General features: G+C 43.2%; 2 protein-coding genes across 3 annotated transcripts in view; both read right to left on the reverse strand.

Annotated features, from left to right (window-relative positions):
- Positions 1-150092: 150092 nt before the first annotated feature.
- ITGA8 (integrin subunit alpha 8) lies at positions 150093-671574 on the reverse strand. 2 transcript variants are annotated; one of them, XR_003941853.1, is made up of 32 exons: positions 671274-671574; positions 670240-670373; positions 645672-645772; positions 636545-636668; positions 604362-604423; positions 591696-591741; positions 568501-568626; positions 551653-551697; positions 522110-522153; positions 507567-507623; positions 490636-490688; positions 440645-440850; positions 436631-436822; positions 374401-374446; positions 359280-359387; positions 341357-341412; positions 338594-338748; positions 324448-324585; positions 323762-323829; positions 323087-323234; positions 311202-311294; positions 303098-303177; positions 282351-282431; positions 274711-274816; positions 270905-271063; positions 248579-248704; positions 226113-226226; positions 197444-197545; positions 174627-174749; positions 165355-167457; positions 164227-164228; positions 150093-150105 (listed from the first exon to the last, which is right to left on the reverse strand). XR_003941853.1 is itself a non-coding variant. In XM_030199982.1 (30 exons), exons 1-30 carry the CDS (start codon positions 671444-671446, stop codon positions 167371-167373), a joined length of 3153 nt encoding a protein of 1050 aa, XP_030055842.1. In that variant the 5' UTR covers positions 671447-671574; the 3' UTR covers positions 164700-167370. The 2 variants fall into 2 exon arrangements, 1 of the variants encoding a protein (XP_030055842.1); XM_030199982.1 differs by lacking the exons at positions 150093-150105; positions 164227-164228 and having other exon boundaries at positions 164700-167457.
- Positions 671575-752285: 80711 nt separating this feature from the next.
- The window catches only part of MINDY3 (MINDY lysine 48 deubiquitinase 3), a 468791-nt gene continuing 67643 nt past the window's right edge, over positions 752286-1153433 (reverse strand). Inside the window, exons 5-16 of the mRNA XM_030199997.1 lie at positions 1122385-1122436; positions 1086325-1086439; positions 1065178-1065251; positions 1048968-1049047; positions 1045317-1045326; positions 980659-980719; positions 963761-963841; positions 870849-870921; positions 833343-833415; positions 805673-805760; positions 782539-782610; positions 752286-752564 (exon numbers count right to left, since the gene is read on the reverse strand). Of these exons, the coding sequence (XP_030055857.1) occupies positions 752418-752564; positions 782539-782610; positions 805673-805760; positions 833343-833415; positions 870849-870921; positions 963761-963841; positions 980659-980719; positions 1045317-1045326; positions 1048968-1049047; positions 1065178-1065251; positions 1086325-1086439; positions 1122385-1122436 (926 nt within the window). The 3' untranslated portion in view covers positions 752286-752417. The remainder of the gene's footprint in view (positions 752565-782538; positions 782611-805672; positions 805761-833342; positions 833416-870848; positions 870922-963760; positions 963842-980658; positions 980720-1045316; positions 1045327-1048967; positions 1049048-1065177; positions 1065252-1086324; positions 1086440-1122384; positions 1122437-1153433) is intronic.

The following is a 1153433-nucleotide window of genomic DNA, read 5'->3' on the forward strand; positions in this document are numbered from 1 at the left end:
ATTTAGAGGATGCGGAAAGGTCAGACCAACCTGTTGTCAGACGCTCATCCAGGGAAAACAAAGGTGTTCCACCCCCAAGACTGTCTTACCTAACAAAGTCAGCAGAAGCTCAAGAGCCCTTAACATGGGATGAGATTGAGAAAATGCCAGCAGAAGAAGCTGCTGAATGGCATAAAGCTGCACAGGAAGAAATTGATGCATTGGATAAAAATAATACTTGGATTCTTACAAAATTACCTCCTGGCAAGAAAGCTATAGGATGCAAATGGGTATTCAAGTTAAAAAGGAATGCACAAGGAAAAGTGGAAAGGTATAAAGCCAGATTAGTGGCAAAGGGATATCTTCAAAAATATGGAGAAGATTTTGATGAAGTGTTTGCACCTGTAGTGAAACACACGACAATAAGAACACTTCTGAGCATTGCAGTCTCAAAAGGCATGCAAGTCAACCACATTGATGTGAAAACAGCGTTTCTTCACGGAGATATAACTGAAGACTTGTACATGGAACAACCAACAGGTTTCATAAATACAAAACAAAGACAGCTAGTGTGTAAATTAAACAAAGGTCTTTATGGATTAAAGCAAAGTGCAAAATGTTGGAATGACAAATTGCATGAAATATTGACAAATTTAGGATTTAAGCAAGGTGAAGCAGATAAATGCTTGTACACTAGGTGCAGAAATGGACAATATGCATACATTTTAGCTTTTGTTGATGATCTGCTCATTGCAAGCAAAAGTGAGCAAGAGTACAAGGACATTGTAAAGTGTTTAAACCTCAATGTTGAGATAAAAGAACTGGGTAATGTGTCATACTATCTTGGTATAGAAATTGAGAAACAAAATGATGGTTCTTATCTTCTAAGCCAGAAGCAGAAAATAAATGAGCTTATTGAAAGTTTAGGTATGCAAGATGCCCAAGTTGTAAGCACTCCCATGATCACTGATTTTCTGAAGGATGAAACAGTAAGAGAACCTTTACCAGATAACATCCAATATAGATCAGCCATAGGTAAGCTTTTATATCTAGCTACCACGTACAGGGCTGATATAGCAAATGCAGTAGGAATTTTGAGCAGAAGGGTCAGCTCACCTACCAAATCAGATTGGACTGCAGTTAAAAGGATGGTAAGGTATTTAAAGGGTACCATTGATTGTAAATTAAAGATTTCAGCCAATAGTAATCCAAAACTAATATGTTACTGTGATTCAGATTGGGCAGGGGATCATTCTGATTATAAATCCACAAGTGGATATGTGTTTATGTATGGAAATGTACAAATTTCATGGGCCAGTCATAAACAAAGTATTGTGAGTTTGTCTTCTACAGAAGCTGAATATGTGGCCGTATCGGAAGCGTGCAGAGAACTGATGTGGATTGAAAAACTTTTGCTGGATTTCGGAATAGCTGAAAAGAGACCAATCCAGATAATGGAAGATAATCAGAGCTGCATCCGACTGTCACAGAATGACAAGGTTCAGTCACGCACCAAGCACATCGCAACGAAATACCACAACGTGCGAGAGTTGGTGAAAGAAGGGGTCATCAGTCTACACTATTGTCACACCAGTGAGATGACAGCTGACATCATGACCAAACCGTTACCCAGAGAACATTTTGTGAATCTGCGTATAAAGCTTGGACTTTGTATGAATAAATAATTGCATGACAGTTATGCATGAGAAGGGGTTTGTTGGAATGTAATTGTATTTTACATGCATTGCCTGTCACCTATTATTTCTCTGTGATTACTCTGTGACCTCTGATGTGAATTACTTAGAGAGGTCACATAGCTATGCAACTTCCTGTGGGGGTTAGACACAGCACATGCAGCACATGGAGCACATGGAGCTCATGATCTCTCCTAACCTGAGAGGATCTATGGTGGTGTGAGCATCCATTACCATCTAAGCACATGGAAAGAGCTGATAAGACAAATGTATAGTAATATGTATATATAAGCCTGTCTGATTATAATCTAACTACAAACTGTGAGTAAACAGATGTTTTGTTACTTCAACTTTAAAGTGACTCAGCAGTGAATTATTCAGGGGTGAATGAGAGAGAGATGAAGAAAGAAATTAACATTTCTAAAGCTGAAGCTGTGTGTACTAAAATCTGCTAATTATTTACTACAAATAATCCAACAGGATTGTCATCAGGCCTTCCCTCACGCTGTCTGTCCCGCCCTCCGCTGACACAACTTCCTATTTCCGCAAGGGTGGGACAGACAGCGTGAGGGAAGGCCCGATGAGACGATCCACGCTTCTTTTACATGCAGGCACGAGGCGCTGCGCCTCGCCTCTCCACAGCTTCCGAAATTTCTTTAAAGGTAGGGTGTAGGAGCTGGTTGGAGCCGGAGGGAGCTGAGGAGGGTAGGCACTGGGTCGGGGGGGGGGGGGTGATGCGCCGAGGGGGGGGGTGTCATCATGCTGCACCCGGGGGGGGGGGGGAGTGCAATGGCGAACCGCCCCGGGTGGCAGTCCTCCTTGCCAAGCCACTGCTTAGCATGCACTAGTAAATGACCCCCTAGGTGTACTGAACTGCACTGCATTATCTGCAATATGTTTAACAAACAATAAAGACTATTCTACAACTGGGTGGCCTTAGTGTGCCATTACAAAGATTTTTCCCATATGCTAAGGCATTCTTACTGCAGCTGGAAATTGGCCATGCACTAATGTTATGCAGTCATTGATTGGAAAACATAATCTAGGAGCACTTATCAACACCTATTTTGTAACTGGTAAGGGCTCCTGCAGTAATACTGCACTACTCAGTACATGGTAATGTGGACACGCTATATGATTAGTGCTGGAATGCCCACTATCTGCCCCCAGACATGCCCCCTCTGTGCAAAAATAAAAAATATATTTTTTAGCATGCAGGCAGCATGAGCTGATTGGGAACTGACTTCAGGATGTCTTAGCATATCTCACAGTAAACTCTTTTAAGCTGCGGTAAGAGTGTGCTAGTGCTTACCTCAACTTAGTAAAAGGACCCCAACGTTTGTAAAGAGCCACTAGATGTATGCAGTGCTGTACAGATCACATAATCACTTCGAGCTTCTACCAAAAGGCAGGGCCGTGCCTAGGGTCTCTGGCGCCCCCCTGCAGACTATCAGTTGGCGGCAGCCCTCCCCCCCCCCCCCCCCCCGTGAAAATGATCGCTCACCACTTGCCACACTGACAGGAATTGTCAGCAATATTCTTAGAAACAAATTGCTATACATTGCAAAATAAGATAGCAGATGTAAATTCTCAAAGTGGACATATTCCAAACACTAAAATGAAAATAAAATGATTTTTTTTCTACCTTTGTTGTCTGGTGACTTTCTTTTTCTGATCATGCTGGCCCAGTATCTGATTCTGCTGCTATCTGTCCTCAACTCCGTTTCCAGGGCTTCCTTTCCATTTATTTCTTTCCTTTCCTCCTTTCTTCTTAATTTCTGGTCCTCAGCTTCTGCCTATTTTCTTCATCCATGTGCAGTTTTTCTCCTCTCTTCCTTTTCCCTCATTTCATCTCCTTCATCTCTCTTCCCTCCCCTCTATGTCCAGCAATTTCTCCTCTCTCCCTGAGCTCTGCCCTCCTATCCATGCTCCTCTGTCCCCTGCCCCCTCCATTCATCCTTTTCCAGCAATTCCCCTCTCTCCCTGAGCCCTGCCCTCCCAATCCATGCCCATCCATGCTCCTCTGTCCCCTGCCCCCTCCATTCATCCCTTTCCAGCAATTCCCCTCTCTCCCTGAGCCCTGCCCTCCCAATCCATGCCCATCCATGCTCCTCTGTCCCCTGCCCCCTCCATTAATCCCTATCCAGCAATTCCCCTCTCTCCCTTCCATGACCCCCCTCACATCCATGCTCCTCTCTCTCCTCTCTCTCCCATGTCCCAGCCTGGCCCGCCCTCTTCTCCCCCTCCCTTCGCATCCATGCTCTCATCTCTTCCCTGCCCTCCCGCTTCCATTGTTCAACTGCCCGCCCTCTTCTCTCCCCCCAACATCCCTTTTCTTTTTTTTTCTTTTTAAATTTACCTCCGTGGCGGTTTCGGCAGCGCAGCGTCAGGGAAGGAGGCGGTGCTCCCGACGTCTAGCCTTCCCTTCACTGTGTTCCGCCTTCTTCTGACGTCATTTCCTTGACGTCAGAAGAAGGCGGAACACAGCGAAGGGAAGGCTAGAGACGTCGGGAGCGCTGCCTCCTTCCCTGAAGCTGCGCTGCCGGAACCGCCACCATGGAGGTAAATTTAAAAAGAAAAAAAAAGAAAAGGGATGTTGCGGGAGGGCGAGTGAGGTGAGCATGGTACAGCGGCGCCCCCCAGAGGGAAGCGCCCCCTGCCATGCTTACCTCGCTTACCGTGTTAGCACGGCCCTGCCAAAAGGGCAAAAGCTAATTGTAAAATAAATAGAGGCAGTTCCTCCTCCATGGAGCCCACAATCTAGTCAAGTCAAACATGCAGAACTTGACAAACAAGAGAGTCTATGAGAATGTATTGTAACATCATGAGAATTATAACAGATGTTTATGGTGTTTTACATCCTCTATACTGTGCACAGTTCTTCCATTGCTGGCCTATGGCAGCCCTAATAGCCAATAGGAAGGAAGGAAGGAAGGAAGAAGCTGCCTGCATTTATTTCCTGCTCTCATCTCTAGGCTTCTATACCTGATTTGATAGACATCTTGGAGCCAGCTTCATTTGTGGCCTTTCTGTGAACCTGTTGTTTTTCCTGTTCCCTTGTATTAACTTCTGTGGGATTGTTTGTTTTTTCTTCTTTTTTTGTAGGAAGTTACATGTTCATACTAGAAGTTTCTAGAGAGGATAGAAGCCTCTAGAAATTGATGGAACAATAGGAGGGTTTATGATGATTTGTTTGGGGAAGGATCTGGGGGGGCTGCAGTTACCTCTGTCCTATGTGTTATAAATTCCCTTCTTGCCTATCAAATTTGTCCTGGGTTCCATCTCCTGCCTTTCATGCATTCCAAGAAGGAGATCCCTCCTATTCAGACTGATGCAGTAATCTGGAATGCAGAATCAGCCTGTCATACTTTCATGAGTTGGACATTACAAGGCACTTGCTAAAAGAGCAAGGATTGAAGGACCAAGGGAGAAGCAACAGACCATTACCCAGTTGCTGGCTTGTTTTAGTGGGAAAGTATGGGGAACCTTTCCAACTCTGTGCAGTCCAGGGAAGGAGGGGAAAGGATTCATTCAGGGTACCTGCTCTGACATCCAGGCAGCCTGTACTTTTAACCATAGCAGGCAGGAAGAGAAAAGATCGGAAACAGCTTTGTTGCAGAGTCACAGTGTGTATCACCTAGATACCAAGGAGCCTGTAAGCAGTGGTGTGCTGCTAAATTTTTAACAAAAGGCTCTCTCTCTGGGCTTAGCCAGCCCTGACCATGCGGGCACACTAGGCATACTTTTTCTGGCAGGGATGCTGAGCCCCACCCAGGGCCGGTCCTAGGGTTTCTGGTGCCCTTCTGCAGCCTATTAGTCAGCGCCCCTACCCATCCAGTGGTGGGATCACTATGGCTCCGCCCCTACAGTAGTCACACCCCTTTTACCAGCCATGGCATCATTGAAAATATTACACCAGTATAGAAGAAAAATAACTTGTGTTTTTTTTTGTTTTCATTATAAATAATTTCTGTAAGCTGTTACAGCTCCATTATACTCAAAATGACACAAACCATTAGCATACAGACCAGGAATTATGAGGACAGACAGTCTTGCCAACTCTGAAAAACAATGTGTTAGCAAAATCTCAGAATCTAACAAACAGATCCCTATTCAGACACTTGCAACCTTGCAGTCACATATGCAGAACAGAGATAGCCCCTCTTCAAATTTTTCAAAACTTAACTAGAAATCCTAAGAAGTTAGACTCTGCATGCAGCACAATACCAGAAAAATAGAAAGAAACACATTGTTATACATTGCAAAATAAGATAGCAGATGTAAATTCTCAAAGTGGACATATTCCAAACACTAAAATGAAAATAAAATGATTTTTTTCTACTTATGTTGTCTGGTGACTTTGATTTTCTGATCATGCTGGCCCAGTATCTGATTCTGCTGCTATCTGTCCTCTTAACTCTGTTTCCAGGGCTTCCTTTCCATTTATTTCTTTACTTTTCTCCTTTCTTCTTCATTTCTTGCTCTATATCCATAAGTAAAAGCTGGGTCCTCCACAGACTTGACTGTCCAGTGGATCCAGCTTCTGCCTATTTTCTCCATACATGTGCAGTTTTTCTCCTCTCTTCCTTTTCCCTCATCTCATCTCCTTCCTCTCTCTTCCCTCCCCTCAGGGCCGTGCCAACATGGTAAGCGCGGTAAGCACCGCAGGGGGGCGCCGACCTCTGGAGGGCGCCGCCGCGCCATGCTTACCCTCGCCGCTCTTCTTGTAGCTTTCAAAATTGCCTGAGATATAACTTTTTTTTAACACTGGTTAATTTTCCCCTAATACCTTTCTAACATCTCCCTTGAAAACAAGACCCCAAGAACTCGATTCTGACTAAAATCCACATAACTTCCTTTCTCCCAGCACTTTCGCATTAACAAAGCTCTGTAAAGCGGCCAACTTTCAATTTACTCCCTCGGAGGACTAATGGCGACACCTTGTCCTCCAATGATGACAGAGGGCGCAGGGCGGTGCTTCTCTTAAAGGACCCGTGCTGTCTTTTTTTAAAGTCTGAATGAAGGCTCTCTGGGATATTTCCATTTTATGGTAATTCTTTTTTCTAGTCGGTGAGAGTCGCTTTTTAGTGTGCTTCGGCAGCATGAGTTATCTAGACCCTCCTCGGGAGCTGGGGGGGGGGGGGCGGATGAGGCTTCTGTTTTTTTGTCAGAGAGAGTTTCTCATTTCTTTCTGGTGCATACTTGTTGGCTGAAGGTGTATGGGGTTTTACCACAGGAGAGGCCTAGGGCTATGTTTAACATACATGTCGTCTTGACGACTTCTAGTAGGAAAAGGTAATTTAGTTTTGTTTTGACGCCGTGTTGGCTGTCATCAGGGATGGGGGACCGCATCAGATGTTGTTTTTTGTTATTTCTTACGTTTCCAACTAGGGTCATAAATGCTTATAATATATACATTAATAGGCATATCTTTTGCAGCCATACTTAACATGATGCATCTTTTATCATTTTTAACAGTAATACAGTCCCACCAGCCAATTCCTCTCTAATTCTACCCCGGTTGCTGCCATCTCCCAAAAAGAGTTCATTTTTCTTGCCTTGTTCTGATGAAGTGCAGTTAATTTTAATATCAGGTAAATCTGATCTAATCTCTTCACCTTCCTACTGATTGAGGGTGTTTCTAATTTCTTCCACTATCCTGTCACTGCTATGCAGGCTATTATCATCATATAAGTTACAAATTGCACCTTCTCTACTTCCTTCCTGGGGACAGTCCGTTTAGCAAGACTACTCCAGTCTGCTTCCCGACCTTAATCTTCAGTACATCTCCCACAGCTCCCATTATCTTATTCAAATAGGCAAGATCACCAATATGCTTAAAAATCCCCCTTTCTCTCCTTCCTCTCTCTTCCTTCCCCTCCATCCATGCCCAGCAAGAAAGTCACCAGACAACAAAGGTAGAAAAAAATCATTTTATTTTCATTTTAGTGTTTGGAATATGTCCACTTTGAGAATTTACATCTGCTAGCTTATTTTGCAATGTATAGCAATTTGTTTTCTAAGAATATTGCTGACAATTCCTGTCAGTGTGGCAAGTGGTGAGCGATCATTTTCATCTTGTGCCACAAGTGGGGTGGGGCAACCGATAGTCTGCAGGGGGGCACCAGAGACCCTCCATCCATGTCCAGCATTTCTTCTCTCTCCCTTCCCCTCCAACCATGTGCATCTCCTTCCTCTGTCTTTCCTCCCCTCCATCCATGTCCAGAATTTCTTCTCTCCCCTCCATCCATATGCATCTCCTTCCTGTCTTCCCTTCCTACCCCTCCATCCATGTCTAACAATTCTCTCCCTGCCCTCCCCTCCATCCACCCATGTCCAGCAACCCTCCTCTATCCACTGCCTCCCTCCATCCATGTCCAGCAACTCCCCTGCCCTCCATCCATCTATCCATCCATATCCAGCAATTCTCCTCTCTCCCCCCTGCTGCCCCCTCCATCCATCCAAATCCAGCAATTCTCCTCTCCCCTCTGCCCTCCCCTCCATGTCCAGCAATTTCTCCTCTCTCCCTGGGCCCTGTCCTCCCATCCATGTCCATTGATGCTCCTCTCTCCCCTGTCCCCCTCCATCCATCCATATCCAGCAATTCTCCTCTCTCCCCTGCCCTCCCCTCCATGTCCAGCAATTTCTCCTCTCTCCCTGGGCTCTGTTCTACTACTACTACTACTTATCATTTATATAGTGCTACACTCATCCATGTCCATCGATGCTCCTCTCTCCCCTGCCTCCCTCCATCCATCCATATTCAGCAATTCTCCTCTCTCCCCTGCCCTTCCCTCCATGTCCAGCAATTTCTCCTCTCTCCCTGGGCCCTGCCTTCCCATCCATGTCCATCGTTCAATGCTCCTCTCTCCCCTGCCCTCCCGCTCCCATGTCCACCTACCCACTCTCTTCTCTGGTTTAAATCTTGTATTTAAATTTACCTCCATTGCAGCAGCTGCACAGCATCAGTGAAAGCGGTGCCAGGCGCCTTTAGCCTTCCTTTCGCTCGTTCGTTCCCTCTCAGTGTCCCGCCCTGGCAAGGAAATGTCAGAAGAAGGCGGGACACTGAGAGGGAACAAACGAGCGAAAGGAAGGCTAGAGACGTCGGGCAGCGCTTTCACTGATGCTGCGCAGCTGCTGGGACGTCGGTGGTAAATATAAATACAAGATTTAAATCCCCCAGGGCGGCGTGGGTACTGGCGAAGGAAACTGAGGGCTGGGCTGCTGTCGGGGTCCGGGAGCTGAGGTAAGCGGCGGTGGTAAGCATGGCGCGGCGGCACCCTCCAGAGGACGGCACCCCCTGCCATGCTTACCTCGCTTACCGGGTTGGGCCGGCCCTGGCCCCACCAGCCAAATAAATGGACTACCGCTGCTCCTCGCTGCTTGTTTCTGGCTCTGAGCAGCATGCCAGGAATTCTTATGCATACTTGCACGAGAAGTCCTGGCATTCTGCTCAGAGCCAGAAACAAGCAGTGAGGAGCAGTAGCAATCCATTTATTTGGCTGACAATGCTTGGTATCCCTGCCAGAAAAGGTAAAGGAGTTCAGATACGCCAAGGGTGGCCCATCTCAAAGCTGGATATTTACCACCGCTATTCTAGAGATTGAAGGCCAATGAGTGAGGTTTTTCTTGTTGGCATCCATATACATATTGCAAAAGTAAACAACAACTTCTACAGAGTACATCTAAAACTTAATTATTTTCTCATTTCCATCTTCCAAAATTCCAGATAGCAGATGTACAGATCAGCATGACCCAAAGCAGTCCAAAACAAGTAAAGTCAGAAGCCATCATTAACATTCTCCTTTGGGTTTAAAAAGCAAAACCATGAGCATGTAAGGACTAGATAAACAAATTAAAATAAAGTTTAAAGCAAATGCCCTTAATATGAATATTCACATAGAAAGCAGCCTGAGCCAACAGATTTATATTCCGTTGAACATAATCAACTTTGTATGAACTTGGCGGCTAATGTGTGCTGAACTGGACAATGTTGGCACATTTAGACTGACTCTGTACAGAACTTCTGCATGAAAGAAGCCCTTCCCTCATTATTCAATACCTCTTGTGAAATAGTAGTAATAAAAAAAAGGCAAGTGCATTTTTTATAGTATACCATTGCAATCCACAAAACTAAAGGAGCAAATTCCCACATGCCATCTTTTTCTTTTAATGTAGGCACAGGAAAACAAGATGTTAAATGCTCCCAGATGTCAACCTAATTAATGTTTTGTTTTTTTTAAATTATACTTATAAATAGTAAGTAAGTCTGAATGTTAGGCACCTGATTGTTATAACATGTCTGTTTTGGTGGCCCTTTACTAGGTGAAAAAATCTCAGCATGAATACAGGGAGTCCCTGTAACCAGCTCCTCCCAATGACACAATGATTTAAAATTTAGAACAAATTGGTACTCTAACCGATGAAACCACTAGTTCCTCTGTGTACATCCCTATGCTGCACAAACCGGCATATTTTTATTTATTTATTTATTTAACATTTAAATTTTTTACATGCAGAACATGCAATATGAAATACATTGTACAACTTGATCATTAAAGTAAAAATAATTACTGTATTAAGATTACAATACTTTCAATGAAAGAAAAGAGCAAGTTATACAATTGATTAGACCACAAATACAAACCGGTATGTTTAAAAATGTGAGATCAAATAAAAATGCTACCAACAATAAAGAACTATGACATAGATAGATCAGCTCACCTGATCTGCAATGATTAATCTTTAAGCAGTGCTGCTACACATCAGCAAGAGCAGGCTGCTTCAGCGCTGACAACATGTACCAGCACTACTTAAAAAGATTAATTGCAGCAGAACAAGAAGCGTCAAGGAGGTGCGGGGGGGGGGGGGGGGGGGGGGGAGGACAAAAAATGAGTGCAAAGACCCAAATTTTGGGAGCCGGTTGTTAAAGTAACTTACTAACAACTGGCTCCCAAAATTCTTAAAAATCTAAAAAATGACTCTTGCAAGCAGGTGCAAGCCGGCTCCAGCACACCACTGCCTGTATGTGATTACTAACTAACTGACTTTTGATAACAGTTAACATCTGTTTAAGTGTAACAGCGAGTGAACTGTGCAAGTCATACCATCACCAAACTGGTGTGTGGTTTGAGTAACAAGTGCCCCGATGCTCAAAAGTAACACGGGTGCTAGAGGCCATTAGCACCGGACTAGCGCCTGCGTTTACTATCACACAATGCTCAAAAGGCACTACTGAGGGAAACAACAAGCTCGGGAGACAACAATACAAAGTGCATGCAAACGAGGCTATTTCCAATTCTCCTCCCGCCCTCCCCCGATGCTTGGAGTTGGCATTAGGGTATGTAGTGGTCCCTATTCAATTAAAAAAAAAACCCTGGTGGTTCAGTGGGCCCCATGGTTGGGACCCCCCAATGAATATCTCGGTGGCCTAGTGGTGGCCCCCCCCCAAACCTTTGGTGGTTTTCTTTGACTGACGGCATTCTACAGGAGCCTCTGCATTTTCCTTGGTGGGGAGTTGCATATTCACTTAAAAATGGGCTCTTATCTTGATTCTGTTAAATAAGTAAAAGAGTTATTTCTCAGTGCAGCTGCTTCCTGTAGATTTGTAGACATACTTCTCAGAACTAACTTTAATTACCACACGAAATGGTCAGTTGATTTGCTTTTTGGAGTTGCTTAATACTAAGGAATTCCAAAGTGTCTATTTGTGTTTGCTAACTTCTCTGTTTCTTTAATGTCTTTGTGTTCATGCCTGCATTCAGCTGTATGTCCCTGAAATCAAATTATTGTCTTAATGGTAAACTGTCAGAAATTGACATACTGTTAGTATTCTTACAATGGTTCAAGTGCATATAGTAATTTGGGGAACTGTAATGAAATTGGTAACATGCCTGAGGTATTGTAATGTTGAATGTTATCACACTTACTGGGGAATGAAATATACCAAGTCGAGGCTCTTTGTTTTCCCTCAGCAATCCTATTCTTTTAAGGTATGTGAAATATTTGTATTGATCAGCATTGCCATCTTGTGGGTGAAGTAAATATTGCATGAGATAATTTATATATATCACATATAGGACTTGACTACTTTATTTCTTGACTTAAAGGGCATGCGTGGGAAACAAAAATTATGTGAGGGAACAAAATTTTGTATTGTTTATTGATTGGGATAATTTTTATATTTGAAGAGTGACTAATTAAAATTGCTTAGGCCAGGGCATGGGATGTCCAAGTATAGGACTCTCAAGGACCCTAGTAGGTCTAAGCTAATCTGTTTGGGAACCAGATTATAGGCCCTGTAGGTCAGAATCTAACAGATTTGAGCAGAAGAGTCTTGGTCTGACTGATTCTCAAAGGAGGGAGAATCGGAACTACACCCCTGACATGGGGTCAGGAAAAGTTTCCCCAGGGGAGGGAAACAGTTGCCCAGGATTTTTGAGGCTCCACTTAGCAGATTAATTATGGGGTTTTAGAAAATGAATTATGGGGCCCCACTTTCAGGCCCTGCAGTTTACATGAGCACTAATTATAGTGTTGCATTATATCAATAGTAAGACAAATGGAATTGTTTTATTAGAAATAATCCCACTGTGTGTTTCCCATTAGAAAGATCCTTTTGATTTGAAAGTACTTGTGCAATTGAGAGAAGTTTTAGAAAAACAAATGGATGGAAATCCTGATTTCAAATATCTGGCAATGTGGTATTTCTTTACTAAGTTCCTTTCTAATAATACATTGAAGGGACACATTTATTTCGTGGCTATATGCAGGAAGCTTTTAATGTTTGTGTTAAGTGTTTAGAAAAATAAAGGTATATGTGCTCAATACTAAGACTTATGAATGAGAACAATTTTTGTAAAAGACCTCACCAAATAGCTATTAATAACAGAAGAAATAAAATATAATGTTAACTGAATGGTATGCAAGACTTTGTGTTTAAGAACCTGTGAAGGGATCAAAGTGAAGTTTAGTGTCAGAAGAAACAAGAAAAAAAAACTGACACTTTATATGGTGCAGCAATGTTATACTGAGAGTGACTGCAGTATCCACAGCTACACTGGTTATTTTTAGTGTGTGTTGCTATAAAATTGAAGTCTCCTACAAAATGCTCTCCCCAGGCATACATAAAAGAGGTTCTTTATAGCTGGCAAACAAAACTCACACTGGAAAAATAACTGAAGGAGGCTGGTCAAGATTACAATAAAAATACCCATGTATTGGGCTACCCTAAGCACACAGAAGTATATAAATGTACAGCTATGAAAACAGTAAGGCACTGACCAGTGGATATTCAGCTGATGGCAGTGAACATTTTTTTAAACTCATGATCACCAGCTAAGTTAACCTGGATATTCAATGTTGGGTCATGTCCATGTACAGGCATTGAATATCCTGGCAATGAAGCAGTCACCGGTACTTAGGCGAGTCCTGGCTAATATTCAGCTTGGATACATATAAACACTCAGTTTATAGTTTATTCAGTATTTAATATACTACTGTTACAAAAACATCTGGTCATATCGGTTAACAATAAAAGCTAATGAGCAAAACAAAATAATAATAGAAGAATACCAATTGTAGACAGGAAAGTCACACATTTAAACAGGAAAAGAGAGGGGAATCTGAGGAGTCTGTCAGCTAAAACAACAAGGTCAGGAGTCACCAAGTTCAATGCCAAAAACCATGCAAAAAAAGGGTCTTCAAAAGCAACTTCAATTTAGAAAAGACTGGTTTAGATCAAATTTGTGTGTGGGGGGGGGGGGGGAGTCATTCCACAGTTTTGGGGCAAGAATATAGAAAGCTGAGGAATGAGTAGCCTCATATTTGACCGTTCGAGGTAGTGATTGGTATCTAATGACTGGAGGTTACGATTTGGAGTGTAGGGGACTTGCCTGGAGGTGCTTCCTGGTATCTAGTAGGATGGGGCTGGAGCTGCCCCTTTCTGCTCCTGCTCTATTGCTTTGGGTCTCAAAAGGGTGGCACTGACTCCTAGTGGTAGTCTCGCAGTACTACCAATACTTAAACCATGCTGTATATTGACCCCATAGTCCATAACAACAACAAAGAAAGGTATAGTGATGGCAAAAAATGTATCAAACATGTTTAAAGTATTTAGAGTCTTTGATCTCCTCTGAGGTTTGCTTTCTCCTTTGCAAGTGTCTTTTTACTCTTGGGACTTTCAGCAGTCCCCAATCTCCTCCTTTGAGATACTCTCAGGTTTAGTCAGTTTTTAGTGTATGGAATATACTCTAGTCTCTAGTCTCTTATTTCTCTCTTCTTTTATTTCTCATAAATTGTGCTGTCTTTCATTGTTTAAGAATGACCTTTCTCTACTCTTTTCTCCTGCATCTCCTGTGTTCATTCAGTGGTGGGTGGGTTCTAAACCATCTCTGTTCCTTGATAAGTGCCTTTTCACTTTAGCAACCCCAATCTCCTCCTTTGAGTGGGGTACAAGAAGTAGCTAAAAAAAACCCTGTGATTCTACTGTGCAGACAAAAAGAAGTTTGAAATAAACATAGCTTTAAAGTCTGCCAACATGGCTCATACAAGATAATCTACTAGTTGTCATAGTAGATCACTTAAAGAGAACTTATCATACAGCCAGTTGTTAAGGTTAAAATGGCTATGTTCTACTAATGGTGATGAATTTTTTGAAAAAAGTTTAGACATGAAGAGACGGTTTTTAGATATGAGCTATCCAGAAAACTATGTTTCAAAATGTTTTGCAAGTACATTGAATTTGGAGAGAAAAGATTTGTTACAGAAGAAAGAAAAGAGAAAGGGAAGATAGAATTGTGTGCACACAATTTTAATCAAAATCAAGCAGAGTGGCGTGGAGGAGTGGCCTAGTGGTTAGAGCACAAGTCTTGACATCCAGAGGTGGCTGGTTCAAATCCTACTGCTGTTCCTTGTGATCTTGGGCAAGTTACTTAACCCTCCATTGCCTTAGGTACAAGCCTAGATTATGAGCTCTCCTGGGACAGAGAAATATCCAGAATACCTGAATGTAACTCACCTTGAGCTACTACTGAAAAAGGTGTGAGCAAAATCCAAGTAAATAAAATTGTTGAATTATAGAAAGTATTGATGCATTTAACTACTACTACTTAACATTTCTAGAGCACTACTAGGGTTACGCAGCGCTGTACAAATTAACAAAGAAGGACGGTCCCTGCTAACTGTAAGAATATTTTAATTGCTAATATAAGGAATCCCAAAAATGTCTCTGGGAATCACAATTGAAGAACCTGTCGGCGGCTCCTTCTGCACTCACATGATAAAAGCCATTATTTAGAAACAGTGTTTGGGGACACTTCCCTTGTGGGGGTTGCTCAGTTTGTAGTGTAAATCTTCAAAATAAAATGTTTTTGTCATCCAAAAAATTAACGCTACAAACGGAGACACTTCTTGAATTGTAAGACAGAGAAGGTAGTGTACCTAGCTTTTTGTCCTTGTAAAATGATTTACATTGGAAAACATAGGAAACCTTTAAATAAGAGGTTAATTGAGCATAGAACTGTGAACCATCGAATGGTGATGGATAAACCATTAGTTGAATACTCAGTTCAAGCACATAATTGTTTTGAAGAATATTGGTTTGTAGTTATTTCGAGAATATCTATTTCATGGCGGGGTGGAGATATTGACAAGCTTTGAACAAAGATTTATTTTTAAATTTGGTACATTGACACCCCCCCTCCATGGACTTAATCAAGGGATGGATCTGTCTGTATTTATGTTAATATATGTTTTATAATTTATTGTCTAATTAGTGTGTATGTTTATAATTATAAACTTTATAATTTTGTTGTATCTGCCTACCAGCAGGTGGAGATAGAGAACACTGAAAGCACATGGTGTTCCTGGACACCCAGCCCCCTCTGCCTTCAGTATATGAAATTTCCAAAGCAGAGTGAATAAGAAAGGCAAAATAACATAAACTTTCCTCACAGAGAACAAACACCCCTGAACCGGAGCAATAACCAAACAAAGGAGGGACGTTATCAACCTCCTGCAATAAAAACAGCATGTAGTAACTCTGATAGCTTATCTTCAAGTACTCCTGTTGAGACACAATGTCTGTATGCAACACCTGTACAAAACTAAGGTCAGACAGGGAGGGATGGTAAGAACTTCATTTTCCCTTACTTGTCATCAACAGCAGATGAATTCATTAACTGATGGGATGTACCAAAGCACTCCTTAAATAGGGTGGGAACAGGCAACTTCGCGAGCAAGCACTTGCGCTCCAAAATGTGCATCCTGCCGCGCTGCCACATCCAGCATGTAATGCCGCACAAAAGAGAGCTGAGAAGCCCAAGTAGCCGCATGACAGATCTCTTGAGAAAAGACACCCATTTCAGCCCACGAAGAGGGCATTGCCCTCGTAGAGTGCGCCTTAAACGCTTCAGGCGGCAACCGCCCTGAAAGCAGGTAAGCAGAAAAAATGAGTTCCTTAAGTTTATAATTTAGCACGTAAATGCTAAACCCCTAAGAGAAAAGGTACACTGGCTTCCTCTTAAAGAACGCATTACGTTCAAAGTATGCACTCCGGTTCATAAAATCATTCATGGAGATGGCCCGGTCTACATGCTAGACCTTATTGACTTGCCACCCAGGAATGCTAAAAGATCATCAAGCACTTTCCTGAATCTTCACTTCCCCAGCTGTAAAGGACTAAAATACAGATTAATACATGTGTCCAGCTTCTCATACTTGAGTTCGCAGCTGTGGAATGCATTGCCATTTGACCTGAAAACAGTTCACAACCTAATTAACTTTCGTAAATCATTGAAGACTCACCTCTTTAACAAGACATACCACAATGATCCATAATAAAAACTGTAACGCATCACCACTTAACTGATATTCTGAATGCTCTCTCTTTTTACTGATCGTTTAATTTTATTATGTCACCCATGTTTTATATGTAATATCAATTGAATGTTTTCTCTTCTCACCTAATTGTTTATTTTTATTATGTCATCCATGTTCTCCATGTAATACCAATTGTATCTTTTACTCTGGAATGGCAAAAGCCATGACGGAAAATTGTAAGCCACATTCAGCCTGCAAATAGGTGGGAAAATGTGGGATACAAATGCAACAAATAAAATAAATAAATAAATAAATAAATACATAAATAAATAAATAAATAAATAAATAAATAATTTGTATGCATTTGTTCACCATTTTCATCTGTGACTACATTATTATTAAATGTGCTTGTAATCAACTTTTATTTAGTAATATTATTCTCTGTTTATTGTTATTACTGCTGTTGCTTCTGTTAATTGTTTATCCCCTTTTTTGCTGTTTTTTATGATTTTGAATGTATGCTTGTCACTGTTTTAAATTAGCATTATTATTGAAATCTTTTGTAGTACTTTTATGCTTTTGTAATTTTTTATTTCCTCTTTTAGTTGGTTTTCAATTTTTCTGATTATATACTTCAAGAATGCTAATTGGAGCTCTCTCATATAGTACTATTGTGTGTGACTGGAAAGCATATGCATTCCAGCATGGAACGCATAGCACTTCAAAATGTAAATCAATGCGTTTTTAAAATATCTTATATGAGCCATGTTGGAAGACTTTAGTGCAGTGTTTGTTTTGAACTTCTACAAGTTTTTCTCTGGTGGATTGCTGCGTGGCAGCTGCTTGTGCGGATTAGTAAACAGAGGGGTTTGCGTTCTTAATCAAAAGGTTTTGCTCTCTGATCCTAAAAGAGGAAGTATACAAAAAGCACGTTCTTAGAGGCTTTCTTTAAGACTTTGTGGGCTCCTTTTACAAAGCCACTCTAGCAATTAGCAACACTTCAGATATGACAAACTTCATTCAATTCCTATGGGCTTCATCACATTCAGCGTGTGGTAGTTACCACAGTTTTGTAAAAGGAGCCCTGTGTTTGCTGAGGGGAAGCTGCCACCTTCATGCAGATCTGAATTACTGCTTCGTGAGTCATCAATCTGCCCATTTTAAATGATGGGCCTCTCTTACTAAACTGCACTAGTGATTCCTGGTGTAGCAATGTCTTATCTCCCACCCCTGAACATCCATCTCATAGGGAGAGCTCCTATTTTCCTGCCATGCCTGTACTGGTATTCTGAACTGCAAGGAATCAGCTTGCCTATACTCCCAGGGAAGGCATCACAGGCACTTGTTTTAAACAAGGATTCAGGATTTCCTGGGACCAGAACCAGAATTGGAAAAGTTGCTGATTGGCACTGTGTAATGGTGTGGGGAACCACTGCACCCCAGTGAAATCCAGGTGAAGGGGAAGGAGATCATTGGGAGCCATGTATACCATCCAGGCAAAAACCCTGTACCAGCTAAGGGATTGGTTACATCTGAGACAGAGGAAGATTTCAATTAACTTGTCCAGCAAACCATGTGCAAGTTGCAGAGCATTAAAGCCTGACTGCTGTGAACTGTCATCAAGCTGGCTGTTATTATTCCATCAAGGTACTGAAGCAGAATTATAACATCTGTAAAGAGGGGAACAGTAATCTACTTTATAATACACATTTCTGTACTGGAGAGGAGAAACAGAGGACTGATGCACATAAGTTGGCCACCTGTACATGAACTGTTATAATATGTTTTGGTTTCATCAATTGGAATTAAAGTAAAGTTTTGTTTGTGGTTCAGATTAACAACTGGTGTGGACTAGGTCGTTCATTGAGGTTTAAGTCTGGTGCTGTGCTTGCCTGGCCTGCCAGGATTTTCCTGAGCCCGGCTCTGGTCTCGAACTAATACATTCTTTGTGTGCTCTTCCTTCTCACTATCCTGGGCAGTGAATAGGCAGCTGCCTAGACCATGTCAACAGTTGGAGGGGTTACACTTGTTTATACATCCAATTTTTCAAGAGCTTTATGAAACCAATCCACAATTCCAAAGTCTTATGAGAATACAGGAATTGCAAGCTGATTGATAGCTTATATCATATTTGTCCAATAATAAAAAAAGAAGGGATGAAAGTGTCAGATTAACACATTAATTCTCAAATATATTCTCCTATATGTTTAGTTAAAGTACTTCCCAAGCTCCAGGAAAGAGCAGATCAAGCTTATTTATTTATTTCCTCTTGAAATACCGTCCTAGATGATGGATACAAGTTCATTTATTGAAGATAAAATACCACATAAAAAGCCCATCATGGCCATGTTTTGCCCTAAAAAGGGCTGGGGCGTAGCCAGACACCCAAATTCGGGTGGGCCTGGGCCCAAGATGGGTGGGCAGAAGAACTCTGCCTTGTCCCACAAGTGATTTGGTCTCTCCCTCTTTTGCCTGCATCCATATGGTCTCTCAAATATCCGCCCTTCCCTGAATACCTTTTAAATAGCAGATTTTCACCAACAGCGAGCAGCAACTAATACACACTGCTCATGCTGACCCCACAGCCTTTCCTCAGATGCAACTTCCTGTTTCCGCATAGGTGGGAATACATCAGAGGGAAGGCTGCGGGGCCGGTGTGAACAGTATGTATCAGTCGCTGCTTGCTGCAGGCAAATATCTGCTACTTAAAAGGTATGCAGGAGGGACAGTTGGGAGTTTTCGGCTGGTGGGGCTTGGGAATCTCTGCCAGCCACATTATAGATGTGTTGCTACTGGGTGGGCCTGAACCCAAAGTGGATGGGCCTTGGCCCACCCGAGCCCAACCTTGGCTACGCCACTGCTACAATAGTGAGTAAAAGCTCACACAAATTCCCTTCTTAAAAGGTTAAATTTAAATAGGTTTTTAAGGAACTGCTTTAATACTTTTGATTGTCTTGTAGTGCTATTTAAAGGCACTAGTGAGAGTTTTTATCTAGCATCACATTCCTTGTCATCCTGTTGTATCCCCTGACGTAGTACTTCTTTTTTGGCAAAACCTGACTACAATTAGGCTTTTTATGTGGTATTTTATTTTCAATAAATGAACTTTTACCTATTGTCTGAGCTTGATCTGCTCTGTTCCCTGTACTTTTGCCTACTGCAGATTGTTTGCGCCTCTCTTCTTCTGCTTCTATCATATTTGGTCAGTCAAAGAAAGTAACCCCCCTGTTTACTAAGGCGCGCTAGCAGCTGCCATGTGGCAGTGCCGACACAGCCCATTCAGGGGCCCCTTTTACTAAGTTGTGTAGGTGCGTATGTGCATCCTACATGCATCAATTTGGAGTTACCACCCAGCTACTGCGTGGCCCGGGCAGTAATTTCATTTTTTACGCGCTTCCACTAGGTGCGCCGGAAAATAATTTTTATTTTCTTGTGTGCAGCGGAAACTGGGCAGTAATTGTCATTCTACATGCATAGATGATTACCGCATGAGACCTTACCACTACGTGAATGGGTGATGGTAAGGCCTCAGACCCAAAATGGACACACACCAATTTTTATTTTGCCGCACGCCCATTTTTGGCAAAAATGTAAAAAAGGCCTTTTTTACAGGCGCGCTGAAAAATGAATCTGCGCATGGACAAAACACGCACCTAAACTAGTGCAGCCCATTTTTCAGAGCACCTTAGTAAAAGGACCCCTCAAAGGGCCCTTTTTTTACTCATGTGTAAAATCCAATTAAACCTAATTAGTGCTTGTTAAAAAGCCAAATATTAGTGCCAATTAGGTCGTTATTCAATTAAATTACACGCCTAAATATGCACATGCAATTTTTGGCAACTTTCATAGATTTAGGGGGTTAGCATGCAGCATCTTAGCACCTAGATTTCAACAACCTTTTCAGAATTACCCCTTTATATGATCTGAGATCTAGAGCAGCACATGAGAGCACTGGTGAAAAGAATGCTGTAATAACTGTCTGTAACTGTAATAACTAGTTAGAGTATTCTAGAGACTTTTAAAAAATTCTCCTTTGGAGACTGGAAAACAGCTGGGGCTATCTCCTTCTGAGCCAACTAACTGCTTTTCTAACCACAGTCCCAGAAATTGTATAATGTGAATCACAGAATTAACATACAGTGTTTCTGAGATGAAGTCTGAAGTGAATTTGTGTACTATCGATCTGTGATTAAGGAAAAAAAAAGTGAATTTGTACATAGTATTGATTCCTGATTTGTAGAAATGTTGGTAGTAAATATAATGTAAATATCATGCTTTATATTTAAAAAAAAAAACCAACCCTTATTCTGTGGATAAAAATCTATTACTAACAACTATCAGTTCTAATTGTAGAAACCAACTAATCCAAACCTCATCACTAACCCCCTCTTTTACAAAGCCATTCGGCAATGCCGACACAGCCCATTCAAAGTGAATGGCTTGTGTCGGCATTACCGCACCACCAGCTGTTAGCGTGGCTTTGTAAAAGGGGGGGGGGGGGGGCTAAGGGAAGAAGTTATCAAGCTGCATTAGAGCACTAACTCCTAACCCTTGTTCACTTGTTCAGAACCCTTATTTTATCATCCTCACTTTAATATTCCCTTATCTCTTGTTTGTCCTGTTTATCTGTCCTAATTAGATTGTAAGCTCTGTCGAGCAGGGACTGTCTCTTCATGTTCATGTGTACAGCGCTGTGTACGTCTAGTAGCGCTATACAAATGATAAGTAGTAGTAGTAGTAGTAGTTATTTGCCCCTTAATACATGTTAAAGGGCTCTAATGTTGGTTTTGATGCCCTAACACAGTGTAATATAGGCTACCCCACGTTACATAGTAGTGATCAGCAATACACATATATGTTTACAAAGCAGATCATTACCATGCTTATGGTGAACACTGCAAGCCATGTTATAGCTGGTAAAATAACCTCAGCAAAAAGCTAGAGTTATTTTACTGCTGCTGGGCCACATCTTAAAGGGGCTGCCATATTGAATGTAAGATGCTCCTTGAGTGCCCCCCCCAGTCACACCCCCCCTTTCCAGATCCCCTTTAGCTGTTAGCTCCCTCCTGAAGTAGCCCCCCACATCAATGTCCTCTAAATAGAAGACTCCCCACCAGTTTAAGACACCCTTTGAAGTTCCCCCCACCCTTAAAGGGTCCTCTGGAAATGCTTCTCCTCAGAGTTGACCCTCACCCAGAAATGACCTCCTATGCTAAAGCCCCCCCTCACCATCTGGACTTAATACCTCAACTTAAAGGACCCTCCCTGGTAGGCCGCCCCAATGCAATGAAAGGCCACCACCTTTAATCTTCTCTGGCACTACTTGAAATTTCCCTTAGTGTCTAGTAGGTTTCAGGCAGGAGCATTCCCTCACCTGCGCTGGGTTCAAAATGACACCTGCAATCCCTAGCAGTTCTACCACAAGGGATCAGATTTAATTACAAGGCCTGGGGAGGGGTATCTTCCACTAAGGGGCATTGAAGTGTGTGTGTGTGTGTGTTGGGGGGGGGGGGGTTGTGGAGCTGCTAAGGGAGGGGGGTGACAGCTGGGGGGTTACTTTGGAAGGGAATGTGTGAGTTGAAGGTTATTGTGAAAGCAGAATTGAGAAGGAGCCAGGAGCTACGAGGGTGAGGCAATATTCAGTGCCATTGCCCACATAGCTAAATGACCAATTAGGACTACAGAAATAGTAGTCCTAACTTTGGTCACTTAGATATGTGGGTGCTGGCACTGAATATCAGTTGGCACCTGTGTAGCTTCTGGGTAGCAGCCAATGTTGTTGCACGTGATCCCTTCCTTCCTTCCCACCCACCCCTCATCTCATTGCGACTTGATCCCAAATGTCCCCTCAAGATCGTTCCCTAGTGAGTCCCTGGAGATGGCCTCCTCAAGATCTTTCTCTGCCTTGAGATGCCTCTCTCAAAATGAGCCCACCCCCAAGATCCCCCCCACCGAGATTGCTTCCTCAAGATCTGCTGTTAAACTTCTTTGTGGGGCTTACCACTACGGTCATACATCCTCTGTCCTCAATTTACAACACTAGCTCCTGGCTATTGCTCAAACCAAATTTTAAATCCAGACATTGGTCCATCATCTCTTGCATTCTGATTCATCTTCTTATCTTGCTTGCTTGCTTGCTCACTCCATCAACTGCTTCTCATGTTCTCTGTTCTTTGCAGACATCTGTCCTCTCCCTTCCCCCACTTCAGTCCCATCTAGATGTTTTTCATGCTTCAGCCTTCTACTACTTAGCTCCTTTCTGAAACTTTCTCCCCCTATCTATAATAGATATTTGAAAACTTTATTAGTAGCAGGGCTTTTTTTGAGGGAGTACTTGGGGGTACTGAGTACCGGCACCTTTTCCACTGTCTGCTAAACTTTACACATGGTTCTCATCAGTGACGTAGCCACAGGTGGGCTTGGGTGGGCCAGGGCCCACCCATTTATGGCTCAGGCCCACCCAACAGTAGCACGTTTAGTGGTAACTGGTGGGAATCCCAAGCTCTGCCAGCTGAAGAATTCCCCCTGGTAGTAACGAAAACGCTACTCTCCACAACACCGGCACCTGTGCATGTTCAGTTTTCAATGCATTCCTGCTGCCAAGGTGAAAAGAACCGTTTTCCCACCAGCTGAGATTTATTTTTTTTTTTGGGGGGGGGGGGGGGAACACTTGGTGCCCACCCAATTCTTGCCTAGGCCCACCCAAAATCTGTTGTCTGGCTACGCCCCTGGTTCTCATATTTTAATGAAAGAGCTCGGGTTCTACATACAAATTCTGCCTTGTCATAGATTCTATGACTGGTTGCAGGGGTCCTGGCTGTTGTGGGGTGAGTCCCTCAATGATCACTCCACCCCTGAAGAGTTGCCTGGCATTTGAGTACCGGTACCTTTTTTGCTAGACAAAATGCACTGATTAGTAGTACCATATACCAGAGTATTGGGCAATACTCTGGTATATGGTACTACTAATAAAGTTTTCAAATATCTAGTACTGATCTGCTGTTTTGTTTTCCATGTTGGAGTTTGCGGATCGCTTGCCTTGTTGTTTCTTGGGTCCCCCTATCTATATACATCTGGAGCCTCCACTGTAGGGCGTGGGAATTGGCATTATGCACTTTTCTATAAAAGGTGCTCAGTCCACAGCAAGGAGGTTTGATAACAGGAGATGGCATGATGTCACAAGGCTGAAGATGGCCTCCACCCATTCCACCCAAGGAGGTTTTAATTCTCCCCATGCAGCTGCCGCCATCTTGCTACACCCAAACAAAGGAAATTGATAGGGCAACAAGCTCCGCCTACTGGCTTCAGCCCACATACTGGGCCAGATAGGCTCATGCTGTCTCCTGTTATCAAACCTCCTTTTCCTGGAGCATCCTTTATAGAATAGCGCTGAGAGCCGATTTCCTCTGTTGCTGATTTTTGAGCACCATTTACTGAATTTGGCTCTTTATGTGTAAATATACACATCTTTGAAAGTGTCAAAGACGTTACCCTCTTCTGCATCTGAAGGTTGTAAAACCACACTGTTATGGCTCTTTAAGCAGAGGGATATGTCATAAAAATACATCAAGAAACCTATGTTAAAAGCTAACTGCAAATTTACAATTCCGCGCAACTGTGCTACGTAGAATTTGTGCAGAATTCCCCTCCTGCCCACTGCATGCAGAATCCAGCGCTTTCAGCACAGAGTTCTGCACAGGACCCAAAGTAGTGCAGTGAGTGGCATGATTAAGCCTCTCCTTGAACTCATTTCCTGAGCTTCCCCTGTCCCCGATGCACACTATCCAATCTGTCCTGATCATTTCCTTAGGCCCCCTCCCTCCCTAGTGCTCAACATAAGCAGAGGAACATGAGGAGAGCAACTGCATATCAGGCTGCATCCTGCTCATCGGCCACGCTTATTCTCACTGTAGAATTCTGAACTGTGTTGCTCTACAGTGTCCTGCACAGTTCGAATTCAGCAGTGAGAACCAGCGTGGCAGAAGAGCAGGACACGGCCCGACATGCAGCAGCTCTCCTACTGCTCCTCCACTTGTGTGAAGTGCTGAGAAGGGAGGGAGCCTAAGGAAATGATCAGGACAAACTGGGCTATGCATGCCGGGAGCAGGGGAGAACTTAAGGAACTAAGGGGAAGAGGACATAAAAGAGGCAAGCTAAAGAGGCCCCCTTTTACCGCAGCTTAGTAAAATGGTCCCTAAGATAGTGAGACTGCTGGGAGAGGAGGGAATAAAGCCTGAGGAGCCCTTTTACTAAGACATGTAGGTGCCTATGTGTGTCAATTTGGAATTACTACCCGGCTACCGAGTGACCCAGGTGGTAATTTCACTTTTTATACACATCCATTAGGCGCGCTAGAAAATAATTGGGCGGTAAAAGGCATTGTATGCACTTAGACCATTGCTGCCTGGTTAATGTGCGAGACCTTATCGCTAAGTCAATGGGTGGCAGTAAGGTCTCTGACCCAAAATGGACACGTGCAAATTTTCATTTTGCCGCATGACCATTTTCGGCCAAAATAAAAAAAAGGTATTTTTTACAGGTGCGCTGAAAAATGGATCTGTGCATCCAAAACACACGCCTACACTAGCGCAGGCCATTTTCAGTGAACCTTAATAAAAGAACCCCTGAGTTTGTAAACAGCTTAAGTGGTGTCAGTCCTGGAGCATGGAAAAGCCAGGCATTTTTGCTGGAGGAATTCTATGCACAAAAATAAGTACAAATAAAAATGCAGAATTTTGCAGAATTTTAAAATACTGTGTGCAGCATTTTGAAAATTTTTGCACTGAAATTTTTATTTTTGTGTAGAATTCTCCCAGGAATAAAAAAGTATACTTATGAGACTGAAACCCAAAATACATGAGAAAATTATTATTTTTTTTCTTTTCCCACACTTGTTCAGAGAACCTGTACTGCTTTGCATATTGGCCATCATAGCTGTGTCCCAAGACTGAAGAGAAACTTGGAAGAAACTCATACATATGGCTATAAATAATAAAACATGAAATGTAACATTTCCTTTTATGAGAATCTATTTTGAGGCATAGATTACATGGTTTTGAGCACACAGAGCAGTACATTTTCTTCTTTATTGTGAGTGACTTCAGATTCCTCATAATATTGACCTTGGGAGTTAACGGCTTTTGTGCTAAATCACATATGCCAAAAAGGGTTTGAATCTAACTTTTTGGTATTACAAAAGCATAGAAGGATTACTCATGTTTAGTTGAAGAATGCTCTACATATTTATAACATCTCTGACTTTATGTGTGTATTGTATCCAAGGAAATAAAACAGACCTTACCATCACCTTATATATTTTGTATGTACTGAGGTTGTCTTGCACTTTTTAACACAAAAAAGCTGTATGAGTGTCAAGAAGTTCAGTTGCCAAAGGCTATAACTTTACATTTTGTTTTTATTCATTTCTTTTTTTTTGGTTTCTTCTTTGCTTCATGTCCTAGAATTCCTCAAGCTGTGGTAGCAATTCCCAGTCACGTCTGCTCCATCAGACATATGAGTTCAAAATGATGCTTCCGACACCTTATGATATTCTTGCAAAAATACCTCTAGAGATCAAACAGCCAAATAAGGGCTGTTGTTGATGATGGAGGAGTCCAGAGGTTGGGGAGAAAGGGCTTCCTTCAAGCTGACACTTTTTATGTATATTATTTTATGATCACTATGTTCATACCTGAAAGGGGAAAGGGGACTTGACATATTGCCTTTCTGAGGTTTTTGCAACTAAATTCAAAGTGGTTTACATATATTCAGGTACTTATTTTGTACCAGGGGCAATGGAGGGTTAAGTGACTTGCCCAGAGTCACAAGGAGCTGCAGTGGGAATTGAACTCAGTTCCCCAGGATCAAAGTCCATTGCACTAACCACTAGGCTAGTCCTCCACTCCTAAAACTATAATGCACCCACAATTCTTATTTTGAGGACATAGGTATGGCCTATCAGTGGTGAGCTTCCCTTATACAAATAAGAGAAGCATGTATTCATCTTATATCATCATCAGTCCCATTACATTCAAGTCTTTAATCTTCAATCTTAAATGTGTCTTTTTAATTTTTTTCTACTTTTATGATTATACTTAAAAATATTCTTAATATCTTGATTTCTTCTATATAGTTACTTATCTTAGAGTGATTGAGTTGTAGGGGAATCAGTGCTGACACAAATTCATGTTTAGTCAAACAGCTTTTTCAAGGCTTTCCCCTCCCCCATTTACCACCAACCTACCAAATGTTTTCTGATAAATTTATTTACCATAACCTCACACTTCTGCTTGGTGGTAAATGGGGGAGGGGAAATGCCTTGTATTACCTGGGTCCCAGTCCCAGTTTTAATCCAGTTCCGAGTCTTGCCTTGTCCTGTCTGGGTTGCAGTTCTAGCCCCTTTGCCTTGCTTTCCTTGCCTCGTCTGGATCCAGTCCTTGTCTATTGTACTTTGCTACATCTGCCTTGCTTTGTCTAGTCTCCTGGTTTATTCTAGTCCTGTCTTGTCTAGTCCAGTCTTGCCTAGTCCTGTCTTGTTTTGACTCCTGTCTAGTGCCAGCCCAGTTGACTTGTCTGCCTCAGCTCTGGCTGCGGTCCAAGGGCTCACTATTCCTGAATCTGTGACAGATTGCAAAGGCCATGAGCCCAATGAGTTGTCTGATGTTGGTGTTCCTGCTTTGACCTTGATTTAATCCATGTGAACTGATGTCTTCAACCTTGTTTTTCCTGTACCGTGCCCGAAGAACTGGACCATTGGGCGGTGGTCTAGGACCCCATATTTTTTATTTTCAGATGGGCCTGCAGTTAAAGGGACAGCCCATGGAAGTTTGCTGGCTACTGTTTTGATCCACTCCGGTCGTGCGGTCAGTGATCCAGTTACTGGATCTGTTACCATTGCAGCTATCTATGGAAGCCCAGATCTCCCATGGGGACCACGGGAGCCTTGAGGGGGAGGTACTATCACGGATGTGGCCATGCCCCTGCATCCAGACTCACCTTTTTTTCCAGTGATCTGGCTCTGTAGCTTCTCCGGACTGCTTTGTTCCTGCATTGATGCATCTGCTATCCAAACCTCGCTTCGGTGTTCCTGCTATTGTATATAATTTGCGTGTTCCCACCACCTATTCTGATCTCATACTCTCCCAGACTGCTCTTACACAGTCCAGGAATTAACGAACTCCATAATCAGAAGGACTCGCTGGGATATAAGAAGATAGTTTATTTCAATCTTACCAATAGCAATACAGGCAAATCAGGTATTCGTATGGTTTGAACAGCAGTTCACAACACGTCCTCTCTCTCTCTGACCTTCTGGAGTCTTCTGCTCTCTTCTTCTTCTGATCTAATACCCTTCTGACTCCCATTTTTATACTATTTTCACCCTATTCATTTCAATGGACCCCAGTTTTGTCACCAGGGTTGTTGGTTCTTATCAGTTGATCAAAATGACTTCACATACTATCAAGCTCTAAGTATAAACATGATATGCTCAAAGCGCATCTTATTAGATGACTTTGCATTTTCCCCAAACTTTCCCTAGCCCCCTCCTTTGGATGTTCTCACCCGGGGTGCAGCTGACCCAGTACTATCTCTACACAACCATAGCAACTCTTGCTCATGACGTCTTGTAGGTGCCAGTCCTAGGATTGTAGAAAAGAGCAAATGCCCCCTCCCTTGCCAGTTCAGCACTTGCTACAGTGAAATGTAACTGTGTCAAAGGTGATCTCTGATTTCTACAAGCTAGCTCTCTTTTGCATCAGAGATGATTTTGATTTTAAGAAGCCTAGCTCTTATTATGAGCCATTGGCCTATATTTTACTGAGAGCAATGGCTAGCATATTTCTTCACTATCCAAGCCACGCTTTGGTGTTCCTACTGTTCAAGCCTCATTCCAAGTTGTGACATCACCAATAAAGTCCTTTATAAAGCACCTTGAAACTCTCATGCCTTTGCCTTTGCAACAGGTCTTTTAACCTTGTTTTTGTATTCCCTGTTTAGATCCAGTCCCTGCTTGGCTTTGTTCCTGCATGCTTTGATTCCCGCCTGGCTTTGCTCCTGTGAGTCTTGTCCCTGAAGGTTTGTTCCTGTGTTTCTGAGTCTTGTTCCTGAAAGCCTTGTTTCTGAATGTCTTGTTTCTGAACCATGTTCCTGAAAGCCTTGCTTTTGTAAATCTTGTTCCTGAAGCTTTACTCCTGAGTAGTCTTGTCCCTACTTGTGTTTCTCTGAGTCTTGTACCTGAAAGCCTGGCTTCTGTAAACCTTGCTCTTGAAGCTTTACTTTTGTTCCTGTTTAACTGTATTTCTATGAGTCTTGTACTTGAAAGCTTTGTTTTTGTGTGTCTTGCTTTTGAATCTTGTTCCTGAAAGTCTGGCTCTATAGCCACACCCTGCTCTTGGTGTCTGTTTCAGTTTAACTCTATCTCTGGCTCCTGCTTTAGTCTAGCCCTGGTCTTGATTCTTGCTTCAGTTGTGCTCTGTTCCTGCTTTCTGCTAAATCCAAAGCTCTGTTCCTGCTTACTGCCAAGCCAAATCTGATCCTGAATCCTGTTCCTGCCAAGCCAAGTCTGTTCCTGAATCCTGTCCCTGCCAAGCTAAATCTGTTCCTGAATCCTGTCCCTGCCTAGCCAAGTCTGTTCCTGAATCCTGTCCCTGCCAAGTCAAGTCTGTGTCACGGTTGTGGCCGTGCCCTTATGTTCAGACCTACTGTTTCTCTGTATCTAGCTCTGTGACCTCTCCAGCCTGCCTTTTTTCCTGTTGTTGTTCTTCCTGTTAGCCAAGCCTCACTTTGGTGTCCCTGAAGCCAAGCCTCGCTTTGGTCTCCCTGCTTCTGCTTCATTTCCTACTTGTGACATCATCAGCCTACTCCTTTATAAGGACCCAGGGACCTTTCCTGGGTTGCCTTTGCAACAGGTCTATTTTCCTTTTCTAGTTGTACTGTTGTTTGATTCTGAGGGAACTGGTCTTCTTGTTATGCTGTGTCTCTGTGGCATAGCTCTTAGCCCTGTGTGAGTGGTTTTGGTATGAATCTGTATGGATTACTTTCCTGTTAGGTTTGCTCTCAAACACAGCCCTCTTTTGTTTCTGTGTGTGTGTTGATCTGCTTTAAACCTGTATGGATTACTAGCTTGTTAACTTTACTTCCAAACAAAGCCCTGTTCTGTTTTTCTGTGTGTGGTTCTGGTTTCAACCTGAATAGATTCCTTCCTTGTTATCTAGGCTCTCTAGCATAAGCCTGTTCTGTTTCCTTGTGTGGTTTTCCTTGTTTCCTTTCACTGTTCAGAGAGCCGGTTGTTGCCAGCCCAGCTGCTTTCCTTGATTACTTTGCTTCCACAGCCTAGCTGCTTTCTTTGATTACCTTGCTCCCATGCAGCTGGGTGTACTCTGTCTCTGCCTGCCTTTCCTTTCTCTTCCTGGCTGAGTTCTGGTAAGAACATTGCTTGTTTATCCCTTTGTTTGCTTTAAACTTTTGACTGCAGTATAAGCCCTGCTTCTTTCTGATGTGTTTTAGAAACAACCCTTCCCTTTAGCCTGCTGTAACTCTTTGTTTGCTGTGTCTGTCTCCTGATTCTTGTGAGCATTGCTCCTTATCTGATTTGTGTATGTAAAGGCAGCTTTCCCTGTTTGCTTACTTTTCCCTTTGTCTCTAGTGTCTGTTATTTGACTTTGTGGCAAGGCCTTGTGTATTCCTATAAGCGGCTTTCCTTTACCCTTGTGTGTTGTATGGCCAGCCTTGTGTATTCTTGTGAGTGGATTCCCTTGACTCTTGAGTGCTGTATAGTACAGCCTAGAGTGTATTCCTATAGTTGGCTCCCCTTTTCCCTTGAGTGCTGTGTGGCACAGCCTAGTGTATTCCTATGAGTGGCTTCCCTTTTCCCTTGAGTGCTGTATGGTACAGCCTAGAGTGTATTCCTATAATTGGCTCCCCTTTTCCCTTGAGTGCTGTGTGGCACAGCCTAGTGTATTCCTATGAGTGGCTTCCCTTTTTTCCTTGAGTGCCTAGTGGCACACCCTTGAGTATTCCTTTAAGTGGCTTCCCTTTTCCCTGAGTGCTGTATGGTACAGCTTAGAGTGTTCCCTCATGAGTGACTTCCCTTATCCTTGAGTTCTGTATGGCATAGCCGTGAGTGTTCCTCTGTGTGGCCTTATCTTGAGTTTTTCCCGTGTGCTTTCTGTTTGAGTTCACTTTGTGAGGTTTCTGGTTGTGTTTTTTGTTTAGCTGTGACTACTAGCGCAGCCTTGAGCGGTGTCTCTGTGTGGCACGAGTGGGCCGTTCTTCCATTTAGCTGTCTACTAGCACAGTCTTGTGCATCCTCTGATTTTGTTTGAGTGGGTGGTTCTTCTGTTTGCTGTGACTACTAGCTCAGCCTTGAGCTGCCTCTCTGTGTGGCACGAGTGGACAGCTGTTCCACTGGGTTCTGCTGAATTTTAATGCACTTGAAGGCTGCTATTCAGTTTTAGCAAAGATGATTAAGTGGAGAACAGCTTTTCAATTATTTATGTGACTCATAGGCGCCGACTCCGTGGGTGCTGTGGGTGCTCGAGCACCCCCAATATTGCACCCACCGGAAGTTCATTCCCTCTCTCCCTACCTTCTCCCTTTGAGTTCCAGGCCCCCTCCCTCCACATTTTAAAAGTCATCTATTTTACCTCATCGGGGTTAGGGCGGCAGCAGCAGTAAAAAGCATGCAGGCTCGGCTCAGTGCTTAGTTCAGTTTTCCCTTCTGTCTCTCTCAGCTCTGGTATCACCCTCATTTCCTGTTTCCGCAAAACTTTTGCAAATAATTTGGCTTCATAATTGAGCAACAAGATCAGTCTATATGACTCCGGTTTCTGTGAGTCTTGACCCAGCTTTGGCAAAACGATTATCTGGGCTAGCCATAAGGATTCCAGCAACTGTCCTTCCCCTACTATAGAATTAAACATAGATGTCAGCGGGGAAACAACCTCCTTCCTCAGCATCTTATAGAATTCCCCTCTATAACCATCAGGTCCAGGAGCCTTAACAAAGGGTCCCCTCTGTATTGCCCAAGAAACCTCCTTTGCTTCAAAAGGGGGAATTAAGTATAGCCAAACTGTCTGGATCCAATCGTGAAAGATCCAAACCAGAAAGATTCATAGAAATTTCCAATAGGGGGAGGATTAGGGGATGAATACATTTGAGCATAATAATCTCTTATAATTAATTTGAGTATCCCTATTTTCCAGAACCCTGTTGGAGGTGTACAGAGCATCAATCTTGAAAGGACCCTGACGAAGATGAGCCAAACGGGCTAACAATCTACCATTCTTATTTGCATGGTTGTATAGCTGATATTTGTGATTTTTGGGTGGTGTAATACATCAATTTGTTTAGGGTATGTTGCAACTCTAAAAGCTGAGTTTTAACCTGTGCATTATGGTGGATCCCATAAAGACATCTCAAACATGTGACCTCTCTTTCCAAATGGAGTAGATCCCTGTCCCTGACTTTCTTTTGATGACTAACTTTGGGATGATCTCTCCCCTGAGCACTACTTTAGCAGTATCCCAATATAAGATAGGAGTAGCCACATGAGCAACATTTGCTTCTTTAAATATCTGGTATTTCTGCAAGATAACGTCTAGAAATCTCCCATCCCCATAAAGATGAACAGGGAACTTGCACTGATAGGATCGTGGACACACCCCAGGGAACTGTAAATGAGCGAACACCATAGCATGGTCCGATACTTTAATGGGTCCAATCTCTGCTGCCTGTATTATTGTAAACAAACAGCAAGAGATGAAAATGTAGTCAATTCTGGACATGGTGGCGTGTGCACAGGACAAGTGACTGTAGTCCCAATCTACCGGTAGTAAAGTGTGCTAGACATCCACCAAATCAAGGATCTCACTCAGCAGCAGAATACACCGGGACTCATGGTAGGATCAACTCACTTTCCCATGTGAGCTATCTAATCTCTGATCCCCCACCTCATTAAATCCCTTCCCACCAAAAAAGGAACCCCATCAAAGCTTTGAAGATGATGAAGAATCTGCTTATAGAAGACTACAGTAATTGTTTGCTGCATAAACATTACAAAGGAGCAATGGCTGGTGTTCAATAGTTAAATGAACCATCAGAAATCTACCAGTATCATCATTAATAATTTTATGGGTAGCGAGCTGAATCCCTTTCCTAATTAGTACAAAGACACCCGCCTTTTAGACCCATGCCGGAGATTCAAAATAAGAACCAACCCACCAGTGACAAAGCTTCTGATGCTCCTTAGCATCTGGGTGTGTTTCCTGAACGAGGGCAATGGACATCTTCTGTTGATTTAGTGCTTGAAGTATTTTCTGTTGTTTAACTGGTAAGGAAATACCACCCACATTCCAGGTCACTATGTTGAAGGGCATTATGTGATAGCATTGAAAAGTGGTACAGAAAGCTGAAAACCACTCTAACAGAGCGATAAGGGTATACCAGTCAGAACCCCCACCACCCCAACCAGACTACCAACCTTTGCAAATATTCCCGTATAACAGTCCAGGATTCCCTGCTTACCTCCACCCTGGTACAAAATAAGTACCAGATTATATGTAAACAGCTTTGAATGTAGTTGCAAAAACCTCAGAAAGGCGGTATATCAAGTCCCATTTCCCTCCTATCCCTCACAATAAGGTCCCCTCCCTTCCCTACCCCTCCCCCTCCTTTCCCCATCCCCTCTCCTAAAGGGTACCATAAGGTGCATGACTTCCATACCCCCAACTGCAGACCCCAACCTGTAAAGTGAGAAAGAAAAAAAAATATAGGCTTCGAAACCCCCCTCCCCCCAGCCAAATACAACATCCGGAATAGTAAAAACTCAGCTCATGAAAACTTAAAGCAAAAAAAAAAGCACCTTTACAAACAAATATGTAGGTTTACCTACACACTCAGAATTCTGCTAAACTGGAAAATACAAACACTGAAATAACGCAGAATATACTCCCCTCATCTCCACAACCATAGAGGCCAGTCTCAATACTGAAAATCTCAAGCATCATTTGGATGTGCTCGGTCTGTCTCATTCCAGTTGATCCACAAAGGCTTGGATCGCTGCTACAGTGTCATAATATTGTAAAGCTCCATTGTAATGGATCCGCAGTTTAGCTGGATATAACAGACTAAAATGTATTTGAAATTTGTATAAATGGCCACAAAGCAGAGAAAACTGTTTATGTTGAAAAGAGATTTTGGTGGAGTAGTCCTGAAGCACAAAATCTTATGGCCTTCATAATCCAGTGTTTTACCACTTCGGAGAGCAGACAATATCTCCATCTTATGATGATAATGGAGCAGACTAAAAATGACTACCCTGGGATGTTCCGTGGGTGATCTTTTGGGATTCAAGCGATCTGCGTGTTCTATATGCAAAGGGCCAGCAGTACTTTGATGTTGCAAGAACCTAGGGAACTATGCTTTCAGAAATCCCCGTAATTCTGTGTCTTGTACCGACTCTGGCAATCCAACCAGTCTCAGATTGCTCCTGCAAGAACGATTTTCTAGGTCATTAACCTTATCTTCCAAGGAAGCAACGTTATTCTGAAGACGCTTGATTTCCAGTGAAGATTCTTGAGTCAAAGTCTCAACCTCTCCTACCCTCTGTTGAAATTCCTGAAAATCTTTGGTTAAAGTAGTGAATCAGTGTTCCATGTCGTCCAATTTATCAATAATGTTTTGTAATTGCATACTCATGGCCTGTTCCATGGCCAGGCGGACCTCTGTAATAATTTCAGAAGCCCAGGTGGATCCCACTGTAGACGATGGAGGGGTACTTTTCTCCACCATCTTTGAACCTCCTCCGTGAGTCTTCTCCATGTCTTTTCTGGAACCACGGGCTGCCATACGGAAACACTCCTCCCCCTAGGCAGCAACAATAGGCCAGTGCCTCAGTCGGTATTCAAAATATCGCACAAGCACCACCAGAGAGGGAGAGAGAGAGCGAGAGGGGGAGAGAGAGAGAGAGAGAAAGAGAGAAACGAAACATCTCTCCCTCTCACCAATGCCCAAGATCAAAGCAGAAATCATCCAAAGAAGCAGCCTGGTTGAAAACTTGGGTTACCTATACTAAGCAGAAGGCCCAATGAGCTACAGTCCACACCACTGATGCTCTGTGAAGTGCACCCAGTCCAGTTCCAAGAAGCAGCACAAGGGAGGGTTCGATGCAAGGTGTGTCAGCCTATCTCTCTCTCCGCTAGTAATCGTTGTTCCTGGGCCCAGACTAGTTCCCAGTTTGTGTAACCCGCCTCACTATCTGCCACCCCGATGCTTCAACACTGGCTCTCCCCTCACCACAAGCTGCCTTCAGTCAGTGCCTCCACACCTCTGCCACCCTCCAATCTCAATGCTACACCTCAGGCCAGCCGTCTCACCCAGCTGTGCTCTTCCGCCGATCTCTCAGCCCAGATTGCCGCTCCAACCCCAAGGGAAGGGGTACAATTACATGCTGCTAGCAGATCCAATCTGTGCTCCAAAGCTGGAAACAGGAGCGCTCCCGATGGAAGCAAAGTAGATGCTGAGGGTGAGGCTAGAGATAAGGCTGTGGGAGAGTGTCTGGGCCCCCAAAATTAGGGTTCTGCAATCGGGGGCTTCAGGAGCTCAACTTGTAGCGGCTATCTTGGCCGACAGCTCCACTGGAAGTCCCCATAGAAATAATTTTAAAACAAGTAAGAGAAAATATTTTTTCACTCAAAGAATAGTTAAGCTCTGGAACTCGCTGCTGGAGAATGTGGTAACAGTGGTTAGCATATCTGGGTCTAAAAAATGTTTGGACAAATTCCTGGAGGAAAAGTCCATAGTCTGTTATTGAGATGGACATGGGGGAAGCCATTGCTTGCCCAGGGTTTGATAGCATGGAATGTTGCTACTAATTGGGTTTCTACCAGGTAATTTTGACTTGGATTGGCAACTGTTGAAAACAGAATACTAGGCTAGATGGACCATTGGTCTGATCCAGTATGGGTATGGCTATAGGTTATGGGGAAACGAAGTGAGGGCAGCTCATCCTGTTCCTCCAGTGGAAGACAGCTGAGTTTAGCTTTCTTAATTATTATCCATCTTGGAGTAATGGCTGAGGAGCCTTGTCATGTATAGAACTGGTGAGGGGAGCCAGATACGATCTTTCCTACATCACTCAAAATGTTCTATTGAGCATCGATCATTTGGTCCAACATTTATTTATTTATTAGGATTTATGTACCACTTTTTTGAAGGAATTCACTCAAGGCGGTATACAGTAAGAATAGATCAAACACAAGCAATAGGCAATTTCAGCAGTAATAATATTCAAATAACAGTACAGGAAGTATGGCATAGTACTTACAATGTCAACATAATACATAATAGAACATTTTAATTGATAGTGAAGGGTAAAGCAAAGATGTAACATATAGATAGGTAAGAGAGTAAGAAGGGTTAGAAAGTAAGGTGACTGATTTAAAGAAAGTTGCACATGAGGTCAGAGAGATGGTTAAATATTATTTCAGCTAGGGTAGGAGTGGATAAACATGTCCAGCTGCAGTATATGCAGCCCAAGTCACTCCTTGTGTGTGTGTGTGAGTGAGTCTAACAAGTTGTTGTTACTTCTTCCATTAAAGGCCTGGTTGAAGAGCCAAGCTTTCACCTGCTTCCTGAAGTAGAGATAGTCATGTGTTAAGTGGAGCCTTTCAGGCAGTGCATTCCAGAGTGTGGGCGCTACTCCAGAGAAGGCTTGCTTGCGGATAACACATCGTGTAATGTCTTTTGGATAGGGTATGGTTAGTGATAGTCTTTGAGAGGACCTTAGTGTCATTGGTGGTATGTGGAGGATCATCCTATTATTCAGGTACTCAGGGCCATTTCCTTTCAGGGCCTTGAAGATCAAACATAGAGTTTTAAATTTAGCCCTGTATTGTACTGGTAGCCAATGAAGTTTTTGCAAAAATGGTGTGATGTGGTCACGTCGCTTGCAACCTTCTATAAGTTTTGCTGCTGCATTCTGAATCAACTGTAGCTGGTGCAGGCCCTTTGTAGTCAAACCATTGTATAGTGCATTGCAATAATCCAGACTTGATGTATGGAGAGAGGCAGCGTAGCTGTTGCAAATAGTAGAAGCAGCTTTTGAAGGTTGCTTGGTTTGGGGAATCAAAGTAAGTGTTGAATCTAATTGTATTCCAAGGTTCCTGACTTGTGATTTGAGGGGGAGTTTGTACTTCCCAAAAGGAATTTTGATGTCAGGTATGGATCCACTTGTGTTAGGGACCCAGAGAAGCTTGGTTTTACTTGGGTTCAGGCAAGGTTTGTTGTGTTTAGCCCATTCTTGAATTGATGTTAGACAGATGGTCAGTTTATTCAGGTTCAATGGGTATGAGTAGCTGCACATCATTCATATAGATGTAGAACTGAATGTCAATTGACTGAATCAGTTCAGCTAGTGGCTTGAGGTAGATATTGAACAGAATAGGTGACAGTATCGATCCTTGTGGTACCCCGCAGGTCAGTGTCCATGGTGGTGATGAGTTGCTGCCAAACATTATGGATTGTTGCCTGTCTGATAGATATGATCTGAACTAGGCAAGTACTGTTCCATTGATACCTGTTTCTGTCAGTCATGCTTGCATGATATCATGATCCACAGTGTGAAAAGCTGCTGAGAAATCTAGCAGTACTAACATCGAGGCAAATCCCTTGTCTCAGTTTCTGTGAAGATCATCTAGTAGGGATACGAGGACCGTTTCTGTTCCATAACCGGGTCTGAATCAAGATTGACATGGATCTAGCCAGTTTCTCTCTTCTAGCCATTCATTAAGTTGAACACAGACTGTTTGTTCTATGAGTTTCCCTAGAAACGAGATGTTGGATATTGGCCTGTAACTTTCAAGTTTGTCCTGGTCAAGGCTGTTTTTCTTTAGCAAAGGGCGAACCACTACCCTTTTTAATGCTGTTGGTAGTTGCCCATTAAAAAGAGAGGTGCTCACAATTTTTGTGGCGCCTTCTAAAAAGGCCCATACTTGGCTGCTTCACTATCTTTGATGGACAGGGGTCGAGGGAGCAGGTAGTTGGTCAAAGGTCTCTTAGGATTTTGTCAATGCTCTCCTATCATTGGGTTAAAAGTGTCCCATCTGTCTCTGTCAGGAGGGGGCGAGTTTGTGCACCCCTGGTTAACTGGTTGGGGACTGGGTGGGATTGCCTGTAAATTCTAGCAGAGATTTTTAATTTTGTTGGCAAAGTATGCAGCAAAATCATTGCAGTTCAGTTTAGACTCGGCAGGCTTGTTCTGTTGTGGGGATTGCAGTAGGCTGTTTACTATACTGAACAACTGCTTGGTTGAACTGAAAGCCTGTGCAATGCATTGAAAGAAATACTGTTTTTTGGTTGCTGTTAAGGCTTGGTGATACTTTGCCGTGTGCTTCCTACAGTTTAGCTTGTCTTCATCCAGGCGAGATTTACTCCATCTCCTTTCCAGTTTCCGTCCTTCGTGTTTAAGGATCCAAAGTTCTGGAGAAAACCAAGGTGAGCATTTGTGAGTGGAACATAACACCTTTTTTAGAGGTGCTGTTTTCTCTAACATCTTGGCTAAGTGTGTATTCCAGATGTCAACTTGTTCTGACACTGTAGTTGTCTTTTCATCCACCTGTGGATAGTCCAAGGCCTCTAGGAAATTCTCAGCAGTGATTTTTTTTTTTGTCTCTGATCTCCTTCCAAACTCTGGGAGATGCCATTTATTTCAGGTGGTCACTTAGGGAAAATTTAATTAGAAAATGATCTGACCATGATAGGGGTATTATTTCAGTACTGTTATCCCAGAATTCTGATATCCAACCCTTTGTAGAATACCAGGTCTAGTATGTGACCCTTTTCGTGGGTTGGAGAATTGATTACCTGTGTAAATCCTAGTGCTGTGATCGTGTCCAGAAAGGCAGCTGTGGTGGTATCTGGGGTTTCGATGTGTAGATTGAAGTCTCCCATGATCACCAGACTAGGGTAATTCAGGGTCACTTCAGATCAGGTCTAGGAGTTCTTGCACAGATAATTATTCAGGGTCGTCAAGTCGCAGGAGGAATGTGAACGATTACAGGAGGACCTTGCGAGACTGGGAGAATGGGCGTGCAAGTGGCAGATGAAGTTCAATGTTGACAAGTGCAAAGTGATGCATGTGGGTAAGAGGAACCCGAATTATAGCTACGTCTTGCAAGGTTCCGCGTTAGGAGTTACGGATCAAGAAAGGGATCTGGGTGTCGTCGTCGATGATACGCTGAAACCTTCTGCTCAGTGTGCTGCTGCGGCTAGGAAAGCGAATAGAATGTTGGGTGTTATTAAGAAGGGTATGGAGTCCAGGTGTGCGGATGTTATAATGCCGTTGTATCGCTCCATGGTGCGACCGCACCTGGAGTATTGTGTTCAGTACTGGTCTCCGTATCTCAAAAAAGATATAGTAGAATTGGAAAAGGTACAGCGAAGGGCGACGAAAATGATAGTGGGGATGGGACGACTTTCCTATGAAGAGAGGCTGAGAAGGCTAGGGCTTTTCAGCTTGGAGAAGAGACGGCTGAGGGGAGATATGATAGAAGTGTATAAAATAATGAGTGGAATGGATCGGGTGGATGTGAAGCGACTGTTCACGCTATCCAAAAATACTAGGACTAGAGGGCATGAGTTGAAGCTACAGTGTGGTAAATTTAAAACGAATCGGAGAAAATTTTTCTTCACCCAACGTGTAATTAGACTCTGGAATTCATTGCCGGAGAACGTGGTACGGGCGGTTAGCTTGACGGAGTTTAAAAAGGGGTTAGATAGATTCCTAAAGGACAAGTCCATAGACCGCTATTAAATGGACTGGAAAAATTCCTCATTTTTAGGTATAACTTGTCTGGAATGTTTTTACGTTTGGGGAGCGTGCCAGGTGCCCTTGACCTGGATTGGCCACTGTCGGTGACAGGATGCTGGGCTAGATGGACCTTTGGTCTTTCCCAGTATGGCACTACTTATGTACTTATGTACTAATGTGTTGTTATGAGGTGCTCGGTATACCATGAGCAGCCAGATTGGTTTCTCCTCTTCAAGTTGGATTAAAAGAGATTCTGATTCATGTAGCTGGGGGATGGATATTCTGCACAGTTTGATTGTATCCCAAAAAGACTGCTACCCCGCCACCCTGTCTTCCTGGTCTCATTGTTTCTCATCTGTGCGACAGGTAACAGAAGATAAAGGGATGGGGAAATAAGAAGGTGAACAAGCAAACTGCAAGCTAAATAACCCTGTGTGTGTGTGTGTGTGTGGGTGTTATACAGGTATTGCATCCCTGGTGTGCTGTTCTAGACAAAGTATAGTGAAACTTCTACAGCCAGCTAAACCATCCATAAGTAGAAGCTTTACCAGTAGACTCTCAACTCTTAATCCAAAGCTTCTTTATTGTAGTAACCATAGCAAAGAAAATCAACTCACAGTTCAGTTGCTTGGAAGAGAATTGTTGCCTTCTGCACATAGAGTACGTATCTAGCCACCTCAGAGGCAAAGAGATGGCCAGAACCTCAAACAAACTGAGAGGAAAAGCTGTAATATTCAAAGGGGGAATAAGCGGGAGTAACTTGGGGGAAAATTAATGGGGTGATGGTGAAAAATCTTGATGGAACCACAGATTAAGGAGGGATCAGCCCCTAGAATGGCTACTGATCACAAAGGTATACTAGGAAGACTAGGACTCTTTCAGAGGGAGGATTGGTCTTAAATCAGACCTGAGAGCCAAAAGGGAAAGCTCACAAGGAGTCAATCACAGGATACTGCAAACTATCCAACTTATAATCGGGAGATGGGCGTTTTTCTCGCAAAGGCACCCAAATCGGTATAATTGAAAGCCGATTTTGGGTGTTTCCAACTGCACTCCGTCGCGGAAATGAATAAAGTTGATGGGGGCGTGTTGGAGGCGGGACTGGGGCGTGGTTATCAGCCAAGGAGAAATGGACGTCTGTAGCTGATAATCGAAAAAAAGGCGTTTTTACCGCGATTTTGGGTCACTTTTTTTGGACCCTTTTTTCACGAACAAGTCCCAAAAAAGTGCCCCAACTGCCCAGATGACCACTGGAGGGAATCGGGGATGACGTCCCCGGACTCCCCCAGTGGTCACTAACCCCCTCCCACCAAAAAAACCCCCACTTTAAAAACTTTTTTCCCAGCCTGTATGCCAGCCTCAAATGCCGTACCCACCTCCATGACAGCAGAATGTGTTCGATCCTCTCACAGCTTTTCCCTGGGTCAGATGTGGCTCTCGGGTGCACTACAGGATCACATCAGCATTGCATTGTGGTGGGTGTAGGGTATTGTGCTCCGTGATTTCATTAGCTTGTGTTACAGTCTCATGATGTTGGTAGTTGGTAGGCTCTTTTCCCATGGTGCTTTTCCCCCAGCCTACTGGGTCAGAGTGTGCCCTGTTGTGTTTCCTGTTGTAGTCCATGCGGTAGTGGCCATTTTTGTAAGCCAGTTTGGGTTCCCTTTCCTGTGTTAGCCACGTTATAGAACTTAGTTCTTACCTTGAATGTGGCTGAAAGAGGGCATTGTACAGCATTCTGCCAGCTCTGACCTACTGCTAATCTCAGTACCAGGGAGACTCGTTGCCAGTGGGGCACAACCTCTGCAGATAACTGTGAGTAAACGTGCTTATTCCAATAAAGGACTTTTTCGGAGAGATTAGTCTTCAAGTGTCAACTGGTGTGCCAATGTTATACAGCAGCAACAAGTCCTAGAGGCCTGCATGTATGCAGGTCCCTGGAGCACTTTTAGTGGGTACCGCAGTACACTTCAGCCAGGTGGACCCAGGCCCATCCCCCCCTACCTGTAACAATTGTGCTGGTAAATGGGAGGCCTCCAAAACCCACTGTACCCACATGTAGGTGCCCCCTTCACCCCTAAGAGCTATGGTAGCGTTGTACATTTGTGGGTAGTGGGTTTTGGGGGAGGGGGGTTGGGAGCTCAGCACCTGTGGTAAGGGAGCTATGCATGTGGGAGCTTTTTCTGAAGTCCACCGCACTGACCTAGGGTGCCCAGTTGGTGTCCTGGCATATCAGGGGGGCCAGTGTACTACCAATCCTGGCCCCTCCCACGACCAAATGGCTCAGATTAGGACGTTTTTGAGCTGGGCGTTTTTAGTTTCCATTATCGCTAAAAAAAACAAACGCCCAGCTCAAAAACATCCATTTTTTAAAAAATACGGTTCGGCCTGCCCCTTCACGGACCCGTTCTCAGAGATAAATGCCCATGGAGATAGGCGTTTGCGTTCGATTATGCCCCTCTATAGGGAAAGCAGTCCTGATACACAGTGCTGTCTATACACAGACAATACAATTGGACACACATAATTCTCATAGTAAATATACATAACAATGCACCCTGCCACCATGAATATGGGGCAGAACATCTGGGAAGATGAATATTGTACAGGATTTCTCTGTAAGGATCGGGTGCATTTGTCTGATTTTGGAAATAATGCAACTACCTGAGACTGGTAGTGGGAGTCCTGAGACTTGGAATTGACGTCAGTGTAAATGCACTGCGTAAAGGAGTAGCTTGCCTGGGTTGAACTCCTTGCTATATGGCAAGGCTTCCTGTGGGCAGTTCTCTTTGTGCTAAACACCCTTGCTGATTGGTGGTAGGCAGGGTATTAAATATAGCTCGGGTTCTCTGATAATTTGATCTGTGATGTCAATCACCTCTGTATTCAATAAAGGTCCAGCCAAGTTGTTTCCATAAAGAAAATCAAGTGTGTGGAGTCTTTACTATGTAGTATAGTGGTTTTGGGGTTGGGTCAGGCCAGGGTGTCATGCTTGCCTTTGTTATGAATGAGAACCCCACTCTGTGATCTACAGTTTTGGCTCCCTGCTCTAGGGGATAAGAAAAGGAGAAAATACAGGGGTTGCCAGTCTGTCCACAGTTGTTTCCACTGCTGCTATTTGGAAAAAGAGAGGACTGTTTCCAAGATGGCCTGAACTAACCAGGGTTTGCCAGCCTGACCCACAGTTGTCCCCTGAGACACAGAATGTTATAAAGGAGGAGGGCTTGGTCATTGAGGATACCTGATCCTGATCTTCTAAAAGAGTAATAGAGTGAAGTTGCTGCCACAAACCAGAACTTATAGGGAAAGGAAAGTTGGGAGTAGTGGAGCTGGTGGGTGCTGATACTTTCAAAAGACACAAAATAGAGCACATCCAGGTTCTTTTCAATTTACCTATTCTAAAGGGAAATTAAGCACTGGAGAACATAGACATGAAGGAGTAAGAGTGGACATAAGGGTGATTGGAGCACAGAGGAACTGTTTGCCATAAAGGAAGGAAAGAGAGAGAGAGAGAGAGAGAGAGAGAGAGAGAGAGAGAGAGAGAGAGTCCCATACTGGGCTTAAACCACTGCTTAAAGTAACTGATAAAGAGGAGAGAGATCCTACAGACCCACTTAAAGGAGGGAAAAGGCACCATATGGGTGAATATAAATTATTAGAACTATCTAGTCTACAAGGAAGTGTGAAAGATACATGATTTTGAGTAGATTATTGCTCAGAGGAAACCTAGAATTACCAGTCACTGAGACTTTTTGATTATTTTTGTAACTACTGTACTTTCTCACCAATATTCAGTTGGTGACGGTGAGCATTTTTTTAAAGCACGGATGGCCGCTGGCTGAATCATACTTGGATATTGAAAGCTGGACCATGTTTAGGCATGGGCACTAAACATCCGGGTATGACTGCATGTTGATGCCTGGATGCAGGGGCAGCCCAAGGCAATCTGCTGCCTGAGGCGAGGGATGAGATACTGCCCTGGCCCCCCTGCCACCCCTCCAATTCCAACATCTCTCTGTTCACACTCTCTTTCTCTCCCAACTCCTCCCACCCCCGGCCACAGTCTGGCATTTCCTGCCTTCCTCGCTCAACTTTCTTCCCTAAATCTACGTTCTTTTCTTGTTTTTCCAAAAATCAGTGGCCTCTGAGGAAACAGGAAGTTACATCAGAGAGGTGGGCCACAGTAGAGAGAAGAGGCCAGTGCCAGTGACAGAGCAACCTATGGGAATTGCTGCTGCCTCTGACATTTTAAAAACAAGAAGATTCCAGGGAAGGGGGTTGAGGAAGGAAGGGCAGAGGGGAGATGCCAGACAGCAGCTAGTGTGGAGGGATGCTGCTCTACAAAGAGTGCCGCCTGAGGCCTCCACCTAATGGTAGAGCCACCATTACCTGGATGCTTTCCTGTCTGGCATGCACTTGCTATGTTTAAGACTTAAGTCCAAAGTAAAAAAAAAAAAATAACTTTCACAGCTAGTTCAACACTAATTACAGCACAAGCTCTAACCCTTTCATTCTATAACAAGTCACCTAAATGTAGGTGCCATTTGTGTGCTTAAATTTATAGAATATTGCCATTCATGCAGCATGCAGGTAAGTGTACACTTGTGTGCTTAAATGGCAGTAGTGTGTAATTGTTGTGGAGGGTTCATAGGGGAGTAACAAGTGTGGAAAATAGGCAGGCCTGAAAATTACACATGTAATTTAAAGAATACTATAAATTATGTGGGTAAATATCAGCCTTGCCTATGCTCCACCAATGCCCCTCCCCTGTGAATGCCCCCTTACATACATAGTAACATAGTAGATGACGACAGAAAAAGACCTGCATGGTCCATCCAGTCTGCCCAACAAGATAAACTCATATGTGTATACCTTACCTTGATTTGTACCTGCCTTTTTCAGGGCACAGACCGTACAAGTCTGCCCAGCAGTATTTCCCGCCTCCCAACCACCAGTCCCGCCTCCCATCACTGGCTCTGGCACAGACCGTATAAGTCTGCCCTCCACTATCCTCGCCTCTCAACCACCAACCTCTCTTCCCCCCACCTGCTCCGCCACTCAATTTCGGCTAAGCTTCTGAGGATCCATTCCTACTGCACAGGATTCCTTTATGCATATCCCACGCATGTTTGAATTCTGTTACCGTTTTTATCTCCACCACCTCCCTTAACAATGTTGGTACCCTATTTTAGAATTGTTTCATAAATGGGGCAGGAAGTAGTGCTTAGAATTTTGGTTTTCATTCCTAGTCATCAAGGCCTAACAACAGGTCAGGTTTTCAGGCTATCCCTAATGAGAGAAATTTATATGCCTACTACTTCCATTTGTATGCAAATCTCTTTCATGCATATTCATTAGGGATAGCCTGAAAACCTGACCTATTGGAGGCCCTCAAAGACTGACGTGGTTAGAGCAATGAACTAAGAAACAGGAAAGCCAGGCCTTGAATCCACTGTTGCCACTGATACTCCTTATGACTAGGAGAATTCACTTTATCTCCTGTTGCCTTGGTACTTGCTTATAAACTTCTTGGTGTAAAGACATATAGTACCTGAATATCTATGGCCTCTGGTCAACACTGCATAAGTCCAGTGGTGCTAAAAGGCTACAGGGGGAAAGAACCTGCATTTTGTGAGGCCTTTAATACAATTTTGCATGTGTCAACTAAAAATTACTTAACTTTTGTATACAGTAAGAAATGACACAAATGTCTCACAATGGAAACTGAAAGAAGGTTTAAAAGAGTTGGAAAAATGCCCACAGAAATGAATGGGCCTAAATCATTTTGCATATATTTTATCTAGATAAAGAAAAAACAATAGAAAGTTTGCAAATAATGTAATTCTACAGCCTTTATCTGCTTCCACACATTTAAACACATCCTAACAAAATCTTTATCTTAAATGTGCTTCTTTGCAAAACATCTATTAAATAGATGCTCTGCTTCAATCTATTTTTTCAACATATATTTGCCAATAGACAATCCACTGGGTGCAGGAAGCATAGTATTTTTTTAAAAGGATCTATCAGATCAGTGCACCTTCCCCTAATAAGGCTAAATGAGCCTAGCATATGTCTGAAAAGGGGCGTAGCGCAATCCTCATCGATCCTTAGATATGTTTTTTCAATTTTTTCTTTTTTAGTTTTAAACAACTTATATCTTCTTTCAATTATTACATTCAGCATTTCCTCAATATACTGAAATATATATTAAAGTACTTAGCTTTCCAATTTTTCAATGTTAGCGATTTTAGCTGTTCATTAAGTTCATAGACTGGAGACCAGATGTCAACCGACACAGATCCATGTTTCGCGTTACAAAACGCTGTTTCAAGGCAGTCTCCTTGGCCAGGGCAGAAGTGTTCATGGGCTCTATTTCAGTCTCTGCAGGGGATTGAAATTGAAAAAAACATATCTAAGGATCGATGAGGATTGCACGAAGCCCCTTTTCAGACATATGCTAGGCTCATTTAGCCTTATTAGGGGAAGGTGCGCTGATCTGATAGATCCTTTTTTTAAAAATACTATGCTTCCTGCACCCAGTGGATTGTCTATTGGCAAATATATGTTGAAAAATAGATTGAAGCAGAGCGTCTATTTAATAGGTGTACTGTAAGCTCCCTTCTAGACAAATAATTTGGTGCTTATTGATTCTTTGCAAAACATGTCACTTCTAATATAACATATTCCCCAAAATATATAATATACACAGAGAATCCCCAATTCATAAGTTTTGACATCAAATAGAATCTGTTTCAGGTGGTATTGCTCATTTGTCTCCTTGCCATCTTGTAATGTAAGCTGTTTTTCCTTTACAGCACATATCTGAAAGGGAATCTGGCATCTGCAGCATTTTACCTCAGCCTCCAAAGCTGCCAGCTTCCCTTCTTAAAAAGGAAGCAACACCTCATTACTGGAGACAGCTGGACTTGTTCTGACAAATTAGGGAGGGGAAGATGGAGCGCTGCCTGGCTCTGAACACATTTCTTTAGCAAGCTTCCTGTTGGCTAAGACTGGTCTTTCTCATTGAGGTCTCTACTGACTCCCAGTAATCCAGCCCCTGACTGGGTAAACTGCACACTTCCTGCATTCAGCCTAAGATCTTGTTGGTTCATCAGTGGAGGATGCATTGTCCTTAGCATGTTTGTCTCCAGCTGTTGATTTCCTGCTCATCCTGAAACTTTCTTCCTGTCTGTTCCTACTTTAGCCCAGACTTCCTTTGTCTGTTCCCTGTGCATTGACCTGGTTTGATGAGCCTGGTTTTCATCTCTCTGTCTCGACTTTGGTGATTGCTTCTACAGCTACTGACTCTTAGAATTGTGTGCTATTATGCTAACCACTTTTGCTCTGTGTTAAATATAGCATTTATCTATTCACAAAGTGTACCATTTTCTACTTTCTCCTGTGCTTTTATATGACAGATTGTCACTTCATGCTGTTTCTTCATAATTCACTCTTCTAAGAGATTGGTATGTGTACTTCTCCGTTTTGTCTGAAGTCTGAAGTTCCCATGCAACATTTTGGCTTGGCAGTTGCAAAACGTAGTTGGTTTTAAAATGCAGGCAAATGTTGATAACTGTATTAATCCGTGCATACCAAACCCCAGCCATTTTAGAGAGGCTACCACAATGAGCAGGGTGAGTAGGCATCTCTCACTCACTCACTTCTGCCCTCCTGCCTCACTGGACCAACAGGGCAACAGGCAGGATGAGGGAGGATGTGACAGATGGAGGGGATGAAAATATGGGAGACGTGAAAGCTGAGTAGATTGGTGGCAATGGCATCAGAGGAACAGGTAGTGAGTTTGGAGGAGGAAGGGGGTAGAGTTGGGGGGAGGCGGGATCCTGCAGGGGGGGCTTTGTTGGTTTCCTGAGGGTAAGAGGGGGAGTGGGCATTTTGAGGGGGGGGGGGGTTGCCAACTATTCAGGGGTGGGTGGGAAGGAGAGTGGTCTTGGTGTGCTTTGAGGTGATGGGAGGGGGTCAGGAGGTGTACCGGTTGTGCTGGAGGGGGAGAAATCCCATACATGGAGGAGGACGATAGGACATCAGGGGCCAGATCTAGAAGTTAACCAGGCATGGGCCAATATTCAGACCATTGCCTGGTTCATTTTACCACATAAAGTTAGGACGGTCTTTTTTCTGTCCTAACTTTATGCACTTTCTAAGCCAGTTAGCAGATTGAATATCTCTGCTAACCTGCTAGGTTAGGTAGCCCCACCACCCTCAGATTGCCCACAAACTGGCCAGTTTCAGAATGGGCGGTTAGAGAGGATATTCAGCAGCACTGTCTGTTTAGTGCCTCTGAATATCCTTGGTTAGGCCCAGACATAAGATTTAAACAGCCAGGAGCCTTTCCTGGCTTTTAAAATCAGTGTGAATATTGACCCCTATGTTTCTATCTATACAGTAGAGGAGTGGAATTAGGGCAGAACCTGTCTTTTTGAGCAAAGCTTCAGTATTTCAGCTGATTAGCTGTTTCTATTAGTATGATGTGTTTTATTATTTTTGATTATTGCATTTTTAATTATGTAGTTTTTTGGAATGTGCATATTTTTGTTTTGTTTATTGAATTTTGTTATTGGTTATTGTAAACCATTTTAAAATTCTGTTGTATACAACGGAATATCAAGTAAATAAATCAAAACAAATCAACTATGGTGGCATTCTATAAATAGATGTCCACATTTGGGCGCCCTGATGCAGTGTGTTTTGTGCCAATTCTATAACTGCATCAGGGCGCCCAGATTCCATTATAGAATGAGCGCACACTGGCATTGGTAAGCCAAAATGTGCATGCACCCTCTTACAGCAGGTCAATGGCTTGTGTAAATGGATGCACGTAACTGTGGCATGCTATGCATGTATCTTATAGTATTCTGTAAGCTGTGTGCATCAATGGTAGACACACCCATGTCCCGTCAAAGCTCTGCCAACATGTAAACCTTCCTTGCAGATATAGGCAATGCCACTTATACTTCCTTTTATAGATTATTGGCGCATAGTTAAACAATTGCCCTTCACATGTTCAGCAGCAATATTCAGCCACTAATCCCCAGATTCTATATAAGGCACGGTGAGTAATGTGTGTTAAATTGTGTGCACTGCCAATTTACACATGTTACTCGATTGAGTAACAAACCAATCAGTGATGATAATTTGTCAATAACAACCAATTACCATCACTAATTGGCAATAGTTGGAATTTACATGTGCTTTTTAACTATACTACTAGTACTATAAATCATTTCTATAGCGCTACCAGTCGTACGCAGCGCTTCTCAATTGAACATGAAGAAAGAAAAGACAGTGCCTGCTCAAAAGAGCTTACAATCTAAATCAGGACAGACAGAAAGGACCAATAAGGATAAGGGTAGGACAGACAGAAGGACACATAGGGAAAGGGACTATTGAAGAGAGGAAGACAAGATAAAGGTTATGAGCAAGTGACAAGTTAGTAGTCAAAAGCAGCATCAAACAGGTAGGCCTTTAGACCGGATTTGAAGGCAGCCAGGGATGGAGTTAGACGTAACAGCTTAGGAAGCCCATAAGGTGTGGCGAGACAAAAGGAACGAAGTCTGGAGTTAGCGATGGAGGAGAAGGGTGCAATTAGGAGAGATTTGCCTAGTGAACGGAGTTCCTGGGAAGGAGTGTAGGGAGATTCTAAAAAGGGGCATATGTAAATTCTAACTTGCGTAGCTGAAAATTGAGCACGGTCATGGGAGGAGTATAGATGTGTCGGGGATTTGAAGGCGGCCAGGGATGGAGTTAGACGTAACGGCTTAGGAAGCCCATTCCAGGCATAAGGTGTGGCGAGACAAAAGGAACGAAGTCTGGAGTTAGCGATGGAGGAGAAGGGTGCAATTAGGAGAGATTTGCCTAGTGAACGGAGTTCCTGGGAAGGAGTGTAGGGAGAGATGAGGGTGGAGAGGTAGTGAGGGGCTGCAGAGTGAATGCACTCTTTTAAGGCATATTCTAAAAAGGGGCATATGTAAATTCTAACTTGCGTAGCTGAAAATTGAGCACGGTCATGGGAGGAGTATAGATGTGTCGGGGATATTACTCAAATTTACACACGTTGTTGTAGAATTTGGGGGAATGCGCCTACATTTAGATGTGGATATTTACATCGGTTTTCATAAAAACAGGGAAAAATGATGGCAGATAAAGGTCAAATGGCCCATCCAGTCTGCTTATCCTCTGTAACTACTAACTCTTCCTTTCCCTAAAGGATCCCACGTGCTTGTCCCATACTTTCTTAAATTCTGACACAGTCCTCGTCTCTACGACCTCCATCTGGCAGAATTCTTTGGGAAATTCCACTTGAAGGTACATTTCCACAATAAAGAAATTCCCAACAGACTGAACTACAATTTTAAACTTAAGAACACATATTTCACCCCACAGGATGGACAAAACAACAAACTGGACAACTACATAGAAAGTTTCAGGCATAGGGTAAGATCACAACTTTCCAGCAAACAAAAGAAAATTCTGTACAACCTTACTCCACCAGAAAGAGTGGCCATAAAAATCCTACAAAACAACCAATGCATTGCCATCAAACCTGCAGACAAAGGAGGCTTGGTGGTGGTTATGGACACACAAAAATACATCGAAGTAGGACACAGACAGCTCTCACATACTACAGGAAACTAACTGAGGAACCCATGCAGGATTATACAAAACAGCTGAAAGACCTTATCAAAACACTTCCAAAACAAGTACAGCCACATTTGAAGAAACTCATACCAAACCATCCTTCTGTGGGCACATTCTACATGCTACCTAAAATCCACAAACCTGGAAACTCTGGCAGATCAATCATATTGGCACACTCATGGAGGAAATATCTGGACTTATAGAGGGCATTGTGAAACCTTTCTGCACAACACAAACAGCTTCATGCAAGACACCACAGACTTTCTGAATAAATTAAAAAATATCAAGCAGTTACCACTGAGTACCCTTCTGGTCACAATGGATGTAGAATCACTATACAGCAACATTCCCCATGCAGATGGCATAGCTGCATGTGAGAAACGCCTAGAAATATCCTCCCTAAACCACCAATACTCACTGGAAACTTACAAAATTAATCAAATTTATTCTAACTCACAACTATTTCCACTTTAGCAATAATATCTATCTACAAATCATGGGCACTGCGATGGGCACCAGGATGGCACCCCAATATGCTAATCTCTTTATGGCAGAACTGTAAAAGACATTTTTGAATACATATCAGACAAAAACCCCTAAAATACTACCGGTATATTGATGACATTTTTATGATATGGACTGAGGGGGGGGGGGGGGGGAAAGAAACTCTAAAACAATTTTATAGTTCTTTCAATACATACCATCCTACAATCAAATTCAAAATTGACTACTCCCTAGAAAAGGTCAATTTTTTGGACACTACAGTTTCAATCAGTAATGGCTATATACAAACATCTATATACAAGAAACCTACAGACAAATGCAGTTACCTCAACAACTCCAGCTTCCACCCTTCACATACAAAAAAAAATCCATTATTCTCAGCCAAGCCACAAGATACCACCATGTGTGCTCTGACCCAGGGGACAGAGATAAACACCTCAAAATCCTGACTGAATCCTTCAAACAAAAAAGCTACAACCCCAAAATAATCTCCAAGAATATTGCCTCCTCCCTTAAAACACTCATGGAGAACTTAATACAGTACAAGGAAAAGAAAGCCAGAGACAGAATCCCTCTTGTAGTGACATACTCAGAGCTAGAAACATTGAGAAAAATCATAAAAGATCTACAGCCACTACTCCAGGAGGATGAACTACTGGAAGAGATATTTCCATCACCACCAGTTCTGGCCTTCCGACAGCCACCCAACTTAAAACACAAACTAGTGAAAAGCAAGATCCCGATAGAAACTCAAAAACAAGAAAGTGGCACACATCCTTGCAATATATCCAGCTGCAAACTATGCCAAAACATTTCACAGGATCCCACAGTCGTTCACAAAGAAAAAATATTCAGCATAAATGAATCCTTCACATGCTCATCTTCCAATGTGGTATATATCATTCAATGTAAAAAGTATGAAGAAGGGTGCTATATTGGAGAAACAAGCCAGATGCTAAAGAGAAGATTTAATTTACATGGAGAGGCATAATCGAACGTCGCCGGCCAAATAGATCGCCGGCGATTTATGTTGGCGGCAGCGCTACAGCTGGCCAGAACCGTATTATCGAAAAAGACGGCCGGCCATCTTTTTTGTCGATAATATGGTTTAGCCCGGCCAAATGCCGTGGAGTTCGCCGGGTTTAAGATGGCCGGGTTTGCTCCCACGTGCATAGCTCCCTTACTTTGGGAGCTGAGCCCCCCAACCCCCCCCCCCAACCCACTACCCACAAATGTACTGCACCCACTAAAATTGCTCCAGGGACCTGCATAAAGCCTCTATGACTTATTGCTGCTGTATAACTTTGGCACACCAGTTCACACCTGAAGACTAATCTCTCTGAAAAAGTCCTTTCTTGAAATAACCACGTTTACTCACAGTTAACTGCAGATCAGAGGTTGTGCCCCACTGGCAAAGAGTCCCCTGGTACTAAGATTAGCAGTAGGTCAGAGCTGGCACAATGGTGTACAATGCCCTCTTTCAGCACCATTCAAGGTAAGAACTACATTCTCTAACGTGGGTAACACAGGAAAGGGAACTAAAACTGGCTTACAAAAATGGCCACTACTGCATGGACTACAACAGGAAACAAAACAGGGCACACTCTGACCCAGTTAGCAGGGGGGAAAAGCACCATGAGAGTAGAGCCCAGTACCCTACACTCACCACAATGCATTGCTAATGTGACTCTGCAGGGCACCTAGCAAAAAAGGTGTCACACTCACCCGAGAGCCACATCGCAACCAGGGAAAGGCTGTCGGAGGATACAACACATTCTGCTGTCATGGAGGTGGGTATGGCATTTGAGGCTGGCATACAGGCTGGCAAAAAAGGTTTTTAGTTTTATTTTTTTAGTATGGGAGAGGGTTGGTGACCACTGGGGGAGTATGGGGAGGTCATCCCCCATTCCCTCCAGTGGTCATCTGGTCAGTTGGGGCACCTTTTTGAGGCTTGGTCATGAAAATAAAAGGACCAAGTAAACCCGTCGAAATACTGCTTAATGCCGCTTTTTTTTTCCATTATCGGCGAAGGCCGGCCATCTGGTAGCCACGTCCATGCCCGCCCATGTCCCGCTTTTGCTAATCTACCAATACACCCCCTTGAACTTTCGCCGGCGAAGCGACGGGAAAGCGGCGATGCTGTCAAAAATGTCGCTTTCGATTATACCTATTTCGCCGCTTTTAAGAAATCGCCGGCCATCTCCCGATTTGTGTCGGAAGATGGCCGGCGATCACTTTTGATTATAAGCTGGATAGACATGATATGAAAAATCCCAGAACACTGTATCAATGATTTTATGGTGAGAATACTAAAAGGAGGAAACTTTAAGACAATCCAAACACATTATACCTTTGAAGTTAGAATGATTTAATATTTTGACACCCACCAGACAGGACATAATGAAGATCTGGGTTTTCTAACCCATTACAAACCATAAAATTCTATCGCTTTGTCACCCTCTTATCACCATGTATTTCTCTTTTTCTCTCATCCACCCAGCTCTCCCTGTCTCTCACCTAACATACCCCACCCTCTTCCTGTGAGACTGTCACTGGAATGCTTTGATGCTTTACTTATATATGCTGTTATTTATCAACATTTGCTTATTTCTGATCTGATGAAGAAGGGTTACCTTCGAAAGCTAATCAAAACTGAATTGTTAGTCCAATAAAAAAGATATTATCTTATTTTCTTTTCTATGTTTTATTTAATTTTATTTCTATTGATTACCTTTAAAAGTGGACTAACACGGCTACCACATCACTCCACTCAAGATGGAAGATGCCGCATATAGCTGCATGAAAAAAGCAAATGAACAAAGTTATGGAAAAAGAAACAAAAGTGAACAGCCCTTTATTTTCTGACAATCTGCAAGAAGAATTACATCATTCCCAAAGGACTGAAGATCAAAAATCCTTTGGCTACTTACAGTTCTGACTATGCAGACAAACTCTGCAAACGCACTAGTCAGAAACTAAGAAATTAACTTATACATCAACTCTACAAGAAGAACAAAACGATAAAAACCCAAAGAGATGAAATCATAAGGAACATGGAGAAACTACATCCATACCATATGAGCCAACTAAAGGAAGACCTGCAGAATATCCAAGAGGAAAAACAACAGATTGCTATCTGCAAAAAAGAAATAAAACTGTCTTCTCTCTGCAGAACCACAGAGCGAAAAACATCTCATCTCGGTGCACAGACAGTGTTGCAAAACAAGCAACTCAAACAACTTGGATACATTTCCAATCCATCTGAGGTATGTGAGAATCAGAACCCTAACAAACCAGGAGATCAAGAAAGTTTGCAGATGCCCTGCAGGCAAACCTCCACTGAACCTATTACTATTGGAAATGCAAATCAAATGGGGATAGTAAACCTCTCAAACTATCAATTATCACAGCATGAAGTCTCTGTACCCTCCAAAGGACTATCATTTTGCCCAATTCAACTATACTCAGACCTGGAAGAATTCTTTAGGAAACTCCACTTGATGGTACATTTCCACAATAAAGAAACTCCCAACAGACTGGACTACAATTTTAAACACAAGAACATATATTTCACCCCACAGGATGGACAAAACAACAAACTGGACAACTACATAGAAAGTTTCAGGCATAGGATAAAACCATAACTTTCCAGCAAACAGAAAAATATTCTGTACAACCTTACTCCACCAGAAAAAGCGGCTGATATAAAGAAACCAATTGTTTAGCTTTCTCCTGATGTCCCATACCTAATTTTCTTCAGCCAACTCAAGTCCTTCATTTCCACAATGTCCATTTCCCATAACCCCATTAATATCCCTACTCCCTTCTTTCAAACTCCTCTTTGCCCCTTCAGCCAGCACATCCTTAAAAATCAGCCAAACACAACTGCCTCATAAACTAACAAAAACAAAATCAGACCACCATCAGTCTTGCATGAAGGGATGCACAAAGGGGCAAACCCTTTGGTGAGGACTTTTGGCAGTAGGCCAGAAAGGTGTCAGCCCTAGGTGACACCTGCAAAGGAATGGGGTCAAGTTGCAAAATAAATCATTAATGGGGTGGGAGGGGGGGAGCTCACTGGATATCAGAAATCTTCTGGCCCTCAAGCTCAACCAAAGTCTGTATATACATATTTCAGCTCCCTGCAAATGCAGAGCCCTCAGCTTCTTGTGACTGTCCCTTTATACAGGTGGTGTCAGCCCTGAATGAAATCACCTATAAGGGGACAGGATTGAAGTTCAGTGACCTTGAAGGAAGATTAAATGTCTATGAAGGAGGCTTACTGGATAACGGGTAGTAGTGAATCGCTTGTTTACTCTTTCCAAAAATACTAGGACTAGGGGGCATGCAATGAAGCTACAAAGTAGTAAATTTAAAATGAAACGGAGAAAATATTAACTTTGGAATTCATTGTCAGAGAACGTGGTAAAAGCAGTTAGCTTAGTGGGGTTTAAAAAAGGTTTGGATAACTTCCAAAAAGAAAAGTCCATATGCCATTATTAAGATGGACTTGGGGAAAATCCACTGCTTAATGCTAGGATAAGCAGCATAAAATGTATTATACTGTTGGGATTTTGCCAGGTGCTTGTAACCTGGATTGCCCACTGTTGGAAACAGGATGCTGGGCTTGATGGACCTTCAGTCTGTCCCAGTATGGCAAAGTTTAAGTTCTTACGTTATGTTGGAGCAGCTTGGTTCAAAGAATTAACTACCTTGGCAACATGTGTACTAGGCTGCGTTTTTATTATGCTATTTTTAGAAAGAAAGGAAAAGTCAGATTAAGTTAGAAAGAAAGGTAACTTTATTACTCACCAGCAACAGCACAAGAAATACTATTGGCTCTTGGCATTAGTAGTTTTACAGAACAGAGTCTAACAATAGGAAGGAAAGTTTATTCCTCACTGTCATACAAAGGTCACAGAACAGAGAGAAAGAAAGAAGAAAGAAAGAAAGAAAGAAAGAAAGAAAGAAAGAAAGAAAGAAAGATAGATTCTTAGCTGTAAAGAATTAGTTCTTACAAGGAGGGGGGAGGACACCCCCACTGGAATAGGCTGTGGCAAGGATATGAAACTGTCCTGCCAGACGGACTATTTTCAGAGTCTCTTTAGATGAGCAGTTACTTATATACCCTTCCCATCACAAAGGACCACCTCATATATCACCCAATCAGCAATCCTGAAAGTACATAGGAGACCTGTGATAGGGCCTTAGTGTCCTTGCCACACCTCTGCTCAGTAACAACCAATTGGGATGTCATGACAACGGGGGATCTTGTCAGTTTGTTTGTAACAAGACAGTTGGTTGGGATGTCATGGAAATGGTCTTTCTCAGTTTGTGGTCAGCCAGCAATTTCTGTCTTGCAAACTATCAGTGGGAACTCACAGAATCAGCCAGAAATAAGCAGACACAAAAGAAAATGCCACAAAATTCCAGAACACATGGTACAAAAAAAGGGAACAAAGGTTGATAAGGATGTTGAAAGAGGATGGTCTGTACTAGAAAACTGATCTAGTGGTAGAGAGGGAGGGGATGAAACAGTAGGAAATGACTTCCTGACCTCAATGCCATCAAAGGAAGAGTGATTTATATGGAGTTATTAAGCCTCATTGATGACAATATTTGGATTATGTAAAATGGAGGATACTGCAGCCATTTCATAAACTTGGAGAGCAGGCAGTATGATGACCTGGGGGAATAGCTTAGGACTCAAACTTCATTTAAAGTCTGTGAATCAGTATTCCCCTCAAGGTAAAACAATGGACAATATGATGACATAGAAGAACAGAACTCTGGACAGTTACTTTACTTACAAAGTCTGCAAGGCTTGTTGTCTTGGATCCCACAGCTTGCTGGATCCTAGACAATGTTGTTCAAAGTACTTGGTCAAAGTACATAAATAAAAGTGAAATAAATGTATATTTTAATACTTAAGTAAAGGTACAGTGAAGAACACATAAAAAAATTTACTTAAGTGAAAGCAAAAAAGTTATCGCCTAGTATAATACTTTTTGAGTAAAAAGTGAAAGTGCCACAACTACAATGAAGGTGACTATTGCTAATGTTTTTATCCCAACAACTTTATTGCTCTACAGTTCAATCCACTTCACTTTTAGTAAAACTAAATTTTGAAAGTGTCACTGATGTGAGTGTGTTTGTGTGTCATTAATCTAACACAGCTAAAAAGGTGTTAAACAACAGCACTAGCAGGAAGTGGATTGTTCAGTCTGATAAAAAGTTCCCTTCAATCAAATCAGGCCAGGCTGCAATATTACTGGTCTTCTGACTGGATCTGCAGGTATTGATCAAGGGAATCTCTGTCTGAAATACTTGGCATCCTTACATCAAAGAATGCTTTATCATCATCATTGTTATCATCTGCATTAGAAGTAGTGCTGTCTAGTTCATCACTTGCATCTTCATTATCATCGCCATGCTGTCCAATTACAGAGAAGGCTCTCACAAAGTAGGAATCATGGTCTGTTGTTATTCTAACAATTTTTCTCTGATGGCAAACTCTGTTTGAATATCTTCCAGAACTGATGCAAGAATGTCAAATGTGCAGAAACCCTTCAGTCTTAAGGCCAGTCAAACAGACTTCCTCTATAATTATCCCCTTGATATTCAGCCAGTAGCAGTCAGCTTTTATTTAAACACTTACCGTCGCTGGCTGAATTAGCCCCCACTATATAATAACAGGTCATGTCCAAGAATTGGCACTGAATATTGGGAACTAAAGGGTCTTTTTACTAAGGTGTGCTGAAAAATGGCTTGTGGTAGTGTAGGCATGGGTTTTGGCCGTGTGCCAATCCATTTTTTAGCACACCTGTGAAAAAGGCCTATACTTTTTGCAGAAAATGCCATGACGTGTGGCAAAATCAAAATTGCTGCTCATCCATTTTAGGTCTGAAACCTTACCGCCAGCCATTGACCTAGAGGTAAAGAATCCGGGCGGTAATGACCTAAGTGTCAAATGCCACTTGGTGTGACAGCCATTTTGAAAGGCAGCTGCAAAGCGGCAAGAGCAATGGGGCTGCAACCCTTCCCCCCAAACCCCCCACTGAACCACCATTGGGAAGGGTGGGGGAGGGAAAGGACTTAGCAAATTGCAGTGTGGGGGGAGGTAGGGGGGTAATAGAGAGACTGGGTGGGTTTTAAAAAAATGTATGCAGGGGGTAGTCCGATATTAAGTGCCGTCACCCGCATAGCTAAGCGGCCTAATTTAGGACAGCTTTTGCACTGTCCTAATTTAGGCCACTTAGCTATGCAGGTGCCAACACTGAATATTGCCGGCACCCGCATAACCTCACGCTTCTCCACAGTGCCACCCCCAATGCCGTCCCTGGCCCTGACCACTTTTTAGTTTGACAGTCTGGGGATATTCAGTAGCACTGTCTGGTTAAGTGCCGCTGAATATCACCACTTAGGCAGCAGGAAGGGATTTAAGTGCACAGGAAAGGCTCCAGCCTGCTTAAATCACTTTGAATATCGGCCCATTATCAATCCAGTGGGCAGTCAATATAAATTTTTCCATGCAAAGTCCAGCAGTCTGTTGTGGGAGAGACATATGTCTGTTCAACAAGAACTGAAACCAGCTCCAGCTTCTTCTCTACTTGAAAGTGACCAAATCATTGCTGTTCTGTTTGGGCGGAGACCGCTGAGCTTGCTGCCAAAGAGGGGTGGCGTTTTAGTAGTGTGCTTTCAGTCACTAGGGACAGGCAGGTTTCCTGGAGTTCTGCACAGCTTGCCTGTCCCTCACTACTGGCAGGACCATGGGTGGAGGATTCCCACTCAGTTTAGAGGGAACAGTGTGGAGACCAGTAACCATTTCAGCAAACATAATCAACTCCACTGTTCTCATAGGCTGTATTCCCTGAACAGCAAAATTTTAAGATGAGATGATCCACTGTTTGCATGACGAGGTTTGCAATAGCAAAATCCTGTTCTAGGTTTTGCTGTTTCATCTGGTTTAATGAGGAATCATAATTTTTTTTTTACATTTGTACCCCGCGTTTTCCCACTCATGGCAGGCTCAATGCGGCTTTTCAGTCTCTATTTGGCTTTTACTTTTTACTTTTAACTGCAAGCATCAGAAGTAACTAGGCAAAAGCAGGGGTGTAGCCAGACCTTGATGGGGGGGGGGGGGGGGGGGGGGAGCAGAGCTCAAAGTGTATGTGGGGCACATTTAGACTGCCTCCAAGTGATGGTACCTTGTCTGGCGCAGGTCCCCAACCCATGCCAGCTGAAGCGTTTGTCCTGTGAAGGTCTTGCATTGCCTGCCTTGCTCTGTTCTCAGTCGCGCCATGCACACTCATTTTAATGATGCTCAGTTTCACTAAAATGAGCATGCATGGCGTGACTGAGAACAGCAGGGCAGGCAATACGGCGACACCAGTGTGGGACAAACGCTGCACCTTTTTTTTTCCTCCTTTTATTTTTGTTTAAATATCAAGTGCTTTTTACATTGAAACTTAGCTACCAAGTGATCACTCCTCAGGCTTTCTTAGATTCCTCCACATTCTATCTACTCCCTGAGGGGTCCACTCTGTTTCAGATCATTCTAACTTCTTTGAATGATCTCTGAATGATCGAAGAAGGATGCTTATTACTACTTAGAAGAACATTTAACCTGATCATTTCTTGGTACAATTTTAGATGGCATGTGTCATAGTAACTGAGTCAGCCATGTCAAAATTGAAATGTGATCTAGGAGTAAAATAGATGCTGAGCAGTTTCTTGATCAGACTCAGTATAACTTTTCTAGATTTACTTGGCACTCTCCTTATGCATAAGTGAGGCATTGGAATACAGTTCTGTTCCAATCACTTATTATTTATTGCATTTGTATCCCACATTTCCCCACCTATTTGCAGGCTCAATGTGGCTTACATAGACCTGTTATGGTATCACCATACCAGGTTAGATGATACAATTGGTGTTATAAGAAGTTAATGAAGACAGGAGGATTTGTTCAAGCAGTTGTAGAAAGATAGATTCTGAATAAAGTTGGATAGGTGTTTTGTTATAGTTAGTAAAGGGTTCTTGTGGTATGCTTTGTTAAAGAGATAAGTCTTCAGGGATTTGCAGAAGTTAGTTCATTGATCGTTATCAGGTGAGTTGGAAGTGAATTCCATAGCTGCGTACCCATATACGAAAAGCTGGTTGTGTGTGTTAGTTTATATTTTAGTCCTTTACAGCTAGGGAAGTGCAGATTAAGAAAGGTGCGGGAAGATCTCTTGGCATTTCTAGGTGGTAGGTCCACGAGGTCTAGCATGTAGGTCGGGGCATCTCCGTAAATGATTTTATGAACGATTGTGCAGATCTTGAATGTGATACGTTCCTTGAGTGGGAGCCAGTGCAATTTCTTTCTTAGGGGTTTTGCACTTTCATATTTTGTTTTCCCAAATATGAGTCTGGCTGCGGTATTTTGGGCTGTTTGAAGTTTTTTGATGGTCTGTTCTTTACAGCCGGCATATAGTGCATTGCAATAGTCCAGGTGACTTAGTACCATTGACTGTACCAGGTTACGAAAAATGGCTCTTGGGAAGAAAGGTTTTACTCTTTTGAGTTTCCACATAGAATGGAACATTTTCTTAGTTGTATTCTTCACGTGATTTTCAAGTGTTAGTTTTCGATCAATGGTGACTCCCAGGATTTTCAGGTTGTTTGAAATGGGGAGGGAAAAGTTTGGGGTGGTTATGGTGGTGAATTTATTTGTATTGGTGATTATAAGACATTGTGTTTTTTCTGCGTTGAGTTTTAGTTGAAATGCATCCGCCCAGGAGTGCATGATTTGGAAGCTTTGGTTGATTTCATTGGTGATTTCCTTTAGGTCATGTTTGAATGGGATATAAATCATGACATCGTCTGCATATATGTATGGGTTGAGTTTTTGATTGTCTAATAACTTGGCTAGGGGTGTCATCATTAGGTTAAAGAGGGTTGGTTAACAAGTTGTATTACAGCTAAACCACATGCTATTTGCCTGTTACTGCATGTTAAAGGCCTCTAATATAAGTTTGCATGCCATAATGCAGTTTTTTTAGTTCATTGTGGGATACATAGTTATAAGATGCAAAGCGTTCAAATACTTGCAAAATTTCCTCATTACAATGTAAAATGCATAACAAAAGACAGGTACAAATCAAGGTAAGATATACACAAAAAATGGCACATGTGAGTTTATCTTGTTGGGTAGACTGGGTGGACTGTGCAGGTCTTTTTCTGCTGTCGTCTACTATGTTAGTATGTTATGGCTTTTGTCATAGCCAAATATTAGGGTTATTTTATCTTTCTCGGAGCATTGGGGCTGCAAAGCTGCAGCCCAATGCTTCCAAGCCACATCTTAAAGTGATCAGCCACAGTGAAAGTAACATATCCCCTGAGGCCTTCTCCAATCACAAACCCCCTTTCCAAAGGGCCCTCCATATGTAAGTACTCATCTAAAGCCCCCCCCCAATGCAAGCACCCCAAATCAAAGCCTCCTCCAATGCAAGATTCTTCCAGTGCCAAAACCTCTACCCGGAAGTTCCCCCACCTAGAAGTTCCCTAGGAAGTCAGTACTCCCAGAAATGCCCCCTCAATGTGAAGTGTCCTCCCCAGTAGGCCCTCTCACCCACATTTAGCTGCCTCTACTCCCAGCCAGCTTTAAGTTTCCCTGAGGTTTATGTTCATGTTGATTATTGTTTGCTTTACAACTGGTTTGCGTTGAAAAGTTTAATAAGGGAAACTATATTCTGGATCCTTGCCCGATTGCGCTTCTTAAAAAGATTCCTAATTCAGTGGTTGCTTAGTTAACTCAGTTTGTAAATGTTACCAAGTGAGTTAGTTTTATAAATAACTACAAAAAAAAAAAAAAACGATGTGAAGCAAAAAGGAGCTATCCAAAATAAACATAATTCCTCACAAAACAATTACCTAGAAAATCAGTGGCACTCACAACTTCAAATAACAAAAAAGAGGAGAACAAAGAAACTTCAGATACAGATACCAGGTAATCTTTTATAATTCATTATCTAAAAGTCCTCTAATAATATATGGAAAACATCCATATCAAAAACAACATCTTCACATAGATCAACTCTTTATCTTTCTATACACAAACTGTTTTCACAGTCCAAAGAATTCTGTATATCCATTTATCTTAATGTTCACACTTGATAAACTGTTTTTCTGATTAAGGGTCATGGTGAGTAGGAGATATTGGAGGACTGTCTGTGATTGGAGCACATTGAGGAAGTCATCAATGATTGGCTGATTCAAGTTGATAGTTTGCATTTAATGCTGTACACCATCTTGTATCCCGAATATAAGCACAGTTACTCAACTGTTGGAGAATCTGAAGCAAAGGAGCAGTGGGAGCAAGGGGGACAGGCATCCCTTAGTTGCACAGAATTTCTCTCTCCTTTCACTCCCCTGCCCCCAAACATTAAAGAGCATTAATGTTCTCATAGCCATGTAGTTATGAGAAAATGTAATGCTACCTCAACAAGATGCTGGAGGGAAAAGATTCATATGCCAACCCTGCACTACAAGATCACTACTGACCTTTTAGCAACCACTGCAGCACAAAAAAGCTTTCTAGGTGTTGATTGCTTACTAAGGGCCTCTTTTACAAAGCCACGCTGCTGATTCTTGGTGCGGCAAATGAGAGGAAGCCCATTCAATTCCATGCCATAAGGATGTGTATTCAAGAGCACACATTCTGCTCATGCGAGTGCCTAAAACTTTAAGTGCACACAAATCTCTTGTACGCATATGTACTTATAAATTGACACACAATCAATTTGCATGCTTAAAATGTTTTTGCAAACAATTTCACACCTAAAAAATGAATTGATAAACCCAACGCCCTAAAAGAAATGCCTGATATATGTGAAAATTAATTTTAAACAAAGACAAACCTTTTTTTTGGGGGGGGGGGGGTATGCACACACCTATGACTAATGTAGTCCCAGGTTAGGTTGGAATTACTGAAAGGAATAAGCCCTGGTAGAGTAAAACTGGAGTGAGTAACTGGGAGGTGCTTGCATAGGAGGTAGCCCAGCCCATGGGAAGGTTTATGGAATAAAATGCAGAAAGATAGTGCCCATGTTGGGGTAAGCAACAGCTCTGAGAGGAGTTAGGAGTTAATAAACATAGTTGCATGCAAGAGCACATGATTTTTTTTTCTTTTAGATCTTTTGGCTGTCTGAAAATCCCCTGCCAATAGATCAGGAGGAGAGAGGGGAGTCCTGACGAAAGGAGTGAACCTTTGGCTGGTAAGAAGAGGGCTACTCCACAAAGTGGCAACTGGTGAATTACAAGTGCTACAGATGGGCAGGAAAGGGTCCCATCCCAGGAGCAGCGGGATTGGAGCCAGGGAGAGCTCAGTCTCAGGTCCAGGGTGGATCTAGAGGGATCACCACTGGAGAAGGGTCAGACAGTGAGGGATCTGAGCCCACTGGAGATCAAAGGAGTGAGAGAGAACAGCCAATGGGATTTAGCACTGCCTCCCAGGGTGGGCATGTACAGGAGCATTTGTCTATATATAAATAGTCCTGATGTATCCCTGTACATATACCTGTGTAGAAAGTGGTAAAGTGTTCCCCATGGAGTGACAGAAGCCAGATTTATATGAGAGTTATTCCATTGACTGTGTTGAAGATCAATTCACGTTTTTATCTGCTTGTTGTGGAAGTCAAATAAAAGTTGAGTTTATTATTAAACCTTTGGAGTGCTGTGTGGTTCCTGGACTGAAAAGCTGAGTGGAACCCAGAACTGGTAAAGTGTCTCCCAAACCCCTGGATCGCTATTCTGGACCACTGACTCACTCCCAGCTTGACTGCGAGTGGACTGGAATTGAGGTGTGATAAGAGTAGCCCATATGTAAGAGAAGACTGTGAGATTTGAAGTGAATGTGATAGTGAACATTCTTTTGTGGCCCAGGTCTAGAGTTAGAACTGGGTGAGACCTGGGGTGCACAAAATGGTGCCTGAAGTGGGGCATTTGGGAGACTAAGGGAGAGAATAATTTGGCTGCATAACCCTAAATTTGGCCTTTGGGATGTTGAAGAGGAAAGCTGTGGACTGTTCACTAAAGGATCACATTTTTTGACCTTTTGTCTTGCAGATTATAAATACTTGAAGGCCTATCATATAGACCTGAGATTACAAATTTGATATCGGAGAGGCTGCAGAAACCAGCCAGGTAAAAATTCAAATTTCCCGCCCAGTAAAAGTCCGCACTACCAGACAGAGCGAAGCACGCCAAAACTTCAAGTACCTGGGTAAAGGGTGGGAGGAGCTTGCTGAGTCACCATGGCAGTGGTTCCCACGTCAGCCTTGGAGGAGGAGGAGGTTAGAGTACTCACACTAATAGCACATTGCAGAGGCTTTTGGGAGTGGATTTCTATTGAACAACTGGGACGTATGACATCACCTATGCTCTCCGAGGGCAGAGAGCATTCACAGGAGTTGGACACAGGTTTCTGTCCCATAAAAGAGAAAGAGACACTGCCCTGCCATGTGGGAGATTCGGAGAATGAAGTGGACGAGGTGGAGGTACATTTAGAGAGAATGGTGCACTGGCTTCAGGCACTGGTGGATTTGGAGGTGAAAGAAAGTATGGTGGTAGTCCGTGTGGTGTGCCCATGCTGCCCATAGCAGGGTGAGCTGGCTCTGGTTCACTTGAGATGCCTAGACTGTAGGACTAGGTTTCACAAGAAAGAGGGGGGGCAGTCGGTCATCTGGCAGAAAGAAGGGCACGCATAGATACTTGTAACTATATATTGCCTTCTTTATAAGTCTTCTGAGTGGGGTAGCATCAAAATACTTTGCTGAAATCTAAGTCTACCAGTGACATATATCTGTGGTCTAATTCTCTGGTTACTCATTCAAAGAAATTGATCAGATTTATTTCACATGATTTCCCTCTAGTAGAAATCATGCTATCTTGAATCCTACCTCTTGCTGGATATGAGATACTCCTCTTTTCTAAAGCCACCACTCCTTTCTTCACCATCATGTTCAGACTAACTAGACTGTGGTTTCCTGTCCTTTCATTTTTTCACTGTGATCTATTCCTAGCTTGAATTAGTGGAATGGAACAGAGATTGAACCCCCCCCCCCCCAAACAAGCAAACTACAAACTAATGATTTTTTTTGAGCTATGCATTTTTCATCAGTTCAGTGGAGAACCAGCAGACCGTGGCATACCAAGCAAATTTGCCACCCGGAGCAGATAATTTTTTAACATCCCCCTCTCTTTATATAGACTGCCTGTGCTGGCTGTATAGGATTCTCTCTGATGCATCCAGCCAGTGAGGAAGCAGGAAGTGATGTCAGAGAGGATGGGAAGTGGGCCAGCAAAGCCTGTGGTGCCAGTGCAAGCAGTCTATATGAATGGCTGCTGCTGCTGGTGATGGCTCTGAGGTACAACGGGGGAGGGAAGAAGGGGGTTCAGACATAGGGAGAGTTGATGGGCTTTGGGCAGGAGAGGGGCAGATGCCAGATCCAAGAGAGGGAGGGAGGCGAGGCGGTGAGGTCCTTTGGGAGCTTGAGACCCACCCATAACTATGGCACTATTGCCTACAGGGATATTAGGCCCTATACTCTGCAGAAACAGGGAAAAAAGCATGGCAGTCTACTAAAATACAAGCAAAAGGTAATATATTTCTTCTGAGTGTGGGGAAGGACACTTAAATAACATCTATATGTGTGTGTTTCTGGGAGGTACTGCTGCTTTAAATAAAAAAATACACATCAGCCAGGAGGACCATTGATCAAACTTACAAGTAATAAAATAAAAATATGAGCCCTCTTAATTAAATCTGCTTTTAAAATGGGACAAGCTCCTGCAAAGACCTTAGAGACATTTTAGTGCAGAAAGACTCAAGAGATATTACGCATGTCTGACACATTGAGAGAAGGACAACTGGTGAATTATATTTAAGGGCTGAAATAACATCGGGCTCTATTGACACAGGTTATGGATATTTAGTTCTTAATGAGGAGTGAATAACATTTTTCTTATTAAAAAAGAAACTTGACTTCCTTGGGAGTCTAGAAGGACCCTCAAAGCAGTTTCTGATCCTAGTTTGAAAAGTTGTTTAAGAGGTTGGAATAATGCCACATAGTGACTTTTATTACCTCAGTTTATGATATCAGAAACTTTGCTACAGTTTGGCCATCACAACAGGCAGCAGCAGTCCAACTTCAGCTTAAATACTTATTCTAGAATGGAAGACCTTATAGTCAAAACCTGAACTTATTATGGAAATCCTCTGGTGATTTTATTGTGGTAGGAGGACATTTTTCATATTCTGTCAGTTGATGCAACCCCCCCCCCCCCCCATGTGAACAACAGCCTTTCTTTTCCCATTTCCATTCCATGATGTCCCAATTGATCCTTAATACCATAGAGTCTGGCCACAGCAACAACATAAGACCCAAAAAAGAGGGAACTAGGATGCTGTACTATGGCCAGCAAGAGGATTGACCATTAACTGTATCTGCTATACAATATAATTTACACTTTTATATTCTGCCAAACCCCCAGCCCCCCCCCTACCCCCCGAAGGGCCCAAAAAGTAGATTACAGGAATATAATCTGAACAGATACAGGCATTACAAATTTCTCAATAAAGTTATACAGTCGCAGAAAAAAAAACCCAGAAGCAAAATTACAACAGAAATTTACAAAATAAATTTTTTATATTGTGGCAAAAACAAACAAACAAGCAAGATGGTTAAGAACAAAGAGTGCTAGGTAAGTTATTCCAGATAACAGAGACTTGATGTGGGGGGGGGGGGGGGGATATAGAGCTACGCAAATCTTTGTCCTTAAACATTTAAAGGACCTAGAGAAGGACAAGAAGTGAGTGAAGCTTTTACCTTCAAATGCCCCTGTATATACCAGACAAGCTACCTTGAATATAATTTGCACTTGAAAAGGTAGCCGGAGAAGCATAACACGGTCATACTAACAAGGCTTTGGCTGTATTCTGGAATAGTTGAAGCCTAGATAAAATCAGTGCTTGAACTAACAGCTGAAAGAATTTCTCCTCAAAGAATGAATGTATTGGGCTTAATAAAACTTTTTTAACAACTGAATTTATTTGCAGTTCCAATGTAATCATAATACATTGATAGATTTTTTTTTTTCTGGAAAAGGTATTCCTGATGGCAGGCTGACAGAATTAGGAACGGAACTTATAGAATTGCTTAACCACAGTAATTTGGTTTTCTCTTTATTCTGTTTCAATTTGTAATGAAACTCCAGTTTTACACAGGCCTAATGCATTTGTTGATTTTATAGACTTTTTGTGTAAAATCATTAACTGAAGGAATAAGAATTGATATAATCTGTGTAAGAATGAAAGTAAATCTCTAAATACGGGAAACATATTTCAAAACTACTCAAGTAGGGGTCCGTTTACTAAAGCTTAGCATGTGTTAATGTAATTAACGCTAAGAAGCCCATAGGTATAAAATGGGCTTTTAGCATTTAGTGTACACTAATTCTGTTAATGCATGCGAAGATTTAGTAAAAAGGTCCTGTAAACATTAAAAAGAATGGGGGAGACACAGCAAGGGGATCTGTGAGATATTCCTTACAGTAGCTTCTAACTGCAAGATACTGTATTTCTCATTTTAACCTTATATGATTTATTGTTCAAAAATTCTCAGGACCATTTAAGAACCATTTCAGAAACGCCAAGCTTACTAAGTTTGGTTAGCAGAAAAGTGTGATCTACAGTATTAAAAGCCATGATTAGATTAAATCGAGTAAGCTATGCATTGATGCTACAAAATCTCTTAGCATCAGCAACTAAAGTAATAAACAAGATTCTGTACTGTGCATACTGAAAAAACTAAACTAAGAATGGTGCAGACAATTGTTGTCCACCAAGTAGGTGGTCAACTGAGTGGCTACAATGGCTTCCATCAACTTAGTCAACAAAGATATACAGACAACTGGTCTATAGCTAGATGGTAGAGTCAAATTTGAACTTTCATTCTTAGGAATGGGAAACTGCCCAATGATTCACAAAATATGCCTAGTTCAAGTAATCTGTCAATAAATATAGTGCACCATCAAAACTCCATCGGCAGTGGATTAGCTAGTAAGAATGAAGGGCAGATATCTAAAGAGCAGTATGAAGCAGAAAACCTATTTAGGAAAGTATTCACTTGCTTTGGACATGGAGGCAAAACTTTATCCTATATCTATCAGACCTTATCATTTATTATGACCTTGATCATCTATTCTTAACAGAAACCTGAATAAGACCAAGCGATACTGTGACTGTCTTGGACTTCTTTCTATCCGGATATTTCTCAACTCACATTTCTCGTCCAGCCTGCAGAGGAGGGGTTGCTTGTTTCTTTTGATCTTCCCTTCAGAGCACTGTCTGTCGCATCAGACCACTCGCTATCTCAGAAGCTCTCCTGCTTCATATCTCTTTCAGCTCCATTCGTTATTTTCCTGCACTACTCTATCATCCCCCTTCTCCATCCTCCTCCTCCATGGACAAACTTTCAACATTTGTGTCAGAGTTCTCCACTCTGTTCCACCCACTGCTACTTCTTGGGGCCTTTAACCTCCTCCCTCAGTCCTGAATGCCTCTTTCCTTGCTCTCGCTACTTCCCTTGGACTCTCTCAATACATTTCCTTCCCCTCCCACAAAGCTTGGTAACACATTGGACCTGATAGTTACCTCTGCTCCTTCATCAGTCTTTCCCAGTACCCTGGTTGGATCATGTGCTTATTACATTCTATTTACCCTTTGCCCTCCTGTCTGTTATCCACCTCACGTCCTCTTAATGATACCATTTTGTCCCATATTTCTTCTGCTGTCGCTGCTGTGCCTCCTTCCTCCCCCTCCTCCTCTATTGACTCCAGGTTAGCTCTACTTGACACCTCCCTTGCAACCATTCTTGATCAGCACACACCCCTTACCCTAACCTGGTCCTCCCGTTCTTGCCATTCCCCTTGGTATACACCCTCCCTATGCCTCTTACGTTCTCACCTCCATGCAGCAGAACACAGGTGGTGTTGCTCCCCATTTCTTCTCATATGGATCCAATTGGTAGAATCGACAGCTGTTAAGTTACTGCACAATGCTCACTACTTTGACTATGTCACCCCCTTCCTCCGCTCTGAACACTGGCTTCCCATCTCTATTTGCATCATTTTAAAAACTTTGCTTTTCATTTTCAAATCTAGGTCTCCCTCAGCATTTGCCTACATCGACTCTTTGTTCCCTATGCTTCCCCTTCACTGCGATCCACTCCACTGATAACAACCTTTTGACATTACCCTCTCCTATCCAGCTTCACCTGTCCAGTACCCGCCATTCAGCATTCATTATTAATCAGAAATCAATCCTCCACTCCCGCTTTCAAGCAAACCTTCAAAGTGCACCTTTTTTCTGTTTTCCTTCCTAACATGACTTGACTGCAGTCTCTAATTTCTCTCTTACCTCTTTCTCTCCTAGTCTTTCAACTTTATTGTATATTTTCTTTTGTAACCACTTATTTGTTGTTACTTTTATTATTGCGTAAACTGCATAGATGCCTATGCGCAGGCCTTGCAGTGGTATATGAAGAAGTCAAAATAAATAAATAAACTTCCAAGCGCATCTGGATAAGTTGCCTGTACATATTTTATCTTATGAACTCCAGAGAGAAGCTGTCTTTGGCACAATCCAAGTATTATGGTGAGCATTAGCAGTAAATTTGAGAGACTGAACTCACACTCTACATACCCTGGCATAGGTGTGAGGTTCAATCCAATTATGGTATACACAAAACTAGCCCATTTGAAGAAATTGCCCCGAGATAACACAGTATTGAAAATCTGTCCCACCAAATGTAAAATCATTACTGTTTGATTTATTATTGCTGTACACTGCCTTGAGTGATTTCTTTCAAAAAGGCTGTAAATAAATCCTAATAAATAAATGAATAACTACTGATAGGATCTAGATAAAATCAGAGCCAGAGATTAAAGGAGGAAGAGATGTTGAGACAGAGGAGTGTGCTAGAGCAAGAATACAACATAGGAACTCTAATCACCTGGCTGGCACATTAATACTCATGAAGTATGTGGACCCCAGCTAGTGAGTATAAATACTTTGGGGGGTATAAGAAGTAGAATGGAAATCAACCAAGTTAGTGGCACTAGTTTGGGGATAAGTACAACTTTCCTAAGAGGAACAACTCCTACAATTCTTGATAGGAGATAAAAGAGTGGAGTGTTACAGATCTGTTTGAAAAAAATTGTCATGATGTGTCATAGTTCAGCTGCTCTAGCCAGAATTGGGAACTAAAACTGAGACAGGTTTGGAATCACATCCTGAGTACATCAAGGAAACAAGGGACAGGATGTGCCAGGGCCGTAGCAAGCTATGTGCGGCCATTGCGGCTGTACAGGGCACAAGGGAAGCCGTCCATTAGCGTTCCTTGCGCTGACATCACCAACGCGGGCAGGGCAGGAGTGCACCATGTCAGTTGGGGGTGTGTCTCATAGGGTGCACTTGTTGCTTGTGACACTCCTGGGATGTGCATCTGCATCCACAGAGAGGAAAATGTCCTTTAGTATGAGTTCAATTCACCCATCGTCCATTTCACCATCTCACAAACTTCTAAATAAAGAACCCTATAATGATTAGAATATTCCCCTGGTACAATGGATGTATTGCCATTCAAGGTTTCTGTCAACCAATCTTTGAGTGTTTTATTGGCGCTGGTGTTACACCAAAAGGTGAGGGATCATCCAAGAAACATAAATCTTTGTTTTCAGAAAAAAAGAACAAAGCAGCCTGCTATGTTATCCAAAATGGAAATAATAATAATTTACTATGGCCTATGAATGGCTGATATTCATTTGGGATATTAAGTTTAAAAGATGCAGGATCTGATTTATATAAGGCTTTGCTCCATGTGGACCCTTGGGATAAACATTTTACAAATTAGAAAAGATCTAGCAGTCCCCAGGTACATTAACATATTTTCTTTCAGACCAGCAAAAACATGAAGAAATTATATGCTAGACCCTGTTTTCTAAGTTTTTCTGTTATTGCATGCCTAACAGCAAAATTATGGACTTGGGAATTTGGAAAGAGTCACTCAACGAAAAATGGAAACAGATGCATGGAAAAAGAAGTCAAAATTGAGCCTAAGGGCCACTAACATTAATTGCATTTTATTCAACTTTACAATATAATACAAGACACAAGGAACATCTCAATACATTTTCCAATAAATAGAAGCAATTCCGGTAATAACCTATTTTGGAAAAGTAAATCTTAGACCATCAGGTAGAAGGATCCAAGAATAAACAATGAGAGATATGTTAAACTAGGAAATAAATATTAAAGAAAAGAGCTACTCCATAACCTCAGTTTATAAAGATTATTAACCTAATTACAATAACAAAAATGATTTTAAATAATACATTAGTTTGTCAAGGTTCTACTTTGAAAAGAAGTTTTAAGTTGAGACAGTTCAAAGAAAACAAAGGAAGCTTTTCTGTGCTGAATAAATGTATTTGCAGGGAAATTGCAACCCCCCCCCCCAAAAAAAAAAACAAACAAACCCGTTAGCTCCCAAGGAGGTTATTTCTTGCCACATGGCAAGGAATTGTTTACTCCTTTCCTGTGTTTTCCTATGCAAATTGAGATAAATTTGAATTTTTCCATCACAAAATTCAAGATTCTGAAATCAAAAATACAAATGCCTTACTGAGCCCTTGTCCTAGGCAAATATAAAACAAACCACCATAGTTGATCTTTTAGAGATCATTTCCCCAGATGATTTCAGAAGATCAGTTATATCCAGAAAGGTCTCAGCCAGTTCCCTAGGTCTAGATTGTAGCTTAGATGCAGGCACACAGTAAATACTATTTGAAGGAAGTGTGGAGGAGCATGTGTGATAAAACATCTAAGCCCGATTTTGGAGGTTTTGCTAGAAGCGGCCAAAAATTGAGTGGTGAACATAGCCATTTTGAAAACTGAAAAGTGTTTATCTTTTTGTTTGAAAATTGCCTATTTTTATATGTTTTGTGCTCAATGTGTTTTTCTTTTAGGGCCGTTTTGGAAAATAAAATACCCAAGGAAAATAGCCCCCAAACCAGCCTTTGGGAGGCTGGGGGCCATCATTCTTAGCAGACTGGTCACACAGATATTCCAGCAGAGTAGTGGGGCAGCCTGGGGGCACTGAAGTGGACACATCACATAAAAGGTCCCATTAGTGCATTGGTAGCCGGTAGCACGGCTTTATAAACAGGGGGATTAATTAGTTAACAAGCTAATTATTAACAAGCACTGATATTTGGATGTTAACAAGCAATTATTAGCACTAGTTGGCATTAATTAGAATTTATACGCACTACCCACTAAGCATATTCTGCAAAGCGGTGTGCGTAAATTCTAATGTGAATTACCGAAAAGGGGGCATGGCTATGGGCATAGAATGGGTGGGTCTTGAGCATTCCAGAAAACTAGATGCAGGGTTACAGAATACACTTGCTGTATGCCTAACTTAGGTGCTGGTACTTATACCAAGTTTTACTTGGCGTAAATGGCCGCGCCTAGAGTTAGGCGGTGTCATGGCCGCTTGGCATATTCTATATACCATGCAGAAATTTAGGCTTATTCTATAAAGCATGCCTAAATTAAGGTATACTGTATAGGATACATTTAGGCAAATTTCATTTTGGTGCTGAATTTTTAGGTGTCATATATATAATCTAGTCCAATGTGTCTGGAAGGGTGTGAAAGTTTGAAAGTACAAACCAAATTCTCCTCATCAACTCTGTCTGTAATAGGTCATCCCTGTTTGTTCAGATTCAGGATTAGTTATTAGATAAATTGCCTATATCAGTGGTTCCCAAACCTGGTCCTGGAGGCACCTCAGCCAGTCAGGTTTGCAGTATATTCACAATGAATATTTATGAGATAGATTTGCATGTAGTGGAGACAGTGCATGCGAATCTCTCTCATGAATATTCATTGTGGGTATCCTAAAATCCTGAGTGGCTGGGGTGCCTCCAGGACCAGGATTGGGACCCACTGGCCTATATAATAAAAGTCTAAGGGGCCCTTTTACTAAGCTGCGGTAAGCACTAATGTGTGCTTACCACAGGTTAAAAACCACTACTACGGGGCACACAAGTTAGTTACTTCTTCCATTAAAGGTTTGGTTGAAGAGCCAAGCTTTCACCTGCTTCCTGAAGTAGAGGTAGTCTTGTGTTAAGCGGAGCCTTTCAGGCAATGCATTCCAGAGTGTGGGAGCTACTCTTGAGAAGTTTCAGGATGAGGGAGGACCAAATCAGCTGTCTGGACAAGTTTCAGACACAAACCTTTGCAAACCATTTTTATATTTCTGTATCCAGCATAATCAATAAAAATTCATCATATCATGCTACAGTGGGAAAGAGGAACCCAAACTATAGCAATGTGATGCAAGGTTCCACATTAGGAATCACTGCCCACTCTATGTGAGTGGTGGCTAAGAAAGCAAATAGAATGTTAGGAATTATTAGGAAGGGAATGGAAAACAAGAATGAGAATACTATAATGCCTTTGTATCACTCCATGGTGCGACCCCATCCTTGAATACTGTGTGCAATTCTAGTCACCACATCTCAAAAAAGATACAGCAGAATTAGAAAAGGTACAGAGAAGGGCGATGAAAGTGATAAAGGGGATGCAATGATTTCCCTATGAGGAAAGGCTAGAGCAGCTAGGGCTCTTCAGCTTGGAGAAGAGACGGTTGAGGGGAGATATGATAGAGATCTATAAAATACTGAGTGGAGTGGAATGGGTAAAAGTAAATTGCTTGTTTACTCTTTCCAAAAATTCTAGCACTAGGGGACACGCAATGAAGTTACTAAGTAGTAAATGTAAAAGAAACTGGAGAAAATATTTATTCACTCAATGTGTAATTAAATTCTGGAATTTGTTGCCAGAGAATGTGGTAAAAGCAGTTAGCTTAGCAGGGTTTAAATAGGTTTGGATAATTTCCTAAAAGAAGAGTCCATACGCCATTATTAAGATGGACTTGGGAAAATTCACTACTTATTTCTAGGATAAGCAGCATTTTTGTATTTTTTTTTGTACCCCGTGCTTTCCCACTCATGGCAGGCTCAATGCGGCAGGCAATGGAGGGTTAAGTGACTTACCCAGAGTCACAAGGAGCTGCCTGTGCCAAGAATTGAACTCAGTTCCCCAAGTCCAAAGTCCACCACCCTAACCACTAGGCCACTCCTCCACATTTAATCTGTTCTACTGTTCTGGGATCTTGCCAGGTACTTGTGACCTGGATTGGCCACATTTGGAAACAGGATACTGGGCTTGATGGATCTTTGGTCTGTCCCAGTATGGCAACACTTTATGTTTTCATAAATGCACAAACCCCTCAGCAAATCCATGTTTGCCTAACAGCTGATGTCCCTCCAGGGACAGGGAAATATTTATTGTATCTGAATGTAACTTGTGGTGAGCTACATCTGAAGAAGGCATGAGCCAATTAAGTTTTGGGCAATACCTATTTATTGGAGTAACATCAATAATCATTCATTTATGATTAAGTATTAATAGCCATACTTCCTTCATCAAGTCAAAGTGGGGTCAAATATATTTAAGTGGATTTTGAAGGGAACCAAGTTAGTAAATCATGAAACAGGTTATCCAATGTGTTAAAATACAGATGGTGCAATTTTATAAGCAGGTGCCTCCTTTTAGGTACCTCAGTGCTATGCAATGAAAACCTGTTCTATAATGGTGACTGGGTGCCCAGGTTCCATCATAGAATATTAATGTAGCCTGGCATAAGTGCACCTTACATTTACGTGCCCACAGTTACATATGGATCTGGTGTAACTGTGGGCACATAAATGTTGCAAGGGCACAGAAGCTATATAGGGTGCCTACAAAATCTGCATGGTAAACATTTCTGGCTAAGTGTATTCTATAAGCAGCACCTATTGAGCTGGGGAATTTTTATTTATTTAGATTTTGCTCACAACTTTTTCAGAAGTAGCTCAAGGTGAGTTATATTCAGGTACACTTGATATTTCTCTGTCCCAGGAGGGCTCACAATCTAAGTTTGTACCTGAGGCAATGGAGAGTTAGTTGACTTGCCCAAGATCAAAAGGAGCAGCAGTGGGATTTGAACTGGCCACCTCTGGATTACAAGACCGGTGCTTCACTGCACATAGAATATGCTTAGTTGATATCCCAGTGCCTAAAACTACATGCCTTCATTAACACCAACGGATATGTGGTGTAAATCCCTGCGTGTAAATTTACACGCACTGGGCCATATTCTACAATTATGCATGTAAATTTTGGAATGCCCATGAAATGCCCATTTCCCTGCCCATAACCACACCCCTTTTGAACTATGCATATTAGAATTTAGGCTCAGTTCATTACAAAATATGCTTAGCGAGTTCTGTGTGTAAATTTTAATTATTGTCAATTACTGCTCATTATTGCTTGTTAGGTGCTGTTATCAATGCTGATTAGCTTGTTAAGCCAATTAAGTTATGCATGTTATTATGGAATACACTTAGATTTCAGTGCCAAACGCTAGGCGTGCTATATAGAACCTGGCAGATAAGACCAAATTCTATAAATGGTGCTCAAATTTGGCACTGATAAAATCTGGCGCTCAACACTATTCTATAAAGGTCATTTCGGGATGAGCACACTTTATAGAAAAGCGTGGGTGTGAGGACTTACATCAGCTGAAATCTGGTGTAAATCCTGGCGTGCAAATTTGGCGTGGATCCCCACTATTCTGTAACATCACACACATCTTTTGTGAATACCCCTGACTAGCCCATACCCCTCTCATAGCCATGCTTACTGTCAAGTTGCAAACCTTCCAATTTAGGCGCCTACTGTTACATAATAGTGTATAGTCAGATTGGCACCCAAATCATAATTAGTGCCAATTAAGTGCTTGTTAGTGCCAATAATTAAATCATTGGCCACTTTTTGCCATGGCTTAGTAAAAGGACCCCACAGTACTTTATCCTCCAGATTCTATAAAGGTTGCCCCAAATTAGGCATGGATCCCAGATCGGTGCCCAAAATAATTAAAGTACTGTGGGGTCCTTTTACTAAGCCATGGCAAAAAGTGGCCTTCGGTAGTGTAGGCGCGGGTTTTGAGCGTGCGTAGAATTATTTTTCAGTGCGCCTGTAAACAAGGCCTATTTTTTTCCACCGAAAATGGACGTGCAGCAAAATCAAAATTACTGTGCATCCATTTTGGGTCTCAGACCTGACTGCCAGCCATAGACCTAATGGTAAAGAATTTGTGCAGTAATGACCTACGCGTATCAGATGCCACTTGGCGTGCATCCGCTATGAGTGCCAGAAAATAAAAGATATTTTTCAGATGCGTGTAGCGGACGCGCACCAAAAATGAAATTACCGCAAGAGCCACAGGGTAGTTAGGTGGTAAGTCCATTTTGGCGCGCATTGGGGCCCTGCATTCTATAAATTGTGTGTGTAAGTGGCAGCCCTGTTCATGCCCCTCCTGTGCTCCATCCATGTACACACTCCTTACATTTAAATGTTATGTCATTTCCCGCAGTCTTATAGTTCTCAGTCGCTTTGCTGAAAGCGCTGATATTCTGTACATTTACCTGTGCCTATGGTGTTTAAATGTTATAGAATTGGCCTTAGAATGTCTCTCTTTTTAAAAGAGATTAGAAATAAAGCATTTTCTGACTGGTTATATTTTTATACCATTCAGATGAGGCACTCACATTTCCTTGGTTTATGATAAGGTCAGAGAATTATCAGGCTGATCAATATACAACAAAAGCTGGAGGTCACCAGGTCAGATATGTGCCCTTCCTACAGGGCCCAGGGCCACTTTGAATAACAACCCCCCTCTGTTTTTTAAGTCAAGGTATTAAACCCTTCCCACCCCTGCTACAAGGAGACAGTGGAATTAATGATGTCTGAATGGCAGATCACACACATTATTATTCTCTGTTTCATATAAAACACAAGAGTTTTCTACATTTCCTATATACTAGTTTCACTAGGAAAATTTTTAATGTGAAAATAGTTAACTATTTGTGAAACTGTTGGTACTAAAAGAAAGACATAGGGTTATTTAATTTTCTCGAAGCCTCTGTATCTCATACTTGAATCTCTACTTGTTTTTTGCTTACTTGTGCTGCATGCCACACATTGCTTGCCCTTAGTCATGTAAGCAGGAAATGAGAGACATATGCAGTATCTGGTTAGATCGCCTCACTGATTTTTATCCACACATAATTTGTATTTGTCTTATTAAGAGATAACTGTGAGAAAGAACATACACTCTGTGACTCCACTTATGTGACAGGAGAACTTGACATTGAATAATAGCCTTACAGTTAAGACACTGAATATTTGCAATTTCCTGTTCATGCAGCCCAGCTGTGTAAGTGTTTCTTGTAGCAGAATAGCTATGCTAAATTGAGATTTTTTTTTCTGCACATTGATTTTACGAAGAAGTCTATTTTTCCTGGAAAAAAGCACACTCTTTGTCTGTGAACGGACCATGTGTCAGTCTCAGTTGTTTTTGAGATAAACAAGAGAGGAAAAAAAAAATTGAAAAAAAACTGAACCAGAACATTTTTCAGACTTCTCGTTGCCTTCTTTACGTTCAAAAACTCAGTAGTGAATTTTAAAGCAAAAATGTTGCACTCTTATTTAAGCTAAATGAAAAGTAGGTACAGTTTTTACATTTTCTGGGTTTTGAGAAATCTAGGACAGTAAACTAGATTTTGCTAGGTGTAGTATAAAAATCAGGTAGAGAAATATGACATTTGGGATACTGTATTTCAGAACATGGACCAATGGAGAGAGAAGTTTATTGGCACTCAAGCATATTGTTGCCTAAAAGATGGTTATTTATGATACAGTGTGGTATTGGCTTTTGGCCTTTCAATTTCTTGAGTCAATGTAGAATTATTTTACACTTACAAATGTTTGAATTTAAACAATAATGACATCAACATACATTCAAACATATTAGTAGTACTGAAGGCATGATAAGGAGGGCAAAAAAGGACTTTGAGAAGAAATTAGCGTTGGAAGCAAAAATACATAGTAAAAATTTTTTTAGATACATTAAAAGCAGGAAACCGGCCAAAGAGTCGGTTGGGCCGCTGGACGAAAATGGTGTTAAAGGGGCGATCAAGGAGGACAAAGCCGTAGCGGAGAAATTAAATGAATTCTTTGCTTCGGTCTTCACCGAGGAGGATTTGGGGGGGACACCGGTGCCGGAAAGAATATTTGAAGCGGGGGAGTCGGAGAAACTAAACAAATTCTCTGTAACCTTGGAGGATGTAATGGGTCAGTTCAGCAAGCTGAAGAGTAGTAAATCACCGGGACCTGATGGTATTCATCCCAGAGTATTAATAGAACTAAAAAATGAACTTGCGGAGCTACTGTTAGAAATATGCAATCTGTCCCTAAAATCGAGTGTAGTACCGGAAGACTGGAGGGTAGCCAATGTTACTCCGATTTTAAGAAGGGTTCCAGAGGAGATCCGGGAAATTATAGACCGGTGAGTCTGACGTCGGTGCCGGGCAAGATGGTGGAGGCTATTATTAAGAATAAAATTGCAGAGCATATACAAAAACATGGACTGATGAGACAAAGTCAGCACGGATTTAGTGAAGGGAAGTCTTGCCTCACCAATCTAATGCATTTTTTTGAGGGGGTAAGCAAACATGTGGACAATGGGGAGCCGGTTGATATTGTATATCTGGATTTTCAGAAGGCGTTTGACAAAGTGCCGCATGAAAGACTCCTGAAGAAATTGCAGAGTCATGGAATCGGAGGTAGGGTATTATTATGGATTAAGAACTGGTTGAAAGATAGGAAGCAGAGAGTAGGATTGCGTGGCCAGTATTCTCAGTGGAGGAGGGTAGTTAGTGGGGTCCCGCAGGGGTCTGTGCTGGGTCCGTTGCTTTTTAATGTATTTATAAATGACCTAGAGATGGGAATAACTAGTGAGGTAATTAAATTCGCCGATGACACAAAATTATTCAGGGTCGTCAAGTCGCAGGAGGAATGTGAACGATTACAGGAGGACCTTGCGAGACTGGGAGAATGGGCGTGCAAGTGGCAGATGAAGTTCAATGTTGACAAGTGCAAAGTGATGCATGTGGGTAAGAGGAACCCGAATTATAGCTACGTCTTGCAAGGTTCCGCGTTAGGAGTTACGGATCAAGAAAGGGATCTGGGTGTCGTCGTCGATGATACGCTGAAACCTTCTGCTCAGTGTGCTGCTGCGGCTAGGAAAGCGAATAGAATGTTGGGTGTTATTAGGAAGGGTATGGAGTCCAGGTGTGCGGATGTTATAATGCCGTTGTATCGCTCCATGGTGCGACCACACCTGGAGTATTGTGTTCAGTACTGGTCTCCGTATCTCAAAAAAGATATAGTAGAATTGGAAAAGGTACAGCGAAGGGCGACGAAAATGATAGTGGGGATGGGACGACTTTCCTATGAAGAGAGGCTGAGAAGGCTAGGGCTTTTCAGCTTGGAGAAGAGACGGCTGAGGGGAGATATGATAGAAGTGTATAAAATAATGAGTGGAATGGATCGGGTGGATGTGAAGCGACTGTTCACGCTATCCAAAAATACTAGGACTAGAGGGCATGAGTTGAAGCTACAGTGTGGTAAATTTAAAACGAATCGGAGAAAATTTTTCTTCACCCAACGTGTAATTAGACTCTGGAATTCGTTGCCGGAGAACGTGGTACGGGCGGTTAGCTTGACGGAGTTTAAAAAGGGGTTAGATAGATTCCTAAAGGACAAGTCCATAGACCGCTATTAAATGGACTTGGAAAAATTCCTCATTTTTAGGTATAACTTGTCTGGAATGTTTTTACGTTTGGGGAGCGTGCCAGGTGCCCTTGACCTGGATTGGCCACTGTCGGTGACAGGATGCTGGGCTAGATGGACCTTTGGTCTTTCCCAGTATGGCACTACTTATGTACTTATATGATATCACCTTTCAGAGAATTTCCATATTGACATTAAATTTTATACATATACAGAACTCCATACTACTGCATATTGCAGTAGAGGGATATTGTCAAGGATATCAAAATGAAAGTAATATGAATCCATTTATCAAGAATGACAAGGACTTTATCTAGTCCAGTGTTGCCAAACTTTTCCTGTCAGGTTTTTTCTAGGTCTCCAAGGTGAGCAAAAGTATCTCATACATATGCACTACAGTTGTCCTGGAAACCCAGATGGTTATATGTGTCTCCAGGAAAGGGCTAGAAACTGCTGATCAAGCTTTTCCTGTCTTGGACAGCAGGATTTGAAAGGTTGAGGATCCCCTTAAACCTCATCAGTCAAGGCTCCAAAACAAATTCTAGATTAAAAGGATGGCTATGTTAAATAACAGACTACAATATTCTATGTTCACTTTTAAAGTATGTTTGAGGATCTTCAAGTAGGAAGAAAAGGTCTCATAAATCACAGGGATATATCACTGCATAGTGATTTAAGTATCGGCAAATCTCTTTTGTGATTGAAGATAATCACAGACCAATAAACCCCCTCCTTCCTCAATTTATGCTATCACTAGTAAAAAAGCCCCGTTTCTGATGCAAATGAAACGGGAGCTAGCAAGGTTTTCTTCAGAGTGTGCATGGGGGAGTGTGTGTCCCTGCCCTCTGCCCTCTGTCCCTCCCCCTCCCCACTTGGAGTCCAGTCCTTCAGTGTTAAGTTTCCTGTTGTTCTGTGTTACAGAGAGAGTGAGGGCATCTCTCTCCCCTCCCCCTCTGAGTCCTTCACTGTTACAGAGAGAGGGATTTTGTGCTATGCTGTTTTCCTTCACTCATGGGGAAACCGGATATCTCTGGCGCTTCACACTTCCGGCTGGAGGCTTCAGAACGTTGGTCTTGCCTTTTATATATATAGATAGATGTGTGCAAGACTAATATATATGGAAAAAAACTTCTCTTTTTTTCTTTTCTCTTTTTAATCCAAATGACCAACAGTTCAGCAAGAACAAATATCATTCCACTTATCTTTGAGCTCAAACCGGTCCCAACAGGCACCCATTTCACTGCTGCTTTTTCAAGGGGCTTGAGCTGGGGAATGTCTATAAGAAATCATAATAATTGACATTCAATGCAGACATTCGTGAACTTGAATAACAGAAAATATGTATATCTTGGCTGAAACTTACTACTGGTCGTTTTACTGCTGTCGTCTGTTGGTACTACTGAGTAAATATGGCAGCGGAATCTTTTAAGCTATGCCCACGGAAATCGAGATTGGCTGGTGTTATGGTTCATCATTTGCAGTTCATTTACATGAAACAGCCCCACTGCATGCTCATGCTTATGTTGAAAAAGCAGCCTGTTGGGACCGGTTGAGCTCAAAGATAAGTGGAATGGGACATTATTGGAAGTACAGCAGAATACTAAGAATAACCAAAAAGAAGTTGAGGTAGTGAAAGCTGAGGTTAATGAGATTTCAGTTTGTCAAGCAACCTTTGTTCAGGATAACTTGGCAATTCAACATACGATGGAAAATCTGGAGAACTCTTTGTGCTGGAGAACTTTGAGGTTTGTGAATTTTCCTAAAGATTTGCTAAGCCTGAAACAATGATATTTTTTTTTAAATATTGAAAATTCCTGAGCAGCCTTGCCCTCCTGTAGTAAAAGCTTATTACATATCTCAAATTTCAAAGAAACCATCAGATCAGGACTTGGCTCTAGGGACATATGTTTCCTTTGATGAGTTGAACGTTACTCAGATAATAACTGGAGAAGATCAAGTTGTAGCCACATCAACATTAATTGTGAACTTCGTTCTAGAATCAGATTGAGATTGGGTCCCGAGACTTTTTTTTCATAATAGAGATAAAAAATGTCTTAATTGCCAGTTTTGGATATTCCCAGATGTGGCAAGAGTGACTTAGAAAAGGAGGAAACAATTTTTGGAGTTGAGATCTAAAGTCCAACAGCTGGGTGGCCTGTTTTGGTTGAATTTCCCATGTAAGTATATAATTAAATTTGAATCAGTTTAGATATATTTTCTCTGAGTCAGCTCATTTAAGTGCTTTCTTGTTTTCTAAGAGTTGCAGACCTTTGGGGACTTTCTTTTTACCATTTGTGACTTCTACACCCTGAGGTATAGCTATTATGCTTTTTAAGTAATGCCTCTTTTTTTGTTAGTAAGTACTAAATATTTCTTGATATAGTGCCCTGGATCCCTCTATTTGTGGACTGATTAGGGTTAAATTTTGAATTCAGATTGTATATTTGAATTTGTATTTCTTTCTAGTGTCTTTGTATGCAATATTTTGCTTTATGTATAACCCGGTTTCTGACCAAGTTGATTCTTGGTGTTATCTTTGAAATATTAATAAATAAAATACATAAAAAAGCTTACCTTACAAAAAATAATGTCTGGTTCAATTGTCATCTCAGTAACAGCAACATAAATTCTGTCAGTATCAGGCATATTGTGATGTAATATAAAACTCTCAAAAATTCACGCAGGACTTGGAGCAAATGTACCGTTTTATCACTGACTTCAAAAACTCAAATAACAAGGATCCTACCTAGGAAAGGCAGCACCATAAATATGCAGTGGGCCATAAAACAATTACTGCATCTATTGGGAAAATTTAAAAAGCCAAGTAATTACAAATCCTTCCATAAAGACTCCATGCTAACAGAATACCAAATAAAAATTCATGGGCCCTTCTACTAAAATGTGTTAAGTTATGGGTTTAATTTGCTGTAATGCAAAATTTTAACATGTGGCAAGTCCAAAACTAATGCTGCACGAAGAAGGGGGTTTTCCCAGTACTTTTTCTTGCAGGTTGTTGTGGTACCTGCTTCAGGTTAATGTGGAAGCACTTAGCACTTCCTATTTAGGAGGGAGTAAATGGCACTGTGTTAGCCAGTTAGCGCATGGGAAGTGTAATGCACTGGCTGGATAACACTTCCATTTGAGTACTGAGTTCAGTTCTGGTTGCCATATCTCAAAAAAGATTTAGCAGAATTAGAAAAGGTTCAAAGAAGAGCGACCACAACGATAAAGGGGATGGAACTCCTTCCATATGAGGAAAAGCTAAAGAGGTTAGGGCTCTTCAGCTTGGAAAACAGATAGTTGAGGGGAGATAAAATTGAGGTCTACAAAATCCTGAGTGGTGTAGAATGAGTGGAAGTAAATTGATTTTGTATTCATTCCAAAAATACAAAGACTAGGGGACACTCAAGGAAGTTACATGGAAATACTTTTAAAACAAATAGGAGGAAATATTTTTTCACTCAATGAATAGTTAAGCTCTAAAACTCTTTGCCAGTAGATGCAGTAAAAGTGGTTAGCATATCTGGGTTTAAAAAAGGGTTGAACAAGTTTCTGGAGGAAAAGTCCAGAGTCTACTATTGAGAAAGACATGGGGAAGCAACTGGGATTGGTAGCATGGAGTGTTGCCATGATCTGGGTTTCTGCCAGGTGCTTGGCCACTGTTGGAAACAGAATACTGGGCTAGGCGTACCATAGGTCTGACCCAGTATGGCTGCTCTTATGTTCTTATGTACCCATTCTCTGCCCTTGGTATGTCCCCTAAGAGAAAAATTTGGAAACTTTTGGCAACATGTAGTTTAAAGCACATAAATGGGCAAACTACTGCAAAACTTCTTAATGTAGTCATGCGGTAGTATGTTTCTGCATGTTAACTGTGCTTTAAGGGGTCCTTTCACAAAGCTGTGGTAAAAGTGGCCTGTGGTGCATGGGATTGCCATGCACGGAGGCTATGTTTTACTGTGGCCATGAAAAGCCTCTTTTTCCATTGGCAATCTTAATGGTCATGCTCTGATTTCACAATTAGCGTGCAGCCATTACTGCACACATTAATCTGGCAGTGAGCGGCAATTGACATGCACTGCCTGATTAATGTCGGAGAAGTCTACTCTCTGCCCACCATGCAAAAAAATAATTTCAATTTTCTAGTGTTGGAAATGGCATGCGATGAAGCCAAAACTTCCGCAGGATGTCTAGCCATGCCCCATGGTAGTGCTGTTTTACCGCACGGTATCTCTATCACCCTTTAGCAAAAGGGCCCCCAAGTGACCATAAGTTAAAAATAGAAATATATGGACAAAAATTAAAGTGAAACCCCAAGAAGCCAGACCGCTGCAAGAAATACAACACAGAAAATTACTGTGCAAAATATAAAGATAGCAGATATACATTGCAAAAATTGACATTCCAGTCACAAAACTAAAATTAACCTTTGTTTTCTGGTCACTTCAGTTTTCTGATTGTTTTAGTCCCGAGCTCTGGTTTCTGCTTTTCTTTGTCCATCTTTTCTTAACTCTGTTTCTAGGGTTTCCTGTCCTGTCCATTTTCCATTTCTTCTCTCTGCTCCTGTCTTCATTTTCTCCTCTACATCCTTTGCTAAAATTGATAACTTTCTTCTAGTTTTCTTTCACTTAATTTTCTGCTTCACTATCTAGATTTCATTTCTAACCACTCCTTAATTTCCCTCTTTTTTTACACCACCTACCTACATCTTTCTCTTCCCCTCACCACAGCCCTTCCATTCCTAATCACTCACTCCCATTCCATAGCATTATTCTCCAGTCTTTCACAAACTCTAACCTCTCTCTCACCCACCTCCCTATTTAGCATCTCCCTATTTCCAGCAGCTCCTTTCTATCTCCCTGTTCCCTCTCCTATGTCAAGTATCCTATCCTCCTGTGTCCAGCATATTTCCCCCCATGGCCAGCATCCCTTTTCTCTCCCTATGCTGTTGCCATTTCTTGCATCTCTATTGTATCCCTATCCTCCTGTTTCCTGCATCTCCTCTCTCTCTCTCCCTTTCAACCCATGCCCAGCATCTCTTTCATATCCATTTCCCCCTTGCCCACTATCTCCTCCATCTTCCTATTCTCCCTCATGCCCACAATCTCCCTATGCTTCCCAATATACCCTCCATCTTCTCCATCTTCTTATTCTTCTCCCACGCCTACCATCTCCCCCATCACCCTATTCTGTTTCCTGTGTCTATCTCCTCCATCTCCCTATAGCCCTCTGTGTCCAGCATCACTCCAGCTTTCTATTGTCTCCGACCACCCATGCCCAAGTTAATGTCTTGATCTCCCTTCCACAACCGCCCTGCTAATCCTACTGTTGTGATGTTGCAGTCACATTACCCTTGCCAGGAACTGCAGCAGTGCTAGCATTAATAACTGAAAAGAAATGCATGGCTTTGAGTAAGCACATGAAAGGAAAGTTTCTGCTGCCACCTGCCCTCTCCAATGCAGACTTCCTCTTTCTGTGTGGGCAGAATGCAAGCAGAAACTTTCCTTCTGCATGCTGGCATGCTCAATGAGACCCTGCATTTCTTTTCTGCTGTTAACACTGGTGCTGCTGCAGGTCCAAACAGGGGTGATGTAGTCATGACAATGCAGTTGTAGGATCAGCTGGTGGGTAGGGCAGGAGAAGCGGACAGAACAGCCCCTGAGGTTAGCGTTTGGCAGAAAACCGGCACTTAAATTGACCATTTTTTGTCCTGCCAGCTACTCTCTTCCCTTATGTAAAATCCTCCACGCTGGTTAAATACCAACTGGTTGACAACAATATGGACAAGGCCTACCTGGCCATGTAAAGAGGCAGCTTCTTACTGCTCCTTAGCAACCTGGATCCCCAAGGAGCTCCCTCAGCACCGGTACATTGTGGGCAACTTATCCTGTTGAAAAGCCTATAGCTTCCTAGGTACAGGGCCCTTTATAGTTCTCCCCAAAACACGAGAATACCCAGTGGTACTGAAGGACAAGAAGACCCATTCTCTGTTAACTTACTTTAAACATACCTCACCAGCTAGCTGCAGGCTCCATAATTTTTGTTATTTTCTTTTTACTAACGTAATAGGACAACTGGGGAGTCCTATTAATTATGTATATCAAACCAATAAGATCACATACAAGCACATGCCAACACATGCTTCCACTGATCCTTGAACATCCACATTTCATGCTAGTATTCCCTAGAATCACACATCAGAACCTGCCAGTCTCTCACTTGAGGACCTTCATGGCCTTTCCTATTACCTGGAGTTATTCCAGAACCAAAAGTTTCCAATGTGCTTCTTCATTTTGAAGGAGGGCCAGATTTCTTTTCCTCATGCAACCACAGTAATAGTTTTGTCCTCATCCAGCCACAGTGAAATTATAATTGCTACCCTTTCCCACAAGTTTTAATAAAATGCTAGTTAAGCTGTATAATGAGTTAGCAACCAAAGTAATTGACTCTATAGTACACCACAGGCGGTTTTAGGAACAGATTAAACAAACATGTATTTAGGATATTTTAGGTATGGGGGTAGATTAGAGAAAGTCTTCAAGTCCCTTCCAGATTTATTGTTCTATGAATCCACTAAGTCTAACTAACACATAAGCTCTCTCCTAGCACTTACTTGACAACTGCTCCATAAAGACATCTCGTGCACAGATATAGCACGCATTAATCCCAAATAAATCAAGCTATACCTTCCTCACTATATTCAGCATCATCCCCAAAGACCAATGAATCTGAAACAATAACTTTATCCAAGTCCATACATGACCCCCCCCCCCCCCAAAAAGCCCATATTGCTCAGGAAAGTAATAGAATGCTTACCTAGGTCACCTGAATTTAATGTTCCCTGTTTCAAAGTTCAAACTGGTAACAGCGATTAGCGTATCTGGGTTTAAAAAAGGTTTGGACAAATTCCAGGAGGAAAAGTCCATAGTCTGTTATTGAGATGGACATGGGAAGCAACTGCTTGCCCTGGGATTTGTAGTATGGAGTGTTGCCGTGATTTGAGTTTCTGCCAGGAACTTCTGACCTGACTTGGCCATTGTTAGAAACAGGATACTGGGCTAGATGGACTACTGGTCCGACCCAGTATGGCTACTCTTATGTTCTGTTGGATCAGGACCATACCGAGGTATAGTTGTGTCCTGTGTGACTTGCCCACTGGCCTCCCACCCCACCTGACCCACTTCACCATCACTGAGAGGACCGGCAGCAAAACTTTGCACCCCCTCCATATATACACCCTGTAGAGCAGCCACACTAGTACCACAGCCCTTTGTATGATGTTGTGTTGGATAAATGAGCAGATTGGAGAGTAGAGTATAACTTTGCTTTCTTTAGATGTGCCAACTGATTGGCACAGGGAAAACTTGGAATTACAGTTTGCACAGATCTATGTGAGGCTTGTTGTTTGACAAGGATCTCTTTCCTAATCTTTGAATAGCGTATCCTTTCTCACCAGATTGCTCTTTTTTGCTTGTGACTATCATAAATAGAAAAATATAAAGGATTCAGGAAGACTAAAAGACAGAGTAAACATTTCAGTGCACTTGAGCCAGAAGCCTTGGTCATACGAAGCCACAGAAATATTTTTCCCTACTGAGAATTTCTGTGCCAGTAGTGGTACTGCTGGGTCCAAAATCCAAATAAAAAAAAGAATATATTTCTAAAACATTGTTCCTTACAGTTCATAAATGCTTTGTTGAATAGGGAAGAAAGAAAGAGTATGGCAAGGAAAGAAAAAAGGAATCCCACTAGGGGGCAGAGATGCCATTTTGGATTCAGGCAGCGAATTGATGGCAGTGAAGGGGAATCGATGCTGCCCATTAATGTTGACCTGACAACTGATGAGCCCTCAGATAGATTCCAGAAGGGAGAAGGCAGGGATTGGGGGATGGGCTATGATTTCCGAGGGGGGGAGGGAGAGTGATGTATCTGAGAGTCAGGGACTAGATAGGGAGGATTGGATGGGGGGTTGGCAGTATGATCTGACAGGAATGGGGATCAAAAGGGAGAGCGGTAGTTGGGGAAGGGTGCGCAAGAGAGAGTTGATGCTGGAGAAGGGTGCAGGACAGAGAGCTAAAGTCAGGGAAGGGTGCAGAAGGGAGAGCTGATGCTGAGGAAGAGTGCAGGAGCTGATGTTGAAAGGATTAAAATGCCAGAGGGGTGCACTGAATGAAAGTGCACCACTTCCTTATAAACAGGACAGAGGCAGGAAATACACTGAAGCCAAAGTGAGGCTTGAAACACGCAGGAAGTGGAGATCCTACAGGACAGAGGCAGAAAACACACTGAACAACAAAGTGAGGCTTGGAACACACAGGAAGTGGAACACTACAGGACAGAGACAGGAAATACACTGAACCCAAACTGAGGCTTGAAACACATAGGAAAGAAACAATGCAGACAGTAGCCAGCTCAGCAGCTGACTATCAGGACATAAGATGAGTCAGAGAGGGATCATGACCACAGTCATGACAGTAGGTGCTCTCCTTCACCCCTTAGGGCTATGGTAGTGGTGTACAGTTGTGGGGAGTGGGTTTTGGGGGGCTCAGCACCCAAGGTAAGGGAGCTATGCACCTGGGAGCAATTTGTAAAGTCCACTGCAGTGCCCTCTAGGGCTCCCGGTTGGTGTCCTGGCATTTGAGGGGGACCAGTGCACTACGAATGCTGGCTCCTCCCATGACCAAATGCCTTGGATTTGGTCATTTTTGATATGGGCGTCCTCGGTTTCCATTATCACCGAAAACCGGGGACGACCATCTCTAAGGACCACCTAAGGATGACCATCTCTAAGGTCGACCTAAATGTTGAGATTTGGGCGTCCCCGACTGTATTATCAAAATGAAAGATGGACCCCCATCTTGTTTTGATAATAGCGGTTTCTCCGCCCCTTCGCCAGGATGTCCTTAGAGATGGGTGCCCTTAGAGATGGTCGTCCTCGTTCGATTATGCCCCTCCACGGTACTTTGTATGTCTAAGTGCTTTGAAAATTGGCCCCCTTATGTTTTAAAAAAATTGACCCCACGTGGGGTTACGCTGTCATTTTTATGTGACTTTGATGCAAAAGTGGTGCCTGTCAAAAGTTTTGCTAAATGAGTGATTTGTAATGTTATTTTTGGAGGTAAGGTATATTCTTTTTATTAGTTTCAAGCCGGTTTTAATTTCAGGTTTTTTTTTTACTAAGCTGCAAAAAAAAAAAAGGGTCTTAATGTACCCTTATGTGGGTCTTTCCCGTGTGCTAAGGTCATTTTTACTGCAGCTGTAAAAGCGCCTATTTTCTATTTTTTGTATAATGGCCATGAACTAATGTTGCCATTAGTACGCAGAAGAGAGCAGCCACAAAATGTGGAGGAACGCTCTATCCCTTCAACTGTAGTGTGCACAAATCAAAGAGTAGGGTGGCTGAGCTCTTTTAAAGGACACAAGGACGGTACAATGAGTCTTGTACGTAAGAACTTATTGCATACGAGACTCATTGTGTCTCCCTTGTGTCCTTTGGAAGAGCCCATCCACCCTACTCTTTGATTTGTGTGCCATTAACATGCTGCCATTTAAAAAAAATTACTGTGTGAGAACTTACTGCCATCCGCTTTGTAGGTGGTAAGGGCTTATGTGGTAAGTTAGTGTGTGGTAATGTAGATGCACTAATTGGTTAGTTCAGGAATGTCTTTGATAAGGTTCAGGAATGTCTTTGATAAGTTTATAGTGACCTCCTATGTCCCCCTACTTTGAAGATATGCAGCTGTATATGTTCTAAAGCCCCCCTTTTTTCATGTCTACCAAGGTCTGTACTTTATGACTCTATGATATGTGGAGGCAGAGGCGTAGCCAGATTTTGATCTCAGGGGGAGCAGACTTTTATAAAATAGGCGCCGGTTGGTGTCAGCTAGACAGCAGTGTCTGTGTTGTTGCTCAAGGGCTGTGGTGGGCACTGATTAATACAGGCTGTCTCTGTTGCGTCCTGCCTACAAGGAAACAGTAAGTTACATCAGGAGGCAGGACACATAAGAGGTCTCTGGACTGGCCAGAGCAGGCAACCTGTCTTCTTAACTATAAAGTAAAAATATTCAAATCGTGACCATCACCTCAGGAATAGAACACACATTCCTTCCACTGCTAGACACCTTGTTTAAATCAAATGGGCTTTTGTTTGTGAGATGACTCTATAGGATGAGGAGACCACCAGTCTTCAGGATTTTTATTTTGGGTGACAAGGGTCACCAAAGACCAGAGTGGCTGAGCCTACTTTCAAATAGGGCTAGACACTTTGCCATTCAGGTTTTCAGGCTATCCACAATGAATCTGCATGAAAAAGATTTGCATGTAATGGAGGCAGTATATGCAAATCAATTTCACGCATATTTAATGTGGATATCCTGAAAAACCTGACTGGCAAGGGGGTACTCCAGAACCAACTTGGGAAACACTGCCCAAGAACACAAAACGTACCACCCCATAACAGCCCTAACCCACCTATGAAAAGACAGTGCTATATATATTACACTGGGTTCTGGAGCACCAATATACCTACTATTGGGAAACTGGAACAAGCTGCACTGTTACACATTCCTACACAGACACTACATGCTAGCAGAATTCTTCACCTCAGTTGCACATGCAGAACATGGACAGAACCTCATCTATATAACATGAGTAGCCATACTGGATCAGACCAAAGGTCCATCTAGCCCAGTATCCTGTTTCCAACAGTGGCCAACCCAGGTCACAAGCACCTGGCAGAAACCCAAATTGTGACAACATTCCATCCTACCAATCTAATACAGAATAGGGAGCCACAAAAACAACAACAAAAGTTGAAATAGAGACCCCCCTCCTCTCTGCCCAAGAAAACCAGACTCTATAAACAGCGCAATACTGGTAAAAAGAAACAGAAAAGCATTTTCTCCTATACTTTGCAAAATAAAAATAGAAAAAATATACATTTTACAAAGCAGGTACATCTCAGTCCTTACAAAGTATTAAATAAAAACAATGTTTTTTTACCTTTGTTGTTTGGGAATTTGGCTGGTCCCAGTCTTTTTTTCCATGTTCCATGAGTCAGCCTTACAAATTATTTTCCAGGCTAGACTTTCCATTTCTTCTCTCTCCTCATCTTCTTCCTTTCCTTCTATCTATTTGGCACTGATCTTTCATTTTATGTCCCCACTATCAAATAGCTGAGTATAGAGCTGCCAAGTGATCCAGTTCCAGAAGGGAGATTTTTCAACTAGTCCTAGTGTGAACTAGCATTCTCCCTGTTATCTCTTTAATCTACTATCTACTAATAACGACACATTGTAAGCCACATTGAGCCTGCAAAGAGGTGGGAAAATGTGGGATACAAATGCAATAAATAAATAAAAATAAATAAATAAATAAAACTGCTTAGTGCATATGAACTCATGTGCATTGTGGTAGATATAAAGTAGGGGGAAGATCCCCTAAATGACATCTCATACTGTCTGATCCCAACCTTAGTTCTTATTTATTTTTGTTACATTTGTACCCCGTGCTTTCCCACTCATGGCAGGCTCAATGCGGCTTACAGGGGGCAATGGAGGGTTAAGTGACTTGCCCAGAGTCATAAGGAGCTGCCTGTGCCTGAAGTGGGAATCAAACTCAGTGCCTCAGTTCCCCAGGACCAAAGTCCACCCCCCTAACCACTAGGTCATTCCTCTTGAGCTTTAAGGGCAAGAAGCAGGAATCAAATCAGGCAAAGAATCACACAAATAAACTGAGCATCCTCCAGATATACATAAATACATCCGAGTCTTAAATAATCCAGATCAAGTCACAGCCTTCTTTTCCTAGTTCGTGGAGCTTGAACCTGACCTGAATTGATTCATTCATATCTAATAGACAGTGACCAAAATGCAATTATAATTGTGTATGTAAAGTACCTACAGGAAGCCTTCCTAGCAGAAAGGACATGCCAGAATAGTTTAGAGCAGTGCAGCATGTTGCTAAAGCACAACCTACGGGCCTGCTGCAATGGTATTTTCCTGATTGTAAATGCCAGATATCTTTCTCATGGCAATTAACTCGCCAGGAAGTAATACCATGCAACTGCTGTGGAATCCTTCAGCCATTCCATTCCCTCCCAATCCCATCTCTGGCTATGTTTTGCTTTTATAAATTGTTTTAGGGGTAGAGACCTAACCTCTTGCAGCTTTATCCCATTAGTTTAATTCAGATTGTGAAACAAGAAATCTAGGTGGTTTACAAAGAAAATAGGAAACTACTGAGGATAGGATAACAAGACAAGGGGGAAAGAATATCAACATGACAAATGAGACATAGGGATAAGAGAGGATAGGGACAAAACTTAAAATTTTTTAAAGCAGAGGTAAGCAAGAGAAGGGAGGTAATAAACAGGTAACAATGATGACTGACACCAGAAACACAAAGTGCAAAACACAAGTTGGAGAGTACAGAATAATTAAAGATCGAGAGCTGGAGAAAAATGACAACGAAAAATAATATTTCAAGCTGAGATCTGAACCTAAGTGAGCCTTCAAGTCTCAGATAAAGAGGGAGAACATTCCAAAAGTTTGAGCCAGCAACAGTGAAACAAGAGTTTCTGGAAGTATCCAAAAAGACTTTACGAAAGGACGGGACAAAACAAGAGGCTCTGGGCAGCAGATTGCAAAAATGTTGTGGGAGAGCAGGGGACCAGGAGGCTAGACAAAAAACAAGACAAGCCTGAGGACTGAATAGGGTGACAGAGAATATTAATTTTAAAGGGAATTCTATAAGATACCGGGAGCATGTTCTCCTCTGCCCATCTTCTCCCTCCTGCGCAGCACCGGCGATTCAGAGTGAGCCTTACTTCTGCCGGCGTTGGGGCCTCTTCTCAGGCGCGTCCCACCTCTGCAGAAAACAGGAAGTTGCAATAGAGTAGGCGGGACGCGCCTGAGAAGAGGCTCCGACGCCGGCAGAAGTAAGGCTCACTCTGAATCGCCGGTGCTGCGCAGGAGGGAGAAGACGGGCAGAAGCGATAGGACTCAGGAGGGAGCAGAAAAAAAATTATTGGCACAGGGCGCAAAGGCGCCTTTTTTCGGAACAGCTGTTTGGGGGAGTTTGGGGGAGTAATATCGGTCCTTGAAGGGTATTCAGTTGGACGCGCCTTTATTCAAAAACACTCTACCTTTAAAAAGGCTGTGTGCACGATTTGACAATAATCGTTATAGAAGACTCTGGTTCAAGAAATATATATATATTTCACTCGAATAGCTGCACACCAGCGTTAGCGTTCACTAGTTCACTATAACGATTATTGTCAAATCGTGCACACAGCCTTTTTAAAGGTAGAGTGTTTTTGAATAAAGGCGCGTCCAACTGAATACCCTTCAAGGACCGATATTACCAGATAATACATACATGGTGTAACAGACTCCTGACGCAGGCCAGTTGGGCCGAAACACAGCTGTGTCGAGTCATATCACCTCAATAAATCCATTTAGTATTTTTTCATTTTGCTTGTGTCGTCTCCTTTTTGATTTTTATATTTTATTTATAATTTTGTTTTTTTTATATATTTTTTCTCCCTTCAGTATATTTTGCATTCTTTACTTTTTAGAATTTTCCTGTTTCTACTGTTTTTTTTGTTCATTTTTGGTTTTTCTTTATTGGTTCCTTTTTTCTTTTTTTGCGTCATCTTCGCTGTTTTTGACTGTCATTGTCTTTTGCGAAGACAGGTTTCTTCTGTATTTTTGATAACATTGATATTGTAGCCAGCAATGTATGGATTTTTAATTTTTCTCTTTTTAGCAGTTCATACTGGGCTCTGGGAGCTCAGTACAGGTAACTTTTGACATACTGAGTGTGCTCTTTTAAGGTAATATCGCCCCTTCTTATGGTTTGAGTTTTTAATTTTTTATATATTTTTCACATGGGGCTCCTTTTACAAAGCAGTGCTACCGATTAGCGGCATGCTGAATGTAAAGAAGCCCATTCAATTCCCATGGGCTTGGTAAAAGGAGCCTATGGTGTGTTTTAAATATTCTTTTTACTGTTTCACTTTTTTATTTTTATTCTTTCCTTTTGGTCTTTGGTTTCATACGTTTTATTAAATGATTATGTGCAATTTTTTTAAATGTATATATGTCCTTATAATGTTTGATAACTGCTTCTTATGTTAATTTCTTATTCCTGGTTTGTTATCTTGGTTAGTATGGAAAATTTCAATAAACAGATTTAAACATACGTATTTTTAAAACCTGTATGTCCTTATAAATGTTATATAATTGTAGGTGTGATTATGGGGCTCATTTTTGAAAGAGAAAAACGTCTAAAAAGTGATATAAAGCAGCATTTGGATGTTGTTCTCACAAAAAAGTCCAAATCAGCATTTTGAAAACCTATTTTTCACACATACTTTTCATCTACAGTGTGTCAAAATATCAAGGGGATGTGTCAGGTGTAGTAAGGGTGGGATTTGGGCGTTTTTAATATTTAGACGCTTTTTCAGCCACAGTGCAACAAAACAAAACTAAAACTAAGATGTTTTGAGCTAGACCTGTTTTTATAATGAATAAGGCACAAAAAGGTGCCCTAAATCAGTGTTTCTCAAGCTTGGTCCTTGAGTACCCCCTGCCAGTCAGGTTTTCAGGATATCCACAATGAATATGCATGAAACACTTGTGGTGGAAACTGTGACCCCTCCCAAAGTCACCAAAATCCTACTGTACCTTCATATCAGTGCCCCCTTCACCCATAAGGGCTATTGTAATGGGGGTACACTGGGGAGAAGTAGGTTTTGGGTGGGTTTTGGAGGGCTCAGGGGACAAGATAAGGGAGTAAAAGTGAGGTGTATACCTGGGAGCATTTTTATTTTAAGTGCATAGAAGTGCCCCCTAGGGTGCCCCATTGCTCTCCTGTTCTGTCTGGGGAACCAGTCTGCTAAAAATGCTGGTTTCTCCAACATCCCAATGGCTTAATTTTCTACGTTTTGCACTTATTTGTTTTTGTTTTCTGAAAATGGACCAAAAAACAAAATGTCCAAAGCATAAAACCTTGTTAGAAACAGTGTTTTTGAAAAAAAAAAAAGATAGACATATTTCTTTTTCGAAAATGACCTTCTTTCCTGTTTGGATTTTGGATGTTTTGTGCGAATCGTCCAAAGTTGGACTTACTCGTCATTTTGAAAATGCCCCGCCATGTGTCCTAACAGTAGTGTTTAGCTGTGCTCCTGATGCAGGCTTTTTACTGCTGAAACATATTGGGCATTGATTGTACCAACTAAATGGTATGACAACATTGATACACACCAATATCAGAGAGTGCTCTTCTAATGAAGTTGCATACATCTACGGCCACTGGTTGGTTTGTGTTGCTGCTTCCATTTTTGAACCAAATTCTGAACCATGTTATCAAAAATACTCTTTTTAACCGAGAATCTGTTGACTCTTTTCTCCCAGGACAAATGACTTCATTACATTTCTGATTGTTTTTAATCCAGTCTTTGCAGGGTACAATCAACTTCCTCTTAATACAGAAGAAAGAGATCTGGTGTTGGGGTTAGGGTGGCAACATTTTTACATTATCCTTGCTTTGTCCAAAATGACCCTATGCACCCAGAACTGCAGACTCCTTTTTAACACGAGGGTCTTCCAGACTGCTTAGCATATACTCTGTCACAAAAAACAAATTCATAGCCTGCTATTCAAACTGTGATATGCACACACCACAGCACAACAGATGTCATGACTGTATTTGCTACAGATAATCTTTGTGATTCCCCCTTGAGAATGAAAGAAAGTTAACCTCTCTCAGCTTTCCAAAGAATCCCATGCTCTGACAGGTAAAATCTGAACAGAGACAAAGATCAGTAAATCAAAAACGCAGGTGTCAATTCCACTGGGAGGTTCATCTTAAAACCCTTCCAAACTCTTTCCCTCTTGAGAAAGTTCTTTTGTATGCTGTGCTTTGATGTAGTCAGACCATGTTTGCTGTACTGAACACTGTATTGTACTGTTTACTCCTTAAGCTCTGCAATTCCCAAGCACCATTAATATATTTTGTTTTTAAGCACTTTCATATGCTTCGATTTGTGCTAATGGGGTAAGAGCTGCAGGAAAAGTCCCACATCTATAAAAAGTAAAATAAAATATATACAGCTACAGCTTACAGTGCCAACAGTAAATGAATAGCTGGAAACACAGTATAATTCAATTACTTAAAATCTAAATTCAGGAATAATGGAATCATTGACAAAAATGGGGCTTGAGGCTATTGAAGTCTGGACCTCCACTAGCCAAAGAGTGACTTAAAATTCTGTTTTCTGTGAGCGCGTACCTCTGTAAGGGGGGGCTATTTGCTTGCATGAAAAATATAGTACGGGAATCATTAGTGCAGGTGGCAGAGCCTTCCTTTATTCTTTATTACTGGGCTTCCATATGAACTCCAGTCCTGCCACTACCTATATCTGCAGCTTTCATTTGTCCCCCTGAGGAGTCTAGCATGAATAGATTTACTCCTTTTGCCCAGGTACCTCTCATTCTTTCCTACCGGAGGACAATGTATTTGAATTGTTCTTTTCTTTCATGGAAAGTCACAGGAATTGGACAGTGCTCTCCTCTATCCTTACTCTACTCAGTGCCATTGAAATTACCAGCTAAAAGAATTGAAGACCCTGTTTAGGGCCATCTTGGAGCATCAACTTGAGGCAAGGCATGGACCCATGGCATAATTGAAAGACATCATATGCTTATTTCTCACAATTGACAGCAGGTTGTATTAAGGAGGTACAAAGAAAGCAGTACTCTCCCTTCCACTTGGCTTAAAAAATGCATTTGAGGCAACGATACATATCTACTTACCATTTCCACAACCCCTGTGCTCTTTCCTGCGGGTTGCAGGAATCTCAAGACTCCCAAAGAAGTGAATTCTTTCTTAGGACAGATTGAGAGAGAGAGAGAGAGAGAGAGAGAGAGAGAGAGAGAGAGAGTCTGACTATTTCAGTCTGACTAGTGATCTCATCTCTGTAAAATGAGTGGACATCTGGGCTTCTGTATAAGCCACCCCACTGAAGTAAAAGTGATGAATACATTATCTTGTATTTTACAAGATAAATATGTCGAAAAGCATTGCATGAAGATATGCATCCTGTTTCTTCTTTCCCTCCCTTTTCAATCTATTACTTCCTCTTCTCCTCCAGATGGAAGAAAATGTTTGAACTAACCCCTATAGAGAAGGGAGATGGAGGGCTCAGGCTCTCTTAGTTATCAGACTGTCCCCAATCAAAGACTGATGTGTAATCGAGGTGCATCACAGTGGTAATAATGCATCAGTGGTGGCTTGGAGATCACAGAAAATCCTTTGCTCAAGGTCTTTCATCCACAGGCATTTCTGTTTCCTCCTTTCACATTTTTCCTTGTATTAGGAGCTCTCTCCCATCTCTTTTTAACACTCTCTCAAGGAAGGCTATGGAAGGTGGGATATGATTCCACCCTCTCAGCCTATGATGGCAAGTCTGACAACACTACAGCTACATACACTTCTTTGAATTGTACATGACTTGCCATGCTTGCTCCTGGCAGGCAATGTAGATAAATGTGACCTCCTTTAAAGCCTGGCCTCTTGTTTTTGAAAGTCAGTGGAGTAACTTCTCTGCTGGCTTCCAAAGGATCTCTCAACTGCTTCCTACTCCATTGTTAAGGCTCTGGAGCATGTAGGCTCTACAGTTGGGTGGTGGGATTTCAGGATCCATTTATGGCCTCTCTACTGTTGACCTTACTTCTGTGGTGCTCGGTTTCTCCACAGCTAATTTGCTAGAGCTTCCTGAGAGCAACTCAAGCAGAGTAGACACTTGTAGCTCAGGTGCTTCAGCTCTCAACAAATCCTGAATACTATTCCCAGCCAACAACTGGGCACTTGAGCAGTTAGGAGGTGTTGTTAAGCCCCTGCTCCCATTTTCAGACTTTGTCACTTTGGATGGTCTCAATGTGCTTTCTTGGCTAATGTCCTCAGACAGTAAGGAGTTAGTTACATTGTGTAAGCAGGAGGTTTTATAGATGTTTTTCTGCCATAAGGGAACAAAACAAAAATGTCCAGGTCTAAAACAAAGATGTTTTGAGGCAGACCTGTTTTAATAAGAACTAAGCCACAAAAAGTGCCCTAAATGACAACTAGAGGAATAAAGGAATGCCCCCCTCTTTACTCCCCCAGTGGTCACTGGCCCCCTCCCATCACCCAAAGATATGAAAGAAACAGTACATACCAGCCTCTATAACAGCCTCAGATGTTATGGCCAATCCTATTAGAGTTTCAAGCAGGTCCCTGGAGTAGCCTAGATGGTGATGCAGTGCACTGTAGAGGAGGGGACCCAAGCCCATATCCCATTCTAACTGTGGTGGAAAGTGTCAGTCCCCCAAACCCACCAGAAACCCACTGTACCCACTTATAGGTGACACCTGTAGCTATAAGATCTATTGCAGTGGTGTATAGTTGGGTACAGTAGGTTTTTGGTAGGTTTTGGTGGGTTCACTGTACAATATAATGGAGCAATGATGAGATGTGTACCTGGGAGCTTTTATGTGAAGTCCACTGCAGTACCCCTAGGGTGCCCTACTGCTCTGCTGGGATGCCTGTGTTTACATAAGAGTAGCCATACTGGGTCAGACCAATGGTCCATCTGGCCCAGTATCCTGTTTTCCAAACAGTGGTCAAGCCAGGTCACAAGTACCTGGCAGAAACCCAAATCGTGGCAAAACTCCATACTACAAATCCCAGGTCAAGCAGTTGCTTCCCATGTCCATCTTAATAACAGACTATGGACTTTTCCTCCTGGAATTTGTCCAAACCTTTTTTAAACCCAGATACGCTAACCGCTGTTACCGCCACCTCTGGCAAAGAGTTCCAGACCTTAACTAGTCGTTGAGTGAAAAAATATTTCCTCCTATTTGTTTTAAAAATATTTCTATGTAACTTCCCCGAGTGTCCCCTAGTCTTTGTACTTTTGGAAAGAGTAAAAAATTGATTTACTTCTACTTGTTCTACACCATTTAGGATTTTGTAGACCTCAATCATATCTCCCCTCACCCATCTTTTTTCCAAGCTGAAGAGCCATAACCTCTTTAGCTTTCCTTATATGAGAGGAGCTCCATCCCCTTTATCATTTTAGTCGCTCTTCTTTGAACCTTTTCTAATTCAGTTATATCTTTCTTAAGATACGTCGACCAGAACTGAACGCAATACTCAAGGTGCGGATGCACCATGGAGCAAATACAAAGGCATTATAGTATTTTTGGTTTTATTCACCATCCCTTTCCTAATAATTTCTAGCATCCTGTTTGCTTTTTTGGCCACCGCTGCATACTGAGCAGAAGATTTCAGCGTATTATCTACAACTACACCCAAATCTTTTTCTTGAGCGCTGACCCCCAAGGTGGACCCTAGCATCAGGTAACTGTGATTCGGATTATTCTTTCCAATGTGCATTACCTTGCATTTGTCCACATTAAATGTCATCTGCCATTTGGATGTCCAGCCTTCCAGTTTTCTAAGGTCTTCCTGCAATTTTTCACAGTCCGCATCTGTTTTAACAACCTTGAATAGTTTTGTATCACCTGCAAATTTGATCATCTCACTCGTCGTTCCAATTTACATATCATTTATAAATATGTTAAATAGTACCGGTCCCAGTAGAGATCCCTGTGGCACTCCACTGTTCACTCTCCTCCATTGAGATAAATGACCATTTAACCCTACCCTCTGTTTTCTGTCCAATAGCCAATTCCTAATCCACACCAGAACCTTGTCTCGTATCCCATGACTCTTTCATTTTCTCAGGAGTCTCTCATGAGAAACTTTATCAAAAGCTTTCTGAAAATTTAGATACTAAGAATGCTGGCTCCTCCTACAGTATATCCTAATGGCTTGATTTTGTGTGTTTTTCACTTGGACAACTTTTTTTTTTAATGGTCCTAAAAGATGCACTGAGTACAGCAATGTTTAACAAATGGCTATTTTTGAAACAAAAAGATGAACATTTTGCAGTTTCGAAAATTGCTATATTCACTACTTGAATTTTGAATAGTTTGAGCAAAACATCCAAAGTCAGATTTAAACGTCATATCGAAAATGCCCCTCCACTTTTATTCTAGCTCTAATTTTGTCTACATTATTATTTTCTTATGTTTGAAATTATAATTTCTAAATTCTGAAATTAAAAAACTGGCAGACTAGATTAAAGCTGCTGACATTTGCAGGAGAAGGAACATGTTCAAGTGTCAATGTATAAAGTACACGTGAAAGTGCATATTTTATAAAGAGCACAGATAACTTGCACCTTCACCTGCAATTGATCAAAACTCTACCCCAGAGCACACCTACATGTGGGTCACATAGGGGCCCTTTTACAAAGGCGCAGTAGGCTGTCCACATGTGCAGTGTGCGCCAAAATGAGGCTATTGCCAGGCTCGCATGTACCCTTGGTGGTAATTTCGGATTTGGCGTGAGCCCATAATGCCTGGACAAATTATTTTTTAATTTCCTACCACATGTAGCATCTCCGGCATTAATTGGCAGTTGGTGCGTGCCATTCAGTCACCGCATGTGTAGCGCGTGATCCCTTACTGCTAGATCAATAGGTGGCATTAAGGGCTCAGGCTGTAAATAGGCACATGCTGGCTTAAATTTTACCAGAGTCCCTTTTCCCAGCCCATTGAAAAAAAAGCCCTTTTCCCAGATGCGGTAAAAACTGGCCCAGCGCATGCCCATAAGACATGCTCGCACTACCACAGGCCACTTTTTACTGCAGCTTAGTAAAAGGACCCCATAAGTACATGGGTACCAAGAAGGTGCCTACTTTTGCACGTGCAACCCCTGGTGTAATTTTGTGAAATCCTTTTTCCTGCAGATTCTATATATAGCGCTTTGAGTTGCATGTGTATTGTAAGCCACATTGAGCCTGCAAAGAGGTGGGAAAATGTGGGATACAAATGCAATAAATAAATAAATAAATAAATAAATGTGCAAATATGTGTGCACAACTTAATTGAATAATGAGCCAATTAATGCTGATAATTGGCTTCCTAAAGAGCAATTATTATTGATAATTGGATTTAATTAGCAGTTGCATGTGTAAATTTAGACGCTGGATCCGTGCCTAAATTTTACATGTGAGTCTGAAAAGAGGGCATGGTAATGGGAGGGTCATGGGCAGATCAGGGCCATTCCTAGAATTTACATGCGTAATTATAGAATAAGGGAGATACACACCTAATTTAGGCAAGAGTACTTGCACCACATTTCAGTTGGTGCAAATGGCGCACCTAAAGTTAGGTGCGATTCCCAGGCATAAACGCTATTCTATAAAACATGTCTAACTTTAAGTGTGGTTTATAGACTAGCACTGAGTTTTTCTTTTTGGCACCACATATAGAATCTAGCCCTTTAAGCATTATTAAAGGGCTAGATTCTACATATGGTGCCTAAAAAATTGGCGCCAAAAAGAAAAACTCATTACTTCCAAAATGTGCAGTATTGATTAGTATCATGTGTTAACTGGGTATTAGCATGCATTATTACTCTAATGTAGCTTAGTAAACAGAACCTTTTGTGTACAAGTCTCCTGAGGCAAGGAAGTACCTACTCTACCTTAAGCTCACCTTGAGCCTGGTTTGGGAAGGCAACTAATTAAATGAAATCTGAAGCATTGGTTAGACCAAGCACGGCATGTCTTATATTTTAAGAGGAGAAAGAAGGGATGGTGTAAGGCAGATGGCTATTCATGGATGCAATGATGTAGGACAGAAAGGCTGGAAATATGAGCTCGAGGGATAGATATTAGGGTAGGAATATGAAGAATGGTAATGAAAGTGGAGACAGAAAGGAATTGTTGAAGGAAGAAACTGAGAACAAACTAGGGAGGAAAGTTCCATACTGGGTCAGGTCAAAGGTTCATCTAGCCCAGCATCTTTTGCCAATATTGGCCAATCCAGGTCATACATACCTGGCAGCATATTGATTTGGGGAAGGAGAGAGGAGGAAGAGAGAGAGAGAGAGAGAGAGAGAGAGAGATGGCAGAAAATAACAAATGAAGTAGTAGGAGTTGGAAGAGAAAAGTATGAAAGAAGTCATTAAAATATTGGCAAAGGCTGTAGTTCCCAAACCTGTCCTGGGGGAACCCCAGACTAGCATAGGGTCAAGTGCTGTTGCATTCTCGAGGACCTTGGCATTCTGTCAGGCTTCTTCCCAGGGAACCCTCGGTACGTGAGTCCTTGGACCACGGCCGAGGAGCGGCAGTGGCAGGCAAGATCACCTTTGGAGCAGAGAAGAGACAAGGCTGGACTGGAACCCCGGACTGGAGTCCTGCACTGGAACACTCGGGACTGGAACGCACTGGACCGGAACACACTGGAGTAGGCTTCACCTATGCTTAGCTGCCTTTCCCCGAGGGTTGAGCCCTCAGGTTCGAGCAGCCGGTAGGGCCTACAGGAAAACCAGAACTGGAACCAGCAACAGGAACAACTGGAGTCAGGATCCAGCAGTGCTCCCAGGTACCTAGGCTAACGTGAGACAGGCAGGCAGGGAATGTCCGGGTTCTGGCAAAAGTCCGAGACAGGTGGCTGGCAGAGAAGATCTGAGTACAGGCAATAGGCAGAGACAGGTGTGGTCAGGTTCAAAGCAGGAGTCTCTGGGCAGGCGGCTAGCAGAGCAGTAGATAGGTACAGGCAAAGGTCAGAACCAATAGCAAGACTAGGGCTGGAGCTCCAGTAACAAGGAGAACTGGCAAAGGACAAGACTAGGGCTGAAGCTCCAGAAACCAAGGAAACCCCACCATGGAAAACCAGAGGCTAAACTCAGGAGACCTAGAAGCTGTACACAAGCTAACAAGCAGAGCAGTGCCCAAGCTAACTAGGCAAACACTAGGAACTCACACAGAGCAAACACAGAAGAACTAGTAAAGCTATACACAGGCTACCAAGCAAGGCTGTGCCCAAGCTAACTAGTCAAACACTAGGCAATCACACAGAACTGGACAATGTAGCAGTGCACAGAGCACTCTAGCAAACCAGGGACCTTATACGATGCAAAGACAAAGGCTGCAGTCTCTAAGTGATTAATAAAGCCCTTCAACACCAGAAACACAGCTGCAGCAATCTCTAAGTAACTACGGAGGCTATTCAGGCACAAACCACAGAGCAGGCAGAAAGCACAGAGAAACACAGAGAGGCTTCCCACACCCAGGTGTAGTGTAGTGAAGCAATTAGAGTCATGCTGGAAGCAGCCAGCACACAGAGAGAGAGAGAGAGCGCTAACCCAGGCAACACCCACAGGTGCAGTATAGTGAGGCAATTAGTGTCATGCTGCTGGATGCAGCCAGCACAGAGAGCCAGAGCTAGCTCAGAAAGGACAGACAGAAGAAACAGGAGCCAGCTAGGAAGCTGACCCCCAGGAACAAGGTAAGTCTGAGGGTGGTCACGGCCACAGACGTGACAAGTGCAGACCAGATAAAAAACCAGACAGTCTAATATACAAATCCAAAGAGCTTTTATTGGCAACAGACGAGGAGGGGTAAGAACTGTGCCCGACTTGGCCATTTCACCTGACTAAGGGCTGCCTCAGAGGCTCTAAATACTGTAGAACAACCAATAAAAACTTCACATAAAATGATAATAAATAATAAGTAATAAATAGTAAATAACAGCAACAAAACTAATAACATGCATAAAAATAAAACCATAAAAACATTGTCCGTTGTAAATAGAAATAATTATTAATATCTTATAAACACTTATTCCATATCCAAGGCATCTAAAAACATAGAAGGGTGTAAATGGTCTAACCAAGTACCCATGTGAATAAGAGTCTTCTAATACAGTTCATAGAAAATACATGCATTTAATATATGTATATATAACATTACCCATATTTCCAAATTATAAATGTTAAAAAAATGTGTGCTTTTCACTTAAAAACTATTCATAAAAGACAAATTGTATCATGTGCTACAGTTGTGAAATACAAGGACAGTGTGCTTAAAACTTACATGCCCAGTAAGGTGTAAAGAATAAACTTGCATCACATCTGGCAACAACTATGGGTAAAAAGCATGAAATAACACAAGGATATTACAAAACACACAGCATAAACTTCGAGCGTCAAACACGAGCATGCACATGGCGTGTGGGGAAGAGCAGGGCAGGCAATGCGGCAGAGACTAGCACTGGGCAAATGCTTCAACTGGTGGGGGTTTGGGACCCCCATCAGCCAAGGTATGTGAGGTGGTGGCTGCAGTGGCGGTGGGGAGGTGGGCCAAAATGTGCCCCCCCCACACTTTGGGCTCTGGACCCCCCCCCCACGTTGAGGTCTGGCTACGCCACTGGAATGTGGATACCTAAATGCGCCACTTTAGTGCATAACTTACAGTGTTCAAGATACATGAGTAAATGTTGGTCCCACCCAGACTCTGCCCAGGCTCCTCTCCTGTGACCCTCCTTGCATTTGCACACATATCATTTAAAGAATAGGCTGAGTGCTCAAGTAGCATTTACATACACACGTGTACACTTACCCACATAAGTGCTAGTATTCGATTCATTTAAGCACACAAATACTGCTTAAACTTAGGTGTCAAGTTCTAGGAAGAAGGAGATAGTATTTACAACATTTCCAATGCTTGAAATGTGCCATCTTTTTGTGTCTTTCTGTATAGAAATTTCCTCCCATTAGTGCACATTAACTGCAGCTCTCTTCCAGACACAGAAATTCACTTTTGCAGTTGTGTGCATGATTCCTTTTCCCTTCTAATTATTCAGGATTTTAAAGTTTCTCATCTTCTAAGAAAACCTAATCCCTAGAAGTGAACATCCATATTTACTCTCACAGGGGTGCTCTCTTGTCATACTTGTCATATGCTTGGAACAAACTTCCTGAGCCCTTACGCCAAGCCCTCTCCCTGCCCATCTTCAAGTCTTTGCTTAAAGCCCACCTCTTCAATGCTGCTTTCAGCACCTAACTCTTACCTTTCAGGAAATCTAGACTGCCCCAATTTGACTGCTCCTATCGGACTGACTGTTCACTTGTCCTTTAGATTGTAAGCTCTTTGAGCAGGGACTGTCCTATGTTAAATTGTACAGCGCTGCATAACCCTAGTAGCGCTTTAGAAATGTTAAGTAGTAGTAGTAGTATACTGGGATCCTCTTCAGCATTCAAATTGCACATATGTCCTCACAACACAGTAACTCTCTCCTTCTGATTTTTTCTGATTTGTGAAATCAGAATAATATTCTCTTTTTCTCTTCCTGTACAAACTCTGTATTGAGCCTACCAAGTACAAGACTTCAGACTCATAGCTGTCTTCTTGCCCAAAGAACACATGGCTGAGACCAAGTCCTCCGACTTACACAAGGGTATATACTTGATATTCCACTCTTACAGAGATATCAGAGTAGTTCACAACCACCATAGGAATAACAGTAAGAGAGAAAGAAAACAGAAAGAACAGCTAAGCACAATGGCAGGAATCCAAATCGGGAAATCTCTTTAGGCCAAGGAAAAGTAATAAGCTTTAAGATCTGCTTTGAATCAGGTAAGGACTGTTCGATATGGAGGTGCCTGATCAACAAATTCCAAAGCAGTTGAACTAAAACATCTAGAATGCAGAACTGTGAACATTACCCCACTTTTTCCGAAGTTACATAGGTAACTCAGTTCATTATCGTATTTAGTCTTATATTTCACTCACAAGGCCTACTCTGTAGACACTCCTTATTATCTTTCCTCTTTAACTGTTCCTTACACTCCTTTCTGCTTGCTCAGATCCTTCAACACCCATTACCTTATTCTCTTATGAATCTACAAGGTATTCAGTATTTTTTTGTTTTTGGTCCCAAAACTTTGGAATGACTTCCCCCCTGCCCTTCCACTCCAAGCAATCATTTAAAACATTTAAGATTCTCCTCAAAACTCACTTTTTTGAGCTGGCATTCAGTAGTTAGCTATCAGACACTAGTATGTAGTTATGGCATTTGCTTACATTATACAGTCTATACTTGTCACATTTTAATTGAGTGCATGTGGCCTGTCCTATCTAATTGACAGCACTGCTTTCAAGCTCTTTTATTAGTTTTAAATTGTAAATTGCCTTGATCTGTGTGCCAGATAAGGAAGTATTGCAAATATCAATAAACACACAGTTAACCTAATGATGGGCCTTTGCAGGAGGGGGTGGGGGTGGATAATAGATTGTTTTGGAACAAAGAGCACCGTAATGGGCATGTGGGATAAGTGAATTGAATAGAGCAGTGAGTTGCCTACTTTTCAGGGCTTTGAAGGTCAACAACAGCACTTTGAAATTTATTCTGAATGATACATGACAATATGCCTCCCTGAGAGATGGGAGTCATATGGTCTGTGGGTTTAAGATTGAGCAGGAGTTGTATGGCTATCACGTTTTGCACACACTGAATATCAAAGAGCAGATATTGACAGTCCATTGTTATAATAATCAAGGCAAGAGAGAATGAAAGAATGGAACAGCAAAACGAGGGCCTATCTGTCTATCAGAGATTTGATTGATCTGATCTACCTAAAGGCTGAAAATGAAGATTTGATGACTGAGGAGATTTGAGGATAGAAAGGGATCTGAGGGTCAAGGGTGACCTTCATTATCTGCTGGAATGCCTGAACAGGAACTGTGGTACCATTATAAATGGCTAATCAACAAAAGGATGAGAGAGTCTTAATATATAAACACAAGAAAAACCTCTCTTAGTATAAATTGCAAAGTACTTGATCTACTATTGTATTCCTGTGAAGTGCAAAAAGAATATTTATGAGAAAGGGAAAAAGCCTCTGAACCCAGACCTCCACCCAATGTTAGTTTTTAATTAGGTATACAGTAAATAACTTGGGTCACCTTGAGGGGCATAATCGAAAGGGACGCCCAAGTTTTGCTGAGGACGTCCTCGCAAAATGTCCCGGTGGAGGGGCGGGGAAACCTGTATTATCGAAACAAGATGGACGTCCATCTTTCGTTTCAATAATACGGTCAGGGACGCCCAAATCTTGACATTCAGGTCATCCTTAGAGATAGTTGTCCCTAGACTTGGTCATTTCTGATTTTTGGCGATAATGGAAACCAAGAACGCCCATCTCAGAAACGACCAAATGCAAACCCTTTGGTCGTGGGAGGAGCCAGCATTCGTAGTGCACTGGTCCCCCTGACATGCCAGGACACCAACCGGGCACCCAAGGGGGCACTGCAGTGGACTTCATAAATTGCTCCCAGGTACATAGCTCCCTTACCTTGTGTGCTGAGCCCCCAACCCTCCCCCCAAAACCCACTACCCACAACTGTACACCACTACCATAGCCCTTACGGGTGAAGGGGGGCACCTAGATGTGGTTACAGTGGGTTTCTTGTGGGTTTTGGAGGGCTCACATTTACCACCACAAGTGTAACAGGTGGGGGGGGGGGATGGGCCTGGGTCCGCCTGCCTGAAGTGCACTGCACCCACTAAAACTGCTCCAGGGACCTGCACACTGCTGTCATGGACCTGAGTATGACATTTGAGGCTGGCATAGAGGCTGGCAATCAATATTTTTAAAGATTTTTTTTGAGGATGGGAGGGGGTTAGTGACCACTGGGGGAGTAAGGTGAGGTCATCCACAATTCTCTCTGGTGGTCATCAGGTCAGTTCGGGCACCTTCTTATGCCTTGGTCATAAGAAAAACAGGACCAGGTAAAGTCATCCAAGTGCTCGTCAGGGATGCCCTTTTTTTTCCATTATGGGTCGAGGACGTCCATGTGTTAGCAACGCCCAAGTCCCGCCTTCGCTATGCCTCCGGTACGTCCTGTGAACTTTGGCCGTCCCTGCGACGGAAAGCAGTTGGGGACGTCCAAAATTGGCTTTTGATTATACCGATTTAGACGACCCTGTGAGAAGGACGCCCATCTTCCGATTTGTGTTGAAAGATGGGCGTCCTTCTTTTTTGAAAATGAGCCTGCTTGTCTTCATCGGCATAAAAAACCCTATTCTCTTTTACTCCATATTGCTAAAAACTTCACAGGAAAAAGCAAACTTGTGGATCCAAAAATATGAAAATGAAAAAAATTACTTAACTTAGACTTTTAGATCATAGTAGACACAAATGTGTAAAATAAGTCAAACACACCGACTGTGGCCAGAGTTTCGCTATGTGAGCTGTCTCAAGGTGTGCGTGACATCGGTAGTCTTCAGCACAACATGGCGACACAGGAGGTGTGAAGATATGTTCTGTAACTCACATGGCAGAATATTGATCAGGACTGAGCTTAAGGTGTTGGGGATCAAGTCAGTGGGCCATGGAAGAAAGGCAGGAATCGAGAGATTGTAGATTGATTGCAGCAGGGCCATCAGAGTAGAACAGCTAGATGCCTGTTTGAAAAGATAAGGACTTACACACAGGGACTGGATTAAAGTCATTAGACGATCAACTTCACACCTGACAAAACTTGAGTACCAAAAGAGAATCTTCCACAGAACAGAAAGAACACACAAAAGCACTGATACACATACACACAAGTGCTACAGAAGAACAAGACCACAGAAAATGACTACACTCTGCTCTAGGGGCTCTAGTTTATTTAGATTCAGTCACAACCATCAGAGCCGTCCTAGCTAGAGATACTGTACCAGAATAATTTATACCTCCTCAGTATGCTAGATGATATGGCCCACTGTCATGGTTTCTCTCCAAATAAATGTATTTAGCACCAAGTGGTATTTGTGAAAGAAATAACAGACCTGTAAAGGCATTGCTGGAATACCATCTCAAGTCCAAGTTGCTGTTGGCCTCTGTGTCATCGTTTGATAGAAACCAAGGCCATCATTTGATCCTGAGAATCAGTGTTAGAAATATATTTTTCATTTTAAATGAAAAATCAAAAATCACCTAGATAGAGAAATATTAAAACTCCCATTGAATACTGTTGAAGAAAGTTATAAATCTCAAATCTGAAATGGGGTTTATAAGTTTGCAGCTTCAGAAACAGAAAGAGGTTCTGCAATCTGTGCTGTGTATTTCAGTATCTTCAGTACAACTTCTTATTCTTCCTTAGCTGTTTCAGTGATGAGTTCACTAGGCCTGTTTATTGTACAAACATGTGCATCTTACCTCATATGAAAGCAATGCGTCTCATCTTTCCAAAGAAATAAATTGTTTGCATGTATGACAAATGGGTCCTGAGGTATCACAACACAACTTGATGCAGGAGGAAAACATCTCCGCATAGCAGTTTGATCAGAGGGACAGAGAAGCTTTCACCAGCCCTTCATGAGCCCTAAATTAGGTAATATGATAAAATATGGGGAAATAGAACAAAGTTGAAGGCTTTCTTTTTTATTCAGGCAGCTACTCTGACAAGACAGCTGTTAAAATTATGCGATGGAATATGGCTAATTGTCAGGTTCTTTAAGCAATTCTTTTTTTTTTTTCTTTCTTGGATGTATGAGAGATGGTGATGAATCATAGCAATACTTTAACAGCAGATAAAAACCAACTGGTCCGTTTGGTCTGTCCAATCAAAGCTCAAACCAGAATTGTGATTGGATTATACAGTTATAAAGATGTAACCACCTGATGAGAAAATGGCTATACAGTTATAAAGATGTAACCCCTGGCAAGAAAATGGTATGCCTCAAGAACCCCTTGTGGCTGGGTTCAGAGGATAACTGAGCATGTGTGGAAAGGTCTATAGTCTCTTTCTAGAAAGAGAGAGAGAGCCTGCCAAAGAAGTGGGAGTGAGGTAATTCAGCATGAAGTGGGTTGCTGATGATTAAATGTTGCTGACATGGGCTCCAAGAGAGGATCATAACATCCCAGTGCAAGTATGTCAGCATCTGGGTCCTGGGAAGAGATCTCACATTTCCAGAACAGGGATCTTGAGTAAGGGGATTCTTTGGAACTTTGTGAATATGCAAATAGCCCACACCTGTTTGTGATCAGAATAGGAGCTACGAATCCAAAAAGGGTCAGGGCAGTTCATCAGTCTGAGAAGTGAAGAGTAGCAGCCAGATGCCGAAACAAGCCCCTGGACATCTCTATTGGTACGTGTATTGTGAGGGATGGGAAGCATGTCAGTATCCTTGAATTCCCTTTTAAGCAGTGAACTATCAGATCACTCTTAGAGGATGGGAGGGGGGGGCTGTTATTTTTGTATATTGTACCATAGTTTTAAGTGCTACTCTGGAAAAACATGGGAAGTACCTTTCATGGAGCTGAATTCTTTTATGAACTGTCCTTAAGATAAAAACAAACAACCCATGACGAGAGACATCTACCTTAGTGTAAAAATCCTATAGATCCCAGATCTTCATATCTCCTAAACAGAATGCACTTCCTTTCAGCACCTAACCACCATACCTCTATTCAGGAAATCTGACTGCCCCAACTTGACATTTCGTCCTTTAGATTGTAAGCTCCTTCGAGCAGGAACTGTCCTTCTTTGTTAAACTGTACAGCGCTGCGTAACCCTAGTAGCGCTCTAGAAATGCTAAGTAGTAGTAGTAGTAGGTCTGCTCCAAGGGCTTTTTTTGAGGGAGGCACCTTTTCCATCATCTGCTAACATTGACCCATGGACCCCAAGTTTTAATGAAAGAGCTCAGGTGTTACACACCAGTTCAGCCTTGTCATAGATTCTGTGACTGGTTGCAGAGGGCCTGTTTATTATGCGGTGGGCCCCTCAGTGATCACCCCACTCCTGAAGGGTGGCCTAGCATTTGAGTACCGGCACCTTTTTTTGCTAGAAAAGACACATTGGCTCCAATACTTGTTAGAACTCTTTTCTAGTGTCAGCCCATTAGCTCTGTGGCAATACTGTATTCTGCAAAATAGAAGAATCTTTGATTTGTGGCTCGGTTTTGCTGGGGGGGGGGGGGGGGGGAGGAGGAGGAAGGGAGGTCATAGTCATTATAGAACAGTAATGTCTATGGAAAGAGCCCTGATGTCTGGTTCGAAGTTAAAGATTGTCACTGCAATGACTAGACTAAGGAAAGTTGAAAGGAGATATTATATAGGGAAAAAATCCCTGGGTGGTTGCAAATGAAGGCCCAGGGAGTCAGATCCCAGCTCTGGTTCCAATTCAGCTGGAAATTCAAAGGAAAAGGAAACTGCTGGGTCAGAAAAAAATCTGTAACCCTTAAAGAGCTGACTTAGCCTTGTAAAGACTCTATACCTCAATACCAGCTACAATGACATAAAACATTACCAGGGAATGTTCTCAGGACCAGATGTACTAAAGACATTTTTCCCATTTCATGCCTGTGGGAAGCATGCGTAGGTCATTCGTGAATCAAAAAGGCTCACCGAGTCCCACTGATTTTACAAAATTTATTTCTACATTCATCTTTCAATGCCAAGCAAATGATCTTTTTTAAAAAAATGTATTATTAAAAATGTTTACACACTAGTACTCAAAATATGAATAGGGTGATCCAAAAGGCATTTAAAATACCAAATTGTTGTGAAGAGTTTACCAGAAATGTAAGTCCCTGTCTTAGAAAGAGTAGCAGTGGATGATTATTGCTCTTGAACTCAGAAGTACACCTGAAAAAGGGTACTTTGCAAAACTTCCTGGGCTTAACATTAGGCAGGAAAAGTGGATAGTTCAGATGTTTTCAGAGGCTTTGTACGAACAAAGAACACCTGAATTTGAGGAAACTTGGGCTTCATGCTTTTTATTAGAAAATCCACCCACTGTGTTTGCTGTACGATATGTTAGATTTTCCAGACAGTACTGTACTCTCTCAAGCAGACAGCACCGAGTGCCAGAGGACCTGAATGTTTATTTTAATGTGTGAGCTATGAAACATGTGTAAATTTGATTGATTTGGGAATTAAGGCACTACAGACCGATGAGATAGCCCTAAACCAGTGTGACTTAAGTAAAAGTGGAATACTTTTAAAGCTCTGATTACCAGTGGGGAAAAAAAATCCCAGCGTCTTGTCATTCTACATCTGGCTACATTTAAAACAACATTTATCATATTCTGTGTAATACTGTACAATGGACAATTGGGGACATATTAAAAGACAAAATATCTCTATTTCTGTTTCTATCTCTGTTTCTAAGTCTATCTATGGATATAGATAGATAGATAGATAGATAGATAGATAGATAGATAGATAGATATAAAATCCAAGAACTATTTCAAACACACCCTTTTTATAACCACTGTAATCATTGTGGTTTCTAAGAGTCAACCGATTAATTCATTAAGGGGTATAGTTATCAACGTGGGCTACTTATAAGGCATGTTATTGCATGGATCCCATTTTATGCCATGAGACCTAGTTACTAATAACTGGGGTTCACAATAAAATAGCACATCTTAACGGTAGCCCATATTGATAACGTCCCCACTAAGTATTAAACAGTGTCCCTATACATCATTTGTAGGCTGTAAAAGTTTCTGTTTATTTGTTTTCCTTTTCTTCATTTTGCTCTGTACAATCTCTGATTGGATCCCTCTCCTCAGCCTCAGCAAGCAATCTGGTTAGTACAGCATAACTTACCTTCTACAGCAGGATCTGTCAAGCAAAAAGAGGCTTCCTGGAACATTATATTGAATGCTGAGAATGTGTGAGTAGGGCAGGAGGAATGTATGAAGATAGAGTTTGAGTCCTGCTTTCATCTCATACAATTCTAATCCCACTCACTCTCGAAGCAAATATGGTTCTGTAGAACTCCCTTATGACTAACACATTAAAGGAGTCATTTACTGTATGCAGGGAAGTGGGAACAGAGGAAGGCTAAACAAACCCCAGGAACAATGAAATAAAAGTTTATTACCATGGTGTATATAAAAAATACTATTAAAATAACATAAAATCAATGTTCAACAATTCAATATATAAAAAACAATACACAGTAATATAAATGTGCTTAAAAAAATCAATGGTATACAATGAGTGTAATGTCAGTGCACAGAACTCATGTCAGTGCTTAAGACTCGACACGGCACTGTGTTTCGGCACGTAACGTGCCTGCTTCAGGAGTCTTGCAATTGGTAAATGGAGTCAAAAATATGCTGCTAAGTAGAAAAAGTGAGAAGGTCTTTAAAAGGACCATGCATATATAAGACAATGCACTGTGTGAGAAAAAACGATGGCATGAACCAACACAATTCAAATGCACCAAAGGCATGGGGCAAAGCGTCAGTGCTCATTCAACTAACTTAGGTGCCTTTTTACTAAGCTGCAGTAAAAAGTGGCCTTAGCGCGTGTAATTCCCACATGCTAAGGCCATTTTTAGTGTATGGGTAAAATGGCTGATTTTTCTATGCCCAGCATTAATGGCCCTGTGCTAATTTTCCCATAGCATGTGACCAGTACCGCTTGAGCACTTACCAATACCTATTTTGTAGGCAGTAAGAGCTCATGAGCTAGCCATGCGCTAATTGGTTAGCTCATAGCGATGTAGCTGTATTAACCAATTAGGACTAGATTCTATATATCGTGCTGAGATTTCTGCGTGGAAATCAAAGCGTATTCTATAAGGTATGCTTTAATTTAGTCATACTTTATAGAATAAGCCTAAATTTCCACGCAGTCCACATGACTAAATTTGGTTGTGGTCAATTACACCAAGTAAAACCTAGCATAAATCCCTAAGCCTAAATTAGGCATGGAGTAGGTGTATTCTATAACAATGCGCATAGATTTTAGAAATGCCCACAGACCCACCCATTCTATGCCTATAACCATGCCCACTTTTCAACTATGTAACTTATATTTATGCACACCACGTTACAGAATATACTTAGCAAGTAGTGTGGGCAAATTCTAATTAATGCGACCTCTCATGGCAGCTCATAGTACTTTCTATAGCACCATGAGCTGCCATGATAGGTCATGGCAGCCAATATGAAAGGCAGCCGCGAGGGGGCAGGAGCGAGGGGACTGCACTCCTGACCCCAAAGACACCCACTAAGGCACCAGGGAGAGAGGTATGCCAAGGGAAAGGGGTGAGACCTAAGAAATTGCAGTGGTGGGTAGGATGGAGGGGGTATTAGAGAGGCTGGGAAGGGGATCGGGAGGTTTTTTAATTGAAAAAAAAATAATGTGGGTGTCAGCCCAATATTCAACACTGGCACCCACATAGGTAAGTGGTCTAATATAGGAGAGCTCAAATAACCCTAGGCTTCTCCCCAGTGCCATCCCCAGTGCCATCTCTGACCTGCCCACTTTTTGATTGAGCAGTCTGTGGGGATATTCAGTGGCACTCTCCGGTTAAGTGTCAGTGAATAGCCCCACTTAGGTGGCGGCAGCAATTTAAGAGGGCAGGAGAGGCTCCTGCCTGCTTAAATCATTTTAAATATTGACCCAACTATATTGAATAAAAACATTTGTTGGTTTACTTGAATTACTTAATAGCCTATTCCTTCATGTTTTAAAAATGTTTATTTTGAGCGATCCAGCTCTTGAATTTTCGACCAGAGGAGTTTGTTGCTAGGAGTTTTTCCCCATCTGAGGATGGGGAAAAGAAAGGGGAAAGCTAAGACACTTACCTCCTCGAGTCTGGCTGGGGTCCCCCCCTTGGCGCCAAACAACAATGGAGAATTTCGAGCTGAAGACACTGGGAGAGCGGACCAGGGGCGTATCTGGACTCCGGCGGTAGGGGGGGGCCTGAGCCAGAGGGAGGGGGTACATTTTAGCCCCCCTCCCCGCCATTGCCGGACACCCCCTCCCTTCCCGCTGCCAACCCTCCCTCCCCCGCCGTCGCTTACTTTTGCTGGCGGGGGACCCCAACCCCCGCCAGCCGAGATCCGCTTCCTCCTCCTACCTTTAAAAATATTTCTTCAGCTGGCGGAGGACTCCAACCCCTGCCAGCCGACCCAAGATCTTCTTTAACTTTCTTCTATCTTTGTCCTCCGCGTGGCCGACGTGTTGCTGCTGTTGTGCAAAGCTGAAATCCAGTTTCGGAGTCTGACGTCGCAGCCATTTTACCCACACACTAAAAATGGCCTTAGCATGTGGGAATTACACGCGCTAAGGCCACTTTTTACTGCAGCTTAGTAAAAAGGCACCTAAGTTAGTTGAATGAGCACTGACGCTTTGCCCCATGCCTTTGGTGCATTTGAATTGTGTTGGTTCATGCCATTGTTTTTTCTCACACAGTGCATTGTCTTATATATGCATGGCCCCTGTGGCCCCACGCAGATACGCCCCTGGAGCAGACACTCGCCTCGATGGGTTCTGCGTCTTCTGATGTGGAATGCAGCATTGAGGGAGTGTCATTGAGCCCTCCCTCAATCACAGCTCCTCTGCGACCTGGAAGCAGTACGGGGCGGCCGGCTCACAACAAACGGGTATGCCCGGAATGGGTCAGCTCTCGCTTGTAGAGAGAGGAGATCCTGCCTGCCCTTTACTCCCTGGGAGTATATCAGCAGAGGAAATGCAGATGGTTCAGCTTTCCTCGTCTCCCATTCAGGACTCTGCATCCAGGACCGAAGGTTTGATAAGACCAGCAGTGGTAACGATGGAATTGATCTGGGATGCACTCCAAGGTCTGAACTTAACTCTCTACATTATCTAGCTCCCTTAAGGTAGAAATTACAGAACTTAAGCAAATGAATCAGAATCTGTCTGACAATGTTTATGACCAAGGGAAAAAACCTGAGGAATTAGAAAGAGAAGTGCTACAATTGAAAAGTGTTGCCTCTATGCTTATAAAAGAGAGAGATATTCAAACTCGTAAGATGGAATATCTGGAAAACCCACCCAAAACCCACTGCACCCACATGTAGGTGCCCCCTTCACCCCTTAGGGCTATGGTAGTGGTGTACAGTTGTGGGTAGTGGGTTTTGGGGGGCTCAGCACACAAGGTAAGGGAGCTATGCATCTAGGAGCAATTTGTGAAGTCCACTGCAGTGCACCCTAGAATGCCTGGTAGGTGTCCTGGCACGTGAGGGGGACCAGTGCACTACGAATGCTGGCTCCTCCCATGACCAAATGGCTTGCATTTGGTCGTTTTTGAGATGGACGTCCTCGGTTTTCATTATTGCCAAAAACCGGGGACGACCATCTCTAAGGTTGACCTAAATGGTGAGATTTGGGCATCCCCGACTGTATTATCGAAATGAAAGATGGACGCCCATCTTGTTTCGATAATAGCGGTTTCCTTGCCTCTTCGCCGGGTTGTCCTTAGAGATGGTCGTCCCCGTTCGATTATGCCCCTCCATGTCACCTAAATTCAGGACAATGGGTAGGGCTTAGTAGCACTCAGGCAGCTCAGACAGGACCAGCACAATCAGGCTCTGAAGGAGAGAAACAGAGAACATAAAGCGCAAAACAGCACAATGTAGAAGCAAGTACAAACTAACAGCACCACTTAGTTTGAACTTAAAGAAAAAAATCCCAGAATGTCACCTACCTGTAGGGCAATGGGCGCGGCTTAGCGGCACACAGGCAGCTCAGATGGGACCAGCACAATCAGGCTCTGCAGGGCAATGGGCGGGGCTTAGTGACAGGCAGCTCAGATGGGACCAGCACAATTGGGCTCTGAGAAACAGAGAGTATATAGCACAAAACAGAACAAAGTACAAGCAAGTAGCTACCTGATCAATCAAATTTGTTTGACACAATCTCTTGCTAGTTAACTTTGCTGCCTTGGATCCTGCAACAAACTGGATTCTATAGATTTGTCTATACTTCATTAAAGTCTTCATTTATTTTTCGAGCACCAAGGAAAGACTCAGAAGCTGATAGTTTCCAACTTTCTCTCTTACTGTATGTCTGAATAGGGATGTCTTCTGTCCTTTTTCAGTCCCACTGATCCCTGTGTCCAAGGACTTAGTGAATAAGTTCTTCAGTGGATCAATTAGGACCTCTCTGACTTCCCTTAGTATCCTAGATGTATCTCATCTGGCCCTATAGCTGTGTTCAGTGTTACTAGTTCTATACAAACATTTTTTTCTGTAGATGATGGGGCTTCTAGCACACTTCCTTACATGACCTTTCTGGTCACCTTTCTCCAATCCCTTCTTAGAAATATAGGGACGCAGATACTTTTGGCAAATAATGACCATAAAGCTCTAGTCTGTCCTGTCATTTCTGTTACATAGTCAGAGATACCAGTTGATCTTTGGATTTCACTTCACTTTTTTGCATCTTGGGATCCTTTCTGCTTATCTCATGCTTTCTCTCTTGAATACCATTTCTGCCTCCATTACTACTACAGGAGGCCATTCTGTGGTGCCCACCACCCTTTCTGTGAAGAAACATTTTTGATGTTATGCCTGAGTCTATCTCTTTTTTCCCCTTTGCTTCTTGTGCACTATTTTTCTTTTGATGTATTTGAATGTCTCTAAGACATCACCCCTGTGTCTTCTTTCATCTTGGGTACCAGTTTTGCTGTTTTGATTGCTTTTTCTGCTTCTTTTGTTTTAACCAGATATTCTCCTCTGTGTTCTCTCTGGGATATTTTGTATGTTTTGAATGCTATTAAAAAAATTTTTACCATTACATTTTCAGCAACATATTATGAAAACCATAGTTTCTGTAACTTAGTTTTATTTTCATTCTTAGCATAAATGTTGCTTATTTCGTTTAATATAGATTACCGTTCTTCCACTTTGTTTGTAACCCCCCCCCCCCATCTTTCCAACACATGTATAGGCTGCTTTCTCTAAGTCCGGGGTATTAAACTTTGTATGAGCTCCCCTCCCCCTCATTATTCTGGCTCGTGCATAAAACCATACTTAAGGTACCTCCCAGTACCACCGACTATGCTACACTCCTTGACTGTCTTGACCCAGACCTTGGCAGTTACCCAGCAGACAGAACCTGGACCAACTTCGAGACACTATCAGTGGATATCATTTCCCAAACACTCAAAAGATTTGCCAAATCTCACTGCAAACTAGACATATGTCCAAACAACCTCATGACATCTGCTCCTCAACAATTTATAACAGACATTACGAAACACTTGAACTATATGTTACAAAATGGCCTCTTCCCGAAGGAGAAAGGAAACATCCTACTCACCCCAATACCCAAAGACGTACAGAAAAGCGCCAGTGAACTAACCAACTACAGACCAGTAGCATCTATTCCCTTAATAACCAAACTAATGGAAGGATTAGTGACCAAACAAATCACAAACTATCTAGATAAATTCTCAATACTCCACGAATCCCAGTCAGGATTCCGGTCTAACCACAGTACTGAAACAGTACTAGTTACTCTTATGACCAAATTCAAACAAATGATTGCAATTGGAAAGAACATACTACTTCTACAATTTGACATGTCAAGTGCCTTCGACATGGTTGATCATGGAATACTATTACATATCCTAGAGTACTTCGGAATTGGAGGTAATATTCTCAATTGGTTCAAGGGATTCCTAACCACACGATCATACCAAGTGACATCTAATTCGACTACCTCGGCCACATGGCTACCTGAATGCGGAGTCCCACAAGGATCCCCCCTTTTGCTGACTCTATTCAACCTAATGATGATACCATTAGCCAAACTATTATCAAACCAAAATTTCAACCCATACATTTACGCAGACGACGTAACGATCTACATCCCATTTAATCAAGATTTAAAATAAATCTCCAATGAAATCAACCAAGGTCTTCATATCATGCATTCATGGGCAGATGCATTTCGGCTGAAACTTAATGCCGAAAAAACCCAGTGCCTAATACTCACCTCCTAACATAACAAGAACAAATTCACCGCCATTAACACACCAAATCTGAACCTTCCAATTTCGAATACCCTAAAAATTCTGGGAGTTACCATCGAGAACCACATGAAAAACACAACCAAGAAGATGTTCCACTCAATGTGGAAACTAAAAAGAGCAAGACCTTTCTTCCCTAGAACTGTCTTCCGCAACCTAGTACAATCAATGGTGCTCAGCCATCTAGACTACTGTAACGCACTCTACGCCGGCTGTAAAGAACAAATAATCAAGAAACTTCAGACAGCCCAAAACACAGCAACCAGACTCATATTCGGTAAAACAAAATATGAAAGTGCTAAACCCTTACGAGAAAAACTGCACTGGCTCCCACTTAAAGAACACATCACATTCAAAATATGCTCACTAGTCCACAAAATCATTCACGGAGATGCACCAGCCTACATGTCAGACCTGATTGACTTACCACCCAGGAATGCCAAAAGATCATCCCGCACATTCCTTAATCTACACTACCCTAACTGCAAAGGTCTAAAATACAAATTAATACACGCGTCAAACTTTACCTACTTGAACACACAGTTATGGAACGCACTGCCAAGCAAATTAAAAACGATCTACAAACTAATGGACTTCCGCAAACTGCTCAAGACCCATCTGTTCAACAAGGCATACAACAAAGATCAACCAATGTGAACACACACAACTACTCCACATATATTCTGAACTATCTCACAATTCCTGATCTTTATACCATGATTTTGTTGTTTTTTTTGTTACATTTGTACCCCACACTTTCCCACTCATGGCAGGCTCAATGTGGCTTACATGGGGGCAATGGAGGATTAAGTGACTTGACCAGAGTCACAAGGAGCTGCCTGTGCTGGGAATCGAACTCAGTTCTCCAGGACAAAAATCTACCACCCTAACCACTAGGCCACTCCTCAGTGCCAAAGATCCCTCTTTTACAATAAATGTCTATCTTCTAGCATCTTTCCACTATTCAAAATGTATTGTAAGCCACACTGAGCCTGCAAAGAGGTGGGATAATGTGGGATACAAATGCAATAAATAAAATAAAATAAATAAATAAATAAATAAATAAATAAATAAATAATATTGCTCAAATGACTGCCTATCTAGACATTAGAAACATTTTTTCCATTTAGGGTATCAGGTCCAGTATTTCTAATTCCCTCATGGATTTCAATATCATTTTCTGAAGGGAACCCTATAAAGGAAGTCCAGGATCACTCTACTTTTGACTGATTCGACTGACAAGATATCCCAGCTCACATCCAGATGGTTAAATTTCATACCATCACCTTCAAATCATTGAATGAATCACAAAAACAGAAACACATATAAAAAGAGTACCTTTTTTTTTTTTTTAATATATTTTTATTAAAAGTATGAAAGGCATATAACAAAAACCAGTCAAAATTTTAATTCAGAAAAAAATGATCTACAACTTGCTTCCTCAAAGAGGATTGAAATAGTAGTTCTATAACCATAAAGAAAATGTCCTTGAGCTATGATTTCTGTGATGCTGGGTGGCCTATGCTAATACATTTTAATGACATTCTCTGTGCAACTGAAGTTTTAAAGCTGATTTTTCCTCCCCCCCCCATCATTGTGGGCCCAGGAGAAAATTAAATAAACATCATTATGAGCATTAAATGTTCCCTAAAGTGTTTGTCAGACAAGATTATCTATTCAAAAAAGCTAAGCATTTAAAATATGAGATCCTGCGGGGATTGCTTTTAATATCCCTGGGAATCATTATGGCACATCTCAGTGGTATATTCTAAGTACCATATGATAAGAACTGGTCTAGTGAACGGTAATGTTAAAGAAAGAGGAGTAGTTTGAAGCATATAAACTCCAAATCCTCTTGTGCAGGATTTTTCCAATCTAATGTCAATAAGCTCTGTGTTGTAGGCCTCACGGTCTCAGACTGCTCTGTGGTCTTGCAGTTCTGTTTGTTTTGGAAAACCAACAATAAACAAGAGGATATTACAAGATGTTATGGATGACTTTACTTGAGGAAGGGTTACAATCCAAGGAGAACAAAGACCTTGTACAAGAGGGGCTTTGAATAAGAGAAAGGACTCTATTCATAATATTTGTTTTTTCTTTCCCTGAGGAATATATCAAAACAGGATGAAGATGTTATACAAATAAAATATTTGGTTACTAAAGAGAGTCTACCAGTGCTATCAGTTGATGTTAATTTTGCTGAGCCAAGTAAGAAAAGGAGACCTGAATTTTTTCCAATTAAGGGACTTGAAAGATGTATTTTCTTTTTTTAATGACTGAGTATTTTTTTTTAATGACTATGAGTATTAGCTGGGGACAGAAGACTAACAATTTGATATCAACATTTTTTCTATCTTACAGTTCATTTAAGAGTAATTTGAAGACATGCATTTCTTAAGCTGTAGAGTCATAAAGTGAAGGGGGAGGGGAGGAAAGGAAAGGCTTCTTGAGACATACAGGCTTATTTTCAAAAGAGAAGGGCGCCCATCTTTTGACACAAATTGGGAGACGGACATCCTTATGGAATCGGGAATGACTTCCCCCTACTCCTCCAGTGGTCACTAACCCCCTCCCACCCTAAAAAAGAAAAATTTTAAATATTTTTTTCCAGCCTCTATGCCAGCCTCAAATATCATACCCAGCTCCATGACAGCAGTATGCAGGTCCCTGGAGCAGTTTTAGTGGGTACTGCAGTGCACTTCAGTCAGGCGGACCCAGGCCCACCCCCCCCCCCCATGTTAAACTTTTGTTGGTAAATGTGAGCCCTCCAAAACTCACCACAAACTCAGTGTACCCACATCTAGGTGCCCCCCTTCATCCCTGGCTATGGTAGTGGTGTACAGTTGTGGGGAGTGGGTTTTTTGGGGGGACTTGGGGAGCTTAGCATACAAGGAAAGGGAGCTATGCACCTGGGATCAATTTCTGAAGTCCACTGCAATGCCCCCTAGGGTGCCCAGTTGGTGTCCTAGCATGTGAGGGGACCAGTGCATTAAGAATGCTGGCTCCTCCCAAGACCAAATTGCTTGCATTTGGTTGTTTCTGAGATGGGCATCCTTGGTTTCCATTATCACCAAAAATCGGGGACAACCATCTCTAGGGTCAACCACCTCTAAGGTTGACCTAAATGTTGAGATTTGGGAGTCTCTGACCGTATTATCGAAACAAAAGATGGCGGCCCATCTTCTTTCAATAAGACGGGGTTCCCCGCCCCTTTGTGGGACGTCCTGCGAGTACGCCCTCAGGAAAACTTGGGCGCCCCGTTCGATTATGCCCCTCATAGGTATGTTGATACTCAATGTCAGGGACTGGGAGGCAAATTTTAGTGCATTTGAAAGGCTGGTCTGTTATTTTGTTGAATTTAGTTCATGTTTTTGCCTAGCCCAATGTGTTTCAAAGGTACTTTATGAAATTTCCACAAGTCCTAAACTGTTTTTGAAAGTTGCTAGGTGCTTATAAAATTGTCTGTGGGTATATACATGTAACCCTGGGCTCACCACACACACACACAGTCTGGACACCAGCTAGCTCGTTGTGGGTTAGGGGACCTGAGACCAGGGCCACAAAAACACCACTTTTATCACCTGTTCACTCCACTCCCACATAGGACTTGATCTCTTTTCTCACTCGAGTTTGGGCACAGGCTGGCCTTATGATGTTAAGTTGGGCTATACCCGAATATTCTTGATTAGTCTGGGAGCAAGCACTTCACTCTCACACCAAGGATTGTATTTTATGCCACAACATCTTTACTGAACTCTGTGACAGGCAGTGTAGATCTTCTTTTGAAACAGTCAATTTATAATACCACATGTTAGCAGATGCAAACATAAATCCAGACCCAAGCTTGGGGATACGGTTTATCTTCTGAAATGCAGTTTATCATCCTACAGTATGTACATATTTATAGCTCCTCCTATCCATACCCAGCTCTTCGGGCAGAATAATCCAAGGCTGTGCTTGTAGCATTGGTTGTCACAAGCAAACTTCTAAAGGATCAGACCTCCCTGTCTGTCCTCACTTCCAGAGACGCACTTCTCAGAGCTGCACCCTTGCACAGGCTCTTTCCTGCTCCTGCTCTTGGGCTGGGCTCCCCTTTACCTACACAGAACACTCCACTCTTCCAGTTACTGCCTTTGGCCGACAATAACTCCCCCTCAGATCAGCCTTAGGTTATTTTGGCCTTTCCAGGGCACCCCCTGTCCTCATGGGTCTTGGCAGGGGTAGAGGCAACCAAAGACCTTATACAAACCACAACACCAACATTTATTAACTCCTAATTCCTCCCACACTGCCATTCAACAACCAGAAACATTTCTCTCTGCAACTTACCTGGGAACCCACCCCCTTGGGCTGGATCATTTACCACCCACAACCTCAGAGCCTTCCCCTGAGAGATTCTAGAGAGTTCTCTCAGGTTCTTTAGTAATCCTTATATAATGGGGGATTACACACACATTAAAGTAGATGTTATGGAGACATAGCAAGTATGCGCATAGGCATTCCCGGGAGCAGAGTTACGCATGTATGATATAAAACATGTATGTATCCATGTAAACTTAGGCAGAAGCGTTATGCCTGCCTCAGAGCAAGTATAATTTTGTGTAGATACTTTCAGGGAGATGACTTTATAAAAGTAGGAATATGTGTAGCCTTTGTAAAAGAGATGCAACATATGTACTTAAGTGCCTTCTCAACCTGGGATCCCTGTTTTAAAATTGCCAAATTCCAAAAGCCATAGCCTTGGCATGACAGATATAAAATCAGCTGACTGTAAAAAAAAGGCTCATTCAGTTTCTTGAAATCCATGTGTAGAGAAATCTTCAGTGAGCAGAGTGAGCAATATTTCCAACTCACAAACACCAGGCCCTGATGTATGTGAGAGTCAACAACTTCACAGTAATATCATCCTCTGTCCAATTTCAATGTTTAGTTCACCAAATTTAGTAAATGCAAATATCCATGTTCCTTTTACAAATTCAATAGTACAAACTTTTCAAGAAACATTAAACTTATCTTTCAAAGAATTATCCTTGCAGAAGCTATAGTATATCCGCTATGATGCCATGTTTCAAGAGATTCTGCTTCAGGGATATCACTGCCAAAAGATTCATTCATTGCTCATTTCTACAACTTAGATTCCTATGTTCCTCTTCAAATAGGCACTGTAAATCAGCACAAATCTACTTATGGTCTGAAGGCATTGGTGCGTGCATGTACCTATGTATTTTTAAAAATACACACTCAAGATATCCAACATTACACTGTATGCACTGACTTGTTATAATCTTTCTAATTAAAAAAAAAAATATATATATATATATAAAGAATATATACTCCTCGTCTCTATCAACATATGTTCCGTTGGGAGCACCTACACATATCCCCTGATTCTATAAAGGTTACCAAAAATTGCGCGCTGACGTTTAGGTGCACCCCTGATTTGCGTGCACAAGTTAATAGAATAATGAGCCAATTAATGCCAATAATTGACTTTTTAACATGTAATTATTTGCACTAATTAGATTTAATTGGGGCTTATGCTCATAAAGTTAGGCGCAGGATCCATGCCTAAAACTTACATGTGACTCAAAAAAGGGGGCATGGAAATGGAAGGGTCATGAGCATGACGTGATTTTGAGTTATGTGCATAATTATAGAGTAATGATGCTCCACACATAAATTTAGGTGTGGGCTTTGCACCACATTTTCATTGGTGACCACATCACACCATTTTTGCAAAAACTTCATTGGCTACCAGTACAATACAGGACTAAATTTAAAACTCTTTGGCTGATCTTCAAGGCCCTTAAAGGAAATGGCCCTGAGTACCCAAAGAATAGGATGATCCTCTACACACCTCCGAGGACACTAAAGTCCTCTCAAGAACTATCACTAACCACTCCCTCTCCAAAAGACATTACACGATGTGATACCCACAAGCGAGCCTTCTCCGGAGTAACCCCCACACTCTGGAATGCACTGCCTGAAAGGCTCCGCTTAACACAAGACTATCTCTATGTCAGGAAGTAGCTGAAAGCTTAGCTCTTCAACCGGGCCTTTAATGGAAGAAGTAAATAACTTGTTAGTCTCACTCACACACACACAATGAGTGACACAGGCTGCACATACTGCAGCAGGACATGTTTATTCACTCCTACACTAGCTGATATAATATTTAACCATCTTTCTGCCCTTATGTGCAACTTTCTTTAAATTAGTCACCTTACTTTCTAACGCTTCTTATTATCTTACCTATCTACATGTTCCACAATTAAAATGTTCTATTACGTATTGTGTTGACATTGTAAGTAGTATACCACGCCATACTTTATTTGAATATTTTTACTGCTGTATTTTTACTGCTGTAATTGCCTATTGCTCATATTTGATCTATTCTTACTGTATACCGCCTTGAATGAATGCCTTCAAAAAGGTGGTAAATAAATCCTAATAAATAAATAAATAAATTGGTGCAAATGGCAGTGCCTAAATTTATACGTGACTTGTCCACTTAAGCGTTTATTCTATAAACCATGCTGAACTTTAGGTGCGGCTTACAGAATACCACATAAGTGGGTTTTTTTGGTGCAAGTTTATTTTAGGTGCCACATATAGAATCTAGCCTATAGTGTGCACACAAGTACTCATAATAGTTTCTACAGTGTGCCTACTTTTACATGCATATACAGACACATCTAATATAATAAAACGCACCGTGAACGTTCTGAAGACAACCTTCTGAAGTCACTCAAACACTTCCTGAAGGGTTCGTGGATTCGTGGTGTGAAGCCACCCAGCCGTCTCTGCCCCGCCCTCGCGTCAAACGTCATGACGTCGAGGGCGGGAAAAAAAAACGGATCGCGAGGGCGGAAAAACAAACAAACAAACTGATCGCACCCACGCACGGTGTGTTTTAGTATATTAGATTTACCTCCGTGTTGGCGGTTCCGGCAGCGCAGCGTCAGGGAAGGAGGCGGCGCTCCCGACGTCTCTAGCCTTCCCTTCGCTGTGTTCCGCCTTCTTCTGACGTCAAGGATGACGTCAGAAGAAGGCAGAACAAAGCGAAGGGAAGGCTAGACATCGGGAGTGCCGCCTCCTTCCCTGACGCTGCGCTGCCGGAACCGCCACCACGGAGGTAAATTTAAAAAGAAAAAAAAAAGGGATGTTGGGGGGAGAGAAGAGGGTGGGCAGTAAAGTTGAACAATGGGAGCAGGAGGGCAGGGGAGAAACGACAGCATGGATGCGAAGGGGGGGGGCAGGGATGCGAAGGGGGGGGGGGAAGAAGAGGGCGGGCCAGGCGGGGACAGGGGAGAGAGAGGAGCATGGATGCGAGGGGGGGGTCATGGAAGGAAGATAGGGGAATTGCTGGAAAAGGAAGAGTGGAGGGCGCAGGGGACAGAGGAGCATGGATGGGCATGGTTTGGGAGGGCAGGCCTCAGGGAGAGAGGGAAATTGCTGGAAAGGGATGAATGGAGGGGGCAGGGGACAGAGGAGCATGGATGGGCATGGATTGGGAGGGCAGGGCTCAGGGAGAGAGGGGAATTGCTGGAAAGGGATGAATGGAGGGGGCAGGGGACAGAGGAGCATGGATGGGCATGGATTGGGAGGGCAGGGCTCAGGGAGAGAGGGGAATTGCTGGATAGGGATGAATGGAGGGGACAGATGGGCATGGATAGATATGGATTGCAGGGCAGGGCTCAGGGAGAGAGGGGAATTGCTGAATAGGGAAGAATGGAGGGGGCAGGTGACAGAGGAGCATGGATGGGCATGGATTGGGAGGGCAGGGCTCAGGGAGAGAGGGGAATTGCTGGATAGGGATGAATGGAGGAGACAGATGGGCATGGATGGATATGGATTGCAGGGCAGGGCTCAGGGAGAGAGGAGAATTGCTGGATAGGGATGAATGGAGGGGGCAGGTGACAGAGGAGCATGGATGGGCATGGATTGGGAGGGCAGGGCTCAGGGAGAGAGGGGAATTACTGGAAAAGGATGAATGGAGGGGGCAGGGGACAGATGGGCATGGATTGGGAGGGCAGGGCTCACACTCTCTCTCTCATATACAATGTGTTTCTGACTCTCACTCTCACACACTCTGTCTCATACTGTATCACATTCACTCTCTATGTGCCACACAGTCACTCACACACTCGCTTGGTCTCATACACTCACTCTCACAGAGAATCTGTGTCTCACACACACTCTCTCTCTCGCACACACACACACACACACACTCTCTCTCACACTGTGTCTCACATACACACTTGCACACACTCTCATTCTCACACACACACTCTCTCACAAACACACTCACACCCAGACTCACTCTCTCTCTCTCACACACACACACTCACACTTTCACTCTGTCTCTCACACAGTCACTCTCACATACACTCTCCCAAACATACACACTCTGAGGAAAACCTTGCTAGCACCCGTTTCATTTGTGTCAGAAACGGGCCTTTTTTACTAGTAATTTTATAAAAGTTGTTTCCTGTATATAAAACAGGCTTTACATATGGAAAGTGCTTTATAAAAGTACTCCCGTAGTGGATACATTTTTGTTTTTCTACTTAACACTTAAGCTTTCCAATGATAACAAAAAGAAAAAGCCTTCTTCAAACCAAACTGGCAAAACTGTACACACAGCAAAGGCTGTGTTTTACTCAGATAGCAAAAACTGAAAGAAACACACAAATTGCAACATAATCCCGAGGAGGGTGCATGTGGGTTTTACATTTACTGAATTTTATTTTGGGATTCCAGAGTTGCACTGGAGGGAACTTTCCTCATATTTTGACTGCCACTTCAGACCACAGACACATAGCCAAGTACTCTGCTAAATTCTGTTACATCCTGAGCTCTCAGATTCAGTCCCTATCCACAGAGCCAGCCAAAATGAAATGCAGACTTACACAGGATGGAATAAAACTTAATTTCTGCTATTTTTTATGATTAGAAAAACAGAAAGATAACACGACAGATCCTTCCTGATCGGACTATATAACAAACTTAGCTGAAAGCTCTCTGATCTAGGATGCGAGGACAAAGAGAAAGAAAGCGCTGTTGCTCACAGGTAACGGGTGTTGCAGGATTGAAAAGGTACACAACTGGGTGATATATCTGAAGGCAAAAGGACAGAACCACTCTCTCAGTGCTCAGATCTTTGTGCAAATCTGAGTAAACGTGGCTCCTCCTGCACACAGTGGTCTCCTCAGTTCCTCAGATGGTTTCAAAGTTCAGTGCAAGCAACTCTTGGGAGGTAGGAGGGAATATGTGCCTTATCAATCCTACAGTTTGTAGAAAATAACTTTTACAGGTTAACATTGTTTTTTCTGTTAACAAACAAGATTGAGTCAGGCACACAAGTGGATGCCTCCCAAATTTAGACTCATTTTGATATTATCTTAGTCTTTAGAGTAGCCTATAGTGAAATATAACAGTTGCAAACTCATAGGGACATATTTTCCAGCACTGCTTGACCAAAGGCATTGTCCTGTGCTGAGGCTTGGTCCAAACAATAATGTCCAATAAGATGGTAATTTTATAATGGGGCACCATGGGTAGGTGCCCACAGAGGTGCCTATGTTGGCGCTATTTTATAAAGACAAGTCGGCACCTACTTATTTTTATAAAATGCTAGCATGTATGACAGAGAACACAACCTCAAATGTACACATGATCATAGATTAAGGGGCCCTGTTAAGCTGTGTTAAGTACCTAAATCAGGGTTTACTGTAAGGTAGACATTAGTGCAGGCCCAGGGCATTAAGAAACCCGTGTTAACTGCCTAATGTAGAAGTGAGCTGGCTCTGGATGTGATATGGGCGGGCGGGCGGAGATGTGGCCAGTTGTGACATCACATGAATGCAAACTGTAGTCTAGCAATTCTGACTGCTCATAGAACAGCTGAATTTACTGCTACCTCGAGCATAGTGCACTGTCACTGGCCATGAGGCAGCACTACCCCAAACCTCTGCATCCCCCCAATCAGGCACCTGAACAACTTTCTGATTGCCTGATCACACTAACAACCCCCCCCCCAAGCACATCTCCCTGAACCCCAATCACATTAGCAACCTTCCTCATATAGCTCCCCGACTCCCGAGTATTAATAGTACCACAAGGCTACTGCTAAGGGTTATTGGTGCCATTTCAGATTTTGGCACTGACCCAGTGACACCAGAGAAGGACTGCTATCACCTGGAACCAGGTAAGTCTTGGGGGGGGATCAAGGGTGGAGGGAAGGTAGGGTTATTGAGGCAAGGTTTTAAGGTCTTAGGGGATGGGGCTTCTTGAAAGAGGCAGGGATCTTTGCTGGGGGGGGGGGGGTCCCGAGAGCTGTGCAGGAGGTTGTTGATGTGATCAGGGAGCTGTATATTTGTGTGTGTATATATGTGTAGGGGGGAAGGGGGTGGTGGTGTTGGTTTTGTGATTGGGGTTCAGGGTGCTGTTCAGGTGTGTGGGAGCCTGATTGGGGGTGCAGGGTATGATAGGGAGGGTGATACATGAACCAGTTGTGTTGCCCCAGCCATCTGTCATTGTGGCAGTTACCACTCAGTGCTATGTTACATGTCTGGGCTAATAGCGTGAGAGGGGTCCATAGGTCACAGCCATAGGATGGATCAGGTTGGGAATGCCAGGGCATAGCCTCCTAAGTAAAGAGTTAGAAATGAATTGTAAAGGACAGGATTTCATATAAGGGGATCTTTTGATATTGCAAAAGTTTTACAGAGCACCTTTTGGCTTGGTTTTACATAAGAATTTCTAACACCATATTGGAGTTTACAGATACATGCCCATGTTGGGTCCTTGACTATTTTAATAAAGAACTTTTTAATCTGGTTGTGTGTGGTTTTTTCTCTCCACTCTGTGGTCTTCCAGTCGTTATTTTATAATAGGTTATATATGGATGAATATTGCCACATATATGTTATGGTTATGGTTTATGCAGATGATATTCATCAAGGCAGACTTTAAGAGGGCCACTTTCACTGCAGTGGCATGTCAGGTCTACCTGGAGAGAAAGATGAAAAGTGGTGTAGATGTTCTAAATGACTGAGTTCTTTTCAAGTAGTGGATAAGAGCCTGTTTACATTCTAGGTATGGAAGGCTATCTTGTGAGGATTTGAATGGAACTTTGGATAAAATGTAAGAAGCACTATTTCTTCATTTAGGTGAAAAGAACTTGGGAAGTGTCTGAAGAACAACCTTGTGATAATGGAATTGAGTGTGGGGTTCGTGTATTACCAATGCCTAATGTACTCTCTGAGCTGAAGTAATCACTACTAGGAACAGAACTTTCCAGGTTAGGAACTTAAGAGATGCAACATGATCCAAAGGTTTCAAGGAAGACTTCATAAGAAAAATGAGCACCAAATTTAGGTCCTATAGTTTAGAGGACTTTCATAGTGGAGGCTTTACATGAAGCAGATCTTTCATGAAACAAGCACTCATATGCAATTGTGATGCTGGAAGATTATCCACGAGTGAATGATAGGCTGACAGTGCATTGAGGTGTACTCTGATAGATTTGAAGGCCAAGGTGATATAATTGCTATAAATACAATGCAAATACAAATATACTTATATTCTGTAATTTACCAAACAGCTTGATGCAGGTTACAAAAGAGTATACTAGCCATTTCTAGGAATTACAAATAACACATTATAAAATCAGTAATAAAAATAAGTAAATGTTCAACAGTTTGTATAAGGACATATGGTTTTTTCTAAAGATCTTAAATCTAAAGACAGTGAATTCCACAGCAAAGGCACCTGAAATGTAAATGATTGTTTCAGTTTTTTTTGACTGTATAGTCTCTACATCAGGAATATGAAACTTCAGTTGATATTTTGGCCTGAAAGATCTCAAATAATTTGGAATTACTATCAATGATGTCATATAAGCAGGAGCTTGATCATGTATAATTCAAAAGATTAAACTACAAAGCTTAAATGTTATACAGGCCTCTATTGGTAACCAATGTAATCTAAATAGCAAAGACATAGTCCTGTTACATTGTTTTCACTCCACTGATCAATCTAGCCACTGTATTCTGAAGTGCCTGTACTTTGGTTGCAATTTATAAGTACAGCTTGCTAACAGTTACAAAAGTCCAACTGAGATAATGCATAGGTTAGTATTATAATCCTAAATTGGTTTAGTAAGAAATTACTTTTAATTTGTTGAAGTTGTTTTAATCTCCAAAAACACCCTTTGAACCAAGATGCTAGTTTGAAGTTCCATGGTCAGCTCTGGATCCAACCATACTCCCAGTATTATTAGAGAGGTCACAAAAGAACATTTAACATCATTAAAACTGTAATACAGTAGCAGGAGGACACATGACAGAGTCATGTACCTTTGTTAAACACCAGATTGAAAATCTCTTCCATTTGAAAGCATATATTTGTCTCATGGAAGGTTTCTGAGTGGTTATAAGAATGTCCTGGATAGGCTGCAGAAATTAATGACTGCTCAATTACCAGGTTGTAAGAGCTAAGAGACTTTGTTTGAAGAAATGGCCATTTTATTGAGTTATCAGTGCTGGGAACTGGAGTAGCTTGCAAGAAAGTAGAACTACTAGATTTTTGAGAAGAGGGAGCTAGTTCTGTTGAGGCCAATGAGAATCATGGTACTTCAGCTTGCTGGATCTTTTGGAGAATTCATAGTATGAGAGGAATTGGAAGTAAAGCACAAAGAGCTGACAAAGTCCATGGAATTGCTATGACATCTGAATTCCATGGACTCGGGGAAAGGAAAAATCACATAATAGAGAGGAAGCTTTGGGTTCTCTTCACTTTCCAAAATGTCAGTTTGAGGCATTCCCCATTTCTGAAACAAGGAACTTGATTACATCCAGGAACCATTCGTGAGGTCAAAGCACTCTATGGACCAGAGTTGTGAGTAGCCTTTATCTGATTCTGACTGCCTCTCAGCAGACGTGAGAACCTGTATCCCCATGTTTGTTCACATAAAACATAGGTAATCAGACATCTGTATGAATAAGTACAGAATAATTGAAAACATGGTGAAGAAAAACTCACAGGGCATAGAAGATTTCTCAAAGTGGTTGATGTGAGAGAGTTGTTGTACAGTCATCGTTGCTGACGTCAGTGCCTTGCTTATCTGTGCTGTGTTCCTCCTTCTTACCTACTAAAATTACCTGGAGTTCCTGTCAGTGATCTGTGGGGTCACTGTTGAGTGGTGGAAGCCAAGCTGGTAATGTCATCAGCACTGAGCACTTCTTAAGCTGGCTTCTGAGAGTGCTCAGGGTTCTGGCAATTTCATAGTAAATGATGGCAGATAAAGACCTGTATGGTCCATCCAGTCTGCCCAACAAGATAAACTCATTTTACATGATATGTGATACTTTATATGTATACCCGAGCTTGATTTGTCCTTGCCTTTTTCAGGGCACAGACCGTAGAAGTCGGCCCAGTACTGTTCTTGTACTAAGTTCTGAAGTTAACATCGATGCCCCTTAAAATTTACACTCCAGCTCATCCCCTTCTATTCAGAAGTCTTCCCAGCTCCCGTTTTGTTTCCCAATTACCGACACCATCACCCAATCTCCGCTAAGATTCCACAGAACCATTCCTTCTAAACAGGATTCCTTTGTGTTTACTCCAATCCTGCTGGCTCATGCACTAGTACAGTGTCAGTGGATCGAATTTGGAATTCATTCTCATGTGTAGACATTGATAGTGTTAAGAGTTTTCTGAAAAAATATTCTTCATCTCAATGCCAGCAGGCAAGGGAGGAGTAATCCAGGAACAGGCAATGTCAACAGGTAGGCAGCAGGCAGGGGAGTGATCCAGGTATAGGCAATGTCAATAAGCAAACAACAAGCAAGAGAGTAATCCAGGCACAGGTAAAGTCAATAGGTAGGCAGCAGGTCAAGAGAGTAAACCAGGTACGGGTGAAGTCAGTAAGCAGGCAGCAGGTCAAGAGAGTAATCCAGGTACAGGCAATGTCAATAGGCAAACAACAGGCAAGAGAGTAATCCAGGCACAGGAAAAGTCAATAGGCAGGCAGTAGGTCAAGAGAGTAATCCAGGTACAGGCAAAGTCAATAGGCAGGCAGCTGGTCAAGAGAGTAATCCAGGTACAGGCAAAGTCAGTAGGCAGGCAGCAGGCAAGAGATTAATCCAGGCACAGGTGAAGTCGATAGGCAAGCAGCAGGCAAGAGAGTAATCCAGGTACAGGCAAAGTCAGTAGGCAGGCAGCAGGCAAGAGAGTAATCGAGGTACAGGCAAAGTCAGCAATGAGGGACAAAGTAGAGAAGAAGCAAACTACTGAGCATGTAACACCTACCAAAGTAGAAGCCGAAGCATGGAGTCCAGGAAGAGCTCAGCTGATAAAGTGCTGGGGTCTGACATCAGCAGGGACCAGCAGGGAGAAGGAGCACAGCCACAGGACAAGAGCAGGGGAAGGAGGAACCAGAAGACCAATAGGAGAGAAGCAAGGGAAGCCAGGCAGAGAGAGAGAGAGAGAGAGAGAGAGAGAGAGAGAGAGAGAGAGAGAGAGCAGACTCAGGTGCGTGGAAGCAAAGCAATCAAGGAGCCTGGAAGCCAGGCAGAAAGAGAGCAGAGCCAGGTGCATGGAAACAAAGCAATCAAGGAGCCGGCAGCCAGAAAAGAACTACACACACATGGCTCAGGGCTGTGCCAGTCAGGTGTGCGTGTTGACGGGACCCTACACAGCCCGAGGACGCTGCTTGCATTGAGGTAGGGGACATGACAGATGCCAAGTATCTGGAAACTTCTGATTTGAACTACCTGAGTCCTTTGGACATTTTGCTTTGACATCATCTTTGGTGTCACCTTCGCTGTGTGTTGCCTGCTTGTTTCAACCTGTGCGAGGGTCTTTTGTTCTCAGTTTGTGGAGTTCCACTGACCCATCAAACTGCAGTGGTATAATTGTGGGATCAGGCCGCTAAATTGCTGCCTGTCCAATCCACATAAATACTTCAAATAAACTAAACTAACCCTTTCTGTTCCTTTTCTCAGGGCAAGCATGCTAGCCTTGAACAGAGCAGCCTTAGAGAGATGCGAGAAAAGTGATAGAACCTAGAAAGGATATGGTTATGCTAGAGCAAGTATAAAAACCCTTAGTGCCCAATATGGGAGCTTATTATGGGAACATTGGGCACTAATGGGTTAATTCCCCCATTATCTCTTCATTTCTTATCCTATGTGTGTGTGTGGGGTTGGGGGAGGGGGGATTACCTCTTAAACCCATCAGTTTCAAATACCATTTCAAAATCTTATGCATGCATTCAAAAATTTGTTATTATATCCACAAATTGTGGAAACAGATCTGTCATTCTAAATAATGTATATACACATATACCTCCTAAACACAGAAGGACCTATGATAGTGGTTTACTTTCTACACTCCTTATCTATATACCTATTATCATAACAGGTTTAGCCATAAACCTTCATTAGGTATTACACAGACTCCTTCATTATACATATGTCTTTATCTATGATCTTCACACTTAGTTTCTCCTAAAATAAAAAGGTTTTTTTTTCTGGTGTTATATTATGCCATATACATACTTAGTTGGCATTAGGTTGTAGAAAGATTCAATTTACTTTTATCACATTTGAGGGGCCCTTTTACAGAACAGTGAAATTTCTTCTTATTATTATTATTTGTGTATGCCTTGTAATATTACTGTTTAACTGTATACCATGTTGAACCCTATTCCGGGGAAACAGCGGTTTAGAAATGTTGATTGACATTGACATATTCCCCAACAATGAAGCTACCCCCTTACAACTGGCTGCACAAAAAATATTCAAATTATGACAATCAACTCAGGAACAGCACACACTCCTTCCACTTCCAGATACTTTGTTTAAAGTACATGGGTTTTTGTTTGTGTGGTGACTGTACTGCAGTGCTTCTCAACCCAGTCCTTGGAGCACACCCAGTCAGTCGAGATTTTGGGATATCTACAATGAAGTTGCAAGAGATAGGTCTATATACTAAAAAGGCATTATATGAAAATCTCTCTCATGTATCCTCATTGTGGGTATCCCAAAAATCTGACTGGTTGGGTGTGCCCAGAACGGTTGTACCAGAAGTGGAGAACCCACTAGTCAAAAGTATTTTTATTTTTCAAACATGACAGTTTGATAAATAACACAAACCCTGCAAAAAGACACTCAAAACCTATATAGGAAACTTACCAAACCATAATAGACTTAACCCACCTATGAAGACAAGCCCTAGAGCACCAAAATAACCTGCTATAGGTAAACTGGAACAAGATGGACTGTTTCAGATTCCTACACAGACACCACATACCAGCAGAGTCCTTCACCTCAGTTGCAGATGCAGAACATGATGCTCACCTAATACAAAATAGGGAAGAGCAAAAAACATGCAGACAAAAACTGAAATGGAGATAAAAACTGAAAACAGAGATACCAAACTCTGCATGTCATGCAATACCAGAGAAATGAAAAGAAATGCATGTCCTCCTGTACAATGATGCAAAATAAAGCAGACAGATGTAAACATCTACATAATTCAATCACTAAACTGAAAATAAAATCGTTTTTCCTACCTTTAAGTCTAGTGATTTTATTATTCTAATCATCTTGTTCCCGATCTCTGGTTCTCCTTCCTCTGTCTGTGCTCTTAACTTTGTTTTCACGGCCTCCTTTCCATTTGTTATTTCTTTTATGTCCTTTCTTCTTCAGTTCCTGCCTTATGTTTGTTTGTGCAGCCTTTCCTCCTCTCCCTGCTCTACTATCCAAGTGCAGTCTATTCCCCTCCCTCATTCCCTTCCACCTATGTGCATTTTTCCCTTCTCCCTTCCTTTCATATGCACCTCTCTCCCTTCCCTCCAGCAGCCTCCCATGGGTCCATCACCTCTTTCTCTTCCCTCCAGCTCCAGTCCCCCCACAGTCCAGCACCTCTCTCCCTTCCCTCCACTCCAGCCGCTGCCCCTCCCCTCCTGATCTTCCCCTCCCACTCCAGTCCCCCATGGGTTCAGCACCTTTGTCCCTCCCCTTGCAGTCCAGCACCTCCTCCCTTCCCTCCAGCCCAGCCTCTCCCCCTTCCTTTCAGCAGCCCCCCATGTGCCCAGCACCTCTCTCCCTTTCTTCTCTCCACTTCCAGATCCAGCCCCCCCATGGGTCCAGCACCTCTCTCCCTTCCCTTCAGCTCCTGCATCCCCTCCTACGAGGACTTCTCTTCATTCTCTCCAACACCTCCCTCCCCCAGTCCAGCACTGTCTTCTTCTCCCTGCCACTGCCACAATATCTTACTTATGCAGCCAGCAGGGACTGACAGGATCCCCACTACAATCTGCTCCGGGGCCTTCTGGTTGCCAGGTCCTGCCTTCTGATGCAACTTCCTGTTTTCACAGAACAGAAAGTTGCATTTGAAGGCGGGACCCGGCAGAGGGAAGGCCCAGCAGCAGACCTGCAGTGAGGATCCTGCTGCTGGCTGCATAAGTAAGACCGTGGTGGGGTGGGGGGGGGGGGGGGGGAGAGGGAGGAAGACACCAGAGGCAATTGTGGTTTTGTTTTAATTTTTTTTATTTTTTATCTTGCTCCCACACCAGCTCTAATAACTAGCTCTTGCACACCACAACACTGGAGGTGCAACTAAGATTTTTGGGGATGCATTTGCCCTCCCCCCTTGTACCCCCATATGCCTATGCACAGTAGGTATTTTCTCTCCCCAGAAGACTAACATCTATGCTTTGTACATGAGGCAATGGAGGGCTAAGTGATTTGCCCGTGGTCATAAGGAGGCACAGTGGGATATGAACTGGGTTTCCTTGATTCTCAGCCCATTGCTCTAACATAGTAACATAGTAAATGACGGCAGAAAAAGACCTGCATGGTCCATCCAGTCTGCCCTACAAGATAAACTCATATGTGCTACTTTTTGTGTATACCTTACCTTGATTTGTACCTGTCCTTTTCAGGGCACAGACCGTGTAAGTCTGCCCAGCACTATCCCCGCCTCCCAACCACCAGCCCCGCCTCCCACCACCGGCTCTGGCACAGACCGTATAAGTCTGCCCAGCACTATCCCCGCCTCCCGCCACCAGCTCTGCCACCCAATCTAACCATTAGTTTACTTCTCTACTCCTGTTGCTATAGAAATATAAAGCTAATTATTTTGCGATTAGGTGTGCTTTCAATCAATTGTATGATTTGCATTGGTTTGCATAAATCCACCTATGTAATATTTAATGAGAAATAATATTTATGCATGAAAACTGAACAAAAAGAAAACCGAAAAAAGAAGCAATCTTAGTTTCATTGTTTAGAATGTTTTGACTTCAACATCTGGAAGAAATTAGTACTTAAATCACTTCAAAGAAGGAAACTCCACCATAATAACAATGCAAATATTTTATTTTAGAAAAATGTCTTAAAAAAAATATGAGACAGGCCACCCCCATAATACAGAGAATGGTTAAAAGTGACATATTCTGTGCATGAGCAGTTTCTCAAGGGGAGCGAACAGATGTTTCCTCTAGCAATCTAAATGCTAGTTCATACATATGAAGAAAATATTCCCAGGTAACAAATCAGTACGGGGCAATTTTATAACACTTTTTCCTCCTGAAAAACATATTTCACATGCGGAAACTGACTTTTCCAAAATTGCAGATGGGCTTACAAGCCAAAAATCAAGCCTGATGATAGCAGCTACTTTTACACAATCTGCACATAAGCATTCCGAGGGCTGTACTTTGGACAAAGTTGTGATATACTCTCTTTTTAAAAAAAATATAAAATATGCATTGTACACAGGTGGAGAGTAATTTTAAAACAGGTCACCAAATAGGTGCCTATTTTTAGCCTACTTTATAAAGACACATCGAGGACATAAAAGTAGCTGAAATCACAGCTATAAGGAACTTGCATGTATATTTTACACTTGGTGCTCAGGAGCATGTTTCTGTGTATTTTATAAACTTCATGTATAGATTAAGACTCTGCCCACACTGTGTTCAAATTCCACCCCTGTACATGCTTACACCTGAATCACATAAAAATATGCTTGCTCTTGTCATCACCTGTATTTTTATAAAGGGATAATTTTATGAGAGACATTTTGGGGGGAGTTCTGTGAATAGCGTTAGGCATCAAAAAAACTGGACGCTAAGCTAGAATTCTCTAAAGACAGAGTTATACACCAAATTTGTTCTAGAATAACTAGCTTAAGTCCACATTTATACTCCGAACTTTAGGTGTGACCACTTACGCCATGTCTATGGCTGGCGTAAAAGCTGGTGCCTAAAAGCAACAGCTGGGCACGTAAATGCATCTATTCTATAAAGTGCGCACAGGAATAGCTGGAACGCCCCTGACATGCCCACGCCTCTCCCACATTAATGCCCCCTTTGCAGTTGCACACGAGAGAACTGAGGCGCTCAGTAAATAAAACAGGGGTATAAGTTAGTTATGCACACATCTGCTAATTAGTGCCAACTAGTGCTTCTTAACACTAATTATTGATACTTATCATCAATGTCGTGCCAATTTAGCAGTAATTAACTAATTATGTTACGCATATAACTGATCCTATTCTATATCTGAACACCCAATTGCATGTCTAATTTTATGCACCACTTATAGAATTTGCGGATGTATACATATGCTGTATTATAGGCACAGAGGGGCCCTTTTAAAAAGCGGCGATAAGCCCACCACGGGCTTACAGCATGCCAATCCGGAGCTACTGCTGGCCCAACAAGGCTGTTTCTCTTGATGCTGAAAAAGCCTTTGACCGGGTGGAGTGGAAATTCCTATTTGTTGTGCTCAGGCATTTTGGTTTTCCTGACTTCTTTATACGTATGCTACATCTTTTGTATTCCTCACCGACTGCGCGAGTTGCTGCCAATGGTGAGCTCTCTGCCCCATTTACACTACGCAGAGGCACCAGGCAAGGCTGCCCGATATCTCCTTTGCTATTTAATTTAGCGCTTGAGCCCCTTTTGGCAGCTATTCGAAACTCAAACGAGATTGCTGGTGTTCTCATAGGTAGGGAGGAGTTCAAGCTTTCAGATGTTGTATCTTGCTAATCCACTGGCCTCTATGAATGCTCTCAACAAACTGATCTCCCTTTTCTCACAGTTATCTGGGTATAGAGTTAATTGGGACAAAACTGAATTGATGCCTTTAAATGATGCTTGTATTCCTTTTACTATTCCAGGCTACCCCCTCAAATGGATAGTTTCCTCCATCAAATATTTGGGTGTTTTGTTTGATAGGGATCTCCCTACTACCATTAAAATTAATTCTGACAAAATTATAGCTAAGGTTGAACACTCTCTTTCCTCTTGGTCCCCACTTAGCCTATCCTGGTGGGGTAGACTCGACACTATTAAAATGATGATTGTGCCTAAAATCACATACTCTTTGAGTATGATTTCTCTCCTCTTTTCTAGTGTCTTTTACAAAAAGCTGGAAAAATTGCTCTCTAATGTCCTGTGGAACTCTAATAGGCTTATTTTCGAAAGTGATCGCCGGCGATCTTCCGACATAAATTGGGAGATGGCCGGCGATCTTGCAAAAGCGGCGAAATTGGTATAATAGAAAGCGGCATTTTTGACACCATCGCTGCTTTCCTGTCGCCGTGCCGGTGAAAGTTCAAGGGAGCGTGTTGGCGGCGAAGCGAAGGCGGGACATGGGTGGGCATGGGTGTGGCTACCAGATGGCTGGCTTTTGCGGATAATGGGGAAAAAAAGTGGCATTAATCAGTATTTCGCCAGGTTTACTTGGTCCTTTAATTTTTATGACCAAGCCTCAAAAAGGTGCCCCAATTGACCAGATGACCACCGGAGGGAATGGGGGAATGACCTCTCCATACTCCCCCAGTGGTCACCAACCCCCTCCCACACTAAAAAAAATAAAAATAAAACACTTTATTGCCAGCCTCTATGCCAGCCTCAAATGTCATACCCAGCTCCCTGACAGCAGTATGCAAGTCCCTGGAGCAGTTTTTAATGGGTGCAGTGCACTTCAGGCAGGCAGACCCAGGTCCATCCCCCCCCTACCTGTTACACTTGTGGTGCTAAGTGTTGAGCCCTCCAAACCCCCCCAAAACCTACTCTGCCCACAGGTAGGTGCCCCCCTTCACCCATAAGGGCTATGGTAATGGTGTAGAGTTGTGGGGAGTGGTTTTGGGGGGGATTTGGGGGGCTCAGCACCCAAGGTAAGGGAGCTATGCACCTGGGAACTATTTGTGTATTTTTTAAACATTTTTAGAAGTGCCCCCTAGGGTGCCCGGTTGGTGTCCTGGCATGTCAGGGGGACCAGTGCACTACAAATGCTGGCTCCTCCCATGACCAAATGCCTTGGATTTCGCCGGGTTTGAGATGGCCGGCATTTTTTTCCATTATCGCTGAAAAACAAAACCAGTGATCTCAAACCCGGTGAACTCTGGCATTTGGCCGGGCTAAACCGTATTATCGAAAAAAAGATGGCCGGCCATCTTTTTCAAAAATACGGTTCTGACCAGCAGTTGCGCTGCAGCAAAAATAGATCGCCGGTGACCTATTTTGCCGGCGACGTTCGATTATGCCCCTCAAAGTCACCTAGAATTTCCTTAGGCAAGCTAAAGCTTAGTGCACTCTTACTTAATTGGTATGCGCGTTCCTAAGTATGTTGCCTCTAACCCCATTATCAACACTACTCAAAAAGTATTATCTTCTTTTGATAAACAACTAATTTTCCCTTAGTCTTCTACTGCTTATATGCCTATATGGAATAATTCTCTTATTTTAGTTAACAAAAAACAAGCTTCTTGGTCACATTGGCAGCGCATAGGCATATGGGACCTTAGTCATTTTATTGATATGGATAACTGCATCTGGAAACCTTTTTCTGCCATGAAAGTCGAATTTTCTCTACTGGATTCTTAGTTTTTGCAGTGGTTACAGCTTAGCTCAATGTTAAAAAACATGCAAAATACATATTCATAAGCTGCATCACACTCCTGATATTCTTGATTTAGCTAAGAAGCTTTATTCTGCTAGACATGTCGCATCCCACATTTATACTTTCTTCATAGGTAAGTCTCTCATCAAATGCACGGGTTTGTGCAGATGTTGGGAAGAAGATATCCAACAACCTATTACAGATAAAAATTGGGAGCAAATATGGCGTTCGATAGTTGAGTGCTTCAAATCTTCTTCGATAGCAGTCTCTTTATTTCTTTACGCATATATCCCTCTAGACGCCTCTCAGGTCTCACCTAATTGATCCACAGATTTCCAGCATATGTTGGTCTTGTCATTTCCAACAAGGTACCTTTGAACATCTTATTTTTGACTATAGGTGTATCCAAGAATTCTGGAGTGACATTTGGCTTACTCTGACAGATGTGTTTCACTTTACTGGTCCAATATTATATAAGTATCTGCTCCTTAAGGACCAGTGTTTTCGTAACATGTTAAGTTCTGATGCATGCATGCTTGTTCACACCATGCTTACCTTAGCCTTGAAAGTAGTTTTTGTGCACTGGAAAGCTTTGCATCAAGCTACTCATCAAGAATAGTGGAATTTACTATATCAAACTTATAAATTTGAATTGTATCTTGCTAAAAAAATCACCATTTTGTTTCCTGTAAGGATAAATGGTCTTTGCTTCTGTCCTACTTTCCAGAAGCAAAATGAATAGAGTTTCTATTGCTAGTTGGCTAGTGTTGTGTCATATGCATGAATTTTTGCTCTGTGTGAATCCTCACCCCCCTTCCTTTTTTTTTGTTCTCCAATTGCTGGTAATAATGATTTGTATTCATTGCACTGTTTTGCACTGTATTACCATGTTTATTCGTTTCTGTTAATTTTTTCTCTTTTATCACAAAATTTAATAAAAATACTAAGACAAAGAAAAAAAATACCATTTATTGCCAAGACCCTAAACTTCAATAAAACAAAAAGCCTTCCTTCAAGCCTGTGTCACACAAGATATATCAGGGAACAACTGTATTTTAGCACAACAAAAACTTTGCGTTCGAAAATACCTTGGATGCCCTTGGATTTGGATGTCTTTGATTTTCAACCATTTTCAAAACCAAAGACATCCAAGTCTAAAATGTCCAAATTCAAGCCATTTGGACATGGGCAGAGCCAGCATTTTTAGTACTCTGGTCCCCCTGATATGCCAGGACAGCAATCGGGCATCCTAGGGGGCACTGCAGTGGACTTCATAAACTGCTCCCAGGTACGCAGCTCTCTTACCTTGTCTGTAGAGCCCCCCAACCCCCCCAAAACCCACTACCCCTAACTGTACACCACTACCATAGCCCTTATGGGTGAAGGGGGGCACCTACATGTGGGTACAGAGGGTTTCTGGTGGGTTTTGGAGGGTTCGCTGTTTCCTCCACAAATTTAACAGGTGGGGGGGGGGGGGTGTGGGCCTGGGTCCACCTGTCTGAAGTGCACTGCACCTACTACTAAACTACTCCAGGGACCTGCATGCGCTGTCATGGACCTGAGTATGACATCTGAGGCTGGCATAGATGCTGGCAAGTAATATTTTTAATCATGTTTTTTGAGGGTGGGAGGGGGTTAGTGACCATTGGGGGAGTAATGGGAGGTCATCCCTAATTCCCTCCAGTGGGCATCCAGTCATTTGGGGCACCTTTTTGTGCCTTATTCGTAATAAAAACAGGTCTGGGTGAAAACGTCCAAGTTTTAGTCCTGGACGTCTTTGCTTTTTTCCATTATGGCTCAAAGACGTCCAAGTCTTAGGAACGCCCAAGTCCCACCTCAAATACACCTCCAATATGCCCCCTTGAGATTTGGACGTCCTTGCGTCGGACTTCTGAGAAAGACGTCCAAAATTGGGTTTCGATTATACCGATTTGAACGTCTCTGTGAGATGGACGTCCAGGTGCCGATTTATGTCACTTTTGGGACGTCCATCTCTTTCGAAAATGAGCCTGCCATAAGTCTTGTAAGGTAACATTCTGCTTCCCCACTTCCAAAACAGCTGACCCATCCAAAACTGTTATAGGTTTCAAAGGAGGTGTAAATGTCAAGGAGTCAGAACAGTTAGATGCCTCCAGCCCTGCTTCAGCTTTCAGCGATGAAGCAGCTGCGGGAAGGTTATGGGAGTCTGATAAAGAAATGTGGGGAAGGAGAGGAGTTCTGGCTGATGGACTAATAGAGGCCCCCTCTAAAGATGGAAGTCCACCAGGGGGATTTGATGGAGCCCCCCCCCCCCCCCCCCGGTAATAGGACCCACAGTAAGAACAGAAGAAACAGTACCTTTCTTCTTGATTTTACATTTCCTCATGGACATTTTCAAACATCCAAAGTCCTCCAACCAGGGAAAACAGTAGCAAGCCGCTTCTGCTGTGCTCCTGTGGTGCTCCTAAGGGGATCCCAAGGGGCATAGCATGGAGCACAGCATTGCTAGATATTTAAAGGGCACCAAGCCTGAATCAGGCAGAGGTGACCACAGCGATGCCTGCACTGGCTTCTGGAGTTGGCCTCAATGACAATAGCTGCTCACACAAGGATTCCTCCATACTCTCTTAATTTACACATATTTCATTGGAACTTAGGCACACACACTTATGCCAGCTCCTTGGCGGATGTAAGTGCTCAGACCTAAGCATACGTGCACATATTTACCGGATACACTAGTATTGTATAAAGGACAGTAGGTACCTATATATAGGCACACTGTTATAGAATTATTCCCTAATTTGTTAATTCTATAAGTGGGCATTTCTTTTGGGTGTCCTGAAGCTGCATGGTTTTACTCTATAAAGGCCTGTAGGCACTCAGATTTCATATAGAACACTAGTGTAACCCAGTATTGATGCTCCTTACATTTAGGCGCCTGCAGTTACAGCAGTCATATACCTTGCATAACTGCGGGCATCTACATGCAGCATGGTCACAGGTAACTTACTGTATTCTTTAAGTTGTGCATTTAACGGGCAGCCCCACCCATGTCCCTCCCACGCTCTGCCCATGTGACTGACCCCTTGCATTTACATACTATGCCAATTATGCCTCCCTTTCAGAATAATGCTTAGATGTTTTGCTGCCAGTTTTGCACATAAGTGCACCCATGATAGTGCCAGTTCTTTGTACACTTATGTTCTTATGTGATGTGTAATGTAGATGCCCTGTTATACATTTGCCCTTTTAGAATGCAATTCTAGAAGACAGCGCCTATTCTTAGGCCCCATGAATGCTTAATAGAATCTATCCCATTAAGAGAGTGGGGATAAAAATAGGGGAGGGTTTAGGTCTGGCTGTGTTTAAGCAATATACATAAGAGCACAGATTGCAAGATTTAAATGTCTTTTGTATCACTTGTATTATACGTTACAAATCAGTCATATTAAAATGTTAAATTAATGATAGCACTGTATTACACCTGACATTTATTTATTGGCATTGACTTTAAAGTTGCAATTGTTTGCTGAAAGACAATAAAGTTGAAAAAAAAAAGGAGAGAAAATTAGGTAAGAGTGGGAAAATGTGGGATAGAAATCAATCAATAAATAAATAACAAAGTGTTGCTGTACTGGGACAGACTGAAGGTCTGTTTCCAACAGTGGCTAACCCAGGTCAAAAGTACCTGGCAAGATCCCAAAAGAATAAAAATCCCAGTGATAAGCATGGATTTTTCCTAAGTCTATCATAATAATGGCTTATAAACTTTTCTTTTAGAAATTGTCCAAACCTTTCTTTAACTGTGCTAAGCTAACTGCTTTTACCACATTCTCTGGCATCGAATTCCAGAGTTTAATTACACATTGAGGGGTATGTTTACTAAGGTGCGTTAACGTTTTTAATGTACCTGTAAATTTAAGGCACGTTAAATGCTAACGAGCCTATACATTTCTATGGGTGCATTGGTATTTAACATTCATATACTATTTACACGTGTTAAAAATGCTAACACACCCATAGCGCCGCTTAGTAAACATAGGTGTGAGTGAAGAATATTTTCTCCAATTTGTTTTAAATTTATTACTCATGTAACCCTGGGCTCACCATATAGTTCCAGGCACCAGCTAGTTCTTTGGGTCAGTACTCGAACCAAGGCCACAAATAAAAGTTTTATTTCACTTAAGCTGGGCGCAGCCCTGGGCCGGGCTTGATTGCAGTGGGCTGTAGGAGTGTAAGCAGCACTTTATTATTTCTATTTATCAGTCTGGGAATACAATAACTTCACTCACTCTCCAAAGAAGCTCTCCACTCCATATTTTTAATAACAAAAATGCAATAACTTTATTGGAACACTGAAACAGGCAGATATCCAAACTTCAACTTTGCTAAAAGAGGTTTTTCTGCCAACCCAAGACTTTTGGTGTAAAGTTCCAGCTAATAAATTAATAGTCTCTTAATAAATCCTAGGGAATTTACATATTTACACGTCTAACCAGTCCTCAAATACCAATCCTTTCTGGCAGAACAATCCAAGGCTCTGGCTTCCTGTTTCTTCTGTGGCAATCTGTCCCGATGGGCTTTTACCCAGCCGCTGGACCCACACAGGCAGGACAAGACCTTCCTGACTGTCATTCCTCCAGAGGTAAACTTCCACAAGCTGCTGACTCTGGCACAGAACAGGCTATTCTTGATCTGCTCCTGGGGAGTTAACCCTTTCTACCCACCCAGAGCACTCCTCACAGTTACTGCTTTTATTAACACCAACTACCTCTTTGGTCAGCCTTAGGTTATTGGGTCTGATCAGGATACCCCTTCTCCTTACGGGTCCTGGCAGGGGTGAAGGCAACCAAAACCATATGCTCACTAATCCTATCACTTTTATAAACTGCCAACTCCATCCCAACTATGACACCCATTGTCAGTTACTCATTGCTAATCCTCCTTCTGGGCTGGGCTCTTCACCCTCCCACTCATGTTGTTCTCCCTCCTCCCAGTGAACCTGGAGAGTTCTACACTAGTCTAGTAATCTGAGGAAATTTCCAAACTCAATTTATTAGGGGATTACACTTAGTAGCTTCATTGCATGCCCCCTAGTCCTTGCATTTTTGGAAAGAGCAAACAAGCGATTCGTATCTATCCATTTCCACTCCGTATTTTATAGACCTCTATCATATCTCCATTCAGATAACAAGTCCTAGCCTTTTTAGCCTTTCCTCATAAAGGAAGTAATCCCATCCCCGTTATCATTTTCATCGCCATTCTCTGTGCCTTTTCAAATTCAGTTATATCTTTTTTGAGATATAGGGGGTCTTTTACTAAGGCGCGCTCACATTTTTTAACGCGCGCTAAAATTGGGTGCGCGCTAAATATTAGATTTGCCCATTGAAATGCATAGGGGAAGATTTTTTCCTTCTTTTTGAATTCTTAAGAATCATTCTGTCAGTTAACAATTAGTCCTTTTCTGCCACATGACTTTTTGCAAGCTCCTTTTTGCTCTAGTGGGAAAAGATCATTTTCTTTCAGACAGACATACATTTGGTTAGCTACAGTTCCAGCAAACAGCTTGAATGTTGTTGGCAAACAAATAATTTGCCTGTGGTTATCAGCATCAATGCCCTTTTTTTTAAAAAATGTATTAAAACAAGTTCTTGTTTGTCATCCATTCTTCATTTCTTGCTGTTTGCAGGAAGTTGTTCAGATGTTTTGCTAGCCTGGAGTGTAGCTTTGTCAAATGTTTGATTCAAAGGCCATGGATTTCTTCTTTTCTATGAGCACTCCAATTTTTAATCATCTTGAATTTGAACCATTTTATTGTTATTACAAAATTTGTGATTTCTTTTACCTTCAAATTCTTATACTGTTTTGTTGATCCATTGCATATTTTTTTTATTATGGTCTTCTAACAATTTTCTTATATTGTTTTCCAGAATTCAATGCTTTTTTCCTTAACAGGTCTTTCCAATGCTTAATATTTTGCATGGCCAGGTTCAAGATTTTTGCAGAACAAGTGTTGATTTGTTCTAAACATGGTGTTTTGTTTAAACTGGTGTACTCTATTTTCATAATGATTAATTTTTTTTTTTTAATTCTTTATTTATAATTTTTCACATTTACATCTCGTGACATAAACCAGGAAATATCAGAAATAGAACTTAACAAGCAAAACAAAATTACTTATTACCAAATTAGGTTCTAAGTTAAAATTATCAGATTATTATTAGTCCACAATAGGTTGAGACAAGATACTAGGAAAATGAAAGGAAAAACAAACCTATAAAAATAAGCCAATTATTATAACGGTAAGGGCATAGCTGATATCCACAGCCGACGTATCAGCACTTTAATTAGGGAGGCAACACATTAGGTACCTGAACATTTTCCTTAGATGAAATAAATTGTAACAATTTTTGAGGGGTAAAGAATATATAATTATTTAAACCAAACGTTATATGACATTTGCATGGGAACTTCAAGAGAAAAGTAGCACCCAATTTTAAAGCTCTAGATTTATAAAGTAAAAATTCCTTTCTTCTCTTTTGTATGTTCCTAGCTAAGTCGGGGAAAATCTGTATTTTTTGCCCCAAAAAGATATCATTTAAATGGCGAAAATATAGTCTGAGGATATTATGTCTATCAAGTTCAAGAGCAAAAGTCACAAGCAATGTTGTTCTCTCTGTAATACATTCCAGAGAGTTCTCCAGAAGTGATGAATTTTCTTTGCTACTACTACAGGCAGTGGCATAGCCAGACCTGACATTTTGGCTGGGCCTAGAGCTAATATGGGTGGGCAATACACTTTTTTTTTTTTAAATTATTTTTACCTAGGCACTGCAGATATCATCCCCACCCAAAAACCCACCAAAATAGCTGGGCACTATTAAAATTTATTGTTGGGGAATTTCTGGGTGGGGATGGGCTCCTCATTGCCCTAGGCAATCAAAGCACTGGCTGGTCATGGTGGTGGGATTCTGGGTGGGGGTGGGCTCTTCATTGCCTAGGGCAAAAAAAGGTATATTTTAATCATTAAATAAATAAATACATTTTTTGCCCTAGGCAGTGAAATTCTTAGTACCCCACCCAGAAATCCCCCAACAATAAATTTTAATAGTAACATAGTAACATAGTAGATGACGGCAGAAAAAGACCTGCACAGTGCCCACCAGCTAACAATTTAAAAAAATAACACGATGTTAAATTATGTTAAAAAAATAAGTATTTAAAATTTTCTTACCTGCAGTGCACTGCTGGGGGCTCAGCTGGCAGCTGCTTGCACTTGCAGTAAAGCACGTTTGTTTCTCGAAGAAGAACCTTTTCTCGTTGCACTAGTTCAATGCAGTTCAACCCCTGAGGCCTGGCAGTAAGCGTACGTGCGTGCGGGATGAGCAGAGCCGGAGCGAGAATGAGGCTGAGGCTGAGCATGCTGCACGTAGGATGGAACATCATCACAGATGTCAGCAGCAGCACGCAGCGGCCTCCCACTCTCAGCGCAGAAGGACGTCACAGGTGACAGGTCAAGAGCACTGCGACCGGCTGCTGCACTGAAATTCAGTCACAGTCACTGTGACTGCGTGCCGCTGAGTCAGTCCTGCTGTGTCTATGCTCAAGCCCGAAAGCTGGTAGGTGGTGGGACGGGAGCCGCCGGGTGGTACGCGATACTATAGAAACGCATGCTGCAGGCAGTCAGTGTGTGCTTTTCAACCGAACTGCACTTGGGTGGGTGGGCGGGCCTGGGCCAAGATTAGATAGGCCTGGGCCCATCCAGGCTCGCCTGTAGCTACACCCCTGACTACAGGTTTCATTGCCGCAGCTCCTCTGAAACTTCTGTAATAGTCTTAGATCCCATATTATGGTGATCATTTTAGAAGCTCTATTTTCAGTTTGGGCATGCAGATATGGCATTTAGATGCATATATACAGTGGGGGAAATAAGTATTTGATCCCTTGCTGATTTTGTAAGTTTGCCCACTGACAAAGACATGAGCAGCCCATAATTGAAGGGTAGGTTATTGGTAACAGTGAGAGATAGCACATCACAAATTAAATCCGGAAAATCACATTGTGGAAAGTATATGAATTTATTTGCATTCTGCAGAGGGAAATAAGTATTTAATCCCTCTGGCAAACAAGACCTAATACTTGGGGCAAAACCCTTGTTGGCAAGCACAGCGGTCAGACGTCTTCTGTAGTTGATGATGAGGTTTGCACACATGTCAGGAGGAATTTTGGTCCACTCCTCTTTGCAGATCATCTCTAAATCATTAAGAGTTCTGGGCTGTCGCTTGGCAACTCGCAGCAGCTCCCTCCATAAGTTTTCAATGGGATTAAGGTCTGGTGACTAGCTAGGCCACTCCATGACCCTAATGTGCTTCTTCCTGAGCCACTCCTTTGTTTGCCTTGGCTGTATGTTTGGGTCATTGTCGTGCTGGAAGACCCAGCCACGACCCATTTTTAAGGCCCTGGCGGAGGGAAGGAGGTTGTCACTCAGAATTGTACGGTACATGGCCCCATCCATTCTCCCATTGATGCGGTGAAGTAGTCCTGTGCCCTTAGCAGAGAAACACCCCCAAAACATAACATTTCCACCTCCATGGCTTGACAGTGGGGACGGTGTTCTTTGGGTCATAGGCAGCATTTCTCTTCCTCCAAACACGGCGAGTTGAGTTCATGCCAAAGAGCTCAATTTTTGTCTCATCTGACCACAGCACCTTCTCCCAATCACTCTCGGCATCATCCAGGTGTTCACTGGCAAACTTCAGACGGGCCGTCACATGTGCCTTCCGGAGCAGGGGGACCTTGCGGGCACTGCAGGATTGCAATCCGTTATGTCGTAATGTGTTACCAATGGTTTTCGTGGTGACAGTGGTCCCAGCTGCCTTGAGATCATTGACAAGTTCCCCCCTTGTAGTTGTAGGCTGATTTCTAACCTTCCTCATGATCAAGGATACCCCACGAGGTGAGATTTTGCGTGGAGCCCCAGATCTTTGTCGATTGACAGTCATTTTGTACTTCTTCCATTTTCTTACTATGGCACCAACAGTTGTCTCCTTCTCGCCCAGCGTCTTACTGATGGTTTGTAGCCCATTCCAGCCTTGTGCAGGTGTATGATCTTGTCCCTGACATCCTTAGACAGCTCCTTGCTCTTGGCCATTTTGTAGAGGTTAGAGTCTGACTGATTCACTGAGTCTGTGGACAGGTGTCTTTCATACAGGTGACCATTGCCGACAGCTGTCTGTCATGCAGGTAACGAGTTGATTTGGAGCATCTACCTGGTCTGTAGGGGCCAGATCTCTTACTGGTTGGTGGGGGATCAAATACTTATTTCCCTCTGCAGAATGCAAATAAATTCATATACTTTCCACAATGTGATTTTACGGATTTAATTTGTGATGTGCTATCTCTCACTGTTACCAATAACCTACCCTTCAATTATGGGCTGCTCATGTCTTTGTCAGTGGGCAAACTTACAAAATCAGCAAGGGATCAAATACTTATTTCCCCCACTGTATTTACACATCCAAAACTCAAATATGTGCATATAATAAGAGGATGTGGTCTGGGCATGTTATGAGTGGGACTAGGGTGAAGTGAAAAGATACACATGCATTCCCCATTTCAGGAAGGGAATGCATGTGTAATCCCCTGGTAAATTGAATTTGGAAATTTCCTCAGGGGATTATTAGACTGCTGTAGAGCTCTCCAGATTCACTGGGGGAGGGAGATCAGCACAGGTGGGAGGGTGGACAGCCCAGCCCAGAAGAAGGATTAGCAGAGATTACCTGACAATAGGTGTCATAGTCAGGGTGGAGTTGGAAGATGATAAAAGTGATAGGATTAGTGAGCATATGGTCTTTGGTTGCCTTCACCCCCACCAGAACCCCGTGAGGAGAGGGGGTATCTTGGTCAGGACCAATAACCTAAGGCTGATTAAAGAGGAAGTTCTTGCCAACAAAAGCATTAACTGTGAGGAGTGCACTGGGTGGGTAGAGGCAGCAGCTTGTAGAAGTGCCCCTCTGGAAAGAAAGAACAGACTGGGAAGTCTGGACCTGAGAGAGTCCGGTAGCTGGGTAAAAGCCCAGCGGGACAGCTTGCCACAGAAAGCGCAGGAAGATACAGCCTTGGATTGTTCTCCCAGAAAGGATGGATTTTGGAGGACTGGTTGAAAATGTAAATATGTAAATGCGGATTGGCACAAAAACCTCTAACTGTTTTGATATTAAGTGAACTGTTTTGTTACAAGAAAAATATGACGTTTGGACAGCTGCCTGATGCAGCATTCCAGTAAAGTTATTGCATGTGGAGGAGTGGAGAGTTTCTTTGGAATGCGAGTCAAGTTATTTTGCTCCCAGACCGAGTAAAAGTGTGGCTTAACCCTACCGGGATCAAACCCGCCCTCAGCATGCACCCAGCTCAGTAAAATAAAACTTGTTTGTGGCCCTGGTTTGGGTACTGACCTGAAGAGCTAGCTGGTGCCTGGAACTGTGTAGTGAGACCAGGGTTACACATGTTTATGTTCGCTGACCTCAACGTTTTGATTTATACCTGCTCCTGAGGACATTTAGATTTGAGAGAGATGCTCATTTTGTACAGTGCTTCACTGGGTGGGGGGTGGGGGGGGGGGGAGATTAGGGATGACTGCCCTCTTAACCTCCAGTGTTTATTTCCTCCCCCCAAAAGTAATACTGGTAAAGTATATAAGGCTCTGTGACCATTTTGAAACAAATATTGACCCAGACTCTATCTCCCACTTTACCTTCCTCTCTCTATCACCTGTCTCTATCTACCCATCCATCCTTCTATTATGTTATACTTAATTTCCTACTTTACATAACAAAATTCTGTGTTACCTATTACTATGTAAGCCGCATTGAGCCTGCTTTTAGTGGGAAAGTGCAGGATACAAATATAATAAATAAATAATAAATAACTAAATAGACAGGTATGTTTCAAAAATGGCTGATGTGGAGGGGTATTTTAGAAAGGACGTCCAACTCAGAATATGGACCTCCAAGTAAGAAAGTCACAAATGGACGTCCATCTCACATATATTTTAGAACAGGATACAGCCTGTTCTAAAATACATGTGAAATGGAAACCCATATACTGAAAACGTCCTGTATGAGCATCCATTTTACAAACTGAATGTCCAAATTTTGAATGGGGAAAACAAGGGACATGGACATCTGTATGGCAGCACAGGAAGGTGCATCTTATAAAATGGCTACACAGAGCTCTATGCGAAGCGGAGGTGTAACCTAATGGTTAGAGTAGTAGATTGCAAATGAGGTGACCCAGGTTCAAATGGCTGTTTGAACCTGAGTCGCTTGTTCAAAAAATACCTACTGTACCTCTGAATCGTTCGATAGCCTTTAGACTTGAGGTGTCTTATATATTCAGGTACAGTAGGTGTTTTTCTGAGCTGAAGAGAGATGTGAATATGGATCCCTTGGTTCTCAACCCACTACTTTAACCGTTAGGCTGCTCCTCAGAGCTGCATGTTGTTTTGTTAAGAACGTCCATAATACTTGAAAGCTATCACAGAGCCTGGAATCCCTTGCTGGTTTCACATTCAGGGGATAGAGAGGGGGACAGCAACCAATGGTGGATTAAGGAAGTATCATGCCTTAGTCCCTCCAGTGGACAGTTACTCAAACAGAGCACCTTCCTGTAACCTGGTCTTGATAAGTACCAGGTCTAAATTCAGACGTCCGTCTGTTTATACTTGGGCATCCTTTCCCCTTCTGTGATCAGAGCTGGATGTCCATATTTTGGGCCCTTCATAGTCCCACTCAAAACATGGCCAGATGCCCCCTTGGCATATGTACATACTGCAGTTAGATGTCCATATCCTGCCTTTGTAAAATTGGGATTTGGATGTCCATGCAATAAGGACCACTAAAAGCCAGTTTTCAAATGACAAGAATAGAGCTGCTAAAATAACCACCATAATGTCTATGTTGCAGCACATATACTTGCAAGTTCTGAAATACCAACATACACATATATGTGCTGGCACATACACATTTATGTTGCCATGGTCACCCCACTGATAGTTTAGACTTTGATGTTTATGCTCCCGTCACACAGAACTTGGATGTATTTTAAAGCAGGCTGTACACTGGCGGATCCTGTTCTAAAATACTAGCTTGACCATCTCCATTTAAGATTCGTACATCCTTTCTAAAATCCACCTCCACATTGTTTTCTAAGACAAAGGGGGTCTTTTACTAAGGTGCGCTAGTGTTTTTAGCTCACACTAGAAATCAGCTGGTGCTAAATGCTGAGATGCCCGTAGCAGGGCCGCCGAGGGGGGGGCAAAATTCCCCTGGCCCAGGCCTCCAAGGGGGGCCTGGCGCTGCAGTCTCCGGTCTCACCTGCCTGCCTCCTCGGCTCCGGGCCCCATGCATTTGAAGTGGCAGTCACAGATTGCCTCCCTTCAGGCCTTCCCTCCCGCCCTCGCAGAAACCGGATGTTACATCAAACAAGGGCGGGACACAGGGAGGGAAGGCCAGAAGAGAGGCAATCTGTGACTGCCGCTTTGAATGCAGGGGGCCCGGAGCCGTGGAGGCAGGCAGGTGAGACTGGGAACTGCAGCAGCAGGGGGAGCGACGGGGGCGGCAGAGATGGGGGGAACGACAGGGGGCGGCAGCCGGCAGGGGAAGCGATGGGGGGGGGGGGGGGGGGAAGCAGGGTGGCCTTGCCCCAGGCCCGGCCTAGTCTCTTGCCATGTTAATGTCATGTAAAATATTGGTCCAGAACACCAATCTTGACTGTATGAAAATATTTATTACAATCATTAATCAAATATAATACAAATAAGTAACTTCACTCTTACTCACTCGTACCAATCACTCATCACATTCATTAAATCATTTTGCTGGACATACTTATCTAATCAAAAGAGTCAGATCAAAATCCAGAATCGACATATCACAACTCAGCAAAGTGCTTGTGAATTAATTGAAGCAAAACCCCATGTCTATATATATGTCCCCACACGAGATGAATATAGTCGATCACAGATTTCAGTCAGTTGAAACTTCCGATACCAAATACTTCATGTAGACCATGGGGTGTAACACTGAAGATCCCTTTCAAAACACTGGACTGGAAAATATCTTCATAGAAATGTCAATTCAGATCAGATTTTCATAGCCACCACATTTGTTTTGGTCTCATGTTGCGTGAAGTTCCTCAATTAGACAAACCAGCAAATTCATCACTCAATTGTTCCCCTATGCAGGACAATCTTCTTCAGGAGGAACAATAAAATCCATGTGAAAAAGAATTACATACATAACACTCCCATATACCCAAATATTACTAAAAAATATTGACTCAAACTTAATAACACACAATACTAATTTAAAGCTGCTTACTGGAGGGAGAGCATCCAAATCTCATCCACAACAAACGCTGACCCACGGCTGGAGTACACTGACAAACTACTTTCGAGATTATATAGAAAGCCATAATACTCCAGCATGTGAATGCAATTGGGATTTTAATGATTACCATTCTACCTCTAAGTTTAGACCCACAGGCTATACTGTTTACCAATAAAAAATAAACCTTTGGTCTTGGGTAAGCAAAGCCTCTCTAACATCACCACCTCTCCTTAAAATGATCTGTGCTATAGTACTGATGAGTGGGATGTTCCATTACCACCAGAATTCAACAAAAATGGGAGAAGTGGAAACATTCTCTAAAGACTCTTGAACTGCACATCCCACACACTTACAACCCTGTAGCACTCAGTAATGTCCATCACAAAGAGATTTGAATCTTCTTTGAAAAGGCCATAGCGTTAGTCCAGAGATGACTATTCTTGCCACCAACATTGCATCTTCATCTCATCAACCATCTGATGAAAGAGTAGACACTCATCAACTGGCCATCAAAGATGCAGAACTACACATCATCAATGACAACTTGGCACCACTTGGGAACGTTGACACAAGACTTCCCTGGAAGATAAGGAACTTCTTCAGCAGAGCCATCACTGAGCCAGATGAGGACACTGTGGACTGCTGTCCACTCCAAAGAAATTTCTCTCTCTCTTGTGTTGTTTTATCCAAAACGACCTGTAATCCTTGGTCCCATCAAACTACACATAGCATATTTTTCTCCAATGTTACTTACTCCACATTTACAGACATCTACCCCAAAACCCTAAAAAACCAGGGATGTCCACTCTAGAAATACTCTGCATTGCCCCATGCACACCCTTGAGTGACACCTATTTGAAAAAACAGATTTAAAACCCAGAACTGGCTGAAACTAACACCTTCACATTTTACTACAAAATAATTTTTTCTAAAAATTTTAGAGGCCCTTTTATTAAGCTATGTTAAAAAGGGTCCTGCACTAGTGGCAGGGGCTGTTTTTGCCATGAGCTGATGGCCTTTTTACCGCAGCTTAGTAAAAGGGCCCCTTAAAACACTAATCCACCTAAAGAGGTTCTCAGTAACCCATAACTTCCATTAGATTTTATCAAAAATTAACCATCTAAGCCCTGGCCCAACAAGACCAAAAAGCACATTTTAAAAAATAAACAAAACAATTTCTTGGGCCACCAGACCTCTTATCTGGTCCCTTGAAGGGCCAAGACATGACCTTCACCTTCACTTTGGGTCCTGGAGGACCCTCCACAGTTGTGGGAAAACACCATGATTTACTGTGGTGCCTCTCTGGGGTGCATCTTAAATTTAGCCCCTGGCTTCAAATTGAGCCTAGTGCTAGTTCAGGAGAGCTACTGTGCATGTATGAAAAATCATGCATACTTGGAGCTCCCCTTCACAGGCCAAAACCAGACATTCTCCTATTCGTGCCCAGCCTGGAAACAGCACAACTCGGCCTGGCAGCGCTGAGATAAGCTGCGGACAGTGCGGCTCCTGCCTGGAGACCCCAGAAGTGCCTCTGGACCTCAAATGGACCTTCCTGCTGGCCACCAATGAAGCAGATGGGCCACCAGAATGGCCCAATAACCCGGACCCAGGTAAAAAAAACCACCCCATTTTATTATCTAACCCACAGGTTACAGATCCAAAGAAGCTTAATGGTGATAAGATGACAATACCAGTAATTAAGAGGAAAAGCCAGAGCTGGGCAGACTTCTATGGTCTGTACTCTAATTGTGGCTGGACAGATTCAGCTTAAGAAGTTGGAGAGCAAGGCCAGTGCTAGGCAGACTTTTATGGTCTGTGCCTTGATCATGGCTGGACAGATTTGGATGGGCTGGAGTGGTGCTTTGATGACTGACAACTTCAGAAGTTTTAGAACAAGGACAGTGTTGGGAAGACTTCTACGGTCTATGCCGTGAAAATGGCAAGAACAATTCAAGATCAGGTATACATATGAAGTGTCACATCATACCTTATGCTATGAGCTTATCTTGTTGGGCAGACTAGATGGACCAAACAGGTCTTTATCTGTAGTCATCGACTATGTTACTATGAAAGGACTAGGATAGGGAATGTATAAAATTTAAAGGAATATAGGATACAGAGAGACAGGGGACAATGGAAGCTCTGGAGAAGGGGTGAGAGATGAAAAGCTAGAAAGTGAGTAAAAAATGAAAAGGTTATGATGAGAGTGAAAAACAAGAAAATGAGGTAAAATAGCTATGAGTGAGTAGCGAGGGAGATAAGAGAAAAATGGAGAAAAAAGGAAACTGTGTCAGAGACATGTAGAGGAGGAATGCAAGACAACAGGTAGGAGAGAAGAAATGACAAGGAGACCCTGAAAAAGATCATAGAAGGCAGAGAAAAGAACAGAGAAATATGATGACAAGATAGCAAAGGTAGAAAAGAAAAGCATTTTTCATTTTTAGAGACTGTCAGCTTGGGATTTGTTCACATCTGTTTTTTTTTTAAATGTTTGCAAAATACAGGATGAAATGCATTTGAGTTTTTCTTTTCCCAGTACTGCATTTCTCAGTCTAGCTTTTTGGAGAGTTAACCAGCCTGTAGTTCCCAACCTTCCTCTTACTTTTACATTTGTGGAGAGGGACCACATCCACTCTTCTCTAGTTCTCTGAGCCACTCCTGTTTCTAAAAATGCTTTGAGACGGTCATACAGTGGATCCGCCAGAACGTTTTTCTTCAGGGCCCTCAGATGTAACCCATTCAGCCCCATTGCTTTGTTTACCTTTAGTTTAGCTAGCTCCTCATAAACACAGTTTTCTGAAAATTACTATTTCTGTTTGTCTTTTGCAGTCCTCCTCCTAGCCCTTCATCTGTGAACACTGAACAGAAATATTTGTTAAACAATTCTGCTTACATAAGAACATAAGGCTAGCCATACTGGGTCAGACCAATGGTTTATCTAGAACAGCATCCTGCTTCCAACAGTAGACAATTCAGGTCACAAATACCTAACAGAATCCCAAATAGTAGCAAGATTTATGCTACTGATCCCAGGGACAAGATGTGTCTATCCCCATGTCTACTTCAATAACAGACTATGGACTTTTCCTCCAGGAACTTATCCAAACCTTTTTTTAAATCCAGATACCTCATTGGTTACCTATTAATTGCCCTGTGCTCCTCAAAGTGCTCATGTTGATTCATCAAGGAGTTGATGCTATAGTACCAAAGTATTTTTCAGATGCTTTGATCGGTTGCAGGGGCGATTCTTTGGAATCAATTACCTGGTTATTTGAGATTGTGTTGTGAGATACTTTGGGGATGACTAATCTCAAACTCAATATGGACTTTTTTCAAGACTAGCAGAGAAATATTAGATTTTAAATTTAATGGTTTTATGTTATTGTATTGTTATATAAGTTTTTGAATTATGTTTGTTCACATTGTAACCCACTTTGGGATAAAGCGGGATATAAATAAAATTTTTTAAAAAAATCACCCCGGTTCCCTTTTTAAAAATAGGTGTTACATTATCCACTCTGCAATCTTCAGGTACTAAGATGATTTTAACAACAAGTTACAGATCACTAATAGCAGATCTGCATTTTCATATTTGTGTTCTTTCAGTACTCTGAGGTGTATGCTATCCGGTCCAGGTGATTTATCATTCTTTAATTTGTCAATTTGGTTCAGTTCATCGTCCAGGTTCACTGAGATTTCTTTCAGTTCCTCTGCATCGTCACCCTTGAAAACCATCTCTGGTACAAGTAGATCTCTTACATCTTCTTCAGTAAACACCAAGACAAAGAATTAATTCAGCCTCTCTGCTATGACCCTGTCCTCCCTGAGTTCCCATTTTACTCCTTGATGAGCTAATGGTATCATGGATTCCCTCACAAGATTTCTGCTTCTGATATACCTGAAAAAGTTATTACTGTAAGTTTTTGCCTCTGAGGCAAGTTTTTCTTCATATTCTCTTATGGGCTTCTTTATTAATGCTTTGCATCTAACTTGCCAGTGCTTTTGTTGCTTCTTGTTTTCTTCATTCAGATCTTTTTTCCATATTCTGAAATATGTTCTTTTGGCTCTAATAGTCTTTCACTTCTCCCTTTAACATGTTGGCTGTAGTTTACTCTTCTTTCCACCTTTATGAATACATGGAATACATCTGGTCTGAGCTCCCAAAATATGATATTTTTAATCAAAGTCCTAACCTTTGCATCTGAGCCTTTCTGCTTTAAAAAAAAAACAAAAAACTTTTTTCCTCATTTTATCATAGTTATCCTTTATCCTTATCAGCTTCTACATATTCCTTCCCTTGCACTCTTGAGCCTTGCAGTGTCACTTTTGCACTTCCTCCTATCACTACCATATCTAAGAAATATATCCCCCCCCACCAAAAAAGCGCTGCCCTTTCTTAAAAAAAAAAAAAGTCTGCCCCGGAACTGCCACATTCTCTAAGGTGTCCTTTTACTAAGCTGTGTTAAGCCATGGGCTCAGTGCTCCTTTATGCAGGCCTTACCTACAAGTCAAGCCCATCTCTAGCATGACCATCCAAAAAGTCTTTCTCCATTTGTTCATTTTAGGTCGTACACTAAATGTTAGCATTAGCGTGTGGTCATTAAAAAAAAGTGGGAGCATTTATTACCTCCTAATTGGGAGACGCTAAGGGCTCCCATGTTATGGATGTGCTAACCAGTTAGCATGGTGGTAATATACATGTGTTAGCTGATTAGCACTTCCATGCCCATTCTCTGCTCCTGCACACCTCCTCCCAAAAAAATTACAAAAAAAAATGATTACTGCACATTAACACAGATACCAAAACTAACACAGAATTAGAGCATCCTCCATTAGGCTATTTTTGCTGTGTTAAGCATGTGTTAGTACTTAATGCAGCTTAGTAAAAGGGCCCCTTACTCTTTCAACACCCAAAATGTCTAATTCCCAAAATGTCTAATTAAAAAGGATCTTCACTCACTTCTGGCCCAACAGTAGCAGATTGAAAAATGACGTTGCCCTAACCCTTAGCAATATATTTCCGCAATTTTCATTTTCAAGAAACATATCTTGAGTCGTAACTATTCTTATTAGCAATAATCATGATCAAATATCTTATTTGCAGCTTAACATACAGGACTGATTCATGCCTTGTTCAACTTTACAGTGGAGTTTTCCTCCTATTCACAAGTTTCTTGTTTTCTGTTTCCCTTGTTATAAATCTTTCTTCATTATGTTGTTAGTGTTTGCTTTTGTTTCTTGCCCTTTTGAGAAGGCGGCTGTATAATGTAGGAAACAGTGAAAAATGAGTCTAACTAGATTTTAGAAAGCCTTATGATTTATAGTTTATGTTTTACTTCATTTGATATATCACCTTTCCTTTGACAATAGCATGTGTCATATTCAAAAGTTGTAAAGTACAATAGTTAACAGAGGAACACTGGATCGTGTTTTCCTTAAAATCCCAAATTTGATCAATCTGGCTTTTTCATTATAAGTTTGTCTCTCATGTTAACAGGCGATTGAGAGAGAAAAATCCGATTAGGAACAGTCAGTGCTTCACTGAGAGAACCACAAAGTCAATTAGACTGCATAGGAAAAGAAGCTAGAAGAAAAAAGACAGCTTAGAAGCATTTGGGCCACTTCATAATGTGGCAATTAATTATAATCATGAAGTGTTAAAAGCATAAGCAAAACTCTTGGGGTTATTCATGCATGGAAGAAAAGGGTTTTTTTTTTTTTTTTACCTAAAATGTTTTCCTGTGTTCGTTAAAGAAAGTACTTAGAAATCACTCAATGTATTTCTTTGTTCAGCACTTAAAATATTTTGGGCCCTGTTTTTTGCATTTTTTTGCCAGCCTCTATGCCAGCCTCAAATGTCATACCCAGGTCCCTGACAGCAGTATGCAAGTCCCTGGAGCAGTTTTTAATGGGTGCAGTGCACTTCAGGCAGGCAGACCCAGGTCCATCCCCCCCCTACCTGTTACACTTGTGGTGCTAAGTGTTGAGCCCTCCAAACCCCCCCAAAACCCACTGTACCCACATGTAAGTGCCCATGGAGTAGAGGTGTGGGGAGTGGGTTTGGCGAGGATTTGGGGGGCTCAGTACCCAAAGTAAGGGAGCTATGCACCTGGGAGCTTTTTTTGTATTTTTTAAACATTTTTAGAAGTGTCCCCTAGGGTGCCCTGGTATGTGAGGGGGACCAGTGCACTAAAAATGCTGGCTCCTCCCATGACCAAATGCCTTGGATTTCGCCGGGTTTGAGATGGCCGGCATTTTTTTCCATTATCGCTGAAAATAAAACCGGTGATCTCAAACCTGGCGAACTCTGGCATTTGGCCGGGCTAAACTGTATTATCGAAAAAAAAGATAGCCGGCCATTTTTTTCGATAATACGGTTCTGGCCAGCTGATGCGCCACCACCAAAATAGATCACCGGCGATCTATTTCACCGGCGACGTTCGATTATGCCCCTCCACATGTCATCAGCAAATTTAATTACCTCACTAGTTACTCTCATCTCTAAATCATTTAAAATATATATTAAAAAGCAGCGGTCCTAGCACAGACCCCTGAGGAACCCCACTAACTACCCTTCTCCATTGTGAATACTGCCCATTTAACCCCACTCTCTGTTTCCTATCCTTCAACCAGTTTTTAATCCACAATAGGACATTTCCTCCTATCCCCTGACCCTCCAATTTCCTCTGTAGCCTTTCATGAGGTACCTTATCAAACGCCTTTTGAAAATCCAGATACACGATATCAACCGGCTCCCCTTTGTCCACATGTTTGTTTACTCCTTCAAAGAATTGAAGTAAATTGGTCAGGCTAATAAAGCACAATAAATAAATAGTTTGTCTGGCTATCCTCGTAAACTTGTCAAGTATTTGTGTCAGAAACCATGCAATTCATTTCACTTGGCTTTGAACCATTTCATTTGTTATACTTACATTCCCCATAATTTGTCTGTAAGTTCATCTTCAATTATTTTATATATTCTGCCTGCTCATTATCTTTCTAGGGTTATCCAGTAGTTTCTTCCAGATTTCTAATATTTTGTCCTTATCAGGATTTGCAGTATCCTCAGAAATTTAATCAAGATTTTTGAAAAACTGATAATTTATTTAAAATTGATAGCTTATATTGGTTAATTTGAGCATCACTTATGCACATGTGTACATATGCTATCAGTGTTATTTTCCTGTTATTGCTACTAGCTTTTGCTTTAATTCTTCAGAGACTTTGGCAATAGTTTTGCTTTCTGTTTTGCACTGAGATTAAGTCAGACATTTTAATTTTTCAGATTACACATATCAGGTTGTAATTAAAACATCTTTCCTTTTAGGCATATCTTCCATGTTGGTTGTGCTCATTTGCTTTGAGGCTCATTTTTTAAACAGAAAAATGTCCAAAAAGCAGCGCAAAGCTTTTCTACCATGGGTTTTCAGCTTGCACCAAACTTGGAAGTACCATCAGGCACACACGCTAGCCAGGCGGTAATGCTGATTTGAAGCATGCTGCACACACGTAGGTCCTTACATGCCTTTGTAAAAGGGCCCCCTAGATAAATAAAGGAGATAGATCTGATGAGATTCAAGAGGTCATAGACTGTATGGAAGAGGATTGACGAGGAGGTGATAGAGAACCACAATTAAATTACTGAGAGCAATTCTGGAACTTGTTGGTTTAAACTCTGCATGTGGAATGGATGGTATTGTTGTGAGGAAGTGATGTCACCCGACTGAATGGCTGCATAATTGTTGAGCTTCCTTCAGCCCCATGATACTTTGCTACAATAAGCACATCCAGCAGTACTGAATTGGGGACAAATAAGCTTCATAGCCCGCTGAGTTGCGGTGAGTCTCGATGGTGGGCAAAAATCCTAGAAGGAAAACAAAAAGGAGGAGAACCCTCATGTGCAACAAAAGCAATGGACAAAAAAAGTGAGGACAGCTGTGGTTGCTTTTAAGCTGTTTATATTAAAGACTTCCTGATACCCTCTTTGAGCTGTCCTCACTTTTTTTGTCCAGGGCAATAAACCTAGACATGACCTTCAGTTGAATGTGTTTTGGACAGCTGGGTTGACAGGCCACAAAGCAATGAAGAAGGCAGCAGTAAATGAAGGATCCTGGCATGATGAGCAGCAAGAGGGTAAGGGTAATGGAGATTTGGTATACTGCCTTTCTGTGGTACAATCAAACTTGTTTAACATTTATTGTATGCAGGCAATTTCTGTGTCCTTAGTGGGCTCACAATTTATTTATAGATCATTTATATCCTACATTTTCCCACTCATGCAGGCGCAATGTGGCTTACAGAGAATTAAGCAAAAACTACAAAGTTGAAAACTTAGGGAAGTAGACAAGAAGCAAATAGGGGGAGTAGTATCTAACAGTGTAAACTAGGCAGGGTAAGGGTCAGGGAGGGTGCATCAATCAGCGGCGTAAAGTGAAGAGTAAGTCTTAGCAAAGAAGTAGGTCTTTAACAACTTCTTGAAGAGGACATGGTCTGCTTGAGTTTTAAGGTGGTGAGGTAGAGCATTCCAGTGTTTGGGACTCCAGTAGCGGAAGGACGAGGTGAAGATTCTCTTGTACTTGACACCCTTACAATTCAGGAAGTGGAGGCGGAGATAGGACCTAGCAGCAGGGTTGGCATTTCTAGGAGGAAGGTCGATTAAGGGGAGCATGTAATCCAGGGCAGCCCCATAGATGATTTTATGGGTTAGGGAGCAAAGCTTAAAGGCAATGCGCTAATGTACAGGCAGCCAATGGAGTTTAAAGTGCAAAGGTTCGGCTTGGGCAAAGCGTCGTTCTCTAAGGATGAATCTTGCAGCAGTGTTCTGAACTGTTTGGAACTTTTTCAACAATCTCAGTATTGTACCTGAGGCAATGAAGGGTTAAGTAACTTGCCCAGTAAAAGACTCCCATAGTACTTAGGAAGTTATTGCTTAAAAATAGGGGTAGTGTCAGTTTTCCATGTTTCAAACCATTATGTTTATTTGACAGCCGCTGCTGCAGCTTGGTTACAAGATAAAGGAGCTGGTGTGATTTCTAGGTGGTTGCAATTGGAAAGGGCATTAGTGAGTCTTTTTCCTTTATGCAGTTTATGTACAGCTCAGGTCCAAAGGATGATAACTTACTCTCCAGTGATAAGTGAAACACTGGAAAAAGTTTAAAGTATACGGCTTAAGAAAGGACTTAACAAGGATTTGGGGTTCCTAGCCCATTATAAACCATAAAGCTGTATTTCTCTGTTGATCACCCCACCCCTCACCTATCCACACCCATCCTGTTAGAATATCAATGATATGCTTTGATGTCCCCATGCATACCTCCTACCCACCCCCATCCTCCCACCCTATCAGACTGTCATAGTAATGCTTGAATATACACTGTCAGCTAGCACATTTGCTTATTTCCGATCTGACGAAGAAGGGCAACCTTTGAAAGCTAATCAAGAAATGTATTAAGTTATGTCCAATAAAAAAGGTATCATCTTATTTTCTTTTACATGTTTTATTTTGTTTGATTTCTATTGATAACCTTAAGAGTGGACTAACACGGCTACCACACTCCACGGCTTAATATTTGAAATTGCCATGGCCTGGGTCAGAGAATATCTCACTTTGGTTTAACCCTGAATTGAAATTACAAGATAAATCATTTAGTTGGCCTGAGTGGCAGAGATGAGATATCTGGTTTGTGTATCAGCCTCTACTGGATGGTGAATTTAAAACTTTTGAGGAATTTAGTAGAGAGCATAATATGCAACCCAAACACTATTATTGATGGCTACAGGTGAAACACTGTTTGCAGTTCTCTACAGTAGTTGTACAGTCAGTGGATGAGACTTTTGAACTGAAAGATGTCTGCATTAAGAGGGTCTTTTACAAAGCCATGGTAAGTCCGACGAGGGCTTACCATTTGCTAAAACAGAAGTACCTCCAGGTGGTAATTCCCACCCACAGCGAGTGGCATTTTTGGCGCTACAAAAATATTTTGTAGCAACAGTGTGTACCTGGCAGTAATCAGCGCTGCCCGATTACTGCTAGGTTAGTGCAGGAGCCCTTACCACCACCTCAACAAATGGACAATATTTAATGCCTATTTCCCTAAAGATCAGAAATGTCTTAAACTGAAATTGGAAACAGTTGTATTTCCATTCAAATTTTGTACAGCATATCATCATTTATAGTCCAGACTATTTGACTTGTCCCTAAAAAGCAGTGCACAATACAAATAAGCTAGACTGCTTAGGAATTAAATACATTCGTGCTGTGTCACATCACGGCACCGGCATGAGTCTAATTCATGACTTCTTATTTTTAGGAGGCAAGTCAGTAAGAAGTAACATAGGACTGCATTTCAGTATGGATGCTTGCCAGGAGTCATAAATATCTAAGTACTCACTCAAACAACTCCTGAAGGAAGAGCTGTCATGCATTTCACAAGAAGTTAGTTACAATAGTACTGTCTGTTATGCAATACAATAGTCATGAAAGATCCTACCCCTGACTTCTGCATTCCAGACTATATATAGATTTTGGTCAGTCCTCAAATGACTCTTCACATAACATGCCCTCTAACACTTTCAAATGTTTCACACTGGTAAATTCAAACAAATCAAATGCATAGAAAAAAAATGGGTGACTGTTTTTATGCAAACACCAAATAGAGGAAAGTTGCAAAACTCTTATGGTCACTGCACTACTTAAAGCACAGCAAAAAGTTATAAAGTGAATCTACTGTGAAATGCTGCGTGTCCTTACATTTAGTACTTTATTAATTGCAAAATTACAGGGCAATGGTATCAGATATACATATAACTTTACATAAAAATAAGAAAAATTAAATCTAACTCTAAACAAGAGTCCACCTAACAAACACATACATATGCTGCTCTATAAACACCTAGTAAATGTTTATGCTAGTTCTCTTTTCACAAAAATTACAAAACTTCTTTTGCTTTTGAATAAGATCTATAGAGAGGCAAATAATACTAAAAAAAAAACCAAACTAAAAATCTCTCTCAAACCCTTATTTGAAAACAAATGCATATACAGTACAGTGTATACCTGATGAAAAATCAAGGAAAGGAAGCATGGTGAGACCTACTCACCAACATTTATTCATTTGAATGTAAAGTGCTGCATATATTTAACTGTGCAACACAACTTCGGAGAGTTTACTGTGAAATAAACATAGGAAGATGAATAGGCAGCTATGCCAAGAAAAGGTAGGTACGTGTTAATTAAGAGATAGAAATTCAGCTTAGGCTCCTGGTGTTCAACTTCAGTGCTCTAAGCAGTAGGTTACATTAGGATTCTGGTTTACATTCTGAAATATGCTAAAAGTCTAAGGAACCTGTTTACTAAGGTGTGCTAGCATTTTTAGCGTGCACTAAATGCTAGAGACACCCATATATTCCTATGGGTTTCTCTAGCATTTAGCGCATGCTAAAAACACTAGCACACCTATAACATGGCTTAGTAAGCAGGGCCCTAAAAATAGTCCTTAAAATATACCTACCTATACTTTATCAAACACTGAAGATTTTAAACAATAATTCATTGTAAATCATGATGCCTTCCTTTTCTATACTGGCATAATACTGTCTTGCTAATTAAAATGCCCTTTTACAACACTGTGGTAGAGCTACCACAGTGTTGGTGTGTGCCAATCCAGCACTACTGCCAGCCCATGGCAGGAGCTGGTGGTAGGGCCGCCCCCGCCGCACACCATTTCTGACACAAATCGGAAATATTTTTTATTTTAACTGACGGGTTCATGCAGGAGCCCTTACCAACACCACTGCAGGGCTCCTTTTACTGCAGCTTGGTAAAAGGGCCCCTAAGAGGGAATTGAGAAGCAGGGCATGCTATATTTGTATCACCTCTGTAATGATTGTACCATTTTAGAACTTTCAATTGTCTCTGTGCCTTGAGGGAAAGAGGTTTCCTGCACAATGCTGTACCAAAGCTGTCAAGAATCAGTGGGACCAAATGATTACCCTTTCCCTGCTCCTTTATCATGGGGAAGCTGACAACAAAAAAGTAGAAATAATAAATATTAAGCAGGCAAAAACCGATTGCTATTGCATTAATTTGTTTTCTAAATTATGATTTATATATTGGATTGAGCACTTTTCCCCAAACGTTACAATATGATTGTCTCAAAGTTTTATGTTTGCTCATTAGTTCATAAAGCTTACATTTTCCTATTTTTAACTGTACTCATTCTAACCTGTATATGCTATGTAATAAAAAGAATTTCAGTGTAAACATGCCTCAGATGTTCAGATGCATAACATATTGCATGACAAAACTTCATATACTCTGCTTTCCCTAAAAGTGATGCCTGGTTTTGATGTGAAAAGAGACATCTCTTTAGATAATGTGATGAAACGCTGTAATGAAATGTTTTGCAAACTGTTATCTGCAACCATTTACAGAAATGGTGAAACAATCCTTTTTTTGCTTTCAACCGTAAATAATGTAAAATTATGTGATCTCAAATGTATTTGTGAAACCAGTTCAAATAAGGGGTGTATATGTTTTTAGCATGATATAAATAATAAGTGGTAAGCTAAGAATGTTATTGTTTAATTTATTCAATATATGAAAACTATAATGAATGTCTGCTGCATTTACTAGAAGAAAAAGCTTTCTGTTTTTATTTCAAGTTTGGATGCTTTATCTCCTCCTTTCATAGTGCAGAATTTGAGTAGCCATATTGGTCCTGGAGGAAAACTGAATCTATATTGGACCAATAAAAAAGAACTTTCAAGAGCATTTGGGTCCTTTTTTTCAAATATGACTCCATGACAGAAAGAAGCATTTCCAAGCAGGAGAAAGAATAGAATAGAATAGAAATTCCTGCCTCCCAAAAGGTTTCTACTAATACAACTCTCAAGCTTCTCAAGCACACTTCTTTCCTCCCTGCAGTCACAACTGAAGAAGGAACCTAAATTGAAGTACAACCACATCTTTTCATTGGTCCACTAAGTTATCACAACTTATATAGATTACAGTTTACTTATGTCTGCAAATACACTGTAGAGTACCTTCCCAGTTCCATGTAATATAATTAACCCAACATGGATACTATATTTAAAAGAGCAACTATGCATTAATATTTAGATTTCATTCTCTATGCTTAAGGTGGCATGTGTGATTGTTTTTGTGCTTAAAATACACAAGAATAAACTCTCCAGGTCACTGTAGTGCTGTAAACTAAAGTATGTCAGTGTAAAAAACTATAGCTTGCCACAAGTTGAGCACCATAGTGAAGACTGTTCTACTGCAGTGCCTACAGGTAGAAGGCAGTGCCGGATGAAATCATCTCCCTATTGCTGTACAGTTGCTTGCTCCATGAAAAACTCTGCAGTGACAATGAACACAGTGTAACGGATTACATAGCATACTACAGATCTTTTTCTTACAGGTAGGATAAAAAACAATTATTTCTACTGTGTACAAGAAACATAATCCAGAATTCCAGATCAGTATCTTGTTCAAAACCCACCTTGAAGCCGTGGGAAAATAAATACATGTGAATTTGTTTTAAAAACAGCATGCTGAAGCCTATCTTATTTTTGCTCAAGTGTACTTTCACAGTACCAGCAGTATATTGCTCGTCTCCCTGAGCCTTGACTCTGCTCACGCTCTCTTTCCTTAGGGAGGCGCTAACATTATTTTGCATTGTACAACAGTACTGAAGGCTTGTTCTGTTCCATCTTCTTCATAATTTTAGCAGAATGGGCACTTCATTTTGGCAAAGCTGGGATTTATTCTGATCACATCTGAAGGCACAGACCGTGTATGCTCTGATGTGTTGTATTAAAGCTGGAAGGACTCAAGTAAAATTCCCTTCTGAATTACCTGAGGCAGGTATTTTAAGGCTGCAATAAAATTGCTTCCTGCCAATAAATCAACATTGTCCAGCAAATCTTTGGAATGTTCTCGAGTTCAGATCATAGAATTGTGGCACTTGAAAAAGTCTAAAGAAGACTGTTTGCAGAAGAAATCCTTCATTTCATTTCTTTCTTTTTTTTTTCTTGCCACTGGCTAGGACTGTATTGGGGCTTTTCCGGTATCTTCCTTCAAGCTTCTGCAGCTTTATCATTTGTCAGATGTTCCTTGTCTGCCATATCATCCTGGGGAGGCCTAGCTCGATCAAAGAATCCACACTAAAAACAATATATACATATATTAAATTACAGGCCCATGATTTATGTAATGTAATTCTATGAATATAGCAACCATTCCTTAAATACTATCAAGTGTAAAAAGATCTTAAGTACATGGAAATATATTGTTATATGACATCCCCTTTAGTCGATCAACCTTTTAAAAGGACCATAGCAATGCTCAGTGACATGTCCTAAACCACATCAGTTTATTTGTCAGTTAAAAAGATAAGAACATAAGGGGCCTTTTTACTAAAGTGTATTAAGCACTTACCCCCAGATTCTATACAGTGGTGGAAATAAGTATTTGATCCCTTGCTGATTTTGTAAGTTTGCCCACTGACAAAGACATGAGCAGCCCATAATTGAAGGGTAGGTTATTGGTAACAGTGAGAGATAGCACATCACAAATTAAATCCGGAAAATCACATTGTGGAAAGTATATGAATTTATTTGCATTCTGCAGAGGGAAATAAGTATTTGATCCCCCACCAACCAGTAAGAGATCTGGCCCCTACAGACCAGGTAGATGCTCCAAATCAACTCGTTACCTGCATGACAGACAGCTGTCGGCAATGGTCACCTCTATGAAAGACACCTGTCCACAGACTCAGTGAATCAGTCAGACTCTAACCTCTACAAAATGGCCAAGAGCAAGGAGCTGTCTAAGGATGTCAGGGACAAGATCATACACCTGCACAAGGCTGGAATGGGCTACAAAACCATCAGTAAGACGCTGGGCGAGAAGGAGACAACTGTTGGTGCCATAGTAAGAAAATGGAAGAAGTACAAAATGACTGTCAATCGACAAAGATCTGGGGCTCCACGCAAAATCTCACCTCGTGGGGTATCCTTGATCATGAGGAAGGTTAGAAATCAGCCTACAACTACAAGGGGGGAACTTGTCAATGATCTCAAGGCAGCTGGGACCACTGTCACCACGAAAACCATTGGTAACACATTACAACATAACGGATTGCAATCCTGCAGTGCCCGCAAGGTCCCCCTGCTCCGGAAGGCACATGTGACGGCCCGTCTGAAGTTTGCCAGTGAACACCTGGATGATGCCGAGAGTGATTGGGAGAAGGTGCTGTGGTCAGATGAGACAAAAATTGAGCTCTTTGGCATGAACTCAACTCGCCGTGTTTGGAGGAAGAGAAATGCTGCCTATGACCCAAAGAACACCGTCCCCACTGTCAAGCATGGAGGTGGAAATGTTATGTTTTGGGGGTGTTTCTCTGCTAAGGGCACAGGACTACTTCACCGCATCAATGGGAGAATGGATGGGGCCATGTACCGTACAATTCTGAGTGACAACCTCCTTCCCTCCGCCAGGGCCTTAAAAATGGGTCGTGGCTGGGTCTTCCAGCACGACAATGACCCAAAACATACAGCCAAGGCAACAAAGGAGTGGCTCAGGAAGAAGCACATTAGGGTCATGGAGTGGCCTAGCCAGTCACCAGACCTTAATCCCATTGAAAACTTATGGAGGGAGCTGAAGCTGCGAGTTGCCAAGCGACAGCCCAGAACTCTTAATGATTTAGAGATGATCTGCAAAGAGGAGTGGACCAAAATTCCTCCTGACATGTGTGCAAACCTCATCATCAACTACAGAAGACGTCTGACCGCTGTGCTTGCCAACAAGGGTTTTGCCACCAAGTATTAGGTCTTGTTTGCCAGAGGGATTAAATACTTATTTCCCTCTGCAGAATGCAAATAAATTCATATACTTTCCACAATGTGATTTTCCGGATTTAATTTGTGATGTGCTATCTCTCACTGTTACCAATAACCTACCCTTCAATTATGGGCTGCTCATGTCTTTGTCAGTGGGCAAACTTACAAAATCAGCAAGGGATCAAATACTTATTTCCACCACTGTATGTGGTAACTAAATTTGCATGCGTAAATCAGCAAGCATTGACAATTTGTGTGTGCAAATTAATTGATTAATGGGCCAATCGGTGCCAATAATTGGCTAACAACCAATTATTGGTGTTAATTGGTCTTAATTGTGATTTATGCATGCACTGTATTTTATAATAATGCATGTGGAAATCCTATAGTGTGTAAATTCAAGTGAGTGGGGGACATTGTTACAGAATAGACCCAATCAGCACCTAACTTAGACACCGCTTTTTAAGCAGGCGTAATTGCTGGTGCCGTTTATGTGCTTAGCCGCTATTCTATAAAGGGCATGGATCCTTTATAGAATAGCACTCAGTGCTTAAATTCTTAGGTGACAATTTCTCAGTGCCATTTATAGAATCTAGTCCATAATGTGCAGGTTGCAACATGGTAACTGCTAGCGCCAACCATGTTATGGGTTTTTTAGTAGTTTGGTAGGTACCACATGTGACATGTGCATTAATGGGCAATGCTGTAAGCTGGTGCCTAGAGGTAGGTGCCACTTATGTGCATCAAAGGTGTCATTAATTAACAGGTGCCTATGTGCATAGGTTCTGTTCTATAAGGGGGATACATACGGGTGCAACATGGGCAGGCCATGGGGCACATCTCCCAGTTACAGGCAGAGTTTATAGAATACTATAAATTATAGGCACACTAACTTACTCCTGCCATTGACAAAGCATATGATGGCATGCCTAAATGTGGGTGCACCAACGCCAACTTAAGCAACTGTTCTATACATAGAAATCTTGGTGCCAAGATGCTGTTATGGAATTGGTGCTAAGCGCATGACACTGGGGCACCAAGACTGAAGTGCCAATTTACAGACTTTTCATGTTAGGGGGCATAGCATGGGCAGAGAATGGGCATGGAAGTGTTAGCCAAGTAGGGCACTGCACTTACCATGCACTAACTGGCTAACGTACAATTAACATGGGACCACTTACCACTTCCTAAATAAGGGGTGTCAACTGCATCCAGGTACCATGTGCTACTTGGTACTTTAATGCAAGACCTGCTGGTTCTGCTGGTTCTGCTCCCACTGGTTGCTGCGTAAAATCTGCAGCTATTATGTGGTTATGTCCCGTGTTAAGCTATGATAACTGCAACTTTTACTGAACTTTAGTAAAAGATCCAGCAAGATGTGCTATGCTGGTTCAGACCAAAGGTCCATTGAGCCCACATCTAGTGGCCAATCTGAATCTCAAGGAAGTACATGGCAAGATCCCAAAGAGCAGATCTGTTCTGGTTGCTGGTTCTCAGGGACAAACAGTGGCTTTCCCCAATTCTTGTGTATAAAACAAGTGGCTAATAATACAACTATAACTGCCAAATATGCAATGGAAGTGTTAGCATGATTCGTTAAAATTTCAAAATCTTTCACTTTAAACAGCAAATTCATTGAATTTTTGTTAAACACAAAAGTAAACAATGCACTCATTCATGTGATATATATATACACATCATACTGCCAACTCTTTTCTAAAATACAGTAACTTTCAATAGTGTTTTTTAAAAACTAAATAATAGAATTTTTTTTTATCCTGGGGAAAACAGAAGAGAGATAAATGGTAAATGCAGTAACAGGCAGCACAAGCGTTAATATGATAGTGAATAAGATCTCCCAAAAACATTCCCATTCTGTTTCTACGGAAAAAAGATGAATCACACAGAAATGTAAAGTAAGAAAAGCACTCCCAAACTTACTCACAGAGGGATCAGTTTTCAAAGTGATTTAACTGGGCACGAAAGACTCTTGCCCAATTCAATCCTCAGTGAGTGACTATCTGCTGATATTCAGTGACACTTAGCTGAAGCATCACAAGTTGGCTCACTTATGATATGCAATAATGAGAGAACAGCTAAGATCACTTAATACTATAACAAAAACTGTTGTCTAGCAATCTAGCATCATACTATATTATTTTTATTTTTAAGAATGAATCTTCAGAGGTGAACTTCCACTTAAGCCTTCGGCTTTGAACATATGGAAGTAGGTATTCCACCTTATGTCATCCATCCGTGTCAATTTTCTGTTTTTTTATATATAAACTTTAAATGTATAAATTCTGAAATACTTGTAATCACTCATATGTCATGCTTTTCATTTCTTTAAGAAACAGTACTTATCTCAAATATCTTCCATGATTATCATAAAGGTATATATGTATGTATGTATGTATGCACATACCTGTATAAATGCCAGCATTCTCTTAATCGCTATTTAGCAAATATGTGCATATCTTACATAGCAATCCACGAGTAGAGGTGAACCAAAATGACACTTCCAGCCAAACGAATAATATGTGGATCTTTATTGTGCACCACTCATTCATGAGACCTGACATGGGGCCGTGTTTTGACGAGAAACACCCATCTGCCTCAGAGGTTGCTCACTCAAGGAGGATATCTTATATAAGTTGGTGCAACATCAACTCCATAGAACACTGGACTGTTCAACTCTGCAGTGTGCAGCAAAGATGCTGTCAGAACCACCAAATAGTGATTAGGAGAATGTTGGCATTTACAGATATGTGCACACATACGTCTTTGCTACACACTGCAAAGTTTAACAGTCCAGTTTTAAACCAACTTATATGTATGCTGTATGTACATATGGCAAGGGGAGTGCAGTCTGGGTGTGTTTTGGCCAGGACTATGGAGGGGCCAAAAGATGGATGTCCAACTCCAATTGCAGAAGGGGAAGGGACATCCGTGTTCAAAAAGAGGAACATCTATATTTTGACCTGGTACTTGGCCCATCCATGTTACAGAAAGGTACTCTGAGCAGTTCTCCACTGAATGAAGTGAGGAAAGTCACAGTAGGTATTTTCCCAACCCTGGAGAGCTCGCAATTTAAAAAAAAGAAACAACAACAAACAAACTGCTGCAAGACTTGAACCAGCAACCTGATGTTCTCTACCCTAGTTCTCCACAAGCTTCTCTAACCATTAGGATACTCTCTCATATAATTAGCTATCTGGCCATTTTATAATATAGACATTCCTCTGCTGCTACACAGACATCAATGACCCTTGTTTTACCGTGTTCACAATTTACATATTTCAGTTTGCAAAATGGATGTTCATGCTAGATGTAGCCAGCACTTGGACATTCATTTCTCATGTATTTTAGGACAGGCTGTATGTCAGCAGATCCTGCTCTAAAATGCATAAGAAATCGACATCTATATCTGATGTAGAGACTTGGACGTCCATATTATGAGTTTGACATCCAGTCTAAGATGCCCTTCTATGTCTAGGTGGGCTACACAGCTAGCTGGAATAACTTGAAATGTCTTACTTAGGGGGGAAATTATCAATGTGGGCTTCCTGTTAAGATGTGTTATTTTAGTGTTAATCCCAGTTATTAGTAACTAGCAGTTAAGCCCGTTAAAACGGACAAGTTTTTTGTTGTTCTAAATTTAATAATTCTCACCTCCATCCATCCATATCCAGCAACCCGCCTGTGTCCCCTGCCCTCCCCTCCATCGATCCATGTCCAGCAACCCTGCAGTTTCCCTTGCCCTCTCCCCATGTCCAGCAGCCCTCCTCTCTCCCCTGGCCTCCCCCCCCTGTCCACCAACCCTCCTCTCTCCCCTGCCCTCCCCCATATCCAGCAAACCTCCTCTCCCCTGCCCTTCCCCCATGTTCAGCAACCCTCCTCTCTCCCCTGCCCTCCCCCTATGTCCAGCAACCCTCCTCTTTCCCTTGGCCTCCCCCCGTCCACTAACCCTGTCTCCCCTGCCCTCCCCCATGTCCAGCAACCGTCCTCTCTCCCCTGCCCTCCCCCCATGTCCAGCAACCCTCCTCTTTCCCTTAGCTTCCCCCCATCCACCAACCCTGCTCTCTCCCCTGCCCTCCCCCCATGTCCAGCAACCCTGCTCTCTCCCCTGCCCTCCCCCCATGTTCAGCAGCCCTCCTCTCTCCCCTGGCCTCCCCCCCTGTCCACCAACCCTCCTCTCTCCCCTGCCCTCCCCCCATATCCAGCAAACCTCCTCTCCCCTGCCCTCCCCCCATGTTCAGCAACCCTCCTCTCTCCCCTGCCCTCCCCCTATGTCCAGCGACCCTCCTCTCCCCCTTGCCCTCCCCCCATGTCCAGCAACCCTCCTCTTTCCCTTGGCCTCCCCCCGTCCACTAACCCTGTCTCCCCTGCCCTCCCCCATGTCCAGCAACCGTCCTCTCTCCCCTGCACTCCCCCCATATTCAGCAACCCTCCTCTTTCCCTTAGCTTCCCCCCATCCACCAACCCTGCTCTCTCCCCTGCCCTCCTCCCATCCACCAACCCTGCTCTCTCCCCTGCCCTCCCCCCATGTCCAGCTACCCTCCTTGCTGCTGCTCCCTCACCCCTCCGTGCCGGGCCCCCTGCACTGACATGACAGCACCTCTCACCACCGTGTGAAAGCGCTGCAGACAGCAGAAGATCGACTTTCTGCTGCCTGCAGCGCTTTCATACGGAGGTGAGAGGCCCTGTCATGTCAGTGCAGGGAGCCCGGCATGGAGGGGGTGGGAGCAGCGGTGGCAACGTCGGGGAGGGGGGTGGAGGTTGGTGCTTCGGCGATCTCGGCGACCGCCATTAAGTTCGGTCTGTTCTGTACTCTCTGCCCCTCATCCCGCCTCTTGATCTCGGCGACCTCTATTACGTTTGGCCTGTTCTGTACTCTCCGCCCCTCGCCCCACCTCTGACTCCTCCTCCTTTCTGGTTCTGGAGCTGGTGGAGGCGGGGCTTGGACTTTTCCTCTCTCAACGTTCGGGCTCTACTGCGTATTTGCGGGTGAGTCGGTCACTTGTCATTTATATAGTTAGACTAGATCTCATTGCAATAAAATGGGACCTGTGCTAGAACAGCACAAGTTAGTGGAAAAATAACACATCTTAACAATAGTCCACACTGATAACTATATCCATTTGATGTTCAAAGTTTAACATGGATATTCAGTTGCACTCAACGTGTACACAATTTAATATGTCTAGATGTACTACATGACTGAATATTGACCTCCCAAAGTTGAGGATCACAGCTCCTTGAAATCTGGGCCAAGCCTCATGATCATTTCTAATATGTTATTAAAACTAGAAATAAACAGGATAAATTACTGTTAAAATATTGTTATTTCTTCTCAAAATTGGGAAGCAAAATAATAGTCTTAACATGGTTTCTTTCCTTATTTTTTGGAAAAGCTTGCCTGTGCCTGTGTGTGGCTCTTATCACATCAAGAGAGGCAAAGAAGCAAAAAGTGAAATAAAACAAAAACATACCTTCCACATTGCTAATGTTAAAATAGCCAGAACTAACAGTCCAAGGAGTATAGCCAGTATAATGACCCATAAAGGAATGGCAAATGACATATTTGGAGTAGCCCAAATAACTGATGTTCTAATCTGCAGGGGGAAAAAACAGAAATAAAACACATAAGAAAGCAAGTATAACCATTGGAAGCCTGAAATCAAAACATTTTGGTATGTGAGGAAGATGACTTCAGCTTTTTCTGTGATGCTAAACTTGAGACAAAATACTAAAGCCCTACGTCCTGGATTGTGGCATCCTCCAAAATACTGCAAAGTTTATTACTTTGAGGTCCTTTTACTAAAGTGCACTAATGGATTTAGAACACGCTAAATCCGTTAGCGCACCTTAGTAAAAGCCCCCCTTAGTATCCATTCAATATGATATTCTAAAATATGATGACTGTCTGGTCCCATATGCTCCTGATAGGTCTCCTGCTGAACCAGTTTTCTCCACTGCAATCCCTTTGAGGAAACGAGATGCATTTAGGCATAGGAACCATAGCTAATACACCATAGTGAAACTGAGTATGTGTTTAGTGGGGGAGGGGATCGGCAGCTTCCCTACATAAAATGTAATATTTTGGACTGCCACAGAACAAAGGTTCTCAGCACAGGTTGCATACAGGTCTGGTTTTAAGGCTATCTACAATGCATATTGTTAAAGTAGTTCAAGAACAAGGTTAATTTGCATACATTTGGTTACCATAAAAACTATACCAGTTTTTTTTTCTGTTGGTATTTTTTTTTAGAGCCTTTCCCACAGAAGATTTGTTTTCCATAATTAAATCACTATGGGACTTTTTACTAAAGCTTTGTGTGTACTAATAAACATTATCATGAGTTAAGTGCCATGTGACCCATAGGTATAAAATAGGATGCACAGCATGTAATATGCAATAATGTCCGTTACCACATATTAGCAAAAGGGTCCCTTTGTTCTCTGCGGTATATCACAACCTACAGCCCAAAAAGAAGCAAATGATCTTCAAAATCTGGTACATAGATTTAATACAGAGTATTTTCCAAGTTTATTTATCATTTGCTATACTACTCACTGGGTGCGTTCTGAGTGGTATATAATCTCTATATTATCTAATAACGATTAATATAAAAGGAAAAAGAAGCAGTACATATGGCCTTCATAAAAGGCATACTAGCTTTCTCTTACAGTGGTCCCATCACATTGCCACAAAATAGATTTCTTGTTTTATGAAGATAAATTGCATTTATTTATTTAAAGGGATTTATGAACTGCCTTTAAGAAGAGATTCATAGAAGGTGATGTACAGCAGGTATAGTTTAATATAAAACTTACAGTTTTGTTCACAGCATAACAATAGTCAAATGACCAAACATAAATATAATAAATGAAGTAAACTTGAAAACAGCAAATTGAAACCTAATAACAAGACTAATATGAAATAGGATCAGAAATATATACATTTAACAGCACTGCAGAGCAATCATATAACAGAAATATGATAAATGTCAGTACAATACAAACAGTACCATAATACACAGCATGGAAGAACCAGGGGCATAGCCAGACAGCCAATTTTGGGTGGGCCTGAGCCCCAAATCGATGGGCACAGATTTCAGCCCCCCACTCTGCTCTCCGCATTCTGCCTCTCCCCCTACCCTCAAATACAAAATATTAAATACCTGAGCTGGTGGGGATTCCCAAACTGCACCAGATGAAGATTTCCTCCTCCTCGGGCAGTCAGGTAGCACACGCCCAATCAACACTACTGCCGGGGTAGCATGTGCACCCACTGATAATTTTGATTATGGCGTGCGCTGAATCCCACGGTAGAAAATAATTTTCTATCGCAGGGGGCATTCCCAGTAGTAACTGGCAGCATGCCCACTTTGGCACATGCTGCATGGTTACCATGTGGGTAGTGACTGAACCCTTACCACAAGTCAATGGGTGGCAGTAAGGACTCCCATAAATAGGTGTGTGCTGGTTATAATATTAGCGCAGGTCCATTTCCAAGCCCAATATAAATCGCTTTTTTTCCCAGCCACGGTAAAAAATGGCCCAGCATGCGCATAAACAACTTACTGATTATATAAACAAATTCACAATATTACATGAATCACAATCAGGATTTCGCCCTCTCCATAGCACTGAAACAGTACTAATTACCCTCCTAGCCAAATTCAAGCAGGAAATAGCAACAGGCAAAGCATACTTCTCCTCCAATTCGACATGTCCAGTGCGTTCGCCATGGTAAACCATAAAATACTAGATTACTTCGGGATTGGCGGACACATACTTAGTTGGATCAAGGTTTCCTAACCACTAGAATATATCAAGTGAAATCAAGCTCAAACATATCACCACCGTGGAAAGCAGAATGCGGGGTACCTCAAGGATCACCACTATCACTGATCCTTTTCAACCTAATGATGACCTCACTAGCCAAATCCTTATCCAACCAAGGCCTTAACCGTTTCATCTATGCAGACGATGTCACAATATACATTCCTTAAAAACGTGATCTGACAGAAATCACCAACGAAATCAAGCTCAGCTTGAATATCATGGACTCATGGGCAAACGCATTTCAACTAAAACTCAACACAGAAAAAACACTGTCTCATCCTCTCATCCCAATACAATACGAACAAACCCACACACATAAATACCCCAGATTATACCCTCCCCATCTCAGACAGCCTGAAAATTCTTGGTGTTACAATCGACCGTAACCCCACACTAGAGAACCAAGTGAAATCTACAACAAAGAAAATGTCCCACTCAATGTGGAAACTCAAACGTGTGAAACCATTTTTCCCGAGGGAAACATTTTGCAACTTGATACAATCAATGGTACTAAGCCATGTAGACTACTGCAACAGAATTTATGCGGGATGCAAAGAACAAATTATAAAGAAACTTCAAACCACTCAAAACACGGCAGCTAGGCTTATATTTGGAAAAACGCGATTCAAAAGCGCCAAACCCCTCCGAGAAAAACTGCACTGGCTCCCAATCAAAGAACGTATTGCTTTCAAAATCTGCACCCTGGTTCATAAAATTATCTACGGCGAATCCTCGGGATACATGACAGACCTCATAGACCTACCAACCAGAAACACAACAGGATCAACACGAACATACCTAAATCTCCACTACCCAAGCTGCAAAGGACTCAAATACAAATCAACTTATGCATCCAGCTTTTCCTACATAAGCACACAACTATGGAACGCATGACCAAAAGCCGTGAAAACAACTTATGATCACCTAAACTTCCGGAAATCATTAAAAACTAACCTGTTCAAAAAGGCATACCCTACCGACCCAACTTAAATGCCTGTACCCTGCAACACAACGAAACCAAAGCTCATAATGGACATATAATAACTCTTCCTCTCTACGATTCCCTAATGTGTCTGTACACATGAACCTTATTCTACCACAACATTACTGTATTTGTTCATACCGGAATTGGTGAACACCTTTACGGTACTATGTAAGCCACATTGAGCCTGCAAATAGGTAGGAAAATGTGGGATACAAATGTAACAAATAAACAAATAAATAAAATAAAATAAATAAATAAATAAATAAATAAATAAATAAATAAATAAATAAGTAAATAAAAGATGCGCCTATACTACCACAGGCCACTTTTTACTACAGCTTTGTAAAAGGGTCCCTTAGTGATTTTTTGTTGTTGTTTTGTTTTTACATTTTCTTGTAACAATGGACAATGGAACCAATAAACTTTATTTGACAGGACATCTACTAGTGAATTACAAAGTCTACATTTGCCTTTTCAATACAGTAGCAGATTTACATTTTAGGTTACGCAACTATTTACTTCCTGTGTAGCTGAGCTTTTTCTGTAAAAATATGATGAAATATGCAAAATAACTTCTATTTTACAGTTTAGTGTTCAATAAATGTACAGTCGATATTTTTGTGCCTTTTGTAGCAATACCCAGAATAGCAAGAAAATGCTTTCCTGGCTGTCCTGCTATAATTAACATGGCCATTAGGATTTGTATATATTACATAATTATTCTGTAAACCTATCAGAAAGAGATTATATGACTGCTTAGAATAAAAATAATAAATCGTGTTAATACCATTTGAAAAAATGATAATATAAATATATGTATGTATACGTATATATGTAATGTTAATCCCTATGTGTTTCAGCAGTCATGTTTTACAGCCAGCTTTATAGTCTTTACTTGTCAGAATAACTTTTCTAGCCACAGTGGAAGGGAAGGAAACTACTTTAATTCACATTGATCTCAAATATGTATGAGCCATATATCAGGATGTATATATTTCCTTCAATAGATGAACTGGATAAGTTATATATTCAGATTTAGATGTTGGCATACTAAGCTTCACACATTAAAAAAGCAAAAAAAAATTCAGGAAACACCCAAAAAATGCTGGAAATCTTTCATGATTTAATGGATTTATTTAACCGTTTCTAAAAACGTTTTGGCAAAAATAGCCATGTTTGCAATAAACTTTTGTGCATAAGCGGAGGTGCACAAAAGTTTATATAAATCAAGAAATTGTGAACCACCGTGATGCAAAATCATGCAAACCAGTTCATTATTGTCAAAAGTTATGATACTAGAGCATTCGAAAAAGGTTCTGCGGACTTATTTTTACACAGCTCTAACCTCTACATTGGAGGGAGATAGACAAAAGGGGCCCAATAAAAGAACCTCCTAACCCTCAAACTGAGGCTGTAAGTGTAAATACCTTAGGCCCCCTTACCCGCTGAGAATGTGTAAAGTTCCTGGCCATGGCAATGCATTAAACATTTGATGCACAATCTTGTTAAAGATTCAAATGACCTGAGCTTATTTAAATCAATAGCATAATTTCATCCAAAATAGCTGCTAACCTGAATTTTTTTTTAATGAATTAGTACATAGCCTCTTAGGAAGGCACAACAGTGTCTTACAGGTTCTAGTACTCTTTTGATGGTACCTGAATACCAGATACATATTGAATCCTGCTCAGGTACAGTAAATATTCCCCTCTCCCCAGAGGGCTTATCACTGAGGCAGGACCACCAAGAGGGTGGGGCAAGATTCCCTGGCCCGGCCTCCAAGGGGGGCTCGGCACCAGAAGGTTCTGCTCCATTGATCGGGAGCTGGGCGATCACGTTAACTCAATAACCGGGTCTCAGAACACAGAAAAGCAGGAGACTGACAGACCGAGGGAGGAGCAGTTGCAGGAAGAAGTGGGGTGGGGAGCGGCGGCAGCCTGAGTGTGTGTGGGGGGGGGGGGGGGGGGGGGGGAAGTTGGTGTGCGGCGGTGGTGGCTCTGCCCCAGGTCCGGCTCTAACTAAGGTAGTGGAGGGTGGAAGTGAGTTGCATAAGGTCACAAGGAGGTCAGTGTGACTAAACCCTTATTTTCTTGGTTGTCAGATTGCTGCCCTAACCACTTTGCTATATGCTGAGCCTTTTATAAAATGTTGATCTGCTTTCCAGTGAACTGATTAAGGTGGTTTTTTTTTGGCACTCAGCCTACTTGTATATAATTATTCTGTAAATTTCATTCTTTTTAAAATTTCATTTTAATCATCTGCGGTTACCAAACTTTTGCAGAAAGAGGCCAATAAAGAAAAAAAATCATAGTAAAAAAAATTTTCACAGTGAAAATAAGCAATATTACCATGTTAATAGACAAAATTAAGGGGAGTATAGCAACATTTCCTTTTGAAATGATCATAATATGGCATGCCAGATGTACATGAAATTTCTTTCTTTTTAACAAAAAACATCTTGTTCTTAATTTTGGGACAGCATTTTTGCTTCAAGCTACTTTCTAACCTTCCGTCACCTCCCTATTGTGACCTCAGTATTTTGTTTCTAAGGGAACACCATGCATATTCTTCTAAGGTCATGAGTGCCACTCCATGAATCATCTGGCAGAAGTTGAAGGGAAAAAAGATTAATATTCTTTCTTTACAAACGAAAATCTTTTTCTTATCTGCAGGGCTTGTTTCCTAGTGGACCAAGACACAGAAGTAAATGTAACAGCACGTCATTATTGTAATGAGACAAGAGTGGTTTAATATAGTTTAAATAGCAAAACAGGTACTATGAAACATTTGAAGCCCCAGTGGAAATGTAAGCAGCCACAGCTGGGTTTGTCTGGCAGGATGTAATACAGTAATAACTAGGATAACTGAGGAAAACACAGGCATTTACATATCCAGGTCTGTCTGGCAACCACACAGGAGGCATAGTAGGCTGGATGTTCAGACAAGAGTCGCAGTAGTATTAGTAGCTATTTAGAATAGATTATTACAAAGCCTTACACTTGGGGATGGAAAGGTGCTGAATGTGTACTAATGCAGTATGCTCATCTGACAGAATAGTAGAGTACCACCAAAGAAAATAACAACTTTTCTCAATGAAGAGAGATATCTTAAAAGTGGTCAGGAGATCCAGCTAGGATATATTCTTATAAGTGTCAGCAATAATAACTGGGGTCGAAAGGAGCAGAACAGACATCAAGAGAGTACAAAAAATGTATTCAGCACAGGAGATCTTACGCAGTAAAGAGTCCAACGTGGACCACATTTTGCCTAGGTAAAGGGCAATGTCAGGGCAACTGTTGATACACTAATATTAAGTCATAAATTACAAACACATAAAAATACATCTTAAGTAAAACTAGTCCAAATAAGGTATTTCATAAAATGCATATAAAAGATACATACTCAAAGGAGACCAAACTAAGCACATAAAAATCTCTGAAGCATTTACGTTAGCTAAAATAAAATATATAAACAAATATTGAATCAGTATAACCAATAAACATAATGAATAGAGCAACTTAACAAGCACATACAAAATTGTCTTAAAAGCTAAGAGATAGCAACTCACCCAGCAGTATTTGAAAATCGCATATAGATGGCAGCATCCACTTAGAATAAGTAGAATCTGACAAGTTTGCTCAGTCATTATTTTATGCATGTGGTGCGCCATTTTCAATATGATGTTCAAATGGCAAAATAATCATTTATTGGAAATTGTCTAAATGTGCAAGTCCATAATGGAAGAAAGAACTCCTTTTATCACATGGCAATAAAAGGGGCTCTGTAGTGATGTCAGTGCGCAGGTTTGCCACACGCTGAGGCCACCTTTATTGTCAGGAAGGAAATGGCCATGTGGTAAGTTAAACACTTGCTACGCAGCAATTTCCTGGGGGGACCCTTACTGCCTTCTAACATGAGAACCACCAATTTAGGAGGTAGTATGGGTTCTGGCAGTAACCGGGCAGCATGTGGCACTACCTGAATACCACCGGGCACGCCCGTGGCGATAGAAAATGAAAAAATATTTTCTAGTGCTGGAATTGGCACGCAGTGGAAGTCGGAATTACTGCTGGACGCCCCAGGGAGCCCAGCAGTAGGCTGAGTCACTGCATGCCACGCCAGTGCTACCCCTACTGCCCTTTTGTAAAAGGGCCCTCAGTGTTTTCCAATATTCATAAATACTGATATAAGACATTAGAAAGAGAATGCACTGCAAATGTCATAGACATTCGGAGATAAACATTTTCACCAATCAAAAATACACTATGCAAAACGTGCGACTGCAGAACTGGTCCCCGTTTTGAGAAAATGTCCTCAGCAATGGCAGGATGTTCACTCCATGTGCAAAACGTGCATATACCCACCTCTGCATGTGGAGGAATGTTCCTCAGTGTGTACAGGTATGCCACTGTGCAGGGAGCCCAATTTCTCCATGCAGGATCTCCATGCCCCCACACAACTCGATCAGGGCATGGAGATCCATAAGGAGCAGCTTGGAAAGGTGAGTGCAAAACACTGCCCCTCGGGATCACATCACCACTAATGTGCAAGCACCTTGCGTAGGCAGGGCCACATACAGTGAGGTCCCTTTGTTGTTATAATACATGGTGTTGATTTTTTTATAAGAAAGAATAACAAAACATTGCAGAAATCAGAATGTACAGAATATCCAATGACAAGTACTTTGGGACCCCCCTCCACTAATCATGAAATGCTAAAAGGAGGGTGTGCACATATCTGGACTCCCCCCCCCCCCCCCCGTATCCGGCCCCATGCGCTGGGCAGGGCATGGCACCAACATTTTGCAGGCGACACTGGAAGGAGGAGAGAGTGCTACTCCCTCCTCCATCTTCAAGGTATACGGTGTTTCAGGGGTGCTAGACCACCAGGAGGGGGGCTGGGGGGGCCTGTGTCTGGGGTGGGATGGGGGCCTGCAAGCATGCAGAAGCATGCTGGACAGAGAACCCCATTCCTCCCCAATGCTCTGGAAACCCTAACACCAGCTCTGAGCTGGCATAGGGTTATCTGTGGCAGCAGCACCGTTTTTTGGCGAACTGAGCATTGGGAAGGAATAGTTAATGAACTGTTTAGCATGCATGTGCATGCTACTTGCGGTTAGAGCTGGTGAGCTCGTTTCATGCGCTTGCTGCCTCTGATCATGGGGTGGGAGCAAATGTGGATTGAAGTATGGCACTAATAGCCTCTAGCCCTTGCATTTGTTTTTGATCATCGGGGCCAGAGGTAGAAAGACAAGAAATGTAAGGTCAAAATGTTCAGACTGGGGCAAGCACAGAAATGTAACAAAGCACTCAGCAACTTTCCACTAATCTCACAAATGACCACTTCCACCTCTCCACTCCCCAACTCAGGAAAATCACAAATGAATCTAAAGACAGGTTTAGCCTTACCCTAAATGCCTTTAAAGCAGGTTAATTCCAGGCATTTTTCTTTGTACCCCTAGGAAGTCATTTCGATATAAATTATTGGCAATAAATATTCATCACGTAACACCGCCCACATCATGTCCATGAAACGCCCCCCTCTGGGAACATCTCATTTTGACAGCTAGCAGACTTGTGTGGTTTTTTAACTTTTGGTTTGATTATTTATTTATTTATTACATTTGTACCCCACGCTTTCCTGCTTATCGCAGGCTCAATGCGGCTTACATAGTAACAAGAGAATACAATCTGTAGTATCAGAATCAACAAAGGAGGTATGTGATAGGACAAATGAACAAGGAGTAAATGGAATAGAAGAGATGTGACAGAAAGGATAGGGATACGTAAGGAGGTGGGGCAATAAAGGAGAAGTTGGGAAGAGCATGAAGGGTAAGAAGGTTGGTAGGAGATGTTTTCTGAGTCATTGTTGTTAATAATTAGTTGAACCGGTAAATAGATGGATTGCTTATGATTCCTTATGGTATGTCAGGTCAGATTATAAGCTTTAGACGTTTTTCTGCGATAAATACATTTATCTGCCCATTATGCCATTTTCTGAACATTTTTCTGTTTCAAAAATGAACCCTTTTTGTCTCTCAAGGTCAAGGTTCTCCAATTAGAAAGTAAAAAATGAACTTCCATAGGTAAAAGTAATAAATAATGATAAAGACAACATTTAAAATACTTTCTTAGTAACCAATAATAACTGGGCAGACTAGATGGGCTGATTGGTTTTTTTTTTTTGCCCTTTTCTACTGTAATGGATGGATCTAAGGCCTACAGTGTGTGTGTAGGAAGAGACTAGTCTCCTGGGCCCTGAGGGGCACAGAAGAAGACAAAATTCAAGGCCCTACGTTCATTGAACATTTGGAGGGTAATTCTGTAACTAAGATGCTAACATTTATGTGCTAAAATACATATATATAAGTGATTAGAATGCTGTCATATGCATATGGAACTGGTTAAAAAAAAAAAGGTGACAGAGAGTAGTGGAGCGGAACGTGGGTGTGATCATATGTGATGATTTTAAGGTGGCCAAACAGGTAGAAAAGGTGACGGTGAAAACTAGAAGGATGCTTGGGTGCATAGAGAGAGGAAAAAGCAGGTGATGATGCCCCTGTAATAAGACTCTGGTGAGACCTCATTTAGAACATTGTGCACAATTCAGGAGACTGCACATTCAAATAGATATAAACAGGATGCAGTCGGTCCAGATGGTGGCTACTAAAATAGTCAGTGGTCTTCATCATAAAGCGTATGGGGACAGACTTAATGATCTCAATATGTATACTGTAATGGATCAAAAGAGAAACCATGATATAGGGCTGGTTAGGTGATTTAGCTAATAAGCTAATAACTGTTAAGAGTTTGTGGCTTGTCTTATCTGGAGCTCTGGAGTACGACTTTGCCCTAAACTGGCCCCCAAACAAAGAAAAGGGCTCTGATGATGGTTTTGCTGGCAATATGACAGAAGAATGCCACACTTTGGACATATATTACAATTTATTGTGTGTGTGTGTGTGTGTGTGTGTGTGTATATATATATATATATATGTGTGTGTGTGTGTGTAATAGAGAAAGATAGATGATAGATATATTAGTATGGCAAAGCAATAAGCAAAACTTAGCAGTAAGACTTATCAGTACATGGCAGAACAGTGAGCTGCTCCCCAGTATCTCTCCACACTCGTCCTTCCCTACACCCCTTCCTGTGCACTCCGCTCCATGGATAAATCCTTCTTATCTGTTCCCTTCTCCACTACTGCCAACTCCAGACTTCGCGCCTTCTATCTCGCTGCACCCTACGCCTGGAATAAACTTCCTGAGCCCCTACGTCTTGCCCCATCCTTGGCCACCTTTAAATCTAGACTGAAAACCCACCTCTTTAACATTGCTTTTGACTCGTAACCACTTGTAACCACTCGCCTCCACCTACCCTCCTCTCTTCCTTCCCGTTCACATTAATTGATTTGATTTGCTTACTTTATTTATTTTTTGTCTATTAGATTGTAAGCTCTTTGAGCAGGGACTGTCTTTCTTCTATGTTTGTACAGCGCTGCGTATGCCTTGTAGCGCTATAGAAATGCTAAATAGTAGTAGTAGTAGTAGTGAGCAATATCAGTGCAGCTAATAATTATTCCGGAGACATAACTGATGGTGCTAAGCTAACCTATGAAACCATATGCCAAAAGGTCCTGACTCACTTGGACCTTGGCAATGTTTCCTATCTCACCCCTGGACCATAGGAAGGATAACTGACCTCATCCTGTAGGCTCCCTGGAAAAGTCCTTTGGCTCACTCTGTGTAGCAGATCTCTCCTTTCCCTCTTGGACTCTGAGCTGAAGTTTCACAGCTGGCTCCTGGACAAAGCTGTGTAGATAGGCTGCCTGCTGCACTGTCAGTCTGTGTTCGTTGTGGAAGACTATCAGCAATGAAGATGGAATGCACACCACTTTTCTCTGGAATTATCTTAGTTGAAGCTAAGATGCTATCCAGTACTGGTTCTTAATCAGTATAGTACATATTCATAGTTCAGTTCCTTTAGGCACACTGAGGGCTTTAGCCCCTCAGTGATACTCAGAGGAGCTATATCTTGGATTGCAAAGTAACAGACATCAGACATAGGTGTCTATCTCTGTCTCAGTCTAATAGGCTAACTGCCTGTGTAGCTAGCTGCCTCTCAGTGTCCCTCATAAAGTGCATATCCCATCATGTGGGGAACAGTTCTCTGATTGGACAAGCTGGGCAGATAAAGACTGCTGGCATGAAGGGAGCAAATGGACAGTAGATGGTAAAGCTTTGATCCACTAGGATCACTGAGCTAACCACTTGGTAACTGTCATTAGCTTGGCACAGGAATGCCTGTAGAAATGATATAATGAGGCCTCTGGCCTTGGTGATGGCCCTCTTTATCAAAGCTGACTGTCTGGAGCATTACACGATGGTACTAGACTAGATGGATCTTTAATCTGATCCAGTACTGCAATTCTTATGCAAACAACTTCTAGTAGAAAAAACTTTCTTGATAAGCCCAGTGGAATCTTTTCTCAAACTATGGGGTATGTCTACTAAAGGGTGCTAGGAAATGGGTCTTACCATATGCTAATGCAGAACTTTCCCACATGCCCATGTCTAGTACTCCCAGGATATAGGGCATTTTCAAATGATTATTCCTTCAGGTTGTGCACTGTTTGCATTACCACGTGTTACCTGAAATAAATTAATGAGGGAGCACTTACTGACTCCTATTTAGGAGTGTTTTAAATGTTTTAAACTATCATTAACCAGATAGCACACGCTAGTGTGGATGCGCTATCTGGTTAATTCCTGGCCCAAGTCATACCCCAGCAAAAAATAAATCAGACATTTATTTTTTGCTGGGGCATGACATGGGCCAGGAATAATAAATCATGCATGCTTAGTGTGTGCTAAAAGGTTACCTACTGCAAAATGCTTTAATGCCTCTTGCAGTAAGTGTTTTCACATGTGCTATCCTTGCATTAGGGCTCAATGCCGTTTAGTAGACATACCTCTTTGTATAGTAAAAAAGCTAACTTTTATCCTTAAAAGAATGTTAGTTTAACGAAAGAAACATTTCTATCATTCAGAGTCAGTATTTTAGTGTTAAATTAAAATGTCTGTAAAATACCCAGTCAATTTATTGCCTTCTGTGAACAAAAAATATTCCTGAACCTTGAACTCTGTGTTCCTCGAATATGCTTTAAGTAAAAGTGATTCAAAATTAAAACCTTACAGTGGAAGACACCACCAGTATTTCAGAAATAAACTGCAAACTAATGCCACTTGATAGATCTCAAAGGGTATGCACACCAGAACCATTACTCACATTTTACAGGTGCAACATCAAAAGATTTGGAGTTATGTGTGGAAACATGGCCTGCTCATATTATAAATGTGCAATGCACAGTTCCGACAGGCCCTGAATATTTTGAGCCTGACTGTATTTTTAGTGCTACAGGCATGTGTGTCCTGATAAAACTTATTGAATGTTTTCTTACATGCTCAGTAAAATACCAGGAAAAAAAACATATATGCATGTGTGTGAGTATGTATATATATATCCACCTGATCTTCAACCTGCGGTGGGCAGCGTTTTTTTAAACGCTGATTGTCGCCAGCTAAAGTATCCCCTGATATTAAATGCTGGGTCTGTTGAAGCACCGGCACTGAATATCGGGGGATAATTTTGGGTGAGATCAGCAACCATCAATTATGTGGGCCTGGACGATATTGAATATACTGAATATTGGGTCAGCCAGTCCATATAACTTTTTTCCTTTTTTTTAAAGCCCCTGAGCCCCCTCAAGTCTCCCCCTCCAATATCCCCTCTTTCCCTCCCCCTCCCAGACCGCGTCCCGGACCCTGAAGACCCCCTGCCCCCCCCCCCCCGCCATGCAGGCAGGCACTCCCCCCAGACCTAATGGTTCAGCGGGGTCATTGGGGGAAGAAGCGCAGCCCCCTTGCTTACTGGTCTAAAATGGCTGCCATGAGTTCTCGCAGTAACCATTTTAGAGAAGCGCCATTAGAGGCAGAAGCAACGGGGCTACGATCCTGTCCCCAATGACCCCGCTAGATCACCAGGAATACAGGTAAGCCCAGGGGGAGGGCCTGCCTGCATGGTTAGGGGGGGCAGGGGGTCTTCTGGGGACAGTGTCCTGAAGAGGCCTGGGAGGGGGAAGAGAAAGAGGGGACATAGGCGCTCGGAGCTTTAAAAAAAATTAAAAAAAGTTATGCTGGTGCTGGCCTGATTATGCAGCAGGAAGCTATTTAAGCGGGCAGAAGCCTCTCCTGCCTGCTTAAATCTCTTTGAATATCGGCCCGATATTATATAATTTTAAGAAATTGCAACAAAAGTTATAACAATTACCAAGACTATAAGCTTGTACAGAAAACTGACATGGCATGAACACATAGGGCCCTGTTTACTAACCCACACTAGCATTTTTAGCACACGCTAAATGCCAGAGTTGCCCATAAGTTCCTATAGGAGACTTTGCATTTAGCGAATCCTATTCATTAGCATTTGCTAAAAATGCTAACAGACCCTTAGCGCTGCTTACTAAACAGGACCCTTAATATACTACAAATTATTTATGCAAGTAAACCCATGAAACATCACCCACGAAAGTCCACAAAATGGAGGGCTTAGCCTAGGGATAACAAACAAGCAATTTTTGAGTTCAGAAGGCTCCTTTTGATTGCCTGTACCAATTTTACAATATTTTCATTAACAAAAAAATCTAGGCAGAGTACTTTTTCTATAGCAGGTTCTATGATGTGGAATTCATTACCAGAAAACTTTAGAATGCTTACAGATACAGTGTGTTTTAAAAAAATTGCTGAAATGTCATTTGGTTGTTAGGGCATACCATTGAATGTACATATTGATACAGTGTGCAGGTGTTTAGACATTAAGGGCCTGATATTCAGCCAGTGGTGATCAGTGTTTTGTTGATTGCAACCGGCGCTAAACTCAGAAATTCAATGCTGGGACATGTCCGGGCACCAACACAGAATTTTCGGGTTTTCAGAGCTGGCTAACAGACAACTGGTTAAGTGTAATATTCAGCTCTTAACCAGCTATGGGGCACCTCATTAGAACATAAGAGTAGCCATACTGGGTCAGACCAATGGTCCATCTAGCCCAGTATCCTGTTTTCCAAACAGTGGCCAAGCCAGGTCACAAGTACCTGGCAGAAACTCAAATCAGGGCAACACTCCATACTACAAATCCCAAGGCAAGCAGTTGCTTCCCATGTCTGTCTGTGGAGTGGGAGGTGAGCTGCCAGCCCTTCTAAAGTGGGAAGGGCACACTGCTGGGAGCAGAGTGTTTTGAATCTTGTAACTTTTGAACTAGATACCCTTTTGGGGCTTAGCACAAGGCCCCACAGTCTCTGAGCAATGATTTAGAATTACTGGACTGTGCATTTTTATTTTCTTGTGTTTGCTGAATTTACTGTAATACTGTGCTGGGGAAAACCCTGGACCAGATCACTTTATTGCCTTGACGTGGACTTGGGGAAAATACAAGGCTGTGAGCGTGGAGCTACCACCCGGAGGGCTGAAAGAGCCTGGGACCAGGGTTATCACAATATATACAGTGGTGGAAATAAGTATTTGATCCCTTGCTGATTTTGTAAGTTTGCCCACTGACAAAGACATGAGCAGCCCATAATTGAAGGGTAGGTTATTAGTAACAGTGAGAGATAGCACATCACAAATTAAATCCGGAAAATCACATTGTGGAAAGTATATGAATTTATTTGCATTCTGCAGAGGGAAATAAGTATTTAATCCCTCTGGCAAACAAGACCTAATACTTGGTGGCAAAACCCTTGTTGGCAAGCACAGCGGTCAGACGTCTTCTGTAGTTGATGATGAGGTTTGCACACATGTCAGGAGGAATTTTGGTCCACTCCTCTTTGCAGATCATCTCTAAATCATTAAGAGTTCTGGGCTGTCGCTTGGCAACTCGCAGCTTCAGCTCCCTCCATAAGTTTTCAATGGGATTAAGGTCTGGTGACTGGCTAGGCCACTCCATGACCCCAATGTGCTTCTTCCTGAGCCACTCCTTTGTTGCCTTGGCTGTATGTTTTGGGTCATTGTCGTGCTGGAAGACCCAGCCACGACCCATTTTTAAGGCCCTGGCGGAGGGAAGGAGGTTGTCACTCAGAATTGTACGGTACATGGCCCCATCCATTCTCCCATTGATGCGGTGAAGTAGTCCTGTGCCCTTAGCAGAGAAACACCCCCAAAACATAACATTTCCACCTCCATGCTTGACAGTGGGGACGGTGTTCTTTGGGTCATAGGCAGCATTTCTCTTCCTCCAAACACGGCGAGTTGAGTTCATGCCAAAGAGCTCAATTTTTGTCTCATCTGACCACAGCACCTTCTCCCAATCACTCTCGGCATCATCCAGGTGTTCACTGGCAAACTTCAGACGGGCCGTCACATGTGCCTTCCGGAGCAGGGGGACCTTGCGGGCACTGCAGGATTGCAATCCGTTATGTCGTAATGTGTTACCAATGGTTTTCGTGGTGACAGTGGTCCCAGCTGCCTTGAGATCATTGACAAGTTCCCCCCTTGTAGTTGTAGGCTGATTTCTAACCTTCCTCATGATCAAGGATACCCCACGAGGTGAGATTTTGCGTGGAGACCCAGATCTTTGTCGATTGACAGTCATTTTGTACTTCTTCCATTTTCTTACTATGGCACCAACAGTTGTCTCCTTCTCGCCCAGCGTCTTACTGATGGTTTTGTAGCCCATTCCAGCCTTGTGCAGGTGTATGATCTTGTCCCTGACATCCTTAGACAGCTCCTTGCTCTTGGCCATTTTGTAGAGGTTAGAGTCTGACTGATTCACTGAGTCTGTGGACAGGTGTCTTTCATACAGGTGACCATTGCCGACAGCTGTCTGTCATGCAGGTAACGAGTTGATTTGGAGCATCTACCTGGTCTGTAGGGGCCAGATCTCTTACTGGTTGGTGGGGGATCAAATACTTATTTCCCTCTGCAGAATGCAAATAAATTCATATACTTTCCACAATGTGATTTTCCGGATTTAATTTGTGATGTGCTATCTCTCACTGTTACCAATAACCTACCCTTCAATTATGGGCTGCTCATGTCTTTGTCAGTGGGCAAACTTACAAAATCAGCAAGGGATCAAATACTTATTTCCACCACTGTATTTTAAACCAGGCCCAAACCACATCTCTTTGACATCTCTGCATGGTGTAGATCTCCATGAGTAAATAGTAGCTTTCTAAATTCTCTATTTGCATGTGTAGCTGATCTACACATGTACATACTGCTATTTATATGTGGAGATAAGTCTAAAACAACCCCCAAATCTAAGTTTAATGAGACAAAATCAAGTGTTTTACTAGATCTTACTTTCAGATCTATAACATTAATTATCTTTTTGACAGAGCCTAAATATAAAACATTTTCCAATTTCAGTTTAAAATGAAAAATTATAATATGCTTTGATCAGGCTGTAAAATCACAATGCTTCACTTCAGTAAAATAGGTATTTTCATACCCATCAACTGCATAATTTGTGAACAATTTCTAGTAATTATATAGGAACTGTATAAGAGTTTGTCTGCATTTAAGCTTAAACTCCTTTTTATTAGGAAAAACAAACCTTATCTTGCTTGGTTATTTAGTAGAATATTTGTAGCTATGCTGACATGAACAGCAGCCCATCACCTGCATTCAAAAACTTCCAGACAGAGGGTCCCACTACTGCCAGACACTGCACTATACAACATATGTTACTGTTATGGAACACATGCTGCCAGGAAGCAGAAGGAGAACATGCATTTATCTTTCAGCTTAGAGTCTTTGAACCTCTTGGGATGGACCAAATCAAAACATTCCATGTTTCCCAGAATAACTGTATATATAAAATATACACTTGTGGAAACCCCCTCCCCTCCACCTCCACAGCACCAAAACTTTTTTATTTCCATTTTATACAACTTTAAACTCCATGTTCTCATTTTAATTAATCGCTGCCCTATTTGAAAGGGGTGGAGAAGGAGATGGTAAATGACATAGTAGGGTTGAACATTTTTATTGACTCAATTTATAACAAACTAAGGGGTCCTTTTACTAGTGCATGCAAAAAATAAGCATGCACTAAATGTTAGAGATGAACATATATTCCTATGGGCATATCTAGCATTTAGCACATGCTAAAAATGCCACCCCTCCTTTGTAAAAGACTCCCTAAGCCATGGCCCAACTTCTAATAGAGTTAGGAGATGAGATAAATTTAGTGTTTTTGGTCTGAACTTTTCTTTAAAAGGCTTTAAATGCACTAATACTTTTTAAAGAATCGAGATGTGGAAGTTCAATAAATATATTGGATGCTGAATCTCTCATGCAAAGTCCAAGGTAAGTTTCTACAGATGTTTGGTGCAATCTGCTCTTGACAGAGTTGACTGCACATTAGTGGTAGTAATAGCTTAGGTTCCTAATGGCTACCTCAGAATTCCATTTGTACCATTTTTCAATTAGAATTATGAATATGAGGTCTGAAGGAAAGGGGGTAATAAAAACATCAAAGCAATCTGCAAGAAGATTTCTGTTGGCCAAAAACCTTCTATGAAGCAGGGACGCTGTACATCTTGCTTTAAGCACATGAAAGTCTTGGCATTAAATTTCACTATGTACTTTCCTGTGCTAATATATCTATCACATACTGAATGTCTCAGCAGTTTTCAGAATGTGTTCCATAATCAGTGGCATCTATTTCTATCCAGTCCAGCATCTCCCCTCTGTGACCCTCTTCTTATGTTCAGCATCTGCCCTCTCCAAGTCCCTATCATCCCCCTGTGTCCAGCATTGCCCCCTCTGTGTCACCGTCCGTATACTCGCTCCTTATCCAGCATCTCCCCTTGCTCTTCCTTTCAACTTGCACTCTTTTCTCTGGTGCCAGCATTCTTCCCTCTCTTTGCGCTGCCCTCCCTCTGCTGTTTGGCATATCTCCCTACCTCTGTAGTTCCATCAATTCTTCTCCTTCCCTCCCAGCCCAGTTTCTCTCTTCCTGTTCTGCCCTCCTCCTCCCCCCCCCCCGGTGGGTCTGGAATCTCTCCCTTTTCTTCCTTCATAGCGGTTCTTAAAACTTTAATGCCTTTGCTAGCAGCAACAGTGATTACGCTATTAAGCTAGGCTGCCTCTGACTGGCCACGGGGCCTTTGCCCGTGTGCCATGTGCCACCCACACAGTAATAGGAAGTTGAATTAAAGGAGGCCGGATGCAGCAGAGGGAAGACCCATGTGCAGGCTGGAGTCTGCCTGGCTTAACTGCTGCTACTGCCAGTGAAGATATACAAGTTTGGAGGAACATAGGGAGTAGGGAAGGGAGCAAGAAAGAGAAATGTTGACCATGGGAATGGGAAAGCAGGAGCAGGGACAGAATGCATGAAATAAAGAAAGACCCTTCATCTTGTGAGCTGGTAGAGGGAGCCAAATGTGTGTGTCACATACCTGCTTGTGACTTGGAATGTCTGGAGAAGCCCTAGGGCAGGTTCTGGTAGAAAAAGAGCCATGAATTTAAGTTGGCAAGTCACTTTTTGTGGAGGCATTTATCAACCCATTGCAATGCCTATGTAAAAATGAATGAGCTGTTTCAAGGGCTCCCCAGAAACTTTTGATAGATAATCAGACTTGCAATATAAAATCTTACAACCCATATTCAGTTTGGTGAATGGTAGATTCTGATATCATTGCACACTGAACAGGTGAGTAATCTTGGATTTAGCTCTTTCCTTGCACTTGAAGCTGAAAGCAGTTGTTAATGCCTTCTTTAAGCTCTACATAATTCACCCTTCAAAACCATTCTGAACTTTAAAGATTATAGGACAGTATCCAGCCATTCATAATCCCTGGTCACGACTACTGCAATTCAATTTCTATGGAAAACAGCAACATAGGTTCCAGCTGGGACATGGTGACAAGATTCTCTCCAACACTGTACTCTTTTATTGGCTACCTATTCAATGCTGGATTAAAAATCTTCGGCCCATTAAGGAGAGAAGTTATCAATGTAGACCACCGTTAAGATGGATTACTTTACTACAGTTCATGCTATTTTACCACAGGTCCCATTTTATGCAATGAGTCCCAGTTACTAATAACCCAGGTTAACAGTAAAATAACCTGTCTTAACAGTAGCCCACATTGATAACTTCCCTACCATAATTTCAATGGAAAACCACCTTTTTGCACTACTACCTTCTTAAAAAAAAAAAAAAAAAAAAAATATATATATATATATATATATATATATATATTATACACGTTACATTCCACAGGGCAAAATTTATTAGATGTCCCATCAAGGCAACTATTATGTTTGATGAGGGAATTTCTTACCTGCACTTTCTGTGTTTATATCTTGTTTGGGTTTGCTCTGTGATGCCTACGTCCTGTGTTCATAGAACTAAATTATCTAATTTTCTTGGACTTTGCGATACCCAACATTCCTTGTCTCTTTTTTTCCTTAAAGTGACTACAGTGTGGTGTGGTGATAAACAAACTAATTTTGTTCAGTTTCCATTTCTGGTTCTCAGTTTGTTTGTAGCAGGCCTATACAAGTACTTAGCGTTGGGACCAACAACTGGCTACTATATTCTGAATTCCTTACTGTTTTCCAATCCAACCAATAAAGAATTACAATAGCTGTTAGTTATCAGTGAATGCACGGGAGTGGCTAAAATCATTCCTAAGAGAGAGAGCGCAATCAGCAGAAGTAAAAAAAAAAAAAAAAAAAATCTGTTTTAGCAAATGCAACTATTTGAAAGACCATAGTGAATTCTGAGTCCACTAGAACCCCCAAAATATGGGCTTGCTCATTCCTCTTATGAGGGACAACTTCTAAAATATAGGTACAGTGGGGGAAATAAGTATTTGATCCCTTGCTGATTTTGTAAGTTTGCCCACTGACAAAGACATGAGCAGCCCATAATTGAAGGGTAGGTTATTGGTAACAGTGAGAGATAGCACATCACTAATTAAATCCGGAAAATCACATTGTGGAAAGTATATGAATTTATTTGCATTCTGCAGAGGGAAATAAGTATTTAATCCCTCTGGCAAACAAGACCTAATACTTGGTGGCAAAACCCTTGTTGGCAAGCACAGCGGTCAGACGTCTTCTGTAGTTGATGATGAGGTTTGCACACATGTCAGGAGGAATTTTGGTCCACTCCTCTTTGCAGATCATCTCTAAATCATTAAGAGTTCTGGGCTGTCGCTTGGCAACTCACAGCTTCAGCTCCCTCCATAAGTTTTCAATGGGATTAAGGTCTGGTGACTGGCTAGGCCACTCCATGACCCTAATGTGCTTCTTCCTGAGCCACTCCTTTGTTGCCTTGGCTGTATGTTTTGGGTCATTGTCGTGCTGGAAGACCCAGCCACGACCCATTTTTAAGGCCCTTGCGGAGGGAAGGAGGTTGTCACTCAGAATTGTACGGTACATGGCCCCATCCATTCTCCCATTGATGCGGTGAAGTAGTCCTGTGCCCTTAGCAGAGAAACACCCCCAAAACATAACATTTCCACCTCCATGCTTGACAGTGGGGACGGTGTTCTTTGGGTCATAGGCAGCATTTCTCTTCCTCCAAACACGGCGAGTTGAGTTCATGCCAAAGAGCTCAATTTTTGTCTCATCTGACCACAGCACCTTCTCCCAATCACTCTCGGCATCATCCAGGTGTTCACTGGCAAACTTCAGACGGGCCGTCACATGTGCCTTCCGGAGCAGGGGGACCTTGCGGGCACTGCAGGATTGCAATCCGTTATGTCGTAATGTGTTACCAATGGTTTTCGTGGTGACAGTGGTCCCAGCTGCCTTGAGATCATTGACAAGTTCCCCCCTTGTAGTTGTAGGCTGATTTCTAACCTTCCTCATGATCAAGGATACCCCACGAGGTGAGATTTTGCGTGGAGCCCCAGATCTTTGTCGATTGACAGTCATTTTGTACTTCTTCCATTTTCTTACTATGGCACCAACAGTTGTCTCCTTCTCGCCCAGCGTCTTACTGATGGTTTTGTAGCCCATTCCAGCCTTGTGCAGGTGTATGATCTTGTCCCTGACATCCTTAGACAGCTCCTTGCTCTTGGCCATTTTGTAGAGGTTAGAGTCTGACTGATTCACTGAGTCTGTGGACAGGTGTCTTTCATACAGGTGACCATTGCCGACAGCTGTCTGTCATGCAGGTAACGAGTTGATTTGGAGCATCTACCTGGTCTGTAGGGGCCAGATCTCTTACTGGTTGGTGGGGGATCAAATACTTATTTCCCTCTGCAGAATGCAAATAAATTCATATACTTTCCACAATGTGATTTTCCGGATTTAATTTGTGATGTGCTATCTCTCACTGTTACCAATAACCTACCCTTCAATTATGGGCTGCTCATGTCTTTGTCAGTGGGCAAACTTACAAAATCAGCAAGGGATCAAATACTTATTTCCCCCACTGTATATGAGTACTATGTTATAATGTGTGTCAGTGGACCCTTGAGATTTTTGTAATAGATTTTTTTTACTTTGTTAGAACCCCTTGCAAATCTGGTCTTAATTCCTTTTTCTTTTCTCCTTTTAAAGATTTTACTTTCCAGTATTGTCTAGAATTGTTATTTTACTTTGTATTGACTTTATCTAACATTTGGAGGGCAGATATGTACAGCAGTAAAGTACATGTCCACTTTGGAGTATTTGAGCCATTAGCGTCCGAATGTATCCATATATGCACAAAAATTACTTCTTAAAAATACCAAACTGTGCAAAAGTATTTACCTTGAAATAATAGTACAAATGGCAAACATAGTGGTGGAGTTTTGGTAGAGAGTGCAAGAACACGTGTATAATTTAAGAGCTGCATTTTGTAAAGACTAGTAGACACCTACTTGTCTTTATAAAATAGTCTTCACATAGGCACCTTAAATGGTGCTTTAACTAGGCATTACCCTCTCGATGTACACCCTTGATGCAGGCATTATGCCAAAATATGGCGATGGTGTGTTTTAAATTTTGGTCATTTTGTGTATGTTTTTATAATTGATTGGTTTATTTATTGTTTTATGGGTGTTTAATGTACTGAGCATTTGACATTGTTATTGTATTGAAAGTTAATCTATTGATTATCATCTGTTGTTTGGAGGTTCTCTTTTTGAGGGATTCCCTGTTTTCTGTATTTTTGGTTTATTGTTCTCCTTCCAGTGATTATGTTAAATTTTATTGTGTTGTAATTACTATTATCCAGCAGTTCCACCACCATTACCATGTTGAGGCTCACATAAGAGAAAGTCCCTGATTTGTAGCTTACAGTCTAATAAAGAGACACTGTGCTTCTGTGTTGCAGATGTCCTCTTCTATGACAGGAAATTCTGTCTTTGTTATATCACCCTCCCACCCCCATAAAAAGAGAAAACAGAACACATTAATAATAAGTAAAACTCAGCAAAATAATTCTCGTCTACATTTTCCAACTTACGGTTGTGTTTCCCTTCGGGAGCTTTACTGGCTGAAGTTTATATGGCAGCTTCTTCACTTCAAAGGACGCAGTGGAGGTAAGAGAATAGTGTTGATTTTTCCTCTAAAAAAGATATGACAGTTCAGTATGTGCAGGTATTTAGGTAGCTTAATTTAAACTGACACCCATTTATACAACATAAGAATTATTGTTTATGAATTCTACTGATGGCATATGCACCGGTGCCTCATCTTTTTACAAATTAAACTCTTGTCCATCAAAGTTATTAGGAGCGGTTTGTATTGCTGAAACTGAACAGATGTACTATTGGTAAAAGGAACAAACCTAGGCAACATTTTTCACCTTCAATTAACTCTGACAGCAACAATAAAAATTCTGAGACTTTTGTGCAATTGAATTATTTCTTTTTCTGTCAAGGTCTTTTTTTAAATAGTTTCTCTATCACAGTTATAATTTTCCTGTCACTGTTGAGACTTAGCTTCATTATAATATGTAACACAGATTAAACAGAGGATAGCAGCTTTTTTTTAATTTTGGAGGAAACTTTTGCACAAATATTTGGTACATGTTATGCCTGCTCCTGTTGACTATTTATAGGTTTTACAATCCTCCCAGCAAGTCCCACTCAGCTTACAAACACTTATCACTTGTGATAAGTTTCTTGTGGATGAACTATTATTCATCTTTAGAAATGTAGTACTGACTCCCCTACAAAACCCCAAGTAAATCTGACAGGAAAACTCCCCCAGATCACAACCATATTTTTTACTTTTTAACTTATGCAGTATGTTTATAGAACAAGTTTCTTTAAAGAGAAGCCTGTACTAATGGAAGGTATGATCCTGCAGTCCTTTAGCTGTCTACACACTTGTGACAGCTGTGTATACTTTCCCCTACTGTTCTGCATACAGTTCCCAGCTTGGCAGAACATATAGCGTTCCAATGTAATCAGCAACATGCTCCTTGTTTAGATAATCACAGTCTAGTGGACAGAATGATATTGGTAGTTTGAAGCCAAAACACAGTAACTGCTCTTAAAAAATGTTGCAGGCGGCTTTATAAGTAGAAATAAGATAAACAATAGAGAGGCAATGCCATTTTATTAAACTAACAATAACATTTTGGCTGGCTTTCTGGAGCTATGCTCCCTTCACGTGTGGTTCCTGAGACCTTGAGAAAGTGATGTCACTCTCCAATGCCTCAGGTACAACTTAGAACATATGCACCCTTTCTTGGGATGGGACAGTAAGAGGGGCATTTTCGAAATGACGCTTAAATCCGACTTTGAACGTTTTGCTGAAATCCAAAAATCAAGTGGTGAACATGGCCATTTTCGAACCTGAAAAAAATTTTTTTTATTTCAAAAATGGCCATTTCCTAGATGATTTCTAGACATTTTCTGCTTAGTGTGCCCATTTTTTTGGACCATTTTTGAAAAAAAAAAAAAACAAAAACCCCCACCCAAGTGAAAAATGCACAAAATCAAGTCATTGGAACGTAGGAGGAACCAGCATTCTTAGTAGACTGGCCACAAAGACATCCCAGCAGAGCAGTGGGGTACCCTACGAGGCACTGCAATGGACTTCACATAACAGGTCCCAGGTACACATCTCACCCTTACCCCCTTGTATTGTACGGTGAGCCCTCCAAAACCCACAAAAAACTTAATATACCCACCTATATACCATTACAATAGCCCTTATGGATGCAGGTGTCCCCTATACATGGGTACAGTAGTTTTTTTTTTTTTTGGGGGGGGGGGGCTAACACTTTTCACCAGAAGTGTAACAGGCTAGATTATGGGCCTGGGTCCCCTTTTCCACAGTGCACAGCACCAACCACTAGGCTACTCCAGAGGCCTGCTTGCTGCTCCAATAGGACTGGCCAAAACATCTGAAGCTATCATAGAGGCTGGTATTTACTGTTTCATTCACATCTTTGGTAGATGGGGGTGCGGGGTGGGGGTCAGTGTCCACTGGGGGGGGGGTGAGGAGGTGTCATTCCTTTATTCCTCCAGTGGTCATCTGGTCATTTAGGGTACTTTTTTGTAGCTTAGTCATTATTAAATCGTCCTTATGACCAATACTTCACTTAAGCTTACAGTAAATCGATACTGAAATTAAAAAACACAGTTTCACACTCCCTCTGTAAATTATATATTGAAATACAGAGCTTAATGATCTGCTGCTTGATTGTAACAGAGACACTAAATAATGTGGAGAAAAACGGGGGACTTCAGTAATGCCACCCAGTAAACCCAAAACAACAACGGGTTATAAGGCTCGAGCTCGGCAAATCATCATACAACCCCCGAAAAAAAACTCCACACATAAAAAAGTTAAGTAATATCGACTCCACACAGATCAATGTCCAACATTTTTTTTTAAATATCTGCAAAAAACAGAATTTCAGTATATATAATCCAAATGGACAGACAGCTCAGAGAGGTTCTGGCGGGTCCTCTTAAAGATTTGTTTAATAAATCCTTGGCGACGGAAGAGGTTCCGAGGGATTGGAGATTGGCGGATGTGGTCCCTCTTCACAAAAGTGGTGATAGGGAAGAAGCTGGAAACTATAGGCCGGTAAGCCTCACTTCGGTTATTGGAAAAGTAATGGAAGCGTTGCTGAAGGAAAGGATAGTGAATTTCCTGGAAGCCAATAAGTTGCAAGATCCAAGACAACATGGTTTTACCAAAGGGAAATCGTGCCAAACGAACCTCATTGAATTCTTTGATTGGGTGACAGGAGAATTGAATCAGGGACGAGCTATGGACGTAATCTACTTAGATTTCAGCAAAGCTTTTGACACGGTTCCCCACAGGAGGCTCTTAAATAAACTGGAGGGGCTGAAGATAGGACCCGAAGTGGTGAACTGGATTAGGAACTGGTTGACGGACAGACGCCAGAGGGTGGTGGTGAATGGAATTCGCTCGGAGGAGCGAAAGGTGAGTAGTGGAGTGCCTCAAGGATCGGTGCTGGGGCCGATTCTGTTCAATATATTTGTGAGTGACATTGCCGAAGAGTTAGAAGGTAAAGTTTGCCTATTTGTGGATGATACTAAGATCTGTAACAGAGTGGACACCCCGGAGGGAGTGGAAAACATGAAAAAGGACCTACGGAAGCTAGAAGAATGGTCTAAGGTTTGGCAATTAAAATTCAATGCGAAGAAATGCAAAGTGATGCACTTAGGGAGTAGAAATCCACGGGAGACGTATGTGTTAGGCGGGGAGAGTCTGATAGGTACGGATGGGGAGAGGGATCTTGGGGTGATAGTATCTGAGGATTTGAAGACGACGAAACAATGTGACAAGGCGGTGGCCCTAGCTAGAAGGTTGTTAGGCTGTATAGAGAGAGGTGTGACCAGCAGAAGAAAGGGGGTGTTGATGCCCCTGTATAAGTCGTTGGTGAGGCCCCACCTGGAGTATTGTGTTCAGTTCTGGAGGCCGTATCTTGTTAAGGATGTAAAAAGAATTGAAGTGGTGCAAAGAAAAGCTACGAGAATGGTATGGGATTTGCGTTACAAGACGTATGAGAGACTTGCGGACCTGAACATGTACACTCTGGAGGAAAGGAGAAACAGGGGTGATATGATACAGACGTTCAAATATTTGAAAGGTATTAATCTGCAAACAAACCTTTTCCGGAGATGCGAAGGCAGTAGAACGAGCGGACATGAAATTAGATTGAAGGGGGGCAGACTCAAGAAAAATGTCAGGAAGCATTTTTTCACGGAGAGAGTAGTGGATGCTTGGAATGCCCTCCCGCGGGAGGTGGTGGAAACGAAAACGGTAACGGAATTCAAACAAGCGTGGGATAAACATAAAGGAATTCTGCTCAGAAGGAATGGATCCTAAGGAGCTTAGACAAGATTGGGTGGCAAAGCCGGTGGTGAGAGACGGAGATGGTGCTGGGCAGACTTATACGGTCTGTGCCAGAGCCGATGGTGGGAGGCGGGACTGGTGGTTTGGAGGCGGGGATAGTGCTGGGCAGACTTATACGGTCTGTGCCAGAACCGTTGGTGGGAGGCGGGGCTGGTGGTTGGGAGGTGGGGATAGTGCTGGGCAGACTTATACGGTCTGTGCCCGGAAAAGGACGGGTACAAATCAAGGTAAGGTATACACAAAAAGTAGCACATGTGAGTTTATCTTGTTGGGCAGACTGGATGGACCACGCAGGTCTTTTTCTGCCGTCATCTACTATGTTACTATCTTTTTAATGTATTTATAAATGACCTAGAGATGGGAATAACTAGTGAGGTAATTAAATTCGCCGATGACACAAAATTATTCAGGGTCGTCAAGTCGCAGGAGGAATGTGAACGATTACAGGAGGACCTTGCGAGACTGGGAGAATGGGCGTGCAAGTGGCAGATGAAGTTCAATGTTGACAAGTGCAAAGTGATGCATGTGGGTAAGAGGAACCCGAATTATAGCTACGTCTTGCAAGGTTCCACGTTAGGAGTTACGGATCAAGAAAGGGATCTGGGTGTCGTCGTCGATGATACGCTGAAACCTTCTGCTCAGTGTGCTGCTGCGGCTAGGAAAGCGAATAGAATGTTGGGTGTTATTAGGAAGGGTATGGAGTCCAGGTGTGCGGATGTTATAATGCCGTTGTATCGCTCCATGGTGCGACCGCACCTGGAGTATTGTGTTCAGTACTGGTCTCCGTATCTCAAAAAAGATATACAGTGGGGGAAATAAGTATTTGATCCCTTGCTGATTTTGTAAGTTTGCCCACTGACAAAGACATGAGCAGCCCATAATTGAAGGGTAGGTTATTGGTAACAGTGAGAGATAGCACATCACAAATTAAATCCGGAAAATCACATTGTGGAAAGTATATGAATTTATTTGCATTCTGCAGAGGGAAATAAGTATTTGATCCCCCACCAACCAGTAAGAGATCTGGCCCCTACAGACCAGGTAGATGCTCCAAATCAACTCGTTACCTGCATGACAGACAGCTGTCGGCAATGGTCACCTGTATGAAAGACACCTGTCCACAGACTCAGTGAATCAGTCAGACTCTAACCTCTACAAAATGGCCAAGAGCAAGGAGCTGTCTAAGGATGTCAGGGACAAGATCATACACCTGCACAAGGCTGGAATGGGCTACAAAACCATCAGTAAGACGCTGGGCGAGAAGGAGACAACTGTTGGTGCCATAGTAAGAAAATGGAAGAAGTACAAAATGACTGTCAATCGACAAAGATCTGGGGCTCCACGCAAAATCTCACCTCGTGGGGTATCCTTGATCATGAGGAAGGTTAGAAATCAGCCTACAACTACAAGGGGGGAACTTGTCAATGATCTCAAGGCAGCTGGGACCACTGTCACCACGAAAACCATTGGTAACACATTACGACATAACGGATTGCAATCCTGCAGTGCCCGCAAGGTCCCCCTGCTCCGGAAGGCACATGTGACGGCCCGTCTGAAGTTTGCCAGTGAACACCTGGATGATGCCGAGAGTGATTGGGAGAAGGTGCTGTGGTCAGATGAGACAAAAATTGAGCTCTTTGGCATGAACTCAACTCGCCGTGTTTGGAGGAAGAGAAATGCTGCCTATGACCCAAAGAACACCGTCCCCACTGTCAAGCATGGAGGTGGAAATGTTATGTTTTGGGGGTGTTTCTCTGCTAAGGGCACAGGACTACTTCACCGCATCAATGGGAGAATGGATGGGGCCATGTACCGTACAATTCTGAGTGACAACCTCCTTCCCTCCGCCAGGGCCTTAAAAATGGGTCGTGGCTGGGTCTTCCAGCACGACAATGACCCAAAACATACAGCCAAGGCAACAAAGGAGTGGCTCAGGAAGAAGCACATTAGGGTCATGGAGTGGCCTAGCCAGTCACCAGACCTTAATCCCATTGAAAACTTATGGAGGGAGCTGAAGATGCGAGTTGCCAAGCGACAGCCCAGAACTCTTAATGATTTAGAGATGATCTGCAAAGAGGAGTGGACCAAAATTCCTCCTGACATGTGTGCAAACCTCATCATCAACTACAGAAGACGTCTGACCGCTGTGCTTGCCAACAAGGGTTTTGCCACCAAGTATTAGGTCTTGTTTGCCAGAGGGATTAAATACTTATTTCCCTCTGCAGAATGCAAATAAATTCATATACTTTCCACAATGTGATTTTCCGGATTTAATTTGTGATGTGCTATCTCTCACTGTTACCAATAACCTACCCTTCAATTATGGGCTGCTCATGTCTTTGTCAGTGGGCAAACTTACAAAATCAGCAAGGGATCAAATACTTATTTCCCCCACTGTAGTAGAATTGGAAAAGGTACAGCGAAGGGCGACGAAAATGATAGTGGGGATGGGACGACTTTCCTATGAAGAGAGGCTGAGAAGGCTAGGGCTTTTCAGCTTGGAGAAGAGACGGCTGAGGGGAGATATGATAGAAGTGTATAAAACAATGAGTGGAATGGATCGGGTGGATGTGAAGCGACTGTTCACGCTATCCAAAAATACTAGGACTAGAGGGCATGAGTTGAAGCTACAGTGTGGTAAATTTAAAACGAATCGGAGAAAATTTTTCTTCACCCAACGTGTAATTAGACTCTGGAATTCATTGCTGGAGAACGTGGTACGGGCGGTTAGCTTGACGGAGTTTAAAAAGGGGTTAGATAGATTCCTAAAGGACAAGTCCATAGACCGCTATTAAATGGACTTGGAAAAATTCCGCATTTTTAGGTATAACTTGTCTGGAATGTTTTTACGTTTGGGGAGCGTGCCAGGTGCCCTTGACCTGGATTGGCCACTGTCGGTGACAGGATGCTGGGCTAGATGGACCTTTGGTCTTTCCCAGTATGGCACTACTTATGTACTTATGTACTTATGTACATCTACTATACAAAAAGGAGATACAGAGAATATCTATCTCCAAAAAGTATACTACTTTACAAAATGTTATTATGCACTGTAGGGTTACTGGCTACTTATCTTGACTCCCGCCACACTGGTGTCTCTTACTCAATCAGTAACTCCAACAGTAGCTTGATCAAAACCCAACAGGGAAGTCCCCGTTTCGCTGTCGCTGCTTCAGGGGTTTAAACACATTTGCAAAGTCTCCACATGCATTCTCATCTGCTCATCCTCAAGATTCTCCGAACGTTCTCACATCTCAAGTGTTGCACTCCAAACGACGAGCTAGTAACTGCCCCACAAGTGCCTTCAATTTATCAATTCATGACGTCCCGCTCCTCAGTGGCAGGGAGCCAATCAGAGGCTGATAAAGCAAAATCACGTCATCTTTTAAATGAACCAATGGAATCTGGCCAATTTCGATTCAAACATTCTTCCAAAATATGTCAAAAAAATCAAAACAGTAACAAAAAAACAGATCAAAGAACTAATGACATGAAGGTCCTAGGTCTTTGACCAATGAATATCGACTGAGCCAGTTAACTTTTTAATGGCCAAAATAAACCTGGATATTTTTTTTGTTTGTTACATTTGTACCCCACATTTCCCCACCTATTTGCAGGCTCAATGTGGCTTAATCCTGATCACTGGAAACGGCCTGGCATTGAATATCTGGGTTTAACGCTGGAGGCAGATAACAAACACACTGCCTACCACTGGCTGAATATAGGTCCTAACCTATTTAAAAGTCTCCCAGTAGTTTCAAGAGAAAATTCAACTTCAAGTTTTCCATTTCCATGATAACTTTAATGATTCTGAGACATGTGCTAACTAGCTAGCATAGGTAGTGCTAATAGCTACCACACATTAAAACAAGCCAGCACAGTAACAATCCCACAATAGCAGTTTAAATTAGGAGGGGTGGGTCATGGACAAAAAAGAGGTGTGGCTGGAAGAAGGAGATCTGTGACTGGGGGATTGGAAAGTGGGATTTGCTATCAATGAGGACTTTGAGCTGAGAGGAGATCGCATCAAGGGGAATTGGTGATGTAATGTGCTGCAGAAGGTCAGAGTGGAGAGAGTAGGGCTCTGTGATTAGGGGGAATTCCCTTGCTGTGATAGTTTTTGTTTTGGTTTGTTTTACTATAGTATGGGGAAGTGCTGGGAGCCACATTAAATGTATTGACAGCTAATACAGGTGCAGCTGTGCCATCTGCCGATGCGTGTAATGCAAACCCATGCAGTAATCTCTGGATTCTATATATGGTGTGATCCCAAGATGCGTGTGCAACTTAATTGGCTAACAAACCTTTAACGAGCAATAATTGGCTGCTAACACCAATTATTGCCATTACTTGGCACCAATTAGTATTTGCACGCGCATCTGGCTGTGCGGTATTCTAAAATGTTTGGCGCTCAAACCCCATAGCATGCGGCTAGGGGCATGGGTGTGTCAGGGGCATTCTGAAAATCTGAACAAGTTACAAAATAATGATCAGCACCAAACCTGGGCACCAGCATTTACACCAGGCTTCAGAGGGGTAAGTCTTGTACCCAAGGTTAGGGCACGAGAATCGCCAGTAAGTAGGATTCTACAGAAGGCATGGAATTTTATAGAATCCCACTTAGTGCCAATCTTTTCCAGCACCCGTGTGCCTACCCTGTGTTACAAAAGTAGGGCAGATGCTTGCCACACCCCTGGCACTCTGGCACTTAGCGCACTGACTTTGCACATACCGCACACAACTCGGGCATTCGGCACACACTCAGACATATCAACCCCCACCCCCTTCAATACCACACTACAAGCCGTATCTTCGATAGAATTGGATTTATTTTGGCCGCAGCCAGGAACATTAAAATTGTTACAACTTAAACAAATCACATTACATCTTCTAATAATAATAATCATTATGCCAGCATTTGCATTTCTACCCGGGTACACAGCTTCTATACGTAGTTGCATATTCTGGGCCACAGGCCAAGCCGTACCAAGCCCCTGTGGCCCCCTGTGTGTGTTCCAAGCACCCGACGTCACTTGGTGTCTCCCGTTGAAGGAGGCACCTACCACATTTCTAAAATGACGTTCTAGGCCTCCCGGCCGTCGAAGCCAGGAGACAAGCTGTATACATGTTGTTTTCTTATAACAAGGCTGCTCACATGCAAGCCTACCATTTGCATCAACTTGATAACTTTCCATACAACTCTTTCTGCAGCAGTAGTTACCCCAAACTTGTAATTGTTATGTGTCAAGCTGCTGTGTACCCATTGCTGGCTGTGCGTAAACATTGTAGTCTAACGCCTTGCTGCGACAAACCTTGCCTCTCAAGTGGGTGGGCGGGTGGGCGTTGCTCTTCTCCTGCCTCCAAATTCAAAAGGACTTCCTGTGCAGTTTGAATTCCTCTCTCCTCCTCCCTTGCTCCTCCCCTTCTTTCTTGCCCCCTCCCCTTGCTACCCCTTGTTTCCCTCCCACTACTACCTCTGCTCTCTAGCTGGTCCTCCCTGTACCCTCCCTCACACTTCTGTCTTCACTGGCCTTCAGCCCGGTTGTGGTCGGCCCCCCTTTAACGGGTGTGCCTGGTTCTTTATCTTTTGCAGTAAAAGAGCGGTAACTGTGAAATCTTACTGCACTTTAGTAAACAGCCCCTCTGTATGCTATAAGATAAAAATGTACAAAACAGACGTCCATCTCACATGTATTTTCCAACAGGAAAGATGTCAGGATTTCCTGTTTGAAAATATGTGAGATGGATGTCCGCGTGCTGAGGATGTCCATCATGAATGGTTTGTTTACAAACGCCAACATATGAACAGCAAAAAAGCAAGGACAAGGACATCTGTCTAGCAGCATTCTTAAAAGAATGACCACACAGACATCCCTGCAGAGCAGAGGGGCAGCATATTGGTTAGTGAAGTGGACTTTAAACCAAGGGTCCCAGGTTTAAATTCCACTTTAATTATTTTATTTTATAATTGTGAGCCCTCCAGGAACAGAAAATTACCTACTGTACACCATTTCAATAGCCTTTAGGATTGCAGTAGGTATTTTTATGTTTTGTGGAGGGCACATAAAAAAAGAGTTAAAGTGGGATTGAACTTGGGTCCCTTGGTTTATAGTCCCCTGCACTAACCACTAAGGTACTCCTCAGATCTGTATGCTACTCTGTTTATAATGCCCATAATACCTGGAGCTGTCACAAAGCCTGGTACTCCTTTCCAATTTCACTTTCCGGTGAGAAGGACAGGGACAGCAACCACTGGGGGATTAAGGAGTTGTCATGCCTTAATCCCTCCAGTGGCCAGTTGCTCAATCAGAACACCTTTTAGTACCCTTTCAGGCTTATTTTCAAAAGGGATCGCCGGCGATCTTCCGACATAAATCGGGAGATGGCTGGCGATCTCTCAAAAGCGGCGAAATCGGTATAATCGAAAGCGGCTTTTTTGACACCATTGCCGCTTTCCCGTCGCCGCGCTGGCGAAAGTTCAAGGGGGTGTGTCGGCGGCATAGCGAAGGCGGGACATGGGCGGGCATGGGCGTGGCTACCAGATGGCCGGCTTTCGCGGATAATGGAAAAAAAAAGCGGCGTTAAGCAGTATTTCGCCGGGTTTACTTGGTCCTTTTATTTTCATGACAAAGCCTCAAAAAGGTGACCCAACCCACCAGATGACCACCGAAGGGAATGGGGGATATACCTCCCCGTAGCCCCCAGTGGACACCAACCCCCCTCCCACACTAAAAAATAAAAATAAAAACCTTTTTTTACCAGCCTGTATGCCAGCCTCAAATGTCATACCCAGCTCCCTAGCAGCAGTATGCAGGTCCCTGGAGCAGTTTTTAATGGGTGCAGTGCACTTCAGGTAGGCAGACCCAGGTCCATCCCCCCCCTACCTGTTACACTTGTGGTGCTAAGTGTTGAGCTCTCCAACCCCCCCCCCCAAAATCCACTGTACCCACATGTAGGTGCCCCCCCTCACCCATAAGGGCTATGGTAATGGTGTAGAGTTGTGGGGAGTGGGTTTGGGGGGATTTGGGGGGCTCAGCACCCAAGGTAAGGGAGCTATGCACCTGGGAGCTATTTGTGTATTTTAAAAACTTTTTTAGAAGTGCCCCCTAGGGTTCCCGGTTGGTGTCCTGACATGTCAGGGGGACCAGTGAAGTACAAATGCTGGCTCCTCCCATGACCAAATGCCTTGGATTTCGCCGGGTTTGAGATGGCCGGCATTTTTTTCCATTATCGCTGAAAAACAAAACCGGCGATCTGAAACCCAGCAAACTCTGGCATTTTGCTGGGCTAAACCGTATTATCGAAAAAAACGATGTCAGGCTATCTTTTTCGATAATACGGTTCCGGCCAGCTGTTGCGCCGACGCCAAAATAGATCGCCGGCAATCTATTTCGCTGGTGACGTTCGATTATGCCCCTGTTTGTTACTTAGCATGGTAAAAATTGGGGACTTTGCCATTATTGTGTGACTTTATAATTCACTAATTCTCCATTTCCGTGTAAACAATGACTTCCAAAAAAAGAGCACATAAAAGATGTAATGTCTGTTACTTTTGTCTTTGGACTACAGTAAATTAATTTAAGTGCTATCAAGTTCTGAAGGTATCATAGCTGCAACCAATTAGTCTGTCTAATTTATTTTCAGTCTACTAAGGCAATCATAATACCCGAGAGTCCTATTGCATGGATTTATGTGTGAGAAGATGTGTTTCTACAAACACACACAACATCTTCTGTTGATTAAATGTAAGAGGTTTCTATTTTCATATTTATGAAAAAATGTAGTAGACCTAGCCCAATGTTCCTTATAATGCCTTGCTACTATGCTAATGTTCAAGAAGAAAATAAAACCTAAAATTATTTACATATATTTTCATATCAGAGCTCTTAGTTTAACATTAGTGATAAAACAGTGCTGCCTATACACCCAACCCCTTATCATTATATATAGAAGATAAAAACAGGGCAAGTGTAGGAGTTTCCTGGGAATATATAAAGTATGATGTGGATTTCACAGGAGGCCACTGCTGTAGCCAAGAATGTCAACCCAGATCACCTTGACACAGCAGCTAACCCAGGGTCTGTTGAACCCACAATAACCCTAGAAAGTTGTTGGTGGATATAAACTATTAAACATAAAACAAAGAAGTGCAAATTGATAGATCATGATGGGCTATAAAAATGACTATGAAATAGGAAACTGGTTTCAGGAATTGCAACAATACATATCTCAGGAATGAAATAAAGCAGAAGACTTTGAGGCCATGGAAAAACTAAGCATTAGAATACAGTGTCAGACAAATATAAAATAAAGGGTATGGGAATAGAAATAAATCCTATAAAAATGCACAGATGGACATCACCTTTTTATACTTTAAACTTTCTTATAAGTAATAAGAACAATTTCCAAAATACTATTTACCTGGGTAAATGACTATTTACTTATTTCACTAACCCAGGGAAATAGCCTTCTCTTGGCAGGTTGCATATACACATAAAATATTCTTTAAACAAATAAAACTAATAATATAATACATAAAATATAAATCAATATTATAAAACAAAAAATATTTCCTAAACTAGGAACCAAAGGCTTCTAAAAATAAATATGCCTTAAGCTTCTTCCAAAATCTAAAGTACTCTTGTTAATCTTATAATGCTTGAGTCTTTCAGTGGTTTCCTCATATCTAACAGATTGGAGTTTACAGTCTTATAGAACAGATATTACTCAGAACATTACAACTTCAATGTGAGGTGCCTCAGGACTCTGTATTGGCACCATAATTATTTAACATATTCATGATTCTACCACTCATATTGATCCAATCACTTGAATCATCATCTTTGGTTTGTGCAGATGACATCCAGACATTGACTACACTTGATCCTATAAATTCCCAGGAAATTGCCATCTTAAACTTTAAACTTGCATGAATTACTGCCTGGCTCTTTTCACATAAAGTGCAATTAAATCCTGAGAAAACCAAAGGCATTGTATCTCATAGAAACATCTCAGAATTTGGTTTTTCCTTTGCAAATAGGCTCACTAATTAAATATGGTTTCCACTTTGACATTTTAGGAGTATCTCTGGATGATGATTTATCTTTTAAATCACATTTCTCTTACATATCCAAATTCTTTTTTCCGAATTACAGATGATATGTTCAGTTAAGTTCTCATCCTCCCAGAAAGGTATGTGTATATTTGTGCTTTCAATGTTAATTAGCAGCATTCACTACTGTAACTTGTTTCTCAAGGGTCACCAACTAATGGACATTTCTCATCTTCAAATAATTCAAAACACAGCAGTTAAACTCAAAGGAGCCAAGAAATGGGATCATATCTGTCTATTATTAAAGGAAGAACACTGGCTTCCAGTTCCTTATAGGATTACATTTATATTATTAATCCTCATCTTGTACAATCATCATACAAACAAAAACCTGTCTGCTTTAAACAAACTGTCTAGCAGTGGAAGGAGCACATGCTGTTCCCGAGGTGACTATCACAATTTGAATATTTTTGTATGGTGAGTTGTAATGGGGATAAAGCTCTATTGTTAGGGAATATGAAGTTTGTTATACAGAACTGGCTTCGGGGTTTATATTGAGATTCTGACCAAACCTGTAGAGCAGTTGTTCTTAAACCTGTCCTGGAGAAACCTGCTAGTTGAGTTTGGAGAATATCCACAACGAAAACGCATCAGAGAGACTTTCATGCCTCTACCTCCTTTACATGCTAGAGATATCCAGAAAACTCAGTTGGCTGGTGGTTCCCTAGGATAGGTTTGAAAACCACTGCTGTAGAGAATCCAGACTTCACTACTACACAGAAAAATGTGTTGAATGATTTATCGAGTACCTGAAATTGGCTGGAGGGGGGATGGTTTCTTTATGCATAGAAGGCCCTGGGGTCTTATACTGCCAATTTAACAGTGTGTGTGTGTGGGGGGGGGGGGGGCTTTGATGTGCAGAAATGCAATTTTGGCTTGTTAGCTTGCCATTCTTCCTCCCCCACTCCTTTGCCACCCCAAATATTTCTGTCTAGAGACGCTACTGGTTGGATAGCAGCTTATTGTAATTTCCTAGTAACAGGGGTTACATAGCCAATATGCCTTAGTTATAAAGGATATGAGGGAGCAGACTGATACTTTGGTCTCAGCGTTTTATTTCGTAAGTCGGTATTTAGCATCTGAATGACAATAGGTCTCTGCACCTGAACTGCTACAAAGAAATAAAGTTTATATTATTGTAAGGGGTCCTTTTACAAAGGCGTGCTAGCATTTTTAGTGCGTGCTAATGATTAGCACATGTTAAAAGCTAGAGTTGCCCACAGAACTATATGGACATCTCTAATGTCTAGCACATGCTTATTTTTAGTGTGCGCTAAAAACACTAGCATGCCTTTGAAAAGGACCCCTAAGTTTGCTATTTGGTCTTTTTTTTTCTTTCTTTTCATAATGACTCCATACATGGAATTGTTAACTCAGTTTCCTTTTTACTAGTGGAGATTGAGAATTCAGGTGGTGGGAGGTGTATTTGTTCTCCTAGCACAGTCAAAACCTCATTATCCCTCACAAGATGATGGATGTGGGGTGGTATAGGGGTAGGGAAGGGGAGCTGAGATGCTGGCCAACTGAGGGGGGAGAGACAGGGAAGAGGGAAAGGAAAGATGTTGGCTACGTTGGGGGGGGGGAGTAAAGAGGGGAAAAGGAGATGATGGCCTTGAGCCTACTGAGAGGAGTGGAGAGTGGACACGTACAGCTGAACATTCACACCTGGGCCAGCACTGTCTTGCTTAGTCATGAGGAGAGGTAAAGATCAACATCTGGTAGTTTAGATGGATACTGGAAAGTACTATCTTGGAAGAAGCCAACAGAACCATCTTGTTGGCTTCATTTCTTTTCAGTTAGGACTTGCTCATGGTTATGAAGCTGTACTTTTGTAAGACTCAGATCTTGCTTCTGAGGCACAGCTTGTTATTAGAATGACTCAAGGGCTTTGGAAGAGTTTTCTCTCTAGACACTAGGTGATTGGTACCCTTGTAAATAATAATTTTGCATTCTGTCCCAGGGGAACTAAGGGCTTTTCTTGATACTAAAAAGTTTACTGGATCTAGGCATCTGGATATTGGGGATGATTTAAAGTACACAGACATGGGATACTCCAGTAACATTCATGTTAAGCTTAGATTGTTATTGTTTCAATTATTGTTTTGGGGTAATCTTCTTTGTTTCCTTTGTTTTCTTTATTTGTGGTCTAAAGTGAATGTGTTATTCTTGATTTGCTTTCCCCTTACTTCTTTGTTTCTTCTATTTTACTATTAGAATATTATTATCCATATTATTACTACACGTATATTTCTAGTCTGAACTTTCTGCATTTTGTAAATAAAAAGTAAATGTATAAAAGCCATTGTTACTCTTGAGATATGTGAGGCAAAGTTGGCTCCATATTTTTTATTCAGATTTAAGCCATAGCTCCATCTTCTTTAGACTATCTTAATTCCAGTTACATTGGATTGCCTAAGAAATCACTATAGGGACTTTAGATAATGCTGAATAGAGCTGCTGAGATTTCTCCATAAACTAAAAGAGGTGTGATACTGCAGTGAATGGTTTCAAATGTGCCAATTTGTTCTGGTTTGGTTTTGTCAAGATGTTTGCTTTAAGGCTCCCAGCTCTGGAATAATTTTCCATCAGATACTACATTTACTTAGGGCCTCTTTTATCAAGCCACACTAATGGTTCCTACGTGCCAATGTTGACAGAGCCCATTCAAAGTGAATGGGCTTTGTAGGCATTACTGCACCGGGAGCAAGTAGCGCAACTTGGTAAGAGGCCCTTAATTTTCCATAAAATATTGACAACATGGCTTTTCTCTCAAATTACATGCTTTAGGCCTGGCTGTACTTTCATTGCACATTTGCTATTTGGCTAGCGACAATAGGTTTGCTTGGAGGATCTGAATGCTTTGTATTGAGATTTAATTATTTCATTCCTGTTATTCTGTAACATTATGATATATACATGTTCTTAGTTTTACTATCTTTTAGTGTACTTCTGATGCATGACATGCAATCTACTTTGAACCCATTCAATGTGTAATATACGTATTGTTTTAAAATTAGACTAAATTAATATATTCATCATGAAAGTTCCCTTGCGGATAATTATAACTTAAGCTAAACATTACCAAAGAAAACATCACTTGCCCTCCAAACTAGTCTTATACTGATTGCCAAAGGACATACCATGTGGAGTTTTCAAAAGACATGGTGTCAAGTACACAGGAGCAAGCTGTTATGTTTAGCTGTGTTTTAAAAAAAGGCATTCCTATGGGAAGTAAACAGCATGTACATATTTTGATTTTCAAATCTATGCATGCTATCTTCCCTTACCCTTGCTGTCAACACGTATAGTAGATGCATATATGTGGATGCTTTTAGGAGGTAATTTTGAAATGAGGTGCCTACTTTTCTTTACAAATTACTAGCCTGTGTAGGATAACTTGCACCTACAGTGTAGACACGGACATTTACAACAGCCCTACAGCTACATTTCTAAAGAATGTGTATAATTGTATGCTTCAAACCATACTTTACCTGAATTCTGCTGATATATACACTAGAGAATGACATGGGGACAAAGTTTGTCTCCGTCCCCGCAGGCCCTATCTCAGTCCCTGCCCTGTCCTCATGGGCTCTGTCCTCATCTGCAGAAGCCTCGAACACTTATGATTTTATATTTAAATCTTTTTATTAAAGTATAAAAAGAAACAATATGCTGCGCAACTGTTGTGTATAAATTACAAATAAAAAAAAATAATAACAATGAGAAGCTATAATAATCCTCCCCCCACTATCACCCTCTATCCTTCCAACCCCAACAACAGTTGATTTCTACTACCCCAAGAAATCCTAATCCACCCTGTTAAAATGTCCAGAGGCACAAAATACAACCCATTCTGAATGATCAAGAGCGGAGAAATATGCCCTATGAAGCACTGTTATGATTTTTTAACTCCGTGGATGAATAATGTGCTCATTTTCAAAAGAGAAGGACGCCCATCTTTCGACATAAATCGGAAGATGGATGTCCTTCTCACAGGGTCGTCCAAATCGGTATAATCGAAAGCCAATTTTGGACGTCCCTAACTGCTTTCCATCGCAAGTATGGCCAAAGTTCAAGGGGGCGTGTCAGAGGCGTAGCGAAGGTGGGACTTGGGTGTGCCTAACACTTTGACGTCCTCGACCCATTATCGAAAGAAACAAGGATGTTCCTGATGAACACTTGGACGATTTTACCTGGTCGTGTTTTTCTTACGACCAAGGCAAAAAAAGATGCCCAAAATGACCAGATGACCAACACAGAGAATCGGGGATGACCTCCCCTTACTCCCCCAGTGGTCACTAACCCCCTCCCACCCTCAAAAAACATCTTTAAAAATATTGATTGCCAGTTTCTATGCCAGCCTCAGATGTCATACTCAGGTCCACCACAGCAGTATGCAGGTCCCTGGAGCAGTTTTAGTGGGTGCAGTGCACTTCAGGCAGGCTGTCCCAGTCCCATCCCCCCCACCTGTTACGTTTGTGGAGGAAACAGCGAGCCCTCCAAAACCCACTAGAAACCTACTGTACCCACATCTAGGCGCCCCCCTTCACCCATAAGGTCTATGGTAGTGGTGTACATTTATGGGTAGTGGGTTTTGGGGGCTCAGCACACAAGGTAAGGGAGCTATGAACCTGAGAGCAATTTATGAAGTCCACTGCAGTGCCCCCTAGGGTGCCTGGTTGGTGTCCTGGCATGTCGGGGGGACCAGTGCACTAGAAATGCTGGTTCCTCCCACCAAATGGCTTGCATTTTGTAGTTTCTGAAATGGACGTCCTTGGTTTTGATTATCGCCGAAAATCAGAAACGACCAAGTCTAGAGACAACCAAATCTAGGCACGACCTAAATTTAAGGATTTGGATGTGCCTGACCGTATTATTGAAACAAAAGATGGATGTCCATTTTGTTTCGAAAATACGGGTTTCCCTGCCCCTGGATTGAGATTTTCTGCGAGGACATCCAAATGGAAACGAGGACGTCCCTTTTGATTATGCCCCTCCACGTTATCACCAATCTCAGGATTCAGTCTAGCTCTCCTGTCTTCCGGAGTCCTTCCTCTAATCTGTCTTCCTACAATTGAATATGTCTTCTTAGGAGATATGCTGAGTAGCAGGATGTACAGGAACCCTATGCAAATTTTCCTAGTTGGGGCCAGCATGTTTGCTTATTTTTCCCAAAAAAAATCAAAATATCATTGTCTGCATCACTGAAATATAAATAACAGTCCAGTTCATCAACAGGTTTCAAAGTAGAAAATAACATGGGAACAAAGTTTGTCCCCATCCCCGTGGGCTCTCCCCATCCTCGTGGGCTCTGTCTCCATCCCCGCCCCCTTCGGCTCTGTCCCTGTCCCCATGGTTACCGCAGGTCCCCATCCCCATGTCATTCCCACCAGCAGCATAACACCATTAATTTTATGGACATACTTATAAAATCATGCTCAGGATAAAAGAGCCCATTTATATTCACATGTGACCACACACACAGCTACATATCTAAAATGCTGCTGTTTATGTAACTTCTTAGTGCCTATAGCAAGGCATCTCCTTACAAAATTAACTTCTTAGGGGGCCATTATATAAGTGGGTGCCTCCATTTAGGTACCCCAGTGATTGTGTACATTCCTTGTAAGCCACCCAGAATTGCAAAGGGTGTAGGATAGAAGATTTTTTTAAAATAAAATAAAATAAAATAAATAGAGGGAGCCTATAATAGATCTGGGTGCCCCATTTCTGTTATAGTAACATAGTAAATGATGGCAGATAAAGACCTGTACGGTCCATCCAGTCTGCCCAATAAGATAAACTCATTTTACATGGTATGCGATATTTTGTATGTATACCTGAGTTTGATTGTCCTTGCCATTTTCAGGGCACAGACCGTAGAAGTCTGACCAGCACTGTTCTTGTACTAGAAATAATGAAGCTAATGTCGAAGCCCCTTAAATTTTACACTCCAGCCCATCCATATCTATTCAGTCATGATCAGGGTACAGATTGTTATAGAATACTAATGTGACCCAGTATCAGCGTTCTTTACAGTTATGCGCCCACAGTTATACCAGCCATAGATCTGGAGTAAATCTGGTTGTATAAAAGTAGCAGAGACATATGTAACTTACACTGTTCTTTAAGGGGCCCTTTAACTAAGCTGCAATAAGCATTAACTCATGCTTACCACAGGTAAAATGAACTACTGCTGGAAATGCTGAGGCATCCTGTGGTAGTTTTTGCATGTGTATGCACTACCCATGTGCAAAAAAATAAAATTTATTTTTAAATGCTGGGGGCATGTTTGGGGGTAGAGAACGGGCATGGCTATGTTAATTAGTTAGCCCATGGGTATTGCCATGTGCTAACTGATTAGAGCAGGATTAGTGCATGAGCCCTTACTGCTTACAAAATAGGTGTCTGTAAGTGCTCACGCACTAATAGCTGCAGGCTAAAGGGAAAATGGTCATGTGACCATTATTGCAAAAATGGAAAAATCAGTCATTTACTGGCAGCGCTGTAAGTAGTCTTAGTATATGAGAGAGACCCACGATGGTGCTAGTGCAGGCCACTTTTTAGTGCTGCTTAGTACAAGGACCCCTAAGTTATTTGTGTATCTTAGAGACATGCCTATGTCCTGCCCATGTCCATCCCTGTGTACACGCCCTTGCATTTATAATTTAGGCCACTTACACGCATAGTTACAGAATAGCACTTGGGCGCCCTGCTGGCAATCTTATGGGTAATTATACAGTTATGCACACGAGTGCTAGTAGTCTAAACATTTACACATGCAAGGGGTGAGTAAATGCGAGTGCCCTGTTATAGGATTGCCCTTTACATGTGCATACTTTTGGTAACATCTGTTTTGAAATTTGTGCAACTACATGCATTAAACCACTTGAATAATCTGCAATAGTGAAGGCGGTTTGAATATTTCTCTTATCATGCCTTAGCAGCCTATAGGTTTGATAGAGACGTGTATTCAAGTATAACAGAATGGACTCAATCTAACCATACAGATCTCTACAATGCAGGCCATCAGTGGATCTGCTTGCTCAGCAAATTTGAATACAAGAGATAATTCATGTGACTCATGTTTACAATTTAACCTTTGAAGCAGAAGCACAATTATTTCTTGGCCAATATGCAAACTTTTTTTTCCCACTATCTTTTGGTTGGTGACAAGTCTTAAGGCTGTCATGTTTACTGAATCATGTCCAGTCATTGCAGTTAATAAAACAGTGATTCATAGCAACAGTTTTTTATTTTAAAGTGGCAGATGAAGAATTGTCCCGAGGCATAAATGTTTCAGTGTTGTCAGCATTATATATGCAAAAGAGAACCAGAGCAAGCAAGTCAAACATCATCACATTCACCAAACATAGGACTGAAAATTCAGAGACATCAAGGCCCTCATTTTATAAGCCTTATTCCATTAGATATGTGCACAAACCAGCACTTAAATGTGCACGAACCAGCAATTAAATGTTTATTTTGCATAAACATCCAAGCCCCCACTTTGCAAAGCTGGGATATGCACATATCAAACCCAAGTGCGTGCAAATGGAAAGGGAATATGATCTTGGGATGTTTTGTGCAGGACAAGGGTGTGGCAAGTTCATAGAAGCTTGGTCCCTATTTCAAAGTGGGACTGAGGGCCAGATGCACAAAGGCACCCATTAAATACAGGTGCAGTGGGAGAACTTACCGAGTTGCAAACAGCGACCGATGCACAAAGGGGGTGGGGCTTGCAGATGAAATGCATGTATCCTCTTTTGTGCATTGGTCGCAGTTTGCAACTGGAAGCTGTCAAATGCATTTAACAGTAGACCACCATGGAGTTTTTTGAGTTGTGCAGGACGGGGCTCGAGACAGAGAGTCCACTGAAGTTATCGGACTCCCAACCCTCCCCTGTGCAACCCAAAAAATCTCCATAGTGGTCTACTGACTCCCTCCCCTTCCAGAAAATGTATGGTGGTCCAGTGGATCCCTCAACCTCTCCCAAATTTGAAAAGTTCCCAGGGGTGTGGGTTCCAGTGGACCCCCTGACCTTCCCCTCCAAACAAATACATTGGGGGTCCAGTTTAGCCCTCCTACCTCCCCCACCCCTAGGGGCATGATTACTGGTTCAATCCCGCCACACAACACAACCCGACCTGTCGAGCTGGGCCAGCCAGACCCCCCCCCCCTGGTGGCAAATAATAGCCCTGGTGATCTAGTGGGATCCTACCCACTGACCTGTATTCCTATGTTGTCATAGGAGGCAGGAGGACTGCCTCCTGCCTCAAGTCCACCCACTTTCAAAATCCTGGGATGCACTGGGAGAGGTCTAAGCACCATATGTATCCCAGGATGCACCAGGCAGGCAGGTGCTTGGTGCCACCAATTTGGAAGTGGGTGGGCCTAAGACAGGAGGTGGTCCTCCTGTTTCCTACATAAAGGTAGTAGTAAGGGTTGGGGGGGGGGGGGTAAGATCCTGCTAGACCACCATGGCCATTAGTGGCCATCAAGGAGTCTGGTCCAGCTCAGGGCCCACTGGGTTTGATCAGTCATGCCCCTAGGGGGTGGGGAGGTCAGGGATCCAATGGACCTCCCTGGAACTTTTCAAGATGGAGGGTTCAAAAGGGGTCCACTGGACTACCAGGGATGTCGAGTAATGGTGGTAAGAGGGGGTCAGGAAGGCCACTGGACCACCTGACCACCAAGGTCTTGGGGATGGTCAGGTTGGGGGTCCATGAAAGGAGTGCCTACCTTACACAGTGCCAACAGACTGCTCCCCATAAGGATAGTTCCAGACCTGCCATAAAATTTACACGTTAAAGATAGGCGTTCTGTGCATGGAAATTTCTGTGCATTACTCAGAATGCTCATTTTGGTACTAATGAGCTCATTATAATGCATTTGCATGGGGTTCTGGGTAGCTGCTGTGGGAAACAGTAAAAGGGACCCAGAATCCCTTTGTGCATTACACACTAAATAACATTTGCTTTAGACAGGCTACAAATGTTGCAAGCACAGTAAGCTTTGTGCATCGGGCCCTGAATGTCTATTTCCTATAAGATCGATGTCGGGAGTTACACCTGCTGCCAAGCACGTGTAGGAATTGGTAAATAGCAGCACTCCACTGAGGGAGTGGGGGGGGGGGGGGGGGGGCTGCCCCCTTAATCCTCAAGTGGTTTTTGTGTCCCCCCAAAAGCCAAACTGGCAAGGGAAATTAGTCACTGTGACAATATTGGGATAATACCTGGCTATTTTTCTAAGGTCTCAACCAGTCTCAACCAGTTATATGCCAGGGTATTCAACAATGGAGTTCAGAACAATATCTTATATGCACAGAGATCCATATTGAAAGAGCTTGAATGGCTAACTTTTGGGGGTCAACCAAACAATGGAAATATCTTCACTTACACTCAGTGGATACATTTTGTCCTGGAAATATTCTGCTCATACAAAGTCTAACTAACCCAAAAAAGGTGGTGCTGATGGCATTCCTGGGGTGTAGTTTCATTCTGACCAATCAAAGCTGACATTTAGCATCAGCCAGTCAAAATAAGCCAGACAATGTAAGCTGCCCAAATAACAAGTCTAGAGTTAATTGGACAGCTTTGCCTGCTAATTTAGACCAGACAGTCAGTCTGAGAAGGTCATCCAGGCAGTCAATTGGAAAACGTTGTCCAGTTAACTTTACTGGATACAGTCAGCTAAATATGACAACTGTGAATAAATTGGCACTGATTCAATTACAGTTTCAAATAATGTAAATTTTTGATTAATGTGTATAGTTCAATTTCTTACTGAAAGGCAATTTTGTATTTATTTATTTATTTGTTACATTTGTATCCCACATTTTCCCACCTATTTGCAAGCTCAATGTGGCTTACATAATACCGTAAAGGCGTTTGCCAAGTCCGGTAGAGAAACAAACACTTGCTAATGTTGTGGTCGATTAAGGTTCAGGCACAATGGGGATCAAAGAGAAGAGAGGTTATATAGTGTCCATTATGAGCTTTGGTTTTGCTGTGTTCAAGAGTGTAGGCATTTATGTTGGGTCGGTAGGGTATGCCTTTTTGAAGAGGTTGGTTTTTAGTGATTTCCTGATGTTTAGATGGTCATAGGTTGTTTTCACAGCTTTTGGCAGTGAGTTCCATAGTTGTGTGCTTATATAGGAGTTATTTCCATGTAACTTCCTCGAGTGTCCCCTAGACTTTGTACTTTGTACTTATTGTATTCACTCAGCTGCTCTGAATGTAAAAAAAAAAAAAAAAAGCAGCTAGCCTCTTTTATGTGAGATCTAACCCTTTGTTCTGATTCCCCATGTATAGTCCTTGCTTCCTCATCTGTGACTGGAGTATACAGTGGTCTAAAGTTTTTAATTAGCGCAGCAATATCAAATACACATTCAAATAACACAATATAGATAATTCTATTTAATAACATAAGAAAATCCATACTGAGTGAGACTAAGACCCATTGAGCCCAGCCTCACGTCTCTGACAGTGGACTGCCTGGGTTACAATACCTGGCACACCAAAATGCAGATCTATTTCCCATAGCTCATTTAGATGGAGTGATCAATGGTTCTCCTGGATAATAATGTTTTTATGGACTTTCCTCCAAGAACATGTCCAAACAAATCCTGCTGTTAAGTAACCTTGACCTCATCCCCAGGCAACAAATTCCACAGCATAATTACATGCAGCATGAAAAAAAATCTTTCTATTTGATTTCAATCTGCTTGTCATTAGTTTCATGGATTGCCCTTTTATTTTTGTGCTGTTGAAAAGTTAAACAACTGTTTCTATTTAATCATTCCATCTCACTCATGGTTTTATCAATGTCTGTCTTATCTCCTCTCAGTCATCTCTTCCCTGAGCTGAAGATCACTAACCTATTTAGCCTTTCTTCATAAAGGATGTGCTCTATCCCCTTTATCATTTCTGTCTCACTTCTTTGAACCTCTTCTAGTTCTGCTATATCCATTTTGAGATGGGATGACCAGACCTGCACATAATACTCAAGGTGCAGTTGTACCAGGTCCTGTACAGAGGCATAATGATATTCTCAGTATGTTCTCCATTCTTTTTATAATAATTACTAACATTCTATTTGCTTCTTAGCCATGGCAACATTTGGCTGAAAATTTCAACATATTCTCCCGAATTCTACATAGGGTGCCCAAATTTAGGTAAATTAATGAGTTAACAAGGTGTCAACAATCACTTATTGACATTAATTGGCAGTAATTTGTATTTGGATGTGCATCTGCCTGTGCACTATGATATAAGGCTGTGTGCCTAATTTGTCTCACATGCAACCCAAAAGGGGTGTGGGGCCATGGGCGGGCTGATCAGGGGCACTCCCAAAATTTAGGCACAGTGTTATAGAATACCAGGGTTCCGTGCTCAACTTGTGCACCAGGATTTACAGCAGGTTTCAGCATGCGTTAATGGATTTACACAAGGTTGCAGTATGCGTTAATCCTCGTGCCCAAACTTGGGCATGGTAAAGCACACTAAGCACTATTCTATAAAGGGCACTCAGCTCGGAACACCCTTTATGCAATAGCACTTAGCGCTGATGTTTCCCGGTTCCTAAATTTGAGTGCCATTTACTGAATATGGCCCATTGTCTATAATGATGCGAAGATTGTTTTCTTGGATAGTGACACCATAGTCAGAACTCATAATTTTGTACCTGTAGTTGGGATTATTTCTTGCTAAGTACACTGTATACTAAAAAGCATTGGGAGGTGAAATAGTCTAATATGCAGTAGAGAACATCTGAGTAGGCAATCACATTTTGTACATTTTAAATTCCATTTTATCCTTCAAGCTTTGTTGTTTGGTTTTGTTTAGCTTGCTATTCTTGCATCAAAATTTAAGCAAAAACTATCTTGACTAGGAATGTACTATGCAGCAAGTCAGAAAGCAAGAATTAAGAAGGAATACAACAATATAATAAAATATCTTCATTAAACTGTTAAAGAAGTGACAAAATGGAATCGGTGTCATTAGTATCCAATTGCCTCAGATGCCATAATAATTCTACTGGGACATCACCACAGCTCATTCAAAATACATTTTTTAAAACAAATTATACTGTAAAAAGGGCTTCCAATTCTGTCCATGAGGACTCCACAGCCAATCAGGTTTTCTGGATATCCATAATGAATAAACAAAAAAAGTTGCATATACTGAGTCTTCAATTGAGTTCATTCATACTTGAAGATATCCAGAAAACCTGACTGGTTAGGAAGTCCCCATGACAGGCTTGCTGTACATTTAATTAAGAACATTTGATTTGTCCTTTCAATCACAGCTTGCTAGTGATGCAGCTCATGGACTGATTGAGATTTGGTAAGTGCACAAACAGCCTAAAATTTATACTGGCCTCTTGCTTTATTTAAAAACATTAAAAATTTTAACTTTAAAAGTCTATAATTACTGCACATTTTATTATTATGTGGAAAAGCTACATTATTTATATGAAGGTGAACTGACATGAAAGAAACATTCTGATCAATAGTGGTTTACACTGTATACAGAATATTAAGATGGTAATACAAAGGATGTCTATCAGGACTGCATTTCAATTAACATTTTTAATCATTGTAATCACACAATTAAAGGTATTACATTTATTTATTTCCCACTGCAGATCCTTGTGACTCTCTCTCTCTTTCCTTCCCCTCCACCTCCATGAGCAGCAACACAAACTTGGAGGTGAGCAGCACCAAGCTCTTCTCTTGGCTGCTGACTTCATGTTTATCCTACAGAGCCGCCTTGGTATGAAATTTACTCCATACCATAATTAAATCACTAAGGCACGCTGAAAAATGGCTTGCGGTAGATGTTTGGAGGAGACAGGAGACGCTGCAACTTGGTTAATTTTTTTAAATCATGATTAATAATTAATGTATTAATTGCAGATTAACTTGCAGTCCTAATTTCTAGACTGCCCTTGCACAAAAAAAAGACTAAAAATATTCCTGTAGTTATGTAAGCAAAGGTAAGTTCAAGTTTGATATACCACCTATTAAATATTTGTCTTGGTGGTAAGGGAATGGCATAGCAAAACAAGCTGTTCAGGTACTTGAAAATAATCAGAAATTGGCAAAAACTGCTCAAAGCACTATCTATTACTTCTTTTTCTGGCAAAAATCACCAAATTAAATTTCTAGTGTTTCAAGGAAAACAGGAAATAATAGACAAACACAATCCCCTCCTCCCCCACCCGACATTCAAAACCATTTAAACGTCCAGGAACAGCACCTGGCTGGTTAAATAGTACTTGGCTAGCTAAGTGCTAATATTCAGCGTGAGATAGCCAGATATGTTAGCTGAATATTAGTGCTTAGCGGCTAGCCAGATGACCGATTATGTTGCATGAAATAGCCGGTCAGAACCAATATTCAATGTCTAGTCATTATCTTTGGCAGCCAAGTATGGCTGCATCAATAGGTGGAATATCTTTGGCTGGTTCCAACTTAACTGGCCAGTGCTGAACATCGGCTTGGCTGGTTAAGTTCAAACCAGTCAAAAATAAACAAACGGGCCAGCACTGAATATTCAGGCTCAGTGCAGACCATGGGAGGCAGCCTGGCTATCTCCCGCAGCCTGAATATCAAGCCCATTAGCCTTTATGAAGTCATAAGTGGAGTCAAAGTGGAGGATTGGCCTAGTGGTTAGAGCACTGGTCTTGCAATCCAGAGGTGGCTGGTTCAAATCCCACTGCAGCTCCTTGTGGTCTTGGGCAAGTCACTTAACCCTCCATTGCCTCAGGTACAAACTTAGATTGTGAGCCCTCCTGGGACAGAGAAATATCCAGAGTACCTGAATGTAACTCACCTTGAGCTACTACTGAAAAAGGTGTGAGCAAAATCTAAATAAATAAATATTCCCATGATTTGTCTGGGTAAACTCCTGAGACTTTCTTGGACAAATTGTGACTGCAAATTCCCACTACACAGATGAGATAACTGTTACCCAGACTAAAAGAGGAAGGAAGAAAAGCTTGTCATGGGCACAGTTACATTTCATATCGCTAAAGCAGGACATTGTCACTATCCAGTTAAAGTTAACTGAATAAATCTGGATGAAAAATACTTGATCGGAAGGGGAATGGGACTTATATACTACCTTTCTGTGGTTTTTCCAACTACATTCAAAGCAGTTTACATATTATATACAGGCACTTATTTGTACCTAGGACAATGGAGGGGTTAAGTGACTTGCCCAGAGTCAGAAGGAGCTGCAGTGGGAATCGAACCCAGTTCCCCAGGATCAGCGTCCACTGCACTAATCACTAGGCTACTCCTCCACTAGATACATTATCTGTTTAACTTTAACCAGTTATATTCAGCTATGCCAATTTAATGGTTAGGTGTTAACTGTAACCAGATATGTCAAGACTGATTTTATTGCCTTGTGCTTCCTTTATTTAATTCACACCAAATATAAACTTAGCTCAACTCAGTGCAGTGCATGTGTATTGGCTACTGTGAATAGACTGGGATGGAAGTACGTTCTCAAATATCATATTCCTCAATGCCCCTAATATTAAGGTGCCTGAAAAGACAGTCATTCAATCTGCATGCTACCTTAAAAAGTGCTTTTTAAACATCAAGAAAGAACTGCCAAAGACAATTTTTCGACCTTCAAAGTACTTTTTCTGAAACATGCTTAAAGTGGTTAACAACTGGCAGTTAGATACCCTATGAAATATCAGACACCTATATGGGAAACTGGACACACAAGCTGGGACACTCACATTTTCCTCATGTATTTTACAAAAGACTCTGCGGAATGTACAGCCTTTTGTAAAATATATGTAAAGATAATGGATATACATGTACAAATGCTGGCATGTCCACTGGGAACAGCCATTTCAGTAAAACAAAACAACAAAACAAAACAAAACAAAACAAAACAACAACAAACACACACACACACACACACACTAATATATATATATACACACACACTCTAAAAAAAAGAGTGACATCTCTTGAGGTTTTACTAGTCTAAATATCAATTTTAGAACCTACATATGTAAACATCAAATTTTACAAAAAAAGTAGGATCAGCCAATTGAAGAGTGAATTGAAATTTTTGAAGCATGTTTAAACACCAGAGAGGTAGGCATAATTTCCCCCTCATTCACTAGTACAAATAAGCATTCAGGTGATACTTATGGCTGCCTGTCTCAAAGCAAAAGTAAATGCCAACATCCATATTTATTAAAATATATTTATATTGCCTTTGCAAAATTGGAAATATTGTTCTGACCCACCCACAAAACACCCCCTTCTAAAAAGTGTATGCTGTAGTTTTTACAAGTGTAAATTCTAGCATTCTAAAATTACTATTTACACATGTATGGTTTTTATACCTGTAAATATACTACTGTACTTACATGATTAAAAGCCACACAAGCTTTGTAAAATTACCTCTTTTATCACTAAAGGCCTCTTTTACTAAACTGTGTTAGCAATTACTGGCATGGCAAATGTGCCACACCCTATTCATTTTGAATGGGTTGCATCAAATTTGTTGCACAGGAATCGCTAGCACGGTTTAGTAATAGAGGCCCAAAGAAAGATATGCACTACCAGAATTCAAGTTTAATGAACATGTTAAACACAAAATTATAAAACATTTTCAAATGTAGTTTTGCAGCACTTTACCTGGAGAAATGTTTGGGCCCATAAGCGAGATCTGACTTTCAATACTGCACGCTGACCTCCTTCTAAAAGTCCCACGTTGCAGGAAATATTTAAACATTTAATATTTGTGCAGTTCTATAAAATACAAAGATAAAACAATAAGAATACAATATATGATTCTGAAAAGGGAATCATAGCATTTTCCTTACTAGTCATTAGTAACTATAGGGTAAATTTTCAAAAAAACCATTGAACTGTAAAGTTAGATACACAATTTCAAATAAGTACATAAGTATTGCCATACTGGGACATGTGATTTTCAAACACAAGTTATGCAGATAAGTTGATGTTAACTATCATCATTTTCAAAGTACTTAGATTTAAAAAGTTCCATATGTTACTATTGGGCTCATTTTTGAAAGAGAAGGACGTCCATCTTTCGACATAAATCGGAAGATGGACGTCCTTCTCCCAGGGACGTCCAAATCGCTATAATCAAAATCCGATTTAGGACATCTCCAACTGCACTCCGTTGTAAGGATGGCCAAAGTTCAAGGGGGTGTATCAGAGGCGTAGCGAAGGCAGGACTTGGGCGTCCCTAACACTTGGACGTCCTCAACCCATAATCGAAAGAAACAAGGATGTTCCTGATGAACACTTGGACGACTTTACCTGGTCGTGTTTTTCTTACGACCAAGGCACAAAAAAGTGGCCAAAATGACCACCGGAGAGAATCAGGGATAACCTCCCCTTACTCTCCCGGTGGTCACTAACCACCTCCCACCCTCAAAAAATATCTTTCAAAATATTGATTGCCAGCCTCTATGCTAAGCCTCAGATGTCATATTCAGGTCCATCACAGCAGTATGCAGGTCCTTGGAGCAGTTTTAGAGGGTGCATTGCACTTAAGGCAGGCGTACCTAGGCCCATACCCCCCTACCTGTTACGTTTGTGGAGGAAACAGCGAGCCCTCCAAAACCCACCACAAACCCACTATACCCACATCTAGGTGCCCCTTCACCCGTAAGGACTATTGTAGTGGTGTACAGTTGTGGGTAGTGGGTTTTGGGGGGCTCTGCACACAAGGTAAGGGAGCTAAGTACCTGGGAGCAATTTATGAAGTCCACTGCAGTGCCCCCTAGGGTGCCTGATTGGTGTTCTGGCATGTCAGGGGGACCAGTGCACTTCAAATGCTGGCTCTTCCCATGACCAAATGGCTTGCATTTGGTCATTTCTGAGATGGACATCCTTGGATTCGATTATTGCCGAAAATCAGAAATGACCAAGTCTATGGACGACCAAATTTCAGGATTTAGACGTCCCTGACTGTATTATCGAAACGAAAGATGGACGTCAATCTTGTTTTGAAAATACAGGCTTCCCCGCCCCTGGATCGTGACTTTTTGCGAGGACATCCAAATCGAAACGAGGACGTCCCTTTCGAAAATGCCCCTCCACGTCAGTCAGGTTTTTAGGATACCCACAATGAATATGCTTGAGATAGATTTGCATACAATGGAAGTAGTGCATGCAAACTCATCTCATGCATATTCATTGTGGTATCCTGAAAACCTGACTGGCTAGGTGTGTCTCAAGGATGGGTTGAAAACCCCTGGTGTAATAGCACCATAGAAATTTTAAGTAGTAGTAGCTGTACTTTATCCATTTGAGTTGGAAATTCTCTGTCCAGTTCATCCATTGGAATTATGAATAGGAGGCTTTTTATGAAGAAAACCATTCATAAATTTGGAAATTTGAGATATAATTATTCAGCTTTACTGCCCATCTAGCACCTAGAGAGTCTCTCTCCTTAGTAGGCTGAAATGGTGCTAAGGTGTTCTCAGACAAATGAAGTTTGAAGTCCTCTTTGAGAAAAGTGATATTGATAGAGGAGCATTTTCGATATGACATCCAAGTTCAATTGTAGATGTTTTACTGAAAACATCTAAAATTCTCATTCTGAACATAGCAATTTTTGAACCAGAAAAACATCTATTCGCTATTTTCCAAACATTTTTGTGCTTAATTTGCATTGCTTTAAGTACCATTAAATAATAAAAGTTATAAAGAAAAACAAACTACAGCAAGTCGTATGGATGGCTGTGTGGCAGCATTCCTAGTAAACTGGCCACACAGATATGCCAGCAGAGCAGAGGGGCAGCCTAGTGATCAGTGCAGTGGATTTCACATAAAGGGACCCAAGTACAAATCCCATCTTAACACTCTTATTTTGTATTGTGAGCCCTCCAGGAACACCAAAAAACCTACTGCACACCACTACAAAATCCCTCAGGTCTGCAGATGTCTCCTATCTAAAGGTACAGTTGGTATTTTGTGGGTTTTGGAAAGCTTACAATTTCCACCACCAGTGTACTAGTTAGAGTAGGATATGGACCTGGGTCCCTTTCTCTACAGTCCACTGCTCTGACCACCAGCCTACTCTTGGAACCAGCTTGCTAATAGGTATGGCCATAATATATTAAGTTGTCACAGAGTATCGCATGTCACTGTCACATCTTTGGGGGATGGGAGGGGGGGGGGGTCAGTGACCATTGGGGGATTAAGGGGGTCATGCCTTATTCCTGCCAGCGGTCAGTTAGGCCATATTTTAATCATGATTGAAGCATGTCCAGATAAAACATCCCAATTTTAGCCCTAGACATTAAAACGTCCAAATTCTGGGCCTTCCAAAATCCTTCCCAAAGCATGCCCCAACAAGGGGAGGGACAATGGGAGGGTGAGGTGGGGGTGGTTTGGTAGAGAATTCAAGGTTTATCTTCTGAACCTTGTTGTGGAAGAACTCAGCTAGGGTCTAGGGAGATAGTGAGGGGGGAGTTGGGGGTGGAGGCACCTTGAGGAGAGAGTTTAGTGTGGCAAAGAGAAGTTGAGGGTTTGAGCTGAGAGAATTAGTCAGCTGGATGTAGTAGTCCTGTTTGGAAAGCAAGAGAGCAGATTGGAAGGAGGTCAACATGAACTTGAAGTGTGTGAAGTGAGCAAGGGCACGAGATTTCAGCCAGAGGCATTCGGTGGAATGGGTACAGGAACGTAGGTAGTGGATTTTAGGGGTAAGCCAGGGCTGGGGTTTGGTACGTCTTATAGGACGGGGCATGAGAGGTGCAAGAGTGTCTAAGGCAGAGGATAGAATAGTATTGTAGGAAGAGACGGCATCATTGACAGATTTGGATGGTGCAGTGTTAGAGAAGCAGTTCAAGACTTTGGAGGATAGGGTAGTAGGGTCAATGGCCTGGAGATTCCTAGATAAATTGGTTAAGATTGGACGGGATTGGGCGGGAGGAAGTTTAAGTGTGAAGTTTATTAGATGATGGTCAGAGAGGGGAAGATCTGAGGTAAAGGAATTGGAGGGAGAGCAGTTGTAGGAGAAGATAAGATCAAGACAGTGACCATTTTGGTGGGTAGGGGAAGTGGAGCATAGTTGAAGATTGAAGGAGGATGTTAAGGTGAGGAACTGGAAGACGTAAGAGTTGGACGGATCATCAGCATGAATGTTAAAGTCACCAAGGATGAGGGAGGGGGAGGAAGGATCATGAAAGAAGGAAAGCCAAGCGTCAAAGTCGCTGAGAAAGGATGAAAGGGATTTATCAGGGGGACAATAAATAACTGCTATTCGAAGAGGCAAAGGAGTGAATAGGCGGACGGAGTGGACTTCAAAGGAAGAAAAACAGAGAGACTCAGGTGGCAGGAGAGATTGAAATTTGGAAGCGGGTGAGAGTAATAGATCAACGTCACCACCGTGGCCAATAGGGCGAGGAGTATGGGAGAAGAGATAACCACCATGGCAGAGGGCTGCGACTGAAGCAGGCAGAGCCAAGGTTCAGTTATCACGAGCAGATGGAGGCTACGAGTGATAAAAAGGTCATGGATAAAGGAAAGTTTGTTGCAGATGGAGCGGGCATTCCATAGGGCGCATGAGAAGGGCAGAGAAGAGGGGGGAAGGAGAGCAATAGAGATGAGATTGGAGAGGTCACGGTGCAACCTGCACAAATAGGATGAGGGTTGGTGAGGGGGACCAGGATTGGAATTGATGTCTCCAGCAGAGAGAAGAAGAAGGAGTAAGACAGTACGGAGAAGAGTAGGAGAAGAGTGGTGATGAAGGCGACGAAGGCGAGATGAGTTCAGATAGAATGGGGAAGGTACAATGGAAGGGATGAAGTGTTGAAGGCAGAAAGCAAGGAGGCAGAAAGACGACAAGAGAGATGGTGAGGTAAAAAAATGAACGAAAGGGCAATGTATGACTGTAGTGCATAGTGGTTTCGGGTGGAGGAGTAGATTGGGGAGGGACAGTACTAGGAGGAGAATGTGAAATGGAGCCATATGTATAGACTCAGGCAGTCTAGGCGTTAGCTAACAGTCACAAACAAGGTGAGGCAGCTGGAGCTGAGGCTGAAGGCTGGAACAAGGAGTCAAGGTTGCAGGACTGGAGTTTAAGCTTCAGGCTGGGGCAGAGGATGCAGGCAGGAACAGGTGATGCAGGCTGGGGCAGAGGATGCAGGCAGGAACAGATGATGCAGGCTGGGGCAGAGAATGCAGGCAGGAACAGATGATGCAGGCTGGGGCAGACAATGCAAGTTGGAGCAGGTAATGCAGGCTGGAGCAGAGGCAGGTAGGCAGGAACAGATGATGCAGGCTGGAGCAGACGATGCAAGTTGACCATAACAGTATGAGCTGTTTTTGCTTTTTAATACCGCAAGCACCAGGTCTCTCGAGTCTCCCTGGCCGTCGACAGCAACAGATTCACTGGGCCAACTTCCGTCGACTCAGGCTCAGGGCATTCTCAGGTTAGGGCACTCTGCCTAAGCATGATGGAGTTCAGATGCAGAGTAGGCAGCACCTGGGTCCGATGAAAGTCAAAACTGATCATGCAGCGATAGCAGGTGTGAGGCAGGAGGGAGATCGGATAGGCAGCGTTCCTGGGTCAGTGAAAATCTGGGCCGTGCAGGCAACGTTGCAGTCATGAGGCAGGAGGGAACCTCATGAGGCCTCTGGTGCCGATTCGCTCTGGAAAGCCGCTGATGTATCGGGTGTCCCAGACCTAGCGATGGTTATGTAGTTCAGGTCTGATGGTTGAGTTGATTTGTTTCTTCCGAGATCCAATAGGGTCTTTGGATTAGTAGTGGTTCCAGTCGGTCAACAACTAGGTATTGTGGGAGTTCGGCCGTACAAGCAAGTGTTGCAGCCACAAGGCAGGGGGGAATCTTGGGAGGCGTCTGGTGCCGATGCGCTGGGAAAACTCACTGATGTATCACGTGTTCCAGTCCTAGTGGTGGTTTTATGGTTTGAGTTTGACAGTTGGAAGGACCTGATTCTTTCGAGATCCAGAAGGTTCTCTGGATCTGTAGAAATACCAGTCTGGCAGTGTCTAGGTTTTGAGGGAGTAAGGACCGCCGGCAGCGTTGTAGCCACGAGGCAGGAGGAAACTTCGGTCAAACTCTGATGCCAGTTCACTCTGGGAAGTTAGCTGGTACCTTAGGGATGCTCCGGGTCCAAAGTCGGTCTGCAAGTTAGGGCTTAGTGGAATTAAACGATCAATGGTCCCATTCTAAAACGATTCCAGCAAGGTCTCTGGAGAGGTGTTGGTTTCGTGACCGTCTAGTTAGCCGCCATCTTAGTAGCTTATATGCATGGTTTAAGACCGCTCCTCTGCAGGAAAGACTCTGCATAAGCTTGCACATGGAATATGGAAGCTGATTGGCGCATGACAACCAATGAGATTTCAAATTTACAGCCCCTTTAACTGCCACAGGCAGAATAAGCGAATGTTGTTAGAGTGTGCACTGGGGTCATCGTCGTCGTCATTGCAGCGGAACTGTAAGACTTTAACACTGGCTGAGCGAATAAAAGTTCTTAAAATATTAGAAAACAAGCAAAGTCAAGCATCTATTGCTAAGAATATGGTGTCAATTTCACGTATCTTGAAGCAGAAAGAACAGCTTCTGGAAGACTGGCAAAACAATACAAATCCACACCGGAAACAAAAACGGGTGGGAAAAGCTGAGGAGGTAGAAGATGCTCTTCTTCAGTGGTTTTCTCAAGTCAGGAGCAGACAGTTTCCTGTCAGTGGTCCACTGCTTATGGAGAAAGCTAATCAACTAGCTGAAAGTCTTGAACTAACTGAATTCAAAGCCACTGTTGGATGTTTAGAAAGATGGAAGGAGAGGAACAACCAGGGGCATAGCCAGACTTCAGTGGGAGGGGAGGCCAGAGCCCGAGGTGAGGGGGCACATTTTAGGCCCCCCTGCTACTGCCGACCCCCCTGCCATTACAGACCCCCCACCCGCTATTGCCGATCCCTCCTGCCACCGCCAACTTTGATGACCCCTGCCAACGACCCTCTTGACCCCCCTCCCGCCACCAACCCTCCCCCGACATTGTCGTGGGCTACCTTTCCTGGCGGGGGACCCCAATGCCCGCCAGCAGAGGAGGTCCTCTTCTTCCTCCGAAGGCTTCGTTCTGTTTTAGAGGAAGAAGAGGACCTCCTCGGCTGGCAGGGATTGGGGTCCCCCGCCAGGAAAGGTAGCCCAAAGCAACGGCAGGGGAGGGTTGGCGACGGGAGGGGGGTCGAGAGGGTCGTCGGCAGGGGGTCCAGGGCCAAATCTACGGGGGCCCAGGCCCCCCATGGCCCCATGTAGCTATGCCACTGGGAACATAAAATTCAACGCCTTCAGAAAATGGAAGAAGAAACCGTCTGAAAATAACAAGAAACAGCATAAGGAGTGTCAAAGCAAATGCAAGGCGCAGATTAAGAAGGCCAAGAGGGAGTATGAAAAAAAGATAGCATTAGAGGCAAAAAAACATAGTAAAAATTTTTTTCGGTATATTAAAAGCAGGAAGCCGGCAAAAGAATCGGTTGGGCCGCTGGATGACCGAGGGGTAAAAGGGGCGATCAAGGAAGACAAAGACGTAGCGGAGAGACTGAACGAATTCTTTGCTTCGGTCTTCACTGAGGAAGATTTGGGTGGGATACCGGTGTCGGAAATGGTATTTCAAGCGGACGAGTCGGAGAAACTTACTGACTTCACGGTAAACCTGGAGGACGTAATGGGGCAGTTCGGCAAACTGAAGAGTAGCAAATCTCCTGGACCGGATGGTATTCATCCTAGAGTACTGATAGAACTGAAAAACGAGCTTGCGGAGCTACTGCTAGTGATATGCAACTTATCCTTAAAATCGAGCGTGGTACCGGAAGATTGGAGGGTGGCCAATGTAACGGCCATTTTAAAAAAAGGCTCCAGGGGAGATCCGGGAAATTATAGACCGGTGAGTCTGACATCGGTGCCTGGGAAAATGGTAGAGGCTATTATTAAAAACAAAATTACAGAGCACATCCGAGAACATGGATTACTGAGACCAAGTCAGCATGGCTTTTGTGTGGGGAAATCTTGCCTGACCAATTTACTTCAATTCTTTGAAGGAGTGAACAAACATGTGGACAAAGGGGAGTCGGTTGATATTGTGTATCTGGATTTTCAAAAGGCGTTTGACAAGGTACCTCATGAAAGGCTACAGAGGAAATTGGAGGGTCATGGGATAGGAGGAAATGTCCTATTGTGGATTAAAAACTGGTTGAAGGATAGGAAACAGAGAGTGGGGTTAAATGGGCAGTATTCACAATGGAGAAGGGTAGTTAGTGGGGTTCCTCAGGGATCCGTGCTAGGACCGCTGCTTTTTAATATATTTATAAATGATTTAGAGATGGGAGTAACTAGCGAGGTAATTAAATTTGCTGATGACACAAAGTTATTCAAAGTCGTTAAATTACGACAGGATTGTGAAAAATTACAAGAGGACCTTACGAGACTGGGAGACTGGGCGGCTAAATGGCAGATGATGTTTAATGTGAGCAAGTGCAAGGTGATGCATGTGGGAAAAAAGAACCCGAATTATAGCTACGTCATGCAAGGTTCCACGTTAGGAGTTACGGACCAAGAAAGGGATCTGGGTGTCGTCGTCGATAACACACTGAAACCTTCTGCTCAGTGTGCTGCTGCGGCTAAGAAAGCAAATAGAATGTTGGGTATTATTAGGAAAGGTATGGAAAACAGGTGTGAGGATGTTATAATGCCGTTGTATCACTCCATGGTGCGACCGCACCTTGAGTATTGTGTTCAATTCTGGTCGCCGCATCTCAAGAAAGATATAGTAGAATTGGAAAAGGTGCAGCGAAGGGCGACTAAAATGATAGCGGGGATGGGACGACTTCCCTATGAAGAAAGACTAAGGAGGCTAGGGCTATACAGCTTGGAGAAGAGACGGCTGAGGGGAGACATGATAGAGGTATATAAAATAATGAGTGGAGTGGAACAGGTGGATGTGAAGCGTCTGTTCATGCTTTCCAAAAATACTAGGACTAGGGGGCATGCGATGAAACTACAGTGTAGTAAATTTAAAACAAATCGGAGAAAATTTTTCTTCACCCAACGTGTAATTAAACTCTGGAATTCGTTGCCGGAGAAAGTGGTGAAGGCGGTTAGCTTAGCAGAGTTTAAAAAGGGGTTGGACGGTTTCCTAAAGGACAAGTCCATAAACCGCTACTAAACGGACTTGGAAAAATCCAAAATTCCAGGAATAACATGTATAGAATGTTTGTACGTTTGGGAAGCTTGCCAGGTGCCCTTGGCCTGGATTGGCCGCTGTCGTGGACAGGATGCTGGGCTCGATGGACCCTTGGTCTTTTCCCAGTATGGCATTACTTATGTACTTATGTACTTATGTACTTATAACAGCATGGTGAAAAACAAGACGCTGATGACTTTGGTGCTGAAAATTGGGTTGTTTCAGTTCTTCCTACCATCTTGAATGAGTTTGCACCTCGTGACATTTTCAATGCTGATGAAAACGGTCTCTACTGGCGAGCGATTCCTGATGGAACACTTGCATTCAAACAAGCCAAAACTACAGGAGGTAAAACGTCGAAGGACCGACTGACGATCCTCCTTTGCTGCAATATGGATGGGAGTGAGAAGTTGGAACCACTCGTCAATGGAAAGAGCAAACAGCCCCGTTGCTTCAAGAATGTTAAGTGACTTCCTGTGTCATACGAGGCTAACACAAATTCATGGATGACTGGGGAAATTTGGAAGCAGTGGCTAAAGAAGATAGACACTAAAATGCGGGCACAAAAGCGTCAGATTTTGCTGCTTTGTGATAATTGTGCTGCACACAGTGATGATGTCAGACTGTCTAACGTCAAGGTGGTCTTCCTGCCACCAAACACTACCTCTCTGATCCAACCTATGGATCAGGGCATAATAGCCAATTTCAAATAACATTATCGGGCTCTTGTGCTATGTCGTCTGATGAGCGTTATGGATGACCAGACTGGCAAGGATAAACGTGCTGTTGAACTGGCTCGTAATCTATCACTGTTGGATTCCCTACATATGCAGAAAGAAGCCTGGAATCATGTTACACAGGCAACCATTGTGAACTGCTACAAGCGGGCAAGCTTTGTTAGGGATGTGGAGAGGGACGAAACAGATGCAGCTCTTGCAAACGAGTCAGATGAACAGGCTATTGACATCCCAGCCGGTGTTACTGAAGAGGAGTTTCATCACTATGTAGCTGTTGATTACGATCTACAAACAGCTGACGACAGCACTGATGTCCAGATACATGCCTACATGCAGGCAACGGCTGATGATGAAACAGATGATGATGAAATGAGCAGAGAGGCATATGCTTACGAAATTCAACAACCTCCCGTCACTTTTGCAAGAACACAGGAGAGTCTCAACACCGTGCGGGCCTATCTGGAGGCCACTGGATGCCAGTGCTATGACAGTTTTTACCGTCTGGAAGATGTAGTCTATGGAACTCACAGACACAAGAGTGTACAGAGGACTATGACTGATTACTTCAAATAAGCCTAACGCCAGTTAACGGAGACTGTATAATGTCAGTTAATGGAGACTGTATATTGTACGTATAATAAACAGTACTGTACGTATGTTTATCAGATGTCAAGCTTCTTTGGGTCACAATGGTTAAGTGCACGCTCTAGTTAACTGCATGTATTTCTTTGGTCTGAGACCCTTGCACTTAAGCGGATTGCACTGTATATATATATATATATAATACTACTACTACTACTATTTGGCATTTCTATAGCTCTACATATCTATATATATATAAAACTCACCCTCAACGTTCTATTTGCACTGACGTCACTGAAGCCAGGTTCGTAAGTTCGAAGCTCTGAAGCCACACAAAATCACAGTCTGTGGGCCCCGCCCTCGCGTCAAATGTTATGACGTTGAGGGCGGAGCACATTCTCAGCTCCAACGTTGTACTGCACTGTACCTCTGGCACGGAGGCTGCAGGGGGGCCGGCGACACACGGAAGGGTTCGTTACTTCGTGGTGGTGAAGCCTCTTCACTGACCATGTCTCTCTGTCATGCCCTTGTGTCGAGCGTGATGACGTCACGGCCAATCTGCGTAGATTGTTACAGGTTCGTCATCACCAATACTTTCCACCGAAGCACACACCCGTCCACTAATAGCTACGTCAGCAACATTCTAGCGAATCAACGCAAGGAAAAATAGTAAGAACTAAACAAGCGGCAAATGCAACCTGTCAACGGCCACCGCTTTCCACACGGTCTCCACCCTCCCGAGGTTCGTCACCCCTTCCCATCTCTACCCTCCCCCCCCTCAAAGATCGCCGCTAATCTTAAAAAAAAACCACAGGCAGCCTTCAGCCATTGGCTGTCTGCTCTGCAGCCACTCATCTCTCCTCTCACTGGCCCTGGAGCGCAGGAACAGGAAGTTCAAAAAAACTTCCTGGTAGCTGCGCTCCTACGGGGACACAAAGAGGAGAGAGGAGCAGCAGCAGCACAGCACACAATCAATGCCTGAATGCTGGATGCACTGGGAGCACAGAACAGGGAGGGAGGAGGGGGATTTGGAACTCAGAGGGAGGGGGCAAGGGGGAGGAAAGGGGCAAGGGGGAGGAAGGGGGCTTGGGGGAGGCCGGGATGGTGAGGGGGTGGTGAGGGGAGGGGGAGGAAGAGGAGCACAGAAGGGGAAGGGGAATGCACCACCTGCTTAAAACACTCACACATACACACAAACACAGTCTTTCAAACACATACACTCACTCTGAGGGGGGGGGGGGGGAGGGTGCCCTGTAACTTGGAGGGTGAAGGGGGTGGTGAGAAGAGGGGGAAGAAGAGTGGCACAGTAGGGGGAGGGGAATGCACCACCTGCTTAAAACACTCACACATACGCAGAATCACACACTCACTCTTTCAAGCACACACACTCTGTCTGACACACTCTCTCCCTCAATCAATCACTCACTCACACACAAAGTCTATATATATCAATCTCTCTCTCTCACGCACACACACACACAGTCTATATATCTCAAAAACAGTCTCTCACTCACACACACACACACACACACACAGACACACAGACACACACACACACACACTCTATATATGTCAAACACAGTCTCTCATTAGGATCAGATCACATTTATTTATAATAACACTCTTTCATTACAAACATTAATGGAAGAAAGTTATCCCTTTGCTAGCGCCCGTTTCATTTTTCCAAGAAACACGCAGCCAGAGAGACTCAACGTCGGACGGTGCGAGGGAGGGACTTACACTCATGCCGTCCCACAAACACCTCAACGACAATGTGGATGCAGCACCTCACAGGTTTGCTTTCATTTGACTGTATGGCGATGACGGCTGCACGGGGCAGGGGAAACACAGATTAACCAGATTGCCTTCCTTGCTTACACTGCACTACATAGCCTTAACTCCACTCCTGTCTACAGAGGGGAGGGAGGACCGCATGCAACTCGGAGGGGACATAGGGAGAGACCAGGGGAGGGGGGGGGGAACCTTGCTAGCGCCCGTTTCATTTCATACAGAAACGGGCCTTTTTTACTAGTATATATATATAAAAAGCCATTTCCATGGTATGGCAAATGCATCATGGGCTATTCACTTTTTTGTTTGTACTTTGGAACAAAATAGAGAAAGTTTGTTGTTCAGACTAGAGCAGTGCTTCCCAATCTTTTTGTGTCTGTGACCCAATGATCACTTCCAAATAAAACTATGTGAACTCCCTCGAAGGTGCAGAATAATCATGTACCTATGGAGAGCTCAAAAAGCAGGTTTGGGAAGCTCTTGGCTAGAGACAAATAGATCCACTTGAGGTCCACTTTTAGGACAAGTTGGTTAAAAGCACTTCTGTTCAGGGACTAATTCTGAGGACCAATTGATTCTGATTCTATGGTGTATAGACAATTCATAAAGATCCTCAATGTTTGCACCTAAGGCAATGGAGGGTGAAGTGTCTTTCTTGGGGTCAAAATTTGTGTCAGCAGAACTTGAACCCTGACTTTCCAGGTTATCATCCCACTACTCTGACCATTAGGCTACATCTCCACTGGATGCATTCTAATAGATCTTCCACAGTGTTTAGCTGAGCTTCTATGCAAATTCAGTGAAGGAAGTGAGATTGGGTATTTGATAGTTTATCAGAAAACTCAGGTCTTAAATAACATGGCATCTGGTCTGGTGTGTGCAGCTACTAAATCAGTGATGCAAGTATGAGAAAATGTCCTGTTTGCAGAGATATGATGTGGAGGCGACTAAAACAACAGAACCATGTGGCTAGATTCCATATATGGCGCCTGAAAATTCTAGGTGGAACAAAAAAGAATACATCTAGGCGTATTCTCTATAGTATGGCTACATTTTATAGAATAGGCTTAAATTTCCGTGCGCTATATAGAATTATGCCAAGCATCTCTCAAATCTAGTCGCAGCCATTTACTGGTGTAAATACTGATGCTTAAATTTATTTGTTTATTTATTTGTTACATTTGTACCCCACATTTTTCCACCTATTTGCAGGCTCAATGTGGCTTACATATTACCGTAAAGGTGTTCGCCAAGTCTGGTTGAGAAACAAATACAAGGTTATGTTGTGGTCTAATGAGATGGGAGGGAGTAAGGATTGTAAGTTGTCCAGTATGATCATTGGTATTGCTATGTTGCCTGGTGTGGGGGTTTACGTTGGATCGGTGGGGTATGCCTTTTTAAAAAGGTTGGTTTTTAGTGATTTCCTGAAGTTTATGTGATCATGCAATGTTTTTACAGTTTTGGGGAGCGCATTCCATAGTTGTACGCTTATGTAGGAGAAGTTAGATGCATAAGTTGTTTTGTATTTGAGTCCTTTGCAATTTAGGTGGTGTAGATTTTGGTATGTTCTTGATGATCCGGTTCTGTTCCTGGTTGGTAGGTCTATAAGGTCTATCATGTATCCTGGGACTACGCCATAGATAATTTTGTGGATCAGGGTGCAGATTTTGAAGATGATCCTTCTTTGATTGGGAGCCAATGCATCTTTTCTCGGAGGGGTTTAGCGCTTTCGAATCGTGTTTTGCTGACTATCAGTCTGGCTGCTGTGTTTTGGGCGGTTTGGAGTTTTTTAGTGAGTCATTCTTTACAATCCGTATAGATTCCATTGCAATAGTCTGCATGGCTTAGGACCATTGATTGTATTAGGTTTCGAAAGATTTCCTTCGGGAAGAAAGGTTTTATGCATTTAAGTTTCCACATTCAGTAGAACATTTTCTTTACTACGGAGTTTACTTGGCTCTCAAGAGTAAGGTTGTGGTCGATTGTGACGCCGAGTATTTTCAAGCTGTCTGAAATGGGGAGGATGTGATCTGGAGTGTTTATGGTTGTGGGTTTGTACTTGTTATGTTGAGATGTGAGGATGAGGCAATGTGTTTTTATTAGGCACAGATCCCCTCAGGCAGGACCAAAATGCTTCATTATACAGTTTGCTTTCAATTTGCCTCTCGCTGGCTACTGAAACGGTCCCTTTTCTGGCTTTGAATAAAAATATTTTCATTCAATTTTATTAAGTTACCAATAAAAAGCCATGAGCTAAAGTCACATTAAGGTACAATGGGTGTTTCCCTGTTCTCATAGCCCTGCCTGGAATAGCTGATTCTCTCTGAATCTTTCCCAGTTTCAAAAAGGATGAATTGGCTTCAGTCTTATTAATGTAGTTTAAGAGAGTCTTTCAGCACCACTGGTAATCATCTAACACCATAAAGATGATGTTCTGTCATGTTTACACAGCCCATCTCTATTACAATGCAACTGAACTACATGTTTATTACTTCCAAGTTTCCTAGTAAAAATAATTCAGTATTTCCTCATTTAGTCAAACGCTAGTACGACTCTTTTATAACTTTTAACATGATTCATTTTATAATGATACTTATATAATCTTTAAATTTATAGGCGTAAGGAATGATCTGCTTTGGTATGTTTAGGCTTCATAACTTGAGTAGATAAACAAGACACTAAATTAAAATCAGAAAAAAAAACTTGCATGTGAAAAATCACGGTTGGTGGAAGATCTACACTCCAACTGCTATTTTTCTTTATTGCTGTACTAAATTAGAATTTTTCCTACATAAACTTTGGCACACTACTTCAAGTTCAGCCCATCAGAGCCTACAGCTGGAACAAAAAAAATGAAATGTTTAGTAAACAAGACAAATATGTCATGATTTTTGGCAACGCAGATTTATGACCAGAGAGCATAGCCAGAAATGACCCTGTTTAAAAGCCACAGTATCTGACTGCAGAGACACTCAGTAGTAGCATAACATCATTGCAGAGGAAGAAATCCGTGCCATCAGCCTGGAGCAAGAATCCACAAATCTGTTCTTAATTATTTAAAGTAGGCAACAAAATGCAGATACGGTGCATATTTAGTAATCTGGTTAACCAGCCACTATGACTAAGAGCGACTGCATTTTGGCAATCAATAAAAATAAATCCTCAAAAACATAACCAATAATTTGGGCGGTACTGTATATTAGAATGGACTGTTAGTCCTGACCAGTTCTGGTTTATTGAGAATGTATGTGGTACACATACTTTTTCAGGGCCTGCTAGCCTCATAGTTCTTACTGAAATGGATAAAGTTTCTTACAGGAATTTGATTAAAACTGAAGCATAGTGTAGCTCTTTGGAATGCATTCACTAGTAATATTTTCTGAATCAAAATTATGTATTTACCTGGATATAAAATGAGGTTTGTTTTTTTTAAAGAAACATGTTTCAAAAAAAATCTCTCTTTCCTTATTTTCACAGGTAAGCCCGATACACACTACGGGGGGCTCTTTTACTAAGGCATGGTAATAGAGCACTACCGTGGGATGCGCTGAGGCATACAATGGTAGTTTTCTACATAGCATGGGCTAATCCCGCACTGGAAAATATTTTTTTTATTTTCCAGCATGGGAAGTGTGCCCATAGACACAAAATAAGCATGCTTGCACTAATAGGGTATCGATAAACAACAGAGGACATAAAAATAGAACACAATCTGGGGAAGAAAACCAAATGAATACCAGATAATGATCTTGACAGACTTTACACCAAACACAATTGTTAGTTTTAAAATGAACAGATGTAAAATGAGCTCATAAATGACAATGGACCATTGCAACCAAACAAGTCAATTATTGGTCCAAGCTTATAACGTAATCATCGCACAGTCAAAAAAAGACACACCCACGTGAGTCCGGACCTCCTGCTGTTCACAGCTACTGGTTGTTAATTACTAACTAACTAACTACTAACATTTCTAAAGCGCTACTAGGGTTACGCAGCGCTGTACAATTTAAACATAGAAGGACAGTCCCTGCTCAAAGAGCTTACAATCTAAAAGACAAGAGAACAATCTAAAGACAAGTGAACAGTTAATCTGATAGGGTGGATAGATTGGGTCATTCTATATTTCACAAGCGGTTAGGCGCCGAAGGCAGCATTGAAGAGGTGAGTTTTAAGCAGAGATTTGAAGATGGGTAGGGAGGGGGCATGGCGTATGGGTAAAGGAAGATTGTTCCAGGCATAGGGTGAGGCAAGGCAGAATGAGCGGAGCCTGGAGTTGGCAGTGGTGGAGAAGGGTACTGAGAGAAGGGCTTTGTCCTGTGAGCGGAGGTTACGGGCGGGAACATAGGGGGAGATGAGGGTGGAGAGGTAGTGAGGAGCCGCAGACTGAGTGCATTTGTAGGTAAGGAGGAGGAGCTTGAATTGTATGCGATATCTGATCGGAAGCCAATGAAGTGATTTGAGGAGAGGGGTGATATGAGTATATCGGTTCTGGCGGAATATAAGACGTGCGGCAGCGTTCTGAACGGATTGAAGGGGGGATAGATGGCTGAGTGGGAGGCCGGTGAGGAGTAAGTTGCAGTAATCAAGGCGAGAGGTAATGAGAGCGTGAACGAGAGTTCTGGTGGTGTGCTCAGAGAGGAAAGGTCAAATTTTGCTGATGTTGAAGAGGAAGAAGCGACAGGTCTTGGCAGTCTGTTGGATATGCGCAGAGAAGGAGAGGGAGGAGTCGAAGATGACTCCGAGGTTGCGGGCAGATGGGACGGGGAGGATGAGGGTGTTATCAACTGAGATAGAGAGTGGAGGAAGAGGAGAAGTGGGTTTAGGAGGAAAGACGAGGAGCTCGGTCTTGGACATGTTAAGTTTAAGGTGACGGTTGGACATCCATGCCGCAATGTCGGATAAACAGGTCGATACCTTGGCCTGGGTCTCCGCGGTGATGTCAGGTGTGGAGAGGTATAGCTGGGTGTCATCAGCATAAAGATGATACTGAAAACCATGAGACAAGATCAGCGAGCCCAGGGAAGAGGTGTAGATTGAGAAAAGAAGGGGTCCAAGGACAGATCCCTGGGGAACTCCAACAGATAGTGGGATGGGAGTGGAGGAAGATCCATGGGAGTGTACCCTGAAGGTGCGGTGGGAGAGATAAGAGGAGAACCAGGAGAGGACAGAGCCTTGGAACCCAAAGAGGACAGCGTGGGAAGAAGTAAATCATGATTGACAGTGTCAAACGCGGCGGAAAGATCGAGGAGGATGAGGATTGGGTAGTGACCTCTGGATTTGGCCAGGAGCAGATCATTGCAAACTTTAGAGAGTGCCATTTCTGTCGAGTGCAGAGGGCGAAAACCGGATTGAAGTGGATCGAGGATGGCATGAGAGGAGAGAAAATCAAGGCAGCGGCTGTGAATGGCGCGCTCAAGTATTTTGGAGAGGAAGGGTAAAAGAGAGATGGGGCGGTAGTTGGAGGGGCAGGTAGGGTCAAGTGAAGGTTTTTTGAGGAGAGGTGTGACAACGGCATGCTTGAAGGTGTCAGGGACAGTTGCAGTGGAGAGAGAGAGAGGTTAAGGATGCGACAGATGGAGGGGGTGACAGTATGGGAGATGGTGTTGAGTAGGTTGGTGGGGATGGGATCAGAGGAACAGGTGGTGCATTTTGAGGAGGAAAGAAGGCGGGAAGTTTCATCCTCAGTGATCTCAGGAAAGGAGGAGAAATAGGCCTGGGTAGGTTGGTTGAGGGAGAGGGTTAAAGGGTGAAGAGGAGGTGGTGGCTTGGTCGTGAACTCAAGGGTGATCTTTTGCACTTTGTCGCGGAAGTAGTCGGCCAGTGATTGAGGAGAGAGAGAAGGGGGAGTAGGAGCAGGGGGCACTTTTAGGAGGGAGTTAAGGGTGGTGAAGAGACGACGAGGGTTGGAGCTGAGAGAATTGGTCAATTGGGTGTAATAGTCCTGTTTTGCACGGAATAGGGAGGAGTGGAAGGAGGATAGCATGAATTTGTAGTGGAGGAAGTCTGAAAGGGTACGAGATTTCCTCCAGAGGCGCTCAGCGGATCGGGTGCAGGAGCGAAGGTAACGGATGCAAGGAGTCAGCCAGGGCTGGGGATTGGTGCGCTTTGTGGGACGGGAGATGGATGGTGCGAGGGTGTCCAAAGCAGAGGAGAGAGCGGTATTGTAAGCAGAGACCGCTTTGTCGACAGTTTCGGAGGACATGATGGAGGGGAGGAGATTAGAGATAGTAGATGATAAGGTGGAGGGGTCAATAGCCTGGAGGTTCCTGGAGGTGGTGGTTAAAGTTGGATGGGGTGGAGGGGGGGTGAAGAAGTGTGAATGTGATCAGGTGATGATCGGAGAGAGGAAGAGCTGAGGCGTGGAAATTGGAGGGTGAGCCGGAGGAGGAGAGGACGAGGTCAAGACAATGGCCGTCACGGTGAGTAGGGGTGATGGAGCACAGCTGGAGGTTGAAGGAGGATGTTAGGGTGAGGAACTTAGAAGCGTGGGGGTCGGATAGGTGATCAGCGTGTACGTTAAAGTCTCCGAGAATGAGGGACGGAGATGAAGGGTCAAGAAAGACGGAGAGCCAAGCATCAAAGTCGGTGAGGAAGGAAGGGAAGGATTTATCAGGGGGGTGGGAAATGACTGCCACTCTGAGTGGTAGCGGGTAGAATAGCTGGATGGAATGAGCTTCAAAGGATGAGAAGCAGTGAGACTGCGGTAGGTGGAGGGGTTGGAAACTACAGGAGGGTGAGAGTAGTAGCCCAACGCCTCCGCCGCGGCCAACTGGGCGGGGCATGTGGGAGAAGAGATAGCCTCCATGGCAGATGGCTGCAACTGAGGCAGAGTCTTCCGGGGAGATCCAGGTTTCGGTTAGGGCGAGCAGTTGAAGGGAGCGAGAGATAAAGAGATCGTGGGTGAGAGACAGTTTGTTGCAGACTGAGTGGGCATTCCACAAGGCGCATGAGAAGGGGAGGGAGGAGGGGGGAAGGAGGGGAATAGAGACGAGATTGGAGACATCCTGGAATCGTTTGCAAGGATAGGACGGGGACAGGTGAGGGGGACCTGGATTAGGGTTAATGTGGTCCTAGCTTACGTACATAGGCGGGCCCTGCCTTGCTTCCAGTAGCATTTTGGAGAAGCAATGAGAAGTATGTCACAATGTATTTCCCATTGTTTGCTTATAAGATTGTTTGGTAAAGATGAATAAGATATTAATATATTTCTGTTTATTTTATAGAAGAAATTATATATCAAACAAACAGTCATTGATCTTAGGGTTCCTTAAAAAAGCTGTTGTGAAACATGGTCCATGTTGGAACCCTTGTAGGAAGCTACTGCTTGTCCTGGGATTGGTAGCATGGAATGTTGTTACTATTTCTGCCAGGTACTTGTGACCTGGATTGGGCACTGCTGGAAATAGGATACTGGGCTAGATGGACCATTGGTCTACCCAGTATGGCTATTCTTATGTTCTTAGCATGGGAGCCCTTACTGCCTCCTAACTAGGTATCGGTAAGGCCTTCAGCGGTAATGGCCACACGCTAGTGGGGAAATTTGCACGTGGCCATTATACTATCATGCTAAAAGTAGCCATAATACATGGAAAACCCAATCATTGACATCAGCGTCAGCCACATTTTAGCTTGGCTTGGTAAAACAGTATTCTTTAAATTATGCTTGTAAGTGGGAGCTCTGCCTATGCCCCATCCATGCTCTGCCATGTGTCTGAATCCCCTCTTATTTCTCTTTGCAGGTCAGTAGCAACTGAAATCAGGAAACCTACTAGTCTCAGGTAAGTATGTTTTCAGTGTTTAAACAGAAGTGATAAGTAGTAGTAGTAAACATCCAACAAAAAGAATACAAACTGCAACTTTAGCTGGAGTACTCCACTTTGCAATGCTAACACTGTTTAAGCCTGTAAAATGTATTGGATATTTTCCTGTTTAATTATGTCTAAAGTGTATTTCTCCTGTTTAGCCAGCAGATGGTGCATGTTTAAGCTTAAAGCTGTTACAGAGGACTGACTTCTCTTTCTTTTATTTGGCACACAGATAATAGGAAGTGCCTTGCAGTGATGTAACTAGTTTTTATTTGAAACTTGACTGTTCTGGGCTCTGATTGGCCTGGAGTTTTGAAATTACCCAGCAGTTGTGGCTGGCTGTTGTTTCAGTCTTAGCCTGGAAGAAGAGGGAGACAGATCTCTTTGCTAAGGCTCTGTGAACAATTATATGTCCTGATCTTCCCAGGTACTGTTTAGACAGTATATAGATATTTAGTTAGTTTTCTAATTGATCCATTTTTCAGTTACATGCTATTATTTGCTATTTGCACATTTTTGTCTACTGTTCCAAGTTCTGAGAATAAACACAATTGTTTGTTGCGTTTATTCATTCTGCCTGTCTGGACTGATAAAGAATCCTGGTGGTTTGTGTGTTGGGTCTGTAAGTGCTTTCTGGGAGTGTGGCTCCAGCAACCTAGAAATCACTGAGGATAATTGGAGAGCGGGAGACTTACCCAGAGGCAGTTGTGACCCAGTCGGTGGGAGGAGGGTGCTAGTGTTGAGCACAAGCAGCAGGTGCAGGTAGACCTGAGCTGTGTTGGGGACAGACCCTCTAAGTGGCTGCAGGGTAACTCCAGGCATGTGGCTAGATGTTTCATCACACTTGGCTTTAGCTTAAATCACTTATGTGGTAGGCTTGCAGGCTTCCACTCCCAGGCTCAGCTCTGGTATGCTGCTACTTAAGGCAATCTTGGAACCATCAGGGGTCCCTTTCGATGTAAAGGCCCAACTCAGCTGACCACTTTTCCCCAACACAGGGAACTCTGCTGGCTATAAAGCCCAGGCTTTTAACTAAAACCAGAGAATGTGGTAACAACGGTTTATCTGGGTTTAAAAAAGGTTTGGTCAAATTCCTGGAGGAAAAGTCCATAGTCTGCTATTGAGACAGACATAGGAAGCAACTGCTTGCCCTGGGATTTATAGTGTGTAGTGTTGCCATGATTTGGGTTTCTGCCAGGCACTTGTGACCTGGCTTGGCCACTGTTTGGAAAACAGGATACTGGGCTAGATGGACCATTGGTCTGACCCAGTTTGGCTACTCTTATGTTCTTATGTAAAATTGGGCCTCCTCAGACCCTCTCAGAAAATCAGTCTGTTTTATGAAAAACGCCTTCAAAACTCTCCCAAGGCTCTGGCAAATTACCTCAGGCACTATCAGTTTAAGCCAAACTATTTTTCTAAAGTTCAGCCACTTTAAATGTTTCTTAGGCTGCCTAAACATTTTAAACCACTAGCCCCTCTGAAACAACCTTCTCTTACCAGAGTCAGTCCCCAACTGCCTCTAACTGCCTATGAAGCTGATGTTATGAGAACAGGCTTTCATCATCTGACCCACACTGGCCAATCAGCAGCTGTTACACAAAAACTGCAGTTTTCTCTAGGCGCGTGGAACTTAGGGCCCTGTTTACTAAGATGCTCTAGCGTTTTAGTGTGCGCTAACGCTAGAGACACCCATAGGAATATATGGGTGTCTCTAGTGTTAGCACACGCTAAATTTTAGCATGCACTAAAAGTGCTAGCGCTCCTACGAAGGCAAAGAACACAGCTGGAATGGGTATGTTCAGGCCCCAAACACTAAAGACAACAAGAATAAGTGTCTTTGACAGAGATGGTATTATTGCACTGGCTACAGCACTTAAATCCACTGGGAACCTTTGATGACGTGAAAGGGAAAACAGCCATTGCTATATGGTTTGATGGCGGCTGAAAAAGGGGCAAGCACCAGAAAAAGCGAGGGACAAACACTGGAGCTCAGCCCTAAGAGGGCCTACCGAGCGTGTCAAAAATAAAAACTTAAACATGGGTAAAATCGAGCTAAAACACTACAGGAAAGGAGAGAAACTTTTCCGAAGAAAAGAAAACCAAAAATCAGGAAAAAAAATTCCCGAAGGGATCGCACAAAAACAAAAAAAAACAATGCTCATGCACCAGACGCTGTGAGAAGCGTCGGACAATCACGTTCTCTCCTCATTTCGGATGAGAAGAGACTGATGATCCTGTGCTCTCATAGCAGGTGGGAAGGCACTTGTGCATGTGCAATAGTTACACTGTGCATGCTCTTAAAGCTGTATTAGCTTGTTTAAGCTTCGCACTAGGCGATGTGGATGATGCCACCCACATGTGTGAGTATGGCCTGCTTGTCCTTGGAGAATAAATGTTTGGTCTTTAAAGCCTGTTAAAGTAAATAACAAAACAAACAATTCATCCCTAGAGGATACTCGTTTACACATGAACGGAGAAATGTTCATAACTATGTAAGTAGTTGCAAAGTCTGTGAATATTTTTATCCCACATACTATTTCTTTAAAAACTGCCTATGAAAAAATACATGCAGAAAATTTTCCCAATGTTTTCACATAAATTTTTGCCCTGGAAAAAATAATGTACAACTACAAGCCTTGTTGCTTTCTCAAAAATAGCTCCACCTCTAATCACATCTATTTTTTCCTTGGATGTACTTTTTACCTGGATAGGGGTTAGACGGTTTCCTAAAGGACAAGTCCATAAACCGCTACTAAATGGACTTGGGAAAAATCCACAATTCCAGGAATAACATGTATAGAATGTTTGTACGTTTGGGAAGCTTGCCAGGTGCCCTTGGCCTGGATTGGCCGCTGTCGTGGACAGGATGCTGGGCTCGATGGACCCTTGGTCTTTTCCCAGTGTGGCATTACTTATATACTTATGTAAGTAGTTTATTTTCCTGGTTAATTGGCTTTTGAAGCATTGATGTTTGCATGCATTTCAATTGACTTACCAGTATTTTTGCAGGGTTATGCCTGTGATGCTGTGCCATCGTGACATCCCTCCGACTGATAGCATGAGGTATGGTGGCATTGTGAAAGACTGCAGAAGGCTCAGTAGTATCCTGTGGTACAGTAGACTGCAAATAAACAAGAACAAATATAAGAACCTAGAGCGTAATTGCTGCTAACAGGTTTACCTTATTTCCTTCAGCCCTGATATCTACATTACCTTTACTTTTTCAGTGCAATGAATAAATAAGTTTCACATTACTAATATCATCATCAGTTGACTAGCACAAACATGCTCATTCATATGAACTGAACAGGCATAGAAAATAGATTTTACTAATATACAGGCCAAAAGCCCATCTTGTTACTCTACATATGAACCTCATTTACTAATGTGCAATTAAGTGACGCAGCCACCATTAAATTCAATGGGGTTTATAAGCTATGGGCCGGATATTTTCAAAAGCACTTATCAATATAGGGGCAGCTGCAATGGGGGCAATTCTATGAAATAGGCGCTACATTTACAGGTGCATTACCCCCCAAATTCTAGATAGTGTGACTAGAGCTATGCGCACAAATCTGAGCATATTCTGATTTGCATGTGCAAGTCAGTTGGATAACAAGCCAATCACCACTGATAATTGGATGTTAACAAGCAATTATCGGCACTAATTGGAAATAATTTTAATTTATACGCACTACTAAGTGAATTATATAACGTAGTTTGCATAAAATCTACCGTGCAGATCCCAAAATGGGGTGTGGCTATGGGAGGAGCATGGGCGGGTTGTGGGCATTCCAAAAATTTACACTGTGTTATAGAATAACGTGCTCCGTGCCTAAAGTTAGGTGTGGGCAGAACTATCAGGACAGTAACATTGAATATTCTAACAGACTACCTTGGCACGATCAAATAGCACTGGGACCGAGCAAGGACATTCCACCTAACTCTATAACAGGGGCGGCCTGACCATTGGAACAATAGGGCAGTGCCCACAGCAGTAAGGGGCCCACTCTCCCCTAGCTTCCATCTAATTTAATCACTCTTGATAGGTGGTTATCGGCCCATGATCCTTAGTGCCCGGAGGCCCAGATCGCTGTCATAGTAACATAGTAGATGATGGCAGAAAAAGACCTGCCCGGTCCATCCAGTCTGCCCAACAAGATAAACTCATATGTGCTACTTTTTGTGTATACCTTACCTTGATTTGTATCTGCCATTTTCAGGGCACAGACCGTAGAAGTCTTGCCCAGCACTAGCCCCGCCTCCCACCACCGGCTCTGCCACCCAATCTCGGCTAAGCTTCTGAGGACCCATTCCTTCTGAACAGGATTCCTTTATGTTTATCCCACACATGTTTGAATTCGGTTACCGTTTTCATCTCCACCACCTCCTGTGGGAGGGCATTCCAAGTATCCACCACTCTCTCTGTGAAAAAATACTTCCTGACATTTTTCTTGAGTCTGCCCCCCTTCAATCTCGTTTCATGTCCTCTCGTTCTACCGCCTTCCCATCTCCAGAAAAGGTTCATTTGCGGATTAACTGCTCTATGGATAGTTGGTGACATTCAGCTACTATCCATATAGCTGTGTAGATAAATTTAGGCAAACAAAAAGGTTGTTCTAAATTAAGCTGCATATCTATATACATTAGGCCTTATTCTATAAATGTTATGCTCCTAAATTTATGATCCTAATTTATGAGCATAATTTATTCTCCTGAATTGTGAGCATAATCTGTTTTGGAGCACAGAGTATAATTTATGAGCATAAATTGTGCCCATAAATTTAGGAGCATAGTTGCAGCTACCTGCAGAGCCAGCAGCAGTCACTACTGCAGAATACATGGAATAGATTTAAACCAACAGCTGGCATTTAGAGAACATTCTGATCACATTTGAATACTGATGTACTGTGGGGTAAATTCAACATAGGTTGCTAAAAGTAAGGCGCCAAAATAATTGTGCGCTGTTAGCAGGGGCGTATCTGCGTGGGCCACGGGGGCCTGGGCCCCTGCAGATTTCGCCCTGGACCCCCTACAGCTGTCACCTACCTTTGCTGGAGGGGGACCCCAACCCCCGCCAGCCGAGGTCCGCTTCCTCCTGCTGCTGCCTTTAAAAATATTCCTTCAGCTGGCGGGGGACCCCAATCCCCGCCAGCCGAGACGAGGTCTTTTAAAGTTATTTTTCGTCCTCCAGAGTCTGTGGAATATTTTTAAAGGCAGTGGCAGGAGGAAGCGGACCTCGGCTGGCGGGGGTTGGGGGTCCCCCGCCAGCAAAGGTAGGTGACAGCGGCGGCGGCGGCAGCGGGGGGTGTCTAAGTGCTTTGAAAATACGCCTCTATATCTACTAAGCTGTGCTATTTTTAACGAGAGTGAAACATACATTTGTTGTACTGAAAACAGCCCTTTGTAGGAAGAAGTTTGGAGGGCAATTTTCAAAAGGTCTAGGCACTGTACTTGAAGATTTAAGTAACTAGATTTTTGAATTTAAACAAGAGATGCCAATTTAGGAGCCAAGTGCAAATAACTCTTTTGAATGAATATTTGAGGTGGTGTTAGACATCAGAAAGGTAAACTCAATTGTTCCCTAATTTAAAGTTGGAGATCACAAGTCCAAACGAGCAAGTAGCTGGCACCTGTGCATGCCTTGGAGCAGATGCAAATGTTGGTATGGACTTTTTAAAAATATATGCATTCCCATTGTATAATGAGAAATGAACATACAAATTTTGTTCTGCTGAAAGCATGTCCAAAGCAGAAATGTGTGCTCCAGTAAATCTATATGGGGAAATAGTGACATTCTGAAATTGCAAATCTACATAATTCTCATGTGCAGATGCTTCTAAAATGGCCTCCTAAATGTAAGAAAAAAAAAAAAAGAGAGGAAGGGGCAAGGATTGAGATCAGGGCAGAAAAGTAAAATTAGGGGTGTAGTGCTCATTTCCTGAATGTCTGAGGCATCTAAAGTTGAATGAATCAACTTCAAGCCTAAGTTCACGCACCTCAATGAAAGTTTCCTAAATTAAATTTATCTACAACTAGTCCCTAATTTCAGCTCCTAACTACAGTTCCTGTACTGGTCTAGGCAAAGTATAGTGTAGCTGAAACTGCCAGCTTAAACCATTCCCCAAGTAAAAACTTTATCAGTAGACTCTCAATTCTTAAGCAAATCTTATTTATTGAAGTACTTAGAATAAGCAAAGAAAATCCAATTTACAGTTCAGTTGCTTAGACAGAATTGTTGCCTTCTGCACATAGAGTCTTTATCTAGCCACCCCAGAAGCAAGGAGGTGGCCAGAACCTCAGAACAGCTGAGAGGAAAAGTTGTAACTCTCAAAGGAAATAAGGGGGAGAAACTCAGGGTAAATAAAAGGGGAATGATTTGGGGAGATGGTGAAAAATCTTGATGGAATTATAGTAGATTAGGGCGGGATCAGCTGCTGATCACAAAAGCATGCTAGCAAGATTGGGCTCTCTCACACAGCCCACAGAGGCAGAGAAGGAGGGCTGGCCCTAGATCAGAGCTAATAGCCAATAGAGAAAGCTCACGAGTCAATCACAGGATACTGCAAGCTACATGAAAAGCAGTCCTAATACACAGTGCTGTCTATTACACAGACAATACAATTGAATACAGATAATACTCATATTAAATATACGTAACAATACACCCTGCCTCCATGAATATAGGAGAAGAACAGTTCCTACATCTCTTTACATACTGGGTTGTTCATAACAGTAACTTATAGTGCTTGATACTGTGCAGGAAGATGGATTTAAATGCATTTCCAATGGCTGAGCTAAATTCTTTACCCTATCACTTTTCTCCAACTGTACCTAACACACTTTATTTAGGGCATGCAATAGAAAAACATTTGCACAGGTTAATTGAAAACCCTGAACCAACTAACTTTAATTATGAACTAATCTGTAGGAGAGAAGAAAAGAATAAGTTCATATATTCTCAATAACTGTATAGAGATATTTCTCTAAAATAATGGTGGACAGATCTGAGCCAGGAAAATTGTCTACAGTAGATGTTATTTATTGCAAAGGAAACAGACCAGTTAGAAACAGAAAGATTTTGATTAAATAACAGGTTATTGTCTTGGCAATGTAAATGTACTTTGTGGTTAGTAGATCATGTTTATTTCCCCAGAATATGCTCCAAAACCTCATTTTTCATGACTTAAAAGTTAGATGGCTCCTTAAAGAGCCACTCTAAAGAAAAAGTATGTTACATTTACAGTTTATGGCTTCATAAAGACACAATTTGGAAGGCTTTGATCTTTGGTAATTTGTAGGAATGTTCTGCTCTATGTTGCGGTGTGTCTGTACACCTGTACACATGAGCTTTTGGTTTCAGAAGTGAATGTGCATTTGGAACTAAATGTTATGCCACTGAAGAGGGAGATGAGGCTTACACAATTATAAAAATGGAACCTGGTGCTGAAGACCCGCAGTAGTGGCAGTGAAGTGACTAGAAGTGTTGGTGAGGTGGTTGGGGAAGGAAAAGGCAGACCAGGATTTAGATATAATAAACATAAAAACTGCCTAGAGTGCCAAATTTTGAAGGCACCAAATACCCAGGTCAAAAAGGAGACAATTCTCATGTGGATGCTCCTGTTTACTTTTGGGTCAGTTATATGCACTGCATCAAAGGAGAGGTGAAGGGAAGAAAGGGGGAGAGGAGAGCTCCTCGTGCATACAACACTCCAAGTACATAATTATTCTGTGAAAATATGCCATCCTGCAACTCACATACACACCCCTAACCACTCACTACCTACACAATCACACATTCATTCAGCAAAACATAGTAACATGGAGGGCCATAATCGAACGTGGCCGGCCATGTATAAGGGCAGCCATCTCTAATGACAGCCCCGTAAAGTGGCATACCCGGCTATATAATCGAAACAAGATGGCCGGCCATGTTTCGTTTCAATAATATGGTCAGGGCTGGCCAAATCTCAACATTTGGGCTGCCCTTAGAGATGGCCGGTGTTAGAGATGGCCGCCATTGGTTTTCGCAGATAATGGAAAGTAATGGCGGCGATCTCAAACCCGGCCAAATCCAAGCCATTTGGTCATGGGAGGAGCCAGCATTTGTAGTGCACTGGTCCCCCTGACTTGCCAGGACACCAACCGGGCACCCTAGGGGCACTGCAGTGGACTTCACAAATCGCTCCCAGGTACATAGCTCCTTTACCTTGGGTGCTGAGCCCTCCAAAACCCACTACCCACAACTGTACACCACTACCAAAGCCCTTAGGGATGAATGGGGGGCACCTACATGTGGGTACAGTGGGTTTTGTGGGGGGTTTGGAGGGCTCCCATTTACCACCACAAGTGTAACAGGTAGGAGGGGATGGGCCTTAGTCCACCTGTCTGAAGTGCACTGCACCCACTACAAACTGCTCCAGGAACCTGCATACTGCTGTCATGGAGCTGGGTATGTCATTTGAGGCTGGCATAGAGGCTGGCAAAAAAATGTTTTTAAATTTTTTTTTTGGGTGGGAGGGGGTTGGTGACCACTGGGGGAGTAAAGGGAGGTCATCCCCGGTTCCCTCCAGTGCTCATCTGGTCAGTTCGGGCATCTTTTCAAGGCTTGATCGTGAACAAAAAGGGACCAAGTAAAGTCGGCCAAATGCTCATCAGGGCTGGCTTTCTTTTTTCCATTATTGGCCAAAGCCGGCCATCTCTTAACCACGCCTCCATCCCGCCTTCGGTACACTGCCAACACGCCCCCTTGAACTTTCGTTGGCTCCGCAACAGAAAGTAGTTGAAGCTGGCCAAAATCGGCTTTCGATTATACTGATTTGGCCGGCTTTTGGAGAAGGCCGGCCGTCTCCCGATTTGTGTCGGAAGATGGCCGGCCTTCTCGTTCGAAAATAAGCAGGATGGCAACATAGTAGATGATGGCAGAAAAAGACCTGCACGGTCCATCCAGTCTTCAATGTTCAGGCCACACAATTTTCAACTTGCTAAGCATTTTTGGGATAAAAGAAATAATTTTGAACTGTATTCCATACAGTAATAATAAAGAATAATTGATGTCTACAGATCTGAATTTTTGCTATGGCATCCTACAATGTTCTTGACTCAGAAGAGATGAGTTGCACAATGCTTTCCACCACTCTCTCCATGTTGTAGTTAATTCTTATAGTTATATTTCCTAACACAGAGTCTAGCAAGTTTGGAAATAACTTCAGTTGTCTCAACACGTGCATTGGACTGCATCTCCAGAGGCTAAAAATTGGTCTGTTCATGTTTCTTGGCAACTGTCTTTTTAGCTTTCCACTGGAATTTTATAGTTTTCTCTGCCCTCAAAGCTGGATGTGATTTCTTTCCCAGCTCTTTAGCTGACATGGGTTCAATAAATTCTTGGTAAATATGTAATTTTAGAATAAATTAAATGAGGTTTGGCAGAAGCAGATTACAATTTGCACTTGAGCACAATTAGGACACCATGAGGGGCATAATCGAAAGGGGCGCCCAAGATTTCCTGAGGACATCCTTGCAGGACATCCTGGAAAAGGGGTGAGGAAACCCGTATTATCAAAACAAGATGGGCGTCTATCTTTCGTTTCGATAATACGGTCGGGGACGCCCAAATCTTGACATTTAGGTCTTCCCTAGAGATGGTCGTCCTTAGATTTGGTTGTTTCTGATTTTCGGCGATAATGGAAACTAAAGACGCCCATCTCAGAAACGACCAAATGCAAGCCCTTTGGTCATGGAAGGAGCCAGCATTCATAGAGCACTGGTCCCCCCAACATGCCAGGACCAGCCGGGCACCCTAGGGGGCACTGCAGTGCACATCAGAAAAAGCTCCCAGGTACATAGCTCCCTTACCTTGTGTGCTGAGCCCCCCAAAACCCACTACCCACAACTGTACACCACTACCATAGCCCTTACGGGTGAAGGGGGCACCTAGATGTGGGTACAGTGGGTTTCTGGTGGGTTTTGGAGGGTTCACATTTACTACCACAAGTGTAACAGGTAGGGGGGATGGGCCAGGGTCACCTGCCTGAAGTGCACTGCACCCACTAAAACTGCTCCTGTGACCTGCATACTGCGGCGATGTACCTGAATATGACATTTGAGGCTGGCATAGAGGCTGGCAAAAAATATTTTGAAAATTATTTTGAGGGTGGGAGGGGGTTAGTGACCACTGGGGGAGTAAGGGGAGGTCATCCCCAATTCCCTCCGGTGGTCATCTGGTCAGTTCAGGCACCTTTTCGTGGCTTGGTCGTAACAAAAAAATGACCAAGTAAAGTCGTCCAAGAATTCGTCAGGGACGCCCTTCTTTTTTCAATTATGGGTCGAGGACGTCCATGTGTTAGGCACGCCCAAGTTCCGCCTTCGCTACGCCTCCAACACGCCCCCGGGAACTTTGGTTGTCCCCACGATGGAAAGAAGGAAAGAAGATGGGGACGCCCAAAATCGGCTTTGGATTATGCCGATTTGGGCGACCCTGGGAGAAGAATGCCTATCTTATGATTTGTGTCGAAAGATGGGTGTCCTTCTCTTTCGAAAATAAGCCTGCATGTGATCACCCTCCCCTTCGTTCACCTTTGATAGACCAGATGAAGCCTGCTGCATTCAATATCAGTACTTAAAAGTGTAGAAAAGAAATATTTGACAGTTTATTTAATTCTTCCAGAAAGATTATTTATGGTGTGAAAGAAAATTTAGCCAGTAACTATTATGCTTACATATACAATCAAAGTTCATCTAAGTTTAAGAAAAAATATATAAGTTAGGGAATTTTTGCATTTTTACCACTAAAGGAATTTTCTACTTTCTTTCTGCAAAAGGAAACTTAAATAAGTAGTTCTTATTTAAGTTTTCTTTTGCAGAAAGAAAGTGGAAAATTCCTTTAGTGGTAATTCATTCATGCTAATGATCTCCCAGTTTTCTGTGATGCTACAGCTATGAATTGCTACACAGTCACAGAAAATTGATTGTCAGCAAATTCTCTCTGCGAAATGTTCCACGTATTCTGCCATGTTGCCCATCACCCTATTTTCTTTTCTACTACATGCCCTGAACCTTCTTTCTCTGTTATTATCTAACTCACTGGTCCCATTATTTCTTTACTGTAACTACCTACTACTACAAATATTTTCTATAGCACTACTAGATATATGCAGTGCTGTATACATTATGGGCCTTATTCTATAAAGGTTATGCTCCTAAATGTCTGAGCATAATTTATGCTCCTAAATTTATGCTCTTAAATTACAAGCATAATCTATTTTGGTGCATAGAATATGCTCCTAATTTAGGCGCATAAACAGATTAGCAAACAAGAAAAAAAAAAGGCCTTTAAATACTTGGATTAGCAATCCAAGAAAAAAAAGTTACACATGCATAAATAAAGTGGGAAAAAAAGTTTTATTTCAGAAGTCTTATATGGATCATAGCTGACATGAATGGCTAAGTGCAGCATAAGATGGTGGACTGTGGATGATATGATCCACAGTGAGTTTAGAGAAAATTGGTAAAGCAGACAAATGCAAATTCTGTAAGGACAAGCTGGAAAGGTTATTTATCTCACAGATGGCTACAAAATTCTCATGGGATATAATTTCTTTACAGAGAATGTACAGTAAGGTGACAGATCTCATCCACTGGTAAGTTTCTAAACACTATACCATTGCTGAATTGGAAAAGCACTGGGGTCATGATCCTGAAAGAAACTTGAAAAATGAAGTGATTATGATCACCTGGGACATTCCCAATCATAGTGATGAAAGAGATAAACAGGAGAACAACACTGAAAATGGAAGTGTTATTGCCAAGTGATTTTTCTGTACATCATGTGGAGAGGAAGAAGCTCTGGAAGTACAAAGAAATACAGTTATAGGCCAAGAAAAAGTGGCAGAAAGATACAGATTTCCCATCATGCTGAAAGTCACATGTCTGATTAAATATGATTTCTAATCACACTTTGAAAAGTTCTCTCTATATATTATATATTCTATGAACTCCAGAAGGAAGAATTTGGAATTATGCAAGTACTACAGCAAGTGTTAGCAGTAAATTTGACAAATGATATGCCTGCAACATTAAAGCTGCAGGCACATAACCAGGCCGAGCTAACTTCTAGTGGGGATTTGGCAAGAATCCCCAGAAAAAAGGGCTGGGTGGGGATTGCTTGATATGGTAATGGGGGAAGTGGTTTTATGCAGGGCACAAACAGAAGTGTTTGGGTACGAAGCGCAGTTTTGGGATCATGTGGGTGATGTGGAGGGCGGGAGGGTGAGCTTACTGGGGGTTCTCTGGGGGTCATTTGGTTCATTGGGTGCTTTTGTTGCATCCTCTCGGTGCTTTTCAAGAGTGCGCTGTTGGGCCATATGGGTTGGTTTTGGTATGTTGCAGGAGACTGCCAATGTTGGATTACCTGTGAAAGGCTTAGTTCATGACATAGCATCCTTTGGCAATGTGGTGCTAGAGGCTTCTTTTGCTGTTGCGAGTGTGGGCCACAGCTACCAGTGGCTTGTCTCTAGTGGGTGTTCACTTTGGTCAACGTAGACTGGAGGTCCCCATTAGGTGAGTGGCGCTCTGAAGGGGGTGATGCGAGGAACTAGTACGGGTAAAGGTAGAGGTGTGAGGAGAGCTGGCCTGGTGGAATTGTTGGCGGTGGTGGTGCCGGCTGTTTTGCCTACTCAGACTGAAGAGGTGTTTGTTGCTTTCTCAGCTGCTTGGAGTGATGCAGTGTAATCTTCTGGGTCGGGGTCTGCAGGTGAGTCTGTTTTGGAGCATGGGGTTGGTTTGCTTACAACTTAGTGGTCGGGGGTAGATTCACAGGTTTTTGGAGGGTTCAGGGTGGGTGGTTACATCTGGTGCTGGGACAGAAATCTGTGGGCAAGCATTTGAAGGATAAAAAATTCTCAAATCATTGAAATATTTCATGCACCATTTAGGGTCGTCAAGTCGCAGGAGGAATGTGAACGATTACAGGAGGACCTTGTGAGACTGGGAGAATGGGCGTGCAAGTGGCAGATGAAGTTCAATGTTGACAAGTGCAAAGTGATGCATGTGGGTAAGAGGAACCCGAATTATAGCTACGTCTTGCAAGGTTCCGCGTTAGGAGTTACGGATCAAGAAAGGGATCTGGGTGTCGTCGTCGATGATACGCTGAAACCTTCTGCTCAGTGTGCTGCTGCGGCTAGGAAAGCGAATAGAATGTTGGGTGTTATTAGGAAGGGTATGGAGTCCAGGTGTGCGGATGTTATAATGCCGTTGTATCGCTCCATGGTGCGACCGCACCTGGAGTATTGTGTTCAGTACTGGTCTCCGTATCTCAAAAAAGATATAGTAGAATTGGAAAAGGTACAGCGAAGGGCGACGAAAATGATAGTGGGGATGGGACGACTTTCCTATGAAGAGAGGCTGAGAAGGCTAGGGCTTTTCAGCTTGGAGAAGAGACGGCTGAGGGGAGATATGATAGAAGTGTATAAAATAATGAGTGGAATGGATCGGGTGGATGTGAAGCGACTGTTCACGCTATCCAAAAATACTAGGACTAGAGGGCATGAGTTGAAGCTACAGTGTGGTAAATTTACAACGAATCGGAGAAAATTTTTCTTCACCCAACGTGTAATTAGACTCTGGAATTCGTTGCCGGAGAACGTGGTACGGGCGGTTAGCTTGACGGAGTTTAAAAAGGGGTTAGATAGATTCCTAAAGGACAAGTCCATAGACCGCTATTAAATGGACTTGGAAAAATTCCGCATTTTTAGGTATAACTTGTCTGGAATGTTTTTACGTTTGGGGAGCGTGCCAGGTGCCCTTGACCTGGATTGGCCACTGTCGGTGACAGGATGCTGGGCTAGATGGACCTTTGGTCTTTCCCAGTATGGCACTACTTATGTACTTATGTACTTATGTAGATCAGGATAAGCATCAGCGTAGGAGTTTGCATGAGGTTGGGAATCCGATGCAAGTGCAAGCTTCATCCAATTCCTGGGACTTGTCAGATTGTTTCTCTGTGGAAGAAGATGAAGTTGGCAGTGTGCAGAGCATGTTGGATTGCTTGCCAGGGTTTCTGGTGGGGCACCGGGTGTGTTGAATCATTTGTTGGGGATTTCTTGGGGGGGGGGGGGGGCAGCACCAGTTTCTCAGATTGCGCCTTTGGACTGCCAGATTTCTCAGAAGTTGCAGCAGAAAATTTTGCGTGGCTGTTGTATGGATGTTTTTTCTTTATTGGAACAAGGTAGTGGTGAGTGGCGGAAAAGGGGATGAGGGTAAGGATGATAGCAAGAGGAAGAGGGTGCGGGTGTCATGGATTATTTTTATTTGGCTGCTTGTTTTTCATGTTTATGCTAGAGTGTTGAGAGAGGCGAAGTCTGTCCTTTACCTGTCACTGTTGCACTGTTGTGATCTTATTTTACTGGCTTATAAAATGTACAGTGGGTGGGCTGGCTGAATTATAATGAGAGGCACTGTTCCCTCTAAGCTGAGGAGGAGACCTCCAGCTGCATTGCAGCCAATAGAAGGTGGTGCTTCAATATTGTGTTTTCAGTCACTAGGAACAGGTAGGATCCCTGGAGAACTACAGAGCTTGCCTGTCTCTCACTATTGAAAATGTGACAGTGAAACAGCACACCCCACTGGCAGGACTGTAGATGGAGGACTCCCGCTCAGCTTAGAGGGAACAGTGATGAGCGGTTCAGGAAAAGTTGTCCTAGGAATAGGTGTGATGCTTGGGGGGTGCTATGATGTTGATCTATGATTGGCTGAATTGGCTTCTATGCATCAGCAACCCTTTCGACTGGAGTCCTCCTCTGGGTCAGTTTTTCCCATGGGGAGACCTCGCAATTGGCAACAGGATCTGGTTTTTGAAAGGGATTTTGGGGTACTTCCATTCCTCTTGGGGGCAGTCTGTCTTGGCTGGAAACCAGGTTGGTGTCTCAGTTGGATCCCAAAGAGGGATTCTAGGGAATTTCTGTTTTCACTTGAATGCGGGGCAGTGTGAGTGGGTTGCCGCTATAGGCACTGGTGCAGTAACTATAACGGGGTACATTCCGTACTGCATTGTGTTTCTACTGGGTAGGGTAGGGGTGCATTTGGGGGAGCAGAAGGCTCTTCTGAGGGACTATCTGAGCAAGGCATCTTCCCCCGTTAATGTGGATGTGCTGGGTAAGTGATTGCCGGATTAACCTTGTAGTGTGGATGCGCAGCTATTGTGGGGCGGGTTTTTCCAAGGATTTCCTTACTCCTTTTTTCTAGCCATTCGTTGTTGCATTCCTGTGCTAATGCTCCTTCAGTAGCTTTGCATAAAGATGCTGTGTGTACCAAGCTTGAGAAGAAGTTGCATTTGGGCCAGATTATGGGTCCCTTTCCATGCCACATTTGCCTGATTTTGTATTGTCCCTGTTAGGGGTGGTGCCCAAAAGAGAACCTGGGCAGTTTCGCTTGAAACACAACTTGTCTTATCTTGAAGGGTGTAGTGTCAACTCATTTATTGACTGGACTTTATTCATTTCAATACATTTCTTTTGATGAGGTGATGCTAAAGTTGCGTGGCTTGGGTCCTGGGGCACTTATGGCCAAGGCAGACATCGAGGGCAGCTTTTTGTTTGTTACTGGTACATCCCCATTCCTTCCATTGTTATAGGAGGGATTACCTCTTTGGTTCTGTCTTGTATGGAATCCGCATTAAGCCACCTTGGGTGGAATAAAAATGTTAATATTAGATTAGATTAGATTTTATTTTGATAAGTGCATGCCTATGAGGTGCTTGGTTTCCTGTGCATATTTTGAAGCTTTTTCATCCGTTGTGCATTGGATTATACAACAGATTTCTGGTTCAGATGCCCTGATACACTATCTTGATGATTTTCTGCTTAGGGGCAGGGTTGATCCATAGGAATGTGAGCATCTTATTTTGTTTCTTCTTGGGTTGCCCAGACGCTGGGCATTCCTTTAGCTGAGGGAAAATATGAGGGCCCTTATATGACATTGACCCTTTTGGGGATTGAGCTGGATTCTGACCACATGGAGTCTCAGCTCCTGTGTGGTAAGGTGCAGGCGTTAAAGAATGCTATTGCTGTGACTGCTGCTAAGCAGAAAATCACACTGCAGCAGATCTAGTCCTTGGTAGGCATAGGCGCCCAGTATAAGAGGCTTGGAGAGGCTAAGCCTCCCCCCTGCTGCAGCAGAATGGATCAGCTGTGGAGTCCAGCTGCTCTGAGGGGATTAAATTGTTGATTTATCTCCATCCTCACAGCAGGAGCTGCAGTGAAAGCCCTCTAGCAGTTGTAGAAATTGGTTTATGGTTTGTTTACCTTACTGCTGGGAAAGCAGGGGGAGTTAACTGGAGGTGTCCTGGGTTGCCAGGGAGATACAGTGGTGGAAATAAGTATTTGATCCCTTGCTGATTTTGTAAGTTTGCCCACTGACAAAGACATGAGCAGCCCATAATTGAAGGGTAGGTTATTAGTAACAGTGAGAGATAGCACATCACAAATTAAATCCGGAAAATCACATTGTGGAAAGTATATGAATTTATTTGCATTCTGCAGAGGGAAATAAGTATTTAATCCCTCTGGCAAACAAGACCTAATACTTGGTGGCAAAACCCTTGTTGGCAAGCACAGCGGTCAGACGTCTTCTGTAGTTGATGATGAGGTTTGCACACATGTCAGGAGGAATTTTGGTCCACTCCTCTTTGCAGATCATCTCTAAATCATTAAGAGTTCTGGGCTGTCGCTTGGCAACTCGCAGCTTCAGCTCCCTCCATAAGTTTTCAATGGGATTAAGGTCTGGTGACTGGCTAGGCCACTCCATGACCCTAATGTGCTTCTTCCTGAGCCACTCCTTTGTTGCCTTGGCTGTATGTTTTGGGTCATTGTCGTGCTGGAAGACCCAGCCACGACCCATTTTTAAGGCCCTGGCGGAGGGAAGGAGGTTGTCACTCAGAATTGTACGGTACATGGCCCCATCCATTCTCCCATTGATGCGGTGAAGTAGTCCTGTGCCCTTAGCAGAGAAACACCCCCAAAACATAACATTTCCACCTCCATGCTTGACAGTGGGGACGGTGTTCTTTGGGTCATAGGCAGCATTTCTCTTCCTCCAAACACGGCGAGTTGAGTTCATGCCAAAGAGCTCAATTTTTGTCTCATCTGACCACAGCACCTTCTCCCAATCACTCTCGGCATCATCCAGGTGTTCACTGGCAAACTTCAGACGGGCCGTCACATGTGCCTTCCGGAGCAGGGGGACCTTGCGGGCACTGCAGGATTGCAATCCGTTATGTCGTAATGTGTTACCAATGGTTTTCGTGGTGACAGTGGTCCCAGCTGCCTTGAGATCATTGACAAGTTCCCCCCTTGTAGTTGTAGGCTGATTTCTAACCTTCCTCATGATCAAGGATACCCCACGAGGTGAGATTTTGCGTGGAGCCCCAGATCTTTGTCGATTGACAGTCATTTTGTACTTCTTCCATTTTCTTACTATGGCACCAACAGTTGTCTCCTTCTCGCCCAGCGTCTTACTGATGGTTTTGTAGCCCATTCCAGCCTTGTGCAGGTGTATGATCTTGTCCCTGACATCCTTAGACAGCTCCTTGCTCTTGGCCATTTTGTAGAGGTTAGAGTCTGACTGATTCACTGAGTCTGTGGACAGGTGTCTTTCATACAGGTGACCATTGCCGACAGCTGTCTGTCATGCAGGTAACGAGTTGATTTGGAGCATCTACCTGGTCTGTAGGGGCCAGATCTCTTACTGGTTGGTGGGGGATCAAATACTTATTTCCCTCTGCAGAATGCAAATAAATTCATATACTTTCCACAATGTGATTTTCCGGATTTAATTTGTGATGTGCTATCTCTCACTGTTACCAATAACCTACCCTTCAATTATGGGCTGCTCATGTCTTTGTCAGTGGGCAAACTTACAAAATCAGCAAGGGATCAAATACTTATTTCCACCACTGTATTTAAGGAGGATGACTTCCTGACCTGCACTGAGGACAGATAGCAGCAGAACGGATACTGGGCCAGCATGATCAGAAAAAGTCACCAGACAACAAAGGTAGAAAAGATCATTTTATTTTTATTATAGTGTTTGGAATATGTCCACTTTGAGAATCAGGTGCGCAACATTAAAAGTTTATATTAATTTACTTATTTATGGCATTTTATCCCACATTAAACATGAATTAGGGTGTTTTGTGGTTCTACATGAGAATTGTGATGATATGATCCCTTGTTTCATATTGTTGACGGTCTGCATTTTCCGTTTGGGTGGTATATTGGTGTATTAGGTCTGCCCAGTGTAATATTTATGGTACAGTAAGGTTCCGAGTGTGTTTTTGGACAAAGTTGTGCATAGTGTTTTGCAGTTGAGCAATTGTGGTTAGAATATGCTTTGAGCAACCACTTTATTCTTTGACATATGATACATATCTAATATCTAAATTTAATAAAAGGTATTAATTGTGACTTTTATTTTTATTTATTTATTTTTTCTGCGTGTTATCAGATAATTATGGATTTAAGATACACCCCTGTGTGAGGATAAACTTGGGAAGCTGTTAGGTGCCCAGCCTTTCTGGGGTCCTATTTTATTTCTTGATTTGATGGGTTAGAGTCAGCCTTGCCACATATTTGTTGTTCTGCTTTTGAGGCGCTTTTGTTTCAGTTAGCTTTTTCTATGGCATTCTTTGGAGCTTTGAGGGTGGGAGAGTTGGTAGCCCCGTCTAAGCATGATTTTGGTGCTACGGGGCTGTTATGGGCAGATGTAATTTTGCAGTCTGCACAGCTTCGTTTTTGCATTTGTTGTTCTGTGACAGACTCTGTGGTGCATTTGGCTCAGGCCTTTAATGAGTTGAGGCCTTGTGGGGGGCTCTAGTGGTTAGTGCATGTAAATAGAGTACCTCCCACGTGGAATGCTGCTTATTGTGGACTGGGTATGATCCATCTCAATTTAGCAAACACCCACAGAAGGTGATCTCTCCACAGGAGAACCAAAGACAAACGAACAACAGTGGATCCAATAAAAACCTCTCACAGTTGGAGTCCTTCTAAACAAGGTCTTTATTCAAAATCAATAAAACAACCCGACACGTGATGTGTTTCGGCCGAGAAGGCCTGCGTCAGGGGTCTATTAGTCTTTCATGTAAAATACCTTGGGAATCAGATGACTCTCAAAAAATGTTAACAGAGATATCATATGCGATGGGTCGCTACACTTGTCTCTGCCAAACGCTGCATACCGGTCTGAACACAAACCGGAAGGAAGACAAGTGCAGCGACCCATCGCATATGATATCTCTGTTAACATTTTTTGAGAGTCATCTGATTCCCAAGGTATTTTACATGAAAGACTAATAGACCCCTGACTGCACTTTTCTGAACCCACCTTTAGCGTTATGTACTCAATAAGATTATAATTGAGTAAGAATTTATTTTATTTTTTTCAAACATAATTTGGAGTTGATATGCTGGTTTTATTGTGGGCCTGATGGTCATGTATGTCATAAGTTTATCTGTAATTATGCTTTTGATTGTTATCAGCTGAAAGCAAGGTTTTAGGTTTGATGGATTTGAAGTTTTTGAAATAAATAAACAAACATGCTACTGAATAAATAAAACTGTGCAAAATAGTACTTTTACGGTTACTGAAAATTTATCTTTGAACAGTTGCAAAATATAGGCCATGACTATAGAAGGGAACATAAGACCAATGATGGGTATCTAAAAACAACAGCTCAGTGCTTGAAATATATTGCTAACACATGCGTGGTTGATGTACAACTGAGATCTTTAAAATAAAGAATGTGAAGAGCAAAATTAGCAATACTTCTACTGAACCCCTCTACTACAGAAACATGTTAAAATTCTGTGGATTCCCTTGATCTTCTCAGTCAGGAGAAGCCACTATTTCAGCATACAGTGATTCAGTGAATAAGCTGCATTCCATATGTGCATGCAGTAGCTCATATTTTTTATGGTTCAATTGAGAGTTGAGGCAGATTGTAGTGCAAACATTAACCTTTCTACAGTATTCTTATTACAATGTCCTTTTTTGTTTAAAAGAATGCTCAATATAATGGGGAAGTTGTTCACCATACACAGTACAACAACAACGACAACAAACAAGAGATGAACCTCTGCAGAATCAACAGGTATACAAACAGCAGCAAAGGTGGTCCAAGCAAGGAGGAACAACTAATAATGCTTAAAAAGGTTTATTTAAAGAAAGACTCAACTGCCTGCATCAGGGGTCATCAGATTCTTCAAAATGAAATAAATTAATCACATGAACAGGAAAAAGTCCTCCAGTGTATGACTGAGCAATTTCTCTATCTCCTGACTCCTTTAGATCCCAGATATATGGCTCTTTCTCTTGTTTAATCCTTGATAATACTTCAGGATTGATGCTTTCATGATCTGCCTAGTGAGATTAGGGTCTCGTAATTCTCTTTCATCACCTCCCTGTAAAGCTCTTCTGCCTCTCATTTCAATAGTCCCACTTGTGGTGTAGCCAAGGGTAGGCCCGCCCACTTTGGGCTCAGGCCCATCCAGTAGTAGCACACCTATGATGTGGCTGGCAGGGATTCCCAAGCCCCACCAGCTGAAAACTCCCCAAAACTGTCCCTTCTGCATACATTGTAAATAGCAGATCTTCAACTGCAGCAAGAAGCGACTAATACATACTGCTCACACCGGCCCCACAGCTTTCCCTCAGACGTATTCCCGCCTATGCAGAAACAGGAAGTTGCATCAGTGGGAAGGCTGTGGGGTCAACATGTGTATTAGTTGCTGCTCACTGCTGGTGAAAATCTGCTATTTAAAAGGTAAGCGGGAGAGGGGGAATGCTTGAGAGACCATATGGCATGCAGGTGCGAGAAGAAGAGACCAAAACACCTGTAGAATGGGGTGGGGTTCTTCTGCTCACCCATCTTGGGTGTCTGGCTATGCCCTTGAGTCCCACTGCTTCTCGGAGGAATAGACAGTGACATCCTCAAATGTCCTGATGCTGGAGAGGTTAGTGGAGCAATGGTCAGCCCTACATCAGATGTCACTTAAGATTGGTGCTTCTCTGAAAACTTCTGCTGTGTATTTTTCTGAGATATAGGGTTCAAAGCACTGCAGCTAGCAAAAAAACTCATCAGGTTGTCAAAGGATAGCGATCACCACAAACTGCTCTAAAACGCAATACAGGAAGAAGTGGGGACCACATTATATGCAGTGTAAGACAGCCTGTGCTACTAGCATGGCAGATAACATGGTGTGGCCCTTGCAGAAATAACTAAGAAACATAGGGCTCCTTTTACTAAGTGGCGGTAAGCCCAACGCAGGCTTACCACTTGCTATACAGTGTATCTATTTTTGTAGCACTGGAGTGTACCTAGCGGTAATTGGGCAGTACCGCACACTGCTCGGTTACAGCTAGGTTAATGCTGAAGCCCTTACTGCCACCTAAGGGCTTCACCCCAAAATGGCCGCACGGCAAGTGCTTTACTTGTTGCCTGGCCATTTCATGTAGAAAAGCGAGACTTCCCTTTTACCATCTGTGCTAAAAGGGGGCCTTGGTGCTTATGTGAAAAACACACACCAATGTTAGTGCTGGTCCCCTTTTACCTCAGCTTGGAAAAAGGGGCCCATAATGAGATATACTGTGGCACCACTCTCACCACAAACTTCCTCTCCTATATTAGACCCTCTTCTTACCTTCCATCACCATCCAGTGCTATCATTAGTGGTCAGCCTTCCATGTAAGGATATTGTCTCCTTAGATAGGAGGCTGACTCCTAGGGAAGGTGGAAAAGAGTCCAGTGCTCATATGTGGGCAGGCCTTTGAGTTTTTGGGAGGAGTCTATAGCGTTTTGCAGTTCAGAGTGGGTATTAGAGAGATTGGAGGGGTATGCCATTAAGGGGGTTAGGAAATATGAATGGAAGGTGAGGGGGGGGGGGGTGGTTTAGGAACTTAGATCTGGGGAGTACTAGGGTGGAGATGTGGATGGTGGGGGCAGCACCACTGTACCTACTGCCTCCTCTTGAGGTGCTATCAGCAGTAGTGACAGCTAGCACAAGGTACCAAGCCACACGCTAGATACCAATGACTGCCACACCTCTGCTCTGCCCTTGTCACACTCACTAAGCAGTGCTAAGCTGTTAGTGTGGATGTTTGCTATGCTAGCTGTTTTAACTTATGTTCGAGATTAGTTTAAAAAAAACTGCTTACTGTCCTGGCTGAATATCGAGCAGATAGTTTCTACTCTTATGTGATATAGCCATAGGCATTCCAGGTAGCAGAGAATGTGTGGAATGGGTGCAGTGACACTTAAGAACATAAGTATTGCCATACTGGGACAGACTGAAGGTCCATCAAGCCCAATATCCTGTTTCCAACAGTGGCCAATCCAGGTTACAAATACCTGGCAAGATCCCAAAACAGAAAAACAGATTTTATGCTGCTTATCCTAGAAATAAACAGTGGATTTTCCCAAATCCATCTTAATAATGGTTTATGAACTTTTCTTTTAGGAAGTTATCCAAACCTTTTTTAAACCTTGCTAAACTAACTGCTCTTACCACATTCTCTGGCAATGAATTCCACAGTTTAATTACGCATTAAGTGAAGACATATTTGCAACTCTTCAATTTGTCAAATTGTCCCATTACATCTTCCAGGTTTACGGAGATTTGAGTCAGCATTGAATACCATTTCTGGCATTAGTATCTCTTCCACATCTTCCTCGGTGAAGACCGAAGCAAACAATTCATTTAATCTCTCCACTATGGCCTTGTTTTCCCTGCATTGTCCCTATCCCTCTGTCATCTAGTGGTTCAACTGATTCTTTTGCTGGCTTATTGCTTCTAATATATCTAAAGTTTTTACTATGTGTTTTTGCTTCCAATGCAATCTTTTCAAAGTCTCTCTTTGCCTTCCTTATCAGTGCTTTGCATATGACTTGCCATTCCTTGTGCTGTTTTCTATTATTTTCAGTCAGATCCTTCTTCCATCTTCTGAAGGATTTTCTTTTAGCTCTAATAGCTTCCTTCACCTCACATTTTGACCATGCCTGTCGTTTGGCCTTCCCTCCTCCTTTTTTAATACATGGAATATATTTGGTCTGGGCTTCCAGAATGGTATTTTTGAACATTATCCATGCCTGATATACATTTTTGACCTTTGCAGCTGCTTCCATAAGTTTTTTTTTAAATTAAAAAAAACAAAACATTGCTCTTATTTTATCATAGTCTCCTCGTTGAAAGTTAAATGCTAACGTATTGGATTTCCTGTGTGTACTTACGCCAGAGCTTATATCAAATCTTATCATGTTATGATCACTGTTGTCAAGAGACCCGAGCACCATTACGTCTTGAACAAGATCATGCGCTCCACTAAGGACTAGGTCTAGAATGGTTTCCCCTCTTATTGGTTCCTAAACCAGCTGCTCTATAAAGCAGTCCTTGATTTCATCAAGGAACTTTACTTCCCTGGCATGCCCTGATGTTACATTTTCCCAATCAATAGGGTAATTTTTATTGTGTTCCCAAGTTTGTTAGCCTCCCTAATTTCTGATAACATTTCTACATCTCTCTGCTTATCCTGGCCAGGTGGACAGTAGTACCCACCTATCACTATTCTTTTCCCCTTTACATATGGAATTTCTATCCATAGGAATTCCAAGATGTGTTTTAGTCTATTCAATTCAAGGCCCTTCTTAACATATAATGCTACCCCTCTACCAAATCGATCCATCCTATCACTGCAATATAATTTATACTCTGGTATGACAGTGTCACACTGGTCATCCTCCTTCCACCAGGTTTCAGAGATGCCTATTATATCTCTCTTTTCATTTAGTGCAATCTAACTATATAAATGACAAGTGACCGACTCACCTGCAAATGCGCAGTAGAGACTTCCCTCTCTGTCCTGCCCTCGCGTCAAGACGTGATGATGTCAGGGGGCGGAACAGAGAGGGAAATGGACGCTGCCGCTGGAGGCTGGAGATGAAGCAACATCGCCGGCGCACCAACCTCCACCCCCCATCCCTGACGTTGCCGCCGCTCCCACCCCCCTCCGTATCAGGCCCCCTGCACTGACATGACAGCACCTCTCACCTCCGTGTGAAAGCACTGCAGGCAGCAGCAGAGTGATCTGCTGCTGCCTGCAGCGCTTTCATGTCAGTGCAGTGGGCCAGGCACGGAGGGGGGAGGGAGCGGCGGCGAGGAGGATAGCTGGACATGGGGGGAGGGCAGGGGGAGAGAGGAGGGTTGTTGGACATGGGGAGAGAGCAGGGCAGAGAGGAGAGTTGCTGGACATGGGGGGAGGGCAGGGGGAGAGAGCAGGGTTGGTGGACGGAGGGCGGCCAACGGAAAGAGGAGGGTTGCTGGATAAGGGGGGAGGGCAGGGGAGAGAGGAGGGTCAGAGGCAGGTGAGAGAGGAGGGTCGATGGACAGGGTGAGGTCAGGGGAGAGAGAAGGGCTGCTGGACATGGGGGGGAGGGCAGGGGAGACAGCAGGGTTGTTGGACATGGATCAATGGAGGGGAGGACAGGGGAGAGAGGAGGGTTGTTGGATGGGGGGACAAGGGAAAGAGGAGGGTTGCTGGATATGGGGGGAGGGCTGCTGGACATGGGGGGGAGGGCAGGTGAGAGAGCAGGGTTGCTGGACATGGATCAGGGGAGGGGAGGGCAGGGGAGAGAGGAGGTTTGCTAGACATGGATGGATGGAGGTGAGAATTATTACATTTTAATGGGCTTAACGGCTAGTATATATATAATATACATATGCTCTGATTTCTACCAGTGCATACATGCACAAAGTTATTCCCGCATCTGAGGAGGTGTAATTTTGTATGAGAGATTTTGGGTAGGCTGTTTCATAAAAGTGCAAGCTGCCTTTATAAAACAGGTGCAACAGATGTGCCTATGTGCTCTTCCTACCTAGCTGGTGTTTATTTAACTTCCGGGTGACCACACTTGACACTTCCCTAGATATTCAATGCCAAAGGGCACTGAACCTCCAAGCTTAATTCAGCCAGGTCTTAAAAACTGTTGACTGCTGTGTGTTGAATATCAGGCCTTACCAAAGACTCATTTCTATACGTTACTTTCAGTGTGAAACCTATCCTACCACCATTCTACTAAGCTCTTCAGAGCAACCTCAGTCTTCTACCTATCTTTCCTCTGAGCAAAATCCACTTTAAACTTTCTTTTTGCATCTTTATATTTACTCTGCAACACTTCATCTTCCCTCCTGTAAGTGCACAAATAAAAGACCAGTCAGTTTGTTGGTGTCTTGCTCTGCAGAAACACAAAAGAGGCAACCAATATGAAGTGCCTTACCTTTATTTGCAATGTGTTGATGGCAGTACTTGTTTGGCATTGCAAAGGTCCAGATGTCTGGATATAAAAAATATAAAGAAGAAACTCATCTCGACTAGAAAATGGCCATCCAACATGGAGGACAGAATCACTGATGGCACTTGGACCTATATTATGTAGCTGCCAAATAAATAAAGAAGAATGTTAATGTACTTCTAAAATTAAAAAAGAAAAATACTGGAGCATTCTCTTATGAAATACGAGCCAAATTACTCAAAAAGCTATTTTATGGTTTTCTTTTCTCACATATACTGCTTTCCATCAAAACTTTACTGAAAGCAATCAACTCCTAAATGACTTCTGTCACTTCAGAGCTCTCTGCTTTTTAATCAAATGTTAATCACTGATTTCTGCTGTAGCCTTTGTTCTACAACTCCACAATGCAATTTTCTCTAGTACACAATGGTGCTCATTTTCAAAGCACACAGACTTACAAAGTTACGTGAAGACACATTTTCAAAGCACTTAAACTTACAAAGTGCTTGGAGGGGCAATTTCAATATGACGTCTAAGTCCAGCTTTCAACATTTTGCTCAAAATGTCCAAAATTCAAGTAGGGGAATATAGTCATTTTCAAAACAGAAAAATGTCTATATTTTTTCGAAAATGGCTATTTGCTAGATGTTTTTGTGTTCTGTGTGTTTATCTTTTTGGTCCATTAAAAAAAAAAAAAACCATGTCCAAGTAAAAAATGCACAAAATCAAGCCATTGGGATGTAGGAGGAACCAGTATTCTTAGTAGACTGGCCACACAGACATCCTAGGAGAGCAATGGGGCACACTAGGGGCACTGCAGTGGACTTCAACTAAATGCTCCAAGTTACACATTTCACCGTTGTTCCCTTATCTTGTCTGCTGAGCCAATCAAAACCCACTACCTCTAACTGTACACCAGTACAATAGCCCTTATGGGTGAAGGGAGCACCTCTATGTGAGTACAGTGGGTTTCTGGTGAGTTTTGGAGGGCTCAAAGTTTCCACCACAAGTGTAACAGGTAGGAAGAGGTATGGGCCTGAGTCCACCTGTCTGCAGTGAATTGCACCCACCACTAGAATACTCCAGGGACCTCCATACTGCTCCAATGGACCTGAGTATTACAACTGAGGCTGGCATAGAGGCTCATATATAATGTTTTTAATCACATTTTGGGGGTGGGTGGGAGGGGGTTATTGGCCACTGGGGGAATAAGGGGAGATCATCCCTGATTTCCTCCAGTGGTCATCTGGTCATTTAGGGCACCTTTTTGTGCCTTATTCATTATAAAAATAGGTGTAGCTCAAAACGTCTTAGTTTTAGTCCTGGACGGTTTTGTTTTGTTCCATTATGGCTGAAAAACATCCAACGCTGAAATCTTGCCCCTTAACACACCCCTGACTCACCCCCTTGTGATTTGAATGCATTTCTGATAGACCATATAGAATAACGTCAATCACGTGCTAATGGGTTAGAGGCAGAGTGTTGCAATGCCCACACGCTAGCCCATTAGCACTGAACATGCCCATTTTCCGCCCTCAAACACGCTCCCAGTGATAAACATTTAAAATTATTATTTAGTGTGTGGGAAGCGTGCGTACATGTAACTACCATGGGATGCCTTAGCAGGCCCCGCAGTAGGCATTTTTAACTTGTGCTAAGCACACATCAGTGCTTACCTCAGCATTGTAAAAGTGCCCCTAAATGTGTGCTCTAGTTTTAGCTGAATTTAGGACCCTTAGTTTCAGCTGAATATTCATCTTAACTGAGGAGTTTAAAAGTTATTGTTACAAATTTAGCCTACCATTCAATTGCTTAGATTTATAATCCTAGAACTGAAAATCAGTGCTAAGCTCCTATCTTTTTTTTTTTTTAATAGCTTTACCATGCTGGGACAGAAGCCCAGTATCCTGTTTCCAATAGTGGTCAATCCAGGTCACAAGTACCTGGCAAGATCTTAGCACAATAAAACAGATTTTATGCTACTTATCCTAGAAATAAGCATTGGATTTCCCCAAGTCCATCTTAATAATGGCTTATGGACTTTTCTTTTATGAAACTATTCAAATCTTTTTTAAAACCCTGCAAATCTAACTGCTTTTACCAATTTCTTTGGCAACAAATTACAGAGTTTAATTACATATTGAGTGAAGAAATATTTTCTCCGGTTTGTTTCTGCCAGGTACTTGTGACCTTGATTGGCCACTGTTGGATGCAGGATACTGGGCTAGAAAGACCACTGGTCTGACCCAGTATGGCCATTCTTATGTTTTAAATTTACTACTTTGAAGCTTCATTGCATGCCCCTTAATCCTAGTATTTTTGGAAAGAGACTAAACAAGCAATTCACGTCTACTCGTTCCACTCCACTCAGTATTTTATAGACCTCTATCATATCTCCCCTCAGCCATTTCTTCTCTAAGCTGAAGAGCCCTACCCACTTTAGCCTTTCCTATTAGAGAAGTCATCCCATCACTTTTATCATTTTTGTCACCTTTCTCTGTACCTTTTCTAATTTTGCTATATCTTTTTTGAGATGAGGTGACCAGAGTTGCACATAGCATTTGAGATGCAGTCACATCATGGAGCTCTAAATTCATTCTTGCTTCCACCCACTTTTTATGATTTTAAATTTAGAGTTTAGTGAAATTTTGAGGGTAAATTTAGGCATTTAATCCTTGTAAATTTTCAAAAATGCCAATTTAGGACTATTACTCTCAAAGTTAGGAGCATAAATCCTTTGAATACTGGGCCTGATGGTGGTAATAAAGATCACTGTAGACTGATGACTGACCTTAAGAGCAAAGTGTACAGCGGTAATAGTGTTGCTGCCATTCAGGTCCGGTTCTGATAATCCCTTTATTTTACATAAGTTGTTCTTTAAATATATGTGAAGTGCTTTGAAGCAACAACATTTTGAATAGGACTGGATGTTGAGTAGGTCAATCACAGGTCAATCAATTTGCATTCAAAATAATTTGCAATGCGTTTCTGAAAATGGCTATTCCCAAATGAACACAGGAATTGCAGTGGCTTTTTATGAAAATGAAAATAAAACCAAGTCAAATTAAAACCTTTACATTGATTCAAAGTGGAAAGAAGAACTTCATATCCATCTTGTTGAAATGTTCCACAATGCATGATAGGTACATTTTTCTTTTAAATAAGGGAACGGACTAACACTGGTACGACTCAGGGAGACACTTACGGGCCCTTTTACTAAGGCGCACCTAAAAGTGGCCTGCGCTGGTGTAGGCGTCTGTTTTGGACATGCGCGGGCCATTTTTTCAGCATGCCTGGAAAAAAGGCGCTTTTTTTGTGGCCGAAATGGATGTATGGCAAAATTAAAACCAGTACGCATCCATTTTTGGCCTGAGACCTTACCACCCATTGACTTAGTGGTAAGGTCTCATGCACTAACTAGGTGGTAAGTGGCCAGTGCTCATAAACTGCCGAATACTGCTGCGTGTTTTGGACGCGCATCAAAAATGGAATTACCGCTCGGGGCATGCAGTAGCCTGGTGGCAGTTCCAATTTGGTGCACGTTGGACGCGCATAAGTTCCTATGCACCTTAGTAAAAGGGCCCCTAAATTGGCAAGCTCCGCTGCTGTGTGTTAACTATATTTTATTTAAAATACAATAATTAGCTTCATGTGATAATTTTAAATTCTGTAAAATATGAGTAACACAGAGGGTGCTAAAGAGCTGTATATGGCTCCATGACTCCAGATTAACAGTGAAAGAAAGACATAAAGCACTATGGGAAATACAATAATTTTTTTAAAATAGATACCTCATAAGTATGTTGTACCAGTGGTCCAAGATCCCCTTCTTCAGTAGGCTTTTCTTTAGGTTCCCAATTTTGAAATGGCAAAACAATCTTTGTAGGATGGGATATACTATGAAAAACACGCAAAAAAAGATTTTAAAAATATACCTCAAGCACTAGGATACTGTTAAAAATAAAGATAAAGCAGGTGGCAACATTGCTCATATACAGTAGTTCTAGACTTAATTCACATCTTAGCAGTATCTTCTCTGCAGATGGGGAAAAGTACATTGGGAAGAACATAATAGCCATACTGGTCAGACCAATGGTCCACTTAGCCCAGTATCCTGCTAACAGTGACCAATCAAGGTCACAAGTACCTGGCAGAAACCCAAATAGTAGCAACATTCCATTCTACCAACCCAAGGCAAGCAGTGGCTTCCCCACGTCTGTCTCAATAGTAGACTAAAGACTTTTCCTCCAGGAACTTGCCAAACCTGTTGGTTTGTAAGTGGCCACGACACAGGATTGGGATTGAGATTCCTAGTGCGATACCCCTGATGCAGCTCTTAGCGAAACAGGGGCTCCCTGTCAGGCATCTGAGAGTGTTATAGTTTGGCGGAGGGCCGGATCGGAAGATTGAGAAGAACACAAAGGTCTGAAGTATTACCACAGAGTGTTCGATTGTGCTGCCCTGCCCATACCACCTTTGGACTTTCCTGAGAACGTTAGTGGTCTTCAAAGACATTGGAAGCAAGAGTGATAATGTTCCTACACTGCGGTAAGTGGAGGTTTTTCCTATAATGGTGAGCTGTGCCCATACCTTAGAAGCATTGCAGGTGGGATCGCTTTACTGAGGATTTTTCTTCACAGATAGGCGCGTAGTGAATTGTTGTGGTGTACTGGTGCCTTGAAACCCATCAATATAATTTTGAGAATTTTTGAGATTTTCTTGTATTTAAACCTTTTTTAAACCCAGATACGCTAACTGCTATAACTACATCCTCCAGCAAAGAGTTCCAGAGCTCAACTATTCATTGAGTGAAAAAATATTTTTATTTGTTTTAAAACCAGATTATTTTTTCTGGTGTATATCTCCCTTCCATGTGACAGACAGGCACCTATAGCAGAAGACTGAATCAAAATTGGATTAAAAGTATTAAAGATTTTCATTACTGGTAAGTAGACTGCTGGACTGTCCAGAAAGTGTGTGTTCCTTTAATTGAGTCCCTGTGATTGGTTGCCATGTTCTGAGAGCGTCTGACGTCAACCCTTTATAGGGTAGCTATTTTTCTGATCCTTTGTCTTCCTCCTTTGTGAAGATACGGACAGAGGTTCCATGCTGTGTATTTGAAATTGTTATGAGCAGTGCTTTTTTTGTGCTGGTACGCCATGGTATGGCGTACCGGCACCTTTTTTCCCCCCGGTGAGTCCTGCACCCTTCCTCTCACTCCCCTACTTACTACTACGTTGGACTCAGCAGCGTGAATGGTGCAGGCAGCGATTGAGAGAGGCTGGCAGTGTAGAAACTTCCCTCTGCGAGTTCCACCTACGTTGTTTCAACTTCCTGTTTCCACAATTGCTGCACCATTTGCGCTGCTGAGTCCAATGCTGGCAGCCTTTCTATCGCTTCGCTGGCAGACAGTGGAGAAGGAGGATGGGCTGGGGGAAGAAGAATCGCTGGACATGGGAGAGGGGAGGGCAGGGCAGGGGAGAGAGAGGAGAATCACTGGACATCATGGGAGGGGAGGGCATGGAAGAAAGAATTGCTGGACATTGATGGGATGGGAGTGGAGAGGAGGGCAAGAGAGAATTGCTGGACATTGATGGGAGGGGAAGGCAGGGATGAGAGAATTGCTGGACATGGAGGGGAGAGAGAAGAATCGCTGGACATGGATGGGAGGGGAGCGCAGGGAAGAGAGAATTGCTGGACATGGAGGGGAGAGAGGAGAATTGCTGGACATGGATGGGAGGGCAAGGAAGAGAGAATTGCTAGACATGGATGGGAGGGGAGGGCAGGGGAGAGAGGAGAATTGCTGGACATGGATGGCAGGGGAGGACAGGGGGCAGAGAAGAATCACTGGACATGGATGGGAGGAGAGGGCAGCGGAAGGAGGAGACATACTGGACATGGATGGGAGGGGAGGTTAGGGAAGAGAGATTCAATGGACATGGATGGAAGGACAGGGGAGAGAGGAGAATCGTTGGACAAGGATGAGAGGGGAGGGAAGGGGAGGGGAGAGGAGAGAGAGGAGAATCACTGGACATGGATGGCAGGGGAGGACAGGAGACAGAGGAGATTCACTGGACAAGGGAGGGGAGGGCAGGGGAGAGAGGAGACATTCTGGACGTGGATGGAGTGGAGGGAAGAGAGAAAAGAGATGCACATGGATGGGAGGGCAGGGAAGAGAGTAGAAATGCTGGAAATGGATGGAGAGGAGAGCAGGAGATAGAGGAGAATTGTTGGACATGGATGGATGGATGGAGGGGTTGGTGGGGAGAGAGGAGAAATGCTGGACTTGGATGGAGGAGAGGGGAGAGAGAATTATTGCTTTATATGGATACAGGGGAGGGAAGAGAGGAGAAATGCTGGACATGGATGGAGGGGAGGAGAGAGGAGAAGTGCTGGACATGGATGGAGGGGAGGAAAGAAAAAAAGAAGAAGATGCACATGGATGGAGATGAGGGAAAGGGAAGAGAGGAGAAAAACTTAACATGGATGGAGAAAATAGGCAAAAGCTGGATCCACATTATACCTCCTCCAGTCAATTCCATGGAGGAGGACCCAGCTTTTACTTATGGCTATATGGCAAGAAATGAAGAAGAAAGGAGGAAAGTAAAGAAATAAATGGAAAGGAAGCCCTGGAAATGGAGTTAAGGGAACAGATAGAGAGCAGCAGAATCAGAGACTGGGACCAATATGGATAGAAAAACAAAGTCACCAGACAACAATGGTAGAAAAAAATCATTTTATTTTCATTTTAGTGTTTGAAATATGTCCAATTTGAGAATTTGCATCTGCTGTCTTATTTTGCACTGGTTATACTGGAGCTGTAACAGCTTACAGAAATGATTTATAATGAAAAAAATCACGTTATTTTTTTCTCCTATACTACTATAATATTTTCAATGATGTCTGTTTATATGCGCCATGGCTGGTATAAGGGGTGTGGCCAATGTGGGTGTGGCTATCATAGGGGTGGAGCCATATGTGGTGACCCCGCCCATGAGTACTGGTACCTTTTTTTTCCTACAAAAAAAGCACTGGTTGCTAGTTAAGACTTTTTGAAACGCAGTGTGTGCTCGTTATGTGCTGATCTTTATCCCCTTTTTTTCAACAGATTTTTTGACCGACGGACCTTGAAGCAGGTGGACAAAACACTGGCCATCGTAGATCACGGTCTTGACTTTTGGATAGGGAATCACCATACAAAGCTAAGTACAAGTTCTATCTATTATCTCTCTGTATTTGGTGATATTGCAGGAATCAGAAATATTTAAAACTTTTTTTTGGCTATATCATCAAGGAGTTGTTGGAAGACAATAGGAGGTTTTTTGGGCCAATGATGAAGCAGTCCTGCTCCCGTTGCTCAACAGCGCCGGGAGCTTTTTGAGGCTTTTCCTCCATGTAAATTCACACTACTCCTGAGCTTTTTTCAGTCAGGCCCCATACGAGCATCCCTACTGCATACATTTGCATATTCTAAGTTGGACATCCCCTCTAAAATTCAGTTCAATGTTAATGGGATTTGGAAGGGATATGTAAACAAAATAAAAACAGTGGTGCAGCTTTATTCTATTATGGGGTCCATTTATAAGGTGCACTATTGTTTTGCACCTAAAGGGTGTTAGCTACCAAAAGTTAAGTCATGTTAAGTGCAAAACCTCTTTGATAATTTTGGGGGGTGTTCCCAGCATTTTTGACTGGTCTGCTCTAAGGCAGGGGTGGGCAACCACAGTCACTGAGAACCACAATCCAGTTAGGTTTCAAGATTTCCACAATGCACATGCATGAGATTGATTTGCTTGTACTGCTTCTATTGATTGCAAAAGATCTCATAAATATTCATTGTGGTTGCCCACCCCTTTCTCAAGGTACAGCTAAGTGTACTGTGCTGTCCTGTAAGCTATTAACACACAGTAACTACAAGACACAATCCTTGCTTATTCCTTACCCTCAAAAGGTGATTTTCAATTGAACATGCTGTTAGTGTACACTAACAGTTAATAAAGTGCTGCACTGTTATTGCTTGTTACTTCCCACATTAAGCAGCTAATGCAGCTTGGTAAATGGGGCCCTATATGGGAAATATAGACTATGAGAACAGAAAGAATTGAGAAGCCAACCACACAGTTAAATTGCCATGGGCATTTTAATAAGAACAGTGAATGAACTTGGTGAGTATTTCTGAAAAAAAAGTAACTTAAGACAGGATATCTTTAAAAATCTTGAATTCCAAACCATTTAAAGTGGCAGATGGTAGCTATCCAGGAAAGGGACAAAAAGGAACAGTTAAAAATAGCACAAAGGAAAAAAAAATCTCTAGATAACAGCCAGGTAGCATTAAAGAAATGCTGCTTTTGAAAGCAAACCGAGTAACGATAATTAATTGGGGCTATTTCCAGATAAAAGGTATCTATGACCACTTAAGTCAAAAGAAATTGTCAGAAGAGAACATGCTTTCTCAATACATAAACAAACAAACAAACAAACAAACAAACAAAAAGAAAACCCTCAAAGCTGTAAAATGAAAAAATAATAGCACAAACTTTGTAGACCAGGCATTTTGACTAATCCAGTATGGTTCATTTCGATAAACAGCCTTCCTCCCAGTGCATGTTTCCAGTTTTATGCTTCACCAGAGACTAAGAAAACAATTTCATTTTATGATATGTAATGCTAAGTAGGACAGGCAGTACTATGAAAGGGTCATAGAAGTCCATAGTACTGACAGCATTACCAACTATATATAGGAAAAGAAGGCAATAATTCTTAAAGAAAAATAAATGAGCACCCTGCCCTACAAGAAGACAAGCATTGCTTTTCTCAGCAACAGAAATGTGATGACCAATGTGAAAATCTTTGGTAATGAAACAGAATCACTATTGTCAAGTAACAGCTGACTGGCAGTGCATCTTTTTAAAACTGATTCAACATTTGACATATTAACCACTTGATATTCATGTCAAGGACAGCATGGGGGCAGGGTTGGGGAGGAGCTGGCACTTACGTGGGTGCTGATAACATTCAGTGCAGGCATTCACAGATTTGTGGACAAATTTAACATGCATTAGATGTTAGTATGGGCCATCGCTGGGAAGGGAATGGTGGACAATGCTGGTTGAAATAAGCACTATTTAAAATTCTGTGCTTGTCTTTAAAGTGGTATAAAACCCGACAGGAACATTTTTTTTCCATATATGTGCATTCCTTTTGTACAGTGGTATGCAAAAGTCTGAAATAAGTACCTCTTAATGCTGTTTGGAAGCTTCACTATGAAATTTTTCCTATAACTGTAGATATTACTTTGGAACATCGTACATGTGTTTAAGTGTTCATGCCTCTTTCACTATACACTTTGTTTCATTACTTTATTAGCTCTCCTCTTGACTACTGTAACATGGTCTATGTAAGAATCTCTACATTTGAATTTAAGAGGCTTCAGACTCTTCAGAATATTGCGGCCTGCGCTCATTGTAAGACAAAGTGACAGGATATCACATCATTCCCTTCTTAGACAACTCCACTGGCTTCCAATAAATCAGAGGATTCAATATAAGATTTTAACTTTGACTTATACGGCTCTTTATACTGACCTTCCAGAATATTTAGCTAGATTAACCATTCCCTATTCCCCTGTTTGCCTATTATGTTCATTGAATGATCACAGACTGATTCTTCCTAATCCATTTCAAGCACATTGGGAATCGATGCAAAGAGTGCTTTTTATTTTTTGGCTCCTTTTTTTCTGAAACAATTTACCACTCTTGTTAACATCAAAGCTTTCTTTTAATAATTTTAAAAACATTTTTGAAAACTCATCTTTTTTCACTAGCTTTTGTTTTTAAAAATGTTGTAGAGTTTTTCAATCAGCCGGCATGGTTGATAGATGGGTCCATAACTTAACCTGCACCTTCCCAATTGCAAAGGACTAAAGTATGAAACATATCATGCATCTAACGTCCCCTACCTGGGATCCCAACTCTGCTCTACCCAGATACATTCGATCAACTAGTGAATACCTTCCCTTTAGGAAACTATTGAAAACCCATCTAATTCAAACAGATTTACCCAAATGACTTGACCTACCATAAGCAAACATAAGCAACCCATCCATTTTACCGGTTCATCTAATCATTAACAACAATGGCTCAGAAATTACCTCCTACCAATCTTCTTACCCTCCATGCTCTTCCCCTACCTCTTCTTCATCGCTCCACTTCCTTACCTATCCCTATCCTTTCTCTCATACCTCTTTTATCCCACTTACCCTTGTTCATTTGTCCTACCACATACCTCCTTTGTTGATTCAGATACTACAGATTGTATTTTCTTCTTACTATGTAAGCCGCATTGAGCCTACGATGAGCGGGAAAGCGCGGGATACAAATGTAATAAATAAATATAACCCTTTGGATGGTACTGTTGAATGAGTGTTGATTTCTGTTCTATATCTTGATGGAGTTCTTTTCTGCTTTTATTTGTTATTATTTGTATTGTTCATCATCTTGATTTATGTTGCAATTAGGGTGGTTTTATCAAATCTAAATAAACATAAACATACATTGGATATGCATTCATATTGTTCACTGCATAGCAAATAATAAAATTAAGCAGAACTGGATCTTGCAGCATAAGTGGATCCAATTTTAGCCAATCACAGCCACATAATTCTGACCACAAGCTCACCCTATCTCAGCTACTTAGGCAGTGGTTTGACAACTGTGGAGAAGCAGTTTCATCTACAGTGGGAACAAGATGGCTTGAGGGGATGTAAAGTAAGAAGAAGCTGTAGTTGACATTGACAGAGGCACAGAGGAAATACAAAATTAAGCAACTAAAGTACTCAAAATGAATATGTGAGATGTGGGTAAAGGTACTTTTCAGTGTTTGAATTTTGTTTGATTGAAGTTCGGTTCACACTCATTGAGAATTTTTGAAAGGGAGGTTTTTTGACCGCTGATTAGTAATTTTAACTGGGTGTTTAATTGCATCGCTAAACGTGCAGATTTTGCCACAAGTTTATATGAGGTCTTTTTCCTCCTTCTTTTTTGTATAAAGCAATGTATTAAGAAAAGTTGGAAATGTTCATGCTATGATACACTTTGGTTGGGGTTGCTCAAACTTGGGTGCCAAAAATAGCACTCAATGGTTGCTCATCTTTGCGAGTCCATTATTGAATAGCATTGAATGCTGATTTTTTTTCAGCATCGATTTTTGAGTACCATTCACTGAATGTAGCCCTTAGGGTAAAGTTTAATGCACGTGCTTAGAGAATTTGGGGTTTACTGCCTGCCAGTTAACATACAAGTTCATTTAAATATTGACTCCAATAGGGCACATAAATACTTACAAGTGGTACGTAGCACTGCTTCAGTACGATGCACCATAAAACACATTTAAAACAGGAAGACCTGAGTTTGCAATTTTAAAAAATACTTACCCTGTTATTTCTACTTGAGCCAGAGCACTGATGTTTATATTCAGGCTAATAAAATTACTGTTTGGATTATCCTTGTTGGAGCTAAAACAAAGTTGAGATAAATTTAGTTAGCATTCCAAGAAAAATAATTTTAAAATGCAGTGTGCAAAAGGACATTAATAAAAGCTCTTTCTGCCATAAAACATCATTTTAGCTGCAGAAATAAGCATTTTGATTATTGCCCTCCATAAGTATATGTGTCAACATACAGTATATACTTTTAGGACCACCAATAAAATAAGCTTTCTTTACCCCTTTCAGTTGCTGAATCTGTGCAGGTGCTTTTTTATGGGAAATAATCAGGGCCTGTGCAAGAGTATTAGGCACCCAAGGCAAACCTTTAGCTTTGCATCCTCATTCATTTTCAGGCCTTTACTGCCCTCTTACAAATTTTTGATAATTAAACTCAAAGATTATGATTACTTCCATAACACACCTCTCAGAACAATCCTGGATACTTTTTTAAATGTTGATATATATATATATATATATATATATATACACAGTGGGGGAAATAAGTATTTGATCCCTTGCTGATTTTGTAAGTTTGCCCACTGACAAAGACATGAGCAGCCCATAATTGAAGGGTAGGTTATTGGTAACAGTGAGAGATAGCACATCACAAATTAAATCCGGAAAATCACATTGTGGAAAGTATATGAATTTATTTGCATTCTGCAGAGGGAAATAAGTATTTGATCCCCCACCAACCAGTAAGAGATCTGGCCCCTACAGACCAGGTAGATGCTCCAAATCAACTCGTTACCTGCATGACAGACAGCTGTCGGCAATGGTCACCTGTATGAAAGACACCTGTCCACAGACTCAGTGAATCAGTCAGACTCTAACCTCTACAAAATGGCCAAGAGCAAGGAGCTGTCTAAGGATGTCAGGGACAAGATCATACACCTGCACAAGGCTGGAATGGGCTACAAAACCATCAGTAAGACGCTGGGCGAGAAGGAGACAACTGTTGGTGCCATAGTAAGAAAATGGAAGAAGTACAAAATGACTGTCAATCGACAAAGATCTGGGGCTCCACGCAAAATCTCACCTCGTGGGGTATCCTTGAGGAAGGTTAGAAATCAGCCTACAACTACAAGGGGGGAACTTGTCAATGATCTCAAGGCAGCTGGGACCACTGTCACCACGAAAACCATTGGTAACACATTACGACATAACGGATTGCAATCCTGCAGTGCCCGCCAAGGTCCCCCTGCTCCGGAAGGCACATGTGACGGCCCGTCTGAAGTTGCCAGTGAACACCTGGATGATGCCGAGAGTGATTGGGAGAAAGGTGCTGTGGTCAGATGAGACAAAAATTGAGCTCTTTGGCATGAACTCAACTCGCCGTGTTTGGAGGAAGAGAAATGCTGCCTATGACCCAAAGAACACCGTCCCCACTGTCAAGCATGGAGGTGGAAATGTTATGTTTTGGGGGTGTTTCTCTGCTAAGGGCACAGGACTACTTCACCGCATCAATGGGAGAATGGATGGGGCCATGTACCGTACAATTCTGAGTGACAACCTCCTTCCCTCCACCAGGGCCTTAAAAATGGGTCGTGGCTGGGTCTTCCAGCACGACAATGACCCAAAACATACAGCCAAGGCAACAAAGGAGTGGCTCAGGAAGAAGCACATTAGGGTCATGGAGTGGCCTAGCCAGTCACCAGACCTTAATCCCATTGAAAACTTATGGAGGGAGCTGAAGCTGCGAGTTGCCAAGCGACAGCCCAGAACTCTTAATGATTTAGAGATGATCTGCAAAGAGGAGTGGACCAAAATTCCTCCTGACATGTGTGCAAACCTCATCATCAACTACAGAAGACGTCTGACCGCTGTGCTTGCCAACAAGGGTTTTGCCACCAAGTATTAGGTCTTGTTTGCCAGAGGGATCAAATACTTATTTCCCTCTGCAGAATGCAAATAAATTCATATACTTTCCACAATGTGATTTTCCGGATTTAATTTGTGATGTGCTATCTCTCACTGTTACCAATAACCTACCCTTCAATTATGGGCTGCTCATGTCTTTGTCAGTGGGCAAACTTACAAAATCAGCAAGGGATCAAATACTTATTTCCCCCACTGTATATATTATATATATATATATATATATATATATATATATATATATATATATATATATATATATATATATATATATATATATATAACATACATACACATATGTACAAAATGAGGGCAACTTCCAATAGTCATTTATCTACTGTAGGTAAATTGCTATTTGAAATTGCCCATGTTTACTACAGTTAAATGTGTAGGTTGATGACTTTTTGAGGTTTGAGGGTGATCAGGACTCATGGTGCTACTCTGAAAGCAGTTGTGCTTTGCATCATCCTCCTGCTCCCCAAACTGTCACCATAAGCAACTGCTTAGTCTGCCTAATATTTAAGCCAGCCTTGGCAATAGTCAAAACAAAATTACCCACAAAGTATTTAGTTTGATTATTCTAGCAATCCCTGTGGGAAAAAAAATACCCATGGAGTTAGCAGAATTGTGGCCAGTTTGTTTATTTATTTTACAATGTCTTGACCACAATAAATGGCCTAGAAAATTGATCTCCATAAGAAGTAGGCACTGTGAAAATACCACATTTCAAGAGAAGTGTTTTTTTTCTGAACAGCCTTAATTGGGAGACAGAAGCCCTCCATGCATGAAGGCGATAACAACATGGTGGAGGATGGCTACCTCCCCTCCACCTCTGGAGCCTCCATTATCCCCTGGCATGGGTTCATCCAGATAATATAAAAATTTGCTATTGAGGAGAGCCAAGTCAGCGCTCTTTTGTTTTACAAAATGTTAGAATCTGGAACGATATCACAATCCAACTTCGGCAAATTACATCTAATATTCTATTCAGAAAGGCTCTTAAAACCTACCTGTTTTCAAAGCAAAGACTGCGATATACTTCAATTGAATTATATAATTATTTTATTTATTTGTTGCATTTGTACCCCACATTTTCCCACCTATTTGCAGGCTCAATGTGGCTTACATATTACCGTGAGGCATAAGCCGCCTCCGGTGATGAAACAAATACAGAGTGATGTGGTAGAGAATGAGATGTATGTGTTACAGACACATAATAGAATTATGCTTTTATCTCTTAGATTGTGATGATATTGTATTAGTTTTATTTAAATTGATAATTTTATTATTGTTTTTGTTGTAAATTCCAAGTCATTCTTGTATGTAATCTGCTTTGTAGCCTTTTGGTTAAGTGCGGAATAGAAATCCATTAATAGAATACAAGAATGAACATGGGGCCCTTTTACTAAGCTGCACTAAAAGGTGGCCTGTGCAGTTTCCCAAGCACTGTAAAATGGCCGCAATTTATTTTTTCACATTAATGGCCACATACTAATTTCCCAATTAGCGTGTGGCCCTTAGTATGTGAGCCCGTAGCACTACCAATTTACTAGGCAATAAGGGTTCCCATGCTAATCAGCAACATACAGCAATGCCTACTCTCTGCCCCTAAACACGCTCCTGTGCTTAATGCAGGACTGGCACATACTGATCCCAGAACTACCGCAGGATGCCTGGGCACATCCTGCAGTAGTAGCTGTTAGCGTGCAGTTAGCATGTATTAGTGCTTACCGCTGCTTAGTAAAAGGGCTCCCAAGTGCCACTACAAGCATGGAGCCTTGTAGCAACCTATACTAAAGGCAGTTGCAACTCCAAGAGCCTTGACTTCCTGCATGGAATAGCAGTTATGACCCTAGCTGCAATGGTATAGGTACATTCATACTTCCAAGAAGGCATGGGGTAACCTGCATAGAGTAACTGTGGTTGAAAACCCTAATTAAGTGGCTCTTTTACTAAAATGTGCTAAGAAATGTGCTTAGCATATGCTAATACGGGAATTTCCCATGCACTTGTATTGTTTTGTTTATTTATTTTATGTTTCATTATTGTGTATGTTTCATTTGTACCCCACCTACAATTTTTAGATTGTGTGGATTATATATTTTTACAATAACATAAATAAATAACATTTCTAGCGTGTCCCTAAAATTGGGCATTTAATGTGATCAAGTGCAAACTGATGCATTGGGAAAAAGGAACCCAAACTATAGCTACGTGAAGCAAGGTTCAACATTAGAAGTCACCACCAAGGAAAAGGATCTAAGTGTTATCATTGACTATTCGTTGAAACCCTTTGCTCAGTGTGCAGCGGCAGCTAAGAAAGCAAATAGAAAGTTAGGAATTATTAGGAAAGGAATGGAAAACAAAACTGAGAATATTATAAACCTTTGTATCCCTCCATGGTGCGACTGCACCTCAAATACTGTGTGCAATTGTGGTCACAGCATCTCAAAAACGATTTAGCGGAATTAGAAAACTACAGGGAAGGGTGATGAAAATGATAAAGTGGATGGGACAACTTTCTTATGAGGAAAGGCTAAAGTGACTGGGACACTTCAGCATGGAGAAGAGGCAGCTGAGGGGAGATATGATACAGGTCTATAAAATACTCAGTGGAGTGTAACAGGTAGACATGAATCACTTGTTTACTTTTTCCAAAAATACTAGGATTAGGGGATACACAATGAAACTACTAAGTAGTAAATTTAAAACAAACCGGAGAAAATATTTCTTCACTCAACGTGTAATTAAACTCTGGAATTTGTTGCCAGAGAATGTAGTAAAAGCAGTTAGCTTAACAGGGTTTAAAAAAAGGTTTGGATAATTTCTTACAAGAAAAGTCCATAAGCTATTATTAAGTTGGACTGCTTATTTCTAGGATAGGCAGCATAAAATCTGATGTACTGTTTTGTAATCTTGCCAAGTACTTGTGACTTGGATTGGATACCGTTGGGAAGAGGATACTGGCCTTGATGGACTTTCAGTCTGTCCAAGTATGGCAACGCTTATGTTCCTATGTTCTTTTTTATTTTTGCAGGTCTTGCACTAATTCTACCATTTGTGTGTGGGACGCGTATGCCTTGTAGCGCTATAGAAATGATAAATAGTAGTAGTAGTAGGTGCTCTCACATTAACTCGATGTTAGCCAGTTAGCATGTGCTAATGTGAATGACACTAACTGGTTAACACTTCCACTCTCATTCTCCGTCCATTACACGTCCCCTCCAGAAAAAAATACAAAAACCCCCAAAAGACACTATGCGCAAACAGGCAAATTACCACAAAACACATTAATGTGTTTTGCGGTAAGCCTTTCTGGGCGCGCTACGTGCGTAATAGGGCTTAACACTCATTAGTAAAAGGGCCCCTAAATGAGCATAAGAAGATCTTATATTTTGGACAATGATTTCACTAGTTTTGGTGCCTGTGTAGATGAGCAAATTTCTGAATAAGATACGGAAGGGAGCTTGGATGATGAATTTTGTTTTGGTTATGTCAGAATCACAGTGGAAGACAACATAGTATGGGGTAAAATAGTGTGATTTCATGTTTGTCTGCTTTAAAGGTAATACATACAAATAAAACAAAACAAAAAAATGAAGAAAATATGATATCTTTTTTATTGGATTAAACACATATTTAACTAGCTTTCGAAGGAAGAACCATCTTCAGGTCAGACATGAGCAGAAGATAATATCAAAAGATGAAACATAATGAACTCCAGTGACAATCTCTGACTCACACTTCCAGTCAGCTGTTTTTGACGAACATTATGAGTGTGTGGATGGTTGAAGAGAGCTGAATCGCTACCATACTCAGTCACGAGTCAACACCTTCACACCACCAAATGAAAGGACCATTTTGGACTCCTTTAACTTTTTTTCCCTTTATCTCCCCTCTATTTATCTGTTTAAATATTGTATTTGTATTTTCACTGGTTTGGCGTTTGCCTTTCCAGTCTCTTGTAAGCCACTTTGAGCCTGCATCCTGTGGAAAAAGGTGGGGTATAAATGCAATAAATAAAATAAATAAATATAGGTGACACCTGCAGGCATAAGGGCTATTGTAGTGGTGTACAGTTGGGTGCAGTACATTTTTTGCTGTTCCTGGAGGAAATGAAATACAATATAATGGGGGTAATGGTGAGATGTGTACCTGGGGCCTTTTATGTGAAGTTCACTATAGTGCCCCTTAGGCTGCCCCACTACTCTGCTGGAATGTCTGTGTGGCCAGTCTCTACTAGGAATGCTGGCCCCAGACATCTCAATGGCTTATATTTTATGTTTTTCCCTTGGACCTTTTTTGTTTGAAAAGAGCCCTTAAAGAAAGACACACTAAGCACAAAAACATCTAAAATAGGGTGATTTTCCAACCAAAAAGACAGATGTTTTTCTGGTTTGAAAATGACCATGTTAAGCACTGGATTTTTGGATGTTTTTTGTAAAATGTTCAAAATTGGATTTTAATGTCATACTGAAAATGCCCCTCCACATATTTTTCTCTACCCCCAATGGAAGAATCCCAGCTGTGCAGACTGAATGGACCATTTTCACTTTTTCTGTCATCATTTATGTTACTATAAAATCACACCTGGTCACCATCAGCTGAATGGAAATGAATAGAAAACATAAAACTACTCCCCTGCCCACATACACACCCCTCCATCATTCTATACCATAAACCACAAAAACCTCTTGGGCATTTTCACTGAGAGACAGACTTTCTGATTCCAAATATCTATGTTAGTGGCAATTCCTCCTCTTTTATCTCTTAAGTGTAATCCATCAAAATCATAACCAAATTAGCTTCAGCTGAATAACATTTCCTCTCCGATGACAGATATTTGTAAACTTTATTGAGCCACTACATGAAAGCTCATAATTTTGCCAAAACTCTCTGCACTGAAGAAAATTTAACTGCAATACTTACATATTAAAATATATACCACAGCTTCAGCCTGAATTCTTCATATACATCACGCTTAAAAAATCGGCACCAAAATGAAATATGCCTAGGCGTATTCTATAAAGTATGTCTAAATCTAGGCGTACTTTATAAAATAAGCCAAAATTTCCATGCGGTTTATAGAATACGCCAAGCGTACATCTGCATGACTAAATTTAATTGTAGGAAGTTACGCCAAGCAAAACTTAGTGCAAATGCTGACATCTAAATTACGCGCAGACTGGGTATAGTCAATAACGCATATAGATTTTAGAAATGACAAGACCCACCCATTCCATGCCCACACTCCCTTTTCAACTATGCATCTTAGAATTTACGCACATCATGTTACACAATATGTTTAGATAGTTCTGCGCATAAATTCTAATTAACAGGGGCGGAATGAACATTTGAGCAACTGGCCAGTGCCCGAGGGCCCACAGGATCCAGGGGGCCCAGAGGCTCTACCTGGTTACCCTTGCCCGCTACTGCTGCTGTCTCCACAGACCGCTGCTGCCTGTGTTCTGTGTCGGCTCCGCCAGTGGTGTACCAAGGACGAGGTGGTGGGGTGGTCCACCCCAGATGTAAATACAAAGGGGGGTGCTCTTCTCCTGACCCATCCTTTTATTTAGGCCGCCGGCACCGCTTTTGCATCTTCTCCGCAGTCCCGTCCCCACCTGCCTACCCTCAGCTCCCTCGACAGCCCCCTTCTCTCTGCCACCCGGCCCCCTACATTTTTAAAATCTCTGAATTGGCAGTGCATAGCCTTGCGTCTTTGAAAGAAGCAGATCGCCTTGGGTCTTCCCACACAGAAATAGGAAGTTATATCAGAGGAGGGCAGGACACAGTGAGGGAAGGCCCGAGGTGATCTTCTTCTTTCACAAACGTGAGGTGCTGCATGCTGGCACTGCACTGCCGATTCAGAGATTTTTAAAATGCAGGGGCCTTGCCAGGGGCAGTTGGAAGAATGAGTCTAGGGCTGAAAAGGGGGGCAGATGAGAGAATGGGGCTGGGGCTGAAAATGGGGGCCATAATGCAAGGCAGGTGGATGAAAGGGACTGGAACTGAGGGCTGAAAAGAGGGTAGGTGGGATAAGAGGGCTAGTACTATGGGGGTTGAAAAGGGGTAGGGGCTATACTGTGGGGATTGGGGGCTGAAACTGGGACAGGGAGAAAGTGGCTGGGACTGAAGCTTGGGAGAAAGTGGCTGGGGCTGAAACTAGGAGCTGAAACCGGGGACTGGTGCGATAAAGGGGCTGGAACTACGGGCAGGTGGGATAATGGGGCTGAAACTGGGGACTGAAAAGAGGGGGCAGAGAGAGAGGGAGAGGCAGACCCTGGATGGATGGAAGAGGGAGGGCAAATGGTGGATGGAAGGGGCAGAGAGAGAGAGAGGGTAAACCCTGGATGGAAGGGAGAGAAAGGGCAGACAGTGGATGGAAGGGAGAGAGAAAAAGCAGTGGTTGGAAGGGGGGGGGGGAGAGGGGAGACGGGGCAGATGGTGGATGGAAGGGGCAGAGATAGAGGGCAGACGCTAGATGGAAGGGAGAGAGAAGGCAGATAGTGGTTGGAAGGGGCAGAGGGAAAGTGGGCAGATGGTGGATGGGAGGAGTTCCATTCCTTTTATCATTTTAGTCGCTCTTCTTTGAACCTTTCTAATTCTGCTACATCTTTTTTGAGATACGGCAACCAGAATTGCACACAATACTCAAGGTGAGGTCACACTAGGAGTAATGCAAAAGCATTATAATATTCTTGTTCTTATTTTCCATCCCTTTCCTAATAATTCCTAGCATCCTGTTTGTTTTTTTGGTTGCCACCACATACTGGGAAGAATATTTCAGCATATTGTCTACACCACAATCTTTTTCTTTTGTGCTGTCTCCTTAGATAGACTCCAGCATCAGGTGCCTATGATTTGGATTATTCTTCCCATTGTGCATCACTTTGCATTTGTCCACATTAAATTTAATCTGCCATTTGGATGTCCAATCTTCTAATTTCCTAAGGTCTTCCTGAAGTTTTTCACAATCTGAATGTGTTTTAACAACTTTGAATAGTTTTGTGTCATCTGCAAATTTAATGACCTCACTTATCATTCCAATTTCCAGATAATTTATAAATATGTTAAATAGTACCAATCCTAGTACAGATCCCTGCAACACTCCACTGTTCATCCTCCTCCATTGAGAACATAGTAACATATAGTAACATAGTAAATGACGGCAGATAAAGACCTGAACGGTCCATCCAGTCTGCCCAACAAGATAAACTCATTTTTCATGGTATGTAATTTATGTAAAAATGGCCATTTAACTCTACCCTATTGTAAGCTCTTTGAGCAGGGACTGTCTTTTTTTGTGTATGGTGTACAGCGCTGCGTATGCCTTGTAGCGCTATAGAAATGATAAGTAGTAGTAGTAGTAGTTTCTGTACAATAACCAATTCCTAATCCACAGCAGAACATTGCCTCCTATCCCATGACTTATAATTTTCTCAGGAGTCTCTTATGGGGAACAAAAGCTTTCTGGAAATCTAGATACACTACATTAACCAGCTCATCTTTATCCACACCTTCAAAGAAATGAGGCAAATTGGTGAGGCAATACTACCCTTGGCTGAACCTATGCTGACTCTATCCCATTAAATCATATATATATTTTTTAAATTTGTACCCCGTGCTTTCCCACTCATGGCAGGCTCAATGCGGCTTACATGGGGCAATGGAGGGTTAAGTGACTTGCCCAGAGTCACAAGGAGCTGCCTGTGCCTGAAGTGGGAATTGAACTCAGTTCCTCAGTTCCCCAGGACCAAAGTCCACCACCCTAACCACTAGGCCACTCCTCCACTTGCCTATGTGTTTCATAATTTTATTCTTTATAATAGTTTCCACTATTTTGCCCGGCATTGAAGTCAGGTTTACTGGTCTGTAATTTTCCAGATCGCCTCTGTAACGCTGATTTCTGAAAAGGTTCCATTGGCCATCCTCCAATCTTCAGGTACTATAGGTGATATTAATGACGGGTTACAGATCTGCTATCGTGCAGATTTCATTTGTCATTTTTTTTTTTACCAATGGTGTTCTGCACGATAGTGTGGACGCTTGTTTTTATTTTTCTTTGGGCAATATACCCTGACCGCTTGGTTTTTCCATTTTTATATCTAGAAGAACAATCTGGACCCCTGAGGCTGGCATTTTCATACCGAAACACGGCCCGAGTCGGGTCTTTTTCAGAAATAAAGGATTCCATTTATCTCAATCCTGAAGGCTCAGCTGTGTTTTTTTTTTTCTATTGCTTGCATTTGTATGCTGTTCTACCCTCTCTTTTGTTACTTTGGGTTTACAGATCACTAACAGCAGATCAGCAATTTCATGTTCGATTTGATTTAATTACTTAATAATCACTTTTATACAGTTAAGTTTTAAAGCAGTTTACAATAAAACAGAAACAAGTAGAATGAATGTGCAAACAAGTTAAACCAAACAATATAATTGGTTAACTAAAATCAAAGTAAACAATCAGCTGTCATCACAGTCAGAAACGGACACTCTCGAGAATCCATGTTTTGAGATTCTTACGAAACCCAATGTAGCTTGTTAAACTGCTCACTTCTGCAGATAAAGAGTTCCTTAAGAGAGGACCAATGTATTAAAAAGTTCTGTTTCTTATGAAAGTTAATTTCACAATTTGGAGCAATGGAAGCTGTAATAAACAACACTGAGATGAATGCAGCAATTGAAAGTACTGTTGCTTGGACAATTTGTCCCTTAAATACACTGGTGCTTCTAGATAAAAAGTCTTAAACACTAAACACAGCATCTTAAATATAATCCTGGATGAAATTGGTAGCCAAAGCAATCCTTTCAAAGCAGGTGTTATATGATCAAACTACTTGCCCTCTGTCATCAAACAAGCTGCTGTGTTCTGAATCAGTTGAAGTCTCTTAAGACCCGTTTTTGTAAGACCCTGATATAATGAATCACAACAATCAAGCCTGATGGTAACAAAAGCATATACCAACTTGACCAGATTAGTTTGGGACAAAAAAAAAAGGCTTCAACTGGCAAATATTTCTTAACTGACACTTTTATGACATGCCCAATCTGTTTATCAAATTTCAAGGAGCTTTCAAGAAGAAAGCCTAAAGTAATAATGTCATATTTCAAAAAGATGTCTGCCCTGCAACACTGGTTGAATAGACAGTGGCTTGCTATTGTGAGACAACCAAAATGCTGCAGATTTTTCTACATTAAGCATTAAATCATGCTCAGCTAGCCATTCATTCAACAGGTATAGTTTATGATTGAAATCAGACATCACTTGGTGCTGATTCTCTTTCATAAAAACCAGTAATTGAACATCATCTGCAAAAATTTCAAATTTACATACCCAGCTTTCTAAGAAGAACGCTAAGGGTATTAAATATACATTGAAAAGCACTGGAGACAGCAATGAGCCTTCTGGGAGTTCTTTCAGTACCCTAGGGCAGTATTTCCCAAGTCCAGTCCTGGAGTACCACTTACCAGTAAGGTTTTTAGGATATCTACAATGAATATGCATGAACTTGATTTACATACAATGCCTCCATTATATACACATCTTTTTCATGCATATTCATTGTGGATATCTTGAAAACCTGACTGGAAAGGGGTAATCCAGGACTGAACTTGGGGAAACACTGTCCTAGGGTGCATACCATATGGTCCAGGTGATTTACTACTCTTTAATTTGTCAGTTTGGCTCAGTATATCTTCCAGGTTCACTGAGATTTCTTTCAGTACCCTCCAACAAATTGGCAACCACTGTTATTATATTAATAATGGAATAGCCCTGTCTCATCTCTTACCAACCCCAACTCACTTTGGGGTCTTTTTACTAAACTGCGCTAGTAAATGGGCTTCGAATACCCTTATGTAGGTCTTACATGTGTGCTAAGCCCATTTCTAGTGTGGCTGTAAAAAGCCTTCACTTACCACTTAATGTTTTGGAGGCAGTAAGGGCTCATGCATTAAAAGTCTTTAGTATATGCTAATGTCAGTGTGCTAGCTGATTAGCTGATCATTATCTGCCCCTGACATACCCCCTTATAAAATAATTTACAAAAATATTTACTGTGCACTTAGAGCATACAGATTGCAAAACTGACAAGGAACAGTTTAGAGTGTCTCATGTTAGCCCTGTTTTACTTTATTAAGCATAAGTTAGCAGCTGAATTTAAAATGAACTATAACTCAGTAAATGTAGTTCTGTTAGTATAAACCAGTGTAAATACATTTGTATATTCATCAATATTATTTACAAATAGACATAAAATATACAGAAAGCTTATGCATTCTGTGTTTCCCCAGAGATGGACGCACAGGTGGGCGTTTTTGCTCCAGTGTTGTTGCTGGTGATGTGTGTTCTGGATCTCCGGTAGACGCCGGAAAACTGAATAACCCTTGAAGATGCCGTTTTATGGGTGAAACATGATCATGTCAGGTTTTCGACCACTTGAATTACTGTGATCTTTTGAGAGGGAGAGCTGATAAGAGGGGATCTTCAAGAACGTCACGGCGGGTGCAAGTATTTCCCTGGTGTCAGCAAAGTTAAAGGCAGTGTCCAGTGTATGGAAGCATTTGAAGATTCTAGTCCTGGTTTAGTGGACTATAAGCTCTGATGGAATGTCAGTGTTGATGGACATTAACTGCAGACTAAGATAGTTGACACCTAGGGTTAGTTTACGCTCTGATATTGATATTGAAGGTCCCTCGTGTAAGGCTTATAATGAAGACAAAGAAGATTTGTATTTTGTATTTTGAATGAAATTTTAAAGTTGTATAAGATGGTTGAAATTGTATGAGTGTATGGAATGGATGAGTGTGTATGGTAGGGAGTGAGTCTGAAATTCAAGTATTTTGATATATTTATATTTACTATTGTGATATTAATAAAGATTTGTTAATTGATTTGTGGCAACGATTGTCTGAAATATCTAATGTGAATAAAATACAACCAATTACATTATTAAACCTAGATAGTTATAGTATAGAATCTATACCTATCTATATATAGATATATATTTTTGAAAAGCAGATTTGAAGAAAGAGGAAGGGCTTGATAGGGTCTGTTGTTTATTATAGCAATCATTATATTATCTTGTATATTAATAGAAAAACAGATACTGTTGGTATAAAGATAAATTAAGCATATTGCATGCATGTAAGTGATGTTTAGCATAATTTTACATGAAGGCAAAATAACAAAGAGATGTGGAATGTATGTGTCCTTCTGACCCCAAGCCCACCAGTCAAAGTTTCTTTTCTGAAATCACTCAGCTATACAGCTAATAGGTCACTGTCCTGCTTACAGAATTTTCTTGGCAAATTAATGATGCTTTTCCTCTACATAAACAGCCTGTGACATGCTGTATGAAGGTCACACATTGTGCTTATCCTTCCCCCCAGGTTTAGTTTCATCCCACGATGCCTCCCTAAGATTTCCTGCTTCATTATCTTTTATGGTTAAAAAATGTTTTGTAAATTGTTCTTTGTTTTATTTTTATAAGGAAGTAAAAGTGTGTAATTTTAGAATAAGATGGATTGTACTATTGCTGTGAGCCTAAATTAAAACTTAAAACAGCAAACAATATCGTACTACTTAATGCCAACTTTTCATTCAAAAATATTTATGCTGAGCATCTTAAGTAAAGTACAGAAACTATTTAAAGCTGACAGTACTATTACTGAAGAAACTGGTAACGGAAAATAAGAAACTTTTGAGTTGGTCATAGCTGGAAAAAATGGAAGCAGGTAGAATATCTACCCCTAAACACCCATACGGTCATCCCAGAGGGGAGGCAGTCAACTAAAGTATAGTGTAAAAACCTTACCTAAAATATCAGGTGTTAGATTCCTGGGAAGCCCCTTGTGGAAGAACAGCTAAGAACCTCAGTGGAAGAGCAGCTGCAGGAAAATATAGAGAAGGTGGCAGGTTCAGCCCTGATAGAAGTGGTCTAAGGATGCTAGGAAATGCAGTCCCTGGCCCTATTCCCCTCTTTAGAGCTACGTCAAGGAGTGGTGCTGAGAATCTGCAGGAGTCCAGATGAAAAAAAGCAAGCAGGAAGGAGGGTAGGAGCTCCCATCAGATATGAATATTCCCTCAGAGCCTAAGTTGGAAGAGATGGAACTTGCTTATGAGCCTCCTGAAGCAACCTTTGTAAAGGAGATGGATGTTAAAGTCACTGAGGGGCCCTTTTACAACGCCGCGGTAGAACTACCATGGCACCGTCACATGCCAAATGAGGACTACTGCCAGGCTACCGCAGTATTTCCCACCAACTGGGGTGGGGGGGGGGGAGGGAGGCATCTTTGCAGACGAGAGGAGGGAGGGGGAAATCCCTCCCCCAGAGTGTGATTTTTTTTGACAGTGTCAGCCCTTTAAAAGATGCTCATGGGGTGCAAAATAACACAGTTTATGAGGTTGATTGTGTATTTTTCCTTTACCATAAGAACCAACAACCTGCAGCACAAGCTGTTTTAAAATGCCTTATTTTACTGCAGCTTAGTAACTCCCCCTCCATCCACCACCTGGCCTTTAGCTTGAGTGACAAGACTTCATTTGGCTAAGCCAATATTTCATATAAAGAACTGCATTACACAGAGGGAACAGTATTCATATTAGATATATGTAATTTCAGATTAAATGCCTGATTAAGCCTCTTTTGTTATAGAAAAAGAATGGAATTAAAGTCTTAATGAATCTGGCCTGATTCAGGAGAACTTGAGGTTCTCATTCTGGTAATTGCATTGGACTGTAAAGGTCTGATGAATCAACAGAAAAATACGCCTCCTTTGAACTATGTAGCATTTCCCAAGTATATAGGGCATGAAGTGAAACTCATCCTCTTTCAATTAAAAAGGTTACTGTTGTCTGATTTTGAAATGTCTTTAATCAGCTCTGTGGCAATTTTCCATGCAAACAAACAAGATTATAGTGACCTCTGTAAGAAAGCATTTTTCCCATAGACACAAAAATAATTAAAAAGAAAAAAACCCTAATATAACAGGACTATAAGTTAGACAGAAATGCAGTAAGAAGTCCTTAAAGCTAATTTCTCCCAGTTGTCTAACAGCTGTCACTTTATAGCGATCCAGGAGAAATCAAGGGAAAATCTTGTGCATCTGGAGCCAATACTACAATTGTGTGATAAAAAAGAAAGAACGAAATCATTCCTATCTACAAATATAGTAATCAGCTTAAGTCTCTGTATGAACACCCTAGTATCGTTTTCCTCCAAATTTGTCCATATTTTTCCCTATAGAGAAGCAGAATAGATGGCAGGCAGGTCAAGTGTGGTGGTGGGGGGGGGGGGGGGGGGGGGGGGGAGGAGGGAGGAGGTGCATTACATAAATAATATATGTTATTTAACCCTTAATGAGCATTAAGCAGGAAAGTTATCATTGTGGGCTACTGTTATTTTACCACAGGTCAGAACGACTTGCGGTAAATAACTCATCTTAACCATAGCGCACACAAATAACTTTTCCTCTAAATGGCAACAGAATGTGTTAATATTGCTGTAATGCATGTTAATACAAGTTCCTGTGGGATATATAATGAGATGCAAAGATTGCACATGATTGCAAAGCACCCCAGTATTATGTATATCAAACACTGCATGCTGCATTATCTCTGGAAAAATAATACCAACTCAAAGCTTGCATCATTTTTCATGCCTGGGGCACTGGGCTGCTAAACAGAGGCCCTATGCTCTCTGGCCACACCTTAAAGGGGCCGGGGCCGGGGCTTGAAAAATCTATGTGATCCCCCTCCTCCCAAAATCCCAACCCCCGCCAGTGAAATTCTTCTTCAGTGCCAGGCGACTCCGGCGCCTTCACTGATGATCTGTTTCTGTCTCCTGACGTCCTGCATGCACGTCCTGCATGGGGCTACATACAGGACGTGCACACAGGACGTCAGGAGTTAGAAACATATCATCAGCAAAGGCGCCAGAGTTGACCGGCGCTGAAGAAGACTTTGGCTGGTGGGGGTTGGGGATCCCCGTCAGCAAAGGTACCTCGCGGCAGTGGAGGGGTCCAAAGTGGTGGGGGGTTTGGTGGCTGGGGGAGGCAGGCTAAACTGTGCCCCCCCTACCTTGGACTCTGGACCCTTCTCCCGCCGAGGTCTGGCTATGCCCCTGCTCTCAATACTCTAATGCTGCCTTTGTGAGCTAAGTGCAGGAACTATTAGATGTGTGAAGCAGCCTGAATAAAACACATTTTTTGGGAAATCAAATGAATTCTTTCACATTTTGAGGGAAATTCTATATATAATGCTGAACGTTAGGTGCTACTTCCACGCTGAATTTTCAGTATGACAATAACATTCTAACAGCTGTAAGGTGCCAAAATGAGGCAGAAATGGTAGATCCGCATGAAAACACACATATGTGCCCATTTATAGAGTAGCGCATAAGTGTTCCTATGATCTGCAAAGGGGCATGGTCATGGGAGGGGAAGGGAGGGCCAGGGGCGCTTTTTAAAAATGTGTGCAGTGTTATTACACCTGGATTCAGTTGGTGTAACTCCTTGTGCCCAAACTTGAGCGCAAATCTCAACACTATGTGCTATTCTGTAAAGAGCATCGATCCCAGGACACCCGTTATAGAATACCACTCATTGCTGAATTTTTTCAGCACTGAATTTTGAGTGCCATTTATGGAATTTCCATCATTTTGGGCTCCTTTTACCAAGCTGCAGTAGTGATTCCTGGCGCGGCAAATGCAACAAAGCCCATTCAATCCATTTGGGCTTGGTGGAGGCGTAGCCTAGTGGTTAGTGCAGCGGACTTTGATCCTGGGGAGCTGGGTTTGATTACCACTACAGATCCTTGTGACTCTAGGCAAGTCACCTGCCCCAGGTACAAAATAACTGCCTGTATATAATACGTAAACCACTTTGACTGTAACCACAGAAAGACAGTATATCAAGTCCCTTTCCCTCTGTCACATTTGCTGCATGGGAATCACTACTATGGCTTGATAAAAGGAGCCCTTTGTGTGATTTCTTCATTTTTATTGACAAATCTAATTTTGCACTGTACTTTTGAAAGACATATAACTGAAGAGTAACAAGCATAGAATTCAACCAGCTTCTTATGAATATTTCTAATCTGTTTAATTGCAACAGTTAAGGCGCATAGGGAATATTTTAAAGTTATTGTTGTAAAGAGAGTCCATCCACTGAATTATACACAGTTGAATGGCTGATAAGCATTTGGCTATATCTTTGCAAGTAAATACAACTCAAATGTCTCCTGACGTCCTGCATGCACGTCCTGCATGGGGCTACATACAGGACGTGCACACAGGACGTCAGGAGTTAGAAACATATCATCAGCAAAGGCGCCAGAGTTGACCGGCGCTGAAGAAGACTTTGGCTGGTGGGGGTTGGGGATCCCCGTCAGCAAAGGTACCTCGCGGCAGTGGAGGGGTCCAAAGTGGTGGGGGGTTTGGTGGCTGGGGGAGGCAGGCTAAACTGTGCCCCCCCTACCTTGGACTCTGGACCCTTCTCCCGCCGAGGTCTGGCTATGCCCCTGCTCTCAATACTCTAATGCTGCCTTTGTGAGCTAAGTGCAGGAACTATTAGATGTGTGAAGCAGCCTGAATAAAACACATTTTTTGGGAAATCAAATGAATTCTTTCACATTTTGAGGGAAATTCTATATATAATGCTGAACGTTAGGTGCTACTTCCACGCTGAATTTTCAGTATGACAATAACATTCTAACAGCTGTAAGGTGCCAAAATGAGGCAGAAATGGTAGATCCGCATGAAAACACACATATGTGCCCATTTATAGAGTAGCGCATAAGTGTTCCTATGATCTGCAAAGGGGCATGGTCATGGGAGGGGAAGGGAGGGCCAGGGGCGCTTTTTAAAAATGTGTGCAGTGTTATTACACCTGGTTTCAGTTGGTGTAACTCCTTGTGCCCAAACTTGAGCGCAAATCTCAACACTATGTGCTATTCTGTAAAGAGCATCGATCCCAGGACACCCGTTATAGAATACCACTCATTGCTGAATTTTTTCAGCACTGAATTTTGAGTGCCATTTATGGAATTTCCATCATTTTGGGCTCCTTTTACCAAGCTGCAGTAGTGATTCCTGGCACGGCAAATGCAACAACGCCCATTCAATCCATTTGGGCTTGGTGGAGGCGTAGCCTAGTGGTTAGTGCAGCGGACTTTGATCCTGGGGAGCTGGGTTTGATTACCACTACAGATCCTTGTGACTCTAGGCAAGTCACCTGCCCCAGGTACAAAATAACTGCCTGTATATAATACGTAAACCACTTTGACTGTAACCACAGAAAGACAGTATATCAAGTCCCTTTCCCTCTGTCACATTTGCTGCATGGGAATCACTACTATGGCTTGATAAAAGGAGCCCTTTGTGTGATTTCTTCATTTTTATTGACAAATCTAATTTTGCACTGTACTTTTGAAAGACATATAACTGAAGAGTAACAAGCATAGAATTCAACCAGCTTCTTATGAATATTTCTAATCTGTTTAATTGCAACAGTTAAGGCGCATAGGGAATATTTTAAAGTTATTGTTGTAAAGAGAGTCCATCCACTGAATTATACACAGTTGAATGGCTGATAAGCATTTGGCTATATCTTTGCAAGTAAATACAACTCAAATGTTTTTTTTTTAATGTATAGATTGCCTCACCAGTCAAACTGACTGTTCAAAATGGTATAGAATCAATAAAAATCCAATAACAATAGATAAAATTTATAAAATATTAAACAAGACTCTACTAACCATTTGTGATAGACAATTACCATAACAGAGGGGTATACCCTCAATTCTAATTATCACATGAAGAGCAAGGTCTTCAAAACCCTTATGAAAGATCTTATAATCTACTTCATGTCTCAACCCTTCAGGTGGCAGTGATGAAGATTTGTTAAAAGTTGGTGTTTTATGGCACCTTAGTTCACCACAGGAGTCACTAGCCTGCGATATCTCAGTACCATATTACATGAATAACAACTTGTGATTAAACTTGCATTATTCATCCTCCCTGGGAGCATCAGGCTTCCTTCTTGCAGGGGCTAGAGCTTCTCAAAGATGGAGTGCTAATCCCTTTCCCCTGTCTTAGACCCTTCCCTCTAAGACCCCCACCCTGCCATAGCCCTCCCCCAGGCCTACCTCTTTGAATCCCCAGTGGTCTAGATCAGGCATTCTCAACCCAGTCCTCAGGGCACACCAAGTCCCATCAAGTTTTCTGGATATCCACAATGAATATGCATGAGATAGATTTGCAAGCAAAGGAGGATGTGCGTGCCAATTTATTTCATGCATATTCATTGTGAATATCCTAAAAACCCAATGGGACTTGGTGTGTCCCAAAGACGAGGTTGAGAAGGTCTGATGTAGGTGTTCTGGGCAACCCCCAGCTGTTTTTGCCAGTGCCAGGTTCAAAATGGTTCCTTCAACTCCTAGCAGTAGTCTCATGGTACAACTGCTCAGGGTCAAACCACCATATAAGGAGGGTATAGAATGAACATCTCTGTAGATTATCTACGGCGGAGTGTCTTTGGGGAAGAATTATCTATAGAGTCAGTTTTCGGGGGAGAAGGTAGGGGAAACACTCCATATTTGAGAAGCTTTAGCCCCTTTAAGATGGCATCTAGGAGTACTGGGATAATTTGTGAAAAAATTGTACAATGAATGACTATCTTCTAGAAAAAATATTTAAGCAGGAAATAACAGGGGTAGGATTATTATAAAAGGATTTAACTAAGCAATGGGTCCTTTTACTAAGGTGTGCCGAAAAATGGACTGCACTGTTGTAGGTGCGTGTATTTGTCGCGCGCAGGTCCATTTTTCAGTGCACCTGCAAAAAAGGTCTTTTTGGGGGGGCTGAAAATGGACATACAGCAAAATAAAAATTGGCTCACCCATTTTGGACCTGAGACCTTACCACCACCCACTGACTTAGCGGCAAGGTCTCACACGTTAACCAGGTGGTAATCGTCAGCGCACGTACCTTGCCGATTACCACCTGGTTAGCACCACATGGTAGAAAATAAAAATATTTTCTGCTGCGCATATTGTACACGCGTAAAAAATGGAATTACCACCCAAGGCATGCTGTAGCCGGGCAGTAGTTCCAAATTGACGCATGTTGGATGCGTGTAGGTATGTAGGCACCTACATGCCTTAGTAAAAGGGTCTCCATATTTCAAAAGGCAGAAATATCAACAAATATACCCCCCTGTTTACTAAGTTATGCTAGCAGCTCTGGTACGGCTTAGTAAACAGAGGGGGGGGGGGGGTAGATTTGATATGAATAGATTGAAGTTTAAGTAAAATACAGGAAGGAAACAACATAGGGAGTCTTTTACTAAAGATTAGCTTGAGTTATCTGCAGCAGGGCCCACAGGAATAAAATGGGCCCTGCTGCAGATAACTCAAGCTAATCTTCCCCTCAATAAGCAAATAAATAAACAAAACTGTGGAATTATTGTTGAAAATAGAGAACAATTATTTGAAAAGCAATTCAGAACAGACAAGGCATAGAAAAATACATAAGTAACTGTGAAACAATGCAATTTTGAACTATAAAATGAGATGGAAATTTATAAAGAACTAAATAGCAAAACAATGACATTTCCCTCATTCTCTTTAATAGTGTCAATTAAGGCCTCTCCATGTCATACACAATTTCAAAAGGCCGAAAGGTGAAATATTCAAGGGTAATCTGAAAAGTATGATAAATGGGGTGTTCTTCAAAAATGTTCTAAAAAAGCTGTGCTGAGTATTATTTGTGATATATGGGTGCATTTTTAAATCATTCTACTCTAAGTAAACTAACCTCTTGATATGCAGGTCAAAGTTGATGCTGGAGTTGGCATTTTCTAACCGCTGCACTGCAAATCGTAGGCCAGCAGAGAACTAGAAATGAATTAGATGAAATATCATTAAGCTATCAACAGCTGCAAGCACTCAAAACAAATAATTCCTGGAGGGGAAATGGTGTTATCCATTGGGATTTCTGGATTTGTATAAGAAGCTGTCTGCTGATGCTTTGCTACAGGTGATTGCTGTAAATTAAAATGATGTATATTGTGATACTGTGCTCAACATGCTTGTATTTTTATGTGGAAAGTGCTGTACTGCTGACACACGGTTGTAATTATATTTGCTTTGTAGCTGGTATGATTATTAGTAGAAACTCCATTGCCCTTTGGGTAAATGCTAACAAACTCATTTTGAGTTCAGCGTTTTTTTAAAACCAAGTAGGTTTGCATGGATCCTCTTAATACATACATTCTTTCTTTATTAGCTGTCTGAGGGCTCCTTTTACAAAGCTGTACTAGCAATTATAGGATCACCAAATGTAACAAAGCCCATTCAATTCTTATGGGCTTCGATGTATTCAGCGAACAGTAATCATTACCGCAGCTTTGTAAAAGTAGCCCTGAATTTGTAGAAATCCAAGAAAACTGTGCATACTCAATTTTTTTTCCACAAAAGCAGAGTATGTAAAGAAGCTGACTGGGCATGAACTCACACTATGGGCTCCTTTTACTCGCTATAATGGAAGTACCACCAGGCTACCGCACCAGCTCGGCTGTACTTCCCACCTCTACTGCATCGTCATTTCCGGCGCTATTAAAATTATTTTTGTAGCGCTGGACTGTACCCGGCGGTAATCAGGCAGTGCTGCACGCTGCCCAGTTACCACCAGGTTAACGTGGGAGCTCTTACAGCAACCTCAATGGGTGGCGGTAAGGGCTCCCCCCCCAAATGGCTGCACGGCAAGTGCTTTACTTGACGCCCAGCCATTTTCTGCAGGAAAGCAAGACCTTCCCTTTTACCAGCTGTGGTAAAAGGGGGCCTCACCGTGCATATAAAACACGCACCAACACCAGCGCTGCCCCCCCTTTACCACAGCTTGGTAAAAGAGGCCCTATATTGTTTAGTAAACACAGAAAGTGATTTTACTGCACAATGTCAACAGAACAATCATTTATAAAGGTGTTTTATTTATTTACTATTCTTCATATCTGGCTCACCAAGCTGTGGTAAAAACCACATGCTGAGGCCCCTTTTACCGAAGCGGGTAAAAAGCCAAAATATTTAGGTGATGATAAGGGCTCCCATGTTAACCCAGTAGTAACTCCAAGCAGTAAAAAAAAAGAAATTTCCAGTCACGCTGAAAATGGCGTGCGCTGGGGGTGGCACTACTGTCAGCTTCTGCATTAGGTCAGCAGTAGTGCTGGATTGGCATGAAACAAAGTGGCAGTAGCTTTACCGCCACTTTGTAAAAGGGCCCCATAGATGGCAATTTTCAAATGGTCCACATTAAGATAAAGATTACATATAGTTTTTACCCATGGTCTTATCACCAGTTTTCAAAATGAATCCACACATATACTTTTCATTTGAAACTTGCCAAACAAAGTGCACACAGTCACTTTAACCTGCTTTTTCTCCAGCTGGAATATTTGCAGAAAAGGTACATACAAAAATTTGAAAATGCAATCTACATAGTATTTTTCCTCCCTGGAAGTAAACGTACCTCTGAGAAGGCCTCCTCTCCACATGACAAAGTGTGTGCATTGGTTTGTCTAAAATTTGCCCTCCTTTGACCAGATAAAAGTATGTATAGCCTTCCACAGTGCCCACATTTTATTTTTTTACCTGGCAACTTCTTCCTGCTCCTTTAGGCTTCTAGTTCAATCACAACTAGGGCTGGGATCTGGCACCATAAGCCTTTGTTCATAATCATCTGGGAATTTTCTAGAGATGTGAATTCATTTGAAATGACAACAATATTCCCCATGTCATTGTGTGTTGTTTTCAAATGAAAATGACATGAAAAGAACATGAAATTTCACGTTTTCATGTGTTGCTAATAGTGAACATACTTTTGAAATAACTGGCACTATTGCAAAGATGGCACACTCTTTCCCGCTAGTGCATGCATACGTGAACAATCACATATGCATGAGCATTCACTATCAGGAAAGAGCACAATTCTTTCCAAGACTGTGTGCCCTCTTTGCAAATAGTTTGATATATTGAGTTAATGTACACTGCTTTGCTATTTGCAAATTGCTTTTGAAAGGCAGTATATTAAATGCTAATAAACCATACCCATAACTATTTAAGAATAGTGCACACTCTTTGCAAACTGGACACTCTTTCCAAAGAGTGTGCCCTCTTAACGACATTGCTCTTGTAAAAATCTCCAAACAAAACATTCCCATAAATAACATGGGAAATGGCACAACATAAACATTTTAAAGCTGCACAGCCCTAGATTTTTTTCCTCCTATTTTATATCCCCTTCCAACTTGTTTTGGTCCAGTCACTGAGTAACAGTCCTTGGTAGATGGCCATTCACCAAGTCTCATTCTGGAAATCTGCAATCATGGGACCTAAATACAGCCACTAGGTGTCAACACTCTACAATAGCTTTGAGTACTGCCTCTGAATTCTCCAGCTGACCCAGGGACTGACAGACCTGAAACAGGAATTAAGCCTTAGTCTATCTGTACACAAGAGTCCAGACTGTCAATGAACCACTGGGTTGTCTCAATGCACATATATTTAGCCAGGCTATGAGGTAGCTTTCTTAAGACATGTGTTTAGATCAGTGGAGGAGCATGTACATGTGACAATTTTATAACTGTGAAAATTATTTTCCCTCATTTGGCATTTATTAAAAAGAACAAATGAAAGGTATTTAAATTATGTGCAACTACATGGCTTATCCCTCGGATTCTATATAAGACCTGGCGAGTGGCGCACAATAAATTGTGCATTTGGTCAATTTACACACGCTATTCAATTGTGCAACAAGCCAATTATTGATAATTGGCCGATACCAACCAATTATCATCACTAATTGGCAATAATTAGAATTTATGTATGCTTCTTTTTAGGCATATTCTAAAAGGAAGCACATGTAAATTCCAAAGCATGTAGCTGAAAAGCGGGAGAGTGTGGGCATGTCAGGGATATCAATCACATTTCCACACATTGTTCTAGAATTCAGGGAAATGCACATACGTTTAGGTGCAGACCTTTACAACAGTGGTGCAAATGGCCACGCCCAAATGCACGCACATCCCCCCGGCCTATGCGCTATTCTGTAAAGTGCATCTTACTATAGACATGGTTTATAAAATAGCACCAGGAGGCATATTTTCAAAGCACTTTGGGAGGCTAAGTTCCATAGGTTTCTATGGAACTTTGGGAGGCTAAGTGCTTTGAAAATGAGCCCGTTTGTGTGTTATTCCAACACATCTACATTTTGGATACCATATATAGAATCTGATCCTATATCCAGGACCTCTTTATCTCGCGTCACCTCCATCTGCTCGCCATAACAGAAACCTGGCTCTGCCCTGATGACTCTGCTTCAGTCGCAGCCCTCTGCCATGGCGGTTATCTTTTTTCACATACTCCTCGCCCTGCTGGTCGCGGGGGCAGTGTTGGACTACTTCTCTCTCCCTCCTCCAGATTTCAACCCCTTCTTCCACCTCAGTCTCACTGTTTTTCCTCCTTTGAAGTCCACTCTATCCGCCTTTTCTCTCCTCTGCCTCTTCAAATAGCGGTCATTTATCGTCCCCCTGATAAGTCCCTTTCATCCTTTCTCAGTGACTTTGATGCCTGGCTTGCCTTCTTCCATGATCCTTCCTCCCCCTCTCTCATCCTTGGTGACTTTAATATTCCTGCTAATGATCCTTCCAACTCTTATATTTCCAAGTTACTCGCTTTAACATCCTCCTTTAATCTCCAACTATGCTCCACCTCCCCCACTCATCAAAATGGTCACTGTCTTGATCTCATCTTCTCCTCCAACTGTTCACTCTCTAGTTTCCTTGCCTCTGATCTTCCCCTCTCTGATCGCCATCTTATAACTTTCATATTTAAATCTCCTCCCTCCCAGTCCCGTCCTATCTTATCTAATTTATCTAGGAATCTTCACGATATTGACCCTTCATCTCTATCCTCCCATGTTTCAAACCTCCTCTCTACTGTGGCACCATCCACGTCTGTCAACGAGGCTGTTTCTTCTTACAACAATACTCTATCCTCTGCCTTAGACACACTTGCACCTTTGATGACCCGCCCTATAAGGCGTACAAAACCCCAACCTTGGCTGACTTCTAATATCCACTACCTACATTCCTGTACCCGCTCCGCCGATCGCCTCTGGCGGAAATCTCCGGTCCTTGCTGATTTCTTACAATTTAAGTTCATGCTGACCTCCTTCCAATCTGCTCTTTTACGCGCCAAACAGGATTATTATATCCAACTGACCCACTCTCTTGGCTCTAACACTTGACTTCTCTTCACCACATTGAACTCTCTCCTCAAGGTGCCCCCTCCCCCAACTCCCCCTTCATTATCTCCTCAGACCCTTGCTGAATTCTTTCACGACAAGGTTCGAAAGATGAACCTTGAATTCTCTACCTCGCCACCTCTCCCTCCACTAGTCTGTTCCCCTCTCGCTCCTTCCCCTCATTCCTTTTCCTCCTTTCCTGAAGTTACTATAGAGGAAACTACACTTCTCCTTTCTTCCTCAAAATGTACCACCAGTTCCTCTGATCCCATTCCCACCCACCTTCTTAATGCCATCTCACCTGCTCTTATTCCTTTTATCTGTCACATTCTCAACCTCTCACTTTCCACTGCAACTGTCCCTACTGCCTTTAAACATGCTGTGGTCACACCTCTCCTTAAGAAGCCTTCACTCGACCCTACTTGTCCCTCTAATTACCGACCCATCTCCCTCCTCCCTTTTCTCTCCAAATTACTTGAGCTTGCTGTTCACCACCGCTGCCTTGATTTTCTCTCCTCACATGTTATTCTTGACCCACTACAATCTGGTTTTCGCCCTCTCCACTCAACCGAAACTGCGCTTACTAAAGTCTCCAATGACCTATTACTTGCTAAATCCAGAGGTCAATATTCCATCCTCATTCTTCTTGATCTTTCCACTGCTTTTGACACTGTCGATCACAGCATACTCCTCGATACCCTGTCCTCACTTGGATTCCAGGGCTCTGTCCTTTCCTGGTTCTCTTCCTACCTCTCCCTCCGCACCTTTAGTGTTCACTCTGGTGGATCCTCTTCTACTTCTATCCCTCTGCCTGTCGGCGTACCTCAGGGTTCTGTTCTTGGTCCCCTCCTCTTTTCTATCTACACTTTCCTTGGTTCATTAATCTCATCCCATGGCTTTTCCTATCATCTCTATGCTGATGGCTCCCAAATCTACCTTTCTACCCCTGATATCTCACCTTGCATCCAAAACAAAGTTTCAGCGTGCTTGTCTGACATTGCTGTCTGGATGTCTCAACACCACCTGAAATTAAACATGACCAAAACCGAGCTTCTCATTTTTCCCCCCAAACCCACCTTCCCACTCCCCCCGTTTTCTATTTCTGTTGATGGCTCTCTCATTCTCCCTGTCTCCTCAGCTCGAAACCTTGGGGTCATCTTTGACTCTTCTCTCTCCTTCTCTGCTCATATCCAGCAGATTGCCAAGACCTGTCGTTTCTTTCTTTACAACATCCGTAAAATCCACCCCTTTCTTTCTGAGCACTCTACCAAAACCCTCATCCACACCCTTGTCACCTCTCGTTTAGACTACTGCAATCTGCTTCTTGCTGGCCTCCCACTTAGTCACCTCTCCCCTCTCCAATCGGTTCAAAACTCTGCTGCCCGTCTTGTCTTCCACCAGGGTCGCTTTACTCATACTACCCCTCTCCTCAAGTCGCTTCACTGGCTCCCTATCCATTTTCGCATCCTGTTCAAACTTCTACTAACCTATAAATGTACTCACTCTGCTGCTCCCCAGTATCTCTCCACACTCGTCCTTCCCTACACCCCTTCCCGTGCACTCCGCTCCATGGATAAATCCTTCTTATCTGTTCCCTTCTCCACTACTGCCAACTCCAGACTTCGCGCCTTCTGTCTCGCTGCACCCTACGCCTGGAATAAACTTCCTGAGCCCCTATGTCTTGCCCCATCCTTGGCCACCTTTAAATCTAGACTGAAAGCCCACCTCTTTAACATTGCTTTTGACTCGTAACCACTTGTAACCACTTGCCTCCACCTACCCTCCCTACTCTCCTCTCCTCCTTCCTGTACACATTAATTGATTTGATTTACTTGCTTTTTTTTTGTCTATTAGATTGTAAGCTCTTTGAGCAGGGACTGTCTTTCTTCTATGTTTGTGCAGCGCTGCGTACGCCTTGTAGTGCTATAGAAATGCTAAATAGTAGTAGTAGTTAAGTGTTTCTCAATTCTGCATTTAAGAAAAAATGTTAACAAATAATTGGCTCTGATTGACACTTAAATGCTTAATTGCCCTTAGTCGGCATTCTTCAAAATGTGTGTGCAATTTCCACAGCCTGCAACTACAAGGGGAGCATGGATGTGGGAGGGGCATGGGTGTGTCTTATAAAATACTTGCAATTAGTGAGCATTTACATCAAACATTTAGCTAACATAAGTGCTTGTGACTACAGTTAGGTGTGTAACTGTGGACGTAGCTAGCATCTATTCAGCTACATCATCCCAGTGCTCATCTACATCATCCCAGTGCTCAACTTTAGGTAAGCTATAGAGAATTACCCCAACACATACAAATTATAAGATGGTGGGTTTAGGAAAGACAAAAGTCTATACATGTATTCCCTAATTTTACAAAGTGAAAATATGTGTATGGGGAAAAAGCCCCATGTCTGGATTTACATCTGATCAAAGGCATAGGTTTTTAAAAAGTGCTCATTTTGACCAGGGTTTTATACTAGGGATTAAGGTAGTCATCCCCCTTAATCCTGTCCAAACTGAAACTAAGCTAAAAAGCAGACTCAGTAATTAATCTGCGGCACTTACTTGGTGTAGGTTTATAAAATGGGACAGCTACACATGGATATGAAGCTGGTTACATGTGAAAGCGGTGAAAATGCCACCTCTATATGGAAGCTGCTGGGTTCATGCTGTTCATTTTTTGAACACGGATATCTGAAAAATGGATGCTCCTACTCCAAATGCTGGCACATACATGTACGTTCTGCATGTATTATAAAAATGCTCTATGTCAGCAGATCCTTTTCTAAATTACCATCAGAATTATTAATTATTATGGACCACTGCACTACCCCAGCTGTAAAGGTCTCAAGTACAAAACTTATTATGGATCCAATTTCTCCTTCCTGGGCAGCCGCCTATGGAACGCTCTCCCTAGACCTATCTGAGCAATCCATGACCACCTACCATTCAGAAAAGCACTAAAAACCCATCTATTCAAACAAGCCTACCCAAAAGACCCAGATTAATCTCATGAACCCATCTACCTTACATATACTGAAGAGAAAACGACATTGACCCAGAATCTATCTCTCACCTTACCCTCCTCTCTCTATCACCTGTCTCTACCTACCTACCTACCCATCCATTTACTACCCATCCATCCTTCTATTATGTTATACTTAATTTCCTACTTTACATAACAAAATTCTGTGTTACCTATTACTATGTAAGCCGCATTGAGCCTGCTTTTAATGGGAAAGTGCTGGATACAAATATAATAAATAAATAAATTACTTGTGCAAGAAGAATGTGGAATGGTAAAAAAAAAAGAAAGAGGGAAGGACATTTGAATACCACAATCAGAGGCATTAATCTTTAGGGATAGATTTCTTACAGGATTCTTTCCCAGGCACAGAATGAATGAATTAATACGTGAATGAATGAAGACCTTAACTTTTATGTATAGTAATTATTTGCCAAGCAATACATTACTTTATCTTATAACACAGATTTCCTGCTTACACAAAGCTTTGGTTTTAACTACTGCTCCTTTAGGCACACAATCCTAATAGGGTTCTCTATTAGCTGCCCTTTAAATTCAATTAGATAAAAATCAGTAAATCCATCTAGGTTTCGCTTACATTTGTTCCAGCCACCATGGGGTTTCCAAGGTCACACACCACCACCCTTGTTACATTTTCTATTATGTAATCACAACTCAGGCTTCGCAGACCCTGCAAGACAAGAATGCCAACATGAAGCTGAAAGGTCAGAGTAAATTACATTTAAATCATTTTTATTGGGAAGAAAAGTGAGTACAACAGACAAGAAAACAACTAAGTATAAGGACTGTATAAATACTAAACAATCCCCAACTCCCCCCTCCCACCAAACCCACCCAGTGCAGCACTCCCAGAAATAAACAAATCACAAAAGCAATTCACTCAGAAAGGCAACTTAAGGATACAGCTACAAATCTGAGGCATAAAGGTCTGCGAAAACTGTTCCAAAATTCGCTGAAAGTGAATGCCCCGTGACAAGTCAATATCATGAATGGCCAGACGCTGCATCTGTAAAAGAGCAATCATTTGCTGTCTCCACATCACCAGAGAAGGCAAATTCAGCAACAACCAGAGCAGTAGTATGGCCTTTTTTGCCATTAATATGGCCACAATAAAAAACTTGTGTAGCCAGGGAGAGTGGGCTTCGACGGGCCAACATGGCCAAACAAGAGAGTTGGATCACAAGATAAAGGCTGTGCCAAATTTGCACTATATACCGTATTTTTCGGACTGTAAGACGCACCGGACCATAAGACGCACCTAGGTTTTCCTCCCAAATTTGGAGGGAAAAAAAGTGCATCTTATAGTCCGAAAAATAGTTACAGGCCCCCCCTCCCTGTTCCAGGCACCCTCCCTCCGTTACAGGCACCCCCCTTCCTCCCTCCGTTACAGGCACCCTCCCTCCCTCCCTCCGTTACAGGCACACCCCCCTCTCTCCCTCTGTCGGAATTTTAAAACTCCTCACCTCGTCGGTGTGACTCGCGGTAGCAGCAGCGCTTCAGTGTGCATGTTGCTCGGCGATCTTCACTCAGCCTTCTCTCTCTCACGAGGTGATATAAGACGCACCAACATTTTCCTCCCAAATTTGGGAGGAAAAAAGTGCGTCTTATAGTCCGAAAAATACGGTAGTTAATAACTTGGGTCCAAAAACTCACTATTCCTGGGCAGAGCCAAAACATGTGACCCAAAGTGGTGTCCACTCCTGAACACTTGGGGCAGGAGTCCCTGGGCAGAAGATGGGCTTGAAAGGCCCGTCGAGGAGGTACAAACAATTAAAAAATAAACTTGTAGTTCAGTTTCCATAGCAGTACATTGGAGTAATCGAGCAACAGAGAATAAACAAGACCTCACAAAGTGGTCGTCCAATCCAATGCCCAAATCTTTGTCCACTGAGCAGTGAGATAGGTATAGTTAATATCAGGGGTAGTGTCCAAAAGGAATCTGTCAGCCCAACGTACAAGCAGTGGATAATAAAAAATTAATTCTTACCTGATCATTTTCTTTCCATTAGTCCCAACAGATCAATCCAGAAGCTTGAGTTTTGTGTCCCTCTACCAGCAGGTGGAGAAAAAGAGAACCTCTGAGGTTTGCTATATATGGACCTGTGCAGCCAACTGAACCTCAGTATGAACGATACCAAAGCAGTGGAATGGAAACAACAGAAAACTCTCCTGACATTGTCAGACCAATTGCCCAACATACTTTTACCACTTCTATATTTATTTATTTTATTTTTTTAATCAAACGAAGGAACATTCAGAACAACGGAACCCAAAAAGAAACTAACCAACCAACCGCAATAAAACCACAGACAGTAAACCTCGGGGGGGGGGGGGGGGGGGGGGGGGGGGGGGCTCTGGATTGATCTGTTGAGAGTAATGAAAAGAAAATTATCAGGTAAGAATTAATTTTTTCTTCCATGGTGTCCCACAGATCAATCCAGAGACTTGTGGGATGTACCCAAGCAGTCCTTAAGTAGGGCGGGACACTCCCAACCCGGCAGAAATAACCAATGAGCCAAACACCGCATCTTGACGAGCTGCCACATCCACCCGATAATGATGAGTGAATGTATGGACTGAAGCCCATTTAGCTGCCCTGCAGATATCTTCCAGAGAAACCAAATGGGACCCTGCATAGGAGGAAGCTTGAGTTCGCGTAGAATGAGCACAAACTCGCAAAGAGGCTTGCTTGCCCAATGCCACGTATGCCGAAGAGAAGGCCTCCCGCAACCAATGGGCTATGGTGTCTTTGGACGCCATATGACCCTTCTTACTGCCTCCAAAAAGGACGAAGAGATGGTCAGAAAAACAAAATTCATTCGTCACCTCCAAATACCAGACGCCTGAGGGGAACCCCCGTCTCGCTGAACACCCGCTACGGGCTGACAGCAGCGGGACTCACACTCCCCTGATGCTGCTCTCCGGCCCCCACACCGGGAGCAGCGCTTAGGCGCCTCAGAAGGCGCTGACATGCTCCACAAACGCCTGCCCCAAAACTGACTTGGCAGAACGTCTAGTTCTTCCGTATAATTAAACAAAAACAAAGTCTCTTACCTTTTTTTTTAGTCAGGAGAGAAAGGAAACACCCGGTCAGGTCAACAGCCCCGGGCGATGGAGGAAAGGTAGGGGGAGACTGGGAGGGACCTGGCACAGCCACTCAACCCCTGTCTGTGCTAAACTAGGCCCAAACGACACTAGTAGCCAGATCAAACCAGAGCTGCACAGAGATGTCCCTCCACCTGCTAGATAGAGAGAATACTGAGGTTCAGTTGGCTGCACAGGTCCCCATATAGCAAACCTCGGAAGTTCTCTCTATCTCCACCCGATGGTAGAGGGACAAAACCCACAAGTCTCTGGATTGATCTGTAGGACGCCATGGAATGTATCTTGAACATCTTCACATAAGTGTTACCAAGGAAAAGATTGCACATAATGCTTAAGCTGCAGATAAGCAAAATGGTCTAAGGCAGGCAGATGACACTCCGTTTGCAAATCTGAAAAGGGCTTCAATTTACTGTCCTCTGTAAGAACCTGGTATAAGTACTTGATGCCTTTAGATTCCCAGGCTTGGGAAGTTTTTTTTTTTTTTTGAGTCCACTCCAGAAGGAAAATCAGGATTACAATGGATCGCCAGAAAAGTGTAACAGCTGCAGAAAAAATGATGCCGACAGCAAAGCCACCTCCAAATAGCACGCAGAGGGTGATATCCAAGTTCAAACAAGAAATCTCAATTGGAAACAACATACTTCTTCTGCAATTCGACCTATCCAGCGCATTTGACATGGTAAACCACGATATTCTTACAAGACTACTAGACAAACTAGGGATCGGCGGAAACATCATTAAATGGATAAAAAGTTTCATCACCACTAGATCCTACCAAGTCAAATCAACCACATCAATCTCGTCTGCGTGGTCATAAAAATGCAGAGTTCCCCAAGCAACTCAACCCCTGTCTGTCGCCTCTATCCCCGATCCTCTTCAATCTTATAATGATTCCTCTGGTCAAATCCCTATCCAAATCTGGTCTAAACCCCTTCATCTATGCAGATGATGTAACCATATTCATCCCTTTCCAATCCAACCTAGCAGAAATCTCTGAAAAAATAATCACTGGCATGAACATCTTAGCCTCCTGGGCTAACGCCTTCAAGATGAAAATGAATAAAGAAAAAAACTCAATGCTTAATCCTCTCATCACAACACTCTACTCCCAACTACCCTGATCACCCCTGACATCACAATCCCAATATCCGACAATCTAAAAATCCTAGGAGTAACCTTAGACAACCACCTAACTCTAAAAATTCACACAAAAGCCATAACGAAGAAGATGTTCAACATGATGTGGGTACTGAAAAGAGTGGAACCATTCCTCCCCCTAAACACTTTCCGCAATTTGGTTCAATCCACTGTACTCACCCACGCTAACTACTGCAACAGCATCTTCATTGGATGTAAAGCCCAAATTCTGAAAAAACTCCAAACCGCCCAAAATACGGCAGTCAGACTCATTTTCGGTAAATCACGATTCGAAAGCGCAACACCACTCCGTGAAAAACTCCACTGGCTCCCTATCAAAGAACGAATAAACTTCAAAGTCCACACACTGATCCACAAGATCATCCATGGAGAATCTCCAAGTTACATGAACAATCTGATCGACCTTGCAGCCAGGAACGGGTCCAAATCTTCTCGAACATATCTCAATCTTCACCTTCCCAATTGCAAAGGTCTCAAATACAAAACCTACTACGCATCCAACTTCTCCGTTATAGGCAGCCAACTCTGGAATGCCATACCAAGATCCATCCGAACAACCAATGAACATCTACCCTTCCGAAAGCTGCTGAAAACTTACCTCTTTAAACAAGCCTACCCAAACGACCCAACCTAATTTATGAACCTAATCCACACCACTAATATTACCTATACCTCAATCCTCCCCCCATATCTCTTCCTCTTGTCCTACTCTATACATCCACACCATAATTCTACTATCCTACAACTGTGTTATCTCTACGATATTCTGTAACCCATACTATGTAAGCCGCACTGAACCTGCTATCGAGCGGGAAAGAGCAGGGTACAAATGCAACAAATAAATAAATAAATAATAAAAACCAAAATATTTAAAAGTGCTAGACAGCGCTGTCTCAGTGGTATGCAGTAAACAGTTGAAATGAACGGGAGGGTACAAGTGAAGTTTCTCAGCTGGAGTAAATTATAATCCATGGGAAAAATGATTCTTGCCTTGAGGCTATATATCTGTTGCTTCCCATCACCTGCACATGCATGTATCATAAAGTGTGCATGAAGAATTACACTGTGACAAGTAACCAGTCTAAAAGCATGTATATGTGGAACTGACAGAAAAGCAGGGTGAATGCACAAAAAATTGAATGACTACATATTTAGAGTATCTTTGCTTCTTCTTTTATTCTTTTAAAGGTGTTTGGATATTCAAAGCATAAAGCACTACAAAAATTGGTTTTATATGGGCCAATATTCAGCCAGTCGGAGGCAGGCTACATAAGTGCCGTGGTCGGCACTGACCCCGGATATTCAATGCAAAGTAATCAAACAAAAGAGGAAAGCAACCAAGAAAGGGAATGGCAGAGATATCTTGGATTGTATTTGGACTTTACAACATACTGCATCATGACAGTCAAATAAAAAGAGCAGAGAATTCACAGCAATGTTTTATCTTCTCTGTCATATTTAGATCCAGATCTTTTAAAAGTGTGCCTTCACTTCCATTATTGTCAGTACTTTTCAACCAAAACTTTCAATATGCATCCCTGCCTCTGTCCAAACTGTAAAAAAAAGATTCATAGAACATTACTGAAAGAAAGAAAGAAAGAAAGAAAGAAAGAAAGAAAGAAAGAAAGAAAGAAAGAAAGAAAGAAAGAAAGAAAGAAAGAACTGCAGTATTTTTTTTCAACTCAATTAAAAACAATTGCCTCTGGGAATGGAAACCAAGGTCGAGCCCTCTTAGATATCATATCGAAAATGCCCCTTCACATATCCTTGGTTTCACTGGAGAGAATTTAATGCATAAATGAAGGAAAGCAATTACAGAAGAGAATAAGGGCCCTGTTTACAAAGCAGCATTATAGGCGCGTAAAGCGAATGCTACATACCTGTAGAAGGTATTCTCCGAGAACAGCAGGCTGATTGTTCTCACTGATGGGTGACGTCCACGGCAGCCCCTCCAATCGGAACACTTTCTAGCAAAGTCCTTTGCTAGTCCTCGCGCGCAGATGCGCACCGCGCATTCGCGCGGCCGTCTTCCCGCCCGAACCGGCTCGTGCTGGCCAGTCTCATATGTAGCAAGACAAAGAGAAGGGAAGACACAACTCCAAAGGGGAGGCGGGCGGGTTTGTGAGAACAATCAGCCTGCTGTCCTCGGAGAATACCTTCTACAGGTATGTAGCATTCGCTTTCTCCGAGGACAAGCAGGCTGCTTGTTCTCACTGATGGGGTATCCCTAGCGCCCAGGCTCACTCAAAACAACAACCATGGTCAATTGGGCCTTGCAACGGCGAGGACATAACTGAGATTGACCTAAAAAATTTACCAACTAACTGAGAGTGCAGCCTGGAACAGAACAAACATGGGCCTAGGGGGGTGGAGTTGGATTCTAAACCCCGAACAGATTCTGAAGCACTGACTGCCCAAACCGACTGTCGCGTCGGGTATCCTGCTGCAGGCAGTAATGAGATGTGAATGTGTGGACAGATGACCACGTCGCAGCTTTGCAAATCTCTTCAATAGTGGCTGACTTCAAGTGGGCTACCGACGCTGCCATGGCTCTAACATTATGAGCCGTGACATGACCCTCAAGAGCCAGCCCAGCCTGGGCGTAAGTGAAGGAAATGCAATCTGCTAGCCAATTGGATATGGTGCGTTTTCCCACAGCCACTCCCCTCCTGTTGGGATCAAAAGAAACAAACAATTGGGCGGACTGTCTGTTGGGCTGTGTCCGCTCCAGATAGAAGGCCAATGCTCTCTTGCAGTCCAATGTGTGCAGCTGACGTTCAGCAGGGCAGGAATGAGGACGGGGAAAGAATGTTGGCAAGACAATTGACTGGTTCAGATGGAACTCCGACACAACCTTCGGCAAGAACTTAGGGTGAGTGTGGAGGACTACTCTGTTATGATGAAATTTGGTGTAAGGGGCCTGGGCTACCAGGGCCTGAAGCTCACTGACTCTACGAGCTGAAGTAACTGCCACCAAGAAAATGACCTTCCAGGTCAAGTACTTCAGATGGCAGGAATCCAGTGGCTCAAAAGGAGGTTTCATCAGCTGGGTGAGAACGACATTGAGATCCCATGACACTGTAGGAGGCTTGACAGGGGGCTTTGACAAAAGCAAACCTCTCATGAAGCGAACAACTAAAGGCTGTCCCGAGATCGGCTTACCTTCCACACGGTAATGGTATGCACTGATTGCACTAAGGTGAACCCTTACAGAGTTGGTCTTGAGACCAGACTCAGACAAGTGCAGAAGGTATTCAAGCAGGGTCTGTGTAGGACAAGAGCGAGGATCTAGGGCCTTGCTGTCACACCAGACGGCAAACTTCCTCCATAGAAAGAAGTAACTCCTCTTAGTGGAATCTTTCCTGGAAGCAAGCAAGATGCGGGAGACACCCTCTGACAGACCCAAAGAGGCAAAGTCTACGCTCTCAACATCCAGGCCGTGAGAGCCAGGGACCGGAGGTTGGGATGCAGAAGCGCCCCTTCGTCCTGCGTGATGAAAGTCGGAAAACACTCCAATCTCCACGGTTCTTCGGAGGACAACTCCAGAAGAAGAGGGAACCAGATCTGACGCGGCCAAAAAGGAGCAATCAGAATCATGGTGTCTCGGTCTTGCTTGAGTTTCAACAAAGTCTTCCCCACCAGAGGTATGGGAGGATAAGCATACAGCAGACCCTCCCCCCAGTCCAGGAGGAAGGCATCCGATGCCAGTCTGCCGTGGGCCTGAAGCCTGGAACAGAACTGAGGGACTTTGTGGTTGGCTCGAGATGCGAAGAGATCTACCAAGGGGGTGCCCCACACCTGGAAGATCTGTCGCACTACGCGGGAATTGAGCGACCACTCGTGAGGTTGCATAATCCTGCTCAACCTGTCGGCCAGACTGTTGTTTACGCCTGCCAGATATGTGGCTTGGAGCACCATGCCGTGACGGCAAGCCCAGAGCCACATGCTGACGGCTTCCTGACACAGGGGGCGAGATCCGGTGCCCCCCTGCTTGTTGACGTAGTACATGGCAACCTGGTTGTCTGTCTGAATTTGGATAATTTGGTGGGACAGCCAATCTCTGAAAGCCTTCAGAGCGTTCCAGATCGCTCGTAACTCCAGAAGATTGATCTGCAGATCGCGCTCCTGGAGGGACCAGCTTCCTTGGGTGTGAAGCCCATCGACATGAGATCCCCATCCCAGGAGAGACGCATCCGTGGTCAGCACTTTTTGTGGCTGAGGAATTTGGAAAGGACGTCCCAGAGTCAAATTGGACCAAATTGTCCACCAATACAGGGATTCGAGAAAACTCGTGGACAGGTGGATCACGTCTTCTAGATCCCCAGCAGCCTGAAACCACTGGGAAGCTAGGGTCCATTGAGCAGATCTCATGTGAAGGCGGGCCATGGGAGTCACATGAACTGTGGAGGCCATGTGGTCCAGCAATCTCAAAATCTGCCAAGCTGTGATCTGCTGGGGCGCTCGCACCCGCGAGACGAGGGACAACAAGTTGTTGGCTCTCTTCTCTGGGAGATAGGCGCGAGCCATCCGAGAATCCAGCAGAGCTCCTATGAATTCGAGTTTCTGCACTGGGAGAAGATGGGACTTTGGGTAATTTATCACAAACCCCAATAGCTCCAGGAGGCGAATAGTCATCTGCATGGACTGCATGGCTCCTGCCTCGGATGTGTTCTTCACCAGCCAATCGTCGCAATATGGGAACACGTGTACCCCCAGTCTGCGAAGTGCCGCTGCTACTACAGCCAAGCACTTCGTGAACACTCTGGGCGCAGAGGCGAGCCCAAAGGGTAGCACACAGTACTGGAAGTGACGTGTGCCCAGCTGAAATCGCAGATACTGTCTGTGAGCTGGCAGTATCAGGATGTGCGTGTAGGCGTCCTTCAAGTCCAGAGAGCATAGCCAATCGTTTTCCTGAATCATGGGGAGAAGGGTGCCCAGGGAAAGCATCCTGAACTTTTCTTTGACCAGATATTTGTTCAGGGCCCTTAGGTCTAGGATTGGACGCATCCCCCCTGTTTTCTTTTCCACAAGGAAGTACCTGGAATAGAATCCCAGCCCTTCTTGCCCGGATGGCACGGGCTCGACCGCATTGGCGCTGAGAAGGGCGGAGAGTTCCTCTGCAAGTACCTGCTTGTGCTGGAAGCTGTAAGACTGAGCTCCCGGTGGACAATTTGGAGGTTTTGAGGTCAAATTGAGGGTGTATCCTTGCCTGACTATTTGGAGAACCCACTGATCGGAGGTTATGAGAGGCCACCTTTGGTGAAAAGCTTTCAACCGCCCTCCGACTGGCAGGTCGCCCGGCACTGACACTTGGATGTCGGCTATGCTCTGCTGGAGCCAGTCAAAAGCTCGTCCCTTGCTTTTGCTGGGGAGCCGAGGGGCCTTGCTGAGGCGCACGCTGCTGACGAGAGCGAGCGCGCTGGGGCTTAGCCTGGGCCGCAGGCTGTCGAGAAGGAGGATTGTACCTATGCTTGCCAGAAGAGTAGGGAACAGTCTTCCTTCCCCAAAAAAATCTTCTACCTGTAGAGGTAGAGGCTGAAGGCTGCCGGCGGGAGAACTTGTCGAATGCGGTGTCCCGCTGGTGGCGAAAATGGCACCGCAAAAATAGGGGGAAGAAAAACTTCGACCGAGGCCTAAATAGGGCCTACCCCGACGATGAAAGAAAACTTACCGGGGCAAAGACTGGAAGTACGGGAAGGGAGAAAACCATAAAGGTCTCCTTCCGACACCCTTTTTTTTTTTTTAGAACGAAGTCGATAAACGACGCGCGAGGTCAACTTTGGGGCGCGAACGGCGAAACACGACCGTACCGAGCGCGGACAAAAGAAGACTGGCCGGCACGAGCCGGTTCGGGCGGGAAGACGGCCGCGCATGCGTGGTGCGCATCGGCGCGCGAGGACTAGCAAAGGACTTTGCTAGAAAGTGTTCCGATTGGAGGGGCAGCCTGCTTGTCCTCGGAGAAAAATTATTAATGCACGTTAACCTTGTATGTGCCTACATGTGCCTCTATAGGCGCCTACATGGCTAGCATGTGCACTAAGTATAGGTGCACTAAAAACACTAATGTACCTTAGTAAACCTGTCCTTAAGTGATTTTAAATTTCATTTTTACTTTTATTACATAACAACTGAATTGCAACAGGATTAGATTTAGGGGCCCTTTTATCAAGCAGCAGTAGGTGACAAAACAGCACTACCACCAGGCATGCCCAGGTGCCCTGCGGTAGTTCTGAGTTTTCCACGCGCCATTTCCTGCACTACAAAATAATTTTTATTTTGTAGTGCAGAGTGAGGGGAGTAGGCATTCCTGAATGTAATCGGGCAGCATGAGTACATTTCCGCATACTACCCAATTACCAGTGGGTTAGTGCATGAGCCCTTACTGCCTTCTAAATTGGTAGCGGTAAGTGCTCAGGCAGTAAATGGCTGCACGCTAATTTTGATATTAGCGCACGGCCATTAACGACTCAAAAATGCCTTTTTCTCGCCACGGAAAAAGTGGCCTTGAGCACAGCAATCCCACGTTCCAACACTACCATAGGCCACATTTTACTGCTGCTTGATAAAAAGGCCCCTTAGATTTTAAAATCATTTGTCAGATAGTTATAAAACACAGTAGCATTTTAATAAGTTGCAGCAGTTGGAGAAATATGTGCTGCTGCCGCCACATTTTAACCTGCTAAACCAATGCCATATAAATGAAAACTATATGAACATGAGACACTAACAAGAGGGCAATCAGTGCATCAGTAGCCTACAATATTCATCTTGGGTATTATTAGGAAAGGTATGGAAAACAGGTGTGAGGATGTTATAATGCCGTTGTATCGCTCCATGGTGCGACAGCACCTTGAGTATTGTGTTCAATTCTGGTCGCCACATCTCAAGAAAGATATAGTAGAATTGGAAAAGGTGCAGCGAAGGGCGACTAAAATGATAGCGGGGATGGGACGACTTCCCTATGAAGAAAGACTAAGGAGGCTAGGGCTATACAGCTTGGAGATGAGACGGCTGAGGGGAGACATGATAGAGGTATATAAAATAATGAGTGGAGTGGAACAGGTGGATGTGAAGCGTCTGTTCACGATTTCCAAAAATACTAGGACTAGGGGGCATGCGATGAAACTACACTGTAGTAAATTTAAAACAAATCGGAGAACATTTTTCTTCACCCAACGTGTAATTAAACTCTGGAATTCGTTGCCGGAGAAAGTGGTGAAGGCAGTTAGCTTAGCAGAGTTTAAAAAGGGGTTGGACGGTTTCCTAAAGGACAAGTCCATAAACCGCTACTAAACGGACTTGGAAAACTCCAAAATTCCAGGAATAACATGTATAGAATGTTTGTACGTTTGGGAAGCTTGTCAGGTGCCCTTGGCCTGGATTGGCCGCTGTCGTGGACAGGATGCTGGGCTCGATGGACCCTTGGTCTTTTCCCAGTATGGCATTACTTATGTACTTATGTACTTGAGATGCTTGATGAAGTTGGTGCTTGAAGTTTGCTACAAAAGTTTCTCATTCGGTTTATCACTTGTCAATCTCAGTTTCTTTTCTTTTTTTAATTTTATTTTAAAGAATTTTACAATAATTTCCAAGAATAAATGTTGATACAGAAAAATGAATAATGAAACAAACTTTTGCAATTAAAAAATTGTAACAAGGAAATTATATATTATCCAATCATAGTCAAGCATTAAAGAAGAGAACAAGGCACAATACCAGGAAAAAAAGAATCAATTATCAAAATTAGAGACAAGGCGGGAGAAACACAGGAATATATCAAAACTGATTATGTAGTGGATGCGAAAGTGGAGTTACTACTATCTTAGATTCCAAAAAGGAATTCAAATGCGAAGGATCACAGAAAACAGTTTCTCATTTTGTCCAATCACTTGCTCCAGAACCAAAGACATATCATAAGAGAACTGCACTAGCTGGGGTTTTAGTAAGTCAGAAAGCAAGCAGTGCAAAATAACTTAAGAACAAAACTGAGATTTTTTTTTGTTGTTAACTACTTAAAATGTTGTTAAACTACGTGAGTAATTTAACTACTGGGCAACTACCAACTATTTTTAAATAGTAAAACTTTTTGGATTAACTATGTAGTTAACTACCAAGTAATTAACTACTGCCCAGCATTGTACAGTTCTGCCTTTTTGAAACTGCTCAAGCTTGTTAATTAAAGTACTTTGGTATTATTACCTCAGTGTTGCGCTCATCACCCACATAATCTGCTTCCTGGGGCATCTGTATATGCAGTTCAGCTTCATAGGCTCCTTCTCCTTCATTCCTTGCATTTACTATTATCATGACATGGTCGTCTTCTCCAATAATTAACTGGTGCTTATCTCTACAAATAGCATTTTTATAATTAACACAAAAGGGAATAGAATAATATTTGCAAATTGTCTGTCTGAAAATTATTACTCTGGGGCCCTTATACTAAGCCACGTAAGTGCCTATGCATGCCCAATGCATGCCAAAATAGAGTTACAGCCCAGCTACTACATGGCTCTGCGGTAATTTCATTTTTGGCACGCATCCCAAAAAATTAAAATTTTATTTTCAGACACACATATTGGCCGCGTGCCAAGTGGCATTTGACATGCTTAGGTCATTACCGCCCGGTTACCACATGAGACTTTACCGCTAGGTCAATGGCTGGCGGTAAGGTCTTAGACTCAAAATGGATGAATGGCAATTTTCATTTTCGGCAAAAATTTTAAAAGGCATTTTTTTTACAGGTGCACTGAAAAATGACTCTGCGTGCACCCAAAAGACACGTCTACACTACCTCAGGCCATTTTTCAGTGCACCTTTGTAAAAGGGCCCTTCTATCAGGTACAATACATTATACGTTTATGTGTTTAAACTTACGATTTAGCTGAAAGTTCCAAGTCAGGAATGCACATGTTGTCATCACCACAATCTACCAGAATATGTGCCTGCATTGTGAAAAAAAAAAACCAAATAAACAAAACTGAAGTTTTTTATACATAAATATGACTCATATCCTTTTGACATATTATAAACAATCTGGAAATGGCACAGATTATTAAAATATATTGTAAATATCTCAGATATCTCCAAAGCAAGGAGTTATATGAAAAAATGTAGAGGCCCTTTTACAAAAGTTCAGCCTGCATTAATTGCTGCACATCCTATTTTACACCTATGGGCCGCATGACAGCATATGCTAATGTCCATTAGCGCATGCTAAGCTTTAGTAAAAGGGCACCATAGCTCTAGAAATGCTTTATACGTTACAAAATGCTGCATTTTATTTCCGTTAAAAAAATCATTGTTTTTGTTACATGAAAGGAATGGTATATGTTAACATTAGGATGTTACTCTTCGGGCCCTGTTTACTAAGGTGCACTAGCATTTTTAGTGCGTGCTTTAACCATGTAGATACCCATAGGAATATTATGGGCATCTACATGGTTAGCATGCACTAATGCTTAGCGCAAGCTAAAAATGATAAAGCACCTCTAACATGGCTTAGTAAACAGGGCTCTCAATGTTTCACTCATTAAAATAAATAAATACACCTGCATCTATACCTGCTTCCGAATAATGGTTTCTCCATAGCGGTTAAGTATTGGTTTCAAAGCCAGTTCACCTGAAGAAGCCAATTCATCCAGGCTGTAATTCAAGCTAACACTGATTGGTGTTAACTTATCTCGAAATTCTGTTTCATCCTGTGGTAAATGAGTACAGTAAAAAGGAAAGACAATGAGAATGTGCTGCAGGAAAAGGAATAAGAAAACATAAGAGAACATCACTTATCCCCTTGACTCATCAACAAAAATATTAGGAATCATGATTGATCAATTCCTTGCCCTTGAAACTCAAGTTTCTAAGGTGATTTCAAGTGTCTTTAAATCACTAAAGAGATTAAGACCTTTTTCACTAAATCAGTCTTTCGTACTTTGGTTCAATCCCTAGTACTAACAAAATTCGACTACTGCAACTCCATTTATGCAGGAATTAAAGGCGGCCTTATCAAAAAATTACAAACCGCTCAAAATACCAATGCATGCCTCATATGTGGATCACCTCACTTCACCAAAGCAACTCCTCCTCTATATAACCTACACTGGTTACCAATAAAAGTTCTGTGTTTTTATTCACCAAAATTCTATATGGTTCTGTTCCATCATATATGAACAATCTCATTGAATTATCCCCACGTAATGCCGTATCATCATCCAGAGAATATCTCATTCTGCATTTCCCTATTTGTAGGAATATAATCTGTAAAACAATTCACAATGCCAGTTTCTCATATCAAGGTACTAAAATTTGGAATTCTCTACCAAAAACAATTAAACGCACAGATGATTACTGTCCTTCAGAAACCTACTGAAAACTAATTTTTTTCCAATTTAGTCTTTCAGAAAACAAAGAATTCTATTTGAACATTATCCATTCATACAATTAATTTCACCTCTTCTTTCCTCCCTAATTCTATCTAGCCCTAATTGTACCCGTATTTATTCATCTTCACGTCTGTGTTTAAAAACTTAATTTTGATTTAATTTTCTTCTCTATCCATTTACCCTTAAGAACAGTTGCCCCAGGTTAATTCACCACATATGTTATATTTGTTTTACAAAGCCAATGTTATAACATTATTTATTGTACTTTAAAATCTGTTTATATAATTTTTAATATGTATCATTCAATTGTTTGTTATATAAGCCACATTGAATCTGAGTCACTCTCAGGCTAATGTGGGGTAAAAATGTCATAAATAAATAAAATGACTTTAAGTAACTGATCTTCTGCCATTTAAAATAATTACTCTAGAAACATTATACGACTGTGGTTCTGAGGTAAGAACATTCAGGGGCCCTTTTACTAAGCCACGCAGGTGCCTATGTGTGCCCAATGCATGTCAATTTTGAGTTACTGCCCTGCTACCATGTGGCCCTTGTGGTAATTTCATTTTTGACATGTGTCCGTTACGTGCACCAGAAAATAATTTTTATTTTCCAGCGTGCAGCAGAAACTGGGCAGTAATCATCATTTTATGTGCGTAGATGATTACTGCACGGTTAACGTGTGAGACCTTACCGCTAAATCAATGGCTGGCGGTAAGGTCTCAGACCCAAAATGGACGTGTGCCAATTTTTATTTTGCCGCAGGTCCATTTTCTGCAAAAATTTTAAAAAGGCATTTTTTACAGGTGCACTGAAAAATGCATCTGCGCACACACAAAATACATGCCTACATTAGCGCAGCTCATTTTTCGGTGCACCTTAGTAAAAGGGCTCCTCAACTATTAATCAGAAGAAATTTTAGAACTTGAGTTTTAATCTAATCCTGATTATGGGGCCCTTTTACTAAGATGCAGTAAGCACTAGTGTGTGCTTACTGAAGGTTAAAATCCACTACCATTGGGTGTTCTCACGCATCCCGCAGTAGTTTTCGGATCTGCACGCACTTCCCACAGGCTAAAAAATGCTTTTTATTTTTTTTAGCGCTGGGGGTGTATTTGGGGGTGGAGAGTAGGGATGCCCAATGCTAATTATTTAGTGCAGCTACATTGTTCCATTTAGCAAATGACTAGCACTGGAGCCTTTACCACCTAGAAAATAAGTATCAGTAAGGGGTTCCATGCTAATGGCCACATGTTAATTTAGGAAATTAGAGCATGGCTATTAGTTGAGGAAATGGAAACTGTGTCCATTTTACAACCACACTAAGGGGTCCTTTTACTAAGGCATGCTGAAAAATGGCTTGCGGTAGTGTAGGCACGGGTTTTGGGAGCACACCGATCCATTTTTAGCACGCCTATAAAAAAGGCCTTTTTTTTGCTGAAAATGAACATGCGGCAAAATAAAAATTGCCGCGTGTCCATTTTGGATCTGAGACCTTACTAACAGCCATTGACCTAGTGGTAAATAATCATGCGGTAACTGGGTGGTAATGGCCTACGCATGCCTAATTCCACTTGGCGTGCGCCTGTTATGCCCGCCCGATAATAAAACATATTTTTCAGATGTGCGTATCGGACGCGCACCAAAAATGAAATTACTGCAAAAGCCACACGGTAGTCGGGCGGTAACTCCATTTTGCCGCATATTGGGTGCATGTACACGCTTACATGGCTTAATAAATGGGCCCCTATAAGTGGCCTCCGCATGTGGGAAACCCACACGCTAGTCATAGTGCAGACCACATTTTAGCACAGCTTAGTAAAAGAGCCCCTTTATGAATTTTATAAAATGGTCAACCAGGGCTAGAAAAAGCCTTGATTTTCAGGGTACCCACAATAAATATTCATGAATTAAACATTGTGTTAATTTGGTTTAAGAACCTGATTAATTTCTTTATTTTAGATGTCATGAAAATAGATCTGTATTTTTTAAAAGTATTAAACTATGCATTCATAATTTGTGATTCTTTTATTTATGAATGTAATTCACTTAGGACTCCTTTTATCAAACAGCTGTAAAAAGTGGCCTTAGCGCAAGTAAGTAGGTCCTGCCCATGCGCTAAGGCCAATTTTACCACTGTGATAAAATGGCCAATTTTTTGAATTTTTCAATAATGGCCACACATTAACATTCACATTAGTGAGTGGCCACTAGCGTGTGAGCCCCCTACTAATTCCTTCAAAAAGGTGGTAAATAAATCCTAATCTCTCTATATAAAAGGCACCACCAATGTTCTATGAAGCCTCCAGCCGGAAGTGTGAAGGGGGAGAGATATCCGGTTTCCCCATGAGTGTCTGCCCCGCCCTCTCTGTAACACAAACAGTCAGTGAAGGAAAACACAGCAAAGCAAGAAATCAAATCGCGCTCTCTGTAACAGTGAAGGACTCAGAGGGGGGAGGGGAGAGAGGGCAGAAGGCAGGGACACACACACTCCCACATGCACACAGAAGAAAACCTTGCTAGCCCCCGTTTCATTTGCATCAGAAACGGGGCTTTTTTACTAGTAAATAAATAAATACCACTTATTTTATAGGTGGTAAGGATTCACGTGCTAAACTTGTGCTAATCAGTTAGCATGTGGCAATGTAGCTGTGCTAACCGATTAGTGCAAAACACGCCCACTCTCCACCCCTCAGACACACCCCCTGTACCAAAAACTGAAACATATTTTTTAGCATGTAAGTAGCATATACACATGGCAAAATTACCATGGTAAAATGCCATTTTTTGGTGCGGTAAGCATGCATTAGTGCTTACCACAGCTTTTAAAAATGGCTTCATAGATACAAATTTGTCAGGCAGACAAATAAGAACAAAGAAGTAAATATCGTCATGTTACATTTTACTGAGCCATAACTGTCATGGTATGGAAACATGCTGCTTGGCAATCCACCTAAAAGATTACTTCATTTGCTTAATTAAACTTTACGAGATAATTTTATTACTGCCTGGATTAGCAAGACATGCACATGTATTTTCACTATTAAAATTATCCCAGGAAAAATACTTGCACACTTGAGCAAACATTTCTCAGAGGTGAATATATGCATACATTTGAAAAGTCAAAAGTATGCATGCATAAACCTTTACCCTCCATTTCTTCTAGAAAGCCTCTTCAAAATGTGGTTAAACCTACACATATTTATGCATTAGGCCTGTAATATTACCAGAATACAGGGCAGGGAACTTTGTGAAACTTATTTCTGTGGGTAAACCACTACTTTGACCCAAGGAAATGGCTTTTAAAATTGCTCTCTATATTACTAAGTGCTCTCAAAATGTGTGGATTAGAAGACCTCCCAAGAAATCAAAGAGTGAAATAAATATTATTGTACAATAAAATTTGTTCAGATATTGGCTGTCAGTTGTAATTTGGTTTCCTAAGATATGATTGCTCCTTTTAGTTCATGGCAGTCTTTAAAGCCTGTGAAATTAAATCCTACTCACTTCTAATTTAACTAGTCTATTTAAGTGTTGCTCAGATGTTGACATCTGGTTTCAAGAATTATACAGAGGCTTTGTTTCTAGAAAAAAGATCCCTTTTCTGTTCAGGGTTCATTAATTTCACACACAGGCCACAACAGATTCAAGAACTGTTCAGGTCATATAATGTTAAATGACTGACAAAAAGCACTGTAAGTTAAGTTTAATTTATATTCATGCAGAATTAATCTATATGTTGGATAAGTGACAAACAGCTTGTGTCTGTTGATACAAGAAAGAGCAACATCTACAATTTAAGTCAAGCTGTTTGTTCATAAGCAGTAAGTTCTACATGCTGCACAGAGAAAATGAAATGGGGCAAAAAAGACAGCTGCATAACCACTCAGTAGTCAAAATGACTAATATCCATGGTTGCCCACGGGGCTCTTGCAAGGGATAGACAAGGAAGTCAATTGCCCAGGGCAACAGTCTGTAAGCCTCTGCGCCCCAAAGTGCTGAAAACAATACTTCCTGTGGTTTTGTTTGGTACAGCAACTGCCCTGGCTACCCATTATATATATAATCATGCTTCTGGCACACTGATTTTTATTATACATTTTTCCAAAACAATGGTTAAGTCAGTAAATATTGGTATGCTGAAACTATCTTTGGATACTAGAAAGGAACTAAAGGTTTGATTGATTTATTTATTGAGCAGGCTTATGTCACTTCCCCCATCTTACAGAAGCCATCCCCCAACTCCTGATCTCACTCCCCACACTGTTGATCACTTCCCCCCCCCCACTCTCTGATCTCACTTCCCAACCCCTGATCACATCCCCCCCATCTCCCCTGATCTTACTCTCCAACCCCAAAAAGATCCTCCCTCCACCACTGAGGGCCTACTAACCCTGTAACTGGTGGTCTAGTATTGGGCCATAGAGCAGGAACAATCCCCAGTTGCCCTTGCCCTGCTAGCACTGTCTCCAACAATGGCACCCCAAGCAGTAGTCTCGTGCTACTTATTTAACACTATTACAGCAAGAAACCCAGGGGTCCTTTTACTAAGGTGTGCCTAAAAGTGGCCTGCACTGGTGTAGGCATGTGTTTTGCAATTGTGCAGGTCAATTTTTCAGCGTGCCTGGAGAAAAGGCATTTTTTTGTGTCCGAAAATGGACGTGCGGCAAAATTAAAACCAGCGCACATCCATTTTCGGCCTGAGACCTTACAGCCATCCACTGACTTAGTGTTAAGGTCTGACATGTTAACTGGGCGGTATGCAGCCAGCGCTAATAAACTTCCAATTACTGACAGGTAAGAACCACGTGGCAGAAAATAGAAAATATTTTCTATTGCGTGTTTTCAGTGCACGTAAAAAATGGAATTACCACCTGGGGCACACGGTAGCGGGGCGGTAGTTCCAATTTGGCACTACGCACCTTAGTAAAAGGGTTCCCCAATGTTAGAACCCTTTATGTCATATTAAGGGGCTAATAAAGTGTGTAACTGCCCAAACACAGCTTGATAACAACCCCACCACCACCACCAGTCTACAATTTATAACTACATTAGAACAGAAGTCCTAATTATTAATAATACTTTATTCACTTGCTAAGGGATACAATTATTTTTTTAAGTACAATAAGGACAGAAAATGCAAAAGTTAGCAAATCATTTTCATTATATAGTTTAAGAGTAAGACTTTAATTTCTAGCAATTTAAGACGCAGAATACATGCCACAGAAAATATAGTGCAAGCAAAAACTGAATGGAACTTTCAACTGAAAATGTTAATTTAAGAATTAGGCAGAAGTCCCTATGTGCTGATTTTTCTGTGCTGAATGAGATCATAAGAAGCATGCAATTATATGGCTTGCAAACTATAACGGAAGCACTGATGAGAAGAAGAAATGGCTCACTGGAAATGTCTCTGGAAATCTTAAGGCTCCACTCAGCCTGCTTCTCTGAGGTATAATGCCAAATGGTTACACTAGTCAACCTCATGCTACATAACCCTTAATATTATCTTCTCAAGAACAGAACTGTCTAAATTTGAATTGCATGCACAATTCCTTCCTACCCCTCTAATGTTTTCTTCCTCCAGCAGACTATTCTAAGGACTCATCGTTCTGCATGAAAATAGTGGTTCCTTTATGCAACTATGGCTGGGTGTCAGTTAATGCTGTTGGCACAATTTTACATCTAATAAGGTCCTTTACAGATTTTATACACATTTGTATCTTTGTATCTTGAAATGACAGGGTCCTGGGGAAAGGAAGAAGTGATATGGATCACCTTAAAAAGAGATGATAGAACCTCTGTCCACGTGGGTGTTGTCTACACACCTCTGACACAATCGGAGGAACTAGCTAAAGATCTGATCACAGATATTCAAAAGTTGGGAAAGAAGAGAGAGGTGCTGTTGCTGGGAGATTTCAATCTGCCAGATGTAGATTGGAAGATTCTATCTGCGGAATCGGAAAGGAGTAGAGAGATCGCTTTTCAAAGTGCTCTGCTCAGACAAATGGTGACAGAACCAATGAGGGAGGGAGCGAAGCTGGATCTGGTGCTCACAAATGGGGGTAGTGTGTCAAATGTCCGAGTGGGTGCCCACCTGGGCAGCAGTGACCATCAAACAGTTTGGTTTGATATGACAGCTGAAGTGGAGGGTGGCCACTCAAAACTCAAAGTCCTGGATTTCAAGCATGCTGACTTTAATAAAATGGGGGAATACCTGAGGAAGGAGCTGATGGGCTGGGAGGACATACGAGAAGTGGAAGGACAGTGGTCCAGGCTGAAAGAAGCTATAAATATGGCCACAGACCTTTATGTAAGTAGAGTAAAAGAAAGAAAGAAAGAAAGAAAGAAAGAAAGAAAGAAAGAAAGAAAGAAAGAAAGAAAGAAAGAAAGAAAGAGAAAAAGGAAACTGATATGGTTCTCCCAGCAAGTGGCTGAAAAAATAAAGGCTAAAGAGTTGGCGTTCCTGAAATACAGAAAAACTCAAGAAAAGGAACACGGAGAGGAATACCGGATGAAACTGAAAGAAGCCAAGAGAGAGATATGTCTGGCAAAATGCAAGCAGAAATGTAAGGAGGGGTGACAAAAATTTCTTCAGGTATATTAGTGAAAGGAGGAAGACTAAAAAGGGAATTGTGAGACTGAAAGATGCTACGAACTGCTATATAGATAATGATGAAGAAAAAGAAAATTTGCTAAACAGATACTTTTTTTCTGTTTTCACAGAAGAAAATCCTGGAGAAGGACCACGATTGACTGGCAAAAGTACATATGAGAATGGAGTGGATATAGCACCGTTCACAGAAGAGAGTGTGTATGAACAACTTGAAAATCTAAAGGTGGACAAAGCCATGGGACCGGACAGGATCCACCCCAGGATACTGAGGGAGCTCAGAGAGGTTCTGGTGGGTCCTCTTAAAGATTTGTTTAATAAATCCTTAGAGACGGGAGAGGCTCCGTGGGATTGGAGAAGAGCGGATGTGGTTCCACTTCACAAAAGTGGTGATAGGAAAGAAGCTGGAAACTACAGGCCGGTAAGCCTCACTTCGGTTATTGGAAAAGTAATGGAAGTGATGCTAAAGGAAAGGATAGTGAATTTCCTGGAAGCCAATAAGTTGCAAGATCCGAGACAACATGGTTTTACCACAGGTAAATCGTGCCAAATGAATCTAATTGAATTCTTTGACTGGGTGACCGAAGAATTAAATCATGGACGTGCTATAGACGTAATCTACTTAGATTTCAGCAAAGCTTTTGACAGGGTTCCCCATAGGAGGCTCTTGAATAAACTTGACAGGCTGAAGATAGGACCCGACGTGGTGAACTGGATTAGGAACTGGTTGACAGACAGACGCCAGAGAGTGGTGGTTAATGGAATTCGCTCAGAGGGAAAGGTTCGTAGTGGAGTGACTCAGAGATCGGTGCTGGGGCCGATTCTATTCAATATATTTGTGAGTGACATTGCCGAAGGGTTAGAAGGTAAAGTTTGCCTTTTTGCAGATGATACCAAGATTTGTAACAGAGTGGACACCCAGGAGGGAGTGGAAAACATGAAAAAGGATCTGCAGAAGCTAGAAGAATGGTCTAAGGTTTGACAATTAAAATTCAATGCGAAGAAATGCAAAGTGATGCACTTAGGGAGTAGAAATCCACGGGAGACGTATGTTTTTAGGCGGTGAGAGTCTGATATGTACATATGGGGAGAGGGATCTTGGGGTGATAGTATCTGAGGATCTGAAGGCGACAAAACAGTGTGACAAGGCGGTGGCCTTAGCCAGAAGGTTGCTAGGCTGTATAGACAAAGGTGTGACCAGCAGAAGAAAGGAGGTGTTGATGCCTCTGTACAGGTCGCTGGTGAGGCCCCACCTGGAGTATTGTGTTCAGTTTTGGAGGCCGTATCTTGCTAAGGATGTAAAAAGAATTGAAGCAGTGCAAAGAAAAGCTAAAAAATGGTATGGGATTTGCGTTACAAGACGTATGAGGAGAGACTTGCTGACCTGAACATGTATACCCTGGAGGAAAGGAGAAACAGGGGTGATATGATACAGACGTTCAAATATTTAAAAGGTATTAATCTGCAAATGAACCTTTTCCGGAGATGGGAAGGCGGTAGAACTAGAGGACATGAAATGAGATTGAAGGGGGGCAGACTCAAAAAAAATGTCAGGAAGTATTTTTTCACGGAGAGAGTGGTGGATACTTGGAATGCCCTCCTGCGGGAGATGGTGAAGATGAAAACGGTAACAAAATGCGTGGGATAAACATAAAGGAATCCTGTTCAGAAGGAATGGATCCTCAGAAGCTTAGCAGAGATTTGGTGGCAACACCGGTGGTGGGAGGCGGGGCTAGTGCTGGGCAGACTTCTACGGTCTGTGCCCTGAATATGGCAGATACAAATCAAGGTCAGGTATATACATAAAGTAGCACATATGAGTTTATCTTTATTGGGTAGACTGGATGGACTGTACAGGTCTTTCTCTGCCGTCATCTACTATGTTACTATGCTTATGTCATTCTTTTTAATCCCAGAGTGAACGTGCTTGCGAGATGACTGTTTTTTTTTTTATTTTCACAGCTGAAAATAACATTCTAGCTATGACCCAACCAAAGCCCTAAGGGCTCCTTTTACTAAGCGGCAATAAGCCCAACGTGGGCTTACTGCTCGCTATACAGGAAGTACCGCTGGACTACCGAAGCAGCCCAGCAATACTTACCACCCCTAGCACGCCATCATTTCTGGCGCGACAAAAATTTATTTATTTTTATAGCATCGGAGTGCACCCGGTGGTAATCGGGCAGTGCTGTGCGCTTTACATGTCGCACGGTCATTTCCTGCAGGATGGTGAGGCTTCCCTTTTACCAGCTATGGTAACAGGAGGCCTATGCGCGTGTGTAAAACACACGCTGACGCCAGTGTTGGCCCCCTTTTACCGCAGCTTGGTAAAAGGGTCCCTAAATGAGTTAAGAAAGTAGCTGTCTGACTCCTATATGAGGAGGAAAGGTCATAACTGGGCAGTGTTGGGCACCCGTTCAGTAGCAGGTTCAAAAGGCCCAATTTGGTGCTACCCAGTCAACCAGACCCCACTCATATTACCTTGCTGAGTGGGAACTGAGGGAGGGGTGAGTGGCAGCTGTTACTGCAACTAAGGATGACTTTTTCACGCACCCATTCTCCCTACTCAGAGGTGACTCACTGACAATCCTAGTGCCAGCTGTGATGAATGGGGAGAAAACCACTGAGAAAGGAGGAATAAGGGGTGCTGGCTGCAAGCAAAGCAGCTCTTTTGCTCCCCCTGGAGCCTGTTCATTGGGCATGGGCAGGGCAGGGAACTAAGGGGGTCTTTTACTAAAAGCGCTAAAATTGGGCGAGCATTAAACATTATAAATGCCCATAGGAATGTATTGGTGTCTCTAAAGTTTAGCACGTGCCTATTTTTAGTGTGCGCTGAAAACATGAGCGCGCCTTAGTAAAAGACCCCCTATCTGGCTACCTGATCGGGAAACAGCTCCGTCCTCTGTCTAGTAACAGCCCAGTAAGGAAGAGGCACTCTGGGTCTACCGAATGCCCCGGGCAGTAATTCAAATTTTGATGCGTGCCCAAAACACACAGTAAAGAATATTTTCTATTTTCTACCGTGTGGCACTTACCCGGTGGTAATCGGCAGTTTACACACGCTGGCCGCTTACTGCCAGGTTAGTGCGTGAGACCTTACTGCACAGTCATTGGGTGGCAGTAAGGTCTCAGCCTGAAAATGGAAGCGTGCTGGTTTTAATTTTTCTGCACGTCCATTTTCTGCCACAAAAAAAGCGCCTTTTTTCCAGGCACACTGAGCAAATGGACCTACGCATGTCCAAAACACGCATCTACAACAGTGCAGGCCACTTTTAGGTGCGCCTTAGTAAAAGGGCCCCTATGTTTCCATAAGCTCGGGGGGGGGGGGGGGGGGGGAGGTCCCTGCCAGTGGGCTGGAGAGTGAGAGATTTGAAGGCCTGCCCAGGGCAGGGGTTGGCAGAGAAGTTGCAGAGATAAAGTTGTTCCCTGGGTGCATGACAGCTGAGGTGGAGTTGGAAAATAATAAAGGAGATTGAGGTCTTTGGTTGCCTGTACCCCAACCAGGACCCTTGGGAACACTGGGGGATCCTGGAGTAAAAGATATAAATGCAGGCTGAGAAAAGGAGTAGTTGCTGCACCTATAAGTGGCAACTGAGAAGGAGACAGAGCTTCAGGTGGACAAGTGGAATCCAGCCTGGAAGCAAGAACCAGAGCAGAGGAATCTTGCTCAAAGCCGCGATGCAGCCCTGCAAGGTGCATCGCTGGAAGAAGGATAACCTAAAGGGGTATGTGCCTAAATGAACTGGATATGTATCAGGACAGGAGTGTATCTAAATATATACAGCATTGATATACTCAGTGGTGTGCTGGAGCCGGCTCGCTCCGGCTCGCAAGATCCGGTTGTTAAATTACTACTACTACTACTACTATTTAGCATTTCTATAGCGCTACAAGGCATACGCAGCGCTGCACAAACATAGAAGAAAGACAGTCCCTGCTCAAAGAGCAAATTTTGGACGGACTTGCGAGCCGGTTGTTGGAAAGGGCGAGCCGGCTCTCCCTCCCTCCGCCCTCCGGATCCGGTCCCTCACAGATCCTACTTTGACTATCGAATTCTTCGGGGCAGGCAGTGTTGCCTGCCCACTGCTATCGCTGACTTTCCTCCGCCGCCTGTTTGCGCTTTAAAAATGGCCGCCGAGACTTCCAGAGGCGGCCTCGCGAGACTTCTGTAAGTCTCGGTGGCCATTTTGAAGTGTGATCGGGCGGCGGAGGAAAGTCAGCGATGGCAGCGGGCAGGCAACACTGCCTGCCCCGAAGAATTTGATGCCAAGGTAGGGTCGGTGAGGGACCGGATCGGGAGGGAGGGAGGAAGCAGGAGAATTTGTGAAACAAGTCGGGAGGCGGTGGCAGGGGAGAGGAGGGAGCTGCTGGACATGGGTGGATGGAGGGCAGGGGAGAGAAGGGTCACTGCTGGGCATGGGTGGATGGAGGGCAGGGGAGAGGAGAGTCACTGCTGGGCATGGGTGGATGGAGGGCAGGGGAGAGAAGGGTCGCTGGCCATGGGTGGATGGAGGGCAGGGGAGAGAAGGGTCGCTGGCCATGGGTGGACAGAGGGCAGGGGAGAGAAGGGTCGCTGGCCATGGGTGGACGGAGGGCAGGGGAGAGAAGGGTCACTGGCCATGGGTGGATGGAGGGCAGGGGAGAGAAGGGTCGCTGGCCATGGGTGGATGGAGGGCAGGGGAAAAGAGGGTCACTGCTGGGCATGGGTGGATGGAGGGCAGGGGAGAGGAGGGTCACTGCTGGGCATGGGTGGATGGAGGACAGGGGAAAGGAGAGTCACTGCTGGGCATGTGTGGATGGAGGGCAGGGGAGAGGAGGGTCGCTGGCCATGGGTGGATGGAGGGCAGGGGAGAGAAGGGTCGCTGGGTATGGGTGCATGCTGGGCAGGGGAGAGGAGGGTCACTGCTGGCCATGGGTGGATGGAGGGCAGGGGGAAAGGAGAGGAGAGAATAAATGCTGGACATGGATGGAGGGGAGGGAAGAGTGAGGAAGGAGATAAGATAAGGGAAAAGGAAGAGAGGAGAAAAACTGCACATGGATGAAGAAAATAGGCAGAAGCTGAGGACCAGAAATGAAAAAGAAAGGAGGAAAGGAAAGAAACTAATGGAAAGGAAGCCCTGGAAATGGAGTTAAGAGGACAGATAGCAGCAGAATCGGATACTGGGCCAGCATGATCAGAAAAATAGTCACCAGACAACAAAGGTAGAAAAAATCATTTTATTTTCATTATAGTGTTTGGAATATGTTCCCTTTGAGAATCAGGTGCTCAACATTAAACGTTTATATTTATTTACTTATTTATGGCATTTTATCCCACATTAAACATGAATTAGGTTGGAACCTGGGATCATTTAATTTTTTTTTCCTGGAGAGAGTAATGCATTGCCCCCCCCCCCCCACCCACTGGCTATAGCCAGCTCTGCAATTTTGGGGGGCGCAGAGGTGGATGGGGGGGGGGGGCGCAGAGGTGGACAGGGGGGCGCAGAGGTGGACCGGGGAGAAAGCCTGTTGTTAAAAATTTACCAGCGCACCACTGGATATACTCAAAGAGAGAAGTGAGGTGGCTGAGATTATAACTGATGGTCTTGGGTGTACAGTATACATAAGGAGTTCAGAAATGTTTAACTGCTGGTTAAACATGATTGTTTTTGACTATATATATATATATATATATATATATATATATATATATATATATATATATATATATATGTTAAGTGCGCTAGATAGGGCTTCCCAAATCTGCCTTGACCACCCTATGGCTTCTAACATATGCAAATTTGTCTCATATATAGTAACTGTGGATACTTTGAAAATCCAAATGGTAGTGGGGATCATCAGTACATTGTTTTGGGGGTTTATAACTAGACTGTATCTTATGTATAGTTGTTTTTTGCAATGTCTGTATTATGAGTGAATTATCTATGTTAGATTGTAAATGACACGGAATTTGGGGGAAATTAGTGCATGGCCATTAATGGAGAAACACAAATTGTTGCCATTTTACAGCCTCACTAAAAGTGGCCTCAGCCCATCAGACACCCACATGCTAAAAATAGCACAGGCCACTTTTTAGTGCAAGTTAGTAAAAGGGCCCCTTTATAATGTGCATTAGAGAATAATTTTTAAAGGTTAAATATTAAACAGATTTGAAGCATCTTGACTTTATTTACACTGTTCAAAATTATTTTTGGAATTTACATATACTTCCAGTATTATATATATCAAACATATAAACGGCAAGTGACCGACTCACCTGCAACTGCGCAGTACAGACTTCCCTCTCTGTCCCGCCCTCGCGTCAAGACATCATGACGTCAGAGGGCGGAGCAGAGAGGGAAACAGAGTCGGACTGTCGGCCGCCGCCGCTGCCGCCTGGAAACGAACATCGCACAACATACACACACACACACACACACACATAGATACTTTTTATCCACATATAGACGGTGGAATGAGGGGTACCACTGGGGCCATGTCCAACCAATATTTTGCCCAACACAGCATCAGCAATTAGAGAGCTTAGGGGTAGGGCTGGAGATTAGTTTGTTTGGCCTCTCCAACCACAAAGATTTCCCACTGTCCCTGCACACATATACACACACATTGGGGTTTTTATAACATATATTATTTTCTGTCACTTTGGATGCTAAATATAAGTGATTATTTAGAAAAAAAACCCTAGCAAATTTTTATTTTACAAATACTTACTATGAGATACACAACAAAGTTCTGGCACCGAGTATGTTCCTGTTTTGTAATCACAATTGAGAAAGTATGCTGTGATTGATGATTATCAAGAAACAGAGTCCTCTTAATTGCTCCTTTCTGTTTCAACCAATCTAATTCCAGTTCAGCTGCCAACACTGTAGACAAATTCAGAAAAATATGTAACATTCCAAAGTTCTGCACCCTAACCTGTGTACCATTTTAGTGGTTCGTTACTAGCCTATTGATTGGCTGCTGTACAAGGGCATCTATCCACAACTCAGCTATGCAGGAGTAAACGGTATTTATTCAAACAGAGAAGTACAATACATTGGTAGCAAACACTTATACCCTATTGAGTACTGACACCTCAGATTTTAGTGTAAATTAATAGCAACTTTTATATTGGGCAGTACTATGTATTGAAACATTAGCTAAAGGCTCTGAACGCTTTTTCACTTCACCATATACAGGTGAATTCCTCCTCAAGAGTATAGTCCTCAACCAACTTTCCCTTATATGAATGTTACAGTAGTTGGGGTTAAACAGGAGTGCTCAAACATATTAGACTGGCTGAGAATTATAGTGTTTTATTTAGAAAACATTTGAAGACACTTTTTCTCACAAGCATTTAATATATAAGAGGTATGCTACTATTTTTAAGTGTATCGTGGAGAAATTCTACTGTGATTTGTGGTTTTGTAACGTTACGTCTGTCTAATATTGCGTATGCAATTCTGCATTCTCACCTAGGACAGTGAATACTGCAAGTAATAGATATTTTAATAAATAAATAAACAAATAAACATATGGCCTATAGTTTGTTCCAAGCCTTCAGTGCCCCATTATCTGACCTGCAGTTATTTTTTCATCATGGATTCTGGGGCTGTGTTTTTCCTTCATCAGTGGCGTAGCCACCACTAAGCAAGACTGGCAAAGAGTTGGGAGCCACTGAAAATACTGCACTTGTGGGATAAACATTTCAAGGGCAGTGTGGGTGTGCTGGGAGGTCAATGCAGCACGTACTGTAGTTAATCCTGTATTTTAATTTTCAAATGCACACAGGCAGCAAGGGAAGTACTCAAGAGCATCCTCTCCTGCTGCTGTCCATTCAAGTTTCACAGTATGAGTTGTGAAATCTTGTGGCTTTTACTGTGAGAACTGGCTCCATGGCAGCAGCAGAGAAGATGCTTAAGTGTTTCTCCTGCTGCTCAGATGCATCGGGGAATCTGAAAGATGGGATCAGATGTGTGCAGTAATACTGAGCAAGTGCACTGCTTGCCACACCACTGACCTCCTCCCAAGCTCAAAAGTGCCCCAGGCTCAAGTTTTATCTGCTAATGAGGGACAAGGAGATGGAGTTATCATGGAGGACTGGCCTAGTGGTTAGGGTGGTGGACTTTGGTCCTGGGGAACTGAGGAACTGAGATCCATTCCCATTTCAGGCACAGGCAGCTCCTTGTGACTCTGGGCAAGTCACTTAAAGCTCCATTGCCCCAGGTACAAATAAGTACCTGTATACAATATGTAAGCTGCATTGAGCCTGCCATGATGGGAAAGCGCGGGGTACAAATGTAACAAAAATAAAAAAATAAACTCAGTAAATCATTGATCTTCTGATGTCAAATTTTGAAAGATTTCATTAAGACAAATGGATGTTGTTTTGTGGCTTCACTTTTAATGCCTGTACTTGTAAAGAGCACTAGGAAGTACTGTTGTTGCTGGAAATGTTTTATATCAGTGTGACATTTTGAGAAACGGCTCTTCATAGCTCTGCATATTGGAATCCTACAAAACGTTTCCAGGGCTCCTCCCTTGAAATGCCTACCCTCAGTACTAGCAAGGTTACTGAGGCATTCTCACTATGGCCCACATACACATGCCCCCTCTCAAAATCTAATCCACAACAGACACTCCTCTCTCAGGGGCCCTAAAGGAGCGCTAGTGTTTTTAGCATGTACTAAAAATAAGCACACGCTAAAGACGCCCATATATTCTTATGGGCATCTCTAGCGTTTAGCATGCACTAATCATTAGCGCACACTAAAAATGCTAGTGTGCCTTTGTAAAAGGACCCCTCACACTCTTACTGTCCAAAGTACCCCTTTAGATAACCCAACGGTTCCCATGTGCCCTACACACCATACCTCCAACCCACTACATACCATTGTAAAATACGAATTCGGGTGGCAGCAGAGAAGGATCACTGCCACTGCATCACCAATTCTGACCCCCCCCCCCCCCCCCCCCCCGTGTAAGTTCAGTATGAGTTGGTCATGGATCTCGATCCTTGTCCATTCGAGTTGTTGACTATATGGGTAGAATAGGATTGGTCCGCCACATGGTTAGGTTGGCTCAACAGGGATATGTTTGTTAAAGGGATCATTGGTGAAAATAAGTTGGAGACATCACTGGGCTCTTTCTAATATTGCAGAATATTTATGGTTCTTGAAAAACTTCTTTGTAAATTATAAACAGTTTGCTGCAGTGTAGTAGAGCTTGGTAAAATCAGCAGGGCATTAGATGATTTAAATAAAGAGAAAACTGTTTCAAAACCATTTTTGTGGTGCATATTTTAAAATGTTTTGTACTTTTTATTTCTATTTTGTAAAACAAGTGGAAAGATTATTATGTTTGCCTTTTTGTTACTCTTAGTATAAAAGTTGTGATTAACCCTAAATCAAAAGGAATCCTTCAACTGATTTGGGAAATAAAATGCATGTTCTTCATCAAATATGTAACAATGAATCATCAAATATTGCTTACCTATGATATTTGGAATACCCTGGCCTGAAACAGCTGTGCAGACTCTTACAGTAAAACTGTAGAATAAAAAAAAAAGAAAGAAAGAAAGAAAAAGAAAAAGATACTAGTTCAATAACTACCAAAAGGATTAGTTGAATCATTTGTATTCTGCAAACAGGTACAATACTACTGTACATTTTATTTTATTTCTGATATTTTCCTTGTTAGTTCAGAGGTTCATGGATGCAAAGGAGTTAATAAAATCAAGTATTCTGATGCTTTTACTCAAAGGTAACACCTATTGCTTGAAACTAGTACAAATGCATACTGTGGTCTAGAGGAAATCAAGGTCTGTTGCTCCTGGCCAAAGCACCATCATGGCAATGTTTCGACTAGGAAAGGTTATAAGAATAGGGGCAATATCCTCAAAAGCTGAGAACGAGGCCAGGTCACACTGGGCTAGACACTCAAAGGAGCAGAAGGAAATCATTGACCAATGGAAACAAATAATTTAGGGGCCCTTATACTCAAGGGCATTAAGCACCTAGGGCCAGATTCTATATAAGGCGACTAAAAAATCCGTGCGCTAAACATTTCCACCTAAGCATACTCTATAAGTGGCGCCTAGATTTAGGTGCATTATATAGAATATACTTAGTTGACATCTCAGCATCTAAAACTACGTGCCTCCATTTACACCAACAAAAATGTGGTGTAAATCCCTGTGAGTAGATTTATACGCATTGGGCCATATTCTATAACAATGTGCGTACATTTTGGAATGCCTATGAAATACCCATACAAAGTCACAAAAGAGAGGGTAAAACAGCATACAAGCATAAACAGAAACAGAAAAAAGCAAAACTGGGCCTTCAGGATGGAGATAAATATAGTCCTTTTCATTCCGATGATGACCCGACACGGGCCGTGTTTCAGCGTACAAACGCCTACCTCAGGGGTCAAAATGTTCTTATAGGTATAGTCATAGAGAATTTGACAAAACCAAACAATTAGAGTATACTAGTAAAAAAGGCCCGTTTCTGACACAAATGAAACGGGCGCTAGCAAGGTTTTCCTCGGAGTATGTATGTTTGGGAGAGTGTATGTGAGAGTGACTGTTTGAGAGTCAGAGTGAAAGTGTGAGTGTGTGAGAGAGAGAGTGAGTCTGGGTGTGAGTGTGTTTGTGAGAGAGTGTGTGCAAGTGTGTATGTGAGACACAGTGTGATAGAGAGTGTGTGTGTGTGGCCATCCATGCTCCTCTGTCCCCCTGTGTATGTGAGACACAGTGTGATAGAGAGTGTGTGTGTGTGGCCATCCATGCTCCTCTGTCCCCTGCCCCCTCCATTCATCCCTTTCCAGCATTTCCCCTCTTTGCCTGAGGCCTGCCCTGCAATCCATATCCATCCATGCCCATCTGTCCCCTCCATTCATCCCTATCCAGCAATTCCCCTTTCCCTGAGCTCTGCCGTCCCAATCCATGGCCATCCATGTTACTCTGTCACCTGCCCCCTCCATTCATCCCTATCCAGCATTTCCCCTCTCTGGCTGAGGCCTGCCCTGCAATCCATGCTCCTCTGTCCCCTGCCCCCTCCATTCATCCCTTTCCAGCATTTCCCCTTTCTGCCTGAGGCCTGTCCTGCAATCCATATCCATCCATGCCCATCTGTCCCCTTCATTCATCCCTATCCAGCAATTCCCCTTTCCCTGAGCCCTGCCCTCCCAATCCATGGCCATCCATGTTACTCTGTCTCCTGCCCCCTCCATTCATCCCTTTCCAGCATTTCCCCTCTCTGCCTGAGGCCTGCCCTGCAATCCATATCCATCCATGCCCATCTGTCCCCTCCATTCATCCCTATCCAGCAATTCCCCTTTCCCTGAGCCCTGCCGTCCCAATCCATGGCCATCCATGTTACTCTGTCACCTGCCCCCTCCATTCATCCCTATCCAGCATTTCCCCTCTCTGCCTGAGGCCTGCCCTGCAATCCATATCCATCCATGCCCATCTGTCCCCTCCATTCATCCCTATCCAGCAATTCCCCTTTCCCTGAGCCCTGCCGTGCCAATCCATGGCCATCCATGTTACTCTGTCACCTGCCCCCTCCATTCATCCCTATCCAGCATTTCCCCTCTCTGCCTGAGGCCTGCCCTGCAATCCATGCTCCTCTGTCCCCTGCCGCCTCCATTCATCCTTTTCCAGCAAGTCCCCTCTCTCCCTTCCATGACCCCCCCTCGCATCCATGCTCCTCTCTCTCCCATGTCCCAGCCTGGGCCGCCCTCTTCTCCTCCCCCCTTCGCATCCATGCCCCCCCCCTTCGCATCCATGCATCGTTTTTTTTTTTTTTTTCTTCTTCTTTTAAAATTTACCCCCGTGGCGGTTCTGGCAGCGAAGCGTCAGAGAAGGAGGCGGCGCTCTCGATGTCTAGCCTTCCCTTCGCTGTGTTCCGCCTTCTTTTGACGTCATCCTTGACGTCAGAAGAAGGCGGAACACAGCGAAGGGAAGGCTAGACGTCGAGAGCGCCGCCTCCTTCCCTGACGCTTCGCTGCCGAGCGATGCGATTGGTTGAGTGTCATTGCTCCGCCCTCGACGTCATCACGTTTGACGCGTGGGCGGGGCAGACACAATGGGATCTCACCCCCTTCACTTTTGGCTAAAAGAGGCTTCATAGAACGTTGGAGGTGCGTTTTATATAGAGAGATTACCCAAAGCATAGTAACTATCCATGTACTGGTGAACAAACGCTGTTGATTAAAAAAAGCGCCAATCAACCCTGATTTGGTTTTGTCAAATTCTCTATGACTATACCTATAAGAACATTTTGACCCCCGAGGCAGGCGTTTGTAAGCTGAAACACGGCCCGTGTCGAGTCATCTTCAGAATAAAAAGGACTATATTTATCTCCATCCTGAAGGCCCAGTTTTGCTTTTTTCTGTTTCTTTCTATGAAATGCCCATAGCCATGCCCCTTTTGAACTGTGCACATTAGAATTTAGGCACAGTTCATTACAGAATACGCTTAGAGAGTTGTACACGTAAATTCCAGTTTTTGCCATTTAGTGCTTATTATTGCTTAAGTGCTGTTATCAATGCTGACTAGCTTGTTAAGCCAATTAAGTTACACGCGTTGTTATAGAATTCGTCTGGATTTCAGCGCAGATCTCCAGGTTCACTAAATAGAATCCAGCAGTTAATGCGCAGTTAACACATAGAAGCAAGCTACCGTGTGAACACATTAAGGGGTTTTGCAGTAGTTTCAGTGCATTAAATTGCACGTTACATAATTCTTCTATCAGGTGGTGTGACGTGGGCAGAGAGTGGGCATGAAAGAGTTAGTCAGCTAGCACGTTACACTTACTGCGCACTAACTGGCTAATGAAGAGTTAATGTGGGACCACTTACTGCCTCCTAAATAGGAGGTACTAAGGCCCTCCTATTTAGGCTATGCTCCTAAATTTATGCTCCTAAATCCTAATCTGTGCTCCAAAATAGATTATGCTCATAATTTAGGAGCATAAGTTTAGCAGCATAAATTTTAGGAGCGTAAATTCAGGAGCATAACCTTTATAGATTAAAATCCTAAGTGCTTCCATGTTAACTGGGACCATGTATTAATCTGAACTTCCAAAATAAAACACTGGAAATACCCCTTACTGATGCAGCATTAGTTTTTGGGCTTGCCGCACATTAAAAATTTTGTGTGATAGTGCACTTTAGTAAACGGGCCTCTTAATTCAAGAAACGTATGTCAACATGGAGTTTAAAATACTGAAGTCATATGTTTCTATAGAGTAAATACTGTGAATAGCTCCGACAGCCGAAGACCTCAATGACCCTGCACCTGAACCTGCCAAGAATAATATTTGTAATAAATTCAAATCTTCAGCTGTTCTGATTACAGTTAATACGAAAATGGGTGCATTTTAAGAAGAATATGCATGAGATCCTTCATTTGTATTAATTTGATTGATCTAATGATTTCATCACTTCTTATATAATGGATAGATGCTACAACGATTTTATCAAAATCATAAAGATATCATTTGACTAGAGATGATATTTTCCCTAGGACTATACTTTAAAGATGTTCATTTTCCTGTGTTTATATGGTATCATTTTTTGTAAAAACAACAAATTCAGGTATGGTACTTGACCTGTTCTCCTATGGTAATCAAATGCCTATAACTTTTTTCCCCTCTTGTCTGTAATAGGTTCACCAATTCTGTCTTAACTAGTTGGTCTTCCCATATAAACTGCTTGATTTTGACTTGGCTGGTTAGTGCAGATATTCAATGGCACTGCTAGATTAAGTGGCACTGAATATCGGCAGCTGGCCAGCTGAGCGTGATCTAAGCGGGCAGGAGCCTCTCTTGCCTGCTTAAATAGCTTTGAATATCACGCCCTAACTATCATTTAAAATATATGTCACTGTTTTGTTTATACATTTTCAACAACGTATGCTGTCTATTCTATGTTTTACTAAAACTCAATTTCATCACATCTCCATTGTTTTCTCATTTTATTATGTTTTCTATATTCCCAAATATGAATCTGCAACAGAGGTTCCCTTAGAGTGTTATTTGTTAAGAACGCTGAACTATCTAATACCGCATCACTACATCCTCTGTTTGAACCCGCTATGCATTTCCAAAGCTACAGTATCTGACTCATTAGAATAAATTCTTCTAAGATTCAAGTACTGCTGTTGTAAGATCTTTTTTTTTTTTTGGAGGACAATCATATCTGCCTGAGGCACTGATTTGGTAGCTGTTTCCTCCCTAATTCAGTGTACTTAGGACAAAGGACATCCTAAGGTCAGACAGTGCTATTTCTAGCTTTGATGCCAGTAGGTCAGAAAGGAGTGGAGATTCATCACACACTCATCTGCCTTAAGCATCAACAGATGGAAACATAGAAACATAGAAAAATGTAAGCAGATAAAGACCATGTGGTCTACCCAGTCTCCCTATCCATGCCATCTACTCTCCCTATCACTCCCTAAGAGATACTATATACTTGTCCCAAGCTCTCTTGAATTCAGATACTGTTTTCGTCTCCACCACTTCCATCAGGAGGCCTTTCTATCAATTCACTATCCTTTCTGTGAAGAAGTATTTCCTCAGGTTACTTCTGAGGAAATACTTCTTCAGGTGTACTAGGTGGGGGGTTGAGGGCAGGAGGTATTGGGGCTCAGAATCCTTCAGCAACTATTCAGAGAGGAGGAACGAATGTTTTACCAGCCATATGACAGCCTATCAGCCCACAGAAGATGATAATTCACTCGGAGAAGGGGAGAATTTGAGCCAGATTGGGGATGGGGTTAGGAGGCACATTAGCCTGTTTTCTATACAAAAAATGTTAAGAGTTTGAATTAGCTGTTCAGTTACTACAAATTGAGGCCCTTTTATTAAGTGTAGCAAACACTTAGCATATGAATTAGAGTGCACTGTTAGCACAGGGCTGCCATAAAAGATGCAGCATGATATGACATTGTAGCACTTACTAATTCATATGCTAACTGTTTAGTATGAAATGGGGTAGGGACTACTACTACTTATCAGTTCTATAGTGCTACAAGACGTACACAGCGCTGTACATTTGAACATGAAGAGACAGTCCCTGCTCAACAGAGCTTACAACCTAATTAGGACAGACAAACAGGACAAATAAGAGAAGGGAATAACTAAGGTTGGAATGATAAAATACGGGTACTGGACAGGTGAGTAAGGGTTAGGAGTTAAAAGCAGCATCAAAAAGGTGGGCCTTTAGCCTAGATTTGAAGAGGGCCAGAGATGGAGCTTGATGTACCGGCTCAAGGAGTCTAGTCCAGGCGTATGATACAGCAAGATAAAAGGATCGGAGTCTGGAGTTAGCGGTAGAGGAGAAGGGTGCAGATAAGAGAGATTTACCCAATGAATGGAGTTCCTGGGGAGGAGTGTAGGGAGAGGTAAGCGTGGAGAGGTACTGAGGAGCTACAGAGTGAATGCACTTGTAAGTCAACAAGAGGAGTTTGAACTGTATGTGGAAACGGATAGGGAGCCAGTGAAGTGGCTTGAGGAGAGGGCTAATATGAGCATAGTGACACTGGCAGAATATTTTTTTCCAAGATTTTTTATTGGTTTTAATATAATGCAAATAGTACATAACAGTAACCAAAATGGTAAAATATACTAATACATAGTAGTGGAAAGTGTGCCAGTGAATTATACAAATATAATTATATTTTCAAGATAGATATTTATATTCATCTATGTGGTTTCATAAGTAATGGAAGCAAGGTAGGAAGCAATTGGAGACCATACAATGTTTGTTTTAATTATTGATCCAGTTAAACTGGCTGAGGCCAATTCAAGCTTGTGGTACATTAAAACAGATTGCCACCAAAAATGTTCATTAAGCATTGAAGAGGTTTTCCAGTTAGCTAGAATCATACACTGCGCTATTGTAATTAATATATCAAATAGTTTGTAATTGTTAGGAGAGAAAGCGTAATCTGGAGAACAGACACTGGCAGAATATAAGTCGTGCAGCAGAATTTTGAACAGATTGAAGAGGAGAGAGATGGCTAAGTGGGAGACCTGTGAGAAGCAAGTTGCAACAGTCTAAGCGAGAGGTGATAAGAGTGTGGATAAGGGTTCTGGTAGTGTGCTCAGAAAGGAAAGGGCAAATTTTGGTGATATTATAGAGGAAGAAATGGCAGGTTTTCGCAGTCTGCTAAATATGTGCAGAGAAGGAGAGAGAGAAGTTGAAGATGACCCCAAGGTTATGAGCTGATGAGACAGGAAGGATGAGAGTGTTTCCCACATAAATAGAGAATGGGGGAAGAGGAGAGGTTGGTTTAGGGGGGAAGATAAGAAGCTTAGTCTTGGTCATGTTTAGTTTCAGATGGCGGTGAGACATCCAGGCAGCAATGTCAGACAGGCAGGCTGATACTTTGGTCTGGATTCCTGCTGAGATTTCTGGTGTGGAGAGGTAGATCTGGGAGTCATCAGTGTAAACATGATACTGAAAACCATGGGATGAGATCAGAGTATGAAGGGAATAAGTGTAGATGGAGAAAAGAAGAGGTCACAGGACAGATCCCTGAGGTACACCAACTGATAGTGCAGTAAGTGCAGGCTGACTTAAATTTCACTTCTGGTATTCAGATAAGTTTTTGACTTTACAATGGATGCTTGACAAGCAACTTTGTTGGGCCCCTGAATTCTCATAATCACCAAGTAATGGGGGTGGGGGTGGGGGGGTGGGGACAGGTGAGCTGAATGTTAGGAAAGAGAGGCTTGACAATTAATAAAGGTGCAAGAATTATACCCAATTCAAGTATGTGGTATGTTGTTATTGCTGCTTCTTTTGGAGATGGTCAGCAGTGTACTGTTAAAGTAAGTCTCTCCACGTACCTAGCAAGCATGTATACCCTGGAGGAAATGAGAAACAGGGGTGATATGATACAGACGTTTAAATATTTGAAAGGTATTAATCCACAAACAAACCTTTTCCAGAGATGGGAAGGTGGTAGAACCAGAGGGCATGAACTGAGATTGAAAGGGGGCTGACTCAGGAATAATGTCAGTAAGTATTTTTTCACTGAGAGGGTGGTAGATACCTGGAATGGCCTCCCATGGGAGGTGGTACAGATGAAAACAGTAACAGAATTCAACATGTGTGAGACAAACACAAAGGAATCCTGATTAGAAGGATCAGATCCAAAGAAGCTTAGCGGAGAATAGATAGGAAAGTTGGTGCTGGGCAAACTTCTACAGTCTGTGCCCTGATTGAGGCTAAATAGATTTGGATGGGCTGGAGTGGAGCTATTCAGGGGCTTTGACAACAACTTCAGGAATTTTAGAACAAGGCCAGTGCCCGGCAGACTTCTACGGTCTATGCCCTAAAAATGACAAGGATCAATCAAGATCAGGTATATATATGATGTATCACTTCATACCATATATAATGAGTTTGTTTTATTGGGCAGATTGGATGAACCATACAGGTCTTTATCTGCCATCATCTACTATGTTACTATTGGGCTCATTTTCAAAAGAGAAAAATGTCCAAAAAGTGGCATGTCTGCATTTGGATGTTTTTCTCACAAAACGTCCAAATCAGCATTTTCAAAACCTATTTTTAGATGTTTTTCTCTGAAGTCTACCAGAAGTGCATCCAAATCTCAAAGGGGAGTGCCAGGGACGTGTTAGGGTGGAACTTGGGTGTTCCTAAGACTTAGACGTTTTTCAGCCATAATGGAACAAAACAAAACCGTCCAGTACTAAAACTTAGACGTTTTGAGCTAGACCTGTTTTTATAATGAATAAGATCCCCTAAATAACCAGATGACCACTGGAGGGAATCAGGAATGACCTCCCCTTATTCCCCCAGTGGGGGGCTTAGCAGACAAGGTAAGGGAGCAATGGTGAGATGTGTACATGGGAGCATTTTACGAAGTCCACTGCAGTGCCCTCTAGGGTGCCCTATTGCTTTCCTGGGATGTCACTTTTCCATTATTCTACCTGATGCCAAGCTTTCTATTTTTATAACATCTGAGCCTTGTGTCTATTGTTTATCAGTAGATCTGGGCTTTGAATTCAGATCTATAGATAAAAAGGAGCTGTCATTACATATATCTAAATACTAGAGTGCTATTTTTCCATACTTCATAGCAAGAGTGTACATTCCCTAATTATCTGTCCAATGCAACTGAAGCTTTTACCTCCTCAGTGCATGTAAATGGTTTCATCCCCATGTGGATTCTCGGATGCCTTGTGAGACTTTCTTTCCAACCAAAGCTTTTATTACACTCCATACATGTAAATGGTTTTACTTCTGTGTGTATTCTCTGGTGCATTGTGAGGTTTCCCTTCCAGCAGAAGCTTCTACCACTCTCTGCACATATATATGGTTTCACTCCTGTGTGGATTCTCTGATGCACTGCAAGCAATGCCTTCTTTCTGAAGCTTTGACCATACTCTGATCATGTAAATGGTTATACACCTGTGTGAATTCTCTGGTGAACTATGAGGTATGTCTTGCATGTGAATCTTTTACCACACTGAATATTTTGATATTTTGAAATATTAGTCTTCCTACAAAATAAATTTTCAGATGTAATAGAACTGACTGATTCTACAGCAGTTTGAACTTTGTTATCCTCTATGAATGCTTTCCTGTGACTGAAACTTTTCTTATGGTCTGTATCCTAATGGCTTGATTTTGTACGTTTTGCATTTGGACGTTTTTTGTTTGAAAATGGACCGAAAAACAAAACGTCCAAATCACAAAACATTTTTCAAAACAGTATTTTCAAAAGAAAAAGAAAGATTTTTTTTTTGTTGAACATGACCTCCTTTCCTGTTCAGAATTTGGACGTTTTGTGTAAAACATCCAAATTCAGATTTAGACGTCATATCGAAAATGCCCCTCTATGCATGTTACTATGATTTTATATATTGATATTGGAAGGGTCTTGGATTTGGTTTAGTTGCTTTTCTATTATATTACTGACATTTTTTCCTATAATGTATTTATATCTACTATAATAAAACTCACCCTCAACGTTCTGAAGACAACGTTCTGAAGTCACTCAGTCACTCCCTGAAGGGTTCATGGATTTATGGTGGTGAAGCCACAACACTGACCATGTCTCTCTGCCCCGCCCTCGTGTGACGGACCAATCAGAAAAAACACCCTCAACATTCTGAAACACAAAGGACCATCACAACACCGTTCCCAGGCAACATTAGGCAACGTAAGACGGACCAATCAGAGGAAACTATGTGACAATAAGGGAGGAGCATTCCCCAGTAGAATGTCTCACTATCTGTGCAGCACGGAGAGCACACAACCACCGCTGGAATGAGAGAAGAATATTCCTGCTGTGGGTATGTGCAAAAATAGACCGGGGGGGGGGGGGGGAGAAATTTTTAAATGCCTAATGCCAGTACTGAAGAGTGCCAGAGGGCCTATAGCAAAGACTATATATTTGGGATCGCTTGACATGGAGTCGGAGGAGCCGGAAAACAACGTGCCCGTCACCATCTGGGACGTGGGCGAACAGGACAAGCTGCGGCCCAGCTGGAAGGATTACCCGTGACCCAGCCAGCAGCAAACAGCGACCAAGGAAGGGAGGAATCGCTGGAGACTGGCTGCCAAACTAACGAAACAACCGCACACCGACGCACCACCTCCATCATTCGAAAGGCATCCACTCTTTCTTCAACAGAAATGCAAACTAATAATACAAAACAAACAAAGAATACATGGTTTCTCAGGCGGCTGCAGGTAACTCCCCACCCCCTTCCTCTTCCCCTTTTGCCGAAGCGGCCAAGGACGTGCCCAACCATCCCCAGCCTCAGGCAAGCTGTCTCCCACCTCGGGGATTCCCCGAGCACCCGGAAAAAGACGGCGCTGATTCCTGCTGCGCATAAATGTTCCAATGACATATACACACAAACCAGGACTTGTAGCCACCAACTCAAAGAGAGTGCTTGAAACAGTTCACACCAGTATAATATAATAGAAATTTTTACGTATGTAGAGTACCCTCAGATATTTACCACTATTACTGCAGTCAATAATGCTGCTACAAGGTGGCATAGCACTTCTTTCATCGGGTAACTCTAACAAATGTTCCAGCATTTCCCTTGCAGCCGGCCTGAAATGGACCAAACATACCGGATCACCCCCTGACGGCCCGAGACCGTGCTCTTCTCCCTTCCGCCAACTTAAAACAACCATCCCCATCCTCAGGCAAGCCGTCACCCACCTCCAGGATGCCCAAAACCCCAGCCCAATGGAAAAAGATGGCGCTGCTTCCAACAGCACATTTCTCTTCCAGCGTTCCCCTACAGCAGCCATGAAATGGCAAAAAATACCAACAGACAAAGAACGTGCTCCTCTACCTTCCGCCCATCTAAAACAACACTGCTGCCTCAGCACAACACAAAAAAAAAAACCTGAAAAAAACAACAACACTCAGCAAAGGCTGACCCCCCTACAACCACATTTACATTTCACCAACAGAAAGACCCCCCTCCACAAACCTCCATGACAGACAAAACCACACACACACAATACAACAGAAAAACACCCTCAAAGCCACACACCAATCCAACCCACTTTGCCAGCACAGCACATCCCACAACCCCCAAGCAAAAAACAAAACAAAAAAAGACACACATCAACAACCTGCACACACACCACACCCTCACACACTCACACACACAAAATAACTCTGTGACACATACACACACACACATAAAAAAAGCCACATGCTAGCGCCCGTTTTATTGGTTTCGGAAACGGGCCTTTTTTTTACTAGTTCTTCTATAAGCCTGGCCCACACAGGTTGGATATAGCCCAGAAAAAGTCTGCCTAAGCCACTCAGACCCAACAGAATTATGGTCCTAGAACAATGGCTCCTCAGGATCCCTTGCCATAGAACCAACTTCCTGTGACAAAGGAGGAGGCAGTCCTCAATCTCATAGAGGGTAGAACATGATCCTCAACTAGGCCCAAGGAAATAATTGTGATCTGCTGACCAAATGGCGGCCATTTTTGATATGACGTCTAAGTTGGATTTGGGATGTTTTGCGCTAAATGTTCCAAATCCAAATAGGAATTTTTGAAAGAGCAAAAATTATCTTTTTTTCAAAAATGGTAATTTCTTTGATGTTTTTGTGCTCAGTACATTTATATTTTTGTTTTTTTGAAAAAAAAATAAACATCTAAATAATGTGAGCAAGTGCAAAGTGATGCAGGTGGGAAAGAGGAACCTGAACTACAGCCACGTCATGCAAGGTTCTATGTTAGGAGTCAGCGACCAAGAAAGGGATCTTACCGAATGGCCATGTCTTTTTTAGGGGCTTTTTAACCACAGCAGTAAAAAGGGCACTGGAACAAGGCAATAATGTCCTCTGCTGCTGCCTCAGGGCCCTTTTTACCGCAGATTAGTAAAAGGACCCCAAGATAGGCATATAGGAGAGTGGGAAAGGAGAGCAAATTGCAGGTAGCACAGCACATATTGTGCAATGACTGGCACTTGTGCAGTTAGCATGGGATCACTTTGTGCCTCCTCAATATAAGGTTCTAAGTATATTCACACTAATTGCAACAGAGTACCGTCACTAATGGACATTTTAACATGGAAACCAAATAAGCACATGCTGGGAATGTCCTCTAATAGTTGCCACATTAGATTTGCACTTACCACATGTTATGTTTTTGCATTAAGGCATGGTCACTGCAAAATCTAAGGCATTTTAGTAAAATGGCCCCATAGAGTTTTTTTTTCCTATTTAGATTTTCATTCTACCTTGCTTAATTACACAATTTTGCTTATCAGCATTGCAACTCTCAAACCTTCAATTCACTTTTTTTGTAGCCTTCCAAGTAGTAGATTGTTCGATACCTTCCTTTCATTCCTTTTACACAGAAATATCAATCAGCAGGCATTTTGCACAAGCTGCACATCTGGCTGAAAGATACAGAAATCTATCCCATGGGACTGACAAATGATTTGCCTGCTGGACTTTCCTGCTAATTGTTTTCATATGTAGAATGCAAGGTTATATAGACTACAAAGAAAAATTACAACCAAGATAAACACAAGGAAGGAAGGAATATCAGCTGCTGAAATGTCACTCTCCAATCTTTTTGGGACTACTCTGAAGTAAAGATTTGACATGTAACCCCCCCCCCCCAAAAAAAAAAAAAAAAAACAACGAAAAACCTACAAGTAAGGTTTAACTCACAACAGGCAGGATAGTAATGGCCTCATTATGTAATTTCCAAATATTCTGCAAAATTATCTCCATGACCAAACTGTATTGTCCTTTTTTTTTTTTAGTGAAGAGCATTAGCATGTATTTAGTTCATTTATTATTATTATTATTATTATTATTTGTAGTATTTGTATCCCACATTTTCCCATCAATTTGCAGGCTCAATGTGGCTTACACTATGCCGTAATGGCGATCGCCATTTCCAGGTTGAGAATTACAAATGTTATTGCATTAAGACACATACATACATGGTAACGTAGAGTACATTATGGTATTGCATAGAGGTTCCTGAGTGATAGAGTGAGTTATAACATAAGTTAGATAATCGACTATAAGGTAAAAACAAATTAAAAAAAAGGACGTATGAAAGTAATATAGGGGTCCTTTTACTAAGGCACACTAACGTATTTAGCGAGTGCTAACAATTAGTGCACACTAGGGGCTCTGTTTACTAAGCTATGCTACAGGCAAGCTAGTGTTTTTAGTGTGTGATAAAAATTATTGTGTGCTAATGCTAAAGACACCCATAGGAATATATGGGTGATTCTAGCACTAGCACGTGCTAATTTTTAGCGCATGCTAAAAACACTAGCATACCTTAGTAAATAGGGCCCTAAATGCTAACAAGTCCATTTGATACCTATGGGGTTCTTAGTATTTAGCACGTTCTAATCATTAGTACACACTAACAGCATGCCTTAGTAAAAGTACCCCATAATGCATGAAAACTTCCTTTTTTGTGTGTTAACAAGTACTAAATATTTTTTAAAATTAGCAAACAAGTTTTAAGTAAACCATAAAAATTGGGAAAAAAGCACTCACACAAAAAAAAAATGAACCAATAGATTTTCCATTTGGATAATTTTGCTTTTACTCTTCAGTTGGAATGCTCTTCCACAAGAGGTGGTGGAGAGGAAAACGGTAATGGAATTCAAACATGCGTGGGATAAACATAAAGGAATCCTGTTCTGAGGGAATGGATCCTCAGAAGCTTAGCTGAGCTTAGGTGGCAGAGTCGGTGGTGGGAGGCGGGGCTGGTGGTTGGGAGGCGAGGATATTGCTGGGCAGACTTATACGGTCTGTCCCAGAGCCGGTGGTTGGGAGGCAGGGATAGTGCTGGGCAGACTTATACGGTCTGTGCCCTGAAAATGACAGATACAAATCAAGGTAAGGTATACACAAAAAGTAGCACATATGAGTTTATCTTGTTGGGCAGACTGGATGGACCATGCAGGTCTTTTTCTGCCGTCATCTACTATGTTAGTACATAGTTTGCATGATGACACTTAGGGGTGCTTTAGTAAAACATGGTAAAAAATGGCCTGCTGTTGTGTGGGAGCGTGTTTTTGGCACATGCTGGGCCATTTTTTACAGTGGCTGGGAAAAAAAGGCTTTTTTTAATGGAGCAGTAAATGGCTATGTGCTAAAATGAAAAGTAGCATGCGTCTATTTACTGCCTGAGCCCTTAACGCCACCCATTGACCTAGCGGCAAGGGCTCACAAGCTATACACGTGGTACTCAGCCAACGTGAGCCAATGTGGGTGTGCTGCCGATTACCACTGGGAATGCCCTCCACAATAGAAAATAGAAAAATATTTTCTACAGCGGTAAACAACATGCACCAACTTCAAAATTACTGCTGGATGGGCACGCTAATGGGGGTAATGTCGATTTGGCGCGTGCTATATGTGCAGTAGCTCTACTTCCTAGGAGCCCTTTTACAAAGCTGTGACAAAAAGTGGCCCTTAGCATGTCCTTACTTGGGTCTTTCCCGCATACTACGGCAACTTCTTGCCACAGCCAGGAAATGGACGACTTTCCATTTTCCAATCTAATGGCCATGTGTCAAGGTTGTCATTAGCACACAGCCATAGACATAAATTAGTGTGTGAGCCTTTACCACCAACTATTTTTATAGGTGGTAAGGGCTCACACGCTAATCAAGCATTAATCAGTTAGTGTGCTTACTGCAGCTTAATAAAAGGACCCCTAAGTTTTAATGTTTTCTACTGTCCTCTCAGATCCTATTGTGCTGTTTTACTAAAGTGTGTTAAATTTTGCAGTTACCATTGCATAACACAGGAATTTAACACACTGTAGCTATAAAACTAATGCAGCAAATATTGGGTGAGTGGCCAACATTTTTTTATACAGGAGCCATGTTAACATTGACATTAGCTCTTGGTACTCTGGTTGAAAGCACAGAGGAACTTACCCCGGGATTCTATGTATTGTGCTGAGATTTCCTCACAGATATAACTTGATTAGTTAACAAGCTACACTGATAATTGGATGTTAACAAGCAATTATCAGCACTAATTGGCATTAATTTGAATTTACGTACACTACTTGCTAAGCGTATTCTGTAATGTGGTACGCATAAATTCTAAGTCGTAAAGTTGAAAAGTGTGCATGGTTATGGGCGTGGAATGGGCGGGTCATGGGTGTTTTTAAAATCTATGAGCATTGTTATAGAATACACCCTCCTCGTGCCTAATTTAGGTGTCAGGATTTACACAAGAATTTAGTTGTCATAATTGACCGTGACTACATTTATTTATTTATTTGTAACATTTTTATCCCACATTTTCCCACCTATTTGTAGGCTCAATGTGGCTTACAAAGTGCCGGAGAGATGTTTGCAGACTCCGGAGTAAACAAATACAAGGTGATGTTGTGATAGGATAAGGTTCATGTGGTAGGACCACATAAAGGAATCATACAACAGGAGAGTTGTGTGATGACCATTACGAACTTTAGTGTTGTTGTGTCGCAGAGATCAGGCATTTACGTTGGGTCGGTAGGGTATGTCTTTTTAAACAGGTGGGTCTTAAGTGTTTTTCTGATGTGTAAGTGGTCGTATGTATTTGGAAATGCATTCCACAGTTGTGCGCTGATGTAGGAAAAATTGGATGCGTAAGTTGATTTGTATTTGAGTCCTTTGCAGCTTGGGTAATGGAGATTTAGGTACGTTCATGTTGATTCGGATTTGTTTCTAGTTCGTAGGTCGATCAAGTCTGTCATGTATCCCGGTGCTTCACCATAGATAATTTTGTGAACCATAGTGCAGATTTTGAAGGTAATGTGTTCTTTGATTGGGAGTCAGTGTAGTTTTTTGCGAAGGGGTTTTGCGCTTTCAAATCGTGTTTTTCCGAAGATGAGTCTTGCTGCCGTGTTTTGAGCAGTCTGAAGTTTCTTTGCATCCCACATAAATTCCATTGCAGTAGTCTACATGGCTTAGTACCAATGATTGTATCAGGTTGCGAAATGTTTCCCTCGGGAACAATTGTTTCATGCATTTGAGTTTCCACATTGAGTAGAACATTTTCTTTGTTGTGGATTTTACTTGGCTCTCTAGTGTTATGTTGTGGTCCAATGTAACACCGAGGATTTTCAGGTTGTCTGAGACAGGGAGGGTGTGGTCTGGGGTGTTGATAGTTGTGGGATTGTCCGTGGCGCGTTGGGATGAAAGGATGAGACAGTGAGTTTTTTCTTTGTTGAGTTTTAATTGAAATGCATTTGCCCAAGAGTCCATGGTATTCAAGCCGATCTTGACTTCGTTAGCGATTTCTGTCAGTGTGGATCTGTAAGGGATGTATATAGTGCATCATCTGCATAGATGAAAGGGTTAAGGCCTTGGTTGGATAAGGTCTTGGTTAGTGGGGTCATCATTAGATTGAAGAGGATCGGCGATAGCGGTGATCCTTGAGGTACTCCGCAGTCTGTGGACCAATGTTCGGCATATTCTATACTAGCCGTTAAGCCCGTTAAAACGGGCGAGTATTGGTCTGTTCTATTTTCACATCTAATTCCCTCCCTCCCTCCCAGGATCCTTCTTCTCTCCATTGGTTAGCCTTGCCCAGCTCGCTGCAGCGGCTCCGCCCAGGGATATCACGCTTCTCTCTGATGTTTAGCTTCGCCCAGCTTGCCGCAGTGGCTCCGCCCAGTAACATCAGGCATGTTGTGGCGCGCACTCGCGCCACCACCTTGGACCCCCCCGGTGTCAATCCCCCCTCTTTCCGCCATCAACGTGTTACCTCCCATGAGTCCTGTCGTCAGTTTGCCTCCATCGCTCCGTCCGTTTCTCTCTCAGTTCCGCCCCCTCCTTCCCTCCCTCCTCTTCTGATTTCCATGCCCATGTCCAAGACCTGCTCCCTATTGGGCTGTATTGCTGGTGGAGGCGGGGCTTGGACTCTATCAACGTTCGGTCTCTACTGCGCATTTGCAGGTGAGTCGGTCATGTCTCATTTATATAGATTGATACCATGTAGAAATTTAAAACTATGTTATAAAATTTAGGTGTATTTTAGAGAATTTTTTACATGCAGAATTGTCTGGTGCCAAATATAGAATCCAACCCTTACTGCATTCCATTTAGGAGGCAGTGAGTGGTCCCATGTTAACAGCATGTTAGTCGATTAGCTTGCAGTAAGTGCAGTGTATTAAGGGGCCCTTTTACAAAGTGGCGATAAGCCCAACGCGGGTTTACCACTCGCTAAAAGGGAAGTACCGCTGGGCTACTGCAGCAGCCCGGCAGTAGTTCCCACCCCCCGTGCATGCCATTTCCGGGGTAGCATGGGAGCCCTTACCTCCAACTCAATGGCTGGCAGTAAGTGCTCCCCCTCAAAATGGACACACGGCAAGTGCTTCACTTCCCACATGGCCAGTTCTTCAAAAAAAAAAAAAGACCTGCCTTTTACCTGCGGCGGTAAAACAGGTCCTCAGCACGCGTCAAAAACCCGCACCGATGCCAGCGTAGGCCTCCTTTTGCTGCAGCTTCATAAAAGGACCACTAATTGAACTAAAACTAAACTCTTCATGCCCTTTCTCCACCCATGCCCTGCCTAGTTACACCTTTTACACAAAATGCCATTAATGTGCACCTCAGAACACAGTAATCACAAAACTACTGCAAAAGTTACCATGTTAGCTGTCACCATGTGCTAAACTGCCTATTAACAGTCATGCACTTTAGTAAAAGGGCCCCTATATGTGAACTTAGTCATCATACTCTGGTCCTTTTTAACTAAATGAGTTTTGCACAAGTACAACCTGTAAATCAGATGCATTTAGCAAGATAAATCATTAAAAAAAAAGAAAAAAATATTACAGATTATCCACAGTAAGGAAAACACAGTTTAATAGCACTCTCTTTACCCAATCACTGACTTACCAAGCAACTAATGTCCTTGAGCTAGAAAGCTGACAAGTTTTATTTTCTGGATTTATAATCATGGGATGCAGCAGGAGTTGAGCATCGACTGTCACTACTGGTCTTGCTCTGTACGTAAAAATAAAATAGATTCTTAAAACTCACAGCAGACGTTTGACAGTTGAATTAAAAGACATGGACATCTTTTATTTTAAGTTCTAATATTTTATTGTATTTTAACATAAGACACATGCATGTAGTACAGTAACCACACAATAAAGGTGACTGCATAAGACAAAGAAAGAAATCTTGGGTCACAAGAATAGTTATATAGAACAGAAACTGTTCACAAGTGCATATATGTCAGTAATCGCTTACATATTGTTAAGAGTCTTATTTATAGAACTGCCTCCTGGATACACAGGCACTGAAAAAATGTGGGCAAATGATTTTAAAGTAAAATTGCCACAATGACACGGTTTTCATACTTTGTTTTACACAAACAGTATGGGCTTCCTCGGCATAGCTAGAATTCTCATCATAAGCCTTTAACAAATGCTGGTTATGTAATACTAAAACAGGTACTCTATTCCATATGATATTTTATTCAAAAGATATATCCCAGTTCTGTCCACAAATATAGGAACATATGTGTGCCCTCCTATACCTCAAGGCTCCAATTACCTTTGAAGATGTAATTTGGAAACTGATGGCTCTCCTGAGGGGGTTAACCAACAAGGAGGCCAAATTAGTGGATATTCTAATAGTGGTGGCTACTAAGGAAATAATAAATAATGCCAACTTATACTTATGGTGGGGTCAAATCTGCCATACTTACAAATACGGGACTGTCGCAGTTGGGAAAAAAGGTTGGCTCCCTCAACATCATAAAGTGTAGGCAATTCTATAAATGGGTGCTTATAAATGATCTAGAGACAGGAATAACTTAGTGAGGTAATTAAATTTGCTGATGACACATATTTATTCAAAGTTATTAAATTGCAAGAGGACTGTGAAAAATTACAAGAGGACCTTATGAGACTGGGAGACTGGGCAACTGGGCATCCAAATGGCAGATGACGTTTAATGTGAGCAAATGCAAAGTGATGCATGTGGGAAAGAGGAACCTGAACTATAGCTACATGATGCAAGGCTCCACATAAGGAGTCAGCGACCAGGAAAGGGATCTAGATGTCATCATTGATGATATATTGAAACCCTCTGCTCAGTGTGCAGTGGCAGCAGTTAAGAAAGCAAATAGAATGTTAGGTATTATTAGGAAAAGAATGGAAAACAAAAATTAGGACGTTATAATACCTTTGTATCGCTTCATAATATTGTGTGCAATTCTGGTCACTGTATCTCAAAAAAGATATAGTGGAATTAGAAAAGGTACAGAGAAGGGCGACAAAAATTATAAAGGGGATGGGATGACTTCTCAATGAGGAAAGGCTGAAATGGTTAGGGCTCTTCAGCTTGGAGAAAAGATGGCTGAGGGGACATATGATAGAGGTCTATAAAATAATGAGTGGAGTGGAATGGGTAGAGGTGAATCGTTTGTTTACTCTTCTCAAAAATACTACGACTAGGGGGCATGCGATGAAGCTACAAAGTAGTAAATTTAAAATGAATCAGAGAAAATATTTCTTCACTCAACGTGTAATTAAACTCTGGAATTTGTTGCCTGAGAATGTAGTAAAAGAAGTTAGCTTAGCGGAGTTTTAAAAAGGTTTGGATAGTTTCTGAACGCAAAGTACAATGGACAGATCAAATTCCCTCTACAGCTGCTAGAATGGTCATGTACATTTTCAGTGTATTTTAAACAATATGAGTTCTATTTACTAAGCTTTATTATGGCCAGAGTATGAGTGAAAAAACCCTGTTGCTACAAGATGGCAAGGGAAGCAAGTGCCACCCCATATAATTGCCATGCTACCCCTTTGCCACCCCAACCAGAACCAGAACCTCTAGGCTGGTCTGATTAGGGTTGTAGCTCTGATGTCAGTAATGGTATCACCGAGTCACACAGCAGCTCCTTCAACATTACAGAGATGAGGAGGCCAATTCAAAACTGCACTTTGAACCATGGGACACCATCTAAGAAGTCCTATGCAGTTCAAACTGTGCAGTTTGGCTCCATACAGGAGCCCCATGATCCATAGAACAGGTCTGATTTGCACGTTTTTGCCCATATAAGATGGAAGAAGCTGCTGTGTGGTTCCAGAGGAGGGGAAGGGCAGCAGAAACCAGATGAGAATTGAGAGAGGGGAGCAGATGGTTCATGAAACCTGGTAAGGCGAAGGGGGAGGAGAACAGAACAGGATGGGACTCAGGGAAGGGAAGCAGAATCTTGGGAGGGAAAGCAGAAACTGGATGGGACCTAGGGGAGGGAGGAAGGGGAACAGAGCAGAAGAATTGGAAAAACTGAGACTTGGAGGGGCATAATCGAACAGGGCGCCCAAGTTTTCCTGAGGGCATCCTCACAGGACGTCCTCGTGAAGGGGCGGGGAAACCCATATTATCGAAACAAGATGGGCGTCCATCTTTTGTTTCGATAATACGGTCGAGGACACCCAAATCTTAACATTTAGGTCGACCTTAGACATGGTTGTCCTTAGAGATGGTCATCCCCAGTTTTCAGCGATAATGGAAACTGAGGACGCCCATCTCAGAAATGACCAAATCCAAGCCATTTGGTCGTGGGAGGAGCCAGCATTCGTAGTCCACTGGTCCCCCTGACATACCAGGACACCAACCGGGCACCCAAGGGGGCACTGCAGTGGACTTCAGAAAAAGGTCCCAGGTGCATAGCTCCCTTATCTTGGGTGGTGAGCCCCCCAAACCCCCAACTGTACACCACTACCATAGCCCTAAGGGGTGAAGGGGGGCACCTAAATGTTGGTACAGTGGGTTTGTGGTGGGTTTTGAAGGGCTCATATTTACCACCACAAGTGTAACAGGTAGAGGGGATGGGCCTGGGTCCGCCTGACTGAAGTGCACTGCACCCACTAAAACTGCTCCAGGGAGCTGCACACTGCTGTCAGGGAGCTGGGTATGACATTTGAGGCTGGCATAGAGGCTGGCAAAATATGTTTAAAGTTTTTTTTGAGGGTGGGAGGGGGTTAGTGACCACTTGGTGAGTAAGGAGAGGTCATTCCTGATTCCCTCTGGTGGTCATCTGGTCAGTTCGGCCACCTTTTTGAGGCTTGGTCATAAGAAAAAATGGACCAAGTAAAGTCGGCCAAGTGCTCGTCAGGGACGCCCTTCTTTTTTCCATTATCGACTGAGGACACCCATGTGTTAAGCACGTCCCAGTTCCGCCTTCGCTATGCTTCCGACATGCCCCTGGGAACTTTGGTCATCCCTGCGATGGCAAGCAGTTGAGGACGCCCAAAATCGGCTTTCGATTATGCTGATTTGGGCAAACCTGGGAGAAGGACGCCCATCTTCCGATTTGTGTCGAAAGATGGGCGCCCTTCTCTTTCGAAAATAAGCCTGTTGGTGATTCAGAGGGAGGAGAGTGTGTGCTGCTTCTGAGGTGATGATCATAATTTGAATATTTTTGAATGGTGAGTTGAAGGGGGCACAAGCTTCATAGTTAAAGAATATGGAGTTTGTCATACAAACTGGAGCTTTAGGGTTTATATTGAGATTCTGACCAATCCTGTAGAATCTAGACTCCACTTTCACATAGAGGCTTAGGCAGAAGTGCATTTTTGAGGGGGGGGGGGGGGGGTAGGATCCAAGAGGTGGACTTGGGGGGACCACACTGTTCTTCTCTCTTCTCACCCACATATTGGCAGCACTAAATCCTACCTTTGCTGGCGGGGATGCCTAAGCCTTTGAACTGAAGTGGTCTACTACTTGACCCCATCCTGTGCTGCCTGAGCAACAAAGAAATCATTAACGTACTTGAACCACCAATGCTGGCACTTCCAAGAATGATCAGATCAACTGAGCATGCGCAGAAGTGCTGGCGTTGGCAGCTGAAGCACGCCCTGACTTTCTCTACTGAGGTAGCAAGGGAGGGGGCTTGGGCAGTAGACCACTCCAGTTGGCAGGGCTTGAGCATCCCCATTAGCCATTCCATGGGTGCTACAATTTTGGAGGGAGCCTGAGCCCAAAGTGAGGGGGTTCCAGGCTCCCGAAGCAACATAGGCATTCTCTGGGGTGTTTCTTTATGTATAGAAGACCATGGTGTCCATAAGGGAAAGAGGGGTATGAAGTATAGAAATGTTGTTTTAGCTTGCTCCCCCATATCTAGCTTGCCCCCCTGTTGGTACCCCAAATATTCTGTCTAGAGACCCCACTGTATATAGATATATTAACCGTAACTAGCACACATTATTTCATTATAATGCATGAAAATTTGGCCTTGAGTGCATTAAAAAATGAACTCAGAAAATACATACAAAGCAGCTCATTTTTATGCAAAATGAATAATGCAATTAGTATTATCTTTCCATGAACAATACAGCTTGTGAAGTTTAACCTCACCTACAGAGGCGGTGTTAATTACTCTTCCTGGGAACCCTATACTCACAGAAAGTAACAAAGGAGATGATGTTTAGGGAACCCACCATACCTCCCAATCCATTTGCAATGTAAAGCTCCCACTCCTGATCCATTAGTAATGTACCCTACCCCTAGATCCATTAGTAGTGAAGCACCACTCAGTCCTCTCCTGCAACCACAATTCATAGTTCCCCCCCCCCCCCCCCCCCGCACCCATCAAACCCTGATTCGTCACTTATTTGGCAGCCTGACTGCCCAGGGGTAGTAAAAAAATACTAAAGCTAGAGGCTGAGGCCATCTTTTTCAGTGAGGGAGCCACCAGGGCCAGAGCACTGTGTGATCATTGCCACCACAGTACCTACCAAGAAGGCTCCTGGCTAGGTGCTGGTAGATAACTCTTACCATGTGGCCATGCAGCGGGGAGCACGTCCTTAAAAGGACAGACTAAAGAGGCTAGGGCTCTTCAGCTTGGTGAAGAGATGGCTAAGGGGAGATATGATAGAGGTCTATAAAATACTGAGTGGCATGGAGCAAGTAGACATGAATCGCTTGTTTACTCTTTCCAAAAATACTAGAACTAGGGGGCACGCAATGAAACTACTAAGTAATAAATTTAAAACAAATCAGAGAAAATATTTCTTTGTTTAATGTTAAATTAAACTCTGGAATTTGTTGCCAGAGAATGTGGTAAAAGCAGTTAGCTTAGCAGGGTTTAAAAAAGGTTTGGATCATTTCCTAAAAGAAAAGTCCATAAGCCATTATTATGGACTTGGGAAAATCCACTGCTTAGGAAAAGCAGCATAAAATCTGTTTTACTGTTTTGGGATTGCCAGGTACTTGTGATCTGGATTGGCCACTGTTGGAACAGGACATGGGGCTTGACGGATCTTCAGTCTTATGTTCTTACCTAAGGAGTGGCAGCAGCCAGGGCTGGAAGTTGAGGGTATACATAAGCCCAGAGGGTTAGCCAGTGAATCTGACAGAATCAGATCTCTGCAAGAATATCAAGCTGGCTATATGTCTTGTAGCTATGCAGATGACATTACAGTATTATTACCAGCTTTATAGTATTATTACAGCTTTACAGAAACTAATGAAATAGTTTCTAAACAGATTTCTGTTTGTATTGATTTATTGGAGAATTGATTTATTGGAGAATTGATATGTTCTCACCATTTAAAATTGAATAAAGAAAAAACTAAGGGGCCCTTTTACAAAGTGGCAGTAGAACTACCGCTGCTTTGATGAACACCGATCTGGCACTACCGTTGGCTCACTACAGGAGCTGGCGTTAATGCTGCCCACAGTGCGCACCATTTCCGGTGAGGTTACCCGGTGGTAATCGGGCAATGCTGCCTGCTTCCCAGTTACCGCCAGGATAGCACAGGAGCCCCTATCGCCTCCTAAATCATGGCTACAAGTCAAGTGTTTACTTAATGCACAGCCATTTCCTTTTTTTGGCTTTTTACCCGTTGCAGTAAAAGGGGCCTCAGCATGTGGCAAATCTACGTGCTGATGCTACTGCAGGGCACCTACGTTTTTAATGACTGGTAAAATCTCTAACATTTGAAACGACATAAGTACATAAGTAATGCCACACTGGGAAAAGACCAAGGGTCCATCGAGCCCAGCATCCTGTCCACGACAGCAGCCGATCCAGGCCAAGGGCACCTGGCAAGCTTCCCAAATGTACAAACATTCTATACATCTTATTCCTGGAATTGTGGATTTTTCCCAAGTCCATTTAGTAGTGGTTTATGGAAACCGTCTAACCCCTTTTTAAACTCTGCTAAGCTAACCTTCTTCACCATGTTCTCTGGCAATGAATTCCAGAGTTTAATTATGCGTTGGGTGAAGAAACATTTTCTTTGATTTGTTTTAAATTTACTACACTGTAGTTTCATCGCAAGCCCCCAAGTCCTAGTATTTTTGGAAAGCGTGAACAGACGCTTCACATCCTCCTGTTCCATTCCACTCATTATTTTATATATCTCTATCATGTCTCTCCTCAGCCGTCTTTTCTCCAAGCTGAAAAGCCCTAACCTCCTTAGTCTTTCTTCATAGGGAAGTCATCCCATCCCCGCTATCATTTTTGTCGCCCTTTGCTGCACCTTTTTCAATTCTACTATATGTTTCTTGAGATGCGGCGACCAGAATTGAACACAATACTCAAGGTGCAGTCGCACCATGGAGCGATATAACAGCATTATAACATCTTCACACCTGCTTTCCATACCTTTCCTAATAATACCCAACATTCTATTCGCTTTCCTAGCCGCAGCAGCACACTGAGCAGAAGGTTTCAGTGTATTATTGGCGACGACACCCAGATCCCTTTCTTGGTCCGTAACTCCTAACGTGGAACCTTGCATGACATAGCTATAATTCGGGTTCTTTTTTCCCACATGCATCACCTTGCACTTGCTCACATTAAACGTCATCTGCCATTTAGCCGCCCAGTCTCCCAGATTCGTAAGGTTCTTTTGTAATTTTTCACAATCCTGTCGCGAGTTAACGTCTTTGAATAACTTTGTGTTATCAGCAAATGTAATTACCTCGCTAGTTACTCCCATCTCTAAATCATTTATAAATATATTAAAAAGCAGCGGTCCTAGCACAGACCCCAGAGGAACCCCACTAACTACCCTTCTCCATTGTGAAAACTTCCCATTTAACCCCACTCTCTGTTTCCTATCCTTCAACCAGTTTTTAATCCACAATAGGACATTTGTTCCTATCCCATGACCCTCCAATTTCCTCTTTAGCCTTTCATGAGGTATCTTGTCAAACGCCTTTTGAAAATCCAGATACACAACATCTTAAAGTTGAGTAATCCTAATTTTAAATTTGAAATGAATTTGAAGATCTTAGGAGTTATGATTTCTACTTCGTTTCCTAAGATGTATACAAATGCATTAATAAAGAAAAGTTCTTTCTCATGAAGAAATTGCAGAAAGTCAGAAATACACTGACATCTTCAGTATTAAAACTTGTAGTTGAAAGCCTAATCCTAATACTGTAACATTAATTTACTAGGCTGCCTGAAATTCTTGCTAATAAAAAAACTGCAGACAGTACAAAATATGGCAGCCAGATTAATATTTTCAGTACACGCAAATGAGCAGGCCACTCCTTTGTTAACAAAATTACACTGGCTAGCTGTGTGATGATTTTTAAAATTTTATACAGGAATGCTCCTTCTTATATTTTGGAATTGATAGGTTTCCCTAATCCAGACAGGCTAGGGATATCTAGGAATCCTTTATTGTTACAATATCCAAGTGGGAAGAATGTATGTTTGAAATCTGTATTTTCTACTTTTTTTTTTTAACTGCTAAGGTTTAGAATATGCTACCTGTTCAACTAAGAACTATGACAAGTTCAGGAAATCTTTATCATGTTGATATAAGATTTACTGTATTTTGTAACTCTCCAAGAATTGTTGGATTGTTGTTTGGATATCTTAGTACTGTAATCTGTGTAGAACTTGATGGTTATTGTGAACTGTAAGAATAAATTGTAACTGTAATTGTATGATCACATTATTCCAAAAACCTCTGTTTCAAGACAGACATGAGGCCGAGCTTTGCTAACCAGTCTATTGAGGTAAATACTTCCCCTACTCCTCTGTTTTTAAAGAGGCACCTGAAAACTGTAACCCCGGAGAGAAGGGGGCAAATTGAATCTTGTTTACTAGAAAAAACCTAGAGTGGAGAAATAGCCCAGCAGTTAGAGTACCAGGGTTGACAGCTAGGGAAGTCTGGTTCAAATTCTGCTGCTGCTCCTTGTGATCTTGGGCAAGTCACTTACTGCTGGATTTTATACACTGCGCCTTAATTTCTGAGCAGAAATCAAAGCATACTCTATAACAGTGTGCATAACTTAGGGTTCCTTTTACTAAGCTGTGTAGGCGCCTACATGCGCTCAACAAGCGCCAATTCAGAACTACTGCCCAGCTACCACATGGCCTGGGTGGTAATTTCATTTTATATATATATTTTATTTTATGGTGTGCGGCGATAACTGGGTGGTAATTGGCATTGTACGAGCGCTGATGATTACTGCCCAGTTAACGCGTGAGACCTCACCACTAAGTGAATGGGTGGCGGTAATGTCTCAGGCCCAAAATGGACGTGTGCCAATTTTCATTTTGACGCATGTCCATTTTCAGCCAAAATAAGGCTCTAATTACTGACCCATCTCCCTCCTTTCTTTTCTCTCCAAATTACTTGAGCATGCTGTTCACCGCCGCTGCCTTGATTTTCTCTCCTCACATGCTATTCTTGACCCACTACAATCTGGTTTTCGCCCTCTCCACTCAACCGAAACTGCGCTTACTAAAGTCTCCAATGACCTATTACTGGCTAAATCCAGAGGTCAATATTCCATCCTCATTCTTCTTGATCTTTCCGCTGCTTTTGACACTGTCGATCACAGCATACTTCTCGATACCCTGTCCTCACTTGGATTCCAGGGCTCTGTCCTTTCCTGGTTCTCTTCCTACCTCTCCCTCCGCACCTTTAGTGTTCACTCTGGTGGATCCTCTTCTACTTCTATCCCTCTGCCTGTCGGCGTACCTCAGGGTTCTGTTCTTGGTCCCCTCCTCTTTTCTATCTACACTTCTTCCCTTGGTTCATTAATCTCATCCCATGGCTTTTCCTACCACCTCTATGCTGATGACTCCCAAATCTACCTTTCTACCCCTGATATCTCAGCTTGCATCCAAACCAAAGTTTCAGCGTGCTTGTCTGACATTGCTGTCTGGATGTCTCAACGCCACCTGAAATTAAATATGACCAAAACCGAGCTTCTCATTTCCCCCCCCAAACCCACCTCCCCGCTCCCCCCGTTTTCTATTTCTGTTGATGGCTCTCTCATTCTCCCTGTCTCCTCAGCTCGAAACCTTGGGGTCATCTTTGACTCTTCTCTCTCCTTCTCTGCTCATATCCAGCAGATTGCCAAGACCTGTCGTTTCTTTCTTTACAACATCCGTAAAATCCGCCCCTTTCTTTCCGAGCACTCTACCAAAACCCTCATCCACACCCTTGTCACCTCTCGCTTAGACTACTGCAATCTGCTTCTTGCTGGCCTCCCACTTAGTCACCTCTCCCCTCTCCAATCGGTTCAAAACTCTGCTGCCCGTCTCATCTTCCGCCAGGGTCGCTTTACTCATACTACCCCTCTCCTCAAGACCCTTCACTGGCTCCCTATCCGTTTTCGCATCCTGTTCAAACTTCTTCTACTAACCTATAAATGTACTCACTCTGCTGCTCCCCAGTATCTCTCCACACTCGTCCTTCCCTACACCCCTTCCCGTGCACTCCGCTCCATGGATAAATCCTTCTTAGCTGTTCCCTTCTCCACTACTGCCAACTCCAGACTTCGCGTCTTCTGTCTCGCTGCACCCTATGCCTGGAATAAACTTCCTGAGCCCCTACGTCTTGCCCCATCCTTGGCCACCTTTAAATCTAGACTAAAAGCCCACCTCTTTAACATTGCTTTTGACTCGTAACCACTTGTAACCACTCGCCTCCACCTAACCTCCTCTCTTCCTTCCCGTTCACATTAATTGATTTGATTTGCTTACTTTATTTATTTTTTGTCTATTAGATTGTAAGCTCTTTGAGCAGGGACTGTCTTTCTTCTATGTTTGTGCAGCGCTGCGTATGCCTTGTGGCGCTATAGAAATGCTAAATAGTAGTAGTAGTAGTAGTAGTAAAAATAGACCTGTGCGCATCCGATACACGTATCTACACAAGTGGAGGCCGCTTTTCGGTGCACCCTAGCAAAAGGACCCCTAAGTTGGTTAACTAGGTAATCAAAGCGATCAGATAGATGTTAACAAGCAATTATCAGCACTAATTGACATTAATTAAGATTTACGTGAACTCACTAAGCGTATTCTGTAACATGATGCGTGTAAATTCTAAGTCATGTGGAGGATGCATAATCGAACTGGGCGCCCAAGTTTTCATGAGGCTGGCATTTGAGGCTGGCATAGAGGCTGGCAAAAAAGTATATTTAAAGATTTTTTTTGAGGGTGGGAGGGGGTTAGTGACCAGTGGGGGAGTAAGGTGAGGTGATCCCCGATTCCCTTCCATGGTCATCTGGTCAGTTCGGGCACCTTTTTGATTCTTGGTCGTGAAAACAAATGGACCAAGTAAAGTCGCCCAAGTGTTCATCAGGGACGCCCTTCTTTTTTCCTTTATCGGCCGAGGACGCCCATCTCTTAAGCACGCCTCAGTCCCACCTTCGCTACACTGCCGACATGCCCCCGTGAATTTTGGTCATCCCCGTGACAGAAAGCAGTTGAGGGCACCCAAAATCGGCTTTTGATTATGCCAATTTGGGCAACTCTGGGGGAAGGACGCCCATCTCCCGATTTGTGGCGGAAGATGGGTGCCCTTCTTTTTCGAAAATGCCCCTGTTAGTTGAAAAGGGGCATGGGAGTCTCTAAAATATATGTGTGCTGTTATAGAATACATCTGCCCTGCATCTAATTTAGGCATTGGGATTTACGCCATGTAAAATGTGGCATAAATGGCCACGACTAAATTTGGTCATGTGGAGAGGCACGCAGCATACCATATGGAAATTTAAGCCTATTCTATAAAATTTGGGTGTAATTTATAGAATACGCCTAGGCATATTTTTTCCGTGTTGAATTTTCAGGTGCCATATATAGAATTTAGCCCTTAATTCTTTATTGCCTCAGGTAAAAGCTTAGATTATAAACTCTCTGAGGACAGGGAAATACCTAGTGTACCTGAATATAACTCACCTTGAGCTACTACTGAAAAGGGTGTGAGCTAAATATAAATAAATCCCATGAGAGGAATTTATATTGCTGTGCCCAGACAGATCAGCAGTAATCTACTCTCTCCTTAAGGAGCTATATCCACTGTTCAAGAGGGGAATGCGACCCAAATGTCCCTACAGATGTACGTTTGACAGACTGAGCCCTGGTTCCCTTATTCTGATATAACGTGTGCCCAGTTGACCTGAATATTTTGGGGCAGAGACCTGATCCCATACCCCTTATAGAAGATAAGTTGGAACACAGAACTGTTGCTAAAACCTATATGCAGTGTAATTTACAGTGTCTCCTATACCCCATAGCCCAACTAGAATGGTTAAAGGACTATATAAGTGCTAAATGCTGAAGCCCAGTTTGTGAGTGATTTCCTGTTTTTTTCCCATTGATTTAAGAGGTGTGTCCACTGGAAACGAGCGTATTGTTTATTTGATGCCCCTGTGATTGAACCAATCTGGCATATCTGGACTGCTGCTCATCCACCCTAGTCTTCCACAAACACTGTAACATACTTCATTGAATATCAGCAATTGAAATTAGTATTTATGTATTCCCTGTATGAGACAAACAGAATAAAATCTCTCTGCCTGTTTGGTCACTTATATAGCTCCTGAATTTTACAGAATAAAAACCAAAAGCAACAGTAAATTTGACACAAATCGCAAGATGTGCGTCCTTCTCCTAGGGTCACCCAAATCGGCATAATTGAAAGTCGATTTTGGGCGTCCTCAACTGCGGGGATGACCAAAGTTCCCGGGGGCATGTCGGAAGCATAGCTAAGGAGGGACTGGGGCATGCTTAACACATGGGCATCCTCGGCCGATAATGGAAAAAAGAAGGGCGTCCCTGACGAGCACTTGGTCGACTTTACTTGGTCCATTTTTTCTTGCGGCAAAGCCTCAAAAAGGTGCCCGAACTGACCAGATGACCACCAGAAGGAATTGGGGATCACCTCCCCTTACTCCCCCAGTGGTCACTAACCCCCTCCCACCCTCAAACAAAAACCTTTTAAAATATTTTTTGCCAGCCTCTATGCCAGACTCAAATGTCATACCCAGCTCCCTGACAGCAGTATGTAGGTCTCTAGAGCAGTTTTAGTGGGTGCAGTGCACTTCAGGCAGGTGGACCCAGGCCCACCCCCCCCCACCTGTTACACTTGTGGTGGTAAATGTGAGCCCTTCAAAACCCACCACAAACCCATTGTACCCACATGCAGGTGCCCCCTTCACCCCTTAGGCCTATGCTAGTGTTGTACAGTTGTGGGGAGTGGGTTTGGGGGGGGGGTTGGGGGGCTCAGCACCCAAGGTAAGGGAACTATGCACCTGGGAGCAATTTGTGAAGTCCACTGCAGTGCCCCCTTGGGTGCCCAGTTGGTGTCCTGGTATGTCAGGGGGACCAGTGCACTATGAATGCTGGCTCCTCTCACGACCAAATGGCTTGGATTTGGTCATTTCTGAGATGGGCATCCTTGGTTTCCATTATCGCTGAAAACCAGGGACGACCATCTCTAAGGCTGACCATCTCTAAGGTCAACCTAAATGTTGAGATTTGGGCGTCCCCGCCCATATTATTGAAACGAAAGATGGCCGCCCATCTTGTTTCGATACTACGGGTTTCCCCGCCCCTTTGCGAGGACGTCCTGCGAGGATGCCCTCAGGAAAACTTGGGCACCCCGTTCGATTATGCCCCTCTTTGTGTTTCTTAAAAATTATTTTTATGCAGATGGTATTATGTAGTATGTTCCTTATGCAGTATCATCTAGTTATTATGCTACAGACTTGGCCCCTTGTTTCTAAGCAGTTACTGCTTGGTTGGCTAGTCATGACTTGGCACTTAATGTGGCTAAATTTGAGACACTGTTTGCAGGGACTCTGAAAAGGTATGGTCAGAGGCTACAGTGATGTATTTAGATATCAAAATGGATTGAGTATGAGGCCTGACTATGTTAACTCTGTTGTATGGTCTGCATTCTTTAAGATGTGTACCTTGTAGCAGTTGACTCTTCTTCTAGATCAGAGTTCCATACTGTTTTATAGTCTATTTTCTCACATTTGGATTATTGTGATATTGTACTGATAGGTTTACAATCAATGACTTTGAAGACTCCACAAATGATTCAAAATTTAGTTGCAGAATAACTTTGAGCAAAAATAGGTTAGTTCATATTATTCAGTGTCTTTTTGAGTTATATTGGTTACTCTGGTCTAAGGTAATTCTATTTAAATTGTTGCATAGGTTGCTAACCTTGCTTTTGCAACATAATGGGCTTATTTTTCTTTTTAAATAGGTATTTGACATAACAATACAGGTATATCAATTACGTAGAAAATCACATCCCAATCTCCAGCAAAAAAATTAAAAAGAAAATCTCAAAGTTTACAAATAAACAGAAAGAGGAAAAACTGGAAATTTTAAAACTAAAATTAGACTCAATCTATATCAGGAGGCATAGAGCAGGGCTGCCGAGAGGGAAGCGGGGGGGGGGGGGGGGGGGGGAGCAAAATTCCCCAGGCCCAGGCCTCCAAGGGGGGCCCAGCGCTGGGGTCTCTCTCTCTCTCCTGCTCCTGAAGGGACCGGGTCCTGATAGGAGCAGGAGAGAGAAAGCTCCGGCACCGGGCCACCCTTGAAGGCTTGGGAGGACCTGGAGCTTCCTCCAGCTCTGCTCTTCTGCCCATTGCTGACCGACTGCTTTTCCTCTCAGGCGCGCATGCTCGGTTTTGAAATCAAGCATGCCCTGAGAGGAAAAGCAGCCGCAGGGGCAGGCAGTCAGCACTGGAGGAAGACTTCTTCTAGTAGGGCTTTGGGATGCCCCCCAGCCAAGGTATTTCAATTTGATCCTGTTGCGGCAGCGATCGGTGTGTGTGTGAGTGGGGAGGGCGCAGCGATCAGGGGACGGCAACGATCTGAGGGGGTGTGGCAGCAGACGATGACTGGGGGGGGGGGGGCGGTAGCGGCCCTGCCCCGGGTCCGGTTCAGTCTCTCAGCGGCCCTGGCATAGAGAAGAAATACACAGTTATGCTAGTTCCTAAAAACAAGATAAAAGATGGCAAATGCTTTGGTACTCAGGAGCACTGGTAGGCTTCTTATTATTAAGGGTTTAATTGCTCTGGGTCAAAGACACTATATCGGGTGCCTCAATAATTAACTACACATTTACATGACTAACATGAGAGGCCCCAAGAAAGCAGCCTTATAGTTCTACTCAATCTATTTCAATACCATCTACAAAACAGGCAGTTAAACATATTATCTGTCCTAGAACCTTCTTAGTCCTTGCTCCTGGGATCTGGAATTCTTTATTAGATGATTTAAGGTCTATGTCAGATTTGCCTTTTTGCAAACAGGTTAAGGCTTTTTTTTCGTTTCTGGTGTGTTTCGTTCTACTAATTTTAATTGAATTCTGTTGTGATTATTGTGGGCTTTTGTGTATTTTGGGGGGATGAATATTATGGGCTTGTTTTACAAAGGTGCGGTAGTGATTACCACGTCCTGAATGCGATGAAGCCCATTCAATTCCTATGGGCTTCATTGCATTCGGCATGCCGCTAATTGCTAACATGGCTTTGTAAAAGGCAACCTATTTGCTTGTGGATTTTGGTGTTAAAATTATTTTTATTTTTACTTATCAAGATGCACAGAACCTTGGGGTGTGCATAGTTAATTCTCTAAAATGAATAATTAAACAAACATAAACAATCTCTCATTAACATAGAAGAGTTTTCAATAACTTGTTTGAGAATATATATGAAAATTAGTTGCAAAATGTAACAGATGTGAACAAATCTTAAAAAGATATTTTTCATAGCTGCCTACCTGTAGACTACTGCTTTGCCAGCTCCAAATGCACCTACTATTAAATCTGGAAGGAAAACAACATTAAAAGCATTTAGCTTTTCAGCAGAGATAAAAATAAGCGTTTCTTAATTTAGGTACTGTAGGACATGAATAAACTTGCAAGTCTGCTTCATCTGTTGAACAAGCAATAATATATGACAGGGTATGAGCTGAAAACTTCTGATGCATGTACAAAGTATATTAGGCACCTGGGAATTGTGCTGAAATCCTGTAGCACTGTTACAGAAAGTGCAATAACACTGCAGAATCAAATATATGGATTTTATTTTCAACCACTTCTTTTTAAGACTGTTGCAGTCAAATTCAGTGGCAGAGAACAGTGGCGCACACAGAGGTTGGTCCTAGATGCAATGCTGCTTAATTTTTTAAATATAACGCTACATAAACCAGGGGCTACAAAGCAACTAAATATGTCTCTCAAAAATGTGTGTGAAAGGATAGGCCCTTAGAGAAATAACTCACTTGTATAGAAGTCAGTTTTATGTAAACCATTTGTGTGGGTGGATACATTTATCATTCATTGAGCACCCTCCAACTATAAATGTGACAAACCATTATCCCCCGGATTCTATATAGCGTGACTGAAATTGCATATGCAAATCTGGTCATATTTTGGATTTGTGCATGCAAGTTAATTACTTAACAAGCCGATCAGCACCGACAACTGACAAGCAATTTTGATGCTAATTGGCATTAAATAGAATTTACACACAAAATTTCCTAGGCATATTCTGTAAAGTGGTGCATGTAAATTCTAATGTGCGCTGCCAAAAAGGGGGCATGGCCATGGGCATGGAATGGGCGGACCGTGGGCATTCTGAAAATCTATGCAGAAGGTTATAGAATGCACTTGCTGCATGCCTAACTTAGGTGCCATTATTTACACCAAGTTTTACGTGGCGTAAATCAATGGACCTAGAATTAGGCACAAGCATAGCCACTAGGTGTATTCTATAAACTGGCTAGGCATATTATATAAACCATATCTAAATCTAGGAGCGGTTTACAGAATTTGCCTGGGCAGAAATCTTTTCAGGCACCATATATAGAATCTAGTCCTATATAGGTAAGTTATTTCTCTGAGGGCCTTTCCTACTTTCACAGATATTTTTGAGAGACATATTTAGTGACTTTTTAGTCCCTGGTTTTCGTGGAATTATATTACAATTTTACCGGAGGTGTTGGGATTATTTTGCATACTCTATTTTTTAATAAGTCATATGCATATTGCATACTGTAAGATCTGCAAAACGATTGTCCTTTCCTACTAAGAACTACAGTAAGGTAAACCCACCATATGGAATAGAAAAATTGAGAAACTGAGGAGTAACCTAAAAGTTTGAGGAATGGTCAAGTGTTTGGCAACTAAAATTGAATGCATGCATTTAGAGTGCTGACATCCAAAATAGCTATCTATACATTACAGACAGCAGATAAAGACCAGTATGGTCCAACCAGTTGTGAGGATCACCTCCTCTATGCCTTTGTTTAGGGTTATACTTTCTGCTTTGTGCAGGTTACTCCCCTCTGTGCCTTTCTGCCCTTTTCATTTGTAAAGTGTTATCAGGCATGCACAGTGCTGTACAGTCGCACTAAAGACACATTCCGAGCTACAAAGAATTTATAATCTATTCATGACAAACATACATAGCAAACATGAGATTCAAGAATGTGTTACAGAAAAGGGGTCAAGATTAAAAAAATAAAAAGCATGCTCCAAAAAGTGAGTTTTTATTTTGAATTTGAATAAAACCAGAGAGGGAACATGACACAACTTAGAAAGTACTCTCTAGGCAAAGGGCACAGCAAGGTTGATAGAGCAGAGGCAGAAGTTAACAATGGAGAAAAACAGCAAAAATAAGAGAGACCAGATGAACGGAATTCAGAAGGAAGAGTGTGGCGGAGAGAAGTAATGAAGAGCTGCAGAGTGAATGCTTTTGTAGGCAATAGACATTAGAGCTGTTCATAATGAACAATGAGGGAAATATCAGTATACTAATTTTAGGGTGATCATAGCAGATGATCTCAAACCAGCAAGGCAGTACAACACAGCTGTGACGACAGCCCAAAGAATGCTAACAAGATTCCATAGGACTGGAATGGATGTGGTCCCTCTTCACATAAATAGGAACAGAGTAGAAGTGGGGAGCTTCAGGCCAATACGCCTCACTTTGGTGTGTGGAAAAGTAATGGAGATGCTGCTGAAGGAAAGGAATAGTGAACTTCTTGAAATCCAGTGACTTGCAAGATCCAAGACAACATGGTTTTACCAATGGAAAATTGTGCCAAATAAACTGATTGATTTCTTTGATTGCATAACTGCTGAACTGGATCGAGGATGTAGATGTTGAGTACTTGGATTTCAACAGAAAAAGGAGAAGAAAAACCCACACGTGCAACAAAAGCAATGGATATGAAAGCGAGGACTGTGCAAAAAAGTATCTCAGGAAGCCTTTAATATCAACAGCTAAAAAATGACCCGACACAGCCGTGTTTCAGCACAAAGGACTGCATCAGGGGTCTATCTGATCTACATACAAAAGCAAGATAACTGTAAACAATTTTTATTGAACAAGGAAATAAAGTACAAAATTCAAACAGAAACACGTGTTGTTCAATGTTTTACAATTCCACGTGTAACCCAAACTTCCCACCGCCCACCCCACCCTGCACATTCAACATATTTCAAAATTGTAAAGATTATAAATCTTTGACTGGATCAAAAAAAAAACCAGCAAACAATTAAACGCTAGTTTAAGTAAAAATATCAAACGGTTATATAATGATGAACATGCAGCAATACTCCATTTATATCTGCTTTACTGAATCACACCCCATCCCACCCTACCGTAACCATAACTATAAGTTATTACAGAGATGACCTGTTGTTTGGATGCTTATAACTCCAAGTCATTATTGGACTGGTAACATCTACTTTCCTAACCCCTTCTCCACCCCACCCTGACAGAGAATCCCCAAACAACCCTTGTGTCTGACTATTTGTCTTAAGAAACACCTGGGAACCTATTTAATACAGCACTTCTTGCATTATGGGAAATATTTTGCAGATAACTATTCCAGATAGAGATGAAGGCCCTTCTTCTCTTTGGGGAAGTCTGAGCTGTCCGTGCTTCCCAGAGAATTAATGGAATCTGTTTCTCCAATACCAAAAAGAGGGAGGTTCTTCTTGCATCCAATACTTAAGTATACATTTTTCCCCAATGCATAAGCTTTACAAAGTAGGAGACGAGTTTTTGTCAGATATCCCATAAGCCTCCCATTTATTTAATAAGACCAAAAGCAAGATAAATAACAAATTAAATGAATTGAATAAACAATAGTGACATACATAAAAAATTTGCATTGTAAACATTCATAAGTTTAAAACAATTGTAACATTAATCTAATTGTATAAAAAGAAATAAAATAACAAGCAGATGAAAATGAGATGAGAATAAAATAAACACATGATGATGGATGAATGATAGTCATAAAAAATGCGTTATCGATTAAAAAAAATAAATCATGTGCTTACAAATTTATGATATAAACTATATTAGAAAAGTTTTGTAAAAATGTAATAATTGTATGCAAACACTAATACACACTGAGGGGCATAATCGAACAAAAACGTCTATCTCCATGGGCGTTTATCTCCGAGAACGGGTCCGTGAAGGGGCGGACCGAACCGTATTTTGGAAAAAAATAGACGTCCATGTTTTATTCGACAATTTGTGAGCTGGGCGTTTTTGCTTTTCAGCGATAATGGCATTTGTTCGTGGGAGGGGCCAGGATTTGTTGTGCACTGGTCCCCCTCACATGCCAGGACACCAACCGGGCACCCTAGGGGGCACTTTTACAAAAACAAAAAAAAAGGTAAAAGAGCTCCCAGGTGCATAGCACCCTTACCTTGTGTGTTGAGCCCCCCAAATCCCCCTCAAAACCCACTGCCCACACGTCTACACCATTACTATAGCCCTAAGGGGTGAAGGGGGACACCTACATGTGGGTACAGTGGGTTTGGGGGGGTTGGACGACTAAGCATTAAGCAGCACAATTGTAACAGGTAGGGGGGATGGGCCTGGGTCCACCTGCCTGAAGTCCACTGCACCCCCTAACAACTGCTCCAGGGACCTGCATACTGCTGCCAGGGAGGTGGGTATGACATTTGAGGGTGAAAATAAAAAGTTGTGAAACATCATTTTTTGTGGTGGGAGGGGGTTAGTGACCACTGGGGGAGTCAGGGGAGGTCATCCCTGATTCCCTCTGGTGGTAATCTGGTCATTTAGGGCACTTTTTGGGGCCTTATTTGTGAAAAAACAGGGTCCAGAAAAAGTGCCCTAAATTCTAGCTACAAACGCATACTTTTTTTCCATTATCGGCGAAAGGCGCCCATCTCTGTTCGGGTGATAGCCATGCCCCAGTCCCGCCTTCACCACACCTCCGACACGCCCCCGTCAACTTTGTACACTTCCGCGATGGAGTGCAGTTGAAAACGTCCAAGTTCAGCTTTCGATTATACCGTGTTATTCGTTTTTGTGAGATAAACGTCCATCTCCCGATTTAGGTCGGAACTTGGGCGTTTTGTCTCGTTCGATTATAAGCAGGACTGTATCATTACCTTAATTAAATCTGTATTTAAAATATATGTACCTCTTGTGTTGTGGCTAATAGCTTAACAAAGAGTGTGTCTCTTCTCAAAAAAAAAGATAAAACTGAACGTTTAAAAATATGTCATAACTTAGCAAATTTTGAAAAATTAAAGTGCAATCTTGTGCGATAGGTTGTTATGAACACAATGTGTTTTACACAATATTCTATGATGAAATGAATGAATAAGTCTAGATGTTACGCTTTAAAATTGGTCAACTATGAAACATATGTGACAGTGCATCGATGAAGGAATTCATAATGGAGTGCTCTGTAAAAAACTATTATAGAAAACTATAAAATAATTGTAGGAAGCTAAAAAATGAAAACAAATAATATGTGCAAAACAGTGTGTTTAGTGAAAAAACACTGGCAATAATCCTCTCCCCGCGGTATTGCATATCAGATAATATCACCGACTTCTAAATGACATAGCGCTAAACTAATAAGGTTTAAATAAAAACAAACCGATGATGTCATTCTCATGGTAAGGACGTCCAGAATCCTCTGGCTTGTGCACCAGAGATTTGTAATCATTCATGCCAAGGGAAACACTACCGAGAGCATCTTGAAAGAATGGCGCCAAAAATTAATATCTAAGTACAGTCAAAAAACATATCAAAGATGATGAAAAGGATGTCGTCAGTGAAGTACCAAAGGGATTGGTCCTAGGGCCGGCTCTTTTTAACGTCTTTGTGAGCAATATTGCGGAAGGGCTGTCTGGTAAGGTTTGTCTCTTTGTGGAAGACACTAAACTCTGCAAAAGGGTGAATGACATGAGGAAGGACCTAGCGAAGCTAGAGGAATGGACCGATATTTGGCAACTAAGGTTTAATCCCAAAAAATGCATGGTCATGCACTTGGGTCGCAAAACTCCGAGGCAACAGTACAGTATAGGGGGTGAAGTGCTTCAGTGTACGAAGGAAGATTGGGACTTGGGGGTGATTGTGTCTGATGACCTTAAAACATTCAAACAGGTAGAAAAAGCAATGGCCAAAGCCAGAAGGATGCTTGGGTGCATAAAGAGAGGCATGACCAGCAGGGAAAAGGAGGTGATAGTGTCATTGTATAAGTCTCTGGTGAGGCCTCATTTGGAGTCGGTCCAGAGGGCGGCTATGAAATTAGTAAGTGGTCTTGAATGCAAAAATTATAGGGAAAAGCTTATGAACCTCAACATGTATACGCTGGAAGAGAGGAGGGAGAGAGGAGACATGATAGAAACGTTTAAATATCTCAAGGGCATTTATGTACAGGAAGAGAGCCTTTTTCAAATGAAGGAGAGCTCTGGAATAAGGGGGCATATGACAAAGTTAAGAGGGAATAGGCTTAGGAGTAACCTAAAGAAGTATTATTTCACAGAAAGGGTGGTGGAGGCGTGGAATGGCCTCCCGGTGGAGGTGGTGGAGTCGAGGACTGTTCCAGAATTTAAAAAGGCATGGGATAAGCATGTGGGATCACTTAGGAACAGGAAGAATTAGGGGTTACAGAGGAAGGGCAGACTGGATGGGTCATATGGCCTTTATCTGCCATCATGTTTCTATGTTTCTATGTCTATTGAGCGCATTGTAAATTTTAAATCATAGTGCCGGTTTTTCTAAAAGAAATGAATTGATTTACTTACCTGTAGGTTAAAACAGCTCTGTGCTGCAGAACGCCATGGTGAAACTCATCTGTGACATTAATGAAGTAAACAGAAAGCTTGTGAATGGCACCAGTTTAAAAAGCCAATAGGCGGGAAATGACGTTTGAATTATTATGCAAAATAAATGACGTAGAAGCACACGATGAAATTTGTTGAATGTGAAAAAGGTTAGAACTGCAAAAAACATACCTGCTTTTTTTGTGATTGTATAAAAATTATATATCTACTGTTGGAACTAATGTACATTATTATCTAATAATAAACTTAGTGACGTGATGACTGATTTATATACCTAAGGTAAGCAGAAGGAGAACAAATATAATAAAAATAAAACTGGAAATCTATTCCTATGAATAAAAAGTGAGAATCAAGGATTGATAAGGCAAGAAGGAACACAGGAGGTCATTTAGTCTAGTGTTTCTTAAGTTGGTCTTGGACCATTCTCTAGCCACTCTGGTTTTCAGAACATTCACAATGATTATGCAAGAAAGAAATGTTCATGCACTACATGGAAACTTATCTCATGAATATACATTCTGAAAACAGACTAGCTAGAGATGTGTTTCATGACTGGCTTAATAAACATTGATATAGTCCCTCCAGATTAGATTAATTATACCCAAACTATTCTATACAATTGTTTATTTTAATCCACTCTTAAAAGTCCAACGTTGTTGAGCTCTCCAGCTTGATTGAACCCTGATGGAACAGGATTGGTTATAGACATGCTGAGTATGTCAGTGGCTTTAAAAGCAGAGCTATAAACTTCAAATTAACTGTTTGCTCATTCTTGTGTTCAGTGTAATGAATTTCTCAAGCCAGAGTACTGGCTTAAGACCTATTTATAGCTTGAAGATCTGGTGTGTTGACTGTTGAATTACATACAGTTGTTGTCAACTAAATATTTTATGGTCTCCAACCATAAGGATAACATTTTGTCTAGCTGCCAAAAAGCTAGATATGTTTTACTGTTTCTAGCATATAATTTTTATTTGAAGGAACTCTCCTTCTCTGCTGCCTTTCTTCATTTAAATGAGTAACAAAACAAAAATGCCTCTACAGTCCAATTATATCATGGAATGAAAAAAAAAACTGACTCAAAACATAAAAGGAAAACAGACTCTTGGTTAATGAGCAAATATTAAGATGCAGTTTGCATAGGAATATTCAGCTCTGTTATTTCATTGATTTCTAAAGGAAAAAAAGCAATTGGAAAAGAAAGGGGAACCATGTTTTTCTAGCCCAGTAGTTTTGTTTTGCTCATTCCCTTACCAATCAGAAATGATCTCTACATGGATTATAGTGACATTGGCCTTTCCTTTCCCTCCCCTTGCACTATGTTTCAGCCTTTCCCTGCACCAGCTAATCCTGCAAGCATTGGGATCCTCTTACTAATGTGTGCTAATGGATTTTGAATGCGCTAATGATTAGGCCATGATGAATTTATTTCTTTATTTATTTGGATTTATTTACTGCCTTTTTGCAGGAATTCGAATAGATCAAACATTATAATACAAAGTATGGCATGGTATACTGCTTACAATATACATTATAATGGCTCCATGGTGCAATCTCACCTTTAATACTGCATTCAATTCTGGTCGCCGTATCTCAAAAAATAAATAGCGGAATTAGAAAAGGTTCAAAGAAGAGCAACCAAAATGATAAAGGACATGGAACTCCTCTCATATGAGAAAAAGCTAAAGATGTTAGGGCTCTTCAGCTTGGAAAAGAGGTGGCTGAGGAGGGATATAATTGAGGTCTATAAAATCCTGAGTGGTGTGGAACGGGTAGAAATGAATCCATTTTTCACTCTTTCAAAAAGAACAAAGACCAGGGGAAACTCAATGAAATTGCATGGAAACACTTTTAAAACAAATAGGAGAAAATGTTTTTTCACTCAAAGGATAGTTAAACTCTGGAACTTGCTGCCATAGGATGTGGTAACAGCGGTTAGTGTATCTAGGTTTAAAAAAGGTGACAAGTTCCTGGATGAAAAGTCCATAGTCTGTTATTGAGATGGACATGGGGAAGCCACTGCTTGCCCTGCGATTGGTAGCATGGAATGTTGGTACTAATTGGGTATCTGCCAGGTACTTGTGACCTGGATTGGCCACTGTTGGAAGTAGGATACTGGGCTAGAAGGACCATTGATCTGACCTAGTATGGCTATTCTTATGTTCTTAATATATTCCTATAAACATGTTATCATTTAGCGTGCATTAAATCTGTTAGTGCACCTAGACAAAGAATATTATCATGACTCTGTATCACTCCATGGTATGACTCACCTTGAGTATTGTGTGCAATTCTGGTCACCGTATCTCAAAAACGATATAGCAGAATTAGAAAAGGTTCAAAAAAGGGGTGACCAAAATGATTAAGGAGATGGAACTCCTCTCATCTGAGGAATGGCTTAAGAGGTTAAGACTATTCAGTTTGGAAAACAGACAGCAGAAGGGGGATATGATAGAGGGCTACAAAATCCTGAGTGGAGCAGAACAGGTAAACGTGAATCGATTGTTTATTGTTTCAAAAAGTAATAAGACTAGGAGACACCAATGAAGCTACATGGTAATACTTTTAAAATAGAAGGAAATATTTTTTCACTCAACAAATAGTTAAGCTCTGGAACTCATTACCAGAGGATACAGTAATAGCAGTTATTGTAACTGGGTTTAAAAACGGTTTGGACAAGTTCCTGGAGAAAAAGTTCACAGTCTGCTATTGAGATAGAAATGGGAAAACCATTGCTGTCCCTGAGATTGGTAGCATGAAATCTTACTACTATTTGGGATCTCCCAGGTACATATGACTTGGATTAGCCACTGTTGGAAGCAGGGTACTGGGCTAGATGGACCATTGGTCTGCCCTAGAATAACTATTCTTACATTCTTATGTAAGTACAGGGAACACCTCAACCCGCTCATGCTCCTCTCATTGCCACACCCCTTTGTAGTTGTGTAAAAGAGAAGCTGGGTGCTCAGTTTACAGAATAGGGGCATAAGTCAGTTAGGTGCACATCTGCTAATTAGTGCCAATTAGTGGTTAAGGCCAATTATTTGTATTTAACTCCCAGTAAGTCAGATGGATTACATGCACTACCTGCAATTAAGACATTATATACAGAGCCTACCTTGGGAATGCTTAACAGAAGACGTACAGGAGGAATTATCCTCAGCATACTCCCTTCAATCACAAACTAAAGTCTCGCTATCCATACATCATAGACATTTACGAGACACAACTGAAGAACCAGATTTTCGGGGTCTGGCGCACGCTTGGAGTACTGAATTGGAAAGATCAGTGACCCCCCAAATATTTCGAGAGTACATTGTGTCAATACACAAACTGTCCAAGATGACCTCTTATACTGAAATGGAATACAAATTTGCCATGAGATCTCACATTCTACCCCGCAAAGCATTTCATATGGGGATCTCGCCTGATGGCGCTTGCCCCAAATGCCATACAGAAGGAGCGCGACTGGGAAACATGTTCTGGGGATGCCCTGCTACCCAGAAATTTTGGAAGATGGTAACTCAAGCCACTTCACTGCTGTGGGGCGCGACCTGGAAGAGGGATCCACTTATGCTGTTTGGACATTTCACTTTGTTAAGACCCATTCCGACTGGATTCAGGGGATTTATACGCAGAGCAGTGATGATAGCTACAAAACTGATCCTCCTGGAATGGATTACAAATAAGCCACCCTCAGTCCAGCAATGGCATAGCTATATGATGGAGTATATGAGATTCGAGTACAGAATGGCGGTTAACCAGCAAGACTCGAGATTCAAGGAAAAAGAATTTTATCGTGTATGGACCCCGTTTTGGCAGACTATACCCCCTGGAGGCAGAGACCGTATTCTCAACATGTAACTGATTTCCACAACCAGACCATCCACCGACAGATACCGAGAAGAAGGGAAAAGGGGTGGAGGGGCTAAGGGGGGGGGGGGGGGAGGAATAGATAAAAGGGAAATATAGAGGTAGGCAAGGGGAGGAGGAATAAGGGAGTTTGAAGTTTTAGGAATGGTTTAAATGATAGACTTAGAATGTTTAACTAGATCCAAGCTTACAATTTGTAAACTAATGCCTTTCTCTGTCTGAATGTTTACCTGCCCAATAAACAAAATATTAAAATAAAAATAACTCCCAGTAAGTGCCAATATAGCACCAATTAACTAATTAAGTTACACATGTAACTGATCCTGTTCTATAACTGGGCACGTAACTGGGAAACTAACTTTAGGTGCCATTTATAGAATTTGGGGGTGTATGCATAAGTCATGTCTGGCCAGAAGTGGAATTTGAGAGATGGTTGGGGGTCTTCACCCTAGAGACCATGCATGCTGCCTCCACAACATCCTAAGCACAGGTTCACTCAAGCAGTATAATTCTTTTAGGGTGATTAAAAGAAAGTAAGGAAATAAAGGAGTAGATATCAAGTTGTGTTACGGCTATAATGCGCATTATTTACCAATTTAACATGTGTTAAAGGGCACTAACACAATTTATATCATAATAACATAAGAGTATTTAAGGTTACTGCAAGTTACATAGAAATGACATGCAAAAACATCATCACTACATAAATTCTATACCACAGGTTGTGATGAACACAACAACCCACGTTATTGCTGGAAAAATAACCCCAGCAAAAAGATAGGGCTATTTTTCCAACCCGGGAGCATTGTGCCACAAAGTCGCAGCCTGATGCTCCCAGGCCACATCTTAAGGGGGAGTGACAATTGATGAAGGGATATGTACATGTGCTACAATGTTGTGTCTAACAAGTAAACATAAGGCCATTTTTCAATTTGGCAGAAATGGAAAAGTATACATTACAAAAAATGTGAAGGAGCTTCAAACCATGAAAAACTTTGAAAAAGTCTGAAGCTCCTTCACATTTTTTGTAATTTATAATTACATGCAGACAATATCAGGTTTTTTTTGTTTCTATATTGTTATTGTTCTGTTTTATATTGTTAATAGATAAAGACATTTGCAACAGAAAATACTCTTAGACGGTTCAGTATCAATATAAGACTTGCATACTGCTATATACCTTTCCGGTTCAATATGGTTGACATGTTTTCTAAATAACAATAACAAAAATAAGTCAATACAGTAAGTTGGTACAATTCCCATACCTACCGAAATCTATCTCATTTATCATGTTTTCCAAAAATACTAGGACTAGGGGGCATGTGATGAAGCTACAATGTATTAAATTTAAAATGAATCAGAGAAAATGTTTCTTCACTCAACGTGTAATTAAACTCTGGAATTCGTTGCCTGAGAATGTGGTAAAGGCGGTTAGCTTTGCGGAGTTTAAAAAAGGTTTGGATGGCTTCCTAATGGAAAAGTTCATAGACCGTTATTAAATGGACTTGGGGAAAATCCACTATTTCTGGGATAAGCAGTATAAAATGTTTTGTACATTTTTGGGATCTTGCCAGGTATTTGTGACCTGGATTGGCCACTGTAAGAAACAGGATGCTGGGCTCGATGGACCTTTAGTCTTCCCCAGTATGGCAATACTTATCAAATAAATAGGTTTTTAGCTTCTTTGGAAAAATCTAATTAGTAGGCTCCAATCAAATCGATACCAGTAACAAATTCCATGAAGAGATTATAGAAAAGGAGTACAACGTATTAAAAATTTGAAGACGGAGACAAGATGACATTGGGGAAAATGCAAAATCAGACACCTCGTTTCTTGTGTCATCCAGAACTAAGAGGCCTAAGCATATAACTTACAACAGTGGTTCCCAAACCTGGTCCTGGAGGCACCCCAACTGGTCAGGTTTTCAGGATATCCACACTGAATATTCATGACAGAGATTTGCATGCAGTGGAGGCAGTGGATATCCTAAAACCTGACCGGCTGGGGTGCCTCCAGGATCAGGTTTGGGAACCACTGACTCACAGTATTCTGTAAGTTATGTGTATAAGTGGCAGCCTCACCAATACTCCGCCCCTGTGTATGTCCCTCTTGCAAATATGTGCTATATAAGCTAAGTGGGTATTTGCAGAATAGCACTTAAATGGCATAGTAGCATTTATGCATCTAACACACATATAAATGTGAGCATCTAGGTTATAGAATTGCCCTTTAAGGACCAGATTCAGTAAATGGTATCTAAAATTGCCTAATGCTATTCTATATAATGCACCTAAAGTTAGGCACGGTGTGTAGAATAATGCATTGGACCGGGAAACACATCTACTTTTAGGTGCAGCCATTTACGCCACTGAAAAACTGGTGTAAATACCTGCACCTAAATGTAGGCACATTCCCCCAAATTCTATAATAATGTACGTATATTCGAATAATGCCCCCAACACGTCCACACTCCTTCAATGACTGTGTTTTCTTTTCAGCTATGCACGTTGGAATTTACATGCACCTCCTTTTAGAATATGCCTAAAAAGAAGCACACATAAATTCCATTTATTGCTAATTAGTGATAATTTGTTGTTATTGGTCAATTGAGTAATGAGCCAATCAGTGATAATTGGCCAATAACAACAAATTATCATCACTAATTGGCAATAATTGCTATGTCCACAATTTAACACGCCCTACTCACCACGCCTTATATAGAATCCAGCCCTAAGTGTAAAAGTAAAATAAAAAAGAAATCAGTGGCAGGAGCTGGAGGGCAGAGTTTGGTTGATTTGTTTGTCTCATGTTTTGATTATCTTCTATTTATAAAAAAAACCTGCATGAGTATTAAGATTGATCAAACTCAAACTATCAGTTAATGCTTTTTACCTTTGAATGCAAACTGGTGGAAATGTCTCATTCCATTTAATCACTGCCTTCCTGCATCTTTAAAGTATACAGACAAACATATGCGGAATCTAGCCTAAAGTAAATGAGCAATCCAGTAAATGAATCACAACACTATCTGTTTACCATCTGTTAGATTTCCTGTGATGCTATTATACCTACAAATAAAACTCACACAAATCTATTCACAATACCTCATGCAACAAATATTTTTCATAGCCACAGAATGGGAAAATGTCTTTCTGAAAAAGGCACTTCATTTCTAGCGTGATGATCTGGTCATTGACAGTATAATAATGCTTTTTTTTTTCAGTTTATGAACTATTTAAGTACTAACCAGAATCTTAGTTTTTATACGTATATCAGGTAAACAATTATTTTACATGTCCCTCAATTGAACTCATGCTTTTTAAATTGCAAAGGAAAATTCAAAATAAAAATACATTAAAGAAGTTTTAACTGCTCCTTATTCATTAGCTTGCAAAGGACTTTTACAATCCACTTCTTTCTTCTAACAGTCAATACAATTTCCCTCTGGCAAAAACCATGCTGACTCAGATCCAACAAACTGCCAGATTTAAGATGCTTTACTATCTTTTCTTTCTGAACTATAACCATTAACTTTTCTCATCACTGAAGTCAGACTAGACAGCCTGTAATTTCCCACCTTCTCCCTATCACCAGTTTTATAAAGGACAACATACGCCATCCTTTGGTTACATGGAGCCACTTATCTTCCATGATCAACTGAACAGGACCTTTAGTAGACAAGACAAAATGGCCTGGGATTACCCCATCTGGCAGTGTGGATTTTCCAGCTCTAAACAAATCCTCTTTTCCGAAAATGGTATTAAATCTAATCCAATACCATATGTTTTCTTACCAACATGTGCTGGTCCATCTCTAGACCATCCTTATCACCAAACAGAAGTATTTGTTCACCATCCCTCTCCTCTAGGATCATTCCCCTCTCACAAAACAAAGCAGGCCACCACTAGATTGCAGCCTTTTATTGTTCCATACATTGTCCCATTCTCCAATATGTCTACAACCCAGGAGTATAACCAAGGGTTGGGCCAGGATGGGCTATGCCCTCTTCCCTCTTTGGGATCAGGTATATTCATTTAGTGGCAGCAGCATAGGTCAATAAAATGAGAACTGGAGATGTGTCAATACCTGCACTGCCTTGTGCCCACTCATTGCCCCATCCTCCAATATGTCTACATCCCAGGGGTATAACCAAGGGTTGGACCTGGGATCAGGTCCATTCAGGGGCGTAGCTAGGTAGGGCCACGGGGGCATGGGCCCCCACAGATAAGCCTTGGCCCCCTCTACTTTGGACCCCCCTCCCACTGCCAGCCCTCCCCTGCTGCCACCGCCGCCAGGTACCTTTGCTGGCAGGGGTCCCCAACCCCCGCCAGCCGAAGTCTTCTTCAGCGCCGGTCGACTCCGGCACCTTCGCTGATGATCTGTTTCCGACTCTTGACGTCCTGCGTACACGTCCTGCATGGGGCTACATACAGGACGTGCACAGAGGACGTCAGGAGTCAGAAACTGATCAACAGCGAAGGCGCCGGAGTCGACTGGCACTGAAAATGACTTCGGCTGGTGGGGGTTGGGGACCCCCGCCAGCAAAAATACCTGGTGGTGGAGGCAACGGGGGGGGGGGGGGGGTCAGCAGTAGGAGGGGGGGGTCCAAAGTGGTGGGGGGGGGGGGAGGTTGGTGGCTGGGGGAGGTGGCCTAAACTGTGCCCCCCCCCCACCTCGGGCTCTGGACCCCCCTCCCACTGAGGTCTGGCTACGCCCCTGGGTCCATTCATTTAGTGGCAGCAGCATAGGCATAGGCAAATGAAAAAAGAACTGGAGGTGTGTCAATACCTGCACTGCCATGTGCTCACTCATGTTAACCTCAAACCCTTCCAAAAAGTCAATGCTGGTCAACCACTGACTCAGTCCTCTGCTTTGCATCAGATTTGAACAACAAATTGAAGTTGGTGATGTGACATAGCCTTTCATCCCCCTTAACATGAGAAGATAATCTTACCAAATGGCTCAGGGTTTGCCAGGTGCCTACACCTCTTTCCTCAATTTTTACACTCCCACCCCCCATTCTTATGTCCTTCCCCCTTTGCCCCCAGAATACCTAGTCTGGTCATTGGAATGGCAGTCAAGGCTGAAATCACTGGCCCTAATTCCACTTGTTGTTACCCTTAACCAATAATCAAGACTCCTTCACTCTCCCCCCCCTCCCCCATTCCCAGACTATGAACGTGGCCTCCACAGCATTCCAATCTCCTGTTAACTTGGAGAAAGCGAATGATACATACTTGTAGCAGGAGTTCTCCGAGGACAGCAGGCTGATTGTTCTCACGACTGGGTTGACGTCCACGGCAGCCCCCACCAACCGAAAGAAAACTTCGCGGGCGGTCCCGCACGCAGCCGCGCATGCGCGGCCGTCTTCCCGCCTGTGCGTGACCGTTCCCGCTCAGTTGAATGACAAGCAAAGGAATGAGGAAAAACACAACTCCAAAGGGGAGGAGGGAGGGTAAGTGAGAACAATCAGCCTGCTGTCCTCAGAGAACACCTGCTACAGGTATGTATCATTCTCTTTCTCCGAGGACAAGCAGGCTGCTTGTTCTCACGACTGGGGTATCCCTAGCGCTCAGGCTCACTCAAAACAAGAACCCAGGTCAATTGAACCTCGCAACGACGATGGCATAACTGAAATTGACCTACGAAGAACAACTAACTGAGAGTGCAGCCTGACCAGAATAAAATCGGGTCCTGGAGGGTGGAGTTGGATTCAAACCCCAAACAGATTCTGCAGCACCAACTGCCCGAACCGACTGTCGCGTCGGGTATCCTGCTGGAGGCAGTAATGTGATGTGAATGTATGGACAGATGACCACGTCGCAGCCTTGCAAATCTCTTCAATAGTGACATGACCCTCAAGAGTCAGCCCAGCCTGGGCGTAAGTGAAGGAAATGCAATCTGCTAGCCAATTGGAGATGGTGCGTTTCCTGACAGCGACCCCCTTCCTATTGGGGTTGAAAGAAATAAACAATTGGGCGGATTGTCTGTGGGGCTGAGTCCGCTCCAGATAGAAGGCCAACGCTCGCTTGCAGTCCAATGTGTGCAACTGATGTTCAGCAGGGCGGGTATGCACTGCCACTTCCTGGGCGTTGAGTCATCCCTCGATGTCCCGGAACTGCCAGTCCCGTGCGTCGTGGGCGACCGATGACGGTGCTTCTTGGCTTTCTTTCGATGCCCGTCATCAGCGCTCCGCGGAAGGGACGAGGAGGTGGAGCCCCCCCCTCGGCCTCGAGGTATCGGATCCGACAGGGTTTGGTCTCGATGGCCCTGAGCAGCGGGAGTGGCTGGGGAAGACTGCCCGCGCGGCCGCTCACCGCCGGCGGGCCAAAGGTACCTGTGCTCCTGGGGTCGATGCCATAGTCGGCGCCGGCGCCGTCGACATCGGTACCGGCACCGAAGACCCGGCCGTCGACACCGATGTCGTCGAGGTCGACGTCGAAGGGCCGGTGCAAGTTCCAAAAAGACGGTCCCAGAGAACTTGCCTCGCCACCTGCGTCCGCTTTCTTAAGCCGAGACACAAGGTGCACATCTTGGAATTATGCTCCGGGCCGAGGCACTGGAGACACCAAGCGTCAGTATCGGTCTGCGAGATCTGCCGGCCGCACCGACTACACTTTTTGAATCCGCTCGGGACCTTCGAGGTCATCGACGAAAAAATCGCGTCAGCGAAGTCAAAATCGTCGATGGTGGCGGTGAAAAGCACACCCGAAAAAGAAAGAAATGACCGCACGGCCACAAGGCCACGACGATGCGCCTTCGCGACTAGGAATGATGAGGAAGACTCTTTCTTTTTTTTTTTAAAGAAAAAAATAACGCGAACGCGTACACTAATAAAGAAAAAACGCGGGCTAGGCCACAATCCGGTTTCCGGGGCTGACTAAGAGAGGGACGTGAAGACGTCTCTCTCCAGCGTGAAAAGGAAAAAAACTGAGCGGGAACGGTCGCGCAAGGTTGGGAAGATGGCTGCGCATTCGCGGTGGGTGTGCCCTGCATGTGGGACCGCCCGTGAAGTTTTCTTCCGGTTGGTGGGGGCTGCCGTGGACGTCAACCCAGTCATGAGAACAAGCAGCCTGCTTGTCCTCGGAGAAAGGAAGGTACATTTCAGGTATTGAACCAGTGGCCTTCTACTTGCTAGTGTACAGCATCTGCCACCTGAACCACAAGGGTGGACCACCAACTGTTTCTAACCAGTTTCTTGGTCATCATGTGGAGTACGACAGCAATTTCAGAATTCCTAACTTGTAAATAACCATTTTTGAAAAATCTTTTTAAGCAAATAACTAACATACATGTAAAATGGCTCAGCTTTGGAAAACAATTATAATTTTTAACAGAAACCAAGAGAATGTTAACACAATCAGTTCTGAAAGCCAACAAATTCTAATTTTAAAAACATTTAGTTGTCCTTGTCACTTCCATTTAAGTATTCACTTAAATGCAAGTTATTGCATGCTCCTTTCTTAACTGTTCCATTTCCAGTTACTGCATTGTGGAATTGCCCCGATCTAAAATCCCTCATTGAGTCTTTGTGCTCTGTTGAAAGACAGGGGGTACATACTGTACTTCATGGGAGGTAACTCTCTTTTGACTAGTGCAGGAGTGAGCAAACTGCAGCCTGCAGGTCGAATGCGGTCCACCACTGAATTTTATGTGACACCCAAGATCATGGGAAGTATACACAGAAAAGTCATTAACCAGAGTTTCACAAATATTTTCAGAACAGCCACTCTAGCAGTTTGTTTCCATCTTTTTACATAATTTTATTTATTTATTTATTTATCCCAGAAGGTCAATGGATCTCTGTGCATTTCTGGTTCTGACATTATGCAATGCTGCAGCCCGATAGGGTTAGTACTGTGTATAAAGGTTGCCCTCCTCTGGACTAGAGTCATCACCCTTGTACTTCCTTTGCAATGAGTGATATATTGCAATAAAAGGTCATATAAGTTATTCAGTAAAATTGGGCAAAATGAAGCCTTATTTCCTCATTTTATTGGATCATTTTCAACTGATCTAGGGTCCTGACTCTCTAAACCGTGCCCAAAAGAAATACTTGGCGGAATTCACTAAAGCATGGGATAACTACAGAGGATCTTTGATGAGGGAGAAGAAGGAATAATAGAGATTAATATGACTAGGCAGATGGGATAGGCCAACTGATCTTTATCTGCTGTCATTTTCTATGTTTCTATGAGCAAGGCCTGGGCGCTCTCTCAAGCTAAAATCTTGTTTAGTTTTCCTGTTTCTAATTTTCATTATAACCACTACCACTATTCAGATCAGTATTACTTTATAAATATCACTATTCAGATTGGTATTACTCTATCACTGCCACTATGAAGAATGCTTGATACTCCCCATCCCCTCTAACCCCAAAGAAAAGGTACACTGGCTCCCAGAACATTTGTCACAAATAATTATATTAATTAACATTTTGAGTGGCTCAAAGAACTTTTAAAATAGTGAGGGAATTATTAAAAGGACAAATATAATGGTGTGTTAGGTGCAGATACAGAGTTTTATAAAATTGTCTTTATAACAGCATGAGCAAGGGTGGGCCTGGAGCCTTCAAAAACACAGCCACACAGAGGTTTAAATGTGAAATGAAACAATTTATGTATGTGCAGAAAATGGGTGACCTGTACCTCTCATAGGTAGAGTTACCATATGGCTCCAGAAAAAAGAGGACGGATTGAGCCCGGCTGGCTCAATCCGTCCTCCTTTTTCTGGAGCCATATGGTAACCCTACTCATAGGTCAGGAGAAAATAAACACATCAAAAATCAGTTCTTATGTTCAAAAGGTTCTCTTCTGTGGCCTGCTCCCGCAAGGACACAGCGTGCACTAATTTGTCTCTCAAAAGGCAGCAGAAACAACTTGCCTCTGGCCTGGAGTCCAAGAGTTAAAGTTCTGTCCCAACTGGGCCAAGTTTGGCCCTGAATTCTAAAGTTACAATTTCAACAGGATACCAACAAACTTGGCTTACCCGAGTAGAGCTTCTGCTGCTTATACTTCTGTGGTGGAGGCATTAGGGTTACCAAATGGCTCCAGAAAAAGGAGGACAGATTGATCCAATCTGGGTTTTACTTCCATTGCTGTCAATAGAAGCAAAACCCGGACTGGATCAATGTGTCCTTTTTCTGGGGCCATATGGTAAACCTAGGAGGCATAGGGTGGAAGGCTTCTCTTCTCTCCTCTGAGCCTGCCTGACTGATCTGTGCTGAAGGTTTTTATCTTGCCTTGATCGGCCATGCCCAAGGAGGTTTAATAGACAGGAGTGGAAGTGAGCCTATCTAGCCCACTGTAAGCAAGGAAGCCAATTTGGTTAATTTCTGTTTCCACTCCCCTGTGCAGCCATCGTTGCAATACACTTGAAAAAATAGCAAGCAAACCTATGAGCTGCTGCATCCATGTTGTCGTTTTTTTTTATTGTTGGTCCATCTGTAACAAGTCTAAAGCTGTTCCAGTTGGATAGGCAGTGCCTTAAAAGTGGAGGAGAAAAGAATATCACTAAAAGAGCTTCAAAAATTATTGTAGCTGGTAGAAACAGCAATTATAAACTCTGTAGTTGGTGCTAATTTTCTTCACTGTTCTTCTATACAATACAGATGGCCAGATTTTAGTGAAGATATCCTGTTTCCTAATGGGTTCATCTTAACTGTTGTTGTAATCTGCCTTGGGCAGCCTGATGTTATAAAGATGATGGAATATATTGAAATTAAATGCAAGTAGTATTAAACTCTCCTTTTATTGGGGCACATGGTATCACATCTTCATCGAAGTTTACCTTTTAGATACACAAATGGATTATTCTGTTTTGAACATGTTTCAGGGGCAAGTGGCTTTATAAATCAAAATCAAAATAAATATTTTGTTTCATGCAGATCTCTTATGTTTAAACATAAATAGGCTATAAGCCCCTAATGCAGTCCATTGGTTTTCATATATTTTGTACTTGTGATGACTTATACTATGCCAAAACTGAAACCTCTTATCTCTATCTGGTCAATAATAAAAGGAAAACTATCCACCTTAAAAAGGTTGTTTTGTGGCTGTACATGAGAAATTGTGATATTGAATAAATAAGTGTATGTTTGTGTCCCTAGTCATGCATCCTATGTTTATAAAATCCTTTCAAGAAATCCAGTTAATCGCTTAACTTATTAGTGGAACATAACCACAGAGGCATAGTATGTTCGTTTTTTCAATATGCCCATGGTAATACTAGGGCACAGCTAAGGAACAGGTTATTTTCAGTTAGTCTTCAGTGGACCAAAAACTTGCTTTCCTTGTGCCATCACTATCCAGCAGGCAGGCAGTGTCTTAAAAGGTGGGGGATAAAGGATTTTTTCTTTTACATTTATATCACATATTATCCCAAGCAAAGTCGGGTTCAATGTGGTTTGCGTTTGAAAATACAGTGAGACAGAATAATAGAATTCAGTTATATCATGGGAACAAATAGATGGATATGTCTGAAACATTTAACAAAGTTGAGATTAGAATATATACCCAACTGGGCATTTAAAAGTTTGTCCTTTAATGATACCACATGTTCAGAAATCATAGCCGTAAGTGTAGGCAGCTATTCAAAGATTATCACATGCACACATCAGAACAGGTATCCATCACATTGCAAAAGTAAACAACAACTTCTACAGAGTACATCCAAAAATTTAATTTTTATTTCCTTATTTCTATCTTCCAAAATTCCAGACAGCAGATGTACAGATCAGCAGGACCCAAAGCACTCCAAACCAACTAAAGTCAGAAACAACACAGTTTATACCTAACTGTTCAACCACCTTTTAGGATTCACCTTTGGGTTTAAAAAGCAAACCATGTATATGTGAGGTCTAGATAAACAAATGAAAACAATCAAAGTTTAAAACAAGTGCCCATATGTAATACATGGTAGCAATAATGAAACAATGATGAAACATTCACATAGCAGGCAGCCTGAGCCAACAAATTTATTTTCCACTGAACATAATAAACTTTGTATGAACTTGATAGCTAATAGTGTGCTGAACTGGACAATGTTGGCACATCTAGACTGACTCTGGACTTCTGTATGAAGGTAGCTCTGCTTTCATTATTCAATATCTGTCTTTTAAATAATAGTAATAAAAATATTAAGTGTATTTTTTCACGGAGAGAGTAGTGGATGCTTGGAATGCCCTCCCGTGGGAGGTGGTGGAAATGAAAATGGTAACGGAATTCAAACATGCGTGGGATAAGCATAAAGGAATCCTGTGCCGAAGGAATGGATCCTCAGGAGCTTAGTCAAGATCGGGAGGCAGGGCTGGTGGTTGGGAGGCGGGGATAGTGCTGGGCAGACTTATACGGTCTGTGCCAGAGCCGGTGGTGGGAAGCGGGACTGGTGGTTGGGAGGCGGGGATAGTGCTGGACAGACTTGTACGGTCTATGCCAGAGCTGGTGGTTGGGAGGCAGGGCTGGTGGTTGGGAGGTGAGGATAGTGCTGGGCAGACTTATACGGTCTGTGCCCTGAAGAGCACAGGTACAAATCAAAGTAGGGTATACACAAAAAGCAGCAAATATGAGTTATCTTGTTGGGCAGACTGGAAAACTCTTTTTATTGGAAAAAACTAAAAACAAATAACATACAAATCAAAAACAAGCCCCTAGCTATACACAGTCCTCCTATCTATGTACACACCCTCCCCTCCTCAATACTACAGTGGAAACTGTGTATTAGAAAAACCCAAGAAAAAAAACCGGACATGCAAATCAAACCCCAGGCTCCTAGCTAGACATGGTCTGCCTATCTATGTACACCCCCTCCTCAATAATACAATGGATCAACCCCCCCCCCCCGACCCCCCACAACCCCTTCAGACAACTGGCACACAATCCCCTGGGAAGCATGTCCCCTCATGGTGGCTTAAGCCTCACGTGTCTCCACCACCTCGAAGCCACCCCCACCCCTTTTTCCACCCTTTCCCACTTTGCCGCTTCCTGCACCGCCCTTACCACATCCCAGCTGACTACCTCCGCCGGCCGGACCTCCTGGTACAGGGACACCCTGCAGCACGCCATCCAGAGGCAGTACCGCAATATCACCGAAATCAGAAAGCGTGTTACCGGGTCCCCGCGTCCCCCTCCACCCTCTGGGCCGTACACCCAGTCCGCATAGCTGTAGTTGCGGAAACTGGGGATCTGCAGCAACGAGGAAACCCGGTCAGAGACCTGGACTGTAAATGGGCACCTCACCAGGAAATGCTCCATCGTCTCTTCAGTTCCAGCACATTCCTCCCGTGGGCACCCTCTATCCCGCACATTGCGATATTTCAAATTTCCTCGGACGTACAGTCTACCGTGAAAGGACAGCCACGCCAGGTCTTTATACTTCACCGGGATGCGGTTCGAAGCAATCAACCGTAACCCCTGCTGCATCCGTGGGGCCGGCGCGTCCCTCAGCGCCAGAGGAGCTGAGAACACCTGCGCCCGTACTCTGTCCATCCAGACCCCCCGTTGTCCTGCCTTCACCTCCCCCACCGTCAGCCCCCACACCCTCACCAATTTCACTAGGGTCTTGCAATAACTCACCCCCCCCGGGGCCCCCCTTCGCAGTGCCACTACCCTCCCCCCCCTCCCGCCATAGGTCCCAATATCTTGGCCACCACTGCAGGACACTCCTAGCCCACCCCGGTGGCTCCCGCCCTACCGCCCTCCCAGATTGAACTGCAGGAACAAAGCGCTGAAAAACAGGACTGGGTTTATCATGCCCACCCCCCCCCTCCCTCCTAGGCAGATAGGTAACATTCCGTTTTACCGGATTCGTCCTGTTGCCCCAGAGCAGCCGGAAGAACACCCCATACAAGGCCGCGTACTGGCTCTCCGGCAGCAAGCAGATGTAACTGACGAACAGAAACAAAGGAACTAAGTGTGCCTTGATGAGCTGTACCCGCTCCCCCATGGTCATTTTCCACCCCTTCCATCTATCCACCCTCCCCTTCACTTCTTGGAGACACCTATCCCAGTTGTAGAGCCTATAATCCCCCTTCTCGAAATATATTCCCAAGACCCGTATACGTTCCACAGCTGTAGGAAACCTACCTCCCAACTCAAATTGCAGCCCCTGATCCCCAACCCACAGGCTATTGGACTTTTGAAAATTGACCTGCGACGCTGTTGCCTGCGAGTATTCCTGGATCAGGTTCTGCAATCTACCTCCCTCCCTCTGGTCCGCTACCCACACTGTAACGTCATCTGCATACGCCACGACCCTTAACTGGTTATTGTCCCCCACCTCCACCCCTTCCAGCCCCTCCGCCCCCCCCTTCTCCAGCCGTCTTATAAAAGGGTCGATGGCGTATGCATACAACAGCGGGCTGAGTGGGCACCCCTGTCGGACCCCTGCCCCTACCTCAAACCCCTGCCCTCTCCACCCGTTAACCAGGGGGAAACACCCCGCATGCCGATAAAGTAGCTGTAATTGCTCTATCCAGCCCTTCGGAAACCCATAGCGCTCCAAAATGCTCCATAGGACACCCCACTGCACTCTATCAAACGCTTTTTCCTGGTCGAGTGTTACCAACAGCCTACCATGCCCTCCCACTCTACTGCGTTCTACCCCCTCCCGCACCCACGCTGCCGCTTCCAAGACCCCTCTCCCTTTAACCCCACATGCTTGTGAGGCTGCCAGCAAATCCCCAGACACCTGCCTCATTCTCTGGAATAGCATTCGCGCAAAAATTTTCCGATCTGTATTAAGCAGTGCTATAGGCCGCCAGTTGGCCAGCATCGCCGGGTCCTTCCCCTTACTTAGTAGGATAAGAGCCGCCTCCGTCAGGGACCTAGGCAAGGAACCCTCCAACTGGGCTGCCCCCCATACCCTCACCAGGATCGGCACCAGCTGCTCCTTAAAGGCCTGGTAGAACTCAGTTGTTAGCCCATCCGGCCCCGGCGAAGTCTTCCTGTGGAGCGCCCCGATGGCTTCCTCCACCTCCTGTTCTGTCCACGGGTTCAAGAGGGCCTGAAGCTGGGGTCCCCCGTGACCTATCCCCGGGGTTTCTTCCACATAACACTCCATCTGCTCTATATCAATCTGCTGGGCTGAAAGGAACGCCGCAAAGTGGTCCCTCACTGCCCCCAGAATCCCCTCCCTGGTGTCCTGCAGGACCCCCTGTGCGTCCCGTACCCCCTCCATCACCCTGCGCGCCCTCCGCTCCCGGCAGCATGCGAAGGGGTCCGGGCTACACATTTTTCCGAAGTCCCGCTCGTACACCAAGGAGGTGTAGCGGTTGTACTGTACCTGTTCCAGGAGTGCTTGGAGATCATGTATTTCTTCCTCCCTCCCCCCTTGTGAAATCAGTGTGTCCCTCTTTTTCTTTATCGCCATGCCCAACTTTGTCCTTTCCCTCCCCTCCCTTCTCGCCTGTCTGAGAAAGAATCCCCGCGTTTGTCTTTTCACTGTATCCCACCACTCCCCCAATGACTGAAATGCCCCCTGCACTGACACCTGATCTTCCAAAAACCGGCGGTACTCCTCCCGCACCTGCTCGCTACCTAACCACTTTAAATTTAGTCGCCATAGCCCCCTCCCTGGCCTCTGCGCTGCCGCCCCCCCCACCTGAAGGAGGACCATGTGGTGGTCTGAAAAGTCCACGTCCACGGTTCGTGGACCCCCCAGACAAACCCCCTTCTTTACCAGGAATCTATCGATTCTACTTTTACACTGCCCTCGAAAGAACGTGAACCCCTCCTGTTCCTCACAGAAGGCCACATGCGCGTCTACCAGCTCCGCCTCCCGCATGATCCCTGCCAGCCTCACCCCGTCATAGCCCACCTGTACCGATCGTCCCCCACTATCCTTTTTCCGCAATATGGTGTTAAAATCTCCCCCCAGACTACTTGGCGCGAAGTGTATAGGTAGGGCTTGATCTTCCCAAAGAGGAGCACCCTTTCCTTCTTGCTTTGGGGCCCATACACATTCACCACCCTCAGTGCTCTATCCTCCCAAATCGCATCCACAACAAGACATCTCCCCACCCCCAGCTCCACCACTCGCTGAATATTCACCCGGTGGGACTTAAATAAGATCCCCACCCCACCATACCTCTCCCCCGCCAACCCCCACACCGAGGGACCCCACTTCCAGGCCCGCCTTGCCCGCCTGATCACCTCAATGGACCGCAGCCGAGTCTCCTGGAGCAGGAAGCAATCTGCTTGGACCCTCGCGAACCAGTCATACGCTAAACCCTGCTTCTTCGGAGAGGCGATGCTGGCCACATTCAGCGTGGCAAATGTCAACACTAAGCCTGCCATCCTCATTGCGAGTCACGGGTCTGCTCACTCCCAACTTCTTTCCTTATCTCCTGGGATACCCCCTTCTTACCCTGAAGCAGGTCCTCTGCTATGCGGTCTACATCATCCCCTGCCACATCCCCCTCCCCCCCCCTGCAGCCGTCCTGTCTGCACCTTACCCCCACCTCCCCCTTTCTTCCTTCCTTTCTTCTTTGCTCTATCCGGACCCACCCCCTGATCCCTCCCTCTCCCCTCTTCACCCCCCCCCCCTACCTCCTCCACCGAGTCCTCCACCTCCCCCAAGTCCTCCAAGTCCTCCAGATCCTCCTCTAGCTCCACTCTGTCCCCCCAAGCCTGCACTTGGGCCTTCACCACCTGCCCAGCCCCCTCAGCTTTCCTCTTACTCCCCTTTCCCCTCCCTCCCTCCCTTCCCTCTTCCTCCTCCCTCCCCCCCTCCCCCTTCCCCCAGAGCCTTCCCGCCCTTCTTCCTACCACCAGTACCCTCCTCCAGTGCTTCCTCATATTTCCGTTTGCCCTCTCCAATCCCCCCTGCCGCCCCCTCTTCCTCCATTAACTCCACCTCTTCTCCTTCCCCCTGTTCTTCCTCCTCCCTCCCAACCTCCCTATCCTCCTCCTCCTCCTCCAACACCTGAAATCTGTTCCCCCCCCTCTTCCCCTGCAGCGACCCCTCCCTGCCCACCCCTAGTTTCCCCCCCCCTCCGAAACTTCCCTTTCCTCTGTGGCACTTGTACCCACTCCCCCTCTCCCCCCTGCTCCACTCCTGACCCAGCCCCCTGCCGCCCCCCCTCCTGCATCCCCTCCTTCTCCCCCCCTTGCCCCTCCCTGCCTATCACCCCCTGCCCTATCCCCTCCTCCATTACCCCCCCTCCCCGTCCCTTCCCCCACATATCCCACTCGTTATGGGCCGCCCTAGGGCAGTTCCGATATGCATGGCCTAACCCGCCGCAGAGGTTGCACCTGATCGCGGTGCAGTCCTCTGTGGCATGCTGATCCCCGCATCTTCCACACTTTACCACTGGGCATGACATGCTGAAGTGCCTAAACGAACCACATCTGAAGCACTGCCGCGGCTGCCCCTTGTAAAAGCACAGTATCCTGTCACGACCGATAAAGGCAGCCGAAGGAATGTGCTGGACCACATGGCTCTCCTGTCTCAATTTGACCAGGGCTCCCCAACCTCCTGCCCAAACCCTGCTTGGATCCGGTAACTTTGTAAGTGGGGATCTCAGCTCCGCGTACCTCTGTAGCCAGTAGGCTAAATCTGCCCCAGAGATAGACTCATTTCTCACGAGCAGGGTGATCTGCACCAGGTCCGGCTTGCTGACTGGAATGGCCCTGAGGTCCCGCCACTCCCCCTTTCCCCTCACCCCCTCGTACCTTTCCCAGAATATTTCCATCCCCCTCTGGGTCATGAAGCTCAAGTCATATTCTGGGATGTTGATGGGGTGTATACACGCGTAAAAGTCCTCGGGTATAAACCCCATCCCCATCACCAGCCTCAAGACCCGATCCCTGGAGGGCATTGCCCCCTCCCCTATCCATTTGAGCTGTACCACATTTCGCCGCTTAGGCAGCTGTCCACCCCCTGTCCCCGCTCCCCCCCAACCCCTCCCTGGGCCCTCAAAACCACCCGATCTCCCCCCCTCCCTCCTTCCCCCTCCCTGGACTACTGCCGCAAAGGACTTGGACCCCAGCCCCCACCGCCCCCCCTCCACACTTGTTCCAGCCCTTCCCTCTGCCTCCCCCCCCTTCTGTCCCTCTGCCCCTCCCCTCATCCCTCTCCCTTCCTCAATATCCACCGCCCCCTCCCCCTCCCGTTGTCCCCCGTCCCCTTCCCTCTCAGACAAACATCCAGCAACGTCCATAGTCAGTTCTGCGGCTTGGGCTGCCTCCAACTGATTGTCCTGCCCATCTCCACTTCCTGGAACGTCCCTGCTCGTCCCTGCCACTGCAGGCTCCAGCCTCTGGGCTAATCGCCTCCTCTCCTCTGTCTCCTGGCGATACTCTGGCACCTGCCCAGTCAGGTCTGCAGCTGGCGATACCAGACTCCCTGCTCGCTCTGCCCCCGAACTCCCTCCAACCTCCGGCACCAGGGGCGAAGCCTCCGGAACTCCGCCGCTCCCCTTGGCTCCTCGCTCCCAGCCGTCCTGCTGGCAGGTCTGCTCCACCACCCGCTGCACATCTGTTAGACTTGCCATGTCCACTTCTGTAGTCAACGAAAGTCTCTCAACAATCGGGTTACTTCCCCCTTGCTTCTGGTGCAGTCCCTCCTGCGTTCTCCCAATGGCTGGCGCTTCCCGGGGGCATGGCTTGTCTGTTCCTGATTCCGCCACAGGCTGGCTGTTAGCACCCCCCGATTTCACCTCTTGTAATGGACAGCTGGTCAAATGAGCTCCCAGCTGCTGCCCGCTCCTATTCCTCTCTCTCCGACCCCTCTCCTGTAAACCGCCAGCTACTCCATGCTCAGGGAAGACCTCCCCTGCTCCCGGACTTCGTGGGCGGGGCTTCTCCAGATGCCATGCTGCTTCGGTTTCCACTTCAGTCATTGCAGACCCGGCCAAAAATACCGGAGTCTGCCTCTGCTGACCCTTTTCCAACAGGGCCTCCTTCACGGCAACTGTCTCTGCTGTTTGCACAACTGCAGGTAAGCCCTCTGAGACTTCGACCACCACCTCTGTAGAAAACAGGCTGCTACCTGCGTCTCCCTCTGCTGCCTCCATTATCTGGAGTTTTGAAAAGTTACTGAGTTCTGTCCTCCCCTCCACAGGTAGGATCTCTACTCCAGCCCCCACCTCAGAGCCATGTCCTGCCGCTGCCTCCTTATCCTCTGGCTGCTGGGTAAGTGCTCTGGACTGTGTTGCCAACTGTCTCATGTATTTTAAAGTGGGGTCACCTCTGAACCCAGACAACTCTTTTGAGTCTAATGCTGCTGAAGACACTGAAGCTTGCTGCAACTGTAGTGTTCCTGAACCCCCAGACTGTGGTATTGAAGCCATCCTTTCTCGGTTAACATAGAGCTCCCTCAAAGGATTCACAGAGCCCTTTTTTAAACAGTTCAACAAGTGTTCTTTTTTCCCCAACAACTTTGATATCCGGGCTTCCTCTTTAACATACATTTGTCTGTGCTCCGCTGGGGCAAATTTACACATAGTTCTTGCCATTTTCAGACGTTTTCCTAGCTCCACTACTTCTTTTTCCACCAGCTTAATTCGTCTTACAATATTTACCACACTACTTGCTGGATCATCAGGGTCATAGCTCACTTCAAGGAACTCCTCATCTGACGATCCACTCTCCTCACTCTCACTCTCAGCTGCCTCCAGCAAAGGCTTCTGGCAAACTTCCATCGCCTCTTCCTTCTCCCTTCCTTGGAAGCGCCCTTCTGGGGCCTGTACTATCTTCCTCCCCCCTCCACTGTCTTCTCGCTTACCTTCCGCAAGCTGGGCCATGGAGGGGGAAATGCTCTGATGGCCTCCACTGGGCTGCTTCTCCCTTCGGTCCACTGGACTCCTTTCCCTTCTCCCGGTAGTCAAACCAGGGAGAGAGCCACTCCTTTCGGCCTTCTGGTCCCGGGCCCCAGGAGGCCCCATAGCCTGGGACTTTCCTGAGGCCTTCTCCCCAGGGACCCTCCTCATCTTTGGGGAGGGAGCTAGGTCTCACTCCCTTTCCACTGGAAGTCAGCAGAGCTCTCTAAAACACCTCCTTCCTCCTCAGCAGACTGGATGGACCGTGCAGGTCTTTTTCTGCCGTCATCTACTATGTTACTATGTTATTTTTATAATATACCTCTGCAATCAACAAAAGTTCCCACAAACCATCTTTTTCTTTTGATCTAGACACAGGGAAAAAATATTTAAAATGCTCCCAGGTTTCAACCTAATTCATGTTTAATGTGGGATATGTATGTCATAAATAAGTAAACAGATAGAAACTCTCTGAATGTTGAGCATCTGATTCTCATAACATAACGTGATTTGTGTTTTAGTAGCCCTTTACAAGGAGAAAAAAATCTCTGCATGAATATAACATGTGCTAAGGTGTCTCTTTAACTAGCCCCTCCAAATGACACACTGATAACGATTTATAACAAATTACTACTCTACCTATGAAAAGTTATTCCGTTATTATACATCCTCTGTGTACATCTGTATGCTGCACAAGCCAAAATGTTTGAAAAAATAAGTGAGATTAAATACAAATGCTACCAACAATAAAGAACGACAACGTGGATGCAGCAGCTCGTAGGTTTGCTTGCTTTATTTTGAGAGTATGGCAATGACAACTGCGTGGGGAAGGGGAAACTGTGACTGACCTAATTGGTTTCAACATTTTGATGTCACAAGCACGGTTGCCAGATGGGCGGTTTTCCCGCCCAATTGGCGGTTTTCCGCAACCCGCCGCAGGAAACTTTTGCCCGCGGCGGGTTGCGGTTTTTTGGGCTCGTTTTCTTTTTTCTGTGCGGGTTTTGGGGCGTTTTTTCAGCCGGCGAGGGGTGGGGCTAATGGCGACAGAGCCGGGGTTTGTGACTTTTGGGCGGGGTTTGCCGACGTATTGGGCGGGGCGATGACGGCGTGGGCGGGGCTGATGATGGCGGGGCGGGGTGATGACGGAAGGGGTGGGGCTGATGACAGTGGGGGCGGGGGTGATGACGGCGGGGATGGGGGTGATGACGGAAGGGGCGGGGTTGATGATGGCGGGGGTGGGGTGTGTGCAGTTTTTGGGCGGGTTTTGGGCGTTTTTGTGTGGGAATTTTTTTTTTTATTTGGCAGCCCTGGACACATGGAAAACAGAGATTAAACCTCCTTGACCATGCCCTACCTGCTCTGCTCTTGCTAAGACATCTATTCCCTGCTCTGTAGCCTGCCTTTTAAGGTGGCTCTGTGACTGTGAGAGAGTGCTGTTAAGGGGCAGCAGTAGCTTCCTATAAACTCCCTCACAGTCTTCCTGATACACAGGTCAACTTAAACACATACAACCTGCATGTGTATAAACTTTAGCAAGACTGAAAGGAAGCTTCACTGAGGATGGCCAAGATGAAAGGTTGTTTTCAGCACATACTTGAGAATATATGCATGTAAATTAACACTAGAAACTGGTGTGTGCCAAAAAGTGGGTATATATATATATATGTGATATATGTATTGTAATAAAAGAAATTAAATATTTTAAAGGAAGAACGTTTTTTTGTGATATAGTTTTGGGATCTGTTCTTCTAGTTTAAATATTTATCCCCAGTAATATATATACTGTGCAGGAGGAGGGGATTATGGCAACTGCCAGATGGGAGTCCAAAACAGGCCTCTCAGAGGGGCGTATCTCAGAATTACTTTAAGAAGGAGATAGAGCAGCTTTTAAACTAGAAATGGGGGGAAGGCCGACAGTCGCTCAAAAGAGCATGGTTCGGGATAAGGTATCTTTCAAAGATATCACCATAACAGGGAAGATAGAGTATCCTGATAGTGAGGTTGCAAAAGAGATTGTAGTAGATCGGGTATCTTTAAATAACAATAAAAATCAGACAAAAGATTGCCAATTAATACTGTCAAGTACTAAGCATGATGTACTTAGGAACAACAAACATAGTTTGAAATGTCTATATGCGAATGCCAGGAGCCTAAGAAATAAGATGGGGGAGTTGGAATATATTGCACTAAATGAAAAATTAGATATAATAGGCATCTCTGAGACCTGGTGGAAGGAGGATAACCAGTGGGACACTGTCATACCGGGGTACAAATTATATCGTAGTGATAGGGTGAATCGGATTGGTGGAGGGGTAGCATTGTATATTAACGAGAGCCTTGAATCAAATAGATTGAAAATTCTGCAGGAAACAAAACACTCCTTGGAATCACTGTGGATTGAAATTCCATGTGCAAAGGGGAAAAGGATAGTGATAGGAGTGTACTACCGTCCGCCTGGCCAGGACGAACAGACGGATGCGGAAATGTTAAAGGAAATCAGGGACGCAAACAAACTGGGCAACACAATAATAATGGGGGATTTCAATTACCCGCATATAGACTGGGTTAATGTAACATCTGTACACGCAAGGGACATAAGATTTCTTGATGAAATCAAGGACAGCTTCATGGAACAGCTAGTTCAGGAGCCGACAAGAGAAGGAAAAATACTAGACTTAGTCCTTAGTGGTGCTCATGATCTAGTGCAGGGGGTAACGATACGAGGGCCGCTTGATAACAGTGATCATAATATGATCGGTTTTGATATTGGCATTGAAGGAAGTGAAACTAGGAAATCAAGTACGCTAGCGTTTAACTATAGAAAAGGTGATTACGACAAAATGAGAAAAATGGTGAAAAAAAGACTGAAGGAGCAGCTCGCAGAGTAAAAAACTTGCATCAGGCGTGGATGCTGTTTAAAAACACCATCCTGGAGGTTCAGGACAAATATATTCCACGTATTAGAAAAAAGGGAAAAAAGACTAAACGTCAGCCGGCGTGGCTAAACAGTAAGATAAAGGAAATCATTAGAGCCAAAAAACAATCCTTCAGAAAGTGGAGAAGAGAACCAACTGAAAGTAACAGGATAGATCATAAGGAATGCCAAGCCAAATGCAAAGCGGAGATAAGGAGGGCAAAAAAGGACTTTGAGAAGAAATTAGCGTTGGAAGCAAAAATACATAGTAAAAATTTTTTTTGATACATTAAAAGCAGGAAACCGGCCAAAGAGTCGGTTGGGCCGCTGGACGAAAATGGTGTTAAAGGGGCGATCAAGGAGGACAAAGCCGTAGCGGAGAAATTAAATGAATTCTTTGCTTCGGTCTTCACCGAGGAGGATTTGGGGGGGACACCGGTGCCGGAAAGAATATTTGAAGCGGGGGAGTCGGAGAAACTAAACAAATTCTCTGTAACCTTGGAGGATGTAATGGGTCAGTTCAGCAAGCTGAAGAGTAGTAAATCACCGGGACCTGATGGTATTCATCCCAGAGTATTAATAGAACTAAAAAATGAACTTGCGGAGCTACTGTTAGAAATATGCAATCTGTCCCTAAAATCGAGTGTAGTACCGGAAGACTGGAGGGTAGCCAATGTTACTCCGATTTTTAAGAAGGGTTCCAGAGGAGATCCGGGAAATTATTGATTATTATTTTATTAAGTTTTCAAATTTTACAAGCTTAATACTTGCAACAGGAAAAAACAGATTAAATAATAGCAGGAAACAACAAGTAATATTGAACTACAATATACATAGGAAAAACTTTTGCCCTCTTGTATTAGACCACCATACAGAGAAGGCTAATCCATAAATCTTAGGAGATAATTTTAAACAAAGAAATATATAAAAGCAATTGCTTAACACTAAATCCACTTAAATTCCTATTTTATAAACCCATAGTCAAGTTGCTTTTCCCAACTGGGTTTATAATACTTGTTTCTGTTCGATAAATTGTTTTAAATGTTCAGGCTTAAAGAAAAGATATTTTATCCCCATATATTTAACATTGCATTTGCAAGGATAATTTAAATTAAACGTTGCACCCAAAGCTACTGTGGCAGTTCTTAAAGCTAAAAATTCTTTCCTCCTGAGTTGGGTCTGTTTAGTCACATCTGGGAATACCCAGATCTTCCCACCATAAAATGGTACTTGTAAGTTCTTTAACGCCATTTTTCTAACTGCTTCTAAATCCTGATGGAAAATAAATGATATTAGGAGTGTTTGTCTTTCCATTATAGCTGTTGATAGGGAAGTTTCTAGTAATTCTGATACATTCAGTTCTCCTTGTGGTTGTGCAATCTGTTGTTCTTCCTCTTTATTCTTTTTCGTTGGTAAATAATATATCTTGTTCAGGGGTGGTATATTTTCAGGCAAAAATTTTAAGTTTTCAACCAAATATCTTTTAAAAATTTCTTGAGGCGAATAAACTAATGTTCTTGGAAAATTTAACAACCGGAGATTCAATCTACGATTATAGTTTTCAAAAGTTTCCAATCTATTATGTATCAGAGTATTATCTTTAATAAGTTTCAATGAGATTTCTCTCAGTTTTATATTCTCTTCCGTTATAGAATTTACTTTCTCATTTATTTCTATTTTCATCCCTGCAAGTGCATCAGTCAATTCTTGAACATTTTTCGATAAAGTTTCTACTTTACCCGTGGAAGTTTTCACAGCTTGATCTACACTCTGGAGCGTTTCCCAAATAGCTTCCAGAGAAACCTTCGTCAGAGAAGCCTTAGTTGTTCCTGTTCTCGACGCCATTACGGCGGTTACAGCCTCAGTTGGAGTTGAGGTGTCAGCTGTTAACCCAGTGGTAGAGCCCCGACACGGCGCTCCTAATTCCGACTTGCGGTTCAGGAAAGCTTCGTCCCCACTGAGTACAGCTGGTTGCGGAGGTGGGGGTCTAACCGGAGGGGACAACGACGTGTCCTGACCCTGAATCTCGGCGTCTCCTTGCGCCGTCGAGTCAACGGGATCTCCGGTTCCTAAAGAAGTGGATTGCCTCGTTATGAAGCCCTCAAGAGTTTGCTGGATCGGCGTTGATGTTAGTGCCGGCGGGGCTCCGACTCTAACGGCTCCCTTCCTCTTATGCGGCATATCGCCAAGAAAACCAAAACAGGTAAAACTTTTCGCTTCTATAGCAAGAAAAAAGAGGATATCTCCAGCAGACTGAGGTGGGTCATTCACGAGGGATCGTTCGTGCCGCCATCTTGATCAGCCCCCAAGGACCAGATCCGGGAAATTATAGACCGGTGAGTCTGACGTCGGTGCCGGGCAAGATGGTGGAGGCTATTATTAAGAATAAAATTGCAGAGCATATACAAAAACATGGACTGATGAGACAAAGTCAGCACGGATTTAGTGAAGGGAAGTCTTGCCTCACCAATCTAATGCATTTTTTTGAGGGGGTAAGCAAACATGTGGACAATGGGGAGCCGGTTGATATTGTATATCTGGATTTTCAGAAGGCGTTTGACAAAGTGCCGCACGAAAGACTCCTGAAGAAATTGCAGAGTCATGGAATCGGAGGTAGGGTATTATTATGCATTAAGAACTGGTTGAAAGATAGGAAGCAGAGAGTAGGATTGCGTGGCCAGTATTCTCAGTGGAGGAGGGTAGTTAGTGGGGTCCCGCAGGGGTCTGTGCTGGGTCCGTTGCTTTTTAATGTATTTATAAATGACCTAGAGATGGGAATAACTAGTGAGGTAATTAAATTCGCCGATGACACAAAATTATTCAGGGTCGTCAAGTCGCAGGAGGAATGTGAACGATTACAGGAGGACCTTGCGAGACTGGGAGAATGGGCGTGCAAGTGGCAGATGAAGTTCAATGTTGACAAGTGCAAAGTGATGCATGTGGGTAAGAGGAACCCGAATTATAGCTACGTCTTGCAAGGTTCCGCGTTAGGAGTTACGGATCAAGAAAGGGATCTGGGTGTCGTCGTCGATGATACGCTGAAACCTTCTGCTCAGTGTGCTGCTGCGGCTAGGAAAGCGAATAGAATGTTGGGTGTTATTAGGAAGGGTATGGAGTCCAGGTGTGCGGATGTTATAATGCCGTTGTATCGCTCCATGGTGCGACCGCACCTGGAGTATTGTGTTCAGTACTGGTCTCCATATCTCAAAAAAGATATAGTAGAATTGGAAAAGGTACAGCGAAGGGCGACGAAAATGATAGTGGGGATGGGACGACTTTCCTACGAAGAGAGGCTGAGAAGGCTAGGGCTTTTCAGCTTGGAGAAGAGACGGCTGAGGGGAGATATGATAGAAGTGTATAAAATAATGAGTGGAATGGATCGGGTGGATGTGAAGCGACTGTTCACGCTATCCAAAAATACTAGGACTAGAGGGCATGAGTTGAAGCTACAGTGTGGTAAATTTAAAACGAATCGGAGAAAATTTTTCTTCACCCAACGTGTAATTAGACTCTGGAATTCGTTGCCGGAGAACGTGGTACGGGCGGTTAGCTTGACGGAGTTTAAAAAGGGGTTAGATAGATTCCTAAAGGACAAGTCCATAGACCGCTATTAAATGGACTTGGAAAAATTCCGCATTTTTAGGTATAACTTGTCTGGAATGTTTTTACGTTTGGGGAGCGTGCCAGGTGCCCTTGACCTGGATTGGCCACTGTCGGTGACAGGATGCTGGGCTAGATGGACCTTTGGTCTTTCCCAGTATGGCACTACTTATGTACTTATGTACTTATGTACTTACTAGGAGGGGATAGATTGTTTGCAAATGCTCAGCAATCACAGATATGTCATTGGGATGAAGTTTTGAGAGCCCATAAATCATTAGTTCGGTCAGAGCTACATTCGGCAGCTCTAGTGGAATATTGCCACGTACAAAGGGTACCACATGGTTTACGAATGAATAAAGAGCCGAGATTTTTGGGCAATGAGCAGTATGTGTCTAAATGGAACGCAGTGATTACACAATGTTCCTTGGATTTAATGTTACTTACAATAGAGGCTTTGCAGGAAGAGATTAAAGTACAAAAAGAAGATGTATGTAAGAAACAGGAGTGTATTAAACAAGTGTCAGATAGAGTGACATATGAACAGCAATTACAGGAACATAATGATAAAATGAAAAAATATAGAATGGAACAAAGAGCATTAAAAATTACTAAGTATAAGCGTGATGAGTACGACTATACTAAAGGTTACGTATATGGGTGGATGGATAGACGGACCCGGGGACGAAAAAATAGAGCTGCAGGACGGAGAGTGAACTTTAAGCTCTCCTCCAGTGACTCTTCAGGGGATGATGAAGGCATAAAGGAAAGAAATCAAGGGGAAACAAATTTAAGATCAGGAAGATTGCAGGAATCTGGGACTACATTATCTAATTCTTTTTTAAGGTTACCCGAACAGATTCAAGAAATACAAATAGAAACCAAGGAGGCAGGCAAAACGTCGGGAAAAGTAAGGAAGGGGGCCAAGAAAGCAATATAATCAATACATCACAGGTTAATTTATCTATAGAGGAACAGCATGTTTTAAGTAAAGGGCTTTCATTTGTACCATCTAATACTTACGATGCTTTTGCTACGCGTCGGGCACTATATAGGTTTTTTAGGGAGCTCCGATTACGACTATTTTTTGGGGCACAAGAATCTGTAGTAGGACCAGATTCCTATCTTCCCCGTACTGGGTATAAATCTAGATGGGTACCTCCGGGACCCATCGATCCGTCAATTGTTACTTTTCAGAGACTGGTTCTGGCGGAACTTTCTTCTATAGAGAGTCAGGAGGGGAGAGCAGGTGGTAATCTCTCTTACTCTCAAAGGCAGAGTATTGATAGACTAGCAAGAAATAAGGAAATTATTATACAGAGGGCGGACAAGGGGGGCTCCACGGTTATTATGGACTCTGAGAAATATGTTAGAGAAGCCCTTAATCAATTGAATCAACAACAGTTTTATAACAAAATTGGAAGAGATCCCACTCTAGAGTTAAAACAGCAAATAGATGAGTGGGTGGACACTGCAGTATTAAATGGTATACTTACGATTAAGGAGCAAAGATTTTTATGTCATCCGTGTCCGAAGATTCCGTATATATATTTTGTACCCAAGGTTCATAAAACCTTGGAGAATCCCCCCTGCCACCCTATAGTATCGACACGTGACTCTGTCTTTGAACCTATATCTCAATTCATGGACAGGTTTTTAAAACCTTACGTGAGCCAGGCAGAGTCATATGTCAGAGATTCCTTACATTTTATTCAATTGCTAGAAGAGATTGATTTAACACACATACGGGATGGTGAATTTCACATGATTGGGCTAGGTATGGTAGCATTATATACCAACCTTCCTCAGGATCAACTCATTAAGATGGCATCAGAATATTTGATACGTTCTGCCATGCCTATGGCTAAAGTTAAGGTGTTGAGCCAATTGCTCACCTTGGTGGTCTGCCAGAATTATTTCAGTTTCCAGAATGAGTTTTATGTGCAGAGGGGAGGGGTGGCCATGGGGGCCACGGTCGCTCCCTCGCTGGCGTGTCTGTACATGACTCAGTTTGAGGAGAAATATGTATATCCCTCACCATGGCAGGAACATATCCTGCTATGGAAGAGATACATAGACGATGTGATCTTATTCTGGCAGGGCACTAGGGAAGAGGCCCTTAAATTTGTTGAGTATTTGAACACATTGGACACTCATGTGCACTTCACCTTTCGTATGGATAGTGAGAAAATGGAGTTTTTGGATATATTGGTCAAGAGAATGGATAATAATGAGTTCAGCACCACTATATATAGAAAACAGACAGACCGTAATTCCATACTCCATTACACTAGCTTTCACCATCCTGCTCTCAAGAGAGGGGTTCCCATAAGCCAGTTTTTGAGACTTAGACGTATATGTTCAACCACAAGTGAATTTAGAAAACAAGCTAAGCCTATGACTCAAAGATTTCTGCAAAGAGGGTACCCTATGGGGGTGATTAAAAAAGCATACAAGAGAGCGTTGTATGCTCAACGTCCCTGGTTACTTCTCCCCACCCCAAGATCCATAGATCGCACTTTATCTTGTGTTCTGCCTTTTTCTGTTAAAGCCTCTAAAATAGGACATATTATACATAAGAACTGGCACATCCTAAGAACTCATCTGGTGTTTGCTGAGCATCCAAAAATAGCCTATTCCCGCATGTCTAATCTAGGGGAGTTGTTACATAAACCTAGAGATAATGGTAACAACCAGGGGCAACATTCACCGTGTGGGAAGTGCGCATTTTGTACATTTTCCATGTCCACTCAATGGGTTTGGATCCCTGGTACCACCAAGAAATATTATTTGCGCAGCATTACTGATTGCACCAGTGTAGGAGTAGTTTACTGTATAGTGTGCCCTTGTCAAATGTACTATATAGGTCACACGAAACGCCAGTTAAAAAAACGTCTGGCTGAGCATGCTAGTAACATTAGAATTGGTAAACAAGAGGCTCCTTTGGTCAGCCACTGGATAGCACATGCTCATGAAGTAGCTGATTTAAAATGCACGGTGCTTAGACAGATCACTCCATGCAGAGGAGGGGGTGACGTCACAGCACAGCTGCTGTATATTGAACAGAGATTTATCTTCGAGTGGGATACGGTGGCTCCCAGGGGTCTGAACCTGGAGGTAGAATGGACATAGTAGGTTTTGCCCCCCAGGTGAAAATGATTCAGTGAAATTTGATATAAGGAAGCAGTGTGATTTCCTGCTTTAGTCATTTAAGTTGCTGAGACGCTCACAGAGGGTCCTGTGCTGGACTCATGATTCCTAAGGTAGGCTGCCTTAAAATTTAAAGGTTAAAGATTTCATTATTGAATTTGATTTAGATTGAATAAGCTTGTATAGGGGGGTTAAAAGAGATAGATAGGAATGAAAGTAGGGAAATGTCATAGATAAACTATGTACTGTTTTTGGTATAGGGAAATGTTCCTCCTGAAGAAGGAGTGTTCGAAATGCAGTCTCGCATCGAGGAACAAAAGAGAGAAGGTGTGAAGAGTTAGAAGGTGCTTAAAGTCTGGAAACAGTATGTAAATTCCAGGAAGCCCTTGACACACTGCATTGATTCACTCTGCTGAACTAACACCACTCCAAGAAGAGTGCTGGAGAGACTTTGTCCTGAACACTGTGCTCCTGCTTGATGTGATTTAGAAGATTTTTATGATTTATAAGGACTATAATTTGAACCTTTAAGGACGATATCTAAGACACAAGTGGAAGATTTGAAATTGAGGAAACAACAATTGGGGAGCATGTACACAGATTATGGATATATAGAAATGTGCCCACACAAGGTTTATGTGAATGGGTGGTGAAGTGAAGGGTGTGACTGGGCAAGTTCCGGAACTTACACAGCATAAGTGGTTTTATGTGATATATGTATTGTAATAAAAGAAATTAAATATTTTAAAGGAAGAACGTTTTTTGTGATATAGTTTTGGGATCTGTTCTTCTAGTTTAAATATTTATCCCCAGTAATATATATATATGACCATAAATTTCCTGAGGTAATTTTCAAGATGTAATGATCTGCAAAAAAAATTGCTAGTACCTGCACAAGGAAAAAATATGTGCAAACTATTTATACATCTAGGATGGAATAGAATAAATGCAGTTGCTGCCCCTCCAATACATAGTGCTACTCATCTTTTAGATAGGGAAAAAAACACCTTTTTTTTTTCTTCACTAATCTTGAAATAATGTAACAGGGTAACATAGTAAGTGATGGCAGATAAAGACTTGAACAGTCCATCCAGTCTGTCCAACAGTCACACTCATTGTCAATTCATGATTAAATCAACAATGAATTTGATATTATATACTTGATCATGGTCTTCTTTGCTGTTTCTGGGGATATAGACTGCAGAAGTCTGCCCAGCTCTGACATTATATCCATCAAAGCCCACTCCAGCCTATCCGAATCCATCTTGTTTTTTGCGGTACCCAGACCATAAAACTGCCTAGCACTGTCCTCAGTTCCAGGTACTTGCCATTGATGCCCTTTCCAGCCCATCCTAAACTGGATTGCCATATACCCTCTCCAAAAGACATTACATGATGTGATACCAGCAAGCCAGCCTTCTCCAAAGAAGCCCCCACACTCTGGAATGCTCTCCTTGAAAGGCTCCACTTAACACAAGACTATCTGTTCAAGAAGCAGGTGAAAGCTTGACTCTTCAACCAGGCCTTTAATGGAAGAAGTAACTACTGTAACTTCTTAGTCTCACACACACACACATACACAACACACACATGGAGTGACACAGGCTGCACATACTGCAGCAGGACACGTTTATCTATTCCTACCCTAGCTGAGATAACTCTTAATCATCTCTCTGACCTCATGTGCAACTTTCTTTAAATTTGTCCCCTTATTTTCTAATTCCTCTTAATCTCTTACCTATCTATATATTCCATCTTTGCTTATACCCTCGCTGTCTATTAAAATGTTCTATTGCATATTGTGTTGACATTGTAAGTAGTATACTATCCAGCTTATAATCGAAAGACAAAAACGCCTATATTGCGACCTAAATCAGGAGATAGGCGTTTATCTCACAAAAACGAATAACGCGGTATAATCGAAAGCCGAACTTGGACGTTTTCAACTGCACTCCATCGCGGAAGCGTACAAAGTTGACGGGGGCGTGTTGAAGGCGTGGTGAAGGCGGAACTGGGGCGTGGTTATCGGCCGATCAGAGATGGTCGCCTTTCGCCGATAATGGGAAAAAAATATGCGTTTTTTGCGAGAATTTAGGGCACTTTTCCTGGACCCTGTTTTTCCACGAATAAGGCCCCAAAAAGTGCCCTAAATGACCAGATAACCACTGGAGGGAATCGGGGATGACCTCCCCTAACTCCCCCAGTGGTCACAAACCCCCTCCCACCACAAAATATGCCGTTTCACAACTGTTTATTTTCATCCTCAAATGTCATACCCACCTCCCTGGCAGCAGTATGCAGGTCACTGGAGCAGTTATTAGGGGGAGCAGTGGACTTCAAACAGGTGGACCCAGGCCCATCCCTCCCCTACCTGTTACAATTGTGCTGCTTAATGCTTATTAGTCATCCAACCCCCCAAACCCACTGTACCCACATGTAGGTGCCCCCCTTCACCCCTTAGGGCTATAGTAATGGTGTAGACTTGTGGGCAGTGGGTTTTGAGGGGGATTTGGGGGGGCTCAACACACAAAGGAAGGGTGCTATGCACCTGGGAGCTCTTTTACCTTTTTTTTTGTTTTTGTAAAAGTGTCCCCTAGGGTGCCCGGTTGATGTCCTGGCATGTGAGGGGGGACAGTGCACTACGAATCCTGGCCCCTCCCACGAACAGATGCCTTGGATTTATTCATTTTTGAGCTGGGCGCTTTCATTTTCCATTATCGCTGAAAAACAAAAACGCCCAGCTCACAAATTGTCGAATAAAACATGGACGTCTATTTTTTTTTCGAAAATATGGTTCGGTCCGCCCCTTCACGGACCCGTTCTCGGAGATAAACGCCCATGGAGATAGACGTTTTCGTTCAATTATGCCCCTCCACGCCATACTTTGTATTGTTATTAGAATATTTTTTCTGCTGTAATTGTCTATTGCTTATGCTTGATTTATTCTTACTGTACATGGCATTCAGTGAATTATTTCATAAAAGTGGTAAATAAATCCCAATAAATATACAGAACACAGAGCTACAAAGTCTGCCCTGCTCCAGCCTTACTTTTTCACAGCTGGAGTCGCCATCTAAGCGTCATTCACACATCAACACACCTGCAGCAATTTAAGGGATTTTTAAATACCATCCATTTTCTAATTAGAGATCATCTGTGTTCATCCCACGCCTTTTTGAATTCCGTCAATGTTTTGATTGTTGAATTGTCTTATATATGACTAGAAAACCCAGGGGTTGGGAGGGTGGGACTATAAGTCTCACAGTGATTCAGCCAGTACCATAATTAAAATGTTCTTTAGGAAGGGCAAGCAGTGAGCCAATTTGAAACAAAATCCAGATTTTGCTAAAATCTGACTTTTCTCTTTTAAAACCAAATATTCCCAATAAATATTGCAGTTTCTTTAATATAATCTCTAGCTGCAAATTAAACCAACTGTAAGACTAAAGCTACTCTCTTTACCTAGGACTAGCAATGGCAAGTAAACTTTGCAGAACCAAAGTTAGGAAACTTCAGCAAGAGTTAATAAAGTGATAGACCAGAGACAGTTTGAAATGCCTATCCTCTCTAGTAGAGCTAGGCAAAGGGAGAGAAAGATGTTTAGTTTTGTTTGTTTGTTTTTTGTCTAAGTTAGAAGACAGAGCAGTACACCACAATATAGACAGCTACATAGTCAGCGAAATTTAAGCAATTAAAGATCAGATAATAGATAGGTAGCTAAATCTATAGCCATTTTCTCCCTAACTCTCCATTTCCAGTGAGCTCCATTCTGTGTTGGGGCTTACCGTCAAAACATTTCTCCCTGATAAAGCAGTGCAGCACTGGCACAAAAAAAGGAGTCTGCAAAAACATAAGGGTGCAATAACATATAGGAGCCCTTTTACCAAACTGTGGTAAAAAGTGACCTTATCATGTCCTTACGACGGTCATTTCCACGTACTAAGGCAATTTTTACCTGCGGGGCTAAAATGGCCGATTTGTCTATTTTCAATATTAATGGCCACATGCTAATTTCCCCACTAGCACATGGCCATTAGTCCATGAGCCCATACTGCCACCTATTTTGTAGGCAGTAAAGGCTCACACGCTAACCATGCACAATGTAGCCGCGCTGATTAGCACACTCGCTGTCCCCAGACCTATCCACATGCTAAAAAATGTAATTTAATTTTTAGCAGATGGGTAGCATGCACATATGCAAAACTTACCTCAGGATGCTTCAGCATATCTCTCACTAAGGCAGTTTTTGCTGCAGTAAGCATATATTAGTGTTTACCGCAGTTTAGTAAAATGACCCCATAGAATTTTTAAAAATAACTGCTTGCATAACACAACATTCCAGTGCCCTTAATGACATGGAGGGGCATAATCGAACGCGAACGCCTATGTCCATGGGTGTCTATGTCCGAAAATGGGTACGTGAAGAGGCGGGACAGACAGTATTTTCGAAAAAATTGACGTTTTTCAGCTGGGCGTTTGTTTTTTTAAGCGATAATAGAAACTAAAAATGCCCAGCTCAAAAACGTCCAAATCCGAGAAAATTTGGTTGTGGGAGGCGCCATGATTCGTAGTACACTCGCCCCCCTGACATGCCAGGACACCAACTGGGCACCCTAGAGGTCAGTGCGGTGGACTTCAGACAATGCTCCCACATGCATAGCTCCCTTAACACGGTTCCTGAGCACCCAACCCCCCTCCCCCAAAACCCACTACCTACAAATGTACAACACTAGGGGTGAAGGGGCACCTACATGTGGGTACAGTGGGTTTTGGAGGCCTCCCATTTACCAGCACAAGTGTTACAGGTGGGGGGGGGGATGGGCCTGGGTCCACCTGGCTGAAGTGTACTGCGGTACCCACTAAAATTGCTCCAGGGTCCTGCATACACGCAGGCCTCTAGGACTTGTTGCTGCTATATAACATTGGCACACCAGTTGACATCTGAAGACTAATCTCTCCGAAAACGTCCTTTATTGGAATAAGCACGCTTACTCACAGTTAACTGCAGATCAGAGGTTGTGCCCCACTGGCAACGAGTCTCCCTGGTACTGAGATGAGCAGTAGGTCCGAGCTGGCAGAATGGTGTACAATGCCCTCTTTCAGCCACATTCAAGGTAAGAACTAAGTTCTGTAATGTGGCTAACACGTGAAAGGGATCTAAAACTGGCTTACAAAAATGGCCACTACCTCATGGGCTACCGGAAACAAAACAGGGCACACTCTGACCCAGTCAGCAGGGGGAAAAGCACCATGGGAGTAGAGCCTACCAACTACCAACATCGTGAGCATTTGCCACAAGCTAGTGGAATCACGGAGCCCAATACCCTACACCCACCACAATGTATTGCTGATGTGACTCTGCAGTGCGCATAACAAAAAAGGTGTCACACTCACCTGAGAGCCACATCAGAACCAGGATAGAACACATTCTGCTGTCATGGAGGTGGGTACGGCATTTGAGGCTGGCATACAGCCTGGAAAAAAAGCTTTTAAAGTGGGGTCTTTTTGGTGGGAGGGGGTTAGTGACCACTGGGGGAGTCCGGGGAGGTCATCCCCGATTCCCTCCAGTGGTCATCTGGTCAGTTGGGGCACTTTTTTGGGACCTGCTCGTGAAAAAAAAGGGTCCAAAAAAAGTGACCCAAAATTGCGGTAAAAACGGCTTTTTTCCCGATTATCAGCTAAAGACGCCCATCTCTCCTCGACCGATAACCATGCCCCAGTTCTGTCTTCACCACGCCTCCAACACACCCCAGTCAACTTTACCCGTTTCCGCGACAGATTGCTGTTGGAAACGCCCAAAATCGGCTTTCAATTATACCGATTCGGGCGCCCACAGGAGAAAGACGCCCATCTCCCAATTTGGGTCACAATATAGGTGTTTTTCACTTTCGATTATAAGCAGGATAGTTATTCAAAGTCGTTAACTCGCGAGAGGATTGTGAAAAATTACAGAAGGACCTTACGAGACTTGCCTGACCAATTTACTTCAATTCTTTGAAGGAGTAAACAAACATGTGGACAAAGGGGAGCCGGTTGATATTGTGTATCTGGATTTTCAAAAGGCGTTTGACAAGGTACCTCATGAAAGGTTACAGAGGAAATTGGAGGGTCATGGGATAGGGGGAAATTTCCTATTGTGGATTAAAAACTGGTTGAAGGATAGGAAACAGAAAGTGGAGTTAAATGGACAGTATTCACAATGGAGAAGGGTAGTTAGTGGGGTTCCTCAGGGGTCTGTGCTAGGACCGCTGCTTTTTAATATATTTATAAATGATTTAGAGATGGGAGTAACTAGTGAGGTAATTAAATTTGCTGATGACACAAAGTTATTCAAAGTCGTTAAATCGCAACAGGATTGTGGAAAAATTACAAGAGGACCTTACGAGACTGGGAAACTGGGCGGCTAAATGGGAGATGACGTTTATGTCAGCAAGTGCAAGGTGATGCATGTGGGAAAAAAGAACCCGAATTATAGCTACGTCATGCAAGGTTCCACGTTAGGAGTTACGGACCAAGAAAGGGATCTGGGTGTCGTCGTCGATAATACACTGAAACCTTCTGCTCAGTGTGCTGCTGTGGCTAGGAAAGTGAATAGAATGTTGGGTATTATTAGGAAAGGTATGGAAAACAGGTGTGAGGATGTTATAATGCCGTTGTATCGCTCCATGGTGCGACCGCACCTTGAGTATTGTGTTCAATTCTGGTCACCGCATCTCAAGAAAGATATAGTAGAATTGGAAAAGGTGCAGCGAAGGGCGACAAAAATGATAGCGGGGATGGGATGACTTCCCTATGAAGAAAGACTAAGGAGGCTAGGGCTATTCAGCTTGGAGAAGAGATGGCTGAGGGGAGACATGATAGAGGTATATAAAATAATGAGTGGAGTGGAACAGGTGGATGTGAAGCATCTGTTCACGCTTTCCAAAAATACTAGGACTAGGGGGCATGTGATGAAACTACAGTGTAGTAAATTTAAAACAAATCGGAGAAAATTTTTCTTCACCCAACGTGTAACTAAACTCTGGAATTTGTTGCCGGAGAAAGTGGTGAAGGCTGTTAGCTTGGCAGAGTTTAAAAAGGGGTTGGACGGTTTCCTAAAGGACAAGTCCATAAACTGCTACTAAACGGACTCGGAAAAATCCACAATTCCAGGAATAACATGTATAGAATGTTTGTACGTTTGGGAAGCTTCCAGGTGCCCTTGGCCTAGATTGGCTGCTGTCGTGGACAGGATGCTGGGCTCGATGGACCCTTGGTCTTTTCCCAGTATGGCATTACTTATGTACTTATGACTGGGAGACTGGCAGCTAAATGGCAGATGACGTTTAATGTGAACAAGTGCAAGGTGATGCATGTGGGTAAAAAGAACCCGAATTATAGCTACGTCATGCAAGGTTCCACTTTAGGAGTTACGGACCAAGAAAGGAATCTGGGTGTCGTCGTCGATAATACACTGAAACCTTCTGCTCAGTGTGCTGCTGCGGCTAGGAAAGTGAATAGAATGTTGGGTATTATTAGGAAAGGTATGGAGAACAGATGTGAGGATGTTATAATGCCGTTGTATCGCTCCATGGTGCGACTGCACCTTGAGTATTGTGTTCAATTCTGGTCGCCGCATCTCAAGAAAGATATAGTAGACTGTAAAAGGTGCAGCGAAGGGCGACAAAAATGATAGCGGGGATGGGATGACTTCCCTATGAGGAAAGACTAAGGAGGCTAGGGCTTTTCAGCTTGCAGAAGAGATGGCTGAGGGGAGACATGATAGAGGTATATAAAATAATGAGTGGAGTGGAACAGGTGGATGTGAAGCGTCTGTTCACACTTTCCAAAAATACTAGGACTAGGGGGCATGCGATGAAACTACAGTGTAGTAAATTTAAAACAAATAGTAGAAAATATTTCTTCACCCAACGCATAATTAAACTCTGGAATTCGCTGCAGGAAAACGTACTGAAGGCGGTTAGCTTGGCAGAGTTTAGAAAGGGGTTGGACGGTTTCCTAAAGGACAAGTCCATAGACCGCTACTAAATGGACTTAGGAAAAATCCACAATTTCGGGAATAACTTTTATAAAATGTTTGTACGTTTGGGAAGCTTGCCTGGTGCCCTTGACCTGGATTGGCCGCTGTCGGGGACAGGATGCTGGGCTCGATGGACCTTTGGTCTTTTTCCAGTGTGGCATTACTTATGTACTTATGAATGTTCACCTTAAAAGTAAGAATGTGGAACACTGAAGCAACATTGGTACAATGTAAGATCAATACTGATACTTTTTGTTCATAGATGATAAAAATATAGATTGTCCCTGAAGTAGCAATTTATTTTAGTGGCACTGAAGAGCTTATCTTTCCGGTTCTTTTCTGACCTCCCCGAAGCAGGTTGAGATGACTGAAATGCCTTTACCTGCTGTGTGAGGCGTCGGGAGCTTTTTGAGATGTATCATCACGATTACCGCGTTTTGCGGTTTTAAGTTAAGTAGCCACCAGCATTCTATTATGCTTACTTATGTTTGTTGTTTTTACAGCACAGGATATAGTTTGCTTTTTGACTTTTTGGCATATTTTGTATGAAATAAAATTTACAAACATTGAAAACAGATGCTGAGGACTTTGAGGCAAGTGATTAATGCATTAAAAGAGGAGCTAGGATCTGAAATAGCTGGGGCTATAAGATATCTGATAGCCCATTACATACTCATCTGATGCCTCTTCATCCTCTAGCATCTGTTTTGTAAGAACATTTCATTGCACTTACGTTTGTTGTACTACCACTTGTACTTGTTTTCCCCTTCCCCTTTTTTCTGCCTGAAGTAGCAATGGCAAATGCTGGTAGCATTGGACCTTGTTGGTTGCATTTGCATAAGAGATGCTATTGATGCATGCCATCATTTGAAGTTGTTAAACTTCTTGGACTCTTTTTCTGATTTTGATAAAATCTGGAATTGATGCATAATATTGCTTGAACCAAGTTAAACCTGTCAACCCAAGCTTGAATTTAGTGATTGCATGAAAATTAATATTTGACAATAAAAAACTAACCCTCCGATACTCAAAAGTTTTTAACTGGCCAGGATGTTGTTGTACTTAGTACGTTTATCTTTTTGGACCATTAAAAAAAAAAAGTCCAAGTGAAAAATGCACAAAATCAAGCCACTGGGATGTAGGAGGTACCAGATTTCCCAGTAGTAGACTGGCCTCACAGGGATCCCATCAGAGCAGTAGGGCACCCTAGGGGGCACTGCAGTGGACTTCACATAAAAGGTCCTCGGTATACATCTCACCATTACCCATTATACTGTATGGTGAGCCCTTCAAATCCCATGAAAAACCTACTGTACCCAACTATACACCAGTACAATAGTCCTTATGGCTGCAGGTGTCACCTATATGTGGGTACAGTAGATTTGAGGGTGGGGGGTGGGGGGCTGACACTTTCCACCACAAGTGTAATCTCTGGCCACCTTCAAATCTAGGCTAAAAACCCACCTCTTCGATGCTGCTTTTAACTCCTAAACCTAAACCTTTAACTGTCCCCTATCCCTGATATGTCCTGTCTGTCCTAACCCTTATCTCTTACTTGTCCTGTCTGTCTGTCATAATTATATTGTAAGCTCTATTGAGCAGGGACTGTCTCTCTATGTTCAAGTGTGAAGCGCTGCGTATGTCCGGTAGCGCTATAGAAATGATAAGTAGTAGTAGTAGAGTGGATTATGGTTCTGGGTCACCTTTTCTACAGTGCATTGCACCAACCACTAGGCTATTCCAGGAACCTGCTTGCTGCTCTGATAGGACTGGCCATAACATCTGAAGCTGTCATAGAGGCTGGTATATACTTTTTCATTTATTTCTTTGCGGGGTGGAATGGTGACCACTGAAGGAGTCAGGGGGTGTCATTCCATTATTCCTGCAGTGGTCATCTGGTCATTTAGGGCCAACTAATCCCCCTGAATGTTTTTGTTTTGTTCCATTATGGCAGAAAGATTTCTAAGTGTAGGAATGCCCAGATCCCACCCTTAACATGCCCCTGGAATGCCCCCTTGTGATTTGAACACACTTCTGATGAACTTCACAGAAAAATGTCTAAAAATTGGTTTTGAAAATACCAATTTGGACTTTATGAGAAAAACTTCCAAATGCAGATTTATGCCACTTTTTGGATGTTTTTCTCTTTTGAAAATTAGCCCCATAGTTACTGGTACAAAACATCATGCACTAGTACTAAAACTAGAAATATATAATTGTCATTCAGCATTCCAGCCTCATCCTGCTAAAAAGCATCATCCTTCTTCATGTTTAATTTGAGAGATATAATTTAAAACAGGGGCATGTCACATTACTTTCTCTGGTTTAAGTTTAAGTTCAATAAACTTATTTTCAGGTTTATATAACCTTCACATCAGGGCTTGATTCTGGATGTTTCATTTGACTTGCTGGAAAAACGGATTATCCTTTTTAAAAAAAATCTATATAGAAATTTCACCGCTCATTTATTCCTACTAGTAAGAATACAAAAGACCATTAAGAAATGGATTATGAGAGGAAAATTCACTCACTTCAGCATTGCCCATTTCCTATAACTGCAAAACACCTCAGGGAGAACAGAACATAACTAAAGTAGTTAAACCAGACAAAAGCTGGTTCAAGGTAATTTCTCAAGTCCATCATCACATCCAACAAATGTTTAAAGTTCTACTGCTCAACAAAAAAAGTACAAGTTCCATGAAGTTAATGATTTCTGACTGGACTGAGAACCTGTGAAGGGTTTTTGTGTTAACGTACTAAAGTCATGGTCAATATCACAGTTGGTTCACATAACATTTGGCATTTAATTCTAGAAGAAAGATATTAATTTATTGGAGTGAATAGCATAAATGTGTACGTATTCATCTACTTTAAACAAAGCTAAGAGAGGAGAAGATATATATCTCTCAATTTTCAAATAAATTGAATTTATATTGAGTTTCAGGACACTCCATATTAGGAGCCATGAAATACATTAACAGCCTCATTTCACTCTCATCACCTCTCTTTCCTTTTCAAATGTTCATGGTATCCAGCTGGCAGAATGCAGGAGCATAGGCATAAGATGTACAAAAGCACTTTTTTGGAGGTTGCAGATGATACAGAATACTGAAGCATGACTCATTTTTGGAGCCTGTTGTTCCAGAACTTCTCCTTTACTTTTGAGGCTCCACTGGTTACCGATAGATGCAAGGATTAAATTTAAAATATACATATTTATTTTGAACATCTTATATGGTCAAGTTCCATTTTAACTGGTAGTTGTAATTACATTTTCAATGAGTAGACAATCTTATGCTTTAAGCAATCAAATGCAAATCAGTTTTCCAACTATGAATGCAATTAAACGGTATAGTTGTTTCAACTTCATTATTTTCACATCAAGCTCCTTCTGTTTGGAATTTATTGCCAATTTACAATCTGATTTTAATTATTTTTTTTATTTAGAAAGGGTTTGAAGACATTTTTGTTTCAACAATTTGTGTTTGTGAAAGGTCTTTTATGACTGATTATTGTTATTGTTTATTTTCCGTTTTATGTTTATTCTGGCATTTGGTTAGAAGATTAAGGACCATGTTCTAAGTGCGCTAGCATTTTCAGTGCACACTAAAAATTATCACGTGCTAAACGCTACAGATGCCCATAGAAATATATGGACATCTCTAGCATTTAGTGCATGCTAAAAAAACTAGTGCACCCTTAGCGCAGCTTAGTAAACACCAGCGTAAATGTGATCCGCACAGAACTCGAAAGGTACATGCAGAATACAAGTCGTGTAATGTAATGTAACAATACATATTTGAGAGAGAGAGATTGGGCATACTCATTCTGATATAAGTAGGGTAAAGACATGGAGCCAAAAACTAATACATTTACCCGCAATTCCATAAAATTATTTGCACATACAAATTTGGGTGTGCACCCAATTTGTGCATACAATTTAACTGAATAACAAGCTAATTAATGTCAATAACTGGCTTTTTAACAAGAAATTATTGGCACTAATTTAATTAGAATTTATGTACATAAATTTAGGCACAGGATCTGCATCTAAATTTTACACACAAGTAAAAAAAAAGGGCCATAGAAATGGAAGGGTCATGGGCAGAACAGGGACATTCCTACAATTACCCGTGTTGTTATAGAATAAGGGGAACATGCATCCACTTTAGGCATGTACATTTCCACCATGTTTCAGCTGGTGCAAATAGGTGCGCCTAAAGGTAGGTATCAGTCCAGGGCATAAGTGCTATTCAATAACTGTACCCAAATTTTAGTACAGCTTAAAGAATAATGCTGATTTTTTTCAGCACTATATATATATATATATATATATATATATATATATATATATATATATATATATATATATATATATATAGGGTCTTATTTAAAAAAAAAATGTCCAAACAAATTACAAGGTGGCAGAAGGACGTTTTTCTCTCAGATACGTCCAAGTTGCAATTTTTGACATCCTGATTATAGATGTTTTGCTCCACAGTTCATCCAAATTTCAAAGGGGCATGTTAAGGCCTGTTTTGGGCGCGATATGAGCAGCACCAAAAGACAGATATTTTTCTGCAATAATGGAATAAAATGAAAATGTCTTGGGCCAAAATTAAGAGGTTTTTGGCTAGACCTGTTTCAATCATGACTAAATGACCAAAAGGTGCCCTAAATGACCAAATGACCACTGGAGGGATTAAGGCATAACCTCCCCCCCTTACTCCACCAGTGGTCACTGACCCTCTCCCCCATAGATGTGAAAGAAATACTACATACCAGCCTCTATGACAGCGTCAGATGTTATGGCCACTCCTATTAGAGCAGCAAGCATGTCCCTGGAGTGGCTTAGAAGTTGGTTCAGTGGACTGTAGAGAAAGGGACCCAGGCCCATATCCCACTCTAACTGGTACACTTGAGGTGGAAAGTATGAGTTGATACACTTATGGTGGAAAGTGTGAGCCCTCCAAAACCCACCAAAAACCTGTTGTACCTATATGTAGGTGACACCTGAAGGCATAAGGGCTATTGTAGTGGTGTACAGTTAGGTACAGTAGATTTTTGATGGGTTTTGGAGGGCTCAACATATAAATATAAGGGGGTAACAGCAAGATGTGTACCTGGGACCTATTATGTGATGTCCACTGCAGTACCCCCTATGGTGCCCCACTGCTCTGCTGGTCTGTGTGGCTAGTCTACTAAGAATGCTGGCCAGCCCATACACAGTGGTACTGCACACACTCATCAGACACAGCCATATATTACTACTACTACTACTTATCACTTCAATAGCGCTACAAGGCATACGCAGCGCTGTACACCATACATGAAAAGACAGTCCCTGCTCAAAGAGCTCACAATCTAAGTAGGACAGACAAACAGACAGAACAACTAAGGGAATTAAAGAGGTGGGGATAAAAGGGTACAGGGCAAGTGAGTAGTGGTTAGGAGTCAAAAGCAGCGTTAAAGAGGTGGGCTTTTAGCCTGGATTTGAAAACGGCCAAAGACGGGGCTAGACGTACAGGCTCGGGAAGTCTATTCCAGGTGTGAGGTGCAGCAAGATAAAAGGAACGGAGTCTGGAATTAGCAGTAGAGGAGTAGGGGGCAGACAAGAGAGATTTATCCACAGAACGGAGTACCCGAGGGGGGGGGGGCGTAGGGAGAGACAAGAGTGGAGAGGTACTGGGGAGCGGTAGAGTGAATGCACTTACAGTATAGGTCAGTAAGAGAAGTTTGAATTGAATGCGGAAACGGATAGGGAGCCAGTGAAGTGACTTGACGAGAGGGCTAATGTGAGCATAGCGACTCTGGCGGAAAATGAGTCATGCAGCAGAGTTTTGGACTGATTGAAGAGGAGAGAGATGGCTACGTGGGAGGCCGGTGAGAAGCAGGCTGCAATAATCTAGGCGAGAAGTGATAAGAGTGTGAATAAGGGTTCAGGTAGAGTGCTCAGAGAGGAAGGGACGCATTTTGCTGATGTTATAGAGAAAGAAATGACAGGTTTTGGCAATCTGCTGAATGTGAGCAGAGAAGGAGAGAGAGGAGTCAAAGATGACCCCAAGGTTACGAGCTGATGAGACAGGGAGAATGAGAGTGCCATCCACAGAAATAGAGAAAGGGGGGAGAAGAGAGGTGGGTTTAGGGGGAAAGATGAGAAGCTCGGTTTTGGCCATGTTAAGTTTCAGATGACGTTGATACATCCAGGCAGTGATATTAGATAGGCAGGCTGATACATTGGTCTGGATGCTGGTTGAGATTTCGGGGGTATAGAGGTAGATCTGGGAGTCGTCAGCGTAGAGATGGTATTGAAAGCCATTGGATGATATCAGAGAGCCAAGGGGAAGAAGTGTAGATGGAGAACAGGAGAGGACCGAGAACAGAACCCTGAGGTACACTGATTGGTAGTGGGATAGAAGTGAAAGAGGATCCACCAGGGTGTACACTAAAGGTGTGAAGCAAGAGGTAGGAGGAGAACCAGGAAAGAACAGAGCCCTGAAATCCAAGTGAAGACAATGTATCAAGGAGTAAGCTGTGATCAACAGTGTCAAAAGCGGCAGATAGATCGAGAAGGATGAGGATAGAATAGAGACCTTTGGATCTGGCCAGGAACAGGTCGTTGGAAACTTTAGTAAGTGCAGTTTCAGTTGAATGAAGAGGGCGAAAGCCAGATTGGAGTGGGTCAAGAACAGCTTGAGATGAAAGAAAGTTAAGACAGCGGCAGTGAACGGCACATTCAAGTATCTTGGAGAGGAAGGGGAGGAGGGAGATGGGTCGATAGTTGGAAGGAGGTAGGGTCAAGTGAAGGCTTCTTAAGGAGTGGTGTGACCACGGCATGTTTGAAGGCATCAGGAACGGTCACAGTGGAAAGTGAAAGACTGAGGATATAACAGATAAAAGGGGTGACAGTAGGAGGGAGGAAAAGGACAAGAGAGATGGTGAGGTAATAAAATCAACGAAAGGGCAATGTATAACTGTAGTGCACAGTGGCTTCGGGTGGAGGAGTATATTGGGAAGCGACAGTACTAGGAGGAGAATGTGAAATGGAGCCATATGTAGTGACTCAGGCAGTCTCAAGCACTAGGTAACAGTCATGAACAAAGGTGAGGCAGTAGGCTGGAGCTGAGGCTGAAGGCTGGAACAGAGGAGCAGAGGTTGCAGGACTGGAGCTGAAGCTGCAGGCTGGAGCAGAGGATGCAGGACAGTAGCAGTGTTCAAGTGGTCATAAAACTCTTCTCATAGCATTGGCAACGTTTTCCAGGTTGATATGATAATTCTCCGGTGTATGTTTTCTTAAACTTTGAGGGCAGAATGCCGCTCAGGTCCCGATATTTGGAGACACAACGCAGATAATGATGCAATCCTTACACTACCTCACGATGTCGCCGGTTGATCACAGACTCTCTCGTCGGCTTCACGGGCCTCCTTCACATGCTGACCATTGACCTCCACATGGTGTGCGAAAAATAGGCCTTCTGATCTTGAGCCATTCCTATATTGGCCCCAATCTAATATGGGTTGCTCCCTCTTGTTGACATTGGTGCTACTCTCCGGCTGATCCGGTGTTCAGGTCTCACGCCTATTAAACCCCGTTTACCTCTCCTCTTTTCTTTGCGCAATCTGCGCGTTGTTCTTTCACACTTCCCTGCCGGTCAGTGCACCTCCTACGGATCAGTGTTGATAGCTTAGCTGGCAATGTTCGGGCTAATTCAAATGGACAACCATCCACTCAAAGGTGGACTTGTAGGCAGTGCCATAGTAGAATCACGGCAAATGGCACACTGGTGGCAATGGGGTTAATCGCAGGTGGACGATTTGTTGATAACACTGGAGGTGGCTAGTGGTCAGTAATGCCGGGATTGAAATCACAGCGGACGGCTGGTAGTGGGGTTGATGGCGGGCTGATGACCCGCCAACGGTAAAAGGAGGTAGGTATCGCCGAACAACAGTATGGCCAGGACCATAGATAGATAGATAGATGGAGATAGAGACAGAGACCAACACGATGGCAAGAAGCACAGAATTGGTGTTTGAGGGGAGTCTGGTGGGGGAATGGGTGGTGGGGAGAAGGGGGACAAACAGTGGGGCCCTTTTACAAAGCTGTGGCAAAAAGCAGTCCTAACTTTGCCAAGTTAGATATGCAGGTGCCAGCACTGAATATCAGTTGGCACCCACATAACGTCCGGGTTACTGGCCTGCAATGTACACTGTCCTGCCCTCCCTCCACTTTGGTGAGCTCCACTCCCACTTCCACCCCCACCCCTGTACAAAGGCCAGCCCCCTCCCTTCAAGTTAGAGGAGATCCCTCTGGGTCTACATACTCCCTAGTGGTCTAGTGGTGTGATGGGGGCAGGAGTGAACATCACTCGCTCCTTCCTCTACTGGCTCCATAGTACAAATAGCCGCCACAACCTCTACTCACAAGAGTCTCATGGTATCACTGCTAGAAGTCACGGTGACTATTTTACTATGGAGTTGCTAGGGGCAGAAGCATGTGGAGTTCACTCTTGCCCCATCACTCTGCTGGCCCACCAGGGAATAAGGTAGACTTCTCCAAATTGTGTGTGTGTGTGTGTGAGGGGGTGGGGGGGGGGGGCTGGTCCCTCTGCTGGGGGTGAGTGGGAGGAGGATTGGAGTTGGTGTTGGATGGGGAGACATGCACACTCCACTGCTGTGGGTCCCAGCCAATATTCAGCTGGGAATCACATATGTGATATGTGTCTTATGAATTCTCTGGCTGAATATTGACTGGGACCTGCATAACAGCTGGTAGTCTGACCACATCTGGTCAAATGCTGATATTCAATATCAGTGCCTGGAAATGGCCTGTCATTGAATATTGGGGCCTAATTCTTCCCACTACAGTCAGCGTTTAAAAAAACTGTTGACTACCGTTGATGTGCACCTTGATTACTGCAACTCCAAATCTATTTATTCAGAAGTCACTCTTGGGACTTTAATAAACTTCATTCTTTCCTTCTTTCACTTAATCATCTCAAATAATAATTGCCTAAGTGGGAATACTCATGAACACCTTATATTGCCTGCCTGTCAAAACGGGTAGGAATCTAACACTATGGTCAAATACTGATACATCACTAGAAGATCAAAGGAACACTATGGCAGCAGTAAATATATGCATGGTTGAGGCCTCCATAAGTCACATGAAAGGTACCCAAATTCCAAATGAATTACTGTGTATTTTGTACAAGATGCTTGCCCAAGAGCTCAGAATTGCAGATGAATATTTTTAGGGAAGCTGCTATTAGGCAAAGACATCACACTTCCTATTTGCATCCTTTGACAAAAACAAACAAACAAGAAAATAAATAAATTGGAAGAATCAAACCTTCCAATTTAGCACTCAGCATCTCTGAATATAAGCCACAGAAGCCTGCAAAACCAAGGAACTGAACAGCTTTTTACACGTCAATTTAACTTCCTCCCTTTTGGAATTATAACTTACTGAATACAATTCCATATGTGTATTGAATATTTTAGTATAACTTGAGACATCTATGGGACTGAAAAATGAATTGTACAGTCAAAACATGTGTAGTTCTTTTCTCATGCTATAAATAGAACTTGTGTCAGATTATTTAACAGTTCCTTTTATGTTTAAATGTTCTCCGAGGCCTATTTCTTTTATTGGTTTCATGCATATATATGTTTGTGTGTTGACTTATAAGCTCTTAATTAGAAAAACAGCAGCAAAACTGTGATGCATACAATACACATAGTGAAAAACAAAAGCCCAAGAAAGAGTGAATGAACGATGATCAGAGAAAACTGTAAAGCAAAAGCAGAACTCTTCAAAAATGAATGCAAGTGTAATACCATATGCTGTGTAGCATGGAGCTCCGAGTTTCCCATGTAAGTAGCATACTATGCCATAATATGTACTATTATTTGAATATTTTTTCTCTATTGTCATTTGCATTTATCCAGAATGATCATGTTGTACACCATCTTGAGTGAATTTCTTCAAAAAACAACTCCAGCTTCCACCCTTCACATACAAAAAGATCCATTATTTACAGCCAAGCCACAAGATACCACCGTATCTGCTCAGACCCAGAGGATAGAGACAGACACCTTGAAACCCTGACTGCATCCTTCAAACAGAAAGGCTACAACCCCAAAATAATCTCCAAGAATATTGCCTCCTCCCTCAAAACACCCAGGGAAAATCTGCTACAGTACAAAGAAAAAAAAAGCCACAGACAGAATTCCCCTTGTAGTGACATACAACCCAGAGCTGGAGAAACTGAGGAAAATCATAAGAGACCTACAGCCACTACTTCAGGAAGATGAATTATTGAAAGAGTTATTCCCATCCCCACCAGTGCTGGCCTTCCGACAGCCACCAAATTTAAAACACAAGCTGATCAGAAGTAAACTTCCAACACAGACGGAAAAAGAAAAGGGCACGTTTCCGTGTAACACAGCCAGCTGCAAACTATGCCAAAACATTTCACAAGACCCCACAGTCATTCACAAAGGAAAAATATTCAACATAAAGGACTTTTTTACATGCTCATCTTCCAATGTGGTATATATCATTCAGTGTAAAAAATGTAACGAAGGATGCTATATTGGAGAAACAGGCCAGATGCTTAAGACAAGATTCAATCTGCACAGACATCACATGAAAATAGCCAGTGCCAGTCAGGCCCCCACCCCTGTGGGCCAACACTTCACAAGACCAGAACACTGCACCAGTGATTTCACAGTAAGAATACTGAAAGGTAATTTTAAAACAATACAGGAACGTAAGACCTTTGAAATAAGAATGATTGAATATTTTGACACCCAACAAACAGGACTTAATAAGGATCTGGGTTTTCTAACTCATTATAAAACATAAAGCTGTATTTCTCTGTGTTGGCTGATCTCTGCTGTGCCCATGGTCAATCAGTGGAGGATTTATATGATTTATCAAGCTAACCTGGAGTGAAGACCCTTTACTGACTTGAACTCTGGGCAGGGTCGAGCCTTTTGCCACATTTGTGAACCTTTTTGGAACTCCCTCACTCACATTGCCCATGTAGACTGCTTAATATGCAAAGGTTATGCTTTTGTTTTTTGTTTGTTTTTTTCTTGGGGGGGGGGGGGGGGGGGGATTGTTTTTGTTGTTAATATTTGGGATAAAAAGGAAACCAGGCTCCTTATGTTTAATGTTTTGTTATTGCTAGTTCTATTTGATGTTACTATGTTGTATTCATATTCATGTGACTTTGATTATTGTTCTTCTGATGTTTCATTGGCATTGTTTCCTATGTAGTGCTTATGGAGTCCCAATAAAACTTATTTAAAAAAAATAACATAACTTCATGACTCCACATATTAGAAATGACATACTAAGCAAAGGAAATTTGTGGTGTGGCAGTGTAGGAACTCAGTACACTCAGAAGCATATGAAGCAGTCAGCTTATCCGAGAGACAAACAGCACCCCAATAGTGGCATAACCAGGAATTTTGAACAGGGGGTGCGTCTAATGCCACATCTCCCTTTTGCTGCTTCTCCCTCCCCCCCCCCTTGTACCTTAAAATCACCTTTAGTCTTTGTCCAGGTAGCACCAGCAGCACTCATTGACTGCCTGTGGCCTGCACCGGAGCTTTCTCTCTGAACCGTCCCGCCCTTCAGGAAACAGAAAGCTGTGTCAGAAGGGGTGGGAAGGTTCAGAGACAAAGCCCCAGTGCAGGCGACAAGCAGCCTATGAGTGCCACTGCGGCTGCCCAGGTGAAGGTGATTTTATGGCATGGGGCGCAGAAGAAGAAGGGAATTGCGAGAGCTTTGCGGAGATGGGAAGGGCAGACAGAGATGTGGTGGGAGGGAGAAGGGAGGGGCTGACACAGGGTGCGTACCCAACACACACACCTTGAATGGATATGCCACTGCATCCCAGGGAGGGAAAAGAAAAACAGGTAATACTGCCTCAAGGAAAAAGAAACTGGGTAATGTAGCCTTAGAGGGACAGATCAGTTGGCCAGTTGAAGCAGCAGGGAAGAGAGGAGCTTGAAAGGAAAAAGGTTGATTAAAGCAAAGGCCACTGAGCAATGTAATTAAAAAAGGACACTACCTAAGAAACCAGGTGAGACTAATTAGGAGAAGATATCAGAGGTCTGTTAAGTGAAGCAGTTTGCCTGAATAAACCAAGAAATATCACCTAGTAGAGATGCGCATATAATTTGGGCAAGCCTGCTACTGGAATTAGCATCAGAGAACAGCAGCAATGGGAGCTTGGTTGCAACATAGAGCTTAAATCAACCTGTATGACAGAAACCTGTTGTACTGTCTGTAAGATCCTGCTGTTACAAGGAAATGAAACTTCAGAAATGGTTTCAGTAATTCCCCCCACCCCCACCCCATGACCAACATGCTGTTTCTGTTTATATGACCACATCTGTGTTCTTTAGATGAAGGTACAACATGTGACACTTATGCAGCAGGCTTGTATAGTTGGAAAGCAATCTGTAATACAATTAAAAGGAAAGATAAAAAGATGTTTGATCCACTACAGCAAAAGTTTTTATACTTATAAATGCAAACCCTTCTGTAATTCCAACAGGAAACAAAAATGATTCAAAAATGGAGGAAATTCTGCACTGAAGTAAAACTGTGGAACAGAACTTTGATCAAGACCCCCACAGTGTCATATGTAGAGAGAATTCCTAAAATTCAAAAAAGCTGTTTGTTTCCCCATGCACTGTGATGTGTGGTTGGTCCCAGAGGAGGCATGAAAGGAACTGAATTAAAACAATGTTGTACATCTACAGCAGGCAGCCTGGTTATGCTATTGGGAAACTGTCTGCAGCAAGCTAACATCACTTCAAGGAATTCTTGCAACTGTGGCATAGCCCTGATTCATAGCATTAGATGTCAGTTGTGAATAAAAAAAAGTTCAAAGCTCAACCAGGAAGTGCTGTATAAGACAAAAAGATGAATTTACACAACAGAAGCCAAATGAGATGCATGTTTCTCTCTGTACATACAGTGGAAGAAAAAGAAGTTAAGAGGAAGGTCGGGAAACAAGAGGCCAAAGATTAAAAATGGTGGACTAATTCTGTTAGGGGCCCTTTTACAAAGAAGTGTGCTACCCCCAATACACATCTTTTACATCCCCTCAGACCCTGCTTACGTAACTTCCCTCCAGGGCCGGTCCAACCCAGTAAGCGAGGTAAGCATGGCAGGAGGGCGCCGCCGAGCCATGTTGACCCTCGCCGCTTACCTCAGCTCCCGGACCCCGACAGAAGTCCTGCCTTCGGTTTCCTGCTCCGGTACCCGCGCCGCCCTAGGGCATTTAAATCTTATATTTAAATTTACCTCTGACGTCGCAGCAGCTGCGCAGCATCAGTGAAAGCGCTGCTGCCCGACGTCTCTAGCTTTCCCTTCGCTCGTTCATTCCCTTCTCAGTGTCCCACCCTCGCAAGGAAATGAAGTCAGAAGAGGGAACGAACGAGCAAAGGGAAGGCTGGGAGACATCGGCAGCAGCGCTTTCACTGACGCTGCGCAGCTGCTGCGACGTCGGAGGTGAATTTAAACACAAGATTTAAACCAGAGAAGAGGGCGGGCAGGTGGACATGGGAGCGGGAGGGCAGGGGAGAGAGGAGCATTGATCGATGGACATGGATGGGAGGGCAGGGCCCTGGGAGAGACGAGAAATTGCTGGACATGGAGGGGAGGGGAGGGAGGAGAATTGCTGGATATGGATGGATGGATGGAGGGAAGGGGAGAGAGGAGCATCGATGGACAAGGATGGACAAGGATGGGAGGGCAGGGCCCAGGGAGAGAGGAGAAATTGCTGGACATGGAGGAGAGGGCAGGGGAGAAAGAGGAGAATTGCTGGATTAGGATGGATGGATGGAGGGGGGCAGCCGGGGAGAGGAGAATTGCTGGATATGGATGGACAGATGGATGGAGGGCAGGGGAGTTGTTGGACATGGGTGGATGGAGGGGAGGGCAGGGAGAGAATAGTTGGACATAGATGGAGGGGAGGGAAGGGAAGAGAAGACAGGTGTAATATTTTAATGATGCCATGGCTAGTAAAAGGGGTGTGACTACTGTAGGGGCGGAGCCATAGTGATCCCGCCCTTGGATGGGTAGGGGCGCCAACTAATAGGCTGCAGGAGGGCACCAGAAACCCTAGGACCGGCCCTGCTTCCCTCCCCAGTTCTCTTTTTGCCCAGCCTACCCCACTCACCCTAGTGTGCTGAACAGGCCAGCAGGAGGAGAACAGTGACTAGACCTTGGACCACTGCTGCCTGGAGACCACATATGAACTGTGCAACTGTCAGGACTCAGCTTCGGAGGTAAAAGATTCAGCATAAGCTGCTGCCAGTCCCTTCTCCTTCCTCCTCCTTCAACTGGACCACTCAGGAGGTGGTAGAGAGGATAAACTGGGAGAGGGATTTACAAACATGCCACTGGATAGCCTCTGCCTCTCCAACCTGGCTCAAAATCATTCTCCTCCTGTGACAATGCCACAGGGACTGGCAAATTCTATAAGTGCAGTCATATTATAGCTCTGCTCTGGCATCTCAGCAGGGCAGTCAGGATCCATTTTTAACCCAGATATTTCCACATTGAACTTGTTAGCAAGTAAGGACCATTTCAGTCACCCATCCTGCCTATTTATGCAGGCCTACTGTAATGCCATATAGCTTACTTAAGTGTTTTTTTTTTTCTTCAAAGCAACTAATGTTCCTTTGTGTTAGCCCCAAGCATGCTTGGAATCTACAACTGTTTTTTTCACCTACCTCCTCTGGTGGAAGTTTGTTCCAAGTGTCCACCCACTCTCTCACTGAAGTATATCCTTGCATTTTCCCTTCCTTCAGTTTCATATGACGACCCCCATATCCTGGTGCTTCTTATTCTATGAAAAATACTATTTTCTAGTATTCTATTGAAATGTGCTAAACAGTCTGGCTGTTTTCCTAGGATCTACTACATTTCTATTTAAATGTTAGTATTTTCATTCTACCTTTCATTCTTTTGTCTAGAAAGTCCACCTTTAAATAATTAAGTATCTCTACAGTACAAGATATGTACCATTTTGGTGGCCCTATTTTGAACTGCCTCTTTGATTTATACATGAAATTTACAATACCCTAGAACATTAAGACCATAAACCATTCTGGAAACAGGGCCCTTAAAAAGCTCCAGGACAAAAATATTTCCAACTCTTTTTGCAAATCTTTCATGTTGTTACACACAGGTATTAATAATCATAACCAAACTGCCTACAAATACTAACTGTGTTGTGATTTTTATTTCTTTTAACAGTTTTAAATCTCCATTGAATTTCACATGTTGTATCTTAATGTAACATTATACATTTTAGTTCTTGCCTTTTTGATGTTGTCTTATGCCAGGAAGGGGAGTATTTATTTTGTCTGACTTTAAATTCTCAGGAAAGCAATTCTAGAACTTGAAAAAGTTGAGCCTATTCTTAAGTTTGACCTCTGGCTTCAAAATGAAAATTTTAGGGCTTGATGCTTTTAACAGAAGTTGAAGGTATGAAATTCCCTAATACAACTCCTAATGCAGAAAAATTACATACCTGGGTAATCATTCTTGTCTATGTCTGAATCTCCTCTCAGAGTGAAGCCAAATCCCGCAGGCATAGACTGCGAGGCCCACAGTCCATTCAGGACCTGTGACGGGTTGGCATTTAACCCATGAACATTTCCATTGTAAATATATACTTTGCCTCTTCTCTCTTCTCCTGCAAAGGGTGAACCAACTGCAATATCTGAAACATGGCAGAAAGGGAAGAAAGAAGCAGAAAAAGTCCTTATTTTTTATTATTACTTTTGCTCTTTGGGGAGTTTTCATTTTAAATAGTTGGAAGCAGATTATTTTTCAACTTTCTAGTACTGAAACAACAAACCCTGTAAGTTATTCAAATCCTCACATTTCTCTACATATTATATTTCACTGTGGCAAAAAATATCCACATTTTATTATTCATCTGACATTTTACTTTTGCCATGTTTTCGAGTCAGTGGAGAGTGAAGGCTATACTAGTCTACATAGACATGCAAAATAAGCAGTTAATAAACTGATGCAGAACACTTATTAGAGAATTATCTTACTGTTCTGTTTTATAACATGTGTTTCTACCATCAAATAATTCAGTTCTGAAAAACAGATGTTACTGAACATTTAGTTTTATAGCACCATCTTGCAGAAAGAAATTAAATGACCTGCATGACTAATTTAAGGCTGGCTTTCTTTGCATGAAAACAAAACAAAAAAAAAAAAAACATTGCTCCTGTTGCACCTTGTGGTATGAAGCAAGGTCCATTCCACCTCACCTCCCCTATCTCACCACCACCACCTAATTTTAAAACAAGTTACTAAAGACATTTAAGAGAGAATAAGTCAGGAGAAATATAACATGAGACAGAATGCAGGTCAAAATAGTACTCTGCATATACTAAAACAATATAAGTAGTGGCACTCAGGAAAAGCATAAATGAAAAACAAAATCTCCTATATATGAGGAGGAATCAACACATAAAGTGAATTTTTAAGTTTACAATCAAGGCAGTTAAAATTTGCTCTATTTAATGACTTTCCCTTGTATTTTTCTGTCATGTAGTTAAATCAGTGGCTCCCAAACCTGTCCTGAGGGTTCCCCAGCCAGTCAGGTTTACAAGAATATCCACAGTGACTTCACATGAAAGATTTGCATACCTATCTCTCTCATGAATATTCATTGTAGATATCCTGAAAATCTGACTGGCTGGGGAACCCCAAGACAGATTTAGGAACCATTGGGCTACATACCCAATGATTCCCATGAATGGGATGCGACCATACCAGGCTATAATCTTTTTAGAAAGGATAGGGAGAAATGAAGAGGTGGAGGAGTGGTGCTGTATGTGAAAATCAATATCAGGGAGGCTGAAATACAGGGAACCTGGGGAAAAGAAGAAGCTATATGGATCATTCTGGAAAGAGAAGATGGATCCTGTATCCACACAAGTGTTATCTACAGAGCTCTGGCACAAATGGAAAAGCTGGACAAGGATCTGATAGAAATTATTCATAAGCTTAGTATGAAAGGGAAGGTGCTATTGTTGGGAAATTTCAACTTTCCCCATATGGATTGGAACATCCCGCAGGCAGAATCGGAAAGAAGTAGAGAGATCATGGATACCTGTCAAAGTGCCTTGCTCAGACAAATGGTGATGGAACCAATGAGGGAAGTGTCAACGTTGGATCTAGTTCTCATAAATGGAGGAAGTGTTTCCAACGTCCGTGTGGGTGCCCACCTAGTTAATAGTAATCATCAACCATATGGTTTGATATAAAAGCAAAAGCAGCGTGCAGACGCACAAAACTCAAAGCACTGGATTTCGAACATACTGATTTTGGTAGAAGGAGCTGACGGCATGGGTAGGCATACATGAAGTGGAAGTGCAGAGATCTTTACACAAGGAAGGTAAACAAAAACAAGAGAAACAGGAAGCCTATATGGTTCTCCAAACAAGTGGCTGAAAAAATAAGGGCAAAAAAGGCTTTGTTCAAGAAATACAGAAGAACGTAACAAGAGGATAACGGAAAAGGTTACTGGATTAAACTCAAAGAAGCAAAAAGAGAAATATGGCTAGCAAAAGCGCAGGTGGAAGAAAAAATGGCTAAAGAAGTAAAAAGAGGAGACATGACCTTTTTCAGATATACTGGAGAAAGGAGAAAAAATAGGAATGGAACTGTAAGACCGAAAGATGCCGAGGATAGCTATGTGGAGAATGATGAGGATAAAGTGAACATGCTAAAGAAATATTTCTCTTTGGTGTTCACAGAAGAAAATCCTGGAGAAGGACTGTGGTCAGCAGGAAAGGGAATATCTGGGAATGGAATGGATATTGAGCTAGCGCCTGTTTCATTTGTGTCAGAAATGGGCCTTTTTTTTACTAGTAATAATAATAAAAACTTTAAAAGGGATAGCCATGTTAGTCTAGTGTAACAAAATTGACAGAGGCAGGTAGCAGCTTATAGACTAATTGATTTATTAAGGTATGAGCTTTCAAAGATCAGAGCACATGCATCTGGTGAAGCGGATTCTGGTCCTTGAAGGCTCATTCCTTAATAAATTGGTTAGTCTATAAGGTGCCACCTGCCTTTGCCAATATCATTTACTATACAGCCGTTTTACAGAGGTGCGGCAGGGCTCCCATGCAGGTAGCTCACCCCATATAGGCCCTACTGCTGGGTAGTCCAGGAGTCCCACAGTAGTTTCAAAGTTGGAGAACACAGTTTCTACCAGGGGGCATTTTTCCTGGTGGTAATCAGCAGCACAGACACATTGCCATGCGCCTGCCCAATTACCATGGAGTTCGCACATGAGCCCTTACTGCCTTCTAAATAGGTGGTGGTAAGGGCTGTGCAGTAAATAGCCAAACGCTAATTTTAATATTAGTGCACAGCCATTTACTACCCCATTCTTAAAAAGGCCTTTTTCCCACTGCGGTAAAAAGTGGTCGGTCCAGTGCATGCCAAAACTAGCGTGGACCACTTTTTACTGTAGCTTAGTAAAAGGGCCCCTATGTTAGGGAAAGGGAAATGAGACATGATATATTGCCTTTCTGTGTGGTTTTTGCAACTGCATTCAAAGCGGTTTACATAGTATATATAGGTACTTATTTGTACCTGGGGCAATGGAGGGTTAAGTGTCTTGCCCAGAGTCACAAGGAGCTGCAGTGGGAATTGAACCCAGTCCCCCAGGATCAAAGTCTGCTGCACTAACCACTAGTTAGATTTACAGACCCACTTTAGATAGGACATATAAGTCAGAATTGAAAGATGTCCATGTCAGAACGTCTCACGTTTCACTAGTATTTTAAAACAGAATCTGCTGATGTAGAGACAGTTCTGAAACACAGGAGAAATGGATGTTTATGCACCAAGTGCAAATGGCATAAACATGTATTTTAGAAACAAAATGTCCACACACACATTTATCTTTGCCATCTTAGAAATATAAATATAAATAATTGCTTATATGACATGTTTCATATAATTTTATTATGTATATTCTTTTGTAAACCACTTAGTTGGTCACGTTTTACGTAAGTTTTTAAAATAAATAAATAAAGTGTATTTTCCCAGTGATGTCACATTGACTGGTATCCCTTGCCAGTTTGGCTTTAGGGTGAGGGGGGGGGGGCAAAAATCACTGAGGGATTTAGGGGCAACCTCCTCTAGTGGAGAGCTGCTCAATAGGAGCAGTTTGCCAAAACCTAAAAGTGCTTGGTAGTAGGTATAACTCCTGAAATCGATCTTTTTGGACACAGACATTTAGTCCCCTTCTAAAACTGGAGATAAACATCTATTAACTTGTCATATCCTTATCCCACTCACTCAAATCATGCCCACTTGCTATTTGTGTGTACTTGGATTTCAGATGTGCATAACCTGGCCTTCTAAAATGACTGGATGTAGAAATGGATGTGGACATTTTCGACACCCTTGTGATTTCTTTTTTTTCCCCCTAAGTGTTTTAAAAATATATGCAAAATCTTTATTACCTCCGCTATGCATATTTAATATTTAGTTTAAAAATTACCATTATATCCATCTTGGTTTAGATCACCAAGGTGAGCGATGGAACTACCAAATCTGCCAAACACTTCAGTACCTTTGAATACCTGTGCATCTGTAAAATAGAATGCACTTTCTTGCAAATATAGGTACACTTGTCCTACTTCTTTTGGCTTGCTCTCAAATTCACGGTCCATAAAGAGAGGGGCTCCAACCAGGATATCATCTAAACTGCAGAAACAAAGTGCACAGGCAATTTAGAGAGATCCAACAAGCTGAAATCTGAGAAAATGCAAACAATAATAAAGTCGGAATAGCTCCTTTCACACAAATTGAATTTCAAATATGTGGCTGTCAATTTCAAGTCACTGAATTGCATAACTAATTCCAAATGAATAGAAAAGGAATCATGTGTTTTTATTACTCCTGCCCAACTACAGTTGAGTACATAGACAAGTAGATATAAAGCATCTTTTCCAAGATCAAACAAAATATCTGTAAGAATGCAACATTTTTCCAGACTCATGTTACAGTGTTCTTAGCATCAGACTCTTACTGTCAACATTAATGTAATTTGAACACAGAAAATGTAATACTGAATATAAATTATTGAAATGGAAGTATGACTAATTCAATTCATGATATATAGTAATGTTTTGTCACCAGTTTCTCAAGTTACTAAGAAGTCTAGTACTGGACATTTTTGGGGTAATTTAGAGACATTTTACCTCTTGAGGATGAAAGCTCTTTCTTGTTACCATAGTATACCTTCCTTTCTCACACAGTAAGAGTTTAATTTTATAAAGCTATTTTTGCACCTAAAACATTGTTTAACGTGAATATGTTTGTGCAGCGCTGCGTATGCCTTATAGCGCTATAGAAATGCTAAATAGTAGTAGTAGTAGTAGTAACTGTGCTCTTTAATTAGATCAAGCCTAAAGTATATGTAACCCCATATATGTAGTTAGGCATGTGCCTAAGGTAAACCCAGTGGAGTACGGACAGGAGCACATAATCACACTTATTGGTTGAGGGTCAGAACCAGGAGTGGTTTGCACCAGAAGGCTGAAAAAGCAGATGAGACTTTTACCTCACTTCATACAAATAACTCAGTCAACTCCAAGTCTTTTATATGAGCCAGAACTCTTGACTGTATTCCTCAATTGATAAGTAACAGTTGCACAATATCCCCCTGATATTATAAAAGTCGTCAAAAACTGTGTGTGCTAATTGCATACGCAGTTTTATAGAACAAGCCAATTAGTGCCAATAATTGGCTTTTTAACAAGCAATTATTGGATTTAATTGGGACATCCGTGCCTACAATTTACAAGTGGCCCAAAAAGGGAGCATGGAAATGGGAGGGTCATGGGCATTTTGGAGCGGATTGGGGGCGTGGTTTTGAGTTATACATGCAATTATAGTGGAGGAGGGAGTGGCCTAGTGGTTAGGGTGGTGGAATTTGGTCCTGGGGAACTGAGTTCAATTCCCACTTCAGGCACAGGCAGCTCCTTGTGACTCTGGGCAAGTCACTTGCCCCATGTAAGCCACATTGAGCCTGCCATGAGTGGGAAAGCACGGGGTACAAATGTAATAAAAATAAAAAAAATAAAAATAAATTATAGAATAAGGGTGCTCCGCTTAAGCATTCTTTTCGGCACTGATTTTTTCGATGCCATGTATAAAATCTAGCCCCACATAAAACCAGTGGCCAGCTGGTTACACAATCTCTCCTTCATACCGCCAACTGCAACGTGAATGTTTAATTCAAATCTCCCACCACAGGGTGGCAGGGGTCAGTATAGTTCTCAAAATACTCCTTTAAAATTATCAGTACTGTTTGCATACACTTCACACTTACAGTTAGCAGGCAGTTGATTACAGACACAATAACCCTGCTTATCTTATCTTGTAGACATCCTGTGCTTTTTACAGGGTAGTCTTTGGAAATCCTGCTGATGACAAATATCTTTTTCCTTCTGCTCTAGATGGTTCCTGTGCCATAGGAGTTATGGATAGAGTGCCTGGTTGGTATATCAAATAGTTTCAAGTAACTCCTTCTCCTTTTCTGTGACTCAAGGTTTACAGGGGCTTCCCTTATTCCCCCAATATACAAGCCAGTAACTTTCTAAGTTCTGAAGCTTGTACTCAATTTCTTTAGTCCTTCTTTGTGGTAACCAGAGATGGTATAGGAAGGCTAATATACTTTCCTGAGGCCTCCCTTACAAAACATGGATCAGAGGCAGTAGAGGTAACAAGATACGGTTAAGAGACAAATGAGGGGCATTTTCGAAAGGGATGTCAAAGTTTTGTTTTGGACATCCTTGCAAATGGTCCCAATCCAGGGGCGGGGAAACCTATATTTTCAAAACAAGATGGACGTCCATCTTTCTTTTTGAAAATACCGTCAGGGACATCCAAATCCTTAAATTTCGCCATCCCTAGATTTGGACGTCCCTAGACATGGACATTTCTGATTTTCGGCGATTATCGAAACCAAAGACGTCCATCTCAGAAACTACCAAATGCAAGCCCTTTGGTCATGGGAGGAGCCAGCATTTGTAGTGCACTGGTCCCCCTGACATGCAAGGACACCAACCGGGCACCCTAGGGGGCACTGCAGTGGACTTCATAAAATGTTCCCAAGAACATAGCTCCTTTACCTTGTGTGCTGAGCCCCCCAAAACCCACTACCCAACTGTGCACCACTACCATAGCCCTTACAGGTGAAGGGGGGCACCTAGATGTGGGTACAGTGGGTTTCTAGTGGGTTTTGGAGGGCTCGCTATTTCCTCCACAAACGTAACAGGTAGGGGGGGATGGTGCTGGGTCCGCCTGTCTGAAGTGCACTCACCCACTAAAACTGCTCCAGGGACCTGCATACTGCTGTGATGGAGCTGAGTATGACATCTGAGGCTGGCATGACATATTTTTACAGATGTTTTTTTGAGGGTGGGAGGGGGTTAGTGACCACTGGGGGAGTAACGGGAGGTCACCCCTGATTCTCTCCGGTGGTCATCTGGTCATTTCAGGCACCTTTTTGTGCCTTAGTCGTAAGAAAAACAGGTCCGGGTGAAAATGTCCAAGTGCTCATCAGGGACATCCTTCTTTTTTTCGATTATGGGTCAAGGACGTCCAAGTGTTAGGCATGCCCAAGTCCCGCCTTTGCTATGCCTCCAACACACCCCCTTGAACTTTGGCCATCCCTGCGATGGAGTGCAGTTGGGAACGTCCAAAATCGGCTTTCGATTATACTGATTCCATCTTCCAATTTATGTTGAAAGATGGACGTCCTTTTCTTTCGAAAATAAGCGCAATAGAGATCCATTTTATAACCACAGGAGGGTCTCTGCAGCCACCAGGACCATCCTACTAAATTTAATGGGCACTCCCTATGTTCTATCAGTTTCCAAAAGCTTCTACCCTTTTCTATAAGCTTCTGCCTTCTTCTGGAAAGGTCCTGTGATTTCCTGGCTGGTGTCAGGAAGCACAGAGTTCACACAAAGGCCACTGCTTACCTGAGATGATGATGTCAGACAGATTTCTGTTATTGATAGATTATCCTAGCAGCACTGATAGTCACAGCAGTGAAAATGCTGACACACAAATAAAACTGGAAACAGCACTGAGGAGTCAGACAGTCTCATTGCTGCTGAATTCCTCATGGTGTTACATATGCGTAGTATAAGTCAGCATGTACTTTTATAGTAGGAATAATCAGGGTGGCAGTTACAATGGAGTATCAACAGAATCATGATTTACAATGTTTGATTGGTTTTTTAAATAAAAATATGCATGTGAAATATGTGCTCACATTTAAACCAGTTCTCTGGCATGCATAATGTCCACACTTTCAATCTTGGCACGATTTCTGCAGGATTTGTTCTAGTATTTTGTAAAGACAAGTAGAGGGGCATTTTCGATACGATCTCTAAATCCGACTTTGGATATTTTGCAAAATACGTCCAAAAATCAATTAGTGGATGTGGAGGAGCATAATCGAACGGGGCGCTCATGTTTTCCTGAGGGCAAACTCGCAGGACGTCCCCCGCAAAGGGGCGTGGAAACCCATATTATTGAAACAAGATGGGCGGCCATCTTTCGTTTCAAAAATACAGTCAGGGACACCCAAATCTCCACGTTTAGGTCGACCTTAGAGATGGTCATCCCTAGAGATGGTCAATCTCGATTTGCTGAGCCCCCCAAAACCCACTCCCCACAGTGGGTTTCTGGTGAGTTTTGGAGGGCTCACTGTTTCCTCCACAAACATAACAGGTAAGGAGGGGGATGGGCCTGCCTGAAGTGCACTGCACCCACTAAAACGTAGTATGACATCTGAGGCTGGCAATCAATATTTTTACAGATGTTTTTTGAGGGTAGGAGGGGGTTAGTGACCACTGGGGGAGTAAGGGGAGGTCATCCCCGATTCTCTCCAGTGGTAATCTGGTCATTTTGGGCACCTTTTTGTGCCTTGGTCATAAGAAACACACGACCAGGTAAAGTCGTCCAAGTGTTCGTCAGAGACGTCCTTGTTTCTTTCGATTACGGGTCAAGGAAGTCCTAGGGTTAGGCACACCCAAGTCCCAACTTTCGCTATGCCTCCAATACGCCCCCGTGAACTTTGGCTGTCCCCGCGACGGAAAATAGTTGGGGACGCCCAAAATCGGCTTTCGATTATACCGATTTGGACGACCCTAGGAGAAGGACGCCCATCTACCAATTTATGTCGAAAGATGGACGTCCTTCTCTTTCGAAAATGAGCCCATTAGTGTGTGGGTCAATGCCACATACTATCACTACTGTTGATAATGCCTCAAAAGGTGGTAGACTGGGAACATGGCCACTGCCCAAAGTTTATAAAGTGAAAGAGTTGCAGTGGTGGTTCCCCTTCCCCCTTTTGATCCCACCTGGCATTTTCCCTTTGGCACTTGAGGAAGACCCCTATTTCAGTCTGCACCCAAAGAAGAATGAGAAGAAGAATGAGAGGGGAAGAAGAATGAGAGGTGGTCATACTACATATGAGAGAAGTCTTCTCTCATACCATGTGTAGTATGACCACCTCTCATTCTTCTTCCCCCCAGGAACACACTCTCACCTCTCATTCTTTCTCATCCTCTCTCCAGCTATCAATGTTTCTTTCTCCATCCTCTCCATGGCACACCCTCAAACTTGATCTCTCTCCCCCCCCCGGCTAAAAAATCCCCATGGCACACTCTCAGCTTTTTGCTGCCCCCAAACCCCAGGGCACACCTCTCACCTTGCACTGCCCCCCCTGCTTCCATCCTCTCCATGGCACATTTCAACTTGCTCTGTCTCACTTCTCCAACCCTCTCCATGGCACATTCACCTTGATCTGCCCCCACACCCTCCCCATGGCATACTTACCTTGCTTTGCCCCCCCTACCCTCCCCAAGGCATACTGTCACCGTGCTGTGCCCCCTCCCCTTGGCACAGTCTCACCTTACTCTGCCTCCACCCTCCCATTGGCACACTATTAGCGTTATTTTCAAAAGTGATGGGCGCCCAGATTTCGCCCCAAATCAGGAGATAGGCCCCCATTGTACAAAGGCGCCCAAATCGGTATAATCGAAAGCCAATTGTGAGCGTCTTCAACTGCAATCTGTCACAGAAACGGGCAAAGTTGACGGGGGCATGTTGGAGGCGTGGTGAAGGTGGGACTGGGGCGTGTTTATCGGCCGAGGAGAGATGGGCGCCTTTGACCGGTAATCGAAAAAAGAAAGGCGTTTTTAGCACAAATTTGTATCATTTTTTTACCCTTTTTTTCACGAACAAGTCCCAAAAAAGTGCCCTAAATGACCAGATGACCACCAGAAGGAATCGGGGATGACCACCCCTGACTCTCCCAGTGGTCACTAACCCCCTCCCACCATAAAAAAAACAACTTTAACAACAGGTGGATGTGAAGCGTCTGTTCACGCTTTCCAAAAATACTAGGACTAGGGGGCATGCGATGAAACTACAGTGTAGTAAATTTAAAACAAATCGGAGAAAATTTTTCTTCACCCAACGTGTAATTAAACTCTGGAATTCGTTGCCGGAGAAAGTGGTGAAGGCGGTTAGCTTAGCAGAGTTTAAAAAGGGGTTGGACGGTTTCCTAAAGGACAAGTCCATAAACCGCTACTAAACGGACTTGGAAAAATCCAAAATTCCAGGAATAACATGTATAGAATGTTTGTACGTTTGGGAAGCTTGCCAGGTGCCCTTGGCCTGGATTGGCCGCTGTCGTGGACAGGATGCTGGGCTCGATGGACCCTTGGTCTTTTCCCAGTATGGCATTACTTATGTACTTAACTTTTTTTTTTCCAGCCTGTATGCCAGCCTCAAATGCCATACCCAGTTCCATCACAGCAGTATGTAGGTCCCTGGAGCAGTTGTTAGTGGGCGCAGTGGACTTCACCCAGGTGGACCCAGGCCCATCCCCCCCTACCTGTTACACTTGTGGTGGTAAATGGGAGCGCTCCAAACCACTCCCCCAAACCCACTGTACCCACATGTACTACTACTACTACTACTACTATTTAGCATTTTTATAGCGCTACAAGGTGTACGCAGCGCTGCACAAACATAGAAGAAAGACAGTCCCTGCTCAAAGAGCTTACAATCTAATAGACAAAAAATAAAGTAAGCAAATCAAATCAATTAATGTGTACAGGAAGGAGGAGAGGAGGGTAGGTGGAGGCGAATGGTTACAAGTGGTTACGAGTCAAAAGCAATGTTAAAGAGTGGGCTTTCAGTCTAGATTTAAAGGTGGCCAAGGATGGGGCAAGATGTAGGGGCTCAGGAAGTTTATTCCAAGCGTAGGGTGCAGTGAGACAGAAGGCGTGAAGTCTGGAGTTGGCAGTAGTGGAGAAGGGAACAGATAAGAAGGATTTATCCATGGAGCGGAGTGCACGGGAAGGGGTGTAGGGAAGGACGAGTGTGGAGAGATACTGGAGAGCAGCAGAGTGAGTACATTTATAGGTTAGTAGAAGAAGTTTGAACAGGATACAAAAATGGATAGGGAGCCAGTGAAGCGACTTGAGGAGAGGGGTAATATGAGTAAAGCGACCCTGGCGGAAGACGAGACGGGCAGCAGAGTTTTGAACCGATTGGAGAGGGGAGAGGTGACTAAGTGGGAGGCCACTTAGTAGGTACCCCCTTCAGCCATAAGGGCTATGGTCATGGTGTACAGTTGTGGGCAGTGGGTTTTGGGGGGGATTTGAGGAGCTCAGCACCCAAGGGATGGGAGCTATGGACTTGGGAGGTATTTAACTTTTTTTTTAATTGTTACAAGTGCCCCCTATGGTGCCCGGTTGGTGTCCTGGCATGTGAGGGGGCCCAGTGCACTACGAATCCTGGCCCCTCCCATGACCCAATGCCTTGGATTTGTTCGTTTTTGAGCTGGGCGCCTTCGGTTTCCATTATCGCTGAAAAACGAAACTGCCCAGCTCAAATCCGCACAAACCCAATGCATTTGCTGGGCACAACCTGTATTATCGAAAAAAAAGGCGCCCATTTTTTTTGAAAATACTGTCTGTCCCGCTCCTTCATGTACCTGTTCTCGGACAGTTCACGTTCAATTATGCCCCTCCACCTCTCCTTGCTTTGCTCCCCTCTCCCCCTGACACATTCATCTTGCTCTGATACCCGCCCCCCCATGACACACTCAGCATCAACTACTCTCTCCTCTTCCCCCACAGAGAGGAGGAGAAAGTCAACCGTTGCACATCAGGTCACTTCCTCCTCCTCTGTCGGCTTAGACCCGTCTATTTAGGTGAAACATGGGGCTGTAGGGAGGCTGAGGCAGTTCACAGAAATTCTATTTCATGTATTTACACTCTGCTTCCATCAATGAAGAATCTAAGCGGGTTACAATAAGATTACTAAACAAAATATAGAATAGAAAAATCCTTATATTACCTAACCACTCAAATATCTTTCAAAAACAAAAGTTTTTAATGCTTTACGAAACAATTGAGTTCCACATTTTACTAGTCTGATACATAAACGAAATATCAAAGATTATTTTATAGCGAACACTTTTAAATGACGGAAAACCCAGTAATAAAATTGAGTGAAAGTGGATAAAATACTAATTGAGTAAGGAAGACAGGGCAGTTTCCTTGCAAAATTCTAAAAATAACAAAAGGAATTTTGAATTCCACCCATGTACTCAGTGGCAGCCAGTGTAACTTTCTAAACAAAGGTGTTACATGATCAAATCAAGAGCAACCATAGATCATTTTTGTTGCAGTGTTCTGTTGAAGCCGTGTTCTGCTTGCCAAACCTGTTCTAACACCAGCATACAGAGCATTACAGTAAGTTGTGACAGTATAATGGCCTGCACTATCATTCGAAAATGATCTGGAAAAAAGACTGATCTAATTGCTCTTAAATGCCCATAATTTTAAAAATATCTTCTTGCTCAGGCAGTTTATTTGAGGTTCCATTAATAGTTGGGTGTCAAGAACAACCCCCCCCCCCCCCAACACCTTAGAGGATCTTTCAAAGGAAATCTGTTCTGAATAAATTGTGATATTAGAAGGGACCCTAGACACATCATTACTGAAATCCAAAAGTTTAGTCTTTGCCACATTAAATTTTAATAAATGCTGATTTGCTCAAGTATGGATCAGGGAAAAACAATCTGAGATCAATATTTGTAATGTCAAAAGGTCTGAAGTCATAGGTACCAAAACAAATATATCATCCGCACATGGACATCCAAAATAACCCAAAGAGTACAGCACTGAACCAAAGAACTCATGAATACATTAAACAAGATCAGAAACAATGGTGACTCCTGTGGAACCCCAAACTCTGGATTCCAACTAAACGAGAAAGTGTCATTCTTCTTAACACAATAAGATCTGTTTTTCAAGAAGTCCTCCATCCATTCCATCCACCGTATCGAACACTCACGAAATATCAAATTGGAGCAAAACTGAATGTACTCCAAGAGCAAGATACTATTTAAATTTAGATACCAAAATCAAAAATAAAGACTCAGTGCCATGCATTGCCCTGAATCCAAATTGAAAATTGTGCAGACATTGAAAATATTCCAGATGTGTTGTAAGCTGGGTAACCACTATTGACTCTAATAGTTTTGACATCCAAGGGATGCTAGCCACTGCTCAAAAGTTTGATACAACTGTCAAACCTTCCCCCTGAGACTTTGGGATTGGTATTAATATAATTTGTCCTAGTGCAGATGAAAAATATCCTTCAGCTAAAAAATTATTAATTAAAACTGTAAGCCATATAACCAGTTCTGATGGTATATCCTTCAACAGATATGAAGGACACCAATGTATGAACTGTACTCTCATTTTTACTTGCAAAAGAGGACCAGATCCTATCAACCAGCAAATTATTTTCCACACCACCTGTCAATTGCCCAATTTTGACAGGATGATCAATAAAATGTAAACCCCCCTGGTGGCAGAGCAAGGTATTAAAATGATGGTACCAAATATGTCACAGTGTTTCCCCAAAATGACTCAACACCAACCAGGGAGTTTAACAATTACAGGTTTGCAACACAAATCAGTTTAGAAACATTGGGAGCATTTTCAGATAAGTATAAATATTAGGTACATAATTCATTTAAGCAAGTTCAATTTTACAAAACACTAGATTCTTTAAACTTTCTTTTCTCCTGTCTTTCAGATTTCCAGAGACCTTCAAGGATCTCAACATGTAAGTTTTCCTCTACTCTTTTTTTTCTTCTTCTTTTAGTTATCTCTCACTTATTGTTCAGGTTTCCTCAGGGCTTTTTTGAGGGGGTACTTGGGGGTACTGAGTACCGGCACCTTTTCCATTGTCTGCTAAAATTAACCCATAAACACCAAGTTTTAATGAAAGAACTCAGGCTTTACACACCGATTCTGCCTTGTCATAGATTCTGTGACTGGTTGCAGGGGGCCTGGCTATTGTGAAGTGTGTCCCTCAGTGATCACCCCACCCTTGAAGGGTGGCCTAACATTTGAGTACCGGCACCTTTTTTTGCTAAAAACAATACACTGGGTTTCCTTTACTATTTTCTCTTGTGCACTTTTTAAAATAGTTTCAGTCACTTAGCTGCTCTCTTTGTTTTCTCTCTCTGGCTCTCTTGAACGGTGGGTGCCTTTTCTTTCAGGTGATGATCTTCAGCATCAACTTTCTTCCAGACTTTTCCTAGTAACATCTTCTCACAAATACAGCTCCTTCCCAACTGCCAGCCTGAGCTGTTTGTCACTCTCCTGAGAGTTCCATCAGCATGAGGAACACTCAACGCATGCACACAGACTACTCAGTTTCACTGCACTGCTCACTGTCCCTACACCAGATCTAGAAGGAGCCAGGTAATCTTTTCAAATTTAACCCATAGGGTACAAAAAGCTAAAAGTGACTGTTTTATAAGTCCCACCTTCTCAATAAAATATCTTGCATATTCATCTGGTGACGGTTGTATTGACACTGGAATATCTGAAACTTTAGAGACTTGTGTACACTTCTTAAAAATATTAAAAAGTCATTTCTGATCCAGTGTTTCTTTACCAATTAGTTTTCCAAAACAAGTTTCTTTTATATACTTGTATTGCATTCTTACAGGAGCCCTTTTACAAAGCGGCAGTAAGCCTAACGTGGGCTACTGCTCACTATTCTGGGACTACCATTGGCCCAATGCAGCCACTGGCGGTAATTCTGGGTCAAGCGCATGCCATTTCCAGAGGGGAAAAAACACCAGAAATGGTTAGTGTGGTGGCAACCCAGCAGTAATCAGGCATTGCTTTGTGCTGTGTGGTTACTGCTGGGTTACCGTGGGAGCTCTTACTGCCACCCAAGGGCTCCCCACTACATGGCCATATGGTAAGAGTTATCTTACCACGTGGCCATTTTGTTTTGGGGACTTTTTACCACATTGCAGTAAAAAGGGGCCTGGTGTGCATGAAAAATGGCTCCTGTTGCTGCCCCAGGGCCCTTTTTCCTGCAGCTTGGTAAAAGGACCCATAGATCTTTACTAAGGTCTAAACTGAGAGAAGAGGAGGAATAAAATAGAATACAATAAAAATATTTACAGTGGTGGAAATAAGTATTTGATCCCTTGCTGATTTTGTAAGTTTGCCCACTGACAAAGACATGAGCAGCCCATAATTGAAGGGTAGGTTATTGGTAACAGTGAGAGATACTGTAGCACATCACAAATTAAATCCGGAAAATCACATTGTGGAAAGTATATGAATTTATTTGCATTCTGCAGAGGGAAATAAGTATTTAATCCCTCTGGCAAACAAGACCTAATACTTGGTGGCAAAACCCTTGTTGGCAAGCACAGCGGTCAGACATCTTCTGTAGTTGATGATGAGGTTTGCACACATGTCAGGAGGAATTTTGGTCCACTCCTCTTTGCAGATCATCTCTAAATCATTAAGAGTTCTGGGCTGTCGCTTGGCAACTCGCAGCTTCAGCTCCCTCCATAAGTTTTCAATGGGATTAAGGTCTGGTGACTGGCTAGGCCACTCCATGACCCTAATGTGCTTCTTCCTGAGCCACTCCTTTGTTGCCTTGGCTGTATGTTTTGGGTCATTGTCGTGCTGGAAGACCCAGCCACGACCCATTTTTAAGGCCCTGGCGGAGGGAAGGAGGTTGTCACTCAGAATTGTACGGTACATGGCCCCATCCATTCTCCCATTGATGCGGTGAAGTAGTCCTGTGCCCTTAGCAGAGAAACACCCCCAAAACATAACATTTCCACCTCCATGCTTGACAGTGGGGACGGTGTTCTTTGGGTCATAGGCAGCATTTCTCTTCCTCCAAACACGGCGAGTTGAGTTCATGCCAAAGAGCTCAATTTTTGTCTCATCTGACCACAGCACCTTCTCCCAATCACTCTCGGCATCATCCAGGTGTTCACTGGCAAACTTCAGACGGGCCGTCACATGTGCCTTCCGGAGCAGGGGGACCTTGCGGGCACTGCAGGATTGCAATCCGTTATGTCGTAATGTGTTACCAATGGTTTTCATGGTGACAGTGGACCCAGCTGCCTTGAGATCATTGACAAGTTCCCCCCCTTGTAGTTGTAGGCTGATTTCTAACCTTCCTCATGATCAAGGATACCCCACGAGGTGAGATTTTGCGTGGAGACCCAGATCTTTGTCGATTGACAGTCATTTTGTACTTCTTCCATTTTCTTACTATGGCACCAACAGTTGTCTCCTTCTCGCCCAGCGTCTTACTGATGGTTTTGTAGCCCATTCCAGCCTTGTGCAGGTGTATGATCTTGTCCCTGACATCCTTAGACAGCTCCTTGCTCTTGGCCATTTTGTAGAGGTTAGAGTCTGACTGATTCACTGAGTCTGTGCATAAGTACATAAGTACATAAGTAGTGCCATACTCGGAAAGACCAAAGGTCCATCTAGCCCAGCATCCTGTCACCGACAGTGGCCAATCCAGGTCAAGGGCACCTGGCACGCTCCCCAAACGTAAAAACATTCCAGACAAGTTATACCTAAAAATGCGGAATTTTTCCAAGTCCATTTAATAGCGGTCTATGGACTTGTCCTTTAGGAATCTATCTAACCCCTTTTTAAACTCCGTCAAGCTAACCGCCCGTACCACGTTCTCCGGAAACGAATTCCAGAGTCTAATTACACGTTGGGTGAAGAAAAATTTTCTCCGATTCGTTTTAAATTTACCACACTGTAGCTTCAACTCATGCCCTCTAGTCCTAGTATTTTTGGATAGCGTGAACAGTCGCTTCACATCCACCCGATCCATTCCACTCATTATTTTATACACTTCTATCATATCTCCCCTCAGCCGTCTCTTCTCCAAGCTGAAAAGCCCTAGCCTTCTCAGCCTCTCTTCATAGGAAAGTCGTCCCATCCCCACTATCATTTTCGTCGCCCTTCGCTGTACCTTTTCCAATTCTACTATATCTTTTTTGAGATACGGAGACCAGTACTGAACACAATACTCCAGGTGTCTTTCATACAGGTGACCATTGCCGACAGCTGTCTGTCATGCAGGTAACGAGTTGATTTGGAGCATCTACCTGGTCTGTAGGGGCCAGATCTCTTACTGGTTGGTGGGGGATCAAATACTTATTTCCCTCTGCAGAATGCAAATAAATTCATATACTTTCCACAATGTGATTTTACGGATTTAATTTGTGATGTGCTATCTCTCACTGTTACCAATAACCTACCCTTCAATTATGGGCTGCTCATGTCTTTGTCAGTGGGCAAACTTACAAAATCAGCAAGGGATCAAATACTTATTTCCACCACTGTATATTCTGCTACAAACAAAAAAGGCTCAGTGCAAATCACAATTAATAAAAGAAGCTAGCCAACTTACACAAGAAAATTCAGACTCGCTCAATTTAAAAACTTACCAAATAAAAAAAGCCCTCAGTAATTTTCTAAATTTCAACTAACATGTCTCTGATCTAATAAATAGAGGAACAGTATTTCAACAGCTCACAGCTTGGAATGCAAAAATGGCTTCTTAATATTTTTTGTATTTAAAAAATCTCACTGAAGGGTATTGGACAGTTAAAGAATCAGATACCTTGATGCTTGACCAGATATGCAGTGATTCACTTCCTTCTCCTCCTGCTGTGCAATCCTCTGAGGAGGAGGGGGAGGAGGAGGGGGAGAGAGACCAAGGACAGACAGGATAGCAGCACTTTTGCAGAATTCTGCACAAGAAATGGAGAATTCTGCTCCTTTTGTGGGGGCGGGGGATTCTGTGCAAATTCTGTGCTGTGCAGTTGTGCAGAATTCCCCTAAGAGTAAAATACTTATCACACTTTACCAAAAGGGCTCTCAAATGAGTAAAAACATGCAGCCTGTAGATTTTATTGCATGCTTCAAAAATATTCAGGCTGGTTGATACTGGAGAGATTTATTCTTCTGTATATAAGGCCTCTTTTACCAAACCGTGCTAGCGAATCCTGAGCGGCAATCGCTATTGCGGTTTAGTAAAAGAGGCTCTTAGTCTTTCTGCTTTTTCCCCTATACACATTGTGTAGGACCATGGCTTGTAATTTTTAGTGTTTGTCTTCATGCAGATCATATTTTGATTTAAATCTGGTTTTCTCATTATTATTATTACAGAAAGAGGAAAAAATGTTGAATGCTGTAATAACATCACAGCTATCTAGTTGATCAACAATTCTGGTTTTTACTCCTGCAAATAGGCTGGAGATAGGAACCCAAGAATGAACTTAAACCTCATGATGACAGGAAAATTAAATTGGAATTTAAGCAATACCTAGTGGCAGCTATATTACAGCACAATGAACACTTTCAACACTTTCTGCGGCGCACGTTAATCCTTATCTGTAACACCTTGGCAATTCTATTTCTGGATTTTGCCCAAGCAGCAACTGCAGGAAATAGTTCCAAACTACCTAGCATCTCCAGAAGGCTTTGGGGGAAAATACCCATTTCTAATAGAGATTGTGGCACCAAGCTCATTTTAATATCTGATGCAAGACAAATGCAAACACAAGTGTTCAGTTCTGAAATCTCAGTGCCTTAAACCACTGAACTTCCTAGTTCCTGTCTCCTAACAATGTTCCCAAATGCTTTCTTTAATTTTGCAGGAAACTAGCCTTCATAGAGGGGTCCTTTTACTGAGCCATTGTGAAAAGTTGCCTGCGGTAGTGCAAGCGTATCTTTTGGGCGTGCGCTGGGCAATTTTTTTACCACGTCTAGGAAAAAGGGTCCTTCCAACTCAAGGTAGGGGGTGGTGGGGGTAGGTGGATTGACACTGGACTACCAGGGACCCCTTGTTAATGCTAGGGAGTTGGGGGGGGCTGGAGACCTACCGGATCTCCAGCCCTCCCTGATCTGTGTTGGGGGGGGATGTCGGGGGGACCTCCAACCCCCCTGTCCCTGGGGGGGGGGGATTCGGTCTCCCTCTGGGTCACCAGGGACCTTTTAGAAATGCTGAGGGGAGTTAGGGGGGGCTGGATCTCCAGCCCTCCTTGAACCTGGGGGGGGGGTCATCAGGGGCACCGGTGGTCTGCTGGACCTCCAGCCCCCTTTCGCTGGGGGGGGGTGTCATTGGTTCCTGGGGAGGGGGGTTGCTTTGTTGGGGGGAATGGGGGCCTGCTAGCATGCAAATGCATGCTGGACAGGGATCACCATTCCTCCCCAATGGTCTGCAAACCCTAACGCCAACTCGGAGCTGGCATAGGGTTTGCCACGGCCAGCGACCCAATCTTTGGCGTGCTGGTCACTGATCATTGGGGAGGAATAGGGTTTGCATGCATTTGCATGCTATTTGCGCTAAGATCCCTGTTTTGCATGCATTTGCATGCTAGTTGCGTTCAGAGCCCGCGAGCATGTTGTTTCATGCGCTCAGGGACTCTGATCATGGGGCGTTAGCAAATGCAGGCACTAGTATGGCGCTAACAGCCTTTAGTGCTGGCGTTTGCTTCTGATCATCCCCCTGTCAGTACTCTGTAGTTCCTTCTCCTCGTTGGAAAACATTTAAAACTCTTCCTGAGACATCTGTGTAATTTCCAAGTGAATGCAAACAAAGGAAATCCACTTATCTCCAACTTCTAAAGTATTGCATAGACTCCTTATCATTCAGAGGCTGACTTTGAATCTTATGAAGTACCATAGGAAGCAGCCAGTGCACATACACTAAGGCATCGTTCTAATAATTAATTCTTCAGTAATAGAACCAGTATCCAGCTTATTTTCGAAAGAGAAAGACACCCATATTTCGACCCAAATCGGGAGATGGGCGCCTTTCTCTCATGACTTGCCCAGGGTCACAAACAGCTACAATGGGAATTAAACCCAGTTCCCCAGGATCTTGGCCCACTGCACCAGTCAATAGTCTACTCCTCCACTCAAGGGCAATGGAGGGTTAAATGACCTGCCCAAGGTCACAAGGAGCTGCGGTGGGAATCAAACCCAGTTCCCCAGGATTTTAACCAACTGCCTGACTGTTAGGCAGTAGTGGGAATTGAACCCAGTTCCCCAGGTCCAAAACTCACTAAACTAACCATTAGATCACTCCCCCACCGCACACAGAAGTATGCCCTGATGCAGGGCATAGCATGGCATGTGTGACAGGTGCACAAAGTGCAACGGAGGCAAGGGGGGCACCAAATTTGTACCCCTTCCATTGCATCCCTTGCTTCTCTGCAACGTAGGGGGCAGGGCAAGAATCCTAGTAGGCGAATCACACAGAGCACATTTCCGGCTCAGGATGCTCCTGCACAGATGGATATTCTATTTAGGAGGGAAGTTATGAATGTGGGCTACCAAGACAGGTTAGTTTACAGTTACCATAAGTCATGCTGTTTTAGCACAAGATCTCATTAGATAAAAAAAGGGCCTTGTGCTAAAATAGCACAACTTGTGGTAAAATAATCTAACAACGATAAACCATATTTATAACTTCAATCCTTAGTGTGAAATTGTGAGTGTCAGGAAAGTTTCTTTTGCTTTGATTGCAGCAGCTTGTTGCTGCTTCCAACAACTGCCTACTGTACCTAATAATAAAGCTGGCCCTAGATTTAGAGTCCAGGAAGGGTTCAGATGATGTGGGGCTTCAGGCCTCAGGACAGTCCTTGCAATGTCTGAAGTAGGAATAGAAGGAAGGTGGGTCTATTAAAAATAGTGACGAAAGGCTCATTGTGCCAGGATCCCAGTACTCGCTCCAAATGAGATGGAAGAAATAGGAAGAAGTAAAAATATCAGTCCCCTACCCTCCCTCAAAATAAAAGCCCTAAGAAAAAAAGCACAACAGCAGTAAAAATAATATGCAGCATAAATATGCAAATACTTCATTTTATGACAGGGGTTCTCAACCCAGTCCTCAGGACACCTGGCTAGTCAGATTTTCAGGATACCTACAATGAATATGCATGAGATAAATTTGAATGCAAATCTATCTCATTAATATTCCTTGTGGGTATCCTGAAAGCCTGACTAGTTAGGTTTGTCCTGAGGACTGGGTTGAGAACCCTTGCTTTAGGAGGATCAACAGCACCAAAGCTCTCTCTTCTGACCAGCAAACATTAGCAATAGTGATAAAGTACCTATTTTGAGGAAGTGCTCCCTTTATTCTGAATGCCATTCTTGGACCATGCTGATTAGTTCTTTCCTGCTGGTTTAATAAACAATTATCCCGTAGCACTACCACAGTGCTCCTTTTTTAAAATGTATTTTTTTACATGCCATATGGTCAGATAACACAATTGATTCTGCAGAGGGGAACCATTTGGCATGTGTTTTGCAGCAAGAAGCTACTTTGCAGCCTGTTCTGTGGCATCACAGGACACCTGGAACTATAGGTGAAAGCTGGTTAAACATTTTAAAAATATGACAGGGTCTGCGCAAGTCAAATGAGAAAATCATTTCTGTTTATATTGTAACTAATTTTCTTCACTATGATTAAAATATAATGAAGACAGTCCGGCCAGTTTCACCTTTTCCAGCTCAGAGACAGAGAACCTCAGTGGTTTCTTTAAAGTTTTTAATTTATTTCCCTGATGTGACATGAATTTAAGAGAAGAAAATACAGGAAGCTAGGCAGGATCTTCCAAAGCTTGAGAAATAATTATACAGTTACATCCTTGGCCATGATTACTAAAAGAGTCATTGGTAAATATTAGCCACAGTTATTTTCCAGTAGAAAAAAATGAACAGATTTATAAGATAAAAAAGCAAGGATGAGAAATTTTTTCTTTGTGCAACAGTTGTGTTCTATAAAATGGTGGTTTTGCAGCTTGACAACTGTGGTTTCTCAAATACTAATACAAGAGACCAACTGAATTTTGGTATCGGTTTTGGTGCCACAACCGAACTGAAATCCTAATCTGGTCCTATTTCGGTTTTGCCCCAAAATACAAGTGTACATTCAGCTGAAACAGAAATTCTGCTCCCTTCCTCCCCCTCCCCCCCAGGAGCAGCTCCTGTGTAAGGTCCAACCCCCCCACCCCGACACCCCCACCCCGAGCTTACCTTGAAAGCATTGGTGGTGCAGTGGGCACAGAAGCAATCCACACTCACCCCTACCCCTGCCTCTGCCAACTCCACTGTGTAGTATCTGCTCCATGCTTAACGCCTGTATAGATATTTTCAGTCACATTTTTCTTTGCAACTTCATCATTTGGAAGGAGTCAGTCAAATTATATCACTTTTGAAAAAGTTTTGGGGAAAGTAACCTTAAAAGGTTACTCTCAAAATTATATTACTCTTTGTATTTATCACTCCCATTAGGAACCAATGGAAGAGAGATCTAGGACCTTTAGACAGTTAAAGGATTTGGATCTCTTTTTGGGAATCTTTGTTTATATATTTAGTCTACACTGCTTTGTTAACTACACAGGTACGACTTATTTAGGGATTATATCACCCCTAAATGCCTATTGGGACTTAGAAGATTCTGACCTTTGCTGGAAGAACTGTGGACAAGTTGGATCTTGTGGTGGCAATGTCCTTCTATTCAAAAGTTTTGGAACCAAATTCAATCATTCTTACAACAAATTACAGGTATCCCTGTACCATTTAGTTTGAGCCTTATGACATGGAACTGATGTTCAATCTACTGTCCCCTTCTATATACAGACGTGTGATAAATGGACAATTGTTAGCTGCTGGATCTGTTATAGCTATGACAAAGAGACGTTCTTCCCCACCATCTATCACAGAGTGGCTTGACAGAGGTTGACCGAATTTCGGTTTTGGATTCAGCACCGCAATTAGACTGAAATCCGGGCTCAGGTTTCGGCTGAAAATACCTGTACATTTTTTGCTTAAACCCGAAAATCACTCCCCCCCCCACCTCAAACATTTCTCCTCCCATGATCACTATCTTCCTCCCCTCCCATCCCACCTAACCACCTGTAGGCCCTCCCCGAGCCTACCTTAGGAAGCCCTGGTGGTCTGGGATCCATTTTAGTAAAATAGTAACATAGTAAGTGTCGGCAGATAAAGACCTGAATGGTCCATCCAGTCTGCCAACAGTCACATTCATCATCAATTCAAGAGTTAAATCAACAATGAACATGATATTATATACTTGATCATGGTCTTTCTTTAGCGTTTCTGGGACATAGACCATAGAACACCACCCAACTCTGTCCTTATGTTTATGTTCCCACAACTGGAGTTGCTGCCAAACCCCACTCCAGGCTATCAAAATTCATCTTGTCATTTGCGGGACAAAGACCATAAAAGTCTGTCCATCTTAAACCGGATCGCCATATGCAGCACTCAGACCATACAAGCCAGCCCAGCACCGGCCTTAGTTAATGCAGCTAGAGTTGCCATCTAAGCACCACTTGAAATACAAACACACATGCAACACTTTAAGTTTTGTTTTTTATATCATTAATATCATTATATCATTAATTTTCTAATTAGAGATCCTCTGTGTTCATCCCATGCTTTTCTGAATTCCATCAGGTTTTTTTTCTACCACCTCTCTCGGGAGGTCATTCCAGGCATCCACCATCCTCTCCATGAAAAAGAATTTTCTGACATTACTCCTAAGTCTACCACCCCACAACCTCAATTCTTGTTGCCTTCCTCTGGACCGTTTCAAGTCTTCTTACATCTTTAGCAAGATACAGCCTCCAAAACTGAACACAATACTCCAGGTGGGGCCTCACCAAAGACATGTACAGAGGCATCAACATCTCTTTTCTACTGGTTACACCTCTCTCTATACAGCCTAGCATCCTTCTGGCTATGGCCACCATCTTGTCACACTGTTTTGTTGCCTTCACTTACTATCACCATAAGATCCCTCTCTTGTCTGTGCATATCAGCCTCTCACCACCTAGCACATGTCTCCCTTGGATTTCTACTTACTAAGTGCATCACTTTGCACTTCTTAGCACTGAATTTTAATTGCCAAACATTAGACGATTCTTCTAACTTTTGCAGATCCTTTTTCATGTTTTCCAATCCCTCTGGAGTGTCCACTCTGTTACAAATCTTGGTATCGTCCGCAAAAAGGCAGACCTTACCTTCTAAACCTTTGGCAATGTTGCTCACAAAGAATCGGCTCCAGCACTAATCCTTGAGGCACTCCACTACTCACCTTTCCTTCCTCCGAGTGAATTCCATTAACCACCATCCTCTGGCATCTGTTAACCAATTCCTAATCCAGTTCACTGCTTAGGGTCTTAACTTCAGCCTATCAAGAGCTTCCTAAGAGGAACCGTGCCCAAAGCTTTGCTGAAATCTAAGTAGATAACATCTAGTGCACATTCTTGATCCAATTTTTGGTCACCCAGTCAAAGAATTCAATCAGATTCATTTGGCACGAAATACCTTTGGTAAAACCAAGTTGTCTCGGATCGTGTAACCTATTGGATTCTAGGAAATTCACTAGCCTTTCTTTCAGCATCGCTTTCATTACTTTTCCAATCACTGAAGTGAGGCTTACCGGCCTATAGTTTCCAGCTTCTTTTCTGTCACCACTTTTGTGAAGAGGGACCACAATTCCATTTTTAGTCTTCCTCCTTTCACTAATATACCTGAAAAAATTCTTGTTGCCCCCACCATACATTTCTAGCCATTTGTTCTTCCATTTGTGCTTTTGCCAGACATCGCTCTCTCTTGGCTTCTCTCAGTTTTATCCAGTATTCCTCTCTATGTTCCTCTTCTTCTTGAGTTTTTCTGTATTTCTTGCATGCCAACTCTTTAGCCTTTATTTTCTCAGCCACTTGCTTGAAGAACCGTAATGATTTCCTTTTTCTCTTGCTTTTATTTACTCTCCTTACATAAAGGTTAGTAGCCATATTTATAGCCCCTTTCAGCCTGGACCTCTGCCTGTCCACTTCTCATATGTCCTCCCAGCCTGTTAGCTCTTTCTTCAGATATTCCCTCATTTTGCTAGTCAGCATGTTTGAAATCCAGGACTTTTGAGTTTTGAGTGGCTGCCCTCCACTTTAGCTGTTATATCAAACCAAACTGTTTGATGATCACTGCTATCCAGGTGGGCACCCATTCGGACATTAGACACACTTTCCCCATTTGTGAGCACCAGATCCAGCATCACTCCTTCCTCATGAGTTCTGTCACCATTTGTCTGAGCAGAAAACTTTGTGAGGTATCTATGATCTCTCTGCTTCTTTCTGATTCTGCAGATGGAACTTTCCAATCTGCATCCGGCAGGTTAAAATCTCCCAGCAATAGCACCTCTCATTTCTTTCCCAACTTTTGGATATCTGTGACCAGATCTTTATCTAGTTACTACTACTACTACTACTATTTAGCATTTCTATAGCGCTACAAGGCATACGCAGCGCTGCACAAACATAGAAGAAAGACAGTCCCTGCTCAAAGAGCTTACAATCTAATAGACAAGAAATAAATAAAGTAAGCAAATCAAATCAATTAATGTGGACGGGAAGGAAGAGAGGAGGGTAGGTGGAGGCGAGTGGTTACAAGTGGTTACGAGTCAAAAGCAATGTTAAAGAGGTGGGCTTTCAGTCTAGATTTAAAGGTGGCCAAGGATGGGGCAAGACGTAGGGGCTCAGGAACTTTATTCCAGGCGTAGGGTGCAGCGAGACAGAAGGCGCGAAGTCTGGAGTTGGCAGTAGTGGAGAAGGGAACAGATAAGAAGGATTTATCCATGGAGCGGAGTGCACGGGAAGGGGTGTAGGGAAGGACGAGTGTGGAGAGATACTGGGGAGCAGCAGAGTGAATACATTTATAGGTTAGTAGAAGAAGTTTGAACAGGATGCGAAAACGGATAGGGAGCCCGTGAAGGGTCTTGAGGAGAGGGGTAGTATGAGTAAAGCGACCTGGCGGAAGATGAGACGGGCAGCAGAGTTTTGAACCGATTGGAGAGGGGAGAGGTGACTAAGTGGGAGGCCAGCAAGAAGCAGATTGCAGTAGTCTAAACGAGAGGTGACAAGGGTTTGGATGAGGGTTTTGGTAGAGTGCTCGGAAAGAAAGGGGTGGATTTTACGGATGTTGTAAAGAAAGAAACGACAGGTCTTGGCAATCTGCTGGATATGAGCAGAGAAGGAGAGAGAAGAGTCAAAGATGACCCCAAGGTTTCGAGCTGAGGAGACAGGGAGAATGAGAGAGCCATCAACAGAAATAGAAAACGGGGGGAGCGGGGAGGTGGGTTTGGGGGGGAAAATGAGAAGCTCGGTTTTGGTCATATTTAATTTCAGGTGGCGTTGAGACATCCAGACAGCAATGTCAGACAAGCACGCTGAAACTTTGGTTTGGATGCAAGGTGAGATATCAGGGGTAGAAAGGTAGATTTGGGAGTCATCAGCATAGAGATGGTAGGAAAAGCCATGGGATGAGATTAATGAGCCAAGGGAAGAAGTGTAGATAGAAAAGAGGAGGGGACCAAGAACAGAACCCTGAGGTACGCCGACAGGCAGAGGGATAGAAGTAGAAGAGGATCCACCAGAGTGAACACTAAAGGTGCGGAGGGAGAGGTAGGAAGAGAACCAGGAAAGGACAGAGCCCTGGAATCCAAGTGAGGACAGGGTATCGAGAAGTATGCTGTGATCGACAGTGTCAAACGCAGCGGAAAGATCAAGAAGAATGAGAATGGAATATTGACCTCTGGATTTAGCCAGTAATAGGTCATTGGAGACTTTAGTAAGCGCAGTTTCGGTTGAGTGGAGAGGGCGAAAACCAGATTGTAGTGGGTCAAGAATAGCATGTGAGGAGAGAAAATCAAGGCAGCGGCGGTGCACAGCACGCTCAAGTAATTTGGAGAGAAAAGGAAGGAGGGAGATGGGTCGGTAATTAGAGGGACAAGTAGGGTCGAGTGAAGGCTTCTTAAGGAGAGGTGTGACCACAGCATGTTTAAAGGCAGCAGGGACAGTCGCAGTGGAAAGTGAGAGGTTGAGAATGTGACAGATAAAAGGAATAAGAGTAGGAGAGATGGCATTAAGAAGGTGGGTGGGAATGGGATCAGAGGAACAGGTGGTACATTTTGAGGAAGAAAGGAGAAGTGTAGTTTCCTCAATAGTAACTTCAGGAAAGGAGGAAAGGGAATGAGGGGAAGGAGAGAGAGGGGAACGGACTAGTGGAGGGAGAGGTGGTGAGGTAGAGAAAGCAAGGTTTATCTTTTGAACCTTGTGAAAGAATTCAGCAAGGGTCTGAGGAGATAATGAAGGGGGAGTTGGGGGAGGGGGCACCTTGAGGAGAGAGTTCAATGTGGTGAAGAGAAGTCGAGGATTAGAGCCAAGAGAGTTGGTCAGTTGGATATAATAATCCTGTTCCATTTCTTGTTTGCGATTGGAACCAGCACATCGCAAAATGCCTGCTAGGACCTCCCACAGCAGTCTAGAAAGATTGCCGTAGGAAGTCTTGGCAGCCAGTCCATTGGAACAGGGCATGGGGCAGGAAAGAGTGGGGTTCATTCCTGCTCTTGAAGAGGCCACTAGATCACAGAGCTTCCTAAGATAGGCCAAGGGAGGGCCTAAGAGTGGTTGGGTGGGATAGGAGGGCAGAGATTGATCACAGGGAGGAGGGGCAGAGAGAGAGGGTGGCCGCCACCACGGGGTAGAATCAGGAAGGGGGCTTTTTTGGTCAGGTGTGGGGGTGGGCAGTTTAATTTATGGTTTGGGTTTCTACTGAAACCGAGTGGCCAATTTTGGTCGTAGATTTGGTTTCAGTGGAAACCGAAGATCCTTGGTTTGGTCGGGCTCTATGGCTCGATAACATTGGGAGGATTAACAAGATGGAAAAATTAACATCTGAATTGAAAAATTATGAGGCAAAATTTGATGATGGCTGGAATCCCTTTCTACTTTGAATAACAAATATGTAACTCTTGTTTACATTTGATATGTGGTTATGGTTATGGTTAATTTTATTTGATATACTGCTCTTCCATTAAAACAATAACAAAGCAGTACCTTCTTTCCTTTTAGATATGATCTCATTTTCTGTTGTATTTATTGTTAATTACTATGGAATGTTCTTGACTCAGAGAGATGTACCTGATAAAAACTAAAAAAAAAAAAACAATAAAAAATTTTCAAAACAAAAGATTGCCTAGTGGATTTTTTAAATGTGGCACTGTGCCACAGTGTATCAGCATCACCAGTTTCTTGGTGTTTGTGTATATTGGCTATCATCACACTCACTAGGATGTAAGGAGGAATGACTAAAGGATTTCTGCTCCTCCCTGTCAGGCAGTATGAACAATGCTGCTGGGATCCAGAAATGATCATGAGCCTCCTGAGCGGGAGCATAGGCGCCGACTCCGTGGGTGCTGTGGGTGCTCGAGCACCCCCAATATTGTACCCACCGGAAGTTCGTTCACCCACAGGAAGCTCATTCCCTCTCTCCTTCCTCCCTCCCTCCGAATTTTAAAAGTCATCTATTTTACCTCGTCGGGGTTAGGGAGGCAGCAGCGGTAAAAAGTATGCCGACTCGGCTCGGTGCTTAGTTCAGTTTTCCTTTCGCTCTCTCTCAGCTCTGGTCCTGCCCTCATTTCCTGTTTCCGCAAGGGCGGGGACCAGAGCTGAGAGAGAGTGAAGGGAAAACTGAACTAAGCACCGAGCCGAGCCTGCATGCTTTTTACCGCTGCTGCCACCCTAACCCCAACGAGGTAAGATAGATGACTTTTAAAATTTGGAGAAAGGGGGCCTGGAACTCGAAGGGAGGGAGGGAAGAAGGGAGGGAGGGACGATGACCCTGGAACTGGGAGGGAGGGAGGAAGGGAGGGACAACGACCCTGGAACTGGGAGAGATGACCCTGAAACTGGGAGGGAGGATCCTGGAACTGGGAGAGTGGGAGGGGGACCCTGGAGGGAGTGGGGAGGACCCTGGAACTTGGAGGGAGGGGGGACCCTAGAACTCGGAGGGAGGGGGGAGGGAAAGGAGAGAGAGAGGGGAGGGAGGGGGCCTGGAACTCGGAGGGAGGTGGAGGGGGGACGAGGGAGGGGGGACAGGAGAGAGGGAGGGGGGATGAGGGGGAGAGGGAGGGGACAGGGGTAGAGGGAGGGGTAGTGGGAAATGCACCACCTGTAAAAAAAAAAAAAAATCAGCACTCCCAATCATTTTGAAAAGTTGGCTCCTATGAGCCATAGCTCTGCCCCAGCCCACCCATAGCTCCGCCCAGCCAGCCCATACTTCCCCTGTGTATATCTCTATGATGCAAAGGTGGCACATTTGAAAATATAAGCGAGATCAAATTAAAATATTACCAATAATAAAGGATGACAACGTAGATAGAGCAGCTTATAGGCTTGTTTTGTTTTGGGTGAACTGGGATGATCAACAGCTGCATGGAGGAGAGGGAAAGGGAGGCCAATCTAAATGGCTTCAGCTTTTCGATGTCTCCTCTTCCAGCTCCCTGTACCACTGTCCTTCTTCAATTTTCTGAGCTGGTGGCAGCATCAGTGATGTAAATATACTGTTTTTGGCAGCTCCAGAAGCTCTCCCTCTGTTGAAGCATCCCGCCAAGGCAAGACAGGAATTTGTAGCAGAGGAAAAGCTTCTGGGCGAACAAAGTCTGTGTGTTTACCTCACTGATGCTGCCAGTGGCACGGAAAATTGAAGGACAGGGGTGCAGGGAGCAGTGAAGGACAGCAGTGCAGTGAGCGGGCAGCGATGCAGGGAGTAGGCAGCGGTGCAGGGAGCAGTGAAGGACAGTGGTGCTGGGAACGGGAGGGCAGCCAGTAGTGCCTAAAACACAGGCACTTGACTGGCCATCAGGGTTGAGGGGTCTGAGGCTGGAATGGAGGGGCTTGGGCCTCCCCATAGCTACCCAACTGCTACACAAATGCTCAAGGCCTCCTGGCTATTACCTCTCCAAACTTCCTGTTTCAAAGGGGGATGGAAGCCAGCAGGCCTTGAGCATACACAGATGCTCGAGACCCTGCACCTGCTGGCCATGAGGCTATTTTATTAAGCAGATTGCAACATTGCTGCCTGATAGAGATAAATGCATATTTAGCACAGGAGGATGACAAAAGATGCTAGAGTCCAAGGAGAGGGTGGGGGGAGGGAGGAAAATGGCACCCATGGCTCCCCCATTCCGATGCCTATGATGCTCGTGTAAGTCAAAATAGTTTTTATTTTCTCACAGTCATGTCTAAGGTTTACTTTTATTGAAGAAATGCAAAAATATCACAGGCTGACTGTATAAACAGCATAGGAATATATTAGGGCTACATTTCATTTAAAATTTTTAAAAGCAATTAATCTCACAATCATATTTTATTTATTTATTTCCCACTGCAGCTCCTTGTGATGCTGGGCAAGTCACTTAATCCTCTATTGCCCCAGGTGCAAAATAAATACCTGTATATAATATGTAAACCGCTTTGATTGTAACCACAGAAAGGCAGTATATCAAATCCCTCCCACTTCCCACATCTCTCCCTTTCTCAACCTTCCTTTCCTCTTCTCTTTCCCCAGGTCAATTATCTCTCTTTCCGCCCTCCCATTTTCCTTCCTTCCCTATCACCCACATGAGCAGCAACACAAACTTGGTGGTGAGCAGCACCAAGCTCTTCTTGTGGCTTCTGGAGCTCACTGCCTCGGTCATAACTTCTATCAGTGACCCCTCCAGTTCTGCTTGTAGGTCTGCAGCTCACACTTCTTTCCCCACCCACGGTTCAGTATCTGTCCCCACACTCAATACCTCCGCCGGTCTACCTTAAAGGTGGTCTTCTGCTGGTCCTCGGAGTGGCAGCATTGCACATAAGCTATCTGTGGCTTACTCCAAACCTTTTCCTGTGGCCTGTCCAGTCTCCACTGACATCACTTCCTGCTTCTGCCTAGGTGTGACAGGTCAGAGGGAAAGCTTCAGACCAGGCAACAGGCAACATTTGTGTAATGCTGCCACTGGAGAGGATCAACAGAAGACCGCCGTTAAGGTACATTGTGCAGCCGGGGGGGGGGGGGGGGGGGGGGAGTTGCACCAAGGACAGGGGTTTCAAGTGGAACAGAGCAGAAGAGATGCTTGGAGACAGGAGACATGATTAATGATTTAGGGGCCCTTTTTCAAAGGCACAGCAAGCCTACCATGGGCTTGCCGCATGCCAATTACCAGGCTACCGCAGGAGGCTGGCAGTAGTTCCTGCCCCCAATGCACACCATTTCCGGTGCTGAAAAAAATGCTGCTGCTTTTTTTTTTTTTTGGTGCCAGGGGCTTACCTGGCAGCCCTGGTGCCTCCAGGTTAGTGTGGGAGTCCTTGCCATTTACTTAATAGGTGGTGGTAAGGGCTCCCCCAGGAAATGGCCGCATAGCAAGTGGTTCATTTACCACAAGGCCATTTCCTTTTTGAAAAATGCCTTTTACCTGCTGCGGTAAAAGGGAGCCTCAGCATACGGCAAACCAGCGAGCCAACGCCACCGTAGGGGTCCTTCTACTGCAGTTTGGTAAAAGAACCCCATAATGAATTAATCACAGAATTAACTGAAATGAAAGTGCAGCTATAAAATATATTATAGTAGAGATATTTTCCATAAAGACACTAAGATCAGAACACCGGGGCTTTATCACTATCGAATAATTTTAATGAGACATATCCATTCTGTGTTCATTGAAAAATAAAATAATTCTGGCTGTAATATGTTAGCAGCTGGCAGAAAAACAGTTGAATTTTTTGTTTGTTTTTTGTTATTGCTTTTCTTCATGATCTCTTCCATAATGAAGTCATAAACACAGAATTTAGTGAATGTTCTGCAAAGGACAATAATTGCTTTGTTTACACTGTATTTTTAAGCAGGAAAAATCCCTTTGGAAAGACACAATCATGTACCAAACAGTTATGCTGGCACAGTAGCCCTTAATCTCTGTATTGTATAACCATGAACGTATTTTAAATCAGATGACAGTTCCCTACAGCACTTGCAAAACACATATAAACACTACAGTAGCGATACTACAGTAACAGAATATGTATTCTCTGATTTTTATGGGAGGAAAGATGATGTTTTAAAAGACAATTATAGTTATCAGAAATCAAGAAAGCATGGGACAAGCACAGAGGATCTGTGAGGGCAAAGAAGGGGTTATAAATACCAGGCAGTTGCTTTGGATGACGAGGGTCCTTTTACTAACCCATGGTAAAAAGTGTCCTGTGGTAGTGTAGGTGAGTGTTTTAGGCGCGCACCTGGCCAGTTTTTACTGTGTCTTTAAAACGGTCTTTTTTTTAATGGGACAGGAAAAGAGCATGTGGTAAAACTGTAACCAGTGTGAGTCTAAAACTGGCCTGAGCCCTTAACACTACCCATTGATCTACTCAGGTGTATGATGCAAAGGAGAGATTAATAGGGTGACAAAGAAATGGGTGGTAATTTTCTCAGTTTCTTGTTATTGAAAATGCCAACCACATTTTATTTTGTTGAAAGTTTTTTTTCCCTTGAACAGGAGTGGATTAGAAAAGGGGATACCTAATATTCTTCTCCCATCCTGCCCCTCAGCCCACCCACCCCAAGGGTGACACTTGCTAGATAGTGTGCCTAATCCACTGTTTATCTCCAGTAATTAATTATATCCTATTTTTTGAAAGCATATCATTTCTGACTGCAGTAACTCTCCAGCCTTCTGCTTTAGATCAGGTGCCTTTCCTGTTTATATTAAAAAGATCTCATTTAACATATACACCAGTTTTGTTATTCAATTATATATCTCTACTAGCAGGATTTTAATTTACTTTCGCCTTCCCTTAAAACTATTCCCATTAATATGCAAGGAAGTACACTGAACTACACCCACAGAGTAAATCTGAACAAGTTCCTAGATATCTCCAATAAATCTGTCTGCTTCCTGTATTCCTCAGAACAGGTGTATAAAAAGAAATAATAGAGATTTAGGACTTAGGCCTTTCATTTCCTTTGATCCACATGCACAAAAAGTTCCTACACTTGAAATATGGCAAGGCAACATTGTGCCCCTGAAGCTGCAGCTCCCATTACAGCTATTGCCTCTGTCCAGACTCATGGCCAGTATTAGGCAGGGGCGACAGGGGTATTCGCGCAGGTGCGACAGGGGTATTTGCACAGGGCCTCATACTCCTAGGGGCTCCGCATCTCTGGCACATCTGTCCTCATGTCTCAGAACAACTCCCTGCTCTGAATCTTAATGTGCATCCACATTTCAGTAGAGAGAATCAGGCAGCGGCAGCGATTTTCATATCCTGTCAGCTGCCAAGCCCACAGCCTCCTTGTTGCTGTGTCCCGGCCCCTTTTGATGTCACTTTTTACTTCCACTGAATTGGTCTGCACAGGGCCCTGCAATTTCTAAGACCGGCCCTATCCGGTTCAAGGCAAGATTCTGGTTTTATGTGATAAATGTATGCATACTGAATCCCTCATGAAAGAAGTACAAGAACTAAGAGAGGAGGTGGCCAAACTAAGAAGCATCTATGACTACTGGAAATTCATTCCAGAGATACATGTTGAAACATTGAGGATCTCCAGCAAAGGGAGGGAAGATCTTGTGCAGAAAGATGACAGCTAGACACAAGTCACCAGATGCTGCAAAATCACCCCCCCCCCCCCCCCCCCCACCAACTCCATCTTCTGCTGAACTGAAGAATTGGTTCGTAGCACTGCAAGCAGAAGAGCTAAAAACATCTCAAGAACAAGAGGAGAAGATGATCAATAATCCCAAAGCCGCTGGATCAGTGGCCAATAAGAAACGAAAGGTAGTGGTTGTTGGTGATTCTCTTCTGAGGGGTACTGAAGCGCCAATTTGCCGACCAGACATGATGTCCAGGGAGGTGTGCTGTCTGCCTGGTGCCAAGATTCGAGATGTAGTGGAAAGATTGCCTAGACTTATCAAGCATACTGACCACTATCCTATGCTGCTCATCCATGTTGGCATAAATGATACTGCTAGATATTCTACTGAACATATCAAACGTGTCTTCATGGCTCTGGGTCAGACGGTAAAGCACTTAGGTGCACAGGCGGTGTTCTCATCGATCCTTCCTGTTGAAGGTAAAAGCCAAATGAAGGAAGCTCACATCCTGGAGCTAAATGTGTGGCTGTGTGGATGGTGCCAACAACGCTTCGGTTTCCTAGACCATGGGATGATTTTCCATGAGCTACTGAGCAATGATGGTGTCCATCTTTCAAGGAAGGGATGATCTTCAGTAACAGACTGGCTAAAGTCCTAAAGAGGGCTTTAAACTAAATCTGCTGGGGAAGGCTGAGAAAAGGCTCAAAGTAATTAAACCCCCCCAGGGAGGTAAGACATCAAATACCATTATAGAAAAGGGGAAAAAAGTAACATCTGGAAAGCCTTGTATAGCAATGCCCCTAGTATGGGAAACACATTTCTAGATCTAAAGGCTGCAATGATAGAAGCCGACTTGGATTTAGTGGCGGTCACAGAGACGTGGTTCAAGGAGAGTCACGACTGGGATGTACATATACCTGGCTATAATCTATTCAGGAAGGAAAAAAAGTGGCACTATATTTTAAGAATGGTATTAAAGTGATAGAACTGCAGGACGTATGAAGTAAGGAAGAAGCACTGTGGGTTAAACTGGTAGAAGGGAAGGAACATTTATTTATATTGGTGTAATATACAGGTAACCTTCACAGTCAAAAGAAATGGACAGAGACTTAATTGAAGGCATCCACAATAGCTAGGAAAGGGAAAGTACTACTGATAGGTGAGTTCAACAGGCCGGACGTTGATTAGGGCGTCCCTGCTGCACAGTCATCTAGAAGCAAAGAGATCTTGGATTCTCTACAGGAAGAACTGTTTCAGCAGTGGGTAACAGAACCAACGCGGGATGGAGCTATCCTAGACTTGGTGCTCACAAATGGGGAAATTGTTTCTGATGTTATGGTGGGAGATCAACTGACATCTAGTGACCACCGAATGGTGTGATTCAATATTAAGACAGGGGAGGAGAGGGCTTATTCAAGATTGAAGGTCCTACATTTCAAAAGAACTAACTTTGGCAAGATGGGGGAATTTCTCAGGAAAGAGTTAGCTGTATGGGAACAACTGAAGGAAGTAGAACAGAAGTGGGCAAAACTGAAAGGGGCTTTTCTAAAGACAACAAGCCTTTATGTTAGAAAACTACATAAAAGTAAGAAGAAAAGAAAGCCGCTCTGGTTCTCAAACATAGTAAGGAAAGAAGGTTAGCCTTCGTACATGACAAGAAGATTCAGAAAGAGGAGGTCAGGCAAAAATACCTAGAAAAGCTAAGAGAAGCTGGAAAAGCTGTCAGGAATACATCGCTACGCCCAAGTGCTAATCATGCTTTAACTAATTAATGGCTTATTACACACTCATATAAACTCCATATGACCCCTTGCAGCAGACCCCCACATGCCAATCAATGCTAGATATAAAATTGAACAAAAGGTGAGACAACAGTCTTGAATATCCATGTAATTGATAATATTTTTTTTATTTAGATTTTTGCTCACACCTTTTTCAGTAGTAGCTCAAGGTGAGTTACATTCATGTACTCTGGATATTTCTCTGACTCAGGAGGGCTCACAATCTAAGTTTGTACCTGAGGCAATGGAGGGTTAAGTGACTTGCCCAAAACCACAAGGAGCAGCAGTGGGATTTGAACTGGCCACCTCTGGATTGCAAGACCAGTGCTCTAACCACTAGGCTGCTCCTCCACTCCAATACAATGTAGATTGTATTAAGGCTTACTTCCCTTAGAGATGTTTCCCTTGAATTGTGATCCTGTGAACATTTTTCTTATACTCTCACTCATCATCTTTACTCCATGACAAACAATCCCCTTCAAGGGGATGAGTGAGAGTATAAGGAGAGTGTTCACAGGATCACAATTCACGGGAAACATCTCTAAGGGAAGTAAGCCTTAATATATGTGGGGGTCTGCTGCAAGGGGTCATATGGGGTTTATATGAGTGTGAAATAAGCCATTAATTGGTTAAAGCGTGATTAGCACTTAGGCATAGCAATATATATGAGTAGGTACTGGAAAAACAATGTATAATTGCAATTCACTGTGTATATATTGTGGTATGGAAAATATCAAGAAAATCTTTTGTTATGTACTGCATAAGAATGTTGTAAAGTATTAGTGGGATGGGAGAGTGAATGCAAACACAGTTGGTATACTATTCTGCCATAGGTGGCAACAGTGTATGTACATACCTGGTAAGGGATTTGGAACACCTAATATGCGATGATGGTTCCATCTATGACTCTGCCACATGCTCTATTGGGGATGTAATGGTAGGAATGGGTATGAACTGAGCACATTATTATTAATATTTATGTAGTACATGTTTATAGATTTAATACTGAAAATTGTTTGGTGGTCATTTTGAAATTGACTCAGTAATATTATAGTAGATATTCTTCCAGAGTGGATATATTTGATTAAACATTAACTGCCAGACCCTCAACCATTCTTTTAATGTTTGGAGATCCCTTCTCATTGTTTCTACTCCCTCCAGGGTATCCACTCTATTGGCTATGTCATCTGCAAAAAGGCAAATGGAATGGCATCCCAGTGGAGGTTGTGGAGACAAGGACTGTCAGAAATAAGAAAGCATGGGGCAGGCATGTGGGATCCCTTAGGAAAGGAACAGTTAGTGGTTACTGAGGATGGGCAGACTGGATGGGCCATTTGGCTCTTATCTGCTGTCATTTTTCTCTGTTTCGTACTTCAATCAGAGCAGTCCTAAATCACAGCAATGAGCAGATGGATTTACTGAATTCATGTTTTACCACTACTATGACAAGCTCCCCACTTTACAATTATTGGAGATACTGTCAGTATCAAAGCAGGATAGAAAGGGAAGGAGCACACATTATTTTCAAGCAATCTCTGGTGACTAAATTATAATTAAACTGGTATGAGTGGTCATATTCTGATAATAAAATTAAAGTATGTGTAGGGCAGCTACTAATCTAGCTTACTGTAGGTTCACAGTGTCAGTACCTAAACCAATATAGTTTCATCTTTTGTCTGACCTCAGCAATAGGCAGAACTACATCTGACCAGCTGGGCATTCTGGCCTCTTCTAGAGAGAGAGAAGACAGGAGGAACATATTATAATCAAAGGGAGGGACAGATGGTTAAAAAAAAAACCTCTCCATTGACTATAAAAGCTTTAATGACTGGTGAAACCCTGTCTTTGGTTCTGCCTCCCACTTGCTAGCCACGCATGTAATGGGACAGCCCTCCAGTCTAAAGCCCTAGCCAATTAAGTCCATACAGTTCTACAGATAGAGATACTTGGTTACCCTAGTCATGACAGTCTGTAATTAAGTCTAGGAGCAGATACAGTAATCAGTAGCTGCTTAAGCTCCTGTGCTATACTTGGGCCAATGAGAATAGGGATCCTACTGCACCTACTCAGAGCTCAGGAGTAAAGGAAAAGTTGGGCTTCTTGTATAATTCTAGCTGGGTGCCTAGGCCCTTCTAAACCTGCATTTAAAGTTTCCAGAGGCTGAAGAAGATAAATGAACCACTCATATAGCAACCAGTCTCCTGGAATACCACCTCTACCCAGGAGGAGCTTGTCATCAACCCTGTTGCAGAGACTCAGAAACGTCTCTCAGCTCTGCAATCTCAAATACCGTACCCATACTCTTTAAGGTTTACCTGATACTAATTGATCAAGTATTCTGGAAGGGAGTGAATAGAGAGTGTCCACATAATCTCACAAGGAGGAACAAATAAGAGGAGAATATTTCTACCTATTGCCTCTGCTAAAGTGACTGCTGCTGCTGTTATTATAGTCCAGCTATTTGATTACAAAAGACTTTTAATAAACAAGTTGATTCAGAAAATATCTATTGGCATGATGTTGTGGGGCATAAGCAGCCACAGCATTCTTATGTGCAGCACAGAACCAACATTTTTTTTTTGTTATGAAGCCAAGAATGGATTTCTGCCTGTAATTTCACTGAAGCAGTGTCAGTTTGTGGGACAGAGGTGGAAAGAAACACTGTTCTCCTATGTTTATTCCTTGCCATGGACTGAATCAATCCAGCTTAGGACTTGGTGCTTTCAGGCCAGTGGTGTGCTGGAGCCAGCTCGCACTGGCTCACCACAGCCGGTTGTTACATTTTTCAGAATTTTGCAAGTCATTTGTTGAATGGAGCCAGAATACAAACATTAGTTTTTTTCTCCTCTGCTTCTCCCTCGCCCGCCCGTGAGTCCAGCATACCTCTCTCAGTTTCCCACCTCATATCCTCCCTCAGGTCCATCCCCTTCACTGCCGTCTGTCAAACATCAATACTCTTCCAGCAGCACTAGTGGTAACACGCTGCCTGGCCAACCTAGAACCCTTTCTCTGCCAGATCCCACCCACACGTAAGCAGGAAGTTGCATCAGCAGGGCAGGACACAAAGCAGAGAAATGGCTCCTGGTTAGCCAGTCAGTGTACTACTGCTAGCATTGCTGGGAGAGTAGTGATATTTGAAGGATGGCCGGTGAGGAGAATACACCTAAAGGAGGATATGAGGTAGGAAACTGAGAAATGTATGCTGGACTCGCGGGCGGGCAGGGGAGATGATGATGATGATGATGCTGTTAGCTCTAGGGGAGGAGAAAAAAAACAGATGTTTGTGTGCTGGCTCCATTCAAATGAGGACATGAGGAAGGATAAGGGAAAGATACTGACCATGTAAAGAAGGAAGGGGACACTGAGTGAGAGGTCCTGAACTTGGGTGGGGGGCTGAGAGATAGGTGCTGGAAGCCTGATGGTGCTGCGGGAGAGGTGGAGGAATCACAGGGAGGAGTCTGAGGGAGGACTCATGGGGGAGGGGACTGAAGGAGAGTTAATGGAATCACTGGGGTCTAAGGAAGAGGTAATGGATTTGTTGGGGGGTGGAGGATAGGTGTTGGATTTGCAGATGAGGGGGACAGGAGAGATGCTGGATTTGGGGAGTGCACTGGGGCAGGAAAAATGCCAGACCATAGGTGAAGAAACCAGGAAAAGAGGGGGGTGATGTTGGGTTATGGGGGGGGGGGGGGGGCTGGAGAGAAGGGGAGATACTGGACTATGGGGAGGGGGGAGTTTGTGTAGCCACCGCTCCTGCAGATGAACTGAGCCACAGCCTTGAAGAACACCGAAGCTGCAGTTTTTTTCAGGGGAAGGGAGGTAGAAGAGAGAGGGGTGACAGGGAGCTGTGGGGAAGGAAAGAAAGAAGAGGCAGGGTTGCTGCTGGACCGCAGAGGAAGAAGGGAGAGAGGGGACTGGGAACTGCTAGACCATAGGGGGAAAGGAAAAGGAGATATGCTGAGCTACATGTGTGGGTGGAGAAAACAAAAGGAGAGGCTGGGCTACAGTGATGCAAGAAAGAAGAGGGAGGGGAGATACTGGACATGGAGGAACCTTGCGTAAGAGACCATGGTGGTTTTCAAAGAGAGAAGTGGAGGAGTGGCCTAGTGGTTAGGGTAGTGGACTTTGGTCCTGGGGAACTGAGGAACTGAGTTCGATTCCCGGCACAGGCAGCTCCTTGTGACTCTGGGCAAGTCACTTAACCCTCCATTGCCCCATGTAAGTCGCATTGAGCCTGCCATGAGTGGGAAAGCACGGGGTACAAATGTAACAAAAAAAAAAAAAGAAGTAAGAAGAGGATGGTGAGTACAAGAGTAATGGGGAATGGGTGAACGAGGAGAGTAGGAGACCAGGGAAGAAGTGAGATAGGAGAGCTAGGGGGAGAGATGAGGCATTGGAAAGTTGATAAGTAAGTGAAATATAGGTGGATGACTGAAAGTGAGAGGGTAAAATTTGAGTGGGCAGATAGAATAGAGAGAAAGAAAGAAAGAGGAAATATGTCAAGAGATGAATGTAGTGAGGAAATGAAAGAAGATAGAAGGAAAGTGGAGAAAGGACAAATGAATAGCACACACTGGAAAGAGAAAAGAAGGCAGATAGGAAAGCAGAAGAGAGAAACTGGGGCCACCATGTTTGGAAATATAAAATGCCCAGACAACAAAGGTAGACAAATATTTTATATTTTGAATACATTAACTGGACTATGTTAGCTTTGGGAAATGTGCACCACTGATGTATTATAATTTGTTCAGTACAGGAAGAAATGCATTTCTGTTTTAGTTTCTCCCATGTTGTGGAACCTGCCCAGTTTGACTTCTTGGGGTTCCCAGTTCAATTTTTGTTTTTACATTTATATTTCTAATTTGTGATCACTTGCTCTGTATTTGGTGAGGGTTTGCTTTGTATGTGACTAAGGTGTGGTATTCTGTTTGCTTGTAGCTTCTGTGTAGAACTGTATAGCAGTCCCACTTGTTCTGTTTTACTCATAGTAGTTGTATTGATATTTTAGAGCCCCATGAAATATTTGTAGCTCTGCCTATTGTTAAGTAGGGTTCATGTTGTTAGAATCACAGGGATTAGTGCTAATTCAGTTTGCTACATCTATGTTGAGTTATTTTTCCAGGTTTTGTGTTATTTCACAGTGTGCCTGGTAGTGGAGAGATTTATGTTGCTATATAAACGTAAGTGCAAACATCAAGTCGGAGACTAAAAATCCGACATGTTTTGCATGTTTTGCACTGTAAAATAATTTTATTTCAGAATACCAAACTATTTCAGACAGATTTGCTCACACAGGGGTGAGTTTTGAGAGGTTGCATGGCCATGTGGAATTTACAGTAAAGAATAGTGTATATTTTAATATTATTTGTAAAATGGTTGCTACACTGTACCTTGTACCAATAAAATGTATAATAAAGTTTTCTTTTTTTGAGAGAGAGAGAGAGCCCATTGTAAAACATTTACCAGCACACCACTGTTTCAGGCAGTCATTATCTGAGCAGAACTACCAATCACGCGCAAACATGACATTCCTAGAAAACGTTTGTCATGAGGATATCAGAGACATTGTCCCATGTTGAGAAGCACTTATCCAGTTGGCTGTATTGGTGTGATGGAAGTACATGCCACCAATCACAGGCATTCTTTACAGAGACCATGCAAACAGCCAGGCAACTGAAAGATAACAATGGCTGGTTGGAAATGGAAGAGACAACTAAGTAACTTTCTAAAAAAACTCGATCTCATGCTTTCAACCTTGCTTGCTCACCCTATGGACTCCTTCAGCTTGCCACCTCTTGTCAGCTGGAGCAGAAAGAACAACATCGCTTCATGAGGGATTGCAGCTGCATCTGGGACAAGGTTTCCTCTAGCAAAAGCCACCACTGCACAAGATTGTAAGGTGTTTATAATTCTTCTGCTACTCTGGGATAGATAAGAAGTGTTTTGTTTTTCTTATTAATGTGAGCTGAGCCAATTGGTATCCTATATAATCTTGTTAGTGAACAGTTGCTATTCAATTTTTTTTTCTTAAGTGTTTATCTAGAATATGGACATTAGCAATAGGAATTATAACTGAACCATTATTAGGAATTTGTAATGTATTAGCATTTATTGGTCAAGATAAATAAACCTCTATATTTTTCCAGATACTGGGTGTCGGTCTCTGTTGAAAGCATATCAGAGAGGGCTAAATGGCCTAGGGCTGGGGGTAGGTGTAAGAGTACCTCTGGACCTCTTGGGAGCTACAATCTGACCTACCTGCCCCACAGTCTGGTTTATTGACCGAATGAAGAAAATAGTTTGTGTGGTATTTGCTTCCAACCTCCAGCCCCAGCCCTGGTCCCAACTACTTAATGTACAGAGATTACTCTGATCCCAGGAACATACTAGGCAGCTACCTAGGTGAAATATAAAAGCCCAACTACAAGTCTATTGGGAGTGGGAGGTCAGCTGAAAGAGTGTGGATACTTAAAATATCATGTCTCAAATTAGTTTTTTGGTATGTTTAAGAGGGGTTCAATTATCCAGGGGCCTATTTATTAACTTGCAGTGAGATTTTGCAGTCACCACATAGCAAGACAAAATTAATGCACAGTAACGGCAAAGCCTCTGCATAAACTGTTGGGGGCATTCTCAACAACCTCATTCAGTTAATGCAATAGAAATAAAAGGCAGATATCACGATGAGGTTAGCTACATATCATGAATTAGAGTTAACTGTATTATCTGCCATGGTAACAGATATTAAGGCATTTTTCAAAGCACTAAGACTTAAATTACATAGAGGGGCATTTTTGATAGTGCATCTAAGTCAGACTTTGGATGTTTTGCACTAAATGTACCAAATTCAAATAGGAAATATACCCATTTCTGAAAAAAGAAAAACATCTTTTTTTTTTTTAAATACTGTTTTGAACAACGTTTTGTCTCTGTGCATTTTCACTTTTTAGGCCATTAAAAAAAAAAAACACACACACAAGTTAAAAACACACAAAATCAATCCATTGGGATGTAGGAGGAGCCAGCATGTTTAGCAGACTGACCACCCCCCCCCCTCCCGACATCCCAGGAGAGCAAAGGGGGTACCCTAGGGTGCACTGCTGTGGACTTCATATAAATGCTCCCAGTTACACATCTCACCATTGCACCCTTATCTTGTCTGCTCAGCCCTCCAAAACCCACCACCCCCAACTGTACACCACTACAGTAGCCCTTATGGGTGAAGGGAACACCTATATGTGGATACAGTGGGTTTCTGGTGAGTTTTGGAGGGCTCACAGTTTCCACCACAAGTGTAACAGGTTGGGGGAGGTATGGGCCTAGGTCACCTGTTTACAGTGCCCTGCATCCACCATTACACTACTCCGGGGATATGCATGCTGTTCTAATAGACCTGGCTATAACATCTGAGGCTGTCATACAGGCTGGTGAGTACTATTTTTAGTTACATATTTTGGGGTGGGAGGAGGTCAGTGACCACTGGGGAAGTAAGGGGGGTTCATCCCTGAATCCCTCCAGTGGTCATCTCGTCATTTAGGGCATCTCTTTATGTCTTATTTGTTAGAAAAACAGGTCTAGACCAAAATTATGATGTTTTCACCTAGACGTTTTGATTTTCTTCCATTATGGCTGCAAAATGTCCACATGTTAGGCATGTCCTAATCCCACTGCAGACAAAATGCATATTTAGATTTCTACACAACAGGTTTTGAAAACACCGATTTGGGTGTTTTGAGAAGAAATCCATCCAAATGGTACTTTATGACACTTTTTAGACATTTTTATCTTTCAAAAATGAGCCCCATGGAGCGGCATAATCGACCAGAAACGCCTATCTCCATGGGCGTTTATCTCCGAGAACGGGTCCGTGAAGGGGCGGAGTGAACCGTATTTAAAAAAAAAAATAGACGCCCATGTGTTATTCGCCAAGGTGTGAGCTGGGCGTTTTTGCTTCTCAGCGATAATGGAAAATGAAATCGCCCAGCTCAAAAACGAATAAATCCAAGGCATTTGTTCGTGGGAGGGGCCAGGATTCATAGTGCACTGGTCCCCCTCACATGCCAGGACACCAACCGGGCACCCTAGGGGGCACTTTTACAAAAACAAAAAAAAAAGGTAAAAGAGCTCCCAGGTGCATAGCACCCTTCTCTTGGGTGTTGAGCCCCCCAAATCCCCCTCAAAACCTACTGCCCACAAGTCTACACCATTACTATAGCCCTAAGAGGTGAAGGGGGGCACCTACATGTGGGTACAGTGAGTTTGGGGGGGTTGGACGACTAAGCATTAAGCAGCACAATTGTAACAGGTAGGGGGGGGATGGGCCTGGGTCCACCTGCCTGACGTCCACTGCACCCCCTAACAACTGCTCCAGGGACCTGCATACTGCTGCTTGGGAGGAGGGTATGACATTTGAGGGTGAAAGTAAAAAGTTGTGAAACATCATGTTTTTGTGGTGGGAGGGGGTTAGTGACCACTGGGGGAGTCAGGGGAGGTCATCCCCGACTCCCTCTGGGGGTCATCTGGTCATTTAGGGCACTTTTTGGGGCCTTATTCGTGAAAAAACAGGGTCCAGGAAAAGTGCCCTAAATTCTAGCTACAAACGTATCCATTATCGGCGAAAGGCGCCCATCTCTGTTCGGGTGATAACCACGCCCCAGTTCCGCCTTCACCACGCCTCCGACATGCCCCCGTCAACTTTGTCCGCATCCGCGACGGAGTGCAGTTGAAAGCGTCCAAAGTTCGGCTTTCGATTATACCGCTTTATTTGTTTTTGTGAGAAAAACGCCCATCTCCCGATTTAGGTCGGAACTTGGGCGTTTTTCTCGTTCGATTATAAGCAGGATAGTAACCTATGGAACTTTGCAAGTCTAAGTGCTTTGAAAATGAACCCTAAAATGCAGTAACTTTTCACCTTAACTGTGAGGTGCAGTCATTACCTTTGCCACACCCTCTTCTGTGTTAGATTGCTAACAAGAAAATTAATACCTACTAACTGCAAAGGCACCCTGTTAGCTGTGTCCTAATCCAAACAGTAATGGGATGTGAATGTGTGGACTAAAGACCATGTTGCAGCCTTGCAAATCTCCTCTATGGAGGTTGATCTGAGATGGGCAATTGACGCAGCCATGGCTCTGGCATTGTGAGCCGTGACATGTCCTTCAAGAGTCAGCCCAGCCTAGGCATAAACAATTTGAAAGTGTGTGTTTGCTGATGGCCACCTCCAACCTGTTGGGGTCATAAGAAATGAAAAACTGGGTGGAGTGTCTATGGACTTTAGTCCGCTCTAGAAAAAAGGCTAAGGCTTGCTTGCAGTCTAAAATATGTAGTACACTTTCGCCAGGATAGGCCCAAGGTCTGGGGAAAAATGTTGGAAGAACAATTGACTGGTTAAGATGGTACTCTAACATGACCTTAAGAAGGAACTTGGGATGTGTGTGGAGGACTACTCTGTTATGTTGAAATTTAATATATGGTTGGTGAGCTACTAGGGCTTGGAGCTCACTGACTCTGCAAGCTGAAATGACCGCCACTGTCACAACTGTCAGGAATGATGAGCCCTTGTACTAAAGCCGGAGCTTTGGCAGACAAATCACTGGGCCTGGCACAGGCAGGAATCAGAACAGACTGGACTAGGATAAACAGAATCAACAAGGCAGGACAGAGGGAACTAAACACAATGGACAACACAAGAACTGGATCCAGGCGAGGCAAGGAAAAGAAGGCAAAGGGCCAGAACTGGAACCCAGACAGGACAAGGCACGACTCGGAACTGGATTAAAACTGGGACTGGGACCCAGAAATGCAAGACAAGGCAAAACACGGAAGTAGATTAAAACTGGGTCCAGAAAAGGGCAAGACAAGGACAAGGCAAGGACTAGATCCGGACAGGACTAGACTGAAAGAGACAAGACAAAGCACACCTAGACAGGCAAGACAGGGTAGGAGCTAGGCAACAAGAATAACAGAAGCAAGACAATAAACAAGGCAGGAACAGGATTCAGGATTCTCAAACAGGCTTGGCTGGAACAGGATTCTCAAACAGGATTCAGGATTCTCAAACAGGCTTGGCTGGAACAGGTTTCTGGAATGGACTTGGCTTGGCTGAAACCGGATTCTGGAATGGGCTTGGCTTCACTGGAACAGGATCTGAAAGGGACTTGGCTTCACTGGAACAGGAGTCTGAAATGGACATGGCTTGACAGAGAGCAGGGACAGAAACTAGATCAAACACATAGCAGGGGCAGAACCTGGCTCAAACACACAACAGGAACAGAACTTAGCAGAAACAGAGCTCAAGAGCCAGGAAGCAAACATAGCAGGCAAAGGATTAAGCAGACTAAGGGAAGACAAACAAACAACGAATCAATGTGCTTACCAGCATCCACAGCTGGAAGGGAATGGCCAGGCAGATTGAGAGGCAGCATAGCAGTGAGGTAATTAGGGCCAATGCTGGCTTCTACAAATTCTCTGAATTAACAGACAAGAACTACACAAGCAGGAAACAGAACAGGGTAAACAGAAAACAGGGACAGAGCTTGGCTAAACACAGAGATTGGCTTAAACATGGAGCTTAACTATAGCAAGAGTCAAAATCAGGGCTAGACTAAAAGCAGAAGTCAAGGGAAGTCAAACCGATACAGACACCAAGGGCAGGGTGTGGCTCTAGAGCCAGGCCTTCAGGATCAAGGTTCAAAAGCAAACTCACAGAAACAAAATAAAGCATTGAAACACAAGACTCAGGGAAACACAGAACAGACCTTCAGGAGCAAGACTCAGGAACAAAGCCAAGCAGGGATATGACCTATACAGAGGCAAATTAAGAGACCCCTTGCAAAGGCAATGTAGGAAAGCTCCCTGGGTCCTTATAAAGGAGTAGGCTGCTGATGTCACAAGTAGGAAATGAAGCGTAGTAGTAGTAGACCAAAGTGAGGCTTGGCTTACAGGAAGAAGAACAATAGGGAAAAAGGCAGACTGGAGAGGTCACAGAGCTAGATACCGAGAAACAGTAGGTCTGCACACAAGGGCACGGCCACAACTGTGACAGCCACAACTTTCCAGGTCAAAAACTTCATATGGCAGGCATCCAGAGGCTCAAAAGGAGCTTTCATCAGCTGGGTGAGGACTATGTTGAGATCTCATGACACAACTGGAGGTTTGGTAGGCGGCTTTGTCAAAAACAAACTTTTCATGAAGCGAACATCTAAAGGCTGTACAGAGATGGACTCACCTCCTATACACTGATAAGCACTAATTGCAGTAAGATGAACCCTTACAGAGTTGGTTTTTAAACCAGACTGAGAAAGGTGCAGGAGGTGCTCAAGCAGATTTTGTGTAGGGCAAGAGAAGGGATCTAAGGCCCTTCCCTCACATCCATTTAAAAGAGTAACACATCCTAGTGGAGTCTTTCCTGGAAGACTGCAAGAGCACAGTTCTAGCTTGGGTGTTGCCCATCACTTGTATATTTATTTATTTAGATTTTGCTCACACCTTTTTCATTAATAACTCAAGGTGAGTTACATTCAGGTACACTGGATATTTCTCTGTTGCAGGAGGATTCACAATCAAACTTAAGTGACTTGCCCAAGATCACAAGAAGCAGCAGTGGGATTTGAACTAACCACCTCTGGATTTCATGACTGGTGCTCTAACCACTAGGCCACTACTCCACTCCATTATTTGAACTGATGTTTGTGGCTTCCAGCCTGCTCTTTACACAAAAAGGTCAATGGACCTTTTCTTTGCACTGTGTATTTTAAACACTTTTTAAAGTGTTTAAATCATGAGATTATTATACTTACTAACTGTGTGATTGGTATTCCAAAGATATTTTTGTCTTTAGTTTCATTTTAAGTGTGTACTGATATTCCCAATTTTTAGTGTGATCATTCCGATCATTATGGCAATCCAAGCGATTCAAGTTCTACGCTCTCAACATCCAAGCATGAGGGCCAGGGATTTGAGGCTGGGATGCAGAATGGACCCCTCATTCTGTGTGATGAGGTCAGAAAACAGTGCAATCTCCACGGATCTTGTGAAAACAAGTCCAGAAGAAGAGGGAAGCATATCTGTCACGGCCAATGATGAGCGATCAATATCATGGTGCCCCAGTCTTGTCCAAGTTTCAGCAATTTCTTCTCTATCAGAGGTATAGGAGGATACACATACAGAAGTCCTCTTCCCCAATATAGGAGAATGGCATCTGACGCTAGTCTGCCATGTGATCCAAGCCTGGAGCAGAACTGAGGGGCCTTGCTGTTGAAATGAGTGGCAAGAAGATCCACTGATGGAGTGCCCCACTCTCGGAAGATCTTACAGGCTACACCCATGTTAAGAGACCACTTATAGGGACAAAAGAAGGCCCTACATAGAGCATTACCATGAAGCACTATTCTACATTGTGAGCCTATTTCAGACTTGACCATTGTCAGCTCTCATGCAGAGGCTTCATACTGAAGGCCTCAAGGACAATGCGGAGACATCCAGACTGACAAAGGAAAAACAACTGTTCACAACTTTTATTTACTGTACTTGGGACAGAACAATAACATACAGAATGGTGAAGGCCTGGTTCCTAGGCCCAGGGACACAAAAATGGAGAACACCATGTCAACATGTTCCTGTCAACCTGGCACCAAGACCCAAGGAGAGGGTACATGATCCCCTTCCTTGAAGCTGTTATCAGCTAGCTAGTATCAGCTGGCTCCAAGCCATCCACAGGATAAATGCTCATTAATCTGTGGCATCACTTTCCTGCTTACTCTTGCCCAGCTGGGAAGAGTTCACTTGCTGTCTGAGTTCCTGATCTTGGACCATAATCAGTTCCTGACTACTGCGGATCTAGAGGTCATGAGTGTTATCATCTTGTCAGGTTCAATTGCTCCGCAGTGCCTGGTAGTACTTGGCAGTTAGGTATCCTAATAACTTCAGGATTAGGTAGTAGTGTGTGTTATCATTAACTCCCCTGACAGATACTTAAATTACCTTACCATCATATTGGGAGATTTTGCATAATCTATTGTCTCTGAATATATCTGCCATTGCTGCCAGTACTGTCTAATAAACAGCTCTCTGTTTTTATAATAAGGTTTGAACCTTGTGTCTATTACTCTTAGTATTTATACTTTAGGACTGTTTTCATGAACTGGATTGTGAGTAAGAGGTCCTGATCTAATATCCCAGAGTGCTAATTTGTTTCTTCAGGCTTCTCACTCTTTGCTAGATATCTCCTGAGGCCTGGTAAAATGTGATTTGATCCCACACACTCGTGCGGTTGCAATACCCTGCTCAGTCTATCCACCGGGCAATTGCTTTTGCCGGGAAGATAAACAGCATGGAGACTCATCCTGTGAAGGAGAGCCCATTGCCACATACCTACCGCATCCTGACAGCCCGAGCCTGCGCTGTGTCTAGCCAGGCTCCTATGTACTCCAATTGTCGTACTAGAATGAGATGGGATTTGGGATAATTTATGACAAACCCCAGTAGCCCTAGTACCTGAACAGTCAACTGCATTGACTCATTTGCCCCCTCCTGAGATGTGTTCTTGACCAGCCAATCGTCCAGGTTAGGAAACACATACACTCCCAGTCTGCGTAGATATGCTATGACTACTGCCAGGCACCTGGTGAAAACTCTAGGGGCAGGCACTTTGCCAATTGGCAGAGCGTGATACTGGAAGAGGTGTTTCCCCACTCAAAATCTGAGATACTCCATGTGACTGGAAAGTATCAAAATATGGATATAGGCATCCTTTAAGTCCAGAGAGCATAGCCAATCGTTTTCCTGAATGAGAGGAAGTAGGGTGCCTAGGTGAATCATTCTAAACTTTTCATTCATCAGACATTTGTTCAGAGCCCTTCGGTTTAGGATGGGCCAGAATCCCCCCCCCCCCCCCCATTTTCTTGATCACAAAAAAATACCTGGAATAGAATCCCTGCCCCTCCTTCCCTTGTGGTACGGGTTCGACCACTTGGGCCTGCAGAAGGGCGAAGATTTCCTGTGCAAGTACTTGCTTGTGCTGAGAGCTGAAGTAAGATGCTCTCGGTGAGCAATTTGGAGGTTGTTGATGTCAATTTAGAGTGTACCATGATGGACTATTTGAAGCACCCACTGGTCGAACATTATAAAGGGCCATCTGTGGTGGTAAAAAGTGAGTCTCCCTCCGACCAGTTGGTCATCTGGATAGAAACTATTTGTGCGGCTATGCTCTTCTGGAGCCAGTCAAAAGCCCATGCCCTGCTTTGACTGGGGAGCCATCTGGGACTTCTGAGGCTGGGGCTGGTGAGGCCTAGGATGGGGGCCCTGAGCTACCTGAATAGAATGAGCAGAAGGCTGGTACCTACTGCTTTGAAAGTAGTAGGATCTGCACCTCTGCCCAGTCAAAAATCTTCTTGTTGAAGAAAATGCAGATGGAGGTTGCCGAGAGAGAGTGTGGATAGTATCTGTGTGTCTTTTGATGAGGTCCGCGACCTCTTCCACTTTCTCTCCAAATAAGTTGTCCCCTTGGCAGGGCACATCTGCCAACCTCTCCTGAACAGTCAAGGTCAGAGACACGAAACCATGAGAGTCTGTGCATCCCCACACCCATTCCAGACAGTCTGGATGCAATATCAAAGGTGTTGTTAGCACCCCTGGTCAAATAATGCCAACACTCCATCTTCTTATTGACCAACTGGCAAAGCTCGGTGGCCTGCTCTGTAGGGAGAGAATCCGCCAAACTAAGTGTACTAGTAACCAAAGACTCCAAGTAAAGGCTCGTGTAGAGCTGGTAGGACTGGAAGCGGGCAACGAGCATCGAGGACTGAAAGGGTTTCGTCTCAAATGAGTCTAAGATTCTGGTCTCTCATCCCGGGGTGCTAAGGTGTGAGACAAAGAGCTCTTAGCTCATTTAAAAGCGTATTCGATTACCAGAGAGTGATGAGGCAACTGGGCCTTCTCAAATCCGGAAGCCTTCTGTATGCAATACTGCATACCCACCTTCTTGGGTGCTACCTGCACTAAGAGGGGAGATTCCCAATTCCTCATCAGTACATCCTTAAGGATAGGGTGCAATGGTACAGTGACCCCTTCCTTAGGAGGAGACATAGCCCAAGACAGATAACATCTTTACCATGGGCTAATCCTCTGTCTCCAATTTAAATGAGATGACTGCAGCCATCTCCCTGACAAAACCAGTGAAAGAGAGTGCCTCTGGAGAAGATTTCCACCTATCTTGAAGAGGTGAGGGATCAGATGGTATTCCATATGACTCCTCCGAGAAGTAATATGGATCTGTGTCTGATTCCCATGAGCAGTCCCAGTCAGACTCCTCTTCCTCTTGAGGATCAGAAGATTGGGCCTGCACTGGCCTCGATCTAGTGGAACAATGTCCACACTTTGAGGAGCGTTGAGGTGCAGCCTTTCTCTCAGACTCCAGGGAAGCTTCCTCCCCCAATGTCAGAGGGGGTATTGCCTGCTCAGGTCTTGGCTGGAGCACCGAGAGGTACCGCTGTCAATGATTTGAGCACCGGTATCGGTAGAGCTTTGGAGAGGGACTGGGGTTGCTTCACTGAGGTCACAAGCACCCTTGATGCCAAAGTGGAAGCACCTTCATCAACTGTGCCAACTCTTCTCAGAGCATACTCCAGAACCACTCATCGAGGGTGGGCATTGGCAAAGGCATGGAAGCCAGTGCGGAGGCAGCCTGCAAAGTTATTGGTGCCAAACCAGTGACAGTGACCTGGCCATTTGATTACTAGTGCACTGGCCCCTCTTCCAAAGAGGGGGTGCACTCCTCTTGATCCTGGCAGTTCTCAGGTATTGGAGAGTCCGATTCCATGGTGTTCCTAGAACCATGTGTCAAGGAGGACCAACACTTATGCATCTGGGGCTTCCCCCTGATGAACTGCCGAATCTAAGCGTCTCCCCAGTGTCAGGTCTGAGGCTGACCAGTCCCGGGGCCTGCTAACAGTGCCCAGTATTGAGACAGATAGACCCACTTGATGATGTTGCACTCTCAGTAGTTACTGATGTCGGAGCAGCCATGGAGGTCGATGTCGCCGGTACCAAAGGCGATGGTCCGGCCTTTAAAGAGCCAAAAAGCTTCTCCTGTTGATCCAATTGCGCTCTCCGTGTCCTGGCCTGTAAAGGAAGACAAAGATCACAGATTGAGGGATCATGAATTGACCCAATGCACCAGTTGTGTGGGTCCATGAAAGAAAAAAACACGGTAGCGCCATTTAGTGCACCACTTAAAGCCACTGGGAGCCTTCTGGGACATTGAAAAAAATAATAATTTTGGCTAAATTAAACTCCTCAATCTTGAACAAATAAAAAAGAGGAGTGTTCAAAAAAAAAGATCGGGGCTGTGGATCGCCGAGCCTCTCGTGAAAAAGAAAGGAAACCAAAAAAAGATATAGTGGAATTAGAAAAGGTACAGGGAAAGGCGACGAAAATGATAAAGGGGATGAGACGACTTCCCTAAGATGAAAGGCTGAAGTGTCTAGGGCTCGTCAGCTTGGAGAAAAGATGGCTGAGGGGAGATATGATAGAGGTCTATAAAATAATGAGTGGAGTGGAACGGACAGACGTGAATCATTTGTTTACTCTTTCCAAAAATACTAGGGGCATGCAATGAAGCTACAAAGTAGTAAATTTAATACAAATCAGAGAAAATATTTCTTCACTCAACGTGTAATTAAACTGGAATTCGTTGCCAGGGAATGTGGTAAAGGCAGTTAGCTTAGCGGGGTTTAAAAAAAATGTTTCCATGACTTCCTAAAGGAAAAGTCCACAGACCATTATTAAATTGACTTGGGGAAAATCCACTGCTTATTTCTGGGATAAGCAGCATAAAATGTACTGAACTTTTTCGGGATCTTGCCAGGTACTTGTAATCTGGAATGGTCACTTTGGGAAACAGGATGCTGGACTTGATGGACCATTGGTCTGTCCCAGTGTGGCAATACTTATGTACTTAACTGGGAAAATAAAAAGAAGGGAAAACAGAAGACATTAAATAAAACAAGATGATTACCTGCAAGGGAAGGTACTCGAGATAGCAAAAAATTATTTCAAAAATAGCAGCATGAGAAGACTATGCAAACTCATCCGCTCAGCTTCGAGGAAAAGAACAGACTGAGGAACCCACACTTGAGCATCGGGTGGGAAGGTACCAGTGCATGCATGGTGGTACACTGCTAGAACTTATAGTACTAGCGATTCAGTGTCCGCATAGTGGTTCTATCAGATGATGTCACCCACATGTGGGTATAGAGCAGCCTGCTTGTCCTCGGAGAACACTATTTTCTTCTAAATTCTGCCCCTATGGAAAAAAATTGCTTTTAAATAATAAATTGTGTTTTTGGTACAGAACTCTCTTACATCATGTCTGGACATTTCTGTATTGAAATTGGTTTTCTGCGTAGTTTTGATTTCCCTTTTTATCTGCGTTTTATTTATTAAAGGCAATTTTATAAATTTTTGCAACTGTGTGGAAACATGGCTAAAACAGACAGAACAGATTTTGCTGTGGGGCCAATGATAAAACAACTTGTTAAAAAAGTAGGAGTCAATATTCAAAATTATTTAAATGCGCAGGAAACCTTCATGCCCGTGTGAATTGCTGGTGCCTACCTGCCTGTTCTAACTGGGGAGGGGGCGCTTTGTCATTATTTTGGGGGGGTGGGAAAGGGGTCAGTGATTGTGTCAGAAGGGTGAATGGGGGGACATGCACACTCTGCTCATTAGGGACATAGCCAGACACCCAGTTTTGGGTGAGCCTGAGACCAAAATGGGGTGGGGGGGGGGCATGAGAACCCCGCCCTCTGACCAGCAACTTTCCCTCCCCTCCCTGTCCCAGGCTATCGGGGATCTCTTAACTCTACTCCTCCATACCCCCAGTATTTTTTAAGTTCTTCATCAGCACTGAGCAGTGACTCATATCTGCTGCTTACACCGGGCCCGATCCTTCCCTCTGATGAAACTTCCTGGTCCCGCAAACAGGAAGTTGCATCAGAGGGAAGGCTCAGGGCCAGCGAAAGCAGTGGATATGAGTCACTTCTTGCTGCTGGCAAAGAACTGGAGGATTTAAAAGGTACCAGGGGTTGGGAGAGTTGATTTAAGAGACCCCTGATCACCAGAAGCGGAGGGAGATATGCCAGGAGTCTTCAGGTGGTGGGGCTTGGGGATCCCTGTCAGCCACATCATAGCTGTGCTGCTAGATGGGCCTGAGTTCAAAGTTGGTGGGCCTGGGCCCACCCGTGGCTACACCACTTGCTACGTCACTACAGATCCTGGTCGACATTCAGCTGAGACCTGCATAAGTGTCTTATGTGGAGTTCTTGCTGAATATTGGCTGGGACCCACATAAGAGCTGGCAGCCTGACCAAGTCCAGTCAGAAACCAATATTCAATGCCAATGCCCAGACACAGCCTTGGCACTAAATATCAGAGACTAATTCTGCCCACAGCGGTCAGTGTTTAAAAAACTACTGACCACCATCAGCTGAATACTGACCGGATAATCTTTAAATTATTCAGATAACACAGCAGAGTTATTAACCTATGCCAAAGAAACAGCAGACAAAATAAATGTCAAAAATCAGTTCTCAAAAAAAATATAGCAAAAAAAAATTATGTGAAGTGAATCATAAAAAGTGTGTACATTGGTATGTAGACATAACATTACATGGTCTAATTCAAGGCTTCAAAGAGCACAGATTTATCATTTAAATAAAATATTAACAAGTAATACACATACAAAACAATGACTTATCTGAAATTGAAGGAATCCAAGTGTGTAGGAATATAGTTATTAACCTACCCATTGTTGTTGACATCCGATACTGCAACAGTGTACCCAAAGTAGGATGCCATCTGCAAATCAATCCAAATCATCAAGTGTTAATAAATTAAAGGTTCCTGATCAGAGTTCTGGCTCACTGAGACTTTGGTGCAGTAAGCTGTGTATTAGAATAGTACACTAAGAGGGGAAATTATCAAGGTGCGGTAAAAGATTGCCTTTTACCACACCTTGTTATACATACCATAAGATTCAGCAACCTGTAGTATCTCAGTCTCGAGGGATTGCTGAATCCTGTGGTAAAAGAATAATGCTACTTGTGAGTCACCTCACAAGCAGCGGTATTCCAGTGGTCCAAGAGCATTGGGTCGTAAAGCTGCTGCACGATGCTCCAAGGCCACATTATAGAGGGCCGTCAATGCCTGATCCCCTGATCTAACGTCCATCCCCTTCCCGATCCAATCCAACTCCCCAAAAGGTACTCCATCCCTCAAAAGGATCTATCAGTTGTATCCCTGGTTGTCCAGTGGAAATCAGGCAAGAGCGATCCCCAGTCGCTCCCGCCCTGGCCAGTGCTGGATCCAAAATGGCACCCCTAGTAGTAGTCTTGCCCTAATTCCATGAGGTGATCATTTCCCCTTAAACAGAAACATGACCACTAGTGGTAGTAGCACAAGAATACCGCTAGGGGTGCCATTTTGGATACGGCATCGTCCAGGGCAGGAGCAACTGGGGATCACTGCTGCTCGATTTCTACTGGACCACCAGTGACAGAACTGGTAGGTCCTTTTGAGGAGTGGACTGGATTGGTGTGTTGAATGATACATCAGGGGGACTGGGGGACTTGATCAGAGGGTTGGGTAAACCTGTGATAGAAACATGATGGCAGATAAGGGCCAAATGGCCCATCCAGTCTGCCCTTCCTCAGTAACCACTAACTCCTCCTTTTCCTAAGGGAACTCACATGCCTGTCCCATGCTTCCTTAAATTCTGACACAGTTTTCGTCTCCAGTACCTCCACTCGGGAGTCCATTCCACACATTCACCACCCTTTCCGTGAAAGAGTAATTTCTTAGATTCCTCCTAAGCCTATTTCCTCTTAACTTCATCCTATGCCCTCTCATTCCAGAGTTTTCTTTCATTTGAAAAAAAGATCACCTCTTGTACATTAATGCCACTGAGGTATTTAAATGTCTATCATATCTCCTCTCTCTCTCTCGCCTCTCTTCCAGCATATACATGTTGAGGTTCACGAGCCTGTCCCTATATGTTTTATGACAGAGACCTTTTACCAATTTAGTAGCCACCCTCTGGACCAACTCCATCCTGTTTATATCTTTCTGTAGGTGCAGTCTCCAAACTTGCATGCAGTACTCTATATGGGGTCTCACCAGAGACTTATACAAGGTCATTATCACCTCTTTTTTCCTGCTGGCCATCCCTCTCCTTTTGCATCCAAGTATCCTTCTGGCTTTGACCATCATCTTTCTACTTGTTTGGCCACCTTAAAGTCATCAGACACAATTACCCCCAAGTCCCACTCTTCTTTCATACACAGAAGCACTTCAACCCCTATATTGTACCATTCCCTTGGATTCTTGTAGCCCAAGTGCATGGCCCTGCATTTCTTAGCATTAAATCTTAGTTGCAAATTATTGGACCATTCTTCAAGCTTCGCTAGATCCTTCTTCATGCCGTCCACACCCTCCGGGGTGTCTACCCTATTATCATCCTTAAAGAGACAAACCTTACCAGACAGCCCTTCCACAATATCACTCACAAAGGTGTTAAAATGAGCCAGCCTGAGAACCGATCCCTGTGGTCATCCTTGGCCTGGCATTCCTTTTTGGGAAGCGCTGCTTAATTTGGCAGCCTGACCCCTAGTGGTGCATCCCTATGCACTTCTAGAAGATTGTGCTAGTGAGAGGCTGCTGCTGGACATATTCCTGGACCAGGTAAGTATTATTGTTATTGGTCGGGGTGGGGAGGTGGGGAGTGAAGCAGAACGGAAGATCTCTGGTCAAAGGCCTCCCTGTAGTATTGAGTGTCTGGGCCCAGGTGCCCTAGACTAGATAATGTCAACATGGGAGTTGCTATCAGGCCCGACTGCCACAAATCATCTGAGGTAAGGTGCCATACTTTACCACAGATGACTCTGTTGCTCCCGCATAGAATCTTTATTGAGCCCCAAGCAGAAGTAAAGATTGTATGCTAAACGGAAAGTTTAAAAAAAAAAAAACACACACACACAAAATTCTGGGTTATTTTTTATATTGGCTGCAATTCCCAATTTGGTGGAATTTGAATGGTGGCAAAACAACCTTTTAGTGTGATGGGTTTTTCTGCAAATTTTCAAGTATTAAAACTCTTACTGCATTGGAAGTAAGGTTACTGTGGTGTGGAAAAATCGAAACCTGTAACACTGCACTTAATGACAGTGAAGCTTATTATACTGTGCCTTAGGTCCCTCCTATCCTGCCTCACATCAATCCATGCTACTGGTTGCTCCTAAGAGGCTTCTTTCCTTGCTGCTTTAGGAGAGGTAGTTACTGATGTTCGTTATGGGAATTACTCATTATTTCTTCCAAATAGTGTTTAATAAATGGCAAAAACCATGTAATATTTGTACTTAATGCATGTGTTTGTAGTGCAATGGGATCTAAATAATAATGAGATGGAAGGCATGATAGTTCAATAGTGCAGCTTGCATGTAATCTCACAAACAGTGTTATTCACATAAAGATAACACCAGCTTTAAGCTGATGTTATCTTTCCTTCCTGGAAGCATCAGGCCACTGGGGAGCTTCTTAACAGGAGTTTGATGCCTGAATTGGAACCCACCAGCATCCAATCACCCTTCATCGCTCCATCCCCCTCCCCCACCAGCATTAATAACCCTTCTACCCAGCACCTACTGAGTAGCTCTCCTGATGGCTAGTGTCCTCACTCACTCCTGCCCCATTTGCTGCTGGCTTCAAAACACAGAGATCCCAAGTTACCCAGTTCCAGGCTGGAGATTTTGGGACAATCCTGGATTTTTGACCATACCATGCTGGTGCATTCTGGGACTTGAAGAACTAACTTAAATGGCAGGATCAGGCACTACAAATCTCACACTGCTTTGGGAAGTAAGTTCAAAACCAAGACTGTCCCAAAATCTCCAGCCTGGAACTGGGTAACTTGGCATCTCTGAAAAACAGTGCTTCTCAACACCTAGCAGCAATCTTGCAGTACTACTACTAGGGATCAAGATGTCAAATAATGGGGTGAAGGGGCATCATTTTGAAACCAGCGGCTAATGGAGCAGGAGTGACTAGAGATTGTTCCTGCCCAGCCACTAGCCACCAGGTAACCCTTAGTAGATGCTTGGGAATGGTGGGAATTGAGGAGAGGGGATCAAGGGAATGGGTTATTTGATGCTAGAGGGAAGGAAGGTGGGGGGTGGATTATTTGATGCCAGTGGGGAGCTGGGAATTTGATGACTGGAGGTGTTGAGTTTAATTTATTCTACCACTGGCCCCTTTATAAGCCAGCTAACATGAAGCTTGATATCTTTGTGTTACTGAGTCCAGGAATATGCGATATTTATATTCACTGAACAAGTTATTAACCTGCAATATTGAGGTACCACAGGTTAGTGTCTTGTGCTGTTAATAGAGCTGCAGCAAATTCTGTTTTACAACATTAATCACTACTTGCCTTAATCAATTAAACTTTCCCCTTCCTTAATTAATCTCACCTGGTTTTGTTTTGTTTTTTGGCAGACATCACTTCACTGCTTTAAATCAAAGTCCTTTATTTGTCTTGTCTGTCTTTAATTGCTGGATTGTAAGCTCTTAAGAGCAGAAACTGTCTTATATATGGCATGCACTGTACAAATCATGGTAACAATGCTGATAATAATTTTATTTCTTTTCTTTTTTTCTAACTCACTCTGACAGAATGCTGGACAAACACATTTTTTTTTTTTTTGCAACCCTAGGTCTAGAAAGAAAGCTGTCATCTGTTTGCTCAATCACATCTGCAGACTTGGGCCTGATGACATAATGAGCCAATTTTCAGCCTGATCTCCTACAGAAGAACTGACCTTATAATCGTGTCTAGCTCCCCCAATCAGCTTTGAACTATTTATCCAATTTCATTCAAAGTTTTTGCCACAGATTGTATGGAACCCAGTGAAGGTTTACATTTGTCAATTGCTCTCAGTGCTGCCCCTGCCATTCACAAACCTGGATGAGAAAGGAAGAGGGCTGGGAGTTGACCTAGCAACCTGACCCTATAAAATTCACTGCTACCAGAGAAACAAGAAATGAAATCCAGCATGACCAGTGCAAGAATGACAGCTCACTCCCTTGAGTGATGGGGCAGAGTGAAAGCCAAAAGGAAATTCAGTTCCTGAAAACCCATCTCGATTATGAGTGCCAAAATTGGAACTCAGATGTACGACCACTGTACATCTGGAAATTTGGCACAAGTGTTGAGAGAGTTTGACAACTACAGGATAGCAAAATGAGATGGACAGGAAACTGGAAAGTGTATAGCAAGGGGACGACCATCCTGTCTGAACAAGAGCACCAGCACATTTGTGAGGCTGGTATGACACTGAACAAGGAAGCAAAAAAGTGCTAGATGGATGGAAGCCAGTAAACTAATAAAAGAACTAACACAGGACGGTTTCGATCAAGACATGCCAAAACTATTCTTATCCAATTGTATGCCCACCACCAAAAATGCAAATGCAGCAGTAAAAGGTTCTTTCAATGACACCATTAACAAAATTCCTAACCATGATGTCATACTACTCAATAGCTACATTAATGCATTAACTGACAAGAAAGCAAGAGAAATTAATGAAAACTGAGAACATTTAACAACTTGTGCATTGATAATACATATTTTATCCATAAAAATACTCACAAGAAGGCATGGCAGTCACCAGATGGGAACAACAGTGACAAAGTGCTCATTTTCAAAGCACATAAACTTACAAAGTTCCATGGTGACACATGTAACTTTGTAGGTCTATGTACTTTGAAAATGAGACTCCAAATCAATTACATTAGTGTGAACAAGCAGTGCAGAACATTCAGAGACACTGAAGAAAGCACAAACCATTACATGGTGAGACTATCATTGAAGCTCTATCTAAAGAGAGAGAAAGAGAGGAAAAGGAAGACCTGCATGTTCATATGAAAGGGCGAAAATGAAGGACCATGCCAGTGTTGAACAGTTCAGTCTTAAACTGAGTGACAAATTCTTTATTTTACAACATGCAACTGATGTTGAAGAATAATGGATGTTATTTAAGCAAGTAGTTAATGAATTTACAGAGGAGACCATTGGGCATAGAAGGGAGAGACAGAGGGAATGCTGGATACTGGATAGAACATGGCAGCTGAGAGACAAAAGAAAAACTGCCAAAATGCAATGGGAGCCACCAAAAACATCACATGGATGGGAAACAGCTGCAGCCAAATAACAATTACTGGCTCAGCAAGCTAAGAGGAATTGCCAAAAAGCCTGGTTGGAGAGAAAGGGAGAAAACAGCTAACCAAAATGATATAGAGATTCTGTATCAAAGTTGTAAAGAATGGACAGGCAAGAAGTAACTCCAACATTCCAATCAAAGATAAAAATGAAAATATTTTGCTAACAAAAAAACAAGTTGCATATTGGGTAGAGCACTTCAGGGAAACACTGAATGAGCCAAACCCAGCTACAATATTTAATTTTAAAGCTTTCACTCCCTTCGAAAGCTAATCAAAAAATGTATTAAGCTAGTCCAATAAAAAAGGTATCATCTTATTTTCTTTTCTCTGTTTTGATTTATTTCTTTTTATTAACTCCCAAAGATGAATCAAGGGTAAAACACGAGGAAATCATGGAAGAAGTTGATATGGCAATAAAAGCATTGAAAAGAAACAAGGCCACCAGACCAGATTCCAGTGGAACTGCTGAAGTATGATGGTATTGGGTTGGTAAAAAGACTAGCAAGACTATTGAATGCATATAAGCACACAGAATACATCCCAGAAGAATGGAAGTGAGGTGTGATTGTCAAGATAACAAACAGGGTGACGGCGAAGTGTGGCAACTAGAGAGGCATTACTCTTCTATTGGTCCCCAGCAAGGGGACTGTGCTGCTTAAGGAGTTGCAACTTCCTGTTGATGTGATCCTGTGAGATGAGCAAACAGCTTTTCACAGAAGGGCGATCAGGCAATGAGCAAAGTTTTACACTGTGGAACATCAGTGAAGTTTCAAAAGCCACTGTCAATAAATGTTACTATGTATTTGACAGCATGCACAGGAAATCAATCTGGAGCACTTCAAAAAAATCAACAAATTCAAGAACATTTATCTGAACCCTAGTTACTGTGTAAAAACAGATATGGACACCCTAGAGTTTTTCATTTTTGTCACTGGTGTATGACAAGGCTGTGTACTCTTGCCACTGTTGTTTCTTCTGGGTAGTAACTTTGTTATGCAGAACATATTGAACAGGCCACATAATCAGAACTGACTCAAAGACATTGCTAGTGATATAGCACCGCTAGAAGAAAACATAAGAGAGCCTGCAGGAACAGACCACCAGCTCTGGAGAAGTCTGCTGGGAAGACTGGCCTGAGAATCAGTGATGAAAATATCAAGGTCATGCAAGTTGGTGGTCAAGCCTGTGCATGAATAACCATTAACCAACAATCTGTCTAAGATGTGGAAAACTTCACTTATCTTAACAGCAATGACCCTTACTCTAGAAGCATCCCCGCATCTAAATGATAGCATTTAAACATCTGAAGAGGCCCAAACATATAAATGCCATTTCAGAACAGGGGCCATTCAAACATGGAGAAACAAAGTACATCTAGATAGCAAGGGGGTGTGATGAGAGTGGAAAGAGTGAGTGGTCTGGGCAGGACAACAATACAGACATGCATTCCCTATTTCACGTAGGGAATGTGTGTCTGCACTGTGAAGCTTGGATGTTGGAATTTACATCTGCTCAAAGGCATGTCTCAATGCCTGCTGTAGGGGCAGATGTAAATTCTGACATGTTTGGTTTTCATGTGCTAGCCCCCTTGCCCCAACCTGATCACATCCCCCACCCCTGATGTCAGCTTTCCCAACCCTCTTGACATCACACCCAAGATTCCACAATTTGTCAGAGCCTATTGCAAACAGTATGGGAATTCCACAATCCCTACTTGGATGTTTGAATTCCACTCTATATGTCCTTTCTAAAATCTGTCTCATTTCATCCAATGATGGTAGTATTAAGAGGGATGTCAATTATAGGCTTGGTAAGGCGGCATCAGTATTTCAGCAGATGCATTGAATATAGGTAACAACAACAATCAACACTATGATAAAAATTAAATCCTATAAAGCTATGCTAACTGTAATTATGCCTGTTAAACATGGAATTATAAAATTATCCCTTTATAGAAAGTTATTTCTCATGCAAAAAAGGGCTTTTATATAATTACCCCAGGAATTATGCAAGTGAAAGTAAGAAAAGTGGCAACAAGAACTTCAGAATTGTCATACTGAGTCAGACAAACGTCCATGAAGCACAGTATCTATTCTCAACAATGGTCAATCCAGGTCACAAATACCAAGCAGGACCCTAAAAAGCAGTAAGGTTCCATTCTGCTTAACCTGAGGGATACGTGCTGGGTTTCCTCACATGTAGGTATGTTCTGCAGCAGAGCATGGGCAAAGACATGATTATATAAATGCTTCATAAATTACAGGTATATACATACACTTTATGAGGGTAATTTTATAACAGGGTGCCTAAATTAATAGGGCAGGAAGGCATTTATTTCTTGCCTACTTTTTAAACACTAGGAAACAAACAATTTATAAAATTTCACACATTACTCTAAATAGTTTTAAAAAGAAAGCAAAAGGAAAAAAGCATTTGCTCAGAACATCGCACTGACCACATCATAGGACAACAGACTCCCTATAATCACTGCACATAGAAAAACATCTTACCAAAAAAATTCAGTGGCTGTCCACAAATATAAATTAATGGAACAAAAACAGTTCTGTTTTTTTTAACTTCTCTTAATCCATGTGAAACTTGTTCCAACCATTGAAGCATGTTCTATGCAATAAAGTGCACAGAGTTATGGCGATATACAAATCCAGGAGCATTAAGACCACTTAAGGGACAAGTGACTTTATTTATTGGACATCCCATAGGTGGTCTTAATGCTTCTGGCTTTGCGTATCACCCTAACTCTGTTCACTTTATTACTTGGAACAAGTTAGAATAAACTTCACATGGATTAAGATAAGAAAAATACTGTTTCTGTTCAATTGCTTTATATTTGTGGATAGCCACTGATAATTATTTGTACGGCTTTTATCCATGAGCAATGATTATAGGGAGTCTGTTGTCCTATAATGTGAATGGTCAGTGCAGAAATATGAACACATGTTTTTTTACCTTTTGCTATATGTAAAAATATTTAGAGAAATTGTTTATTTTTCCTAGTCTTCATCTCTCTCTCTCTCTCCATATATATATATACACACACACACACACATACATACATAGACATAAATTGTATTTAGGCTTTGGAATTTGAATTATTTTCCTTGAACATTTCTAAAGACACTTTACTGAGCTATGGTAAAAGCTGCAGTTATCATGGCATAAAACAGGACTTTACACGCAGTAGCTGCAAATTTAGGGGTCCTTTTACAAAGTGACGGTAAACCCAACGCGGATTTACCGCATGCTAATCTGGAGCTACAGCCGGCCCAACGCATGTAGTTCCAGCCCTGGCGAGCGTCATTTCCGCACTAGGAAAAATTGGCCTGTATTTTTTAGTGCAGCGGTAATCGGGCACTGCCACACGCTACCTGGTTACTGCCAGATTATTGCGGGAGCCCTTACTGCTACCTCAATGGGTGGTGTTAATTGCTCTCCCTCACTGGCCATATAGTGAGAGCAATCTTACTGCATGGCCATGGTTATTTTCAGCATTTTTTTTACCTGCTGTGGTAAAAAGGGCCATAGCAAGTGGCAAAAACAGCCCCCACCGCTAGCACAGGGCCATTATTAGATTGTAAGCTCTCTATTAGATTGTAAGCTCTTTGAGCAGGGACTGTCTTTCTTCTATGTTTGTGCAGCGTTGCGTATGCCTTGTAGCGCTATAGAAATGCTAAATAGTAGTAGTAGTAGTAGTAATTTTTACCGCTGTTTACTAAAAGGACCCCTTAATGCAGCACCTATTGGGGGCATTTCCACTACTATGTAAAATGAGTTTATCTTGTTGGGCAGACTGGATGGACCGTACAGGTCTTTATCTGCTGTCATTTACTATGTTATGTGCTATGTTATTTTTGAATGCAGGTCATGTGTTAACATTCAGATTAATGCACAGTACCTGCTCCTGGTTAACATTGAAGTACTTAATGTCTCCTATTTAGGAGGCAATAAGTGGTCCTGCATTAACTCCACATTAATCAGCACATGGTAAGTGCAGTACATTAACTACCAAATGCCTTCCATGCCCACTCTCCACCTATGCCATGCCCCTTGACACAAAAAGCACTTAACGCATGGTTTAACATGCAGTAACTGCTAAATTACCACAAAGCCCATTAAAGGCCCTTTTACTACACAATGGTAAAGTTTGCAGTTACCATAGTTTAATGTGAAATGTTACCATGTAGTAGCTGCAAATGTAACATGACAACTATTGGAGGTGTTCCCAGGATTTGCTGTTAAAGGTGCTGCGTTGATTTTGCAGCAACTGCAGAGTACTGTGCTTGGAGTTAGCGCAGAAGCACTTAGAACCTCCTATTTAGGAGGAAGTAAACGGTCCTGTGCTAACTGAAAAAGTGCCAAATACTGCACTGTATTTGCAGTGCACTAGTCAGAAAATGTCTTCCATGTCCATTCTCCGCCCATGACACACCCCCTAACTCAAAAAGGACTTAATGCGCCACTTATGGCATGGTAATTGCAAAAATACTGCAAAGCCCTTAGTAAAAGGGCTCCTGGAGCAGAGGAAGGCTAAAAGGTTGATCTGTTAGTAGTTGTTGAACCAGATCTGAATACCAAGGCTTTCTGGGCCAATCTGGTGCCTCAAGGATCACTCTTCCTGGGTGAAGCAGGATTCTGTGAAGTACTCTGCCGATCACAGGTCAGGGTGGGAGCACAGAAAGCAAGTCTGTCTCCGGCTATGAAAGATGCAACGCATCCAGGCATTCCAAACTACTTTTTTTCTGCTGAAGCACTGAACTTTCACATTGTGCCTGGAAGCCATGAGATCCAGAACAGGAGTCCCCCATTTCTTTGTGATTAAGGCAAAGACTTAGTTAGATAGTTCCCACTCTCCTGGGTCCAGTGAGTTCCTGCTGAAATAGTCTGCTGGGACATTTAATGCTCCTCCAATTTGGGCTGCTGAAATCGATGGAATGTGCTTCTCCTCCCATTGAAACAGCAGGCAAGCTTCACAAGACAGCAAAGTGTCCTCTGTTTGTTTATGAACGCTATGCTAGTACACTGTTCAAGAGGATTCTGACTGGACTGTCTTGGACTTTTGAGTGAAACAATGTCAGGGCCCAATGAATCGTTCTGAATTCCAGACAGCTGATAGGCCATAAAGGTTCCATCTTGGACCTAATATCACGGGCACTTTGGTAGAGGCAGCAAGCTCCCCACTCATTCAGGCTGAGATCCGTTGTGACTACAATGCAGGATGGAGTAGTTAGGAAGGTCCCTTTGTGAAGGTTGCTCAACTGCTACTACTACTACTACTACTTAGCATTTCTATAGCGCTGCCAGGGTTACGCAGCGCTGTACAAGTTTAAACATGGGGAAGGACAGTCCCTGCTCAAGAGAGCTTACAATCTAAAGGTAAAAACTATGTAGTCAGTGTAGGTATCAGGAATGGGAAGGTGGTTAGGCACCAAAAGCAAGGGAGAAGAGATGGGCCTTGAGTAAGGACTTGAAAATGGGCAGGGAGGGCGCATGGCGTATGGGCTCAGGAAGTCTGTTCCAGGCATAAGGTGATGCGAGGCAGAAGGGGCGGAGTCTGGAGTTAGCGGTGGTGGAGAAGGGTACAGAAAGGAGTGATTTGTCCTGGGAGCGGAGGTTACGGGTGGGAACATATGGGGAGAGGAGGGTAGAGAGGTAATGGGGGGCTGCAGATTGAGTGCACTTGAAGGTCAATAGGAGAAGCTTGAACTGTATATGGTAGCGGATCGGGAGCCAGTGAAGCGACTTGAGGAGAGGGGTGATATGAGAGTATTGGTTCACACGGTAGATAAGACGTGCGGCGGAATTTTGGACAGATTGAAGGGGGGATAGGTGGCTAAGCGGGAGGCCAGCGAGGAGAAGGTTGCAATAGTCAAGACGAGAGGTAACGAGCGAGTGGACGAGGGTTTGGGTGGTCTGTTCAGAGAGGAATGGGCGAATTTTGCTAATATTATAGAGGAAGAAGCGACAGGTCTTAGCTGTCTGCTGGATATTGGCAGAGAAGGAGAGGGAGGAGTCAAAAATGACTCCGAGATTGTGGGCTGAAGAGACGGGGAGGATGAGGGTGTTGTCAACAGAGACAGAAAATGGGGGAAGAGGAGAAGAGGGTTTGGGTGGAAAGACAAGGAGCCCAGTCTTTGCCATGTTCAGTTTCAGATGCCGGTTGGACATCCAGGCAGCGATGTCTGAAAGGCAGGCCGAAACTTTGACCTGGGTTTCAACTGTGATGTCGGGAGTGGAGAGGTAAAGCTGGATATCATCAGCATAGAGATGGTACTGGAAACCATGTGATGAGATCAACGAGCCCAGGGAAGAGGTGTATATCGAGAAAAGAAGCGGTCCAAGGACAGATCCTTGAGGAACCCCAACAGAGAGCGGGACGGGGGTGGAAGAAGAGCCATTAGAAAATACTCTGAAGGTGCGTTGGGAAAGATACGAGGAGAACCAGGAGAGGACGGAGCCCTGGAACCCAAATGAGGACAGTGTGTCAAGAAGTAAATTATGATTGACGGTGTCAAAGGCGGCAGATAGGTCGAGGAGGATGAGGATGGAATAGTGACCTTTGGATTTGGCAAGGAACAGGTCATTGCAGACTTTAGAGAGTGCTGTTTCTGTTGAGTGTAGTGGGCGAAAGCCGGATTGAAGCGGGTCGAGGATGGCCTGAGAGGAGAGGAAGTCAAGGCAGCGGCTGTGGACAGCACGTTCAAGTAATTTGGAGAGGAAGGGTAGAAGAGAGATGGGGCGATAGTTGGAGGGACAGGTGGGGTCAAGTGATGGTTTTTTGAGAAGTGGTGTGACTACAGCGTGCTTGAAGGTGTCAGGCACAGTGGCAGTGGAGAGAGAGAGGTTGAGGATGTGACAGATTGAGGGGTTAACTGTAGGAGAGATGTTGGAAGCAGATTGGTGGGAATGGGATCAGAGGAACAGGTGGTGCACTTAGAGGAAGAAAAAAGGCGAGCAGGCGAGCAGCCACTAAGACATGCTGAGTCTCACCTGAGGAGGCCAGAGGAGCCGAATGTTGTAATCCTGAGACACTGGAGACCAATGGGCCAATAGTGATTAAAGAGGATGCATGTGGGCCCATGCCCAAGTAACAACTTTCAGGGTGGCAGCCATTGAGCCCAAGATCTGAACATAATCCCAGGCTCACAGATTTGGGATTTGCAATAAGAGACAAATCTGTGTTTGGATCTTCTCCCTCCTGGGATCTGGAAGAAAAACTTTCACTTGTAGGGTATCAAAGGGTCCAAAGCACTCAGCATCTGAGAAAGCACAAGATGAATTTTGATCAAGTTAATGACTCAACCCAGGATCTGAAAAAGTGCAATTATTCAAGAAGTAATCTGATTACTTGCTTGACAGGAGGAAGCCCTGATCAACCAACTATCCAGATGCGGATGAACTCTGATTACCTCTCAATGAAGGAAGGCTGCTACAACTACCATAACCTTGGAAAAGGATCTGAGGGCTATGGATAGCCCAAAGGGCATCATCTGGAATGGGAAGTGATGGTCCAAGGCTGCAAAACATAAGAAGTGCTGATGAAGGGGCCAAATGGGAATGTGAAAGTAGACCTCCTTGAGATCCAAGGAAATGAAAAGCTCTCCTAGATGACCTGCTGCTATGACAGAACACAAGGTATCCATTTGAAAATGCTTGACTTGAAGAGATCTGTTGACTAGCTTGAGATCCAGAGCTGGATGAAAGGAACCATCTTTCTTTGGAACCATGAAATAGATGGAATACCAGTCCTTACCTTGCTTGAGAGAAGGAACCAGGATCACCACTCCCAAATTTCTCAGGTTTTTTTAATGTGGAAAGAACTGCTCTTCTTTTGTGTAATGCCTTGCAGGAGGATACCAAGAAAAAATCTGTGATTGGAGAGGAAAACTCTAAATTGTAACCATCTCTGATTAGTTCTAAAATCTACTGATCTGAGGTAATCTTGGTTCACTCTTCTAAAATGTTGACCAGATACCCTCCTATTACATCCTGAGAAGAGTGGGCCAGGACACCATCATTGTGATGGGCAAGAAGCATCAGAAGTCCTAGAGAATTGGGTAGAGTTCCTCTGTTGGTATCTAGGCCTTTAAAAGGAAGGAGCCCTTCCCAGTATGTACCTCTTCACATTTTTAAGGAGGGAGTGTGATTGGTTCAATCTAAAAGATTTGGGGTTTTCTTCTGGTAAACGCTGAGTCTTTGAGTCACCCAAGTCTTTAGCTTCTCCAAATCTTCTCCAAAGAGAAGCTTACCACAAAAAGAAAGTTTGGTAAGTCGTTACTTGGAGGTAGCATCTGCTACCCAATGTTGAAGCACCAAACATCTAGCTGTTACAGCTAAAGCCATCTGTTAGGCTGAAACATGCAGAAGGTCTTACAGGGAATCTGCCAGATAAGCCAGACCAGTCTCAATAAATGGCAATTAGAAAGAGATATTATTGGGATTTATTAACCGCCTTTATGAAGAGATTCACCCAAGGCAGAATTGTCTGTGTCAGCTAGGGAGTCAGACTTTTGCTGAACCTAGCTAAGGCACACTCTGGCCACAGATGAGCTACAAATAGCTGCTTGAAGGGATAAGGTAGCAACTTCAAAGGAAAGCTTAAGAGAGGATTCCAATTTCCTACCCTGAATATCCTTGAGAGCAATGTCACCTTTAATTGGAAGTGTCTTCTTAGTGACTTCAGCTACTAAGGCATCCACTTTAGGCAGCTGCAATTTTTCCATTTATCTAATCTAATCTAAAATGAAACGTTTAACCCATGTATTCCCTACAAAGGTCCAAAGCAAGATATCCTATATCCTCAAGAGATATAGGATATAAGCGAAATATAGCCCTAGCCACTCTCAGACTATAATCAGGAGTGGACCATTGCACTTTAATGACTTCCTGTATAGTCTCATGAACAAGAAAAGATTAGGAGCTTTTTAGTATTTGCCATCATCGGGTTAGAAGAAGCAGATGGCTGAGAAACAGGGATGAAATAATAGGGACCTCAAAGGTTTTAGTGATGAAGTCAGATAACCCCTGCTAATGAGCTATTCTGATGGCTGTGGGATCATCATCCTCATTCACAGGAAGTTTCCCTTCTTCTAAAGACTCTAGAGCTACAGGTTAAAAAGAAGTGACAGAATAATCCCCCTCAGACCATGGTAGGGAGGAGACTCAGAGTTTATTTCTGCCCATGGCCGCTGAGAGACAGAACTAGGCCCAGGGCAGGGCCATCACTGCAATCACGCCCCTCCCACTGCCGCCTTACACCTGCCTTCACCGCCCCCCCCCCCCCACTTGGGTGCTGCCATCCCCACCCTATTCAGGCCACCACCATCCACCGCCACCCCCCAACTTGGGCCTCCCTGCCTCTTCCTCAGTCTGTAACTCTCCTGCTCCTGTGTGCCGGGACCCAGGTTATTGTGTTAACGCAATCACCCAGGTCCTGACACACAGGAGCAGGAGACAGACCAAGGAAGCAGAATTTTCTGCCTGCCTCCAGAAGCCTTGCCGGCGTTGAGCCCCCCTTGGAGGCTGGGCCCAGGAAATCTTGCCCCCTCTGCCCCCCTCTTGATGGCCCAGTTTCTGCCAGGCTATCCACATCTCTCTTTTCAGCTGCTGTCTGTAAGTAAATTCTGAGGCTTAGTTGCTGTTTGAGCAAATAAGCCTGGAGGAGCAATAAAATGAATTCAGGAGAAAAGGGCTGCTGAGAATCATAGGCAGAATAAGTAGTATAGGCTGTAGACAGGCTTACCGTTGAGGAGTAGGGGAGCTGAGATCCAGGATCTGAAAATACTGCGTGGGAATCTGAGTGTGCCACCATTAATTCTGGAGAACAGGATGACCCTGGAGCTGACAAACAAGCAGAATAGTGCCCCGAAGCTGCTCTCTGCACTGCACAGTAGGAACAGTGCTTAAGTGCTTCTGCTGCCATAGTAATTAAAAAAAAATGAGACTGCAGCTCAGCCACTAAAGGCAGCCTTACTGCTCTGAAGAAATTTTGGCAATCGTTTCTCTGGAAGATTGTATCCTAGCAGACACTAGAGAAAACCAGTGATAATCCCCTCTTAAGCAGCAGGCAGTTGCAGCACAGATAAAATCTGTTCTTTGCTTCTCTAATGACTTTTTTCTGTGAGGAAGAAGAAAGAAGCAGTAGTAGGAGGGAAGAGGGAGGAGGGGCTTGGCACTACCAGATGTACCCCAAATTAAGCATTTCTAGCAGCCTAAACACCTTCAGTGTCAACTGAACCAGGCGACCCAGAACAGGAACTAAACCACAAATGAGACCAGGAACTGCTGGGAAACTGTCTACCACCTGCTGGAGATAGAGGAATACTGACTGGCTTAGCTGATAACCATCCTATATGACAAGAGTTCAGCTTCTTGCTGGTAGACGAACATAACCCACAATTTACAGACTTATCTGCTGTTGATGACAGGGAAGTTATATTGTCATGGGAGCAATGTCATTCAAGAATGAGTGATATTTTAGAAAGAGTATGCACTCTTTGCAAACAGTACCCACTCTTTCAGAAGAGTGTGCTCTCTTTCCCAATAGTGCATGCACATGCATCTTCATGCACATGTGCAGTATTAGGAAAGAGTGCATGCTCTTCAGAAGTAGCATGTATTCTTTGCAAAAAGTGCATACTATCAATGGTACATGGAAAAACATAAAGGAATCAATATGCAAAACAATTTAAGCAGGCAGGAGAAGCTTCTGCCTGCTTAAATCACTTGAGGCTGCCTACCCACCCATATTCAGCAGCATTTAACCAGCAGTATCATTGAATATTGGTACTAACTGGCCATTTGAGAACAGGGCTACATAGGGGAATTATGGGGATAGATTCAATGACCTGCTGGCAGTTATGTGGGTGCTGGCAATATTCATTGCTGGTGCCCACATAGCTAAGCGGACATATAGGGCCGCACAAAAAGCAACTATGCCCGCTTAGCTTTGCAGGTGTTTACACTGAATAACGATCAGCACCCATATAACTTCCAGGTAGTGACCTGAAACATTCCAATCACCCCTCCCCTCCCTTCCACCCCCCTGAAAGTGCAATAGACCCACCTTTCTGATCCCCATCCCCCCTGGAACAGCAACTGTCCCCCCCCAAGGATCCCTCTACCCTGTAGCCCCCCCCCCCCCCCCGACTTACCCTCTCGATTCCTGGTAGGCTAGTGGGAGAAAGGGCAGAGGTTATGCCCACTCACTCCTGGCCATCACAACATTACCTTCAAAATGGCTGCCTCAACCTCTAGCAACATAGGGTAGGTTGTTTCAAACAAATACACATCCTTAGCGCCTATGTGACTTTATAAAATAGGTGCCTGCTTGTCTAGACCTAGGTAATCTGTTATAAAATTATGCTGTACAATAGTAGAAGCTATGGATCCCTCATCTTTTTGTAGATCTAGCAATACAGTTAACCAATAATGCATTTTTAACCTTACCTGTTCACCAGTAAAATTCTGAATAAAGGTTAAATCCGTAGAATTAAGGATAGACACCTGATGACAGAAACACAAGTATACAGTTATTCTGCTGAAAGAAAAGACAATGAACAGTTGGGCAATGTTTGTATTGTTGAATTCAAAGTAATGTGACTTGTTATACTTCCATGCATACAATATAGTTGGACAATTATTGTTCCTAAGTCATAGAACAGGCTACTGGAAAATATCCTTGATGCTCCTGTATATATATATATATATATATGTGTGTTATATATATATATATAACACACACCACATTTCTACTTTTCATATCAATCGTGCCTGTGTTTATATGCTCTGTAAATAGAACTATAATATAAATTATTAAATAAAATGTTGAAAATTTATACATTATTCTCGGGGTTTCATTACTTAAAGTGCTATCAGTTTTGCACTTACTGTATTTTAACAGCACAAATGTACATGTAGTACGTGCAAAGCCTGCACAGTAAATGCAAAGGATATACCTTGCATCTGCCCTGCATTTACCACACAAGAAAAACAATTAATGCATAGGCACCAAGGCCCTCATGATCCAAAGCCCCACGCTGTTCCAAACAGCGCTCTAAAAATAGCGCTGGAACAGCACAGGGCTTTTCTGCATCGATGATCAGAGATAATGCATGCAAATTTAAGCAGCGCAATTATCTCTGATCAAGGGGTAGAAGTGCGGGAGAATTGTACCTGAGCATGCGCTCAGCACAATTCTCCTGCACTTGTTTGACAGGTCTGTGCTGTCAAAAGCCCAAACCTGTCAAACACAGGGGCTGGAGGTCCATGGGACCACCAAGCCCTGACTAACCCTGCCCCGAGCAAGGCAAAACGGGGGCTGGAGGTCCGGCAGACCTCCAGTCCCCCCGACGATCTCAACCCCCCAAGTTCAGGGAGGGCTGGAGATCCGGTGGGTCTCCAGCCCCACAAACCCCCCAGAAAATATCAAGTGGCCGCCGCCAGCCAAACCCTCTCCCACCCTGCCACCCAGCGAGCGACGGGGGTGGGGGCTGGAGGTCCACCCCAACCCCCCCCCCCCCCGCATTGTTGTACCAATCCCTGGTGGTCCAGCATGAGTAGGAGTAGTGACAACCCCCCTCCCGGCCCCCCTACCCTCTCCCACCCTCCCACCCTGCGAGCAAAGCCACCCCAACTTCCCCCCCCCCAGCGTTATCATACGAATCCCTGGTGGTCCAGCGTGAGTCGAAGTAGTGACAACCCCCCTCCCGGCCCCCCCTACCTTTAGTTGGAGGAGGGACGCAGCCTGCCTCCCTCCTCTTCCAGTGGACGACACCGCAAAATGGCAGTGCCCAGCCCTGCCCATTGCATCCTGGGATATGCTGGGTGGGGCTACAAACCATGTAAGGGAATCGGGCCCAGGAGTGAAGGAGAAACGCGAAGACTGGAAGAGGCATCAGCTGTGCTGTTCTTCTTGCCCGTGCAGCACCTTCACAGAGAGGTGAGAGGCGCTGCGCGGGCCCAGTAGGAAGGAGGGGGGGCCCGGTGGAGGGGGGGGAGCGAGGCGACGATCTCAGCGGGGCGGCGCACGGGGGCGGAGAAAGGCGGAGGCAGAGCTGGGAAACAGAGGAAGGGAGGGGTGCCGGGGCAGCATTACAAGTTTCTAAAATGTGGGCTTAAAAGTTTTTTATTTTTATTTTGAAGCAGGGGGGAAGCGGGGAGCAGTGGCAAACTTGGGTGAAGTGGGGCGGGGGCAAGGACGTCCATGAAGGACGCTCCTGATGAGCACCTTTGCCCCCTCCCGAAACACACGTGTTTGTGTTTTGGGGTTTTTTTTGGGTAGTGTTGACATTTGTGACATGCGCAGAGCAGCCAGCATGCTTGGCTGCTCTGTGCATGCTTTAGGGGACGATTACGGATGGGGATTACACAGGTTTGATGCATTGTACTTTACAGTACCGCACCGAACTTGTGAGACTTGTTTTTTTGGTGCATTCTTCGTTTTTTAAAATTCGTTAGGGACTAATGTTTTAGATTTTTTAACGTTTGGTTGATGCATCTGGGCCTAAGTAATCTGTAAGACTATATATTTATTTATTTACTACATTTATATCCCGCCTTTATCCAAGGTGGCTAACAATAGTCACATACATAGTCTTAAACAATAGTCACATACATGGTCCTAGAAACGTTATACTCATTAAGAACATGAAGAATAAACATGATCAATAAGATGGCTGTAACCACACACACACACAAAAAAGGCAAAGCAAACAGATGTCTTTTTTTTTATTATTTAAATTTTTTCATTTACAAGTTACACTTATAAAACAGAAAACTGGCAGATAATACATTTGCATATTAATTTTGAAAAAGAAAAACAATAAAGCTTTCATATACATTCTTAGACCACTTAGACTCGTAACCACTTGCCTCCACCTACCCTCCTCTCCTCCTTCCTGTACACATTAATTGATTTGATTTGCTTACTTTATTTCTTGTCTATTAGATTGTAAGCTCTTTGAGCAGGGACTGTCTTTCTTCTATGTTTGTGCAGCGCTGCGTACGCCTCGTAGCGCTATAGAAATGCTAAATAGTAGTAGTAGTAGTAGTAGTAGTAGTAGTAATATAAAGTGGGGGGCGAAGAACACTTAATAGGAGTATATTAAGGAAACATAAACAGAAATCAAATAGCAAATGGCCTGACCTTAACCTGAAAATATTAAACACTGTCATCAGTGGCGTACTTAGGGTAGTTGACACCCGGGCCGGTCATTTTTAACACGAGGAGGAGAAGGAAGGAGATTTGATTTTTTTTTTTTACAAGCAGGGCGCGAGGCGCTGCCTGCGATGCTGCTTCGCCGGATTTTTTAATGTGCAGCGCCGCGGGAACGGCCACGGGAGGCGGCGGGAGCGGAGCACCCCCACCCACTGGCACCCGGGGCGGACCGCCCCCACCGCCCCCCCCTTGGTACGCCACTGACTGTCATTAATATGCAGTCTATTTAATGATTTTCTTAGCTTCTATAAATGATCGCAAATGACTAGGATAAAAAAAAATTTATTTGTTGCCCTGGTATTTCACACAACATTTACAAGGGTAAGCCAGTAAAAATGAGGCTCCCATTGCCTTAATCTCCTCTCTAAAAGCCAAAAAGGCTTTACGTCGTTCTTGAGTAGTCTTTGCAACATCTGGAAATACCCAGATCTTTTGTCCACAAAAAGTTTTTAAGGAATTTTTAAAGTATACTTTCATCAAGGAGTTTAAATCCTGTTCGAAAACAAAAGAAATAAACAATGTTCGACGTTCTTTCACCTCTGATAAAGAATCTTCAAGGAGCTCTGATATATTCAAAGTGTCCATTTCTAAGTTTTGATCTTGAGGAGCTCTATTATCTGAGGCTTTTGAAACAGGAAGATAATATATTTTATTGACCGGTGGAATTGCAGCTTGTGGCTATTTAAGAATTTCTACCAGATATTTTTTAAAGAAATCAAGCGCTGATATCCCTCTGGCCAACGGAAAATTTAACATTCTTAAATTTAGTCTCCTGTTAAAGTTTTCAAATTGTTCTATTTTGCGAGCAATCATAGTTTTGTCCTTAATCAGCATCTCCGTAGTAGTTTTTAAAGTTTGATGTTCAGCCTGAATTTGTGTTACTCGTGTCAACATATCTTGCTTAACATCTTCAAGAGCTAAGGTTAAAGAATCTACTTTATTCATTAACATTGTAGTTTCTTGTGAGGCTTTGGTAACTGTAGCCGTTAAATTTTGTAATATAGTCCAAATAGACTGCAAAGTTACCTCCCTGGGAGCTTCCACGTCTGCTTCCATGTTTGTATCCTCTGTGTTCCGAGATGTGAAGCTGCCGAATAAGGCTAAGCCGCTGCCGACTTCCGTTGTAACTCATCTCGACGAAGCGCAGGACAGGGTGGTATGGCGGATTCTGGCGGAGAGAGTGATATTTCATTCCCAGGTGAGGCTGTCGCTCCTCTGACAGCCTGAACAGCGAGACTCAACGTTCCGGTATTAGTCCGGGAGTCAGAGGCGTAACGAAGGATAATCTGTTGGACTGGTGAAGAGGTTCTTGCCAGCAGCAGCGCGGCTTTCACCACTGCCTTCCTTTTAGTATGTGGCATTGAGCTTTCTTAGAATAAAACAGTTCACTGTGGCAAAATGAAGGCTCCAGTCCTCACAACCCACTCGCACGCTCTCCAACTCAGGTCGCCATCTTAACTCCGCCCCACAGATAAGTCTTTATGTAGCTACAAAGGCTTTATGAACAGATGTGTTTTTAGCAGCTGCTTGAATTGTTGGATATCTTCACATGATCTCAGTTAACCAGGTAGAGAATTCCACAATGATGGAGCAGCAATAGAGAAGGTTCGTAGTTTTGTCTCTACGTAGTTGTATAACTCTACGGAAGATAAACAGAGCTGACAGGACTTCCCAGATCTCATTGCTCAGTTTGTATGATTGCAGGGCATTTTGAAAGTAGGCTGGAACAGTCCTTAACATGCGTTGATGGGTCAATACAAGAGTCTTGAATTGAACTCTGTATGTTACAGGAAGCCAATGTAATTTTTTTTTAATGTTGGGGCGATATTGTTCCTGTCTTGTGTATTTATTCACATGGTGTGTTGGGTTTGGGTTGGGTTGTTGGTATTATATCAGTGTTCAAAGCAATAAAAAGATATTACAAAAAAATTACACCATTAGAATTATCTGTTAACAATAAACATGGTAATAACAATCGTATTTCAAATTATCTGAATATATTAGCACATCCCTGCTGTTAGTACTGTAGTTGGTGAATAATTTAGGGAGCATTTTACTAAACTATGGCAAAAAGTGGCTATAGTGCATGCTTACGCAGGTCATTCCGCACTAAGGTCATATTTCTGCATTAGTAAAATGGGTGCTTTTTATTTTAAATTAATGGCCATGTGCCAATTTTACTAATATGTAAAAAAACAGTATGGGCTGTTAATCCCAATCGTGTAATCTAATACTGCAGAAACTGATAAACAGCCAAACACAATCCTAAAGGGTTGTGTAGAGTGGACATACAACAATAAAGCAAGGGGGGGAATACCCTCAGAAACCAAGGTATCCACCAAGGTCTGACCAACAAGGCATCAGTATCTAAATAAGATTTTATGCCCATGGTCTCATCTCTTTCATAGGGTAAACCTTACCACCTCCTTTTAGACAAAACTGCCCATAATAAGGACTAAATGTCAAATCAATTCTGAGTAAACAAACTTATCCAAGCCACAGCATAACATAAATTAACTTAGCTTATATCTTTGATGGCTTGGTAACCCCACAAATCAACTGTTCATTTTCTTTCAACGGGTCCCAAAACGTTTCACCCACTTCAGGGCTTCATCAGGAACCACCAGTTTTAATCATAATGTAGGGGTTTTGATTTCCAGCTAATTGAACTTCACATGGAAACCAGCAACAATTGTGACCAACGCTCACTTTTGGGCCCCGTTGAAAGAAAATGAACAGTTGATTTGTGGGGTTACCAAACCATCAAAGATATAAGCTAAATTAATTTATGCTATGCTGTGGCTTGGATAAGTTTGTTTACTCAGAATTGATTTGACATTTAGTCCTTATTACGGGCAGTTTTGTCTAAAAGGAGGTGGTAAGGTTTACCCTATGAAAGAGATGAGACCACTGGCATAAAATCTTATATAGATACTGATGCCTTGTTGGTCAGACCTTGGTGGATACCTTGGTTTCTGAGGGTATTTCCCCCTTTCTTTATTGTTGTATGTCCACTCTACACAACCCCTTAGGATTGTGTTTGGCTGTTTATCAGTTTTTTTTTGTTACATTTGTACCCTGCACTTTCCCACTCATGGCAGGCTCAATGTGGCTTACATGGGGCAATGGAGGGTTAAGTGACTTGCCCAGAGTCACAAGGAGCTGCCTGTGCCAGGAATTGAACTCAGTTCCTCAGGACCAAAGTCCACCACCCTAACCACTAGGCCACTAGTGTTTCTGCACCATGTGCTAATTTTCCCATTAGTGTGAAGTCATTAGCATGTGACTACTTACCAACACCTATTTTGTACATAGTGAGGGCTCATGCACTAATCAAGAGCTAACCAATTGGTACAGGACACCCATATTGGGTGTCTCTAGTGTTAGCACGCACTAATTTTTAGTGCATGCTAAAAACACTAGCATGCCTATAGCACAGCTTAGTAAACAGGGCTCTTAATTAGGGGGTCTTTTACTAAACATTAGCTCGAGTTATCTGCAGCAGGGCCCATAGGAATAAAATGGGACCTGCTGCAGATAACTCAAGTTAACCTTTAGTAAAAGACCCCCTTAGTTAACAAGCTATTATCAGCATTAATTGCCACTAATTAGAATTTAAGCACACTGCCTGCTAAGCATATTCTGCAAAGTGGTGCGCGTAAATTGTAATGCATGCTGCTGAAAAGGGGGTATGGCTATTGGCGTGGAATAAGAATAAGGTTGTGGGCATTCCGAAAACTACGTGTCGGGTTACAGAATACAACTGCTGTGAGTGTAACGTAGGCGTTGATATTTATGCTCTGTAAATAGAACTATAATATAAATTATTAAATAAAATGTTGAAAATTTATACATTATTCTCGGGGTTTCATTACTTAAAGTGCTATCAGTTTTGCACTTACTGTATTTTAACAGCACAAATGTACATGTAGTACGTGCAAAGCCTGCACAGTAAATGCAAAGGATATACCTTGCATCTGCCCTGCATTTACCACACAAGAAAAACAATTAATGCATAGGCACCAAGGCCCTCATGATCCAAAGCCCCACGCTGTTCCAAACAGCGCTCTAAAAATAGCGCTGGAACAGCACAGGGCTTTTCTGCATCGATGATCAGAGATAATGCATGCAAATTTAAGCAGCGCAATTATCTCTGATCAAGGGGTAGAAGTGCGGGAGAATTGTACCTGAGCATGCGCTCAGCACAATTCTCCTGCACTTGTTTGACAGGTCTGTGCTGTCAAAAGCCCAAACCTGTCAAACACAGGGGCTGGAGGTCCATGGGACCACCAAGCCCTGACTAACCCTGCCCCGAGCAAGGCAAAACGGGGGCTGGAGGTCCGGCAGACCTCCAGTCCCCCCGACGATCTCAACCCCCCAAGTTCAGGGAGGGCTGGAGATCCGGTGGGTCTCCAGCCCCACAAACCCCCCAGAAAATATCAAGTGGCCGCCGCCAGCCAAACCCTCTCCCACCCTGCCACCCAGCGAGCGACGGGGGTGGGGGCTGGAGGTCCACCCCAACTCCCCCCCCCCCCCGCATTGTTGTACCAATCCCTGGTGGTCCAGCATGAGTAGGAGTAGTGACAACCCCCCTCCCGGCCCCCCTACCCTCTCCCACCCTCCCACCCTGCGAGCAAAGCCACCCCAACTTCCCCCCCCCCAGCGTTATCATACGAATCCCTGGTGGTCCAGCGTGAGTCGAAGTAGTGACAACCCCCCTCCCGGCCCCCCCTACCTTTAGTTGGAGGAGGGACGCAGCCTGCCTCCCTCCTCTTCCAGTGGACGACACCGCAAAATGGCAGTGCCCAGCCCTGCCCATTGCATCCTGGGATATGCTGGGTGGGGCTACAAACCATGTAAGGGAATCGGGCCCAGGAGTGAAGGAGAAACGCGAAGACTGGAAGAGGCATCAGCTGTGCTGTTCTTCTTGCCCGTGCAGCACCTTCACAGAGAGGTGAGAGGCGCTGCGCGGGCCCAGTAGGAAGGAGGGGGGGCCCGGTGGAGGGGGGGGAGCGAGGCGACGATCTCAGCGGGGCGGCGCACGGGGGCGGAGAAAGGCGGGAGGCAGAGCTGGGAAACAGAGGAAGGGAGGGGTGCCGGGGCAGCATTACAAGTTTCTAAAATGTGGGCTTAAAAGTTTTTTATTTTTATTTTGAAGCAGGGGGGAAGCGGGGAGCAGTGGCAAACTTGGGTGAAGTGGGGCGGGGGCAAGGACGTCCATGAAGGACGCTCCTGATGAGCACCTTTGCCCCCTCCCGAAACACACGTGTTTGTGTTTTGGGGTTTTTTTTGGGTAGTGTTGACATTTGTGACATGCGCAGAGCAGCCAGCATGCTTGGCTGCTCTGTGCATGCTTTAGGGGACGATTACGGATGGGGATTACACAGGTTTGATGCATTGTACTTTACAGTACCGCACCGAACTTGTGAGACTTGTTTTTTTGGTGCATTCTTCGTTTTTTAAAATTCGTTAGGGACTAATGTTTTAGATTTTTTAACGTTTGGTTGATGCATCTGGGCCTAAGTAATCTGTAAGACTATATATTTATTTATTTACTACATTTATATCCCGCCTTTATCCAAGGTGGCTAACAATAGTCACATACATAGTCTTAAACAATAGTCACATACATGGTCCTAGAAACGTTATACTCATTAAGAACATGAAGAATAAACATGATCAATAAGATGGCTGTAACCACACACACACACAAAAAAGGCAAAGCAAACAGATGTCTTTTTTTTTATTATTTAAATTTTTTCATTTACAAGTTACACTTATAAAACAGAAAACTGGCAGATAATACATTTGCATATTAATTTTGAAAAAGAAAAACAATAAAGCTTTCATATACATTCTTAGACCACTTAGACTCGTAACCACTTGCCTCCACCTACCCTCCTCTCCTCCTTCCTGTACACATTAATTGATTTGATTTGCTTACTTTATTTCTTGTCTATTAGATTGTAAGCTCTTTGAGCAGGGACTGTCTTTCTTCTATGTTTGTGCAGCGCTGCGTACGCCTCGTAGCGCTATAGAAATGCTAAATAGTAGTAGTAGTAGTAGTAGTAGTAGTAGTAGTAATATAAAGTGGGGGGCGAAGAACACTTAATAGGAGTATATTAAGGAAACATAAACAGAAATCAAATAGCAAATGGCCTGACCTTAACCTGAAAATATTAAACACTGTCATCAGTGGCGTACTTAGGGTAGTTGACACCCGGGCCGGTCATTTTTTAACACGAGGAGGAGAAGGAAGGAGATTTGATTTTTTTTTTTTACAAGCAGGGCGCGAGGCGCTGCCTGCGATGCTGCTTCGCCGGATTTTTTAATGTGCAGCGCCGCGGGAACGGCCACGGGAGGCGGCGGGAGCGGAGCACCCCCACCCACTGGCACCCGGGGCGGACCGCCCCCACCGCCCCCCCCTTGGTACGCCACTGACTGTCATTAATATGCAGTCTATTTAATGATTTTCTTAGCTTCTATAAATGATCGCAAATGACTAGGATAAAAAAAAATTTATTTGTTGCCCTGGTATTTCACACAACATTTACAAGGGTAAGCCAGTAAAAATGAGGCTCCCATTGCCTTAATCTCCTCTCTAAAAGCCAAAAAGGCTTTACGTCGTTCTTGAGTAGTCTTTGCAACATCTGGAAATACCCAGATCTTTTGTCCACAAAAAGTTTTTAAGGAATTTTTAAAGTATACTTTCATCAAGGAGTTTAAATCCTGTTCGAAAACAAAAGAAATAAACAATGTTCGACGTTCTTTCACCTCTGATAAAGAATCTTCAAGGAGCTCTGATATATTCAAAGTGTCCATTTCTAAGTTTTGATCTTGAGGAGCTCTATTATCTGAGGCTTTTGAAACAGGAAGATAATATATTTTATTGACCGGTGGAATTGCAGCTTGTGGCTATTTAAGAATTTCTACCAGATATTTTTTAAAGAAATCAAGCGCTGATATCCCTCTGGCCAACGGAAAATTTAACATTCTTAAATTTAGTCTCCTGTTAAAGTTTTCAAATTGTTCTATTTTGCGAGCAATCATAGTTTTGTCCTTAATCAGCATCTCCGTAGTAGTTTTTAAAGTTTGATGTTCAGCCTGAATTTGTGTTACTCGTGTCAACATATCTTGCTTAACATCTTCAAGAGCTAAGGTTAAAGAATCTACTTTATTCATTAACATTGTAGTTTCTTGTGAGGCTTTGGTAACTGTAGCCGTTAAATTTTGTAATATAGTCCAAATAGACTGCAAAGTTACCTCCCTGGGAGCTTCCACGTCTGCTTCCATGTTTGTATCCTCTGTGTTCCGAGATGTGAAGCTGCCGAATAAGGCTAAGCCGCTGCCGACTTCCGTTGTAACTCATCTCGACGAAGCGCAGGACAGGGTGGTATGGCGGATTCTGGCGGAGAGAGTGATATTTCATTCCCAGGTGAGGCTGTCGCTCCTCTGACAGCCTGAACAGCGAGACTCAACGTTCCGATATTAGTCCGGGAGTCAGAGGCGTAACGAAGGATAATCTGTTGGACTGGTGAAGAGGTTCTTGCCAGCAGCAGCGCGGCTTTCACCACTGCCTTCCTTTTAGTATGTGGCATTGAGCTTTCTTAGAATAAAACAGTTCACTGTGGCAAAATGAAGGCTCCAGTCCTCACAACCCACTCGCACGCTCTCCAACTCAGGTCGCCATCTTAACTCCGCCCCACAGATAAGTCTTTATGTAGCTACAAAGGCTTTTATGAACAGATGTGTTTTTAGCAGCTGCTTGAATTGTTGGATATCTTCACATGATCTCAGTTAACCAGGTAGAGAATTCCACAATGATGGAGCAGCAATAGAGAAGGTTCGTAGTTTTGTCTCTACGTAGTTGTATAACTCTACGGAAGATAAACAGAGCTGACAGGACTTCCCAGATCTCATTGCTCAGTTTGTATGATTGCAGGGCATTTTGAAAGTAGGCTGGAACAGTCCTTAACATGCGTTGATGGGTCAATACAAGAGTCTTGAATTGAACTCTGTATGTTACAGGAAGCCAATGTAATTTTTTTTTAATGTTGGGGCGATATTGTTCCTGTCTTGTGTATTTATTCACATGGTGTGTTGGGTTTGGGTTGGGTTGTTGGTATTATATCAGTGTTCAAAGCAATAAAAAGATATTACAAAAAAATTACACCATTAGAATTATCTGTTAACAATAAACATGGTAATAACAATCGTATTTCAAATTATCTGAATATATTAGCACATCCCTGCTGTTAGTACTGTAGTTGGTGAATAATTTAGGGAGCATTTTACTAAACTATGGCAAAAAGTGGCTATAGTGCATGCTTACGCAGGTCATTCCGCACTAAGGTCATATTTCTGCATTAGTAAAATGGGTGCTTTTTATTTTAAATTAATGGCCATGTGCCAATTTTACTAATATGTAAAAAAACAGTATGGGCTGTTAATCCCAATCGTGTAATCTAATACTGCAGAAACTGATAAACAGCCAAACACAATCCTAAAGGGTTGTGTAGAGTGGACATACAACAATAAAGCAAGGGGGGGAATACCCTCAGAAACCAAGGTATCCACCAAGGTCTGACCAACAAGGCATCAGTATCTAAATAAGATTTTATGCCCATGGTCTCATCTCTTTCATAGGGTAAACCTTACCACCTCCTTTTAGACAAAACTGCCCATAATAAGGACTAAATGTCAAATCAATTCTGAGTAAACAAACTTATCCAAGCCACAGCATAACATAAATTAACTTAGCTTATATCTTTGATGGCTTGGTAACCCCACAAATCAACTGTTCATTTTCTTTCAACGGGTCCCAAAACGTTTCACCCACTTCAGGGCTTCATCAGGAACCACCAGTTTTAATCATAATGTAGGGGTTTTGATTTCCAGCTAATTGAACTTCACATGGAAACCAGCAACAATTGTGACCAACGCTCACTTTTGGGCCCCGTTGAAAGAAAATGAACAGTTGATTTGTGGGGTTACCAAACCATCAAAGATATAAGCTAAATTAATTTATGCTATGCTGTGGCTTGGATAAGTTTGTTTACTCAGAATTGATTTGACATTTAGTCCTTATTACGGGCAGTTTTGTCTAAAAGGAGGTGGTAAGGTTTACCCTATGAAAGAGATGAGACCACTGGCATAAAATCTTATATAGATACTGATGCCTTGTTGGTCAGACCTTGGTGGATACCTTGGTTTCTGAGGGTATTTCCCCCTTTCTTTATTGTTGTATGTCCACTCTACACAACCCCTTAGGATTGTGTTTGGCTGTTTATCAGTTTTTTTTTGTTACATTTGTACCCTGCACTTTCCCACTCATGGCAGGCTCAATGTGGCTTACATGGGGCAATGGAGGGTTAAGTGACTTGCCCAGAGTCACAAGGAGCTGCCTGTGCCAGGAATTGAACTCAGTTCCTCAGGACCAAAGTCCACCACCCTAACCACTAGGCCACTAGTGTTTCTGCACCATGTACTAATTTTCCCATTAGTGTGAAGTCATTAGCATGTGACTACTTACCAACACCTATTTTGTACATAGTGAGGGCTCATGCACTAATCAAGAGCTAACCAATTGGTACAGGACACCCATATTGGGTGTCTCTAGTGTTAGCACGCACTAATTTTTAGTGCATGCTAAAAACACTAGCATGCCTATAGCACAGCTTAGTAAACAGGGCTCTTAATTAGGGGGTCTTTTACTAAACATTAGCTCGAGTTATCTGCAGCAGGGCCCATAGGAATAAAATGGGACCTGCTGCAGATAACTCAAGTTAACCTTTAGTAAAAGACCCCCTTAGTTAACAAGCTATTATCAGCATTAATTGCCACTAATTAGAATTTAAGCACACTGCCTGCTAAGCATATTCTGCAAAGTGGTGCGCGTAAATTGTAATGCATGCTGCTGAAAAGGGGGTATGGCTATTGGCGTGGAATAAGAATAAGGTTGTGGGCATTCCGAAAACTACGTGTCGGGTTACAGAATACAACTGCTGTGAGTGTAACGTAGGCGTTGATATTTATATCAAGTTTTAGTTGGCATAAATGGCCACGCCTAATCCAGGGGTTTTCAACCCTGTCCTCGGGGCACTCTCAGCCAGTAAGGGTTTTCAGGATATCCTCATGGGTGTACCTCGAGAACTGGGTTGATGACCTCTGGCCTGATTATTCTGTTCTATTTCTTTATTTGCCTTAGTATGCCCTCACATGGGTCTTTCCTGCGTGTTAAGGCCATTTTTACCACAGCCATAAAACCTCTGATCTTCAATTTTTTGCATTAATGGCCATGTGCTAAAGTTGCTATTAGCATGTGGCCATTTTAAAAAATTACAGAAGGAGCTGTTATTGACACTTCTTTTGTAGGAGGTAAGGGCTCCTGCATTATCTGTACGCTAACTAGTTAGTGTGCGGAAATTGATTAGCGCAGGAGCGCTCACTCTGCCCCTGACACACTACTGTCAGCAACTACTTTAAAAAAATTTAATTATTTAGCGCGTGCACATTCTCAAATTACCATGTGACTCTGTAGTGCATCCCTTGTACTCCATCTTTTGTGCATTAGGCATAATTAGCACCGAATGCAGCTTAGTAAAAGGGCCCCTATGTAATTCAAAAATTAGATGAAATTGCAAAGGTGACTAAAATAGCCACCTATCGAATGTATTTGCTGAACTAGTATAGGAATTAGTGCTAATTAGCTTGCTATCCAATTAAATTGTGCACGCAAATTGGGCGTGCAACCTAATTTGCACATGCAATGTTTAACAACTTTTATAGAATTAGGGGGTATATGTACACTTACCCATGAAAGTACAAGTATTTTGTAATTTTATATGCACACATGGTGTGTAAGTAAGCACCCTGTTATAGAATTGTCCTTTACCTGTATATACGTAGGGGGTAATAGTCAGTCTGGGGTGGTAAGCAGCTTGTAAGATGCTCACAGCCACAGGCTGAACTAACCTTGGATATTTTTATTTATTTGGATTTTGCTCACCGCTTATTCAGTAGCAGCTCAAGGTTAGTTACATTCAGGTACACTGGGTATTTCCCTGTCCTTGGAGGGCTCACAGTCTAATTTTGTACCTGTGGCAATAGAGGGTTAAATAACTTGATCAAGATCACAAGGAGCAGCAGTGGGATTTAAACCGGCCACCTCTGGATGTCAAGACTGGTGCTCTAACCACTATGCCACTCCTCCAATGCTGGAGCATGTGCAACTACTACTACTATTTACCACTATTTAGCGCTACAAGGTGTACGCAGCGCTGCACAAACATAACTCCTGGCATTCAATATCTGAGTATTTGAGCTGACCCAGAAGTTAACCGCGCACTAGTGGATATTGAGATTGATGCCCAGTTAAGTCAACATATAAAGTTAGGACAGTCATTTTGCTGTCTTAACTTTATATACTTAGCTGGTTAGCAGACCAAATATTACCACTAACAAGCTAAGTTGTGGCTCCAGTCAAACTCTGCCCCAGGATTGCCCCTAACCTAGCTGGTTACCAAATGAGTGCTTAGCAGAGACATTCGGCAGCACCACCCGGTTAAGTGCTGTTGAATATCTGGCCAGCTTAACAGGGAATAACTGTGCAGGAGACTCTTCTGCCCAGTTAGACTCCTTTGAATATTGGTCCTGTAATTGAGTTTTAGGCAGAGATCAATGAATTCCCTGCAATTAATGATGCATCTGTTGTACTGTAGATGAAATTTCCATTATTTGACACAACATATGTAATGGCAATATGAATACTTACATATCCAAAGTTCTGTGCTCCTCTAGGAACACCTGCAACTAACTCTGAAAATAAAAATACAAATAAAAATAAATCTTTATAGATAAGAGAAGATTTCACAATTCTTATATATCTAAGGAAAGAAACAACCTAGCAATAATATAAATAATAAAGATAAAATTAATGATGCTCAGTCTGAAATTAACAACAAATAGCTGTGAAAACATAGTTTCTTGCCTGTAACAGGGGTTCTCCATATAAAACAGGAGAATACAGCTACACTTCCTGTTGATGTCACACTCTCGTCATGTAAAAAAAACAAGTGAAACTTGTGTAAGCATGCATGGAGGATTCCCACTCAGTAATCATGACTCCTCCAGACTTCAGTCTATTGCCAAGTGAAGCAGAAAGACAATCTGTAATGTAAGTAGGGAAGTGGGAGGGGTAAGTGTGGCTACATTCCTGTGCTCTCTATGGAGAACCTCTGTTACAGGTAAGCAACTATGCTTTCTCTAAAGACAACTATTCAATTAAATGGCTCAGTTTTGTCTCAGAAGGGTACGGTTACTGAACTATTTAATTTTCAGTCTTGGCTGAACAATTGCCATCCACAGATTCAATTCACAGTATCCTTCTCAGACACTAACATTCATTTTCTTGACGTAGAAATTTCTCTAAAAGCATTCAGCTTTTCAACAAAGGTATATACTAAATCTACCGACAGGAATTCGCTCTTAGAGTATGGAAGTTGTCACCCAAAAACTCTGCGACAAAGCCTGCCTTTTTCACAATTTTTGCGTTACAAAAGGATCTGTACAAATGAACAGGATTTTCGCCAACAAGCCAATATATTTGGCTCTAAGTTATTACAGCGTAATTATCCAAAGGCAATTTTGAACAAAGCATATATACGAGCTAAACATCTGAACCGTGATTTACTCTTACAGAATAAGATACCAGATATACAAGAGGATCCGGTGATGACTTTTATTATGAGATATACCCAGGGCGGAGAAGCCGCTGCGCATATCATTAAACAAAATTGGGATATTATGCGAGTACATCCACTGTTTGAAGGACATCGTTTAAGGATGGCGTTCTCTCGAGCTCGTAATTTGAGTGAGCTTTTGAGTCCAGCTGATCTACCAGATCCCACAACCAATAGATCCATCATACCTGGTGGTCACAAAAAATGTAACAAACAGGGATGCAAAACCTGTCCTTTGACCATCGAGTCAGATAAATTTCATTATAATGGACAAACAATTTATCTCAAACATCAAACAACTTGTCGTACTAAGTACATTATTTATCTTATCAAATGTCCTTGTGATAAAATTTATATTGGCAAATCCAATAGATCTTTGAACGCAAGAATGGTCGAACATAGATCAAGAATATCTGCCAAAACAATTGGAGCCCCTTTGGTTCAACATTGCCTCATGAAACAACATTCCAGTGAGTCGCTGAAGTGCATGGTGATTGATTGCATTATACCAAATGCACGTGGGGGCAATATCAGTAGACTGTTGCTTCAAAGGGAAACAAGATGGATTTTTCGGCTGAATACGGTGGAGCCTTTAGGTTTAAATGCCCAACTCCACTGGAACTGTTTTTTTTGAACCAACCTCTGTGTACTAATCAGCTGATTGTGACGTCGTTAGAATGGGAGGAGTTTACTATTGTTATAACTTGAACGCCGCCGCCATTTTAAACCGGCGTACCTTAGGGATGAAGTACTGTTGCTGTAGGTCCAGTCGCCAGCATTACCTGATATACAATAAGTAAGTCTGTCAATTCGTTGTTGGTAAATTGAGTTTTCTCCGTTTTTACAGAGATTGATGCCCTTGACAAAGCATGAGACCGCGAAACAGGGTCCTGTCGGGCTAATCACAGTATCGGTGTTGCCAATGAGGTTTCACTAGAATTTTGATGGAACCAGCTAAGTCCCAGCCACGGAAGACAATATACCAAGGCGGGAGCATTTAAGCTAAGTTATATCTGTGCATTATTTGCTTTTACATTGCAATAATGTTGATTTTTTGAACGGTAGGATGTTTGAAGCTATTTACAGCTGAAACGCAATTAGAGTATCAGTATAAAACACTACCGGTTGGCTGGAGGTATTCGATGATTAGAAATTTGCATTGACCTGGGAGCCACTGTATAGGTTGATATGCAATGTCCTAAAATGATATGAGATTACCTCTACAGCCTATATAAGTTATTCTCGATGTTATTTGCAATATAACAGTTTTTGTCTAAATTGACGTTGTGTATATTCTCTAAAGACAAGCAGGGAAATGCAGGCACACTTCCTGGTGAATCCCAAGCTACAGGTCACTAACTTTACAAATTGTGACCAGGCAATTCCACTGATCAGAGTTAAACAGCAAACAGGTTGTGTAGGACTATTTATTCAAAAAGCATGTCCTGGGAAAATGCTGGGTCTAGACAATAATGCTTCGTAAAATTATGAACCAAGGACTAAGTTGCTGCTCTGCAGAGATTAGCCAATGACGTGGCTCAAAGGTTGGCTACAAATCTTGCCTTTACACAGAGATGAGCACCAATCTTAGGAGGGGAAAATCTTTCCTACTTGAAGATAACATAAGTTAATGCATTCAGAAATCTAGGTGGAGATGGTGTGCTTTGTGGCTGGTAAGCCTAGGTTGTTGGGGTTGAATGCAACAAAAACTGACATAAATGTCAAATTGACTCAGTTCTTTTGAAATAATATAAAAATGATCTTCTGCAACTGAGTGCATGCAAAATCTGCTCAACAGTATGTGAGTATGAACTAGGTAAAAAACAAGGCAATATGTTACCCCTCCGAAGGGACACCACCTTGTAGTGGTGGAGGGGCTTCTGTGTTTCAATGACTCAGAGGGCTATGCTGAAGGGTTACCCATATCAGACAGGCCTCTGAGGAGAAACCAAAGAGTGTCCCAAACTGGGAGAGTGGTAAGATGGTGACCTGAAGTTGGTATGCCCAATGGCCCAGCTGCCCTCTGAAGTTTCGTCTTTTTTACGTAAATTTCCTCTCTAGAATTGCAGTTACCTTAACTGAGAGGAAAGGGACAACCGGTGGTCAGCCGCCGATGGCCAGCGTTTTGTCCCCTGAGCAGCAAGTGCAGGACCACTGCGCGACGAAGTGCCCACAGATGAAAGGGTTGGCGAGTCCTTTGATTAGTGCCGGCGAAGGAGCGTCGACGCTTTTGGACCTGGAAAAAACAACTCCATCGCTCCCGAATTATTCAACCACTATGTCCAAAGGAGTGGAAGAGTGAGTTAGAGGCATATGTTGAAACGGAGGATGTTTACAGCAGAACCCGAATCGGTGGAACCACTCCTAAACACCTAAGAGAAATCAACTTGGAGTTTTTGGCTCCCGTGGAGGTTACATTGAATACCATCTGGAAGGCGCTTCGGGATCTAACAGTGGCAGTAAATCATTTTGTTTCAGATATAATTTTATTAGAGAGTTACATGGACAATTTAACTGAACCCTTTCAGAGTGAAAAATTGATATAACAAATGATTCTACATGAGGAAGAAGTGGTTATGATTTTGAAAATGATAATAGACCAGAAACTTTGAATAATAAAATGAATATTATTATAGATGATTAATATCGAGATTATTGTTTTTCCCAGAGTTCCGGGTATGACTCCTAAAGTTTTCCTCAGAAATATTTCCTCAATTACTACTTTAAAAGGAGTGAAGCCTGTGAAAACTGGGATTACTTTAATCTGTGGGATATGAATTAGAGACTTAAGTATATGTATTGTTAAATAACTTCTGATTTTTAAAAGAGAAAGAATGTAATCAGATCTATTATTTCTAACTAATATTGGACATTAAGTATGTTTTCAATGAAATGATTTGACTATACATTGTATTGGCCTTGAAGAAGCCAACCAGATGATCAATGTGGAATAATGAATTAGACGAGTAATATCTGGGGATAATCAGGTTAATACCACGTTATTTTTTCTGTTTACTGTTTAATTGATCTTGTTGTCTTGTTTCACTCTCCCTATTTAGTGGTCTAAGGAAGAAAATAGAATTACCTGACTGAAATAATTCCTATATATTATTTTCTCTGTATTTCCGACAAGTTGTTTTATCGCCTGTAAAACTTTAAATGGTTATAAATAAAGTGTGCTGTTTGAAGTACTTGGTTTCACTGCTATCAGTAAGGAAACCTGGTGCGTAGCCACGGGCGGGCCTAGATGGGCCCAGGCCCAGCCACCTTTGCTCCAGGCCCACCCGCCCTAACTAGCCCCAACCCAACAACATCCCTCGCTGCTTTTGGGTCTGGTCCGAGAGTATTGCCTGCCTGAAATTCTTCTCCTCCCCACTGCTGCCTCGGTCCCTGCAACATTCTTTTTTTCGCCCGTCGCCGGCAGTGCTGCGATTCACAGAGGCCACTCCGCTCCCCCCTGCAGCATCCATCTGGCCCTACGAAAACAGGAAGTGCATCAGAGAGGGCCAGATGGACGTGACAAGGGGGAGCGGAGCAGCCTGTGTGAATCGCAGCGCTGCCAGCGACGGGCAAAAAAAAGAATGCTGCAGGGACCGAGCAGTGAAAGACGCTGAAGCAGAAGTTCTTCAATGAGTGGGAGGACAAGCTGATGTGATACCTTTTTGTGAAGGGAGAGGGGAGATTCAGACAAAGGATCACAAAGGTAAAGAACTGCATGGAGGGGAGGGGATGAAAGAGGTGCTGCACATGGGGGAGGGAAGAGAGAGGGCTAAATTTTTGAGGTGAGGGAGGAAGAAATGCTGCATGGGGTGTAGGTAAGAAAAAATAATTATTTAGGATGGGAGGGAGAGTTGCTGCACAGGGGGGTAAGGAGTGAGGGAGAAAGTTGGACATGGGATGGGAGGGAGAGATGATACATGGGTTGGGGGAGACAACTGTTGGAGGTGGGGGTGGGAGGAAGAGCTGCTACATGGGATGGAGAGAGAGGAAGAGATGCTGCACAGGGGGGTAGAGGTGAAAGTGGGAGAAATGTTGGACGTGAGGATGGAGGGGGAGGGAGAGATGCATGGGGAGAGAGAGGGAGAAATGCTGGATGTGGACTGGGAGGAAGGAAGAGATGCAGAAGAAGAGAGAGGGAGAGAGAGAGAGAGAGAGAGAGAGAGAGAGAGAGAGAAATGTTGGACATAGAAGTAGGAGAGAGGGAGAGATGCTGTATGGGGAAGAAGAAGGAAGAACAAGAGAGATGTTGGACCAAGGGCACAAGGAAGGGAGACAGTGAGAGTGATGTGCACAGTAGGAGAGAGGGAGGAAGAAAGAGAGGTTGAACATGGGGGTGGATGAGAGGGAGGGAGAGATATGCACTGGAGGGGGAAGAGAAAAAGAGGGAGACTGTGGATCCAGGGACAGAAAGGAGTGAGGGAGAGATGCTAGACAGTAGGAAGGAGGGAAAAGAGGAAGAAATGCTGGACCACAAGGGAAGGGGGCCGGAAGATGCTTGAGATATGTAGAGGGGACAGGGAGATATCAGGCTACAAGGATGGGGAGGGGAGAAAGAGGGAGCAGGCACTAGGCTAGAAGGTTTGAGGGAGAAAGATGTTGCAAATGGTGAAACTATTTGGCAGAGGCCAAGGGGGTGGGGGTGACAAGGAAACAAATGAGAAGAGGAAAGTGATTATGGGGGGTTAGAAAAGTGGTAATGGAGAGTTGATTAAAGATGAAAGGAAATGAAAGGCTGGGGGAAGGAGTGAGATGAAGAATGGGACAGCTAGTGGGTGAGAGAAGGAGATGGAAATTAATAGGTAGCTGAAAAGTAAAAAAGGAGAAGGATGAGAGGGTGAAATTTGAGTGAACAGAGAGGCAATAAAGAAACAAAAGAGAGAGGAAAAAGCTAAAAAGGAAATATCAATATGTCAAAGGTAGGTGTAGTGAAGGAACGGAATAAGACAGGAGAGAGGAGAAAAAACAAATGGACAGCAGCCGCTTGAAGGAAAATTAGCAGAAGACAGACAGGAAAAGAGATACTGGAACCAACATAATGGAAAAGTAAAATGTCCAGACAACAAAGGTACAAAAAAGCATTTTATTTTGAATCTATTAAATGTAGTATGTTAGCTTTGGGAAATGTGCATAGTGCATATATGTTTTTGTTTCTCCAGTGTTGCAGAACATGCCAAGTTTAACTTCTTGGGGTTCCCAGTTCTATTTTTGTGATCCCTTGTTTTGTATTTGGTGAGGGTCTGTTGGTATGATAGTAATGGCAGGTGGGGAGATTAGAGGGCAGGCAGGGATCGGGAGGGCCCCCTCTTTTATTTTCTGACCCTTGTTATAGCTGGAGGGGATATCCTAGCATGGCCAGTTGAGGACCTCCTTCAAAGGCAGTCAGAATTCCCTTCTACCAAGCTCTATAGAGTGCAGCACCATCCTTGAGTCATTGACAACTACGCATGCGTAGGGTGCCGACATCAGTGGCTCAGGAATGTTGCTGCTGCCTGCCAAACTTGGTAAAATGGAATTCTGGCCACCTTCAGAGGAAGTCTTCCGCCAGCAGAGCTTGGGGATCCTCACGAGCTAAAGTACTTATATTTTGAGTTGTGAAGTGCTGGGGGAGAGGTGACATGTGGGAGTAGGGCAGGGGCAGAAAAAATGTTGTGCCCATCCAATTTGGGCTCAGGCCCACCCAAAATTGACTGTCTGGCTACGCCACTGGAGGAAACTGCAACTAGGTGGGCAGGAAGGGTGACACTGAAAGCCATTTGTTTGGTCTTCTCTCCAGTAGTCTGAAGCTGGTCCGAAGTTGAGGTATATTTTAAGGCTGAAGGAACCCACATGATGATGAAGTGAAAGGATCCAAATCTGGATCGTTGCTTCTTAAACAGAGATATCCTAAATGCTCTTTCCTCTGCTTTGACTGAAAATATGTAAAAATTAGTTTACAAAGAGAGCTGAGGGAGAGCATGACTGGCCAGGTCTCATGAATGAAAGACTGAGGAATCCCAGTTACTGAGCAGGAATCCCCCACGCATGCTTACACAAGTTTCACTTGTTTTTTTTTTGTTTGTTTGTTTGTTTTACTTGGGAAGAGCTCCGGCAGATGACATCACTAGGAAGTGTGTCTGCATTGCCCCGCTTGTCTTTGAAGAAGTGATGTTCCCACTGGGTGAATAAAAGTGATCAAATCATGTTCTGCTTGGCCTGTAACTCAAAGATATGCAAAAATGCAACTGACTATGGTTCACAATTTACCTTACAGTAAATGCCAGATAGATTTATATAGAGTATATTTTTAAAACACCTCAAAACAGTCCTAAAATCTGTTAGATTCAATATTTAATGTGGAAAATTGTATTTGTTGTGGAAGAAAATATTTTCCATGAAATAAAAGCACATATGCTTTTAATTTCTGTCCATCCATCTGACACCTTCACAGGCAGAGAACAGTGGCTTGAAAGCAGACCAGCTGAAATAATTTGGGATGGAAGACCAACACATTAGTGGTAAGGGAAAAAAGGTAATGGATTTACCCAATGACACAAACTCACCCAGTCACCAACACACACATCCTACACCTTCATTCCATACACATCTCTTATCCTTCAGAGCAACTGCAAGACATACACTAACACATACATGCAAGTCTTAGATCATTTGAAAAACATCTCCACATATAAATAACAGCATTTGCACATGCAGATCATATACACGTGTAAACAGTGATTTTAGAAAGCTGCTACTTACATTGGAAATTGCCAGGTCACAGCCCACCCGATATTTAGTGCTATTTAACCAGCCAGGAACGACTCCTGACTGGTTAAATAGCTTAACTGGCAATCTGTGAATATTCAGCTGGGGACAGCTGGTTATCTCCCATTGAATATTTCCGGTCAGCACATAGCGGATAACCAGCTTTATCATGTCATATAGCTGGCTATCCGCAAATATTCAGCATATTGCCAACTAAGTTTGGCTGTCAAATTGGGCTGCCAAAATAACAGGCCTATCTTTGGTCGGTTTAAACTTAATATCGATTTCGCTACCACACTCCGCTAGTTAAGCTTAAATCGGCCAAAAATAAACCAGATATTCAATGACGGTCACCAGAAATGGCCCAGCATTGAATATCTGGGCTGAGCACCGACCGCGGGAGGAAGTCCAGCTATCTCCCGTGGTCTGAATATCAGCCCCAGAGATCTTAAGGGTGCATGGTATGGTATGGTTTGAGAGGGCTGATAATGTATATGCATATTTGTGTATACCCTATCTTATAATGGGCATACACTTATAGGCAAACAAATTTAACCATCGTGTTTTGAATCAGTTTAAAGGCATGCACAGATCTTTAAAACATGTTTGTTCCAGCTATGGCTTTACATGAATTATCCATAATCCCTGTATTTAAAAGAAAAAAAAACCTATTGCCATCTCACTTGTTAATTGGTAGCATTTACAGGTATAGTTTTGTAAAGTGGCCATACCACAGGGGTAATTCTGCAATGGGTACTTCCATTTAGGTACCTCAAATGCACACAGTAGGAGCCTATTCTATTACAGCATCAGGGTACCCAGGTTCCACTAGAGAATAGTAGTACAACCTGATATCTGCACCTAACATTTAGAAGTCCACGTAACAGTGGGCACCTAAATGCAGCAGTAATCTTTGTAACATAGTATTCTGTAAATTACACATGTAACTGGGAGTTCTGCTCATGCTCTGCCCATATGTACACCCCCTCCCTTGCATTTACACACTATCAGCGGCATAATCGAAAGAGGACACCCATCTTCTGACACAAATCGGGAGATGGGCATCCTTCTCTCAGGGTCACCCAAATCGGCATAATCGAAAGCCGATTTTGGGCGTCCTCAACTGCTTTCCGTCGCGGGGATGACCAAAGTTCACGGGGGCGTGTCGGCAGTGTACCGAAGGCGGGACGGGGGCATAGGTAAGAGATGGGTGTCCTCGGCTGATAATGGAAAAAAGAAGGGAGTCCCTGACGAGCATTTGGCCGACTTTACTTGGTCCAATTGTTTTCACAACCAAGCCTCGAAAAGGTGCCCGAACTGACCAGATGACCACCGGAGGGAATCGGGGATGACCTCCCTTTACTCCCCAGTGGTCACCAACCTCCTCCCACCCAAAAAAATTTAAAAACATTTTTCCAGCCTCTATGCCAGCTTCAAACGTCATTTCCAGCTCCATCACAGCAGTATACAGGTTCCTGGAGCAGTTTTTAGTCGGTGCAGTGCACTTCAGGCAGGCAGACCCAGGCCCATCCCCCCCCTACCTGTTACACTTGTGGTGGTAAATGTGAGCCCTCCAAAACCCACCCAAAACCCACTGTACCCATATGTAGGTGCCCCCCTTCACCCCTTAGGGCTATGGTAGTGGTGTACAGTTGTGGGGAGTAGGTTTGGAGGGGGGTTGGGGGGCTCAGCACCAAAGGTAAGGGAGCTATGCACCTAGGAGCAATTTCTGAAGTCCACTGCAGTGCCCCCTAGGATGCTCGGTTGGTGTCCTGGCATGTGAGGGGGTCCAGTGCACTACGAACGCTGGCTCCTCCCACGACCAAAGGGCTTGCATTTGGTTGTTTTTGAGATGGGCTTCCTCGGTTTCCATTACCGGCGAAAACCAAGGTCGTCCATCTCTAAAGTCGACCATCTCAACATTTAGGTCGACCATCTCTTAGGTTGACCTAAATGTTGAGATTTGGGCGTCCCCAACCATATTATCAAAATGAAAGATGGACATCCATCTTGTTTCGATAATACGGGATGCCCCGCCCCTTCGTGGGGACGTCCTCAGAGCTGTGGCGTAGCCAGAAAGCAATTTTTGGGTGGGCCAACAAGTCAGATGGGTGGGCACCAGGGTTGCCAACTTTTTTGAAATTGAAAAACTTGCCACCTGATACCCCACCCCATGCTCCAGCTCTACTCCACTCCCAATAACTTCAATAAGGGTAGCAGTGCAGGCTTCAGGGGGAAGTACAAGAGATTGCACTCTTCCGCCTCCATTGAGCCTCGGGTCCCTAACACACATACTTAGCCTGTATAGCAAGACCAAACACTTTTCAACATATCTTTCCAGTTACACGCTATAGAAATGATCCCAGAAAGTATAGTCTAGTATTAAAGGCAAATAAATTCTGCATCCACAGAACCCCCTGTCCCTCCCCCAATGGGTACAGAGCAGAGTTAGGACATTTCCCCATAAAACTGACCGTAATCTCAACAGCCGCCATATAGTAAATTAAACAATCTTTAAAACAAAATGTCACGCATAACCTAATGCAAATCTACAATGCCAGCACTAACTTCCAAAAGAAGGATCCTACCTATGAAAAATTCATTGCCCTACATATTACAGTGGGGCCGTAAAATATCAATACATCTATTGGGAAAACTAAACAAACCAAACTTACTACAGAAGGCTACATAGAAAATTCATGCTAACAGAATACCTCGATCACACACATGGAATAAAAATGCCAAATATAGAATAATTGACTAAAATGTATAAACATCAATATAACCAAAACCCCAAAAAGCCAAACCTTGCATGCAATACAATACCAGAGATACAGTAAGAAATGCATTTCCTCCTGTGCAAAATATAAACATAGTACGTGCCAGGGATGGTGTTGGAGTGCAACTAGAGCAATTGCTCTTGGTCCCCTGGCCAGAGAGAGCCACAAGCATGATGGAAGCTGAAGGCAGTGCAGTCTGGTGATGGGCTTTGGGGTTCCCTCCCAAATTTATGGCCTGGGCTCCAGCCATGTCTAACACCAGCTCTGGCAAGATGTACATTCCAAATGTGACACATTTTAATCACAAAATTGAAAAAAACGATTTTTTTTTCTACCTTTTGATGTCTGGTTATTTTATTTTTCAAATCAGCTTGGTTCTAGTCTCTGGTTTCTGCTTTCTTCTGTCTTAATTCACTTACCAGGGTCTCCTGTCTATTTGTCATTTCTTCACTCTCCATGTCCACCATCCATCTCCCATCTCTGTGTCCCTATAGTTCCTTGTCCAGTATCTCCAGTATGTTCAAATTCCTGCATCCATCACCACCCTTCTATCCCCTACCCCTGTGTCCAGCATCACCCCTTGTGTCCCTATGCCCTCACATGCCCAGTATCTCCCTTTTGAGTTCCTATTGTCCCCTATGTCTAGTATCTCTCCCCTGTGACAATATACCCCTCCCTCCAAGTGTCCAGCATAGCCTCTCTATTCTCACATTCCCCCCTCTCTGTCAGGCATTACCCCTCTGTGTTCATATGTTATTCCAATACAGCATCTCACGTCTGTTTCTGTATCTCCCCTTTCTTCCTCACTCACACCAATGTCTCTCTCTGCTCTCTGATCCCACCTATCCAGCTACTCTGCTTCTCTCTTCCAGCTTTTGGCTCTTTCTCCCACTGTGGGTTAAACAATTTGTCTCCCTCTTCCTTCATCCCCTTGATCTGCCATCTCTCTCCCTTCCCTCTAATCTCTCCTCCTGGTACAGCACCTCTCTCCCTTCCCTCAAGCCTCCCCTGCAGGCCTTCCCTCCATCCTCTAGCCCCCTCCCCACAGGTCCAGCACCTCTCTCCCTTCCTTCCAGCCTGCCCCCCTTGCAGGTCTAACAACTCTCTTCCTTTCCTCCAGCCCCCAGCCTCTCTCCCTTGCAGGTCCAGCATCTCTCTCCCTTGCCTCCAGCCAGCCAGCCACCCCCCATTGCAGGTCCAGACCTTTCCTTCCTTCCAGCTAGCCACCACCCCCCTTTGCAAATCCAAAACTCTCTCCCTACCCTCCAAGCAGCAACCTCTCCCCTTGCAGGTCCCAAACCTCTCTCCCTTGCCTTCAGCCAGCCATCTCCCCCTTTTGCAGGTCCAGAATATCTCTCCCTTTTCTCCAGCCAACCCCCCCCCCCCACACTTTTGAAGGTCCAGAACCTCTCTCCAATCCCTTCCCTATGGCCTCAAGCCCCCCCCCCCACCTCCCACGCAGGTGAAGCCACTGTCTTCCAGCCTGTCCCTCTCCCACCCTACAGGTACAGCCACTCACTCCGTTTTCCTCCCTCACTATCACTGATCACAGATGAAGAGACCTGTTCCAGAGCCTTCCCTGCCACGATCAGCTCTCTTCAGCGGAACTTCCTGTTTCCCATAGGGCAGATCGTGGCAGAGGGAAGGCTCTGGAGTGCTCAGCGAATCACTGCTGGCCCCGCCCTTAATTTAAACGGATGCTTACGGCAGGGGTGAGGGAGGGGAAAGAGAAAAGAAGACTCAAGTGAAGCTGCGGTTGTGATCGCGATCGCGGTTGCGGTTTTGATCCATTATTTTTTTGGGGGGGGCTTGGGTGGAAATGGGTGGGCCTGGGCCCACCCAGGCCCACCCGTGGCTACGCCCCTGCCTCAGAGATGGGCTCCCTTAGAGATAGGAATCCCCATTCACGTAAGTTAAGTGCCCCTCCACATAAGTTAAGTGCACCGTTACAGAATAGCCCTCAGATGTCCTGTTGGCATTTTCATGGGTAAGTGCATGCTCAAGCATCTAAGTGCTAATATTTTAGACATTTATGTGTGCAAGGTGCACATAAATGTGGGCATCTAAATTATAGAGCTGCCTTTCACACATGTATGCCCTAGCATTTCTACATGGAAGCTGCCAAGTTGAGGCCTCTCTTTCTGTATATATATATATATATATATATTTTTTTTTTTTTTGCAAAATGGCTTTATGCTGGCAAATATATATATGCACTCCTACATTACCTTACACATACATTACAAAACCTCCATTGGCATTTGGCAGAGCCTTTTGTAAAGTACATGGGAAATTGAGAAAGCAACCTATTTGAAATGGGCATTTTAGAGTTGTAGAGACCCCTAAGGTTTTATCATGTGTAGATGGTAGAGACCTCTAGTGGCTCTACTAGATTATTGGACTGTGACCTTTTATGTCACCCAGGTGCCCTTTTACTAAGCCGCATAAGCGTCTACGCGTGCCCAACGCATGCCAAAATGCAGTTACCACCCAGCTATCGCGTGGCTCTTGCGGTAATTTCATTTTAGGCGCACGTCCAATATGCACATCCGAAAAATAATTTCAGATGCGCGCCAAGTGGCATTTGACACGCATAGTTCATTACCGCCCAGTTACTACATGAGACTTTACCACTAGGTCAATGGCTGGTGCTAAGGTCTCAAACCCAAAATGGACGCGCGCCAATTTTGATTTTACCGCACGTTCATTTTCGGCAAAAATTTTAAAAAGGCATTTTTTGCAGGTGTGCTGAAAACTAGATCTACACGCGCCCAAAACACAAGCCTACACTACTGCAGGTCATTTTTCAGTGCACCTTAGTAAAAGGACCCCCCATTCTTTCTAGAATTTGAGAGAGTTCTCCTTATCAGTGAATAAATGGTAGGATGCAGACTTCATATTGGAGGTAAAAGTGACTGGTATAAATACCAAGCACACAGGTGACTCCATGTCTTTGACTGCCTAAATCTTTATATCATACAGGCTGGCTAAACCATTGCACCTGGACCTGAGGAGTGACAAGGGCTGCTTAGGCAACTGCACTTCACACGGTTTGTTTCTAAGTTGACTAAACCAATCAAAACCAGTACTGCTTAAGTACAATAAAGAGTCAAGGCTTATGAAAGAAGGAGAATAAAAGTTTCTCACTGATCCTGGAAACGAAGAGAAGGATTCAACCTTAGGAACTGAGACAAGGAGGGTCCAGATTTCAACAGGAAGAAATATCTGCTTCTATATCTGAGTCCAGTATCCAAAAAGACAAGGAATCTGACAAGAGTTCCATCCAGAGGTACGTCAAGCTCCATCTCTGACTGTCTTCAAATCTAAGCTAAAAGCCCACCTTTTTGATGCTGCTTTTAACTCCTAACCCTTGTTCACTTGTTCAGAACCCTTATTTTATCATCCTCACTTTAATATTCCCTTATCTCTTGTTTGACCTGTTTGTCTGTCCTAATTAGATTGTAAGCTCTGTCGCGCAGGGACTGTCTCTTCATGTTCAAGTGTACAGCGCTGCGTACGTCTAGTAGCGCTATAGAAATGATAAGTAGTAGTAGGGGCCCAGGTTTCAAGGGAAAGTATGCCTGCAGCCAGTATCTCTGACCAGCCTCCAAGGAGAAAAAAGGGAAGAAAGTGGAGAAAATTGAAATCTTCAGCTTACAAGGAGAAGAGGAGTTTACCTGTGCCCCAGGATAGAAGGGAAAAACAATGTGTTCTCTATTTGTACTATTTTTATACTCTGCATGATTATTGCTTTCTATTGATTTTGAACACCAAAAGACTTCAGTAAACTTTATGGGTTCAGAACAAATCCTGAACTGATCTGTGCATTTTTGTGAGCGGAAGTAAGTGTTGGAGTGAGTAATCCCAGGGGCCAATGCCCTCCCAACCTCAGCTGATCCTGCTCCAGAACCCTGTACAACCAGTGTGGCAAATCTACGCAGCAGAGTACTGCCTCTCCATAGAGAAATCATTGCTCATTGAGGATCCCCAGATCTTGAGGTTAGAGAGTCATAAAATGCACTCTAAAGATGTCATGCAATACTAAACTGACTTTTTTTTTTTTGGTGGGGGGGGGAGAGAATCCTTGGATAAAAACCAATACAACATAAAGAGACTCATTTTCAAAGCACATAGACTTACAAAGTTACGGTTACTATGGAACTTTGTAAGTCTATGTGCTTTCAAAATGAGCAACAAAATCAATTATATTGCTGAAATGTTTGACAGAAAAAGTATGAGAATGGGCTTCATAAATTCCCTTAGCCGAGAAAGCAAAATCCTCCTGTTGCATAAGAAATGCCAGAGGACCGTAATCTGAAAAAGTAAGTATCTTTCCTAAAGACTGAGAAGTCATAAATCTCAGCCAGATGCTATTGTACAGGCATATCTGGAATCCTTCATGTATCCTGAATGTACATTTAAGCCTTCCTTGCAGATGGCCTTTATTGCTTGAAAATCAACCTAAACTATGGAAGGGATCTGGGTTTGATTCATACACTGGGATTTTCCTTCCTTGGACAGCTAGGATTGGCCCTTATGAGTAGGGATTCTTGACCACATTCAAATGTGGCACTTACCCCCTCATTCTATAATCTTGCACATACATTTTTACAGATAGCACACAAAACTGAGTACGCAGGTTATAGTACAGTGCATTATATGTGTAAATTAATTGGCAAATTAGTCTTTAATTGGCACTACCAACCAATAATTGTTGATAGTTGGTGTTAATTGGTGCTCATTAGCACTGATATGCAGTTACATACATAACTGTACTTAGTCACTATTTTAGAAAATTAGGGGCCCGTTTACTAAGCAGCAGTAAGCCCACTGTGGGCTTACTGCATGGCAATCCGGAACTACCACTGGCCTAGCTTCATAAAGGTCCCCTTTTCGCAGAAAATCTATAGCGAGTAACTTCAAGGAAGGTGTGGATGTGGGAGGAGCATGGGCAGGTGAGGAGTGTGCCCAGCACTTACACAGTAAGGTTCTAGAATAATGACAATTAAAACTGCAACAATTATTCGAACACCTTTATATCAGCCAAATGTTGGCTCATAAATCCCCACTTACGCTATCATGGCAATTACACGCATAATTGCTGATACAGAATTTGTGCTTAGCACACAGTATCCTATTACCTAAATTTCAGCGACCTTTTCAGAATTACCCTTTTACTGGTCCAACATAGGGTCCACATGAGCCCAGATAAAAAAAGGAGCCACTCTTGGTGGTCTTCTGGCCAGGGACTGTTATTGCAATGGTTGGGAAACATGGGGAGGGGACTGTAAGGAAAATGTCAAGTATTTTCAAATGAAACTCCCTTGCTTCATAGCCAAACAAAAGGTTAGTTCTGATTGTGCTGGAAGACCAATGAAGTAAGAATTTACAGCCAGGCCCAACAAAAGCTGTTGGTCATTATTATTAACAAAATATCGGTGTGTGTGTGTGTGTGTGTGTGTGTGTGTGTGTGTGTTTGGGTGCAATTCTCAGATGCGTGCATAAACTGTCAATTAGGTTCTAACATAGGAGCCAACTTTTCAAAATTATTAGGGGTGCTAAGCCCAATGGAAATATCCCCGCCCTGGACACATACAAGGAATTTTCTCAATATTGGGGGTGCTCAAGCACCCACAGAACCCACAGAGCCGGGTGCTAAGAACAGTTAATTTGAGTTGATTGCCAATTGACTAGAAGTAATTAGGAGTTACACATATACCTTATGACCTATCCTATAACATGCATGCCTAAATTTCATGGTGTGCAACTTGTGGTCATGGGATGGTCAGGAGCATTCCGTAAAATTAGGCACAATATTATAGAATTTTTGGATGTATGTGCCCAACTGCCATCAGATAGACATGAGGATTTACACCAGGTTTCAGCAGGCATAACTCCTTAAATCCAAGGTTAGGCGTGGGAATCTGTGCTAAGTGCTATTCTATAAAGGTTGCTTAGCACTAAGTGATCTTTATAGGATTGGTACTTAGAATGACTCCTAACTTTGGGAAGTATTTACTATATTCTGGACCTTAGTGTTGATTTAGTCCATTACAAGGGTAACTATTCGGATAAAGGGGCCCCTTTACTAAAATGCACTAACAAATGGCTTTAGCATGATCTAACATGGGACTTCCCCTGTAATAAGCCAACCTGTAATGCAGCCCTAAAATAGGGCTTTTTCTTTTTTTCTTTTTGTAGATCAATTTTACCATCAGCACGTGGAACCTGCAAAAAATAAATGAAGGAGTACTTACCACCTCCTATTTAGGAGGCACTACGTGATCCTGCGTTAAGTCTGCCTCATCCAGTTAGCCCAAGCTAATCATAGTGTGCTAGGTGAATACCACTTCCATAACCTTTCTCCGTCCATGCCACACCCCATCCCAAAAAATATTTAAAAATAAATAACGTGTGATTAGCACATGCAAAGAGGCAAACTACTGCAAAATTCTTTAACACATTTTATATTAAGCCTTTTTTCCCCCAAGTTAAGTGCATGTGATAGTGAGGACTAATGGCCAGTCATGGACTCTTCACAGATACAGGTGGCAGACAAGTGGGCTCATTTTCGAAAGAGGACGTCCATCTTTCGACATAAATCGGAAGATGGACGTCCTTCTCCCAGGGACGTCCAAATCAGTATAATCGAAACCCGATTTAGGACGTCTCCAACTGCACTCCGTCGCAAGGAAGGCCAAAGTTCAAGGGGGCATGTCGGAGGCGTAGTGAAGGTGGGACTTGGGCGTGCCTAACACTTGGACGTCTTTGACCCATAATCAAAAAAAACCCCAAGGACGTCCCTGACGAGCACTTGGACGTTTTCACCCAGCCCTGTTTTTCTTACGACTAAGGCACAAAAAGGTGCCCGAAATGACAAGATGACCAAACTGTATGATGCGGCACCCTGGTGCGCCACAACAAACTCTCAGGGATGCTGCGGCACATCTTGACCTCCCTCCCACCATTCACAATCCAACATCAATCCCTTGTTTCTCCTCCCGCAGGTCGGGATTCTTTTGCTTCCTGCTTCTTCCCCTGCCACCACTGTAGTGCTTGCAGCTTACATTTTCAGGCCGCCTGTGATTCACACAGGCACTGCAGGGACTTCCCTCTTCCGCGTTCGGCCCTCACAACAGGAAGTTGCATCAGAGAGGGCCAGATGCGGTACACTGGGAAGGACCCAGGGTACCTGCCTGTGTCAATTGCGGACGGCCCAAAAATGTAAGCTTCAAGCACTGCAGCGGCGGCGGGGAAAGGAGAAGGAAGCGGCAGTGATCCTGGACCTGCAGGAAGGAAGGTAGCTAGCGATGCTGGATTTGGGGAAGGCAGAGGTGGGCTTGATTTATGGGAGGAAAGGGGCTGCAGGGAATGGTGTGCTGGACTTTATGGGAAAGGGGGCTGCAGGGAAAAGGAGTGGAAGAGTGGCCTAGTGGTTAGAGCACTGGTCTTGCAATCCAGAGGTGGCCAGTTCAAATCCCACTGCTACTCCTTGCGATCTTGGGCAAGTCACTTAACCCTCCATTGCCTCAGGTACAAACTTAAATTGTGAGCCCTCCTGGGACAGAGAAATATCCAGAGTACCTGAATGTAACTCACCTTGGGCTACTACTGAAAAAGGTGTGAGCAAAATCTAAGTAAATAAAATAATGTGGCCAGGTGTGTGTGCAGAGACCCATGTGGCAGGAGGGGTGCAAAGACCCATGTGGCCAGGTTGGTGGGGGTGCCATGAAAAATTGCTCAGACTCTAAGGGTGCCATGAACTGAAAAAGTTTGGGAACCCCTGGGCTAGAACCTTCTTCCTCAGGTCAGGAATGAGCAAAAGATGACAATGTCAGAATATATATGTGAAACATAAAAGCATTCCAATGGCAGTCTCATGAGGAAAGGTAGATGAGGGCTGAGAAACAGGGAGAGATTGATAGGTGATCAGAGGGTGACAAATCTGTACTATGCTTTTTTAATGTGGTAGGAAACCCAGGTATCTCTTAAGACTTGTAGTTATTAAAAATATTTCATCATCTTAACTTCAAAGGTCTTACATTGCTGGTATATTTTAAAATTTTCTCGTAGTATTCTGATCACTGGATCAGTGCTCTGCATGCAGGAAGAGTCATGCATGCTCAGAATTTTACAATTAATTCTGAGCTCTAGAAGAGTTGTTCCATCCTGTCAATGTGGAATGACATCACTCACTTGTGTGCCTGAATGTATCCTGCATGTTGACAGAACACTCTATTAGTCACCTTTCCCCACTGGGAAAACTGACCTTTTAAACCTACACTTTTAACCAGTTACCAATCCATAATAAGACATTGCCTCCTATCATAAATTTCCTGAAGAACAGATGATTCATGATGGCATGCTGACACGCTGTGTTAGAGCTCCTAACGAAAGCAGAGGGGAAAGGTTAAGGTTTCCCCACCTATCTTAATGCCAAATTCAGCCTATGTTGAATGTTTGATCCGGGACTTTGAAGTCTCCAACAGGCAAGCAATTCTCCTTTGGGCAGTAATGTGTCACTGAGCTCTGTTTCTCCTAACTTACTGCCTGCAATCCGAGCCTCGGGACCAGATCAACCTCAGGTGGCATGACATGGTAGATCTAAGCATGGTCATGAAGTCTCTGCAGAGTAACACTCGGGCCAGTTGAAAGTGCTGTCTTGTGTATTTCTTCAGGTGCTGAACAGTTAATCCTGGATGTTGGGGAAGTGGTAGAGATTGGTACAGTGGCGACTAAGGAACTATTGGTACCAAAAATAACTTCAGTTTTGCTTGCTGTTCCTCCATTGTTAAGGCCTGTAGAGATCACTTTGAATAAGATCTAGGTCACGGTCGCATCTATGCACAAGGTGTGCTTGCTGTTTGCTCAGTTTGTTTCTCAGTTAACTGTTGTTAAATTTCAAGAGCTGAAGCTCAGTCTAGCTTTTTGGTACAAAGAATGCATAAATTGGAACATGAATTCAAGACATTTTAAAAAGTTCAAACATCTTCAGTAGTGGACAAAACTGTGATACATAGGAAAATTAAGAAAAGAGAAAACGCTATAAGGCATTTGAATATTAGGATTCGGAATTTCCCGCAAGTATATTCAGTTCCACCAAAAGATTTGTTTTATAGATACTTGAAGGAGATAGATATTGAAATTCTCAGATAATACTTTACCACCTTTGAACAGTGTATATTATGTTTCAATGATGACTCAAGACACTTCCAAATGTCTAGAATTATTAGAGACATCTGTGGACTTATAATCAAATTATCTACTTTGGTGGTATCCTTTGTCTTTGTTAAAAATACTCTGTCATATATTTCCTGATGTCTGTAAGAAAATCCAAGTGAGAATGAAACAATTCCTTGCTATGCAACAGGAAGCCCCCTCCCTGCCCATCTTCAAGTCTCTGCTTAAAGCCTACCTCTTCAATGCTGCCTTCGGCACCTAACTCTTACCTTCAGGATATCCGGACTGCCCAAAATTGACTGCCCCCATCGTATCGTCTACTCACTTGTCCTTTAGATTGTAAGCTCTTTGAGCAGGGCCTGTCCTTTTATGTTAAATTGTACAGCGCTGCGTAACCCTAGTAGCGCTTTAGAAATGTTAAGTAGTAGTAGTAAGTCCTCTCTTTGGGTGCAAGAATTTTTCTTCATTTTCCAACTGTGTGAGGTTTCATTTATTTTTTATGAACATCTCAGCTGCACACCTTTATTCAGATCTGCTAATACCTCAGGGGTAGTTCCCGAGAATCAGGTTAAGAAGTGTAAATATTTCCTCCCTTCTGCTCGCATGTCCCCCCCCCCCCCCCCCCCCCCCCCCTTACACTGGTCTATTTTATTGATAACTTTAATCTATTCCATTACCTATTGCATGGTTCTCTTATTCACGGCTCTGCGGCTGATTGCATCCTGACCATAAAAAGAGTATAAATATGCCTGACCAATGATATGTACATGAGAGTCTGAAGCTGGAGGTCCTATTGCTTATCACTCCGTGAAGATATCTCCCCTAAGAATATATCTGTATATTCTTATAATTGATGCTTTCTGTGTAACCTGGCTTGGGTATGTATTAAACACTTTAGAATACTTTATCTCTCACTCTCTTTATTTCTCCTGACAAAGATCCTCTTGCAAGAAAAGAATGAAATTGGGTTTAAGAAAGAACATAGGGACATTTACTAATTAAAGGTTCATGGCCATGATCTGTAACCATAGACAGAAGTGCACATCTGTCTAGGAGTCAGATAGGTCACTGCAGCAGCCTTAAGGTTTCCCTCAGCACTTGGGGACATGACCGGTCCACAGTCCCTGAGAGTTGGGTGGAACCCAGGGTAGGATACCAGAGATGCTGCCCAAGGTATAACTGCACAGCTAGATGCCACTAGCAGGATGACGCTCGAGAACCGAATGGTTCTTGACCAAATGTTGGCCGCAGACGGTGGGATGTGCCGTAAGATAGGTACCCAGTGTTGTACCTTTATCCCCAACAACACGGCACCAGATGGGTCAATCACCAGAGCTTTGGATGGCCTCATCTCGTTTTCTGAGGAACTTGCTACTAACTCTGAAGTTGATACCTCTTGGACAGGTTGGATGGATAAAGCATTTGGGAAATGGAAGTCATTTATCATTTCAGCAGCTACCACCTTCTACCTAAATGCAAAAGAATCTTTCCACTGAGGACATTCCCTTGCAAGAGGTCATCTGCTTAGTACCACCACCCGCTGTCCTTAAACGAGAACCTACTATTGCTGATTTGTCTGCCCTTGAAAACATCAAAGAGCCAGACCCTGGCCACTTTAACAGTGTAATCCTCTTTTGACCCCAGCAGAGCAACATTCCGAAACCCTAACCCAGTGGTCTGACGCTTCTTCTGAGCGCACAGAAAGTTCTGCAACACCAGAGTATTCCCTGGTGCAGCAATTCTCCATTGTCATTTGCTCCTCTGCACGACTGTTCATCCTCGGACTTATATGTTTGATTGTGTTGTGTTTAAGTATAACCTTTTTCTTGATTACACTGGTTGGTAGTGCCTCTACTGAGCTTAACACATCAGTGGTTGACAATCACACAGACAGTGATACTTTTTCAACTGATAACTTCATCTTGTCGGCTGAAAATCTCACTGTTTCCAGTAATTTCACAGTTACCCTAACTGTTGAAATTCCTAAAGAAACTAGTACATACTTTACACTGTTAGAAGGAAACTCCACATTTGACACCGCACTCCCTGACGGTCTTACAGGGTCCACTATCACCTTGTTAGCTGTGAACTCTACGTTGGAAAACTTTTTCCATGGATAATTCCACATTACCCGTTGAAAATTCCACGTTCAGTTCTTCCCCCATTGACAGTTGCACTCTATTGCGTACTAACACTTCTTATCCTGGTAATAGCACAGCAACAGCTATCCTTCCTACTGAGAATTTTATCTCGACTGAACACTTGCCTACCCATCCTAAGTCTTCTACTTTGGATGGTACTGTTCCCATTCCTTTGACTGATACTGTGCCCAGACTCCGCCCTACCCCACTTGTACCAACTCCGGCTGTACTCAGTTCCAGCCCCTCAAACCATTCTGCTTCCTCTGAAATCTCTCTTCACAATTCCACTCTCGCCAATTCTACCTTTTTTGAAGGTTAAAGGTTAACCCGGAACGGGTTGCTCCCGAATTGACGGTCTGGGAAATTGTGGCTGAATTCCTTCTTTCTCTATTTTACTTTACAATCTCCATAATCCTTGCTCTTATTTGGTTTCTTTCCTTTCATCAAAAGATCCAATATTACCTGAGTCACCTAACTTGACTTATCTCTCCCCTGCATGAGTCGAAGTAGCCCTGATATAGACCTATCTACCTTCTGGGACCCAGCGCCAAGTGATAATTCCTCCTGGCACCCCAACGACAGGTACCATATTCTGTGTCAACCCTTGCTTGAAACATTAAGCTTTGTCCCTGAAAGAATCATAGAAGATATATTCCCCATATTCAACGGGTGTGGGATAGTTAAAGTAGAACGGGGTGACCTACCCTTGATAAGACCAGTAACAGGAGAACCAGTCTATTTCTGGTTGGTCACTTACAAGCTCTATTGTACTGGGTGGCGTCCTTAGCTTTTCCTTAGGAAAATAGGGATTAGACACCTTGAAATTTACAACATTTCACCTGATGGTAGAGGGTCATTTGCGGTTACTCGCCTTAGCCCAAACTACACAGTTGCCTAACTTTTGACTTATATGACAGAAACAGATGCAAACAGTATCCAGTGCTACGTAGGCAGTAGCCAGTACTCTCCACCATACTTACCACCCCCCCTCACTTTCTCTCCATCTCCCCCTTGGGAGTTTGGAGAACTCGATTCTGAGGGTAGTTTAGAGTGAGAATTTGGGGACCTTGATACTGAAAGTACCGAGGATTGGACCCATTGGGACCCCGTGCCCGAAGACAATCCTGACTGGGATCCCATAACCAGATTCCAGACTTTGTGTGCACCCCTGCTTGACCCCTTGACCATTGGTCCCAGCAGACATATAATCGACATATTTTCTATATTTGACGGGAGCATAGCACTGAGAATAGAGCAGACGGATATACCATTGATCAGACCCAAGACAGAGGAATCAGTGGACTTTTGGCTACTCACAACCTGTTAGGCACCGGATGGAGACCCTGGTTATTCTTTAGGATAGTTGGAGATAATCCCATAGAGGTATACACTATTTCCCCTGCTGGAACTGTTAGAGTCTTTCCAGCATACCCTCTCGCCTGATGCTTTACCCATATTTGTTTTATATGGGAATAGTTCTCTTTGTGACCTCTGTCATTGCTGAAACCCTTAGTTTAGTTCTCTTACTTATAATATTCACTATTCGTCAGCTACCACTTACTTTGCCCTGAGTCAATAAGCTATTTTGCTAACACTCCTGTCTTTTAACACCTCAAAGCCAATCTCAGTAACTTCTACATTGCACTATTCTTGCTTGATTGTCCCCAACCGGCTCAGCCATGACGATTCTTTTCTTCCTATTGTATTACCTGACTATCATTCTGGTACCTTCCATACCACAGATAATAGGACCAGAGCATTTGATTCCTTACAAGGTGGTACTGGCCCCTACCAATGAGACAATTACCGTGACTCTTGATGTGTGTGCCTACACCAGATATGGCGAGTTGCCTTACCAAAGATACTATGCTGCCTATAACAATTACATGTGCCCATTTTCCACCTGTGGAAGTTGGTTAGAAGTTTGGTGGTATACGGGTTCATGGGTTCCTTATTCAGGACAAGCGATCCCTTCTCTTAAGAACGGTATTTCAATTATGAAGATACGAACAGATACTAACTGTCAAATGACTAAATGCAACCAGGTAGCCATCACTTTCAGAGGTGTAAAGAAATGTGTTTTGAGATCTATTACAACCTGTGAATCAGCAGGGGTGGTATACTTAATTAAATGCCTCTGTGACTTACTGTATATCGGACAGACCACGAGAAGTTTAAAAACTAGATTGATGGAGCACTGCTCGTGTCTCAAACTTTTGAAGCGGGAGGCTCCGCTAGTGACTCATTGTGAAGCCCAACACCATCAGTTTGACAATCTATTATGCACAGTATTGGAACAAATAAGACCGTCCCAAAGGAGAGGAGATATGGGTCGTGCGTTGTGGCAATTAGAACAGAAGTGGATATTTTTCTTCAACTTGACCGAACCAGACGGTTTGAATGTTTGGGTCGAGTGGTCTGCGTTCTTCTAAAGATTTCTGGTATGAGACACATTTTTCCTTCGAATGATATTGGTTCCACTGATTGCGTGAAGACAGAGCTAGCGAAGGCTGATTGGCTGGCTTGAATGAGAATGAGAGGAGCATTATCCTCCTTAAAATGGCGTTGGTGTCTCTCTGACAGTTACCTGCTTGTTTTTTTATGCAGCACATGAGACACGGGATTAATTTCTCAGATGTAATACAAAAAAAAAACCCTGACGCAGCAGAAGCAAAACGGGGACTCCCTGTTGGGTCGATCAGCTGGTGATATTGAGGACAGCAGAACACTGAAGCGATTGGACTATGAGCTAAGTTGTTTATGGTTGGATCACCTTGGCTGAGATGATAGAGATTAAATGAATTCAACTGAAAAGAACTGATTTAAATTATATTCTGTGATCTGTTTAGACATATACATGCTTGTCACCCTAGCAATAAAGGTGAGAGAGGTATTCTACATCCATTTTAGACACACTAAGTGGAGTTTTTTTTAAGCCAGATGATGGTACACCGGGCTCACGCCTTATAGTCCGAAGTATTAGGCTGGCTGGGTGGTGTTACTGAAGCTTTTTATCTCCACCATTTAATGCATAGTGTGAGGCTTGGGAGTGACAGCAGTAATAAACAGTTTTCGAGTTACACAGTGGGTGTGAAGCTGTGGTTGGAGTTTCATTTATTTCTTTAAGCTTGAGTGGATTATAAGTCTATTTGTTGCATGCCAAATCTGATTGATTAGCCTTATGTCATTGTACCCGTGTTCTGTGGTCATATATGCACCAAGTGTGGTGCAGTTTCTGCACTTTCCTGGGCATAAATTGTGAAATGTCTCCTTTCCTTCCTTTGGGAGGTAACTTACATTTCCTACCTGGAATGGATAACAGAGTGACAGACATATGGAGTGAAACAAGTAGGTGATGTTCTTAATGATTTATACTCAACTGCTATCTCCTGAAGAGCTGCAATCCTTATATAGTTTGTCTAAGGTGGATGTCTTTGCCTATGGCCAGTTGCGGCATTATATAGGTGCTTTACCCTCTGTACACCTAGGTAGAGCTGGAGTTGTGAAAGTACAGACCTGTTTACAATAATTTGAGGCTCAACTTCCTCGTTTGGGGCATTGCAAACTATTTTCGTTTTCTTTATCATTTTCTCCACAATAGCAGTTGTCTCGGGCATGAGACACTGATCTTGAGTGTGTGTTGACCATAGACCAGTTAGCTACAGTGTTCTCTGGTCTACCCCAATTATCATGTAGCATGCTACACAGAGAGCAAGAGTTTGTTATTGCATAGGATTTACGTATCCCCGTGGATGGCTCATAGAGCAGGTTTAGATTCTGAAGGGGTGTGTCCCAAATGTGGTGCTACTCGGGCTACTGTTGGTTGTATGCTTTGGCAGAGCCCTAGAGTGCAGAGTTTTCTCTGTAGGGTGTGGGCTATACTCAGCCATTGCCTGCATATCACGCTTCCCTACTCCCTTGAGTATGTCCTGTTCGGGCAGCTGAAATGTCCGTTTGGCCTGTCGGACACTACTTCCCTCCTTGTGGCCAAGACTATGATGCTGGTGCAGAAAGCTATTTTGATTGTGTGGTGTGCTCCCACTACTCCACAGTTTTCTTCATGGCACACTTAAATGTTTGCTTTGGTGCATATGGAACGCACCTGAGCTGGGAATGCTGATTTTCAGTGGTGGGCTAAATTTCAAGATATTTGGGAGCCCTATTGGACTGATTTACCCCATTTAGAGCATAGTTTGCTATTGAATAAATAATCTTTGTACCTAGGGGAATCTAGTGGGCTTATCTCATTATCGAGCATTTCTGCTTGGTCATATATGTTTAGAGTATCCTTGTAGGTGTTTATTCACTATCATGGTCTTTGGGATCTATTATTGCTTTGTTTCTATTGATCTATTGTTCTAAGCCTTAATATTTTGAAAAGACCTCCCCCCCCCCCCCCCCCCCCAGAATTTTCAGCACGTTACACGCCTGACAGATACAGAAAGTATTTTTCCTCAATATTTGATAACCTTAGAAAATGGCTCTTGTAGCTTTGGCCACATGGTGCCCATATGATACAGTGCAGAGCCTTGCCAGCAGCCATCTTGACAGCCTCAAGCAACAGGAAATTGCGAGTGCTTGCTTGTTAGTTGCATGATTTTGTACTTATTATCCATTGGCCATAAAAAAGAGACTGCTGCAGGGCAGACAATATAGTCACATTCATACATCAAACCTAGAGACAAACCCGACCATTGCATCGAGAGGGAGGACAGCATCTGAACCAAGTGACAGCTGCTAATCACCCCTACTTTTCAAAGAAATGCCCTTTGCAGTGTGGAGAGTTGCTACAACAAAAAAGTAAGCCGTTATGTTTTGAAAAGAAATGGATTTTTTGCAACCTAATGTTTCAAATTCGTGGTTACCTCAAGGCACTCACAGCAGCTGTAAAGTTAAAACACATAAAATTGTTACAAGAAGCCAAAATCTACATGCGGAACTAGGATGGTCAGAAAACAAAAAAGCAATGTTGAGTGACATAGTAGTATCTGAACAGAACTTGGATGTAAACATATGAGTCCTATACTGTATAGACAGTGACGACTGGTGTCTTTTTAAAACACGCGACCGTCAGCCATTTCCCAAGACTGTGCATCTTTACTTTATCATGATCATTTTTTTTTGGCGCCTTAGATATATCAAAGACTGAGCTTTCAACCTCTCCTGAGTAGCAGAGTTTGCTTCCCCCTTCTGGCCCTCTGTATGTTAGGGGTTTTGTAGGAATTCACGTTTAGCCGATCCATTTTTCTGGCCCCCCCTGGTAGATGGAAAATAGCTGGTTCATAGGTGTTTAAAGCTCCAAGAACTGTTATCGTTCTTATATCTGTTTGTCATGTGTTATCACAAGTTGGCCTTTTATGGGCAGAGTAGAAGTGCTGCAGTGGATGGTTATGGCAACTGGTCTTTGGCAGGAAGGAGGGGGGTCAGCTTGCCCAGACATGTCTTAAATGAGCTGCAAGAGGATAGAGAGAGGGGTTGCAATTCAGTTTTCTCTCTGAAACAGATACAATGTTAGTCTTTCTCACATTCACTTAAAACTCTTTTAAAACACCAAAAAGAGAGAAAGTAATATGAAACCTCTGTACTGTAATGAGGGGTTTTCAGACTTACAATGTAAAATATTTTTGTTTGTTTGTTTGTTTCAGAAAAAAGGAGGGGCAAATGGGCAAAACGTTGCTTTTTTAATATCTTTTTTTGCTTAGCGATTTGCGTACTGGCAGAACTTCCCAAATCAGCTGCACTACACAGACCGTACACAGGGGAGGAGAGAAAAGCAGGCTATGCACACACTCGGTCTGGGACAAGAAATTTGCTACAAAGCTTTGAAACAGGAGACGCAGCATTTGCTTAAATAAAAGCTTTTTAAGATAGCTTCTCTCTTAGTGGGAAGCCTGAAACATCATTTTCCTGAGAGAAAGCAGACAGACATAACACACAGAAAAGAAAAAATAACATGATTTTTATTTTGCAGCTTATTCCACACTGCCTGCTTTTTTCACAAGGAGCGTGGAGATGGGTAGAGGACTATGCTTTTGACAGAGAGGCAATCACTGAGAAAAAGACAGTTTGGTTAAACAAAAAGCTTTTAAAAGACAGCATATGTCCTTTCACTCCTAAGATAATGCACTGTGAAGTTCTCAAAGCACTGCTTTAAAAAGCTGTTTGAGAAGGTCACACAAACTTTTTGCTGGCATAAGTACGGCCATTCTGCTTCTCTCGCAAGGACAGAACATCCCTTTCAGCAACTGTTCGCCCTTGTCGAGTCCTTCCAATGAACAATTGGGTCTTTTACCATTGACCTTAAGGAGCAGGTCAATGGTAAAAGACCCAATTGTTCATTGGAAGGACTCAATAAGGACAAACAGCCTGTGCTGAGTCCTTCCAATAAAGAATTGGGTCTTTTCACACTGACCTGCTCCTGAAGGTCTTCCTGAGAGAAAAGCAGACAGCCAATCACAAACAGAAAAAATAAAATAAGTGTCCTGTGTTTGAAAAAATACATTTAAAAAACAGCTTAAGGGTTGGGAAAAATAATCTGCGCACATTCCTCCCAGGCTGCAGAGGGTGGTGTCTAGTGAGTGATGTAACGATTGATGTCACTTCCCATCATATGACCCATCCAAGATGGCAATGAGTAGTATGAAACAGAAAGTGCCATGGGATGTCCTCTAATCACTACCATCTTGAAAAAGGGGTGTGGGCTGGGTAGAGTTATGATGTCACAAAATGGGTGGGGTTATTCAAAAAGGGTGGGGTTTTTGATATGTATGCAAATAAGCTGCTTAGGGGAGGGATATATAAAAGGGGTGGGGTATAGGCAGGGCTGTGACCTCATGTCCAGTGACATCAAGAGGGGCAGAGTGGGTTGTGGGCGTGGTTTGGGCAGATCCTCGATTCTGATTCACTGACACAACTGAAAGTGGGCACAGCCATTTCTCAATATCTGCAAATTTGCTTTGGGAAATGGTATGTAAATTAGCTTTAACACATGGTATGTAAGTTATACTGATTCCAGTATGCATGCTTTACCAAATCAAAGATTGTATATTACTGCCAAAATAAACAGATCACCACAAGCTATCTAAAATATTTATTTTATCATCATACACAATACATTCATAGTTATGGTGCTCTAGTTTTGTTTCTCTGTGCTATAGGAGCAATACTGCACTATGTTGACTCCAGAACGATTAATGCAAGTACCTCTAATGTCTTTCCACCTTGTCACATTGTCAGACTTGATTCATTCATCTTTAACAAGGTCTGTTTCTAGCTACCCCATTATCCCTATCTCAAAAGCAGAGTTTAATATTTAATGAACATATTTAATGTAAACAATGCATTAAGTCTCTCCTAAATATTTTAAGAAGTTCCTGTAAAGAGCACTGAAAATGTGTAAGACATATATCTCATTATCTTCTTATTCTATATCAAAAGACTCCTGCCTTCTTTATTTTCTATAGATTTGTCATTTCCTTATCAGGCTAAGATGTGGTCCTCTCTCCCTACATCATTGAGAAACTTGAGTTTTCATAAGACTGACTTACTTCAAAAGTATTACTGTTAATTACTTCTGTTCTTCATCTTTTATAGTAACCTGCTCTGAACCACTTCGGTGGAAGTTGGTCGGATATAAGACCTATATCACATCATATCATATCATATCATATCATATCATATCATAACATATATTCACTACACAGGTCTAAAGTTGAAACAAAGCCAGCTTATTACCTTGTTCAGAATCTCCAGTGAATTCTCCCACAGCCACTGAATATCCTATAAAGGCAAGCGATTATAAGTTCAGTGCATCTAAGTTAAAACCTGCTCTTCCAACCCAAGAAGCATATAATAAGACATTTGCATCTCAATTCAATATGTATGACAAGATTCATAAAATATCTGCACGGCAAAACAGAACCACAAGCAAAAATAAATTTATCATGTGTTGGTTTTTCTCACAAAATAATCTGCTAACCAGCTTAAGAGTGGGGGCTTTCTGCACAACTGTGCAATGCAGAATCTACGCAGAATTCCACTCCAGTGCAGAATTCAGCATAAGGACCAGGAAGTGTTGGTGGCTGGCAGTGAAGAAGATTGCAGGGTTGCTGAAATACAAAAGGAGGCTGCTGCTGCTGCAGCAGCAGCAGTGAACTCTTGCCCTAAACCCTTTCCTGGTTCCATCCAACTCCAACCCCCAGGATGGGCAGGAAAGATGAGGAGGAAGAAACTAATTGCATGTGGGGCGTAGCCAGACAACAGATTTTGGGTGGGCCTAAGGAAGAACTGGGTGGTCACCAATTGTTCTCCCCCCCCCCCCCCCCAACCACCACCCAAAAAATATCTCAGTTGGTGGGAAAACGCTTCTTTCGACCTTGGCAGTCTGCAGCAGGCATGCTCTGAAAACTGAACAGACGCAGGTGTTGGTATCATGGAGAGTAGCATTTTCGTTACCATCAGGAGGAAAGTCTTCAGCTGGCCGAGCTTGGGATCCCACCAGCTATCACTAAACGTGTGCTACTGTTGGGTGGGCCTGAGCCCTAAGTGGGTGGGCCCCGGCCCACCCAGGCCCACCTGTGGCTACGCCACTGGTCAGACAGGATCCTCCTCCTCTTCCACCCAGGTCCTGACTGCTGATTTGAACCACATGGGCCACTATAGAGCCTCACAGTTCAAAAGAACAGGCAGGGTAGCATAGGAGGAGGATGCAGCCGCTCTCCCTCCTCCTCTTGCCATATGATTGGCATCAATTTGGGAAAGACCAGGTAGGATATTGTGAGGCATGTGGCTACAGGGACAAGAATAGAAAGTGAGAGGGAGCTGAGGTAAATACCTGGGGGGAGGAGGAGAGAAGGAGCTAGGGGTTATGATGGGGAGTGGAGAGAAAGAAATGGGGGAGGGGAACAGAGAGACAGAGAGAGATGGGGAACAGAGAACTGGGGATCTTTGGGGAGAGTGACAACAATAGAACAGGGAGTAATGTTGGGTGGACAGAATGAGCTGGTGATTTGCTGGTAGTCAGAGAAAGAGAAAGGGGATAGGATTTGATATATGCCTTTCTGTGGATACAATCAGAGTTACAAAAGAGAGAAAGCTGAAGAAAGGGTAAGAAAGAAAGAGAACAAAGAAATCTGGAGGTTGAAACTACAGGGGAGGTAGATCAATGGGAAGTTCAAGATGCGCTGGGGAGGGAGAAAGCTAGGGGGATGTCAGCCAGGGAGGAGCCACACATTATGAAAGGGGAATTCTGCAAAGAAAAAAGCTTACAAATTAGATAACTTTTAAAGTGTGAACAGAATTTTTATAAATTATTCATAGTGCTTTCTATTGCACAGAATTTCTCCGGGAGTATATTGCATCCCAGATCAGCCATAATATGTTACATATAGAATAAGACATGGTAACATGGAGAGGCATTTTTGATACAAAGTCTAAATCTGATTTTGGATGTTTTGGATGTTTTGCAAAAATAAAATGTCCTAAAAACAGTGCCAAATATGGTAATTTTCAAACCAGAAAAAACATCTTATCGTTTTGGTTCGAAAATCACACTACTTTAGACAGTTTTGTGCTCAATGTGTCTTTTTTAAAGGTCATTTTCAAACAAAACATACACGGGAAAAACGCACAAAAACAAGCCATTGGGATGTCTGGAGGCCAGCAATCTTACTAGACTGGCCACACAGACATCCCAGTAAAACTCTGCACCATTACCATAGCACTTATAGCTGAAGGGGGGGGGGCACCTAGATGTGGGTACAGTGGGTTTTGGGGGCGGTTTAGAGCGCTCCCATTTAGCAGCACAAGTGTAACAGGTAGGGGGAGATGGGCCTAGGTCTACCTGCCTAAAGTCCACTGCACCCACTAACAACTGCTCCAGGGACCTGCATACTGCTGTGATGGAGCTGGGTATGACATTTGAGGCTGGCATACAGGCTGGAAAAAAAAGTTTTTAAAGTTCTTTTTTTTGGTGGGAGGGGGTTAGTGACCACTGGAGAAGTCAGGGGAGGTCATTCCCGAATCCCTCTGGTGGTCATCTGGGCAGTTGTGGCACTTTTTGGGGACTTGTTTGTGAAAAAAAAGGGTCCTAAAAGAGAGACCCAAATTCTCGCTTTTGGCGCCCTTCTTTTTTCCATTATCGGCCGAGCGCGCCCATCTCTGCTTGGCCGATAAACACACCCCAGTCCCGCCTTCACCACGCCTCTGACACGCCCCCGTCAACTTTGTCCTTTCCTGTGACAGACTGTAGTTGGAGGCACCCAAAATCAGCTTTTTTGATTATATTGATTTGGGCGCCCACGAGAGAAAGGCGCCCATCTCCCGATTTGGGTTGAAATATGGGCGTCTTTCTCTTTCGAAAATAAGCAGGATACTGTACTCAACTGTACACTGATACAATAGTCCATATGCCTGCAGGTGTCACCTATCTGTGGGTTCAGTAGCTTTTTGTGGTTTTTGTGGCACTCACACTTTCCACCATGTGTACCAGTTAGAGTAGGATATGGGCCTAGAACCCCTTCTCTACACTGCACCAACCACTAAGCTACTCCAGGGAACTGCTTGCTCCTCTAAGAGTGGAGGGAGTAGCCTAGTAGTTAGAGCACCAGTCTTAACCCTCCATTACCTTAGGTACAAAATTAGATTGTGAGCGCTCCAGGGACAAAGTCAACATGGATTTAGTGAAGGGAAATCTTGCCTCACCAATCTACTACATTTCTTTGAAAGGGTGAACAAACATGTGGATAAAGGTGAGCCGGTTGATATTGTGTATCTGGATTTTCAGAAGGCGTTTGACAAAGTACCTCATAAAAGACTCCAGAGGAAATTGGAGAGTCATGGGATAGGAGGTAGTGTTCTATTGTGGATTAAAAACTGGTTAAAAGATAGAAAACAGAGAGTAGGGTTAAATGGTCAGTATTCTCAATGGAGAAGGGTATTTAGTGGGGTTCTCCAGGGCTCTGTGCTTGGACCGCTGCTTTTTAACATATTTATAAATGACCTAGAGATGGGACTAACTAGTGAGGTAATTAAATTTGCTGATGGCACAAAGTTATTCAAAATCGTTAAATCGCGGTAGGATTGTGAAAAATTACAAGAGGACCTTACGAGACTGGGAGACTGGGCGTCTAAATGGCAGATGATGTTTAATGTGAGCAAGTGCAAAGTGATGCATATGGGAAAGAGGAACCCGAATTATAGCTACGTTATGCAAGGTTCCACGTTAGGAGTCACCGACCAAGAAAGCGATTTAGGGGTCATCGTTGATGATACGTTGAAACCTTCTGCTCAGTGTGCTGCGGCGGCTAAGAAAGCAAATAGAATGTTAGTTATTATTAGGAAAGGAATGGAAAACAAAAATGAGGATGTTATAATGCCTTTGTATCGCTCCATGGTGCGACCGCACCTCGAATATTGTGTTCAATTCTGGTCGCGGCATCTCAAAAAAGATATAGTGGAATTAGAAAAGGTGCAGAGAAGGGCGACAAAAATGATAAAGGGGATAGGACGACTTCCCTATGAGGAAAGGTTAAAGCGGCTAGGCCCTTGAGCTTGGAGAAAAGGCGGCTGAGGGGAGATATGATAGAGGTCTATAAAATAATGAGTGGAGCTGAACGGGTAGATGTGAAGCGTCTGTTTATGTTTTCCAAAAATACTAGGACTAGGGGGCATGCGATGAAGCTACAATGTAGTAAATTTCAAACAAATCGGAGAAAATGTTTCTTCACTCATTGTGTAATTAAACTCTGGAATTCGTTGCCAGAGAATGTGGTAAAGGCGGTTAGCTTAGCGGAGTTATAAAAATGTTTGGACACCTTCCTAAAGAAAAAGTCCATAGACCGGTATTGAATGGACTAGGGGAAAATCGCTATTTGTGGGACAAGCAGTATAAAATGTGTTGTACTTTTTGGGGATTTTGCCAGGTATATTGTGACCTGAATTGGCCACTGTTGGGCTTATGTAGAGAAATACCCTGTGAATGTACTATCACGTTCACCTCTTAGGGGGTGAGAGGGGGGGCAGTGACCACTGGGGGATTAAAGTACGTCATCTGGTCAGTTTAGGCACCTCTTTGCATTTAATCATTTCTGAAACAGGTCTAAGCAAAAACATCTTATTTTTTGCCCTGGGCATTTTTACAATGTTCCATTATTGTTTAAAAATGTCCAATTCGCAAGCTAGCCACAATACACCTCCAAGACACCCCCTTGAGATTTAGACTGCATAGAAAAACATCTTTAAAAAGAGTTTCAAAAATATCAATCTGGAAGTTTTTGCAAACAAAATATCCATCTGCCACTTTGTGCCATTTTTTGGACGTTTTTCTGTTTCAAAAATGAGCCCCATAGTAAATAGGCCCCTTAATGATCTATGCTGTTAGCTAACGCGACAATGAAGTCTGCATTAACAGGTGTAAATGCTCTGACAATGTGTATCCCCCTATGAACTCCCATAAAACAGACATTTATTCATTTCCAAGTTCAAATGGGGAATGAGCAACTATGCCCAAAAAAGATGGATGGCGGGAGTTGGAACTACTACCGATATGTTCAGGTTTCAGAAAAATGCTTCTATTAAGCAGAGCTGAACTGAAGAGATAAAGAGAGGTCACCTCTTTCATCCTCCCAATGGTTGGTATCCCATCTCCCCCCCCCCCCTAAACAAACAAACAAAAAAAAGTGAAACCACTGGGCTCTGTGACAGCTTCAGAACAGAGATGTCTGTGGGCGTTTTGAGGCCCAGGGTAGAAATTAAGGAAGGAATCACCTTGCCTCTCTGCCCTTCCCCCATTCTCCCCACCCACCATCCACCATTGCCAACACACATAAAAGAACTTTAAATGACTTCTTCACAGACAAAATACAGTCAGACCTTCACCAACTGCAGAACAAGGGATTACAAATTAGAAAAGAAATATGATAACCAAAATTGAACAAGGAACCCCATTATACTTAGTAAGTACTACAACAGTAGAGAAATAAAAACAGAAATGCACTTCCTTTTGTACCGAACATAATAGAAAGACATAAACAATGCACATATCCCATTTAAAAAAAACTATGTGCACTATTATGGAATACACCCAATCTACGCCTAAGTTAGGTGCAGGTATTTAGGCCTGGTTTTAGGTGGCCTAAATGGGTGTGCCTAAATTTTAGTTGCAAATATGGCACGTCAGCGTATTCTATAAACTACACCTAACTTTAGGCTTAGTTTATAGAGTCATGCTAAGTGCATTGTTTTTCAGCACCAATTTTTAAAGGCACCATTTATAGAATTTGGTCCTTTGGCAGCTAATACTTTTAATGTGCCGGGATTGGGGAAATGGGACTTGATATATCGCCTTTCTGTGGTATTTTGCAACTACATTCAAAGTGGTTTACATATATACAGGTAATTATTTTGTGCCTGGGGCAATGGAAGGTTAAGTGACTTGCCCACTGTCACAAGGAGCTGCAGTAGGAATCGAACCCAGTTCCCCAGGATCAAAATCCGCTACACTAACCACTAGGCTACTCCTCCACTTATAAAATGACCACTTTAAGGAACAGAGGAGTCACGTCAAATTGTTTTGCAAAGAACACAAATCTAAAAGCTGTATTCTGTAATGTTTGCAATTTCTTAATCATTTTCTCTGAACCACCCAAATATATCTGATTGCAATAATCCAACTGGGACAGGATAAGGGTTTGGACAAATAATTTAAATTGATCTATCACAAAAAAAAGTTCTAATCCGAGGTAAGCATCTCATGCTCAGAAAGACTTTCCTAATTAATGTATTTACTTGTGTCTGTAGAGATAAACTGCTATGTATAATAACACCCAAAATTTTATAGATGTTTCTACTGTAAAGGTTGCCCCTTTGATGGTTACATTTTGATATAAAGATTCTTGCTGAGTTGGATGTACCAATAAAAACATTGTTTTATCTATATTCAGCTTTAATAAATTTTCAGATGCCCAATTCTCCACTATCACCAGATAAATGTGTACATTGGATAGTAATATACTTGTATTTGATACAATAGGGATTGATAGAGTTATATCAACCACATATAGGAATGTATTCAACTCTTCCTTATGAAGTTCAGAACCCAAAGAGGACATTAATACATTGAATAAAATGGGAGATACAGGAGATCCCTGCAAGACTCCACAAGTTATAGCCCATGAATCTGAGAGCTCGACCTTCATCTTAACTTTATAAAATCTATAATCATTGTTTCAGCTTTGAATGGCAATTTTTCACATTTGCCTTCCTCCAGCCTCAAGTTCGATTAACTAATCCTTTTGACTTCTTACAATTTTCATTCAGTGATACATCCAAAGAAGAATGAATTTCTACAAAAACATGACATGCATTACTGAAATTGAAATGCTAACTTTAAAAGGATTTTCTTGAGACAAGAGCTCTAAAACACAGAAACAAAAACAACCTAAACAACTACTTGTATGAATAAAGTAACACAGTAAGCTATAAACAAAATGGTCATGTAGATTAAAATTATTCTAAACAATTCTAGCAGCACTGGCTTGGGAAGGGATTGTCTAAACTGAATCCATTCTGTTGAAGCATGCTTAAGATTTTAAGATCCTTGCAGTACCTTGGTTTTATAAATGTGACAGCATTTTCTCAAATTGTATAACAAACAGAAAATATATTTTTAAAAAAGGCAAGTGAAAAACATCAATATTCAAGAGGGCCTCTTTTATGAACCTGTGCTAGCAGTTCCCACGCAGCAATGCCAATGAAGCGAATGGGTTTTCTCGGCATTACCGCACCAGGGGGATCTCTAGAGCATTTTGATAAGAGAGGCCCTGAGGTTGTCAACTGAACAATAATTCTGATTTAAATACAATGTCCAAGAATACCACAGAGATAAAGCTACCTTTCTATTTCATTAACATTATAAAGCCCTGTTTTCTGTATTTTATAAATCCTGCCATTTCCCTATATATTATATCTATCACTGCTATTAGTTTGCAGTGTGGAAGGGTGAACTTGTTCAAATTAAATCCAGACACCCTTTCTCCTACTTTTCATTCCTTCCCCTGGGTCAACTTGTTTCTTAGCACCACAAAGGCTTCATAAAGCTTGATGGCATTTATGAGGTGGAAGGTCAAATTCTGACCTACTGAAGTTCATGAACTACACAGGAAATGTTGTGACATTTCTATAGGAGGAAGTCAATATTTGTCCATACAGATTTCCTTTTCCCCAACCTCAGCTATGAACTGGATGGAGAGTAGTTTTGCTCACAAACTCACATATTCCTGTTTCCTACCCTTCTCACAATTTATCTAAGGCAAATCTGAGACTCTGGTGGCTTTCTATTCATATTTATATAGAATAAATTACAGCAAAATCAGACAACAGTCAATCTTACTATAAAGTCAACACCGATACCTACTGAAAATCTGTTCTCTCTACTTTAACTCAGGTCTACATAAATTGAAGAACTACTTTCTATCTGGAGAGCAATCATGTGAGTTGTCAAATATATTAATAGGCACTCTACACAATAGCTTTCTGTTTTTCTTATTGTTATTTTATTGTAAAATCTAGCTGATATGGTACATACATTTTATTTCTAGTGATGTTATTAATAAGTCAGTACTTATTAATAACATCACTAGAAATAAAATGTATGTACTTTTTCCATGAAAAACTGTCAAATTTATGGTCATATTATAGCACCTTTCATGATTCCATAAACAAATAATACAGTCCAGCAAATGCTCTTCAGTACTCAGCTGAAGAAAGCAACAAAGAATGTTCACTTTGCTTACAGGTCCAATTTAAAGTCAAAGCATAGGAGTTCATTTTCAAAACAGAAAAACATCCAATGATGGCACAAAGTGGAAGATGGATGTTTTTAGGCAAAAATGTCCAAATCACTATTTTCGAATCTAATTTTTAAGACATTTTTCTATACAGTTCATCTAAATCTCAAGGGGGCATTTGGAGGTCTGCTTTGGGTGGGACTAGGCAAACTTACGATTGGACATTTTTCTACAATTATGGAACATTGTAAAAACATCCTGGGCAAAAATCAGGACTCTTTGGACAGACCACTATATATGGTCTATATATATATATATAGACCGCTATATATGGTGCCCAAAAAACTGGTATGGAAATCAATGCTGATTAAGCTGTTGTAGTTGGTGATTCGATCATTAGGCATATAGATAGCTGGGTGGCTGGTAGACATGAGAATCGCCTGGTGACTTACCTTTCTGGTGCGAAGGTGGCAGACCTCACGCGTCACCTAGATAGGATTTTAGATAGTGCTGGGGAGGAGCTGCCTGTCTTGGTACATGTGGGTACCAATGACATAGGAAAATGTGGGAGAGAGGTTCTGGAAGCCAAATTTAGGCTCTTAGGTAGAAAGCTCAAATCCAGAACCTCTAGGGTAGCATTTTCTGAAATGCTACCCATTCCACACACAGGGCCCAAGAGATAGGAAGAGCTCCAGAGTCTCAATGCGTGGATGAGACAATGGTGCAGGGAGGAGGGTTTTAGATTTGTTAGGAACTGGGCAACATTCTGGGGAAGGGAGAGCGTATTCCAAAAGGATGAGCTCCACCTTAACCAGGGTGGGACTGGGCTGCTGGCATCAGCATTTAAAAAGGAGATAGAACAGCTTTTAAACTAGAAACGGGGAGAAGGCTGACAGTCGTTCAAAAGCGCATGTTTCGGGATAAGGCATCTTTCAAAGATATTACCAAAACAGGGAAGATATTGTATCCTGATAGTGAGGTTGCAAAAGAGACCATAATAGATCAGGTATCCTTAAATAAAAATAAAAAGCAGACAAAAGATTGCAAATTAATACTGTCAAGTACTGAGCATGAAGTAAATAGGAACAACAAACATAGTTTGAAATGTCTATATGTGAATGCCAGGAGCCTAAGAAATAAGATGGGAGAGTTAGAATATATTGCACTAAATGGAAAAATTAAATATAATAGGCATCTCTGAGACCTGGTGGAAGGAGGATAACTAGTGGGACACTGTCATACCGGGGTACAAATTATATCATAGTGATAGGATGTATCGAATTGGTGGAGGGGTAGCATTGTATATTAAGGAGAGCCTTGAATCAAATAGATTGAAAATTCTGCAGGAAACAAAACACTTCTTGGAATCACTGTGGATTGAAATTCTAAGTGTAAAGGGGTTAGATGGTTTTCTAAAGGGCAAGTCCATAAACCACTACTAAATGGACTTGAGAAAAATCCACAATTCCAGGAATAACATGTATAGAATGTTTGTACGTTTGGGAAGCTTGCCAGGTGCCCTTGGTCTGGATTGGCCGCTGTCGTGGACAGGATGCTGGGCTTGATGGACCCTTGGTCTTTTCCCAGTGTGGCATTACTTATGTACTTAAGGGGGAAAGGATAGTGATAAGGATTGTACTACCGACCGCCTGGCCAGGATGAACAGACGGATGCAGAAATGTTAAAGGAAATTAGGGATGCAAACAAACTGGGCAACACAATAATAATGGGTGATTTCAATTACCCTGATATTGACTGGGTAAATGTAACATTGGGGCATGCTAGGGAGGTAAAATTCCTTAATGAAATCAAGGACAGCTTTATGGATGAGCTGGTACAGGAGCTGACTAGAGAAGGAAAAATTCTAGACCTAGTCCTTAGTGGAGCGCATGATCTGGTGCGGGAGGTAATGGTCCTGGGGCCGCTCGATAACAGTGGAAACCTGGTTATCAAAGAAAAGGGCGCCCAAATATTTAAATGAGTCCAGCACAGGAATTGCTTTATCAAGTAGCCGTGGAACCAAGGGTGGCTGATCTGCCTTGCCACAAATACAACAGACCGTGGTTTTATCAATATTCAAAACAAGATGATTCACAGTTAGCCAAGAAACCACGTCATCTATACATAATGGAAACTTGCAATAGCAGTATCTTTACATCTAATTGCAGCATTTAATCTTATTGATCCCACTCTCTTGCTTCAAAGACTTACAAATATTGGTATTTCATGGACAGTACATCATTGGTTCACATCTTTCTTGATAAATTGATGGTTCTCAGTTTTTTCTCTGGACCTACCTCTGCAGTCCAATGATTCGCTTTGTTCCCCCTTCTTTTTAATATATTTGTCAGCCCTCAAGCAGTTCTAATCAGGGGCGTAGCCACGGGTGGGCCTGGATGGGCCCAGGCCCACCCATTTTGCCTCCAGGCCCGCCCATCCACCTTCTTCTTCGCTGGCTGCCTTTTCTCCCCAGCTCCGCTTCGCTGCATCGCTCTGCATTCTTCTTCTCGCCTGTCATGCTGCACGCAGCGCTGCCATTCACACAGGCAGCTGCGCTCCCCCCTACCGCGTCTATCCGGTCCTAACAGGAAGTGCAACAGAGGACCGGATGGACGCGGCAAAGGAAAGCGCAGCTGCCTGTGTGAATGGCAGCGCTGCGTGCAGCATGACTTGTGAGAAGAAGAATGCAGGGAGCGACAATCGTGCAGCGAATCAGAGCCCGGGAAGAAGTGCGCATAGCTAAAAGTTTGGGCTCAGCCAAGGTACCGGGCAGGCAGCGGAGGAGAGGGAGAAATGCTGCCTGGAGGGAGAGGGGGATAGGAACAAGAGATAATGGGGTGGATGGAGAAGGAGAAATGTTGCACGGAGGGGGAGGGAGAACACAGGGAGAAATGTTGGACAGAGGTGAAGGGGAGGGATAGATGGTGCATGAGGGTGGAGGGGAGGAAGAGAGAGAGAGACAAAGGGGTAGAGGGGGGCAATAAAGGGAGAAATCTTGTATATGGGGGTAGAGGGGAGGGAGAGATGGTGCCCAGAGAAGAGAGGGAGAAATGATGGGCATGACAGTGGATGGGAGGAAGAGAGAGATGCTGTATGGGAGGAGGAGAAAGAGATATTGACCTCTGGGGCACAAGGGAGAGGGGAGACAGAGATGGTGGACAGTGGGAGAGAGGCAGAAATGTTGGACATGGTGGAGGAAGGAAGAGAATGCTGCATGGGATGGAGGAGGAAGACAGATATTGGATCTGGGGTACAAGGGAGGGGGAAAGAAGGATGTGGACAATCGGGGAGATGTAGGACATGGGGTTGGATGAGAGGCAGGGGAGATTCATAGGAGAGGGGAGAGAGGGAGATATTGGATCCAGGAGCAAATGAGAATGATGGAGAGATGCCAGACAATGGGAGTGAAGGAAGAGAGAGGGAGAAATGCTGGACCATGGGGGACAGGGGAGGAGAGAAGAGAAAGGACAGGGAGATGTTGGGCTACGAGAGCAGGGAGGGAAGAAAGAGGGAGTAGATATTGAGCTAGAAGGGTGGATGGAGGAAGATGCTGGGAATGGTGGAACCATGTGGAAGAGGGTGGCAAGAAAATGGATGAGAGGATAGTGATTACAGAGGATAGAAATATAGTAATGGGGAGTAGATTAAAGATGAAAGGGAATGGCTGGAGAAGGAGTGAGTTGGGTAATGGGAGAGGTAGTGGGTGAGAGAAGAAGATGACAATCTGATAGGCAGCTGTAAAGTAAAAAGGAGAAAGAGAGTAAAATTTGAGTTGACATGCAAAAAATAAAAAAAAGAGGAAAGAGCTAAAAAGGAATGATCAGTATGTCAGAGGTAGATGTAGTGAGGGAATAGACAGTAGAGAGGAGAAAAGACAAATGGACAACAGTCACTTGAAGGAGAATTAGTAGACGACAGACAGGAAATTAGAAGCAACATAATGGAAAAATAAAATGTCCAGACATCAAAGGTAGAAAAAAGCATTTTATTTTGAATGTTTAAATGGAATATGTTAGCTTTGTGAAAAGTGCATAGCAAATGTCTTTGCATTGTGTTCAGTAGAAAGGAAATGCACTTTTGGTTTTTATTTCTCCAGGATTGTAGTACATGTTAAGTTTAACTTCTTAGGGTTCTCACGTCAATTTTTGTGTAAATATTTTTATTTCTAACTTGTGATCCCTTGTTCTGTTTTTGGTGAGGGTCTGTCAGTGTGATAGTAATGGCAGGTACAGAAATCGGAAGGGAGGCAGGGAAGAGAGGGGATTGGAGAGAGTCCCTCCTTTATTTTCTGACCTGGGCCAGAGCATGTCTAACACTGGCCCTTACCCTTGCTTTATAGCTGGTGGGGCTCCCCAAGCATCCCAGCTGAGGACCTCCTCCAAAGGCAGTCAGAACTTGCTTCTACCAAGCTCTGCAGTTGGCAACAGCATCTTTGAGTTACTGACAACTAAGGATGCAAGGGGTGCCAGCTTCGGTCACTTAGGGATGTTGCTACTGCCTGCTAAGCTTGGTAAAAGGAAGTTCTGGCCACTTTCAGAGGAAGTCTTCAGCTGACAGAGTTTGAGGATCCTCATCAGCTAAAGTATTTATATTTTGAGGTGAAGGTAGGGCGAGGAAGAGAAACGTTTGTGCCACCCACTTTGGGCTCAGGCCCACCCAAAATTGGTTTTCTGGCTACGTCACTGGTTCTAATACAGAGTTTTGGTATCACGGCAATTTATACTGATGATATTCTTCTCATTCTTTTTACTGATTCTTTCTCCCCATACCTAAATCTGTATAACTGTCTCAATTCAGTCTTACAGTACTGACAATCCAGACCTTGTCCTTAGCTTATCTAAAACCATGGTCTAATGGCTGACTGGCCATCCTGTTCAAATCTGTTTGACCCCAACAGTCCAAGTTACTTCAATTACTTTAGTTGATCAGTTTAGATATTTGGGTATCATAAATCCCAGCTTGCTTTTGACCATGAAGTCAGTGCACTGCTCAAAACCTGTTTTCTCGCACTATATCAGTTTCAGGTGGTATGTTACTATCTTGACAGCCCTTCTCAATTGACCCTTCTTTATGCTCTTATTGCTTCAAGAATTAAGTTTAAGTTTAATTAAAATTGAATATACCATAATATTGTTTATTCTGGTATCTGGAAGGCATTACTTAAATGTATGCAAACAGTGCAGAATACTGCAACATGTCTTCTCTGTTTTGCCTAATGATATGACCACATCATTCTTCTACTTATTCACCACCATTGGCTTCTGGTAGCTTCCCGTATTCAATTGAAATCCTTGTACTAGATCATAAATTCTTTTATTTGTCTTCCCCACTGTACTTTTCCTCACTCATAACACCATATACCTTCCCTCATGTTTTGTGAAGCATCCATGATCATTGTCTCATAATTTCACTTATATCTAATGCCCAATTAAAATCTACTCATAAATCTGCCTTTTTCTGCTCTGCCCCACTCCTTTGGAATACCCTTACTTTGTCCCTCTGTGCTGAATCATCTTTTCCCAAATACAAGCCAGCATTGAAGACATCTTTTTCAGCAAGCATCTGGTGACTTACCTTTTTTAGTGAGTATCTGTGGATCAGTTGATGCAGTAGTCTGCAATCTCATTGTTTTAATATGACTGCTATAAACTGTTTAATCTCTTCTTTCCAATTAATTGATGTTCTTTTTCCTTATTCAGTAATTATTAAATTGTAAATAGCTCTGTTCAGATTTTGAAGCGGGATATATCAAGCTCAATAAACATACACATAATAGTACTCTGCAACTCTGCAACCAGTCACCCCCATTTGAAGGGCCTCTCACTATGATGTGACCCCCCCCCCCCACTCAGAAACCCTGCTTCCAAGTTAATAATGACCCCTAAAACCCCACTAACCCCCCTGAAGGCTCCCCCAAACCCTACCTTAACAATTCCTTAGAGTCTAGCAGGCAAGCAGGAAATAATCCCCAGTCACTCCTACCTTCGCCCGGACCAGGATCCAAAATGGTGCCAGCAATCCCTAGTAGTAGTCTCACAGTACTACCCCGGGGGTCATCTTTCCATGCCCTTACATGAAAAGATGACCCCTAATGGTAGTACTGCGAGACTACCACTAGGCATCACTAGTGACATTTTGGATCCCAGCACTAGCGAGGGCAGGAACAACTGAGGATCACTCCTGCCCTCCCCCTAGACCCCAGGGAATTTTTAAGGTATGAGTGGGGGGAGTCTTTGGGGGCCTGGGGGGCCACTGACATGGGAGTTGGAGTCATACCTTGGGGGGCCCTCAAGTTGAGGATCGCTGGTTTGGGGTACTATTGGGGGGGATTTGATTGGGGAAGCACCACAGGGGCTTTCTGTGAGGGAGGGGGCATACAGAAGTCTACAATTTTACATGTTATTAGCCCCTTTAAGAGGTGGCCTGGAACACTGGAATATGAGATACCGCAGGTTAGTGACTCCTGTGGTAAGTCACAGTGTGGTAAAGCTAATTTTTTACCACAACTTGATGAATTCCCCCCTAAATTATCAATTTGGTTGCACAATAAAATCCCAAAGAAAATCTTCAAAATTATTGTAATTGTATATACCCTGTACATATGTAGGATTTACACAACTCCACATACAGATTATATAGCCCAATTACATGAAAGTTCTCAAGTAATGGAAACAAAGTAGTTACAGTGTAAATCTTTTGAATCATGCAATTAGATAATTATTAAATAACTAAGGGATCCTTTTAATAAGCTGCAGTAAGCATTAGCTTGTGCTTACCACAGATTGAAAAGATGCAATCCTGGGACATGCTGAGGTGTCCCAAGGTAGTTTTGGAATTGACTTGCACTTCCCACATGCTAAAAAATATATTTTATTTTTTAGCGAGGCAGAGAATAGGCATACCCTGTGCTAATCAGTTAGCACAGGGCCACTAGCTTGCACTGAACGATTAGCACAAGATTAGGGGCGGAGCCCCTAATGCCTACAAAATAGGTGGCAGTAAGGGCTCCCGTGTTAATGGCCACACACTAATTAGGAAATTAGCACATGGCCATTAATGGAAAAAAAGAAATTGCAGCCATTTTACAGCCACATTAAAAGTGGCCTCAACGCATGGGAAACCCACACAGTAAAAATTGCACAGGGCACTTTTTGCACAGCTTACTAAAAGGGCCCCTAAATGTGAACATTTTCAGGGGTATTTCAGATTTTAATTTGTTTATTCTATGTGTACTGAGGATTATTTTCAATGTATTGTTTCATTACACCTGGACTGAATACCGTATGAAGAGTTAGAATCAAGTTAGGAGCTGTGCTATATACATATACAAAAGCTGAATTCCTCAAATGAGCACAAGGAGATAATTCTATAAAGGAGTACCTATTTTTATGTACCAAGAAGGTGCTTATTTGGAACCTATTCTATATAGAAAAGTAAGTATCTACTTACCTTTATAGAATACCAGTGTAGCAGGGGAAATATGCACCTATATTTTAGGTACAACCACTTACACCAGCCATAGAGTTGGTATACATGCTGGCTATTAGACTGCCCAAAACTGCATAACTTATAGCATGCTATAATTTACACATGTTTATTTGTTTATTTTATTTAATACATTTATAACCCACCTATCCAACCATCTAGGTGAGGTGCAATAAAACATTCATAAAATGCACAAATACAAATAACACACAAGCAACAAAGACCCAGAAAACTTCAAAACCCACCCACCAAACGCCCTATAAAACAACCAGGTTTTTAACTGCTTCTTGAACCAGGATATAGATGCAAGCTGGCGCATGGCCAAAGGTAAAGAATTCCACCAACAGGGGCCAGTAACAACAAAAACCCGGCTAGGAATTTCTTCCAAATGCACCTGATGAAATGAAAGAACAACCAGCAAATTCAGGTCTTGAGACCACAATGTCCTAGGAGGACAGTAGGACATGTAACTGTGTGCCAGCCCAGACTCCTCCCAAGTGTATTCCACCTTCAAACCACACACCGTCACATTTAGGTGCTAGTTTATAGAATAGCATGAGAGCAGACTATTGGAATTTAAGCAAGTATTGCACACACATGTGCACATATACCAGTACTCTGATCATTTATGCATGTTCTTGGTGCTTAAACTAGGCATACTGTTGTAAAATTGCACCACAAGTGGCCTATATACTAACCAGCATCACTATTCATCATAGCCTATTTATGTGTTAGGAGTGGCCTAAGGCTAGTTTTTGTTAGCATACATTAACACAGTTCGCTGGAATCCATACCTCCAGATACATGCTCCTCCAGCATGTATTAATCCTGGATAGTAGTTCAAGGAGAGAGTGTTTTGAACTAGGGAAGCCAGTGAGGTTCAAATCCCACCTCTCCCACTGACACTTGGTGACTTTGTGTAAGTCATTTCACCCTCTATTATTTAGGTAAAGCTAGATTGTAAGCCAGTTTTAGCAGGGAAATAACTCATGTACCTGAATATGTAACTTCCCTTCAGCTTTTGAAAATGCATCTAAAATCCAAATCCAATGGAAATGTATTCATTACATTCTGCTTATTTGCATGTATAAGAACGTTCTCATTGAAGAACTGTCAGTAACACTGACATGCATGTGATTATAGTAAATTAACATGCTTAGTACATAGACATTAACTATCATATACTGGCACCCATTAATACATAGGTATAGATACAATTCTATTTTACATGATTAGTAAATAGATTACTATCAATGTTTTTATTGTCTTTCTGATACGGATAGAAAGGCAAATAATTTTGAAAAGTTCTTACCAAGGTAATTGTCATCAAAGTTCGAAGGTGCTACTCCAGTTTGTTTTTCTCCTTTCAATTGCCTAAGCATATTCTTGAAGGAGTAGTTAGTAATAATTTCTGCAATGCTGGTGGTGATCACTTGACCTGCATGTAAATATATAGAAAAACATGAAAAATAAAACAAAACAAAATACACACACACACACACTTAAACATCACTGCATTATTCAACAACAACAAAATATTTCATTTTCTATAGCAAAATGAAAATGAAGGAAGGGAACTCTACAATCTAAAATATTCAAGAAAGGCAACTGTACGTTGAGTCAATAAAGTTACATTACATTACAAACTGTGCTATCATCAGGTACTAAGCAGTTTAAATCTTAAGAAGCCAAGTCAGTCTCTTGGGAAACTACATTTTACAAATCTTCTGAAAAGCATAGTCTTTAGATTTCTCTTAAATAAGAGAAAATTCAACTGAAAATTAAGACAAGAATACAGATTCTTCCATAATTTTGATGCTTGCACAGCTAAACGTCTATTGTATAATTTAAATATTTTCATTCCCTTAATAGAGGATGAAATAAAAAATGATCTGTGATAGGGCCTTCTAACCCTATTATTGGGCAAAAATTCTAAATGGGCTAACAGATAAACTGGGCACTCACAATTAAGAATCTTGTAAATTTACTGTTACCTGATAATTTCCTTTCCTTGAATCTGCTAGACCAGTGCAAACTAGTGAGTTTACAAAAGCTTATCACTCAGGGTAGGAGGAAAGCAAAGCTCTCTCATGAGGGTTCTGCCAAAGTTACTGTCACTTCTTGACCAGATATGATCCTTACACTGCCTAATGATCAAATGCAATGACAAAGTTGCTGTCCTACAAAAATCTTCTGGAGATATTGCTCTGACTTCTGCCAAAGAAGCAGAGTTTGTGGAGTTACTTTCAGGTTAAGAATGCATACCACTTCAATTGCCCCCTTGATCCAATGCATCAAAGATGACTTAAGAGATCATTTGCACCTTACGTGGGCCACTATAAAGTACAAATAGATGATCTGATTGGTGAAAAGAATTAGTGACCTTCTGATAATGAATGAGTGCCCAATGAACATCCAGTTTATGTAGCGTGATACCTAATCATCTTTTGGAAAACTTCTGGAAAGAAAGAAAAACTACATGATTCACAGAGTTTTGATTCTCTCTCTCCCTCCCCCTACCCCAAATTTCTTGTTGTATTGTATATTGCCTCCTCTCTTTCCCTTCTTTCTTTCATTATATAGCTACAGTACTTAAAATAATATAAAATGCTTAGGCAGTATCTCTAATAGGCAGTATATCAAAACACTAATAAACTTGAAATTTAACACATGTAATGGAGACATATTTTAGGTAGAAAAGAGGGAAACATGCGAATTGTAATTGAGTCCACCAAAAAAAAAAAAAAAGGATCCCTACAGTACATCTTCCAGGTACTGAGCCAAATTGACAAATTAAAAGTAGTAAATCACCTGGACCAGATGGTATACATCCAAGGGTACTCAAAGAACTCAAGCATGAAATTGCTGATCTGCTGTTACTAATGTGTAACCTGTCCTTAAACTTGTTCATAGTACCTGAAGATTAGAGGGTGGCCAATGTGACACCAGTGGCGTAGCCAGACCTGACATTTTGGGTGGGCCCAGAGCTAATATGGGTGGGCACTGTGTATATAGGTATGAGTAGTGTTTCTTGGGATACTACAAAATAATGCCGTACAATGCCGTAGTCTGCCCAACAGCTGCCCTGGATTAACATAAACCACAGACATACTTAATGGAAAAACTGATATTTTTAAATACTACTACTACTAATAGCATTTGTATAGTGCTACCAGACACTTAACATAGAGAGACAGTCCCTAATGTAAATATAGTTACATTATGCCATGTCAAATTTGACCAGGCATAAGTCTACTATAATGGCAAACATCTCAATGCACATGACAGGATCCTGCAATATAATTACAGCAATGACATATAACAATGTATTCAAATTCTGGTAGCACCTCAATAATAGCAACAAAATCCCTTCACTGCCAGGTACTTTGTAAAGTAGCACTAAATCCTGCATAGAGGCTTCTCAGATCCTATGTTGCAAACCTTAACATCAATTCCAATAACAGTACCTTTACAAAGGCAGCAGTGAATATACACAACAGCACTACGCATCCCATTGAAAAAGCCAGACAAGTCAGACTCATAGATCCCCACACAAACCACATGCCAGCAGAATCTCTCACCTACTCAGTCACATGCAGAACACAGACCAACCCTCAACAATTACAGAATAAAGGACCAAAAATTAGAAATTGTCATCAGCCCTTCCCTTCCCTACCCCCCATCTATCCCCATAGACCGGAATCAGCTTTTCCTTTCCCTACCATCCATCTCCCTATCCCTGTCCTACCCCCTACCCATCCCTCCATGGTCTGGTATCTCCCCCCCCCCCCCCCCTGAAGGCCAGCAGCATTAAATATGACCCTTTTGTAATGTCCTGGGCACTGCAAAGCCCACCTTGACCTAGAAACCCACCTCCATTAAAACTTTTTTTTTTTTTTTTTATATTTTACCAAGGTACTGCACTTCAAAGACCAACCCCACCCAAAAACCCACCAAGGCACCAACATGACAAATATACTACCTGGGCACTATTAACAATTATTGTCGTTGGGTTTCTGGGTGGGGCAAAATGAAGAGCCCAACCCTACTCAGAACCCTACCATCAGCCAGCATTAGACTGTACACGTTAAAAATTTTAAAAAATATTTACTTTACCTGGGCTGGGAAGCTGGGCTTCGGTGGTGGCAGGCATTGTTGCAGACTCGAAGAGCACTCTGTGCTGTTGTAGGGCCGCAGGGGGAGTGTTAAGGCTGAGGCCGTGGGGGGGGGGGGGGGGGGGGGAGATCAACAAAAAAAGCTGATTGATCCAGCGAGGGGACAGTGAGGAACGCAACATCAATGGCAGCCAGCAGGGGCAGCGGAACACCTTTATGGCTGGAGGGGCCAAACATCTACAGCTCAAACCCCAAGCTCTCTGCTTGAAGATGCTTTCTCGGGTATAATATTGGTCAGGCCATTTCTCTAGTGTTCCTACCCCATTGTGCTGCCTATGAGGGAAAGGGGGGGGGGGATCCCATTTCTGCACTCCCAAAAGTTTTTAGCAAACAAAGCAGAAGAGTCATTGTTTACATTTATATTGCTGGGAGCAAGAGGCAATGCCACATAATTCGGTACAGCTGTATGCAAACGTGCCCCAGGATAACAAAACTGCTGTTAGTGCCTCTAGGATAGAAATGCCCTTTTTCTGCATAGACTATGAAGTCTGGCTCTCAGTAAAAACTCCCTGTGACACAGGACACCCCTGGGAGGCTGAACTGGGCTGTAGCAGTGATCAAGCCCGAACGGTGCCAGGCTAGGGCTGAAGGGGCAATGAACTGATTGTAGTAGGGTGGGGGAGGGCTGGCGGCTGCTTCAAGCGTCAGAGTTACGTTGCCAGAGCCGAGAGCTCAGACCAAGCGCCGACCGAGATGGGGCTCATGCAGATTTTCCTATTGAGCACTGTGGCACCATTGTGTGCACCGTGGGAGGAGCAAAAAGCTGCAGAGTGAAACCGGATGGGAAGTAAACACCGACGGAGGAGTAGTGGTGCCGGCGTGCAGTGCTACAATGGCCGCTGCCTACATCTGATCAGGACCCGGCCTGCATTACAAAAAAAAAATGGGTAGGTAGGAGGGGGAGGAACGGACGGTTGCCGTACCGGCTGCCTGGGTGGGCCTGAGTCGAACTTGGGTGGGCCGGGGCCCACCCAAGCCCACCCGTAGCTACGCCCCTGTGTGACACCAATTTTTAAAAAGGGTTCCAGGGGTGATACGGGAAATTACAGACCAGTAAGCCTGACATCAGTGCCGGGCAAAACAGTGGAAACCATTCTAAAGAATAAAATTACAGAACACGTAGACAAACATGGTTTAATGAGACAGAGTCATCATGGGTTCAGCCAAAAGAAGTTTTGCCTCAACAATTTGCTTCATTTCTTTGAAGGTGTGAATAAACATGTGGATAAAGGTGAGCCAGTTGATTTAGTGTATCTAGATTTTCATAAAGCTTTTGATGAAGTTCCTCATGAAAGACTCCTGAGAAAATTAAAGTCATGGGATAGGAGGCAAAGTCCTGGTATGGATTAGGAATTTGTTATTAGACAGAAAACAGAGAATAGGGTTAAATGGTCATTTCTCTCAATGGAAGAGGGTGAACACTGGAGCACCGCAGGCATCACTACTGGGACAGATGCTATTTAACATATTTATAAATGATATGGAAATCAAAACAAAATTATTCAAGGTTGTTAAAACGTGCGGACTGTGAAATATCGCAGGAATACCTTAGGAAATTGGAAGACTGGGCATCCAAATGGCAGATGAAATTAATGTGGACAAATGCAAGGTGATGCTCATTAGGAAAAAATAATCCAAATTATAGTTACCTGATGCAAGAGTCCACCTTTTGGTCAGCACTCAAGAAAAAGATCTAGGTGTCATTGTAGAAAATACGCTGAAATTCTATGTTCAGTGTGCGGCGGCAGCCAAAAAAGCAAACAGGATGCTAGGAATATTAGGAAAGGGATTGTGAATAAGACCAAAAATACTATAATGCCTCTGTATCACTCCATGATGTGACTGACCAGACCTTGAGTACTATGGTCAGTTCTGGTCACCATAGCTCAAAAAAGATATAGCGGAATTTGAAAAGGTTAAAAGAAGAGCAACCAAAATGATAAACGGGATGGAACTCCTCTCGTATGAGGAAAGGCTAAAGAGGTTAGGGCTCTTCAGCCTGGAAAAGAGATGGATGAGGGGAGAAATGATTGATGTCTACAAAATCTCAAGTGGTGTAGAACAAGTAGAAGTAAATTGATTTTTTATTCGTTCCAAAAGTTCAAAGACTAGGGAACCCTAAAGGAAGTTACATGGAAATACTTTTAAGACAAATAAGAGGAAATATTTTTTTCACTCAACGAATAGTTAAGCTCTAGAACTCTTTGCTGAGGATGTGGTAACAGCAGTTAGCTTATCTAGGTTTAAAAAAGGTTTGGACAATTTCTTGGAGGAAAAGTCCATAGTCTGTTATTGAGATGGACATGGGGAAGCAACTGCTTGCCCTAGGATTTGTAGCATGGAATGTTGCCACAATTTGGGTTTCTGCCAGGTATTTGTGACCTGGCTCGGCCACTGTTGTAAACAGGATACTGGGTCAGATGGACCATTAGTCTGACCAATATGGCATCTCTTATGTTCTTAAGTTATGCTCTTAAGTGCCTTCAACTCTGAAATCCTCCTAGCTGAATATATAGCAACTAAAAAAAATCTTTCAAGTCTGACAGAAAGGCTCATAAGGAGGCCTAGCCAATGATGACAGCCCCAAATTAAGATCCTAATGTAACATAACCTTTCTGACGGGCAGACAAATGTGCTTAACTACCTGCAAAAAATTAACAACATGTGGTTGAGCTGCAATAGAGAATCTACCATTTTTGCGCCTGAAAGAAGAGGGTGCCACCACCTGTACCTTAAGGGAATTATACAAACCTCATTCTATCCCCTTCTGCAAAAATGAGAGAATCAAAGGGATATCCACTTTCCAAGGCGATACGTCCACCCTGCAAACCCTCATATAAGCTAAGCCAGTAGACAATCTGTGGGCCTTCAGCAAAGTAGCAATGGCAGAGGCTGATATTCCCTTTTTTTTCAGGCGTAAGCCAAAAGAGATCTGGATATTCCATAAACACAAGACCCTGAAATGAAGGCCAAAGGGGAAAGACATACAGTGGCTGATGCTCCAGCCAGGGTGACCCCGGCACATCCAGCTTGAATGCCCTGGCTCCTTTCTATGACTGAAGAAATGTGGACACTTTGCATTGTGTTGCATTGACATGAGATAAAAAACAAGAGTTCCCCTCCATTCTACCACCAAGTGAAAAGCTTCTAGACAGAGTTCACCTTCTCCTGGGTCCAACTGATGTCTTTCAGAAAGTCTGTCTAAATATTGTCTACTACTACAATATGCATAGATGAGATTGCCCATCCAAGATTCCACATTCACTGGGGGGAGGGAGGGGAGGAAGAGAAACAGAGATGGAAGGAAGGATTGTAATCTGACTCATGGGAGGCTACACTGGCCAGCCTCAATCAATGGATACAGTACAGGCCATGGCATGTGACCAGGGGAGTCAAGCCTATTACCACAAAATTCCTGGTGCACCAGTCGAACCTGCAGCATCTGCTAAAGGCAAAGAAATACTGATAGGATCCTGGCTGCACTACCTGTTATACCCATGTCGTCATTACAATCTTCTTTTCTCTCTCTCTCTCTCTCTCTGCCTCCATTTGCTGGTAAGGGGATATAAACTGCTAATCTGGACTGGTCTAACTGGATGATAAGGAACCCATTTTGGGATAAAGGAATAATATTTGAGGCCTTGATCTGCAGCATTTTCATACATACATACAAACAGAGGGGAGAAGCTAGACATGAGGAGGGACAGAGGGCTGATGCTGGACCCAGGGGTATGGAAAGAAAGAGGACAGGTTTTGAACATGGCGGAGGATTGGGACAAGAACCCAGAAGAGAGATGTTAAGACAGATAGGGGCACAGAGGGAATGATGGTGGACATGGAGAGAGAAGAAATGTCAAATTGACCAAAAACCTTGAAAACAGCATAAAATGTATGGGACACAGGGGTGGGGGAATAGAGTAGAAGATGGACGAGGCTCAAAGGTTAGGGGAACAGAGTAGAAGATGGATGGGACTTGGCTATTGTGAAGGAGAATTTCTTTTGGTGGGGGGGGGGGGGGGAGGAGCAGGGAATTATTGATGGGAGAGATAGAGAGGCAATTTTGAGAGGATAGGGAGGACCTGGCAATTGGTATGAATGGCTGGGAACATGTGTGAAATGGGAGAGTGTGAAATGGGAGGTAAAAGAGAAGAGATGAAGTGTGGTGAAGGATTGAAATATAATGTGAATGCCCTGGAAGACAGGGGACAATATGAGAGGCATTGAAAAGGGATGAGAGTATTGGGGATGGGTATGAGAGGAAGAGGATAGGTCTCTGAAGGGGTTGAATGAGGGGGAAATGAGGTTAAAATGATGGTGAGAGGCAGGGGCGTATCTGAGGTTCAGCGGTAGGGGGGCAGGGGCTAGAGTGAGGGGGCACATTATAGCCCCCCCCGGCCGCCAACCCCCCCCCCCCCACACCGCCGTCAACCCTCCCCCACCGTCACCGTCACCTACCCCTGCCAAAGTCCGCTTCCTCCTGCCGCCGGTGCCTTTTACTTCAGCTGGCGGGGGACCCAACCCCTGCCAGCCCAGCCGAGGTCTTGTTTAAGTTTTCTTCCTCGTGCTGTGCTGTGCTGTTAAAAGCTGCATCCCTTCCCTTCCAGTTTCGGACGGAGTCTGACGTCGCAGCACGTTGTACGTGCAGGACGTCAACGTGCTGCGATGTCAGACTCCGTCCAAAACTGGAAGGGAAGGGATGCAGCTTTTAACAGCACAGCACAAGGAAGAAAACTTAAGCAAGACCTCGGCTGGGCTGGTGGGGGTTGGGGTCCCCTGCCAGCTGAAGTAAAAGGCACCGGCAGGCAGGAGGAAGTGGACCTCGGCAGGGGTAGGTGACAGCTGGGGAGGGTTGACGGCGGTAGGGGGGTCCAGGGCGAAATCTGTGGGGGCCCAGGCCCCTGTGGCCCCATGCAGATACGCCCCTGGTGAGAGGCAATAAGAGATGGGGTAGAGGATAAGAGATAGAAGAATGGCCTGGAGGCAAGGGAAAGAAAGAGAAACCAGGATTAAGCTGGACTACTGAGGGGATGAGAGGCAGTAGAGGATAGATGAAAGTTTAGAGAGTGAGAATAGATTATGGAAATGGAGAACTAGGGTGTGAGTGAAAGACGGAGAGGATAGGAGACTCAGGAAGGAGAGAAACAGAGGGGGCAATAAGAGTATTGGAAAGGGATGAGAGGGAGATGAGAAAAGCTGGTAGGCAGATATGAAGTGAAAAAGAGGAGACTAAGAAGAGGTTAAGAGAAAGGGAGAATTAGGGTAAAATCAAACGGGAGGATATAAACGCAGAAAAGAGGAAAGTGGGAAAAAGCATGAAAAGAAAAATCAGAGATGTAAAGAAGGAAAATAAGAAGAAAGAGGAGAGCAAAGAAATGGAAAAATAAACCTGGAAAATAATTTGGTAGAAGACTGACATTTGAGCTGTTTTACCCACTCCTTGGAGCCTGCTATTGAAAACGCACATGCACATGTCTCCTCAAAGTTTACTTCTCTTACTGAAGAGATAATCAAATATAAAGCACTTTCAGATCTTAATGATCTGGTTTGGTCTATAAGTTACATATGTGAGTCCTGCTCAGGCTCCACCTATGTGTACACCTATCTGTTAATTAGTCAGTTAGGTGCTAACAATCAATTATTGGAATTAGCGAGCACTTAATTGGCAGTAATTAGGAGTTACACGCAGATCTGCCCTATGTCCTATTCTATAACATGAATGTCTACATCTCATAGCATACAACTCCAAAGGGGGCATGGCCATGGGAGGGGCATGGGCAGGTTTCCACACTTGATATACACCTTTCTGTAAATACAGGGATGTTCTGAGAAATTAGGTTCAAACACACAAACAGGTAGAAGCCTCTACGTATAGTCCAAGGAACAAAGCAAAAGTAGAGGAAGCCACAAACCACAACCAGCCAACGGTTAGGTGCAATGTTATAGAATACCTGCATTTGCGTGCCTAGCTGCAATCAATTTGATGGCAGCATTTACACCAGCCTTTGGCAGGTATAAGTGCTCATGCCTAAAGTTAGGCATGAAATGCACGCTAAGCTAGTATCCTCTGCACAGAGCGCCCTTTAAAGAATACTAGCTTAGCAGTGATCATCCCAGCACCTAATTTTGCACAACATTTATTGAATCTAGCATATTTATAGCATAGCATTTAGGCGGATTTTCAGGATTTACTCATGTATGTGCACATATATACATATATATGCTGGTATTCTAAACATTTACTCACATAATTGACATGTAAATGTCAGAGCGCACTTTACAGAACTACCCAATAATGGCTCAATATGTTTAGATTCTTGCCAGTAAATTACCTATTGTCTTATGACTTCGTGATCATTCAGTCCTGCTAATGAACTAAAACTAGTATAGCAATTAGCCTTAAGCTTGGGTAAGGAGAAAGTTCTCATGCTTTTCAGAGGGAAAGGAGGGTTGTGGGATTTAAGCCCATTTCCTATGATAAGCTGCAAAGAAAATAGAAAACAACGGCAGAGGAAGTGCAGGCTGATCCTACTGGAGATATGTCTTGATTTATTTTCACTTGAAAGTTTTAAAAATATAAATAGGAAACAGAGTTGACCTCTAAGAAATTTGAAATGGTGACATGTTTACTAAGCTGACTCACAATGAATGATCCACATTTGTACATTTTAAGTTTTGAGCAGGTGATCAAGTTATGCTATTTATGCATTTGTATTTAAATGCATAACTTATTCACTCAGGAGGGAATTCAATAAATGGCACTGAAATTTAAGCACCGAAAAATTGAGAGGCCTTTTTACTAAAGGGTTGCTGCGTGGCAACTTGGAACTACCGCCAGCCCAACGCAGCCGGCAAAGGTAGTTCAATTTTGAGCATGCACCATTTCTGGTGCTAAGGAAAATAATTCTGTACTTTCTAGTGCAGCGCTAACCCAGCTGTAACTGGGCAGCACCACACGCCGCCCAGTTACCAATGGGTTACTGCAGGAGTCCTTACCACCACCTCAGTGGGTAGTGGTAGTGCTCCAACCCACATGGTCATGTCTTTTTTAGAGACTTTTTACCTGCTGTGGTAAAAAGGGTCCTGCCATATGGCAGAAAGAGCCCCCGCTGTTACCACAGGCCCCTTTTTACCACAGCTTGGTAAAAGGACCCCTGTGCACTAAGCAGTATTCTATAAACAGAATACAGAACAGCATTTGGCACAGATCCGTTCCTAACTTTTGGTGTAAATGCTGGTGCCCACATTAGCTGCACTTCAAGTGAATTCTGTAATTATGTACAGAACTTTTTGAAACACCCCTGGCCACGCCCCTGAGAGTTAGGCACCAAGCCTTATAGACTAGCATGCCGCCAGTTGCGCATGCAGTTTCTAATTGATGCCAATTAACTGCAATAATTGGTTGTTAGTAACTGATTATTGCTAGATAAGGGCTTGTTGATCAATTAGGTTGGAAGCACAACTTGGGTGCACACTTGTGCCATATATAGAATCTGGGTGGGGGGCATTTCAGTACTAAACAAATAACTTTCCATACTGCCTCACTTACTCCCCCAAACCAAGCTCCATTTTAAAATGGATAAATTTAGCTGTTTAGTGATTAAAATGGCCAAAAATATCCAAGTAAGTGCCCTAAATATTTTTAAAACAGCACTTATGTGGTCAGTGCCACCACTGATCAGTGTTTCAGAATATTAACTTGAATATAATCATGACAGCAGATAAAGACCATAAAGTTCTTCCAAAATGCCCAATTGTCTTTTTCTCTCACTACCCCAGACCACAGTTTAGATCTGGTTTTCCTATTAGTTCTTGCAACTAAGGGATCCTATGCTTATCCCTGGCTTCCCAATGAGATTTAAGAAAGCCAATAAAAGTATAGAGTTATTGGTTTAAAAAACGTGAAGTAAAAAGTCAGGGATCAACTGTCGTCAAGACATCTAGGACAATGCAAAAGACAGCCAATTGTGCAGGCATATATATAGACAACTGTTCACATGAACAGCAGCTAAGGTTAAAGCCCTTATTTGGAAGCTTGATCCCCTACTGGTAGTACCACAACACTACCACTAGGGGTCAACCAGTGCCATTATGAACCTGGCACTCACAGCCAGATAATTGAAGATAAATGCGGGTGCTAGAGGCCATTAGTGCCACACTAGCACCCACATTTACCTGCACAGAATGATCAATGGGCTTTAGCATGGCAACCAACAAGAATATCAGGAAGCACTGCAGAGCTCATTTAAATTACATTTAAATGAACTTATTGACATTTCCTCCTCTTCATTAGATAACTGTGCTCTGATCCTCCTGCGCTCCTACTATCTTAACCCTATGCCAGCTATAAGCTTGTTCCCTTATATGGAAATTAAACCCTACCCCATGCATTCTAGGTTGCACCAGGCAGGACAGGGCACCACCATTTTGAGGTAGCACCCGCTGAGGAGGAGGGAGTGCTAGTCCCTTCTCCAGCTTTCAAGGTACTGGGGAGGGGGTGGGTTTGGGAGACCCCTCCACCATTAGCCTACAGGGAACGCTTTCGGGGGGGCAGGTCAGGCCAGACCCCCTGTCGCGGGTCACACTGCATCTGCGATGGTGGCTGGGGACAGTGAGGACAGGGGTCCCACTGGCCCAACAGTGTGGTTGTTTTTATTTGTGTGTGGGGGTCTGGGGGTCCACCAGACCCTCGGAGCCTTCCAGATGAGAATTTCTCCATTATATGGAAGTTAAGCCCCACCTTGTTCATCCCAGGATACACCTGGCAGTGAGGACACAGGTCCCACTGGACCACCAGTGTGGTTGTTTTTATTTGCATGCGGTGGTCAGACCCCGGGACCTTACCGATGGGAATTTATCCCTTATATGGAAGTTAAGCCCCACCCCATGCATTCTAGCATGCACCAGGCAGGACAAGGCACTGCCATTTTGAGGTGGCTCCTACTGAGGAGAAGGGAGTGCTAGTTCCTCCTCCTCCAACTTTCAAGGTACTGAGGGAGTTGGGTTGCAAAGAGCCCTGCACCACTAGCCCACCAGGGAAAGTTTTCAGCGGGCGGGGCGGGTCAGGTCAGACCTTCTGTCGTGGGTCACACTGGACCCATGGTGGTGGCTGGAGGGGGAGTGAGAACAGAGGTCCCACTGGATCACAAGTGTGGTTGTTTTTATTTGTGTGTGGGGGTTCAGGGGTCCATGGACCCCCATGGCCTTACCGATTGGGGGGAAGGTGGTCATTTGCATACTAAGCTTCGATCATAAGGGAGTTAGGTCAGGGCGCTGCTGTGGTGGTAAACTCTGGTGCTGTTCCATGCAGCACCGGAGTTTTAATCATCGGGCCCTCAGTGAAACACTAGTGACTAGGGATCCTTTCATACCCACTAGACAGCAGAGAAACCCAGTAGGTGCTGGGAGGAGTCCTGTCGGGTGGGTGTCTCATCTAGGGTGGAGACTTGCTGGGTGGTCAGAAATGTCCTTCTGTGGGGTGAGGTGGAGGCTGTTCACGGATAGGGGTCTGGGTAATGCCTTTGGAGGGGGGTCTTATTTGATGGATTGTCCCCTTTAAGAAGGCTCCCTTGAACATTGGGCTGTGCATTAGAACATCAGTACATCTGTGGAGAAATATAACGCTGCTTGTGAGGTTGGTGGCAAGTTGCATAATTCATTTACTGTGGGAGTTACCAACATGTGATAATGAGTTACTACAGGTAAGCGACCCTCACAGTATATTAAGCTGTTGTAAAATGCAATATTTTACTACAGTTTAGTAATTTTCCCTCTAAATGATACAGGCAACCAGCAAAGACTAGATAGTATCAGAGAAATAAGTTGTTGAAAGCAATGCCTAAAACCGACCTAGCTGCTGCATTCAGAATTGAATGTAAATGATGGTGACATTTCACAGGCTGATCTCAGAAAATAGAATCACAGTATTCAAATCTAATAAGGAATACAACTTGTAAAACCATTTAAAATTATGTTTAGTTATTTAAGGCCTGAGATGGTAAATTGTACTAGACCAAATCTGTTTTTCAGGAACATGACTGAATATGAACTCCAAGATGAAAGCCTGAATTTAGCCACAGTCCTAAACTGAGTAGTATAGACAGAGCCAAAAGAGGAGTCCCATCTAGTACAGGTTGGACATGTGGAGGTAACATTATCTGTCACTTTATCTAGCTGCCCCCTTGCCTGAAATCCCATCTTTTTCTTTCTTTAGATATCTTTTCTTGCTTCCCATTTTGCAGGTCCCTTCCCATTCCTTTCCCTCTTCATCTGCTGCCTGTCTCCTCCTTACCTTCCTAGTACCAATCATTAAAATCCCTAATCCCCAAAATACGAGCCAAATAGACTGCACATTCATGAGAAATCAGTGAATGACTTTAGTTATAAAGTAAACTAAAATCTGCATAGTTTGATATGTAGATATGCAATTTATGCTAAATGTGTCACATAAGGGCTAAAATACAAAACAACTTATGCATCTAGCTTCTCTTACATAAGCGCACAACTATGGAATGGACTCCCGTATGCAGTAAAAACAATACATGACCACCTAAACTTCAGGAAATTATTAAAAACCCACCTCTTCAAAAAAGCTTATCCCACCGATCCAACATAAATCCCCACACCCAGCAACACAACATAATCAATGATCGTACTGGACAATTTACTATCCTCTTTCCCCTCAACCCCATGATGCCTGATTCACTTCTACCTCATTTGACCACAACACAATCTTGTATTTGTTATCAACTGAAATGGCAAACGCCTTTACGGTACTTTGTAAGCCACATTGAGCCTGCAAATAGGTGGGAAAATGTGGGGTATAAGTGTAACAAATAAACAAATAAATAAATTACTTCTTGCTGCAGTATCTTTAAAAATCTGTCACAGGAAACCGAGAGTGGAAATTGTAGTATTGCATTAAGAGAGAAATTTTTAAAGACATTTCTGTGGGTAAAACAGTGCTTTACCAGTGGATGGACTTTTTTGAAAACTGCTGACCCTATATGTGAGTAATATTATCTATATAGTGCCACAATAGAGGGAAGCAGTACTGGTGGCTGGGTTTGGAAATATGCATATATTTAAAATCTCCAAATCTGTCAATGGTTTTCCACTTGGAGAAAGTGCCACACAAAAGAGAAGTACAAATGTGTGAGGGGGCCTTTTCTTTAAGCAATTTCCCAAGTGAAACTACTTGTATACTTTCATTTTGAAAATTGGTACAAACTCTAAGGGTAAAAACTGCCCATGGATGTTGCAGATTATATGGAGAGTTGGAAAACTGCCCTCCGAATGTCAGAAAATGAATAATACTGTAAGCCTTTAATCTGACATTTAATTACAGTATGTACTTGGCCATCATTTTCCATTCACTCTCTTTTTTAAAAAAATGTCCTTAGTTCATAATACCTAAGGGATAGTTTAGATTATGAGTCCACAAGGGTCAGAGAAAGTAATTTGAATATAATATGTAAACTGGTTTAGTTGCACCACTGAAATGCAGTATATCAAATGCATGACCCATACCCATAGCCATAAAAGATTTTTCGCACATAAGGGGTTTTTTATACATGTAAAAATGCATTTAAAAATTATCCCAGCTTAACACATGTAAAATATGTGCAGTGACAAGAAAATGCATACCTGTACACGATCTGCATATACGCTTAAGAAGATAAGCGTTGCTGTACTAGGACAGACTGAAGGTCAGTCAAGCCCAGTATCCTGTTTTTAACAGTGGTCAATCCATCACAAGTATCTGGCAAGATCCCAAAACAGTAAAACAGATTTTATGCTTCTTATCCTAGGAATGAGCAGTGGATTTTCCCAAGTCCATCTTAACAATGGCTTATGCAATTTGTTTATAAAATATGTGAGTACTCTAACATTTAAATAAGAACATAAAAATTGCCATACTGGATCACACCAAAAGGTCCATCTGTCCCAATATCCTGCTTCCAACAGTGGCAAAGTCAGGTGGCTTTCCCTGGTTCTACCTTAATAATGGATTATGGACTTTGCCTCCAGGAATTTTTGTGGATTTGTAGCCGGCAGCATGTGTTACATGCTACCAACAATTTCAATGACAATTTTGAAAACCCCTGATATGGGCGCTGTGATGCTGAAACACGGCCCATGTCGGCTCTTCGAATAAAGAACCTATTGTCTACTCCAGTCTTGAAGGCCCTTTGTGCTGTTTTCTTCATGGTTTGTGCTGTGTACTTTGACCTTCTCCTTTTGTACTGTTGCAAATCTTTTTTCAGCCCATTCTACTCGTCTCAGGATTCTGTAGGCCTTTATCATACTCCCCTACCCCCACTGCCATGTCTTCTTCAAACTGAATGTGCCTAACTTCTTCAGCCTTTCCTCCATGACAGTAGTTCTATTCCCTTAATCATTTTGGTTGCCCTTATTTGTACTGTTTCTAATTCCACTATATGTTTTTGTGAGATGCAGCGGCCAGAATTGCACATAGTACTCAAGGTGTGGTCACACCATGGAGCGATACAGAGGCATTATAATAGTCTTCGTTTTATTCTCTATTCCTTTCCTAATAATTTCTAAAATTCTGTTGTTGTTTTGTTTTTTTTTTGGGGGGGGGGGTTGGCTACCTCTGCATACTGAGCAAATAATATATCGTTCACGATGACTCCTAAAACCTTTTCTTCGGAGGTGACTTCTAATGTGGATCCTAGCATCACGTAGCTATAATTTGGGTCTCTTTGCCCTTGTCCACATTAACCTTTATTTGCCATTTGGATGCCCAGTCCTCCAGCCTGCCAAGTTCCTCTACAATTTTTCTCAGTCCTCATGTAATTTAACATCTTTGAATAGTTTTGTCATCTGCAAATTTTATAACCTCATTAGTAATTTCTATTTCCATATCATTTATAAATATGTTAAAAAGTATTGGTCCCAGTACAGTTCCCTTGGCATTCTACTATTCACCTTCTTCCATTGAAAGAATTGTCCATTTAACCCTACCCTCTGTTTTCTATCTTTTAACCAGCTCACAATCCACAACAGAACATAGCCTTCTACCCAATGGATTTTTGATTTCCTCAGGAGTTTCTCATGAGGGACTTTGTCAAAACATTTTTGAAAATCTGGATACACTACATCAACTGACTCCCATTTATCTGCATGTTTATTCATGTCTTCAAGAAAATGTTACAAACTAGTGAGGCAAGACTTCCTTTGGCTAAATTTGTGTTTATTATTTATTTATTTAGATTTTGCTCACACCTTTTTCAGTAGTAGCTCAAAGTGAGTTACATTCAGGTACTCTGGATATTTCTCTGTCCCAGGAGGGCTCACAATCTAAGTTTGTACCTGAGGCAATGGAGGGTTAAGTGACTTGTCCAAGATCACAAGGAGCAGCAATGTAATTTGAATTGGCCACCTTGGGATTGCAAGACCGGTGCTCTAACCACTAGGCCACTCCTCCACTCTGTTGACTCAGTGTTTACTCTGCCCCATTAAAACATGGTTTTCTATGCGTTCAGTGATTTTATTCTTTCTAGTAGCTTTTTCCATTTTGCCTAGCAGTGACATCAGGCATACTAGTCTGTTGTTTCCCAGATCACCCCCGGAACCCTGGCCAACATGAGTATCCCAAGCCAGATATGCGCCTTGTACGACATGCCTCCTTAGCTCCCACACTGCCCAGCACATTGCATCAAAGCAGGGAAGACAATGGATGGGTTGCAATTTTGGCTCCCCTGCCTCCCTTGTGCATTGTGATGTGACATCGGCTGCACATACCTTGCTATGGTACTGTTGGCCACTTTCTATATTTCCTTATATGGGAATCTGATCCCTAGCGGTAGTCACACTATTGGACTAGGCAGGAGCGACTGAGAGTTGCTTCTTCTCGAAGACTTCCCCATACTCCTGGAAAAACCCTGGACTCCAAGGACTTCTTGGTCCCCCAAACCATCAATGCTATTTCTCGGGTAGCCCCTGGGTGGGGTGGGCAGGACTTGTGCAGGGAGGATTTAGTGAGGGCATGCAGGGAGGACTGGGGAGAACCCTCTTCTTGTGGCCCGGGAGCATTGGGCCATGGGGAATAGCGCTGTTTGTGAGATGGCTTGCAAGTAGTGTTAGTCCTGTTGGCAGAATTCTGCAACCTGTGGTACTGGGATCCCGCAAATTAATGAATCCCGCAGGCAATCAAGGTGCAGTAAAAGGGAAACTTTTTCTGCACCTTGATGAATCTCCCCCTTAGTATCTTGACACCAGTTATTAACTCAAATTTAATCATGTTTTGATCATTATTGCTAAGTAGACTCAACACTGTTAACTCTTGCACCAAGTCCTGCATTGCAATAAGGACTAAATCTAAAATACCTGCAGCTCCTCTTCTTATTGGTTCCTGAACCAGCTGCTTCATGAAGCAGTCTTTTATTTCACCTAGGAACTTTACCTCCTGAGCATTTCCTGATATGACATTTATCTAGTCAATATTGCAGTAAATGCTATATGTGCTTATATTCGATAATGGTTGATCTATCTAATTCTTATGACTGATGTCCAATCTTGTTATCATGAGAAACTTATAATTTCTAATTCGCAGCTGATATACCACATTGTTCCAACCAGAGGTTCCAGACAGTTCATAATTCAAGAGCCCACACAAAAGTAAGGAATAACAAATTAATCAAAAAATAAACCATAAAATCTGTCAAATAAAAAAGTTTTCAGTTTCTTACATAAACACCTGTAGTCTAGTTCTGAATGAACTAGACCAGGTAAATCATTCTACACAGTGATGGCTTGAAAATAAAACACAGAACCCAATTTACGTTTAAACCATATGTTCTTAAAAACTGGATACTTCCATCCAAGATGGCCGCTTGAGATGTTAACTGCACCAGAAACGCTGGTTTGCCCGGAATACGGCAGGAGAGAAGGAACTGATTTCCCATTATGGGAAAGCGGAGAGGGAAAACCCGAGAGACTCCCTCTACCTCGAGTGGGACCCACCTTTTGACCCAGCCGACTCTGGAGCAATTTGGGCTGCTTCTGGGTCCAAATCGTGTCTCTTCCCCTGCTATCGAGGCCGGCGCTAATGGGCTGGCCAGCAGTGATGACGGAGTCTCGTTTAGCCCCGTCGAGCGCGCGGCGCCCCCGCAGCCAAGTGGTTTGGAAGGCGAGGGGAGATCTGCTTTGCTCTCTCCGGAGGGGGAAGGGCAAACCCAGTGAGGGAACTTGCTAGCGCCGTTGGAAGGCTCAGGAATGACCGCGGTGGAAGAAGGTGCTGTGAGTACCCTGAGCAAGATTATTAACACCCCCCCTATGGCTTTAGAAGCGGGTACAATCCCAAAATCTCCCGTGGTGACATTGGAAGCACTTTGGGACTTAAATGCCACTATACATGCCTCTTTACAACAACAAATTTTGAAAAACTTGTCTGATATAAAGATTTTATCAAGCGTAACCCTCCAGCAGGCTCAAACAATCATTAATAATGTTTCCCAAGTGGAGAAAATTGGAGAAAAAGTACAATCTTTGGAGGTCTTTAGTCACTCTATGATTAAAGACAGGAGTTATATGGCACGGCGTTTGGAATACTTAGAGAATAAATCAAGAAGCCTGAATTTAAGATTTACTAACTTTCCTAGATCTCCTCTGATCTCCTCCATTGATATGGTAAAAAGATATCTGACTGAGATATTGGGTATGTCTAGTGAATCACTACCCCCTATCGTGCGGGCCCAATATTTGCCAAATAAAAATCGTGTGGAGAATTCTTCTTCTCAACACAATGGAGGGGATGGTATGAACTTGACATCATTTCTAGAATCCTCGTTGGAGGTAGTAACTCAAAGATCAACATTACTGGTTGTTTTTGCACTAGAAATGGACCGGGATGCGGTTTTGAGACTTTTATTTAGGCATTTACAAACAACTTTTTTTGGATCAAAAGTAAGAATATACCCAGACCTGGCGAGAGAAACTCAGAAAAGGCGAGGTGCCTTTTTGGCACTACGCCAGAGAACTCTCGCCATAGGAGCTGACTATATTCTAAACTTTCCCTGTATATGTAGAATTGTGTATCAAACAAAAATGTTTCAGTTTTTTGATCCAAAACAGTTGATAGATTTTTTGGTTTCTAAAGAGGATGTTAATGTGACAATTGAAGTACCAGACTACACTGCAAGATAGGCTAAGAGGCGAGACACTTTTTGATAGCAGTAACAATAGTGTGACACTTAATTACTTGTAAAAATTTTATTTTTACTTTCTTTTTCCTAATCTTGGATCATTTTACCTTAAATGTTTATTGGTCGATAGACTGAAGAATTGATTTGATTATATAATGATATTGGAGTGTTATTATTTCTTGTATTTCTGATACTCTTGTTGAGTCTGTTATATTAAAACTGATAAATAAATTAAATTTAAAAAAACTGGATACTTCAATAGCAAGCTTTCACTAATTCTGACAGAATTATAAAAACAATGAGAAAAAAATTGAATTAACAATTCAGAAGTATTTCCATATAAAACCTGAAAAAACAAACAAGCAGTTTTAAAAACAATTCTTGCCTGAACACAGAGCCAATGTAATTCTTTAAGATGACCAGAGACCCTATCGTACTTTCTTAAACAAAATATCAATCGTACCAATCCATACAAATGTGTTCTGTAAAAGTTGTAACAGCTAACAATTTACTACTCAATCCAACATACAGGGCTTCTTTTCCAAAGTTGCAATAGCGATTCCCGTGCAGTAAATGAGAGGAAGCCCAAAGGAATTGAATGGGTTTCCTCTCATTTGCAGCACTGAGAATCGGTAGTGCGGCTTTGTAAAAGAGGCCCACAATGAATTACAATAATCCAGATTAGTTACAACCAACATCTGAACTCTTCCAAGAGTTCTCTGACTTGTTCTACTTTATCTGACCTCCCTGCATCAAGAGGAACATTAAATCAAGCAAACATTTATTAAGAATGCTATTCCACTTCTCATCCTGGGCCCTTTAGTCATTTGAAATCCCCTGGAAATAATCTTCTGTTTACAGTAGTCAACTAGTGTAGCACTTGTAGATCAAGACAAACTATTCTCGATGAATCTCCAATATCCCTGTCATATCAGATTACATCTGTAGAGCCCAGTTGCCAAGGAGAAGGATAGAAAATCAGGATTGGTTTTCTATTGTAATTTGCAGTCTAACTCAGACACATATATTTATTTATTTATTGCATGTGTATCCCACATTTTCCCACCTATTTGCGGGCTCAGTGTGGCTTACAATACATTGTGAATGATGGAAATACAATTTGTTACAGTACGATTATGGGTTACATTGTGAAGAGTTATGGAAAGACAAAGTCAAAGTCAAAACATCATTTGGGGAATAGAACAATGGAATGTAACAATGGGGAAATGATAGGGCGATAAACAATAGCAAGAGAACATTAGGGTATAACAATTTTATCTGTGGGTAGAGTTTTAAGTGTGGTGAAAATACGGGGGAAGAGAATTCAGAAGAGAGTGTATTGATGCATTTCTATTAGTGTGTATGGACTTCATGTGTTTTAATCCTTGCAATACATTTTCTCAAAGAGATAAGTTTTCAATAGTTTGCGGAAGTCGGTTAGTTCGTAGATCGTTTTCAGGTTGCGTGGTAATGTATTCCAGAATTGCGTGCTCATATAAGAGAAGGTTGAAGCATGCAGTACTTTGTATTTTATGCCTTTGCACTTAGGGAAGTGGAGATTGAGGAAAGTTCGGGATGATCTTTTAGTGTTTCTGGGTGGCAGGTCTATTAAATCAGACATGTATGCAGGGGCTTTACCGTGAATGATTTTGTGAACTAAGGTGCATACTTTAAAGGTGATACGTTCCTTGAGTGGGAGCCAGTGTAGTTTCTCACGTAAGGGTTTTGCACTTTCGTATTTTGGTTTTCCGAAGATGAGTCTGGCTGCTGTATTCTGGGCTGTTTGAAATCCTCAAATGTTTGTTTAAAAAAAATGTAAAAATATCCAAACCAAAGAAGAAAATCACTATACTCTTAGGCAGCAGTATAGATAATAATACTACTTATTTGTGACCATTACATGTGTTAGGGTTGGCAGCACAGAAAGAAAGAATATGACAGTAGATGAGGACCATAGGTGGCAAAATTTGGGAGGTTGGCATAGGTCCAGCATGGGATAGAGCTTCTCCCTATTCCCTTTCTCCTGTCAGGCCTGCTCCCATCACCGCTGCTGCCACCCTTCCTCCTCCCAGGCCAAAGATGTATAAAGACTGAACACTGGGTAGGGTCTCAAGTACAGCCAGCTATGTCCTGCTATGTCCTGCCCCCTTCCAATTTATAGTCTGAATCTGATGGTAGTGGAACATGGCATCCCTTGAGCACTGGCCTGCTTAGGGCATCAAATATCCTTGGAACAAACCTGATGCACATAAGTTTCTGTATATTTATCTAAGAAACAGACTGAAATGCCTCCAGTACCACTACAAACAGGTATCTAACTCTGGGTCAGCAAAGCAGATTAAATTAAAGCTGCTTTGTATGTCAGCGCATAATCCTAGAAGATTTATATAAAAAGTGACTCCTTTGGTTTGGGGGTTAAGAAGCAGTGCAGGGACAGAATGAGACGCTGTTTCTGAGATTCTTCTGCACAGAAGCCACTGTGGAAAAGAAGCAGATCCCAAACCATGAGTGGCTGTAAGCATCCGGCTATGCCAGAAAGAGTGATATTTCAGAATTAATGGGTTCCTCCCAAATGGTGTGACTATTTCACAGTCAGTCAACAACTTGGACTGTTCCTTCAGTCCTCTTCCATTTCCTTGAACCACCATTTCATCCACTCCTTCATCACCTCATTCCCTCTCCAAGTTGCCATTAATGCTTCTGTCACCCCTTTTCCCTCTCATTTGGAGAGTAGGTCCTGATGTTTCATCCTCCCCTGCAGCTCTCCAAACAGGAACCATCAATTCTCTCCTCCTTACCATTAGCATCTACTGCTGCAACTCTCCCTCCCCACCACAGATACTTGGGATGAGAACAGGAGGCAGGGTGAAAAGGATGAGATTTCAGAGGTGAGGAGGTTGCATAAGATAGAGTGCCATTTTTCTGAATAACATAAATGGTCACCTTGAACAAACTGCAGCTCTCTGTTAATTTAGCCAACCTAATTACTCAAATATATTGTGCCACCTATATGGTATATTCTGCAATGTTTGCCAGTGCACCACTCATTATCACATGTTGGCAACTGCCACAGTAAATGAATTATGCAACTTGCCATCAACCTTACAAGCAGGGCTATTTTTCTCCACAGAAGCACTGATCTTCTAATGCACAGACCAGTGCTCAAGGAAGCCTTCTTAAAGGGGACAGTCCATCAAATAAGACTCCCCTCCAAAGGCATTACCCAGACCCCTATCTGTTGAACAGCCCCCCCACCTCACCCCACAGAAAGATGTCTAACCACCCAGCAAGTCCCCACCCTAGAAAAGATACCCCACCCCAGAGGACTCCTCCCAGCACTTACTGGATTCCTCTGGTGTCTAGTGGGTGGGGAAGGCTAGATTCTATATATGACGCCTGAAAATTCCATGTAGAAAAAAAACACACCTAGGCATATTCTCTAAAGTACGCCTACATTTTATAGAATAGGCTTAAATTTCAGCGTGGTATTTAGAATACGATGAGCGCTAGAATACGATGAGCGCTTCTGTGCCTAATTCTCCTAAATTAGGCACAGAGCGGGTGTATTCTATAACAACGCGCACAGATTTTAGAAATGCCCACACCCCACCCATGGCCATGCCCCCTTTTCAACTATGCGACTTGGAATTTATGCGTACTATGTTATAGAATACGCTTAGCAAGTTCTGCGTGTAAATGCCAATTAGTGCTAATTGCTTGTTAACAACCAATTGACAGTGCTGATTAGCTAGCTAACCAATTAATGGGCATTGATATAGAATACACTTTGATTTCCACGCAGAAATTAAGGTGCTATTTTTAGAATCCGGTAGAAAGTGCATTCCTAAACACACCTTGAAAACAGATGGAGCCAGTGCTGATATCTTCTCAGCCGAATATTAAACTATGAAGGGAAAGGGAAATGGGACTTGATTTACCGCCTTTCTGTGGTATTTTGCAACTACATTCAAAGCAGTTTACATATATACAGGTACTTATTTTGTACCTGGGGCAATGGAGGGTTAAGTGACTTGCCCAGAGTCACAAGAAGCTGCAGTGGAAATCGAACTCAGTTCCCGAGGATCAAAGTAAACTGCACTAACCACTAGGCTACTCCTGCCACTGTTTACTACTAATAAAGTCAGTTATAAACAGAATGTGCTTACCTTGCCAATAGAAACTGCCAGGTCCTCCTACTACAAGATCACCATTCTATAGCAAGGACAACATAAAAACAATATTTTACTATTATTATTTGGATTCAAAATAATTAATATAACAAAAAAAAGTGAAATATTGTCATCAGAAATACAACAGTGCCTCGTTAATATTTACACATGTAATCTTTACAGAATAAACCATATGAAAATTATTTCATAAACAGAGAAAAAGACCTCAGTGACATATTGCTAAAAGTGCATATGTACTTTGAAACCAGTCAGCTTCAACATGATATAGATTATAAAATTTTATTTTAAAATTCATACAACTAAAGATAAAGATAAAAAAAATAAATATTTACACATACAACTTTTAAAAGACAGATTTTTTATGATCCAAGTTGTATTGATTGTGTTAAAAGTGCCTATGTGCTTTGGCAAAATATATAAGTATTGCCATACTGGGACAAACCAAGGGTCCATCAGGACCAGCATCCTGTTTCCAACAGTGGCCAATCCAGGTCACAAATACCTGGCAAAATCCCCCAAAAAGTACAAAACATTTTATACTGCTTATCCCAGAAATAGTGGATTTTCCCCAGTCCAATTTAATAATGGTCTATGGACCTTTCCTTTAGGAAGCCGTCCAAACCTTTTTGAAACTCCGCTAAGCTAACCGCCTTCACCACATTCTCTGGCAACGAATTCCAGAGTTTAATTACACGTTGCGTGAAGAAAACTTTTCTCCGATACGTTTTAAATTTACTACATTTTAGCTTCATCATTGTAGCTCTAGTCTTAGTATTTCTGGAAAGCGAAAACAGACGCTTCACTCTACCCGTTCAACTCCACTCATTATTTTATAGACCTCTCTCATATCTCCCCTCAGCCGCCTTTTCTCCAAGCTGAAGAGCCCTAGCCACTTTAGCCTTTCCTCATAGGGAAGTCGTCCCATCCCCTTTATCATTTTCATTGCCCTTCTCTGTACCTTTTCTAATTACACTATCCACCTTATAATTGAAAGAGAAAAACGCCTAGATTTCGACCCAAATCGGGAGATAGACGTTTATCTCACAAAAACGAATAAATCGGTATAATGGAAGCCGATTTTGGACGTTTTCAACTGCACTCCATCGCGGAAGCGTACAAAGTTGACGGGGGCGTGTTGGAGGCGTGGCGAAGGTGGAACTGGGGCGTGGTTATCGGCCGAGGAGAGATGGGCGCCTTTCGCCGATAATGGAAAAAAAGTATGCGTTTGTAGCTAGAATTTAGGGCACTTTTCCTGGACCCTGTTTTTTCACGAATAAGGCCCCAAAAAGTTCCCTAAATGACCAGATTACCACCAGAGGGAATCGGGGATGACCTCCCCTGACTCCCCCAGTGGTCAATAACCCCCTCCCACCACAAAAAATGATGTTTCACAACTTTTTATGTTCACCCTCAAATGTCATACCCACCTCCCTGGCAGCAGTATGCAGGTCCCTGGAGCAGTTGTTAGGGGGTGCAGTGGACTTCAGGCAGGTGGACCCAGGCCCATCCCCCCCCCTACCTGTTACAATTGTGCTGCTTAATGCTTAGTCGTCCAACCCCCCCAAACCCACTGTACCCACATGTAGGTGCCCCCTTCACCCCTTAGGGCTATAGTAATGGTGTAGACTTGTGGGCAGTGGGTTTTGAGGGGGATTTGGGGGGCTCAACACACAAGGGAAGGGTGCTATGCACCTGGGAGCTCTTTTACCTTTTTTTTTGTTTTTGTAAAAGTGCCCCCTAGGGTGCCCCGTTGGTGTCCTGGCATGTGAGGGGGACCAGTGCACTACGACTCCTGGCCCCTCCCACGAACAAATGCCTTGGATTTATTCGTTTTTGAGCTGGGCGCTTTCATTTTCCATTATCATTGAAAAACAAAAACGCCCAGCTCACAAATTGTCGAATAAAACATGGACGTCTATTTTTTTCGAAAATACGGTTCAGTCCGCCCCTTCACGGACCCATTCTTGGAGATAAACGCCCATGGAGATAGACGTTTTCGTTCAATTATGCCCCTCTATATCTTTTTAGAGATGCGGCAACCAGAATTGAACACAATATTTGAGGTGCAGTCGCACAATGGAGCAATACAAAGGTATTATAATATCCTCATTTTTGTTTTCCATTCCTTTCCTAATAATACCTAACATTCTATTTGCTTTCTTAGCCGCAGCAGCACACTGAGCAGAAGGTTTCAACGTACCATCGACGACAACACCTAGATCCCTTTCTTGGTCTGTGACTCCTTATGTGGAACCTTCCATGACATAGCTATAATTCGGGTTCCTCTTTCCCACATGCATCACTTTGCACTTACTCACATTAAATGTCATCTGTCATTTAGATGCCCAGTCTCCCAGTCTCATAAGATCCTCTTTTAATTTTTCACAATGACTTTGAATAACTTTGTGTCGTCAGCAAATTTAATTACCTCACTAGTTACTCCCATCTCTAGGTCATTTATAAATATGTTAAAAAGCAGCGGTCCCAGCACAGACCCCTGGGGAACCCCACTAACTACCCTTCTCCATTGAGAATACTGACCATCAGTGATGTAGCAAGGGTGGGGCGGTGGGGGTGGTCTGCCCCGGGTGCACGCTGCTGGAGGGTGCAGAGAGCAGTCACGTGCCTGTCGGCTCCGTTGGTTCCCTGCTCTCTCTGCCCCGGAACAGGCTACTTCCTGTTCCGGGACAGAGGGAGCAGGGAGCCAGTGGAGCCGACAGGCGCACGGCTGCTCTCTGCACCCTCCAGCAGCCAAGAATGCACCGGGGGGGGGGGGGGGCGCTTGATGTGCCAGGGAGGGGGTGTCATTGCACAGGGGGGAGCTTGATGCGCCAGGGAGAGGGGTGTCATTGCACTGGGGGGGGGGTGTTGTGCTGCACCCTGGGGGAACAGACGCCGCTGCACCCCGGGGGGGGGGGTTCACAGCGGCGATCCACCCCTGGTGGCAGCCGACCTAGGAACGCCACTGCTGACCATTTAACCCTACTCTCTGTTTTCTATCTTTTAACCAGTTTTTAATCCACAATAGAACACTATATCCTATCCCTTGACTCTCCAATTTTCTCTAGGGTCTTTCATGAGGTACTTTGTCAAACACCTTCTGAAAATCCAGATACACAATATCTACCGGCTCACCTTTATCCACATGTTTGTTCGCCCCTTCAAACAAATGTAATAGATTGGTGAGGCAAGATTTCTCTTCACTAAATCCATGTTGGCTTTGTCCCATTAATCCATGCTTTTGAATATGCTCTGTAATTTTGTTCTTTATAATAGTCTCTACCATTTTGCCCTGCACCGATGTCAGACTCACTGGTCTATAATTTCTCGGATCTCCTCTGGAACCTTTTTTAAAAATCGGCGTTACATTGGACACCCTCCAAACTTTGGTACCACGCTCGATTTTAAGGATAAATTACATATTACTAACAATAGCAGCGGTTCCCAAACCAGGTCCTGGAGACATCCCAGTCAGGTTTTCAGGATATCCACAATGAATATTCATGAGAGAGATATGCATGCACTGTCTCCACTGCATGCAAATATCTCTCATGAATATTTTATGTGGATATCCTAGAAACCTGACTGGCTGGGGTGTCTCCAGGTTTGGAAATCACTGCACTATAGTCTTTTTTTCTCAATTTATGACATTTTCACATGATTGGAGCACAAATACAAATATTGGTGAGGTGTTTTTGTCTTTCAGGTTTCAAAATAATTCATTCAAGAATACAAATGGAGGATCCAATTTTCTGTATTATATATTATACAAAACAAGTTGATATGTTTATTAGGTATTTTTAAAATTAATAGTTGCAGATGTTCTTTACTCCTCCAGTGAACAGTTTAAAGAGGCATATCTAACATTAACAGGCCCTTTTACTAAAAAGTGTTACGGTCTGGGCTTAACCACATGTCAAGTCCAGGTCTTCTGTGACAGTATTTAGGAAATTTTAAATAATTATTTCTGCAGGTCCCATAATAATTTTTTAATTAGTGTGCAGACTTGCAAAAAATTAATGCAGAAGCACTTACCACCTCATATTTAGGAGGCACTATGGGGCCCTTTAACAAAGCCATGGGGGGGGCAAATGCGCAGGTAGAGTGCGCCAAATTGGCACTACCGCTGGGGTAGCACAAGCACCGGCGTTAACTCTGAGTTTGGCCCATGCCAAATCCCACAGTAGAAAATATTTTTTTATTTTCTACGCTGTTGGCGTTCCTGGCGGTAACTGGCAGTGTGGCCATGTTAGCGCACACTGCATGGGTAGTTTACTGCTAAGTCAATGGATGGCAGGAAGGGCTCAGGTTGTAAATAGGCACACGATAGTTTTAGTTTTTGTGCTCACCCATTTCCTGGCCCATTAAAAAATGGCCCTTTCCCCAGCTGCAGTAAAAAGTGACCCAGCGCATGCCAAAAAGACACGTCCACACTACCTCAGGCCACTTTTTACCCTGCTTTGTAAAAGGCCCCCACAGTGATCATGAGCTAAGTTCACCTTATCCAGTTAGTATGCACTAATCCGAATATGGTAGATGAAAGTCACTTCCATGCCCATTTCCCACCTATGGCATGCCCCCTCCCAAAAAAAATAACAAATAATGGGGTCATTTTACCAAGCTGCACTAAAAAGGACCCTGCATTACAAAGCTGCGTTACCGATTCCCGGTGCAGCAAATGAGAGGAAGCCCATTCAATTCCTATGGTCTTCCTCTCATTTGCCATGTGGGAATCCTTAGCAAAGCTTAAAAGAGGCCCTTAATGATGCTGATTTGTTTGGAGTACATCAACTGTGGAGGAAGAAATGAAACTAACAATTGAACCTACTGAGACTTCTTTTGTATTTCCTAAATCTAATTGGGACCCTCCAGAAGTTATTGATCCCTATATATAAATTTTGGGGAACTTGTACTATATGATTTGGTATGTTATGCACATAAAAGTGTATTTCAAAGTTATTTTGATGAGTGTATAACAGAGCTGCACTTACTCAATTCAGCCTAGACTTGATTATTAAGAGGGCTCATAATGGGAGTAGCATGGTTGTTTGTTCAAAATTACAATACCATACAGAGATGCTTCAGACATCGTTGGATACTAAATATTATACTGAATTGGAAGAAGAACCTGCAACTATTTTGCAGTTAAAGGTATGAGAACTAGTATTTTTGACACAGCAGTTTACTAAAAAAGAAGCAGACTTTCTGACATCTGAACATCTGAGAGTTCCCATTATTTTCTTAGGCTGTCTTTTACCAAGCTGCAGGGAAAAGGGTCCTGTGCTAGCGGCAGGGGGCATTTTTCCTGTGCACCAGTGCCCTTTTTACTACAGCAGGTAAAAAAAAAACCCAAACAAACATGGCCATGTGGTAAGAAAACTTTTTCTATGTGTCCATGCGGCGGGGAGCCCTTACTGCCATGCACTGAGGTGGTGATAACAGCTCCCATAGTAACCTGGCGGTAACCGGGCAGTGTGCGGCGATACCCGATTACCACTGGATTACTGCCATGCAAGTCATTTCCAGGGGTTTTCTTTTTCCCCCAGAAATGGAGAGCACTCGAGGCAGAACTACCGCTGGTGGCCGCATTGGGCCGGCGGTAGTCCCAATTTAGCGCTCAGTAAGCCTGCATTGTAAAAGACCCCCTTACTTCCCGAGTTGCATAAAGATTTATGTAACCCACCAGGTAGACAGATTATGACTACGGAGGATTTAGTTCTTTTTTTTTTATTCAAACAAAAATTTTACATGTTAAACACTTGAACAAAAAATACGGAAAGGAAATACAATTTAAGGCATAATAGAAAAAAGAAAACAATCGTCAATCCTAATTAGACCACAAACATAGGGTGGTGTGTACAGCATAAGCTCAGGAGAAGAGCACATAAGGAATACATATAACCAAAAATGCTTAACACATTTTCTAACCCCACCCTTTATATAATATTCTCAACATACTAGTTGTTACCTGTGACCACTTTTTTAATATCTATAAAGGCACACAACTGTCGGCTAAACCGGCTCCCTGCTCCCTTTGTCCCAGAACAGGAAGTAAAAGGGCTGTATTACTGTACAGTCATCACTGTATTACTGTTTGCAAATGACCCTTGTAAAATGAAAAATTATAAATAAATGATTAAAAATATATATATATACTAAAAGGAATCATTTCAGAGGAAAAAACTTTAGGAGTCATACCCGGAACTCTGGGAAAACAACAATCTTGATATTAATCATCTGTAATAATATTCATTTTGTTCAAAATTTTCTGGTCTATTATCATTTTCAAAATCTTAACCGTTTCCTACTCCTGTAGAACTTCATTTACTGTATCAATTTTTCATTCTCAAAGGATTCGATTCGATTATCCATGTGGCTCACTAATAAGATTATATCTGAAGCAAAATTATTTACTACCACCATTAGGTCCTGGAGCGCCTTCCAGATGATATTCAATGTAACCTCCACGGGAGCCAAAAACTCCAAGCTGATAGCTCTTACTGGTTTAGGAATGGCACCGCCGACATGAGTTCAGCTATAAATGACTTCAGTTTCAGCATACACTCCTAACTCACTCCTCCACTCCTTTGGACATGGTGGTTAAATGACTTGGGAGCGATGAAGTTGTTTCCAGGTCCAAGAGCACTGATGCTCCTTCGCCGGCGCTAATCAAAGGACTCATCAACCCAGTCATCTGTGGACAGCTCGTCACGGAGCGGTCCCACACTTGCTGCACAGGGGACAAAACACTGGTCATCGGTGGCTGACCCCCCATTGTCCCCTTCATTTCATCATCCTCACTTTAATATTCCTTTATCTCTTGTTTGTCCTGTTTGTCTGTCCTAATTAGATTGTACGCTCTGTTCAGCAGGGACTGTCTCTTCATGTTCAAGTGTACAGCGCTGCATACGTCTAGTAGTACTACAGAAATGATAAGTAGTAGTAGTAGTAGTAGTAGTAGTACTATGTCCTAAAAGATCAAGTTTAGGATTTGTTATAAAGCTATTGAGCAGCACTCCACTGCTGGGATATGGGGAGGTTGCCCCTTTAATCTCCCACTGAGTTTTGTGCTAAAGTGAATTTTGTGCTAAATTGGCTAGAGAAAGCAATCTCTTTGACAGCGTCAGGATAATATATGGTTATATTTCCCAAATCACAAAGATAAACGGCTATGTGCCAGCATATCAATTTATCTGCTTTCTTTGAACACGTCCCTCTTTTCAATGTTTATTTTACTAAGGTAGCTGCTTATGCTACATGCATCTTGTGCCTAAATGTCTGTCTTTCGCGTTCATCTTAGAACAGGCTCTACGTTGGCACATTCTTTTCTAAAATACTCATGAAACTGGAGACATACTAAGCCATACATCTCAATTCCAACTTCTACGACCTGTCTGAAATTTTGACTGAATATCAATTTTTCCCCACCTCCAACTACGAAACATTTTGGATCTATTATTTTTAAACATACCTGCTTCAAAAAATATATATATTAAAATGGCCTGAGCAGATCAACATGCTGTTTTGAAATTGGTATTGAAGGAAGTGAACTTAGGAAATCAAATACACTAGCGTTTAACTTTAGAAAAGGTGATTACGATAAAATGAGAAACATGGTGAAAAAAAGACTAAAAGGAGCAGCTTGCAGGGTAAAAAACTTGCATCAGGCATGGATGCTGTTCAAAAACACCATCCTAGAGGTACAGGACAAATATATTCCGCGTGTTAGAAAAAAAGAGGAAAAAACCTAAACGTCAGCTGGCGTGGCTAAACAGTAAGGTAAAGGAAGCCAACAATCCTTCAGAAAATGGAGAAGAGACCCGACTGAAAATAATAAGATAAAACATAAGGAATGCCAAGCAAAATGCAAAGCGGAGATAAGGAGGGCTAAAAAGGACTTTGAAAAAAGTTAGCGTTAGAAGCGAAAATACATAGTAAAATTTTTTTAGATACATTAAAAGCAGGAAGCTGGCTAAAGAATCATTTGGGCCGCTGGATGAAAGTGGTGTTAAAGGGGCGATAAGGGAAGACAAAGCCATAGCGGAGAAATTAAATGAATTCTTTGCTTCGGTCTTCACCGAGAAGGATTTGGGAGGAATACCGGTGCCGGAAAGGGTATTTGAAACAGGCAAGTCGGAGAAACTAAACGAATTCACTGTAAACTTGGAGGATGTAATGGGTCAGTTCTGCAAACTGAAGAGTAGTAAATCACCAGGACTGGATGGTATTCATCCCAGAGTACTAATAGAACTGAAGAATTAACTTGTAGAGCTACTGTTAGTAATATGCAATCTATCCCTAAAATCAGGTGTGGTACCGGAAGACTGGAGGGTAGCCAATGTTACGCTGATTTTTAAAAAGGGTTCCAGAGGAGATCCGGGAAATTATAGACAGGTGAGTCTGACGTCATTACCGGGCAAAATGGTAGAGGCTATTATTAAGAATAAAATTACAGAGCACATACGAAAACATGGGCTGATGAGACAAAGTCAGCACGGATTTAGTGAAGAGAAGTCTTGCCTCACCAATCTACTGCATTTTTTGAGGGGGTGAACAAACATGTGGACAATGGGGAGCTGGTGGATATTGTGTATCTGGATTTTCAGAAGGCATTTGACAAAATGCCTCATGAAAGACTCCAGAGGAAACTGTGGAGTCATGGGATCGGAGGTAGGGTATTACTATGGATTAAGAGCTGGTTGAAAGATAGGAAGTAGAGAGTAGGATTGAATGGTCAGTATTCTCAATGGAGAAGGGTAGTTAGTGGGGTCCCTCAGGGGTCTGTGCTGGGACCACTGCTTTTTAACATATTTATAAATGACCTAGAGATGGGAGTAACTAGTGAGGCAATTAAATTCGCAGATGACACAAAGTTATTCAGGGTCGTCAAGTCGCAGGAGTGTGATAGATTACAGGAGGACCTCGCAAGACTTGAGGATTGGGCGTCCAAGTGGCAGATGAAGTTCAATGTTGACAAGTGCAAAGTGATGCATGTGGGTAAGAGGAACCCGAATTACAGCTATGTCATGCAAGGTTCCGCGTTAGGAGTCACAGACCTAGAAAGGGATCTGGGAGTCATTGTTGACAAGACGTTGAAAACTTCTGCTCAGTGTGCTGCGGCGGCCAAGAAAGCGCGGGATCTGGGAGTCATCGTTGACAAGATGTTGAAAACTTCTGCTTAGTGTGCTGTGGCAGCCAAGAAAGCGCACAGAATGTTGAGTATAATCAGGAAAGGGATGGAAAACAAACACGAGAATGTTATAATGCCATTGTATTGGAATTGGAGAAGGTGCAGAGAAGGGCGACGAAAATGATAAAAGGGATGGAACGACTTCCCTATGAGGAAAGGCTGAGAAGGTTAGGGCTCTTCAGCTTGGAGAAAAGGCGGCTGAGGGGTGATATGATAGAAGTCTACAAAATAATGAGTGGAGTAGAGCGGACAGATGTGAAGCATTTGTTTACACTTTCAAACAATAATAGAACCAGGGGACACAAGATGAAGCTAGAATATGGTAGATTTAAAACAAATAGGAGAAAGTTTTTCTTTACTCAGCGTGTAGTTGGACTCTGGAACTCGTTGCTGGAGAATGTGGTGGCAGAGGCTGGCCTTACGGAGTTTAAGGGGGCTTTGGACAGATTCCTGAAGGAAAAGTCCATTGAACATTATTAATTGGGGGGGGGGGGGGGCTGCCAGGTTCTTGAAGCCTGGATTGGCTGCTGTCAGAGACAGGATGCTGGGCTTGATGGACCTTTGGTCTTTTTTCCCAGTATGGCAGTGCTTATGTGCTTCACTAATCCCTTTTCTTTTTTTTATTGAATTTTCAAATATATATCTCAACAATATTAGAGATAATCAGAAAACATTGAAAAATAAGAATTCACATAAACATTATAGGAAAATATACATCAATCTTTCATCCACTAAACAGGAAATCAAAAACCCAAGATATAAGAAATAATTATTCTAAAGAAAAGAAAAATTATACAGGTAGATGCTCCCTTCAATTATTGTCTCTAGCCTGCCATTCATATTCAAGAATTAGTTATGACATTCAATTCCTCCTTAGCTTCTATAAATTCAATTAGCTCCTTTGGGTCAAAAAATTGAAATTGTTTACCTTCATAAAATATAAAACATAAACAAGGAAAACGTACTACAAAATTGGCTACTAAGGCTAACACTCTAGGCTGTAAGGCCAGGAAAGCCTTACGCCCTCATCTGTGTTTCTCTTGAAAGATCAGGAAATATGCGCACTTTTGAACCCAAAAAAAGTGTCTCCAAGCGTCTAAAGGAAAGTTTCAAAACTGCATTTTGATCAGGTTCCAAGGCAAAAGTAAACAACGTGGAGGGGCATAATCGAATGTCACCGGCGATCTATGTTGGCGGCGGCGCTACAGCTGGCTGGAACCGTATTATCGAAAAAGATGGCCGGCCATCTTTTTTTTCGATAATACGGTTTAGCCCGGCCAAAAGCCTTGGAGTTCGCCGGGTATGAGATGGCCGGGTTTGTTTTTCAGCGATAATGGAAAAAAAATGCCGGCGATCTCCAACCCAGCGAAATCCAAGGCATTTGGTCATGGGAGGAGCCAGCATTTGTAGTGCACTGGTCCCCCTGACATGCCAGGACACCAGCTGGGCACCATAGGGGTCAGTGCAGTGGACTTCAGAAAAACCTCCCGCATGCATAGCTCCCTTACTTTGGGTGCTGAGCCCCCCAACCCCCCCCCCCAAAACCTACTACCCACAAATGTACAACACTACCAAAGCTCTTAGGGGTGAAGGGGGCAACTACATGTGGGTACAGTGAGTTTTGGAGGGCTTCCATTACCAGCACAAGTGTTACAGGTAGGGGGGGATAGGCCTGGGTCCGCCTGCCTTAAGTGCACTGCTGTACCCAGGGACCTGCATACACGCAGGCCTCTAGGACTTGTTGCTGCTGTATAACCTTGGCACATCAGTTGACACCTGAAGACTAATCTCTTTGAAAAAGTCCTTTATTTGAATAAGCATGTTTACTCACAGTTAACTGCAGATCAGAGGTTGTGCCCCACTGGCAAAGAGTCTCCCTGGTACTGAGATTAGCAATAGGTCAGAGCTGGCAGAATGGTGTACAATGTCCTCTTTTCAGCCACATTCAAGGTAATAACGTTCTCTAATGTGGGTGACACATGAAAGGGATCCAAAACTGGCTTACAAAAATGGCCACTACCTCATGGACTACCGGAAACAAAACAGGGCACACTCTGAACCCAGTTAGCAGGGGGGAAAAGCACCATGGGAGTAGAGCCCAGTACCCTACACCCACCACAATGCATTGCTGATGTGACTCTGCAGGGCACCTAACAGAAAAGGTGTTACACTCACCCGAAAGCCACATCGCAACCAGGGAAGGGCTGTCGGAGGATACAACACATTCTGCTGTCGTGGAGGTGGGTACGGCATTTGAGGCTGGCATACAGGCTGGCAAAAAAGGTTTTTTGTTTTATTTTTTTAGTATGGGAGGGGGTTGATGACCACTGGGGGAGTATGGGGAGGTCATCCCCCATTCCCTCCAGTGGTCATCTGGTCATTTGGAGCTTGGTCGTGAACATAAAAGGACCAAGTAAACCCAGCGATATACTGCTTATCGCGGGTTTTTTTTTTTCAATTATCGCCGAAAGCCGGCCATCTGGTAGCCACACCCATGCCCGCCCATGTCCCGCCTTCACTTTGCCGCCAACACGCCCCTTTGAACGTTGGCTGGCGACGCGACGGGAAAGCGGTGATGTTGGCAAAAAAGCAGCTTTCGATTATACCGATTTGGCCGCTTTTCCGAGATCGCCGGCCATCTCCCGATTTATGTCAGAAAATGGCCGGCGATCACTTTTGAAAATGAGCTGGATAGTTGTTCTCTGTGTAATCACATCCAAAGAGGTTTCCAAAAAGAAGGTAAGATTCATATTTTCCACTTCTCTCTTATGGATGTTCTGATCTTCCTGAGCTCCAAATATATTGAGCTCATGTAATAGGAGGTAATGACACTCCAAATATATTGAGCTCATGTAATAGGAGGTAATGACTCTCCAGCCATCCCCAGGACCTCAATTAAATATTTCTTTACCATGTCTATAGAAGAAATCAAAAGTGATCTTGGAAAGTTGAGGAATCTCAAATTAAGTCTTCTAACCTGGTTTTCTAAACGTTGATGTAAAACATTCTTGTCCTTAATTGAGGCAACCTCTACATTCTCCAAGGTCTGTATTCTAGTTTCCAAACATTCAACCTTGTTCACCTTGGAGCGTCTCCCAGCCCGTGGTGTTCGATGGGCAAGCAGAGGGGGAAGGTTAGGGAGTTTCCCTCGACTCCTAATACAGTTCCAGCGATGAGGCAGACAACGCTGGACTCTTTTGGAGCTTCTGTGGCCCTTCCGAAGACTTTGTCTCCTTCTGCCCAAACGGACGCTTTGGCGTCAGTAGCATGAACAGGGCGGCCTTGAGCCCCATTGAGCGCATGGCCCCACCGCAGCTGGGGCGAGAGAGTGCTGCCGATACTCTTGCAGCCTGGGAAGCTAAGGCCTCAATACACCACTATATACATTGTCACCATTACTGAAACAAATTAACAATAACATCTATAGAAAATATTCATTGGTATAAACCCACCTTGTAAAAATCCAAACTGAAACCAGCCTGACAAAAACCTTGGCCTTCAGGATCTGGATTGCCTGCAGTAAGCATAGAATAATCATTTTATTATTATTGAGAGACATTATAATGCTTACATCTCATAAGTAGGTTTACAAAAAGTTACTGGTTTATCTAAATATTTGCTTTTAGTACTAAAAATGGTCTACTTTTAGATTTTCATTCTGTTACAACAAACCTACTCTTCCTTCATCCGTATGCCAAATCCTACTGCAAATGCAGATAACATAAACAAAAGTAAAAATGCAATATAAAAAAAAGCATTAAGGCTTACACAAGATTAATTATCTACTTCCTCTCAAAGGGCTTCCTAGTAGAAACTGACAAAAATCATCTAGCATTATCAATGTGGTTGATTCACTTACTGTATTTTGAGTCTTCACTTGACAAATAGTAGCAAATATTTAAACTTTGGCAAATAACTGTCATAAAAGGGTTTATTTCAGAAGGGGTTGTGAAATATATGGGGCAAGTAAACACCTAAGTAGCAAGATTTAAAAAAAGAAATTCATGGCATGAAAGAGGCAGGGAGTTACCATGACACTCCATTAACACAGTCTGTCCTGCTCCAAACACATCCCACTTGGCACTTTTGTGCATTTTTTAAAAACCTCCCAGAACCCTCTACTTTATATTTTTTTAATTAACATTTTTGATAATACAACCACAGCAACCAGTTGTGACACATGGAATAAGAAAAGGAAAATATGTTTCCAAAGGCCCTGTTTACTAAGACGCACTAGCGATTTTAGCCTGTGCTAAAAATTAGCACACGCTAATGCTAGAGGCACCCATATATTCCTATGGGTGTCTCTAGTGGTAACGAATGCTAATTTTTAGCATGCGCTAAACATTAGTGCGCCTACAGCGTGGCTTAGTAAACAAGGCCCCAAGTTTCCAAGTTTATTTAAAATTTGATATACTGCCCAATCAATAATATAGGCAGTATATAAGAAAAAAACATTACATAAAAAAGAGTAAAGAGAAATGGAATGCCAATTTCAATAGTAAATTTTAAAAACACACACACACACATATAACAAAAGGAAAATAAAATTTGCCCACATAATCCCAAAGAAATCACCTCAAGCCTGCCTTACAGCGTACCAGGACATCATACTTTAATAGTCAATTCTTCTTTAGCAGAAATCAATTCCAACAATTGTTTGGAGTCAAATAACATATATATTTTATCCTCGCAAGTTATCACACAAAAACAAAGAAAACATAGCAGAAAATTAATATCCGGGGCCAATGCCCTAGTTCTAAGCACCAGGAATTCCTGGCAATTTTTCTTAGTCATTCTAGCCAAATCAGGAAACATTTGGACATATTATCCAAAAACAATTTACCCATGTTTCAGTAATACAATGCAAAACTATGTTACAGTCCAGTTCCAATGTGAAGGTCACTACTACGGTAGTCCATTGAGTTATCACCTCCAATGATGACACTAGGAAGTCCATTAAGGGCTAGATTCTGTATATGGCACCTGAAAAATCTGCATGGCACGGTATATAGAATACGCTTAATTGATATCTCAGCACATAAAACTGCATGCATCCATTTTCACCAAGGGAAACATGGCATAAATACCGGCATGTAGATTTAGGAGCAGAGGGGCATATTCTGTAACAGTGCGCATAAATTTTGGAAAACCCATTTCTCCACCCATAACCATGCCCCTTTTTGGCTCCATGCATTACAATTTAGGCACTGCATGCTACAGAATATGCTTAGCAAATTATGCGCATAAATTCTAATTATTGCCAATTTGAGATCATTATTGCTTAAGCGCTATTAAAAACGCTGATTGGCTTGTTAAGCCAATTAAGTTACACGTGTTGTTATAGAATTCGCTTGGATTTTGGAACAGAACTCTAGGCATGATATATAGAATCCAGCTGGTAAGTTCATATCAGGCGAGAAAAAATATTTGTCTATGAATTTCCAAGCTGGGAAGGCTTAACCAGAGATAAATAATAAGCCCTCACTATAGGTGGTAAAGACTCTGAGGGCATTTTCAAAACCTCTAGTAAGTATTTCCATACCATATCCACAGGTACAATTAGAGGAGATATGGGAAAATTCAAACATCTCAATGTATTCCTCATTGGTTGGTTTTCTAAATATTCAAGTCTCCTGAATGTAAAATTTTTATCTTTAATCAAAGCTTCATTCAACCATTGAAGCTCTGAGATCTTACTTTCATGAGCCTGCAACTTAGTAGTATGTTGGTCAACCACTTGGGTCTGGACTTCCACAGTTTTAAAAATAACAGTTAAGTCACCAACAAATTAAACAGATAAATTCAGCATGGAAGAATTAAGTAACTGGATGGCATCCCAGAGTGACTCCATGTCATATTTTAGGCATTTGTAGCTCCTGCAGCACAATAACTGGTGGGACATCTCCTTGAATACATGCCACCTCATTCAATAAGTGCTGCATCTGATTTCTGGTGGCATAGGTAGCTCCCAAAACTGGGGAGGAAGCTGCAGAAGGGGGATCCTCCAATGCCTCTAGCATGGGCAGACCAACCACTTCTGCAAGTTTATAGTTTATTTCAATTTGCTAGATCGCTCTAGCTGCTAAAGCAGTACAGAGCAGTGTGCAGGCTAAAAAAATTTGAAACAGGAAAGGAACTCCAATTAAAAATAGTAAAGGTCAGCATTCGCACCACACAGTTTAGACAGACAAGCAAGGAGGACAGTAAAGGAAGATCTCTAGCTGGTGAAGCTCATGCCATCTAATCAGTCTCACCCTCCGAAAGCTTGCCTAAAAAGCCAGGCCTTCAGGTTAGCCTTTAAGGTTTTAAAGGAAGATTCAGTAAGAAGAGGAAGCAAGAGATTGTTTCATATATGTGATGATAGAAAGAAGAAAGAACTGTGCCTAGCAGATTCTTAGTGGGCAGTCTTGGGGCCGGGAAGGACAAGGCAATGGTCATTGAGAGAGCGAAGGGTGCAAGCTGGTGAGTAAGAGATGGTGAGGCAGGTTAGATAATCAGGAAGGTCAAAGTGAAGCACTTTAAAGGTTAAGGTTGCTACCATATCAGGGTTGTGGTAGGTTAGACCTCTGTTCAGGAGTAAGGGAAACCCCTTCAACACTGCTGCCGGAGGTCAGGTTCAGCAAGGCAGAAGGAAGTGGAACTCTAGGTCTGACTGAGACTCCAAAACTCAAGCATAGTCTGCTTAGCTATCGGGATCGCCACAGGAACTGGAGGGAATTGCTGAGAAGCTTCCTTTCTCTTCTTCCCCATATTGAAATGGGGTTTGAGCCAGTAAAACATCACAAGAGAGAGGTACAGAACAATGATCAGAGCGTCCTTCCTGCCACCATCTTGGGCCCCTCCAGAACCTTCTACGTTAAATGTACTTAATACTGCCTATTTCTGAAATAAGTTTTTTGGACATTTCTTTTTTCTGCTACCTTCTAGTATCTTATATGGAAAAGAAAAATGACATTTATTTCCTCCAGCAAAAGCCATGCCATGCCATGTTCTTCCCTTTTATTCTTATGTATTCCTTGGAAATGGAATACAAAAAAAGTGTCAGGACAGAGATCTACAAAGATCCCATTTTGGGATCTTTTCTTGCTACCTTTAAATATATGGTTACACAGCTGGATGGAAGAGGAGGGGTAAGTATAGCTATCCTGGTACTAAGACATCTTTTCTCAAGAAGCAGCAGTATACCTGCTGCCAGAAGTTTGACAATGTGCAGAGCCATTACAAAGTTGGCTCATTTGAGTTAAACAAACCATTTGTAACAGCTGCAATACCTCTTGAGTTAATGTTTCACAATTACTTGCAGCCTTTATAACATAGCCATGAAATAGGTATATTCTTTCTTTTCTACTTGGCTAATAATGAACATGCTTTTGAACATAATTTCAGATGTGCTATTCTTTCATAGATATTGCAGAAGATACTAGGGGGTTGATAGTCAGCCACTGGCATTATGCCCAGAAATCCAATATCGGGCCATGTCCAAGCTCTGGCATTGAATTTCTGGGTTTACAAAACTGGCTAAACCATAGCCAGCTAAGTGCACATTCAGCACTTAATTGGCTATGGAGAACTGAATAAAGATAAGAAAGATTTTTATGCGACCATATTTATGCAGTAAACTTGGCCAGTTTTGCGTTAGGCGCTAACCATTTTCAGTAGCACTAACCGATTATGTGCCACTGAAAATGAGTGGTTAGCCCAAACAAGTGATTTAACTGCCAATAGCCATTTCTGGCCAGTTAAATTGCTTTGAAGATTTTCCTATCACATAATTTTTCCCCATGGTGAAGACTAAGGCTAAAGTAGAGCTTTCATCTGCCAGCTCAGTAATAAGACACAGTAGTGCCTAGCCTCCCATATCTTTGACCTCCAGGTTGTCTGTTGAGACAATAGCTCTGCATTATTGGGATCTAAGCTCCATCCAGAGAAAGGCAGACAACATATCTGTCATTAGTCAATTTCCAAATGTGTCCTTTCTGAAGGCCATGCTTGCCAACATGCCTGGCTATATACAGAAAAGGAATCACATTATTAATTGTTTTCTATGACAGGCTTTACTTCAGTATCATTGGGAGTACTGATTATATTGGGCCTGGTTCTTCCAGAGAGTCAGGAATCCATATACCAGGACTGTAAGCATTACAATAGTATAGACATTCAGGTGAGTGGTGACCACATTTGCTAATAACAGAAGTGGAAGACAATTTTCTGGTTCCTACCATGAAATTCAAAATATGTATGAGTATCTATGCTTGAGATCCTGCAGAGTACTACCAGGTATGTGCTGAAATCAAAGAAAACTGTAATAGGCTAATGAAGTTTTCATCTCTTCTACAACTGGACGAGGTGTCACTGTGTTGCTATGCTAGAAGGTGATAATAAACAGGACCCTTAGGTTGCTGAAAACCTGGTTTCTCTGGACTATATCAGAGGCTTTCTGCTCCTTATTCCTGCCAAAGTCATCAAAATTTCTGTTGTGTGATGCATGCTGTAAAAAATGGGGGTAATTCTATAAGGAAGGCATAGGATTAACCTGTCCGGTTTTACCAGAAATGTCCTCTTTTTTAGGACATGGGGAGACATCTGGGTGGGTTTTTCCAGCCTACCCATTTGTTCAAGTTTGCAGACAAATGGGCAGGCTGGAATCTCCTGCCAAAACGTCCCACAGTGCCCTTAAAAAGAGGACAAGTAAGTCTCCCGCTTGCTACCATTGCCGCTTCAAAATGGCTGCTGAGACTTCAAGTGGCAGTCTCGCGAGACTTCCAGAGTCTTGAGAGGTCACCACTTGAAGTGTTGGCAGCCATTTTGAAGTAACGCCAGCAGCACGCGGGCAGTGGCATCACCGGGCAGGAAAGAGTGAGGTCCTTTCCTGCCCCGAAGAGGCCACTAGACTACCAGGGCACAATAAGGTAGGGGATGGGATGTGGAATGTGGGTAGAGGGTAGTGGGATGGGGGAGCTGTAAAAAAAGGTGGGTGGAGGGAGGTTGGAAAAAGATTTAGAGGGGGGTGGGAAATATATAGAAGGGGATGGTTTTTTTTTGGGGGGGGGTCAAGTCAAGGTGACTGTGTTGCATAGGGGGGGTAGAGGATAGGGGTAGGGGATAGGGCATGGCGGGGTGAGGTGGGGAGGGGGCTTGGCTATTGGTGTCCTCTTTTTTTGTCAGGGCAAATATGGCAACCCTAGGAAGGCAGCAATATTTAGGCAGCAATAATGTGAATAAATGACCAGAATACTATCATACACGTGTGTATGTGTGCATACATGTGTGTGCAAATGTCAATTTTCTGTCTATGCACTCTTCTATAAAATGCAAGGGCACATGGTTTGAGGAGGACATTTACATAGGCTGAGTCTGGGCTCAGCATGGGCAGGACACAAATTTCCATGTTTAGATTATAGAACAGTATAATCTACATAACGTCCATTTGCAATTTAGGCATGATCACTTACATCAGCCTTAGTGATCATCCCTTAAACCTAGGTACATGTTTGACGTTACATTGGCATTTTGTAAAGAAAAGTATGTGCACCCCTTTCTTTATAGAATAGGCCTCAATTTGGCATGTTATAAGCACCAAAATGTAGGCGTCCCATTATAGAATTGCCCTTCATATATAACCAGCACCATCTTCCCTCACTAGAAGTCACAACTGTGGAGGCAGAGGTAAGGGATGAGAAAATGAAGTGTGACCCAGGAGTCAGTAGCTGTTCTAGCAACAAGAAATTATTTTTTTCATCTGTGCTAGCTATTCCATGGTAACACATGCTCTAGTAGCAGCTTAGATGTATGTAATCTCAATAATTTTTGGATGATTTTAAAAGAAGAAACTAAGAGAGGAGACAGACGGTCCCAGCAGTCATATAAGCTAGAATTTAAGAGGGCAAAATGTTAATAGTTGAGAGAACAAGCTTCAGGTCAGAGGGTGTGGAGCACCTAACAGGGACTGCACCAAAGGAAAAGGGAGGGATATTAAGTGCTGGCTTTAGTGTCAGCATAACCAGTAGAAGGAAAAAGAAATCATTTTTGTATTTGCCTCTTTTATGTTGCTCAAGAACAAGGGAAGCATCAGTCACAGTTCTCTAATGATCTTAGCTCAAGGATTCACCACCAGAATGGAGATTTGCTGATTTGCTGAGGGTCACACTAAAAAGGAGGGTGAAAGTTCCCAGAGCAGTACTACTACTACTTATCATTTCTATAGAGCTACAAGGCATACGCAGCGCTGTACACCATACACAAAAAAGACAGTCCCTGCTCAAAGCGCTTACAATCTAGCAGTATCCCAGAAAGCTTGAAAAGCATGCCAACACTTCAATGAACAACTACCTGATAGGTAAGAAAGTTTATGAGGTCATGACAGGGTCCAACAAAACAAAGTACACCAATCTTAGCCATGTATCTTTACTCATGATTTAGCAAGCATTTTCATGCAAATTTTACTCCTGCATTATAAAAAATGCATGCTTAAAAAAATCACAATAAATTTAATTTGTATAGAATCTAGCAGGAGCATTTTTTAAAACCATTCTTTCACTGAAGAACACCTCAAGTTACATTTTGGTTTTTACACAGTAATGAGTTGCTTTACATGTATTTGCATGTTTTGCATCTCACTACTATCAGGGGCATTTTCAAAAGAGAAGGGCGCCCACCTTTCGACACAAATCGGGAGTTGTGCGTCCTTCTCTCAGGGTCGCCCAAATCGTCATAATCGAAAGCCGATTTTGGGTGCCCTCAACTGGAGTCCGTCACGGGGACGACCAAAGTTCACAGGGGCATTCGGAGGCGTAGCGAAGGCGGGATTGGGGCGTGTTTAAGAGATGGGCGTCCTCAGCCGATAATGGAAAAAAGAAGGGCGTCCCTGATGAGCATTTGGTCGACTTTACTTGGTCCATTTTTTTTTCATGATCAAGCCTCAAAAAGGTGCCCAAACTGACCAGATGACCACCGGAGGGAATCAGGAATGACCTCCCCTTACTCCCCCAGTGGTCACTAACCCCCTCCCACCCAAAAAAAAAATTTTAAAATTTTTTGCCAGCCTATATGCCAGCCTCAAATGTCATACCCAGCTCCATGACAGCAGTATGCAGGTCCCTGGAGCAGTTTTAGTGGGTGCAGTGCACTTCAGGCAGGCGGACCCAGGCCCATCCCCCCTCTACCTGTTACACTTGTGCTGGTAAATGTGAGCCCTTCAAAACCCAACCAAAACCCACTGTACCCACATGTAGGTGCCCCCCTTCACCTCTTAGGGCTATGGTAGTGGTGTACAGTTGTGGGGAGTGGGGTTTGGGGGGCTCAACACCGAAGGTAAGAGAGCTATGCACCTGGGAGCAATTTGTGAAGTCCACTAGGGTGCCTGGCTGGTGTCCTGGCATGTCAGGGGGACCAGTGCACTACGAATGCTGGCTCCTCCCATGACCAAATGCTTTGGATTTGGTCATTTTTGAGATGGGTGTCCTCGGTTTCCATTAACGCAGAAAACCGGGGACGACCATCTCTAAGGTTGACCATCTCAACATTTAGGTCAACCATCTCTAAGGTCGACCTAAATGTTGAGATTTCTGTGTCCCCAACCGTATTATCGAAATGAAAGATGGACGCCCATCTTGTTTCGATAATAGCGGTTTCCCCGCCCCTTCACGGGACCATCCTGCAGGGATACCCTCAGGAAAACTTGGGCACCCCGTTCGATTATGCCCCTCCACGTAACCCATACTGACCTAAATATCACCATGGTAGGGCATGACAAGCCGCATTAGAGCCCTTTAAGTTGCATTAAGGGACAATTACTTTCCCTCAAAATGGCACCGGTTCAACTGAATTCAGTAACATCATCTGAAATGGAGTCCTTTTAAAAACAGTGGTTGGCAGTGAGAAACAAAAAAAGGAAGCAGCATTCAAATAGATAAGTGAGTACTTAGCAGCTTACATGTCAGACCTGATAGACCTACCACCCAGGAATGCCAAAAGATCATCCTGCACATTCCTTGATCTGCACTTCCCTAACTGCAAAGGTCTAAAATACAAACTAATGCACGCGTCAAACTTTACCTACTTGAGCACACAGTTATGGAACGCACTACCGCGCAACCTAAAAACGATCTACGAATTAAAGAACTTCCGCAAACTATTGAAGACCCATCTCTTTGACAAAACCTACCACAAAGATCAACCAATGTGAATATACAAAACTCCTCCACATATATTTAGAACTGTCTCATAATATCTGCTTGTTAAACTATTATTATGTATTACTATTATCATATTGCCCAAGATCCTTCTGTACACCAAATGCCTATTTTCTAATATATTTCCACTATTCTTGATGTATTGTAAGCCACATTGAGCCTGCAAAGAGGTGGGAAAATGTGGGATACAAATGCAATAAATAAATAAATATTTTTACTCTGATTTTAATGCAGATATATTTTTTAACACCCAATGCATAATTATATCAAGTTTATTGCAAACGGTGTTAGGATGATTTGTTTTACTGCCTGAGGAGTGTAAAATGTGTGCTAAAAATTAATACATATTTTAACTCTCACTTTATTACATCGAGCCTATAGTACATGAGGCCATTAGATGCTAAGTGAGTTTGTGTTTATGGCCTAAATTGTCACCATGCTTTCTTTTCTACTTTTTAAAAATAATATGCTGTTAATGGCATGGCAAGTATGGGCAGACAGGATACCTTTTCTCACTACCCAAACATTTATAAAACATCATTAATCTATATTTATTTGGGTTTTAGTGATCATCTTTGCAAACCCAAAACTCAAAGAGAGCTACAATTCAGGTGCAGTGGGTAATTTCCTTGTCACAAATTGATTACAATCCAAGAACGTCACCATCCAAACATGGGTTAACCAGTTAATGTGTTTATATATACTAACACATATTAATACATATTAACACATATAAATGCAAATTAAGTGCATAGTAAGTAAACACCATTGAGAATAATAGGGCTTATGTTATTTATTGTGGGTTAAACTGAATTAAAGCATGTTAGAAAATGAGATCCTAAATCAGTATGAAGCAATGGAAGAAGAAATGACTTACCCAAAAGGTCACAAAAAGCATGAACAGGAGAAACAGAATTTAAACCATGGCTTCCCTCTTTCCCAGCCCACCACTTCTAACCTATTAGACTATTCCTTCACCCTGGGCCGGGCTGGCCCTACCACTGGGTGGACAAGGCATCTGCCTGGGGTGGCAGAATGTGGAGGAGGACAGTGTGGCTCTGGTGTGCAAGAGAGTCTTCTCCCTTCTGGTGCTGCCACTGTTGGCACCCCAACTGTTACCTAGGGCCGTAGCAAGCTAAAATTTCACCCTGTGTGACTTTGTCCACCATGACTCCCCTCCCCCCCCCCCCCCCCCCCCCGAGAGGAATGTGGATGCTTTTTGGGTTGGGGAGGTTCTTTGGGGTGGAGGAAGAGCTTTAAGGAAGGAGATTCAATGTGCTTGGGGTGGACAGGGGTGGAGAGCAGGCCATTTACAATTTTTTATTAACTCTAAGGTCCAACCCAAAAAAACAGAGAACCAACCTCTGAGATCTCTCTCTGAATTCCCCTTTGCCGCACCAACATTGTCCCCAGTGAATTTAGGGAGGCAGGGTGGGAATGGTGAAAATCGCCTCCCCTCCCAGATCAGCAGTAGCTCTTTCAGAGGCTGATTTACTAAGGTTCTTTCCCTATTCTGTGTCTGTGGGAAAGCAAGTTTAGTAAATCAGTCCCTTAAGGTACCTCTGCAAATCACTGGCAGAAGTCAGCAGTCTTCCTTCCCAAAGCAGACTATCAACTGTGTAACAGCACCCCCAATTGCCTCTTTGTTTCACATTAACATCATGGCCTGGTTCCCCTTTGGTCTCTGTCTCTCATACCCCCATCCCCAGCCTTTACCCAGTCATCCTCTCTCTCTCTCTTATGCTCCCCCTCCCCCCAGTCTCTTTCTCTCTTAAACTCCACCCGCCTTCCCTCAGTCTCTCTGTTTCTCTTTCACACCCTCTTGGAAATCTGGCACCTCCTACCTAAACTACCTAACAAACAGCGCAGTGGGTCTCCCATGTGTGCATTGCAAATTGGCTCTTTCTAATCTTGAGCAGTGCAGTGCACAAAGTTCAGGATGGTCTCACAGTTTCAACAAGACTTCTCAAACTTCTTGCTCCATGAATGGCTCAAGCTTAGAGAAAACCCGATCACAGAGCACATGTGGGAGATTCACTGTTTGTTAGGCAGCGCAACAAGAAACATCTGGACACCTCAGTGAGCAAGGGAGGCAATGGATGGGGCGCAATTTTAACACATTCATCTCTCTTGCATCCTCGCTATGGCCCTGTCCTAACCTCCTCCATGCTGTTGGAGGGGGTGGGTCCCAGCAGTGCATCAGCACAGACCTGTGCTTACAGGGCCCTTGCAGCGCTACCTCTTCTTTAAGGTCAGGCTAGCACAGCAGGAAGAAGTAAGTGATTGGGATAGCAGTGGTCCAGAAGCAGGTATGGTTAGAAAGAGGGTTGATGCTGGACATGGGGTGGACGTAAGAAAGGGCAAATAAGGTGCTGATTATGGGGAGGGGTATAGAGGGGGGAGGGGAGATGCTGGCAACCTTGTGGGGGAAGGTATATGGGAAGGGGAGATGCTGGCAACTCTGGGGTGAGAGATGAGAGGGAAAGGGGAAATGTTGGCAACCAAATGGGGAGTGGGAGGTTAGGGAGAAGGTGAAATGCTGGTAAACCTTTGGGCAAGGAATAGAGAAGGAAATAGGAATGCTGCTTGACCACCTCTGTGGAGGTGGGGGATGGAGTGCAGGGCTCATGTTTTGCCTAGGATGTCCCATACCCTACAGTTGGCCCTGCCTCCACCCTTAGTTGCTTTAGGCCTATCTGATCTTTAAGGCCATCCTTGCATTTAGATATGAAGTGCAGTTTCTTCATCAAAAGAAAAGGGCATTCTTTTGATATCTGAAGTAAGATTTCACCTTTATGTACAGAAATGTGACTCATCTATTAACAAGAAGGTGGACTGACGAAATGGAATAAGTTGTATTTTCTGGGAATAGATATATGTTTCCAATTCAAAACAGTTCATAATGTTTTGAAGCTTGAGCATTTGCAGAAGTATTTTTGGATTGAGAAATGCCTTTCCCCCTTCATAATTGTGTCTTATATTGTTTCTGCTGCTTTTAATATCCTAGCCTAGGGAACTGAGCCAATGAAGTTTGAGTATGTTCAAATAAGGTAGTGTAGAAATTTGAGTTTGGGCAGGTGTTTTTGGCATCTAACATTGTGCTAATGTCATTTATAGAGCATACTCTGTGTCTTTGCTCTATTTTTTTTAAAAATTGGACAGGGGCCAATATAGTGAATGTCTGTAAAAAGCACAGCAAGACTTATATACATTTTAATGAGGCCAATCTGTGACTCGGAGTTGGATTTGCCTCAAATGCCTCAGTATACACTCATTAAAAGCTTATTTGCTGCTGTTTGGCCTCCAGAAGACAACTTTGTCATTGTCAGGCAGTATTTAAAATATCTTTACTTCCTTCTCAAACAACTATTTCCTACAGTCTCTTTGAGTGAATATAAGGAATATGCACTGCAAATATTTTTGCATCATCCATCTATTTGGTTCATTTTCAAAATCCAAATTATACATTCTATTTGTTTTCATTAATGTCAATCAGGCGGATTCTAAGATAGCATCATTGTGGTAGCTTACTGTCAGACGCTCTGCTTCTCCTCTTGCTGTTGGCGTTGTGTTCTTATGTTCTTATGTGTTTTGGCTTCCTATTATGGGGAAGAGGAAGGGTGCATCTCAGGTGGCTCCCAGTAAGCCTGGGTTTCCACCGCATCTCCACCAAAAACCTTTGGGGAAGTTTTGAGCACTGACAGAATCCAAAACCACAACTTCTTCAGTTCAGCCTGGCCTTGTATGCTCAAGCAGCAGTGAGAAAAGGTTTTCACCAAGCCTTGAGCAACAGACTGTATCCCTTCAATCCAGACATGCAATCGCAGAGGTAGAGCAGCGACCCAAGACTGAAGCAGTATGCAGTGACTCGGTGTCTTCCCTGATTAGGTGGCTTTTGGAAGTATCTACCCCAAGAGAAAGAGCTATTCCCAAGGGAGTGGAGTGTTCTACTCTATTGAAATCTGCCTCGGAGGAAACTGTCCAAGTTGGGGAATAAGAGCCTTCCAGAGGAATGTTGAAGGAATTGGAGAGATCTTGGAGGTACTTTGGGAGTCTCTGCATGACTTGGTTAAAAAACATGAAGAATTTAGAGTTATTTCTCAGTCTGTTGTGGAAGATGGATGCCCATCTTGTTTCGATAATATGGGTTTCCCTGCCCCTTCGCCAGGACGTCCTACGAGGACGTCCTCAGGAAAACATGGGCGCCCCGTTCAATTATGCCCCTCAAAGGGACCTAACAGCAAAGAAGCAAAAACAGGGTTGAGTTAGAGTCAGTTTGGTGAGAAAATAAGCTCATTTGAAGGGAGCAAGGTTAGCAGTGAGGATTACTTAGTCACTTGTTTGCCTGGTGCAAAGGTGGCAAACCTGACACATCACTCAAATAACATTTTAGTCCGTGCTGGTTTGGAACCAGCTGTATTGGTACATGTGGGTACCAACAAGATATAAAAATGCATATGTGTGTGTGGGGGGAGGGGAGGGGGGAGATTCTGGAAGCCAAATTTACCTCCATGTTTACTAAGCCATGCTAGCAGTTGCTGTGCGCTAATGCAGACACAGCCCATTCACTTTAATTGGGCTGTGTCAGCAATTGTCGCTTGGCTTAGTAAACAGGGGGTTAGGCTGTTAGGTACAAAACTGAAATTCCAAATTTCCAGGGTAGTATTCTTAGAAATGCTCCCAATTCTACATGCAGGACCCAAGATGCAAGTAGAGCTTCAGTGTCTCAGTGCATGGATGAGACAGTGGTGCAGGAGAGACGGAATTACATTAGTTAGAAAATGGGCAAAATTCTAGGGGGGGGAGCCTATTCTGAAAAAATGAGCTCCAATTAACCAGGATAAATCCAGGCTGCTAGTGCTAAAATGTAAAAATGAGATAGAGTATTTATTACTCTAGAATCCAGGGTAAAGTTGACAGTCACTCAGTAGCGCATGGTTTGGAGTGAGGCATCTTTGAAGGATACTATCAAAACAGGAAAGTTAGGCTATCCCAATAGCGAGGTTGCAATGAAGGTATAGTAAGACAGGTGCGTTTAAAGGAAGAGCAGACAAAGTAAAGATTACAGATTATCCCTATCAACTGCTAAGCAAGTTGTGGATACAAACAGAAGACACATTTTGAAATTTCTGTATACTGTGAGAAGGTATGAGGCTGTCCTATCCAGGGAGGCCACTAGAGGGCGCTAGCAGCAGAAGTGGAGGGTGCTAGGACCGGGGAGAGCCCTGGGAGGTCCACAGGTGTAGGATATTATGGGCTGGGTCCTGAGTAGCTAATTAACCACTTTATACCCCACCTGAGTGTGAAAGGAAGGGAGGTGAGCTAGCAGCAGAAGAAGAGAGAGCCCCTGAAAGAAGTGGCTAACCTTATGGACTTGGGGGTGGACTGGGTGTCCAAAGGAGATCAGCAGGCTGAAAGTCCTGGGGTAAGAAGTCCCTAAAGCATTAGTGTTTGACTGTGTGTCCTCAGTAGTTATAGGAACTGTGTGTTCCGTGGAGGGACTGTGTGTCCGAAGAAGAAAAGACTGTGTGTCTAGAACTGTGTGTTCAATGAGGGACTGTGTGTCCAAAGAAGAAAAGACTGTGTGTCTAGAACTGTGTGTTCAAAGAGGGGACTGTATGTCCAAAGTACTGAGAGACGCAGGCTGCAAAGCCTGGGGTTGAGAGTCCCCAAAGTATTGGTATAGTACTGAGCCCATGTATCTGTGGGGGGAGGCTCAATGTGAAGATCTATGAAAGCATAAAGTGTTAGGCTAGAAGAAGTGTGCCCAAGGGCTGGAATAAAGAGTTGCCTGGGAAATATGCAGTTGGTGAGACCTGCTTAATGTGCTGAGTGGAAACCAGGTCACCCTGAGTGAGAAGGGGTAGCACACTAATCTGCATATGATTTGCATATTGAGAACCAGGTCACCCTGAGTGATAAGGGGGATATCACAATACATATGCTAGATTTAAAAAGTAAGATGGGAGATTTAAGACTATAAAGCACTAAATGAAGAGGTAGATATATAATAGGCATCTCAGAGACCTGGTAGCAGTGGTGTGCTGGAGCAGGGTCTCACAGGCTCGCAAGAGCCGATTGTTAAGTTTTTAAGAATTTTGGGAGCCGGTTGTTAAAGTAGGGCCCTCCATGGCTACTTTAACAACTGGCTCCCAAAATGTGGGCTTGGGCCCCCTGCTGAATTCTCTTTTACTTTGCTGGTAGGGATGCTGAGCCCTGCCAGCCAAGTAAATAGACTGCTGCTGCTCCCCACTTCTTGTTTCCAGCTCTGAGCAGCAGGCTGGGACTTCTCCAGCATGTGTGAAAAGTTTCAGCATGCTGCTCAGAGCAAGACGTTGGGAGTGGTGGCAGTCCATTTATTGGCTGCCAGCAAAAGTATGCCTAGCATGCCCGCACGAAGGGAGGGAGGAGAGAGAGGCAAGTGTTGCTCCCCCCCCCCCCCCGGCCACCCCTGGCCCTTCCAAATGCAGAGCTGGCTACGTCCGTAGAAAGAGCCTGTTGTTAAAAATTTACCAGCACACCCCTGCTTGGTAGAAAGAAAATAACCAATGAGACACTGTGATACCAGGATACAAATTGTACTGCAGTGATAGGGTAGATCAAATTGAAAGGGGAGATGTGATACATCTTAAGAGGGAATTGAGTTAGGGGTGTCACGACTGTGGCCGTAACTTCTCTTTGACTCAACTTATTTCCAATGGTCAGCTTCTGAGCTGGCTCCTGTCTGCATTATTGTTTTTTCCTATGTGTTTCAAGCCTCACTTTGGTGTTCAGTGTGTTTCTTGCCTCTGTCCTGTAGGGTATCCACTTCCTGCATGTTTCAAGCCTCACTTTGGTGTTCAGTGTATTTCCTGCCTCTGTCTTGTTTATAAGGAAGTGGTGGACTTTCATTCGGGGCCTTTGCAATGCCAAAGGTCTCCAGGTTAGTCCGTGTGCAGTGTAGCACTTCTGCCTTGTTCTAGTCTGTGTGCCCGTGGGCACTTCTGTCTTGATTTCTTGTTTAGGGTGCCTGTGTGCACTTCTGCTTCTGTTCTTCTCTGTTTGTCTATGTGGGTCAGTTTTGTGTTCTGCCTAGTCTGCCTTGCTTGTTCTAGTCCCCTCTACCTTCAGCTTCAGCCTTAGTTCTGTTGTTTGTCTGTGTGGGTCAGCTTTGTGTCTGTCCTGATTGTCTTTAGCTTCAGTTCCCATCCTGCTTGTGTCTGCCCTGCAAGCCTTCAGCTTTAGTTCTGACCCAGCTTGTGTCCGCCCAGTTTGAGAATCCTGAATCCTGTTCCAGCCAAGCTTCTGTGAGAGTCCTGAGTCCTGTTTCTTTGAGAGTCCTGAATCCTGTTCCAGCCAAGCTTGTGTGAGAATCCTGAATCCTACTCGAGTATCCTGAATCCTCTTGTTCCAGCATTGTCTGCCTACAGCTTCAGCTCCAGTCCTGTCTGTTCCAGCACTGCCTGCCAAGCCAAGCCCGTTCCAGCCTCCAGTCAAGCCAAGGCAAGACCATTCCAGAATCCAGTGGCTGCCAAGCCAAGTCCATTCCAGAATCCAGCTCCAGCCAAGCCAAGTCCGTTCCAGAATCCAGTTCCATACTTGCTTGTTAGTCCAGTCCTGGTTGGGGGGTTTTGCCTCCTGCTGCCGCTCGATGACAGTAGGCCTAGGGCTCACGTTGTTCCAGTGTCCGTGACTGTTAGTTTAAAGCCTGGGATCATGTCAAGGGGGATGTTCCCTTGTCGCATTTCCTTGGCAGCTCAGAGGCAGTTACCCTGGGGAGGGCTGAGGGGGACCTGTTTGGGCACTAATGATGAAGCTTTGGTGAGATATGCAGGGTGTACTGCTAGAGGGCTGTCATTATTCCTGGTACACCCCACTGAAATATAACATTGAATTTTCCCCAGGAAGGGACCAAGCCTTACTTCGTCAATGGGAGAAGGGGGGGGGGGGCTAGTTTGTATAGGTAATCCAGAGCGGGAGGAGGTGTGGGCTGTTGAGGACTTATAGCAACACTATAATTTAGAGCCTTGGGATCTCTTCCCTATCTACAAGTTAAACATTATTTAGGACAAGAATGGCTTATGGGGGATTTGCATTGGAGTAGAAGCCCATCTGAAAACCTGTTCAGACCTGTGGTGCAGAAGGGGGCTATTTCCCAAATATATAGATGTCTGAATAATAATAGTGGAAGGAAGCTTCCATATATACTTCAGTGAAGGACTTAGGGAGAGCTTTGACTGATTTGGAATGGGAGGAGATCTGGCAGCAAACTCAATCCCTGGGCCTGTCCACTCTTGTTGCAGAGAATGCTTATAAGGTCCTTTTGTGATGGTATTATACCCCTCTCCAATTCACAAAAATGTATACTCAGGCTACTGACTGGTATTGGAGGGGCTGTGGGGAGTAGGGTACATGTTGTCATATGTGATGGCATTATCCTGTTTTACAGCCATTTTGGCAGCAAGTTTTTGTGATGTTTTCTCAGATGCTCTGGCAAGACCTGCAACCAGACTTGGGCACTGCTTTATTAAACAGTCCATTCCTGGACTTAGATATGGAAGAAGATGTTCTCCTCCACTTGGGTATGACAGTAGTTCGGACAGTGCTAGCCACTGTCTGGAAATAGCACTGGAGGCCTGAGTTGGACTCAGTAGTGCTAAAAACTAGACCAGTGGTATGATATGTATCGCTTGTCCTGGTGTGAAGTATAACCTCTGACACAGCATACTGTGAAACAAGGAGTCCTTGTTGGGATATAACAGACCAGATTACATATAAGTGATTTTTTTAAAACTTTATGTTTATTGAGAAAATTTTTTAATACAAAACACCCTCAATTATTAGGAATTATCACTGGACAACAGGCAGGGAGGGATTCAGAGAGGGGAGGAGCAGTAGAGGGAAGGTGTGGATGGGGTGTGGTATTTCTTGTTTCATATGTGATATTTTAAAAGTTTTTCTTTGAAGAATCTATTTTGACTATATTGTTTTGTTTTGATATGTTTTGTGATACAATTTTCTCATGCATGTCTAGTGAATGACAAGTTAATATATGTAACACTGTGGACGAAAAGCTATGGGGTCCTATTAGTTAGGTGCACTACAAGATTTAGCGCGTGCTAAATGATAATACACCCATAGGAATATAATGGGCATCTTATCATTTAGCGCACACTAATAAGGACCCATAAGAGGGTCTTTTACTAAGCCACAGAAGCGATTTTAGGAATATAATGGACGTTTTGGCTTGTACCACCAGCTGATTTCTATCGCGAGCTAAAAACACTACTGGAGCTTAGTAAAATACCCCCTAAGTGTGGTGTCTATGTAAAAAAACATTTTTTGAAAAGGAATTTTTTGTCCACCTTTTGGGTGGTCTTTTTCTCCTACTTCTATATAAATTATTTTCTTGGAGGCAAGACCAATGATTGGTTTGTTCCTCCTTTGTCAAGGTATTTCACTTGTACTGTTAAGGAATATGGAACACTTAGGTCTCTCTATGTTTTTTTAGCAGTTATTTTTTTAATGAGAGAGTACTTATCTTTTTACCCACATTTTGACAGAAAATGTTTTTGTTTTGACATTGTTTTCTGCTACCCTTGTCCTGTTTTGTGATTTCGATTACACCAATATTAACCAGGATAAATGCCACATCAGGTTGGGAAGTGAAATTCTTATACGAAATAAATGAATGCTTCATAGAGAGGCTGGGTCAGGAAATGACAAGAAGGGGAACCTTTTTAGATCTAGTCATTAGTAGAATGTGGGACTTGGTGCAAGAGGTAATGTTGTTGGGGCTGCTTAGAAATAGTGGTCATAAAATGACCAAATGTGAGATAATAACTGGAGTGAATGCACGAAGGAAATCTGTGTCATGGCAACTATGATAAAATGAGGGAAACAGTTTTAAAAAGCTAAAAGGAGTAGCTGCAAAGGTTAGGAGTTTAACTCAGGGATGGATGTTGTTAAAAATGTGGAGCAGAATTTTAGAAAGGACGTCCAACTCAGAATATAAACATCCAAGTCTGTACATCAGATATGGACATTCATTTCTCATGTATTTTAGGTGTGTGTGACAGTCGGTTGCATCCTCCGGCGTTGTTGGCGTCCTGGCACACAGGAGTTTTACCCCGATTGTTTCACTTACCTCTTGCGCCACAGTTTGCAAGTTGACCGATAGGAGTTTATTGACCCCTGATGCAGGCAGTTGTACGCCGAAACACGGCCCGTGTCGGGTATTTGTGATATTAAAGGACTACATTTTTCTCAATCCTGAAGGCCCAGTGTTTGCTTTTTTTGTTTGCCTTCATGTATTTTAGGAACAGGATCTGCAGACATACAGCCTGTTTTAAAATACATGAGAAATGGATGTCCATATGCTAGTGACTTCTAGAATGAACATCCATTGAAACATCCAAATTTTAAACCGGGCAAAACAAGGGGCATGGACATCTTTGTGGCAGCATAGGAAAGTCCATGTTACAAAATGGCCACAAAGACATCCATACAGAGAACAGGAGTAGTCTAATGGTTAGAACAGTGGGCTGCAACCCAGGGCACCCAGATTCAAATCCCACATCAGCTCCTTGTTATTTTTTTCTTTTAAACTGTAAACCCTCCAGGAAAGAAAAATATCTACTGCACCTAAATGTACACCATTTCAATATTCTTCAGACTTGCAGTACAGTCGGTATTTTTCTGTCCCTGAAGGGCTTAATGAAAAAAAATAGTAAAGAACTGAAGTGAGATTTGAAACCTGGGTCCTTTGGATCTAAGGTGGCTGCACTAACCATTAGGCTGCTCCACAACTCTGCATAGAAGTCTATTAAGAAGTTAATGTTTAAAAAATTAGTACCATGAAGTTCCATAGCTCCTGAAGCTGTCATAGAGCATTCCCTGCTAGTTTCACACTTGGGAAAGAAAAGGGAACAGCAGCAACTGGGAAATTAAGGCGGTAACTTGCCTGGGCCAGAAAACATATACATTAATTCTTTGCTTCAGTCTTTAATGAGGACGATGAAAGAAAGATACCATGCTAGAAATGGTATTTAAATGTGATGATATGGAGGAAATGAGACAAATCTCAGTGAACCTGGAAGATTTAATAAACCAAATTAACAAGCCAAAGAGTAGTAAGTTCCTTGGACAGGATGTTATAAACCTCAGAGTACTGAAAGAACTCAAAAAAGAAATTGCAGATCTACTATTAGTAATCTTTGCACTGCATTGAAATCATCCAAGGTAGCTGAAGACTGGAATATAGCGAATGCAATGCCAGATTTTTTTTTTTAATTGCAGTTTATAAACAGGTTCCAGGGGTGATCCAGAAAACAATAGAACAGTTAGCCTGATGTCAGTGTTGGACAAAATGATAGAAACTATTATAAAGAAGAAAATGATTGAAAACATTCTGAAACATGATCAACATGGAGTTAGCCAAGGAATTTTTGAAGGTGTGAATAAACACATGGATAAAAGGGAGCCAACTGATGTGGTTTATTTAGATTTTCAGAAAGCTTTACACAAAGTTCCTCATGAGAGATTCCTGAGGAAATTATAAAAGGCAAAGTCCTGTTTGGAACTGGTTAAAAGATAGAAAACAGAGCAGGGTTAATAGACAATTCTCTCCATGGAGGAGGGTGAATAGTGAAATGCCTCAACGTTCTGTTTCTGGAATTGGTGCTTTTCAACATATTTATAACTGATCTGGAAATGGAAATAATGAGTGAGGTGGATCAGATTTGCAGATGACACAAAATTATACATTATTAAATCACATGCAGTCTGTGAGAAACTGAGAGGCTCCTGCCTGGTTAAATCATTTGTGCTCAACTATCCACTGACTGTCCAGTTCAAAGGTAGAATTTGGGTACAGCTGTCACTTATCCAGACACTGGCGAGATTCAGTGCCAGAGACCAGATAGCTAACTGAGCAGATAAGGCCATATAAGATGCAGTCCTAATCTTGCCCAGTCAACTATTCCGGCACTGGCACTGAATATTGGCTGGTGCCTGGATAACCACTCTAAAGAGTCCTATTGGCAAACCCCAAGAGCACTGCCCCCCATTGTGATCCCCTCTCTCCCCCTCCCCAACTCCCCAAGAGCACTGCCCCTATCGTGATCCTCCTTTCTGCCTCCTTCTTCTCCCCTTCCCCCCTCCCAAAAGTATTGCTCCCCATTTCTGATCTCTTCCCTGCCATTACCCTTACCCTCATTGTGATCCCTCTTCCTCCCTCCCCCCCCTTTTCCCCAAAAGCATTGTTTCTCCCAATAGGGATACCCCACCCGCACAAGCACCCCTAGGTTACAATGAGCAGGAGCAATCCCCACTCACGCCTGCCAATCATGGCTCCAGATTCAAATGGCTGCCACAACATCTAGCCATTTTGTCTTCCACCTTCTCTTCAGCTCTTGAACTTCAACATTTTGTTCCTATTATATCGCATAGCTACTTTTGTTTGCAGCGCTCACATTTTTCATGGATTGACACACTTGTCTTTAACTCTGCGACTTTTTCAAGACAGCGTGTGTTTCAACTTCACCAGCTTAAGACATTGACAACCTGTACCAAGACCCCTGAGGCAGGCAGTTAGATGAAACACAGTGCCATGTCAGACACTTTAAAGAATAAAGCATTTTTCATCTTGCTTTCTGTCATCCTATTGTTTTTTTGGAAGAGTCCTGCTGGCCATACTACTCCTTCTGTGTGTGTTGTTACCATTCAGCCACCTCCATTATGTCTTTTCACATCTCATCTTCATCACTATCATCATGCCTTTCCTGCTCTTCTCTTTACCCTCTTGCTCCTTCTTCTCTTCTCCACTAGGGATATCAGTCCCAAGCTTGGCCCTTCAAATCAACTTTCACCCCCACCTGTACAGGTCAAACCACAACCTCTCCAATTTTATTGCAGTTCATTTCCTTCCTCCTTCTTCTCTCCCTGTGGAATGTCTGCTCCGTCTCCAACAAGCTTACCTTCATTCACAACCTCTTTTTCTCTCATACTCTGCATCTTCTTGCTCTGACTGAGACTTGGCTTTTCCCTGTAGACTCTGCTTATGTTGCTGCCCATTGTCATAGAGGTTACCTTTTTTTCCCCATACATGTCACCCCACTGGCTGCAGTGGTGGTGTTGAGTTACTACTCTCCCCTTATAGTAGATTTCAACCTATTTTCCCACCTCAGTACCACTCCCTTTCTTCCTCTGAAGAGCATTCCATCCATCTATTCACTTCAGTTAGCTGTCATTTATCACCCCCCCCCCCCCCCCCCCCCCCCCCCCACCCCCCCCCAGATAAGTCCCTCTCTTCCTGTCTCAGCAACCTGAATTTCCTTCTTTTTCAATACATCCTTTCCTTCCATCATTCCCGGGGACTTTAACATTCATGCAATATACAGACTTCAACAGAAGTCACAGCCAAGGCAGACTTACAGATGTTAGGTCATCTGGCCACTGAAAAGCATGTTGTTCCTTTCACTTGTCTCAAAGGAAACAACTTCAGTGGGATCTCAAGTCCTTTCACTCTGGCTATAAAATATGTGGCAAACATTCAACAGCTAACTCACACAAGATGTCCCCTTTGCTCTTCTGGAACACCATTTCATCCTAAAATGGAAACTTCAAACATGGTGGGATGGCAAGCCTACTTACTCTCCTCATGCAAAGGATGTGGGTGACATCCAAACACCTCTTCCATGTTGATCCCATGGAGCTCTGAGCCATATTTTATGCCCTTCAAGTCTTTTTCCATTTTCTTCAAGGCCACTCAGTTACTTCATGTTTTGTGTCAACAGGCAGGAGAACACAGAATCTCTATGCCTATGCATGAGAGCAGCAAGAATTTGGGATTTTGTCACAGCAAATCACATTCAAACACAAGCACCTATTTCTCTAGTGCCTAGAACCAGTTGGCCGACAGACTTAGCAGAGTCCTCCAACTATACAAGTGGTCTCTCCATGGCATGACGCTGAAATCTATCCTCCAAGAGTAGGGGTCCCCTTAATTAGGACTATTTGCCAGTGTCAAAAATGGAAAGCTGCTGCTTCACTGCTCAGCTGCCCATCGCTAGATCATCTGGCAAGTTTTGCTTTAGCAATTTCCTGGAATTGGCCTCTGCTCTGTGCTAATCCCCCAATGCCAAAGAACCTACACAAGTTTCAACAGAGGTCAGGCATAATGATTTTCATAATACCCCACTGGCCTTGTCAAAACTGATTCCTTTGCTAAAACACTTAATGATCCATTCCAAACTCAAAGCCCCAGCACTCACAGAATGGAAACTGTACAGTGCTTAGTCATGACACTATATATTCCAATGTATATTCAAGAAATTTTAATTGCCACAAAGAAACAATTGACCAGACACACCTATGCCTTCAAGCAAAATAGGTTTTCTATCTGGTGCTTCATGAATGGCAATGACCTAATTCATTGTTCTCTTCAAGTTATTCAACTTTTGCACCATTTCTGTTGTCTGGCATGTCATTAATTCTTCCAACAGAGTGTATCTCAGTGCTACTTTGACCTTCCATACCCAGATTCACAGAAAACCATCTTTCCAGTATCCACTCATATTTTCAAGCCTTGAAGAAACTTCGTCATTTCAAACAACCACTGGAGAAACCTCCTGTCTTATAGAATCATAATACTGCCCTTACATCCATTATGAAGATGCCAATTAAGCCAATAAAGTCTTCTTTCTAGTGGCAGTCACCTTACCTAGAAGACTGAGTTTCAAGCTTTAGTTATCCACAAGTCATGCAACTCTATTTTATTATAATTAGGGCTTTTGATTTCAGGTTTTATCCCAAATGGAATGAGGTGACTCTTGCTCTGATTAATGACCCAGCCTAGGGTCTCTAAATGAAAGATGATTAAGAAGTGGCCAGGCTGGCCTCCACTGCTGAGTATGCTTGTATCAGCCAGTCATCGAGATAAGGATGCACCCTGATTCCCTGGTGGAGCAGTTAAGCAGCAGCAACCACCACCAGTATAACCTTGGAAAAGACGCCGTGGCCAGTCCAAAGGGTAAGACCCAAAACTGGTAATAACACTCAAGAACACACAGAGGGGGCAATAATTGGAACGGAGCGCCCACGTTTTCCTGAGGACGTCCTCACAGGACGTCCCCGCGAAGGGGAGGGGAAACCCGTATTATCGAAACAAGATGGGCGGCCATCTTTTGTTTCAATAATACAGTCTGGGATGTCCAAATCTCAACATTTAGGTCGACTTTAGAGATGGTCATCCCTAGAGATGGTCATCCCCGATTTTCGGCAATAATGGAAACCGAATACGCCTATCTCAGAAATGACCAAATCCAAGCCCTTTGGTCGAGGGAGGAGCCAGCATTCGTAGTCCACTGGTCCCCCTGACATGCCAGGACACCAACCGGGCACCCTAGGGGGCACTGCAGTGGACTTCAGAAAAAGCTCCCAAGTGTATAGCTCCCTTACCTTGTGTGCTGAGCACCCCAACCCCCCCCCCCAAAAAAAAAAACCACTACCCACAACTGTACACCACTACTATAGCCCTTAGGGATGAAGGGGGCACCTAGATGTGGGTACTGTGGATTTGTGGTGGGTTTTGGAGGGCTCACATTTACCACCACAAGTGTAACAGGTAAGGGGGGATGGGCCTGGGTCCACCTGCCTGAAGTGCACTGCACCCACTAAAACTGCTCCAGGGACCTGCATACTGCTGTCATGGAGCTGAGTATATTTGAGGCTGGCATAGAGGTTGGAAAAATATTTCAAAATGTATTTTTTTAGGGTGGGAGGGGGTTAGTGACCACTGGGGGAGTAAGGGGAGGTCATTCCCGATTCCCTCCGGTGGTCATCTGGTCATTTAGAGCACATTTTTGTGGCTTGGTTGTAAAAAAATAAAGGACCAAGTAAAGTCGGCGAAGTGTTCTTCAGGGACGCCCTTCTTTTTTCATTTATTGGCTGAAGACGCCTATGTGTTAAGCATGCCCTAGTCCCGCCTTCACTATGCTTCCAACATGCCCCCGGGAACTTTGGTTGTCCCCGCGATGGAAAGCAGTTGAGGACACCTAAAATCGGCTTTCGATTATGCCGATTTGGGCGACCCTGGGAGAAGGACATCCATCTCCCGATTTGTGTCAAAAGATGGGTGCCCTTCTCTTTTTAAAATAAGCCTGAAAGTGAACAGGATGCTAGGGATTATTAGGAAAGGGTTGAGAAATAAGACCAAGAATATTATAATGCCTCTGTATCACTCTATAGTGCAACCTCACCTTGAGTAGTGCATTCAATTCTGGTCGCCGTATCTCAAAAAAGATATAGCGGAATTAGGAAAGGTTCAAAGAAGAGCAACCAAAATGATAAAGGGGATCGAACTGCTTCCATATGATGAAAGGTTAAAGCGGTTAGGGCTCTTCAGCTTGGAAAAGAGACAGCTGAGGGGGTGGGGGTATGATTGAGGTCTACAAAATCCTGAGTGGTATAAAAATGGGTAAAAGTGAATTGATTTTCTGATCTTTCAAAAAGTACAAAGACCAGGGACACTCAATGAAATTACATGGAAATGTTTTTAAAACAAATAGGAGGAAATACTTTTTAAGCTCTGGAACCCATTGCCAAAGGATGTGGTAACAATGGTTAGCGTATCTGGGTTTAACATAAGTTTGGGCAAGTTTCTGGAGGAAAAGTCCATAGTCTGTTATTAATATGGACATGGGGGAAACCACTGCTTGCTCCAAGATTTGTAGCATGGGATGTTGCTACAAATTGGGTTTCTGTCAGATACTTGTGGCCTGAATTGGCCACTGTTGAAAGCAGGATACTGGGCTAGATGGACAATTGGTCTGACCCAGTATGGCTATTCTTATATTCTTATAATAAAACACCCCAATATGGATGGATGAATGGATGGATAAATAAATAGATAATAAAATAAATAGGTGTTTAATGGATATATACCGGAAAATACCACTTCCCTTACAGCTCTCTCACCATTCCATTGGCTTGTCTCATATACTCCGATCAGTTTTTGTGTCTTTTCTGCACTGATAACTATTAAGTTATCATAGATATTCTATCCTAACAAAAAAAGTACCCAGCAATAGCATATGTTGCATGAAAACACCAATAAACACATTGAGGATGACATTCAGCATGGTTTAGCTGGGCAGGAGAGGCTCCTGCCCAGCTAAACCATGCTGACAGAGCTACTCATTTCTATAGCACTACTAGATGTACACAGCACTGTACACATTAGGGTGCTCACAATCTAAGTTTTTTGACCTGGGGCAATGGAGGGTTAAGTGACTAGCTGACAGTCACAAGGAGCTGCAGTGGGAATTGAACCCAGGTTGCCAGGGCCAAAGCCTGCTGCACTAACCATTAGGCTAGTCCTCCACTAACTGCAAATATTCAATGACACTTAACCAGACAAAGCCACTAAGGGCACTATTTACTAAGCCACGCTAGCGTTTTTAGCATGCACTAAATGCTAAGTCACTCATAGGAACATATGCGTGACTCTAGCGTCTTGCGTGCGATAATTTTAGCATATGTTAAAAATGCTAGTTCACCTTAGTAAACAGGGCCCTAAATATCAATGGTACCCAGTAACTCCCAGTAGCCACCCCAGATCCGCATATTCAGTGCCGGTACCTGGATAGGGGCAGGCACTGACTATCCAGATCTAAATTCAGCTGGCAGTGGGAAGCATTTAAAAAAATCTTTTAAAAACCCACTGGTCGCCATTTACTGAATTTTGTGCCCATTATTTTTTGTAACCTCAAAGAAACCTAATTAGATGAAAATAAACACCTAAATTTATAGTTTATGAATACCTATAAATGTAGGTATGAAAGTCCTAATCATAACAAACGTATTTTTTCCAAACCCATCATTTTTTTTCCAGAAGCTGTAACACCTTTCCAGTACTCTTTACTTTCTGCCCAAAGGCTCATAACAATCCATGCAAGTTCTCCATACTCTTGACTGAAAAGGGGTAATTTTAAAATAGGGTGCCTAGATTTAAAGGGCAGGAAAGCACTTAGGGGTCCTTTACTAAGGTGAGCTGAAAAATGGCCTGCGCTAGTGTAGGCGCGTTTTGGACGCGCACAGATCCATTTTTCAGTGTACCTGTAAAAAAGGCCTTTTGGGGGGGGGGGGGAATGGACGAGTGGCTAAATGAAAATTGGCGTGTGTCCATTATGGGCCTGAGACCCATTCACTTAGTGGTAAGGTCTCACGCGTTAACTGGACGGTAATTGTCAGTGCACGTACAATGCTGATTACCACCCGGTTAGTGCCGAGCGCCGGAAAATAAAATATATTTGAAAGCACTGAAAAAAGAGAAGGACAAAAGCTTTAAAATAGAGAAAAACCAACTGCTCCAAAAAACAGTGCACAAAATACTATTCCAAAACCATACGGTACCAGCCACAATCAGGCTCATTTTCGAAACAGAAGGACGCCCATCTTTCAACACAAATCGGAAGATGGGTGTCCTTCTCACAGGGTCGCCCAAATTGGCACAATCGAAAGCCGATTTTGGGCGTCCACGACCAAAGTTCACGGGGGCGTGTCAGAGGCATAGTGAAGGCGGGACTTGGGTGTGCCTAACACATGGGCGTCCTTGACCCATAATGGAAAAAAAGGGCGTCCCTGATGAGCACTTTGACAACTTTACCTGGTCCTGTTTTTCTTACGACCAAGCCTCAAAAAGGTGTCCAAACTGATCAGATGACCACCGGAGGGAATCGGGAATGACCTCCCCTTACTCCCCCAGTGGTCACTAACCCCCTCCCACCCTCAAAAAACATCTTTAAAATATTTATGCCAGCTTCAAATGTCATACTCAGGTCCATCACAGCAGTATTCAGGTCCCTGAAGCAGTTTTAGTGGGTGCAGTGCACTTCAAGCAGGCGGACCCAGGCCCATCCCCCTCTACCTGTTACAGTTGTGCTGGTAAATGTGAGCCCTCCAAAACCCACCACAAACCACTGTACCCACATCTAGGTGCCCCCTTCACCTGTACGGGCTATGGTAGTGCTGTACAGTTGTGGGTAGTGGGTTTTGGGGGGGTTTGGGGGGCTCAGCACACAAAGTAAGGGAGCTATGTACCTGTAAGCAATTTATGAAGTCCACTGCAGTGCCCCCAAGGGTGCCCAGTTGGTGCCCTGGCATGTCAGGGGGACCAGTGCACTACGAATGCTGGCTCCTCCCTCGACCAAAGGGCTTGCATTTGGTTGTTTCTGAGATGGGCGTCCTTGGTTTCCATTATCGCCGAAAATCAGGAACAACCAAGTCTAGGAATGACCATCTCTATGGACGACCTAAATGTCAAGATCTGGGCATTCCCGACCATATTATCAAAATGAGAACATTGCACATTGCACATGAGAATATATATTTATGTAAATATATTTATGTCTTCAAAAAATGTCAGCACACTATATATATTATAGGATATCTTTTTAATACAAAAGTTTATTCACATGTCCTGTATGCCTAGTCCCTATTTCATTTATTTATTTATGTGTTTATATAGATTTTACTGTACTGATGTTTCATGCAACATTAGCATTCTATCGGAATATTGTACATGTGAATATGTAATTATGTAAAAATCTTTTCAGTTTTCATTATAAGCTTACTGCTCGTAATTTCTACTAACCTATAAATGTACTCACTCTGCTGCTCCCCAGTATCTCTCCACACTTGTCCTTCCCTACACCCCTTCCCGTGCACTCTGCTCCATGGATAAATCCTTCTTATCTGTTCCCTTCTCCACTACTGCCAACTCCAGACTTCGCGCCTTCTGTCTCGCTGCACCCTACGCCTGGAATAAACTTCCTGAGCCCCTACGTCTTGCCCCCATCCTTGGCCACCTTTAAATCTAGACTGAAAGCCCACCTCTTTAACATTGCTTTTGACTCGTAACCACTTGTAACCACTTGCCTCCACCTACCCTCCTCTCTTCCTTCCCGTTCACATTAATTGATTTGATTTGCTTACTTAATTTATTTTTTTTGTCTATTAGATTGTAAGCTCTTTGAGCAGGGACTGTCTTTCTTCTATGTTTGTGCAGCGCTGCGTACGCCTTGTAGCACTATAGAAATGCTAAATAGTAGTAGTAGTAGTAACTATACACATTATAGCATATCCTTCCAATATACTATTTCATTCATATGCTCTGTATGTTTAGTCCCTATTCTATTCATTATTTATATGCATTCTATTGTACGCATTGTTCTTGCAATATTAGCACTTTATGAGAGCATTGTATATGTGAACACATTTTTTGACGTTTAGCAAATGATGTTATTCCCACATTTTATCTTTTCATTTTATTTGTTTTTTACCATATGTTATTGCTTACTGTGGTTTTTTATTATATATGTTTTATATTTTTTTACTTAATTTTTCTTTAGTTGCATATGTATGTTTTATAGACCCCTGATGCAGGCTTGACGGCCGAAACACAACAGCTGTGTCGAGTCTTTTCATCAATAAACAAGCTTTTTAAGATTCTTGTCTCCAGGATTTGTATTTCCGTGGTCAAACATCCCACTCTCACTTATATTAGCATAGTGTAGAAAGCATTATGAATTACTGACAACCCCTTCAAGCCAAGGGCAGTAATCCTGCCTGTGATGGGTGAGTTGCAGGGAAAGGCAGTGTTTCACATGTTCAAAGGTCCTGCTAATGTATTACTGCTGCTGTTCCACAGAGCTTGAACAAACACTAAGGGGTCCTTTTACTCAGGTGCGCTAATGGATTTAGCACATGCTAATGATCAGTGTGCACTAAATGGTAAGGCACCCATTATATTCCTATGGGCATCTTATCTTTTATTTAGCGTGCGTTAATCATTAGCAAGCGCTACATCTGTTAGCACAACTTAGTAAAAGACCCCTTCGAAAGTAAGAAAAAGGAATGAGGAAGGAAGAGGGAGGGTCTGATGGAGAAAAAGTGAGGAGGAGAGACTAGGAGGAAAGTGTGGAGGAGAGATGTTTGATATGTCAAAGTAAAAGATTTAAAGATGATTGTATTTTGGGAGGTAATAAAGGGGTCCTTTTACGAAGCTGCGGTACAAAGTGGCCTTACCATACCCTTACATGGGTCTTTCCCACAGCCTAAGGTCATTTTTACCATAGCCATAAAAACCCTGATTTTGTAATTTTTTAACTAATGGCCATGCACTAATGTTGTCAGACTTGTGTTTTGAGATATACCACCAAGGCTTTGAATGTTGCACATATACTTTAAAAACATTGGAGTATATTGACAACTTTACCAGTTTTCTCTCAGACTAGAGTGCGGTTTGATTACAGCAGGGGAAATAATTTGAAAGAGCTTTTATGCCCCACTATTTTATCCGCTTTAAGCTCTGACTTGAGAGTTTTAGAGGGATATAAATGCAATGAATGTGCAATGTGTCCTAACATGCTTGTAACAAAAATATTTAAAGATCCTTCCACTAATAGAGAATATAATCTTTTTATCAATATCACTTGTAAATCTGAATATGTCATCTATTGTATCATGTGCCCGTGTGATAAACTGTATGTGGGACAGACATCCCATCGCTTATATACACGACTGAAAGAGTATAAGAGTGCTGTGAAGACCCAGAAGATCACTTCACCGTTGGTGATGCATTGTGTTGCTAATCAACATACGTTTGGCATATTACGTTGTCTGGTATTGGAACAGATATCACTGTCGGTGAGAGGCGGTGATAGACGCCACCTACTGCTTCAAAAAGAGCAACAGTGGATTTTTAGACTGAACTCACTAACAACGTGGGGTTTAAATGCCACTCGAATGGTGTTATTTTTTTTCTAATCCTTTTTATGTTTTTTCTTCTTTTTTTGATTTGATCAGTCCCGCTCTTTAGCCAGCGCCTTTATTATTAGCTTATACCTCTCTAGGCGTCTGGTGTCATCTAAGGGTTATAAGTAGGGACCACAATTTTTTTCAAGATTGTGTCTCCACAGTTCCATCCATTTTTGAATGGAGTCTAAGTAAGCAAATTTGAAGGGATGTTAATATTGAGAAATTTCAGATTGCATGGTGTTGTTTCTTTTTCTTTTTTCCTGCACATTTTCTGACCGCCTGACCCTGATGCAGCTCAACAAAATGCTGGCCACTGTTGGTCATGGTCCGATTTTTGGTATAGCTGGAAGAAAGAGATTCTACAGCTAAGTATTCAGAGCTGTCATTTTTGCAATGTTTGTCTGTTTAAACCTTAGAATTTGCAACCACACTTTTTAGGGAAGTGTTTTGCCAATGATTATGAAGCCCTGCTCTTTCAGCTGTTAGCTGAGAGCTTCTTGAGGCTTTTCCCTCCCTTTTTATTATTATTGCTTTCACTACATTAAAGAGAAGACTATAAAGAATCTTTATATTTTTATGGTCATGCACTAAATGTTGCCATTAAAAATTATCATGGGAGCTTACCGCCACCTATTTTGTAGGCAGTAAGAGCTCCCACATTATCACCTGGATTCTATATATATAGTGCCCACAATTGGGTGCTGCTATTTCGATGCCAATCCAAAATGTGTGCCCAACTAAATTAGCTAATGAGCCAATTAGTGCCAATAATTGGCTGCTAATTGGCACCAATTAGGATTTACGCACACATCTTGCTGCATGCTATTCTAGAACAATGTGCACCCAAATCTCATAGTGCGCAACCCAAAAGGGGATGTGACCATGGGAAATCCATGGACGGGTCAGGAGCATTCCTAAAATTTGTATGCAGTATTATACAATGCTGGGGATGTGCGGTCAAATTGGGCACCAGGAATTACAACTAGTTTCAACTGATGTAAATCAGCACAGTGCCATTCTATAATGAGTGCTCATCTTTGAGTGCCCATTATAGAATAGCACTGAGTGCTATTTTTTTGGGCACTGATTTTTGTGTGCCATTTGCTGAAATTAGCTGTATCCATAGTGCAGGAATGCCCACTCTCTGCCTTGACACGCCCCTCAAACAAATATTTAGCACACACACATGGCAAACCTAACAAAATACTTTAGCGTATTACACGTATTAGTACCTAATGCAGCTTAGTAAAAGGGCCCCTATGTGTACTGGACACATAAATTGGGGGGGGGGGGGGGGGGGGGGAGGGTAAACTAGAAAAAAATCAAAGGGGGTCCATCCGGTAAAATTTGTCCAAGGCCCCTTAAATAATTAAAGTAGCTCTAATTTTAATACCATTTCTTGTAAGCTAGAAATTTACATGAAAATAAATTTTCATTTAAAAAATAAATCTTTACATCCAAGATAAATAGTTGAATTATGTAGTTGCTATATTAAAACAAATATTTTATTCTTTGTGTAGTCTCCAATGAGAAAATTATCTTCTAGCCTCATCCACATCAGTATTGAACTTTTAATGAGATTGACCAGCATTCACTAATCACCACTTCTACATTTACAACATAAAATAATAAAAACAACTTACTGTTGCGACAAGGAGAGTACTCAGCATATGCACTGAAGTTCTGAATTGCTACATAACAAGTACCAACAGGATCCTTTTCCTGTGCAGCCTTAAGGGTCCTCCAGTGATATAGTGGAGCACAAGCCTATTAAAGTAAGAACAGTCAACATGTTTAAATATATTTATCACAAAAATGGAATACCATATCTGCTAAACTCTGAACAAAAAGTATTATTCTCTTTCCCTCTCATGCTTAGGAGAGGATTTACTGCAGTAAAATATGGCAGGTTAATGACATCTATGGTATAGGAATAATGCAACTTGCGATCAACTTTGCAAATTGTGTAATTGTTCCCATTAATCTGGCATGGTATTACAGAAGACCAGTCCATTGTTTCTCAGTCCTACCTCTCCCAGCAAAGATGTCCCCAACCCCAATTTACCCCCTAACCCACCCATCCTTCCTTATACGGCAGCCTAACCCTCCCCCCCCCCCCCCCCCCCCCCCCCCATGGTAATACTGCTGGTAGGGGCCATAGGCACCATTTTAAACCTCACACCAGAAGGGATAGGAGTGACGGGGGATCGTTTCTGCCCCAAACCCTGGTTTGCTTAATACCTGATATGTCTTCAGAGAGTGGGATGTTGGGAGAGATTTTCCTGGTAGGGGGGGGGGCAAACACCCCAGACTGAGCTTCCATTTTACTTTGCTGGCCCCTTTAAGAGAGGCTCCCCTGCAGTTGTGGGCTCTTTGTTAGCAGCCCAATGCTTCTGGTCAGGAAAAAATGCCAGCTATGAGCTGGCATTACTTTCCTGCAATAAATGCAACTTGTCAAATTCATTACAAGTTGTGTTATTCAGCTGGCATAATAGGTATTTTGCATGTATTTGAATGCTAGCATTTCATTATTATGCAGCTCACGGTACATTAAATTAACGTTCATTACAGTAAAATAATGCCTGATTTTGACATTTTAACGTGCATTAAGGGCCTTGGGGGCCCTTTTATGAAGGGCATTAAGCCATCAATGCAGGTTTAATGCATAAAAACAGGTTACCAATTGACCCCGTTAAGGGTCTCTGCAGTAGTTTGCCTGTTTCCACACATTAAACTGCACATTACCAAATATTTCAAAATTTTTCATTCAGGTATAACAGGTATTTTTAAGCAACAAAATAATTTTGGCCTTCTTTTCCAGATAAGGGACAGCACTGAATTACAAATGTATTACAAATCTATCTATCTACAAATCTATCTATATTACAGTATCCAAAGAAAGCTGTGCTGAGCAGGGCAAAAGGTTACCCAATCAAAAAGCACATTAGAGCCAGGGCTTAATTTCTAGGGGAACATCAAGGAACACAGTTCTGCTACTTCCAGAGCAGCAAGGATATTCTGCTCCAGCCCCCTCCCTTCTAGACAGCCTCCAAGGAATAGCAGAGAAAGGGGTGAGCCTGATCAAAATCCTCTTCTGTTGTGTCTGCCCTTGGCCCACTCATCCCCTCCCCAGGCTCTGCAGTTCCACTTTTTTTTGTTCACAAATTAAGCTCTGCACATAGCACACATAAAAACTTTGAAGACTGAAGAATATTTCCAGTTAAAATGTTTTACCATTTTGTTCATTCATAAGGCAATACTACATTGAGTGCTAAAAGTTTAACATAGCTTTCAACACCATGTAATGGATGCAAAGATCAGTTAAAATGATCATTCTAAGGTTGAAAATAGCAGACAAATACAAGTAACATCAAAATATTCCCAATAAGAGGTAAAACCATTTATTTATATATGATCTTATCTGTTTTTTTTCCAGCACAAACACTTGAGAATAATAAATCCTCTGACCACAGTCCTTCCCGTAAGTGTAGTTTGCCTTTTTATTTTGGTGGAACAAAGGGTAAGGCAGATATATTAGGAGTAGGGGGATGAAGACCAACAGCATTTGCACTCACATCATTTTGAGGGAAGGTGCTGCCTTCCTCCATGCCCACCACAAATTATACTTATGGTCCCTTCAGGACTACAACTAAATTATTTTACCATATAAAATATTAGATCACTGACATAACTAGTAAAGTTTTCATTAGGATATCAAGATTTTTTTTCCATCCTCAGCTGCCTCCAAGTAAATCTGTTTTTAGGATCGTTTGCAGAAATACACATTTGTAACAAGTATAATATATCATTACATTACCTCCGTTTTCTCATATTCTGCACAAATAAATTATATGATCGCCAGATTCTATTGTTCTAAGCCTTCCCTTATGGCTAAAAATATCATTCTTTATGTCTGATGCTTTCACACAGCCTCTCAAAAACTATTTCATTCATATTTATTTATAGTGTGGTTTAACTGGAGAATGAGAATTCCGAGTTTGCACAGCCATCAAAGGACCCTGGTGACATCACAAACCATTGAAATAAAAGCCAAATGGTTCAATGCACCAGAACTTCTGGATGGAATTACAACACTTGGCAAGTCACATCTAGGTTATTAGATAGATAGATAGCTATACTGTATAAAAACAAAACTATACAAAGCATCAAGAAAGTAGGATATCAGTGATACAATAACAGCATAAGGATGGTTAATCATAATACAATTGTAATAGACAGTAGAAATAAAGAACAACTGAATATCAAGTAAAGTATACAGGGACCCTTTTACTAAAGGATTGGCATGCAGCAAAAGGCTTGCTGTGTGCCAATCCAAAACTACCGCCTGACTATCACAGTTCCCACACCCAGCAAGCACTATTTCTGACACTACAAATAAATTTCTATTTTTGTAGTGCCGTTGCTTATCCGGCGGTAATCGGATAGCGTGGGATCCCTTAATGCCACCTCAATGGGTGGTGGTAAATGCTCCCCCAAAAATGGCCTGCTGTGCACATCAAAAATATGCTCTGATGCTAGCGCAGGCCCCATTTCACCGCAGCTTAGTAAAAGGACCCCACACAGAATTAAAGACTGGGGCTAGGAGGAGCATTATAAACCAAAATTAACACCAGAACTAGTTAATTCGGGAGTTGGGAGTTCATTTTCTGTTAATAGAAATTTTTTAAAGAGGAAAGCTGCACAAACCTGTCAAAACTCGATCAATTTCAATAAAATTTGAGATGTATAACTCACACTGACCACCTCAACTAAATAACGCCACCACCACGCACAGGCACCATTTTGCTTTAAAGTAGTTACTATGGTTCAGTCAAGAGGATCTGGAGAAAGATTATGGTACTCATTGACTGGTGCAAGAATTTCCAGAAAAGAGGTGGAAGAGGGAAAGCATTGAATATGTTTTGAAGAAATTGTGAGAAATGAGCTCAACTGATCGCCAGTCAGGAAGTGACAGGGGCCAATCAGTTCACACTGAAAGAAACATCACATCACAACAGTTGAAGAAGTATATCATTTAGGTAAGGTGGACAGTGTGAGTGTAGGCTTATTGTAAATTTATTCAGGATGAAATTGGTCAAGTTTTGACATTTATGCAGAAAACAAGCTTTGTATAGATTTTTTTTAAACACTGTGTGTGTGTGGAGCAGGGGCGTATCTGCGTGGGGCCACAGGGGCCTGGGCCCCCGCAGATTTCGCCCTGGCCCCCCTCCCCGCCGTCAACCCTCCCCCGCTGCTTACTTTTGCTGGCGGGGTCCGACCCGCAATCTTCATATTTCGGCTTCCTCCGTGGCCATGTGCTTCCAGGAAGTAACGCTGCAGCGCTGATTCGTTGAATCTAGTTCGGCGTCTGACGTCCCAGCACGTCAGACGCCGAACTAGATTCAATGAATCAGCGCTGCAGCGTTACTTCCTGGAAGCACATGGCCACGGAGGAAGCCGAAATATGAAGATTGCGGGTCGGACCCCGCCAGCAAAAGTAAGCAGCGGGGGAGGGTTGACGGCGGGGAGGGGGTGGAGAGCGGCGGCGGCGGCGGCGGCGGGGGGGGGGGGGGAGGCAAAAATGTGCCCCCCCTCTCTGGCTCTGGCCCCCCCTACCGCCGGATTCCAGATACGCCCCTGGTGTGGAGTGTGTATGTTTGAGAGAGTGTATGTGTGAGAGAGAGAGAGAGAGAGACAGAGAGAGAGAGAGTGAATGTGCGAATGTGTGTGTGTGACAGAGAGAGAGAGAGTGAGACTGGGTGCGAGTGTGTCTGTGAGAGTGTGTGTGATTCTCCTCTCTCCCCTGCCCCCCCTCCAGCCACCCAGCAATTCTCCTCTCTTCCCTGCCTCCCCCTCCAACCACCCAGCGATTCTCCTCTCTCCCCTGCCCCCCCTCCAGTCACCCAGCGATTCTCCTCGCTCCCCTGATTATCTCCTTCGAAGTGGCTGCGTTATTGAAAGCCCTGCCCGTCTCTAGCCTTCCCTTCGAGTTCGTTCCCTCAGAGTCCTGCCCTTGTCGAAAGAGGAAATGAAGTCAGAAGGCGCGACTCTGAGGGAACGAACTCGAAGCGAAGGCTGGAGACGGGCAGGGCTTTCAATGACGCAGCCGCTTCGAGGGGAGTGAGGAGAATCGCTGGGTGGCTGGAGGGGGGGCAGGGGAGAGAGGAGAATCGCTGGGTGGCTCGGGAGAGACCTGTAAAGTGACGCATGCGCAGAAGGTCGGTCACAGCTCATTTATATAGTAGGATATATATATATATACACATACACACACACACACACACACACACACACACAGGGTAAGGCAAAAAAAAGGTAACCCTCTTCAGCAACCACTTGGAATTTCAACGTGAAATTTTACAGTGCTATTTGTTGTTACTCTCTACGTTTATGTGGTAAGTGGAATGAGATTATCTTTAAACATGGCAAAGTTACAGACTTTTGAGCATGACCACCCAGCAATTTTCATGCATTCAAAAATGTTTGCACTGTAAAACTACCATTATTTGAAAAAAAAAAAATGGGGTACTAGTTTACTGACAGTGATATAGAATTTTGTCTGGGGAGCAATGTTGGAGGCCTACCATAAGCTTCACCCAAAGCTGCAAACAATTGCCAAATTCAAGGAAGTGCTGCAGATTATCTGGGACAACCTGCCACAGGGATCAATCGTCAAGGCTGTTAAGAACTTCCCAAAAGGACTGAAGGCCTGTGTTAAATCTGTACACAACCTTCACCCTCACTGACAGCTGATGTTTTCTCTGGACAGACAATCTTGTTGGAGGCTAATGGCCACCCTCATACATTATTAACTATGGGGGTCTTTTACGTAGGCACGCTGGTATTTTTAGTGCGCGTTAAAAAATAGGCACGCGCTAAACATGCCAATGTATTCCTATGAAGTCAGCAAACGGCACTCTTCTAATTTTAAATAGTGAAGGGAGCATTCAGTTACTCTTTCTAGGTACGCTCAACTTCTCTGCTAGTTTATCTTTAATATACACAGGTCTATATGATCAGACAGTCAAAATAGGATCATCAGATCAACGTATCCACCTCCTAATTGGCCCATATATTTCTTCATGAGCCAAGCATACTTATAGAGGCAATACCGTAATCCTCATTAATCCCATCCATATTTTTTATATATTTAATCTTTTTTTATTTATAATTTTAATCCATTAACTGCCTTCATAAGCATTTCCAAACTTCTTCTTAATCACAATTCATTCTATTCCGTATACATCAAACTTGTTCAAGAGGTAATACTTAGCTTATCAGCTTCCTCAGCTTTTTCAGCTATATTCCATAATATGCGGTGGAGACTAAAAATCACCACAGATCCATGTTTCGCTATATACTGTTTCAAGGTAGTCTCCCACAATAGTTTAGGCAACCGGCTTCTATGGGCATCTTTAATGTTTAGCATGCAACTATTTTTAACGCGTACTAAAAACGCCAGTGCACCTACTTAAAAGACCCTCTTTATCATTTGAATGATGTTATTTTACTGTATTTTAGCTTGAACACTCTTAACGCTCAAAAATTGCTTGGTAGTAACACTAAAATGTCAGTAACATCTACATAGTGTAAGATAATTAAGGGCCTCTTTTATCAAGTCACGCTAATGGCCCCCAGTGCAGTAATACTGACAAAGCTCATTCACTTTGAATGAGCTCCATTGGCATTGAAGCGTGGAAACTGCTAGCACAGCTTGATAAAAGAGGCCCTAAATGTTGTTTAATAGTAACATGTACGTATGATGACTAAGGGGCCCTTTTACTAAGTCATGGCAAAAAGTGATCTGCAGCAGTGTAAGCGCGTCTTTTAGGTGCGCGTCAGACTAGTTTTTACCATGTCCTGGAAAAAGGGCCTTTTTTAAGGGGATGGAAAATGGACATGTGGCAAAATAAAAACCAGCACACATCCATTTTCGGCCTCAGACCTTAACACCACCCACTGACTAAGCGGTAAGGTCTCATGCACTTCCCGGGCGACACGCATGCAATGCACACCCACTGCCGTGTACTGCCGGGTAAGCGCCACGTGGTAGAAAATAGAAAATAATTTCTACCGCATGTTTTTGGCGCACGCCAAATTCAGAATTACTGCCTGGGGCACACAGTAGCCGGGCGGTAATGCTGATTTGGCACCCCCCCCCCCCCCGGATGCTCGTAGGCCCTTACAAAGCCTTTGTAAAAGAGCCCTTAGACAAGTTCGCAAAATTTTGTGTTGAAAGTCAAAGCGGTTATTGAAAAATGGCAAAAAACTCTGGGGAGTTACTTTTTATGCTTCACCCTGTACAAATATCATAGTTAATTTGCTTCTGTAAGGCACATTTTCTTCCACTACACATGTAGATAAATTTAAAAGCTAATCAGACTGGGCACTGGGGCACCACCCTGCTCCTCTTCCACTTTCCTGTTCTCAAACAGGTCATATTGAAATGTTTAAAAATGTGAAGAGAGGAAATAAATGGCATACAGCAAAGGCTTGAGAATCAGGGAAGCCAGGGTTCAAATCTGGCTTCTGTCACCGACACTCCTTATGACCTTGTGGGTAAGTCACTTTATCTCCCCTTTGCTTCAGGTACTCCCTTAAATTGCAAGCTCTTTGGGAGGAATTTATTTCACCTGAATATTTATCACCACTGTACTGCACAGTGTACATCCAATTGCAATATAAACATGATATATATCATTGTTATTTGGCTGCTAGACAAACTTTTACTACAATATATTGAAGACAAAAGCACAATGAATTCAATTCTAGGCACCAAAAAATGTGCACTAAGTGCTATTTTATAAACAGCACTCAAAGTTGGGTGCCAATTACAGATCAGCATTTAAGGCCTTATTCAATAAAGTTTATGCTCCTATATTTATGCTCTTAACATTTGCACTCCTAAATTTATGAGCATAATTTATGCTCCTAAATGTATGTAGGAACAGAGATTTTGTTCATAATTTAGGAGCATAAATTTAGGAGTGTAAATTTTAAAAGGATAAATATAGGAGAATAAACATTGTAGAATAAGGCCCTTAGTACTTGGATCTGCATCCAATTTTGGGCATGAGGATTTACACCAACTGAACTGTGACGTAAAGCCCTGTGCCTAAATTAGGCGTGGATCCTCTAAATTCTATCATTGTGCGCAAATCCTAGAAATGCCCTGACTTGTCCATGCCCCTCCTATAGCCACACCCCTCTTCGAATCCACGCAGAAAAAATTATGCACACATCTTTATAGAATAGCAACTATAAAGATGCATGCTTAAATTCCTATTATTGCCAATTGGCACCAGTAATTGATTAATGCCCAATTATCAGAGCTAATTGGCTCATTAAGCAAATAAATTGCACGCACAGTTTGAGCCTGTGCCCAAATTTATGCATGTAATTTTGAGTGCAATATTATAGAGGGCTCCTTTCACAAAGCCGTGCTATCAACTCCAGCTTTACAAATGCGACAAAACCCTTAGGAATTGAATGGGCTTTGTTGCATTTGCTATGCCAGAATTGTTAGTGCGGATTTGTAAAAGGAGCCCAGAATTAGGGGGAAGATCTGTAATATACTATGAACAAAAAAACTTTGGCGTACAACTTCCAGCAGCATTCGGAAATTAGTTCTGCATCAAGGAGGCAGGGCTGCTGAGAGACTGAACTGGGCCCACAATCATCGCTGCTGGGCCCCCCCCCCCCCCCAGATCGCTGCCAAAATACCCGTTGGCTGGCGGGGAACCTGAGGCCCCGCCAACAGAAGACGTCTTCCTCCAGCGCTGCTCTTCTGCTGATTGGCTGCCCCTGCATCTGCTTTTTCCTCATGACATGCTCGGTTTCAAAACCGAGCATGCACCCTGAGAGGAAAAGCCGCTGCTCAGCTGGGCAGAAGAGCAGCGCTGGAGTTGCTCCTCTGGGTCCTCCCCAACCGTCAAGGGGAGCCTGGCCGCCGCACCTGAGTTTTCTCCCTCCTGCTCCTGTTGAGATGCGATCACTTGGGTCCCAGCAGAAGCAGGGGAGAGAGAGACCCCGGCACTGGGCCCCCCTTGAAGGCCCAGGCCCGAGGAATTTTTCTCCTCCTGCCCCCCCCCCCCCCTTGGCAGCCCTGCAGGGAGGAAGTCAGCATATAACACCTCTTCTGTCTAGTGCAGTACTTCTCAACCCAGTCCTTGGGGCACACCTGGTTTTCAGGATACCCACAATGAATATGCTTGAGATACATTTTGCATGCACTACCTCCAATGAATAAAAATCTATCTCATGCATATTCATTGTGGATATCCTGAAAACCTGATTAGCTAGGTGTGCCCTAAGGATGGGGTTGAAAACCCCTGTTCTATTGGGAAGGGGGAGGCCTAGAGTAGAAGAAAAAATGGTGGGGTCCCATGGAGAGAAAGGTACTCAAGTTTGGGGTCGGAGTCAGGTGGAGGGGGGAGTTTGAAAAATATTCAGGGATTGGGAGGGAAAGCTAGCTAGTGAAAATATAATTTTATATGTTCTAGCCAGCTAGGCTGTGGCTAAAAAACATCTCAAATCTAAACTAGAACATATGTGGCTAAGTTAAAGGCTGCCTGCCCTGCTGCAAATTACCCCATTGTGACTTCCATAAGGTCATACAGATGATCACCAATAGAAAAGATTTCAGCTGGTACCTCAGGACTTGCCCCGACTTGTAGTTCAGTGAAATAAACACCAAAAGTTATTGTAGCATGTTATTATATTTAATTTTATAATGTTATGGTAAACAGATATACAAAGTCTGAAACTTACCACAACCTTTCCTTTATGAGCTTTAACTGTTGCCCCAAACCACTGATTTGACTTAAACTCAATAGGTTCCCTCGTGCCATTGATTTTGATTTTTCTGTTGTCTGAAAAAGGAAGGCAATCAGTTGTATTTCTTTTAAAACACTGCAAAAAATACTGTTTAATTTACAGAAGCCAAACTACAGCACACTAGTAAATCAGATATTCTACTGCACCACGTCTTACTCAATGATTTGTTTTTCACAGGCACAGATCTCCAGATTCTATATATGGCACCTGAAAATCCATATAGAAATTGAAGAATAATCTATAACAATGAGCATAACTTAATTGGTTAACTAGCTAATCAGAATTGTTAACTGGATGTTAACAAGCAATTATCAGCACTAATTGGCATTAATAATATTTACACGCACAACTCGCTAAGGGCCCTGTTTACTAAGCCGTGCTGGATATCTCTATTGTTAGCACATGCTAAAAGGTTTGTGTGCCTACAGCATGGCTTAGTAAACAGGGCCCTAAGTGTATTCTATAACGTGATGCACCTAAATTCTAAGCAGCATAGGGTTGTGGCTATAGGCAGGGCATAGGTGTTTCTGAAATCTATGTGCATTATTATAGAATACACCCAATCTGCATCTAATTTAGTGCATCAGGATTTACACCAAGTAAATCATGGCCTAAATGGATGCAACCAAATTTGGTCACATTGCGAGCTGCTTGTGTATTCTATATACCACATGGAAATTTAAGTCTATTCTATAAAATTTAGGCATACTTTAGAGAATATGCCTAGGTGTAATATTTTTCCACATGGATTTTTCAGGCGCCATATATAGAATCTAGCCCAGAATGGGGAAAACAAGCGTATTTGGGGAAGGCCCTAATGGGCATGCTTACTAAACACTAGTGTGCACTATTACGCCCATAAGAATATTGCAACATAGGAATGGCAGTAGTTAGCATGTACTAATTTGCATTACTGTGCACTGACATTTATTAAACATGCCTCTTATGTCTATCTATAAATATTTCATTATTATTGATTCTAGACAGAACTCAGCAGCAAACAACACTCATCTAAATTTCCCATGGAAAATTAATAAGTCTCTGCAAAGCATTAGCAGCAGAATTCCTTGCATTATGGAATATTTTTTTTAATGTTGCTGCATCGCAGATCTGAACACGCCTTTCCTCTACAGGATTACAAATAAAAATTTGGGAAACTTAGGGATCCTTTTACTAAGCTGTTGTAAGCACCAATGCATGCTTACTGCGGGTTAAAATGCACTACCATGGAGCAAGCTCTGGTGTCCCACAGCAATGTCGGGATTAGTGAACACTACACACATGTTAAAAAAAAATTGGGGGGGGAGGGGTTTTTTTGTGTTTACTTTTGTATTCTCTGTATGACAAAACCTTTAATAAAAATATAATAAAAAAAAAATTGGTCCACTTGACACTGAAAAAAAAAATTACTTTTAGCACTGGAGGTGTGTTTGGGGGCAGAGAGTGGATGCCATTATGCTAATTGGTTAGCACATGGGCATTGCCATGAACTAACTGATTAGCACATGAGCCCTTACCAACTACAAAATAGGTGGCGGTAAAAGCTCACGAGCTAATGGCCATGCAATAATAGAGAAATTAGCGAGTGGCCATTATTGGAAAAATAGAAAAACCTGCCTTTTACCAGCAGCACTAAAAGTGGCCTCAGCATGTGAGAAAGACCCAAAATAGAAATGCCATTTTGGAAGCAGTTGGTTCCTATTCTGCTAGTAACCCCTGAAGAAGCTTGTATTGTAAAACCTGGATCCAAATCGGGGTTATTGGAGATTATAAGGCACTGAGTCTATTGCATCGCAGGTGATATACAGCCTGAATACATCAGATAAGTGTTCTCTTTTTTTATTTATAAGCGCTTATTGGGGGAAAGAACTCTTTACTCATTTGAACATTATGAACACTTTTGGACTGATATGGACTGACATTAAATTATGAGGAAGTGCGGTGATAGACCACAGTGACTTTAAGATGTAAGAGTTTGTTCACTAATAGGTCACAAGGGTTTTCTGAGCACATTCATCTTTTATTAAAAAAAAATGTATGTATAAAACATTTTTTTTATCCTTGCACAAGCGGCAATCTTGGGAAATTGGGAAATATAAAGAATATGAATGAGATAAGATTTGCATGCAATGGAGCATGCAGGCAAATCTTAACTCATGCATAGCGAGGGTGACAAATGATTGAACAGCAGATGATGTTCTATGTATTGTAGCTTTATTTCAACATCCAAGACTCGACACCAGTTGTGTTTCGGCCAAAAGGGGCCTTCCTCAGGAGTCTTCTATTGGATGTATGGAATTCTTAGCTAGCCTCTGCAAAAATACATATGATGTCTAATACCTTGCTGTTCACATCACACAGAGAAATCATGAATGATTGAACACTCCGAAGACCATATTTGACTTGTTTGAGTTACTGCAAGGGTTGCTGTTCTTCTGTTTCTTTGCCGTATTCATTAGGGATATCATGAAAACCTGACTCGTTTGTTGCCTCTGGAGACTGGACTTGTGTATGCCTGCTGAACAGCACATGGAGAGCAATGTTCAATCTATTCCATTGGGTAAAATAGTGTTTTACCTTTGGAAAAGGACTACTTGAAAAATACCTACCCAATCTGCAGGAAAGACTACACGCATAATTTTACCTTGTTTTAGTAAAGACACTCCCAGGAAACTAAGGGGTCCTTTTATTAAGCTGTGGCAAAAAGTGGCCTTAGTGTGCCTTTGTGTGGGTTTTTACCATGCACTGAGGCCATTTTTCTGCAGCCGTACAATGGTCGACTTTCTATTTGTTGTATCAATGGTCATGCGCTAATGTTGCCATTAACATGCAGCCATTAAAAAAATGATCTCATGAGAACTTACCACTATCCATTTTGTACACAGTAAGGGCTCATACATTATTGCTGCACTAATGTGATAGCCCGACACGCCCCCTCAAGAGAAAAAAATAAAACATAATTTTTAGCGCCTGGATTAGCATGTGCTAATTTGACACATCGCAGTACACTTGAATGTGTCCTGAAGTATGCCATTTTAAGCTGCATTAGGCATGCAGTAACACCTAATGCAGCTGAGTAAAAGGGCCCTTAAATTAGGCTAGGGATTAAAACAACATACCTGCTTTTGTATTTTCAAAATTATACACATTGTTTTGGTTAGCAAAGGTACATACAAAAAAAAACAAGGTGAACTATCTTTGGGTACTAATTGGGCAATTTTCAGAAGTGAAAGTAAGCATGTTATCTTCACTTTAAAAACTGTAGCAAAGTCCACAAGTAAAAAGTACCTATGAAATATGAAAACTGCCGCTTGATAAAAATAAATGAAGAGAATACTTTGTGATAATTTTATATTCATTTTGCATGCTTTTATTTCCTATGACAAACCACATGAAATCTATTCTGGTATGGTAAATACAAATGTTTTCAACATGTATTATTCAGCGATTATCACTTCATACAGCAGAGGATCAATGTACCTAAAGTGAATTACATGTGTACACATACAACCACTGGAGACAGATCTTTAATGTTACTTGTACACTCTGCAGATGTCAGCATAAAGAGGAACCATCTGGGTAAAAGCTCAGTCCAATTATGATGCATCTCAGGTTTTAATAAAAAGCAGACATCCCAGTTCTTTCACCCTTAGCTCCCTGAAGTAAACCGATTTCCCACATGTTCCAAAACAAAGTTATGTTGCATTCTCACTAGTCACTACTAATGAACTTCCAGACATTCACAAACAGAAAACCTGTTACTGTGGTACATGCCTTTATGTATGTGTAATTTCTGACTTTACTTCTGAGAAATATGGAGACATACTATAACAACCTTTACCTATATTTAAGGCAGAACAAATGGACAAAATTGTAGGGCTTAATAACAAGTGAAAACAATCATCAATTTGATACATTTCTTCTTTGGATATATTAAAAATAAGTCATGCATAGAAGGTGAATAGCAAAGAAAAACTTAGGAGCCCAAAGCAGTCACTGTTTTATTATTATTTTATTTTTAATGCCAGTAGCTGCAAGTTTTTTAATACCTGGAAATTCCATTCTGGTTCATACACTGATATCACCGCTGAATATCTGGGTATAAAGGGGGGAATTCATCAAGGTGCAGTAAAAGTTCACCTTTTATCAGACTTTGATTTTCCACCAGATTCAGCAACCTGTAAGATCCTGGTAGCGTTACTGAATCTGGTGTTAATGAATAATGCTGCTTCAAGTGACCTTGCAAGCAGCATTATTCTATGTGACTGGAAGCATTGAGCCGCAAAGCCACATCCAATACTCCCGGGACACAATAGCAGGGTCCCCCCCCCCCCCCCGTCACGGCTGCCGGGCCCTCCCCTATGGGTTAAGGCCCCCTGACTCAAGCTACACCTACTCCTCACAAGATCAAGCAACCCACTCCCATTCCCCCACATTAAAAGGTAGTCCTTGCCTCCTCAAAGGGTTACCTCAACATCATTGGTGGTCCAGTGGGGCTCTCTGGAGGTCTTCGGGCAAATGTGATGCCCAGTTACTCCTGCCCAGTTCAGTACGACATCCAAAATGGTGACTACCACTAGAGGGCCATATTTCCATATAAAGAAATGCTTCTTTATATGGCAATATGACACCTAGAGGTATTCACGCGAGACTACCGCTAGAGGCACAATTTTGGATGTGACACCAGACATCACTCCTGCTTGAAGACTCCAACTGATGTTGAGGTAGCCCTTTGAAGGGGCAAGGTTTACCTTTAAGGTGGGAGGAGGGGAGTGGGGACTTGATCTTATGGGAGGTGGGCGAGGCTTTGGTCAGGGGGGAGCCTTAAACCGGGGAGGGGCCCAGAAGTCAAGTTAATAGCTATGGTGCACCTGACAGAAATTGACTCCTTAAATCTAATCTATTAGGATTGGCTCTATAGGTACACACTTCTTCTCTGTGGGTCGCTTGGTGGGGGTTTGTAGTTATTCCAACCTTAGACAACAAAGGACAGCCTTCCCTCTCAAGGCTTCTCTGTTTATTTACTACTAAAACCCTGTCCCAGGTCCTCCTAGTCACTCTCCCAGTGACTCTCTGCCTGGGGCTCACTCTATCTCCTCTCTGATCCAGAGTTACATTTGCATAACCAAAAGTAGTCTGGAAATGCAGGGAATTACCCTGCCAGAGATAGACACTAAGGGGACAATTTTAGAAGCATTTCCATGTATAAACAGAAACATTTACACTAGGAGTGGCCTAGTGGTTAGGGTGGTGGACTTTGGTCCTGGGGAACTGAGGAACTGAGTTTTCAGGGCCGGTCTTAGCAAGTGCGGGGCCCTGTGCAGACCAATTTGGTGGGGCCCCATACTAGCCCCGCCCCCACCCTAGCTCCGCCCAACCCTACCTCCACCCCATTGAAAGGATTATTCCATTTTTATAAATTTTTTTTATTTATGAAATTTCAAGTAAAGACAAATGAAGCTAAACTTGTACAAAAAAACTGATTGAAATAATAAGCACAATGCTATCATCATGAAACCTCCCCTCCCCAGAAATTATTCAGTTCAAGTCCACTACAATTAGTAGTTCCAATTCTCACAACAAAGGAGAAAATAAGGAAAAATATTAAGAAAAGATCCAGCACAGTGCTACAGTGTACAAGGTATGCTAGGAATGCTTTATCTGCCTATGGTTGGAGAGAGGTTGAGTGACTCGATGCGGTCCCGGTCCAGGTCACAGCGGAGGCACGAGGCAGAATTGAGGCACACTGAGTGGGGCCCCCTTAGGCGCGGGGCCCTATGCGGCCGCCTTGGTCGCCTCTGCCTAAGACCGGCCCTGTGAGTTTGATTCCCACTTCAGGCACAGGTGGCTCCTTGTGACTCTGGGCAAGTCACTTAACCCTCCATTGCCCCAGGTACAAATAAGTACCTGTATACAATATGTAAGCCGCATTGAGCCTGCCATGAGTGGGAAAGCGCGGTGTACAAATGTAACAAAAATAAAAAATACACATGTAAATGAGAATTTTAGAAAGTCACTATTTACACATGGAGATCCCCAGAATGCATAGATTTCAAGATGGTGTGCTATGGCCACGGTTCAGGAGAACTGAAAATGTATATAGTATGAGGCGCATTTTCGAAAGAACATAAGAACATAATAGCCATACTGGGTCAGACCAATGGTCCATCTAGCCCAGAATCCTGCTTTCAAAAGTGGCCAATCCAGGTCACAAATACCTGGCAGAAACCTAGTTAGTAGCAGCATTCTATACTACCAATCCCTGGACAAACAGTGGCCTCACCCATGTCCATCTCAATAACAGACTATGGACTTTTCCTCCAAGAACATGTCGAAACCTTTTTTAAAACCCAGATATGCTAACCACTGTTACCACATCCTCCAGCAGTGAGTTCCAGAGCTTAGCTATTCAAAGTATTTCTTCTTTTAAAAGTATTTCCATGTAATTTCGTTGAATGTCTTTGTATTTTTTGAAAGAATGAAAATTGATTCACTTCTACCTGTTCGACACCACTCTGGTTTTTATAGACTACGATCATATCCCCCCTCAGCCATCTCTTTTCCAAGCTGAAGAGCCCTAACCTCTTGAGTCTTTCATCATATGGGAGGAGTTCCATCCCCTTTATCATTTTGGTCACTCTTCTTTGAACCCTTTCTAATTCCGTTATATCTTTTTTGAGATATGGCGAACAGAACTGAATACAATACTCAAGGTAAGGTTGCACCATGGAGCAATACAGAGGCATTATAATATTCTTTGGTCTTATTATGCATTCCTTTTTTAATAATTCTTAGCATCCCGTTTGCTTTTTTGGCCACTGAGGCACAGTGGGCAGAAGATTTGAGCATATTGTCTACGATAACATCTAGATCTTTTTCTTGCGTGCTGACTCCTAAGGCGGCCCCTAGCGTCAGGTAACTATGATTCAGATTATTCTTCCCAATGTGCATCACTTTGCATTTGTCCATATTAAATTTCATCTGCCATTTGGATCTCAGTGTTCCAGTTTCCTAAGGTCTTCCTTCAATTTTTCACAATCTGCATGTGTTTAGACAGCCTTGAATAGTTTTGTGTCATCTGCAAATTTAATCACCTCATTCGTTGTACTATTTTCTAGATCATTTATAAATATGTTAAATAGCACCGATCTAAGTACAGATCCCTGTGGCACTCAACTATTCACCCTCCTCCATTGAGAAAAATGGCCATTTAAACCTATCCTCTGTTTTCTGTCCAATAACTAATTCCTAATCCACAGAAGGACATTGCCTCCCATTCCCTGACTTTTTAATTTTCTCAGGAGTCTCTCATGAGGAACCTTTGTCAAAAGCTTGCTGAAAATCTAGATACATCAACCAGTTCACCTTTAGCCACATGTTTATTTATGCCTTCAAAGAAATGAAGCAAATTAGTGAGGCAAGACTTCCCTTGTCTGAATCCATGCTGACTCTGTCCCAGAAAAGGGATATCCTGCTCATAACATTCAAAATAAAAATCCATCTCGTAGCCACTTTTGAACAGGAGGTACATTGGGATTTCCTGTTCAAACATACATGAGAAGGACGTTATTGCACTGAAAACATCCAAAATTGTAATTGTTTGATAATTTATTTGGTTCTTTTTTTACATTTGTTTGTTTGTTTTTTACATTCTTGTAGAAGTGATTGTGTGAGGGATGAAGATGGTAGTGTTAGATATTTAAATTACAATTGTAGCCATGACTTTGCTTTTATTTGTTTGATAATTTGTATTTTTGTGTGCATTGATGTTTTGTATTGTTTTTAAAATTTAAACAAAAGAGTATACTAGTGATTATATTTATTTATTCTGCATTTTGATGTTTTTCTACCTTTAACCTCTCATTATATTTGTGACTTACAGTAGAAGGTGTGATACTATTTCAAAGTTCATTAATCTGGATGGCCTTGAAACTGCTCACACTTTTCCCATAGAACATGTACCTGTGAAAAAAAAACAGGGAGTCTCTAGGCAGGGTTAGGTTGGCGATAACAATGTGACTATGCATTTTAAAACCTATCCTCTGGATTCTATATAGTGCAACTAAAGTTGCACATGCAAATACAGTCATCTTCTGTATTTGCGTGCGCAACTTAGGGGCCCTTTTACTAAGTGGTAGTAAGCCCATCGCAGGCTTACTGCGCACCAATATGGAGCTACCGCTAGCCCAACGCAGGCGCCGGAAGTAGTTCCACCCCCCGCGCGTGGCATTTCCGGCTCTAGCAGAAATATTCAAAAAATACTTCCGCAGGCAGTTACCCGGCAGTAATCAGGCAGCATCACACGTTATCCGGTTACCACCTGGTTAGTGCGGAAGCCCTTACCACCACCTCAATAGGTTGTGGTAAGTGCTCCCCCTAGCATGGCCACACGATAAGAGCAATCTTACTGCATGGGCATGTCTTTTTTCACTCGTGCCTTTATTTAATTTGGCTTCATTGATGCAGAAGCATGGCGGCCACTGTCCTCTAGGACCTAACCCTGCTGTGGTAAAAAGAGCCAAAGCGCACAGCAAAAACAGTCCCCACTGCTAGCGCAGGGCCCTTTTTACTTCAGCTTAGTATAAGGGCCCCTTAATTAGTTAACAAGCCAATCAGTGTGGATATTTGCCACTTAACAAGCAATTGACACTAATTGGCATCAAAATCTTTACACAAAACTGTCTAAGCATATTCTGTAAAGCATAGCTGAAAAGGGGGCATGACCATGGCAGTATCGTGGGTGATTCTAAAATCTAGGCGCATTGTTATAGAATATGCTCGATCCACGCATAATTTGGGCATCAACATTTACACCACATTTTACATGGCATAACTAGACGCAACCAAATTTAGTCATGCGGATGGATACTGGTTGTATTCTATAAACCACGAGGAAGTTTAGGCATGTTCTATAAAACGTAGGTATACTTTACCGAATACACCTAGGCATATTATTTTTCCCTGCTTGTTGACATTAGCAACAGTAGTGTCACTGTCAAACAGTAAGCTAAATACTTTAGGCCAGTGTTTCCCAAGTCTGGTCCTGGAGTACCCCTTGCCAGTCAGGTTTTCAGAATATTCACAATGAACATGCATGAAAGAGATTTACATATAATGGAGGCAGTATATACAAATCAAGTTCATGTATATTCATTGTGGATACCCTAAAGTACTCCAGGAATGGACTTTGGAAACACTGGCCTAAAGTATTTAGCTTACTGTTTGACAGTGATACTACTGTTGCTTTAGGCAATGAAGTTCATAACTTCAGCAAGGGAACAATAACATGCCATTCAATTCACCTTTCCTCTGCAAAATAATACCGTAAATGGATAGTAGACACTCCATTTCTAAATAGAATATTTTTAAGGTTTTAAAGTTTTTTTGAGGACCATCAGAAGGCTTGCTCCAATCACCATATATATTTATGAGCATCTGCCATAATTCTTCATAGGCCCTTCTTATATTTTTTATGTCTTCAAGGTATATTCAAAAGGAGTATTTTAGATATCTAGAGAGTATGTACATACCTAAAAAAAAAAAAAAAAAGACAGTATCTCTCAGGACCACCTGATATGATCATGTTTTGCTTAAAGCTGTCTGAAAAGTACATAAGTATTGCCATACTGGGAAAGACCAAAGGTCCATCGAGCCCAGCATCCTGTTTCCAACAGTGGCCAATCCAGGTCATAGATACCCAGCAAGATCCCAAAAATGTACAAAACATTTTATACTGCTTATCCCAGAAATAGTGGATTTTCCCCAAGTCCATTTAATAACAGTCTATGGACTTTTTGTTTAGGAAGTCGTCCAAACCTTTTTTAAACTCTGCTAAGCTAACCGCCTTCACCACATTCTCTGACAACAAATTCCAGAGTTTAATTACACATTGAGTGAAGAAAAGTTTTCTCCGATTCGTTTTAAATTTACTACATTGTAGCTTCATTGCATGCCCCCTAGTCCTAGTATTTTTGGAAAGCGTGAACAGACGCTTCACATCTACCCGTTCAACTCCACTCATTATTTTATAGACCTCTATCATATCTCCCCTCAGCTGCCTTTTCTCCAAGCTGAAGAGCCCTAGCCGTTTTAGCCTTTCCCCATAGGGAAGTCGTCCTATCCCCTTTATCATTTTCATCGCCCTTCTCTGCATCTTTTCTAATTCCACTATATCTTTTTTGAGATGCCGCGACCAGAACTGAACACAATATTCGAAGTGCGGTCGCACCATGGAGCAATACAAAGGCATTATAACATCCTCATTTTTGTTTTCCATTCATTTCCTAATAATATCTAACATTCTATTTGCTTTCTTAGCTGCAGCAGCACACTGAGAAGAAGGTTTCAACATATCATCAACGATGACACCTAGATCCCTTTCTTGGTCCGTGACTCCTAACATGGAACCTTGCATGACATAGCTATAATTTGGGTTCCTCTTTCCCATATGCATCACTTTGCATTTGCTCACATTAAACGTCATCTGCCATTTAGATGCCCAGTCTCCCAGTCTCATAAGGTCCGCTTGTAATTTTTCACAATCCTCCCGCGATTTAACGACTTTGAATAACTTTGTGTCATCAGCAAATTTAATTACCTCACTAGTTACTCCCATCTCTAGGTCATTTATAAATATGTTGAAAAGCAGCAGTCCGAGCACAGACCCCTGGGGAACCCCACTAACTACCCTTCTCCATTGAGAATACTGACCATTTAACCCTACTCTCTGTTTTCTATCTTTTAACCAGTTTTTAATCCACAATAGAACACTACCTCCTATCCCATGACTCTCCAATTTCCTCTGGAGTCTTTCATGAGGTACTTTGACAAATGCCTTCTGAAAATCCAGATACACAATATCAACCGGCTCCCCTTTATCCACATGTTTGTTCACCCCTTCAAAAAATGTAGTAGATTGGTGAGGCAAGATTTCCCTTCACTAAATCCATGTCAGGGTAGTAGTAACTAGAGAACACAGACCATTTCCACAATCTTGGCCCAGTATTGAATTTGCAGGTATAATGCTGGCTGTGGCCAGGGCCACCAGCTGAATATCAACCCCTCTGTTTTTTGTTTGAGCTTTCAGAGAGGGAGAGGGCTTATGGTAAAAATGAAACCAGCATGTGCCCAAAACCAGCCTGAGCCCTTAACACCACCCATTGATCTAGCGGTAAAGGCTCATGACTACACGCAGGATGACCAGTTGGAGCACGCCAAGTGCCACGTAGAAGGTAATAAATAAATAATTCATCCACACGTTATGGGCGTGTGCCAAATCTGAAATTACCACCAGGAGGGGGCAGCATGTAGAGCCCACTGTGGCTTAATAAAAGGGCATCTTATTTGGGAAAATGCAAAATCGGCCCTTTTCCGGCTGTGGTAAAAAATGGCCCATGCGTGGGAAAGACTTGCGTAAGGGCATGCTATGGTCATGTTTTACTGCAACTTAGTAAAACGAGCCCTAAGTCATGAAGTTCTGTATGGACTGTGCATGTTGGCTAGAATTTGGTTTGATGGATGCTTGTGAGTGTGAAAAAAAATACCTTAGAACACATTTTGTAAGATCTTTGGACTAGATAGCAATATTAATTTTTACTTCTAATACCAAAACTTGTCAACGAAGAGTTAGATTTTCAGTGCTGATCACTCCCTTGTTCTAATTCATATACACAAAACCACAATGGAGAGGGAAAGAAAATGAGTATCACCTTTTCCTCTCCATTCATCTTCTGAGACGTGTCAGAGAGAAGCAAGGGCTACATATCACTTACTGCTGAATTTAGAGACAACATTGCATCTTATCTGCCCCGTTCACCTCTGTTCCTAATTATGTTATGCCTCTTTTTTGCACACTTGGAAGGTGCACAAATTAGAATACTGAGATATGAATATTAATGGGGTAGAGGCAATCATATAGGGTGAAAAATGTAGCCATTTAGCCTGGTGAAGATTATTTGGTAATTTACATGAATTTTGCAGAACTGAGGCATTATGCTGAATTCTGTCATGAAGGTTTTGGTCTTTACTGGATATAGAATGATCAAATATTGGACCTTCCTGAATATTTGTCATAAAAGGATATTTGACCGCTATTGTATTGTGCAATAAAAGTTATTTGGTAGGGCCTGAAAGAAATATTCAAATGTGCAGAAGGCAGTACCCATACATACTCTCTATTATCAGGCTCTGCCCTGCCTCACCTCCAGCTCCACCCACAAAGAGTTATGTCAACTGAATATTTTACTTTTTATTTAGCTCCCATGCCCTTTATTCTGACAATATTTACTCCTGCTTAGAGCAGGAATAAGTCCAAGAATACTTTTTTAATTTTTTGCCCATATAAAGGGGGATTCTGTATATGGTGCCTACAAAACCCACACGGAAAATGTTTTCGCCTAAGCGTATTCTATAAGCGGCACCTAGATTTAGACGCAATTGATATCCCAGTGCCTAAAACTATGCATGTCCATACACCAGCAAAAACATGGTGTAAATCCTGGCCTGTAGATTTAGGCGCAGAGGGCCATATTCTATAACTACGTGCGTAAATTTTGGAATGCCCATGAAATGCCCATTTCCCCGCCTATAACCACGCCCCTTTGTGTCTGCACATGTTAGAAGACAGGTGCAGTGTGTTACAGAATATGCTTAGAGAGTTATGTGTGTAAATTCTAATTATTGCTCATTATTGCTTAAATGCTGTTATCACTGCTAACTAGCTTGTTAAGCCAATTAAGTTATGCGCATTGTTATAGAATCCTAAGGATAGGGCCTTATTCTATGTTCCCGGTTAGGAGGAAAAATATTCATGAGTCAATATTCAGCTGGCAGCAGTGACCACTGCCAGCTACAGTGAACCCAGATATTTAATTCTGGGCTATGTCCGGACGCCAGCACTGAATATCCAGGTAAATAGCAATTCCCAGAAATTATGTGGGTATGGCCTATATTGTGTGCCACACCTGCATTGCTATCTGGGCAAAGTTAGAACTGCTATTTAAGTGGGTCTACTTGCCTGGTTAGCTAAATATTGCCAATGCTCACATAACTTCTGTGACCACTCCAACTCCACCCCCCCCCCCCCCCCGTACCACAGTGGCAATAAGAAGAAATATTCAATGGAACTTATTATTATTATTAGCATTTGTATAGCGCTACCAGATGCACGCAGCGCTGAACACCTGATACAAAGAGACAGTCCCTGCTCAAAAGAGCTTACAATCTAAATAATACAGACAGACAAGACAGTTATGGGTGAGGGAAGTAATGGGTGAGAAGGGAGGAAGGGACAAGGGGAGGGCAACTGTGGCTAGGAGCTAAAAGCAGCAGTGAAAAGGTGGGTTTTCAGCATAGATTTGAAAACAGAGATGGAGCTAGACGTATAGGTCCAGGAAGTCTATTCCAGGCATAAGGTGCCGCGAGAGAAAAGGAGCGAAGCCTGGAGTTAGCAGTGGAGGAGAAGGAGGACCACAAGAGAGACTTTTCCAGTGAACGGAGTTCACGGGGAGGAATGTAGGGAGAGATGAGAGCGGAGAGGTAATGGGGGGCTGCAGAGTGGATGCATTTAAAGGTCAGTACGAGAAGTTTAAACTGAATGCGGAAGCGGACAGGGAGCCAGTGAAGTGACTTGAGGAGTGGGCTAGTGTGGGTATCTGGCGGAAAACAAGTCGTGCCGCAGAATTTTGGACAGATTGGAGAGGAGAGAGATGGCTGATCGGAAGACCAGTGAGAAGTAACTGACCAGTTAAGTATCATTGTATATCCCCTCCTAAGGTCCTCAGCATGATTTAACCAGGCAGGAACCTCTCCTGCCCAGTTACATTCTTTTGAATATCAGGCCCTGAAATTGTCTTTCCTCCTATAGAAAATCATGGAAGCTGGCCTGTGCCACTCTCTTTCCTTTTATACTATCCCACCCCATAGGAATGAATTCACATGATCGTATCAGGAAAAAGTTCTGTTTCATATTTTTCTCACTACTTTGAAGAGAACACTATTATGATCACTGAGAGGACCAGCTGGAAGAAGTAGGATTTCTCACAATTAACAGCAATCTGTACAGAAGGGGTGTAAATGTGGTAAACTGTATGGAGCTCCGGCCAATTTGCCATGACCTCACTTTGAGGGGTTTGGAGGGGCACGGAAGGAGGGAGTAAGATGGAAGTCAGGAGGGGTGGTATTTTTCAGCTGAGGGAAAGTAGGAATTTGGTAATCAGCAGAGTGGGTACATTCTCATTTTTATAGCTGAAGCCAGGCAGGAGAGAGGATGCAAGAAATGGAGAAAGCATAATGGCAAATTTATCTTTGACTTTGGTTTCAGGAAGGTTCAGATGAACAGATTTAGGGCTGTTATCGTAACTCCTACATTTGTCTGGTCATATTTATCCTGTTAGCGCTAAATATAGTGATACCCATCCAAATAGTGGAGCCTGTTCCTGGTATTCCTCCATTCTGATCTCCCTTATGATCACTTACATCTGTAGGCAGTGATTTTGTGCACACATATTTAGCTGGACAGAAGGGGGAGATTTCAAACAGGACAAATATAACTGGAGAACTGCCACAATTAGCCTGTTAAATATTTTCAAAACTGGCTTCCCTGTTGCTAACTCCCTTTCCTTCCTCCTTTGCCAAGTGCTACAGCCATGCTCATCACTCCACCAGATCCCTGACATAGCCCACCTGCGGGCTGCTCAAAAGCTGACTTTTCAGTAGAGCACACCGGAAGTTTCCTTGCCCTTACAGCACTGAAATCATCAAGGCATTCCTTGTGTGCTTCATGTTATATCTTCCTTGGCTAAAGGGAATACTTATGGGGGGAGAAAAGACAGATACAAAGGAGGAAGAAAGGGCCACTTAACATCCCAAAAATCTGGCATGTCCCACTCTTTCAGCTAACAGCTCTCTGGAAGGTATATGGTGTGCAGTTATAAAACAGATCAGGAGTTTTGGATGTTGAGAGCCTGTGTGCTGCTGCCCTGCTGTGATAGTACAGTACTTACTTATGTAATCCCCCATTATAATGGGGATAAGGATGTGCATTCATTTGAAACAACATAGGGAATGGTGACATTTCCCATGTCATCCTGTGCTGTTTATTGTGTGTGTGTGTGTGTGTGTGTGTGTGTGTGTGTCAGTGTTATTAATAGTGCACTCTCTTCTGAAAGAGGGTGCACTTTTCTCAAAGAAGGCAAATTCTTTCCCAATAGTGCACGTATGCACAAACCATGGCACATGTGCACATTGTCAAAAAAGAGTTTGCTCTCTTAACAATATTGTTCTCCTATAATGAAAAAAAATACAAAATAAAACCTGAACGCAATGAAAATTCCCATGAATGCAGAAATGATATGAAACAAAAAAAAATTCAGGCTGTACACACCTACTTATTTGTGCTCTCTTACAGGAGCTTCTTTACTGAACCATGGCATGTAGGGTACATAGGATACATTTTCACCCTCTTCTACTGTTCCTGTCTCCAGTGTAAGCACATCTAAGCTGTCACACCATCGTATCATTAGGAAAGTGGAGTGGCAGTCCCTCATAACCACAGAAAAGATGTGTTTAGCCATCTGAGGAAGGAGAGTTACTCCTTCCTGGCCAGCATCGCTCTTCACTAAAGATGGAGCCTACGTAAAGTTTGCTTATAAAAGCTGCAGCACATGATTCTTTATATCTTCCAGCACCACTGATGGTAAAAGCTGCCCTACACTACTCTTTTTTGGGTGGGTGGATGTGTCTCAGAGAGAGAGAGAAAGATATGGGGGTACTATAGAAACTGAAATGTGGGCAAGCGGTTTTTGTTGTTGTTGTTTCATGCCCCTAGGCTTCCCCAGCTTTAATCATTAAGCAGATTAGTCGGTTGCCTATGGTAGCTGCTGTAGTCAAATCAAAAACAACAGATCTTGAGAGTCACACAATCTCAAGGAACTATCAGCTTGTACTTTAACCCACAGAAATAGTAGGCAATGTTCAAATAGCCCATTTACCCAAGGAAAAGACTTTTGGAAATTGTGATAGATAGATAGATAGATAGATAGATAGATAGATAGATAGATAGATAGATAGATAGATAGATAGATAGATAGATAGATAGATAGATAGATAGATTTAATATTTAAGAGTATGTTGTCTAAATAAAGGGGGGAGGTGATCATGTTTGTTGACTTTACGAAAATCTTGGGAAGGTAAAGGGAGGAAGGAAAACCTAGGGAGGGCCTGAAGATTAAGAGGGGTGAAAGGCTGGAAGTTTGCCAAGGCATTGTGCTAGTCCTATTGATTTCTTGTCTTTAGCTCACATTTTCATGTTCATGTATACTGTGGTTTCACTGCCTTTTCCTAGGGGACTGATTTCACTTGAGTGACTCTCCTGCTTATAATCGAACGAGAAAAACGCCCAAGTTCCGACCTAAATCGGGAGATGGACGTTTATCTCACAAAAACGAATAACGTGGTATAATCGAAAGCCGAACTTGGACGTTTTCAACTGCACTCCATCGCGGAAGCGTACAAAGTTGACAGGGGCGTGTCGGAGGCGTGGTGAAGGCGGGACTGGGGCATGGTTATCACCCGAACAGAGAAGGGCGCCTTTCGCCGATAATGGAAAAAAAGTATGCGTTTGTAGCTAGAATTTAGGGCACTTTTCCTGGACCCTGTTTTTTCACGAATAAGGCCCCAAAAAGTGCCCTAAATGACCAGATTACCACCAGAGGGAATCGGGGATGACCTCCCCTGACTCCCCCAGTGGTCACAAACCACCTCCCACCACAAAATATGCCGTTTCACAACTTTTTATTTTCACCATCAAATGTCATACCCACCTCCCTGGCAGCAGTATGCAGGTCCCTGGAGCAGTTGTTAGGGGGTGCAGTGGACTTCAGGCAGGTGGACCCAGGCCCATCCCCCCTACCTGTTACAATTGTGCTGCTTAATGCTTATTAGTCGTCCAACCCCCCAAACCCACTGTACCCACATGTAGGTGCCCCCTTCACCCCTTAGGGCTATAGTAATGGTGTAGACTTGTGGGCAGTGGGTTTTGAGGGGGATTTGGGGGGCTCAACACACAAGGGAAGGGTGCTATGCACCTGGGAGCTCTTTTACCTTTTTTTTTTTTTTTGTAAAAGTGCCCCCTAGGGTGGCCGGTTGGTGTCCTGGTATGTGAGGGGGACCAGTGCACTACGAATCCTGGCCCCTCCCATGAACAAATGCCTTGGATGTATTCGTTTCTGAGCTGGGCACTTTCATTTTCCATTATCGCTGAAAAACAAAAACGCCCAGCTCACAAATTGTCGAATAAAACATGGACATCTATTTTTTGCAAAAATACGGTTCGGTCCGCCCCTTCAGGGACCCGTTCTCGGAGATAAACGCCCATGGAGATAGACGTTTTCGTTCGATTATGCCCCTCTCTATGTGTCAGAAATGGGATAATGAGGTTTATGTGTTGAAAGTAGGAAAGCCGATAATGTATTGCAGAGCTCGGATTCTGGCAAGTCCCAAACACCTAATCTAACAATTTGATACCACTCAGCCTACCACACAGCCTTTGCTCAAACTTTCAGTACCATCTGTTTTTAAATTACCAATGTCCCTGCATAGATATTCTCTTCAGCCTGCTTCTAGGTCCCAAACTGAGTAAGCTGAGCCCATTGCAAATAGCCTCACTTGCTGTCTTATACAGTTAGGAGGCAATTCTATGAGTGTGTGCCTCCTTTTAAGCGCCTCCATGCCACAGTGAGAGCTTATTCCACAACTACATCTTGACACCCAAATTCTGTTCTAGAATACTAGCATACTAGTGCACCTTACATTTAAACACACACAGTTATACCACCCATAGACCTGGTGTAGGTACTGGCACCCAAAAATGCAGCAAGGACGTGTAACTTAACTGTATTTTGGAAGACAGCAGTTTTCTGCCAGTGTGCTGTGGTCTAGAGAGCTACATGGGAACAGAGTCAGCGGAGATCCCACAGGAATCCCCTCCAGGTCTGCAGGGATCCCGTGGGGATGAAAATAGTTCTGTGGGGTTCCTGTGGGAGGGTACAAGCTTCTCAGTGGCCACCTACCTTCCCAGAGTCCTCCAAGACATCCAAGTACTACCTCCTCCTCCCTTTAATAATTCAGCACAGCCGCACTTGAGCTGAGGTTAGCAAGGATCATGTTACTGACACACACACATGGGCCAGCAGTATCAGTGGTCACCTGATCTACTGGGGCACATGTGTGGCGACCTCCATGTGCAACCAGTGACTGCAAATGGAAGATCGCTGCACAAGGAAGTCACCAACATATGAATCAGTAAATCAGGTGATGAACTCTGATGCTGCTGGTCCGTGCATGTGTCAGTGTGAGCCTTGCTAACCTCAGCCCGGGCAGAGAGCAAGTGCGGCTGCACAGTTAATGAAGCGAGGACTAAGAGGACTTGCTGCACAGTGCCAGTTAACTGTGATTTGTCACCAAAGTGATAAGTGTAAAATAATGCACAGGGAGTTATAAGATTGGCACCAAAGCTGATCATATAAGTCTTCTTTTTCTTTTTTTTAATTTGTGCCAGTTCTACAAATAATTTTATGCATAAAACGTGTGCATAGACTTGGAGACAGAATTAAGGGCCAGCACAAGTTATAGGTAGTGCATCTAATAATTAGATGCACAGAGGTGGAAGAGAACAGGTAGGCAAATGTAAAGAAAGAAATTGGGAGAGAAAGAGGAAAGTGGGGCAGATGGAGGAACTGAGGTGAAGAGGAAAGCTAGGGGGACAAATGGAGAAGGTATCTTGAGCAACCACTTATGGCTTGCTCAGTTTTCAGCTCCTGAATTCATTGATTGGCCCTCGCTTCTTTTCTGTGTGCACACTGGACTAGATTCCATATAATCACACCTAAAAATTAAGCGCCAAAATGAAATTTGCTTAAGTGTATTCTATAAAGTACGCCTTAACTTAGGCGTACTTTATAAAATAAGCCTAAATTTCTATGCAGTTTATAGAATAAGCAGAGTGCCGGTCCACGCGACTAAATTTAGTCACAGCCGATTACTCCAAGTAACACCTGGTGTAAATTCCGACGCTTAAATTAGGCATGGAGCAGATGTATTCTATAACAACGTGCACAGATTTTAGATACTCCTATGACTCACCCATGGCCATGCTCTCTTTTCAACTATGCGACTTAGAATTTACACACACGACGTTACAAAATACGATTAGCAAGTAGTATGCATAAATTTTAATTAATGTCCAATTAGTGCTGTGGTTGTTAGCATCCAAGTATCAGTGCTGATTAGCTTAACCAATTAGCTTATGCGCAATGTTATGGAACACACTTCAATTTCCACACAGAAATCTCGGTGCAATAAATAGAATACCGGGAATAGCATGTATGTTTTTTTGCCAGAATAGGTTTGGATTTTGTATACTGTTGTATTTTTTAATGAATAGCTAGACTCGGTTCCTGATTTTCTAGAATGTGTGTACAATGCTGTAACAGCTGCTCCTAACTTTTCTTTGAGTTAGCCACAGAAGTATCCACTTGACACACTGTGCAATAATACCCACCAGCACTACTTCTGCTTTTGTTTTTGAATGCATTTTATTTGTGGCTATAAAGATAACACTATTTTAATTATTGAACTTTAAATGCAATCTAAATACTCGTTTGTTAAATGATAAAATATATTCTTAAAAAACTGATGGTGTGCGTTGACAATGTTTGCACCTTGTAAGTGTGCCACAAGATGAAAAAGGTTGAAAATCACTATATTAGACACTTATTTCCCATACATAACCTCTTGAGTTCAGTGCGGTTACTACTACTACTACTTAACATTTCTAGAGCGCTACTAGGGTTACGCAGCGCTGTACAAATTAATAACTAAGGATGGTCCCTGCTCAGAAGAGCTTACAATCTAAAGGTTAACAAAGCAAGAAGCTGGAAATTCCCAGGATTCTAAGACATTAAGGGGGTTGTTTACTAAAGCATAGCTCGAGTTATTTGTAGCAAGGCCCATAGGAAAAAAGTGGGCCCTGCTGCAGATAACTCGAACTAAGCTTTAGTAAACAACCCCCTTAATTACTTAATTCATAACAAATTTACAAAACATGAAGGCTTTCAGCTTTTAACGGAATTCTTTATAATTAAGCATCTTAAAGATATCAGTACAGAATTCCATCATGTTGCCCATTGATAAGAAAACAATGTCATGAATACTGATTTATACACAATAGGGTACTATGATATCTTTATGCAAAGCTATGCTTTGTAATTGGTCATACAGTTGCCATGGAATATCGCAGAACATTACTTTCATTAAATATACATATGGCCCTAACTGCATTGTGTAACATGTTCATGTATGTGTTCTACTGAAAGCTTTAAACAAGAAACTTATTTGAAACTTTCTAAGCATGTGTAAAAATATGCATCTCTCTAAAAACGCTATCACAACATTTATTGTAAAAATGCATAGGGCCAAACTTAAGTTAAGGCACAACAGAGACAAGAAATGCTATTTCAAAACTGTGTAAACTGCTGAGCATTTTCCCCCACAGATCTGGATTTCCTACATGTTCAAGAAAGGAAAACAATTCACTGGAAATAGACTTTCACTGGAAAAAAATGTACAAACAAAAACTTCAGCAGAAAGATCTGTGGAACTTTTGCCCAGAAATGCTGAATTTAAGACTTGGACAGAAGATCTACTTTTTGCTTATTTGAAATTAAACCACAGACCAAAAGATACCATTTCAGTTCTCTGCAAGCAAGCTAACTTTCAAGGTTTCCATACCTTGCCTGCACCAGAAGTTTAAGTTTGGTCCACAGTGCTCGATAATCAAAAGTGACTGTGCAAATGTGCCCCTTCTCTTGGGTATGTTTTGGGAACATTATCATCATCTGATTTTCAAAAGTCAAAGTTTTGAAAAAGCATGAAAATATAATCATTCACAATAGTTTAAAATGTAATTTTTCCTTTAATGAAATAAGAAACATCTGTCACGGGGTTTCAAAAATGAATTCAATTCGTTCCCACCATGCTTACATTAGTTTTTGATCAAGCATCTATTGTTCTGAAAGAGAATTTTCTCTCATGCTCTGTAAAGAATTACTTACGGTAGCATGCAGAGACCTTTTCAAGTATGAATAGTTTGAGTGCGACCCTCTGTATTTATATTGCAAAACATTATGGAATCATTTCACATTCATATTACATATTATTTACTTATGCATAGATGAAACTAATAAACAATATGATGAACCATGATGATATCAGACTGGTAGCAGGGAAAACGCAACTTCTAATTGTCCCATTTCTCCAAGATTGCAAAACTACCACTTTTTTACTCAGCATTGCAGTTTTAGATAGAAGCTACTGTACATCCTCATGCAGAGCCATTACTGCTGAATTCCTCGGGTTAAGGGATACTACCATTACCATAAGACCTGTGACTACCAAGAAATGTCTTATTTCTTGTCCTATAATACCCTGAATATTTCAATGTATAAGCATTCAGATTCCCCCTTTTTCATTCATTCCTGAAAAAATATTGAGGTATGTGAAGTTTTTAATAGATTCATAAGGATAGAGGTAGGCACACACTATTATTACTACAACTTACCATTTCTAGAGTGCAATATGCATGAAGTGCTATACACACACATGAGTCAAACCCTGCTCCACAGAGCAACAATCTATTCAAGAGAAACAGGGCAAATATGAGAGTTAGGGTGTTTCTATTATTATGGAAATGGTCAAAAACTACATGGGCATGAACAGAATTAAGATTTAAAAGCAACCTCAAAAAAGTGGGCTTTTAGGCTGGATTTGAATTGGGCCAGAGGGTAAGCATAAAGGCATTTGGATTTAACTCATGCCTTTTCAGTAGTAGATCAAAGTGAGTTATACTCAGGTACAGTATGGATGGGATTTAATACACTGCCTTCCTGTAGTTACAATCAAAGCAGTTTACATATTATATACAGGTACTTATTTTGTACCTGGAGCATTGGAGGATTAAGTGACTTGTTCAGGGTCACAAGGAGATGCAGCGGGTATCGAGCCCAGTTCCCCAGGTTCTCAGGCCACCCTTTTATTAAAGCTTAGTGCATGCTAAATGCTGCACACCCTATTTTATATCTATGAACTGCATGGCATGGCACTAAGCTTTAGTACAAGGCCCTCCCAGTTTGTACCTGAGGCAATGGAGGGTTAAGTAACTTGCCCAAGAAGTGCCAATGGGATCTGAACTCTGGCTTCCCTGGTTCTTAGCCCACTGCACTGACTCAGGAAATTCATTCTAAGTGTTCGGACCGGCAAGATGGAAAGAATGGACTGTGGAGTTGTGAGTGAAGAAGAAGAGCACAGATAAGAGTACTGCAGCAGGACATGTTTATCCACTCCTACCCTAGCTGAGATAACATTTTAACCATCTCTCTGACCTCGTGTGCACCTTTCTTTAAATTAGTCAGCTTATTTTCTAACTCCTCTTACTCCCTTACCTATCTAGGGGTCCTTTTACTAAGGTAAACCGAAAAATGGCCTGCGCTGGTGTAGACACATGTACTGGACGCGAACAGGTCCATTTTTCCAGTGCACATGCAAAAAAGGCCTTATTTTGGGGGGCTGAAAATGGACATGCAGCAAAATGAAAATTGGCACGTGTTCATTTTGGGCCTGAGACCTTACCGCCACCCACTGACTTAGCGGTAAGGTCTCATGCATTAACTGGGCGGTAATCGGCAGTGCGCGTACAATGCCGATTACCATCCGGTTAACGCCACACGCTGGAAAAATTTCTGGCGCGCATAGCGGGTGCACGTAAAAAACAAGATTACTGCCTGGGCCACGGGATAGCCGGGTCGTAGTTCAAAATTGACGCACGTGGAATATGCATACGTGCCTACATGGCTTAGTAAAAGGGCCCCTATATGTTAACCATCTCTCTGACCTCATGTGCAACTTTCTTTAAATTAGTCACCTTATTTTCTAACTATCCTTACTCTCTTACTATATTTTCCATCTTTGCTTATACCCTACATAGTCTATTAAAATGTTCTATTAGGTATTATGTTGACATTGTAAGTAGTATACTATATCATGCCATACTTTGTATTGTTATTTGAATATTTTTACTGCGGTAATTGTCTATTGCTCATGTTTGATTTATTCTTACTGTAACCGCCTTGAGTGAATTCCTTCAAAAAAGCAGTAAATAAATCCTAATAAATAAATAAACGTACTCAATAAGCACAGTTCCCAATGACAGGAACTGCAGAATGAAAGCTAAATTCATGTCACTTCTGTTACAAACCTATAAGCACTTATAGGTTTGTAACAGAAGTGACATGAATTTAGCAAAACACTGGCAGAATGCAAGTGGTGCAGCTGAGTTTTGTATACATTGAAGGCAACAGAGATGGTTCAGTAGAAGACCTATGAGGAGCTGGATGCAACAGTAGTACTGTAGGTGATAAGAGTGTGGATAAGGGTTTTGATGGTGTGTTCAGAAACGAAGGGATGAGTTTTGGTGATGTTACAGAGGGGAAAATGGCTATGAGCTGAGGGAGCTAGCTGGATGTCAGTGACATCCACAAAAAGAGAGAAAGGGGGAAGGGAGGATGAAGTTTAGAGAAAGAGATAAGAAGATCTGTCTTAGCCATGCTATTGGAACATCCAAGCTGACTGAGTTCTGGGGCTGGATTCCTGGTAAGATTTCTGGTGTATGGAAGTAGATATGGGAGTCAGCAGCATAAAGATGATACCAAAAGCCAGGGAAGGAGATCAGGTCACCAAGGGAATATGCATAGATCAAGAGGAGAAGAGGTCCCAAAGGATGAACATAGTACAGCTAAATTCTGGATTTAGGAAAATGTTTTCTAAAATAGGGCTGAAACAACTACATTTTTTACATAAAAAAAAGTATTTTTCAGAATTGTGAACCACTTTGTTCTGTATGTCAGTTAAGGCAGTATAGTAAGTGTGAATAAAGCATAAATACATAAGAAACTGGATATAAAGAAAAGAGAACAAGGAAATAACACTAACCCCCTATTTATGGCAGACACAGCCCAACACAACCCATTCACTTAGCGCGTGGCTTAGCAAACAGGGGAGTAAGGCAGCAAAAAACAAAAATGTAGTAAATGTATTTTCACACTAAGCAGTGTTGCTATTTTAAATGTGTTTTAAAATCTTATATACATGTACGTTAATATACTTTTTTCTACCTCCCAAAACTGCATGAGAACAACATAGATGGAGATTAATCTAGGTGGGAATGGCAATGACCTTGTTTTATTCTGCAGATCACTATGATTATAAAAATATTGCACAGAAGACTGTAGCCACTCCTGACAAGATTAACTCACAGTAAAAAAAAAAAAAAAGCTGACATTTGCTAAAAAGAGAATGCTTATTACCAGAAAAGAACTTTAAACAAATAACAGAGATGTGGTACTGTTATCAGCAGTGTCTATAGTACTTCAGTATTTGATTTATCACTTACTGGTTGTATCAAAAGGGATCTGCTTGCACTCAGCAGTGTGTGCATCTGTCCAAGGACAGTAATACACAGCTCCTCCCTCCATTATCTCTGGCTGAGTGGTATTGGCTTTGGGTGCTCCAACCAGGACACTTACTCTACAAAACAAAAAATAATGAAAATTCATTGATATGAGAGTAACAGACAGCAACAAATTATTAAGCCAATCCAAAGTTGAATGGTGGTTTGAGCAAGCAGCAACGTATCCAGCAAATGATGAATGCTGACATTAAAATGTTCAGGAATCAATTTTAAAATGTTACATACTACTGCCTGCTGGAACTCTGAGTGCACAACTAGTTTGAGAAGGCTACACCACAAAAGAGCTGTACAGCAATACTAATAAACCTGTATGATCAACACAGATTTAGCAATATCTGTCCTTCAAACCCTTTTCTTTTATTGCATACCAAACCTTAAAAGTACTTTAATGGTCTGAGAGAGTGGATTCAGCCTTACTTTGCTTAGCTTAGGAGGCACTACCATCCATTCTTCAAACTCAACTTGTTTCCATGCTGGAGAAGTAATTATTGGATGGGGAAACCACAGAATGCATTATCAGTCAATGGGCAAAACATACATTTAGGAATAGCAGGAGCCAAAGAAAAGCTGCTTCTTGGTATGCACTGTTATTCTTACGCACATCATTTTTCTCTCTTTTTTTAATGTGTGGTACAGCACAAATTTGAAAAAAATTCAATGGTAACATGCAATAAATGACAAACCATATACAGTATGTATAGGAGTCTCATTTCCAAAGAGCTTCCTATACTCAGTGACAGGACCAGGAAACATTGTATTTGAATTGAAGTCACTAGAGAACAGAGGTGGGGATACATTTTCTTATTTGTGGTCCTTTATTCATCTCGTTAACAATAGGTTCTCGCACTTTTGACAAGTTCTAAGGCAATCCATAACTTCCACTGGCTTCTACCACTCACCGCACCAGCCGAGAAAGGATTCAAGGAAAACTGGCAGCTGAAGTCTGGGCTACTTACGTGCTCCTGTCAGCAACGTGGAAGTCCACCGAGTAGCCGAAGTAGCTGCCCTCCGGCCCGCTGTACACCGTCAGCTCCTCCACCTCCAGATTGAACGCCAGAAAGCCGGGAGCAAGCAGCGCCAGCAGCGCCGGCAAGCAGGAGCCGCAGCGCGGGCAGGACGCAGAGGACATCTCACGTCTTTTTTTCAGGATGCCGACCGCAGAGAGGAAAAAAGCAGGAAGGGGCAGAGAGCGATGCCGCCAGACTCTGGAACCGGACGCTGTGGGGAGCTGCGCCCGTGTGTGTGTGTGTGTGTGTATGTGTTTGTGTCTGTGCCGAGCGCGAGGGGGCGGCGCGCGCGGGCTCTAGGGAACCGGGGCAGCGGTGGCCGCGCGGGCATTCCCCTCTGCTCAGCTGTGCCCCCAATCAGCGCTGCGGCACGTGCAGCCTGAGAGCCGCGCGCCAGCACGTTCTCACTGTAGTGGCCCCCCACAATCTGTCCTAACCTGAAGTGCAGTTCCACCTAGGGGTTAAGGGACCGGCTTTTCTGAGATGCTTGACACGGCTGGAAAGGAGTGGGCTTTGGACATCAGAGAAGAGATACAAGGGCTGCTACGAGGGGGGCATAGGTGCCAGCTCTGTGGGTGCTTGAGCAACCCCAATATTGTGCAAACACCAGTACTCTCAAAGTAGCGAGCATTTACTTTTGTTCAGTTTAGCACCCCCAATTATTTTGAAAGCTGGAGCCTATGACGAGGGATGGGGGATGCTCAGGTATTTACCGACCTGGGAAAATAGGAACCACTAGTTAATAATCCCTTTTTGTAACAGGGGACAGAAGGGCTCTGCTCTACCACCCTGAAGTTCGACAAAGCTCCACCTGTTTGATGTCCTACCGGGCTTTCCTCGGGCTAGTTCACGTGCAAGGCAAAATGTAAGTTTCTCACAGCGAAGACGAAGAGTCCGGCTGAGCCCCCTGCTGTGGATCTAGTAACGCATCGGTGCCTCTGTCCTGTACCTACAGAATCGCCTAATCAACGGACGAATGAGCAATACAAGATGAGCTTTATCTTTAATGCTTTCCACTGGATCAAGAGAAATTAATAGATTACATTCCAGCATGAATAAGTGCACCAGCAGCGAGATGTAATATTACATCTTAGCAATCTGACTGTGGCTTTCTTTCATTACCTCTGTATTACAAAAGATTCTGTGTAATTCTTTAGCAGTGGAGGAATAGCCTAATGGTTAGTGCAGTGGCCTGAGAGCCGGGTTCAATTTCCACTGCAGTTCCTTGTGACTCTTGGCAAGTCACTTAACCCTCCATTGCCCCAGGTACAAAATAAGTACCCGTATATAATATGTAAACCACTTTGTAACCACAGAAAGGTGGTACATCAAAATCCCATCCCCTTTTGAGTTATCCAGTGATGTGTATAACCAGTTATTAAGAGTACTCTTTTTCCCTTGGTGAGGCACTCAAAACCTCTCTTTCACATCCCCAGAGTAATCTGGTAAGGACCATAGCACAATGGAATGCAAAACTGTGCCTGGTCTGTGTATCCATGCGCCCAATGTCCTCTAAAGAACATTTTAGCACTAGACAATTTACAGATTTTTCCGACTTTTGCTCTGCTTCCGTTTTAATTATAGGACAGGGAAGACAGCAGTGTGCTGTTTCTTTGCTCCCCCTACAGTTTAAAGCAGCTGTACTTGCAAGAAACGAGTCCAGTAATGGCTAAAATGAAATTAACAGCAAGAAAAGGTTTTTTTTCTCAGTACAATTTTTCAGGCTATTCCCACTGGTCTGAGTCCATTATCATAAATGACTACTGTTTTGAAACACTATTCTTCATTACATTGATTTCCAAGGCTAGTATTAGAGGGAGCAAATAGGACAATTATCCTGGGCCCCTGTGCTGCAGGAGGTCCCAAGCCTGCCTGAAGTTGATGGGCTTTAGAGCCCCCTCCCACATTTGTGCCCAAAGTAACTATATGCTTAACACCAGCCCTGCTGATTTCCCTTTATATCATTTACTACTTTGTATTTCTGGTGGCTGTGTCTTAAAGTCCAAAATACATATTTTCAGGAAGATGTAATGATTTCATTTCTTTAAGGTCTGTTCTCAGTATCCCACCAAAACTTGTCCTGTAACAATCTTAACACAAAATACAATTAAAAACTAGGTCCTATGGGGCATTTCCCACAAATCAGTACATTTATGTACAATGGATTCTGGTTGGAGGCGAGGATAGTGCTGGGCAGGCTTATATGGTCTGTGCCATGAAAAAGACAGGTACAAATCAAGGTAAGGTATACACAAAAAGTGGCACATATGAGTTTATCTTGTTGGGCAGACTGGATGGACCGTGGAGGTCTTTTTCTGCCGTTATCTGCTATGTATTAGGACTTCAGTATTTTGTCACAACTAAGCGGCTGCCCCAGATAAAGTTCTCAGGGTACCATGAAAAAAGAATACAGTACAAGCATAAAAGTAAAAAGGTTTCATTTATCCTGAAACAAAAATTGAACAAAAGAAAACCAAAGTTGCAAAGCACCAATAAATACACAGTAACAGTAAAAATGTTTTATTTATGAGTTGCACATTGAAAACAGTAAAGTATTAACATTAGAGGTACCGATGGAGCTACCTTAACTAGCTCTCTTAATTGACTGCAGCTGAACAAAATCAGCACAGATTTCTAGAGCAGTTAAAGGACTGCCTTCATTGCCTTCCTGTATGAAATAAAGGTTTAATCCAGAAATAAAGCTCCTGGCATCCTGGTTGTATGCAAATGCAGCTGCTCAATTATACACGATGGGAAAGTAATGCATCAATGACCTTCTGTGGACGCTTCTGGCCCAATTAAATGGTGTGGTGTTCCAAATAACCAAAACTTTTTCCCCTTATAAATGTACTTTGTTTTTGTTCTTGCGGTTTTGGACCAAATATATGGCTGTCCCAATTAACAGGTGTCCTGATTATCCGGAATCTACTATATTTGTAAAACAAATCTCCAAATATGACCTCTCTACATTTAAGTGTGCATGCTTTCTATAGGTTATTAAGAAAAGAGACAGGTCAAGTGGCAGGAGGAGGCAGGAGAGTGACAGTAATACATAATAAAAAGTAACAAATAAAAAACTGTGTATGTAAAGAGAGCTATATATAGACATAGAGAAATACAAATTTGTATATGGGGAAATGGCAAATAGTGCATGTTAAAATTCACAAATGTAATTATTTGCTATTTTTGTGCATATTCATTTTTGTGAAGTCCTTTGCACTTGAGTGCATTGATCTCTAAGTATGTTTCCAAAGTATTACTGAAACCCAGATAATAACATGAGAGGCATCCAACTCCATATATTAAAATTGGTAGTTCCTTGATCCACTGATCTTTTGAAGTAAAAAAAAAAAAAAGAGAGAGAGATAAAGTTGGAATCATTTACTGCTTGCTTTTTTGCCTTTTAAATTTATTTATTTAAATTTTATTGATATAATACCATTGTAGCCCACTCCCATATCCTTGCCAGCAAGAAGGACTGCAGAGTCTAGGCATAACTCATTACAAGAGGGCTTCCCAAAACTGTTCTAAGGATATCACAGCCAGTTGGATTTCCAGGACATCAACAATGAATCTGCATATAATGAGCTTCCTATGTATGCACATGTATCTCAGGTATACTCAGTGTGGATATTCTGAAAACCTGACTGGCTGTGGGATCCCCAGAACAGGTGTGGAGGCCTTGCACTCCACAAGGTTTGATTGAAACAGGAGAGAAGCATCCCTTTAGAGTTCTTGGGTATGCTTCTTCCTGAGCAATCATTCCTAATAAACACTTTTCATTCAAGCAGTGGCATTTCAACACAAATTTAAAAAATTCATTTCACATTCCACTTCTTCAGTTCAGACGATTTGGCATAATACATTCTTCTTAAAGAGATGAATCCTTGTTATTACACTGCAAATACATAAGCATACTTTTTCAGGGCCTCCTTTTCGTTCTGAATCCTGGCTCTCCTTATGAAATAGTTCTGGGTTTCTCTGGAGGGGCATTATCTACCTTCAAATCAGTTCATTTTGCACACACCATGACAGTAATGTACCTCATTCCCAAACCAAATTTATTGGTAATGGTTACCATAGTACTTGCATTTTGACAAAGAGTTTCCTTCTAGAGTTCACAGGATGTGTAGACAGCCTATGAAAATGTGCATGGAAATTGCTATAATCAGGCCCTTGGTACATGCCACAGCTGGAAATATTTATGTATCTTTCTGCCACATTTTCTTGGACTCTACATTTTTGAAAGTAGGTACCTACTGTATTTGAGCAACAATTGAAAAAGGGGTGAGCCAAATCCAAATAAATAAGTGAACATTGCTTTTCTAGGAAATTGGTGACTTAAAGCTAGGGATAGAAGAATTGTGTGTTTATGGATTAATTCTATTTTAATTTTATTTTTTTAAACACCTCTTTCACTACAATTGCACTGGCTACCAACTGAGGCCAGACTCCAATTCAAAGTATCTACTATGGTTTTTAAAGCTTTTTATGGGGACTATCTGGTTTATCTAGCTGATCTTTTCTCTTTCCTGATGGGCAGGCATTTTAGATCCACCCAAAATCATTATCTATTAGGTTTTCCTTCTGCTAATACCTCTAGATTCTATATACTGCGACTTAAGTTGCACGCACAAATCTGGTTGTATTACAGATTTGCACACGAAACTTATTAAGTTAACTAGCCAATCACTGCCATTAATTGCCACTTATTGCCACTAATTGGCATTGATTAGAATTTACATGAACAACTGTCTAAGCATATTTTGCAACATGATGTGTGTAAATTCTAAGCTGCAACAATGAAAAGGCATGGCCATAAGCTGGGCAGGCCATGGACATTTCTCAAATCTATGCACGTTGTTATAGAACACAAGGTCCATGCCTAATTAAGGCATCAGGATTTACACCAAGTTTTACCTGGCATATCTGCCTGCAACTAAATTTAATAGAGAAAGGGAAATGGGATTTGATATACCACCTTTCTGTGGTATTTTGCAACTACATTCAAAGTGGTTTACATATATACAGGTACTTATTTTGTACCTGGGGCAATGGAGGGTTAAGTGACTTGCCCATAGTCACAAGGGGCTGCAGTGGGAATTGAACCCAGTTCCCCAGGATCAAAGTCCACTACAGAAACCACGAGGCTACTCTGACAGGCACTTGGCATATTCTATAATCCACATGGAAATTTAGGCTTATTCTATAAAGCACACCTAAATTTAGGCGTACTTTTTAGAATACACCTAGGTGTATTTTTTTCAGCTTGGATTTTTCAGACACCCTATATAGAATCTAGCCCAAAATGTGAAAGCTATTTGACTTTTTAAAGTCTCTTTATCTTATCTGACAGCATCATATTGGAAGTCTTTATCTTCCCCACTTAAGCAAATTGGAGATTATTATCAATTTCACAAGCTGCTGAAGTTTTTAGAAAGTATCTTTTAAGTCCTAACTGACTGCTGCTATAGTTCCTGGGACTCCTATGTTTTGGAGTTATTTTGTGTAAATTGTTCTCATAACTTTCTGTATCACAGACTCTCTGGTTTACTTTTAGTTTTATAAGTTTCTTGTTCATGCCATGCTATGTCATGCACCTTTTGAACTCATCCACTATAGGGGGGGGGGGGGGTGGGGGCTCATCTTTTGTCTTTATAAAATAATATCAACATTATCCTCATGATTCTATAAACTTGTGTGCACAATTTAAGGCTTAACGCACCATGTTGGGCATGCAAGGTTGAGACCCCAGGCACAGGTTACTTAGTTAGTTAGTTAGTTAGTTAGTTAGTTAGTTAGTTAGTTAGTTAGTTATTATGGGGTGGCCCTGGGAATAACTCAGCCAGACAAGGTGTATAAATGTGAAAATAAATGTTTTATTCACCTGAGCCCTGGGACCTGTTACCTCACAAGCCAGGAACCTCATATGCAACAGTTTTTCCTGAATTAGTAACAGTCTTGAGTAGGCCTCTCTGTCTAGCAGGCCAAGCAGTGTGTGGCTGGTGGGGCTGCCCCACCCCAAACACAGTCTGTAAATTCCCTAGTCTTCTGAGACTCAGGTCTGGCCCCAGCCAGACCTCGGCAAGGTTTGCAAGTCTTAACAAGAAGCAAAAGTTGGCTTTCCTCAGCTAGGTTACAGCAGCTAAACATATTCTATAAAGGCATAGACTTGGGCTTCAGTTCTTCTTTTCCTGGGCCTCCTTAACCTCAGCCTGGCCCTGTCTTTTTAAACTCCCAGGTATTGACTCTGCCCCTTCCAGCTCACTTCCTCCTGGGGCAGGATCAGTGCTTTTAAGGTGGCCAAGGCTAGTTAGAGAAGGACTTTTCTTAGGGTGAAAGGTAGTGTTCTATAAACCCCATCACAAAGATATAGAACGTCAGTTTTGTGGATGAGTTCATTCTTCAATTAGTTGCTAATTAGCATTAATAGCCAATAATTGGTTATAATTGGCACTAATTTGCAGTTACATATGTGCTCTTAGTTAGTATTCTACAAATTGAGTGTGCAAAATCCATAGCATACCACTGCAAAGGGATGGACCTGGCTGGGGCATGGATAGATCAGGGGTGTGCCTAGCATTTACACTTGCAGGTTATAGAATGCAATCAGCTATGCACCTAAGTGACAGCAGTTAGGAGCAAGCATTAGTAGTAAGGTTCACTAGTTATTGTCAAACCTAATTTGCATATTTTTGACAGGTGACCATTTCCACTTAAGATTGTGTCAGCCAATCAAAATCAAAGATCCACCTTAACTCTGCCACTCCCTGCCCAAGTCATGCCCCTCTCATCCCACCCATTTGATGACATCACTGGAAGTGATATCATATCTCCTCCCTGATCCCTGCCTCTTTTAGTGATGTCACTGGAAGTGATGTAACCACCCAGACCCTGCCCCTTTTCCAAGATGGCAGCGCCAATGCATCGCACAAATCCAAGATTTTGGAGGTTATAGTGTCACTTCCTATGACATCAAAAATCCAAGATAGCAGTGACTATAGTAAACAACATGATGGGAAGGGACATCAGTCATCAGATACCGCCCTCTACAGGCACTGAGCATGCACTGTTTGTTCCTTTTATTTTCTTAGCTTTTAAAGTGTGTTTTTATGGTTGACTAAGATTGAATGACTCCGAATAGCATGCTGATTCCCCATGTTCCCTCCTGTAAAAAACAAGAAACCCATACATTCACCGCTCCATCTCCTCTGCCTCTTACAAGCACCTTTCTTTTATGTGTTCTTCTCACACTGTGCAGAAAAAAAATACATTTTACATTAATTCTTAAGGTTTGCAAACTGAAACTGGTCGATTTTTAAAAGAATTCAATCCTCTCACCGTGTGACCATTTTTATTTAAAACAGACCTTCATTTGTCTGTGTTTTTAACTCCAGTCTGTTGAATCATGCATGATCTCTATTCACACTGCATGCGCACACACGTACACACACACACTTCATTTTGCAAAGCCTACCTGTGCAGGCAAAACAAACACATTTTACATTATTTCTTTGATTTTTAATTGCCTGAACAGTACTTCAAATTATTTTAAAGAATGCAAAACATACTGACAACTCGTGCCCACAGAAACTTGAAATGCTAAGAGGAAAAGGCTTCCTCTGCCCCACCCCCTAATAATGATCCTATCATGAGCCATAGCAGGAAGGGCAGACCTTCCCCAACTCCCTATGCAAATCCCTCGTTTATGATGAGGGCATGCCCGTCTGGAATAAGGAGCAAAATAAACATGTTTTGTAGAACTCTGTAAAACTACAGTTATGCTTTCGCTGTAGGAAAAAAAATTACTTATTTTGTGAGTTTGTATGCGGCAGTATGAAGCTATCATGAGAAAATAATGTGACTGGGTAGTTTAAAAGAAAAGCAAATCTCTGTTTTAAAGTGAAAGCATGTGTGTTGGTAGAGAACCTGTCTGGGCATGTCTCACCACCCTCCCTCCTGACAAAAGGGGCATAAAAGGAAAACACTTGATAATAAGTGACAATCGGATATAAATGGCAGTATGCTGTCAGCGCTCTAAACATACACAATCCATCTACTTTCAATCTATCAGGACCAGAAAACTGCACATGGGTTCCTCCAAAACCCCTCAAACAGCCCCCCCTCAGAGAAAGCAACCCCTGTTGCTAAAGAAAGGATGACAGCTCAGTCTTTTTCTGAAGGGTCTTGATGCACAGGCAGAGGGATACCCACCAATAACTGATCTGGCAGAATCACAAAGTATCGTTAAGGACCAGAACAGCCAGGGTGTATGCATGAAATGGTAACAGATGACCTGTAGCAGCCCCAGAAAATGAGTGCATCACTGCTGGATGAACTTTCTTCAGGGCAAAAGCTGTTTGACTCGCAATAAGTCAACGGTTCTCTAACAGAAGGCCTAGACGGTGGTCAAAATATAACCGTGACTGATAACGCTGTAGATATGACAGGCGCTGTAATGTACAAAGCAGATGAGATGGCCAAAGATGTTGAAATGTATAAAGTGATGAAGGATGCTAAAATAATGGATCTGCTAAACCAAACAGAGGAGTGGTCTCCAGCAGTTTCAGAGGTAAGCAAATACTTTTGTTTCTTTCTAACAAAATGAATTGGGTGATATATGCCATGGTTGTTTTTCTTGAACCATGATTAATAGATTCTTCATATACAATAGAATATTGACAATGAGGAGCATAGAGATGAAGCAGAGTCAAAATGTCCTGCGCATGCTGCTTGTACTGCTGGTAATATGTACCCGATATTGCCCAAGGTTTACAGAAAGTTTGTAAATGGGCCTCTAGGCTGGAGGATGTCTGGGACATGAGATGATGGCACAATATCAGTCTTATTAAAGAACCAAGCATCCACACTCCATACTGGAAAAGCATCTTCAATTCACTCATATGAGTACCGGTACATTGTATTATACAGTATAACACTGCTGGTCCCTGGCTGTGGCTAAAGACTGCTATGGTTGTACATTAGATATGTAGCGACTAAATCAATATGCATGCCTGAAATGGGATCCTGTTGTAAAAGTGCAGAAACTATAGGCAGTTTGCAAGAGACTGTGTTTGGAGCACGTTCCAGACGTCATTCTGATCACTGGATATAAAATGAAAATATTGGTGGTTTGTAATGAAACTATTAATACCATCATTGATCTTACTGAAAGTGTAAAAATAGCACCTAATACTTTTGAAAAGCTAGATAGTATAGTGAACTGCATGAAGGACCATGATTATATCAATTATATTAATTGTATTGCCCTTGAAAAAACTTGAATCATTTTACAAAAGTCTTTGACGTACTTTTTGAATGTGTTTGTATTTGTTTTAGAATTTTGGAAAATATTGCACAGCAGTGACAAATAGAAGTATAGTCCATAGCCATTGAATAAACGTAAAATTTGCCTAAGCGTATTCTATAAAGTATGCCTTAAATTAGGCATACTTTAAAGAATAAGCATAAATTTCCACGTGGTATATAGAATACACTGAGCGCTGATCCACATGACAAAATTTAGTCGCTTGCTGTTAGGCCACGTAAAATTTGGTGTACACCTCAACGCCTAAATCAGGCATAAACCATGTGTATTCTATATCAACGTGCATAGATTTTAGAAATGCCCATGTCCTGCCCATTCCACGTCCATGGCCATGCCCACATTTTGACTATGCGACTTAGAATTTATGCGCAACACCTTATGGAATATGCTTAGAAAGTTCTGTATGTAAATAGAAACCAAAATGAATACCTTCAAACTACTCCTAATAATCTACTCCTTAACACTGATCCACCCAACACTAACCACCCCTCTTGCAGAAAGCAACACTATATGCATACTATACAATCATCAACGATTAATCAGATACACCATACCTCAACAAACTGACAACAACTTAAACAAAGGAAGACCACCAACATGCGGACAACCACCACAGAATGCAAAGAAGGGTCCAAACAAACCCACCTCAACAAAGAAATGACAACTAATAAAAGTCCACACAACACCAAACGTAGAAGACCCATTCCAAACAATCCAAGTGGGCTACATCAATGCCAGATCCGCAGTAAAAAAACAGCAATACTAACAGGGCGGGACCACAGGAACAGCTGAAACAGAAGCGAAAGAAAAGGCTGACGGAAGAAGCGGCCTTGCTTGCAGAAGGTAAAAACTTTTAAGCAGCCAGCTCTTACGAAGGGGAGGGCCAGAGAGGGGTGGAGTGGGAGGGGGTCCTGAAACGACAGAAGGGGGGAGGGGGTGTTTGCGGCGCCATTATTGTCGACGGAGCTCCTTCAGCAGCACTACCAGTAATTCTCACCTCCAATGTGCTTTCTTGCCTGGGACCATGGCTCCCTCGGAGTTGGTCTGCTAGGGTCACGTCATAATGCAGCCAGTGACGTCAGTCTGATTTATGGAGCCTTCCTGACCAACTCCGAGGGAGCCACGGTCCCAGGCAGGTCAGAACGTTGGAGGTGAGAATTATTATATAGGATAGGTTAAAACATTAACACCCAATGAACTGGATACTAAAGTCCAGTCTTGTTCCAGAAGAAATGCTGAAAGAGTATAAGGTCTGCATGATCATTTTAGTTGTTAAATTAAAAAAAACACAGCACTGCAGAAATGGATTCTACAAAGAGCAGTGGCAGTGATATGGTAAAATTAAAAAAAAAAGCATAACATTGTTTCTTCATGCAGACTAAATTGATCCTTAAGTTATCAAAGGCATACATGTTCTATGCACGAAGAACATTATCATTCTATGTATCAAGTGCCAAAGAATAAGAACAACAACAAAAAAAACAGCTCAAAAGGCATCTGTGTACATATCGCATGAACATTTTTACATCAAAAGAAAAGACTCTGCTGCTAAGAAACAGCTGTATAATTGTTCAAAGGTCCTCAATCTAGTGTATTAAATAAACCAAACTAGTTAGGTACAAATGATTAATGTGTTTGTATGTCGTGTATTTTTGACAGTGCAGAATATGAACCATGCAACGGTTGCCAATCACCCCTGCTGCTGAAACACCTCACGCACTGCAGGGATTCGCTATGACTAAAGGTGAACATTTATGTTTAAAAACTTGTGCAGCATGTTGGTTTTAAGGAAAATGTGGTTCTAACTCAGTGTTATTTACATGTAGATGCAGAACATTTTATCTCAGTGCTTGATATCCTTAGAAAATATTATTTGTAGTTGTGGCCACATGATGTTCATATGTTGCATTGCTGGTCTTCATTGCCAGCCATCTTGATGGAGTTCCACAACAGGAACCATCAAGCAAAGGGAGCATGTTCGATAATTTTATGATTTTGTATTTTATATCAACAGTTTAAGAAAAACGTCTGTGGGAGAACCTGTGACATCAGGGCAAGAAGAAAACAGACATATACGTACATCAAACCTAGGGCCCTTTTACTAAGCCACATAAGCTTCTATGTGCGCCCAACACCCCAAAATGGAGTTACCACCCGGCTACCGTGTGGCTCTTGCGGTAATTTCATTTTTGGTGCACATCCAATACGTGTGGCCAAAAAGTATTTTTTTATTTTTGGATGCATGTATCGAATGTGCGCCAAGTGGCATTTGATGCGCATAGGTCATTACCACCCGGTTACCGCGTGAGACTTTACCGCTAGGTCAATGGCTGGTGGTAAGGTCTCAGATCCAAAATGGATGCACCCAAAACATGTGCCTACACTACCTCAGGCTATTTTTCAGCACACCTTAGTAAAAGGACCCCCTAGAGACAAAAGCAAACACTCATTAAGAAAGAGGACATACTGCAGTTGCTGATCATCAATACTGCTCAAAGAAAATTCTCATACAGTGCAGGAATTTGCTATGACAAAAAATAAAGTATTTATGCTTTGAAAAGAGCTGATTTTGGAGCATGTTGGTTGTAAGGAAATTTGGTTCCAACTTGAGGTTACTTATGTATAGATGCAGAAAGTTTTTTCACAGAGATATATATACCCATGTTGATCTTATTTGGTGCCATTGTGATATGCGGGGTCAAGTGAGAGATGCTAATATTGGGTGTACTCAAATATCCAATCGTGCCCCTGCTTGGGTAGACCTGGGTGGTTTACAGGATGACACCAAAAATGTGTTTTTGGAAGCTTAATGAAAATTAATTAGGAGATAAGTTAATATGTAAGGATATTTAAAAAGTGATACAGCAGTAGCTACTAACTCATGAAAATTGGGAAGTTAATGACAGCTTTCTTTGAGATGCTTTAAAAGCAGTGGTATGGGGTCATTGAATTAAGTGGGGAGCACATTCAAGGAGAGGGAGGCACCAGTAAACTCTCTTTTTGACTGAAAAATTATGTCAGAACTTCAGCATAAGCAGCGTTCTAGTGGCATTTTACTGAAAGAACTTCAGCAAAACTATAGATTTACAGAAGTTGAAGATGGATAGATATTTACAGAGGCAGCTGAAGCGAAAATTCTTTGAATTTGGCAATAAATCTGATACAATGTTGGCCAGATATTTGCGAGTTAAGAGAGCTAATCAAGTGATTAGGAAAATTAAAGATAGAGGTGACACTTTATATTATATGGATGCAGAGACAGGTTCTCAATTTAAGGTCTTTTATCAGTGGCTTGTGAAGTGGATTCGAATACAGGAGCAATTGAGCGGTACTTAGATAGACTCCCTACATTGTCTCAGGACTGGTTCATAGAGCAGCTGGTACAGGAGCCGACGAGAGAAGAAACAATTCTAGATCTAGTAATTTGTGGAGCACATGATCTGGTACGGGAGGTAACAGTGCGGGGGCCACTTGATAACAGTGATCATAATATGATCAGCTTTGAAATCTGCTTTCAAAAAAGTAGACAACGGAAGTCAAATATGTTGGTGTTTAACTTCAAAAAAGCTATGATAAAATGAGGAGAATGGTAAAAAAAAAAGAACTTAGAGGAGTGAAGGATAGGGTAAAAAACCTACAACAGGCATGGATGCTGTTCAAAAACACCGTCCTGGAGGCCCAGGCCAAATATATTCCATGTATCAGTCAGTGGCATAGCCAAGGGTGGGCCTGGATGGGCCCAGGTCCACCCACCTTGGGCTCAGGTCCACCCAGTAGAAGCACACCTATGATGTGGCTGGCAGGGATCCCTAAGCCTCACCAGCCAAAAACTCCCAACAACTGTCCCTCCTGCATACCTTGTAAATAGCAGATCTTCGCTTGCAGCAACTGATACATACTGCTCACACTGACCCCAAAGCCTTCCCTTGATGTATTCCCACCTATGCGGAAACAGGAAGTTGCATCAGAGGGAAGGCTGTGGGGCCAACATGAGCAGTGTGTATTAGTTGCTGCATGCGAGTGAGGGAGGGAGGATGTTTGAGAGACCAAATGGCATGCAGGCGAGAGAGGGAGAGACCAAATCACTTGTGGAACAGGGCAAAGTTCTTCTGCCCACCCATCCTGGACCCAGGCCCACTCAAAATTGGGTGTCTGGCTACGCCCCTGGTATCAGTAAAGGAGGGCAGAAGACCAAACGACAACTGGTGTGGTTAAAAAGAGAGATGAAGGAGGCTATTGGAACAAAAAGAGAATCCTTCAGTAAATGGAAGAAAGAACCAACTGAAGATAATAAAAAGTGGCATAAGGAATGTCAAATCAGATGCAAAGCGCTGATAAGAAAGGTTAAGAAGGACTTTGAAAGGAAGATAGCGGTAGAGGCAAAAACACATAGTAAAAATTTTTCAAGTATATAAAAAGCAGAAAACCAGCAAAAGAATCAGTTGGGCCACTGGATGACCGGGGAATAAAAGGGGCACTTAGGGAAGATAAAGAAATAGCGGAAAGATTAAATGAGTTCTTTGCCTCGGTCTTCACCGAGGAAGATTTGATTGGGATACCAGTGCCGGATAGGGTATTCGAGGCTGACGAGTTGGACAAACTTAATGAAATCTCTGTAAACCTGGAGGATGTAATGGGGCAGGTCTGCAAACTAAAGAGTAGCAAATCTCACACAGCTATGGAACATGCTCCCAAAGACCATAAAGACAACGCAAGATCTAACCATCTTTCATAAACTACTGAAAATGGACCTATGCAAAAAAGCATACAACAAACAATTGACCTAACTTCTAAACAACAACAACGAAGAATAAGACCGAAACGACATAACCACCGCCCAACACTATTACTCTCACCATAATACCATCACCTGAGCAACTACATAGAGCAGACACCTTCACAAGACCACAATTTTCTCTTCTACCGCATATATACGCACTTGATTGTAAAACCATGTGTTAACAAGTATGCAAGTACACAATGCATTCTTCTACCATGTATGTACGCACTTGATTGCAAAATCATGTGCATATCTAAAGTCCAGAAATGGCAATCGCCATAACGGCAAATGTAAGCCACATTGAGCCTACAAATAGGTGGGAAAATGTGGGATACAAATGCTACAATAATAATAATAATAATATGGCATTCATCCCAGGGTACTGATGGAACTAAAAAATGAGCTTGCGGAGCTACTGTTGTTGATATGTAATTTATCCTTAAAATTGAGTGTGGTACCAGAAGATTGGAGGGTCGCTAATGTAACGCCGATTTTTAAGAAAGGTTCCAGAGGAATTCCGGGGAATTTTAGACCAGTGAGTCTGACGTCAGTGCCGGGCAAAATGGTAGAGACTATCATTAAGAACAAAATAACAGAGCACATTCTAAAGCATGGACTGATGAGACAAAGTCAGCATAGATTTAGTGAAGGGAAGTCTTGCCTCACCAATCTACTGCATTTCTTTGAAATGGTAAACAAACATATCGACAAAGGTGATCCGGTGGATATTGTGTATCTGGATTTTCAGAAAGCGTTTGACAAAGTCCCTCATGAAAGGCTCCAGAGGAAATTAGAGAGTCATAGGATCGGAGGTAGTGTATTGTTATGGATTAAAAACTGGTTGAAAGATAGGAAACAGAGAGTAGGGTTAAATGGTCACTATTCACAATGGAGAAGGGTAGTTAGTGGGGTCCCTCAGGGATTTGTGCTGGGACTGTTGCTTTTTAACATTTTCATAAATGACCTGGAGGTGGGGGTAACTAGCGAGGTTATCAAATTTGCTGATGACACAAAGTTGTTTAAGGTCGTCAAATCGCGGGAAGATTGTGAAAAGTTGCAAGAAGATATTGCGAGACTAGGAGACTGGGCGTCTAAATGGCAGATGACGTTCAATGTAAGCAAGTGCAAAGTGATGCATGTGGGAAAGAGGAACCCAAAACTATAGCTACGTCATGCAAGGTTCAGCGTTAGGAGTCACGGAACAAAAAAGGGACCTGGGAGTCATCATTGATGATACATTGAAATCTTCTGCTCAGTGTGCTGCTGCGGCTAAGAAAGCAAATAGAATGTTAGGTATTATTAGGAAAAGGATGGAAAACAAAAATGAGGATATTATAATGCCACTGTATCAGTCTATGGTGCAACCGCACCTAGAGTATTGTGTTCAATTCTGGTTGCCACACCTCAAAAAAGATATAGTGGAATTAGAAAAGGTGCAGAGAAGGGCGACAAAAATGATTAAGGGGATGGGACGACTTTCCTATGAGGAAAGGCTAAAGCGGCTGGGGCTCTTCAGCTTGGAGAAAAGGCAGCTGAGGGGTGATATGATAGAGGTATATAAAATAATGAGTGGAGTGGAAAAGATAGATATGGAGCGTCTGTTTACACTTTCCAAAAATACTAGGACAAGGGTGCATGTGATGAAGCTGGAGTGCAGTAAGTTTAAAACAAATAAGAGAACATTTTTCTTTACTCAGCGCTTAATTCAACTCTGGAATTCGTTGCTGGAGAATGCGGTTAAGGCGGTTAGCTTAGCAGAGTTTAAGAAAGGTTTGGCCAGCTTCCTGAAGGAAAAGGCCATAGACCGTTATTAAAGGAACGTAGAGAAAAATCCACTATTCCTGGGACAAGCAGTACAAAATGCTTTGCTCTGTGGATCTTGTCGGGTGATTGTGACCTGGATTGGCCACTGTCCGAGACAGGGTGCTGGGCTAGATGGACCTTTGGTCTGTCCCAGTGTGGCGATGCTTATGTCTTATGTCTTATGCTTTGGGGGCTTCTCTTAATCTTCAGGAAATGGAGTGGGCAGTTACAAATTTGAAAAATGGAAAAGCAGTAGGTTTAGAAACAAGGCAGACCAAAAGTCCAAAGAACACTTTATTGAAAAGACCCAAATGAACATATTAAAACATATGCATACTGATATACGTACAAATCTAAAACATGTAAACAATTAATAATTGTAAATCAACATCTTATATGTCAGAATGAACTCTAAAAGCAAATTACATGCATATAATATTAGATCGTGAACTTTAAGTATCAGTAAACAACATTAAATAGATAAATAATGACCAATAACAAATAAATAATGTAAGGGGTAAAACATTGTGTATATATTGAAACCCCCCCCCCCCCCCCACCACACACAGAATATAGTGAAAGCAATTCATCAACCATAATCCCTAGGATTCTATATAGCACGCCTAGAGATCAGTGCCAAAATCCAGGCTTATTTTATAACAGTGCACGTAACTTAATTGGCATAACAAGCTAATCAGCGTTGATAACAGCACTTAACAAGCAATAATAAGCACTAATTGGTAATAATTAGAATTTAGGCACACAACTCACTAAGCATATTCTGTAATGAACTGTACCTAAATTCTAATGCGTACAGTTCAAAAGGGGCATGGCTATAGGTGGGGGAAATGAGCATTTCATGGGCATGTCAAAACTTTCTGTGCGTAGTTCTAGAATATGGCCCAGTGTGCAGGGATTTATGCCACATTTTTGTTGGTGTAAATGGAGGCAAGTAGTTTTAGGCGCTGGGATATCAAGTAAGCACATTCTATATACCGTGCCTAAATTTATGTGCCGCTTATAGGGTACGCTTAGGTGGAAATGTTTACCATGTAGTTTTTTAGGTGTCTTATATAGAATCTGGCCCAATATGTGCAAGTATAAATACATCATAAAAAACCTACCCATCAAAGAGGAAGAAACATAGGGGGGCTTTTACTTAGCAGCAGTAAGTCCAATGTGGGCTTACCACTCGCTAAATCAGAAGTACCCTGGCGATAGTTTCCACCCCCAGCACACACCATTTCCAGAGCTACAAAAGTATTTTTATTTTTGTAGTGCCACTGTTTACCCGACAGTAATCGGGCAGTACCGTGTGCTGCCCGATTACCACCAGGTTAGCATGGGAGCCCTTACCGCCACCTCAGTGAATGCCAGTAAGTGCTCCCCTCTGAAATGGCCGCACTACAAGTGCTTCACTTGCCGCTTGGCCATTTCTTTTTTTTTTAAAACAGCTTTTTACCTGCTGCAGTAAAAAGGGACCTCAGCACGTGTCAAAAACACGCTGACACCAGTGCAGGCCCCCCTTTTGCCACAGCTTATTAAAAGGACCTCTATTATTTGTTCTTTCTCTAGAGCCATTGGCATATAGGATCAGGGAAATTCAGAATGTTAAGGGTTTTCAATTGGGGGCACATCATCATAAAATAGTACTTTTTGCTGATGACATCCTGCTATACATGATAGGCCCACCTTTAACGCTTCCAATAATTTTGGGTGAATTGAGAGCGTACAATAAAGTGGAAGGTTTTAAAGTTAACTATGACACAGCAGAACTTTGGGGGGTGATTGTGGATCCTGAGGAGGATATGTAATTACAGCATGATTTCCCTTTAAATTGGTGACCAAGATCTCCAGGAATTTGATGGATTTGAATTAAGAGAATTATGAAAAAAATTCCCAACAAATTCATGCGGATTTACCCCCCTGTTTACTAAGCTATGCTAGTGGCTGCCGCGTGGCAATGCCGATACAGCTCATTCAAAGTGAATGATCTGTGTTGGCATTACCGCACAGCAACCACTAGCATGGCTTAGTAAACAGGGGGATTAGATAATGGAAAGGCTTATGGCTATCTTGGTGGGGGTGTATTGCCACCATCAAAATTACTGTTTTACCCCAGTTATTGCTTTTATTTCAAATCTTGCCTGTGGTGGTACTGATGTCTGTGCTCTCGGGTATTTAGAGGACAATATCCAAATTTATTTGGAATGGGGTGTCTTCACAATTGTCCAAATCACTATTATGGCAGACTGTTAACTTTGGGGATAGATCTGTCCCTAATTTACTCTGATACTGTTGGGCAGCTCAGTTGAGGTTGCTTTTAGATTGGGAAATTAATTCGGAAAACTGTGGAATTCAATTATACCAGGCTAATTTCACACATGATCCTCTCCAGCATTTATTATGGATTTCTGATTTGCAAATGAAGTTTATTGGAAAAATGTTGAATCCTTTCATCACACATTTATTGAAACTGTGGGTTAAAATTCAGGGTAAGTATGAGGGAGGGATTAGAGTTTCATCTCTGGCTCTTATCCGGCATGACCCTTGCTTCCAAGCTGGTCGAGAGAGTAGAGTTTTTTGTTGGTGGAGAAGAATAGTTTAACTAGATTTAGACACTTGTCAGATGTGTGTGTGTTGGGGGGGAGGGGATATATTATTTTGCTGAGCTGCAAGAAAAGTATCACCTTCCCTCCTGTGATCTGTTCCCATATTTACAGGTCAAACACTTTGTTAGTGGGTAGGGATGGTTGTGAGATGACCCAGAAAATAGGGAACACCTGGAAAATCTGTGGGAGGCTCTGGAAAAGTTGAAAGGCCCTATTTCTATCTTGTATAAATTTCTGAGGAGGAGGGAATTTCAAAAATATAACTTTATGCTGCAGTGGGAAATGGACCTAGGGAGGAAATTAACACCGAGTGAATGGAAGAGAGTTTTCTATTAAGTTAAAAAAAAAGCTTCTATCTATACTTCAATTAAAGAAAATGCATATGAAATTGTAACACGTTGGAATTATACCCCTATAAAACTGAAGGCCATGTTCCCTAATAGTGTTTCAGATATATGCTGGAGATGCAATATGGAAAGGGGCACTTTCTATCATGACCAAACTAATTGACCTCCCAGACAGGAAAAGGACCAAATCCTCTCGAACATATCTTAATCTTCACCTTCCTAATTGCAAAGGCCTCAAATACAAACCAGCTTATAATCGAACGAGAAAAACGCCCAAGTTCCGACCTAAATCGGGAGATGGGCGTTTATCTCACAAAAACGAATAAAGCGGTATAATCGAAAGCCGATTTTGGACGTTTTCAACTGCACTCCATCGCGGATGCGGACAAAGTTGATGGGGGCGAGTCAGAGGTGTGGCGAAGGCGGAACTGGGGCGTGGTTATCTGCCGAACAGAGATGGGCGCATTTCACAGATAATGGGACAAAAGTATGCGTTTTTAGCTAGAATTTAGGGCACTTTTCCTGGACCCTGTTTTTTCACGAATAAGGCCCCAAAAAGTGCCCTAAATGACCAGATGACCACTGGAGGGAATCGGGGATGACCTCCCCTGACTCCCCCAGTGGTCATAAACCCCCTCCCACCACAAAAAATGATGTTTCACAACTTTTTATTTTCACCCTCAAATGTCATACCCACCTCCCTGGCAGCAGTATGCAGGTCCCTGGAGCAGTTGTTAGGGGGTGCAGTGGACTTCAGGCAGGTGGACCCAGGCCCATCCCCCCCCTACCTGTTACAATTGTGCTGCTTAATGCTTAGTCGTCCAACCCCCCCCCCGAACCCACTGTACCCACATGTAGGTGCCCCCCTTCACTCCTTAGGCTATAGTAATGGTGTAGACTTGTGGGCAGTGGGTTTTGAGGGGGATTTGGGGGGCTCTACACACAAGGGAAGGGTGCTATGCACCTGGGAGCTCTTTTACCTTTTGTTCTGTTTTTGTAAAAGTGCCCCCTAGGGTGCCTGGTTGGTGTCCTGGCATGTTAGGGGGACCAGTGCACTACGACTCCTGGCCCCTCCCACGAACAAATGCCTTGGATTTATTCGTTTTTGAGCTGGGCGATTTCATTGTCCATTATCGCTGAAAAGCAAAAACGCCCAGCTCACAACTTGGCGAATAAAACATGGACGTCTAATTTTTTCGAAAATACGCTTGGGTCCGCCCCTTCACGGACCCGTTCTCGGAGATAAACGCCCATGGAGATAGGCGTTTCTGTTCAATTATGCCCCTCAATACCTACTATGCTTCCAACTTTTCTGTGATAGGCAGTCAACTCTGGAACACCACACCAAGACACATTAGAACAACCAACGAACTTCTACCCTTCCGAAAGTTGCTGAAAACATACCTCTTCAAACGAGCTTATTCGAATGACCCAACTTAATCTAAGTACCCAAACCACATCACTAATCTAAACCACTAACATTAACCACACCTTATCCTACCCCCATATCCCTTCATCTTCTCATTCTCTATACAACTTGTTATCTCTGTAAAATGATGTATCCATACATTGTGATATTTCTGTTACACATTGTTCCCATTTATTGTAAGCCGCACTGAACCTGCTATCGAGTGGGAAAGAGCGGGGTATAAATGCTACAAATAAATAAATAAATATCTGGTGGTCTTGTATGAAGACACAATTATTCTAGTGTACAGTAATGTATCTAATGTCACAAGTTTTGGGCACCCCCCTTTGGAATCCACTGTGTTTTTTGTTGGGAAGTTCTGTGAACAGAATGGAGATGTTAATGAAGTTATCTTCAAGCATTTGACAAACACTGTGTTTTAGGCAGTGATGAATATTTTCCTTTTTTACATGAATAATATTGTGGAAGTCCCCTGTTATAGCCTGTGCTGTTCAGCAAATCCCAAATATTTCCACTGTTCACTCTCTAGTGTCCAAACCAGTCCTGGTTTTACAACTGCAATAGTGATGCATTTTGAAGGACAAAACAAAAAAAAAGCATCAGCCTGCATGCCCCGTAAAAGCAGAATTTGATGGGTAGGTCAACCCTACTTGACCAGTTTGGTTCAAAAAGACTAATTTTTATATCTAGTGTTCCCTTTGCCCTTTAAGGTTACACTCAGATGTATTTGCTAATGTTAGAGGGTTTCTCTCCATGCTGAAATGAGACAGCACACTGTGAACTGGAAAAATTCAACAAACACACACACATTTTCTCTGAAGATTCTCCTTTTAAATGTAGATGTTATAAAATTGGCTGGGTATGAAAAATGTGTTTAAAGTTGTTCAAACAGAGCTGGGCTTACTAACACAATGTTCTCTGTTACATAAAGAAAATGTGAATAGATGACATTCCTTGATGCTTAATATATACCTCTAATGGGGAAAAAACAACAACAACATTTTCTCTGAAATGTTCATGTGTATATATTAGAACCACAGCTTGACATTCCAGAAGACGATGACTATCTGTTTATTTTGTAAATCATGCTTTTTGTGAGGGTTTGTAAATTCTTTTTTTGTGACATATGAGACTTTGTTAAGATCATGTTGCTTATTCTGTGTGCTTTTGTATTTGAAGGGATTTGGCACTAGGACAATGCCCCCCCCCCCCCCCCACCACCAACCCCATCCCCCCACCACCATCGCAGAACATACAACCACTCGAGGTGACAAGGAAGATGAATCCATCAATGTTATCACAGAAACACTGGGCTATACTGATCTTTTTCCCCAGGCCTCAGTATCTGTAAATAACTGACTGGATGTAGTTGCCCAATAACTAGCCTAGAGCACCATAAGATGAAATTTAACCCCCAGAGAAGACACTTCATAAGGCCTAATTTTATAACAGAGCACTTAGTTGAGAAATCCAAAAAGGCACATATGCAAGGCCTACTTTATAATGGCAAATCAAGCACCAGTGTGCCCATACAAAATAAGGACCCCTAACTAGCCTGTAGTACACAGATGCCAATGTAGTCCTTTATACTTATTCTTAAGTAGGTATAAATGTGTGTGTGTACAGTCTATGCATGTAATTACATCACAACTCCACCTCTGCTCCAACCAAACTACATACCTGGGAATTCCTATATACAATCCCCCCTAATTCTATTAAATGGCGCTCAAAATTGCACAAACAATTTAAATATGTAATTAGCCAATTAGCACTGTTAATTGGGCACTAACAATCAATTATTGGCAGTAATTGACAATAATTTGAATTTACATGAGCATCTTTATAGTCACTATTCTATAAAGATGTGCGCATAACTTTTTACGGGCAGATCCTAAAAGGGGGCATGACCATGGGGCATGGACAGGTCAGGGATGTTCCTGGAATTTGCACGCAGTGTTATAGAATAAGGCAGATCCATGCCTAATTTAGGCATGAGGATTTAACTTTGTAAGTCTATGTGCTTTGAAAAAGAGCCTCCAAATCTCTCCAATATTACACCTTCATTGATGTGCTGCAAGCAGAAAATCTGTTAGCACTGGATGATAGGCCAAATTTGGCCAAATAGTTTTAAAAGTCATCAACCAAAGCCTAAAAAACTTAAGAGATGAATAAGAGTGTAGATGGGGTGATGTGTATATTTGGATGAATCGTGAGAAAGGAAGATCTGGTGATAAAACTTAACCGATGGTCTTCTTTTTAATACTTGAAGTGATTCAGACTCTAGTGGGAGTGATTCAGATAGAACTGCATTGACTGGTTGAGGGACTTTTTTTTATCCAACCCCTGCCATGGATGCAGAACCCAAAGAGGACTCCCTCAGCATGGAATGAGAGAAGATTGGAACTGAGAAGGGTCCCAAACCAGACAGCAAAGGAGACAGCATCCATGGTAATAAATATTTCTTCAATTCCCCTGTTGGAGGAAGCTGTAATTAAGCAAGGTTTGGGTTTTGTTCCTATAGTTAAGAATGATCCTTTTAAGACATGCTTGGCTCTTGAAAGATTTTTTCAAAAACTTCAATATTTATTTCTTCCCATTCTATTGTGTTGGATGACTCTTTAGTCGCCCCTAAATCAAGATGGATTCCTCTACAAGTTCTGGATTCTCATATAGCTGTATTTAACAATATGGTCCTTTCAGAGTTGCAAAATGTAGAACAACATGGTACATTTAGGACTCATAGCTCCATCCTAGATAGAATACAGGGGCTAGGTTCTATATATGGTACCAAAAAATCAGTACAGAAAAAAGTGCTATTCTATAAGCCGCGTTTTAAGTTGCGCATGGTTTATAGAATGGCTCTTACACTCGGGAGTTGTGTTTAACATTAAGTGTGGCCATTTGCACCAACTGAAATGTAGTGCAAATGTACACACTTACATTAGGAGTGTATCCCAGTTATTCCATAACAACGTGCATTAATTTTAGGAACGCTCCCATTACACCCATAACCTTCCCATTTCCGCTCCCCTTTTTCAGATTGTGCCTAAATTTATGCGTGTAAATGCCAAACAATTATAATTAGTGCCAATAATTGCTTGTTAAAAAAACAAGTATTGGCACTAATTAGCTTATTATTCAATTAAACTGCGCATGCAAATAGGACATGTGGACAAATTTACATGTACAATTTTTGGCGAGTTTTATAGAATTATTGGGACTATGTGGAATTGGATATGGGCCCTACATTTCAACTTTGCCATGAGATTTGGTCTACCATTCAAAGTGCTTTTGATGATGGTTTGCTTACCAGAAGAGATAAGGAATTTCTTGCTGAGAAACATCCTCGTATTCCATATATTATTATTATTATTAACATTTGTATAGCGCTACCAGACACACGCAGCGCTGAACACCTGACACAGAGAGACAGTCCCTGCTTGATAGAGCTTACAATCTAAAAATACAGACAGACAAGACAATTAAGGGTGAGGAGAGAGATATGAGAGATATGAAATTGAAATTATTATATATAAAAATTAAGGGGTCCTTTTACTAAGCTGTGATAGGCACTAACGTGTGCTTCCTGCAGCAAACAAATGGCTTCCTGCAGGGCACACTGAGGTGTCCTGCAGTAATTTTTGGATGTGTGTGCTATGGAAGGGTCTGGGGGCGGAGAGTGGGCATATTGTGTGCTAATCAGTTAGAACAACTACATTACTGTGCTTCCCGATTAACGCATGCTTAGCACATGAGCCCTTACCACCTACATAATGGGTGGTGGTAGGGGCTCATGCACTAATGGTCACATGTTGGTCATTACTATGGAAAATAGAAAAATTGGCCATTTTACCCCTATGATAAAAATTGCCTTAGTATGCGGGAATGATCCACATAAGAATGCGCTAAGGCCACTTTTTACTGCAGTTTGGTAAAAGGGCCCCTTAGAATTTTCAGTATAGATTTAAAAAGTCTTTTTGATTTGTGGAGTGATGATTATGTTTTGAAGCACTTCTTCATTTGTTTCATGTATGATGGTCCTTTAAATTCATATGGTTGAAAAAAAACTATTGTTGGATTTGTTGGGATTATCTGTGACTTTATAAAATATGCATAAAATTATAAAATTACCCCATCTTTCTAATATAGTGTGATAGAGCTGCTGACCATGTATAATATCAGGTATGGCACATAGCACAAATTTTATATTTATGGAAATAAGGTCAGCAAATAAGTTTTTTTTTATTGGACTGTGTCTTCTATCCATCCCTTACTCCTTTTTAATGAGTTCTAATGGCATAAGCAGATGCCTATGTGTACTACAACTTCACTTATCTGCTGAAGAGAGACTAACTAGTGAAAGCTTACCGCAGATGTATTAAGTTAGTCCAAGAAAAATGTATCACCTACATTTTTCACATATCCAGCTGGACTGACACAGCAACCACAGTTCCTTGCTGTATGCATTGACAAATGCACAGAGCAGAAAGAAGAACACCCAGGTCATAGGTTTGTCCCCAATGTGTATGCCTCTTTAATAGGATCTTTCCCAGAACCTTGTATTTACCTGAGAGTGTGCATGCCTCACAGTCCTGTCCTTAAGATTTCAGTGATAGTTAATTACTTCAGATCCTGCTCCCGTGCCACTTAGCTCCTGTTTGATGTGGTAGCCTTTATCATGCCCAGAAGCAGCTTGGCCTATTGGAGGTTCAGATTTTCCCTACTGGGCTGTCAGGAGGGAGAAGGCAGCCCTGAGGCCAAAGACTGAAGCTGCTAGTGTCACTTATACTCTTTATGTGGTCTATAGTATTGAAGAACTGATCTCATGCTGTAAAAGACCATAGACTTGATATAATTCCATGTGCATAGTTGTGGAATTTGTAGATTCCACCCCTCTCCTTGTTCCCTGTTTCATAGGCGCTAACTATTCAAAATGATAGGAGTGCCCAACTTGACACATATTACCATGGCTGTAAAAAGAAGCACAAAAGCACAGTGGGTCATAGACATAACTGGCTATGTTGTAGTTAAATGTAGAGTGGTGCATACAAGGGGGGAGGAGTGGGAGGACTCAAGTGGCCAAAAGAAGAGTTAAGGAGGCACTGAAAGGTCCCTAGTCTCTTCTTTCCCAACCCCAATTCACCTCCACCAATTTTTCCCCACCTCTTTACACACACACACACACACACACACACAGCCAGTTCTCAAGGGTCTCTATTCCATGTCCAGGCTGCCTACACACTTTTTCCTTCCCCCAGACCTTCTTATTCTATTTTCCCCTTACTTCTTACTCCCTCTGCATAGTTTGGGGTAGGATATTTAATACCCCTACCTAATACCTCTGCTCTCTGATTTCTCCTGACCTGACTTGCTATGTCCACCCACCTGTTCTACTCCATATTGGGTTCCGTCTCATCCCTCCCCTTGCCAGTCCCCTCCCCTGCTATCTAGGCTGCTGACTCATCTCTCACACTTCTTCAACAGATTCATCTCATGTCTCAATTTATTATTCCCCCTTTATGGATCACCTTTCTGCTCCCCTTCCCAGACTCCCAGCTCATCTCAGTTGCTTATGGCCATCCTTTTCTTTCCATCCCCTGCAGCATTTCATCATGAACTCATGGATTGCAGGACAGTGGCAGTTACACATCCAAAAACTCTCTACAAACCAGTCTACCATCTACATGTCCAAGCCTCAGAAGATCAGCAGTCAGTAGCTCTATACCCCCAGGGCCACAACTGCACATGATGTTTCCTGCCCTAAGCCTGGAAATTCAAGAGATCAAATGCTAATGATATGATCTATAAGCCCTGGACACATAAAGATACATTCATATCAACCCGCTCAATGCCAGCTCACCAAATAAAGCTATAATGGCTATAGAGAAAGTAGCTGTCTTGGGGAGCTGAATTAGGGCTGTCTCTAGGCTAACCTACACTCTGTACAAAAATGGATATCAGCACACATCCTTTAGTGATGGCAGTTTTGACACAGTGCACCCTTCTTTAGTACTGGTTGTGACTCCAGTGCAACATCCCTCTTCTTATTTCCCCACCCTCTACCCAGCATTATTATCCGCCCAACCCCCTACTTTCCCCTGCATATCTCATGTGGAAGGACATGGGGGTACCAGTATTGCAGTACCTCCTCATTCATGGTATCATCCTCAGGTCACTACCCTAAAAGCTGGCCCTGAACTCAGTTAAGAATTGATCACTGGAGTTGTACTGGGAATGAGCAGGGAAACCTGTATCAAGAAATATACAGAGTTAGAGGATAGCAGTGACTCCTTGACACTTTCCAAACTCTACTCATTCTCCTGTCACCACTTCCTTCTGTGCTATCTCTTTGGGCCGATGCAGCACACTAAGCTCATTTGGTGTGCCACTTGCTGCCTCCCATGGGATGTACTGTAACAAGGTCAATGTTGATTTTATTTTTGTGAAAAAGGGAGATGGTATAGACTTCTATTCTTATTTAAGTTTAAAACTTGATCATGGGTCCTATCCATAGCATAGCTGGCAAAAAGCAACAGTTCTTAAGAGATTTTTCATACACACTGTCACAATCCCTTCCTACTCCCCCATGTCCTTCTAGTAAAATATATTATTTATCTTGGTCACTGCAGGGCAGAATACCAGGCACTCCCCACTCTTGACACTGCTTAGATATTTTGATGTGTTGGGCGGTATATCAAATAAAGGTGAACTATGAACTATGACAAAACCCAGCTAACAGACAAAACCCAGCTAACAGAAATCTTTACTAAGCTTAAACTACAGACACAAAAGTTGGAAAATTCTTAACAATCCTCTGTCTCAAATTGCTCTTGGTTTTCTTTTAAGTCTCCTCTCTGCCCTCACATCCCTTCTCTTTATCATTTCTCTTTTTTGCATATGTGTATCTCTCTCTCTCTTGAGACAAGTACATAGGATCTCTGAGGGTGATAAGGAGAATAGATGGCATGGATGGGCAGACTGGATAGACCATATGGTCTTTATCTGCCTACATTTTTCTCTGTTTCATTGCCTGTACTCCCACAGTTTGGACTAAATTCAATAAATGGCGCAAGTATTTTGGTGTTGAAAACCTCTGTGCAAAATGCTGTTCTATAAATGGCACACTGTCTAATAACGCTATAGAAATGGTAAGTAGTAGTAGTAGTTGTAGAGTGCCATTTATATAATAGTACTTAGAGCCAATTTCTGCATCATACTTTGGGCAGGAGGATTCACACCAACTGAAACCTGGTGTAAATCCTGGCAAGTAAGTTGGGTATGGATCCCTGCACTAATCTTTAGTGAATGTCTCTGACCTGCCCATGCCTCTCCCATGGTCACACCCCCTTTTGAGCTGCGTGCTAAAAGATTTGAGCATGGATCTTTACAGAATAGCAAAATGCAAGTGTAGGAGCAAAGCTACCGAAGCACTACTGTAGCACTATGCCCAGCCATCCATGAGACTATGAGGCTCATTTTCAAAGCACTTAGCCTCCCAAAGTGCCATAGAAACCTATGGAACTTAGCCTCCCAAAGTGCTTTGAAAATATGCCTCTATATGGACCTGCATGACATACACAGTCTTATATATATGGCACTATTCAGAATTCAAAATGCAATTATGATGTGCAAATTATGATGTGCAAATTCAAACTTATGATCACCTAAACTTCTGGAAATCACTACAAACTAACCTGTTCAAAAAGGCATACCCTTCCGACCCAACTTAAATGCCTGTACCCTGCAACACAACAAAACCAAAGCTCGTAATGGACATATAATAACTCTTCCTCCCTACGATTCCCTAATGTGTCTGTACACACAAACCTTATTCTATCACAACATTACTGTATTTGTTCATACCGGAATTGGCGAACGCCCTTATTGTACTATGTAAGCCACATTGAGCCTGCAAATAGGTGGGAAAATTTGGGATACAAATGTAACAAATAACTAAATAAAAGACTGTAAGACATTGTGGAGACATCCAGTCTCACAGAAGAATAACAACCCTTGCTTACTGTACTTGGCACCTGATGATAAGGTCATGGTGTTCCAGGACAAGCAAGCTGTTACTAGCACTGATGCGAGTTGTTACTGGAAACTGACATCAATGCTGCAGCTTAGTCTCTTGGTCTGAGTGATGCCACTGCCCTTAAGACGAGTTTAAGACTGTCAAAAATGGAGATTAACATAGTAAGTGACAGCAGATGAAGACCTGAACGGTCCATCCAGTCTGCCCAATAGTCACACTCATGATCAATTCATGATTAAATCAACAATGAATGTGATGATTACCCATGTGTCATCTTTTCATTGCTTCTTAAATATTAAATCGTTTGTTGTTCATCAGAAAATTATGAAAATGCCCAAGACACCCAAAATGGACTGTGGGTAAAACGGATGTATAAAACTTAGATTGTGAGCCCACTAGGGACAAAGGTACCTGCATATAATATGGAAACTGACTGATTGACTGTTTTTATGCTTTACAGTTTACACTTTTCCTGCAAGATGAAAGATGTTTTGTACTATGGGCCAAATATCCTAAGCTTTCCTTCCCATAGACATAGAATGGGAAAACCTCATAAATCTTGGATACAGATGACTGTATGTCATTGGCATAAATGTCATTTTAATTAATGTACCTAGTATTAGGTGCCTAGATGGGAGATAGGGTGGGGGTTTAGCTCAGTTTCAGAATTTTATTAGTGATCTTTGGAAGAACTACTGCAATATCATAATGTGATTCCCTTGGTTTATTTCAAAAGTTCTCCTTTCACAAATGCACACTAAAAACTGTAGCAATTCTTTCCAGATTTTTTGAAAGTTTATCTGCTGCTCTAGGATCTTAAAAAAAGAAAGGGAAAAAAATGCATTTTGACCTTTCCAAGAGAAAGGCCTTACTGCAGTTAAATCCCACTAATCTGATGAGAAAGAAGAGGGGGAGGGAAAGGATTGGAAGGGAGAAGAGGAAGTTAGAAGCCTCCCTGAATGACTGGGAGTGCCATTAACTAGTTAATTGCTCCAGAAGCCTCTGTATATGAAGGGTTTCTCCTCCGGGATTTCAACCCTTAAAATAACTGCCTTTCACTTGACACATCAAAGCCCGGAAATGTGCTATCGCTCATCGTTTTGACTAGTGGAGAGCCAAACCACAAACTCCCTTTAAAAGACAGTTAAAGCAACAGGGTCAGAAAAGGAAAAACTAAGAATTAATTTGTCACTTAAAATCATGAAGACCATATTTTTCTCTTTTGATTTTCATCAAGTCTTCAAGTGGTCCTGGTCTTGAAATTTTGATCTACTTTGCTTTACAATAGCAGGAATGGGTGAGAAAATGCGGATGCTTCTCTGCTGAAACTTGCAACGTACGCTGTCATTGTACTGATACATTTATAACAGCAGAACAGGAGAAGCAGTTTGAGTGGAACTTAGGGAATGAAGCTTTTAAAAGCGGTTGATGTGGCTATTGTAAAAAGCTTAGCAGGAGGAAATCCAGAAAGAAAACATTGCGAGGCTGGTACTAAGAACGGCTAAGGGGAAGCCCTTGACACAGCCTTTTAGGGCGAAACATGCATGTCGGGCATTGTTGAACCCCTGGTCTGACCGTTCAGTGCAAGTTAAGTATTGCTTATAAGTAACTTAGAGATTAAAAATTAAAAAGTAAAATGAACAGTTAAATAAGTAAATGAAGAAACAGTTTAATAAAATATTATCGCCAGTGAGGATTTGGGTGCTGTTGAATGTCCAATAAAAGAGTGAAGTTGGTCATGTGCACTGCTGAGGCGATAAAAAACATATGAATGATCTCTATATGATATATGGTTAAGGTGGAGGTTAAAATCATATATGAGCCTTGTTAGGGGAGTAGTTACAGTTGAAGGGCTCTTAAAGAGAGAGTTAGTAGTGCCAAGTACGTATTGTAAAAAGGTATACATCTTTTAAGATAAAAGGTACCAAATAAGAAATTTAAAAAAAATTGTGCTAGAATAAAAAGGAAAAGAAACAGAGAATAAAACCAAAAAAGGAAACAGCAGCGTAAATAAGAAGTTTCCCAAGAGAAGGATAATTTTTTATGAGGCTGTCAAACTTAGGCAGTAGAACAGTGAAGTAGGCTGCAGATGAAATAACAAGGCGGAGCCAATCAGAGGAGGAAGCAGGCAGCAAGTTGACCCTGCTAGAGAAGTCAGGTGGAAGTCTGTTTGCTTTGCTCTGTGCAATGCTTAAAAAGTTATTCTGTTTATAATTAGGTACTTTGTATATCATTGATGTCATTATCACGTAGGAAGCTCTGTACAACTGTGACGTACTATTTGTGACCCCTGACGCAGACATTTGCCAAAACACAGGCTGTGCCAGGTCCTTGAATACATTTTGCTTGCTTCCTCCTCTGATTGGCTCCGTCTTGTTCCATCTATGGCCTTCTTCACTGCTGTACTGCACCTTTGGTTTGTGGTATTGTTGCCCTCCAGACTGCTTTGTCTAACTTAGGCAGCAGGTACCCGAATGTGCACAAGTTACACCAACTTTCAAAGGGAAAGTATGAACATATATTCCCTTTGCAAATTATCCCATGGGAACTGCATACCCATATTTATGCTTGCTCTTTGGAGCACATACATTTCTTGGTTTCTTTTACATGTATAGCTGAATATTTTTTAATATATGTGCATAAATCCAGTCCCTGCCCACAAATGTCTCCAGCCAGTTAAAAGAAACATCTAAATACACAGGGAGCATGTAGATATAAGTGCATATACTCCAGGCATTTCTACACATAACAAGGGGAATTCTGTAGTAGGTTGGTAGGTCAAGTAGGTGCTGATTTTGAAGCTGTTTCATAAATCCATGTAGATGCCTATGGGTCTTTGCAAAATAGCTTCACAAAACCCACAGAATTGTGGCTAAAATGTAGCCTGCTTGGGAGCAGGTACAAATGGATTGGCTGAAGTAAGTAGGCGAGTATTTTTTTTTTACTTTATTTATGCAAGCGTATGTGGTTACAATAACAACAGGTAGTCAACAGTCTTATCATTTAGTCATAAAACACCCATATTACATTTGCTTAACCCCCCCCCCCCCCGAAAACCAAAGCAAACCAACCCCCGAAAAAACCCTCCCCCCCTCAGGTTCCCTTCTCCCACCCCCCATGTCACCCTCTCCATCCCTTGGAGGACATCAATCATTCAGAATTCTGCTCTGAGCAGTCAGTATTAACATGTCCCAAAAGGGGGACCAGCATTGCAAAAGGTGGTCTCCTCGTTGTGAGGCCAAATCCCGAAAGTCCTTGCGTTCCATCACACTCAGGGAGATCATAAGGGACTGCCACTGTTGAATCAAGGGATGATTGGGAAGTAACCAGACACTCAATATGTTTTTTTTCCTCATCAGAACCGTCCGCCTTAAGAAGGTTGTCAGACCTGCCCTGTGGGGTCCTCCCATACGGTACACATCAAACAATGCGGGGGAGGGTCGCAACTTAATCCTCCAAATCCCAGACATATGGGCACAAAGGGTCATCCAGAATGCCAGGACCGGAGGACAAAGCCAGAACATATGACCCAAGTGGGCCCCAGTTCCCATACACTTCGGACAGTCATCACAGGGGCACAGGCTAGCCCTAAAGGCCCTATGTGGTGAGATGTAGAGACGCATAATAAATTTATACTGCAGCTCTCGAATATCAGCACTCCCAAAAGCCCCATAACAGGCACGTAAGCTAGTTTGCAGTGTTTTATCTTGAATCTGGTATCCCAGTTCCCCAGACCAACCCTGCGTCAGGTCCCCAGAGCACACCTCAGGCAACGCCTCTCTTAGTTGACTATGAAAGTATTTCAAGGGAACTGCCAATTGTGCTTCTAGGTCATATATCTCAACTAGTTGTTCCCATTTTGTCAGAGACAAAGAGGCCTGTGGCAAAAAGCAATATAATGACGCAGTTGTAGATAGGAGAGAAAGGCCAGAGGGGTCAGATGTTTACTTGTACACAAATCATGAAAGGTTTTACATGTGCCATCTTTATTTAAGACTTGGAAGAGAAAAATGGTCCTCTCCTCCCTCCACCCACGGAAAACCGCCAAAGATCTACCCACAGGGAAGTCTGCATTCCCCCAAATTGGCAACAAGGGGGATACATGAAGGTCAAGGTTATAAAGTTTACAAATCCATCGCCATGCCCTCCGCAGGAGAAGAAAGAGGGGGCAAAGCTCGACCTCATAGTTGCTCGACCAGGGGCTGCGTGTAGCCAATAACTAAAATGATGCGGGCTCATCACCATACCTTCAGTATCCGGGAAGGAAAAAAGGTTGTACCCCTAAACCAATCACTCAGATGCCTCATACAGCCAGCCACTGAAAACACTTTAATACTTAGCGCTCCGATGCCACCCTTGGCCATAGGGAGGTAGGTCTGCGAAAAGGAGACTCGGGCTCGCCGTTCATTCCAAAAAAATTTGACCAGCAGTAGATGCAACAAACGTTCATCACATTGCAGAAAAAAGGGACAATACTTGGATGACATAGAGCCATTTTGGAACTACTATCATATTGTATAAAGCAATCCTTCCCCACAGGGATATAGGAAGATGTAGCCACATCCCCAAAGAAGTTTGGGTTGACGTCCACAGCGTAGCCAGATTAATATCATAGAGTTGTTTCAAGTCTGCTGGGACCCTAATGCCTAGGTATTTGATATGGCCAGCTGCCCATTTTAATGGGAAGGGTCCCACCCATTCCCCCCTCACCGAAGTAGGGATCGGTAGGGCCTCCAATTTTTGTAAGTTAAGTTTGAAGTCCAAATAATATCCATATTCCGTGATAACATCTAGCACAGCGGCTATGACCGCCCCCTCCTATGGAAGGACAACCAAGGGTGGTCTAGAATGCTGTAGGGTCCCCATCCCCAGTCTGCCATCATAGTCTTAAACACATAGCATATGTTTCCCAGGATTATAGACACAGAGTCCATGTCTAAATGCTTATTAACCAGTAGTGTTCTCTCTCCATGAAATGGCCTCTCACTGCGCAGGGGTCCAAGCTTGCTGGTCCCCATCAATAATGACCACTCGTGTATGTAGGTCTGCCATCTGCATTCGAGTCTGTCTGGCATGTCAATGGTCTCTGTTCAGCATTCGTACTGTAGTCCAATTACGTATTCAAGTAATTGCATCCCAACTCCAAACTCAACAAACTGCCAACTTGGCAACCCTCAAACATGCTCTCCCAAGCACGAAATGACGTTTAAGCCAAGGCAGCGACCCTGTGCCTGTCACTGTTCAAGTATCCGATCGGTTGAGCCACTCCAACGCTGCTTCAGGTGTTACAAAGGATTTCCATGTACCATTTATTAGTACTTTCAGGGTGGCCGGGTACTGCAGAATAAAGTGGAGTTGTTTTTCAACCAGCTTAGCACAGGTTACAGAGAAAGCACGGCGCTTCACCGTCAAGGCCGCAGAATAATCCTGAAAGATTTTTACCAATTCGCCATCAAAGTTTGTATCCTCTCTGCAGGTTTTGTAGAGCCGCAACAGTATTGCTTTCTGAGAGTAGCTATGGAATTTGGCAATCACCAACCGAGGTCGTACATCTCTTGTGGGCTTTTGGCTGATACGATGGCCCAGTGAAGGCGGATCACCCTTCCCTCCCCCGCCTCCGGGAAAGTCACTGGGAGCCATGTTTCCAGCGTTTGCTTGAGTTTCATTTCAGCAATGGATTCTGGAAACCCGACAAACCTCAAATTATCATGGCGGGAGCGATTCTCCAGATACTCTAGTTTCTGTGTCAAGCATTCCAGTTTTTCTAGCTCTTCTGTGTGGGCCTGTTGTACATCCTCCACCTGGGACACTCGCACCTTCAGCTACCCAGTTCTGTGTGTTAGTTCAGAGGTTAAAGCTGTTAATCCTGTAAGTTGTTCCAATAATTGTGTGAATCTAGGGTCATGTTTTGTTCATAATGTTATCCAGCTGCAGCTGCAGCTGGTGACTGGATAACATTATGAACAAAACAGGAGGCTGTCTTAACCCTAGTCCCTGAGGAAAGAACACTGAAACCCGTGGTGTCGGGCGCGGTCAGGGGAAGGCGAACAATTAGAAAATTATTTTTGAACACAAAGAGATCATGGACACAGCATGAAAGTGAAGCGGATACAGCACGAATTCAGATAAGTGTTTATCAAACATTTCAGCAATAATTACTTTTATTTATCACTGATTTTGTGGAATGTTGGGCAAGGTATATATTTGATGTACCGCATATAAGGCTGGCAGGATATAGTTGTTGTAATACTATTTGAAGAAGCATACCAGCCTGCTAGCACTTATTCGTTGATTCACGAAAGAATAATAAAAGTGAATAACCCGATGAAAGAAGTGCTACACCACTAAGCAACAAAAAAATTTGTTGCGTTTTTCATAGTGGGAATATCTGAGGGTGCTCTTTCAAAAAAATTAAAGAATTGTAGGAATTATTGTTGAACTTGACAGGTTTACTACATCCTGGTTACAGTATTTCGTTATTATTGACTTAATTACCAGAGATTAGTGGATGCCTATTTTGGTTCACTCTATTCAGACAGACACTCTCCTTTCCACACAAAAAAATCATGCACCAAGCATTGTTTGTCTATATAATAAAAATATAATTAAATGGGTATTTACAAAAGTAGCATAATTCATTAAGATTCACCGACATGAAAAAAGACAAAAATAGACACTGGGCTACTTCTATCTTCTTTTCCTCTGGATCTTTATACCTTCCTCTTTTTCATCTTTCCTAAAAGGTGAATTCTTTTTAGGTCTCTGCAAGATACTTCAAAACAACTTTTGTTGTTTCTCTCACTTCATATACAGTTTCTGTGAAATTTTTGAGGACTAGTAGGTAAGCTCCCAAAATTCTTTCCTACCACAATCAGGACGTTCCCTTCTGGAATGTAAGATTACTGCTCCAGCCTGACCACTAGATGCAGTAGGTATCCACCTAGGGCAGCACCAACAATGCCAGTCTTTTTTTCATCAATTGTCTAGTGTGTAAGCTGATGCTGGGGATGAACCATCTATTATAGGGGGAGACTTTAATCTAGTTCAGGACTTAATATTAGATCACTAGTCAACATGTAAAGTTAGATCCAGTAGGTCATGAAATGTTATTCTAAATACTATGTTACAACTGGTTTTGATAGATCCTTGGTACCTTTACCATCCCACCGGTAATGATTTTACATTTTACTCTCTTCCCCATAATTCTTATACTAGAATTAATTATTTTGTGGAATCAAAAATTCGAATTCCCTTGGGGGCTCTTTTACTAAAGGGTTGGTGCATGGCAACAGGCTTGCCGTTCGCAATCCAGAACTACTGCAGGAGCTCAGCAGTAGTTCCCACCCCCAATGCGTGCCATTTCGGGTTCTACAAAAGTATTTTCTATTTTTGTAGCGCTTGTGCTTACCCGGCGGTAATCGGGCAGCACCGTGCACTGCCCGGTTACCACTGGGTTATTGCGGGAGCTCTTACTGCCACCTCAATGGGTGGCGGTAAGTGCTCTCCCCCAAAATGGCCACACTGCAAGTGGTTCACTTTTTCTTGTCCACTCTCCTTCGCCTCCACCCATATGGTCCAGCACTGTCTCCTCTCTCTTCTCCACTCCTGGGGCACTGCAATTCCCTGTCCCTTCTCCCGTCTCCTCCAACCCTATGGTCCAGCAACTCTGTGTCCCCTCTCTCCACCCTTCTCCCTTTTGATCCAGCATTTACTTATCCCCTCTCCCTTCCCTTCTGTCCCTATGGTCCAGCACTCCTTGTCCCCTTTCTCCCCTTCCCCCTTATAGCCCAGCAGCTCTTTATTACCTGTTTTCCCCTTTGTTTCCTCTCCTTTCCCACTGTACATCCAGCACCTCTCCCTTTCCTCCCCTTGAGTCCAGTAGCTCTCCCCCTTCACTCCCCACCATCCCTATGGTCCAGCAACTCCCTGTCCCCTCTCTCCACACTCTTCCCCCTTATGATCCAGAATTTACTTGTCCCCTCTCCCTTTCCCCTCCATCCCTATGGTCCCCGTCCCTTCCCCCTTATAGCCCAAACAGCTCTGCGTCCTCTGTTTTCCCCCCTCTGTTTCCTCTCCTCTCCCTCTCAACATCCAGCACCTCTCCCTTCCCTCTCTTTGAGTCCTGTACCTATCCCTCCCCCTGAGTCTGGCACCCTTCTCCCCTCCCCCCGAGTCTTACACTTCCTCTTCCTCATTCACCACCACTCACCCCCGTCCACAAAAACCTGATTTCTTTACTGGTGCCGGTAGTGGCAATGGCAATAGGCAGGCCTAACAAAGGGGTCTTTTTACTAAACTTCGCTAAAAAGTGGCTGGTGCTGCTGTCAGTGTGTGGGTTTCCTGCATTCTGCAGCCTCTTTTAGCATGGCAGTAAAATGGCCGGGTGTGGGGTTTTTGTAATGGTCAAATGCTAATTTCCCTATTAGCTTGTGGCCATTACTGCCGGAAGCCCTTACTGCTACCTATTTAGGAGGCAATAAGGGCTCCCACGCTAATTGGAAGCACAGGTACATCTACTGTCTGCCCTGCCTCTCGCAGCAATAAATTAAGGGCCCTGTTTACTAAGGTGTGCTAGCATTTTTAGAGCAAGCTAAAATTAGCGTGCACTAAATGTTTGCGATGCCCATATTTTCCTATGGGCGTCTCTAGCGTTAGCATGTGCCAATTTTTAGCACATACTAAAAACACTAGTACGCCTGTAACGTAACTTAGTAAACAGGGCCCTAAAATATTTTTTACCACAGGAGTAGCGCAAACTGATGGCCTCAGCACATCCCGCTGGCACTGTAGTGCCCTTTTACTGTGTGGTAGGCCCGTGTTAGGCCCACTGCATCATAGTAAAAGGGCCACAAAATGAATAGCGCTGACATGGTCAGCATACTACCCACACAGTCAGTGGTGCTACCTATATGGATAGTGGCATCAAATATACAGCATGAGTTTAACACTGGTACTGGTGTTCACTTAAACCAATGACTGAGCCAGCTGAATATTGACCCCAGAATTTATATACTTTGTGACTGAATTTGACCATGTAGATATCATGACACCACCCCAGAATACCCCAACTACCACCCCCTTTTTGAGCAGATAATTTTGAAATGATTTATACATCCAAATCCATCTGGAATTTTAAAAAATCACTTATGCAGCCATCTCTACTGCATGAGTGACCTGTGTGTGTAACATTAGGCACATTACTGCAAATTAACTTCTCAGAGTACATAGTTTTGACTCATCATGTTGTACAATACATTGATATCAACTCCACCAACTGCAAATATAAATCAAAGGAAATGTTATTTTATGTTCTAAATTTTTCCTAACTTTTGGATAACAGAGCTTAGTGATTCAGTATGAGACTTCAGCACAGAAATGTAATCCGGAGCAACCATAAACAAAGTACAGTTCAAACATGAAAAGTGATCTGATCATTCTTAAAATTCCCCTATAATTTCTCATAAACACAAATCACCGAAACCACAGTTTATGGACACAGACCAAAAAAACAGCCTTCACAGAACCTTAAAAACAGCATTATGAATTGTTCCAGTGATCTATGTGCTGCTATTCAAAGCAGACATGGGCTGCGAGAATTGCAAACACCTGCTTGCAGAATCTGATAAAATAGCTTAAGCATTACAATTTTGGCTCCATTTTAATGTCAAGAACTCTTAACACTCCAACCAATGTTTGGAAAAATACCTGCACAAAGATTCTGGTATCCAAAACCAACCACAATGTGGGTGATCATTAGACTCAATGAATAAAGCAAAAATATCAAAAGTGAAGGAAAAGACTCCAGATGTCTTGGATGGGTAGCTTACATGTCCTAAATTGTAAATGGACTGACTTGTTGCCACCATTTTTTTAAACTGTAATTTTGTAAAATACAAAAGAGGAGCGTACAACAATCCCCCTCCCCCAACCCATATATTTAAGGTCAGCCCACTTCATGCAAACTCAGTAAGCCATAATAAACAACATCAGTGGAGTCCCCATCCAACCACCAAAAACACCAAAGTTTCCCTTCCCACTCCCCACTCCCAGAACACCTGCCAAAGTTTTAGGGTAAGTTAATAGGTTTGATATTTCCAAGTCTATACTTCTAGAATAGGTCTACAATGCCTGCTACTTGGTTCTGTATGCCCTTAGAATCAGGATCTGGAAGCATGGAGCAAAGATCTGCTCGGTGCATTTATTTTTCGTATAGGCATCAGAACCCAGCATCCTACCATAATTGAGTGTGTGTATGTGTGTCCCCTTTCCCCTTCAACTCCATTGTAATCTTATCAAACTTCCTGATTTCCCATATTGTCCGTTGCCATGCAGTCCTTGCAGGTCCCATTCTCTCTCCCCAAGATCAGGTGCGCAATACAAGATGTTCCCACCCCAACTAAAGGCCCATGCTCTCCAATGCCAAAAAGGCATGCCAATCTATCATTAGCCCGTTGCTCATCCATCCATTTCTGGACATTCTTCAATAGAAATCAAACAAAATAAAACATGGAAAAGAAAATAAGATGATACCTTTTTTATTGGACATAACTTAATACATTTCTTGATTAGCTTTCGAAGGTTGCCCTTCTTCGTCAGATCAGAAATAAGCAAATGTGCTAGCTGACAGTGTATATAAGTGAAAACATTCAAGCATTACTATGACAGTCTGACAGGGTGGGAGGATGGGGGTGGTTAGGAGGTATGCATGGGGACATCAAAGCATATCATTGATATTCTAACAGGATGGGTGTGGATAGGTGAGGGATGGGGTGATCAACAGAGACATACAGCTTTATGGTTTATAATGGGCTAGGAACCCCAGATCCTTGTTAAGTCCTTTCTGTTGGGTGTTAAAATATTCAATCATTCTGACTTCAAAGGTCTTACGTTCCTGTATGGTTTTAAAGTTACCTTTCAGGATTCTCACTGTGAAGTCACTGGTACAGTGTCCTGGTCCTGTAAAATGTTGACCAACAGGTGTGGGAACCCTACTGGCACCAGCATTGTTCATGTGATGTCTATGTAAATTGAATCTTGTCTTAAGCATCTGGTCTGTTTCTCCAATATAGCATCCTTCGTTACATTTTTTACACTGAATGATATATACCATATTGGAAGATGAGCAAGTGAAAGATCCCTTTATGTTGAATATCTTTCCTTTGTGGATGACTTTGGGGTCCTGTGAAATATTTTGGCATAGTTTGCAACTGGATAAATTACAGGGAAGTGTGCCCTTCTGTTCCTTTTCAGACTCTGATGGAAGTTTACTTCTGATTAGCTTGTGTTTTAAGTTGGGTGGTTGTCGGAAGGCCAGTACTGGTGGGGATGGGAATATCTCTTTCAGTAATTCATCCTCCTGGAGTATAGATTGTAGATCTCTTATGATTTTCCTCAGTTTTTCCAGCTCTGGATTGTATGTCACTACAAGGGGGATTCTGTCTGTGGATTTTTTCTCCTTGTACTGTAGCAGATTCTCCCTGGGTGTTTTGAGGGAGGAGGCAATATTCTTGGAGATTATTTTGGGATTTTAGCCTTTCTGTTTGAAGGATGCAGTCAGGCTTTTAAGGTGTCTGTCTCTGTCCCCTGGGTCAGAGCAGATACGGTGGTATCTTGTGGCTTGGCTGTAAATGATGGATCTTTTTGTATGTGAAAGATGGAAGCTGGAGTTGTGGAGGTAGCTGCATCTGTCTGTGGGTTTCTTGTATATAGATGTTTGTATACAGCCATCACTGATTGAGACCGTGGTGTCCAAAAAATTGACTTTTTCTGGGGAGTAGTCAATTTTGAATCTGATTGTAGGATGGTATGTACTGAAGGCAGAATAAAATTGTTTCAGAGTTTCTTCACCCTCCGTCCAAATCATAAAAATGTCATCGATGTACCGGTAGTATTTTAGAGGTTTGGTCTGGTGTGTATTCAGAAATGTCTCTTCCAGCTCAGCCATAAAAAAGTTGGGATATTGGGGTGCTGTCCTGGTGCCCATCGCAATGCCCATTATTTGTAGATAGATATCATTGTTAAAGCGGAAGTAGTTGTGGGTTAAAATGAATTTGATTAATTTTGCAATAGTTTCTGGTGAGTATTGATGGTCCAGTGTGGATTTTTTTAGGAGTCTTCCACATGCAGCTATGCCATCCGCATGTGGAATGTTGCTGTATAGTGGTTCTACATCCATCGTGACCAGAAGGGTGTTAGGTGGTAGTTGCTTGATATTTTTCAATTTATTCAGAAAGTCTGTGGTGTCTTATTTATTTATTTTATTGCATTTGTATCCCACATTTTCCCACCTCTTTGCGGGCTCAGTGTGGCTTACAATATAAGATGAATGGTGGAAATACAATTCTTTACAACTTGGTTATGGATTACATTGTGAAGAATTATGCGAGACAATCAAAGTGTCGTTAAGGAATATAGCAATGGAACAAAACTTTGAAACATAGGAAGGAGACAAAGGGAAGCTAACAGGGCAGTATTAAGCTGTTAGTTTTGTGTACGAGAGGTTTCAGAATTCCCTCTATGAATCCAGATATTTCTTCCATGAGTGTGCCAATACCTGATATGATTGGTCTGCCAGGGTTTCCCGGTTTGTGGATCTTGGGTAGCATGTAGAATGTGCCCATAGCAGGCTGGTTTGGTATGAGTTTCTTCAGGTGAGGTTGTGCTTGTGTAGGAAATGTTTTGATAAGGTCTTTCAGCTGTTTTGTGTAATCCTGTGTGGGGTCCTCAGTTAGTTTCCTGTAGTATTTATTGTCTGAGAGCTGTCTGTGCCCCTCTTCAATGTATTTTTGTATGTCCATAATTACCACTGCGCCTCCTTTGTCTGCGGGTTTGATGATAATGCGTTCGTTAGTTTGTAGGGTTCTTATGGCCGCTCTTTCTGGTGGGGTAAGATTGTACAGGATTCTCTTTTGTTTGTTGGAAAGTTGGGATTTCACCCTATGTCTGAAACTTTCTATGTAATTATCCAGCTTGTAGTTTTGTCCCTCCTGTGGGGTGAAATAAGTGTTCTTTTGTTTAAGACTGTATTCCGGTCTGTTTGGTGTCCCTTTATTATAGAAATGTGTTTTAAGGTGCATTTTTCTAAAGAATTCTTCTAGGTCTGAGTATAGTTGGAGTTCATCTAGTTTCCTGGATGGGCAGAATGAGAGCCCTTTGGATAGCACAGATACCTCATGCTGTGATAATTGATGGTTCGAGAGGTTTATTATCCCCATTTGGTTTGCATCTGTAAAGGTGTGATCAGTATTCCCTGGTTTGTTTGGGCTCTGATTTTCACATGCCTCAGATGTGTATCCAAGTGTCTCCAAGGTGTCTGGGGATGTTGGTTCTGCAGAGCTGTAGCTATTCAAGGATAAGCAGTTTCTCTCTCTTTAATTTTGAAGAAGAGAATATAGCTTTATTTCCTTCCAAACTACCTACCAAAATATTTGTACCACCGGACACTCCAACCAAGGGATCAGAGCCACATTGCCTCCAACATAAACTGAATGTACCTGTGTCAGCCCTCCCACCACCAGTTGGGGTCCAGTACGCCCCACGTAAGATCTGGAATTGTAGTTGGTTGTATTGGGTTATATGAGTGCTTGTATGGGCATAGACATAGGCTCTGTCCCAGTCTCTAATGGTGTACCCAACTAGTTTTCCAGTGCTGCTTTACCCTTTTACTTCGTGTTCCTAGCAACTGCTACAGCGCCTTACAAAGATAATCGAGAAGTTTGCTCCTGGAGCAGCATTTTTTTCAATTCAGTATTTTTATTCAGTGTTTCAGAAAGTATAGAAACACTGCAGTAAAGACTGTTTACAGTGAAATAGAAAACACATAAGAATGCCTGAGCTAGCAAAGAGACAACTTACCATACGCCATCAGATATATAAAGTACAGCAATAGTAATAAACTGTATATTATAATTAAGGAAGTTGCGAGAATATATGTAAGGGTGTCCAAATGTTCTCATATTTATTAATGCTCTGCTGTCACTTGCTCATATTTGGCAGTTAGACATAAACTCTTAAATTCTATAAATTGTGCCTTAAGTTGTGCATGCTAATTTGACCATTCAGCCAAATTGCGCGCACAACTTAATTGATTAACAAGCCAATCATTGTTGATAATTGGTACTTAACCAATTAGCTGCATTAATTGGCTTTAATTAGAATTTATACATACAACTTTCTAGGCGTATTCTATAACACGGTGCATGTAAATTCTCATTTCAAAAAAACTATATGCACTGTTAAAGAATATACTGAATCTATGTCTATTAGGCACAGGTATTTAGGCCTGGTGTTAGGTAGCCTAAATGGGTGTACCTAAATTTTAGTCGCAAGAATAGCATGTGAGCATATTCTATAAACGACATATAACTTTAGGCATAATAATAGAATCATGCTATGTGGTTCTTTGGCGGTAATTTTTAAGGCACCATTTATAGAATTTGGCTCAAAGTGTTCCACCACATAATTTACTCAATCTTGGACAAGTCTTTCCAGCAATGACAGTTTTGATAGCCATATAGAGAAGGATTCTTAACAGTTTGGCTTTATGTTCCTCAATAGGTTGTGACAGACCATCAGGTCCCAGGATCAATATTTTAAATGATAGAGTTTCATTAAGATTCAAGAGATCGGAGACTGTATTCCAGACAGCATTCCAGTATGTTTTTAGGTGTATACAATCATAAATTATGTATTCTAAAGTACCCAATGAGGTTTTGCAGGACCAACATTTTGACAACTTAGATACTTTGTAAGGTGTCCACATTGCTCTATGTGGTTCTACTGTTTGGTGTTTTGTATCATATGTTGCCAGTATATTTTATTTTTGAAAATTATATATATTGATTATGATGTGGCTGCAGAGAGTGTGGATTTGGTGAGCACAGCCCAAAAGTCCTGCCATTGAGACTGTGACAGATCTGTATGTAGTTCTTTTTCCCGTATTGACTGTGTGCCAGACAAAGAAGACAATTTTCATTGTTGTAGCAATTTATACCATTTAGATACAGCACTAGTTGTATTAGCAATTGCAGCACATCACTGCCAGCAGCTGGAAGGTTCCGAAGATAATTGGCTGATGGATGACTTTGAAGAAATGAGTATTTAAGCTGCAGCCATTGATAACGTAAGTTAGACGATAAATTGAATTTTGTGCATAGCGTTATCAACGGGTGGCCAACTTGTGTCATCTATGAGTTGATTCAAAGTCCATATGCCAGCTTTTTGCCAAACAGGCCAATTTATACAAACATTAATTTGAAAAAGGGAATTGTGCCAGATATGAATATTATTAGTGGCAGAGATCAGTACTTGAGTATACTTGTCAAGCTCTGTAAAAGCTGTTTGAGTGGAGGATAGTATATCATTAACTTTTTGCTTGTCTAAATGTGACCAAGAAAGAAATTGAAGTGGTATTTGAGGATATCTACCAGCTTCAATTTGCATCCATAAAGAAGAGTTGAACAAATCTTCATTAATTACCTAAGTCACATTTTGACACATTAAAAAGGCAATATGATAATCATAAAAGCTAGGAAAAGTTACTCCACCTCTATCTCTAGTACCTTTTAGCCTCTTTAGGGTGATAAGGGGATGTTTGTTAGCCCATAAGAACTTAGAAAGAATATTCTCAAGAGATTTGTAAGCGTTGGGTGTAAAAGCACTGTAAGTTATCTTGGGTACGATCATCATTTTGATGACAGCAGAAGGGCTATCTGGTAAGGTTTGTCTCTTTGTGGATAATACCAAACTTTGTAATAGGGTGGACATCCCAGAGCATGTGAATGGCATAAGGAAGGATCTAGCAAAGCATGAAGAAAGTTGCAAATTATTGGACCAAAGATTTAATGCTAAGAAATGCAGGGTCATGCACTCAGGTTACAAGAATCCAAAGGAACGGTACAATATAGGTGGTGAAGTGCTTCTGTGTATGAAAGAAGAGCAGGACTTGGAGGTGATTGTGGCTGATGACCTTAAGGTTTCCAAACAGATAGAAAAAGTGATGGTCAAAGCTAGAAGGATGCTTGGGTGCAAAAGGAGAGGGATGAACTTCAGGAAAAAGAGGTGATAGTGCCCTTGTATAAGTCTCTGTTGAGGCCCCATTTAGAGTACTGTGTGAAAGTCTGGAGACCACACCTACAGAAAGATATAAACAGGATGCAGTTGGTCCTAAGGACAGCTACAAAATTGATGTGGTCTCTGTCATAAAACATATAGGGGCAAGCTTATGAACCTTAACATGTATATAGTGGAAAAGAGGCATGATGAAGGGCATATGATAGAGTTGTATAAATACCTCAATGGCATTAATGTACAGGAGGTGAACCTTTTTCAAATGAAGGAAAACTCTGGAATGAGGGGGCATATGATGAAGTTAAGAGGAAATAGGCTTAGGAGGAATCTATGAAAATACTGTTTCATGGAAAGGGTGGTGGATACGTGGAATGGCCTTCCAGTGGAGGTCGTGGGACAGGCACAAGGGATCCCTTAGGAAGAGTTAGTTGTTACTGATGGGCAGATTGGATGGGCCATTTGGCTCTTATCTGCCGTCATGTTTCTATCTAGTCTCCCCTACCATGATAGTCAAAGGGGCGACCATTTGTAAACCAAAGTATCAGTAGTTTTTAAGAAATGCTTAGTATTTAAACAAATTGTATCAGCAATGGTAGGGCCAAATAAAATACCTACGTATTTCATGGTTTCTGAAGACCATATGAAATTTATAACGGGCAATCTCATGTTTTATGGCTAGACAATTAATCGGCATCAACTCAGTTTTGGTTGCATTCATTTTATATCCAGATAGGGCTGAATATTTTATGATAGTATCCAGAATAGTAGAGATGGAAGATGGAGTAGTATAAAGGAGAACGCTGTCCGTACATGTGGATACTTTGGCTATAACAGATCCAAAAGGAACACCTTCAATATACGGAGACTGATGGATAGAAATTAATAAGGGCTCCAAGGCCAAATTAAATAATAAGGGGGATAATGGACATCCCGTGTCCCTAGAAGTATGAAAGGAATCCAAAACAGCATTGTTAATTTGCAACCCTATATCAATATCAGGTTCTGGTGACATTTGGCCTTTAGGTAACACATTGGTAAATAAACAAGTATTATCAGATGAAAAGCAACCATGCTTAAAGCTGGTTTAGTCAGGACTAATTAGTTTGGGTAACACAATTTATAATCATTCAGCGATAATTTTTGGAAAACTTTTAGCATTCAAATTTATTAAGGATAGAGATTGATAGTTTTGTACCAATGAACGGTTTGAATAAGACAATAATGGTGGCCTCAGTAAAGGAGCCATGTACATCACCAGACTGAATTAGATAATTATAAAAGGAACATAATATAGGTACCAGCATGGGTAAAAATGTTAAACAAAATTCTACCATTAACCCATCTGGTCCTGGTGCTTTTTTAAGGGCCATATTTTTAATGCAGATATAATTTCTACTTCATTGTGTGTGAGAGAGAGAGAGAGAGAGAGAGAGAGAGAGAAGGATGATCCAAAGCTTTAAGGAAAGAAAGATCACCACATTAAAATCCACCTCTGACATGTGTAAGGATTTGTAGAAAGATCTAAATCTGCTAGCTATATCTTCTGTACTTGTTATCATCTTTAATAGCAGCACCATCTTTTCTTTCATTTCTAGCTTTTAAATAATGTGGCCAGATTTACTTGCAACATAATATTTAGCAGATTGCATAAATATTTCCTTACTAACCCCTTTACTCAGTATGGAATTGTATTTAAATCAAGCCGTCCTCAGCATATTTAGTATATTCGTGTCAGAGAGGTTAGCGTGATGTACACTTTCCATGATTTTAATAGAAGTTTCAAGATTGTACAATGATTTAGAGATGGGAGTAACTAGCGAGGTAATTAAATTTGCTGAAGACACAAAGTTATTCAAAGTCGTTAACACGCGACAGGATTGTGAAAAATTACAGAAGGACCTTACGAGACTGGGAGACTGGGCAGCTAAATGGCAGATGACGTTTAATGTGAGCAAGTGCAAGGTGATGCATGTGGGAAAAAAGAACCCAAATTATAGCTACGTCATGCAAGGTTCCACGTTAGGAGTTATGGACCAAGAATGGGATCTGGGTGTTGTCATCGATAATACACTAAAACCTTCTGCGCAGTGTGCTGCTGCGGCTAAGAAAGCGAATAGAATGTTGGGTATTATTAGGAAAGGTATGGAAAACAGGTGTGAGGATTTATAATGCTGTTGTATTGCTCCATGGTGCGACCGCACCTTGAGTATTGTGTTCAATTCTGGTCGCCGCATCTCAAGAAAGTTATAGTAGAATTGGAAAAAGTGCAGCGAGGGCGACTAAAATGATAGCAGGGATGGGACGACTTCCCTATGAAGAAAGACTAAGGAGGCTAGGGCTTTTCAGCTTGGAGAAGAGACGGCTGAGGGGAGACATGATAGAGGTATATACAATAATGAGTGGAGTGGAACAGGTGGATGTGAAGCATCTGTTCATGCTTTCCAAAAATACTAGGACTAGGGGGCATGCGATGAAACTACAGTGTAGTAAATCAAACATATAAACGGCGAGTGACCATACTCACTCGCAAATGCGCAGTAGAGACTTCCCTCTCTGCCCCGCCCTCGCTTCAATACGTGATGATGGGGGCGGGACAGAGAGGGAAGTCTCTACTGGCATGCTGCAGACGTCGGAACCGCTCCCCCTCCCCCCTCCACCGGAGTCGCCGCCGCCCCTCCATCTGGCCCGAGCACTGTGAACTTACATCACCATGCAGCAGCAGGCACATCAGCAAAGCTGCCGTCGGGCTTCCTTCTCTGCCTTTGTCCCGCCCTCGCTGACGTTACGTCACATGAGGGCGGGACACAGGCAGAGAAGGAAGCCCACCCCGACAGCAGCTTTGCTGATGTGCCTGCTGCTGCGTGCTGATGTAAGTTTACAGTGGTGCTCGGGCCAGGGGGGGGGGCTCGGACACCCCCCCATTCCAAAAGTAGCCCATTTTCACGGGCTCAACGGCTAGTTTAAAACAAATTGGAGAAAATGTTTCTTCACCCAACGCATAATTAAACTCTGGAATTCATTGCCAGAGAACGTGGTGAAGGCAGTTAGCTTGAGTTTAAAAAGGGGTTAGACGGTAAGTCCATAAACCACTACTAAATGGACTTGGGGAAACATCCACAATTGTAGCGAAGGTGGGACTGGGGCGTGCTTAAGAGATGGACGTCCACGGCCGATAATGGATAAAAGAAGGGTGTCCCTGACGAACACTTGGGCGACTTTACTTGGTCCATTTTTTTTCACAACCAAGCATCAAAAAGGTTGCCAGAACTAACCAGATGACCACCGGAGGGAATTGAGGATCACCTCCCCTTACTCCTCCAGTGGTCACTAACCCCCTCCCACCCGAAAAAAATCTTTAAAAATACTTTTTTGCCAGCCTCAAATGCCATACTCAGGTCCATCGTAGCAGTATGCAGGTACCTTGAGCAGTTTTAGTGGGTGCTGTGCACTTCAGGCAGGCGGACCCAGGCCCATCCCCCCCTACCTGTTATACTTGTGGTGGTAAATGTGAGCCCTCCAAAACCCACCACAAACCCACTGTACCCACATGTAGGTGCCCCCCCTTCATCCCTAAGGGCTATGGTAGTGGTGTACAGTTGTGGGTTTTTGGGGTTTGGGGGGCTCAGCACCCAAGGTAATGGAGCTATGCACCTGAGACCTTTTTCTGAAGTCCACTACAGTGCCCCCTAGGGTGCCCGGTTGGTGTCCTGGCATGTCAGGGGGACCAGTGCACTGCGAATGCTGGCTCCTCCCACGACCAAATGCCTTGGATTTGGTCGTTTTTGAGATGGGCGTCCTCAGTTTCCATTATCGATGAAAACTGGGGATGACCATCTCTATGGTCGACCTAAATTTCATGATTTGGGCGTCCCGTGCCGTATTACCTAAACAAAAGATGGACACCCATCTTGTTTTGTTAATACATGTTGCCCCGCCCCTTTATGGGGCCATCCTGCGAGGACGCCCTCATGAAAACCTGGGCGCCCTGTTCGATTATGCCCCTCCACGTCTCATTAATACATGTTTATGTATATGCTCTTTAATTTTGTTCTTTATAATAATAGTCTCTGCCATTTTGCCTGGCACCAACATCAGACTCATCGGTCTATAATTTCCTGGATCACCTCTAGAACCCTTTTAAAAAATTGGTGTTACATTGGTCACCCTCCAATCTTCTGATGATTTTAAAGATAAATTACATATTACTACCAATAACTCTGCAAGTTCACGTTTCAATTCTATCAGTACCCTGGGCTGTATATCATCCGGTCCAGGCGATTTGCCACTCTTCAATATGTCAAATTGCCCCATTACATCTTCCAAATTTACTGAAATTTGATGCAGTTTCTCTGACTCATCAGCACTGAATACCATGTCTGGTTCTGGTATCTCTCCCACGTCTTCCTCGGCACTGCAGCCATTGGGAACACCCTAGGAGTTCTCTGCTCTTAGGGCCTTTCTGATCTGTTCGATCTCAGGGCATTTAATTCCAGCCTGGTCTGACCCTCTGCCTCAGCCCCAGAAAACTTGCACCACCTGTTATAAACTGGCTGACCTGCACCAGTGAGGGAATGCTCTTTACTATCTCATCCACTCCCTGAGTTTCCTTGGAGCAGACAAGCTGCAGGATAGCCAGTGGCTCTTTACTGACATAGATGAGAGGAGATGAAACATTGAAGAGGTAGATCCAATATTGAGGATGCTTAAGGATCCATTTAGAGGACTAAAAGAACAAGCATCTGTGCTAGTCTGGCAACTTGACTTCTCAGCACAGGCACCAATGGTTCACTCACTGTGAACGCCTCTGAGGAGGTCATTTCCACTGTGCAAAAAAACAAAGGTGTTGTGGGGTGGAGGAGTAGCCTAATGGTTAATGCAGTGGTTTGAGAACCAGGGGAACTGGGTTCAATTCCCACTGCAGCTGCTTGTGACTCTGGGCAAGTCTCCACGTTTCAGCAGCAGTTAAATAGGCAGTGCCACTGAGTATCAGTGCACACTGCCTGAATAGGGCTAGGGTAGCTCATGGGCACTGGCCATATTCAGTGCCAATGCCCACATAGCTAAGCAGGCAGATAGGACCACTCAAACAGTAGTCCTATTTTTGCCCACTTAGCTATACAGGTACCAGTACTGAGTTTTAGGTGGAATCCCCATAACTTCCAAATGCTGGTGCCTGGACATGGCCTTATCTTGAAAGCTGGGAGCTGAATCTGCTAGTGGCTTAAAAACCACTGACTACTGCAGGCTGAATATGGACCCCAAAGCTAAAAGTATCCCTTCACTTAGTGTGCATTGCATCCATCTTCATAACATTGCATGACTGAAAACAAATTCTTACTGGTAACTGTGCCAACAGGGAATGGAAATGCCAATTTCAGGAGTGTTGGGGGATCAATATTGATTCTGGATAATCTACTTGCCTGTTGTATTTCTTTTTGTTTGCTCTTCTATTAATACAAATGACTTAAACATTTAAAATAAAAATCTGGATAAGCTGTTGAAACAGCTACCGTCAAGCTTTTAAGTGTGGTAGCCATGTTTGGTAAAATCTATTTTCATCAAATCTGTGGGTATTTACTGAGCTGTCCAATAATGCACACAAAATCATATTTCAGCACTATACTTATTTAGCTATTTCCAACAACTGTGTTGAAAACTGGCAAGTACATCTTCCCAAGAGTATGACCAATACAGGAAAATAGAGCTGTGTGATTTTTATTTTATTTTAGCACTCTCATTTTTGGCTCTGGCTGATATTCTTCTCAGTGTGTGCCTGTAACGTGAACAATCAAGCTAGGCTGTTTTGACAGGTCAAGGTAATCATTTGCGAGTATACAATTCATCTGTGCAACAATTAATAAAAACATCATGCAACTTCCAGAATTTTTGTGTTTCGTCCCAAACATCACCCTGCTTAAAGGATATGTGAGCTAGAGCTAACACTAACAGTTCTCAGTAAAGGCCTGAGAAAACATTGTATCTTGTGTTTGCAGTGTTTTGTGTGGTACATGCCTTGCACCAAGAACATAGTAAATATTTTATTTTGTAGGCATTCTTCAACAAACTTGATGCTGCAAAGAATCTTCAGTAGAGAGGTTTTGACAGCCCAAAGTGCTGAGAAGTCCTCTCATTGACAGGTTTTAAAACACGTATTATTTTTCAGTTGCATACCCTTCTTAAACTATGTATGGTAAAGATTTTTGTGCTAGATTTTTGTGCTAGATGGGTTGGGTCAAGGATGAAAGCAGATAGTATTTTACCCTCTATCTCTAGCCCCATTGTCACCAGAACTAAATAATGGGCTGAATATTCAAAGGGTTTTATATATTTGTTGACAGTCTCTAAGGATTTGATATTCAAAAACAGCTGAGCTCCTAAATTTATGCTCTAGGTTATGCTCTTAAATTTGTGCCCTATTTTTGGCCAAATTTAGGGGTCCTTTTTGGGGGCAGCCCAAGAAAATCTGCCACCTAAGGCAGGGATGAGTCCAACATCCCTCCCTTCACACTCTCTCTCTCTCTCTCCCCCAACTCCCTCCACCCACCTCTCCAGCCACAATGTGGTATTTCCTTCCTCAACTCCCTTCCTGGAGTTTACCTTCTTTTTTTGATTTCCAAAAATCATCGGCGGCGGCAACTCCCATACACTGCCCTGCTGCCATCACCGACATCTTTGAATTGTGGCCCACCCCTGAGGAAACAGGAAGTTACATCAGAGAGGCGGCCGCAGTACAGAGAAGAAGCCAGTGCCAGCAGCAGGGCAGTATATGGACATTGCTGCTGCTGCCAACCTTTGGAAATCAAAAAAGAAGGTAAACTCAGGGAAGGGTGTTAAGGAAGGGGGAAGAAGCCAGACCGTGGCCGGTGTGGGGGGGTGGAAAGGAGCGATGCTGCTCCATAAAGAGTGCCACATGAGACCCCCACCTCAGCTGGCCTAATGGTAGGGCCATCACTGGTCCTTTTACTAAGCAACAATAGGCATTAACGTGTGCCTCCCATGTGCCAAAATGCACTACCACAAGGTGTGCTCAGGTGCCTGGCGGTAGTTCAGGCATCTGCGCACACCTCCCCAGTGGGGCGTGTTTGGGGGCAGAGAGTAAGTGTACCCAGCGTTAATTGGCTAGCGTAGCTACATTGACACATGCCAACTGATTAGTGCATGATCCTTTGCGCCTACTAAATAGTTGTCGGTATAGGCTCACGTGCTAACGGCCATGTGCTAATTGAGAAATTAGTGCCTGGCCATTAATGGAAAAAATAGAAATGCAGACATTTTACTGCCACGCTAAAATTGGCCTCAGTGCATGGGGAAACCCATGCACTAATCATAGTGCATGGCCCTATAGCACAACTTAGTAAAAGGACCCCTTAGGATCCTAAATTTCCAGCTGATAATTCATCTAAATAAAGCAGTTTAAAAGTCACACTAATAAATTTAGGTCTGCCATTCATTTGCTTAGATTTATGAGCCTAGTGCTGACTAAATCCATCCCTGTTGCCATCCACTTTTTATCTTCCAAAATTTTGGAGTTCACTGAAATTCTGAGTAGAAATTTAGGCACTTATACCTAGTACATTTTAAAAGAGGTCAATATAGGAGCATAACTCTCAAAGTTAGGAGCATAAATCCTTTGAGTTTTGAGCCCTAAAAGGACAATTCTATAACTAAGGCACCCACGTTTACATGCACAATACATACATAAATGTTTAGAATATTAGCACTTACATGTCTATGTGCGCACAAACCAGTCTAAGTGCTATTCTGCAAAATACCCGTTTAATTTACGTAGTACATATTTGCAAGGGGTGCATATGCATGGGCAGAGCTCCATTTATAAAAATACTGTAACTACATGCGTCCCTGCCACATTTAGACACTTGAACTTAAACCAGCTCTATGGCTAGTGTAAACACATGTGCCTAAGCATTACCATACTGAGACAGACCAAAGGTCCATCAAGCCCAGTGTCCTGTTTCTAACAGTGACCAATCCGGGTCACGCATACTTGCCAAGATCCTATATGAGTAAAACAGATTTTATGCTGTTTGTCCTAGAAATAAACAATGGTTTTTCAGAAGTCCAACTTAATGATGGGCTTAGGGACTTTTAGGAAATTATCCAAACATTTTTTAAACCCTGCTAAGCTAACTGCTTTTACCACATTCTCTGGCAATGAATTCCAGAGTTTAATTACACATTGAGTGAAGAAATATTTCTCCAGTTTGTTTTAAATTTACTACTTAGTAGCTTCATTGTGTGCCCCCTACTCCTAGTAGTTTTGGAAAGAGTAAACAAGCTATTCATGTCTACCTGTTCCACTTCACTAAGTATTTTATAGACATGTATCATATCTCCCCTCAGCTGTCTTGTCTCCAAGCTGAAGAACCCTAGCCACGTTAGCCTTTCCTTATAGGGAAGTTGTCCCATCCCCTTTATCATTTTCATTGTTCTTCTCTGTACCTTTTCAAATTCCTTTATATCATTTTTGAGATGCGATGACTAGAATTGCACACAGTATTCGAGGTGCGGTCACACAATGGAGCAATACAAAGGCATAATAACATGCTTATTTTGGTTTTCCATTCACTTCCTAATAATTTCTAACATTCTATTTGCTTGCTTAGCCGCTGCTACACACTGAGCAGAAGGTATCACTGTATCATCAATGATGACACCTAGATCCTTTCCTGGGTGGTGACTCCTAATATGGAACCTTGCATCACGTAGCTATAGTTTGAATTCTTCTTTCCCATATGTATCACTTTACACTTGTTCGTATTAAACGCCATTGGCCATTTGGATGCCCAGTCTCCCAAGATCCTCTTGCAGTTAAGCTGATGCTCCCTCATCTTTCCACATAATGTAGGCAGGGAGATAGAGGGGGCTGGGACAATATTGGTGTTAGGAAGAAAATGGGAAAGAAAGAAGTTAATGCTTGGTAGAAAATCTGGGGACACAATACACTTTCTTTGACCCTGAACATTTAAAAACATTTCTAGATGGTAGAAGAGTCCCCACTACAGCTAGAAGTTAGGGATGTTAGCACTGGTAGTTCTGCATATATGATGTATCAGTTGAAATATGTATGTGATGTCTTTTTCTTTATGTAGTAAGGGGCCTTTTTACTAAGTTGCGGTGAAATCTGGGCTTAGCACATTCTAACATGGGACTTTCCTGTGCACTACACACAAATCTACTGTGGCATTAAAGTCAGATATTTTATTTTTTTGCAGGTTGTGTGCTGTTGCCATTAGCATGTGGCACCTACAAAAAATAATGTGTGTGTGTGTGTGGGGGGGGGGGGGGGGGGGGTTCACATGATGCAGCTGAACTAGCAACACCCCAGGGAGTAGCTCCAGGCCCAGCTCTCACAATCTGCTATCATTGGGCACCATCTGCTTATTTTTTGGACTTACTTTATTTAGATCTTGGGCTGTTATCACCTTGGACAGCTTTTGAGCCGTTGGTGATCCTGGAGTATGCCAAGTAAAGCTTAGATCTCTTGTGCAGCAAGTGATCTCAGGGGATTTTAGGCTGAGGAAAGGAAGCACCATGTGCAACTGTGGCACTGGGACTGTTAAGCTTCCAATGCTTGAGCATGCAAGTAGTAGAGAAGCTCATATGTAATCTCTGAGCAAGGAATTGCCACTATCTTCCAGTTTTTCAGTTCTGGGAGAAGTTCTGCAGAGATGGGAGACAGTAATAGTTCCAGGGAACTGATGTGTTTGGCTATAGGAAGGTGACCCATGTCTGTGGGGAAGAACAACATATAAAGACGCCATCTGAATAAGCTGATGGAAAGGGGTAAGGAATGAAGTATAGGGACTGGTGAAGGGATGGATGTGTTCAGCCTGCATGGGAGGGTAGAAGTGAATGAAATCTGATGGGGAGAGAGAGGAACTGGGAGTGAGGAAGCAGAGCAGGTTAGATCAGGGGGGCATAGGGAACAGGGACATTTAGAATGAAAGAGCAAGTAGGGAGAAATTAAGCACCCTATCCCTGAACATAAGCCAAGCATTAGTAACATAGGATATGAAGAGGAGAGAAAGAAGAGATTAAGAAAAACAAAAGAGGGTTGAGAAAGAAGTGGTAGTAGTGTGGAAGAAAAAGTAGTGGTATGGATGGGATGGGAGAAGGAAAGTGTGGAGAATGCGGGTGGTATGGTTGGGCCAGGCTGAAATGAAGGGATACGGTCTAGATGTGCTGGGGGGGGGGGGGGGGGGAGAACAAACGGTATGAGGTGGGGGTAGACTGGTGAGGATGAGCTGGTGTTGTGCAAGGAAGAATTTTTCCCTAGCGTTTTCTTTTGGCCATAAGTCCTTCCTATGTGTGTACCACCTGCTATGCTCTACATTTAAATATAGTGTAGCCAGTTGTGCCCATGTCCCACCATGCTTTGTTTTTCTTCTTTCAGCCATGGACATTTATATTTGAATTGAGTACCCTCAATCATCTTAAAGAGCTGGCTCCTATGGGCTCAGATATAATCCAAGGGGTCAATATTCCAAAGGGTTTAACTGAGCAGGAGAGGCAGACAGTGGTGCAGAATACCTCCGAAATTGACTGTTCCATATCCAGTTAGGCTGGGGGCAGAGTCTGGATGTTATTCAATCCGCTAACTGGCTAAGTGCATAAAGTTAAGACAGCAAAAAAGTTGCCTTAACTTTATGCACCGAGCTAACTGGGCACTGGTCTGAATATCGGCTGGTGCCCAGCTGCCAGGTCAGTGCACACACCTGGATATTCAAAATGGGTGGACTCTAAATGTGCTGTCCACCCCCTGCCCCCCACAGGCTCAAGATTTAAAAGAAATAAGTACCTAAGCTGACGCGGATCCCCAAATCCTAACAGCTGAAGATCTCCCTGAAGGTGCCAGAAACAGTTGTGCTCAGTAGTCAGCGGCTGCTTCCTAAGCTGCTGACGCTGGCACTCCTGTGCATATTCAGTTTCTGCATGTGTGTGAAAACTGAGCATTCGCAGAGTATCAGCATTGGTGGCTCAGGAAGCAGCTGCCAACTACCGAGCTGAGCACAGGTATTTCTGGCACCTTCATGGAGATCTGCAGTTTACTACTAGTTAGCAGTGTCAGCTGTCAACACCTCCCACACTACTGTGAGCTGCCAGAGTATCAGATATTAATCACTAATGCCATAAAGAGATCATCATATTCACTAGTAGTTTTCTATTTTTTTTTTTTCTTTTAATCTCCTGTTATTGCTGGATCCATGACTATTTCTACAATTCATGGGCAAACACTGATCTTGTGATGCAGGTGGAGTATAAACTCAACAGAGCCAGCACACTGGCCTCACACATATAAATGATCAATCAAAAATGAAAGCAAAGGGTGAGCTTGCTTCTGAGTCTGGTCTGTTGGCGACCTCTCTGCCTCTGTTGACCAGTAGAATCATCTTGACATGTTACTAACAAATCAAAATTAGCCGTGGCTAGTCTCTCTTTCATTTGATATTAGTCAAACCACAAGATAGGCTCTGGAAGTCCCAGACATCCATCCCCATGCTGACAGCTTTTTATTTATTTAATTTATTTATTGCATTTGTATCCCACATTTTCCCACCTCTTTGCAGGTTCAATGTGGCTTACAATTCATCATGGATAGTGGAAATGAGAAGAGAGTAGACATTTGATGTTAAAGAAGGATTTGGGTTGCATGGTATTGGAGTACATAATAGTAAAATACAGAAGTCATTAATTTACATTCAGGGTATATGTGGGAGTTTCACATGACTTGGTCTTTGTGATAAATCTTGTTGAAGAGATGGGTCTTTAGCAGTTTCCAGAAGTTGGTCAGTTCATAGACCGCTTTCAGGTTACATGGCAATGTGTTCCAGAACTGTGTGCTCATATAAGAAAAGGTTGATGCGTGCATTAATTTGTACTTTAAACCTTTACAGTTGGGAAAATGAAGATTAAGGAATGTGCGAGAAGATTTTTTAGCATTTCTGGATGGTAGGTCTATCAGGTCTAACATATAAGCTGGAGCATCGCCATGGATGATCTTATGTACTAGGGTACATACTTTGAACGTGATGCGTTCTTTGAGTGGGAGCCAGTGTAATTTCTCTCGGAGGGGTTTTGCACTCTCGTATTTTGATTTTCCAAATATGAGTCTGGCTGCCGTGTTCTGGGCTGTTTGGAGTTTTTTTGAGTATTTGCTCTTTGCTACACAAGAAATATACTATTAGGAACCATAGGGGTGGTGCTAGATGTGAACATCAGCCTCTAAGTGTTTTCTTTAGAGGTTTTGTATACCTTTAATATGGCTTAAAAACAGGAGGTTAGGTACTGTCCTCCAGCCACGTCTACTGAATCGCGACAACCAAAGATCAAAGGTTTCCTTCAGCCTTTGGTTGTAGCAAGTACGCTACAGTAGACTCTCACCAGGCACTGAGTGAGGGAACCTCACCTCCTCTCCGAAGGATGCTATCACTTTCTCCACCTCTAGCTATGGAGAGGGAATGGCGGTCAGAGAGCCCCTGTGAACTATCAGCACAGACTGATGAGGTCAGTTGGAACACTAAAATGGGAAGGTCTGCTAATGAGGGAATGCTATCTCAAGGATCTGAAATAGCAATGACTCCTACTGCTCCAGAGATGCAGGGCTTGAGGGTGGAAGAGTAAGAAATGCTACATCGGGCTTGGAAGCTGTGGAGAATAGTTTGAGTGGAGCCACTTCACTTATCCTACCTGACCTGACTTAACCATCCATCATAATTTTGAGTTCTATGCGGGCTGCATTGGTGAAGCTTAATACTTCCTTTAATTCTTGTGTGAGATGTTTCTTAAGTGGCAAAGAATGTAGATTAGGGCTGTCCAGTTTGGTTTTCAGGATTTTCACAATGAATATGCATTAGATCTGTTTGCATGCACTGCCACCCTTGTATTCAACTAGATCTTGTGCATATTCATTGGGGAAAGCCTGAAAAATCGGCTGAGTTTGGACATCCCTGATGTACATAAATTGGCTCGTATGCAAGATGCAACAGTACCTGGAATACAGGATCATATTGAGGAGGATGGAAAATCTATTGCTGATTTTAAAGAAGTGAATGCTGCCCTTATATGAGAGAAGATTCTGACTCACAGACAACTGGAGATTGGATGCAGGAATCTTAATCTGTATATTCTTTTATTTTCTAAGGGTTTTGGGGCAAACACCTAGGGAAACTATTTTGCAAGTTCTAAATCTTTCTGAATCTGGGATAAGCTCGTAACATGATGATATTTTACTGCACTGGGTAAGTCCTTTTGTTTTGTGTGTATGTTTTGTTTTAAATTTTTTATTTATTTATGACATTTGTATCCTACATTATCCTGAAAAAAAGCTTGAGTTCAATGTGGTTTACAGTTTAGATTTAAAATGTTTGAATTTCAACAATAGTAAAGTAGTATGATGAAGGGGATGAGAGTAACAGATTAGCAAATAAACTGTGTACATATTGATTGATAGATTGATATTGTAGATATAATGCTGTTATCCACCAAGAGTTGTAGGATTCTGTGGAATAGAAATGTCTAAAATAAATAAATACTAGATCAGATCCATTACATTCCAGGTAGAAGGAAAAATATTGTGAAAGAAAATGGAGTACAATTCTTCTGCTGATAGTCTATTATCTTTTATAGAGATTTATTACAGCTACTCTCGGTTTTGTTTTCTCAGGATGATGAAATGATAATGAAATTACATTTCTCTAGTCTCAAACTTTGTTCATTTGGTTGTTTCCAGATATAACAAGAGAAACTGAACAGCATAGGAAATTGTTTTTCTTTTAGTTTACGAAATCCATGCAAATGTGTGATAAAATCTGGGGACACAATACACTTTCTTTTACCCTGAACATTTAAAAACATTTCTAGACGGTAGAAGAGTCCCCACTACAGCTAGAAGTTAGGGATTGTTAGCATTGGTAGTTCTGCATATATGACGAATCAGTTGAGATATGTATGTGAAATCTTTTTCTTTATGTAGTAAGGGGCCTTTTACTAAGGTGCGGTGAAATCTGGGCTTAGTACATTCTAATTTGGGACTTTCCTGTGCACTACACACAAATCTACTGTGGCATTAAAGTTAGATATTTTGTTTAATTATTTTATTTTTTTGCAGGTTGTGTGCTGTTGCCATTAGCATGTGGCACCTACAAAAAATTAGTGGGGGGGGGGGGGGGGGGGGAGTTCACATGATGCAGTTGAACTAGCAACACCCCAAGGAGTAGCTCCAGGCCCAACTCTCACAATCTGCTATCATTGGGCACCATTTACTTATTTTTTGGACTTACTTTATTTAGATCTTGGCCTGTTACTACCTTGGACAGCCTTTGAGCTGTTGGTGATCCCGGAGCATGCCGAGTAAAAGCTCTAAGATCAAATGTGACTCTTCTTGCACAAGATTAACAAAGATGGCAATGGAATAGCGCTACCCCAGTGGTTACACTGGATAAAGCCGTTGTGCTGGAACTCAAAAAAAACATCTTACCTTTGTTATGGAGGATAAGTTGTCTCAAATACAGACTGCAATCCAGGAAATCAAGGATGGGTTTGATTCCCATAATCAGCACTTCATGCAGATTGAAGAGTGTGTTGTACAGCAGGAGGCCCAGATATCCGTTCTTGATGTGCGGCTGTGGGACCTGGAATGGCACAATTAAATTCTCCAGGAGAAGGTTGAAGATTCTGAAAATCACAGTTGCAGAAATAATCTGTGACTGGTGGGTCTCCCTGACACCAAAAAAGGGTGGTGAGATTCAAGAATGGTTAGAGACTTGGCTGCCTAATACCATGGGGTTGCCCAAGACCCTTCACATGTTCCTTTTCTGAAATGCAACCCGTTTCACGCGCAGGGCCCAAGAAACAGGCAGAGCTCCAGAGTATCAATGCATGGATGAGGCGATGGTGCAGGGAGGAGGGTTTTAGATTTGTAAGGAACTGGGCAACATTCTGGGGCAGGGGGAGCTTATTCCGGAAGGATGGGCTCCACCTTAACCAGGGTGGGACCAGGCTGCTGGCATCGGCATTTAAAAAGGAAGTAGAGCAGCTTTTAAACTAGAACATGAGGAGCCAACAGTCATTCAAAACCACATGGTTCTGAACAAGGTACATAAGTACATAAGTACATAAGTAGTGCCATACTGGGAAAGACCAAAGGTCCATCTAGCCCAGCATCCTGTCACCGACAGTGGCCAATCCAGGTCAAGGGCACCTGGCACGCTCCCCAAACGTAAAAACATTCCAGACAAGTTATACCTAAAAATGCGGAATTTTTCCAAGTCCATTTAATAGCGGTCTATGGACTTGTCCTTTAGGAATCTATCTAACCCCTTTTTAAACTCCGTCAAGCTAACCGCTCGTACCACGTTCTCCAAAGATATCTTCTTTCAAAGATATCACCAAAACAGGGAAGACAGGGTATCACGATAGCGAGGTTGCAAAAGAGACCATAGTAGTTCAGGTGTCCTTAAATAAAAAGCAGACAAAAGATTGCAAATTAACACTGTCAACTACTGAGCAGGATGTAAATAGGAACAAAAAACATAGTTTGAGATGTTTATATGCGAATGCCAGAAGCCTAAGAAATACGATGAGAGAGTTAGAATATATTGCACTAAATGAAAAATTAGATATAATAGGCATCTGAGACCTAGTGGAAGGAGGATAACTAGTGGGACACTGTCATACAAGGTACAAATTAGATCGTAGTGATAAGGTGGATCGAATTGGTGGAGGGGTAGCATTGTATGTTAAGGGGGACCTTGAATCAAATAGATTGAAAATTCTGCAGAAAACAAAACACATCTTGGAATCCCTATGGATTGAAATTCCATGTGTAAAGGGGAAAAGGATAGTGATAGGAGTGTACTACCGTCTACCTGGCCAGGATGAACAGATGGATGTAGAAACGTTCTCGGAAATTAGGGAGGCTAACAAACTGGGCAACACGATAATAATGGGTGATTTCAATTACCCCGATATTGAATTATAATGGGTGATTTCAATTACCCCAATATTGACTAGGTAAATGTAACACCAGATGTGTTAGGGAGGTAAAATTTCTTGATGAAATCAAGGACTGCTTTATGGAGCAGCTAGTACAGGAACAGACAAGAGAAGGAAAAACTTTAGACCTAGTCCTTAGCGGAGTGCATGGATCTGGTGCGGGAGATAATGGTGATGGGGCCACTTGATAACAGTGATCATAATATGGATCAGATTTGATATTAATTTTAGAGTAAGTATAAGCAGGAAATCCAATACATTAGTTTAACTTTCAAAAAGGAGACTATGATAAAATGAGAAGAATGGTGAAAAAAAAAACTTAGAGGAGCAGATGCAAGGGTCAAAAATTTACATCAGGTGTGGATGCTGTTGAAAAATACCTCCTGGACCCCAGGCCAAATATATACCGTGTATTAAAAAAGGAGGGAGGAAGACCAAACGACAGCCGGCATGGTTAAAAAGTGAGGTGAATGAAGCTATTAGAGCTAAAAGAAAATCCTTCAGAAAATGGTAGAAGGAACTGACTGAAAATAATAAGAAACAGCATAAAGAATGTCAAGTCAAATGCAAAGCACTGATAAGGAAGGCTATGAGGGACTTTGAAAAAAAGATTGCGTTGGAGGCAAAAACAAATAGTAATTTTTTTTTAGGTATATTAAAAGCAAGAAGCCGGCAAAAGAATCGGTTGGACTGCTAGATGACCGGGGGTAAAAGGGGCAATCAGGGAAGACAAAGCCATAGCGGAGAGATTAAATTAATTCTTTGCTTCGGTCTTCACCAAGGAAGATTTAGGAGAGATACTGGTGCCAGAAATGGTATTCAAATCTGATGAGTCAGAAAAACTGAATGAAATCTCCATAAACTAAAAAGTAGCAAATCTCCTAGACCGGATGGTAAAAATGAATTGGTGGAACTATTGTTAGTAATATGTAATTTATTTTTAAAATTGAGTGTGGTACCGTTAGATTGGTGGGTAGCCCATGTAATGCCCATATTTAAAAAAGGTTCCAGAGGGGATCTGGGAAATTATAGATCGGTGAGCCTGACGTCGGTGCTGGGCAAAATGGTGGAGACTATTATAAAGAACAAAATTATAGTGCATATTCAAAAGCATGGATTAATGAGACAAAGCCAACATGGATTTAGTGAAGGGAAATCTTGCTTCACCAATCTATTACATTTCTTTGAAGGGGTGAACAAACATGTGGATAAAGGCAAGCCGGTTGATATTGTGTATCTGGATTTTCAAAAGGCGTTTGACAAAGTACCTCATGAAAGACTCCAGAAGATATTGGAGAGTCATGAGATAGGGGGTAGTGTCCTATTGTGGATTAAGAACTGGTTAAAAGATAGAAACAGAAAGTAGGGTTAAATGGTCAGTATTCTCAATTGTGAAGGGTAAATAGTGGGGTTCCCCAGGGGTCTGTGCTCGGACTGCTGCTTTTTAACATATTTAAAAATGATTTAGAGATGGGAGTAACTAGTAAGGTAATTAAATTTGCTGACGACACAAAGTTATTCAAAGTTGTTAAATCACAAGAGTATTGTGAAAAATTATAAGAGGACCTTACAAGACTGGGAGTCTAAATGGCAGATGACGTTTAATGTGAGCAAGTACAAAGTGATGCATGTGGGAAAGAGGAAGCTGAACTATAGCTACGTAATGCAAGGTTCCACTTTAGGAGTCACCGATCAAGAAAGGGATCTTGGCGTCGTTGTTGATGATATGTTGAAACCCTCTGCTCAGTGTGCTGTGGCAGCTAAGAAAGCAAATAGAATGTTAGGTATTATTAGGAAAGGAATGGAAAACAAAAGTGAGGATGTTATAATGCTTTTGTATTGCTCCATGGTACGACTGCACCTCGAATACTGTGTTCAGTTCTGGTCACCGAATCTCAGAACAGATATAGTGGAATTAGAAAAGATACAGAGAAGGGTGACAAAAATGATAAAGGGAATGGGATGACTTCCCTATGAGGAAAGGCTGAAGGGCTCTTCAGCTTGGAGAAAGGCCTGTTATTTTCAGGCTTTTAAACTATGCTGAAAAGGAATTGATTCTTATGAAAATGCAAAACTCTTACTATTCAAAGATTTCTAGGTGATGCCAGCAAGGAGGAAAACTATGGCACCATACTGTACAGATCTTTACAAGCAAGGATTTAATATGGCCCTCCAATATTCTGCCTGAGTGTGATTTTTCCATCATGGTAAGGCTCTGTAATTTGTGTGTGTGTTGGGTGGGTGGGGCAGTGAGTGATATGTGTGCATGGGGACTGGATGGGTCATTGGTGTGGTGCTGTGGGCTCTCTGATTTCTGGATGGGGGGCCTTTTCAGACAGTGTCTATTATTCACGCTTGAGTGGTTATTTGTTCCTTCTTTACTGGGATCATGGTTAAGTTAACCACTGCTACCTTGAATGTTGATGGGTTTAACTCACCTGTGAAGAGAACCAAAGTTTTGACTAGGTTGTGAAAGCCTGGGGTAGATATTGCTTTACTGCAGGAAATGCACCTCTCAGCAGTGGGGCATGAGAAATTTAAAAGAAGATTGTTGGTGGAGGTGCATTACTCTTCTTTCAGTAGGTGCTGGAGGGGAGTTGCTATTTTGATTCATAGGCGGCTCCCCTTCTACGTCCATAAGGTGCTGCAGAACAGGGAGATGTGTTTTGTCATACTTTTGGGAGAATTGTGGGGACAGAGAATATTGTTATGCTCTGTGTATGCACCTAACATTTACAATCACGTTCTTTTCTGATTTAATGGGTCAATTGGCTAATTATCCCTATTACACACTTTTAATTCGAGGGGATTTCAATATAGTAACGTGGTAACATAGTAGATGATGGCAGAGAAAGACCTGTACGATCCATCCGGTCTGCCCAACAAGATAAACTCATATGTGCTACTTTATGTGTATACCTGACCTTGATCTGCATCTGCCATTTTCAGGGCATAGACAGTAGAAGTCTGCCCAGCACTAGCCCCGCCTCCCACCACCATCTCTGCCACCCAATCTCCGCTAAGCTTCTGAGGATCCATTCCTTCTGAACAGGATTCCTTTATGTTTATCTCACGCATTTTTGAATTCTGTTACCGTTTTCATCTCCACCACCTCCCGCGGGAGGGCATTCCAAGTATCCACCACTCACTCCGTGAAAAAATACTTCCTGACATTTTTCTTGAGTCTGCCCCCCTTCAATCTCATTTCATGTCCTCTAGTTCTACCGCCTTCCCATCTACAGAAGAGGTTCGTTTGCGGATTAATACCTTTCAAATATTTGAACGTCTGTATCATATCACCCCTGCTTCTCCTTTCCTCCAGGGTACATAAGTAATGCCACACTGGGAAAAGACCATGGGTCCATCGAGCCCAGCATCCTGTCCCCGACAGCGGCCAATCCAGGCCAAGGGCACCTGGCAAGCTTCCCAAACGTACAAACATTCTATACATGTTATTCCTGGAATTGTGGATTTTTCCCAAGTCCATTTAGTAGTGGTTTATGGACTTGTCCTTTAGGAAACCGTCTAACCCCTTTTTAAACTCTGCCAAGCTAACCGCCTTCACCACATTCTCCGGCAACGAATTCCAGAGTTTAATTATGCGTTAGGTGAAGAAAATATTTCTCCGATTTGTTTTAAATTTACTACACTGTAGTTTCATCGCATGTTCAAGTCAGCAAGTCTCTCCTCATATGTCTTGTAACACAAATCCCATTTTTGTAGCTTTTCTTTGCACCGCTTCAATTCTTTTTACATCCTTAGCAAGATACGGCTTCCAAAACTGAACACAATACTCCAGGTGGGGCCTTACCAATGACTTATAGAGGAGCATCAATACCTCCTTTCTTCTGCTGGTCACACCTCTCTCTATACAGCCTAGCAACCTTCTAGCTACGGCCACCGCCTTGTCACACTGTTTCGTCGCCTTCAGATCCTCAGATAATATAACAACTAACAACCTCCCAAAACTGTAGGGAAAAACCACAAGGGGAAGGGGGTAAATTTTCTTATGCAACAGCTTGGGGTTTTGGATGCATGGCACACTTTGTATCCTGCCAAGTCTAATTTCACTTTTTATTCTCATGCTCATAATGTCTATGCATGATTAGATTACCTCCTATTATTTTTTTATTTTATTTTTGTTACATTTGTACCCCGTGCTTTTCCCACTCATGGCAGGCTCAATGCGGCTTACATGGGGCAATGGAGGGTTAAGTGACTTGCCCAGAGTCACAAGGAGCTGCCTGTGCCTGAAGTGGGAATCAAACTCAGTTCCTCAGGACCAAAGTCCACCACCCTAACCACTAGGCCACTCCTCCACTCCTATTCACTCAGAATGTAGTTTCTAAGGTGGACAAGGTGATCACTGATGTTCCTACAGTTTCTGATCATGCATCAGTGATAGCTATGTTAAATGTTTTTGAATAAGGATCACGATTTTGTTTGGAAGCTTCCCCGTTTCTTATATCAAGGCCCCAATCTTCAGTCTTATCTTAGGGTGAAATAGCAGAAAGATGAAGCTACTAATTTGTCTGATGAAGTGGGCCCCGTAATTTATTGGGAGGCCTCCAAGGCAGTCCTTAAGGGTCATATTATAGATTTTTAGGCCCACTCAATGAGCGCTCAGGAGAATTTGCTCTCACTCACTCAGGAGTATCAAGCCTTGTGGCAAGTGCATGTCTCCCACCTTGACCTTTCCGCCAAGCAAAAACTGTGAGCACTCTGTAAGGAGATTGCTGCAGTATGGAACCAAAGAGCTGAACAGAGTCTTTACTAGCAGAGGTATAATTTACATGTTGGGGGGGGGGGGGGGGGCACAAGGCTGGGAGAATCTTGGCCAATTTGGTGAGGCCCCACCACAAAAAACAAATGATTACTAGAATTCAGGATGTGCAGGGCACCTGACGTGGATATTTATCAGATTTCCCACCAGTTTGTTTTATTTTATGAAAAGCTATACAGTCAAGGGACTGTGGATGAGGCTGCTAGGACTACTTTCTTTGCTTGGTTGCAGCTTCCACAATTTAGTGATTATCAGGTGCAGGATTTGGGTAGGCCCATAACTTAGTGATTTAGTGACTCTTCATTTTGGGAATATATGTAATGGGTTGTTGGGAACCCAACCTACAGAGGCCAAACTTGGCTCATGTCATCCTTCTGCCTAAGCCTGGAAAGGATCCTGAACAGCCGGGTTCCTATAGACCTATCTCATTGCACAATCAAGATATTAAGTTGCTGGCGGCAGTCCTGGTGTGCTAGCTCAACAAATACCTTCCACTATTTATACATCCAGATCAGGTGGGATTTGTGCCTGGGAGATATGCCTCCATGAATTTGTGAAAGGTTATGATGGCCCTATATGAGAATACGGGAAAGGACTATCAGGCTGTTATTGCTAGTCTTGATACAGTAAAAGTGTTTGATAGTGTGCTCTGGCTTCATCTTTTCTGGGGTTTGGCTAAATCTGGCCTATTGGGGAATTCTGTAGGGTGGATTCATGATCTGTATACCCAAGCCACAAGCCCAGTATCATCAATGGAAAATTGATCCCCGCCTCTTGACTTACTGAGGGGAACCAAACAGGGGTGTCCCATGTCCCCTTTCTCTTTCTTTTAGCTCTGGAACCCTTGGCAACACAGATACAGCAAGCTGACATACAAGGCATACGGATAGGGCAACATGAAACCAGACTGAATATGTTTGTGGATGACATGCTCCTTTATGTAAATAGTGCCACAGAGAAACTGGACAACTTTTTAACTTTCATCCACCAATTTGGTACCTTTTCAGGTCTTCGAGTCAACTGTGATAAACCAGACATCCTACCATTGAAGGGGGGGGGGGGGGGGGGGAGTGGGATGGATTGTTGGCACCAGAGGCTTCTGATTAGATCCACTGTCCACAGCTTGAAATAGCTGGGAATATTCCTGAACCCCTCAATCTTTGCGATGTACCAATGTAATAAAGTGCTTTGCTTGTAACGGAACAACCTCTAGTTGTCCTTTGTGGGCTAGGTGGCACTTGTGAAGATGATAATGATCCCTAAATTGCTTTATCTCCTTCAGGCTTTGCCCATCTGGGTAAAGAGGAAGGTGGAGATAGAGCTGTGATCCATATTCCAGAAATTCATCTCGAGTAATGGGTGAGTGAGAACTGGGTATGTCAAGTTAATTCTGCTGCTCCGATGGGTCAATGAGATGATTATTGTGGTTCAGAAATTCTTCCCGAGTTGATAAAACCTTAGTGTCATCCCTATGGTGCATCAGAATCCAGTATGCCCTGGGGATTTCAAGAGCAAGCTAGGGTTTTGGAGACCATTCCAACTTGCATGGAAGTGGTGGTGCCAGGGACAAGGGAGAATCCATAAGGTATTTCCTTTTTTGAGTTTAGTGGGAAATTCAGAGTTTTTGCCAGGGATGAAGCACTCTCCTTTTCAACTGTGGAGGAGGCAGGGATGCTCCACCTTTTTGCAGCTTATTCTGGAGGGTAGTGGGAGCTTCCCTTCTTTTGCACAGGTTCAACTATGTTGGGATAACCTAGTCTGTAAGTATAGAAATGCGTGGACAGGTAGTACTTTGGATCTTAATTTGCTAAATCTGTCACCCTTCTTTAATTGGCTCTCTATGTGGGGTAAAATAGTGAAGGGTGCCTCTGATAGGCAGGGAATTCATAAATTATGGTGGAGTGGAAGAAAGATATAGACCAGGATTTTACTGAACCCTCAGTTTTAGAGCTCTTTGGGGATACTTTTACTCTATTAAAATTGGTGGAATTTCAGGAAACCCAATTTAAAGATTTTGCATAGGGCTTTCCTCACTAGGAACTGGGCACCAGGCTGAAACTTTGGGAGGTTGCTAAATGCATTAAGTGTAATGTCCAGGTGGGGACACTACTTCATTCTTTTCCAGAATGCCCCAGGCTTATGCTATGGTCCCCGGAGCTAATCTCCTTAGAAACAGCTATATAGCAGGAAGTATCTTGGAATTATAGCACACTATTATTGGGTCATCAACACGTCTTATTGAACAACATATTTCCCTGCCCATCATCCACAAATGTGAGTGCTGCCCTGGTGCTGCTCAAGAAAGTCATCTTGCATTCGTGGACCCAGGAGGACAGCCCTTGTGTGGAACTGTGGTATCAGCGAATACGGGAGGTAGCAACTCATGAAATTAGGAGGGAACAGGGGAAGAAGAAAACACCAGAGAGGCTTTGATACATTTACCTGTGGCAGTACTATAAGGAATGGCCTCAGGAGTGATTTAAGTCATTGCACCTGCCCTGGTGGCAGGCATCACATTCTAATCCAGTAGTGTTCAGATTTGTGAGTGGGATGTGAGATTATGGAGCGATGCATGGCATGTTGGCTGTAGATGAGTGGATTCAGTATACAATTTATGTTGTGAGTGGTATGGGTGCTTGTATAGAGGGTTGCGGGGCAGAGGGCAGAATTCCTGCACTGTGGAACCAAGAGCATTTTACTGCTACCAAGGTCTCCCTGCTAGCATATTTTTCTTGTACTTACTGTGAGTGGGATTGCTCATTGCATATTTTTGATGGCTAATTGGATTGTCTTTGTTGGGAGAGTTCTCCTAATTGTTGATAGTTAATCTATTCCTTGTTTTTGCCAATGTTGTGTTCTCTACTGTCCAACGAATGAAAATAAAATACAAATAAAACATGTGAGCACTTACTAGCCTCCTATTTAGGAGGCACTAAGTCCACTTGCGTTACCTCTGCATTATTCAGTTAGCGCATGCCAATGCAAATGCTGGATAATGCAGGAGTGGCCACTCTGCTTATAACACACCCCTGTATAAAATGTTTTTAGAAAACAGTTAACGTACACTTAGCACATACATCTCTATATATAAAAGGCAGCATCAACGTTCTATGAAGCCTCCAGCCGGAAGTGTGAAGCGCCAGAGATATCCAGTTTCCCCATGAGTGAAGGAAAACAGCACAGCACGAAATCCCTCTCTCTGTAACAGTGAAGGACTCAGAGGGGGGAGGGGACAGAGACGCCCTCACTCTCTCTGTAACACAAACACAGCACAGCAGGAAACTTAACACTGAAGGACTGGACTCGGAGGGGGGAGGGGGAGCGGACAGACAACACAGGGGAAGGGAGAGAGGGCAGAGGCCAGGGACACACACACTCCCACATGCACACTCTGAAGAAAACCTTGCTAGCCCCCGTTTCATTTGCATCAGAAACGGGGCTTTTTTACTAGTATAGGCATAATACTGCAAAATACATTTTGCAGTAGCTTATTTTCCCTCCCCCACTAAGGCGCTCATTTTCAAAGCAGATGGACATCTCAAAATGGCCCCCCACCACAGAAAGATCCATCTGCCGAAAATGTCCAAATTGTGATTTTCAAAAGACAGAATTTGGATGTTTTACACTGCAGTTCATCCAAATAGCAAGAGGGCATGTTGGAGGTGTGTTTTGGGCAGGACTAGAGAGGTCCCAAAATTAGGATGTCTTTCAGTGATAATGGAACAGGAAGAAATGTCCAAGGCAAAAAAAAGGGCATTTATCTAAACCTGTTTCAATCACATCCAAGTTACAAAAAGGTGCCCTGATTGAGCAGCTGACCACTGGAGGGATGAATGCATGACCCCCCTCCTTCATATTCCACTTGTTACTGACCCTCCTACCCCCCTAAGAAGTGAAAGTGACAGACAGCTTCAGGTATTATGGCCATTCCTAATACAGCAGCAAGTGGATAGAGCAGCCTAGTTGTCAGTACAGTGGACTTTGAGTGGGACTCAGGTATAACTCCCACATTAACACTTATTTCTGTACAAATATGTGAACACTCCTAGAATGTAGAAATACCTACTATACCTGACTTTATAAGACACCTGCCAAGTGTGATGGCGATTGTAGTGGTGTCCCCTTTAGGTACGGTAAGTTTTTATCTGTTTCTGGAGGGCTCACAGTAACATATAAAGGAATTATGGTGGGATTTATACTTTGGTCTCATAGTTTAAAGTCCACTGCACTGACCAGTAGGCTGCCCCTCTGCTCTGCAAGGACATGCACAGCCATTTTTATACAAATGATGCTAGGCAGACGTTTTTGTGCCTGCTTTTTTTGTGTTCCTATTTTGGATGTTTCATTTTAGAAAATGGCTGTTCATTTCAGATGTTTTCATAGAAACAAGAGAAAAATTTAGGCAGCTGAATACCATATGGCCTATTCAGTCTGCCCATCCATGCCATCTACTCTCTATATCACTCCCTTAGAGATCCTATGTACTTGTCCCAAGCTCTCTTGAATTCATCTCCAGCACTTCCACTGGGAGGCCGTTTCATGAATTCACCATCCTTTCCATGAAGAAGTATTTCCTTAGGTTATTTATGAGTCTATTCCTCTTCACCTTCATCCTATGACCCCTTGTTTCAGAGCTTCAATTCATCTGAAAGAGACTCGCTTCTTGTGCATTTATGCCATGTAGGTATTTAAGTATCTATCATATCTCCCCTCTCCTGCCTTTTTTTCAAAGTATACATGTTAGGATCTTTAACTATGTCCCCATTTGCTTTATGATGAAGAATACTGACCATTTTAGTAGCCATCTTCTGGACTGACTCCATCCTGTTTATCTTTTTGAAGGTGCAGTCTCCAGAACTGTAAGCAAGAACATCCTTCTCACTCATTTTCGAACAAGAAATCCCAAAGTTTGTCATGTTTGAAAATGGCTATGAGATGGACTTAAAAAAAAACCATTATGAGCAGGAAGTCCCAGTTCTGGCTTAAACATTCTTTCAAAAATGTCAATCTAAATGTATGATAGGGCTTAACGCCCTCTAGTAAAAGGGCCCTTAAGTTGCTCCTTTTTACTACTGATGATATTCTTGCCCCTTAGTTGGGGGTCTAATAATATGCAGCCTTCTTTGTTATATCCTATATAATAAAACTCACCCTCAACGTTCTGAGGACACTGACGTCACTGTCAGGTCCTCCGGGCACTTCCTTCCGGTTCGAAGGGTTCGTGGTGGTGAAGCCACCGAAAACACTGTGTTGGGGCCCCGCCCTCGCGTCAAACGTGATGACGTCGAGGGCGGAGCAATGGCATCAGTAGCTTCACAACCAACGACTCAGCAGATTGAAGGTGGTGTGCCGAGGTCCCCAACAATGGCGGTCAGTGCCTTCAGAACGCCGAAGGGGTGAGTAGGGAGGGGGGGAGGTTCGGAAAGGAAAGCCGTGCTAGCGCCCGTTTCATTTGCGCAAGAAACGGGCATGTTTTACTAGCATTTAATATTTGCTGCTATTTAATTTCCACTAGATGATGAATGTGCATTATATTGCTGATACAAGCCTGTTAACATTATTTTTATTTTGATAAAAAATAAAATTTCAAAAAAGAAAGGAAATATACTATTAGGATTTGAGCTCCTTCCCAGTCAAGTCAAACAGAATTGCACATTGAAAAAAGTGGTTGTCACTTGGCAAATCAATGTTCTAGCCTTATCTCCCCACCCACTATACCTAAATACACCGTTATTTTGTTATTTAAGTAAATTTTAATTTAGCACAGCTGGGTTAGAAAAAAAAAGTTTTGGACAAGTTCCTGGAGGAAAAGTCCATAAACAAGGTTAATTTGGGGAAAAAGAACTGCTGGAGATAAGCAGCATATAATCTTGTTAGCTTTTCATATCTTGCTGGATACTTGTGACCTGGATAGGTCAATGTTGAAACAGGACACCGGGCTGGATGGACGTCTGACCTATTAAAGCAGTTCTTATGTTCTTAATAATTCATAAGTGGGGGGGGGGGGGGGAATGTGCAGGTCATGGGCATTCTTAGAATTTGTGTGCAGTGTTACAGAATACAGCAGATCTGAGCCTATTAGAGGATTTACACTAGGCTTCACTTGGAGTAAATCCTCACGCTCAAAATTGGGCGCAGATACCGGCACTAATTGCTAGCATGTAGTGTCACCTGCTCTGTGAGCTTCACACAGTTTAATTATCCTTTTTATTTGTAGTCGTGTATGCCGAGGCCTACACTGTCTTCTGTGGGCCTGTATTTAGCCCACAGAAGACAGTGTGAACACAAGAAAACATCATCCTGGAAAGGTGTTACCGGATGAATACAGTTAAGGTATGATTTGTTTTCTGTAAACAGAATCAATTTAATTTACATAAATTCAAGGCACAAACACTAGTAAATATAAATAAATTATTTATTAAAGTGCAAATAAGTAATTATATTGCACTTAGAATTTTATATAACTAGTTAAAAACAGTTAAATCCATGAATATAATAATTATTATAAATAGTTAAAATCCCTCCTGGATCCAGGTATACACTCTAAATCTATTTCTCTTTCCTATAGGAATCAATAGGATTACTAAAAAATCACTGGTAAGTATTGCACATAAACAGTTAACAAATCTTGCACAAAGTTTTCCTAATAAACTTTTACTTAATAACTCAAATTTTCTATTCCCCTGTAGGAATTACTTTTAAGGTAAGTATTCATTAATAAGTAATTAAACTAATTTAATCTTTTTTTTTCTTTTGTCAGGTTCTCAGTTCCTTTTTAAGGTAAGTATGAGTAAGCACTGTAAATGTCAAGTGTCTCTCTGTCAGTTTCAGAGTCCAGTTAAGTTAATCTTTCCTCATGTACTTAGCTTGAATTTCAATTTTCTTGACTATAGGAAAATTTCATCTGTATTGGTTGTCTTCAACTTGGTCTTCTTCCTAAACTTATTCTTAATAATAAAATAACAGGAAAGAATCTGTCTCCCTGCAGTGTGTGTATCTGCAGATGTGCCTACCTGTCACAGGAACCTGAACTGGATTCTAATATAAATAAAATAAAATAAATTAAAATTTTCTGTGTTTGAGTTCCTGACTTATTCTAATAACTTTTTAATTGCTAACCCTAACTATGAAAGAGAGCAGTTCCTCTTCCAGGAAATTTGCTGAATTTGAGGATTACAGCTGGTCAAACCACTCAACACACCATCCACACTGGATTAACACAGTCCTATGAGGTTTGTTTAATTAAATCTTTACTTTTCTAATGTCAGATAATTTGTCTAGTTCGACTTTAAATATTAAACTATTGTTTTCAATAAATTCTTTCTAAAATATCTTTATAACTCAGAAGATATCCTTTAGAAACAATATCATATCAGTTCCTACTTCAGTTACTTCAACCCACTAAGGGTTATTAAAATTAAATGCTTTCCAGCACTGTTTCAGAATAAAATATTTATTTTCAAATAGTATTCTAATTATTCTTTACCTTAACTACTATCAATAAGTTCAAAATAAACCTGTGAAGCACAGCTTTCCTTTCTCAGGAGAATTTCTTTTTCTAGATATTTTGATGGCATGTACAGTAGTCTTGATTATCCGATCCTTGCTAATCTGACCATATGGCATATCCGACAGACCCCCCCCCCCTCTGGTGACATCATTACACTGCTGTTAAAAAGTGCATAGATTCTCTTCCTGTTTTCCGGCTTTACATGCTGCAAGGAAGCCATGTTTGACCTGTTGCTGGCTACAATATTTTAAATACAGAGACCCTATGCCTTTTCTTATGCATCAAGTATGTTTTCCATGCAATTTATTAGGGGTTTACCATTGTTTTATGTAATATCTGACTTTCACTTATCTGAAAATGGCTTGACCCCATTTGAGTCAGATAATCGAGACTGTACTATAGCTGAAAAGTGAAAAAGAAGAAAATTAGCAGAATATTTGCAGACACTGAAAATAAGCTATACATCACAGTACAGAAAAAACCTGTTTACTTAAGGCTAACAACTATTTCATAATAAATATTAGAACACACTTATGAAGCAACAGATGTTTCTCATGTGCCTAACAGTTATAAATATACAATGAGGCTGGCTTACAGTGCTGCTTGAAGAAAAGATATTTGGCAATTATATAACTTAGTAGTTTAAAAAATCATACAACTGTATTTTTTTTCTGTGGAACTTGTTTTATTTCATTGATGTCTTTAATTTATCATAGCAGGACAGTACCATTTATTTTCCCCTAGTTCTGCTTCTAATTTGTCAAAAAGTTAAGGCACTGGCGTACACACTGACACAGGAAAGTAACATATAATTTATATCCTGTTCCAATGTAACTCCTCTGGCAACTTTTCACCCCATTTGTGCAAGCTGTTTAGCTGGACCTACAGCTTAAGAAAAAATATATAAGCTTTTAAATTATTTACAAATTCAGATATAATTACAGTTAATGTTCATTTAAATAATAAATCTAGGGGCCCTTTTACTAAACTGCAGTAAGCACTAATGCATGCTTACTGCAGGGTAAAAACCACTACCACGGGGCACGCTCAGGATCAGTGCACGCTTCCCACACACTAAAACTAGAATTTATATTTTAGCGCTAGGGGCGGACAATAGGTATGTACCTGTCCTAATCGGTTAACTTAGCTACATTGCCGTGCACTAACTGATTAGCGCATGATCCCTTACTGCCCAGAAAATAGGTGTCGGTAAGTGCTCACACACTAATAGCCACTCGCTAATGGGGGAATTAGCGTGTGGCCATTAACAAGGAGACTGGAGCCATTTTACCACCACACTAAAAGTGGCCTCAGCATGCGGGAAAGCACCTCACGGGATAGTGCTGGCCACATTTTAGTGCAGCTTAGTAAAAGGTCCCACTAGTGTGCTATGCCAAGAAACTCACACAAATGTAACTGTGTTAATGTGCCACACCCCCTCACCCTTGGGTATGCTGTAATAAGTACAAGGGTGTCCCAACAGCCAGATGATTGTAGTCGGGATAGCTTGTTGGAACCCCAATCACCAAGGCTGGAAGGGAGTACAATAACTAACCACGTCTCTTAGTCTCTAGACTAAGAGAGGAAAATAAACTAAAGTTTTAGGATTCTTTCCTGCCCAAGCTTTCAAAGTCAGATAGTAACAAGGTGTTCTTCTACATGTAACCAGATAGCATTTATTCAAAACTTTTCAATAAAACAGTAACCACAGTTAATAGGAACAAGTAATATTTCATAAACTCCCAAAATTTACCATAAATTCATTTTTTTCCTTACAGATTGAACTTCATCGCTGCACCAGATTAAATATCAGATAAGTTTTCATTTTTTTTCCCTCTTATTTTTTATCCTTACTAATGTTTTTAAGTATTCCCTTAATTTGTGTTTCTCTAGAATGTGATTCTTTGTGTTCACTTTTATATTTTTACAGGAGACGTCTCCACCCAACCCTTCCAGGTACAGGTAAGTGTTTGTTTGGTTCTTTTCTTTTCTCTTTCAGGTTTCGCAATTCAATCTAACCCCACCGTTTTCCCTCTAGCCCCAGTTCCAGAATCCCCTTTACAGTCACTTAGCTATAGGCTGTTCTTCTTCCTCCGGTGTGCCGGTGAACCTTTCTTGCGTTGGGGCCCTTGTAGTTGTTGTGTCAGCTGTTCAGGAATCTCGGGCAGGCGACAACTCTTCTTCCTAAACCTCACTCCTTTAATAAAATAAATGGAAGCAAGACCCTCCCTTCGCTGAACAGGAAACCGGGATACCTAGTGACAATATCAGTTTTATACTGTGGCCATCTGACTAATAAAATCAAAATAATCAAAATATTCTCTATCCTACAGGCTTACTCTTTCTAATTAAACTTTTATTTTACCTAACTTTTCTATTTCATGTGTTTGGCAGTCTTTATTCACTCATACCTCTCATTCATATCCCATACTCTTAGTTATACTTTCAACCTTCCATTCTACAACCCCTATACCTATCCTCTCTCTATTAACTTAACCTTTAAAACCAATTGTCTCACCCAGATTCTAATATTAATCCAGACTCTGCACTATAACCCAACTTCCCATACACTCCATTCACTTTTCCAAACCCCCTTATAACTACCCCAAATTCCCAAATCCCAATAAAAATGAATATCAACTCTACCAAACAGCCTAAAACCTAACCAATATCCTGTATTTCAATACTTTCTCAAAATTTCCTCAAAACCTTTACCCTTTTAACTCAGAAACCACTCTCACACTCTCCCAATGCACACAACACCTCCTCTCACCTTGACTCCCAAACACATTCTGACCAACTGCCCAACCACCGTTTGCCAGGAGACTAGCGCTGGCTGGCCACTCCAAGGTCAGTTCGCCAATCACCAACCCTTTTAAAAATTCTAAACTGGCCAAGCTGACCTGCGGAATGTTGACCAGCGCTGCTTCCAGCTCCATTTTAAAACAGAAAAACACCATAGATTTCAATGGAAAATGTTTCTAAAAATCCCTAGCCACCCTACATTTTACCCAAATCACTTAACATTTGGCCGAAAAATTGTAATCTCCCATTCTCTATCCATCCCTGTTTTCAATTTTAAAAATCCCAAATTCCAATATCCGCCCTCAAACAAACTATTCTAGACCCCTCCAAAATCCCTAAATCCAACCAAAAACCATCCCATAAATTTCCAACTCCCCTCCCGGACCTACCCTATCAAATTTAAAAAAATTCACCCCTAATTAACCCCTTAAAACCAGACCCCTCCCAAAAGACCCCCTTAAAATATTAAAATTCAAAAATTAACATACCACAAAAATCCCAAAAAATTTCCCCAACCCCAATCCCAAAACAGAATCCAAAAATCATTAACCCTTTAATTTCTAAAAATCAAAAACTGCATTAATACAATTAAAAATAAACTAATTTAAATTCTGGGTTAAAAACCCCTTACCTGCTTTCCCGATTTTCCTCTCACACGACCACTCCCATTGGATCTGGTCCCAGACGTCAAACAACAAAAACGGAAGCAAAAATAAAAAACATCCGAAGCCTGGCCCAAAATTTAGGCCCCGGCTTCGGCCTACTCGGGAAAACGCGTGTTCCCGGTTTGTGCATGAGGCGCGCCGTCTCATGCACAACGTGCGCCGACGTCTTCCTCTCGCCGGCCATCTTCTTTTCTCCTCCCCATCTCTCTTCTTCGGCGCCCCTCTTCCTCCGGACCGCAGTGCCCAAAACAAAAATAATCAGCGCTGCTTCCCGCCGCTGCCCGATCCTCCTTCGCCTGGCCCAGGACTCACACCCGTCCCCAGGCCACAACAACGCAACGCTGCTCCTCCTGCAGCGTCCCCCCACTCTCCCCGGCCCCTTTTCGGGCCCGAACATCTCTTCACTCCCGGGGGCAAGCGCAAATACCCCCAGGAGTCAGAAAAAGACGCCGCTGCCTTTGCTCCAGCAACACCAAGTTACTCCCTACTCCTCCAACCCACGGAACTCTCCACAGCCCCAGGTAAGTATAAATTTATTTCTATTTCCCTATTCCTAAACCCCCTGTTACATTAATACACAAATAATAAATAATAATGAACAAATAATAATATACAAATAATAATTACTATTGAAGAGGACCCTCAGACACATATATCACCTAAATGTTAATCCCACTGTACCAAAGGTTTACCATGGGTGAAATCATTTTAGTATTTCCTCGGGTCCCCAGTGCACATAGGTGGTTGGTGGCCAACTGTTTGGGGAGGCTAAAGGGGGTGGGGCCATGGGTGGGGCTCTACATCCATAATTGTCTGACAACACACAGAAAAAAAAAAAAGTAAAAATAAAAGTCACAATTAATACCTTTTATTAAATTTTTGATATTAGATATGTATCATATGTCAAAGAATAAAGTGGTCGCTCAAAGCATATACTAACCACAATTGCTCAATTGCAAAACTCTATGCACAACTTTGTGCAAAAACACACTCAGAACCTTACTGTACCATAAATATTACACTGGGCAGAATCTAATACACCAACATACCATGACCCATACGGAAAATGCAGACCGTCAACAATATGAAACAAGGGATCATATCACAATTCTCATGTACAGCCACAAAACATCCTTTAGGGTGGATAGTATTTCACAATGAGCTCCTTTTATTAATGACCATATAGAGATAAGAGTGTTCAAATTTCAATTTTGGCACAGTATAAGTCATCACAAACAAAAAATAAGAACACCAATGGACTGCATTAGGGACTTATAGCCCATTTAGTTATGTTTAAAACAAAAGAGATCTGCATGAACACAAATATTTATTTTTTTAATTTTGACTTATAATATAAAACCTGCCTCAGAGTCAGCACCTCTCCTGAAATCAAACGTGCGGCATTGCCACAATTTAGGTCTGGGAACACTAGATTCAAGCTCAGACAGCCACACTGGGTGAATAGTATTCACAATAATGAGCTCCTTTTATTAACGACCAGATAGAGATAGATTGATTGATAAGAGTTTTCAAATTTTCAATTTTGGCACAGTATATTGTAAGTCATTACAAACAAAATATAAGAAAACCAACGGACTGCATTAGGGGTTTATAGTTATAGCCCATTTAGTTATGTAAGAGACTCAAATGGGCTGAGATCTGCATGAAGCAAAATATTATTTTTTCTTTATTTTGACTTAAAACCTGCCTCAGAGTCAGCATCTACTTCTCCTGAAATCCAACTTGCGCTGTGTGCCACAATTTCCTTTTGAATTATATGGTCTACTCTGGGAAGGAAGTGGGAACACCTCAGACAGCCACTCTTAGCCAGCTTTGAGCCTTCCCTACTCAGTGACGGCCCCGCCCGCGCATTCCCCCCTTTACGGAACAGGAAGTTGCATCATGACAGGAGCCCTCGTAGGGAAGGCTGACTGGCTGAGCCTGAGGCAAAGCAGATGAAGAGAATGCAGCGCTATTAAATTGATGATCGCTATTCACTACAGTACCGCTACTGTAGCGATTAAGGCGGGAGCACTCAGCAGGACTCGATCATGCAGCAGCCCCAGCCGCCCTGAAGGCTGAAGTGGACTGTGAGAGTGCGGTGGTGTGGGGGAGGGAAAGAGTAGAAACCACAGGGCGCAGGCAGCACTGCAAAGAAGAGAGAAGAGTCAGGACTGGTCTGGAGGAGGAGAACAGAACGGAGAAGAATAAAGACTGAGAATGAGAAACTGCTGATCCATCCTGCTGCTGTTTGTTGAGAACTTGTGGCTGGGGAGGCTTAGCCTCCCCAAGCCTCTTATACCGGGTGCCTATGCCAGTGCACCACTAAATATTCAGTGCAATGTGCAAAACTTTGGGGCCCTTTTACCAAGCCACGGGACACACCGAGGTAACCTGTGGTAGTGTGATCAGCGTGTGCTAATGCCGCACTAAAAAATATGTTTTATTTTTCAGAATGGGAGGTTTGACTAGGGCGGAGAGTAGGACTGCCTTGTACTGATTGGGTATAGCGCAGGCACATTGCCGTGCGCTGCCCCAATTACTGTGGGGTTAACATGGGAGCCCTTAGTGCCTACAAAATAGGTAGCAGTAAGGGCGCCTGCAGTAATGGCCACATGCTAATTGGGAAATTAGTGCCACAGCGCGCAGGAAATCCACGGACTAACAACAGAACCAGACATATTTTTTGTGTGGCTTAGCAAAAGGGCCCCTTTGTAAATAATGCTCTGTAATCAAATGTTCATATAAATGAAAATAATCTAAAAAAATTAAAGTCATGTAAATCACTCAAATATAACTGAAAAATTACTTGACTTTAATTATTTAGATTACTTTCATTGTTTATGAACTTTTGATTACAAGAGCATCATTTACAAAGTTTTGCATATTGCACTGGGTATTTAGTGGTGCACTGGGGACCTGAGAAAAGATAAAAACGATTTCACCAATGTTAAATCCTTGGTACAGTGGGGTTAACATTTAGGTGATGTGTTTCAGGGTCCTCTTCAATAATAACTATTATTTGTGTATTAACACAGTTACATTCTTATAAGTTTCTGGCTTAGCACATTAGTCTTTGTGATTTAGAGTTTGTAGCTCTCCAGTGGATGGGGATTTTGATTTTTTATAATATCCATTATTAAGCATGCCATAAACCAGAGGGAAGCTAAACATGGTATAAAAAAATAAAAGAATTGAAGTTTTAATATTTGATATGTGAAGGCTACATTATAAAATTTTATGTTCCTGATAGGATGGTGAACTAGGTCAGACTGTGCGTCAGAGAAGTAATTTAAAAGCCAGAGATGGTGCCAGGTAAAATGGTAGAGACTATTATAAAGAACAAAATTACAGAGCATATTCATATGCATGGATTAATGAGACAAAAGTCAACATGGATTTAGTGAAGGGAAATCTTGCCTCACCAATCTATTACATTTCTTTGAAGGGGTGAACAAACATGTGGATAAAGGTGAGCGGTAGATATTGTGTATCTAGATTTTCAGAAGGCATTTGACAAAGTACCTCATGAAAGACTCTAGAGGAAATTGGAGAATCATGGGATAGGAGGTAGTGTCCTATGAAAAACTGGTTAAAAGATAGAAAACAGAGAGTAGGATTAAATGGTCAGTATTCTCAATGGAGAAGGGTAGATAGTGGGGTTCCCCAGGGGTCTGTGCTGGGACCGCTGTTTTTTAACATATTTATAAGTGATCTAGAGATGGGAGTAACTAATGAGGTAATTAAATTTGCTGACAACAAGTTATTCAAAGTTGCTAAATCTCAAGAGGATTGTAAGGAGTTGCAGGAGAACCTTGCGAGACTGAGTATCTAAGTGGTGGATGGCGTTTGGTTGTGGGTAAGTGTGGGGTGATGCATGTGGGAGGGAGGAACCCAAACTGTGGCTGTGTGATGCAGAGTTCCACATTGGGGGTTGCAGACCGGGGGGGGGGGAATTTGGGTGTCCTCAATGATGTATTGGAGCCCTTTGCTCTTTGTGCAGCGGCAGCTGGGAGGGTGAGTAAATTGTTGGGAATTGTTGGGAGAGGAATGGAAAACAGGAATGGGGACGTTGTGGTGCCTTTGTGTCGCTCTATGGTTTGACCATGCCTCTAGTGCTGTGTGCAGTTCTTGTCACCGCGTCTCAGGGAAGATATAGTGGAATTGGAAAAGGTACAGAGAAGGGCGATGAAGGTGATGGAGGAGATAGGACAGCTTCCCTGCCCGTAGGGAGAGCCTGGAGCAGCTGGGGCTTTTCAGGTTGGGGAGGAGACGGTTGTGGGGAGATATGATGGAGGTCTATAGAGTAATGAGTGGAGCGGGTGGATGTGGATTGCTTGTTTGCTCTTTTCGAAGGTGCTGGACCTGGGGGGGGGGGGGGGGGGGGGGGCACATGGTGAAGCTGCAAAGTGGTAAATTTGAAACAAATCTGAGAAAATATTTCTTCATGCAGTGTGTAGTTAAACTCAAATTTGTTGCCAGTGGATGTGGTAAAAATAGTTAGCTTAGCGGGGATTAAAAAAGGTTTGGATAACTTCCTAAAAGAAAAGTCCATAAGTCATTATTAAGATAGACTTGATGAAAATTCACTGCTTATTTCTAGGATAAGCAGCATAAATGTATTGTACTGTTTTGGGTTCTTGCCAGATACTTGTGACCTGGATTGGCCACTATTGGAAACAGGATGCTAGGCTTGATGGACCTTCAGTCTGTCCCAGTATGGCAACGCTTATGTTCTTCAAAGACCAAAGAAAACAGCACTGCTGAAATTGTGTTTGTAATCTTTATTTACAATTTAATAAGGACAGTTATAACTTCATCCATTAAACCTTGGGAGCTAAACCATATGTATTCCAGTGAGCTGCAAATTATTTACCCCTCATCACTGTATTTTGATAACAGATTCTCACTAACTCAGTTTAATGAAGGAGGTCGATCAGTGATCCATAGTAGCTCTATATATGGCCACTTGGTCTGTAGACATTTTTTGATGTGTGTGTCATCAGTCTGTAGCATAGGATCTTCAAAGCCCATAACTGCTGTTCCTTCAACATACATGACCTGCCAAAATAAAACCATAAGCTTTCATCTAATATGTTCAATTTTCTGAAAACTCGAGAAATGTGTGTAAATATTTCTATATCTATAAATACAAAAATATATAAAATCCAACTTTTTGTAACCTAGAATGTTTCCTATAAATATGTCATAAGCATTTTATGAACATCACAGAAACTGTTTTCTTATGAATTATCATAGCTTCCATAATTAGGCACTTAAGAACATACTATAAATCTGTATTTCAATCGTACATTAAGAACCCTATTATTCAGCTTTGTTAGTTTTTGACAGAAGAATGTACACACTCTAACAGTTAACACAGTGCCTCAGCAGCTAGCACATGGCTGTTTCCACAATAACATACATATATGAATAAGTTGGGGAATGGGTAGTTCTCCATGGACAAGCAGGATGAGTCAGCCACACACTGGTGATGTCATCCGACGAGCCGGAAACATAGTAACATAGTAGATGACGGCAGAAAAAGACCTGCACGGTCCATCTAGTCTGCCCAACAAGATCAACTCATATGTGCTACTTTTTGTGTATACCCTACCTTGATTTGTACCTGTCCTCTTCAGGGCACAGACGTATAAGTCTGCCCAGCACTATCCCGCCTCCCACCACCGGCTCTGGCACAGAAACGGATTCTGCTCTCCCAGAACTCAAAGGAACCTTTTGAGCAGGTCCCTCTGAGCATGTGCAATGTGCACTATATATGTCCTTGTGTAAGCCTGTTGCCTCAGTTTACCTCATCCGCCCTGCAAATGGTCAGATTTTTCTTGTTCTCTCTATAGCAGACAACATGGCAGATCCTGCACAAAAGACATCCAGCACCTCAAAACCAGTTTTTAAAAAATACCCAGGCTGCAAGAAGAAAATGAGCACAACAGATGCACACAAGGTATGGATCAGTTGTATGGGCACAGCCCACCTCATGGCTGTCTGACCCTGTGTCTCCAGATGTCGCCAACGGCTCGCTAGCACAGACTCCATGCACTAAAGGTCTTCCTCATTGAGCAGACCAAGCAGCTTCCACAGAAACAAAGAAGAAAGGTAAAAGGGCTCTGGTTCTCTCCACAGATCAACAGCACCCTTCCACCTCACTAGACGCTGCCATGCTTCCCGCCCTGACTCCTAGCGGGACTGCCATGCTGCCCTCCCCCAACTCCCAAGGGGACGGAGCCCAGCACATAGGCAACTGCACAAAAATGAACCCCGAGCCCGGCGACACCAGCTCCCTGCAGCCTACAACAAGATTGCCGCCCTACCAGCACCTGAACCTGCCTCCGACGTCAGAACCAGCACCCACAACTGCTTCCTGCACATCACTCGAGCTCCTCACCTCGGTTTGGGCTGTCATTCCTCCCGATATCTGGAACTCCTCAAAACAGCCTCCTCCTCACGCTGCAATGCACAGACAGCACAGCATCAGACTTTCAGCATCAGGCTGCTCTCTCTGCACACGATGTGACTCAAGATGCTGCCCCCTTAAAGGGCCAGCGCACCAAAAACACAGACACCACCAAGAACCAATCCATCAGGCACAACACATCAGGGGCACAGGCAAGGAGTGTTCCCTCCACTTACCTCGAAGCCCACTCAGACACACGGAACGCAGGAAATGCCAGAGATCTGCCTCCTCCTCACTGCGCAGACAGAGGCCCCCATCGGGTCCAGAGAAGCGCAAGAAGCCACGACACCCGACCCCGGCACCAACGAGGCCAACCACGGGACTACCTTCCCCACTGACCTTCAAGCAAAACACATGATCAGAACCACCTTTGACGCCATCGAGACCTCTGCACGCACAGCTGGTGTTGCCATCGCTGCGAGAAATGGCAAGGTTCAGGGTCTCTTGACTCTGTGAGGATACACATGTATGCCTTGCTGATTCCCCTGCTCTGGGGAGAACTTTTTCAGGGCCAAGGTAAAAAAAACAGTCAACACCTTAAAAGACCACTGCACCACCTTACAAACTCCACGGATGGCCTGCTACGCCCTTCATCAACATGAAGGCAACAAACCAGACAATAGCACTACCGCAGGCACCAGCACAGCGTCAAACGCTACGACAGGCCCTCAAAATGGCATCAACAAAAACCTCAGCCATATGGCTCCTCTTATCAACAGAGGCAATGTCCAAAAGAATGGAAACATCAAAAACAAAACCCGAAACAACCCCAAGGCTGGACCCAGTTTTTGACCCTGGACCAGCAGTAATCCCACCAGTGAGGGACCACCTCTCCCTCTTTTCCGAAACCTGGGAAAACATCACAACCGACAAATGGGTCCTCAGCATTATACAGCATGGATACAGGATTTGCTTCCACTCGCCTCCAAACCGACCCCCACCCAGAGACACAACTCCGGAGCACCTAACCCTCCTCATTCATGAGGAACTCCAGATCTTCCTCCAATCGGGAATTATAGAGCCTGTCCCCCTGAGAGAATTCAACCAAGGGTTCTACTCCTGCTGCGTTCTCATTCCCAAGAAGTCTGGAGGATTCAGACCCATCCTAGACCTCCGACATCTCAACAGTACGTCATGAAAAGAAGTTCAGGATGCACTCATTAGGCACCATCCTCCACTGATCCAGAAAAACGATTGGTTAGCCGCACTAGACCTCCACGATGCATACAACCACATCCCAATTCACAAAGCACATAGGAAATTCCTATGTTTCAAAGTACTACGCCACCACTTCCAGTACCGAGCCCTACCATTTGGACTCTCCTCAGCACCAAGAGTTTTCACAAAATGTGTCGCAGTGGCGGAAGCATACCTGTGCAAGGGCGGGGTGTGTGTCTTTCCCTACCTCGACGAATGGCTACTCATCAGGCCATCATTCCTAGAGACCAACAAGGCAATCACATCCACTGTAGCCCTACTCCAGTCACTGGGCTTCCTGATCAACAAGACAAGGTCACACCTGCACCCCACTCAAACACTGGAATTCATTAGGGCCCAGCTCCGCACCAAATGCTGCATGGCCTTCTTGAGCCTTCCCAGGGGCCAAGCAATATTATGCCTGATATGACACATCATATCCACAAGAAGAGTTCCAGCATGGACCCTCCTACAACTCCTAGTCGCCACGTCCATCCACATTGTGCCTTTTGCCAAGCTACAAATGCGGCTGCTCCAGTGGTACCTCTGGAAGAGATGGAACCAGCCATTACCCAGGCCACCCACAGGTCTCTCACATGGTGGCAAGACCACCAAAACGTTTGCAGAGGGAGACCCCTCCAGCAACTGCAACACCCATTCACACTCACCACAGATGCCTCCAAGCTGGGGTGGAGAGCCCATCTCTTCCACCTACAAACACAGGGCCTATGGTCCCCCTCCAAATCACACTACCATATCAACTTCCTCAAGCTCAGGGCCATCGGAAACGCACTCCGAGCATTCGTTCCATGGATCTCCAACAAGAACCTCCTGGTCCAGATGGACAACCAGGTAGCTATGCTCTATATAAACAAGAAAGGGGGCACAGGCTCCCTTCCCCTGTGCAAGGAGGCGTACCAGATTTGGACATTCGCCCTCTCCAGACACTGCATCCTACAAGTGTCATACCTACTGGGACTCTACAACACGCTGACGGACAGCCTTAACCGGAAGCTGGACCCTCATGAATGGACTCTCCATCCGCAGGTCACACAACAACTTTTCCTCAAGTGGGGATCACCACTAATAGACCTCTTTGCCAGCAAAGACAATGCAAAGTGCAGACTTTTTTGTTCAAAACAACTGTCACCGCTCAGACTGAGCCACGACGCCTTCTCGATCTACTGGGGACAGCACCTGCTATATGCTTATCCTCCAACCCCACTCATCCAAAAGACACTCCTGAAAATCATCCAAGACAAGGCCACCATCATTCTCATCACGCCGCACTGGCCAAGACAAGTGTGGTTCCCTTTCTTACAATGCCTGGCAGCAACACAGCCAATGTGCCTCCCATGCCGACTGGATCTCATCACACAACACCAAGGGGCCATGCCACCTCAACACCCTGGCCCTAGTAGCACGGATGCTGAAAGGCTAACATTAGCTCCTTTCCATATTTCCCCGGAAGTCATGGACATCCTACTAGAGGCCAGACGACCCTCCACGAGGAAATCCTACACCCTCAAGTGGAAGAGATTCCAAGCATGGTGCAACAAGGCTCACACAGACCCCTTCTCATGCCCTTTCCCAGCTGTCCTGCATACTTGCTTAGCCTTTCGCAAGCAGGCCTCCACACAATTTCCATCAGAGTCCATGTCAGCGCCATTTCAGCCTTTCATGACAAAGCTTTTCAGGACAGTGGTTCACTGGCCTCTCACCACCTGGTGACCAGGTTCATGAAGGGACTACGCCACCTCATGCTTAATGGTAGAGAACAAATTCCTCAAATGGAAGACCCTATTCCTCATTGCTATAACGTCTGCCTGACGCATCAGCGAACTCCCAGCCCTCGTGACTTACCCACCATACACATAACTCCTTCATGACCACGCAATTCTCCAAACTCATCCAAGATTTTTGCCCAAAGTGGTCTCACCTTTCCACATCAACCAGACAATTGCACTCCCCTCCTTCTATCCAGAACCACATAAGAGCCAAGAGAAGCATCTCCTCCACATCTTGGACTGCACCTGAGTCTTGCGCCTCTACCTCCAATGCACAGAACCACAGCGAAAAGTCTCCCAGCTCTTCATCTCCTTTGACACCAACAGGACGGGTGCTCCTTTGGGCAAACACACTCTCTCAGCCTGGATATCAGACTGCATAGCCTTCTGCTACGAGGAGGGTCTCATCCTCCACGACAAGGCCTCGGTGCACCAATTGCAGGCCATGGCCACCACACTGGCCAACCTTTACTCTACCTTGGTGGAGGACATCTGCCTCACAGCAACCTGGTCCTCTGTTCATACCTTCACAGGCCTCTAACAAACCACCAACAAGTCTGGTCTCACTGTCTTCCAAACTGCAGTAGCCGCAATACAGCCTGAAGGCAAGAGGATACCAAATACTCCTTCAAACCTCTAAGACAGACTTTCACACCTCTGGGACAGACTCTTACTGTTAAACTATATGTTTACCAGGTTGATCTGGTACTCCTTCCATGCTGAATGTTACACTGTTCCAAAAAAAAAAAAATTGTTTAAGGTTGACAGTTAAACTGCTGTTAAACTGCCTAATTGATGTTAAACTGTTAAATTGAATTGCAAAAAAAAAAAAAAAACCCCTCAAACCTAACCTAGTGGTCTCTTATTATGCTCTTTCGTGCAGCCTCATCCTACCTCAGCAGCACAGTGGGCACTCGAACAAAACCTCTTAAGGGGACACACCTGACCCTTCTTGGCCCTCTGCTGGGGAGTCACCTGTGTATAGCTGACTCATCCTGCTTGTCCATGGAGAAAGTGAAGTTACTTACCTGTAACGGAGGTTCTCTGGGGACAGCAGGACAAATCAGCCACAACCCCCCCTCCCCTACGGATGATGTCACACAACACAGCTGGGTACACCTGAGGCAACAGGCTCACACAAGGACATATATAGTGCACACTGCACATGCTCAGAGGGACCTGTTCAAAAGGTTCCTTTGAGCTTTGGGACAGCAGAATCCGTTTCCGGCTAGTGGGATGACATCACCAATATGTGGCTGACTTATCCTGCTGTCCACAGAGAACCTCCGTTACCGGTAAGTAACTTCACTTGTCTTATAGTTAAAACAAAGGTAGTTATCGCAGGTTAATTATTAATAAGGCAAACAATGTGGCACAGTTAATGCCACCTCAAGCAATGTAGTTAATTGCATCATGTTATCTGGCATTCAGTTAGTGAGTTTAAAAAAAAACTTATTTTCCCTGTGTTAAGGAAACAGAAAATACAGGAAATGTCCTCTACAGTAGGTTTTGCCATTACCACATGTAAACGTTGCTAATTAGTGTACGGTAATGGCAAAATCTTTGCATAGGTTAGTAAATAGATCCTTAAGGGGCCCTTTTACCAAACTGTGGTAAAACGTGGCCTTAGTGTGTCCTTTACATGGTTCATTCCCACCTGCTAAGGACATTTTTTCTATGGGGTAAAATGGTCAATTTTTCTATCTCTTGTATTAACGGCCATGCACTAATTTTCCCATTAGTGTGTGAGCTCCATCCGCCACTTATTTTAAGGGCGGTAAGGGCTCAAATGATAACCACACATTAATTGCTTAGTGTGCTGCAATGTAGCTGAGCTAACTGATTAATGCAGAGCATGCCCACTCTCCACTTTAACTGGGTTCGATTCCCACTGCAGCTTCTTGTGACTCCAATGCTCCAGGTACAAATAAGTACCTGTATATACTATGTAAACCGCTTTGAATGTAGTTGCAAAAACCACAGAAAGGCGGTATATCAAGTCCCATTCCCTTTCCCCTTAAGGGGATGGGATGACTTCCCTATTCGGAAAGGCTAAAGAGGCTAGGGTTCTTCAGCTTGAAGAAGAGACAGCTGAGGAGAGATATGATAGAGGTCTATAAAATACTGAGGGGAGTGGAAAAGGGGGCATCCAATGAAGCTAAATAGTAGTAAATCTACAACAAACTGGAAAAATATTTCTTCACTCAATTTGTATTTAAACTCTGGAGCTTGTTACCAGAGAATGTGGTAAAAGCAGTTAGCAGGGTTTAAAAAAGGTTTGGATAAGTGCCTAAAAGAAAAGTCCATAAGCCTATTATTAAGAAGGACTTGAGAAAATCCACTGCATATTCCTGGGATATGCAACATAAAATCTATTTTCACTCTTTTGGAATCTTGCCAGGTACTTGTGACCTGGATTGGCCACTGTTGTAAACAGGATACTGGGCTTGATGGACCTTCCGTCTGACCCAATATGGCAATGCTTACATTCTTATGGCATATAAGGTACAGTCATTGTAACATGAGCTAAGATCATCATAAAAGATGAGCTTTAAAGCTGAACAGAGAAATCATTTACCACAATTAGTGTTAACACTACAATCCATCCTTTCACTGGCAGGGACTTCTAAAGCCAAGATGATGACGACATCTGTCAGGCAATCAGAACACAATTTCCATACCTGCATAGCTAACCACTTCTATGAGGTTTAGCATTGTGGCCAACAAATGAAAGTTATAAAAAGTAAGCCAGGATGTTGTTCAATCTTTAAGCAAGGCAAAGGCAAAGTGAACAGTGCAGACTTGCCATTAAGTGACTCAAGCTGTTTGTTAACAAGATTGTGAGAAGTAATTTGTAGAAAAATTAATCAAAGTAGTAATGGAAGATAGTAAATAATTTTAATTTGTTCTAGAGGCGCTCTTACAAACAAGACAGAAAAAAACTGTGTATTGAGGTTAGTCATGTATTACAGCTGAAGGTAAAGCAATGTATGCATTCCACATGGTGTAAAAATTAAGTTGGAGTTATTAATTTTAATTAATGTGGATACATATTTCTTTCTTACTTTTTTCTGAGTGTACTCTGTAAAATGTATGTGATCATCTCTGGGAAAAGGTGACTGAAGTCTCCAGAAACAACAAATGAGGTTTTATTGATTTAACAGCAAACGATTTGTAATACAACAATCCAAACCCCATCTTTTAAAGTGAGAATATAAAGTTACAGAAGTTGCATCGCACGTTTATACTTTCTTTTTAAGTAAATCTTCCATTACATGTCTGGGCTTGCGTCGATGTTGGGAACAAGATATTCAGCAGACCATTTCTGATAGCAGTTGGATGCAGATCTGGCAATAAGTGTTTCAGGTCTGCGGCCATCACGCAGTCCCTTTATTTTTTTTATGCACCGGTCCTTATGGATGTCCCTCAGGTCGCATACCATTAATCCGTCCATTCCCAGTTTCTATTGGCCTTGTCATGCTCAACGGGGTACTATCAGACACCTTGTTTTTGACTGTGTATGCCTTCAATCATTTTGGACTGATGTCTGATTCACTTTAACAGATATATTTCATTTCCATGGTCCTATGCTGTATAAATATGTGTTGCTCAGAGACCTACAGTGGTGGAAATAAGTATTTGATCCCTTGCTGATTTTGTAAGTTTGCCCACTGACAAAGACATGAGCAGCCCATAATTGAAGGGTAGGTTATTGGTAACAGTGAGAGATAGCACATCACAAATTAAATCCGGAAAATCACATTGTGGAAAGTATATGAATTTATTTGCATTCATAAGTATTTAATCCCTCTGGCAAACAAGACCTAATACTTGGTGGCAAAACCCTTGTTGGCAAGCACAGCGGTCAGACGTCTTCTGTAGTTGATGATGAGGTTTGCACACATGTCAGGAGGAATTTTGGTCCACTCCTCTTTGCAGATCATCTCTAAATCATTAAGAGTTCTGGGCTGTCGCTTGGCAACTCGCAGCTTCAGCTCCCTCCATAAGTTTTCAATGGGATTAAGGTCTGGTGACTGGCTAGGCCACTCCATGACCCTAATGTGCTTCTTCCTGAGCCACTCCTTTGTTGCCTTGGCTGTATGTTTTGGGTCATTGTCGTGCTGGAAGACCCAGCCACGACCCATTTTTAAGACCCTGGCGGAGGGAAGGAGGTTGTCACTCAGAATTGTACGGTACATGGCCCCATCCATTCTCCCATTGATGCGGTGGGGACGGTGTTCTTTGGGTCATAGGCAGCATTTCTCTTCCTCCAAACACGGCGAGTTGAGTTCATGCCAAAGAGCTCAATTTTTGTCTCATCTGACCACAGCACCTTCTCCCAATCACTCTCGGCATCATCCAGGTGTTCACTGGCAAACTTCAGACGGGCCGTCACATGTGCCTTCCGGAGCAGGGGGACCTTGCGGGCACTGCAGGATTGCAATCCGTTATGTCGTAATGTGTTACCAATGGTTTTCGTGGTGACAGTGGTCCCAGCTGCCTTGAGATCATTGACAAGTTCCCCCCTTGTAGTTGTAGGCTGATTTCTAACCTTCCTCATGATCAAGGATACCCCACGAGGTGAGATTTTGCGTGGAGCCCCAGATCTTTGTCGATTGACAGTCATTTTGTACTTCTTCCATTTTCTTACTATGGCACCAACAGTTGTCTCCTTCTCGCCCAGCGTCTTACTGATGGTTTTTGTAGCCCATTCCAGCCTTGTGCAGGTGTATGATCTTGTCCCTGACATCCTTAGACAGCTCCTTGCTCTTGGCCATTTTGTAGAGGTTAGAGTCTGACTGATTCACTGAGTCTGTGGACAGGTGTCTTTCATACAGGTGACCATTGCCGACAGCTGTCTGTCATGCAGGTAACGAGTTGATTTGGAGCATCTACCTGGTCTGTAGGGGCCAGATCTCTTACTGGTTGGTGGGGGATCAAATACTTATTTCCCTCTGCAGAATGCAAATAAATTCATATACTTTCCACAATGTGATTTTCCGGATTTAATTTGTGATGTGCTATCTCTCACTGTTACCAATAACCTACCCTTCAATTATGGGCTGCTCATGTCTTTGTCAGTGGGCAAACTTACAAAATCAGCAAGGGATCAAATACTTATTTCCACCACTGTATGTTTTCGCTCTTCCTTAAGCCATAATGAATGCTTACTTGTTAATACTTTGCTCACTTTAGCCTTGAAAGTAGTTTTTGGGCACTGGAAGACGCTGGGTCAAGTCATATATCAAGAATGGTGGAATTTGGTATTTCAGACTTATAAATATGATACTTTTCTGGCTAAAAAGTCATGTCGCTATATCACTTATAAGGAGAAGTGGTCTTTGTTATTGTCCTACTATAGAGCTGCTTGATGAGAAGTGTTTTTCTTTTTTCTTTTCTTCCTCTCCACTCTCTCTCTCTTCTGTCCTTTACATGATTTTTGCAATTTGTATGCTGTTGTACTGTTACACTGAATTGTCTTCTGTTATTCTATTTTTAAATTTATTAAAAATACTACGACCTTAAAGTTACAGAAGTTCAAATACATAACTTTTTTACACTGCTTATGGACCTATAACATGAAAAACTGGCCATGCTCAACATTTTGGATCTGAGACTTTAGTCACCTTTTCCCACAGACGTTCACACATAGTCTTTGCTGTTTGATCTTTTTCTTTGAGTGTGTGTCACTAAAAAGCTTGAAAAATTCTTACATGTATATGTAAAGAATGAATTTATAAAGAAGGTTAAAGTCTTGCAGTATATTATTCTTAATTTTATACTATGTGTTTAATCCATTGCAATTAGTAGTACAAACTCAGCATTGTATTTCTTTAAATGTTAGCCATGTATGCTTTCTGTGAGCAAGTTACTGCTGTTTTTGTAACCGATAAATACCTACTGTAGTAGGTATTCTCTGAGGACAGCAGGCCTTATATTTTCACAAGTGGGTAACGCAGGCCACTTTGCCCGGTCCGGATCTTATGTCAAGCATAAGAGTTTTGTGGAACACAAGAAATGCTCCACCCCGCATGCACGAGCAGGGCCTGTCTTAGCAAGTGTGGGGCCCTATGCAGACCAATTTGATGGCTAGCCTGCCCCCACCCTAGCTCCACCCCCATCCTAGCTCCAGGGCTGGCCACCCCTCCCTCTGAGCTCCAGGGCGGCCACCCCTCCCTTCCTCCGAGCTCCCGGGCTGCTCCCGTCGAGCTCCCAGCCAGCTCCAAGGCCCCCAGCTCCAGGGCTCTCCCCCCTCCCTCCCAGCTCCAAGGCCCCCCCTCCTTATTGGGAGGAAGAATGATGACTGTGGAAGGCAAGCAAACTACCCTGCTAATAGTTTGCCAAGGAACTGTCACACAGGTGGCAGCATTCACAGTTGCTTGCGATTTGCTACTTGCATACAAGGGACCATCTTTATCTTTACAGAACATCCAAATTGAAACTAAGAGATCTGGTGATCTGGAAGATCAGGACCTAAGCATCAAGTACTGACTTGTAGGCAGAACTGGAGACTGCACAGGTCAAAGGGAATTTACTTTGCTTACAGTCCTCTCTTCCTATCAGCACAGTTTAGTGAATAACGGAAGCTGGGAAATTTACAAGTTGCACCTCCAGTCCCACTACACTTGTACTGCTACACCCTCCCCTCCCTCTGAATTTTAAAAGTTACCTCGTCGACGTTGGGTTACAGCGGCCAGCAGGTAGCAGCAGCAGCAGTGAAAAGCCTCTCAGCTCTTGTCCCGCCCTGAGGGAATGTGTGGACTGAAGATCACGTCGCAGCCTTGCAAATTTCTTTAATGGAGACTGACCTCAAGTGGGCTACTGACACAGTCATGGCTCTGACATTGTGAGCCATGACATGACCCTGTAGGGACAGCCCAGACTGGGCATAACTGAAAGAAATGCAATCTGCCAGCCAATCTGTTTAAGTAGCTTCTGGTGGGACAACTGGACAGAGTCACTTTTGTAGGTTTCTTTTTTGAGGGGGGAAAGTTGGGGGGTGAGCTGTTGGGCTGCTTGGGGGGGGGGGGTTCTTTTTAGTTCCTTTTGTTTATTTTATTTGTTACATTTGTATCCCATGTTTTCCCACCTAGTCATAGGCTCAATGTGGCTTACACAGTTCCGGAGAGGTTGTTACTGACTCCAGTGTGAACAAATACATAGTACAATTTAAAGATCTGGGGCGGTTCGCTCCATGCGAGTTGCGAGGGTGGGATTGTTCGGTGAGGGATTGAGTATTCTCCATTATTTAGTTAATTGTTGTGTTACATATTTCGGTCTTTATGTTGGTTAAGTGGGGTATGCCTTTCTGAAAATGTGAGTCTTTAGGCTTTTTCAAAAATTTAGGTGGTTGCTCGTGGTTTTCAAGTCTTTGGTAATGTGTTCCAGAGCTGTGTGCATATGTAGGAGAAACTGGACACATATGTTGATTTATACTTCAGTGAAGGTTTAAGTACGTTCTTGCTGATTCAAATGTGTTTCTCATTGGTAGGCTGATTAGTCCAGTCATGTAGTTTGGCGCAAGACCATGGATTATTTTGTGAACTAAAGTACAAATCTTGAAGGCGATGCGTTCTTTGATTGGTAGCCAGTGCAGTTTTTCAAGAAGGGGTTTTGCGCTTTCAAAATGAGATTTTCTGTAGATAAGCCTGGCTGCCATGTTCTGGGCGGTCTGAAGTTTCTTTAAGATTTGTTCTTTACATCCTGCATATATTCCGTTGCAGTAATCGATGTGGGTTAGCACCATTGTTTGAATCATGTTACAAAATGTTTCCCTTGGGAAGAATTGTTTTAGATTTGAGTTTCCACATTGCGTGGAACATTTTCTTTGTGGTGGCAGAGGCTTGGTTTTCCAAAGTTAAATTGTTGTCTGTGGTAATACCGAGGATTTTCAGACTATCTGAGATTGGGAGAGTATAATCCAGGATATTTATGATTGTGCGGTGGTTTGTGTTGTGTTGGGATGAGACAATGAGACAGTGTGTTTTTTCTTTATTGAGTTTCAGTTTGAATGCCGATGCCCAGGTATCCATTAAGCTCAGGCTATACCTTATTGTGTTGGTGATTTCTGATGGGTTTGACTTGAAAGGTATATACATTGTGATATTGTCTGCATACAGATAAGGGTTAAAGCCTTGGTTGAAAAGGGACTTGGCTAACGAGGTCATCATAAGGTTAAATAGAATGGGTGAGAGAGGCGATCCCTGCGGAACTCCGCATTCAGCTTTCCAGGGTGGTTAGATGATTGAGTTTGCCTTAACCTGGTATGACCTTGTTGTTAAGAACCCCTGGATCCATTTGAGTATATTCCCACCAATTCCTATCTTGTCGAGTATTCTCAGTAGTATATTGTGGTATACCATATCGAATGCACTCGATATGTCAAATTGGAGTAGGAGAATGTTTTTACCTAGGGCAATTTCCTGCTTGAATTTGGCAAGTAGAGTAACTAGTACAGTTTCTGTACTATGAAGGGATCTGAAACCAGATTGTGATTCATGGAGTATTGAGAATTTATCGATGTATTCCTTGAGTTGTTGGCTACAATGCCTTCTATCAGCTTGGTTTTCAGTGGGATGGATGCTACAGGATGGTAGTTGGTGATATCTTTTGTTTTCTTCTTGGTGTCTTTTGGTAACAGTGTGAGTAAGATGTTGCCTTTGTCCTTGGGGAATATACCATTTTGGAACATGTAGTTTAGGTGGGATGTGAGATCTATAATGAATCGGTCGGGAGGTGATTTCATTAAATAGTTGGAACATGCGTCCAGTTGACAGTACGTGGTTGCGAGTTTACTGGTCACCTGTAGAACTGTTTCATCTGTGATTTGGGTGAAGTTTGACCAAGTTCAATCTGCTGGTTATTCTCCTGGGTGTGGGTCTAGTTCATCAAGAAAGGTATCAAGGTTAGTGTTTTCTTGAAACATAGTTTTGCGTAGTTTGACAATTTTTTCTTTGAAGTATTTGGCAAGATCATCTGCTGATAGAATGTCTGTATTTGGTGTGGTAATTGGTTTGGTGTCTAGTAGATTGTCCAAAAGCTTGTCCTCCCAAGGACTTTCACTAACTACACCCTCTCCACAAGACATTACACAATGTGATACCTGCAAGCGAGCCTTCTCCGGAGTAGCCCCACACTCTGGAATGCATTGCCTGAAAGGCTCATCTTAACACAAGACTATCTGTACTTCAGGAAGCAGGTGAAAGCTTGGCTCTTCAACCAAGCCTTTAATGGAAGAAGTAACTAACTTGTTAGTCTCACTCACACACACAAGGATTGACTTGGGCTGCACATGCTGCAGCGGGACATGTTTATCCACTCCTAGCCTAGCTGAGATTATATTTAACCATCTCTCTGACCTCATGTGCAACTTTCTTCAAATCAGTCACCTTACTTTCTAATTCTACCTACTTTCTTACTCATCTATATGTTACAACTTTATCTTACCCTTCACTACCAATTATAATGTTCTATCACGTATTGTGTAGTCATTGCAAGTAGTATACCATGCCATACTTTGTATTGTTACTTGAATATTTTTACTGCTGTAATTGCCTATTGATCATGTTTGATCTATTCTTACTGTACACCGCCTTGAGTGAATTCCTTCAAAAAGGTGGTAAATAAATCCTAATAAATAAATAAAATAAATAAAATATTCCTATTTGTTCTTTGTAGTAGTTCCATTTGGATTTTTTTAATCTCATATTTGTATTTTCTTTGTGATACTTTCCATGTGTTTAGAATTTGTTCACTTTTGTTTTTTCTCCATGCTCGTTCGAGTTGTCTGGATATTGCTTTTAGTTTTTTCAATTTGTCCTTAAACCATAGGGTTTTATTGTGTTTCTCTGAGATTTTTGTTCGTATTGGGGTTATTCCGTTTAGAACAGAGATGCATCTCTTTTCCCATTCCACGAGGTAGTTTATTGAGTCAGTTGGTGCTGACCAATTGTTGTATATTGATTGCCAAAATGTTTTTGCGTCCACAAGACCTCTTGTATTGTATGATATGCTTTCGTTTGCTTGGTGATGACCCTTCTTCAGCCATTGTAGGGTCAGATTTAGTTTGGTAGGGTCGGACTATGGTGTTTCCGGCCATTTATGTTCTGTTATTTTGAAGTTTCAGTCTGTTGCGAATTTGTGTGTGAGTAAGTCAAGTGTGTGACCTTTTATGTGGGTATTGGAAGTTCCAGAGTTGGAGGAAATCCTTACATTCTCGCACACCATTTGAGTTTGGGTCTTCTAAGTGAAGGCTGATATCTCTTATGACCAGCACATTTGAGTTAGTTGTGCATGTGGCTGATATGAAGTCCGTGAAGTTTGTCTGGGCTTTGTTTCAGTTACCTGGTGGTCTATAGAATATGACACAGTTCAGATGGTCAGTTAGGATTTTGTGTTCTATCCTGATTGCGGGAATTTCAAGTTGAGGTGTTAGGTTTCGGTGGTGAAATGGGATCTGTAAATAAGAGCGATGCCTCCTCCTTTTTCCTTCTCTGGTCCAGTGTGTAATTTTCTATCCTGGAGGACAAAGATCCAGGATTATGGGGTCTTTTTGGTCATGGATCCATGTTTCGCTGATGAACAGTAAATCAAGGGCTTCAGATGTGATCCAGTCTGTTAGTGTTTCTGTTTTGTTTACTGCGAATCTGGCGTTAATGTAACCCACTTGAAGTGTGTGGTATGGTTCTTCTATGTTTGAGATTGTTGTGATTTTTATTAGTGGTTGTTTGTTGGTTTGGATTTATTTAGTCCTTTTTTTGCGGTTTGTACCGTTTGTTCGGGGGACGATGATTTTTCCATTATATGTTCTACTGTCGGTTTGGTGGAAGTTGGTGTATCTTATTGTCCGGAATTGGTTGTGTAGTAAGAGTATAATGTTATTTTTGTCGCAAGGTGTGGCAATTATTGCTTGGATCAGTGTTAAGGAGTAGATTCTTAGGAGCAGCTTTATGCTGTTCATTTCGATTCCTTTAATATATTGGAGGGTGAATTCAGTTTTGCTCTAGCCAGTGGTGTCTGCCATGTTTGAGGGTCTGGATTTACTGCGTTGATCTCCTTGGGTCAAGTCCGTGGTGGTGATGTTGTGTATTGATTAGTTGAACTGTTGCATGTGCGATGAGGTCTTTCCTAAGATCTATTAGTGAGGAGTCTGGTATCTACTACCTGTTTCCTGGTAGGTTTGGTGTAGACTGCCATGCGGGAAGGTTTTTATTTTTTTTTAATTGTGTGTGTGTGTTTATGAGTGTGTGTGTGATTGGGGTTTGTGGGTGTTTATATTTATGTTTGTGTGTAAGATTAGGTCCCTGTATGCCTTTGCTTTTCTTTTTCTGTTCTCTTTGTTATCCTCTGGATTCAGCACACCATGTTTGTGTTTGCTTATTCTGGTATGGTTTGGCGTGATTGTTTTCTTCATCCACCTTTTCATATGATACGTTAGGCTGCAATTTCTCTGCAAATGAATCTCTCCTATCCCTATTTATTTTTCTGGACTGTTGGGTAGTATTAACTTCCTCTTTAGGATTCTCTCGGTGCAAGACTGATTTGTTCCGGTCTGTCAGGCCAGGTGATCTCTACAGGAGCTGTGCTTTCTCTCCTCAGTCTGCTGTCTTATCCTTTCTTACCTCTCTGAGTCGGTATTTCTCCTTCCTGTACTGTCGTCGTTGGACGTCTCTTTGTTTGGGTTATTGGCTCCGCCGTCGCAGTCCTTCCAGCAGACTGGCAGTCGTTTGGGTGGGGCAGCTCTCCATACCGGCTTGGAGCGGGAGTGCTACTTTTCTGTGTTGATCCCAGTCTCTGATTACTACTTTCCTGTCTTCTTTTAACTCTGTTTCCAAGGGTCTCCTGTCCATGTGCCATTGTTGTTTTCTTCTTCTGTCTTCTTCACCTCTTCCACTATAACCAACTCTAACATTGATCTGTTCCAGCTCTGTGGCTGCTTAAGCACCCTCAATATTAAGCAAACCCTTTGTGTCCAGGAGGGGTAATTTCTATTGGGTTTAGTATCCCCCAACACATAGCCTCTGTCTCTCTCCTCCCTTTTATCCAGTATAGCCCCATCTCTGTCACTCTCTCTTCTCCCCACCTACCCAGTCCCCTCGGTGCACCTCTGCCAGGCCTGCGCTATTAAAATACCATGGGAGACACTAAGGACCTGGCTCTCTGCAGCACTGCTAGTGCTTTCTGCTGCCAGTCCCGGAAGTTTACCTCAGAGGAGGCAGGCTTGGCACAGGAAGCACTAGTGGTACTGCAGAGAGCCACGTCCCACACGGCTCCCATGGTAACTTATTAGCATGAGCCCGGCAGAGATGCAAAGGGAGAGAGAGAGCACGACTGTGCTGAGGGCCATGGTGGATGGGAGGGGAGAGGGAGCGGGCACTGAATGCAGAGAAGGTGCAGTTCAGGCTGGGGAGGCAGCTGAGTCTGACAAAAACAAAGTAATAGCCACAATCAACATCTATTCTGGGCAGGTGTAGAGGGTGGGGACTAGGGTTTCCAGGCGATGTCAGACCCTGGCTTGCATCTGATTGGGCCTGATCTTCTGGTCCCAGCTCAGCTGTTTTTGGGACCGGAAGTCCAGGCTCAATCAGGTGCAAGCCATGTCTGATATCGTTTGGAAAGCCTGTAGAGCAGGAGATGAAGAGGGATGGAAAATACTTTTGTACTTTGTTACTAAGTACAAAAGTACAGCTTAAATGAAACTTGCTTCAAGTAAAAAGTACTGCCAATTGTACTTAAGTACTGCAGCAAAGTACAAGTAAAAGGAGGCCACTATCCAGCTTATTTTCGAAGGAGATCGCCGGCCACCTTCCGACACAAATCGGGAGATGGCCGGCGATCTCCTGAAGCCGGCCAAATCGGTATAATCGAAAGCCAATTTTGGCCGGCTTCAACTGCATTCCGTTGCGGGGCCGGCGAAACTTCAAGGGTGCGTGTCAGCACAGTAGCGGAGGTGGAATGGGGGTGGGACGTGGGCGTGCGTTGAGATGGCTGGCTTCGCCCGATAATGGAAAAAAGAAAGCCGGCATTGACAAGCATTTTGCCGGCTTCACTTGGTCCCTTTTTTTACAGGTCCAAGTTCAAAAAAAGTGCCCAAACTGACCAACGGAGGGAATCGGGGATCACCTCCCCTGACTCCCCCCAGTGGTCACCAACCCCCTCCCATCCTCAAAAAAACAACTTTAAAAACTTTTTTGCCAGCCTCTATGCCACCCTCAAATGTCATACTCAGGTCCATTGCAGCAGTATACAGGTCCCTGGAGCAGTTTTAGTGGGTGCAGTGGACTTCAGGCAGGCGGACCCAGGCCCATCCCCCCCCCACCTGTTACACTTGTGGTGGAAAATGGGAGCCCTTCAAAACCCACTGTACCCACATGTAGGTGCCCCCCTTCACCCCTTAGGGCTATGGTAGTGGTGTATAGTTGTGGGGAGTGGGTTTTGGGGGGGGGATTGGGGGGCTCGGCACCCAAGGTAAGGGAGCTATGCACCTGGGAGCTATTTTAATTTTTTTTTAAACTTTTTAGAAGTGCCCCCTAGGGTGCCCGGTTGGTGTCCTGGCATGTGAGGGGGAACAGTGCACTACGAATCCTGGCCCCTCCCACGACCAAATGCCTTGGATTTGGCCAGGTTTGAGATGGCTGGCTTTGGTTTCCATTATGGGCAAAAACCAAGGCCGGTCATCTCAAACCCGGCCATCTCTGACGTTTTGGCGGCCCCAACCATATTATCGAAAAAAAAGATGGCCGGCCATCTTTTTCGAAAATACAATTTGCTCCGCCCACTTGCGGAGCTGGCCCCGGAGATGGCTGGTGCCGTTCGAAAATGCCCCTCTATGGCTCTCAAAAGTAGTAAGTGAAAAGGTTTGGAAAAACAGGTCAGCCTTCATATACTTGTAGGAGACTGTAGAAAGGGGCAGAAAAGCAAGAATATCTGGCAAAAGATAAAGGTAAAAGGGTCATGGATTTGATATACCACCACTCTGAGGTACAATCAAGTGGTTTAATTTTACTACATGCAGGTACTTTCTCTGTCTCTAGTTAGCTCACAATCTATGTTTTTTGTAACTGGGGCAATGGAGGGTTAAGTGATTTTTCTAGCATCACAAGGAACCACAGTAGAAATCAAACCCAGTTCCTCAGGTTCTCAGCCCATTGCTCTAAACACCAATAGGCTACTCCTCCAGCCTGTAAAGTAGGCAGAAAAACAAAAATGCAAATAGAAGAAAAAAAAAAATCCAATAAATGTACAATGCGGGGGTGGGGGGGGTGGGGGGGGACACAAGACTTTTTTTTCAGGTAAGTTAGTGATACAAAAAGGTGCAAAAGTGGTATTGTCAAACATGGCTGAAGAGACGGAATACACAGAAGTCGATGAGGTTAAAGTGGAATTGCTTAAGAAATATTTCTGTTCTATGCTTACAGATGCTGGGAGCAAGACCACAGGGGGAATAAAAAACAAGAAGACTGTGTTCATAGACAGTTAGCTAAACTAAAGAAGAGGGTACTCTGGGAAATTATGGTAGTTCTAGTGGATCCTCTGTCTGACCTTTGTAATACTTCTTTAGAGTAGGGAGTGGTCCCAAAGGACTGGAGATGGGTAGTAAATGGAAGTAAGGAGCAGTCTGGGAACTATAGGCCAATTGTCTGACAGTGGTAGTCAGTAATTAATGGAAACGCTTATAAGACACAGGATAGTGCAGTTCCTGGAATCCAATGGATTACAGCATCTGAGGCAGAATGGTTTTACTAGAGATAGACCTTGCCAGATAAGAAGTTATTCATTTTATTGACTTAGCCAAAGTATATCCTAAAGAGCAACCCGAGAAAGCAGTTAAGGTGTATGTCGTCAGAGATGAACAAAGTAACAAGTCTCTGGCAAAAATCTGAATTCTTTGACCTGTTCGACATCCAAAGAGATTATTCTTTCTTCAGCCTCAAAACCTGCTCAGGGATTGCAAGAATGATGGGGAGAAAAGCAAGTGGATATGTCATAGAAGCAATGGATGGCAGTAACAAAACTCATCAACCTACTCTTTTCAAGTGTAATCAGATTCCCGATAACAGGGATGAAATTCTCATGCCAGAGGCTGCACAACATTACACTCTCCTGAAGTCTATAGTCAAGTACCTGCAGCCTTTAGACCCAAATGCCAAAATCCTAGTTCTGTTAAGGAGAGATGTGCCAGCATTGGTTAGAGTTCGAAAGTCATGTGCTGGTCCACCCAACACAACATATGGTTACTGACTCGCTTTGGGAGGGCGATTGTAGGTGGTGTCAGTCTCAACAGAATGAGAAAACCAAGTGTCAATGTGTACACCACAAGTGTCCTAGAAAATGGGCCTACTACCTTATTGAAGCCATGTCCTAATCATCTACATGCAAAGAGTTTTTAGTTGTGAAGAACCAAGTCCTATCTGCCAAACCATACCTCCATCAGATTTAGGAGAACTCCCGGGGAATCGTGTTCCAAGTCACAAAAGATAACAACAAACCTGCACTCTAGATGCCCAGACCTCAACTACCTAACAATAGAGTTCATGCTCTGTCTCGATAACTTCATTGCGAGAAACTCTAAGGAGGAAACCACATACCAAGCAGCATTTCATAAACGTCATGCACGACATGTTGACTAATGGCCATGCAGAGCCAATTTCATCCTTAAAAGAAAAATGAAGAGTGTTGTTACCTACCAAACTTTGATGTATATCATCTGCAGAAACTAGGCCAGAACAGAACTGTGTTTGATTCCAGTGTTCAGTTCCAAGGAATCTCACTCAACAATGTACTTCTCTCTGGTCCTGATATGATCAACAGCCTCATAGGGGTTCTGATCTGCTTCAGAAAAGAACCAACTGCAATAACAGCTGGCATATTGCAAATGTTCTACTGTTCTGTCGTACAACTAGACTACAGAAACAATTTGAGATTCCTGTGGTACTGTGACGACACAAAGAGATTGTGAAGTATAGAATGTGAGTCCATGTCTTTGGTAACAGTCCATCACTGGCAGTAGAAAGACAGTCTAAGAAGGAGAAAGACACAGATGCCAGACATTTTGTAGAAAAAGATTTTTATGTGGATGATGAGTTGAAGTCATTGCCTAGTTTTGCATTGAGTGTCACAAGTATGATTATCTCCCAGCTGATGAGATGAGGGAAATATGTATGTGCTCAATGCAAAGAGCTCCAAGCTCTCAGAGAATGAGTCCATTGTCTTGAGGCTAGAGTAGCAGACTTGGAGGAGCTGAGGAAGACAGAGAGATATATACAGGAAGCCTACAGGGACGTTGTAGAAAAGTCCCACCTCAAGTAAGGCATGTCCATGTGCTGCCCTGGAGGTGGGAGGTCTCCTAAAAGGAAAGCATCACCCTGGTGAAGCTGGAAGTAATCCTGTATCCAGGACCAGACCACTAGGGGATGCAATATCCTCTCGCCCCAAGGATGTGTCTCTAGGAACATCTGCACAGAAGGGAAAGGTTAGCATGGCTGTTGTATTTGGTGATTCGATTATTAGGCATTTAGATAACTAGGTGGCTAGTGTCAGGATAACCTGGTGACTTGCCTGCCTGGCGTGAAGATGGTAGATACTGGTGCCAGAAATGGTATTCAAAGCTGACGAGTCAGAGGAACTGAATTAAATCTCTATAAACCTGGAGGATGTAATGGAGCAATTTAACAAACTGAAGAGTAGCAAACTGCTTGGACTGGATAGTATTCATCCCAGAGTACTGACTGAATTGAAAAATGAACTTGTGGAACTATTGTTAGCAATATGTAATTTATCTTTAAAATCAAGCATGGTACAGAAGATTGTAGGGTGGCCAATGTAATGCCGATTTTTAAAAAAATTTCCAGATGTGATCCGGGAAATTATAGACCGGTGAGCCTGATGGTGCTGGGCAAAATGGTAGAGACTATTATAAACAACAGAATTACAGAGCATGGATTAATAAGACAAAGCCAACAAAATTTAGTGAAAGGAAATCTGGCATCACTAATCTACTATATTTCTTTGAAGGGGTGAACAAACATGTGGATAAAGGTGAGCCGGTCCATATTGTGTATTCTGATTTTCAAAAGGCATTTGACAAAGTACCTCATGAAAGTCTCCAGAGGAAATTGGAGTCTCATGGGATAAGAGGTAGTGTTTTATTGTGGATTAAAAACTGGTTAAAAGATAGAAAACAGAGAGTAGGTTTAAACTGTCAGTATTCTCAATGGAGGGTAGATAGTGGGATTCCCTAGTGGTCTGTGCTGGGACCACTGCTTTTTAACATATTTATAAATGATCTAGAGATTGGAGTAACTAGTGAGGTAATTAAATTTGCTGATGACACAAAGTTATTCATAGGTGTTAAATCGCAAGACGATTGTGAAAAATTATAAGAGGAACTTACGAGACTGGACATACAAATGGCAGATGACGTTTAATGTGAGCAAGTGCAAAGTGATGCATGTGGGAAAGAGGAACCCGAACTATAAGCTATGTAATGCAAGGTTCCACTTTAGGAGTCACCGACCAAGAAAGAGATCTCAGTGTTGTTGATGATATGTTGAAACCTTCTGCTCAGTGTGCAACGGCATCTAAGAAAGCAAATAGGATGTTAGGTATTATTAGGAAAGGAATGGAAAACAAAAATGACCGCACATCAACTATTGTGTGCAATTCTGGTCAGTGCATCTCAAAAAAGATATAGTGGAATTAGAAAAGGTACAGAGAAGGGTGACAAAAATGATAAAGGGGGATGGGACAACTTCCCTAGGAGAAAAAGCTAAAGTGGATAGGGCTCGTCAGCTTGCAGAAAAGACAGCTGAGGGGAGATATGATAGAGGTCTATAAAATAATGAAAGGATTGGAATGGGTAGGCATGAATCGCTGTTTACTCTTTCCAAAAATACTAGGAGTAGGGGGCATGCAATGAAGCTACAAAGTAGTAAATTTAAAACGAATTGGAGAGAATATTTCTTCACTCAACATGTAATTAAACTCTGGAATTCGTTGCCAGAGAATGTAGTAAATGCAGTTAGCTTAAAGGGGTTTTAAAAAAAGGTTTGGTTAGCTTCCTACAATAAAACTCGATAAGCCATTATTAAAATGGACTTGGGGAAAATCCACTGCTTATTTCTAGGATAAGCAGCATAAAATGTATTGTACTGTTTTAGATCTTGACAGGTACTTGTAACCTGGATTGATCACTTTTGGAAACAGGATGCTGGGCTTGATGGACCATTGGTCTGTCCCAGTATGGCAATACTTATGTAGGTTGCAGTAATGCTTTAATACAGAAATTCTCTTATTGCTGCTTATAATTTTTGATACAATACTGCAAAAACAGTCTTGCATGACCATGTTATTTCTTTTGCTGCTAAGTGTGATGTTTATGTTTAAATCTTTTTTATTAAAGAGTATAAGGAATACAATACAGAACCCACAATATTTTGAAGATACAATATGTGATACAAAGTTTTGAATTCTCAATAAACCTGCTATTTGAAATTCCATATGTTGTCTTCTTTGGAAGTCATTAAGTTTAAATCTGTTTATTGACATATTATATGAAACCTGTGTATTTATTGTCCGGTATAAAGCCTTACTGATATCACAGACAACTTGTAATCCTTCCACATACATCAAATCATTTTCTTCTTTTATCCCTAGACCCCCCCTCCCCCCACCCTTCCTTCCTTGTAGTTTTATATATTAATCTTGTTTATTAACAGACGTAATGAACCATTCACTGAAACTTATCAAAGAAACTACACTACAGGAGATGTTCTCTGATGTCATATCTTCAACAAATAAGTTACCATTTTGCATTTATTTATTCCTCCCTTAATCACCCTCCCTCCCTCCCTCCTTCCCTATATTGTCAACCAACATTTTAGGGCAGTGTCACAGCTCTTTTTATTTCCAAGATAACATGTAATTAACTGTCTGTACATCAGAATATGAACCAGTCTACGCCTTGCTGTAAAGTACTGCCCTACCTGTCACACTGTCTTAGTCTCCCTAACTGATGTAGGGCCAAAGAGTACCAGATTAGAAGTTCAGCAGCAAACTTCGCGCTCTAGGCGGGAGGGTGTCCCACAATGGCTCCCATTGCGCCCTGAACCTATGGCCTGCTGAACTGTCCAGGTCCTGCACTCCACATCTATCAATTCTCATTTGTTTCACTAATTGGGATCGCCATATCTGCAGAGGGGGAACTTCTTTTACTCTCCAATATTGCAATATGGCTGTTATTCCAAAATAGATTGCTATCTTTGCAAATGTCCTGAATCCCTCTGTGGGGTCTGCGGTGTATCTAAAAATATTGAATAAGATTGTAGGTTCCCGCACAAGGGTGCAGTGCCATAATTGATCTATCCCTCCTATGACTTGTTTCCAGAACTTTTCAATACCGGGACAGCTCCAAAACATGTGGCCGAGTGAGGCCTCCTCATGGTCACATTTAGGACATGCCCCCGTTGTATCAAATCCCGCTTTCCGCGCTCTGTGGGGCGAAATGTGTGTTCTAAGCATCCACCGATATAGTCGTTCCCTCTGAGGAACAGAAAGCCTCTGTTTGTAAATAGATTTCAATTGTGTTCTAAACTCTTCCTCAGTGAGTGTGCACCCTAAATCTTTTGACCACTCATGCGCTAGCCGCCGGAAGTCTATCTCTTCTGTGGAATCTTTGAGTTGCTGGTGGTGGAATTTCAGGGGCACCCTAAGCTGCGCTCCCAGGGTAAACTCCTCCGATAAGACTTCCACCACATCTTCCGTAAGGTCTGTCCAGTCCAGGGAGGCCACATAATGGTGTAATTGATAATATGCAAACTGATGTGTCTTAGGAATCCCATATCGTGACTGAAGTTCCTGATACGTGTGCATGTGTCCCTCTTCTGTAACTATATGCGCCAGGTATATAATCCCCTTTTTTGCCCATCTGCTAAATATACTGGGCCCTTGGCCTGGGGGGAAAGCAGGATTATCACAAATTGACATCCAGGGGGACACTCGGGGGGAGAAGCGGCGGCGTCTACACACCCATCTCCAAGTTTCCCTGAGAGATTTCAATAATGGGTGTATCTGAAATGCTGATAGGGGTAAGGGGGTTCCAGAGTGTAGTAAATGACTAAAGTGGATATCCCTGAACATCGAGGTCTCCACTGATGTAACGGAGAAATCCGATGTTCCCCGGTACCAATCGTTTACGTGTCGCATGGAACTCGCTATTGCCAGGTATTTTATATTCAGAAGTCCCATGCCGCCCCCCTCCCTTGGGGCTGCTATCTGGTGATAAGGTATCCTAGGCCTTTTACCCTGCCACAGGTATGCTTGTATTAAACGCTGTAACTGCCTGTCATCTCTATTTTTCAGGTAAAGTGGTAACTGTTGGAAGACATAGAGCCATTTGGGAGCTATCATCATGTTAAATAATGCTATTCTTCCCCAGATAGAGAGTGGCAGCTCCCTCCACATCAACAGTTTACTCCTAGTCATTTCCAATAATGGGGAAATGTTTTCTTTATACAGGGAGGTTCTATCACTTGTAATGTATACCCCTAGATATTTCAGCTTCGTTGCCTCCCATCTAAGTGTGGCTTTTCCTTTCCATTGTAAATTAGTACCTGTGTCCATATGCATCGCACAAGATTTGGATAGATTAAGGCTAAACCCCGATAACATTCCGTACTCCTCTATCAGAGTCAAGGCCATATTAAAAGACTTTTGCGGATTAGTCAGCACTAGGAGGACATCATCGGCATAAGCCAGCGCACGAACCTCCTGTTCTCCCAACTGTACACCGCTGATTCTAGGGTCAGAATTTAGCTGTCGGAGTAGTGGTTCTAATGTTAGATCGAACAGTAGTGGTGACAAAGGGCATCCCTGTCGTGTTCCTCTGCCTATCTGAAATTTTTTCGAGAGCCCCCCGTTCGCTGCTATTTGTGCCTCCATGTTAGTATATAAAGCCTCAATTGCTTGTTTTACTCCAGGAGGAATCCCAATCCAGTCTAGCATATAGAATAGAAAGTCCCATCCTACCCTGTCAAAAGCCTTGGTAGCATCTAAGCTTACCAAGATTCCAGGAATCTTCTCGGTTCGGCAACGTGCCATTGCGAGCAAGACTCTCCGGGTGTGCAACACGGAGTGTCTATTAGGCAGAAAGCCTACCTGTGCAGGCTCGATCACGTTGGGTAAGAACTTATTGAGTCGTGTGGCCAAAATTTTCGCAAGAAGCTTAATGTCAACGTTAATTAATGATATGGGCCTGTAAGACTCCGGTTCCTCTACGGCCTTCCCTGGTTTCAACAATAATGATATACATGCAGTATTTTCGTGTATTGGGAATCTCCCTTCCTGAATTACCGCTTGATGATATTCAAATAGGGGCCGTATCAATTGGGGTTGCAACATTTTGTAAAATTCTCCGGAATACCCATCCATCCCTGGTGCTGAATATGCTTTCAGCCCTTTAATCGCTTCTGACAGTTCTTTGGGCAGGATGGGAGCCTCCAAAGTAGCAATATCAGTTTCTTTGAGCCTTGGCATTTGGGCCCTTCTGAGAAATTCCTCCATGTGTGCCTCCCTGGATGTATGCTCGGCAGTGTATAGTTGTGTAAAGTGTTCTTGAAATATTTGAAGAATCTCATCTGGACTGTTAGTAATGCTTCCTATTTGTCTTTTCAGGACTGAAATAGTTCTACCCCCTCCCCTTCTCCGCACCACCCGAGCCAACATGCTTCCCACTCTATCTCCGAATCTGTGGAACTTATATTTTAGGAAAGTCCTATTTTTTACCGCTCTTTCCTGTAATAATGAGTTTATAGCAGCCTGGACAGATAAATATGCCTCCCTGTTTCCTGTGGTTTGCTGCTGCATATATCGGCGCTTAGCTTTCTGCAGTCGCTTATTCAGATGTAAAAGGCTAGCTGCATTCTTTCTCCGTTTTCTTGCTACATAGGCAATTATGTCTCCCCGGAGCACCGCCTTACCAGTACACCAATACAGTTGCGGGTCAGACTTATGTTCTTTGTTAAATGAGTCATATTCTTCCCATTTTTTGACCATGTATTTTAGAAAAGATTTATCTTTCACTAAATGATTGGGAAATCTCCATTGTCTGTGTATTTGGAAGTTGCATGGCGCCCCTAATTCTATCCATACCGGACTGTGGTCAGAAATCAATACTTCTTCAATCTTTGTGTCTCTTATGCACTGAAATAAAGCTGATGATATCAATATATAATCCAGCCTTCCCCAGGTCCCATGTGCTCTGGACTGATGTGTATACTCCCTTGAGTCTGGGTGCAAATTCCGCCATGCATCTATCACTGAGAGGGAGCTTCCAAACTCCTTCAACATCCGAGTGCCCTTCCTACTCTCCATTCCCTTGTGTCCCTCCCCTGAATAATCCAATTTGGGGTCCATAAGCACATTCATGTCTCCCACAATTATCAAGTGCTTGTCTTCATATGGAAGTAGCTGTCTGGACAGTTCAGGAAAGAAAATACTGTCAGGGGGGGTGGGTGCGTATACATTTAACAAGTATAATTCCCTCCCTTGCAGCCACATTTTAACCAAAATGAATCGCCCATTGGGATCTTGCAATACTGTCTCTACCGTGCAAGCGAGTTTTTGATGTATGCAGATTGCCACCCCTCCCTTCCGCCCTTCGGAGGACGCGTGGATCACCTGACCTACCCAACCCTGCTTGAGTTTTTCATGCTCTGGCGCTGTCAATTTTGTCTCTTGCAAGCAGGCAATGTCTGCGTTGAGGCGTTTTAAGTGTGCTAGGATCTTTTTCCTTTTTATGGGAGACGTAATGCCTCCTACATTCCAGGTGACTACTTTACAGTGTGGTACCGCCAAGACATATTATCTTCATATCAGTATACCAGAAAAAACTCAGCTCCTGGGTCCCAGCCCTTTCCCAGAAGCTGTAAATGTTGCCTCTGCTTTGTGTTTCAATATTCTGATTTTGACATCCTACCCATTCGTTGGTCTTGTGTATAATCTGAGTGAAAGACCTGCCCTTTGTGTTTCTATGTGCCCCTTTCCCTAAGTATTGAATCCCATTAAGTCCCCATTCCCCCCCGCCCATTACCCTTCTCTTAACGAGAACCCTTTCCCTCTAGTTTGAACTTCCTCTTACTTGTGGTGTGAGACCGCTATGTGACTCATCTCCCCTCGCCTACCCCTCTCCCCCCTTCATAAGGGGATCCCCCCCATCCCTCGGCGATATCTCTAAAGCCACCCCGGTTCTACTACCGGAGGGACTCTTCAAATAGACAACAACAATACAGTTATAACTTTTTAACCCATCATTTCTTAATCAACATTTTCTTTGCTATAGACTTATCTTGCATATTGTGTCCTCGTCATATGCAGGGAACCATAAACAGGGTTAAGACATTGTTCTTTCTGCCTTTTGCCAAACATAGAGTCAAGTTGGTGCATCAGCTGGTGCATGTAGTTCGGTTTCTAGAAACTGTTGGGCCTCCTGGACAGAGTGAAACGATCGCCATCCGTTTTCATGTTGAATCTTCAATATGGCTGGGTAGATCAGCATAAATCTTGTTTTTCTGCTTACCAGTGCCGTGCAGAGGGGGTGGAACCGGCGACGTTGCTCTTGTACCCCAGCCGAATAGTCTTGAAAGATTTTTATCGATGCGCCATCGTATTTTAAGGTGTCTCTTTTCAGTCGAAAGCCTCTCATGATTTCTTCCTTGTGTAGATAATTGTGAACTTTGATTATCACCAGTCTGGGTCTTTGCTGCCCTGGTTGCCGACGGCCAAGCCTATGGGCCCGTTCTATGCACAGTTCCCCATAACTGTCCGACAGGGCAAGTTCTTTTTTAAGCCAGCTTTCCAAAAGATGTCCTAGTGATTTCTCAGGAATTGCTTCAGGAAGACCCACAATGCGGAGATTGCATCTCCTTGCTCTATTCTCCATGTCCTCAATCTTGTCTTGCTGTGCTTTAAGTTGCTCCATCAAGCGCGTGACATCTTGAACATTCTGCGCTCCCCTGTCCTCTGCCGTTGATATTCTGCTCTCCGCTTCACCCATTCGTCTCACCGTGTCAGCCATGGTGGATTCTAAACTGCTCATTTGGCGTTCTAGCAAGTCAAATCTGGGGTTCAATGCGGCGCTGACCGCCATGGTGATCTGTGCAAGTTGTTTGTCAGAAAAATCACCAAGCTTTTCAAGTTTACCTTCTGCCATCTTGATCCCAGTGGGTGGTGGGGAGTTTTTCCCTTTGTCGTACTTAATACCGCTTCTAGTTGTTCCTGCTGATTTGGGCCTCAAAAATTGCTCCATGTAGAGGGTATTACAGTTTCTCTCTGGCCTCTTCGTCACTGATCTTGCTTGTTTAGCCCTTTTGCCCGGGGGTAATTCGATGGTATTGTGGGTCTGGTTTTTACCCTCTTATCAACGTGATCAGTCCAATTCTAAAAGTCTGGAGAGTCGCTCCCCGCGTTGATCCAGCCCGTATGTTTTATTCGCTGTATGAGTTCTCCCCTAGTTAGCTGTCCAGAACAAGGCCGCAGACACCAATTGTCTATTAACACCCGGCGTCGCCCTCTCTTTTCAGCCAGCGTGTTGTGGTAATAATCTTTATTAACTATCCCTACTATGGTGAGACAGCGTCTTTGCACGCTGGAGCATGAATTAGTGTACTCAGCTCTTTATATTGAGATGTTTCCAGAGAGTCTCTCGTCATTTCTGTAAATGGCCCCGTTTCTGTGCGCCGAGGGGGGGAGGGGGAAGAAAAATGGAAGCATCATCGACTTTCTCCCGCTTCCTATTGCCCTGCCACGTCTCCGATTTCCCCAACAATCATCCCCTACGTACTTGTTCTGCTCGCCTTATTACCGCGGCACGAGTGCTCTGCACGCTCTCACTCTGCATCTTTGGCCGCCATCTTGCCACTTTGCCGCGTGCGTCGCGATCATCTGTCGTTCCCGCTTTATAAGGCGTGTTGGGTGTCTTTCGGTGGAGTCCTCCGATACTGGAGGGCTTTAGGCATCTTCTGGGCGTTGCATGGTGAGTCTGGGGAGCGGGGGAGCAAAGAGCCCGACAGCGGAGTTGCGGAGCTCCTCTAGACCGCGGCCATCTTGCCGCTCGGCTCCGCCGGAAGTCCTAAGTGTGATGTTTATTACGTGCTCCCTTCCATAGATAGATACAATTATATTTTAGTATCTAAGCAGCTATTTTTTTTTGAGTGGAAGGGAAATTCTGGAAATTCTCAAATCATACACATAAAAAGAAGATATAAATAATAAAATACGCAGAGAAAATAAAACAAAAATAGCAAAACAGTACCGCAAAAGCTGAAGCAAAAGGGTATAGAATTTTTTTTCAATAAAGGACCCTATATTATTTAAATGAAAAATAAAACTATGTAGATATAAAGAGATACTATGCATGAGAATGGGCTTATATTCGAAATATATATATTAGTGCACAGCAAATTACTCTTCCTCACATTAAGATTTCAGTGAAGTCGGTACCAGAAACAAAGCACAATTAGATGAATGTTTTCAAACAGGAGTACAAGTATCCAAACAATTTCATTTACTATACTTATCATACCTTTTCACTGTAATTTGATTGCTTCAATCCATTGTAATGGTACACTGTAAATGACTCTGGAACTCTTGAGTCCTGAATGTCAAAGACAGGTAGAAACAATGATTTTTACTTCAGCACCTTCCTCATGGGCCCTTTCTCTTTTACGCTCTCCAGATTCAACCAAAACATGTCCTAACTGTACTTGTCTACTTTAAGACCATTTTTTTGGTTGGGGATGGTAAAGAATGTTAAGCTACAGCAAAATAAAACCATCCTTCGCAGTCACTAGATTTTTGCCCATTGCCTCTTGCCTTCATTGCATCTTACCTTGGTTTAGGATTCTAGTGTTAGCGCTACTGGCTAGTACTAGCAGCATGGAGACATGGACTTTTTGTAAAATTTATCTCAAAATCATGCATAAAATTCTCTGTAAGATCCCCAGATTTAAGAGATTTATTCTAGCAATACAATTTATTTGAACCACATTTTCTTCTGAGGGAAATAAAAACATTGCTTCCCGACCTTGTCAGGATATACTACTATTAGGTAATAAGGCTGGCTAAGAGCAAATTTTCACTTAAACATGTACATATTATATGCAACTCTGTTTTTTTTTTTCTAAAACTGTTCTTAATTGCTTGGTAGTAAATATTAACAATTGTAGAAGAAGGGCATTTTCTAAAATTGTTAAGTGAGAGGGCTGTCAAGTGTCTAAGCCCATTCATGAATTAAGGGACAATTATTCTTGTTCTTGAATGCCTAAGCAATACTTTCCCCAGTGAATATAAATTCTCTCTATAACTTATCTAAACTTTGTTTGCATAAATATTTCAGTTGGCATTTGTTAAGTGAAGCAGCACTACAGGTTGTATTCTTACATTTATATAATGATAGATTCGTTAAGCTTAGGCTGGTTAAATCAGTGTGCGGCACAGACTTGTCTTAAAAGTATTAAACAAGAAAAGAATGTACCATGGAAAAATCAGGCACAAAAATCACCACAGAAGTCTCAAACATTTCTGTCAGATGTCATTTGGTGGGCAGAATGTAGTGAAGGTTTGTGGTAGACATACTGGGAAACCTGGATAGCTATATGTAAAGGGGCCTATAATGTCTCAAATGGTTATACACAATTACTATTGTACAAATCAGTTTTAGTTGGTCCAATAAAACAAACCACCACCCACTCAGAAATGTAACCAGTCTTGTTTGGGATGCTCAACAGCATCTGGGGCCCTTTCAAAAAGGCGAGAAAGGGCCTACATGCGTACAGCGCATGCCAAATCAGCATTACCGCCCTGCTATCATGTGCCCCGAATGGTAATTCTGAATTTGGCATGAACCGAAAAGATGCAGTAGAAAATATACTTCTATCTTCTACAACATGGTGCTTACCTGGCGGTAGACAGAAGTGTGCATGCCACATACCTAACACCCGGGTAGCGCATGAGACCTTACCGCTAAGTCAGTGGGTGGTGGTAAGGTCTCAGGCCGAAAATGGTTTTTATTTTGCCTCACGTCCATTTTCCATCCCCTTAAAAAATTACCTTTTTCCAATACGCAGTAAAAAAATGGCCCAGTGCATGCACAAAAGACGTACTCATACTGCCACAGGCCACTTTTTGCTGTGGCTTAGTAAAAGGGCCCCATGGTTTTTACTACTGTGAATAAGGTTGAGTATCTTCTTGGCAGGACAGTATCAGTAGTTAAATTAACCATATATAGAGAACACAGATGCATCTGATGTTAACACATTACAAAGTATAGTTACAATTTATTTATTAGGATTTATTTACCACCTTTTTGAAGGAATTCACTCAAGGCGGTGTACAGTAAGAATAAATCAAACATAAGCAATAGACAATTACAGCAGTAAAAAGGAAAAATTATGTTCTTACCTGATAATTTTCTTTTCTTTAATCATACCAGACCAGTCCAGACTAATGGGTTGTGTCCATCTACCAGCGGAAGGAGGCAGAGAAAATAGTTCCAAGTAAACCGCCCCTTAAGGGTATTGTGCAGCCTGGAATGTTCAGTATTTTGAATAGCCAAGCAATGGTGCTCTGAAGTCTAGAAGAAAACACAGTTAATACCAAACAGGCAAACTCTTGGAGCCAATATAAAGAACCGTTCCTGCTTGGCCAAAGGCAACTGCAACCTCCCCTCACAGTAAAGTAAGCGGGAGGGAATGGTCCATACTGAGCTTGCTCAAGCACATAGAGATCTACCCCTGAATCCGGGGAAAGAACTCCGTGATGCCAAGTAACAGGAGTCATACGGAGCTGGCACAACAACAAGTGGCAGGAGATTGAATAGAGAAGATGAAATAAGTAGTGCTGTAGGACATCCCAGCATACTGAAGCATCGTGGAACAGCCAGGGATACCTAAAGGAAACAACACTCTGACACACTTTAGCCAGGGAGGGCATCTGGACTGGTCTGGTATGATTAAAGGAAAGAAAATTATCAGGTAAGAACATAATTTTTCCTTCCTTGTCATCTATACCAGACCAGTCCAGACTAATGGGATGTAGCAAAACAGTTTCCCAAAAGGGGTGGGGGGAGAGAAAAGAAGAATGCAGAAGGTTGAAAAATCAACAAAGCTATACACACAGCAAAAAACTGATCAGCAGAAAAGGATTCAAATATCCAAACCACTAGGCTACCAAAATGGAGGAGAGTTGACACTAGAAAAGGAACTGAAGCCGTAGGACGTAATACAAACGTCCTGAGCAAAAGAAAAATTACGTACCCCTGTCCCGAGAGTAGTAAAAGAAGCAACAAAAGATACTCATGCCAAAGAACCCCCCTTGGAAGGAAGGCAACAGTCATATCCAAGCAACAAGGAGAAGAACTGTCTCTCCTAGACCAGGATCCACTTCTCCGAACCCTGGAAGGACAAAGACTAACTCCCAAACCTGTCAGTCTGCCTTGAGTCCAAGATGGTCGGATGAAGCAACCCTAACAAGTACTAGGAATACGCAACCCCAAACAGTGCGCCACACTTCATAGAAGAAAGGAAGCAAGGCCCAGGAACCACCCAGACCTGCACCTAGTGAGAGAATCAAACTCCACAGAAGAAGAAGAAGAGACTCCAGAGTCGAGAGAACCAATTAACTGAAGCGCTAGTCTCTCCAGGAGAACCATGAAGAAAAGGGCAGCAGCATACCAGGGTACAACCGTAGAAAGAGTGCTCCTCAAACAGCTCGCTCTGGACTTAGGGATGAAAGAACAGAGCCAAGAGAACAAAAGAAGACAAAAAGAAAGAGAGTTGAGAGCCACACTATGGAGAAAAGACCCCCAAGGTGCCAAGTAGCCACAAAAGGAGCAGAGACTAATTCAAGCTCCAGCAATGGAGAAGCTTCTTGCCAACCACAAAGAGGCTACGGCAAGAAAAGGTGCCACAGGAATGGCAGCTAACAGGAGACAAGACAGCCTTGTCTAGCAGTCTAAACTGCGGTATGCTACAGCTGCTGAGAAGTTACTGTATCCAACAGAAAAAAGCAAAGGTTGACCAACAAGTTGAAACAGTGCCCAACAGGCAAAGGTGAAAATATGCTCCACAGTCAGAGACTGAACTGTGCTCAAGGGACAGAAAAGAAGCTGCGCTCATCAGGCAGAGTAGGATCCGTGCTCAACCAGAACAAACGGATTTGCATTCAAAGCACACAAACTGAGCCATACACCACGGGCAGAGAAAGAGTTGCACACCTCTGGCAAAGATAGAAATGCACTGAATAAGCAGAGAAGAAGCTGAGAGTAACAGACAGAGGATGAGTAGTGCCCCACTGAAAGAGCTGGATGTTAGAGGTACCTGCAGAACTGAAGCTGCGGTAGCGATGGAACTGTGTATAAAACGGAGACAAGGTGCTGCTTTCCACACGCAAACAAGGAGCTGCGCTCCGGATGCCAGCAAGGAACTGCGCTCCAAATGCCGACAAGGAGCTGCGCTCTGGATGACAGCAAGGAACTGCGCTCTGGATGCCGACAAGGAGCTATGCTTCCTATGCAGACATGAAGCTGTGTAGCACCTGCAGTCACAGAGCTGTGCTCAACTTCACCCAATTTGCAGAGAAGGGTTGTGCTAAACATACAGAGATGGAGCTACACTCAACAGGCGGTGGAGCTAGGCTTTGCACACAGACAGGGAGCTGCGTTCCATACACAAAGAGAGAGCTGCATGCCACACACAGACAAGGAGCTGCGTTCCACAGGCAGACAGAGAGCTGTGTTCTACACGCAGACACAGGACTGTGCCCCACGCTGAGACCTGCAGAGAAAGAGCTACACTCAACATGTGACAATGGAGCTGCGTTCAACATGCAGAGATGAAAGTTTGCAGAATAAGCAGCGAAGGAACTTCACTCAACATGCCATGATAGAGCTGTCCTCAACATACAACGATGGAGCTAAAGCCAACCTGGAACTGTGCCCAGCATGCAGTGATGGAGCCGTGCCCAACATGGAACAGTGGAACTGCATGGAATAATAAAGCTGTGCTCAACATTCAACGATGGAACTGCATGGAATAATGAAGCTGTGCTCAACATGCAACGATAGAGCTGCGCTCAACATGAAACGATGGAGCTGTGCTCAACATGCAGCGATGGAGCTGTGCTCAACATGCAGCGATGGAGCTGTGCTCAACAAGCAAAATGCATAGATGGAGTCCCGAGGAACAGCCAGAGAAGAAGGTGCTGCCAGGAGGCCAACAGGAAAGGAGCACAACTTGTGGAAATGCAGACCTGGCGCTGCACTCCCCTGGCCCAGAGGGACTAAAACTACAAGAAGAGAAAGCCCCGTGCCCAAAGAGACACTCTTTACCCTCAAGTGGTCTCTGAGCCACAATGACCGCCCTCCTCCTAGGCAACTGATACGGAGCAGCAGTCAACGTAGAGAAAGAACTCCCGCCAAGAGGGAGGTAAGCATCACGGAGCTGGAATCCTCAGACCATAGGGAGCAAAATGCAGCCGTAAGGCAGTGAGGAAGAAACAACTCTCACCAGACCAGGAACAAAGGGTACTCAGAATAGGGATTTGAGCTAGCAGTTGCACCCCAAGGGCAACTCGGACCCCCGCCAGAAGGAAAGTACCCTGCAGACAAACCAAAGCAGACAGGAGGGATCCACGAGGACGAGAGAACCAGAACCTCCCTAAGGAAGGGAGGAAAAACTGCTGGCAAAACAAGAATCAAATAGCAGGAGCGTCTCAAGCAAGTGCCAGAAGCAGCAGAGACCGGACGGTCTGAAAAAGAACTGACCAGCAGCAGCTTATGGCTGACAGGAATGAAAAAATAGCCCTGGACTAAAAAGACCGAGCCTGCAGCCAAATGGAGCCAGTGAGAGACTTCCTCCACTTTGGAAATGGCAGACTAAGAGCTCCGAACCGCAAAGGTACAAGTTCCAGCAACGGGGTCGCCCTCTGAACCAGCCGCCGTCTAGGACCGTGAAGCGGAGAAAAACAACTGAGTTTCGTGATCCAGACACGAGCTGTGCCCCACAAAAAAAAAAAATCAAAGCAACGGGTACCAGCTTGGAAGGGTTCAAGATCAGAAGCAGACGCTGGCCAGTGAAATTCAAAGAAACTTCACAAGCGGCCCCCTAGAATACATTGCCAAAGGTGGGAAAATAAATCAGGTAACAGGCAAGAGAAAGAAGGAAAAACAAAGTTTCTTCTTTTTTTTTTTTTTTTAAACAACCTTCTTCACTAGTGACAGGAATAAATAAAGGTTTACCTCAGATGCAGAAAAGGAGGAAAAAAGAGTTTCCTTTTAAAAAAAAAAAATAAACAACCTTCTTCACTCGTGACAGGAATAAACAAAGGCTTACCTCAGAGGCAGAAATTCAGATATATCTACCACCACAGAAGAGAAGAACCCCACAGGGGAGACAAGGTACTCCATGCCGCAATCAACCATCACCCTGCTAAAAAGACAGTCAGGGGAGGTAGGGGAGGGGAAGGAACCAGGGTCACTGGATATCATCCTAGCTGGCAGATGAGGAACTCAGGACCACTGAGTATCATCTAAAACTAGCCCCAACACGGCTACCAGCACACCCCTGGCTCCACTGTCACCAGAAGAATCTGGGACAGGAGCTACCAGCACCGCAATCCAGAGCAGCTGCACGCTCCGTCCACCGTCCGCTAGGAGACAGAGAAAATACTGAACATTCCAGGCTGCATGATACCCTTAAGGGGCGGTTTACTTGGAACTATATTTTCTGTTTCCTTCCGCTGTTAGATGGACACAACCCATTAGTATGGACTGGTCTGGTATAGATGAAAAGGAATATTTAAATAACAATGCATAGCATACAACTTACAATGTCAACACAATGCGTAATAAAACATTTTACTAGACAGCGTAAAGTATAAGCAAAGATGGTAGGACAACCACACTAGGCGGAGGAACATCAATCCCTATGATTGTAGCACAGCAAACCAAGGAGTAGGGTGAAGAATTGGCACTTCCAAAACCAACAAGGGAAACGTGTCAGTCCAATTCAACGGTGTTTATTGAAGGCACATCAAAAAGACTCGACACAACAGCTGTGTTTTGGCGCACTAGGTGCCTGCCTCAGAAGTCTATAAATTACATGTAAATAAATGTGAATTACATAAAAGAAAAGAGCACTAAAAACAACATCTGAATAAGTTAAATATGACATCTAAAAGCTATGCATTTAAAAAGAAATCAATTTAGACCAATGTAGCATAAATCTCAAAAGGTGCTAGTGGTTAATTCTAATAAAAGTAATCTGGCAGAGACTATGTTTAGGGAGACTTTGGCATCTCTCATGCGTTTAAGTTTACATATGTGAGGGGCTGGCACAGCAAATTTTTTGTTTATACACTTTTTACTCTGAGTTTCTTGAGACCGCATTGGGACCCAAGAAATAGATAAGCACATTTTTATAACAATATTTAAGCATTTTTTGGACCGAGTGTGAAATTTGCACACTTGTTTATGGAAATGATTTTACATGTTATGATACAAGTCAACAAACATTAACTCCCCGATTCTAAAAATGTCACCAAAAATTGTGTGCAATTTTAGGCACACTCCCAATTTGTGTGTGCAATTTGATAGAACAATGAGTCAATTAGTGAAAATAATTGGCTTTTTAACAATTATTGCCATGAATTAGATCTAATTGGGACTTACCCATGTAAAGACACGCACAGAATCTGTGCCAAAAAATGTATGCGCAGTCCAAAAAAGGGGATGCAAATATGGAAGGGTCATGGGCATGGTTTTGAGTTACATGTGTAACTGTAGAATAACGGTGCTCTGAATGTATTTTTAGGCACAGGCATTTGCACCACATTTTCATCGGTGCAAATGGCCATGCCTAAATTTATGTACAACCTTTCCACAAGTGTAAAATCTATAAACCGCACTGATATTTAGATGCCATACACAGGGGCTCTTTTACTAAGCCGTTTAGGTGCCTATGCGCGTCAATTCTGAACTACCACCTGGCTATCACTTGGCCTGGGCAGTAATTTAATTTTTTACGCGCATCCACTAAGTGCACCAGAAAATATATTTTATTTTCTGGCACGCTGCGCTAACCGGGCGGTAATCGGCATTGTACGTGCATAGACCATTACTGCCTGGTTAATGCGTGAGACCTTATCTCTAGGTCAATGGGTGGCGGTAAGGTCGCAGGCCCAAAATGGACACGTGCCAATTTTCATTTTGACGCATGTCCATTTTTGGCCAAATAAAAGGCCTTTTTTGCAGATGCGCTGAAAAATGGACCTGCACACATCCAATACATGTGTCTACACCAGCGCAGACCATTTTCAGTGCACCTTAGTAAAAGGGCCCCATAGAATCTAGCCCTAAGTGTGCAATGATTACACATAATACTAGGAAATACAGATGACCTTTTTGGTCAGTGGTTGTCCTTCTAAGATTATGAGCACACTATAATTATATTATTTAATTTCTTTATTTAGCAAGATTTGTGATATTATGCAATACGTGTGGTACTACTCTGTGGGATTTTTGTTGTTTTCACAGTGATTTTTTTATGATTTAAATAATTACCAACATTTCTGTTGTAAAATGTGCAGTGTTCTTAGGCTGTCATTAGACTTGCCTCTACAGTTAAACATTAGAAAAAATGCATGAAAAATTATGTACAAATACTGCTTACAATATGTAAATGACAATTTACAGGCATTCTAAGAAAAATGTTTGGTGTAGACAATCCTTTCTGAAGGAAGGCACAAAGGTATGACAGCAGAGGAGTTTATTGTGCAATCCAACCAAAATACCGAGGCATAAATACAGCTAATCCTATATAATAATTCTCACCACTAACGCTCTAATGTGGGACTGCCTGTGTCCATGGCTCCTGGAGTTGCTGAGCTAGGCTCCGTAGCCAGGATGACGTCACTAACAGCTGAATAAGACCCCGGAGGAGTGCAGTGATGTGACAGGCGAGAGGAGGAGCTGCTGCAGAGACTGTGTTGTAAGACTTGGGCATTTGCGAATGATTTGGGCTGGGTTTAAAAACATTTATCGCTTCTTTTCTTTTTGTAGCGGCCGCTGCTGCTCAACAGGAGAAGCAGCAGCGGCCAGAAAGCGTTACTACTGGCATCTGCGGGTGGCGATGGGGTTTGATGCGCCGGGGGTGGTGTGGCTTTCTGCTTCAGGTGGGGGGAGGGGGTGTTTGATGTGCTTGGGGGGGGGAGGGGGTGTTTGATATGCCGGGGGGAGGGGAGGGTCGCTGGACATGGGTAGCTGCAGGGGGGACAGGGGGAGAGGAGGGTCGCTGGACATGGATGGCTGGAGGCGGGGCAAGGGAGAAGGAGGTGGGGAGGGGGTCCTGAGACCAGAGAGGTGGGGTGGGGAGGGGGCCCTGCAAGAGGGGGGTGGGGCTCACACTCACTCACTGTCTCTCACATACACTCTCTGACACACTCCCTATCACACTCTATCTCTCTGTCACACACACACAGTCTCACACACACAGACACTCTGTCTCACACACACACGCGCTGTCTCTGTCTCATTCTCTCTATGATACACACACTCCATCTCAAACATACACACTCCGAGGAAAACCTTGCTAGCGCCCGTTTCATTTGTGTCAGAAACGGGCCTTTTTTACTAGTTACTAATAAATAAACCTGTCAAGAATCTTCTAGAAATACTTTAAAAAATTTAATGAACCTGTGAAAGGGAAGACAAGTAATCAAAACAATGCTGCTGAAAGCTAGGTACAACAATTTGGCTTTTATATTCTTCCAACAGTTAGGACTAAATGAAACGTTACTACCTATTTTCAATGATGAATTTAGCCTATTTATGTTTTGGTCACTAATACTTATGGAAATTCAAAGCCATTTTGAAAAATGTATGTTGTGTGCAAAAAGGCACAAAACCACATGCATACACATAAACAAACAAATAAAAATTTAGGCATTTTCTCCTTTTTTTTGTGCAAAGCAGAATACTTCCAGCTTGTACAAGTCCTTAACTGGCAAGGTCCAGGTTTCTAATATGTAGAAAAGAACTGACAAGACTAAGAACTCTCATCTTGGTCTTCAGTTTAACACAGTGCTTCTTCCACAGGCACCATTGTAGACTAATGAAAGCTGTTAGGACATTATCAACATTACTTTATTTTTTTTTTTGTCTATTAGATTGTAAGCTCTTTGAGCAGGGACTGTCTTTCTTCTATGTTTGTGCAGCACTGCGTACGCCTTGTAGCGCTATAGAAATGCTGAATAGTAGTAGTAGTATCAACTCAGGCTACAATATCAACAGTTGCAGCAACTTTTGATGCTGAGATCAATGATCCTAGATAGTTCAAATTCATTCACTTGCTTTACTGGATCGCCACAGACTAGCAAGTATATTTTTGAACTGTCTGGTGTCATGAACTTGGGTTTCTTTGCACTGATCTATAACACCGGTTTTTCCTGCTCTTTCTAGGATTATCAGCAGTTCTTGAGCCTTCCTTAGAGTCTAATTCTTTCATAAAATCATCATCATTGGCATATTCTGCATCAGTGAAAGTCTGGCCATCTGCACCACATACCACGCCTACACATTCAACCAAGCTTTGCTTCTTGACCCAATCAATGATCACATCAATCCTTTACCTTACACCCATCTGGACAATGAAGATGCTGGATTTTTTGCTATGCACTGTTACTCTGTAGGGTGTACCATCATAGAAAGCATAAATAATACAGACTGTATTCTGTGGGATTCCAGGCACCCTAATTGCTCTCCCCATAGATTCCCTATGGACACTGTCAGAGGAGCTTATGAAATCAAAAGAAGTCCATGAATATTGTTAGTTTTTTTTACCCATATTTTATCTTCTCTTCAGATATTTTCTTAGCAGAAAAGATATGATCTCTATAGCCTCTGCCTGGTCTGAAGCCACATTGCTCCTCTTGGGTGTTGACTTCCTGCATTGTGGTGGGCTCTGATTATTTCAGCAAGCATTTTTCCAATACCTGATAGAAGGATGATTCCCCGTTATTTCTCAGATTGTTCTTATCAACATTTTTAAGGATGGGTACTATGTCAGCAAGGGGCCTTTTTACTAAGGCACACTGAAAAATGGCCTGCGGTAGTGTAGATGCATGTTTTGGGCGTGTGCAGAATCATTTTTCAGAGCACCTGTAAAAAATGCCTTTTTAAGGGGTCCTTTTACTAAGCCTTGCCATTCCTGAGTTGTTTGATAGCTTGAGCAATCTCAGTTTTAGTTACTTCATTTTCTAGATCATGGTTGAATGTAGTTAGAAGGTCAAAATTTACCAGTAATTTAAAGTGCATCTTCCAGTATTGGGTGCCTCAGCAGTAGTTTTGTTAACTCTTCCTGATGTATCTTGGACATTTGTAGATGGCTGTCTGTGCTTGACTGTAAGTGCTTTTAGCAAAAAAAAGGGTATTTTCATCACCCCACTCAGCAGCAGTTTTCATGTCCAAAGCAACTGTTGTTCCAAAATCTTCCTTGCCGCTTTTCAACTTCTTTCAAATTTCTTTTATTAATTTTCTAGCTTCTGTTGTATTCAGAAATTTAGCACCATTCCTCTGTATAACAAGTTCAACGGTCTTATCTAAAATTCATTTGGAGCCACTTTTTTTCTGCCTTGGGGAAAACTGCAATCTGATAATGTGCTTTTGGTTCTTGCCCATTGTTCCTCAATGACTTCTAAAGTTGGAGGGTCTCGAAGCAATTATGGCATTCGATTTGGAACTGTTCATTATATGATGGTGGTCAATGACAAGTACAGTTCTCTATGTTTGCTAGATCTTGCATCTCATGAGATAACGATCAGACTCTACTGCACCACATAGTATTCAAACATCATTCATAAACCACTGGAAACATTGCTTGTCTGGAAATAGTCCATCAAACTGGCTACATTTAGAGTGAGAGAGTACCAGGACTGTTGATGAATTGGTTTATGTTGGAACCAGGTGTTGCAAACCACTAGGGAATTATATAAGGCAAAACTTAGCAACACAGTCCATTATGGTCAAGGCCATTTATTTCTTGACATAATGCCAATCAGGTGAGCTTTTTCAGCAGTTTACAATTGCATTCAAATATAAATAAAAAGAGAAAAGAATCCTAAAAGTTACAATAACCATTTGTGATGCTCTACCCACCCAATGGTTTGGGCTGAGTGACCGTGAATGTGTCACCGCTACCCGATGGTGTGGGCCAAGCACCTGTGAACCTGTCAATCCTGCTCACACAGATTTTTGTTTCCGTCATAACCAATTAGGTCCTTAGCTCCATGAGGTTACCAGAGGGCTTCAGCATAGCTGGCCCTTTCTTTTCCCAGGCTTCAGTTCAAATCAGCAACCTCAAGGGAGGATGTGACATCACCGACGAAGATGGCTGCTTCGGGTTACAGCTCTAATCAATTGACTAATATTCTCCATTTTTCCCCTGTGTGGAAAGTAGTATTTGTTGTTGTCTTAGCATAATTTGATAGAGGAGCTAATGGCCTCTAAGAAGAAGTCTGAACCCTCCCGTCATGTGAGTGGATCCCGGGATCAATCACATTCATAGAAACTGAGCACCAAGGTGCAGACTGAAAAAATGGCTGTGCTGGAGTCGGAGGTTGACCCTAGCTCCTAGGAGGATGCACAAGATGGACGCTCGGTGAAGGCTTCCCGCTGGCTTGCTGATATTAAGAGTGAACTCCACCTCATCAGACAGAATATTATAGGAGATGTGAAAGACTTAAAAATGGAAATTAAGGCGTTTGAAGAGCGCCAAACAGAATGTGAGCATCATGTCGCTCAGTGCGAGAAAGAAATTGTAGATCTACATTCTACGATGGATTCTCACAACACTGATTCTCAAGCCTTATGGGATACAGTGGAAGACCTTGAAAACAGGTTGCGGTCGCTATATACAATGCCCTAATGTGGCTGTGCCACATGAACTTTATCTTACCACATCACATATTTGTTCACACCAGAGTCTGCAAACGCCCTCTCCGGTACTATGTAAGCCACATTGAGCCTACAAATAAGTGGGAAAACGTGGGATACAAACAAACAAACAAATAAATAAATAAATAAATAAATAAATAAATAAATAAATAAATAATTTAAGGCTTCGAGAAATACCTGAGACACATCCATATGAATATTGTGCTGCAGTAGTAATGCATATGGCACAATACCTTCTTCGATCCTCTTCTGACTCTCCTGATTCCTCTATGGAGATAATGATAGACAGAGTTCACAGAGTGGTGGGTCTTTGTTGGGACAACTTGCCCAGGGACATCACTGTATGCCTTACAGACTTTAACATGAAATAGATGATTCTTATGGCTGCTAGGAAGCAATGGACTATCACGTGGAAAGATCTTAAAGTGGAAATCTATCAGGACATATCTGCCCTGACCCTTCGGAAACACAGAGAATTAAGTGGAGTCACAACCTTTCTTTGTGCAGAGAATACTAAGTATAAGTGGGTCTATCTGTTTGCCTTGGTTTACACGATGAACGGAACTACGCAATCATTGGCTGAAGCATGGCACCGTCCCCATCAATTGAAGGTACTGAATCATCCGGAAAGACGCTAACCAACAGAGGGCAAAACTCTCACCACCTACATTCTTCTTTGCGGTGGCACAGAAAAGAGGGCGCTGCTCATTTAGCCAAATTTTCTGATCATCGTCGGTTTTCCTCAGAATCCGGTTCATCATCTCACAAGTGTGTTGTGTGACTTTATTTTTCTTGTTGTCTATTGGTATGCTATTTTCTCCTTTTTAGGACTATTCTTTCAGAGGAGTCTTGTTTTCTATAAGTCGACAGGATAAGAAAGTGCTGCTATATGTTGCTTGATTTAAGACCATGTTCTTTGTTTTGTTGAGTCTTTCCGATTTAAGAGGGGCTGTTTTTTTGGGACTCTGGGTAATATTATACAATTTCTTTATCTGTATATCTATAAGGGAAAAGGCAAGGAAAATACATGAAGCACCAGGAATACAATTACATGACAAAAAAAGGAACAAACAAATGAACAAACTAAGCTCTGTATAGGTTGCTTCCATTAGCCTGTTGGTCGGGTAGTCATTCCTTTCTCCAGCGCACATACTGGGTTGCATGCATTGGTTATGGGGGAGGGGAAGAGGGAGGGAGGAGGTTTGGGGAAATTGGCTTCATTACACTGGAAGGGTATTCTATATGATCTTCTTTGTATAACTGTAAGGGAGAAGGGTATTAATTCGATGTTTGTTTTTAGCTTATACTATCCTAACAATGAAGACAGGGTCTAAGTTGAGGTGGACTTTCTCAATGTCAAAACAGTGAACTCACCTACTAAATGGAGTTTGCTTTATGGGGATCTCCACCACTTGCATTTGGATATAGCATTTGTACAAGAAAATCACCTAACACCATGATCTGAAACCCTTCTGAAGTGTCCTTCATATATCTCTCTTTATTTTAGCTCCACTAGGGGTGGCCAAAAGGGGAGTAGCCATCTTTCATTATAATCTACCCTGGCAATTTTTAGGTAGTGCTAGAGATGAGGGTAGATTTATTTTGGTTAATGGACAGCTCTCTGGGGTAGTGGTCACCTTATGGAATATATATGCTTCCAATGAGAATTCTGTACATTTTCTAGGACAGATCCTGGAATTTATACAATATCATGCCAAAAGCCATTATTGGGAGGAGACTTCAATTTAGTTTGTAACCCTTTAATAGATGCTACCCCTGCTAGGCCCTCACATACCAAAGGCATTAGGAAAGCTCTGGCCAAATTAATGAAGGAATGCATATTAACAGACTTGTGGCGAGTGCTATAACCAAGTGCAAGAAAATATTCTGGTTACTCTGCTGTACATGATTCTCGTTCATGATATGCTTTTTGGGGATCCATACTGTCTTCCTAAATTGTCAGTACTGAGCTTATCAAGTGGTCTGACCATGCTCCCATTTGGGTGGATTTTTGGTTACAGGGGAAAGGTCCATCAAGGAAGTTCTGGAAATTGAATGAATTGTTGAGGAACAAAGAGGTGCAGCAAGATATAGAATTTAGTATATAGGAGTATATGGAATTTAATGATATAGGAGATGTGAGTGACCTTACTTTATGGAAAGGGCTGAAGTTTGTACTTAGAGGGGTGTTTATCAAATGGGAAGCTCGACTTAAAAGGAGGAAAATTGGCTAAAGAGCAGAATCTATTGCACCAGATAAAAGATTTTGATGAGAAATATGGTTCTACTAAGAATCATGCTTTTAGGATGATAGCCGATAAATTCAGAGCAACCTTACAGGAACTCTGGTTGGCAGACACTTCGCATCAGTTGAAACTGGCTCAGCAACAGCATTATGAATGGGCAAATAAATCAGGGAAATTCTTAGCATCTAAATTAAAAAAGCTTCAATCTCGTAATCATATTTTGAAAATTTACAATGATAAAGGGGAACTATTATTTCAGAAAGAACTGATACAAAAGAGATTCTTAGATTTTTATCAACAAATGTATGCAAGGGATGACTCAACAGACCTAGCACGCATATCTCAATACATCTCTGAGGAGCAATAGCCTGGTTTGCAAGAGGAGTGGGTTACAATTTTAGATAGTGAGATTACAGTGGCTGAATTGTCATCTATTATAAAGAATTTGCTTTAGGCATTACAATCTTTTGAAACCTGGGTGTGATCCTATCTCATGTGGGTCTTATCGACCTATATCATTGATTAACATTGATTTAAAAATTTTATCTAAATTATTAGTGGACCGCTTGAGTCCTATATTGCCACATATTGTACATCTGGACCAGGCAGGGCTTATCCCAGGCAGGCAAACCACAGACAATATTAAGTGGGTACTTCACCTCTCCTGGTTGGTGGGGTCGAGGGCCCAACTGGCTATTTTCTTAGCAGTGGATGCTGAGAAGTCCTTTGACTGCATCCACTGGTGATTTATGTTTGAAGTCTTGAGAAAAATTGTGTGTGTGTGTTTGGGGGGGGGGGGGGGGGGGGCAGGTTATTTAAGTTGGTTAGAAAGGTTGTATAATGAACCCCAGGCCTTTTAAATAATTAACGGGGAATATACAGCTACCTTTCCACTAGGGAGAGGCACATGGCAGGGGTGCCCCATGTCCCCATTGTTGTTTGCTCTTGTTAAGGAACCCTTTGCCCAAAGAATAAGAGATGAGGAAGATATTGCAGTGAATGGGATTTCTCATAAAATATCCATGTTTGCCAATGATGTTATTCTATTACTCACTACTGTACATCTTTACCCATTATTTTGCGGGATAAGTCTTTATATGGTCAAATTTCTGGATTTAAAGCTAACTTGGATAAAACTGAAGCTATGAATATTAATATACAGGAGTCGGAGTGAAAGGTGATAAATGAAAATTTGTCTATATACAAATTCAAGAAGCCTAAAAATAAGATGGGAGAGTTGGAGTATATAGCACTAAATGAAGAGGTAGATATGCATATCAGAGACCTGGTGGAAGGAGGATAATCAAATGGACACTGTGTTATCAGGGTACAAATTATGTCACAATAATAGAGTGGATCAAATTGGAGGGAGTTTTACTATATGTTGAAGAGGGAATTGAGTCAAACAAAATAAACATTGTACATGAAAGAGATAGCAGTGTGGAATCATTATGGATAGAAATTACATTTGTGAAGCCCATGAATATACTGGTAGGGCTGTACTACCATCAGTCAGGACACAACAAACAGACAAATGAATACATGTTTATAGAAATTAGAAACGCTGGCAAATTCGGCAACAGTATAATAATGGGTGATTTCAATTTCCCCAGTATTGACTGGATAAATGTTATACCAGAGAGCACTAGGGAGGTAAAATTCCTAGATGTAATAAATGTTTCTTGGAGCAACTAATACAAGAACCGAGAAGAGGGGGAGCTATTTTAGAATAGTCCTTAGTAGAATGCAGGGCATAGTGCAAGAGATAATGGTGTTTTTGGTCCGCTGATCATAACATGATAAAATTTGAGCTGATATCTGGAGTGAAGTCAGTGAGTAAATCTAGTGTAGCAACATTTAATTTTTGAAAGGGTAACTGCTATAAAATGTGGAAACAGCTTAAAAAGAAGCTAAACGGATTGGCCTGAAAGATTACATCTTTAAATCAGGCATGGATGTTGTTTAAAAACACCATCTTGGAAGCCTAGCCCATTTGTGTTCTATGTATTAACAAAGCTGGTAAGAAGAGTAAATGACAACCAGCATGGTTGAAAGGTGAAGTGAAAGAGGCTGTTAGAGCCAAATTAACATTCTTCAAAGAATGGAAAAAAGATCTGAATGAAGAAAATAAGAAGCAACATATGCACTGTCAAGCATTACATAACTATAATCTGGGTTTCTCTTTCCCAGATTCATCACTTTGCACTTGCATGGTTGAAAGGTGAAGTGAAAGAGGCTGTTAGATCCAAATGAACATTCTTCAAAGAATGGAAAAAAGATCTGAATGAAGACAATAAGAAGCAACTGTCAAGCATTGCATAACTATAATTCGGGTTCCTCTTTCCCAGATGCATCACTTTGCACTTGCTCACATTAAACGCCATCTGCCATTTAGATGCCTAATCTCCCAGTCTTGTAAGGTCCTCTTGTAATTTTTCACAATCCTCAGCGATTTAACAACTTTGAATAACTTTGTATCGTCAGCAAATTTAATTACCTCACTAGTTACTCCCATATTTAGATCATTTTTGGCACTGGTATCTCACCCAAATCTTCCTCGGTGAAGACCGAAGCAAAAAATTAATTTAATCTCTCCACTATGGCATTGTCTTCCCTAGTGGTCCAACCAAGTCTTTTACAGCTTCTTGCTTTTCATCTAGTTAAAAAAAGTTTTACTATTGGGCTCATTTTCAAAAGAGAAGGACGTCCATCTTTTGACATAAATCGGAAGATGGACGTCCATCTCCCAGGGACGTCCAAATCGGTATAATCGAAACCCGATTTATGACGTCTCCAACTGCACTCCGTTGCAAGGACGGCCAAAGTTCAAGGGGGTGTGTCAGAGGTGTAGCAAAGGCGGGACTTGGGCGTGCCTAATACTTGGACATCTTTGACCCATAATCGAAAAAAAACAAGGACACGTTTTCACCCGGACCTGTTTTTCTTACAACTAAGGCACAAAAAGGTGACCGAAATGACTAGATGACCACCAGAGAGAATCGAGGATGACCTCCCCTTACTCCCTCCCACCCTCAAAAAACATCTTAAAAAATATGTCGTGCCAGCCTCTAATGTCATACTCAGGTCCATGACAGCGCATTCAGGTCCTTGGAGCAGTTTTAGTGGGTACTGCAGTGCACTTCAGACAGGTGGACCCAGGCCCATTCCCCCCCACCTGTTACATTTGTGGAGGGAGCAGCGAGCTCTCCAAAACCCACCACAAACCCACTGTACCCATATATAGGTAGTGGTGTACAAATGCTGGCTTCTCCCACGACCAAATGGCTTGCATTTGGCCTTTTTTGACATGGACATCTTTGGTTTCGAAAATCGCCGAAAGTCAGAAACATCCATGTCTAAGGACATCCAAATTTAAGGATTTGGACGTTTCTGATGGTATTTTCGAAACGAAAGATGGACGTCCATCTTGTTTTGAAAATACGGGTTTCCCTGCCCCTGGATTTCGCCGATTTGCAAGGACGTCCAAATCACAACTTGGACATCCCTTTCGAAAATGCCCCTCCACTTGATTTTGCCTCCAACGCAATCTTTTTTCCAAAGTCTCTCTTTGCCTTCCTTATCAGCTCTTTGCATTTGACTTGCCGTTCCTTATGCTGTTTCTTATTATTTTCAGTCTGTTCCATCTTCCATTTTCTGATACTTTTTCTTTTAGTTCTAATAGCTTACTTCACCTCACTTTTTAACCATGCCAGCTGTCGTTTGGTCTTCCTTCCTCCTTTTTTAATACACAGAATATATTTGGCCTGGGCTTCCAGGATGGTATTTTTGAACAAAATCCAAGCCTGATGTAAAATTTTGACCTTCACAGATGCTCCTCTAAGTTTTTTTTTCCACTGTTCTTCTCATTTTATCATAGTCTCCTTTTTGAAAGTTAAACGCTAACTTATTGGATTTCCTGTATGTACTTACTCCAAAGCCAATATCAAATCTGATCATATTATGATCACTGTTTTCAAACGGCCCCATCACCATTACCTCCTGCACCAGAGCATGCTCTCAACTAAGGACTAGGTCTAGAATTTTTCCTTCTCTTGTTGGATCCTGTACCAGCTGCTCCATAAAGTAGTCATTGATTTTGTCAAGGAATTTTACCTCCCTAGCATGCCCTCATGTTACATCTACCCAGTCAGTATCAGGGTAATTGAAATCACCCATTATTATTGTGTTCCCCAGTTTGTTAGCCTCCCTAACTTCTGATAACATTTCTACATCCGTCTGTTCATCCTGGCCAGGTGGGCGTTAGTACACTCCCTATCACTGTCCTTATCTCCTTTACACATGGAATTTCAATCCACAGGGATTCCAAGATGTGTTTTGTTTCATGCAGAATTTTCAATCTACTTGATTCAAGGCCCTCCTTAATATACAATGCTACCCCTCCACCAATTCGATCCACCTTATTACTATGATATAATTTGTACCCCGGTATGACAGTGTCCCACTGGTTATCCTCCTTCCACCAGGTCTCAGAAATGCCTATTATATGTAATTTTTCATTTAATGCAATATATTCTAACTCTCCCATCTTATTTCTTAGGCTTTTGGTATTTGCATATAGACATTTCAAACTATGTTTCTTGTTCCTATTTACATCTTACTCATTAGTTGACAGTGTCAATTTGCAATGTTTTGTCTGATTTTTACTTAAGGTCACCTCATCTACTAAGGTCTCTTTTTCAACTCACTATGCGATTAAACTACAGTGTAGTAAATTTTAAAAAAATCGGAGAAAATATTTCTTCACCCAACGCATAATTAAACTTTGGAATTTGTTGCCGGAGAACGTGATGAAGGCGGTTAGCTTGGCAGAGTTTAAAAAGGGGTTAGACGGTTTCCTAAAGGACAAGTCCATAAACCGCTACTAAATGGACTTGGGAAAAATCCACAATTCCAGGAATAACATAGGAATAACAATTCCAGGAATACATAGAATGTTTTGTACGTTTGGGAAGCTTGCCAGGTGCCCTTGGCCTGGATTGGCCGCTGTCGTGGACAGGATACTGGGCTCGATGGACCCTTGGTCTTTTCCCAGTGTGGCATTACTTATGTACATGTCAAATTGTGTTTTTTCCTTGCATCTACAAGTTGCTTTGAAGTTGAGGGGCATAATTTGCATCCTTTACTCTGTTCTCCTGTTAAACAGTCCTGGCTTTCTTTTACCATTATTGAAACCTCTCTATTGGGATTCCTTAAAGATCCTGTTTCAATAGTATCCTCCAAGTATACGCCACACCAAACTATGTGCTCCTGGGCAAGCATCAGCTTTCCCCCCCATTTTAGTTTAAAATCTGCTCTCTCTCCTTTTTAAGTGCTAGCGCCAGCAGACTGGTTCCATCCCAGTAAAGTGGAGTTCATCCTTTCAGAACAGGCTCCCCCTTTCCCAGAATGATGCCCATTTCCTAACAAATCTAAATCCCTCATCCCTGAACCATCATCTCAACCATGCATTGAGACTTCTGAGCTTTGCCTGCCTTTGGGTCCTGCGCGTCGCACAGGGAGCATTTCTGAAAATGCTACCTGGAGGACCTCGATTTCAGCTTTCTACCTAAGAGCCTAAATTGGCTTCCAGAAACTCCATCCCACATATTCTTATGTCACTGGTACCCACATGTATCAAGACAGCCGGCTCCTCCCCAGCACTATCTAAAATCTTATCTAGGTGACGCTTGAGGTCCACTACCTTCGCACCAGGAAGGCAAGTGACCAGGCAATCCTAATGTCCATCAGCCACCCATCTATATACATGTCTAATGATCAAATCACTAACTAGAACAACTGTTCTAACCATTCCCTGTTGGGCAGAAGCTCATGGAGAGACATTCAATTGTTGAGAAATTATATGTATGTGCTTGATGCAAAGAGCTCCTATCTCTCAGAGAACGAGTCCATTCTCTTGAGGCTAGAGTAGCAGACTTGGTGGAGCTGAGGGAGACAGAGAAGTACATACAGGAGACCTACAGGGAAGTTGTAGAGAAGTCCCACCTCCAGTCTGGCAGCCCCTGTGATGCCTTGGAGGAGGGAGGTCTTCTAAAAGGCCAGCATCACCCTTGGGTCAAAAATTTACATCAGGCTTGGATGCTGTTCAAAAATAGCATCCTGGAAGCCCAGGCCAAATATATTCCGTGTTTTAAAAAAGGAGGGAGGAAGGAAGACTAGACAACAGCCGGCATGGTAAAAAAAATGAGGTGAAGGAAGCTAGAGCTAAAAGAAAACCCTTCAGAAAATAGAAGAAAAATTAGACTGAAAATAATAAGAACAGCATAAGGAATGGCAAGTCAAATGCAAAGCAGGCAAATATATGCCAAGCGCCTTCGACCTAGTAGACCACACAACACTAATGACGCTACTTGACAACATAGGAATAATTGGAGCAGTAGCAGCCTGGTTAAACAGCTTTCTAAAAACCAGGTCCTACCTAGTCAAGATGTCCAACCAGTTCTCAGCCCCCTGGATCTCTGAATATGGGGTGCTACGTCGTGCCATAGGGTTCCCCGATATCACCTATAGTATTCAATATATATATATATATATTTTGTTACATTTGTACCCCGCACTTTCCCACTCATGGCAGGCTCAATGCGGCTTACATGGGGCAATGGAGGGTTAAGTGACTTGCCCAGAGTCACAAGGAGCTGCCTGTGCCTGAAGTGAGAATCGAACTCAGTTCCTCAGGACCAAAGTCCACCACCCTAAGCACTAGGCCACTCCTTAGCAAAAAGCTGGAAAAAATTGGGATCTAACCCATTTATATATGCTGATAATGTTACCATCTACCTACCTTTCAACAACAACACCACCACCGACACACTGGATAAAGTTAAAAAAGGGAAGGACCATAAGGAAAACTGGGCCATAGCAGTCAAACAAACTAAATCGAGACAAAACCAAACTCCTGGTTTTATCCAGCGTGCACAAACCCACCAATTACCAAAACATCAAAACAGACCAATCGAAACACAACTAAAAATACTAGGAATTATTCTTGACAAACATCTGTCTCTTGAATCTGCAGTCACATCAAAAAGTTTCAAAACACTTCGGAAACTGAGAAAAATCAGAGACTATCTCCCCAGACAATCATTCTGTCTCATAGTTCAGATGCCGTTACTGTTCCACCTAGACTACTGTAATGCAGTATATGTAGGATGTAAAGAAAACTTACTAAAATCACTGCAGACCATCGAAAACACAGCAGCGAGATTGATATTAAAAAAAATATAAATATGAAAGAGCAACCTCATTACTCATAATGCTGTACTGCCTCATTATCAAGGCCAGACTATATTTCAAAACCAGCACAATCATCTACAAAATACTGTTTGGCATGTCTCCAGATTACATGCTAGATCTGATAACACTATCACCAAGAAATGCAAACCTAGAAACCAGGGGTTACTTACTACTCCATCTGCCCAACTGTAAAAACATATGCTACAAATCCATCTACAAAGCGGGATTCAGCTATCTGGGCACAAAATGGTGGAACTCAATTGCAAAGGTCATAAGGAACATCACAAACTACATCCAGTTCAGAAAAGAACTAAAGGCTAACCTTTTCAAGAAATTCTACGATTAATCCATGCACCCTAACAGTACTTCATTAATCATTCTGTAATAACACTGCACCAAACAACCTTGTAACTAAAATTCATCAATGTAATCTCGAATAACTGTTAAATGTAAGCCACATTGAATTGAAACTTATTTTGGGATAATTGTGGGATACAAGCATGAATCAATCAATACATAAATAATCAATCAGCTACATTGAAGCAGATGACACATGAACTGAGTAAAGATCAAGGACGTTGTGCGGCTAAGAACTATTTATGTTCTCGGGAGCTCCATAGCCTATCAGTATTTTCCTGTTGAAATTGTTAGCATTTTTTCACTCTGTCTGATTATAGGGTAAGTGGAGTTTTTTTTTCTTGATCAGTGATCAATACCCATCAGTGATGGGTTTTGACCTTAAGCTTTATACTTGAATGAGGAGCTGTGGTTTGCTCACTGAGGTCTTTTTTTTCTCCACTTTTTTGTAGACATTGCATTATATATCAGCCACAGTGACAGCGCTATACATCTATATAGAAACCTGATTTTTGTTTTTGAAATGCATCTCTGAATAACATGGTGTTTAGCTGGTAGCAATGGAGAGCCGTCTTGTACAATATCACAGTTTTCCATCATATTGCTCTTAAGTGTAAGTAGATGGAAGTGGTTTGAAACTAGCTCTGGGAGCTTCAATGCAAAATTATATCATCAAGAAAGCTCCAGGCTAATAACTGTCACTTGCCAAAACTGCTTGAAACAATTTGTACAGGATCCTCTAGCACAATTTTGATAAATGCTAAAATGTTATTTATCCAGGAGTGTTCAGTATGTTGGTAGCAAATAACCACAGAGAAAGGATGAAAGAAAAAAAATATGTAAGAAAAGACTAATACCTGTTCAGGGAAAAATTCTTGGAGAAAGGGATTTAGTAATATGATTCCTAGTCCCTCTGGGTCTAATTTGATTTTCATGAGGTTTACACTAAAAAGCAAAAACAGGACAGAAAAGAAATGTATGAGCACAAAACATTTTAGGTTTGCATGTTTAAACTATGTGATACCATAATACTTAGGGCTGCCAAGAATATTGAGGCTGTTCTATTTTAAGTCTTAATGACAAATACACAGGAATGGAATCTCATGTGCCAAAATCTAATTATTTTAAAACAGAATAATCTGTTACTATTTAAGACAAAAGTACTGATGTTAGTTGGTAGACTGCTCCTTATTAGGTAAAATCTTTTCCAAGAAAGATTAGTGTCTACAAATCTGAGGGTGAGACACAACAGATACACTTTACATGAATAACAAGGTTTTTAAACATATTAATCCAAACTAAAAACATGCTCTGGTTGTCCTTAAAATCACAGCAATAGAGTAATATATCTAACATGGACTGCACGGGAAACTGAAAAGCAAACATTAAGGGTACCTTTTACTAAAGCTTAGTGTGTGCTAAATGCTGCACATCCTATTTTATACCTGTGGGCCAAGTGGCACTTAGTGGATACTAATGTCTGTTATCATGCCCTAAGCTTTAGTATAAGGGCCCCTTAATTTTTAACTGCTCATACTGGTGAACTATATGCAAATACTGCAAACTCCACAGAGTGAATAGTATATGGGTTACTTTCATTTTGAAAGCTATCCCAGGAAAACTACATATTTATACCTTCCAAATTGAGCGGATATATTTTATGACTGAATTTGACATGTACATAAGATATACACCCTGCCCTGGAAATGCCTCCCTCTGTAGTTCACGACTTGAACATTTAACTGCATATAGGGCATGCAATATTACACAAGCCCATTTCCATCTGTGGAAACTACCCTTAAAACACCAGAGAGAAAGCAAAGGAAAACTTTGGCATGTTCAGTGACTCACTAATTAGGATGCTCAGTTATTTACATATAGTTCATATGTGGTCTGTACACATGAACAACACAGTTAAATACTCGTAAGCAAAAATAACCAACAAACCAACAAAACACACATCTAAATATTATCCTTAATGAAAGTGGCAAAAGAGAAGATTTAAGAAACAATAATATTTATTTTTCTTAAAGTAATAACAATTTTTATTGATGACAAGTCAATACAAATAAGTTGTCAACCATGAACAAACTTTTTTCCATATCACTTTAAACAATATAAGGAAGGAAACCTGTATAGTCATCATTTTATAATTTCCCATCCCCCTCCCCTACCTGCTCATCTTTACACATTTCGTATTGAATATACTCTTTTAGTCATAGTGCAAATTAACATAATCAACTTCCAAAACATTATACCTGGTTATATCATTTCCAATTTATAATTGCTCATTACCTCGTACAATATTTTGATCTTTCTACTCCCCTCCCCTTCCCCTAGAACCCCCACCTTTTCCCCTCTCCCCTCCCATTTCAGTTATTGAAGGTCATATGTACTATATAACTATAACATTCCTGTCAGACTTGTCTGACTTCCAGACCGTCACGAATGAGATTGTACTAGCAAGAAATCTCAACATACTGTAACAACCATTCCCCCCCCCCCCCTTTATAGATTCCATCACTGAGCATCGATGCCTGATTCGACAATTCTGCTCTACATTCCACTCACACACATTCCATGCGCACCCACTAACCTAAGGTATTCAGAACTTGACTCCGCGCTCGTGGGGATATTTTGTGTATATACGCCCCCCAAATTTTTATAAACCGTTGCCGCCTCTTCGGTGAGGTACGGGCATCCTGCATTTCCCATAACATAAGTTCATGCAACTTGTTTCTCCAATACGAGGGGCCCCTATCCCCTGTCCAGCAATTAAGAATGAATTTTTTCCCCAGAATACACAGTTTACTGAGGAACATCTTTTCTTCTAATGTTCCCTTATTCCATGTCATCATAGAAATCAGTATCATCCCCTCAAAGGACATGGTCACTTGATAACCTAGGACCCAGCTGAAAATCAGGAGAGAGCTGACCAAAACCCCTGTATCTCTCCACATTGCCACATACCATGGCAAAATGATGCATTTACTTCTGCACATTTAGGGCACTCACTTGTTTCCACCACACCTGCGTACCAGGCCTGTTTCACTGAAAAATATGCCCTGTGTACAGTTCGAAAATGACATTCTTGCAGTTCCGCACTGTGTACCACCCTCACACCTCCCTTGAGCGCTGCTAGAATTTTGCCTTCCACTATTCGGCTCCCCACATCCTGGCTCCATCTTTCAGCAACCATCTTAACATCTCTTTTAGGTTGTTTCCCCTCCAGTGCTCTGTGAAACCAAGATACTGAGATTTGTCCCGCTGCATCCCCAGTCAAAAAATCCTGGATTTCTTTCTCAAATCCTGGTAGTAGGCTTGCAGTGGGGAGACTATGTATATAGTGAGAGAGCTGATGATAAGCTAATTTTGCTAATAGTCCCCCAGCGCAATGCCTCTCAAACTCAGAATAAGGCATGACCGTCCCATCCTGTAAAAAAAAAAAATTCCCAAAAGTGTCACTCCCTGTTTCCCTAGATCCCTAAAAAAATTTTATTTTCCCTCCCAGGTGAGAATTCCACATTACCTACAATGGGCAACATTACACTGCTCTCTGAACTGTGCCCCAAGATCTTTGTTATCTCTTTCCATAGATATCTTAGGGGTTGCAAGAGCAGGCTATGTTTTACCTGTTGTGGGATCTTTCCAGTTTTTGCATGTATTAAGTAGTGGAGGAGTGGCCTAGTGGTTAGGGTGGTGGACTTTGGTCCTGGGGAACTGAGGAACTGAGTTCAATTCCCGGCACAGGCAGCTCCTTGTGACTCTGGGCAGGTCACTTAACCCTCCATTGCCCGCCGCATTGAGCCTGCCATGAGTGAGAAAGCGTGGGGTACAAATGTAACAAAAAATAAAAAATAAATAAAAAAAATTGAGGTGCCAGGGACTAAAATACTTATTTTCTAATTGTAAGTCTGTAAATGTGCTTGTTCCCATAATCCAATCTCTTAAGTGTCTTAGGAGACATGCTTGATTATAATATTCTTATGTCAGGCATCCCCAATCCCCCATTCGCCTGTGTCCCCCTAATGTATTCCCATTTGAGTTTTGCCTTCCTTCCTGCCCAACAAAATCGGGCTACCTGCCTCTGGTGCGCCTTCAAATCTTTTTTCCATAATCGTATTGGCAGTACCTGTAGCGTATATAGCCATTTCGGAAATACCAACATTCGATACAAATGAATCCTACCCACAAGTGACAGTGGTAGAGAACTCCATTTAGCCAGCTGCTCCTTCGTGTCTCGCAGTAGTTGGGGGATATTGATGTCATAAATCTGTATGGGATCTAATGTTATTTGAATGCCCAAATATCTAAAAGTCTCTGTCGCCCACCGTAACGGGAATTGTACCCATTCCTCCCTCCTAACCTCTGGACTCGCCAATGCCTCGATTTCATCAGATTTAAGTGAAATCCGGGAAAAATCTCCATATTCCTTTATGCTTTCCATGAGGTGTCCCAGAGAGCTCCGGGGGTTCGTCAGCAAGACCAGCAGGTCATCCGCAAATGCTGCTATTTTAAATTCTCTATCTCGGATAGGAACCCCCGTTATGTCAGCGTTATTACTTATCTCCCGTATCAACGGGTCCAGTGTTAAAATAAAAAGAAGTGGTGAGAGAGGGCATCCCTGGCGTGTTCCTCGACCAATAGGGAACCAGTCTGAAACAGAACCATTAACAAGGATTCTCGCTCTGGGTTCAGTATACAAAGTTCTGAAAGCTTGTAGAAAGAATCCACCCATACCATATGCTTTAAGTGTTTCAATCAGGAATCCCCAATCCACCCTATCGAAAGCCTTTTCGGCATCAAAGCTAATTAACATTGTTGGTATCTTTTCCCCTCTGTGTTTCCTCTAGCGCTAGTATTATCCTCCTCATATTCTTTACTATTTTCCTGCCCCTTACAAATCCTACTTGCGGGTCTTCTACTAGAGAGGGGAGGTATCTGGCCAACCTATTAGCCAGCAATTTAGCCACAAATTTGGCTTCTGAGTTTAAGAGTGAAATGGCCTGTAAGACTCTGGGTATTGGGCCAATTTGCCTGGTTTTAGCAATACCGTTATGTATGCTTGATTCATATGTAATGGCATTGATCCCCGTTGAACAGTTATGTTAAAAACCTCGGTCAATATTGGGCTAATTTCTGCCTGCAACAACTTATAGAACTCATTCCTTAGCCCATCAGGACCCGGTGCCTTCCCTATAGAGCTCTGTTTAATTACCCACGTTACTTCATCTACAGTGATATCTGCATTCAGCACTCTCAGTTCCTCAGCATCTAATTGGGGTAGTTCAACTTAAATGGTTAATTAAATAACAAGGGAACATGTAAAAACACTGTGAGATATGTGTGAATGCAATGTGAGAATGTGAGTTTTGAGGGTAGAGGTATTAGGCACAAGTAATAAAATAAAAAACAAGTTTAAGATATTAAAGGTGTAAGGAGTACTTTATATAAGTAGTTCAACACTGGCCAGATAAGCCTCGCTAGGTGTGACCAGATCCTTTTGTGGTTTATATAGCTGAGTAAAAAACTCTTTAAAAATTCCCGAAATTTCATTATCTTTATTGTGCACGTGACCCGTGCTGATCTTTTAATGTGAGTATTTTCTGACGACCTGCTTTCCTACCCATGATCCTCGCCAAGAATCCCCCTCCTTTATTCGCAAACTTGTACAGCTGGTATTTATAGTAGGCCATAGACTTTCGAGCTGTGCGATGTAGCAATTCAATAAGACTCTGCTGCACCTCTAATAACTGCACCTTAAGTCTCTGTGAGTTGTCTATACTATATTGTCTCCGTAATTTGGTCACCCTCCTCTCCAACCGAAGGATTTCCTGTTTCCTCGCTGCCCGCTTGAAACTCGTGTAAGCTATGATCTCCCCCCCTAAGCACTGCCTTAGCTGTCTCCCAATAGAGCACTGGATCTACCCTATGATTCTCATTGTCTTTGCTAAAATCTTTCCAGCACTCTATTAGGTGGGATAGGAATTGACTGTCCCGATACAGCCAGGTTGGGAATCTCCACACGTAATCCTCTTTTCTCCCCCCTTCCAACTGCAGCCTCATCAGTACCCAGGCATGATCTGATATCATTATGGGTCCTATTTTTGCTGTTTCTACCTGCGTGAACAGATCTCCAGTTACAAATATATAATCAATACGAGATAAAGAGGCATGGGCCCTTGATAAACGGGTATAGTCCCTCTCTAGAGGATTTAAAGTTCTCCACACATCTACTACAGCAAACACCTCTTCCAACACTGCTATACCCCTCCCAGGTCTGGCCAGTTCCCTCCTCGAAGGATTAGACCTGTCCAATGCCGAGTCCGCTGCCTCATTAAAGTCTCCCCCCATTATGATTGGGACCTCTCCTAGCCCCTGCATTGCTCAAGTAAATTGTTTATAAAACTGTTTTTCATATGTGTTAGGGGCATAGATGTTACAAAGCATGACCGGCTGTCTGTCTAATATTATGGATGCTAGCACATATCTGCCCCAGGCGTCTCTTACCACTTTGATAACCTTCACATGTATACCTTTGCGCACTAATGTAATTACTCCTCCTTTCCCCCCTACTGCTGGGGATTCAAAAATTTCTCCAACCCACCAGCGTTTCAATTTAGCATGTTCTACTACTGTTAAATGCGTCTCCTGAAGAAATGCAATTGATGCCTTTTGGTCATTAAGTGTTTTTAAAATTTTTTGCCTTTTAATGGGCGAGTGGATGCCCCCTACAGTCCAAGTTATAGCATGTAACGAAGTCATGTAATCCCTACCTGTCATTGCTTCCATACCATCTTCCAACAATCATGCCTGCGAGGTGTCCCAGCCACCACCTCCCCAGCATTTTCTTCCAGTCCTTCCACACTCCATTATCGTTCCAGACATCCCACTCAGTCTCAGTACATACACTCAGATAACTTGCATCCCTTCCCATGCCCACCCTTACGCCACCCCCCTGCCCCCTACTGCTTCCCGTCCCTCCCTTCCCCCCCTTCCCCATCTATCGCACTTCCGGGTACCCCTCATACCCTGGACTTCTCTCGCCCTTTGAAGCCCCTAAATATCTGTAGCCATCTTATCCCTTAGTCCCTCGCCCCTCAGGGAAACCTTTCATCATGTAAACCGGCAACCCAGATATACCCAGGTCCGGCCAGATAGTGGGGTCACCTTGGGGTTATACCTTGTCACCTGTAACTATTAAACATCAATGAATTAAATCCACAACTAGGGCGTCCAGCACAACTTTACCATATCTAACATATCCAAAGCCCAATATCCCCTCTCCCCCAAGCTTAAAGAGCCTAGGGGAGAGGCTTCCAAATGTCCTGCTCCACTCATGTCCTGCACAAGGGTCATGTGTCTGATTCTTTCATTTCCACATCCAAGAACTGCTGGGCCTCTTGAGCATTTTGGAAGGAGCGCCATTGGTTTCTATGTTGAATCTTTAGGATGGCTGGGTAGAGCAACATGAATCTGGTATTCTTGGTGGCCAGTGCCGAATATATTGGATGAAAACGGCGTCTTTGTTCTTGTACCCCTGCCGAATAGTCCTGGAAAATCTTAATCGGGGACCCCTCATATGTAAGGGAGTCTCGCTTCAGTCTAAAGCCCCTTAGGATCTCTTCCTTGTGCAGATAGTTAAGCACTTTAATGATGACTATTCTTGGTCTCTGCATGTTGTGCTGCTAGCGTCCCAGCCTATGGGCTCGCTCAATACACAGCTCTCCTCGGCTATCAGAAAGAGCCAATTCTCTTTTCAACCATTGTTCTAACATTTGTCCGAGCGACTTTTCCGGGATCTTTTCAGGTAGGCCCACAATTCTCAAATTACATCTCCTGGCTCGGTTTTCCATGTCCTCTATTTTTTCTTGTTGTGATTTGAGCTGTGCTCTAAGTCTTGCAATCTCCTGTGAGTTCTGCGAGCAAGAGTCCTCTGTTGCTGCAATCCGATTTTCGGCTTCTCCCACTCTCTTCTCCGTTTCTGCCCCAGAAGATTCCAAGTTTTTCAATTGTCCGGCCAGTAAGTCAAATCGTGGACTTAGGGCCGCACTCACCGCTGCTGTTATTTGCGCCAATTGTTTATCAGTAAATTCTCCCACCAGTACACTTTTCGTATCTGCCATTTTATGGCCAAGTTTAGGGGGTGAAACTTTATCTTTATCAAATTTTGTTCCTCTGCGAGTGGTTCCTGATGGCATGGACTTCAAGTATTGCTCCATACACGTAGTAAACAACTCACATGCGACCACCTCGCGCTTTAATGTCCCTCAGCTATTACTTATTGGTGGGTCTCAGCCAGCACTTCTTCAGGACTTAGGCCCGCAATTACTTTGTGGAGATACACTCAATCTTCAACTCTTGGCCCCTCGTATCAGTTATACAATTTCTGGTTCTCCTCCTAGGTCTGGAGCATGCATACCAATTACTTTGATGCCAGTCCACTCAGTAACTTCTGTTTTCCCCTCTCTTCCCTTCAGATCTGGGAGATTAATTACAAGTTCCTCAGTCTAATGATGTAAAGCTCATCTCACCTTTGAGTTGCGGCGTTTCTGTCCCTCGGGCCCCTTAAATTCGCTCTCCTCACCTGGCATCAATGTTGGGCTCGCCAGCTCCTCAGCCCTGCCTCATTGAGGACGCTGTCTTTTGGGTCTCGGATCCTTATCGTATGCCTCCCGCAATCTCGAGCACTTTCCCCCTCCTGGCTGGTCGATCTCCTCCCGTGTTCACCACCTAGGATGGCCGTTATGAGCTTTGTGTTCCGGCCGCCGCCATCTTGTATAGTCGCACTTTTAATTCCCGTGTTGCTTATCTCTTGGGAAAGGTGGGATCGGCGTTGATATGGCCGCTCTTAAGTTTTCTGGGCCCCTGCCAATCTCCGACCTACATTTGGTCTTTCTTGATCGGGTTTGGCGCTTCTAAAATCGGGGCTTCATTCAGGCGGACGGGAGCTCACAACGCGACGTCCATCCCGCTCATATTTATTTTTCTTTATTCCATTTCTGTGTTGAAAACTTCTTCATTTATAATATAATCAGACTACTCATTTTCAGAATTTCTGAGATAACACTGTGAAAACCTCCCACAAAGGTGGAGAAACTAGATCCGCTACGAGGGTAAAGATAAAAAACAAGAAAGTAGTGTGATCAACACGACACTTCCAAAACACCGTGGCGATGAGTAATAGATGATAATACTTTATTAAAAAAACAATTTAAAAAAAAACTCAAAAGATTCGACACGGAGCCATGTTTCGGTGAACACCTGCCTCAGGAATCTGTTTGTTGTGTAAGCCAATGAATGGAGCAACATAAGCGAAGAAACCAAATCAAACCTTTAAAAAGACTAGTGATAGGTGAGTGCGCCAAGCATAAGCTTGAAATGACAACAGAGACCGTGACAAGAGTCAGCCACAGTAGTGCAGAACAAAAAACGCAGCGTTTTTTGTTCAGCACTACTGTGGTTGACAAGGTCGGTAGGGTTTCTGACACCCTCCTGCAGTCTATTAGTCTGCACCCCTACCCACCCAGGGGTGGGGTCACTGTGGCTCTGACCCTACAGTAGCCACACCCTACAGTAACCACACCCCTTTAACCGGCCATGGTGCATATAAACAGGCATCACTGAAAATATTACACCAGTATAGGAGAAGAAAAATAACTTTTTTTTTCCATTACAAATAATTTCTGTAAGCTGTTACAGCTCTAGTATACCCAAAATGACACAAACCAAATTAGCATACAGACCAGGAATTAGGAGAACAGTCTTGCCAAACCTGAAACAATATGTTATCAAAAATCGCAGAACCTAACAAACAGATCCCTATTCATACACTTGGCCTTGAAGTCACACATGCAGAACAGAGATAGCCCCTCTTCAAATTTTAAACTGAAATCCTAAGAAGCTAGACTCTGCATGCAGCACAATACCAGAAAACAGAAAGAAACACATTGCTATACATTGCAAAATAAGACAGCAGATGTAAATTCTCAAATTGGACATATTCCAAACACTAAAATGAAAATAACATGATTTTTTCTACCTTTGTTGTCTTGTGACTTTGTTTTTCTGATCATGTTGGTCCCAGTCTCTGATTCTGCTGCTCTCTGTTTTCTTAACTCCGTTTTATTTCTTTACTTTCCTCCTTTCTTCTTCATTTTTTGTCCTACATCCATAGGCAAAAGCTGGGTCCTCCGCAGACTTGACTGGAGGAGGTATAGAGTGGATCCAGCTTTTACCTATTTTCTCCATCTATGTGTAGTTTTTTTCCTCTTCCCTTTCCCTCATCTCCATTCAGTATGCATCTTTCTTCCCTTTCCTCCATCCATGTCCAGCATTTTTCTTCTCCTCCCTCCATCTATGTCCATCAATTCTCCTCTCTCTCTCCTCCCCTCCATCCATGTGCATCTCCTCCTCTGTCTTCCCTCCCCTCCATGTCCAGCATTTCTCCTCTTTCCCTTCCCCTCCATTTGTACGCATCTCCTTTGTCTTTCCTTCCCTCCATCCCTGTCCAACATTTCTCCTTTCTTCCTTCCCCTCCACTCTATCCATATCCAGCAATTCTCCTCTCTCCCCTCTGTCCATGTGCATCTCCTTCCTGTCTTCCCTCTCCTCCATCCTTGTCCTACATTTCTCCTGCCCTCCCCTCCATTCATCCATGTCCAGCAACTCTTCTCTCTTCCCTGCCTTCTCCTCTATCCATATCCAGCAATTCTCCTCTTTCCCCTGCCCTCCCCTCCATGCCCAACGACTTCTCCTCTGCCTTCCCCTTCCATCCATGTCCAGCAATTCTCCTCTGCCCTCCCCTCCCATCCATGTCCAGCGATTTCTCCTCCCTCCCCTCCCATCCATGTCGAGTGACTGGCCCCAGCCCCCACCTGCCCTCCTTTTAAGCCCCCGAGTTTCAGCCCTCACCTGCCTGCCCTCTTCTCCCACAACAGCCCTCCTTTCCTTCCTGCTGCCCTGCCTTTAAAACTTTTATTTTCTCCGAGGACAAGCAGGCTGCATTATTCTCACACATGGGTCGATGTCCATATCGGGCTAGGAATCAGCATTTTGCCATAGCAAAGAAGAAAAAACTTTGCTAGAGTCTTCTGGTGCACGTGCACTGACTTTCCGCGTGAGCACGTACCTCAGTTACTTTTTTTCCGCGACGAGGTGAGGTAGGTTCCTCCTGTGCTCCTCGTTCTGGCCCGGGAAAGAGTTCTTCTGAAGAGTGATTTTTTTCACGTGTTTTCTACTCTCTACTTTGTTTTTCTTTAAAAAAAAAAAAAGAGCTTAGGATCCTTTTTCTTAAAGCCTCAGGGTTTTTTTCCCCCATTTTAAAGTTTCCTTTCTTTTTCAACACAGCCGGGTTTTTCTCCTCATTTTTGTGCCCCTTTTTATTGGCACAATTGAGTCTTTTGATTTCGCCGGAGCCGTTTTTCCTTCCATGTCATCGAGGACACCCAGCGGCTTCAGACGTTGTACTCGGTGCAACCGCACAATGTCAGGAACCGATACCCATTCCTGGGGTATCCAGTGCCTTGGGCCCAACCACAGCCCAGCTGCTTGTGCTCTGTGTCTTCGTATGAAGAAGTGGACACAAGTAGCTCGAGAAGCCAAAAGCAAGAAACTTTTTGGGGCTCAGTCCGGTCCTTTGACGGGAAGCATTGACGTCAGGAGCAGAGGTAATTGCTGCTGAGAGACCAAGTCGTGCTGGGAGTAGTGAGGTATCGAGTGGGTCTCCACCTGTCTTGAGGCCTCCTGCTATGCAGATCCCCCGGGACCGACCATCATCGGACCCGACCCCGAGGAGATGTGAGGATTCAACATCGGCATCGAGGAGCCTCGGTGACGGGCATCGAGCGAAAGTGAAGAAGCACTGTCACCGATCTCCTTCGACACATTGTACCGGGAGCTCCGGGGCATTGAAGGATTCGGCAACCAAGAAGCGTCAGCGCTGAGAGGATCGCTCCCCCTCCATACAGGAGGTGCCGATGCGTTGGTCTCTGAGCAGCCCGGTACTTGCTCCTGAACCTTAACTGATTCTGCCACTGGCTGCTCCACTGGCACCTCAGCCTTCTCCGATGGCGGCTCTCAACGAGCGCATCTGGGCCCTGATTCCAGAACTTCTGGAAGGACTGCTGCGCCAGTCTGCTTCAGTGTCGGGGGTGCTTGTGCCTTCCACACGGCCAGTTGCAGCGGCGTCTGGCCCTTTGCCTGCGGTAAGGTCTCCATCCTCAGTTCCACGTGCGGCACCTGTGTTCCTTTGACGTCAGTGGAGGAAGTTCACCGCAGTCCATGCGGGCATTGGCTTCTCAACATCGCCATCGAGGACGTTGATCCTTGGCATCGAGGCAGGCTCAGTCTCGGAGCTCCCTTAGGGAAGTGCTTTCCGATACTGAAGAGGAGCGTTCATGGGAGTCAGAGGAAGATCCCAGATACGTCTCCTCCTCTGACGTAATTTCCTTTTTTCTGCGAGGGTGGGACACTGAGAGGGAAAGGAAGGAAAGGGAAGACTGGAGCCGAGCCCAGTCTGCTGCTTTCACTGCCGCCGCTGCAACTTCAGGTAAAATAAAACTTTTAAAGGCAGGGTGGCAGGAAGGAAAGGAGGGCTGTTGTGGGAAGCTGAGGGCGGGGGGCAGGTGAGGATCATGAGGACCTCTCCCGGCAGCGGTATGCATGGCTTGTGGCGCCCTCTAGAGGTCAGCACCCCCCTGCCATGCTTACTGCGCTTACCGGGTTGCGCCAGCCCTGGTGGTTGACTCTTCTCACAGTCGCTAGTGTCATTTCAAGCTTATGCTTGATGCATTCACCTATCACTAAGTCTTTTTAAAGGCTTGATTTGGTTTCCTCGCTAATGTTGCTCCATTCATTGGCTTACACAACAGACTCCTGAGGCAGGAGTTGTTCATCGAAACATGGCTCCGTGTCGAATCTTTTGATTTTTTTAAAAAAATATTTTTTAATGAAGTATTATCATCGTCTCAATGGTGTTTTGGAAGTGTTGTGTTGATCACGCTACTTTCTTGTTTTTGACATAACGCTGTTACATTTCTTCAGTCAACTTTGTGTGAGTGTTTCCCCCCCCAAACTCTATTGTCAAGTGATTCTGCTATTATGAGTATTTTCCGTCACTACTAAAACAATTATAAGATCCTAGGCATTGTAGAAGCCAATCAGTAAGGATTATAAAAATAACAATTAAAATTTATATACTGCCTTCGTGCTAACTTCAGGACTAGGAGTTGGACATGTATTATAACTAGGGTGCTCATTTTCAAAAGAGAAAAATGTCTCATAAGTAGCACATGGATGTTACATAACAGCATAAATGTTGCCATAGTGGGACAAAGAGTGAAGGTCCATCAAGCCCACTATCCTGTTTCCAACAGTGGCCAATCAAGGTTTTTCAGGGGAAAACATCCAAGTCACAATTTTTGAAACTCAGATTTGAGATGTTTTTTCTGCAGTTCACCTAAATAGCAAGGGGGCACGTGGGGGAGTGTTTCAGATGGGCCCAGAAATTGGACATTTTTTTAGGGATAATCTAACAAGATAAAAACGTCTAAGGCAAATGTTGTGATGCAGTCACAACTAAGTCACAAAAAAGTGCCCTAACTGACCACTGGAGGGATTAAGGCATGACTCCCACCCCTTAAACCTCCTCCCACCCCTCCAAAGCAGAACATACCAGAATAGTGTATCTCACATGCATTTGTCAAAATTAATTGATTTTGACAGGTGGTATGCCCACTTCCGGGTTTTCAGCCAATCAGAACACTCCTAAGCACACCCACCCCATGTCCCCTTTGATGTCACTGCCCAAGCCACTCCCACTCCCTTGGATGCTGTCACCGGATATGGCATCTTGATCCCGCCTAAGCCCTGCCCCTTGCTTTGCCTTATTTGCATAGCCCCACCCCAAACAATACACCTTTTGCATAGCCCCCACTGTGAACTCCACCCCTTTGGTGATATCATCTATGCAGATGACGTCACAATCCACATTCCCTTCAGACATGACTTGACAAATAACCAAAGAAATAAATGACAGCCTGAACATCATGAACTCCTGGGCAATCTCATTCCAACTGAAACTGATCACTGAAAAAACACACTGCCTCTCTTCTCAACATAACAACTTCAAACCCACAACCTTAAACACCCCAGGACACACACTCCCTATCTTAGATGGCCTAAAAATACTCGGAGTAACTATCGACCGCAACCTCACTCTCGAGAGCCAAGTAAAAACGGTAATACAGAAAATGATCTACTCAATGTGGAAACTCAAACGAATAAAACCTTTCTTCCTGAGGGACACCTTTTGCAAACTAGTACAATCAATGGTCCTAAGCCATGCAGACTACTGCAACAGAATATATGCGGGATGTAAAGAACAACTCACTAAAAAACTCCAGACCGCCCAAAACACAGCAGCCAGACTGATATATGGTAAAACATGATTCAATAGTGCTAAACCCGTTCGAGAAAAGCTGCACTGGCTCCCAATCAAAGAACGGATCATCTTCAAAATCTGCACCTTAGTCCACAAAATCATCTACGGCATAGTCCCAGGGTAAATGACAGACCTCATTGATCTACCAACTAGAAACTAGACTCGGATCAGCATGATCATACCTAAACCTACATTACCCAAACTGTAGAGGGCTAAAATACAAAACAACTCACGCATCTAACTTGTCCTACATAAGCGCACAACTATGGAATGGACTCCCGCATGCAGTTAAAACAATACATGACCACCTAAACTTCAGGAAATCATTGAAAACCCACCTCTTCAAAAAGCTTATCCCACCGATCCAACATAAATCCCCACACCCAGCAACACAAGATAATCTATGATTGTACTGGATAATTTACTATCCTCAACCCCATGATGTCTGGAACACTCTACCTGTGACCTTAACACAACCTTGTATTTGTTATCAACCATAATGGCAATCACCACTACGATACTTTGTAAGCCACATTGAGCCTACAAATAGGTGGGCATCAGACGCAGGCACAGAAACTTGATCAGATCATTCAGCAAGCAATGACAGCGCAGGCGAGAAGAGGACTTCGGTTGTCGGGGGTCAGCACAGGTATGCAACGGCGGCGGGGGAGGGTTTCAACGGGAAGGGGGGGTCGAGAAGGTTGCGGCAGGGGGGTCCAGGGGTCAGTAATGCAGAGGGGGGGGGGGTGTTGAAATCGGAGGGAGGGGGGAGTCTGTAACTCTGTGGGAGGGGCATGAGGGGGCCTGGAACTGGAAGGGAGGAAGGAAGGGGGATCTGGAACTCGGAAGGAAGGGAGGGAGGGGGGCGTGGGTCTCAGAGGGGACAGAGTGAGACAGCGAGGGAGGGTGGGGGATTACCTTGCTAGTGCCCATTTCATTGCCTACCAAACGGGTCTTTTTTACTAGTTTGCAATATAGTGAATGTAACATTTGAAATATATGTCTGCTATTTTTATTGCAAGGGGAAAATTATTTTGTTTTTCTGGTGTTATCCTGCATGTCAGAGTCTGGTTTTGGAAGGTTTCAGTTGATTTCTTGTCTACATTTTTATTAGTTTATAATCAGTATTCAGGGTTCTTGTTTTGGGCTTAGGGGCTTGTGTACTATTTTCAATGCTACATTTTTATATGCTCCATGGCTAGTAAAATGGATGTGGCTAATGGGGTGTTTGGCTACTGTGGGGGCGGAGCCATAGTGACCCCGCCCTTAAGGTTTGCACGGTATGAGTACTGGCACCTTTTTTCCTACAAAAAAAAGCACTGGGCATAAATAAACATGTGGATAAAAGTAAGCCAGTTGATGTAGTGTATCTACATTTTCAGAAAGCTTTTGACAAAGTTCATCATGACAGACTCCTGAAAAAATTAAAAAGTCAAGGGACAGGAGGCAATGTATTTCTGTGGATTAGGAACTGTTTACTGGACAGAAAACAGAGTGTAGGGTTAATAGTGGACTGCCGCAGAGATCTGTACTGGGACCGGTGCTATTTAATATATTTATAAATGATCTGGAAAACAGAACGACGAGTGAGGTGATTAAATTTGCAAATGACATTTGGATGCCCAGTGTTCCAGTTTCCTAATAGTGGAAAATAGGTCTTCATGCAATTTTTCACAATCTGCATGTGTTTTTGACAATAGGGGGCTATTTTGTCAAGGGTTATTTTGTGGGAGGGGCCATTTTGTTAGGGGCTGATTTGTCAAAGGCTATTTTGTTGGGGCTTTTTTCTCAGGGCTATTATGTTGGGGTGCCGTTCTTATTCAATGCTACCAATCCCATGGCAAGCAGTGGCGTCCCCATGTCTGTCTCAACAACAGACTATGGACTTTTCCTCTGGGAACTTGTCCAGACCTGTTTTTAAAGCCAGATACACTGACACTAAAATGTGGATTTTAAAAGTACTGCTTGAGAATCCAGAAAATCCAAAAATCCAGACTGACCCGATCCCCTCTACTGTATGTCTATTCTTTTGTATGTAAGGCTATAGTCTCTGTGAGTAGTACAACACAGGACAAATAAAAATAGAAGTGACTTTTCTCCTGCACCGAAAAAAATGCAAAGATAACAAATGCTTATTCCCAAAGACATTTTTCAAGCATTAAAAACGGAAAGTAGTATTGGGGTGGTAGTGATCTCTTTTTCTGTGTGAGACTCTACAACAAGCCAACTTGTTTGTCTTTTCTAACAGGTGTATTGTGTTCTGCATCTGCAGTGCTGTCTTTTTAAAGATACAGTTCTTGCAATTTGTGGGGGTCTTTTACTAAAGCTTAGCACGAGTTATCTGCAGCAGGGCCCACAGGAATAAAATGGGCCATGCTGCAGATAACTCAAACTAAGCTTTAGTAAAAGATCCCTTGCATCCTGGAGGATAGTGCTGCTATTTTATGGCAGTCTTGTTACGTAGATTCTGAATATCTTTTTGCAAGATTTGTGTTACTTCACAAAGGGGCCCTTTTACCAAGGCGCGTCTAACGCACATCAATTTGGAACTACCGCCCGGCTACTGCGTGCCCCGGGCGGTAATACACGCGTCCAATACATGCACCTACAAAAGCACAGGCCATTTTTCGGTGCACCTTAGTAAAAAGACCCCAAAGTGTCTGGTTGAGAATGGATTTTGTGTTGCTGTTAGTGAGATGATATGACAATTTGAAATTTCTTTTTTCTTTTGTTTTGATAGGTTGTAAGGGGAAACATCCTAGCTCAACTTTGTATGTACTCCAGAATAACTTAGGGGTCCTTTTACAAAGCATTGGTAAGCCCAAAGTGGATTTATCACATGCTAACCCAGAATCACCACCAGCCCAATGCAGCCGCTGGTGGTAGTTCCAACTCGAGCATGCACCATTTCTGATGTGCTGCCCGGTTACCACGAGTACCCTTACCGCCACCTCAATGAGTGGCGATAAATGCTTCCCCCCTGCATGGCCACTTTTTTTAGGGGCATTTTACTTGCTGCAGAAAAAGGGCCCTGGCATGCGGAAAATACGGCCCCCACTGCTACCACAGGGCCCTTTTTCACACAGCTTGGTAAAAGGAACCCTTAATTTCTTGATGCTGACAGCAAGTTTAGTATGAATTTATGTATTTAATCACATAGAACATTAGTCCCAGATTTCTCACAAAGTAAATAAAGATTAAAACTTGTAAAAAAAACCTAAAACTGAATAACTAATTGCAATTACAGCTTGCAAAAGTAAAGCAAACTATTATACATTTTATCTTTCCCTTGAATTGTTTTTAAAATTAAATACAAAGACTTTTGTTTTGTCCCTTGTTCTGTTTTGGTCCTTGTCTACTCTTTATGAATTTATTTTCAACTGTAAACTGCTTAATCTTTGTACTGACTTTTTGGTATATCAAATAAAGTTGATAATTATGACGATTGTATTGTTCAATGTGACATGTACAGATAAACATTGTCATGTGAGTTATATTGATCTGTTTTTTTTTTTTTTTTCTTGTAGTACGGAGATGTACTGTTTTGGGGATTTTGGTTAAACGTATTTTCCTGTTATTGTTGAAAACTTTAATTAAAAAAAAAAATGAGAAAGGTTGAGAACCATACTGTATAGGGCAGTCACACACAGCCAGCCAGGTTTTCAGGATATCCATAATGACTATGAATGAGATAGATTTTTATAAAATAGAGGCAGTACATACAAATCTATCACATGTATATTCGTTGTGGAAATCCTATAAACTTGACTGGCTGGGTGTGTCCTGAGGTCTGGGTTAAGAACTCCTTATATAATGAAAACCCAAGGCTATTCCTACGTAAAGAAATCCCTAGTGTGTACAGATGTCATGCAAGTGGCTGTTTTGCGGATTTTTAAAAATGCTTTTCCTTTTTAATTTTCTGTATGAACTATATCAGACTTAAATGTACTGTCTGCCAAGCCATTTAGCTACATTTTGTAGAATAGCAAACAGTTTTATTTTCTATAACAGCATAATTTTAATTATAGAAACATAGAAATATGATGGCAGATAAGCACCAAGTGGCCCATTCAGTCTGCCCATCCTTAGTCACCACTAACTCTTTCTTTCCTAAGGGATCCCACATGCCTGTCCCACACTTTCTTAAATAATGACGCAGTCCTCGTTTCCACGACCCCAGCTGGAAGGCCATTCCACACATCTACCACCCCTTCTGTGAAAGAGTATTTTCTTAGATTCCTCCTAAGCCTATTTCCTCTTAATTTCATCATATGCCCCCGTATTCCTGAGTTTTCCTTCATTTGAAAGAGGCTCATCTCCCCTTGTACATTTCTTTCTCATGTTTATGTACAGCTACAAGGCAGTTTACAATAATAAAAATGTACATGTACATTGCAAACCACCCCCCCCCCACAAAACTCTTACAGTTGGATCAACATTCAAATGCTGCAGCATTGTTTTTCTCTTTATGCAAGTTGTTGCATATAAATTTATTCTGTATATTCAATGCTGCTATCCAGATAGAGAATGGTGCTGAATATTTGTGGAAAGTGGCAACTGCTGCTAGCTGTATGGTTAGTTTAAACTGTCATGGTAGGACAGCCTTTTTTGCTGGCCTAAATTTATTCACATAAGCTGCTGAATATCACTATCTGTCAAGTTAGACAGAATGCTCACGATTAGTTCTCACTCCACCCTGGTGCCATCTGGATACTGCCAAGGTAGTCTTAAGAATTTCAGTAGCGCTAGCTGAATATTCATGGACAGGGTTCTTACCTGTATAGTAGCTGCCACTTTATTGATATGTGCTTTTGAATAGTGACACAAATGAGTATAACCTAAAAGCAGCCATACCTTACATTGTTTATGGAAAACAAACTCATTAAGCATTTTCCAAATTCTAAAGAGGCAGACCTTTGCCAAGGGCCAACAGTGATTTTTCTACCCAGTATCTGCATCCTAACTCTGTGGCCACAAAGTTATTGCTTCTACCCAGTGAGGACACCAGCGTTACAAGATAAACAAATTCAAACCAAGCAAGCTATCCATTACCATGCAGCATTCACATATGCCCCTTTCTCCTTGCCAAAGGTGAAACAGGGGTTATATACACATATTTAAAGGTATTTAAGAAGAATTATTGTGTTTCTCCTACTGTTGCTTTAAATTATTTTATTTTCATTTTCTTTGAAGGGCTCACGACCAAATCTTCTTTCAGCTTTGACTATAGAACATTCAAAGGGCTCCACAGAATCATGTTATTTTGGCCTCTGAAGGGCAAATACTAGGAAAAATAATAGAATCCAATAGCAACGGTTTCAAAAGCAAATATGTAGTAGATATTTTCCAAGGTAGACAGAAGGGAGGAATACTCACCCCTCTCCTCAACTACCTCCCAATTCCCCACCCCCACCAAGATAACAATAAAATGTAGTTCAAAGAAGATATTCAGAGAACACAGGAGTTACCACTGTAGATGCTCTATTTAAGTCTCCACTACACAGGCATATCCACCATGTCCATTTTAACAAATGCAAACAGATTTTCTCATTCACTGGACTTTCAGACATAAATGTATTTATTTTTGCTAGAGACTGACAGATATCTGAGCCAGAGTGTTGTAGAAGTTAGGCAGTTCCCGTTATTTCTAAACAAAGTGCTTTTAACCTTTTAAACTTTTTATACTTGTGGAAAAGTAGAAAAACTGTGATAAAGCCGTTGGAACATTCCATTCCACATCTCTCTGCCCAACCTATGCTAGATAGCCCAGAATATTCTTTTGTTCTGCTTGGTCTTGGAATCTTATACTATGAAATATATAGGGTTGCCAATTTATGAAACATTGTTTAACTGACTGCCAGATTTTTTTTTATGTACACACAATCTGAAAGCATGCAAAAATAAATTATCATCCCAAGCCAACTTGTTGCCATTCTTTGGCTGATCTCTTTTATATGCTGTGCTCTTGCTGAAGATCTACCCTTTGAACAGCTTGTTTGTTATAAACCATAGTTTGCCCCCTAGACATACTCAACCCCTTTTGCATAATTCTTTCCAATTTTTGTGTTAGAAATAAAAGCACAAGATCACTGATAGTAGAAGTGTCAGTACCAAGCAACTATTTTGTACAATGTAGAGATAGATGATTCTCAGATAATAAAAAATGCGAAAGACCAAGAAAATGTGGCAGAGAGATAAAGAAATATTCTCAACTGTACAGAGTGCCACTAGTCATATTAAAAATGAATATCGGAGGGCACTTTGACATGCTGCTAATGTATATTAAATCCTAGAAGTGTAAGAGAATGACCTCAGAGCACGATGGAAGGTCAAGCTGAGAACTAGCAAAGATTAAGGTATCACATATACCATGGCTTAGGAATGAAGTTAATTTCTGTCATAAGTACAAAAGTGATCCATTCAACGATACTGACCAGAAGGGAAACCAGCAATCATGTAAATTCAGGCTGCCTCTCATCGCTTGCTTCTCTGAAGGATGACAGACCTTTCTTCACCATATTCAGACTGAGCTGCAGGATCCTAATAGTCCCTGCCTCCCGTCCCTCCACTTAACTTGCTGCACTGTCTATTACAGTACCTCCCTCAAACATTCTATTTCAACAGTCCCTAGCCCCCACATACTATACTACACTGTACCCACTGGCCCAACCCGCCTTTGTACTCGCAATATTCAGTTATCACTATAACGACTGCACTGTGTCTAAGACCTTCACCTTGCTTGGCATCATTACTGCACACAATGCCCCTCACTCTACTCCCCATAGACCACTTCCACACATGCTTAACAGTTGCTGCATCATTCACATTCAAAAAAGCAATATGATAATTATTTTTAAACAAATTTGGGATATATCCACCACTTCAAGCCACTTCTGAATAATATACCCTTCTCCCTAAGCTGTCTCCTTCCTGTGCATTCCATCCCCTCTTTCTCCCATCCCACAAAACCAATCTGACATCAAGTCTGCAACACAGCACTGTTGTGGAAAATTGTGAGATTATTTATTTTATTTATTTATTGCATTTGTATCCCACATTATCCCACCTCTTTGCAGGCTCAATGTGGCTTACAATTTGTCGTAGATACTGGAAATAGAAGAGAATATACATTTGGTTTTACAGAGGGTTTTGGGTTACATGGTGGGGAAGTACATGGTTGTATTAAAGCAAAAGCCATTATAAGACATTCCTATATATATTAATGATTGTGCAGTTACACGTGTTGATCTTTGTGATATATCTTGTCGAAGAGATAAGTTTTCAGTAGTTTACGGAAATTGGTCAATTCATGGACCGTTTTCAGGTTGTGTGGTAGTGCATTCCATAGCTGTGTGCTCATATAGGAAAAGGTAGATGCGTGCATTAATTTGTATTTCAGACCTTTACAATTGGGAGGATGAAGATTGAGGAATGTGCGAGAAGATTTTATTGCGTTCCTGGGTGGTAGTTCTATTAGGTCTGATATGTAGGCTGGGGCGTCTCCATGGATGATTTTATGGACTAGGGTACAAGTTTGAACGTGATGCGTTCTTTAAGTGGGAGCCAGTGTAGTTTTTCTCGTAGGGGTGTCGCGTATTCATATTTTGATTTGCCGAATATTAATCTGGCTGCCGTGTTCTGGGCTGTCTGGAGTTTTTTAAGTATTTGTTCTTTGCAGCCAGCGTATAGTGAGTTACAATAATCCAGATGACTGAGTACTAGTGATTGTACCAGATTGTGGAAGACAGACCTTGGAAAAAATGGTTTAATTCTTTTTAGTTTCCACATTGAGTGAAACATCTTTTTAGTTATGTTTGTCGCATGATTCTCAAGTGTTAGGTGTCGATCAATGGTGACTCCAAGAATTTTTAGGGTGTCTGAAACTGGTAGGTTTAGTTTAGGTGTGTTGATTATCTCAAGGGGTTAAGCTCTTTGATTGCTAACTTAGAGAGGGGCCTACTAAAAGTCCTTGAAGGGATAGGTAACCTAGTCTCTGGCTTCCACCATTCTCTCTGCCCATATAGCCATCAGGCCTCTATATCCTACCATACGTGGGCTTATTGCTCGCTCTTTCGGGACTACCACTGGCCCAACGTGGCTGCCAGCGGTAGTCCGCCCCGAGTGTACATCATTTCCAGGGGAAAAAGAAAACCCCCGGAAATGGCATGTGCAGCGGTAACCCGGCAGTAATTGTGCATCACCGCGTGCTGCCTGGTTATTGCCAGGTTAGCGCTGGAACCCTTATCACCACCTCAATGGGTGGCGATAAGGGCTCCCGCGCTAACCCAGTGGTAATCGGGCATTGCCACGTGCTGCCTGGTTACCACTGGGTTAGCGCGCGAGCCCTTATCGCCCTCTCAATGGGTGGCAGTAAGGGCTCCCTGTCGCATGGCCATGTGGTACGAGTTCTTTTACCGCATGGCCATGTGTGCTGGAGGCTTTTTTTTACCCACTGCAGTAAAAAGGGCCCTGGTACGTGGGAAAAACGACCCCTGCTGCCAGCAAAGGGCCCTTTTTCCCGCAGCTTGGTAGAAGGGCCCCAGTCTGTTAGACCAGAGGTTCCCAACTGGCATGCTACAGAGAAACACCCGGTGTGCTGCAAAATGTGGCTGCTAGCAGAGGTGAAGACGGAGGTAGGCCAGGGCAGCTGACAGCAGTCTTCCTTTCTCTTCCCCTATATCTTCTGCCCTTACTCTCCTCCCAGGAAGTGGATAGGGGATCAACAGGCAGTACTTCTTACCTGCTGTTGCTGACTCCCCTACTAGTTTCCTTTAGTTTCCATCCTCTCACTCTGTCAGACTGTCAAAGTAATGCTTTGATGTTTCTCTTATATATACTATCTGCTACCACATTTGCTTATTTCCGATCTGACGAAGAAGGGCAACCTTCAAAAGCTAATCAAGAAATGTATTAAGTTATGTCCAATAAAAAAGGTATCATCTTATTTTCTTTTCCATGTTTTATTTTGTTTGATTTCTATTGATAACCTTTAGAATTGGGAACTACATGGGGTCAGGTCTCAACACGATTTTGGGGCCCAGCATAGTTTTGACTTCAGGAGAAAGCTGGAAGAGAAAGAGGCAGTGGGAAGAGAAAGAGGCAGTGGCAACAGCAGGAAGGAGAGCTGCTTTCTTGATTACTCTTGCTGGATAAAAGGAAAGGACAGGCAAGGTGACAAACAGTGAGGAAGAGGGAACAGAATATGATGCTGGAGGTGGGAGAAAAGGTGGTGTTGCTATATGTTGGAAGGAGAGATGCTGCTGCTGTCAGGGGCTGGGAGAAGGAAAGGCAAAGTGATGTCAGCATTATGCGAATGATATTTAATTATTGTTTTAGTATCTGATTTTGTTTCAGTTCTGTAGTTCCTGGTATATGCACCTGTCTTAATTCTTGTATGTCTCATAGAACCTAATATTAGGGACTGGGTAACTAACAAATATTGAGAATAGAATGTCAGAGGATATGATGGGGGAAAAAAGTATGAGGATGGTGTGTGATGGCAAAGTTAATCCAGTGCTGGATGTGCCACAACAAATTATGGGAATCACTGTGTTAGACCACACTCATATAACTGATGAGGTGGGTAGGAGAAGCCTTTTAAACATGGTAATATTTAGTTTGCCTTTTTGAAGAGTTTGTGCTAGACCTCTCTTTTATTTCTGTAGCGCCGGAGTGTACCTGGTGGTAATCACTGCCTGGCTACCGCCAGGTTAATGTGGGAGCCCTTACCGCTACCTCAACTAGTGACGGTAAGGGCCCCCTCCCCGAAATGGCCACGCAGCAAGTGCTTTACTTGCCACCCATCCATTTCCTGTCAGAAAGCGAGACTTCCTTTTTACCAGCTGCGGTAGGAGGTCTCGGCGCTTGTGTAAAACATGTACCAGCGCCGGTCCCCTTTTGCCACAGCTTGGTAAAAGGGGCCCTAGGTGTAGAAAAGAATAGGGATGGATAGGACCATGGAAGAGTACTGCAAAGGGGAAAGGGTGATCATGGAATGGGGGCAGAGGAGATGGAGAGAAATGTAGGGAGGTGAGAGCTGTATGTACAGGAGATGATGCAGAGAAACAATAGAACAGAGAAATACTTGAGAAAGAGGGGGAGGGATAAACATAAAATCTGGAGAAGAGAAAAATAATAAGGGGAGGAATTTGGAAGGAGCAGAATGGAGGATATAAGACAGGGAAGAAGCACGGGAATGATGATACAGTATGACATCTGTTCTTTGCCCATGCATGTCATATAGGAAATTTAGTCAACATTCCTTTTTTCACCCCTCCCAACCCCTCAAAATACCAGAGTGCTTTAGTTTAGTGATGGTTGCAGGCATGGGTGCAGGAGGAAAGTAGGGTTCAGTCTAATATATAGTATCTGGGGAAAGAAGAATGAGGGATATAACTAAGTGCAGACAGTTGGGGAGGAATTCAGATGTGAAAGACTGAAGGGTTGAGAAGATACAGAAGAGCTGGCATGAAGGATGAAAGAGAAAGGGAGGGTAGAAGGGACAAAGGAGCTAATTAGTAAAGACAGAAAGATATGGATGGAATGGGTAGGTGCAAATGGGTTAAAGAAGAAGGAGTGAGAAAGAGGAAAGGGATTGTATTTGGTATGGAACAGGCGATACAAACAGAAGAATGGCATAGTGCAGTGGTTCCCAAACCTGGTCCTGGAGGCACCCCAGCCAGTCAAGTTTCCAGGATATCCACAATGAATATTCATGAGAGAGATCTGCATGCACTACCTCCACTGTATGCAAATTTCTCTCATGAATATTCATTGTGGGTATCGTGAAAACTCGACTGGCTGGGGTGCCTCCAGGACCAGGTTTGGGAACCACTGGTACAATGCACAGTGAAAGATTAGAGGGTAGATGTAAAGCAAGACTGAAAGAGTAGAAACATTTCGTGGAGGGGAAGATAGGCAGTGAGGCTACAGTGAGAGAGGACGGGGAAAAGAAAAAGGGTAAAAAAAAAAAAAAAGAATTGCAATGTTAAAACACCAGAAAAACCAAGAAAGCTGAAATGTACAAGACATGAGCTAGGTGAAATTAAAAAACTTTTTTTCTCCAGTGTTCCTTCTTTAAACTATACTTTTCCTTTCTTAGGGGCAACTAATTCAGAGAACTGACACTGTATTTAAATTCAATCAGACAGCGGATGAGGGCCAACCATAAGAAATTAAATATTGCTAAAACTCAGATTTTATTTTTGCCTAGCTATCCCTGCTCAGATATTACAACTTCTTTTGCTATGAACCCTATTGTGGATACAATTCAGAATTTAGGGATAATTATAGATTTCTCACTCAGTATGAAATTTCCTGTTCTTAAAACTGTCAAAGATGTCTTTATTTTTAAATTGAGAATGTTAAGACGATTAAAACATTTGCTCAGTCCAGAGAACTTTCGCATGGTGATCCACAGTATTATTTCTTCTTGTTTTGACTATTGTAACAGTCTCCTTGTGGGAATACGCAAGAATCAGAAGAAAGCTCTTCAGATAGCACATGATTCAGTAGCAAGGGTTTTAATGGGGTTGTAGCCAGTTCAGTCATACTTCGCCTATCTTAAAACAACTTCACTGGCTCCCTATAGAGTACAGGATTAGATTTACGATATTATGCATTGTTTTTATAATCTGTTTGAAGCAAGTTTCTGTGATTATTGCTATGAAATTCCGTATTTATCAACCTATACAAGTATTAAGGTCCAAAAATAGAGCTTTATTGGAAGTTACATCACAAAATAAAATCAGATTGGAAGAATATCAATCATCAATACTGTATGTTATTGGACCACAACTTTGGAATAATTTGCCAGAGGATACTAGGAATTATTAGGAAAGGGTTGATAAATAAGACCAAAAATACTGTAACGCCTCTGTATTGCTTCATGATGCAACCTCACCTTGAGTACTGCATTCAATTCTGGTCGCTGTATCTTAAAAAAGATATAGCAGAGTTAGAAAAAGTTCAAAGAGCAACCAGAATGATAAAGGGGATGGAACTCCTCTCATATGAGGAAAGGCTAAAGAGGTTAGGTTTCTTCAATTTAGAAAAGAGATGACTGAGGGGAGATCTGATTGAGGTCTATAAAATCCTGAGTGGTGAAGAATGAGTTTAACTGAATCAATTTTTTACTCTTTCAAAAAGTACAAAGACTAGGGGGACACTCAATGAAGTTACATTGAAGGAGAAAATATTTTTTCATTCAACACAATGAATAGTTAAGCTTTGGAATTTGCTGCTGGAGGATGTGTGTAATAGAAGTGAATTTTAAACATTGTTTTTCAACTCTGCCTTGACCGACATTGCACTCGGGGGTCTGTATTTTTGATTAGAAGTAATTCTGTTTAAAAATTAACTTTGTGTGAAAATAAGTTGGAATGTAGAAGATAAGACACAGCTCTAATTAATTTCGTATGTGAAGGGAGAGGTGGAGACTCTTTCGAGTTCAGACTGACCACCTGGACTGAGAAACATGTGACCACATTCCCACAGTATGGCTTGTTTACCAAAACAGAGAAATTCTCAAGCATTCTGTAATTTTCCCTAGCTCTGAACATGAGTTCTAAGCCTAATAAAAAGGGGGGCCTTTCACAGTGAAGCTGGAAGCTCATCTATGGGTGGACACATCGCATAGAACCAGACTCCTGGTTATCAGACTCCGGCTTAGCTGAAAAAGGGGCTTCTCTCAGCTGATGTAAAGAGCCTGGATGTAGAGATTAAGGACCAGTGATGATGTATGTATAATGTTGTTTACTGCTTCTTTTCCTGGTCTAGAAACTCCTAGCATTGCTTGGATGTAGGGACCAGTGATGTAATGATTGTTTCTTTTTAACTACAGATAGGGAAGTATTGTTTCTTTTCAGTTATGATCATTGTGTATATAGCTTAATCATTGTGTATTTTAGAACCTCTAATAAAAGTCTCATTTACCTAATACGAATCCAAAAGAATCCACAGTAATTACTGAGTGTGTCAGTAAAGCAGGCTGTAAAACCAGGTCATAACAATGTGGTAACAGTGGTTAGTGTATCTGGGTTTAAAACAGGTTTGGACATGATCCTAGAGTTAAAGTCCACAGTCTGTTATTGAGATAAGCATGGGGAAGAGTGGCATTGGTAGAATGAAATGTTGCTACTATTTGGGTTTCTGCAAGGTACTTGTGACCCGGATTGGCCACTTTTGGAAATAGAATACTAGGCTAGATGGATCATTGGCCTGACCCAGTATGGCTATTCTTATGTTCTTACGAGACAGGTGCAAATCTGGGAGTATTTAAAAAAGAACTTAAAGTATTTTTGTGTCAACAGGCATACATTAGAGTTTAAGATGAGACATAATTTATTAAAATACAGGTGCAAGATTTTTTTTTTAATTTGAGAAGAGGAAAGTGGGGATCTGATGTTGGATTCTGTTGTATGTAATTTGTTTGTTTTTAGAAATTATGGGGCCCTTTTACTAAAAAGTGCTAAGCAGCCTGTGCTATGACGAGCGCATGAGTTTCCCCACATGCTGAGGCTACTTTACCACAGCTGTAAAATATTCGATTTCCTCAATTAATGGCCACATGCTACTTTCCCAATTAGCGCATGGCCATTAGCCCCTGAGCCCTTACCGACGCCTATTTAGTAGGTGGCGAGGGTTCACGCACTAACCATGCATTAATTGGTAGGCATGCAGCAATGTAGCTCCGCTAACTGATTAGCACTGGGCATGCCTACCCTCTTTCCCCTAAACACGCCCCCATAGCTAAGAAAATAAAAAGTATCTTTTTGCATATGGGAAGTGTGTGCAGATGCCAACAGTACCACAAAACGCCTGAATGCGCTCCATGGTAGTGCATTTTCCTGCATGGTAAGCACATGTTACTGCTTACCACCGCTTAGTAAAAGGACCCCAATGTATGTAAATGACTGTAATCTGCCAAGAACATTTGAGATTGTGCGGATTATAAATGTTATAAATAACCCTAAATATTTCATTAAAATATTCAGTGAAGCCTCATATGCACCGTCTTGACTTCTGAAACAAAATGCACTTTAGCTATGGAAAAATTAATGGATATGAAAAACATTTCTACTTACTACTCGGGTTCTGACACAAGATCGAGAGTCTTCAGTACATCCTCTAGTAACATATCTGGGATAAATCCATTATCTGTAGAAGTACACAATAACGGTAAATTAAAATGTATTTTTACTTCTAGTTTATGTAATAAATGTAAAAGTCAAGACTTTAATAAAAAAATAAACATTTTTAAAAATAAAATATTGCTTCCCTTCTGCCAGGATTGTAGCAGCAATAGAGCAGAAAAAAACCCAAGTTTTAAAAACAATTTATTTCTTTGCTGCTATATTAGTGTATGACTCCCTCACACAGGTATGTTTTTTTTCCATGTTTCTCATCTGTCTATTAGACTATAAGCTTCAAGAAGCAGGGCACGTTTACTATGTGTATCTATACACCACTGTTGGTAAGACTATAACAACAGATGTGGCAAGTTTATGATGGCTTCAGTGCACTTCTGCCATAAGCCCTTCTTGACTGAAGAATTGGAGGAGATATTTCTGATTCCCACCCAATTAGAGACAGTATGGGCTACCAAGGAGCCATGAATGTTGAATAAACAGAAAGTGCATATGGACAAACATACACACGCACATACACACACAAAACAAACAAAAAAAACAACAACCTATTTAAACATTAAGTGTTATACATTTGAATGTATATAAAAGCATGTTCATCAATCCAGAACTATGTTCCTCATGTTACTTTCATTGACTCTATTTTTATTACCTTAGCCTGTCTCTCAGAACCCAAAACCTCTTCATTCCTAGTTCATCTCTCCTATGCTTCTATATTGGATTCTTTACTGTAGAGCAGGATTCTCAATTAGAGAGCTGCACAGAAATGAGGACTCTGGGAATCCCGTGGAACCTGCGGAATTCACGCGGGGATGGAAGTTACCATGGGATTCCTGTACAGATAGAAGTTGCTGTGGGATTCTTGCAGGATTCTAGTCAAAATCTCTGGGGACTTCATAATGAGGCTTGGAATGCACTGGAAGAGGCAACTGGAGCACCAGAATGAGGCTTGGAATGCTCAGAGAGGCAGCTGGAACACCAAACTGAGGTATGGAACACTCATTGGCTGAATAGTGAATACCATCCAAAAAACCAAGGAGGCTGTTGGTTGGGAAGAAACAGAGGGCTGCGAGCAGATAAATAATAATGTTGACTCCAGAGGGTATTGGGGGGGGGGGGGGGGGGGGGATGGAGGAGATTGTGGGGATGGATGGATCTTAGTGGATACAGGTGGGTATGGGTTAGACTTCACTGGTGATGAGTGGGGATGAATGAAATTTCTGTCCTCGTGCAAATCTCTACTCAACCCAGTCTTTGGGACACACTTAGAGGCATATTTTCAAAGCACTTTGGGAGGCTAAGTTCCATAGGTTTCTATGGAACTTTGGGAGGCTAAGTGCTTTGAAAATAAGCCTATTAGCCAGTCAGGTTTTCTGGATATCCACAATAAACATGCCTAGCTAGGTATGTCAAAGGACTGGGATGACAACTCTTGCTTTAAAGTCTTGCCATCCTTTATGTATTCGGTTGGCCTCTATTCTCTGCTTCATCTTGGTCCTTGTTTCATAATTTTAAGCACAATTTTCAAAAACATGCACAATGTGTAAATAGTGAGGTACATCCATCACCTATCTGAAAACTGGCCCCTCTCAGTAGGGCTGGAAGCATATGGATTGCTCTGCTACATAAGGACTTTTAGCCATATTTTGAGATGGTGACAAACAGAAAGAAAATCATTTTAACTGTATTTTATATACAATTAACAGTAGACCTTAAGGAAATGTATGTATGTTTGTAGGGAAACTACGTAGGTTATAGATGGTATAAACATTTTTCAATCAATCAATCAATAATAGGGTAATTTAATAACATGGTGCCTAGGTTAATAAAGACAGTGGCTATGTATTTTTATAAAATACTAGCACAAATCCTATAGAAATCAAACTCAGACTGAATGCATGGACATTAAGGCAGGTGTAAATGTTACCATGCACCTTACACATATAGGGCCAGATTCTACATAACGCGCCTACAAAATCCATGTGGTAAACATTTCCACCACTTCTATAAGTGGCACCTAGATTTAGGAGGTACATTATATAGAATACACTTAGTTGATATCCCAGTGCCTAAAACTAAACGCGTCCATTTAATGAAAACGTGGAGCGTAAATTTATTCACACTGTGCATAAATTTTGGAAAGACCACAAAATGCCCATTTCCCTGCTTATAGCCACACCCCTTTTGAACTGTGTGCATTTGAATTTAGGCACAGTTTAGTACAGAATATGCTTAGCGAGTTGTGTGCATAAATTCTAATTATTTCCAATTAGTGCTTATTATTGCTCAAGTGCTGTCATCAACGCAGATCAACTTAAGCCAATTAAGTTATGAACATTATTAACAGAATATGCCTGGATTTCGGAACAGACCTCTAGGCATGCTATATAGAATCCGGGGCATAGCACAGATTCTATATATGTTGCTCAAAACTGAATGCGGGGAATTGAGCATATTTAAATATCTGCAAAATAGGTTTCAAAAATAGCGATTTGAATGTTTTTGCAAGCAAAACGTCCAAGTGCCACTTTTTAAAACTTTTTTTCTTTTGAAAATGAGCCCCATAGTAACCTATGGAACTTTGTAAGTCCAAGCGTTTTAAAAATGAGCCCCCATTTATGTTATCGAAACAGCATTTTAAACTTAAAAATTGTTTATATTCAAGTTGTTTTTGTGATTCTTAAGGCATTGAGGGAGTATTTTACAAAGCCGCAGTAGCATTTTTAGCGGGCGCTGATTAGTGAGCACTAAACGCTAGAGACACCCGTAGGAATATATGGGCGTCTCTAGCATTTAGTGCACACTTATTTTTAGTGCGGGCTAAAAACGCTAGCATACCTTTGTAAAAGGCCCAACTTAGAGCACCGTGGAAGCAAACAAAGCAGATCAGTCAATAGTACAGTTCAAAATTTTATTATAAAATAATCGCCCAACACAGATGTGTTTTGCCCATAAGGGCTGCATCAGGGGCTTGAATGCGAAGCAAGCTAAAGCAAAACAGCAAGACAAAAAAACCAGCAAATAGACTTCCTCCAGGACGGAGTCTATAAACAGACTCCCAGGAATGACAGCATATGGACACGGTCATCTGTCATTCCTGGGAGTGTGTTTATAGACTCCATCCTTGAGGAAGTCTATTTGCTGTTTTTTTGTCCTTCAGGGGTGTAACCGGACTTGACATTTTGGGGGAGCCCCAGAGTTAACATGGGGGACTAGGCATATAGGTGTGAGTAGTGCTTGGTATACTCCTAAATAATGCCTTAGAGTGCACTTGATAACAGATTTCCAAGTAAACAGTCTGTCCTGTATCAACATAAGCCACATACACACTTATGGAAACCTTGGAAACACTGACATCTATATTAATAATTCTCACCTCAAACATTCTGAAGCTCACTCTGTGGCAGGGAAACCCTGGAGCCCTGCACTTAGGCTGTCACCACTCACTGTCACTCATGCACCACTCACTCTGATAGACCCGCCCACAGCCATGCCCCTTCCGCACATAATTTCCTACCTCAACGTTCTAATGAAGCTGCAACTTCCGGTTTGTGAGGTGCCAGAGATCAGAATTTAGCCCCATTGCTGTTTGCCCCGCCCTTGCGTCAAACGTAATGACGTCGAGGGCGGAGCTATGACACTTGACCAATAGCATCGCTCCGCCCTCAACGTCATCACGTTTGACGCAAGGGCGGGGCATACATCGATTTACTACGCGACGACGAACCGAGGGAGTGAGCCAGGCAGGCTGTAGGTCACAGGCAGCGAGGGAGCCAGCCAGCCACTCTCTACGTCGCGGGGCGGGTCGCCGGCCGGGGCGGAGCGCCCACGACCACCCTGAAGCACAGAGGGTAAGTCCAGCAACAAGGGGAAGGGGATGGGAATGAAAGCGCCTTGCTAGCGCCCGTTTCATTGGCCTCAGAAATGGGCCTTTCTTACTAGTTTTTAAATAAAGCTGCATTATCCCATAACTTAAACTCTGCCATTATAGTAGACTTGAGACTGGTCAACCTTTCAACACACATCACAGTATCCTGGAAAATAATTACTGCAGTGGTACATATCAACATTGCTTTATAACAAATATAAAATGGCTTATTAAGCTGTATTAATAAAGTAAATCTTCCAGTCCTTTCCTCTGGTTTTACTGCTTTCTCTCCTTTTTGAAGCTGACATTAACCAGTTCAAGACCCTGGAGTTCCGGACAGTATTCCTTCCACCCCTTTCTTCTTATTGTATATATTTAGCGAGTATCTATCCCTCCCAGCTCTGTGGTTCAGCCACAATACCTTAGAAGGAACAAAACACCCAAGGCTGCCTTTAGGTGTCCGTTATTATGGGGAATTACATCTATTTCTCTGTAATACCTAGACTTCTGTTCCAGCAGAGCAGTGCACGCACTCTGAGTAATACAGAAGCTAAGTAAGTAAGAGAAAACTACAGATACGAGAAATAATCTTATAAAGTTTTTATTACTCACCAAATAAATGCAATACAGGATCAATAGGAAAAGCAATATAAGCATAGGATTTCTCATAGGAAGCTCAGACTTGTGACACAATCAGTTAACACAGTATCTGAATACTTCCCAGATTGCTCTTTATTAGATACCTCATTGAGTATTTGTACAATTAACAGATCAGTGATATCTCACTAAGAGTACAGAATATTGCTACACTAGTAAAAAAGGGCCGTTTCTGACACAAATGAAACGGGCGCTAGCAAGGTTTTCCTTGGAGTGTGTATGTTTGGGTGAGTATGTGTGAGATTGACTGTGTGTGAGAGAGAGAGAGTGAATGTGTGTGTGTTTTTCTTTTTTGTGTGTTTGTTGCTTATGTGGAAGGTTGGTTTTTCCTTTTTTGTGTGTGTGTGGGTGTGGGTGTGGGTGGGTGGGTGGGGGGGGGGGGGGGGGGGGTGTAGCTCCTGTAAGTACTTGGGAACCTGCCTGCCAAGTCGTTAATATGCCTATGCTCTGGTGAGCTGTGTTTGCAATTTTGAACTGCATGTGTATTTCTGTGGAAGGTTGCGTTTTGATGTGTTTTTTTTTGGGGGGGGGAGAGTGGGGTGGGGAGGAAGTTCCTTTAAGCACATATGTATAGACATGCACACACCAGAACATGAATCCATATACACATTGTACAAATGAACAACTTCTACAGAGTATATCCAAAACTTAATTTTTATTTTCTCATTTCCATCTCCCAAAATTAGACAGAAGATGTACAGATCAGTAGAACCCAAAACAGTCTAAAACAAGTCAGAAACAACAGAGTTTATACCTAACTGTTCCACCACCTTAGGATTCACTTTTGGGTTTAAAAAGCAAAACCATGTGCATATAAGGACTGGATAAACAAATAAAAACAAAGTTTAAAGCAAATACCTTTAATATGTATACTCGGAGGGGCATTTTCGAAAGGGACGTCCACGTTTCAATTTGGACGTCCTCGCAAAACGTCCCTATCCAGGGGCGGGGAAACCTGTATTTTCAAAACAAGATGGACGTCTATCTTTTGTTTTGATAATACGGTCAGGGACGTCCAAATCTTGAAATTTGGTCGTCCCTAGACATGGACATTTCTGATTTTCAGCAATTTTCGAAACCAAGGACGTCCATGTCAGAAACAACCAAATGCAAGCCATTTGGTCGTGGGAGAAGCCAGCATTTGTTGTACACTGGTCCCCCTGACATGCCAGAACGCCAACTGGGCACCCAAGGGGGCACTGAAGTGGATTTCATAAATTGCTCACAGGTACATAGCTCCCTTACTTTGTGTGCTCAGCCCCCAAAACCACCCCCCAAAACCCACTACCCACAACTGTACACCACTACCATAGCCCTTACGGATGAAAGGGGGCACCTAGATGTGGGTACAGTAGGTTTCTGGTGGGTTTTGGAGGGCTCGCTGTTTCCTCCACAAACGTAACAGGTAGGGGGGATATGGGCCTGGGTCCGCCTGCCTGAAGTGCACTGCACCCACTAAAACTGCTCCAGGGACCTGCATACTGCTGTCATGGACCTGAGTATGACATCTGAGACTGGCATACAGGCTGGCAATCAATATTTTGAAAGATATTTTTTGAGGTTAGGAGGGGGTTAGTGACCACTGGGGAAGTAGGGGGAGATCATCCCCAATTTTCTCCAGTGGTCATCTGGTCATTTCGGGCAACTTTTTTCTGCCTTGGTCGTAACAAAAACACGACCAGGTAAAGCCATTCAAGTGTTCGTCAGGGACGTCCTTGTTTCTTTCAATTATGGGTCAAGGACGTCCAAATGTTAGGCACACCCAAGTCCCGCCTTTGCTATGCCTCCGACACACCACCTTGAACTTTGGCCGTCCCTGCGACGAAAAGCACTTGGGGACGTCCAAAATCAGTTTTGGATTATACTGATTTGGACGACCCTGGGAGCAGGACGTCCATCTTCCAATTTATGTCGAAAGATGAGTGTCCTTCTCTTTTGAAAATGAGACCATTGGTAGCAATAATTAAACAGTGATGGAATACTCACATAGCAAACAGCCTTAGCCAATAGATTTATTTTCTATTGAACATAATTAACTTTGTATGAACTTGGCAGCTAATAGTGTGCTGAACTGGACAGAACTTCTGAATGATGGAAGTACTTCCTTCATTATTCAATACCTCTCTGTGAAATTGTAGTAATAAAAAACGCCAAGTGCATTTTTATAATATACCACTGCATACCATAAAACAAAGGAGCAAGTAACCACATGCCATCTTTTTCTTTTGATGTAGGCACAGAAAAAAAAGATGACAAATGCTTACATGTCTCAACATAATTAATGATTTTTTTAATTGTACTTATAAATAGTATGTCTGATTGTTAAGCACCTGATACTCATAACATGATGTCTGTTTTGGTGGCCCTTTACCAGGTTAAAACATCTCTGCACAAATACAGGGAGTCCCTATAACACAATGATTTACAATTTATAACTAATTACTATTCTAACAGTCCGGATGAAGCTCCTCTGTGTACATTCATATGCTGCACCGGCATGCTTGAAAATATAAGTGAGATCAAATAAAAATGCTACCAACGATAAAGAAAGACACCGTGGATAGAGCATCTCATAGGTTTGGCTTGCTTTGTTTACGGTGAATGGGGATGATTGCTGCATAGGAGAGGAAAAGGGAGACCAACCTCATGGGCTTCAGACATCATACCGTTTCCTATTCTCAATTTAAACTCCTTGCTCAGCTCTCTGCTACTCACTCCCTTCTGGCTCCCTACACCGCTGCCCTTCTTCTATTTTATGGGCCATTGACAGCATCAGTGAAGTAAGCACCCTGCCTTTAGCTGGCCTGGAAACTCTGCCTCTGTGGGAGAGAAATTGTAGCAGAGGGAAAGCTTCTGGGCCGCCAAAGGCAGTGTGCGTACCTCGATGACGCTGCTGGCGGCCCGTAAAATTGAAGGACAGCTGTGCAGGGAGCAGGAGGGCAGCCAGTAGTGCCAAAAACACGGGCACTTGACTGTCCACCAGGGTTGGGGGGGCCTGGGCCCCCAAGGCCATACAGAAAATGATGAAATCCTAGACATAGATAACTGCAGCTGAGAGATGAAATAGTGTACAAAGTTTCAAGAGTGCGATAGCATGCTACAAGATTTATTTCAGTGTAGCCAAACTCCATCTTATCATGAAATAGTCTAGTCCTATTCTTCTAATTCTCCACCATAATGCAGTTTGGCACTTTTTCTCTTACAGAATGTACTAGGATGGATGTCAGAAGCCTAGGACTACAACATTATAATTTCATGACAAGGAATCATACTGGTAACACAACATTTCCCAATGATTAATGAGTGAATTATATCTGAGGGACATCCAGCATACTACTGAAAATGTAATCTAGATAATTTAAGAGGGGTTGGGAGAAAAGGAAGTTACTCACCTTTAGCAGTGCTTCCCCGAGGACAGCAGGATGACATCCCTTGATGGAACCCAAGTGCGGATGCTATCCAGCATTTCTGTACTTTTTATAAGCCTTTGGCAGGCCTGCACTGCCCATGCATGAGTGCCTTCATGCCAGCATAAAGAATACAACTCCTAGCGGAGGTGGAAGGGTATGTGAGAATACTAGTCCTGCTGTCCTCAAATACCATCTGCTACAGGTGAGTAACTTCAATTTCTGTGAGGACAGCAGGACACTACCTTCTCACATGAGGGAATCCCTATCTACCAGGCTCACTGAAAAACAAACAAACAATGGTCAATAGGGACTTGCAACTGCCCCCAACAACCTTCACGGATCACCAGAGACATCAGGTAGGCCTGGGGGGGGGGGGGGGAGGGCCTATCTTAGACCTCAGGGGGGTTGGGGTGGCTCATTCAGGGGCAGGGGCTTTAAGTATCACGAGCCGTGGGAAGGGTAGTACGGAGGGGGCTCTTTGGGAGGCTGGGAAGGGGATAACAGAGCTTTCAGGGGAAAGGAAAAATTATGTTCTTACCTGATAATTTTCTTTCCTTTAATCATACCAGACCAGTCCAGACTAATGGGTTGTGTCCATCTACCAGCGGAAGGAGACAGAGAAAATAGTTCCAAGTAAACCGCCCCTTAAGGGTATCGTGCAGCCTGGAATGTTCAGTATTTCGAATAGCCTAGCAATGGTGCCCTGAAGTCTAGAAGAAAACACAATTAATACCAAACAGGCAAACTCTTGGAGCCAATATGCAGAACCTCACTATTCCTGCTTGGCCGAAGGCAACTGCAACCTCCCCTCACAGTAAAGTAAGCGGGAGGGAATGGTCCATATCGAGCTTGCTCAAGCATATAGAGATCTACCCCTGAATCCGGGGAAAGAACTCTGTGATCCCAAGTAATAGGAGTCATACAGAGCTGGCACAACAACAAGTGGCAGGAGATTAAATAGAGAAGATGAAGTAGGCAGTGCTGTAGGACATCCCACCGTATTGAAGAGTCGTGGAACAGCCAGGGATACTAAAGGAAACAAACACTCTGACACACTTTAGCCAGGGAGGGCATCTGGACTGGTCTGATTAAAGGAAAGAAAATTATTAGGTAAGAACATAATTTTTCCTTCCTTGTCATCTACACCAGACCAGTCCAGACTAATGGGATGTAGCAAAGCAGTTTCCCAAAGAAGGCAGGACAAAAGATGAATGCAGAAGGTTGAACATCAGCAAAGCTATACACACAGCAAAAACTGATCAGCAGAAAAGGATCTGAATATCTGAACCACCAGGCTACCAAAATGGAACAGCGTTAGGCACTAGAAAAGGAACTGAAGCCATAGGACATAAAACAAAGATCCTGAGCAAAAGAAAAACTACGTACCCCTGTCCCGAGTGTAGCAAAAGAAGTAGCAAAGATACTCATGCCAAAGGACCCCCCCCCCCCTTGGAAGGAAAGCAACAGTCTTATCCGAGGAACAATGAGAAGAATCATCTCTCCTAGACCAGGATTCACTTCTCCGAACCCTGGCAGGTCAGAGACTAACTCTCAAACCTGCCGGTCTGCCCTGAGTCCAAGATGGTCAGAGGAAGCGACCCTAACAAGTACTAGAAGTATGCAACCCCAAACAGTGCGCCACACTTCACAGAAGGAAGGAAGCAAGGCCCAGGAACCACCCAGACCCGCGCCTAGTGAGAGAATCAAACTCTACAGAACAAGAAGAGACTCCAGAGTCAAGAGAACCAACTAACTGGAGTGCTAGTCTCTCCAGGAGAGCCATGAAGAAAAGGGCAGCAGCATTTCCAAGTTACAAGCGTAGAAAGACAGCACTCCTAAACCAGCTCGCTCTGGACTTAGGGATGAAAGAACAGAGCCAAGAGAACAAAAGGAGACAAAAAGAAAGAGAGTTGAGAGCCACACTGTGAAGTAAAGACCCACAAGCTACAAAAGGAGCAAAGAGAAATTCAAACTCCAGCAATAGAGAAGCTTCTCGCCAGCCACCAAGTGACTACGACAAGAAAAAGTGCCACGGGAATGGTAACTAACAGGAGACAAGGCAGCCTTGCCTAGCAATCTAAACTGCAGAATCCCAATGCTGTCGAGAAGTTACTGTATCCAACCCTAAGAGAAGAGCTGGGGTTGACCGACAAGGTGAAATAGTGCCCAACAGGCAGAGGTAAAAATATGCTCCACAGTCAGAGGCTGAACTGTGCTCAAGGGGCAGAAACGAAGCTGTGCTCATCAGGCAGAATAGGATCCGTGCTCAACGACAAATGGATTTGCACGGAAAGCACACAACTGAGCCATGCACCACAAAGCAGAGAAGGAGTTGCACACCTCTGGCAAAGATAGAAATGTGCAGAACAAGCAGAGAAGAAGCTGGAGAGTAACAGACAGAGGATGAGCACTGCCTCACTGAAAAGGAACTGCGCTCCAGACGCCGACAAGGAACTGCGCTCCAGATGCCGACAAGGAACTGCGCTACAGATGCCAACAAGGAGCTATGCTTCCTACACAGACATGAAGCTGTGCAGCACCTGCAATCTGTATAAATATAGTACAAGCCTGCGGCCTACTACCCAGCTTGGGACCTGCTGGAAGAGCCTGACCCAGCCTCAAAGGCTACTGGGAAAGGAAGATAGGCCAAGGAGAATTAATTGAAATCAAAGAGCATTTTCTAACTGTGACATTAATTGACCTTGGGAATGATGAAAATAGACTCTGACCATAGAGATAGCAGGAAGGGACCTTATAGCAGGTGCATGAAAAAAGCAGAAGTGAGAAAGAACATTTGTGGTCAAGACAGTTGCCCATCTGCCGAAAAAAGGTGGGGGATTTTTCCAAGGGTAAAAATATCAAAATCTGCGGTTAGTGTTAAGAAAAAATTGCCATCCAGCCATCTGTGCAAAAGTAGTTTTTTTAGAACTTCATAGAACCTAATGTAATGAGGAGAATATAAATATGGTTGGCAACTGACATATAGGGGAGAGTCAGAGACTAGAGGTTGACCTGCATCACCCTGTCAAAGATCTCCCCATAAGAATATCTGCTCATATTCTTATAAATCAACGCATCATATGTAACCTGGCTTTGGTAACTAAACAACTCACTAACTATTTAAACAAATACTCAATACTACATGATGCCCAATCAGGATTCCGATCGAATCACAGCACGGAAACAGTATTAATTACCCTCATGACTAAATTCAAACAAATGATTGCAACCGGCAACAATATACTCCTCCTACAGTTTGACATGTCTAGTGCCTTCGACATGGTAGACCACGGAATCCTATTACACATACTTGAATATTTTGGCATGGGAGGAAATGTCCTAAACTGGTTCAAGGGGTTCCTAACCCAACGTTCATACCAAGTCACATCAAATTCAGCCACGTCTGCCGCATGGGCACCTGAATGTGGGGTACCACAAGGATCACCTCTCTCACCAACCATCTTCAACCTAATGATGGCCCCCTTGGCAAAACTCCTATCAAACCATAACCTCAACCCATATATCTACGCCGATGATGTAACAATATACATCCCTTTCAACAAGACATCAAGAAATCTTCAATGAAATCAACCAAAGTCTACGCATCATGAACACCTGGGCAGATGCATTTCGTTTGAAACTAAATGCAGAAAAAACTCAATGCCTGATACTTACCTCCCAATACAACACGAATGAATTTACCGCCATAAATACACCTAACCTAAGCCTTCCAATCTCAGAAATGTTAAAAATCCTTGGAGTTACTATCGACCAACACCTAACACTCGAAACCCACGCAAACAACCAAAAAGATGTTCTACTGCATGTGGAAACTGAAAAGAATAAGACCATTCTTCCCAAGATCCGTCTTCTGCAGCCTAGTACAATCCCTCGTACTCAGCCATCTGGATTACTGCAACTCACTGTACGCAGGCTGCAAAGAGCAAAACCTTGAGGAAACTCAAACAGCCCAGAATACAGCAGCCAGACTCATCTTCGGAATACCAAAATATGAAAGTGCAAAACCCTTACGAGAGAAGCTACACTGGCTCCCACTCAAGGAACGCATTACGTTCAAAGTATGCACATTAGTCCACAAAATCATTCACGGCGAAGCCCCAGCCTACATGTCTGAGTTAATCGACTTACCACCCAGAAACGCTAAAAGATCATCCCGAACTTTCCTCAACCTCCACTTCCCTAACTGCAAGGGCCTGAAATACAGGACGCTACACGCATCAACCTTTACTTACATGAGCACGCAGTTCTGGAACAAACTGCCGCGGAACCTGAAAACGATCTACGAACAAACCAACTTCCGTAAATCACTGAAGACACATCTTTTTGATAAAATTTACGGAAAGAACCAAAACACAAAGCCTACACTCACAGTTCAGTAATACATCAATACATCCACTTGTGAATTCTCAACCCCTAATCTCACCACACCCATACCTCTACTCACAGAAAATGTATACCATATGCTTCATATAGCGCCCCTTAATTTCCCGTTGTCTCCTTCCAATGTCTCAATGTTCTTTTCAATTGGTTTATTCCTTAACGACTTTGATTTTGTCTCGTTTAACTCTTCACGATGTAATCCATAACCTGAACTGTAACAAATTGTATTTCCATTATTCATAATGTATTGTAAGCCACACTGAGCCCGCAAAAAGGTGGGAAAATGTGGGATACAAATTAGAGAGTTGCACGGGGACAGAAATCTTACCCATCCCCGCCCGTCCCTGCTGGAATCTTACCCGTCCCCACCCATCCCCACTGGAATCTTACCCATCCCCACCCATCCCCGCAAACATTTAAACCATCCCAACCCGTCCCCACCCGTCCCCGCAAGAATTTAACCCATCCCCACCCATCCCCGTAAGAATTTAACCCATCCCCACCCATCCCCGTAAGAATTTAAAAGTACATAAAGAAAGTTCCAGTCAGCTCCCTCAGTCTCTTTCTGGATTTGAGCCACAGCACTGTAGGCAAGGAAGGAACGGAAGTTGGAACTTGGAACACTCTGGTGTGCACATGTAAGATTTGTCTCTGATCCATTGGCAGTGGGTGCTGAGAGGCCGCCACATGCACGCGCCAGTAGGTCAGGTGACATCTGATTCTCGTGCCTGTGTCAGAGCTGAGGTCTGTGCACCAGCCTGAGAGCAAAGAGGATTAATAGTAATATAGTAAGTGACAGCAAATAGACCTGAACGGTCCATCCACTCTGCCCAATAGTCACACTCATGATCAATTCATCATTAAATCAACGAGTGTGATATTATATACTTGATTATGGTCTTTCTTTCGTGTTTCTGGAACAAAGACCACAGAAGTCTATCTGGCCCCATCCTTATGTTTCAAATGCTGGAGTTGCCATCGAAGCCCACTCCAGCCTATTCATGTTCTCATTTGTGGGACACAGACCGTAAAAGTCTGTCCAGTACTGTCCTCATGTTCCAGCCACTGAAGTTGCTGTCTAAGCCCTTTCCAGCCCCTCCTACACCAGATTGCCATGTATGAGACACAGACCATACAAGTCTGCCAGGTATCAGCCCTAGTTCATCACAGCCAGAGTCGCCATCTAAGCGTCACTTGACACATCCACACACATGCAGCCATTTAAGGTTAGCTTTTATATAACTTCTATTTTCTAATTAGAGATCCTCTGTTTTCATCCCATGCCTTTTTGAATTCCGTCATCATTTGTGACTCTACCACCTCCTTAATGGAAGACTTTCCACATTTATGCTGTTAAAGCAAGGAAGAAGAGGAGGAGGAGGAGGAGGAGACAGCACTCAAATAAATTGGTATTCGGTAGATGAGAGGCTGGTGCAGGTGCAGTTTACACTTCCACGGGAAGCCCACAGAACTGGTTCCATCCCCGCGGGAACCCCGCAGGAACTGCCTCCGTCCCCGCGGGAACCCCGCAGAACTGCTTCCATCCCCGCAGGAACCCCGCAGGAACTGCCTCCGTCCCTGCGGGAATCCCGCGGGTTCCGCGGGATTCCCGCGGGGACGGAAGCCGTGCAGCTCTCTAATACAAATGCAATAAATAAATAAATAAATAAATAAATAAATAAATAAATAAATATAATTGAACCTGTTTCTCATTCTCCTTATTTCTTACTTATAGGGAATCTGTTACAAAATATGAGATCTGATATAGGCAAGGAAAAGGTTAACTAGAATAAAATGACAATCCTTCTGGGTCTGCCTGGGGAAGTGTACATCCCTAGGAAGACCCCTGACAGAGTTGGAAGATCATAGTAAGTTGTCCTATGAACTTCTACTGTACTGGGTGACATTGATGGTCCATAGTTAATCAGTTTTGAATGGAATTCAAAGGGTTCAATGATTGGAGTCAGATGGAACTGGTAACAGCCTTCCCTGTAGATTTAGGGGATAAAAAAGCCCATTTAATTTAAGTCACAGAGCTGTGTTGCACATACCGCCCTGGAACTGCAATCAATCTGCAGAGAAGAGTTGTGCTAAACCCACAGGAACCCAGCAGGACTTACCCCGGACTGGGAAAGCGCGGGAACTGACAGCTGAGCCGAAGAAAAAAAAAACTCTCCGACTCCACTTTGAGGCAGGCTCAGACAAGTCAGCAACAGACAACAGGACTCGGACAGCAGTAACACAAACCTGCTCTCAGCAAAAACACATTTCCCTGTGCTTCTCTGTTTCTCTTTTAAATAAATTCTATGGTTCTCTTATTTTTTTTTTTTTTGAGTGAGGAGGCAGAAACAAACAGGGAAGGAAAGGAACAGCAAAAGCCTGTTCAGAGGGAATTAGAGGTGCAGCAGGGACCCAGCAACTGCGTATACTGCCAAAGGGGACACCACCAGTCCGCCACCCCCAGCTCAAACTGGCCACCAGCCCAGAAGCACCCTCAGAGGCCTTGGGCCCAGGAGCTGGAGAAAAAGCCATCCACCACCTGCAGAGATAGAGACATACTACCAGAGGAAGGAGCTGGCTGTCTGGCATCACTGCCTTTAGTTTATTTATCTCTATCTCCACCTGCTGGTACGCGGACTTAACCCACTAGTTCCTGGATTCATCTGCTGCAAGTGACAAGGAAATCAAGGGAATTCCTGAATCTGAAGAAATTAGTATGATACAATCTTTGTTAGCATTTTGAGTAATTAACCATAAGGGATAGCCCCTGCAAAGCTTTTTCCTTAGTATGTTTTCTTTTTAATTTAAGTCTCCTACTTATTTTCAGGTTTCTCCTCCCTCCATTATTGTGGTCTAAGGAAGAGTACATTGTTTTCTGTTTAATTTGTTACTTTATTGTATACTATGTTCTGTATTTCTGATACAACAGTTATCTTGTGTATTATTCTTAAAATGCATAATTAAATAAAAAATAAAAAAAACTTTGTGTAAGGTGCATCTGCTGCTGCGGTCCGAAGCTCATAGACTCTGCAAGCTGAAGTGACCGCCACCAAAAATATGACCTTCCAGGTCAGGCACTTCAGATGACAGGAGCTGAGCAACTCAAAAGGAGCTTTATTAACCTCAAACCTCTTATAAAGCAAACAACTAGAGGACATACAAAATGGGCTTAGCTCCTACTCGATGATGATAGGCACTGATTGCACGGAGGTGAACCTTTACAGAGTTGGTTTTCAAACCAGACTTGGAAAGTGTAGGAAGTATTCAAGCAGGTTTTGTGTAGGGCAAGTGAAACAATTTAGGGCCTTGCCCTCTCATCAGAATGGAAAGCTACGCCATTTAAAAGTATAATACCTCTTGGGTGGAATTTCTCCTGAAGCCAGCAAGATCCTGGAGACATCCTCAGGCAGCTACAGAGATGCAAATTCTACGCTCTCAGGGACTAGCATCCTGTTTGCTTTTTTGTCTGCTGCTGCACACCGGGCAGAACATTTCAGCGTATTGTCTACAACAACACCTAGATCTTTTTCTTGAGTGCTGACCCCGAAGGTGGATCTTAGCATCAGGTAACTATGATTTGGATTATTCTTGCCAATATGCATCACTTTGCATTTGTATACATTAATTTTCATCTGCCATTTGGATACCCAGTCTTCCAATTTCATACGGTCTTCCTGCAACTTTTCATGGTCCGCATGTGTTTTAACAACCTTGAATAGTTTTGTGTCGGTTCAGAGAGTCTATCTGATAAAGGCCCATAGGTATATGGGTTGCCTCTATAAAATACATCTTTGAACTTTTCACAAAGGTGCCTTGGTATGGAATTACCCTCTCAATATGCTGATGATTAAATATTTTTAGAGACAGGTTTATCTGAAGATAATATTTAAAGAAATAATGAAAATAATCTGTCTGGAGAATGACAGACATAAAGCCATTTCCCACATACTTTTCCTTTAAAAATACCCCAAAGAAAGTACATACATACATCATTAACTGCTATTTAAGACACATACATTTCCAAATTCGGTACCGGAGAATGTGGTGAAGGCGGTTAGCTTAGCAGAGTTTAAAAAGTGGTTAGACGCTTTCCTAAAGGACAAGTCCATAAACCACTACTAAATGGACTTGGGAAAAATCCACAATTCCAGGAATAACATGTATAGAGAATGTTTGTACGTTTGGGAAGCTCGCCAGGTGCCCTTGGCTTGGATTGGCCGCTGTCGTGGACAGGATGCTGGGCTCGATGGACCTTTGGTCTTTTCCCAGTGTGGCATTACTTATGTACTAAATGTAATTTTAGTGCATATATTTTATAAAATAAGTGGATAAGCTCCACTTCTATCCTGTCCTACCCTTGAGAACATCACTTAGACCAGACAAACTTATGCACATATAGGGTTGATGTAGAAAACTTCCTGTGCAGTTACCATGAGGTTAACACACTTTTGCTGCAGGTTTGCAATGCAAAAATAGTTTCAGTATGGGCAAATGTGGTGATAAGCTAGCCTACAGCATGCAAAATGAAAGATACAAGTTTTGCACGTGTGGCTAACATGAAAAATTGTTCACCAGGGTTCAGGGCAACATAGAAGAGTTGTTTGACTGGAGTCTCTCCCCCACAACTCTACCATCTTGCTCTGGATACCTGGTATTGGCCCTTCTCCCTCTTTCTTTGAGTAGAATCGAACTTCCATCTGGTGGTCAACTGGCTTAACCTCCCCAATCTCCCTCTACCCACAGTTGCAAAGCATTTCACCAGCCCTTTCCATGACCGTTCACCCACCCACCCTTCAAACATTTTCCCTTGTATTCTAGTGCCATCCTCCCTCCCTGAATAAAAAAACAAAAAAACAAAATTAAATCCCTGGTGTCTAGTGGTACTCTTCCATCCATTGATCCCTCCCCCAGGCCCACCCTCCATATCTTTACGGGAGGCAGGAGCAATGCCCACTTGCTCCTGCCTCCGGAACCGCCACATTATGTAAGCCACATTGAGCCTGCAAATAGGTGGGAAAATGTGGGATACAAATGCAACAAATAAATAAATAATGGCTGCGCCCTGCACTGGGTGGGGCTGTCTGCCATATAAGGGAATTTCTCCCTTATATGGCAGACATTCTCCACCTGGGGCATCCCCAGAATGCACAGTGTGGAGCAGAGTGCCATTTTTCAAGATGGTGGTACTGGAGGGAGGAGCGAGTGGGCATCATTCTCGTCTCCCGTAAAGATACGGAGGGTGGGTCTGGGCGTGGGATCAAGGGTTGGGAGGGTGCCACAAGACTATCAGGGAAAATGTATAAAGTGTGAATGGGTGGAGGTGTTGGGGAGGAAGAACCATAAGACTAACAGAGAAATACTTTGAACTGTTTGTGTGTGTGTGTGTGTGTGGGGGGGGGGGGGGGATCAGGGAGAGAAGGGGGCCCCTGGACCAGCTGGTGGAGGTTCATTACGGTTCTGGGAAAAGGGATGGGACCCGATACAGATGCCTGTATGCTTTTATTTTTTTTAATATGTCATCTTTCTTGTCAGTATGTGAGCCAATCACAGCTCATACACTGACATGAGCGGTAACATTTAGCAATGAGCTGTGGATTACTGCTGCAGTTTGAACATGGAAGTAATTTGTTTGCTCACTGCTTACAGCATGTCACATTATTTTAAAATCAGTAATTTTGCAGTAGAGCTGTGGCTCTACTGCGAGGCTTTCTGCATCAGCCCCATAGACTTTCCACTGTTTCCACCCTACCCATCCCTAATCCTTCTTTTTCTTCACCAAGCTGACTCCTTCAGTAAGTCGCCTCTACTGAGTTGCTGCTCCAGCTTGGACTGATAGGATAGAGCTACTGCTTCTCCATCTATGGGTTCTATCTCTTCCTTAGCATTAGGCAGATGGAACTGGCACCTCTCAGTCTAAGGGTTCCAACACTGAGAAGTAATGATCTAATATAGCAAATCAGCTCTGAAATTCTTATATCAGGCCATCTGTTCAAATGAGATATTTTTACAAATTTCTCAGTTTTTGTTAATAGGATACTAAATAGCTTGTTCCTGTTACAAGGCTCACATGTTAGAAAAAAAAAACAGAAGAATCAAAAAAATAGGACATAGAAAACATGTTCTTGGCTGTGAAGACTGGGTATTAAGAAGCAAAACAATCTGAGGTGTTAACCCCAAGCAAAAATATAACTGCAGAATACTGAACTTTCAAAATCTATAATGCACAACCAATTTTCTCTGAGGCAGCTAAGGCAGTTTATTCTCTCTGGAAATAAGAGTTATTCCAATTCATCCATCAATTTTAGGGAAAAAATACTCAATGTAACCCCTCTGCTCAAGGTGATGTGGGCAGCTGCTGCTATAGGAGAAGGGCCGGGACCAACTCTGAGGCTAACAGTCCGAGCAAGTAAAGCACCAGACTTGTTCTTTTTATGAAATAACATAGTCCACCCAGAGGATAAATTGAACGAAACAACTTTAATGTAGCTCAGGAATGATGAAGAAATACAGTGGTCAAATTATATACAACTCCTCACTTTCCAGAACTCAATATAAGTTGTTACACTCTTATTACAATTCCTTGATGTTTCCAATATAAAGAGCTGTTGCAGCTTAAATTACTGATAGTACTTTCCCTTCCATGTCGCCTTTAGATAAAATTAGTAAAAGAGGCCTGTTTCTGGAGCAAATGAAACGGGCGCTAGCAAGGTTTTCCTCCCCAACACCCCCCCTTCTCCCTCCCTACCGACCCCTTCGTCGTTCTGACGCCATTGCTCCGCAGCTCCTGAACACACCGTACGCCATTGCTCCGCCATAGTTGTGTGACGCCATTGCTCCGCCCTCGACGTCATTACATTTGACGCGAGGGCGGGGCCTCGAGACGGCGATTTCGGTGGCTTCACCACCACGAACCCTTTGAACCCGTTTGATGACAGAAGTGATGTCAGTGTCCTCAGAACGTTGAGGGTGAGTTTTATGATATACGATGTTTCCTCAAGAGTGTTTAAGGGATGCCTGAATGTAATGGCCTGTTCCTCTGAGTTCTCCTCTCTCCTCCATCTCAGACTTCACGAGGTGAGAAGGGTCCCCCACCAGGGGCGTAGCCACGGGTGGGCCTGGACGGGCCCAGGCCCACCCATTTTTCCTCCAGGCCCGCCCATCCGCATCTATCCCTTTTGTCCCACGGAGGCAGCGCTTCCTTCCTGCCCTGTCTTCTCCCCAAGCTCCGCTGCATCGGTCCCTCCCTGCAAGTGGAATCCTCCTTCGCCGGTCGCGCTGCCTGCCATGCACACACAGCTACGCTCCTCCCCCTGCCACGTCTATCTGGCCGTCTGTGATGCACTTCCTGTTTAGGGCCGGATGAACGCGGCAGGGAGAGGAGCGAAGCTGCATGTGCACGGCGAAGGAGGATTCCACTTGCAGGGAGGGACCGATGCAGCGGAGCTTGGGGAGAAGACAGGGCAGGAAAGAAGCGCTGCCTCCGTGGGACAAAAGGGATAGATGCGGATGGGCGGCCCTGGAGGGAAAATGGCTGAGCTGCTGTGACATGGGAGGGAGAGGAGGAAGGGGCTGGAGGGAACAATGGCGTAGCCAGACTGCCAATTTTGGATGGGCCTGAACCTAAAGTGGGTGGGCACAAATTTTCTCTCTATCCCCCTTCCAAAGCATTTCACTAGCAGTCTACTAGCCCTTTCCATGACCGTTCACCCACCCACCCAGAAGGGACTGGAGGGAAGGGAGAGAGAGCTACTGGATATGGGAGGGAGAGGAAGAAGGGACTGGAAGGAAGGGAGAGAGCTACTGGATATGGGAGGGAGAGGAAGAAGGGACTGGAGGGAAGGGAGAGAGCCGCTGGGACATGGGATGGAGAGGAAGAAGAGACTGGAGGGAAGGGAGAGAGCCATTGGGACATGGGAGGGAGAGGAAGAAGGGACTGGAGGGAAGGGAGAGAGCTACTGGATATGGGAGGGAGAGGAAGAAGAGGGGCTGGAGGGAAGGGAGAAAGCCACTGGGACATGGGAGGGAGAGGAAGAAGGGACTGGAGGGAAGGGAGAGAGAGCTGCTGGGAAATGGGAGGGAGAGGAAGAAGGGACTGGAGGGAAGGGAGAGCTGCTGGACATGGGAGGATAGGGAGAGAAAGAGGGGAGATGGATGGAAGGATGCAGAGAGAAAGCGGAGAGACTGGAAGGTGTGGAGAGAGAGAGGGGAGACTGAACAGAAAAGGGTAGAGAGATAGAGACACTAGATGGAAGGATCAGGAGAAAGGGTAGATGGGTGGAAGGATGAGGAGAGAATGAGGGAAGACACTGGATGGAAGGGTAGGGAGAAAAAGGAGACGCTGGATGCAAAAGAAAGAGGGGAGCTGCTGGATAGAAAGAGGGAGAGGACAGAGTAGGGAAAGACTGGAGAATAAGAGGAAGGGGCATGTGGAGAACAAGGGTGAGGAAAAGATGAAAAGCCATAGGTGGTGAATGGACAGGAAACCCTGGCAAGAGAAAGACGAAGGAAAGCAGAATCTAGAGACTGGGAGCCACACAATGAGAAAAAGTAAATGGCCATACAACAAAGGTAAAGAAAATAATTTTATTTTAATTTAGGATAAAGTAATATGGTACCTGTGTTAATAAAGTTTCAGAGACCAATACTTCCTTCCTTAGGTCAGGAGAGGATACCATAACAGCGTTGTGCTGACCTGAGACAGGAGGTTTTGGCCTCTGAAAGCTCATTGAAAAGGGTGTTAGGCTTTTAAATACATTTTCTGAAACCTGATGCACTGAAAAGCAGCACTTTACCCCTATGTGACAAAAGCATCTGATTAGTGTGACTAAATTTTGCTGGGGAAGGGGGATAGAGAGAAAATTTTGTGCCCACCCACTTTAGGTTCAGGCCCATCCAAAATTGGCAGTCTGGCTATGCCACTGGTCCCCACACTTTCTCACTGGCAGGGCCGGTGCTAGGATTTCTGGCGCCCCCCTGCAAACTATCAGTCGGCAAACCCCCTTCCTTGGTCCAGCATCTCCTCCCACCCTCCTACCCCATCTAGCCTTCCCCTTCTCTCTACACTCCCTTCCCTCAGGGGTAGCAGAACACCTTTTTGTTTTGGGGGACCCAAACTCCGTCCCCAGCTCCACCATCAGTTCCCACACTGATGTACATTCAATTTTATGTAAATCACATACCCCCTAATTCTAAACAGGATGCCTAAAGTTAGGTGCTGTTTGTGCACCTGTGTTATAAAATACTAGCACATATATACATATAGTACACACTTACGTGTATAAGTGCTAGAGCGCTGTTCTATAATTTATTTTAACTTAAATGCTAAAATGCTGCATTTAGGCCACAAAAATTACACCTGCCATAGATCTGGAGTAACTGTTCCTGTCTACATTTAGGCACAACAATGCCAACGTACTCTAGTATTCTATATTGGCATCTTGGCACACAGATGCCTTATAGAACTGGTGATTAGCACATGACTTTGGAGCGCTTAAATTGTGACGCCTAGTTACAGAATTTCTCCCATAGAATATAATTATTCATTCACATAGGACATTCCCAAATCAACCAATAAAACTTCCAGCAACAGATACAGAACAGAAGCAGAATTAGCATAACATTCCCTTCAAACTCTGGTGTCACATCAGTGAGATCAACAGAAACTCTCTCCACTACAGTGAGAAGTCATGCAAAACCTTGCAAATAGACACTTAGGACTAGATTTTATATATGGTGCCTAGAAGAAATTGGCGCTGAAAAAGCACTATTTTATAAGACACGTCTAAAGTTAGGCGCGGTTTATAGAATAGCACCTACGTGCAGGGGTTGCATGTAAATTTAGGCGCCACCATTAGTACCAATGAAAAAATGGTGCAAATACCTATGCACAAATTTAGACACATAACTTAAATCCATACCCAAGCTCCACCCCCCAAAACACCCATGACCCTCCCATTGTCACATCCCCTTTTTTGGGATGCGCATACATGACAATTAGATCTAATTAGCACCAATAATTGCTTGTTAAAAAGCTTATTATTGGCACTAATGGACTTGGTATTCAATTAAATTGGGCATGTGCCCAAATGTGCATACCCAATTTTTCGCAACTTTCATAGAACCTGGGCTGGGGGTGTCAATCTACTCCAACCCTACTTATGAACAGCCAACACTGCAAATAGTCTATAACACCAGAACACCAACTGGAAAAAGTGAACAATGGTACACAGAATCTACAGGTTACAAGAATTCTCTGCAGATGCAAAAGAAAAACCATCACCTAGTAAAAAAACAAAACAAAACTACAGATTAGAAACAAATACCTGGACACAAAAATTAAACTGAAAACACAAGCAACCAGACTATAAGCAGAAGATTACTACAAAAAAAGACCGAATAAAAAGAGATTTCCTCCGGTACAGAATAAAATATTAAACATCAAAACTTTGTGTACCTTTGTTGTCTTGAGCATTTTTTTTTGTGTGTGTGTGGGGGTTGGTCCTGATTTCTGTTTACTACATCCTCTTGTTGATTATCTCCTAAGTCCTCTTCCAAGATCTAGTTTCTATCTTCTGCTTTTCACTGTCCATCTTCTTCCTTTATATCTAATTCTGATCTTTGTTTCATTTTTTTCTCCATTTCTCTCATCTGCCTTCCCAACTACACTAATTATCACAAATTTATTGCACCCTAATTACAACTGTTCCTGAAAGTAAACCATTCATCATCACATTGTATCCCAGCTACTACTCATACATAGCGAATGATACATAGTAGCAGGTGTTCTCCGAGGACAGCAGGCTGATTGTTCTCACGACTGGGTGACGTCCACAGCAGCCCCCACCAACCGGAAGAAAACTTCGCGGGCGGTCCCGCACGCAGGGTCGCCCACCGCGCCTATGAGCGGCCATCTTCCCGCCCTTGTGCGCGACCGTTCCCGCCTCAGTTGAATGACAAGCAAAGGAATGAGTAAAACGCAACTCCAAAGGGGAGGAGGGAGGGTAGGTGAGAACAATCAGCCTGCTGTCCTCAGAGAACACCTGCTACAGGTATGTATCATTCGCTTTCTCCGAGGACAAGCAGGCTGCTTGTTCTCACGACTGAGGTATCCCTAGCTCTCAGGCTCACTCAAAACAAGAACACAGGTCAATTTAACCTCGCAACGGCGAGGGCATAACAGAAATTGACCTACGAAGAACAACTAACTGAGAGTGCAGCCTGAACAGAATAAAATCGGGTCCTGGAGGGTGGAGTTGGATTCAAAACCCAAACAGATTCTGCAGCACCGACTGCCCGAACCGACTGTCGCGTCGGGTATCCTGCTGGAGGCAGTAATGTGATGTGAATGTGTGGACAGATGACCACGTCGCAGCCTTGCAAATCTCTTCAATAGTGACTGACTTCAAGTGGGCCACTGACGCTGCCATGGCTCTAACACTATGAGCCGTGACATGACCCTCAAGAGCCAGCCCAGCCTGGGCGTAAGTGAAGGAAATGCAATCTGCTAGCCAATTGGAGATGGTGCGTTTCCCGACAGCGACCCCCTTCCTATTGGGGTCGAAAGAAATAAACAATTGGGCGGACTGTCTGTGGGGCTGTGTCCGCTCCAGATAGAAGGCCAACGCTCGCTTGCAGTCCAATGTGTGCAACTGACGTTCAGCAGGGCGGGTATGCGGTCTGGGAAAGAATGTTTGCAAGACAATTGACTGGTTAAGATGGAACTCCGACACCACCTTTGGCAGGAACTTAGGGTGAGTGCGGAGTACTACTCTGTTATGATGAAATTTTGTATAAGGAGCATGAGCTACCAGGGCTTGAAGCTCACTGACTCTACGAGCTGAAGTAACTGCCACCAAGAAAATGACCTTCCAGGTCAGGTACTTCAGATGGCAAGAATTCAGTGGCTCAAAAGGAGGTTTCATCAGCTGGGTGAGGACGACGTTGAGATCCCATGACACTGCAGGAGGCTTGACAGGAGGCCTTGACAAAAGCAAGCCTCTCATAAATCGAACGATTAAAGGTTCTCCAGAGATGGCTTTACCCTCTACACGATGATGGTAAGCACTAATCGCACTAAGGTGATTCCTTACTGAGTTGGTCTTGAGACCAGACTCTAATAAGTGCAGAAGGTATTCAAGCAGGTTCTGTGCAGGACAAGAACGAGGTTCTAGGGCCTTGCTCTCACACCAAACGACAAACCTCCTCCACTTGAAAAAGTAACTCTTTTTAGTGGAATCCTTTCTAGAGGCAAGCAAGACACGGGAGACACCCTCAGACAAACCCAACGAAGCAAAATCTACGCCCTCAACATCCAGGCCGTGAGAGCCAGAGACTGAAGGTTGGGGTGCAGAAGCTCTCCGTCGTTCTGCGAAATGAGAGTCGGAAAACACTCCAATCTCCACGATTCTTCGGAGGACAACTCCAGAAGTAGAGAGAACCAGATCTGACGGGGCCAAAAAGGCACTATCAGAATCATGGTGCCGTGGTGTTGCTTGAGTTTCAGCAAGGTCTTCTCCACCAAAGGTATGGGAGGATAAGCATACAGGAGGCCGTTCCCCCAATGGAGGAGAAAGGCATCCGACGCCAGTCGGCCGTGCGCCTGTAGTCTGGAACAGAACAGAGGCAGCTTGTGGTTGGTCTGAGAGGCGAAAAGGTCCACCGAGGGGGTGCCCCACTCTCGGAAGATCTTGCGTACCACTCTGGAATGGAGCGACCACTCGTGCGGTTGCATGACTCTGCTCAGCCTGTCGGCCAGACTGTTGTTAACGCCTGCCAGGTATGTGGCTTGGAGAAGCATGCCAAACTGGCAAGCCCAATGCCACATCCTGACGGCTTCCTGACACAGGGGCCGAGATCTGGTGCCCCCCTGCTTGTTGATATAATACATTGCAACCTGATTGTCTGTCCGAATTTGGATGATTTGGTAGGACAGCCGATCTCTGAAGGCCTTCAGTGCGTTCCAGACCGCTCGGAGCTCCAGGAGGTTGATCTGAAGATCTTGTTCCTGGAGGGACCACAGTCCCTGGGTGTGGAGCCCATCGACATGAGCTCCCCACCCCAGGCGAGATGCATCCGTCGTCAGCACCTTCGTGGGCTGCGGAATTTGGAATGGATGTCCCAGGGTCAAATTGGTCCGAATCGTCCACCAGTGCAGCGAATTGCGGCAACTGACAGACAGGCGGATGACATCTTCTAGATTCCCGGTAGCTTGGCACCACTGGGAAGCTAGGGTCCATTGAGCAGATCTCATGTGAAGGCGAGCCATGGGAGTCACATGAACCGTGGAGGCCATATGGCCCAGGAGTCTCAACATCTGCCGAGCTGTGACCTGCTGAGACGCTCTGGTCTGGGAAGCAAGGGACAGGAGATTCTGCGCCCTTGCTTCAGGAAGAAAGGCCTGAGCCGTCTGAGAATTCAGCAGAGCTCCTATGAATTCCAGAGATTGGACTGGCTGGAGATGGGACTTCGGGTAATTTATCACAAACCCCAGCAGCTCCAGAAGGTGAATAGTGCACTGCATGGACCGAAGAGCTCCTGCCTCTGAGGTGCTCTTGACCAGCCAATCGTCGAGATACGGGAACACGTGCACCCCCAGCTTGCGTAGATACGCCGCAACCACCACGAGACACTTCGTGAACACCCATGGTGCAGAGGCGAGCCCAAAGGGCAGCACACAATACTGAAAGTGCTGTGTCCCCAGATGGAATCGGAGATACTGTCTGTGAGCTGGCAGTATCGGGATGTGAGTGTAAGCGTCCTTTAAATCCAGGGAACATAGCCAATCGTCTTTCTGAATCAAGGGTAGAAGGGTGCCCAAGGAAAGCATCCTGAACTTCTCTCTGACCAGATATTTGTTCAGGCCTCTCAGGTCTAGGATGGGGCGCATCCCCCCCTGTTTTCTTTTCCACAAGGAAGTACCTGGAATAGAATCCCTGCCCTTCCTGCCCGGGTGGCACGGGCTAGACCGCATTGGCGCTGAGAAGGGCGGATAGTTCCTCTGTAAGTACCTGCTTGTGATGGGAGCTGAAGGATTGGGCTCCCGGTAGGCAATTTGGCGGGGTGAAGATCAAATTCAGGGTGTATCCGCACCGCACTATTTGGAGAACCCACTGGTCGGAGGTTACGAGAGGCCACCTTTGGTGAAAACTTTCAACCTCCCCCTGACCGGCTATGTTCCCATGGATCCAGTCAAAAGCCCGTCCCTGCTTTTGCTCTGGAGGCGCAGGGGGCTGCTCAGGCTGGGACTGTCCCTGTGCCTGAGGAGGCCTTCGGGCCGGCTGGGTGTACCTGTGCTTGCTGTAGGCGTAGGGTGCAGCCTGCCGGGCCCGGGAAAAAGTCCACCTGCAGAGGTGGATGCTGAAGGCGCCCGGTGGGAGAGCTTGTCGAGAGCAGTTTCCCGCTGGTGTAGTTGGTCCAACAACTGCTCGACCTTCTTGCCGAAAATGTTATCCCCCCGGCAAGGGACATCCGCCAGTCGCTGCTGAGTGCGGTTGTCCAGGTCAGAGGCACGCAGCCATGAGAGTCTGCGCATCACTATACCTTGGGCCGCAGCTCGAGAAGCCACATCACAGGTGTCATAGATACCCCTGGACAGGAACGTTCTGCACGCCTTCAGCTGCCTGACCACCTTCTGAAACGGTCTAGACTGCTCCGGGGAGCTTGTCGACCAGGTCCGCCAGTTGCCTCACATTGTTCCGCATGTGAATGCTCGTGTAGAGCTGGTATGATTGGATGCGGGTCACGAGCATGGAAGATTGGTAGGCCTTCCTCCCAAACGAGTCCAGAGTGCGAGACACCCGCCCAGGGGGCGCCGAGGCGGTATCCCTCGAACTCCGTGCTCTCTTGAGAGCAGAGTCCACGACCGCCGAGTCATGAGGCAATTGAGGCAGCATCAACTCTGGGTCTGAGTGGATCCTGTATTGGGACTCCGCTTTCTTGGGGATGGTGGGATTAGATAGTGGCTTCAGCCAGTTCCGAAGCAGTGTCTCCTTAAGGACATTGTGCAACGGCACCGTGGAAGACTCTCTAGGTGGTGATGGATAGTCGAGGACTTCGAGCATCTCCGCCCTCGGCTCATCCACAGTAACCATGGGAAAGGGAATGCAAATAGACATACCCCTGGCAAAGGAGAGGCTCTCAGGGGGCGAGAGCTTCCTCTCCAGTGAAAGAGTGAGGGTCGGAGGGAAGGCCCACAGACTCCTCTGAGCAGAAATATCTGGGGTCCTCCTCCTCCCCCCACGAGGCCTCCTCCTCCTCGGTGTCGGACATGAGCTCTCTCAGCTCAGACCTCAACCGGGCCCATCTCGACTGCGAGGAACCACGTCCTCGATGATGGCGTTGAGCGGTGGACTCCCGCGCCGGCGGGGACGAAGCTCCCTCCATCGACGTCGACTCCACCTGGCGTGGCGGTTGACACCGGTGCCGCAAGCGGCGTCGGCATCGGAGGCCTCGGTATCGGGCCAGAGCACACCGGCGCCTCCATCAACGGCGCTGGGGGCGCAAGCACCCCCGGTGCCGGCAGAGCTGGCGCATCAGCCCCTTCCAGGATCCCGAGAAGGTTGGCTCGGAGGCACTCTTCGAGGCCCGCTTTCGGGAAAGGCAGGGGGGCCGGTGTGGGTGTCGGTGCCGGAAGCTGCTCGGGTCCAGGAGACAGTACGGACAGTACCCGCGGACTGCCTCAGCGACACCTCTTCAACCGAGGGGGAACGCTCTCCCAGCCACTGCCGCTTCCTGGGCGTCGAGTTGTCCCTCGAAGTACCGGAGCTGGCAGTCCTGTGCGCCGTGGGCGACCGATGACGGTGCTTCTTTGCTTTCTTTCGATGCCCGTCATCAGCGCTCGGCAGAAGAGACGAGGAGGAGGTGGAGCCCCCCCGGCCTCGAGGAATCGGATCCAACAAGGTTCGGTCCCGATGGCCCTGGGTAGAGGGAGTAGCCTGGGGCAGACTGCCCGCGCGGCCACTCACCCCTGCCGTCACCGGCAGGCTGGCGGGCCAACGGCACCTGTACTCCTAGGGTCGGTGCCAGAGTCGGCGCCGATTTCATCGACATCGGTACCAGTACCGAAGACCCGGCCGTCGACACCGATGCCCGTCGAGGTCGACGTCGAAGGGCCGGCGCAAGTTCCAAAAAGATGGTCCTGAAGAACTTGCCTCGCCACCTGTGTCCGCTTCCTTAAGCCGAGACACAAGGTGCAGTCTTGGAATTATGCTCCGGCCGAGGCACTGGAGGCACCAAGCCTGGGTATCGGCCTGGGAGATCTGCCGGCCGCACCGACCACACTTTTTGAATCCGCTAGGGACCTTCGATGACATCGCTGGAAAAATCGCGTCGGCGAGGTCAAAGTCGTCGATGGTGGCGGTGAAAAGCACACCCGAAAAAGAAACAACCGCGACGAAGCGCCCTCGCGGCTAAGAACGACGAAGACAACTCCTTTTTTTTTTTTTTTTTAGTTTCCAAAGAAAAAAAAAAAAAACCACGCGAACGCGTACGCGAAACAAGAAAAAACCGCGGCTAGGCCGCAATCCGGTTTCCGGGGCTGACAAAGAGAGAGACGGTAACACGTCTCTCTCCAGCGCAGAATAGAAAAACTGAGCCGGAACGGTCGCGCACGGGCGGGAAGACGGCTCCGCGCATGCGTGGTGGGTGTGCCCTGCGTGCGGGACCGCCCGCAAAGTTTTCTTCCGGTTGGTGGGGGCTGCCGTGGACGTCACCCAGTCGTGAGAACAAGCAGCCTGCTTGTCCTCGGAGAAATCCCAGCTACAACTCATGTCTCCAGTACATCTTGGCACTGTCCCTGCCTAACCTCAGTCACTACATATGCACCCATAAACACCTCAGTCACTACTTATGGCCCCTATAGTAGTATACACATTCTCTTCCTTGCCCTGTCCCTTCCTAATCTTTTCCCAATCCCCCTACCGCTGTCTACCGCAGGAACTCACTGCCCATCCATGTGCTCACTATTGCAATACCATACCCACCCTCGTCCCCCACCCCCTCACCATCACTCCTCCTCCTTCCTAGCTCTCAACTTTCAACACCTCCTTCCTGCCATTAACCCTTCCCCATTCCTCCTAAGTGCATCCCGTCTTTGTCGCCTTCGTTGCCCTACCTCCCCCACACTCCTCCACGGGAGACATCAATCCCAACCCAGGTCCCCCACACCTGTCCTCATCTTATCCATGCAAACGATTCTGCGATGTCTGCAATCTCATCTCTATTCCCCTCCTCCCCCTTCTTCCCTCCCCTTCTCGTGTGCCCTGTGGAATGCCCGCTCGGTCTGCAACAAACTTTCCTTAACCCATGATCTCTTCATCTCCCATTCCCTTCAACTGCTCGCCCTAACTGAAACCTGGCTCACCCCCGACGACTCTGCCTCAGTCGCGGTCCTATGCCATGGAGGTTATCTTTTCTCCCACTCTTCCCGCCCAGTTGTCCGCGGAGGAGGCGTCGGGTTAATACTTTCGCCCTCTTGTAGTTTTCAACCCCTCCTCCTACCGCAGTCTCACTGCTTCTCATCCTTTGAAGTTCACTCCATCCGTCTATTCTACCCGCTGCCCTGATAAGTCCCTCTCTTCCTTCCTTACCGACTTCGATGTCTGGCTCTCCGTTTTTCTTGAACCCTCATCCCCGTCCCTCATTCTTGGAGACTTTAACATACACGCTGATGACCCATCCGACTCTTACGCTTCTCAGTTCCTCACTCTGACCTCCTCCTTCAACCTCCAACTGAGCTCCACCACCCCTACTCACCAAACTGGCCATTGTCTTGACCTCTTCCTCTCCTCTACCTGCTCACCCTCCAATTTCTGCCTCAGCACTTCCTCTCTCAGACCATCACCTGATCACCTTCACACTTCATCACCCTCCCCCTCAGTCCCGCCCAACACCAACCACTACTTCCAGGAATCTCCAGGCTGTCGACCACCCCCACCCTAACCTCTAGTATCTCTAATATCCTCCCTTCCATCATGTCCTCCGAGTCTGTCGACGAGGCCGTCTCCGCTTACAATGCCACTCTCTCTCCTCTGCTCTGGACACCCTTGCACCATTCATCTCCCGTCCCACAAGGCGTACTAATCCGCAGCCCTGGCTGACCCCTTGCATCCGTTACCTTCGCTCCTGCGCCTGATCGGCTGAACGCCTCTGGAGGAAATCTCGCACCCATACCGATTTCATTCATTATAAATGCATGCTATCCTCCTTCCAGTCCTCCCTATTCCTTGCCAAACATTACACCCAATTGACTAATTCTCTCAGCTCTAACCCTCGTCGTCTCTTCGCCACCCTTACCTCCCTCCTCAAAGTCCCCTCCGCTCCCACTCCCCCCACTCTCTCCACAATCGCTGGCTGACGACTTCCGCGACAAGGTGCAAAAGATCAACCTCAAATTCACCACAAAGCCACTTCCTCCTCTCCACCCTTTAACCCACTCCCTCAACCAACCAACCCAGGCCTCCTACTCCTCTTTTCCTGATACCACTGAAGAGGAAACCACCCACCTTCTTTCCTCCTCGAAATGCACCACGTGTTCCTCTGATCCCATCCCCACCAACATACTTAACACCATCTCTCCTACTGTCACCCTCCCCCCCCATCTGTCATATCCTCAACCTCTCTCTCTCCACTGCAACTGTCCCTGACACCTTCAAGCATGCTGTAGTCACACCACTCCTCAAAAAACCATCACTAGACCTTACCTGTCCCTCCAACTACCGCCCCATTTCCCTCCTACCCTTCCTCTCCAAGATACTAGAACGCGCCGTTCACAGCCGTTGCCTTGATTTTCTCTCCTCTCATGCCATCCTCGATCCGCTTCAATCCGGCTTTCGCCCTCTACACTCGACAGAAACGGCATTCACTAAAGTCTGTAATGACATGTTCCTTGCCAAATCCAAAGGTCAGTACGCCATCCTCATCGACCTATCCGCCGCTTTTGACACTGTCAATCACAATTTACTTCTTGCCACACTGGGTTCCAGGGCTCTGTCCTCTCCTGGTTCTCCTCTTATCTCTCTCACCATACCTTCAGAGTACATTCCCATGGATCTTCCTCCACCCCCATCCCGCTCTCTGTTGGAGTTCCTCAGGGATCTGTCCTTGGACCCCTCCTTTTTTCATTCTACACCTCTTCCCTGGGCTCACTGATCTCATGTCATGGCTTCCAATATCATCTTCATGCTGACGACACCCAGCTTTATCTCTCCACACCAGACATCACTGCGGAAACCCAGGCCAAAGTATCGGCCTGCTTATCCGACATTGCTGCCTGGATGTCCAACCGCCACCTGAAACTGAACATGCCAAGACCGAGCTTATTGTCTTTCCACCCAAACCCACTTCTCCTCTCCCGCCACTCTTTATCTCAGTTGATAACACCCTCATCCTCCCCGTCTCATCTGCCCACCAACTCGGAGTCATCTTCGACTCCTCCCTCTCCTTCTCTGCGCATATCCAGCAGATAGCCAAGACCTGTCGCTTCTTTCTCTATAACATCAGCAAAATTCACCCTTTCCTATCTGAGCACACCACCCGAATTCTCATCCACTCTCTCATTACCTCTCGCCTTGACTACTGCAACCTACTCCTCACTGGCCTCCCACTTAGCCATCTATCCCCCCTTCAATCCGTTCAGAACTCTGCTGCGTGTCTTATCTTCCGTCTGGACCAATATGCTCATATCACCCCTCTCCTCAAGTCACTTCACTGGCTTCCGATCAGGTACCACATACAGTTCAAGCTTCTCCTACTAACCTACAAATGCACTCGATCTGCAGCCCCTCATTACCTCTCTACCCTCATCTCCCCTTATGTTCCTACCCGAAATCTCCGCTCACAGGACAAATCCCTCCTCTCAGCACCGTTCTCCACCACCACCAACTCCAGGCTCCGCCCTTTCCGCCTCGCCTCACCCTATGCTTGGAATAAACTCCTTGAGCCCATACACCAAGCCCCCTCCCTGCCCATCTTCAAATCCTTGCTCAAAGCCCACCTCTTCAATGTCGCCTTCGGCACCTAACCTTTATACCTCTACTCAAGAAATCTAGACTGCCCAGCTTGACATTTCATCCTTTAGATTGTAAGCTCCTTTGAGCAGGGACTGTCCTTTTTCTTTAAACTGTACAGCGCTGCGTAACCCTAGTAGCGCTTTAGAAATGTTAAGTAGTAGTGTTTCATTTTTTTCTCCATTTCTCTCATCTGCTTTTTATTTTTTATCTACCTCTAAATTTCATTCCTTCTTCCTCCCCCCACCCACAATCCTCATTTCCTACTTATTAGCTTTTTACTCTTACCTCTCTCATTCCTATCTGTCTTATTTTGCCCCCAGCCCCTATTTCTTGTCTTCATCCATTTTCTAGTCTCCCATTCCACCCCAGTTTATCAGGCTCTGCTAGGGTACCATATTTGCAGTGACAAAAACAGAGGAACAAAATAAAATACAGTCCCGCCCCCTGCATGTCCCCACCTCTACCACGCCCCCCCACACCCTACAGTCACCTTTACCCCCCCCCCCCCCCCCAAGAAAGCCAGATTCTATAAGCAGTAAAATACTGGTAAAGTAACAGAAATGCATTTTCTTCTGTAATCTGCTATCTGCTATATACAAAAAGAAAAGATTTACATTTCCAAAACAGCAAACATCCCACGAGCATATCTCCCTTTCCTTTCCCTCCCATTTATGAGCAGCATATCCCCCCTCTCCTCTCCATCCCCTTCTCCATATGCTGTATTTCTTCATTTTCCCTTCCCCCAATATATTTCCCCCTTCCCAATATTTTTTTCCAGCCTCCCTCCACCCAAACACCGATATACCCACATGACTCCATCCACCTACCCTCCCCTCATGTAACTTATCATGCCCTGGTGGTCTAGTGGCCTCTTTGGGGAAGGAAAGAGCCCCACTCTTTCTTGACTGGCACTGCAGCTGACCCGCTCGCTGCTGATGCTGCTACCAAATGGCTGCTGAGACTTCAAACGGTCACCTCGCAAGACTTCTTCGGAAGTCTCGATGGGGCGCTTGAAGTCTCAGCAGCCATTTTGAAGCAGTGCCGGCAGCGAGTGGATCAGCGGCAGTGCTGGGCAGGGAAGAGTGGGACTCTTTCCTGACCTGAAAAGGCCACTAGACCACCAGGGCTAGTGGAGTTACGTGAGGAGAGGGCACCCTGAGGCTCGCCCTCCAGCTTGCTTGCAAACGCGTAAAAAAAACAGGCAGGCTGGAAAAACCCGCCCGGACATCCCATGGTGCCTCCAAAAGAGGACATGTCCGGGGAAACCTGGACATACGATAACCCTAGCTCTGCCTCTCATCCCCTTACTATGCCTATTTCCCTGTCATTCATTCCCTCTCCAGCTTCAGCCCCTTTGTGTCTTATTCCCATATTCAGGCTCCATTTCCCTTTCCACCTTCCCTGTGTCTCTCACTTCCTTCAAAGATTTGACCACACCCTCTTCATAGCCCTTTCTTCTTTTCCTCTTTTCTCATCATCCTTGGCCCCTGCTTCTTCGCTCATACCTTTGTTTGAACTTCTCCAGCATATGTTCACCTGCCTCCTTCTCCAATATTCATTCACTCTACCTTTCCTCCACCTTAACCTCGGTACCCTTTTACCTGTCCTTTCTTCTTCGCCTTCCCTGCTTCTCCCTCTCGCTTCTCCCTTTCCCCCACATAGTATCTTGTCCTTCTCTTCCTTCTCCCAGCTCCCTCTCTCAGGCCTGTCCCTACCCCAACATCAGCCCCCTTCTGGCATCTGTCCCCCAGCATCAGACGATTGCTATCCCAAGCCTTGAATAAGCCCTCAGCTACCTTCTACTAGCCCCTATATCACAACCATTTCCAAGTCTTAGCCTCCTTCTCCCACCAACCCCCTTTTTCAGCCCTCAGCCCACGCCCCCTTTTCAGCCCCAGTTCCATTCTCTCACCTGTCCCCTGGATCAGCTCCCACCTCCAGACACCTCTTTTCTCACTACCCCTACATCAGCCTCCAACTTCAGCCCTATTCTCACATACTCCCTGTATCAGCCTGCAGCTCTCGCATGTCACCCGCATCAGCCCCCTCCACCTGCTTCATGCATCAGCTCCCACTTCCAGTCTCCTTCACTCACAAGCTTTTTTTTTTTTTAGCCCCCCAGCTCCTTTCTCCTACCTGCCCCGTTTTCTGCTCTGCATCAGCCCCCATTTTCCCATCCCTATATCAGACTAGCCAGTGTCAACCCCCCTTTCTCCTAGCTGCCCTGCTTTGGAATACTTAGCACAGTGACGGGAGCGTCTCTTTCACTGCTGCCACGTTGCCTCTAGTCAAATGGGTCTGGCACGCAACGTGTACTCCTCTGAGCCACAGATTAACTACTTCCAAGTGGCTCGCAGGAGCATGTGTTGCCGGCTTGCCAGACCTGTTTGACTAGAGGAAGAGTGGCAGCAGTGAAAGAGACACTCCCATCGCTCTGCTAAGAATTCCAAAGCAGGGCATCTAGAAGGGGTTTGACACAAAACCATAAGTAGTTAATCTGCGACTCAGAGGAGTACACGGTGCTGACCCACCAGACCCATTTGACTAGAAGCAGAGCGGCAGCAGTGAAAGAGATGCTCTTGCTGCTCTGCTAAGTGTTCCAAAGAGCATGGCAAATGGGAAGGGCTAAAGCCAATGGAGTGTCATGACGCAGGGTCAGAGCAATGGGTAAACATTGGCAGTTTCTGGCATCTCCAAATGTTTTGTGCCCTCTTGCAATGCTTACCCTGCTTACAGTGTTGCGCCAGCCCTGCTCACTGGAAACAAGCCTGTAGTCTCTACGGTTCTAATGTTTGCCCTGAACGTCCAGGAATCCTTGCACAAGCAAGTGCCTTTAGTGCCCCACCGTTGGGGTATGAACAGGCTGATTATCTTCTTCAGAAGGCTTACAGCAGGCATAGGCATAAACAGGGAATCTCCATAAGCAGGACTGGTCAGAGATGGAGATGACCCCAAGACAAAAGTTTTGGCGGCAAAAACAGGGTTTAAATCTCTTCAGGGGTTTATACTCCTGCTACAAATGGCAGCCCCCTCTGAGCTTCAACTCCTTCTTGCACTCAGGCCCAGAAGCACAAAACCTAATGAGCCAGCAATGTGGTTTTTACCAGTTCTAGCCGTATAGTGAGCAAGGAGGTAAATGAGACACGCACAAATGGGGTTCTCCAAGCTCTCTTCCTAAGATGGTAGCAGCTACGCAAACAGAATGCAAAGCTATTATAATGAGCTAATTACTATACAAATGTGTATGTAGGCAATGCACAGCCATTTTCTAACCCGATGCACAGAAGTCCCTAGTTTTACCGTGGGAAAGTTAATGTGAGGTCTGGAGCTGGTGGTTCTGGCAGCTCCAGACCTCCCGTTAAATTTCAGTGAGCTTCACATAACAAAATATCAAGGCAGAGGGACTGCTTTTAACCAGAACACAAAAAAGTGTGACAAAAATCCAACCTTAAAAGGCTGTAGGAGCTTGTGAGGCCCTGAGGTGGGAGGGATCCTGCTTCAGCTTTCCAGGGCCAGGCAGAGGTGAGCGAGCCGCTGGAGTTCTTGTGCTGCTGCTGCCCCCCTGTCCTGCCCCTGTCAAGGAAGCAGGGCGATAGAGGGGAGAAGAGAACCCTGGAGCCCACGGGAGCTAACTCCAGCTCCTGGCATCAGCAGACCCCCCCCCCTCCCTGGGACAAGAGAGTACAGGCTCCTGGCTTGTTTTGGGGAAAAACAAACAAACAAACAAACAAACAAACTTAGGAGGTTCTCATACTACAGATTGTCTGCAGCATGCGCAGAGCAGCCACGCTTAGCAATGGGCTGCTCTGGGCATGCTCGGCTGGCCGAATGGCTTCCTCCCTGTCGCATGCAAATGAGATGGGTACCAAAGCAAAAAGCAGCTCATTTGCATGTGATTCTCTTTGGGAATCCATCTGTATTTCCAAATCGGTAATTTTTATCAATTTGAAAATACGAATGGATTCTTAATGGGGATCTTAGTGCATATAGGCCTCAGCCTCCTACCAGAAATTTCCCCAAATCTCTGGCAAGCTCTGGTGCCACACTGTCTGAGCACTGAACAGAACACAACCAGGGCAGGAAGCACACAGTCAAAAAGGCACCCTAGGAGATCTAGGGCTGCAGAAAGATGAAATAACATTTTTGCTGCAGGAACTTGTAAGCAGCTGCTCTCTTTAGCTGGTCAAATAAAGGGCTGAAAAGCATCTGAAACATCACAGATATACATACCAATAACTTGGGACGAATAGGGATAAATTCCCACAGCCAACACTGTAAAATTTCTCCCTATGTTATGTATACAAAAAAAAAAAATAAATAAACACTGAAATCACAGAATTGCTAACATATTCTTAGTGAAAAGTCTCTAGTTTAGATGTTTAACACTACAGGTTAAGCTAAATACATTCCAGAGAAATTTCATTTTATATTAGGGCTACAAGTTAATCATAGTGATTAAACTCTGTGATTAATGCCTTAATTGTGGTTTTAAAAATTAATTACCTTGCAACGCCTCATGTCTTCTCCAAACAACTCTTCTGCTCTCTTCAAGTCTCAATCCCTGTCCTTGGTGCAATCCAGCATCACCCCCTCCCCCCATATTGTCTTCTGTTGCAGCCTGGTCCAAAGCTTTCTCTCTGGCCCATCCCACCCATCCATAAACTGGAAGTGACATCAGAGGAAGCTGCTCACCACCATGTTTGTGTGGCTGCTCATGGGGATGGGGATGGATGGAGAGATGCTGAACAATGGGAGGAAGTGAGAGAGAATGGACCATAGGAAAGAGAGGGAATGGACCTTGGAAAGAGGAGAAGGAAGAAAAAGGGAGAGATGTTGGATCTGGGGGATGGGAGGAAGAGAGATAACCAGACCACTAGGAAGGGTGATGGGATTTGATATACCACTTTCTGTGGTTACAATTAAACCACTACATATTATATACAGGTACTTTATTTGTACCTGGGGTTAAGTGATTTGCCCAGAGTCACAAGGTGCTGCACTGAGAAATAAATAAAAGCCTTAATTGTGCAATTAATTGCGATTAAAATTTGAAATTGAAATGCGATCCTATTTATATTTTAAAAATAGCCAAATACCTTACCTTCAGGGTCATAAGTTTGGAAAACTCTTCTAGCTTGTTCTGAAGGTGCTTCAGGAGCAACAAGAGTCATTTCCTAGAAAGGAAAATTACATTAAAGTACTGCAGAGTTTTTAATACAGAATTCTTTAGGAATCTAAAACTTCCACTGTTAAATTGTTAGGTTGATTGTGAGCCCTTGGAACTAGGCAGAGTGCTAGGGAAGACCAAGCTCACGTATACAGACACAAAAGGGCTACAAAGCCTGGCACACTCAGGAAGACCAGCGAGCACTACCAGAAAGGAAATAGACCACTGATATGGGCCGCAAGGCCAACTGGAGCCCACACGTACATATGGCCCAAAGGCCAAACTGGAACCCAAACACACAAAAGGGAAGGGAAAAAGAATAGAGAGAAGTCCCTGAAAGGACCGGCACTCAGGTCACACCATGCTGCGCCACACACAATCACCAACTAAAGGTCACAAGACCAAACACACAGATACTAACAAATAAGGGAACCCATATAGAGAGGCAGCTCAAGCTGTAGCACACAGCTAGGCAAGGAGCAGTCCTCAGGGCTAAACAACAGATACAGCAAGTAAGGGTAAAGGCAGACCACACAGAGAGACTGCTCAAGCTACACAGCTTAGATGAGGAACAGTCCTCACAAGAGCCAAAAACTAGATACGCAGGTAAAGGGTTAAGGCAGACTACACAGAGAGACTGCTCAGCTACACAGCTTAGATGAGGAACAGTCCTCACAACAACAGATACAGCACGTAAAGGGTTAAGGGGGAACCCAAATGGAGGAAGTAATCTCCAGGGACTCACCCAGCAACATAGCAGGAAGGGGTAAAGGCAGAGCACACAGGGAAGCAGCTCACAGCTGAACAGTAGCAGAGCACACAGAGAGGCAGCACACAGCTGAACAACAGCAAGCAATCAGAGGGAGCAGACTGCTACAGACTCAAAGAACAAACACAAAGAGAACAATGGCAACTACACAAAGTGAATTCAAACTGTGCCACACGCACAAACTAAGCAGAAGCAAGGTAAGCTCACAGCTGAAGGAAAATAACGCTAGAGTGTCTTAATGCAGGCAAAGGTAGGCTTAAATAGGGTCTGGCATTTGACGTCAACTGCCTCAGACGTCAGCCCAATCCCTGATAAGACCAATCAGGAGCGAGACCCAGTCACTACCCTGCCTGTCCCAGTAGATCATAACAGAAATATTAACATTAAGGCCAATAGGTACTAAAGTGTTGTAAACTTTTGCAGTTACTGCATGTTACTTGCATTGTACTAGTTTGCAACTCTACAATAAAAGTTTTGTGTGTATCACTGATCTGCTTTGTTTGTTTCCACATATAATAGAGCATGACAGCAGTTCAAGGTGTGTAGGGAGAGTTTTCTACAGGATGACCGTGGGATTTTGGAAAAAAGCCAGGGATAGTAATGTCCTGATTGAGAAGGAAAGGTGATACTGCCTTGGGAAGAAATTTTGGATGGGTTTAGAGGACAACTTTTGTGGGGAAAATTTCAGGAAGCAACGATAGTGAACCAGAGCCTGAGATTCACTAATTCTCCTGCCCGAGGTGATGGCGACCAGAAAATAGTTTTCCCAAGTCAGGAACTTCAAAGAGGTAGTGTCAAGTGGGGAGACATAAATTGCAAAAGTACTACATTGAGATCCCATTCAGGAGTCAGTGATTGAACTGGAGGTCTAGCATTCCAAAGACCTTTAATGAAGCGGATAATGAGAGGATGAGATGAAATTGACTTATTGTTCGAGTCATGAAGACTGACATTCCTGCCACGTGAACTCTTAGTGAAGAAATTTGAGGTCTAAGTCTGAAAGGTCCATAAGGTATTGCAGAAGAGTAAATACTGAGCATGTAAATAGATTGGTATAATGAGACTTACACCATATTGAGAATCTTTCCATTTAAAATTATATGATTTTTGTTTAGATGGTTTACAAGAGGCTTCAATGATGTGTAGAATGTGATAGGTAACAGTTCTATGTCTGCTTCTTGAGTCTCCAGGCTGTTAATGCATGTGACTTGAGATCAGGGTGAAGGAGACGTCCTTCCTACTGAGTGAGTAAAGGTTGGAAGGATGCTGAGGTGGATGGGCTGGTCTATCACCAGAAAAGCCAGCCATGGGTACCAGGCTGACATGAAATTAAGTCTACTTGAATTATATTTGTATGACTTTGGAGATGAGAGGAATAGGTGGAAATGCATAAGATGGTCCTGTTTCCAAGAGAAAGTGAATGCGTCTGTGGAGAAACTGTCCTTTGTTGGGATTTTGGAACAATAGAGGTGGCATTTCCGATTCAGATTTGAAGAGGTAAACTATCGGAGTCTCCCATCTGCAAAATAGATATTGAGTGGCCTGATTGGAGAGGGACTATTTATGTGGTTGATGAAATCTACTGAGATTGTCTGCTAGTACATTTTGGTATCCTTAGGATATAGGTGGCATAGATTTGAATGTTTAGATGTTCTATCAGTGATAGGATGTGACACACCTCCCTGCATAGAGGTCAAAGGCCCCATGCCCCCCTGCTTCTTTTAGCAGAACATTTCAATTTCACTGTCTGTTCTGAGAAGGGCAGTCATGTTTATCATTATAGTTTTGAATGCTATTATAAAACACTAAATTGCATGAAGTTCTAAGATTTAGGTAAGATTTGGACTCTTCCAATGCCCATTGTTTCTGAGTCTGGAATTGTCGAAGTTTTCCCCATCCCGTTAATGAGGCATCTGTTATTAGCCTGAGGTCTGGGTTGTTGGGATGGTATGGAGCTCCCACTAAGAGATGGTGCGGCTTTTGCCACTATGTGAAAGCTTACTTGATTGAAGAACTGACCCATATTTTTTTGAGAAACAGGCCAAGTGTGCTGGTTCTATTGAAATTTAAGTTCCCATTGAATAGGTCCTGTGAAATTTTGCTGTAGGAATGACTGATGTGGCAGCTGCCATGTGGCCCAGAAGTCGAAGGAATGTCCTTGCAGTGCATTTCTGAGCTGACAAAAACTGTTGGACGAGAATTTGCATAATTTGCAGTCAGTCTTGATGGAGAAATGCTTTCCCTTGTATTGTGTCTATGTGTGCTCCGATTAACTATATAGTCTGAGTAGGGACAAATTTGGATTTTATTTTGTTGTTGATGAAACCAAGGGAGGTAAGAGTGTAATTGTAGCTGGAGAAAATGAATCAATGCCTGCTGTGATCATGCAGAAAACTAGCCAATCGTCCAAGGATGGAAACACAAATATCTCAGGTCTTCTGAGATGAGAATATAGAAACACAAATATCCCAGATTTTCTGAGATGAGCAGCTACTACTGAAAGACACTTTGTGAAATATGCCCCAGTATGTCAACTGGGGTTATCTGGCAAATCTTCATTATCTATTCCCACTGAAGACAGCCCATCTGGCAGCAATGTATGCCAGGGAATTTTCAGGCACTGGCCCAACACTCTGGAATAATTTACCTGACAATGTGTCTGACATATGTCTACTTAGACATCCGCAGGAAAGTTAATGTTTACTTTTTTTTTTTTAAACGCCTTTGGAACTAAGGTCATGCTTTGAACTGCTCCTCTGTAACCAATATCTGTCACCTAGTATTTGTTGCTGAGTTTGTGTGACTTGTTTTAAAATCTTCTATGTATCATATTTTTGTTCAATGGAATCCAGTGAGGACAATGGGTTGGATTACAAAAATGTGTGTTCAATAAAGGATTGATGTGAAAATGACTGAATGGATGTGCTTTCTTTTACCTGCTCTGGCAGCCTAGATCATCATTCAGTCCTTTAAACACTTCCAGCCTAATGGTATCATACAGCTTTATCTCCAGGCCCTTGAGCTGGATACAATAAGGATAATCCTGTAGTGCAGCTGTGCCAGTCCATTTATCTTTCAGACTCTGTTTTGCTTGATGTCACATTATTGGTGTCTGCACTGCTCCTCAGAGCACCTTGCTGCTCTAACACTACAACTGTGCGAGATTTGTCCATGGCAGCCTTTGACTTCTGCAGTAGACACTGAATTACTGTAAATGATCCTTTCCCTAATAACCTCATTCTCCTCCTAGGTGAACAAGAATCCTTAATGTACTGCCCAGGTGGTGGAGATTGGCCTCTAGATCCTGATGGTTCACCAATATTCAGTTCCCTCCCTGAGTTTTTATTTTGTTACATTTGTACCCCGCACTTTCCCACTCATGGCAGGCTCAATGCGGCTTACATGGAGCAATGGAGGGTTAAGTGACTTGCCCAGAGTCACAAGGAGCTGCGTGTGCCAGGAATCAAACTCAGTTCCTCAGTTCCCCAGGACCAAAGTCCACCACCCTAACCACTAGGCCACTCCTCCACTCCACTTACTTCCCTAATCCCACTCCCCTCCCTCTTTCACACTTCTCTCTCCTACTTCTGCTCCTCTTCACCCACTTACCCAGCCTGATACTGCCCAGCTCCCTGCTGGACTTGTGGCGTCCCTCATGACTCCAACTGTGAGGCTGCTGTGACAAACTCCTGCTCTCTCCTCTACAGACCTGCAGATGCTGGCCAGACAAGCTCTTGACCAGTCTCTCTCCTTGCACACCAACTCAGGTGGTATCTAGCTCTGTAATTTCATGTAACAGTTATGCCCAGATGCTCCTCTCTTCCACATTCGAAAATGAAGAGATTGACAGAAAATTGTACTCTAGCACCCAAACTTCCACACACACATATCAAAAACCAATAGAGAGTGAAAGCAATCAAGAAGGAAAATTGTCTTACCTGATAATTTTCTTTCCTTTAGTCACAGCAGAAAAATCCAGAGACTTGTGCATTATGACCATCTACCAGCAAGTGGAGAGAGTACCAAATTGAATTCTGCCACAATAGGATGGTATGCTCCTTGGTCAGCAAGACCAAAAAAGTGAGGCAACACAAAAGGATGATTCCAGAGAGCTGGTTCAAAAAGCCTTTAATACAGCCCAAACTTCAAAGGTATACAATCACCTAGTGTGTATTAGACTCGACACGGCCATGTTTTGGCACAGATGTCTACGTCAGGAGTCACAATACCTGTCAAGTCCAGTGCTGCCTGAATGTTCTGAACACATGTATATATAGAGAACTGGGAAACAAATCCAGCAATGAAAAAAGGGGGATGCCAACAGCGTATCGTTCATCTGGTCAAAATGCAGCTGTTTGTAGGCATCCGTGCCGAAACACGACTGTTTTTGTATAGACTAGGTGATTGGATACCTTTGAAAGTTTGGACTGTATTAAAGGCTTCTGAAACAGCTCTCTGGAATCCTCCTTTTATGTTGCCTCACTTTTATTTTCTTGCTGTTGCATATTCGTGGGATTGTGACCTCCTCCGTTCCTTCTTGAATATGCTCCTTAGTCAGTCAGTATTTCTCCTAACAAAGCAGAAGGAATAATAAGATAAACATTTCTCCCTTCTCACAGAAATGAGGCTTAAACCTGTCAATTAGAGAGCTATACATAGGTAACCACAGCAAGATACCTAAGCAGAGAAACAGACTGAAATGATAGTGTGGAATCCTGGATTCATCTGCTGTAACTAAAGGAAAGAAAAGTATCAGGTAAGACATACTTTTTCCTTCTTTGCCATGAGCAGCAGACAAATCCAGAGACCTGTGGGACGTAGCAAAGCAGTCCATAAGTAGGGTGGGATCTAGACACAGCCACGGAAAAAAATGATGCATGGGATCCAGACATAGCGGAAAAAAACCTGATGCACCAGAGGATCCCTTACACCTAGCTGAAACCATCAACTGGACAAGATTTGGAAAATGTGTGTCACAAAGACCAAGTAGAGAACCTTAATAGAGGAAAATGAAGAGGATATGTGCCCAGAGGACATATGCCCAAGCAATAGGCACCTGACTCCAGCGACCTATGGCTGTATATGAGGCTACATTCCCCCAACAGGGACCCACTTGTTGTGACCCTTGGAGGTGAGCCTAGGACTATAGCCAGATTTCTGACCACGACAGACAGGTCACTTCTGGAGTTGAAGGAGAAGAGGCAAGGCAAGATAGTCATACCCATTGAACCTGACTTACCTACAGCCTTGAATAAACTAATCACTTGTCTAACATCAATCCAATGAATGGGCTAAACACAACAAACTTTGCCTGAACCCAAGTAAAACTGAGCTTCTCTGGGTCCCTAACACAAGTGGATACATACCTGACATCAAAATACCTTTGGGAAGTATGAACCCCCCCTCAAATCACAAATCAGGAGCCTTGGAATACAGTTAGATTCAACACTTGAATCTAACTATATTCCAAGGTTCCTGACTTGTGATTTGAGGGGGAGTTCACTTACTCTGATTCCCCAAATCCAAGCAACCTTCAAGAGCTGCTTCTACTATTTGCGACAGCTACGCTGCCTCTCTCCTTACACTGAGAAGGTAAATCTTATCCCAGTTGTGCATGCCATGGTAACATCAAGACTGGATTACTGCAATGCACTATACAATAGTCTGACTACAAAGGGCCTGCACCAGTTGATTCAGAATGGAGCAGCAAGACTCATAGAAGGTTGCAAGCGACGTGAGCCCACCACACCATTTTTGCAAAACTTCATTGGCTACCAGTACAATACAGGGTTAAATTTAAAACTCTATGTCTGATCTTCAAGGCCCTGAAAGGAAATGGCCCCGAGTATCTGAAGAATAGGATGATCCTCCACACATCGCCAAGGACACTAAGGTCCTCCCAAGGACTTTCACTAACTGCACCCTCTCCAAAAGACATTACACGATGTGATACCTGCAAGCGAGCCTTCTCCGGAGTAGCCTCCACTCTCTGGAATGCATTGCCTGAAAGGCTCCGCTTAACACAAGACTACCTCTACTTCAGGAAGCAGGTGAAAGCTTGGCTCTTCAACCAAGCCTTTAATGGAAGAAGTAACTAACTTGTTAGTCTCACTCACACACACAAGGATTGACTCGGGTGCACATACTGCAGCGGGACATGTTTATCCACTCCGATCCTAGCTGAGATAATATTTAACCATCTCTCTGACCTCACGTGCAACTTTCTTCAAATCAATCACCTTACTTTCTAATTCTTCCTACTTTCTTACTCGTCTATATGTTACAACTTTGCCTTATCCTTCACTACCAATTATAATGTTCTAGTACATATTGTGTTGTCCTTGCAAGTAGTAGACCATGCCATACTTTGTATTTTTACTGCTCTAATTGCCTATTGCTCATGTTTGATCTATTCTTACTGTACACCGCCTTGAGTAAATTCCTTCAAAAAGGCGGTAAATAAATCCTAATAAATAAAATAAATAAATAAATAAGATCTTGGCAGAGCAGGAAGCTAGGAGACAATGCTGAAGCTTGGCACAGCAGCAAGCTAGGAGACAATGCTGAAGCTTGGCAAGGCAGGAGAAAGGAGACAAGCTGGACTCGGCTAAGCATGAATCAGGAGACGAGAGGGAGTTGGCAAAGCAGGAACCAGGAGGAAAGCTGGACTTGGCAAAGCGGGAACCAGGAGACAAGCGGAACTTGGCAAAGCGGGAACCAGGAGGCAAGTGGAACTTGGCAAAACGGGAATCAGGAGGCAAGCGGAACGTGGCAAAACGGGAACCAGGAGGCAAGCGGAGCTTGGCAAAATGGGAATCAGGAGGCAAGCGGAACTTGGCAAAACGGGAACCAGGAGGCAAGCGGAACTTGGCAAAACGGGAACCAGGAGGCAAGCGGAACTTGGCAAAACGGGAACCAGGAGGCAAGCGGAACTTTGCAAAACGGGAGCCAGGAGGCAAGCGGAACTTGGCAAAGCAGAAAATAGGAGGCAAGCTGGACTTGGCAAGCAGGAACCTGAAGACAAGCTGGACTTGGCAAAGTGGGAACCAGGAGGCAAACAGGACTCGGCAAGCAGGAACCAGGAAACAAGCGGAACTTGGCAAAGCAGGAACCAGGAGGCAAGCTGGACTTGGCAAACAGGAACCAGGAGGCAAGATGGACTTGGCAAACAGGAACCAGGAGACAAGCTGGACTTGACAAAGTGGTAACCAGGAGGCAAGTTGAACTTGGCAAAGCGGGAACTAGGAAACAAGCGGAACGTGGCAAAGCAGGAACCAGAAGGCAAGCTGGACTTGGCAAACAGGAACCAGGAGGCAAGCGGAACTTGGCAAAACAGGAAACAGGAGGCAAGCTGGACTTGGCAAACAGGAACCAGGAGGCAAGCGGAACCTGGCAAAACAGGAAACAGGAGGCAAGCTGGACTTGGCAAACAGAAACCAGGAGGCAAGCGGAACTTGGCAAAGCAGAAATAGGAGGCAAGCTGGACTTGGCAAGCAGGAACCTGAAGACAAGCTGGACTTGGCAAAGTGGGAACCAGGAGGCAAACAGGACTTGGCAAGCAGGAACAGGAGGCAAGATGGACTTGGCAAACAGGAACCAGGAGGGGAAGGAGCTAGACTTGGCAAACAGGAACCAGGAGACAAGCTGGACTTGGCAAACAGGAACCAGGAGACAAGCTGGACTTGGCAAGCAGGAACCAGAGACAAGCAAGCTTTGCAAAGAAGGAACCAGTTGCAAAGACACTCGATGTGGGGCTGGGCTTGCTTAAAAGGTGCCCAGGCCCTAGATGTCACCTCGCTGCACCCTTCTATCATCCCGCCGCTAGCCCTATAACAAACGGGCTGTAAAGTAAGTGACAGCGAGTGCAGAAGGACGCTGCCCCATCAAGCCTCTCTGAGAGGTAAGTGCAGCAGGGTTTGGGGCCTGGGATCATAGCAATGCCATGACAGTACCTCCTCCTCAATGGCTCCCCCCCTATGCCTGGGTTTGTGAGGGAACAGGTGGGGAACCAGTGGATGAGGACTGGAGTATGGACATGAGCCACCAATTCCCAGAAATTGTCCTTGGGTCCAAAGCCCTTCCAAGCAATGAGATACTGCAATCTGCTTCATACCCTTTGTAAGTGCAGTATACCGTGCACTTTGTACTTCTTGTCTAGGTCCACTTCAACCGGTAGTGGTGTAGGGAAAGCCTTAGTTGTTTTTCCTTAATAACAGAGGTTTCAGCAAGGACACATGAAAAGTGTTGTGGATCAGCAGGTTAGCTGGGAGTTTTAGTTGGCACTTGACAGGGTCAATCTAACGAGTCACTGGGCATAGCCCAATGAACCGAGGGGCAAATTATGCTGAAGATGCTTTAAGGCATAGATTCCATGTGGAAAGCCATACCAGGTCCCTATCTGGAAGCAGGGCGCGGGGCATCTCTTTTTGTTGGCTTACTGCAGTGATTTCTCAGTCGTCTGAAGTAGGAGCCCCAGGTGGTCTTCCAGATTTTAGAAAGTGAGGCAATAGTCTTTCAACCACAGGGATGTTTGGGCAAAGGAATCTTTGGGGTGTTGGCCAAAGACAATCCAAAAGGAGATGGTCCCAGTGGAAGCAGTCACATGATTATTATGACAGAATTCTGCCCATGGTAACAGCTGAGACCAGTTGTCCTGTAGGACAGAGACAAGGCTTCAAGAAGGTCTTCAGACTCTGATTTGTTCTCTCAGTTTGATCATAGTCTGTGGATAATTGGCAAGCTTGAGGAGAATGCCAATTTGACCTGCAGGGAGCGGACTGAGGCTTCACCAGAACCTGGAAATGAATCGTACACCTCGGTCAGAGACGATGGACATGGGTAAGTCATGCAATCAGAAGATATCCTTGAGAAAGCACTGGGCCAAAGTGGATGCAATTGGTAATCCAGCAAGAGCAACAAAATGGGCATTTTCAAGAACCAGTCCACCACCAACCCAATGGTATTATAACAATTAGAGTGGGGAAGATCCGCAATGAAATCCATCACAATGTGCATCCGTGGTTTCTTAAGTATGGGTAATGGTTTGCAGAAGGCCCCAGGACAGGTATGGGAGGGTTTCTGGCAGGCACACACAAGACAGGCTGAAACGAATTCCCTCACAACTTTCTTGAGAGTGGGCCACCAATATGAGCTGAAGATGAGCTATGTGATACCTCACATTCCAGGATGACCAGTAATTCTAGAATCATGCCCCCACTTGAGGACGTCCTCCCAAAGTCGTCTGGGGATGATAGTCTTGCCCAGAGGCAGCAATGTGATAGTAGCAGTCAAGATCTGGGCTGGGTTGATGACATGATAGAGGTCAGACATCTCTTCATTGATTTCCAAGGACCGTGACAGAATGTTCCGCCCTTATTATTCTTCACTGATCAAAAGTGCAGTTAGAAATCAAAACGTGAAAAAAACAAGAACCATTGGGCGTATCGTGGGTTAAGCAGACATGCCTCTTGTAGATATAACAAACTTCATTACGGATCGCGTCAGTATAATGAAGGGGAATTTGGCCTCTCGAGTAAATGGCATCACTCCAATTTTATGGCCAAAAGTTTCTGGTCTCTCTATTGTATAGTCTCTCTTGGCTGGAGGAAAACTTCTGTGACTGATAGAATTGAAAATGAACGTGCAGAACACTATTGTTAGTAATATGTAATTTCTCTTTAAAATCGAGTGTAGTACCGGAAGAATGGGAGGCTAGCCCTATAACGCCGATATTTAAAAAAGGTTCCAGAGGGGATCCAAGAAATTATAGACCGGTGAGCCTGACAGCGTCAACCATTTTGCCCGGCACCGACATTATAAAGAACAAAATTACAGAGCATATTCAAAAGCATGGATTAATGAGACATGGAGGGGCATAATCGAAAGGGACGCCCAGGTTTTGCTGAGGACGTCCTCCACAAAATGTCCCGGCGAAGGGGTGAGGAAACCCGTATTATCAAAACAAGATGGACGTCCATCTTTTGTTTCGATAATACGGTCGGGGATACCCAAATCCTGAAATTTAGGTCGTCCCGAGACTTGGTCGTTTCTGATTTTCGGCGACAATGGAAACCAAAGACGCCTATCTCAGAAATGACCAAATGCAAGCCTTTTGGTCGTGGGAGGAGCCAGCATTCGTAGTGCCCTGGTCCCCCTGACATGCTAGGACACCAACCGAGCACCCTAGGGGGCACTGCAGTGGACTTCAGAAATTGCTCCCAGGTACATAGCTCCCTTACCTTGTGTGCTGAGCCCTCCCAAACCCACTACCCACAACTGTACACCACTAGCATAGCCCTTACAGGTGAAGGGGGCACCTAGATGTGGGTACAGTGGGTTTCTGGTGGGTTTTGGAGGGCTCACATTAACCACCACAAGTGTAACAGGTGGGGGGATGGACCTGGGTCCGCCTGCCTGAAGTACACTGCACCCACTAAAACTGCTCAGGGACCTGCATACTGCTGCGATGGACCTGAGTATGACATTTGAGGCTGGCACAAAAAAATTTAAAGATTTTTTTGCGGGTGGGAGGGGGTTAGTGACCACTGGGGGAGTAAGGGGAAGTCATCCCCGATTCCCTCCGGTCATCATCTGGTCAGTTCGGGCACCTTTTTGTGGCTTAGTCGTAAGAAAAACAGGACCAGGTAAAGTCGTCCAAGTGCTCGTCAGGGACGCCCTTTTTTTCCCCATTATGGGGTCGAGGACGCCCATGTGTTAGGCACGCCCAAGTCCCGCCTTCTCTACGCCTCCAACATGCCCCTGTTTACTTTGGTTGTCCCCGCAATGGAAAGCAATTGGGGACGCCCAAATCTGCTTTCGATTATGCTGATTTGGGCGACCCTGTGAGAAGGACGCCCATCTTCCAATTTGTGTCGAAAGATGGGCATCCTCTCTTTCGAAAATAAGCCTGAAAGCCAACATGGATTTAGTGAAGGGAGATCTTGCCTCACCAATCTATTACATTTCTTTGAAGGGGTGAACAAACGTGGATAAAAGTGAGCTGGTTGATACTGTGTATCTGTATTTTCAAAGGGCATTTGCAGTGGTATGCTGGAGCCGGCTCGCAAGAAACGGTTGTTAAATTTTGCTCCGACTTACGAGCCGGTTGTTATGTGCGAGCCGGCTCTCCTCCCTCCGGATCTGGTCCCTTACCTTCGCCTTGTCCATCGAATTCTTCGGGGCAGGCAGTCTTGCCTGCTCGCTGCCGGCATTGACCCTCCCTCACAGCTGGTTCGCTCTTTAAAAATGGCCGCCGAGACTTCCAGAGGCCGCACCTGTAAGTCTCGGCGGCCATTTTGAACAGCGATCCGGCAGCGGGGGGGAGTCAGCACCGGCAGCGGGCAGGCAAGACTGCTTGCCCCGAAGAATTAGATGAACAACTCGGGAGGGGGTGACAGGGGAGAGAAGGGAGTCAGTCGCTGGACATGGGTGGCTGGAGGGGGGGCAGGTGAGAGAAGGGAGTTGTTGGACATGGGTAGCTGGAGAGGGGGGGCAGGGGAGAGAGGTCAACTGTAGTAGTAGTAGTATGGGTGGCTGGAGGGGGGCAGGAGAGAGAGGTCAATCGCTGGGTATGGGTGGCTGGAGAGGGGGCAGGGGAGAGAAGGGAGTCGATGAACATGGGTGGCTGGAGGAAGGGGGCAGGGGAGAGAAGGGAGTCGCTGGACATGGGTGGCTGGAGGGGGGCAGGGGAGAGAAGGGAGTCGCTGGATATGGGTGGCTGGAGGAGGAAGGGAGCAGGGGAGAGAAGGGAGTCGCAGGACATGGTGGCTGGAGAAGGAGGAGGGGGCAAGGGAGAGAAGGGAGTCGCTGGACATGGGTGGCTGGAGGGGGGCAGGGGAGAGAAGGGAGTCGCTGGATATGGGTGGCTGGAGGAGGAAGGGGAGCAGGGGAGAGAAGGGAGTCGCAGGACATGGGTGGCTGGAGAAGGAGGAGGGGGCAAGGGAGAGAAGGGAGTCGCTTGGCATGGGTGGCTGGAGGGGGGCAGGGAGAGAGGTCAATCGCTGGGTATGGGTGGCTGGAGGGGGGCAGGGGAGAGAAGGGAGTCGCTGGGCATTGGGTGGATGGAGTGCAGGGCAGGGGGAGAGAAGGGTCGCTGGACATGGGTGGTTGGAGGGCAGGGGGAGAGAAGGTTCGCTGGACATGGGTGGATGGAGGGCAGGGGAGAGGAGGGGAGAGAGAAGAAATGCTGGACATGGATGGAGGGAAGGTAAGAGTGAGGAAGGAGATGAGATGAGGGAAAAGGAAGAGAAGAGAAAAACTGCACATGGATGAAGAAAATAGGCAGAAGCTGGATCCACTGGACAGTCAAGTCTGCGGAGGACCAGAAATGAAGAAGAAAGAGGAAAGGAAAGAAATAAATGAAAAGGAAGCCCTGGAAATGGAGTAAGAGGACAGATAGCAGCAGAATCGGATACTGGGCCAGCATGATTAGAAAACAGTCACCAGACAACAAAGGTAGAAAAAAATCATTTTATTTTCATTATAGTGTTTGAATATGTTTCACTTTGAGAATCAGGTGCTCAACATAAAAGTTTATATTTATTCACTTATTTATGGCATTTATTGCACATTAAACATGAAATTAGATTGGAACCTGGGATCATTTAATTTTTTTTCCTGGAATAATGCATTGCCCTCCCCCCCCCCCCCCCCAGGCTCTCTCCACGGCTACAGCCAGCTCTGCAATTTGGGGGGGGGGGGGCGCAGAGGGGGACCGGGGGAGAGAGCCTGTGTTAAACATTTACCAGCACACCACTGCGCGTTTGACAAAGTACCTCATGAAAGGTCCTATTGTGGATTTAAAACTGGTTCAAGGATAGAAAACAGGGAGGGTTAAATGGTCAGTATTCCCAACGGAGAAGGGTAGATAGTAGGGTTCCTCAGCAGTCTATGCTGGGACCACTGCTTGTTAACTTATTTATAAATGATATAGAGATGGGAGTAAATACTGAGGTAATTAAATTTGCTGACGACACAAAGTTATTCAAAGTTGTTAAATTTCAAGAGTATTGTGAAAAATTGCAAGAGGACCTTACGAGGCTGGGAGACTGGGCGTCTAAATGGCAGATGATGTTTAATGTGAGCAAGTGCAAAGTGATGCATGTGGGAAAGAGGAACCTGAATTATAGCTACGTAATGCAAGGTTCCACGTTAGGAGTCACCGACAAAGAAATGGATTTCGGCGTCATTGTTGATACGTTGAAACCCTCTGCTCAGTGTGCTGCTGCGGCTAAGAAAGAAAATAGAATGTTAGGTATTATTAGGAAAGGAATGGAAAACAAAAGTGATGACATTATAATGCCTTTGTATCGGTCTATTGTGCGACCGCACCTCGAATATTGTGCTCAATTCTGGTCGTTGCATCTCAAAAAAATATATAATGGAATTAGAAAAGATACAGAGAAGGGCGACGAAAATGATAAAGGGGATGGGACAACTTCCCTATGAGGAAAGGCTTAAGCGTTTAGGGTTCTTCAGCTTGGAGAAAAGATGGCTGAGGGGAGACATGATAGAGGTCTATAAAATAATGAGTGGAGTGGAACGGGTAGACGTGAATCATTTGTTTACTCTTTCCAAAAATACTAGAACTAGGGGGCATGAGATGAAGCTATAAAGTAGTAAATTTAATACAAATCGAAGAAAATTCTTCTTCATTCAACGTGTAATTAAACTGTGGAATTCGTTGCCAGAGAATGTGGTAAAGGTGGTTAGCTTAGCGGTGGTTTAGAAAAGGTCTGGATAGCGTCCAAAGGAAAAATTCCATAAACCATTATTAAATTGACTTGGGGAAAATCCACTGCTTTTTTTCTGGGATAAGCAGCATAAATGTATTGAACTTTTTAGGGATCTTGCCAGGTATTTGTTACCTGGAATGGCCACTGTTGGAAACAGGATGCTGGGCTTGATGGACCCTTGGTCTGTCCCAGTGTGGCAATACTTATGTACTTATGGGAAAAAAAGAAAAGGGAAGCAGTTTCCTGCAGGTATGGGTCTGGGATAGGATGGCTTCAGCTCAAATGGCTGAGACGTCTACTTTTACATAGAATCTTTCCCAGGATCGGGGTGTTGAAGGATCGGAGCAGTTGTAAAGGCCTGCTTCAGATGGTCACAAAGCGATACAGCTTCCAGTGGCCAGTCCCAGGGATTTGCCTCCTTCCGGGTGAGTGCCATCAGAGGTGTTGCAATAGCAGAGTAATTCAGGATGAACTGAAGGTAAGAGTTGGCGAAGCCAGAAATCTCTGGAGAGCTTGGTGGTACAGAGGTCGAGGCCAGTCAAGCATAGCAGACAGCTTGGCCGGGTCCTTTCGTTGCCTCTGATCAGAGTTGATGTACCCCAAACGGGTAATTCGGAGAATTCAAAGACACATTTTTCCAATTTGGCAAATAGTCAGTTCAGGCGCAGACTGTGGAACACCATGTTGACGTGCTGCCTATGTTGTTCCATGAATGGGAGAAGACAGGATGTCATCAAGCTAGACAAGAACGCATTTGTACAACAGATCTCGGAATATATCATTAATGAAGTTCTGGAAAACAGAGGGAGCATTAGCCAGACCAAAGATATTCGTAGTGCCCGTTTCTGGTGTTGAAGGCTGTTTTCCACTCATCCTCCTCCCGAATATGTATGAGGTTATAGGCTCCTCGTAGATCTAATTTGGTGAAGACACAGGCATCTTGGAGTTGGTCAAAGAGTTCAGAGATGAGTGGTAGGGGATATTTATTCTTCATAGTAATCATGTTTAAGCTCCTTGTAGTCGATCCACGGCTGCAGCACCTCCATCCTTACCTACAAAAAAGAATCCTGCCTTGGCCAGGGACGTAGAGCAACGGATGAACTTCTGCTGCAATACTCTGCCCGGAGGGGTGTGTGTGTGTCTTCCCAGGCAACACTTCAATGGGACAGTTGTAGGCCCGGTGCGGACAAACTCCTGCTAGGTCCAAGGTAGGGTCTTCCCGACTTCCAGCTTATTAACAGCCATTGACATGGGAAGCATAATGGAGCTCAACACTGTCCTGGACAGAGCCGATCCCACGCTGCTATTAACCCTGATCCCAGTCGATCTGGGGGTTGTGCCATTGTAACCAAGAGAGGCCCAGTATAAAGGGGTTCATGATCATTTGTAGAACATACAGCATTATGGCCTCCCTATGCAACACACTAATCCGCAGACTGAGTGGGAGTGTTTTGGTCTTGATGACAGAGGACATAGGAATGGGGTTGAGGCAAGTTTTGAGTGGGAATATGATAACGGATCAGGATCTCATCAATGAAGTTGCCTCCTACCCTGGAATCTATGAACGCTTCAATAAAGAACTCAGGTTCCAAATCAATTGTGGCTGGAACAAATAACTAAGTGTGGGGAGTTTGTCGGAAAGGTTATAGTCCTGCCTCCATGGCCAGAACTAGACTTGCAGGTTTCCCGGCTTCTTAAAGCACTGGCGGACACAGTGCCCTTTCTCACTGCAGTACAAGCACAAATCTTGTGCCCATCTCTGCTGCTTCTCTTGATCCGAAAGCCCCAGCCGATTCACCTGCATTGGTTCCCCACTGTTGGTGGGTGAAGCAGACTGTGAAGAGGGAGGCACAAGTTTACGCAGGAATGTGGGAGCCAACTAAAAAGGCCTGTGACTGGCCTGGCATTGTAGGGCTTGCTCTTGGAAGTGAATATTCACTCATGTGCATAGTAGAATTAGATCGAGATTCGTAGGGCTCTCACACCCAGCCAGTTCTTCCTTAATGTGGGAGGATACGCCTTGCCATGCACACAGCAGCTAGGCTCTCAATAATTCCATTCCAGTTCAGCTTCCAGGGTCCAGAACTGAATGGCATAGTCACCTAGGGTCTGTGACCCCTGTCAGAAGCTCAGAAACTCTATGGCCACTGAGGTAGCTTTTCCAGGTTTCTTGAAAATCTTACGAAAATGGACAATAAACTCTGTCAGGTTGTTCAGTATAGGTTCATTCTTCTCCCAAATAGGGGAGGTCCAGGTGAAAACAGGCCGGTAAGAGGGAAATAAGATAGGCCACTTTGGCCCTATCAGAACAAAGTCTCTTGCTTGTAATTTGACATTAGTTCAAGAACCTCCGGCAGGATTTTGGGTTTCCATCAAAGCAAGGAGGTGGAGCGACGCGGATCCCCACTACACTGGGAACAACAGCCGGTCCAGGATTTGTGGCAGAGATGGGGCTGCCACAAGAGCTACATCTGGCTTTTGGATATTGCCCATCCGATGGGTCAATGTTTGCATGGCCCCAGATAGCTGCTGCAGCTGGAGCATAGGCTGCTGTAGCAAGCTATAGTGATCCCTAGGAGCGTAGCTGGATTCCCGACCACAGCAGATAGGTCACTTCCGGAGTTGAAGGAGAAGAGGCAAGATAAGAGCTTGACACAGCAGGAAGCTAGGAGAGAAGGCTGAAGCTTGGCAAGGCAGGAACCAGAAGACAAGCGGAACTTGGCAAATCAGGAACCAGTGAGGAATTCCAGAGCAGGACAAATCTTCATTGGTAAGTTGTGTTGGAAAATTGCTTTTAAACTTGGGAAAGGTAGATTTAGAGTTAAATAGGTTATCTCAGCGTCTATTTTTAAGTTACTGTACTTATTTAGCAAAAGGTAGTTTAAGGAATTTAGGTTTTTCTTCTTTAAAGTCTCAATTACAGTTTGATAGGCTAGCAGTTAAGGGATTATTCTAGAGTTTACCACAGTACCAGTGTACAGCAGAACTGATAGTAACGGGAAACCCCAGTATAGAGTTTTAACTTCAGTTTTGCGGAACAGCTTAGCCAGTTCAAATAAGGAATACAGAGCTGATAGTCATAGGAAACCCCAGTTTAGAGATTTAACTTTAGTTATGCATAACAGCTTAGTTTCCATAGTATAAAACCTTTTTCCCTATAACTGAACAGGGAAGATGGCCGACACGTAGGGACCCCAGGTGAGGAGCTCCCGAAGTCCAGAGGAAACAAAACGTACCTGGACCACCGTGCGCCGTCTCCAACCGGACCGGAATGGACCGGAGCTAAATCGGAGTGGGTCCGCAGTCGAACCGAGAAACTGTGGGACCGCAGGGAACAGCACAGCACAGGTGAGCAAACCCAAGACTGGCTGGGACGGCCTGGCTGTAGCTGACCTCAGGTGTCCCTGCATACTCCCAACCAGACCATATGGCCCGTCTGGGACTGGCTGAGCCTGTCGGATCGGCCCAAGCCTAGGGGACCAAACTGAGAACTGGTCCATAACAAAACAGGATTGGAGCCGGTCGGGATCCCTGGAACGGAGCGGTACCATGGCTCTCTGGAGCGAATAAGCGAGCCGACCACAGCTGACCTCGTGGCCCGACACATCAGACCGGACAGACTCATCCGAACTGGCCGCGCAACGAGCGGACGAAGCTGATCAATACTGTCGGCCCACCGTAACCCAGAACAGATTGGCAAGACTGCGGCAGGATTGAGTAGACCTCGGGACAAGGCAATCGAGGAGCTCTGGGACGGGCAGGCGGGCAGGCAGGCAGGGGAGACTAGAGACGGACGGGCACTGTTTGCCTGTCGCGTCCCAGGGCAGAGCGGGAAGCGGTGACGGGACCGACCGACCCGTGACCGACGATCTCGCGGAGAACTGTTCCCAAAGAGGCTATTCGGGTCTCTAGACCGGAGCCCAATCGGGGGCTGGTGAAAATAGGCTAGAGAGACCTTCTTGAAGAGTGCCTTCATTGTCCACATAGGACCAGACTGGCTCACTTCCAATAATAGCCTACGAGACCAACGCAAAACCTGCAAGCAATCCCTCTAAGAGCACTTGGATGACGGCAACTCTAACAGGGAAACAACAACCAACTAACTCTGCTCCCGTGCTTCTTCTAATAGATTGGACAGGTACATTTCCTCACCAGATTAACTAAACACTAAACACAGCCAAAATGCATCCAACAAACTACTCATGCTAATATACTTCCTACCCTTAATCTACCACGTATGGACTACTCCCAACATAAGCAACAATCTTCCCACAACATACAAAGACCACGGACAACCCTTTAACAGCGCAACAAACCAAAGGAACAATAACCAACCAAAATTAAGAACAAACACATATGGAAACAACCAACAGAAGAGAAGAAAGATACAACAAAAACAAACACCAAGAAACCAGACAAATAATAAAAATCAACACAACCAAATCCCAAACGGAACCCTACAGACAAATCCACATGGGATACACAAACGCCAGATCAGTAATAACTAAAACAGCGACTCTAACAGATTGGATCATCGTAGATAGACTGGACCTCCTATTCATCACTGAAACCTGGATTCATGATCTTAAAGACCCTATAATCCTAGATCTATGTCCACCGGGATACAAATTATCCACTGGACAAGAAACGGAAAAAGAGGAGGAGGAATAGCAATCATATACAAATCCGAGTTCAACATTACAACAATAACCGAATCTAATTCTACTGCAACTCGAAATCGCTTCGGTAAGAATTAGCCACCCAAACCTACAAGAACACCTCACCGCAGTCTTGCTTTACTGACCACCAGGCAACTGGCATGAATCCCAAACACACTTCATGGACTTCATCTCAAACACCTGCGTCTCTAGCTCAAATATCATCATAATAGGAGATATCAATCTACATCTCGAAGATCTCAATTCAACCAGTACCCGAGAATGCGCTGGAGTTCCTACAATTATGGGATCTTCATAAGACACACACACAACCTACCCATAAAAAAGGACACACTCTAGACATCATCACATATAACTTTGATCTCAACACAAACCTTATACTAACAGACACAAAATGGACACCCGCACCATGGTCAGACCATTACAAAGCAAACATCTCCTTCCAATGGCGAACAAAAGGACTACCGAACAAACAAGAACGCAAAACGTATACCACGAGAGGAAAAATAGATCCGGAAATTTTCTGGCAAAAGATCTAACACAATGATTGGTCAATAAAAACAGATACAAGCCAATTCCTATTAGAATGGGATGACAGATGCAGAGTCACACTAGACAACATTGCTCCAACCCAAACAAGAACCTCACACAGAAAGAATTCAACGCCGTGGTTCAATGAAGAGCTGAAAAAACTTAAAATACAAGTCAGAAGGTTAGAACGAGCTTGGATTAAGAAGAAAGACGACACTACACATTACGATTGGAAGCAACTTCACAGAAAATACAAATACACCATAAGACAAACCAAAAGACTACATTACAAAACCATAATCGGACCAAACTACAAGGACACACATAAACTCTTCCAACTCGTGAACAAAATATTAGATACAACACCAGTCACCACCAATAGCAAAGACACTCCTGGAGCAGACAATCTTGCGAGATACTTTAACGAGAAAATAGTACAACTGCGACTTAAAATACCGACCAGCACCATCAACTACGTTGAACTCCTCAATTGCCTAGATCCAACCCCTGGCATTTACCCAGTGGACAGGACCTGGAATAACTTCGAGGTACTATCGGAGGACACTATCTCCCAAACGCTCAAAAAATTTGCCAAATCACATTGCAGACTAGATATATGCCCAAACAACCTGATGACATCTGCTCCTCAACAATTCATAAACGACATAACGAAACACCTGAACCACATGCTACAAAACGGACTTTTCCCAAAGGAAAAAGGAAACATCCTACTCACCCCAATACCCAAAGATGCAAAGAAAAGCGCAAGTGAATTAACCAATTACAGACCAGTAGCATCCATTCCCTTAATAACCAAATTAACGGAAGGATTAGTGACCAAGCAACTTACAATACTTCACGACTCTCAGTCAGGATTTCAATCTAACCACAGCACAGAAACTGTATTAGTAACTCTCATGACTAAATTCAAACAAACGATTGCAACCGGTAAGAACATACTACTACTACAATTTGATATGTCAAGCGCTTTCGACATGGTTGACCACGGAATTTTATTACACACTAGTAAAAAAGGCCCGTTTCTGAGAGCAATGAAACGGGCGCTAGCAAGGTATTTGTTTTGTGCAATGAATGTTTTGAAAGGGATTTTGTGCCAGGGTGGCCCCCCTCCCTCCTACCCTCCCAGGTGCAAGTGTGTGTTTGTGAGAGAGAGAGAGAGAGAGAGAGAGTGTGTGTGGGAATGAGAGTGTGTGCCAGGGTGGGCCCCCTCCTGGGCCACTGTGTGTCAGGGTGTGCCCCTTTCCCTAGGGCGGCCTCCTTCCTTCGTTTCCTGTGTGCCTGGCAGATGGAAGCGTGTGTTTGTGACTGAGAGAGAGTGATCGTGGGCGAGTATGTTTGTGAGAGAGAGAGAGAGTGTGTGTGTGTGTGAATGAGAGTGTGTGGCAGGGTTTCGCCCCTCCCCCCTTCCCTGGGTGAGAGGCAGGGTGTGGCCCCTGCCCCCATTCCCTCCCTCCTTCCTTGCCTGCGTGCCTGCCAGTGAAGGGGAGTCATGTCAGTGCTGCATAGCATGGTAATCCTCTGTTCTGTGTGAACTGGTGGAGTAAGGAGTGGCCCACCCCCCTTCCTTGCCTGCCTGCCTGCCAGTGAAGGGGAGTTATGTCAGTGCTGCATAGCATGGTAACCGTGTCTTCTGTGTGAACTGCTGGAGTAAGGAGTTTAGCTGTGTGTGTTGATAGTTTTGGCTAATCGTCTGTTCTCTGTGAAGTGTTGGAGGAAGGAGTGCACTTGTGTGCGTTTATTTGTTTACCTAACGCCGCTGCATTTTCTTCGGTGTCGCCCTTGTACTCCTCCGCGGCGCCGATCAAGACGGTGTGGAACTCCGTTTGTATTGTGTTATCATCACCCGCCCTCGACGTAATGACGTGTAGACGCGAGGGCGGGGTGGGTGCAAATGTTGTTTGGAGCAGCGACTCTGGAGGGGAGAGGGAGAGAATAGCGGGTGCAGGGGCGAGTGGGAGGGAGTGGAGAGAGCGGTCCATTGGCCATTTCGTGGAGGAGGGGGGGTGAGGGGGAGGGGGGCGAGTGGTGACTCGGGAGGGGGGAGGGAGAGAAGAGCAGCGGGTCCAGTGGCGACCAGGAGGGAGCGGGGACAGAGGGTGGTGTCGCAAGGGCAAGGTCGGCTGCTGCAGTGTGTGCGCTTGGGTGGGCGGGCCCGGGACGAAATTGGCAGGCCCACCCGTAGATACGGCCGTCCCCTTGGCCTCTGACGCTCCTCCCTTCTATTTGAGTTCCCTCTGATAGGTCCGTCATTCGGTGTGGACGCTCCTCCCTTTTCCTGTTTCAGTTCCCTTTGATAGGTCAGAGCGGTGCAGCTGTGACACTCCTCCCTTCTCTGATAGGTCAGGGCGGGGCAGAGATGTAGTGTGCTTAAAAACTCCCTTCTCTGATAGGTGAGGGCGGGGCAGAGATGTAGTGTGCTTAAAAATGGTTACAGAGCTTCGAACATACGAACTGTTGAAGCCTCAGAGTGTGGTTTAGAACATTGAGGGTGCTTTTTATGTGCAGATGGGGCGTGGCCTACGGCCCAGATGGGCGTGGCTGAGTGCGGGTCTATGACTGAGGGTGAGTAGTCCGAATAGCCTAGCCTACCAGGAGGACAGGAGTTCAGGGCTTCACTGCCACAGATGGAGTGAGCTTCAGAACGTCTGAGGGGGGGATTTTATTTATATAGATCCTTGAATACTTCGGAATTGGAGGCAATGTCCTCAATTGGTTCAAGGGTTTTCTAACCACAAGATCAAACCAAGTGACATCAAACTCGACTATTTCAGCCGCATGGGTACCTGAATGCGGAGTACCACAAGGACCCCCCCTCTCGCCGACCTTATTCAACTTAATGATGATACCCCTGGCCAAACTACTAGCAAATCAAAACCTTAATCCATACATCTACGCAGATGACATAACGATCTACATCCCATTCAAACAAGACCTAAAAGAAATTTCCAACGACATTAACCAAAGTCTTAACATCATGCATTCCTGGGCGAATGCATTTCGACTAAAACTCAATGCAGATAAAACCCAATGCCTAATACTTACCTCGCAACACAACAAGAAAGAATTCACCGCCATTAACACACCAACTCTAAACCTCCCTATTTCAGAAACCCTAAAAATTCTTGGAGTCACCATTGATCGACACCTAACACTAGAGAACCACGCGAAAAACATAACCAAGAAGATGTTCCACTCTATGTGGAAATTAAAAAGAATAAGACCTTTCTTCCCAAGGAGTGTTTTCCATAACCTAGTACAATCAATGGTGCTCAGTCATTTAGACTACTTCAACACACTATATGCCGGCTGCAAAGAACAAATAATCAAGAAACTCCAGACAGCCCAGAATACAGCAGCTAGACTCATATTTGGCAAACCAAAATTCGAAAGTGCCAAGCCCTTCGAGAAAAACTACACTGGCTTCCACTCAAAGAACGCATAACATTCAAAATATGTTCACTAGTCCACAAAATTATCCACGGAGATGCACCAGCATACATGTCAGACCTAATAGACCTGCCACCTAGGAACGCCAAATTATCATCTCGCACATTCCTTGATCTGCACTTCCCCAGCTGCAAAGGAATGAAATACAAAATAATGCACGTGTCAAACTTTACCTTCCTGAGCACACAGTTCTGGAATGCACTACCACGCAGTTTGAAATCGACATTCGAAAGAACGAACTTCCGCATCCTACTGAAGACACATCTCTTCAATAAAGCGTAACACAAAGATCAACAAATGAGAAAAGGCACAACTCGCATATACACTTCAGAACTTGATTCTTAATATCTGCTTGTACACTATGAAATCGTTTATTCTGTATGTTATACCTTCATCAAAATGACCAAAATCCTGTAATATCAAATGTTTACTTATTAACTTTCTTCCACTAATCATGATGTATTGTAAGCCACTTTGAGCCTGCAAAGAGGTGGGATAAGGTGGGATACAAATGCAATAAATAAATAAACTGTAAAACTTGAACTTTCTGCCATAGCATACATTAACAGATAGCCTGTAGAAGGCACAGCAGGGCCTAGTTTAGTCTGCAAAATTTGACAACCATGTGTGTCTATGTGGAGGCAGACCTCACCGGTGGTAGAATGGGCATCAATGTTAGCAAGGTTTGGGGCACTGGAGCACAGAGGACATCAGTAGGGCATCAATTTGATCAGTGCTGGACCCTTATTTAGGTATGATAGGGTGAGGTGGCTGGCATTTTCTCCCACCCAGTGCCTTTGATCTTTTGTACATCCCAGTCATCTGGACTGGTCTAGCAGGATAAAGAAGGTGAAATTTGTTCTTACCTGTTAATTTCCTTTCCTGAGTCCTGCTAGACCTCTCCAGGACCCACTCAAGAAGAATACATTTTTAGGTTATTCCTCTCAGTTCCTTCCAGTATTTGAGTTGGACCTTCAGATTTATCCTTAAAAACAGCCCAGTAACATTGTTTCTATGTTCTGTATGGGATGAGTATCAGACGCTCCTAATATTTTGTTCTCAATATTTTTAAGTGTTGGAACTAACTAGTATGCTAAACTGCCAAAGCAAATCTACATCACTTGTAGATTTGCTTTGGCAGTTTAGCATACTGGTTAGTTCCAAGGCCGCAGCAATCCTTATAGAGACATAGAAATGTAGAAAATGACAACAAATGACCAGTCTGCTCATCGATAACATCTACTACCTTTTCCTTTCCCTTAGAGATCCTGAAAACTCAGTGTTTCTCTGCCTCTATCTGCTGGTTGGGGAGATAACTCACTCATCTGGACTGGTCTGGCAGGGCTAAATTTCACGTTATTTATTTTTAGTTATACTTTATTTACATAGAATTATGTGCTATTACCTATTTATACTGTAAATTAGGATTGTTTATATTGTATAACTGCTATGTGTTTTACGTATAATGTCATACATTGTTGTGAACTACTTAGATATTGTTAACCATTAGTTGAAGCATACCAAATATGAATTATAAACCAAGAGGAGCTGTGGGAAGACAGCAATAATGCTGACACAAACTGCCCCCATTTTCAGAATTTTATATAGTATTTTAATATACAGGCAATCGGTATTATTAAAATACTATATAAATGCTCCAAAGTGCAATACTATATGCTCCAAAGTGACATATTTAAACAAACATCTATTATCCAGTGTTATGTTTGTCTTGACTTTCATATATGATTACATCCAGGACCTGCTCTTCTTTATTTATTTATTTATTGCATTTGTATCCCACATTTTCCCACCTCTTTGCAGGCTCAATGTGGCTTACATTACATCATGAATAGTGGAAATATATTAGAAGATAGACATTTAATATTGCATAAGGATCTTGGTTAACATGATAATGAGAAAGCAAGGTAGTAGTATAACAAGCAAATATCTGGATATATGTGTAGGAGTTCAAATTTGTTGATTTTTGTTGTATGCCTTGTTAAAGAGATGGGTCTTCAGTAGTTTGCGGAAGTCGGTTAGTTCATAGATCGTTCTTAAGTTGCGCGGTAGCGCATTCCAGAATTGTGTGCTCAAGTAGGAAAAGGTTGACGCATGGGTTAGTTTGTATTTTAGACATTTACAATTGGGGAAGTGAAGATTAAGGAATGTGCTGGATGATTTATTAGCGTTCCTGGGTGGTAAGTCTATCAGGTCTGACATGTAGGCTGGGGCATCTCCGTGAATGATTTTGTGAACTAGGGTACATATTTTGAACGTGAAGTGTCCCTTAAGTGGGAGCCAATGTAGCTTTTCTCGTAGGGGTTTAGCACTTTAGTATTTTGTTTTACCGAATATGAGTCTACTTCACTCCCTATACTGTACCACTCCCTTGGGTTTTGCAGCCCAAATGCTGGACTCCAAACTTTTTAAAATTAAATCTTACCTGTCAAATTCTAGACCATTCTTCTTTTGCTAGATCTCACCTTATGCTATCCACACCTTCCAGGGTATCCACCCTACTGCAAATTTGGTATCTCCACAAAGATAATAACCTGGCAATTTACTCATTACAAAATGTTCCTTAATTTTTCCTAATTCCCTTCTAGTTGGGGTTTCTTTGTGGTTCCATTCAGATGTCACCAAACATATGGCTGCTACTACACAATGTCCTATGAATGTACCCAAATATGGGTCTTCCTTCTATATAACGGGGTTGGTCAGAAGGCATATCATGGGGCAAAGATTCAGTGCAAGCCCTGTGATCTCCTTTATCACCTCAAACACCATCTTCCACTGTGATAGCTTTGCAATCTTTGTATGCCTCAGTCTCCAGAACCCATTGTAAGGGCAGGTTATTATGCACATCCAGTTTTCCATTTTCACCAATTTATCCTTCATTTGCTGTTCCGCTCTTACCTCTGCAGCTGGGTATCAATATCGATATCAATTTTTTCCCTTGCTCCTCCACTCTCCTCTTGAGGTCTGCAATTCTCCATCTTGATCTCTCCCATCAGGCCTGCCAGCTGTGTTTTAACCAATGCAATCTCCCCTTATAGACTGCCAAACCACTGCTGAAAAGTCCTCCCTCATTAAAGATGCCTCCAGATCCACAGGCTCCAGCTGTTAACATGTTGCCACATCTGTCTCACCTGGCCCAGCCTACTCTAAGATGCTATCTTGTCACCGATTCTCTCCAGCCATCGATTCTCTCCTCACTCTCGCTCCCCAAAGGTGAAGCCAAATAAATCCAGTATGGTGGTGAGTAACTGCCATCACTTTCACTTGCTGAATTCCAAACCTCCTCTGGTGTGTATCTGTCTGTTACACACAGATGTGATTTTGGGCAGATTTAATAACTAATTCAAAGCCCCATATCAGAGATCTCCCATCACACATCCAAGAAGCAGAGTCTTCCTCTGCGGATTCCCGACTCAGCTTTGACTATCAAATTTGTTTACAGCTACAGCTTGCTTCTTTATTTGCATAGGATCAGATCTATTAGGGCTTCTTAGATAGAGCCTTGCTCACTTTTAATCATGCCTAATTATGCTGTGTCTGGATTATGGTAATGTGCATCATAATAGGCACTCATCAAGATGAAAACTCATCCAGGACATAGCTGTTGATTCATTCAGTTAGATATCATGCAGCCACACTCCTTGGTGAAAGCTATTGGCTTCCGGATGCTTAAAGGATATGATTTAAAATTAACCTATCTGGTTCATAAGGTCGTAAAATCTGGTTACGCATTATCCTCATTCAGGGCCAGATTCAGTAAATAGTGCTTAAAAATCGGTTCTGGAAAAAAAATCAGCGCTCAGTGTTATTCTATAAAGGTTGCTTAGGGCTGACCATTCTTTATAGAACAGAATGCAGTGCCAACTTTTGTTCCCAAATTTGGGCACCAGGACCTACACCTGTGGAAACCAGGTGTAATTCCTGGCACCCAAATTAGGCATGCATCCCTGGTATTCTGTAACACTGCCCAGAAACTTTTGGAATACCCCTGACCTGCACATGCCCCTCCCATGGCCATACTCCTTTTCGGTTGTGTAGTATGGGATTTAGGCACACAGTGTAATAGAATAGTGCTGTTACATCCCTCACCTGGTGCCAGGCCTGCGCGGCCGATTCGCCGGCCATCTCGGTGTTGTTTAGCTTCAGGAAGGAAGGAGGGTCTGTTTCTGTTTCCTATTTCTGGCAACTGTCATCTGGGTTGGATCAATGGCCGCAGCCATCTTGGATAGATCAGGTCCTGGGAAGCCATCTTGGAGTAACGAGGTCAGGAAGGAAGCCCATATTTGGATGTAGGCACCTCTGCTGATGGGGCAGCCATCTTGAATCAGCTGCACATGCTTGAGCCTAATTCCTCCACTACTTAAGGCCCTGCCATCAGTCCTTCGTTGCTTCGGCCTCAATTGTCTCAGAGGTCCACGCTGGAGTTCTGTTCACCTGCTTTCCTCATTTCCCTTATTCCTGTGTACCAGACCTCGGCTTGTTTTCCTGACCACGATTGGATGCTGCCTGCCTAGACCTTGGACTGGTTTGACTGTTCTTTGCCCTATGGATTACTTGGCTTTTGGACTGTGTCTGCTTGCCCGCCAGCCTGGTCAGCGGCTGTGCAACCCCGCCGGTTCCAGAAGTCCTGGTGGCCACCTGCAGCTGAGAGCTCAACACTTGGTGAATGGTGGTTGCTTCCCAGGTGAAGCTAGGGGGTTGTCTGGCTGCCTGATGGCATCACTCCATCTCTGCCGTGCTCAGTCGAGGCACAGGGGCTCACTTCTACCCGGGTCATAACAAGTGCACAGCCAAATGTGTGCACAAAATCCTATTTGGTGCCAATTATCAATAATTGATCGTTAGCACCTGATTACTGATAATTGGCTTATCTAATTAAGTTGTGCAAGTCTCTCAGCACTCCCTTTAAATTTTGGCATGCAAATGTGGGTGACCTTTATAGAATCTGGGTGGTTAACACCTTGACACCACACAGGCCAGGTCAATTACTATTATCACAGCATGATAGAATGCTAGCAATTCATTCCCCAAACCATGAGCAGTTGGGAGATACCCTGGGACAGCGTTATGTCTTAGAATCACTACTCTGGAATGGTATTCCTGTAAACCTCCAGTGGGAGAGTTCATATTCTAAATTTAAATTGAGCCTTAAGATTTATTAGTTTACTATTTCATATGGGCCTGTATACGGCAGTCTAACATGGAAGATTTTGTTGCTAAATGAATAATTTTGGTCTGATCCTGGTTAATGGCTGTTTTCTGATACTTCTTTCCTCGTTGTCCCATTACTTTTTCTCCTTTTTAGTTAGAATTCTGCTAGATCTCTATTTGTGTGTTTTCTGTGGAGAGCTGTGTTGCTGGTCTCTGGCTGGGAGAAACTCAGATAAGACTTGTGCTGGCTATATTGTGGCTTTTCCTACCCTAGAAATGTGGTTTTTTTTTGCACATCTCTACCTACTATCCTTGTCTGTCTGTGTCCCTGCAAATATATTTTCCTAAAAAGATTAAAAAAAAAAAAAAAACCTGTTTGATCTGATTGTATAATCTGACTGTGTTTCAAACTGTTTGTGTTTCAAACTGGTTTATTGATATCTGTGAATCTGAAAACTAGGTTTCTGATTTCAAACTGCGAGCAAGTATTAGAAATCTTTCTTTTGCTAAGTTTCTGAGCTCCTTCCTTCCCCCATCCCATCCATCTCAGCTCACCTGGTTTTTTTCTGCAGCCATTTTAAAAGCACAAGTGTGTTTTCTGTGGAGAGCTGTGTTGCTGGTCTCTGGCTGGGAGAAACTCAGATAAGACTTGTGCTGGCTATATTTAATGTGGCTTTTCCTACCCTAGAACTGTGGTTTGTTTTGCACATCTCTACCTACTATCCTTGTCTTCCCCTTGTTCCAATCAGCTTTGTAGAAAAGAGGCTTAATACAGGCCTAAGATAGGTTTTACAGCAAACACATTCCACAAGTTTAGGTTTATACCCACCCACCCTACCCCTCATCCCACCCACTCCAAGACTGACACTTCCTAAATCCCTATTCTAACTATACTACTTATCACAACTTAACTCCACCCGAATTACAACTGTCTCAAATTGCTGAGGAGTAAAGTTAATCTTGTACACTGTCAAGCCCCATCATAAAATACCTACTCATACCCATTCAACAAATCAAGATGACTTTTATTCTCTGTAATAACTGTGGAGCTTTAGTTTCAAGGCCAATCATCTGGAAACTTAAGTCTTGTCCTATCTGTAATCAGCTCGCTAGTTTTAAAACAAGAGCTCAGTAAATTAAAGCAGGAATTAGATGCACTTAAAGCAACTTCTAATACTGCACAAAATCAAACCAAATTCACACCTCTGCCTCAAAGGATAAAACCACCTAAGAATAGATGGTTCCACAGTAGGCTCAAGCAGACTTCGTCATGTGACACAGAGGCATACACCCTCACAAGTGTTACCCCTACAGAATTCTTTTGCTCCATTAGAGCTCTGTGAGGTCCTAAAAATAGAACTGAGCCAGAAAAAACAGCAAAAGCAAAAGAAATTAAGGTGGAACAAAAGATATGGAGGGACCCAAAGACAAAAAAACACACCAAAATATCAAATGTTGAAACACATACCAGGAAATGGAAATGGAAATGGAAAGTGATGACCACAAATGCTTGCAGTCTTGGCAACAAAGTTCATGACCTTCAAGCCCTGATGTTGGAGGCAGACTTAGACGTTGTTGCAATCACAGAGACATGGCTCAATGGTTCCCATTCATGCAAACATACCAGGCTATAATCTATTTAGGAAGGATAGAGAGGGTCGTAAAGGTGGAGGAGTAGCTCTATATGTGAGAAATGATATCACAGCAACCGAAATGACAGGGACCTGGGGTAAGGAAGAAGCGATATGGATCACCTTAAAAAGAGATGATAGAACCTCTGTCCACGTGGGTGTTGTCTACAGACCTCCAACACAATTGGAAGAATTAGATAAAGACCTGATCGCAGATATTCAAAAGTTGGGAAAGAAGAGAGAGGTGCTGCTGCTGGGAGATTTCAATCTGCCGGATGTAGATTGGAAGGTTCCGTCTGCGGAATCGGAAAGAAGTAGAAAGATTGTGGATGCTTTGCAAAGTGCTCTGCTCAGACAAATGGTCATGGAACCCACGAGGGAGGGAGCGACGCTGGATCTGGTGCTCACAAATGCGGATAGCGTGTCAAATGTCCGAGTGGGTGCCCACCTGGGCGGCAGTGACCATCAAACAGTTTGGTTTGATATGACGGCTGAAGAGGAGGATGGCCACTCAAAACTCAAAGTCCTGGATTTCAAGCATGCTGACTTTAGTAAAATGGGGGAATACCTAAGGAAGGAGCTGATGGGCTGGGAGGACGTACGAGAAGTGGAAGGACAGTAGTCCAGGCTGAAAGAAACTATAAATAGGGCCACAAACCTTTATGTAAGGAAAGTAAATAAAGCAAGAGAAAAAGGAAACCGCTATGGTTCTCTAAGCAAGTGGCTGAGAAAATAAAGGTTAAAGAGTTCGCATTCCAGAAATACAGAAAAACTCAAGACGAGGAACACGGGGAGGAATACCGGAGGAACTGAAAGAAGCCAAGAGAGAGGTACATCTGGCGAAAGCGCAAGCGGAAGAACAAATGGCTAGAAAGGTAAGGAGGGGTGACAAAAATTTCTTCAGGTATATTAGTGAAAGGAGAATGACTAAAAAGGGAATTGTGAGACTAAAGATACTGCAAACCGCTATGTAGATAATGATGAAGGAAAAGACAAATTTGCTAAATAGATACTTTTGTTCTATTTTTACTGAAGAAAATCCGGGAGAAGGACCACGATGGACTGGCAAAAGTTCATTTGAGAATGGAGTGGATATAGAACCATTCACGGAAGAGACTGTGTATCAACAACTAGAAAAACTAAAGATGGACAAAGCCATGGGACCGGATGGGATCCACCCCAGGATATTGAGGGAGCTCAGAGAGGTTCTGGCGGGTCCTCTTAAAGATTTGTTTAATAAATCCTTAGAAATGGAGAGGTTCCGAGGGATTGGAGAACGGCGGAGGTTGGTCCCTCTTCACAAAAGTGGTGATAGGGAAGAAGCTGGAACTACAGGCCGGTAAGCCTCACTTCGATTATTGGAAAAGTAATGGAAGCGATGCTGAAGGAAAGGATAGTGAATTTCCTGGAAGAAAATGAGTTGCAAGATCCGAGAAAACATGGTTTTACCAAAGGGAAATCGTGCCAAACGAATCTCATTGAATTCTTTGATTGGGTGACCGAAGAATTGAACCGTGGACGTGCTATAGACGTAATCTACTTAGATTTCAGCAAGACTTTTGACACGGTTCTCCACAGGAGGCTCTTAAATAAACTGGATGGGCTGAAGATAGGACCCAAAGTGGTGAACTGGATTAGGAACTGGTTGACGGACAGGCGCCAGAGGGTGGTGGTGAATGGAGTTCGCTCGCAGGAGGGAAAGGTGAGTAGTGGAGTGCCTCAGGGATCGGTGCTGGGGCCGATTCTGTTCAATATATTTGTGAGTGACATTGCCGAAGGGTTAGAAGGTAAAGTTTGCCTATTTGCGGATGATACTAAGATTTGTAACACAGTGGACACGCCGGAGGGAGTGGAAAACATGAAAAAGGATCTGAAAAAGCTAGAAGAATGGTCTAAGGTTTGGCAATTAAAATTCAATGCGAAGAAAATCAAAGTGATGCACTTAGGGAGTAGAAATCCAAAAGAGGTGTATGCGTTAGGCGGTGAGAGTCTGCTAGGTACGGATGGGGAGAAGGATCTTGGGGTGATAGTATCTGAGGATCTGAAGGTGATGAACAGTGTGACAAGGCGGTGGCCGTAGCTAGGTTACTAGGCTGTATAGAGAGAGGTGTGACCAGCAGAAGAAAAGAGGTTTTGATGCCCCTGTACAAGTCGTTGGTAAGGCCCCACCTGGAGTATTGTGTTCAGTTTTGGAGGCCGTATCTTGCTAAGGATGTAAAAGAATTGAAGCGGTGCAAAGAAAAGCTACGAGGATGGTATGGGATTTGCGTTACAAGACGTATGAGGAGAGACTTGCAGACCTGAACATGTATACCTGAAGGAAAGAAGAAACAGGGGTGATATGATACAGACGTTCAAATATTTGAAAGGTATTAATCCGCAAACAAACCTTTTCTGGAGATGGGAAGGCGGTTAGAACGAGAGGGCAATGAAATGAGATTGAAGGGGGGCAGACTCAAGAAGAATGTCAGGAAGTATTTTTTCACGGAGAGGGTGGTGGATGCTTGGAATGCCCTCCGCGGGAGGTGGTGGAGATGAAAACGGTAACGGAATTCAAACATGCGTGGGATAAACATAAAGGAATCCTGTGCAGAAGGAAGGGATCCTCAGGAGCTTAGCCTAGGATGGGTGGCAGAGCTGGTGGTTGGGAGGCGGGGCTAGTGCTGGGCAGACTTATACAGTCTGTGCTGGGGCTGGTGGTTGGGAGGCGGGACTAATGCTGGGCAGACTTATACGGTCTGTGCCGGGGCTGGTGGTTGGGCGGCGGGCAGTGGTGTGCTGGTAAATGTTTAACAACAGGCTCTCTCCCCGGTCCACCTCGGCGCCCCCCCCCCGTCCACCTCCGGCGCCCCACATCCACCTCTGCGCCTCCCCCGTCCACCACTGCGCCCTCCACCCACCTCTGCGCCCCCCCCCCCCAAAAAAAAAAAAATTGCAGTGCTGGTTATACCCGGGGGGGGGGGGGGGGGGGGGGGACACATTACTCTCTCCAAGAAAAAAAAAATTAAATGATCCCAGGTTCCAATCTAATTCATGTTTAATATGGGATAAAATGCCATAAATAAGTAAATAAACATAAACTTTTAACGTTCATCACCTGATTCTCAAAGTGGACATATTCCAAACACTATAATGAAAATAAAATTATTAATTTTTCTACCTTTGTTGTCTGGTGACTTGTTTCTCTGATCATGCAGGTCCAGTATCTGATTCTGCTGCTCTCTATCTGTTCCCTTGACTCCGTTTCCAGGGCTTCCTTTCCATTTATTTCTTTTCTTTCCTCCTTTCTTCTTCATTTCTGGTCCTCCGCATACTTGACTGTACAGTGGATCCAGCTTCTGCCTATTTTCTCCAACCATGTGCAGTTTCTCTCCTCACTTCCTTTTCCCTCATTTAATCTCCTTCCTCTATCTTCCCTCCATGTCCAGCATTTCTTCTCTCTCCCTTCCCTCCCCTCCATCCATGTCCAGAATTTCTCTTGCTCTTCCCTCCATCCATGTCCTGAAACTCTCCTCTCTCCCCTGCCCCCTCTGCCCATCCATGCCCAGCAATTCTCCCCTGCCTCCCTCTGCCTATCCATGCCCAGCAGTTCTCTCCCCTGCCTCCCTCTGCCCATCCATGCCCAGCTATTCTCTCCCCTGCCCCCCTCTGCCCATCCATGCCCAGCAGTTCTCCTCCCTCCCCTGCCGTCCCGCTCCCATCCAGGTCTAGCGATGTCCTTCGCCCCCCCATCCTCCCCTGCCGCTCCCATCCATCCGTTTCAATTACCTGCCTCGAAGCGCCGCCTTATTTAAAGCCTGCCTGCTGCCCGTCTCCAGCTGCCTGCCTTCCCTGCTTGCTTCTCAGGAGTTGGTTCGCGCCCTTAGTCCCGCCGCGGGAAAAGGAAATGATGTCAGAATGACGTCTGTGCCAGAGCTGGTGGTTGGGAGGCGGGGATAGGGCTGGCCAGACTTATACGGTCTGTGCACTGAAGAGGACAGTACAAATAAAAAAAGTAGCACATATGAATTTATCTTCTTGGGCAGACTGGATGGACCATGCAGGTCTTTTTCTGCCGTCATCTACTATGTTTACTATGTATTTGGTTGGATGCTTCTTTTCTTTTTCTTTCTTTCCCCTCTAGTTTTTTGCTTTTGGCTACACTTTATTGTAGTATAATATACACGGCTCTCATATCCAGCTGAAGATGCAAATTAACGTAATCATGTTAGAGGAGGGTTGTACTAACACACACAACTATCAAACCTGACCCACCAAGCACAGCTAATGCTGTGTATAGATATTTCATAGTAGTAGTCTATTATTCCGACTTCTGGACCAAACATCTAATAGTTCAAATTAGGGATAGCGTAAAATTAAACATAAGAACATAAGAATAGCTATACTGGGTCAGACCAATGGTCCATCTAGCCCAGTATCCTGTTTCCAACAGTGGTCAATCCAGATCACAAGAACCTGGGAGAAAACCCAAATAGTAACAACATTGTACTAAAGCATCAATTTGATTGTTGCAATTTAATGTTTGGTGACTTTTTTTTTTTTACTAGGTTGAAATTTAAAATTCACAACATGGAATAGGTTGTTAGATCAGTGGTTCCCAAACTGTGGGCTATATATTCAATAGATTGGGATCAGAAAAAAAGGTTGTGCTCCTCCTACCTCTTGACCTCCACTGTGATCTATATCCAGTAGTAGCAGTCAGCATGAAGCCTGTGAGTTGGTGAACAGTAACAGGCCCTGCCATCTCTTCCCTGTTAGACAAATTCCATATACAGTAATGCTGCAGCTGCGGCAGAGGTGGCAACAGTAGTAGAAGTTAGAACTGACACATGGACCTGTGCTAACTGCTACTACTGTTGCCACCTCTGCCAGCTGCAACATATATGCTTTACAATACTAGAGGGAAGAAGAAAGGAAAGAGAAGTAGAGGTCTGCTATTTTGTTTATAATCATCTGGGGATCACACAAATTTTAAGTGTTAAAATAAGGTCATATTAGATAAATGTTTGGGAAACATTGGGGTTAGATATTTGCTGTGCAGAATCATTTCAGTTTTACATGAAATCTGCAAAGTATATAACACTGTTAAGTTACTAACTTTTTGCATTAAGAGATATAACAGTATTGAACAAAAATGTACTTTAGGTGCCCAAACTGAAATTCCATAATTTCTGCCAAACTCAAACTTAAAACCCCAGCTCTGTGAATTTTATTACACAGGCTCAAAACAATGATACTTCCTTACAAGGAAATCCATCAGCATTTTAGCATACGCTGGGTTATTTTCACTTCTGAGCATAACAGGTCTTAAAAAACAAAAGAAAAAAATATTTTCTTCAACACTAATCTAGAAACAAATATTCTTCAATTATATTTTTACCTTTATTTTTTTTTTAAATTTTGGGATCTTATGTTTACCCTTAGAGGCATAATATCACGTAGTAAGTAACTTCCATGAAAACATTCCAAGAGTCCTGATCTTGCAAATGAAAACCAGCAAGTAGGAGTCAGCAAAAGGACTAAGCTGGCCTGGTGCTTGTTTATCGCTCTTTACAATGCTTTAATTTGCTATGGATTATGGACTAAATTTTATAATGGTGCCTAAAAAAATCAGTGTTGAAAAAATAGCGCTAAGTGCTATTCTATAAATGGCACTTAAAGTTAGGCAACATTTAAATACAAAGCAACCTATGCATCTAGCCTTTCCTATGTAAGCACACAACTATGGAACACACTGCCAAAAGCTGTGAAACAATATACGACCATCTAAACTTCAGGAAATCACTAAAAACCTACTTGTTCAAAAATGCATATGCCACCGACCCAACATAAATACCACACTCTGCAACAAAGCAAAAACAAAGCTCATAATGGACACTTTATAACCTTCACTCTCCCTTGAACCCCTCTGTATCTGAAACACATGTATCTTACTCGTCCACAATATCACCTTGTATTTGTTCTTTTACCGGACCCGGCACACGCCTTCTCGGTATTATGTAAGCCACATTGAGCCTGCAAATAGGTGGGAAAATGTGGTATACAAATGTAACAAATAAATAAATTGAAACAATAGTGCTTAGCTTCAAAGGGTTTGTTTGAAATAGTCTCCTTAGAATCCAAACTATATAGAGAGGAAAGGTCCCACTCAACTTTCTGAGAGAAGAGGCATCTCTGTGGGTATGCGACCTTATTTTTATTCTGAGCTTGGTAAATTAAAGATTAGGGTTTAAAAGAGGAATTATAGGATATTGATAAACACAGTTAGGATTTTAAAATAAAAAGAGCAAGGAAAACTATATTAGCTAGTCTCCATACCCTTTTCCCCATAGTTTTAAAAATTGAAGTTTCTGCCACAGCTTAAAGAGAATTATAGGATATTGATACACAGTTAGAATTAAAAAAAAAAAAAGCAAGCAAACTTATTAGCAAGTCTCCACACCCTTTTCCCCATAGTTTTTAAAACTTGAAGTTTCTGCCACAGCATTAACAGATAGTGTCTAGAAAGCACAAAATGCCCAGTTCAGACCTCATTCCCATCACACCCTCCCCAACTCCCACCCACCCCTATCTCAACTTTTCATTTATAGACGATTACTCTAATTAAGACACCGAGGGGAATTTTCAATTTTCATTAGTTTGAATATTTCCTTCCGCAGATCTTTGAAGACCCATCTTTTCGAAAAGATTTACAGAAAGAACCAAAACACATAAAGTCCACACCTACTGTTCACGAATGTATCACACATTCACCTCTGAACTCTCATTCCCGTAACATCACATCATCATACCTTCAATCACAGAAAGATATATATCATATGTCTTTATGCCTCTTATCGCCCTCTAAGCTCCCATTGTTTCCTTCCAATGTTTCAATGTTTATGCTCCAGTGTTACATTCCTTAATGACACTTCAATTGTTTCGCATAATTCTGCAAAATGTAATCCATAACCAATCTGTAACAAATTGTATTTCCAACATTTAACTCATATTGTAAGCCACACTGAACCCGCAAAAAGGTGGGAAAATGTGGGATACAAATGCAATAAATAAATAAATAAATAAATAAAATTAGTTTCTAAGAAGCAAACACTAAATAAATTACAAATTACAACAGTCAAAGGATCATTATATTCATCTGATATCCCTAGTACCTTAAGAAGTTTTAACTAAACAACTCTACAATACTAAGATGCAGTCAGCAGTCCAGCAGTGAGAGGGGTGCTATCCAGTCTTTTGCATTGAGTGTTACATGTATGATTATTTCCCAGTTGGTGAGATGTCATATGTGTGTGCTCGATGCAAAGAGCTCCTAGCTCTCAGAGAACGGGTCCATCATAGGCGCCCGGTATAAGAGGCTTGGGGAGGCTAAGCCTCCCCAGCCCCAACCATGACTTCTACCTTCCTCCCGTTCCATTGCTAACTCTGCCACTGCTGCCGGTTTAGAAGTACCAGCAAAACAGAAGAGAGCCGCGGGGGTCACATCAACCAGCTTGCCGACTTTCCCAGCCTCTCCCACTCCCTGACATCATTTCCTCTCCCGGCGACTGAATCGGAAGGCACGCCTATGCAGAATCAGCTCTTCGGGGCTAAGAAGCTAAGATAGGATGGCAGAGAGCGATTGGGATACGGTGACCGTTCTGAGGAAGAAGGGTCCCACTGCAGCGCAGGCCAAATCTAACAGCTGAATAATGGAGGAAGAAGATGAGTGAACTGAAAGACCTCTTCGAGCTAAACAATCTATCTAGATTTCTGCCCCACTACTGTGGTGTTGTGTGCAGGAGCGGCGCAAGCCAAGACTATGGATGTCTAGGCTTCGCGTTGCTGTGATCTCGACTGTTATTTTTTTCTTATTAGTTTCAAATGCTTATTTTTTAATATTGTTATTACAATCATGTGCGGGGGGTTTTGCCTGAAAATACGTAAAAGCTTCCGGAAAGTAGGGAGGTACTATTTGGCCGGAAAACTGTTCTCGTGGTGTTGGTTATGGGTTTTTTGGTATCTTTCGAAATTGAAGTTTCTGGATCTTCAAGCTTGGCCGTGGATCTCCACACCCCCCCCACCCCCCCCCCCCCCCCCCCCCCCCCCACCACCCCCCCCCCCCCCCCCCCCCCCCCCCCCCCCCCCTGTTTGTCCGGTCTTCGTGATTCTGGGGTGTGGCCAGGGAGCAACACGGGCTCGCTATTCTTAGACATTTCCGCCGGTCCCATGTGATAATTGCCCTAGTCTTTTGCTCAAGTGTCGTTTCTGGCCTTCTTTATTCTGTTCTGCTCACTTCTCTACCTGTTTTGAATATGTCAGCTTTTTGGAAATGGGTATCTGTTAATATTTTGCATGTAAGTTTTCAATATTTCTAGTATTGCTGCATGCTGAGTCTGACTTCTTGAGGTAACTTTTCCAGTTCAGTATTTTGCCTTCATATCTTTTGTATCATGTGTTTTTCATGTGTGATAAAGATGCAATATTCTGCTAGTGTGTAGTAATTGCAGCCCTCTTTGTTTTGTTTTTTGTTTCACTAGGTGTGTACTGGTGTTTTAGAGCCCGATGTTAATTACAGTGCTGCCTTTCCACGCATTAAGGTTGGTAGCTCATCCTGTCCTGGAATTAGTGCTGATATGGTTTGATAAGGTTATGAGTGTGTTTTTTGCACAAGTTTGTGTATAGTGTTTTGCAGTGGAGAGATTGTGTGTTGGCCTTACTGAGGTGGCACCAAAACATCAGAAAGGGTGTAGAGCCTAAATCATGACACACTACCTCTTGAAGGATCTACATATGGTTGTTAATAAAGGAGCTCATTGTGAACACTATCCACCCTAAAAGGGTGTTTTGTGGCTCTACATGAGAATTATGATATTATGACCCTTTGTTTCATACTGTTGACGGTCTGGTGTATTAGGGTCTGCCCAGTGTAACATTTATGGTACAGTAAGGTTCTGAGTGTGTTTTTGCACAAAGTTGTGCATAGTGTTTTGCAGTTGAGCGATTGTGGTTAGTATATGGTTTGAGCGACCACTTTATTCTTTGACATATGATACATATCTAATATCTAAATTTAATAAACGGTATTAATTGTGACTATTTTTATTTTTACTTATTTTTTTTCTGTGTGTTGTCAGACAATTATGGAGGTAAGTTCTGCCCCTGGACCCACCCCTAACCCCGCCCCCTTTAGCCTCCCCAAACAATTGGGCCACCGACCGCCTATGGGGTCCATTCTCTTGAGGCTAGAGTAGCAGACTTGGTGGAGCTGAGGGAGACAGAGAGGTACATAGAGGAGACCTACAGGGATGTTGTAGAGAAGTCCCAACTCCAGTCTGGTAGCCCCTGTGCTATCTTGGAGGAGGGAGGTCTTCCAGATGGAGAGCATCAACCTGGCGAAGTAGGAAGTACTCCTGTAGCCAGGAACTGCCCACCAGGGGATGTACTGTCCTCTTGCACAGAGGATATGACTCCAAGTTCTGCCCAGGAGGGAAGGGTTAGGACAGCTGTTGTAGTTGGTGATTCGATCATTAGGCATATAGATAGCTGGGTGGCTGGTGAACGTGAGGATCGCCTGGTAACTTGCCTGCCTGGTGCAAAGGTGGCAAATGTCACGCGTCACCTAGATAGGATTTTAGATAGTGCTGGGAAGGAGCTGGCTCTATTGGTACATGTGGGTACCAATGACATAGGAAAATGTGGGAGAGAGGTTATGGAAACCAAATTTAGACTCTTGGGTAGAAAGCTCAAATCCAGAACCTCTAGGTTAGAATCTTGAAGTGCTCCCCGTTCCACGTACAGGGCCCAAGAGACAGGCAGAGATCTGGAGTCTCAATGTGTAGATGAGACGATGGTGAAGGGAGGAGGGTTTTAGATTTTTTAGGAACTGGGCAACATTCTGAGGAAGGGGGGGGGGAGCCTAATCCGAAAGGATGGGCTCCACCTAACCAGGGTGGGACCAAGCAGCTGGCAATTGGGGTTTAAAAAGGAGACAGAGCAGCTTTTAAACTAGAGACTGGGGGAAGGCCGACAGTCACTCAAAAGCACATGGTTTGGAATAAGGTATCTTTTAAAGGTATCACCAAAACAGGGAAGATAGGGTATCCCGATAGTGAGGCTGCAAAGAGACCACAGTAGATCAGGTGTCCTTAAATAAAAATCAGACAAAAGATTGCAAATTAATACTGTCAAGTACTGAGCATGATGATGTAAATAAGAACATAGTTTAAAATGTCTATATGCGGATGCCAGAAGCCTAAGAAATAGGATGGGAGAGTTAGAATATATTGCACTAAATGAAAAATTAGATATATCACTATCCTTTTCCCCTTTACACATGGAATTTCAATCCATAGGGATTCCAAGATGTGTTTTTTTTTTCCTGCAGAATTTTCAATTATTTGATTCAAGGTCCTCCTTAACATACAGTGCTACCCCTCCACCAATTCGATCCACCCTATCACTGCGATATAATCTGTTACCCCAGTATGACAGTGTCCCACTGGTTGTCCTCCTTCCACCAGGTCTCAGAGATGCACCACTTCGATTCTTTTTACATCCTTAGCAAGATATGGCCTCCAAAACTGAACACAATATTCCAGTGGGGCCTCACCAACGACCTTTACAGGGGCATCAACACCTCCTTTCTTCTGCTGGTTACACCTCTCTCTATACAGCCTAGCAACCTTCTAGCTACGGCCACCGCCTTGTCACACTGTTTCGTCGCCTTCAGATCCTCAGATACTATCACCCCAAGATCCCTCTCCCCATCCCTACATATCAGACTCTCACTTTCTAACACATACGTCTCTCGTGGATTTCTACTCCCTAAGTGCATCACTTTGATTTTCTTCGCATTGAATTTTAATTGCCAAACCTTAGACCATTCTTCTAGCTTCCGCAGATCCTTTTTCATGTTTTCCACTCCCTCCCGGGTGTCCACTCTGTTACAAATCTTAGTATCAACCGCAAATAGGCAAACTTTACCTTCTACCCTTCGGCAATGTCACTCACAAATATATTGAACAGAATCGGCCCCAGCACCGATCCCTGAGGCACCCCATTACTCACCATTTTTCCCTCATCTGAGCGAACTCCATTCACCACCACCCTCTGGCGTCTGTCCCGTCAACCAGTTCCTAATCCAGTTCACCACTCCGGGTCCTATCTTTAGCCCGTCCAGTTTATTTAAGAGCCTCCTGTGGGGAACCGTGTCAAAAGCTTTGCTGAAATCTAAGTAGATTACGTCTTTAGCACGTCCATGATTCAATTCTCCAGTCACCCAATCAAAGAATTCAATGAGATTCGTTTGGCACGATTTATCTGTGGAAAAACCATGTTGTCTCGGATCTTGCAACTTATTGGCTTCCAGGAAATTCACTATCCTTTCCTTCAGCATTGCTTCCATTACTTTTCCAATAACCGAAGTGAGGCTTACCGGCCTGTAGTTTCCAGCTTCTTCCCTATCACCACTTTTGTGAAGAGGGATCACATCCGCCGTTCTCCAATCCCTCGGAACCTCTCCCGTCTGCAAGGATATATTAAACAAATCTTTAAGAGGACCCGCCAGAACCTCTCTGAGCTCCCTCAATATCCTAGGGTGGATCCCATCCGGTCCCATGGCTTTGTCCACCTATAGTTTTTCTAGTTGTTGATACACACTCTCTTCCGTGAACGGTGCTGTATCCACTCCATTCTCAAATGTACTTTTGCCAGTCCATCGCGGTCCTTCTCCAGGATTTTCTTTTGTGAAAACAGAACAACAATATCTATTTAGCAAATTTGCTTTTTCTACATCATTATCTACATAGCGGTTCGCAGGATCTTTTAGTCTCACAATTCCCTTTTTAGTCATTCTTCTTTCACTAATATACCTGAAGAAATTTTTGTCACCCCTCCTTACATTTCCAGCCATTGGTTCTTGCACTTTCGCCAGACATATCTCTCTCTTGGCTTCTTTCAGTTTCATCCGGTATTCCCCTCCTCGTGTTTCTCTTCTTGAGTTTTTCTGTATTTCAGGAACGGCAACTCTTTAGCCTTTATTTTCTCAGCCACTTGTTTGGAGAACCATACCGGTTTCCTTTTTCTCTTGCTTTTATTTACTCTCCTTACATAAAGGTTTGTGGCCCTATTTATAGCTTCTTTCAGCCTGGACCACTGTCCTTCCACTTCTTGTACGTCCTCCCAGCCCATCAGCTCCTTCCTCAGGTATTCCCCCATTTTACTAAAGTCAGCACACTTAAAATCCAGGACTTTGAGTTTTGAGTGGCTGCCCTCCACTTCAGGTGTCATATCAAACCAAACTGTTTGATGGTCACTGCTGCCCAGGTGGGCACCCACTCGGACATTTGACATACTATGCTCATTTCTGAGCACCAGATCCAGCGTCGCTCCCTCCCTCGTGTGTTCCGTCACCATTTGTCTGAGCAGAGCACTTTGGAAAGCATCTACGATCTCTCTACTTCTTTCCAATTCTGCAGATGGACCCTTCTAATCTACATCCGGCAGATTGAAATCTCCCAGCAACAGCACCTCTCTCTTGTTTCCCAACTTTTGAATATCCGCGATCAGGTCTTTATCTAATTCCTAAAGGCAAAGTTAGAGGGCCCGAGAGGGGCAGGTAGAAGGAGAGAAAGAACACGGACCATGGGGGGGGGGGGGGGGGGGGGTTGAGGGTTCGGGAGTAAGAGAGTGCGAGTGAGCATAGGGACCATGGGGGGGTTCAGGGGCACAGGAAGATTTGCTAGGAGAAAGAGAGCAGAGAGAGAAATAGGGAATGGAAAAAACAAGGGAGAAATGGTGATCATTGAGGGGAAGGGAGGGAAGAGACGGTACCCATGGAAGGGGAGGGAAGAAAGACAGGAGGGGACTGTGCCCATAGAGGGGAAGGGGAGAGAAGAGAGGCAGGAGGAGATGGTGCCCATGAATGGAGCGGAAGTAAAAGGAAGAGACGGAAACTAGACAGATTTGAAAAGGAAGAAAAATGGATGAAATCTGAATGTGAAAGATAGATAAAGAGCAGGAAGAGAAAGAGGAGAGAAAAAAAAAGGAAAGGAAATAGTGAAAAGACAGAAAGCCCTGGAAACAGAACTCAGAGTACAGAACTGTGCTGGGAACACAGTAAAGCAGAACCAGAGACGGGGAATGAGAAGATTGGAAAGATAACATCACCAGATAACAAGGGTAAGATAAATGATTTTATTTTTAGCTTAGTATCGAAATATGTCAGTCTTCAGAATTTACATCTGCTATCTATATATTGCACTGTACAAGAAGGGGATGCTTTATGCAATTAATCATGCGATTAAAAATATTAATAAATATGCAGCCCTAATACACACACACACACACACACATATATATATATATATATATATATATATATATATATATATATACACACACATACACAAACCTACTTCCTTGTGTGTGTAGGAGTTAAGTTCACATATGGTTCTGGCCCCGCCCCCCAGTTCCACTTCCTTTTTGTCTTTAAAATTAAACCCTGCCAACAGATCTTACTAACAAGGTTTTCTGTTAAGAAATAAAATAATTAGAAAACCAGTGATTACAATGCTTCTTACAGGATTGACTATCATTCTGTGTATAAAATTGCAACATCATCTCGACTACCATAATCAGCTGCTTTGACTCCCTTCAGCAGAACTCAACTGGAACACATTGTGTGACAATCATACATCAAACCTTAAAGCCAGATTATTTAATTTCCTGCTATTATAAAACCTTACTGTTCCTTTGTAACAAGAACCTCTCCACCTCACTGACCCTGAAATGGTTTATCAGTATGTATAGAAATGGATCAGCCTAAACCTTTTATGGCTTGGAATACTGGCTGCTCTTATTAGCATCTACTCAAAATACAATGCTATTCTTTAATGCATTAGCTGGATCCAAATAATTCAATGTCCCTGATCTTTCTTCTTTCTCTTTCAATCAGTTATGTCCTTGATAGTTCACAGAGGCATTCTGTTCCGATATACAACAATACATACACAGAAAATAAACCAAAGAGGTTTTTGTTTGTCTTATGTAATTTGGAATAAAAAGTGCAAATGAAAAAAAAAATGCAGTACTGTTACCGTACTACTAATGGACAAAGAAAAGTGAATAGTAGACTTTTTCAAGATGATCTCAAGGTAACTGATCACCAAATTTGACAATGCAAATGTACTCTGTACCTAGTGGTTTCAAGTATCTTTTGGAGGCTAAATTGGTGGTTACCTTGAAAAGGCATATTCTGTATCCATGGTAGATAATGTTAAATCAACAGTAGGAAGGCTCATGTGGCCAACAGTTCACAAAAAATCCTAGACTCCTTCCTACTGGAAGGTTGTCTGGTATGGACACTGAAATCCTGGTTATGTTCTCATGGAGATAGTCAAAACTTGTCCTGGACTTTGGCAGAGGAGCAGGCTGTGACTTTTGGCCTCTGTTATCTTGGGGGACAGTAAGCTGCCTGGCGAGTTTGTCTGGAACAAAAGGGAAGAGAGTATCTGTAATAAGTCTCTACTGGTTCCCACTCATAAACCATCCAGCAGAAAAGGTGGGCTGTTTCCATAGGCGGTCGGTGGCCCAATTGTTTGGGGAGGCTAAAGGGGGCGGGGTTAGGGGTGGGGCCAGGGGTGGAGCTTAAATCCATAATTGTCTGATAACACAGAAAAAAATAAATAAAAGTCACAATTAATACCTTTTATTAAATTTAGATATTAGATATGTATCATATGTCAAAGAATAAAGTGGTTGCTCAAAGAATATTCTAAGCATAATCGCTCAACTGCAAAACACTATGCACAACTTTGTGCAAAAACACACTCAGAACCTTACTGTACCATAAATATTACACTGGGCAGAACCTAATACACCAATATACCACCCATACGGAAAATGCAGACCGTCAACAACATGAAACAAGGGATCACATCATCACAATTCTCATGTAGAGCCACAAAACACCCTAATTCATGTTTAATGTGGGATAAAATGCCATAAATAGGTAAATAAATATAAACTTTTAATGTTGAGCACCTGATTCTCAAAGTCGACATATTCCAAACACTACAATGAAAATAAAATGATCATTTCTACCTTTGTTGTCTGGTTGTCCGATTCTGCTGCTAACTGTTCTCAGTGCAGGTCAGGAAGTCATCCTCCTTAAATATCTCCCTGGCAACCCAGCCAACCCCCCCTCCCCCTGCTCTCCCAGCAGTAAGGTAAACAAACCATAAACCAATTTCTACAATTGGTTACACAAGGCTTAGCCTGTTCAAGCCTCTTATACCGGGCGCCTATGGCTGTTTCAAAGTACCCTTTAACAACAGAAGCTGCCTGCCTTCCCCTCCCCCCCCCACACATTCTGTAATAGCACATCAAACAACCTTTTCCTGCTTATCATAATGGAGATCAAATATCTGCATCTATAAGAGTCTGACCTCCAACAGTCATTACAGAAGCTTGCAAAAGCATCAAAGGTTGATCTGACCATATGCATTTCGCATTCCTTTCCAGTCACTAGAGACCCGGGTCTTGGAGATTTGTCCCGAATGACATAATTTACAAACTCCTCTATCTTACACAAAGAGTCCATGTATTGACTAATAAAGAGCTGGTAAAAAGCTATGTAAAAGCATAGTAGTATTCTGAAATACTTTTCTCCAAAGAGAATTCAACCTTCAATCATCTCTCCCTGGAGACACTGAGAAAGCGAATGCTACATACCTGTAGAAGGTATTCTCCGAGGACAGCAGGCGGATTGTTCTCACTGATGGGTTGACGTCCTCGGCAGCCCCCTCCATCGGAAAGTTTACTAGCAAAGGCCTTTGCTAGTCCTCGCGCGCCCATGCGCACCGCGCATGCGCGGCCGTCTTCCCGCCCGAAACCGGCTCGAGCCGGCCAGTCCAGTATGTAGCAAGACAATACACTTCAAGGGAAGACACAACTCCAAAGGGGAGGCGGGCGGGTTTGTGAGAACAATCAGCCTGCTGTCCTCGGAGAATACCTTCTACAGGTATGTAGCATTCGCTTTCTCCGAGGACAAGCAGGCTGCTTGTTCTCACTGATGGGGTATCCCTAGCCCCCAGGCTCACTCAAAACAACAACCAAGGTCAATTGGGCCTCGCAACGGCGAGGACATAACTGAGATTGACCTAAAAAATATACCAACTAACTGAGAGTGCAGCCTGGAACAGAACAAACAGGGCCCTCGGGGGGTGGAGTTGGATCCTAAAGCCCAAACAGGTTCTGAAGAACTGACTGCCCGAACCGACTGTCGCGTCGGGTATCCTGCTGCAGGCAGTAATGAGATGTGAATGTGTGGACAGATGACCACGTCGCAGCTTTGCAAATTTCTTCAATAGAGGCTGACTTCAAGTAGGCTACCGACGCAGCCATGGCTCTAACATTATGAGCCGTGACATGACCCTCAAGAGCCAGCCCCGCCTGGGCGTAAGTGAAGGAAATGCAATCTGCTAGCCAATTGGATATGGTGCGTTTCCCTACAGCCACTCCCCTCCTATTGGGGTCAAAAGAAACAAACAATTGGGCGGACTGTCTGTGGGGCTGTGTCCGCTCCAGATAGAAGGCCAATGCTCTCTTGCAGTCCAATGTGTGCAGCTGACGTTCAGCAGGGCAGGAATGAGGACGGGGAAAGAATGTTGGCAAGACAATTGACTGGTTTAGATGGAACTCCGACACGACCTTTGGCAAGAACTTAGGGTGAGTGCGGAGGACTACTCTGTTATGATGAAATTTGGTGTAAGGGGCCTGGGCTACCAGGGCCTGAAGCTCACTGACTCTACGAGCTGAAGTAACTGCCACCAAGAAAATGACCTTCCAAGTCAAGTACTTCAGATGGCAGGAATTCAGTGGCTCGAAAGGAGGTTTCATCAGCTGGGTGAGAACGACATTGAGATCCCATGACACTGTAGGAGGCTTGACAGGGGGCTTTGACAAAAGCAAGCCTCTCATGAAGCGAACAACTAAAGGCTGTCCTGAGATCGGCTTACCTTCCACATGGTAATGGTAAGCACTGATTGCACTAAGGTGAACCCTTACAGAGTTGGTCTTGAGACCAGACTCAGACAAGTGCAGAAGGTATTCAAGCAGGGTCTGTGTAGGACAAGAGCGAGGATCTAGGGCCTTGCTGTCACACCAGACGGCAAACCTCCTCCAATGGAAGAAGTAACTTCTCTTAGTGGAATCTTTCCTGGAAGCAAGCAAGATGCGGGAGACACCCTCTGACAGACCCAAAGAGGCAAAGTCTACGCCCTCAACATCCAGGCCGTAAGAGCCAGCGACTGGAGGCTGGGATGCAGAAGTGCCCCTTCGTCCTGTGTGATGAGGGTCGGAAAACACTCCAATCTCCACGGTTCTTCGGAGGACAACTCCAGAAGAAGAGGGAACCAGATCTGACGCGGCCAAAAAGGAGCAATCAGAATCATGGTGCCTCGGTCTTGCTTGAGTTTCAACAAAGTCTTCCCCACCAGAGGTATGGGAGGATAAGCATACAGCAGACCCTCCCCCCAGTCCAGGAGGAAGGCATCCGATGCCAGTCTGCCGTGGGCCTGAAGCCTGGAACAGAACTGAGGGACTTTGTGGTTCACTCGAGATGCGAAGAGATCTACCAAGGGGGTGCCCCACACCTGGAAGATCTGTCGTACCACACGGGAATTGAGCGACCACTCGTGAGGTTGCATAATCCTGCTCAACCTGTCGGCCAGACTGTTGTTTACGCCTGCCAGATATGTGGCTTGGAGCACCATGCCGTGACGGCGAGCCCAGAGCCACATGCTGACGGCTTCCTGACACAGGGGGCGAGATCCGGTGCCCCCCTGCTTGTTGACATAGTACATGGCAACCTGGTTGTCTGTCTGAATTTGGATAATTTGGTGGGACAGCCGATCTCTGAAAGCCTTCAGAGCGTTCCAGATCGCTCGTAACTCCAGAAGATTGATCTGCAGATCGCGTTCCTGGAGGGACCAGCTTCCTTGGGTGTGAAGCCCATCGACATGAGCTCCCCATCCCAGGAGGGACGCATCCGTGGTCAGCACCTTTTGTGGCTGAGGAATTTGGAAGGGACGTCCCAGAGTCAAATTGGAGCAAATCGTCCACCAATATAGGGATTTGAGAAAACTCGTGGACAGGTGGATCACGTCCTCTAGACCCCCAGCGGCCTGATACCACTGGGAGGCTAGGGTCCATTGAGCAGATCTCATGTGAAGGCGGGCCATGGGAGTCACATGAACTGTGGAGGCCATGTGGCCCAGCAATCTCAACATCTGCCGAGCTGTGATCTGCTGGGACGCTCGCACCCGCGAGACGAGGGACAACAAGTTGTTGGCTCTCGTCTCTGGGAGATAGGCGCGAGCCGTCCGAGAATCCAGCAGAGCTCCTATGAATTCGAGTCTCTGCATTGGGAGAAGATGGGACTTTGGGTAATTTATCACAAACCCCAGTAGCTCCAGGAGGCGAATAGTCATCTGCATGGACTGCAGGGCTCCTGCCTCGGATGTGTTCTTCACCAGCCAATCGTCGAGATATGGGAACACATGCACCCCCAGCCTGCGGAGTGCCGCTGCTACCACAGCTAGGCACTTTGTGAACACCCTGGGCGCCGAGGCGAGCCCAAAGGGTAGCACACAGTACTGGAAGTGGCGTGTGCCCAGCTGAAATCGCAGATACTGTCTGTGAGCTGGCAGTATCGGGATGTGAGTGTAGGCATCCTTCAAGTCCAGAGAGCATAGCCAATCGTTTTGCTGAATCATGGGGAGAAGGGTGCCCAGGGAAAGCATCCTGAACTTTTCTTTTACGAGATATCTGTTCAGGGCCCTTAGGTCTAGGATGGGACGCATCCCCCCTGTTTTCTTTTCCACAAGGAAGTACCTGGAATAGAATCCCAGCCCTTCCTGCCCGGATGGCACGGGCTCGACCGCATTGGCGCTGAGAAGGGCGGAGAGTTCCTCTGCAAGTACCTGCTTGTGCTGGAAGCTGTAAGACTGAGCTCCCGGTGGACAATTTGGAGGTTTTGAGGCCAAATTGAGGGTGTATCCTTGCCGGACTATTTGCAGAACCCACTGATCGGAGGTTATGAGAGGCCACCTTTGGTGAAAAGCTATCAACCTCCCCCCGACCGGTAGGTCGCCCGGCACTGACACTGGGATGTCGGCTATGCTCTGCTGGAGCCAGTCAAAAGCTCGCCCCTTGCTTTTGCTGGGGAGCCGCGGGGCCTTGCTGAGGCGCACGCTGCTGACGAGAGCGAGCGCGCTGGGGCTTAGCCTGGGCCGCAGGCTGTCGGGAAGGAGGATTGTACCTACGCTTACCAGAAGCATAGGGACCAGTCTTCCTTCCCCCGAAAAATCTTCTACCTGTAGAGGTAGATGCTGAAGGCTGCCGGCGGGAGAACTTGTCGAATGCGGTGTCCCGCTGGTGGAGAGACTCTACCACCTGCTCGACTTTTCCCCAAAAATGTTGTCCGCACGGCAAGGCGAGTCCGCAATCCGCTGCTGGAGTCTATTCTCCAGGTCGGCGGCACGCAGCCATGAGAGCCTGCGCATCACCACACCTTGAGCAGCGGCCCTGGACGCAACATCAAAAGTGTCATAAACTCCTCTGGCCAGGAATTTTCTGCACGCCTTCAGCTGCCTGACCACCTCCTGAAAAGGCTTGGCTTGCTCAGGGGGAAGAGCATCAACCAAGCCCGCCAACTGCCGCACATTGTTCCGCATGTGTATGCTCGTGTAGAGCTGGTAAGACTGGATCTTGGCCACGAGCATAGAAGAATGGTAGGCCTTCCTCCCAAAGGAGTCTAAGGTTCTAGGGTCTTTGCCCGGGGCGCCGAAGCATGCTCCCTAGAACTCTTAGCCTTCTTTAGGGCCAAATCCACAACTCCAGAGTCATGAGGCAACTGAGTGCGCATCAGCTCTGGGTCCCCATGGATCCGGTACTGGGACTCGATCTTCTTGGGAATGTGGGGATTACTTAATGGCTTGGTCCAGTTCGCAAGCAATGTCTTTTTTAGGACATGGTGCAAGGGAACAGTGGACGCTTCCTTAGGTGGAGAAGGATAGTCCAGGAGCTCAAACATTTCAGCCCTGGGCTCGTCCTCCACAACCACCGGGAAGGGGATGGCCGTAGACATCTCCCGGACAAAGGAAGCGAAAGACAGACTCTCAGGAGGAGAAAGCTGCCTTTCAGGAGAGGGAGTGGGATCAGAAGGAAGACCCTCAGACTCCTCGTCAGAGAAATATCTGGGGTCTTCTTCGTCCTCCCACGAGGCCTCACCCTCGGTGTCAGACACAAGTTCACGGACCTGTGTCTGCAACCTCGCCCGGCTCGACTCCGTGGAGCCACGTCTACGATGGGGGCGTCGAGAGGTAGACTCCCTCGCCCGCATCGGCGAAGCTCCCTCCGCCGACGTAGTCGGGGAGCCTTCCTGGGAGGTGGCCGCGGTCGGCACCGCACGCGGTACCGACGTAGGGGACCTCAACCTGGGCGATGGACCAGCCGGCGCCACGCTCGACGGTACCGGAGGCGCAAGCACCGCCGGTACCGGAGGGGTAGGGCGCAACAGCTCTCCAGAATCTCTGGGAGAACGGCCCGGAGGCTCTCGTTCAGAGTGGCTGCAGAAAAAGGCTGAGAGGTCGATGCAGGCGTCGACGTCAGAACCTGTTCCGGGCGAGGAGGCTGTTCCGGGCTGTCCAGAGTGGAGCGCATCGACACCTCCTGAACAGAGGGTGAGCGGTCCTCTCGGTGCCGATGCCTGCTGGGTGCCGAATCCCTCGGCGACCCAGAGCTCTCAGTGCCGACACGGGGAGGAGACCGGTGTCGATGCTTCTTCGACTTCTTCCGAAGCATGTCACCGGAGCTCCCCGGCACCGACGAGGAGGACGTAGAATCCATCCGTCGCTTCCTCGGGGCCGAGACCGAAGAGGGTCGATCCCGGGGGGGCTGTACCGCAGGAGCCCTCAGGGTAGGAGGAGACCCACCCGAAGGCTCACCGCCACCAGCAGGGGAATGGACAGCCCTCACCTGCACTCCTGACGATGCACCTCCGTCCGACGACATCAGCAGACGAAGTCTCGGTACCACCGACGTCGATGCAGTCGCCCGATGCCTCGGCGCCGATGCAGAGGTCCGATGCCTCGATGCAGTCGATGGAGCGGCAGCCAAGGAAGATGGTCCGGACGCTGACGACGTTGATGCACTCGATGCCTCCGGTGCCGATGTCGACGAAGAGCCCGAGAACAAAACGTTCCACTGGGCTAATCTCGCTACCCGAGTCCGCCTTTGTAACAGGGAACACAGACTGCAGTTCTGAGGGCGGTGCTGGGCCCCTAGACACTGAAGACACGCAGAGTGCCTATCAGTGAGCGAGATTACCCGGGCGCACTGGGTGCACTTCTTGAAGCCGCTGGAAGGCTTCGATGTCATGGGCGGAAAAATCACGCCGGCGAAATCAAAGGCCGAAATGGCGAAAATTGAAGCACCAAAATTTAAAGGGAGAAAAATCTCGACCGAGGCCAAACTAGGCCTACCCCGACAACGAAAGAAAACTTACGGGGCAAAAGTTGTGAAAATTACGGGAAGGGCAGAAAACCCGAAAGGGTCTTCCGGAACACTTCCGGAGCGCTTCCCGAACTTTTTTAAAGAAAAACAAGGAAAAAACACGTCGAAAAGGACGCGCAAGGTCGACTCTCTGGGGCACGAACGGCGTAACACGACCGTACCGAGCGCGGACGAAAGAAGACTGGCCGGCTCGAGCCGGTTTCGGGCGGGAAGACGGCCGCGCATGCGCGGTGCGCATGGGCGCGCGAGGACTAGCAAAGGCCTTTGCTAGTAAACTTTCCGATGGAGGGGGCTGCCGAGGACGTCAACCCATCAGTGAGAACAAGCAGCCTGCTTGTCCTCGGAGAAATGAGATTTACAACTTCTGGCTCTCTTAACAGTGGATTTGACCACCACTGAGTTGACCTTACTTAATTTCTTTGATGTACAAAAGGAAAAGCTGCTTTCAATAAACATAAGGAAAAACAAAAACAGGATAACAAGTAGCAAGAAACACACATATAAATGCTAGGTTACAACTGCAATTTCTGGTGAAAAATTTAACAAAACAAAGCAAAAAAGCTTCTAACTTTCTAGGTTTCCAGTATCAGTGCTCCATAAAATCTATTAATAAGAGAAATAGGGATAAACAAATCTCTAACTTACTGAGGGGTCCTTTTACTAATGCATGTAGGCATCTACGCGTAAAATAATTTCAGCCACGCGTATTGGGCGTAGGTAAAAAATGGATGTACCACCTGGGGCATGTGGTAACCGGGCAGCACCGAAGGTAAGGGAGCTATGCACCTGGGAGCAATTTGTGAAGTCCACTGCAGTGCCCCCTAGGGTGCCCGGTTGGTGTCCTGGCATGTCAGGTAGACCAGTGCACTACGAATGCTGGCTCCTCCCACAACCAAATACCTTCGATTTGGTCGTTTTGAGATGGGAGTCCTCGGTTTCCATTATCACCGAAAACCGGGGACGACCATCTCAAAAACGACCTAAGGTCGACCATCTCTAAGGCTGACCTAAATTTCATGATTTGGGCGCCCCCGACCGTATTATCGAAATGAAAGATGGACATCCATCTTGTTTTGATAATACAGGTTGCCCCGCCCCTTTACGGGGCTGTCCTGCTCATGAAAACTTGGGCGCCCCGTTTGATTATGCTCCTCTTTGTGATCAAATATAACAAGGGGTAAGTAAGTCTGAAATGTAAATGGGAACACCTTGGTATAGAACCTGACAGGTCACATGAGAAACTAGGGAGGCACTGGTGAACATGATAGAAGATGGCTGCCTAGCCCTTCGGCTCCCGACATTGCTCTTAGAATCCTGCTAGCATCGCAATTTGTACTCTCTCTTTTTTCCTGGGATACATCTTTTTTTTCGCCTTATTTTAGCATGTCACACAAACCTCCAAAATCAGATCAGAAGCAAATTCATTTGCCGGCACCTAAAAAACTGCAGTAAGATCAATCACCTGAGGAGCAGAGGATCATGTGCAGTGAAACGGAGGAGATTTCTCTTCATAGCCTGATGGATGAGATCCTCTCCATCATTGGTATTCTTCAGGACAATCACTTCTCCTTAACCCTTTAGTGTCCAATGTTCCCATCAATCTGGTCCCATATGGCTTATTATGGGCACATTGGACACTAAAGGTTAAAAGAGATTCAGGAGGATATCGCCAAACTCAAGAACAATTTTTCATTCACTCAAGATCATATCGAACAGCTAGCATGGCTATTCTAAACATATTTGCCAAAAGGAGTATTTAAAATTGCCAAAACTCTGGTAATGTTTTCTGTTTAAACTTCCCACACTTATGCAGGCCACATAAAATTCAATGGTGGACTGCAGATTGCTTACCCCTGCTATAGCACATCATCATAATCTTGTTACTGCTGCTAAGATGACATTTCAACAATACAATTCATCTGGAAAGCTTTCCTGTTGTTCAAAAACTTACCAGACCCTTATTTAAGAACTCAGATTCAGCTCCGATATCATGTCAGGAATTTGCAGATAATTTACAGTGCGGGACTAATGTCATTCTGATTTTTCCCCAGTGGAAGTGACTGCACAACTTATTCCAGTGGAATCATTTTGGAACACATTCTCATAGTATCCACTGATCAATTTCTTTGCATAATACTTTGTCCACTTGATTTTGTTCTGTAGCTGTTTTTAAATCACCAAACACTAACAAATTATTTTGTTGCTAGTATTGTAAATAAGTCTTACTCTGAGGTATTCTTGCCTGAGAGTTTAAGGAGAGCAAGTTATGACCTATCAAGAATTCTTAGTTGGATGGTACTGGTCTGTTCTGCTCAACTGGTGACCAATTTCTGCTCTATATTTTTAGCACAGTAACTCTTGATTCATCATCTGAGCAACTATCAATGTTGCTTTTTTGTTTTTTAAACAAAGGTAAAATTATGTATCATACCTGATAATTTTCTTTCCATTAATCATAGCTGATCAATCCATAGACTGGTGGGTTGTGTCCATCTACCAGCAGGTGGAGATAGAGAGCAATCCTTTTGCCTCCCTATATGTGGTCATGTGCTGCCGGAAACTCCTCAGTATGTCGATATCAAAGCTCCATCCGCAGGACTCAGCACTTAGAGAATTACACCCACAAAGGGACACTCTGCCCAGCTCACCACCGCCGAAACGGGGGAGGGGAATTAACCCAGCTCATCCCCACACAAGTGGGGGAGGGGAATCCGTCCAGCTCATCCCCGCGGAGCGGGGGAGGGACACCACACCCGCCGATGCGGGGGGATCTGGCTTATCCTGCAACCGCAACCGTGGGAGGAGCTGACTGACCCTAACACCGCCGAAGTGGGAGGGAGTGCCGGCAGAATTTAAATCTCAATCCAGCCCCGTAAAACGGAGGGGAGAGGAATGCAGCAGCTCACTGTAACACAAACTCGTCTCAACTCTTGAAGAATCCAAGTGAAAAAATAACTTGAACACGAAGTCTTCCTGAACAGGAACTGAAGACTAAACTTGAATCTGAAATGCAACCAGAATATAAACAGTACAGATATCTGGGAGGGACTATGGATTGATCAGCTATGATTAATGGAAAGAAAATTATCAGGTATGATACATAATTTTACCTTCCATATCATCAAGCTGATCAATCCATAGACTGGTGGATGTACCGAAGCAGTACTCACCCAGGGCGGGACATAGAAATCCCTGACCGCAACACTGAAGCTCCAAACCGGGCCTCCGCCCGAGCAGCCACAGTCAAGCGGTAATGCTTGGAGAATGTATGGGCCGAAGCCCAAGTTGCCGCCTTGCATATCTCTTCCAAGGAGACGGAACCGGCCTCTGCCATCGAGGCCGCCTGAGCTCTTGTGGAGTGAGCCTTCAGCTGGATAGGCGGCACCTTCCCCGCGGCCACATAAGCCGCTGCAATGGCTTCCTTGACCCATCTTGCCACTGTAGGCTTAGCAGCCTGCAGACCCCTACGAGGACCTGCAAACAGGACAAACAGATGATCCGATTTCCGGAAATCATTGGTCACTTCCAAGTATCTGATGATGACTCGTCTCACATCCAGACATCTGAGAGCAGAGTATTCCTCTGGGTAGTCCTCCCTACGAAAGGAAGGGAGACAGAGCTGCTGATTCACATGGAAGCGAGAAACAATCTTGGGCAGGAAGGAAGGCACTGGACGAATAGTCACTCCTGCCTCAGTGAACTGCAGAAAAGGCTCTCGACATGAGAGCGCCTGGAGCTCGGAAACTCTTCTGGCTGAAGTGATAGCCACCAAAAAGACTGTTTTCAACGTCAGGTCTTTCAGAGATGCCCTCGACAAGGGTTCAAAAGGCGGCTTCTGCAATGCTCTTAGCACCAGATTGAGATTCCATGCAGGCACCACAGAGTGCAGAGGAGGGCGCAGGTGATTAACTCCCTTAAGAAAGCGTATCACATCTGGCTGTGAAGCCAGGGAAACACCCTTCAGGCGGCCCCTGAAGCAAGTCAGAGCCGCTACCTGGACTTTAAGGGAACTGAGTGACAGGCCTTTCTCCAGACCTTCTTGCAGGAACGCCAACACTGAAGAAATTGGAGCAGTGAAGGGAGAAAGTGAGCCTGCTTCACACCACGCTGCAAAGGTACGCCAAAACCCTGGCGTAAGCAGTAGAAGTAGAGCGCTTCCCTCGCTCTCAGCATAGTGGCGATGACCTTGTCTGAGAAGCCCTTCTTTCTCAGACGCTGCCGCTCAATAGCCAGGCCGTAAGACCAAAGGGGGAGGGATCCTCCATCACCACGGGACCCTGATGTAACAGGCCCTGCTCCACAGGCAGTCGCAGAGGATCGTCGACTGAGAGCCTGATCAAGTCCGCATACCAGGGACGTCTGGGCCAGTCCGGACCCACCAGGATTATCCGGCCCGGATGCTTTGCCACCCGGTCTAGCACCCTGCCCAACATGGGCCAGGGCGGGAACACATAGAGAAGCTCTTGTGTCGGCCACTGTTGGAGAAGAGCATCTACTCCCAGGGATCGAGGGTCCCGTCCTCTGCTGAAAAAGCGCGGCACTTGGCAATTGGCCGATGACGCCATCAGATCTAGGCTCGGCTGGCCCCAGCGCTTCGTGATGTCCAAGAACGCCTGAGCAGATAGCTGCCACTCTCCGGGCTCCAAAGTATGGCGACTGAGAAAGTCCGCCTTGACATTCATGACTCCGGCAATGTGGGCCGCTGACAGCTGTTCCAGGTTCGCTTCCGCCCACTGGCATAGATTCATGGCCTCCTTGGCTAGAGGGGCGCTCTTGGTACCTCCCTGGCGGCTGACATAGGCCACAGCAGTGGCATTGTCAGACAGGACCCGTACTGGCTTCAACGCCAGTACCGGGATGAACTCCAAAAGCGCCAACCGAATGGCTCTGAGTTCCAGGAGGTTGATAGACCACTTTGCCTCTGCAGGAGACCAGAGCCCCTGCGCTGTCCTTCCCAAGCAGTGGGCTCCCCAGCCCGTCAAAGAGGCGTCCGTCGTGACGACAATCCACTCTGGGGTCACCAGAGGCATTCCTGCAGACAACTTGTCTGTCTGCAGCCACCAGCTCAGCGCCTTGCGCACTGCTGGGTCCAAGGGAAGGCGCACAGCATAATCCTCCGACACCGGAGTCCAGCGCTGCAGCACAGAGTGTTGTAGTGGTCTCATATGAGCCCTGGCCCAGGGCACTACTTCCATCGTGGCCGTCATAGAGCCCAACAGCTGCACATAGTGCCAAGCCCGAAGAGAAGAGGCTACTCGGAACTGGTCCACCTGAGCCTGAAGTTTGACAATCCGATTGTCTGGCAGGAACACTCTGCCCACTTGGGTGTCGAATCGAACTCCCAGATACTCCAGGGACTGAGTCGGGCGCAGCTGGCTCTTCTCCCAGTTGATGATCCACCCCAGGGAGCTCAAAAGAGCAACCACCCGGTTCACAGCTTTGCCGCACTCTGCATAAGAGGGGGCTCGGATCAACCAGTCGTCCAGATAAGGATGGACTTGTACTCCTTCCTTTCGCAGGAAGGCCGCGATGACCACCATTACTTTGGAAAAGGTCCGCGGAGCAGTAGCCAACCCGAAAGGGAGGGCTCTGAACTGGAAGTGTCGTCCCAGGACTGCAAAACGCAGGAAGCGTTGATGAGGAGGCCAGATGGGAATATGCAGGTACGCTTCCTTGATGTCCAAGGAAGCCAAGAACTCTCCTGCCTTCACTGCCGCTATAACAGAGCGGAGAGTCTCCATGCGAAAGTGCCGCACTTTCAAGGCCCGATTGACCCCTTTGAGGTCGAGGATAGGCCGGACAGAACCTCCTTTCTTTGGTACCACAAAGTAAATGGAGTAACGTCCCTTGCCAATCTGATTTTCTGGCACCGGAACGACAGCACCCAGGCGGATCAGGTTGTCCAAGGTCTGCTGCACTGCCACAGCTTTGACCGGAGACTTGCAGGGAGAGAGTACAAACCCGTCTCTTAAGGGTCGGCAGAACTCTAGCTTGCAGCCGTCTCTGATGACTTCCAGCACCCAAGCGTCTGAAGTTATTGTGGTCCACTCGCCCAGAAACGAGGACAGCCGTCCTCCAATCTGCACTGGGGCGTGGACCAAGGCCCCGTCATTGGGTACGAGACCCTGGGGGAGGACCGGAGGGAGCACCTCCGGGACGGCGGTCTCTGCGAAAGGAATGCTGCTTGGGGGAGAAAGTCCTCTTGAAGGAAGAGGGGGCAGAGGAGCACGACCTGCCCGGGCGGTACCGACGGGCTTCCTGAAACCGTCCTCTGGAGATACCGGAACGAGTACTAGCCCGAGCCCTGACCTCTGGTAACTTCTTGCCCTTAGACGTGCCGAGATCGGTCACGATTTTGTCCAGCTCGACCCCAAAGAGCAGCTTGCCTTTAAAAGGGCAATCTAGCCAGGCGGGATTTAGAGGCGTGGTCAGCAGACCAATGTTTCAGCCAAAGCCACCGCCCGCGCAGAGACTGTCTGAGCCATGCCTTTAGCTGAGGCTCTCAAGACATCATACAGCAAGTCTGCCAATAGGCTAAGCCCGATTCCAGGGCCGGCCAATCAGCCCTCAAGGAATGATCCGAGGGGGAAGCCCGCTGCACCATAGTCAGGCACGCCCTGGCCACATAGGAACCGCAAACCGAGGCCTGCAAACGTAAAGCATTCGCCTCAAAGGACGACCTTAAGGCCGCCTCCAATCTTCTGTCTTGGGCGTCCTTTAGGGCCGTGCCACCTTCCACCGGCAAAGCCGTTTTCTTAGTCACCGCAGTGATTAAAGAATCCACGGTAGGCCACAGATAGGCCTCACGTTCACTTTCAGGCAAAGGATAGAGGCGGGACATAGCCCTAGCCACTTTGAGGCTCGCTTCCGGGACATCCCATTGAGCCGAAATTAAGGTGTGCATGGCATCATGCACGTGGAAGGTTCTAGGCGGGCGTTCGTCCCCAGCATAATGGCAGAGCCAACAGGGGCTGAGGGAGAGACGTCCTCCGGAGAGGAAATCTTCAAAATGCCCATGGCCTGCACTAACAGGTTGGGCAAATCCTCTGAGCTAAAAAGCCGCGCTGCAGAGGGGTCATCCGCTCCCACCGAGCGGGGATCCGTCTCCTCCAAGGAATCCGCAAAGGACCGTTGGGAGAACTCAGATACGCTGCCCTCATCTACATCGGAGGAGACAAGGTCCTCCAAGGCCTGGGAATCAACCCGAGGGCGTTTACCTCCGGGGACCTCAACCTCTTTACCAAACGAGGGAGCAGGGGCAGCGTTTTGCATAAGGAAGGCCTGATGCAGCAGCAAAACAAACTCGGGGGAGAAACCCCCCAGACTGTGCACTTCCGCAGCCTGGGCTACAGCCCTAGACGCACCCTCAACCGGCGCTCGCAAGAGCGGGGGAGAGACATGCTGCGCATCCAAAATGGCGTCCGGCGCGACACTCCGCGAAGGAGCCACGCGGGAAAAACGGCGCTTAACTTTAGCCGCTTTGGTGCCGTCGCCCAAATTAAGGGCGTCCATGGCATTAATGTCTCCCTCAAGGGCGGCCCACGAAGAAGCCGTCCAAGCCGCGTGGCCGGCCAAGATGGCGGAGGCGAGCAGCGGGGGATGAGCGTTTATGGCGGGAAAAACCGCCACGCCGGAGGAAGGACCGGGACACTCATCGGTCACGAAACTGTCACCCAACAAGGGCGGAATCAGACTTTAAGACCCCGCATCCCCTCTAGAAGCGCCTAAGCGATCCGGGGAGCGACTCGTTGCGCCCTCGCCCTCCGACGCCATATGCCACGTGGAGATCAATCGGGGAACCCCCTGCCCGCTATAAAAAGGTAAAAATTACCTGCTTTCCGCTCCGAGCTGTAACGACCTGGTGTCCCAGTGAGAAGCTGCAATAAACGTTTAATAAACGTCGAAATAAACGCCTTTAAGGACGTTCAAAAATTTTTTTTTTTTTTAACGGAGACAGCGGGAGGGGGGAGAAAAGGAGGGACCTGGCGCCACCAGGTTTGCACTTGCTCAAGAAGAGCCCTCAACCCAGGCACTCAACAAAACCTAAAAATTAGGCTTGGAGGCCTAGCCAGAGCTGCTGCTGTGTGTGACCACCACCTGCTGAGATAGAGAACATACTGAGGAGTTTCCGGCAGCACATGACCACATATAGGGAGGCAAAAGGATTGCTCTCTATCTCCACCTGCTGGTAGATGGACACAACCCACCAGTCTATGGATTGATCAGCTTGATGATATGGAATAGAAAATTAAGTATAGTGACAGCCAATATCAAATTAGGGGTGGGGGGGGGGGGGGGAAGAGAATAAACATCCCCCCAATATTCAGTCGTCGTCAGTGAGAATTATTTTAAATGCCTACCGTCGCCGGCTAGTTTAGTCTTCAATGTTCAATGACGGGCCATGTCCGGGCACTGGCACTGAATATCAGGGGCTAAATGAGGGTGGGCTGGCTGAGACAGCTTATACAGGCACAGATGATATTCATCTGGGGCCTGGACAAGAAAATTATGCAAGCCCAGGCTAAATACCCACGTAAAAAAGGTATTTTCCCCATTCCTAGCCCCTCCCCAAGATGAGGCAGTGGCACCCCCTCCCATCCCCACCCCCATGACAGGACAGGATCCACCCCGGAGCCTACCTGACACCTCTTCCTGGTGGTCCAGTGGGGCATTGAAGGCAGAAACGACCCCCCTTGCTCCTGCCCGTAGCGGGAGCTTCTTCAAAATGGCTGCCGCAGCCTCGCAGTACTGCAAATACCACAAGAGGTCATGGCAGATATTTTGAAGAAGCTGCCGCTAGGGGCAGGAGCAAGAGGGGAATTCTCTCCTGCCCCCGACACCCCACTGGACCACCAGGGAAGTCAGGTAGATTCTACCCTGACAGGGAGGTGGGGGAGAAGATGAGAGGGAAATACTGCCTGGGGAGGGGGACTATTGTTGGGGGGTACCACCACACATCTGCACATATCTGGAGTGGGGGGCAGGAAAGGCTTTCTTTTTTAATGCGGGTCCAAGCCAGATATTCAGCCAGGGCCCACAGAAGATAAGTGGGTGAATTTAGGACTACACCTCCTCCTCCTTATTTCTATAGCGCTAATAAATGTATGCAGTGCTGTACACATTATATGCAGGTACTTTCTGTGTCCCTAGAGGGTTCACAATCTTAAGTTTTTGTACCTGGGGCAATGGAGGGTTAAGTGACTTGCCCAAGGTCACAAGGAGTTGCAGTGGGAATTAAACTCAGATTACCAGGATCAAAGCCCATTGCACTAACCATTGGGCCACTCCTCCTGCAGTTGTGAGTTGTCCTAAATTCACTTGCTTAACTTAAGCAGACCTTGGCTGATTATTGTTGGTTCCTGCAAAAGCCCAGGCTCCTCCCCAGTGCCGCCCCCTGACCAGCCTACTTTTTGGGGGGCCAATCAGTGGAGATATCCAGCAGCACTCCCCGCTTTACTGCGGGATATTAGTGGTTGGACGGTGACAGGCCATTCAAGCGGGCAGGAGAGGCTAGTGCCCATTTAAATTGCTTTGAATATCGGCCCATCATTATTTATTGGGATTTTGCTCATGCAAAGAGCTCAATTTACCAATGTGTACTTTCACACTAATGCGTGTTATTAATAAGCATAAAACGAATGCATACATCAATGCAGGTTTGCTCATGATAACACAGTATCACACTAGTAAATCTAGTCCTAAGTTTGTTCCTTGGGGAATGGAGGGAGAAGTGACTTGTGTAAGGCTGCATGGAGATTTTAACCCTGGATTCCCTGATCCTCAGTTTGTTGTTCTAAGCACTAGGCTACTCCTCTACTCCATTACTTTACTGCTATTCTGATAACTTCTATAGCAATATAAGATACATGCACTGTTAAATGGATACATAACAGATTCTAGTTAGGAGACTCAGGCAAAATACATAAGAGAAACAATAGCTCTGCAAGTTTATTTTCCAATTCTATCAGTATTCTGGGACGTATACCATCTGATCCAGGTTATTTATAAGTTTGTCAAATTACCCCATTATACCTTCCAGGTTTACAGAGATTTGTTTCAGTTTCTCTGACTCATATGCATTGGCACTGGTATCTTTCTCACATCTTCCTTGGTGAAGACCGAAGGCAAGAATTCATTTAATCACTCAGCTACGGCCTTGTCTTCCGAGTGCACCTTTTACCCCCTTGGTCATCTAGCAATCCCACCGATTCTTTTACCAGCTGCTTGCTTCTTCTAATATACCTAAAAAAAGCTTTTACTATATGTTTTTGCCTCCAACACAATCTTCTTTTCAATGATTCTCTTTGCCTTCGACTTGCCATTCCTTTTGCTGTTTCCTATTATTTTCAGTCAGATCCTTCTTCCATTTTCTGAAGGATTTTCTTTTAGCTCTAATGACTTCCTTCATCTCACTTTTTAACCATGCTGGCTGTCATTTGGTCTTTCTTGTCCTGTCTGTTCTGTTTCCTGCCTATGCCAGCCCAGGTGGCTTGTCTGCCAAAGCTCCAGCTTTGGTCCAAGGGCTCACCTTACCTGTATCCGTGAGAGACTGCAAGGGCCCTTGTGGCTGTGTCAGGTTGCAAAGGCCTTTAAGGCCGTGACGGTTGCAATGGCAAACTGTTCATTCACTTAAAATTGCTTTGTATGCCTTATCAACTGCATTTGTCTTCTGCTCTAATGTGGAGAATTCAGCAATTAGGAACAGCTGTGAGAGAGATGAGAGACGTATGTGCAAAATCCTAAAGATATTGTTAGCTAATCCCTCCCAAAGTTGTTGAATAATTGTACATACTCAGAATTGATTACCTAGAATTGTCATAGTTTCCTTGCATTTTAAACAACTATTCTGATAAAGCAAGCTAAACTCTCCAACGTACAGTTATATAGCATTATAGTGGCAGAGGAAAATACTTCAGAGCTCCGCATTCACATTTGATATTATCAGTGTGAAGGCTTCACTATCCAGAATTCACAGCTTCAACACAAGTTTCTGAAATGTGAACTTCTGGTGAGCTTCATAAGTCGAAAAACCTCTGACTTTATTATGTTTTTTTATTTTCAATTTTTATGCTGTTCCATCTATTCTGTTGTAAAATATCCTCAATCGGACTCAAGATACCAAATACGAGGTACTTATCTTTATGATATTGTGAACTGTAGGGTACGCTCTACAGCGAGCCCCTTTTTCGCCAATGCTTCTTTAGGAACGTTACCCCCTGTTTTCTGTAACTACCCTATAAAAAAATACAACAAGATAATCTTAGCAAATAAGGAGAGATATGAAAGTCGATGGAATAGCTTTAGACTCCAATTGTTTCACTCATACCTTGTACCTTAGCTTATTTGCTAAGATTATCTTGTTGGTATCTTTGGAACTAAACACACAATTTCTTTTATATTCTGCAACACTGGACAACTTGCATGACATCATGTCAAATATTAGTGCATTAAGATAATTTATTCTAAAATTCTGAATTATTCCCTGGACTAAAGGCTGTATCTTGGAGGTTGTGTAACTACACAGGTACATCTCCTGAATCAGCCCATCACTCAACACCAGCAGTTCAGATGGAGGATGCACCAGGCAGTTGTCCAGAAGTAACAGCACTTTGGTTTGAAACTTCATGTTGCAGAGATGTTCTCGAAGGGACAGAATAAAATGCTAATGGAACCAATTTTCAAAGATGCTCCTTGTCACCCAAACATTTTTGCTGCTCTTATATATAACTAGCAATTTAGTTTTATTCAAGTGCATAAAGCAGCGTGTGTTACTGAACCAGCCAATTAGAAGTAGCATGGGTTTATGATTGCCAGTCTTGTTACAACAGAGTAACAACGAGATCCTGTCTTAACTTTTAAAATCCAGCTGTTCACTTTTCTTCATATTTCGTAGCTACAGTTTTATCAGGAAGAAGCTTTGTGAATAATGGTGTCTTGTTACAACTGTATACTTGTTCATCGCAATAATTTTCATTATCTAATAAAGCTTTTAATTGAACTGGAAATGTATTTGCAGTAGTCTTGTTGGTTGATCGGCTTTCGCCAGAAATGCTGAATTGCAAAATACAGTGATGATTTTTGAAATAGTATATCCAAACTTTGCTTGCTTTGAACAATTCATCACTGGTTAACATGCCAAATTTGGTAGCTTGAGCTTGGAGAATAGGTCCGCTTATTGGTGTGCCTTTATTTATCTCTTGCATGAACCACGTGTGCAGTGCCTTTTCAACCTTCTGCTTTCCAAAATAGTGCACACCCCCACACACACATACACATTCTAGTCCTATTTCAGATCCATATTCCGAATAAAACATCTGTTTGCTTTCATTTTTAATCCAACCTTACAGCATTGACTCTGTGATGCCTAGATCTCTTGAAACTTTTGCCTGAGATTCGCCCTTTGCAACCTGTGTACCGCAGCTAATTTTTCTTCCACTGTGTACGAACTCTGACACTTTTCAGCAGCCATTACCGCAATGACAATAGACTGGAAAAGGAAGTACTGTACAGGATGAAGTCGGTACAACTGACTGGAAAAGGAAGTGCAAGCCTACCCCTTAAGGGGTCTGTGTGTTAAAGTCTGCAATTTGGGGTAACATGATCCTATCACTCAATAAGCAGTATCATGGCTTAAACTGTCTTGTGATAACAAATTTTCACTGTATATGTTTGTTTGACTTGTTATTTACAACTTAGTATTTAGGGCAACTTGCACCCTCAACAGCCTATCTTTGTTTTGTTTGGTTGAGTGGCCAGCAAAATGCCTTCACTTCCTAGCCAACTCCTCCAAGTTTAAAATATTTTTGCTCAACTGTTTCATTTGCCAGTATGTGCAATGATATCTCCCCTAAGAAGAGCTTTAGCTACTTTCCAGAACAGAAAAGGATTATCGTTATATATACCTATTGTGCTTACAATAGGTCTCCCATCTATCCAGAAAATATCTCTGAAATTGAACATTGTGATATAAATGTTTTGGAAAGGTCCATCTGGCTGTTCATTTAAAGCCCATATTGCTTTCTATATCTACAGACAGTGTGTATGATCTATTTGCTTTAGCTCTGCTGCTACCTCCCAACTAAACCAGCTACAGGATATGAATATATATTCCAGTCTGGGTGTGACTTCATGGGCTTGAGCAAGGTGGGTATACTTTTTTGCCACTGGGTGCATTGCCCTCCATATCTAACACATCTACATTTGCACAAATATACAGTAAACCTTTGTTTGGGTTAATTCTTTCCATTGAGGCTGCCATTTTATCCATGCTAAGGCCCATTATCATTTTATAATCTCCAAACAGTAGGGTTGGAGAGATTTCCTATCACTTCCAGCAAGAAGGTATGCCTATTCACAATCAAATAATACACATATGATATTAAAATTTTTTGACCTCGCCAGTTGAGGACCGCTAGTGCATAAGCCCAGCTGGGTGTACAATCACTTTCTCAATAGCACACTGTATTATCTTGCCAATCAATATGGAACTCCAGCCTTGTTTTAATCTGTGAGGCAGGGAGAGGGGAAGGGAGGCAGAGGTAAGGAAGAGCTGCACAGTTCATGAAGTTTGAAATTTATACAAAAGGAAATGGGGACCCAATGTGGTAACTAAAGAAGAGAAATAAAATAGCTATAACAACGTTGGAGAAAGGTACGTCCTGCAGCTGAATTTTGAGTAGGCTAATCAGATGAGGTGGAAAATTTTCCAGAATTTATTTTCTTTGAAGAATTTGTCACTTCCAAATGCTTGTTTCATAAAATCGGTTACAATGAATAGATAGAAATGTAATATTGCACAGGTTTGGCATGTCTAAGCTTTGAATTTTAGTATAACATTTAACCAGATTGTCTTTATTGATTTTCCCCTCTTTCAATCACATATTTCAGTTAAACTATTTGGTTACCTGAAAAATTGAATTACAGCATAGAAATAATCACAAAGGAGAATGGACACAAAAAAAACAGAATGTAGGAATTGGATAAGGGTAATTAAACAGTGAAAGTATACAAGAACACAGTAGCAAATTTCAAAATTACCTCTATTTGTTACAGTTTTTAAATGCTTAAATAGATTTATTTCATACTTAGTATAGTGAAGATACTTACATGTAGCAGGTATTCTCTGAAGACAGCAGGCTTCATATTCTCACAAGTGGGTGACGCCGATCCACTTCGCCCAGTCCGGTATTTAACAAAGCTAAATGAGAGTTTTGTGCAGCCGTGATCCACTGTGCATGTGCGAGTCCCTTCCTGTCCCGAGCGAACACAGTTTCCTCAGTTTAATACTATAGCAAAAAATAAAGTAAAAATAACAAAAGAGAAAACTCCAAGAGAAGGTGGGAGGGACTGTGAGAATATAAAGCCTGCCGTCCTCACAGAATACCTGCTATGGGTAAGTATCTTCGTTTTCTCCAAGGACAAGCAGGCACCACTATGGCCTGAAGCTCACTGACCCTACGAGCTGAAGTAACAGTCACCATGAACTTCTGATGGCAGGAATTCAGTGGGTCACAAGGAGCTTTCATCAGCTAGGTGAAGATGACGTTGAGATCCCATGACACTGGTGGAGATTTGACAGGGGGCTTTGACAAAATCAAACCTCTCATGAAGCGAACAAGTAGAGGCTGTGCAGAAATAGGCTTACCTTCTACACGTTGATGATAAGCACTAATTGCACTAATGTGAACCCTTACTGAGTTGGTCTTGAGACCAGTATAGAAGGTATTCAAGCAGGGTCTGTGTATGACAAGTACCGGGATCTAGGGCCTTGCTCTCACACCAGATGGCAAGCCTCCTCTGTTTAAAAACACCTCTCTTTTCTGGAAGTCAGAAAGACCCAGGAGACACCCTCTGAGAGACCCAAGGAAGCAAATTCTAGGCTCTAAACATCCAAGCTGTGAGAGCCAGAGATTGGGATGTAGAAGTGACCCCTTGTTCTGAGTGATGACAGCCAGAAAACATTCCAATCTCCACGGTTCTTTGGAGGATAATTCCAGAAGACGAGGGAACCATACCTGCCGCAGCCAGTATGGCTCGATCAGAATCATGATTCTGCGGTTTTGTTTGAATTTCAACAAAGTTTTTCCCACTATAGGTATTGGAGGATATGCATACAGAAGTTCTGAAACCCAACTGAGGAAGAAGGCATCTGACGTTAGTCTGTTGTGGGCCTGAAGCCTGGAATAGACCTGTGGGACCTTGTGATTGATCTGAGTGGCAAAATGATCCACCGAGGGGGTGCCCCATGCTCAGAAGATCTTGTGGGCTACGCCCATACTGAGAGACAATGAGGATCGGCATCACCCACTTGTGAGAATATAGAAGCCTGCTTGTCCTCAGAGAAAGTGTCTTTAAAATTTAAAAAAAAAATGAGGATTCTAATTGTAGTTCCATGGGTAGCTCATTCCAGAGAACTGGTCTATTACCCTGAATGCATATAATCTGGTAGATTCAGAGGGGATACAATTATGGAAAGCAATTACCCTCAGATTTTGCAGCGATAATGGAACACCCTAAAAAGTATAGAGGGAATGAGAGTCCTGCTAAGGACTGGTGGAATTCCTGAGTAAAAATCTGAAGTATTAATACAAAGACTTTTGCCCCGGATTCTATATAGCATGACTTAAGTCGCTTGCATAACTTAACTAGCTAACAAGCCAATCAGTGATGATAATTGCAAATTAACAATCAATTGATACTAATTGGCATTAATTAGAATTTACGTACACAACTGTCTAAGCATATTCTGAAAAGTGATGCACTTAAATTCTGAGGAACATACTGGAAAAGGGGGCATGGCCGTGGGCATGGAATTAGCAGGTCATGAACATTTCTAAAATCTATGTATGCTATAGAATAAACCTGATCTGTGACTAATTTAGGCATAGGCATTTACACCAAGTTTTGCTATTTTACTTGGTGTAAATGCCCACGACTAAATTTAGTCGTGCGGACAGGCACTTGGCATATTCTATAAACTGTAGTAGTAGTAGTAGTAATACGCCTTGGCTTATTTTCTTTCAGCACCAATTTTTTTTTGTGTGATATATAGAATCTAGCCCTTTATGGAGATACTGTAATTTAGCAGCTGCCAATACTGGTCTTTCTAGCTGGGGACTAACATGATCTGTTCTTTTAGCCACCCAAAAAAGTTAATGGTGGAGTTCTGAACCAATTGTATGTGCTTGACCTGAGATACATTTAAGCACTGATTAAGAATATTACAGTAGTCTGATTTGACAAGTAAGCTAATGTTCAAAGTGTGAAGAAATCTAGAATCTGCCTGACTGTAGCAACTGAAACAAGTAAAAGATCTTTTAACCACACTAGTAAGTTGTTGATCAAGAGATGCCTGCCAAGGGTCATCCTTAAGAAAGGGAAAACAGGGACCCCATTAAGGCTAGGTGAACAGGGAGATATTAGGGTACTACTTAATGCAAAGAGTATTTTCTGTCTTATCAAATAAAATTAAAATCAATCCCATTCACCATTGTTTCATTTATTGGGTATTTGGATCAGGGACCAAAAGCATCCCAGTAATGCACTAATGTTGACTTATGATGTCCAAATAGCCCTCAATTAGTATTAATGGTTTATCTTCATGACAGATGGCCAATATTAAAACAGCTCATTTTCAGCATATCAATAAGGCATTTTGTACCTAACCAAATGATTATAAAAAAAGGACTGAGTCCTTTGCATCAAGGTTGCATATTTTTCTAATTCAATTAATTTGTTCCTCCTGGTAACCTAAAATCACATAGTAGATGACGGCAGAAAAAGACCTGCATGGTCCATCCAGTCTGCCCAACAAGATAAAGTCATATGTGTATACCTTACCTTGATTTGTACCTGCTTTTTTCAGGGCACAGACTGTACAAGTCTGCCCAGCAGTATTTCCCGCTTCCCAACCACCAGTCCCGCCTCCCATCACCGGCTCTGGCACAGACCGTATTAGTCTGCCCTCCACTATCCTTGCCTCCCAACCACCAACCTCTCTTCCCCCACCTGCTCCGCCACCCAATTTCGGCTAGGCTTCTGAGGATCCATTCCTACTGCACAGGATTCCTTTATGCATATCCCACGCATGTTTGAATTCCGTTACCGTTTTCATCTCCACCACCTCCCGCGGGAGGGCATTCCAAGCATCCACCACCCTCTCTGTGAAAAAATATTTCCTGACATCTTTCCTGAGGCTGCCCCCCTTCAATCTCATTTCATGTCCTCTCGTTCTACCGCCTTCCCATCTCCGGAAAAGATTTGTTTGCGGATTAATACCTTTCAAGTATTTGAATGTCTGTATCATATCACCCCTGTTCCTCCTTTCCTCCAGGGTATACATGTTCAGGTCAGCAAGTCTCTCTTCATACGTCTTGGAACGCAAATCCCATACCATTCTTGTAGCTTTTCTCTGCACCGCTTCCATTTTTTTAATATCCTTCGCAAGGTACGGCCTCCAAAACTGAACACAATACTCCAGGTGGGGCCTCACCAACGACTTGTACAGGGGCATCAACACTTCCTTTCTTCTGCTGATCACACCTCTCTCTATACAGCCTAGCAACCTTCTCGCTACGGCCACCGCCTTGTCACACTGTTTCGTCGCCTTCAGATCCTCGGATACTATCACCCCAAGATCCCTCTCCCCCTCAGTACCTATCAGACTCTCACCGCCTAACACGTAAGTCTCTCGTGGGTTTCTACTCCCTAAATGCATCACTTTGTATTTCTTCGCATTGAATTTTAATTGCCAAACCTTAGATCATTCTTCTAGCTTCCTCAGATCCCTTTTCATGCTTTCCACTCCCTCCCGGGTGTCCACTCTGTTGCAAACCTTAGTATCATCCACAAATAGGCAAACTTTACCTTGTAACCCTTCGGCAATGTCACTCACAAATATATTGAACAGAATCGGCCCCAGCACCGATCCCTGAGGCACTCCACTACTCACCTTTCCCTCCTCCGAGTGAACTCCATTTACCACCATCCTCTGTCGTCTGTCCGTCAACCAGTTCCTAATCCAGTTCACCACTTCGGGACCTATCTTCAGCCCATCTAGTTTATTTAAGAGCCTCCTGTGGGGAACCGTGTCAAAAGCTTTGCTAAAATCTAAGTAGATTACGTCTATAGCACGTCGATGATTCAATTCTCCAGTTACTCAATCAAAGAATTCAATGAGATTCGTTTGGCACGATTTCCCTCTGGTAAAACCATGTTGTCTCGGATCTTGCAACTTGTTGGCTTCTAGGAAATTCACTATCCTTTCCCTCAGCATGGCTTCCATTTCTTTTCAAATAACCGAAGTGAGGCTTACCGGCCTGTAGTTTCCAGCTTCTTCCCTATCACCACTTTTGTGAAGAGGTACCACCTCCGCCGTTCTCCAGGTCCCTCGGAACCTCTCCCGTCTCCATGGATTTATTAAACAAATCTTTAAGAGGACCCGCCAGAACCTCTCTGAGCTCCCTCAATATTCTGGGGTGGATCCCGTCCGGTCCCATGGCTTTGTCCACCTTTAGCTTTCCAAGTTGTTGATACACACTCTCTTCCGTGAACGGTGCTATATCCATTCCATTCTCAGGTGTACTTTTGCCAGTCCCTCGCGGTCCTTCTCCAGGATTTTCTTCAGTGAAAACAGAACAAAAGTATCTATTTAGCAAATTGGCTTTTTCTTCATCATTATCTACATAGCGGTTCGCTGTATCTTTTAGTCTCACAATTCCCTTTTTAGTCCTTCTTCTTTCACTAATATACCTGAAGAAATGTTTGTCGCCCCTCCTTACATTTCTAGCCATTTGTTCTTCCGCTTGCGCCTTCGCCAGACGTACCTCTCTCTTGGCTTCTTTCAGTTTCATCCGGTATTCCTCCCCGTGTTCCTTAACTTGAGATTTTCTATATTTCTGGAACGCTAACTCTTTAGCCTTTATTTTCTCAGCCACTTGCTTGGAGAACCATATCGGTTTCCTTTTTCTCTTGCTTTTATTTACTCTCCTTACATAAAGGTTTGTGGCCCTATTTATTACTTCTTTCAGCCTGGACCACTGCGCTTCCACTTCATGTTCGTCCTCCCAGCCCATCATCTCCTGCCTCAGGTATTCCCCCATTTTACTAAAGTCAGCACGCTTGAAATCCAGGACTAAGTAACGGTTTGGTTTGATATAACAGCAGAGTTTAGAGTGGCCGCCCTCCACTTCAGCTGTTATATCAAACCAAACCATTTGATGGTCACTCCTTACCAGGTGTGCACACACTTGCACATTTGACACACTATCCCCTTTTGTGAGCACCAGATCCAGCATCGCTCCCTCCCTCATGGGTTCCGTCACCATCTGTCTGAGCAGAGCACTTTGGAAAGCATCCACGATCTCTCTACTTCTTTCCGATTTGGCAGACGGAACCTTCCAATCTACATCCGTCAGATTGAAATCTCCCATCAACAGAACCTCTTTTTTCTTTCCTAATTTTTGAATATCTGCGATCAGATCTTTATCTAGTTCCTCTAATTGTGTCGGGGGTCTGTAGACAACACCCACGTGGACAGAGGTTCTATCCTCTCAATTTAAGGTGATCCATATCGCTTCTTCTTTTCCCCAGGTCCCTGTCATTTCAGTTGCCATGATATCATTCCTCACATACAGAGCTACTCCTCCACCTTTACGACCCTTTCTATCCTTCCTAAATAGATTATAGCCTGGTATACTTGCATCCCATTCGTGGGAACCGTTGAGCCATGTCTCTGTGATTGCAGCAACATCTAAGTCTGCCTCCAACATCAGGGCTTGAAGGTCATGAACTTTATTGCTTAGACTACGAGCATTTGTGGCCATCGCTTTCCATCTATATTTCTTGGTATGTGTTTCAACATTAGTGATTTGGGGGTGTCTTTTCACTTTGGCTACCTTCATGTCTTTTTGTTCCAACTCTATTGCTTTTTCCTCTGCCTCAGTTCTATTTTCATGTATGTAAATCTCAGGACTGTTTTCTTTTGTTTCTTATAACAATAGTAAGATGAACTTTTGTGCTCTTTTAAGAGTTTAAATTTATTGGAAAGAGGAGGTATCCAGTTTACAGTCTATATGTGCAGAGCATTTCCAAAGTTCAACTTTTTACAAGCCTAGGAATAAGCAGTAGATTCATCTCCAAGTCAAACCTCTGTAGCTGAGTTTGTATATGTGAAATCAGATTAAGTGTAGCAAAGTTACATGCAATAAGCTCTTCTTTAGGACCATTAAATGCACAGAGGATGTGACGACAATCACACCACTCCACTCTAGGAAAAAACAAAAAACTAAAAATAAACACACATGCACATTCCATGGAATGAGTCATTTGAATCCTAATAGTCAAACACCATCTTTTAAAAGAAACTTGAAACAGATGGTAAAAAGAGATCATTTTCCCCAAAAGGAAATAATTTGGTTGTTCACCCAAGGGCATGTACAATTACATTTTCATGGTCTACATCAACCAACATTGATTATTACTGTTAACCAAGATCACATTCAAAATCTACACTTTATGACAAGGTCAGTTAGTTAAGTAATCTAATATTATTTTAGCAGACATATAAAATTGTCAGAACAGGTTTGTTTCATGTTCCTACAATCAGTTTTTTTTTTTAGCTAAGATACTAGTAGGGTCAATTTATCCCAGGCCTGTAAATGCATACCTACTTACATTGCTCAGTAACTGGTTAAAGTTTCCTACCCACACTCCTATAATTAAGTCAGTAATGCAGAAATCCTAATATTCTAGCATACTAACAGACTTTGAGGCATAGTTTCAAAGCACTTAGACTTACAAAGTTATGAGGCAGGGCATTTTCGATAGTCAGACTGAATAGAAAATATAGCCATTTTCAAAAAAGCAAAATGTCTATTTTTTTTTTCAGAAATACCATATGTAATACCTTTTTGTGCTTTGTGCATTTATATTTTGGTCCATTTTTGAAAAAAAAAAATAAAAGTAAAAGTAAAAAAAACATAGAAAATCAAGCCATTGAGATGTAGGCACCACCAGCATTTTTAGTGGACTGGTCACATACACCCCAGGAGAGAAATGGGGCATCCTAGGGAGCACTGCTGTGGACCTCATATAAATACTCCCAGGTACACATCTCATTGTTATTCCCTTATCTTGTCCCCTGAGCCCTCAAAACCCACTGCCCCTAACTGTACACCACTACAATAGGCCTTACAGGTGAACAAGTTACTTAGATGTGGGTATATTAGGGTTTTGGTGAGTTTTGGGGAAGGGCTGACACTTTCCACTACAAGTGTAACAGGTAGAGGGAGATATGGGCCAAAGTCCTCTCTTCAACAGTGCACTGCACTGACCACTATAATATTCCAGGGACCTGCTTGCTGCTCTAATACATCTGGCTATAACATCTGAAGCTATCCTAGAAGCTAATCAGTATTATTTTTAATCATATCCTTGGACGGTGGAAGGGGGGCAGTGACCACTGAGGGAGTAAGGGGGGTGGGGGTAATCCCTGATTTCCTCCAGTGGTCATCTGGTCATTTAGGGCACCTTTTTGTGTCTTATTCATTCTAAAAACAGGTCTAGACCAAAACAAAGTTTTCACTCTAAACACTTTAATTTTGTTCCAGTTTGGCTGTAAACAGTCCAAGTATTAGGTACACCCCAAGCATGCCCTATTCCCACCTTTGCAACGCCCCCTTGTGATTTGGACGCATTGCAGATGAAATGCATAGATAAACATCTATAAAACAGGTTTCAAAAATATCGATTTGGATGTTTTGAGAAGAAATCCGTCCAAATGCTGCTTTAGGACACTGTTTAAATGTTTTTCTCTTTTGAAAATGAGCCCCATAGTAACCTATGAAAGTTTGTAAGTCTAAGTGCTTTGAAAATGAGCACCCATGACTCCTCCAACTACATATAGGACACTTGCTGGCCTTAGTAACAAATGTATATGCTTCAAATTAACAAGTGTTTTGCAAACAGAAGTAATAAAGTTGCCACCTAATTGCAGTGGAAGATTATATATTTGCTATACAAACATGATGTTCACATGAACACATTCTGAAGATTTAAGCCCTTGAAAACGTAAGTAGTAGTGCTTTCCGTATGCTACCACATTTACTTAAAAATGTAGTGTAGTTAACATCAAAAAAGAAAATAGGTTGAAGCACAAAAATACAATTTAACTGAATATTTTTGTAAGTAACACTGTACCTACAGGAAAAACATAAGAACAGTCAGAAAGGAAGGCGAAAATGACAGAAGTAGCTTCCACAAAGATTCTGATTAGAGTAACAGAGAAGAATCAAAGACATGGCCGAGAAGGAGGAGTTCTGTACAGGTAAATGAAGAAAGAGAATTATCATAGTAACATAATAGATGACGGCAGATAAAGATCTGTACGGCTCATCCAGTCTGCCCAACAAGATATATTATGATGTGATTCTTCATAGGTATACCTGATCTTGATTTGTCCTTGTCATTTTCAGGGTATAGACCATAGAAGTCTGCCCAGTACTGTCTTTGTTCTAAATTTCTGAAGTTATTGAAGCCCCTGAAAAGCTCCACTCCAGCCCACTCAAATCTATTAAGCCACAGACCTTAGAAGTCTTGCCCAGCACTAGCTTTCCTTCCCAATTAGCGGTGTTGCTACCTAATCTCCGCTAAGCTTCTTTGGATCCATTCCTTCCAATCAGGATTCCTTTGTGTTTATCCCATTCATTTTTGAATTCTGCTACTTCCCATGGGAGGGCATTCTAGGTGTCTACCACCCTCTCAGTGAAGAAATACTTCCTGACATTATTCCTGAGTTGGCTTCCTTTCAACCTCAATTCATGTCCTCTAATTCTACCTCCTTCCCGTCTTTGGAAAATGTTTGTCTGCAAATTTATACCTTTCCAATATTTGAATGTCTGTATCATATCACCCCGGTTTCTCCTTTATTCCAGGGTATACATGCTCAGGTCAGCAAGTTTCTCCAACCCCATAACATTTTGGTCGCTTCTCTGAACCGCTTCAAGTCTTTTTACTTCCTTAGGAAGATACGGCCTCCAAAACTGGACATAATACTCCGTGGGGCCTCACCAACGACTTGTGCAGGGACATTAACATCTCCTTTCTCTGTTGGTTATATCCCTCTCTATGCAGCCTAGCATCCTTCAGGCCACAGCCACCATCTTGTCACATTGTTTCATCACCTTGAGATCTTCGGACACCATCACCCCCAGGATCATCTCCTGAGCCAAGCTTTTCAATTTCTCCCCTCCTATCTGGTACATCTCTTTTGGATTTCTGTACCCCAAGTGCATCACTCTGCACTTCTTGGCATTAAATTTTAACTTTAAATAATTCCCAATTATTTACCAGTTTTTATGTTAACCTAAAATGCTAAATTATATGTTTATAATAATAATTTTATAATGCTCAGAGTGAGAAACACTACATAACATGGGTTCCAGCTTAGGCACTTAACTGGCAAACATCATCGCACCGATTCACATTGAACAAAGATTAATTTTGGATTGGGAACAGTATCCCCCATCGGGCTAAACAGAGAAATTGATTGGATATCTTGAGATATAGCCTACCAATGGGCTATCTATACATCATGAACTCCAATCAACACAGGACTTTCAAACCAACAACACTGCGCATGCGTTGGCATTTGGATGGTGCTGGGAGGAGTGCAGGATTTGGTTAGCCCTCCCTGCAATAGCCAACACATATTTAGCTAATATATAGCTTTAAGATAAGTTGGTATGCAAGTTATTGTTTTTAGATATTACCACAGTATGAGTAGTAAGTTGTTTTGTTAATTATTTATTCTGAGTTTTAGTTTGTTCTCCTGGAGATGCCGTCAGTGGCGAAATGTGACATCACATCAGGAACAGCAGAGGGAGTGACAATTTGTATTCTTAATAATATGATTTCACTATTTACAGACTTCACTTGGATACCAGCAATTTGGCTTTGGAACAGCTACAAGCCGCCAGCATCATTCCCTCAAAGATAAGTGATTAAAATCCAAAAAGGGATGGATTCTTATAGATGATATGTTTTTACTAACAGGAATTATAGTTAGGGCAGAGGTGTCTGGATACATCTTTAACCCTTTAGTGTCCAATGTTCCCATCAATCTGTTCCCATATGGCTTATTACGGGAACATTGGACACTAAAGGTTAACAGCAGTCTTATACTCTATTTAGAACTGTGGATTCAGAACTAAATAAAATATCTTCCGTGCCATTAGCCTGGAATGGAGAGAATCAATGTGATGATGTTTGACAGTTAAGTGCCTACGCTGGTACCCATATTATGTGGTGTTTGGCAGTATTCTCACTATGAGCACTATAAAATTGTTATTATAATCATATTATTTAGTATTTTTGGTTAACATAAATACTAGTAAATAATTTGGAATTATTTAAATTATTATAGTTATCAGAGAATTAATTTTGAACCCTAATTGGATATATCAAATTTTATCTGCTAGACCCTTGACCATTCTTCCAACATTTGAAGATCCCTTCTCATGGTTTCTACTCTCTCTAGGGTAACCACTCTATTGGCTATCTTCTTGTCATCTGCAAAAAGGCAAACTTTTCCTTCCAACCATTTAGCAATGTCTCTCACAAATATATTAAACAGAATTGGACCCAGCACTGACCCATGAGGTACACCACTAGTTAAAATTTAATGCCAAAAAGTGCAGAGTGATGCACTTGGGGTGCAAAAATCCAAAAGAGATGTACAAGATAGGAGGGGAGAGATCAGTATTCTATTAGAGGGAGAGGTCCTTTCAGAAAGTTTGGGTGTGGACAGAAAAACACTCTTCCACTAATGGTAGCAATGTTAATGGAAGGAAAAGTAAGGACAGATATACTGGGGGAATTCATGGAAAAGAGAGGAGCACTGAGTGATGGAGCAGAGATGTACATTTTCTGGAAATTTTGAAGTAACAGTAAATAAGTTCTCTTTCTTTGGGAACTAATGGAAATGTTGGGAAAAGCCAAACACAATGCTCATTTTTGTTATTATTTTGTTGTCTAAGGGCTTACTAAGATGTGCTAGGGTCCTGCACTTATTGTGCGGTAACTGCTACACCCTGTTAACTTTTGAGGGTGTTTCCAAGCATCTTCCTATGATTTTCCCCCTAATTCTATAAAAGTAGTCAAAATTGTGCATACAAATTTCGGCACATGCAATTGAATTGAATTAGCCAAATAGTGCCAATTTTAAGAAGCAACTATTGGTGCTAATAGAAATCAATTACTATGTACACGCTTAAATTTATGCATGTCCCAGAAAAGGGGGTGTGGAAATGGGAGGTCATGGGTGTTTTGGGGCAGAAAGTGGACATGGATTTGAGTTATGCATGCGATTATAGAATACAGAGGTTCGGTAGATAAATTTAGGTGAGGGCATTTGCACCATGTTTTCGTTGGTGCAAATGGACACATCTAAATTTATGTATGACCCCTGCGCTTAAGCACTATTTTACAAACTGATTTATAGAATTCACCCCTTAATGTACAAAAAATGTCAATATTACATATTAGCTGCATGGCCAACAATGTGCAATGCAGTTAGCTATACATGGTCCAATAGAACAGTTACAGTGGAGCAGGAAGAAATGGACAGGGTCAACCTTTCTCCCCACCTCCTCAAAAAATTGCATTCATATAAATGGGGATTTCCATTGCTCATATTTATTCCAGGAAGGATAATACACAACTCACTATTAAAGGAAATATGTAATTGTGGAACTTATTTGCAAAGATTTTAGTTTCAGCTATACATTTTGAAGTGAGATTTTTATTTATTTATTTTTTGTTACATTTGACCCCACGCTTTCCCACTCATGGCAGGCTCAATGCGGCTTACATGGGGCAATGGAGGGTTAAGTGACTTGCCCAGAGTCACAAGGAGCTGCCTGTGCCGGGAATCGAACTCAGTTCCTCAGGACCAAAGTCCACCACCCTAACCACTAGGCCACTCCTCCATCACTTTTGCTTTGCTTTGCGTTATTTACCATGTGAAGTTAACTTGCCATAAAGATCTCAGTGTTAAGTCACTGTCCCAGCTCATTCTACTTCCACATTAGCATGTGATAATTCCCACATTAAACAACTAATGCAGATTAGTAATTTAGGAGGCAATTCTATAAAACAAGCTAAAATTAATCACCCACGATCTAGTTGTTCGGCTAGCATTCTGTAATAGTAAATTTGTGCACCTAACTAGTATAGAATACCAGTAGTGCAAGTCAGCAATTAGGTGCCTATATTTAGGTGCCACCAATTATGCATGCTCTAAGACAGATGTAAATGGGCGTGCTAAATGCAGCAGTTAGGCTCCTTGATAATATTAAAGTACACGCTTAAATAGTTGGAAAGCCGATAATGCATCCATGCCCCTTCCATGTGAATGCCCCCCTAATACAGTTAACACTAGAACATTTAAGCACCAAGTTACAGAATAGCTCTTAAGTGCACGTGAAGGGGCATAATCGAACGGAAACGTCTATCTCCATGGGCGTTTATCTCCGAGAACGGGTCCGTGAAGGGGCGGACCGAACCGTATTTTCGCAAAACATGGACGTTTATCTTTTTTTGAGCTGAGCGTTTTTGTTTTTCAGCGATAATGGAAACTGAAAGCGCCCAGCTCAAAAACGAATAATTCCAAGACATTTATTCGTGGGAGGGGCCAGGATTCATAGTGCACTGGTCCCCCTCACATGCCAGGACACCAACCGGGCACCCTAGGGGGCACTTTTACAAAAAAAAAAAAAAAAGGTAAAACAGCTCCCAGGTGCATAGCACCATCCCTTGGGTGTTGAGCCCCCTAAATCCCCCTCAAAACCCACTGCCCACAAGTCTACACCATTACTATAGCCCTAAGGGGTGAAGGGGGGCACCTACATGTGGGTACAGTGGGTTTGGGGGGCGGTTTGGAGGGCTCCCCATTTACCAGCACAAGTGTAACAGGTGGGGGGGGGGGATGGGCCTGGGTTCACCTGCCTGAAGTCCACTGCACCCCCTAATAACTGCTCCAGTGACCTGCATACTGCTGCCAGGGAGGTGGGTATGACATTTGAGGGTGAAAATAAAAAGTTGTGAAACGGCATATTTTGTGGTGGGAGGGGGTTTGTGACCACTGGGGGAGTCAGGGGAGGTCATCCCCGATTCCCTCCAGTGGTCATCTGGTCATTTAGGGCACTTTTTGGGGCCATATATGTGGAAAAACAGGGTCCAGGAAAAGTGCCCTAAATTCTCGCTAAAAACGCATATTTGTTTTCCATTATCGGCAAAAAGTGCCCATCTCTGATCGCCCGATAACCACACCCCAGTTCCGCCTTCACCACGCCTTCGACACGCCCCATCAACTTTGTCCGCATCCGCGACAGAGTGCAGTTGAAAACGTCCAAATTCGGCTTTCGATTATACCGCTTTATTCGTTTTTGTGAGATAAACGTCTATCTCCCGATTTGGGTCACAATATAGGCGTTTTTCTATTTTGATTATAAGCAGGATAGGCACCTAACTGCCATTTTATCACTGTTTTGGTGCACTATATAGAATGAGGGGGATTGGCCTCAAAATCAACTATCTACATTTACACTTTAAATTTCATAAGTGTACAAAACAGGTTATATATCCAGTGCTAGAGATCAACCTGCAAGCAGCTGCAACCTAATTATCTAAAGAGATCTGAAATTTTGTCAGTTGAAATTATGGAGTGAGTTGGAAAGCAAGGATTAGTAAAAGGTAACATCTGAAATTAGAAAGTCTTCCTGCAGTCACCATTATGTAGAATGGAAAAAAATAATTTCTTAGCCCTCTTTAGTTTAGTAGCAATTCCTCTTTCATACTTCATTCAGTTCTCTGAATAAAGAAGAAACACCCTTACAGTTACCCTAACAAATCACAGCAGGATTGTTTTACTAAAGGACGTTAAAATTGGGGCTCAACATGGGTTAACATGGGACTTTCCCACACACTAAGCTCTGTTTGTACTCAGCATTTTTTAGGGCTATTTCATTTATTTTAATTGCAGGTCATGCACTAATATTCCCTTTTGCCCCGATGCTCAGAAGCAAATGCGGGTGCTAGAGGCCAATAGCTCGGAGAACTCTAGCGTGGGGAGCAATGTGCACACCAAAAGATATCACAAATGACTTGCTAATTGCATTTAAATTAGGTCATTTGCGATTTGCTCCCATGCTCAAAGAGAAGCCCTATGAACAAGGTCACTCTTACCATCCAGAGCCTAATGCCACCTGAGAGCTGGCATTAGGGTTGTTGAAAATTATAACCGGCCACCTCTTCATCCACCTTCCCTCCTCCCCTCTGGGGACAGAAGTAAGTAAGCTTCGCTTTGGAAATGGTGAGAGGAGAAGAACATCTTGTTTGCTATCAAGTATGCATCAGCAAGATGGGACTCCTGAATTCCTCTTGCAAGTCTTCACTATCTTGGAGAAGTAATTTTGGGGCCCCCTGAGATTTCTAGACGTATAGGTAGTAATTTGCTTATTCACAGCTGCAATTCAGAGTTTACCTCCCCAACTTCTTGATTGGACCTTGAAGTGAGTTCTCATTCTTTCCTCCCACCCCCACCCTCAACGGAGAAAACAGCTAAACTTTTGAAATGGCTGGACTTATTCCCCTTCAGCTGCACCTACCTGCAGCTCTCCTCCTCCTTCCGTCCTCACCCCCTCTGGCATTCTGGCAGACACTGTCATCATGCAGATCTCCCTAATGCTCAACACTAACAATATGCCTAAATTTGTATGTCATTAACATTGAGCATTAGGGAGATCCTTACCGCGCTGCTGTGGTGTTATTTTTCTGGCGCTGTTTAGAACAGGACTTTTGAGCACCTGCCTCTTAGAGCGTGGTACCTGCAAATAATTAATGTGGGAGCACTTACAACCTCCTATTTAGGAGGTGCTAAGGGCTCCCATGTTACCTCTGCATTATCCAGTTAACATGAGCTGGATAAAGCAGAACGCCCACTCTCCAACTCATAGTACACCTCCTCCCCAAAAAATATCTTTAAAAAAATCATTAATGAGTGTGTTACTGTGTGATAATAGGCAAAATACCACAAAATGCTTTAATGCATTCCTGCAGTAGACTGTTAGCATATGCTAACCGCATGTAAAGGGCTTAACACTTTTTAGTAAAATGACCCCAGTATTATCTAGCAGTAAATATAGACGTTCAATTAACACTATTGTTTCATATTATGAAGTTTATCTTCAACCACTTCCTGAAAAAAATATTTCCTACGTTATTCTAAGAGGAACTATATGAAATAAAGTTTTTTTCAATTCTTCCAAAACTTCACATTTTTCCACTTCTAGTCCCAGGTACCACTTCCCCTGCACACACAAGCACACACATACTTCTAATTTTACCAGGTGATCTTGAGCTTTATATCTCTACTATCCAATTACCTGCACTGATTAGCTATACAATTAAGTTATGTGCATTGTTATAGAATATGCTTAATTTCCACTTGGAAATTAAGGCGCGATATATAGAATCTCAGGGACTATGGATTTCAGGCCCTACATAAAACCAAGAACTTATTCTACCCCAAATCCCCTTTTAGTGTTCTTGTGGCTTAGTAGTTTTCAAACTAATTGGGGGGGGGGGGGGGGTGAGTAGAAGAAAACCAAGTAACCTCTCCTTTCCCAACCATCACTCCTTACTCCTTCATCAGTCCTTATAGCTTGCTCATTCTTCCATTCATAACTGGAAACCATACGTGTACTCTCACCCCCACCCCACTCCCCCATTGCTCAATCTCATTCCCCTTCTCAGCCTCTATTACTCACTATGACACCCATGTTACCTCTACTGTACTTGGAATGCTCTCCTATGGGAGGTTGTGGAGATGTAAACGGTAACGGAATTCAAAAATGCATGGGATAAACACAAAGGAATCCTGTTTGGAAGGAACGGATCCAGGGAAGTTTAGGGGAGATCAGGTAGCAACACCTCTAATTGGGAAGCAAAGCCAATGATCTGTGCCCTGATTGTGGTTGAATTGATTTGGATGGGCTGCAGTGGAGTTTTTCAGGGGCTTCGACAACTTCAGAAATTTAGAACAAGGACAATGCTGGACAGACTTCTGTGGTCTATGTCCTGAAAATGGAAAGGACAAATTAAGATCGGGTATACATATGAAGTATCGCATCATCATCATACCACATAATGAGTTTATTTTGTTGGGCAGACTGGATGGACTGTACAGGTCTTTATCTGCCGTCATCTACTATGATACTATGTTACTGGATCCTATGGATCTTTCTTCCTAAACTCCACTGCTCAGTATCTCACTGTCTTGGATGCTATTTTCAGCTCCTGGCTGGCTCCACTCAACTCTAATTCACTTTGAGCTCATTAGTGCCTATACTCACACTGGTCCCAACAGTATGGAAATGTGGATACCATACAACTCAAACGTTCTACTGTATGTCACCCAGAGTCAGTTTTCAACTCCAGCCACACTGCATGATTTCTCCAACACAAAGAAAGGTTGCACAAGCCGCACATCCTGCATCCTTGCTTTGGATTCATTTATAGTGACTTCCAAGACATCTGCTCTGCAACTTCCATATCATAAGGGAATTTAGAAATATATACTGAACTAAGTAGCACAAGAACCTTCATTGCTTCAAAATAGCAAAATAAAGTCAACTATTATTTAGACTACAATTTAGTTAAAACCTTGAACTCTTGTCCTTAGAGAAAAGAAAACTTCTATTCATTGGTGACATATTAAATGAAAAGGGAAACATACAAAATGTTTGGTAGGGCTATACAATATTTTGACTGTTATCTGCTTTATATAGTTCATAGTTTATTAAACTTAATATATACTGCCATAGTTCACAAGAAATCACAGCGATGCACAATATAAAAATCACAGGAAAATAAAAGAACTTCATTATATAACAGGAGTGCACAAACACACAGACATACAAAGAAGTTCCAATCAGAAACAAAACATATAATATAAAAATGTAAGTACCCAAAGACACCAAGCCCCCTAAACCTCAGGGAGAACAGCACCAAAAGTAGCAGTATAATAATGAGCTTTCAAAGATGCTTAAATCGCAGTCTTTATCAAACTATACGTGCCCCAATATCTTACCATGTGTATTATCTAGGGGGGAACAATTCTAATTAAAAACACACACGTACGAATTCATGTATATAGAAGCAGTCATTTCTAGTTTATGCTAGCCACAAAACCTTAAAAAACTAAGTTAATGAGTTATAGTAAATTGTCCTTGTGGGAATAGTTACAAGAGGTCACAGTTTAAAATAAACTACATACATGTACTACTAGTAATAGGAAACATTCAAAGTCTTAGCACTATAAAGACTGGAAATTTAAAAAGCCATTTAGTAAATACATTTCTATAAAATTCAAAATGTATCTCTAAAGGCACTAAAATTTACAGAAAGGAAAGAAGCACACCGCAAGAATATTTCAACAAACAGGTACAGGTAACATTTTGGTGACAAGATACACAGTGGCCATCCTCGCGTTTCTGGCAATAAGTCTTCAAAGACCCAAATGTACTATGAAAAGCAACAATCCAAGAAAGTATATCAGAATAAATAATATGCATGAAGATTTCTAAATTTTACAGAATGTTAGTTCACTTGGGAGTCTGTTCACTAAGCGCAGTAAGCATTTACCACTCAAATTCATGCGATGTGTTGGTGCAGCAGGAGGCCGGAAAGAGAGGGAAAAAGAGTGGGTTATGCGTGTGGACTATGCTTTCAGTTAACGTATGGTAAGTAACTGCAATGCTGACTGCTGCAGATGGCACAGGTACATTTACCACTTCCTAACAAGCAGACATTAATGCACTTGCGCAACTGGCAGGTAGTTAAATTGCTACTATGGAAAAAAGTTCCCTTGCAGCATCCCCAACCCCATCACACTCTTAAGTAGCATCAAGAACCACCATCCCTCCTTATCCCTCCCACTGGCACTTATTCGGAGTGCCACTAGTGGGTTAGTGGCAAATAGGAGCAATTCGCACATGCTCCGTCCCATTACCATCACAAGTTCACAATGGCAGATAATAGCTTTATTTTAGCAGCTAATTCAAGCATTTATTACTGCAAGGCTAGAGCACCTTGGGGTTGCTCTTGCCCTGCAACTATCCCAACAAGGGCAAACACAGTATGTGCTGGGGGGGGGGGGGGGGGGGGGGGGGGGGGGGAGATGGGAGATTGCACCACAATGCACAGTGAATGCAAAACTTACACACATTAGTATATGGGTCTCTTAATTGCAAGATTTAGGCTTCTAGTATATGGGTTTCTAATTGCAAGATTTAGGCTTCACTATAGATTATCACAGTCCACTCAGAAAAGCTGCATATTGGTATTTATAATCATAAGTAAAGCTAAGGACTCAATCCAGAGGAATCTTCAGCTGCAAATGGTGTCTTTACTCAAGAGAAAGGCCCAAATTGCCGTGAGACAGTGATTCTGCTAAACTGAGATTATTGACATGACATGTATGGACAACCCTGGACAACCCTTCCCTCTGGAGATATTTTTTAAAAACTTTATTCACAACTGAGCTATGCTGCAATCTAAACTTGGTTTATACAATGGCCTGGGTTTAATTATGATTGTCCCCAAAGGCACAGAATACAAGAAACACCTTACTGAGGGGGTCTTTTACAAGGTGTGCTAGATTTTTTAGCGTGCGCTAAATGCTAGAGACATACAGAGGAATATAATGGGCATCTTTAATGTTAGGGCATCCTTCTTTATAGCGCACACTAAAAACGCTAATGCACCTTGTAAAAGGGACCCTAAATCAGACATAAAGCAAACATACTTACCTGTAGCAGGTATTCTCCGAGACAGCAGGCTTATTATTTTCACAACTGGATCAACGATCTGCGTTGGCCCGGGAATCGGCATAATAGCCAGGCAAAAACTTACTAGAGCCTACTGACGCAAGTGCTGCGCCCCAAAACGATGGTGCGGAGTGCTTTCCCGTCCATCCTCAGTTTAATCCAAGAGGAGGTGGGCGGGATTGTGAGAATAATAAGCCTGCTGTCCTCAGAGAATACCTACTACAGTGTAAGTAAGTACCTTTGCTTTCTCCGAGGACAAGAAGGCTATTTTTATTCTTCACAAGTGGAGCATCCCTAGCATCCGGGCTCACCCAAACAACAAACATTGGTCAATTGGCCTCACAATGGTGAGGACATAATGTAGATTAACCTGAATCACAATGGTGAGGACATAATGTAGAATAACCTGAAACTATATACAAACTAGCTGATAGTGCAACCTGGAACAGAACAAAACGGGCCTTGGAGGGTGGAGTTGGATTCTAAACCCCAAACAGATCTGCAACACTGACTGCCCAACCGACTATGCATTGGGTATCCTGCTCAAGGCAAGTAGTGAAATGTGAACGGGTTGAAATGAAGACTACGTTGCAGCTTTGCAAATCTCTTCAATGGAGGCTGACTTTCAAGTGAGCCACCAATGCAGCCATGGCTCTGACATTATGAGCTGTAATCATGACCCTCCAGAATTGGCCCAGTTTGGGCATAAGCGAAGGAAATGCAATCTGTTAGCCAACTGGAAATGGTGCGTTTACCGATGGCAACTCCCCTCCTATTGGGAACAAAAGAAACAAACAACTGGGCGGACTGTCGTGAAGGCATCATCCGCTCCATATAAAAGGCAACAATCTCTTGCAGTCCAAGGTGTGCAAGCTGCTTTTGCCAGAGTGGGCATGAGGAACGGGGAAAAAATGTTGGCAAGGACAATCGACTGGTTCAGATGGAACTCCCACACCACCTTCGGCAGGAACTTAGGGGTGCATGCGGAGGACTACTCTATTGTGATGAAACAGTATAAGATGCACCACTACTAAGGCCTGAAGCTCACTGACTCTACGAACGAAGTAACAGCCACCAAAAAAAATGAATTTCCAGGTGAAGTACTTCAGATGGAGGGAAATCAGTGGCTCGAAAGGAGTTCATCAGCTGCGTTAGAACGATGTTGAGATCCCATGACACTGGTGGGGGTTTGAGAAAGGCCTTTGACAGGAGCAAACCTCTCATGAAGAGAACTAAAGGCAGTCCAGAGATATATGCACAATATAAAAATCACAGGAAAAATAAAAGAACTTCATTATATAACAGGAGTGCAGAAACACACAGACATACAAAAGAAGTTCCAATCAGAAACAAAACATATAATATAAAAATGTAAGTACCCAAAGACACCAAGCCCCCTAAACCTCAGGGAGAACAGCACCAAAAGTAGCAGTATAATAATGAGCTTTCAAAAGATGCTTAAATCGCAGTCTTTATCAAAACTATACGTGCCCCAATATCTTACCAATGTGTATTATCTAGGGGGGAACAATTCTAATTAAAAACACACACGTACGAATTCATGTATATAGAAGCAGTCATTTCTAGTTTATGCTAGCCACAAAACCTTAAAAAACTAAGTTAATGAGTTATAGTAAATTGTCCTTGTGGAATAGTTACAAGAGGTCAGTTTAAAATAAACTACATACATGTACTACTAGTAATAGTAGTCATTTCTAGTTTATGCTAGCCACAAAACCTTAAAAACCTCTACACGTTAATGATAAGCACTAATTGCACTAAGATGAACCCTTACGGAGTTGGTCTTGAGCCCAGCCTCTGATAAGTGTTAAAGGTATTCAAGCACAGTCTGTGTAGGACAAGAAATGGGATCTATGGCCCTTGCTATCACAACAGACAGCAAACCTCCTCCATTTGAAAGAATAGCACCTCTTAGTGGAATCTTTCCTGGAAGCCAGCAAGACTCGGGAGACACCCTCTGAAAGCCGTAAGGAGGTGAATTCTAGGCGCTCAACATCCAGGTTGTGAGAGCCAGGACTGGAGGTTGGGATGTAGAAGCGACCCCTCGTTCTGAGTGATGAGGGTCGGAAAACACTCCAATCTCCAACAGATCTTCAGAGGACAATTCCAGAAGAAGGGTGAGCCAAATCTGACGCAGCCAATAGAGTGAAATCAGAATCATGGTTTCGTGGTCTTGCTTGAGTTTCAATGAAGTCTTTCCCACTAGAGGTACTGGAGGATATGCATACAGAAAGCCTGTCCCCTAATGAAGAAGGAGGCATCTGCCGCTAGTCTGTTGTGGGCCTGAAGCCTGGAACAGAACTGAGGGATTTTGTGGTTGAGTGGCAAAAAGATCCACCGAGGGAGTGCCCCACGCTCGGAAGATCTTTCAGGCTATGCCCATGTTCAGAGACCACTTGTGAGGTTGCATTATCCTGCTTAGTCTGTCGGCCAGGTCATTGTTTACGCCCACCAGGTAAGTGGCTTGTAGAAACATGCCATGACAGCGTGCCCAAAGCCACATCTGAACGGCTTTCCTGACATAGAGGGCGAGAACCGGTACCCCAAGCTTGTTGGTGTAATACATCACAATCGCAACCTGATTGTCCGTTTGAATTAGGATAATTTGATGGGGCAGCCGATCTCTGAAAGCCTTTAGAATGTTCCAGATCGCTCAGAGCTCCAGGAGACTAATTTGAAGATTAATTTCCTGGAGGGACCAAGCTCCTTGGGTGTGAAGTCAATCTACATGAGCCCCTCACCCCAGGAGTGATGCATCCGTCTTCAGCACTTTTTGTGGCTGGGGAATTTGGAATGGTAGTCCCAAGGTCAGATTGGACCAAACTGTCCACCACTGAAGAGAGTGTTTAAGCTCGGGGGATACTTGGATGACATCCTCCAGACTCTCCGTGGCTTGATACCATTAAGAAGCCAGGGTCCGTTGAGCAGATCTCATGTGAAGACATGCCATGAGTGTACCATACATTGTGGAAGCTATGTGGCCCAACAATCTCAACATCTACTGAGCTGTGACCTGCTGCAATGTCCGAACCTTGGGCATGAGGGACAGAAGATTGTCTGCACACGTCTCTGGAAGATAGGCTTGAACAGTCTGTGTGAGGAGCAGGGCTCCTATTAACTCCAACTATTGAACAGGACGGAGATGGGACTTAGGGTAGTTTATTATGAACCCTAGTAGCTCTAGCACCTGAATAGTCTTCTGCATAGACTCCTGAGCACCTACCGCCGAGGTGTTCTTCACCAGCTAATCGTCGAGATAAGGGAACACATGCACTTCCAGTCTGTGTAGCGATGCTGCAACTACTGCTAGACATTTGGTAAACATCCTGGGAGCTGATGTGAAGCCAAAAGGCAACATGCGGTACTGAAAGTGATGTGTCCCCATCCAAAACTGAAGATATTTCCTGTGAGCTGGAAGTATCGGGATGTGTGCATATGCATCCTTCAAGTCCAGAGAACATACATAGCCAATCGTTCTCCTGAGGGGAAGAAGGGTGCCCAGGGAAACCATCCTAAACTTTTCTCGGACTAGAAATTTGTTCAGGGCTCTTAGGTCTAGGATGGGACGCACCCCCTCCGTCTCGTTCTGCACAAGAAAGTACATGGAATAAAATCCCTGCCCTTCTTCCCCTGGTGGAACGGGTTCGACTGCTGGGCCTTTAGAAGGACGGACAGTTCCTTTGCAAGTACCTGTTTGTGCTGAGAGCTGAATGAATGAGTTCTCGGTGGGCAATGTGGAGGTTTGGATATCAAATTGAGGGTGTAACCTAACCGGACTATTTGAAGAACCCACCGGTTGGAATTTATAAGAGGCCACCTTTAGTGAAAAAATTTTAACCTCCCCACAAATGGCAAGTCGTCTGGCACAGACACTTTTATGATGGCTATGCTCTGCTGGAGCCAGTCAAAAGCCTGTCCCTTGCTGTTGGGTTAACGCTGTTGTCAAGAAGAAGCGCACTGTGGTTGAGCCCGAGCACGCTGGCCAGCCACAGAAGTGTACCTATGCCTAGAATAGGAATAGGAAGCAATCCGTGACCCACCAAAAAACCTCCTGGATGAGGAGGTGTTTGCAAAAGACGTCCGGCGGGAGAGAGAAGAAATAGCATCGGTGTGCTTCTTGATCTGGTCAACAAGCTCATCACCCTTCTTTCCGAAAAGATTATCCCCCCCGGCAAGGGGCATCCACCATTGTCTGCAGGACCGAATGTCCACGTCAGAAACAAGCAGCCAGGAGAGTCTGCGTATCGCTATACCTTGAGCAAAGATTCTGGATGCCACATCAAAAGTGTCGTAAGTGCCCCTGGCCAAGAACTTGCGACACACCTTCTGCTGCTTGACAAGCTGGCGAAACGGCTCAGCCTGCTCTAGAGGGAGCGCGTCGACCAAGCTAGACAGTCAGACGCTCATGAAGAGCTGGTATGATTGGCTACAGGCTATGAGCATAGCGGCTTGATACATCTTCCTCCCAAAAGAATTCAAGGTTCTAGCTTCTCTGCCTGGAGGAACCGAGGCATAGTCCCTAGCATTCTTGGCTCTCTTGACAGCGGCATCCACCACCATGGAGTTGCGGAATAACTGAGACCTTGCCAACCCAGGTTCCTCACGGATCTGATATTGGATATCAATCTTCTTGGGGACCACTGGGACAGAGGGGACGCCCAGTCCCGCAAGAGGACTGCTTTGAGTACCTCGTGAAGAGGAGCCGTCACTGACTCCTTAGGTGGAGAAGTGTAGTCCAGGACCTTGAGCATCTTAGCCCTTCTCTCATCCTCCACTTCTACAGGGAAAGGAATGGCATCTGCCATTTCACGTACAAAAGATGTAAAGGAGAGGCTCTCTGGAGGAGACAGTCTCCTCCGGGCTGGAAGGGAAGGCTCAGAAGGGATACCATAGGACTCATCGGAGAAGTACCTGGGATCCTCCTCTGATTCCCACAAGCATTCCTCCTTGGTATCAGACAACACTTCCCTCAGGGAAGTCTGAGACTGGGCCCGCCTCGACGTTGAGGGTCCATGGCCTCACAAACGGTGTCGAGGAGTCGGCTCCCGCCTCGACTCCAGTGAAGCTTCCTCCACGGACGTCAAAGGAGAACTGGCCTAGGTGGCAAGCGACACTGGTGCCGGAGGCTTCACCGTGGGCTGAGGGCCAGAAGGGGCTGCAGCAGAAGGCATGATAGGCACAGGCACCCCCGATGCCGATGCAGGTCGATGCAGCAAGCCCTCTAAAATCTCTGGGAGAAAGGCCCAGATATGCTTGTCAAGAGCCACCATTGGTAAAGGCTGCGGGGCTGGTTGGAGATCAGGTTGCAGAAGCGCTTGGGGCGTGGGAACAGGATCTCGGCTGGTGGGACACACACGCATCGGTACCTCTTGAATGGAGGGGGAGTAATCCTCCCAGCACCGACGCTCCTCAGGTGCTGTATCCTCAATGTCCTGGACTCCCGGCACCAGGCGTCAAAAGAGATCGATGTCAGTGCTGCTTGGCCTTCACCTGATGCACCTCACCGAGACTCCTCGGTGCCAATGAGGTTACGTCAACTTGGGGTAAGGTCCAACAAAGGCTGGTCCCAGGGGGCCTGTACAGCAGGAGGCCTCGAGGCAGTTGGAGAACCACTCAACGCCTCACTGCTCCCAGTGTCTCTGGGCCTCACAACAGCCATCCCTACCTTGATTCCCGATGTTGATGCCTCCCTCAACATCAACGCCGCTAAGCTCAATGCCTATGCTGACGTCGAAGGACCGGACCGAGCTCCAAAAAGTTTCTCTCTTTGAGCTTCTTGGGAAATTTGCATCCTTTTCGTCATACAAGGACAGAGGACAAAGGACACAATTTGCCGGGCTATGGTTGGGCCCAAGGCACTGAATACATCAAGAATGTGTATCAGTACCCGAGATGGTCCAGTTGCACAGAATACAACGTTTGAAGCCACTGGGAGTCTTCAATGACATGGAAGGGAAGACAGCTTCTGCTAAATTAAAGGACTCGATTGTGCCTAAAAGAAAAAGAAAGGCACAAAAATGTGAAACCTGACCGAGCAGTCCTAAATGTGGCTCCCGATGAAAAGAAAACTTAAACACGGGTTCAAAAACTAAAATAATAAGGTTTTTTTTTTTAAAGCTACAATGAAAGAAAAAGAAGAAAAAAAAATTGTGAAAAAGCGCAATACAGGCACAAAAAAAAGGCTCTTTCCCGGGCGAAAAAGGAGTGATGGAAAAACAGTGGTGCTCCTCACGTGGAGAAAAAACAACTGAGGAGCACAGTCACTTAATGGGTGGGAAGGCACTTTATGTATGCATGCATGCATGCATGCATGCATGGTGGGGTGTAGCACGCGCGTCAGAAGGCTCTAGTAAGATTTTGCTGGCTATTATGCCGATTCCCGGGCCAAAGCGGATCGTCGACCCACTTGTGAGAATAATATAGCCTGCTTGTCCTTGGAGAATACAGACATACAGTGGGGGAAATAAGTATTTGATCCCTTGCTGATTTTGTAAGTTTGCCCACTGACAAAGACATGAGCAGCCCATAATTGAAGGGTAGGTTATTGGTAACAGTGAGAGATAGCACATCACAAATTAAATCCGGAAAATCACATTGTGGAAAGTATATGAATTTATTTGCATTCTGCAGAGGGAAATAAGTATTTGATCCCTCTGGCAAACAAGACCTAATACTTGGTGGCAAAACCCTTGTTGGCAAGCACAGCGGTCAGACGTCTTCTGTAGTTGATGATGAGGTTTGCACACATGTCAGGAGGAATTTTGGTCCACTCCTCTTTGCAGATCATCTCTAAATCATTAAGAGTTCTGGGCTGTCGCTTGGCAACTCGCAGCTTCAGCTCCCTCCATAAGTTTTCAATGGGATTAAGGTCTGGTGACTGGCTAGGCCACTCCATGACCCTAATGTGCTTCTTCCTGAGCCACTCCTTTGTTGCCTTGGCTGTATGTTTTGGGTCATTGTCGTGCTGGAAGACCCAGCCACGACCCATTTTTAAGGCCCTGGCGGAGGGAAGGAGGTTGTCACTCAGAATTGTACGGTACATGGCCCCATCCATTCTCCCATTGATGCGGTGAAGTAGTCCTGTGCCCTTAGCAGAGAAACACCCCCAAAACATAACATTTCCACCTCCATGCTTGACAGTGGGGACGGTGTTCTTTGGGTCATAGGCAGCATTTCTCTTCCTCCAAACACGGCGAGTTGAGTTCATGCCAAAGAGCTCAATTTTTGTCTCATCTGACCACAGCACCTTCTCCCAATCACTCTCGGCATCATCCAGGTGTTCACTGGCAAACTTCAGACGGGCCGTCACATGTGCCTTCCGGAGCAGGGGGACCTTGCGGGCACTGCAGGATTGCAATCCGTTATGTCGTAATGTGTTACCAATGGTTTTCGTGGTGACAGTGGTCCCAGCTGCCTTGAGATCATTGACAAGTTCCCCCCTTGTAGTTGTAGGCTGATTTCTAACCTTCCTCATGATCAAGGATACCCCACGAGGTGAGATTTTGCGTGGAGCCCCAGATCTTTGTCGATTGACAGTCATTTTGTACTTCTTCCATTTTCTTACTATGGCACCAACAGTTGTCTCCTTCTCGCCCAGCGTCTTACTGATGGTTTTGTAGCCCATTCCAGCCTTGTGCAGGTGTATGATCTTGTCCCTGACATCCTTAGACAGCTCCTTGCTCTTGGCCATTTTGTAGAGGTTAGAGTCTGACTGATTCACTGAGTCTGTGGACAGGTGTCTTTCATACAGGTGACCATTGCCGACAGCTGTCTGTCATGCAGGTAACGAGTTGATTTGGAGCATCTACCTGGTCTGTAGGGGCCAGATCTCTTACTGGTTGGTGGGGGATCAAATACTTATTTCCCTCTGCAGAATGCAAATAAATTCATATACTTTCCACAATGTGATTTTCCGGATTTAATTTGTGATGTGCTATCTCTCACTGTTACCAATAACCTACCCTTCAATTATGGGCTGCTCATGTCTTTGTCAGTGGGCAAACTTACAAAATCAGCAAGGGATCAAATACTTATTTCCCCCACTGTATAAGTTATGAGATGGCAGTTCAGACTGGCTAGTTTAGACTATGTGGAAGAGAGATACCACTATACAGGTTAATTGTTTTTCTTTATAACATTTTTTTCATGCATGGAACAAAGGACCATGCTTAGACAGAGCACACAATTATAGAAAAAAAAATCAAGCCTGTATAACATGGTTCAATGCAGACTAGCGTGTCTGAAAATGTTTGAATTCAGCCAATCTATTTAAGGTGTTCATAAATTATGGAAACTTTCAGACAATCTAACTGAAAACAGACAGAGCTTCAAAGTATAGCCTTAATATGAAAATATACAGTGTGTCTATGCATGAAATCATGTAACAAAAATGGAAATCATACCTTGGCAAAAAATATGGTGAGATGAGTTTCACTGCCAAGTACCCATATAGGAAACCTGGGAGATTTCAAGAAGGAACCAACCTAGAAAAGATACAAGAAAAGCAGCAGATTAAATTATGTAATAATCCGACTGGAGTTGTCTGAACCAAGTTGATGCAGAGAAACCAATAATTGCAATGCACTTATGTAACAGCACAATTATACTCAATGCCTGATGTATAATGTATTGCATCTTATCTAATAACTAGGATAAAAGGCCCGTTTCTGAAACCAATGAAATGGGCGCTAGCAAGGTATTGCCTTTCTGCAATTAATGTTTTGAAAGGGATTGTAGGGCTAAATGTGTTCTCACCCTCCCTCCCTCCCTCCTAGTTGCAGGGCTGTTCCCTCCCTCCCTCCGAGTTGCAGGGCCTTGTCCCCCCCTCCCTGTCTCCCTCCGTCCGAGTTCCAGGGTCGTCCCCTCCCTCCAAGTTCCAGAGTCCCCCTTCCCTCCCTCCCTCCAAGTTCTAGTGTCTGTCTCCCTCCCTCCAAGTTCCAGGGTCCCCCCTCCCTCCGATTTCCAGGGTCCTCCCCGTCTCCCTCCGAGTTCCAGCAGCTGCTGATACTGCTTACTTTTTTCATGGCCGTCATTCTCATAGGTCCGTGATGCGTCTGATGTTACGTTTCGTGGCGTACCGACGGGTGAGCGATGCGATTTGGTGAGTGTCAGTGCTCCGCCCTCGACGTCATCACGTTGTGACGCGAGGGCGGGGCAGACACTCATGGGGAAAAAGCGATCTACACAACTACATCTTCTGGTTTCAGGCTTCCTTCCGGCTTCATTAGAACGTTGGAGGTGCATTTTATATAGAGAGATGTGCTCCTCCAACTTTTTTGTATCATTATCCAGAAAACAAATGTACAAAATCTGCCCTATTTGATTTTTCTACCTCATCCTGTCAGTCCTTTTCAGGTCCTCTCAAGTATGTGCTGGCTTTAGCCTTTTGACTGGCTACTAAACAAGGTTGCCAACTAAGTAGCAAACCTCAACTAAAGTAAATATTTCAGCCCCTTTCCCTTATCAGAATATACTATGGTCAGAAAAGTAATACAGAGGATTTCGAGGGGGCGTTTCAAGATGGCGGATGCTGTTCATCAAGGCTCTCTGGATTTTCCTTCCATTCTAAACTAATCTTTAACTACTAGCGATGCCGCATACAAAAAGGAAGAGGGTGGTTAAAAGCTTACCACCCACGGCAGGAGCCACCCAATCAGTCCAGTTGACCCTCGATAGTTTTGCTACGAGCACGCCACAGGAGAAGGTGAGGAGCCCTGCTGCAGGACCGTGTGGAGGAGCGACTACTCCCTTCGGGCTGGATACCACCCTCTCCTCGCCAGAACTCAACCCTCCTCTGTGTCCTGCAAGCTTTAGAGGGGAGGCAGAGTCTTCGGAGGCGTCCGAAGTTGGCGCCGAAGAATCCTCAGCGGATGGTGCCTCACCCGGAAAGCTTGGAGAAGATTTACACCAGGAGCAGGAAGCTCCCGCGGAGGTAACCCTGGGAAGCATTTGGGTAATGTTACAGCGTCTGAATAATACGATTACAAAAGCTGCCTCGGACACTGCTTCTTTGGTGACTAAAGTAGACCTTTTGAATGACTCTATAGAAAAAATAAAGCAAGATACTAGTAGCCAAAAAACTTTTTTTCAGCGAGAAATAAGCTCATTAAAAACTACAACTGAGTGCCTGATTAAAGACAAAGTTATTCTTCATAACAAAATTGATCAGATTGAAAACTTCAACAGGCGGCTCAATTTGAGAATACTAAATTTCCCCAAAATAGTAGAAATGAGTGCCCTTGAAATGTTTAAAAAATACCTGACTGATATTCTCAATTACTCCTCTGATCTTATTCCCCTGATAAACAAAATATATTATCTTCCAATATCGCAAAAAAGGAAAGAGGAGGAAAAAAGAAAATCACAAAACCAAGTGTTACAAGTTCCCGGATTATAAGATTTGACCGCATTTTTGGAGCGGTCTTTAACTGAAATTCACACTCGATCTACTTTGTTGGTTTCCTTTGTCTTCGAGCATGACTTCAATTCAATTATGAAGCTATACTTCAAAAATGCCTTAAAAGAATTTTTAGGTGCACGAATTTGGATTTATCCGGATGTTACAAGAGCAACTCAGGAAAAATGGAGAAAGTTTCTTGTATTGAGAGAAGACGTTAAGACACTGGGAGCTAGTTTTTTATTGGTATACCTGTGCAAATGCTTGATAAAATATTTGGACAATAAATATATTTTCTATGAACTGGACCAGCTAAAAAGTTTTATTGATCTAAAGAGAATTACCAAATGACTTTTGGGGCTAATATTGAGATATACAGTATTGTAAAATAGCCCGTGGACTGAGTCCAGGCCTTGTTTCCTAATTTGAATCAATATGATGTACGTTCTCCTCAACTTAAATGACTCCCCCCCTCTAAACTGTGGTCTAAGACGAGAGGTATATATACTTTATATTAGAATTTATTATTGTTACTTCAGATATTATCTCTGTGTTTCTTGTGCAAGGTTTATCTTGTAAATATATGTTTTGAAATACTATAAAAAAATAAAAGTAATACAAGGCTTCCAACAGATCACTTACAGGAATCTTTCTTCCTCGGAATTCAACAAGCTAGCAGATGGTCTAAACACCACACATCTGAAGAAAGGGACCACAAGAATGGACACCCGATAAAAAGTATCCCGACGTACAATGGTTTTACCACACCCCTACAAATTGGGGAACATTTAAATCATTATGTAATGGCAGCATTGTGGCAAATTATAGATTGTTTAAATGCCTTTGCTCAAATAAAAGGCAAATACAAGCGCAAATGAAGACCAATGCTCACAATTCATAACTGTCCCCAAAATACGGACGTATAAAATACAAGAGTTTCTCTTTTGATTTAATTAGCTTAGTATTCTCATCAATTTAACTCTATTTGAAAGTTTTCTACAAGAAAGCAGCTACACAGTTTACCACAAAATTTAGCTGGCCGCTGACTGGTTAAAAATCGCTTGGTTTGGGGCTAACCAGTAATATTCAGTGGCACTTAATCGGCTAAGTGCCGCTGAATATCGTGAGTAGCACTGGACTCAAAGCCGCTATCTTGGGGGCATTTTGGGGATGGAGTCAGCACTTGGCCATTCAAGTACTGACATTCAGCCTTTATGTTGCCAGATTTACCATAAGTACATAGGTATTGCCATACTAGGACAGACCAAAGGTCCATCAAGCCCAGCGTCCTGTTCCACAGTGGCCAATCCAGGTCATAAACACCTGGCAAGATCCCAAAAAGCAAAAAACATTTTATGCTAGTTATCCCAGAATAAGCAGTGAAATTTCCCCAAGTCCAGGAAGTCATCCAAACCTTATTAAACCCCGCTCTGTCTTTTAGATTGTAAGCTCCTTGAGCAGGGGACTGTCCTTCCAAGTTAAATTGTACAGCGCTGCGTAACCCTAGTAGCGCTTTAGAAATGTTAAGTAGTAGTAATAACATCCTTTACCATATTCTCTGACAACGAATTCCAGAGTTTAATAACACATTGAGTGCAGAAAAATCTCCTCCGATTAGTTTTAAATTTACTACTTTGTAGCTTCATTGAATGCCCCCTAGTCCTAGTATTTTTGGAAAGAATAACACACTTCACTTAAATGGGACTAAATAAAGTCTATCCTGTTCTTATGTGGTAACCCATAGCCGCTTAAAGCTGAGTATCGATTTAGAAGCTATATTTTAAGTGGCAATGTTTTAACCAGCTTAAAGATAGTCAAAGCTGGAGCCTGCACAAGTACTACTACTACTCATCATTTCTATAGCGCTACTAGACGTATGCAGCGCTGTACACCTGAACATGAAGAGACAGTCCCTGCTCGACAGAGCTTACAATCTAATTAGGACAGACAAACAGGACAAACAAGAGACTTTTGTTTTTAACAAGACTTACCATAATAATCAATAATAGGAATTCCAATGCATCACTACTTACTTGATAGTCTGTTTCTGATTTATTGAATTGTTTATATCCATTATGCTACACTTGTTTTTTTGTATGCAACCAATTGTTTATCTACTTTGATTGGCGCTTGCCGTGATGTGTTATTGTAAGCCACATTGAGTCTGCAAATAGGTGGGAAAATGTGGGATACAAATGCAACAAATAAATAAATAAGGGAATATTAAAGTGAGGATGATGAAATAAGGGTTCTGAATAAGTGAATAAGGGTTAGGAGTTAAAAACAGCAGCAAAAAGGTGGGCTTTTAGCTTAGATTTGAAGACGGCCAGAGATGGAGCTTGACGTACCGGCTCAGGAAGTCTATTCCAGGCATATGGTGCAGCAAGATAAAAGGAACGGAGTCTGGAGTTTGCGGTGGAGGAGAAGGGTGCAGGTAAGAGAGATTTACCCAGTGAACAGAGTTTCTGGGGAGGAATGTAGGGAGAGATGAGAGTGGAGAGGTACTGAGCAGCTGCAGAGTGAATGCACTTATAAGTCAATAAGAGGAGTTTGAACTGTATGCGGAAACGGATAGGAAGCCAATGAATTGACTTGAAGAGAAGGCTAATATGAGCATAACGACACTGGCGGAATATTAGTCGTGCAGCAGAATTTTGAACAGATTGAAGAGGAGAGAGATGGCTAAGTGGGAGACCTGTGAGAAGCAAGTTGCAATAGTCTAAGCGAGAGGTGATAAGAGTGTGGATGAGGGTTCTGGTAGTGTGCTCAGAAAGGAAAGGGCGAATTTTGCTGATATTATAGAGAAAGAAACGACAGGTTTTAGCAGTCTGCTGAATATGTGCAGAGAAGGAGAGGGATGAGTCGAAGATGACCCCAAGGTTACGAGCTGATGAGACAGGAAGGATGAGAGTGTTATCCACAGAAATAGAGAATGGGAGAGGAGAAGAGGTTGGTTTAGGGGGAAAGATAAGAAGCTCAGTCTTGGTCATGTTTAGTTTCAGATGGCGCTGAGACATCCAAGCAGCAATGTCAGACAGGCAGGCTGATATTTTGGCCTGGATTTCGGCTGAGATTTCTGGTGTGGAGTGGTAGATCTGGGAGTCATCAACGTAAAGATGATTCTGAAAACCATGGGATGAGATCAGAGTACCAAGGGAAGAAGTATAGATGGAGAAAAGAAGAGGTCCCAGGACAGATCCCTGAGGTACATCAACTGACAGTGGGATAGAAGTAGAGGAGGATCCACTAGAGTATACACTAAAGGTACACTGGGAGACATAAGAAGAAAATCAGGAAAGAACAGAGTCCTGAAATCCAAGTGAGGACAGTGTATCAAGGAGTAGGCTGTGATCAACAGTGTCAAAAGCAGTAGACAGATCGAGAAGGATGAGGATAGAATAGAGACCTTTGGATCTGGCCAGGAACAGATCATTGGAGACTTTAGCAAGCGCTGTTTCAGTGGAATGAAGGGGGCGAAAGCCACATTGAAGTGGATCAAGAATAGCTTGAGATGAAAGAAAGTCAAGGCAATGGCGGTGAACAGCACATTCAAGTATCTTGGATAGGAAAGGGAGGAGGGAGATGAGACGATAGTTGAAAGGACAGGTAGGGTCCAATGAAGGTTTTTAAGGAGTGGTGTGACTACGGCATGTTTGAAGGCATCAGGAACAGTCGCAGTGGAAAGTGAAAGATTGATGATATGACAGATAAAAGGGATGACAGTAGGAGAGATAGTGTTAAGTAGATGGGTGGGAATAGGATCAGAGGAACAGGTAGCTAGTTTCGAGGAGGAAAGAAGATGTGTAGTTTCCTCTTCAGTGATTTCAGAAAAAGAAGAAAAGGAGGCAGGGGTTAGAGGGTTGAGAGAATGGACTAAGGGAAGGAGAGGTGGAGGTGACCTGGTTGAGAATTCAAGTTTAATCTTGTGAATCTTATCATGAAAGTACTCAGCCAGAGTCTGGGGGGGAAGTGAAGGGGGAGTTGGAGGTGAAGGCACTTTGAGGAGAGAGTTCAATGTGGCAAAGAGATGTCAAGGGTTTGAGCCAAGAAAATTTGTCAACTGGATGTAATAGTCCTGCTTGGCAAGTAAAAGAGCAGACTGGAAGGAGGTCAGCAAGAATTTGAAGTGTATGAAGTCAGCATGGGCACGAGATTTCAGCCAAAGACGTTTGGCAGAGTGGGCACAGGAACGTAGGTAGCGGATTCTAGAGATCAGCCAAGGCTGGGGTTTGGTACATTTTACAGAACGGGGAATGGTAGGAACGAGAGTATCCAGAGCAGAGAAGAGAATAGTATTATTGGAAGAGACAGCCTCATTGACAGACTTGGATAACATAGTGGTAGAGAAGAGATTTGAAACACTGGAGGACAGAGTAGAAGGGTCATAGCCTGAAGATTCATAAATGTATTGGTTAAGATTGGACGGGACTGAGGAGGAGTGTGTCTAAATGTGAAAGTTATCAGATGATGGTCAGAGAGGGGAAGAGTTGAGGCACAGAAACTGGAGAGTGAGCAGTTTGAGAAGAGGATAAGATCAAGACAGTGGCCATTCTGGTGAGTGGGGGCAGTGGAGCACAGTTGAAGATTGAAAGAGGATGTTAAAACAAGAACTGAGAAGCATAAGAGTCAGGGATCATTAGCATGAATGTTAAATCCCCAAGAATGAGTGGAAGGAGATGAAGGTTCAAGAACGAAGGAAAGCCAGGCATCAAGTCAGTGAGAAAGGAGGAAAGGGACTTATCAGGGGGGTCGATAAATGACTGCTACTTGGAGAGGCAGAGGAGCAAATAGGCAGATGGAGTGGACTTCTAAGGAAGAAAAAACAGTGAGACTGAGGTGGAAGAAGAGGCTGAAATCTACAAGAGGGTGAAAGTAGTAGCCTGACACCACCTCTGCGGCCAACCGGGTCGAGGAGTATGGGAGAAAAAATAACCTCTATGGCATAGGGCCGCAACTTGAAGAAGAGTCTTCAGGGTAAAGCCAAGTTTCTGTTAGGGGCAAGCAGATGGAGAGTACGAGAGATAAAGAGGTCATGGATGTAGGAAAGTTTGTTACAGACAGAGTGGCATTCCACAGAGCGCAAGAGAAAGGCAATGAAGAAGGGGGGAAGAGAGGGAACAGAAATTAGATTGGGATATCACAGGTGTGACCTGCACAAATAGGATGAAGCAGATGTGGAGGGCCAGGATTGGGATTGAGCAGGAGAAGAAGCAAGAGAGTACGGAGAAGGGTAGGAGAGGTTATGACGACAGCGATGAAGGCGAGATGTACTCAGATAGAAAGGAGATGGATGAATGGAAGGAAGAAAATGTTGAAGGTTGAGATCTGAGAAAAAGGGGAAAAAGAGATGGTGAGATGATGAGTATGTAATGGTATCAGTTTATTACTGAAATATGTAGCATATTGCTGGATTATATATACACCAATATATTGGTGTATCTTTTAAAAATATATATTTGTGCAGCTTTTAGGAGAATAGTTTCATTCAAGCCCCTCGCTCTCCATTCCTTTTTCTGGGAGAACTTCTGAGAGCAAGGATCACAAACACTTAAACACAAAAGAGCTTCCTCTGCCCTCCCCCTAACAAAAGATGGACTAAGGTGGACACCTGAATAAAACAAAGAACTCAGGAGAAGCATAAACAGGACATTTGCTTGTCAAAGGTATACCTGCCCCTCCCATCAGCTTCCAGACATGTGCAGAAAGGAAGGACTTGTAATGGTGTATCTGCCCCAGAGACTGAACAGGACATCAAAAGAAATCCAGACTGTAAGTCTCGTGATGTCATACCAGGACTCAGGGGGTCGTGTGCAGACATGAGACCAAGATACCACAATGCTTTGCAAATGCTCAGGGTTCGTGTGCAAAAAACCAGGAAGCCAGCAAAGATCCACATGGCATATCCTCCTGCAGCTTGCAAGATATAAAAGGACAAGCTTTTCCCAAGAGTCAGATTCTCTTCAACTGCAAGCAAGATGCTCTTCCTGCAAGCAACTCAGATTCACTCACTGCAAAAGCCCTGATGCCTTGCTCCTGAAACATGTGCTCCATCATCAGCTGGACCACAGCATGCTTGTAACAAGGACTTGAAGTTAACCTACCTGCTACTTTGTTCTATTTTATGCACAGATTACCTGTAAAGATCTCTTAAAACCTACCTCATCGTGTGCAATTGTATATTAAATCAATCTTTTGAAGCTAAAAATACGGTCTCTTGGGTTCTGAGTATATTGAAGCATATATACTTAATTTATTTAATTTATTGCAATTATCACCTTTGGTGATTGGTGGAGAAATTAATATCCTAAAACTTAAATATTTTCCCTGATTTTTTAAATTTACTGTTAGTAGCTTAATTGTGGTGCTCCATAGTCCTAGGTTTTGGAAGAGTAAACAAGCAATTCAGATCCACCTTTTCTACTTCACTCGGTATTTTATAGACCTCTACCATATCTATCCTCCCCTCAGCTGTCTCTCTTCCAAACTGAAGAGCCCCAGCCATTTTACCTCTTTCCTTCATAGGGAAGTCATTCCATTTCTTTTTTTTTTAATTATTTTATTTATTATAATATCATTATTTCACTACAATTAAGAATATGCAATAGGCATTAACAACAGGAAATAGAAAGGAATAACATTAAGGCCTGTTCGTCCACAAATTAGAAACTTTGGTTCCAAGAATCAAGAATATAAATAACTAAGGGAATAAGAAAAAAATAATCCCACCAGTTGCTACCTCGGGGTTACTGATCCCAGCCTGCTATTTATGGGGGGCATACAACTTCATATCTACTCTAGCATCAAGAAATTCTTTTAAACTGTTTAGGGTCAACAAATTGAAATTGTTTACCCTCAAGCATTAATTACATATACAAGGAAATCGTAAAACAAAATTATTCCCAGTGCCAACGCTCTAGGACGCAGTTCCAAAAAGGCCCTGCGTCTAGCTTGAGTAGGCCTGAGAGGTCAGGAAAAACACGAACCTTTGAGCCCATAAACAAGAGTTTCTAAATGTCTTAAGGAAAGTCTTAATATGCATTGCGGTCATGCTCCAGACAAAAGTAACAAGCATAGTAGACCTCTGGGTAATAATCTCCAGTGAGCTCTCGAGGAAGAATTTAAATTCATCCACCCCCCACCACTGGGAGGTTTCCATCACCCCCTTGTGGGTTCCAGATGTAATAGGCCCGTGTTATGGGGGGCAACGAATCCTTGTCCATTCCAAGAATGTCCACATATATTCTTGACCATTTCAACAGGTGAAATTAGAGGAGACTTAGGGAAATTTAGAAACGAAGATTAGTCTCCGAATCTGGTTCTCCAGGTATTCTGTTCGTTATGAAGAAAAGTATTGTCCTTAACCAAAAACAGTCTCTAAAGTTCCCATCTCTTGTATTTTAGTATTCAAATTTCCAATTCGAGGCCTGCTGTGGCAGATACCTGTGCTTGGAGTAGCACAGCTTCAGAAATAATTCTTATATTATCAGTGTTCTCTTTTAATATAGGTTGCATAGAGATTTGAATATTATGTACCATGTCCCCATAGTGACTCTAATGTCACTATTGCAGGTCTAACCACGCAGAAATTCCAGGAGAGGGTTGAATTTGAGCACCACTTGAGATAGTTTAGAACAATTTCTAAAGGAAGTACCTGTAGGCTGATTGGAAAAGTGCTTCTTTCGGTTGGGTTCATATTCTATCGCCGCGAGCCTTCCCTCGAGCAGGTTGGGCTGAACGCCTTCATTCTCCGTCCCTGCTTGGGCTGCCAGCAATTCCCTTCCGGGTTGAGGCGGAGCAATGCGCTCTATCAGGGCTCAGGGAAGCCCCGTTGGCGCTTTCAATTGACGCCGATGCGTCGAGAGCGGCAGAGGGGATCGAAGCTCCCCGAGGTCCCGGTAGCTGCTTTGGAAACTGAAGAGTCGTCTGCCATAACGCCAAGGACGTCTCAGGAGCCGAGGAACGCTCCTTAACTTTCCCCCTCCGTTTCCCCATCAAGGAGGCCACAGAAGCAGCAAAACCAGCAAAGGAGCAACGGAGTCACCTCAGCAGCTAACACAGGTGCGTCCGGTCAAAGCGCCATCTTGGGAGATAGAAAAACCATCCCATTTTCTTTATTGTTTTTGTCACCCTCCTCTGTACCTTTTGTAATTCCGCTATATCTTTTGAGATGTGGTAACCAGAACTGCACACAGTATTCACGGTGCAGTCATACCATGGAGCGATACAAAGGCATTATAACATTCTCATTTTTGTTTTCCATTCCTTTCCTAATTCCTAACATTCTATTTGCTTTCTTAGCTGCAGCACACTGAGCAGGGTTTCAACGTATCATCAACGATGACTTGTAGATCCTTTTCTTTGGCGGCAACTCCTAATGTGGAACCTTGCATCACGTAGCTACAGTTTGGGTTCCTCTTTCTCTCATGCATAATTTTGCACTTGCTCACATTAAACATCATCTGCCATTTGGATGCCCAGTCTCCCAGTCTCATAAGGTCCTCTTCCAATTTTTCACAATCCTTTTGCGATTTAACACTTTGAAGAACTTTGTGTAATTGGCAAATTTAATTACCTCACTAGTTAGTCCCATCTCTAGAGCATTTATAAATATGTTTAAAAACAGCAGTCCCAGCCCATACCCTTTGGGAATCCCACTATCTACCCTTCTCCATTGAGAATACTGACCACTTTAATCGTACTGTCTGGTTTTTTAAAATCATTAAACTAGTTTTTAATCCACAATAGGACATTACTTCCTATCCCATGACTTTCTAATGTCCTCTGGAATCTTTTATGAGATACTTTGTCAAATGCCTTTTGAAAATCCAGATACACAATGCCAACCAGTTCACCTTTATCCACATGTTTAGTCGCCCATTCAAAGAAATGTAAGATTTCCCGATTAAATCCATGTTGGCTTTGTCTCATTAATCCATACTTATGTATATGCTCTGTAATTTTGTTCTTTATAATAGTCTCTACCATTTTGCCCAGCACTGATGTCAAGCTCACTGGTCTATAATTTCCCAGATCACTTCTAAAACCATTTAAAAAATTGGCATTACATTGGCCACCCTCAAATGTTGTGGTACCCCTGCTTAATTTTTAAGATACATTACATATTACTAACAATAGCTCTGCAAGATCATTTTTCATTTGTCTCAGTACTGTAGGGTGTTTACTAAAAGAATAGACAAAAAAGTTAATTTCTTTGGAAGAATAATGCCACACATTGCAAGCAGCAACATCTTGGCAGTTATGATATTTAAAAGTCAGTTACTATTTCAGTGCAGTTTGTATGAAGATAAACTACAAACAAGTTACATTAAGATTTTTGCTTATAGTAGGGAACTACCATTTAAAAGTTGGCACCAGGGCTGTGTTCAATTTTTCATAAAATTAGAAATGTGCCTTTCAAGAATGTGCTATAAAACTACACAAATGGATTAAGAACCATTTCCTTGCTTAACTGCTCTTCTCCTTATACTATGCTTGGATAGACTTATTCCTCTTAATTCAGCTATGCAAGTGCAGGGGTGAAGAATAAAAGAAGTGCAGAAACCTCTCAGCAATGGTAACACAAAATACATGTGCTGTTAATAAGCAAACAAAATATTTAAAGCAAGTCAGAAGCCAGAACACTCCAACTTGTCTATTTTAATTATATACTCAATGCTATTCTGTGCAGCATATATTTTAGAATTTGAGGTACTGTATGAAATCTGTTCCTCCTAGGGAAATATACAGTGAGTTCCTGACCCTGGCATTCTAAAGTCATAACGGTATCATTTGCTATAACTAGATATTGTGAATAGAGGATATGTTTCACCAGTTAATTCTATCCCTGGCTGAAAGCAGCTAGCTGCTTTATTTGACCACAAAATTTCTGAGTTAGAGAAGACATGCTCTGATGTTATTTGCCCCATTTAACATGATCTTGATCTAGTGGAGACTGGCGCAGGCTGCGATAAGAAGTTACTAAGGGCCCCTTTTACTAAGGTGCGCTAGTGGATTTACCATGCACTAAACTTCAAGATGCCCGTTATGGACTAGATTCTATGTATCACTCCTAAACATTTGGCGTCCAAATGAAATTTGCTTAGGAGTACTTTATAGAATAAGCCTAAATTTCTACTCAGTTTATAGAATATGCTGTTGGTCCATATGACTAAATTTAGTCGCAGCCAATTATGCTAAATTATAAATCTCAATGCCTAAATTAGGCGCAAAGTGGTTTTAGTCTATAACAACGTGAATAGATTTTAGAAATGTCCATGACCTGCCCATTCCACGCACATAACCACGCTCACTTTTCAACTTATATTTACATACACCACGTTACAGAACATGCTTAGCGAGTAGTGCACGTAAATTCTAATTAATGCCAATTAGTACTGATAATTGGTTAACATTCAATTACCAGTGCTGATTGAATGTTAACTAAGTTATGTGCATTGTTATGGATTCCATGCGGTAATCTCAGCACGATATATAGAATCTTGGGGTATAATCATATGGGTGTCTTAGTGTTTAGCGCACTAATTGTTAGTGCACGCTAAATCCACTAGTGCGCCTTAGTAGAGGGACCCTTAATTTTGAGTAGGAGAGGATGTTTTTTAAGCCTTCTAGCCAAAATACATTCTTCATCTTGCATACTCAGCTCATTAAGAGAGTGGATGAAGTGGTCTTCAGTGATCTAATGAATATTCTTACTACTATTTATGCTGTCTTCTCTAATACTACTACTACTTATCATTTCTATAGCGCTACCGGACGTACGCAGCGCTTAGCCTTAAAAACTCAGCATGGATACCAATTTTTAAAAAAACCCCTCCTTCAGTCAGTATTAAATTCCCACTCCTGGTTAAGATCATAGAGAAGATGGTTACTGGTCAACTTTATGATTATTTGGAGGGAGCAAGAAAGCTTGTCAATAAATGTATCAAGGTAGTCTAATTTAAAAAAAAAAGGAAGAAATAAAACAAAGGGAAAACAAGGTGCTATTTATTACCTTATTCTGACTGGATCTCTATCTAACATTGAAAGGATCCACAAATAGTCTCAAATTACTGAACCATCTCAAAAACAACAGGGCAGTCTATTTGCAAGATCCAAGATGGTGACACAAAAAGTAGAACAGATGAAGAAATCTATATGAAGATGAATTTATTCAACGAACAATGCCAGACACAGGCCGTGTTTCGCCCATACAGGGGCAAATTATGTTGAGAATTGGATACCTCTTCACATATGTGTTGGACTTTTCTTTTAGGAAGTTATCCAAACCTTTTTAAACCCTGCAAAGCTAACTGCTTTTACTTCATTCTCTGGCAACAAATTCTAGAGCTTAATTACATGTTGAGTGAAGAAGTATTTTCTCCAATTCATTTTACATTTATTACTTTGTAGCATCATTTCATGCCCCCTAGCTCTAGTATTTTTGGAAAGAGTAAATACAACTGTCAGAGTCTACAGAAGAATAATTATGCAGGCCAAAAAAATAATTACTGAGCCATTGAATACTGAGGACCACAGGCAAAAACATTTATTTGCAATTTTAAAATTTTACAAATGCCTCTGGCTTGAACCTGAAAGGTGGATTTGATCTTTTCATCTTTCTACAGATTCATAAAGCCCTAAGATCAAGGATATTAGAACATTTATGGAATGGAACACACTTTTTATTTAGGGTTCCTCAATTCTAGATAGGAATCTAACCAATAGTTTGCAAACTCTACAGAAACGTGAAAAAAAACATAACACCCTTCTTCCTCTCCCTTTACTTTATCAAAACAACTCGATAACAACATTGCCACAGGTTAAGAAGCAGTTTATTATTGGCAGTTCTGAGACAGACAAGAAAGAAAGCAAATAAGAAGAGTTCACATTGGCAACAATAGCTGAAGTCAAAGAAATGTTGGCAGGCATAAAAGTCATCTCATGTCAATCTGATCCAGTTCCTATGGGGTTCCTGAAAGAGGGAAAACGTTGGGTAGCTTCATTACTAAGTGGTTACTCATAGGGTATGTTACCTAAAATGTTAAAAACACACTGTTGTGTAATCTATTTTAAAAGGAGGAAATGTAGATAAAGGATCTCTCATTTCTTATCATCCAGTCTCCAAATTGCCATTTGTAACCTTATTGTAAAATTTGTAGATCTCCAATTATTAGATCATGTAGAACTATCCAGAACATAAAGCACTTAGTTGTCAGAAAATCATGAACAGAAACAATGTTAGTGTCCTTAGTTCTAATATTAGGTTTCCCTTGGATAAGGGTAATGATGTTCTGCTATCTTGCTTGATTTAACAGTATTGTTTGATACTATAAATCACTATCTTTTGATGAAAAGTGTCTTAGGAGATCATGGGAAGATTCTAGACTGGATTCATTTTTTATATAGTTTATTAAAAACTTGCTATACCTCCCAAGCTAACTGGCAGATCTGGGTGGTGTACAGACTAAAAAATTAAAAGTGGGAAAGGAACTACAATATCATATAGAAAAGAACTGTTTCTGTATACCAAGTGCTCCCATCACCCAAATTAGCCCATTCCGAATCAACTAGACATTCTGCATTTTTTTTCTTGGCCCCGTCTCTATGGAATTCTATCCCCCAATTGATAAGGGGGTTATTAGTTTTTAAGGCATTTGAAATCGCCTTAAACACATACTTGTTTGAACAAGCCTATTAATCATCATAAATCTGACCCTTTTCCTAGAACAGGGATAGGCTGTGATGAGATGACCAATGGCCTCTAATGAGTTCATGGATTTATTTTATGTTGTATAAACTATTTGAATTTACTTATTGAATGGATGCCTTTTGTCCTCGTCTCTTTCCTTTTTACAAATGACGTTCCTTTCTTAACTTGCTTTTAGCTTGTACACCACTTTGATCTACTCAGAAAAGGTGGTATAGAAACCAATCTAATGTCTAAAGAAGGTAGAAAGAGAGAGAGAGAGAGATGATGGAGAGGTAACAGTAGGGACCAGGGAGGGAAGGAGAGGAGAGGAAAGGGAAGGGAGGGTCAGGAGCACAGAATATAAAACATACAAACAGAGAGAAAGGTGTAACTCCTCCTTGAACCAGCTAGATAACACTAAATACGTGTTGAAAAAAAAACAGTTTATATTGCAGATTTGACATTTTTAAATGATAGTTCAGCATGGATAATGAGAGGGAGAGAATTCCAATAAAATGTGCTGCAGCAAAACACAAAAAGTGTGGTATCTAGTGAATTCCAGGTGTGCCGATTTGGGGTTTGGTAGAACTAGACGATGGTCATTTATTGAACAGAGAAGTCAAGTAGGGGAATAAGGGACAGCCAGGCTGCCAAATAATGGAGACGCCTGAGCTGATGAGCCTTAAAAGCAAGTGTAAGCAATCTGTGTAGTATTCATTGCTCAACTGGGACCCAATGAAACTTCTTAAACAATGGGGACACCATGATCAATTTTTTTCACATGACAAATTAGTTTAATGGCTGTGTTTTGAATGGACCTAATTTTTTTTTTCAAACTGGCATGTGAACATTCTAAGCAGATACTGCAGTTCTCAAGCCTAGTGATTAATAGAGAAAGAACAAGAGAGTGAAATGTGTCCTGATCAAAAAAAGTGATGCACTGAGCATAGATGTTGAAGAATAAGAAATGTGGTCTTACACAAATTTGAAACCTGCAGGGAAAAGATGAGGTGGGGATCTAGAATGACTACTAGGTACCAGAAGGAGTTAACTGGCTGAATAGGAGAACTGAAAAGGTTCAGAGTAGTGTTTAGAACTAATTTGTGATTGGAAAGCCAGTTTGATACTACATCAAAGCAATTTTGTAGAGGAATATTAGGATTAAATGGATTTGTAGGAAACAGTAGTAGAATATCATCATAACAGAAGTGAAATGGAATACCCAGAAGTCTTGTGACCTTATTTAATATCTTTGGCAATCTTTTCTTCTGCTCTTGCTTTTATTTTCCTGATATTTCTCTACTTCTCTCAGCTTTGCCTTCTATTCTTTTTTTTGTCCTCCTCCTTCTGTAGTTTTTTTAAATACTTTGTTAAAGCTAATCTTTTTGTCCCTATTTGAATCAACTATCTCCTTGGAAAACCATAATGGTTTTCTTTTCCCTTTGCCTTAGTTACTTTCCTTATAAAGATCATAGCCCTTTCTATAGCATCTTTCAATTTAGACTACTGTTCTATTTCCCTTATCTCCACCCACCCTGTCAGCTCCTCCTCAAGAACTTCACCATTTTACTGAGGTCAGCATGTTTTGAAGTCCAGAACTTCTGAGTCTGGTGTGTCTAGATTCTGGTAGAGTTTTTAAATCAAATCATACCCTGTCTAGGTTGGTCCCTACTCGGATATTAGACACAGTCTACATCTGTGAGTTACTAGATTCAGCATCATCCGTTCCCTTCATTTGCCTCAGCATCATCCCTTCCCTCCCTTGCTTCAGCAGGGCCCCTTGAAAGGAATCCATGATCTCTCAACATCTTTGTAGACCTAGGATAGACCAATTTTTCTCATCCCTCTTCTGGAGGCCCACACCTTGCCACTTGGGTTTTCAGAATTACCACAATGAACATGGATGAGACAAAACTGCATATAGCAGTGACCCATCATTTGCAAAGCTGTCTCATTTATATTCAATGTGATTATTCTAGAAATCTGACCGGCAAGGTGTGCCTCCAGGAGAGAGGTGAGAAGTATTGGGATAGTCCAATTCATATCTGGCAGACTAAAATACTGGATAATATATCATTTTTATTTTATGAATGTTTGTTGTATTATTTGGCTTGATTCACTTTGCTTTGTTCAGTTTTCTGTAGTGGCAATCAACACATCAAAATAGAACAATGAAAATTACAATTTGAATTAAATTTAGGAAAAGTCACTCTTACCTTACAGTATCTTAAAGATTCCATCAAAGTTAGAAAACCTACAGTTGCTTGTCTGTGATACCTAAAAGCTCTGTTAAAAATAAAAATAAAACAGTTAGTATGGGTTCTTTTTCACTAAAATATGTTTAGCAGCTAATACAGAAATTAGTCAGTACACAACCATGCTAACAGTTAATGCAGCAGCTTGACATTTAGGGGTAATTTATAACAGGATGTCTACGTGAGAAGTCTTAATTGGTGCCTACTTTTGTTTATTTCATAAAAACTACATAGGTACCTATGTACCTTATAAAACAGGAACCTAGATCCAGCACCAGAAGTGCTCAAATGCCAATGTAAAAAATTATGCCTATACTCTAACGAGTACATGCATGTTTTATACATATGTATATACATTGCAACGTTCCTTCTGGTCTACCCAAACTGCACTCCCTAGGAACATCTTCATGCATACACTTTGCATGTGGTCTACTTTTACACATATGCAGTAGTGCCAATTTTATAAAAGCCTTTTACTGCATGTAACCCAGGCTTAGCAAGTAGAATAAGCTTTATAAAATTATCTATTAGGGTAACATCAATTCCCTGCATTAATAAATGTGGAATGGGTTGGGAAATGGGCAGAGACTGCCCCTTACACTCAATAATTTGGTATGGTATCACATGATTAGCTGTAATAGAAAGCTAATGTGGAGCAGATAATACCACCTTTGAGGTAGCATGAAGTGCATATGCATCATCTGCGATGCAGTTAATAGCACCATAAGTACATAAGTGTTGCCACACTGGGACAGACTAAAGGTCCACCAAGTCAGTATACTGTTTCCAACAGCGGCCAATCCAGGTCACAACTACCTGGCAAGATCCTAAACAGTACAATACATTGTATGCTGCTTATTCTAGAAATAATCAGTGGATTTTTCCCAATGTCCATTTTAATAATGGCTTATAGACCTTTTCTTTTAGGAAGCTACCCCAACATTTTTTAAACCACGCTAAGCTAACTACTTTTACCATGTGCATTCTCTGGCAACGAATTCCGCAGTTTAATTATATGTTGAATGAAAGAAATATTTTTCTCTGATTTGTTTTAAATTTACTACTTTGTAGCTTCTTTGCATGTCCCCTAGTCCTAGTATTTTTGGAAAGAGTAAACAAGCTATTCACGTCTACCCCGTTCCACTCTATTCATTATTCAAGGTGTGGTCGTACAATGGAGCAACACAAAGTCATTATAACATTCTCATTTTTATTTTCCATTCCTTTCTTAATAATATCTAACATTCCATTCTATATGCTTTCTTTGCAGCTGCAGTACACTGAGCAGAAGATTTCAAAGAATCATCAACAATGACTCCTAGATCCCTTTGCTGGTCAGTGACTCCTAACAAGGAACCTAGCATCATGTAGCTACAGTTCAGGTTCCTCTGACCCACATGCATCACTTTGCACTTGCTCACATTAAACATCATCTGCCATTTGGATACCCAGTCTCCTCTTACAATTTTTAACAACTTTGAATAACTTAATTTAATTACCTCACTAGTTATTCCCATCTCTAGATCATCTAAAGCAGCGGTCCCAACACAAACCATTGCGGAACCCCACTATCTATCCTTCTCCAATGGGAATACTGACCATTTAACCCTACTCTCTGTTTTCTATCCTTTAACCAGATTTTAATCACAATAGAACACTACCTCCTATCCCATGACTGTCCAATTTCCTCTGGAGTCTTTCATGAGGTACTTTGTCAAACGCCTTCTGAAAATCCAGATACACAATATTAACTGGCTCACCTTTATCCACATGTTTGTTCACCCCTTCAAAGAAATGTAGTAGATTGGTGAGGAAAGATTTCCTTTCACTAAATCCATGTTGGCTTTGTCTCATTAATCCATGTTTTGAATATGCTCTGTAATTTTGTTCTTTATAATAGTCTCTACCATTTTGCCCGGCACGATGTCAGGCTCACTGGTCTATAATTTCCCGGATCACCTCTGGAACCCTTTTAAAAATCAGCGTTACAATGGCCACCCTCAAATATTCGGGTACCATGCTTGATTTTAAACATAAATTACATATCACTAACAACAGTTCTGCATGTTCATTTTTCAATTCTATCAGTACTCTGGGATGTAAATTATCTGGTCCTGGCGATTTGCTATTTCTCAATTTGTCAAATTGCCCCATCACATCCTCCAGGTTTGCAGAGATTTGATTCAATTTCTCTGACTCGTCAGCATTGAAAACCATTTCTGCCACGATCTCTCTCCCACATCTTCCTTGATGAAGATGGAAGCAAAAATTCATTTAATCTCTCCACTATGGCCTTGTCTTCCCTGTGTGCCCCTTTTACCCCTCGGTAGCGGTATAGGTTCAACCGATTATTTTGCCGGATTCTTGCTTTTAATACACCTAAAAAAGTTTTTACTATGCGTTTTTGCCTCCAACGCAATCTTCCTTTCAAAGTCTCTCTTTGCCTTCCTTATCAGCGCTTTGCATTTGATTTGCCATTCTTTATGCAGCTTCCTATTATTTTTAGTTGGATCCTTCTTCCATATTCTGAAGGATTTTCTTTTAGCTCTAATAGCTTCCTTTACCTCACTTTTTAATCATGCCAGCTTTTGTTTGGTCTTCCTTCCTCCTTTTTTAACACACAGAATATATTTAGCCTGAGCTTCCAGGATGGTATTTTTGAACAGCATCCACGCCTGATGTAAATTTTTGACCTTCGCAGCTGCTTCTCTAAGTTTTTTTTTTCACCACTCTTCTCATTTTATCAGTCTCCTTTTTGAATGTTAAATGATAACGTATTGGATTTCCTGTGTATAATTACTCCAGAGCTTTTATCAAATCTCATCACGTTACGATCACTGTTATCAAGAGGCCCCAGCACCATTACCTTCTACACCAAATCATTCGCTCCACTAAGGACTAGGTCTAGAATTGTTCCTCCTCTTGTTGGCTCCTGAACCAGCTTCTCCATAAAGCAGTCCTTAATTCCATCAAGGAATTTCAACTCTCTAGCATACACTGATGTTACATTTATCGCGTCAATATCGGGGTAATTGAAATTAGCCATTATTACCTTGTTCTCCAGTTTGATAGCCTCCCTAATTTCTGATAACATTTCTATATCTGTCTCTTCATCCTGGCCAGGTGGATGGTAGTGAACTCCTATCACTATCCTTTTCCCCTTTACACATATGAAAGACAATTCTATAACTGGGCACATGCAGTCACATGTGCATTCCATACGTAAGTGCACAGAAAAGCGCACTTCTGTACATATGTGTACTAAATGTTAATTATGTTAGTGTGGAAGTGCTACAGTGTGTAACAGCAAAGGGGTATACAGAAGGGCAGAACATGGGAAGGGCATGGGTGTCTCCAAATTACATACACAACTTATGGAATACTATAAGTTACACGCATTGTATGTCACAGTTAGAAATACCCATTTATACCTACAATTGACCTGCTATAAATGGTTGCACCTAAATTTATTATTATTATTATTATTATTTGCAGCATTTGTATCCCACATTTACCACCTATTTGCAGGCTCAATGTGGCTTACATTATGCCATAATGGTGATCGCCATTCCGGAATGAGAAATACAGAGTATTATTGCATTTAAGTACAGAAATATAGGATAAGTATAAGAAGCATGCAACTGTGGAATGCACTACCAACTTGCCATACAAACTATGCACGTTCCAAGGTGATGATGTAGCCAACTTTGATATCACTTGGTATGTTCTTGCAGTTAGGAAGCCATTAATCCATTTCAGTACATTTCTTCCAACGCCGAAATATTCTAGGATGTTTCAATAGTATATTATGGCTGACCATATCGAACGCGCTGGACATGTCAAATTGTAAGAGGAGACATAGTTGCCAGCTGCGATTATTTGTTTAAATTTAGATAAGAGTTAATTAGTACTGTTTCGGTGCTATGGTTAGCTCAAATCCTGATTGAGATGTATGAAGTATTGAGAAGTTATTTAAGTAATTGGTAAGTTGTTTGGTAACTATATTTTCCATTATCTTAACTACAAGAGGATGGATGTTACCGGGCGGTAGTTAGTTCTATTATTTAATTTTTTCTTTAGATCTTTACGTAGTGGAGTAAGTAAAATATTACCTTTATCTATTGGGAAGAATCCATGTTGGAGCATGAAATTTAAGCAGGAGGTGAGACTGTTATAAAACGTTGAGGGGCACACTTTATTAGATAACTGGGACATGAGTCTAGTTTGCAGTGGGACTTGGCAAATCTATTGTTCACTTGGGTGATGGTTTCCTCCTCCAGTGGAACAACGTTTGTCCAGATTCGGTCCGCTGGATAGCCATCGGTGGTTGGGTCCAAACAATTAATGAATATTTCATGGTCTGTGGGTTGAGTGGTAAGGTTTTATAATTTTCTCGTTGAAGTAAATAGCCAGATCATCTGCTGATCGGGAATCTGTGCTAGTTGTAGTAACTGGTGAAGTGTCAAGAAGTTTGTGCACGAGTTGGAATAATTTGTGTGTATCTTTATAATCTGATCCTATTTTGGATTTGTAGTATGACCTTTTGGTTTGTCTAATTGTATATTTATATTTTCTTTGCATTTGTTTCCATGCATTAAGTGTGCGTTCATCTTTCATTTTATTCCATGCTCGTTGAGTCTCCTTACTTGAGTTTTTAGTTTTTTCAGATCTTCGTTAAACCATGGTATTGAGCTATGTCTTCGTGAGGTTCCTGTTTGTAATGGTGCGATTGTGTCTAGTATACTCATGCATCTGTTATCCCAATTTAGGAGGTATTTTTTGGATTCAGTTTGTACTGTCCATTCGTTTGTATAGAACTGTTGCCAGAATAGAACAGGATCAATTTGACCTCTTGTAGCATATGTTGTACGTTCTTGACGCCGACTTAATAAACTCCTCCTATCTCAAATGTTCGTCAAATGACGTCATTTTATGGTTACGCACTAATCAAAAAAAATTATTCCATTCGATCTTGGGTTTCATACCAAATGGACATAATGTATGTAAACGAAAAATCCAACGTTGTTCTTGTCTCAACAAAAAAGTTTCCTATCCCCTCCTCCAGTCTGCCATCTTAACTGTTGCAGTACAAAGCACCTTAAGCTCTCAAAGAGTGTTCTTCCTTATTACAGTGAGCTGCTAGAGGTGCCATTGTTTTGTTGATGTTAATATCACTTTTATGTTCAATCAACCTCGTAGAAAGTCTTCTTGACGTTTGTCCAATATAAAGTTTATTGCAACTACAAATTATGCAGTAGACCACCCAATCAGACAAGCATGAAGTACTTTGTCGCAAACTATATTTTTTCTTAGACTGGGGATCTATAAATTCCTTAATTTCAAGCATAATGTCACACATATTACATCCTCCACATTTTTTGTGACCAACTTGACTTTCTGACTGTATGTCGGTTGTCTTAATGCTGAAGGGGCCAAAATTTCTTTCAGATTGCGGCCCCTCCTATAAGCCAGTCTTAATGTACTATTCTCAAACTCAGGCAAAGTCTGGATAACATGCCAATGGGATCTAATCACTGCAACGACTCTATTCACCATAGTGGAATGGCGTAGCACACAGGTCATGACATCTTGTTCCCCTTCATCAATAATCTTTTTAGGCTCCAGAAGATAATCACAATTATTATATTTAGCTCTTCTATAAGCTGATTGTATCACTTTTTTAGGATATCCTCTTTCTTTCAATCTACTACTTAAATCTTTTGCCTTACTTTTATACTCTGATAAATCTGAACATATACACCTATAGCGTAAAAATTGAGAAAAAGATAAGCTGTCTTTCAATTTTTTAGGATGACAGCTGTCATAATATAATAAAGTGTTTTCCCTTTCTGAAAATGGTAGTGTGAAACCCTATATCCACTTTATTAACCAAAACATCTAAAATGACACTGTATGTTTATCATATTGTATGGTGAATTTCAGAGCAGGATGACATTGATTCAAAAATATAACAAAATCCTCAAGTTCTTCTCGGGATCCATCCATAGACAAAAAATATGTCTATGAATCTTAACCAAAGCTTGATTTTGGCAAACCTGGTGAGACATAGACATATCTTTCCTCAAAATCTGCAACAAACAGATTTGCTACCGAGGGTGCAAAGGTAACCCCCATCACAACCCCGGATACTTGCTTAAAGAGCCTTCCCTCAAACTGAAAAAAATTATTTTTTTAAAGCTAATGAGGCTAATTCCAGAATAAAAGTAGGGGGTACCATACAATCAGCCCTCTGCTTTAATACTCCTTCTAAAACAAGTAGTGCTTCATCTTGTGGAATAACAGTGTATAGACTAGTTAGATCCATTGTTACCAAGAGCCAATCTTTATCAGGGTTTTGGATAGTCTGTAGATGTTTAAAAAAATCTGTGGTATCTTTTATATATGATTTAGATTGTTGCACAAAGGGACGCAGGAAAGTATCAACATATATAGATAACGGCTCAAGTACTGAATCATTGCTGGAAACTATAGGGCGACCTGGTGGATTGTTAAGCCGCTTATGAATTTTTGGTAAAGTGTAGAAAACAGGGATACACGGTGATTTTTTATTTAAAAATGCAAATTCTTTCTGAGTAATAAAACTACTGGCATATCCTTTTCCTGTTATAGAAAATTTTTTTTCTTGTAAAGCAGGCATAGGATCCTGTATCAGCTCTTTATAATCATGCTGATTTAATAGCTGCCTAAAACTTTCTTCTACATATGTTATTCTGTCTTGAATCACAATCGAGCCACCTTTGTCTGCTTTCCTTATAACAATCTGATCGTTACCTCTCAAAGATTCGATTGCTAATTTTTCTTCTAGGGTGCAATTAGAAGATTTTCTTTGTAGGCTACTTTCTATTTTTTCTAATTCTTTAAGGATTAGTTGTTTAAAAATAGTCACAGCAGGTTCTGGTGGAGTGGGAGGAATCCACTTCGATTTCAATTTAACCCTCGAGACATCTTTACTATTAGTAGGTTGTTCTTTAAAAAAAGATTTAATGTGTATCGATCGTATAAATCTCTCAAGATCTAGTCTGTTCTGAAATGGATCATAGGATACCATGGGTACATAAGATAATCCTTTCGCAAGTACTCTATATTAAACTGCTGACAGAGGGTATTTCGATAAATTAATTACTTTCGAATCTTCCTTTATTGTGACCAAGTTACTGGTCGGTCGGTCCGTCTGGTCCGTAATTCCGATCTTGTCTGGATCCTCGTCTCGAGGCCCTGCCTCTGCCTTTATGAGGTTGATTGAACATAAAAGTGATATTAACATCAACAAAACAACGGCACCTCTAGCAGCTCACTGTAATAAGGAAGAACACTCTTTTGAGAGCTTAAGGTGCTTTGTACTGCAACAGTTAAGATGGCAGACTGGAGGAGGGGATAGGAAACTTTTTTTGTTGAGATAAGAACAACGTTGGATTTTTCATTTACATACATTATGTCCATTTGGTATGAACACCAAGATCGAATGGAATAAATTTTTTTGAATTAGCGCGTAACCATAAAATGATGTTATTTGACGAACATTTGAGATAGGAGGAGTTTATTAAGTCAGCGTCTGACGTCGGCATATATAAATCAGAGCCATTTTTGATGGACTAATAAGCGTGAGCTAGCTGTGAAGAAAGCACTGTGTAAGTTAAACCGATTTTGAGTTTGAATCTGTGAAGTCTAGTTAGAGAAATAATGTGAACTGATGTAATTTTGATGCACTTTATTTAAATAATTTACCAGTCAGATACCACGGACCCTGAGGAAGGATTTGAAACTGCGGCCAAAGTTGGGCCGTGGTGGGTCTTGAGCTAACTGCAGAGTTAATAAGATAAGTGCATCATTCCGTACTATATTTATAGAAATAGACGGAGAGTTGTCTCAAGTAGAGCATGAGCCAATATAAAAATGAAAATTTATTTGAGACAATAAAGGAGGTTTTTTACCCATGATAAGTGAAGGGATTTCCTTAAAGTTGATGTTATCAACGACAGAGTGTTCCTTTACAATTTGAGGTTTTTTCCTCCTGTTAAATTAAAATTTTTTGATGACATCAGTACCATGCAAGGATATCATCTTTTGTTATTTGTATTATGAACTTTATGCAGATATCCATTAGAGCTCTTTTCGAGGTTTAGATTGATCTGAGTATTAATGTGGCCATTAATATGTAGTAACTACAGAATTTTAATGAAGCTTCATAAAAGGAGGCCATAGCATGGAATGCAAGCATACTGCAGAGCTGGTTCTAGTCTGCTAAACATTTTCATTACTTTTATTTATTTAATTGTTGCATTTGTATCCCACATTTTCCCACCTCTTTGCGTATGATGTCTTATTTATTTTTAGCCATTTTTTAAAAAAATGGTTTGCAACCAAATATTCATATTTATGCATTAAACAATTCAGACAGAGTGAGGCAGCTATTGTTATTTGTATTTTGAAAAGATAAAACTGGACAGAAAGTCATAAACTGATTATTAAAGCTCAAGATCATTTTTTTTAGGGTAGATAAAAAGGTTTAGCTGAAAAGTATCCTTCCAAGCCTGGATCGAGGTACATGTCAGCCTTCATACCACATATATTTAGCCAGGTTGAAGAGAGACATTCTTGTGGCACATTTAAAAATAGTGCAATGTACCTGACATTTTAAAATCTGTGTAGCTTACCTTATTCTCTATAAGCTATCCCCATATATAGCAGATACAAAGTAGGTAGATGCTTTTAGCATTATGTACATTGCACTTGCTAATTTTCAACGGGGAATCTGATTACAAATGTGGGCTAACAGCTCCTAATGTGCACTGCAAATAATGCAGACTATTCAAAATTATTCCAAGAGCCTAAAACCAGCCTCTGACATCTTTTAAAATGCTGGGATAACACTGACTTAATATCTAGTGAAACTTGGGTAATTATAGACATGCACTTATACTAGAAAGCAAACAATTCTATACCAAACTAAGGTATTGCTGGTTTGGTTAGGTGTTTTGAAGTTAGGAATACTCAAATGGGAATGTGTATTATGAAAGGTTAACCAAATATGAACAGCCAACAGGTAAACAGCCTCTGCCTCTCATGATTCTATGTATTATGTCTCTTGGCTTACAAGACTATGCATAATCTATGAAATACATAGAAACATGTTAGTCTGTTAAAAACATCTAATTAGGCTCTCAGATATTAAAACTGCACAATGAGGCTGTATTTTTGTTTTACAGTTATTTATTTTATTGCATTTGTATCCCACATTATCCCACCTATTTGCAGGCTCAATGTGGCTTACATAGTTTTGTTATGACATTGTCATTCCAGAGAGTGAATGCTACATACCTGTAGAAGGTATTCTCCGAGGACAGCAGGCTGATTGTTCTCACTGATGGGTGACGTCCACGGCAGCCCCTCCAATCGGAACACTTTACTAGCAAAGGCCTTTGCTAGTCCTTGCGCGCCGATGCGCATCGCGCATGCGCGGCCGTCTTCCCGCCCGAACCGGCTCGTGTTCGTCAGTCCCGTATGTAGCAAGACAAAGACAAGGGAAGACACAACTCCAAAGGGGAGGCAGGCGGGTTTGTGAGAACAATCAGCCTGCTGTCCTCAGAGAATACCTTCTACAGGTATGTAGCATTCGCTTTCTCCGAGGACAAGCAGGCTGCTTGTCTCACTGATGGGGTATCCCTAGCCCCCAGGCTCACTCAAACAACAAACATGGTCAATTGGGCCTCGCAACGGCGAGGACATAACTGATATTGACCTAACAATTTTTCCAACTAATTGAGAGTGTAGCCTGGAACAGAATAAACATGGGCCTAGGGGGGTGGAGTTGGATTCTAAACCCCGAACAGATTCTGAAGCACTGACTGCCCGAACCGACTGTCGCGTCGGGTATCCTGCTGCAGGCAGTAATGAGATGTGAATGTGTGGACAGATGACCACATTGCAGCTTTGCAGATCTCTTCAATAGTGGCTGACTTCAAGTGGGCCACTGACGCAGCCATGGCTCTAACATTGTGAGCCGTGACATGACCCTCAAGAGCCAGCCCAGCCTGGGCGTAAGTGAAGGAAATGCAATCTGCTAGCCAATTGGATATGGTGCGTTTCCCCACAGCCACTCCCCTCATATGTTGGGCTCAAAAGAAACAAACAATTGGGCGGACTGTCTCTTGGGCTGTGTCCGCTCCAGCTAGAAGGCCAATGCTCTTTTGCAGTCCAATGTGTGCAGCTGACGTTCAGCAGGGCAGGAATGAGGATGGGGAAAGAATGTTGGCAAGACAATTGACTGGTTCAGATGGAACTCCGACACAACCTTTGGCAAGAACTTAGGGTGAGTGCGGAGGACTACTCTGTTATGATGAAATTTGGTGTAAGGGGCCTAGGCTACCAGGGCCTGAAGCTCACTGACTCTATGAGCTGAAGTAACTGCCACCAAGAAAATGACCTTCCAGGTCAAGTACTTCAGATGGCAGGAGTTCAGTGGCTCAAAAGGAGGTTTCATCAGCTGGGTGAGAACGACATTGAGATCCCATGACACTGTAGGAGGTTTGACGGGGGGCTTTGACAAAAGCAAACCTCTCATGAAGCGAACAACTAAAGGCTGTCCTGAGATCGGCTTACCTTCCACACGGTAATGGTATGCATTGATTGCACTAAGGTGAATCCTTACAGAGTTGGTCTTGAGACCAGACTCAGACAAGTGCAGAAGGAAGTCAAGCAGGGTCTGTGTAGGACAAGAGCGAGGATCTAGGGCCTTGCTGTCACACCAGACGGCAAACCTCCTCCATAGAAAGAAGTAACTCCTCTTAGTGGAATCTTTCCTGGAAGCAAGCAAGATGCGGGAGACACCCTCTGACAGACCCAAAGAGGCAAAGTCTATGCTTTCAACATCCAGGCCGTGAGAGCCAGAGACTGGAGGTTGGGATGCAGAAGCGCCCCTTCGTCCTGTGTGATGAGGGTCGGAAAACACTCCAATCTCCACGGTTCTTCGGAGGACAACTCCAGAAGAAGAGGGAACCAGATCTGACGCGGCCAAAAGGGAGCAATCAGAATCATGGTGCCTCGGTCTTGCTTGAGTTTCCACGAAGTCTTCCCCACCAGAGGTATGGGAGGATAAGCATACAGCAGACCTTCCCCCAATCCAGGAGGAAGGCATCCAATGCCAGTCTGCCGGGGGCCTGAAGTCTGGAACAGAACTGAGGGACATTGTGGTTGGCTCGAGATGCAAAGAGATCCACCAAGGGGGTGCCCCACACCTGGAAGATTCGGCGCACTACTTTGGAGTTGAGCGACCACTCGTGAGGTTGCATAATCCTGCTCAACCTGTCGGCCAGACTGTTGTTTACGCCTGCCAGATATGTGGCTTGGAGCAGCATGCCGTGACGGCAAGCCCAGAGCCACATGCTGACGGCTTCCTGACACAGGGGGCGAGATCCGGTGCCCCCCTGCTTGTTGATGTAATACATGGCAACCTGGTTGTCTGTCTGAATTTGGATAGTTTGGTGGGACAGCCGATCTCTGAAAGCCTTCAGAGCGTTCCAGACCGCTCGTAACTCCAGAAGATTGATCTGCAGATCGCGTTCCTGGAGGGACCAGCTTCCCTGGGTGTGAAGCTCATCGACATGGGCTCCCCAGCCCAGGAGAGACGCAACCGTAGTCAGCACTTTTTGTGGCTGAGGATTTTGGAAAGGACGTCCCAGGCTCAAATTGGACCAAATCGTCCACCAATACAGGGATTTGAGAAAACTCGTGGACAGGTGGATCAGGTCTTCTAGATCCCCAGCAGCCTGAAACCACTGGGAAGCTAGGGTCCATTGAGCAGATCGCATGTGAAGGTGGGCCATGGGAGTCACATGAACTGTGGAGGCCATGTGGCCCAGCAATCTCAACATCTGCCGAGCTGTGATCTGTTGGGACGCTCGCACCCGCGAGACGAGGGACAACAAGTTGTTGGCTCTCGTCTCTGGGAGATAGGCACGAGCCGTCCGAGAATCCAGCAGAGCTCCTATGAATTCGAGTCTCTGTACTGGGAGAAGATGGGACTTTGGGTAATTTATCACAAACCCCAGTAGCTCCAGGAGGCGAATAGTCATCTGCATGGACTGTAGAGCTCCTGCCTCGGATGTGTTCTTCACCAGCCAATCGTCGAGATAGGGGAACACGTGCAGTCCCAGCCTGCGAAGCGCTGCTGCTACTACAGCCAAGCACTTCGTGAACACTCTGGACGCAGAGGCGAGCCCAAAGGGTAGCACACAGTACTGGAAGTGACGTGTGCCCAGCTGAAATCGCAGATACTGTCTGTGAGCTGGCAGTATTGGGATGTGCGTGTAGGTGTCCTTCAAGTCCAGAGAGCATAGCCAATCGTTTTCCTGAATCATGGGGAGAAGGGTGCCCAGGGAAAGCATCCTGAACTTTTCCTTGACCAGATATTTGTTCAGGGCCCTTAGGTCTAGGATGGGATGCATCCCCCCTGTTTTGTTTTCCACAAGGAAGTACCTGGAATAGAATCCCAGCCCTTCTTGCCCGGATGGCACGGGCTCGACCGCATTGGCGCTGAGAAGGGCGGAGAGTTCCTCTGCAAGTACCTGCTTGTGCTGGAAGCTGTAAGACTGAGCTCCCGGTGGGCAATTTGGAGGTTTGGAGGCCAAATTGAGGGTGTATCCTTGCCGGACTATTTGAAGAACCCAACGGTCGGAGGTTATAAGAGGCCACCTTTGGTGAAAAACTTTCAACCTCCCTCCGACCGGCAGGTCGCCCGGCAATGACACGTTGATGTCGGCTATGCTCTGCTGGAGCCAGTCAAAAGCTCGCCCCCTGCTTTTGCTGGGGAGCCGTGGGGCCTTGCTGAGGCGCACGCTGCTGACGAGAGCGAGCGCGCTGGGGCTTAGCCTGGGCCGCAGGCTGTCGAGAAGGAAGATTGTACCTACGCTTACCAGAAGAGTAGGGAACAGTCTTCCTTCCCCCATAAAAACGTCTACCTGTGGAGGTAGAAGCTGAAGGCTGCCGGCGGGAGAACTTGTCGAAAGCGGTATCCCGCTGGTGGAGCTGCTCTACCACCTGTTCGACTTTCTCTCCAAAAATATTGTCCGCTCGGCAAGGCGAGTCCGCAATCCGCTGCTGGATCCTATTCTCCAGGTCGGAGGCACGCAGCCATGAGAGTCTGCGCATCACCACACCTTGAGCAGCGGCCCTGGACGCAACATACCCCTCTGGCCAGGAATTTTCTGCACACCTTCAGCTGCCTGACCACCTCCTGAAATGGCTTGGTTTGCTCAGGAGGGAGCTTGTCCACCAAGCCCGCCAACTGCCGCACATTGTTCCGCATGTGTATGCTCGTGTAGAGCTGGTAAGACTGGATTTTGGCCATGAGCATAGAAGAATGGTAGGCCTTCCTCCCAAAGGAGTCTAAGGTTCTAGAGTCTTTGCCCGGGGGCGCCGAAGCATGCTCCCTAGAACTCTTAGCCTTCTTTAGGGCCAGATCCACAACACCAGAGTCGTGAGGCAACTGAGTGCGCATCAGCTCTGGGTCCCCATGGATCCGGTACTGGGACTCGATCTTCTTGGGAATGTGGGGATTACTTAGAGGCTTGGTCCAGTTCGCCAGCAATGTCTTTTTTAGGACATGATGCATGGGTACTGTGGACGCTTCCTTAGGTGGAGAAGGATAGTCCAGGAGCTCAAACATTTCAGCCCTGGGCTCGTCCTCCACAACCACCGGGAAGGGGATGGCCGTAGACATCTCCCGGACAAAGGCTGCAAAAGACAGACTCTCGGGAGGAGAAAGCTGCCTTTCAGGGGAGGGAGTGGGATCCGAAGGAAGGCCATCAGACTCCTCGTCAGAGAAATATCTGATGTCCTCCTCCCCCCACGAGGCCTCACCATCGGTATCAGACACAAGTTCATGAACCTGTGTCTGAAGCTGTGCCCGGCTCGACTCCGTGGAAACATGGCCACGGTGTGAGCGTCGAGAGGTAGACTCCCTCGCCAGCACCGGCGAAGCTCTCTCCGCTGACGTCGTCGGGGAGCCTTCCTGGGAGGTGGCCGCAGTCGGTACCGCAAGCGGCACCGATGACGGAGACCTCACCCCGGGCAAGGGGCCAGCCGGCGCCTCACTCGACGGTACCGGTGGCGCAAGCACCCCCGGTACCAGAGGGGAAGGGCACAACAGCTCTCCCAGGATCTCTGGAAGAACGGCCCGGAGACCCTCGTGCAGGGCGGCTGTGGAGAAAGACATAGAAGCCGATGCAGGCGTCGAGGTCAGAGTCTGTTCCGGGCGTGGAGGCTGTTCCGGGCTGTCCAAGGTGGAGCGCATTGACATCTCCTGAACAGAGGGTGAGCGGTCCTCCCGGTGCCGATGCCTACTGGGTGCCGACTCCCTCGGCGACCCAGAGCTCTCGGTACCGATGCGGAAGGAGACCGGTGTCGATGCTTCTTTGACTTTTTCAAACGAAGCATGTCACCCGGTACTGACGAGGAGGACGTAGAATCCAACCGTCGCTTCCTCGGGGCCGAGGCCGAAGAAGGTCGGTCTCGGGGGGGGGCTGTACCGCAGGAGCCCTCAGGGTAGGGGGAGACCCACCCGAAGGCTCACCGCCACCAGCAGGGGAATGGACAGCCCTCAACTGCACTCCGGTCGAAGCACCACCGTCCGACGACATCAGCAGTAGTGGAGGTCCCGGTACCACCGACGCCGACGCAGCCTTCCGATGTCTCGGTACCGACGATGCAGAGGGTCAATGCCTCGATGCAGTCGATACAGTCGATGCCGAGGTCGAAGGTCTTGACGCTGTCGACGTCGATGCACTCGATACCCCCGGTGCTGTTCCCGACGAAGAGCCCGAGAACAACACGTTCCACTGGGCCAATCTCGCTACCTGAGTCATTTTCTGTAAAAGGGCGCAAAGACTGCAGGCCTGTGGGCGGTGCCCAGCCCCCAGACACTGAAGACACGATGCGTGCCTATCAGTGAGCGAGATTACCCGGGCGCACTGGGTGCACTTCTTGAAGCCGCTGGGAGACTTCGATGACATGGGCGGAAAAATCACGCCGGCGAAATCAAAACTCGTAATGGTGGTAAAGGCACCAAAAATAGGGAGAGAAAACTCGAACCGAGGCCTCAAAAGGGCCTACCCCGAAAACGAAAGGAAACTTAGCGGGGCAAAAACTGGAAACACGGGAAGGGGAAAAAGACCGAAAAGGTCTTCCTCCAATATCCTTTTTTTTTTTTTTTTTTTTTAAACAAAAAGCACAAGACGCGCGATGGTCAATTTAAGGGGTGCGAACGGCGCAAACACGACCGTCCCGAGCGCGGACAAAAGAAGACTGACGAACACGAGCCGGTTCGGGCGGGAAGACGGCCGCGCATGCACGGTGCGCATCGGCGCGCGAAGACTAGCAAAGGCCTTTGCTAGTAAAGTGTTCCGATTGGAGGGGTTGCCGTGGACGTCACACATCAGTGAGAACAAGCAGCCTGCTTGTCCTCGGAGAATATCAGATACAGTTAGTAGTGTGAAGAGATTAAGTAGGGAAGAAAGAGGAGGTGATTGGGCGGGTGACAGTAGAAGTGGATTTTCCTAACTGGTTGGGTTGGGAGAGTGAATTAGTGGAGCTGTTGGTTCTCATTGTAGGCCTTGTTGAAGAAGTATGTCTTCAGAGATTTGCAAAAGTTATTTGATTCGACAATTGATTTCAGGTCTGTGGGTAGAGCATTCCATATTTGCGTGCTCGTGTAGGAGATGGTAGTGGCATGCATCAGCTTGTATTTTAGTCCTTTGCAGCTGGGGAAGTTCAAATTGAGAAATTTGCGGGATGTTCTTGTGGCGTTTCTGGGAGGTAGGTTCAGCATGTAGATCGGGGCGTCTGCATGGATAATTTTGCGTACGATCGTACATATCTTGAACGCAATGCGTTCTTTAAGTGGGAGTCAGTGCAGTTTCTCTCTAAGGGGTTTTGCACTTTCATATTTAGGTTTTCCAAATATGAATCTGGCGGCAGTATTCTGGGCTGTTTGGAGTTTTTTGATAGTCTGTTCTTTGCAGCCCGCATATAGTGCATTGCAGTAATCCAGATGGCTTATTATCATTGACTGTTGATGCCACTTTTATATAATTATAAAAATATTGCAAAAATGTGTACAATCCTCTTGTACGTCCATATCTAGAGCTCTAATTCTATCACCCTGCATAACTTTAACTCTTTAGTGTCCAATGTTCCCATCAATCTGTTCCCATATGGCTTATTACGGGAACATTGGACACTAAAGGAAGCTATAAACAGTGTAAACCACTTAAAGGATAATTTTCAGAAGCCATTTATCCAGGTACATGCCTATTTATGCATCAACTGGCTGTATGAAAATTGCCCAGTGTTTTCCCAGTTAAAAATGTGATTTCTCTGGGGGAATTCTGTGCAACTGCACAACATAGAAGTGTGCAGAATCTCCCAACTGCATAAATTTCGATGCATGCAATTCTCCTTGATCCCGATCCCTCACCACTCCCCCCGCACAGATCATGCAATAACAGGAGCATCAAATGGTTGCACTTCAAGCCTTTTTCTCATCCTCTGCTGTCCTGGGTCTATTTATTTGAATTGTGTGACTACATAGAGACCCTGCTGTTCAAATAAGCAGTTAGACCTGGAACAGCAGGAGGAGAACAAAGTGCCTGGGGAAGGAGAGGGCAGGCAAGAAGAGGTTAGGTGCACGGGGGGGGGGGGGGGGGGGGGGGGGGGGAGAGAGGACAGGCTATATGGAACTATATGTCAAGGGAGAAAGATGGAGAGGTGGGGTATGTGCAAGGAAAAGAGAATTAGGAGTTTTCCTGGGAATTAGAGGGAGAGAGAACTCAAGCTGCAGCAAAAGCATGAGATGGGAGTATGTAGCCTGAGAGAAGGGTTGTTTTATTGGTGAGTGTGTGTGTGTGTTCAAGTTTGGGAAAGAGTCAGACTTTATGATGGGGAAATTCAGTGCATAAGTACATACTATGCAGGATTTTAAAATCCTGTGTACAGAATTTTTAAAAATGGAAGGAGTACATCCTTCTTACACTTGTCTGTAGCCAGGTCTTTATAAGCCCATTTTGCTAATGTTTATAGAACCATTATTTCTAACCTTCTCCTTATGTTTCTCCCATGTTTTTAGAGCCTTTCCTTTACTGTATTTCTATCTGTGGTTGTCCACCTGTTTCTCTTTATCATTCACATCCAAATTCCTCCTTTGATGTCCTGATGAAAGGCAGTCAATCAAGCCTTTTAACATTAAAAGTACTTGTGGGGATCAACAACATGCATATTTTTAGGCAAGTATAATATAGGCAGGCCCAGGAGCATGTTTAAGGCATAGATTTGACAAAGTAGTTTTCAAAGGAAAAAGTATATACAAAAAAAGGAAACAAATCTCTGTGGGTATTTTTTCCCAGGGCAATTCTGAAGAAGAAAATATGCATATACCTCCCTTTGAAAGCTGGAGCAAAATCAACGTATAAAAGTACTTGTTAACTTTGTATGTTTTTTTTTTGTTTCATATTTTTATTAAGGTTTTTCAAGCATAACACAAAACAAAAAGGAAAAAAACTAAAGTAACAATAATCCATGGCAAATAAAGAAACAAAAATGAAAAGACAAAACAACATCAGCATTTCATGACAATACCCGTATCAAATCAGCAATGTATAGTAATCAGGTAGTGCTATTAGGAGTCTGACAAAATGAATCTAAACGAGCCCAAGTCTTCAAGACAGATGGAACACACCAATGAAAGGAAATGGGACTTGATATAGTGCCTTTCTATGGTTTTTGCAACTACATTCAAAGCGGTTTTCGTATTATATACAGGAACTTATGTTGTACCTAAGAATAATTAAGTGACTTGCTCAGAGTCACAAGGAGCTGCAGTGGGAATTGAACCTAGTTCCCCAGGATCAAAGTCCACTGCACTACTAACCACTAGGCTACTTCTCCACTCAGAAAGGGGCATATTGAAGTGTGTTAGATAAGCTTGTGCAATAGTGCCCTAAAAATTGTTAATGTTTAAGAAATACTAATAAACATGCATTAAATCCTTTGTTATATATTAAGAACTAAAGTGTGGTACCACGTTAACACACATCATAGGTCCCATATTATGTACATAAAGCAAAGATAATTACCTGTAGCAGGTATTCTCTGAGGACAGCACACCATTCATTCTCACATGTGGATGTCTGCCACATTGTCCGGTGTGGAGCTTAAGCAAGCTAATATAGCTTTAAGAACATGCACAGCATCCTCACCGTGCATGCATGAGTGCCTTCCCGCCCACCGTGAGAGCATGGGACCATTAGTACAATAACATAGCATGAAAAACAACTCCAAGGGAAGGAGAGAGGATATGTAAGAATGAATAGCCTGCTGTCCTCAGAGAATACCTGCTTTTCTTTGAGGACAAAAAGGCTATATTCTCACATGAGGGAATCCTCTAGCTACCAGGTTCACCGAAAACAACCACTATTAGTTAATTGGACTCACAACAGTGAGGGCAAAATAGTAATTTACCTGAAACTATATACAACCGTGTGACAGTGCAGCCTGGAACAGAACAAAATGGGCCTAGGGGGATGAAGTTGGATTCTAGACCCCAAACTAATTCTGCAGAACTGTCTGCCCAAACTATCGCATTGGGTATCCTGCTCAAGGCAGTAGTGTGATGTGAATGTGTGGACTAAAGACCACACTGCAGCCTTGCAAATGTCTTCAATGGAGGCTGTCCTCAAGTGGGCTACCAACGCAGCCATGGCTCTGACATTGTGAACCTTGACATGACCCTCAAGATTCAGCTCAGCCTGGGCATAAGTAAATAAAATGCAATCTGACAGCCTACTGGAGAGATTGCCATCAGGAAATGCACAACCCCCATCCTGTTAGAATTAAAAGAAGAAAAAGCTGGGTGGACTCTCTGTAGGGCCTAGACTACAGAGGCCAATGGTAGCTTGCAGTCCAAGGTGTATAGTGCACTTTGTCCAGGATGGGAATGATGTTTGAGAAAGAATGTTGGAAGAACGATTGACTGGTTCAGATGGAACTCTGTCATAACCAGAGGTACTGTAGGAAATTAAAGTGCATGCAGAGAACTACATTGTAATGACGAAATGTAGTGTAAGGTGGATCTACCACTAGGGCCTAAAGCTCACTGACCCTGCGAGTTGAAGTAACAGTCACCATTAACAGGACCCTCCAGGTCAAGTACCTCAGATGACAAGAATCCAGCAGCTCGAAAGGAGCTTTCATCAGCTGGGTGAGGACAACATTGAGGTCCCATGACACAGGCGGAGGTTTGACAGGGGACTTTGTCAAAAACAAACCTCTCAAGAAGCAAACAACTAGAGGCTGTCCAACGATAGGCCTAATTGCACCAAGGTAAACCCTTTCAGAGTGGGTCTTGAAACCAGACTCAAAAAGGTGTAAAAGGTATTCAAAGCAGGGTCTGTGTAGGGCAAGAAAGGGGATCTAGGGTTTTGCACTCACACCAGACAGCAAACATCCTCCACTTGAAAGAATAATGTCTCTTTGTTGAATCTTTCCAAGAAGCAAGCAAGACCCATGAGACACCCCCAGGAAGATGCAAGGAAGAAAATTCTAAGCTCTCAACATCCAGGCTGTGGGGGCCAGAGACTGGAGGTTGGGATGCAGAAGAGATCCCTCGTTCTGCATGATGAGTGTCAGAAAACACTCCAATCTCCAAGGTTCTTTGGAGGACAATTCCAGAAGAAAAGGGAACCAGATCTGCCTTGGGCAATAAGGAGAGATCAGGATCAAGGTTTCTCAGTCTTGCCTGAGTTTCAGCAAAGTCTTCCCCACAACAGGGATGGAAGGATACGCATACAGAAGATCCATCCCCCAATGAAGGAGGAAGTCATCTGAGGCTAGTCTGTCGTGGGCCTGGAACCTAGAACAGAACTGAGGGACTTTGTGATTGAGTTGAGTGGCAAAAAGATCCACTGAGGGGGTATCCCACGCTCAGAAGATCTTGTGGGCTTGTGAGGTTGCATTATCCTGCACAGTCTGTCAGCCAGACCGTTGTTTATGCCTGCCAGATACATGGCTTGTAAAAATATGCCATGATGGCGTGCCCAGAGCCACATCTGGACAGCTTCCCGACACAGAGGGCGAAATCCGGTGCCCCCCTGCTTGTTGGTGTAATACATTACAACCTGATTGTTTGAATTGGACAGCTCATTTCTGAAAGTGTTTAGAGCGTTCCAGATCGCTTGGAGTTTCAGGAGATTAATCTCAAGACTCATTTCCCAGAGGGCCCAGGCTCCTTGAGTGTGAAGCCCATCTACATGAGCCCCCCACCTCAGGAGTGATGCATCTGTCATCAGCACTTTCTGTGGCTGGGGCATTTGGAACTGTAGTCCCAAAGTCAGATTGGATTGAACTGTTCACCACTGCAGAGAGCGTACAAGCGCGGGGGACATTTGGATGACATCCTCCAGACCTCCCGTTGCTTGATACCACTGAGAAGCCAGTGTTCACTGAGCAGATCTCATGTGAAGACGTGCCATGGGTATAACATGTACTATGGAAGCCATGTGGCCTAACAATCTCAGCATCTGCCGAGCCGTGACCTGCTGCAATGTCCAAACCTTGGATGCAAGGGAGAGAAGGTTGTCCACACATGCCTCTGGGAGGAAGCCTCGGACATTCCTTGTATCGAGCAGGGCTCTTATAAACTCCAATTGTTGGACAGGATGGAGATGGGACTTGGGGTAGTTTATAACAAACACAAACCCTCGTAGCTCCATCACCTGAATAGTCTTTCGCATGGACTCTTGAGCACCTACCTCCGAGGTGCTCTTCACCAGCCAATCGTCGAGATAAGAGAACACATGCACTCCCAGTCTGCGTAGCAATGCTGCAACTACCGCTAGACATTTTGTAAATACCCTGGGAGCAGACGCGAGGCCAAAAGGCAACACGCAGTACTGAAAATGATGTGTTCCCAGCTGAAATCGAAGATACTTCCTGTGAGCTGGAAGTATTGGGATATTTGTATATGCATCCTTCAAGTCCAGAGAGCATAGCCAATCATTTCCCTGAATCATGGGGTGCCCAGGGAAACCATCCTGAACTTTTCTCGGACTAGGAATTTGTTCAGGGCCCCTAGGTCTAGGATGGGACGCATCCCCCCTGTCTTTTTCTGCACAAGGAAGTACCTGCCTTTCTTCCCCTGATGGAATGGGTTTGACCAAATGGGCCTTTAGAAGGGCAGAGAGTTCCTCTGCAATTACCTGCTTGTGCTGAGAGCCAAATGAATGAGCTCTTGATGGGCAATTTGAAGGTTTGGATATCAAATTGAGGGTGTATCTTAACCGGACTATTTGCAAAACCCACTGGTCAGAGGTCATGAGAGGCCACCTTTGGTGAAAAAATTTTAACCTTCCTCCAACCGGCAACTCATCCGGCACGGACATTTATGGTGGCTATGCTCTGTTGGACCCAGTCAAAAGCTCGTCCCTTGCTTTTGCTGGGGAGTAGTGTTATGATTCTGCTGGATCGGCAGGGGAATGTTTGGGACTCACTCCTGATTGGCTTGTCAGGGACTGCGCCAGCAGACGTCAGAAGCCTGATCCATTCAAGCCTGCCTTTCCCCTGCAATCATTGCTTTGGCATTGATTGCTCTGATTGCTTGCTGAAGCCAGTCTGCGCTTGGTCGCTTGTGTTCACGTTGGAGTTTAGCCTTTCTCCTCGTGCTTGCTTATTCTGTGTGTGCGTGTCTGCTGGGTACTCCCAGCATGAGCCTGATTTTCTCACTCCCCACACCTGGTTTGCTTTCTCCTTCTGTAACGTAGTGCTGTCTGGGGTAAGCTTGTGCCTTGAGTCGTTTCAGTTTGTTTAACTTTCTATCCCTCGTTGTTCCCTTTGTTGTGCTGAGCTTCTGCTCTGCTCCCTGTGGTTCTGTCTCCCCCTGTCCCTGTATTTTGCTCTTGTTTGTTTGTTTTAGTTCTCTTTGTTTGCTGTAGCTGTCTCCTGTGTATGGGGAGCAGCGTCCCTTTTCTGGTCTGTGTGTGTCAAGGCAGCTTCCTCTGTTTGCTTACTCTCCCCTTTATCTTTGTCTGCTGAGTAGTTCTGCTCTGTTTTTTTCCCTTTATCAGGGCCAGATGCACTAAACTTAACGAGCCATTAACAAGCAAGTAGTAAACCCTGACATGCACTAAAGGTTTCTCCCAGCTATTTTCCGATCATGGTAGTAGCTAACGAAAACGGAATGCAGATGAGCAAATTAGTATTATAATGTGTAGAAACCGTATTGTAATGAAATGTACCACCATTTTCCGATTCCCTTACCGTGGAAACCCCTAACTGGAGGTCTGCACCTCTCGTTGGGGCTGCTGTGAGGTAATCGGAAAGGAGGAAAAAAACAATCCAAGTGCATGTCAGGGACGTCTAACACGAGCTGGACGTCTTCTTGCAGCTTTTGTGATGGGCGTCCTTCTTGGACGTGTTTTTCTTATATGCAATTAGGAAGGACTTCTCTGAAGAAAAAGAAAAAAAAAAAGGACGTCCCTGTTTTTCTTACCTGCCTAAACTGACCATAAGCCCAGTTCTCTCAACAGTCCCCCCCAAGGTTGTTTTCAGCTTGCGCCATCCCCCCACAAGATCGGAACGTGCGAGGACGTCCAAATCAAAATTTTTGGATGTCCCTCCCTCCGGGTCTCTCTCAGCCAACCCCAGCAAGTTTAGCTGTTAGCAGTATCAGCTAAACACGCTGGGATTGGTTGAGAGAGACCTGGAGGGAGGGATGTCCAAAAAGTTTTGATTTGGACGTCCTTGCACGTTCCGATCCTGTGTGTGTGTGGGGGGGGGGGGGGGGGGGGCGCAAGCTGAAAACATTGCAGGTAGGAAAACACGTCCAAGGACGCCCAGCACAAAGGCTGCAGGAAGACGTCCAGCTCGTGTTAGACGTCCCTGACGAGCACTTGGATGTTTTTTTTCTTCACAGAAGTCCTTCCTAATTGCCTGATGTAAGCCTGCCTTTAACATTCAAAGCAGTGAACAATGGAAATGTTACACAAGCGAAGAGCAGTAGCACTTAAATTAACTGGGGCTCTTTTCAGCACTGTTTCTCTTCTGAGGTTCAGGCTGCTGACAAGTTTCCTGCTCGTCAGGGACATCTTTTTTTTGCTGTTGTTGTTGGAGTGAAGGACTTCCATAAAGGACGTCCTTGGTATGCGCAGAGCAGCCGGCATAACGCTTGGCTGCTCTGCGCATGCTCCACCGGCCGACTGTTTACCGATGGAATAGAGAATGCAAGTGAGCAGCTCATTTGCATTCCTTTTCCTTGATGCATGCCCGTTCCTTACCGATTCGCTAAGGGAATCAGTAAGGGAAGGGCTTTAACGATTTTTTAGTGCATCTTCCCCTCAGTTCCCTTTTTCCCTTGGGGGTTGTGGGGCCAGCTTTGTATATTCCTTAGGTAGTTCTCCCTTTCCCTTTGTATGCTGTATATTCAGCCTAGTGTGTTCCCTGTATCGTTGTATGCTGTAGGTACAGCCTAGTTCCCTTGTGTGCTGAATGGTTCAGCCTAGAGTGTATTCCTATAGGTGGTTTTCCTTCCCCTTTTCCCTGAGTGCTGTAAGGTACAGCCTAGAGTATTCCTTGAGTGGCTTTCCCTTTTTCCTTGAGTGCTGTGTTGTATAAGCCTAGAGTGTTTCCTTCTGGGGCTACCTGTATTTTTGTTCGCCTGTGGCAGAGGAGTAGCCTAGTGGTTAGTACAGTGGACTTTGATCCTGGGGAACTGAGTTCGATTCCCACTGCAGCTCCTTGTGACTCTGGGCAAGTCACTTAACCCTCCATTGCCCCTGGTACAAAATAAATACCTGAATATATGTAAACCGCTTTGAATGTAGTTGCAAAAACCTCAGAAAGGTGGTATATCAAATCCCATTTCCCTTTTCCTTATATACCTTTAGAGGCTTCTGCCTCTCACCTTTTCCTTTGTGACTCTACTATGCACTGTGTGCACTGCTTGTGGCCCAGTTCCGTGTGGAACTCTTGTTGTTCCTTCTCCCTTCCCAGAGTATGACTCGATTTCCGGTCGGCCGTGAGGCCCGCTTGCTTGGTCTCTGCATGAGTGGGTTCCCGATTGGCCATGAGGCCCGCCTGCATGCTCCATCTCCCACTTTCTGGTGGTGCCTGTTGGCTGTTGTGAGTGTGCGGCGTTGGTGGCTAGGGTGATGCGTAGGGCCTGCTCGGTCCACCCTAGGCCTTGGCCAAAATCCTATACTAGGCCTTCACCTTGGGTACACGCTGTTGATGAGAACGAGCATGCTGGGGCTGAGCCTGAGAAGGCTGGCGAGCCACACCTAGAAAAGGGATAGGAAGCACTCCGCGATGAGGAGGCGTGTGCAGAAGACATCCGGCGTGAGAGAGAAGACATAGCATCAGTGTGCTTTCTGATCTGGTAAACCAGTTCATCCACCTTCTCTCCAAAAAGATTACTCCCTGGCAAGGGGCATCTGCCATGCTCTGCTGGACTGAATAGTCCAGGTCAGAAACATGCAGGCATGAGATTCTACGCATTGCTATAACTTGGGCAGATATTATGGATGTCATATCAAAAGTGTCTTAAGTGCCCCAGGCCAAGAACTTGCAACACGCCTTCTGCTGTTGACCATAAGAACATAAGCACCGCCATACTGGGAAAAGACCAATGGTCCATCAAGCCTAGCATCCTGTCTCTGACAGCGGCCAATCCAGGCTTCAAGAAACCGGCACCCCCCCCCCCTCCCCAAAAAAATAATTTTTAATAATGTTCAATGGACTTTTCCCTCAGGAATCTGTCCAACAGGAGTGGCCTAGTGGTTAGGGTGGTGGACTTTGGTCCTGGGGAACTGAGGAACTGAGTTTGATTCCCACCTCAGGCACAGGCAGCTCCTTGTGACTCTGGGCAAGTCACTTAACCTTCCATTGCCCCATGTAAGCCGCATTGAGCCTGCCATGAGTGGGAAAACGCGGGGTACAAATGTAACAAAAAATAAAAAATTTAAACTCCGTAAGGCCAGCTGCTGTCACTACATTTTCCGGCAACGAGTTCCAGAGTCCAACTACACGCTGAGTAAAGAAAAACTTTCTCCTGTTTGTTTTAAATCTACCATATTCTAGCTTCATCTTGTGTTCCCTGGTTCTATTGTTGTTTGAAAGTGTAAACAAACGCTTCACATTTGTCCGCTCTACTCCGCTAATTATCTTGTAGACTTCTATCATATCACCCTTCAGCCGCCTTTTCTCCAGGCTGAAGAGCCCTAACCTTCTCAGCCTTTCCTCATAGGGAAGTCGTTCCCATCCCTTTTACCATCTTCGTCGCCCTTCTCTGCACCTTCTCCAATTCCTTCATATCTTTTTTTGAGATGCAGCGACCAGAATTTGACACAATATTCGAGGTGTAGTCGCATCATGGAGCATTATAACATCCTCATGTTTGTTTTCCATCCCTTTCCTAATAATACCAAACATTCTGTGCGCTTTCCTAGCCGTTGCAGCACACTGAGCAGAAGTTTTAAACGTCTTATCCACGATAACTCCCAGATCCCTTTCTAGGTCTGTGACTCCTAACACGGAACCTTGCATGACATAGCTGTAATTCGGGTTCCTCTTACCCTCATGCATCACTTTGCACTTGTCAACATTTAACTTCATCTGCCACTTGGACGCCCAATCCCCCAGTCTCGCGAGGTCCTCCTGTAATCTTTCACACTCCTCCTGCGACTTGATGACCATGAATAATTTTGTGTCATCTGCGAATTTAATTACCTCACTAGTTACTCCCATCTCCAGGTCATTTATAAATATGTTAAAAAGCAGCGGACCCAGCACAGACCCCTGCGGGACCTCACTAACTACCCTCCTCCATTGAGAATACTGACCATTCAATCCTACTCTCTGCTTCCTATCTTTCAACCAGTTCTTAATCCATAGTAATACCCTACCTCCAATCCCATGACTCTCCAGTTTCCTCTGGAGTCTTTCAAGAGGCACTTTGTCAAACGCCTTTTGAAAATCCAGATACACAATATCCACCGGCTCCCCACTGTCCACATGTTTGTTCACCCCCTCAAAAAATGCAGTAGATTGGTGAGGCAAGACTTCCCTTCACTAAATCCGTGTTGACTTGGTCTCATCAGCCCATGTTTTTGTATGTGCTCTGTAATTTTATTCTTAATAATAGCCTCTACCATTTTGCCCAGAACCAACGTCAGACTCACCGGTCTATAATTTCCCGGATCTCCTCTGGAACCTTTTTAAAAAAATTGGCATAACATTGGCTACCCTCCAGTCTTCCAGTACCACACCTGATTTTAGGGATAGATTGCATATTACTAACAGTAGCTCTACAAGTTCATTTCAGTTCTATTAATACTCTGGGATGAATACTATCCGGTCCAGGTGATTTACTACTCTTCAGTTTGTAGAACTGATCCATTACATCCTCCAAGTTTACAGAGAATTCATTTAGTTTCTCTGACTCGCCCACTTCAAATACCCTTTCCGGCACCGGTGTCCCACCCAAATCCTCCTCGGTGAAGACTGAAGGAAAGAATTCATTTAATTTCTCCGCTACGGCTTTGTCTTACCTTATCGCCCCTTTAACACCATTTTCGTCCAACGGCCCAACCGATTCTTTAGCCGGTTTCCTGCTTTTAATGTATCTAAAAATATTTGTACTATGTATTTTCGCTTCTAATGCTAACTTTTTTTCAAAGTCCTTTTTTGCCCTCCTTATCTCCGCTTTACATTTGGCTTGGCATTCCTTATGTTTTATCCTGTTATTTTAAGTTGGTTCTCTTCCCCACTTTCTGAAGGATTGTTTTTTGGCTCTAATGGCTTCCTTTACCTAACTGTTTTGCCACGCCAGCTGACGTTTGGTCTTTTTCCTCTTTTTCTAATCCGCGGAATATTTCTCCTGTACCTCTAGGATGGTGAAAGGGCTTGGCCTGCTCCATAGGGAGTGTGTTGACCAAGTCAGACAGCTTCCTCTCTGAGTTCCGCAAGTAAATGCTGGTGAAGAGCTGCTATGACCAGATACGAGTGATGAGCATAGCGGCCCGATACATTTTCTTCCAAAAGAGTCCAAGGTCCTAGCTTCTCTGCCTGGGGGAGCCGAGGCATAGTCCCTAGTACTCTTGGCTGTCTCGAGAGCGGCATCTATCACCACGGAGTTGTGAGGTAACTGAGACTTCGCTAACCCAGGTTCCCTGTGGATCTGGTATTGGGTATCTATTTTCTTGGGGAATACAGGGACAGACAGAGATACACAGTTCTTCACGAGGACTGCCTTGAGTACCTAATGCAGAGGAGCAGTCACTGCCTCCTTAGGTGGAGAGGTGTAGTCCAGGACGTCAAGCATCTTAACTCTGGGCTCATCCTCCACTTCTACAGGGAATGGAATGGTATCCGCCATTTCCCATACAAAGGATGTAAAGGACAGACTCTCCAGTGGAAACAGTCTCCTTTCAGGTGAATGGGAAGGCTCAGAAGGGATCCCATAGGACTCATCAGAGAAGTACCTGGGATCCTCCTCTGATTCCCATGAGTGTTCCTCCTCGGTATCGGACAGCACTTCCCTCAGGGATGTCCAAGACCGGGCTCGCCTCAACATCGAGGACCCATGGCCTCGAAAACGGCATTGAGGAGTCAGTTCTTGCATCGACTTCAGCGAAGCTTTGTCCATCGACGTCAGATAACCGGCCTGTGTGGCAATCGACACCGGGGCAACAAGCAGTGCCGGAGGCCGCTCTGCAGGCCAGACGGTGCTTCAGCAGAAGGCATGGTAGTTACAAGCACCTCCGATGCCGATCGATGTGGTAATCCCTCCAAATGTTCCAGGAGCAAGGCCCAGATACGCTTGTCGAGAGCCACCCTCAGTAAAGGCTGCGGGGCCGGTTGGAGATCAGGTTGCAGAAGCAGTATGCCGGCTGCTGGGAGACAGTCGCATCAGCACCTCTTGAATGGAGGGGGAGCGATCTTCCCAGTGTCAACTCTTCTCGGGGGCTGGATTCCTCGGCGCCCCAGAGCTCCTGGCACCGTGTGTTGAAGGAGATCGGTGTTGGTGCTTCTTGGCCTTTGCCTGATGTACCTCACCCAAGCTTCTCGGTGCTGACGAGGACGATGTTGAATCCTCCCGTCACCTCGGGGTTGGGTCTGACAGAGGCCGGTCCCGGGGGTCCTGCATAGCAGGGGGCCTCGAGACAGGTGGAGACCCACTTGACACCTCATTGCTCCCAGTGTATCTGGGCCTCGCAGCAGACGTCCCTACTGATGTCGATGCCGAAGGACTGGACTGAGATCTAAAAAGTTTCTCTCTCTGAGCTTCTCGGGAAATTTGCGTCCTTTTCTTCATACGAAGACAAAGGACACAATTTGCTGGGCTATGGTCGGGCCCAAGACACTGAATACACCAAGAATGTGTATTAGTATCAGAGATAGTGTGGTTGACAGAGTACAGCATTTGAAGCTACTGGGCATCTTCAATGACATGGAAAGGAAAACGGCTTCGGCAAAATTAAAATATTCGATTGTGTCGAAAATAAAGCACAAAATGGGAAGCCTGACCAAGCAAACCTAAGTGTGGCCCGTGACGAAAATAAAGAAAATTTATATGCGGCTCAAAAAAACTAAAGATTTTTTTTTTTTTTTTAGAATAGTAGAAAAAAGGGAAGAAAAACGGGAAAAAATTTGCGAAAAAAGGCACAAAAGCTCTTTCCCAGGCACAAGAAAGGAACGGCAAAAAGTTTGCTGCTCCTCATGCAGAGAAAAAAAACAACTGAAGACTGCAGTCGTGTGACGGGCGGAAAGGCACTACGCGCATGCGCAGTGCAGCACATGCACTAGAAGGCTCTAGCAAAGTTTTTGTTTTTGCTATTAATTATGCCGATTCCCAGGCCGGCACGGATCATCGACCTATTTGTGACAATCATTCAGCCTGCCTGTCCTCAGAGAATATAATATTTTCATAAATTGTATGTAAGCCATATTGAACTGAAGCTTCTTTGGAAAACGTGGGATATAAGTATCAATAAATAAATAAAAGAAAATTTGTTTTTCCTGAGTGTCATTTCTGCAAATGATTATGCAGTCAGACAGCTTTCATCTAAAATGATAGTGGGCCACGTAAAAAAAGGAGAACACTACCACCTAGTGGCATGAAAGTAGAAACAGCACTTAAATTGATTTTAAATACCCAGACTATTTTGCTCAGACTATTTTGTTAGAAATATGCAATCTGTCCCTAAAATCGAGTGTAATACCGGAAGACTGGAGGGTAGCCAATGTTACTCCGATTTTTAAGAAAGGTTCCAGAGGAGATCCGGGAAATTATAGACCGGTGAGTCTGACGTCGGTGCCGGGCAAGATGGTGGAGGCTATTATTAAGAATAAAATTGCAGAGCATATACAAAAACATGGACTGATGAGACAAAGTCAGCACGGATTTAGTGAAGGGAAGTCTTGCCTCACCAATCTAATGCATTTTTTTGAGGGGGTAAGCAAACATGTGGACAATGGGGAGCCGGTTGATATTGTATATCTGGATTTTCAGAAGGCGTTTGACAAAGTGCCGCACGAAAGACTCCTGAAGAAATTGCAGAGTCATGGAATCGGAGGTAGGGTATTATTATGGATTAAGAACTGGTTGAAAGATAGGAAGCAGAGAGTAGGATTGCGTGGCCAGTATTCTCAGTGGAGGAGGGTAGTTAGTGGGGTCCCGCAGGGGTCTGTGCTGGGTCCGTTGCTTTTAATGTATTTATAAATGACCTAGAGATGGGAATAACTAGTGAGGTAATTAAATTCGCCGATGACACAAAATTATTCAGGGTCGTCAAGTCGCAGGAGGAATGTGAACGATTACAGGAGGACCTTGCGAGACTGGGAGAATGGGCGTGCAAGTGGCAGATGAAGTTCAATGTTGACAAGTGCAAAGTGATGCATGTGGGTAAGAGGAACCCGAATTATAGCATACGTCTTGCAAGGTTCCGCGTTAGGAGTTACGGATCAAGAAAGGGATCTGGGTGTCGTCGTCGATGATACGCTGAAACCTTCTGCTCAGTGTGCTGCTGCGGCTAGGAAAGCGAATAGAATGTTGGGTGTTATTAAGAAGGGTATGGAGTCCAGGTGTGCGGATGTTATAATGCCGTTGTATCGCTCCATGGTGCGACCGCACCTGGAGTATTGTGTTCAGTACTGGTCTCCGTATCTCAAAAAAGATATAGTAGAATTGGAAAAGGTACAGCGAAGGGCGACGAAAATGATAGTGGGGATGGGACGACTTCCTATGAAGAGAGGCTGAGAAGGCTAGGGCTTTTCAGCTTGGAGAAGAGACGGCTGAGGGGAGATATGATAGAAGTGTATAAAATAATGAGTGGAATGGATCGGGTGGATGTGAAGCGACTGTTCACGCTATCCAAAATACTAGGACTAGAGGGCATGAGTTGAAGCTACAGTGTGGTAAATTTAAAACGAATCGGAGAAATTTTCTTCACCCCAACGTGTAATTAGACTCTGGAATTCATTGCCGGAGAACGTGGTACGGGCGGTTAGCTTGACGGAGTTTAAAAAGGGGTTAGATAGATTCCTAAAGGACAAGTCCATAGACCGCTATTAAATGGACTGGAAAAATTCCTCATTTTTAGGTATAACTTGTCTGGAATGTTTTACGTTTGGGGAGCGTGCCAGGTGCCCTTGACCTGGATTGGCCACTGTCGGTGACAGGATGCTGGGCTAGATGGACCTTTGATCTTTCCCAGTATGGCACTACTTATGTACTTATGTACTTATCTTATTTTTAATTTTCATATTTCCGAACAGATACAGCTATCCAACTTTGGTTTGCTGAACGTACTATATTGTTCCCACTTTTTGTCTAGTGCTTCTTCCACATCTAAGCTTCCAACCTAGCTGGAATGTACGCCAACTCAATTAACTGCCTTAATATTGGAAAGGTAAGTTCCAGACTGGAGAGATTATAGTTCTTACTTCATGGATGTGCGCATGTGCATGTATGTATTATTCATACTTCTACTTTATCCATATAAAAATGGAAAGCGAATGATACATACCTGTAGCAGGTGTTTCTCCGAGGACAGCAGGCTGATTGTTCTCACGACTGGGTTGACGTCCACGGCAGCCCCCACCAACCGGAACAAAACTTTGCGGGCGGTTCCCGCACGCATGGTACGCCCACGCGCATGCGCGGCCGTCTTCCCGCCCGTGCTGCGACCGTTCCCGCTCAGTTGAATGACAAGCAAAAATGAGTAAAAACGCAACTCCAAAGGGGAGGAGGGAGGGTAGGTGAGAACAATCAGCCTGCTGTCCTCGGAGAACACCTGCTACAGGTATGTATCATTCGCTTTCTCCGAGGACAAGCAGGCTGCTTGTTCTCACGACTGGGGAATCCCTAGCTCTCAGGCTCACTCAAAACAAGAACCCAGGTCAATTAGACCTCGCAACAGCGAGGGTAGAACAGAAATTGACCTACGAAGAACAACTAACTGAGAGTGCAGCCTGACAAGAATAAATTCGGGTCCTGGAGGGTGGAGTTGGATTTAAACCCCAAACAGATTCTGCAGCACCGACTGCCCGAACCGACTGTCGCGTCGGGTATCCTGCTGCAGGCAGTAATGTGATGTGAATGTGTGGACAGATGACCACGTCGCAGCTTTGCAAATCTCCTCAATAGTGGCTGACTTCAATTGAGCCACCGACGCTGCCATAGCTCTGACACTATGAGCCGTGACATGACCCTCAAGAGACAGCCCAGCCTGGGCATAAGTGAAGGAAATGCAATCTGCTAGCCAACTGGAGATGGTGCGTTTTCTGACAGCGACCCCTTTCCTATTGGGGTCGAAAGAAACAAACAATTGGGCGGACTGTCTGTGGGGCTGTGTCCGCTCCAAATAGAAGGCCAACGCTCGCTTGCAGTCTAATGTGCAACTGACGCTCAGCAGGGCGGGTATGCGGTCTGGGAAAGAATGTTGGCAAGACAATTGACTGGTTAAGTTGGAACTCCAACACCACCTTTGGCAGGAACTTAGGGTGAGTGCGGAGTACTACTCTGTTATGATGAAATTTGGTATACGGAGCATGAGCTACCAGGGCTTGAAGCTCACTGACCCTACGAGCTGAAGTAACTGCCACCAAGAAAATGACCTTCCAGGTCAAGTACTTCAGATGGCATGAATTCAGCGGCTCAAAAGGAGGTTTCATCAGCTGGGTGAGGATGACGTTGAGATCCCATGACACTGCAGGAGGCTTGACAGGGGGCTTTGACAAAAGCAAGCCTCTCATGAATCGAACGACTAAAGGCTCTCCAGAGATAGCTTTACCCTCTACACGAAGATGGTAAGCACTAATCGCACTAAGGTGATTCCTTACTGAGTTGGTCTTGAGGCCAGACTCTGATAAGTGCAGAAGGTATTCAAGCAGGTTCTGTGCAGGACAAGAACGAGGTTCTAGGGCCTTGCTCTCACACCAAACGACAATCCTCCTCCACTTGAAAAAGTAACTCTTTTTAGTGGAATCCTTCCTAGAGGCAAACAAGACACGGGAGACACCCTCAGACAGACCCAACGAAGCGAAGTCTACGCCCTCAACATCCAGGCCGTGAGAGCCAGAGACTGAAGGTTGGGGTGCAGAAGTGCTCCGTCGTTCTGCGAAATGAGAGTCGGAAAACACTCCAATCTCCACGGTTCTTCGGAGGAGAACTCCAGAAGAAGAGGGAACCAGATCTGGCGGGGCCAAAAGGGCGCTATCAGAATCATTGTGCCGTGGTCTTGCTTGAGCTTCAGTAAGGTCTTCCCCACCAAAGGTATGGGAGGATAAGCATACAGGAGGCCGGTCCCCCAATGGAGGAGAAAGGCATCCGACACTAGCCTGCCGTGTGCCTGTAGTCTGGAACAGAACAGAGGCAGCTTGTGGTTGGTCTGAGAGGCGAAAAGGTCCACCGAGGGGGTGTCCCACTCTCTGAAGATCTTGCGTACCACTCTGGAATGGAGCGACCACTCGTGCAGTTGCATGACTCTGCTCAGTCTGTCGGCCAGACTGTTGTTTACGCCTGCCAGGTATGTGGCTTGGAGGAGCATGCCGAACTGGCAGGCCCAACGCCACATCCCGACGGCTTCCTGACACAGGGGGCGAGATCCGGTGCCCCCCTGCTTGTTGATGTAATACATTGCAACCTGATTGTCTGTCCGAATTTGGATAATTTGACAGGACAGCCGATCTCTGAAAGCCTTCAGTGCGTTCCAGACTGCTCGGAGCTCCAGGAGGTTGATCTGAAGATCTTTTTCCTGGAGGGACCACAGACCCTGGTGTGGAGCCCATCAACATGAGCTCCCCACCCCAGGCGAGATGCATCCGTCGTTAGTACTTTCGTGGGCTGAGGAATTTGGAATGGGCGTCCCAGGGTCAAATTGGTCCGAATGGTCCACCAGTGCAGTGAAGTGCGGGCAACTGATGGAGAGGCGGATGACATCTTCTAGATTCCCGGTGGCCTGGCACCACTGGGAAGCTAGGGTCCATTGAGCAGATCTCATGTGAAGACGAGCCATGGGAGTCACATGAACTGTGGAGGCCATATGACCTAGGAGTCTCAACATCTGCCGAGCTGTGACCTGCTGAGACGCTCTAGTCCGGGAAGCGAGGGACAGGAGGTTGTGGGCCCTCGCTTCGGGAAGAAAGGCCTGAGCCATCTGAGAATTCAGCAGAGCTCCTATGAATTCCAGAGATTGGACTGGCTGGAGATGGGACTTTGGGTAATTTATCACAAACCCCAGCAGCTCCAGGAGGTGAATAGTACACTGCATGGACCGGAGAGCTCCTGCCTCCGAGGTGTTCTTGACCAGCCAATCGTCGAGATATGGGAACACGTGCACTCCCAGCTTGCATAGATACGCCGCAACCACCACGAGGCACTTCGTGAACACCCGTGGGGCAGAGGCGAGCCCAAAGGGCAGCACACAATACTGAAAGTGCCTTGTGCCCAGGCGGAATCTGAGATACTGTCTGTGAGCTGGCAGTATCGGGATGTGGGTGTATGCGTCCTTTAAATCCATGGAACATAGCCAATCGTTTTTCTGGATCATTGGCAGAAGGGTGCCCAAGGAAAGCATCCTGAACTTCTCTTTGACCAGATATTTGTTCAGGCCTCTCAGGTCTAGGATGGGGCGCATCCCCCTGTTTTCTTTCCACAAGGAAGTACCTGGAATAGAATCCCTGCCCATCCTGCCCGGGTGGCACGGGTTCGACCGCATTGGTGCTGAGAAGGGCGGAGAGTTCCTCTGCAAGTACCTGCTTGTGCTGGAAGCTGAAGGATTGAGCTCCCGGAGGACAATTTGGAGGAGAGGAAGCCAAATTGAGGGCGTATCCGCACCGCACTATTTGGAGAACCCACTGGTCGGAGGTTATAAGAGGCCACCTTTGGTGAAAAAATTTTAACCTCCCCCCGACTGGCAGATCGTCCGGTACGGACACTTTGATGGCGGCTATGTTCCCATGGATCCAGTCAAAAGCCCGTCCCCGGCTTTTGCTGTAGAGGCGCAGGGGGCTGCTTAGGCGCACGCTGTTGACGGGAACGAGCGCGCTGGGGCTGTCCCTGTGCCTGATGAGGCCTTCGGGCCGGCTGGGTGTACCTACGCTTGTTGTAAGCGTAGGGCGCAGCCTGCCTGGCCCGGGAAAAACGTCCACCAGCTGAGGTGGACGCTGAAGGTGCCCGGTGGGAGAGTTTGTCGAGGGCGGTTTCCCGCTGGTGTAGTTGGTCGACCTTCTCACCAAAAATATTATCCCCCGGCAAGGGACATCAGCCAGCCTCTGCTGGGTGCGGCTGTCCAGGTCAGAGGCACGCAGCCATGAGAGCCTGCGCATCACTATACCTTGGGCCGCAGCACGAGATGCCACATCACAGGTGTCATAAATACCCCTGGACAGGAACTTTCTGCACGCCTTCAGCTGCCTGACCACCTCCTGAAAAGGCCTGGACTGCTCTGGGGAGAGCTTGTCGACCAGGTCCGCCAGTTGCTTCACATTATTACGCATGTGTACGCTCATGTAGAGCTCGTGTAGAGCTGTAGAGCTCGTGTAGAGCTGGTAGGACTGGAATGCGGGTCACGAACATGGAAGATTGGTAGGCCTTCCTCCCAAACGAGTCCAGAGTGCGAGACTCCCGCCCTGGGGGCGCCGAGGCGGTATCCCTCAAACTCCGTGCCCTCTTGAGAGCAGAGTCCACGACCGCCGAGTCATGAGGCAATTGGGCCGCATTAACTCTAGGTCCGAGTGGATTCCTGTATTGGGACTCCGCTTTCTTGGGGATGGTGGGATAGATAATGGTCTCAACCAGTTCCGAAGCAGAGTCTCTTGAGGACATTGGTGCAACGGCACCGTGGAGGACTCTCTAGGTGGTGATGGATAGTCGAGGACCTCGAGCATCTCAGCCCTCGCTCATCCACAGAGAGCACGGGGAAGGGAATGCAAATAGACATGTCCCTGACAAAGGAGGCAAAGGAGAGGCTCTCAGGTGGTGAGAGCTTTCTCTCTGGTGAAGGAGTGGGGTCGGAGGGAAGGCCCACAGACTCCTCTGAGGAGAAATATCTGGGGTCCTCCTCCTCCCCCCACAAGGCCTCTTCCTCGGTGTCGGACATGAGCTCCTGCAGCTCAGTCCTCAACCGGGGCCCGGCTCGACGTCGAGGCACCGACGGCCTCGGTTGGCGTCGTTCGAGCGGTGGACTCATGCGCCGGCGGGGATGAAGCTCCCTCCATCGATGTCGACGGGGACTCCACCTGCGTGGCGGTCGAGACCGGTGCCGCAAGCGGCGTTGGCATCGAAGGCGTAGGCACCGGGCTAGAGCACGCCGGCACCACAGTCAACGGCGCCGAGGGCGCAAGCACCCCCGGCGCCGGCACAGTCTGGCGCATCAGCCCTTCCAGGATCCCCGGAAGGATGGCTCGGAGGCACTCGTCAAGGCCCACTGTCGGGAAAGGCGAGGGGGCCGGTAGAGGTGTCGGTGCCGGAAGCTGGTCGGGTCCAGGAGACGGCACCGAAGTGCTGGCACCCTGGCGTGACGAGACCTCTACTACAGAGGGGGATCTCTCCTCTCGGCGCTGCCGCTTCCTCGGCGTCGAATCATCCCTGGCGCCGGGAGCCGTGTGCACCGTGGGCGACCGATGACGATGCTTCTTTGCCTTTTTTCGGTGCCCGTCATCGGCGCTTGGTGGAATGGAAGAGGAGGAAGTAGATCCCCCTCGGCCTCGAGGGATCGGGTCCAACAGGGTTCGGTCCCGAGGGCCCTGGGTAGAGGGAGTGACCGGGGCCGATTGCCCACGCGGCCTCTCACCCCTGCCGTCTCCGGAAGACCGACGGGCCAACGGGACCTGTGCTCCTGGGGTCGGTGCCGATTTCGTAGACATCGGTACCGGTACCGAAGATCCAGCCAGTCGACACACGATGCCATCGAAGTCGAGGGGCCGGCGCAAGTCCAAAAGACGGTCCCGTAGAACTTGCCTCGCTACCTGTGTCCGTTTCCGGAGACCGAGACACAAGGTGCACTTCTTGGTATCATGCTCTGGCCCGAGGCCACTGGAGGCACCAAGCCGTGAGTGTCACGTCGCGAGATATGCCGGCCCGCACCGACCACACTTCTTAAATCCACTCGGGACCTTCGAGGCACATCGATGGAAAAAATCGCGGCGCGAAGTCAAGTCGTCGATGGTGTTGGTAACAGTCACGCCTCGAAAAATCACTCGACCACAACGAGACTTCCCCTCTAAAAAGACGAGGGAAAAACAATGTTTTTTTCTAACAAAATAAAACAGGAATTGAAAAAACAGAACGAAGAAATGTTTGCGGCGAACACGCGATCCGTTTCCGGGGCTGACAAGAGAGAGAGGACGAACGCGGCTCTCTCCAGCGTGGAAAAAGAAAGACTGAGGGGGGGAACGTTCCGGCACAGAGGCGGGAAGACAGCTGCGCATGCGCGGTGGGCGTACCCTGCGTGCGGGACCGCCCGCAAGTTTGTTCCGGTTGGTGGGGGCTGCGGTGGACGTCACCCAGTCGTGAGAACAAGCAGCCTGCTTGTCCTCGGAGAAAGCAGATTACAAAAGGAGTGCTTTGTAAAGTCATCACTGCCCACCCTCTATAACCAAGCTGTCATTAACAGTAATCCTCCACAGTAGGCTAGAGACTGTGGGTCTTTGCAGAACACAATATGTATTCAACTGAATTCAACCTACACATGCCCCCTTAAGCAATAACTGAAACAACTGAGTATGGGGAAAGGAAAAGGGAAGGGATTCAGGACTAGGGACATGAATACTGTATCCATATCAAGAAGTACTCTGATTATAATATGTTTGTGTCCCTCATTCAGATAGTAGTATACAAAGTTGATAAAGCCAAACTGATCGCCACATTTTTTTCCTGAAAAGATTAGCTGTTTTGATTGGACCTAATAATTGATAAACTTAACATGATGCCTTCCGGCACACTCAACTCTTCATAAGTTGAAGTTCTATGGAATTTAAATCTTAAAAAGACAGGTTAAAAGAAAAAAAAAAAAACCCTGTACAACTAAGTATAAGAAATGTACAAAATCAAACCAACAAACAAGAAAAGTGTCTTCTCTTTTGGTGAAGTAACATTATGATCAAACATTGGAAATTTTATGTATCTCCACACAATATTTTTTTGGCCTAGCAGTATCCATCAGCTCCTTTTAAGGCTTACAGCTCAATCAGAATAAGCCTCTACTGCTAACATCACCATAAGCCTTCATTTAGAGCTACCCACAGTTCTACCATTTCACCCACTCCTGCTCAGCTTAGGTCACTGAAGCAAACATTTTCAGTCATGGGCTACAAAAACCGACACCCTCTGAAACCTGAAACCCTAATGTCTAGACACAAGGTCTCACCACTGAGTGATGGTCAAGAACCCCTCCCTTCAGGGGTTATAAATGCTGTCCACATAACCATAATGGGCATAAAGATTTCATTATTCCTGGTTTATTTGAGTTACTTGTTGAATTATTTAGAACTAGTACATCAAACATGACAGGTAGAAAGGTCTTTGCTGCTATACACTCTGCATGTGAACATGCTTCACTGCGCCTCTTCACTCAGTCTCCCATCCAGTCACTGTGGCACCTACACAGAACCACTGTTTGTCCCACACCCCTTGTTCTTGAATATCCTGTTCTTTTATTACAGGAGAGAAATCTTGGAACAGTACACTATCTCCTGGATTCTATGTATAGCGCTCAACGTTTCATGCACAAATTTGGGTGCATGCCCAACTTGAGTAACAGGCCAATTAATGCCAATAATTGGATGCTAACAATTATTGGAGCTAACTGGCAACAATTTGGATTTACGCGCGCATCTTGCTAGGTGCTACTCTATAAAGATTCACACGTAAATCTTTTAGAGTGCAACTCAAAAGGGGGCATGGCTATGGGACACTGTCATACCAGCGTACAAATTATATCACAGTGATAGAGAGGATCGAATTTGTGGAAGAATATAGCATTCATTATATGTTAAGGAGGGCCTTAAATCGAATAGGCAAAAAAAATTTTTTTTTACAGTTCGACTTATATTGTTTTTTGCAATAACAAATAACAAAACTGCAAAAAAGCAAAACAACAACTCTTTCAGTTATATAAGATGATCAACTGTGTACATTGCCCATAACATAGATATACCACAGCAATACCAAAGTATTCAGAAAGAAGATAGATATTAAGAACAAATAATCAATTGTATAGACCAAGTGCTCAAAGTAAATATATAAAAAAGGACAAGGATGAACTAAATTAAGTTATGCCATTTGTAAATAAGTATCAGAGAGGATTCCAAGTTTTATAAAAGTGAGTCTAAGGAATTATGTTCAGCCAGGGCCCTTCATACACCAAGATTGGAATGTAACTAGTTTGGATTTTTCCAACTGTGAATAATAGTGGTCAATAGAACAGAAATGAACCTCTTCAGCTTGAAGACATTGTTTTAATAGTGTACCTTTCTCTGTATAGTCTGCTTTATACGCTGGGGTGGGTGAAGGGCGTTATGGGGTAAGGGGGGATGGGAGGGACTAATTCTGTTTTTCCCCTTTTAGCTACATATTGAAGACTAGTAAAAAGCCCCATTTCTGATGCAAATGAAACGGGGGCTAGCAATGTTTTCTTCTGTGTGCATGTGGGAGTGTGTGTGTCCGTGCCCTCTGGCCTCTCTCCCCTCCCCCCTCTGAGTCCTTCACTGTTACAGAGCCAGCGATTTGATTTCGTGCTCTGCTGTTTTCCTTCACTGACTGTGTTACAGAGAGGGGGGGGGCAGACACTCATAGGGAAAACGGATATCTCGCCCCCTTCACACTTCCGGTTGGAGGCTTCATAGAACGTTGGTGTTGCCTTTTATATAGAGAGATATGTCATCAGCGGGGATTATGTTGTATTCCACGCTGTGCTATAATCATTGCAGATACTGTAATTGAAAACTTTTTAAAAATACTATAGAAATGAAAATAAAAAATAATTTTCAATATGATCAGGTGTTGTACGTGGTAGACAAGCAGACCTTAAAACAATAAATTTGTAAGAGATATCTAAGTGTATCTATCTGACATAATCTGGACTAGACCTCATTTCAAATGTTTGTAAATCAGGGCAAAAATAACACATATGAACTAATGTCCCCAAATCTGAATTACAAGAGCACATATGTTTGGTAATTCTGATTAAGCTATATTGTTTAACAGGTGTCCACTTTATGAGTGAATAGATATAAAGACTGTAAAATTGGTACAGAAGCTAAAGGCTTCATTGATTTATTCCAAAACCAAATCCAAATTTCTCAGTCATAGCGCATTCTGATTCAATAGCCCATAAATTTTGCAACACCAGAGTACCTGAGTCTTGCGGTGGTATACATTAATGAAGCAACTTTATTAGGCTTAACAATCAATTGAATAATACTTACTACACTAAGGGATATGTTTATTGAGGCTCGTTAGCATTTTCAATGGGCCTTGAAAGTTAAGGCATGTTAAATGCTAACACGCCATACATTCTTATAGGTGCATTAGTGTTAACGCACTTAAACCATTAACATGCATTAAAAACGCTAACGCTCCTATAACATGCCTCAATAAACATATCCCTAGGTGTTTAAAAAGATAGTTTATGAGTATTAAGAAATTTGAGATAGTTCACCCCCGTTTATTAAGCTGTGCTAGCAGCTGCTGGTGCACTAAAGCTGTGTTAGCATTGCTGTATGGCTTAGTAAACAGTGGAATAGTTCTTAATTGTAAATATCTATATCTCTGGGATTCAGGTAAATTGTACTGCTTCAAATGGCAAAACAACATAATGTTCATACATAATAAACTAAGGGCCTTTATTACTAAGCGTTTTTAGCATACGCTAAAATTAGCACACGGTAAATGCCAGTCGCCCATATGTTCTTATGGGCAACTTAGCATTTAGCGCGTCCTAATCATTAGTGTGCACTAAAAGCACTAAAGCGCTTTTAGCAAAGCTTAGTAAACAGGGCCCTTAAAATTCTGCAGGGCACATCTTGGAATCCATATGGATAGAAAATTACATGTGTAAAGAGGAAAAGGACAGTGAAAGGAGTGTACTACCACCCTCCCTGGCCAGGATGAAGAGACAGATGCAGAATTGTTATCAGAAATTATGGAGGTTAACAAACTGGGGAACACATTAATAATGGGTGATTTCAATTACCTCAATACTGAATGGGTAAATGTAACATCAGGGCATGCTAGGGAGAAAAAATTCCTTAATGAAATCAAAAACTACTTTATGGAGCAGCTGGTTCAGGAACCAAAAAAGAGGGGGACCATTCTAGACCTAGCCCCCTAGCGTAGAGCCTGGTGCAGGAGGTAATGGTGCTGGGGCCAGTTGATCACAGTGATAATAGCAAGAACAGATTTGATATAATATCTGGAGCAAGAACACACAAGAAATCCAATATGCTAGCATTTAAGTTTCAAAAAGGAGCCTATGACAAAATGAGGAAAATTGGTTAAAAAAAAAAACAACTTAGAAAAGCAGCTGTAAAGGTTGAAAATTGACATCAGGCGTGGGTGCTATTCAAAATTACCATCCTGGAAGCACAGACCAAATATATTCCATGTATTAAAAAGAAGGAAGGAAGGACAAACGGCAACAGCCTGCATGGTTACCAAGAGGAGCATTTTGAAAGAAACGTCTATGTTTGAATTTGGACGTCTTTGTAAAATGTCCAAATCCGGGGACAGAGAAAACCGTATTTTTGAAAAAAGATGGACGTCCATCTTTCATTTCGAAAATACCAAGAATGTCCTTAGACATGGACGTCTTTGACTTTCGGTGATTTTCAAAACCAAAGACGTCCATGTCAAAAAAATCCAAACACAAGTCATTTGGATGTGGGAGGAGCCAGCATTTCTAGTGCACTGGTTTCCCTGACATGCCAGGACACCAACTGGGCACCCTAGGGGGCACTGCAGTGGACTTCATAAAATGCTCCCAGGTACATAGCTTCCTTACTTTGTGTGCTGAGCCCCCCAAAACCTACTACCCACAACTGTACACCACTACCATAGCCTTTATGGGTGAAGGGGGGCACCTACATGTGGGAACAGTGGGTTTGTGGTGGGATTTGGAGGGCTCACTGTTTCCTCCACAAATGTAACAGGAATGGGGGGTATGGGCCTGGGTCCGCCTGTCTGAAGTGCACTGCAGTACCCACTAAAACTGCTCCAGGGACCCGCAAAAGCTGTCATGGACCTGAGTATGACATCTGAGGCTGGCACGAAATATTTTTAAACATGTTTTTTTGAGGGTGGGAGGGGGTTAGTGACCACTGGGGGAGTAACGAGAAGTCATCCCTGATTCCCTCTGGTGGTCATCTGGTCATTTCGGGCACCTTTTTGTGCCTTACTCGTACAAAAAAAAAGCACGTCCGGGTGAAAATGTCCAAGTTTTACTTAGGACGTCCTTGCTTTTTCGATTATGGCTCAAAGACATCCAAGTCTTAGGCACGCCCAAGTCCCGCCTTCACCATGCCTCCGACACGACCCCTTGAAATTTGGACGTCCTTGCGACGGACTGCAGTTGGAGACGTCCAAAATCGGGTTTTGATTATACCGATTTGGATAATGAGACGTCCATGTCCTAATTTATGTCGAAAGATGGACGTCCATCTCTTTTAAAAATGAGCCTGAAAGTGAGGTGGAAGAAGCTATTAGAGCTAAAAAAAATCCTTCAGAAAATGGAAGAAGGATCCAACTGAAAATAATAGGAAATAGCATAAGGAATGGCAAGTCAAATGCAATGCGCTGATAAGGAAGGTAAACAGAGACTATGGAAAGAAGATTGTGTTAGAGGCAAAAAACACATAGTAAAAACTTTTTAGGTATATTAGAAGCAAGAAGCCAGTAAAAGAATCAGTTGGACTGCTAGATGACTGAGGGACAAAGGGGACATTCAGGGAAGAGAAGCCCATAGCAGAGAGAGTAAATACATTCTTTGATTTGGTTTTCACCAAGGAAGATGTGGGAGAGATACCAGTGCTAATGAGTCAGAGAAACTGAAACAAATCTCTGTAAACCTGGAAGAAGTATTGACAAATTGAAGAGTAGCAAATCACCTGGACTGGATGGTATATATTTGTAGGAGCAAAAAACTATAGTGTGTTCCTATATAACCAATATATATGGGGATGTAATACATGGTACTACACAGCATCAATGACCCAACTTTAATCTGCAGACTCAGACTTCCCACCACTAAAGCCTGTATTTGATGATGCCTCGACCTTGCATACAAAGACTGCTGACACAAGATTCTCAATGTACTAGAATAACAAGGTTATTATTCTAAATCGATGTAATAGCTAGAACAGCCAAGAACTGTTGGAATTACCCTTTCAGCTGGAGAGACACTGTGGCAAATTGCACATTGTTTATGAAACCTCAGCTTCTGGTCAAGGTGACTCCTTCAATGTGGTGCCAGTGAGACAATCATGTGGCCCCTGAAGTCACAACAATGGAGATAACAATGGGATATGTAAATCATCCACAAGGACATAATGTGCATCATCAATACAGATGCAGTCTCTGATTTTTCTATAAATAAAAGGCACTTATCAAGATAGGAGCTACTGTATCAACACCCAAGGAACAAGCCTGTGTCGGACCAGACTAACCATCGGAGGAATGATGCTATCACGAGGTCTGCATCAGGTTGTATATGTGCCATGTAACTTTGTATTAGTGCTCTGTGGGGATAGAGTAGCCTGACTGGATTAGAATTCCATATAGGGATTTATGTATGTTTACTCTGAGCTATTTTTGTGATGAGATTGGCTTTGCCATCATTCCTGCCTGTCTTATATTATATCTGCTGCTATTGTACATAAATAATTACAATATTTTTATAATACCTGGGTGTGGAGTTAGTTCTTTCTATTATTTTGAGATGCAGTGAACTTGATTCTAAGGATAAGGGGGAACAGATTTGCTTCTAACCACTCACGAATGTCTTGTTTGGGACTCATTTCTCTCAGAATTTATACAAAGTGTCAAGTGCCCCAATAACACCCCAAAGTGTGTTATCTGTATTGCGCCTACACATCCCAGAGTACCAATACAATTGGATTAGCTTTATTAATTTGATATACCACGCCATACTAACATGCCGAAAATGTTATTACAACAAAGTAATAAGAATACATCAAGCATCATACCATGTAAAAATCATACAAAAACTACACCATTAAAGAATTTTGAAAAGTCAAATGAAATATTGCTAAAACAGTAGAGTCTTCAAAGCTTTCCGAAAGCCCCAATATGGAAAAAGGAATTTGCAGAGCTATTGTTAGTAATATGCAATTTATCTTTAACATTAAGCATGGTACTGGAAGATTGGAAAGTGGCCAAAGTAATGCCAATATTTAAATGGGTTCCAAAGGTGATCTGAAAAATCATAGACCAATGAGCCTGATGTCAGTGCCGGGAAAAATGGTAGAGACTATTATAAAGAACAAAATTACAGAGAACATACATAAGCATGGATTAATGAGACAAAGTCAACATGGATTTAGTTAAGAGAAATCTTGCCTCACCAATCTATTACGTTTCTTTGAAGGGGTAAACAAACATGTGGATGAAGGTGAGCCAGTCGATATTGTGTATCTGGATTTTCAAAAGATATCTGACACAGAACCTCATGAAAGACTCCTGAGGGATAGGCGGTAATGTCTTACTGTGGATTAAAAATGGTTAAAAGACAGAAAGCAGAGCATGGCTCAATGGTTTGTATTCTCAATGAAGATGGGTAGATAGTGGTGTTCCACCAGGGGTCTGTGCTGGTACTGCTACTTTTTAACATATTTAAAAATGATCTAGAAATGGGAATAACTAAGGAGGCAATTAAATTTGCTGATGACACAAAGTTAAAGTTGTTAAGAGGATTGTGAAAAATTGCAAGCAGACCTTACGAGCCTGGGAGACTGGGCATCCAAATGGCAAAGGGCATCTAATGTGAGCAAAGGCACAGTGATGTATGTGGAAAAGAGGAATCCAAAGTATAACTATGTGATGCAAGCTTTCACATTAGGAGTCACCAACCAGGGAAAGGTAAATGGGACTTGATATACCGCCTTTCTGAGGTTTTTGCAACTACATTCAAAGCGGTTTACATGTATTCAGGTACTTATTTTGTACCAGGGGCAATGGAGGGTTAAGTGACTTGCCCAGAGTCACAAGGAACTGCAGTGGGAATCAAACTCAGTTCCCCAGGATCAAAGTCCACTGCACTAACCACTAGGCTACTCCTCCACTCCAGATCTAAGCATCACTGATGATACGTTGAAACCCTTTGCTCAGTGTGCAGCAGTGGCTAAGAAAGCAAATAGAATGTTAGGAATAATTAGGAAAGAAATGGAAAAAAAGAATGTTATAATGCCTTTCTATCGCTCCATGGTGCAACCGAACCTCAAATACTATATGAAATTCTGGTCACCACATTTCAAAAAAGATATAGCGGAATTAGAAAAGGTACAGAGAAGAGTGATACAAATGATAAAACGGATGGAATGACTTCCCTATGAGGAAAGGCAAAGGCAAATAGGGCGCTTCAGCTTGGAGAAAATACGGCTGAGGGGAGATATGATACAGGTCTATAAAATACCGAGTGGAGTGGACTGGTAGACGAGAATCTTTTTGTTTACTCTTGCCAAAAATACTAGTACTAAAGGGCATGCGATAAAGCTACAAAATAATAAAATTAATATGAATCAGAGAAAATATTTCTTTACTCAACGTGTAATTAAACTCTGGAATTCACTGCCAGAGAATGGGGTAAAGGCGGTTAGCTTAGCGGGGTTTTAAAAAGGTCTGGGCAGCTTCCTAAAGGAAAAGTCCATAGACCTTTACTAAATTGGACTTGGGGAAAATCCACTGCTTATTTCTGGGATAAGCAGCATAAAATGTACTGAACATTTTAGGGATCTTGCCAGGTATTTGTGACCTGGATTGGCCACTGTTGGGTCACCATCTATGGCTCCGCCCCAATGGTAGCCACAACCACAGTAGCTGCACCCTTTTTACCAGCCATGGCGCATATAAACAGGTATCATTCAAAATACTATACCAGTATAGGAGAAAAAATTACGTGATTTTTTTTCATTATAAATAATTTCTGTAAGCTGTTACAGCTCCAGTATACCCAGAGCAAAATAACACAGCAGATGTAAATTCTCAAATTGGACAAATTCCAAACAATGAAATGAAAATAAAATGATTTTTTCTGCAGCTCCTTGTGACTCTGGGCAAGTCACTTAACCCTCCATTGCCCCAGGTACAAAATAAGTACCTGAATATTTGTAAACCGCTTTGAATGTAGTTGCAAAAACCTCAGAAAGACGGTATATCAAGTCCCATTTCCCCTTCCCCTACCTTTGTTGTCTGGCGACTGTTTTTCTGATCATGTTGGTCCTAGTCTCTGATTCTGCTGCTCTCTATCTGTTCTCTTAACTCTGTTTCCGGGGCTTCCTTTCCATTTATTGCTTTACTTTCCTCCATTCTTCTTCATTTCTTGTCCTACATCCATAGGTAAAAGCTGGGTCCTCCGTGGACTTGACTGGAGGAGGTATAGAGTGGATCCAGCTTCTGCCTATTTTCTCCATCAATGTGCAGTGTTTATCCTCATTTCCCTTTCCCTTATCTCTGTCAGTATGCATCTCCTTCCTTTCTTCCCTCCCCTCCATCCATCCATATGCATCTCCTTCCTCTCTCTTCCCTCTCATCCATCCATGTCCAGCTTTTTTCCTCTCCCCCTCTACCTTCATCTCACTTTCCTCCCCTCCATCCATGTCTAGCACTTCAACTCTCTCCCCTCCCCTCCATCCGTGCTCAGAATTTCTCCTCTCCCCTAAATCCATGTGCATCTCGTCCTGTCTTCCCTCCCCTCCATCCATGCCCAGCATTTCTTCTCTCTCCCTCCTCTCCCCTCATGTTCATCTCATTTCCTCTCTCTTCCCTACCCTCCATCCATGTCCAGCATTTCAACTCTCTCCCCTCACCTCCATCTATGTGCATCTCCTTCCTCTGTCTTCCCTCCCCTCCGTGTCCAGAATTTCTCCTCTCTTCCCCAAATCCATGTGCATCTCCTTCCTGTCTTTCCCCTCTTCCATCCATGTACAGCATTTCTCCTGCCCTCCCCTCCATCCATCTATGTCCAGCAACTCTCCTCTCTCCCGTCCTCCCCTCCCATCCATATCCAGCGATTATCCTCTGCCCTCCCCTCCCATGTCCAGTGATTCTCCTTTGCCCCTATCCTCCCCTCCCATCCCTGTCCAGCAATTCTCCTCTCTCCACTGCCCTCTTCTCCCATCCATGTCCAGCGATTCTCCTCTACCCTCCCCTAACCATCCATGTCCAGCAATTTCTCCTCTCTCCCCTCCCCTCAATGTTGTGACTCGCCCCAACCTCTACCTGTCCCCCTTTTCAGCCCCTGAGTTCCAGTTCCAACCCTAGCCCCACCTGCCTGCTCTCAGTTCCCCAACAACCCTCCTTTCTGTTCCTGCCGCCACCCTGCTTTGAAATCTTTTATTTTACCTCAAGTTGCGGCGGCGGCAGAAGCAGCAGCAGCAGGCTCACCTCCAGACCACCCTTCCCTCTCAGTGTCCCACCCTTGTGAAAACAGGAAATATATCAGAAGAAGATAGGACACTGAGAGGGGAGGAAAGGGAAGGCTGGAGGCAAGCCTGCTGCTGCTGCTGCTGCCGCCACTGCTGCTGTGACTTGTGGTAAAAGATTTAAAGCAGGGTAGTGGCGGCAGGAAGGAAAGGAGGGCTATCAGGAAGCTGAGGGCGGGTAGGTGAGCCGGCCCTGGGAAAAAAAGGTGCCAGTACGCTGTACCGGTGTGTACCGGCACAAAAAAAAGCACTGGTCTTGTACTTGTGACCTGGATTGGCTACTGTTTGAAACAGAATACTAGGCCTGATGGACCTCGGACTGTCCCAGTATGGCAACACTTACATTCTTATGGGTGAGTCAGAGGTGTTCACTAAAGATGTGTACACTATTATAGAATTTGGAGGATCCGCACCTAATTTATGCATGAGGATTTACACCAGGTTTCAGTTGGTATAAATCCTCACACCCAAAGTTAGGGATGGATCCCAGCACTATGCGCTATTCTATGAATGGCTCCAAATTGGAGTGACATTTATAGATTGGTGCTCAGCACTCATTTTTTTCGGCACCCAAATTTGGTCACCAATTACTGAATCTAGACTTATGTGTATACTGCATGATCTGGTGCTTTCACAGTTCAACAGCACAGAGTCTCCCATTATTGTCACTTAGTGCATGCTGCTAGCATTTAAAAGTGCAATGCTATTACCTAGGCACTCACATTTATATACGTTACACACAAATGTTTTGAATATTAGAATATGTGCGCCTACTGGACCCCTGCTAGAGTAGCCAGGATTACCAAGAGTCTTGACTTCAAATGCTGGTCCTGTCAAGAACCAGATGGATCCCTTGCCCATATGGTTTTTTACTGTAAGAACGTAAGAGCGTACTGGCGACTCATTTGGGCTAAAATGTGCCTTATTTTTCATTTGCCTGCGTCGACAGTGCTCTCCTGTGAAGTTGTGCTTTTTAGGGCCTCTTCTCCTAACCTCTCTATCCTAGAAACTGATAAAAAATTGTTTAATATATTGTTAGCTGTTGCTTTACACTTAATTGTTTCAAACTGGAAAAATAATGTACATCTAAATTATAATGAATGGTGAAGTTACGTGTGTGTGATTAGAAAATATAAAACTATTCTAGCCCATAAACACCGGAGAGTTCAATCTGTCTTGAAGACTTGGGCTCGTTTAGATTCATTTTGTCAGGCTCCTCACAGCACTAACTGACCACTGTCTAATTGCTGATTTTCTACGGGTATTGTCATGGAATGCTGATGATGTTCTGTCTTTTCAATTTTGTTTCTTTATTTGCCATGGATTGTTGTTATTGTTTGATTTTTCCTTTCTGTTTTGTGCTTGAAAAACCTTAATGAAAATATGAAAAAAAAAAAAAGAATATGTGCGCATTTATATGTAGAAATGCTAGCATGGCACCTAAGCACTATTCTGCAAATTCCTGCTTCACTAACCAGGAATGTATTTTCAAGAGGTGTACACGTAAGTGCAGAGAATAGGTGGGAGACAGGCAGGCCTCCCTCTCCATGCATGTGAGTTACAGAATACAGCTTCAAACATTCCTGCTGCATTTTAGGCATGTGCGCTTACAACAGCGCTACAGCTGAACGTATGTAATTGCACTATGTGTGCACTAAAAGTTTAAGTGCATTGATAGTCAGTCATGCTAGTATTCTATAATAGAACTCATGTGTTTATGTTCTGTAATAGAATAGGCTCCAAAGAAAACCACGCAATGCAGTGAACAAAACAGGACATGTTCCTGAGCTGCTCTGAGTGCTTTCTTGCCACCCGACCTTATCGCACACTTTGTTAAATGAATCAGATTGCGACTGCTTTAAGAGGTAAAAAAGTTTAAGGACAAAAACATAATAAAATCAGAAGGCTATAAAGGCATTTAAGGTGCAAAAAAAAGGACGAAGACCAGAGCAAAAAGAATAACAAATTGACAGAGGACCAGCCACAGTGCCAGCAATTAGTAAGTGAAACCTTAACAACAGATTTCACAGTAGCAGTGGTGTGATCCCTGGACTCCAAACAGAGGGACACACCATCTCAAGGCATCACTTTCTGTGACAAGCCTGCTGCTCTTCGTGAAGAAGCCATCTTTATTGATATATACAGGTTGTATATTTTAAGTTCTGTGATCACATTTACAGCTGGATTAGTCCATTGGCTTTTACCAGAATTTGTTGTGTGTGTGTTTAGATGATCTGAAACCTGTTCATTTTCATTAGGTCGAAGTACTTATATTAGAAATTATAAAATTAGTGTTAAGGATTCTTAAAACAAAACTGCCCTCGAAATCTTTACCTCTGTCACGATACCATTTACTTGTATTTCTTTTCAGAATAAACCATTGTTTTTTATATACTTCAAATGGTCTGTATTTATTATTGGTAGATAGAGGGATTTTGGGCTTTGGGACCAGCATTTATCCTCTAGACCAGTGGTTCCCAAACCTGATCCTGGAGGCACCCCAGCCAGTCAGGTTTTCACGATATCCACAATAAATATTCATGTCTTACCCACGTGAGAAATTTCTTCAAATAGTTACAATAAACATTCACTTTCCCCAGTAACTTATCCTTAATCTTTAGAACTTTTAACAAATCTTTATTTATTTCCTTTGTTAACTTAAATTTACAATATCTATAAAACTCCCTTATCCTCACTGCTTCTCACACATTGCATTCATACATCACACTACATTCTTGCTATAATCCCATTCATTGCTCAGTGCAAGTAATACAACCTGTTTTCATCTGGTTGAAATTGAACCTTTACATAGATGATGCTGTCTTTATTGTGGTCAATATATTACCCTGTGACCACCTTTATTACAGCAATAAAGGTGGTCACTGAGCAATGAATAAGATTATAGCAAGAATGTAGTGTGATGTATGAATGCAATGTGTGAGAAGCAGTAAGGATAAGGGACTTTTTATAGATATTGTAAATTTAAGTTAACAAAGGAAATAAATAAATAAAGATGTGTTAAACGTTCTAAAGATTAAGGATAAATTACTGGGGAAAGTCAATAAATATTCATGAGAGATTTGCATGCAGTGAAGGCAGTGCATGCAAATCTGTCTAATGAATATTCGTTGTGGATATCCTAAAAACCTGACTGGCTGGGTGACTCCAGGACCAGGTTTGGGAACCACTGTTCTAGACTAAATGCCATTATCTACACACTTTTATGTACACCCTGGGGAGTGTCAACTGTTCCCTCACATTCTGAAACACCATACAGTGGACATAGCTGTCTGCAGGAGACATCTTAGTGATGCTAAACACAAGAAGCTAAGACATGATTGGGCAGTGTAAGTATACCATGTTTCCACTGGGGCACGTGGTTGTGGTGGGGGGGTAGCTATCCTTATAAGTAAATCTTTACTTTGTAAAATCTCGCCAATTTCCAAACATGCTGCTGGGTGAGATAACAGCCAAGGTAAAACAGCAGGACAGGAATTTGTGTTTGTGGTGATGTAGGCGCCTAATGCTTATGATGATGCCTTTTTTTTACATTTCTGGTGGGGGCTTCTTCAAAATGTTGGGGTTACTGTTGAACATTTTGGTTGACTAATTTGACTGTTAATCCACATCTTCAAAAATTGTCAATATCCATGGGATCATCCCTTAGGAAAAAGTAAGGGCCTCCCATTTTTGTGTAGTGCATTGGATTGGTATATGCTACAGTCCAAGATTACACTCATATCTAAGGTACATTTATCACTGTCCTGAATAGACTGTATTTTTGTAACTAAGCCCCTATTTTCAAAAGTTATTGGTCCACTTGAAGTATTATATCATGCTTTGGTTTGAATAGAATTAGAGAATTCTGGAGCAGGGTTGAGGAGAAAAGGTTGATATCCCTCAGACCTGTCTGGGGACAAAGGTTTTCATAGAAACATAGTAAATGATGGCAGATAAAGACCTGTATTGGTCCATCCAGTCTGCACAACAAGATAAACTCATTTTACATGGTATGTGCTACTTTATATGTATACCTGAGTTTGATTTGTCCTTGCCATTCTCAGGGCACAGACCGTAGAAGTGTGCCCAGCACTCTTCTTGTACTAAGTTCTGAAGCTAACGTGAAGCCCCTTAAAATTTGCACTCCAGCCCATCCCTATCTATTCAGTCACGATCAGGGCATAGACCGTAGAAGTCTGCCCAGCACCGATTTTGCTTCCCAATTACCAGCGTCGCCACCTAATCTCCGATAAGATTCCGCGGATCCATTCCTTCAAAATAGGATTCCTTTGTGTTTCGCATGTTTGAATTTTCAAAAGTAGACAGATAGGAGTTACTTTGTTAAATAACTGACAACATGTGGAGGAATCGGTCCTTTTTTGGGAAACAGCTAAAAGCAGGGGAGACACAGCGTATGTTAGTAGAAGAAACCAATGTGTAGCGAAGGGTATCTTGCAAGTAGAAAGCCAGTTGTGAAGCACATGGAAGGTATATATAAAAGCATCCATCTCTGGCCAACAAAAGACATGCTAAATCCATGAACAGACCTGAAAACTGTAGTTTCGCAAATATAAGTTGCACAAATTTAGAAACAGACCAGGCAGGGTATTAGCTAATATGACAAAGACCTGGACTGGATCTAGATAAATATCCACATTGAAGGACAAAGAATGGAAAGCCACAAAGCAAGCTACCAGCATAGTGAACTTTTTGGGGGGATGTTTTTTTACATGGATGTATAGCTCTGAATCTGGGTCCGCAGAAATGAGAATATCTTCGTGCAATCCACTGACTGAGATTGGACCCCGGTGAAGATGAAGATACTTAATGCCCCTATTACTGCAAGAGAAATACAGAAAGCTATTAAAGGGTTTAGACACCATAAAGCTCCTGGTCTTGATGACTATGCTGCTACAGTTTACAAAGTGCTCCAGTTTAAAATATGTGGACCCTTGGATGCCTATTATAGTGCAGTTTTTGACCTGGGACTTTCCCCTTTTCATGTTGATTCAAAATTAGGTAAAAATTCATGCTTTTTAGAATCATACTGATTAATACCCTTATTAAATGTAGATACCAGATTATTGGCAAAAATCTTATGACCAACTCAAGGATCATATCCATAAACTTGTGGGGGAAGAACAGGTGGCTTTGTCAAAGGGCCACAAGCAACAGTGAATGTTCTTACAAGTTCTTGCAACTATGGTTAAATGCCAGCAGAATAATCACCAAGTGTTGGAAGGGTTTGAGGAATAGAAGGTGTTTGATAGGGTAAGTTGGCCCTTTTTATTTCAAGCTCTATCACAATTTGCACTAGAGGAATGGTTATCTGGGCCCTTTATGCAGCAATTTTGGTTAATGGGGTCCAAAGAGATAGGTGGCCAGTGTAGTTCAAACCTAACAGGGAGGCCCCTTATCTCTTATTATTTTGTTTATTTTCAGAACCCCTTTTAGAAAGAATTAAAATGGATGCTATGATAACACAGATGTGGGTATGGAAACTTTAAAGTTAAAGTCTTGGCCTTTGCAGAAGATATTCTACTGGTATTACCTAATATACAGTTTACTTTGTTGAGTATTTTGGACATTTACAACATTTGGCCCAGTATCAGGCTTTAAGTTAAACTTGGACAAATCAATTGCTTTCCCCACACAAAACATTAAGGGAAACGCAGGCAGGTGGCATTTCCACTGACCTGGGCTGGTGAATCAAATATTTAGGTTACACATATCGTCCAATTTGAGAGCACTATATTTTCTAAATATTCCACTGTTAATAGGAGACAAAGATGCCAAGTTAAACATTTGGCACACATATTCCCTTTCCTTGATAAGGAGAATTTACCTGTATAATATGATAGTGTTTCTGAAAAGGTTATATATGTTTCAGATGATTCCCTTTACCTTTGCTGGTTGAGATGAATGAGGCTATGCACACTGATACATACTTAATTGCCCTCAGGTACAAACTTAGATTGTGAGCCCTCCTGGGACAGAGAAATATCCAGTGTACCTGAATGTAACTCACCTTGAGCTACTACTGAAAAAAGTGTGAGCAAAATCTAAATAAATAAATGGCAAGGGAAGAGGATGAGACTCCTTTTGGCAAATGTAACTATTCCATGCTATAATGGAGATCTAGGCCTATTAAATCTTAAAACAGTACACTTTGACTTGTGAGATGTGGCATCTGATTGGTTTAGGAGTTAAAACTCATCTTCTGGTTACAGCTACTGAAACCCAAATAGGAATCCCAGTCTATTTTAACTACAATTGGCACACTAAAGCTAGCAATGTACCCGAGAAAAGTCAAAGCTCTGTTCCTTTATAGACTATTGCAAGTGACATGGTGACAGCTATGTAAACAGTTTTAGTGTGTGGCTTACATCACTCCATTGCTGCCTATTAGGGAGAATCTAGTTTTTATGCCAGAACAGCATAATAGAAGCTTTTGGAGTTGGGCACTTTAAAGGGACAGCATTTTTATTTCAAATTTTAGATGCAGTGTATAAGATGAAAAATTTTAATATGTTGATAGAGGAATTTCATATTGAGCAGAAAGCCATTTTTCCTTATTTTCAATTAAAACATTAAGTGACAGGGCTGGCTGTTTCATTGTTAACAGAAAAAGTATATGAAACTAGTTACTGCATTGTGTTTAGAGGTACAACACAATGTATGAAAGGTCTTCAATGATAAGTACTTACATGGGGAGTAGAAACCATGAGAAGAGATCTCCCAAAATTAGAAGAATGGCAGTTAAAATTTTATGTACCAGTCCTGAGTTATCCTAATGATTATAGGTTTGTTATTAAGACTCTCTTAATATAAAATTAAACCCATTTACTATATTAAACTTTATTGTTAAATAGTTTTAATGTTCAGTATATCAGTGACGCCGTGCTTTATGCTGGAGGTGACTTCCAGGGTAGAAGAAGTTTGGTGGATATGCAGCCTGATTGACTTTTCAGTCTAGACTCTTGAAGATGCTGACTCAGCGAAACTTGGTTCCATGTTGGGAACAGAAAAGGATGTATGCATGAAATATTGGTTTGGTCACAGCACATTATGCACTCGCCAGTGCCGGAAATGGGACAGACACTATTTTGAAGACGGGCACCACCCTATTAAAATCAGCTTAACAATCTTTCAACGCAAGATAAGTGACACAAGATATGATTGTTACTACTTTTGGACAAGTTTTTAGAACGAGACATATAGAAAGGGTGGTGCCATAATGTGTAGTAACGAGTGTCTGATTTGTTGCTGAAGGCGAGTCACCTCCAGCATAAGGCACGGCGTCACTGATATACTGATCATGAAAAATATCTAACATTAAAGTTTGATATTAGTTGAGTAAATTGGTTTAATTTTATATTAAAATAGTTAAAATTTAATGCCAAGAAGTACAGAGTGATGCACTTGGGGTATAGTAACCCAAAGGAGATGTACCAGATAGGAGGACAGAGATTGCTAAGCATATCTCAGGAGAAGAACCTTAGGGTGAGGGTATCTGAGGATCTCAAGATGACGAAATAATGCAACAAGGCAGTGGCTATAGCTAGAAGGATGCTAGGCTGCATAGGAGGGGTAGAACCAGCATAAGAAAGGAGGTGTTGATGCCCCTGTACAAGCTGTTGGTGAGGCCCCACTTGGGAGTATTGTTTTCAGTTTTGGAGGCCATATTTTGCTAAGAACATAATAAGACAAAAGTGGTTCAGAGAAAAGCAGTGAAAATGGTACGGGGTTTGTGTTGCAAGACATATGAGGAGACACTTGATGACCTGAACATCTATACCCTGGAAGAAAGCAGAGACGGGGTGATATGATATAGACTTTCAAATATTTGAAAGGTATTAATCTACAAACCTTTTCTAGACATGGGAAGGTGGTAGAACTAGAGGACATGAATTGAGGCTGCAGGGGGGAATGACTCGGGAATAATGTCAGGAAGTACTTTTCATGGAGAGGAAGGTAGATACCTGGAATGCTCTCCTGCAGAAGGTGGTGGAGATGAAAACAGTAACGGAATTCAAAAATATATGGGATAAACACAAAAGAATCATGTTTAGAAGGAATGGATCAAAAGAAGCTTAGTGGTGACTAGATGGCAACATGAGTAATTGGGAAGCAAAGCCAGTGCTGAGTAGACTTCTACCGTCTGTGCCTGATCATGTCTGGACAGATCTGAATGGGTTGGAGTGGAGCTTCAATGACAACTTCAGAAGCTGGAGAACAAGGATAGTGCTGGGCAGACTTTTACAGTCTATGCCCTGAAAATGGCAAGGACAAATCAAGATCAGGTATACATATGAAGCATCACATCATACCTTATATGCTATGAGTTTATCTTGTTGGGCAGACTGGATGGACCATACAGGTCATATCTACTGTCATCTACTATGTTACTACGAAGGGCTTGCAACTTGTGATTATGGGAACCTGGCAAAAGTGTGGAATAGAGACCTACAGTGTAGAAGTACATGTGGAGCATATAAAATACTGCAAGGAATGAGAGATTTTTATGGAAAATACAGGATTGTTGCGGTTGTCCGGGTCTTGCTGTTCTGAGTAAGCTATCATGCTGTGGCTTTCTTCAGGGTATGCTGTGAGGTCTGCAGTTTGTCCTTATATAGCGGGTTCTCAAATCTTTTTGGTTGGTATTTGAGGTGGATGGTTTCCTTAGGAAAGAAGAAGAAGATTTTGGCAGTAAAGTTTGTTAAACAGAAAATTGAATTTTGGTGGGAAAGTTTGTTGGTCAGATGCAGCAAGACCCAGACAAATGCAACAATCATGACACCAGCCACAGAAGCCTAAGAGAACACAGTATAAGTTCTTAATGAGGGCCTATATTTCACCATACTAAGAGGTCCTTTTACTAAGGTGTGCTAATAGATTTTTCGCGAACAAAATAATTTTTTTTTGTTACATTTGTACCCCGCGCTTTCCCACTCATGGCAGGCTCAATGCGGCTTACATGGGGCAATGGAGCGTTAAGTGCCTGAAGTGGGAATCGAACTCAGTTCCTCAGTTCCCCAGGACCAAAGTCCACCACCCTAACCACTAGGCCACTCCTCCACTCCATTATTTTCCTATGGGCATCTTATCATTTAGCACGTTAGCACATCTTAGTAAAAAAAACCTCCCAAGTTTTTAAGGTCTGCTGTTCATTGCCCAAAATGTCAATGCCCCACTCCATACAATTGTGCTTTTAAGTCTAGCACTGGGACAGTTATTTAATGGTGGAGGAGGGGAGCTTAAACAATTTGGTAATAGCTTGATTTTTTTGTGGTTTGTTTCTACATTGTTCTTGTTTGTTAATATTAAAAAATATTTAAATTGTAGAATTATGGTACAGCCTGAAGCCTGCTGGAAAGGCAAGGCCCAGCCTAAAGCCCAGACTGAGGCCTAATTGGAAAAAGAATGGTCAAGGAATTATAGAATAATTGGAGGTACCACCTAATTGGAGGTACCCCAGAAAGTAGTGAATTTCATTACAGATTAAGGTGCTACCAAAAAATGCCAGCTTACATGTGTTTTGAACTGTGTTTGAATTGTATTTAATTTGTATTATGAATTTGTTATGCTGTACTTGATTTTGCACCTGTGCAATATGCATTTCTATATGATGTAAATCATTTTGAATGGTCCTTTGATACACAGAAGGCAGGATACAAGTGTAAGATTAGATCAGAAGCCAGGTCCTCATTAATAACCCATCTTCATACCCCCCCCCCCCCCCCCCAAAAAAAAAGGGCAGATAAAACATGGCATTGAGGAATGGATGCACTGCATGCAACACCTGTTTCAATAATGCCTGATTATCTTTTCATGTGACATCATCCCAAATTCTGGACCATCACTAGGGGAGCATATTACCTTGTGAGATGTTTGAATGGTAGTCACTAGGACTCATGATTAAAGGGACAATGGCTATTTATGTCAGTTTTCCAAGGAGACAGTCACCACATTAGAAGATATGATCAAAAGTTTCTTCAATTTGAGAAAAGGCTTCAAGTTATTGAGCCTCAGTCCTCTATGTTGCAATCTGTTAATTCCTCTGTGACAAAGCATAGTCTTTTCCACCTATTTTAGAGTGAACGGCTAGAGAATTCCTTGTGAGTTGAGAAACGTATGATTTTTGTATTTTCTTCAAATTAGATGTGAAGCGACTGTTCACGCTATCCAAAAATACTAGGACTAGAGGGCATGAGTTGAAGCTACAGTGTGGTAAATTTAAAACGAATCGGAGAAAATTTTTCTTCACCCAACGTGTAATTAGACTCTGGAATTCGTTGCCGGAGAACGTGGTACGGGCGGTTAGCTTGACGGAGTTTAAAAAGGGGTTAGATAGATTCCTAAAGGACAAGTCCATAGACCGCTATTAAATGGACTTGGAAAAATTCCGCATTTTTAGGTATAACTTGTCTGGAATGTTTTTACGTTTGGGGAGCGTGCCAGGTGCCCTTGACCTGGATTGGCCACTGTCGGTGACAGGATGCTGGGCTAGATGGACCTTTGGTCTTTTCCAGTATGGCACTACTTACTGTATGTACTTATAACATTTATACCCCACTTTTTCCACATACATGCAGACTCAAAGTGGCTTACAATGTACTAAAGAATCAATTACAATAACAGTAGATAGGCTAAAAGGATCAAGGTAAGAAAAAAAAAAAAAAGGAAAGGTTCAGGATATCCATATTGAAAATTCCTATTATATTCCTACTAAGTCCCATTTGGGAGACTGTGACTGGGGAGGGGGAGGGAGTGATACTTTGGTGGAGTGTTCCATGAATTTTTTTGGAAACTTCTTTGGATGATATTGCCACTAGGTCTACTTTATGGGTCACATTCTCAAATGAGTAGGTTAAATCGATGACCAAGAAATTGTTCTTAAAGAAAGAAAAAGATACTGTATTTTGTAGGCAAAAGAAAATTTCCCCTGATGTGGTATGAGCTACAGTTAAGGCAGAAATCGTTTTTGACCTTAAGAACTAGTGTTCTTACAAAGATTCCTATATAAGTGTTTGGATTTCTTTTAAAGACATTCTGAGCCTACTCAATTAAAGAAATAATTATGGATCATTCCTCCTAATAGTGTGTTGAGACTGTGCTACTCGGGGGTTGTTCAATAGGGTCTGTAAAAATTGTAAGAATAATCACCACATTAATTGAGCTTGTTAAAATGAGCATTTGTTTTTTATGTTGTCTTTTTGTTTCCTTCTCTTGATGTAGTCTACTGATTCAAGGTGTTGTAGTATTGGTTTCTCTCTGATTCATATACATTTTCTTTAATGAGTGTTTCTGTTCAGCATGTATTTTTTTCCTATTATTAGGGCAGTCAGGATACACGATGGGTCTAGGTAGGCAGCAGGCACAGCTAGCAGTCAGAATACACACTGGGTCGGTGGGCAGGCAGCAAGCACAGAGAGTAGTCAGGATACACGCTGGGTCAATAGGCAGGCAGCAGGCACAGAGAGTAGTCAGGGTACACGGTGGGTCAATAGGCAGGCAGCAGGCACAGAGAGTAGTCAGGGTACACGGTGGGTCAATAGGCAGGCAGCAGGCACAGAGAGTAGTCAGGGTACACGGTGGGTCAATAGGAGGGCAACAGGCACAGAGAGTAGTCAGGATACAGGCAGAGGTCAGCAACGAGGAACCAAGCAAAAGAAAGCTAATATAGAGCAAACAGCTACCGGGGTAGAAGCCAAAGCAGAGTGCAGGAGGAGAGATCAGTTGATAAAGTACTGGCGCCTGACGTCAGCAGGATCTAGCAAGGGGAGACTAATAGCCAATGGGAGAGAGAAGGAGCAGAAATCATTAGTGGCCAATAGGAAAGGAGCAGGGGAAAGAGACAAAAGAGAAGAGACATCAGACTGGCCAGTAGAAGAGAGAGGGGAGGAGCCGCGATGCAGGGAGCAGCGAATCAGCAGAAATCGGGGCGCAGCCAGACAGACAGCAAAGCCCACGTGCGACGGTAGCGCGCGCTGCATAGTCACAACGGCCCGGACCTCCGTGTTCGTCGGGGATGCTGCCTGGAAGGAGGTAGGGGACGTGACAGCAATAAACAATAAGTTAATCATCATTGATATAAAAATAAAATCCCACCTCAAATTCACTGAGCTTCAAGCCAGGTGTGCAACGAAGATTAAATAGAACAGGGGACAGACAATCTTGAGGGATCCTCACTGAAGCACATGTGCCTGTGACAGTTTTCCTGCTCACTTAACACACTGAGTCTGATCACTCAAATAGGAGAACCACTTCAATACCTCACCACACACACCAATCTCCTGCAATCAATTCAGCAGCTTCCCATGGTAAATAGTATTAAATGCAGCCAAAACATCCAAGTGAGCTCACAGAATAGAATCTGTGAGCAGCATGCTTCATAATGCCATCCAGAATCTCATAGAATATATCCTTGAGCAGCATGCTTCCAAATGCCATCCAGAATAGTCAACAAGTTTCCAAGTCTATTTATGCTTGACATACTGCCAAATGGCGCATCGTTGCAGCAGTTTAAATTAAAATTTAGATAGAATTATTTAGAGCACAGAAAAGAGAAGGCTTACAATTTTCAGGGTAGGTGATAACATAGCACTGAGTTCTATATTGAAAAACGTTTTCATCCTCCATCTCTCTTATGTATGCTAATTTCCAGAAGCAATTCTAGAAGCATCTGAGAATAAGAATGGTTTGAGATCCTTCTTAAATGACTCACAAATCTACTGCATTTTTTCGAGGGGGTGAACAAACATGTGGACAAAGGGGAGCCAGTGGATATTGTATATCTAGATTTTCAGAAGGTGTTTGACAAAGTGCCGCATGAAAGACTCCAAAGGAAACTGGAGAGTCATGGGATCGGAGGTAGTGTATTATTATGGATTAAGAGCGGGTTAAAGGATAGGAAGCAGAGAGTAGGGTTAAATGGCCATTATTCTCGATGGAGGAGGGTTGTTAGTGGGGTCCCTCAGGGGTCTGTGCTGGGGCCACTGCTTTTTAACATATTTATAAATGACCTTGAGATGGGAGTAACTAGTGAGGTAATTAAATTCGCAGATGACACAAAGTTATCCAGGGTCGTCTCGTCGCGGGAGGAGTGTGAAAAATTACAAGAAGACCTCGTGAGACTGTGGGATTGGGCGTCCAAATGGCAGATGAAGTTCAACGTTGATAAGTGCAAAGTGATGCATGTGGGAAGGAGGAACCCGAATTACAGCTATGTTATGCAAGGTTCTGCGTTAGGAGTTACGGACCGAGAAAGGGATCTGGGTGTCATTGTGGATAGGACGTTGAAATCTTCAGCTCAATGTGCTGCGGCAGCTAAGAAGGCGAACAGAATGTTGAGTATTATTAGAAAAGGGATGGAAACCAAGCATAAGGATATTATAATGCCGTTATATCGCTCCATGGTGCGACCGCACCTGGAGTATAGTGTTCAGTTCTGGTCGCCTCATCTCAAAAAAGATATAAAGGAATTGGAGAAGGTGCAAAGAAGGGCGACAAAAATGATAAAAGGGATGGGACAACTACCCTATGAGGAGAGGTTAAAACGGCTAGGACGGCTAGGACTCTTTAGCCTGGAGAGAAGGCGGCTGAGAGGTGATATGATAGAGGTTTACAAAATAATGAGCGGGATAGAGCGGACAGATGTGAAGCGTTTGTTTACGCTTTCTAACCATAATAGAACCAGGGGACACAAGATGAAATTAGAATGTGGTAGGTTTAAAACAAATTGGAGAAAGTTCTTCTCTACTCAGCGCGTAGTTAGACTCTGGAACTCATTGCCGAAGAAGGTAGTGACGGCAGCTGGCCTTGCTGAGTTTAAAGGGGGTCTGGACAGATTTCTGAAGGAAAAGTTCATCGATTGTTATTAAATTTTGTTTTTTTTGCCAGGTTCTTGGGGCCTGGATTGGCTGCTGTCGGAGACAGAGTGCTGGGCTTGATGGACCTTTGGTCTTTTCCCAGTGTGGCAGTGCTTATGTGCTTATGAGGAGATGGTTCCAATCTCAAGGAAGATGATAGTGAATTCCATAATGAGGGACTTACAAATAGAGTCAAGGAATATGGCTCAGAAAAATAGGGCAACCAGATGAAGATCATAATGCACTTCTTGAGGATAATGTGCTGTTACGCAGCTTAGTAAAAGGGCCCCTATCTGTCTAAATATTTGATCCTTTACACTCCATCCTGCTCACTTCATTCCTCGCAGCACACCCTCTTGCACCTTCCCTCTCACACCAGCTACATCTTGATGTCTCCCATCATACTGCTTTTTCTTATGCAAGGCCATCACTATTAGACATGCTGCTACTCAATATCAGACCTGAATACTCCTTTATACAGCTGAAAATAAGAATTAAAATGCGGTTATTTCAACTAACATATGGCCGGGCCTTAGTTTCTTTACCCCTGCTCCCCCCACCCTCTGATTCTGTGACACAGGTTAGCAGGGTTTAAAAAAGGTTTGGATAATTTCCTAAAAGAAAAGTCTATAAACCATTATTAAGAAGGACTTGGAAAAATCCACTGTTTTTTTCTAGGATAAGCAACATAAAATCTGTTTTACTCTTTTGGTATATTGCCAGGTACTTGTGACCTGGATTGGCCACTATTAGAAACAGAATATCGGGCTAGACAGACCTTTGGTCTATCCCAGTATGGCAAGATTTATGTTCCTCCCCCTCTTCTTCCTACTGTCTCTTTACCCCACTCTTCTTCTATTATTCTCTCTCCTGTAAACCGCCTAGCAGCACTATTTTGCTATATGCAGTATATCAAGCCTTTGTGATAAAAAATAAAAATACATACTTTGAAAGTGTGTCTAGAAAAAGTGTTTTTTTCTGAAAGATTAGAGTAATATTTTGCAAAAAATGACATAATGAAGCACAAGTTATATTTAGAATGTAAAACATTTTCTTTGCAACCCTGTTTGCCTAATTCAGGAATGTTAATCGAGTACTTTGTTGATGGGGTCACTTATAAACACCCTTTTGAAAATTCGTAAGTATGCATATAATTTTTCAGAAATCTATGTGCATGAAATAGCAGGTTTTCCTGGGGTAATTTTCATAGTGAAAACTGTCCACATCCTTTTCACTTTATAGATGCTGTCGAATATAACTTCATTTGGAAACTTACCCCATAAAAATCATGCATACACATTTATACCTTTATGGCATGCATATTTTTTTCCAAGAAACTTATGTACATATATTTCAATTTTCAGAAGTAAAAATCCTTCCCCAATCCTGGGAACACCTCTGCTGGCTGTAGGTATAAGCATATGCACACAGGCTATACACACATATTTACCCCTTATTCGGCATGCAATTTTGAACTGTTTTTCCACATAATGGCTTTGAAATTTACCCCCCTTTAGCCTAGATTCTATATATCATGCCTAAAATACAGTGCCAAAATGAATTTTGCCTGACAGTATTCTATAAAGTAAGCCATAATTTAGGTATACTTTTAAAATAAGCCTACATTTTCATGCAGTATATAGAATACAGCAAGTGGCCATGGCAGCAACTAACTCTGGGTGCAGCCATGTATGCCAAGTAAAACCTGATATAAACACCAGCACCTAAGTTAGGCGCAGAGCAGGTATATTCTATAACCCATTCTACACTCATAGCCACTCCCCTTTTTGGTAGCGCACATAGTGAGGATACATACCTGTAGCAGGTATTCTCCGAGGACAGCAGGATGATTGTTCTCACGATTGGGTCGACATCCGCGGTGGCCCAGGAAACCGGCAAAATTTTGCAAGCAAAATAAAAATCTTTCGAGAACGCTCTGGCACGTGGGCAGAGCACACCGTGCATGCGCAAACGGCTTCCCGCCCGCGGCACGAGCGCATCATCCTCAGTTTAATAAAAAGCAAAACAGAGAACTAGAACAACTCCAAAGGGGAGGAGGGTGGGTTTATGAGAACAATCAGCCTGCTGTCCTTGGAGAATACCTGCTACAGGTATGTATCCTCACTTTCTCCGAGGACAAGCAGGCTGCTTGTTCTCAAGATTGGGGTATCCCTAGCATCCAGGCTCACTCAAAACAATGAAAAGAAGTCAATTGGGCCTCGCACCGGCGAGGACATAACAGAGACTGACCTGAAAGAAACACAACTAAGTGAGAGTGCAGCCTGGAACAGAACAGAAATGGGCCTAGGAGGGTGGAGTTGGATCCTAAACCCCGAACACATTCTGCAGCACTGACTGCCCAAACCGACTATCGCGTCAGGTATTCTGCTGAAGGCAGTAGTGAGATCTGAATGTGTGGACTGAAGACCATGTTGCAGCCTTGCAAAACTCTTCAATAGAAACTGACTTCAAGTGAGCCACTGACGCAGCCATGGCTCTGACATGGCCCTCTAGAGTCAACCCAGCTTGGGCATAACTAAAAGATATGCAATCCGCTAGCCAATTTGAGATTGTGCATTTTCCGATGGCGACTCCCCTCCTGTTGTGATAGAAAGAAACGAACAACTAGGCGGACTGTCTATAGGGCTTTGTCCGCTCCATGTGAAAGGCCAATGCTCTCTTACAGTCCAAGGTGTGCAACTTGTCTTCACCAGGGCGGGTATGTGGATGGGGAAAAATGTTGCGGTTCAGATGGAACTCTGACACCACCTTCGGCAAGAACTTAGGGTGAGTGCGGAGGACTACTCTGTTATGATGAAACTTGATATAAGGTGCATGCACTACCAGGGCTTGGAGCTCACTGACCCTACTAGCTGAAGTAACAGCCCAAAGCCACATCCAGACGGCTTCCTGACACAGAGGGCGAGATCTGGTGCCCCCCTGCTTGTTGGTGTAATACATAGCAACCTGATTGTCTGTCTGAATCAGAATGACTTGGTGGGACAGCTGATCTCTGAAAGCATTGAGGGCGTCCCACATCGCTCGTAATTCCAGGAGGTTGATCTGAAGACCCTTTCCGGAAAAGACCAAGCTCCTTGAATGTGAAGCCCATCTACATGAGCTCCCCATCCTAGGAGGGATGCATCAGTCGTCAGCAATTTTTGTGGCTGAGGAATTTGGAATGGACGTCCCAAAGTCAAATTGGATTGAATGGTCCACCACTGAATGGAACTGCAAAAGTTGATGGAGAGATGGATCACATCCTCTAGATCCCCTGTGGCCTGGCACCACTGGGAAGCTAGTGTCCATTGAGCTGATCTCATATGTAGGGGATTTACATGTGACCTAAGATTCTCAACATCTGCCGAGCTGTAATCTGTTGAGATGCTCAAGCCATGGGCACGAGTGCTAGGAGATTGTCTGCCCTTGTCTGGGGAAGATAAGTTCGAGACGTCCGTGTGTCCAACAGATCTCCAATGAACTCCAATTTTTGAACCTGGACGAGATGGGACGGGATAATTGATCACGAACCCCAGTAGCTCTAACACTCAAATAGTCACCTGCATGGACTGTAGAGCGCCTGCCTACGAGGTGCTCTTCACCAGCCAATCATCGAGATAAGGGAACACATGCACTCCCAGTCTGCGTAGCGATGCTGCGACAACAGCCAGGCACTTTGTGAAAACCCTGGGTGCAGACGCGAGGCCAAAGGGCAGTATACAATACTGAAAGTGCTGAGTTCCCAACTGAAATCGAAGATACTTCCTGTGAGCTGGGAGTATCGAGATGTGGGTATAGGCATCCTTTAAGTCCAGAGAGCATAGTCAATCGTTTTCCTGAATCATGGGAAGAAGGGTGCCGAGGGAAACCATCCTGAACTTTTCTCAAACTAGAAATTTGTTCAGGGCCCTTAGGTCTAGGATGGGACGCATCCACCCTGTTTTCTTTTGCACAAGGAAGTACCTGGAATAGAATCTCAGCCCTTCATCCCCTGGTGGAACGGGTTCGACCGCATTGGCCTTTAGAAGGGTGGAGAGTTCCTCTGCAAGTACCTGCTTGTGCTGGGAGCTGTAAGAATGAACTCCCGGTGGACAATGTGGACGTATGGATTCCAGATTGAGACTGTATCCTAACCGGACTATTTCAAGAACCCACCGGTCGGAGATTAGAAGAGGCCACACCTTTGGTGAAAAAATATTAACCTCCCCCCAACCAGTAAGTCGTCTGGAATGGACACTTTCACTGTGGCTATGCTGCACTGGAGCCAGTCAAAAGTCCATACCTTGCTTTTGCTGGGGAGTCAAAGAGGCCTTAGGCGCACGCTGTTGATGAGAACGAGCGCGCTGGGACTGAGCCTGGGTAGCCTGCCGAGGAGTGTACCTATGCCTGTTATAGGAATAGGGAGCACTCCTCTTCCCTCCAAAAAACCTCCTGGATGAGGAGGTGGTAGCAGAAGACGTCTGGCAGGAGAGAGAATCCACAGCATCATTGTGCTTTTTGATCTGATCAACCACATCCTCTACTTTTTTGCCAAAAAGGTTATCCTCCCAGCAAGGAACATCCGCCATTCGATGCTGGATCTTATGATCTAGGTCAGAGACACGCAGCCAAGAGAGTCTGTGCATCACTGTACCTTGAGCAGCTATTCTGGATGTCACATCAAAAGTGTCGTAAGTACCCCTGGCTAGGAATTTTCGACACACCTTCTGCTGCCTGACTACCTGGTGAAAAGGTTCGGCCAGCTCCGGAAGAAGCGCTTCGACCAAACTAGACAGTTGCCTCACCAAGTTCCGCAAGTGGATGCTCGTGTAGAGCTGCTACGTTTGAATCTTGGCTGCGAGCATAGCGGCCTGATACGTTTTCCTCCAAAAAGAATTCAAGGTCCTAGACTCTCTGCCTGGGGGCACCGAGGCATAGTCCCTAGTACTCTTGGCTCTCTTGACAGCAGAATCCACCACCATGGAATCGTGAGGTAGCTGAGACTTTATCATAACTGGCTCTCCGTGGATTCTGTATTGGGATTCAACTTTTTGGGGGACCACTGGATTAGAGAGAGGGAACGACCAGTTTCACATAAGAACTTCCCTGAGAGTGTTAGGCAAAGGAGCCGTTGCAACATCTGTAGGTGGAGAAGGACAATCCAAGACCTTGAGCATCTCGGCCCTGGGCTCATCCACAACCTCCATAGGGAAGGGAATATCCTTAGACATTTCCTGAACAAAGGAGGAAAAACAAAGACTCTCAGGCGGAGACATCCTTCTTTCAATGGGCGGAGTAGGACCAGAGGGGACCCCATAGGACTCTTCTTCAGAAAAGTATCTGGGATCTTCCTCATCCTCCCATGAACGCTCATCTTCGGTATCGGACAAAACCTCTCTAAGAGCAGCCCGAACCCGAGCCTGTCTCGACGTCGAGGAACGATGACCTCGAGGGAGATGTCGAGAAGTCGACCCCTGCTTGGACTGCGGCAAAGCTTCCTCCACCGACGTCAAAGAGTCGTCGACCCGGGTGGCAGCCAACACCAATGCTGCAAGCGGCACCGAGGTTGGGGACCTCACCACAGGCGAAGGCCCAGATGCCGCTTCAACAGATGGTGCAAGCACCCCTGGCACCAAAGAAGACTGGCGCAGCAATCCATCCAGGAGTTCTGGAAGAAGGGCCCTGATGAGCTCGTCGAGAGCCTCCATTGGAAAAGGCTGCAGGGCCGGTGCAGGGGCAAGTGGCAGAATCTGAGGGCTCGAGAGCCAGTACCAGGCTGCCAGAAGACTGATGCATCAGCACCTCCTGTACAGAGGGTAAGCAGTCCTCTCTGCGCCGATGTATCTTGGGTGCCGAATCTCTCGGCTCCCCAGAGCTCTCGGTACTGCGCATGGAAGGAGATCGATGACTGTGCTTCTTAGCCTTCGCTCGACGCCCGTCATCGAGACTCCTCAGTACTGAAGAAGACGTGGAATCCTCACGCCTCCTCGGTGCCGGGTCCGACGAAGGGCGGTCCCGGGGGGCCTGCATAGCAGTAGGCCTCGAGACAGGTGGAGACCCACTTGATGCCTCGCTGCTCCCAGCGCAATGTGGTCGTTCGGCAACCATTACCTGTGCTCTCGAAGTCGATGCTTCCCTCGACATTGACGTTGATGCCGCCAACCTCGGTACCGATGCCAACATCAAAGGACCAGACCGATCCGCAAAATGTTTTTCTCGTTGAGCCTCCCGAGACACTTGGGTCCATTTTTTCATCAAAGGACACAGCTTACAAGCAGCTGGTAGATGATCGGGACCAAGGCACTGGAGACACCACGCGTGGGGGTCGGTACCCAAGATGGTCTGGTTGCACCGAGTACAACGCTTGAAGCCGCTAGGTGTCCTCGATGACATGGACGGAAAAACGGCGGATGCAAAATTAAAGGACGCGATTGTGCCAATGAAAAAGGCACACAAAGGGAAAATAAGACAGCCGCGGCAAAAAGAAAACAAACTTTGTGACAAAAACTAATGAAATATGGGAACTACTCTAGAAACAAAACATTTTTTTTTAAAATTTTGTTGAAACAAATAAAAGAAGCAGTAACAGACGAAGTCTCCTGGGCCTTGTTAGAGTAACACAGCGAAAACCATGCCACCTCAGATGCGGAAAAAAGGAAACTGAGGATGACACGCTCGTGCTGCGGGCGGGAAGCTGTTTGCGCATGCGCGGTGCGCTCTGCCCACGTGCCGGAGCATTCTTGAAAGATTTTTATTTTGCTTGCAAAATTTTGCCGGTTTCCAGGGCCGCCGCGGACGTCGACCCAATCGTGAGAACAAACAGCCTGCTTGTCCTCGGAGAATTAGAATTTACACACATTGCTTTGCAGAATATGCTTAGCGGGTAGTGCCCATAAATACTAATTAATGCCAATTAGTGCTAATTGCTTAACATCCAATTGTCAATGCTGATTAGCTTGACCAATTAAATTATGCACACTGCTATGGAATACACTTCAATTTCTACACAGAAATCTTAGCACGACATATAGAATCCAGTGGTTTATGTGTATTTTACCCTAATATTCTGTATTACCTTCATATCATCAGAGGTTCATTCATAAAAGCAGATGTTGTTCTTTAGCAAAATAGCCATATAAAATGCATTTGCACATCAATAGTCAAGGGTAAGATGAAAGAAAATAGTAGAAAATTCAAACTTACTCATTCCAGAACACACTCTGTCCCCATCCCACACATTGGATACTGCATGGCCAATCAACAAGAGGTTAATTAAACTTTGGCTAAAGAAGAAGAAATAAGGGGTAAGAGAAAACAAAATCAAAGCTAATCAAATGACAAGTAAAGTGATAGTTAATCATGTATTCAAAGTAAATTAAGGGGTACTTTTACAAAGCCGTGGTAAACAGTGGCCTGCAGTAGTTTGAGCACATCTTTTAGGCGTCTGCTGGACCATTTTTTACCACAGCTGGGAAAAGGCAATTTTTTAATGAGCCAGGAACTAGGCCAGAGCTAATATTAAAACTAGTGCACGCCTATTTATGGCCTGAGACTTTACCACCACCCACTGACCTAGCAGTAAGGGCGTAAGCCCTACCCATGCGGTAACCAAACAGCGCACGATAACATGGGCATGTTGTCGGTTACCGCCGGGAACACCCCCCCGAGGTAGAATATAGAAAATTATTTTCTACCACGGGATTTGGTGCACACCAAAATTGGAATTGCCACCGGGCACATGTGCTACCCTGGTGGTAGTGCCAATTGGGTGTGCGCTACCCACGTGTTAGCCCTCCCGCACCTTTGTAAAAGGGCCCCTAAGATCCTTTGCAAATGTTCAGTTATTTCAACTGCTGTTTAGCTCAAAAATAAGAGCCTGGAATAGATACAACTCTTTCAAGTCTAATAGTGAGCAGCAATCTCCATTCAATCCCTCCCCAACAACTGCAGTAGAAGTTTTCCCTGGAAGGTGAACTCTGGAGATATAATTTCAAATGCCATTTAGGCAGATTATTTACCAACAGATTTTAGCCTCATCTCACCAGACCCCATACTTTGTTAGCCCTTCTCTGGACCACCTCAATTCTGTTTAAAATCCTTCCATAGGAAATGCCTCCAGAACTGGACACTATGCACCACATCAGGTCTTGCTAATGAATCCCCTCCTTTTTTCTACTATGTATGCCTCTCCTTATATAAACTAGCATTCCAGCTCTGCCAACTGCTTTTTTACTAGATTATTGCCCAATAATGGTCACAGCAGATAGGATTACAAACTAATTCTAAAGTTTAAAGAATATGAATTAGATATTGCTCTGCTTCAAGTAACCAAACTGTCTATGAAGAAAAATGAAGAAGTTGAAGCAGGGCAGCTGAGTGGATGTATTTTACTCCTCAGGAGGGTCTAAGCAGAAGGGGAGTAGATATTATAATATGAATTGTATTTGACAGGAAGGAAGATTGGTACTGGTAATCGGATGGGAGGATGATATGAATCCGAGTCTCTAAACCTGTATGCCCCCAATGGGTGAAGAGGGGCTTCTTTAAAGTGGTATTTCAAGATGTCCTCAATATAGAATAAGATACTTTATTGTGTTCTGGAGCCATGGATAGGTCTAGAGTGGATAAAGGGCAGGTGGACCGAGATTGGCAAAGAATTGCAGCTCTCTCTTTATAGGTGGAACTTAGATGTATGGAGGGAACAGAGTCCTGGCTGTATGGACTACACCTTTCTTCACCATGCTATAAAATGCTGTAAGCCTTACTCCAGATTGGACTACCTCTTTGAGAAAACCACTCAGTTGGGTGGATGGCATTCAGTATAAATTCATCCATTTACATCAGATCATGCCATGGTGTTCAGATATTGGAACAGAAGTGGGGGAAATGGAAAGGGAATACACTATAGAACTAACACCATCATGCTATTGAGAAATGAGGTATAATCTTGATTATAGCAGACATAAAGGAGTTTCTGTCCCAGAATGATACTGGAGAGATGAACCCAAGTACAATTTGGGATGCAGGAAAAGCATTCCTGTGGGAGATGTTACTACAAAAGGGAAGAAGAAAAAAGAATGAGAGAACAACACAGAGCTACACTGTTATCAGAGTTGTGATCTCTTCAAAGACAGCATTATAAAAGAAGAAATTCCAAGATCTATCTATAATGAAAGGAGAAAAAAGGGCTTTAGACCTTTCAGAAACACAACATATAGAATATATGTTAATGCTCATAAAGAGAAACTAAATGGAACATAAAAATAAAGCAGGCAAACCTCTAGTATGGCATCTGAAAAAACAAATAAGCTCTAGATGGCTGAAAAACTGGCAGGAGAACAGTTGCTGACAAAGATATAGCAGCAGAATTTAGAAAGTTTTATGTAAATCTCTTCACAGTTGAAGGAGTCTTACCAGGGGTAGATAGAGCAACATTTACATGAAGTAAAATTGCTGCAAGAGTAAGACAAGCAATGGCTGGCAAGATCCATTCATATAATAAAGGCGGTAGAGCATATTTATATCTTGTCAAATAGGGAGGATGTTTTCCTAGCAGAATTTCATAAGGGGACCATGTTGCAGGTTGTATTCTTTTTAACTTGTCTATTCAATAGGGTGTTAAGAGAGCCACTTCCTGATTCTATGTATAAAGCATATGTAGTAGTTCTTCATAAACAGGAAAGGCAGAAACAAAATGCGCCAGTTATAGGACTTTTCCTGGCTTAATACAGACATGAAAATCTTGGCAATGATACTTGCAAATTGCCTTCAAGGAGTTCTCCCTAAGTTAGTCCATTGGGATAAAATAGGGTTTATGGAGGGGAGATTTTTAGGAGATAATGTCAGAAGGGCAGTGAATTGGACATATTCCCCCAGATTCTACATAGTGCGACTTGAGATGCTTGCGCAAGTTTTACGTGGAGAGGCATAATCGAACGAGGCGCCAAAGTTGTCATGAGGGCGTCCTCATAGGACGGCCCCGTAAAGGGGCGGGACAACTCATATTATCAAAACAAGATGGGCGTCCATCTTTCGTTTCGAAAATACGGTCGGGAACGCCCAAATCATGAAATTTAGGTCTACCTTAGAGATGGTCGTCCTCGGTTTTCGGCGATAATGGAAACCGAGGACGCCCATCTCAAAAACGACCAAATCCAAGGCATTTGGTTGTGGGAGGAGCCAACATTCGTAGTGCACTGGTCCCTCTCACTTGCCAGGACACCAACCGGGCACCCTAGGGGGCACTGCAGTGGACTTCACAAATTGCTCCCAGCTGCATAGCTCCCTTACCTTCGGTGCTGAGCCCTCCAACCCCCCCCCCCCCAAACCCACTCCCCACAACTGTACACCACTACCATAGACCTAAGGGGTGAAGGGGGGACCTACATGTGGGTACAGTGGGTTTTGGAGGGCTCACATTTACCACCACAAGTGTAACAGGTAGGGGGGGATGGGCCTGGGTCCGCCTGCCTGAAGTGCACTGCGCCCACTAAAATTGCTCCAGGGACCTGCATACTGCTGTCATGGAGCTGGGTATGACATTTCAGGCTGGCATAGAGGCTGGCAAAAAAATGTTTACAATTTTTTTTTTTTTAGGGTGGGTGTTGGCGACCACTGCGTGAGTAAGGGAAGCTCATCCCCGATTCCCTCCGGTGGTCATCTGGTCAGTTCAGGCACCTTTTCACAGCTTGGTCGCAAGAAAAAATGGACCAAGTAAAGTCGGCCAAGTGCTCGTCAGGGACGCCCTTCTTTTTTCCATTATCGACCGAGGATGCCCATCTCCTAATCATGCCCCAGTCCCGCCTTCGTTACAGTGCCGACACGCCCCCGTGAACTTTGGTCATCCCCGCGATGGGAAGCAGTTGAGGACGCCCAAAATCGGCTTTCGATTATGCCGATTTGGGCAACTGAGAGAAGGACGCCCATCTCCCGATTTGTGTCGGAAGATGGACGACCTACTCTTTCGAAAATAAGTCTGTTAGTGTAAAATCCTGCTACAAAATTTAGTCATGTAGATGGGCCCTAGGCGTATTCTATAAACCACGACTAAAGTTAGGTGCAGCTTATAGAGTACACCTAGGTATATTTTTTTGGGCGCCATATATAGAATCTAGCCCTATTATGTGTAATGGAAAAAAAACTTAAAGCTGTGTATAGGGTGCTGGATGCTCAAAAAGCATTAGATAGTAAAACGTGGTACTTTTTACAGAGTCTTAGAAGCAACTGGTCTGAAGGGAAACTGGGGAAATTGGTTAGATCCTTGTATGCACCTCCATGCTATAGGACTGTAGTAAATGGGATCATATCTGAAGAATTTCAACTTCATAAGGGGATCTGACAAATCTGCCCAATGTTCCCTCTTTTGTTCGCATTGGCTTTTGAACCACTGGCTCAAAAAACACAAAAGAATGCCTGGATACAGCCTAAAACAATAAATATAGTACTGAATGTACCACTGGGGAGCACAACACATTTAAGTAGCCCTTTTATGGCTCCACTTCTAAAGCCCATCCACATGGATTTTGTTACTTTTGAGAAAGGAGTTACTTCATAGGATACTCCAGTTACTCTACAAGATATGTTGCAGGTGATTACGAGGGGCATAATCGAACGGGGACGACCATCTCTAAGGGCACCCATCTGTAAGTACATCCCGGCGAAGGGGCGGGGAAACTGCTATTATCGAAACAAGATGGGCGCCCATCTTTCGTTTCGATAATACAGTCAGGGACGCCCAAATCTCAACATTTAGGTTGACCTTAGAGATGGTTGAATCCCGGTTTTCGGCAATAATGGAAACAGAGGATGCCCATCTCAAAAACGAACAAATCCAAGGCATTTGGTCTTGGGAGGAGCCAGCATTCGTAGTGCACTGGTCCCCCCTCACATGCCAGGACATCAACCGGGCACCCTAGGGGGCACTGCAGTGGACTTCACAAATTGCTACCAGGTGTACAGCTCCCTTACCTTGGGTGCTGAGCCCCCCAAAACCCACTCCCCACAACTGTACACCACTACCATAGCCTAAGGGACGAAGGGGGGACCTACATGTGGGTACAGTGGGTTTTGGGTGGGTTTTGGAGGGCTCACATTTACCACCACAAGTGTAACAGGTAAGGGGGGGATAGGCCTGGGTCCGCCTTCCTGAAGTGCACTGCACCCACTAAAACTGCTTCAGGGACCTGCATACTGCTGTCAGAGAGCTGGGTATGACATTTGAGGTTGGCAAAAAAAAATGTTTTTAAGTTTTTTAGGGTGGGAGGGGTTGGTGACCACTTGGGGAGTAAGGGGAGGTCATCCCCGATTCCCTCCGGTGTCATCTGGTCAGTTTGGGCACGTTTTTGAGGCTTGGTCGTGAAAAAAAATGGACCAAGTAAAGTTGGCCAAATGCTCGTCAGGGACGCCCTTCTTTTTTTCATTATCGGCCGAGGATGCCTATCTCTTAAGCACGCCCCAGTCCCGCCTTCGCTACGCTTCTGACACGCCCCCGTGAACTTTGGTCGTCCCTGCGATGGACTGCAGTTGAGGATACCCAAAATTGGCTTTTGATTATGTCGATTTGAGCGACCCTGAGAGAAGGATGCCCATCTCCTGATCTGTGTCAAAAGATGGGCACCCTTCTCTTTCGAAAATGCCCCTGTACGCGAACAGTCTATTCAAAAGACTGCATCAAATTTGTGCCAATTTTCTCAAGAAGTTGTGGTTAAATGAATTAGAAAATAAGATACATGAAAAAAAGATTTGAGAGCACAAAAAACTGACTTTTCAATTTCAGCATTGCAGTCTGTTGTTGCCTCAAATATAAAAGATAGTTTATCTATTCATGTTAAGAAGGAAGCATTGGAAAATCTCTCGAGAGCTAGAAATCTTAGGTTTTTGAATTTTCCTGTTATGCATTATTTAGCGCCACTGGAATTTTTGAAAATGTATTTAAAGAATGCTTTACAATGCCCTCTGGTAGATACTCTTAGTTGAAAAAATATATTACGTACCTAAAGGTCAGAATTGCTCGAGAAAAGGGTGGTATGGATCAATTTTTTTCTCCTAACAGCTTAGACATCTCAATTTTTAGGATCTTCCCAGGAAGTTATATCTAAGCAAGCCACTTTTTTAAACAATCTTTTAATCTGAAGCTGTCAAGAAGGATATTCTGAAGTTCTATTTTGCTAAAAGACAAACTCTTTTTTTGTGGACAACAGATATCTATATTTCCTGATCTGATTAAGCAATTTCACAGAAGACAATTCCTATAGCTGAAGCCTAATGCTCTAGCTGTAGGAGTTACTTTCTTTCTTTCTTAGGTTTCCATGTACATACTTGATCACGTATGGAATAACAGTATATTTTTATTGATCCTGTTCACTTAGAATTGTTTCTTAAAGATAAACCTGTTCTACTAGACATAGTTACTTGAGTTTGTTGCTACTGCTGAAGATATAGAAGTTTCATCGTATTAATTTTAGGTTCATCACTCAATGGTTATATGTGCTTTCTGTTACGCAACAGTGATCTCCATATTGTAGACTTGAGATTTTTTTTTTTCTTTTGTGGAAAGAACTAAATTTGATATTTCCTCTGTAGTATTTTTCTTTTCCTTGTCATATATATGTACAAATGTAACAAAAATTCTTAAAAAAAAAAGAAACCCTAAAAATGCTATTTGTAAAACCTGCCTAATTCTGTTTTACAATCTCTCTTAAAAGCATTGGGGGGCAGGGGGGCTGATGTCATCGCCCAAGATGGCTGCTTAAGCCTATTGCTCCTCACTCCCCGGGCCCAATCAGTAGAATATCCCAGGCATCCTGCAAAGTTGTGAACACCTGAACATTTGAAATGAATCCTTAAAACTCACGCATCGCCTCCAAATGAGTTTTCAAGTGAAGGGCATCGATCTGAGCCAGTACTCCTATTCTGCAGCAGTGCAGTCACTACGCATGAAATCCGACAAGATGGTGGGGGATCGGAGTGCTAGAAGTGCTGAATCCACTCTGGATGTGATGGCCATGGCACCCTCAACCCCAGCTTTGACTCTGGATGGGGCAAATGAGTTTAGAGACTGGCTGCAGGAGATAAAAATCAGATCTTAAAGCAGTTCGCTCCGAGCTCTCTGAACTGTGAACTGACTTGAGGAAAGACACTGCTGACTTGGGCCGCTGAATGGAGGAGACCACGCAGCATGTCAAAGAACATTCAGAGGCCCTGACTGCAATGGATAAACAATTAGTAGACCTCAGAGTGTGCAACCAAGATCTGGTACTCAAGGTCGAGGATTTAAAAATTAAGATCTTACTGATGTAATATTAGAGTGAAAGGCCTACTTGAATTTCTGGAGTATTTGAACTGTGAACAAGTGATCCAACAACTGGCTTGCCATGTTTTTATCAGAGGTGGACCAGATTGTCACCACAGATTAGATGGAACTGGTGTAGGCACATAGATTCCTTGGGAAAGCTCAGGCTAATACGGAACAGGAAATTATTGCCTGTTTTCAAAGCTTCACGATCAAGGAGGCGGTTCTCATGGACGCCAGAAGCAAACAGCAACTTGTTTGGGACATCTACCCGATAGCCTTGTATCAAGATATGGCCTCCTCCACTTTGAACCGTAGGGGCGAACTCTGCTTTCTTACTGAGCAGTTGCAGAAGGAGGGGGTGAGATTATCGCTGGCAATTTCCCATTGTCCTTATCTTCATGAAAGATGGGCAGGGTGCACAGAATTTGTTCTAAGGAGGAGGCCATAAAATTCTTACCACCCGGCACGATGGAATCAACTGAGGATGTTGCACAGCGAGCCATGTAGAAAGTTCAGGACAGACCTAAGTGACAGAGAGTATCGAATGGTAGAGGTCGCAGACTACAAAGGCAAGCTTCAGCATCTGGCCTCCCTGTTAATCAGCTACGTCCAACTGCTGCAGCTGGGATTGGATTTCTGGACTTCATTTGTGTTTTCTATGCTTACTGCTCTGCTGTTTATGATTTGCGCAGTTGTTGAATGTGTGAAGGATGTAGCTCTCTTGAGCAGGGACTGTCCTTCCCCATGTTTAAACTTGTACAGCGCTGCGTAATCCTGACAGCGCTATAGAAATGCTAAGTAGTAGTAGTAGTGTGTGGATGCCTGGCATGTGTATGTATGACTGGTGCATTTGCTGCACTGGCTGGGGTGGGGGGGCTGTGAGAGGTTGGGGGTTTCTGTCTCTCTCTCTCTTATATATATATATGGTACACCCGGGGATCTAGGGTTTGGCAGGTGTTCTGGGGGGCTCAAGGACAGGTGGTGGGGCTGAGGAGGATGAGATTTGAAGAGATTGAGGAGGGAGGGAGGGGATGTTTAGAATAACTGAAGAGGCAGGAGTCTGAGTACATGAGGGTTGGGTTGGTAAGAGGGGAATAGGGAAGTTTTGTACTGTCTAATCCAAGTTATTCTGTTGATGATTACTCTCAAGATTATATTAATGTCAAGGGGCTCAATTCGCCCTACAAGAGGCAATATCTGTTTAAAGAACTGTCTTGAACCTCAGCATCTATTTGTTGAAACATACAGGGCTGCTGCATCAAATAATATCCTTTTCAGTTTTTTTGCTTCTCACCCCACTGCTAAGAAGCAGGGTGTTGGTATATTAATATCTGGTTCTCTTCATCCTATGGATAAGCAGTCCCTGGTGGATCACAATGGTTGATATCTAGCTCTCCAGATAGAGTTTAAGGGCTGCCTTTATAATTTGGTGTCTGTGTATGCTCCTAACGAAAAGAGACCCTTTTATTTGGAGCTTGAACAGGCATTGGTTCAATGGCCCACTGGCCAGTGAGTGGTTGGTAAGGGGAGATTTTAATATGACCTTGCAACCCAAGTTGAACTCTAAGGCCCAGTCTGTGTACAATCATGCAGACTGGAAGGCACTTTGGGAATTTCTTTCACACCTGGGTCTGGTAGATGACTGGAGACTTTTTTTTATACAAATATAAACTACCTCCCATACATATAAAGTTTACCATGGTCCTCAGCGGTGTCACTTACTAAACATAACTTTCCAATCCGTAAGGTTTACACACCCACCTCCTCATCAGTCCAACGGTGAAACTATTTTCAAATTTTATATTAAATTGTTGTAAGAATTTTTTTATATTATTTTCCTTTTCCAATTTTCAATCTTCATTAGTATTTTAAATAAAGGCATTACAGAATACCCAGCTCAAGATGAAGATAATAACGATCAGTCAGCGGATTCTTAATCCTGACTTTTTGCTACTATTAGTGGAGACTTTTTTATGGCATAAGTAGACTGTTCACTTTTTATTCAGCACTCTACGCTTCTTATTCACATATAGACTACTTATTTCTGGATAAAACACTGATCTCTGAGGTCGAGAGAGTGGAGGTAGAATCCATAGTGTGGTCGGACCATGCAACTACATGGGTTGAGTGTAGGCAAGAGAGCCGTGATGCAAAACAAGTTCTGGAGACTCAATGAAACCCTGTTTGAGGATGAGTGTATGGTGCAGGACTTCAACACTGAAATCCCTTGTTTTCTTCTTGAAATGATAACCCAGGGATAGTCTTAAGGCTTATATCAGAGGGTGTTGCCTTATGTAGACCAGTGCACTAAAAAAAGGAAAGGGTACTCTGGTGTACATAGATGAGGTTTTCCTCTTCAAGGCTACCTGCCCTCAGCTGTTTGGCAACAGCTTAATGTGCCTGGCAGAGGGCGTGCTCAGAATCCCATTTTGAGACTTTCCTTGGCACTATGGGTCTGGGCCTTTAAAGTCCTTTTTGGGCGCTGGAGAGGTTTGAGGAATATTTCGTTGTCTGCTCTGGCCCCCTTTATTAAAGCATGACCCCCCATCTTTCACTCTTGGGAGGGGGCGCTTTCCAAATTGCGGGCTAAGTTTCAGATTGCTCATACAGACTTTCACTTGTATCTTCAACTCCGACATCTACTTCATAGTGATACTTACAGTAGAAGCAGGTCACCGTCACATCAACTCCTTTTGAAATATTCCTTGCACAGGGTGTATACAAACAAAAAAAGCACAACTGGGCCTTCAAGACTGAGACAACAGGGGCCGTTTCCCCTTATTATTATTTTTTTTTTTCATTATATTTTTTTCAAAATAAGAAGACATTTATTTATCCATGGCAGTTCCTACAAAACTCACTCAATATACATAAATGTCTCTAGATCATAAATAACCTGTAATTGAATATGGCAAATAATTCAACATTATACTGCAAGTTAAATTCATTTTCAAATCTAGATGTGTTAACTTAATCTATCACTTACCCTTATTTTAAATACCAATTTTTTTTTACTAAATATGACACACAAAGTCAGCACTGTATTACAATTCATATTCATATCTATATTTGTTAGATTTATTATTTATTATAATTGGATATGAAGGATTATTTTTCATGCCTATTTGGTCTCTGTAGATTTATTATTTATTATAATTGGATATGAAGATGTATTTTTCATGTTTATTTGATATCTGATGTTTGATGTCTTGATGGACTTATCTACCATTTTTATGCATGCTTCTTTAATTATTATACTGATATATTTTTTAAGTTTTTATTTTTGTTGATTTTGTAATGTCTCCTCTATACAGATCTTTTATGGTGCTGTTTTTTTTATTATATTATACATATTGTTTATGTATAGTCCAATCTATTGTTTATGTATAGTCCAATCTATATTTCTTAAGAATAATCTTACATGATTATTATCTTCATGTTTTTGTCACTCTACATTATATGTGTTTTATAATTAGATCCCTGAGGCAGGCATTGTTGACGCCAAAACATGGCCCGTGCCGGGTCATCTCTCAATAAAGGACTCCTGTTGTCTCAGTCTTGAAGGCCCAGTTGTGCTTTTTTTGTTTGTATACTCTCTGTGTATGTATTACCCTCTCTGTCTACGCTTTGCACAGGGTATATGCAAACCCAAGAGGATTTCCTCCTTATATAGTCTTCTGCTACATCCTCGCTCTAGGCAGACCCCTACCTTTGTCACTCAGTGAGAGGACATAGGGCGCCCATTAGCAGAGCAGGAGTGGGAGGCGGCTTTCCTCCATACCTCTTGCTTCTGTATCTCAGCTAATTTAGTGGAAAATGGGGTAAAGTCTCTTTATAGATGGTGCAGATCACTTGGGGGAAGGGTACTTATTTTCATATTTGGTGGGAAAGTCCTTAAATCAGTAAGTTTGAGCAGGGGTATTCTCTCAAATGCTGGCAACTGTAATACCGGTGCACCCTGCACTATTTCTGCTTCATGTTCCACCCACTTCTGTTACTCCAGACATGGTGAAGGTGCTGCTCTCCTGCATAGCTGTTCTTCACCGTGAAGTAGTTAAGTGCTGGAGATCAGTGCAATTGCCCCCATTACTGAGACTACGCTCTGTCTGTGGGAGGCTTATTATTTAAGTAAGCTAACGGTTAAACATAGAGGGTGAGTAGCAGCTTTTGATCGGACATGAGCTTCCTTTCTCACCTGGTATCAGAGTACACTGTCGTACAGCATCTGGGTAGATTTTGTTTTTGCTCATCTGGACTAGTTTATCACCTACTTCTCTTCTTTCTTCATGTTGGGCTTCTTTTTTGCTTTGGACCTGCTTCTGGACCATACAGCTAAACTCTTTCAGGGAGTTCATTCAAGGGGGGTGGGGGGTTTAGGGTTATCTTGGCAACCTGTTTGGATTTGTAATGGGCTTGTTTCTGTTTTTATGGGCCTGTCTGTTGTTCCTGAAACCTGTTGCATTGTTGTATCACTTGTTTTGTGGTTTTAAAAATGTCAATAAATATTAAGTTAAAAAAAAGTTTAGTTTAATGAAATTTGATGTACCACCTTTCCAAACACATCAGAGCGGTAAACAAATTATAAATTGTAGGGAAACATGAAAGGAACTGCAAAATCATAAATGAAAGTAAAGAGAGGGAAAAGAAAAAAAGAAAAAGATAAACATTAACATTAACATTCAAATTTAAAGTTTAAGGGCTGCTACTCCAGAAACAAAGCATAGGGGACCCCATACTAGACAGAAAAACCATTAAGAATTTCATTTCACCTAAGTACATAAGTATTGCCACACTGGGACAGAGCAAAGATCGATCAAGCCCAGTATCCTGTTTCCAACAGTGGCCAATCCAGGTCACAAATACCTGGCAAGATCCCAGAAAAGCTCAATACATTTTATGATGCTTATCCCAGAAATAAGCAGTGGATTTTCCCAAGTCAATTTAATAATGGTCTATGGACTTTTCCTTTAGGAAGCTGTCCAGACCTTTTTTAAACCCCGCTAAGCTAACCACCTTTACCACATTCTCTGACAACAAATTCCAGAGTTTAATTACAAGTTGAGTGAAGAAAAATTTTCTCTGTTTCGTATTAAATTTACTGCTTTGTAGCTTCATCGCATGCCCCCTAGTCCAAGTATTTTTGGAAAGAGTAAACAAATGATTCACGTCTACCCGTCCCACTCCACTCATTATTTTATAGACCTCTATCATATCTCCCCTCAGCCGTCTCTTCTCCAGGCTGAAGAGCCCTAGATGTTTCAAACTTTCCTCATAGGGAAGTCGTCCCATCCCCATCATTATTTTTGTCGCCCTTTTCTGTACCTTTTCTAATTCCATTATATCGTTTTTGAGGTGCGGCGACCAGAATTGAACACAATATTCGAGGTGCAGTTGCATCATGGACCGATACAAAGGCATTATAACATCCTCACTTTTGTTTTTCATTCCTTTCCTAATAATACCTAACATTCTAATTACTTTCTTAACCACCGCAGCATACTGAGCAGAGCATTTCAACGTTATCATCAACAACGATGACACTGAGATCCCTTTCTTGGTCGGTGACTCCTAACATGGAATCTAGCATTACGTAGCTTTAGTTCGGGTTCCTCTTTCCCACATGCATCACTTTGCACTTGCTCACATTAAACGCCATCTGCCATTTAGACGCCCAGACTCCCAGTCTCCTAAGGTCCTCTTGAAATTTTTCACAATCCTCTCGCGATTTAACAACTTTGTTAAATAACTTTGTGTCATCAGCAAATTTAATTACCTCACTAGTTACTCCCATCTCTAAATCATTTATAAATATGTTAAAAAGCAGCGGTCCCAGCACAGACCCCTGAGGAACCCCACTATCTACCCTTCTCCATTGACAATACTGACCATTTAACCCTACGATTAAAGGATAGAAAACATTTTCTATTCTTTAATCAGTTTTTAATCCACAATAGGACACTACCTCCTATCCCATGACTTTCCAATTTCCTCTGGAGTCTTTCATGAGGTACTTTGTCAAACGCCTTTTGAAAATCCAGATACACAATATCAACTGGCTCACCTTTATCCACATGTTTATTCACCCCTTAAAAGAAATGTAATAGATTGGTGAGGCAAGATTTCTCTTCACTAAAACCATGCTGGCTTTGTCTCATTAATCCATGCTTTTGAATATGCTCTGTAATTTTGTTCTTTATAATAGTCTATCATTTTGACCGGCACCAACGTCAGGCTCACTGGTCTGTAATTTCCCGGATCCCCTCTGGAACCTTTTAAAAATATCGGCGTTACATGGGCTACCCTCCAATCTTCCGGTAGCACACTCGATTTTAAATATAATTTACATATTACTAACAATAGTTCCGCCAGTTCAATTTTCAATTCTATCAGTACTCTGGGATCAATACCATCCAGTCCAGGAGATTTGCTACTCTTCAATTTGTCAAATTGCTCCATTTCATCCTCTAGGTTTATAAAGATTTCATTCAGTTTCTCTGACTCGTCAGCTTTGAATACCATTTCTGGCACCGGTATCACTCCCAAATCTTCCTCGGTAAAGACCAAAGCAAAGAATTCATTTAATCTCTCTGCTACAGCTTTGTCTTCCCTGATCGCCCATTTTACCCCTCAATCATCTAGCGGTCCAACCGATTCTTTTGCCAGCTTCTTGCTTTTAACATAACTAACAAAAGTTTTTACTATGTATTTTTGCCTTCAACGCAATCGTTTTTTTCAAATTCCCTCTTGCCTTCCTTATCAGCACTTTGAATTTGACTTGACATTATTTATGCTGTTTCTTATTATTTTCAGTCAGTTCCTTCTTCCATTTTTTGAAGGATTTTCTTTTAGCTCTAATAGCTTCCTTCACCTCACTTTTTAACCATGCCGGCTCCTCTTAAGTTTTTTTTTTCACCGTTCTTCTCATTTTATCATTTTGAAAGTTAAATGCTAAAGTATTGGATTTCCTATGTATACTTACTCCAAAGCTAATATAAAATCTGATCATATTATGATCACTGTTATCAAGCGGCCCTATCACCATTACCTCCCACACCATATCATGTGATCCACTAAGGACTAGGTCTAGAATTTTTCCTTCTCTCGTTGGATCTTGTACCAGCTGCTCCATAAAGCAATCCTTGATTTCGTCAAGGAATTTTACCTTCCTAGCATGCTCCGATGTTACATTTACCCAGTCAATATCGGGGTAATTGAAATCACCCATTATCATTTTGCCCAGTTTGTTAGCCTCTCTAATTTCCGATAACATTTCTACATCTGTCTGTTCATCCTGGCCAAGTGGACGGTAGTACACTCCTATCACTATCCTTTTCTCCTTTACACATGGAATTTCAATCCACAGGGGTTCCAAAATGTGTTTTGTTTCCTGCAGAATTTTCAATTTATTTGATTCAAGGCCTTCCTTAATATACAATGCTACCTCTCCACCAATTCAATTCACCTTATCACTACGATATAATTTGTACTCCAGTATGACAGTGTCCCACTGGTTATCCTCCTTCCACCAGGTTTCAGAGATTCCTATTATATCTAATTTTTCATTTAGTGCAATATATTCTAACCCTTCTATCTTATTTCTTAGGCTTCTGGCATTCGCATATAGACATTTCGAACTATGTTTGTTGTTCCTATTTACATCATGCTCAGTACTTGACTGTATTAAATTGCAATCTTTTGTCTGATTTTTATTTAAGGACACCTGATCTACTACGGTCTCTTTTGCAACCTCACTATCGGAATACACTATCTTCCTTGTTTTGGTGATATCTTTAAAAGATACCTTATTCCAAACCACGCGCTTTTGAGCGACTGTCGGCCTTCCACTAGTATCTAGTTTAAAAGCTACTCTATCTCCTTTTTAAACGCCGATGCCAGCAGCCTGGTCCCACCCTGGTTAAGGTGGAGCCCATCTTTTCTGTCACACCCCTCACCTTGCCGGTGATGGCGCTCCTGGGGTGCTGTCTTCCGCCGTTCTTTGAGGCCTGGATTCCCTTCTGCAACACTGCTTCCACCTGTTCGCCAGCGGGCGCACACACCCGATCGGCGTCCTCTCCCAATTGCTTTGTCTCCGTCAGCGCGCTTCTTCTCTTCTCTTCTGACGGACGCTGGCTGGGCACACTCAGCATGCCGGGTTCTCTGCCCCGCCTCTCAGCTCTGCGGATTGGCTGTGTGTGTCCTGGCTCTCTACCCTGGCTACCTATGGACTCTCCCTTGCTCTTTCTCTGCCTCTCCTCTTGAGTGTCCTCTGGTATCCCTCCAACCCATGGCGGCTCTTCCTCCCAGCTGTGTCTTATTACGGGCTGATTCCAGCACTATTTCTGAGAAATCTTTCTCTGCTTCTGGGCTTCGGCTTCTACTTCGGTAGGTTTTACTACTCTGTAGTCTGCTTCTTCTGCTGGTCCCTCATTGCTGACATTGCTTGTACCTGGATTACTCTCTCGCCTGCTGCCTGCCTGTTGAATATTGCTTGTGCCTGGATTACTCTTTTGCCTGCTGCCTGCCTAATGGAGAAAAACAACTGGTTCCAAAAAGTCCCTCTACCTTATAAATCAAGTTAGAATGAATGAGAAACTATTCTAAACATTAATATGCTAAAAAAAAAAGGCTAATTTGCCTCACTGCAAATATATCCAATGTGTAGAAAACGCAAAGCTTAACTGCCCAGACTTATCTTAAAAATGGCAGCAATGTCCAAAATGATTCCTGACACACTCTTTCCCGCTTCCGTTTTTAAGACAAGTGTGGGCAGTTAAGCTTTGTGTTTTCCACGCAATGGATATATTTTCAGTATCGCAAGTTAGCCTTTTTTATCATTTTAATGTTTATAATAGTAGAACCTCTGATTGAGAAATATAAAGCATACTCATTCACTCTAACCTGCTTAATATGTTTTAAACAGGAAGAGTGGATGCGTTATGGCTTTATTATTTAACAAACTGAATTACTCTGGTATTTGTATTTTTTGTAGTACTGTATGTTATCCCATTGGGCATGTTGTTTATATAAATAAATGATTCATCACTGCAGTAAATGCACTTAAATAACTTTATATAAGCACCAACTGTTTTACAAACATACTGAAGAGAAATTGTAGCATACCTTCCATGACCATACACAGGATCTATCAATGGTTCTTCGGAATCTTCAATTTCATGCTTTATATTTTCAATGCCCTAGAGAAACCATCTCTCATTACAGATTACTGAGATAACATCTCCCTTCTCCTTGAAATTCTAAGTTTCAACAATCCCCACCCCCCCCCACACAAAAAAAATATGATTGCAGTCCTTCACTTACAATGATTTATAATAAAGAACAGTTTAGTTGATCTGAAGACAGCATGACAGAAAATAAGATTCCAATAAAGCAGCTGTCTCAGATGGCTTATAAGTACACCAGATAATCATGTGTGTTTATATTTGGCTACTACTCACAAATAAATATCACACATATGTAATTTATAATACGTAAATAAGGGGAAAAGGTCTCAGAAGTCCATGGAAATACAGCACCCTACGAACCGGTCCATGAAACGCTCAATCAGAGCTATATTCTATAGACTGCAATCTATCATCGGCCAGAAAAACCCCTTTATCACTTTATCTTTATTTCAGCATTTTATAAAAACAGCATATGAAATGTTATATAGCATGCAGCGCACTTATCTTTTCCTGACGGGACCCTTTTCAACCTCAGGCTTCCTGAGGGATGCAGTGCTTTAACTGACTTCCACCATCTTGTTTATAAGGATTGACTACATTTTGTGGATATTCAAAATCATGTGTAGTATCTTATGTGGGAGAAGGGTATTAAAATTAGTAAACTAAGGAGCCCTTTTTGCTAAAGCTTAGCATGTGCTAAGTGCCAAGTGACTCATAGGTAGAAAATAAGATGTGCAGCATTTAGCACACATTAAACTTTAGTAAAGAAGACCCTAAATTTGCTTTAAGGAGCACTGATTTCACTAAATTCTACTTTCCCACTTAGTGTGTATATAATTTTCAGAATGTAATAAACTGGAATTGAACTCCAGGATGCACCACTGGGTCAAAGGAGACAAAACGCTGTGTAGACTTCCCAATTCAGTTTGTAGGCAGTACATAAGGGCCCACTCACAGTCCAGAGTGTAGAGGGATTTCTCATGTGGATTCTTACTGGACATAATGCAGGAAACTATTTCCCCACTGACTGTGTAAGGCATTACTAGAATCAGCCCAGCCTTGGCATAAGTAATGTTGATTTACACCTTATATGTGTGTAAACAAAGAAATTGGCGACCGCGCTTTAAAGTCCCCTAACCGTAAAGACTGTAGAGAAGTTAGGTTATGAGTAAAAGAGATACATCTTGCTAGGCAACTGGAAAAACTGCATTTATAGCTGCCCCAATCCAGTCTGGGTCAAACGAATCAAAAAGCTGGGTGGACTGTCCATGAGCTTTAGTCTGCTCCAGATAGAAGGCTAAGGTTCCAGTCCAAAGTGTGCAGTGTGCTTTCACTAGGATGGGCATGAGGTTTTGGTTAGAATGTTGGCAGAACAATTTACTGGTTAAGATAGAATTCCAACACTACCTTAGGAAAGAACTTAGGATAAGTGTTAAGTACTACTCTGTTATGATGAAATTTTGTGTAAGGTGAATCAGTTATTAGGGCCTGAAGCTTGCTGACCCTGCAGGCTGAAGCAACAGTCACCAAAAACAACACTTTCTATATCAGATACTTCAGATGGCAAAAATCAAGTGGCTCAAATGGCGCTTTCATTAGCTGGGTGAAAACAACCTTGATATCCCATGGCACTGTTTGATCAGGGCTTTAGCAATAATAAACCCCTCATGAACAAAACTAAAAGCTGCACAGAAATGGGCATATCTTCCACATGGTGATAACTACTACTATTACTACTACTACTTAACATTTCTAGAGCGCTACTAGGGTTACGCAGCGCTGTACAAATTAACAAATAAGGACAGTCCCTGCTCAGAAGAGCTTACAATCTAAAGAACGAAATGTCAAGTTGGGGTAGTTAAGATTTCCTGAGAAGAGGTGTAGTGATTAGGTGCCGAAGGCGACATTGAAGAGGTGGGCTTTGAGCAATGATTTGAAGATGGGTAGGGAGGGGGCCCAGCGTATAGGCTCAGGGAGTTTGTTCCAAGCATGGGGTGAAGCGAGGCAGAAAGGGCGAAGCCTAGAGTTGGCGGTGGTGGAGAAGGGTACTGAAAGGAGGGATTTGTCTAGAGAGCGGAGGTTACGGGTGGGGACATAAGGGGAGATGAGAGTAGAAAGGTAAGGAGGGGCTGCAGATCGAGTGCATTTGTAGGTGAGTAGGAGAAGCTTGAACTGTATGCGGTATCTGATCGGAAGCCAATGAAGTGACTTGAGGAGAGGGGTGATATGAGTATATCGGTTGAGGCGGAAGATAAGACGTGCGGCCAAGTTCTGGATGGACTGAAGGGGGGATAGATGGCTAAGTGGGAGGCCGGTGAGGAGTAGGTTGCAGTAGTCAAGGCGAGAGGTAATGAGAGAGTGGATGAGAGTTTGGGTGGTGTGCTCGGAGAGGAAGGGGCGAATTTTGCTAATGTTATAGAGGAAGAAGCGACAGGTCTTGGCTATCTGCTGGATATGCGCAGAGAAGGAGAGGGAGGAGTCGAAGATGACACCAAGGTTGCGGGCAGATGAGACGGGGACGATGAGGGTGTTATCAATTGAGATAGAAAGTGAAGGGAGAGGAGAAGTGGGTTTGGGTGGGAACACAATAAGTTCCGTATTGGCCATGTTTAGTTTCAGGTGACGGTTGGACATCCAGGCAGCAATGTCGGATAAGCAGGCCAATCGCACTGAGGTGAACCCTTACTGAGTTCATTTTTAGAGTAGACTAGGAAAAGTACTAAAGCATTCAATCAGCTTTTGTGTAGGATAAGAAAGTGGATCTAGAGCCTTACCCTCACACCAGACAGCAAAAGTCTTCCATTTCAAACAATATGATCTCTTAGTAGAATCTTTCCTAGAAATAAGCAAGACTCTGGAGACATCCTCATGCAGTTGAAGGGATGGAAGTTCTACGCTCTCAACATTCAAGTCATGAGGCCAGGTCCTGGAGGCTGGGATGCAGAAAAGACTCCTTATTCTGGGTGATGAAAGTCAGAAAACAGTCCAGATTCCATGGATCCCTGGAAGCTAACTCGAGAAGTAGAGGGAACCATATATATAATGTGGCCAATATGGTGCAATGAGGGCCATGGTTCACCGATGTTTCTTAAATTTCAGCAAGGTCCTGCTTGCCAGAGGTATGGGAGGATATGCATACAGAAGACCTTTTCCCCAATCAAGGAGAAGGGCAACCAACATTAGTGTGCCATGTAATCTCAGTCTGGAGCAGAACTGAGGCACCTTGTTGACCAGGTGAGTGGAAAAAGATACCCACCAAGGGGGTGTCCTACTCTCAGAAGATCTGTCAGGCTATGCCCATGTTGAGAGACCACTTGTGTGACTGCATTACTCTGCTCAGTCTGTCCACCAACCTATTGCTGTTCCCTGCCAGGTATGTGACCCTGAGCACCATGCAATGGCTGGACACACATCCTGACCACTTCCTAACCCATCATGACTGTCTGGATGAGTATAATTTGGTGCTCTCTGAAACCCTTTAGAGCATTCCTAATGGCCCATAGCTTGAGCAGATTGATGTGAAGCTGTATCTCCATATGGGCCATAGACCTTGAGTGTGAAGCCCATCTACATGAGCTCCCAGCCTAGGCTGGATGCATCCATTTTCAACATTTTGTGAGGTGGAGGGACTTAGAATGGTAGTCCCTTTGCCAAATTCTGGTAAAACTGTCCATCACAAGAGTGGCTCCCTGAGTTACATAGTGACATTGACATTCGATAGGTTCCCTGCAGCCTGGTTCAACTGGGAAACTAGGGTCCTCTAGGCCGCTCTCAAATGGAGATGTGCCATGAATGTGACAAGTACAGTGGAGGCCATGTGGCCTAGTAATTTCAACATCTGCCAAACCAGAAGAGCAATACTGATCAATGCATCTGCCCATATGTGAAGTAAGAAGGCTTGGGTTTGAACAGTGTCTAGCAGGGCTTCTATGCATGCCCCAGCTACTTAATAAAATCTGCCCCCCAGTGTTTCATAGTAGATCTCACCTCCTACCCGAATCACATGCTTCAACAGGGATCCTTTCCACAGATAAAGGAAATATCCTACTAACACCAATTCCCAAAGACCAGAAGAAAAAACTAAATGATATATCTAATTATCGTCCAGTGGCATCCATCCCATTGGTAGTCAAGCTGCTGGAAAGCCTGGTAACTAAACAACTTACCAACTACTTGAACAACTTCTCAGTATTGCACACACCAATCTGGCTTCTGTGCCAATCACAGCACCGAAACAGTTCTTTTAACACTCATGACCAAATTTAAACAAATTATTGCAAACGGTAACAATGTTCTTCTTTTACAACTCAACATGTCCAGCGCGTTCGACATGGTTGACCATGGTATCCTATCAAACATTCTTGAATATTTTGGAATTGGAGGTAATGTACTGAATTGGTTTCATAGCTTCCTAACGGCGAAAACATACCAGGTAATATCTGAATCGATTATATCATCGCCATGGAGACCTGAATGTGGTGTGTCACAAGGATCTCCGTTTTCCCCGATCCTTTTTAATTTAATGATGTTACCACTAACCAGATCTTTATCCAACCTAAACCTTAACCCTTATATTTATGCTGACGATGTGACGATATATGTCTCATAAAAATGACTTGTCTGAAATTGTAGATAAAATTAATCTCAGCTTCCAAGCTATGAATTCATGGGTGGATGCATTCCAACTGAAACTCAACGCAGAAAAAACACAATGCCTTATATTATCATCGCAGTATAATAAAATCAACTATACCAATATAAATATACTAAATCACACTCTTCCTGTTGCGGACAACCTGAAACTCTTAGGTGTAACAATCGATCGTAACCTTAGTCTAGATAACCACGTGAAAAATGTTATAAAGAACATGTTTTATGCAATGTGGAGGCTTAGAAAAATAAAACTTTTCTTCCCAAGAGAGACATTCCGCAAACTAGTGCAATCACTGTTATTGAGCCATTTGGATTACTGCAATTCCTTATATGCGGGATGCAAAGCTCAAACCATTAAGAAACTCCAGACTGCCCAGAACACCGCAGCCAAACTGATATTCGGAAAGGTGAAATACTATAGTGCTAAACCCCTTAGAGAAAAATTACACTGGCTTCCACTAAAGGATCGAGTTACATTCAAAATATGCACCTTAGTTCATAAAATTATTTACGGAGATGCCCCATCTTACATGTCAGACCTTATAGATCTACCAGAGAGAAACAACAAAAGTTCATCACGTACTTTCTTAAACCTCCATTATCCCAATTGCAGAGGACTTAAATACAAATCAATACATACATCTAGCTTTTCATACATCTGTACACAACGATGGAATGAATTACCAACCACTATAAGAAAAACACGCAACTTGGTGACCTTCCGGAAACTACTGAAGACTTATTTGTTCAAAAAAGCGTACAAAATGGATTCCTCATAACGATCTGACTCCTAAACTACACCAGACACAATTTTATATTGGAACTCTTATTTTGACTATTTTATTTACACCCTAATTACTAATAATCATACCCTGTCCTGATATCATTATGTTATGTTGTTATCCACCTACCCACTTCTTAATCAACATAATTTTCATATGAACCTTAATAGCAATAATTCTGAAATTCTTCTCCGTTAATATGATTGCCATAATATTCCTATGCACCTTATCTGTTATATATACTCTGATTCTCTATTCCATCAATGTGATTGTAGTTGTATTATATTGTAAGCCACATTGAGCCTACAAATAGGTGGGAAAATGTGGGATATAAATGCAGCAAAATAAATAAATTAAATAAATTATAATCGTACAGGAATGAGATGAGATTTTGCGTAGTAGATAATGAACCCTACTAACACCAGCACTCAAATAGTTCTTCATATTGATTCTTGAGCTTCTTCCTGTGATGTGCTCTTCACTAGACAATCATCTTTGTAGGGAAACACGTGCAGTCTACATAGTGATGCTGCAACTACTGCCAGGCACTTTGTAAATACTCTGGGAGCAGATGTGAAGCCAAAAACAGAACACAATACCAGTAATGGTGTTTCCTTACTTGAAATCTGAAATACATCCTGTGACTGGGATGTATCTGAATGTGGGTGTGAGGGAGTATCTGAATGTGGGTGTGAAGGAGTGAGTGGTATAGCAGCAGGTGTCCCTAGGGACACTCCCTCACTGAAGGTGCAGGTTAGCCACCTTACAGCAGGTGGCATTAAGGCGGTTGTCATGGTCATCGTCGGCGACGTCCATGCCTTGCTTGTCAGTGCCCTGTTCCTCCTTCTAAAATTACCTGCAGTTCCAGTCAGTGACCTGTAGGGTCACTGTAGAGTGGTGGAGGCCAAGCTGGTGATGTCATCAGCACTGAAAACTTCCTAAGCTGGCTTCTGAGAGTGCTCAGGGTTTTAGCAATTATCCTTGATGGGGCCTGGCCTGCATGGGCTCTGTTAGTTCCAACTACTGTTTCTTTGTGATGCCATGGCCTCAAGCTTTGCCTACAGCTTTCTCCTTATGCTGTGTTCCAGTGGAAGTCTGCCTTCAAGACTGGTAGTCCTGAGAGGTAAAGCTTTGCTACAGCTTTCTCCTTATGCTGTGTTCCAGTGGAAGTCTGCCTTCAAGCCTGGTAGTCCTGAGGAGTAAAAGCTTTGCCTACAGCTTTCACCTTTACTTTGGTCCAGTGACGCCTGCCTGCCAAGCCTGTGAGTCCAGAGCCTTACGTGCCTCAGCTTAGTTTCCTGTCACCACAGTGGGTCCTTGGTCGCTGTATGCAGCGAGTAGCTTTGTGCTGTGTTTGGGACTGTGTGGGCTGGATGACGGGGAGTGCTGCAGCTGCAGCGGATGAGGCCACATCTTAAGGAATCTCTGGACAAGGGAGCGGTGCTTGAAGCACGGAGGGGTCCGCATGGGCTGTTCCTGGCCCTTGGTTGCTGTGCTGGGCCGTTTAGTCTTCTCCCTTGGGAGCATCGGCTCAGGTTTGGCTTCTTCACCTTGCTTGCCTTGGGAGCATTGGCTCGGAATTTTTGCTTTATCTTACCTGCCTTAGGAGACATCCCTGGTCTTCAGTGAGCAGTATGGCCCGTTCTTGACTCTACCTGCGGTGCAGGTCCTTAAGAGACTTTTCCCTTTCTCATTTGTTTTACTTTGCTCCACTCTGGTTTTAAGGGAGCTTTCCACGGTTGTTCTGCGGCTCATCTGAGTGTACTGACAGAATGAACCCTTTTCTCAACCACTAGCAGTGTTACCACTGTCAGCCAAGTATTGCCTGTTTGTTTTTGTCCCGCTAGGGTGGGCCCTTTGCCTAGTCTATTGTGTTCTATTGTATGCCATATGTTTGAATTGCTGTGTTAGTATTGAGATGCGCAGCTAGGCTGCTTATGTTTGATTTCCCTATACAGCTAGGCTGTTCTACTTTACCTTAGTCATGTTTTATGTTAGCCGTACTTCAGCTAGGCTGCCTGTTTTCCTTTCTGTGCCATTTGGCTACCCTTTTCGTCTTGTGTTTTTGCTACTAATAAAGCTGCCTCAGTTCATCTCCACTTGTGGTCCAGTCCAGTTCTTGGGAGTACTACTACTACTACTATTTAGCATTTCTATAGTGCTACAAGGCGTACGCAGCGCTGCACAAACATAGAAGAAAGACAGTCCCTGCTCAAAGAGCTTACAATCTAATAGACAAAAAAAATAAATAAAGTAAGCAAATCAAATCAATTAATGTGAACGGGAAGGAAGAGAGGAGGGTAGGTGGAGGCGAGTGGTTACGAGTCAAAAGCAGTGTTAAAGAGGTGGGCTTTCAGTCTAGATTTAAAGGTGGCCAAGGATGGGGCAAGACGTAGGGGCTCAGGAAGTTTATTCCAGGCGTAGGGTGCAGCGAGACAGAAGGCGCGAAGTCTGGAGTTGGCAGTAGCAGAGATGGGAACAGAGTACTCTTAGTTCTGAGGGGACTCGGTCTACCCAGAGGTGGTTGGGTGATTCTCACGGGCCACCTCTGGGCCAAGGGCTCACAAACGTCACAATTTAGCTGCCTGAAAGCAGGTGGCATTAAACTGTCAAAGCAGGACCTGAGTCAGAAGGGCAGGGCTCAGAGGGAAGGAAATGTCCTGAGAATGTAGAACCAGAGAGGCCCCAAAGCATGAGGTCTCCAGGAGAGAGATCCCGAGTTCAGAGATCTCCTAGAGGGAGGCTCCAAGTGGCAGAACTCTCTAAAAAGTGTTGGCTGGACTGCTTTACTTGTGGGGGAGTCCCAGGGAAGCAAGGGGTGGCCCTAGCTAGCAGGTGTACATAAGAAGGAACAGAAGACTGCAAAGGTAAAGGAGTGCCTTCATTTTCTTTTGTCTGCCGGCTATCATTTCCTGATCATTATTACTATTTCTGTCCTGAGAGGTCAGCTGGATATGACCTTTCCCTCCAATCGAGGACTGCCCCCTGGGACCACCCCTGCTACCTGATGGTAGGCTCTGTCCCTATTGGTCTGTGTACCTACTATTCCCTGGGCTTGTGTGAGCCCTTTCTTGACCTCCCCTTTTCCATGAGGCATTCTTCTTCTTGCTTCAGACAGCACTTGTCCTGCTAACCCCCCTTGTAATGAACCTGTTTTTAACCTCGTCCATTCTTTCTCATAAGATATTGAATATTACAGCCACCCAGCTCTGAACTGCTTGCATCTGTTTAACCATTCTCCCACCTCTGCAATAAAGCTACTTCTCTTCAGATTTCTATATCCAAACACTGATACTGCTCTCAGAATTACGGAGTCTCTTGCCTTGGGGCAATACTTCTGAACATCTGACTGTGAGTAAACTATCTATATTTATTCAATAAATGAAATTTCAGAAAATAAAGAGGCTTCAGGTGTGTGCTGATGTGCCGAGTTATACTTCTAGGATAATAAAACTTCACAGATATTACACTTCAAGAGGCCTAAACAGTGACATGGAGGCGTGGCCTAGTATTTAGAAAATTGGTCTTGATATCCAGAGGTGGCTGGTTCAAATCCCACTTCTGCTCCTCATAATCTTGGGCACATCACTTAATCCTCCATTGCCTCAGGTACAAAATTAGATTGTGAGCCCCCGAGGGACAGGGAAATACCCAGAGCTACTACTGAAAAGATGTGAGCAAAATCTAAATAAATAAATAATAAATTTTCAGTGAATGTTATTGGGGTTGCTGAGCAGGGTTGGAAAGAGTCTGTGGCAAGGGAACAGACTGTATTGCTTTAATTATTTCCTACCAATAAAGTTTCCTTTGATTTTGCACTGCAAACTGCCTGTGTCTATGAAATCCTGTAGCCAACTGCCAGTCTACTATCATAGTAGGTATAATCATCCTTTAAGTCTAGAAACCATAGCCAATCACTTTCCTGAATCATGTGGATCAAAGGTGCCCTGGGAAACCATCCAAAACTTTTCTATTGTCAGATATTTGTTCAGGACCCTTAGGTCTAGGATGGGATGGAACCCAAGTATTTCCTAGTCCCCAAGAAAACCAGAGGCGTAAAATCCCTTTCCTTTTTCCCCTGGTGGACCTGGTTTGACCGCAGTGGTCGGAATTTTTGCCAATGAAGGGTATAACCCTACTGGACTATTTTGAAGACTCAAAAGTTGGAGGTTACAAGAGGCCATTTTTGTTGTCAGTGACCTCCAGCACCTTGTCACCAATCAGATTGTCTCCTCAGCATGGAATGTCCACCAGTTTCTCCTGAACCACTGGTTCATGGTAAGACATGCAGCAAAGTGAGAATGCACATACCAGTACCCACAGCGGAGTCTCTGTACACCATATCAAAAGCATTATAGGTTGCCCTGGCTATGTACTTTCTGCATTCCTTCTGCTTGGCTGCTAGCTAGTGGAGCTCAGCAACTTGTTTTGGAAGTAGAGAATCTGCAAACTCCACCACATGACACACTAGGTTTCACAAGTGTATACTCATGTAGAACTGGTAAGATTGTATGCGGGATATGAGCACAACATTCTGGAAAACATTTCTCCCAAAAGATTCCAAAGTCTAAGCATCCCTCCTCCCTAGGGGCACCGAGGCATGGAGCTTCTGTCTTTTTTGAGAGCAGATTCGACTACCATGTAATGGTGAGGAAACTGCTACTTCTCACAGAGAGGGGGAGTCTCCCAATGCTTCTGCTGCACAGCCTGAAGGATGCTGTGCACAGGTACTGTCACAGACTCCTTGGAAAGGGTTTCATAAATAAAGGATGTCTAACATCAGGGATCACCTTCAACTTAAATGGGGCAGACTGAGCCATCTCCCACAAAACAAGTGGTAAAGAAAAGCTCCTTAGGTGGAATAGGATCTGAAGTGAGACCAAGGAACCCCTCCTCTGAAAAGTCTTGGCCGGCTCATCAGGACAGTATCCACTCAGAACATCCGAGTCTGTGTCTGCCTCGCACCAATGGAGTCACTTCCCGACTCTGGGCAGGAGCACCAGGCAACATTGCCTGCTGGGTTCGAAGGAAGCTTCCTACCCTAAGAGGCTGGAAAGCAGCACCATCTCAACCTGCACCATCAACCTGCCCCTTTTGGGCAACACAGTTGAGGCTTGGCCAACAGTCAGGGCATGAGTCTCCAGTGTGCGATGGAGTGTCATTGAAGTTGACACTGATACCCCTGATGCCTTGGCATCACATCAAGCCAGCTCCAGATCTTTCTGTAATATGATCTGGAACTGCTCATTGATAGCAGGCTTCGGTAAAGGCTGGGCCAGTTCCGGTGTGGGGACAGTCTGAGAAGATACTGAGGCTGAATCAGAAGCCTAGTCCCAGTTCTGGGGAAGCTGGCACATCGGTGTCCACTCCAAGGAGGAAGAGCAGCCCTCTTGTCATCAATGCTTCTCAAGTACTGGCAACACAGGTGTCCAGGAGCTCCTGCCACTGTGCTTCCAAGAGGACTGATGCTGACGCCTCTTCTCCTCTGCTCGACATCATGTTCTTGGTGCTGATGAGAACAATGTTGAATCCTTACATGTCCTCAGCATGGGATCAGAGGATGCTCAGTCCCGACAGGCACTACCAATGTTCCACACTGAGGTTGGGAGAGACCACCTCGCTGCCGATACATCCCCAGTTCTGAGGCCTTGGATGCCAAAGTCAATGGACTGGACTTCTGAGAACCAAAACAACTTTTGATGGCACTCTTCTCCATCTATGAAGAGTTTGCATAGAGAAGGTCCCAGACAGGGCAAGTACCAGTTGTTCGGGTCGGTACAGGACATGATCTTGCTGCATCTTGAACACTTTTTAATCCACTGGGAGTTTTCTGGGACATGGTTGGAAAATCAGCTACAGCAAATCAAATGGCTCATTGATTGAAGGAAAAAAGGGAAGAGAATTTAGCCCAGTGGTGTGCTGGAGCAGGCTCTCGAGAGCCGTTTGTTAAGTTTTTAAGAATTTTGGGAGCCAGTTCTCCATGGCTACTTTAACAAATGGATCCCAAAATGTGGGCTTGGGCCCATCCTGAATTCTCTTTTACTTTGCTGGCGAGAGAGAGCCCCCGTTAACAATTTACCAGCACACCCCTGATTTAGCCAACCAGAATGCTCAGACCTCAGGGGGATGACAGAGCAATGGAAAAATTAATGAAACTTAATAAATGCTACAAAAAATTAAAAAAGGAAAAAGAAAAGGCAAGGTCCCGTACCAACTTTCATGAGGAAAAAACATAAACCATTGTAAGGAAGGCCACCAGAAAAGGGGGACTGTATGAGGAGCAACTGAAACAGCATCCTCACAACTTCACAGAAAAAAAAAGTCAACTGTCTTTGTCCTGCACGACAGTTGCAAACGGGAAGGTATGCATACAAAGCAGCTGCTCCAAAAAAGTTTCTGGTAACTGAACGCTGGGGAGCAAGCCTTTGCCAGGCTTCTTCAGATGACGTCACCCATATATGTGCTTCATATGTTTCAGTTGTCCTCAGAGAAAGTGTAAGTATGTCTAGACACTGGTAAACCTAAAGTTGAGATTAAAAACTGCTCAAGTTTCACAATGCAAGAGCCAGAGACTTAAGATTTAGGTAAACACAGTCCATTGGTTAGTGATTATTGCTGGAAATATGTGAAGCCTGTATAGTGGTACAATTAGTAGCCTTTTATGAGTAGGAAACCAGTTCTTTTGTGGCCAATAATTTTAGAGCTTTGCCTTTGCTTAACGTTTGTGCAAGGTTTGTGTTATGAGCGTGTGGTGGTGTGCACATTTAAGATAAGTGATTGGTTATTACCAGCATGGGTTAGTCTGCAATGTTATTGGCTTGTGTGAGAGAGTGCAGCCACAGCTTGATTGTTTTTTGGGGGGTTTTTGGTAGGGCTCAGTAATGTGAATGAAACTTGGAATGGATAGTGTAACTGTATTTTATTAGAGGAATCAACTCAGTTATAGTCACACTGGGTTGCATTTTCACAGTGCACTATTAGGGAGAACAAAAATGATGAAGTTGAGCAATTTATGAGCAGCTGATTTCATTGGCAAATTCACACAGAAACACAGAAAAACGTAGGAAGATAAAGACCATATGGCCTATCCAGTCTGCCCATCCATGCCATCTACTCTATTACTCTCCCTTAGAGATCCTATGTACTTGTCCCCAGCTCTCTTGAATTTAGACACCATTTTCACCTCCACCCTTCCACAAGGCAGCTGTTCCATGAATTTACCACCATTTCCGTGAAGAAGTATTTTCTCAGGTTTCTTCATCCTATGCCCCCTCATTAGCTTCATTAGAAAGACTCACCTCCTGTGCATTTATGCTGAAAAGGTATTTAAATATCTCTATCATATACCCCCTCTCCCACCTTTCTTCCAGATTTTTAAGTCCCTGTACGCTTTATGACGAAGACCACTTACCATTTTAGCAGCCGCCTTCTGGACTGATTCCATCTTGTTTATATCTGTTTGAAGGTGCAGTTTCCAGAATTATACAGTGGTGGAAATAAGTATTTGATCCCTTGCTGATTTTGTAAGTTTGCCCACTGACAAAGACATGAGCAGCCCATAATTGAAGGGTAGGTTATTGGTAACAGTGAGAGATAGCACATCACAAATTAAATCCGGAAAATCACATTGTGGAAAGTATATGAATTTATTTGCATTCTGCAGAGGGAAATAAGTATTTGATCCCCCACCAACCAGTAAGAGATCTGGCCCCTACAGACCAGGTAGATGCTCCAAATCAACTCGTTACCTGCATGACAGACAGCTGTCGGCAATGGTCACCTGTATGAAAGACACCTGTCCACAGACTCAGTGAATCAGCCAGACTCTAACCTCTACAAAATGGTCAAGAGCAAGGAGCTGTCTAAGGATGTCAGGGACAAGATCATACACCTGCACAAGGCTGGAATGGGCTACAAAACCATCAGTAAGACGCTGGGCGAGAAGGAGACAACTGTTGGTGCCATAGTAAGAAAATGGAAGAAGTACAAAATGACTGTCAATCGACAAAGATCTGGGGCTCCACGCAAAATCTCACCTCGTGGGGTATCCTTGATCATGAGGAAGGTTAGAAATCAGCCTACAACTACAAGGGGGGAACTTGTCAATGATCTCAAGGCAGCTGGGACCACTTTCACCACGAAAACCATTGGTAACACATTACGACATAACGGATTGCAATCCTGCAGTGCCCGCAAGGTCCCCCTGCTCCGGAAGGCACATGTGACGGCCCGCTTGAAGTTGCCAGTGAACACCTGGATGATGCCGAGAGTGATTGGGAGAAGGTGCTAGTGGGTCAGATGAGACAAAAATTGAGCTCTTTGGCATGAACTCAACTCGCCGTGTTTGGAGGAAGAGAAATGCTGCCTATGACCCAAGAACAACGTCCCCACTGTCAAGCATGGAGGTGGAAATGTTATGTTTTGGGGGTGTTTCTCTGCTAAGGGCACAGACTACTTCACGCATCAATGGGAGAATGGATGGGGCCATGTACCGTACAATTCTGAGTGACAACCTCCTTCCCTCCGCCAGGGCCTTAAAATGGGTCGTGGCGGGGTCTTCCAGCACGACAATGACCCAAAACATACAGCCAAGGCAACAAAGGAGTGGCTCAGGAAGAAGCACATTAGGGTCATGGAGTGGCCTAGCCAGTCACCAGACCTTAATCCCATTGAAAACTTATGGAGGGAGCTGAAGCTGGCGAGTTGCCAAGCGACAGCCCAGAACTCTTAATGATTTAGAGATGATCTGCAAAGAGGAGTGGACCAAAATTCCTCCTGACATGTGTGCAACCTCATCATCAACTACAGAAGACGTCTGACCGCTGTGCTTGCCACAAGGGTTTTGCCACCAAGTATTAGGTCTTGTTTGCCAGAGGGATTAAATACTTATTTCCCTCTGCAGAATGGCAAATAAATTCATATACTTTCCACAATGTGATTTTCCGGATTTAATTGTGTGATGTGCTATCTCTCACTGTTACCAATAACCTACCCTTCAATTATGGGCTGCTCATGTCTTGTCAGTGGGCAAACTTACAAAATCAGCAAGGGATCAAATACTTATTTCCACCACTGTATACAATATTCCTAAACGAGGTCTCACCAGAGTCTTATACAGGGGCATCACACCTACTTTTTCTTATTGGCCCATTCCTCTCCCTATGCACCCAAGCAACCTTCTAGTTTTCGCCATCAACTTTTCTGTTTTGACCATCTTAAGATCATACATATGATCTTTCGTTCACAAAAGTTCTTCACCCCCTAAACTGTAGTGTTCCCAAGGATTTTTGCAGCCCAAATTAATTCTCCGGCCTCAATGTCCATCCTCATGTTATCCACCCTATGATACTGTGAGCGAGGGTTCAGGATGTGCCTTCACAATAACACAGCTAGATAACATTGTAAATGTGAAAAATAAGGGCTTTATTAAACTTAATCTGAGGCCTGTTACTTCACAGGCCCAGGAATAAAGGTAAAGACTCTTTATTTCAGAGAACAGCATCTTAACTATGGCCATGGCTGACAGGGCCCAAAACACAGTCTGTAACTTGTGATTGCCATGCCCCAAACACAGTCTGTAAGTTTCTGTTCTCTCTCTGTGGGTTTCCAGGGCTAGCCCCAAACAGTCTTCAGAACAAGGCTTACAAGTCTTCAAATCAAAAGTGGGCTTACTTCAGCCAGGTCACAGTAGTTAGACATATGTCATAAAGGCGTATGCTGATGCTTCACTTCAACCTTCCCTGGGCCTCCTTAACCCCACTCTGGCCCTGCTTTAATACTTCCTAGTTCTAGTCCTTTTGACTCCACACCACCCATCTCACGTCCTCCCTGGGCGGGACTAGTAGGTTTAAAGTATCTCAGACAGAGGGACTATTCTTAAGGATAAGGAGCACTGTTCTATAAACCCCTCACATACCCTCCACCTCAGCTCGGCTCTGCCTGGTTGAGTGCATGCCATATCAGGGTCCATCTACTGAGACAAAAAGTCAGAATTAGTATGCTCTTGGCCCACCCGATATTTCACCCAAAAGCTAAAGGGCTGGAGGCAAAGGAACCAATGCATGATACGTGGATTTTAGTCTTTATATCGAGACATCCACTGAATGGGGGTTTGATGGTCAGTGACCAGCAGGAAGTATCACCCCAACAAATACTATAGAACGTTTCAAGGGTCCACTTGACAGCTTCCTTCTCAATTGCCACATAATTTTTCTCTCAGAAACAGCTTCCGGCCAATGTACGCCACTGGGTGCGGCCCCAAGTCTAACCTCTGACACATTGGTCTGCACGATGAAGGGCCAGCTGAAGTCCAGACACACCAGCACTTGCTCTGTCAAATATCCCTCTTCAGGTTTTGGAAGGCAATCTCCAGCTCTTCAGTCCATTATACCTTTTCTGGAGCCTTCATCTGCAGGATGCAGGTTAGTGGTTCTGCTTTCTCAGCAAACCCTGTAATAAACTGGTGGTAACAACCAATGAGCCCGAGGAAGGCTCGCACTTGTTTCTTCATCTGGAGTACTGGTACCTGGGTGATTTCCTCTACTTTCCAGATCTGGGGTCTCACTTGTCCTCTCCTGATCGAGTATCCTAGGTATTGGACCTCTTGTCTACCCAAGAAACATTTCTTTGGGTTCACTGTCAGTCCAGCAGTCGATAAACTATCTAGTACTGCTTCTACCTGGATAATATGCATTCTCCAATATCACCATAAATGACTATGTTGTCTAAGTAGGCAGCAGCATAACTGCCATGTAATTTAAAGAGGCAGTCCAAGAGGTGCTGGAAGGTAGCTGGCGCTCCGTGAAGCACAACGATAAACATTAACTCGAACAAACCCTGAGGTGCTGAAAGGCTGTCTTCGCCTTGGCAGCTGGGGTGCGGGATGCTTGCCAATATCCCTTGGTCAGGTCCAGGATCGAAATGATCAGCCCCTTCCAGTTACTCAATGTGTTTCATCCACTGTTGGCATTGGTAGGCCTCTAGTTTAGAGCCAGTGTTCACCTGCCCAAAATCAATACAAAACCAGATGCCCCATCCAGCTTTGGAAGCAGCACAATGGAGATGATCAATTACTGGTTAGTTCCTCAATGCTATCCAGTTTCCAGCATTCAGTGACTCTTTTTTCCACAGGCCTGTTGCCAGGCTTCTGGGATTCAATAGGAACATTGACAGACCTACCATTCCAAGCTCAGTGATAATATCATGAGTTGCAAGGTGAGTGCAGCCTGGCACTATGGAAAACACAATGGATTCTGGTGTACCAACTGCCTAGGTCAGCCTTCTGGGAGACAGAAAGTTGGCTGTCAAAGGAACTTGCAGGGGCCGGGACTAAGACCTCTGGCCCAAAGTCTTACTTCTGACCAAGGTTGCAGTCATAGGGACTTATTTAGCAATTTGAGATGGAAAATTTTCGACTTGTCCCACTTCATAATTTCATTGGGTCCCTGCCACTTGCATAAGGAGGGTAAGAGACTAAAACTCTGTTCCATGGCTGACAGGTTCACTGTTCTTGCCTTCTGGTTGTAGTGTTCAGGCTTGACTCGCTTGAGCATTTTCCAAGCAGAGCTTGGCTGCCTCCCAGCTTTCTTCTGCTCTCCTGCAAGGGTGGAATAATTTCTTCACAGTCTATGAACCCCAAAGGGAGAGATAAATCCAAATAAAGTCTAATAAACAAAATCAATCCCATAGAAATGTTTTTTTGCTATACATAAATAGATGCTACAAGAGACTGCCAACAAATACACAACCAAAATATATGTAGAGGGGAATGATAGAAGTCAGTATAGGCTGTACCAACAGCTGAGCTCAATTTCAGTAAGAACTGCCAACAACTCCTGCATAGTGAGCACATATTTGGCCAAGTTTCTTCTTGGGCTGGGTTCCTCTTCCCAAGCTTCCAGAACCACATCCAGGATTCCCTTTAGGTTTCCTCCCATATAACAGTTTCAATGGAAATGAATCCTGTCCAACTCTGGGGAAGGGCACCTCCCGGATCACAAACAGTACATACGGTAGGGAGAATCCATTTCTCCAGTCTTCTGCCACAAACTTATTCAGCATTCGGTTTTAGATTCTTATTAAATCATTCAACCAGACCATCTGTCTCTGGATGATAAACGGATGTCTGCAAGGTCTTCACTTTTAACAGGGCACACACTTGCTTCTTGACTCTGAACATAAAGGTAGTGCTGAAAGGTTCACTGTTCTGCCTTCTGGTTGTAGGTTCAGGCTTGACTCGCTTGAGCAGTTGGTTTCAGTATACAAGTCAGGGTCCTGCAGGCGGGAAGATCTCAGGAACGCCTCCTCCTCCTTCTTTGGGTCAGCCACCAGGTGGGCCCAGATTGCGTGGAAATTTGGAAAATTTGGAAAATCCCTGCCCGAAACTTCTGAGTAAGGAAGCCAAGGAGAGACTGCTACTTCTAGCTGAGCTTGCCTTACAGGTGTTTTAAAGGATACTTGAGATGTTGATACTTGAGATGTAGGGTACTGCCTCTGGTCACTATATACACGTATTAGGGTCACAGTCTGCTCATAATTCAATTGAAGACTGTTGAGAATCTGTCCATGAACAAGGGTCTTGACACTACCAAGTACACTAGTGCTTGGTATGGGTGTCCTTCTAGTTCAACTTGTAATACACAATTCCTGCTTTCTGGATGGAAAGCTTCCACAAAATTGCAGTTGTGTGTGGAAAGCAAATTCACATCCATGGCATCTTCAGCTAGATCCTGGCAGTCCCTAGCTGTATGAATTCTTCCCCCACATCTGAAACAGGTAGAGGAGTAAGGATCCCACAACTGGGCTAAGGGTGCACAGTGCATTCATGGGGACAAAGGCTTCCATTGCTCCAACCCTGATCCCTTTGGTTGTCCAGTCCAACCTTTTCTCTTTTCCTCCCAGGACTTCCAGCCCATTTCTAGAGTTCAGACTCTATTTGTGCTTGGCTTTGGCCATTTCTAAAGCACTCTCTGGGGTCATTTTAGGGTGCTAATTCACCTATTGTTTCATAGACGGGGTAACCCTTCAAGGACTCCAGGAGGTTGACTCTTCTGATCTCTGGGCCTGTCTTGCCTTCTGGTTGCAGCCATCTCCAGGCCACCTCCTTTAGTAGGTAGAAGAAACTCTGGAGGTTTTCTTTAACTTGAAGGGACCACTTCCAGAACGCTGCCAGTAGGCCTCTGGGGTGCATGGCGGCTTTTACTTCTTTGAATGCCATCTGGCTGCTACCAGTCAGCAAATTCCCCAGATAAGCTATCCATGATGCTTCTGGCCATCCAGCAAGGCGGGCAGTTCTTTCGTAATTGGTCAGAAAATAGTCCAAGCTGTCCTCTGGTACCATCTTCAGTAACACTGGAACCGGAGGGTGCAACCTAGGAGACTCCAAGGCTTGTGTCACCATGGTCAGGGAGCTTTGTTGGGCTTCCAGAGATCTTTGAGAGGCTTGCTGCTTCTGGCCTTCCACTAAGGCCTGGAGTAGCCTTTCCAGGTTTTGCTGTAGCAGCCTCGCCCAGAAACAAGCACTGTGTGAGGAAAACAAAAAGACCTACCTGTTTGGCACTAACTATACACCCCCCTCTAACTAGGACAGGGCTAACCCCTTTTGGCCAATGTCCCAGCATTTTATTGTTGATAGGCCCAGAGACCCAGAGGTCAAGGATCCAACTTCTTCAGACATGGTAAGTTTCAAATCACACCACTCTCACTACATGTGATACTATAAGCGAGGGTTGAGGTTGGGTCTTCACAATAACACAGCCGGAGAAGGATGTAAACATGAAATAAGGGCTTTATTAAACGCCAATCTGAGGCCTATTACTTCACAGTCACAGGAACAAAGTCTCTCTTTGTCAGAGAACAGTGTCTTAACCAGGGCCGAAGCTGACAGGGCCCAAAACACACAGTCTGTAGCTTGTGATTGCCATGCCCCAAACACAGTCTGTAAGTTTCTGCTCTCATTCTCTCTGGGTTTCCAGGTCTAGCCCCACCCAGACCTCAAAACAAGGCTTATAAGTCTTAAAATCAAAAGTTGGATTGTCTTAGTCAGGTCACAGTAGCTAGACATATGTCATAAAGGCACATGCGGGTGCTTCACCTCTTCCTTCCCTGGGCCTCCTTAACCCCCCCTCTGGCCCTGCCTTCTATACTTCCTGGTTCCTGTCCTTTCAGCTCCACCCCTCCAGTCTTACGTTTTCCTTGGGCAGGCCTAGAAGGTTTAAGGTGGCTCAGACTACCTGTGGGACTATTCTCAAGGGTGACGGGCAGTGTTCTATAAATCCCCTCACACATCCCATCAGGGGTATCTACCCTATGGCAGATTGTGGCATCACCCGCAAAGAGGCAAACCTTATCAGACAGCCCTTCAGCAATATCAATTACAAAAATGTTAAAAAGAACTGGCCCAAGAACCAAACCATGTGGCACATCACTGATAATATCCTTTTCTTCAGAACAAGCTCCATTTACCACTACCCTCTGTCGCTTTCCACTCAACCAGTTCCCAATCCAGTCAATCACTTTAAGGCCCATACTGATGGTACTCAGTTTATATATTAGTCATCTACCCAGAACCGTGTCAAAGGCTTTGCTAAAATCTAAATACACCACATCTAGCGCTCTCCCTTGATCCAACTCTCTGGGCACCCAGTCAAAGAAATTAATCACTCTCTAGTCACCCAATCAAAGAAATGAATCAGATTTGTTTGACAAGACCTGCCTCTAGTAAAACCATGTTACCTCGGGTCCTATAATCCACTGGATTTCAAAAACGTTACTATTCTCTGTTTTAAAAGCATCTCCACTAGTTTACTTACTACATAAGTCAGACTTACTGGCCTGTAGTTCCAAACTTCTTCCTTGCTTCCGCTTTTGTGGAGAGGAACCACATTTGCACTTCTCCAGTTCTCCGGGACCACTCCCAACTCCAGGGAAGCATTGAGGTCAGCCAGTAGAGCTGCTAGAACTTCCCTAAGTTCCTTCAGTACCCTCGCATGTATACCATCTAGCCCCATTGCTTTGTCCACATTTAGTTTAGCCAGCTCCTCACGAACACAGACCTCTGAAAATTGTTTAGGGACTACCACCCCTCTATTCTTATTTCTGTTTGTCTTCTGTGGTCCTGCACCCGGCTCCAGAGACTGTGGTCAGTGTCCCCTTAACTGATTGATCTCCCTTTCACATTTAATTCAGATTTCACAGCAGTTTTATTTCTATGGATGGTACAATGGATGTAGTGGGCAAGCAAATTCAATAGGGATATACTGAAAACATGGCCTGTTTCCAGCCCTCAAGAACTGAACTTGGAGAAGCCTGCACTAAACAAGGAAAATCTTAAGTATAACCTGGCAAACTTGAGTACATTTGATTCTTCTAAATCTCATGTAAATGGCCAGCTCTGCATTGAGGTCTAAAAATATAAAGCTGTTGAACTTTTGAAGAACTTGTCAGTTCAAAAACAAGGATAACTTCTTCCTGTTGGAGCAACCCATAGTCACCAAAGAGTAGAAGCAAGATGGAGAGAGAGGGATCAGCCCAAGTGAAAGTTTTCTTTTTGGTCATCTTTCAGTTAAGAGAATGCAATTTATACAAAGGAAGTGGGATGGAGAAGAAATTGACTAACATAAGCTGGAAGAAATGTAGTCATGTCTACAAACCTTTGTAAGAATCACAGAGTACAGGAAAAGCAATACTCCAAATTTATCTGTCCAGATTGAGAACCGATTCCAAACCGCATCCTTGAGTTCAGCAAAACTCCTGAATATACTTTTCCTGGAAGAAAAAACAATGAGAAGTACAAGGTCGGGTGCAAGGCTACTGTATTTTCCAATTGTATTCAGTCAAAAACTGAGGGAAAAAGGGAGCTGTATTTACTAGAACTTGAAAAACTAACAGTTATTTATTTTCATCTGATACAATGATTGCCTTGCAGGGGTTTCTTGTTAATTTGACAACAGTTTGCATTGAGTTTCAAAAAGAACTATACAAAGTTTTTCTCTGCATAACTGTATCAAAACTGGACCAATCTCAATAAACTTTGGGACATATCATCCTGAATAAATCTGCAGTAAGTCTACACTTACACTGCCCACCTCACCTAAATGATGTCACTTCACTACCTGGTTCTTCAACTGTCATGATGCTTTCTTCAGTGCGAACTGATCGAGCCCTGCAGCTTCCTGACCGGTGATCAGTTAAGCAGAGATGTAGTTGGGAGGGGGGCGCAGAGGGCGCAGTCACTCCCCAAAACAAAATTTTAAAAAATGGGGCCTATGTGCCATAGCTTAGTCTTCCCCAGACCCTCAAGGAACTGCAAACTTAGCTTCCCCTCCCTGTCCCTCACTGGTTCACATTGGTGCCTTGGTTGAGAACAAAATGAAGCTGCGAACAGGGTCATTATAGTTCTATGTGCGCCACTGCTGGTTTCCCTCTTCCTCTGCCCGCCGCAAAACAGGAAGCTACATCATGGGAGGGCGAAGGAGGGAAACCGGCAGCAGCCGGCGCACATAGAGCTATGACCCTGAGCAGCTTCATTTTGTTCTCAGCCAAGGCACCAGGCAGGCAGTGGGGCGAACCAGTGACTGAGCAACAGGGCAGGGAAACTAAGCTAAGCTTGCAGTTCTTTCTTCCATGCCTCCGCAGACCTGTCAGTGAGTGACCAGGAGGGAGTGGAAAGCAAGAGAGTGAGAGAGATTTGGCCAATTAAGGAGGCAAGATTGAGAACAGGAGATGACATGTGTTGTTGGTAGCATTTTAATTTAATTACTTATATTTTCAAACTTGCCAGCTTGTTCAGCTTATGGATGTACACAGAGGAAGTATAATAACAGAATAACGTTTCATAGGTAGAGCAGTAATTTGTTATAAATCGTAATCAGTGTGTCATTTGGAGGGGCTGGTTATAGGGACACCCTAGCACGTGTTATATTCGTGCAGATATTTGTTTTCCCGGTAAAGGGCCACTAAAACAGACATTGTATTATGAGAATCAGGATTAAACATTCAGAATTTCTATTTATTTATTTACTTATGGCAGTTATATCCCACATTAAACATGAATTAGGTTGAAACCTGGGAGCATTTACATTTTTTTTCCCTGTGCCTAGATCAAAAGAGAAAGATGGCTTGTTGGAACTTGCTCCTTTTGTTTTGTGGAATGCAGTGGTATGTTATAAACATGCACTTAATATTGCTTATTATTACTATTTAAAAGAGAGATATTTAAAAATGAGGGCAGAGCTACCTTCATGCAAAAGTCCAGAGTTAGTCTAAATGTGCATTTTCCAGTTCTGTGGTTCCAGTCTGGATGTAAAAGGCATGTGGGTTTTGGTTTTTTTGGGGAGGTGTGTGTGTGTGTGTGGGGGGGGGGGGGGGGGGGTTACTCTTTGTCTCCCAGATGTGTGTTTGTATATAGAGGAGTCCTGGAAATAATGGCTAAGCAAAAGCATCAATAGAACAGTTGCAGCTGAATGACATTTGTGTTTTCCAAGTTGTAATGCACAGCTTGATGGGATGTCCTTTTTATAAGACCAAAGTAAATAATTTCTTAGCTTTTTGTTTAAAAATTAAGTAAGGAAGAACAAATCTATTATTCTGTTTTATTCCCCCCCCCCCCCCCCCCCACTTTTCTCTTCTCTGCATTTATATCCACCCATTTGATTTTACTGTCATTCTCTCTCTCACCTTCTAGTCCTTAGTCTTCTTTTCACAGATTTGTCTCATCAACCAACTGGCTTTTCCCATCTCCCTCATTCTGTCTCCAGCACTCCCTTTGTCCCTCAGTTTCTCACCTTCCTCTATCCCCTCCCTTCTTTCACCCACTTCCTTACTCAGTCATTCCCATCCTCTACTCATCCTATTAGGCCTCATCTACCCTCACCTTCCTCATTCTTTCAACAACCCCAGCTCCATCCGTGACTCTTCTTCCTTCCCTTGTCTCCAGGCCATACTTCCATCTGTTACCCAATACCCCATGTCCTATTCTCTTTTATAATCTTTTAACCCCATTTCCATCCTCAGTCAACCCCTTCAGAGACCCATCCCCTTCCTCGCATACTGGTAACCATGATTTGACTATTAATGTTTTTAATAGGTTGCCTCATGGCCACCAGGTTTCAGATTTGCAGTCTTTTAGTTTATCTCCTCTCCTAGTGACGCACAGGTTTTCCTACCAATGCACAGCCTTTTTCCTAATGATGCACGGTAAAGGGGAAAGGGAATGGGACTTATATACCGCCTTTCTGTGGTTTTTCCAACTACATTCAAAGCAGTTTACATATTATATTAAATACCTTTACCGTAGAAAATTTAACGGGTGGCCAGGAGCTGCCGGTACTGCCTAGAATGACAGCTGAAACAGTGGAGGGAAGAAATCTGTGGGCATCACACTACAGACATTTTCTGTTAAATTGCTCTTGATGCCTCTATACCACACCAATGTAAATATATTTGCCATTCCCGTTTTCCAGATTGCCCCAAATTGCCTCTTTCTTATCCTGTAGGTCCTTCACTCGTGTGGCTTTAATATTATCTTTAACATATAATGCCACTACCCCTCCTTTTATTCCTACCAGGTCTTTCCTGAACAGATTATAACCCGGTATAACTATATTCCAGATATGGCTCTCTGTGAACCATGTCTATGTGATTACCATAAATCCAAATCAGCCTATTTCATTACAGCCTCAAGATCTAAAACCTTATTTCCCATACTTCTGGCATTAGTATATACTCCTTTCCAGACGTTGCCCTTTTTTCCCATTTGTGTAGAGGTATTTAATGTTTCACTTACCTGTAGGCTTGTACTTACCTGAGGGCTTTAATCATCCTGCCCCAATGATTCTAATTTAAAGCTCTCTTCAGTAGGTTAATCAGTCTGCTACTGTAGACACTTCATCCCTTCTTTAATAGATGGATACCATCACTGCTCAGCAGCCCTTGGAAAAGCACCCATGGTCCAGGAAGCCAAAATGCTCTTGATGACACCATTTGCACAGCCACATATTCATCTCCAAGATGCAAGCTTCTCTATCTTGGCCTTTACACTCAACAAGGAGGATTGACAAGAACACCACCTGTGTACCTGTATGCTTCACCTTCTCTCCTAGAGCCATGAAGTCACTTTTGAAATATATTTGGAGGGGTACCTGGCAATATCATTTGTGCCAATGAAAAAAAGAAGATTGCCCCCAAAGCACAACACAAGAACAAAGAAAAACAATTGGGGGAGACCAATGAAAATCTAACCTAGGGAAACAATTTATTGACAACACTAAAAATATGTAAGATACAAAGGCTGATAAGTCCAAAATATCAAGAAGACTGGACTCAACGCAGTCCTGTGTTTCGGCATGGCAAGCGCCTGCCTCAGGAGTCAGATATTCCAATCTAGTTGACAATGGGAAATTGTTAGCCAGTGAATGGCAGTACAGAGATATAAGCCAATAGGTCACACTATAACAAAACTATAACACCATCAAAATAATGAAACAAAGTGTAGAAATGCGATCGTTTGTGTGTTAAAAAAGACAGCATAAAAGACTTATAACTTATTAGCCGATATGCCTGTACTGCCATTCACTGGCTAACAAAGCATTTTTGGACTCTGTATAGATGTTTGCTTTTATATGACCATGCTTCCGATACATGTGATCTGTTTGGTGACTTAATAAAAATATTCAAACATAAAAAAGTATTTTCATGTAATTTCATTAAGTGTCCCCTGGTCTTTGTACATATTGAAAGAGTGAAAATTTATTCTATGGCACTCAAAATTTTGTAGAGCTCAATTATTCTTTTTATTCTATTCTATTTTTGCTTTATATACTGTCAGCTTTCCCGAAGGATTTAAAGCAGATTACAAAAAGAGAGTAACTTACTTATCTAAGGGGAAGACTACAACAAAAATTTTACAACAGAAGTAATTCTGTATCCCATACACCTAGTTAAAAAAAACAAAAACATTCATACCATATATTCAAAGTACTGTCAGTAAAACAAAAATGTATTTAAAGCTTTCTTAAAAGCTTAATATGATGATTGAGATCTAATTTCCTGAGGAAGCTCATTCCATGTTTCTAAGATGAAGATCCCTAACCTCATTAGCCTTTCCTTATATGGGAGGAATTCCATCCCCTTCCATCATTTTGGTCGCTCTTCTTTGAACCTTTTCGAATTCTGCTATATCTTTATTGAGATACAGCGACCAGAACTGAATGCAATACTCAAGGTGAGGTTGTACCATGGAGCAATAAAAAGGCATTATAATATTCTTGGTGTTGTTTTGCACCCTTTTCCTAATAATTTCTAGCATCCTGTTTGATTTTTTGGCCACCGCCACTGCAAACTGGACAGAAGATTTCAGCATATTGTCAACAATGACACCTAGATCTTTTTCTTGAGTGCTGACTCCTAAGGTGTACCTTGCATCAGGTAACAATGATTCAGATTATTCTTCCCAATGTGCATCACTTTGTATTTGTCCACATTAAATTTCATCTGGATGCCCAGTCTTCCAGGCTCCTAAGGTGTTCCTGTAATTTTTCAAAGTTCGCAAGTGTTTTGAAAACTTTGAATAAGTTTGAGTCATCTGCAAATTTAATCAACTCACTCATCACTCCAATTTGCAGATCATTTATAAATAAGTTAAATAGCGGTCCCAGTACAAATCCCTGCGGCACTCCACTATTCACCCTCCCCACTGAGAAAAAAAGGCCATTTAACTTTGCCCTCTGTTTTCTGTCCAATAACCAATTCCTAATCTACAGAAGGACATTGCCTCATATCCCATGACTTTTAATTTTCTCAGGAGTCTCTCATGAGGAATTTTGTCAAAAGCTTTCTGAAAATCAAGATACACTACCATCAACCGGCTCACCTTTACCCACATCACGCCTTCAAAGAAATTAAGCAAATTGGTGAGGCAAGCCTTCCTTTGGCTGAACCCGTGTAGACTCTGACCCATTAAACCATGTTTGCCTATGTGTTCCGTAATTTTATTCTTTATAATAGTTTCCACTATTTTGCCCGGAACTGAGATTAGGCTTACAAGTCTGTAATTTCCTGGATCACCCCTGGAACTCTTTTTTAAAAATCAGCATTACAATGGCCACACAGGAGCAGCTTCCTTAATTTTAAATGCTTATTTCTTCTCATTATAAAATTTAAATGATTTTGGTCAAAATAATATCCAAACTATTTCAGATAAACTGTAGAGTTATTGCTTTAATTTTTTCTTTCATTTTTGCACAAGTAACATAATTTAGTTATACCAAAGTACTGATAAAATTAAAAAGCTTCCATTTTCTTTCGTACCAGGCTGTACCACTTCATTTATTCTGTTTTCAAATATTATGTGCAGTACAGAAATAGCTCACCATTTAACTGCCAGATATGCAGGGCTTTTTCTGTGCCAGTACACACCGGTACGGTGTAGTGGCACCTTTTTTTCCCTGGCAAGTGCTGCACACTTCCTCTCAGCTCCCCTCTTCCCTCCTTACTTTTTTTTTTGTGAATCGGCAGCGCAGTGCAGCGATTAAGAGAGGCTGCCAACATCGAGGCTTTCCCTCTGCGAGTCCTGCCTATGCAGTTGAAACAAAGTAGGCAAAACTCACAGAAGGAAGGCCCTGATGCTGGCAGCCTCTCTTAATCGCAGCACTGGTTGATGCTGGTGGCCTGGGCTCTCAAGCAGTTAGGCAAGCAGAGGGAGGAGGAGGATGGGCGGGGGGAGAATCGCTGCACATGGATAGCAGGGGAGGACAGGGGGAGAAGAATCGCTGCACATGGATGGCAGGGGAGGGCAGGGGACAGAGAATCGCTGGACATGGATGGGAGAGGGCAGGGGAGAGAGGAGAATCGCTGAATATGGATGGGAGAGGGAGGGCAGGGAAGAGAGGAGAATCGTTGGACAATGGATGGGAGGGGAGGACAGGGAAGAGGAGAATCACTGGGCAAGGGTGACAAGCGAGGAGAGGAGAATCGCTGGACATGGATGGCAGTGGAGGACAGAGGGCAGAGGAAAATTGCTGGACATGAATGGAAGGGGAGGGCAGGGGAGAGAGGAGACATGCTAGACATAGATGGGAGGGGAGGGCAGGTGAGAGGAGAAATGGTGGAAATAGATGTACAGGAGAACAGGAGAGCAGGAGAAAGAGGCGAATTGTGGGACATGAATGGATGGAGGGGAGGGCAGGGGAGAGAGGAGAATTTCTGGACATGGATGCAGGGAAGACAGGGGGCAGAGGAGAGGAGAATTGTTGCACATGGATGGATGGATGGATGGGAAGAGAGGAGAAATTCTGGACTTGGATGGAGGAGAGGGGAGAGAGAATTATTGCTAGATATGGATACAGGAGAGGGGAGAGGGAAAATGGTGGACATGGATGGAGGGAAGAAGAAATGCTGGACATGGATGGAGGGCAGGAAAGAGAAAAGAAGAAGATGCACATGGATGGAGATGAGGGAAAGGGAAGAGAGGAGAAAAACTGCACATGGATGGAGAAAATAGGCAAAAGCTGGATCCACATTACACCTCTTCCAGTCAATTCCATGGAGCTTTTACTTAAGGATGTAGGGCAAGAAATGAAGAAGAAAGGAGGAAAGTAAAGAAATAAATGGAAAGGAAGCCCTGGAAATGCAGTTAGGAGAACAGCTAGAGAGCAGAAAATTCAGAGACTGGGACCAACATGTTCAGAAAAACAAAGTCACCAGACGACAAAGGTAGAAAAAATTATTTTATTTTCATTTTAGTATTTGGAATATGTCCAATTTGAGAATTTACATCTGCTGTCTTGTTTTGCACTGGGTATTACTGCAGCTGTAACAGTTTACAGAAATTATTTATAATGAAAAAAAAAATTCAAGTTATTTTTTTCTCCTATACTGGTAAGCGCCATGGCTGGTATAAGGGGTGTTGGTAATGTGGGTGTGTCTATCAAAGGGGTGGAGCCATATGTGGTAACCCCACCCATAAATAGGGGTGGAGCCATAGGTGGTGACCCCACCCATAATGAATACCAGTACCTTTTTTCCTACAAAAAAAAAGCACTGCAGATATGTAGCATCATAGAAACATACTTGTATTTTAATTCACTAAAAGGAGGCTCAGATATAAACCAAATTATAACATCAAGAAAAATGACACCCCCCCCCCCCCCCATTTAGGAAAAATGAAACACTTTCAACGGCCTGGGTAGGCAGATTACAGAATATCTAACAAGATTCCTTTTTCTTTATTTTTGTGGGACTTGTTTCCTGAAATGTTTCCCTAGAATAGCTATGAAAAATGTTTAAGAATATACATTGTTCGTGTGCCTCCTATTAATCTGAACATGGATTCTGGCTGATCTCTGTCACTGCAAAGACAAGTAGATGGGGCAAACTAAATGGGCCTTACCTGTTGCTATATTCCTAGTTTCTATAATTCATAGCATCTATCTTATTTCAAGTCCATTAAGAAAAACCTAAAACAAATTACAACTTCCTTAAAATCTTAAAAAACAAACATAAGACTCACTTAGGGCAAAGGACTAAGCAGAGAGAAGTTCAAATTCTACTTCTCCTCACTGGCATTCTTTGCAACCTTCAGTAAGTAAGTAACTACCTTAGGTACCCCACTTTCTTTTGGGAAGGCGCCTGAACATGAATGATGTTATACAATTACTTTGAAGTGATAGCCTCATTTAAAAAATACCTCACAGGATAATAATGCATAAGATTTCATAGTACATAAATCCTTTCAGATAGTGCTCATTCTTATCCAAGCCATCAACACAGCCACTATCAACTATTAGTATGGGCTAGATCTGTTTCTAATCATTGATACTCTCCTATATTCAGCATTAATAAATCACTTGTGCCATCAATAAAGTGTCCATGCAAAACTCTGAATGAAGTACCAACTTTTATACTTTTATAAAAAAAAACACATAAAATATGCTATTAAGCAGTCTATAATCAAGCAATTTATCAGAAGCAGCTCTAATATTCCAGCTTGTCTGACACAATTCACTGAGCAATCCCTTAATGCACCCTTGCACCAGGCCTTGCCGCCACTGTTTTGGGGGCTAAGGAAAATTATACTGCATGGATAATGCTTTTAATCAGTATATCAAGCTGCTCACATCCCCAACAAAACTGCCTGCTTAAACATTCAAAGTGGTGATATGGCAATCCTATGCTCCTACTGCAGTAAAATTACTCCTCCCCAATGACACTATTGCAAAAAAAATAATTACTTATCAACCTAAAATCAATGGTCACTGATTTGACATACATGTAACAATTCAGACAAATGCCTGATGCCTGTAAATCCATATTAAAAAAACCCCACAATTGATGTTAATGATCTTGTTAAGACACTGTTCTTGAATAAAATGTACCCCCACCCACCCCAGTAATATTTCTTTACTATAAATCAGGTAATAAGTCCAGTCTGTTCACAGAATACAATTGTATTCGATATCCTCATCCAATCCTCATGCAGTCTGAAACTTAGATTCTTGCCAAATGAAGTAGATCTCCATCCCCTCCCCCCCCCCCAAAAAAAAAGCCTGAAAAAGCATGATGGATGACACACTATCAGTATTTAAATGGCTCCTATGTTTAGTGATATGGATCTTCATGGGTCGCAGAGTATCTGACATTTAGCTTTTGCAAGAAATCAAACAAAATAAAACATGGAAAAGAAAATAAGATGATACCTTTTTTATTGGACATACCTTAATACATTTCTTGATTAGCTTTCAAAGGTTGCCCTTCTTCGTCAGATCAGAAATAAGCAAATGTGCTAGCTGACAGTGTATATAAGTGAAAACCTTCAAGCATTACTATGACAGTCTGACAGGGTGGGAGGATGGGGGTGGGTAGGAGGTATGCATGGGGACATCAAAGCATATCATTGATATTCTAACAGGATGGGTGTGGATAGGTGAGGGGTGGGGTGATCAACAGAGACATACAGCTTTATGGTTTATAATGGGCTAGGAACCCCAGGTCCTTGTTAAGTCCTTTCTGTTGGGTGTTAAAATATTCAATCATTCTGACTTCAAAGGTCTGACGTTCTTGTATAGTTTTAAAGTTACCTTTCAGTACTCTCACTGTGAAATCACTGGTACAGTGTCCTGGTTCTGTGAAGTGCTGTCCCACCGGGGTGGGGGCCCTACTGGCTGTATTGTTCATATGATGTCTATGTAAATTGAATCTTGTCTTAAGCATCTGGCCTGTTTCTCCAATATAGCATCCTTCGTTACATTTTTTACACTGAATGATATATACCACATTGGTACCACACGGCTACCACACTCCTCTAGCTTTTGCAAGGACACTGTATTACAAAAATTACAATTGAAGTGTACCAACTCATCCCTCAAATTTGTAACCCTGATAAAAGCTACACAAGGGCCAGACATAAATGTAGGATGATTGGTAGATTTTGACTAATGCTGGCAAATAATCTGGGCCATCTGGAGAGCCAAAGTAGAATAAGTAATGATACATGCAAACACATCCAACCTGTCATGCACTTTGTCTTCTAACAAAGATCTCTGTGCATAGGGGGCCGCCAAAGTAATGTCCATTGTATAACCCATATGGGGATAACCCTTCCTTTTTAACTGCTGAGTAAGCAGATGGGCTTGATGCTAAAGGTGGTCGTCTTTTTTTCCAAGAGATACTGAACGGTGACGGAGTCCATCTTTGAAGGAAGGGACAACTGTCTTCAGTAACAGACTGGCTAAGACATTAAAGAGGGCTTTAAACTAAATCTGCTGGGGATGCGTGAGAAAAGCCCCAAAGTAATTAATAACCCCCAGGGAGGTAAGACATCAAATACCATTATAGAAAAGGGGAAAAAAAGTAACATCTGGAAAGTCTCATATACCAATGCCCGTAGTATGGGAAACATATTTCTAGATCTAGAGGCTGCAATGATAGAAACGAACTTGGATTTAGTGGCGGTCACAGAGAGCCACAACTAGGATATATGTATACCTGGGTATAATCTATTCAGGAAGGACAGGGTAGGAAAAAAGGGTGGAGAAGGGGTGTTATATGTTAAGAATAGTATTATAGTGACAGAACTGCAGGATGAATGGGGTAAGGAGAAAGAATGTGGGTTAAATTGGTAAAAGGGAAAGGAAAATGTATTTACACTGATGTAATATACAGGTCACTTTCACAGGCAGAAGAAATGGACAAAGACTTAATTGAAGACATCCACAAAATACCTAGGAAAGGGGAAGTGCTACTAATAGGTGCTTTCAACATGCTGGATGTCAATTGGGGCGTCTCTGCCACACGGTCATCTAGAAGCAAAGATATCTTGGATTCTCTACAGGAAGAATTGTTTTAGCAGTGGGTAATAGAACAGAAGAGGGATGGAGCTATCCTAGACCTGGTGCTCACCAATGGGGAGAATGTTTCTGATGTTATGGTGGGAGATCATTTAGCATCTAGTGATCACCAAATGGTGCAGTTCAATATTAAAGACAGAGGAGGAGAGGGCTTATTCAAGACTGAAGGTCCTAGATTTCAAAACAACTAAATTTACTGAGATGGGGGAATTTCTCAGGAAAGAGTTAGCTGGATGGGAACAGCTGAAGGAAGTAGAACAGCAGTGGGTGAAACTGAAATGAGCTATTTTAAAGGTGACAAATCTTTATGTTAGAAAACTATATAAAAGTAAGAGGAAAAGAAGGTCACTCTGGTTCTCAAACATAGTAGCTGAAAAGGTAAGGGAAAGAAGGTTAGCTTTCATACATTACAAGAAGACTCAAAGAAGAGGAAAGGCAAAAATACCTGGAAAAGCTAAGAGAATCTGGTAAAGCTGTCAGGAATGCGAAGAGGCAAATGGAAGAAAGGATAGCCGATACGGTAAAATTGGGGGGGGGGGGGGGGGGGGAAGACATGTTTCAGATATATAGGAAGTTCCATAACAGAATTGTGAGACTCAAAGATGAGGGGGAGGAATATGTAGGCAGGGGGTAGGACCACAGAAAACAAATGCTAATGGGGATGGATGTATGGCAGACTGGGACTGATTTTTAGAACAGACTGTTCGGGAAGAGCTGGCTAAACTAAAAGTAGACAAAGCAATGGGGCCTGATGGGATACATCCGAGGGTACTCAAGGAACTTGGAGATGCTCTGGTGGCTCCACTGTCTGACTTCTTCAATGCTTCCTTACAGTCTGAAGTGGTCCCAGAGGACTGGAGAAGGGTGGATGTGGTCCCTCTGCACAAAAGCAGAAATAAGGAGGAGGTTGGGAATTACAGACTCACAGTCTGACCTCGGCGGTGAAAAAACAAATGGAAACAGTGTGAGGTTTCTCGAATTGAATGGACTGCAGGACCCGAGGCAGCATGGCTTCACTAGAGGCAGGTTGTGTCAGACAAATATGATTGATTTCTTTGACTGGGTAACCAAACAGTTGGACGTGGGACGAGCGCTATATGTTGTGTACTTGGATTTTAGCAAAGCCTTTGACACGGTCCTGCACAGGCGACTGATAAATAAACTGAGTGCCCTCGGTATGGGACCTAAAGTGACTGACTGGGTTAAAACTGGTTAAGTGGGGAGGAAGTGACACCCCCCCCCCAATGGCAGCTTAGCTCTTTAGCTCCCGCTCCCCGAAGTATAAATTAGCAATAAATTGCGGTTGCCAGCCACTTTAAACTTACTGAAAGGACTCCCCAGCGCCTCTCTTCAGACGCAGAATGAGTAAAACGTCTTCGGCGTGCCCCAAAGACTCGGAGAAGTCGACGGGCGGCGGAATGAACAAAACCGCCAAGCGCCACAAGGCTATGGCGCGGGCGTCTCAATCAGACTCCGATTCCACGCTATCAATGGCGGAAACGCAGAAAACGCCTGCAAAGAAAGGAATTTTCAGCGTACTTCGTCAGCTACTCTCCGGGATACAAGATGATATAAAAAACTCTAAAGAGGAGATCCTTGACCGGATGGAGACGCTGAGCTCTGACCTCCGTGAACTGGGGAACAGAGTTGAAGAAATTGAAACAAAGTTGGAAGAGCACTCTGAGACCCTGCTCTCACACGAGGCCCAACTTCAAGCAATGGACCAAAAGAACTTAGAACTTACATATAAGCTTGATGACCTCAAAAATAGAGGCAGGAGAAATAATCTCCGATTCCGCGGGGTTCCAGAGGGCGGCGAGACTGAAAATATCCCGCACATTGTACAAATGCTATGTGCTACCCTGCTGGGGGCTGAGGCTGCAACAGAGAAGATAGAAATAGAAAGAGCACACAGAGCTCTCGGCCCGCGCCAGGAGAACAGAGCTCGGGACATTATTGCTAGGTTCCATAGATATGACGTGAAGGAACAATTGCTTCAAAGCGCCAAGAAAAAACCCGATTTGGATTATAGTGGAGCTAAAATAACTGTGTATAAGGACCTTTCGCAGTTCACTCTACAGCAGAGGCGCCTCATGAGACCGGTTCTGGATATCCTAACCAAGGAGCAGATCGCATACAGATGGGGGTTTCCTTTCTCTTTGATCTACACTATACAGGGAGCCAAACATAGAGTTACATCACGGAAGGATGCCTGGACATCCCTGCACGTCGCTGGCCTGGTGAAAACGAGCCAACCCCCAGGCGGTCTGGCTCCTGCCACGAAGGCCAAGCTTCAAAAATGGCAGCAGGTCCCTACACATTCGAAAAGGAGCAACCCGAAACGTAAAGCAGCTGTGGAAGACACATGAACGGATGCGGCAGGTTAACCGGGACACTTTGCTTGAGGCCGCTTTTCATCTGACAGTTGAAGCAGGAGAAATTTGTGCCAATGGCTGGTAACAATGCGGGAGTAATATCTGTTATGTTATGTTTTAAGAGTTGAGATTATCTTTTGCATAAGGGATATTGTATCTCTTATTTATTAGATGACAAGGAGGGGGGAATGATGTATAAGATATATAAGATGTAACAGGTTATACCAGAATTCCAGGGACTGGGGGAGGGGGTAGTCTTGAGGGCCGATTGACGTGCTGGAGCTTAATATGTAGATGATTGACAACGGCACAGTCAACAATAGGCTATGGGGCCTGGTGGTTAGTCGGAGTCCTTTGGGGGGGATATGGGGGCTGGGTTGTGTGGGGATCGGTGTGTCATTTTCTCCTTTCCCACTATGGGGCCTTGTGACCATAGTTGGTGGGGGGGGGGGGGGGGGGGGGGGAGACTAGGGAGGGTTGGGGGGCACCATATGTACTGGGGAATACATGTATACGAATTGGTTGAAATCTATCTGTCGGGGGGAAAAATTTATCTCATATCCCTGTAATGAGCACTGACATTAAAATACTATCATATAATGTGAAGGGGCTGAACATGCCTCAGAAAAGGCAGAAATTGTTTAAAGAGTTACAGCAGCTCAAACCGCATATTGTCCTGCTTCAGGAGACACACCTCCGCAGGGCGCATGAGCGACTCCTCTCCTACCCAGATTATCCCGGTGCTTTCTTTGCCTCCTCTGTCGACGGCTCTAAAAAACGCGGGGTAGCAGTGCTACTACACAAATCCATATCGGCACAAATAAAATCTATCAAGCGTGACCCCGGGGGGCGTTTTTTGGTTTTACATATTGTCATAGATCAGGTGGACATCACCTTAGCATCTCTTTATGCACCTAATGAACATCAAGGGTCCTTCTATGCTAAAGTGAAGAACATATTAGCTACTTTTTCCCAGGGATCCATGGTCTTGGGGGGTGATTTTAATGAAGTTATGGATCCAGTGCTAGATAGAACCGGGAGACCCCAGCACCCGATAAATAAGGATTCTTTGGCCCTTGGCTCACTGGTCTATTCACTGGGGACTTTAGATGTCTGGAGGCTGAGTCACACAAAGACACACATAAACTCTTCTTCCTTGTGGACAAACTGTTAGACACCACACCAGTTACAAACAACAGCAAAGACATACCAGATGTTGACAACCTTGCGAAATACTTCAAGGAGAAAATTATACAACTACGACTTAAAATACCCACCAGTCCTATTGATTACGCCACACTTCTAGATTGTCTAGACCCAGAAGACGGAACATACCCAGCAGACAGAACTTGGACCAAATTCGAACTACTATCAGAAGACCTCATCTCTCAAACACTTAAAAGATTTGCCAAATCCCACTGCAAACTAGACACATGCCCAATCTCATAAAATCAGCCCCTCAACAATTCATAATAGACCTAACGAACCACGTAAACTTCATGCTACAAAACGGACTTTTCCTTAAAGAAAAAGGAAAAATTTTACTCACCCCAATACCCAAAGATACAAAGAAAAGCGCAAGCGAAATAACCAATTACAGACCAGTAGCATCCATACCACTTATAACCAAAATAACCGAAGGAATGGTAACTAAACAACTAACAAACTATCTAAACAAACACTCAATACTGCATGATGCCCAATCAGGATTCCGGTCGAATCACAGCACAGAAACAGTATTAATTACCCTTATGACTAAATTTAAACAAATGATTGCAACCGGCAACAATATACTCCTCCTACAATTTGACATGTCAAGTGCCTTCGACATGGTTGACCACGGAATCCTATTACACATACTTGAATATTTTGGCATTGGAGGAAATGTCCTAAACTGGTTCAAGGGGTTCCTAACCCAGCGGTCATATCAAGTCACATCGAATTCAGCCACATCTGCTACATGGACACCTGAATGTGGAGTACCACAAGGATCACCCCTCTCACCAACCATTTTCAACCTAATGATGATCCCCTTGGCAAAACTCCTATCAAACCATAACCTCAATCCAATATACATCCCTTTCAAACAAGACATTAAAGAAATCTTCAGTGAAATCAACTAAAGTCTACACATCATGAACACCTGGGCAGATGCATTTCGCCTGAAACTAAATGCAGAAAAAACGCAATGCCTGATACTCACTTCCCAGTACAACACAAATGAATTCACCGTCATAAACACACCAAAACTAAACCTTCCAATCTCAGAAACGTTAAAAATCCTTGGAGTCACTATCGACCGCCACCTAACACTTGAAACTCATGCAAACAACACAACCAAAAAGATGTTCTACTGCATATGGAAACTGAAAAGAATAAGACCATTCTTCCCAAGATCCGTCTTTTGCAGCCTAGTGCAATCCCTCGTACTCAGCCATCTGGATTACTGCAACTCACTATACGCAGGTTGCAAAGAGCAAATACTGAGAAAACTCCAAACAGCCCAGAATACAGCAGCCAGACTCATCTTCGGAAAACCAAAATATGAAAGTGCAAAACCATTACGAGAGAAGCTACACTGGCTCCCACTCAAGGAACACATTACTTTTAAAGTATGCACATTAGTCCACAAAATCATTCACGGTGAAGCCCCAGCCTACATGTCTGATTTAATAGACTTACCACCCAGAAACGCTAAAAGATCATCCCGAACTTTCCTCAACCTCCACTTCCCTAATTGCAAGGGCTTGAAATACAAGGCGCTGCACGCGTCAACCTTTTCTTACATGAGCACGCAGTTCTGGAATTCACTGCTGCGCAACCTGAAAACGATTTACGAGCAAATCACCTTCCGCAAACTACTGAAGACCCATCTTTTTGAGAAAATTTACAGAAAGAACCAAAACATATAAAGCCCACACTCACTGTTCAATAATGCATCATTACAGCCACTCTGAATTTCTCATCCCCCGTAATCTCACCACACTCATACCTTTACTCACAGAAAATGTATACCAAATGCTTTCCTGTCATTATATATTGCCCCTTTTAGTTTCCCGTTGTTTCCTTCCAATGTATTGCCCCTTTTAGTTTCCCGTTGTTTCCTTTCCAATGTTTCAATGCTTTTTTCCATTGTTATATTCCTTAATGATACTTGACTTTGTCTCGCATAACTCCTCACAATGTAATCCATAACCGAGTTCTAACAAACTGTATTTCCATTTTTCATAACGTATTGTAAGCCACACTGAACCCGCAAAAAGGTGGGAAAATGTGGGATACAAATGCAATAAATAAATAAATAAGACATACTCTCGTATTGACTATATTTTTCTGGATGTCACCTTGGCTGAGAGGGGTACGGATACAGGAATCGGTAGCGCGACTATCTCTGACCATGCACCTGTTTGGGTCACCCTGCCAACCATTAGAGCCGAAATCAAAGATAAAAGATGGACGCTTAACACTGAATTACTGAGGGAGGGAGAGGTGGTAGAGAGATGCAGGAAGGCCTTGAAGGAATATCTGGAGTTAAATAGGGAATCGGGCCCACCACTTAGTGTTGTCTGGGATGCCATGAAGGCAGAATCAAGAGGTTACTTTATACAGATAGCTAGTAAACGCGCTAGGATTCGGAGGGCACAGCTGGCACAGTGTCTGGAAAGGATCAGGCTATTGGAGAGACAGCATAAGGCGGGTGGTTCCCAGGCTGTTTTGGAGGAGCTGCGGGGGCAGCGGGTCCAGTTGGACTCTATTTATTCTGAACAACTAACTTGGATGCAAAACAGAAATAAGGTTAGATCATATGAATTCACCAACAAAGCAGGACATCTGTTGGCTATAAAATTGCGTCGGCGAAAGGTTGACCGGACGGTCACTCACATTAAGTCCGCGAGGGGCGAAATATTAAATACATCTGAAACCATACAGCGACGCTTCAGCGAGTTTTATCAGGAATTATACGCATGAGAAATTAGCCCCCCTGAGGATACCATTTTAAACTATCTTGCTGAAAGTGACCTAGTCTCGTTGACAAATCAGCAGAGCGCCGCCCTCGATGCGCCAGTCACTCCAGCTGAGATACAGAAAGCGATTCAGCATCTGCCCGCCTGTAAATCACCTTGGCTGGATGGCCTCCCTAATGAATTTTACAAGAAATTCGCCTCTGAGCTGACCCCCCTATCAGGGCCGTGCCTAGGGTCTCTGGCGCCCCCCTGCAGAATATCAATTGGCGCCCCCCCCCCGGTGAAAATGATCGCTCACCACTTGCCACACTGACAGGAATTGTCAGCAATATTCTTAGAAACAAATTGCTATACATTGCAAAATAAGATAGCAGATGTAAATTCTCAAAGTGAACATATTCCAAACGCTAAAATGAAAATAAAATGATTTTTTTCTACCTTTGTTGTCTGGTGACTTTCTTTTTCCGATCATGCTGGCCCAGTATCTGAGTCTGCTGCTATCTGTCCTCTTAACTCCATTTCCAGGGCTTCCTTTCCATTTATTTCTTTACTTTCCTCCTTTCTTCTTCATTTCTTGCTCTATATCCATTTCCAGCAATTTCTTCTCTCTCCCTGGGTCCTGTCCTCCCATCCACGTCCATCCTTGTCCCTCTCTGCCCTTTGTATAATTATGGTACAGCCAGAGACCCCCCCCCCCCCCACTGGAATGGTGGGGGGCCCATTCATAGAGCTCAGGCTATTACAGACCTTGGCTGAGTCAGAAATCTGATGGCTGACATAACTGGGAGCTTACTGGAAAAGTATGGCCTAGTTTGTAGCCCGGATTGACGCCTAAATAAGCTAAATTAGGAAAAGTTAGGTCAATAGATATGGAAACAAAATGGAGGATTTCAGCACAAAATGGAAGCCGTATCTGTTGCAAAGTGGAATTTTCTCTAATGTAAGTTAGAAAAACAAGTTGAGAAATGAGACTTTCCTGTGAGCAGGATTGTGGTCAGCCATGGTGTGAGAAAGGAAAGGTGTAGCTGGATGCAGGGTCTTGCTTAAGATTTGTGGTCAAGGGAGCTAAAGAAAAAACCATGTTAGCAAGATAGAAGCTACTCATTAACATGAGCCAATCAGTGACAACCATGACATTAGCATAGATCTAATCAGGTATATCTACTGTCATATTATCCATATCCTGAGGGCACCTATAAAAATCAGGGTATTTCCTGGTTTAAGTTAGAGAGAGAAAAGGATTGCCACTCTCTCTCTCCAAGGGAAACCAATGTGTCCAGCAGAATTGACAAATTACCTAATTGCTTTCCCTTGTAAAACCTTTAATTGGTAAAAGAAATTATAAAAGATTAGGAACTAATTAACACCTGTTTGCAGCTGGATTATTATATTCCTATAACTAATTGATTGTACGTGCCTGTTGTCAATCACTGATTTGACTTGTACCTTGGCAAATAAACTCCTCATTCCAAATGATGATTTGTGGGCTTCACTTAATGATGAAAGGCTGTAAGTATAAATGCTTTTGCTGTATCAGGCTGTCTTTCACTGCATTGTATAACTTGTAACCTAAATCCAGTTTGTCATAAGGCTGGTATCTTTTCCTTAGACCTAACATCTCTCTTAGTGGCAATTCCTTTTAGAACTTCACAACTCCTTGATTACCCCAGTACTAGTGCTATTTAGAGATGGAGTCAGATTTAAGGTCACTTCAGCCTTCTTGGGGGGGCTCGGGACCCCTCAATTCACAACATTGGTGACCCAGCGTTAGATTTAAACACGCCACCAGAATTTTTGTCAAAGTGGGGGTTACTTATAGCTCTTGACTAAAATTCTCTTGTTTTATCTTCCAATTGATTGTTGCCCTTACTAGCATAATTTTTGGCTGAATTTATAAACTGCTGTTTTATTTTTGCTTTCTAGTCTCTTTCTGAAACTGTTTCTGAGACTTTCAGAATTAAGATGTTATATTTGGCAATCTAATCTTTTGCCCGGTTTCGTTTAAACTCAGAGACAGATTTTTTATACTGCAAGAGACAGCCTGGTAGATCTTATCGTGTTCCACAATGTGGTTATGAAGTTTTAAAAGTTTGCTTCTTTTCCTTTAATAGAGGAGTTCTCGATACTAAATCTTATCTCTATTTCTCCTGCGTAGTCCTTTTTTTTGATACTTCCTGAGAACACTTTCTCTGTTGCTACAAGGTTTTTCTTACTGTGTCATTTTTTTTTTTTTCACTTCCCCTTTTCTCGCTTGGGCGGTTTCCTCCCCATATCTGTGTGATCATTTCTCTTTGAGACTTCAATGCTAGAATAGCAGTACTCACTTTTGAATTTAGATGTGTTGCCAAGCTGCAAAACTTTTTTCTTTCCTTATTTATCCTAAATAGTTTTCTTCTTTTACTACAGGTATAACTGCATGAATGAATTTATTTGTACTGTTTGCCCTTGCATTGCAGGCTTCCTTACTGTCAGCTGTTCCGTTCTAATGCTTTTGAGTTTCCTTCTCGTGGTTTGTTTAGTTTTGCTTTAAAATATTTCTCTCTTTTTTATCCTCTTTTATTTTACCACCTCTGAAGTAGGTTTCAGGGGCTTTTCTCTGGGATATGTTATACTTTTATTTTTTTTCTTATGTACCAGTGTTACGCTATAACCATTGGCTTTGATATCGATGCCTGGGGCTTACACCCATCCGAGGGTCGGAGACCCTTCGATGGATGACGGTATCTCAATTACTAGAGTTTGAGCAGAATTTCCATTCCATTTTCGGAGTGGCCTGCTTCCACTATTTTGGATTATTGCCCACACAGGAGTTATCTAATACAGATGCGCGCTGGGGATATACAGAGACGTCTAAAATCCTTAAGTTGCAATTTTGGACTAGTTGACGAGTGCCTTTCAATATTTTTGGACGGTTAGTTGCAATGTGGGACGCTTCCTAACCATAAATTTTTTTAGGACGATTAGTTGCAATGTGGGACGCTTCCTAGCCATAAATTTTTGAATGCTTTGTTGTAACCGGGACGCTTCCAAAGCTTTGGAGGCCCATTGGGGTGGTTAGTTGTAACCGGGACGCTTCCTAATCAGCGGAAACCCATTGGACCGCTGCTCTTCGACTCATGAGACCTTATTCGCGGGTTTTTTGGGTTCTTTTGGGAGTAGTGGCACTGCCCCTTTTTGGGGGCTCTATCATGGGTTGGAGCCCATGGCCAATAGTAACCGGGACGGTTCTTGGCAGGCAGTAGAAACAGGGCTTGTTCCTGTCTTTAGAAGCACACTCTGGGGAGTAGTATTTATTGAATTGGTAGAGTAGGATACATACGTTAGCTGACACTAGGTATTTATTCACTTATTCACCCACTCTTTGGGTACATCTCTGTTTACTGTTTTTGTCTCTCTCCCTTTTAATGTCACTAGCGGTCAAAGCGTGGAGCTTTCCGCCAATTGGTAATTTTTATTTTGGGTCCCTTTGTAGGAGCACATTAGCAGATGCGTGAGTATGATTGTGTTATGTCTCTGCATGCTTTACTATCAGGATAATCATTGCATGTTTTTGTAACCTGTTAGCACATTATCATTTCTAGGTCTCCCTGCTATCTCTGAAGCTGCGTTTTGGACCACTGACCTTGTACCAGGTTCCAGGTCAGGTCAATATATATATTATTACTTTAGATCATTGTTGTATAGCATGTTACAGGTCTGAAGCTTATTCGTAGACCACTTGCTCACTAGGTCCCATTATTATACATATTGGGTGATGTTGTTCACTACCCATTATATCATATCTTCCTCTCCGCACCCCAACACCAGATACTGGTGATCTGACATCTATTCAGATCTCTGGTAAGGACTTTCCGTCCGAAACAAACCTTTCTATTTTGCGGTTGACCTCCCTATGCCACCGAGAGTTCGGAAGGGCGTAGCAATCCTCCTCTCTCCCCTCCCCTCCATTTCCAGCAATTTGTCCTCTCCCTGGGCCCTGCCCTCCCATCCATGTCCATCCTTGTCCCTCTCTGCCCTTCCCTCCTCCATCCATAGCCAGCAATCCTCCTCTCTCCCCTCCCCTCCATTTCCAGCAAATTGTCCTCTCCCTGGGCCCCCATCCTTGTCTCTCTCTGCCCTTCCCTGCTGCATCCATAGCTAGCAATCCTCCTCTCTCCCCTCCCCTTCCAGCAATTTGTCCTCTCCCTGGGCCCTGCTGCTGCCCTCCCATCCATGCCTCTCTGCCCTCCCACCCATTCCTGTCTCTCTGCCCTCCCATCCATGCCTCTCTGCTCTTTCCTCCGCGCCCTGGGGCCTTTAAATCTTTTACTTCCGGTCGCAGCAGCGTCAGTGAAAGCGGAGCGCTGCCGACGTCTCCCTTCCCTTCGCGCTCTTGGTTCCCTCAGTGTCCGCCTTCTTCTGACGTCAGAAGAAGGCGGTACACTGAGGGAACCAATGAGTGCAAGGGAAGGGAGACGTCGGCAGCTGCTGCGACCGAGGTAAAAGATTTAAAGTCCTCGGCGGCGCGGGGCGAGGGTAAGCACCGCGGCGGCACCCCCCAGAGGTGGGCGCCCCCCCTGCGGCGCTTACCTCGCTTACCGCATCGGCACGGCCCTGCCCCCTATTGACTGACTTATTTAACTTAATAGGGAAAGGGGAATCCATGCCCACCTCCATGATGGAAGCATGGATTGCGGTATTGCCCAAACCGAATAAAGACCATACGGAGTGTGGGTCCTATCGCCCCATATCCGTTTTAAACGCAGATGTAAAAATATTAGCTAAAGTATTGGCTAACCGCCTGGCACCCTTGCTCCCAGCTATAATCCATCCTGACCAGGTGGGGTTTGTCCCATACAGAAAAGCCACCGACAATACCAGGCGAGCGGTTGACTTAATGTATCTAGCTGGTAGGATGCAGAGGCCTCTTTGTCTCCTTAGCTTGGATGCTGAAAAGGCCTTCGATAGGGTGCATTGGCCATTCATGTACAAAGTGATGGAGGTATTCGGGATTGGGCCGCAGTTCCGAGGGTGGATTCAAGCATTCTATAGCTCTCCTAAAGCATGTATTCGTGTAAATGGGGGCAACTTGGGAATGATCCCTTTACACCAAGGCACTAGACAGGGCTGCCCCTTGTCCCCCCTGCTGTTTGTCATGGTAATGGAGCCATTCGCAACTAGGCTCCGAACTAACCCGGATATCCGCAGACTTTCCATTGGTGGGAGAGAACATAAATTATCCCTCTTCGCCGACGACGTGTTGTTGTTTGTTACCCGTCCCCTGACCACATTCCCTGCGCTCCTACAGGAGATTCAGGAATTCTCAAATGTGTCGGGATTTAAAGTAAATATGTCCAAGTCTGAAGTTATGAATGTGAATCTCCTGGATGAGCTTGTGGCCTCGCTGAGGGCTTCATTCACCTTCCGGTGGGCCAACAAGAGCATCCACTACCTGGGGGTCAATCTGACACCACACCTTTCGGATCTCTTCACGGCGAATTATAAGGGCTTGGGGGGGACACTCAATGACGACATGGGTAGGTGGGGCGACCTTGACCTCTCTTGGGTTGGTCGAATTGCTGCAGTGAAAATGAATGTGCTGCCACGTCTGCTCTATTTATTTCAGGCCCTCCCAATTACAATGCCCCGTAAATTCTTAGCAAATCTGCAGGACAAAATCATGTGATTTATCTGGGCGGGGAAACGTCCGCGACTGGCACGCTCAGTCTTGTATCAGGACAGGAAGAGAGGGGGGTTGGGGGTACCCAATCTGGCATGGTACTACAGAGCGGTGCAGGCCCGTGCGGCAGTAGAATGGTTCCAGGACTACCCAGACCGGCAATGGGTGCAGTTGGAACAATATACTCTAGGAGCAAAGCCACTAGGGGCACTCATGTGGATTCCAAGTTCACTTAGGTCATTGGGAATGGGTCTGTGCCCTTCTATATATGTTACCCTCTCAAACTGGGATAGTATGTTTACACAAAAACGCGCCACACTTTCTCGTCTATCTCCCATAGCCCACAACCCACTGTTTTACCCTGGTATGCTAAAAGGTGCTTTCACAAGATGGTGCACGGGTGGTCTACAAACATGGGGTCAACTGTTCGAGGGGGAGAACTTATTGTCATACTCGGAGGCCCTTGAAAGATTTCCGATCCTAGGATCTGAGCGTTACGCTTATCTTCAGCTATCCTCCTTCCTCAAGACACGGGCAGTATGGGAAGTAGTATCTAGGGAAAAAACCACCCTAGAAACCATTTGCGAGGGTCCACCAAAGACTACTGGGCTGATATCACGTCTCTATCACGTTGTTAATAGACAGTCCCCGACTTACACACTTCATAGGCAGAATTGGCAGAGAGAATTGGGTGTGGAACTGGAGGAGGCAACTTGGGAGAGACTGGAGCGGGCTGTGGTGGGGGTGTCATCTCATGTGCCCTTTAAGGAGAACGTGGTGAAGGTGTTGTACCGATGGTACCTGACGCCCGAGCGTCTCCAGCGCATTTACCCCGCAATGACGGGGTTGTGTTGGAGGGGCTGCGGGGTAAAGGGAACAGCAGGACACATATGGTGGACATGTAGGAAGATTAGGGCTTACTGGAGGTCGATACGTAGCAGGTTGCAGAGGTGGACGGGCACCTCGATACTGTGGAGCCCTACCTTTTTCCTATTCCCTGCGGGCGCTGCGGGTCGCCCCCATGCCCAGCAAATATTCCTGAGGCAAGCGATAAGCGCCGCCAGAGTAGTAATTGCTGCCCATTGGAAACAGCCCTCAGTCCCACCGATAACACGGTGGTCCCAAAAACTGAAGCACATTTGCGAGATGGAAAGATTATTAGCAGAAAGATGTAATCAGCTGGGTAGATGGCACCAGATTTGGGACTCTTTTCTTTATCATGTATAACCAGATTGATGCCAGAGGTTCAGATGGTGCTCAAATGGTGGGGAGGGATGGATAGGGGAGGAGGGGGTGGTTTAAAGTTATGGGGGGGAAGGAGTTGGGAAAAATTACAATATTCATAAAGACTGAAGTACTGTGTTGGAGAACCTGACCCGTTTAATCAGTACTTTAGCCAATAAGCTCTATTCATTATAATGGTTATGGGATCATTATTTAGCTATGTATCAGTAGGTCGCTACATCACTAAAAGAATTGTATTACGTTTAATTGGTTTGTAATGCGATGTGGAAGATGTGTTCTGTATCAGGTTTTGTGCATTATTATTCAATAAAGACTTCATAAAAATTAAAAACTGGTTAAGTGGTAGGAGACAGAGGGTAGTGGAAAATGGAGCCTGCTCCAAGAAGGTAAAATTATGTATAATCATACCTGATAATTTTCTTTCCATTAATCATAGCTGATCAATCCATAGACTGGTGGGTTGTGTCCATCTACCAGCAGGTGGAGATAGAGAGCAAACTTTTGCCTCCCTATATGTGGTCATGTGCTGCCGGAAACTCCTCAGTATGTCGATATCAAAGCTCCATCCGCAGGACTCAGCACTTAGAGAATTACACCCACGAAGGGACACTCTGCCCAGCTCACCACCGCCGAAACGGGGGAGGGGAATTAACCCAGCTCATCCCCACACAAGTGGGGGAGGGGAATCCGTCCAGCTCATCCCCGCGGAGCGGGGGAGGGACACCACACCCGCCGATGCGGGGGGATCTGGCTTATCCTGCAACCGCAACCGCGGGAGGAGCTGACTGACCCTAACACCGCCGAAGCGGGAGGGGTACAAAGCTGCCCTACAGCCGCACGAAGCGGGAGGGAGTGCCGGCAGAATTTTAAGTCTTAATCCAGCCCCGTATAACGGAGGGGAGAGGAATGCAGCAGCTCACTGTAACACAAACTCGTCTTAACTCTTGAAGAATCCAAGTGAAAAAACTTGAACACGAAGTCTTTCTGAAGTAACTGAAGACTAAACTTGAACCTGAAATGCAACCAGAATAAAAACAGTACAGATATCTGGGAGGGGCTATGGATTGATCAGCTATGATTAATGGAAAGAAAATTATCAGGTATGATTATACATAATTTTACCTTCCATATCATCAAGCTGATCAATCCATAGACTGGTGGGATGTACCGAAGCAGTACTCACCCAGGGCGGGACATAGAAATCCCTGACCTCAACACTGAAGCTCCAAACCGGGCCTCCGCCCGTGCAGCCACAGTCAAACGGTAATGCTTGGAGAATGTATGAGCCGAAGCCCAAGTTGCCGCCTTGCATATCTCTTCCAAGGAGACGGATCCGGCCTCTGCCATCAAGGCCGCCTGAGCTCTCGTGGAGTGAGCCTTCAGCTGGATAGGCGGCACCTTCCCCGCGGCCACATAAGCCGCTGCAATGGCTTCCTTGACCCATCTTGCCACTGTAGGCTTAGCAGCCTGCAGACCCTTACGAGGACCTGCAAACAGGACAAACAGATGATCCGATTTCCGGAAATCATTGGTCACTTCCAAGTATCTGATGATGACTCGTCTCACATCCAGATATTTAAGAGCAGAGTACTCCTCTGGGTAGTCCTCCCTACGAAAGGAAGGGAGACAGAGCTGCTGATTCACATGGAAGCGAGAAACAATCTTGGGCAGGAAGGAAGGCACTGTGCGAATAGTCACTCCTGCCTCAGTGAACTGCAGAAAAGGCTCTCGACATGAGAGCGCCTGGAGCTCGGAAACTCTTCTGGCTGAAGTGATAGCCACCAAAAAGACTGCTTTCAACGTCAGGTCTTTCAGAGATGCCCTCGACAAGGGTTCAAAAGGCGGCTTCTGCAATGCTCTTAGTACCAGGTTGAGATTCCACGCAGGCACCACTGAGTGCAGAGGAGGGCGCAGGTGATTAACTCCCTTGAGAAAGCGCACCACATCTGGCTGCGAAGCCAGGGAAGCACCCTTCAGGCGGCCCCTGAAGCAAGCCAGAGCCGCTACCTGGACTTTAAGGGAACTGAGCGACAGGCCTTTCTCCAGACCTTCTTGCAGGAACGCCAACACTGAAGAAATTGGAGCAGTGAAGGGAGAAAGTGAGCCTGCTTCACACCACGCTGCAAAGATACGCCAAACCCTGGCGTAAGCAGTAGAAGTAGAGCGCTTCCTCGCTCTCAGCATAGTGGCGATGACCTTGTCTGAGAAGCCCTTCTTCCTCAGACGCTGCCGCTCAATAGCCAGGCCGTAAGACCAAAGGGGGAGGGATCCTCCATCATCACGGGACCCTGATGTAACAGGCCCTGCTCCACTGACAGCCGCAGAGGATCGTCGACTGAGAGCCTGATCAAGTCCGCATACCAGGGACGCCTGGGCCACTCCGGACCCACCAGGATTACCCTGCCGGGATGCTTTGCCACCCGGTCTAGCACCCTGCCCAACATGGGCCAGGGCGGGAACACATAGAGAAGCTCTTGTGTCGGCCACTGTTGGAGAAGAGCATCTACTCCCAGGGATCGAGGGTCCCGTCCTCTGCTGAAAAAGCGCGGCACTTGGCAATTGTCCGATGACGCCATCAGATCTAGGCTCGGCTGGCCCCAACGCTTCGTGATGTCCAAGAACGCCTGAGCAGATAGCTGCCACTCTCCGGGCTCCAAGGTATGGCGACTGAGAAAGTCCGCCTTGACATTCATGACTCCGGCAATGTGGGCCGCTGAAAGCTGCTCCAGGTTCACTTCCGCCCACTGGCAAAGATTCATAGCCTCCTTGGCTAGAGGGGCGCTCTTGGTACCTCCCTGGCGGTTGACATAGGCCACAGCCGTGGCATTGTCCGACAGGACCCGTACTGGCTTCAACACCAGTACCGGGATGAACTCCAAAAGCGCCAACCGAATGGCTCTGAGTTCCAGGAGGTTGATAGACCACTTTGCCTCTGCAGGAGACCAGAGCCCCTGCGCTGTCCTTCCCAAGCAGTGGGCTCCCCAGCCCGACAACGAGGCGTCCGTCGTGACGACAATCCACTCTGGGGTCACCAGAGGCATTCCCGCAGACAACTTGTCTGTCTGCATCCACCAGCTCAGCGCCTTGCGCACTGCTGGGTCCAAGGGAAGGCGCACAGCATAATCCTCCGACATCGGAGTCCAGCGCTGCAGCAAAAAGTGTTGAAGCGGTCTCATATGAGCCCTGGCCCAGGGCACAACTTCCATCGTGGCCGTCATAGAGCCCAACAGCTGCACATAGTCCCAAGCCCGAAGGGGAGAGGCTACTAGGAACTGGTCCACCTGAGCCTGAAGTTTGACAATCCGATTGTCTGGCAGGAACACTCTGCCCACTTGGGTGTCGAATCGAACTCCCAGGTACTCCAGGGACTGAGTCGGGCGCAGCTGGCTCTTCTCCCAGTTGATGATCCATCCCAGGGAGCTCAAAAGAGCAACTACCCGGTCCACAGCTTTGCCGCACTCTGCATAAGAGGGGGCTCGGATCAACCAGTCGTCCAGATAAGGATGGACTTGTACCCCTTCCTTTCGTAGGAAGGCCGTGATGACCACCATTACTTTGGAAAAGGTCCGCGGAGCAGTAGCCAACCCGAAAGGGAGGGCTCTGAACTGGAAGTGTCGTCCCAGGACTGCAAAACGCAGAAAGCGTTGATGAGGAGGCCAGATGGGAATATGCAGGTACGCTTCCTTGATGTCCAAGGATGCCAGGAACTCTCCTGCCTTCACTGCCGCTATAACAGAGCGGAGAGTCTCCATGCGAAAGTGCCGCACTTTCAAGGCCCGATTGACCCCTTTGAGGTCGAGGATAGGCCGGACAGAACCTCCTTTCTTTGGTACCACAAAGTAAATGGAGTAACGTCCCTTGCCAAGCTGACTTTCTGGCACCGGAACGACCGCGCCCAGGCGGATCAGATTGTCCAAGGTCTGCTGCACTGCCACAGCTTTGACCGGAGACTTGCAGGGAGAGAGTACAAACCCGTCTTTTAAGGGTCGGCAGAACTCTAGTTTGTAGCCGTCTCTGATGACTTCCAGCACCCACGCGTCTGAAGTTATTGTGGTCCACTCGCCCAGAAACGAGGACAGCCGTCCTCCAATCTGCACTGGGGCGTGGACCAAGACCCCGTCATTGGGTACGAGACCCTGGGGGAGGACCGGAGGGAGCACCTCCGGGACGGCGGTCTCTGCGAAAGGAATGCTGCTTGGGGGAGAAATTCCTCTTGAAGGAAGAGGGGGCAGAGCCCGACTTGCCCGGGCGGTACCGACGGGCTTCCTGCAACCGTCCTCTGGAGGTACCGGGACGAGTACTAGCCCGAGCCCTGACCTCTGGTAATTTCTTGCCCTTAGACGTGCCGAGATCGGTCACGATTTTGTCCAGCTCGACCCCAAAGAGCAGCTTGCCTTTAAAAGGCAACCTAGCCAGGCGGGATTTAGAGGCGTGGTCAGCAGACCAATGTTTCAGCCAAAGCCACCGCCGCGCAGAGATTGTCTGAGCCATGCCTTTCGCTGAGGCCCTCAAGACATCATACAGCAAGTCTGCCAAATAGGCTAAGCCCGATTCCAGGGCCGGCCAATCAGCCCTCAAGGAATGATCCGAGGGGGAAGCCCGCTGCACCATAGTCAGGCACGCCCTGGCCACATAGGAGCCGCAAACTGAGGCCTGCAAACTTAAAGCAGCCGCCTCAAAGGACGACCTTAAGGCCACCTCCAATCTTCTGTCTTGGGCGTCCTTTAGGGCCGTGCCACCTTCCACCGGCAACGCCGTTTTCTTAGTCACCGCAGTGATTAAAGAATCCACGGTAGGCCACAGATAGGCCTCACGTTCACTCACAGCCAAAGGATAGAGGCGGGACATAGCCCTAGCCACTTTACGGCTCGCTTCTGGGACATCCCATTGAGCCGAAATTAAGGTGTGCATGGCATCATGCACGTGGAAGGTTCTAGGCGGGCGCTTCGTCCCCAGCATAATGGCAGAGCCAACAGGGGCTGAGGGAGAGACGTCCTCCGGAGAGGAAATCTTCAAAGTGTCCATGGCCTGTAACAACAGGTTGGGCAAATCCTCTGAGCTAAAAAGCCGCGCTGCAGAGGGGTCATCCGCTCCATCCGAGCGGGGATCCGTCTCCTCCAAGGAATCCGCAAAGGACCGTTGGGAGACCTCAGACACGCTGCCCTCATCTACATCGGAGGAGACAAATTCCTCCAAGGCCTGGGAATCAACCCGAGGGCGTTTACCTCTGGGAACCTCAACCTCTTTACCAGACGAGGGAGCAGGGGCAGCGTTGTGCATGAGGAAGGCCTGATGCAGCAGCAAAACAAACTCGGGGGAGAAACCCCCCAGACTGTGCACTTCCGCAGTCTGGGCAACAGCCCTAGACGCACCCTCAACCGGCGCTCGCAATAGCGGGGGAGAGACATGCTGCGCATCCAAAATGGCGTCCGGCGCGAAACTCCGCGAAGGAGCCGCGCGGGAAGAACGGCTCTTAACTTTAGCCGCTTCTGTGCCGTCGCCCAAATTAAGGGCGTTCATGGCATTAATGTCTCCAACCTCAAGGGCGGCCCAAGAAGAAGCCGTCCGAGCCGCGTGGCCGGCCAAGATGGCGGAGGCGAGGAGCGGGGGATGGGCGTTTATGGCGGGAAAAACCGCCACGCCGGAGGAAGGACCGGGACATTCATCGGTCACGAAACTGTCACCCAACAAGGGCGAATCAGGCTTGAAGACCCCCGCATCCCCTCTAGAAGCGCTCAAGCGACCCGGGGAGCGACCCTTTGCGCCCTCGCCCTCCGACGCCATATGCCACGAGGAGAAGAATCGGGGAACCCCCTGCCTGCTATAAAAAGGTAAAAATTACCTGCTGTCCGCTCCGAGTTGTAACGACCTGGTGTCCCAGTGAGTAGCTGCAATAGACGCTTAAATAAACGTCGAAATAAACGCCTTTAAGGACGTTCAAAATTTTTTTTTTTTTTTTTTTTTTTTTTACGGAGCCAGCGGGAGGGGGGAGAAAAGGAGGGACCTGGCACCACCAGGTTTGCACTTGCTCAAAAGAGCCCTCAACCCCAGGCACTCAACAAAACCTAAAAATTAGGCTTGGAGGCCTAGCCAGAGCTGCTGCTGTGTGTGACCACCACCTGCTGAGATAGAGAACATACTGGGGAGTTTCCGGCAGCACATGACCACATATAGGGAGGCAAAAGTTTGCTCTCTATCTCCACCTGCTGGTAGATGGACACAACCCACCAGTCTATGGATTGATCAGCTTGATGATATGGAAAAGGGCTTTTATCAGTGGTGTACCTTAGGGTTTGGTCCTCGGGCCAGCTCTTTTTAACATCTTCATGAGTGATATTGAAGGAGGACTGGTAAGGGGTTCGTCTCTTTGCAGGTGATATCAACATCTGTAATAGGGTGGACACCCCGGAGGGTATGGATGGTATGAAGAAAGATCTAGTAAAGCTTGAAGAATGGTCCGTTAATTAGCAACTAAAATTTAATGCTAAGAAATGCAGGGTCAAGCACTTGAGGGTACAAGATTCCAAGGCAATGGTACAGTATAGGGATGAAGTGATTCTGTGTATGAAAGAAGAGTGGGACTTGGGGGTGATTGTATCTGATGACCTTAAGGTGGCCAAACAGGTAGAAAAGGCAACTGTCAAAGCCAGAAAGATGCTTGGGTGCATAAGGCAAGGGATGACTAGCAGGAAAAAAAGAGGAGATAGTGCCCTTGTTTAAGTCTCTGGTAAGGCCCCATTTAGAGTACTGCATGCAATTCTGGAGACCACACCTACAGAAAGATATAAACAGGAAGGAGTCAGTCCAAAGGGCAGCTACAAAATTAGTAAGCGGTCTGTGTCATAAAACATACTGGGCCAGGCTTAGGAACCTCAACGTGAATACACTGGAAGAGAGGTGAGAGAGAGGGGATATGATAGAGATGTTTAAATATCTCAGTGACGTCAATATACAGGAGGAGAGCCTTTTTCACATGAAGGATAACTTTGGAATGAGGGGGGCATATGAGGAAGTTAAGAGGAAATAGACTTAGGAGGAATCTAAAAAAATACTCCTTCACCAAAGGGGTGGTGGAAGCATGGAATGGCCTCCTTGTGAAGATCATGGAGACAAGGACTGTGTCAGAACTGAAGAAAGCATGGGACAGGTATGTGGGATCCTTTAGGAAAGGAAGAGTTAGTGGTTACTGAGGATAGGCAGACTGGATGGGCCATTGGCCCTTATCTGCAGTCATGTTCTATGTTTCTATCTGTAGAACATATTTGTTGCATATTCAGGCTGCATCAGATTTTTTTTTTTTTTTTACAGGCTACTTAATGGCATATTTTGAGTGTTTTTCATGAAAATATAAAAGAGCATGTCTTTTACTAAAATGCATTAAGTTTTTACACTTAATGCACAATAACAGCAAAAATCAGTGCACATTAGGTGCAAAAGCTACATGCTAATTGTTAGGGCATACCCAACATGTCCTCGAGAATTGATACAAGGACATGTGCATTGGCATACAAAAAACTTGGTTGTACTTAGCACCTCCTACTGAGGTGGTACTAAGTGAAGCCCACTAACTGCACAAATGGAAGTTAATGCACACACTGCATTATGCAGTCCATGCCCATTTCTTGCTCCCTAACATAATATGTAGTTAATTCACACATTAACATATGTAAACTGTCATGCTACTGCAGTAGCTGTTAGTGCACTTCTGTGTAACACACCCTAATTCACATATTAACAGCTTAATATACTTTAGTAAAAGGATCCCTTGATTCAGAGTTTCATATGGAACACTTACAGTGGTCCAAGTAGTTTGGATTAGAATTGGCTCAGCTTCTCAACACTTCTATCTGATTTTACACAGATCAGTAGGATCGGAGTGTCATAATAGAATCCGTCAGATTAGTGTATCCGCCTCCATTTTGGCTGAATGATACTTTTAGAGGCGGTACCGCAATCCTCATCGATCCAGTTTTTTTTTTTTTTTAAGTCTTCTACTCTTAATCCTTATTTTGGTATCAAAACAATTTTTTATATTTTCAGTTTCCTTTATAATATGCACTCACAAAAGGTTTAGCACGGTATTCAAGTTGGTACTTAGCTTTTAGGGTACATTCAACGATACATGATGGAGACCAGTTGTCGACGACATAGATCCATGTTTCACTTACGAGCTGTTTCAAGGTAGTGTGTAGTGCTTGGTTATGGTTGGGATAGTATAAATTGGCACCATCACGGACTTTACAGGATTCTCTGAGGAGCAGTTCTCCCGGATCTTACAGAGACCGGCACTGTTAGATGACAACACTGAGAGCGCCTCTCAACTGTTTGTGCAGCGCTGCGTATGCCTTGTAGCGCTATAGAAATGCTAAATAGTAGTAGTAGTAGTAGTAGTTCTTGACTGAACTATTGAATCATCATAAAAGACTGGTTAGAGCTGAGCTACACGGTAGCACACTAGGTACAGTATTTTTAAAAATCTATGATACCTAGAGGACTTCGTATGCTGAAGGAACCAAAATTATTTACATATGATAAGAAATTCACAGATAAATGGATTGCTATTCTCAATAGATGTAGTCAAGATTTAATGCTATTAATCGTTGAAAAAACAGATTCTACTGAGGAAGAAATTAAGATACAGATTAACGAAGTGGAATTACAACTGAAGGAGAAGAACACCTTAGACGAGTATAACAAACAACATGCAGAATTACTGCAGACAATTAATGAATTTAAAGAAACTACACGCCAGACAAAGATTAAGAAATATAAATGTGATTACCATCAGGATATGGTCTACTCCTGGAAACATACTAAAACCATTAGGGAGAGCAAACAAGAACAGGCATTCGAGGGATCATCTGGAGACTCAGATGGGAGTAGTGACGACGGAAGAAACCCCCCGAGTTCAAATTAATCGAGTAATCCAGCCGGTTACCCTTTAGAGAGAAGACGTCAGGGATACCGAAAAGGATGACACCGACAGCAAGGGGCCCGGGGCCCAACTACCAGATTGTATCAAGGAGTGAATCAATAGTAGTGAATATCGCTCAAACCACATTGACCAAATCCCAACATGACATACTGAATTTGGGTCTGTCGTTCATCCCAGCTGCTCCTTGTGACCCGTTAAAACCCGAATAGCGCTCTACCGCTTTAATAGATTGTTACAAATTTTTTAAAAATTTTCTGAGCATGCGTCCACTGTGGATATCTCCATTTGTAAACCTAAATCCACATGGTATCAACAAACTACGGACCCTGTGATCAATACCTTTTTGAAACTAGTTCTATATGACCTTAAAAAATTAGAAATGAATCACACTAAGAAGAAGATCTTATATAACTTATCAAAATTGGAAATGGAAGCATTACAACAGCTTAGTACACGGAGTGAGATCTGTATCCAATGCGCCGATAAAGGCAGGGCGATAGTGATTCAATCTACAACAGATTATCAGAGGTAAGCCTATATTCAATTAGAAGACCAAAAATTCTATCAACAGCTACAGCATGACCCGACTGAAGAAATCGCTGAAGAGATTTATACTATTGTTGAACCAGCACTACGTCAAGGGATGCGGACCCAAAAAGAGGCTGACTTCTTGCAAGTTAAATATCCCTCCATGCCATACATGTACTTCCTGCCAAAAATACATAAGGATCTGACTCATCCACCGGGCAGGCCAATAGTTTCTACAGTACGGTCTATATTAGAACCACTATCAAGATTTGTTGACCGGTTTCTTCAAAGTGCAGTGCAGAGGATCACATCGTTCGTACAAGATTCCTACCATATGCTGAAGTTACTTAGTGAGACATCCCAAACGAAGCATGGTTTGTCACACTTGAAGTTGCTTCCCTATACACGACCATCCCCCAAGACTCCGCCTTGAATATTATTGAGGCTATCCTGAACGATAGGAGCCCTACCCCTCGTATCTCTACCTCTTTTCTGATGGATTTAGCGAAATTGGTAATCACGTCTAATTATTTCTGGTACGATAGAAAATACTTTAAACAAATTCATGGTGTAGCAATGGGTGCGACCTTAGCCCCATCAGTAGCTACACTCTAAACGGATTTATTTGAAACATCATATGTATATCCATCTAAATTTTTTTCTATCATCCATACTAATTTGGAAAAGATATCAGCAATACATTAATTTTCTGGATATCCATATAGAAAAACAAGAAGGAGCGATTACCACATCCCTGTATTTTACGCAAACAGACCGTAATAATTACTTACACTACAACAGTTTTCATCTGTATCATCTGAAAAGCAATCTGCCGGTAGGGCAATTCCTGCGGCTAAGAAGACTCTGTTCCTCCCTGGAGGACTTTAAATACCAAGTTAAAAGTCTTACTGGTAAATTTTTGGAACGTGACTACCCTCCTAAGACTATTCGTAAAGCCTATCTGAGAGCACAATACTCTCAGCGTGAACTACTTGTGAATTATAGGAATCGTGAAGAACAAAACCGATTGGTTTCTGTGTTACCATATTCTTCGCTGGCTAAGTTTATCGTACAAATCATCATGTCTCACTGGCACATCTTACAGATGGATGCTGCGTTTACAGAAAATCCTCTTATAGCTTTTACATGTGCCAAGAATATAGGGGAGATACTGTCCTGGAAAATGCATTACTGTACTGCGGTACAAGAGGCACCATCTCATACTATATGCAGACACTGCCAATGGTGTCAGACTTCAATAACTGGATCAATATGGATTGATCCTCAGTTACATCATAAAATCAAAACATTTAATGACTCAGACTGCACTACTAAAATGGCTGTATATATTATCCAATGCCCTTGCAAGAAGATATATGTAGGGAGAAGTATGAGAGCAATAAAAGTGTGTCTTACCAAACATAAGTCTAGGATCCTCACTAATAAAGTAGAAGCCCCGCTAGTACAACACTGGGTGGAATGTCAGCATCAAATAATGGACTTACAATGGCGGATAATAGATCAAGTAAAAGAAGGGTGGGTGGGAGGGAGGCGACCTGGAGAAAATACTGAACTTCAGAGAGCAATTTTGGATTTTCACCTTAAATACTGTAGAACCACATGGGCTTAATCGTGAAATTGAGTGGCCAACACTTATTTGAGACTGTCTAAAATAATGTAGCCAAATATTTTGTCTATCGAATATTCTGTTTACTGGATATCAGCTGTTCAGCCCTGGAGCTTTGATTGGTGCTTTTTGTCTAGTGACGATTTGACCTGGCTATAAAGCCTGCCTTGAAAAGGTTGGTGGCCATCTTAGAGGCCGCCAGTTAGAAGCATTCTTGGTTAGTAACGGTCAAGATGTGAATCGGTGCATAATAGCCCTGTCAAAAGTTAAGGATTAATCATATGAATTTTTTTTATAGGAGACTCCCTTGAAACAGCTCGTAAGCGAAACATGGATCTATGTCGGTGACAACTGGTCTCCATCATGTATAGTTGAATGTAGCCTAAAAGCTAATTACCAACTTGAATACTATGCTAAACGTTTTGTAAGTGCATATTATAAAGAAAACTGAAAATATGAAAAATCGTTTTGATACCAAAATAAGGATTAACAGTAGAAGACTTTTAAAAAACTGGATCGATGAGGACTGCGGTACCGTCTCTAAAAGTATGCTTGGCTCATTGAATCAGTCAGCCAAAATGGAGGCAGATAAGCTAATCTGATGAATCCTATTATGACTCCCCAATCCTACTGAACTGTGTGATATAAGATAGAAGTGCTGAGAAGCTGAGCATATTGAGAACTAATTGATAGTGAGCTCCCTTCAATTCTTTAAACTTGTGTGTAGTGCCTGGTTATTGTTGGATTAGAATTGAGCATCTTTCTTATTAAGCCTTTATCATGCACACTGAGTGAGTGCTAACAGGATTTATGTATTAAGATTTCAGCATTACTTGGAAAGGTGATAAAATTGATTTTATGTGTATATACACATACATACAACTACATGCATTCACTTGCTAGCGTTTAGCTATCCATATCTAAACACATGTATCCCATTTAACATTCCATTAGTACAGCCCTTTTGCACAGTAACTTGGATATCAAATATTAAATCACATTATATAAACCATTTTAAATGCTCCATTACTTACTGAATTAATGCATGAAATCGCTCAAAGCCAAGCTCCTCTGCAGCCAAGGCAGCTACACATAAAAGACACTTTTCAGCACTACACACAGCAATAATACACAAAAACCACAGAGCAAGCTAAAATGTTAAGCTTTAATATTAGATAGATAGATAGATAGATAGATAGATAGATAGATAGATAGATAGATAGATAGATAGATAGATAGATAGATAGATAGATAGATAGATAGATAGATAAAGTGTGCATATCTTACTGTCACATATCATGCAGAACCTCTCATTTTTCAATTGTTCAAACTGGCCAGATTACAAACCTACAGCAAATAATTCATGGTGAACGCTGTTATTATGCACATGCCTGGCTTTTAATACAGTGATGTTGCTTAGGGAAAAATATTCTTAATAGCAAAGCCACATAAACAAAACTTAGTCATCAGCATTAGTGGTCAGCAACATAACTGCAAAATGAATGTTTCATTAAATGTTTAATGACTTTTTTACAGTTGTCTGCAAAGATCATAAATGTCTGTAAAATAAAGTCACAAAGCAGAAGCAGTGAGCAAATCTATACAAGTGAAAAGCAAGCACACAAGAGCAGCATATATTTTAAGGTCAATCTCAGTATTAGAAAATAATACTCCTCATTTTGAACTGAAAGACCCTTATCCATACTTAAAGCTACTGGAAGGGAGGTTTGGTGAAGGAAAGAAGATAATGATAGCTTTACATGCACCCCAGAAGGTCAAATCTGAGGAGGAAAAGTGAAGAGACTTTTGATGACTTATAGAATTGATGAGGACAACAAATCTGCTTGTCAACAAATTACACATAAATTACAGATTATATAGGACAATTCTGGTCAACGAATCCCAACACAACTTCCAGGGCAGGTAGGGTAATGAACTACATACAAATCCTGAATTGTCCATCTGACTGACTGCTTTTTGATTTGCCTGCTCAAACTGCACACCTTTTTGGTTTGGCATACCTGAAAAACTGAAGATATAAAACTAGGCAAGGATGTTATTTGTCACTTTTACTGTTTGCCTTTGCTATATAGCCACTGGCACAATGTATTCGAGCAAATAGAAATATTAAGGGGTATTAAATGGGCACCCAGCATCATAAAATTGCTCTTTTTGCAGATGACATATTATATGTTGGAAAACCAATATTAACCCTACCAATTATAACATAGGAATTTGCACGTGTTTGGTAACGTAGCAAGATTTAAAGTCAATTTTGATAAATAAGAGATGCTGGGCATTACCACTGATTCTATGAAGGAATTAATATTACACCCACCAACATTTATCTTTTTAAATGGGCTGACAAGGGAATAAGATACTTAGGGGTGCAGATTACAAGGAAATTAGCCAAGTTATATCATCAGAATTATGTTAAGATCTCTCAGCAAATTCAGGCAGACCTGGTCAGATGGAAAGAATCATGGCTGTCTTGGTGGGGGATGCATAGTAGCTATTAAAATGAAAATTCTAACCCAGTTATCATTTTTATTTCAAATTTGCCATTGGAAATACCACGAGGAGTGTTAAGCAGCATTCAGAAATACCTTACCATATTCATTTGGGGAGGGAGATCTCCTAGACTCTCTAAATCAACACTGTGGCAATACACTGAATGGGTAGACAGAGCAGTTCCCAACCAAGTCTATTGGGCAGTGCAATTATGTCAATTTTTAGATTGGGAAATCAGTAAGGGCAAGACCAAGGTTATGTTGGAACATGAGCATTTTTCACATTTTGCAATAAAGCACTTTTTGTAGATCTCCATGTCACTAAAGAAACAAATGTCTGTTGGAAGTTTGGGCAAGGTTGTGAGGAAAGGTTTTCATTTTATTATTTTTTTCTTAGGGGGGAGGGGCTATAAGGTCTTTACTTTAGCTCTATATATGAGCCCTTTTTGTTACTGGACAGGAAGGGAGCTAAGTGGGCATATCCTGGGCTTCCAAGGTATGCATATTTATCTTACGCACATTCATTTTGGATAACCTGGAATCTCAACTAGTTGTGGGGTCACAAGGACAGGTCTGGGAAGACCCTCTGGTTTCAGTTTCCAAAACAGCCAAAGACTGGGCGTCCAGAGTTATTTTGGTTTGGTGAACATTAGCAATGACAACTTTAAAAAAAGTTAATTTCACTGGTGCTCAGATTATACTTGATACCAGGATTTATGCTGCATTTACTCTGTCCTGCCACAATGTATACTTTCAAGGGGGGTTTAGAAATGCCACAACTGAATGTTAACTAGAATTTTATTTGGAAAAGGGGGAGCAGCATGGAAAGAGGATAGGTGTTTGCCCTATTCAGGTCACTTGTGCATCCCTAGTCACTGACTCTTCCCAGTTTAATGTGGTTTTTCTACTCTGGATAACTTTATCAAATGTTTTCTTGTATGGCTACCAAATTTATAATCTTTACTACTAAAACTCACAAATGCATTATATAAATCACATGCTGTTTCTCACTACCTACCATACAATAGATTCCTGTTCTCCACCTTAATTACCTCAGAAAAATTATATAATGAATTGTGTCTTTACATTAAATGTACAAAACTATATATGTGATTTTATTTCCAGTTCAGAAAGATGTATGTGCATAAAAATGCACCCTAAATAGATTTTATGCACATTAAACCTCCAAAGTAATGTAAGCAAAGTTGGCTTACACAGGTTAAATTTTTACTTGTATTACTCAAATTTTACACATTTTTGAAACAAATTGAAAATAAAATCCCAGGCTGCTTGTTCTCACGACTGGGGTATCCCTAGCACCCAGGCTCACTCAAAACAACAAAGAAAGGTCAATTGGGCCTCGCAACGGTGAGGACACAACAAGGATTGACCTACGAAGAAACATCTGAGAGTGCAGCCTGGAACAGAATAAAAATGGAACTAGGGGGGTGGAGTTGGATTCTAAACCCCGAACACATTCTGCAGCACCGACTGCCCAAACCAACTGTCGCGTCAGGTATCCTGCTGAAGGCAGTAGTGAGATGTGAATGTGTGGATGAATGACCACGTCGCAGCCTTGCAAATCTCTTCAATAGTGGCTGACTTCAAGTGAGCCACTGACGTTGCCATGGCTCTATCACTATGAGCCGTGACATGACCCTCAAGAGTCAGCACAGCTTGGGCATAAGTAAAGGAAATGCAATCTGCTAGCCAATTTGAGATGGTGCGTTTCCCGACAGCGACTCCCCTTCTGTTGGGATCAAAAGCAACAAACATTTGGGTGGACTGTCTGAAGGGGCTTGTCCGCTCCACACAGAAGGCCAATGCTCTCTTGCAGTCCAAGGTGTGCAACTGACGTTCAGCAGGGCAGGTATGAGGATGGGGAAAAATGTTGGCAAAACAATTGACTGGTTCAGATGGAACTCCGACACCACCTTCGGCAAGAACTTAGGGTGCGTGCAGAGGACTACTCTGTTGTGATGAAATTTGACATAAAGAGCATGCACTACCAAGGCTTGAAGCTCACTGACTCTACGAGCTGAAGTAACAGCCACCAAGAAAATGACCTTCCAGGTCAAGTACTTCAGATGGCAGGAATTCAGTGGCTCAAAAAGAGGCTTCATCAGCTGGGTGAGAACGACGTTGAGATCCCATGACACTGGTGGAGGTCTGACAGGGGGCTTTGACAAAAGCAAACCTCTCATGAAGCGAACAACTAAAGGTTGTCTAGAGATAGGCTTACCCTCTACATGGGGTACTGGCGTCGGGGACCTCACCACAGGCCTCGAGCCAGCTGCCGCTTCCATCGACAGTACCGAGGGCGCAAGCACCCCCGGCACCAGAACAGGCTGACGCAGCAACCTCTCCAGCAGACCTGGAAGAATGGCTCAGATGTGCTCGTCCAGAGTCACTGTCGAGTAAGGCTGCGGGGTCGGTGCAGGAATCGGGTCTAGAATCTGTTGAGGTTGAGGAGGTGGTACTGGGCTGACCGAAGACCGACTCACTGACACCTCCTGAATGGCGGGTGAGCGATCCTCCCAGCGTCGGCGCTTCACGGGTGCCGAATCCTTCAACGCCCCCGGAGCTTCCGGTACCGTGCTTAGGAGACTAATGACGATGCTTTTTCGCCTTCGCTCGATGCACGTCATCGATACTCCTCGGTACCGACGAGGAGGACGTGGAATCCACACGCCTCCTCGGGGTCGGGTCCGAGAGTGGTCGGTCCCAGTGGGCCTGCACAGCAGGAGTTTTCGAGACAGGTGGAGACCCACTCGACAGCTCACTGCTCCCAGCATGTGGTCTCCGGACAGCCATTACCTGTGCTCCTGAGGTCGATGCCATCTCCGGTGTTGATATCAACGCCGCCGACCGCAGTACCGATGTTGACGCCGAAGAACCGGGCAAAACTCCGAAAAGACGATCCCGAAGAGCTTATCTCAACGCCTGTGTCCGCTTTTTCAAGCTAAGACACAACTTACATGCGTCTGGGAAATGGTCGGGCCCAAGGCACTGAAGACACCACGCGTGAGGGTCAGTACCCAAGATCGCCCGGTTGAACCGAGTACACTTCTTGAAGCCGATGGGCGTCCTCAATGACATGGATGGAAAAATAGCGGCGGTGAAATCAAAATTCTCGATTGTGCCAAAAATAAAGGCACAAAAAGGAGAAAAATGCGTACGCAGAAGCGAAATAAAACTTAAAAGGACCCAAAACTACGAAATAAAGGTTTTGGTTTTTTTTTTAATTTAAGGGAAACAACGTAAAGTAAAATAAAAATGAGGGAAAAGGAGATGAAAAACTCGAAAATAAGCCAAGGCTCTTTCAGGGCGAAGGGAGAGAGACCGCAAGCAGTCACTCTAACCGCGGAGAAAAAAGAACTAAACGGGTCTCTCGCACAACAGGCAGGAAGATGGCTGCGCATGTGCGGTGCCCGCGCGCTCGAAGGCTCTAGCAAAGTTTGTTGCTAGGAAGATTTCCGTCCGGGGGCTGCCGTGGACGTCACCCAGTCGTGAGAACAAGCAGCCTGCTTCTCCTCGGAGAAAGGCCAGTTCCAAATGAGCTGAACACCCAAAAGTGCAGGAGCAAATGGTTAGTAAGGAGAGAGGGATTAATGCTGAAAATGAACCACGTTCTATCTTGGTAACCATTTAAGCTAGCTTGAAAAATTACATATACATTCCCCATAAAATCTTTATTATCAATAAGAAAGAAAAAGGAAATTTATCTTTCTGTTAACAGCAGCATTGTAAATGCCCATCTTGAACACTAATAAATGTAACTGAGCCAGATTTTCTCTGACATTCACCTATATGACTGTGATATTTGCAAGCTTCCTTTTTTTAAATTAAAATTTGGGTATTTACAGGTTGATTTACAGGATTGCTATTCTGAGCCCTCCTGGGACAGAGAAATATCCAGTGTACCTGAACGTAACTCACCTTGAGCTACTACTGAAAAAGGTGTGAGCAAAATCTAAATAAATAAATAAATAAGATATACAAAAATTATCTTATTTGGTGGTTTTGTGAACTGGTAGAATAAAAAGCAAAGCCTATAACTTGTTTGTTGTAGACAGCAGGATTAATCATGTAAACAAATGGGGCACTAGGATGAAACAGTTATCTCAGAATTCAGCACTAATGTAAAGCTCTGAGCATGCATGACCATTCCTGAGTGCAGCGATCTCCACGGTCCCCTCAGTTCCATAGCTCAAGAAGCAGCACAACTCTAGTGAAGTTGGGCAGGCTTGTACACCTGATTAATCCTGTCTACCGAGAATACCCGTTACAAATACGCAACTTTGCTTTCTCCATCAACAAGCAGGATTTAATCAGGCACCCAATTTTTGCAGACAGGGGCAATCTCTCCAAATGGGTTAGTTTTGTACATTCAACTTCATAGGTATAGCAAAAGATAACGAGGCCAATCAATTACAGACCTTTGCAAATATCTGCAAAAAAAAGAGGAGAAATGGACTTCAGAATTATTGTGCCCTTTTAAAACATTTACAAAGCTTACAGGGCTTAAATAAATCAAAGGTCCAGAAAATCATCTCTTCAAAAATCACATCATAATACTTTATTCCTCTTCAATTCAACTTTATGAAAAAAAATCTTAATTTAAAAAATCTCCCCATCACTCAAATAGAGGCCTGCATTTCATTATCAATGCTACGTTGGGGACCTGGACCTGTAATTTAGTGGTATAGCCAGACCTTCAATTTTGGTGGGGCCTGAAGCCAAAGTGGGTGTGCACACAATTTTGCCCTGCACCCCCACTCTTCTTTCTGTTGCCGCTGCCCCCACCCCTACCCCCGGTGATCCTCAACTCAACCTTTAAATACCTGAGCTGGTGGGGATCACTAAGCTCTACCAGCTGAAGAGATTCTACTTTGGCTGTTAGAAAACTCCCCAACGCTCATAGTCAGCAGCACTTTCCATTGGCCGTTACCACACTGCACCCCCCTCCCCCAACCCATGTATGCTTAGTTTTTGCACATGCATAAAATCCTGAGAGGAATGGCTAACACTGATATTCTTGAGAAGTTTGGGGTTTAAGGTTTTGCGCTCTGAATAATCAAAATGTATAAAGGGGTATATTCTATAAGTAGCACCTAAAAATCAGTGCCAAAAATTTAACATGCTTAGCACGATTCTATAGAAAACACGCGTCCTTTACAGAATCATTCTCAGACATAAACTGCGCCTAACTCTACATGCCTGCAATTAGGCCTGCTATGAGTAGGCTTGAATGCCGGTAGTTAGTTTGACCATCTTCTGTATCAGCGTGCATAACATTTGGGAACACCCCCAGAAACACCCATATCCACGCTCCCAAATATGCAAGCACATTAGAATTTACGCGTACATCTTTATAGAATATATGTGCGTAAATCCGAAGTATTGCCAATTAGTGCAGATAATTGGTTATCACCCAATTATCAGCGATTGGATCTTTACTCAATTATGTGCATTAAATTGGACGCGTACCCAATTAAATGTGCGTAACTCATAGCACCATATATAGAATCTGGCCAAAAGTGTTTTGTGGTTCAATCAAGATTTAGCTGAAAAACGTTTTAAGCTGAATGAACTGATCTGCTTCAGAAAAAATCGCAGTAGGTTAAGATTTCCTCTGTATTTAAATCAGGTTTTTATGCATTACAGCAACTGTATTCAGTTCGTCCTTTCCTTACACCTCTGACATTCTACATACCTTATACCATGCTCATGTGATCTCGCGATTAGACTATTGTAATGTGGTCTATGCGGGTTTACCCTGATGTGCCTTAAAAAAAGATTGTAATCATTGCAAAACACTAAAGCCCATTTGCTTTGTTGGGCCAAACATATGGATCATGCTACTCTACTACTTCAACATCCTCATTGGTTTCCTGTTTGCTTCAGGATTCAGTTTAAAATCCTGTTGCTAACTTTCAGAGCGCTTCGGAGAGGTACCCCAGACTATTTATTAAATCGTATTGTACCCTATGTTCATATCGCGGATTTTGCAGTCATTAAATGATCATCGATTAGTTCTCCCATCCCCTTTACAAGCACATTGATAGTCGGCTAGAGCCAGTGCCTTTATTTTTATGGCACCCACTCTCTAGAATGCTTTGTCCCTGGGACTTCGCTCTGAAATGTCTTACAAACAATTTGAAGTTGATCTGAAAAAGTTGAATACAAAGATCTTGGCCAACCGCTTGATGGATGTCATACCGAAGTTGCAACTTTGCAACTCATAATCCAAGGTGAATAATAATAATTACCAGAAAAAAAGATATATTAATGAATCCTGGAAATAATGTGATACTCTAAGCAGGAATTACTCAAGTAGACTGAGAACACAAACAAAGAAACATGATGGGGTAAGGGCTAAATGGTCCATCCTGTCTGCATATCCTCAGTATACACTATCTTTTCCTTTCCCTAAGAGATTCCATGTCCCTAACCGACGCATTCTTAAATTAAGACACAGTCCTCATCTCCACAACCTCTACCAGGAAGTTATTCCAAGTGTCCATCATCATTTCCATGAAAAAGTGTTTCCTTAGAATACTCCTGAGCCTATAACATCTTAATTTCCAATCAGTAATCAGACTGGCTTTAGACCTCATTATAATATAGAATCTGCTCTTATTGCCCTTATCACCACAATACAGTCTTCCTTATCTAGACACTACACTATGTTGCTAGTCTCAATTGAACTTTATTCAACGTTTAATCTAGTAGATCATGCTCTACTCCTAGATCATCTGTACTACAGAGGAGTTACCGGCTCAGCACGGCAGTAGTTTCAGTCTTACCTCAAAAATTTCTCGTGTCCTCTGGCATAATACCCTCTCAGACCCTTTCCCTCTACCATGCAGAATCCCATAAGGGTCCTTGTTGGTGCCCCTTTTGTTTAATATATTTCTGGCTCCACTTGCAAGCTGATCACCACTCTTGGGCTTACACCATTCATATATGCTGATGGCATCCAAACCATTGTGATCAAAAAACAACAAACAAGAAAAACCTTTCCTAAAAGGCAAACCAAAACAGCACAAATGCAAAGGTGACAAAAAGGAGTCTAAAAGACAATCGTGGTAATGAATGATGCTTTACTATGTTGAAAGAAATACTCTTCATGTTTCAGCAGAAAGGTCTTCTTCAGGAGTCTAAAAACAAAGATAAATAGCGTATATAAATAAAACTAAAATTACACAAATGCATAGTAAAAATAAAGAATATCAATAGTAAAATATAAATATAATAAAAGCAATAACAGAAATGTCCAAGAATAAGAGCAAATAAATAGATAGATAGATAGATAGATAGATAGATCTATATCTATCTATACATCTATATATATCTGTATATATCTATATCCTATATAATAATTCTCACCACCAACGTTGAGTGACTGCCTGTGTCCGTGGTTCCTGGAGTTGCTGAGCTAGGCTCCGTGGCCAGGCTGACATCACTAACAGCTGATTCCCAGGCAGGGGGAGGAGTAGGGAAACACGCGGAGCAACTTGCTCCGCTGTTTCCCTACTCCTCCCCCTGCCTGGGAATCAGCTGTGAGTGCGCCGCTCCCTGCCACTTGCTCCGAGCAAGTGGCAGGGAGCGGTGCATCAAAAACGACAAGCGCAGCACCGCAGACAGCCATCAGACAACCCCCCCCCCCCCCCTCGGTGCATCACCCAAGCCCCCCTGGCACATCAAACACCCCCCCCCCCCCCCGAAGCATATCAACCCCCTCGCCACCCACAGCTGCCACTGGTAACACTGTCCGGCTGCTGCTGATGCTGCTTCTCCTGTTGAGCAGCAGCGGCCGCTACAAAAAGAAAAAAAGCCATAAATGTTTTTAAACATCAAGCACGGCACCGCAGACAGCCATCAGGCATTGGCTGTCGGCTCTACAGCTGCTCCTCCTCTCGCCTCCACGTCACTGCCCCTGGAGTAAGACCCCCGGAGGAATGCAGCGACGTGAGAGGCGAGAGGAGGAGCAGCTGTAGAGCCGACAGCCAATGCCTGATGGCTGTCTGCGGTGCCGTGCTTGATGTTTAAAAACATTTATGGCTTTTTTTCTTTTTGTAGCGGCCGCTGCTGCTCAACAAGAGAAGCAGCAGTGGCCGGACAGCGTTATCATTGGCAGCTGCGGGTGGCGAGGGGGTTTGATGCGCGCGGAGGGTCGCTGGACATGGGTGGCTGCAGGGGGAGAGGAGGGTCACTGGACATGGATGGCTGGAGGGGAGGGCAGGGGAGAGGGAGGTGGGGAGGGGGTCCTGAGACCAGAGAGGTGGGGGTGGGGAGGGGAGGGGGGCACACACTCACTCACTGTCTCACATACACTCTCTATCACACTCTATCTCTGTCACACACACACAGACACTCTGTCTCTCACACACTCTCTCTCTCACACAAACACACACACACACACTCTGTCTCTCTCTCTCATTCTCTCTCTGACACACACACTCCATCTCTCACACACACACTCTCTCTCAAACATACACACTCCGAGGAAAACCTTGCTAGCGCCTGTTTCATTTCTGTAAGAAACGGGCCTTTTTTTACTAGTATATATATAAAATACAATTTCAATGCATATCTGATTTCACAACCTCATCAGATAATGGAGTATATTACTGAAACATGTACATAAACCTTCATAGGAAAATGTACATAATGAAGAAAAGCATACAGACATTTATGAGAAACCAATGTGTATAAACAAATGAATCAAATAACTGTTGGTAGTTTGAAGTCGTGTATAAAAATAAGATTTGTTAGTGGAATTTGAATAGTGAAATGTATTGCTAAGATTTGATATGCTGAAGCATCAATAAAATTGTTTTAAACATAATCTCTAAATTTGATCATCAGATAAAAAAAAAAAAAAAAATACTGTAATACTAATGAACATGATTTGGAACACAATGGTACTAAAAGAATTATATCACGAGGTAGTAATGCATCTGGAATAACAAAATACCCTACGAAAAATAATGCATTAAACATAGTACGTGTATGGAAAAATATATAACCTATAAACAAAATAACGCACTCAAAGGCAAAAAATGAATTCTAAACAAAAAGAAAAATACTCTAGAAAAAGAGAATACAATTCACAAAACACACTTTGAAAGTTGAAAACATATCAGTAAAGGTACCGATACCGATTCTTAATGTTGAAATGCTCAGGATCTTTAAAATAAACCACTGCCAGGAGAGGATAAGAGATCTCACAAAGAGATCTCACAATGATACCAGAAAAATACTCATATCTACCACATGAAATAATGTGGAAGCACAAAAAACTGTTCCATGTATAATCGTGTGCTTTAAAAACAAAATGCATTGTGTAAATAATTATCAAAATAATGGTCAGTGAACATGAGAATCTCTCTAAATTACTTAAGAACTTTAGTTTTTACTTTTTAATTTGAAATTTTGGCGGGATTCTTTACATCAACAAGATTATTAATAGTAACTGCCATCTGCTTCTCTTTCATCAGTGTTAAGTGTTAATACTAGTAAGGCAGGGTTTGTGTGGGTCTCAGAATCAGCATTTCTGATCGCGGTTTTCATCTTTTCATTTTCTGGGTTTCTTTTTCTGGCACATCATTAAGCCTAAGTGCCTCTTTAACAGTTATTTATATACTTCCTGTCTTTGGGCACGGTTTCATCCAATAGTATTTTTGATTATGGATTCTCAGGTTCACTAGCCATTATTTTGAAAATTATTCACTCAGGGGTCCTTTTACAAAGGCATGCTGAAAAATGGCTTGCAGTAGTGTAGGCGTGGGTCTTGGGAGCACCGATCCATTCTTTAGTGCATCTCTAAAAAAGTCCTCTTTTTTTGCCGAAAATGGACATGTTGCAAAATCAAAATTGCCACGCAACCATTTTGGGTCCGAGTCCTTACCGCCAGCCATTGACCTAGGTATAAAGAATCTGGTCGGTAATGACCTGTGCGCATCCATTACACGTGCCAGAAAATAAAAAATATTTTTTGGACACATGCCAAAATTGAAATTACCGCAAGGGCCACACGGTAATCGCGCTTAGTAAAAGGGCCCCACAATTCTTTTTGTTTTTACAACACACGATTATACATGGAACAGTTTTTGGTGCGTTCGTATTATTTCATGGGGTTTTTTTTTTGTTACATTTGTACCCCGCGCTTTCTCACTCATGGCAGGCTCAATGCGGCTTACATGGGGCAATGGAGGGTTAAGTGACTTGCCCAGAGTCACAAGGAGTTGCCTGCGCCGGAAATTGAACTCAGTTCCTCAGTTCCCCAGGACCAAAGTCCACCACCCTAACCACTAGGCCACTCCTCCACTCCACTCATATGTTGTACATATGAGTATTTTTCTGGTATCATTCTGACTTCTCTTGTCCTCTCTGGGCAGCGGTTTCTTTTAAAGAGCTTCAGCATTTCAACATTAAGAATCGGTATCGGTACCTTTACTGATATATTTTCAACTTTATGTGGGTTTTGTGCATTGTATCCTCTTTTTGTTGAGTATTTTTCTTTAGGATTCATTTTTTCCTTTGAGTGCATTATTTTATTTATAGGTTATATATTTTTCCACACAAATACTAAGTTTAATGCATTATTTGTAGAGTATTTTGTTCTTCCATATACATTACTACCTTGTGATATAATTTTTTTTAGTACCATTGTGTTCCAAATTATGCATTAGTATTACAGTATTTTTATACATAACTTCAAACTACCAACAGTTATTTGATTCACTGTTTCTCATTCATACACACTGGTTGCTGATAAATGACTTTTTGATTTTCTTCATTACGTACAGTTTCCTTTGAAGGTTCATGTGCATGTTTCAGTAATATACGCCATTATCTGATGAGGTTGTGAGATCAGGAATGCATTGAAATTGTATTATATATATATATATATATATATATATATATATATATATATAGATATAGATATAGATAAATATATAGATTAGATAGATATAGTTATTGTTTTTATTATATTATATTTTTATTTTATTATTTATATTATTTTTACTATGCATTTATATTCTGTACAAGTTTTTTATTTTCATTATCAATTGATAGCTTTTAACCTATCTTATGGACACTTTTGGACTTGGCGGCAACGTGCTTAACTGGTTTAAGGGTTTTCTGGCTTCAAGAACTTACCGAGTTAAAGCTAACTCGACCATTTCCGCTCCATGGGAGTCTCAATGTGGAGTACCTCAAGGATCACCTTTCTCCCCAACCCTATTCCATCTAATGTTGATCCCTCTGGCGAAAGTGCTTGCCAAACAGGATCTCAATCCATTTATTTATGCGGATGACTTAACTATTTACATCCCTTTCAATTTTACGCTGACAGAGATCTATGAGAAGATCAAAACTAGTTTTTCTGTCCTAACCTCATGGGTAAAAGGTATTTCAGTTTAAGATAAACAAAGACAAAACACATTGTCTTATGCTTTCATCTCAGCACAATAAAGTAATTCCAGCTTCACTGGATGTCAATGACGTTAAGCTACCAATCTTAAATAGCCTGAAAATCCTTGGGGTCGAGCTAGACAACCACCTGCTTATGGACCATCAAGTGAAGGTTGTCATGAAGAGAATGTTTTTTGCAATGTGGCGGCTAAAGCGTATCCGAAATTGCCTACCTAGAGATCTATTCCGCACTCTCGTTCACTGGCTGGTCCTTTCTCACCTGGACTACTGTAGCGGTTGTCATGACTATTTACTACGAAAACTCCAGACAGCCCAGAACACGGCTGATAGATTAATACTAGGCAAATCGTGCTTTGCCCATGCACAACCATTGCATTTTGACCTGCACTGGCTGCCAAAGATTGCATCATCTTCAAAGTCTGCTCTTTAACGCACAAGATTGTTTATGGAGAGGCCCCTGAATACATGCTCGACCTAATTGATTTGCCCCCAAGAAATGCTTTGTCAACATCGCACAACTTTCTCTGTCTTCACTATCCCAGCAGTATGAAAGTCAGATACAAACATATGTTTGCTTTGTCTTTCCCATTTACCAGTGCCAAGACTTGGAACAAACTGCCGAAGCAATTAAAAGGGATATTAGACCAACAATTATTTAAGAAGTTCTTAAAAACATTCCTATTTATGAAAGCCTATTCATTAACGAATCCCACCATTTGACTCTCCCATTGTAGTTTGAAGTGGGTTGCTCTTGTTGGACAGTTTTTCCTTCCCATGTCTTTTCTGTGAATGCCACCTAACTCTGTCATCCTATGTCTCTACCTTTCATTTATTGTAACTTTTCTTGAGCTACTGTACGCCACATTGTGCCTGCGCGTGTGGGAAAATGTGGGATAGAAATGCACTAAAATAAATAAATATTTGTGTAGTTTTAGTTTTATTTACGTACATTATTTATCTTTGTATTTAGATGTCTGAAGGCAGCCTTTCGGCCAAAGCACAAATTCATGTAGAGTCTTTCTTTCAATATAATAAAGGATAATTCATTTCCATGATCGACTTCTGGACTCCTTTTTGCCATCCAAATCCTTGTGCCATTCAACCCTACAGACCCCATTGCATAGTCTGAGTTTCAGTCCAGAGTCCAACCTAGAACTTATACTTTCATCCATCACATCCAACAAAATCAAGATAAACTTTAACAAAAAACTAAAGCAATGATTTTCTCCCAAGACCCCATCCCACCTGACTTAGTTCATTTAACTCTCCTTGGTAGCTCTATCCCCTATTCAGTCTCACTTAACATACTGGGAGTCATGATTTTCAGCACACATCTCTCTTCTGTAATATCTAGGTCCTTCTTTCATCTGCACCAAATAAGGTCACTTTGCCCATTTCTTGATACGGCCACGCTCCATATCCTCACACACACATTTGTTATATTCTGCATTAACTATTGTAGCACACTATTCATTGGCATCTGCCAAATGGAATTGCATCTTTTCAGCTCGTACAGAACACGCAGTAAAATTAATCTTGGGTGGATGTAAATATAATCACATCACTCCACTCTTACGCAAGGAACATTGGTTAACTGTTCATATACGGATTCACTACAAGATCATTGTCTTAATTCACAAAATTATACCCATGGCCAACCCCACATTCTTTCCCAGTATCTCCTACATACAATCCCACTCGGGAACTCCATTCTACTACACATCTTCTCAGTATCGTCGCAAAGTACCACTGGTTAACCTCAGGAAAACCATGTTTACCGTCTCTAGACCCAAGCTTTGGAATTCACTCCCTGTTAATCTTTGTACCATATGGACATACTCAGACTTTAAGACTGCCCTTAAAACCTAATTTTTCAATGTCCTTTACGGGTCTTTGCCTTAAGCTTCCTGCTGCTTGTTGGAGCGGGTCAAGGGAGCTTTAGAATGCTGGAAATTTATGCTACCCCTCTCCCTTATTTTTCCTGTTTTCCCCTCCCACCCCATCTCCTTTTTCTTTCCTAAGCACATTGTAGTTCCTTTCACAAACTCTCTTATTTGTGTGCTTTTGTAAACCATTCTGCTGTCAGTTTTCCTTTAGCGGTATATCAAGCAATAAAGAAACTAGAAACTTAACGTCATCTTAGGCCCACCCATTCCAGAGTTTTCCTTTATTTGAAAAAAAGCTTGCCTCCTGTACATTATTTGTTTATGAACAGATTAACCCAAGGTAATGATAATGCCACAGACAAATTTAAATGTCTCAGTCACATCACCTCTCACCCGCCTTTTCCCTCCAGAGTATACATATTGAGGTCTATAAGTCTGCCCACGTATGCTTTATGACAGAGACCACCGACCAATTTTTTAGCCGTCCTCTGGATAGACTCCAATAGATCTTGATATATCAAATCCTCACAAATCCTTGCAATGGCATTCCCCCCCCCCCCCCCCTCTTAAGTCACTGATCCAATACAGACAAAAAAAACTAAAAGAAGGGATCATCAGCTACTGTGCTTAGTACCAGGGGTTAATGATTAAGTTTTAAATCTGAAGAGTCTCATTTGGAGACTGCACCTTCACAAAGATATAAGTAGCATAGGAGCTGACTCTGTAGGTGCTGTGGGTGCTTGAGCACCTCCAATATTTAGAAAATTCCTTGTATGTGTCCAGGGAGGGGTTATTTCCATTGGGCTGAACACCCCCAATAATTTAGAAAAGTTGGCTCCTATGATAAGTAGGATGGAGTTTGATTCTGTTTCCAGCTGGGTATTTTGGGTAAGTGGAAGATAAAGCCTAAGAAGGCTATTCCAACTCAGGGGCATAGCCATGGGTGGGCCTGGGCCCACACAGTTTGGGCTCACGCCCACCCAGCAGAGGTACACCTTTGCCAATGCAGGAGCAAGCTGGGCTCCCATGTCCACCTTTCCTTCTGCAGCTGCGCCCGTTTAAATGGTTGCCGGAAGCATGTAGGAATCACTGCCGCCAGCTGACCCAGAAGCCTTCTCTCTGCTGAGTCTTTCCCCTCAATTATGATGTCATTTCCCGGGAGGAACGCGGCAGAGAGAAGGCTTCTGGGTCAACTAGCAGCAGCGCCAGCTATTCTTACACGTTGCTAGTGACACTTTGAAAGGTGCTACGATGCTCCCGATGCTGCAAGGGGGGGGGGGGAGGGAGAAAAGGACAGATGCTGCACAGGGGTGGATGGAGGGGGGTATCACTGTAGGACATGCAAGGAGAGAGGGAGAGATGCTGCAAGGAGGGGGGGAGAGAGAAGAATCATTGTTGAATGTAGCATAGGGTGGGAAAGGAAGGACAGATGATGCTGAGATGTGAAAGACAAAAAAAGAAATGTTGGGCCTGGGAGGGTGGAAGAGATGCTGCACAGGGGAGAGAGGGATGAGGGAGAAATGTTGGACAGAGGAGAGGACAGATGCTGCAGGGGGAAAGAGAGATGTTAAACTTGGTATGCAACGGCAAGAGAGAGAGATGGTAAGACAATGGGAGAGAAGGAACAGAACAAAGAGAGGGAATGATGACAGAGAAGGAGAGATGCTGCACAGGAGGGGGGTAGAAGAAGGGAGATGTTGGATCCAGGGATAGAAGAGACTAAGAGAGAAAAGCTAGACTATGGGCGGGAAGAAAGAGAGGGAGAAATGCTGACCCTGGGGGAGAGGGCAAGAGGAAAGAGAGAAGGGAAAGGAAGATGTTGGGAGGGGGTGGAGCAGTGGTGTGCTGGAGCCGGCTAGCAATGGCTCACAAGAGCCGGTTGTTCTGAACGGCGAGCCGGCTCTGGTAAACGAGGTAAGCATGGCAGGAGAGCACCACAAGCCACGCTTACCCACTTACCTCACCTCCCACAGCCCTCGTTTGCCTGCGCCCGCCCCGCGATGCCCTGGGGGCTTTAAATCTTTTTTATTACCTCCGTCGAAGCAGCTGCATCATTGAAAGCCCTGCCCGTCTCTAGCCTTCCCTTCGTGAGTTCGTTCCCTCAGAGTCCCGCCTTCTGACGTCATTTCCTCTTTTCACGAGGGTGGGACTCTGAGGGAACAAACTCACAAAGGGAAGGCAAGAGACGGGCAGGGCTTGTAATGATGCGGCCGCTTCGACGGAGGTAATAAAAAAAGATTTAAACCATGCAAGGTGGCACTGTGGCAGGGGGATGTTGGGGGGAGAAGAGGGCAGAGGCAGGTGGATATGAATGGGAGGGGAGGATGGGGGCAAAGGAGAATTGCTGGACATGGATGGGAGCGGGAGGGGAGGGCAGGGGAGAGAAGAGAATTGCTGTGTATGAATGGATGGATGGATGGAAGGTGGCAGGGGAGAGAAGAGAATTGCTGGTATGGATGGATGGAGGGGGGGCAGGGGAGAGAAGAGAATTGCTGGATATGGATGGATGGAGGGCAGAGGAGGGTTGCTGGACATGGGTGGATGGAGGGGAGGGCAGGGGAGAGAGGAGGGTTGCTGGACATGGGTGGATGGAGAGGAGGGGAGGGGAGAGAGGAGGGTTGCTGGACATGGGTGGATGGAGGGGAGGGGAGAGAGGAGGGTTGCTGGACATGGGTGGGTGGATGGAGGGGAGGGGAGGGGAGAGAGGAGGGTTGCTGGACATGGGTGGATGGAGGGGAGGGGCAGGGGAGAGAGGAGGGTTGCTGGACATGGGTGGATGGAGGGGAGGGCAGGGGAGAGAGGAGGGTTGCTGGACATGGGTGGATGGAGGGGAAGGCAGGGGAGAGAGAAGGGTTGCTGGACATGGGTGGATGGAGGGGAGGGCAGGGGAAAAAGGAGGATTGCTGGACATGGGTGGATGGAGGGGAGGGCAGGGGAGAGAGGAGGGTTGCTGGACATGGGTGGATGGAGGGAAGGGCAGTGGAGAGAGGAGGATTGCTGGACATGGGTGGATGGAGGGGAGGGCAGGGGAGAGAGGAGGGTTGCTGGACATGGGTGGATGGAGGGGAGGGCAGTGGAGAGAGGAGGGTTGCTGGACATGGGTGGATGGAGGGGAGGGCAGTGGAAAGAAGAGGGTTGCTGGAGGGGAGGGCAGTCGAGAGAGGAGAGTTGCTGGACATGGGTGGATGGAGGGGAGGGCAGTGGAGAGAGGAGGATTGCTGGATATGGATGGATGGCGGGGAGAGCAGGGAGAGAGGAGAACTGTTGGACATGGATGGAGGGGAGAAAGAAGAAATTCTGGACATGGATGGAGGAGAGGGAAGGCAGAGGAAGGAGATGCACATGGATGGAGGGAAAGGGAGAGAGAAGAAATGCTGGGCATCGATGGAGGGGAGGGAAGAGAGAGGAAATGAGATGAACGTGAATGGAGGGGAGAAAGGAGAAATGCTGGGCATGGATGGAGGGAAGAGATGAAAAATGCTAGACATGGATGGAGGAGAGGGAAGGAAGAGAGAAGAAATGCTGGACATGGATGGAGGGAAGGGAAGTCAGAGTAAGGAGATGAGGGAAAAGGAAGACAGGAGAAAAACTGCACATGGATGGAGAAAATAGGCAGAAGCCGGATCCACTGGACAGTCAAGTCTGCGGATGACCCAGCTTTTACTTACGGATGTAGGGCAAGAAATGAAGAAAAAAGGAGGAAAGTAAAGAAATAAATGGAAAGGAAATCCTGGAAACGGAGTTAAGAGGACAGATAGCAGCAGAATCAGATACTGGGCCAGCATGATCAGAAAAACAAAGCCACCAGACAACAAATCATTTTATTTTCATTATAGTGTTTGGAATATGTCCACTTTGAGAATCAGGTGCTCAACGTTAAAAGTTTATATTTACTTATTTATGGCATTTTATCTCACATTAAACATGAATTAGATTGGAACCTGGGATTATTTCATTTTTCTTTCCTGGAGAGAGTAATGCATTGCCCCCCCCCCCCCCCCCCCCCCATGCTCTCTCCCCGGCTATAGCCAGCTCTGCAATTTTGGGGGGAGGGGTGCAGAAGTGGACCGGGGAGAGAGCCTGTTGTTAAAAATTTACCAGCACACCACTGGGGTGGAGGGTGGGGAGAGGAGAAAGAGAGAGCATAAGTATGTAAGTATTGCCATACTGGGACAGACCAAAGGTCCATCAAGCCCAGCATCCTGTTTCCAACAGTGGCCAATCCAGGTCACAAATAACTGACAAGATCCCAAAGAAGTACAAAACATTTTATGCTGCTTATCCCAGAAATAAGCAGTGGATTTTCCCCAAGTCCATTTTAATAATGGGCTATGGACTTTTCCTTTAGGAAGCCATCCAAACCTTTTTTTAAAACCCGCTAAGTAACCGCCTTTACCACATTCACTTGCAATGAATTCCAGAACTTAATTACATGTTGAGTGAAGAAAAATTTTCTCCGATTCGTTTTAAATTTACTACTTTGTAGCATCATTGAATGCCCCCTATTCCTAGTATTTTTGGAAAGAGTAAACAGACGTTTCACGTCTACCCTTTCCACTCCACTCACTATTTTATACACCTCTATCATATCTCCCTTCACCAATCTTTTCTCCAAGCTGAAGAGCCCTAGCCACTTTAGCCTTTCCTCATAGGGAAGTCATCCCATCCCCCATCATCATTTTTGTCGCCCTTTTCTAATTCCACTATATCTTTTTTGAGATGCGGTGACCAGAATTGAACACAATATTCGAGGTGCGGTCTTCATCATGGAGCGATGGAAAGTTATTATAACGTCCTCATTTTTGTTTTCCATTCCTTTCCTAATAATACCTAACATTCTATTTGCTTTCTTAGCTGCAGCAGCACACTGAGAAGAAGGTTTCAACGTATCATCGACGACGACACCTAGATCCCTTTCTTAGTCAGTGACTCCTAACATGGAACCTTGCGGGTTCCTCTTTCCCACATGTATCACTTTGCACTTGCTCACATTAAACGTCATCTGCCATTTAGATGCCCAGTCTCCTAAGGTCCTCTTGTCATTTTTCACAACCCTCTTGCAATTTAACAACTTTGAATAACTTTGTGTCGTCACCAAATTTAATTACCTCACTAGTTACTCCCAATCTCTAGGTCATTTATAAATGTGTTAAAAAGCAGCGGTCCCAGCACAGACCCCTGCAGTACCCCACTAACTACCCTTCTCCAATGAGAATACTTACCATTTAACCATACTCTCCGTTTTCTATTTTTAACCAGTTTTTAATCCACAATAGGACACTACCTCTGGACTCTTTCATGAGGTACTTTGTCAAACACCTTTTGAAAATCCAGATACACAATATCAACCGGCTCACCTTTATCCACGTTTCTTCACCCCTTCAAAGAAATATAATAGATTGGTGAGGAACGATTTCCCTTCACTAAATCCATGATGCCTTTGTCTCATTAATCCATGCTTTTGAATATGCTCTGTAATTTTGTTTTTTATAATAGTCTCTACCATTTTGCCCGGCATCGATGTCAGGCTCACCGGTCTATAATTTCCTGGATCTCCTCTCGAACCTTTTAAAAAAAATTGGTGTTACACTGGCCACCCTCCAATCTTCTGGTACCATGCTCGAATTTCAAGATAAATAGAAACAATAGTTGCAATAACAATAACCACAATAATAACAACGGTTACACAAGTTCATTTTTCAATTCTATCAGTACTCTAGGATGGATACCATCCAGTCCTGGTGATTTGCTACTCTTCAATTTGTCAAATTGCTCCATTACATCCTCCAGGTTTATACAGATTTCATTCAGTTTCTCAGACTCGTCAGCTTTGAATACTATTTCTGGCAACAGTATCTCACCCAATTCATCCTCAGTGAAGACCGAAGCAAAGAATTCATTTAACCTCGTCGCTACGGCTTTGTCTTCCCTGATCACCCCTTTTACCCCTTGGTCATCTAGCAGTCCAATCAATTCTTTTGCCAGCTTCCTGCTTTAAATATATCTAAAAAAAATTTTACTATGTGTTTTTGCCTCCAACGCAATCTTTTTTTCAAAGTCCCTCATTGACTTCCTTATCAGCACTTTGATTTGACTTGACATTCCTTATGCTGTTGTTTTTTTTTTTATTATTTTCAGTCGGTTCCGTCTTCCATTTTCTGAAGGATTTTCTTTTAGCTTTAATAGCTTCCTTCACCTCACTTTTTAACCATGCCAGCTGTTTTTTGGTCTTCCTTCCTCCTTTTTTAATACGCGGAATATATTTGGCCTGGATTTCCAGGATGGTATTCTTGAACAGCATCCACGTCGATGTAAATTTTTGACCCTCGCAGCTCCTCCTCTAAGATTTTTTTTCACCATTTTTCTCATTTTATCATAGTCTCCTTTTTGAAAGTTAAACACTAACGTATTGGATTTCCTGTGTATACTTACTCCAAAGCTAATATCAAATCTGATCATATTATGATCACTGCTATTGAGCGGCCCCAGCACCATTACCTCCCGCACCAGCTCATGCGCTCCACTAAGGATTAGATCTAGAATTTTTCCAACTCTTGTCAGTTCCTGTACCAGCTGCTCCATAAAGCAGTCCTTGATTTCGTCAAGGAATTTTACCTCCCTAGCATGCCCTGTTACATTTACCCAGTCAATATCAGGGTAATTGAAATCAGCCATTATTATTGTGTTGCCCAGTTTGTTAGCGTCCCTAATTTCCTTTAACATTTCTATATCCGTCTGTTCATCCTGGCCAGGCGGACAGTAGTACACTCCTATCACTATCCTTTCCCCTTTACACATGGAATTTCAGTCCATAGGGATTCCAAAATGTGTTTTGTTTCCTGCAGAATTTTCAATCTATTTGATTCAAGGCCCTCCTTAACACACTGTGCTACCCCTCCACCAATTCAATCCACCCTATCACTACTATATAATTTGTACCCTGGTATGACAGTGTCCCACTAGTTATCCTCCCTTCCACCAGGTCTCAGAGATGCCTATTATATCTAATTTTTTCAATTAGTGCAATATATTCTAACTCTCTCATCTTATTTCTTAGGCTTCTGGCATTCGTATATAGACATTTCAAACTATGTTTGTTGTTCCTATTTACATCATCAAGCTCTGTACTTGACAGTATTAATTTGCAATCTTTTGTCTCATTTTTATTTAAGGACACCTGATCTACTACGGTCTCTTTTGCAACCTTACTATCGGGATACCCAATCTTCCCTGTTTTGGTGATATATTTGAAAGATACCTTATTCTGAACCATGCGCTTCTGAGTGACTGTTGGCCTTCCCCCAGTTTCTAGTTTAAAAACTGCTGTATCTCCTTTTTAAATGCAAATGCCAGCAGCCTTGGTCCCACCCTAGCTAAGGTAGAGCCTATCCTTTCGGAATAGGCTTCCCCTTCCCCAGAATGTTGCCCAGTTCCTAGCAAATCTAAAACCCTTCTCCCTGCACCATAGTCTCATCCACGCATTGAGACTCCGGAACTCTGTCTGTCTCTTGGGCCCTGCGTGTGGAATGGGGAGCACTTCAGAAAATGTTACCCTAGAGGTTCTGGATTTGAGCTTTCTACCTAAGAGCCTAAATTTGGCTTCCAGAACCTCTCTCCCACATTTTCCTATGTCATTGGTTCCCCACATGTACCAAGACAGCTGGCTCCTCCCCAGCACTATCTAAAATCATATCTAGGTGATGTGTGAGGTCCGCCACCTTCGCACCAGGCAGGCAAGTCACCAGGCAATCCTTACGTCCAACAGCCACCCAGCTGCCTAATGATCGATTCGCCAACTACCACAGCTGTACTAACCCTTCCCTCCTGGACAGAACTTGGAGATATATTCTCGGTGCGAGAGGATAGTACATCCCCTGGTGGGTAAGTCCTGGTTACAGGAGTACTTCCTACTTCACCAGGGTGATGCTCTCCTTCTAGGAGACCTCCCTCTTTCAAGGTAGCACAGGGGCTACCAGACTGGAGGTGGGACTTCTCTACAACATCCCTGTAGGACTCCAATATGTACCTCTCTATTTCCCTCAGCTCCACCAAGTCTGCTACTCTAGCCTCAAGAGAATGGACCTGTTCTCTGAGAGCTAGGAGCTCTCTGCATCGGGTATGAAGACTTACTTATTCATAAAGACGTACAAAAAAGATCCCCCATAACGACCTGACTCCCAAATTACTCCAAATACAACTATTATGGAACTCTCCTAATTTGTTTATTTTAATTACATTCTCATTACTGAATATTATATCTTGTCCTGATATCACTGTTATGTTTTATCTATTTATCCACTTTCAATCCTACATGATATACTTACGCACCTTTATTTGTAACAAGTCTGAAATTATTATTCCATTAATATGATTGCCATGATATTCTTATGCATCTTATCGGTATCTATATTCTGAAATTCTTATTCTATTAATGTGAATGTCGTTCTAACATTTTGTAAGCCACATTGAGCCTGCAAATGGATGGGAAAATGTGGGATACAAATGCAGCAAATAAATAAATAAAATAACCGCTCACCAACTGGGAGATAATCATACATGTGACACTCAATGCAAAAGACTGGATAGCACCCCTCTCACTGCTGGACTGTTGACTCCATGTTAGTATTTTTGAGTTTTTCAATAATTTAAAACTTGCTGAAGTATTAAGGGTATAAGCCTAACATGAAAATGACTTTTAGTTTATAAGATATTGTGTGTGATTTATTTAGTATTTCCTTCTTAGATGGTAATGAAATGTTTTTAAAACTCTGTAAGAGAACTCCTTGCATGTTATCCTAATTACAATAACTGACTATAAATGAAGAGTTGTGCTAGGGGAGGGCGGGATGAAGACTAAACTAGGTCTTGCAGTGCCTGCTAGAGGCTATTTGTTAATGTTGTGGTACAAAGTTCAAGTTTTAAAACTAGGGGGGAAAGAGTGTGGAGATTAGTTGATAAAGTTTGTTTTTTTATATTTTATTCTGCCTATCACTAATCTACAATTCCTCCTTTAAACCACAATCTTTAAGTTCCTAAAGGACAAAGCAAAATAGTGTTCACTTATCAGAGAAATGTCCTCTTCTCTCAGAACTTCTCAGAAAGAAAGTTCAGTGGGACCTTTTCTCTTTATATAGCAGATGCTGGACTGGAAAGGTTGGAAGGAGGGAGATACTGGGATGGTGGAACCATCCAAGGGTGGTGGTAAGGAAATGAATGAGAGAAGGACAGTGACTACAGGGGGTAGAAATATGATAATGGGGCGTAGATTGAAGATGGAAGGGAATGGAAGGCGGGGAAGGAGTGAGATGGGGAATAGTGGAGCTTGTGGGTGAAAGAATGAGATGGAAATCTGATAGCTATCTGAAAAGTAAAAAGAAGGAAAGGGGGTAGAAAGCGGGTGAAATCTGAGTAGACAGAGAGCAGGGAAAAAAAGAGAGAAAGAGCTAAAATGGAAAGATCAATATGTCAAGAGGCAAGTGTAGTGAAGGAATGGAATGAGAGTGGAGAAAAGACAAATAAATAGCAGATGATTGAAAGAGAATTAACAGAAAGACAGGAAAGTGGAAAAGAGAAACTGGAACCAACATGATGGAAAAATAAAATGACCAAACAACAAAGGTAGAATAGACATTTTATTTTGAATTTATTAACTGAAATATGTTAGCTCAGTGGTTCCCAAACCTGGTCCTGGCGGCACCCCAGTCAATCACATTTTCAGGATCCACAATTAATATTAACACAAGAGATTTGCATGCACTGCCTCCTTGGTATGCAAATCTCTCTCATAAATATTCATTGAGGATATCCTGAAAACCTGACTAGCAGATGGTGGCAACATCATTTGAGCCACCGATAACCAAGTATGCCGGGGGTGCCAGCATCGGTAACTAAAGAAGTTGCTGCTGCTGCTGCCTGTCAAGTTTGGTAAACGAGAGTTCTGGCTGTCTTCGGAAGAATTCTTCAGTTGACAGAGCTTGGGGATCCTCATGAGCTAAACTGCATTTTGAATTGGGAGGTGCCAGGGGAGGGGTGAAGATTAGAGGTAGGAAGGGGAATGAGGGAGAGAGAAAATTTTGTGCTCACCCACTTTGGACTCAGGCTCACCCAGAATTGGTTGCCTGGCTACGCCACTGTTCCAACTGCTATATCTGTGATAGGACCTATAGATAATCCCATTGGCTCTCATGAATATGTTTATTTAGATATTGATTCTTCCTTAGCATTGGGAGATTCAGTGGATTCAGTCTTGACTAATGCTGACACATCCTCAATTTGTGGTCTTATTGATTCTTCCTCAGCATTGGGAGGTTCAGTGGATTCAGTCTTGACTAATACTGACACATCCTCTGTCTCTTTTCAATTTGTGGTTTCTTCAGATGTTCTATCCTCCAGCACTTTTACAAAATTGGTTATTAGTGCTGGGAGACGATCTGAACTCTGGAGTATCCGATTCAACTAAAGGAACTTAACAGGAAACCTTAGATGCCACTAATACAATCTGGATTTAGTTCATGCCTTTTTTTTTCAGTAGTAGCTCTGTTGATAATCATGTTATTATCATTAGGTATTTCTTCTCCCAGTTCTACACTGGAGGCATCCAGGGCACCTTTAGTTAAAAATGTGAGGTTTTTTGCTTGTGCTTAATTGTTAGTAATATGATCTGTTCCACCTAAGGATGTCTCCAGCACAAAGTTGTGTAAAATGATGGCTCAACTTGAATAACTTTGGTGTCCTGTTTGTCTCAATTATGTAATCTTTCTGGTGAGCCTGCTGCATAGGAATGATTAGGGCAAGCCCAATAGTAGAGTTAGCTTATTTATTTATTTATGTATGTATGTATGTATATATGTATTCACATCATTTGAAATGCCATTCTTCTGGTTTGTGACCAATCACAGCAGCTTACAATAACTGTCAGTACATAACAAAAAATTATCTCACCGAACTTAACCATATAATTTAAAAAATAAAAATCAAATGACAATAACAAGAAGACTACATTTTCACAATACATAAAAGATGGATAACAACAAAAAAATTCATTACCAGAAGGTCCAGAATAGAAAAACAAACAAAAAAAAAAACCCATCACATCCATAGAGCTAACTCATAGATGCTATTCTAAATTCAACTACTAAGGGCATCAAATTGCTAGTTTAAAATTAAAAAAAGAAAAAAAAAAGACTTAAGAATCTAAATAAAATAATCCAAATGACTTTTCAACCTTAACTGGTGGGCCAGCGAACTGGTACCAAGAAGGTGGCAGCCAATTCTCTAGTAACGTCCAAGCGTGCCCTTGAAAGTACAGGAATTACAAAACAATTTTTGTTTTGAGATCTCTATGTACTGGGAGATATGGAATCAATACATTTCTCAGACATTGTGGCTTTCCCAAATGTCTTATGTGAAAGGACTAGAAGTTTATGCAAGAAAAGAAGATAATCTATTTCGAAGAAATTAATCAGGTAATGGTAAAAGGTAATACTTTATGTCTAAATAGGGTATGATACATACCTGTAGCAGTTGTTCTCCGAGGACAGCAGGCTGATTGTTCTCACGACTGGGTGACGTCCGCGGCAGCCCCCACCAACCGGAAATAAGCTTCGCGGGACGGTCAGCACGCAGGGCACGCCCACCACGCATGCGCGGCCGTCTTCCCGCCCGTGCGCGACCGCTCCCGCCAGTTGAATGACTAGCAAAAAATATGAAACACACAACTCCAAAGGGGAGGAGGGAGGGAAGGTGAGAACAATCAGCCTGCTGTCCTCGGAGAACAACTGCTACAGGTATGTATCATACCCTTTCTCCGAGGACAAGCAGGCTGCTTGTTCTCACGACTGGGGTATCCCTAGCTCTCAGGCTCACTCAAAACAAGAACCCAGGTCAATTGAACCTCGCAACGGCGAGGGTATAACAGAAATTGACCTACGAAGAACAACTAACTGAGAGTGTAGCCTGACCAGAATAAATTCGGGTCCTGGAGGGTGGAGTTGGATTTACACCCCAAACAGATTCTGCAGCACCGACTGCCCGAACCGACTGTCGCGTCGGGTATCCTGCTGGAGGCAGTAATGAGATGTGAATGTGTGGACAGATGACCACGTCGCAGCCTTGCAGATCTCTTCAATAGTGGCTGACTTCAAGTGGGCCACTGACGCTGCCATGGCTCTGACACTATGAGCCGTGACATGACCCTCAAGAGTCAGCCCAGCCTGGGCGTAAGTGAAGGAAATGCAATCTGCTAGCCAATTAGAGATGGTGCGTTTCCCGACAGCGACCCCTAGATTGTTAGGGTCGAAAGAAACAAACAATTGGGCGGACTGTCTGTTGGGCTGTGTCCGCTCCAAGTAGAAGGCCAATGCTCTCTTGCAGTCCAATGTGTGCAACTGACGTTCAGCAGGGCGGGTATGCGGCCTGGGGAAGAATGTTGGCAAGACAATTGACTGGTTAAGATGGAACTCCGACACCACCTTCGGCAGGAACTTTGGGTGGGTGCGGAGCACTACTCTGTTGTGATGAAATTTGGTATATGGAGCATGAGCTACTAGGGCTTGAAGCTCACTGACCCTACGAGCTGAAGTAACTGCCACCAAGAAAATGACCTTCCAGGTCAAGTACTTCAGATGGCAGGTATTCAGTGGCTCAAAAGGAGGTTTCATCAGCTGGGTGAGGACGACGTTGAGATCCCATGACACAACAGGAGGCTTGATAGGGGGCTTTGACAAAAGCAAGCCTCTCATGAATCGAACGACTAAAGGCTCTCCAGAGATGGCTTTTCCTTCCACACGATAATGGTAAGCACTAATCGCACTAAGGTGATTCCTTACTGAGTTGGTCTTGAGGCCAGACTCTGATAAGTGCAGAAGGTATTCAAGCAGGTTCTGTGCAGGGCAAGAACGAGGTTCTAGGGCCATGCTCTCACACCACACGACAAACCTCCTCCACTTGAAAAAGTAACTCTTTTTAGTGGAATCCTTCCTAGAGGCAAGCAAGACCCGGGAGACACCCTCAGACAGACCCAACGCAGCGAAGTCTACGCCCTCAACATCCAGGCCGTGAGAGCCAGGGATTGAAGGTTGGGGTGCAGCAACGCTCCGTCGTTCTGCGAAATGAGAGTCGGAAAACACTCCAATCTCCACGGTTCTTCGGAGGACAACTCCAGAAGAAGAGGGAACCAGATCTGACGGGGCCAAAAGGGCGCGATCAGAATCATGGTGCCGCGGTCTTGCTTGAGCTTCAGTAAGGTCTTCCCCACCAAAGGTATGGGAGGATAAGCATACAGGAGGCCGGTCCCCCAATGGAGGAGAAAGGCATCCGACGCTAGCCTGCCGTGTGCCTGAAGTCTGGAACAGAACAGAGGCAGCTTGTGGTTGGTCTGAGAGGCGAAAAGGTCCACCGAGGGGGTGCCCCACGCTCGGAAGATCTTGCGTACCACTCTGGCATGGAGCGACCACTCGTGGGGTTGCATGACTCTGCTCAGTCTGTCGGCCAGACTGTTGTTTACGCCTGCCAGGTACGTGGCTTGGAGGAGCATGCCGAACCGACACGCCCAACGCCACATCCCGACGGCCTCCTGGCACAGGGGGCGAGATCCGGTGCCCCCCTGCTTGTTGACGTAATACATTGCAACCTGATTGTCTGTCCGAATTTGGATAATTTGACAGGACAGCCGATCTCTGAAAGCCTTCAGTGCGTTCCAGATCGCCCGGAGCTCCAGGAGGTTGATCTGCAGATCCTTTTCCTGGAGGGACCACAGACCCTGAGTGTGGAGCCCATCGACATGGGCTCCCCACCCCAGGCGAGATGCATCCGTCGTCAGCACTTTCGTGGGCTGCGGAATTTGGAATGGGCGTCCCAGGATCAAATTGGTCCGGATGGTCCACCAGAGCAGTGAAGTGCGGCAACTGGTGGAGAGGCGGATGACATCTTCTAGATTCCCGGTGGCCTGGAACCACTGGGAAGCTAGGGTCCATTGAGCAGATCTCATGTGAAGACGAGCCATGGGAGTCACATGAACTGTGGAGGCCATATGACCCAGAAGTCTCAACATCTGCCGAGCTGTGATCTGCTGAGACGCTCTGGTCTGCGAAGCCAGGGTCAAGAGATTGGTGGCCCTCGCTTCGGGAAGGTAGGCCTGAGCTGTCTGGGAATTCAGCAGCGCTCCTATGAATTCCAGAGACTGAGTTGGCTGGAGATGGGACTTTGGGTAATTTATCACAAACCCCAGCAGCTCCAGAAGTTGGATAGTGCACTGCATGGACCGGAGGGCTCCTGCCTCCGAGGTGTTCTTGACCAGCCAATCGTCGAGATATGGGAACACGTGCACTCCCAGCTTGCGTAGATAGGCCGCTACCACCACGAGGCACTTGGTAAACACTCGTGGGGCAGAGGCGAGCCCAAAGGGCAGCACACAATACTGAAAGTGCCGTGCGCCCAGTCGGAATCTGAGATACTGCCTGTGAGCTGGCAGTATCGGGATGTGAGTGTATGCGTCCTTTAAATCCAGGGAACATAGCCAATCGTTTTTCTGAATCATTGGCAGAAGGGTGCCCAAGGAAAGCATCCTGAACTTTTCTTTGACCAGGAATTTGTTCAGGCCTCTCAGGTCTAGGATGGGACGCATCCCCCCTGTTTTCTTTTCCACAAGGAAGTACCTGGAATAGAATCCCTGCCCTTCCTGCCCGGGTGGTACGGGCTCGACCGCATTGGCGCTGAGAAGGGCGGAGAGTTCCTCTGCAAGTACCTGCTTGTGATGGGAGCTGAAAGACTGAGCTCCCGGAGGACAATTTGGAGGCAGGGATGCCAAATTCAGGGCGTATCCGCACCGCACTATTTGGAAAACCCACTGGTCGGAGGTTATGAGAGGCCACCTTTGGTGAAAAAATTTTTAACCTCCCTCCGACCGGCAGATCGTCCGGTACGGACACTTGTAGGGCGGCTATGTTCCCGTGGATCCAGTCAAAAGCCCGTCCCCGGCTTTTGCTGTGGAGGCGCAGGGGGCTGCTTAGGCGCACGCTGTTGACGAGAACGAGCGCGCTGGGGCTGTCCCTGTGCCTGACGAGGCCTTCGGGCCGGCTGGTTGTACCTACGCTTTGCAAAAGAATAGGGTGCAGCCTGCCGTGCCCGGGAAAAACGCCCACCCGTGGGGGCGGGTGCTGAAGGCGCCCGGTGGGAGAGCTTGTCGAGAGCGGTTTCCCGCTGATGCAGTTGGTCCACCATCTGCTCGACCTTCTCACCGAAAATGTTATCCCCCCGGCAAGGGACGTCAGCCAGTCTCTGCTGGGTGCGGTTGTCCAGGTCAGAGGCACGCAGCCATGAGAGCCTGCGCATCACTATACCTTGGGCCGCAGCACGAGATGCCACGTCACAGGTGTCAAAAATCCCCCTGGACAGGAACTTTCTGCACGCCTTCAGCTGCCTGACCACCTCCTGATAAGGCCTGGACTGCTCCGGCGGGAGCTTATCGACCAGGTCCGCCAGCTGTTGCACATTGGTCCGCATGTGGATGCTCATATAGAGCAGGTAAGATTGGATGCGGGTCACGAGCATGGAGGATTGGTAGGCCTTCCTCCCAAATGAGTCCAGAGTGCGAGACTCCCGCCCCGGGGGCGCCGAGGCGGTATCCCTCGAACTCCGTGCCCTCTTGAGAGCAGAATCCACGACCGCTGAGTCATGGGGCAACTGGGGCCGCATGAGCTCTGGGTCAGAGTGGATCCTGTACTGGGACTCTGCTTTCTTGGGAATGGTGGGATTAGTTAGTGGTCGCACCCAGTTCCGGAGCAGCGTCTCCTTCAGGACATTGTGCAGCGGTACCGTGGAGGACTCTCTAGGTGGTGATGGATAGTCGAGGACCTCGAGCATCTCGGCCCTCGGCTCTTCCACAGAGACTACGGGAAAGGGAATGCTTATAGACATATCCCGCACAAAGGAGGCAAAGGAGAGACTCTCAGGAGGTGAGAGCTTCCTCTCCGGTGACGGCGTGGGGTCCGAGGGAAGGCCTGTAGACTCCTCGGAGGAGAAATATCTCGGGTCCTCCTCTTCCCCCCACGAGTCCTCGTCATCGGACATTAGCTCATGTAGCTGAGTCCGGTACCGGGCCCGGCTCGACGTCGAGGCACCGAGGTCTCGGTGTCGTCGAGCGGTGGACTCCCGCGCCGGCGGGGACGGAGCTCCCTCCATCGACGTCGACGGGGACTCCACCTGCGTGGCTGTCGAGACCGGCACCGCAAGCGGCGGCGG

The sequence above is a fragment of the Microcaecilia unicolor genome, chromosome 1, assembly GCF_901765095.1.
Source record: "Microcaecilia unicolor chromosome 1, aMicUni1.1, whole genome shotgun sequence".
NCBI classification, from domain to species: domain Eukaryota; kingdom Metazoa; phylum Chordata; class Amphibia; order Gymnophiona; family Siphonopidae; genus Microcaecilia; species Microcaecilia unicolor.

Excerpts from the sequence above, each read along its gene's own strand:
- ITGA8 (XM_030199982.1), bottom strand. The coding sequence starts at position 671,446 with ATGTCCTCTGCGTCCTGCCCGCGCTGCGGCTCCTGCTTGCCGGCGCTG. Across the intron at positions 338,749-341,356 it reads GGGTATTCCAAATATCATAG|TGTTGGCAGCTGAACTGGAA; the intron begins GTAAGCAATATT and ends ATTTGTCTACAG. Across the intron at positions 226,227-248,578 it reads ATAACCCTGCAAAAATACTG|AACTGCACAAATATTAAATG; the intron begins GTAAGTCAATTG and ends TGTATTTTATAG.